This window comes from Pseudorca crassidens, chromosome 15 (assembly GCF_039906515.1).
Source record: "Pseudorca crassidens isolate mPseCra1 chromosome 15, mPseCra1.hap1, whole genome shotgun sequence".
NCBI classification, from domain to species: Eukaryota; Metazoa; Chordata; class Mammalia; order Artiodactyla; family Delphinidae; genus Pseudorca; species Pseudorca crassidens.
This window is the reverse complement of record NC_090310.1, coordinates 52,045,593-53,170,114: the sequence shown is the minus strand read 5'-3', so window position 1 is coordinate 53,170,114 and position 1,124,522 is coordinate 52,045,593. Positions and strand designations below refer to the sequence as shown.

Below are 1,124,522 nucleotides of genomic sequence, written 5' to 3'. Positions count from 1 at the left end.
GAAAGTGATATGGTTTGTCTTCTGTTCCCCAAGGTCCATGAAGCAATTAAAATAGAAATCCAATTCAAGGGTTCAGCACATGCTCTTGGAGGAAAAGTGGCTCTGCTTACCTCTCTGGGCTCTTGCTCTCATTCAACTTTGGTCTGTTTATTCCTTACTATTTTATGAAGATGCCGATGCCTTGTGCACTGTGTTACTCATTATTGCTCTTCAGCAAATAGATCTCTTGTCTTCCAGGCACATCCTAGTATTGCATGTCCTGAATTACATGTGGTATGGTTGGGTCATAAAACCTGTTGGCCAAAGAATCATGGGTGGAAGTCTAGTGTGTCAATTCTGGGACAGAGAATTTAATAGGAACTGAAACCCTCTGGGCCTGCTGTTTCCTCTGCCATGATAACTAACAGTATTAATACCAGACAGGGCCCTGTGGGGCTCCTGGGCACAAAGGTTTTCTGTGTCCCCCCTTTCTTTGATTACTGGAAATAGCCTTCATTCAGCCTCCGTGACCTTCCCTGAGTTCCAAGGGGCAAATTCAAGCAGTTGTTAATTAGGGAAGGGAGGGGATGCAAGACAAGGGAGAAACAGACGTCAAGAGAAACAATAGTGCAGCCTTGGGGCAAGGTCCTTGTTTCCCATCAAAGGATATACACAACAATATCTTTGAGCTGTTTTACAGATACTGAAACCCCCTCCAGGTGGGAAAAGTTAACGATTAACAATGGTATGCTGCCCACAAGCAAGTAGTCCCCAGACCAGTTGGAACCTGAAGGTTGATGATGCTGACTCCTACTTACCTCACCATCAACCCATCAGAAGAATGTCCATGAGTGGATCACACCCTCTTTGAACCGTTACTATAGAACTTCTCACTATCCTCTCCAAGTGGGGACACATAGTTTTTTGAGGCAGGAGGTCACTGTGTCCCCCTTTGCCTGGGAAAGTGACAAAGTTTTCCTTTTCTTCTTTACCCAAAACTCTGTTTCCAAGATTCAATTTGGCACTGGTGTACAGAGAAGCTGAGTTTTTGGCATCAATTTTCCAAATAGTGGCTGTTCCAGCAGCCTGAGTTCCCAAATGTGGGGCATCATGGAGCATAGCCTCTAGCCAGTACAAAATGGTTACAGAGTGTGAGCAAGAATAAACTTTTGTTGTTTTAAGAGACTGACAGTTTGAAGTTTTTTACTACTGCAGTACACCCTGACTGACTTAAAAATAGTATTAGAGAAAGAGTAACAAAAAAGAAAAAATGTTGGGTATTTGGTTAGGGGGTGAGTAGTAGGAAAACTATTAAAGTTAAGAAGGATTAAATTTCATGTCATGCAGTGGCAAAACCATTATTATTCATATCACTAGCAATAACTTGGAAGGCAGATCACCTACTTAATGAACCCCTAAGGGAAAGAGTTGGAAAGCAAATATATAGCATGTGTTGGCTACTATTTAGCTGTGTTGTGTGCATTACTACAAGAAAAACAAGCTCACAAAGACTTGGCTGATTTATGCACAGGGAAAAAAAAGATTCCCCAAAAGAGAGTCCAGAAATGTGGAGATTTGAAGGGCTTGCAGATGCTACTTGTTCCCAAACCCTGTCAATAAAAATTTAAAAGATGTTTGGGTGATAAAGGTCATTTCAAACTCAGTTCTGTACAAGGATCAAATCCAGGGCACATCCCTCACACTCCTTGTTAACACAACTGAATGAAGTAAGCCATCTCAGAGCAAGACCCAGATAAGAATATGATGCTCAATAAATCCTTTCAACAGGACAGCATGACAGGGAAAAGAGTAAAAAGGAGTGGCTGAGATATCCAAGTTATGACCCAGTCCTTCATCATCCCAAATTTAGTGACACAAAGCAAGATCTGTTTTGATATGCTCATAGATTCTGTACATCAGGAATCTGGACAAGGCAAACAGGGATGGCTTTATGCTCTTCCATGATGTGTTACCTCAGATGATATGACATGAATATATGGGGGCTAGAATCATCGAGGGGCCAATCACTCACATATCTGGCACCTTGGCTGGGATGTCTTAAAGGCTAGAGTCAGCTGAGACAATCAATCAGACAACCTATAACATTAAGCTTCTTCATGTCACTAGGATTTCTTCACAGCAAGGTAGCTCAGGTGATTGAACTTCTTACATGATGGTTTAACACTCAAAGAGTGAATGTTCTAACAAACAATGCATAAGCTACATGGCTCTTTACAACCCAGACTCAGAAGTCACATAGCACCACTTCTTCTGCTTTTGGTCAAAGCTATCTCAAATTCAAAGGAAAGGAGACACAGACTTCAACTCTTTTTTTTTTTTTTAATGGACCTACAATTATATTTCAGGTGTACAAGATAGTGATTCAATATATTTTTCTTTTTAACATCACTGACAGTTATTTATTTATTTATTTAAATTGAAGTATAGTTGGCATACAAAATTGGTTTCAGGTGTATAACATAGTGGTTCCACATTTATGTACATTATGAAATGATCTCCATAAGTCCAGTAACCATCTGTCACAATACAGTTATTACAATATTATTGATTATATTCCCTATGATGTACATTACATTGCCATGACTTATTTATTGTATGGCTGAAAGTTTGTACCTTTTAAAACCCTTTACTTATTTTGTCCATTTCCCTACCCCCATTACCTTTAGCACCACCAGTTTTTCTGTATCTATGAGTCTGTCTCTGTTTTCTTCTGTTGGTATATGTGTTTGTTTTTTTAGATTCCACAAATAAGTGAAATCATGTAGTAGTTGTCTTTCTGTCTGACTTATTTCACTTAGCATAATACCTTCTAGGTCTATTTACGTTGTCCCAAAGGCAAGATTCCATTCATTTTTTTAATGACTGAATAGTATTCCATGGTGTGTTTGTACACACACACACACCACATCTTCCTTCCTTATCCATCCATTGATGGGCACTTAGGTTGCTTCCGTACCTTGGCTATTGTAAGTCATGCTGCAATGAACATAGAGGTGCACTATCTTTTTGAATTAGCATTTTCATTCTCTTTGGATAAATACCCAGCTGTGGAATTGCTGGACCTTCTGGTTGTTCTATTTTTAGTTTTTTGAAGAACCGCCATATTGTTTTCTATAGTGGCTGTAGCAATTTGCATTCCTACCAACAGTGCACAAGTGTTCCCTTTTCTCCATATCCTCACCAACACTTGTTACTTGCTGTCTTTTTGATAATAGGTATTCTGACAGGTGTGAGGTGGTATCTCATTGTGATTTTGATTTGCATTTCCCCATGATTAGGGATATTGAGCATCTTTTCATATGCCTGTTGGCCGTCTGCATGTCCTCTTTGGAAAAATGTCCATCCAGGTCCTCTGCCTATTTTTCAATCAGATTTTTTTTGATACTGAGTTGTATGATTTCCTTGTATATTTTTGTATAAGGATATCAATGCCTTATTAGATATGTGATTTGTAAATATTTTCTCCCATTCAGTAGGTTTCCATTTTGTTTTGTCGATGGTTTCCTTCACTGCGCAAAAGCTTTTTAGTTCAATGTGGTCCCATCTGTTTATTTTTCTTTTGTTTTTCTTGCCTGAGGAGACATAACCAAAAAAATTGCTAAGACTTATGTCAGAGAGCTTCCCATGTTTCCTTCTAGGAGTTTAACGGTTTTAAGCTTACATTTAAGTCTTCAATCCATTTTGAGTTCATTGTTTTATTTTATTATTATTATTATTTTTGGCTGCCTTGAGTCTTAGTTGCAGCATGCAGTATCTTCATTGAGGCATGTGTAATCTTTCATTGCAGCACATGGGCTTCTCTCTAGTTGTGTCATGCAGGTTTTCTCTTTCTAGTTGTGGCACACAGTCTCCAGGGTATGGGGGCTCTATAGTTATGGCACACGGGATCCAGAGTGTCTGGGCTCTGAAGTTTTGTGGCACACAGGCTCTCTCATTGAGGCATGTGAGCTCAGTAGTTGTAGCATATGGACTTAGTTGCCCTGCAGGGTGTAGGATCTTGGTTCCTTGGCCAGGGATCAAATCCATGTCCCCTGCATTGGAAGGCAGATTCTTTACCACTGTACCACCAGGGAAGTCGCTGGGTTCCTTTTTTTTATATATGGTATAAGACAGAGACTCAAACTTTTTGTTGTTCTTGTTGTTCATTGCTATATTTTCTTTTTTAAAAAAACAACTTTATTGGAGTATAATTGCTGTACACTGCTGTGCCAGTTTCTGCTGTATAACAAAGTGAATCAGTTATATGTATACATATATCTCCATATCCCCTCTCTCTTGCACCTGCCTCACACCCTCCCTATCCTACCCCTCTAGGTGGTCACAAACCACCAAGCTGATCTCCTTGTGCTATGCAGCTGCTTCCCACTAGCTATCTATTTTACATATGGTAGTGTATATATGTAAATGCTACACTTTCACTTCATCCCAGCTTATCCTTTCACATCCCTGTGTACTCAAGTCCATTCTCTTTATCTCTGTGTCGTATTCTTATCTTGACCCTAGGTTCATCGGAACCATTTTTTTTTTTTAGATTCCATATGTGTGTGTTAGCATACGGTATTTATTTTTCTCTTTCTGACTTAATTCATTCTGTATGACACTCTAGGTCTACTCACCTCAAAACAAATAGGCCAATTTCATTTCTTTTTATGGCTGAGTAATATTCCATTGTATATATGTGCCACATCTTTATCCATTCACCTGTTGATGGACACTTTGGATAATTCCAAGTCCTGGCTATTGTACATAGTGCTGCAATAAATATTGTGGTACATGTCTCGTTTTGAATTATGGTTTCTTCATGGTATATGACCAGTAGTGGGATTGCTGGGTCATATGGTAGTTCTATTTTTAGTTGCTTAAGGAAACTCCATATTGTTCTACATGGTGGCTGTATCAATTTACATTCCCACCAACAGTACAAGAGGGTTCCCTTTTCTCCATACCCTCTCCAGCATTTATTGTTTGTAGATTCTTTGATGATGGCCATTCTGACCGGTGTGAGGTAATACCTCATTGTAGTTTTGATTTGCATTCCTCTAATGATTAGTGATGTTGGGCATCCTTTCATGTGTTTGTTGGCAATCTGTATGTCTTCTTTGGAGAAATGTCTATTTAGGTCTTCTGCCCATTTATGGATTGGGTTGCTTGTTTTTTTAATATTGAGCTGCATGAGCTGCTTGTAAATTTTGGAGATTAATCCTTTGTCACTTGCTTCATTTGCAAATATTTTCTCCCATTCTGAGGGTTGTCTTTTTGTCTTGTTTATGGTTTCCTTTGCTGTGCAAAAGCTTTGAAATTTCATTAGGTACCATTTGTTTATATTACTATTTCTCTAGGAGGTGGGTCAAAAATGATCTTGCTGTGATTTATGTCATAGAGTGTTCTGCCTATGTTTTCCTCTAAGAGTTTGATAGTGTCTGGCCTTACATTTAGGTCTTTAATCCATTTGGAGTTTATTTTTGTGTATGGTGTTAAGTGTTCTAACTTCATTCTTTTGCACTTAGCTGTCCAGTGTTCCCAGCACCACTTATTGAAGAGGCTGTTTTTTCTCCATTGTATATTCTTGCCTCCTTTGTCAAAGATAAGGTGACCATATATGCATGGGTTTATCTCTGGGCTTTCTATCCTTTCGATTGATCTAAATTTCTGTTTTTGTACTAATACCATACTATCTTGATTACTGTAGCTTTGTAGTATAGTCTGAAGTCAGGGGGCCCGATTCCTCCATCGCCGTTTTTATTTCTCAAGTTTGCTGTGGCTACTCGGAGTCTTTTGTGTTTCCATAAAAATTGTAAAATTTTTGTTCTAGTTCTGTGAAAAATGCCATTGGGAGCTTGATAGGGATTGCATTGAATCTGCAGATTGCTTTGCATAGTATAATCATTTTCAAAACGTTGATTTGTCCAATCCAAGAACATGGTATATCTCTCCATCTGTTTGTATCATCTTTAATTTCTTTCTTCAGTGTCTTACAGTTTTCTGCATACAGGTCTTTTGTCTCCTTAGGTAGGTTTATTCCTAGGTATTTTATTCTTTTTGTTGCAATGGTGAATGGCATTGTTTCCTTTATTTCTCTTTCAGATTTTTAGTCATTAGTGTATAGGAATGCAAAACATTTCTGGGCATTAATTTTGTATCCTGCTACTTTACCAAATTCATTGATTAGCTCTAGTAGTTTTCTGGTGGCATCTTTAGGATTATCTGTGTATAGTATCATGTCATCTGCAAACAGTGACAGTTTTACTTCTTCTTTTCCTATTTGGATTCCTTTTATTTATTTTTGTTCTCTGATTGCTGTGAGTAAAACTTCCAAAACTAGGTTGAATAATAGCATTAAGAGTGGGCAACCTTGACTTGTTCTTGATCTTAGAGGAAATGGTTTCAGTTTTTCACCATTGAGAACGATGTTGGCTGTCAGTTTGTCATCTATGGCCTTTATTATGTTGAGGTAGATTTCCTCTATGCCCACTTTCTGGAGAGTTTTTTCATAAACGGGTGTTGAATTTTGTCAAAAGTTTTTTCTGCATCTATTGAGATTATTATATGGTTTTTATCCTTCAGTTTGTTAACATGGGGTATCACATTGATTGATTTGCATATATTGAAGAATCCTTGCATTCCTGGGATAAACTCCACTTCATCATGGTGTATGATCCTTTTAATGTGCTGTTAGATTCTGTTTGCTAGTATTTTGTTGAGGATTTTTGCATGTATGTTCATCAGTGATATTGGTCTGTAGTTTTTGTTTGTTGTGACATCTTTGTCTGGTTTTGGTATCAGGGTGATCATGGCCTCATAGAATGAATTTAGGAGTGTTCCTCCCTCTGCTATATTTTGGAAGAGGTTGAGAAGGGTACATATTGGCTCTTCTCTAAATATTGGTAGAATTCATCTGTGAAGCCATCTGGTCTTAGGTTTTTGTTTGTTGAAAGATTTTTAATTACAGTTTCAATTTCAGTGCTTGTGATTTGTCTGTTCATTATTTCTTTTTCTTCCTAGTTCAGTCTTGGAAGTTTGTACTTTTCTAAGAATTTGTCTATTTCTTCCAGGTTGTCCATTTTACTGGCATATAGTTGCTTGTAGTAGTCTCTCATGATCCTTTGTATTTCTGCAGTGTCAGTTGTTACTTCTCCTTTTTCATTTCTAATTCAGTTGATTTGAGTCTTCTCCCTCTTTTTCTTGATGAGTCTGGCTAATTGTTTATTAATTTTGTTTATCTCCTCAAAGAACCAGCTTTTAGTTTTATTGATCTTTGTTATTTTTTCCTTTATTTCTTTTTCATTTATTTCTGATCTGATCTTTATTATTTCTTTCCTTCTGCTAACTTTGGGGTTTTTTACAATTTTTTTTTACAATTCCGTAATTGCTTTAGGTGTAAGGTTAGGTTGTTTATTTGAGATATTTCTTGTTTCTGGAGGTAGGATTGTATTGCTATAAACTTCCCTCTTAGAACTTCTTTTGCTGCATCCCATTGGTTTTGGGCTGTTGTGTTTTCATTGTCATGTGTCTCTAGGTATTTTTGGATTTGTACAGTGATCTCTTGGTTTTTAGTAGCATTTTGTTTAGCCTCCATGTGTTTGTATTTCTTACAGTTTTTTCCTGTAATTGATATCTAGTCTAATAGTGTTGTAGTCGGAAAAGATACTTGATATGATTTCAATTTTCCTAAATTTACTGAGGCTTAACTTGTGATGCAAGATATGATCTACCCTGGAGAATGTTCCATGAGCACTTGAGAAGAAAGTGTATTCTGTTGTTTTTGGATGGAATGTCCTATAAATATTAAATAAGTATATCTGGTCTAATGAGTCTTTTAAAACTTGTGTTTCCTTATTTATTTTCATTTTGGATGATCTGTCCATTGGTGAAAGTGCGGTGTTAAAGTCCGCTACTATGATTGTGTTACTGTCAATTTCCGCTTTTATGGCTGTTAGCATTTGCCTTATGTATTGAGATGCTCCTACGTTGGGTGCATAAATATTTACAGTTGTCCTGTTTTCTTCTTGGATTGATCCCTTGATCATTTTGTAGTGTCCTTCTTTGTCTCTTGTAATAGTCTTTTTTTTTTTTTTTCTGTGGTATGCGGGCCTCTCACTGTTGTGGCCTCTCCCGTTGCAGAGCACAGGCTCCGGACGTGTAGGCTCAGCGGCCATGGCTCATGGGCCCAGCCGCTCTGCGGCATGTGGGATCTTCCTGGACCGGGGCACGAACTCTTGTCCGCTGCATTGGCAGGCGAACTCTCAACCACTGCACCACCAGGGAAGCCCATCTTGTAACAGTCTTTATTTTAAAGTCCATTTTATCTGATATGAGTATTGCTACTCCAGTTTTCTTTTGATTTCAATTTTCGTGGAATATATTTTTCCATCCCCTAACTTTCAGTCTGTATGTGTCCCTAGATCTGAAGTGGGTCTCTTGTAGACAGCATATATATGGGTCTTGTTTTCGTGTCCATTCAGCCAGTCTATGTCTTTTTGCTGGAGAATTTATTCCATTTACTTTTAAGGTAATTATCAATATGTATGTTCTTATTACCATTCTCTTAATTGTTTTGGGTTTGTTATTGTAGGTCTTTTCCTTCTCTTGTGTTTCCTGCCTAGAAAATTTCCTTTAGCATTTGCTGTAAAGATGGTTTGGTGGTGCTGAATTCTCTTAACTTTTGCTTGTCTGTAAAGGTTTTAACTTCTCCATCGAATCTGAATGAGATCCTTTTTGGGTAGAGTAATCTTGGTTGTGGTTTTTCCCTTTCATAACTTTAACTATGTCTTGCCACTCCCCTTTGGCTTGCAGAGTTTCTGCTGAAAGATCAGCTCTTAACCTTATGGCGTTTCCCTTTTATGTTATTTGTTGCCTTTCCCTTGCTGCTTTTAATATTTTTTCTTCGTACTTAATTTTTGATAGTTTGATTAATATGTGTCTTGGAATGTTTCTCCTTGGGTTTATCCTGTATGGGCCTCTCTGCTCTTCCTAGAGTTGACTATTTCCTTTCCCATGTTAGTGAAGTTTTCAACTATAATCACTTCAAATATTTTCTCAGAGACTTTCTTTTTCTCTTCTTCTTGTGGGTCTCCTGTAATTCATATGTTGGTGCATTTAATGTTTTCCCAGTGGTGTCTGAGGCTGTCCTCAATTCTGTTCATTCTTTTTTCTTTATTCTTCTGTTTGGCAGATATTTCCACTATTTTGTCTTCCAGGTCACTTATCCATTCTTCTTCCTCAGTTATTCTGCTCTTGATTCCTTCTAGAGTATTTTTAATTTCATTTACTGTGTTGTTCATCACTGTTTGTTTGCTCTTTAATTCTAGGACTTTGTTAAATGTTTCTCGTATTTCCTCCATTCTATTTCTGAGAATTTGATCATCTTTATTATCATTACTCTGAATTAGTTTTCAGGTAGACTGCTTATTTCCTCTGCTTTTTTTTTTTTTTTTTTTTTTTTTGGTCTGGTGGGTTTTTACCTTGCTACTTCATCTGCTGCATACTTCTCTGTTTTCTCATTTTGCTTAACTTACTGTGTTTGGGGTCTCCTTTTCACAGGCTACAGGTTCGTAGTTCCTGTTTTTTTGTGTGTGTGTGTGCCCCTAGTAGGTAAGGTTGATTCAGTGGCTTGTGTAGGTTTCCTGGTGGAGAGGACTGGTGCCTGTGGTCTGGTGAGTGGGGCTGTATCTTGTCCTTCTGCTGGGCAGAGCCATATCCAGTGGTGTGTTTTGGAGCGTCTGTGAACTTAGTATGACTTTAGGCAGCCTCTCTGATAATGGATGGGGTTGTGGTCCTGTGTTGCTAGCTGTTTGGCATGGGGCATCTTGCACTGGATCTTGCTGGCCATTGGGTGGATCTGGGTCTTAGTGTTGAGACGAATATCTCTGGGAGAGCTCTCGCCAATTGATAATACGTGGGACTGGTAGGTTTCTGGTGGTCCAAAGTCCTGGACTCAGCCCTCCCATCTCAGAGGCTCAGGCCCGACAGCCAGCCGGAGTACCAAGACCCTGCCATCCACTCAGCTCAGAAGAAAAGGAAGACAGCTTTATGTCATAGAGTGTTCTGCCTATGTTTTCCTCTAAGAGTTTTACAGTGTCTGGCCTTACATTTAGGTCTTTATTCCATTTTGAGTTTACTTTTAAGTATGGTGTTAAGAGTTCTAATTTCATTCTTCTACATGTAGCTGTCCAGTTTTCCAAGCACCACTTATTGAAGAGGCTGTGTTTTCTCCACTGTATATTCTCGCATCTTTTGTTGTAGATAATTGACCATATAAGTGTGGATTCGTTTCAGGCTCTCTATTCTATTCCATTGATCTATGGGTCTGTTTTTATGCCAGTACCATACTGTTTTGATGACTGTAGCTTTGTATTATGGTGTGATTTCAGGGAGCATGATGCCTTCAGAATGTTCTTCTTTCTCAAGATTGTTTTGGCTATAAGGAGTCTTTTGTGCTTCCATACACATTTTAGAATTATTTGTTCTAATTCTGAAAAAAATGCCAGTGGTATTTTGATAGGAACTTCATTGAATCTGTAAATTGCCTTGGGTAGTATGGTAATTTTAGCAATATTAATTCTTCCAATCCATGAAAACAGGATATTGTTCCATCTGTTTATATCATCTTCAATTTCTTTCATCAGTGTTTTATAGTTTTCTGAGTACAGGTTTTTTACCCCCTTAGTTAGATTTATTCATAGGTATTTTATTCTTTTTTTGATGTGATTGTAAATGGGATTATTTTCTTAATTTCTCTTACTGATATTTCACTTTTAGTGTATAGCAATAGATTTATCTATATTAATTTTTATTGTGCAACTTTACCAATTCACTGATGAGCTTTAGTATTTTGCTGATGGCATCTTTAGGATTTTCTATGTATAGCATCATGTCATCTGCAAACATGACTTCCTTTCCAATTCGGATTTCTTCTATTTCTTTTTCTCATCTGATTGAAGCTAGGACTTCCAATACCATGCTGAATAAAAAAGTGGTGAGAGTAGACATGCTTGCTTTTTTCCTGATCTTAGAGGAAAAGCTACAATTGAGTATGATGTTAGATGTGAGCTTTTCATATACAACTTTTATTATGTTAAGTTATATTCCTTCTATACCCAGTTTGCTGAGAGTTTTTATCATAAATGGAGGTTGGATTTTGTCTTTTTTTTCCCCACATTTATTGAGATGATCATATGATTCTTATTCTTCAATTTGTTAATGTGTTTTATCACGTTGATTGGTTTTTAGATATTGAACCATCCACCTTGCATCCCTGGGATAAGTCCATGGTGTATGACCCTTTTAATGTGTTGTTGAATTCTGTTTACTAGTATTTTAAGGTTTTATGCATCTATGTTTATCAGTGATATTACCCTATAATTTTCTTTTTTGTGTGATATCTTTGTCTGATTTTGGTATCAGGGTGATACTAGCCTCATAGAATGAATTTGGAAGCGTTTCTTCCTCTTCAACTTTTTGGAAAGATTTGAAAAGGAATGGTGTTAACTCTCCTGTAAATGTTTGGTAGAATTTACTTGTGAGGCCATCTGGTCCTAGACTTTTGTTTGTTGAGAGTTATTTATTACTGATTCAGTATCATTACTAGTAATTGCCCTCTTCATATTTTGTATTTATTCCTAATTCAGTTTTGGGAAATTGAATGTTTCTAGGAATTTATCCATTTCCTCTGCCTTGTCCATTTTATTGGCATACAATTTTTGTAGAAATTTTTTATGATATTTTTTAATTTATGTGTTGTTCGTGAGTTTTCCTTTTTCATTTCTGATTTTATTTATTTGGATCATCTGTCTTTTTTTCCTTGATGATTCTAGCTAAAGGTTTATAAATTTTGTTTATCTTTTCAAAGAACCAGCTCTTGGTTTCATGATGTTTTCTAATATTTTAGCCTATTTCATAATTTCTGCTTTGATCTTTATTGTTTCTTTCCTCCTACTAACTTTGTGTTTGTCTTTTTTTAGTTACTTTAGGCATAGGTTTAGGTTATATATTTGAGATTTTTCTTGTTTCCTGAGGTAGGCTTGTATCTCTATAAACTTTCCTCTTAGAACTGTTTTTGCCATGTCCCATAGATTTTTGAATTGTTGTGGTTTCCATTTTCATTTGCCAATAGATACAGTTTTGATCTCCTTTCTTATTTCTTCAGTGACCCACTGGCTGTTTAGTAACATACTGTTTAGCTTCCACCTGTTTTTATTTTTTACAGACTTTTTCTTATAGTTGATTTGTAGTCTCACAGTACTGTGGTCAGAAATGAGGCTTGATATGATTTCAATCTTCCTAAATTTATTGAGATTTGTTTTGTGGCCTAGCATGTGATCTATTCTGGAGAATGTTTCTTGTGTGCTTGAAAAGAATGTGTATTCTGCCTTTTTAGAATGGAATTTTATAAATATATTCCATCTGATCTAATGTTTCATTTAAGGCCAGGGTTCCCTTATTGATTTTTCTGTCTGGATTATTGGCCCATTGTTGTAAGTGGGATGTTCAAATCCCCTACTATGATTGTATTACTATCAGTTTCTCCCTTTACGTTTGTTAATATTTGCTGTAGGTATTTATGTGCTTCTATGTTTGGGGCATATATATTTAAAATGGTTATATCTTCTTATTTGATTGATCCCTTTATCATTATGTAATGTCCTTCTTTGTCTCTTGTTACAGTCTTTGTTTTAAAGTCTATTTTGTCTGATATAAGTATTGCTACTCCACTTTTCTTTACGTTTTCATTTGCATGTAATACCTTTTTCCATCTCCTTACTTTCAGTCTGTGTATGTTTTTAGACTGAAGTGACTCTCTTTTAGGCAGTTTTATTTTTTAATCCATTCAGCCACTCTATGTCTTTGGATGGGAGTATTTAGGCCATTAACATTTAAAGTAATTATTGATAGATATGTAATTTTTACCATTTTGTCAATTGTTTTCAGGGTGTTTTGCAGTCCTTTTTTGTTCCTTTCTGCAGCATTTGCTCTTTTCCCTTGTCATTTGATGACTATCTTTAGTGTTGTATTTGGATTCCTCTCTTTTTTGTGTTTGTACCTATTATAGAATTTTGGTTTGTGGTTTCCATGAGGTTTATATATAGCAATATATATATATATATATATATATTTAGGTTTATGATCTCTTAGGCTCAAACACATTCTAACAGCCATGCATTTTTACTCCCCCACCAACATTTAATATTTTTGACATCATATTTCACATCTTTTTGTTTCGTGTATTCCTTAACTACTTATTGTTGATGTAGAAGATTTTAATTCTTTTGTCTTTTAACCTTTCTACTAGCTTTATAAGTGGTTGATCTACTACCATTACTACCAGTGAGAGGTTTTCATTCATAATTTTCACACGTCTAGTTGTGGTCTTTTCTTCTGCACTTAGAGAAGTTCCTTTCATTTCCTTTTAAAGCTGGTTTAGTGGTGCTGAACTCTTTTAACTTTTGCTTGTCTGTAAAACTCTTTATCTCTCCTTCAAATCTGGGTTATAGTCTTGCTAAATAGAGTATTCTTGGTTGTAGAATTATTCCTTCCATCAGTTAAAAAATATGACATTTCCTTCTGGTCTGCAAAATTCTTGCTGAAAAATCAGCTCATGTTCTTATGGGAGTTCTCTTTTGCATGACTAGCTGTTTTTCCCTTGCTGCTTTTAATATTCTCTCTTTAGCTTTAATTTTTGCCATTTTAATTGTAACGTGTCTTGATGTGGACCTCTCAAGTTCATCTTGTTTGGGATTCTCTGTACTTCCTGGACCTAGATATCTGTTTCATTTCCCAGGTTGGGGAAGTTTTTAACTATTATTGCTTCAAATAAGTTCTCTGCCCCTTTCTTTCTCTTTTCTCCTTCTGGAACCTCTATAATGCAAATGTTAGTAGGCTTGATGTTGTCCCAGAGGTCTCTTAAACTGTCCTCATTTTTTAAAATTCTTTTTTTCTGTTTAGCTTGGGTGATTTCACTATTCTGTCTTCCAGTTCACTGATGTGTTCCTTTGAATCATCTAATCTACTGTTGATTCCTTCTAGTGAATTTTTTTATTTTAGCTATTGTATTCTTCATCTCTGTTTGATTCTTATTTATATATTCTGTCTCTGTGTTAAACTTCTCACTGTATTTATCCATTCTTCCCCTGAGTTCTTTGAGCATCTTTATGATCTTTACCTTGAACTCTTTTTGGGTACTTTGTTTTGTTCTATGGTTTTATCTTCCTCTCTTTGGAACATATTCTTTTGTTACTTCATTTTGCCTAATTCTCTGGCAGGGGGCATTGTACATATCAGGTAGATTGACTACTTTTCTCAATCTTGGAGAAGTAGCTTTTTATAGGAGACATCATATGGGGCCCAGCAACACACTCCCCTCTGGTCACCAGAGATATGTTATCTAGGGGTGTCCCCTGTGTTGGCTGAGTGGGCCCTTCTCTTTTAATGGGGCCAAATACTGTGGGTGCACTAGTTGGTGGTGCTGGCCCCTGGCCTGGTTGACTGCCAGGCCCTGTCTTGTACAGAAACTGCTGACCACTGCTGGGCAAGGCTGGGTCTTGATGTGGCTGGCTGCATGGCCCAGGGGAACCTGGGGCTGGTGTCAGCCCACTAATGGGCAGGGCCTTGGCCTTGAAAGTCCTGGGCTGGCCCTGGCCTGCTGGTGGGCAGTGCCAGTGCCAGTGGAGTGGGTGGTAGGGCCCAGGGGTGCTGGCCCACTAGTGGGGGCCAGGTCCTGGTGTGGCTGGCTGCAGTTGCTAGGGGAGCCCAGGACTGGTGCCAGCTGCTGGTGGATGAAGCTATGAACCCACATAACCGGCTGCTTGGCCTAGGGTGTCCCAGAGCTGATGCTGGTTCACTGGTTGTTGGTGCCAGGTCTTGGCACTGCTGAGGTCCCCTTTCTTGAATGTGTAGTGCAAAACCAGAACTACCAACCACCTTGGTCTGTACAGAGAGTGCTTCAGCAACATCTTCCACTGGTAATTTCAATACTAGTGTATTACCAAGTAGTATTTTCTAAATTGATATTAAATACAGGTACCACAAGACTCTTTCAAGTATTTGTCTCTTTCTTACCAAATTTTACATTGTCAGGTCATAGGAAAAAGAAACAGTGGTTAAATTTCATGTTGGTAACCTATGCTGCCAAAACGGTATGTTTTATGTGTTAAAAGAAAAACTTTACCCTTCACCTCTCACCTTCCCCATGGCCCTCCCCTCTAAATACCCTTCTATGGAGGATGACTCAGCCGACAGTTCCATTCTTTGCCTTTCCCAACCTTTTCCCTCTTTCTTCCTGACATGTAGTAAGCTCCAGCAATTATAAGACAAGGATGGGAGTCAGAGCTAGAGATGGTGAGACAAAGAGACAAAGAGCCTGGGTCCTGAGGCTCACAAAACCACCTTACCAACTCCAAACCACCTGCCTCCCAACTTCTTTCATATAATGGAGCATAACACTTTATCTTATTTAAGTTCTTTATATTTGGGGCATCTTTCACTAGCATCCAAACACAGTTCCTAATTGACCCAGATCTCAATTCATTGGAATGCCCAGGAAATAATTTAATAAGGTAATAAGGTATATAACATATTATATATACACATATACATACCTATGTTACATATGTACATACAATTTTTTATGTTTATACAGATAGATGAAATTGCAGTTATAATTAACTGAGAATTAAATGTAGCTTAATAAAAAATCTATAGAATAGAGATAATTAGAATTCATTGAGATTAGTCTCAGTACAATTCCAGAAGCATTCATTAAAATATTACTTCCAGTTGTTTTGTTTTCTTCCTACAAATTTATTGGGATGAATATGGGGGTGTGTATGGGGGTGTGTGTTCTGTGATTTTGACACTGAACATTAAAAAAAATTTCCATTTGGAAATTCTGTTTTGGTTCTTATCAACTGAAATTTCCCAGTCTATTCAAACACTATCAATGAGGGCAGGACAGAAATTACAAGAATATTCATAGTGCCTAACTGTAGTTTCTGATGCCACAAGAGTAGACTGATTAATTCCTCTCCAGTTTCTTTATAAACTATCAATACTGTTTTTAAGCTATATGCCCCCAAACTGGAGGACCTCTTAGTTTCTTAGATTGCAACCAGGTAAAATATGTAATCAATGACTAAGTCAGTCACTCTGCTTATTGAAATCTCAACAGAAGAAAAGTTCTGCTCTGTATACAAAAATATATAAAATACATATATTCTGGTCGTGAACACCAGCACCCCAGATGGACATTACCCCTCACTGCTGAGGCAGGGTAGCACTAATGGGATTTTGGCCTGAGTGATGTCTCTTGCCTCTTAATGAACCCATCCAGCAGCTGTCAGGCTCAAAGAAAGGCTCTCAATCTATTAAATGAGACCTTTACTATCCCAGCTCTCTCCTCAATAATAAACAACAACAGAATGTTCCCAAGCTTCTGTAGGTTATTATAAATTTACCTCCTCCCAATAACCTCATTACAATCAGGAAAACGAAGGCTCTTTTCAACTTCTGTGCAGCACCTGAGTGAAGTTTACCAGTCAGCTCATTACAGAAAATAAAAGCAGATGATTTTTCAGGTGTTCAATTCTTTGCATCTCTGTTAAGCCCCAGCACCTTGAGTGAAAAGACAAATCAGAGTATGTTTTTCATGGCTGTCCTTCTTTCTATGCTAGAATGAGATAATGTTGTAATGAAACATTGTAGCCCTTTTCTTTTCTAAGCCATGCTTTACCCACTGTGAATTAACTCCTAAAAATTAAATACACATGTGTTTAAAAAGCCTATTGTATGTAGGCCTTGTCTAACCCGGAGAAAATTACAAAAAAAAAGATAGGAATTGTTGAAAAAAACATGGTGAATTCGCAGCAGAATTACAATTGGAAAAATCTATCTTAACCTTCCCCACATCAAGTGGCTTTCAAAAATTGTCCCCTTTGAGCTCTTAGATCACTTCTGAAAACAATAATAAATTAGCCTCTGATGCTTTTCCACAAGTCCTCAGCACATCCTCATCTACCTTTTTCTTCTCTTAGTATCCACATTCATCTCTTCAGTTCAGTTAGAGAATATTGGGAACCAGGCCAGCTCTATAATTCTGAGCCCTTTTATTTTAATAGGATTTTCCAGAAATCATGTGGATATGGAGCATACAAATTAGTCTGCCCCTTCAGCTTTCAGTACCAGGAAAGTGTCTGGTAATGAGATTTCAATATTGATAGGCATCTACATTTTCCAGAAATGCGATGGCATCATTTTCAATATGCAGGAAACAATTTTTCAAAGGATAGCCAAGTTCAAAAAACACAGGAAATATAAAATGATACACTTAAAACTATGGTCATGTGGGCAGGTTATTTATTTTGGGCCAATATTTCTCAGCAGAAATAAATGTGTTTTTTTTTCCCCCAGTCTGGAGTCATTACCTATTGCTCCAAAAATCAATATTTGATAACGTTAAATAATTCCTGCCCACAGAGGATATGTAAGCTCTCAAAATGTTTGGATAAATATAAAAAAGTGGTACCTGGAATTCAAGTTCAACTAATGGGGCACATAATCTATTTTGTATCTGCCATTTTTCATTTCCTGTGATTGGCACACTCACAGAAAGGCAGCTGATTCTAAAGTCATTTCCCAAAGTGGGTTCCATGGATCACTAATATATTCCTTGATAGAAATATATATGGAAAAAATATTGCTTCAATGAAAAACTATGATTGTTTAGATGACAACCTTCCAGGTTATCTGATTATAGTGTCTCACCATCATTGAACAATTTTACAACCATGTAGGTTGTAAACAACTGAAGGAAATGCAAAATAATTCTTGATTATAGATAGACAGAAAATTCAGTCCTGTCCATAGGAAATCAATAGACTTCCCTCACCATCTTGTAGAAACACCAGTATTACTTCCGTTTGCACATTCATCTCATGCTCCTGATCTAGAAATATGTCTGTCAATGTTTTCTGTCTGGTTCTCTCACTGATTATGAGTTAAATGAAATTGTTAATGTATATTCATTTTTATATCTGTGTGAGTCATTTTACCCCTGTATAAAAATGATCTTTTAACATGTATATATATTTTTTAATAATACAAGTTTGGGGAAAGTTTGGGTATAGAGGACAGGGCACTGAGCTGAGACTTGGTGGCCTGAGTCTCTTCCAGACTTCTATTAACAATAGGATGACTATTGCTTAACTCTGTATTATGGAAAATTTCAAGCAGATTCCAAAGCAGAAAGAACAGTAAAATGAGCTTGCTTCCTTTTAACCATGAGCCAGCTTTTGCATTTGCCAACTCATAGTCAAGCTTATTTCTTCTATCCTCTCCCCACAGCTTCCTGTGGGGTTATGTTGAAGTAAATTCTAGATATAATATCATTTTGCATATCTCTAAAAGATAAAGTCTCTTTTTAAAAAAATATATAGCCATAATACCATTATCACACCTGAAATTGAACAAAAATTCCTTTAAATCATGAAATAATTCAATTACTTTTCAAACTGTAATCTATTGACAAGTCATCTACTGGCTCTAAATGGCACTGCTTTGGCAAAGAGAGGCCAAGTTCCTAAGACCCCATCCATCTCTGCTGCACTGTTTGAAAATATCTCTTTGGGGATATCTTGCTTTTATGCAGTGGCTACACTTCTGAAACACTGAACTTGGTCTGAAATTTTAGAAACCAAACCCTTGTTCAAATGTGCCACAATGAACTACTACTTTAAGAAAATGAGCAGTAAATAATTTTGACTGAGCACCTCCCATTAATGTGTTCGTGTTTCTAGATTTTTAGGTGTCAGCTTTCCTAAGATGAGCTACTGCTTCACTATTGATCTACTTCAAGAAGTCCTATAAAATGACTATACCTCAGATGCACAAGCAATCACTGAAATAAGAGTCTGAACATTTCTACAATGTCATGAACATAAGAGACATTCATTTCAAATCTTTAGAGGTGCCTCTAACATACAAGCCATTAGGAAGCACTCTGGAATCAAGAGCTGGAATTGTCTTCACTGTTAATTGTTGGAAGCTCTCTTAGTTCAGGCTGCTATAACAAAATACCACAGATGAGTGGATTAAACAACAGAGTTTAATTTTTTTCCCAGTTCTAGAGGTTGGGGATCCCAAGATCAAGGTGCCAGCTGCTTTGGTCCCTGGGGAGAGTTCACTTCCTGGCTTTGAAATGACCACCTATTTAGTGTGTCCTCACACGAAAGAGAGAGAGAGGGAGAGAGAGGAACACGTTCTGATATCTCTTCATCTTATAAAGGCAACCAGACCTATCAGGTTGGTGCCCCACGCTTATGACTTCATTTAACTTTATCACATTACAGGCCTTATCTCCCAACACTTTGGGGGTTATGGCTTCAACATATGAGTTTTAGGGGGATACAATCGGTCCAGAACAATAGCTTAATCCAATAATTTTATCTTTCGTGTATCATTCACCCAGGTGCTCAGGCCCAAATCTAGGAAACATTACTAAATCTTCTCTTTCCCTTTGACCTCCACATCCAATCCAGTAGCAATTCCTACTGGCTTAATACTAAATTATATCCCAATTCTCCTCACTAATCAACACCTTTATTTCAACCACCGTGGTCTAAGCCAACATCCTCATTCACTTGAACTGATGATCACAAGATGAACTTTAAAACAAGTCAGATCATGTTAGTCCTCTGCTTTCAACCCTCCAGTGACTTGCCATCACACTTTCAATAAAATCTGTACTTCTTACCAGGTGGCTTTCAAGGTGTTACTAATCTGCTCATCCTACCACACACACTCTGTGCTTCATCTCCAACAATTCTCTTATTTTTGCTTGAAGATATCAGACTTATTCTAGCCCCAGAGACTTTATAATTGCTCTTTCTTCTCCAAGAAACCCTTACCTTCTAGATTTTTCTATAGCTGGATCCTTATGCAAAAAACTGTTCAAATGACATCTTTTCAGAGAGGGCTCCCTTGACAGCCCTACTGCATCCTCCTTCCCTAACCCTGCCCCTTATCCTGCTTTATTTTCTTCACATCACTTATGAAAATCTGAAACTAAACTTTTTACCATTTTTTTAAAAAGTATTGGTGCCCCCCTACTAGATTGTAAACTATCTGAAATCACAGTTTCATCTCTCTTTTTCATGGTTGAATCTCCAGTGTCCAGAACTGGACCTTGGAGTGTGTCCTATAGGTTGCTATGGTAGGCTCAATAACTTCCCCCCTCATCCCTCAAGGTGTCCACATTCTATTCTCTGGAACCTGTGAATATATTACCTTGAACAACAAAGGGACTTTACAGATGTGGTTAAATTAAGGATCTTAAAATGGAGGAGACTATCCCAGATTATCCCAGTGGGCCCTAAATGTAATCACAAAGGTTTTTATGAGAGGTCAATAGGGGAGAAGGTGGGGAGGTGAGGACAAAAGTAGAGATTGGAGTGATATGGCCAGAAGCCAAAGAATGCTGGCAACTTCTTGAAGCTGGAAGAGGCAGAGAAACTGATTCTCCCCTGGAGCCTCCAGATGGAAATAGCCCTGCACCTTGATTTTACCCCCCTGAGACCCATCTTGAGTTTCTGATCTCTGGAAGTGTAAGAGAACACATTGCATTGTTTTAAGCCCCTACATTTGTAGTAATTTGTTACAGCAGCAATAGGAAACTAATATAGATGGATTTAACAGATATTTGCTTAATGATTAAATTCCTTATAGAGGCAATATAATCAATGATTGAGAGCACAGCTATAAACTAAGACTTTTTTTTTTTTTTTTTTTGGGGGGGGGGTACGCAGGCCTCTCACCGTTGTGGCCTCTACCGTTGTGGAGCACAGGCCCAGCCGCTCTGTGGCATGTGGGATCTTCCCGGACCGGGGCACGAACCCGTGTCCTCCGCATCGGCAGGCGGACTCTCAACCACTGCACCACCAGGGAAGCCCTAAACTAAGACTTTCTTGAATTCAAATCTAATCTGTTAGATTAATGAGATAGTATGTGCAAAGCACTCAATACAATCACTCAGTAAATGTCAGTTATTAGTATTGTGGTTTTAGTCCAAAGATAAGTCCTAGTCTTATGTTCCTTAACCCATGGTTGTATACTAAAATCGCTTGAAGAGGTTTAAAATGCTCATGTTTATCTCCCAAAGACAGGGTCAGCTACATAATATACGGAGCTCCTTATTCATAAGTTATTAAGAATTTCAAAATAGCAACAGCATAGCATTTAAACTGAGCTTTCAGCCCTTCTAAGTATGGGGCCCTGTACCACTGCACAAGCTGCATCCCCATGCAACCTACCTTGTGCAAAGTTCTGAAAATTTATCTGGGGTGGTGTTCTGGTATCTGTGATATTTAAGTCAAGTTATTCTAGTATAAAGCCATAGTTGAGAACCTCTGATATAGTCCAAAATTGTCATTTAATAAGTCAAAAATGCTGAGACCTATGTCCTGTGCTGCCTCTCCAGAGCGTCACTAAAACAGCCTGTTGTTAAGACAAAGTTGAGTTTATTGCTCACTCTGGTAAGGCAGAGAGATGAGCACTGCCTCAACACTCCAGAAACATCTCAGAGAGGGAGAGACAAAATTGTGATATAGATTGAAATTTGCAAGTCTCCTTTAAGGTTTATGTTTTTTAAATTTTTGCTTGTTTTGTTTTTCTCACAAGTAAGGACAGGCTTGGTTAGGACTGGGTAAGAATCAGGAAACAATAGTTTAGGATCAGTGAACACAGTAAAGCGGAAAAGACTTATAAACTACCATTTGATGCCTTCTGTTGAAGAGTGTGCTGGGCCTTTTAGAAAGCTTCTGGAAATACCTTATTTAAAAGTTATCTGTAACTTTTAAAGTCCTGTGTGTTTCCAGGAATAGTAAAGTTAAATTGATGAAGACAATGGAATAATACAATAATGTTAATATATATAATAAGTTGTGCAGACAGTCTGGATTTTCCCCCAGAAATGTTAAGTGATTGGCACAGTATCACTCAAGTAGTGGGTGAGTCAGGCTAGACACTAAAGTTTCTGATTCTGAAGATAGTGTTTATACCACCTTACAGGCTGCTTCTATAGAACCATAGGTTGTAGAGCCATCTAATTAAAATCTCTCAGGTTACACTCAGAATTCTCACAAATGGTATTTCAAAGACAGTATTCACAATAGGTATTAAACTTCCAGAAAATTGTAAGAGTAAAATATAATTGGATTTTATAATAGAAAAGTTCAAAGGATTACTTTTTCATCATTAAAAAGATAATAGTTTCAAATCCAAAGGTAAATTTGAGGATTTTAAAATTGTTATGCCACATATGTAATATATCTGTGCATCTTATACTTAAGTTTGTTTCTGAAAATACTTGAGTTGGTTCAGTAATCAGATTTGAGAAAGCTTCACAAATTACTATTTCATGGCTGTTACTGTAAATTGAAACACATCTCAATCTTTCAGTCTAAGTTTTTTCATTTTTTCAAATAATGCAGCAATGTATGTTTTAGAAACTTTTACAAGAAATCCCCATCTTTCTGGGTTCACTGAGTTACACCAAGAAAAGAAGTCCTTATTGAATTTTTCCTAAACTAAGTTGTTTTTCTGAAAAATAAGCCCATATTTTTGCAGACTTTTACAATAAATTCTGTTTAATTTCCTATTGGCATTAGCTATTTTTCTAAAGGGAACTAATTAATGATGCTTTCTTTGATGAAGAGACTGTTTCCTTGGGTTGCCAGTGGTGTAATGCTGAGAGGACTTGTATAACCCTCTGGAGACAGTTTTACATATAAAATTAAATTCCATACAGAAAAGCAAACAAACAAGCATCATCAGCCATTGCACACTCTTTCTTTAAAAAATTATTTTATTTTATTATTTTTTTTAATTTTTTAACATCTTTATTAGAGTATAATTGCTTTACAATGGTGTGTCAGTTTCTGCTTTATAACAAAGTGAATCAGCTATACATATACATATGTCCCCATATCTCTTCTCTCTTGCATCTCCCTCCCTCCCACCCTCCCTATCCCACCCCTCTAAGTGGTCACAAAGCACCGAGCTGATCTCCCTGTGCTATGTGGCTGCTTCCCATTAGCTATCTATGTTATGTTTGGTAGTGTATATATGTCTAGGCCACTCTCTCACTTTGTCCCAGCTTACCCTTCCCCCTCCCCATATCCTCAAGTTCGTTCTCTAGTAGGTCTGCATCTTTATTCCCGTCTTGCCCCTAGGTTCTTCTGACCATTTTCTTATTTTTCTTTTTTTTTCAGATTCCATATATATGTGTTAGCATACGGTATTTGTTTTTCTAACTTACTTCACTCTGTAGGACAGTCTCTAGGTCCATTCACCTCACTACAAATAACTCAGTTTCGTTCCTTTTTATGGCTGAGTAATATTCCATTGTATATATGTGCCATATCTTCTTTATCCATTCATCTGTTGATGGACACTTAGGTTGCTTCCATGCCCTGGCTATTGTAAATAGTGCTACAATGAACATTTTGGTACATGACTCTTTTTGATTTATGGTTTTCTCAGGGTATATGCCCAGTAGTGAGATTGCTGGGTCATATGGTAGTTCTATTTTTAGTTTTTTAAGGAACCTCCATACTGTTCTCCATAGTGGCTGTATCAATTTACATTTCTACCAACAGTGCAAGAGGGTTCCCTTTTCTCCACATCCCCTCCAGCATTTATTGTTTCTAGATATTTTGATGATGGCCATTCTGACTGGTGTGAGATGACATTTCATTGTAGTTTTGAATTGCATTTCTCTAGTGATTAATGATGTTGAGCATTCTTTCATGTGTTTGTTAGCAATCTGTATATCTTCTTTGGAGAAATGTCTATTTAGGTCTTCTGCCCATTTTTGGATTGGGGTGTTTGTTTTTTTGATATTGAGCTGCATGAGTTGCTTGTATGTTTTGGAGATTAATCCTTTGTCAGTTGCTTCACTTGCAAATATTTTCTCCCATTCTGAGGGTTGTCTTTGCATCTTGTTTATGGTTTCCTTTGCTGTGCAAAAGCTTTTAAGTTTCATTAGGTCCCATTGTTTTTATTTTTGTTTTTATTTCCATTTGTCTAGGAGGTGGGTCAAAAATGATCTTGCTGGGCTTCCCTGGTGGCACAGTGGTTGAGAGTCCGCCTGCCGATGCAGGGGACACGGGTTTGTGCCCCGGTTAGGGAAGATCCCACATGCCGTGGAGCGGCTGGGCCCGTGAGCCATGGCCGCTGGGCCTGTGCGTCTGGAGCCTGTGCTCCTCAACGGGAGAGGCCACAACAGTGAGAGGCCCGCATAACGCAAAAAAAAAAAAAAAAAAAAAAAAAGATCTTGCTGTGATCATTGCACACTTTGTTGGGAACTTATGGTGGAGCCATGGAAGGAAGGAAAGACAGAGGGAAAATTCTTCTTATGCCGGAGCAGCAGGTGTGAGATTTTCTTTTTCTACACCCTCAAGGCTAATTTACTTCCAGGCAAACAGAAAACACTGACTGGAATTAATATCACTAACTTGGGAACTCACTGTAACATCTTTCACTCATATGTGAAATTTGCTATACGTAAATGTTGGGGAAGGAAGAACTATTGTTTTATTTCTAGTTTTAGGCTGAATGCTCAAGGTGTCAAAGAGAGAGAAAAAAGATGGGAGTGGGGAGGAAGGTGATGGGCAAAAATATGGTCCAGAGAGGCAACAAATTATATCAGCTGTAATTTATCATTATTTCCTTGTAATGTGACAGGGATAGTATATTAACCTATGAGTATTTGATGATTTCCCCCAGAAGGCAATAGCATAGGTGTCTCTCATTTATTCCTTTGTCCTTCTTCTACCCCCTAGACTTTATTACACAAATTCAGAGCAATCAGTGGAGCAGGGGAACAAAGGAAAATAAAAGATTAAAAGATTTTTAGAAGAAAAGGGTGAGGTTTATTTATGAAATCAGGAAAAAATGAGACATGGAAGGAGGAGGGAAAATCAAGAGCTTATGCAAAAAGAGTCCAGGGGAACATTTGTGGGGAAAAGAATGGAACGTGAGAAAGAGGTTGAGGTTGAAGGGTAGCCCATGCACCCTCGTATGAGATGGTAGAAGAATAAAAGAAATGAGTTGGAGCTTTTGAGCACTGTTAGTCTGGATAATGAATTGGACTCTCCTTAGTACTTTTCCAGAGATAAAATTAAGTATTCATGTTCCTGGGTTTAGCTGTGTTGGCTGGAAATACTGAACCATGTAGACTCACTAAATTTAGATGGGTTACACTTTGGGAGTGAATCTCCAAGTCTTTGGATTTGTGATGTGACATCCAACTGTGCTTTGAATTAAATTATCACCTGAGTCAAAAGTGCATTTTGGTATGAAGACCAGACTTTTGGAACAATGAAATAAAGTGGGAACTGAGGAGTGTGGTCTTAAAATAATTCTAGAAAGCCAGAGCAACGTGGTTGAGGCTTTGCTGAAATGGAAACTGTAATTGGGAGAGGAAGAAGGAAAAGTAGTTCCAATTTGGATATCAGATTTATGAAGCAAATATAATGAATGAAATTGAGATTGTCTTTAAAAGGAAAACTTCTCTTGTGAAATTGCAAACTGGACATTTGTTTTAAGGCAGCTTCAATGGCCACTTAAATTCTTAAGGAATTGTATTCCCTTCTCAACAGAGAAAGAAGGCCTATGTCAATCCTGCTTGGAGCACACAAAATATGCTGCCTTGCTCCACTGGTGGTGAACACATTTATTCCAGGGCGATCTGGCTGCTGCCGTGGAAGTCGACTTCAAGCAGACTTTGGAACCACCGAAACAAAATAATAGCTCCCAGAAACTTGAGAAATCTGTGGGAAATACCATGCCAAGGAAGGGCCAAATAAAAAAACTTGAGTTGTGATTTGACCATTCCACCAAAATGATACAAAGATGCACAGACACAGAAATAACGAGATGCTAGCATCTAACATCCTCCACCAGGGGTGATTTATGAAGTCAAAGCTAGAAAAGCTGCCATTAATGTTATGGATGGTTTTGAGAGGATGTGCCCATGAGAAGTAAGTGGCAGAAAGAATTCCCAAGGTGGACCATCTGCCAGGGGTGATGGAATGAGGCTTGGCAAACCAACTTGTTGGTGCAATTAGGTGAGGGGGGTCATGATTTGCTGGATGTTAATCTTGAAGCAAGAGCCTCATGAATTCTCACTATTGGTGAAGTAGATCTAGGCTGAGGAGGATAAAGAATGGATATTAATGGCCTTCAGGATCATCACGTAATGGGGTTCATGTCAGAGACCTTGAGCACATCTAGGGAACTGGAAATTACAGCAGGGATATTCCCTCTTATTGAAGTCTCCTCAGGGGGTCATAAATAGGACCCAAATCCCAGTCAGGGACCCCAAAAGACAGCTCTTCTTGCAGGTTGGGCACTAATTTGCTTCCAGTGCAGGTGGTTTTCCTATGATGAGTGGAGATTTGAAAAAAACCTGCAGGGGTGAGTCCATGCAGGGCTCACCCTCGGCCTGTGTGGTTGGACCTAGAAGGCTGGGCATGGCCACTGTCCCCGTCTGCCTTGGAGAAGAGGGGAGTCTAGTGGTGGCCTCCGCCTCGAGGGGGCTTTTCAGATCAATCATCTTTCCTTATTTGAGGAGCAGAGACTGGAGCAGAGGGCTTGAGATTCTCTGGGGAGGCAGGGGTATTATTTACTAGATCTATTTCTAGAAACTCCATTAGCGAATTTTCCCATTCTCTGCTTCCAAAGTTTCTGGAAAGGACAATAGTGAATTTTGGCAGAAGCTGCTGAGCCTGATAGTTTCTCCTGACGGAGACCCCTGACAGGGACTTTTATCTGCCTGGAATAAACTAGAGAATTTGGGGGGTAGCAGATGGAAAGTGTAATAGGCGCAGTTACTTTTGACATATGGGCATTCATGGCCTCTCCCCCATCTCCCCTCCCAATCAAAGAGAATTCTGGCAATGTCATTTTTGTATTTACTATTTTTCTGGAGCTCTGTGGCTTATTGTACAGTGAAGGAAACTTAGGAACTAAGATAGGGTATCTATATCAGAAAGGATCTGTGGAGAAAGGGTCTTTCTCCAGAAAGGGTAAAAATAGAGAGGTAGTAGGTGAGAGGAAAATGGAGGTGAAGAGAGACCAGTGAATGTTCACACTGGGGACACCAGAGAGAATTTTTCAGGAATAGATTAGAGAATAAAAGGAGGGAATAGTGCTGGCTCGGGGAAGGGGGTTGATCGCTTTGGGGACTAAAGGAGGCAGAAAAGGAAAGGAATATAAGAAAATCAATATTTACTTTTGATTGCTAGATTATGGTCCTTTGAATTCAATAATCCACAAAGACAGGGCTATATTATCCCTAGGATTTATTTAAACCATGAAATCCTACCTCATAGCAAAGTGAAAAATGTTAAGAGAATCCACCACTCAACTGAAGAACCCAGTTATTACCAACTTCTTCCTCCCAGCAACTGCATTTACTTCCAGGATCACCTCATCCTGCTTTCAGGAACTGGATAGACCAAGGTTGTGCCTACTTCTGGTTCATCCTCATTCCTAGCATGAGCCCTTTCAGAGATCTAATCCAAACCGGGGGGTTTCACAGGCCATCCCACCCTTAGCCAATCCTTGTCTCCTCAATGAGACAAAGTTCTCAAAAACATCACTCAGCCTTTCACTACACTCGCCACCTCCACATCTAGAAACAGCAAGTGTCCTCAGTAGAAAAGCTGACCCTAACACCAGGATCACATTCCTGACCTTTCCATCTCCCCTGACCTGGTAATCCTTCATTATCTTATAAACTCTGATGCCCTTAAGCAAGATGTGTGTGTACGTAAAGTTTATAATATATTACCATTTTAACATTTACATACATAAATATCAATATATATATATACATACATATACATGTATATATATAAAGTAGCTTTTCTAGCTGTCCTCATTAGGAGGGTTGGTTAGAATTGTCTAGAATGTCATTAATGGATGTGGAAGTCCCTTACTATGCCCACTGTAAAGATGAGGCACAGAGAAGTTAGATAACTTGCTCAAGTTCACACCACTGGCAAATGGTTCACCCCCAGGAAGACTTGCTCCAGTATCTGTTTTCTCAAGCATCTGCTCCCTGCAAGGGTGAAATGCATTGCTTTTTGGTGACATAAGAACACATCTTGGAAAATCCTTAGGATATATTTCTAACATTCATTCCAATATTTCTACCACAGATTATTAGTAAAGTAGTTCAGGAATGTGTCATACTCAGAAGATAACATGGACCAGCCAAGAACTAGAAATACTCTGCATGTCTATTAACAGAAAAATAAACAATGTGTTGTATATTCACACAATGAAGTCTACACACCAATAAAAAGGATTGAACTGCTGATACATGCAGCATGGATGAATCTAAAACATTATTCTAAGGGGAAAAAAATGTTCTCCTTTTGTGTTTTATATTCCTTCTATCCTTTTAATAATTTTTAAAAGTTTGAAGTTTTTATCTGATATTATTATCTCAAGGATTAGGGCAAATCTAATCCTGCTGTCTGATGAATAGTTTTCTTGTGTATTTTGTAATTTTGAATTGTGAGTGCACCTTAAGTGGGCTTCATCTATGGGAATCTTTATGCCAGGTTGAAGGTGTTTTCAATAGTACTTAGTTTTGTGCTCACTTTTGCTAGTATACCCTCCTGACCCACTCTTTATGAGAATTTCTTGATTTGGGGCCTTTTGAGACTATGAAGCTTGTGTAAATTCAAACTTCAGTTTGTAAAGGTCAGGCCCGTGGTTATGATTTCCCAGGGAAGACTACTGTTTTCAACACACAGACCAGGCCAAGACAGATAAGCTTTCCCCACGTGCTAGTGAGCAGACTTTTCATTTCACTGAGGATGTGGCTGGGAATTTTATGCAGTTTTGATCCCAACTTCCCACCCAATGTCAAGACATTGTACCCTGTAACTATGTGGTCAAAAAAACCCACACCCTCTTGTTACCTAGGACAGCAGCTTCCACCACCACCATCACCCCCCCCCACCATCACTCCCACTGGGGCAGTCTCAGTACCAGGTCATGTTTATTTACTTCATGATTTTTGGCCCCTGTGAATTTTTCTTTCTTTTGTAGTTAGCTTTGCCTTTAAAAGATGTCAGTTGTATTTTAGCCAACATTTCTGGTTTTTGTGGTGGGAGAGTTTTCAAATTTTCTGTTCCCTCAATATCACTTATCAAATAAGTTTCAGAAATGCTAAACTCAACTCTTCCTTGGATATTCACATCATTAGCCTGCTAAAGGACAATTTAAATTTAACCTTTTAGGAACAATGTACACTAAAATCTCTCTTAACTTGGGCTTGCCCTTAAATCACTATTTTGTTTGCATATTATGAATGAGGCAGTTTCCCTCATGGGAGAACTCAGGAATAATCATGGGCTTAACTGTTTCTCGAGGCCACTACTTTAACCTGTCACTAGGATTATGTTGTACTCACAGGATGGAGGAGGTGAGGGGTTTGTCCTTCTGCTATAGCATGAGAGCAGGCATGCACTTTTAAAACAAATGCCAATACTATTTATGTGTGTTTAAAAGCATAGAAGAAAAAAAATCACCCTATTTTATGCCAATTAATAGGGCAGTTTGCTCTGTTAGGAGGTAACACTTTTCCGGAGTCAGTAGAATAAAGGCTCTGAAGGAGGGTCAAAGGATTTGATACCACAGTATAACCATGTGGCGTTGCCCACAGCTGGCTCTCATCTATGGAGGAGTCAAGGGTATGAAAAGTCTTAGAATACTCTGTACAATATTGTTATTAGTTGGAATAGTTAAAAGTCAATGGTTAACCCAAAACCTGCTGGTTTCTAATGCTATTTATTAGATCGAGACTCATGCTCAGAACTTATTGCACAGAGAACTAACGATTGAGGGACAATCCTATAGAGTGACAGCTCTGTAATTTTGTAAACCTGGCAGGTTGTCCCTTTGAGTCTGGGTCTATCCTATGGATTCTACAGAGTAACTAGTTATAATTTTAGGAATTATATGCCCCACCAGGGACAACAGAACACAAAGAATGTTGATGGCATAAACTTTTCCAAAGTATAATTTTTAAGGTTAACATGATTAATCAGATGTTTATTAACTAGAAACCATTTAGGGAGATTTATAAATTACTGATTAGATATCAAAGACATTGAAATAGTAGAAAAAGCTCATACTAAGATTAGTAACTGTTCCTCTCTCATTCCCTAAAAGGAAAATGAGGTCTAGAACTCACTCTGAATGCTCAGCAAAGAACCTCCCACTGAAATAAATATTAGTCCTATTTTTCCATATGTGCATCTTAAAGGTTGCTTGCGTGCATCAGAGGGGTTCCAAATCCATCTCTGCCTCAGAAACCACTAATCCTGCCCTCCTGGTCACATGTACCATCCAAACCCTCAGCCTAGATCAGCTTCCTCTCTTATAAACTCACATAGCATCTCTTATCTCTTCTATTTGTCATTCTTTTTTTTTTAAGCTTACTCTTTCTTTAAAATTTTTATTGGAGTATAGTTGCTTTACAATGTTATTTTCGACTGTACAGCAAAGTGAATCAGTTGTATGTATACGTATAACCCCCGTCATTCTTATTGCACTTATTAATGTCCATCTTTCCAAACAAAACACGAACTCTATGAGAACGCACGACTCACAGTTTGAAAACTCTGGTATCTTGAAGACCAATTATAGGCAAGTGCAGAAGGCAGACAACCAGCACTGTGCTCATATGTATTCTTCCCTCCCTGCGACACGTGCATTCATACGACTAATCTTCGTGAGGCACTCAGGTTACAAAGGCAGGTAAGATAAAGTCACTGTGGCAGAGACGCTAGCTCTCAATCCCCCTTTTTCTTAAGGACACGGCAAGATTACACAGCCCAGTCCCCCTTTAGGTTAGGCGTGACCTCTCTCCCAGCGAACATAAGTGCCACGGCCCAGCTATAACACCTCCCAGGAACACTCCTCGTGCTCTCTCCACTTCCCAGTGACCGGGGGTGAAATGAACACAGTCACCTCAGAAGCCACAAGTTAGACAGCAGAGCCTCTCTTGACCTGGGTCCCAGAAAAACTTGCATGAAGCAGGGCCTCTGCTCTCTGGGATGCCTGAACTCAGTGAAACACTAATAAATTTCTCGTTCTGAAAGTTCCTGAGATTTTGGAGTCTGTTAACACAGCCTAGACTAGCCTAATCCAGTTCTCAGTCTCAAGAGGATCACATGTCCTGAGAAAGACGTGTCCTATTATTGTGGAACAGGTTCCAAATAGCCTCCGAGATTGAAGCAAAGCAGGGGATTGCATTTTGCACCTGAAGTGCTGTTGGCTTCAAAAGATGCAGGTTTTGCTCCCAGGATGTATGACCAAGTTCAAGTAGGCTGAGATACCACATAATGGATATTTTTCCATTCGCATTCTGAGCCAGTTTCTCAGAGGGGAAGGATTTGGTGGTATGGAAGTTTCACCATTTTTTTTACTACACCCCCCCCCACCATCTTTCCAAAGTGAAAAATCCAATATCCATTATTTCAGTCCCTGAGGGTGTTTAATAAAAGCATCGCCTCATGTCCTTTGTGCTTTTCCACTGCTATACTGATAGGAAGGGTCAGGTGTAGGTCAGAATCTTCTGAATGCCCTAGGAGACCATGTCGACTCACAGCGTCTTGAAGGGTTAGCAACATCCCTTGCCATCCACTCCAGCCCTGGTCACCTCCAGACCTCAGAAGAGACCTGAGGGCAGTGAGTTTCTATAGGCAACACAACAACTGTGACAAGGAGGAAGCCTTGTTTCTCTGCACTCATTCTTGGTTTCGTGAACCTTCCAGAGCAGCTAAAGGCAAGGGTTCAGGTTTCATGAAGTCAAGGAAAAGAGGGAGAAAGAAAGAGGGAAAATGAACAGACAGGATGGAGAATGGACACACGAAAATTAGTTTTTAAGGAAGTAATATTTTTCACTGCCTAGGCAAATGACTTCTGTGAAATTCTTATATGAAAAGTAATACACTGTTTTGTTTTTACTTAGTTATCACTATCATTAGGTTTCGATGCAAGTGGAAATTTACAATAAAATGAAAACAAATAGCATCAAGGATGATATACAATTCTGTGATAATGTGATTTGTGATTCAGGCAATGCCCTGCTTGAGACTCATATCCTGATTTCCCACTCCAGTTGCTACAGAAGCAAAAAATACAGAGATGAAGAAAAAAATAATTATCACTAGGCTTAAAGATTAAGACCATTCCAAGAATATAAATAATGAATTTATAATGTATTACAATACAAATAAACAGTATTTTTAGTATAAAAGCTGCATTTGCACGAAGAAGCTATTTAGTAACAAATATGATTAAAATACATCAGAAACATGTTAAAGTTGTATGAGTCACATATGTCACAGTTCACAAGAAACTTCACTGAAAATAAGCCATCTGAAGGCCACATGTCCTGGTCTGAAACTATCAAAGGCCTTTCAACCAAACCTCCTGGTTCAGGAAAGATGCTCAAAAAACTGCCCCATCTGGGTTCATCAGACTTGATGACTCCATGTTTGGTTTTCAAAACAAGCTATAAGGGATCAGAATGTAGGACTGAGGTAAACAGATACTAAACAAGAAGGAACTTTTCTATTAGCGCAAAAGATTTACATGAATACTTCCCAAGATATTATATTGAAAGAATGGGTCAACCACACATTTAGAATACTGGCAGAAATAACTTTAACACTGAGATGAAGGACATATCGAGACTACTGAGACACATTAGCAAAAGCACCAATCCTCCCCTTCTTTCTCTCACTTCATGCCAATTTAAGGTTTTATGCTAAAAGCTCAGGTACATCCTATCATTTCTACCCTTTTTTGGACTCTTTAATGTTTCCTATTCTGTAAAACAGGCTCCACTCTTAAAGGACTTGGTAATAAAAAGTCACATGCCAAGTACTTGCCTTAAAAGACACTTTTATCATCTACCCAAATTACACATACCCAAATCCTGGAGAAACACCATAGCTATCAACAAGGATATGGGCCATAAGAGAGTCAAAATTTGGCTTTCTCCACCATCAACATCAACCTGACCAAAGCTTGTTTGCTTTTTGTCACATTAGTAATTCTGCTAATAGTCAGAGAGGCCTGTGGCTAACAGGGATTGTGTTCCCAAGATCAGGCTGGGGGTGCATGCCCATGTGGTGCCAGGCCCTGTGAGCTGAATGAGCAGGCCTTGCCCCATTCATGCTTACATTTCAAAGGGAAAGAAGGAAGTGGGATTGCCTATATGTTGCTTCAGCATGAGATCTCTAAGCAAGCTGGGGTGGTCTGGCAAGAGATGAATAATAAAAGAAAGAAACTAAGGAAAATGTACCTAGAAGTTTCAGATTTTCCCTCTAATCAGTGAACAGGCACCCCATTCCCACTACTCACACATAAAGCACTGCACCCCCATTCCCAAATGAAGTTTTATTTGCCTAATTTTGATATACATAAAATACTATTCTGTAACTAAATAACTGATATTGTAATATAGGGAGGCATGACTTTTATTTTTTCAATCAAAATCATGTTTCCATGCACTTGACTTCTGTATTAAATATATTATCTAAAGGAAAAGTCTATCAATCCTATTGAAATGTTAATCTAATTTTAAATTATTTTGGGTTGACTTTTTTCGTTTAATTTTATATTCAGTAAGTATTGAAAATGAACCTAAAGGCTAGAAGTGGAAAGAAATTAAATTAGATGTATACATCTTTCATCAGAATATTAAAACAAAAACAAAACAGGAAAAATGGTCCCTGTAGCCAGATACTTCAACTTTTAATGGATCTGGTTCTCCAAACTGTTTTATTCCTCTTCCTCCAATTTTTTTAAGTATCGCTGAGAAAGAAAATACATGTCTCATTATATAATCAGATACTATTTGGAGCCCAACTGGGAATTGGCCTTACATTTATAAAAAGCCAAAGTAGACTTTACTTCTTCATTCCTTCTCCTTTAGTGAAATACTCCACTTAAAAAAAAAAAGATTTCAACATTGCGGGGGAGGAGGTATTGTACAGAAAAGCCAAACTATGAAACCCTTCTTTTTCCATACCCTTGAACTTGAACTCAATGATCTTTGAAAACTTTGTTTCAGCTGATTAGAAAAGAAAGAAAATCCAGTGACAGGAGGGAAGATCCAGCTCAGCTCTGATCCAGAAAGGCTTCCTGGTATCAGGGAGATGCAGCTGCCTCCCTCAGAACCATGGTGCTTTGGGTGAGGAGGTATCAGAGCCCCAGATGGTGGGAGGGGCAAGAAATGAGCACAAGTCAAGGTTTTCCCAGTCTGTCAGTTCTGTGATAGCCTCAAACTTGAGGTCGTGTTGCTGTCTGAAGAAAAAAATTATTGGCAACTCTTAATGAATGTCACCGCACTGGGGGATGAGACTGTCAGGTCACTGAGTTGGGAAGATGAAAAACAACCAACTCTAAAAACTGGATTCCGTCAGAATAAAAACTCCCTTTGTATGAGGCTTGCAACAGATTCCTTCAGCCACACCAGGGTAGAGTTTCAGAACCTCCCCTTCCTCCAGTGAGCCCGAGTTCAAAGTTATTACAACGTAAGGGTTATTGAAACAGCCAGATAGGCATATGCTGCGTTTTTCTTTTTAAAGATGACAGAAGCTTTTTGAATTTCATAAACCTGTACTACTTATTATTCTGTCTGGACCCAAAGGGGTGTAGGATCAACTTTAGACATCTTTCATAAGCTTGGAATCTAATATTATGAATTTATTCTAAGACGCAAATCAGGTAGATGGATGGATTTTTTAAAAGACATTGGGCCCCCTGGGTACTTTTAGCAGATTGAGTATTGAGAGATTTACAGGGATAAAATTCTTTACAAGATTAAGGAAGAAGGAAACGAAACCAAATCTTTCATTTCCAGATATACACTTTCATTAATTCTTTCACCAAAAGCACATCACTGAAGGAAAACCAGAAATGGTTTTTCAGTTATTATTAAAGTGGTTCAAGAGCCAGGGAACCCCTTGAGATAGAAACAAAGCAACACAGTATTCAAGTTTTCTTCATAAGACTACCTTGTACTGGCAAGACTTAGGAGACTTCTGGCTTCAAAAAGAATATTGCTAAAGGAACTTTTTGAAAAAAAAAAATGACATTTTGGCTAAAAACAACAAGAAAAATCTCTCTTGTAAAACCCCTACTTCCTTTTGAATCTCCAAAGGTTACAACATTTGAGATGCTTGGCAGTCATGGCTTCATGGGCTGTGCTTCTTGATTATCTAAACCCTTAAGGTGGAATAAACGCAGCTGATGTCAAGTAGACTGCTGTCTGAGTCCTCTCACTGAGGACAGATTGTGAAGAGTGTGAGGGGCCTGCAGGCCCATGGTGGGAAAGTTGGAAATGCTAAAGGTAAGAAATAAAACATAAGAAAGGAGATTTAGAGAGTTAGGAAGATTTCCAAGCTCTTTCCTACAATAATATCCAAGGCCCTCTCAAGTTCTATCTCTAAAAAGTACACTTGTACTATGGTACCCGACGTCTCTTACAGTTTGACAAAAATAAATATTCAATACAAGAAGAGGAAGCAAGTTATCAGCTACACCCTGAGGACGTTCATTCGCCCTGCTTTCATGTTAGGGGCCTGCAGCCCTGTCTACTGCCCATGAACAGTGCTCACGATGGCTGGGGATTGCTTCCTCTGGTCAAAACTCTGGGGCCCCAAGGAAATGAATTTGTTCTCATCACAGGTCCCAAACAGACCCTAACAGCATGTTTGTTTTTCTGTACCCTGTCATGCCTGAAAGATTCTCCTTAACATATATGAGAATAATGCCATGAGACTACATGGGCTAGAGATCATTTTTTAAGAGAAGCTTGCTCATTCAAGAAAAAATAAGGATTTGGTTTAAACTGCAGACCAGAAGGAAGCAGACATATTCTTTTGGTCTGTATCCTTGGAAACACTGTCATCAGGCTGACGGTCCCTTGTCGGCATGCTGACTTCTGCGCTGTCTCACTGTGTCTTCCGCTGCCTCTGTGCCAGCTGGACAGGGCTGCTCTGGGGCATTCTCTTCAGTCCCAGCAGGTCCTTCATCCTCCTGGGCCTCCCTCAGGGGCCCCTGGTCCCGGGCATCACTCCTCTTCTCGTCCATGCCAGCAGCCGGGCTGTCCTCCTCGTCCTCCTCTGCTTCTTCCTCATAACCAAGGTCTTCTTTCTCTTCTTCATCATCTACAAGGCTGTCCTTGTTTTCTTCTTCATTTGAATCATCCTTTCCTTCCTCTGCATCCTGCAACTGTTCAGTTGTATGAGCCTCCCCTGACCTAAGATTCTGCTCTGTGGAGGGAAGAGAGGGGAACATTCTCTGAATAAACAATGGGCATTCACAAATACTGTATGTTTTCACTAGTATGTGGAATCTAAAAAAATAAAACAAATGAATATAACTAAACAGAAACAGACTCATACAGAGAACAAACCAGTGGTTACCAACAGGGAGGGGCAAGATAGGGGAAGGGGGTAAGAGGTACAAGCTACTAGGTACAAAATCAATAAGACACAGGATGTAATGTACAGCATAGGGATATAAGCAATTTTTTTTTTTTCTTTTCCAGTACGCGGGCCTCTCACGGTTGTGGCCTCTCCCGTTGCGGAGCACAGGCTCCGGACGCGCAGGCTCAGCGGCCATGGCTCGCGGGCCCAGCCGCTCCGCGGCATGTGGGATCTTCCCGGACCGGGGCACGAACCCGTGTCTCCTGCATCGGCAGGCAGACTCTCAACCACTGCACCACCAGGGAAGCCCCAGCAATATTTTATAATAACTTAAAATGGAGTATAATCTATAAAAATATCAAATCTCTCTGTTGTACACCTGAAACTAATATAACATTGCACATCAACTATACTTCAATTAAAGAAAGGTCATTCAGCAATTGAGTACATTTAGCTGTGAAATGAAACAATGGGGCATATGACAGTCTTCTCCATCTTGGAACTATGTTATCACACAGGACAGATCTCTGGATGGCATCCTGGCCCCACCCATGGCCTCTCGACCTCTCTCTGGAGACTTCACTAACCATGTTGAATTTGGCACAGCCCAGGGGCATGGAGGGCAAAGGTTTCTTTGTGCTCTGTATTTTATACCCTGTAGAATGTTCAGTGACCCACTCACTGGTCATGGTGATTGGTTCAGAACTGTGACTTAAGCCAAGTCAATCAGAGTAAGTTTTTGGCCAGAGGCAGGAGCAAAAGCTTTCTCTCTTTCTACAGGGACTGCTAAGCTGATAAAATGTGAGTTGGGGCTGTTGAAAGCTACTGAATCAGCTTCATGAAGTAGAAACTATCATCCCTTGGGCTGTGCATGAAGCCAGAACATCCCTGGATTTTTCAGTTTTGTGAACTAATAAATTTTTCTTTTTTCCCCTAAGTTGTTTTAAAATGGGATTCTGTTACTTTTAAGAATTCAAAGGAACATATTTTATAATTATATATGGAAGTTTCAAAGCCTTAAAAACGTCAAGAACTAAAAAGAAATATAAGCTTATTTAGTTGAACTCCCACATAAAATTCAACAATTATGAAATCTCATAAGAGTCTTCATGGGGACTTCCCTGGCAGTCCAGTAGTTAAGACTCTGCGCTTCCGCTCCAGGGGACATGGGTTCAATCTCTGGTCGTGGAACTAAGAACCCACATGCCTCACTGCACAGCCAGCCAAAAAATAAAAAAGAGTCTTCATGCAAACAATAGGAATAAAAGCATGGAAAGTCAGGGGTATTTGGTCCCAGGAACAGTGTGAAATAGTGAAAGGATTTGGGGAGATGGCTTTTAAAGGACTCAGGACAGTTACTGGCACACAGTAGACACTCAGTAAGTGTCAGTTCCCCTCCCTCCCTGCTCATTCCAGTTTCAATGAAGGAAAAGATGTCAACCGATTAATGAAGGGCAAACAATTCAAGGGAAAAAGCAATTGCCAAAATGAAATGTTCCTTAATTTAAGAGAGGAGAAAAAAAGAATTTTTGCTCAAATCTATCTAGAGAACATATTTCAAAGGAATTTGGTAATGGTGATGGTTTGGTCACCTAGCAAATCAGGGGAAAAATCCACTATCTATATGAGCATGAAAGGGCACACCACAGAATTCCAAAAATACTCTATTTCATGAATCTGTCATACTTACCAGAACCTTCAGATAAATGCCTTGGAAGTGGCAGATAGAAACATTCTGATATGACCACCAAGACCTGGAGGGAAAAAAGTGATTTCACAGTGAGTGGATAGGACATTTGTTACCAAACAACCTCAAAGTTAGGTCCTGCTTCTATAACCAGACATTCATAGACAAATATCAATACACAGCAATTGGTCAAAAGTCCTCAAAAAAAGACAAGGGTATAATTAAGAATTTTCTATTTTTCAAATGTGATATAACATAGGAAAACACTATTAACTGTAGAACAGGGGTCACAAAGTCAAATGTGTACACACAGACCACTAAAAATAGATGAATCAAGCAAGTGTAAGAAAACAGACACTATCAGCCAAGTCTAAAGTGATCTTTAAAAAAGAAAACATATTCTGACAAATAAAAGTAGTCTGTACATGGGTTGTCTCTCACCAGTGGGTAACCCTGATTGTGTGGAAGAATACTTCAGGGTGTAGAATTCTTAAGAGTCCTATAAGAAATTACTACAGGGACAAACTGTGAGAAAACACTTCAGTGATGTGAACTAAATCCTATTTTAAACAGTGATTGACTGGCTTCACACCTCTGACCTTGAAAGCAGCATTGAGTCACTTGCTACTTACTATAAACATGCTGTTTCCCTTGATAAACCACAAGCTCCTAAGAGGCAGGTTCATTCTAGTCCATGTTCCAGGCCTGGATGGTGTGGGCCGTGGTGATGAAACTGACAGGATGACGTGTGAATCGGGGTCAAGTCAGCGGGAGCCCCTCGCTCTCTACGCCCTCCCCATGTCCTCCCCTACACAGTGCACAACACAGAGAAGTCAGCACAGGAGGAAGCTGCCCACTGAGAAGGGCTTCACAGTTCCTCTTTTACCTAGCTAACTCCTGGAGTTCACCTACACTTTGAACAACTGCCCAGTCTTTAAAATAGGAATAGTACTTCATAAATATGTTTTTAAGGGGCTCTAAAATTTAAAAAACCCAAAGTCATTGCCCTTTTGATTCAATTTTATAAACATCAAATGAGAACCTCACTTTATTACCATCTGTATATTCATTTATTACTTACTTAATATTTGCCTCATTAGGTTCAAGATATCATGTTAACTTCTGAGGGGAAGGGTTCAAAAAGAGAAAAAAATGGCAGTCTAATTAAGAAGCAATATGGAACAGGGGTCTCATAAAAAATGAAGAAAGCTCTTTGATAGATACTTAAGAGATACAGAGATTACAACCAGTTATGGGGGTGGGGAAGACTCTAGAATGACCACTTGAAAGGTGGCATTTAGGGTCCTGGGCATGGTCAGGAGCGGAAGGGCAGCAGCAGCTATCTGGCTCTTGTAAGCGACACCAAACTGGACCACAGGGGCTCTTGGATCCAGAGAAAGGCCTAAATGCCAGGCTGAGGAGACCCATGTGCTGGGCAGTGTTCCTCCTTGGGAAGGAACAAGCTCCAAGCCATCAAATTGATTTGAACAGCAAAGAGGAAAACATCTCCATCTGAAAAGACTGAGGTTGAAAACCTATTTCTAATATGACAGTCACTTGCTTATAGTAGCTATTCACTGGACATAATGTTCTTTGTGACTTTTTTTTTTTTCCTTTTGGCTTTCTTAATACCAACTGGAGGGGAAATTTTTGGTCCTGACACATTGCAAGGGAAAGAAGAAACACCTGCCAGTGACAAATAACTGGCATTTACAACAAAGCCTGGGAGGGAGTAAGTCCCACCTGCGAGATACCTGGGCCATCTAGAGCGCTAGGTAAGGGGGCCTAGCACAGACTTATGGGACACCAGCCTCAACCTTGTCAGCTGTGTGACCCTGGGCAAGTCACTTAACTGTTCTCTCACTTGCACTTTCTCTTGAAAGGACAGGCTTGGGACTAGTCTATCACTAAGGGCTGTTTTATATCTCTAAGAGTATATAATTCCATTATACTGTCTTCCTTCCCAGAAATTGGGAGGAAAACCCTCTCATTCTATCAGTTCAGGATCTATTTTCCAGTCTCAAGAACCACTCCCTTGGGATGAGTCACTTTCTGAGCCACTAAGAATGGTACTGTTTAAAAACAGGGTCTATATAGGATTGGTGTCCTCATCTTCATCTTCCCTTCCATGGTTAGATTTTCAGGTTTCAGCTTAGCAGACAGCCAGGCATCTAAAAGAGGAGAGTAGACGGATTTGCCATCTTTCACAGGAAAGATGAAACTTTCTTCCACTAGGAACTGGTCAGCAGCATGTAGAAAAATAGTCCACCCAAGCTGCAAAATCCAGACAGTGTCCATACCTACCAAACGAAATGGAGACCAGATAACAGAGGCAAAAGATTGCTACCTGTGTTTTCCATTGCTTTTCTGCCTGTCTACAGATTTGCTATCTTCCACCCTTCAAAGCAGAGTTGCTGATGTCAGAAAATGATGCGGCCTGAGTGATTTGATACACAGACTATGCACTTAAGGATCTTTCCCATATTGGTTTAAAATGCAAAATATATACTTGATTTCTAAAACTGAGCTCTTTGTTTACATGTGAAAAATAACATTTAGTAAAATATTTCAACCACTAGGCTCAATCAAGACAGCAAGCAAAAATCAAACTAGCAGCCTTGTTTTGACTTCCCATCTTTTAAAATTAAGGAAAAATAGGAAATGTAATAGTCAGGCTTATGGGAAACAATGACTTGATCCGGAAATCACTTCTTATGGAAAACATCCTGCCCTTTCTGGCCACTGCATAAGTTAAACTCCATAAAGACTCATAGAGGGAAGGAGACTCCAAGGTCACCAAGACCAAGTTTCACATAACTGCACACTGGGCCTTGCTTTCAGCCCCCAGTTAATGGCAAAGGTGACACAGAGCAATGAACTGATCACCTGCAGACCTCATTGAAGGCAAAAATTCTAGCTGTTGTGTTTCTTTTAACATGTTACAGTTGTAGAAAAGGCATTTTGAGCAGAGACATGTGTTTGCTATTTTATGGAAATGTATTAACAGAAAATGTATGAGTCTATTACTGCTTTGAAATTATTATTTCCTTAAATAACATTCTCTTCCCAACTTCTTATGAAGGAACAGTAATCTCTATCACTTAGTCACTTGAATAGTCTAGAATCAACTCTCTTCTTTCTTCACGTCAAGCCTCTAATAACCTTCCTACACTGATTATTTGACTCTAAGTTTCCAAATAACTTAGGGCTTAGGCAGGCTTGACTTCTTGGACTTACGGTCAACCTCAAAAGTAAAATTCTAAAACTCTTTATGTGAGAAGAGTTTTCAGTGATCTTCCAATAGGCCCACACTCAAACTACATACCCCATAATTCCATCTCAGAATCACCCAGGATCTCATACTGTTCCCCCTACAGAAGCCTCACACTCATGCAGCTCCAGAGTAGACGGTAGATGGGAGAAGCACATTTATATCCAAAGTCAAAGTTATATCCAAAGTCAAATCATTTTAGGCCAGAGCATTAGGGAAATGTTAGTTAGCAGTAAGACTAATGCAGCAGAATGGAACATACCTAGGACCTAATGAATGACATATCTAAGTTCTATCCCCACCCATGAAGTTAACATCAGCAATCAAATGACAAATATAAACCATAATACGAAGTAAGCATGTTCATGGCAAAATAAAATCGAGCTTCCTTGGCTTCTTGGAATATGACTTTGTAGTACCAAGTTGTGACTTGCTATAAAGGCGACTGCTAACATTTTAAGCTTATTTTTTAAAAGACCTTGCAAAAGAGCTGAAATACATTACAAAATGTAAGGACAGACTTTAAGACAATCTTACCTAAAGGGCTGTCCTTTTCATATAAATTTTTAGTGATCATCAATTATTCCTATCATACAGTGTTTAAGGGCTATGTGATTAGTATATAGTATAGTAACTTTTACGAACTTCTTAGACTTTAAAGCCCAAACTGATCAAGTGTAGGTAAAGAGAAAGATTTCAAAAATATATACAACCAAGAGTAAAACACGCCCAAACATTTACAGTTGCCTATATAGTTAAGTAAATAAATGTATTATTCCAACACTTACCTAACTCTAGGGAGAAAATACACACATACCTAATGGATAGTAATTTTCATATCCAAAGAAGACATAGTGATGTGGTTTGCATCTTATTTTTTCACATAATAATGATTGTGTTTTTTATCCACATTATCTTACACACTCCACCTGGGGAAAACTGCAGTGTATGTATAAGCAGCTGGTGAGTTTAGAGGTTCAATTTGAGTATACGAACAGGAAAGATCATCTTGTTCACCCAAGGAACAAATTCACAGCTTTGGTCTTATCATCACAATGTTCTAATCAAGTAGGCAATTTGTGAATTCACAGCTGACTCAGTTGTCTTGGAAACTGACTATGAATTCGAGTAAGTCTCTATTTCTTTCTTCATTACTGCCTATATTTTGGGTAGCACACGACTTCAGAATATTTAAGAGAGAGGATTAGGCAATAATAATTTAATGAATTTTCCAGTATTTCTCAAATTTCCATTGAAAGCAGTATCAAACAAGCAAATATTATTTAACTGCTTAGATTACACGCAAAATGATGTTTGTTTATGAGCTTTTTCTTTCTTGGCTGCTTTCCAGTTTTGCATGAAACCAACTGGCTTTAAAGACAAGAAAAAGATTGGCATTATCTCTTACCAGACCCATGAAAAGGCCAAAAATCAAGGTGGCTATGATGAAAAAGACGTAAGAACACCAAGCAGGAACTCCAAGGGTCACTGTGAAATAGTTGTGAAGATGCTGTAATCAGAAGAAAAAAGTAAAAAAAATATATTTATAATGAGGACTAAGAATGTCTGAATCTCCCTCTTTATCTATAACTCAAGTCTGCAAATTGTTTCTACTTATATGAGCCCCCACAAAGGTCGTCCAGCAGTTTATGCATCTATATGATTCTTCAAGAACAAGTCAAATTTTACAACATTGAGAATCTGAGAGTAATAATCAAGGTCATATGTAGTAAAAGTTATACTTCCTTAAAGTTCATGATCAAATAGAACTCCGGTAGAATTGGTTATCTAGTCCCTTCTTCCATCCTGAGATTTTTTTTGTCACTCTGCCCTAATAATTTATAACCTTAATTTTTACTCATAATATGGCATCCATAAAAAATTAAACTTCTTGGGCCTTTACCAATTTTTAAGTAGAACTAAATTACTACTTACGGAACATCAACCATTTAAAATGTCTCTGTGCTTCCTTTTCTAATCAGACTCTTATTATTGCTCTACCCTCACTCACCCTTAACAACTTTCCTAATCACCATAAAACCTGAATGTAATAATAGAAGAAATTTTCCAGTTAATTCATTATGAACAAATAAGATTTCATCGGTCTTCAAATAGAGTGCACATCCCTTCTTGTTTACTGTCCCCTGGGACTCTATTTGATGCCAAACACTAAAAAATAAGTGAGGAGATACAATCTTAGCTAGAAATTATTTACATGCTAAATCATACAGGAATTACAGATATGAGCCTGCCAGTCTGGAGTCAAAGCACATTTATATATGGACTTGCAAGAGCCATGTTGCCTCATGATGGCTTTGTGATAATCTATTTTAGGCTCTTACAGCTTTAAAAACATTCACTAAAAAACCAATAGTTTTATGATTTTGTTATGTCTATAGATAGTTTTATCTATAAAATTACTGGGCACAGGATGAAATGGCTCCAAGCTAAATGCCACCAGCAAGCAGATATAATGACTGAATGACTTGCCTAGAACTGATAAGGTTGATGAAAATGAGGCCAAGATTCTATTTTAATATTTCTCAAAACCTAAGTTACTCGACTACCTCCCATTGGTTTCTCAGTTTATAACTGTCAATACAATTAAATAATATATTTTATTCTGGCTTAATTCAGAATAATAAACAAAAAAGCTTGTTAACTGATCTAGAATAATCTGAGATCTCTTCTCTCCAATTTTTTACTCAGCAGTAGAGATATATCTAAAGACTCATCAAGTTTTTAAATACACATAATCAGTGTTCAATAAATATTTATTGAATAAGAAAAAGATACTAGCAAATCCTTAAACTATTCATAAGAAATGCAAACAACTCTTGATTTGAAAAACTGTCATCTGTCCTCTGCTGATGGCACTGGTCGTCACTCTGTCTTCAGCCAGGGCAATTATTTATTAAGAATAATCTAGGGCTTCCCTGGTGGCGCAGTGGTTGAGAGTCCACCTGACGACACAGGGGACATGGGTTCGTGCCCCGGTCCGGGAAGATCCTACATGCCGTGGAGCGGCTAGGCCCGTGAGCCATGGCCACTGAGCCTGCACGTCCGGAGCCTGTGCTCCGCAACGGGAGAGGCCACAACAGTGAGAGGCCTGCGTACTGAAAAAAAAAAAAAAAAAAAAAAGAATAATCTAGTATTCTGCAGCCCAAGTAGGTAAAAGAGGTATTTGGGATACAAAAGGTTGTTTGATTCAAATTCCGTTCAATGGAAGTTTTAAGATGCATCGCACAGTTCTCTACTTTAGGAAATTTTGTATATTGAACATAGTTTATTTATGCTTTTCTTGATTATTCAATGTCATCATCAAGATTAAACTGTGAAATGTGCCAAAGAATTAGAAGACATGGAAAGCCAGTATTCCTTTGTGCTGACCCATGGATGTATGAATTCTGGAACTTGCTTTATAAGTAATATCTGCCCATATAGTTGGAATGAATAACAGCATCCAGTTATAAGTCCTTCTGGACAGTGTCTTGTGCCCTTTTGCAAAATAAATGATTTAAGAAACCCTCAAGAAATTTTCTAAGTTATTTTCTAGGATTCAATAAATTGTGTGCCTTTGAATCACTGCATTCTGAGACAGTCTTAGTGCTTTCAAAAACATCCTCTTATTATAATAGGTTCCACTTCAATTTTCTTGTATCAACTCACTCTTTAAAGGATTTATTTGAGCTTCTTAGAGAAACTCTGCCATCTTGTGGTCTTTTTAGGTGATTATTACTAAAGCCTCATTAATCAAGTTGTGCTCTCACAACTGTAGCCACAAATCTTTACCTGTTTACTTTGTCTGAGTCCACGATGGTTTCAGAGTACCTTTAAGAGTATTAGGGTTCCTGGTACTAGGCACTTGAAGTTTTGCTGTATATATGTTTCCAAATAATAACTGATTAAAACTGATCTGGTTCAATTTTAGATTTCTGTGTTTCCTTTCGTTGCCAGGTAAAGTAACAGTTTTCACTTGTGGAAAATACTGACCTAGTTCAATATTATATATGCTCATTACAAGGAAGCATCCTGTTGTTTACTTATGCATGAAAATGTCGCCTGCTGGGCCCAATACCTTATACTCTTGCAACAGGTGACTGAATTAGAGTTAAGTTTTGGCTACATACATTTTGGCTACATACATTTGAACGAGAGAACTAAATGCAGAATAAATGAGAAGAATATTCCAACCAGTGGTCAGATGGATTTAAGGAATGGAGCCAGGCCAAGGCGTCCAGGGGTCAGAGGTGGAGCCTCCCCTCCCCAGGGAGGCCAGCAAGCCCTCTGGGATCTGAACTACTGCAGGTCAGGTTAAATCCCGCCCAAGGGCACCACTCATCCAGCCCAGCGTCGCAGAGTCTCATTCAGAGCTGGGCTGGCCCCAAGGGACAGAGAGCCTTTTGAATTTAAATCCCATCTGCATCCCAGGATATACCCTGAGGAGTTTGGGAATGATCCTTAAACCCCTTTCAGACACAGATTAGAATCCTCAAAATATCCTCCCTGTGTGGGAGTAGCTCAGAAAGCCTTCTCCAGTGATCACCAAGGGCTCACTTCCCCTTCTATGTTCTACCCTCTCAACACCTCCAACAAGACACAAATCTGCAGCCTCTTGTAGGCTCGAGGGGAGGTGACTTGTGGATGGGCACCATCTCACTGTAATATGGTTCCAGGTATTTTTAAAAACAACAAAAAATCCAAAAACAGTAAGAGAAGAGACACCACCATCTAAAACAGAGGGGGATGTTTTAGAGTTTTAAAATTCACTCTGGTTATTCTCCAGTCTAAACATTCATGGCCTTTAATTCTCATCATGAGATAACTGATAAATCATTAAATCTTCTCCATCACACAGCGTGTCCAATAAGTTACCTTATTGTAACTAAAATTTGCCATATGCCTGCATATTTTCATAACAACAGTAACACTGAGGAGAGGTATTAACTTACATCCTGTATTAGCTCAGTAAGCAGCACAAATTCAACAAATAAAGTAATGCTTAAATACATTCAAATGCTAAACCTAGTTAACAAAAGTACACATTGTACAACTGTCATAAAACCCTATTTCAATCCTATCAACCGTGGTTAAAAAATAAGTGAAAAAAGATTATTCCTTGTTGACTAATCAGTGGAAAAAGTAAAATAATGATGACAACAATGAATAATGAATAAAAGTAACAAAAAACAGTTCTCAAGTACATGATAGGCACCAGGTTCTATGCTAAGCACAGAACAACTGTCTATGGCAGGGAAAACAAATGGGTTGGGAAACATACAGCGGGTGGACTAGCAACCCATCCATGGGACACTGCTGCTGAGAAAAGACTGACTCCTATCTGTCTATGCATCCACAAAAATCTCAGTATGGTAAGAGACTGTGGATTGGCATCAACAATCTTGCCTCACTGGCATTAGCCCCTCTGCGTCTTTCTTTCTTCCCTGTTTTTACCTTCTTCCTCAGAGTCTTTACACTCTTTTAGTTCCAGTGCTGTGTTTCTTCTGTTCACTGTTAATACAGTTGCACTACAGTTTTATATTACCTAGACTTGAGTTAAAAACAGATTATTTTCCCCACAATTACATACTCAACATTGATGTGAGGATCTTGGGCACAGGAGAAGAACCAGCTAAATAAGCTAACTGAGCAGCCAGGTGGTCAGCTAGGAGAACGGGCTTAAGTATCAGCAGTTCTGTAAGGACAAGGCAAACTATAGCTAGAGGTTGCAGTGGGAATCAGAGACTGATGCATAGCCAAGGACTGGGTCACACCAGGCCAGAGATCATACCCTCTGAATAAGAGGACAAGGGCTGAATTCTGAAAACACAAGTGGTGAGAGCCCTTCCCAGAGATTTGATGAAAGGCTGGGGACTTGTTTCTAAGAATAAAAGAAATTACAAAAGTTTGTCAAGAGGCTTGAGGAAACCAGATGCTGATACAGAGAGTAATACCAGATTTCTATTATAGATATTCAAGGTAATGTGTACACATATGAGGAGACTAAAATAACCTACAAACCTACCATCTATATTCTTTTAGTCATGTACATCCCCACCCCGCCCCCCACCACACATACACACACAATCTACAATCAGGGCAAATGTATTAGTGACCCCAATAAATATAAATGGACTAACTTTATCAGTGAAAAGAATTACTTCTTGCTATATGCTTTTAAAAAGATTTACTTAAAACATAACAACAAAAAGGTTGAAAGTAGAAAAAAATATCCCAGGTATACACTAACCAGAGAGAAAAAATATGGTATTAATATTAGACAAAATGACCTAATAGAATGTAAAATGCAATTGCTGTTTGTCAAATTCTACAGTTTATCTTATAAAATTGTATTTTTTGTTCTTTTAAAAAATATCTGGAAAGTCTGAACATATGTATATATAAAATATATAAATATCATATATACTTTACTTCTCAGTCCTAATAAGAACATCTTAATTGGTTATTCAGAGATGGATCATATTCTATTCTCCAAATGGCCTTTTCTCTTAAGTCCAATGCATCCACACAGAATCCATCCATGCTGCCCAAGGCTGTGCACTGTGCCTACAAAGATAAAACATCAACTCCTGGCCTTGATGTGCTCCAAATGCCACACATCGTAATCATTTGCATGACATGATGAAAAACTGCAACTCCTTGTTCATCAGTCAAGCTATAAGAGGTCTGAGCAATCATTTATTTTCCCTGGTACTATCTTTGAAAATAAAACTACTCTTTAACAATGTGTGAAGGTCACAATCAGCTTCCATCTAAGCTCTTCTTAACCCTCAGAACAAATTCATCTCTTGACCTGCAGTTATAATAGATTCTGTGCTAAGATCTTGATGATGATTCCTCACACTTATTAATTAATCCTCTTGGATTAGACATTATATAGCTATAAGGTTTTCAGATAGCTATCAGAATATATGACTCCATCAACCTTTAGTGTCAAAATACTGCAATAGGCTGAATACCTTACTCTCAGTTCCTGGTTTGTAATTCATAATTCTCAACCTTTGAATAAACTTCTTGCCAATATTACGAAAATATCAGAAGAAAACCATATGAAACTCAAACTATCTGAAAAGGGAAAAACGCTAGTTATTGTTTAATATGATAAACAAATGTCAAAAAAAACAGTTAACAAATCTTAACCAAAAAAAGACTGAATCTAAGTTACCAATTTGCTTTCTGTTTTAAAAATTAAACAAAAAAAACCCTAAAGTAGGTATCTCACAAGGCAGGAAATATAACACAACTGAGAAACTAGGACACAAAAATTTGTTCTTAAATTTCCCTAAACATACAGTAAATGCATGAAAAACAGAGAGTCTTCATGAGCTCCCTGAATATTAAGTTCCAAATATGATGCATGACCTATAATCATAGCTTAGAAAAGACAAATATAGGGAGGGACTCACTTCTAAAGATCTTTTGAAATACTTTAAGGATATATATTTAATTTCACAGCAATGTTGTCAAATCTGGTAGGATTTATTAGTTCACCCTACATGTAAAGAGGAGCAAAAGCTTATGTGATACATTCAAGATTATGTAACAGTTCAACATTTTAACCTAAATAAGTTCTAAGCCACTGAAAGGACTCAGTGAAATGATACAATCACACATATCAGGGGCTCTCTTCCTTAAAGGGCCACATCATAAATATTTTAGGCTTGTGGGCCATATGATCTCCATCACAACTACTCATCTCTACCACTGTAGTGTGAAAGCAGTCACAGAATACAAGTAATAAGTGCATGTGACTGTGTTCCAACAAAACTTTATTTACCAAAAAGGGTGGCCCGGCCCACACACAAGTTGGCTGATCCCTGACAAATATTTGATCTGTAGGGAGATTACAACAATGGGAAAATAAGATGAAGAGAAACCACATAAGCCCTTTCAGCTTTGTTAAAAGGATTCATTACCGATCTAAGAAAATATGACTTTGACACAGTAGTTACAGGTCTCTGTCCAATTTATGTCCTTAGAAGGACACAAAGACACACTTCCACTGTGACCCCATGTAAGAGTAGTTCTGTGACTTAAAAAGAAAACGGAAATTATAAAACCATTTATAAGTGTTTATTTTCCAATTATTTAGACGCTACCGTTTCACTCTTAAAAAAAAACCCTCTGCCAATATAATAATAAAGGGCATATTTACTCACCCATATCTTGCCAGAGATGCTAAAAAGACCAGCCATTCCAGACATCCTAAAAAAATAAAGAGAAGGAGAACCACTGGTGATGTATGGTATTAAAAAACAAACAAACAAACACAAGATTCAAGTCACAAGGACTACTCCTCCACTTCTTGCAATACATTGTCCTCTCTCCTGGATTCATTTCCATCCTTATAGAGCTTAGACCCCATGGTCACCATCTGAATTACTCTGCTCTAAATACAGTCAAGTCCCTGATCCTTTCTCCCTGCATGGTGCATGCCTGGCGAAATCCCTAACCCTGAGCAGCTGAATGTCTCTGGGGAAAAAATCACGATCTCCCCTTACAGTCACAAACCTCAGCGAGCACTCAATATGGCCCAGTCCCACTGTTATCTTTTAGGCTCTTACCTGAGAGCCTATCATATCCTTTTCTCTCCCTTCAAACTTTACACACCCTCCCCTCCCCATGCACTCTCAGCTAACAAACACTGCTTGTCTGTCACTGTGAAACCAGAGCCATTATGTGATCTCTCTTATCTTCCCAGCAGCAAATCTGAGCCTGGTGTACAACTGCATCCACCTTCTCCTATTGCAACAGAGAAAGTCTACCTGCCTGAGCACAGTCCAAACCCTCCACTCGTGCCTTGCACCCCATCCCTTCTGTCTTGCTAATGACTTGGTTTTTCCTGTCATCCCATTTCTTGCATCAGCAATTTCTCCCTCTCTGCTGGATCATTTTCATCTGCACGAAAACATGTTCTACCCTCTCTCATCTTTTGAAAAGAGCATCACTGGACCTCAGACGGCCCTCCAGCTCAGCTTCACAAACTTCTCCAAAGAGAAGCCTATACTTGCTGCTGCTTCTTCCTCACCGTATCTTTAACCCATTCAAATCTGGCTTCCATCACTACTGCACTATCACTCCTTGTCAAGGCCACAATGACATCGCATTGCTTCACTCAATGTCTCTATCTCAGACTTGATCTCTCTTAACCCCTTGGTAACATGGGACACGAGTGACTATTCCCTCCTTCTTGAGCATCTTTTACTTGGCTTCTAGGAAACTGTGTACCCTCACCTGTCCTCCTGCCTCACCGGTACTCATTTTCAATTTCCTTTTGCTGACTCCTTCTCTACCCAACTTCTTAACTTTGGAGTGTCCTGTGGCTCAGGCCCAAGCACTTTTCTTTTTCTCTCTCTCTAGGTGATCCCCTTCCTTTTAAAACTTTAAATACCATCTATATGCCTTGTATTTGTGTTCCTGAATTCTCCATGGAGACCCAGCTCCATGCATCCAACTTGGCAGCTCTACAAAGAAGTCTGCATCTCAAACTTTCCATGTCCAACCCTGAACCCTTGATTTTCTCTTGCTCAAATCAGTAACTGGTACCAAGACCATCAAATTCTCAAACCAGAAACCAAGGAGTTGTGTGTGTGTGTGTGTGTGTGTGTGTGTGTGTGTATGAATCTTCCCTCTCCTTCACCTGAGCAAAGTCTACCTTTAAAACATATTTTATTTTATTTTTAATAGTAAAACAATTATTAAAACGTTTTACAACTACATTTACATCATATAAAAATTTAAATTTCATTTAAAAGTATCAATTATAGTGGTGTTGGATTCACATTAGCAATCACTACATGATCAAAGAGAGTGCTTTCCTTTGCTTTATTACACAGTTATTTCTATTGAGTTAACTACTCAAGTTTCAGACTGCTTTATTTTTTTTCTCCAGGTATACTCCTTTCTTTAGGGCTCCTAAAGCTTCAAACAATTGTTCCTTCCTATCTTTAAACTCAGTCCTGTCTCAGTTTAATTCAACATCTATTAGCAGACATTGATTTCAATCTTATTCTTCTTAGCTATTATTATGACATACAGGGAAACAAAAGAAGCATCAAAGCTTAACATTTGCCAAGTGTTTTTTATTTATTAGGGGCCATGATTAGCACTGAATCTCAGTCTTCAGGGAAGAGCTGGGAAAGTGAAAACTATGATCTCATCTTCCATTTAGAGACTAAAAAGCCTGCTGTAAGTGGGCTCTGAGTGATGCTAAGTTTAATCACTTGGTTAACCAGTGATTGAGACAGACCTCTCCAGTGGAAATGCAGTTTTCCCTTGGTAATGGGTAGGTCATTTGTGGGGTGATATGTTGGCACCATACAAATACCCATTACCCCACAATCTTCTGCCCAAGAGTTTTACAAGTATTGATGACAATGGCCCTGGTTGGCCATCATGCTACTTTCATGCATCCACTCCACACGATTCCTATAACATTTAATAAACTGTAATATTATACTTATGTTCGGTATTCGGAAGGCATCTGAAGTTGTATGGCACTTAATTTAAAAGGCTTTAAAGGCCTGTTCAGCAGTCACTTGTTAACAGCAGAACTATAATTTTATTAGCACCAGCTTCTAAGTCTGTAGTGGTTCCCAACTTTGGCTGCTCCACAGGAACACGAGGCTGCCCCACCAGTACCAGTGTAATCAGAGTCTCTAGGATGGCAGCCAGGGGTCAGTAGTTTTCAAAAGTCCACAGGTGATTCCCCTGGACAAGTAAGGATGCAAACCACTGCTCTCAATCATAGTAATGGCACTTCTTACCACTTCAAATTCAGAAAGGTAGAGTTTTGGCGAATCAATAAGCTGACTTTACAGTTCTCTGAAAATGTGAAGAAAGTGCAACACTGTCAGTTTTCGCTAGAAAACTAGTGCTCTTGAAACTCATAATTCCTTAAGAAGAATCCAACATCACAGACGTTAAGCCACACTGCATGATTTTTGGGAAATCGAGTCCAGAATAAGGCATGTTTTCTGCCCAATTCTCAAAGAGATCACACTAATATTGTATAAGTGATTAAGAAGGGCCCAGACCTGGAATCCACGACAAAGAAATGAAGCTGATAATTTGGTGGAGGGAGCAGAGACGGCAGCAGCCTAATTTTGCCTACGGGGTCCAAAAGTGGCCTTAAGTAAGCTTCCCTCAGAGAAGAAATTGACATCATCATGAAATACTAATGATACTCAGATATTTCAAATCTATCCCTAAGCCATTTTTTTCAACCAGAAATTTACTGCATTTCCCAAACTACACAAAAGTAAAAGTTTCAAGTAAGAGCCCAACCATCAGTCATGTCCATCTTTCTGCAAAAGTCACACAAAAGGATGATGGAGAGAACATCTTTATAACAGTTACACACTTCAAAACCACAAGCACCCAACCCAAGGGTATGTTAGCTAGAATTATGTAAGATTCACCTTTTAATTGTGTCCTGTGTCCTGCCAGGTCCGGTAAGGAGGGCTCTCACCCAGCTGGCAGGCCAGGTGTGACAGTCAGGCGCCTCCTTCCCCCATCCCCACCCCTGGCCCCCTGCCTACTGATGAATGTCCCTGAAGCTGAGTGGTGAGAGGTGGGAGCAGACAAGTGGCCCAGGTGGGCAGCGGGAGGAAAGCCTTGTTTGTATGTTATAACAATGACAGTGATGCTCATGACAATGGGACTGCTCAAGCTCAAACCGTGTCAACAATGCAGATACAGAGCCTCAGGAAGACTGAAGACATGAGCATCTATTTGTTGGCCCTGAGTGGGCAGCAGCCGGAAAGTGAAAGTGCCACTGGATCCCTCTCCCTCTCTTCTGCATTACAGCTCCCATCTTACCTGGTCCATCACAAGGAGGGAGCCTGGGTCAAAGGGTGGCCCAGAGTGGCAGGGATGCCAGGAGGGGACAGAAGGAGCTCTGGGGTGAGGAGTGAAAAGAGAGAAAAGTCTCACAGGCACTCCAGCCACCAGCTGTCAGAGGTTCTCCAGGCCAGGCCAAACTACAGGAAGGGAAGCCCCGAGCAAGGGAAGCTGAAACCCGAACACGGTCAAAGTGATGACTGGAGACGCTTAATCCCTCTGTCAGTCAAAGAAAAGCTGCTGTGTCTTCAGTCCCCATCACTAAGGAGGCCCAGCACATTATTGGATTCTGGGTACTGGAGAAAAATGCATGCCTCATTAAAGAGGTCTTGCCAATCACAAGGAAGCAGAGCATCCATGGGCAGCTGCCTGGTCCTGGCATCTCAGTTTGGCATGGAGGGGTGGCAGCTGCTCTTTGGGGGAAATCTCTCTCACTTCACCTGAGGCAAAGCTGCTGGCAACAGTGTCTCCATTTAGAGGCTCCCCTGAGTGCCTGAGGGAGCTCTCCTAAATGCCACCAGTGATGTGCACCACAGCACCGCCACTGTGCAACCTCAGCACCCACTCTGCACGGCCACCAGTGGTGGCCCCGCTCAGCAGGCAAAACTCAAGGCCATTCTCACTGCAATAGGATGAGGCCAACCTGCAATACGGACCTCAACCATGTCCCTCAGGAAGAAGCTAGAATCTTATTTCAGTCTATTATCTATTGTAACCCGCCCAAAGCAGCTTAGAGCAACCTGCTAATTTTTGTCACCACCAATAATCGCAGGGGGATAAAGGCCACCCCCACCCCACTAGAGAGACCACTCCCACTACCTGCAGCCCAAAGGGGCACAAGGCACTTCAGTTAGGTTTTGCAGCCCCCATTCCATTGGTCTGGGTGGGGTCAGATGAGTATAATAATAGGGTATTGTATTTATGATTTGCAAAACGAGTTCTTACCTTTAACAGAATGACACATTTGGTATCTCTTTCAAAACAATTGATTAAAAAAAGCTATAATTTGATGATCATTATAGGTGGGTAAAGGGTACATGGGGGTTATTGTACTATTTTCTGTACTTTTATGTATGTTTGAAAGTTTCCATAATAAAAAGTGAAAAAAAAAAATTGAGTTCTTGTACAAAAATATAGAACAAAGTGGCTCATACCATTATGATTTGTGTATGATTCATACTTGTTACAAGCAAAATAACATGTTGCCTTAAAATACTACCAGAATATAATAAGGAAAAAAATGGAAATGGATGAATTCCTAAAAATGCCACACATCTACTGGTAGCTACAATTTCCAAATTCAATACATCATTCCCAAGGTAAGTTAAAAGGCAAACATTTTGGGCTTCACTGGTGGCACAGTGGTTGAGAGTCCACCTGCCAATGCAGGGGACACGGGTTCGTGCCCCGGTCCAAGGCAAACATTTTAAAAGGAAGGTCTGAAAAACATACATTTTTCAAAGGATCACCTGCAAGTTTAAGAATTAATTCCAATTTTTCTACATTCTCAGAACTCATAAAGTCTCAAAAATCCTGTGGATCAGTCCCTTTTCCAGCCCACTTTCTAACCTTCTGGAATATGAAACCCATACACCATCCAGTGACACCTCCAATTAACAGCTGGGTTGCCACGCTATACTTCTCGGCTGAAGGCCCAGATTCCTACCCAAACACCTTGCGCCACCATGGCTACTTTTTAGCAAGGTCTGCAAGGTCCAGTGACTCAAAATTTCCCTCAGTCTCCTTAACTGGCTGTGGCCATTTTGGCAAGCTTGTCTCATGATGACCCCTGCAGGGGCTCGGCGTGGTGGGACGTGGAGTGGCAGGCACGCTGCCACCGGCGCGAGATGGCTTCCAGCATGTGGGGCAGATGTTTAAAACATATTTTAGATCCACGCATTCTCTCCATCCCCACTGCCACCACCCTGATCTGCACTGACACCATCCCTGGGCTAGACTCTACCTGTCTCGCCTCTCCACATGGCCTTTTCCACTCTCTGCTCACCGTGTGCGCTGCTAACATCCCAGCTCCTCACTGGCCACAGGCCTGCATGATCTGCTTCCTGCCCTCCTCGCTTTCTCAGTTTACACTCCTCTCCCACCCTTTCACTGGCCACCTTTCTGCTCCTCAACACACGGAGCTCTTTCCGATTTGGGGCCTGTGCGGATGCTATGCCCGTTCCTGGGAACGTTCCTCCCCTGCTCGTCACCTGGCTGGGCCATGCTGTCTTTAGATCTCACTTGCAGTCCTCCCCTCAGAGCAACCTCTCCTAGCCCCCATCTAATGTCTAATGCAGGGCCACACTCCCACAATTAGTCCCTGACTTAGTAAAGGTTTATTTTTTGTTTTTTTCTGAACAGTCCTTATCTAGACTATGATTCTTTACATCCCTAGTTTTTTTCTTAATCTGTCTTACTTTAAGTCACCCGAGGAGAGCAGAGGGGTCACATCTGTCTTGTTCACTGCTGCACATCTAGCACTTGGAACAGTACCTGCATAAAATCAGTGCTCACATATTTGCAGAATGAAATGCCAGAGATGAGCTGCTTTTAGAATAAGCCATGTATTTCCTATAAATGCTACCAGATTACTTATTCCTGAAATATGGCATGATTTGACCCTATTTCAGCAGGGACATTCCTTACACTTATATATACTAATATAAAATTAATTACAAATATGACAATTCACTCAAAATTAAAACTGTGAAAAAGTTATTATGGCTTGGCCTTATCTGTCTCACCAAGCATTATACAGTTTGCCATTATGGCCAAAAGTTACCCCAGCGGTATTCTGCTAGGCAGCCAAAGACACCATCAGTCTTATTTTCCACACGGATACATGAGCAATTCCTTCATGAACTATAATTCAAGAAACAGTTGCTCCTCTATCTTATGAATAATTTATACGGAAGGAAGGATGGTAAATGGTGTTCACCATATTTTGTAAAGAGAAAACAGGTGACATGGTGCAGAAGTTAGAGGAGAGGATTTCTGTAACCCACCTGAATCTGGGTACTTAATTCCCAGTATCCTAACAACCAGCTGAAACATATGTGGGTCACAAAACCAGAAACACAACATGGGCCAAGCATAGGCATGTGTAGTCTGGGTAACCAGAAGTGAATATGAAGAAGAATGTAGACTGTCAAGTTCTATGGGTTGTTAACTTGAGACCTTCTGTTCTATTAATAACACCTTGTCATTAAAAAACAAGTTACGTTAGAGAAGCCGGGGATTTCCAGCCAGTCAGAGGCTCAACTGATTGCCACTTCTTCTCTAAGATATAGTTCTGCAGGTCTTCATAGATTCCTGGGCCACGGTAACGGCGGAATATCCCATCCTTTGCACTGTAAATTATAAAAACAAATAGAAAATAAATCCATTAAAATATCAAGTATTACAGACAATGAAAATCAAAATAACTATTGGTTTTACATGTGAACTCCTCTCTGAATTTTAACTTGGCTCAAATGAAGAAAAAGAAATGTTATAGTTAGGTATAAGTCAGAAAGCACGCATAAATACTTATCTAGTACAAATGAGGAATTCCAAAACAGAAAGTATTAAATATTCTATTTTATTACTGCACAATTTGTGACTATAAGCAGAGTCCTTGGCACTGTCTAATCTGCCAAGTTACTTTTTATTATTTTTGCAACCAATTATTCCGATTTTTCTCTTATAGCAGCAAAACAGCAATTGTTATCAAGTTTTAAAAAATTGTATCCAAATTTCCAAATCTATGTCATCCAAGTCCCTCCCCTGAAAATTAACAAAATGCCTCTTAGTCTCACATACGCCTTTCGTCTTCCCTCCCTCTCGCTTTCTTGCCAGTCAAGCTTCCTAGAGGAGGAGTCTACACTTGCCATTTTCTCCTCTTACATTACTCATTCAACACTCCTGCAGTCGGGGGTCCTGCGTCCATGACTCCATGGAAACTGCTCATATTAGAGGTCTCCAATGACTCTTAAGTGCCATATCCATGGAGCACTTTTCTGCCATTTTTCCTGGGTGGGTCATTGGCACTGTCCACTGCTGAGCCTCCCTTCCCTTGGCTTTTATGACATGAGCTCTCTGGACTTCTTCCTACTACTCTGTCCATCCCTTCTCATTTCCACACTCCCTGTTTCCCTTTGCAGATGTCCTAATGGTGGTCAACTCAGGTTCTATCCTTGACCTGCTTCTCTTCCCAATGTATCTATTTCTCATTGTCTATATTTCTACTGTTATCTAAACCCCAGTATGTATCTCTAGCCTAGATCTTTCTTAAGAGCTTTAGATCCTGAAATCAAGCTATCACCTAAACTTCCCCATTTGGAATTAGCATAAACCCTTCACATTATCTTCTCTATTCTGGCCTCTATCTTCCAAACTTCACCTTATTCTAACGGCTCCTCAAAGGCTTTCACTAGTTAAGAATGGCCCATTGGTAAGTCATCACAGGCTCCTTCCTCCTTATGGCTAATCAATCACCAGTTCCAATGATCCCATCTCCTAAGTATCTCCGGAATCCATCCCTTTCTCCTTCCCCCCTCTCACTACCTAAGCCTCTCTGGCCCCATCACCCAGGATGATCCAGCTGTACCCTAGGGGCCAGCCACAGAGAACTAGTTACAGTTCTCTGAAGGTTATCTCCTTTTCTCCTGGGCTTTTCCATGATACATCCTCTATCTGGAAAGGCCTTCTCTACCTTGCCTGCTTAACCTATTCCTTCCTATCTATTAAGAATCATCCCATCTTTTACATCATCAGAAAAATCTTCTTTGACCTCCTCACCTATTTGCTACCTGAAATTAGGTTCCTTTCTCTGTAGCACCCTGAGCATTCCTCTCTTCTAATCACTATCATTCAGTGCAGACCAGTCTTTCTCCCTTCAAATGCTAAGCTGCATGAGTGACGGTTATGGAAAACAACTTAGAATACTAGTACACATCTACTGATTTCTAATCTTTGTAAAACCAGAAAATTATTTGAACTTACTGAAAAAATGCTGGGAGGGTAGTGACAAAGAAGCGGCCACTCAAACCTACAAGAAGCATAGACAAAAAAAGTTACAAGTCAAACTCAGACTAAACCAAGCATCTAACTTAAGGTGCAAGAACAAACAGCCTTGAGCTTGTTCTTACAACCACATTAGCAAAATCTTTCCCATTACTGAATCATATTTACTATTTTTTTAAAATAAATTTTTACCCATTTTTATTTACCTAATACTTTCTAGTCATGACATACAACTTGCTTATCTTTGATGTGTTAAACTAGAGTTTTCTGGCTTGTGTAATACTTAGAATTATATGGTGGCTGAAAGGATAGGTTTTAGAGACATGCAATCTGGGTTAAACAACTAAATTCTCCATTTACTAGCTTTGTGTCCTTAGATAAATTACTTAACCTTTCTGAGTCTTGGCTACCTCATCTATAAAATGGGGATATAAAAGCCTAACTGAATTGTTCTGAAGTTATATTGGATCATTATATCAAGTGTGTAGCACATACTAAAGGACTCAATAAATAATAATAGGTATTATTACATCAGTCATACATTTAAAAAATAATAAGGAATACAAAATAAGTTATGTATAATCTTTGCACATTTATAATATTTGCAAGTACTGTCAAGGGATTCTATATACATTAAATAGATTTTTTTCAATTTGTCTTGGCAAACCTTTACTAAACACTAACTACATATCAATTGTTATGCCAGGTACACCGTGAAGACAAAGATAAAGAAAACCCTTAGTCACTCAGCAAATATTTACTAAGCACCTTCTTTGTTCTGGGCACTGTGATAACTATTCAAGATATAGATAAACAAAAAATGCGTACAGTCTAGTGGCAGAGGCAAAAACTTAATCAAAATAATCACAACCATGACTACAAACAGAGATTGATGATATTAAGGGGCATGCAACAAAAACCTGAATGATATAGGAGTAATGAGCATAATGCTCTTTAAATGTTTACAAATAAATAATGTTTATGTGGGCACCAAAAGTGAGTAAGCCTGGTTCTGGCAAAGAGAAGCAAAGCTGAAGGCTATCTCTGGCCAGCATGGAAAAATGAGACATTATTTTCACCTTTCTCAAAACTTCTGCTTTTCCCATTGAAGAACAATCTGGACAAAATCAAATAGCTATTCAAATAAAGTGGCTCAAATTTTACATCTCTCCTGTCTCACCTGCAATTTGAAACACTGAAGCTTTACTTTTAATAACACGGGAAATTTGCTTATACCCATTCTATAAGTTAAACCTATAATCAGTATAATAATTATTAATTAATGATGAGTCTTCCCAAAAAACAATTACTTTTTTTTTTCTGATATCAAACCAAGTAGACTCTAAAACATCCTTATGGCACTTAAAAGAAAAGATAGTATTCTGAAGGTAATAAAAATCAATTTACAAAAAGAAACATTTACTACATACACTTATCATTGTACATCTGGGGGGGGGGAAAAAGGTTGTACTGGCAGTTGCAAAAACACATGTGACCTGAGAAGTCCACTGAGGATTTAACAAGCATGTTCACCTCTAACATTGTTTGGAAATACAGCCCAGCAGGGGAACAAGGGTATTTTTAAATAAATTTCCAATGCTAAATTACTAGGGGAAAAAGCATTGGTAATCCTAAACTATTATATGCTTTAAGCTTAAAATAATTACTGCAAACAGTTTCACCTCATTTCTCTCCTAGCTAGAGATTCTTATGACCATTCAAAAATTTTATCTAAGGAGTTACAGTATTAAGGAATTATGCTTTGTTTATATGGCCTTTTAAAGTAGAATGAACAAACAGCATCCCATCGCTACCTCAAGTTTCTATTTAGATTTTATTTTTATCAGAATAAATAGGATTTCTAATATATGTTAGGTATCACTGAAAGCAGTATTTTTAACTTGTTCCTTAAAATCCTTCATGTGATCTTGGTCATCATTGGCCATGGCAATAAATAAAAAATAAATACATCTTTTTTTTTTTTTTTTTTTTTTGTGGTACGCGGGCCTCTCACTGTTGTGGCCTCTCCCGTTGAGGAGCACACGCTCTGGACGCGCAGGCTCAGCGGCCATGGCTCACAGGCCTAACCGCTCCGCAGCATGTGGGATCCTCCCAGACCGGGGCACGAACCCTCCCAGATCGGGGCACGAACCCATGTCCCCTGCATCGGCAGGTGGACTCTCAACCACTGTGCCACCAGGGAAGCCCAAAAATAAATCTTAAAAGTAGTTTATAAAACATTAACTTATACAAAATCTTAAAAGTAGTTCATAAAACGAAAAGACAACCCTCAGAATGGGAGAAAATATTTGCAAACGAGTCAACGGACAAAGGATTAATCTCCAAAACATACAAGCAGCTCATGCAGCTCAATATTAAAAAAACAAACAACCCAATCCAAAAATGGGCAGGAGACCTAAATAGGCATTTCTCCAAAGAAGACATACAGATGGCCAAGAGGTACATGAAAAGCTGCTCAACATCATTAATTATTAGAGAAATGCAAATCAAAACTACAATGAGGTAACACCTCACACCAGTTAGAATGGGAATCATCAGAAAATCTACAAACAACAAATGCTGGAGAGGATGTGGAGAGAAGGGAACCCTCTTGCACTGTTGGTGGGAATGTAAATTGATACAGCCACTATGGAGAACAGTATGGAGGTTCCTTAAAAAACGAAAAATAGAATTACCATATGACCCAGCAATCTCACTACTGGGCATATACACAGAGAAAACCATAATTCAAAAAGACACATGTACCCCAGTGTTCACTGCAGCACTATTTACAATAGCCAGGTCATGGAAGCAACCTAAATGCCCATTGACAGACGAATGGACAAAGAAGATGTGGTACGTATATACAATGGAATATTACTCAGCTATAAAAAGGAACGAAATGGGTCATTTGTAGAGACATGGATGGACCTAGAGACTGTCATACAGAGAGAAGTAAGTCAGAAAGAGAAAAATATCATATATTAACGCATATATGTGGAATCTAGAAAAATGGTACAGATGAACCATTTGCAAGGCAGAAATAGAGACACAGATGTAGAGAACAAATGTATGGACACCAAAGAGGGAAACTGCGGGGCGGGGGTGGTGGTGGGATGAATTGGGAGATCAGGATTGACATATATACACTAATATGTATAAAATAGATAACTAATAAAAACCTGCTGTATAAAAAAAATAGTTCATAAAACACATTAAATTATACAATATGAATTTCCAGATTCATGAGCCAGCTTACCTGGGGTTAAACTCCACTTCTGCCTCTTAATAGTCTTTAATATGAGACAGTTAATTTAAACTCTCTAGGCTTCAGTTTTCTTATTATAAATGGGCATCACAATTTCTATCTTGCAGTATTGTAGTATTAAGTGATTTTATATTTATATAGCACATAGAAAACAGGGTCTGACATATAAGTACTTAATAAATGTTATTAATTTCTTTATTTAAATCTCTGATTCAAAGTTAGAATAAAATAAGAGGATGTAACAAACACTAGTTTAGTCTTAAGTGCTTTGGAAATTGTGCCTTATTTTGGATAACATAACTTAAAATTTTATAAATAAATGCACCCATGAAAATCAATGCGAAAATAAAAAAGAAACACAGTGATGGATGGTCTCTGAGATTTCTGCATCTTTCTCATTCAGGCTAGACGGTACAACAGCACACTTGTTCCCCAAATGGCTACATTAAAGGGTATAAGAAATTTATAGTTTTTGATATGAATGTCTTCTAATTTTTAATACTGATACTATGAAATGTTAAGGGAGACCTTCATCACCTGAAAAGTTAAACCATGACCACCTTGGAACACAGAAGCACCATGTGAGGTTGTGGCTTTATGATTTAAAAACAAGTATAGATCTTAAAGAATTATAACAGGGCAGCAGCTCATTTCAAGGTTTGCATAATGGTTCACTGACACAAACTTCAGAAAGTATGGAAGAAACAAGCACACCTCAAATACTTAAGGAGACATCCCAAAATTTCTACGGTACCTTTTATACTTTAAGGGTAACTTCCACTTTAAAATGAAGATTGCACTGCAGCATAAAATGACATTAATCCAAAATGCAGAAAAAATTTTAATTTCTTATTAGCAAGCTTATCTTAAACACATATAGCAAAAGAAAAAGAAGAATTAAAGATTAGAGAAATAAAATTTATGGCAGGGAACTAATTTCATATGCAAAAGCACAACAGAAATTATTTAAATTTAATATTAAGAAAATGGGGACAGCTACTAGCTTTTGTTCTATCATTTATTAGCTGTGTTATTTTAGGCATGTTACTTAACCTCTCTGAGCCTCAGTTTTATGAGTAATAATATATAAATAGTTTGTTCTTCCTAGGATTGTAATGAAGCTAAAATGTATGTAAGTGCTTAACACAATTACAGGCTGAAGTAAATGCTACTAAATGTCAGTTTTTTTTATTAATTTTTATTAGAGTATGGTTGCTTTACAATGTTGTGTTAGCCTACATTGCAGAACAAAATGAATCAGCCATACACATACAGATATCCCCTCCCTTTCATACTTCCCTCCCATTTAGGTTACCACCAGGCATTAGGCAGAGTTCCCTGTGCTTTACAGTACGTTCCCAGCAGTTGTCTATTTTATACATAGTATCAATAACACATATGTGTCAATCCCAGTCTCCCAATTCCTCCCTCCCCACCCCTTTCCCCCTTGGTATCCATACATTTGTTCTCTACGTCTGTGTCTCTATTTCTGCCTTGCAAATAAGATCATCTATACCATTTTTCTAGATTCCACATGTATGAGTTACTATACGATACTCGCTTTTCTCTTTCTGACTTACTTCACTCTGTATAACACTCTCTAGGTACATCCACGTCTCTACAAATGACCCAATTTCATTCCTTTTTATGGCTGCGTAATATTCCACAGTTAGTTATTATCACCAAAGAGAGAAGTAGAAGGAAAACAATTTAAAAAAAAAAGTAAAACTAATCTTACCTTTGAAATTGAAATAAAGTTGTCAGTAAAAATAGAATACAAAAGACTAAGTTTTACAATTATAAAATTAAAATATCAACACTAACTAAAGTACAGTAAACTAAATTGTCTTCTATAATAAATTAGTGGCGTTAAAGACAGCACTTATTCTTGACCATGGTAAGGGTCTGGTTTACCTCTCATCTAGTGCAACAGCCATGGGTGTTCTGAGCAGCTGCTCTTTTCCTGTCCTGGACAACTAAGCTCATCCGCATGGAACAGAAGGTTCAAGTATATACTCATTAAATTTAATTTTCCAAAGTCAACTAAACTGAAACATCATCTGGCCTATGCAGTATTAAACAGGCAATATAATGCAATCTAATCTAAGGCCTGTGCTCTCCTTGACTTCTACATCTCAGCTGTAAAAATGCAGTGTCTTTATAATCCTGAAATCTTATTTTCTATTTCAAATACCTAAAAAATCTCTTATTAGATATACCAATGGAAGAGTTACAGGCATAACTGAAGAGTATGCATTAACACCTCAAAAATTCTTGCTTTCCCTTCTTTTTAAAAAAGAAATGAAATTATCCCTAACTAGCACTCCTGTGCACAGCAGCCCTGATGAAAGATACAGTAATGCAGATCTGTACCCAAATATCAATCTGTATACAGAAATATCTAGTAAAGAGCTCAGCCCTGGGGAAAATAATATCATTTTGACGGCTTCCCACTCATTCAGGAGGTAAGATTTTGTAAAAATGAAGTAAATACTTAAATAGCTTCCAAGAATAGGGACAAGCTGCCCCAGAGGTTTGCCACATAAGGCATGTTCTCTTCATTCAGCTTTCAGGACCCCATACTTCTCCATCTCCTTCCTGCTTCACTGGCTTCTCCTTTTCTGCTGCTGGAACTTCTTTTCTTCTAAATGTTGTAATGCCCCAGTTCTCAATCCACAGAACACTTCTCTGCACACACTCCCTAGGTAATCTCAATTCGTCCTTTTGCTTCAAATACCATCTACACTGATGATCCTTAAATGTCTATCTCTAGCTCACCTCTATTTGGATTTCTATGAAACATCTCCAAATTAAACCCTGTCCCAAACCTGATCCTCCTTCAGTCTCCTCCATCTTCTTTCCTCTCACCAAGTGCTACAACCAATCTACTGGGAAATCCTTTAGGATATTCCACCCAAATGCCGTATCTCCAATCCAGTCACTTACCACTGCTGCTACTAGTGCAAGCCACCATCCTCTCCACTCTGGGCTATTGCATTAACCTCTGAACTTCTCTTCTTGCTTACACTTCCGACCTCCTACAGACAATTTTTCACATAGCCAAATGAATACTTATAAAACATGAATCAAATCATGTCACTCCCGTGCTCAAAACCTTCCAGTAGCTTCCTTTCTATCATACTTGGTATAAAACCTAAACTCCTTGCCATGGCCAACAACAGCCTAAATGGTCTGGTCCCTAGCTCCTTCTCCAGTCCCATTTGTCTCAAGGACCCCACTGGCTACCATATTGTTTCTCAAATAAGCCAATTACTCCTACCTGCACATGCTGTTTGCTCTGCCTGGAATGCTCCTCCCCTAAACCTTGTTGAAATTCATTTCCTTAATTTGTCAAGACCTACAGTCAAACAGCCCTTCCCTGGACATCCTATTAAAATAGTGGCTCCCACCATTTTCTACATTTTTACCCTGCTTTCTTTTTCATCATAGCCCTTACTACCACCAGACATTATTTCCCAGTTTTCTTTTGTGATTGTTTATCCCCTTCACTAGAATGTAAGTTCAATGAGGAGCCAGGTCTTTTCTTCCTTATTCACCTGCACCATTATTTACCTGCATCATTCGTCTGTATCACTGCTATCCAGAACAGGGTCTGGTGCATGGTATCAACTCAAAAATTGGTTGCATAAACATATTATTTCTAAATGCTATTAAAATATTATTTGAAAGCATTAGGTTTGTAATTTAAAGTAAAATTATAAACATAAAATAGTTTTATAAACATAAAATAATCTAAAGTGAAATATTCTCTAGGCCACTCAGTCACGTGTGTAGAATTCTGGCTCCTAATTTTTACTTATCAGTTACAGGTTTTCAGTTGTTACCATTTAAAAGAATTCTAGAGCCTCTACTTTAAAAATACTAAGACACAAAACAACCACATTTTGTTTTTTGAACTTTGTTTCTTCACTAGTTTCATAGGACATCAGACCAAAGACTTTTTTTCTTCTTCTTTGAAGAGGTTTTACACTTATATAAATACTATGAGTCAATGATAAATTTGCTTTTAATATATTTTGTCATAATCAATTTCTCTTACTTCATTATCGAAAAAGCATTTCATCCATTCACAATGGAAAAACAGTTTATAAGTCTACATTTTAGGAGGAAAGACAGTATTCAGTTAGACTTTAGATCTGTGAATCCATCACAAAGCTAACTGTTTAATTCGTTTAGTTCAAATCATGCTGTGAATTCACAGCAGGTATGCCAAAAGGCTGAAATGGGAATAGGCCGGCTGCATGTCTAAGAAACTCATCATAAAATGTGTCTGGTGCCCACAAATTAACAAGGACTCAAACTATTAAAAACACAAAAACAAGTTTACCACAGATATGTCATTGCAATGATTTGACCTCCAAGCAGGAAAACTAATAGCCCAAATCATGAACTAATAACTATAACTGTCCATCTCTAAATAGCAGAGAGGCAGAAGTGGTTTTGTTTTAAATGCTTAAAAAGATTGAGGCTTGAGGACTCATGGCTTGTAGCAGAAATCTCTCTCCATGGGTTTGTCAACACATAGATCTTAACGGACACCATTCATTTTGTTGTCCCAGTAACTGGTAATTCATTATTTTGTGTTTATTGAACTCAGTTATTACAGAGAAGGAATAGCTACATTTCCACACCTACCATCTTTTTCCCCCTTGTGAAAGGATGCAATAGGTAGAAATTAAATATAGATAGGAAAACAATTACTTATAAAGTTTTAAAATAGTCAAATTTGAGATTTAAATCATAAAAACCCAACTTTTCTCAATTTATATATAATACACAAAGTTACATAAAGTTATTTTTAAACTATAAATACAAATTTACTGTGTGTATCTTTTCAGAATTAATGTCTCCTTTATCTCCCTCTTTTGAAAAATTATATCATTAACAACTAATAAATGTAGATGGTGACAGAATTAGAAATTTACCATTCTGTAGCTCTTAATAAAATATTTGATTCAGGTAAGATCATTACAGATCTTAAAAGCCTAAAGTATCACCCCACAGATTACTTTCCAGCTACAAAGTGGGGTCTTTTCTTTACAACTGAGATGTTTAGTGCCATCACCTTAACCAAATGCTCAAATTCAACATCACTAATAGTGACAGTACATGTCTTACGACGGGATACAATATAAAGTCACAGCATCACCTTTCCATAAATGTCTAATCCAAATTATGCATTTACACTGAAGTTCAAGTTTACAGAAAATATAAGAACAAGTTAAATGTCCCCATAAGGAAACATCTAGGCAAATCCTTGGCCTGTTCTCTTCAGAATATCAATGGCATAGAAAGAATGGAGGACTATTCTAGATTGACAGAGACTAAGAACACATAACAACCAAATGTAATTGGTGAACCATGATTGGATCCTGGTTTAAAAAACTATAAAAAGTCATGTGGGAAATAATTAGGGAGATTTTAATATGCTGAAGTATTGAAGAGTGAAGTCTCAGGATGTCTGCAACTTATTTTCAAATGACTTAGCAAAAAAATAATAAAAATATAAATATATATACATATGTATGTGTAAATACAAACACAGACAGATGGCAGATATGCTAAAATATTATCTTGATTTTAGGTGGTCAGTTCATGGGTAATCAATATTCTGGTCTTCCAACTTTTCTGAATGCTTGAAAAAATTAAAATTAAAAGCAACTAACTTTTGCATTTAATGTTCAACATTTACAGTACCTGGTTCTTGAATGACATCTACCTTCCCCACACTGATCTGAAGTATTTCACCATTCTTTGCAAAAGTCTCCCATTCTGAATCAGTCTGCTGACAGGATGGACACCAAGGGGCATAACTATAAAAGAATAATAGCTAATCAATATACATACATGAAAAATATCTGTAAAATAAAATAGAGAAATAGAGTATTTAAATTGACAAAATAAATTCTTAACTAAAGGGAGACACAAAAGCAAGTTTTCCCAAAGTCATTAGACAAAGAAAAACAGAAGCACATTTCCCTCCTAGAATTTAATATAAATATTATGAATATATAATATTTATATTTATATATTATATTATTAATACATATTATATTATAATATTATTATATTATTTATATATTATAAGTATATAATATTTATATATATATTCCAGGAGGAATATCAATCCCCTGGGAAAAAATTAGCCAAAGTTTTAAGATTTTTCACAAATTACTATAATACTTAAAGTATTTTATTTCAATGTTATTGCTACAATCAACCCAAATTTTATCACTTTCCAGATAGTTTTTGATATTTGAGGGTGAACATTGTTTTGAAAGTGCTACTAAAGGAGAACAATTTTCATAAGGGTGCTCCTAAACTAGCCAAACCAGTTTCAAATCCATCAAAGCTACAAATCTGATGAGCGAAGACCACAAGATCTGCTAGTGGGTCCTCAAGAATGTGTGTCATTTCCAAAGATCTGTGGCAGTTCTGAACCATTTCGAGAAAGAAAGCAGAAGCTATATGCTAAACCAACTCTACCTGACACTTAAGAATTAGAAGAACCTGTGTCTTCAATCAGAGCTCTGCTTTTTACATTAATTTTTTTCATTCAATAAACATGAACTGAGCACCAACCAAGAAGCTGAGGCTATAGCTGTGAACAAGACAGATGTGCCTCCTCTCCTTAGGGAGTATACAGTCCAAAGAGGTAATTACAAACCAGGTGGCAAATGTGAGTATAGAAAAGATGGTATAGAGACACTCAGGCGCTGGGTGATCTCAGAAGGGCCCAAAGAGAAAGAAGCAACTGTGCTAAGATCTAAAGGAGGAGTAACAGTCAGAGAGGGATCAAGGAATGTTCTAATCTAAGCAGAGAGAACAATGTGTGTGAAGGTGCAGAGTACTGAGCATTTAACTAAAGTTGTATAAAGAGTTAGCACTCTATTTGAAGCTCCATGGTTAGCCCTAAAGAGGTAAGAGAATTCTGATCAGATTCACATTTTGTAAAATGCACCCAGCAGTTCTGTGGATAATGGATCAGGGAAGAATATGATGGAAGCAAAGAGAAGAGGTAGAAGGCTGGCCCTCTCTAGCTCTATCTTTAAAAAAGACTAGTATAGGGGTTCCCTGGTGGTGCAGTGGTTGAGAGTCGGCCTGCCGATGCAGGGGACACAGGTTCATGCCCCGGTCCGGGAAGATCCCACATGCCATGGAGCGGCTGGGCCCGTGAGCCATGGCCGCTGAGCCTGCACGTCCGGAGCCTGTGCTCCGCAATGGGAGAGGCCACAACAGGGAGAGGCCCGCGTGCCGCAAAAAAAAAAAAAAAAAAAAAAGACTAGTATAGCCAATTCCAAGATCATTCTAAAAGGTCATTAATCTTCCCATTATAGCTCACTGACCAATCCCTGAGGTCCAGGAGACATGGACCAGAGAACATGGTCCAAGAACAATCTGCTGACATGACATCTTTGAATGTGGATTTTTCTATAAACACTGTATACCTACACTTCCAAGGCAAAGTACATCCTGGTATACAGTAAGTGCTCAATAACTGTTTGCAGAATACATAAGTGAACAAACTTTAAAGAAAATTATATTCTTCATCTGAGAAAATAGTTGTTTTCTACATATTTTCTAAATATCCAAATGGCAGATGAGACTGGGGCAAGCAGTTGGTAAACTCTAGGGAAAAAAGGAACATTTTATTATTAAGTACATTTCAACAGGCATTTCAATATATTGGATAAGAGTTCTGCCAGAGGCATCAGAGAGACCAATTACAAATTAACCATGTGTCTTTGAGCAAGTTAATAATCCCTCCATGCCTCAGCTTTCTCAACTATAAAATGGGATAATAACAGCAGCTACCTTAGAAGGTTATTGAAAGATTAGATGACACATGTAAAGCAGGCACATATTAAGAAAATCATTAATGTAAATGACATTTGTAATATACGCCTGGTTTCAGAGACATTTTTATGATGCGTTAGCTCATCTGAACCTTATGGCCTCACTGTTGTAAGGCAACAAGGCAGATTCAGAGAGACTTGCTGACAGTCACCTCAGACCACACAGAGCAGGAACACAGATGGAGGTATTTGTGTGATAAAAATGTCCAAGGAAAATAAGATCCAACAGAGAAAGACAGAGAGACAGACAGTAGGAATAAGAAAGACATTACCAAAAGAAAGGAAGAAAGTTTGAGGTACAGTTTAATTAACTTCTGATCCTCTTTGCTTTGTTTCCCTAGAACAGTTTCTGCATACAACTGTTTCTGCATACAACATATTTGCTATATCAGTAATGATTAAATCATGCAAATTTCATCATTTTAAAAAATCCTAGTCCCTAATCTCTAGACAGACTATTATATAAATAGAGATTTTGGTGAAACTGACCCTCAAAATATACAAATGCCACTGAGGTAATTTTAGATACTCCATTTTCTTTGTCGCTGTTACCCACTGGTCTGTGGCACTGTTAATGCCATTATTGCTAAGATTTAATCAGAGTTTATTGTGCTGGAATGTACCAAGGTCATCCATTAACCTAGTGTGTTCTTTTGGTGACGGAGATAAAGCAGCCCTGAGTCTCAGAAGTGGGAACTGGTCCACTGTTGTTGCAACTTTTTAAACTATTAGTATTCTTTTGTATCTAAAAGATAGTCATTTAGGATCTACCATGACACCTGCTAGAGAAATTTCACTAGAATGAATACTCCATGAAGGCAGTGACTGGTGCATTGCTTGTACCTAGAACAGAGCCTGGCACATTCTAGGTCACAGTAACTATTTATTACATCAATGAACAAAGGGGAGGTGATAGTGATTATCCTTAGTACCTAAGAAAATATATACAGCTGTTTCCTTCAGTGATATACTAGCTCGTTATTAAAGAACAATTAAAGTCTATTATTCATTCATTCACTGAGTCAAAAAGTATTTATTGAACACCTAGAACTTGACAGTTATTAAGGTTCTGTAAACAGGAGGAGGAAAAACTTTGTTCCTCTACTTAAAAGCTTATCATCTAGAGGAGGAGTAAGACAAAAACCAAGTACAAAAACATATAAATTGATTATAAGTTGTGATAAGGTCATGCTAGATACAAATAAGAAAGAATTTTCCTGGGTGGTTTGGGTACAGAGAAGGCAGGGCACCTGTATGAATGGTAAGGAGTGTCAGGAATGAACTCAAAGCGATGTTCTTAGTTTGCAGAAATTACAGAGATGCTAAGTCATGGGTGGACCTCTGAATCCCATAGGGAAAAGGCCTCCTCTTATATGGGTCAGGGTGCAGGCCAGCTGAAAGCATAAGCATGAGTCAGCCAGGCTCTGTGCCTTCCTCCAGGCTCCCCCACTATACAACTACTCTCCTCAGCTTGCACTGGGGATTGCAAAGCTCAGGCCAGCATTCTAGTTCTGGCCTTGCCCACCACTTACTAAGGATATGGGTTAAAGCTTTAACCTCCCAAGTTTTCGTCTCCTTTAGTTAATGATAATGAGAATAATGATCCTGCACCAGATTTCTGGGATGCTCAAATTCTGAAAGAGGGCATTCTGAATTGCTTACACTGATGTTAGCAATGTAACTATTTACTGTGATGATGATGACGATGGAGAAGATGTGGATGATTACCCTTTGTGGAAACAATGTGAAATCAAATACTTCTATGTTAGCCTATAAGCTCCTCTTTTGCATGCTTTTAAATTACCCATAAAAGTACCTAAGGCAGTGGTTTCCAGTCAGAGGCATTTGGAAGTGTGTATAGGGGATGGAGGTTTAAATATTTTTGATATCACATGACTACTAGAATGTTATGGGCAGGGGCCAGGGATGCCAAAGGTTCTGCAATGTGTGAGCCATCCCCACATATCAAAGAACTGTCCAACTCAAAATGGTAATAGTACCCTGGTGAGAACCACTGAGGAATGCTCAAGAGAGAGGAAGCATTCAACAAACATTTGCTAAATAAACAAATGCTACCTATGCTACTTATTTCCTTCACAGCCCAGCAGACATGCCAGTCCCTTGAGATCAAGAAATGTAATTTATTCACCTTCATCCTCCCAAGTCCCCAACCCTGAACCTGACACATAACAAGCATTTAATGACTATCTCTTATACATTCAATCAATAAATCACCACTATCGATGAAACTGCAAGAAATTATAACTATTTGATATGGGCAAGTTAAGGCAATGATGTTCTCTCCAAGTATAAGAAGGATACTAGAAAAACAACACTAAAACCAAGAGATCCTAGGGAAATACATGAGGCTTTTCTCCATCACCAGATGACTAGTTTCAATTTTGAAACATGATCATCCCAAGAACAAAGTCAGAAAAAGTATTGCTTTATAAAGATTTCTATGCCTTAGAGATAAATATTTTAGATATTTTAACCCAAAGACATATTTTTCCTCTAGATATCAGTTTAAAGTATGTGGGTCAAAATTAAGCTTTGTAGATATCTACTTATAGACTTGGGGTAAAAAAGCCACCAGAACAGCATTATATTGTATATTTTTGTGTTTCAAAAGAACAAAAGTAGTATTCTCAAGCACTGATATGATGGGAACCAAGCAAGTGTTGGTTCAAAATAAATTATTGATACCAATCTAACCAGGAATTGTATTATAGGAACTTTGTACGAAGTGGGATCAAAAAGAAAAAGTCCCCAGAGGAGAGGTAGCATATAAACAAATGAACAAGTAAAGAACTGTCATTCAAAGTAATGTTAAAATTTTAATATTATCAGAAAGCCTCCTAACTTGCTTCTTTTGAGAAGTTAAATATATCATCACCTGTGGATCCCTAAAAATCTCCATTTATTATGACCAGTTCATCTGAACAAAGTACTAACATGGGAGCAAGTATTAACACATTTTGTTTTTCTCTTATACACACCAGAAAAAAAAATCTGATAACTTACTGGATGTTTGAAAGAATTTCTAGAAATTTATAGTAGGCTTATAGTGGTACTGAAGATATAAATTTTATTTTTTTTAAGTGTTGGATTTTGTCAAAGGGATGAGGAATATCACAAATAAACAGCCACAGTTTTCTTCAGGACGAGCACTTAGCTTCTGGAATTTGGAGGTAATGGTTCTTTCCTTTCTAGCTGTACTTCATTCATATCAACCTATTCTGAAGTGTACTCGATGAAAAGAGAACTTCTAAGAAGATCTCAAGTGTCTACACAGCTTACTTTCGGTTACAAGTATCATCCTGAACCAGAGCCCAAACATAACTCCATACAATGGACACATAGCAAGCTTACAACAATTGATTACTACACCTCAGCTTGTACACTTATGAAGTAAAATTTGAACCACCAACATAGCCATAAGAGTTGTTGGCTGTTGCTTGTTTATAATCTTAACTTGGCTTACACTTACCTGAGCTTTAGTGTTCTTAGTTTTTACTTAAAAAAAGAAAAATAAGAACATAGCTACTCCAAAAGGAACTATAAAGGAGTTGAGGCCATTAAACATAACAAGTCTTTTCTGCTTTGACCTTCATCATGCACATACACAAACTCAGTTTTAATCAGAAAACTGACATCTAGAAAACCTCCATTGTACAAGCACCTACTTAAAAAACAACTTTCTGTACTACTAGCTGATAAAACAATCTCTCTAAAACTCTTGCAATTATTACAAACATGACAGTCCTGTCATGCTTACTTTAAAATTTTCTCTCTTAAATAGAAAATGACCTCAACTCTATTCAAAGTAGTTAATTGGTTAATTTTAATCAGTGCTTCATGTCTACAGATCTCTTTAATAATTTCATTGATTTATTATGATACCAAAGGCATTTTACTTTGAAGTCTAAAATATCCCCTGCTTTGTGACCAAAAGGTAAATACTTGTTTGAAACAGTACTGTGCATTATGTTCTTTGAACAATGTCATCTACTAAGTGACTTACAACTTTTGGGCCTGAGGTTTTCAGTCTATAGAATAATCTGTTTGCAATCTAAATTCAAAGAATCAAAATTTAGTCTTAAGACAAATGAAGGAAAATTTCAATTCTGTGAAAGTCTGTGTCCTCAACGTAAAATTAGTTAAGAGATGTTAGCAATCAAGTATGTGTATCATCTGAAAACCACAGGCTAAGGAGATGTGGTCTCGGTGATTATTTCTTCAGCCATTCTCCATTTTCCTTACAAGCCCCCCACGATGGTCTCTCTAGCCTATTGAGACATCTGCCCACTGCCTATTTCAAGCCGTCTTTCGAATGGTTACTTCCTTCCTAAATTTTAAACTATAATGAATAAATCTTCCCTGCTCCTAACTCAAAACTGCATTTTCCCACCTCTCCTCAAGCCAAGGCACTATCCAATATGTACCTTTTATTGTTCAAAAGGGGCAATTTATTAATATCCTTTTCTTTAAGACACTAGCACAATTAAGTTATGATACCTACCCAGAAATCTCTACCTCTAAAAACTATAGCAAATATCAACATTTATTTGCAAACTTGTTTTAAAGCTTCAAAGGCACCCACCTTTCCGTTTATCTTTCACAAGGACATCGGGTCTTCAAAATGAAGACTGAGATACTTTGTACAGACTGGTCTGCCCTTCACCATGCTGCAATTATTCATTCAACAAGTACCTTGCCTAGTCAGTGCTACGTTATTTATTCCGTACAGAAGCGTCACTGAATGACAGCCCTTTCCCCTCTACATACACTTTTATCAAAAGCTAGAGACTTTCTTGCAGATTTCTCTGTTCCCCTTCCTCCCCTTGGTAAACCGCTCATCCACCCCATCCCTAAAACACTTCCTCTCAAAATAGGTAACTAGTCAGGCAGGAGAAGATGCACTACACCCGCAGCCCTCAACGCGGAGGGCCGGGCGCGCATGCGCAGCGTCGGGGGCCTGGCCCAGCTCTGCAGGTCGCTGGCTGGGCGGGTCCCGGCCCGAGGTCTAGCCCAGTAGGCACTGCGGTAGTGGGAGAGGGCGGCAGCCGCGAAGGCCGTGTGGCGAGCGGGGCGGGCGGGCACACTCACAATTTCAGCATCCACTCGCCCTCCAACACCAGCGTCCAGTTGGAGGCTGTCATGGGCCGCACCAGGCTCCGCTCCTGCGGCAGCACGGCCTGCTCCGGGCCGGCCTCCGCCTCCGCAGCTGCCGCCGCCGCGACCCAGGCGACCAGGAGCGCCGTGAGCAGCGAGCCACGGCGACCGCCCTCCATGTCTGGACGCGGAGCGAGGCACCTCGGCAGGGTCTGGGGCAGAGGGTACGGCCGGCCTACGGGCCGGGCCTTCCCAAGTAGTGCGAGCAAAAACCGGGCCGCCCCACCTCCGCCCTACCGCGCCGACCAGCCCAGCTCGAGAATGGGATGGCAGTCACCGCCTCTTATCGGCCCGGGCCGCGGAGGCCACGCCCCCTCCCGCCACGACTCGCTGTTGCCCGGGGCGTCGGTTGCCTTGGCAACGGCCGCCCTCCCCCTCCTGACCGCTGCGTTGAAAATAAACAGATGAGCCGTTGTTGCTTAACTGAGAACCTGCCCGGCGTGTGCCTGGGCTCCAGTAGGGGGTGCGGGGGGCGGGGGGCGGATGGCGGTTGGTGCGTGTGGCTTTTTCTAAAGAGAAACGTCTCCAGTAATAAAAAAATGCATCACCTATTCAATGGTAGCAAAAATAACAGCAATGGACTACAAGTAAACTGCTGAATGGAAAAACAAAAGGACATGTTGGGCATCTCTTACTGAATGGGAGAGGAAATTTTAAGTACTCTTTGCCTGTGTATAATGAAGTAGCACTGCCTAATTGGAGATAATGAAACTAGACCATGCAATTCTATTTTTTACAAAAATAATGTTAATTTCACAAAAAAACGTTTAAAACATGGGTACTAACAGATAAAATGAGTCAATAAGAATAGTGCCAGTTGCGATTAAATGACTTCTCGCTTCTCTTGGCTACACTTTTGTTAGATCTAAAATGAGAATGGCCTTAAATGATTTCCACATCTCTTTCCAGATACCCATTCGATGCATCTGTACCTTGAGATCACTCCACCCTTAGTATGTAAGACTGAATTAAAATCAGAGGTCGGGTGTGCTGTTTCAAAGTGTTGCTTTACAAGAATTCATTAGATGTGAAAAGCATAAAACTGGGTAGTGTGGTCAATATATCATGAAAAAGTGTGATTTCTGTCCTGGGCAGAAATCAAATCAACAAAGACAGCTATGCAACTAAGAGTATTGCAGGGCACATGAGATAAATCTCCAATCAGTACTTACAGGTGACAAAGATGAATTTTGCCGGCAGAGATGATCATACCTGAATTAGGTGTTAATTAGTTGTTGCTCAATTCTGTGTGGAGCCAGCCCTTATCTGTAAGACCCAAATTTACAAACCACTGTAAACTTGGAAAGTGGCCTTGCAGTAAATGTTACCAAAAGTCAGTTATTTTATACAGATCAGTCCTATAAACTCAGTGGGAAATATTTTATTTTGTTTTTAGGAAGAAATGGCATACACAGAAATTCTATCATTCTTTTCAGTGTAGCTTTTGTATATGATATATGATTGGTAAAACAAATTCTTAAAATAGGATCTGATATTAAGGAATTAGTGTTAATTTTGTTGGGTGTGATAATGGTGTTATGATTATATTTTAGAAGCCTTTATTGGTTACAGATAGTGAAATATTTATGGGTGAAATAATATGATGTCTAAAATTCTCTTTACTCCAAAAATAAAATTTGGGGGCGGTGGAAGGAAAATGGATGAAACAAAAGTAGCACAACATCAATCAGTGCTGAAGCTAAGTTCATTTTTGCTATTCTCTCTATTTTTGTGTAGGCTGGAAAATTCGCAAAATGAAAAGTTAGGAAAGGAGAGTATCATTGCTGAAGCTCTTCCTTACTTCTAACACAAAATGAGTGTTCAAGGATTGCATTTCTTGGCCTTCAGACTAGGGTCACTAGGAAGGAGTATAGCAAGCATGTGTGGGCAAGTGTGTGGTGGGGTGGCACAGACTAGGCTAGGGCATTGGCCTGACACTTTCTACCTATGTGACTTGGGGCTAAAACCAGTTAACACCAACTTTTCTTTTTAAATGCAGGTAATAATAGAACCTACGGCATAAGGTGGCTATAAAGATTAAATGAGATAAATATAAATATATATTGAGATATAAATGAGATAAATATAATGCCTAGATAATTAGGTCAGGGCTCAATCCTTTTCATGTTTAAAGCATGGAATCACAGTTTATAGAAGATTGGTACTTGGCACTGGGGGAAAGAACTTTTGTCCCTAGAGCAGTTTCCAGTGGTGGCACTGTGGGCAGCTATGGTTACACAAAAACACATGGCTCCTAGTAGGAAAAGGAAGCAAGATAACAACAAATATTCCAATGGTAGAAACTTTAAAAACATAGTAACAAGCAAAGACCTTGATAAAATTGGCAATGTGGGACTTAATATTACTAAGATAAGGAGATAAGGAGATTGTATTCAGATTACAAACTCCATAGTAATAAGTTATAGTAATATGCACTGATTTTCCTATTGAGGATGGAGAAACATTAAATAAGCTACACAATGCTGTAAAATTAGTCCATAAAGTAATAATAGTACAGGAATTTAATTACACAAACAGATTTGCTAAATGCCTTACAGGAACAAGAGGTGGAGGGAGAATTATTAAATAGGACACTTCCTAGAACAGATGGTAGAAGAAACCATAAATGATTGAAATAAACTGAATTGTTCCAGGCTAGTGACTAGAAATGAATCCAAAAGGAGCCGTGATAAGCCTCTAAGAAACAGCAAACAGCAACCCCAGGACCACCTGCTAGGGAAAGAGAATCAACTAATTTTTTTTCAAAACTAATAAGTGAGCTCAGGAAAAGCTGCATACAAGAGATATATACACAGGTCAATTCTCTTCCTATATACCAGTAAGAATTAATTTTAAAATGTAATATAGACAAACATCACATTCAAGAGCAACAAAAACTACCCAAAGAAAGAAAGAAACATGCAAGACATATGAAAAAAGCTAGAGGACTTTGTGGAGATGTCAATTTCCCCAAATTAATCTGTAAATCTAATGCAATAGGATTCAAAATCCAACCAACTTCTTTCATTTAGAATTCTAAAAATCTATCTTAAAAAGTTAATGCTTAAGTCTAGACAATAGTATTTTGAAAAAGACCAATGATGTAGGTCTTGCTCTCTCAGGTATTAAATCTGCTATAAAGTTACAATAAAACAGGGAGGTATTGGTATAAGAAGAAGCAAATAGAAAAATGGATCAGAGTAAAGACTCAATAAACAAAACTATATGTATATGGATATTTATATATGTTAAAGGTGGTGTAGTTGACAGGATAAAGTAGACTTAGATTGCAGTGACAAACAACCCCCCAAATTTCAGAGTCTTGACTCATAAAGTTCCTTTCTCTGTCATGCAAAATCCTCTTTGGCCTAAGAGGCTCTGGGGAAGCTGAACACTAGGCAGGGTCTACGTAATACATGCTGCTTCAGTCTTATGGCTCTGCCACCTCAACACGAGACCTTCCCCATGATCATAGCAGGGAAAGGGAAAAGTAAAAGACCGCAAGGAGCTTTTGGCTTCCTTAGGCCAGAAGTAGCACATCCCAATTCAGCTCATGGTCCACTGGCCAGAACTAATCATAAGACTGCATCACTTATAGGAAGGGTGGTCATCCATGGGAAATGAATATTGATGCATACTAATAATGTCCAAAAACGGCATTTCAAATAGGTGAGAGCAATTGGACTGATGCATAGTAGTGTTAGGACAATTTCCTCCTCATTGAGGAAAAAAATATCTCTACCTCAATCTACATATCAAAATATTTTTCAGATCCACTAGTGAAAAAGTATACGATAACAAGTGTTCTTGGAAAGCTTTTGGGGGAATACTTTTATAATCATCTGATGGGCAAAGCCTTCCTAAGTAACACAAGAAACACTGAGGCCATAAAAGGATTCTGGTAAATTTGCCACCCAATAAAAACAATTTTTAAGTAAAGCCAAACTGAGCAAAATGACCTGAAATACACACAACACACAAAGGTTTAAATTCAAGAAGTTCTACAAATAATTAAGAGAAAGATATACCGCCCAATAAGGAAAATAGAAAAGAAAATAAATACCCACAGAAGAAGAAATCCAAATGCCAGACGAATATGAAAACCTGTGCCTGCGTACTGCAGATCAGAAAAAGGACATTTTATAGTTGCAAATACAGTTTATTTGATAATTCCCTGTGATTCCCCTTGGAGTCCAGTCAACTGCGATTAGGACCAGCCACCCCAATATTATAAAGTCTTCACTGGACTCTAATTACAATAGCTCCCTTTCTGTAACTACTTGCCCCCTCATTTTCTGATTATATTGTCTGATTACATGATATTTGGGAACCTGGCAAGTTAGTGTCAATTTTAAAGTAGGATTAAATGGGAACTGGAAAAGAGAGAGGCACAAATTTTATTCAAAGCAATTGTGTGCTACAAATCTGGCAAATTGTACATGAAGGGGAACAACAAAACCATCAAGGAATCCAAGTATAAATATTATGTGTAATGATTGGTAATCTCTAATAATCACCAGGCCCTGGATATTGGAGTATACCAGGCAGTTTCTTCATTTCATTCAGCAAATTTTATGGAGCATGTATTATGTGCAGGCCTTATGCTAGATTCTGTGAGATCAAGAGAGGCATGAGTCTCCTTTCTTAATGAGGAGGCATGATAAAAGTTAAATAATGTTCAGAAAACACTAAGTATTCAATGGTCTAGAGCATTTCAGAATAGGAAGGTTGAGAATATGCCACAGAAGATATTGAGCTTTAGAGCTCCTCTGATAGGAATAGAACAGACAAAGGAAAGAAGCAGAGAAAATTCCAGATGGAGAAGATGCCCTGATAAGAACCCCCAAATTTAACTCTCAGCCTTAAAAAAAAATCTAAACCATGTTTATTATGAACAAATATCTGTTGTCTTGGCATTTGAAGGTTGGGAAATCAGGCTAACTGTATTCGTGTACTTAACACAGTTAGTCAAGATTTACTTTTATCGTAGAGAAGAAACTGGGAAGGAACAAAGATGTCCATTGAGTTTATTGCTCTGCTCCAAGGCAATAAAACATGTTAACTAAATCATCAGTTCTTGTTATCTATACAAGAATTCATTTTACAAATCTCATTTTAGTAAATATTTCTTGATATTTGAACCAAATATTTCCCAAGGTACTTAAATCATGCATTAAAAAAAATTTTCCTTTTGTCTTATTTACATTTCAGTGAAAGTAAAGAACAACAGTTCACCATTTAATAAACTTAAGTTTATATTCCTAAGTATAATTTTTGTCCATATTTCAAGCTCCTCTCACTTTGTCATCATATTTGAAATCCAAAATTAGACACAGATAAGCATTAAAATATTAGACAGTACAGGCCAAGAATTGAACATTTCTCATTTTACCTAATAAAATACTTTGGGATAATCACTAGGCAGTAACTTATATGTTCCTGATAGAAGCTGAGAAAACAATTTTGCTTGTCTTACAAGAGAAAATATGACTAAAATGTAACTAAAAGTCCATATTTCACATAAATCAGTAGTACAATTTACTATTAAAGCATAAACATAACACTTAAAAATTATAAACATAGTAGGATAGATTCTACATAACACCATTTTGCCCAACTGCCAGTGACTTGCTGGTAAATGATCAACAACCCACATCCCTGAGGCTAAGAAGCCCAGACTTGTTGAGTTTGTCAATTTTTGTGTGCTAAGTACTCCCACATGACAGATTTCAAACTACCAACTTGATATCCACCAGCTAGAAGCATTTCTGAAAATTTGCCAGTTGGCTCTTACAAGCTGGCGCAAGATGACTCCAGCGTCCCACTGCAAACACTGATAATACTCTACTACCACTCAATACAATTGCTTACCCTTTATTGTTTTAAATACTAAAGATAGGGGTTTAAGAACTTTAAAATACTTTTAAAATATATGGATATAAGTGTGTGTATGTGTTTTGCAAATTTATGAACTTAAAATACTACCCTTGATTCAATTCCATGCTTTTGGGCACTTACTAAATTTCTTAAAAAAAAAAAAATTTTAAACATAACCAAAGAACACGTATGTTTTCAAGTGAGTCCTTACATAAAGATGTACCTGGTGTTGAGTTACTGTTTGCATCTGTTGCTGTGAATGCACACACACACAGACACACACACACACACATCATTGAATGTTTTCTTTGAAGTATAGTTGATTTACAATGTTTCAGGTATACAGCAAAGTGATTCAGTTATACATACATAGATACATGTATTCTTTTTCAGATTTTTTTCCATTATTGGTTATTACAAGATATTGAATATAGTTACCTGAGCTATACAGTAGGTCCTTGTTTATCTATTTTGTATATACTACTGTGTATCTGTTAAACCCAAATTCCCAATTTATCCCTCCCCCATCCTTTCCCGTTTGGTAACTGTAAGTTTGTTTTCTATGCCTGTGAATCTGTTTCTGTTTTGTAAATGAGTTCATTTGTATCATCTTTTTAAGATTCCATATCTAAGTGCTATCATATGATATTTGTCTTTCACTGTCGGACTTCACTTATTATGATAATCTCTAGGTCCATCCATGTTGCTGCATTAATCCCATACTGTTTTGATTAGTGTATCTTATAACATATCTTGATATCTGGTAGAGAAAAGTGTATGCCTTTGTCTATGCTTTTCATAATTTACTTGGATAGTCTTATTTCTCTATTTTTCCATATATATTTTAGAATCATTTGATTTGGACCAATCATAAAAACAAACGAACTAAAACTGCTGAGATTTTTTAAATTGTGATTATACTGGATATATAAATCAATTTACAAGAACTAACATTTTAACAATATGGAATTTTCTGATCTATCAGTGATGTATAGCACTAAATACATCTTATTTAATGATTTTGACTAAAGTTTTATGATTTTCTCCATAGAGATAACACAGTTTTTTTGTCATGTATACTACTAATTACTTTTTTTTTTTTTTTTTGGCTGCACCACATGGCAGGCAGGATCTTATTTCCCCCACCAAGGATTGAATCCGTGCCCCCTGCAGTGGAAGCCAGGAGTCCTAACCACTTGGCTACCAGGAAAGTCCTTAATTACTCTATTTTAAAGTGCTATTTTAATTGGTCTCTCTTATATTTTCCTCTCTAAGACTTGTTTCTGGGACATATGGCTGCAAACGATTTTAAATATAGATTTAGTATACACTTAATTGTTAAACTCAGTTCTGGAAAAAAATTGTCTGAAGTTTTGTGGCAGAAAAAATTTTAAGGTGGCCTCTGGTGTACATACCCTGTATAAGCCCCTCCTCTTGTGTGTGGGCAGGACCTGTAAATATAATGAGATATCTCCCCATGATTAGGTCAAGCTATATGGCATAGGTGAAGGGATTCTGCAGATGTCATTAAATTCTCCAATCATTTGAAAGCTCTTAAAGCCCTTACTAAGGGCTTTAAGCTACTAAGGGCTAAGGGCTTAAAACTCTTAGCCCTTCCTAAGGAACGACACTCTCCCTCTGGCCTTGGCGAAGGAGGCCCCCATATTGTGAGCTGGCTGTGGAGAGGTCTGGCCTCGAGCAGCTGAGAGCCTCAGTTCCACAACTATAAGAAACTGAATTCTATCAATTACCTGAATGAGCTTGGAAAGGGGCCCTGCTATCCTGATGAGAACACTGGGGTCAACATGTTGATTTCAGATATGGGAGACCGTGACCAGAGAGCTCTAGTATGTCTGCCTGGGCTCGTGGCCCACAGAAACAATGAAATAATAAATATGTGTTTTTTAAGCCATTATGTTTTGGTAGTTTGTCACACAAACTTGTAGACACTATCAGATGAAATAACTCCTGTTGGTCCCTAGTTTGCTAAGAAATTTTTTTAAGAACAGAGGTTGAATTTTATCAAATACATTTTGTGCACTTTTCAAAAATATCATAGAGTTTTCTTCCTTCAAAAGATTCATGTGTTGTATTATATTAACTGATATTCTTATATTAAAGCAAACTTTCATTCTGAGGGAGAGCTTTCTTATATCTTGACCTCCTGTTCCTCTCTTCAACAGGGGCCCCTAAATTTACAGATTCACTCAAGGTTGAGAGAAAGTGAGACTGGAGGAGACAAAGCCAACTTCACAACAGCAAAAAAGGAGAAAACTGGAAAGTCACTGATAAACTGTGGGGTCTGGGGGCTTCCTGACACACACTGAGAGACCCCACCATTTGTGAAAGCCACGCACTAACAAGAGCAATTATATGTACATATGTGGTAATTTTCACTTATATTTGTAAGATTTTCTAAGAAAAAACTTTCCTGTTTTGTTTCTTTTCTTCCAATGGTACATCTGTCAGTTTTCTATGGAATACTAGGTGTCCAAGAAACACAATTTTCACAAAATTTACTAGTTTTTTAAAGCATCATTTAGTATTTAAAGGTCTTTCTTAATCATTTTTTTTCAAATCACCATTTTTAAGGTGACTTACATAAGTCCTTGATGAAAGTGTACTAGATACTAAAATTGGTAAGTGTGGCATATAGCCCAGTGTCAACCATAGAAAAGAGACTCAGAAATGATTTGTGGCCTTAATTCATTAGACATCTTCATCATGTTTAGCCAAGTGAGTTTATATGAATAGTTTCACATCACACATATCACATTATAGACTCTTCACAAGGTCAGATTTGTAAATGAGCAGTTGCTGTTTTAGTAAGAAGGACACTGTGAAATAAGTTTCCGTTAACTTGTTATCAGAAAGTGAAGTTATCACTGGCCCTATATTGCAGATGGAAACTATTTTGCAATACTTAAAATACAAAATTTGTAGTATATGTAAACCCTTCCATTTGTTAAAATGGGATTTTATTCCAAAAAGGACTGATTATGAATTCATAAACAAGTCAGGAGAGAGGATGTAGAGATTGCCACGGTGTTGTGAAGTGGGTTTTTTCATTTTATGATAATTCATTGAACTATAGATTTGTGTTTTGTGTGCTTTTCTACATGTATGTGTTACTTTACCTAAAGTATTGGAAAATTTCATATTCTTGCAGTTTGTTTAACATAAGATAATGTTGATCATATTGGAAAAATCAATAAATTAGGTAGGTTATAAAATAGCACAAGTAGTATAATATCATATTGGAAAAATTCACAAGTATGTTCATGCACATACAAAAATCTTGAAATATATACACCAACAATTTCCCAGGGGCGAATGTAAAAGTGTTGTAGTGTGTAGCTATAACTAGTCTAGTTATAGATAACGCTATGTAGGTATATAAAGAGCTTCCTCATTTTTTTTTTTTTTTTTTTTTTTTTTTTTTGCGATACGCGGGCCTCTCACTGTTGTGGCCTCTCCCGTTGCTCCGGACGCGCAGGCTCAGCGGCCATGGCTCAAGGGCCTAGCCGCTCCGCGGCATGTGGGATCTTCCCGGACCAGACACGAACCTGTGTTCCCTTCATCGGCAGGCGGACTCTCAACCACTGCGCCACCAGGGAAGCCCGAGCTTCCTCATTTTTTTACAGCTTCAGTATTTATGTATAATTTAATCCGTTTTCTGTTGATGACATTTAGTTTATTTCTCTCCCAAACAGTGTTGCAACGAATAATCTTTTACACACAATGAATTGCTTATGTGCAAGTCTATCTATAGAAGAGTTTCCTAGAAGTAGAATAGCTGACTTAAGGAAACATGCATTTGTACCTTTGACAGCCATGGCCCAATGGTCCTTCAAAGAGATTATCTCAATTTTATGCTTCCATAAGCAACGGATGAAAGTACCTGTTTCCACATCCCACAATGTATGAAAGTACTTCTGTGTCAATGCAATTTGTATCTACTCCATTTCCACCCCCCCGCAAACTTGCTTAATGCAGAAAATGTAAAAACTATACAATAAACAAATATTTTGGATGGTATTAAAAGTGATCCCCTCTCCCCTGCCCCTTTTTCTAGCTTTGATTTTTTTTTTTAGATTTTCACATTAACAGAAAAAAATCACGCTACAGAACAGTATGTATAATATACCACTAGGGGTGTAAAAAGTGTTAGAAAAAGAATAGAAGTATGTATGTGCAGAACAGTTCTTTAGAAGTTGAAATAACACATAGATTCCCATGAATCAGAGAGATATTTCCCAGTCCTGAGCTTTATTAAATGTGGCAAGGGCCTACACAACCAAAATGCTCAGATGAAGCACAGAGAGGTCTGTGAAGTTATGGAGGCCCTCCCCTTCCACCCCACATCAGCTAGAGCTGCACTCTCTATATGAGGTCCACAGGATCACCTGCCACAGTGGGAGCATTTAATTAGGAAGCATCTTCATTTTATACCCAGGTATAGCCTACCTGACATTCTCCCAGGATGCCCAAGTCAATGATACTGGGTTCTATTTACTATAGGTTACCCTTAGCCAGGACCGCCCCCCAGGGACCTTTTAGAAACAGTGCCTCTGCCTCCTAACAGACATCAGTAAGTCTATTTACCTAGAGGTCCATATGCCTCTCCCTTGGGGGCATATTCTCTGTAAAGGAACGAGTAGATCTCAGCCAGCTGATTTAACTCCTTCCTCCCAGAAGGATACACTACAGTGTCTTAGGGAAGCTGGATAGCTGGGAATGGGGTAAGATGGAGATTTTAAACTGAATATCTTTTTTGTCCCATGTGAATGTATTACCTATTAAAATGATTATATAAATACAAATAGCAAAATTAGTAAATTAGAAACATGCAGTTTATAACCAGTAGAACATGATATTTCTGAATCCTTATTTTGTGCACATTCATGGAAAAATGTTATATGCTTCTATGCTGTAGTTAAATATCGCCAATTTAATTTTGGTAATGGAATATTTGGCACAGAGAAAATTGAGAGTGAGGAAGAGAGTGTAACAAGATTAAAGTCCTTTGGCTAAGAACAGTACAGATTCTTGTGTTTGGTTTTGGAGCTTTGCCTAATAACAGCCTATTTTTTTCTTCCTGAAATATATTAGTGGATTTTATGGGATTTCTGAATGAATTAATAGCATTTCCATTTCTAGGTTTGACCATTGTATTTTATTGTGCTTTCTGAAGTAATGGCTAGGCTTCAGGACATTATACTAGCCCTGTCCTTGTCAGTTTATTGCCTTAGCAAGACAACTTTTTTGTCTTAGGTGCAGAGGTAATATGTTACAGACCCAGAATTTGGGCTGGATTTGGCCTGCCACTTGTTATTTATGTGACTTCAAAATCACTCAACTTCTCTGAGTTTCAGTCATATTCTCCCTATCTGTAAAATGGGGATATCAGTGACAACTGTTTCAGCCCAGATCCTCTGGAAAACAGAGCCTGAGGCCAGATTGACAACAATGATGCTTAATGTGTGGGGTGTGTAAAAGTCTGGAGCAGTAATAGTGAGGGAAAGAAGGAAAGTGAGACACCAGGAGGTACAGAGCCATGGTCATCAACAGATATATCCACCTGTCACGGGATATCCTGGATAACAGAAAAGAGAATCCATGCGCCAGACCAGTCCATCAGAGGGAGGAAAAAGAGGGAATCTATTGGCTAGGCTTCATGCATCTCCTCTTTCCCACTGGCCAAAGTTCTCATAAAATGGGATTCAATGCCCTGCACTGCCAAGTGGCGTCATTTGGCCCTTTCAGCTGCTTCTTGGGATGCTGTAACCCAAGCCCTGAGGTGCAATGTTTCATTGAAATCCTCAAGTGTCTGGAGGAGTCAGAACTCTGGATGGCCTGCCTGGCTGCTTTGGGGTGGCCATGAGGAAGGTTCCAGCATTCATGCAGCAAGTGACTGTCAGCCCCAGGAGGTAGGCATGAGCCAGAGTAGAGTTGGTAAGACGTGGAAGGTGGCTGAGGTTCCTGGAGATGAGCCTCACTCATGATCACCCCAATACTGTGCTGACAGTAGGACTGTTTTTGTTCCTCCACAAAAAGAGCAATGACTTATATTATACAATTTAGGGATGTTAAACAAGGTGTTTAACCTATTGTAATGCCTGAAATTCTAGCATTAGGTACTCATTTCTTTGGTCTTAAAGAGGTTTTGGTTTTGAGGTTTTCAAATTAAAATTAAAATACTCCTATATGGTAAATATCTTAAGTCATCATCAAAGAACAGTTTAGAAGTTAAAAACTAGACTCAATCAAGCCCTGGAGGAATGCATTAGAATATTTGGTAAATGAGAATAGAATATAGAATTAAAGTAGAAGGATTCCTGGACCAACTCTGCCTAAATTTTTCATAGTCCATCCCAGAAATCACTAGCAAAGGAGTTTCATTAACATGTACTCTTGTTGGGAGTGCACTATCTTTCCTCAGTAAGCACTATAGTGAAATGATCTTTATGAGTGTAAGGGTCAAGATTATGCACTTTGTGGCCAGACTTCTGGCTTCAAACCCCAACAAACACTGCCTCTTATGAACCAGGAGACCCTGGTACAATTGTCCGGCTTCATGGTAGAGCAGTTTCCTGATCTGTAAGATAACCTAACAAACACTAAACTAGTTAATGTATGTAAAGTTCCTGTAACAGTGCCTGGTAATTTGGTAGACACCTAACAAATCTTGGCAAACAATCCATCAGATTTCAGCTACTTTATAAATATATTGTGACCTGAGCTTGACTTTCCACTACTTCCTTGTAACGGGGCCATCAAGATCTTTGAATGAATAGAGTCACAATCATATGAGCTACATATTTTTTTATCACAGATTATTTTTATTGGACATAGCTAGTCTCAATTCCATCACATCAAATCAGGTAAGAGATGGAATTCCACGTTTTGTGTGAGAAATATTATGTGATTGTATTAAAAAACCCTACAGTTTTACCATTATAATTATGCTCAATATCTATACATTTCCCCATCATAGCTGTGTTCTATAAAAGTAAGCTATCAAATTAATAATGAAAATGAAAATCTCTTTCAAATTTTTCTATAAGCCTTGATGTAATTCTTTCCATTGTTTGTCTATCCATTAACTTAATTATCTCTGAGGAGAGGGCCAGTGGGTGTTTCTTGGGCTAGCACAAGATAGCTGATGCTTCTCCCCAGACATTCTGCTATGTTCTGCCCAGGGATCAGTGCTGGCGAAGGATCTAGAATGTTGAAAAATTCAATCCCTCCCTCTCTCTCACTCTCTCTCTCTCTCTCTCTCTCTCTCTCTCTCTCTCTCTCTATATATATATATATATATATATACAGATAGATAGATAGATAGATATAGATATATAAAGCATAGAACATATATATAAAACATAGAATACACATAGCATTTCTTTCTAAACATATGAGATAGTCCAAACAAGCTAGCTATATTTCAAGACTAAAACAGCACAAGAACAGTGAGAAAAGATGAAAAGGAAATGATTTTTGAAAAAAACTTCGAATGCAATACTAAGGCCAAGCCCATTCAATAGGGAAAAGACAATCTTTTCAACAAATGATACTGGGAAAATTGGATATCTATATGCAGAAGAATGAATTTGGACCCTTACCTTACACCATTTACAAAAATTAATTCAAAGTGAATCAAAAACCTAAACATAGAGCTAAAACTATTAAAGTCTTAAAAGAACACAGGAAAAGTGGTTTCTTGAATGCAACACCAAAAGCATAGTCAACAAAAGAAAAAATAGATAAATTGGACTACATCAAAATTTAAAACTGTGCACAAAGCACACAATCAACAGAATGAAAAGATAACCTATGGGATGGGAGAAAAATATTTACCAACCTTATATCTGGTAAGGGGTTAATATAAAAAATATATAAATAATCCCTACAGCTTAACAACAAAAACAACCCAATTGCAAAATGGACTTTAATAGACATTTGTGCATTGAAGATATACAAATGACCAATAAGCACAGAAAAGATGCTTAACATCATTTATCATCAGGGAAATGCAAATCAAAACCACAAGGAGATACCACCTCATACCTATAGGATGGGCTACTATCAAAAAAATAGAAAATAACAAGTGTTGGCAAAGAGGTGGAAAAATGGGAGCCCTTATGAACTATTTTTGGGAATGTAAATGGAGCCACTGTGGAAAAAAGTATGACAGTCCCTCAAAAGACTAAAAATAGAATTACCATATGATCCAGCAATTCCACTTCTGGTTCTGTATCCAAAATAATTGAAACCAGGGTCTTGAAGAATATTTGTACACCCATGTTCATAGCAGCATTATTCACAATAGCCAAGAGGTGGCAACAGCCCAAGTGTCCATCAACTGGTTAAATGGATAAGCATAATATGGTGTATAATGCAATATTATTCAACCTTAAATAGGAAGGAAATTCTGACACAAGCTGCAACATGGATAAAGCTTGAAGACATTATGCTAAGTGAAATAAACTCATCACAAAAAGGCAAATGCAGTATGATTCCACTTATACGAGGTACCTAGAGCTGAAAAATTCGTAGAGGCAGAAAGCAGAATGATGATTGCCCGTACTAGGGGGAGAAGGAAAAGGAAGTTTATTGTTTAAGGGTACATAACTTCAGTTTTGCAAGATGAAAAGAGTTCTGTACTTAATGCTACTGGACTGCACCCTTAAAACTGATTATGATGATAAAGTTTATGTCATATATATTTTAACACAATTTAAATAAAAGTAAGAAATAAATATAAATGCAATTTCTAAGAAATTGGAACGCTTGTACATTGCTGGTGGGCATGTAAAATCATGCAGCTGCTGTGGGAAACACTTTGGAGGTTCCTCATTAAGTTAAATATAAAATTATAAGATGACTCACAGGGACTAAAATAGATATTTATACAAATGCTCACAAAACATTATTCAAATAGTCAAAAGATGGAAACAACTGTCCATCAACAGATGAATGGATAAGCAAAAGGTGATATATACATACAATGGAATATTATTCAGCTGTAAAAGGAATGAAGTTCTGATACATAGTACAAAATAGATGAAACTTAAGAGCAATAACCTAAGTGAAATAAGCCAGACACAAAAGGACAAATATTATAGGATTTCATTTTTATGAAATACCTGCAATAGGCAAATTCGTAAGGACAGAAACTAGATTAGAAGTTACCAGGAGCTGAGCAGGGAGGAATGGGAGTTACTGTTTAATAGATAGAGTTTCTGTTTAGGGTGATGAAAAAGTTTTGAAATAGATAATGGTAATGGTTATACAACATCGTGGGTGTAATTAACGGCATAGAATTGTACACTTTAAAATTATTAAAATGGGAAATTTTGTTATATATTTATCATAATTAAAAAATAAATATAAAAAAGTGCTAATACTACTGAGTTTTTTTTGTTTTGTTTTGTTTTTGCGGTACGCGGGCCTCTCACTGTTGTGGCCTCTCCCGTTGAGGAGCACAGGCTCCGGACGCGCAGGCTCAGCGGCCATAGCTCACGGGCCCAGCCGCTCCGTGGCATGTGGGATTTTCCCAGACCGGGGCACGAACCCGTGTCCCCAGCATTGACAGGCGGACCCTCAACCACTGCGCCATCAGGGAAGCCCCACTACTGAGTTTTTAAAGTTGTTTTTTAGGAAGTGAACAAAGGGAAGGAGTTGGAGGGCACCCTAAGATTTCATGGGCTGTGAGGCTATTCATGCTATCAAAACTGAGCATGTAGGAAGAAGGGGGATGGGATTATGAGAATGAGAGGAAATTGTTCCTTGGGTTTTGATTATGTTAAATTTGAGATGGTTACAGGGTACGGGTAATTTGATTCCAGATAATGGTGAAATCAATATTTGGAAATCATTAGCATTTAGTGGTAGCTGAAAAAAATAGCATAATGATAATTAAAACTTGAGACAATTTTAGGAAAATTTAAGCTCCTCTTCCAGTCTAATAAATATGATTACATTATACTGGAAAAAACCTAACAGAAAATAGCTTCCTCCTTAATGGTGGAGATAATTCTTTTCCTGACTGTTCTCAAAATGGAAAAAGTCAAAGAGTGAAGATTGTTGTGCTACTTCATAGCAACAACCTAATTTGATTTTCTTTTAGTTACTGCCAAAAATTTAATTAGATACATAATCTATGATCATTAATAGTTTGTCTATTTATTCTAGGGAACCATGGGCTTTTGAAGGCTGGTTCTGAGAATTAACTTACTTAGATGCCCCTGTGCCTTCTGTGGGAACATGGATTGTTGCTAAGACCCCTAGACACATGAATTTGGATATTACCAGTGAAGATTAAGGAACTCTACCCTGGAATGACCTCTCGTGATAACATCCTTAAACCAAGGTTCATATGGTGTAACATGTGAGAAAATCTTGAGATAGTTTAAAGTTCTGTATAAATATTATTTATTGTTATTATTATTGTTATGATACAATCAGACTGAGTAGTGCATCGGTTTGCATCATTAGTACAAACATGTTAAGAAGGAAGTTAGCAGTGTGATTCTTTTTTTTTTATGTATGATTCCAGCTGGTTTTAGGACTAGAGAATTCTGATTCGATACCTAAAGTAGCTCCTTAAAAAATGGTGTCATTGGTATATACAACAGTATAGATATTTTGGACCAGATAACTCTTTTTGTGCAGGATTGTCCACTGCATTGTAGGACGTTTATCAGCACCCCTGGCCTCTACCCACTAGATGCTGGTACCACCTCCCCAGTTCTGACAATCATCAGTATTTCCAAATTTGCCAAATGTTCCCTGGGGGTGAAAATTGCCCCTGGTTGAGAATCCCTGCTGTATATACAGGTGTTTACATCTTAACTCATTTATAATAAAGATAAATAGGATTCAATATAGTGGTCTAATTGTCACCTAATTGGACTATTGCCTTTGAGAGATGCTAAGGAGAGATGCTTCACTACTGGGGAGCAAGGGAGTTATTCTCTGCAGCAGTGGATCCCAGGATGCCTGATAGCAGAGGGGCCTTTGGAGCAACCAAATGGAGCCACCGAATAGGGTGATTAGGTGAAGATTTTCCCACCTCCCTGGAGGGTTCTGTCCTCTCTGCAGCTCTAGTTTCACTTTCTTAGTCCCACCCCTCTCCCAACATAGCCACCAACACAAAAGTACCACCATCACGGAATAAATCACCCTGGGAAAAGGATGCAGTTTGCCCTGCTTAGGGAGAGACGGGTGATGTTTATCATTATTTTCCTTATCAGTTTCTGAGAAACAGAACATCAAGGCAGCCATAAAAATTCTAAACTCTAACCTCCCTCTTCTCTTAGTTCTCTGGTGTGAGCAAGAAAACATGCTGCACATTTATGGATAATCTATAAGATATTTAGAAAGTCTCAGTGTTTTATTGCTGTTGTTCTTTTTAAGGTACAAATGTGGAGTTCAGCGTAAGGTACATGGAAACCAAGGAGCCTTTTCTTCTTTGTTAAGTAAAAATAATATGAGCTGACACCAGCACAGAATGTAACTCCAAGAAAGAGAAAACTAATGTTTAATACAGACACATACATATGTATAGTACATCAAAACATATAACTTTTAATTTTGAAATGATTTTAGATTTACAGAAAAATTATAAAAAGAATACAGTTCCCATTCACTCCTCATCCAGATTTCCCTGATGTTAACATCTTACAGTTATCAAAACCAGGATATGAACATTGGTACAATATTATTAAATAAGCTGCCTTATTTGAAGTTCACCACTTTTCCCACTAATGTTCGTTTTTCTTTTCCAAAATCTAATTCAAAATCCTACATCATATTTAGCTGCCAAGTCTGCTTGTTCTCCTCCAATCTGTAACCATTTCACAGTCTTTCCCTGTTGGTTTGTTTTTTGCTTTGCTGAAGTTGGAATTTTTTGTCTTTCCTTGTTTTTCATGACCTTGGCTGTCAGGATATTCCTCGATTTGTGTTGATATGATATTTTCTCAGGATTAACCTGAAGTTCTGCATCTGTAGCAAGAACACCACACAAGTGATGCTGTACCCTTCTCAGGGCATCCTATCAGGGAGTTGAGATGAAAATGTGTCTTACTATCAATGACTTACCCCTGTTCTCTTGGTTAAGGTGGTGTCTGCCAGGTTTCTGCCCCATAACATTACTATTTTTCCTTTTTATACTTAATTAATATCTAAAAGTGAAAACACTTTGAGACTATGCACAAATCTTGCTTCTCAAACTCTGCCCACTTCTTTCAGCATTTATCAGTGGATCTTGCCTGCAACAATTGTTTCCCTGGTGTTTGCCTTTTCACGATCTTCTATTTCCTCATTTCTTCTACATTTATTAAGTAGGATCCTTCTCTAGGCAGAGCTTTCCATTTTCTCCCACTTATTTATTTGTTCAGCTATTTGTCTTATCACCATGAATGCATGGATATTTCTTTTATTCTATGGGTTAGAAGCCAATACATATTCTCATTATTTATTTCATTGCTCAAATTGATGTAGCTTTTGGCCTCTTCCAGCTGAAGCTTGGGTTCCCTTGACATTCCTACATCCTTTTCTGATCATTTCCTTATTTTCAGCACCAAAAGAGGTTCTCTGCTCATTTTGTATTTTTAAAATTAGATCTTCTTTTTCTTTCCATTTAAAATGAAAAGCATTTTTCATGCAGTTAATAAAAAGGACTGGGATTTGCAAAAGCCAAATAATTATCTTGAAATAAAAAAGATTTAATCTCCAAAGAGAAGGAAGATGGTAGATTTTGAGAGAAAAGGAAAAAAAATACAGAAGAGCGATGCAAATGATACATAAAGAAAACAGATGAGCATGAGAAGAGCAACAAAGTGAGTGGGAAAAAAAGAAAGACATTTTTTGAAATTTAAATGGCTCTAAATCACGGTAAATGGGGAGAAAAGTAAATGAAAAAGAGAGGTGCAATGAAGATCTTAAAAAGTAATACACACTTGACTTTATATAACACTTGGGCACTTTATAATATTAAAATTAAATACTTCATTTGCATAAAATACTTATGAAAATTTGGGAAAATATCTAAATTTCCAATCTTTTATTGCTCAGGTTCTTTTGGTTATAAGATTTGTTAAATTTGTGGATGGCTCCCTTCTCTGCAATAGAACATACTTTTATTCCTTTTTATTTATTTATTTTTTCAAAAAAATGTGATGGAGGGGACAAAATGATCACAAGCTGTTATGAGCCCTTTCTTCTTTAACAGTTGCAAGGCTAAGCATTGGTTAGCTGCCCCCATCCCCCATCCTCATTTCTCTTTCAGTCCTCTCCTTGAAGTCCTAGTTCTAGGCTCTAGATCTAGATCTAGAACTAGATCAACTGGCGTTGATCCCCCATCACCGGGAGCTGATGGCACAGTGTTGGCACTCTTTTCCCAGCCTTGTGTCTGCTGCCTCTCTGCTCTTGACTAGACTACTCCTTAGAGTAGGCTCTCTGGGCTCTAGGTGAAATCAGAATTCATCTTCCTTCTGCATCACATAAAAGGATGGATTCTTCTCTACTCAGAGAGAAAACATATAAAAAAAGAATAAACTAGCAAGATCTGCTGGCCCCACTCCCCAGACTAACCCTGAACAACCACAGAGCAAGACCAATAAATCTGAAAAACTAATTTCAACCCTCAGAAATCCCTGAAGTAATCAAAGTGTGTTAGCTGTCTTTCATTGTATAACAAACAACTGTTTGTTATTGTTCATGAGGATGAGGGTCAACAGGGAGTTTCCACAGTTGTGTCCTGGTCAGCTGGGGTTGGCCTGCCATGGCTTCATCACAAATCTGACCACTGGGTTGGCTGGCAGTGGAGACAATGAGGTGACCCTGCCAAATGCTTCTAAATGGATAAATTTCAGCAGACTTCGAAATGGTTATATGTCTGGAAAAAACCCACAAAATACCTACATTAGGACAAATAAATAGAAAACTTGATTAGAAAAATAACCATTAGGAAGCACTAAAAATGCCGCATGCTGTCAGGTGAGTTCTATATATTGAGTGAAGGGATAATCTCTGCCTTAAAAAAAGAATCTCTGTTAATATATTTTTAATGTTCATTCTCCCTAACTTACTCTAAAATCTCAAAGAGGTTCCAGTCAAAATCCCATTATTTCAAGAAACTGAAAAACGTATTCTTAAATTTACATGGCAGAATTGACACATATAAATGATTATGTTGATTTTGAAAAAGAAGAGATACAAGGAAGAATTTGCCAAACTAGCCATAAACTGCTGCTTCAAAAGGGTTTTGTTCTAGACAAGAGTTCTCCCAAGGGCTAGGACTCCGGGCTCTGGGAGTAATGCTATTTCACCAGAAATGAAGAAATGCTACAAAGCCATTATAATAAAGACAAAGTTATGGAACCATATCGAAAACTCAGAAAATAAACACACACATATATAAAAAAACTTGGTATAATATAGAAGTGGTACCTCTATTCAGTAGGGAAATGATGACTTGAAGATGTAGTTTTGGAAAAACTGGATAAACAAATAAAAATAAAGTTGGATCCATTCCTCACACTATACCTTCAACAAGTTTTGGAGTGGGTAAAAACTTCTTAAGAAATACTCTAAAAAATTATAAATCATAAGGTAAAAATATGGATGGATTAGACTTACAACATAATTAAGAGTTCCTGTTCAATGTAGGCCATCATAGACAAAATCTGGGAGAAGTTAAATGCATTGTCAAAAATCCGTAAGATATTAATACCAGTAATATGCAAGGACATAAGAAAAGAATGGGCATCCAACAGAAAAATAGGCAAAAAATATGACTAAGCCATTCCTAATAGAAACAAAAATGGCTAGCAAGGCTATGGAGAGATACTTTATCACACTAGAGATCAGATAAATGGAATGTGACAATAATGACCCTATCTTTTTGGCAAAAAAGAAAACAAAACAAAACAAAAGAAAACCCCAGTGGTATTATTATACCAAGTGATAGCAAGGCTACAGGGAAACGGAAGCCTTACTGAACTTCAGGTACATGTTTGGACAGTGCAACATTCAGAAGAGAAATAATTCACTATTTTATGAAATTATACCTGTAAAATCCCTATAAAATACCTCTGAGAAGATAAATCAGAGACATTCTTGCATGAAGGACATATGTAAGGATTTTTATCTAAGGTCTCAAGCATAGAGGCAATCCTATTGGCTACCACTAGAAACACACGCAGACAAAAGGTGATGGATACTGTGTAGTGATTAGATGCAAAGAACTAGAGCAGAAACAGCAAAGGGAGGATTCTAAAAAGAATTTGGAGTGAAAATAGTAAGAAACTGAATAAGATCTAGAGCAAAATACTGGTGGTGAGAGTAAGAGGGATAAAGTAAAATAAAATGAGAGAGAGTTTTTGTATGAAATAATCATAGCATCCTAAGAATTGGGTGCATGATTATTTTAACTGTGCAACCAGCTAAACTAAAGCAAACATTTCTGCACTTTTCTCCACTGCAGATATGCAACATGTCTTATTTTGTCCAGTGTCCACATGACAGGTAAACATTAAAGCCACACACTACTATATATAAAATAGATAACCAACAAGGACCTACGGTATAGCACAGGGAACTCTACTCAATATTTGTAATAACTTATATGGGAAAAGAATCTGAAAAAGAATGAATATGTATATATGTGTAACTGAATCACTATGCTGTACACCTGAAACTAACACAACATTGTAAATCAACTATATTCCAATAATTTTTTTTTAAAAAGCTAAGGCCAAAACAAGTTTATACTTTATACATCGCCTGTTTTTATACTCAGAAAACTTTTTAAAGTCATTTTTACTATAATCATGACACACATGATTGTAATCTTTTTTAAATGTATTTTTTATTAAAGTATAGTTGAATTACAATGCTGTGTTAATTACTGCTATACAGCAAAGTGACTCAGTTATACATGTGTGTATATATATATATATATATATCCTTTTTCATATTCTTTTCCATTATGTTTTATCACAGAATACTGAATATAGTTCCCTGAGCTGTACAGTAGGACTTTGTTGTTTATCCATTCTATATATACTAGTTCGCATCTGCTAATCCCAAGCTCCCAATCCAACCCTCTCCATGCCTTTCCCCCTTGGCAACCCCCAGTCTATTCACTATGTCCCTGTTTCTGTTTCTGTATCATAGGTAAGTTCATTTGTGTCATATTTTAGATTTCACAGATAAGTGATATCATATGGTATTTGTCTTTCTCTTTCTGACTTACTTCACTGAGTATGATAATCTCTAGTTGCATCCATGTTGCTGCACATGGCATTATTTCGTCCTCTTTTATGGCTGAGTAATATATGTACCACATCTTCATTATCCATTCATCTGTCATGGACATTTAGGTTGTTTCCATGTCTTGGCTATTGTCCATAGTGTTGCTATGAACATAGGGTCACATGCTTGTAATCTTAACGTAAGTTAGGAAACCCATGGAGACTTATGCACATGGCCATTCCCACAAGGTCAAGTTATGGGTCTTCCAAAGCTTATGGGTGTCTTCTTAATATGATGCCACAGTACCTTAGAAAAGTTTACCTTTCCTTTAGTTTTTCAGGTTCATGATTTTCACTGAATCTGATGATCATCTGTTATTAAAATCAGGAAAACAAAGTTTAGAAAAAAATGTCTTATACCTTCAAATAGTTTAAATAAAAATCATTGATAATTCTCTTATTTTTATTTAAAAGAAAATACTGTTAAGTCGTATTTTGATGCAGCAAGTACCTTTCACGTGATAAGAGGAAGATAAAAAATTTCCTATAACGATAACTTAGTTTTTTCGCTACGTGAAATGGTGCACAAACATGTTTTGTATTCCATTGATACCATTTCCTTCCACATCCTTCCTTTAGAGTCGAAATAAGGAACCTATAAACCTATAGCTCATATGTTAATTCTCCATATCACTCACTTTAGTGCATACTGGCTGAGAACAAAGAGAGAAAATCGCATTCTAGGGCATTTGGTTCTCTAGCTGAGTGCTCCCAGGCAGGTGGGGTTCTAACTGTTCTGCGGATTGGTTCTAGCTGGCTTTTAAGATTTGTGCCACTAGATGGCGATAGAGTTCATAACTACGCAGTCATTTCTTGGATGCTGTGGGATCTTTTCAGTGCTCCATTATTCATGCATTTGATTTATGTATTTTAGATTATTCTTTATTATTCAAATATAATTGTTACTCAGATAACTGCAAGATACTATGAATTTCTAGAGGACACAAGCCTTTTCTCTATATCTTTGTGTAATCTTTAATACTTCATTTCAGTAGTGTATATATTTTTAAATAATATATATTTAATATATAAATTATATATGCTATATATTATATATGAATATGAACTATAACATACAGGTAGGTGTTAAACAATAGTATATTCTCCTTTGTTACAGGCATATAAATAAGGACTTGCTGGCCTTCACACTTGAAGAAGCAATTTTTGTTTACCCCATTTAGTAAGTCTGACAAATGGCAAGAACTTAATAAATATATGTCACGTGAATGAATGTCATCACTCGGCTCTCATTCTCCCCCATTCTACTTAAACTAATAATCATCACTTCAAAAATATGCTATTTCTTTAAAAACAATTAAATGACTCTTACATTTGACAGTTGACAATTACTACACTGAATCAATACTTTGTTGCATTTCCTAAAAGAATCGTGTTTCCTACACTTATTTTAAAAGTTCCCCTGTCACAGGAATCAAACACACAGGGAGAAAGAAAAAACTATCCTTCTTCAAGTGTCTAAAATCAGATGAAGCTGAAATGGACCGTGTGATTATAAACGAGAGGCAGAGTGAATTCCACATCTGCTTGGCTCTTGTGACTTCCTGTGTATCTTGGAAAAGTCACTCAGCATCACACAATAACCATGTAACAGAAGAGGCCCACTTAATGAGATGAGAGACCTACAGACTATGTTCAGTCAGTGGCTATATTTTCCCTATATTGTCCTTGCCTCCCCAGAGAGAGGCCATTTCTGACCCACTCCTGAATTTTGGAGTGAACTTTAATATGCGCCCAAAGTTTTTCTCACTCCCTGGGGCCCCTTCTCTGAGCCCAGAGATCCCAGCAGCAGCTTCCCTGCTCCTCCTCAGGGGTCTGGGTGCCAGGCTCACAGGTCCCCTCCTCCAAGTTCAACTCACCAGTATCCCCTATGCAGAGACCCAAGGCGCACATCCACAGAATACCTTCTCTAAATTTCCAGTTTTGATTAGCCCGACACTTTCCATTTTTCCACTTAGCCCTTGGGGTGCTAGTTGTTCCCTGTAATTGTTAATTGAGTGATTTTTTTTGTGTGTGCTATTATTTCTTCAGTGCTGGGTTAATACTACTTTATATTAAATTCTCACGGTGAACAAAACTGGCATGGTTTCTGTCCTCTGAGTAGACACTGACTGATAAACCTTCTGTTGGTCAGTAGTGCTCTTTGAATCTTCTCTGTTGAAAACTTGGTAAATTTCTCATCCAGGGCAATGATAAGTGAACTAGTACTTAGCAAACTTTCATCTGTATTCTAAAATGAAAATAAGAGAGATTTCTTATAACAATATAGAAAAAACACAAAGGGACATCTAGCAAACATACTAGCTATTTTTGCAAAGTATATACCTTGATTCTACATCAAAAGCATCTTTGCAAATACTATTACTTAAACTGACTGGAAAAATACAGTTCAATGACTTCAAGAATGGGAAAGACACTTTGACCCTGAAACGGAAGCATCAGTATCCCATAAAACAGTAAAACAAAAACCCCACAAAAAGCAAAAAACTGGATATGTTTGAGGAATTCTGGCTATTACAGTGTCCACAAAGTTAGCTCAACACATTGTGTTTTATACAACTTGCTTCTCAGAGATAAAAGAAACCATTCGGATATTTCATTCTCATTCAACAGCATGCCTTCATGCCTTTCTCAAAGAGCCGCTCCAGTTTAAATAGGAAAGAGTCCTGTCAGAGGAAAGTTAAATGAGCTAGGATTAAGATACAAGGATCATTATTTCTTATCTGTTTTGATAGCTTTTGTTTATCAGTAACATTTCCCAGATAGATGGTTCAGTTTTAGTTTGTTTGTTTGTTTAATGAGATGTCCTGGCTTGCTTTTCTTATTACAGCATGTGTTACCATGGCTACTGTATTTTTTAAGATTCAACTTTTTTCTCATCAAGAAGATACCTTTACTGAGCTTTTTTCCCCAGATTACGTAAATAATATTTGCCTTAAAAAAATTCAGAAGATACATCAAATTACATGGAGGAAAGTAAAACTCATCTGAAATCTCACCATCCTACCTCACTATTAATTTACATACTTTTATGTAAAACCTATGATGGAAATATTTTTAACACCACCTTGGCATTATCTTGTAAAGCTAACCATAGGCATAGACTGGAATCCAGCAATTCAAGCCCTCAGTACATACGATTGGGAAATTCCGGAGACATAGACAGGGATGTTCATAATAGCCCCCCAGAGAGAGAGAGAGAGCAACACACTTGTTCATGAACAGAGGTGGGGACAATGAATTGTGGTATAATCATAACTAGATGATTATACAGCAGTGAAAATGAATAGACTACTCTGCTCACGAGCATGGATGAATCTTAAAACATATATTTTTTTTGTTAAATGTCATATTTATATAATATTCATTTTTATATTCATTGAAGAAATTAAATACAGACTCTTGCAGGTTGAAAACCAGTAAAAATGATATTTGACCTAATATCTGATAATCCAGAAGAAATTAACAAGTGTCATGCTAGAACGTAATTTTTAAAGGAAAAAAAGCAAGTTGCAAAACAATACACGTAATATGATACCATTTTTATGAAGATAGTAAACAAGTGAAACTCAATTTTGTTTAGGGATATGTAGTTAATCTATAAACAAAAGCAAGGGAATGATAAAGCACCATAATCTTCTCCTGTTTTGTCACCTCTACCTTGCCCCCACCCTTCAGTCTTACATTTTTATCCCTACCAAAATCCCAGCATATGTGCAGCCTTGGAAATGCATCTCCTTCCAAGAAGGAGCTAGACATTCAGCTGCAAGGAATGCAGTCTGCTGAAAGCTATGGACTTTAGCTCCCCCTCAGCTTTTGGTTTGATATTACACATCACTTGGGGCAGACCTGAGCCAATGACTGGTCACTTGTGCCCAATGTGAGATTCCTTCAGTGGGCGACCTTTGTTTCAGGGCTTCCCATTGGACAGACCTAGACTTTGACAGAGCTGAATTATAATCTGTGGCTTACTCTATCCTATCCTGCATCTTCCCTCTTTTATCTTTCACAGGTACTAGCTATCCCAAAACTACTTGCATTCTTAAGCCCATCTCAACATCTGCTTCCGAGTGGACACAATGAAAATACCTATTTTCTCCAGTTGGCCTAATTTTGTACAAATACACACGTTTGAAGGTTTAGCACTGTTTACTTTAAAAACTGTGACGAGGGGCTTCCCTGGTGGCTCAGTGGTTGAGAGTCCGTCTGCCGATGCAGGGGACACGGGTTCGTGCCCCGGACCGGGAGGATCCCACATGCCGCGGAGCGGCTGGGCCCGTGAGCCGTGGCCGCTGAGCCTGCGCGTCCGGAGCCTGTGCTCCGCAACGGGAGAGGCCACAACAATGAGAGGCCCGCGTACCGGAAAAAAAAAAAACAAAAAAAAAAACAAAAAACTGTGACGATATCACAATTCTATTCATTTGTTTTTGTCACTTAGGATAGTGTGGCTCTGGCGCCAAGTCCACCTTAGAGATCTAACCCATTATTTCAATGGCTGCACAGCATTTGATGGCATTGATGCCCCTCAGTTCATCAGTTGCCCCACTTATAGGAATTTTTGTTTTCAATCTTTTTGCATTTCAAACAGTTCTGCAATAAACTCACTTGTATATACATTCTTATGTACCAGACCTTTTATTTCAGTGGGATAGATTTTCAAAGTAGGATTTCAGGAGGTATGAATATGTGCATTTTGAACTTAAATAAGTATTGCAGAATGCATTCCAAATGTTCCTTAAACAGTACACATCTACATCGGCCAAGGGAGGGGATACCTTCTCCCACAACCATGCCAGTGGCAGTTGTAGTCACACTGATATTTTTTCCAGTCTGAAAGATATAAAGTTTTATTTGCTGTTACTGATAATTCTACTCTCTAAGGACTGGAGAAATTGAACATTATTTCCATATGTTTATTGTTTATTTGTATTTGCTTCTCTATAGATTGCCTTTTCATATCACCTATGAATTTTTTCATAATAAAAAATTCCTATGAATTTTTTATTAATTTGTTACAGCTCTTTGAATATTGTGTAGTGTAACTACATATATTTTATTTTTTTATTAAAGTATAGTTGATTGACAATATTACATTAGTTTCACGTTTACAACTTAAGTGACTCTTTTTATATATAGATTATATGCCATTTAAAGTTATTATAAAATATTGGCTATATTCCTCATGCTTTGTAACTTATTTATTTATTTATATTCAAGTTCAAGACTACCTTTACTTTGAAAATTCATACAACATTATTTATTCATACAACACACAACAATGTATCAGGCACTACAACAAACTGAGAATCAAAAGATTTAAGGGAATCCTCTCAGTGGATGAACCAGGATGGACCCTGGGTCTCTGAGCTCTTTTTTAAAATTTTTATTTATTTTTTATTTTTACTTATTTTTTTAACATCTTTAATAGAGTATAATTGCTTTAAAATGGTGTGTTAGTTTCTGATTTATAACTAAGTGAATCAGTTATACATATACGTATGTTCCCATATCTCTTCCCTCTTGCATCTCCCTCGCTCCCACCCTCCCTATCCCACCCCTCTAGGTGGTCACAAAGCACCGAGCTGATCTCCCTGTACTATGTGGCTGCTTCCCACTAGCATTCTACTTTACTTTTGATAGTGTATATATGTACACGCCACACTCTCACTTTGTCCCAGCTTACCATTCCCCCCTCCACGTATCCTCAAGTCCATTCTCTAGTAGGTCTCCATCTTTTTTCCTGTCTTGCCCCTAGGTTCTTCTGACAATTTTCTTTTCTTTTTTTTTTTTTACATTCCATATATATGTGTTAGCATACAGTATTTGTTTTTCTCTTTCTGACTTACTTCACTCTGTATGACAGTCTCTAGGTCCATCTACCTCACTACAAATAACTCAGCTTCATTCCTTTCTAATGGCTGAGTAATATTCCACTGTATATATGTGCCATATCTTCTTTATCCATTCATCTGTTGATGGACACTTAGGTTGCTTCCATGTGTTGGTTATTCTAAATAGAGCAGCAATGAACATTTTAGTACATGACTCTTTTTGAATTATGGTTTTCTCAGGGTATATGCCCAGTCGTGGGATTGCTGGGTTGTATGGTAGTTCTATTTTTTGTTTTCTAAGGAACTTCCATACTGTTCTCCATAGTGGCTGAATCATTTTACATTCCCACCAACAGTGAGAGAGGTTCCCTTTTCTCCACACCCTCTAAAGCATTTATTGTTTGTAGATTTTTGATGATGGTCATTCGGACTGGTGTGAGATGACATCTCATTGTAGATTTGATTTGCATTTCTCTAATGATTAATGATGTTGAGCATTCTTTCATGTGTTTGTTGGCAATCTGTATATCTTCTTTGGAGAAATGTCTATTTAGGTCTCCTGCTCATTTTTGGATTGGGTTGTATTTTTTTTTTTCCTTGCGGTACGCAGGCCTCTCACTGTTGTGGCCTCTCCTGTTGCGGAGCACAGGCTCCGGACCCGCAGGCTCAGCGGCCATGGCTCACGGGCCCAGCAGCTCTGCGGCATGTGGGATCTTCCCGGACCAGGGCACGAACCCATGTCCCCTGCCTCGGCAGGTGGACTCCAAACCACTGCGCCACGAGGGAAGCCCAGGTTGTTTGTTTTTATGATATTGAGTTGCATGAGTTGCTTGTATGTTTTGGTGATTAATCCTTTGTCAGTTGCTTCATTTGCAAATATTTTCTCCCACTCTGAGTGTTGTCTTTTCGTCTTGATTATGGTTTCCATTGCTGTGCAAAACTTTTAAGTTTCATTAGGTCCCTTTTGTTTATTTTTGTTTTTATTTCTATTTCTCTAGGAGGTGGGTCAAAAAGGATCTTGCTGTGATTTATGTCATAGAGTGTCCTGCCTATGTTTTCCTCTAAGAGTTTTATGGTGTCTGGCCTTACATTTAGGTCTTTAATCCATTTTGAGTTTATTTTTGTGTATAGTGTTAGAGAGTATTCTAATTTCATTCTTTTACATGTTGCTGTCCAGTTTTCCCAGCACCACTTATCGAAAAGGCTCTCTTTTCTCCACTGTATATTCTTGCCTCCTTTAACAAAGATAAGTTGACCATATGTGTGTGGGTTTATCTCTGGGCTCTCTATCCTGTTCCATTGATCTATCTTTCTGTTTTTGTGCCAGTACCATACCATCTTGATTACTGTAGCTTTGTAGTATAATCTGAAGTCCGGGAGCCTGATTCCTCCAGCTCTGTATTTCCTTCTCAAGATTGCTTTGGCTATTTGGGGTCTGTTGTGTTTCCATGCAAATTTTGAAATTTTTTCTTCTAGTTCTGTGAAAAATGCCCATGGTAGTTTGATAGGGATTGCATTGAATCTGTAGATTGCTTTGAGTAGTTGGGTCATTTTCACAATGTTGATTCTTCCAATCCAAGAACATGGTATATCTCTCCATCTATTTGTATCATCTTTAATTTCTTTCATCATTATCTTATAATTTTCTGCATACAGGTCTTTTGTCTCCTTAGGTAGGTTTGTTCTTAGATATTATATTCTTTTTGTTGCAATGGTAAATGGAAGTGTTTTCTTAATTTCACTTTCAGACTTTTCAGCATTACTATATACGAATGCAAGAGATTTCTGTGCATTAATTTTGTATCCTGCTACTTTACCAAATTCATTGATTAGCTCTAGTAGTTTTCTAGTAGAATCTTTAGGGTTATCTACGTATAGTATCATGTCATCTGCAAACAGTGACAGCTTTACTTCTTCTTTTACAATTTGGATTCTTTTTATTTCTTTTTCTTCTCTGATTGCTGTGGCTAAAACTTCCAAAACTATGTTGAATAATAGTGGTGAGAGTGGGCAACCTTGTCTTCTTCCTGATCTTAGTGGAAATGCTTTCAGTTTTTCACCATTGAGGGCAATGTTGGCTGTGGGTTTTTCATATATGGCCTTTATTATATTGAGGAAAGTTCCCTCTATGCCTACTTTCTGGAGGGTTTTTAACATAAGTGGGTGTAGAATTTTGTCGAAAGCTTTCTCTGCATCTATTGAGATGATCATATGGTTTTTCTCCTTCAATTTTTTAATATGGTGAATCACATTGATTGATTTGATATATTGAAGAATCCTTGCGTTCCTGGGGTAAAGCCCCCTTGATCATAGGGTATGATCCTTTTAATGTGCTGCTGGATTCTGTTTGCTAGTACTTTGCTGAGGATTTTTGCATCTATGTTCATCAGTGATATTGGCCTGTAGTGTTCTTTCTTTGTGACATCTTTGTCTGGTTTTGGTATCAGAGTTTGGTGGCCTCGTAGAATGAGTTTGAGAGTGTTCCTCCCTCTGTTATATTTTGGAAGAGTTTGAGAAGGGTAGGTGTTAACTCTTCTCTAAATGTTTGAAAGAATTCGCCTGTGAAGCCATCTGGCCCTGGGCTTTTGTTTGTTGGAAGATTTTTAATCACAGTTTCAATTTCAGTGTTTGTGATTGGTGTGTTCATATTTTCTATTTCTTCTTGGTTCAGTCTCGGTATGTTGTGCATTTCTAAGAATTTTTCCATTTCTTCCAGGTTGTCCATTTTATTGGCATATAGTTTCTTGTAGTAATCTCTCAAGATCCTTTGTATTTCTGCAGTGTCAGTTGTTACTTCTCCTTTTTCATTTCTAATTCTATTGATTTGAGTCTTCTTCCTTTTTTTCTTGAAAAGTCTGGATAAAGGTTTATCAATTTTGTTTATCTTCTCAAAGAACCAGCTTTTAGTATTATAGACCTTTGTTATTTTTTCCTTCATTTATTTTTCATTTATTTCTGATCTGATCTTTATGATTTCTTTCCTTCTGCTAACTTGGGTTTTTTTGTTCTTCTTTCTCTAATTTCTTTAGGTGTAAGGTTAGGTTGTTTATTTGAGATGTTCTTAATTCTTAAGGTAGGCTTGTATAGCTATAAACTTCCCTCTTAGAACTGCTTTTGCTGCATCACATAGGTTTTGGGTCATTGTGTTTTCATTGTCAATTTTTTCTAGGTATTTTTTCATTTTCTCTTTGATTTCTTCAGTGATCTCTTGGTTATTAAGTAGTGTATTGTTAAGCCTCCATGTGTTTGTATTTTTTACAGATTTTTTTCTGTAATTGATATCTAGTCTCCTAGTGTTTTGGTCAGAAAAGATACTTGATAGAATTTCAATTTTCTTAAATTTACCAAGGTTTGATTTGTGACCCAAGATATGATCTATCCTGGAGAATGTTCCATGAGCACTTGAGAAGAATGTGTATTCTGTTGTTTTTGGATGGAATGTCCTATAAATATTAATCAGGTCTATCTTGTTTAATGTATCATTTAAAGCTTCTGTTTCCTTATTTATTTTCATTTTGGATGATCTGTCCATTGGTGAAAGTGGGGTGTTAAAATCCCCTACTATGGATTGAGTTGTTTGTTTTTTTGTTATTCAGCTGCATGAGCTGCTTGTAAATTTTGGAGATTAATCCTTTGTCAGTTGCTTCATTTGCAAATATTTTCACCCATTCTGAGGTTGGGCAGAAGACCTAAATAGACATTTCTCCAAAGAAGATATACAGACTGCCAACAAACACATGAAAGAATGCTCTACATCATTAATCATTAGAGAAATGCAAATCAAAACTACAATGAGATATCATCTCACACCAGTCAGAATGGCCATCATCAAAAAATCTAGAAACAATAAATGCTGGAGAGGGTGTGGAGAAAAGGGAACACTCTTGCACTGCTGGTGGGAATGTGAATTGGTTCAGCCACTATGGAGAACAGTATGAAGGTTCCTTACAAAACTACAAATAGAACTACCATACGACCCAGCAATCCCACTACTGGACATATACCCTGAGAAAACCATAATTCAAAAAGAGTCATGTACCAAAATATTCATTGCAGCTCTACTTACAATAGCCCGGAGATGGAAACAACCTAAGTGCCCATAATTGGATGAATGGATAAAGAAGATGTGGCACATATATACAATGGAATATTACTCAGCCATAAAAAGAAATGAAATTGAGCTATTTGTAATGAGGTGGATAGACCTAGAGTCTGTCATACAGAGTGAAGTAAGTCAGAAAGAAAAAGACAAATACCGTATGCTAACACATATATATGGAATTTAAGAAAAAAAATGTCATGAAGAACCTAGGGATAAGACAGGAATAAAGACGCAGACCTACTGGAGAACAGACTTGAGGATATTGGAAGGGGGAAGGGTGAGCTGTGACAGGGCGAGAGAGTCATGGACATATACACACTAACAAACGTAGTAAGGTAGGTAGCTAGTGGGAAGCAGCCGCATGGCACAGGGATATTGGCCTGGTGCTTTGTGACAGCCTGGAGAGGTGGGATAGGGAGGGTGGGAGGGAGGGAGACGCAAGAGGGAAGACATATGGGAACATATGTGTATGTATAACTGATTCACTTTGTTATAAAGCAGAAACTAACACACCATTGTAAAGCAATTATACCCCAATAAAGATGTTAAAAAAAAAATCCCCTACTATGAATATGTTACTGTCCATTTCCCCTTTTATGGCTCTTAGTATTTGCCTTATGTATTGAGGTGCTCCTATGTTGGGTGCATAAACATTTACAATTGTTATATCTTCTTCTTGGATCGATCCCTTGATCATTATGTAGTGTCCCTCTTTGTCTCTTGTAATAGTCTTTATTTTAAAGTATATTTTGTCTGATATGAGAATTGCTACTCCAGCTTTGTTTTGATTTCCATTTGCATGGAATATCTTTTTCCATCCCCTCACTTTCAGTCTGTATGTGTCCCTAGGTCTGAAGTGGGTCTCTGTTGACAGCATATATATGGGTCTTTTTTTTGTATCTAATCAGCCAGTCTTTGTCTTTTGGTTGGAGCATTTAGTCCATTTTCCTTTAAGGTAATTATCAATATGTATGTTCCTGTTACCATTTTCTTAATTGTTTTGGGTTTATCTTTGTAGGTCTTTTCCTTCTTTTGTTTTTCATTCCTAGAGAAGTTACTTCAGCATTTGTTGTAAAGCTGGTTTGGTGGTGCTGAATTCTCTTAGCTTTTGCTGGTCTGTAGAGCTTTTAATTTCTCCATCAAATCTGAATGAGATCCTTGCTGGGTAGAGTCATCTTGGTTGTAGGTTTTTCTCTTTCATCACTTTAAATATGTCCTGCCAGTCCCTTCTGGCTTGCAGAGTGCAGAGTGAAATATCAGCTGTTAACCTTATGGGGATTCCCTTTTGTGTTACTTGTTGTTTTTCCCTTGCTGCTTTTAATATTTGTTCTTTGTTTATAATTTTTGATAGTTTGATTAATATGTGTCTTGACATGTTTCTCCTTGGATTTATCCTGTATGAGACTCTCTGTGCTTCCTGGACTTTATTAACTATTTCCTTTCCCATATTAGGGAAGTTTTCAACTATAATCTCTTCAAATATTTTCTCAGTCCCTTTTTCTTTCTCTTCTTCTTCTGGGAACCCTATAATTTGAATGTTGGTGCATGTAATGTTGTTCCAGAGGTCTCTGAGATTGTCCTCAATTATTTTCATTCTTTTTTCTTTATTCTGCTCTGCAGTAGTTATTTCCACTATTTTATCTTCCAGGTCACTTATCCATTCTTCTGCCTCAGTTATTCTGCTATTGATCCCTTCTAGAGAATTTTTAATTTCATTTATTGTGTTGTTCATCTCTGTTTGTTTGCTCTTTATTTCTTCTAGGTCCTTGTTAAACGTTTCTTGTATTTTCTCCATTCTATTTCCAAGATTTTGGATATTTCTGAAATCTTTTTCAGGTAGGCTGCCTATTTCGTCTTCATTTGTTAGATCTGGTGGGTTTTTGCCTTGCTCCTTCATCTGCTGTGTGTTTCTCTGTCTTCTCATTTTGCTTATCTCACTGTGTTTGGGGGTCTCCTTTTTGCAGGCTGCAGGTTCGTAGTTTCCGTTGTTTTTGGTGTCTTTCCCCAGTGGATAAGTTTGGTTCAGTGGGTTGTGTAGGCTTCCTGGTGGAGGGGACTAATGTCTGTGTTCTGGTGGATGAACCTGGATGTTGTCCTTCTGGTGGGCAGGTCCATGTATGGTGGTGTGTTTTGGGGTGTCTGTGGCCTTATTATTATTTTAGGCAGCCTCTGTGCTAATGGATGGAGTTGTGTTCCTGTCTTGCTAGTTGTTTGGCATAGTGTGTCCTGCACTGTAGCTTGCTGGTCATTGAGTGGAGCTGGGTCTTGGCATTGAGATGGAGATCTCTGGGAGATTTTTGCCGATTGATATTATATGGAGCTGGGAGGTCTCTTGTGAACCAGTGTCCTGACGTTGGCTCTCCCACCTCAGTGGCACAGCCCTGACTCCTGGCTGGAGCACCAAGAGCCTGTCCTCCACATGGCTCAGAATAAAAGCGAGAAAAGAAAGAAAGAAAGAAAGAAAGAAAGAAAGAAAGAAAGAAAGAAAGAAAGAAAGAAAGAAAGAAAGAAAGAAAGAAAGAAAGAAAGAAAGAAAGAAAGAAAGAAAGAAAGAAAGAAAGAAAGAAAGAAAGAAAGAAAGAAAGAAAGAAAGAAAGAAAGAAAGAAAGAAAGAAAGAAAGAAAGAAGATAAAATAAAATAAAATAAAATGAAGTTATTAAAATAAAAAAATAATTATTAAGAAAAAAATTTTTTTAAGTAATTAAAGAAAAGGAAAAAAAAAAAATGGACAGACAGAACCCTAAGACAAATGGTAAAAGCAAAGCTATACAGACAAAATTACACACAGAAGCCTACACATACACACTCACAAAAAGAGAAAAAGGGAAAAAAATATATATATCATTGCTCCCAAAATCCACGTCCTCAATTTGGGATGATTCGTTGTCTATTCAGGTATTCCACAGATTCAGAGTACATCAAGTTGACTGTGGAGATTTAATCCGCTGCTCCTGAGGCTGCCGGGAGAAATTTCCTTTTCTCTTCTTTGTCCGCATAGCTCCTGGGATTCAGCTTTGGATTTGAACCCGCCTCTGCGTGTAGGTTGCCTGAGGGCGTGTTTTCTTGGCTCAGACAGGACAGGGTTAAAGGAGCAGCTGATTCGGGGGCTCTGGCTCACTCAGGCCGGGGGTGGGAGGGGCACGGAGTGCGGGGCGATCCTGTGGCGGCAGAGGCCAGCAGGACGTTGCAGCAGCCTGAGGCACGCCGTGCTTTCTCCCGGGGAAGTTGTCCCTGGATCATGGGACCCTGGCACTGGCCGGCTGCACAGGCTCCCGGGAGGGGAGATGTGTATAGTGACCGGTGCTCGCACACAGGTTTCTTGGTGGCTGCAGCAGCAGCCTTAGCGTCTCATGCCCGTCTCTGTTGTCCGCGCTGAGAGCCGCGGCTCGTGCTGGTCTCTGGAGCTCCTTTAATCGGCGTTCTTAATCCCCTCTCCTCGCGCACCAGGAAACAAAGAGGGAAGAAAAAGTCTCTTGCATCTTCGGCAGCTCCAGACTTTTCCCGGACTCCCTCCCTGCTAGCTGTGGCGCACTAGCCCCCTTCAGGCTGTGTTCACGCAGCCAACCCCAGTCCTCTCCCTGGGGTCTGACCTCCGAAGCTGCAGCCTCAGCTCCCAGCCCCCGCCCGTCCTGACGGGTGAGCAGACAAGCCTCTCGGGCTGGTGAGCGCTGGTCGGCACCGATCCTCCATGCGGGAATCTCTCCGCTTTGCCCTCCGCATCCCTGTTGCTGTGCTGTCCTCCGAGGCTCCGAAGCTTCCCCCTTCCACCACCTGCAGTCTCTGCCTGCGAAGGGGCTTGTAGTGTGTGGAAACCTTTCCTCCTTCACAGCTCCCTCCCACTGGTGCAGGTCCCGTCCCTATTCTTTTGTCTCTGTTTTTTCTTTTGCCCTACGCAGGTACGTGGGGAGTTTCCTGCCTTTTGGGATGTCTGAGGTTTTCTGCCAGTGTTCAGTAGGTGCTCTGTAGGAGTTGTTCTACATGTAGATGTATTTCTGATGTATTTGTGGGGAGGAAGGTGATCTCCGTGTCTTACTCTTCCACCATCATGAAGCTCCTCTCCCTTATTTATTTTATACATAGTAGTTTGTACCTCTTAATCCCCTACCCCTTTCTTACCCCTCCCCCCTTCCTCCTCCCCACTGGTAACCACTAGCTAGTTTGTTCTCTGTATCTGTGATTCTGTTTCTTTTTTGTTATATTCATTAGTTTGTTTTAAGTTTTAGATTCCACATATAAGTGACATCATACAGTATTTGTCTTTCTCTATCTGATTCATTTCACTTGGCATAATACCCTCCAGGTCCATCTATGTTGTCACAAAGGGCAATTTTTCATTTTTTATGGCTTAGTAATATTCCATTGTGTATATGTGTGGTGTGTGTATCTCATATCTTCTTTATCCATTCATCTGTTGATGGATACATAGGTTGCTTCCATAACTTGACTATCATAAATAATGCATTGGGTGCATATGTCTTTTCAAATTCGTGTTTACATTTTGTTTGGATATATAACTAGGAGTGGAATTCCTGGGTCATATGGTAGTTCTGTTTTCAGTTTCTTGAGGAAACTCCATACAGTTTTCCACAATGGCTACACTAGTTTACAATTCCACTAACAGTGTACAAAGGGCCCCTTTTCTCCACATTTTTGCCAACATTTGCTATTTGTGGTCTTTTTGATGACAGCCATTCTAACAGGTGTGAGGTGATATCTCATTGTGCTCTTAATTTGTATTTCCCTAATGATTAGTGATGTTGAGCATCTTTTCACGTGCCTATTGGCCATCTGTATGTCTTCTTTGGAAAAATGTCCATTCAGGTCTTCATTTTTTAATTGAGTTGGTTTTTTTTCATTTGTTTGATATTGAGTTGTATGAGATGTTTATGTATTTTGGATATTAACCCCTCATAGGACATATTATTTGTAAATATCTCCTCCCCTTCAGTAGGTTGTCTTATAAAGTAGTGGTGATTAATGACAGTGGCAGACATCTGTGTCTTATTTTTTATTTTAGTGAGAATGGATTTAGTGCTTAATTAGGATGGCAGCCATTATTTTTTGAAGTTTGAGAATATTGGTTTATTTTTTCCTTATTTTATTTAGATTTCTATGGTCAATTGCTGCTGAATTTCCTCAAATTCCTTTTTAATATCTATATGTAGTGTTTTTGCTTTTTCTTTAATTTGTTGACAGTACAAAAAATGGGAAGAGTTTTCTAATATTGTACTGTTGAAGTATTCCTGAAACCCACCTTATGTTTTCACAGTGTATTATTTTTGAATCTCTGACTTAATATAATGAAGAGGGGGAGAGCTTTCCAAGTTTTTTCTTCTACTAAGGAGTTAACATTAAACTTATCTATTCTGAAAAACATAGTAATCATTCATTTGGTTTTAGTGCCATTTTTATTTATTTATTTATTTTTTTGGCGGTACGCGGGCCTCTCACTGTTGTGGCCTCTCCCGTTGTGGAGCACAGGCTCTGGACGCGCAGGCTCACGGGCCCAGCTGCTCCACGGCATGTGGGATCTTCCCAGACCAGGGCACGAACCCGTGTTCCCTGCATCGGCAGGCGGACTCTCAACCACTGCGCCACCAGGGAAGCCCCATTTTCATATTTTTAAAAGAATGATTGTCTTCCTTCTCTCCTTAGGTAATTTGTTTCTTCATGATTTTTACAAATTTGGATGTCAATTTTGATAATACTCGTTTTTCTAAGAAAGTATGTATTTTCTCTAAACTTTCTAATTTTATGTCATAGAATTCCATATAATCATTTCATTTGTTTCATCTCTTCACCTATGTATCCTCTTTTTCATTCTTATTAGTGAATATTTCTTTACTTTCCCTTTTATCCACTAGTTATATTTATCTATTTTACGTCTAGGATTTGTTTGTCCATTGTTATTTTTTATTTTCTATATTTAAAATTTCACTATATATCTTTATCCACTCCCTCTTTCTATTTTCATTTATATCTGTGTTCTTCCAGCTTCTTAAGATGAGTTTTAACATAATGGTTCAGAGTGTACACTGGAGCCAGACTTCTCTGGCTTTGAAGACTGGTGCTACCACTTACTATGTTACAATTGTCAAGCTGTTTAACTGTTCTTTGCCTCAGTTTCCTCATCTAAATAATAGGGATAATAATCTCCCTCCTAAAATTTTGTGAGAATTAAATAATATAATATAGATAAAGAACATAGAAGATTATCTACCATATACTAAGTATTATGAAGTACCTTTTTTTCCTTTATTCTCTTTCTCTTTGGAAAGTAAAAGCATTTCAGACTGTATGCTTTCCTGTGATTATGCTTTAGCTGTGTCTCGACTGGTGCGAAGTGTTACTCTTTATAGTCATTTATTGGTAGATTTTCATGTTAACTTTGTTTTCCTAATTAACTCAAAGGTGATTTGGTATTATGTTTAATAATTTTAATTCTTCAGTTTTTGGACATATTTTTATTATGTTTGGATATTATGATCAGAAGATGTGGCTTATAAAATTGATTATTTTTGTTTTGGGTGGTCAATTATATAATCAATTTTTATAAATGTCCCATAGATATGGGAGAATTGCATATTCTCTACATATAAATATTTGCTATATCACAAAATCAATTTTTGATTGTGTTCCTCATTTCCTGTTCAAGAGCTTACTGATTCTTCAAGTGATATTTATAATATCTCACCATAGTTCTGTTTTTTTATTAAGGTCTCCCTGCACTTCTGATTGTTTTTGTTTTGCAGATTTAGCTGTCATATTCATTGGTTTATAATCTTTGTATCTTCATTAATAATTGTGCCTTTTATTTTACATAATGTTCCTTTATGTTGTTAGTACTTTCAACCTTAAATTCTCCTTCTTTACATTATATTGTAAAACTTATGTTCTTTTTAGTTTTGTTTGCCTTGGAGCTACCATGTGAACATGAATATTTCTCCTTTTCTTAAAGGAATATTTTCTTTCTTTCTTAAGTCTGGTATAAATTTCTATTTATGCTTGAAGTTCAGGAATTTTTCCAGGATGTGCCAAGTCTCATTTTATCAGTCCTGTGAGGAACTTATTTAGCCTTTTAACTATGAAGAATTTATCTTTCCTCCACTCAGAGCAAATCTCTCCCATTATTTAATTGTTACTCTCCTCCATCTTTTCCTTTATCTCTATTTGGGGTTCTTAGTATTAGCATTTTAGAATGTCTGGAGTTGTATTCAAATGGCTTTGGGTTTCCTCATGATTTCCAAATCTTTGTAATTAATTTTTGTGTTTACAGATATTTATTACCCAGGATCTTCCTGCCAGTTGCTATCTGATCTCAGCTATACCTGCACTCCCTTTCAATATCTCTCCTGAATCATAAAATGGAAAATCACTTGCTTATGTTCCCAAAAGAACTTTAGGTTTATAATTGAATCCTTTTACATCCATTTAGTTTGCTGGTTAATTAGTTATTTAAGGTTGCCATCAGTTCCCCGCAGGAGTTCTTTTCTGATAGAAGCCACCTGTTCAGGGTGATCAGACCCATCACTCTCTCTCTGACCTCTGGGTTCAGCCCACTTTATGGTTATTTTGCTGCTTACTCATGGATAACTTACTCTTAGGACTCAGCCTTAAGTAGGTATTTGGTATCTATTAGAAGCTTCCAGCAAAAATCATATTTATTGGTGAAATGTAAGAGAAATTCCTATCAAAGTCTTAAACAAGACAAAGATAGCTATCATGGTCACTGTGTTGGTGATCATAGCCAATGTAATAAAACAAGAAAGGAATTATGTACATTGATTAGAAAGAAAAATGACAAAACAGGCATTATTAACAGATGATATCATCTGCCCAAAAAGTCTGAGTAGAAACCAAAATATCATTAAAAACGAGAAAAGAATTTGTCAAGGTTGTCAGATGTAAGATTAACATACAAATCTCAGATACTATTCATAAATGGTAATATATGTTCTTAAATGTCTAGAAATAAATCTACCAGGATATAAATGTAAGGTATATAAGAAGAAACTCCACAAAAGGGAAAAGTACATTAACATTCAGAGGAACATGCACAAAATTTAGATGAGAAAATTCAATATTGTAAATATTTCACTCCACACATTATTCCTTAAATTCAGTGCAATAATAAATTAAATTCACATTGGAGTTTTTATATGAATTTTTATGTAAACTTAAGAAAATATATCTAAATTTCATCTGGGAGAAGAAAAACAAATATACAAACAAAAGTATAGCCAATATATAATTTTCATTAAATAGACAAACAAACAAAATAATAAGTAACTTGCCTGGCCTGTTAACGAGTTTATTCTAGATCTACAGAACAAAAACAGTGTGGCAATAATTTTAGAAAATATAAATAGAGGAATCAGATAGAATGAATAGTCCAAATATAGACCCATTTTCAATGGAAATATCAGTATACAGTAAAGATGACATTTAAATCAAAAGGATTAATTGTTTAGTAAAAGGTACTAAGGTTGTGAATTCTGCATTCGGAAGAAAAATAAATTCAGTTAATTATTTCAAATTTGTTGCAGATCGGTTTCCCCAGGAAGCATTTTTGAGACAGATTTGTTGGCAGGATGTTTATTGAGGATTTGCTCTCTGGAGCAAATACCTGAGGGATATGTGAAGGAAGCAGCAGTGCACAGAGGGAGAAGTTGGGCTGCAATTTAGTCTCAGGGGCTTCTGCCAACCCTAAGTGGAGCCTCTGAAGCCGGGTGTCCATCGGGATGGTGTGCAGTAGTCCACAGGGAACAGTCATTGGATGTGGGCTGCCCGTGGGTAGGGGGCGTGACCCTGGGCAAGGCAGCTTTCCCCAGCTGAGGGCAATTTTTCCACAGAAGGTTGACACTACAACAATATTCACAAAATGAATTCCAGACGTATCTAAAAACCACTTATAGGAAACTAAAATATGGGATGTAAATTTTTTTTAAGTATAAAATATTTATAATCCTAGGATAAGAAGGCCCTTCTAATGATAGGTGGACTACATGACTTAGAGTTGAGAATGCCTAGAAACATATTATAACACAAAGAAAGTCAAAGGACAGACTGGGAAAAAATATCTGCAGTGTGTTTTAACCAAGGCATGATGTATGGGATGTAACAAAAATTAACATTTCTTCTGTCTCCCAATGGACATCCTAAAGATGATTTAAGTAGGAGAAGCTCTGATGGGCACCATGACTTTTCTGTACTAAGTTCATGTTAAGTTAAAAACACATTCTCATTTCAGTCCAAGGTATTAATCCACACTTCTCCTCCTCCTCTCCAGCTCTGTGTGGCATTCATGGGGCCCCAGATTTTAGGGAAGGGGATGTGGTTGCTTTCTGTTGGTTCTTTATCTCTCCTCACCTCATGCTCTCTAGCTGGCTGTGGTTTTAGACCCTGCCTGGTGGTAAAGGGTAGAAAGAAGGAAGGAGAGGTAAAAGAATAGAGCAGGAAAGTTTCTGCTTAGCTGGGGATGGCTTCTGTCACAGCTGATGTCTGGGCCTGGCTGTGTTCAAAGGAGACTCATGGGAAATTTGGTGTGGTCTTTGGAAACAGGATGATCTCCCCCAACTCCAACCATAGCATTCATGCCTCTCTGGCCCATGCCTCCAGTAACTTGTGGACCCCTCCTCAGGGATCCCCCAGGTGGTTTTGGCACAGTTGGAAAAGACTTCCACATTCCTGGACCCCCTGTGAGTGGGAGGAAATTACTCCCCCAATGCAGCCCTTTACACTCTTTTTCTCTGTTCCATCTGTCACCTTCTAGACATCTTGATCAGGAGACAAACAGCAGTCAGATTTTCCCCAACTGCAACCCCATGGACAACACTAGGTGTGAGGAGGAGAGAGACATGTACTTGGGGCCAGCGATGGGCAGGGATGGAACTCACATGGGAAGAGGACCTCCTAAGAAATCCCTTACAAATCTCTGCCCATCTTCTCAGCCCCTTGTGAATGAGGTTGTTTGTTTGTTTGCTTTAGGTTCAAATGTACTCTGAAAACATCCCTGCACAATACATAACAGAAAAGTGATTAATATCTAGAACATATAAAGAGCTTCTACAAATCAATATGGGCAATTTATTGACACAGAAGACAAATACAAAAGAACAATTAAAGGAAGAAAAGATTCCCAAACTCATTGATAATCACAAGGATAGAATTTAAATCAACTGGCAGTTGGATTATCAAAAACAGAGACGTTCAAAGCATCTAGCTTGACAAAGATGTGGTGGAATAAATATTCTCATTCACAGCAGTGGTGAATTGGCAATTGGACAAGGACTATGTATTACAACGGTGGAGGGTAATTTAGCTATATAATTAAAAATTTAAGCCCTCACAGTCTTCAATGCAGCAATTCCACCAGAAGTGATTATACTAAGTTTTGCAATAATGAGTGAAAATGGATTATCAGAGATCAGGAAAGTATGTACAGTTGTATAATAGAGATTTTTTTTTTGGTACACATCTGATTTGTGACCATCAAAGTTCTATCTGTAGCATATGCTTTACTGGAGTGTTTACAAGAATATGTTCTATATAATACTGTGCACTTAAAATATTTTAAGAGATTATAAAATTATTGTTTTGCAATAACTTAAGTACAACAAATATAACATTTGTTTCACAAGACATAAAATGACATCACCAATACACTCTCTTTTGCTCTTTTCCAGGCTACTGGTTTCAGAGGAGATATAAAACACTTTTTTCACAATCATTTTATTTCAATGGAGTGATTTTTAAAATGGAAGAATTAGAAGGTCAAGACGTTCCTCTAAGCCTTGGTTTCCCAATCTCAGTTGGCCATCTCATCTCCTACATTCTCTTAAGATTATAAACACCAGGTACAACTCTAATTTTCACAGTTAAAATGGTATCCATGGACTTAAAATGAAAATAATTTTATTTCCATGGCCAATTTATGTTAAAATTATCTTCTAATTAATAAGAGTCTGCCGAGCCCATTTTTCTTTTCTTAGAGCTGTTTTCTAAGAGATCTTGGGCCTCACAACCATGTTTCTACTACAGGATCCTGTTTAACATGTTTCTAAATCTGAATGGGTCTGAATGACCCAAGATCTATAATCGGACTATCTCTTCCTGATATTTGGGAGTGAGCTTGAAGGACACTGAAGAGTCTGGTCTGGTTGCTTGAACAGAGGACACAGAAGCTCAAGAGACAGAGGGCAGCAAAGTAAGACAAGCATTCAGAAGGAGGGCAAACCATTCTGCAAAGACAGGGGGAAGATTAAAGTAGACACACAAAGAGGAGCTGAGAGGGAGACAGGGAGCAATTGCTTGTGTTCGTAATCGTTTTCCTTGTGTTGAAAATAGTCCCTATTAGTAATGATACTTTTTTAGAATTTATTCTATGCTGGCAACCTTTCCAACCATCTTACACAAGATATACAGTCTCTTTCAATCCATATACCAGTAAGATGACTAAATACTCTTAGCAATCCTATAAGTGGAAGGAGAGTTTATATATCTGTGGTCTCAGAGCTTGCAATGAGAAGAGCAACAATCTGAACCCAGGCTGAATGACTCCAGAGCCTAAGTTTGTTCTCTCTTTCTCTCTCTCTTTTAACTTTTATTTTAAATCTGTTTCTTTTTTCCCAACAAGTTTTTATTTTGAAAAGTCCTTCTTTGTCCCTAATATTTTCTTTAGGTTGTTTTTGCCACTGAAGATGTAATGAAAATCATGTATTACATTTAGTTGTCAGGTTCCTTTAAGTCACCCTAAATCTAAAATAGTCTCTGACTTTTAAGATGTCTTGTTGTGTTTGGATTTTTGTCCCATGCCTCTTCACTGTTATCTACTGTTGCACAACAAACTACCCTACTACCCTACAACTTAGTGATTTAATGCCATTAAACAACCACCCTTTGATTATGGTCACAGATACTGTTGGTCAGAATAATGGACAGAGCGCAGTGAGGATAACTTGTCTGCTCCATGACGCTTCATGCCTCAGCACTTAAATGGCTGGAGGCTGGGATCATCTGAAGCCTTCTTCACTCACATATCCTCTGCCTGAGCTGGGATGATTCAAAGGCTGAACTCAGCTGTGGTTGTCAACTGGAACACCTACACTTGGCCCTGCCATATAGCTTAGGCTCCCTCACAACATGGCAGCCTCTGGGGAGTTAGGCTCAGGGCTCCACCACCAAGTGTTCTAACTCTATAGTGTAGAAACTGAAAGGCTTTCAGTGATCTTGCTCAAAGTCGCACAATGTCACTGCTGCTCTATTGTACTGATCAAAGCAGTCACAGAGGAAGGGAAACAGACCTTCTACCTTTTAATGGAAATAGTGTCAAAGAATTTACACCATGTTCTAAAACCACCAAAATATCATTGATCTCTTTGAAGAATCCAACCCAGTTAAATACATTTCTAACATCATGACATATTATTTCTTTCACAAGTTACCCTACTAGCTTTCAATTTTTCTTTTATAACTCCAGCTTGAAGCAGATTTCTTTTTTTTTTCTTTCCACTGCAGTGATTTATTTGTTTTGCTCAAGGAATATTCCCATTGCTTAAGACTAACATTTGAAGTGAACTATGAATAGTGTTGTATATAATGAGTACTGTAAAGGATATACATTCTTTTTTTTAAAAAATACACCTTTATTGGAGTATAATTGCTTCACAATGCTGTATTAGTTTCTGTTGTACAACAAAGTGAATCAGCCATATGCATACATGTATCCCCATATCCCCTCCCTCTTGAGCGTCACTCCCACCCTCCCTATCCCACCCCATTAGGTCATCGTAAAGCACTGAGCTGATCTCCCTTGAAGCAGATTTCTGTTAGTTAAGTTAAAAGAGCTCTAAAGAATAAGAAACATATTTCAAAATTCTTAATTACATTGAATCTTTATGTTGTATTGGTAACAAGCAGGCAGGTCTTCAACAAAACTGCCTTTTATTGCCACAGAAAAAGACTATCTATGACCTTCGCTTCCTCTAACATTACCAAATCAAAGCAACATGTAACACCTGCAAACGCAGAAGGACCATTCAGCCATAGCACCTCATAGCATGCACCAGGACATATTACAGGAAGAAAACAAGCATGGCATGCAGTTCTTCTAAAAAAAATGAAAAGGAAATGTAGTTTTCAACCAAGAACACTTTAAGTTAATATATTTTATTGTATTTATTTATTTTGGCTGTGTTGGGTCTTTGTTGCTGCACGCAGGCTTTCTCCAGTTGCAGTGAGCAGGGGCTACTCTTCGTTGTGGTGTGTGGGCTTCTTATTGCGGTGGCTTCTCTTGTTGCAGAGCATGGGCTCTAGGCATGCAGGCTTCAGTAGTTGTGGCTCGCGAGCTCTAGAGCACAAGCTCAGTAGTTGTGGCACACAGGCGTAGTTGTTTCATGGCATATGGGATCTTCCCGGACCAGGTCTCGAACCTGTGTCCCCTGCATTGGCAGGCAGATTCTTAACCACTGTGACACCAGGGAAGCCCCCAAGAACACTTTTTAAATAAGATTTATTGATGTATAATTTACATACAGTAAAATTCACCCTTTCTTGGTATGTCATTCTATGAGTTTTGACAAAATAAAGCATATAGTCATAGTCAGGTAACCACCACCAAAATTAAGTTATAGAACAATTCTATTACTTCAGATGAGAGTCTACTGTGCCTTATAGTCAATTCTTTTCATCCATTCCCAGCTTTTGGCAAGCACTGATCTCATTTTCCCCCTATAGTTTAGAATCTTTCAGAAGAGGTCATGTACGTGGAATCACTTACCATAATGCATTTGAGAGTCATCCATGTTGCTGCATTTATCAGTAGCTCATTTCCTTTTCTTGTGGCGTATTCTTCCATTGTAAGAATACACCACAATTTTATACAATGAGGGAAATTTGGGTTGATTTCAACACACAACTTTTTAAAAACAGCAGAAAAAGGTAAAAATTAATCTTGTCAGAGAGTCTTTCATTTCTTAACTGTCTTCATATTTTCAGGCCATATTGAGTTTCTTATAGCAAAAGTTAGAAGTCATCAATCTGATGGGAATCATGCAAGTTTTGGGGGGAGCAATGGTCTCTTTCTAATCAACCTTTTTCCCCCTGAATTCCTTCTGGTGTGATGCAATTGCTCCTGTTTCTCAATCAGTATGTTTATGGACAGCATTGAAAGATGATTATGTTTCAGTGGGGAACAGCTGGCCTCATAGCAACTGGATGACAAAGGGATTATCCAAGTGTATAACTTATAAAAATTGGGCCAGGAGCTGGGTTTGGGGATGGAACACCCTCTCTGGCCGACTTTTAAGGCTCAGTCCTCAACGATGATGTTGATTGGGCAATCGTGAGCTTTCTACAGGATGGAGAGTGATGGCAAGGACGATGGCAGGGCCCCTGGAGAAAGAACGTGGATATTTCTGCTTTTTCCACATCCAGCTCCCTCTCAGCAATAACTCAGAGTGAGTCATTGCACATGCTATGCAAGATTTCAATAGAAATGAATTTTAAATCCATTAAAAACAAGCCCGTATCAGCATTGTCTCCATGACCCCTTGCCTTTAAAACAACTGAGAACAATGCTGCTTCACTGATTTTCTCCTGCTATTGTATCATTTGCATAAAACAGGATTACCACAAACGTTTCCCTGCCAACTCAACATAATGCGCCTGCACAATTCTCTAATTTCACTGTCAATGCAATAATCTTTTCTCCTTTGTTAAAAGGCTCTCAAAATCACTGTAAGTAATGCCAATGCATACTGAATTTAAGTCAAATCATACCTTTGCCTTTCCCGCTAACTTTGAAGCTGGAAAAAGCAAGACCTGAAAAATTAGAGATGGGTCCTGGAGTGAGTCACTCAAAACTCAAGATCCCTGGTTTTGTGACAGCCAATATTACTAAAAGGAAGAAAAATAATAGGCAAAGAAAAAAAGTTAACCAACAAGTTCGATTTTTTTTAAAAGTTATTTTCAGTCCCTTTCATTTTATAATACTTCTTTCCTTTAAGGAGTTTCCATCAAGAAATGAAATGAGTATCAACTTACATTTACCTGTCAACCGTCTGTTTTCCTTTTTCTTCTCCCAACTGTCTCCTCACCGATAGAGCTTTCTCAGTAACTCTCACCAGCAGTGTCCTGGTTAAATGTGACTAGACATTTACAGAGTTATTCACAGAGACTTCAACCAGGGCTCACAAAATATACACTCACTCATCTACACTGTTCATTTCTGCACAATGACTGGGAATGAAAACAGATTCCATTATTTTCATCACCCGTTAGACTGGTGTTTATAAATAAGTACATAATTAATGTATACAAATAATTATGTAAATTAATGTATACAAATAATTATGTAAATATGTACCTATATTTATGAAATGTATATCTAATGAATACCCAGATATACAGGCATACATATGTGTACATATAATGCCTGTATACCTTTTACATGAATGTAGGCTCATGGAATTCCCATGATTGAACCCCCAGTGGTACCTGGCACCTGCCCCAGTCCCCGCATGCCTCCGACTACAACCCTTCCCTCCCTTTCCTTGCTTACTTCACTCTGACCCCACAGGCCTCTTAGTTTCTTAAACACACCGAACTAATTCCTTCGTCCTGGATATGTTGGATGTTCTCTTGGCCTCAGGAAGCTCTTCCTCTGATGCAAGCAGGACCAAATCCCTCTCATCTTGAATATTTCAGCTGAGCATCACACACTCAGAACGACTTTTCTTACCCAATTGAACCGAAGCTTTCCAGTCATTCTAGTTCTCTTATGCTTTTCCTGGCTTTTCCTTTGTTCCTAATCGGCGTACTACCAGTTCTCTGCAGCAGAGGGTGAGTGCCTCTCTAATGGCCCCTCATTCACACGGCTCCCACTAGGTGGGCTCCCACTTGAAGCACCCGATCTTCTCTGCCTGGGGCTTCCTTTAGCCACAAAGCATGTTCAGCCTGCACAAGGGGGCTGGCCAAATCTCCAGCGAGTTCATGTCCCAGGAGCAGCCCTCATCCAGTGACGGCTGAAAGCTGATGGACCCTTAGGTGGGACAGCTCTGAGGTGTACTTTGTGACATAGCCTAGAAAGCCAGAGCAGCATTGAGCCCCAATTGCCCAGAGCACTAACAGCTCTTCAACACACTTTTCCCTGCTTTTCTTCCCCTCTCCCCTCTCCCCACCATCTCTCAAGTAAACCATTAGTGTCCATGTACTTGTTTCAGGTCTGCTTCTGAAACATCCAACCTAAGACACTCCTTAAATTAGAATGTAAGCTCCACTAAAAGCAGGAAACATCTGAAACTATTTGTCATTATATCCACACCCCACACTCCCCACCCCAGCCCCCACTTCGCACACGGGATAGATATTTGTTGAATGAGTCAGTGATTACATTTGTATGCACGTATATGTGGTAGGATATGATTTGGATACCTTAAGAAACGTTGCCGCTGATGCTAGGGCCTGCCAGCTCCCAATATAGGAAAGCTCTTTATTGCCTGGGGGCCTGAGTATTGAAGAGAACGCAAAAGCACACAGAGAAAGTGAAAAGACAATGGGAGACTTTTGGGATTCTCAGTTGACATTTAAAAATGTTTCTGAAAAGTTGAGGATGTGATTTTTGAGAGGAGGACCAGCTACACTGCAGGGAGTGAGGACCATGGCTCAGGGGACCTAGGAACTTCCCACCTTGCCATCGTCCTGTGGTATTTCTCCACCAAACTTTCTCTTCTTCATCTTAGAGAAAAAGGGACATTAGGATTTCCTGGAGATTGTCAGTGGTTTAATAAAGTCATATTTAATATCATTCAATCAAAAATAGTTATCATACACCTATTATATATCTCCAGGAATTGTTTTAGGCATTGAGGTTATCACCATGAACAAACAGTACAAAACCCTTGGCCTGATAGAGCTTAGGTTTGAGAGAACAGAGGCAGTTCAATGAGTGAGCAACGTTTTTAAGTGGCATAGATAATAATATCAGAGGTGAAAATAAACGTAAGAGAGTAGGGAGAAATGCTGCTATTTTATATGTGGAGGTAAATGCAGGTCGTCTGATGAGAAGACATTTGAGAAATGAGGAGGCCAACTCTGCAGATACCTCTGGAGGGAGAGCACTTGAAGCTGATGAAATAGCTCAGGGCAGAAACCATGAGGCAGGAGACTGCTTGGCAAGTTGAAGCAGCTGCAGGGAGACTCTGAGTCTGGGGGCGGGAGAGTGAGATGGTGGGGGATGGGACCAGAGATGGAGCAAAGACCCTCTGATGTGGAATTAAAACTCTCCATTATTTCCAAATCATCTTTATTTGACCTAAAGTCAATTAATTTGACAATCGTGCATTAATTGAAGAAAGAATCTACGATGAAGTTGCTTCATGGTCACAAGATGGCTGCTGTCCTCCAGCCTCAGGCTACAATCTTAGGAAAAACAGCCAATGTTTACTTTTATACATAAAATTTTAATTGAAAAATGACAGCATGTTGAAAAGTGCAAAAATCATAAGTATGCAAATCGACGAATTTTCACGAACTGAACACATCCATGTAATCAACAACCAGACTAAGAAATAGAATGTGAATCAACCTCCCAAGGGTAAGCACTATTCTAAATTCTAGCACCATCTTTTGTTTACCTCTTTAGAATTCTATATAAATGGAATAAAATCATATGTATTCTTTAGTATCTGACATCTTTTGCTCAACATTAACTTATAAGATACATCTGTGCTGTTGTATGTAGATGTATTTTGTTCATTGTCCTTGCTGTGGGTGAATTATTTGAGTTGAATGCACAATACAATTCATTTATCCATTCTGCTATTGGTGGGCATTAGTATTTTTTAGTTTGGGCTTCTATCAATACAAATAGTGCTGCTGTGAATATCTTTGTATATTTTGGTGTACTTTTTTTTGGGTATTTAACTAGGAGTTGAATTGCTGGGTTAAAGAAAATGCTTTTTTTTTTAGCTTTAGTAGATTCTGTCACACAGTTCTCCAGAGCAATTGACCAATGTTTTTCTCCCTTAAGCAGTGTATTAGAATTTTTGTTGGTCTATATCAGACAGATAGTATGTCTGTCTTTTTAATTTTAGCCATTCTATGCAGCAGTATTGGATTTTAGTTTTAATTTATATTCCCTTGATGATTAATGAAGTTTAGCACTTTATATTTCTGCTGGTAATTAAATGTTTCTATTTTAAAGGCAGCTTATAAGTCATTTTAAAAGTAGTTATGGGAATTATAAATGAAGATGATAAGTGTCTACATCACAGGGTGGGAGATAATTGCATGAAAGGATCCATGTACAAACACTCAATATGACGCCTGGTAGAGAGTAAGAGCACAATTAATATTATGTGTTAATGACATTATTTTATGTTCTAAATAAAGAATAGCCTAAAACCTGTGATGATCTTTGCTACTAAATATTCTATTTGAAGATGAAATCTAGAGGCACTGCTGAGTGAAAAGAAAGAAAAGATGAATCACTTTCACAGAGCCAATAAAAATGAAAGGGCACTGGAACAGAAATAAACTAATCAAAGTCACTTCAGAGGCTGCACTATTTTTGTTTCAGTGATAAATATAGTCTTAAACGTCAAAGTGTGAGGGTCAAAATACTGACATTAAAAAGCTTCATCTTCAACAACTTGTATGTACTGTAAGTTTGATTATTGACATATTTCATTGAGTTAGATATTTTCATCTTTAGTCTGTGAATAAACATTCTTTTAAGATCTATAAGATACATTGGTAATATTCAGCACAATTCTTCTGAGGCTTATTTCCATAATTGTCATTTTTTGCTGTCAGTTGGGTTATTAAGTGGAGTATGGACTGGATTAGGGCTAACCTACTGTACAGGTAGAAGAAACAGAAATCAACATGGAGGAATGTTAATACTGAACTAGCACCTGATGTAAACCTTAAAGGATAAGTAGGGTTTATTGAAGTTGAAGGCAAAAAGGACACATCAAGTCATTAAAACAATAACAGCAAAAGAATTGACAAAATATTGTACATGTAATGTTCAGAGGATCATGAGGTCTGGAAACACAGATACACAAAAGGTAAGTAGAGTGATACAGGCTGCAAAGATTATGATGGATCCTGACTGTCATGCTGGATTTTGTTTTGTAGCCTTTAGGGGCTTGGGAAATGATTTTGAACTGAGAATGTTATGCCTATAATGTGGGAAGGTAACTTTAGAAACCTTGAAAAGAGTGGATGACATTAGGTTTGAGAGCAAGAAAACCATAAAGACTTTTGCAAGAGAAGAGTTGGTATATGATGAGGGCCTGACCATAGGTGATAAGAGAGAAAAGGTGAGAGAGGTGATTAATTTGAAATATATTTTGAAAAAAACTTGATTAAACTTGATGATCTGTTGGATGAAGAGAATGAAGGAGTGGGCTAAGATTACAATGAGGATTTTAGGTTAGTACTAGTACTTTCTAATTTTAAAAAGTCTTAACAGGACTGGATGGGACCAAATTTGGGAAGAAGATAATGAGTTTACTTTTTAATTTGATAATTTTATTCCTTTGCATTTGTTAATGTAATAGGAATAGTAATGAAAACTAATGTAAAACCAAAGGTGGGAGCATTTGTGGGGGAAAAGATAAATTAGAGGAAGGAGTGGAAAGATAAACAGTAACAACTATGGGGTAAATTCATGAGCCAAACAAATTTGGACAATGAAATGATAGAGATTCTCTATTGATGACATGATTTATGATAGACAGCTAAAACATACCATAGATTTTTCTGTGAATACAAAGATTCTCCCTCTTGGTATTTTCATTCCAACCTAATTGAATGGGGAGTTATCAGCACCTAATAAGTGAGTAAAAGGAATAATATTCCTACATATTTTTGAATACTCTTAAAATTGGAAAAGAGATCTTCCAAATAGCTTGTCTTTTTTTTTTTTTTTTTTTGCGGTACGGGGGCCTCTCACTGTTATGGCCTCTCCCGTTGCGGAGCAGCGGAGCATAGGCTCCGGATGCAGGCTCAGCGGTCATGGCTCACGGGCCCAGCCGCTTTGCGGCATGTGGGATCTTCCCGGACTGGGGCACGAACCTGCGTCCCCTGCATTGGCAGGCGGACTCTCAACCACTGCGCCACCAGGGAAGCCCAGGTTAACTTTTTAAGTTATTCTTTTATCAATGCTTTGTATTACTATAATTTATTCATTTGAAAGTTTTTTGTTTTTTTCTAAATTTCTTAACTGTTTCAGGCACTGTTCTAAGCACTGGGATACAGCAGTGCACACAATCAACCCCAAATCTCACTCTTCCTCAAGAACCGTTGAACGGTTATCCAAAAAGTAATCACTCCCCAAAAAAATTTACAGCAATTTTTCCCTATTTATTTACATTCTTCCTCCCATCATGAAAGGCAAGCACAGCCAAACATACCCACGATTATAATGTAGAAACTGCATTAGACTTGGCAATTGCAATGGGCCAAGTGACATCTGTCTAATAGAGATAAGTGGGTATTGTGATTTCAGCACAACTATGCTAACTGTAAAATGCTAAATAAACATTTAATGTGCCTCCTGTAATTCAGTAAGTGAAGCCAGTATTTTGTGAATAGGTGTTAATCCATGTTCATGACTGCTCTAATTTTTCACATCGTGAGAGCTTTTGACATTACACAGTTCATTTTCCCAGAAAGGACAGTGAGTCCTTAAAGTAATTATTTAACTAACCTCTGAGTGAACTGGCTCTGCTGTCACTGTAAAAATTGGCTTTGGCTAACTTCTGCTTCTTTACTTCCATCTTTTAAGCATGGATCTTGTTCTAAGTGGTCTCCACTGTGAAAAGATAAAAGGCATATTTTAAATAAACTCTACTGCTGCTTTTTACTTTTATTTCCCAATTTGAATTTGATTCTGGAATCCTACATAGTTAAATCATAAAAGAGAAGGCATTGAGGACACTTCATCATTGTGAGAAACCCCCTTTTATAACATTGACTCACACTGTTAAAACTGGCTGATGTTTTATCTTAGTCCCAGAAAAGTTCCCAGGATTTGAAAGTAAATATATACTTTCCTCATTTGTCACTAAAAATCAAAATAGTTACTACTGGCATGTTAGTAAATACTTATTTTAAAATCTTATTCAGACATATTTTGTCCTATTTGAACTATGGCCTTTCTGTGTTATAAATCTTGGTTTGAAGATTCATTGTCATCACTACTTATTTTTTGCTGCTTTGATTAACACAATTCAAGACTCACAGATGTACAAGTTGCCTGAAGTACTAAAATTTTACTGAAATAAAGCAAAACATTTCAAAATAGCCATCTGAAAGAAATCCAGAATTTAGGAAGATATTCTCACCTTGAATGAGCATCATTTCTGTGCAATAAGGTTCTGTTCATTGTATTTATAGATTTTACAGATGCCTTGAAATATGTGTTTTTCTTCTGAGAGAATATAAAGAAAGCTAAATATCTACAGGAATTCTTGAAAAAGTATGTTTAAAAAAAACTGTGTGAAGAGAAAAAGAAAAGGAATAAATAGATTTTTATTTTTCTTAGCACTGACTAGTTTCTCTTGAAAAGGTTCCAGTAGGGGAAATCATAAAATAAAATTATAAATAAGGTAGCTTGCTAAATTTATTATTCATTAAAAACTTCCTCTATGATGTGTTCCAAGGTAAAAGGAATTTACATCCATATTTCAATGTTAGTTATACATTCACTAAATAATCTATTGCTCATCATTATGTATTCCACAATCTTCAGATTAGATCTTGAATCTTTTTATACATTATACTTCCAAGATTTTATTTGCAGTATTGGCTTAATTTTTCAAAACACATGATTAAGATGGCTCATATGCGCTTTTATTTTTAACACCACACTATATATATATCTTTATGGGCTTACTGTGTCTACATGTGATGGTAGCATATAAAACACTTCATGGTCTTGATTAAAGGAATGGCATGCAGAGTTTCTCTCTCACTTTACCGGAGTTCAAAGTTTATTTCTCACTTTGTTGAAGTTCTGAATTTATTTCTCACTCTACTGAAGACTGCAAGATATAAACAAACCTTTTAAAAAATAAACCACCAAGAGTGCAGTAGAGATGGGCAACACTATGGTATTTCTTTGAGCGAAAGTCGATCATGTGAGTGAAGTTTCCACAGTCTTCAAAAACAAGTGGCTTTCATATTTGAAATAGCTGAAAAATATGGAGGTACATAACTTTTGGCCATGGCTTTGAATTTTAAGAGTGGGCTAAAACCATCCTAGTCCTGTAAACAATCACATTGGTTGACCAAAGCTGCCAGGAAGGTGTTCCATAGTTTCGGGCTCCTGCCAGGTCACCATATTTTGAGGCTGCAAGACCTAGATCAGTAGCAATCCAGCTACTCGTTTCCATAGCTTACATCACTGGAGAAGGTAACAGGCTTTCAGTTGGGCATGGGAGGTGGGAGCTATAGCATCTCAGAAGAAAACTGAGATGTATCACAATAGAAACTCTCAGACTTCATTTTTACCAAAGCAAGAGCCATAAAATGATATTGTAACTGGAGAGAATGACTTTGGAGTGAAAGATAATCTTCACTGGGATGTAAACTTTTTGAGGAAATAATCAGATTTAATAACAATATTTTCAGTTTTTAAATGGCAACATAGGTAATCTTCAGAGAGTAGTTGCAGACACATTATTTTAGAAGATTTAAATAAGTATTGCAAAGCTTAAAAATATATTTGTGCATTCTTAATTTTTGAAAACTTATTTTTCATAGAAATATTTATAATGCTACTACTACTCACTGTTCATTGTATATTGGCTTCCTTCTTATTTTCTAAGAACTCTAACTCTTTTTATTAAAATTAAGGGCAAGTAAATTTATAATTCTTAGATGTTAAACTGTGGGAACCAACAATTTCCTTTATTTACAGTAGGTTAAGCAAAGTAGTTTTGAATGTCTGCTAAGTGCTAGGTACTGGCCTGTAGAAGTATATATCAAAATGTGAGAAAATGGGTGCATAAATGTAAAAATAATATTACAAAGTAGGACATGGCTATTGCAAATAACTGATACAGACAATAAGTACCATGTGGATTTAAAGGAGACAGATTTCTTGATGTCAGGCAGTCAGAGAAGGTTTTATGGAGAAGGTAGAGAAAGCAGGAACTGGAGATAAAACAAATAAAGTATGTTGTGATAATTTTACGTGATAGAGGTACATATAAGAGTTTCGGCATCACTAATAAGAGAGGTCTTGCAGGATTAAATTCTTAGTGAATCACATTATTTCTCATTTGTACTTATTCTAGGACATCCTAAGACACGACTGTTTGGATGGTGGAGTAGATGCCACCAGTACCCTGTTACCTCCTGGACCACCTTCCAAATACACTTCCTCCACTCAGATCTTTGTCATAGAGTCTGCTAAGGCAGGAACCCAGATGAAGACAGATGGGATGGGGTACATTTAATTGATTTTGTGTTAGCCAACGGAGTCATGTTTGAGCAGCACCGAAAACTATGCACGTGTGTATATATAAGTGACAGGAATTACTAAAGAACATCTTACTGAAATGCAAAAGCCCTACAATTTCACACTTTTATTAATTTTCTTTCTTAAGATGCTTAGGGCTCTGCTTTATCTTCGATAAATTTAGAATAATATTACATTTTCTGGGTCAATGATATTTCATTTTAGGTCGTTATCATAAAATCGAAGTGATTTTAAAATGTAGAAAGAAGCAGTCTGAAAAAAACACAATTCACTTTGTGCTGCTTTTTTTGTCCAGGCATTACCAAGCTTAAGGTGGAATATGATGACTGATGGAGATATATTCAATAACTGGTGATGGGAGAGAGCCATTAGCATGAGGAAAAGGCTGTTTTCCATGTATTTGACTTGTTTTATAGTGTTTCTCTTTTAGCCAGTGGATTTCCAGAGCATCACAAAAAATTTCATTTTATAAGAATGATCTCAGATTGCACTTAGCAACAATACTATGTTTATACATTTTGTACGAAATTATAATATTTCTCTCATCTCATGTTAAAATTAGGAAAAAGGAAGTAGAAATAAAGACAGAAGCTATTACAGAGGCATATATGAGAAGGCATATTTAGTGGTCTTAATTATAACCTGTGGATTCCAGATTACATAACAGGTAGTAAATGGACTTTTAGTTAAAAATTAACCCCATCAAATTATATTCCCAAATCATATTTACTTACCTAATAAAACTCATATTCATTTCAACTTGCTTTATTACCAGCACTCTACAGCTCCCTTAACACAAGCACACCCAAGAGTAGTGTATGATGAACACACCTACTAAGTGCTAGAAAACAGAACACTTGTTAAAATGACCAAGATGATAAAAAAAAAAGGATGACTTCTGTCCTCAAAAAAAAAAGAAGGAGAAGGATGATCCATAAAAAGTGTGATGACTTCCTTCTTATCCCTGGAACATCAAGAGTACTGAAACAGCAGCATTGCACAGGGAGGTCAGCTCAGTGCTTTGTGATAACCTAGAGGGGTGGGATAGGGAGGATGGAAGGGAGGCTCAAGGGGGAGGGGATATGGGGACATGTGTATGCGTATGGCTGATTCGCTTTGTTGTGCAACAGAAACTAACACAATATTGTGAAGCAATTATACTCCAATAAAGATCTATTAGAAAAAAAAAAAGAGTACTCCTGTCAAAAACTGGATTGACTTCCTCTTTAGCTGTAAAATGTACTGCCTACCTCAAATCAAATTGTGAAGAAACAATTTGCAAATATTAGTAACTGTTATATAGTGTAACCTAATTAAACAAATTATCTTTAGAAGTGAGCCACTTCTGTCAGAGGCCCAATTTATAAAGTTGCTATAACTAGTTTCATTTTATAAAAAATGAAATTAGGAAACTCTCCCAAAGTCTCAAAGCTGGTAAGTATGGATCTAGAAACTGCCCTTTACCACTACACGATGACTAAGGAGAAACAAGACCCAGGACAAATGTGACATAAGATCTGTTCATTTGAAAAAGTGGAGATTGAGAACATGAAGTACCGCCCTCATAGGCTGTTGCAGCTGTTTTGAACAGAGAAGAAAACAGTCTTAATTTCATTAGATTACTCATAATTTATACACTATTCTCCAATTTATGAAAAGAATAAAAATTCAAAACAGACATTGTTATTAGTCTTTGAGAATATAAGTATTTTTACTTCCTTTGCTGTGTCTTTGTTCTGGGGCCAGTCATATATATTTCCTGGGAAACACAAACAAGTGAGGGGAATCTCATTCCAGAAACTCTCTGCTCAGTTATTTTTCAACCTTTCATTACTTAGGTCAATCTTGAAAGCAAAGCCTCATCTGATTATGTGGGAGTTTCTCCATTAATGAATTGACCGTTATAACATCTAACTAGTCATCAAAAGGGACAGTAGCTCATATTTTTATTTAGTTCCATTCTTCTTCTTCCATTTGTTTACTTGGCTATATCTTTGAAAGATAAATAACAGGGAAGGAACAAGCCATGAATGCATTGTGATTTAGTGATATTACTTAGTTCTTATAAAGAGCAACAGATGGTAATGAAGTTGTGTCAAATCTATGGATTAAATCATACCAAAATTTTCATAAATTCAGGTAACTTTGTCTAGCAGGAGCTATACATGAGTCAGAGAAAGAAGCATATTAAAATTATTTAAAGTAGGAACAATTTCGTAGGTCTTCTCTCCTGGTACCGTTTCCCCCCCTTGTAACAGGAGGACTAGTCACATGTACATCTGATCTGGAGTACATCCCAGATTAGCCATGGTATCAACAAGTGACACAGGGCCAAAACTAGGAGCTGGGACTGAAGCCTATTAGGTAATGACACTTGACACAGTGTCTGACATGTCTTAGATTGTCTTCTCCATAGGCAAGCCTAAGACCAGGATACATAGGCAAATGAGTTCTTAAGTGAGCATTCTGAAGGGAAACTAGTAAGACAGTGGTAGAAATGGAATAGAGAGTGGAGAAAGCTAAGCAAACATATGATTTCAGGTAAAGTCCAATTCTTGGCCTGATCGCAGTGGGAGCTCTGGAGCTTAAGTCACACACTAGAGTTGACCCCTGCTCAAGATAACTGTACATACACACACATTGTACATTTAATCCAGCAATTCCTCTCTCTCTCTGGGGATCACTGTGGTCTCAAGGACCACAGCTTAAGTTAGGTGTTCTCCCTGAATCTTGGTCAAATCTTAGGGTAGGTTGTATCATAGCTGGTGGTCTCTCTGTCTTTGCAGAATAAATGTTATAAAGGAAGTGGCTTTTATACTCCTGTGCCAGGCAGTCATTGGTTACAGATTGTCTCTAGGGAAACAGGAAAACCCAATGACTTCTGACTCCCCAGGGACCTGATAAAATTGCCTAATGGTGGTCCTTTCAGGAAAGTTGAGCTGTCAGGAACAAAACACACAGAACCAGTACAGGGGATCTGAGGGGGTAGAGACGGGGAGAGCAACAATGCCTACTGCACATACTAATGTGTAGTTTTACTGTGTTGGACATGATAGTACTTGCCACTGTGTCCATTTATACTTGGGGTAAGTTGTATTATATTAGCTAGCTGTCTTGGTTAAATAAGAAACCCAGTTTGGCTCTCTTATTTCAGGAAGGCCTGGATTTGGCCTGTGTTCTGGGCCATACTCTGCAGATCCCTGATCAAAATTAATGGTATGAAATAAACTTTCTGTGCAATTGTATCAGAGTTAATACTGAACTGGATTAGAATTTTACTATCTAAGCTAAAACAAGACAAATCTGCTATTTTATCCCCATTGCTGGGGTATTGCCCATAGCACCAAAAATAGAAATTCAGTCCATAAAGTTCAAAGGAATCCTTTTTATTGCTTTTTAAAGTTTCCTGTTCCCATTAACTCTGCATTTCCCTGTACTCTCAACAGGGCACTTTGCAGGAGAAAGAGTTTTGGAGTCAAACTGAATAGGGAAACAGAATTAAATACACATGTTTCTACCATGAGACTTTTTAGCACTATTAATATATGTTGTAAATCCCCAAGAAGGGTGATACCAAATACAAAATTGTCATATTGAGATGACAGTGTAACCTTTATTGTATGGGGCATCTTTTAAGACTAATGTCCCTGGGCACACTTTGGTGAACTTTATTATGAATGAGTAATATAGAAAATTTACAGATCTATTTGACTCATGATTATAGATGCAAATATCCTAAACAAAATGTATTCAAATTGAATCAGTGTATAAAAATAATATGCCATGACCAATATGAATTTAAGCTATAAGAATATATATATTTCTTCATGTTAAGAGAAAAAATACATAATCATTTTAATAGTTGTAGAATAAGCACTTGCAAAATATATAACCATTCATGACTTAAAAAAAAACTATTCATTAAAATTGGAGTAGAAGACAATTTTAAGTTCTGCCAAAAATTGAAAAAAACAACTAAAACTAGATAAGCCATCATTCTAAATGGAGGAACATTTAAAATATCCTCCTTAAAATTAATTATAAGGATCTCTACTATCATTACTTTTACTAATTATATTGGAGGTCTTGTCTAGTGTAGTAAGAGAAGAAAAAGAAATGAGATATAAGGATTTGAAAGTTAAGAATTACATTTTTCACTAGTTGCATGGGATGTTTCTTTCACTATTTGCATGAGTCATAGAAACCACAAAAGAGTTCACAAACACATTAGATGTAATATAGTTGATTAAGGTCATTAGTTATAAAATTAATAATCAAAAGTCATTTGCATATTTATACAACAGTTGCAAATACCTAGAAAACATAATTTTAAAAAAAGTCACCATATACAATTACATCAGAGAATACCAAGGACCTAGGAATAAATTGAACAGAAAATATGCATAACCTCCACAGAGAAAATTGTAAAGTTGTACTAAGATATACCAAAGACGTTATAGATAAATGGAGAGAATTTATTTTTATGATTAAAAAGATTTTTTATAAATACGCTAATTTCCCCCCAGTTACCTACAGATTCAATGTAAATACAATTAGATCCTGACAGAGTTTTTCCTGGAAACAGATAATACTAAAATTTACATGGAAGTATAATAGGCCAGGAATCCTCAGGACTTGTTTGAAGATCCTTTTGAAGCAGAGAGAAGACTTGCTGTATCAGGAATCCAGATATATAGTAGAGCTATGGAATTTAAAGCAGGGAGGTAATGACATAAGAAGAGAAATATTAAATGGTGAAATTTAACAAAAACACAGAAAGAGACCTCAGTAAACAATGAACTTTGCTCTATAACAGCAGAGAAATGAACGGACTGTTCGGTAACAGAACTGGGAAGAGTGGTTGGTTATTTGGAAAATAATGAAGTTGGATTTCTTTCTCATACCCTATTCAAAACTAAACTTCTGCTGGATTAAAGTCTTAAATGTTTAAAAAAAGGTTGAAAGTTTGAAAACTATCAGTAAATAATCTTTCAAATATTGGGTCAGGGAGAGGAAACCAAAGGAAATTATGAACATGGGATTCAGGATGATGGTTGTCTGCTGTGATGAGAGGTAACAGTGGGATGGGAAGGGATCATATTTGGATAGGTTATTATCAGAAGTTCAGCTTTTGTTTTGGTAGTTGGCTGATTTATTATTAAATAAATAATATAACCATAAAAGTAAGCTATACATGACAGTGTCACAAACCAAGGGTTGTGATTAATCCAATTCTAAACAACCAAGGTCCCAATACAAAAATAATAAATATACTATCATTTTTAATATTTTTATGCTTTACAATCCAGAGTATGTGATCAAAGGAAACATTATAATACAACGGGTTTGAACATGGACTTCAAAGTCAAGGGGACTGCCTAATTTCACCACTTCAACCTAGGATGCTAGTTTGTTAACAGTTCTAAAGCCTCAGCTTCCTCATCTGAAAAAAGGGTAACATCATCTTTGCCTTGAGTTAGTTTGGAATTTAAAACAAGAGCATGAGATCACTAATGTCAGTGTTTCCCAAATATTTCACAAAAGTTTCCCAAATAGAAGAGGAGCGTGAATGTGTATCTCTGGGTAGAAGCAAAAGTAATCTTCCACAAACACACGCTTTCTTTAGACTGTAGTCTGTTGTCTCTAAAATTTCATCCTAATTTTGACTATTTCAGGTACTCTTTAAATGTTTCAAATCACTTATCATCAGCAAGAATGTGGAAAAATAAAACTGTGACAGAAGACCCAGCGAGAACTCAATTTGTGAGCATGTGTGTGTGTGTGTGTGTGTGTATGCGTGTCTGTTCTGTAGCAGGAAGATCCCACACTTGGCTCTGTGGGTGAGGGGCCAAGAGCTGAGATAGGGAAATGTGAATTATCAAGAATGAGTCCACGTTCTGGAAAGGTGAACAAGTCTTTAGCATAACCAAAATCAGGCTTGCCCACGTAAGCCATCAAATCATGCTTTGAAATTTGATGGAATCTAATAAACTCTCAGAGGGCCAAGAAAGGAGAGTGGTGTCAGTTTTCAATGTCTCACTAGAACAGAGAGGAGGCAATGTTTTGGGATTTCTAAGAGGTGGGTGCATGCAGCTAATTACTTCTGCAGTGACAGGGCTTTGGGGAGAAGGACTGGCTGCTATGGGTTGAATCCTTAGAAGCCTAACCTAAGAGACCCTATAGTCAATCTGAGCATGGAAAGAGTATAGTATAAGCCTTTGCAGGGCCAATAGAATCCCAACACAGCATGGCTCAACGGATTGGTGCCTTTTGCATTAAGGACAAACAGCAGCAAGAACCAAATCAAAGTTTAAAACCCCATGATTCCTACTTACACAGGAGGGGAAATCTGAGATCCATAGCTCTGGAATGTTCATGAAGCTGCAAGAATTTGATACTAGATCTCCACTAGAGAGGGCCTAACACACATTCTAATTTAATTTTAGCAATAAATTAAAATGATACTCCTTGTACTCACATTTTCATGGAACAATTCTTATCTGTTTCTGTCCAGTTAACAAGAGAAATTACACTGAATCAGTCTTCCCATACCAGAAAACTGGGCCAAACTGAAGACAGCTGATACCTTATACAGGCAATGTCTCTTCTATTTTTGTAAACCAATGTTGTGACAACCCAGACTTTACTCAAACAGAGGATTGGGATATATGTATGTATATAAAATCTATCTACTTAAAAGATAATTCAAAATGGTAACAAAAGTTACTAGGTATCTAAATAAATAAATTTGAATAAATAATCTGAAGAAAAAAAGCTGTACAAGCCCTTTTTGGAGAAAATTGTTTTTAAAAAATTAAAGGACCAAAAGAAAGACCTTATTAAATAGTGAGATATATCATATCCTGGATGAAATAATCCAGTATAAAAAGATGTCCATTCTTTTTGTGCTAGCCATAACAGGGAATGCAATCAATTCCAATAAAATAGTAAACGCAATTCATCAAGGAATTTGACAAACTCATTTTTTTTTTTTTTTTTTTTTTTTTTTTTTTGCGATACGCGGGCCTCTCACTGTTTTGGCCTCTCCCGTTGCGGAGCACAGGCTCCGGACGCGCAGGCTCAGCGGCCATGGCTCACGGGCCCAGCCGCTCCGCGGCATGTGGGATCTTCCCGGACCAGGGCACAAACCCGTGTCCACTGCACCGGCGGGTGGACTCTCAACCACTGCGCCACCAGGGAAGCCCGACAAACTCATTTTAAAACCTGTATAGAAGAAGAAAAGTACAGGGATAACTAAGATCATTTTGAACAAGTAGGAGAAAGATGACTTGACTGTCAATTATTAAGATTCATGATAAAGATATACTAATTAAGATAATTTCTTTTAAAACTGTGTAGTAGTGGTGACTAAATAAATAAACAGAATAAAACAGAAGGAAACAAAATCATGCATGGGACTTTGATATGAGAAAAAATAAGGATTTGAAAATTTGGGGGACAGGATGTATTAGTATATTTGGTTTTCTATATGGAAAAAAGTAATCTAAAATCCATATCATAAAATGCAACAAAACTGGGTAAAGACTAGCTTGGAAAAAAGTAAACCTATAAAAGTATAGCTTATTATCTTTATTATCTCAGAATATAGAGTAATGTTTGAATAAGGAGATAAAGGAAAATATAAAATCTTAAACAAGTTATTATCATAAGTAATAGATTGACAGGTTGAATTGCATCATAATTGAAAGCTTCTCTACAAATAAGACACTGCAGTAGGTAAGTTCTGAAATTGTCCCCTAATCTCCGTTTCTTTTGGTGGTCATCACTTTGGGTAATCCCCTGGAGTAGCTTCCTTCTTTTTTTTTTTTTTAATTTTATTATTTTTTTATATAGCAAGTTCTTATTAGTTATCTATTTTATACATATTAGTGTATATATGTCAATCCCAATCTCTCAATTCATCACACCCCCCCACACATTCCCCCCTTGGTGTCCATACGTTTATTCTCTACATCTGTGTCTCTATTTCTGCCCTGCAAACTGGTTCACCTGTAGTGTTTTTCTAGGTTCCACATATATGCGTTAATATATGATCTTTGTTTTTCTCTTTCTGACTTACTTCACTCTGTATGACAGTCTCTAGATCCATCCACGTCTCTACAATGACTGAATTTCATCCCTTTCTATGGCTGAGTAATATTGCATTTTATATATGTACCACATCTTCTTTATCCATTCGTCTGTCAATGGGCATTTAGGTTGCTTCCATGTCCTGGCTATTGTAAATAGAGCTGCAATGAACATTGTGGTACATGACACTTTTTGAATTATGGTTTTCTCTGGGTATATGCCCAGTAGTGGAATTGCTGGGTCATATGGTAATTCTATTTTTCATTTTTTAAGGAACATCCATACTGTTCTGGAGTAGCTTGCTTCTAACCAATCGTAATGCCCAACATCTGGGGCAAGTCATTTCTGTGATTAGATTACAATTGTTCTGACTACTATCTTGCCAGTACTTTCTCTCCCTTGCTTGCTTTGATGAAGCAAGTTGCCATGTTGCTTTTTCAACAGCCAGCAAAGAAGTGAGTCTCTTAGTCCAGTCCAGAGGGAACTGAATACTGCCAAAAACCATGTCAATGTGCTGATCCTTCTTCAGCCGGCCCTTCAGATGAGACCCTGGCCCTGCGTGACACCTCGATTGTAGCTTTGTAAGAAGCTCTGCCACCGAGAGCTCAGTTAAGCCATGTCTAGATTCCTGACCCACAGAAACTGTAAGATAATATACATGTGTTGTTTTAATCCACTAAATTTGTGGTAATTTGTTTCACAGTGATAGATAGCTAATACAGATACCATGAACAAATAGACATGGTCAGAGTGAGACAAGACATTACAACACATATAATAGTCAAAGCCTTAGTATTTAGGAAGGGTAGTACATAAGAAAGTAGTACCAATTAACATTTTTATGTTAACATTTTATGAGGATCACTCAAAATGGGCAAAAAAGTGATCAGGTAATTCATGGAACAGAAACCTGCATTGACAATACACAGATGAAATAATGGTTATTTTCACTAACATTCAGGGAAATGAAACTTAAAGAACAAGTAATATCTTATACCTATTTGACTGACACAAACTTTAAAAGTTTGATAAAGTCTCGTACGGCCTGTGGAAATGAGAATTCAAATGCACTGCTGTTAAAAGTGTAAGTTATCACAACTGCTCTGAAAATCACAATTTGGTAAAAATTAAATGATGCGTAACTAGGGCTTCCTTGGTGGAGCAGTGGTTGAGAGTCCGCCTGCCGATGCAGGGGACACGAGTTCATGCCCCGGACCGGGAAGATCCCACATGCCGCGGAGCAGCTGGGCCCGTGAGCCATGGCCACTGAGCCTGTGCGTCTGGAGCTTGTGCTGCACAATGGGAGAGGCCACAAAAGTGAGAGGCCCGTGTACCGCAAAAAAAAAAAAAAAAAAGCATAAGTAAGACCCAGAATTTTCATTTCTAGGTAAATTCTCAAGAAGATATGAACAAAGGTACATATTTTGGTATTTTTTGCAGTCATGATAAATAGGAAACAGCCCAAATGTCCATTAGCAGTCAAATGTTATAGTCATGCTTTGAAATTATATACAGCAGTTAAATGAATGAATTAGATCTATAATATTTAGATAAATTTCAGAAAAGAACATTGAGGAAAATACCAAGTTGAAAGGCATAATACACAATTAATGATATTATTTATGTAATTTATTAACAATATTTTAAAACACCATTCAAAAATAAAATGGATTAAATAGTATTATAATATATAATACTAATAATAATTATTATTATTTTAAAAACCGACCAAATATACACTAAATTCATGATAGCTATCATCTTGGGTAAAGAGAGAAAAGTGATTCCAGAAGAAACCAAATTTTATTATTTTATTTTTATGCATATTTTTGATATTTTATTTCTGTAAACAAATTATTATTTATACAAAATGTAAGCATGTTTAAATGTGGGGTGATGGGTGCAAAAATATTTGTTATCCTTGTAGTTTTTGGTATTATTTTCCAAAAAGAAAAAGTATTAAAAATAAAAATGATCATGTGTGGCAATTGTTTCCTCAATGTATGAGGGTTGCCGAAGAGAGAAACTGAGAGATTTTCAGAAAACTGCCTAAATTAATATAAGACAACATTTCTGACTGGTCAGTAAAAATGTCTGTGAGGAAATCTCCTTGCTTAGAAGTCTTATCACATGTCACATGTCAGGCTGGAAAGGTGGTATTATGAGTATTGGCTATTTTAACACTAATAAACGAATTAATGTTAATTATTTTAACATTAAAGTTATTTTAACATTAATTTAGCAGTCATTTTGTTCACATGTAAATGTAGACTCAAACACAAATAATCCTCACTATCAGCTTTCTTTATTTAACTCATAACTTCATTGTTCATTGCTGTAATCTGATCGCATGCTGTATCACTTACTCCTGGTTAACAAATCACTCCAAATCTTAGTGGTTTAAAACAATAACCACTTGTTATTTCATATGGGTGTAGATCTTAGCTTAGTGGTTCTGCTGATCTTGGCCAGGCTCACCCTTGTGTCTGATGTCAACTTCTGGGTTGGCTGAGTACTGGATGATGTAACATGACTTCAGTGGGACAGATCAGGTCCAACCACATGTCTCATCCTCCCCAGTTTAATCCACACATGTTCTTGTGGTTGTGGCAGGGGTCCAAGGAAGTGAAAATACCCAAGTGCAGAGCTTGGGTCAATAACTACCTGTCCAAAGCCAAAATCAGTGCAAGCATGCACTACCACAGTATGTAGATGCCAGGAAGTGTGAAAAATTCAGGACGTTAGCAGAACTCATCTACCATACATACTTATAAATACTCATGGTTTTTCTTGTAGCCTTTTAATAAAATTTACTAAATTGGGCAACTTTAAAAACCATCTTATTATTATTAACTTGGTGACTACAAATAATATTTATTCACCACTCCACTGAGACCAGGAATCTATGGTGCTCATAAATATAAGAGAGAGAGAGAATTCCTGTCCATTTTGGCCTTACAGTGTTGGAGGGGTGCTGGCTGCCAGTAGAAGTTCCATCTTCTAATTTTGAAGCAACCATCAGTGGTAGGGTGACACTATGGTGCTAGATTTTCCTCAAGATTGAATTCACACCATGATGGGAGGGTTGGAGTTCTTGTAGCTCCTTACCCAAAAGTTTTCTCCAGGTGCCATTAGATTCAGAGTGTTGGAGAGAGACTTGCTGTTGGATGTTCTTTGATGAAGACTCTAGGAGTGAATAAGCCTTTAGTGATACTCTTATGCAGGCGGATGTCTCATAGGCAGGTGAGATGCTATCCACTCTAGTAAAAGGATCCTTGATGGCTGGGGAAGAACCCTATTCTGCTGCGACCATCAAAGTCCATAGCTGAAAACATTCTTGGTATGGCAGGATCCACTGAGAAGAGACATAAGTTCTGGCTATGAGGATTTTTGGCGACAACCCCTTTCAATTCATGCACAGTGACCTCTCTGGCTTAAGGAAGGGCTAGTGTTGCTGTTTAAAGAACTCTTTGCCTAGACTCTTCCTACACTGATCACCTGCTAAACTCTAACATTGGACCCGTGAATCCATTTCTCTTCAGACTTGTAACTTTATTTCAATTTATCTGTAGCCCTCCCCTGCTACTGGGTCTTAGTGGCTGTCACCTTGGTTCAGCCTTCTGATTCTCTCTGACTGGAACCTCACTTAGCAGAAAACATCTGGATTCCTTCCTCCAGGAGACCTGGAGCTCCTTGTACAAATTTGTTTGCCTCTTCCATCTTCAGTTTGCTCTGATAATCAAGCAATTCCCTTCTTGAAGCACCTTCCTTTGACTGAGCATTGCAAATTTGCCTCAGTGATGAGTATTTAAAACACACTTTTCAAAAACCACTTTTATCAGTCCAGGCATTGGATTGGCAGAGAAAACCAAGTTGCAGGCTCTCTGAAGCTTAGGTGGATAGACTTTAGAGGGCTGAAAGGGCTTGATTCAGTCTCCAAAGTTAGCCCCCTTGTAGGTGTAGGCCCACATTCCCACATATAGATCTCAGTTTATACTATATTCACTAAAAATCATGGCACATAATAACACACACATGTACATAATAATACATATATGTGCATACATGTGAACAATGCATATTCAACATTAATGCATCATGAATATCCGTTTGCTCAGTACCCACCTCGTGCTAGACACAGTGCCAAGCACCAGGACAGAAAGACAAAAATGATATTACTGTTGTTACAGAACTCATGTACAATTTTTAGGTTGGAAAAGCTGTAGAAAATATATGAGATTTTTGCCATGAGTATATTGTTTCTAATTTTACACAAATATAAACACCCATTGTTCATTATCAGAGCTTAGAGTAAGAACATGGATAATTTGTGTGCAACTCACCAAACAAACTCAGTTTGTAGGCCTGCAAGGATTCTTTAAATGAGTTTCAGGACAGAATTTATCAGAAGCAAGCCTCTTGCATACTTGGAAGAGATAACCAAGGTTAGTCAGCTCCTGGCTTTTTCATTTGATATAACTCAGATATCTGTGATTTTGCCAAAGTTATAAATAGCCAACAGGCCTTTGAAACACATTTTCTTTATCATGAAGTGTAAGTTTTATATCTGCTACTTTGGTAAATTATATAAATGCCAACTAGAAGCAGCCATTTTGGAGAAAAGTCATGGACTCAAGTAACTTTTTCTTCCCACTCCCTTGAGTAACCTTGATATATGGAAAAAAAATCCATTATCATTATTTTAAAAGACTGAAGCAGCATTATATTTAAAAGCATATACAAACACTTTTAGAAAGCATGAGACACTACAAAAGAATGCAAACCATAAAGCAGAATCAGTTCTCAATGTTTAAGGAATTGATTTCAACCTGTAAAGAATTGGGAACTGGTACAAACTGGTCCCCAGTAATTGATAATGCACTTGGCAAAAATTACTTTAAAAAAAATAAAAGGAAACAAAGGCAGAGATCAGCCAATCATGGACAACTTTATATTGTCAAAAAGAGCACCTTTAGGATGCTTACTAGTAGATCTGGCCTACATTTTTAGAGGGGTTTTGAACACATGGTTTGATATTTCACATTAAAAGTCTTTAAAAATGAATATGATAATTTTCCGAAATGAAAATTTTGTTTTGTCTTTATATGTTTATTCCAGCAAGCAATAGGAAAATTGGGAATTAAATCATTATTCAGAATTAATTTTTGTCATTGAAAAGACATTCCTTTATTATACAAAGATTCTAAAAATAGAATTTCAATCGAAAGGATGGCATTCTAAGTCCATTTATGAAAAATGGTCAATTTTTCAGAAATGACTTAGTTAGTTATGACTAGTTAGTTCCTGGGCAATTTGTGCTCTGCTGGAGGACTTTGGTCATGAACTCCTTTGACTCTCAGAGAGGTCCAGCAGCTGCGTTCTCACGTCTGCCCAGCCCTAGGAAATCACTGACTATGGTCAGACCATGAGCAGACAGTTATCAAGGACCTGAGACACTGAGGGAGAAAAAACTCTGATGTCATAAGCATCTCCATCTTTCCCGCTTTCTGGAAACGCCTGTCTGACCTCCCATAGGCAGGCCTGGAGGAAACTGAGTAATAGGGATTTAAAATCTTGTTTAGTAGAATGCTTTCAATTAATAATTCATTTATATGCCCCCAAGGCTTTTAAATTAATTTATTTTTATTATATGGATTAATACATGGATTCTCTTGCCAAATTTTGTGTTTAAAATAGCAAATAAAATGGAAGTGTTTTGAATAGTCACCAATACCAACCCTTCCACCATGTATGTATTCTTTCATCGCTTTTTTGATGTGTATATGCAGGTTTGTGAGGGTGTGTGGATGTGTGTGGATGCATTCAGATGTCTATAAAAATATAGAACGCAAGTGCAGTTGAACATATATTACATATATTGGACATTTGCATTTCCTTCTCTATGAATTTCCTACTGGAAATTCAAAGGAAGACCTTATAGAAATATAAATATATAGGGATTTTTGATATATGAATAGTTTCATATGCTTATATCACTGTACGGGTCACTTAGAAATGTTTCAGAGATCTTTCCTCGTAGAACATAAGGAATTATTAATTGCTCTTTAACTGCTGTGTATGGTTATTCCAGAGGAGAGATTGGAAAGGTTTTATTTAACCATTTCCTTGTATGTGCCTCTCTCCACACGTGTCAGGTTTTTCTAGCATAACCAGAAGCAGAATTTTTAAGTCCAAGGGATACATAGTTTAATTTTTAAGAAATTGTGCCAAATTATCCTCCAAAAAGACCATGCCAAATTATTCTCACTAATCACGCATGAAAGTTAATGTATCTCCCACCCTTGTCAACAGGGTATTAACAAACATTTTTATTTTTGCCAAGCCGGCACAAATCACTGCATTAAATTTATTTGAATTTTTAGTTCCCTGGGTAACAAATGCAGTTGAACATATTTTCCATATGGTTACTGGCCAGCTGTATTCCCTCCCTCTCAATTTTCTATTTTTGATATTCAAAGAGGAAATGCAATACATTTGTTGAAGTTTATTATGGTATTATGTTTATCTATCTTTTAGCTATATTTTGTGAAAGTACTTTCTTGTTGAATTGAAAAAGTCATTTATATATCCTGGATATCTTTTTTAATATAAATTTATTTATTTGTTTTTATTTTTGACTGTGTTGAGTCTTCGTTGCTGCGCATGCACTATTTGCGGCGAGCGGGAGCTACTCTCCATTGCAGTGTAAGGTCTTCTCATTTTCGTGACTTCTCTTGTTGCGGAGTACGAGGTCTAGGCACACGGGCTTCAGCAGTTGTGGCACTCGGGCTCAGTAGTTGTGGCTCGCGGGCTCTAGAGTGCAGGCTCAGTAGTTGTGGCTCATGAGCTTAGTTGCTCTGCAGCATATGGGATCTTCCCAGGCCAGAGATCGAAACGGCAGGCAGATTCTTAACCACTGCACCACCAGGGAAGCCCTGGATATCTATTTAATTTGTGTGATAAATCATTTCCCCCATTTTCTGACTTGTATTTTAAATTTAATAATGATATATTTTATAATTATTTTAATAATTAACTTTGAAGTTTTATAATTAAAGTTTATCAAACTTTCTCTTTATAGCATTTTCAGGACTTTCCCAAAGTCATAAATATATTCTCTCATTTTTGCTAAGGTTTTGTTTATATATTTAGATTTTAACCCATCTGGAAATAATTTTTGTGAATAGTGGGTGGGAGGTGGGTTCAAATTTTATTTTTTCCAGAGGGAAAATCTATTGTCCCAGTCATTTAGTGAATACTTAATTTCCTCACTGATGGGAGACGCCACCTAATTAATACATGAAATTCTCATAGATATGAATGTATTCTTGACTCACTCGTTTGTCACATCTCAATTTTTAAAATTATAACACAAATGTCAGGAATTTAACTATTAATGGCAACAATTAATCATGATCTTCATTCATTTAACAGAGTTTATTGAGTGCCTATTATTTGCCAGTCACACTATTCTAAGCCCTGGGAGAAAGCAGTGAATGAAACAGGCCAAATCCTTGCACTCATGGCTGTTGTGTTCTGTATGGGCAAGGTGTGCCAGAGGGTACCACACAACCAACGCATGATGATACAGCAGATCTACAAGATGTCAAGCTTAAAAATCGTTGACCTCCTCCTAGGTAGTGTTAAAGAATATAGATCCATTTTACTTACACCAAAGTCTACGTAAGATACTTTTTGTTTTGTTTTGTTTTGTTTGCTTGTTTTAATGAACCCACATCTAAACTTCACTTCAGGAACAATCAACATGCAAAACTCTAAAACTACAGAAAAAGCATGTGGCAAGTTCTTTTCCCCAAAACAATTTAAACTATATCTGGAGAAATGAGACATAAACAAGAAAAATGATATAACATGAATAGATAAAAGCAATAATAAATGAGGGGCTTCAAGATAGCACAGCATTACTTTTCAAATTAATAGGATAAACCATAAAAATCACACCAGTTTGAGGAACCAGATAAATGTGCTCTGGAAAGATTGAGCTAGACGCTGAACTCTGATGTAACTATGAAAATGCAAGTACGTGGACACAAGTGGTATGGCATTCTTGATCGGGGGAGTTCCTCAATTCCTTGTGTCAGTTTTATTTATTTATTTTTAAAAACATCTTTATGGGAGTATAATTGCTTTACAATGGCGTGTTAGTTTCTGCTTTATAACAAAGTGAATCAGTTACACATATGTTCCCATATCTCTTCCCTCTTGTGTTTCCCTCCCTCTCACCCTCCCTATCCCACCCCTCTAGGTGGTCACAAAGCACCAAGCTGATCTCCCTGTGCTATGTGGCTGCTTCCCACTAGTTACCTATTTTACGTTTGGTAGTGTATATATGTCCATGCCACTCTCTCACTTTGTCACAGGGTAAGCTGTGTCAGTTTTATTGAAATGGAAAAAGGAGGATGTGTCATTAGACAACAGGCTGAAAAAAGCAGTAAAGAGAGAGGGCTTTAAATAGCTAAGAAGTGTTGGTTATATGTTATATGTATCAAGGGAAACCAAAAGAAAACTTTTAAGCAGAAGGAGGACTTGATCACCTTGGGTATCATAGAACTGACACGCCTGCAAATCTTGAAGGCAGGACAGTCTGACACAAAAGACTGTCTTAACTTCTACTTTCCTTTGAGAGTCCCTTCTTTTCCCCAATGTGCTTTGTGTCATTGGGCCGACCTTCTCTCCTGCCATAGTGTCCTTTCATATTTTGGACCCTCCAGAAATACTAACTATTCTTCTCTACTTTTCAACCCTAAAGAAAAACTAAATGGCCTCTGCCACAGTTATAATGAATCTGAAGATGATCTATATCCTGGATTCTCACATCTGGTCCTGAAAGTAACGCTCCATGAAATACATGTGCATTTCACATAATTTGGGGATCAGGAGATGGGAAACCCTTTCCTAGAAAGCGTGTGACAATTTCAGCTTCTGGGGCAGCCTGGGAGGAGAGATACTTTTGTCTCAGGGGAGTTTCAGGTCCTGTAGGAGCCTTTAAAATGGCTCCCACTGACTTCTCCCTCTGGAATTTCATGCCCAATGTAATCCGTTTTTTGAGTGTAGGCTGGACTCATGACTTGCCTCCAGCAAACTGGATATGGCAAAAGTGATGGGATATCACTTCTGAGGTTAAGTTACAAAAGATTGTTTCAAAACAAAACAAAAAAAAGATTGTTTCAACTTGCTTGTCCACTCTGGCTTTCTCTCTCTTGCTCACTTTAATGAAGAACTTAAGGAGGACTCAGCCCAACAACCTGTGGTGAACAGAATCCTATCAGCAACAATACGAGCAAATTTTCCCTCAGTGGAGCCCTGACTAATAACATGATTGCAGCCTTGTGAGAAACCTTGAGACAGAAGACCCAGTTAAGCCACACACAGATTCTTGATCCACAGAATCTGTAAGATAATAAATGTTTATTGCCTTAAGCCTTATTGCCTAAATTTTGGGTAATTTGTTATGCAGCATAGATAACCAATACTGGCCACCTAATGACAGAAAACTCCATGGGTATTGTAAGCAATCCAGAATCTTGGGGTAGGAAGAGACTTTAAAATCAACTAGCTCCATGCCCAGTTAGATAAAATTCCTGCTAATGATGGTCAAGGCATACTTGAACACCTCCCCTCTTCTGAACATTTTAATATAATTTTCAGCTGGGTTTGGAAATTCCCTTGTAATAGTCACTTGATAATGATAACATTTCTTATCTCTGTGATCAACTGTCATTAATGTTGGTTTCTCATTTTGGATAAGGAAAATTATATTATTGATTAAGAGTGATAGAAAAGAAAAAGCATGTTATTTAGGAGAAGGTCTAATGCATGTCTGGTCTAATGAATCTTTCTGTAGTCACATTTCCTGTGTAAAACATGTCATCTCCAGAAAATGGAAATGGAAAATGGCAACATAATAGTGCTCTAAAAACATGATAAAGAGTGAAAAATGAATTATCACCAGAGTTGTAATAAATACCCACAACTATTTTTTTAAAAGATAAAACACATGTGACAAATGTGCCTAGACATAATGATTTGGCTTCTTTAGGAAGAAAACCTGTACAATAATAATCTAGATCATACAATTACCCTATGAACTAGTCTTCAGTAATAACAAGCATAGGACAGCTGCAGTGCATCTTGAAATCCCACAGCATTTCCCAACTGCATTACTAACAAATTGAAGTCATACACCCAAATGTGGTGAAGCAATTCATTCAATAGCAGCTGGGAAAGATTGGTCAGCTTAAATAGACTCTAAAGATAATTTAACTGGCAAGGACACTTGAAAGAATGCCACATTGGTGGATGATTTATGTAGCTGAGGCTATTGAGAGCCTGCTCTTACTCCCTTGTGACTCAACCCTACACTAGGAAGGCTACTTAGTGCAAACACCTGCTGCTCTCTGCCTGTGAGCTTTCATTTTGGCCCATGCTCTTGGCAAACCAGAAATGCCAGAGGGAGGATAATGTTCTGGAAGCAAGGTCCAACCAATGTTGGAGCAGAGGTTAGAAGACAGATACACAATCTCCCTTGCTGCTCTGTTGGCATAACTCTAATGCGTGTTCTACACTGTCTCCCAGAGTTCCCCAGCTGCACTGGAGCAGCAATTACCCACGGTGGTAACTTGCTTGATGATGTAAACTTCATTGCCTGATTTCCCTTCCATGGTGTCAGTTCCCTGCTCCACTACAGGTGTTTCCTGAGATAACATGTAATAACAATCAGCATCCCTGGGGCCACCCAAATAAATTATTTGGACTCAAATCCATGTCTCAGGTTCAGTTGCTGGTTGGGTTCAGATCACGTCTCAGGAACCCAACCTAAGACATCTTACTTAGCAGCTGTACATTTAAATCAGGTATTATATTCTGAAAGAATTGGGGGAAGTTTTATACCCACGGAAATGCTTAACAATAGAGCACATAAAGGGAAGTAAATTTCCTTGATTTAGGAGCTAAAACCAGACTTGGGATGTCACCTTAATGTATTTGTGAATTTTTGTTACATTTTCTCTTTCTTATCTTTAATTTTGAGGTGATGCCAGAGGCAATGTGCTTTTTTTTAAACACATTTATTAGAGTATAATTACTTTACAATGCTGTGTTAGCTTCTGCTTTATAACAAAGTGAATCAGCTATATGTATACATATATCTCCATATCTCCTCCCTCTTGCTTCTCCCTCCCACCCTCCCTATCCCACCCCTCTAGGTGGTCACAAAGCACCAAGCTGATCTCCCTGTGCTATGCGGCTTCTTCCCACTAGCTATCTATTTTACATTTGGTAGTATATATGAGTACATGCGCCTCTCTCACTTCGTCCCAGCTTACCCTTCCCCCTCCCCATGTCCTCAAGTACATTCTCTATGTCTGCATCTTTATTCATGTCCTGCCCCTAGGTTCTTCAGAACCTTTTTTTTTTTTTTAGATTACATATATATGTGTTACATATGGTATTTATTTTTCTCTTTCTGACTTACTTCACTCTGTATGACAGTCTCTAGGCCCATCCACCTCACTATAAATAACTTAATTTCATTTCCTTTTATGGCTGAGTAATATTCCATTCTATATATGTACTACATCTTCTTTATCCATTCATCTGTTGATGGACACTTAGATTGCTTCCATGTCCTTGGTTATTCTAAATAGAGCTGCAATGAACATTGTGGTACATGACTCTTTTTGAATTATGGTTTTCTCAGGGTATATGCCCAGTAGTGGGATTGCTGGGTCGTACGGTAGTTCTATTTTTAGATTTTTAAGGAACCTCCATACTGTTCTCCATAGTGGCTGTATCAATTTACATTCCCACCAACAGTACTAGAGGGTTCCCTTTTCTCCACACCCTCTCCAGCGTTTATTGTTTCTAGATTTTTTGATGATGGCCATTCTGACTGGTGTGAGGTGATACCTCATTGTAGTTTTGATTTGCATTTATCTAATGGTTAGTGATGTTGAGCATCCTTTCCTGTGTTTGTTGGCAGTCTGTATATCTTCTTTGGAGAAATGTCTATTTAGGTCTTCTGCCCGTTTTTGGATTGGGTTGTTTGTTTTTTTGATATTGAGCTGCATGAGCTACTTGTAAATTTTGGAGATTAATCCTTTATCAGTTGCTTCATTTGCACATATTTTCTCCTATTCTAAGGGTTGTCTTTTCATCTTGTTTATGGTTTCCTTTGCTGTGCACAATCTTTTAAGTTTCATTAGGTCCCATTTGTTTATTTTCGTTTTTATTTCCGTATCTCTAGGAGGTGGGTCAAAAAGGATCTTGCTGTGATTTATGTCATAGAGTGTCCTGCCTATGTTTTCCTCTAAGAGTTTTATAGTGCCTGGCCTTACATTTAGGTCTTTAATCCATTTTGAGTTTACTTTTGTGTATGGTGTTAGGGAGTGTTCTAATTTCATTCTTTTATATTTAGCTGTCTAATTTAGCTGTATTTAGCTGTTCTAATTTCATTCTTTTATATTTAGCTGTCCAGTTTTCCCAGTATTGAAGAGGCTGTCTTATCTCCATTGTATATACTTGCCTCCTTTATCAAAAATAAGGTGACCATATGTGCATGGGTTTATCTCTGAGCTTTCTATCCTGTTCCATTGATCTATATTTCTGTTCTTGTGCCAGTATCATACTATCTTGATGACCATAACTTTGTAGTATAGTCTAATGTCTGGGAACCTATTTCCTCCAGCTGCGTTTTTCCTTCTCAAGATTGTTTTGGCTATTCGGGGGTCTTTAGTGTTTCCATACAAATTGTCAGTTTTTTCTAGATATTCTTTGATTTCCTCTTTGATTTCTTCAGTGATCTCTTGGTTATTTAGTAGTATACTGTTTAGTCTCCATGTATTTGTATTTTTTACGGATTTTTTTCCTGTAATTGTTATCTAGTCTCATAGCATTGTCGTCAGAAAAGATACTTGATACAATTTCAATTTTCTAAAATTTAGCAAGGTTTGATTTGTGACCCAAGATATAAACTATCCTGGAGAATGTTCCATGAGCACCTGAGAAGAAAGTGTATTCTGTTGTTTTTGGATGGAATGTCCTATAAATATCAATTAAGTCCATCTTGTTTAATGTATCATTTAAAGCTTGTGTTTCCTTATTTATTTTCATTTTGGATGATCTGTCCATTTGTGAAAATCAGGTGTTAAAGTCCCCTATTATGAATGTGTTACTGTCGATTTCCCCTTTTATTGATGTTAGCCTTTGCCTTATGTATTGAGGTGCTCCTATTTTGGGTGCATAAATATTTACAATTGTTATATCTTCTTCTTAGATTGATCCCTTGATCATTATGTAGTGTCTTTCTTTGCCTCTTGTAATAGTCTTTATTTTAAAGTCAATTTTGTCTGCTCTGAGAATTGCTACTCCAGCTTTCTTTTGATTTCCATTTGCATGGAATATCTTTTTCCATCCCCTCATTTTCAGTCTGTATGTGTCCCTCGGTCTGAAGTGGGTCAGACCTATATATACTTGTAGACAGCATATATATGGGTCTTGTTTTTGTATGTATTTAGCAAGACTGTGTCTTTTGGTGGGAGCATTTAATCCATTTACATTTACGGTAATTATCAATATGTATGTTCCTATTACCATTTTCTTAATTATTTTGGGCTTGTTATTGTAGATCTTTTCATTTACCTTTGTTTCCTGCCTAGAGAAGTTCCTTTAGCATTTGTTGTAAAGCTGGTTTGGTGGTGCTGAACTCTCTCAGCTTTTGCTTGTCTGTAAAGGTTTTAATTTCTCCGTCAAATCTGAATGAGATCCTTGCTAGGTAGAGTCATATTGGTTGTTGGTTTTTCCTTTTCATCACTTTAAATATGTCTTGCCACTCGCTTCTGACTTGCAGAGTTTCTGCTGAAAGATCAGATGTTAACATTATGGGGATTCCCTTCTGTTATTTGTTGTTCTTCCCTTGCTGCTTTTAATAATTTTTTTTTGTATTTAATTTTTGATAGTTTGATTAATATGTGTCTTGGTGTGTTTCTTCTTGGATTTATCCTGTATGGGACTCTCTGCACTTCCTGGACTTGATTGACTATTTTCTTTCCCATATTAGGGAAGTTTTCAACTATAATCTCTTCAAATATTTTCTCAGTCCCTTTCTTTTTCTCTTCTTCTTCTGGGACCCTTTTAATTCGAATGTTGGTGCACTTAATGTTGTCCCAGAGGTCTCTGAGACTGTTCTCATTTCTTTTCATTCTTTTCTCTTTACTCTGCTCTGCAGTAGTTATTTCCACTATTTTATCTTGCAGGTCACTTACCCATTCTTCTGCCTCAGTTATTCTGCTATTGATTCCTTCTAGAGAATTTTTTATTTCATTTATTGTGCTGTTCATCATTGTTTGTTTGCTCTTTAGTTTCTGGTCTTTGTTAAACATTTCTTGTATTTTCTCCATTCTATTTCCAAGATTTTGCATCATCTTTACTATCATTACTCTGAATTCTTTTTCAGGTAGACTGCCTATTTCCTCTTCATTTGTTTGGTCTGATGGGTTTTAACCTTGCTCCTTCATCTGCTGTGTATTTCTCTGTCTTCTCATTTTGCTTAACTTACCGTGTTTGGGGTCTCCTTTTCTTAGGCTGAAGGTTTGTAGTTCCCGTTGGTTTTGCTGTCTACTCCCAGTGGGTAAGCTTGGTTCAGTGGGTTATGTACGTATCCTGGTAGAGGGACTAGTGCCTGTGTTCTGGTGGATGAGGCTGGATGTTGTCTTTCTTGTGGGCAGAACCACATCTGGTGTGTGTTTTGGGGTGTCTGTGACCTTATTATGATTTTAGGCAGCCTTTCTGCTAATGGGTGGGGTTGTGTTCCTGTCTTGCTAGTTGTTTGGCATAGGGTGTCCAGCAGTGTAGCTTGCTGGTCATTGAGTGGAGTGGAACTGGGTTTTAGCATTGAGATGGAGATCTCTGGGAGAGTTTTCGCAGTTTGATTTTATGTGGAGTCAGGAGGTCTTCCTGGGCCAATGTCCTGAACTCTGCTCTCCCACCTCAGAGGCACAGGCCTGACACCTGGCTGGAGCATGAAGACCCTGTCAGCCACACGGCTGTTTCTAGCGGCAGTTGAAAATGACAGTGTGTAGGGGAGGTATATCCATAATTCTCCACAGGAAAGGAGTATCCAAGGCTTGTCCTGGGTGCTGCTAGGCAAGGAGACCTCTGCACCTGTTTGCCAGAATTTTAAAAGTTTGTATAGAAGACTTAATGGGTTTCAGTCACTTATTTTGTCCACATGGGGATAACACATTGCTTGCCAGCACAGTTTCTAAACTTTCATGAAATTGAGGTTGAAATATAGCGTTCCTCAACCCAAGCGGACTGTGGATTCACAAAGAAAGATTCACAACTCAATAATAACCATAACTTACTGAATACTTAAGAAGGGTCTGGAAATGTGCTAAGTGCTTTATATATATTTATCCGTTCTACATCTAATTAACCTTAAACTCTACATACTGTTCTTATTGTGCTTTTTTTGTAACAAATTTACTGTTTACATGAAAACTGCACATAGTTACAGTTTACCATATTGTAAGTCTAAATGTTTACACCCATGAAACTATTACCACGATCAAGATATCCAAAACCCCAGACATTTCTTCATGATTTTTTTACAATTCTTCTCCCTTCCTTACCTCTCCTTTTCCTTAGGCAACTGTCACTATACATTAGTTTGCATTTCCTTGTATCTTACATAAATGAAACAATACAAAATATAGTCTTTTATTTCTTCCTTCTTTCATTCATGATTATTGGGGGATGCATTCATATCATTGTATATATCTATAATTCATTCATTTTCACTGCTGAACTTATTCCATTGTATGAATATCCTACAATATGTTTATACATTCACCTATTGAAAGACACTTGGGCTCTTTCCAGCTTTTGACTATTACAAATGTGAACATTTATATACAATATCTTATATGCACTTATGCTTTCATTTCTCTTGGGTAGATGCTCAGAATTGGAATAACTGGATTGTACGGCAAGCGTATGTGTCACAATTTAAAAAATGGTCATTGTATCATTTTATATTCTGCCAGCAATGTATGAGAATTCCAGTTTTTTTCACATCCTCACCAGCACTTGGTATGGTTAGACTTTTTATTTTTAGCAATTCTTACAGGTGTGTGGTGCTATCCTAATATAGTTTTAATTTGCATTTCTCTAATGACTAATGATGTTGAGCATCCTTTCATGTACTTATTTCACGTGCCTCCTGTATATCTTCTTTGGTGAAGTGTCTATTCAAATAATTTGCCCATTTTTATTTGGTTAGGTATTGTCTTATTTGGGTTTCAGAGTTATTTACTTACTCTATGTACAAATCCTTTATCATATATATAATTGGCAAATGTTTTCTCACAGTCTGTGGTTTATCTTTTATTCTCTTAACATTATGTTTTGAATAGAAAAATTTTTAATTTTGATAAAGTTCAATTTATAAATGTTTTCATTTAGGGATTATGCTTTAGGCATCTTATCTAAGGACTCATTGCCTGACCTAAGATCATAAAGATTCTCTCCTATGGTTTCTCCTAGAAGTTTTAAATTTATCATTGAGGTCTATTGTTCATTTTGTGTTTATTTTTATATATGGATCAAGCTTTATTTTTTGTTTGAATATCCAATTGAGCCAGTGCCATTTGGTTAAAAACTATGCTTTCTTCACTGTTTTGTTTTCTCAGTTTTTCCTAAAATCTGTTGTCAATATATGTATGGGTCTATTTATGGACTTTCCATTCCAATCCATTGATCTATTTGCCTGTCTTAACCCAAACACTAGAGACTCTCTTGATTATTATAGCTTTATGAGTGTTATAGTAAAGTAGTATTAGTCCTTCAAGTGTGCTCTTGTTTTTCAAAGTTATTTTGGCTGTTCTAGACCCTTTATATTTCCACATGAATTTTAAAATCACTTTTTCAATCTCTACAAAAAAGCCTTCTGAGTTTTCTTTTTAATTTTTAATTTTTTGGCCACGTCATGCAACATGCAGGATGTTCTCCAACCAGAGATTGAACCCGCACCCCTGCAGTGGAAGTGCAGAGTCTTAACCACTGAACCACCAAGGAAGTCCCACCTGCTGAGATTTTGATTGGGACTGTATTGAATCTATTCATCAAATTAGAAAAAAAAATGTTATCTTAACAATATTGAGTCTCCTGACCCATGAACATGGGATATCTGTCTTTCCATTTATTTGAGTCTTCTTTAATTTCTCTCAGGAATATATTGTCATTAAAACTATAGTTTCCAGTGATTAGGCCTTCCACATATTTTATCAGTCTTACCCCTAAGTATTTCATATTTTTGATGCTATTGTAAATGGTGTTATTTAATTTCAATTTATGATTATTCATTTCTAGTATATGAAAATAAAATTAGTTTTTGTACATTGATCTTATATCCTGCATACTTGTTAAACTCATTTAGTTTGAGAAGCTTTTTTGCACATTCCTTTGGCTTTTCAATATAGATTATCTGGTGTTCTTTGAATGAAGACAATTTTACTTCTTTCTGTCTAATTTGGATGATTTAAATTTATTTATTTTGCTTTATTCAGTGGATGGAATCTCCAGTACAGTGTTGAAAATAAATGATGAGAGTGTACATCCTTGTCTTGCTCTTTCACCATTAACTATGATGTTAGCTATAGTTTTGTCATGGATGTACTTTACCAGATTAAGGAACTTCCCTTTCATTCCTAGTTTGCTAAGAATTTATACTGGCTTTCATCTAATATAAATTTATGGATGTTATCAATGCTTTTTCTGTCTCTATAGTGAAGGCCATGGGGCTCTTCTTTTTTGGTCTATTAATATGATAAATTATATTGACAGTTTTTTAAATGTTAAACCTGCATTCATGGAATAAACTCTAATTGGTCATGAGGTGTTATCTTTTTTATTTATCAAATGATTTGATTTGCTAAAATTTTGTGAAAAATATTTGCATGTGTTTCTGAGACATATTGGTTTTTAGTTTCTTATAATGTTTTTTCTGAATTTTGTACCAGGGTAATTCCACCTCATAGAATGATTTGGGACATATTCTCCATATCAATTTTTGAATGTGTTTATATAAAACTGGTATTATTTCTTCCTTAACTGTTTAGTAGACTTCACCAGTGAAGCCATTTAGGCCTAGAGTTTTCTTTGTGGGAAAGTTTTTAGCTACAAATTAAATTTCTCTAGGAAATATAGGGCTAATCAGCTTATCTGTTTCTTCTTAAAGGAGCTTTAGTAATTTCCTTCTTTCAAATTATTTGTGCATTTAATCTAAGTTGTTGGCTGTACTGGCATATAGTTGTTCATAAAATTTTTTTGTTCTCCTTTTAATTACTGTGGAATCTAGATTAATGTCATCTCTCTCATTACTGATACTTGTAATTTGTGTCTTCTCTCTTGCTTCTTAGGTTGTCTGTCAAGAGATATGTCAATTATAATAAACTTCTCAAAAAACCAGCTTTTGGTGTCATTGATTTTTCTCTATTTTTTCTATCTTCTATTCTATGGATTTCTATCATGATTCATATCATTTCCTTTTTTCTACATACTTTGGGTTTAATCTGGAATATATTTTCTAGTTTCTTAAGGTGGAAGCTAAGGTCATGTTTCAAGACATTTCTTCTTTTGTAAAATAGTATTTGAGTGTTATAAAACTACCACTAAATAATGCTTTAGAGGCATCTCACAAATATTGAAATGTTTTGTTTTCATTTTTATTTAGTCTAAAATACTTTCTAATATCTATTTTGATTTCTTCTTTAACTTATGGGTTATTAGTATGTTATAATTAAATATGTTATAATTAAACATATGTATGTTATAATTAAATATCTGTGGATGTTTCAGAGATATTTTATTTCATTGATTTCTATTTTTATTCCGTTGTTGACAGATAGTATAATTTGTATAATATGAATACATTTTAATTTTCAAGACTTGTATTATGGTCCAGAATATTATCTATCTTGGTAAGTGTTCTATGTGTTACTAAGTCCAAGCTTATACTGCTTGCCACACGACAGGCCAATACATTGAAAGACGAGGTGTTAGGGCAAGGAATAGTAGATATTGCTCCAAAGAACCATCTTACCCGAGTTAGAATTCAGACTTCTTTTATACTAAAGGGGGAGATAGTGATAGATCAAAAAAAAATATTGCTATAAGGCAAAGGAAATAAAAGCAAAAATAAACAAGTGGGACATAAGTAAACTTAAAAGTTTTTGCACAGCAAAGGAAACCATCAACAAAACAAAAAGACAGGAGGGACCTTCAAGATGGTGGAGGAGTAAGACGTGGAGATCACCTTCCTTTTCACAAATACATCAAAAATTCATCTACATGTGGAACGACTCCTACAGAACACCTACTGAACGCTGGCAGGAGACCTCAGACCTCCCAAAAGGCAAGAAAATCCCCACGTACCTGATTAGGGCAAAAGAAAAAGCAGAGACAAAAGAATAGGGATGGGACCTGCCCCTCTGGGAGGGAGCTGTGAAAGAGGAAAAGTTTCCACACAGTTGGAAGCCCCTTCACTGGCGGAGATGGGGGTGGGTGGTGGGGGAGAAGTTTCAGAGACACAGAGGAGAGCGCAGCAACAGGGGTGCAGAGGGCAAAGCGGAGAGTTTCCCGCACAAAGGATTTGTGCCGACCAGCTCTCACTAGCCAGAGAGGCTTGTTTGTTCACCCATCGGCCAGGAAGGGAGGGGGCTGGGACCGGAGGCTCCTGCTTCGGAGGTCAGATATCAGGGAGAGGACCGGGTCTGGCTGCGTGAACACAGCCTGAAGGGGGCTAGTGCACCACAGCTAGCTGGGAGGGAGTCTGGGAAAATGTCTGGAACTGCCTAAGAGGCAAGAGACCATTGTTTTGGGGTGTGCAAGGAGAGGGGATTCAGGGCACCACCTAAACGAGCTCCAGAGATGGGCGTAACCTGCAGCTATCAGTGCAGACACAAGAGACGGCCATGAAATGCTAAGGCCGCTGTTGCAGCCACCAAGAAGCCTGTGTGCAAGCACAGGTCACTATCCACACCTCCGCTCCCAGGAGGCTATGCAGTCCGCCACAGCCAGGGTCCCATGATCCAGGGACAACTTCCCTGGGAGAACACATGGTTCGTCTCAGGCTGTTGCAACACCATGCTGACCTCTGCCACTGCAGGCTCACCCCTCATTCTGTCCCCCTCCGTCCCCCAGGCCTGAATGATCCAGAGCCCCCTAATCAGCTGCTACTTTAACCCCATCTTGTCTGAGCAGGTAACTGACGCCCTCAGGTGACCTTCATGCAGAGGCAGGGCCAAATCGATAGCTGAACCCAGTAACTGTGTGAACAAAGAAGAGAAAGGGAAATTTCCCACAGCAGCCTCAGGAGCAGCAGATTAAATCTCCACAATCAACTTGATGTACCCCACATTTCTGGAATACCTGAATAGACAATGAATCATCCCCAAATTGAGCAGTGGACAGTGAGAACAACTGTAGATTTGGGGTTTGCTGTCTACATTTAATTTATTTCTGGCTTTATGTTTATCTTACTTTAGTATTTAGAGTTTATTATCATTGGTAGATATGTTTATTGATGTAGGGGCTCTCTCCCTTTTTTTAAATATATATATTTTTCCTTTTTCTTTTTGTGAGTATATAGGTGTATGCTTCTTTGTGTGATTTTGTCTGTATAGCTTTGATTTTACAATTTGTCCTAGGGTTCTGTCTGTCCAATTTTTTGGTTGTTTTACTTTTTTTAATTTTTAATATTTTTTGTTGTAATAAATTTATTTTTTCTTTCTTTTTTTTCTCTCTTTTTTTCTCCCTTTCCTTCTGAGCCATGTGGCTAAAGGGTCACGGTGCTCCAGCCAGGTGTCAGGCCTGTGCCTCTGAAGTAAGAGAGCCAATAACAGGACATTGGTCCACCAGAGACTTCACAGCTCCATGTAATATCAAATGGTGAAAGCTCTCTCAGAGATCTCCATCTCAATGCTAAGACACAGCTCCACTCAACGACCAGCAAGCTACAGTGCTAGAAACCCTATGCCAAACAACTACCAAGACAGGAACACAAACCCACGCATTAGCAGAGAGGCTGCCTAATATCATAATAAGGTCACAGACACCCCTAAACAAAACACCAGATGTGGTCCTTCCCACCAGAAAGACAAGATCCAGCCTCATCCACCAGAACACAGGCATCAGTCCCCTCCAACAGGAAGCCTACACAACCCATTGAACCAAGCTTACCCACTGGGGGCAGACACTAAAAACAACTGGAACTATGAACCTGCAGCCTGTGAAATGGAGACCCCCAAACACAGTAAGTTAAGCAAAATGAGAAGACAGAGAAATACACAGCAGATGAAGGAGCAAGGTAAAAACCCATCAGACCAAACAAATGAAGAGGAAATAGGGAGTCTACCTGAAAAAGAATTCAGAGTAATGATAGTAAAGATGATGCAAAATCTTGGAAATAGAATGGAGAAAATACAAGAAATGTTAACAAGGACCTAGAAGAACTACAGAGCAAACAAACAATAATGAACAACCCAATAAATGAAATTAAAAATTCTCTAGAAGGAATCAATAGCAGAATAATTGAGGCAGAAGAACGGATAAGTGATCTGGAAGACAAAATAGTGGTAATAACTACTGCAGAGCAGAGTAAAGATAAAAGAATGAAAAGAATTGAGGACAGGGTCAGAGACCTCTGGGAAAACATTAAACACACCAACATTTGAATTATAGGGGTCCCAGAAGAAGAAGAGAAAAAGAAAGGGATTGAGAAAATATTTGAAGAGACTATACTTGAAAATTACCCTAATATGGGAAAAGAAATAGTCAATCAAGACCAGGAAGCACAGAGAGTCCCATACAGATAAATCTAAGGAGAGACACACCAAGACACATATTAATCAAACTATCAAAAATTAAATACAAAGGAAAAATATTAAAAGCAGCAAGGGAAAAATAACATACAAGGGAATCCCCATAAGTTTAACATCTGATCTTTCAGCAGAAACTCCGCAAGTCAGAAGGGAGTGGCAAGACATATTTAAAGTGATGAAAGGGAAAAACTGACAACCAAGATGACTGTATCCAGCAAGGATCTCATTCAGACTGGACGGAGATATTAAAACCTTTACAGACAGGCAAAAGGTAGGAGAATTCAGCACCACCAAACCATCTTTACAACAAATGCTAAAGGAACTTCACTAAGTGGGAAACACAAGACAAAAAAAAGACCTACAAAAACAAACTGAGAACAATTAAGAAACTGGTAATAGGAACATACACATCGATATTTACCTTAAACGTGAATGGATTAAATGCTCCAAACAAAAGACACAGGCTCGCTGAATGGATACAAAAACAAGACCCATATATATGTTGTCTACAAGAGGCCCTCTTCAGACCTAGGGATACATACAGACTGAAAGTGAGGGGATGGAAAATGGTATTCCATGTGAGTGGAAAACAAAAGAAAGCTAGAGTAGCAATACTCATATCAGATAAAGTAGACTTTCAAATAAAGAATGTTACAAGAGTCAAGAAAGAATGCTACATAATGATCAAGGGATCAATTCAACAAGATATAACAACTATAAATATATATACACCCAACATAGGAGCACCTCAATACATAAGGCAACTGCTAACAGCTATAAAAGAGGAAATTGACAGCAACACAAAAATAGTGGGGGATTTAAAACCTCATTTACACCAATGGACAGATCATACAAACAGAAAATTAATAAAGAAACACAAGCATTAAATGACACAATAGACCAGATAGATTTAATTTATATTTATAGGACGTTTCATCCAAAAACAGCAGATTACACTTTTTTCTCAATTGTTCACGGAACATGTTTCAGGCTAGATCACACCTTGTGTCAAAAATCAAGCCTCAGTAAATTTAAGAAAATTGAAATCGTATCAAGCATATTTTCTGACCACAAGGCTATGAGATTAGAAATCAACTACAGGGGAAAAAACATTAAAAAAAATACACATGGAGGATAAACAATATGTTACTAAATAACCAAAAAATCACTGAAGGAATCAAAGAGGAAATCAAAAAATACCTAGAGATAAATGACAATGAAAACACGATGATACAGAACCTATGGGATGCAGCAAAAGCAGTTCTAAGAGGGAAGTTTATAGCAATACAAACCTACCTCAAGAAGCAACAAACATCAATAAAAAATCTAACCTTACAACTAAAGGAACTAGAGAAAGAAGAACAAACAAAACCTAAAGTTAGTAGAAGGAAAGAAGTCATAAAGGCCAGAGCAGAAAAACATGAAATAGAAACAAAGAAAACAATAGCAAAAATCAATAAGACTAAAAGCTGGTTCTTTGAGAAGATAAACAAAATTGATAAACCATTAGCCAGACACATCAAGAAAAATAGGGAGAGGACTCAAATCAATAAAATAAGAAATGAAAAGGAGAAGTTACAGCAGACACCACAGAAATACAAAGCATCCTGAGAGACAAGCAACTCTATGCCAATAAAATGGACACCTGGAAGAAATGGACAAATTCTTAGAAAGGTATAACCTTCCAAGACTGAACCAGGAAGAAATAGAAAATATGAACAGACCAAACAGAAGTAATGAAATTGAAACTTCAACTAAAAATCTTCCAACAAACAAAAGTTCTGGACCAGATGGCTTCATAGGTGAATTCTATCAAAAATTTAGAGAAGGGCTTCCCCGGTGGCCCAGTGGTTGAGAGTCTGCCTGCTGATGCAGGGGACATGGGTTTGTGCCCTGGTCTGGGAAGATCCCACATACTGTGGAACAGCTGGCCCGTGAGCCATGGCCACTGAGCCTGTGTGTCCGGAGCCTGTGCTCCGCAACAGGAAAGGCCACAACAGTGAGAGGCCTACGTACCGCAAAAAAAAAAAAAAAAAAAAAAAAAAGAAAGAAAAACATTTAGAGAATTAGAGAAGAGCTAACACCCATCCTTCTCAAACTCTTCCAAAAAATTGCAGAAGAAGGAGAACTCCCAAACTCATTCTATGAGGCCATATGATGCTGATAACAAAACAAGACAAACATACTACAAAAAAAAGAAAATCACAGACCAATATCACTGATGAATATAGATGCAAAAATCCTCCACAAAATACTAGCAAACAGAATCCAACAACACAGTAAAAGGATCATACACCATGATCAAGTGGGATTTATCCCAGGGATGCAAGGATTCTTCAATATACTCAAATCAGTCAATGTGATACACCATATTAGCAAAGTGAAGAAGAAAAACCATATGATCATCTCAATAGATGCAGGAAAAGCTTTTGACAAAATTCAACACCGATTTATGATAAAAAAACTCTCAAGAAAGTGGGCCAGAGAGAACCTACCTCAGTATAATGAAGTCCTTATACAACAAACGCACAGCAAACATCATTCTCAATGGTGAAAAACTGAAAGCATTTCCTCTAAGATCAGGAACAAGACAAGGAGGTCCACTGTCTTGACTATAATTCAACATAGTTTTGGAAGTCCTAGCCATGGTCAGCAGAGAATAAAAAGAAATTAAATGAATACAAATTGGAAGAGAAGAAATAAAACCGTCACTGTTTGCAGATGACATGTTACTATACATAGAGAACCCTAAAGATGCCACCAGAAAACTGCTAGAGCTAATCAATGAATTTGGTAAAGTAGCAGGATACAAAATTAACACACAGAAATCTCTTGTATTCCTATACACTACTGATGAAAAATCTGAAAGAGAAATTAAGGAAACACTCCTATTTACCACTGCAACAAAAAGAATAAAATACCTAGGAACGAACCTACCCAGGGAAACAAAACACCTGTATGCAGAAAACTATAAGACACTGATGAAAGAAATTAGCAATGATACAAACAGATGGAGAGATATACCATGTTCTTGGATTGAAAGATTCAATATTGTGAAAATGACTATAATACCCAAAGCAATCTACAAATTCAATGCAATCCCTATCAAATTACCAATTGCATTTTTTACAAAACTAAAACAAAAAATATTAAAATTTGTATGGAGACACAAAAGACCCTGAATAGCCAAAGCGGTCATGAGGGGAAAACAACGGAACTGGAGGAATCAGACTCCCTTACTTCAGACTATACTACAAAACTACAGTCATCAAGACAATATGGTACTGGGAAAAAAACTGAAATATAGATCAATGGAACGGGATAGAAAGCCCAGAGATAAACTCACGCACATATGGTCAACTAATCTATGACAAAGGAGACAAGTATATACAAGGGAGAAAAGACAGTCACGTCAATAACTGGTGCTGAGAAAACTGGACAGCTACATGTAAAAAAATGAAATTAGATCACTCCCTAACACCATACACAAAAATAAAGTCAAAATGGATTAGAGACCTAAATGTAAGACTGGACACTATAAAACTCTTAGAGGAAAACATAGGAAGAACACTCTTTGACATAAATCCACAGCAAGATTTTTTTGATCCACCTCCTAGAGTAATGGAAATAAAAACAAAAATAAAGAAATGGGACCTAATGAAACTTAAAAGGTTTTGCACAGCAAAGGAAACTACAAACAAGTTGAAATGACAACCCTCAGAATGGGAGAAAATATTTACAAATGAATCAATGGACAAAGGATTAATCTCCAAAATACATAAACAGCTCATGCAGCTCAATATTAAAAAAACAAACAACTCAATCCAAAAATGGCAGAAGACCTAAACAGACGTTTCTCCAAAAGAGACATATAGATGGCCAAGAAGCATATGAAAAGCTTCTCAACATCACTAATTATTAGAGAAATGGAAATCAAAACTATAATGAGGTATCACCTCACACCAGTTAGAATGGGCATCATCAGAAAATCTAAAAACAACAAATGCTGGAGAGGGTGTGGAGAAAAGGGAACCCGCTTGCACTGTTGGTGGGAATGTAAATTGATACAGCTACTATGGAGAACAGTATGGAGGTTCCTTGAAAAACTAAAAATAGAATTACCATATGACCCAGCAATACCACTACCAGCCATAAACCCAGAGAAAACCATAATCCAAAAAGACACAAGAACCTGAGTGTTCATTGCAGCACTATTTACACTAGACAGGACATGGAAGCAACCTAACTCCCATCGACAGATGCATGGATAAAGATGTGGTACATATATACAATGGAATATTACTCAGCCATATAAAGGAACGAAATTGGGTCATTTGTAGAGAGGTGGAACCTGTCTTACAGAGTGAAGTAAGTCAGAAAGAGAAGAAAAAATATCATATATTAACGCATATATATGGAACCTAGAAAAATGGTACAGATGAACCAATTTGCAGGGCAGAAATTGAAACACAGATGTAGAGAACAAACGTATGGACACCAAGGGGGGAAAGTGGCCTGGGGGGGTTGGTGGTGTGAATTGGGAGATTGGGATTGACATATATACACTAATATGTATATATTAATGTGTTTAATATGGATAACTAATAAGAACTTGCTATATAAAAAAAATAAAATAAAACTCAAAAGAAAGATAATATACACAGACTCAATTTCACAAGCACTGAAATTGAGAATGAGATTAAAAATCTTCCAACAAACAAGAGCCGAGGACCAGATGTCTTCACAGGCGAATTCTATCAAACATTTAGAGAAGAGCTAACACCTATCCTTCTCAAACTCTTCCAAAATAAAGCAGAGAGAGGAACATGACCAAACTCATTCTGCAAGACCACAATCACCCTGATACCAAAACCAGACAAAGATGTCACAAAGAAAGAAAACTACAGGCCAATATCAGTGATGAATATAGATGCAAAAATCCTCAACAAAATACTAACAAACAGAATCCAACAGCACATTAAAGGGATCATACATGATGACCAAGTGGGGTTTATCCCAGGAATGCAAGGATTCCTCAATATACGCAAATCAATCAATGTGATACACCATACTAACAAACTGAAGGATAAAACCCATATGATCATCTCAATAGATGCAGAAAAAGCTTTTGACAAAATTCAGCACCTATTTATGATGAAAACCCTCCAGAAAATAGGCATATGGGGAGCTAACCTCAACATAATAAAGGTCATATATGACAAACCCACAGCTAGCATCGTTTTCAATGATGAAAAATGGAAACCATTTCCTCTAAGATCAGAAACAAGACAAGGTTGTTCACTCTCACCATTATTATTCAACATAGTTTTGGAAGTCTTAGCCACAGCAATCAGAGAAGAAAAGGAAGTAAAAGGAATCCAAATTGGAAAACAAGAAGTAAAGCTGTCACTGTTTGCAGATGACATAATACTATACATAGAGAATCCTAAAGATGCTACCAGTAAACTGCTAGAGCTAATCAATGAATTTGGTAAAGTAGCAGGATACAAAATTAGTACACAGAAATCTCTGGCATTCCTATACACTAATGATGAAAAGTCTGAAAGAGAAATTAAGGAAACACTCACATTTACCATTGAAACAAAAAGAATAAAACACCTAGGAATAAACCTACTTAAGGAGACAAAGGACCTGTATGCAGAAAACTATAAGATGCTGATGAAAGAAATTAAAGATGATGCAAACAGATGGAGCAATATATCATGTTCTTGATTTGGAAGAATCAACATTGTGAAAATGACTCTACTACCCGAAGCAATCTACAGATTCAATGCAATCCCTATCAAACTACCAACAACATTTTTCAGAGAACTAGAACAAAAATTTCACAATTTGCATGGAAACATAAATGAACCCGAAGAGTCAAAGCAATCTTGAGAAAGAAAAATGGAGCTGGAAGAATTAGGCTCCCTGACTTTAGACTATATTACAAAGCTATAGTAATCAAGACAGTATGGTTCTGGCACAAGAACAGAAATATAGATCAATGGAACAGGATAGAACGTCTAGAGACAAACCAATGTACATATGGTCACCTTATCTTTGATAAAGGAGTATACAATGGAGATGGAGAATATATACAATGGAGAAAAGACAGCCTCTTCAATAAGTTGGGCTCGGTAAACTGGACAGCTACATGTAAAAGAATGAAATTAGAGCACTCCCTAACACCTTTCACAAAAATAAACTCAAAATGGATTAAAGACCTAAATGTAAGGCCAGACGCTATAAAACTCTTAGAGGAAAACATAGGCAGAACACTCTATGACATAAATCACAGCAAGATCCTTTTTGACCCATCTCCTAGAGAAATGGAAATAAAAACAAAAATAAACAAATGGTACCTAATGAAAATTAAAAGTTTTTGCACAGCAAAGGAAACCATAAACAAGACGAAAAGACAATCCTCAGAGTGGGAGAAAATATTTGCAATTGAAGCAAATGTCAAAGTATTAATCTCCAAAATCTACAGGCAGCTCATGCAGCTCAATATTAAAAAAACTAACAACCCAATCCAAAAATATGCAGAAGTAAATAGCCATTTCTCCAAAGAAGATATACAGATTGCTAATGAAAACATGAAATGATGCTCAACATCATTAATCATTAGAGAAATGCAAATCAAAACTACAATGAGATATCAGCTCACACTGGTCAGAGAAAGACAAATATTGTATGCTATCACTTATATGTGGAATCTAAAAAAGACAACTAACAAATGAATATAACAGAAAGGAAGCAGACTCACAAATACAGAGAACAAACTAGTGGTTACCAGTGAGGAAAGGGAAGGAGGGAGGGGCACGATAGGGGTAGGAGATTAAGAGGTACAAACTATTCGGTATAAAATAAGCTACAAGGATATATTGTGCAGCACAGGGAATATAGCAAATATTTTATAATAATTATAAATGGAGTATAACTTTTAAAAATAGAGAATCACTACATTTTACACCTGTAACTTAGCTAATATTATACATCAACTATACTTCAATAAAAAAATTAAAATTAAATTAAAAAAAGAAACCACAATAAAGGTGTTTGCTTACAAAAAAGAAAGAAAAGTGCTATTAATTAATTAATTAATTTTAAAGAAGGTGGAGGGTTGTTACAAACTTGGTGTGGAGGGAATGTGATAATCCTTTGTTCTTGCAGTTTTCTTGCACTTTTTGTTCTTGCAGTAGATCTGGTTATGAGGTTCCTGTAAACCTCCAACAAGAGAAATGCTATTCTCTGTTCTGCAACTTTTTATCTCTACATGAATAGAAAAGTGTTATACCTTTAGAGGTCAAACATTGGAGGCAGAGCCTTAAGAAAGGGCTATTAGATATATATATATATATATATATATATATATATATATACACACACATATATATATATAATTTCAGGTTATATGCAACATTCTTTTACAAAGATGTAGAGTCAGCATGACTAAGCACAAGCAACAGAGCACACAGGTTAGAACTAAAGGAATAGATTCAATATGGAGTCAGGTTTGTTTGCTTTTACAAATGTGCACTTGCCAAAAGTGTGTATTCCTCTGGTGGATGAGGTGTTCTATAAAAGTCAGTTAGGTCAATCAAGTTGGATGATCATATTGTTCAAATCTTCTATATTCTTACTGACTTTCTGTCTTCTTGTTCTATCATTTTTCTGAGAGAGATACATTGAGAACTTTTACTATAATTATTGATATGTTATTTTTCCTACAGTTCTATCAGTGTTCACTCGTGTGTTTTCAAACTCTGTTGTTAGGTGCATAAACAATTTGGATCAACCCTTTTAGTATTAAGAAATGATTTTCTTTATGCCTGTAATATCATCAACTCTAAAATCTCCTTTGTCTGATACTAATATATAGCCTATCCACTTTTCTTTTGCTTAGGACTAGTGTGGCATTTTATTTTTCCATCCTTTTACTTTGAACTTGTTATTTCATATTAAATTATATTTTGTTTCTTGTATACAACATACAGTTGAGTCTTGTGTTTTTTTTCAGTCTAATAACCCAAGTAAAAGGTGGAGGCCTTTTAATTGGGGTGTTTGAATCATCTGCATTAATGTGATTACTGGTGTGCTTAGGTTTAAGACTATCATCTCCCTATGTGTTTTCCATTCATCTAATCTGCTTTTTGGTTTCTTTTCCTTTTTCCTTGGTTGAGATCACTTGAGTATTTTCATGACTTTATTTAATCTGCTTTGTTGACTTATTAGTTATAACTTTTTGTTTTGTTTGCTTAATAGTCTCTTTGGGGTTTAAAACTTGAATCTTTTAATTTATCACATTCAACTGTCAATTGTTATTATACCACTTAGCATAGAGTTTAAGAATCTTACAAAAGTATGCTTTCATTTTTCCTCTCCCAGAGTTTATGATTATTGCCATACATGTTTACTTAAACGTATGTTATAAATCCTACATTACATTGTAATTATTTTTGTTTAAACAGTAAATTATATTTTAAAGAAATTAAATAATAAGGAAAATGATCACCATATATTTACACATATAGTTACCATTTCCATGGATCTTCATTCTTTTGTGTAAATTTATATTCTGTCTATGTCATTTTTCATTTGCCCAATGGAATTTCATTAAGATTTCTTATAATGTAGGTTTGTTGGTGGTGAATTTTTTCAGCTTTTGTATATTGAAAAAATGTCACTATTTCACCTTCATCTTTGCAAGATATTTTCTCTGTGTACAGAAATCCAGGTTGATAGGGTTTTTCTTTTTTGGGGAGTCATGAGGGGTGGGGGGTGGATAGGGAGGTTTCAGTATTTTCAAGACGTTGCTCTGTTGTCTTCCCTCTTGTGTTTTTTCTGACAAGAAATCTGCTGTCATGTTTATTTTAGTTCTACCTAAAACATGTCTTTTTTCTCTTGCTGCTTTTAAGATGTTCTCTTTATTACTGATTTTGAGCAGTTTGATTATGCTCTACCTAGGTATACATTTTTCATGTTTCTTGGACTTGTTGTTCACTGAGCTTCTTGGATTTGGTTTTTCAGTATTCATCAAGTTGGGAAAAATTTCAACTTTTGTTTCTTTAAATAGCCCCTCCCCCTTTGGAGTCTATTTACACATATAAGCAGGGCAGTTGACTTTGTTCCATAGCTCATTGATGCTATTTTCAGGTGTGCTTTTTTAATCCTCTCTCGGTATTTCATTGTGGATAATTTCCATTGCTATGTCTTCTAAATCTCTAATATTTTACTCTGCAGTGTTCAATTGCTATTAATCCCACCCAGTGTATTTTTCATCCCAGACATAATAGTTTTCAATCTGGGACATTTAATTTAGTCTTTTAAAAATCTTTCATTTTTCTACTTATCTTTTTGAATGTATGGGAACTATGTCAATGCCCTTGTCTGCTAATTATAACATCTGTGTCAGTTCTAGATCCATGTCAGTTGATTGATTTTTCTTCTTGTCATGAATATTACTTCCCTGATTCTTTCCCTACATAGTAACTTTAATTGGATGCTTGGTGTTGATTGCAAATTTTACCTTTTTGGAGTGCTAAATATTTTTATATTACTATAAATATCTTTCAGCTTTATTCTGGAAGAGATAAATTACTTGCAAACAGTTAGATTTTTTTTTTAGGGTCTTGCTTTTATAATTTTTTTGGTGGATCCATGCAGATATTTAGTCTAGGGTTAAGTATTTCCCACTACTGAGGCCCACTATTGAGTACCTTCTGGGTACTAAATCCAATGTCTTGTCCTGTGAAGTTGGAGGTAGTTGGTACAGCCACAATTACCAGCACAGAATGGGTGCCAAACAGTGTTACAGTGATTCTAATCCTTACATATGATTTTTTCCTGGCCTTGGATAGTTTCTTTTTATGCACATGCTGATGGATGCTCTACTGAATATTCCAGAGAGGCCGTCTACATACCTCCAGAGTTCTCCCTCTATTTAGCTTTCCCCTTTCCAGTGCTCTGTCAAGAGATCTGTTGCTAACTTGTTCTCCTTAGACTCAGCTGTCTCTCACCAACTCATGGAATCTGTTGGGCCCTCCTGGGTTTCTCCTTCTCTGTGCCAGGACATGGAAATTCTCTCAAGGCTAAAAACCGGGCCCAGTGGCTTCCCTGGTGGAGCAGTGGTTGAGAGTCCACCTGCCGATGCAGGGGACACAGGTTCGTGCCCCGATCCCGGAAGATCCCACATGCCGTGGAGCGGCTGGGCCCGTGAGCCATGGCCACTGAGCCTGCGCGTCCGGAGCCTGTGCTCTGCAATGGGAGAGGGCACAACAGTGAGAGGCCCGTGTACAGTAAAAAAAAAAAAAAAAAAATTGGGCCCAGTATAAGGCTCGTCTGTTTTTTTGTTTCATGTCTCTTGAGGATTACCATTGTTGGGTGTCTGATGCCCACTGTCTTGAAAACCATTGCTTGTATATTTTGTCTGGTAGTTTTATTATTTCAGATGGAAAGATAAATCTAGTCCTTATTATTTCATCTTTTCTGTAAGCAGAATAAGGAATAAGTAATTCCTTATTGTAATTTAATAAATGAGTAAACTGAAACTAAGGGAGTAACTTCCTCAAGTGGTGAAGTCAGAATTCAAACGTAGATTTTCAAACTCCAGAGCATTAATTCTTGACCACTACTCCCTACAAATTATGTAAATACTATTCCAATACTTGCCACCTAATTAGCACTCAATAAATATTACTTATTTTGATATATTAACAAAAGCTATTAAACTGAAGTAAAAAATTTTAATGGAACCAGAATTTTTTTAAGGATTAGATGCGTTACATACAAACAAGGAACTCTAGATCTTATAAACTATTTACAAGAAATTTGTGACAAAAGTAATTCAAGTATAGACACTAAAAGGTTGTTTTGGAATAGCTAAGGTTGACCAAGAAGAAATAGATCTAAATCTTAACGCAATGGATTCAGATTAAACTTTAAGAAGTTTTATTTTTGAACACTTAAGAACTCTTTACTTGGGTTACCAAAAGTTGTGAATCAGATATGTATACATGGATCCGAAACAGATTTCTCCAATGAGTTTTCCCTTGAAAGTCACTGACTTAAATCTTAACAGAACTGATTCATGAAAACTGGGCCAAAAATTCTAATTAGTTCATTTTTTAGAGATATGTGAATGAGAGGCCCAGGTGGTTATGTCTGAGTTAAGAGGAAAAAAAGAAGGTAGAATTCACCAATAACCTATTGTCACATTTTTTTATATTTAAAAAGGGGGCATCTTTATCATTTTGTTTCTGAAGCATATATCTAAAAGTTTGTACTGAATTAATACATATATTTCCCAAACCACAAAAGGCTGATAAACCTAGAAGTGGCATCTTAATATCTCTTCTAGCCCGATGATTCTACCTGATTAATTCTAACCATTTCTCATTACTTGCTGAAGCAGGCAGGTAATACTCTGTATTTGGCTGCTGATAAAGTGATGTCTATTGCAAACCCTGAAGTGGGAAAATATATGAAATAGTTCCTCTTCTTCATCCCTCTCTGCCTCCATACAGCTAGAGAAGCTGGCCTAGTGCCTCGTACAGAGTAGGTGCCTAATAACTGGTTTCTTATGTTTCTATAAATGAACACTTGGGGGGATAAAAATATTATTGGGGGAAGAATAATGTGGAATTTGAGAGAAAGGAAAAGAATAAGAGAGGATAGTGTAGCATGGCATTCAGAATAATTTTGCATTCACTCAGAAATAGGAAAATATGTAGAAGAGGTAGATAAAACAATGGAGAACGTAAGGAATCTATTTTTCTTTTGGATCAAGGTCAAGTTAACAACTTATCCAAAGGCTCTAAAAAGGATGAAGCATGTGATAAGCATAGCTAACTACCATATCAACTGACTCGTGGGACAAACTTTATTTTCAAGAAAGTTTTGAGGCTACTGAATCAAGAAAAGAAATGCAAAGCTGAAGATTTCAACAGGATTGCGGAGGATGAAGCAGATAAAATTATATTTTAGAAGTAGATATTCCAGGATAAGTGATGTCAGGCTTGGACAACAAATGCCTCCGCCATCTTTGGTAATTCTATGCTGACGCTAGTGGCTTTTTTCTAATTCAATTACTAATGCTTCAAATTTTTAAAAATATTATGCATATTTAACTTCATTGAAACGGGATTTGAGTATATAAAATACTGCAAATATTTAATGGACTATCTACATATTTTATCAGACAATTTTATACAGTGAGTGTAAACCTCGTATTTTTCCTTTTTTTAAAAAAAGAACTACCTCGGGACTTCTCTGCTGGCACAGTGGTTAGGACTCCATGCTCCATGCTCCCAATGCAGGGGGCCCAGGTTCAATCCCTGGTCAGGGAACTAGATCCCACATGCATGCCGCAACTAAACAGCCCACAAGCCACAACTAAGGCCCAGCACAACCAAATAAATAAAATGAATATTTAAAAAAACCCAAAAACATGTTAAAAAAAAAAACCTTCCAATATCTCATATCAACACCTCTCATGAAATTCTTCAGATGAGATTTGCTCTTTTATTTTGTAATTTATAAGTAGTTTTGTTTCTAAGTCCACTGTACTGAGTCAACTTTTACTCACATCTGTAGTACCCATGTGTTTTTTTCCTCACCTTTTCAGACAATAGAAATATGATTATTACAGACAATGATTTTGCTATCTGCAACTCCCAGAAGACACAGTGCCTTAGCTAGTCTAAGTATTTCATCATAGGCCCCACCAATGTACATTTAGGAATGAACTGATAAGAACTGAGTGTGCACTTGAGCAAGATATTTTTGTGGTTACAAAAATTATTCTGGAGAAATTACATTTTTCCTCCTCCTTCTTATCATTTAATAGCATGCTTTGAAGTGCCTACACTTTAAGGGGAGATATGGTTTCTGTCCAGTGGGGTTATTGCTGAGAGGGCCCCCACTGACATTTTTTCATCAAACCCACATCAACTCTTTTTCTAGACCCCTTTTTTTTGTCATAGATGTATTTAGCTCTGAATTGGAAAATAAATGGTATCCAGGGCTGAGTGACTTAGCAAACAAATGGTGCATGGATATTGCAAAGCCATCCACTCTCTTGAACTGTCTCACAAAATTGTTTAATGGGAAGGAGATGGCAATTAACTTTTTCCAGTTATCATTTCTCCAATTCAACATTCGGTTGCTGAGTGTCAATGGGAGCTCCACAAATCATTCAGGAGTCAACAATTAAACTCCATGACCAGACTTTTAATGATTTCACTTTCTCTTTCTAAAATGAATTTTGATAAGCTTTAAATGTGTCTCCTTCCTTTTCAAAATATTAAGGCTGTGGGCTGTGCCTCTCCTTTGCTCCAAACACAGGGAAAAAATATCTTTTTGAAATCCTGAGGCTTCAAAGAACTTCTTTATCTTTATCTAGATGGGAGGAACCACAGTCTAAGACCAGGGCATTTGGGATCAAGAAAAACTGGATCTGAATCTCAGCTCTTCCCTTCCTCGCTGTGAGATAATAGGCAAATTACATAGTCTCTGGGTCCTTCCCTGTAATATGGGAGTAATATCAGCTACTTTCTTACAGAGCTGAAATGAGGGTTAGATGAATTAACATATGTAAAGTGCTTGACCAAAAAAAGAATCAATTCCTTCTGTCTTCACGGTAAAACACCTACTGTGAGTTTGAATCTTACCCCTAGGTTCTTCATGACTTTTTTTTCCTTAAATTCCATATATACGTGTTATCATACGGTATTTGTTTTTCTCTTTCTGACTTACTTCACTCTGTATGACAGACTCTATGTCCATCCACCTCATTACAAAGAGCTCAATTTCGTTTCTTTTTATGGCTGAGTAATATTCCATTGTATATATGTGCCACATCTTCTTTATTCATTCATCCGATGATGGACACTTAGGTTGTTTCCATCTCCGGGTGATTGTAAATAGAGCTACAATGAACATTTTGGTACATGAATCTTTTTGAATTATGGTTATCTCAGGGTATATGCCCAGTAGTGGGATTGCTGGGTCATATGGTAGTTCTATTTGCAGTTTTTTAAGGAACCTCCATACTGTTCTCCACAGTGGCTGTATCAATTTACATTCCCACCAACAGTACAAGAGGGTTTCCTTTTCTCCACACCCTCTCCAACATTTATTGTTTCTAGATTTTTTGATGATGGCCATTCTGACTGGTGTGAGATGATACCTTATTGTAGTTTTGATTTGCATTTCTCTAATGATTAATGAAGTTGAGCATTCTTTCATGTGTTTGTTGGCAGTCTGTATATCTTCTTTGGAGAAATGTCTAGTTAGGTCTTCTACCCATTTTTGGACTGGGTTTTTTGCTTTTTTGTTATTGAGCTGCATGAGCGCTTATAAATTTTGGAGATTAATCCTTTGTCAGTTGCTTCATTTGCAAATATTCTCTCCCATTCTGAGGGTTGTCTTTTGGTCTTGTTTATAGTTTCCTTTGCTGTACAAAAGCTTTGAAGTTTCATTAGGTCTCATTTGTTTATTTTTGTTTTTATTTCCATTTTTCTAGGAGGTGGGTCAAAAAGGATCTTGCTGTGATTTATGTCATAGAGTGTTCTGCCTATTATTTCCTCTATGAGTTTGATAGTTTCTGGCCTTACATTTAGGTCTTCAATCTATTTTGAGCTTATTTTTGTGTATGGTGTTAGGGAGTGATCTAATCTCATACATTTATAGGTACCTGTCCAGTTTTCCCAGCACCACTTATTGAAGAGGCTGTCCTCCACTGTACATCCTTACCTCCTTTATGAAATATAAGGTGACCATGTGTGCGTGGGTTTATCTCTGGGTTTTCTATCCTGTTCCATTGATCTATCTTTCTGTTTTTGTGCCAGTACCATACTGTCTTGATTCCTGTAGCTTTGTAGTATAGTCTAGTCAGGGAGCCTGATTCCTCCATCTCCGTTTTTCGTTCTCAAGATTGTTTCAGTTATTTGGGGTGTTTTGTGTTTCCATACAAATTGTGAAATTTTTTGTTGTAGTTCTGTGGAAAATGCCATTGGTAGTTTGATAGGGATTGCATTGAATCTGTAGATTTCTTTGTGTAGTAGAGTCATTTTCACAATGTTGATTCTTCCAATCCAAGAACATGGTATATCTCTCCATCTATTTGTATCATCCTTAATTTCTTTCATCAGTGTCTTATAATTTTCTGCATACAGGTCTTTTGTCTCCTTAGGTAGGTTTATTCCTAGATGTTTTATTCTTTTTGTTGCAATGGTAAATGGGAGTGTTTTCTTGATTTCACTTTCAGATTTTTCATCATTAGTGTAGAGGAATGCCAGAGATTTCTGTGCATTAATTTTGTATCCTGATACTTTATGAAATTCATTGATTAGCTCTAGTAGTTTTCTGGTAGCATCTTTAGGATTCTCTATGTATAGTATCATGTCATCTGCAAACAGTGACAGCTTTACTTCTTCTTTTCCAATTTGGATTCCTTTTATTTCCTTTTCTTCTCTGATTGCTGTGGCTAAAACTTCCAAAACTATGTTGCATAAGAGTGGTGAGACTGGCAACCTTGTCTTGTTCCTGATCTTAGTGGAAATGCTTTCAGTTTTTCACCATTGAGGACGATGTTGGCTGTGGGTTTGTCACATATGGCCTTTATTATGTTGAGGAAAGTTCCCTCTATGCCTACTTTCTGCAGGGTTTTTATTATAAATAGGTGTTGAATATTGTCGAAAGCTTTCTCTGCATCTATTGAGATGATCGTATGGATTTTCTCCTTCAATTTGTTAATATGGTTTATCACATTCATCGTTTTGCATATATTGAAGAATCCTTGCATTCCTGGAATAAACCCCACTTGATCATGGTGTATGATCCTTTTAATGTGCCGTTGGATTCTGTTTGCTAGTATTTTGTTGAGGATTTTTGCATCTATGTTCATCAGTGATATTGGCCTGTGTTTTCTTTCTTTGTGACATCCTTGTCTGGTTTTGGTATCAAGGTGATGGTGGCCTCGTACGATGAGTTTGGGAGTGTTCCTCCCTCTGCTATATTTTGGAAGAGTTTGAGAAGGATAGGTGTTAGCTCTTCTCTAAATGTTTGTTAGAATTCGCCTGTGAAGCTATCTGGTCCTGGGCTTTTGTTTGTTGGAAGATTTTTAATCACAGTTTCAATTTCAGTGCTTGTGATTGGTCTGTTCATATTTTCTATTTCTTCCTGATTCAGTCTTGGCAGGTTGTGCATTTCTAAGAATTTGTCCATGTCCTCCAGGTTGTCCTTTTTTTTTTTTTTTTTTTTTTTCCTTGCGGTACGCAGGCCTCTCACTGTTGTGGACTCTCCCGTTGTGGAGCACAGGCTCCAGACGTGCAGGCTCAGCGGCCATGGCTCACAGGCCCAGCCGCTCCATGGCATGTGGGATCTTCCCAGACTGGGGCACGAACCCGTGTCCCCTGCATCGGCAGGCAGACACTCAACCACTGCGCCACCAGGGAAGCCCTCCAGGTTGTCCATTTTATTGGCATAGAGTTGCTTGTAGTGATCTCACATGATCTTTTGTATTCCTGCAGTGTCAGTTTTTACTTCTCCTTTTTCATTTCTAATTCTATTGATTTGAGTCTTCTCCCTTTTTTTCTTGATGAGTCTGGCTAATGGTTTATCAATTTTGTTTATCTTCTCAAAGAACCAGCTTTTAGTTTTATTAATCATTGTTATCGGTTCCTTCATTTCTTTTTCAGTTATTTCTAATCTGATTTTTATGATTTCTTTACTTCTGCTAACTTTGGGGTTTTTTTGTTCTTTCTCTAATTGCTTTAGGTGCAAGGTTAGGTTATTTATTCGAGATGTTTCTTGTTTCTTATGGTAGGATTGTATTGCTATAACCTTCCCTCTTAGAACTCCTTTTGCTGCATCCCATAGGTTTTGGGTTGCCATGTCTCCACTGTCATTTGTTTCTAGGTATTTTTTTTATTTCCTCTTTGATTTCTTCGGTCATCACTTCATTATTAAGTAGTGTATTGTTTAGCCTCCATGTGTTTGTATTTTTTACAGATCTTTTCCTGTAATTGATATCTAGTCTCATAGCATTGTGGTCGGAAAAGATACTTGAAACAATTTCAATTTTCATAAATTTACCAACGTTTGATTGGTACCCCAAGATATGATCTATCCTGGAGAACGTTCCATGAGCACTTGAGAAAAATGTGCATTCTGTTGTTTTTGGATGGAATGTCCTATAAATATCAAAAGTCCATCTTGTTTAATGTATCATTTAAAGCTTGTGTTTCCTTATTTCTTTTCATTTTGGGTGATCTGTCCATTGGTGTAAGTGGGTTGTTCTGGTCCCTTACTATGAATGTGTTACTGTTGATTTCCCGTTTTATGGCTGTTAGTATTTGCTTTATGTATTGAGGTGCTCCTATGTTGGGTGCATAAATATTTACAATTGTTATATCTTCTTCTTGGATCGATCCCTTGATCATTATGTAGTGTTCTTCTTTGTCTCTTCTAATAGTCTTTATTTTAAAGTCTATTTTGTCTGATATGAGAATTGCTACTCCAGCTTTCTTTTGGTTTCTATTTGCATGGAATATCTTTTTCCATCCCCTTACTTTCAGTCTGTATGTGTCTCTAGGTCTGAAGTGGGTATCTTGTAGACAGCAAATATATGCGTCTTGTTTTTGTATCCATTCAGCCAATCTGTGTCTTTTGGTGGGAGCATTTAGTCCATTTACCTTTAAGGTAATTATCGATATGTATGTTCCTATTCTCATTTTGTTAATTGTTTTGGGTTCGTTATTGTAGGTCTTTTCCTTCTCTTGTGTTTCTTGCCTAGAGAAGTCCCTTTAGCAGTTGTTGTAAAGCTGGTTTGGTGGTGCTGAACTCTCAGTTTTTGCTTGTCTGTAAAGGTTTTAATTTCTCCATCAAATCTGAAAGAGATCCTTGCTGGGGACAGTAATCTTGGTTGCAGATTTTTCTCCTTCATCACTTTAAAAATGTCCTGCCAGTCCCTTCTGGCTTGCGGAGTTTCTGCTGAAAGATCAGCTGTTAACCTTATGGGGATTCCCTTGTGTATTATTTGTTGTTTTTCCCTTGCTGCTTTAATATGTTTTCTTTGTATTTAATTTTTGACAGTTTGATTAATATGTGTCATGGCATATTTCTCCTTGCATTTATTCTGTATGGGACTCTCTGCCCTTCCTGGACTTGATTAACTATTTCCTTTCCCATATTAGGGAAGTTTTCAACTATAATCTCTTCAAATCTTTTCTCAGTCCCTTTCTTTTCTCTTCTTCTTCAGGAACCCCTATAATTCGAATGTTGGTGCATTTAATGTTGTCCCAGAGGTCTCTGAGACTGTCCTCAGATCTTTTCATTCTTTTTTTCTTTATTCTGCTCTGCAGTAGTTATGTCCACTATTTTATCTTCCAGGTCACTTATCCGTTCTTCTGCCTCGGTTATTCTGCTATTGATCCCATCTAGAGTATTTTTAATTTCATTTATTGTGTTGTTCATTGTTGCTTGTTTCATCTTTAGTTTTTCTAGGTCCTTGTTAAATGTTTCTTGCATTTTGTCTATTCTATTTCTAAGATTTTGGATCATCTTTACTCTCATTATTCTGAATTCTTTTTCAGGTAGACTGCCTATTTTGTCTTCATTTGTTAGGTCTGGTGGGTTTTTATCTTGCTCCTTCATCTGCTGTGTGCTTTTCTGTCTTCTCATTTTGCTTATCTTACTGTGTTTGGGGTCTCCTTTTTGCAGGCTGCAGGTTCGTAGGTCTCATTGTTTTTGGTGTCTGTCCCCAGTGGCTAAAGTTGGTTCAGTGGGTTGTGTAGGTTCCTGGTGGAGCGGACTAGTGCCTGTGTTCTGGTGGATGAGGCTGGATCTTGTCTTTCTGGTCGGCAGGTCCACATCTGGTGGTGTGTTTTGGGGTGTCTGTGGACTTATTATGATTTTAGGCAGCCTCTCTGCTAATGGGTGGGGTTGTGTTCCTGTCTTGCTAGTTGTTTGGCATAGGATGTCCAGCACTGTAGCTTGCTGGTCGTTGAGTAAAGCTGGGTGTTGTGTTGAGATGGCGATCTCTGGTATATTTTCGCCATTTGATATTATGTGGAGCTGGGAGGTCTCTTGTGGACCAGTGTCCTGAAGTTGGCTCTCCCACCTCAGAAGCACAGCACTGACTCCTGGTTGCAGCACCAAAGCCTTTCATCCACATGGCTCAGAATAAAAGGGAGAAAAAGTAGAAAAAAAAGAATTGGTAGAAGTAGAAAGAAAGAAGGGAAGGAGGGAGGGAGGGAGGAAGGAAGGAAGGAAGGAGGGATGGAAGGAAAAAATGAAAGAAAGAAAGAAGATAAAGTAAGATAAAATATAATAAATTTATTAAAATAAAAAATAATTATTAAGAAAACAAAAACAAACAAAAAACGGATGGATAGAACCCTAGGACAAATGGTGGAAGCAAAGCTACACAGAGAAAATCTCACGCAGAAGCATACACATACACACAAAAAGAGGAAAGGGGAAAAAATCATAAATCTTGTTCTCAAAGTCCACCTCCTCAATTTGGGATGATTTGTTGTCTATTCAGGTATTCCACAGATGCAGGTACATCAAGTTGTTTGTGGAGCTTTAATCCGCTGCTTCTGAGGCTGCAGGGAGAGATTTCCCTTTCTCTTCTTTGTTCTCACATCTCCCAGGGGCTCAGCTTTGGATTTGGCCCTGCCTCTGCATGTAGGTCGCCGGAGGCCATCTGTTCTTTGCTCAGACAGGACGGGGTTAAAGGAGCAGCTGCTTCGGGGACTCTCGCTCACTCAGGCCGGGGGGAGGGAGGGGTACGGAGTGTGGGGCGAGCCTGCGGCGGCAGAGGCCGGCGTGACATTGCACCAGCCTGAGGTGCACCGTGCGTTCTCCCGAGGAAGTTTTCCCTGGATCCTGGAACCCTGGCAGTGGCGGGATGCACAGGCTCCCCAGAAGGGGGAGTGTGGATAGTGACCTGTTCTCGCACACAGGCTTCTTGGTGGCGGCAGCAGCAGCCTTACCGTCTCATGCCCGTCTCTGGGGTCTGCGCTTTCAGCTGCACCTCGCACCTGTCTCTGGAGCTCCTTTAAGCAGCGCTCTTAATCCCCTCTCCTCGTGCACCAGGAAACAAAGAGGCAAGAAAAAGTCTCTTGCCTCTTCGGCCAACCCCAGTCCTCTCCCTGCGTTCTGACCAAAGTCCGAGTCTCAGCTCCCAGCCCCGCCCACCTCAGTGGGTGGGCAGACAAGCCTCTCGGGCTGGTGAGTGCCAGTCGGCTCTGATGCTCTGTGCGGGAATCTCACCGCTTTGCCCTCCACACCGCTGTTGCTGTGCTCTTCTCCACGGCTCCGAAGCTTTCTTCTCCCTCCTCCACACGCAGTCTCCGCCTGTGAAGGGGCTTCCTAGTGTGTGGAAACCTTTCCTCCTTCACTGCTCCCTCTCACTGGTGCAGGTCCCGTCTCTATCCTTTTGTCTCTGTTTATTCTTTTTTCTTTTGCCCTACCCAGGTACGTGGGGACTTTCTTGCCTTTTGGGAAGTCTGAGGTCTTCTGCCAGCATTTAGTAGGTGTTCTGTAGGAGTTGTTCCACATATAGATGTATTTCTGGTGTATCTGTGGGGAGGAAGGTGATCTCCACATCTTACTCTTCCGCCATCTTCCCCCTCTCCCTTTACAAATTTAAACTGTATATTGGTATTGATTTTAAAAAGTAACTTTCCTCATTTCTATCCCAGACCTATTTACTTCCCTCTCTTTTCAACTTTTGTTGGTCTTGTTTTAATTTTCAGTTGTTTCATTGGTTATCTTTATAATTTCAAATAATATATTTATTCCCAATACTTATTATTTTACTTCCAATGTCCTCAAAGTTCTTGAATTTCCTTTGTATTTGGTTAAGGTTTACTCTCAAGTAGAGTTTCCACACAATCAATTTGAATCTTTTCATGTGAGAAGACACCTTTATTTTTCTCTTATACTTGGTTGGCTGATAGTTGGACTGATTTGGAATTCTTCGTTTAAAATAATTTTCTCTCCAAACTTGGAAGGCATTATTATACCATTTTCTGGCATCTATCTGATGTCATTCTTACTCTAGTTTTTGGGGAATTACCTTATTGTTTTTTTCCTCTTTGAAATTTTCTGGGTTCTATTTATTTTCAGTTAAAAACATTGATTTCAGAAATTGATCTTTTTAATTTACCCAAATCCCAGTGAGCCTTTTAGGCAGAAGACATGTTTTTTGTTTTTTGTTTGTTTGTTTTGCGGTACATGGGCCTCTCACTGTTGCGGCCTCTCTTGTTGCAGAGCACAGACTCCGGACAAGCAGGCTCAGCGGCCATGGCTCATGGGCCCAGCCACTCCGTGGCATGTGGGATCTTCCCAGACCGGGGCACGAACCCATGTCCCCTGCAATGGCAGGTGGACTCTCTACCACTGTGCCACCAGGGAAGCCCAAGACTTGTTTTAATTTGGCAATGAGAAATTTGTTGCTATGATTTCTGTGATTATTTCTCCCAGTCCTCAACCCCTCACTTAACTTTCCGTTCTCTTTTTTTGGAACTTATCTTATGTATCAATAGGTGTTAAATTTCCTAAACTGACCTTTGATGATTTTAACTGTGATTTAAAATACTTTTGCTGAGTAGTGAGTGGAGACCTTCAAGATGGCGGAGGAGTAAGACATGGAGATCACTTTCCTCCCCCCAAATACATCTACATGTGGAAAAACTCCTACAGAACACCTACTGAACGCTGGCAGAAGAGCTCAGACTTCCCAAAAGGCAAGAAACTCCCCACGTACCTGGGTAGGGCAAAAGAAAAAACAGAGACAAAAGAATAGGGACAGGATCTGCAAAGGAGGAAAAGTTTCCACACACTAGGAAGCCCCTTCACTGGCAGAGACCCGGTGGGGGGGGGGTGGTGGTGGCGGTGGCCAGAGGGAAGCTTCAGAGCCATGGAGGAAAGCGCAGCAACAGGGGTGTGGAGGGCAAAGCGGAGAGATTCCCGCACAGAGGATTGGTGCCGACCAGCTCTCACCAGCCCAAGAGGCTTGTCTGCTCAACAGCCAGGGCTGCTGCCAGCTGGGAGCTGAGGCTCGGTCTTCAGAGGTCAGATCCCAGGGAGAGGACTGGGGTTGGCTGCGTGAAAACAGCCTGAAGGGGGATAGTGCACCACAGCTAGCAGGGAGGGAGTCCGGGGAAATGTCTAGACCTGCCTAAGAGACAAGAGACCATTGTTTCAGGGTGTGTGAGTAGAAGGGATTCAGAGCACTGCCTAAACAAGCTCCAGAGACAGGCATGAGCTGTGGCTATCAGCACGGAAACCAGAGACGGGCTTGAGATGCAAAGGCTGCTGCTGCAGCCACCAAGAAACCTGTGTGCAAGCACAGGTCACTATCTACATCTCCCCTCCCGGGAAACTGTGCAGACTGCTACTGCCAGGGTCCTGTGACCCAGGGACAAGTTCCCTGGGAGAACACATGGTGTGCCTCAGTCTGGTGCAACGCCATGCTGGCCTCTGCCACTGCAGGCTCACCCCGCATTCTGTACTCCTCCCTCCCCCTCAGCCGGAGTAAGCCAGAGCCACCTAACCAGCTGCTCCTTTAACCTCACACTCTCTGGGTGGGAACAGATGCTCTCAGGCGACCTACAAGCAGAGATGGGGCCAAATCCAAAGCTGAACCCCAGGAGCTGTGCGAACAAAGAAGAGAAAGGGAAATCTCTCCCAGCAGCCTCAGGAGCAGTGGATTAAATCTCCACAATCAACTTGATGTACCCTGCATCTGTGAAATACCTGAATAGATAATGAATCATCCCAAAATTGAGGCGGTGGACTTTGGGAGCAACTGTAGACTTGGGGTTTGCTTTCTGCATCTAATTTGTTCCTGATTTTATGTTTATCTTAGTTTAGTATTTAGAGTTTATTATCATTGGTAGATTTGTTTATTGATTTGGTTGCTCCCTCACTTTTTATATATATATATATATATACTTTTACTTTTTCTGTTTTGGTTGGTGTGTATATGTATGCTACTTTGTGTGATTTTGTCTGTATAGCTTTGCTTTTACCATTTGTCCTAGGGTTCTGTCTGTCCATTACTTTATTTTTTTTTTTTTTTTACTTTTTTAATTTTGAATAATTAAAAAAATTTTTAATTCTTTTCTTTTCTTTCTTTCTTTTTTTCTCCCTTTTCTTCTGAGCCATGCGGCTGACAGGGTCTTCATAGTCTGGGTGGGTGTCAGGCCTGTGCCTCTGAAGTGGGAGAGCCGAGTTCAGGACACAGGTCCACGAGAGACCTCCCAGCTCCACATAATATCAAAGGGAGAAAGTTCTTACAGAGATTTCCGTTTCAACGTGAAGACCCAGCTCCACTCAAAGACCAGCAAGCTACAGTGCAGGACACCCTATGCCAAACAACTAGCAAGACAGGAACACAAACCCACCCATTAGCAGAGATGCTGCCTAAAATCAAAATAAGTTCACAGACACCCCAAAACACACACCGGATGTGGTCCTGCCCACCAGAAAGACAGGATCCAGCCTCATCCACCAGAAAACAGGCAGCAGTCCCCTTCAACAGGAAGCCTACACAGCCCACTGAGCCACATTTATCCACTGGGTGCAGACACCAAAAACAACAGGAACTGTGAACCTGCAGCCTGTGAAATGGAGACCCCAAACACAGTAAGCTAAGCAAAATGAGAAGACAGAGAAATACACAGCAGATGAAGGAGCAAGGTAAAAACCCACCAGACCAAACAAATGAAGAGGAAATAGGCAGTCTACCTGAAAAAGAATTCAGAGTAATGATAGTAAAGGTGATTCAATATCTTAGAAAGAGAATGGAGAAAATACAAGAAATGTTTAACAAGGACCTAGCAGAACTAAAGAGGAAACAAACAATGATGAACTACACAATAAATGAAATTAAAAATTCTCTAGAAGGAATCAATAGCAGAATAACTGACGCAGAAGAATGGATAAGTGACCTGGAGGTTAAAATAATGGAAATAACTACTGCAGAGCAAAATAAATAAAACAGAGTGAAAAGAATTGAGGACAGTCTCAGAGACATCTGGGACAACATTAAACGCACCAACATTCGAATTATAAGGGTCCCAGAAGAAAAAGAGAAAAAGAAAGGGACTGAGAAAAGATTTGAAGAGATTATAGTTGAAAACTTCCCTAATAAGGGAAAGGAAAGATTTAATCAAGTCCAGGAAGGGCAGAGAGTCCCTTACAGGATAAATCCAAGGAGAAACACGCCAAGACATATATTAACCAAACTTTCAAAAATTAAATACAAAGAAAAACTTTTAAAAGCAGCAAAGGAAAAACAACAAATAACATACAAGGGAATCCCCATAAGGTTAACAGCTGATCTTTCAGCAGAAACTCTGCAAGCCAGAAGGGACTGGCAGGACATTTTTAAAGTGAGGCAAGGGAAAAACTGACAACCAAGATGACTCTCCCCAGCAAGGATCTCATTCAGATCGGATGGAGAAATTAAAAGCTTTACAGACAAGCAAAAGCTAAGAGAACTCAGCACCATCAAGCCAGTTTTACAACAAATTCTAAAGGAACTTCTCTCAGCAGGATAAACAAGAGAAGGAAAAGACCTACAATAACAAACCCAAAACAATTAAGAAAATGGCAGTAGGAACATACATATCGATAATTACTTCAAATGTAAATGGATTAAATGCTCCAACCAAAAGATGTAGACTGGCTGTATAGATACAAAAATGAGACAAATATATATATATATGCTGTCTACAAGAGACCCACTTCAGACCTAGGGAAACATACAGACTAAAAGTGAGGGGATGGAAAAAGATATTCCATGCAAATGGAAATCAAAAGAAAGCTGGAGTAGCAATTCTCATATCAGACAAAATAGACTTTAAAATAAAGAGTATTACAAGAGACAAAGAAAGACACTACAAAATGCTCAAGGATCAATCCAAGAAGAAGATATGAAATTTGTAAATATTTATGCACCCAAAATAGAAGCACCTCAATACATAAGGCAAACATCCATAAAAGGGGAAATTGACAGCAACACAATCATAGTAGGGGACTTTAACACCCCACTTACACCAATGGACAGATCATCCAAAATGAAAAGAAACAAGGAAACACAAGCTTTAAAAGATACATTAAATAGATGGATATAATTGATATTTACAGGACATTCCATCCAAAAACAACAGAATACACTTTCTTCTCAAGTGCTCATGGAACATTCTCCAGGATAGATCATATCTTGGGTCACAACTCAAACCTTGGTAAATTTAAGAAAAGTGAAATTGTTTCAAGTATCTTTTTCAACCACAACACTATGAGACTAGATATCAATTACAGAAAAAAATCTGTAAAAAATACAAACACATGGAGGTTTAACAATACACTACTAAATAACCAAGAGATTACTGAAGAAATCAAAGAGGAAATCAAAAAATACCTAGAAACAAATGACAACAAAAACTCGATGACCCAAACCCTATGGGATAGAGCAAAAGCAGTTCTAAGAGGGAAGTTTGTAGCTATACAGTCCTACCTCAAGAAACAAGAAACATCTCAAATAAACAGCCTAAAGTTACACCTAAAGCAATTAGAGAAAGAAGAAGAACAACAACAAAAAACTCAAAGCTAGCAGAAGGAAAGATATCATAAAGATCAGATTAGGAATAAATGAAAAAGAAATGAAGGAAACAATAGCCAAGATCAATAAAACTAAAAAGTGGTCCTTTGAGAAGATAAGCAAAATTGATAAACCATTAGCCAGACTCATCAAGAAAAAAAGGGAGAAGACTCAAATCAATAGAATTAGAAATGAAAAAGCAAAAGTAACAACTGACACTGCAGAAATAGAAAGGGTCATGAGAGATTATTACAAGCAACTATATGCCAATAAAATGGACAACCTGGAAGAAATGGACAAATTCCTAGAAAAGCCAAAGCTTCTGAGGCTGAACTAGGAAAAAAATAGAAAATGTTAACAGACCAACCATAAGCACTGAAATTGAGAATGTGATTAAAAATCTTCCAACAAACAAAAGCCCAGGAACAGATAGCTTCACAGGCGAATTCTATCAAACATTTAGAGAAGAGCTATCATCTATCCTTCTCAAACTCTTCCAAAATATAGCAGAGGGAGGAACACTCCCAAACTCATTCTATGAGGCCACCATAACCCTGATACCAAAACCAGACAAAGATGTCATAAAGAAAGGAAACTAAAGGCCAATATCACTGATGAACATAGATGCAAAAATCCTCAACAAAATACTACCAAACAGAATCCAACAGTACATTAAAAGGATCATACACCATGATCAAGTGGGGTTTATCCCAGGAATGCAAGGATTCTTCAATATACACAAATCAATCCATGTGATACACCATATTAACAAATTGAAGGATAAAAACCATATGATCACCTTAATAGATGCAGAGAAAGCTTCTGACAAAATTCAACACCCATTTATGATAAAAACCCTGCAGAAAGTAGGCATAGAGGGAACTTACCTCAACATAATAAAGGCCATATATGGCAAACCCACAACCAACATAGTTCTCAATGGTGAAAAACTGAAATAATTTCCTCTAAGATCAGCAACAAGACTAGGCTGTCCACTCTCACCACTATTATTCAGCATAGTTTTGGAAGTTTTAGCCACAGAGAAGCAAAATAAATAAAGCAAAATAAATAAAAGGAATCTAAATCAGAAAAATAGAAGTAAAGGTGTCACTGTTTACAGATGACATGATAGTGTACATAGAGAATCCTAAAGATGCTACCAGAAAAATACTAGAGCTAATCAATGAATTTGGTAAAGTGGCAGGATATAAAATTAATGCACAGAAATCTCTTGCATTCCTATACACTAATGAAAAATTTGAAAGAAAAATTAAGGAAATCCTCCCATTTACCATTGCAACAAAAAGAATAAAATACCTAGGAATAAACCTATCTAAGGAGATGAAATACCTGTATGCAGAAGACTATAAGACACTGATGAAAGAAATTAAAAATGTTACAAACAGATGGAGAGATATACCATGTTCTTGGATTGGAAGAATCAATGTAGTGACAATGGCTATACTACCCAAAGCAACTTACATATTCAATGCAATCACTATCAAACTACCAATGGTATTTTTCACAGAACTAGAACAAAAAATTTTACAATTTGTATGGAAACACAACAGACCCCAAAGAGCCAAAGCAATCTTGAGAAAGAAAAATGGAGCTAGAGGAATCAGGTTCCCAGACTTCAGACACTACTACAAAGCTACAGTCATCAATACAGTATGGTACTGGCACAAAAACAGAAATATAGATCAAAGGAGCAGGATAGAAATCCCAGAGATAAACCCATGCACATATGGTCACCTTATTTTTGATAAAGGAGACAAGTATATATATAGTATATATACACTATATATATACTATATATATATATACTATATATATACTATATATATAGTATATATATATAATGGAGCTAAGACAGCCTCTTCAATAAGTGGTGCTGGGAAAACTGGACAGCTACATGTAAAAGAATGAAATTAGAACACTCCCTAACACCATATACAAAAATAAACTCAAAATGGATTAACAACCTAAATGTAAGACTAGACACTATAAAACTCTTAGAAGAAAACATATGCAGAACACTCTATGACATATATCATAGCAAGATCCTTTTTGACCCATCTCCTAGGGAAATAGAAGCAAAAACAAATATAAACAAATGGGATCTAATGACACTTAAAAGCTTTTTCACAGGAAAGGAAACCATAAACAAGATGAAAAGACAACCCTCAGAATGGGAGAAAATATTTGCAAAGGAAGCAACTGACAAAGGATTAATCCCCAAAATTTACAAGCAGCTCATGTAGCTCAATATCAAGAAAACAAACAACCCAATCCAAAAATGCACAGAAGACCTAAATAGACCTTTCTCCAAAGAAGATACACAGATTGCCAACAAACACATGAAAGGATGCTCAACATCACTAATCACTAGAGAAATGCAAATCAAAACTACAATGAGGTATCACCTCACACCAGTCTGAATGGCCATCATCAAAAAATCTAAAAACAATAAATGGTGGAGAGGGTGTGGAGAAAAGGGAACCCTCTTGCCCTGTTGGTGGGAATGTAAATTGATACAGCTACTATGGACAACAGTATGGAGGTTCCTTAAAAAACTAAAAGTAGAACTACCATACAACCCAGCAATCCCACTACTGGCCATATATCCTGAGAAAACCATAATTCAAAAAGAGTCATGTACCACAATGTTCATTGTAGCTCTATTTACAATAGCCAGGACATGGAAGCAACTTAAGTGTCCATCGACAGATGAATGGATAAAGAAGATTTGGCCCATATATATAATGGAATATTACTCAGCCATAAAAAGAAATGAAATTGAGTTATTTGTAGTGAGGGGGATGGACCTAGAGTCTGTCATACAGAGTGAAGTACATCAGAAAGAGAAAAACAAATAACATATGCTAACACATATATATGGAATCAAAAAAAAAGTTTCTGAAAGACCTTGGGGAAGGACAGGAATAAAGATACAGATGTAGAGTATGGACTTGTGGACATGGGGAGGGGGAAGTTTAAGCTGGGATGAAGTGAGACAGTAGCAAAAACATATATACACTACAATATATAAAATAGATAGCTGGTGGGAAGCAACTGCATAACACAGGGAGATCAGCGCAGTGCTTTGTACCACCTAGAAGGGTGGGATAGGGTGGGAGGGAGGGAGATGCAAGAGGGAAGAGATATGGGGATATATGTATATGTATAGCTGATTCACTTTGTTATAAAGCAGAAACTAACAACCGTTTTAAAGTAATTATACTCCAATAAATGTGTTAGAAAAATAAAATAGAATACTTTTTCTTTTTTACCCCTTATATCTGTGGTTTTAATCTTGGCATTTTACCCAACACAGTAGCCAGAGTGAACTGCCCTTAACATAAGTCAGATCGTGACATTTATTCAAACCCTGCAGTGGCTCCCCCTTTCTCTGAGAGCAAAGTCCCTGCAATAGCCAATAAAACTCTACACGATCTTCCTCTTGTACCTCTTTGTCTTCATCTTCTGCTACCTTCACCCTGCTCATTCCAATCCAGGAATATGGCCTCTTTGCTCTCTCTCTACCTCCCCAGGCTCACACTTGCCTTAGAGACTTTGTGCAAACTATTCCCTCTTCCTGGAACTCCCATTTCTTCTAGATACTCTCTTAACCCACTCCCTCCTCTTTCTCAAGTCTTTGCTTATATCTTAAATGCACAGTAAGCCTGGCCCCAATGGTCCCATTTAAGTTCCAAAACCTGCCCATCCCAGAGGATTCCCAAGTCTGTTCCCATGCTCTTATTTCTTGCCTAATATGCTGACATTTATCTATTTATTATGTTTATATTTATTGTTCTCCAGCAGCTAGAAGGTCAGCTCTGAAGGACAGGATTCTGTGTCTGCTTCCACTAGTATAACTGAAAAATCTAGTATATACTATCAGAACCAGGCACATAGTAGGTATTTAATTAATATTCATTGACTAAATAAATAACTTGTGTCCTAGAAAATTAAATGAGTTTTTCTTCCAGCTCCTCAATGAAGCATTTTATTCAGTAACTCTATTTTGAATTTACATGAATCCTTTCTTTTTCTCAAATTATTCCTTGATCATAGCTTCTTATTTTTCTTTTACAATCACAACATCATCTCATATTGCTTTGAAAATAGTAATATTTCTAAGTTCTTTTTTCCTCGAATTTTCTTAAGCAAAAAGGTGAATCCTAATTTCCAATTAATTCAGTCATTTTCATTTTAAGTTATATGGCAGTATACAATAATTGTCTTGATTGTCAAAAAATAAAAAAGAACTTGGGAGTGAATATAAGTAGCTCATTGTTTAAAATAGACAAAAAAAGACTTGATTGTCACAGCTGGGTATGTAAATCAAATTAGCTTAAGCAAAGAAAGGATTTTTTCCCCTCTTTTTGCTGATATAATTGAAAAATCCATGGGTTTATCTGTCTTAATTTATTGCTGAATCATCTATCTCACTCTCCATCATTTGAATACCCTCTATTCATGAGGGCAAGATGCCCCGGGATACATGGGAGCCTTTCTAAGTAGTCACAGCAGAATAGTTTCAGTGAAGTTTCTGATTGGTTTGCCTTAGGTCACATGACTAATCTTAAGTCAAACTTGTGGTCAGGTATTTGAGATTCTCTGATTTTTTTAGACCTGGATCTTGTGTTCCCAAGGTGAAAAGAGGTAAAAGATGAGCAGCTTAACCTAAACTACACGAATAAAGTTCTCCCAAACAAAGAGATATTAATATTGCTGTAAGAAGAGGGAGACAAAAATTGTGCATCAGTCATAATCTCTGTGCATTTTGAGGAAAACAACTGGTGCTTAGTTTCACCTAGAAATTTAGCTAAAGATACAGAAGAGCATTTATCTTCAGGGAAAGCCACCTGAGTACAACCAGCAAACTATTTTATTAATAACTTTTTAAATTAGTTGAAGCAGTATCTTCAACTCTTATCTGCACAGGTTTATTTTTAGCTCAATGGAATCAACAGAATTCCATGGACTTTGTGATTTAATTTTTATAGTCTATCATAAATACTGCTTGCTGAATCTGAGACTAAATTCATAAGATTAGATATGCAAAATGTTTATTCTTATTTCTTCAAAATCATGCCAGGCAAAATTTTTCCTGAAGAGAAGTAATACCTAAGTTTCTGATAAAGGTGGGGAGGAACAAACACTATAATTAATTCATTTTAAAAGAATAAGGAGGGACTTCGCTGGTGGCGCAGTGGTTACAAGTCCACCTGCCAATGCAGGGGACATGGGTTTGATCCCTGGTCCGGGAAGATCTCACATGCCGCAGAGCAACAAAGCCCATGTGCCATAACTATGGAGCCTGAGCTCTAGAGCTTGCGAGCCACAACTACTGAGCCCGGGTGCTGTAACTATTGAAGTCCCGTGCCTAGAGCCCATGCTCTGCAACAGGAGTAGCCACCACGATGAGAAGCCTCACACCACAATGAAGAGTAGCCCTGGCTCGATGCAACTAGAGAAAGCCCATGCACAGCAGCAAAGACCCATCACAGCCAAAAATAACTAACTAACTAAATAAATGAATAAAAAGGAAATAGGTTAAAAAAAAAGGATAAGGAGTAAAGCAAGTAACATAATAACATAATAATAACACTAGTAATACTTCTACTAATAACTTTACTGTTGAATATTCTTAAGTCTTTCAAAATACTTTCACCTATGCTATCAAATCACTTGTTTTCTCATCTCATGAATTCAGCAGGACAGATATCATTGTGTTCATTTACCGAACAAGAAAATTGAAGGTCACGTAGGTAAATATGACATTTATACAAGCCATCACACAGTTTGCTCATGCTGTATTCGAGATCTTTATTTATGTCTCTACATCACCTGCTCGGATTATGAGCATTATGGGGGTGGATATCTTGTATTATTTACTTGTGTAGTCCCAGATCTTAGCCAGAGCCTGGCATATATCAGATAACAAGAAAAAACTTTTCAAAATAGTATTTAACTGCCTGTGGTCACAAAGCTAAGTCACATATGGCTGGGATGAAAACCAAGTTCTTGTGCGTTTCAATACAGCATGTAGACTGCTCGTTAATTTGCAATCAATGTGTCACATATGTTTTAAAATAAATGAACACAGTAACCTTGAGTCTAGTGAGATGTCATCCAGCAAAGTGTTAGTCAGGGGTCCCAGCAGGAAGAAGATGACACACCCAAGCTGAGTAAATGAGGAAGGTTAATAAAAGGACTATTATAAAAGTCAAGGAAGAAAACAAGGAAGAGTGCAGGACACTGAGACTAGTGATAATAGCAGGGAGCTTCTACCACTCCTGGACCTGGAGAGGTAAGAAGAAGTTCCAGGAACCCACGGAGAGAGCATTACATAAGGGCAACTTGATGGGAACTGGGGTCCTCAGGAGATGGAACCAGCTAACTTACAGGGATCCAGAAGACAGTGAGCCAGGAGAATAAATACCCTAAATTTACCTTCCTCCCATCTCATCCTGGTATATACCATGGCTGAAGCCAACCAGAAAACAAAGAGCAGATACTCCTATTGATAAATCCATCCAGATTAGCATCGCAAGGGCCAGGGCAGAGAGCAGGATGGAAAAGGATGGAGAATGGAGGGGTCAACAGAAGACATCTAACATGGAGGATTTGCTACCCCAAGCCTTCAGTGACAGAAGTGAAAACTCTCTTGAGTACTTAGCCTATGCTTGACTAGAGACTGAGGAAGCTAATATACTTGGAAGGACCTGGTGTGCTAACAGGGCTGCTGCCAATCTTTGGAAGAATAACTCATTCTTGCCAAGAAGCATAACAGATGGGGTCTGTGGTTTAGCTCACCACTTCCATTGTGTGCAGCTGTCAGTTGTGGCTAAAGTCCTGGGTTCTAGAGGGTTGCAGGCTGTAATATATACCCCAGATCTTCCAGAGAACTACTGGCATACTCTGCCCAGTAAGTACAGGCACAATCCATCCACACTGTTAGAATCAAAGGATATTTTTCATTAATTGAATGTGACAGTGCATTTACCCCTCTTTGTTTTAGAGAACAAAATACTGATTCAAAGATTGTTCTGACTATGAGCTCCAAACAACACACACCACAGAAGCCAATGACTCAGTTTGGTCTATTTCTTTATGAATAGATTCTTCTGTGTGGCGTGTCCAAGTGAGTCCTAGCTTGCAAATTCTCAGCACTGCTCACCCAGCAGTAGTCTCCCTTTAACTTACTTGGCATGGCTTTTCCTCTTGGGCCATGATGATTTCAGCTGTGTTGGTGTGCAACTTGTACATGCAGAATATTAAGGAAATGACCTGAATAAATCTCCTTCAAGCAAAGGGTCAGAATCAGGCTTCTGGTAACAGTGTCTAAAAACTGGGATGAACCACATCTGTTTCCACCATTGTATGACCCTGTGAACTTGTTAACCTCTGTAAACTTTGGTATTTCCATCTATGGAAAGGTTATAGATTTATCTCCCCTTCCTACATCCCCAGATTTTGGAAATCTCTGAAGTGCTGCTTTATTATAAGATATTATAACCCATAATATATAGTTATTAAAGATAAACATTAATTTTAAATATTTTAAAGGGTTTACATATGCCTCTTGTTTTCTCCAGAATAGTTGCTGGGGCTTATGAAGTAGCATGTCTTAATTAAAATAGAGGAAATGTGATTTTATTTCAACCTATCATGAAATGTTGAATGAAAAAGGAAAAGTCACTTATTAATTTTAAGATTCAGACTTTTTATGTGAGAAATGGTGATAATAGGAATTTACTTTCTGAATTTTCTCTGGAACTAAAAGAATAAGTGCTTTAAAAAAAATGAAGTGTTATAAAAGTGAAAGTTACTTTTTAGGTTAGTTTAGATGAGTCATAATATTTGATAGGTCAATTTATTTTCATGTTATGTAAATAGTGTTTTGCTACTCTTGACTAATATTAGAGTCAGAATTCTACTCTATGAAAATGGAATATTTCAGTATTTCTAAAAAGAAAATATGAAAGTCATGACCTAAGTGACTCTGGTCAAGTGGAAGAAACCCTGGATGTGCAAAGAGAAAGAACATTAAAGAACTGATTTTTCTTTTTAAGTCTTTTATAGGTTTAGCAAGATTTTGGTTTAATAACTAGGGGTATCCACACTCATAATTTATCTGTTGCTGCTATAATGTTGTGTTATAAACCACCTCAAAGCCAGTGGTTTAAAAAAGCAGACATGATTGCTGTTGAGTATGGGGTGAGTTGGACAGGTCTTCTGCTATTGGCTGGACACATTCATATGTCTGCAGTCAGCTGTGGGTTGGGAGGCAAGTCTGTTGACATTGGCTGGTTTCTATCACATATTTGGAGGTGGGCTGGCTCTGAGCTGGTTTGGATGGGTTCAGCTGGAATGACTAAGCTTTTCTTCATTGGTTTCTTACCTCTGGCAGGCTAACCGGGGCTTATTATCATGATGGCTAGACGTGGTAGAGGCTTAGGCTCAAAAGCAGTCTATTGCTACTTCTGCATCATGCTTTTCTGGGCAAACCAAGTTATAACACCAAGCTAGATTTGAGGAGTAGACAAAGACTCCACTGCTGGATGGGAGAAGCTACAAAATCACATTGCAAATTGTATGGATACAGGGGGAAGTAGAGGATTGGGGCCATTTTTGCATTCAGCCTACCACACTTCTCTACTTAAATTGTCTTGTGGGCAATAGGCAAGGGCTTATAGACATCTGGGAGGTTTCAAAATTTTGGACATTGCTATATCAGTGTGCCACTACAACAAGCCATCTGCATAGAGCAAGCCAAGTTTGTACTTAAAGGGATCTATAAGACATGCCGACTATTCTTACGAATGTACAACTTTGTCTGACATACATTTTTTAATATCTGGAATATCCCATTTGTGCAACTTGAGCAATTAAATCAGATGCAGTAACTGGTAGTGTGACACCTTTCTCAGCCACCCTTATAACAGGTTAATTCTTAGGCTGCTATTTATTTTACATATTGGATTTAATTTACAGAATAAACATATGTCATTTTCTGAAAACTTCCATCTCATTTGCTTATATTTTTAGAGGGAGGAAAATTATCTTTACTTAATAATATTTGGAAATGTGGGCCTTTGTACAAAGGGCTGTTATATAACACAGCGGTCCCCAATCCTATCGGCACCAGGGGCCGGTTTCGTGGAAGACAATCTTTCCATGGGGGTGGGGAGGGACAGATATGGTTCAGACGGTAATGTGAGTGATGGGGAGTGGCTGTAAATACAGAAGAAGCTTCGCTCACTCGCCCACCGCTCACCTCCTGCTGTGAGGCCCAGTTCCTAACAGGCCATGGACCAGTCATGGTCCATGGCCTGGGGGGTTGGGGACCCCTGATATAGCATATTTATTCGTAACTCAACATTAAAAAGGGTGTATGTAGGGGGGGAAGCTGGGGAGTATTTACAATTCTTTGCTTCTGCAGTGTAGATTATTTCTTTACTTAAACATGGAGCTTCAAAGGGGAATTTAGATCAGTGAAAATAACATATTTGCTTGGCCTTTGTTAATAACAAAGATTTTTGCCTGTATCTTCATGAATATGGAAAAAATAGAATTAAAAATATTTGGGAAAGTAAAACCAGATAATTATAATGAAACCAGTTAAATAAGATGCAAACTATTATATATAGGATGGATAAACAGCAAGGCCCTACTGCATAGCACAGGGAACTATATTCAATATCCTGTGATAAACCATAATGGAAAGGAATATGAAAAATAATATATATATGCATAACGGAGTCACTTTGCTGTACAGCAGAAATTAAACACATCGTAAATCAACTATACTTCAATAAAATTAAAAAAAATAAAACAGAAAATTTTAAATTATATAATTGAGAAAACGGTGACTATAACCCCATGGATGGTTTTGGATATTTCAGAATACAGCCTGGCCATGGTCATTCCTAAGAGAAAGTTTGAAGTTATAATAAAATGTAGCCGTAATGCATTTAGAGGAGTCAACCACTTTCTAACTAGTCATAAAGTAGGAAAATAATCTTTCACGTTATTATGCAACCTGCAACGCTTTTACTAGTTCTAGTTAGGATTAAAAATGACAGTTAGGGGCTTCCCTGATGGCGCAGTGGTTGAGAGTCCGCCTGCCGATGCGGAGGACACGGGTTCGTGCCCCGGTCCAGGAAGATCCCACATGCCGCGGAGCGTTTGGGCCCGTGAGCCATGGCTGTTGAGCCTGTGCTCCGCAACGGGAGAGGCCACAACAGTGAGAGGCCCGTGTACCGCAAAAAAAAAAAAAAAAAAAAAAAAAAGTCAGTTAATGTATATAATATATATGTAGTGGGATTATATGGGAAATTTACTGTTATCCCAATATTTCATTGTCCAAAGTTCTAACTAGAATTCTTGTTTCTTTCAAGTGTTCATTCTCCTTAGCCTGTTGAACTGCCTTTGAACCCAAAGACCTGTGATAATCTACAGGCTATGTGTGGAGACTAAAATCCCGTGCTAGTCTTCTATTTCAGAGTTCTGTTTTGGCTTTATTTACTGAACATTAACTGATTGTCTATTGTAACCTCTTGTTCACTGAATTCATGTATTAAGTGGGGTATTTATAACATTTTAAAATAATAATTATTTTTAAATCTATGGTGGAGAAAGGTGAGTTTAAGATTCAAATCCTGGCTCCTACGTTACTAATGAGATGACTTTGATAAGGGGGTGGTTCGCCTCCTAAGCCTCCTCTTCTCATCTTTAAATTGGAGATAGTAATGTTACTGATCTCATATGATTACTATAATAATAATGAGGTAATATGCATAAAGTAAAAATGTAGTGAGCTTTCAATAAATAATGATAGCTGGAAGTCATGCTTTGTTTAAAATACACCTGTATCCTAACCCCTGGAAGAATCTTTGCTAGGAAATCTGAGCAACATAAGAGAAAAGACTATAAATGCTGTTATTTAAGTTACCCAAGGAAATATTCCAGTCTGATTATCTTACAACCACACTTAATAAGCTCTGCCCATGCCTTTAGAGCTTTTAATCAGTTTTTTTCTTTGCTCTACTCTTTTAAATAAGCTAGCAGCCAAAAATCACCAGATATTTGTGGGAAGTATCTGATATGAAAGATAGAGACAAAGCAAGCAGGAGAAAGCAACCAGGTGGGAACAAAGACTAGCCATTGGAAGAAGACTTTAAAAATAAACAGAGTCAATTAACATCATGGAGGGAATTGGAAATGAGACCAGGATGCTATAAAAATGATCAGAGAACAAAAAAAGAGCTCCTTAAAATTCAAAACATGATAGCAGAGAGGAAAACTGAAACAGAAGAGTTGGAAGGTAAAGTTAGAAAATGCCACAGAATGTAGAACAAAAAGATAAAGCAGGCAGACAGGAAAAAAAAAAGATAAGAAAATTAGAGGAACAATCCAGAAAGTTCAATACCCAAGACAGGAGGTGTTCCAGAAGAAGAGAAAATTAAGAAGAGGAAGTAATAAATAAAATATTTCTGGAGAATAATTTCTAGAACTTTTCCCAGAATTACAACATGATTTTCTAAATTGAAAGAACCCAATGGATGTCCAGATTAGTGAATAAAAATAACTCGAACCAAAGTCCAAAATTCATGTAAATTCAGGACATTGAGGGCAGAGAGAAAGTCCAACAAATTTTCAGAGGAAAAAAAATTTTCATATCAAGAAAGAGAACTAGGTTTACAACACTGGAAGCTAAAAGACAATGGAAGAAAGCCTTCCAAATTCTGAGGGAAAATCATTTCTAAACTAGAATTTTCTGTTCAGCCAAAATATCAATTAATTTTGAAGGGCAGAATAAAAGTATTTTCATACATATCAGGTCCCAAATAATATACCTCCCTTGCATACTTTCTCAGGAGGCCACATAAAGATAAAATCCTTGAAATCAAAGGGTTAAGCAAAAATGAGGAAGAATTGGGAGTTCCAACACAGTAACAAGGCAAAGGTAATCCATTCTCAACCTTATGAAGAAAAAGCCCCAGAAGACAGTGGTACAAAATCTGGACAGAGAATCCAGGTTGGAGAGTGTCAGAAGTGCCCAGGAAGACATCTTCAAGAAAAAAGATGAGAGAATATCAACATGTCCTCAAGACAAGGAGATTTCAAAAACTGTAGCTATGTGGAATTAACAGTAAGTACAAAACAATCTGATCAAATGAGAAAAGAAGGTATAGAGAACAAAATATTGTTCAGGAAATGAAAACTAATTATGACAGTTGCATGACAGCTATGAATATACTATATATACACATGTATGTTTAGTAATAACATGTAAATATGAAATATAGAGCTAACCAAAATTAAGATAAATCTACATCTATGGTGGGATAATGAGGGCAGGAGAAAGATGAGGAAAGGATGATGCCAAAAGCAAATTCTTCATCTTCTCAATTCTTTTTTTTTTTTTTTGATGCAAACATTTTAATTTGTTTTAGTAAATGATTGTGTTCCAGCAAATTGACAATCAAATGATAACAAGTTTACAATAGAAAAGGTATTATAAATTGAACGGACAAGAGTTGTATGATTCATGAGTCATCAGATGGCACACTCTACTTTGGTCTGTCAGACAGATGATCTGTTCCAAAGAGGTGAGTTCAATATTACCAGTCTAAAATTGTTCCATCTTTGTAATTACCTACTCACAACAATCAGTACTGCACAGTTGATCAATAATAAATGTGTAATGAAAAAAACATTTTTTCAGAATTCAGCAAAAATTGGAATGAGTAACTGTTTAATACAGATATGAATAACACTAGAATTGTAGATTTTTGTAAAATAAAACAGGAGAGCATTATACGATTATCAAACAAAACCTCACCAAAATTGTCATTTTAGTATTCTACACTGTCACTTTTTTTAATGTTTGGGATCTGATTATCTTACCAAAAAAATGGTTAAAATTATTAATGCATTTTGTACACATTTATTTAAAATATTGTTCTTTGCATTTCTGTTGTTAGAATCAAAATCCATAAAGAGATAAATATGGAGCCAAACCTAATTTTAAATATTTCTCTTAAACTTAACATTGATGTTTTAGTTTCAATATCACATCATCACAAGGTATTAGGTAAAATTTCTAAGTTCCAAGTTATTGACAGAATAAATTACCAATCGTTTGACCAGGTTTCCAGTTTTCAGTCTCCTGTATGTCTTCATCCATTTTCTCAGCCTTTGCTCACTCACTGCCCAGTCCCTGAAGCCATGTATTTTAGGTTTCATTTACATGGCTGCAGTCTAATTCTAGGTATTAATTTCTCTTTCAAACATTGCCATGATACTGCTACAAAATTAATCATCCCAAAATAAGGTGGGCTATAACATACATTTATTGAGATCATGATTCTACAGATCTGTGTTTCAGCTGAGAGTTATTTCTTTTTTAAAACTGAAATGTAAATGACATATAATGTGTGAATTTAAGATGTACAGCATATTAATTTGAGACATTTATATATTGTAATATGATTGCCATTGTAGAGATAATTAGCAACAATAACACATTACATAATTATCCTTTCTTTTTAGAGGTCAGAATCATTAAATTCTAGTCTCTTAGCAAGTTTGATGATTATAATGCAATATTGTTTTCTGTATTTACTGTATTGTGCATTAGATATCTAAGTCATATCAGGCAGAGAAAGAAAAGTATGTATGATATACTTATGTGTGAAATCTTAAAAGGCCAAACTCCTAAATATAGAAAGTAAAACAGTGGTTTCCAGGGGAAGGAGTGGGGGGCACAGTGGAAGGGAGTGGGGGGCACAGGCACTGTCTTGGCTGGAGCACATTTGCTCAGCTCCATATTTCTTATATTCATCCAGCAGATTAGAACCCTCATCTTCTCAATTCTTGATTGAGAAATCAACAGATAGTGAACAGAGTGAATCAGCCAGTTGTGATGTAAATGTATTATTTAACAATATGGAGATAAATGGCAAAAGAATCAGGTAATGTGATTAAAAGTATTTAAACTGAAGAGAGGGAAATTGGGTGGGGCTGGGACAGGAAGCTTCATCTATTTATGAGAAGCTTTATACATTTATTTGGCACTTAAAAACTAAGAGTTTTTATATTTGATAAACATGAAATCTAAAAAGCAATGTATCTATGACATTGTACTGATTCAATTTTTTGAAAAATGAGGACAAATATTTCCCCAAAGAAACAGGTTTTTGAGAACTTTTAAACATGAACACACACACACACACACACACACACACAGACATTCATCACTGTCACCAAGCAACTATTTTCTATCAATAAATGTGAGACGATTTTTTCCCCCATGTGTGAGTACTGCAATTCTTTGCCTAACTTTTATCTGTAGATTTAACCTCACATTCTTGAGAATCAAACCTACCAAGCAACTTTACAGCTAAGGCTAGTCCACAAGAAAGCAGCGACCAACTTTCTCCTTCTGTCCCTTCCTCTGGAATAAAAAGCAATTATACAAATATAGAACATATTTTATTATTAAAACATGCTTCTAAAAATAGAACTAGATAATTTGTCTCATCAAAATTTATATGTCTTTGCCTAAATGAGGGATCAGAAATTAAACACATATCAATACAAAGGAGACAAATCATTATATAAATAGAAAATCTCAATATTTAAAAATTCAAATATCAACTGTTAGCAACTTAGTGCATTTTAGTGCATTTTTTTGTAGTAGCCCTGGTTATTGTACTATGAAGAAAAAAATCTATTCTCTCAACATTCAGGGATGAAAAAGAGAGAGGGCATTAAGACAAATGAATTTTCTGAGTATAGATATTAAGCAGCATGTTAGCTTTCTCCTGTGGTGCAATCTTAGTTTTCCACCACAGCACATAAAAACATATTCTAATATCAGTAACTAGCCAGATGGTATGTTACCCATGGAGTATGGAGTCAACATGGATTTTTTGCCCAACTTCAACAGTCCATGAAAGCTTAGCGTGTGACTCCATTATATGGAGTTGACTTCAGCTATTTTGTAAAGAGCATACATCTCAGGAGATGAAGCTTAAGATGTATGCCTAAAAGGCACTATGATTATTTTATAAGTAATAAAATAGATTCTCCTCAATGCCAAGATATTCCTTGAGAAGAAGTTCATTCCTTAGGAAGTTGGAATCAGGACTGCAGGACACTGGAGAATCACTTGCTTGCCTGGGGCACTAATACACTGCACAGGTACTTCTCAGCTCCTGTGTGCACACCAATCTCTCGGGCTTTTGGCTAAAAGCACACTGTGATACAGTTGGTCTGAGGTGGGGCCCAAGATTCCGTATCTCTAAAAAGTTCCCAAGGGATGCTGATGCTGCTGGTTTGTGGACCACAAATTGAGTGGTTAGGTGCTAAATGATACCATAAGCTTCTCATTGATTAGATTGCTAGGTTTCCTATGTTGGCATAAAAGAGAGAAAACTAATTATAGAGTTTAATAGATTACCTATCACACAGTAGGAATTCAATTTACATCTTTTGAGAGACTATGCTATCCTCAGATAAGTATGGAGTTGAAGAGAACCCCCAGAGAACATATCTTAGGCATATTTAATGAGAACTAAACTCTATATCTCTATATGCTTGGTGCAATTTTATATTTCATTTATACAAATAATGTAATGAGAAATGCTATTTTAATAACTGAATTTCTCACATATTTACAGAAAAGATTAATTTGAATAATTATAAATTATACACCAAACATTATTTTATGGGGAATGGGATTTTGCAAGATGATTTCCTTAGATTTTTCTTTATTGTAGGTTTTGCTGTTGTCAGGCTCTTTTTGTTGCTAGGGGTTGTTATGGGCCAAAATTTATATTCACTTATATTCACCTAGTTCAGACAGTTGCCTGTCTTCATGTATAAAACATATTTTGCTTCCAATCTGCTATATTATGTGGGCTTACTTCTTTATAGTTTATTAGTAGAATTAACTGGACCCACACATTCCATGCCATAGAGAAATAAAGAAATAGGACACTTTATGAGGCAATAAATGCTCAGTTACTTTAAGGGAAAGGTTCAAGAAGTCTTGAACTTTTTTCTTCCTATAGAACAGGGGTTTGCAGACTATAGTCTATGGACCAAATCCAGCCTGCCACCTCTGTTTGTAAATAAAGTTTTATTGGAACACGGACACACTCAATGTGTGTGTGTCTATACTGTCTATAGCTAATTTCAGTCTACAGTGGTGGAGTTGAGTAGTGATAGAGATCATGTGGCCTGCAGAGCCTAAAATATTTACTCTCTGACCTTAAAAGTTTGCCTATTCATTCTGCCATACAGTTAAAGAGTATATTCTTTCTAATAAATTAATTTGAATAGGTAACAGGAGACAACATTATTATCTTCACTCAGACTAGAATTAGAATGTAGGGTGATGCAAATCTTACATTGTTTCCTCCTTTGGAAGGTGCAGTGGCAACAACATAGCTCAAATAACAGTATATGTATTCTGTTTGGTGGAGAGGTTCTCTCCATTGTCTATATGCAACTTAATTTTTCTTTTTTAACCAATCCCCAAAACAAAAGTGACTACTTGTTATTAGGGTATTTTCATTTTTTCCTCTGTAGTCAAGAAAAGGGTGTTTTGCATCTTCATATTTATGACCTGAAATTTTTTACTACAGTTTTAAGTAAACCATTTTCCAAGTTATTTTTCTTTTCAGATTTGTAACATAATCACTGCCATCTGTTGCTTGCCTTGGCTGTTCTCTGCTCCTTGTACATATTTGTATATGGGAATCTGATATTTAATATGTACCAGTGGAGGTAACCTATATTGGGGAAATGCATACATGTTTATAAAATATCTGTATTTACCCAATAAATATATGTACAACTTGATTCAATTTTTAAAATCTGTCTTAAACTGCTAACCTGGTACTATTTTTGTGAATGCAAAATCCCAGCTCAATATTATTCTTTATCTATATGATTCAGTTTGGCATTACAAAGCTGGGTCAACAAAGATGTGGGGTTACTTATTTATTTCCATCTTTAAAATCAGAAGGAAACTGGAATATATGTCTTTCCTTTTAGTCATGCTATTTAGTTAGATAAAGATTGAAATCGTCCAAACCCTTATTCTGTCAATTCTCTAGCATATTATAATGTCAGCATTAAAGTAAAAGATGGTATTCAAGTGAGAAAAGCACAAGTTCACAGTCTCTGTAAATCATCATAGATTGACATACATGGCAACATCTATCTCTAATTATGTAGCTGCTACTGTAGCATTGGGGCCTATTTTTAATAAAATGCAACACTATGCCAGCTCCCTCATTACTTAACCTCACAAATACTTTGAAGTACAATTATTTTCCATGAAAACCAGTGTTTCTACCCTGATCCTGAATTGGTGGAATGACTGAAAACCAGCAATTTCTTCAGGAACAGAAACCCCGGGGAAATACATGAAAAAACAAAAGGCATTTTTCATAACCTGCTGGCACAGAGCACTGAAAGACATTTAGAGAATTGAAGTGGAACAAAACAATAGCATCAGAAGCCACAAGAGTGTTCTGTGTTTGCTTTAGTATCAGTTAGGGCTGTTTGTGGCTTCATGGGCTAAAACCCCCCCAAACTGTAGGGATTTAAACGAGATAGAAACCTTTTTCTGATTTAAAATCTAGGTGATCCAGGATGATGTGATTGATTGTTGGGAGACCCAAGAACTTCTATCTACCTGCTCTACCCACCTCACTTCTGACTTCCATTCTCAAGGTCACCTCAGGGCTGAAAGTTCAGCCCTCAAGTGGGCATTCCATGGAGCAAGAAGTGGGAATGAGGGCAGGTGAACAAAGCACACTGTCATCCCAAATTAGATTGGAGTCTGTTGGAGGAGGTCATTGAGCGGGTGTGATATGTTGTCCCGTGAGCTTGATCTGGGCAATTGGAGGCTCCTCACCTATCCCCTGTCCCTGAAATGTACCTTCTGCCCAATAATTCACAGTGGGAGCCGTTGTCAAGGATGCATCCTTGAGAGAGCATGAATTGTTGAGACCATCTGGATGGGATACGTGACTGAACCACGTTAAGTATAAACTTTAAGATTCTGGTGGGCCGGTGCCCGATATAAGCCTGTTATGTAAATTCCCTTGATTTTAACCTGTCATCTACCAGTCTAGAGTGTCTGCTTCTTTCTTTGGTCTCTTCCTGCCCTCTGTGTACCTGCAGTAGTTTCGAATTCCCCCCCAGGGAACTTTTGAGGTTTCAAACCAACAGAATCCTACTGCCACTGGCCTCGAGAAGAATGGATACTGGGTAGGCAACCAGACTCTCTCTAACAGGGACTCCCTGATGAGCATCTTTCCCCACTGCTTTTGTATGTTTTACATAATAATTTGATTGGTTATAACAAAAAAGTTTGCTCTTAGATCCCTAAGGTGGGGCGACTATAGAGAAATGACAGCATGCCAGAAAAGAGAAGTCCTGATTGGAAACAAAGTCATGTTCTTGTTTGTTAAAGCCCAAGAAAATGTGAAAAGATGGTTATCCATATTTTATAGATGTTAGTGTACCAGTAAATGGTGACTGAAGTCTTTGCATAAGAAGAGGTTCAAAATTGGGGAATTTAAGTTCAGTTTAATTAGGAGGGGAATTATTATCTGAAACTAGTCAATAGGCCAAAAGATTTTTTAAAAGTGTGAATGCATTCATATGTTCAAAAGCTCAAAAATAATAATAAATTTCCTTTAAATTCTGGTGAGATATCACTAGAGACCCAAAGGTTGGTGGTTATATTTGAAGTGAGAGAGGATTGGGGGGTGCTGATATTTATTTTTATAGAATAGAGAAGACAGAATGACTCATGAAGATTATATATACTGACAGAGTGTTGCATCACTCTGTCAGAGGGTCTGGAGATGGCAGGACAGAAGCAGGGTGAGGTGGAGAGGTCTTTCCTAGATGCTTCTTGTCCTGAGGCATTGTTTCCATGGGCCACACTCCCTAACACTTGCATTTTCTGTGAAATCGGATTCTTAGAGCATCTCTCCTTAGACATTTTTGGATCTGTGCTTCCAAATTCTTTTTTTTTCAAAATGGTGTTTAAGGTGATCAGACAGATTTCAATAAAAGCTTTTACTTTAAATGAAGGATAAAACAGAGCTTAAATGAATATTGGGTCATTTTTCTTCTTTTTTAAGAAGAAAAAAAACCCCACAATTTTTGTAACATAACTAAAGCAATCTGAAAGCTTTTTTCTTTTGTGTGATAGAATTTAGAGAAAATGCATTGTGCTGTTAAGAAAGGGTTCAAAGGAGAGCCTCTGGGGAGGGAAAGCATAGCTTTTTTTTCCATGCATCAGTGATAATTTTAAGTTGTCTTCTTTTGAGTCCCCGCCTGTCCCAGGGTTTTACTTGATAATAGAACTCACTGAGTCAGAACTTGGCAATTTCATCACGAGGCCTGTTCTTATTTACCATCTAAGATGTATAAATCTTATCTCTTATATTGATGTGAAATGTAATAATGGTAATAATGTTGCTAATGACATTTACTTCTTGGCTTGAATACTCTCAAAGTATAGTTCTTGTTCACAGAATTATACTGTGCAGGTGATCACGTGACACTCACCCTGCAGTCCCTTCAGGTACCCAGGCTAACAGAAGCTCTGCTTTCTTCAATGTGCGGTCCTCAAGGTCACCATAGGGACCATCTTCATTCCAGACAGTCAGGGAGGGAAAGGGTATGGAGTAGCACAGATGGAGGGTTTTATGTACCAAAGACTATTTAATGTAACCCAGATGTGGTTATTATAAAGCTGGTTCTAGGCGGTTTTTCCTCCCTATCTCTCTGTTATTTCCAAAAAGATAGAGTTAGAGGAACCCTGATGCTTAGATGCAATTAGAACACATTTATTGGTAATGGAAAAGAACTTTTGAATTCTAGAAGGTTAGAGATGAAAATGGATATGATTAAAGTTTATAGAATCAATGCAGGCAGAAAGAAGTTGACTAAATCACAGACCACAGAATTAGGATGCTGCCTTTGAATACTGCTCATTAAAAGTTATTCTAGGGCACATAAAGGCAATATAGTACAATTTTAGAATAATTATAAGTGCATTAACTACTATTGATTAGCACTATGTGACAGAGACTTGCATACATGATTTCATTTGATCTTCACAATAACTCTTCAAGAAAGTGTAGTGTGCTGATTAAACGTGTCTGCTCTAGGGCCAAGCTGCCTGGGATTTAATTCTGGTTCTTCCACTTACTAGCTGGAAAATCCTGTACAAGTATTTAACCCTTCCCTGACTCAGTTTTCTCTACTATGAAATGGAGATGATAATGATAACCCGGTTCATGGGGTTAATGTGAGGATTAATGAATTAAAAGTGTAAAACCCTTATAGCTTTCATCATCATTATTATTTACCCATTAGTATATAAGGCTTCTGTATTTCAGAAGGAGGAAGATACTTTCCCAATGTCACAAAGCTAGTCATTGGTAGAGCTGGCTCTTAGAAAGTATGTCTGTTCAAATCAAAACACCCTTCCTTCCCACTGTGGCAGGCCTCAAGTGAGTGATGAACTGCTAAGAGACAGGGCTACATACCACAGTTTTCTAGAGGAAATGGGAATATTTACATTATATTGCAGTTAAAAGTAGGGAAAAACTACTCAGATCTGAGTTGTAAGTTCTAGAGGTGCCTAGCATGGTGGTTGAGAGTTAAGTTCTCAAATCAGAGATCCTAGGTGTCAAACCTGGTTCCAAGTTGGGTAACCTTAAGCAGGTTAATTCACCTCTCCAAGTCTTAATTTTATAATCAATAAAACTGGGGATAATAATATGGTCCACCAGATCAGCTAAGACTAATAGTAAGGCTTAAGCAATAAACACACTTATTGCCTCACTTATCAGGAAGTCTAGAGACTTGCAAAGGGCTAACAATCTCATGAAGGACTAAGTAAGGCTCTTTGCATGTTTCTAGTTGGCCATCCTCTTTACAGGGTAACAGAGAGAGAGAGACAGAGAGGGAGAGACAAAGTCAGAGAGAGACAGAGAAAGGAGCAGGCCCTACCTCCCTTAATCCATTGGGCAGATTTGGGTCTCCTAATGACCTCCTAAACCCATCAGAGAGAAGGACAATGTGATTTCTATAATTGCTTTAGACCAATAGACCAATAGCAGTTCATTTCCTGGGAAGAGGGAGGAGCCACCTTTCCTAAGCACATTGCCAGCTGAACCAAATCAGGGTTTGCTTAACAAGGAAAAGGTGGTGGGAGGGTGCTGTTGAACAGTAAGTGTTATGTTATGGAGTATCTGGGAAGTGCTTAGCCTAGTGTTCTGGCCTATAGTTAATTCTCAGTAATGGTTAGCTTTGCCAACTCCCTGAGGCTGACATTCCCGAGGGCAATTCTGTGCTCTCACATAAAACAGACCTTTTTATTGTTTTAAAAACAGAACAGAGCACTGAACTTGATGGATCACAGGCCTGGCTCACACAATTTTGGATGTTCTTACCAGTCCCTTTGCATGGCAAAAATCCCCACACGTTAAAACTACTTCTGCCTTGTATCTTAACCAGAGGTGTGGAAAATGAGGGAGTTGAACCAAGCTGCCTCAAGCCTCATCTTACATGTTGAAGGGGGTTATCGCACAGCTCTCCTGGCTCAAACTGCATCCTTCTGCTGGCAGAAGGAGTTCCCACAGTCCATGCTTGTCTTGAAGACAAACAATGTTCAGAATTCTACAGCTTTATTCTCCTTACATTCACAGCAACAAGCAACAGCTGGGAAGGATCAAGAATACTAGATGAGTGACTCAACCAGCTACTTCCCACAATAATTGTGCATAATAAATGATCCCTCCCCCAGTCCCTGGCCAGATCGGTGGATCCAACAATGAGCATATATTGTCACGCTCATAAGTCTGCCGGTTGTCTGGGTTCTGACAGATCTCAGATGGGTTCTGTTGGATTTGCCTCTAGGCTGCAGATCGGGCCTACATCTTCCCCTTATGGCTCTCTGAGACGTGTTTGTCTCAGGGTAATAACCAGAAACCCCAGAGGGCACGTATATTTCCCACTCATCCTCACAAGTATATTTCAAGCCTTTTCTTAGGTCACATCTTCTAACATCTCATTAGCCAATATCAATGGGGTGAATAAATACACAGGTCACCATAAGGTCACATGGCAAAGTGTGTGGATACAGAGAAGGACAAGGAACAGAGAGAGATGATGCAATCAGCCGCCACTAAGTCTCATTCTACCTTCTCATTTAGCCTAGAGCCCATTTCTAATCTTCCAAACTCGTCTTCTAGAGGGCACATCTCTGGTCTATCTTGCCTTCCTACATCATTCTGCTGTTAAGCCTATTTGGCCAATAATCTTTTCAGTACAAAACTGAGGGTGGTGGAGAAATAAAAGAGAGAAGAGAAAAGAACTAGTCTGGTAGGATGAATTATAAGCACAATTGAGAAGGGCAGGAATGCTGGAAGTAGAGTTGTGTTGCTGTTTTCAAGAGAAGCAGTGTGAAAATGTGATGGTGCTCTCTGCACTTAGCAAGCCAAGGCCACTGGATAGAGAGTCTTTGGACAATATACTCAGGTTTTAGTTTAGGGACATGTGATCAAAATGAAACAAGTCAGTCTTTAAAGAGATTCTTTGTGGCAAGTGGCTTCCAAGGACCAGGTAAGGCCCCCCAAAAAGAGCCGGAGTCTGGGGTCATGTTCACCAGGTTATCCTTGGTGATTATCATAGTGCCCAGCATACAGCTGCTAATGAACACATATGTTTTGAATGCATTGAAATATTTAACAGCAAATTTCCCCGTCAGATTTTGGGTAATATTTTGACCGAGTTTGTAAACATTGGGCCTTGGAAGCCTCTGGGGCAGAGGAAAAAAGACAAACACTTAAGAGAAAAGAATGTTTCTCTCTTTCTTTGTTCATATTCTGTTTCTTTTTTAAAATCAACTTTATTGAGATACAATTTACTTACAATAAAACATACTCATTTTAGGTATACAGTTCTATAATTTTGACAACTGTGTACACACATGATATGGAACATTTTCGTCTCTCTCAAAAGTTCCCTGGTTCACCTTCCCTGTCAATCCCTGCCACTCCTGGCCACAGGCGACCACTGATCTGCTTTCTGTCAACATAGACTGGTTTACCTGCTGTAGAATTCCTGAGATGGAATCAAACAGTATGTAGTCTATTGTGTCCAGCTTCTTTCACTAAGGCTTAGAGTCTGTGTGATTTATCTGTGTGGTTGTATGCCCATTACTTTTTTATTGCTGAATAGTGTTCCATTGTTTGGCATACCACATTTTGTTTATCCATTTACCTGTTGATGGACATTTGTGGTTTCCAGTTTTGGGATATTATGAAGAAAGCTATGAGCATTACTGAACAAGTCTGTGAGAACATATGTTTTCATTTCTCTTGGGTAAATACCTAGAAGTAGAAGTTCTGGGTTTTATGATAAGTAAATGTTTAACTTCATAAAAAACTGTTTTTCCAAGTGGCTTTACCATTTCATACTCTCCAGCAGTGGATGAAATTTCCAGTTGCTCCTCATTTTCTCAACACTGGCATTATCGGTCTTTTAAACTTGATCTATTCTGGTGGGGCTATCTCTTTCTTTGTTTTAAAAGAAATGAGAAATGTTTGTTGAATGAGTACAAACATCCTTACACCTATGTTCCTAAATGAGCAAGTTTCTATCAGTTAGACACCTCTCTCTCTCTCCTCTGTCTCTGTCTGATACACGCGCGCCCGCGCGCGCGCGCGCGCACACACACACACACACACACACACACACACACACACACACGCAGGAGCCTTCTGTCATCGTGGGAAATAAAAGCATTGTTTCTCTTAGAATGGGCTTGCTTTCTCAGAAACACAACTTAATCGAAGAATGCCCAGGCTTCAAGACCAGCGCGCTGCAAATTCTCAGGGCTGGCAAGGTTCCCCAAAGAGCTCTCACTCCATGCCTCTCAAATGTTCTCTTCTCTACTAATAAATAATAATTGTCTTTTCAAAAAGCTGGTTTGTGGTCAGCGCTGGAGAGCTCCAGCTAGAGGGGAAAGCAGTGGGTCGCTTCTCCGCTCCCTCCGACGGCTCCCTTTTCCCACCCCGTTTGGACCCAAGGACATTTCCAGGCTCGGGCTCACGTTCTCCATCAAACCCCCAGGAACGCCTGGCTCCTGTACACCCCAGCACCCCGCCACCGGGGCACGAGGCATGCTCAGAGGCGCGGCGGCGCAGGCGTTGGCTGCAGTGGAGCCCGGGAGCCGGAAGGTGCCGCTGCGTCCCCGCTTCCCGGCGCCTGACCCAGTGCGCAAAGTTGGGCTGGAAGCCGCCGAGGGAAGGAGGGACTGAGCGAGCGCTGGTGGCGGGGAAGGGGGGCGGGAGGAGGAGGGAGAAGGGGAAGGAGCAGGGCGGGGGGGCGCGAGCGTGTGTCATTCGCGCTCTCCCTCCATGTCTAGAGGATGTGCTGAATGGTACGCCAGGAGGCGACGGCGGCCGAGGAGCAGTATCCGGCGGCGGCTGGCAGCCCTGCTTGGCGGCTCTTTGCCCTCCGAGGCTCCGCATCCACCGCGGGCGCCCGACCCCGCGTGCCGCCCGATCATGGCCGGGCGCCTCGCCCCCGCGCACCCCGCCTGCTGAGCCGCGCCGGAGGAGGTGCGGAGGCCGGCGCGGGAGCAGAGGCGAGCGCCTCTGGAGCCGGGAAAGGAGCCCGCGCCCTGCGCCCCGTCCCTGCCGCGCTCGCCCGGGCTGCCCGGAGCCCCGATGAGCCCTGATGGCCGGGGCTCAGCCCGGAGTACACGCTCTGCAACTCAAGCCCGTGTGCGTGTCCGACAGCCTCAAGAAGGGCACCAAATTCGTCAAGTGGGATGATGTAAGTCGGGGTGGTTGGCGGGGGTGCCGGCGGGGCGCGGGGCAGGCGCGGGCCTCTCGTGGGGGTGGGGCGAGGGGTGCGTTATGCAATGGGCGCACCCGGGCGGGCGCGGGGGCTTCGGAGCGCTCAGGTCGCCGCCGCCCGGACGGGTGGCCGACAGCGGCGGCTGGGCTCCCGCTCTTGGGTCCTTGGGTTCAGTAGTTGACGTCCTGGCTGGGTCTGGTCAGCGCCCCCTGAGGTCTGAAATCTTTTGGGCCAGTGGAGCCGAAGGGGCCGGCGTTGCCGGTGACGGGTCCTGAGAGTTTGGAAAGTGGGGAGGGTGAAGTTGGGACCCGCAGGAAAGCGCTGCGGTGTGAACAAGTCGCGCCCCTCTCCGCGCGCCGACGCACCCCCTGTTACCTCCTTTGGTCCCTTTCGAGAAGGAACTGCCCGGGAGTCCGAAACTGTTGAATGGTTGCTCAGCGTCTTAGCGCTTTTCTGGGCGCCCACGCGGCAGAGGCAGAGGACACAGCGGTCCAGCCGACAGGTGGTCGGTGATGCCAAACTTTAGCGCCCGGCTCCGCAGAGAAGGGCCCTGAGAAAGGCTGGGGAGGACACACCAGGGGAGGGCTGAAGAGCAGAAGAGGGTAACTGAGGGGTCGATGAGGGCTCGGTGGGCCTGCAGGCCAAGCAGGAGGGCAAGTTTCTGAGAACTGAGCTGGCTGGTGTCTTCAGTTCGAAATAGACTACAGAATAGAATACAAGACATTACCTCAATTTACCTTCATCTTATGCCAGGAGGGGTTGGGCTAAGTCCAGTACTTTACAGGAACCCTGGACCCTAGGACTTCAAGTGAATCCCCCCCGCCACCCCCACCCCCCCTCGCCACCCCCACCCCCCCTCGCCACCCCCACCCCTCCTTGCACATTGCCTTCAGACACTTTAATAATCTTGCTGAATACATGGGGATCTTCGGATATTAGTTTATCAATTTTATGGCCTAGATATCATTCAACAGGTTTGACAAGAACAACCCATGGGAATAAACCTGAGCTGCTGGATCTAAGGAAATTTGGGTCCAAATGATTAAGACATCTCTTAAACAGGAGGAATTATAGGAGAATGAGGCATTCTTCTTGCTGAAAAGATTTTCCACCTAGTAAATTATAGCCTGTTATTCTCCAGGGTATTTTTCTTTAATCTTCTTAAGCCATTTTCCAGTGTCTGAAAACAATTTAAATATTCCAGGTAGAGAATCCAGTTACTTAGCTGAGCAGGTCTGTGTCTATATTTTGTCCATTTGGAAGTGCAAACAGGACTTGGAGGCTGATCCCACAGCTTCCTTGAAAGCTCATACCACTTATTAAATGCTGTAGGCATTCTTTTACTATGGACTTTACACTTTTCTCCTTCTGACCTAGTCTAATGACCGGATGCTTTGTAAATGGATTATTCCAGAATCTAAACAATAAGTTCAGACACAGATGAAATGCTTTGTCTGTCTCAAGGAAAAACAAAGAAAATGCAGTTCAACAACAAGTAAAGCAGTCTTGCCCATCTTGAGATCCTCAGATAGAAAGCTAATATGATGATGGGTTTACTGAGAAAGAGAATGAAGAGCAGAAGGAAGAGAGAGCGAGCGAGCGAGAGAGAGAGAAGGAGACTATGCAGAATAAGAAGGGTATTCCAGGATAAGCTCTGGATTTATTCACAGAGATGATTTGAAACTGCATTTTAAATAATTCTCCAGATGAACCGGTTTGCAAGGCAGAAACAGAGACACAGATGTAGAGAGCAAACGTATGGACACCAAGGGGGGAAAGTGGCGGGGGGTGGTGGTGGTGGGATGAATTGGGAGATTGGGATTGACATATATACACTAATATGTAAAAAATAGATAACTAATATAAATAATAATGAATAAAATAAAATTTAAAAAGTGTTTGAAGAAAAAATAATTCTCTAGAATGTCTTGTTTGGAAGAAAATATGAGTGTCACTTTGAAAATGAAGTTTTTCTGTGGAAACACTTTTTGATACATCCAGGTAGATGACTTTTATTATGTGCATTTATGTCACATATATTTCTTCCTCACCTACTAATGCCAGGCCCTGGATTAGAGCCTGATGTGATGAAGAAATCAGCAAACCCCCTGCTGTTACCGACCTTACATACTAGGTGGAGGAGCCAGAAAATTATCAAGAACACCAATGATATAGAGATTATGAGGGCTGCAGGGAGAGTGATGGAGAGGCTGCTAGTCAAACGCCACCTGCAGAAGGTGAGAAGGGCTCCCTCTGAGCATTGAACAGTGAGTTTCTGGGGCAGTCCGGTAGGAAGGATATGGGCACTAAGGAGAGGGCCAGGGGAATCTCAGATCTTTCATAGGGGAGAAACCAGACTGCACCTAGGAGTCAGGTTATGTGGAATGCAATGGACTATCCTGTAAGTTCCTCGGTTGGCCTTCTTGGTCTCCATGGTGATCTGTGGAGTAAGAGGGACCCAGACCTTCTTAGGATGGTTTTTTCCTCCCCAGGTGTCACCCTTCTACTCTTCCCCGTTCATATTTGTCCTTCTAGTGTCAAGCCAGTTTAGGTTATCTGGCTAATTATATTGCATATTAGTGAGACTGTGTGTTGAAGACACAGAGAGCTAGATCTTGAGTCCAAAGGCGTGGGTGTACCTGCTGATTCTTTTACCAGTGAGCTGTGTGACTTTAGCTTAATCACTTAACCTCTGTGAATCTTTGCTGCCTCTTGCTCAGACTGTGAGAATGCTGCATTTCCTACCTATTTCATCTAAAAGTTGGCAGTAGCTGATAGGTAAAGCAGCCCTTCTCACACTTGAGCGTGCATCAGAAACATCTGGGGGGATTGGTAAGGTTCAGACTGCTGGGGCCCACCCTCAGTTTCTGATTCAGAAGGTCTGAGATGGAGCCTGGGAATTTGCCTTTCTCATAGGGTCTTGGGTAGCACTGATGCTGCTGGTTGGGGAACCACACTTTGAAACCACTGAGATAAGGTTTGTGAAAAAAACTTGGAAAGTATGGTAGAGAGCACAGTCTTGCTGGCCTGTGTACATTTTCACTGGTTTGTAAGTTTAATTTTATCTATGTGTTTGTATTTTGAGAAATTCTTCCAATTATTACCTTTCTACCTACGTAGGAGGTAGAAAAAACTCGGTGACATAATCGTGGACAATCTTTTTAGGTCTTCTGGGATATTTAGGAAGTGTCTCTGATGCCCAGGCTGACTTAACTCACATTCATGCATTTCTTTTGAATTTCTTAGAGGCAATGAAACATTTTCAGCATTTTCGTCTGCTTCTAGTGGGAGTGTTAGACAAGGAAAGGAAGGAGAGAAGCTTCTTGAGAGGCTGTCTAGTCTGACTTCCTGCCTCTGAGCAGGGGAGGCTGCTGTGTTTTTCCTTTTCGCTCTGACTTTGGGAAATACCTGCTGCCCACACCCCCGCCCCAAGGGTGTACCCCATCTGCTAGTGAGGAAAAGTAAATGCTGGAAATAATTTAAAATATCTAAAATATCTGATCTCACTTAAAAATTGTAAACCCTCTTCTCTGATCTTTAAGCCGAAGGATGGGAAAACTCAAAACAGATTTTCAATAGCCCATTAGAAAGCATAATGGTACCTTTGAAAATGATGAGTTTGGGGCTATTTAGAATTGTGTAGAGATTCTGTCTTGTTCTTTGAGTGGCTAAAGCACCATAATCACCAGTCCTGTTGTCCTGGCCATCATGTAGAATGGGGGATGTCACCCAGAGGGCGCAGTGTCCTGCATAGTCTGTTGGCTACCTACCAATGTCATGGTGAGGCTGTGGATGCTCTAAGGGTGGTAGCCAAAAGCTTTGACATTGGCGTTAACCAATCACAACAGACAGCAGGCGGGCAGTGGAGCTGGAGTGGAGTCCTGGAGACATCCTGTTCCACCAGGGCCAGGCATGAACCATGCTTTTGCCTGATCCTGGGAAGGTCTGCGGGTCCCCAGTGTCTGTGGGAGCATGTGGAAATATTTCCATTTTTGAACAACTAGTAATGGTGTATAGGTATACACTGTCTGAACATCAAGGCCAACCCTTGTCCTCCGGAACTTGGCCAACAGATAAAGGACTGACCTATGGTGGCTATGTGTTTCACCAGTGATATGAAAGGATGTACCTTGCTTTTATTGTGCGTTTGTATCTTTGCTTTCATTTTGCATTTGTATACGATCAGTCTCTGGTAGTAGGAGGTGGGTGTACAGGACTGGGGTGTTTGAGAGTGAGCTAACTTTCTCCATCTCAGCTAGGGAGCTTGGGAGATTGTGAGCCTGGCCTCTCTCGTTTCTCTGTGTTGGACAAGATGTGGAGGGAAAGACGAAGGTTTCCCAAACCCTGATTTGCCTCAAACTCCTCATTTTCAAATGTACCATTATGCTTTCTAATGGGCTGTTGAGAATCTGTTTTCTGAGTTTGCCCATCCTTCCTCTTAAAGATCTGTGTCTTTGTTCTACAACCTCTGGGGCATGGAGGGCTTCTCATTTGATTGTTTTCTTTTTCTCCACTCTCACCCTCCAAATTCAGAGCTCACTGTGGGTGAATTGCTTAATGCATCTCAACCTGTTTCCTCATGTGTAATGTAAGGATTGTAGTATCTCCTACTGCACAGAACCACTGTTACCATTAAAGGAGCGAAGGCACATGCATTGCTCTGTGTGGCGCCTGACATACAACACTCAATAAAATAAGTTGTTAAAAGTGATGGTCCCCCAATAATTAGAGGGCCATGAACTTTATCAAGGTGGTCAGTTTGTGTTGGATGACTCTTTTATTCTATAGGTGGGAAGATCCGGACCTTCCTTCCATTCCCTTTAAAGTGTGTTTTGATTTTCATATTTTATGATTTGAAAGGGAAAAAAAGTTTTTTTACCCTTTTAAAAAATATAGATATTTCAGAGAAAATGAATCTATGTAAAAAATGCAGGACTCTTTCTCTTTAAAGGAAGTCAGTTTCCAAAGCATCCAAAAGTTTTACTTCTACTTAAAAACCTTAGAGTACACACAACACACACACACACACACACACACACACACACACAGAGTAAGTGCACAGGTATGATGCCCAGAAGGAAGAGGAAACAGTTAAAAAAAACTTTTGTAATTTAGCAAGAAAAAATTATATATAGATAGATATATGTAAGTCTCACATCATACATCATGTCTCAGAAGCATAATCTTACATTCAAAGGTCATAATTGCTAGACTGGCTAAGTTGTTTGAGAAGAAGGCTGAGGAAGCTTGGAGGTTTGGATATGCTGAGCGCCCTGTGGATTTGAACAAGTAACTCCCTCACCCCTCTCCACCACTCTGCCCTCCCCACCAAAAAACCCACAGCTAAAACAGGTAATAATAATAAAAAATCATGTTAGTATATTGCACATTTCCCAGAATCCTACACAAAAGCTCAGTTAGAACTTTTGCATTATGTAGAATCTGTAGTTGCGGTTTCCAAAATGATGACAAGGTGACACTGACAAGATTAATGAGGGAGCAGAGGAGAAGGGTTTACAAGGTGGGCAGTCAGCAGCGTTCACTTTGGACAGGTTATAGGGGAAAGAGGGAAGAAACAGCCCTGGTTGGTAGGTGGTGGATCCAAACGCAGCCCCCAGAAGGGCTGGCAGGTGCCCTCTAAAATACTACTTAAATATGTCCAGATGTGTCCCTTTTTCATGTCCAAAGAGCTTTTGTGAATTTCTTATTGACAGTGATTACTGTAATCTAAGTGTAAGAATATCACTTTTCCAAAGTAAGTCAATAAAGTTATTTTAAGCTTTTGATCAGAGTGTAACGTTCATGAAGTAAAACACGCAAATCTCATGTCCAGCTGGGTCAGTTTTCACAAAATGAACACTCACGTGATCCGCACCAGATGGAGAAACAGCATCGCCCGCCCACCAAGCCCCTGAATGCTCCCTTCTGGCCCCGACACCCGCTCTCCTGACTTGCAGCTCCGTAGGTTGGTTTTGCCTGTCTTGGATCTAAGAAAGCTATTTTCTTCTTATTTTCAATGAAAACAAAAGCCTAAAGCATTTTTATTATTGCTTTAGGACCCTCTTCAACAGTAACAAAAATGACTTATCCTGGGTTTAGATGGACCTTGATTAGGTCCTTATCTAGCCTAAGGTAAGGCCTGGGAAGTGAAGCAGGTGTAGTAAATGCCCCAAACGAGAAAGCAGTTGAACAAAACGGTAATAATTGAGCAAGGAAATGTAGTGCCTACAGGCTGTTATTGGCATAGCAGAGCAGACTAGTAGAGTGCTGTTTCTGGAATATAATTTTCTGTAGTAGTTTTTCTCTCGCATCTTGCCTGACTTTGATATTCCCACCTATGGTGCAGTAGGATAATTTACTCTGGCTATTAGCATATCTCTAATCCTTCCCAGGAAAGTTTAGCATATCAGTAAATAGCTTCAAATGATATTTACGTGCAACGACTGTTTAAATGGGACAGGAACATTTTGCTTTTTTACATTGAACTTGTTAAACTGTAGTTAAATGTTTCTTTATCAGGATTGTTTCACAGTATCATGAACAAGGAGTGCCGGCAGAAAATGGAATGAGATTGATTGTGAATTGTCGACTAATGCTGTGGGTCTTCACCTAAATAACAAATATTTTGTAACTGAAGACCTTAGTTTTCCTGTTACTGGAGCTAATGTGAGGTTCAAGCAGCCTTTTCAGACTGTATCATAAATTCCATCTGCCCAGAAAGATTTCATAATGCTCCCCTTCCCCCATCTATTCCATGTCCCATCCCACAGTCAGTGCCAGTGCCCCTGTATATCAGTAAGGAAAGGAACTAGGACATATTTCTGAGATTTACTTGAGATTTTAAAGAAGCTATCGATTTCTGTTAAAAACTAAATGAAATAGCATATAAAGAAGGTTAGATTCTTGAAGAGGTCTTTGGCTTCCCCTTTGATCTCTTTGTGCTCTGATATTTGATTTTATTATTTTCTTCATATGTTAATTTTCAACTTGGGGAAATTTTTATTTTAAGTTTATTCTGAAAAAAATGCTTAGGTATATGCTTAGATATAATTGATGTTGACGAAATCTGTATACATTTATCAAGAAACTAAATTATTGTCAGTGGAGAAACATTATTCTATAAAATAAGAAAACATATTTAGTGTTAAAAGAGAATTAAAAGCATCCTACATATGGTTTTCATTTCAAGGACTTTTTTAGTTCACAGTACTTGCTCACTGTTTTGTTTCTTTTCATCACAATGAAGTTTTATGAACAAGTTTAAGGAAAATGAATTAGTTAACAAAGCACTTTTACCTGAACTAGTCATTGTGGATCTTAATATATAACATTGATACGTAGGAGATTAAGAAGTTATTTTGCTGTTAAAAAATCAAACTTTCATTGGAACTTGTTTATGAAGTGGGTAAGGGAAAGTTAATTTGATTCATTTTATAGGAGAGGCCGTATAAGCTGAAAAAGGAAGACCCCAGAGCAAGTCAGCAAGTGGTCCCGTAGATTAAAAAAAAATGAAGGATACTGACAGGGATGCTTTCTCAGGTTTGCTGTTTGGTTGAGTCTCACTTAGTCTCCATCCTCAGCGTCTAATATTCTGGCTGTAAATTCATTCCACCAGTATGAGATGCACTTATATGATATGTGAAGGAGGCCACTTCTCTGCATTCTTTGGTTTGTCTCTACAGATGTGTGGGATGTTGAAGGACGAAGTATGATCTTCTTTAGTCGTTCTTCTGTGTTTGGTTATAAAGAGGCAGTGGCGACAGTGGCTGCTCCCTGTCTCAGATTACTCTTCCTTTGTCTTCAGCTAAACTGGCTTGTGTTTGACCCTAGCAGTTCCTCGTTGATTTCTCTCTCACCTTTCTGAATGTGGTGGAGGCAACAGCTGTTCTCAAGGGTCAGTGTATCATGTTCTGGGGTCATTCACAGAGGCTCAACCTGAAGCCTATGTCTCCAGTCCTTCTAGTGATACTGTCAAGTACCTGTAATTAAACTCCTTTATGTTCAAAGTTTCCAGAGAGGTTTTTGTTTTCTTCATTAACCCCTACCCAATATGGCCTTTTATGGTTCTAGGATTCCATGAATTTCAGTTTTAATGTGCAATAACCACCCACACATCCTATGTAATTTTCTCCTTCAATATTACAGTTGAGTAAAATGGAGTTTTGCTATAATGCTGCCTCTCAAGTTCAATACTGAGAGTGAGTCCTAATAACAGGCCCTGATATTTATAAACCACTCTTATTTATTTACAGTCATGCCCCTTCAGTCTTCAAGACCACCTCGAGTGGTAGGAAAAGGCCAGATGTTATTATTCCCATCTTACATAGAAGCACACTGGGGCTTGTGTGTGGTGAGTTGCCCAAGGCACACAACTAGAGCCAAAGTCAGGTTTAAAGCTAGGTCTTCTGGTTAAATTCAGGACCTTTTCCAGTCTACCATGATATCCCCAAACAGTGGTAACAAAAGGCTTTTAATCGAATCTAAATGATTACCAGTTGAAAGAGATTCATTGACTTTTCCAAAGAATCCCCCTGATTTTAGGATTCGTACAAATGAGGCTTAGAACCCTACAAATGCCTTCCTCTTTGCGAGTGTCTTCAAAAACAGCTATTTTTATGATGTGTATACAAAGCCCATTTTTGTTCCACAATGTAGGATGTAGGAACATAGGAAAACTTAATTTCTGCTTTGAGGCACAAAGACCAGGGCACAGTCTAGTCTACAAATGTTCAACATCAGTCAGTCACTGTAAAACATGCTCACGGAAAGATAGTCAGGAATGGTGTTAAAACAAAGGTCATTTTTTTCATTATCTAATAAGTGGCACTTTTGTATCTGGCAAGACTCATTACATGTGCTTTTCCATCTTTTTCTCTTCCAAACATACTTGCAAATGTTGTCTTTTGCTGGATGCCCATTAAGACTGGTCCCATGGCTTCCTATGGGAAATCTTTGATGTTGGAAGATGAAAGATAAAGTGGGCATGAAGGAAGTGTAGAGGATGCCACTTGCACCCAAACGTGAGGCAGAATGGCTTGGAATTCAAGGTGCTGTCAATTGAGAGCCCAGATGTAGATTGCCAGTGCAGGAGGGTGCATGGAAGGAGGTGGTTATGCCTCATCTATACAACAACTGGACCAGGGCTCCTCAAAGACTGTAGCTTTGTGTTATTTATCTTCTTCCCTAGGGCAAAGCATAGGCCTGGCACTTAGTTGGTGCTCAGGGAATCTTTGTGGAATGAAGGAATGATCTGGTGTGTTTCTGGGTCACAGTGGGTTCATGGGAAGGGGGAGTGTGCAGTCATGAGGGAGGGTGGTCATGCTCCCAAGACACCTGCATGACACACTGTGTGTGGCATTGGTTAGAAAGCCCTGCCCTCCATCCTTCCATTCCATCTGACATCTCCCAGAGTCTGAGGGACCCTGTGACCTTCTTAACTTTGGTTTCTCCATGTGAGCTCAAGAAGCAAACTATTTATTGTCAATACAGAGCTGATTGCTGTCATTAGCACGGATTTCCCGTAAGTGCTAAATATGGCTTAAGGTTGAGTGTGTAATCAATTGTGATTCGATATTGGTTGAAAATTGTGATGCTTAATGTATTTACATCTCTTATTCTGAATGTTACAAGTGGCTTCTGTTTTCTGGAAAAGATACACATATACCGATATTTTGCAAGGAAAATTGCCCTTAAAGAAATTCAGAAGTGTTGGGAATGACAGAGCAAAAGACTGACGGGTGTGAAAACATCCTCTCTATCTGGATAATGATTCACAAGGAGAAAAATGGATACGTGAGCTTTATTGCCAAAATGAGAAAAATATTAAAGACATATAGTTTAAAAAATATTATTTATAATAAAAATTCTGCCTACACTATTTCTTCTGTATAGAGGGAATGGAAGTTATTGGGACAATATCATTGACATCCTCCCTTCCCCGCTCCTATTTCAATATACTTGGGCCACCTCTATGGTCCCACCTTCCCTCCTGTCCCTGGGAAAGCTCTATGTCCTGGAGCCCATGCCTCCTGGTTTGTTTGGATTCTGGATTCATAATTATCCTCCCCTTTGACAGTATCTGTGAAAGATTCCCTTATGTTGAGGCTCTTCTAAGAACATAGAAATATGCTTTTTAGTCATACAAATGCCAACATAGAATCCAGCACAATGTCGCCCACCCCACCTTCCTCCTACAGTTACTGCCCTCTTTTCCTCATCCTTCCCTCCACAAGGAACATGCAGCTTCTACCCACCTTCTCCTCTCCTAACATCCCACTCACTCCTTCTCTGCCCTCCAAAGCCTTATTCTGCCTTTGCCATTGCTTTGAAATTTCTCTTGCCACAGCTTCTGGCAACGTGTTGGGTGCTAGCCCAATTGATATTTTTCAGAATCTACCTTGATTCTTTTTCTGCAGTTTCCTTCCATCTACCCATTCAGTGTTCATACTTTAAATTTGTATTGATGCCTCTTATAAGCTGGACATTTTGCTAGTGTTGTGGATTTACAATGGTAAATGATTTGGTTCCTGCCCTCATGGAGTTGGTGCTCTGCTGGGGGAGATAGATGCTCAACAAAGAGAGGTAAATGATGTTACTATAATTGTGACAAGTACTACGGAAAAAAGTACAAGTGAGTATAAGAAGTTTGGAAGGTTTTCATGGAGAAGTTCTGTTTAAGGAAAGACCTGAGTTATAAGTAGGACTTAAGCCAACATGAGGATGGGGAGTGTATTAGGTCAAACGTACAGGACATGTGGGCATGTCCTTCCCCAAGGAGGGAAGGCATATGGGACTTTGAAGGACAGGGAAGAATAAGCAAATGGGGCACTTGGTGGCTCAGATAATGAGGTGGGATGGCAAGGGGTGCATATATGCTACTTAGGCCACTGAAAAATTTTATCATGAAGTCAGTAGGAAGCCATTAAAGCTGTGTTTCTGAACCTCAGTACTATGGACATTTGGGGCCAGACAATTCTTTGTTATGGGGTTTGGCCGGTGCATTGCAGAATGTTTAGCAGCATCCCTGACTATCTACTAGATTCCAGTAACAAAATCCCCAGTGTAACAACCAAAATTGTTTCTGGACATTGCCAACATTTCCCTGGGGTGAAAAACTGACCCTGGTCCAGAACCACTGATTAAAATGTAAACCACTGATTTAAATCTTAACTGATTTTAAAAAGTACTGGGCCCCTGTGTGTGCACGCATGCGCACACACACACGGCCAGTAGGGACATGAAAAGATGTTCAACAACATTAGTCATTAGTCATCAGGGAAATGTATATTAAAACCACAGCCCACCAGACCTCTAGCTTCCTGAAATGATTGGTTTACTCATCTGATGCCCCCACTAAACATTGAGCACCTTGTATGATGGGGGATCTGGACTTTCATTTGAATCCCTAGTATAGGCCTGCAGTATCTTGCATGGTGTTTGAAGGAGCATGCTTCCAACTTTTTGCTGTATTTTGTTAAAAGAGATTTGTATACCTGTCAGTAAAAGGCAACTTTTTAATGGTACTTCTCTCCACTGTTTTGCATCCTCCACCCTGGACCTTCTTCCCTCCTCTGCTTTCCTTTCCTCGGGGAAATTTCAGACTGGACAGGCCCTGGGAAGAAAATCCTCTTCCATGCTGATGCACATAGAACATTTACTTCACTGATCTTAATCTCACAATCCATCATCCAAGACTGCCTTTAGTGTGTGTGTGTGTGTGTGTGTGTTTCATAGTCAGGGCTGCATCGCTGACGTTTGTTGGGCATCACATCTGATTTTCTGTGACACTTGGAATTTTTTTTCCTTACATAGCTGTTTGTGTATGTGTTTGCCGTCTTTGGCTCTGCTGCTTTCTGAGGCAAGTCTTGGGCAATCCCTGTGGAGCATGGCTGGTTTTTTTCCCTTGTTGACTCTGTAACATTGATTAGTTGAGAAGTGCACATCTCTAGCCATGTGTGTTTTCTGTTTAACAACATGAGGACACGAAATCACTGTGGAGTCAGAATTGTGGTCAGTCTAGGCCAGTAGACTTTCTGACAGTGGCACCAACGTGTGGGCTGTGGGTCTGTGGGTCTGTGAGCCGGTCCTCGACATTAGCCTTAATGGGTTATAGCTTGTATCAGTTTTATAGGGTGTCCATAACAAAGTAGCACAGACTGAGAGTCTTAAACAACAAAAATGTGTTTTCTCACAGTTTTGGAGGCCGCAGGTCTGAGATCAAGGTGTTAGTGGAGTTGGTTCCTTCTGAAGACCCTGATCTGTTCCAGGCCTCTCTCCATAGCTTGTAGGTGGCTGGCCTCCCTGTGTTGTCACATCATCTTCCTTCTGTATGTGTCTGTGTCCAGATTTCTTCTTTTTATAAGGACACCAATCCTATTGAATTAGGGCCCACCCTTAATGACCTCCTTTTAATTTAATCGCCTATGTAAAGATTGTTAACCATATAGGGTTGCAGTTTGAAGCACTGGGTGGGACTTGAACATACGGATTTTGGGGTGGGGCACAATTTAGCTCATTACTAACCTGAACCCGGTAAAGTAGAACTCAGAGGGCAGCAACGTATTGGCTCTATTCAAATACTTGAAGAATTGACACTTAGAGAAGCAACTAGATTTATTTTGTATAATTGGGTTGGCTGAAAAGTTCATTTGGAAAAACCCAAATGAACATTTTGGCCAACCCCATAATTAGGTGTTAAAACTAAATGGTAGCTGCATATATGGAAAAAAATCCCCAAATTTTCTAGCTGGCATTATCTGACCAAGTTTGCTTTGTGAAAAAGATTTCCCTGTTAAGGAGAAAACTTATTTTCTCATGAAGATTTAGAGCTCCACTGCCCAGTAGAAATATAAAATGAGCCACACTGGAAATTTAAAATTTTTTAGTAGCCACATTAATAAAGTAAAAAAAAAAAAAAAAAAACAGGTGGAATTAATTTTTTTTTTTTTTTGGCGATACGTGGGCCTCTCACTGTTGTGGCCTCTCCCGTTGCGGAGCACAGGCTCCGGACGCGCAGGCTCAGCGGCCATGGCTCACGGGCCCAGCCGCTCCGCGGCACGTGGGATCTTCCCGGACCAGGGCACGAACCCGTGTTCCCTGCATGGGCAGGCGGACTCTCAACCACTGCAACACCAGGGAAGCCCCTGGAATTAATTTTAACAGTATAGTTTGTTTAACCCGATATATTTATTTACATATGTAATTAATATAAACAATTATTCATGAACTACTTTACATTCTTGTTTTCATTGTCAGTCTTTCAAATCTTATAGCACATCTTAGCCAACTCGCCACATTTCAAGCGCTCCGTGGTCTCCGGTGAGCCCATATTCAGCAGTGCAGGGGGACAGCGTTGCCATCTCAGTTGGGGCCAGATCATCTCCAAACAAATGAAAAATGGTTCTTGAGGGACAAAAAGTCTTCTTATTCTTTACTTTTTATTTTATATAAAGCACAGAATACATACAGCATATAAATAGATATACAGAATATCTGTGATATTAACATTTCATGGAAGATGATTAGGAAAACAAATGTCGAAAAAAGCCCTAATTTAGCAGATCAGTAATGAAACTGTTGAGTGACCTTGGTGTAGAGTCTGCCCTTGAGGCTTAATTCCAGTGCTTCCCTTACTAGCTTAGCTAGGTTTCCTTGGACCTAGTTATTTAAGCTAAGCCTTAGTCTATTTATATGTAAAATCGGGATAAGTGTCTACCTCTTAAAATATTATAAATATCAAAGGAGAAATTCCATTTCGAGTTCATATTGCAGGGATTGGCTCAGACCAAACATTTAGGATGTGTCTATTATTATTTGGTCAGGGAGTTCTGTAAAGAATATTCTGGTATTGGGAGGGAGTTTGGACTCTTTTGTCATTTCCTCCCAGTTTCTTTAGGACATTTTGTTTATTTATTTATTATTAAAGTATAGTTGCCTTATTATTATTAGTTTTGGGTGTACAGCATATTGATTCAATATTTTTATAGGTTATACTCCAGGGTATATAATTTGTTTTATAGTGATTCATTTATTTTCACATTTCATCTTTTTTTTGAGATGTAATTATCATATAACATTGCATTAGTATATGTTATTGATTTATATCAGCACATTGATGCACAAATCATAATAAAGAAGTTATAGGACTTTGTAATTTTAATATTGATTGCAGTGACTCTTTTTCTTACTGAAATATCTCTCATTCTTTTGGATGTTGAGGTTTTAAGAAGTCCCTTTACTTTGTTCCTTGACTGTCCTTTATTTAACCTAAAATCTTTTTGGAGATTCATGTAAATTGTAGAACAGCAGCTTCTTATATCATTATATTAGTCTTCATTTTTGATAAGATGGGATGAGAGTAAAATGGTTTCTGTCAACGAAAGAGGGGTAAATAGAGATTTACTGTACATTATCCACAATTACTAACTTAAAACAGGTATGTTTATTAGTGTTCTTCTTTTCAAGGTAGATGTTTATTGGAAAAAATACCTTATAACTTTAAATAAGCAAATTAAAGTTGAATTCCTAGTTAGAAGCCATGTACTTAGAAGACACAGGGATGTCTACATTTCAAGCTCACTGGTGCTCCTGGGCATTTACATCATTGTATTCCTGATTCAAAGCCTCACCCATTGTAGGCCTGTGTCAGTGGATCTGAGTCAGGTTCCTGGACCAGTAGCAGCAGCATCACTGAAAATTAAGTAGAAATGCAGATTCTCAGACTCTATTCCAGATCTCCTAAGTGAGAAGCTCCAGAGAAAGGGCTTAGTAGTCTGCATTTTAACCAGTACTCCTTGTAAATCTGATGCACCCAAAAGTTTGAAAACCACCTTCTTATGGAATACACATCTTACGGATATTGATGGAGGGAGAAAGAATAAAACATAGACCATCTGAGAGTTACCTCCATTATTCTGCAGTAAAATGCTGCAGTTGCCTTGGAAATGAAGGATGGCTGTATATTTCAAACTTCAAACTACAGCATATATTCTGACAATTAAGAATACTTGAGATCTGGGTTGAGCAGGGGGAGAATATTGGCACTTGCAGCTATGTGAGAGGTGTGAAAAAAGGAGGTGGAGTTGAAAATGGATATTCATGTATTTCTGGGTCAAACCCTGCCTTGCATGGCAAGAATGCCAAGTTCCAGCTGATCTTGGAATGTCAAAGGTGATTATGGAGGAAGCAGGCAGGGAGCCGCGATAAATGATCATTTAGTAGAGGAACTGTGGCCGGAAGAGTGGGTCAAGAAAATACTGAACAAAGGAGCTTTAATTTTGAAGGAGGAAAAGGAATAAGCTAGAAAAAGCAGTATCCGAAACAACGAGGCAGCCTAACACAATGTTCCAACATATAAATTTGAGCTGTTTTGCTCTGCTAACTTTAAATATTTTATTATCTGGGATCCTTGCAGTGAATTGTCACTAAGATTTTGATTAGAATCTTATCAGATACTCTTGTCAGACACTCTGATTAGAAAAGGAACTGATGTGAAAATGGTAAGTTACACCTACAGGTTAATTCCAAATTTACCTGGAAATTGGGATGTGTGTTCTGTGAAGCCTATTGGAAACTTTTATTTCACCCAACTCTGGAAGAGTAGGTGATGAAACAGAACTGAAAATATTGCTATGATTTACTGGAAATATTACTCTGAACTTCTATGCATGTAATCTCATAGGAGAAGCTTCAGATATTTTAAAAATTATTCTTCCATTATAATATCAAATTTGTTTCCAAGTGTCTTTTTTTTTAACATTTAAAAGTAATTTTGGAATTTAAAAATTCCAGCTGAAGCTCTATGTAACAGCACAAGCCTTGTAAAAGATATTTTCAGACTGCATGTTAAGAATGAATCTTAAGACTATCAGGATAAAACAGCAAGGCAGTTGCTCAAAAAATTAAATATAGAACTATCATATGATCCAGTTATTTCACTTCTGGGTATATATGGAAAAGAATTGAAAGCAGGGATGCAAACAGATATTTGTAGGCCTATGTTCATAGCAGCGTTGTTCGCAACAGCCAGAAGGTGGAAAGAAACAACCCAAATGTCCATCAGTGAATGAATGGATAAACTAAATGATACAGACATATAATTGAGTATTATTCAGTCTTAAAAAGGAAGGAAATTTTGATACCTACTATAACATGGATGAACCTTGAACAGATTATGCTGAGTGAAATCAACCAGATACAAAAGGAAAAATACTGTATGATTCTATTTATATAAGGTACCAAAAAGTAGTCAATTCATAGATATAGAAAATAGAATGGTGATTGTCAAGGCCTAGGGGGAGGAGGGAATGGTGAGTTAGTGTTTAATGAGTGTGAAGTTTCAGTTTGGGAAGATGAGGATGGATGGTGGTCATGGTTGCACAGCAATATGAAAGTACTTAATGCCCCTGAACTTTACACTTAAAAATGGTAAGTTTTATGTTATATATACTTAACACAATAAAAAAAGAATGCCATGATAAACTTTCATTTAATATTTTAATAAATCAGGTTTTAAACATAATCCACTATAATAATAATGAACATTTTTATGTGCCAAGAATTGATCCAAGTGCTTTACCCAAATTATCCTGTTTAATTCTCACAAAAAACTCTGACGGAGGTATGATTATTATCTCTTTTTTTTCCAGTTGTGGTTGTGCAGAATGAGGCACGGGAGGGGACAGGCAGAGATTTGAGCCCGAGGGGTTGGCCTCCAGAACCTGGCTCTTATAATAAAACTTACCATGTGTACAAAAGCCTTAGATTTGCTCTACCCATCAGGAAGACAATCCCAAATTCCAAAATTATCTCTGCAAGTTCTAAATTTATTACAAATCTTTTTAATCAGATAGAGGATATGACACACCAGAGTTACAATGTGTATGAAAAAGTTGAAATAAACTGGTTTTATTTATGTCTCTTTAAAAAATGCAATTCCTGCAAAGATCCCAGTATTTCAGTATAAAAATCCATATCCAGTGACATGTGTTTCTTTGTGCAGATGGTATGCCTTTCTGAAAATTGCCAAAAGAAAAGAACACATATTTTAGAAATGTTTAATATTGTAATTACAATACAGGCAGTTTTTGCTTTATAATATGCATGCTTTAAACTAAGAAGACTGTCTCTGATGTTTTATTTTATTGTGTGAAATTTAAATTTATAACAGTTTTGTGTATAGCCTTCCGAACATATAGAAGATGACCTTATTTACTGTTACCTTGGAAACAGCAATACCTAAATGCTGTGTTTACTCTCTTCAGTACAATTAAAAATCATTTTATAGAGCAAATGTAATTTAAAATAATATCCTGAAGCATGAATTTCAATTAACTTTAATCATATAAAATATGTAATGATGTTTAGTGTTAAAATTATTTGGAAAACCAAATATAGCTTTTTGTTAGAAAACATGCCAGTGCCTTTAAAAACTTGCCTTAATCAATAAATACATGCATCACTGGCCTTTTCCTTTATAAGTAATTTCCCAATATTCTAATTATTAGTAAAGTACCTCAGTTATGTAATTAGCAATCCTATGATGTTAAAGATATCATGTTTAATTTTTTATTAGTTTTATTAATAATTGATGATCTTGGAGAAACTTAACAATTATAACTTAAGTAATTCACAGGTAAGGCTTTCTATAGTGGCATATGTTGATATACGTGTATTTTCTTACATTTCTAGGACTCCACTATTGTCACTCCAATTATTTTGAGGACCGACCCTCAGGGATTTTTCTTTTACTGGACAGATCAAAGCAAGGTAAGAAGTGAGATATGTCTTTCTTACATTTTCCAGTTAGTTGCTGATTTGCGAAGTATTTCGCTTTCTATCCATTTCATGGATGACTCTTTGTAATTTTTTTAAAGATTCTACTTAAAAATAATATCTTAGATAGAAATGTCTTGGGATTTTCCAAGGTCTGAAATATTAGATGTGCTAAATCCTAGAACAATTGGCATTTTTCAGGGTAAGAACATGGAATTGTGAATTACATTTGTTGTAGAGGGAAGTTAGCCAGTATTACTGCTGTTAAGTCTTCCACCAACTCTACCCATAAAAAATGAAGAAACATGATGAGAAAGTCATTTTTGACCCTGATGACTGTAACTGTGGCTTTCCCTTTCTCTTCCTTCTCCCCTTTGCTGCTTATTAAGGGTTCTCCCAGCCTCAGCAGGAATTTGGCCTTGATAATTTGTTTTTTTGTTAGAAAATCAGGAATAAGATCCCTTTAGACTATACCTTCACTTTTTCAGGAATTTCTTCCCATTTTAGCTTTCTGTCCACCATACCATGAATTTAGAATCTCATTTATTATGAAACCAATTGAGATGATTCCATATTGAATTATTAAAAACTAGACTGTCTGCAGATCATAAGATTTATTTGGAGTTTAACGGGTAGTGAGGTCAGAATATTCATAAAAAGTAGGTTATTATTTCCATAGACGATGGAACATACACTTGACCATACACTTGATGTTGCACTTGAACATACAAGGCCACAGACCACAGAATATTTTGGTCCTATAAGTTCTGATATTTGGAAAGATGGGACAGGCTTTATTGAGAGTGCTAAATCCATACTGAAACCAATAAAATACCTGGCATCAAACTGTGAGGTGCCTTTTCATGTTCTGGTGTTAGTTCTCTATATCCAAGGTTACTGGTGTTTGTCAGCTTAGCTTTCGGCCATTGGGGGCAACCTGGACTTCACCAGTGAGTAGTGGTATGGAAACTGCTCTGTGCAGTGGCATATTTGGGGTCAGAGTAGAGCCTGGGGAAACTCTTAGGGTGCTAGACAGTAATATCTGGCCCCCAGGGCCAGTCCTGAATGGGTCTGTTAACACGTCATCCAAAAGGCAGATTTTAGCTTTGTGGTCCTGGAGTTACTTTCTGAATATGGGTGCCCTGTAATCATCTCTGGCCACAGACATGGGGCTAAATCATAGACCCCGAGCTAACGTCAAAAACCGTATTTGAGTAAGATTTCATACTGACTGTTCATGTTTATTACTGGGTGTGTTAATCACTTTGGCTTTGACATTCTGTTTGGTTTCCTGCTGTTATGTATAAAACAATGGCTTGAAAGAGGTTTTTTATTTTTTTTCCTCCTAAAGGCTATTTTTAGAACTGTTGAAGCTATATTCATGAAAGATATATTTATAATGCCTAGAGCATTTTTAAATGTTGGGTATTAGTACAAGAGACTAGACTGTCAGTTTGATTTTTCAACTTGTAAATCAAGCTTCTATAAAAGCAACAGAAGGTATTTTGGGGTTTTTAAATAATTCATAGCAACTCAGTTAAGCTCCCCTTTAAGACCAATGATAAATATTTCATTGCTTAAGAAAGAGAAAGTATTTAGGACCAGAGGCTCTTTGATGTACCTCTGTTGTCCTGTGAACCCAGTATTTTAACTCATGCTCATTTTCAAATGTAGAAAATTCTCAGTTTTTTAATACTAACAACTTTCTCTTGGTTGTAATGCTGTTTATGACCAACTTAAACAAATACTGTGGTAGCAATACTTCTGTCTCTTTATTACTTTTCTTTTCATGGATATTAATCTTCCAGTTCTAGCCAAGAGATGGGAATTTCATTTTTCACTTTTTAAGTCAACTGTCAGTCATGTATCAGAATTTTGAGGTTTATTTTTTTAGTTAATGATCATATATCAGTATCTAAAAGATGAGACGATTTAAGAAAAAATTAAACTTTCCATCATTCTAAGTTTGTCATTTTCTTCTGGCTTTAAGCCTAGCCCTGGAGTCAGAACGAGTGATGAATCCACTTCTAAGAGGTAGACTCCTGTAAGTGATATATTAGGAGCATAAATGTACGCAAGCAGAGATGGTACCCGCAAGTGAGTGGGGAGGGCGCACAAGCTTTAAGTCCATGTTTTTGCATAAAATCATTTGAAGGGATGGGCCTAATGTTGCAGTCAGATGATGCTTAGAGGCCCAGTTTCTTTAAGATATTTTTTCTGACAATCAGTCTTGTCGATATGAATCTATCACATGTACTACAGGGGTTACGTCTCAAAGAAAAAATGTGATACTTTTAAGTTTATCCCCTGATTCCCTCCCCACCCCTGTTTGGAAGCTTGCGTTGGTATCTGGGTGATGTGCCTCTCTTCTCCCTGGAGCTTCTTCCTTTGTCTTTGTCCATGTTTCTCCTTGGTCCATGAAGCCTGTGCTGAAGCCCTTTGATTAGCGATCCCTTGAAGCCTACTCTGCTCAGAGGCGAGCTGAGTGGCTTAAGAAGCTCTTGGTAAAGAATATTGTTACAAGATCTTTCTCTTTATAGCCCTGGAGGAGAATCCTCACATTTGACAGTTTCTCATCCATGTCTTCTCTCCCGTCATGGCCACATTGTACCATGCACCACTGATTTCAAGCCACTGGTTTCACTCTCTGTGAACATTGACATGCTTCCTTCTGTAACCCCTCCTTTGATTTGTCACCATAGAAATGATAGGTGGCAAAGAAGACAGACAGCCCAGATGATTTAAGAACTTAAAAACCAGAGCAGGCAGGTAATTTTTATGTAGCAGAAATGTGCTCTGATGAAACATTGAAAGAATGTTTGGGGTTGGTTGGGAGCAGATAAATATGAACATCATCTTAAGGGATAAATGTTCATACTTTGTACCAGCTCTGGGCTTATTTTAATCATTCTTTCCCTTTTATTGTTGGCTCTGTAAATCTTATTGACTGTAATTAGCAAGAATGAGTTTCTGAATATGACTATTTTAAGCATGGTTGTTTTTCTTATGTCAGTGTGTGTTATGTAAAGAAGATCAGTTTATTTGTAATCATGAGTGAGAAGGGGCTCCTGTACAGCCTGAGTATGGAAGAGGTTGCCTGCATTATGCTATGACTTTACTTTGGAGCTCTGCCATATCAGGACCAGAAACCAACACAGGAAGTGTTAGCCGTGAAAACCATGCTAACTGCAAGAAGAATCTGTATGGGAGCTAAAGAAGAAAAAAGGGTCAGTGTAAAAGGCTAATAACAGAAACCTATCCTGCTAGAACATGAAACATAGTAAGCTGATGCCCTGCTTCTGTGCCAAGGTTGGTGTAAAAATAAAACTACTCACTATTAGATCCAAGAAATTCAATATAGTTCAGTAAGCTCTTCCTTGTATCCCTAAAACAGGAGCTTGGAGGAGGGGAAAGAGGAACATATAATTAAATTAACAAGGAAGAGGAGGAAAAACACATTTTAAAGGAAGGATTCCTACTACTTTATCTTTTTTGTTACAGATATTATTTATTTTTTATTTTGTGGATAATCCACTAATAGGTTCTTTTTGTAAGAGAGTAAAGCAGTATTGATGCCTTTGACTCCATCCCACCATTGACCCAATCCTAGTCTCTTCCAAAGTCAATTGCTCGTAACAGCTTCATGGTATCTTTCCAGGTCTCCTTTTAATGAATTTGTGCATACATTAACTATGGAAATATTTCATTTTGTTTCATTTATATCCATTTGTACCCTAAATAACATCATATTATTTTTACTGTTCCACAAACTGGCTTTTCACTTTACAATATGTCTTACAGAACTTTTTGTGTAAGTACATGTGAATGCACTTTATTCTTTTAAATTGCTCTATGTATCCCATAGAATGGATGAGCAAATTTCATTTAACAATAAAAAATTCTCATTGATGGACTCTTGGTAGTTGTCTGTTTCTAGTCCACAGAAAACAATCCTGAACTGTAGAGTAATAGTCAGCCTTGTGTATCCCTCTCTGAGTATATGGGTCAGGCGTCCCTGAGGTAAATTTTGAGAAGTACAATTGCTGATTGAAGGCTATATATATCCTAAATTTTAGTTAATAGTTGTGTCATTTTATAACTTTGCCAGTCTTGTGTGAGAGGAACTGTTTCCTCCGTCCCCACCAACACTATTAAGAAACATTTTAATTTTTGTCAATCTGATGCAAGCATTGTATCTCTGCTCTAATTTGCTATTGCCTGATTTGCTACTGAGCTGTGTACATTTTCTTACATTTGTGGACAATTTCTGTTTTCTCTTACAGGAGTTACCTGCTGAATTTCCTTGCCTTGTGTTGAGAGTTGTCCAGGTATTCTGGATGTTAATCCTTTAGCTGTTAGGGATGTTGCAAATATTTTCTTCCTGTCTGTGGCTTGTCTTTTGAATTTCTTAACTTCTAACTTATGCATGACAAAAGATGACTCGACATTCTCAAATTTGATGTATTCACATTTCAACCTTTTTTCTTTTTTTTGCTTTATTTAAAGCCTTTCTTATTCATCATCCTCATAGCCATCATTATTATTAGTTTAGATTTTTAATCCATGTATAGTTGTCTTAGTCCATTTGGGCTGCTCTAACAAAATACCATAGAATGGGTAGTTTATAAATGACAGATATTTATTTCTCACAGTTCAGGAGGCTGGAAGTCCAAGACCAGGGTATCAGCATGGTCCAGTGAGAACCCTCTTCTGGGTTGCAGACTTCTGGTGTCCTCATGTGGTGGAAGGGGCTAAGGATCTCTCTGGAGCCTCTTTTATAAGGGTGCTAATCCCATTCAGGAGCACTCTGCCCTCAGGACCTAATCACCTCCCAAAGGTGCACCATCTCCCCATCTTCTAATACCATCCTTGGGCATTAGGTGTTCAACATATGAATTTGGCCTGGGGGGTAGGGACACAAACATTCAGGCCATAGCAATCATATAATGTATTTTGAACATTGATGTGAAGTTTGGTTCTAAATTTAATTTCTTCAAATGATTAGTCTTGTCTGTGGGTGACTCCTCATTCTTTCTTGTTGGAGCCAGCTCTGATAGCACCATCTCTTCTGTAGCTTTCTTCTGGCTGAGAGTGGAGGGTGTGGGAGGTGGGAGCTGTGATGGTGGGTTGACCTGAGTTGATGCTCCCATTTCATTCCTAGTGCTAATACCTTCACCGCCTGTTTGGGTGGCCCAGATCTACTCCTATGTTTTAATGTCTGTGGGTTTCTGGGATGTCATTTCCTACTTCCTTTTTATTCCATTTATCTTTTTTCTTCCATTCTTTCTGATTGAACAAGTACAATCCTTTCTGTGTACCCATGATCCTAGATGATAGACATATATTTACACCTGTATATCCAGTCATTTCTAGGGACCCAGGACCAGAGGAGGGCTCCACCATCTGCACCATATGCCATCTTTTTCTGGCCTACGATTTTGCACGAGACAACCATTTGGGATCCTTGTAGAGCAACGATTAAGCTTCTATTAATGACAACTATAGACCGCATTCTCTTATGGTAGCCTTAAATTTCTATACAGAGTTCAAAAGCAAGGTTTAAAAATTAAATATTTACATAAGACACAGTGACGTTTTCAGCATAAAAGTCCAGAATTCAAAAACATTTAAAATGATGCCTCATAAACCTCTAAGAAAATCTAGAAATATCATGTTAAAAAAATAGTCTGGCCTCCAAAAGAACCACCAGGCACCACAGATTTCATTAATCATCATTTAACAATGGCACTTCCTCTTTCACACACACTTCCCTAGTATATCCCAGAAACATCAATTTTGGACTTTCTTGTCTATGGTGAATGGGGTAAGACACTCAACAGTCAATTGAGTGCAGTGACGTGATTATAAATTAAGAAGATCAACTCTACTCACTTTTATTAGGCAGTTTCCCCCAAACCCTGAACCAACAACTGATTTACCTTAGAAAACAGCAAAGTGCATGTGAGTATCACTCTTGGAGGGCTGGGATCATTGCTTGGCCTGCAGTGGTGCACCAATCATTGCCAACAAACCAGCAGCAACTATGGACTGAGTCTTTTCTTTCACCCTCCATGAATTTCCTTCACATAAAGAAATTAATAGAGCAGACATGGCCCCAAATCTAAACCCACGTCCTTACTACTCCTGAGGCTGAGAGTTGGACCCCAGTGGCCAGCATTTGCATTCCTTTGCTTTTTCTGGCCTCTGGAGCTCATGTCACTGCCTGAATTAACACCCACCCAACCAAAGAAGTTTGATGGGCAAATACCACAGCTCCCTCACTTCTTGGATGGGATAACTCAAAGGTGCTAGCTTTCTGTTTTCCTCTAGTGCCCTCCAGGGTTAATAAGCCCATTTACCCTCAGTGGTAACTGGCTTGAAAACACACCCTTCTTGGGCTTCCTTCCCTTCCTGTCTCGATTACCCATGTATCCTGGAACCACCTCTAAAATAAACTCATTTTACTAGAATCCTTGTTTAGCAACTGCTTAACATGGATGCTTTGTACCTAACAACTTAATATAGATGCCCCATAGTTAAGGGCATTAAAAAGATTCCTAAGTAAGAGGCACTGGAAACTGTTAGGTATATACTTTAAGCCAGGGAGGTTTTCTTTTCTTTTTCTTAAAAGAGTCCTGATTTGGGAGGCCAGAACTTGAAGTCAGACAGATGTGGGTTGGAGTTTCTGCTCTGCCTTGTACTCCATGAGTCATGTCTGGTGAATCTCTTCAACCATTTAAGCCTCCGTTTCCTCATCTGCAAGGTGGGGTGTAACTTTCTCAGAGGTGCTGATAAACATGATGCATGTGTGCAGCACAATGCCTGGCACTTTGTAAACTCACTCTTTGTGGCGGCTTTTTAAAAACATTTAATTTTAAAATTAGTTTAATTTTTAAATTAAATTTTAAAATGTCAGCATTCCTGAGGTATGATGGACAAAATTGAAGAGAGTTAAAGTGTACATCTTGGTGATTTGATGTACATATCCATTGTGAAAGGATCCCCCCATCTAGTTAATTAGCACATCCATCACCTACCTCACTTATTTTTCTTATTTTTGTGTATGTGTGAGAATATATAGGTTCTACTCTCTTAGCAAATTTCATCTATATAATACAGTGTTGTCAGCTGTAGTCACCATACTATACATTAGATTCTCAGCCCTTATTCATTTTATAGTTGAAAGTTTATAGCCTTTGATCAACCTCTCCCTAGTTCCCTGGCACCCCAGCCCCTGGCAACCACTTTTCTGCTCTCTGTTGCTATGAGTCTGACACCTCACCCCTTTCTGAAGGTTTCACATGTAAGTGATACCGTGTCATATTTGCCCCTCTCTCTCTGGCTTTATTTCACTTGGCATAATGCCCTCAAGGTTCACTGTGGTGGCTTCTATTATTGGTATATAATGGACAGTCTCTGACTAAACAGTTAGTCCCTAACTAATTGTTAGGAACCACACGTGCTGTTTTGAAAGCCAAGTGACCATCTATTTACATATATTTAAAAAGAGTTTTTCTTCTTCTTCAAGGTAATAGTGACTTGTTTTCTGTTTAGACTCTGCTGTGGTCTTTTGATGTAAAGCATTGAAACTTAGGTCTGTTTGGGCAAACAAGATGTTTATTTATGTATTTTGTAATGTTTTGGGAACAGAACTATGCAAGGCAAAAGAAGGGATTTATTGTTGAGAAGACTTTCCCACTAAGGATAATTTGCTAATAAATACTGCATCATAGGTGAAAGGTTTTTGACCCGCGGGAATCGGAAGCATCTTATGAAATAAGCTTTAAGATGATTTAAAAGTCTTGGATAGGAGAAAATGCTATTATTCACAAGAAGAATTGGGCTCCGCCATGGTTGTCTGTGTCTTTTTTCCTAAGATAATCACTTTGGGATTGGATTTTCACTGCTGTATTGGCACCAGGAGCTCCTTTTCCTCCATACTGATCAGATCCTTAGAGATTAAACGTTCAGTGTTTGTGAGAATAATTTAGTCAGTGGTCTGTTAGATTGCTGAGGAACAAACTTCTTCTCATCAATTCTACTTCCAGATTAAGCTTTATTTATTATCAACACTTCCTTCTTCTCACTGCCTTGAGTCCCAAAACTTTTGCCTCCATGAACTCTAGCTACTGTAGGACAGCTAATATGATTGCTTAGCCTATGCAGATGCAATAGAAGAAAACATGTTATTAGAATGGAAATTTTTACAAGGTTGTGAATCATGGTTTTTTAGTAAATGCATTTTAAAATCAAGCTGATTATTATGAAATGGCATCGTTGTTCTTTCTTTGGAATCATTTCTAGGATGTAAGTGCATTAACCTGATTTTCATGTCTCCATCATAGCACTTCATCAGGCAAATAACAACAGCATTGCTTGTGTGAATACATTGTAACCAGAGTTTATTACTCCTAATATAATTTAATTACAAAATTATGCCTCAGTTTTATGAGTTGCTTATATTTAGCTCTTCCTAGTCTTGTAGTAGAAATTAAATTGGATGCTTTCTATGCTATGAAGGTATTATAATGGAATATTTGTACCTTTTGATACAAAATTAGTTTGAGATGCTGGATTAAAGGAATGTGTAGAGGAAATACATTTTGTATGTTGTTCATAGTTTTATTTCTTGTTATCTGGAAAACCCATTTGCGCTTGTTGTGAGTAGAATTCCCAAATATATTGGTATTGACCCAATGTCTTGTTCCTTTGCTTGAATTATAGATGTTATAGATAGAGTGAGTATATTTGTTTGACCTCTAGTTCCTTTTCTTGCCAATTCAAAATTGTGTGATCCTACTGATGGGGTCCTTGTCAAACTCTTTCTATATTTAATAGCAGGACAAGCCTCTTTTTTCCTTCTGGTAACATAAATGGAGACTTACAGTTGAGTCATTTACCAAAATAAAAATAGACTTAAAAATATAATTATTTTCCATTTTTCACATTTTATCTTCGTTTGTTTCATTTAAATAGTTTTAAGAGGGAAAAACATACACTTTAAACTATATGACAAACCCACAGCCAATATCGTTTTTAATGGTGAAAAACTGAAACCATTTCCTCTAAGATCAGGAACAAGACAAGGTTGTACACTGTCACCACTATTATTCAACATAGTTTTGGAAGTTTTAGCCACAACAGTCAGAGAAGAAAAAGAAATAAAAGGAATCCAAATTGTAAAAGAGGAAGTAAAGCTGTCACTGTTCACAGATGACATGATATTATACCTAGAGAATCCTAAAGATGCTACCAGAAAACTACTAGAGCTAATCAATGAATTTGATAAAGTAGCGGGATACAAAATTAATGCACAGAAATCTCTAGCATTCCTATACACTAATGATGAAAAAACTGAAACAGAAATTAAGGAAACACTCCCTTTTACCACTGCAACAAAAAGAATAAAATACCTAGGGATAAACCTACCTAAGGAGACAAAAGACCTGTAAGCAGAAGACTATAAGACACTGATGAAAGAAATTAAAGATGATACAAACAGATGGAGAGATATACAATGTTCTTAGATTGGAAGAATCAACGTTGTGAAAATGACTCTACTACCCAAAGCAATCTACAGATTCAATGCAATCCCTATCAAACTACCAATGGCATTTTTCACAGAACTAGAACAAAAAATTTCACAATTTGTATGGAAACACAAAAGACCCTGAATAGCCAAAAAAGTCTTAAGAAAGAAAAACAGGGCTGGAGGAATCAGGCTCGCAGACTTCAGACTCTACTACAAAGCTATAGTAATCAAGACAGTATGGTACTGGCACAAAAACAGAAAGATAGATCAATGGAACATGATAGAAAGCCCAGAGATAAACCCATGCACATGTGGTCACCTTATTTTTGTTAAAGGAGGCAAGAATATATAGTGGAGAAAAGACAGCCTTTTCAATAAGTGGTGCTGGGAAGACTGGACAGCTACATGTAAAAGAATGAAATTAGAACACTCCCTAACACCATACACAAAAATAAACTCAAAATGGACTAAAGACCTAAATGTAAAGCCAGACACTATAAAACTCTTAGAGGAAAACATATGCAGAACACTCTATGACATAAATCACAGCAAGATCCTTTTTGACCCACTTCCTAGAGAAATGGAAATAAAAACAAAAGTAAATAAATGCAACTTAAAAGCTTTTGCACATCAAAGGAGCACATAAACAAGACAAAAAGGCAACCCTCAGAATGGGAGAAAATATTTGCAAATGAAGCAACTGACAAAGGATTAATCTCCAAAATTTACAAGCAGCTCATGCAGCTCAATATCAAAAAACAACCCAATCCAAAAATGGACAGAAGACCTAAATAGACATTTCTCCAAAGAAGATATACAGATTGCCAACAAACACATGAAAGGATGCTCAACATCACTAATCATTAGAGAAACGCAAGTGAAAACTACAGTGAGGTATCACCTCACACCAGTCTGAATGGCCATCATCAAAAAATCTACAAACAATAAATGGTGGAGAGGGTGTGGAGAAAAGGGAACCCTCTCGCACTGTTGGTGGGAATGTAAATTGATACAGCCACTATGGAGAACAGTATGGAGGTTCCTTAAAAAGCTACAAATAGAACTACCATATGACCCAGCAATCCCACTACTGGGCATATACCCTGAGAAAACCATAATTCAAAAAAAGTCATATTAGCACAATATTCATTGCAGCTCTGTTTGCAATAGCCAGGAAATGGAAGCAACCTAAGTGTCCTTTGACAGATGAATGGATAAAGAAGATGTGGCACATATATACAATGGAATATTACTCAGCCATAAAGAGAAATGCAATTGAGTTATTTATAGTTAGGAGGATGGACCTAGAGTATGTCATACAGAGTGAAGTAAGTCAGAAATAGACAAACAAATACTATATGCAAACACATATATATGGAATCTAAAAAAAGCTTCTGACAAACCTAGGGGCCAGACAAGAATAAAGACACAGACATAGAGAATGGACTTGAGGACTTGGGGAGGGGGAAGGGTAAGCTGGGACGAAGTGAGACAGTAGCATGGACATATATACACTACCAAATGTAAAATAGATAGCTAGTGGGAAGCAGTGGCATAGCACAGGGAGATCAGCTCGGTGCTTTGTGACCACCTAGAGGGGTGGGATAGGGAGAATGGGAGGGAGACGTAAGAGGGAGGAGATATGGGGATATATGTATAAGTATAGCTGATTCACTGTGTTATATAGCAGAAGCTAACACACCATTGTAAAGCAATTATACTCCAATAAAGATGTTAAAAAAAAGAGCAATCGATTTATTAAGTAATTGGTGTCACATATTTTAAGCTGTTTTTTTATATGCACTAATTCAGTTTGCACTAATTCAATATTTTATTTTATTTTTTAAAATTTTTATTGGCGTATAGTTGATTTACAATGTTGTGTTATTTTCAGGTGTACCACAAGGTGAATCAGTTATACATATACATATATCCACTCTTTTTTTGTTGTTGTTGCTGTACGCGGGCCTCTCACTGTTGTGGCCTCTCCCATTGCGGAGCACAGGCTCCGGACGCTCAGGCTCAGTGGCCGTGGCTCACGGCCCAGCTGCTCCGCGGCATATGGGATCCTCCTGGACCAGGGCACGAACCCGTGTCCCCTGCATCGGCAGGCGGACTCTCAACCACTGCGCCACCAGGGAAGCCCTTTTTTTTTTTTAAGATTCTTTTCGCATCTAGGCCATTACAGAGTATTGAGTAGAGTTCCCTGCGCTATACAGCAGGTTCTTATTCGTTATCTATTTTATATATAGTAGTGTTTATGCACATTTCTTTTAATTATTTTTTTTATCATTGTTATCATAATCACCAATAATAGCAATCACATATATGGTGTTTTCTGCATGCCAGACACTGCTCTGATACATAGGTACATGAGCATGCCCCCCCCCCCCACACACACAGTCAATCATTTCCATGAACCTGTGAGGCTAGGGCTATTATCACCCCCATTTCCAGATGAGGACATTGACGTGCACACAGAGCTTGAGTAATGACCTTGGTCATACAGTTTGTGAATTGAGGCAGGAATAGAACCCAGGCAATCTGGCTCTGTGTCCTGGCTCTTAACTTCTTGCTTTTTAAAGACCCTGTTTAATCTGTCAAGTTAAGTGTCTCTCTGAGGTTTTTTTCTCATAGACTTGTCTGAAAATAAACCTCAGTAGGCATACTGCATGTGCATGGAAAAGGCAAAAAATATGAAGTGATTCTCAACTTGGGCTGCACATGGAAACACTGAAATCACAGGGGGAGCTTCAAAGAGTGCTGATGCCTGGGCCCCAGCCCCAGAGAGTTTGAGTGAATTGCTCTAGGGTGCAATCAGGACATTGGATTTTCTTTTTTTTTGTTTTGGAAAGCTCCTCATTTGATTCTAATGTGCAGCCAAGGTGAACACTGAGAGGAAGCAAGCTGGCATCACAAATCAATTCAGTGAACATCCTGAGGGGTTGTGCTCACTCTACCTTTCCTGTCCGTGGCCTCATTTCTATCAGAAGTCAGACTCAGCTTGAGCACCCAGAGGCCCTACAAGACTCTGAATTATTTAGCTATGATTGAATAATATTCCCTATACTGCACTTAGGAAGGCAGGAAATTACTAGCATTTTTTAGAAAGATTCTCAGTATCCAAGATTGAATCAAAATAGATATTTTTATTATATTCAGTTGATTAAGATTCATTTAATTTTCCATTCCCCAAATGTACTAGGTACTAGCTATTTGTTTTATTTTTACTGAACATGTCCTCAGCACTCAAGCCCTGTTTATTAACCTTATGTTTATGTTTTGTAGATCCCCTAGTAGACCAAGTTACTGTTTGAATTCCATATTTCATTAAATTAGTTGCACTTTTGAATAAGCAAATATGGTTTTAAAAATGATTTTATATAATTATTTCATATCTTAAATTTGTATTATAGATACAAAAGCAGATATTATCTTGGTAAATTATGGCATCATGTCATTTCTTATTCATTTGTAGGAATCCTTCCTTTATTGATACATAAGCTCAGCAGGGAAACCAGAGAGAGCCAGGTCATATACAGGTGTGACAGGAAGCTTGTGATACAATCACTTCTGTGTGATACATTTGAGTGGTAAAATGTGTGTTTCTCCCTTAAGAATTCTTGGTTTTCACTTCTGTCTTCTATGTGGATTGTGATGGGAATGATTTTGCATGAGATTTCTCTTCAGTGTTTTACATGGTGAACAATGCACCTGTTTGAAGTGAATGCCTCAATGAAAAGTTTTATGGGGCAGAACTAGTTGCTATGCTAAGAAACTAAGGGCTGTGCTGATATACATAATGGATTCTATTTTTAGTTGAGCATGTGTTTCTATAGCCTGGCTTCGTTATGCAAGAGGCCAGCAGTTTCAGCACTACATTGTGAATATTGAGACATTAGATGATCAGAAGAGGTGGGACTTTAGGTTGTGAAATTTTCATCTGTTGTAGCCCTGACAGAGTTCATGACTAGAGGGAAAAATTAAAAATGAAACAAACAGATGAACATATACACACTACTATATGTAAAATAGATAACCGACAAAGACCTACTATATGGCACAGGAAACTAATATGTTGTAATAAGCTATAAGGAAAAAGAATCTGAAAAAAAGTTACATATGTATAAATTTATCACTTTGCTGTATACCTGAAACTAACGCAACATTATAAATCAACTATACTTTCATAAACAAAACAAAACAAAAAACCCATGTCCTGGCTACTGTAAATAGAGCTGCAATGAACACTGTTATAAAGCAGAAATTAACACACCATTGTAAAGCAATTATACTCCAATAAAGATGTAAAAAACAAACAAAATTCTAAAACGACTTCAGCTTTATGGTGTTTGTAGGGTGAGTTCTCCCAGAAGCTGACCCCAAGACAAAGATTCAAGCTCAAGTACTTGATTTGACCTCATGAAGCATGGACAGAACAGTGGGGAAGTGAGACAGGCAAGGGAAGACAGCCCATAATGGTTGAATTATCAAATAGGTTACACTCTGGGCAACTGAAGCTTCAACCCACTGGGGAGCCCTGGGAGACCTTGTGGCACACACCACAGTGAGAGAGCTGAGATATTTACCTATCAGTTCCCCCCTGTCAGTGTTTGAGGACAGCTCTTCCCTGGGCTGTTATGTCCTCAGCACTTTGTCAGCCCCTCTCCATGGCCAAGGGGCCTCCAGATCAACGGGCCCCAGGCTTCAAGAAAGCACTCATAGTTGTGGTTAGAAGTTGTCAGTGGGCATGCGTAGGAAAACATGGGCACCAGCAGCAGCGACTACTCTGAAGGCCTTAATTTTCAGGTCAGACTTTATAAATCTCTACCACAGGCGCAAACAGGTGGCTGAACCCATTCACAGGCAGACAGATCTTTTTTTTTTTTTTTTTTTTGCGGTATGTGGGCCTCTCACTGTTGTGGCCTCTCCCATTGCGGAGCACAGGCTCCGGACACGCAGGCTCAGCGGCCATGGCTCACGGGCCCAGCCGCTCCGTGACATGTGGGATCCTCCCGGACCGGGGCACAAACCCGCATCCCCTGCATCGGCAGGCGGACTCTTATCAACCACTGCACCACCAGGGAAGCCTGGCAGACAGATCTTACTTGGCCTGCTTAACATATTAAAATGTAAAGGCCAGCATTTAAAGAATCTAGGGAGTTAATATGCAAATCTGGATTTCTCAGAAAATCAAAAGACCTGGCAACACTGGTCACCAGTACCCCCATGGCCACATTTGGCCACCTGCAATCAGGGCATGTGGGATCCGGTCAACCACTGTCCCCACCAGGCCAGCCTGCCTGCCTCATTGACATGATCACTTAGGCTCATTTAGACTTTTGAGCGTAGAGTATCAGGCGTCTATGGCAACATCCTTTACTGGAAGTTTCAATAAGCTAATGATTACGAAGCTTCCTGTGGAATGAAGTCAGTTCTGTCACGATAGGCCTGTTGGTTGCTGTGGCGTAAAGACTGATTTTACAGTGGAAAATGGCTGAAGGTCAGCAAATCCAGGCCCTGCTCATAACTGCCAGAAGCAAAGCAATTGATACCCCAAGCCCATTTTCTTTGTGAGATATGGATTTGAAGTGTGTGAGCCTTGAGGTCACTCTCAGCTTTAAAAGGCTATTATTCCAAAGTGACTTTCACACGGCATTGTGCTAGGTTAGATTTATCAATATGACTCCTTGGCAAAGGATTTCATGTTGAGTTGGGCCATTAATCTATGGAAAATAAAAATGGTGGGCTCTGGGACACCAGGCAGAACAACTTCCCTTTGTGGAATGAATGGCATTAACTGCGTCCCCAGTTCAAGGCAATGGGCACTGACTAGGTTAGCCAGCTACTGTAACCTGACCTTTCCCCATTATAGAGCTTCACTGTCCCATATGGTGGCCACTAGATGCACGTTGCGTTTTACATTTAAATTGTAATTAAAATAAAATAAGAAATGCATTTCCTCAGTCACAGTAGCCACATTTCAAGTGCTCTGTAGTCATCTGTGGACAGGTACAGTTAAAGAACATTTCCATCACTACCAGAAAGTTATGTTGGATGTCACTGCATAGAGATTGGGTCAGAAATGGTCTAGTCAGAGCCAGTGCAAAGCAAAAGTTTCCTTGAATTTATAGAGAAAGAACCTTTCTCTCTTTTGCTGGATCATGTCCTGCAAGGATGTTGTATGGACCTGACTTTGTTATTTTGTTCCCATGGATGAAGATGTTCAGATGCTCTGGATACCACTTTGGGAGCCTAACAGGTAAGCTAACCCTTCAGAAGACAAACCAGTGAAGGACCAGATCCTCAGTGATGTCATTTGAGATATAGATCAGACCATTTCAAATCCATGAGCTAATCGGTCTCCTTCATTGTCTAAGCCAGTTTCAGATGGAATGTTGTGCTAGGTACCATGAAGATAATGACTCTTAGTTGGAGGGTTAAATGTAGTGTTTTATTCCATCACAGAAATCAAAGAAATGTAGCGGTAAAAAATGCTAATGTTTCAGACAAAAATGGCATAAAATCTTTCATTTTAGAATTGGACCAGGCCTTAATTAAGTTATTACATCTGATCCCTTCATTTTTCTCTCTTGTAATCGAGGGACAGGGAATGGGGTCTGGCACAATTACATAGCTAGCTGGTAAAAAAACCCAAGTTAAAATGCACATCTCTTAATTACCAACATACATTCCTTCCACTATATCACACCATCATTTCCCAAAAAAGTAAAATTTTCTAATATTAATGATTAATTCAGGTTGTGTTATTATACAGTGGTGTGGTTTGAACATATGGTAAATAAACCCACTTTACAAAAGGAAAAGCAATGTTTGATCATTCCTTACTAAATTTTGTCCATTGAGAGAGATTTTCCCTTTATCATTCTCCTCCTCCCTTAATTATCTCTTGTAGTTATTTACAGAATAAATATATCAGTCACCTTCTGTTGTGCAGCAAACCACCCCCAAACTTAGTGCCTTAGAACAACAACCATTTATTTCAGTCACTCCTGTGTGGGCTGACAGTCTGGTGTGGGCTCAGACAGACCCTTTTTCTTGTTCAGCCGGGCTCCTCTGGCATCTGTAGGTAGCTGGGGGATGGGTGTGAGGCTCTGCTGATCATGGCTGGCCTCTCAAGTCTGAGGCTGCATCTGGGATGGCTGGGATGGCTCGGATCTGGTCCAGGTGGTCCCTCATCCTCCAGCTTGTTCTTGTGGTGGCTTCTGAGACAGAATGGAAGTTTCAAGGCCCTAGAGTCAAAATTGCCATATTGGCACTTCTGCCCCATTTTATGTGCAAAACCAAATCATTCATAGGGTGAGGAAATAGATGCCAGCTCTTTATATCAAGTTCTGCAAAGAGGCCTGGATACACATAATGGAATGATTTGTGGCCATTTTTGCAATCAAATACAGAAAAGGAATTGTTTCCTCAAATCATAGGAGACTGTCTTCGTTATAGTGAAACGTCTCAATGGGGCAGAACTGACCAATGGCTTCCAAAGCTTCCTGAAATATCAAGGCAGTGCTAAATACCCTAGCCAGGCAATTGTGTTAACTGCATACATGCAGCATTTGAGCCTTATACTGCTGTGAGGTAGGGTTCTCTCTTCATACCCTAGACTTTGGGTCCTCCATTGATGTTCAGAGAAGAAAAGATCCCTGTGAGGTGAGGGGGAAGTGGGGCCATATTCCAAACCAGGATGCACTTGGGCAGTACCCTGCTAGCAACGGCTCTTAAAAACAGTGTTTTTAAGTGTATTGAGGAATGAGGCTGGGAGCAGGCAATTGCAACAAGAGAGGGAACTCTTAATTAGTCTTCAAGGGTATGAGTTTGCTGTTATAAATCTCTCAGTTTTTATTCCTGCCCTGCCCCTAGGTTCTTCAGAACCATTTTTTTTGATTCCATATATATGTGTTAGCATACAGTATTTGTTTTTCTCTTTCTGACTATTTCACTCTGTATGACAGACTCTAGGTCCATCCACTTCACTACAAATAACTCAATTTTGTTTCTCTTTATGGCTGGGTGATATTTCATTTTATATACGTGCCACATCTACTTTACGCAAACGTAGAGAATAGACTTGAGGACATGGGGAGGGGGAAGGGTAAGCTGGGATGAAGTGAGAGAGTGGCATGGACATATATACACTACCAAATGTAAAATAGATAGCTAGTGGGAAGCAGCTGCATAGCACAGGGAGATCAGCTCGGTGCTTTGTGACCACCTAGAGGGGTGGGATAGGGAGGGTGGGAGGGAGATGCAAGAGGGAGGGGATATGGGGATATATGTATACATATAGCTGATTCACTTTGTTATACAGCAGAGACTAACACAGCATTGTAAAGCAATTATACTCCAATAAAGATGTTAAAAAAATAATATGAAGAATAAATGAATGGAAAGTAGAAAAAAACATAAAAAGAGTAAATTAAAAAAAAAAATAGGGGCTTCCCTGGTGGCACAGCGGTTGAGAGTCCGCCTGCCGATGCAGGGGACACGGGTTTGTGCCCCGGTCCAGGAAGATCCCACATGCTGCGGAGCGGCTAGGCCTGTGAGCCATGGCCGCTGAGCTTGCGCATCCGGAGCCTGTGCTCCGCAATGGGAGAGGCTACAGCAGTGAGAGGCCCACATACCGCAAAAAATAAATAAATAAAATAAATAAATCTCGCAGCTTTCTGTGCTATTTTTTCCTCTCCCTAAATGATTTTGAAGTGATTTTTCTGTGCCTAATATAGCCTTTTTTTTTTTTTAAAGTATTCCTGTGTTGGGAACATGGAAATAATTCAAAATCTGTAAGAACACTGGGGAAGTGGAAATTAAACCTCAGGATTCTTTACTTCTGGAAAATGATCGTGGGGGATTTTCCATAGTAGAGAGGTAGAAATCTTTCTAGATCTCTTCTTCTATCCTGGGCCACAACGTGCATTTTTCTGGGATGAAAAACACATGAGTTTGACCAAGGGAGAGTTTGGTAGGTTTTGTCAGTGAAGCATGGGAAGGGATCAGTCCTTACTCTGAGCTCATCTTTTTTTAAGCTGAGTGTGCTCTGGGAAGATGCAGGCATCAGCGCATTTATATCCGACAGAACCAACAGAGCTGCAGTGAAAGGGAAGAAAGGCCATTATCTAGCGAATGTATATTGAGCTGGGAGACACTGCGGTTAAAACATTCAGTTTATTGCCATCTCTTTATTTGTATTTTATAGAATTAGTCCACGACCTCCATAATTGTTCTTTTGTAAGATACCCTGTGTAAGATCATGGACTCTGAAATCCAACTCCCTGGGTTTGAAACCCAGCTCAGCACTCTGTGTCTCTGAGGAAGCCATTTAACCACTCTGAGCTTCCGTTTCCTCTTCTCTGATATGGGAATAATACATCTCTTTCATAGGAATCTTGTGAGGATTAAATGAGATCACACGTCTGAAACACTTGGTACAGCACACAGAGTAAATGCTCCACACTTGCTAGCTACCTTTAGTAGAAATTTTAGTACATTTAGAATATATATATATTATATATAATATATATATATATATAGTGTGTGTGTGTGTGTGTGTGTATGTGTGTGTGTGAGAGAGAGAGAGAATTTGAACTATGGCAGGTGTTCAGGTACTTTTGGTTCATATTTTAAATCTTTTTTTTTTTTTTTTACTCAATTTGATTAGAAAGTTGGGATCCCCAAGGAATGCCAGTGTCCCAGGTTGCAGATGTCCTCGTAAATGAGTGTAGATTGGGAGGCTGTCAAATAATTAGTACGTCAACTAGATGCCTGAAGTCAGAGAGGACATGGGGCATGTGACCTACATCAGTGGATGTGAGGAATGGAAGGCTGAGCGGGAAAAGACACTTTGTCACCTAAACCAAGGATCTGGACAAGCTTGCTGGGCCCACTTGCCAGGTTGGCCTTGGAAAATGAGATCCAGTTCTCTGTGTTTTTGAAAACAGGAGCCATGTTTGATTTCTCTTTGTGTCTCTGGCAGCTTTTAGCAAGGCTTCTTATATTAAAAGAATGGCGTTAAGGTCTCAATCAGGACGGCCTGAGGCAGTTAGAGGGAAACTGATTTAGTCCCTCTACTGGGCAATGTCAACCAGTGTTGCACCCAGATTCCCTGGGATCCCTGTGTGCCCGTTTGAGTGCCTATGATGTGCTCTTCTTGTTGTATCTGAACTCTAGCTAGGGAGGCCTGCTCAGATCAATACATTATTTTATCCGCCTTGGATAAATAGAAAATCATACTCATTCTGAGGAAAAATTGGCATATCTCAAAGCCTAAAGTAGCTCTGGTTGGATATTTAAAGAACATATGTAATAAACTCTTTTAAAAACCAGAGGTAAGAAAGGGGAAGCATTTGAAAGTATAACTTTGCAGTAAATCACAGTTTCATTCAAATGTAAGTGGGAAAATTGGAACAGGAAATAATGCCACTTACAAATTTATTTTAAATCATATTTAAATTTTTAGTCTTGCAAGGTCTGGGCAAGATAAAAGAATGTAATTGCTTAGAACTTCTTAGGAAAACAAATCAGTACATCAGTAAGAAGTAGCCTATGCAGTAGGCATTATTCTGCTTTCTGACCTGGAAAAACATTGTATTGAAAGGGTAAGCTAGGTACATAGAATCAAGGCAGCCTTTAATCTCTGACTTTTTATAGACATAAAAAACATAAATAGAAATGACTGATTCTAAGCAGAAAAACAAAGGAGCCCTGAATCTCGTAAGCTGAGCCATATGAAATTGCCATAACTGTAGGTTAAACATGGTCAAACATGGGCAGTTTCACATAGTCAACAAGCCAGTCATTGAGAAGAGCAAGTGTTACTTTTGCTAAACTGGCCATCTAATGATGACAGTGTAGAGCCAACATTGATGCAGCAAATAGGAGTCCACTTCTTCTATTGTTAATGGATATGATTTTATTCTAATAGATTAGTACATGGTGCAACGTTTCACAAATAACAGGAGATAATACGCTACTTTTACGATTCTGTATAGGCTTCTTATATTTCATTATATGCATGTAATTAAGTGCAAGCGTAACTTTTGCTTAAGAGGTCAGCTTCCGATTCAAGTTTGGGGAAAATAAACTTGGAGTTAGCTTCCCACATATTTATCATTTTATTTGCTCATGAGTTATGTTCTCTTTTTGTTGTGTAGGAGAAAAACTGATTTAGGTTGCTTCCTTTGTGGTATAGGTTGGCAGTTAATAGTACAGACTCTGAAACCCCTCTGCTTGGGCTTGAATCTCAGCTCATTAACTTGTGAGCTGCGTGACTTAATCCATTTGTACCTCAGTTTTCACAGATATAAAAAGAGGATACTGATAACACTTCCTCGAGAGGTTGCTGTGAGGAGTACATGAATTAACAGAAGATGTGTAGATCAGTGCTTTCCATATTGGAAGCGTGAGTGTTTATTGTTTTCCATTGCAGTCTTCTTTATGAAACTTCTGTACCTGGACTTTCTGGAGACTGACTGGTTGCTCTTCAGCATCAGAAGCCATCCTAATTCTCCTGTAGTACCAGAAATTCATCTGTGAGGAGTGTCACTTTTTCAATAGAACGTCCACACAAGTTGGTGAGCCTAGAGGGTGGGGTTTCCTTAATCAGTTGACATTTAGTGAGGATTGGTTTGTGGGAGTAAACTGCTCTGAGTATTCACATGGCTGGGAACTACCCCACCTGCGGTTGCCGTATGAATGTTCCAGTACAATTTCTTTGCAGGTGTCCTTTTACCCACAGAGCAGTAAGCGATGGTTGGGTCTATGTACTATATGCATGTGCATCCTGTTATTCATTCATTTATCCAGGACAGTTTTACTGAGCACCTACTAAGTGTCAGGCGTTCTTCTACGTAATACACAACGGCCTTATTTGCATCGTAAGTCAGATGTGCTGGAGAGCACTGGGAAGAGCTGGGACCGGGGGTGGTGGTGACTGTGTTAGGTGCTCAGGGAAGGCATCTCTGAAAAGCTAAGTTTTTTTTAATCAGTATATTTTTAATTGAAGTATAGTTGATTTACAGTGTTGTGTGAATTTCTGCTGTACAGCAAAGTGATTCAGTTATATATATATATATATATATATATATACTTTTTAAAATATTCTTTTCCCTTATGGTTTATCATAGCATATCGTGTAGTTCCCTGTGCTATACAGTAGGACCTTGTTGTATATCCATTCTATATATAAAAGCTTACATCTGCTAACCCAACCTCCCCCTTCATCCCTTCACCAACCCCCTTCCCCTTGGCAACCATCAGTCTGTTCTCTATGTCTTTGAGTCTGTTTCTGTGAAAAGTTGAGATTTTGAGCAGAGACTTAAAGGAGCTGGGGGACAAGCCAGGTGGAGATCTGAAGGAAGAATACTCTAGGCAAAAGAATTAGTAAGTGTGAAGTTGTGTGACCTGGGATAGTTTGATGAACAGAAACATGGCTGTTTGGCTGCAGCAGAGTAAATGGGGGCTGGGGCAGTAGTAGGAGACAGTGCCAGAGAGGTCACTGTAAGGCAAGGTCAAGTTATGTTGGGTTTTATAGACTATTTTAAGGACTTTGACTTTTCTCTGAGTGAAATCTGAAGCCATTATAAGCTTTTGAACAAAGGTATGAGTGTGTTTCAAAAAAGGATCCCTATGACTTATGATTTGGACAAAATGGTGTAGATTTGTGTCTCTCCGCTTTTCTCCACTAAGTACAACATAAATCCTGGAAATAATGCCAGACACAACCAGCAGAGAACTCTGACAGGTGCTGACAGGAAGGAAACTGGTTTGTGACATCAGGACTAGAGGAGCAGCATGGTGGCAGCAGGGCATCTCCTGTTCTTCCCAACCCGCAGAAGAAGGTGACCCAGGTCCCACATTGCATTGCATGAGCTCTAATGTAGAAACACAGGGTGGCCCGGGAAGCTCCTTTGTTCCATGAATCTAGTGGGAATCCTTCCACTGTCACCAGGAGAGCCTGGCACCACTGGCAAGGGGGACCAACTGGGATCTCAGCTAGTGACAGAGGCTGGAAGAAGTGCTCTCTTTCCTCCCTACGTCTGAAACTCTTCTCCGTCATGAGACTCAACCTGGGGGTGGCTGAGGCACTGGCAAAATGGAACCCACTGCAACAAGCAGCCCTGGCCTGGGAAACCTCTTGTTCCCATGGGCCTGAGGCTACCCTCCTCTGCCCAGGGACACTGGGACTGCTGGGCAGCTCCAGGAACAGAGATTCCACTGCAGGGAGCACTTGGCCTGGAAAGTCTACTTGTTCCCAGAGGCCTGAGGCTCCCTTCCCTGAGGAGGACTGAGGAAGCAAACCCCTTCTGCCCCCTCAGGCACAAGGAGCCCCTGCAGTATCAGATAAACCCAGCAGATCAAAGTAACACAGCAAAGGCTCTGAAAATTAACCTGTCCTTGGAACCATAGCCCATGAAAGTACACCAGGAACCTCATGATAAACTAAGCAGGGTGATTGCCTGCTAGAATAAAAGATGTGAAGAGGGTTCAGAGTCTTCTACCATAATAGACAAAATGTGCAGGATACAGCTGACGACTGCCCAGCATACTAAGAACCAGGAAAATGAAAATGTGGATGAGAAAAGACAATCAACTGATGCTAACACCAAGATGAATCAGAGCTTGGAATGATCTGATATGGATTTTAAAGTTGCAGGATAAAAATACTTCAACAATCAATTAAGAATTCTTTTGGAGGGCTTCCCTGGTGGTGCAGTGGTTGAGAGTCCGCCTGCTGATGCAGGGGACACGGGTTTGTGCCCCGGTCCGGGAAGATCCCACATGCCACGGAACGGCTGCGCCCGTGAGCCAAGGCCGCTGAGCCTGCGTGTCCGGAGCCTGTGCTCCGCAACGGGAGAGGCCACAACAGTGTGAGGCCCGCGTACCGCAAAAAAAAAAAAAAAAAAAAAAATAGAATTCTTTTGGAATAAATGCAAAAATAGAGAACCTCAGCAAAGAAATTGGAGTTTTAGAAAAAGAACCAAATGGAAATGATAAAACTGAAAAAATGTAATAAAACAAACATATAATAGACACATACATATATTTTAATAGCCAGAGCAATCACTACAAAAACTATACAAAGATGTCCACTTAAAATATATATATAAAAACGTGGAATCCTAAAAAGTGTTCAAGTAACTCCCAAGAAGGCAAGAAAAGGAGGATAGAGGAGCGAGAACCAGAGTAAACAAATAGAAAACAAATAATAAAATGGCAGAGTTAAACTCCAGCATATCAATAATTAACTCAAACATAATAGCATGGAAAACCCAGAAACAAACCTACAAAAATATGAACAACAATTTTTGACAAGGTGCAAAATCAATTTAATGGGAGAAAATCTTTTAACAAATGATGGTGGAGAAGTTGGACATCCATAGGCAATAAATAAATAAATAAATAAATACTCAATGTAGTTTCACCCTTTACACAAGAATTAACGTAAATAAATTATGGACATAAGTGTGTAACATAAAACTATAAAACTTAGGGAAAAAACATAAGGAAATATTTGGACCAAGGAGTAGGCCAAGAATTCTTAGAATTGAAACCAAAATCGTGATAAATTGAAAGAAAAGTTAGCTCTTATTAGAATTAAAATCTTTTGCTCTGTGAAAGACTCTGAAAAGAGAATTAAAAGGCAAGCTACAGACTGGGAGGAAGTATTTGCAAATAATACAAATAATACAAGTTCTTGTATGACAGAGAACTTATATCTAGAATACATAAATAACCTTAAACTCAACAGTTAAAAACCGAAACTGAATGATCCAATTAGAAAATGGACAAAAGATGCTCAAATAATCCACCAAAGGGGATATATAGATGACACATAAACATATGACAGGATGTCCACCATTAGTGACCATCAGGGAAGTGCAAATTAAAATTCCAATAAAATATCGCTACATACTTCTCAGGTTGGTTAAAATGAAAATAGTGACATTACCAAATGCTGGCAAGGGTGTGGAGCCTGATCACTCACACGTTGCTGGTGGGAATGTAATATGGTACAGAACTTTCGAAAAGAGTTTGGCAGTTTCTTATAAAACTTACCATGTAACTACTATATGACACAGCAATGTCTTGAGCACTTATTTCAGAAAAGTGAAAATGTATGTTCACACAAAAAACCTTTACACAAATGTTCATAGAAGCTTTATTCACAATAGCCTCAAACTGAAAACAGCCCAGATGTTCTTCAGTAGGTGAATGTTGGTACTTCCAGATCATGGAATAATACTCAGCAATAAAAAGGAACGAATTATTGGTACACACAGCAACCTGGATAAATCTCCAGGATGCTGAATGGAAAAAGCCATTCCCAAAAGATTATATACTCTATGATCCCATTTACATAAGTGTTCCGAAATGACAACATTTTAGAAATGGAGAACATATTTGTGGCTGCTACGTGTTAGTCACAGGCATATGGAGCGAGGGAGGTTGGTGTGGTTGCAAAAGGGTAACATGAGGGATCCTTGTGATGATAGTACTGTTCTATATCTTGACTGTGGTGGTGGATGCATGAACCTGCACATGATAAAATTGTATAGAATTAAATACAGACACATGCATAATACACACACACATACACAAATGAGTACAAGTAAACCTGGGGAAATCTGAATTAGATCCATGGATGGCATCAATGTCAATACCCTGGTCATGATATTTCACTATATTTTGCAAGATAGTACCATTAGGGGAAACTGTAAAGGGTACTTGGGATCTCTATGTATTATTTCTTACAACTGCCTGTGAATCTATAATTATCTCAATAAGAATTTCAATCAAATAAAAAGAAACACCAAAGTAGCACCTGAAGATTTTCAGTAATATCCCTGATCTCAGGACATCCTTAAACAAAAATAATAGAGTGAGTCTACCTTTTCAAGGCATTTTTCGTAATGTGATATTGTTATTACTCCCTTCTCAATAATAAGTATGATGTTCATAGGAAAACAGCTCATGGTATATCAGTAAATGTTAGTTGTTATTGCACACTAATATGCAAATGAGGGACAGGCTTAATTATCTGGGTGTTGTTTACATTTTAGGAAAAGAATATTTAAATATATATGACTGCTATGAGAGAGATGATTCTGGACAATATGGTTTTATGCTGTGTGATCGTACTCCAGGCTGCTACTCCCTTCTATAAAACACAAGGACAGAAATTATGAAACTCTGCTCATGAAAAATGCCATGCAATGCCCAAGTCGTCTTCTTCTTTTTCTTCTTCTCCTTCTCCTTCCTCTTCCTCCTTCTTCTTCTCCTTCTCCTTCTCCTTCTTCTTCTTCATATCCTTATCAGGAATTATATTTTATCTCTAACAGGAAAATGAATTCAGGATAAAAATTTTGGCAACTACAAAGTGCTATGTAAATACACATTTCTGGTTGAATTTGGAAATAGGTTTGTAGTAGGCCCAAAATAAGAAATACAAAATGTGTGTGATATACTTTCTGAAATCCAAAGTCCAGCTTATTAAAATAAAGTTTATTTGTTAATTCTCTTCTTTATTACAAGTGAGAATTTGAGGTAGCTTACAGAATATATAGTACCCAGGATAACAATAAATGAGGCTAAAAGTCTCTAAGTGTCTGGTGATATAGGGTTGCTTGAATCATGGTGCTTATAAACAATGCAGCCCTAAAACTCATGCTATAGGTGTATCATTAGTACAATGGAAAACTCTGATAAATTAAATTTTAAAAAAATGGACTTTTACTTTTACATGTATACATATCAATAAATGTGTGTATATGTGTATATATAAAAAGAAGAAAAAAAAACTAGAAAAAACTAGTCAGTTTGGGCTGCTATAACAAGAATACCATAGACTGGGGGGCTTAAACACAGTATTTATTTCTCACCATTCTGGAGGCTGGAAATCCAAGATCAGGGTGCTAGCATGATTGGGATATTGGTGAAGTCTCTCTTCCTGGTTTATGGCCATCTTCCTGTATCCTCACATGGCATAGAAAGAAAGAGGAAGTGAGTTCTCTCCTGTCTCTTCTTATAAGGCTCCACCCTCATTACCTAATTACTTCCCAAAGGCCCCATCTCCAAATACCATCCTGTTGGGGCTTAAGGTATCAACACACAAATTTTGCGGGGACACAAACATTCAGTCCATAGCAATATGCTAGAATGTTAGCAGTTACCAGTAGTGGTGCTGATAGGAATATGTGTGGAATTAATTTTCTTTCTTATGCCATTCATATTCAGACTTTCTTATGATGACTTCATATTATTTTTGAAACTGGAAACTAATACAATAAATGGGGTTTTCTTTTTAAGGAAAATGTCAGAGCAAAGAGAAAACTAGGATATGAGAAAAAAAAATGATGAAACCAGAGGTATAGCTGGTACACCATAAAGGGCCCACATAATAACTCAAAGCGATTTACAGTTTGACTCTGAGTTTCCTAGCAGCACATACAAAGATTCTCAGTGCTGATTAGAGCAAACAGACTTAGCTCTTCAGAAGTTTTATGGTGACCATAGCTAATAATATAACTACCATTGATACGGACACCTAAGAGTTTTCTCCGGTGTGTCCCTATAAAGAAGATCACGCCATCTCTTCTTTTAGTGAGTGATGCCTGCAGTGACATCTCTGTAAGGCAGTAGCATTCACAGAGTTTGTCTCATATCTTTCTGAAACAGAGGTCAAAAACTACTCAGTACTAGCAGTTCTAGGAGAAATAAACCATGTGAACCTTGTGTGCAGCAGCTAAACTATTTGTGGCCTCAAATTTTCCCTTCTCTGTCTCTACCCCTCTTTGTAATTTCACTTTGTAGGTCCTCCCATAAAAAGGTGGAGATTATTCCCTCACTCTTTGGTTTGGGCTGGCCTTGTGACTTTCTTTGTCCAATAGAATGTGATAGAAGTGATGGGGTGTCATATCTGAGCCTAGACCTCAAGAGTTCTTTTGTGCTTCTGCTTCTTCTTCTGTCAAGAGAACAAGCTTAGGTGAGCCTGATAGAAGCCAGCAGATCACGTGGGACAGAGCTGAGTCATGCTAGACTATCCGGCTTCCGCGTGACTTGCTAGTTGATTGCATGTGTGTGAGCAAGAGGAGCTGAGTTCAGCTGAGCTGGCCCAGATCAGCAGATCCATTGATCTGGCCCATACTCTCATAAGCAAAGATAAATATTTATTCTATGCCCTTGAAGTTTTATAGTTGGTTGTCATGCAGCATTATTGTAGTAATAGATAACAAACACATCTGGCTTCATCCATTACAGGGAAAGAGATGGACTATATAGCCTTTAGGGTTCCTGTTCTGGTTCTGCGTTTAACTAGATAGGTGACTGTCAGCAAATATTTTAACCTCTGTTGAGTGGCATATGTAAAATGGGAAAGAAAAAATTATCTGTCTAAGTCACAAAATTGCTAGTGTGAAATGAAGTATTCGTGAAATAATTTAGTAGCTGTGAAGTACAATTCAAATTTAGGTTAATTTGAAACTCTCTGCTCTACAGTAATACACCAAATTTAAATTTTCTCCAATACAGTTGATCTTTCACCTGCTAAATAAAACAAACAAACATAAAGAGTATTTTAATGCCATGCCAATCAGTGATAGATTAATCCAGGCATGTTTTGATATCTCATTATCAAATATGAAATTAGCTAGAGGAGAAGTTTTTTTTAGTTTTTATAAATATGGCTTACAGAAGGTGATCTTTAAATAAAATAAAGCAAAACAAGCTTTGGCTTACTCAAGGCAACTTTTTAGTTCAGAACATCGAATATGACTGTCAGGCTCCAGGCACGTCAGGGTGTGAACCTGCCACGCCCTTGAGGTATAATTTGCATGCTCTAGTCAGGTAACGGCATGTGCAAAGAGAGAATTAATTAAAAATTGGATGAATGGATAAAGAAGATGTGGCACATATGTACAATGGAATATTACTCAGCCATAAAAAGAAACAAAATTGAGTTATTTGTAGTGAGGTGGATGGGCCTAGAGTCTGTCATACAGAGTGAAGTAAGTCAGAAAGAGAAAGACAAATACAGTATGCTAACACATATATATAGAATCTAAGAAAAAAAAATGTCATGAAGAACCTAGGGGTAAGACAGGAATAAAGACACAGACCTACTAGAGAATGGACTTGAGGATATGGGGAGGGGGAAGGGTAAGCTGTGGCAAAGTGAGAGAGTGGCATGGACATATATACACTACCAAACATAAAATAGATAGCTAATGGGAAGCAGCCGCATAGCACAGGGAGATCAACTCGGTGCTTTGTGACCACCTAGAGGGGTGGGATAGGGAGGGTGGGAGGGAGACGCAAGAGGGAAGAGATATGGGAACATATGTATATGTATAACTGATTCACTTTGTTATAAAGCAGAAACTAACACATCATTGTAAAGCAATTATACTCCAATAAAGATGTAAAAAAAAAATTGGCTTTATTTAAATGCATTTTCACCTTTTTGTTTCACGGTCTACAGATCCCTGTAGGATTTTGAAATATAGGAAAGAATTTCTCAAATTAAATCTCAGCAATATTCAGTTGTTTTATTTGCAGCCACAGAGATAAAAGTGACTCTTGATATCTGATTTATTTATTTTTAAACAAAAATTAAATAAAATTTAAATAAATTTCTAAAATAATTTTTCATTTAAATTAATTTAATTTAATTTATTATTAGAATAACCAAAAAATATTACTAAGGAAAATAGTTTTCTTGGTTTGGCTGTTAAATACATTCTTTGCATATACTATCATCTTGAAAATTCTGGATATTTCTAGTTTTTAAATAATGGCTTTTTTCTAATAATGGTATACAATCATTATAATATTTAAAATAATAATAAAATATACAATAAAATAAAATTTTATTCGGATACCTTCACCCAGAAGCACATTAACTTTTAGAGAATATAATTTCAGATATTGGCCTGTACATCTATACATATAGAAAGGTAACACATAAATAGGAGTACTTTTAGAACAACTGGAACATGTGATACATTCTAATTCAATTAACATTTTAGATTTCATTTTAGTTCAAACTAAACATGAAAAATAAGCTGAATATAATCTAAAGGGCTGAACTCCAGATAACAGTTTCACTGCAGGATAAGTTGTTTCTAAAGGATCCCTCTAAAATTAAGGAAAAAAGTGATTATAAAGAAATTGAATTTCAAGTCAGTACTTATGTAACCAAATTTTGCCCTTTAGCCATATGCAGTTCTTGCTGTGAATGATTAATACATTAGATAACGTATGCTTCTTTTTCACTTTATTCTCACAGCCCCAAAAGTTATAATATTATTTTTACATTTTTAAGGCTTCTACCATGTCATGATACTCTGTGGTCATTATTCCTGAAATTATTTAAAATTAATGAAAAAACCAGCAATCAAATTAAAATGGGAAATGCAAAAAGTGCTTAGACATGAAAAAGGAGACCCAAACTTATTCATAATAGTAGAAATGCAAATTATAACCACAGTGAATTTCCATTTTTTACCTGTCAGATTGTCAACAATCTAGGAGTCTGGCAACATCTTCTAATGGTGAGGCTGTGGGGAAATAGACTTTATCATGCATTGCTGGGAAAAGTGCAATTAAGCACCACTCTTATGGAGGTTATTCAGTAATATCTACCAGGACTATAAATGCATTTATCTTTCAACCCAGTAATTTCTCTTCTGGGTATTTACCTTTTTATGTATATCTGCACATGTACAAAATGACATATGTACAAGGTTATTCATCTCAGAGTTGCTTATAAAAGCATATCTTAGAAACACCCTAAGTGTCCATCAATAGGGGACTTGTTGACATAATTTATTAATTTATATTTTGCAGCTAAGGAGGAGGGAGGGGATAGGAGAAATGAGAGCTCTTTGTATTAATGTAGAAAGATCTCTAAGATATGCTGATCAGTAAAATGTTCATGTTCAGAAGGTGTATAATAAAGGGAAGTGATAAGAATATTCTTGTCTGTATTTGCATATAGACAGTTATGTATGACATTAATGAAAGTATTTGCCTGGTGTGGGAGGGGCTGGGGCAGAAGGGGCACTGGTGGACTCTAGCTCTCTGAATTATTCTGCTTTATTAATCAGTGACCATTACTTATTACAAAAAGAAAATTAAAGCATTAACTGAATGGATTCAGTTCTCAGCAGCACTGCTTTTGTCTCAGACTCTTCATTTCTGACTTCTTTCATTTGATTTGCTTTTTGGTTAGCTGGATTTTTGTCACACAGCTAATTTAAAAGGAAGTTTCATGAGTATTCTGTGTCCTAAATTGCTGCATGAGTGAGAATATCTGTCTATCACAGTTTGTTTGTGAATCCTTACTTGAAAACACTTACAACTCACTTACTTTGGTCTCACTTGTTTCTGCCTCAAAATGTTGTTAGCATCATTTCACTTTCTTCTGGAATGGGACTGTGGCATTTTCACCAAAGTGGATCTTTTTTTTTTTTACCTCTACTTTTGTTGTTGTTGTAGTTTTGGAGATTTTTTTTAAGGTGGAGTAATTCACTAAAAATGGCTCATACTCTTTAATTTTACCCAGAAGTTTGGATTTCTTTTTAGAATATCTATTAATGTTGCATTATTTTGTGAATCTTAGCTTTATCTCTAACTCTTGAGTATAAACTATATTCAGGGAGGAATTTTAGCTCTTAAGAGGTTTAATTCAAAATTTTCTTTATGAAATTATTCCTATATTCTCCATGAGTATGTGAATGAAATACAAGAACAATCTGAAGTTTTGTACTTGTTTGAATTGCCTGTATCATGAAACCAATGCTAAGGTTTTTAACTCTTTACTATACTGCTTAGGTTTTGAATTGTATGAGTGCTCTTTAATAGAGAGGTAGGTTACTTAATAGCTTTATTCTTTATTGACTGTGATATATGCATTGTAGATAAAATTTTTCTATGTGCACATGATACAAAATGTCTTGCAAACCTCTATGAGTTTGCCTGTGCAATGCTAAAACAATCTGATTGAAACAATAAGGGGAGGAAAGTCACCTGGGTACCTCTATGTGCCTGTAGTAGTCCAGATGATCTGGGAAGCAAGTGCCAAGATGGGATTAAATGTGAAAAGGTTTAATGAGGGGAAACGTGTGTGAGTGAAACAAGGCAGAGAGCTGGGGGAGGTTGGGAGAGCCTTCTGACTGCGATGTAAGTTTGGCCCAGAGTGAAGGAGAGAGGGAGAAGAGGTTGGTTGGAAGTATACTAGACTGGCATGCCTTTTAAGGAGGGTACAGCAAACTTGAAGGTGAATCTTTGAGGCAAAGTCAGTTGTCAGAGGAGTCCCATGTCTCCTAGGAATGGGCCTGCCTTCTTCTCTTCGTAAGGATTACTCATTGCCTGGGAGCACCAGTAGGGGCTGTGGCCTCAGCAAAAGTGTGGTGATGACTTTCAGAGGAGCTGTGCAGGCTGATTCCATCTTTCCCAGGCTTACACTGGGCCTCCTCCTTTGTATTTGTTCTTGGATGACCTCATCCACTCATAGCACGTGGTCTGTCACTTAGTCTCAGTCTGTAGTTTTGGTCACTATCCTATCTGACATGCCAAAACTATTTTCCAGTTGCCTTCTGTATATTTCCATCTTGCTGCCCTGAAGACCTTCCCAACTCAAAACCCTACAGTGAACTCATGTTCCTTCATCCCTCCCCCATTTCCTCTATCTCTCTATCCCTGTCTTAATTCACCACTTTATCTTCTTTCCCCTTCCCAAGTTAAAAACCTTGGAGGTATCTGTATCTCTTCCTCTCTTCACCTCAAATATCCAACCAGCTGCCATGACCTTTCGTGTATCTAAAATTCTAGACTTTGGTCTCTCCTTCCATTTCTATTGTAACAGGCCTAATTTAGACTACAAGTTTCTCTTCATGGTTAAATAGATTTAATTTAATTTGATTTAAGTAATTTGATGCACTTTTTGTTTAGCTAGATTTTGTCGTCTAGCTAATTTTAAAGGAGGATTCATGAGTGTTCCATTTCCCAAATTACTGCTTAAGTGAATGGAATAGAGTGGATAGGGCCTGCCACTCCATTTCCTAATGGTAGTGACTGACAGGCATCTCTCCTCTTCCTAGAATTCTCATAGTTGATCACCTCTTTTTTGACAGTTCTTCAGCCCTTATGTTTGTATGAAAAGCCAAAATCTGCAATGAGGGATGCTGGCCGAGTCGTGGCGATTTTTCTGCCTCTGCTTGTCACATTGGTATCGTGAATGATAATTTTTTTGTGTCATGGGAAAGTTCCAGATGCTACAGCCCACACTGCATAATCCAGTATAGAAGTACAGAAAGTATCAAAAGTTGGTAACTAAATCAGTAAATGTATAAGACTGTTACACATTTTATGGTGGTGTGTGTGTGTATAAATATATAGACAAGATAAAACATTACATAATTAATTACTGTATTGGTAAGTTATTTGTGTAACAAACAACCACAGATTCTTTGTAGCAGACAACTATGATCAATGTTTCTAGGTCTCTTGTCTGTGGGTTGCTGGAGTTTAGCTGATCTAGGCTTGGCTCAGCAAGGCTTGACCTCAAGTCTACTCCCAGATCTGGCTGTGGGTTAGGCTCTGGTCTTTCCTACATGTTTTCATTGTGGAGCTCAGGCTCAAGAGCCAAGCCCATAGCCATCTGGAGAAGGCTCTTCTCAGGGTGATGGCAGAAGTGCTAGAAAGCAAGACCCACGGAACAAGTACATTTGAAGTCTCTGCTTTATCATGTCCACTAACATTCCTTTGGCCAAAGCAAGTTACATGAACAAATCCAACCTCAGAGGGTCCAGTGAGAAGAACTGCAAAAAAAATAGACATAGGGAGGGGTGAAGTACAGGGAACAATAATGCAGTCTAACCCAATTATAATTATTGCTTTCCATAAAAAGAACACAGATATAAAAAACCTGGGCTCTGTTGTGTGTACATGCCTTTCATGCTGTATGTTTAATCTCATTGGGAGGAGAGACCCATTTTCCTGTGAAAATTAAATCAGAAACTAAAAAGAAGGTAATTTGTATTTTTAGACAATAGATTTATAGCATTATTACATGTTAATTCTCTGATAAGAGTAGCCACCAACTGACAAACAACTTTCACAGTTCCTTTGGAGACTTCCTGGGAATTGTTTATTTTCATTCACATTTGTAATCCCTGACCAATTCAAAGAGCTAAGTATAGCGTGATGGTTTTCACTTTTCAAAACTAGTCTCAACCAACTATGTTAGTGTCTCATAAAATGAGCTAAATAGTCAAACATTAACACATAAGCATTTAATATGGATTCCCAGGAAGTGGATTCCCGGAAGGTGAATTTATAATTCTTAAAGCATTGTGTAGTTGACTGTTACAATTAGTATATAATTGGTGCTATTATGATTTGATTGGTAATTAAAATATTTTGTTAAGTGTTTCAGAGGAGAAGGACTCTATAAATCAAATGATTTAGAAATTAAAATGAGACCTGTCCCAAGAGGTGAGTAGTTGTAATATTTAAACATAATGTTGCCTAAATGAGCATGATTTAAGTTTTCTATTACTAATATTAGGAAGAATTTTAATTTTCTATGTAAGCAAAAGACTCTTTCATTTGAATTTTATATAGAAGCAAAGATATTACACACAGAAAATGAGTCTCTTTCTTCTATACGGGAAATGTTGGCAGGTATACTTTTATCCAGTCATAGGAAACACAATGAACTTGTGGTTGAATGTGCTAGAATTTTCTATCAAGTTGTGAAATTTGTCAGAATTGCAATACATTATCATCTATGTCTTCTTAAGAAACATGGATATGATAATGTCTTTAATTTCAGTCACTCAGTCACTCAGATTTTCTGCAGTCATGTTATTCATGGTGAAATTCATTCAATAAATTTATCTTTTTCAAATTGGAAGGATTCAAGAAGTGACAGCTTCCCACCTCTTTCATATTTGTCATTCTTAAATTCCCTTAGAAACCACGATACTTAACCATTTACCATGAGTTAAGGGAATGTTTTACTAGAAAAAGAATTGCACAAGTGTGGGAGAGAAAAAAATACAAATTTTATAGAATAGTCAAGAAAAGGTCATGATGTGAAAACCAGATAGCATATTCTTAGCATGTCCTGAATTAATAATGAACATGTGGCTTCACTGATCTTTTTTTCCCCATGTACGGATATATAAATATATGAAAAATACAGATTCCATACCAAGCAATAAAATCAGAGTTCTTATTTATTCTTTTAAGTTATTTTATTTTATTTGGCCACACCACGTGGCATGCGGGTCTTAGCTCCCTAACCAGGGATGGAATCTGTGCCCCCTGCAGTGGAGGTGCACACTGGACCTCCACTGGACCACCAGGGAAGTCCCTGTAAGTTATTTTTTTGAAAAATTAAATTCTAAATGGCAGGTGACACCAGTACCATTGTGTTCTTGAAGTATGGTCTGTATTCCCCATTTTGTTCATAGCACACATTCCTAATCCCCTTTTTGTAAAACCCAGTTAATTATTAAATAGGTCAGAGTGTACATACTACCTGAAGTTATCAGATAAGTTGTTTCTTAATATCTCCTTTGTATTTACTGTTTAAGAAAAGTTAGCATTGTTTTTGCTTGATTCTGTGAAATTGTTCACTTCTACACTTTCTTTTCGAACCAGTTGTTCCTAAGTAATAATTTTGAAGTTTGAAACGCCCTGGCCTTCCCTGTCATGCACAAATTCTGTACTTAATGGGCTTGATACCCGCATACAGCTCCGTGTTTATGATGGCACAGCAAAGTGAAGGTTTCAGACAATCATCTTGACAGTCAGGCCTCTGGGTTGGCTGGCTGCTGTGTTTATAGGCAAAGCAAGCTGGACGCTGGGCTGTCGCAGACAACCTGTTAAAGTACATAATGCTCCGATGGCTTTTTGTTCTCAGTGCTCAAGTAACTGGCTGGTGTAAGTTGGGCATTTAAGGGTGAGCATTAACTCTCCAGGGTTACCAGGGAACCATTTAATAAGTAACCAGAGGCCTGGAGATGTTCATGTAATTCTCTAAATACCCAGGTTTTGTTAAGGTGCAGTTCACTGAAGGTCACTCCACAGTTTCAAATATTTAATGTCCTTTCCCAAGTGAGTGACCCAGGTCTCGTAGACAAGCTGCTTGATTCCTTATTTGTAGCCGGCCAGTACATAGTCAGCAAATCAAGTACATAATTATTATATTCTGGCAAGGAAAAGCTGATCATCAGATGAAATAGGAGTTCAGAGAGGCTAAAGTAAATCTGAGGTATAACAACTTTCATTAGATAAGAGTGTATATATTCATAAGGATTTTTGAGCTGAATACCTTTTGTGGGATTTTTTTGGGTAACTTTTAATTTCGATATATTTCAAACTTATAGAAAATTTGTAAGACTAAAACAAGGAACAGCTATATATTCTTCACACATATTCACTGATGGTGTCTAATTTTTCCCACTTGTTTCATCATTCTCTCTATCTACCAAGCTATCAATCCACATGAATTTTTTTTTTTTTTCGTGAACCATTTGGAGGTAAGTTGCAGACACTATGTCCCTTGACCTCTAGGTAATTCCGTGTATATATTCTAGAACAAAGATATTTTTAACATTACCAGAGTGTATCATTTTCAAAATCAGGAAATTTAATAATGATGCATACTTAATTGTGGGTGTGTTTTTTTAATAAATTATATTGCTATATAGAGAAATGAGAATATGCAAGTGAATGACTACAATTCCCACATTAGTTGCACTGGAGCAGATTGTTATGCTACATCAATGTGAAATAAAGAGGACTTAATTATTTAATGGTCACATACTAGGCTAAATTTCAGTTATAAACTTGCTAGATGATCCAAAAGCCGATTAGATGAGGGTCACTTTTTCAATAACTCCTTTGCGTCTTTTAGCCACTTCGAAGCTTTCTCTTTTTTCCCAGTGACTTACCAAGGAAATGATTATTGGCACTTAAGCACCAGTTTACAGTGTATTTGTATATCAGGTTTGAATTAAAAATCAAGGAAGGTTGGCTTTGACCTTAATATTCAGCCATAACTGCACCTCTTTGGAGCTGAATTTTTAGGTGAACTTCATTGCTGGCATCCTTGAACTTGATCACCATATTGGATTTCTAGTTTTAAGTATGGAATTTAGTACAAATATAATGAAGATAGAATAAAAGGTTGGCAAAATCCATCTAAAATAAAGAGAACTGCTAATTTAACAATGTACCCTACGGGATAGTCAGTGTAACAATATAAGTAACACAAACAAAGCATACTTGTAGGAAATCAGATTTTTTAAAATGTCATAAATGTATTCAGACTTTCTAGTGTAGCACTACTATAGTAATAATTAAGAAGTTTAAATCCTTCTTCCTGATGACTTTAGGCAGATGCCTGCCCATTAGAATCATCTGTTCCTACCTGACTCTCTCCTGTTCATTTTCCAAGTCTGTGTTTCAAGAAATGGTATTATGCCAAGTGGAGTTCTTTTGCCTTAGAAACTAATTCAAAAAATGTATGACTGAAGTGTAGACTGCTAAGTGGTGGGATTAAGATGAACACTGAGGAACCACATAAAGGCAGGTGTAGCCAGGATTACCCACCTGTGAGGATGAGTTAGAGGTGCAGAAGGAGGTCCCATCTTCAGCTATACATCCAGAGTATCTTAACATGCAAGCCTCTTAGTTGGCATTGGGAGTTTTTGAAAAACAAATATAGCATCACCTGGATGATCACATGAGTTATGGAGGTATGATGTACATCAGTCCCAAGCCAAGTATAGAAGCAGGATGGCACTCAAATCATGGACAGGAGTAAATGCCATCTGAGTGACACCAGTGTAAGTACCTAAGGATTCAGGGGGTGAAGAGAGTGTCTTAGAGACAAATAGAGAAGACTTGGGAGGAATTGGACATGGACAAAGGTGGGAAGAAAACTTCCTAAGAAATGTTGTAAATAAAATTATATCGCTGCAGAGAAGCAGGTAGCTGCGGAGTGTAGCCAAATATGATGGGAGCTAGGGGTGAATTTGTATGTCAGAGATCTCCAGTTTGATGTCAGTTCTCATGAAAATAGGGTGCAAAGGAAATGGTCTCTAACATCCAGTTAGTAGAATAGACTGTCCCTAATGGGTGAATGACTTTCAAATATCCATTTTTAATACTATATATATATATATATATATATAAATTTTTATTACATCTATAACTCTGCTATGATATTTGTTCATTCACGTTACCAACATGAGGTCCAGCCTGGGAATTTCTGCCTTTGCATACAGAATTTATGACATAAATCACAGGAAGAATAAGATGCTGACAAAGAATATCCAGTATAAAGAGGACTGTTAACTTGACACATTTTGTAGAAGAGGCTGTGGGAAAACAGACACATTCACATGTTGCTAGTAGGAGTGTAAATCATTACAGTACACAGGTAAAGCAACTTGGTGATATCTATCAGCAATCAGCAATACAAATATGCTCTTTGTCCTGGAAGTCCAGCTTCTGTAATTTTTCTTATAGATTCACTTATGCAAAAGAACTTTTGTGCATTGTTTGTAACAGAAAAAGACAGAAGCCCAAACTAAATGTTTGAAAATGGGGACTGGACAAATCAACCCTGGTAGATCCAGCCATGGAATACTATGCAGCTGTAAAAGAAAAATAAAAAAGGAGAGGAATGAAGACATACTCTGTGTGCAGATTTGGAAATAGCTCCTAGAGGGAAGGCAGGAATAATCTCATTTGCATGTATTTGCATAAAGAAACTGGAAGAATATATAAAAAATGAATACAAGTGTTGTGTGGTGGGTGGAAACTGGCAGATGGAGACAGGGGTGGGTGTGAAAGTCTTCACTGTGTAAACCTTTTTATACTTTAAAAATTTTGAACTGTGTTTACATACTAGTTAATGAAAAAAATTAAAAAGAGGACTAATGCATTCTTATAGGAATGGCAGAGACTGCTAGTTTTCTATCCAAACATCTATCCTAATTGTTTTGATTTTAAACCAGAACATTGTCCTCTAGGCTTAAAATAATATTTTCCCAGCTTCCCTTGCAGCTAGGTGTGGCTCTGGGACCAGTAAGATATCATGAGAAGTGTTATATACATTTTCATACTTTTTACATGGATCTATTCATCCAGGAGGGCCTTTCTCCCTTGGCTTTTTCTTCCTAAATATAGATTTGATGTCTGGAGGCTCAGCAGATATCTTGGACAATGAAATGACCTTGAAATTGGAAACCATGTATTAAGGCAGCAGAGCAGAAAGATAGAATCATGAGTCCCTGTGGGCACTGTGGAGCCAACATATTGGCTCCTTCCTGTTTTCTGTTATATGAAAAAAAAAAAATCCAAACATCAAAACAAAACAAAAACCTAGCTCCTATCTTGTATGCATCACTCTTATTTTGACCATTATGTTGTGGATTATACATTACAATTGAATCCAGTATTTACCCTCAATGTAGGAGAATCCTGTTTTCCTTAAGATCTTTTCTTTCATGAACTTCATTAGGGCACTCTCAGCCTCTGCCTTTGTTGCTTCTTCAAATTTAGTCACTCTTTGGGTTGAAATAATATGGTTTGTGATAAATCTTTCCAGAGAATCATGAGATGTGACTCTTATCTGTCACTGTGTTTTACAGTCCAAAGTACTGGTCTTGGAAAAATTCCCATAAGTGCATCATGTCATTTTTCTTTTTAATATAGATGTACAGCTGAATTTTTAATATTTAATATGCAGTTAAAATAACCATACTTGTCATGTCAAAATAAATGTTCAAATTCTCAATCGTGGACTTAAGGATGTGGAAATACATTGATTTTTGGAAAGGGACATATCTGTGTTATTGCCATACCTATAATTCAGGCAAAAAGTATAATGAGTAATAAAGAAAAAGACATGGAGACATGGATGAAATTTATTTCTTAGACTCATGGGTTATTTGTTTAGTGGTGGGAAGGGCTGATGTATTTTCAGCAAGACATCCATTAATGTGACTAAATAAACAGTATCTATTAAGTAAACATTAACTTTTTTTCAGAAAGATATATTGTTATCTCATGGCTGGAAGACTCACAGTTTGTTCATATTAGAAGCAGGCAATTCCATCACAGTTGCACAGTACCATCTGTTTAAATCAAGATTTGCTCACCTGAAGAGTTATGTAATAACTTCACTAAAGAGAAAACTTAATAGATTGAAGAAGTAAACAAATTCAATTGCTGTTTCATAATATCTAATTTCCCTTAGACCTCAAATGACTTCTTCTGGGGCCCTTATACTGATTCTAATTTGCACACACAATTTAGCAGCCTCTTTCTCTGCTTTAAGTAGAAAAAAGTATTCTACAGCACATTTTTACATAATTATTCTACATTATGGAGATGGGCTTTCCCACATTTTTTATTAAGTAAAAAATCTTTTAGGAAAGTAAAGAAGAAACTATGCAAAAAGAAAATACTTTTTTGGAAAGAAGTTTAGAAGATATAGCAATCATTTGTCTTTATGTCATGAAATATAAGGCTTCTCCTCATTATAATACAATAATTTACACATATAAAGGTCATATGGCCTTTATACCAAGTATATTCTTTTTTTTTTTTTTTTTTTTTTTTTTTTTGCGGTACGTGGGCCTCTCACTGTTGTGGCCTCTCCCGTTGCGGAGGACAGGCTCCAGACGCACAGGCTCAGTGGCCATGGCTCACGGGCCTAACCGCTCCGCAGCATGTGGGATCTTCCCTGACCGGGACATGAACCCGTGTCCCCTGCATCGGCAGGCAGACTCTCAACCACTGCGCCACCAGGGAAGCCCCCAAGTATATTCTTTATTCATTCATTTCTGTATTATTCTGAAGATATTTATTGATCATCTACTTTGTGCCAGAACCTTAGAGCTGGAGATAATAGAGTTGGTCCCTGATGTCATTAGAGCTGTGTAAAGTAGTCTTACAAGAATGAATTCCTCAATAAATGGTGGTGACTACAAACTGAGATAGGTGCTAGGGCGGGAGAGTAGGCCATCCTGCAAGAGTGCATGACAAAGGAACCTGACTCAGTGTATGGGCTCAGAAAGCCCTGAGCAAGTGGGAGCTGAAGCTAGGTAAGGTGTGGGTAAAAGTGGGGTGCACCTCATGTTCTAGATGGATGAGTCCTTGACAGTTTCTCAGTATTTCCTTGTCTTTCACGTCCTTGATACTTTTGGAAAGTATTGGCCAGTTATTTTGTAGACTGTATCTCCATTTGAGTTTGGAGATTTGGGATGTTTTCTCATGATTAGATGGAGGTTATGTGTTTTGGGCAAGAACATCACAGAAGTGAGCCTGTGCCCTTCTCAGTGCATCATAACCAGGGAGAAAATGATCTTTTGAAGTATCATTTGACAATGGGCTGTTTGACAAATTTGCCTCTAATTTGAGCTCTGCATCGTTATTGAGCAAGCTCTTGATGGCTTGCAATTTTAGCTGCCTACTCTCCATTTTACTCACAAATTCATAGAATAAAGAGGGAAAGATGGGGGCTTCCCTGGTGGCGCAGTGGTTGAGTCCGCCTGCTGATGCAGGGAACGCGGGTTCGTGCCCTGGTCCGGGAAGATCCCACATGCCACGGAGTGGCTGGGCCCGTGAGCCATGGCCGCTGGGCCTGCGCGTCCGGAGCCTGTGCTCCGCAACGGGAGAGGCCACAACAGTGAGAGGCCCGCTTACCACAAAAAATTAAAAAAAAAAAAAAAAAATTTAAAAAATTTAAAAAAAAAGAGAGAAAGATGGAATTACTTTACAATTTAGCATTTTAGTCTGATATTTTTTCCTACATATGCTGAAATGGGAAACTAAAATTTCACACCCAAATATTGCAAAGTGTTCTTATAAGTTGGGGTAGGAGGAGGGATAAAGACAGTTGCACTGAAGTGGGCTTGGGGAGTGGGGTGCTGCTGAAGTGCACCTACCCCTGCAAACAGCCTCAAAGGCATTCCTTTCAGTCTTGCTGTCGGTCAGAACCTTTGCTCCTTTTCCAAGGAATCCCTTCCCTATCCCAGTTTGCAGAGGCTGCGACACCATGGAAGAAGCAGTAGTAATGGACAAATGGACAGGCACAGACAGGCAGAAGCACCAGAACCCACTATGTAGACAGAAACATGTTAACTTTTGAGTATATTTTGAGGTTTTTTTCATATGTGCTTATACATAATTGTTTACAAATATACAATTATATTTACCAAAATTAGGATAATTATACACACACAATTTACTTGCTTTTAATAATAGATGTATTTTCCTTGACTGTGAATACAGAGCAATATTATCATTTTTCAAGGCTCAACAGTATTCCCTTCTGTATTCTATATTCCATACTGGCTTGAATTGGTCTCATATTGTTGGAAACTTCACTATTCTCAACATTGTTGCCATGGACATCCTTGTATGTTGATTTTGCGTTCTGCCCAGATACTTCCCTTTGGATAAAAGTCTAGAATTGGAATTATTAAATCAACCTTATGAACATTTGAGTCTGGTTGCATATAAATTGACTTCCAGAATAAGATTTTTCCAATTTTAACTCCCACCAATATGAAACTGTCCATTTCTGTGAACGTTTGCCAAAATAAGAAAATTTCAACATATGAAGATATCTCACTGTTGCCTCAGTTTTATTTCTTTGATTGCTTTGAAGTTGAACCTCCTTGTATATATTATACCTTCTTTTATTTTATCATTTATTTGTAATTTGTTAGCTATAGTTTAGTTATTTTTCAACTAGGTTGTATGTCTTATTGATTTTATAGATTTACGTATTAGTGATGTATAAGTTATATTGCAAATAAATCTTCTATTTTGTAACTTATTTTTTAACTTCATTATTACTTAAATATTACTAATGAAATAATTAAAAACACAAATAACATAATGGGCATCTTTGTACCTATGGCTCATATTTAATATATAATAATGAAGCAATACTTGTGATTACTGTGACAGGTACTTCTCCACGAATTTGTGAATTTTAGCTTATTTGATCCTCATAAAAATTATTTAAGAGAGGTCCTGATTTTATATCCATTTTACAAATGAGCATACTCAGGTACAGAGAGGTTGAATAAGTTGTCTAAGCTCACATAGCTACTGAATGGAGACACTGGGATTCAAAGTCAGACAATTGGTTTTTGAGTTCATGCTCTTACCACTACATTTTGTTATTAATTAAAAAAATCTTTATTTATGGTGGATACTAATTCTTTGTTGAATCATTTGCACTGCAAATATCTTCTTCCACTTGGAAGTCTCCCTTTTAATTTTGCTTATGCTATCTTTTGACATGAAGAAGTATGTCGTAACTGTTGTATGACCATAATAATGAGGTCAGTTTTATCTATCTTCTCCTTTGTGGGTTATGCTTTTTTGTGCCACTCTTAATAAAACCCATCCCAACTGTTGTATCATCAAGGTAGCCTCCAATAGTTTCTTCAAAAAGTCTCCAATATTTATTTCATTTCAGAGCCTTAATCAACATGGAATTGATTTTTCCGTTTGGTATGGGAGAGGAACTTCATCATTTCCATTTTGTCATAGAAAACTTATAGTCTCAGTAGTATTTGTTAATCTAATTTCTTTATAAAGGGCTTGGACCTCATATTTTATTTACTTCTAGGTGCTTTTAAAGTTTTCTTGTTACAGAGAATGAACTCATTTTGTTTACTACCTTGGTTATTCTAGTGTGTAGGAAATGCTATTGTCTTGGAATGTTGATTTATTAACCATTAACCTTGATCAACTGTCTTTTGCATTCTAATCATCTTTTCTGAAGATTTTCTTGGATTTTCCATGTAGAAAAGTAATAAGTATATAATCTATACATAACCACATTTTTTCTTTCCAAACCTCTTTACCTTTTAACTTTTTTCTTGTCTTCTTGAATCATCTAGGGTCTCTGGCACAATACTGAATAAAGGCAGAGCTGTCTGGATCTGTGTGTTTTCCCTGATCTTAGAGGGAGTGCTTCCCATGTTTACTGTTAAGCATGATGTTTGCTTTAGATTTTTAGAAGATACTCCTTAACAAGTTAAGGAAATTCCCTTTTATATCTGATTTGCTGAGGGCTTTAGAACACTCATAAATATGTGTTAAGTTTTGTCAGATGACTTCTCTGTATGTATTGAAATGAACTTTTCTCTTCTCATATGTTAAGATAAACCCTACTTGCTCATTGCTAAAATCTGCTTGCTAATATTTTATTTTGCTTCTTTATTCACAAGACAGACATAGAATTATTCTTTCTTGTACTGTCCTCGTTCAATATCAAGATAATATAGCTTCATAAAATGTTTGAGAAATGTTCTTATTTGTTTGTTTCTGTATTAGTTATTTAATGTTTTCTATGTTCCCAAATCTTCTCAGTTATTTCCTTTTAGTTCTTGGTTAATGTGTTACTAAGAAGGGGCTCCCTTGCCAACGTTATTAAGAGTCAACTCCCTTTATCTTATATTTTAGATATAGTATTTTGTTTGTTAACCTTTAAATCTTAAATGAAGTTTGCTCCTTATCTATTATAGGATTTCCTTCTGTATATACATGACCAAGATGGGGTTATGCAATGCTTATTTTAAAACCAGAGAAAAAAGTCCAAAGCCATTTTTAGCAGAAGCCTCAAATATATTCTTCATGGTACCAGCTGAGGTGCCCAAGAGAATTGCTATAGTTTTCAGGCTTAAAATAAATCTAAGTCTCTACCTAATTCAACAATATGATTCCCTACTCAATGCAGAAGTAAGCCTTCATCTCGAAATATAACAGAGAATAGAATATACTTGGGAAATCTTCTTAGCTCATATAGACTATTCCTCAGCCAGAACTAAGGATTTACTTTGCAAGCAGTTAGAATTCCCAAGCATACAGAAGCAAGGTGAATAGCACACAAAAAAATGTGATGTTTTGCACATCTGGAGCTAAATTTTCTCTTAAGGATTTGCAATCAATGATGATACCATTGACACGATTTTAGATTAACGTTGAAGGAAAATTATAACTTTTTAAAAAATGAGCAGATTCATGAAGAACACAGTTTACTTTTCACATGAATGAAGACTCACAGAGTTTTTACCTGTGTTGGGTTTTATAGGTCCTTCTTGATTCTTCCCCGTATTTAATACATATGTTCGAATGAAAATTTCCAACATGGTTAATCTTAATATTAATTTTATTCCTCAGCCAGTTTATTCAGGAAGGCAGTATTTGGAGATATTGTTCTTTATTTCTTTATTATAAAGTCTGTTTCTACAGTGATATCTATCTGTCTCTGGATATTTAAGACATACATGCAGACATTAAAATACAGGAGATATTCAACTGTTTGTTGGACTAAATAATTCTGATATCATACATGGGAGGTTGCTCGTTTGTCTATTTAATTCAGTAACATATATTGAGAGTACATTGTGTGCCAGGCAATGCATTGTGTTCTGGCATTTCACACACAGATAAAAGTTTCATAATAGAGAGGGGGAGATTGTCTGCAACAATAATCACATCAGATAATGTGATGATTGACAATCCAGTATCATGAATAATGTGTTGAGGGAGCACAGGGGAGAAATCAATCAGTTTTTCAGAGGTTTGGGGGTGGATGTGAGAGCAGAGATGAGGAAGGACATAAAGAGAAAGTAGAATTTGGTCTAGGCCTTGAATGGAGGTGTAATTCAGGTAGAAGGGGACCAAAGCATTGAATCATGGATGCTCTTTGCCTCCTTGGGGAATGGCAGATTATATAGGGTATATGTGGTGAGCAGTGAATGGTGATTATGGACCAGAAGAGTTTAGGCTGAATGGGTTTATCCCTTGTGTTTTTTAAATAGATTAACCTGGCAGCTATATGGAGGGTCATGTACAATGTGGAGAAAGTAAAAATCACTACACAGTTGAGAATGCAATTCAAAGCCTGAACAATGGTAATAGTAATAGGAACATGGGTGAGAGGTGGAATTGATGGCAGTTTAATGTGGAGAATAAGGAAGAGAAGAAAGCAAAGATCATGTAGAGGTGTCTAGTTTGAGAAACCAGAGGGAAGGTGGTGTCATAAATGGAATGGAGAATTAGAAAGAATAAATTGTTTATTTTGTTTTATTTTATTTTTAAGTGATTTCCAGTGTGGCGATGAAGAGTAAAAAGATAGTGAATTTGGTTTTGAACAGGAGCTTACCTAACTATTTAGATGGAGATGTCAGTATACGATGGGGACGATGAAGTTGGAGCTCAGAAGAGTGAGATGTACATATCATCAGGACATGGGTGATGGTTGTAGAAAAGGGAGAGCATGAACTAGTTCAGAGACTGATGCACAGAGAAACCAGGTTCCTGATCAGTAGAAATTTTTTTTTTTTTTTTTTTTTGTGGTATGTGGGCCTCTCACTGTTGTGGCCTCTCCCGTTGCGGAGCACAGACTCCGGACACGCAGGCTCAGCGGCCATGACTCACAGGCCCAGCCGCTCCGCGGCATGAGGGATCTTCCTGGACCGGGGCACGAACCCGTGTCCCCTGCATCGGCAGGCGGACTCTCAACCACTGCGCCACCAGGGAAGCCCCAGTAGAAACTTTTAAGGTTTATCATGGGAAGGCGCCAGCCTCTTGCTGAAGAACAGTCAGTGAGATGAGGGAGAAAACTTGGAGAATATTTTCTTGAAAATTGAAGGACAAGTGGTTCCCAAAGGGAATAGCCAAGAAGAGTGTAGATGGGAGTTGTTTAATAAGTCCCTCAGCTCTTTGCCCTTTCATTGGTACAACCCTGAAGCAAGTTCCACATAGTCTTTGAGAATTCTACTGCAGGGTTCAGCCCAGTTGTTCACAGTGAGTCACTTTTTCATTAGAATACACCTTTCATTACATTCCTGTCTCACTTCTCAACTCCCCTCCCTGGGGTCACCTCAGTATAACCAACTTGCAGTCAAATCCTTGAATCGGGGTCTTTTTCTGGGGGGAAACAAACCTAAAGCAAAATGGAAGTTTGGTTTTTTTCTTCCTAAAAATGAAAGGCTGAAACAGTCTAACTACTCACTCTTTGGACATTTTAAGAGGAGAGGCATGTGACTAGTCCATGGGGGATACAAAGGCACAAGTACACACTACAGGAAATAGATAAGCTGAGGAAAGAGAGAACTTGGATGTGATGGGATAGAGAAGCCATTGATTAAGAGTCAGACCAGAGGAGGATCCAAGGACTCTTCATCCCTTGAGCCACAAATGAAGAGATTGGAATGAATCAAGTTTGAGGTGTGGTCATTCTTGATCATTCATTCTGTCATTTCCTACAGAAGGAGACAGACTTGTTTTCAAGCATACCCTGGGAGGGATAGTCCCTTCATTTCAATGTCTATGGTGATTATTCATTCAACAAATACTGTTTATTGGTATAAAGCACATACTATGTGACATACTTGAGATTTTCTGTCTTAAAGACAGGTTCCCCTTCTATCTTTTTTTTTTTCTTCCTTGCCATTTATTTGATAACACTGGTTGCTTCTACTTTTCTGACATTGAACTCAGTTAAACTTATGCTACTTGTGCCACCTATGATAATAAATTATTATCCTAGAAATATGTTTTGCATTTAAATGGAGTATCCATCTTGAAGTTGCTGTAAATTCTTTGTGGTAAAATCCACTGATCATAATAATCAGGAAAGACAAAGCTAAAAAATTAAATTATTTAAAATAGTGATTTAAGAGTGTTGCTGTGAAATATAATGGGACTATAGAAGGTAGTTAATATTCTAAAACTTGCTGAAATAAAGAAAAATGAATTTTTATCTCATTCTGTTATCTGGTTCTTCTCTGGCATCTAACTGTATTAGTGTGCACATATTGCATTTATATAATTAAAAGTCTTGTTGATATACCACCTATGGAGTAGTCTTGTCAAAAAAAAAAAATCAAACCTGACATTTATGAAACCTGTAGGTCCAACTACTGACTCTTTGGAAATACCAAGAGGAGAAGCATATGACTAGTCCATGGGGGATACATAAGCACAGTACATATTACAGGAAATAGGAAACTCTTTAGGACAGTCAACCTGGTTTACTGAATAAATAAATTGCATGAAAAAAAAATAAAACAGGAGGAGAAACTATAGTTTAAAATACTTAAACTATAGAGACTTCCCTGACGGTCCAGTGATTAAGGCTGTGCGATTCCAATGCAGGGGGGCATGGGTTCAATTTCTGGTTGGGGAACTAAGATCCCACATGCTATCTGGTGCAGCCCCCAAAATATATATATATATAATAATAATAAACAGAAGTGTTAAAAAAATACTTAAACTGTACAGTCATTTTAACCAGTTGTAATGTATAGCCTTTATTAAGATTGTGGTTTAAAAAAAGAATTATGACCTTTATGAGATAACTTAAACATTGAGTATTTGATGATATTTAGGAATTGTTGCTAATTTAAAGGTGTTTTTGTTATAAGATAGAATCCACATCTTTAGAGATGCATTCTAAGTTGCTTATAGATAAAATTACATGATACCTGGGATATAATTTAAAATAGAACAGAGCAGTGGGAGGAGAGGATGGTCTGTGGATGGGGCAGATGGGCCATGGGTGAATAATTTGAGGGTGGTTTACAGCTCTGAGTGTTCATTATACTCTTCTGTGTACTTTTGTGTATGTTGAAAATTATACATGATAAAAACATGAAATTAATAATATAAAAATAGATCACCTCCAGTGTATGAACAGAGCATGATTTATATTTCTATGAAAAATGTTTTATTATATAATACCATGGTTTCTTAAATTCATCTGTTTGATAGAAATAAGGTTAACCAGTTCAAGAATCAATTAAAATCATCCTATGATAAGTTTCATTGCAAATCCAGCTCTGACCTTTGTTCACAGAAGAAAAGAATATGAAAATCACACATTTGTGCATGTTTTTTCCCTTACTCATGGCTTGTATAGATGTTAGCACAGTGTGCTTTTTTTTCTGAAAATATTTCACCCTTCTCCCATCTTTCTATTACCCTTCTTTAAATTTTAATCATTACTATATATTGCCAGTATTTTGAATAAGATGTCTAAATCTTATATGCTGTTCCTCCATTAAATTTGCTTAGTTTCAGAACTGCATAATTCAATAAAATGTGGTAGAAAAGATAGGTAATTTAATAATGGAGTATAAAGGTATTGCTATATTTGTTACATTTTTAAAGGAAATATCCTTAATCTGAGTTGGAAATTGTTACAGTTGCTTATGTAATATAGTAATTTGGTAAAATTAATAAAATTTATTTTTGGAGCTACATCTAGATTTTGCTTCTGCCTAAAATATGAAATACAAAATAAATAATGCATTGTACTGTGTCTTCGCTAACACACTAAGTTTTTAATTATTTTTATTCCTAAGAATGGTATGTATGAAAAATTATCAGAATTGCTATGCTGAATCATATAAATGTATCCCAAGAAAATATTTCAAAAATGAAAATATACATGAAGATAGTTACTATAGTATTTTCTAGACTAAAATAATTAGACATGAGTTGAATGATAAAAAGTTGCAAAAAGTAAAAGTAAATCACAGTATTTCAGCAAATTGAATTATTGAACTACTATGAGAAATGGATTTTTAAAATGAAGCAATATGGAAATGTTTAGATATGAAATTAGGGAAAAAGACAAGCAGAATAAAAATTATGCTCTTACTATGATAATAAATATATAAAATATGTTCATTTATAAAGACTGGAAGATTATATTTAAAAATGAAGCCAGCAGTTGCATTATAGTGGTGCCATTAAGGGTGATTTTGTTTTTCTTTAAAATTCCCTTCTGTTGTTATAATGAAAAAAACAAGTTGTAATGAAGCAAATATACAGAAAACAAAAAATTCTGCTATGAAAAGCTCTAATTATTTCAAATATAGTTCTAAAGGGAAGAAAATGGAAGGTTAATTTTAAGTCAACCCTAAGAAATACAATAAATAAATTGCAATGAACTGGCACATATTTTAAGTCTAGATTGTATTATAAGAGACAATGCAGGACATCTCATGGCTCTGTCCTTCTTACTCTTAATGAATCATTGCATCAACAAGAAGATGAACTTGATCCATTTTCAGCAATGACCAGTGTCCAGTACAGTGCCTGGCCCCAGGTCGTCACTTACAAAACACTAGTGGAGTGGTTGAAGGGATGCTCTTGAGTCCCTGCCTCCCAGAAGCAATATTTTCTTCAACAACGTCACATTTTATTTCTCTTCAAGTTCCTTTTTCAATAACTGCCTCCCTTTTCCACCTACATTACAGCTCTGGAATTATAGATAAAAGTTTTCCAGTTCTGGCATTTGAGTCCTACTCTCCCTATATTCTTGAGGGGTATTTGCATTGCTGATGTAGGGAAGAGATTGGGGAAGGAGTTGACTTTTTGTTGGGGGTTATTGAAGTGCCAGGCATTTTCAAAACATCTGGTTGTTTGTTTCCCATTGTCAGGATCCCAAAGAGTAGACAGGCATTTGAACCAAACTGTAGAAAACTGTTTTTGTTTTTCTCTTTCTTCCCCCCAGACACTGTGGGTCCTCTTCTAAGGTTTTGTCCCATAGAGTTAAAGAAACTGTTGGAATTTGGGGTCAGAAGGCAAGATCATGCTTTGGAATGTTTCTAGAGTTAATTCCTTTTTACTGTACAATTAACTTAAAATTAGAAACTCTGAAAAGCTGGCTTCTTTTTGAAAGGAGACTATGGACACAACTTTTTTTTTTTTTTTTTTTTTTTTGCGTTACTTGGGCCTCTCACCGTTGCGGCCTTTCCCGTCGCGGAGCACAGGCTCCAGACACGCAGGCTCAGCGGCCATGGCTCACGGGCCTAGCCGCTCCACGGCATGTGGGATCTTCCCGGACCAGGGCATGAACCCGTGTCCCCTGCATTGGCAGGCGGACTCTCAACCACTGCACCACCAGGGAAGCCCGGACATAACTTTTGATAAGGGCTGGCAATGGAAGGGGAAGGGAGGAGGTGTCATTTTTCTGTATATTAGTAAACACAGACATGCTTGGTTCATTCCACCACTCACATATTGCTACTGGGAAGCAAATATTTCCCTCTCTTGTTTATGCAGTACATTTAAAAAAGTTAATTAAAGGGTTTAACAGGCATTATTTCACTAAACACACAGAAGTCTTAATAAAACGTAGACCTATGCTTATCATCATTACATTCTTTTAAGATGTAGTTTTCTTAGAGTGTGAAAATATGGTCTCTGTGCCAAGGAGTTTATATGTGCTTTTTGATATACATGTTGTATACATATCAAATATGAGAAATTTGCAAATCAAATTAGCAATGAGGACTAAAGTAATGTTTTTCATTTATTTCATGAGATTGTTGAAAATAACTTAATAAAAAATGAAAATATTGTTTCAGATAAGTTAGTGTGCAAAATAAGCATTTTACTGATGAACTTAATTTATTTAACCAAAGCTACAGACCAATGAAGTAAAATGGAGCATGGAAGAGATTTTGGTCCTGCATGATACTAACATTTTCCTCAGCTTTTGTCTTGGCTTTTTTAGTGAAGATTATAGTCAGGTAGTCAAGATTGAATTAATGTGTTTGTTTCTAAAAGTGCTTTGCTCGCCGTTATCTTTGGAGAGTATGATTGATACTGGCAGAGATCAGTAAAGAAAAACTGATTCTATGGACTGTGCAGATGGTCTTTGAGGGGCAGCCACCATGACCATAGGAACTCTGATTGCTATTTTAATTAAACTTGAGGGCAGAAGAAAAGAGCCTTTTAAAAAAAAAAAGTATTGAGGTTACACAATGTGTTTAACCTTAAGGTATGTCAACAGTTGTAGAATAAAATGAACAATTCACAGGAACAAACCAGTATGCAGTTTTACAGGTCAGCCACCAAGATGACTTTTCCATTGTAAGTGAAAGTAGGAAATAACTTTCCTTGGCAAATGTAGCATTTGTTCTCAGAGGAGTTATTGTCTTAAAACAATGGGTATATGTAAAATGTAATTTAGGAAAAGAAAAGGAATGTGTCATTTTATGGTAATTTTGCTGTGGTGTGTTTTACTTCTCTAAATTTAAAAATGTGTTTTCGTCATTTTCTAAATTACAAAAGTAGTACTTGCTTAATGAAAGTAGTTGATGATTGTCAAACATCCAAAGTCAAAATCCCAGTTGGAAAAGAAAAGCAAATGTATCTGTATGTGAAATAAAAATACTTCTCATCATTTCCTGGCCTTTCTAGAAGCCATGATTCGGGTCAGTTTGATGTGTTGCTATACAGAGTATTTTATTCTAAGTAACAATAGAATTTTAATATGTTATTCTAAGTAAGAGGAAAACTTACACATACATATAATCATCATATTTAGCATTCGTGAGTGTTTATCCCAGCCCTGCCTCTATTTAAGTGCTTTTATACACATTTGTCATTTAAATTTTACAGCCCTCTATGATACAGATATCATCCTCCATGTTATAAAGGAGAAAACGAGACAGGGAGAAGTTAAAGGTAATTTGTGCAAACTCAGTTAGTAAAAGGCTGAATGGGGATTCGAACCTGGGAGTATGTACTCCAATGCTTAATTATCACATATAACCCTAAATAAATACACTGAATATCTATGTATGTCCAGATGTATACTGTTTGTTTTTGTAATAAAAAATAGGGTTACTCTATGCATATTCTGCATTTTCCTTTTTTTAATTAACAATAAATCAAGTCTATCTTTCCATGTTTGTGTACATAGCTCTGTTTTATTGTTTTTAAAAGTTTTATGACTTTTAATAATTCCATAGTTTGTATATACCATCATTTGTTTTAGAGATCTTCTCTTTATTGAAGGCATTTAGGTTGCTTCTCTTTGAGTTCTGTGAAAACAGTGATGGACATTCTTTTATATACATCCTTGTGCTCATGTGGAGGTATTGTTGTAGTATTGATTCTTAGAAGTAGAGTTGTTGAATCAAACACTGTGTTGAAGTACTGCTAAATACTCTACCACCTTACACTCCCACCAAAGGGCAGTTTGTAATAAAGCAGGAAGGACCACCCAAGAGAAATGTAATCATTTATTCAATAAGTTAATTGAGTTGTATGCCATTCATTCAGGAGTACTATCAAAGAAGAACAAAACATGATTCTTTCCCTCTGGAAGCTTCTGATTCATTTACATAGGCCAGAAATACAGTCAAACTGACACAGGCAATTTCTGCAGGCAAGCAATTCCATAGATAATGTTGTTTCACGGTCTCTTAACTTTGACCTCCTTCTAGGGACACACATCATGGGTAGCAGAGACTTGAACTACACTTAGCCTGATCTTTTAGATCCAAGGTGATCAAATGTTTTAGCTAATGTACCTTAGAAAATAATTTTGATAATCTATATGTCTCTTCACAAATGTTTAATTTAACATCTATATATTTTAAATCTGAAGTTTAGATAGCCACAAAAGATGTAAATTCTGCCTTTATTATAAATATGAACATTAAAAAATTGATCACCCAAAATGTCTCCCATGGAATCCAAAAGCCATAGTTTTTTTATGCCAACATTATCCAATTAGAAAACACCTAAGTTCTCTTTTAACAAGAGATTTATGTTTGGGTTTTGCTTTAACTTGAACCTCTATACTACTTCTCCCACAGAATTTTAACCTAACATACTTATGCTTGAAATTCTTGTACTGATTATTTTATCATTTTTCTGCAGCAAAAGTATATATGTGTATTTATGTGTGAATTAAAAAAATTCTGTGACCATAGTTTCTAAGTGTTGAAAACATTATTCTGGATGGAATATTTTAATTATTTTTAGTTACAGTTGACAAACACAACTATTTCTTGGTAAATAATTATTTACTATTCTATAATTTATATATTATAATAATTCTAAAATAAAAGGAAAACTTTATTGGAATTATATCTCTTAGTGTGACAAACAAGGCTATCTTTTAAAAATTCATGCATCTGGGGTGAAAATTATGATTGCTAAAATGAAATAAGCTTCAGCATCAAGTGTATCCTTTTTATTAATGCACATGCTGAGAAGTATGCTTGTATAAATAAATGGATGGTAATGGAAATACTTTTCTTATAGCAATGCCCCTCAAGTCTTTGGATTCCTAAGCTATGTATCAAAAAATATCATCATTGATAAATCACGAAAAGTCATTTTATTAATCTATTGGCTGACAACTTAGACTTTCTTTAAATTTTGTTAAATTTAAATAATTGGAAACAATTTGACTTGTAAAAGGATTTTTTTTGCCAATTTTGAGGTCTTTTACTTTCTGAATTTCCAGGAAAGACATCAAGAGATCATTCTCTATACCAGTTAGTATTTCACTTAGAGGCAGCATGTGAAATCTTTGTAGGTTTCAGAAGAATCGGAATATTGGTAATCTCAATACACTTTGACTATATAATATTTTCTGAGAAAAGCTTTCATCATAATTTTATTTCTATCCAAACCTTGGAGCTACAGTCTTAACTCATTCAATTTATGGGAAATGTTCATCCTATAGTCTAATTAGGAAACCTAGCCGTCATTGTCAGAAAACGTCTGATTTCATTTATAATTCAAATAAACATGTTGGGCTTCCCTGGTGGCACACTGGTTGAGAGTCCGCCTGCCGATGCAGGGGACATGGATTCCTGCCCCGGTCCGGGAGGATCCTACATGCCGTGGAGCGGCTGGGCCCGTGAGCCATGGCCGCTGAGCCTGCGCGTCTGGAGCCTGTGCTCCGCAACAGGAGAGGCCACAACAGTGAGAGCCCGCGTACTGCAAAAAAATAAATAAATAAAATAAAATAAATAATAAACATGTTAATACAAACAGCCATCGTGCTGCAATGATCTGCCTCTCATTTTTCTGAGTGGGAGACAGAAGAGACCCAAAGCTTTGCCATGCATTGTTGTAGCACTCTGCTGCTGTCAAGATGTTTTCCAACTTTGTTTCCATTTGTTCTCATGGGACTCCCCCTCAGGATGGGTGCATTCATCCTCCAGAGTAGGGGATGGGAGAGGCAAGTGTGTTAAATGAAAATTGTTAGCCCTCCCACTGCCTTACTTGACAATATATCTGAACTCAGAGTGTACTCATGATGGATGGTCCAAAGCACCATTACAAGATTATGTATGATGTTTGGATAAAGGAGCCTGTTATCATCCCTTCATTTGGGTGCCCCTGGGATAATGCCCTTTAGTAAGATTCTGATTGGATGAGGGGCAGGCTTTGCTTGGTAAGGAGTGTGAAGGGTGCCAGAGAACGGGTGGGTGGGAGAGACAGAGCGGCCAGTGTTACTAAGCTGTCTTCTCAGGTTGCTCAGACTTAAGAAAGATCAAAACTTGCTGGAATCTCATTCCCTGAAAACTCTCCATGCCTGTGTTTCTCTTGGAAAATGTTGGTGTACCCTCACATCTCCATTTGAGTAACAGCATTCTAGATGGTGTGTCAGAAGAGTTAGTTGGTTACTAAGAGAAAAATGCCAGTGATGAGCATTAACTAATTTTCCTGAATTCGAACTTTTGGATTCTCTACGTATAATTATATTCAAATGAAATTGTCAGGGGTGTGGATTGGTCTATAAAGGTCTTCAAAAAAGGAAAAGATGCAGAACTGTGGGTGTTAATGAGGAAAATATTTACCGTGTTGTCTTTGGTTGCTGAAATTCTTTAAGTTTTTCTTAATTTTGTATTTTATAGTGGTAGATGTGTTTATTCCAATTGCTGTTGAAATCTATTGCAGTTCTTCCATGAATTATGATTGGGAAAGATTGCAAAATCTCCTTGTATCAATTTTCCTAAAATAAATTATTCAAAGCAGTTCATTATCTATAATTCTATCCTGAGTTAAAATAAAAATCTGCTTTCTAGGTCAATCTTCATTAAGCTATTAATATCCTTTTCATATTATAAGACTTCTTAATTTCCTTTATTAGCAACTGCAAGCCACTGAAATACAAATGTCATTGCTTTGAGTATTTTGATACTTGAATTCTCTTTAGCAGTTTTGCTCTGATGTCAGCAACCTTCAGTCTAGTACACACAGGTATAAGGTCTTTATTTACTGACATATATACAGTAAATATATATATGCTATACATATTTATGCATATGTATTATGTATGTGTATATACATATTTGTGTTTTTATTTTACTTCTGATGATAGACATGCCTCTTTTCTATAATTTGTATGACAGCAAAATGCAGAATTGTCACACAAACAGTTATTGGTACATTTGGAAAAGCTAAAACCTTATTATCCTACTTTATGTTCAAGAACATAAAAACCTTGAGGATAAATAAATGAGAAGTCGACTTAAAAAGTTCAGAACAGCATCTGAATTTTTGGTTCATTATATTAATTGATATGCAGTTTTTTCAAAGAGAATATCTATACATTTTAAATATATTTTATTCTAAACAAAATTCATATCAAGGAAATGTGATAGGTGGAAAAAGCACTGGCATAAGAGTCCAGCTTTTCCTTCAGTTCTGTGACCTTTGCCCAGTGAACCCATCTCTGGATCTCTTGGTGAGTCTCTTTGTCCCAATTTATAAAATGAAATGATTGAATCATGGTGATTATTCTTATTCCAAGTCCTGTATTTTAGGACCTCACAGAGTCATAAGTTTAATTGCTATTGTGTCTTAGGATTATAAATGTAATATCATATAGAAAACACAAACCATATAGATATACATAACACAAAAGGCAAAATATCTCCACAGTGTCCAACCTTGGATAAAAGCACTGTTCACTGCTGACAACTGACTGGTGTGCTCTTGCATGAATACACCATTGTTTATTTACCTATTAAAGGACATTTAGAGCACTTTTAAGTTTCAGATACACCCCCCACACAGAGACTCCTAAAGTACATTCTTGTACAGTTTAGAATTCTTACATGAAAATGCTTCATCAAAATATGTGAGAATTTAATTTTTTACCTGTGCTACCACAAAGCTATGCCAAAAATCAACATTATGAATTTTTTATTGTTTGCACATTTGAAAACTGGAAACCAAGTTCTCTCCCTTCTTGAGTCACTTCCTCCACCCGCTAAAGGCTCTCCAGCTGCCCTTTAGATTGTACACCATGTTTCCTGCTGGTACTCGAAGACTCTATATTGTCTCAAAACTTGATGGTGATCAAAAGTATATTCACTAATTCACCCAAGAATTTACTGGGTCCAGTATTGCACTGGAGGCTGAGGCCACAGTAGTGAACAAAAGCAGTATCTCCCATAGCTACTTTTATGGAACTTACAGTCCAGGTGGTCAGGACACAGATGTCACTGAGATAGTTGCAGGAATGCATGTGGATTTTGCAACTGTGGGAAGAGACCTGTGAGTACAGAAGGACCGGTTTCAGTCTGATGGTGGTGGCTGGCAAGGAAGAGTTCACTGGGAAGAGATCTTAGCTCTGAAGATGCATAAAAGCGAATTGCTTATCGTGGTGGGGGTAGTAAATGGGCTGGGAAGAAGAGCTTTGTAATCAGAGGAGACTGAACATGCAAAGCCCCTGTGGCAGGAGGCAACAAAGCAAGTTTGAGGAGCTGAAAGAAAGGTGTGTGGCTGAGCTCAGAACACAAGTTGAAGTTTGGTGAAAGGTAATGCCAGAACAGGGGCAAGAATTAAGCCTGCCCTGTTGGTCAGATTTATTTCTTAAATTCAGTAGGAAGCCAGTGAAGAATATAAGCAAAGGTGGAAGTCAAGGCAGGGATGGGTGTTATGTGTGTGTGTGTGTGTGTGTTTACAGGCAAGTAACATGATTAGATATGCATTAACATAAATTGTAATAAAATATGAAAAGGACGCTTAGATTTTAAAAAGTCATGATCTTGCTTACCTTGTACCAGTTACCCATGTTAGCAGATAGTTCATAATTCTTTTGGAAGTAGTTCTTTTCAACAATGCAGTGATGTTCCAGAGTTAGCAGAGAAATACTAATAAAGTCATTTTCCTACTGGGCAGAGAGTCCCAGTCCAATTTAATGTCCATAACTAACAGTTTCAATATAATTTAATCCTTAACTACTCGATCGAAGCTGGGACAGTGGTAAACATGTTTTTAAAATCCTCGTCATTAAGGCTGAGAAAAAGCAAAAGTTAAACAAAGGTGGTGGAAGTAAAGAACAGCTTTAGATGGAATGTTTCAGCTTTGGGAAAGATGTACAAATAATGACTTGGTAGAAATGGGTCTAATATATGCTGATGAAAGTAGCTGTGTCTTCATTCATTAAAAGGCTCCTGAAATGTATCTCATACTACATTTTGCAGCCTTGCTTTTCCCCTATTTAGCACTAATGTCTTTTGTTTTATGGACGAATGTAGCCTCATTCCTTTTTTATGTGATGATATTCTCTGATGTGGCCTTTGTGTTGACCATTAAGAAATTGTGGGATTTAGAATGGTGGTTTGGGGGTACTGTGCTATTTAACTTGTCTTTTATTCTCTCAGATACAAAGGGCCCAGGCACCACTTCTGAATTATTTGGAAGACTGTTTGCACTTTCTCGCTTGAGGATTGTGTCTGTGGGGTTGCTAAGACTATAAAAAAAGCCAAGCTAACTTGAAAATGGTGCAGTTACGGCTGAAATATGTCTCCCACCATCTATCCTTTGTATCCTACTGGCTAAGAAAGGCTTTCCTTAACAGCTCCATACCGGCTTCTTCGGGACTATTTACATCTCATCTACTAGGCCTAATGCAGAAGCTATGTGTTTGCCATGTGAGTTTAAGGCCGCTTAGAAGACTGTTTTGTTTTTCTGATCTCTTGACTCCCAGAAAGCTCCCATCATCCCTTTCTCTCCCACCTACTGCCACCACACTACGAGTAGAAGCCAGCTCATAGGCATTTTACATTTCTAAGTCAGTTTGTGAATCTCAAAAGGTCATAAAAATATTAAACTTAAATAGCTAACAGAGAAAAAAATGTTAAATTCCTGAATGACTTTGAAGCCAGGATGTTTGAGGAGCATCTTTGTTGTTTGCTGAGGGCTTAGAAATGACAGAGTCCTGTCACATAGCAGGACATACAATCCCTTTGAGTTATAGCCAGTCAAAGGCCATACTTTGTTTTGTAAGGTGGTGAAGGCCAGCTTTTTCCCCTTCAGATAGCTGACAGTTCACTGCCCCTGCCCCCTTTGGAGCACTACAGCCCTAGATTATGCAATCCGTTTGGAATTCTTCCTCAGCAGTCCTAGTTTGAGGCTCAGGCTGGGTTGTGAACATTGAGAGCTTTGGTCTGTCTTGACAAACTTGAATTCGTTGGATGTTCTGTTTTGGTTATATAGACCAAGTGCTCTGGGCTCGGATCCAAAACTTGAACAAAATGATCAGCCCTGGAAAGAAGCCTGAAAATCTTTGAGTACTTAAATGGGGCAAAATATTAGATAATCTACCATATTTAAAATTTTATATATAGTATATACTTACATATATATATATTTATTTACATTTATTGAAGGGGGCAGTACACACACCATGAATATAAGAGAAATATCTAGTTTATGCAGAGTTAATTTGCTGATACCCTAACCACTCAATAATTCAGTGTTGGGCTTTCTTTCTTTTATTCTTATCATTTAAAAAGCTATTTATGTGATTTTGAGGGGTTTGTTCAACTTAGCTGATATTTTAAGATCCTTTTGACATTTTACATGATTATAGGACATAGGGACATAAGTTCAGAAAAACTGGAAGGCTCTCAGTCACAGAACTGCCATATTTGGAAGTTCTTGGCAAAGTTTTATGTAAACTGTATGTTTTTGACCCAGGGAGTCTTTATAATGGAACTAAGTCCATACTTTGTACATGGACTTCTAGCCACAGAAGGAATATAGCAAATCTACTGAGAAAGATAGAATTTGAATCAGAGAAAAGAGAATATGCAGTTAGAGAAAGGAGAGAGTACTGTACAGACCTAAGGGCATGGTGGGTCTTAGGTTCAGAACCAGGCTGTAGGATTTTCTCCTGACACTTGAAACAGACAGGAACCTGGGACTACACTGGAATTGTGAAGTTGTCTTCCAAAGAGCCAAAGCAGAGTTTGTGTTCTGTTTTGGTCTTCACAGTTTTAAAGGGATTTCTAAAACCAAGACAGACTTCAGAGATGCATCTGAGTTTCAAAAGAAAATTTGGAGAAAAGACAGGAAGTGAGTATATTTAAATAGAAGTAAAAAGTCTGATCAAGATATAGGGTATCCACTCAGCTCAGGGTAGATTTCTGGGAAGTAGAAGATCCTTGCCCTCAAAGAGGTTAACGTCTATTACAGAACCACACAAAAAAAGGATATAGCATAAAAGAGAGAAATTCAGATGATTTCCCTCACTATACATGAACACAAAAATATCTGTTATCTACTATATAGAAACGCAAGTACTTAGAGCTCTAAGTCTACGAGTGGAACATTCAGAAGCCAGAATAAACTGAAATGGTAAGTCAGCCAGTTTCTCTGACCTGACACAGTTAGGAGCAGAGCCTCCCTGTCCTCCTGCCTCCCCAGAGACCTTCTTCCTAATGTGTCATCTCTATACAACTTACCTCTGAGGTGGGTTGACTCACTCCCTTTCTCTACATAATTTCAGTCTACACGATGGTGAGTGGCTGCCATGAAGCCTTGGTCTACCTCTCCTAAACCTTGTTTCAAATTCACCCTACTTTACTAAAGGTGACGTTATTCCCAGTCATTCCAAGGCCACATTCCTTATCCACATCTTTTTAAAAGCAATCGGAACCTTGATACTGAAACCAAAGTGTGTTATATAATTCTGAGTAAAGACCCCTTGGGATGCAAGGGGTCTAGGTTAGTGTTAGGAGAGGTTCTCCACAGCAAGTTGGGGTGAAGAGACAGGGTAAGGGTGTTAGGAGATGGCAAGAGTTGAAAATAAGCTGATCGATTAGCTGACAGGGAAGAAAGCTCAGAGGAGATTGAAGGGATTGAGTCAAGCAGAAAAAAAAGTGACAGGAGATGGAACACCCCATCTCTCCCTGAGGGTGGAAGGAGGGTGGGTAGGGGGAGAACAGTACAGAGGAACTTGCCGGTGGGGGAATGGGTGGATATATGCAATAACCTGGAGGAGATAGAAAGGAATTTGTGGGCATTTGATATCAATGACTATAAACTTCTTGCCAAAGTAAGAGATGAAGTCATCTGACAATAGCATGAGGCATACAACTGAAGGTCCTGAGGAGAGTTGGAAAGGGTTGGGTTAACTGCTGAAGGAAGTGAACGTTTAATTCACACTTACTCATCCATCCATTCAACAGTATTTAGATTTCTCATCATTACATACCCAAGGCTCAGAGGGACACGTGCAGTGAGCAAGGGAGGTGTAATCCTTGTTTACGTCAGTAGGGAATGTGGTGTGGTACCTTGCTATTACAAGTCTAATGAACAGATGAGCAGCATCTGCTTCCCTGGGAGGATGTAAGAGATGGGCAACTCGATGTACATTAAAGTAGGTAGCACTGGTATAGGGTATTGATTCCAGAACCATACTGCCTGGGTACAGATCTCAGCTTCCACCTCTTACTAGCTCTGTGGTCTTGGGCAGGTTTTAAGATCTTTATTTTCCCTTACCTAAACTGGTAAGAAGAATAATAATACTTACTTCATAGAGTTGCTTTGAAGATTAACTGAATTAATATTTATAAAATGTCTTGGCACATGGTAAACACAATGTAAGTATTGGTAAATAACAATAGGCAGTTAGCTAAACAAAATTCAGGATATAATAGAGAACATAGAGCATGAACCAGTGGGTGCGAGACAGTACCATGCTCTAGATCTAGACTATGTTTTAGAATTTTGTGGGGGGGTTGGTTGTTCAATTGACTGGGGAATATAATGGGAAAGGGCTAGCACGTCCTGCACAAGTTTCAAATTTCCTAGCAGACATTCAAGTAGGTGAAAAAAAAGTTTATAATATTCGGAAGTTCCATTAACTCCATCTTACATGTAATTGCAAGAGTAAGGTGTTACAGAGTTTCATTATGCACTGAACTTTCCAGGACTGCAACTGCCTTGCAAATTGAGGGATGATCATACTTTATTTGGTTCAGAACATTACCAAGAATTATTCACCATTTCAGAATGTCACTAATTCAACATCAATCCCAGAATATGAGTCCTGATGCAAGGCAACTCTGTCAGCCTGAAGCACTCACTGTGGTTCTCCTTATTTGTACAAAAGTCCAGAGACCTCCCATGTGTTCTAGTGAAGCTGTGGTCAAGCACTGATATAATGAAATACATGTGCTTTTGGAGTAATTTACTTTCTTATTTCTTGGTATTACAATAAGAGCATTATGTTGGTCTTTAAGTCATATATCAGTGGATGGCTAGATAATGGTTACATTCTCAATGAATTTTATTTTATTACCAATATTTGTTAGATGGTGACAGAACTGGGACTGATATGGGTGGGATCCACTGGTACAAGCAAGTGCCCTGGGGAAGCGTCCGTGAGAGGTGTGGAGCCTGGGCAGTTGTTGCAGGCTGGACCATGGCTTCTGTCCATGAGGAAGGTATTTGTTAAGTGGGCACAAATTGTCCCATGAGGGATTTAGTGTAGTCTTAGCTTGCCAAGCTCTGTTTACTTGAAGAGGATATTGACACTTCTCTCTGAACCTTTATAAACAAGGTAGAGGTTAATATCTTTCTTGTGGAAAACAGGCACTACACCTAAACCAGCCTTGAATTTATGTCTAAACCCATTCACATACTCACTCACTTCTGGACTTAAGCTCGGTTGCTAACAGGAGATGGTTTTCCTAGACCCCTACCTTCTTCCAACGAGTGTGACATTATTACACAGATAGATAAGAATTTGAATTGTTATATATTAAAAACTTACTCTTTCACAAGTGTAATACATTGTTATTCCTAATAAGTATGTATGGTTAATTTAAAGAGTCTGGATTTCACAAGTGATTTTTTTCTTCGAGGTTGCAAACTATTTGCAGACAGGGAGTCAATTTTGAATATCTTTGTGAACCTTGTAACTAAAACTGCCTGGCATAGAATAAGAATGCAGTACATCTTTGAGGAATGGATGAACATTTTTGTGGGGCACTGGTGAGTTTGGGAAGGTGAACTGAGCTGGAGTCATACATTCTAGGTTTTACTTACAGATTTGTCACTCAAGTGAGTTTTGAACTTGGGTTCAAATTTTAGAATTTTGGTTTCATCGTCCAAAAGCTGAGGTAATATATTTCTTGCCCAGATTATGTATAACATTTTTAAAATCAAAAGAGATAAATCAGATAAAACCACTTGAAAACAATAAAGTCCAAACCAAATGCAAGCTTTAATAATTCTCACAAAAAGTGTGGAATCGAATTTGGGTTTATTCACAGAGGAATGGTGCATTCATGAGGAGTGTAGTAGGCTGAATAGTGTACAAAATTCACATCTGCTTGGAACCTCAGAATGTAACCTTATTTAGAAATATTATTGTTTTTTGCAGATTAGTTAGTTAAGATGAAGTCATCCTGGATTAAGGTGGGCCCTAAATCCAATGCCCAGTGTTCTTATAAAGAGGAGAGCGGGGAAGAGGCCCACGTAAAGACGGAGGCAGAGATTGGCGTCATACAGCTACAAACCAGGGAATGCCAAGGACTGTCAGGGGCCACCAGAAGCTAGGAAGAGGCAAGGAAGACTTCTTCCCTAGAGCTTTCAGAGGAGCATGGCCCTACTGACACTTTGACTTTGGGCCACTAGCTTCCAGAACTGTTTAAAGTCACCCAGTGTGTAGTACTTTGTTATGGCAGCCCTAGGAAACTGATACAAAAGGTAATCATTTTTTCCTCTTGTGAAGAATTGGATAGGATCAGAGGTGAAATCATGCTTCTGGAAATTTGCCTGGTGTCCTTGGCATCATTATCATTAACCAGACCTTCGTGGAAAGAGAAGCAGCTAGCACAGGGTTTAAAAGCAGGGCATTTGAGACAGACTCAGTTGGGATCTGGTTCTGCCATTGGCAGCACTCTGGGAGGCTGGGCACACTCCACCTTCCAGCTGTAAAATCCAGGTGATAGTAGCTGATCTGAATATTAAATGTAGCTTGGAATATATTTTGTATATGTAACTTGGAATAATACCTTTTAAGGTTTACTGGTTATTGCTATAAACTAGGTAACTTGAGGCAACCATAGTCCAATTCCATATAGTTCTACTTTACCAAGGTATCAACAAAGAACTTGATTCATTATTCTTGATCACCGTGTCCTCAAAGCATCAGAATTCACCTTTGTCATGATGACGATAACCAGAACTGAGAAATTAACCTCATTTGGCTGACGTCCATTCCAATTGTAGATGTCTTTTTATTATATTTTTAAAGTTACTGCAACAACTTTTTGCCACTATTTAATAGGAACCCAGGAATAGAAAGCAGGAATTTGAAAAAGTCCTTGACCTTGCAATTGCTTTAAAGTCTTGGCTTATGTTTCAAAATAAAAGCAAGATTTTATTTTATTTATTTATTTTTTAAAATTTATTTATTATTTTTGGCTGCATTGGGTCTTCATTGCTGCGCGTGGGCTTTCCCTAGTTGCTGCGAGTGGGGGCTACTCTCCGTTGCGGTGCGCAGGCTTCTCATTACAATAGCTTCCCTTGTTGTGGAGCACGGGCTCTAGATGCACGGGCTTCAGTAGCTGTGGCACAAGGGCTCAGTGGTTGTGGTGCACAGGCTTAGTTGCTCTGGGGCATGTGGGATCTTCCCGGACCAGGGCTTGAACCCGTGTCCCCTGCATTGGCAGGCGGACTCTTAACCACTGCGCCACCAGAGAAGTCCCTAAAAGCAAGATTTTATTCCAAACTGGCTTTTTGCCAGTGTTTTTTTTTTTCTTAAATTAAAAAAAAAATTAATATCTTTATTAGAGTATAATTGCTTTACAATGGTGTGTCAGTTTCTGCTTTATAACAAAGTGAATCAGTTATACATATACATATGTCCCCATATCTCTTCCCTCTTGCATCTGCCTCCCTCCCACCCTCCCTATCCCACGCCTCTAGGTGGTCACAAAGCACGGAGCTGATCTCCCTGTGCAATTTTGCCAGTGTTTTTGATTGAGAGACAAGCAGGCCAGATCCTCCTCACACACCATCACTACCTTCTGTGAAGTCAGGCTGGGCTTTCCTGTCCTCTGTCAATGAACGGTTCTTCATTAGCTTTAAAATCTCAGGTAGCAACCCAAATGCATTAACAAACTAGGTATTATGAGAAACTTACAAAGAAGTTCAAATTCACAAAAATTTTCAATATTTGAGACCTGAAAATTCCGTATTCCATAGGTTTGTATATTTAGCTGTACTTCCGCAACATCTGCTTGGATGTTTTGTTATACTGAATTGAAGTGAAAAGATCAAATGTCTGGAAATTTAGGCTTAACTTAACATTATTTTTCAAACAGTTTATTTTGAAAGTTTTCAAAACATCATTAATATTGTACCATGTCTTATGGAAATCATGCAACCCTATAGGCCCGTTTATGTAGTTCTTTGTTCCTTAGTAGTTGTCTGTTAGTTACATCTACATTCATTCTGATCTCAGCAAGACAATGTTATAATTTTGCTTTAAGCAGTATTATATATTTTAAAGAAATTCAGAGGAAGGCTATCTTTAAAAAAATTTACCCACATATTTACTGCTTCCAGTGCTCATTATTCATTTCTGGTGATTCAAGTTTACATTTTGTATCATTTCCTTTCAACCTGAAGAGCTTCCTTTGGAATTTGCTTCAGTTCAGGTCTGCTGAATAAAAATTCTCTTAGTTTTATGCTTTGAAAATGTCTCTATTTTCTCTTTATTCCCGAATGATACTTTTTCTGGATATAGAATTCTAGGGTGACATTTTTTCCCTTTCAGTACTGTAAAGGTGTTCGTCTAATTCTTGTACCCATAGCAGTCATTCCAATCATTGTTCATCTGTAGGAAATATCTTGTTTTACTCTAGCAGCTTTCAAGATTTTTTCTATAGCACTGGTTTTCAGCATTTACAAAATGATGAGTCTAGGTGTGTTTTTCTTTGTGTTAATTCTATTTGGGTTTTGTTGGGTGTCTTTAACTGTAAATTCATATCTTTCACCAAATTTGGCAAAATTTCAGCTATTATTCTTTAAATATCTTCTGTTCCACTTTCTCCATTCCTTCTGGGGCTCCAATTGCATGTATGTTAGACTTTTTTATATTGCCCCACTTTACATTATTTTAAATAATTTTATTCAACATATATCTTCAATATTGCAATCAGATACGAATAAATTGGCTTTCTCAACCTTGGTTACTGTGGCTTTCTCGGTGAAATAAATCCAATGCTTTCACTATATCCTTTTCATATGGGTTATTATTTGTTTGTTTAAAGAAATACTGTTCAACTGTCCAACAAGTATGTGTGACCAGGCCTTTATGTAAATCTGCTAGATCACCATTTTACTCATGAGCCATATTTATAGGTCAATATTTATCGACTCTTTCAAATCAAACAGCTCGTTCAGTTACACTGATCAAGCTTCCACTGACAGGTAAATGTTCCAACCTTACTGTAACACTGAGCAGTGCTTCTTTTAAGTGGAATTCTCTTCTGCACCAGCCTCGTTAAGCTTTCTTGTTTAGGACCCTTATAAGGACTTGGTTGCATTTCTACTATAGAAACCATAGGGCAGTTCTGAGGAGTCTTACCCTTTTAGCAAACTTGTTATTCAAATAACTTGCCTTCTTTGAACATTTATATTGTCTCACAACTCTATTTAGAGCAAGGCTGTGAGACCTCTCTGTCCTGAGCAAGACTTAAAAACTCATTCTTACCATCACATTGGCAAATACCCTGGAAGCCAGCCATTTGGAGGAACCCTAATTGAACATTCAAGCCTGAAGGCTTGGTAGAGTCCCAACACTGACCTTTTAGTCTTTCTTTCTTTTCTTTTTCTTAAGAAAATAGAAGAATGACTGCTTACTATTGATTACAACGTGTATCAACTTTTAAAATTCAGCAGTTGAGCAGTAAACTTGTTTTACTGTGCACATTTGCTTTTGTTGAATTAAGTCCAGGTCTCTTCATTTCCCAGGGCATAAAATCTTGGTTAAATTCCATGGGAAAGGATTAAGTTCTGGATATATAAACATCTAACCAAATACTTGTAAAATTCAGAAAGAGCATACATTCTTAACAGTGACTCAATTCAAACACATGCATGTAGATTAAACCTCTTTTTCAAGGAGGCATATTGTGTTAATAGTTTTGAAAGTGACTTTTCCAAGCCTGATTCAAAGAACTCAGGTTCTTCAGAATAAAATATACCTTCCGTTCAGGTGGGAGAATTAGCATCACCCCTAAAGTACTTGCTTGGAGGGAGGCAATTAAATTTTAGAAAGCACAAGAGGCATAGAATCGGTATGTGAATTATAGTGAGATTTGGCACATGTGAGGTTAATGGGATTTTTAAAAGTAAACCATTGCTTACAGTTTCAAATTGTTTTCATTTTGAGTTATTTTGGTTAAAAACAGAAGCCCAAATTTAAACAAACATCCTGCTTAATGTAAAATAAACATGTAACATAATTTGCATATTTGTTGGATGCTTGTTTTGGAAATCATTGTGGTGAAATGGAAATAGTCACATAGTTTTCTGAGCCAGGTAAGTGTGGGTTTGAATCCTGGATGACTAGCTCTGTGGCTTTGATCAAGTCACTTAACTCCTTTGAGCCACAGATTCATTTTTTATACGTTAGAAATGATGTCTACCTTTTAGGGTGGATTAAGGGATAAGAGATTCAACCAGCACCCAGTGGGTCTTCAACAAATGCTATTATTATTGGGAATAGACAAGACCAGAAAATGAGAGCATTTTATTTATGACTAATAATTTCTAGGTTGTTTTCATAGTGATGTTGCTGGGTTGAAACAATTGAGACTTTATATTAAAATCTCTTTAATTCTTAAATATGTACTACACATATAATGCATAAACCATAGATGTATGTTAATAGATTTAATGGTTACCATTACTCAATATTTCAGCTTTTTGAGGAAACTTTAAAAAAACTTTTTAATGGAGTTATACATGTAGAAGAGTACACAAGTAATAAGTGTACAAGTCACAATAATTTTCACAAAATGAACAAATCCTGTAGCCATTGTCCAGATCAAGAAATAGGACATTCCTAGCACCAACCGGAATCCCTATATGCTCCCCCCATTCTATCCTCTCCTCACCAAGGGTAATGTGACTTCTCATACATGAGGTTAGTTTTGCCTTTTTTTAACTTTATATACATGGAATCATATCATGTGTACTCTCTGATGTCTGGCTTCTTCAGCTCACTATCATGTTTCTGGTATTTATTTACTTATTTTTAAAATTTATTTTATTGAAGTATAGTTGATTTACAATGTTGTGTTAATTTCTGCTATACAGTGATTCAGTTATACATACATATATGTTCTTTTTCATAACCTTTTCTATTATGGTTTATCACAGGATATTGAATATAGTTCCATGTGCTAGACCATAGGACCTTGTTATTTATCCATTTTCTGACATTTATTTTTAAAGATTTACTTATTATGGAAAATTTCAAATGTACACAAATAAAGAGAAAGCACAATGAATTCACTGACTGTTTAAAACCAAACTTTCTTTGTTTCATCAGAACAGCCACCTAATTTCTTCCTGCCCCAAAGCACTGGATGACTTTCCTCAACCATTCTGTCATAAATATTTCAGTATGAGTCTCAACAAGAAAAGGATTCTTTTGTCACACGTAAAATTTAACAGTAACTACATTCTATCAGTATCCTATTAGGAACCAAATATTTCCCCATTGTCTCAGAAGCGATTTATTTCTCCAGTTAGATTTTTCACAATAGGGTCTGAATAAAGTATGCATAAACCTTCTTTTAAATGCCCAGCGTAAGGTTGGGCATTGTGTTCTATTTATATACACTGAATATTTGAGTGGGGATATGGTTCTTTATCACATAAGAAGAGAGAGAAATTCTGAATATATTCAAATTACATTGGTTGCTGGGGAGTTCTAAAAATTGAGGTAGTCTTAACTTCCTGACATGTCTTGGCATTCTTCAGATCTCTCTGTCTTTGGAGGTGAACTTCTTGCCTGATCTATCTTTTTGCCTTTGGTATTATAGAGTCCTTTTTTTTTGCTGTTTTATTCCTCTGATTTACCTGCAAAGTGACAAGCACAGTGGGCTATTTTAGCTCAGCTCCTCTGAAGGAATTCATCACTGAGCCCTGAAAATGTTCCTTGAAAGGAGCTCTATAGAGAAAGCCAAAGTGTTCTCACCCTCAAATTATCACTTCTCCAAGTGGGGCTGGAATTTAACAGTAAAGCTGACACAATCAGATGTTTGTTGAAATGATTTTTCATAGAAAACATTTGAAGTTTCCAAATAAATATATCTCAGTTTTTTCCAATTTAAGCCTCAGGTCACTCATTGGCCTTAGGTTTCTGCTTCCTTACCTGTCACCTGTGCAAGAGTTTGGCATTTTGTCCCTTCCATCACAAGATGGCACCTGGGTGCAGGGGGAGGGACATCTTGCCCTTAACAACTGTCACAGGTTGATTGAGGGCTCTCTTCTTGTCTTTTTTTTTTTTTAATTTTTATTTTATTTTGGAGTATAGTTGATTAACAATGTTGTGTTAGTTTCAGGTGTACAGCAAAGTGATTCAGTTATACAAGTATCTATTCTTTTATCATATTGTTTGATGTCAAGCCAAGTTTTCTGTGGTCACTGAGAATTCAGTATCTTTTGGAGGTCATCCTGGCACCCCTTGTTGGTGACCTTCACCTTCGCCTCTAGTCACAAGCTCACCTCCCATTATGAACTCCTTACCCCAACCCCAGGCCTTCATCTGTCCACTGATCCTTGGAACTTGCACCCTCCTGGCTGCTTTCTCTTCACCTGCTGTGGTGTGCTGACTCTGTGAGGCCACCCTGAAGCCCGGTCACCTCCCTCACCTTTGCCATTTGATTGTGCCTGAGTCATACTGAGCACGCTGTCAGGGTGATGGCTGAGCTTAGATTATACACATATGGAGAAGCAGGGAACCAATAGCATTGGTTTTGAAATCTTTGAAACTTGGATGAGTGCTTCTCCCTCATCTTCTAGGGGTCTTTGGAGAAATAACCAGGACTCTTTGAGCTCTTTCCTCCTTATCTCCTTTATATCATAACTTCCTGCTTCTTTCTCCAGCGCTGTAGTAAAGCTCTGTGCTTTTCAGTCTTCCAAGGTTGATTTAGTTCCTTCCTTTAAGTTATATAGGTAATGTTAAATATTCTAGTAGCCACATTAAGGGAAAATAAAAAGAAACAAATGAAACTAATGTAAAACTATTTTTATTTGACACAATATATCTAAAATATTATAATTTCAACATGTAAATAATATAAAAATAATTGAGATATTTTACATTCTTTTTTTGTACATAGTTTTTGAGCTCCGGTGTATATGTTTTATACTTTACACGTGTCAATTTAGACCAGCAGCATTCAGGACTAGTGTGGCCACCATATTGGACAGCCCAGGTCTAGGCAATCCAAGGTCCTATACAGGAAATACACTAGATAATTTTAAAAGAAAAACAAACAATAAATAAACTAAGCAATTAGAATGATGCCGTTTTGCCTGCCTATCTCGGCTTCTGAGTGAGCACATTTTAGTTATCTAATCCCAGATCCCCAGTTCTGTACACCCTCCTTTTTTAGTTTAAGGTTCATACAACCACACTTGAAGAAGATTTCATTATGCAGCGTTTGGGAGTTAATAAAGAGAACTGGAAGCTGTGCAGTAAAAGTGGACACTGTAGGACTCGAATAAAGCATGCCTCAAAGATTTAAGAATGAGAGTCAGAAATGGTCACTTTGACTTTAACACTCACAAAAATACAAGTAAAGTATATGGGATTAGGAAACTTTCTGGAACAACCCACTCAAAAGGATGATTTATCAATAGAAGGATGAGGCTAGATTAACTCCAAATCTTACCTAAAAATATGTCTAATGATAATATATGAAAGTGATAATTCTAATTAAATGTATTTCAATAAATTGAAAAATAAAGTCAGCTACATCCCCTAAGAGTGTGGCGTTACACTAATGACCAAAAAAAAAAAAAAAAGGAAAAAATTCTGCCCCTGGAGGAGGATGTTGGCTTTAGTGACCAGCATTAGTTCTATTTCTTTTTTTTAAATAAATTTATTTTATTGATTTATTTATTTTTGGCTGCTTTGGGTCTTTGTTGCTGAGTGTGGACTTTCTCTAGTTGCAGCGAGTGGGGACCATTCGTTGCGGTGCTCAGGCTTCTTATTATTACGGTGGCTTCTCTTGTTGCGGAGCAAGGGCTCTAGGCGCGTGGGCTTCAGTAGCTGTGGCACGTGGGCTCTAGAGCCCAGGCTCAGTAGGTTTGGCGCACAGGCTTAGCTGCTCCGTGGCATGTGGGATCTTCCCCTACCAGGGCTTGAACCCCTGTCCCTTGCATTGGCAGGTGGATTGTTAACCACTGCACCACAAGGGAAGCCCCAGCATTGATTCTTGATGTAAGCACACACCCTCCACCCACATGCATCCACTCAGTCACCAAATCTTGTTCATTATGCCCCTTCAATTCCTCTTGGAACTTCACTTGCTTCTCTGTGTCACTGTCCACCTGATTTCTGGAATGGCTTCCTAGCAAGTCTCTTTGCCTTATGTTTACATCCCTACCTCCACATTTGTCCTCTAGGCTAGTGCTTTGCTAATGCTCAGTGGCAAAGACCACTCAGTGGAGGAAAGCTTGATGAGACAATACTGATCTAGTCTCTAGTTCAGCATCCACAGGTCAACATTATCTGCCCCTGCCTACCTCTTGAGCTTCAAATGCTGTGGTGCCCCAGGTTGACCCTTTCTGTCCGAGATGAATGATCATGTAGTTTAGTTCTCATGTGTCTTCACACCTGCTGGTCCTTTGTCTTGAACACAGTTGTTCCCTTTCCTTCTCTTTACCCACCTCCCCATATTCTTCAGTTAACCTGTATGTTCATCTCATGTGTAATCTGCTCCAAAAAGCTTTTCTAGAAACCATCCACACCCCACACCCCCTACACACACACACACAATTTAGATTGTCCCCTTTCATTTCTTAGGTAGAGGCCTGTGTATGCATATATCACATTCTTTGTTATGGTTGATTTATTCTCTCCCTTTAGATCAGCATTTCTCAGCCTCAGTACTTTTAACATTTGGGGCCAAATAATTCTTTGCTAGGAAAGTAGGGAGCTGTCCTGTGCATTGTGGGATGTTTAGCAGCATCTCTGACCTCTACCCACTGGGTGCTGGTAACACCCCCGGCGTGTCTCCAGACATTGTTGTATGTTTCCTGAGTGACAAAATCGCCAAAGGTTGAGCACCACTACTTAGACCTATAAACTCTGTAAGGGGAGTCTTTCAAGGTGTATGAGATACTCTGAATCCATAACACTTCAGTTTCTGCACACAACTGGCATTATGTTGTCACAAATGTTAAATGAATGATTGTCGGGAAAATCTGTCATCATCAGGTCTTTCCTTGCTTTGTTCCTTTCTTCTTTTTTCTTTTATTCCATTTCTTTGCACAGTAAGCAATGAGTTCTCATGTCTAATTTGATTTCCTGAGTGAACTCACCAACCAGGAGGGAGGGTTCAGCAGAAAGGACCATCTCTGGTCGGGTGTGTCTCCCACAGTCAGTTGGTTTGGTTGGCTGATCCACAGTAGAAGGATGGACAAAAATCATCAACCTCCTAAACTGAAGATTTGGGCTGGGAGTGAATCGGAGGTGACAGCCCCCCTGTGATGCTCAGTTTTACTGTTTTAACTGTGAGTCAGAGTTGGCAGATCTGTTAGCTTTTCAAGCATCTATTAGCTAAAGATTTTAGACTTTGGAGGAACCTTAAAGATCACACATTCCAGTAGCCTCATTTTATCTACATGTGGATGATTTTTTGGGTCCTACTCCAGTCATCATCAGCATCCTGGATGAACATAGAGTTTTGTGGCTCCATCATTTACAGCCAATTAATGCAAAGTTGCAGGACAGTGTAGTTCATGACCTGAAATCCCTAAGCTTTGTAGTCTGCTGCATGCTGCTCTCCAGGAAGTCCCCTGGCACTGGAACAGTGTTATGGGTTGGTGACACAGCTTAGCTCTATGGTGTACTGCTCCAGCCAAGCACAAAGGACCCAGAAGTTATATCCCAGATCTCCAGCATCGTTGAGGTCTGCTTTTCTGCTTTGCTCTTCTTTCTAGGATCCTCTGAGAAGACTGAACCCCCACCTCCACATTTTAAAAACCTGTACTTCATAATGTCTGTCCTTCATGCTGGGTACCATTTCTGCCCAGGGGTTTCCTGTGTGTCTTTATGCCAGGCTCTGACTGTCAAGACATTGCCATTCTCTTGTTTTGGACTGGTGGGAAGATGGTGAAGTCCTCTCCCCTGTCTTGGTTCATCACTTTTGCCACTGCCTTTCTAGAGCCTGATCACATTTGATCCCCGCAGATGTCTGATACCCTTGTAGCAGTTTATGTTAGTATCTCACTCTGACATTGCCTTAAGTCTGGGCTTGAAATGGAAATGTGTCAACATTTCTCTTTCGTGTGTGGTGGGTAAAATATGTATAACATAAAATACTGTCTTTATCCTGAGTTCAGTGGTATTAAGTATACTCATATTGTTGTGCAACCATTACCACCATGCATCTCCAGAACTCCTTTCATTCTGTAAAACTGAAACTCTGTATGCAGTAAACAATAACTAGGCAAGTTCCCCTCCACCCAACCCCTGGCAACCACCACTATACTTCCTTTTTAAAAAAATCTCCCCTTTTCTCCTACCATCTACCCCAGCCCCTGGTAATCACCATTCTACTCTCTGTTTCTATGAATTTGACTTTTTTTTTTTTTTAAAGATTTCACATGTAAGTGAGATCAGTCAGTATTTGTCTTTCTATGTCTGGCTTATTTCACTTAGTAGAATATCCTCCAGGTTCATCCACATTGTTGCAAATGGCAGGATTTCCTTCTTTTTTAAGAATGAATAATATTCCATTGTGTGTGTGTGTGTATGTTCTTTATCCATTAATCTGTCAATGGACATTTAGTTTGTTTTCATATCTTGGTTATTGTGAAGGTTGCAGTGAATGTGGGAGTGCAGATACTGCTTTGAGATCCAAGGAAATAAAATCACTATCTTGAGGAAATGTGTATACAGTTCTTCACAGCAAAAGTGAGTTCCCTCTCTAGCCCAGGAGATGCCTTTCTCAGCCCTAGCACACTCTCAGCTCTGGGTAGCTGTTTTTAGCTTCCTTTGCATCTCAACCACATGGTCAGTTAGATGGACTGAGAGAAAGACACACAAGTCACCTGGGACCTACTCATCAGTCCTGGAGCTTTGTTACAGACTTTCATTCAATCCCATCAAATATTTATCAAATACCTGCTCTGTTCTAGCCCCTGTGGATACGATTAAGTTGTTGTCTTGTGCTTCAAGCTCCTGGTCATCCAGTAGGACTGGAAATGAAGCAAAAACATGGTTACAGTACAGTGTGGAATAATTATACAAAATTATATGGTAACACAGATAAGGGGCGAGTCAGAGAATGATAAGAATAAATACTCTTTGGAGGGGCACACTTTATGCCAGACACTATACTAGTCATTTTATTAAAAAAATTACACTTCTGTTTAAAGTCTCACAACCATTTGGTTAGGTTGACAGGTGTCCGAGATAAGGGAAAGCCCCTTTAGAAATTGATACCTGTCTGAGCTTCCTTCTTTCTCTCTTCCTTCCTTCTTTCCTTCCTTCCTTCCTTCCTTCCTTCCTTATATATTTTTTATTGAAATATACATTTAGAAAAGTACACAGTTCCTGAACTTTTACAACCTGAGCATATCCATGTAACCAGCACCCTGACACCCAGATTAAGAAACAGGACATTCCCAGCATCCCAGAAGTCCTCACATGCCCCCAACCTAACCCTCTGTCCCCCTGCTCCACTCATCCTGCTTCCTTCCAGATGCTACTGCCCCTCCCCGCAAGGGTAATCTCCTGACTATAACAGCGTAGATGAACTGTGTCTGTTTTGTACTTTGTATCAGTGGAAACATAAGGCAGGTCTTCTTTTGTGCTGAGTTCTTTCACTCAACAAAGTGTTTGGAAGACTCATCCATATTATCATATGCAATTGCAGTTCTCATTGCTGAAAAGTATTCCGTTGTGTGAATGTTCCAACATTCATTTCATTTATCCATTGTAAAGTTATGGGCCTTTGGCTAGTTTCTAGTTTGGAGCTGTTATTAGTGGTACTGCAATGGATTTTCTAGTGCACATCTATGTTGTGTATGTGAAAGCTTGTCTTCTGGGCATGTACCTCAGAGTGAAACTACTGAGTTATAAGCAGTGGTGTACTCGACTGCAGAGTGGAGAGGACCTGTGTACAGTGGGCTTATGAGCTGGTGGGTGCCAGCTTGGCACACCACTGCTTACAGGCAGAGCATATGTCCAGCTTTAGTAGATACTAACAGTTTTCCAAAGTGCTTTTACCCAGTGCTCAGTTTCAAGGAGCAAGTAAGAGCCTGAGGGTTAACAAGAAAGCAGGAAATAGTTTTCCAGCAATGCACAGTGTGCGATTGTCAAAATTGCTTGTTGCTGGTTTAGCCATGTGCATGAATTTGAAATCCTGCCATGGGCTCGCCTTGCTTATTCTTGCCTGAAATTTCCAGCCACTAATGGAATGTAACACTTTACCCTTTTTGAACTTCTTCCTTCTCAATGCAGTACCACATTAAAGGTCAACTGTAAAATTTCCACATCCTATTAAATCCTGTTCCTGGAGCCGGATATGATACTTCAAAATGCTACTCCTGTTCAAAGGCATACACGTACTCGTTGTCATGGGAGGATCTAGTGAACGTGAAATTTTTTGTTTGAAAATCCAGAGTTTTTTTGGCCTCAGTTGTCTTTGCTTTGACTTTGTGGATCTGACAAAAATTGATAATTTTTTTCTTTTGGCGTAGAGGATTATTAGGTTAAACAGTATTTTACTAAAAATAGACCTCTTGGCTGACTATTAGTGTCTCAAGAGACAATGTGAGTGAGTGTCTGTTTCTATTTACCACGATGTTAAGTATCACCGGGAACGTAATGCTGACAGCTTAACCCCTTTTTGTCTACAATATTATGGTTAGAATTCCTTTTCTCTCTTTGTTAGAATCTACCTTTGGGGGGGTTCAGAATTACATAGTGAATGTGCCATGTGAATAATGCTTTCTGAGGTAGTCATTTAAAAAAAAGTCATTTCCCCTAAAAGGTAGCAAAGAAGTGCCTTTTTGCCAAGTGCAATTCGTGTAACTTCTTTTTTTTTTTTTTTTTTTTTTTTTTTTTTTTTGCGGTACGCGGGCCTCTCACTGTTGTGGCCTCTCCCGTTGCGGAGCACAGGCTCCGGACGCGCAGGCTCAGTGGCCATGGCTCACGGTCCCAGCCACTCCGCGGCATGTGGGATCTTCGCGGAACGGGGCACGAACCCGTGTTCCCTGCATTGGCAGGCGGACTCTCAACCACTGCGCCACCAGGGAAGCCCACCGTGTAACTTCTTTTCGGGTTAAGAGGCTGTTCATTGGACGTTTCTGAATGTATGCTATATATGTGATTTTCTTGGAAAGCATTACCTCAGATAATTTTAATAGCCTTTCTTCCAACCATGTAGAAATATGTGTGGAGCTTTGAGAAAATGAAAATATTACATGCATTGTTTCCTATTACTTCATATAATGTATTCCATTTATAAACCACACTGAAGAATTATTCTACTGGGTGAATAAGATTGAAGGTGTCTATACATAAAATCTAGCATTATAAGAAACATACAACGTAATAAAGTAGAGATTGATCCTCAAATGTAAGAATATTCTAATATTGGAAAACGTATCTATATTGGCACTACTTTAACAGACAAAAGGAGGAGAACCACGAGATCATACTGATAAGTGACAGACATGTGTTCAACATCTATTCCTAATAATTTTTAAGAGATCTTACAAATTAAGGATAGTAAGATACTAATGTCAAACTGGCAACCAACATCATGAATAATAGTAACATTTTTGGGGCATCCTCCCATTAAATTAAGAAGAAGCCAAGTTTTTCACTGTCATTCGTATTAGTGAACACTGGCCCAAAAAATGAAATAAGGACTATAAATATTAGAAAAAAAGCTATTCTGTAATTTGCATATGACATGATTGTCTACCCTAAGAACACAAGATCATCTGAAAAGATTAATGCTAATAAAGAATTCAATAAGGAGGATATTTCTAAAATAAATTTACGAAATGAGAAGTTTCCTATGTTTGGTAATAAAAAGTTTGTGGAAATGATATTCAAAACAACAACCCAACCCAAAATATAAAATACCTACATTTAAAAAAAATCTTATGGAGTATACGGAATTTATACATTAAAAACAATCTAAAACATTCTCAAAATAATAAAAGAAACAGTTTTAAATAAATAGAAATGCCCTATTTCTAGATAGGATAATATTTTAAAGACACACATCATTCCCAAATTAAATTAATGCAAATTCAAAGATGGAAAGTTATTTTATAAATTTGGAAAACAACTCAAGTTAATCTGAAATTTTTTGGAGAAACTACTTGAGAAACACTGAGGGAATTTTGGCAATCAAAATTTCAAACACAGTGTAAGACAACTAATGCAGCATTTTATTGACAATGGAAACCAACACATCAGTAAAACAGAACAGAAAGTTCATAAACATACCTAATGACCATGAAGCAAACAGACAAACAAAACTAACACATAATAAAGGTACTAAATCAGTTGGGTAAGAGTGGATTATTCAATAAGAGGCAGAATCTACAAAAGGAAAGTTAAATTTGACAGCATTATGAAAAATACTTCCACATAAAGCAATTGACAAATTAAAAAAGCAAAATGCAAAGACACAACAAAACAAAGCAGATGGAATATTTTTTGCAAAATAAATGACATTTAGAAGATTTAGATCCTTATTCAGTACCTAGAATATAAGAAAAACAGAAAAATGTGCAAAGAATACAAATGGGCAATTAATGAAAAGAAAAGCAAGAGAAAGAAAGGAAGAAAGAAAGAAATACAAGCATAAATAAGTTTAAGAAAATTGTTAACTTCACTACTAACCAAAGAAATACAAATTAAAACAGCGGTTATTTTCACCCATAAAGTTTCCTTTTTTCTAAAACTAAGAGAGCTGGTGGTTGGCAGTGATGAGGTTAAATACCACTCTAAGCTTCAGAGAATTTAAATTGATTCAGCTTTTCTGGGTAGCTTTTGACATATTTATCAAAAGCATAAAAACCCTCAAGTCCTTTGATCTAACAGTTTCACTTTTAATGCATTATTCTAAGGAAATTTTCATGAAAGTGGGTAGAAATTATAAAGAAGTTCATTGTGGTACTGATCAATAGTATAATAAATTGGAAAATAAACTATTAATATTCAACAATAGGAAATCAGTTAAATAATTAGGATATATGTCTATGATGGAACCTTATGCAGGCATTAAAAATGATGTTGCCAAATTAACTAATACATAAAAATGTTCATGTTCTAATGTCAAGAGAAAATATGCAGACTACAAAGGAAAATGAACAAAAATATCTTATTTTTTAAAAAAGAGAAAATGCTTAAAAACTGTATGGATAAGCACCAAAATAACAGTGGTTTTCTGTAGCTGGTGGGCTTATGAATGATTTTAATTTACTTACTTGTAGTTGCCTCACATTTGCAATTTTCTCTACAGTGACTATACATAACTTTCATAATTTATTGTAATAAAATCATATTTTACTTTACAAGAGATGTGTTTCGGTTTTTAAAAATAGAAATCAGAAATTGAATGATTAGAACTATTGATTAAATTCAGAGTTTGAAAGAGGAATCTTTATTCACTGGTTTCTCCATTACTATTTTTTTGGATAAACTGGCTTTTTCATTAACTTCAATGCAGACACAAATAACATTAACAGTATAATCTAGGCACCAACCATAGAATTAATTAGCTAACTGTTTACTTGAACTGGATCCCAATTTCAACAATCATACTTATGCAAAGAATGTCCTTTTCTTTGCAAAACTAATGAAGTACCAACTTGTAAAATGAAGTCTGTTAACTTGTTATAAAAAGCTTGTGTAATGCCCTGAGAAAAGATTTAGAATGTTCAAGTTGAAGATGACCTTTGAAAAATGGGTAGATTTGAATTCAATATTTACCTCTTCTCTAAGGACTTAAAAGTTTTCTCAAAAAGCAAATGAATGCTCTGAAGACTTGACAAAATATTTTCTCAATGAGTTATGCCCTCAGGGTGCCCCCTGTAGGAATTAGAGTTGAATGAGTGGAATAAGTGATGATTTGTACTCTTGAGAAACTTACTGGGAAGAGAGGTGGCTTGGAGGGTGTAGGTGGGAATAAGCAAGGTAAAACCGTGATTTCCGGTAAGATGACTTGAGGAGCTGGCAGGTTACCCAGTGGAAATATCCAGCAGGCATGTGGGAATATGAAACTGGCCCTTGAATCAGACATGTCAGGGGCGATGATCCTGATGTGAGGAGTCCGTTGCCAAAAGTGAAAGCTGAAGCACAGTGAAAGTATGGGTTCCAGGTGGGTTCAGAGGCCCCTGATCGCACAATTCTCAGTCCGGGAATAGTTCTTCTTATTCTGTTCTTTGAAGTTATGCTCCAGGGCAAGCCACTCACATAAACTGTATTAAGAACAATGCCCCTTTTATGCCTTCATCATGCGCAGTGGCACATACTAGATGAGTTCTCTCAGCAGAGCAAGACAAGATGTACAAGGACTCACACTTACATGTAAAATGAGAGAGGGGAAAACAGGAGTCAGTGGACTGGTATAAAATGGGAAGAATGAAAAGGGGCAAATTTCAGGGAGTGTTAGGCCCATGGTGTCATATGTTCTGGATACACTGTAGATAGTAAGAACTGAGGCAGACCACTGGGCCTCAAAGTATAAAGAAATGGAATATCCTGGAGACAGTGGAGTCCACTGAGCAACGGAGAAGACATCAAAGCACCGGGAAGCAGAGGCCAGTCCCTGGGGAGGAAGGAAGACTCTGGGTTCTGAGTGTAATATCCCTGATTGAAGGACTTGTATTTCTATTTAGAGAAGCCTGAGCATTTCTATGTATAACAAAAGAAATCAGGGGAAAGGAGGAAATTCGAGGTGCAAGAGAAAGAGGGGAAGATTAATCACACAGAGTCACGAGGAAAGAGGGATGGAATTGGATCAATATACCAAGGCCAGAATTGGCCCTAGAAAAGAGAAGGAATGCCCATTTCTCAGGATGAGACTGAGGTAGACGAGGAATGAACTCCTTCCAGAAGAGAAATGGGTTAAGTCATGGAATCCAACTTAAAATCTGGTTGGAATGTGAAATAAAGGGAGAGACCTGAAGTCACGAACAAGGTCTCTTGCAAGCTCGCAGTCACTAAATTTCTTGTAGATGCGGAAATACTTTTAAGTCATTGTATGCAGTACTAATAATACTCTTTCACTGTGTCACCATCATCGGATGTAAGACATGGGGGACCAATTTACAGTTTTGCAAATGGGCCAGTGATGGGCATGGATACATTGTGCCAAATGCAGTTTGCAAAAGTGTTACGTTTTGCCTCCAGTAAATTGTGTTTAGTTTTACCAAGCAGTGCTTCGGTGTTTTCTATACCTGTGTTTCCTCTCTCTAATACTTGAAAAAAAAAAAAAAAAGATAAAGCCAGGTCAGGTGTACTCTGAGATAACTGTTGAGAAAAGAATATTGAATGGGATATTGAGTTGATTGGTTAACACTTTAGAAAGATATGATGGTTTATAGCAGATCCTTTTTATGAAACACAGAGAATAGCATTTCATTCTGTGCCTTAGAATTTTGTGATAGAATTGGCAACACCAGAGTACTTTGAGTTCTTTTAGTCCAGAAAAGCCCAGCACTGTAGCCACTGACACACTGTAAATTGGGTCCTTTGTTGATGCTGACTTGGAAACCGTGTTAAATATCCTGCCCAAGGCTCTGAGGATTTGGCTACAAATCTATAAAGCTATTTCACATTTGTGTCACTTCCTTTTGAAATGATAGGTAATTCCCAGCTATTTGCTTGTAAATCAGATATGGGTTTACAAAATACTAGACTAACAGATAATAAAGACTAGTTAAGTGTAGGTATGTTACAATATGAGATATAAATTAAGATTTCCAAATAAGAAATCATCCATACTTTCTCAACGAACAGAGAACTCGGAAGGGATTTTGAGATTATCTAGACTAGAACTCTAATTTTTTAAAAAAATCATTGTAATTACACATATAATCTATGAATATCTTCTTCATGTGAAAACCAAAAACAACACAAATGAGGTCAACGTCCTCTTTGGCACTTCCGTTTCCCAAACGAGCACCAGTGGTCAGTCTGCTGTGCAACCTTCCAAACTTGTCACGAACATTGACATACAAATACATGTATCTGCAGGAAATATGAAATACCATTTAGTGTATGTGCAATAAATAGCACCATGTTTTATGTAACTTGCTTTTTATATTTAATGATATGTCTTAGAGACCTTTGCGTATTAATAGACATAGAGCTGCTTCACACTTTTTCATCATATGGATGCCCCATAGTTTGTTTCATGTCATTCTCTTCAGATGGATATTTGGCTTGTTTCAGAATTTTCCCGATTACAAATAATGCTGGAACACAAGTGCTTCCTTGCACTGGCTTTCTTTAGGATGCATAGAGAAGGGAAATGCTGGGCCAGAAATTATAAGCATTTCACATTTTAGTAGGCATTGCCAAATTACCCTTTAAAAGGATTGTACTAATTTTCTCTCCCATCAGCTATCTTTTAATTTCATGAATGAGGAAAATGAGGAACATAAATTATATAACTTGCCAAATATCATAAAAATCTAAGGAATAGGAATCAGATATCCCATCTCCCTGATTGATTTCTAATGCCTGCACCAAATCTTCTCCAAATTTATAAAAGAAGAAAAGAATATATATTAAGCTAGCTTCCTTGAAACTTTGCTTTATATTTTTCCTATCCTTTACTAACTTTGCAAAACCATTTCTGATTGGTCATTTAACTCAATGAGTTGAAGAATAATAAGAATATAATTTTCCATTTAGGGGTTATGGGAAACTATTAAAAACACAAGATTCTTTACTTGTTGGCTTTAAGTTATGTTTTCTGGGTTGTGTGATCCTGTAATCTTATATCTGCTAAAATTTTCATGGTTGAGGTATTTCCTAATATAATTGAAATTCTTCTGGTTTAGAAATTTCATTTTAATATACTTATCAACCGAGTCATCTTTATTTCTTCACTTGATGTGTTTCCAAAAGTAATAAAATATGCAGAGTGAGTTGATGGGAAAAATACATACAAGTAATATACTTGAAAAATCAAACCTTTACTTTCTAGAAAAAAATCATTTTAATGGAGTTTGGGTTCACTCTCCAGAAGTCCTTTCATATCCTAGGGTCAGGATGGGTCATAAACATTTAGTGATCCAGGCTAGGCATTCAGTTAACCTCACTTGGGTTCTCTTCACCTCTTGATCTGGAAGAACATGTCACTTGAACTTTCTGATATTTGAAGATAATTGGGCCCACATCATACATATTTCTGAATAACTGACATGTCTTTGTTGCTACCTGGTGGCAGCTTGATGTTGAAGCAAAATTCTATAGGAATCAAAAACTAGAGGAAATGCAATGGACTATTCAGTGGGCATGGAATAGAGCAAGGAACTGGCTAGGCATTTTCATGTATGTTCTCTAATGTAGGCTCACAAGAAACTCATATAGTAAATTTTATTTTACTCGATTTCCGTATCAGGAAATGGAGCCTGAGAGGGGAAAGTAAATATAAAGTTTCCCAAGCCTTCCCTGACTCCCATCTTGGTAGAAATCAGTGAAAGCTGGAGCAAAGAGAGCCTCCTGGAAGAAGTGGAGTGGAGTTGAAAAGTACAAAAAGGTGGCCTAGAGTCAGATGCGGGGGGTGGGGGGAGTGCGGGGAGCATTTAAGGACGGGGAGAGGGCTTCCCTGGTGGCGCAGTGGTTGAGAGTCCGCCTGCCGATGCAGGAAGACGCACAGCTGAAGGCAGGCATGGTGCTCAAATAAGGCTTAGGCAGATTTATCCACAAGGAACAGAGCCCTGTCCAGCTGGCTTTGGACAGTATAATTTTGGAGGGTAAAGGGCTTTGGCAAGAAACTCAGTAGGCCCTCATGAAAAATAGCAGCCAGAAATTAGGAGTCAGGAGCTCAGATGACTACCTGTGTCTCTCTAGGAAATTTAGTGTCTCTTCCCTACTTCTTTGACCTTCCTGCTACGTACTTCTTTGTCTCTTTAGAAGGGCTTGTTTGCTTTGCCTCGTGTGTGGCCACCTCACTAGAGCAGAGATGCACTAGCATCACTGAGCCTCGATGCCAGATTTCAAGGGCCAGATGTCCATCTCTGGTCTAGTCAGCTGTGATGAGAAGAATGGCTTTCAGTGGTCACTTCCCTTGGCCTGGGAGCAGAGTCTTTGATAGTGTGGCTCAGGCTGCTTCTCTAAGAAGGAATGATTGGCATTTGAATCACAGGAACGAGAAATGGGAGATCAATAGGGTCCAACTTATAGAGTATCTCGAAGGCCAGTGGAAACACATGCACTTGGTTCTCTAATTGAGAGGGGAAGGTTTGCAAGGTGGAAGGGTTTGGTGTGGGGCAGATTGCAAGGGTGGAGAGACTGTGGCACAGAGGTGAGCTAAGAGATAATGGCATAGGACATAGTAACTAGACTTAGAGGGTTGGGAAAGGAACGGTGATGGCAAAGGAGACAGGAGCTACTTTGAAAGGCCAAGCAGGATTTATTGACTGGTTGTAAAGAAAAGGCAGCTTTCACCACCAGGGACAGGGACAAGGGTGTGTGACTTTGGGAGATAAAGAAGGAGGAGATGGAATGTAATTTCAAGGAGAAGGAGAATGAATCTATTTGGGGGAATGTTGTCTCAGATTCATCTGAGGTGTATAAACACCGGCCATAGGCTACGGGTGCTGTGGGCAAAGGGAATTGGATAGGATGTGAAGTCATGTTAATCTGAAGTTAAAGAGTTGAGATGGGGGATGGACTCTGGAGGAAAAGGGGAATCGAATCCGTGGCCAATAGCCTTCCATCCAAATTTGCATCATTGTAGGACAAGCTGTCTCTGGGTTTGTGACTGAACTTCCAGGTGGACAGGTCAGGTCATGAGGTGGTTTTCTAAGACTGAAACACCTGAAAAATATCATGACCTAATACTGTGCTGAAACAGTGATGATAGATGAGGTCCCTGCAGTGAGGAAAACTCTAGAAGCAAGTCCAATTTTACTGTGGATAAGACCGATGCCGGAACCTGCTTTAAAGACTGTGCTAGGCTGATGGTCAGTGATTCCCAAAGTGTGCCTTAGACCACCAGTGCAAACAGGAAATGGTTAAATTTTCAAATATGGGGATAAACATTTCTTCCTCTTATATCAATACTAATGGGACTTAGTCTAATGCAGTCAACATTGGTCTGAAAGAATGGTTGTGTTTTGGCCAAGCCACGAACTCCTTTTTGAGATTCTGCCAGTTCCTGGTGGAAGCCAGGAAATATATTTTTAGGTCTCTATAACTTGAGCTAAGGGAACTATGTACTGCCTGGTGGTTGTCATCCAATGGATATAAATAGAACCTTTAAGGAGACAAACCATATGCTTTGTAGTGGTTACTTTATTTAACTCCAGATCTGATTTACAATCACTTTAATTCCCAAAACCACTCAATTTTATTCATTAAGAATATGCATTGCACATAGGAATGCTTTGTAATTTGGCTGTGGAATCAGAAACCAAGAATACTTTCCTCCCCCAAACTTGTAATAAGGTCAAACACTAAAGGCTTATAATTGTTTTTAGCTGTTCTCTTAGAATTGAAAACAAATGTTATCTAGTTTCCCAAAAGTAGTATACTGTTAATAATGTATTCGTATAGTATACTTTCAATTTCTTCATCATTTTTATGCATTATCTCAAAATTAAATGTGGCAAATGCTTTAGTCCTCTAATTTTGTGTGTGTGTGTGTGTGTGGTACGCGGGCCTCTCACTGTTGTGGCCTCTCCCGTTGCGGAGCACAGGCTCCGGACGCGCAGGCCCAGCGGCCATGGCTCACGGGCCCAGCCGCTCTGCGGCATGTGGAATCCTCCTGGACCGGGGCACGAACCCATGTCCCCCGCATCGACAGGCGGACTCTCAACCACTGCGCCACCAGGGAAGCCCCAGTCCTCTAATTTTTGAAGAATTAAAAGAGCTGGTTTTTACTAATTAATATCACATTTATGCTCCTCTGTATCAGAGATTTTTATGGTAAAAATTAATATAGCAAACTTATAATGACATATACTTTTACCCAGTGTAAAGATATGCTGCATGCCCACCAGAAGGACAAAAATTGAAAAGACCGACAGTACTAAGTTTTGCAAAGATGTGGATAACTGGAAGTCTCATGCAGTGGGAGAGCAAATTGGTTGAGAATGTAAATTGGTTACACAACCACTTTGGAAAACTGTTTATTAGTATTTATTAAAGGAGTGTTTGTGTTTACCATATAAGCCTAAGAGAAATGAGCATATATGTTCTTCAGGAGACAGTTATTAGAATGTTCATAATGTTTTCTATTTGTAATAATCCCAAACTGCAAACAACCCAGTTGTCTATCAACAAGAGAATGCATAAACACATTGTTAGAATGAACTATTAATACATGCTACAATAGGGATGAAATCTCATAAATGTCATGTTGAATGAAAGAAGCCAGATATAAAAGATACAGAAGATTCCTTTTGTATGAAGTTCAAGAAGAGGCAAAACTAATCTCTGGTGATAGCAGAATAGTAATCTACTTTCCTCTTGAGGAAGGTAATGTTGGAAAGTGGCACCTGAGAAATTTGGGGGTGATATGGAAATGTAGATCTCGGTTCGGATGGTGCCTCCATGAGTGTAAACGTATGTAAACATTCACCCAACTCTGCTTTAGAGTACTTCACCACGTGTATGTTATACCTCAGCAAATGTATAGAATTCATGTTGTATGTTTCAGGATGATTCACAACAAATTATTTTCCTCTTTCCAATTCCAATGAGAATGCAGAGGCTAATTCTAATGTAAACCATTGATCCTCAGCTAAATTGGGGCGGAGATGGATGCAGCTGAAGTATTGAGACAAATACAGGGGGCTTTAACTTCCTTGTATTTATTGCAAAGAGTTCTACTGTGAAAGTAGTAAAATGGTGTGGCTTTGGAGAGATCCTATTTTTTTTTTTTTTTTTGCCTGTAGAACAAGTAATAACACTTTTATATTTGATACCACATCACATCAGATATATTCAAAAAGAGAAAAAATATTTTTAATTTTAAGCATATTAAAAAACATTTTTTATCTACATATCCATATATATCCATCTCCTATAAATAAGATCATATGCATGCTTGTAGGATTCTTTGGTACAGTTTTTTGGGGGGATGTTTTTCCTGTTTCTTCTCGTGTCACTTCCTCTCTTAGTGTTACAACCTACTGTGTATCTTACATAATTTTCTTTAAGCTCATGTAATAAGGCAGACTTATTATATATGCATAGATATTTGTATGTATGTATATGTATACGTCCATAGATACAAGTGTCTTTGTGCTACAAAAGTAGTATTATACCATACACATTTTCTTGCATCTTGCTTTAATTCTCCCAATAAAACTCCATGAAAATGCCTGTAAGTCAAGTGGTAATGTCATGGTAGCCTTATAGTCCCATGGGGTGGATATACCATAATTTACTCAACCAGTCCTTTGTGTTTGGGCTTTGGTTAGGCAAGGTCTTTTGTGTACTGTGGTGAGAGACTTTTGGACTCAAAAACAGTGACTAGGGTGATGTCACTTAAATTGTCTGAGCCTGTGTCTCCTCATCCACCAAAGGGGAATGCATTTATACCTGCCCACCCACAATACAGGGAAACTATATGAATCAGAAAGATGGTATGTAGGCATATACATGTTTGACACGATGGGAAGAGATTTGTCATTGTAACCATCACGATGTATTTGTGTTTAGTGCTTGTTATGTATGAAGCACCATTCTAAGGATTTTAAGTGTATTCATTTAATTCTCACGATAACCAAATGAGGCACTGTGTGTTGTTATTTTTCCCATTTTCCAGATGAGAAAAGTTGAGGTAACTTATGCAAGGCCAGCAGGAGATCTCAGATTCGAATCCTGCATGTCCCACTTTGATTTTATCTACCATGCAACACTGCCTCTTAAATGTGATGCTCACTAGACATTTTATTTTATACATAAATATTCACAGAACACATAAAATAGAATGGTTCTCAAAAAATGATGGAATTACATTGTCAATTGTAAACATTTAAAAACAAAAGCAGAGGCGTGTATCAGATAGCTATTTATGTGTAGGAAACCATCAGAAATGCAGTGGCTTAAAACAACAACCATGTATATAGGTCACTATCCTGAGTCAGCAGTCTGTGCTGGGCTTAGTTGGGTGATTCTTCTGCTTTTATCTGGGGTCACTCAAGAATCTGTGGTTAGCTGCTGGGTCAGCAGGGCAGCGTAGCCTGGATATTTCCTGACCGTAAACTGGGATAATGGGGACAGTTGGACCATGGGGGTCTCATCCTCCAGCAGGCTTTGTCAGGCTTATGCAAACAGTGATAGTGTGGTTTCAAGAGGGAGAATGGAAACACACGGGAATTCTTGAGGCTAACAATTAATACTGGCTCACCCTGGCTTCTACCACATTCTCTAAATCAAAGCAAGTCACAAGCCTAACCTAGATTCAGCCCCTTGATGGGAATAACCACCAACTCACATGGCAGAGAGGCTAAGATCTAGGCTGATGAAAAATTTCTGTCTCATCCAGTGTGGGAAAGAAAGAAGAAAACGTCTTACTGTTTTCAACGCACAGAGCCCCAGAACTGGTTTCTTATTAGTGTCAATACTATGCGTGTGTTTGTGTATGTGTGTGTTTCTGCTGAGAATGCCTCCTATGTATTATCCTCTGGCTTGCAAATAGCTGGTTTTCTTTTGGGGGGCGTTTCTTCCTGAGATAGTGGCTTACTCTGAATGTCTAAGCTGAATCAAATCTCCCACGCTTTAGAGCCATCCTCATGTTCTTGATTAAAGTCCCTCTGTCTTGAATGATTTTAATCTGCATTTCTCAGGCAGCCAGAGGACATGATATTACGTTATGGCTTTTCAAAGAACAGGACTATTTGGCTACATAATCAATGTATCACAACCAAATTTTCTAATTCACATGGCTTATAATATGTGTAAGTTGTACATTTTACAATGAGCACTGTCATGCTTTCTTTCCAAGACAGGTACCCTTCCTACACCTTCAGCATCCTCTTTTAATACTCTCTGTTCCCAGCATCCTTGCCCCATTGTGTTAAAGAAGGACACACATTCAACAGATAAGTAACCTGAGACACAGGAAAATATCTGTCAATTTCATACAGAGTTCATGGACTGAGATGCAAGATTTTCTCATTTCTTGGCTGTTGACCATATGCACTGTCTAATGTGATTTTCAGGTTGTTCCAGGATATTCTAGAGACCACCTCTTTTTTTTCTTTTGAAGGCTTAAAATGATATATTGGTTAGCTCATCCTTTCAACATATTTCTCCTAGCTGCAGAGAAATGATGGTGTCTTTGCATAAGGAGCCTTAGGAAACCATGTAAAATTGGTTAGTGAATGTTCCTTATTTTGTTTTAGTCACATGGCATAGTAGATGAAAGTATGGATTCAGGAATAGACCAGATTAAGATTTGTATTCCAGATCCACCACTTACAAGATGTGTGACATTAGGCAACACACACACACACACACACACACACACACACACATATTAGCATATATTAGGCTCGCACATTGTGGTAAAAATTCGATAAATGTTTATTGTTATTATTTTTACTGAGATATAATTAACATATAACATTATATTAGCTTCAGGTGTACAACATAATGATTCAATATATGGATATATTGAGAAATAATCACCACAATAAGTCTAGTTAACATCCATCACCACACATAGTTACAATTTTGTTTCTCGTGGTGAGAACTTTTACAATTTACTCTCTTAGTGACTTTCAAATGCGTGGTACGGTTTTAACTATATTAGCCATGATATACATTATATCCCATGACTCATTTGTCTTATAACTGGAGGTTTGAACCTTTTGACTCCATTCACCCATTTTGCCTGCTCCCCTCCCACTGCCTCTGGCAAAGAACAATCTGTTCTCTGTATCTATGAGTTATTTTTGTTTTACAGATTCCACATGTAAGTGAGAGTGTATGGTATTTGTCTTTCTCTGTCTGACTTATTTGACTTAGCAAATGCCCTCCAGGTCCATCCATGTTGTCACAAAGAGCCAGGCTTCCTTTTTACGGCTGAATAATATTCCATTGTATATCTGTGCCACATTTTCTTTATTCATCCATTGATGGACACCTAGGTTGTTTCCATATCTTGGCTATTGTATATAATGCTGCAAGGAACAGGGGTGTGTGTATACCTTTCTGAGTTAGTGGGTGTTTTTGACTTCAGATAAATGTTCAGAAGTGGCATTGCTAGATCAGATAGTGGTTCTATTTTTAAATTTGTGGAATTTCCATACTGTTTTCCATAGTAACTCCACCAATTTGCATTCCTATCAACAGAGCACGAGGGTTCTTTTTTCTCCACATCCTCACCAACATTTGTTATTTGTTGTCTGTTTGATGATGGCCATTTTAACAGGTCTGAGGTGATATCTCATTGTGGTCTTGATTTGCATTTCCCTGATGATTAGTGACACTGAGCATCTTTTCATGGACCTATTGTTCATCTGTATGTCTTTAGTATTCTTTTTTTTTTCCTGCTGTACGTGGGCCTCTCACTGTTGTGGCCTCTCCCATTGCGGAGCACAGGCTCCAGACGCGCAGGCCCAGCGGCCATGGCTCACGGGCCCAGCCGCTCCGCGGCACGTGGGATCTTCCCGGACCGGGGCACGAACCCGTGTCCCCTGCATCGGCAGGTGGACTCTCAACCACTGCGCCACCAGGGAAGCCCTGTCTTTAGTATTCTTGTTCTTGAAAACAAGGGGCAGAATAGGTATATGCCCTTCTGACGTCTGATGTGGAGGCCACAGGACAAAGATTCACTTGTGCAGACTTCCTTGTGTTTCTCTACCTTAGACGATCCATGTCTCACCCTTCGGTAAGAGCCAATGAAATAATATATATGAAGTGCTTAGTGCTGGGTCTGTACATATTAGCTTCCTTCCTGTTTTACTCCCTCTCCTCCTGGAGACTGAACAGTCCTTACACCAGCATTTTGTCTTAGTTTGGGTTCCCCAGAAGCAGACTCTGAGATGTGGGTTGTGTGCAGGGGAATCCTAGGAAAGGATCCCAGGAGAGAATGGCAAAGGAGTGGTGGGAACAGTCCAGGGATGGGGACGAAGCTAAATAAGGGCTCTATTTCGGGGGCAGTCCAGGCCTCAGCATGATGTTGTGGGGTGCTCTAGAGCATAAATACGCCTCAGAATATGTCCCGCCTTGAGGCAAGAGACCCTTCCTTTCATATTCCTGCACCCGTCTCTTATTGGTCATGGGCCATCCTGGTGTAACTTCCAGACACTTCCAGCTCTCCGTACTGAATGGGCAGTCCCAGGGGCCCAAGGAAAACCCCTGAAGAAGGCTATGGGTGCAAGCGTTTAGAAACAGAGCACATAGAAGCTGGGGGTAGGTGCATGGAAGCTGCAAAAAGGATGGAGGTAGCATATCTGGGTGGGCAAGAGCAGTGTCCACTGCACCCTCTCGGAGTTTATAGGGACCAGGTAACCAGTCTCTGGTTAAATGGTGGCCTTCCAGTGGGAAAGGCAAGGCTACCGTTTAGGTCAAAGTCACGCCTTATTTTTGTAAGCGGCTGCTAAAGCAATATCAATCAGCAAGAATAAGTCCATATCTGAAGATCAAACACCCAGGAAATCTGTGTCAAGCTTCAGTCTCCCCTGTTAATCTGCCAGACGTGATCTGAGTGTGGCTAGGGGTATTTGATGAGCGCATTAGTGATAAAGGCGGATAGTGTTCAAGAATCAGCTTTACTGTAGTGTTCAAGAATCAGCTTTACTACTATCCCTTTTAAGGAAACAACTGGTGATTAATTTTCAGGCCAAATAGGGCTCTTCCTCCTAAAAGAATGGCTAAACTGAGAGATTTACTTCTAAAAGTGTAAACTTTTAACTGGAGCTTTTAGGAAAGAGCAGCTTAGAAAGAAAGCAAAGAGTTTCAGGATTGAGAAGGAATTCTGAAATTCCTCTTTTGGGAAATGAAATACTAACAGTTTCATGGATATTTGTTAAAATAAAAATGAAATATTCTGGTTACACAAATCTTCCATTATAGTCTTTTAGTTAAGGAAATGTAATAATGAAAAAAAAAATCCAAGGGCTTGATTTAAATAAGAAATAGAGTTATTAGGAGATTTCCAAAAAGCTGCTCATGGTGTTTGACATATTAAAAAGGGCACTTATATTTGTGAAAAAATGAACTATTTTAAGTGTAATTATTTCTAATGTTCCTTATTTTGGGGTCTCATGAGAAATTAGAAATTGCTGATAACTGATTTTGAATATTTTGGAGATAAGTTAATAAAACACTTTATCTGTGATTCATGGCTTTTTATCCTTCTTACATTATTCTTGTCTGGGTTAAGGACCTGTCCATCACTGGAAGCAGTTGGAAAGAAAACTTTGCCTGAAGCTGCTTGAGAACTGGAATCAGAATCTTAAATGGTGGATGGTGGCAAGATTCCAAAATTAATTATGAAGGCTATTGAAATGATGTGGCATTTTTCAACCTATTTTGATTGACAAGAGATACCATAAATGGAGAGCTCATTTTCCATTTCCCCTTGCTTCCCTGTGATTTTGGGTCTCATCACTCTGAAATCTGAGCCTTCATGGAAGCCATGTCTTCATCTATGTCAGTCTGAAGCAGCAAAGACGAAAACAGCTTGTCTGTGTATCTGACTCTGTAGAGTCCCATAACCAGAAGGCCTTAAGCTTCAATTTGTTTCTTTTGATTATTGGCAGATTGCTGTCTGTGCTCTCTGATGTAACTGTTTGAGCATATTAGCTATGTCCTCCCTAATTATTCATGCTTCCAGTGTTACCCGTTCATAATGTATGACCATAAGGACAGTGGATTAGAAGCCTGAGGAATTTAGGCTTAAGTCTGCTGCCAGAGATTTATTGTCATTGTTTTAGTTGCAGTGTATTAACAGGCAGGCCAAGTCACTCCCGTTCCTGGCTTTTGGTACATTTAGTGTAGGATTATCTGAGAAAGGGTGCATTTTCTCTGACACACCAGAAAATCAAACAAATAAGGAGTTGTTGAAAAATAGGATTTAAGTTTAAGTCTGTTATTCTGTATCTGATGGGCATCACCCCAATCTGTGAAAATCTCATGCTGGGGATGTGCAGGCTTAGATAGATGCTTTCAAGGTGTGTCTCAAAGGCTGTCTTACTCCTTTTGTTCCCCATTTAATACTTTGCAAGTTTTCCTTAGTTGGTTAAAGAGAAAATCATTGACTAATCATATAGCATATATCGCTGCTATAAATACCTCACCTGCTGTGACACATTGTCTTATTTATTTTACTTTATTATTGTGATCTGTTGGCTTTTGTGGCCTAGTGCTTCAAATGCTTTTGCATTTGTAAAGTACTTAGTAATTAGATACTCTTCATCATACCTTTTGCCATCTTTGAATGGTATTTTAAACCTTTTTTTAAAAAAATCCCTAAATGTATAGTCTAAGCAAATTAGGAAAAACTACCTATAAAGTATACTGACAAGTTCCATTTAAAATTTTTAGTGAACTGATGCATTTAATCTTCCTTTCTCTCTGTCAGTCAACAAATATTTATTGAGCCCAACAATATACTGGAGGCATTGCTGGCTGCTGGGTCACGGGGCAAGAACACTGATGCATTTCATCTTACTTTGAGGCTGTCAGTCCCCAAATATTTATTGAGCCCTAACAATATGCCAGGGATTTTGTTAGCTGCTGGGGATTCAGAGCTGGAAAGACATAGTTCCCTTTTTTCACAGAATTTATAGAAGAGACACAAACAAGACAATGTAGACTTAAGGTACATACTCTGACGAAGGGCTAGGCCAAGTACAGTGAAGTCCTCACAGGGAAAGGTTTTATAGCTGCCAGGGAGAGTAGGAAGACAGCCTTGGAGCTGAGACTTGGTAGATGGAGAGGAGTTTTCCAGGTGGATAAGAGCATGCAGGGGCATTTAAGGCAGGGGAAATAACATGGTCAAAAGCGCAAAAGCCTGCCAGGGCCCTCAGGATCTACCAGTGACTCTGCATTATTGGAGAATGAAGTATAAGTCAAGGAGCAGCTGCAGATGAGAGGCATGGATGGGTGGAGGTCAGATCATAAACAGCTGTAAATGCTGTTCAAAGTGGTTCATATCTTACCTGCGTCCTTCTAGGAGGCAACTGTTATGGTTAAGACAACAGGAAGGAGAATTTCCCAGTAGCAGAAATTACATACTTGCAAGTGATACTCAAACCCAGATCTTCTTGCCCCCCAGACCTTTAGAGTTGGAATAGATTTTGTGATAAAGTTTGGGCTCATTTGTTTGTTGCGGTAGTGATGATTAGAATTGAGAATGGCCATAAATGAAGGATATTTCTTGCTCTAGACTTAGGAATCTTGGTATGAGTGTTTTCTTATTGTTGGGTCAGCACTGACAACTGCCCTTTGCAAGTTCTTTGAAAAGGCAGGAGGCTCTGAACGGCCTGGATGATGTTGCTTGAGGGCTCAATCAGAGATTGATATTCAAGATGAGAGAGGAAGGTAGTAAGAAATTATGGATGATGAGAGAGCAAGGGTAGAGTGGTACATCCACCATAGACTGGAAAGGAAAAAAAGAAACCTAAGGGGAACTTGGGGGCCTCCTGCTACAGCTGCCCAAATAAGCATGGAGATGCTGTCCTTGTCCAAGCTTGACTGCAAAGGGGCACTGCTTGGAATCAGGCAGCTGCTGGTCCCACGTCCAATGGGAACATAGCTCTTCCAGTTTGTAATGAATGATACACAGGGCTCTCAGATTGTGTGAAACTACCGGCTTCACTTGGAAAAACTGTCTAATTCAACACAGGTGTAAACGGTCACTAACAACAAGAAAACCTTACATGGTGACTCCTTTCAGTTATGCCTGCTGAGTGTTGCGATGGAGGAGAAAATAATGAGAAGAAGGTCCTATAAATCAGTAATGGCTAATTCTGATCCAGTGATCTCACATAACATTAGAGTAAATGTGAGCTTCATTTTGAAGACATTTCAGCTTTATTAAATAGCTGTTTTCATGCATAAGCAATACAGCTGGACCACACTATTCCAAAGATTGCTTTTAATAATACCTCATTAGCACACCAAGGCAAATTGAATTCTCACTGATTGACCCTCCCACCATCCCTCATTTACCTCTGCAGTACAGAGCACTGAGTGTAGAATTTCACTGGCCACTCCATTGAGCATTTGATGGAGAAGTGCATGTAGGGAACGACCTTTATCTACACCATGGCTTCCTCTCAAGGCTAAAATTAGTATCAATTCAACAGGCATGAGATAAAACAGTATCTATGGTAACATTATAGTTTTCGTTTGCCTTGCTTGTATTTAGGTGACCGCATGTTCAGGTTTATCTGGGACAGTCCCATTTGATTGACTTTACATTTGTGGGTCTATTTTTGGACTCTCTTCTAATCCATTGATCTACCTTTATACCGATACAAGATAACTGTATTTATCCCCAGGTGACTATAATTTGTCATCAGAGTTGAGCATCACTGTTTAAGATAAATCATGATTCATTGCCTAGGGCTAAATGCATTGCTGATCTAAATGAAATTGGGATTTTATTCACAAAGAAGTTATGAGTATTGAATTGACAGATAACAGTGACTGCTACATATGTATTTAAATCATATGTTGTATTCAGCGATATTTTTTATGAATAGTGCTTTTACCTTACTCATTTCATAGAACCTCCCCCACCCTCCGAATCTTCACATGACTTTTGGGCACATTGCCTTTTTATTTTTTTACCACTGGAGCATCTTTTGGAGTCATCTAATAGAGTTTTCCAGGATAAATCTGTCCACTTCCATTTATATTGTTTGAAATGCAGCAATTTTCGAAACCCTATATGATACAGCCACTGGAAATTTTAGCCCAAGCCATAAGTATCATTTGCAAAAAGTATGATAGTTTTTTGACCATTAATCCTGCATATATTGGAGGAGATCTGTGAAACCATTTACTGTATTTATTTTTGAAGTGATCCTGAAAAAGCCCCTTTAAATTATCTACAACATTTGCAATTGTGAGTTCATGCCCACCTAGGAATAATCCTCTTACTTTCTGTTATACTAGTTCTGTTTACATAAACTTCTAAAGGTATCTAAACTAGGATTAATAGAAGTAATTTTAGGCTAAGGTATCATCCCCAAATATTATCCTGTTGTTCAAAATAAAGTAATTAAGAAAACATGGTAACATTAGTGACTTTATTAACACCTGACTATATAAATCAGGCCCTTTGTTTCTGAGGGACACTTATCAAGAATAAAATGTCACCACTTATACACAGGCAGGCTTATATAATAGTTTTCTGAGTAGAAATCCTTTTAAAAAAACTTTATTGAAGTATAGTTGATTTACAATATTGTGTTAATTTCCGCTGTACAGAGAAGTGATTCAGTTTTATGTATATATTATTTTTCCTATTCTTTTCCATTATGGTTTATCACATGATACTGAATATAGTTCCCTGAGCTATACAGTAGGACCTTGTTGTTTATCCATCCTGTATATACTAGTTTGCATCTGCTAATCCCAAACTCCCAGTCTATCCTTTCCTACCCCCACTCCCCTTTGGCAACCACAAGCCTCTGGCTACAGATCTTTGTAACTTCTTTTGACCATGGTTCGAAGTGGTAAATTCTAAACAATTTGAAAACTGCAGTCTAACATGGTTGCCTTATTTTATATGGCTATGAGAAGCTTTTTGGTTTAAATAATGTGTACCTTTTCCAGAAAATCCCTGCACATCACACATTCAAAACTAACTAATTTACCAGGACATGGGAAAATGATGTGAGGTGTCTTACTTGCTGAAATTTCACTTTATCTTGAATAACGAAATTACAGATCTACCTAGAATTAAACTTAATTGCACAATATTGTGTTTCCTTTGCCAATTAACCCAGTGGAGGTTTGAAGTAATATATATGAAAACTGCTTTGTAATCTCAAAATCACTAGGCAGTTGTTAATCGTTGTCATTACTATATTGGAAAAACTACCTGTGGCCACTCAGGGTGGAGAAAAAGTATTAACTGTGAGCAAAGAACAGCTCAACCCTTAGGCAAGTACTTTATCATCAAAACATTTTCCAACGATTGTGATTCATAGCAGATGGAAACTAAGTCCTAAGCCAGTGTTTTCAAACTAGAGGTCTTGACCCATGAGTAGGTTGTGAAATCAGTTTATTGGTTAGAGACCAGCATTAAAAGAAAAAGAAAAGAGCAGGAGAATAGAATATAACAGAACATAGAAGAAAAAAAATACTAGAGATTGTATGGACACATATTGTTTTGATATATATACTTACACAAACACTGGACGGAAATTAAAATGTTCTTACTGAGAATCACTGCTTGAAAACAAAGCAAAACAAATCCTATAACAATGAATACCATTGCCCTAATCTTGTTTCAAAATTTTAAGAACATTACAGTTGTCCTTAGACTTGGCAATTATTTTATTAAACTTAAATTGTGACAAAAATTCTTAAGGGTTTTGTGTATTATAAGATCATTATTTCTGAATCCAGAATAAAGGTTTTTTAATTAATATTTTTCTCATAAATCATTGAGTTATTAAGGACAACCAGATATCCAGTTCGATTCAACACGTTTATTGAGAATTAGGCATATATAAAAGTTACATCAAGCAAGAGGAATTAAGATAATTATGTAATTATACTATATGTTAAATAACAATTTAGTTTCTTCTGTGAGATATAAATATTTCATAAATAGTATTTAAAAGGCTGAAACAAATTTTAAAATATTATTTGAATTATTTTTACAAATATTTTCCTGTATCAGTTAGCTATTGTTGTGTAACAAACCATTCTAAAACATAGCGACTTAAACAGCAGCCATTTGTTTAGTACCAATTCCATGGGTCAGTAATTTAAGCTGGGCTATCCTGGGTTGTTCTGGTCTTGGTTGGCTCCCTTATGTGCATGGTCAGCCCTGAGCCTGCTAAGCTGCTCTGGTTCTAAAAGCTGGTTGGCTTTTGGCTGGGGTGCTTCAGCTGTCCCCTACCCCAATCATCTCTCATCCTTGAGAGAGCAGTCTCTTCAGAGGGCAGAGACAGGGCCCTGAGTGACAGAGAGAGAGAAAGTGAGAGACAGAGAGAGACAGAGACAGAGACAGAGAGAGACAGAGAGAGAGAGAGAGAGAGACTGGGAATAGAAAGCATGCTGAGGCTAAATTGGAACTGGAATGGTGTTACGTTGGCTGCACCCTGCTGGCTAAAGCAAGTCACAGGTCAGCCAGATTTAAGGAGAGGGCAGATAGACTCTACCTCTTGATAAGAGAAATGGCAAAGTAGTCACAGGGCAAAGGATAGAGATACAAGAAAGTCATTAATTGGGACCATCAGTGCAGTCAACCTAACATTGTTTTTTCTTTGCCATCCTGTTCTTTGGCACAATATAAAGGAATTCTTCAGACAAATGTCCATAAAGACCCTCTTTCCTGCTTCTGTGTGAGCTTCTAGTAAAAAGATGATAAATGTGGAAATTAATCTAATCCATGCATTACTAAGTAGAACCTTTACTTAAACTGGTCAATTTTTCTCTCAATTTGATTGTAATAAATATTATGCGTTAGGAAGTCTAAGATTGCTAACAGAAGGATTGTGTTTGCTCTGAGAACATTATGAAGCACGCCTTACTTATTAATAAATGCTTTCCTAAAAGGGTGTGGTAAATAAAATTGTAACTCAAACCAGATTTTGTATATTGAGACTAAAATTTAAAGAGATCCTTTTACATGTATTCTCTTTCCATAGGTGTCTCTGAAAGTCCTAGTTTTTAGATGGCACATTCCGCAAAGTGACCTTCACCTGTAAAACATAATTGCTATATTTAGCCCAAAACTTGGGCCAGAAGGGCTAATGTGTCATTTAAAACTTGCAGTTAAAATGAATATAATCTGCTGAGAATAGTTTCATCAACTAAGTCTAGAAATAACTAGGTACTCGAGTGATTTTTACATAATCATTTGTTTCATTTTGAACAAATTAGAAAGAAAATTAGAGGAATCTAGAAGGAAAATTAGAAACGGTGGTGCTAAATACCTATCCATATGGTAATAATTTTACAGTATAAGGAAAACTTAAGCAAAATATAGCATTTGTGTATACCTATCTTGCCTATGAATACTGTAGTCTATTATAATTAGCAAGCTAATATTATGAAGTAGTTAGAAGATGACTGACTCCAAGGACAGACTGCTTGGATTTGAATCTGAACTTCATCATGTGTTACTTTTGCGTTTCACATTACTTTATCTTTTTACACCTCCCAGTAGAATGGGGATGATAATGGTACCTAATTCATAAGTTATTGTGAAGATTCAATAAGGCACAGGGCAATGACCATGCATGGTAAACATTCAATAAATGTTAATTCTCACTATCAATACTTACGGTTTGTTTTTATTTCAAACTTCATGTATCTTCACGGATTCATTCCAGACTTGTTTGGACTCATATGTTCTGTCTTGTGCCAGTGGCCTGGGAGACAGAGATGAAAAACAAAGGCATTAAAAAAAAAAAAAAAAACCAAAAAAACAAAGGCATTCCCCCAAGTAGCTGGAAGCATTAGATGAGTGCCCCCCCCCCGGATGTTTACATGGTGATGCACCCATAAAGGGGATATCAAGCTTGAAGGTCATTGAGAATGTCCATGAGATTTGTTTCTTTTTTTAAAAAAAGATTTTACACATACAGTTCCCTGAACCAAGGTGCATACTTTCAGTTGTTAACTAAAGTATATTGAATTAGCTGGATTTACTGAAGTTTACACTCAGCCTCTGTATTTCTCAGAAATATACATAAAGTATATTATTAAATATTATATTATTAAATATCTTAAATTATTATACAGAAATGTCCCAATATTATGTAAGGCATGCTTTGTAGATAGAGTATATTAAGCCTTAGACAAGGGGCACAATTCTTCATTCTTGCAGTATTTAAGGATTTTAATCATTTGGTGGTTCCTAATTGTCCCCTGAAAATGACCCCTCCGTGCCAACCTTAACATTGACTGAATTCTGCCAAAAAGGAAAGGAAGTGATTATAATTCTCTTTATAGATCCTGGGATCCTGTAAAAAGCACTGGCTGGTTGTGGAGCTTGCCTGGAGAACAGGCTATGTCAACAGCATAAAATCTTTACTACCGACTTTGCTACTCTTGGTTCGGTTCCATCCCCTTCCCTGCAGTGGATTCACATTTGCTTTGAGCGTGGTGAGCTATGTGGTAGGAAAAATTGTGGTGTATGAATTTCATTTGCTCTTTGAAGAAATGGGTCTTGAGTTCAACCTTTTCCTGCCAAGTCCCAGGCCTTGGGTCAGTTCCCAAAATGTAGAGTTGACAAAGACCTCCCATAACTGCAAGCCTGTAGAGAAATCAGAGATGGGTTCACTTTGGCTTTTATCTGCTCCTGGGTCATTAGAACAGGTCCAGCACATGCAGCGTCTGGGCGACTTCCTTGTCAAAGAGGTGTATTGAAACAGATATTTAGATGGGACTGACTTTTTGGAGGGCTACTTTGAATGTGTTTTATTCTAACAATCTGATCTGCAATGGCTTTGACTATGAATGGATCTAACTAATTATGAAGGAGAATTCATTACAGATTAAAATTAATTTTTTGAGGACACAATATTTTGAAATTTCTCTTAGAATTCAAGATTCTGATGCTTGCAAATTAAAAATGGGCAGAGATTTTTAAGTCTATCAATAAATTTATGAATTATGTTTTAAATTTTATTGTTATTTTTGGCTTATATAACAATAGGCTTATTGGTAAGTTGTGCTTTCTTTTTTTAAATTTAGGTATAATTTGTACAGAGTTAATTTTACCTCTGTTAAGTCTACAGTTCTGTAAGTTTTAACAAATGTTAAATGTTGAAGTCTTGTAACCATCACCACAATTAACATATTGAATACTTCTGTCACCCCCCCACCCCAAATTCCCATGGACCCTTTTGTAATCAGCCCTTTCCCCCAGTCCCTGGCAAAAACTGATTTGTTTTCTTTCCCTATAATTTTGACTTTCCCAAAATGTAGTATAAGTGGAATCATACAGCGTGCAGCCTTTTGAGTCTGGCTCCTTTCATGTAGCATAAGGAATTTGAGATTCATCCATGTTGTTGCTTTTGTCAGTAATTCATTCCTTTTATCACTGAGTAGTATTTCATTGTATGGATACAATATGGTTTGTTTATCCATTCCCCATTTGAGGGGCATTTGTTTCCAGTTCTTGTTAATAACAAGTATTATTGCTTAATTATGTTTTTACTCATTTTGGAAAAGGTCAAATAAGATGGTGAAAGAAGTACTTTGTGTGTACAGGGGTGAGGGTAGGGGTGGGGAAGTCTCAGTCCATTTGCATTTTCCAAATCTTAAGTTTTTCTCTAATGAACTGTTTGAAATACCTTGGTAACTCACAGAGCATAAAATTATACCTGGTTTGGCACAAATCGTTACACTGTTTTTCCTGAAATTGAATCAAGTAATTTGGGAGTGTACCATATAATCATGTAACTGCCAGGAGCTCCATCCCTCAAAAAGAGTATGCCATATGGAAAAGATTCTAAATTAATCTATCAGGGTGTTAAAATAGGACTCTTCTTGTGCCAGTTTTGGCCAAGGCGTAAAGACAATGGCCACTACATTGCTTCATGAAGATCGCCAGGAACAGAAGAGAGGCTTGGAGAGTCTGAGGAAGTGGAGACTAGAGCTTGGTGGAGGATTTGTGGGAGAGTTCTTAATGTTCTCTGATTCCCATCATACACCTTTGGTGTCGTGAGCCAGGGTTCAGTAGGACTATTTTCAGGATAGCCTGTAGCTAGCATGGGGTCTCCTTTTATCCTTTCCATGGGGCTTCCAGGAGGGGCAACCAGAGCTTAGCAGAGAAAAGCTAGGATTATCTATGCTTAATGTTGAGGAGGGAATGAAAAATGAGCTACAGGAAAATGCATCGTACACATCAAAAGAGCTGAAGACGGAAGGGCTCTAGTCGGGGGAGTGAGGTTAGCACGTGTTAGTTCTCTGTCCATATCTTTACCTGAGGAGGTGCGTCCATTCTCAAGCAGCTGTGGGTACCAGCTGCTAACAGCTGACCTTATGCTCTGGAGGACTGCCCTTGGCTGACAGGAGCCTCCTTGCCCAGAGATGCCTTGTGGTTTATACCTCCCATCAATCTGGAGGCTGCCTATGTCCACTGACTGAAAAATCCAGAAGTGTAAAAACTCAGCATCTTTGCCTCAAGGCGTTAGAGCCATGCTCCAGAGCTCTCCATGGCTCAGGCTGAAAATAAACTTCAGCTGAAATAAGCTCTTTGCCAAGCTCATTCTCTTGTCCCATCTCAGTCCCTTAGAGGTTTCTTCTGAGAGTTCTCCCTCGAAAATTATTTGCACAAGAATCCCTGTCTCAGGCTCTACACCTAGAGCACCTAACTTAATAGAGGGGTCTCTGAAGAATCCACAAAAGCATGAGAAAGTGAGAATGAGAGAGAGACACATACAGATAGGGATCATGCATTTTAAACATGTGCCGAGCTCACAGAGGTTAATTTCAGCTTGCTACTATAGCAGTCAGGTAAGAACTTTCCTGCCTCCCCCATCTCTTCAGTAAGTTTCTCAAAGTGTCAGAAACCATGGTAGCAGGGCAAGAAGGAGATACCTAACCAAGCTGTTTAGGGAAAGAGAGCATAAGTCAATCATGGACCTTTCCTTCCTCCAAGATTCCGTTTTTTTCACTGGCCTTGTGCCTTAGGAGGAGAAGCCTTAATGCAAAAGCAACATGACTTTTCCATGATCCAGGATACTGATTGAGGGACCCGGGAAAGTGTAACCAAAATTTCATGGGGTCTGGGTAAGTTTTCATCTAGGAGCTAGAGAATAATCAACTCACCCAGTCCATTTAAGGAGAGACGGGAGAAAAGTGCTTAATGATTATATCTCATGAGTCTTGCCCATTTGGTTACTTGTTACCCTAGAATAATTGAAAGGGCAAAAATATAATAAATTGCTGGACTCTGAAAGATGAAAGCAGAGAACTTGCCTTCCTTCTTAAGCTGAGGGTATGAGTATTCTAATTAGTAATGACATTAATTCTCAGTGAGATATATTCCGTTAAACACATAAGTCTCTATGCCCTAGTCATCTTGGCAGTCCCACAGATACATCTGACAGGGAACTCTTTCTCTCCCAACTTTATTGAGGAATAAGTGACAAATGCAGTTATACATAATATGATAATTTGATTTACATATACACTGTGGGATGATTATCAAAATCAATATTATTAACACATCCATCACCTTCCATCATTAACTCTTTGTGGGTGTGGTGAGAATGCTTAAGACCTGCTCTGCAACTTTCAAGTATCTAATGCTGTATTATTAATGACAGTCACTGACAGGGCACTCTTAGTTGCTTTTTTTTTTTTTTTTTTGGCAGTACGTGGGCCTCTCACTGTTGTGGCCTCTCCCATTGCGGAGCACAGGCTCCGGACATGCAGGCCCAGCGGCCACGGCCCACGGGCCCAGCCACTCCCCGGCATGTGGGATCCCTCTGGACCGGGGCACGAACCCGCGTCCCCCGCATCAGCAAGCGGACTCCCAACCACTGAGCCACCAGGGAAGCCCAGTTGCTTTCTTCTTGATAGCAGGTGGATCTTTTTCTTTCCTTGCTTAGCACAAGAAATACCCAGATACCTGGAGGAAAGAAAGAGTGGGGAATGCATAACCATGAAGTCCTTGTTTTATGAAAACCCCAGTGAAAGGAGAGAAACAGGAAGACACAGCTTAGAACACAGGACTGAGCAGAAGAGAATCAAATTTAGAATTGCCTTCAGTCATTGGAAAACCTTCGGTGTGACTGATGCTTTTAGATGCCTAGAAGCCCAGTTTCATTTTTTGAATTTCTTATGTTCCCCTATATTTCTGGTTCTAATGCAGTATAGAGGTAATAGAGTCAGCGTTGTAAACTGACTACCTGAGTGACCTTGAACAAGTTATTTAATCTCTTTAAGACTTAATTCCTTCATCTATTAAATGGGGAAGAATTAATGTCTACATTAATTCTAATGTCTACAGCACCTAAAATTGTGTCTGACACATACTAAATATTCAATATTTTTAATTGTTAGCTTAGACCAAACTCTGGAGTAGTTAATTGAGAAATAACAATTATTTCATTAATAAGGAGATGCTGAGCATCATATTACCAACAAAATGTTCTGTTGATCTGATATTTCAAATAGTGACGTTAAATGTCCTGAGGTTGTTTCCTTAAACATGACAGCATCAGTTGACTCAATTCAGAAGAAAGTTGAGTGCCTACATAATGTAACACAAAAGTTGAGAATTCAGTTCTAGTTTTATATATATATAAATATATAATATGTGTATATATATATTTCTTACTCTCTTATGCATGATTAGGTTTCTTCATTAATGTGATATAGAAGGTCAATATTTATTGGCATCGAAGGATGTTTTCATCTTAGCAAGAGCCAGATATGAAGTCTCATGCTAAAAATTTTTTGTTCTTTCTTCCTGTTTCCCAAGGAAAATTTAGCAATTCTCCATGACTCACCAACATGTATAGTTGTGGATGCATTATGAGAAATGATTAACAAGGAAGTCTTGAAAGCTGGACCCAAATTCACCAGCTCTTAGAGAGGAAATTCCTCATAAGTCCAGGACCTGGCCATGTCAAGAATAACTTATTTGTCTAACATTATACATAACTCTGAATGTTTAAGAGCATAGGCTTTGGTGACAGGCATATTTGAGTTCAATCCTACTAGTCATTAGCTGTGTGATTTGGGGCAGTGTCAGTTTTCTCATCCATAAAATGGAAATATCAGTGTATATGCTGTAGGACAGTTGTGAGAATTAAATGAGCAATGCATATAGAACGCTTGCCCTGAATCTGGCATATGGTAGCACTAAGGTAGTTATTGTTGGAATTGTCTGATTCAAAACATTTTCATTTTACAAGGGAATGACGAAATATCATTTAAACTTGCCAAAGAGTGGGAGAGCTCTTTAATATCCAAGTAATGATATCACTGATAATTTCTAATTAACTTGAGGTCATTCCATATTTTTAGTGCAAGGGAACTTTTAGTAGAAGCCAGCTCTTTCATAAGTATTTTCATCCTTTCATTTATACTTTAAAAAATGTTTTTGGAGCACATACTGTTGTGGGTATATCCCAAGTTTACATCTTAATGTTGTCTTGTACTTAACCTTCTTTGATTCTGCACTGCCTGCACTTCAGTAATTTCTAAAATAGAGAATTGTGGAGCATAAATACATGTATCCATTTTCGACCATGTTTGCTATGTCATCACAATATTATTAACGAAATCATAATCTTTTCACTGCAACAGTGACTTAACAGAAAGAGCATGTATCAAGACAGAAATAACAGTTTTAAGTGATTTTTGAACCACTGTTTTATTATTTTTATTTTTTCTACAATCACCATTAGGAAATCATATGAGTGTCATGGTAGAAATTAAGTCATCAGATTAGGGTGGATAATTCATTTTTTATTGTAAGAATAGCCATATTTATCTGGGTGTTTATGCAGAGTATAAGTAAGATTGGCTAACTTTTAAAGCCCCTTACTTTATCAAACGCTGGGTTACATGCTGCTGAACCTCCAGATTCTCCTTGGACAGCCAATGACAATGCTGAGGCTTTGTGTGTTGAAAACTTTGAATTGTGTATCAGTTGACTATTGCCACAGTAATGCTGTGTAACAAGGAACCCCAAAACTCAGGGCTTAAAACAACAACCACTTATTGCTTCTTGCAGTCCAGTTGTGGTGGTCCTGCTGATCTGAGCATGTCTCAGCAGGATGCATTCAAGCGTCTGCAGTTGGCTGTGGGTTAGCTATGTGGTGTCATTGTTCTTGGCTAGGTGCTCATATGGCTTGGCCTCATCAGAGAGAATTAGGCTCCGCTCCACATGGCAACTCATACGCCAGCAGGCTAGCTCTGCCGTTTTCTCAGGTTACCCCAGTTATATTTTCGTGACAACCACAAAGCAGCAAAAGAGGGAGTGGGAGTACTCAGACTTGGCATTGGCACCTGAGAACATAGGTAGATCATTCAACTTGAGTCTCGATACCTTCATATGCAAAATAGGAATAATATTCCTATTGTGAGAGATTATGTTGAGAATTGTTAAATGTGATGATGCACATCAAAGGACTTTGTTAAGTGGCAACAGAGATGTTACTTTTACTTGTAGTGTGCCAATAAAATAGAGTAATGGAGTAATAAAGAAAACTGATTTTATGCTTACTATTTTTTTTAAAAAATGGATTTTGTTGCTTACTGTTTTGTTTTTAAAAATGATTTTGTTGCTTACTATTTCTATCATTTAGTTGAAATTGAAACATAAGTTTTATATCTCTATCTAGGGGATATGAAGACACATTTTTGGCTTTAATCACATCTGTTTAGTAAGATAAAGGAATGTTCACTTCATTTTAACATTATATTTTGACTTTCTCTTATAAATGCTACTTCAAGCATATGGCAAAATAAACTTTCAAAATTAGTAAGCTTTGAGGAATAAATGATGATTTAAATATTCTTTTTGTGTGAAACGTACATACTTTTTTAAATTTTAATTTTTAATTTTATTTTTTTAACATCTTTATTAGAGTATAATTGCTTTACAGTGGTGTGTTAGTTTCTGCTTTATAATAAAGTGAATCAGCTATACATATACATATATCCCCATAAATTCTCCCTCTTGTGTCTCCCTCCCACCCTCCCTATACCACCCTTCTAGGTGATCACAAAGCACTGAGCTGATCTCCCTGTGCTATGCAGCTGCTTCCCACTAGCTATCTGTTTTACATTTGGTAGTGTATATGTGTCCATGCTACTCTCTCACTTCGTCCCAGCTTACCCTTCTGCCTCCCCGTGTCCTCAAGTCCATTCCCTACATCTGCATGTTTATTCCTGTCCTGCCACTAGGTTCTTCAGAACCTTTTTTTTTTTTTTAGATTCCATATATATGTGTTAGCATATGGTGTTTGTTTTTCTCTTTCTGACTTACTTCACTCTGTATGACAGACTCCAGGTCCATCCACCTCACCACAAATAACTCAATTTTGTTTCTTTTTATGGCTGAGTAATATTGCATTGTATATATGCGCCACATCTTCTTTATCCATTCATCTGTTGATGGACACTTAGGTTGCTTCCATGTCCTGGTTATTGTAAATAGAGCTGCAATGAACATTGTGGTACATGACTCTTTTTGAATTACGGTTTTCTCAGGGTATATGACCAGTAGTGGGATTGCTGGGTCATAGGGTAGTTCTATTTTTAGTTTTTTAAGGAAACTCCATACCATTCTCCATACTGACTGTATCAATTTAAATTTCCACCAACAGTGCAAGAGGGTTCCCTTTTCTCCACACCCTCTTCAGCATTTATTGTTTGTAGATTTTTTGATGAGGGCCATTCTGACTGGTGTGAGGTGATACCTCATTGTAGTCTTGATTTGCATTTCTCTAATGATTAGTGATGTTGAGCATCCTTTCATGTGTTTGTTGGCAATCTATATCTTTTTTGGAGAAATGTCTATTTAGATCTTCTGCCCACTTTTGGATTGGGTTGTTTGTTTTTCTGATACTGAGCTACATGAGCTGCTTGCAAATTTTGGAGATTATTCTTTTGTCAGTTGCTTCATTTGCAAATATTTTTCCCCATTCTGAGGGTTGTCTTTTTGTCTTGTTCATGGTTTCCTTTGCTGTGCACAAGCTTTTTAGTTTCATTAGGTTCCATTTGTTTATTTTTATTTCCATTTCTCTAGGAGTTGTGTCAAAAACTATCTTGCAGTGATTTATGTCATAGAGTGTTCTGCCTATGTTTTCCTCTAAGAGCTTGATAGTGTCTGGCCTTACATTTAGGTCTTTAATCCATTTTGAGTTTATTTTTGTGTATGGTGTTAGGGAGTGTTCTAATTTCATTCTTTTACATGTAGCTGTCCCGTTTTCACAGCACCACTTATTGAAAAGGCTGTCTTTTCTCCATTATATATTCTTGCCTCCATTATCAAAAGTAAGGTGACCATATGTGCGTGGGCTTATCTCTGAGCTTTCTATCCTGCTCCATTGATCTATATTTCTGTTTTTCTGTCAGTACCATACTGTCTTGATTACTGTAGCTTTGTAGTATAGTCTGGGTCAGGGAGCCTTATTCCTGTAGCTCCATTTTTCTTTCTCAAGATTGCTTTGGCTATTCGGGGTCTTTTGTGTTTCCATACAAATTGTGAAATTTTTTGTTCTAGTTCTGTGAAAAATGCCATTGGTCATTTAATAGGGATTGCATTGAATCTGTAGATTGCTTTGGGTAGTAGGGTCATTTGCACAATGTTGATTCTTCCAATCCAAGAAAGTGGTATATCTCTTCTTCTGTTTGTATTATCTTTAATTCCTTCCATCAGTGTCTTATAGTTTTCTGCATACAGGTCTTTTGTCTCCTTAAGTAGGTTTATTCCTAGGTATTTTATTCTTTTTGTTGCAATGATAAATGGGAGTGTTTCCTTAATTTCTCTTTCAGATTGTTCACCTTTAGTGTATAGGAATTCAAGAGATTTCAGTGCATTAATTTTGTATCCTGCTACTTTACCAAATTCATTGATTATCTCTAGTAGTTTTCTGGTAGCATCTTTAGGATTCTCTATGCATAGTATCATGTCATCTTCAAATAGTGACAGCTTTGCTTCTAATTTAGATTCCTTTTATCTCTTTTTCTTCTCTGATTGCTTTGGCTAAAACTTCCAAAACTATGTTGAATAATAGTGGTGAGAGTGGAAAACCTAGTCTTGTTCCTGATCTTAGAGGAAATGGTTTCAGTTTGTCACCATTGAGAACTATGTTGGCTGTGGGTTTGTCATATATGGCCTTTATTATGTTGAGGTAAGTTCCCTCAATGCCTACTTTCTGGAGAGTTTCTGTCATGCACGGATGTTGAATTTTGTCAAAAGCTTTTTCTGCATCTCTTGAGATTATCATGTTTTTTATCCTTCAATTTGTTAATATGGTTTCTCACATTGATTGATTAGTGTATATTGAAGTATCCTTGCATTCCTTGGGTAAGCCCCACTTGGTCATTATGTATGATCCTTTTAATGTGTGGTTGGATTTTGTTTCCTAGTACTTTTTTGAGGATTTTTGCATCTCTGTTCATCAGTGATATTGGCCTGTAGTTTCCTTTCTTTGTAACATCTTTGTCTAGTTTTGGTATCAGGGTGATGGTGACCTTGTAGAATGACTTTAGGAGTGTTCCTCCCTCTGCTGTATTTTTGAAGAGTTTGAGAAGGATAGGTGTTAGCTCTTCTCTAAATGTTTGATAGAATTCACCGGTGAAGCCATCGCGTCCTGGCCTTTTTTTTATTGGAAGATTTTTAATCACAGTCTCAATATGAGTGCTTGTGATTGGTCTGTTTATATTTTCTATTTCTTCCTGGTTCAGTCTCAGAACATTGTGCTTTTTTAAGAATTTGTCCATTTCTTCCAGGTTGTCCATTTATTGGCATATAGTTTCTTGTAGTAATCTCTCATGATCCTTTGTATTTCTTTAGTGTCAGTTGTTACTTCTCCTTTTTCATTTCTAATTCTATTGATTTGAGTCTTCTCCCTTTTTTTCTTCATGAGTCTGGCTAATGGTTTATCAATTTTGTTCATCTTCTCAAAGAACCAGCTTTTAGTTTTATTGATCTTTGCTATTGTTTCCTTCATTTCTTTTTTTTTTTTAATTTATTTTGGTACGCGGGCCTCTCACTGCCGTGGCCTCTCCCGCTGAGGAGCACAGGCTCTGGACGTGCAGGCCCAGTGGCCACGGCTCACAGGCCCTGCCGCTCCGCAGCACGTGGTATCCTCCCGGACCGGGGCACGAACCTGCGTCCCCTGCATTGGCAGGCAGACTCCCAACCATTGCGCCACCAAGGAAGCCCCTTCATTTCTTTTTCATTTATTTCTGATCTGATCTTGATGATTTCTTTCCTTCTGCTAACTTTGGGGTTTTTTTGTTCTTCTTTCTCTAATTGCTTTAGGTGTAAGTTTCGTTTGTTGTTTTGAGATGCTTCTTATTTCTTGGGGTAGGATTGTAGTGCTATAAACTTCCCTCTTAGAATTGCTTTTGCTGCATCCCATAGGTATTGTGTCATCGTGTGTTCATTGTCATTTGTTCTAGGTATTTTTTGATTTCCTCTTTGATTTTTTCAGTGATCTCTTGGTTATTACATAGTGTATTGTTTAGCCTTCATATATTTGTATTTTTTACAGTGTTTTTCCTGTAATTGATATCTAGTCTCATAGCATTGTGGTCAGAAAAGATACTTGATACAATTTCAGTTTTCTCAAATTTACCAAGGCTTGATTTGTGACCCAAGATATGATCTATCCTGGAGAACGTGTCATGAGCACTTGAGTAGAAGGTGTATTCGGTTGTTTTTGGATGGAATGTCCTATAAATATCAATTAAGTCCATCTTGTTTCCTTATTTATTTTCATTTTGCATGATCTGTCCATTGGTGAAAGTGGGGTTTTAACGTCCTCTATTATGATTGTGTTACTGTCAATTTCCCCTTTTTTGGCTGTTAGCATTTGCCTTATGTATTGAGCTGCTCCTATGTTGGGTGCATAACTATTTATAATTGTTATATCTTCTTCTTGGATTGATCCCTTGATCATTATGTAGTGTCCTTCTTTGCCTCTTGTAATAGTGTTTATTTTAAAGTCTATTTTGTCTGGTATGAGAATTGCTACTCCAGTTTTCTTTTGATTTCTATTTACGTGGAATATCTTTTTCCATCCCCTCACTTTCAGTCTGTATGTGTCCCTAGGTCTGAAGTGGGTCTCTCGTAGACAGCATATTTATGGGTCTTGTTTTTGTATCCATTCATAGATTTTGTATCCATTCATAGACATATCCATCCAGTCTATGTCTTTTGGTTGGAGCATTTAATCCATTTACATTTAAGGTAGTTATCGATATGTATGTACCAATTACCATTTTCTTAATTGTTTTGGGTTTGTTATTGTAGGTCTTTTCCTTCTCTTGTGTTTCCTACCTAGAGACATTTCTTTAGCTGGTTTGGTGGTGCTGAATTCTCTTAGCTTTTGCTTGTCTGTAAAGCTTTTAATTTCTCTGTTGAATCAGAATGAGATCCTTGCTGGGTAGAGTCATCTTGGTTGTCGGTTTTTCCCTTTCATCAATTTAAATATGTTCTGCCACTCCCTTCTGGCTTGCAGAGTTTCTGCTGAAAGATCAGCTGTTAAGCTTATGGGGATTCCCTTGTATGTTATTTGTTGTTTTTGGCTTGCTGCTTTTAATATTTTTTCTTTGTATTTAATTTTTGATAGTTTGATTAATATGTGTCTTGGCGTATTTCTCCTTGGATTTCTCCTGTATGGGACTCTCTGCACTTCCTGGACTTGATTGACTATTTCCTTTCCCATATTAGGGAAGTTTTCAACTATAATCTCTTCAAATCTTTTCTCAGTCCCTTTCTTTTTCTCTTCTTCTTCTGGGACCCCTATAATTCGAATGTTGGTGCATTTAACGTTGTCCCAGTGGTCTTTGAGACTGTTCTGAATTCTTTTCATTCTTTTTTCTTTATTCTACGTTGCGGTATTTATTTCCACTATTTTATGTTCCAGGTCACTTATCCATTCTTCTGTCTCAGTTATTCTGCTATTGATTCCTTCTAGAGAATTTTTAATTTCATTTATTGTTGTGTTCATCATTGCTTGTTTGCTCTTTAGTTTTTCTAGGTCCTTGTTAAACGTTTCTTGTATTTTCTCCATTCTATTTCCAAGATTTTGGATCATCTTTACTATCATTACTCTGAATTCTTTTTCAAGTACACTGCCTATTTCCTCTTCATTTGTTTGGTCTCCTGGGTTTCTACTTTGCTCCTTCATCTGCTGTGTATTTCTCTGTCTTCTCATTTTGTTTAAGTTACTGTATTTGGGGTCTTCTTTTCTCGGGCTGCAGGTTCTTAGTTCCCATTGTGTTTGGTGTCTCCCCTCAGTGCATAAGGTTGGTTCAGTGGGTTGCATAGGCTTCCTGGTGAAGAGGACTGTTGCCTGTGTTCTGGTGGATGAGGCTGGATCTTGCCTTTCTCATGGGCAGGACCATGTCCTGTGGTTTGTTTTGGGGTGTCTGTGTCCTTATTATGATTTCAGGTGTCCTCTCTGCTAATGGGTGTGGTTGTGTTCCTGTCTTGCTAGTTGTTTGGCATAGGGTGTCCAGCACTGTATCTTGCTGGTTGTTGAGTGTAGCTGGGTCTTAGTGTTGAGATGGCAATCTCTGGGAGAGCTTTCACCATTTGATATTGCATGGAGCTGGGAGGTCTCTGTTTGACCAATGTCCTGATCTCGGCTCTTCCACCTCAGAAGCACAGGCCTGACATCCAGCTGGAGCATCAAGACCCTATCAGTCACACAACTGAGAAGAAAAGGGAGAAAAAAAAGAAAGAAAGAAAGAGAAAAATGAAGAGTAAAAAAAATTATTAAAGAGAAAAAAATAAGGCAAGAAAGAAAGCAGAGAGCAAGAAAACCAAAAAACAAATCCACCAATGATATCAAGTTCTGAAAACTGTACAAAAAGAAATAAAAAGAAGAAAAAATGGATGGACTGAACCCTAGGACAAATGGTAGAAGCAAAACTATACAGACAAAATCACACAAAGAATCCTACACATACTCACAGAAAGAGAAAAAGGAAAAAAAAAATATATATCTATATATAAAAAAAAGGAAGAGAGCAACCCAATCAACAAACAAATCTACCAATGATAATAAACTCTCAATACTAAATTAAGATAAACATAAAACCAGAAACAAATTAGATGCAGAAAGCAAACCCAAAATCTACAGTTGCTCCCAAAGTCTGCCGCCTCAATTTTGGGATGATTCGTTGTCTATTCAGGTATTCCACAGATACAGGGTACATCAAGTTGATTGTGGAGACTTAATCCACTGCTCCTGAGTCTGCTGGGAGAAATTTCAGTTTCTCTTCTTTGTTCGCACAGCTCCTAGGGTTCAGCTTTGGATTTGGACCCGCCTCTGCGTGTAGGTCGCCTGAGGTAGTCTGTTCTTTGCTCAGACAGGACGGGGTTAAAGCAGCAGCTGATTAAGGGCTCTGGCTCACTCAGGCCAGGGGGATGGAGGGGTACAGATTGTGGGGCGAGCCTGCAGCGGCAGAGGACAGCGTGAGGTTGCAATAGCCTGAGGCACGTCGTGTGTTCTCCCGAGGAAGTTGTCCCTGGATCACAGGACCCTGGCAGTGGCGGGCTGCACAGGCTACTGGGAGGAGAGGTGTGGATAGTGACCTGTGCTTGCGCACAGGCTTCTTGGTGGCTGCAGCAGCAGCCTTAGCATTTCATGCCCGTCTCTGGGGTCCACGCTGACAGCCGCAGCTTGCACCTGTCTCTGGAGCTCCTTTAGGTGGTGCTCTGAATCCCCTCTCCTGGCGCACCCTGAGCAATGTTCTCTTGCTTCTTAGGCAGGTCCAGACTTTTTCCTGGACTCCCTCCCGGCTAGCTGTGGCGCACTAGCCCCCTTCAGGCTGTGTTCACGCCGCCAACCCCAGTCCTCTCCCTGGGATCCGACCTCCAAAGCCCAAGCCTCAGCTCCCAGCCCCCACCCACACCGGCGGGTGAGCAGACAAGCCTCTCGGGCTGGTGAGTGCTGGTCGGCACCAATCCTCTCTGCAGGAATCTCTCTGCTTTACCCTCTGCACCCCTGTTGCTGTGCTCTCCTCCATGGCTCCAAAGCTTCCCTCCCACCCAACCCCCAGCTCCACCAGTTTGTGGAAACATTTCTTCCTTAGGTGCAGGTCCTGTCCTTATTCTTTTGTCTCTGTTTTTTCCTTTTTTTTTTTGCCCTACCCAGGTACATGGAGGGTTTCTTGCCTTTTGTGAAGTCTGAGGTCTTCTGCCAGTGTTTGGTAGGTGTTCTGTAGGAGTTGTTCCACATGTAGATGTATTTCTGATGTATTTGTGGGGAGGAAGGTGATCTCCATGTCTTACTCCTCCGCCATCTTGAAGGTCTCCTAGATATTTTTCTAAAAACAAAATACAGTGAATTTTATTTAATTCTACTGAGCTGTAATAATTCTTGTATATTAAGATTGGCAGATTGTAGATTCAAGTTGAAAATGACACTTTTCTTGGTACCACATTGATGGTAAAATTCACGTGTATTTTGAGTTAGTGTAGGGTTAAGTTGAAAATAATCCTTTTTAGGGTTGTGGCCAGAATGATTAGTAAACAGTCTACCAAAACAACCATTTTTTCTTAATGAAAATAAAATGCTGATGGGGATTTTGCAAAACACTGTGAATCAAATTCACACACTCAGAATGCTAGTGTCTGCAAACAAATTCCCTCTTACAATCACTTTTCTAATCACACTGCATTTTTATTTGCATCTTTCTTTTTCCTCCCTTTTACTTGGTGAAATACACACTGTATTTCTTTTCTTAAATACTTTTTCTGTTCAAAAATATTTTTTTAGGAATTTGAAAAATTCAAGGAAGGCAAAAATGATAGTAGACTTAAATTCCAATAAAGGTTGATGCTGATTATGATGTAATGGTGGGTGTGTAATAAATGGGCTTGAAAATCTCCCAGACTGTTGATACTGGCTAGTGTTTGGGGGAACTTTGGACACAGATGTTCACATGTATTACTGCATGTTCATTTAATGAGGGAAAAAATATGTGTTTAGATTGATAGATTGATTGTTCAAGCAAGAGATTGATTAATCTGGGGAAAAATAAGAGGATGGAATTTGGCAAAGAAAACCTAGTGATGAGAATTATTAAGATCAAGATTTTTAAAATTCTTTTTCTTTGAATTTGCCCTCTGGTGTGTGCTAATCTTGATGTCTGTGATTAAAATCCAACTTTTGCTCTTCTACTTTTTGAACGTGAAAACTGGTGGAAGATTCTTGTTTCTTTCTGTCAGTAATGTTTGGAATAATTCATCTGTCTTTGGATGAAATGCCTCAGTCATATAGCAGCATTTAAAAATTATAGAGCTGCTGTTATATAATTGGCCTCAATCACATCTTGTGCCCCTTCTGCTGATATAGCAAAAACATACCTATGCAAATATGGAAGAAATTGTCCACAGCAGACACCAACCCCCGTGCCACACAATAGAATGCATTGTTTTACCTAAACTCAAGATGAAAATACTGAACATTCTTCAACCATGGCTGTGTGTTACTTGTCATACCATTGTGTTTTGTTTGCTATTTAAAAATTTTTCTTTACAATAAGTTTCACTGAAAGTGGTAGGACTCATTCCCCTTGAAGCTTTGGTTTGCCTAGAAGAAATGTCAGAAAAAAAAAAAAAAAGAGAGAGAAAGAGAGAGATGGGGATGATTCTGGCTTCCTCCCATTTTTCCCCCTGGGATTTGGTCTAATCTCATCATTTTTTGTTGATTGTATAATATTAACCATTAAGGCATTCAATAGCAGGTTATATGATTGAAATTTCTGGCTATCTGACTCATTTAACTTGAGCTTTCATGAAGTTTTTGCTATATCCCTCCCCAGTATAATCACAAAATCCCACTGTTTCATTGTCACCCTTGAGAGAATTAACCATATTCTAAAATTAATTAAAACCTGAAAATCAGATTAAATTTATTTTAAAGAAAACAATGTATATTGCTTTAAACCTGTGGTTATTCTTTGTTCCCTACACTGTTATTTCTTTCTGACTCTCTTTTGATCTAAGGCAGAGAAATTTCTGCATAAGATTATCTAAGAGGTATAGCATATAAAATAGCTGGGGCATAAGAGAGTTTGACTTATAAATTGTCTGATTAATAGAGAAAAGAGGCAAGGCAGAGTGTCTTGTATTCAAAGAAAAAGTTGTCCTTGAAAGTGTAAAATTAGAGCTTGAATGTCTTGGAATCAAAGGACAGAAATAAAATTAATATTAATGTAGGTGTATGGGCTTAAGCATCCTACAACCCAATTACATAACAGGGACAAAATGAGGTAACCATGGTATAACATCTTGTAAAAGAAGAAGTGAAGTTATATAATTAGTCTGCATTTATCAAGCAGCCCATTCCTCCTACATAGGCTCTGAAGAAAGAGGGAGGAGGTGGATAGGGAAGGATTTCTAAGGAATAATGACTAAGAACAATTTGATATGTGCATTGGTTTCATCCTTTCAAACTTTTTTTGGTATCACACAGAATATCACTCAGGTGCCTGATGACCTACAGTTTCATTCCTAAAAGTTCTTGATCAAGATGGTCTTTGGAGCAAAAAAAAATGAACTCAGTGATTCGAGAAACAACCAATGTTTGCACTAAGAGCTGAGTCTAAGGAAAGAAGGCAAGAACCTCTAACAAAGAACGTATTTATTTGGATAGATTGTCTTTAGTATTGGGAAGGAGAGTTATTAGGTGTGTAGAGAGCACATCTTTTGTGCCTTGGGTTGTGTGAGCTAGAAAATTGGACTAATATATTATTAGCACAGTTAAAGATAATGCAGGTAATATGGTATGTTTTGTTAGTTCAACAGTATCATGGTAAGGTACAAAAGAGAGAAGGAAAAGGAAGATGCTAATAAGAGGCTTTACTATAGTAATCAATGGTTCTGGTTCTAAGGGGCAATCAATACAGCAGAATCATTCCAACCACCATGCTTACAGTTGTTTCCAGTTCTCTTATTTAATAGCAGTCTTAATAAGACTTTTCTCTCTCCTGTGCTATTAAATCTGAAACAACAGTAGTTCCTGATGAGGAAGTGTACTAACTGTCCTTGAGTACACCCAAATTGGAAAAATCTGAACTGATTTCCAGATAGTTTCTATTATTTTCTCCAAAGTTGGAGCTTGTCAACAGTGATGAACCAGCTAGAAGTATGTCCTGATACCATCTCTGTCAGACACCAGGAGTTTAATGTCTTTTGCTTATCTCAAATTTGGGGTGGCAACTTAAAGTCCCTGATGAATTACATGTAATTGCTGAAATTGACAACACTGTAATTAATACATAGCTATTTTGCTACCTACATTGATGCTTCCTCTGAATGCCAAACATCTGGTGATGAAGATAAAATGCATGTGTGACTTCCCTGTTTTCAAGGGAACTATTCACTCAGCAATAGAATTTTGAAACTCAAAGAACAAATAGGAGTTAACCAGTGACAATAAACATGAACAGTTCCTGAAACCAGCTAAAGAGGTAGCAGTAAATAAACGTTATCAAACAGGTGAGAAAAATTGTCTCAAATTCTACCCTTTAGAAATTACCATCATTAATGTTGGATGAACTAAATGTTAACAAGGGAGGCTGGCAAATAACCAAGTTTGTATTTAAAGACATTTGGTGGGTAATGTTATAATTTCATAGTATTTATCTCTCATTTTATGACTTGGCTTTTTATTTCATTAATATTAACCAAAAACTACTTACTTTTGGCTCTGATGGACTTAAATCTGAATGTCTCAAAAATTGAAATTGGCAAGAGTGAATTGACTTGCTTTTTAAACTCATTTCTGACGGTTAATTTGACTTGTTTTAAGATGGGACTATATTTTACATATATGTCATTTGGCAACAGTTATTTGCTTCTAAACTTTTACAGTGGAAAATAAATCACAAACTTGGTGGTAATGTAGATAGGCCCTAAATCAGTGAAATTACCTCTTTGCTGCTTCAGAGCATCCAGCCTGAGAATGTTTATAAGCAGGCAAACTGCCCACTGGCTGAACCGAGGTAAAGAACTGCCTCCCATGCATTCCCTTATATATTAATTTTTCAAGCCACCTTCAAAATATTGGATTTTAGGAGTGGTAACAATTTCCATTTATTTCATGAAGTTGATTTCCAGTAGACTTCAAAGGTATTACTTTTCTACATAGATTCATTTAAAAAGATAGAGTAAGAAAATAAATTGTTCCTAAAATGGTATGGTGTAAATACTGCGGGCACTGGCTTGAGATGGATCTGGGTACTGATGTCACCTCTTCTGTATAAGGTGTACTTGGGCAAAGCTGTTTCCTGGTCTGTAACATTCAGATACCAATAGTTCAAAAGGTAACAACATAGAAGATGTAAAGATGTCTCCATATACAAACACTGTTGAAAGTGTTAGAAAGGGAAGTACAGGAGAAAAATCATATATTAATAGATGCTATGAGTAGACAGGAGAAACTGATTGGGACTTTCAGTATAAAAACTTATTTTAAATGATAAATAAACAGTGTTAGCAACTTTCCATATTTACTTTCAGTCTTTTTTTTTTTTTTTTTTTTGTGGTACGTGGACCTCTCACTGTTGTGGCCTCTCCCGTTGCGGAACACGGGCTCCGGATGCGCAGGCTCAGCGGCCATGGCTCACGGGCCCAGCCGCTCCGCGGCGTGTGGGATCTTCCCGGACCGGGGCACGAACCCGTGTCCCCTGCATTGGCAGGCGGACTCTCAACCACTGCGCCACCAGAGAAGCCCCAGTCTTTTTTTTTTAAACGTGGCATTGTTTTTGTAATACACACACACATATATTCACGTATGTGTATATGTATATTCAGATAATGAAAATAGGACAAAAATCAAGTTAAAAATAATCACCTGAAATCCTAATACCCAGAAATAACCATCATTAACATTAGGTTAATGTCATTCCAGATATATTTCTAAGCATATATGCAGATAAAAATATAGATAAGGGATTAAAAATTGTTTTATAAAAATAGGATCATTCCAAAGATATTATTTTAACATGAAGCCTTAAAATTTCGATCTTGTACTGAATGCCTCTCTATGAAGCATGAAAACATTCACCCCTAGTGTGTCTCACCCTTTCCACCTGGCCCCACGTCTCCATATTTGTTACTTGTGTTATGTTTACATTGTTACATTAAAACATTCACACAGGGAATTCTGCTCAATGTTATGTGGCAGCCTGGATGGGAGGGGAGTTTGGGGGAGAATGGAATATGTACATGTATGGCTGAATCCCTTTGCTGTGCACCTGAAACTATCACAACATTGTTAATCAGCTATACTTCAATGTAAAGTAAAAAGTTAAAAAAACAAACAAAAAAATTCACATTGTCCTAGAACCATAATTTCCATGTTTGATTAGTATTAAGAGTATATTTCAATGAAATCAGTGTTCTCCATCCATCATTCACCATGGCTTTGCATTTCTAAACAGTTTATCATCTCTCTAAATTGGCTCTGTTTCATGGTCAAAGTCTATGTAAAGATAAATTTCAGAAGGGCTCATAGGCGCCTGTATATCATGAGGTCTTCCATGTTTGCCAATGTCACTCTTTTACCTTAAACATGAATAATACTAAACCTCAATGCGATATTCTTGGGTCACATTTGTAGCCATTGTTCCATGGTCTTCTAGCACTAGATGTTGCTGCACGAAAGTCTAAGGAGAACCTGAACTTTCCCTGCAAAGGGTTATTTGTTTTTTATGCCCAGATGCTTTAAACATTCTTTTCTTTATTTTCCTCTAGACTGGGATATTTTGCATAGTTGCTCTGCTTTTTTTCTTCATCTTGTTTGAATGGTCCTTTTCAAACATTCTGTTTTTTTTTTTTTTTTTTTTTCCTAATAAAGTATTGCTGACTTCTTGACTGTCTCCCTTTATCTGAGACCAGAGTGCTTTCCCTTCACAGGCTATGGTTTGAGAGCTGAGAGTTTTTAGTTCTTTCTGTTTCTCTTCAGATAGAAGGCTGGAGGGAGTACTGATGGCCATATACATTCTTTCTTAGAACACTAGGGTCTGTTTTCCCTTCTGACATTTTGGTAAATGTCCTGTATCAGGGAGAATGGGTATCTTCCTTTCCTATAGGGAGACATCCTCAGTCTTGAGGTAACTTTCTCAACTCATTATGAAGCACTGGATGGATTCCTCCCTTATTTCAGAGAGAAGCATTCTCTCCCACATTCCTCACTCAGAGGCATGTCTGTATTTCTCAGACAAGGGAAACTGTAAGGAAACCTATTCAACTTATTTTTTTCTCAATTTGTGGTTATGGATGCAAATTCTTAGTAAGTTTGGACTCAACCATTGGCTTGGGGGAGGGATCAGTGTTTGAAGTCAGACAGTGACTCACAACAACTCTCTGCCCCAGAAGTTTCTCTTAGTTTCTTAGCTGCCAGAGCTACTGCACTGGGTCAAGCTTCATTTCTTGCTTGTTTGTTTTGGTTGTATTTTGTGTTTAACTGTTTTTGCTCTTTTTAAAAATGTATTCTGCAAGGCAGCTTTCATCCTTCATCTTAACCTGAAAATCAGTACAGGATTTTGACCTAAGCCCAGAAAGCTTCTCTGGTCTTTGAAGGTGGTGTGTTGTCCCTGGGGGGAAACTCTCTGTAAGAGTAGAGCCTCCTGTGTGAGCTAAGCTTCTGAGAAGGATATTTAACCAACAGGCTCTTTTATTTTTTTACTCTTAGCTCTCACCAGTGTCAAGGGTCCTGTATTTTTCCCAGTTTTGTTGTTGTTGTTACTGCTTAGAAGCTGAATAAGAAAGAAGACTCACACCTCCCTGACTTTCCTGTGGTTGGGAAATTCTTATATTTCCTCTTGATTTATTCTTCTTTGCTCTGAGATTTATAACCCTAAAGAGAGATGGGGAGCAACCAGATGGGACACACTATCAAGATTGTTTAAAACTCCAGCATGTTTAATGATTGGAAAGCACAACTTTAAAAAAGAAGTAGCTAAAATAAAGTAAGCCTAAAATTGGAAGGCCTTTTCCTTTCCAAAATGTGTTTCTGCAGGAATTCTCTCAGGTTTGAAAGGCAGAATTATATCAGGTTAATATCTCCAGGTGGAGAGGTAGCTTTCTGTTTTACTTTCAAATGCTATTAATTGAATAATATTAAATTTTTTTCCTAAGCATCCATCTTGTTCACGTATGAGAATAACGGGGTGGAGTTAGGTTTTCCTCCGTATTCTTCACTGTGAAGAGCACTGCTTGAGAAACCTGCCTCATACCATGGCTATGAGGATTAAGTGAGCAAATATTTAGAGAGCACTTGGTAAATGCTTGATGAGTATTATCTATCTGCAGCGGCAACAGTGGGAGTTTCCTCATTTGTCTTTGTTCTTATTGAACATTCTCCTTGAGGTGTTTTGGCCTTAAAAGAGATTTTGCACAGTATTTAAAGCATAAACTCTACTGGTTTTCCATTTGAACTTTTGTCTGGAACATGTTGGTTTCATTGGTTAAAACACGATGTAAGTAAAGTTGATGGGTTTCGTTGAGGACAGGCCTCAGGTGCACTTTTTATAATGGTCCCCAGCAACAGGCTTAGTCTTCTTAACCTGTGTCCAGGCCCAGGGAAGTAAGGAAACCACATATACGACAACACACCCATAGCCCTTCCATGAAAAATGTCACTGGAATTGAGGATTTGGATTGCTATATCCGTGACTTCAATCTTGACCTCACTCAAGCGTAGTTCACCGTTCATTATGTTGCATTTCTCCAAGAGGTTTATTCCCTTTGCACACATGAAAATTATACATGGAGTCATTTATATATGAGGATGCCATCGTACCGAGCCACCCACAAAAGAGAAGGTATTTTGATTATAACATCCTAAATCTGGATTATTTTAAATAAGTGATTATTTTACTTGATTTGCTTTGAATTTCTTCGTTAAGTTGCTGCAACTGTTTTATACCATCCATGATACTCAGGTGGGTCCTTGGATCTGCAGCTTGGGCACCATCTGAGACGGTGTTAGGAATGCAGAAGCTCAGGCCCCAGCCCAGACCATCTGAATCAGAATTTTCATTTTTCCAAGATTCGCCAGAAATTCACATAGACATTAATATTCAATGTTATAGTACCAGTGTAGCTGAGACCTTCTTTGATAGGGGAAGCCATAACACTCAGAAGAAACCTGGATATAAAAGACCTTTAAATGTATGACTCAGAAGCTGATAATGATAATGAATTGTAGTCTTAAAATTGTTAAAATGGTCAATATTATGTTATGGATGTTTTACCATAACAAAACAAAACAAAAAAAACAAATTACAGTATATTCACAGAAAAGAACAGAGATGAAAATAAAGGTAGTACAGCTACACTCAGTATGATGAATCTCTCAAATATAATGCTGAGTAAAGAAAGCTGTATAGAACATAATGTATAACATTAAATGTATGTAAGTTCATTTATATAAATGACAAAGTAGGCAAAGCTAAAATATAGAGTATAGGGGTGTAAGTGAAGTGATTAGTGTAAAAAGAAAAGCACTGAGGCAATTACCATAGAAGGCAGATTGGAGATTATCTTTAGTGAGGGGTGTAAGGATCCGGAGGGCAAATGAAAGGTCCTCTGGGGTGCTGGCCCTCTATTTATTTAGTTATTCACTTGATAAAATTTTAAGTGTGCATTTTAAATGCATTTTTCTGTATGTGTTATATTTCACAAGAAAATGAAGAATTATAAAAGTGGTTATGTGGTAAGGATACTAGTGGAAGAACTGGATGGAGTGAGTATGATTCTTTTAATTTTGTGCCATTTCTATTTAATGTTTTAAACTATGAGGTTATTACATTTATTTTTTTAATTTGAAATACTATATCAGTAAGCCATCAAATGACCTGGATTAGATAACTGCATTTACATATTCAACCTCTATCACCTTCCAGAAAATACAAAGACTTTTTGTGCAAATATAAATACAAATGTCTTAATGGTAAGTATTAAATTTGGTTTCTCTTCAAAATCCAACATTCTGTATTAAGTTCCACTTGGAAACCCTACTTTTTGACCTAGGTCATTAAACACTAGGCATTTAATTATTACAGATAAAAGGAAAACTTTAAAGAAAGATGAATTTCTTTGTTCCTTTTTCAGACCGAACACCGCTTAGCCAGGGCCTGTACCAGGGTAGCAGTTCTCCCCACAGAGAGGCCTCAAAGCAAGCCAAATTAACTTCCTTGTTTGGATCACACATTACATTTCTGAATAAAGCCATTTCCCTACCGAAGATCAGGAAATACTTATGTGCAAGAAGGTTAGGCTTCCAAGTTGAGAATATCATCTGTTACCCTTGGCCCATTGGGCGGCTACTTCTTCCCTGGTCTATGTTCCTTGTTCAGGTGTCCTTCTGAATGGCTACACAAAAAATTAATAACCCCTTCTAAAAGTAAAAGTCTTATTTTGGGGTAAGATGGCATTGAAAGTTGAATAAAAAATCGGGGTAAACAATGTTAACATGTTTCTTTTGAAAAAATACATTTAGCTCTGAAAGCAGCATCCTGTTGGAAATCCAGAGAATGGCTTATCAAGGACAGCCAGTTTAGGAAAAGGTATATACTTTAGGAAGCTTATGGGTTATATTTGGGGAGCCATTCTTTACTTAAGATCACTGGGGGCTTCCCTTGTGGCGCAGTGGTTGAGAGTCTGCCTGCCGATGCAGGGGATATGGGTTTGCGCCCCGGTCCAGGAGGATCCCACATGCCGCGGAGCGGCTGGGCCCGTGAGCCATGGCCGCTGAGCCTGCGCGTCCGGAGCCTGTGCTCCACAACGGGAGAGGCCACAACAGTGAGAGGCCCGTGAACCCCCCACCAAAAAAAAAAAAAAATCACTGGGACTTTTTATTTATGTTTAAAAAAAGTCATGTGAGTAAACCTAGAACCCTTTTTTAAAAATTGAAGTATAGTTGATTCACGGTGTTCCAGGTGTACAACAAAGTGGTTCAGTTATACATACATACATACATATATGTGTGTGTGTGTGTGTGTGTATATATATACATACAGACATATATGTTCTTTTTCAGCTTCTTTTCCATTATAGGTTATTACAAGATATTGAATACAGTTCCCTGTGCTATGAAGTAGGTCCTTGTTGTTTATCTATTTTATATACATTAGTGTATATTTGTTAATCCCAAATTCCTAATTTATCCCTTTCCCCCCTTCCCCTTTTGTAACCATAAGTTTGTTTTCTATGTAGGACTCTTTTTAGAGCAATTTCATCCTTTTTTTCTCCTGGGCTATGTGTTTGCTTAAATTATTTTTGAAAATCATTTTCCTGTGTTGTAGACACCATGAACTATATTCAGTAAATAATTCAGCAGCAAAGATAGGATTTTAAAAGTGCATATGAAGTGAGGATGTTTGTTTATTAGATACTTTTAAACTTTTAGACTCATTTTACCAATAAGCCTTCACACATCAAACAACAAAGATCTACACAAAGATTTCAATTAGGTAACCCTTCTTTCTCTCCTTAATTCATTTCCAAATTGACTTTGTGTCTTTGGCCTAAAAAAATTCTCAACAGTGTAGGTTGAATTTGGATGAAGATGTTGCCTAGTGTTATTGTCTTCGTATGGTTGTTTTTAATGATTGCCTTTTACTTTTTTCCTAATTTTTCTTTTAAATTAACAAGTAATAACTGCTATGCTTATCATTCAACAAATACATGTTTCCATCTAGAGGTCTCCCTTCCTTGTATCCTTTAACATTCTAGTTGTGGAAGATACTGCATATATATTACAATAACAGGCAGTATTCTAAATTCTGTCTATTTAGTAATTCAGAAATTGAGATGCTTGATTTTTTTCACTTTATTGTTGTGTATTCCTCGTATGTTTTGCATCTACTTATTATTTTCATTAAAAAGAAAACTTTGGATAAACTATCATAGGAAAATCTGACCTGGAACCTGTAAAAAACATTTGAAAAATTCAAGTGTTCAAATGCTCAAGCTATCATTTCATATTTAATACCTTGTAACTGTTATATACATTGGTTTGCATGTAATACAGTCACCATGATCTCCTATTAGAATGTACCATTTTTATGTAGTACAGTTTCTCTAGCAGTGTGGATAATACCTACTATGGGGATCAGCTGTACATCCAGCATTTATGTTGTCCTTCCTACTGGTTTTAGTTTATGGTAAAAAGAGGAAGAGGATAAAGATGAAATAGAAGCAATCCAAAGTGTGTAAATCGTGCTTTCTCCCCTTATGATCCTAATCTTGGCTTTTATTGCCTCATTTGGGGACAAGGTTATGTATACCCATGCTATTAGACCTAGGTTAGGTCAGCTGGCCGTATTGGGTAAGAGAACTTTTTGGCTCTCAGCTTTTAGTCATCTGATGTTTTAAGTTTGCATTGGGAGGCAATGAAGGCGTATAAACCATATTCTCTGTTCCTTCCTTCAGCAGGAAGCTGTCTTAAGTCAACTGTTTGTTCAGATATCTGGTTAAAAATGAAATAATCTTCACTTTGTGCTATATGCAGCAAAGAAAATGACAGCAGCAATATGGAAGCAGGATATAAGTAGATTTTATTACTTCAAATCTACTTGTTTAAAAAAGAAATGAGCAAGGGCTTCCCTGGTAGCGCAGTGGGTGAGAGTCTGCCTGCCGATGCAGGGGACATGGGTTTGTGACCCGGTCCAGGAGGATCCCACATGCCGTGGAGTGGCTGGGCCTGTGAGCCATGGCCGCTGAGCCTGTGCGTCCGGAGCCTGTGCTCCGCAACGGGAGAGGCCACAACACTGAGAGGCCCACGTACCGCAAAAAAAAAAAAAAAAAAAAAAAAAAGAGAGAGAGAGAGAGAAAAAAGAAATGAGCAAAATAAGGGAAAATTGTCAATCAAAATGGTTATATTTGGGTTGGCCAAAAAGTTTGTTCGGGTTTTTCTGTAACTACAAAACCTGAAAGAACTTTTTGGCCAACCCAATAGCTTGTTTTATTTTTTTGACTACGTACTTCCCAATTAGGTCAAACAAACTGCTTTCAATTAAACCTCCATTTCTCTTTCTTTTAATACTGCTTTTTTCCCCTATAAAATTAATAAGGTATCATTGTAGAAATTTTGGAAAATGTCTAGCTACTGTAACAAAGATTCGAGTGTCTTAAGATTAGAGTTTATTTCTGTCCCATATTACTCTGAGATAAGCAGTCAAGAGCTGATGTAGTGCCCCGTGGTGTCGAGGACCTGGACTCCTTCCACGTTACTATGCTAGCCTCCTCAAACATTGCTTTTGCCTTAAGGTCTAAGATGGCTGCTTCCACTCCAGCCTTCACAGTCACCTTTCAGCAAGAAGCAGAAAAGAGAAAAGAATATTCTGGACATTCCTAGAAGCCTTATACATCACTTCCATTTCAATTCCATTAGTCTATGCTTAGTCACACAGCAGAAACTGAAAATTTTAGTCTTAATTTCAGATAGTCATATGCTCAGTAAAATTAGTGGTCCTATTACGACAGGAAGAGAAGGAAGACTGAATATTGGGAAACAGCTGGCAATCTTTGCTGCCATACATAAAAGTATAAAGAAGAAAATAATTATCTCCCATAAACTCACCACCTAAAGATAATCTCACCTTTAACTTATGGCACATTTCCTTTCGTTACTTTAATGCATTCAATATTGTAAAACAATTACACTGTATGTTAAAATATGCTGTTTTTGTTTTTTGTGACAGCTTACCGTTGAACACCTCCCCCCAAATTTAATGACCTTCACTGCATTCTTTTTAATGGCCGCACAGTATTACATACTATATATGTATCATATATTTAACTGAAGTCATACTTTTGAATATTTAGATTTTTTCTGAAGTCGTCAGTGTTTATAAATCTTTTTGTGGCAAAATCCTTAACTTAGAGATACAGTGAACATTTTAAAGTTATTAATAATTTCAAAAAGGTGATACAAACCTATACTCCCATAGTTTTGTCTAAGAGTACTTATTGCACCAAGCATTTCCCACTACTAACTAGTATAATTTTTAAGATTTGAGAGTTAACAAGTTGTCTCTTATAACTGTTTTTTTTTTAACGTCTTTATTGGAATATAATTGCTTTACATTGTTGTATTAGTTGCTGCTGTATAGCAATACATATATCCCCATATCCCCTCCCTCTTGCGTCTCCCTCCCACCTTCCCTATCCCACCCCTCTAGGTGGTCACAAAGCGCGGAGCTGATCTCCCTGTGCTATGCAGCTGCTTCCCACTAGCTATCTATTATACATTTGGTAGTGTATATATGTCAATGCCAGTGAACACTATTGAAACTTTAAAACATTTTATTGGTAATTTGAGCATCTAGTTTAAATTTCCTGCGTATGACATTTATCTCTTTCCCTACTTAAATTATGAAACTTCTTTGTATGATAAAAATATTATTAATATGTTTTTAATTATGTTAAAATAATTTCCCAGTTTCAAGTTAGTCTTCTGTTTCATTAAGTATTTATATTCTTGGAAATTTGTTTTGTTACCATATTTACAAGTTTTTATTCACATTTAGTAAGCAATCAATAAATGTTTATTTAGAAATAATGCCATCTGCAGCAACACGGATGGACCTAGAGATTATCATACTAAGTGAAGTAAGTCAGAAAGAGAAAGACAAATACCATGTAATATCACTTATATGTGGAATCTAAAATACGACAGAAATGAACTTATCTATGAAACAAAAACAGACTCACAGATATAAAGAACAGACTGTGGTTGTCAAAGGGGGGTGGGGAAGAGTAAGATTGGGAGTTTGGGATTAGCAGATGTAAACTATTATATATAGGATGGATAAAAAACAAAGTCATATTATATAGCACGGGGAACTATATTCAATATCTTATGATAAACCATAGTGGAAAAGAATATGAAAAGGAATATATATATATATATACATATATATATATGTATGTATAACTGAGTCACTTTGCTGTACAGCAGAAATTAAACACAACATTGTATTTTAAAATAATAAATGTTCATTTAATGAGAGGCTGAAAGAGTAAGCAATTAGATTTTTTAAAAGGTTTTATGATACTTGATTCTACTGCTAGTTTTTTCTTCTTTTTATCAGGATTCCCCATTCTGAAGCTTTAATTTTTATTTGTATCTTGGTTGACTAGAATATATATTTTAGTGATACTTTAGAGAAAGATTTCATATATATTAAGCTTGATGTTCTCATGCATATCAAAATATCATTCTATTGACTTTACCCAAATACTTGGATGATTGTATAGAATCCTTCATTACAGCTATTTCCCTTCAAAACTCTGTTGACCTTCTTCCCTTATCTTCTGGTATGTGATAGGAGAGGTGCAGGCATCCTGACTTTTACTTCTTTGTAAGAGATTGTTGCTGTTTTTGTCTTCCTGAAAGCTCTAAGGACTCTTTCTCTCTCCTTGAAATATTAAAAAAAAATCATCATTATAATATGTGTTGACATTGATAATGTTTCATAACTTTTGCCTAGAATCTTGGGAATTATTTTAGATGGACAGATTTGGAAATGTTTCCTTCTGCCTTGTCCTTAATTCTTACTTCCTGGTCTGTCTGGCCTTAGCCTCTGGAATATCAGTTTGCACTATTTGGGTGTATTTTTCATATGTATTCCTCATTGTTTTAATCTTTTTTTTCCTTCCCATTCTGTGAGAGTTTAAAAGGTTTGTTTCTGTACCAGTGACTCGATTTTTCTTCTCTGACAATTATGTGCCCTATTTCTAATAAAGACTTTAAATTTGTTATGGTATTTTCCTTTCTTGATGTTGCCTTCTTTGGCTATTCAGCTCTTGCTTTGTTTCTGCCTGTGTCTTAGCTCCTGGTTTATCTCATCCTCTGGCCCTATCCTCTCATTGTTTATATGCTTCTTATTTCAAGGAATTTTATTGATCCTATAAAACAGATTCCTCACTTGTTTTGCTCTATATATTTGCTCTCTCTCTATATTTCTCCAAATACATGTTCCTCCTCTTTGTTTTATTTATATATAGTGCAGTATCTTTAGGGCTCAAGCTTTTAAAACTTTTTAAATTCTTTCTAATATTTATTCATCTTTGAACAAAGAGTCATCTAGATGTAGACCTGACATTTGCCCATAACCATGAAACAATGATGGTTGGATTCTTGGATCCTTTCATCTATCTATAGTAAAAGAAAAAATTTAAAGAAATCCTTTTCTGGGTGTTATATTAATATATTTATATTGCTAGTTCAGTGACCTAGCTACTTGAAGGACATGGTGGTTTTCTCTATTTAACTTTCTTCCTGGCCTGGCCTCCTTATCAGGTATACAATGTGACCAGACATGACCTTCTTCTACCTGCTGCATCATCGAAATATACTCCGGGTCAGGAAGATGATCAAAACTTTTCTTGGATAGCTGGTTCGTAAGGCCAGGGCTCTTCCACTGGGGCAGCTACTTGCAGTCTCCTCACTTGTACCCACCATTTGCGGGGGTGGTTTCCTAAGAACCTGCAAGGATTACTTTCAATCATGTTATGTTTATTTCTGAAGATGGAAGCATGCAAGGTAGCCCTTGGCATTTTCCTTCAATTTCCCTTCTGTGTAGCAGAAGTTTGATGTTGAATATTGTTGGTGTTGTTTTAGGGCTAATCTATTATTTCCTGCATACTATAGTCCACTGGTGATTTTAGAATGGATCTGAGAGGCATAGCATAAGATAGTAAAGTGTGTCTTCTTAGGCTGCCATCTAAGGGCCAAGTTTATATCAATGCCATTAACTTAGCCTATAAATACTTTTACGACCTGCATAGTATATAATGACCACATCTCCATATTATTTGATATTCTGATAAAAATTATTTAGATGATTTCCTTCTAGTCCATGAAATTATCACACATAATTTTTCTACTTTCTCTTGTCACCTGGCCCAGTTCCACCCATAAGAGTCAGGGATTGGCCAAGGTTGACCCCAGGATATATCTGTAGGCTCCAGGTGAGGCAACTCCCATTTGGATGAAGGCAGTTTTCAGAAAGGGAAACTATGAGCGGTTAGCAGACAACACTCAGGAGCTGGAAGGTGGACCTCAGGGGGAGCACCCACAGAATCTCATGTATGAATCCTGTGCATTTCCTTCCATGTGAATTGTATGTGTATGCTCTTTATCCATTTCCCTGTTTGTTAATTAATTGTTAATTACTGAACAAATAGTTATATAGCGCCTATTACATGTTAGAGATCTTGAATATTTGTAAGAGATTTCCTTCAGTGAACCTCCAGAGATCCACTGATCAGAGGTCTTTATATTAAGGAGAGGATCTCTTCATAATAAGGCCATTATCTATTTTATTTCTAATAAAATGCCTTCCTAATTTTCTCTTTTCTTTGTAAGATTTATGATTGTTTTAGCCTAGAGAAGTTGATAATTTACTGTTGAAATTGTCAGTGGCCTTGTTTTTAATTCTTCCATTTGTTTTATGTGTGAAAAAATATCCAAGTAATCAATAAGGCTGATATATACCCAGATCCATATTTTTCATCTTTTATTTTAATATTTACCTTTTTAAAGATCTAACAGGAATTTATTTTGAATTTTTGTGATAAGTGAGATTCAAATGAATGTATTTACTTCAGAAATCACCAGCCAATTTTTACAGTGTTGTTTATTAAGTATTTCTTACCTGCTCATATGTGACTTTCTTTATCCTGTACCCAAAAGGATCACACTTCAATATTTTATATGTGTATATATATAGTGTATGTATATATTTATGTATACATATATTTTTATAATGTTATATAAACTGGCATACATTTATGATATAATATTATTTGATATAATATGAACATAAATTTATATATTTGTGTATATATATATTTAGCATAGTGTTGCAGGTGTCAGGGATGTTTAATAATACAAAATTTGTGATTAGAATAAAGAAAGAGACAGGATGCCACCAGCTTATTGATGAGTACTGCCACTCAAAATACTTCATTCTGACCCCAGGAGACTTGCTGGGCATGTGGGGGAGGGACAGAGAGCCAAATGGTGCCTGTGGTTCCATGTCAATGATTCCTACAGGGATGGAAAGCAATTACTCAGCACTGGTCCCCTGGGAAGCTGCCGACAAGGCAATCATGTTCCCTGCATTCATCTCTACAAGGTGTAATAATTAAGCCAACAGAATCGTAGCATCCGCCTGATAGATGTACAGAGAATCAGCATGGACCCTCTTGGCTTGTTCGTCACCTCAGCGTCGCCTACACAGACTAGTAATTGCTCAAAGAATTTATGACATTTACATGTGACCATGAGTTTTGTCTCATTACTGCCTCAGAAACCTTAAGTACATTGGACAGTTAAAAATTTGTTTATGACCAGTGAAGCTTAAGCATTGGGGTTAAGGTAGCTTTTACTGATGTCACTCTTATGAAAGATGAAAAGATGTTTTCATCAGGAAGAGGACCAAGGGTATGTCCTGGATTTGGCCATTTTGATATGTGAAGTTGGCAACTGTACATATTAAGTGCACTATAAACTAGAGGATTTCTCTGTTCGTGATGTAATTGTCAATTATGGGTCTCTCCACGACTCAGGCTAGTTGCCAGGAAGCTGGACAGCAGGGGACCTCGCAACTGGTCCGTTGAGAATTCTTGGCAGATCTTGAAGTCTGTTTTATAGTTCTGCCCTTCCCTACTCTTGCATTCCCATCAGGAGGCCAGTGCAAATGGAAATGGGGCCTTTTGCTCCCCTGATTCCTCTCCTGGAGGGGCCTGGAGGCTACAGGGAAGTGAGAGAGAAGTGGCTACTCATATAGATTGGGACTCTGACCGTGGGACACTGCAGGGAAAGAGAATTCTGGAGAGAAGAGAAGTTACTATCTTCTGTCGGGGCCCCTAGAAGCAGAGCCAGAGAGTGGGATTCTCCTGCAAGTAATGTATTGAGTGAATCCTCTCAGGAGAAAGAGAGTGAGGGAATCCGAATAGGGTGGAGCTGGAAGGAAGTAAAGAAGGTGAGGGAGAGGTCTCGCCTCAGCCTGTCCCTCAGGAAGCTCTGGAGTAGGAATTGCCCCACGTGGACCCCAGCCCATCCTTGGCTACCAGCAGCTTCCCCAACCCAGGGGTGGGTTCCAGCCACCTCCAGCCAAGGTGGTGCTCCTCAGAAAAGGATAATTCCCCCCTGAGAAGAATGTGGGTGGGAACTGTTAGCGAGCACCTGCGGCATCTGCGGAGTTGGGGCTCCCGCCCAGCACAGGGAACCTAAGTGGGGCACTGAAGCACCAGCTATAGTTTCTGACTTCACCTTCCTCTCCCCGCCCCGGCAGTCACTCTATTACTCTGTGAATATAGTCTTAGCAGGTATCAGTGGCTGGAAGTATCTCGTATATCTCTGTGTTTACTGCTTATTGTCTGTCTCTTCTCCACTAGGTTTCATAAACCCTACATCATATTGCATCAATACTCTATCACCAGCTTCTAAAACAGTGCCTGGCACTTAGTAGATAATCAGGACTTTTTTTTTTTTTTTTGCGGTATGCGGGCCTCTCACTGTTGTGGCCTCTCCCATTGCGGAGCACAGGCTCCGGACGCGCAGGCTCAGCGGCCATGGCTCACGGGCCCAGCCACTCCGCGGCATGTGGGATCTTCCCGGACCGGGGCACGAACCCATGTCCTCTGCATTGGCAGGCGGACTCTCAATCACTGCGCCACCAGGGAAGCCCCAGGACATAATTTTTTGAATACAGGAATGAGTGCCTGGGGGTGGCGTGAGGTAGGATGGCAAAGGGGCCCATGTGGGACCATCAGACATCTGGGTAGTGCCCAGCTGTAGTGGACAATGTCAGTTCCCTGCCCTGACCGCTGCAGATCCCTGCTTCTTGGTCCTGGGTTCCCATCCCCACCTGTCACAGGCTTCACTCCTAACACCTGCTCCCTTTTTCAGAAGATAGCCCTTAGCTCCTCTTCCAAGGTGCCAGGAGTGCCTGGGAGTTTCCTCCTAGGGAAGTCTTGGCCAGTGATTGACTGGGGTATGAGGATGAATGTCCAGGTCCCTTGCCTCAAGGCTGGAAACACTGATTTAATCTATCCTATGGAGTTCCCTGTAGGATCAGGCTAAGGCCAGGGCTTTGCCTGAAATCATAACTTGCTCAGCTTCTTTCTCTTCTCTACCCTGTTTTTTCCTGCCTCCACTATCTATTTCTCCTTAAGTCACAAATCACATGTGTGTGTACCTTTCCCTCAAGGATCTCCTTTTAGGAAATTAGATCTGTGATATCATGTAATAAGTCCATGAGAAAGACGTGAATCAAGTAGCTATGAAAAATATGTAAAAGAATGACTATGGCTTGTGCCACAAAAGAATGGTCTTATAGAAGCACTTACACGACTCTTGGAGATCACTAAAGACTTTGCTGGGGAAGTGTCTCATCAGCTGAGATAATCATAGCGAAAATTGATTGGGCACATTCATCCTGTCGGGCTCTGCTTCAAGCACTGGACATGTGTTAGTCGGTGCTTCTCAGGCTTTAATGGGCACACCCCCTCCCCCAAGGATTTTGTTAAAATGCACACTCTGGTCCAGGGGCTCTGGTATGGGGCCTGAGGAATTTCTATCCAGCTCCCCAGTGCCGATGCTGCTGGATGTAGCTTAGCTCATTAATCCTCATAACAGCTCTATGTTGTAGATTCTATTATTATTTCCATTTTGCAGAAGAGAAAAGTGAGGTGCAGAGAGGTTAAGTAATTTGCTGAAAATTACACAGCTGGTTAGAGGTGAAGCCAGGGTTTGAACCCAGGCAGCCTGACTCCCAAATATATCATCTTAAGTGCTATAAAGGAAGGTCTCTGCTGAAAGATGAAGTTATGAGTGGGGTTGATCAGGCCAATAAGTGAAGCCAGTGATCTCAGGGTGAACAAAGCCTTGATACTATCTCAGGAAACTCAGAGTCACTGAGCTTGTGTGACTCAAAGACAGACTTTTCTACCATTTTTCTCTTCCAGCCTCCCATCACTTGGACCCATTAGGTGCTGGGTTCTGACAGTGTTTCCCAACTGCTTGAAAGTAACTAATGAGTGAGTGCCAGTGCCTAATAGAGGTGAATGACAACAGTTGTAAATAAGTTCTCAAAGATCATTTGATTTGTCTTTTGTGATATTTCAACATGTAATGTTAAAAAGCAGGCAACTGGAGATTTATAACCTGATTCACTCTAATTGATTTCTTGGCTTCCTTGGGTCTAATTAACTTTTCCTGTGTACCTAAAATAGTGCAGTAGGCTTCCTGAAAGCTGTTAGAAGGCAGCTGTATCACAGTTATGAAAAATTGAGACCTGGCTTTTATTTGGTAGTTAAATAGAAATTGATTTTACTGTTGAGGTCCAGACATAAAGGAAGAAAATTGACTCCAAAACTCAGCAGACCACTGTGGATTACCCTGTCTTGGTTTGAGTTCCCCCAGGAGGAGATTCTGAGACAAGGATTTCTGTGCAAGTAGTTTATTTGGAAGGCAGTGCCAGGAAAACCCCTGTAAGGCATAGAAGGAGAGACAGGGAAAGAAGAGTCCGTAACACTCACAGTGGGTGCGTTGTCAAACTAGTTACCGCTGTGGGAGCTCTGTCTCTGGGCTTCCCTGGGACACAGTATAGACCTTCCACTTCAGAGTAAGTCCAACGAAGGAACAAGTAAACTGGGATATTTATTCAACCCTCCCATCAGTCATGGGTGAAGGGCTGTGCCTTGGGGAAAAGGGCATGAACCCCCAGCACTTCTGGCCATAGCCTGGCAGGCTAAGGCAGCCAGAGAAAACCCTTAATCAAAGAGATGGAAGTGAATTTTCACTTGGAGTCATAGGGTTGGGCCTGCAGAGGGGTGGTCAATGCTAAGGGGAAGTGGGCAGGGCACCTACAGCACCTGTTGCAATGTCCATAAATCAGTTGTGTTGCTTTGATCTTCTTTTGTGCACAAGAAATGACCCCTCCCCACCCCCAGTTCCCAGCCTCTTGCACCTAACCTTGCATAGATCCCAGAATCTAGACTATGCCACTGACTTGGAGACATTTAACTAAAGCAGTTACCTGTCTTACATTTTATAGTACAACACTGTATCCCAGTCTAGAAGAATAGAAATTAGACTACAGCTACGGATGAGGTTATGCAGACTGTAAAATGCTTTGGGATTGTTTTCATCAGTTTATTCAGAAAGCCATCATGATGACGACTTGGCCTGGAGTGGACCCTCAGTAACAGTGTTTTGAAAAAAAAGAAGAAGAAAGAATTCCCAGCCAACCTGAAAATTGAATAGAAGCTTCTATGTTGCAATAGTTTTTAATGGGTTTAAAAATTAATCTTGAAAATGCAACATTTATGTTTAGCATTATGAGAGGAGAAGGAAGAATAACAAATTGCATTCCAGGCCAAGGAGAAATAAATTTGGCTCCTTCCGAGGGGCTGCTACCTCTGTGGTGTCATTACCTCGGTCTTTGGACCGGCACCACACAGACCGTCTTACCACCTCTCAGACCCAGCTGCTGCTGGCCCACCTGTGTGCCTTCGTCCTGCCCACAGGAAGAGAAACAAAGCAGAAACAGTGTGATCTGACACCAGTCTCAAGATTCAAGAAAGACTTTGCCCTCTGGTTCTATTGTCCCCAGCGTGAAGCTACTCAGAGAGGCCCGGGAACATCTAGCTGTTGACCTGTAGGCATCAACCACTTCCTTAGGAATAACGTGCTTTATGGGCCCTACAGACCAGGAGAATGATTCACAACCTCTCTCTGATTTACACTTTGATATTGGAAATGTACGTCCATTTTTCTGTGCTTCATTACGTAACTCAATAACACATTTTCATTTTCATTTTATTTTAATTAACAAAGCGTAGTTGTTCACCATATGCCGGACAATATCCTAAGCATTTGGCAAATTAACCTCATATCCTCTTCATCACTTTGCCATGACATAAGTGCTGTTTTTATCCTCATTTTACAGTTGTGTAAATTGAAACACTGAGAAGTTGGCATGGTGGTATTCTCATGAAAACAGCATTAAGACTGATGAAATGTATGTATTAACTCATTTTGACTCCGAGGTTAATCCTTCTACCCCTCCCTGCTCCCACTCCAGATGGCTTTAGGTATGTTATTTATCAATACATATTAGAGGGTTTTTCTGTGTTCTCTCTAGATTATTGTAAGAAAAATGTTGCCCTGGTTTAGTTATAGTGAAGGATGGTTTTAAAGTCAGTCCATAGGGGAGAAAATGCCACAGAGTCAAAATTGCCCTTGAAGATGCTCCCAAACATCTCCGAGACACTTCTGTATGATTTTTTGTGCACAACTCTCTGTAGTAATTCTAAGGATGCTGAAATTCTAGAACAAAAGAGCTTGACTAAAGAAAGGAACAAAAAGTCTAGATAGATTTTTGGGCTCTCAAATCAGCAACTTTTAAGATAACCATCAAATCCCTAAGTATAAATGAGGGTTGGATGAATGAATCACAAAAGGTTTTGCTTGCCTGCCAAGTAGATTCCCTTCTATTTTCACATCAAGCTTCTAAATCTTAATTACTGGTAATTGGTTTATTTGTCACCTTTGAGAATGTGAACTCAAGCACAATTGTACTTTACAAGTATAGCCTAGTGGTTAAGAAAAGGATCTCAAGGAGCAGAAGGACTGAGTTTGACTCTTGTCTTCTTAGATATTTAACACTGGCAAATTACTTAAAGTGTTGAACCTCAGTTTCCTCATGTGTAAAATGGGCACATGATCTGTACTTAACTCCTAGGATTAACTTCCATGAAGCTCTTTGAAGGGTATCTGGAACTTAGTAAGGATGCTCTGAATGTTTGATGCTATTATTATTCTAGGGTCAGAGGGTAATTTAAAGTGTTTGTGATGAGATTAAACTCTATCATATTGTCTTGCATAATAGTACTATGATGAATAGACTTAATAAGCTCTTATTTCCATTACTTGCAAGCTTGTGACAAAATCAAGATACTCATCTTCCCTATGGCTCATTTTCCCCAACTGCAAAATGAGATTATTAATACTGCTTTTCTCATAACATTATTTTAAGCATTAAATTAATTAATATATGCAAAACTTCTAGGACAGTGTCTAGAATTTTTGTCTTTTTGTTATTACTAGTCTATTCCAGAACCTAGCCCAGAGTAGGTGCTCAATAATGAATCAATAGCCACAATAGAGAAGAACTTTTCACATTAAAAGTGTCATCTTTGGTTGATACTGTAGTTCCCAGGACATATTATGTGGTCTTAGCATGAACTGATTTCATATGTAGGCCCATTCATTAATATTATTACTACCACTGATTTTATCAGAAAAGTCTGTAAGCGTTGAGAAGCTGTCAAACTCATGGTGATGGATACAAGTTTTCCAAAATAATTTTTGCTTAGTAGCTTGCATTTTATCTCTGGAAGCAAATACTGTTAGTTATTTACCTCGAAGTGACAGACTCTCTTCATTAATTTTCAAGAAAATGTCTGCCATGTCCCCAAGTCTGAATAACCCTGATATCCCTGTCAGGCATTTTTTCAAGTAAAAAAAAGGTTTTACATGGGATGAACAACTTTAGTTCAAAATTCAGACAATCCCATTATGCTTCAGTATCCTGCAGGAGTAATACTTCTGCATACTTCCTGTTTTGCAACACAAAGTATTTTTTAAAACATGCTCTTAAAAATCAAGATTTAAGAAAATTGATAATTGTTACTGCTTCAAGAAGGACATATTTTCCAACAGTGTGTGAGAATGAAGAATCCAATGACTTCTGGTACCCTAAAACTGTGGTACCGTCATCTTGATCCTTGTGAATTTACCAGCAGTTATATCCATCATTGCTTTTGTATAAAGTGTGAATGTCAACATAGTGAGAAAAGGAATAACCTCTTAGGATCATTATAAAATCCTTTTGACCCCAGGGATGCTCTGAAAAGGGTCTTAGGGTAACCCAGTGATCTGTGGACCATGCTTTGAGAATCACTGAGCTGTAGACACATTCAGTAGGTAAAACTGGCAGGATTCTGTCTTCAGTGAATGAAGGCATGAAAGGTATAAAAGAGTCAGGGATGATTTAGTGTTCCATTCTGAAAATGGCAGTGGGCACAGATGTCACTGCAGAGAAGGCAGAGACTAGAGGAAGAATAGGTTTGGGGTAGAAAAGATTATTTCCATTTTGGAGCATGAGGTGGTTCGAAGGTATCCTTTTTGAGTTGTTCATTTTAGGACATCTTGTGCAATTGTTCATTCATGAAAGATTTCTGGAGCACCCAGTGGTGCTGGGGACAAAAATACTGTGTTTCGTTCCAAACTTTTTTCATGCAGGAGTCATTTTATTAGTGAAATTGTAAGCTTCCTTAGAGGATGACCTAAATTGTACATTTAAAAAAAAAAATTTATGACCCGATCATGGTGCCAGGCAATGACAAATTATCCCAGTTTGCCAAAGACTATGTTCTCCTCCTTGCTTCCCCACAATAACATACAGTTTTCCTCCTTCCTTTATCCCTGGTCAGATTAATATACACAGCTATTCTAACCCTCATCATTAATCAGGGAAATGCAAATATCACACAAAATGGTGTCTACTCAATAGATGGGTGAAAATTTAAAATTGGCCAATCCCAAGGGTTGAGGATGGTATGCATTAACAAGAGTGCTCATAGCCTTCCAGTTGGGAGAGGAGATGAGTACTGCCATGTGGAAAACAATTTCACAATGTTTTGTGAAATTGAACATTATATTCCCTACAATCCAGAGAATCCGCTAGGGAGAGACCCTACCAAAAGTCTGGCACAGGTGTACCAAGATAACTCTAAAAGAAAGTGGATGATAGCATGTTCATGATGACAAAAGAAAAGAAGATGGGGGTAGCAATCTAAATGACCATCAGGTGGGAAGCAGCCACTTAGCACAGGGAGATCAGCTCGGTGCTTTGTGACCACCTAGAGGGGTGGGATAGGAAGGGTGGGAGGGAGGGAGACGCAAGAGGGAAGAGATATGGGGATATAGGTATATGTATAGCTGGTTCACTTTGTTATAAAGCAGAAACTAACACACCATTGTAAAGCAATTCAATAAAGATATTTAAAAAAATAATAAAATAAAATAAATGACCATCAGTTGGAGACTAATGATATATTCCTACATCAAGATACTATACTACAGTTAAAAGGAATGAACTGCTAAATGCAATTATATCTGGAAATCTTAGAAATACAAGCTCAAAAAAACAGAAAACTCTAGAAGACTACATACTGTAAGATACACCTTTTATAAAGTTCAAAGCAAATAAAACTTAAATGTGTTATTTATGGATACGTACCTATTTGATAAAACTATACAAGAAATAACACAGGCCTGCAATCAACCCAAAATTTTAAGGAAATGGTTTCTTCTGGCAGGTGTGTAGACAGAAAGATGTGATATGGGAGGAAAATACAGGTCATACAATAATATTGGTAATCTATGTTTTATATTAGAAAGGTGGGTAAATCACTGTTTATTTTATTATAATGATTTAGAATATATGCATATATCATATGTATAGTATATATATATATGTTTATAACAAAATATATGCAAATTTTGTACATATATATTTGTAATAAAATATGTATACAAATATATATATTTGTAACAAAATAGTATTAACATGAAATAAAGGAAAAGTTTCCTTGTTAAGGTTGTTCCTCTTTATTTAGTCATTTTTGTATTTTTCACATTGTACTGTGAATATGAGTTTATCTGCATGTTTCCTGATAATTACCAGAGCTTCCAGGGCAAAATACTAATTTTAGTCACGTTTATATCCTGTCTTAAAGAAAAACACCAATTTTTAGGATATGTAAGGCACCAAATCTGTTTGCTGACCAAAAATAATTAATATAAATAAATAAATAAATAAATAAATAAATAAATAAATGGAATCTACTTTCTGTATTGATCTGTAAGCAAGAAATTCACTGACTTTTCATTTGGCTGTATTCAGAATATGTATAAAATCCTCAATTATTTTTCCTACATAGGATTTTAGGTAAATATTCTGAGGATAATATTTTATATGCACACAAGAAGGAATGTCTTTTTGTATTTGGTTTAATACTAGTTGTTCAACCTAATGCAGCGATGAATAAATTTTATATTTTTTTAAGTAGGAGAAAGATTGCTGGGCTGATTTTGACTGTTTATTGAGTGAGTTTGCCTCAACCAGCTAAGACAGGGAATTGACATGTATGCTAAGATAGTTACTACAGTTATTTTCATGATAAGACCATCTGTCCAAACAATGCCACATTTTACAAACAAATATGTAGTAACAAGCCACTGAATATGTCAATCTAATTACATCAGTTAAGCCTTGCTGTGGCTTGACATGAGAAACATACACATTTGTTTAGTGCAATGTTGTATTTTAATAATGTGTGTGTATGTGTTTAGAGTGTGTTCCGCTATCCTGCAAAATTATCTGAAGTCCTTTCCTGTAGCCCGTTAGTATCGTTTAGGGAATCATAAGGACTATCATTGTCCTCATTTCCCGTACTGTGTCCTGCTCCCCTTAAACCTTCCTATAGTCATGACAGTGGGGCATAGAAACAAATGCGTGCTCACCAAAGACTGTGAGTTCTCTACATCTTGTCCAACTGAGGCAATAACACAAGTTTATTGGCCTAGAAAAGTTCTTTTAGGTCCCTTTTCCCATTAACTTTTTAGTTGTAAACACTGGTCTTGAGGTTAGGAGGAAAGGTGATTTGAGGAAAACAAGGGAGGAAAGGGAGGGAAGATGTGAAGAGTCATTTTCTTCTGAATTATGTCTCCTTGTTTTGTGTTCCTTCCTTTGGGTGTTAAGTCAGCCAAGGTGTGTCCAACTTTTATTGATCCTGTTCTCCCACCAGCAAATCAGGGAGCAGATGGAAGATCTCTGGAGCAATTGGGCTTCTTCATAAAGCGTGGGACAGGTACAGAGAAAGGTTATAAAAATGACAGTAGCTTTGCACGTGCTGTAGCTTCATCCAGATATGACTTGTAGATGATGAAGCAATCGTATGTTGGAGTAACCATATATATAGAAAATGAGAGGGTTTAAAAGTTGACTTTTTTGATACAAAATAATTTTTATTCAGATACAGCCTATGCTGTGTTATTTTCACATATATATGATATATATATAATTTATGTACATATATTATGTATGTTTGTGCATGTATATATAAGCAAGGATTAGATGGCTCTGGTATGGAACTGTATCACCTGAGGACTTTTTCCTTATATTGAAAACTATTAGCCTTTTTCCTTATCTGCAGGAAAGATAAATTTAAACTCAGAAAGTGTGATTAGTCATGTGAGTGGTAATAATGTCCAATATGCAGAGATCAGCTGAGTACATTGATGTCCCATACAGTCAATACCAAAGTAACATAGGAAAAAAACATGCTAAATAACATGTTTTCTTTAACTGTTTATTGATAAAAATTCTGAAGGGGAATGGGAGAAAATGGGGAAGGGCAATTTCATGGCAAGTCATAATAATGATAACCACTGCGGGACAGCTGAGTGAGGATGCTGTTGTTTGGCTGAAGAAAGCTTTCTTGGGACTCTGAGGATGTCAGTATCATTAATGCGTGACCATGGGGAAGGATTTTAAAAGGTGAGGTACAGACACAGTTGTTAGAAATAAAAGCAAGACATTTTTCAGGAAGGTTCAAGGCATTCTGGTCAGTCAAGAGCTATTAATTTCAATGCATTCTGCGTGTGTTCTATGAGCAGCTCCCCTGCGGTGCCACCTTTGATCTTGAACCTCCATGTTCATTTTCTGTCTCACTACCCTAGTGGTGTTCTCTTGCATTTTGTTGCCCAAAGCTTCCCTATGTGATCTGGCAGACTCACACCCTCCTCATTTTCCATTTTAAATCAATATCCCACCAAATGCCTGTGCTCTTTTATAAGATGAAGCGAGAATTTGAATCAAGATCATAAAGCTGAAAACCCAGAAGAGTCATTAATAGTTTCCATTCTCTGTTCAAGAGTCCTTGCAGCTCACAGGTGCTGAGAGAAAAATACATTTTGTTTCCCTGTTCCTCAAACTATTCGTTATTTTAAGAAATATGACTTAGTCATATTTCTAGTATTTGTTTTTTAATCTGATATACTTTAAAGTACTGAAAAAGGCTTTATTCACTGACTGAACAAGGACTTCTATTTAGAAGTGTGGAATCTGGGCTTATTTTCCCCTTACCATGGAATGAGCCAGTGTGAAGCACTGATTCTTTATTCATTTGAGTATTTGAATTTTGTTTTGTTTTTGCTCTTTGTATGTGGTATTTTTTTTGTTGGTCAGAAAAATAAATAATTGCATGTAAAAACCATCTATCCTTTAATTTCAGAAGTATTTATTCAGCAGTTAATGTATTGCAAACTTTGATGGTATTACATAGCACGTGGGAATTATTTATTTATTTATTTATTTTTATTTATTATTTTAACATCTTCATTGGAGTATAATTGCTTTACAATGGTGTGTTAGTTTCTGCTTTATAACAAAGTGAATTAGCTATACATATACATATATACCCATATATGTATGGGGATATATACATATGTGTGTGTGTGTATATATATATGCACAACATATACACACACACACACGTATATATGTATATATCCCTCCCTTTTGCATCTCCCTCCCATCCTCCCTATCCCACCCCTCTATGTGGTCACAGAGCACCAAGCTGATCTCCCTGTGCTATGCAGCTGATTCCCACTAGCTGTCTATTTTACATTTGGTAGTGTATATATGTCCATGCCACTCTCTAACTTCGTCCCAGCTTCCCCTTCCCCTTCCCCGTGTCCTCAAGTCCATTTTCTACGTCTGTGTCTTTATTCCTGTCCTTCCCCTAAGTTCTTCAGAACCATTTTTTTTTTTAGATTCCATATATATGTGTTAGCATATGGTATTTGGTTTTCTCTTTCTGACTTCACTCTGTATGACAGTCTCTAAGTCCATCCACCTCACTACACATAACTTAATTTCATTTATTTTTATGGCTGAGTAATATTCCATTGTATATAAGCACACAGGAATTTAAATGCAGTGGAGCATCCCAAAGGACCCAACAGAGGGATGGGGCATGTGTTCTGCTAAAAGGAAAAGATATCTAAAGTACCACCCTAACTATAAACATGTTTCAGTACAATTAGAGAAACACAGAGAGACAGAGAGAGAGAGAGAGGAGGGAGGGAAGGAGGAAAGTTGAGGGAGCGGGGGTAGACAAACTACATTTATTCATTTATTGATTTTTTACCAAAAAAATAGCTAAAGGGAGACTGTAAAACTTCCTAAATTCTCTTAAGGCAAAGTCCTAATCTATCAGCAGCTGTTCTTCCCATGCTTCATTCCCACAACCACTGCTTTCTAGATCTCTTTTCCTCCAGGTGTGTCTCCATGACTTTTCTGATGGAAATCTATTTGGACTCTTTTCTTAGACTATTCTATCCATTATGCTGATCAACATATAAAGGCTTAGGAGCCAAGCAACCCAAAAACTATGCCTTAGAACAGTGTTTTTGAGGTTTTTTGTTTGGTTTTGTTTTTGATGAAGTCCCAATAAAACATATTCTGTCATGTACCTCAAGGTACAGACGAACATGCACACACACACACACACACACACACACACACACACACACACACACACTTCTTTTATGCCCAGACCTTCTTTTATTCTCAATCAATAGTCTTGCTCAAGGTCGTATCATTCAATCTCATGGATGGAAATATACCTGCTGTCCACTCCCAAATTCATATCACCATTCCTTCTCTATGCTTCTTTTGATCTTGAAGTTGTCTGACACTACCACTTGCATGTCTGTCATGCACCCTGATTCCTCATCTGCCACTGAACCCTCAGTTTCCATACACCCCCAAATTGCTGCTCCTCTTTCCTTCCTTTTTAATAAATTCCATAACTATCTACTGACTTGCCTAAACTGGATACGTAGGGATCACCCTTGGGTACCTCTTAAACCCTTGTCTCCCACTATCTGATCTATCACAGTGTCCTGTTGATTTATATCCAATATCCATCTAGAATCCACACACGGCCCCCCATTTGCACTTTCTCTCAAGGCTCAAGGTCTTCCCTGGATTTTCTTGGCTGCCTCTTCCTTAGGGCTCTACTCTAATGTCACCTTATGTATCAGTGATCTCTTGCCACTTAATGCTGTGTCTTAACCACAAAACCTCCCTCGCATACAATCCAACAGTGGGCATTTGTTGTTCACACATTTCAGGGGGTGGTATCTACCTTGATAACTCTGCCTGTCTTAGCTGAGCTCACTCACCTGTCTGGTGCCCAACTACGTGTTGGCTGATCTAGGATGGCTTCAACTAGGAAGGCCAGGATGGCTTGGTCCTAATCCACAACATCCTCCAGCAGCCCAGTTGGAGAATATTCTCCAGGTGTATGGTAGAGACACAATAGCACAAGTAGACACCCCACGTCTGTTCAGTGCTCTGGTTTGTCACATCTCCTAACATCCTATTGGCTGAAGCAAATCACATTTCTGAACTTGGGATCAAGGGGCAGGGTATTAGACTTTGTTTCCTGAGTGAAAATCTGCAGATTCCATGGTGAGGAGCATGGATGGGAGGAGGACAATGAATTGGGGCCATTAAAGCAATCAATCTACCACACTGGGTCAGAGATGCTCTTCCCCCCAGATCAGAGTCTCACCTCCCCCATTTATACTGTCTCACAGCATCCTTTCAATTACATCATATCCATATGTTTGGAAGTGATTACTTTTCAGTACCTATTTACTACTTAAAACTATTATCCTTCTGAGAAAGGAGAGAAAGGAGCTCCCTTTTGTTTCTTCATTTTCAGAGACTAACACAATGCCTAGTTCATGGTAAGTGCTTGATAGATGTGGAATATGTGATAGAGCAGAATCAGCAGTGGGGCATCTCAGGGTGCCCCAGACAGGGTGCTGTTTACATCTGCAGGTAGAGAGAACTTCAGATCAGTGAATTGGCCCATCCCCCATGAGACCTCTGATATCATGAGCCTTTTGAGAGATGCCCCAGTTCCTGAGGCTGTGGCTGTGATGTCCCTCTCTCCATGGACCAAAGATGCAGGCAGGAGTCATTACTATAACACTGAACTCAGAGACACCTTCCCTGCCTATTTCTGCCTGTTAGACTCCTGCCTGGAATCACAGGAACCAGTCAAGGGAGCTGGAGAAACCCTACCACTCCCTGAAAATTCAGCTCCCTGGAAATTCAACTCTCCTTCGAGGAATGTATCCTAAGGCAATGTATACCCTGCTAATGGCAGGTGAGGCAGTATCATCTTCCGTTCAAAGGGCAACATTTTTGTTAGTAAAACTTTCTTGCAGTTCAAAAATAGGCCATTTCAAAGAGCTGAGTTTGGTACTTCACAATTTAATAGTTAAGTCATTCTCTGTCTATTGTAAAGAGTTTTCAAGAGAATTCATGAAGAACTAGAATGCCCTTGAAAGATCCATAATACTCTTTTTTTCTGACCAAATAGCGAACGCAAGCTTCATTAGAACAGTTGAGTACAGTTGCATGGATTCAACAGGAATCTATATCCTTTGAGAGAAAAGGCAGCCAGAACTCTGGTAAAGAGAGCCCCCACCCACTGCTCTACCAAGACCTGCCATTATGCATCCCGTCCCATCCCCCACATGCTGAACAAATGAAGCTCCTACTGCTGCTGGATCCGGTTCCCCATCATCCTGCTGTGCATGCTGCTTCCACCATCTGGAATACCCTCTTCCTCCCCTCCTGCCAGTCCAGAGTCTATGTGACATCTAGGCACTAGGTATTATGGAAATTTAAAACGTGCATATGCTTTGACCCAGTGCATTTGTCTTGAAGGATTTATTCTAAGGATGGAATTGAAGTTGTGCTTTGAGATTGCATGGCAAGACTCCAGAACATCAGCAGTATTTCTGTCATCTCCAGGGGTGGGAATTTGGCGACCAGGGACGTGGCTTTGACATCACATTGCCTGGATTCAAATCCTGGCTCCACTATTTGCCGGCTATATGACCTTGGCCAAATCAGTTAACCTTTTTGCCCCAAGTATCTCATACATAAAATGGAATTAATATTAGCAACTACTTCCAGGGGTTGTTGGGAAGATTTGAAGTATCAGTAAACATGATGTACTTTGAACACTGCCTGGCACCCAGTAAGAACTCGGTGCATATGAGCACTTATTGTTTCCATTATTTTTGGATTTTTCTTCCTTTTTCTTGTGCAGTTGCTACTACTAGCACAGTTAGATCCTACTCTTTGTTGAGGCCTTTTACGTGGGGCTCTAGCTAGTGTAGATGTTCCATGAATAATTGTTAACTTGTCAAGAAAAATAATGAAGATTCTTAAACTAAACTAATTTCTCGTAGAGGAACACATGCCAACTCTCTAGTTTGGGGAAACTACTTCTCTTTTCTGATATCATCTGAAGATGTCATGATAGTTATTCAAGACACTGGCAACTTGATAATAGGCCCAGATATGTGGTCAATTTAAATTACTATGAGTCCAATTTAAACAGGCTTGATTGGGTCAAAATTAGCCTTTTAATTATACTGTATCTAACATCAGGAGTCAGTGTTGTGCTTTATCTATTTAAAACTTTGGCTTTCAATTAGAAATGTAATAGCAATGTGTCGCATCTTCTCATTGCATGTGCAGAATGTAGCTTTCTAGTTTTTTCTCTCCTTCGATTAAATAGCATTCTAATCACAGCTGCTGAGAGAAGTTGCTAGTTGCATGCTCTGATGCCTCTTTCAATGTTTAACTTTCTTTTATTTTTTAACACTCTTATTTATTCATATTCAAACTGTGTCTGAGATGAATTATTTCTGTCTTCCCTTTCAGGTAAAACCTAGGGTCCTTTTTTATTTTCCAAAGAACAATTTTATTTATCAAATATCGTATTGTGTCATTAATGTAGTATCTGGACAATGGGATGGAGTCTTGAAGATGGTAGGAGACAGTCTTGGTGTAAGAAGATGAAAAAGGAAAATAGACAAATAGAATTACAATGGATTACATTGATTGCAGGTAGGGAATCTATTACGAGGCTTGGTGTACATGGAAAGAGTTGGTGGTCTCTCCTAGGAGAACAAGTAGAGGTGAGGAATATTCTGTCCTGGACCAGGCAGGGTTGACCCCATCTCAGTGTCCTGCATGTATCCCTGAAATGGAAGGTCTCCTCCCATGAACAGCTCCTGAAAATATGAGAAGAACGTCTGGGCTGAAAGAAGGCTTCCTGTTCCCTCTTTGTTACATTAGTCTTTATATAGATCTGGGGTTTCAGATGAAAGGTCATGATTTTCTCTCCTGGGTTATTTTGTCTCTGGGTTGGTTTGCCTTTACAGAAAGGGGAGCCGCTACTTCCTGACCCTGCCAAGAGGGCTGAGCTTCACCTCCTGAGCAGATGGAAGCTAGAAGAATACCACAAAGATGGATATAAATTTTAAAAGGGGTTTGGGAGAGAAACAAGGGAAATTCAAGGGTGATAAATCATTTTTTTACTACCCTTCTTATTTATGGTGTATTACTTCCTTCAAAAAGAACAAGAGAAGCACAATACGAAGAGGGTCATTTTTAAATCTCCAGAGAACATTCTATTTTTTTTTCCTCCAAATTGGCCTTTTATGTCCAGTCCTAGGTAGAATTTTTTTTTTCTGGCAAAATCAGCAGGAACTCCCAGGTGGCTAAAATCCACCCCACATGTTGTTGCAGAGAACATTTATAGCACATTGTTCAGAGCAGAATAACTGAGAACGACAGGGGGCTCTTGAAATATGCCTCTTCGAGCCCCAAATTGGAGACCTGTTTTTGTCATTTCAAAGTTTCGATTGGGGTCTAGGATTCAAAGCAAATACCAGCTCCTGTGGAACACAAACTTTAATTAATTTCCAGCAGGAGATGAGTGATTGCCAATAAGCCATGAATTAAAATGGAACGGTGCACCAAAGGCCAGGTTCTCATCTCAAATGAATAGCATTTCTTGCTGTTTTCTTGAAAGATCATCTCAGACAGAGAGGTGAACAAGCTTCCACGCCAGCTCTCCAACTGTGAGGGGTGAGCAGTACTGGCAAACGCAAAGAAGTAAGTTCTGGTCCAGCAGAAAAGGGGGAACACGACTGACGGACTCAAAGGCATTTTGTTAGTGTCCCCAACAGTGATAGCTGTGATATTTATGGAGCATTCATTTTCCTGGACTCATTATTTCTCATATCGTCATAAGCCTCGGTCTTGGGAGGGTTCGTGAGGGTTGTCTGTTTCCATCACTCAGTGGAGGCTTGTAGGGACCACTTGTGCCAAAGGCATGTCCAGGTGCTGCTTGAATCCTCCTGTGACCTGAAACTCCCTCCCTCTAGGAACAGCCTGTTTCATCTCTGAGCAACTCGGCCAGTTTCCATTTTTTCCTAAACTGGAGCCAAAATGCATCCCCTACTGCTTTAATCCACCGAGGCTGATTTATCCCTGAGGGCCAAACACAATGAATCAAAACCCTTGTCATGCTTGATAGCTCTTTAATAAAAGGGAAGGCAGGTCTCGCACTCTCCCTGAGGTGCCTCCTTTATGATCAAAACATCTCTGAATCTTTCAAACAGGCTTCATTGGGCATGATTTGTGTGTGAGTGTATATCCACTTGGTCTTGGGCAAATGATAATAATAATCATTATAATCATAAATAGCACTTACAGTGGGCCAGACAGTGTTCTAAGAGCTCACAAACTCCCCACCGCAATCCTATGAACTGGTTACTAGGATTATCCCATTTTATAGATGAGGAAAAATGAGACAGAGGTTAAGTAACTTGCCCACCAGGATTTGAATCCAGAATTTACACTCCTAACCATGACATTTCAACATTTCCCATGTGCTTGTCTATTTCAACCATACTTTTCCAGAAGACAGGAGCCGTTCACAGTTTCCTGTGGGAAGCTGATATTTCTAACATTTGCTCCACACTGGACGTGTGCCTGTAATTTGAGATTTATTGTCTTGATTAAGCCTCTCAACACTCAGCAAACATTATGAGCCCCATTTTTCCTGCTGAGAAATGGACTCAAAGTGGTTAAAGATAACAATGCAGTAGAGTCAGGATTTGAACCCAGGCACTTCTGGGTCAAAACCATGGAGTTTCCATTCTACTGTATGCCTTAAGGTCCACGGCCAGTTGAGGTTTTCCACAAGCTTCAGCCACCTGTGGTGAATGAATGAGGAGCTACTTCCTGCAAAGTGGAGCCCGGCTGTCTCGACTAGTGTCCCCTAGTGGTGTGAGAGATGGGGCGAAGGGACTTCTAGTTTATGGGTTGACCTCAGGCATTCAGAGGCAAAATCACCACAAATCTGGTTCTCTGAACCCCCTTCAGTCTTGTTATTTATCTTTTCCTTAATCCTGAGGTCCTCACCTCACATGCACTGCCATGTAGATTCAGCCTTTAGCAACTGTCCAGATTATCTACTGAAATGCTTATTTCTGTGCCAGTGCAATGGCTAGCTTTGATTTTTATAGAGCTGCATGCAAAGAGAGAGTCTGAGAGTGGGAAGCTTGATTTGTGGGTTGCTAAAATAACTTGGGTCTGTGAATGTGGCCCCCTAATGATGAGAGGCCAGTAGCAGAGGGTGGGCAGGGATGCTCCCTGGAGTGAACCCTAGGAGCCTAAATGAGGGCCTATTCTTCCATGTCTGCCATGGACAGGACGGTTAGGTGTTTGTGGAGATTAACACATTCCTCTTTTGGAGCGTAAATACTCTCAGAGGATGTGAAGCCAGTGGATAAATCTCATAGAATAAATTGCTTCATTGGGTTGCAATTTACAGAGATTGACTTTAGGGAATAAGTGATTTGTTGGAAAAGAAGGAACCCAAGAGGGTGGAAAGATCAAAGTCCCATCTTAGTTATGAATCATTAGGGCTGGGAGGTCCCACTTGGCTTCCTGGACACGTTTAGAAGGAATGTCCCAGAAATACCACCTGCAGGTCACTGGTCATGCCAATCTGTGGAATCTTGTATACAAGTCAAGTATAAGAAAGAAACTCATTACCTTTTGATCATATTTACTCAAGTATTGGATGTAATGCTAGGTCAGCTTCTCACTTTGGGCAAATTCTTTAATGTCTGCAATCCACAGTGTTTTCATCTGAAAGTGAAGCTTATAATACTAACTTTTTGAGACTTAGGGATTGAGTTAGTGTCTTACATATCAGAGACAGACTAGTGCTGACATGTGACAGATGCTCAATAAAATATAATACTATTAAAATTATTGTTGTTTGAATATTAGGTTGTGGACTTATTGAAAAGTGAATGAAGGGCTCTCCTCTTATACAGTTTTCTTTTCAGTTTAAATAAATACTTGATTTGGAAACAGGGAATCCTTACAAGTTACCATGAAATGTTACCATCTGAGAACTGCCCCTGCGATTTATAAACATTAACCAAATCCCCAAGAATTAAACTAGAGCTAAGTGCTTTCTTAACGAGGCAGTTTGGAGTTTTCAGACACATCTTTTTTCCTTTAGCTCATTTGCAAATACTTATCTCTGATTTAAATCATTCAAATGACTTCAGAAACACAATGGAAGCAGTGCAGAACTAACTGTTTCCAACTGTCAGTTCTGATGAGGGATGATGTAAAATGGGACGTTTAGCTGGCATCCTGCAATGGTCTCTAAATAGAATAAACAAAAGCATCATGTTTAGTGGCTAAAAATAATGTTTCTTGTAAATGCAGCGTGCCTGGAGATCTCAGGGTGGGAGTGGGTGCCTCTGGGAATGGGCAAAGTGCTTGCGGGCAGGGGCACTCTGAGGGTCAGTTAAAAGGTTCTCAGTCTCTGGATTCAACTTTAATTGGATAAAATTGAGTAAAAATGGCCTTTCTTCTCTCTCCAATGTCATCTTCAACTGAATTATGGACTGAATCTGCAGAGGTAAATCTAGTGGAAGAACTGAACACTCCATTGATTTACTACAGATTATCAGTTGGAATAGTCCACTGAAGACCTGACTGCAAAGATGAGACTGCTTCCCTTTATCCTCCAGACAGTATTTCAGTGTTAATGAGATTTTTTGTTTGTTTTTTTGTCTTTTTTTTTGGGGGGGGGTGGTTCAGCAGATTCCCCTCCCTGCCCTGCTAATCGTTAATTTTGTTGTTAGTTAAGAACATGTGTACTTGACTCATGGAGCTTTATTTCTTTTCTACAGATTATACAGTAGAGCTAATTATTGTCTGTTTTATAGGGAGCTTTAAATTTCAAAGTGGTTAATCCAGAAATTTTTTGCTTGGATTGAACAAGCAAAATACATTACTGTTTCCTGCACAAGACCTGCTTTGAATAAGGGGACAGCATTGCATAGCCAACAATGAAAAGCCAGATCGGATAGGAAGGCCGTACACAATTTTTTTCTGAGCAAAACATTTGCTTTCAATTTATTATTCAATACATGGATATATAGCACTTACCATCTGCCAGGTAATCTATATTCTTCACAAACATTATTTAATCTTCATAATGATTAAATGAGTAAAATACTATGAACTTTTCCATTTTATGGATGAGTAACCTAAAACACATAGTGAAGTTGAGTAACTTGTCCAAGACTGTATACACAGTAAGTGAAGAAGGTGGGATTTGAACCCAGGCAGTGTTCATGAGCTCAGTCAACACTCTATCTGTACTTTTGTTCATACCTCTTGATTAAGTGTAATAAAAGATATAATAATGACAATAATAAAGCCTGCCAACATAAGCACTGTCACTCTTTTGCCTTTATAATGCTGTTCATTCAGAATCCCAGATAGAAATTCTCATAGAAGCTTTCCTTTTAATATTAAAAATAGCCTCAAATTTGGGGATTTAAAATAAAGATCCAAATAGAAAATTTCCAAAAGGTGGACTTAGAAGCGAGTATTACTGGGAGAAAACATTGTAGACTTAGAACCAAGTGTTACTGGGGAAAACATTATGTTTCAGTCAATAGTGTGGTCTTTGGGATCATCACCTGATGGGGCTGGGAGGCTCAGTATTTTTTTCTCTTTGTTTTTGGAGATGACGAACCTGAGAAGTGGAAGGGAGAGTGGCTGGACCAGGGTTTTACGTCCCACTAGTGATAGAGATCCATCTGGGCATATGATTCCCAGCTCCTAAACCAGCCTTTCCGCTGGACCATTTTCCTGAAATAGCTTCAGACGTCACAGCCCAGAAGCCAGGTCAAGGACGTGCCAAAGTCTGAATCCAGCAGATGCCCTTAGTCTTTTCTGTATTCCCCAAGCAGCTTAAAGCAACTCAACAGTTTTTCCATAGGACCTGGAGCAAGGTGGGTGCAAGGGCTGTCTGACTCTTTGGCAGGAAGGAGCCAGTTGTCTTTTGAAAAGATGAACAGCCGATGAGTATCACCTGGACTTGTGCTAATTGATGAGTTTTTTAAGTTGGTCCAATCTCAGTTTCCCTTCCTATCAGTGATGGTGTTGGACGAACTTCTAGAGTGAGCCTGACTGGTGCTTGATTTTGAAAAAACAGAGTGAGGAAACCCTTTGGTGGAGCACAATTACCATATGCCCCTTGCCAGTTTTCAGAGGTTGGGAGACCACTGCAGGGCTGGGGGCTCCATTGCTGCCTGTCTCAGTGTAGGATATCATCTTGCCTTAACTGGAGGGGGGCTTTTCTCTCAAGCCATCAGGGCCTTGCAAGGTGTCCAAGCATTCCTCCCATCTGTCTTGGGCTGGGGAGTGGATGGCACAGTGAGTCTGATGAGTGTCTTGGGCTACGTTTGAGGATTGTCCCCGTGGGACTGGCTAACTGGATGGGGACCTGGAGAGATTCTCCGAGCAGAGTTGCGGGCACTCACACTGGGCAATTTATGAGCTCTGGGCTGATTGTGGATTGTGGGTGGCAACTCAAGGGTCAGTTTAGTGCTGATTTGGCTTTCCTGAAGCTCCAAGGTACTGTTAGGATATCAGGGGTTGTTAACCTCTTCTGAGTCCTTGGCTCCTTTGACGAAACCCTTGGAATAATATTGTTGTTTTCAGTATTTATTGAGATAAATTTACATATTATAAAGTGAACATATCTTATGTACAGTCATGACAAATGTAAACATAGTCACCATCATCCAGACCAAAATAAGAACACTTGTATTATCCTAGAAAGGTTCCTCATTCATTTCCCAATAAATCTTCCCTACCCTAGAGTCCACTACTGGTTTCTACCAGCACAGATAGTTGTGAACTTCATACTGTTGTCTTTTATGGATAGCTTCTTTCCTTCCTTATAATGTTTTTGAGCTTAATCATGTTATTGTGCATATCATGGTTTTTTTTCATTACTGCATAATTACATAAGGTTTTTGAGTATATAATTCTATACATACAAAGGAAACTATTTTGAAATACAATTGTCAGCATATTTTTAGAAAACATTGATTATGTAGTTTGGTATGTATGCCTCTTTATTAATGCATTAATAGCAAGCTCTAGCCATGGGTCTAATAGTCTAGTAACTACTGTAATTGTGAAGCAGCACTGAACATATGCAGTGGACATCTGGCATATCTGTAATGTCATATGAAAACATGTCATTTTTTATTGGTGGCAAAATAACAAATATTACCAATATTAATGTGGTTTATTATCTACCTTCTTAATTAAAGAAATTGCTTTGTTAGAGGCTAGTAAAAATAAAGATATTTTGCCATCCTAATCACTGGCCCCCTGAATTCCGTGGACACCATGTTGTAAACCCTGGTGATCTGTGGTTGTTACGTGGGATGGTCCTCCTGGCTGAGTCATTCATTGCTTCTCTTTCACTTTTTTGGCCTTTGAAATCTCTAATAAAGTCTTTGGGGGCTGGACAGCTGGCTTCATCCAACTCCTCTCTTACATGTGGAATGGGAGCTTTTAGCCAAAAGGTCTTTTCAGGTCCCCATTTTCATACAGCCCTAGGCTGTCTCTCTGAGTGGACTCAGGGAGGCACTTGGGATAAGAGAAGGACTTCTGTGAACAAGAAGGTTTGGTTTTCTAAGAGAGCTTTGATTGGTCCTTGGAAATATCCCTCCATGAGGCGTTGAGAGGGAAATTCTCTCTGCCCCCAGAAGAACGCCCAAGACATTCCTAGACCACAAGGGTCATGCCAATAGAACCAAGGACAAGAGAATTCCTGTGCCCACAAAATAGCTAACATAGAAAAGCATTTATTTTGTTGTTTGAACACAAAATATAACATTTGAAGATTTCTACAAATATATTCCTTAGATCTGGAAACAGTAACTAAAATAATGTCACACATTGATGTCTGTATTCTAAATGGCTAAGATTTTGTCAGCCGAGGCTACGAATGAGAAATAGAGGCCCCATGATGACCTAGTCCATTCAAGTGTCAAGTTTAAGTCTCCTGGTTCAGAATTAAAGGGAGCCATAGGGTGAGAAGCAATCTGTGTCCATAATCCTGTTGACAGCACTTTTCTTCAGGCTTTGATTCAGAGTTCATCTGCTCCTTGCAGATAACCCAATAGCCCGGAGCTCAGCATTGCCAGGCTGGTTTCCATGGAGCTGATGTGCATACCAAACCAGGACTTATATTTTTGTGTTTGCCTCACACATTTCCAGTGCTAAGTGTTCTTCTAAGAAAGGGATTAGCGTGCTAGCCAATTAAGAGAGTATGCCAGAAATAAAGCACCCAGGGAATTATTCTTCAGGTTATATTACTGCTGCTATGCCCAAGAACAGAAAAACGGTTGATTGGCTTTCTTAGGCCAGCACTGAGTTTTAAAGATAAAATGTCTCCAGTGAGGTCTGCAGTGGTTTCTTTCTTTCCTTTTTTTTTTTCTTATTATATCTTTTAAGCAGTTTGCAAATGATTAAAACAGATTTTGTGTGTGCATGTGTGATTTTATTGTGGAGCAGGAATGGATTTCTGGAAGGTTATTAACTTTGGAGATTTTTTGTTTTTGTGGCCGTGGGTCTCTCTAGTGGAAAAATATTGCCAAATTCACTTCAAAATATTTTCTTAAAAGACATCACTCTTTTTAGAAATTATCCAAATTATCTGAATCAGCTTTTCCTTTTTTTTTTTTTTGGCCGTACGCGGGCCTCTCAGGACGTGCAGGCTCAGCGGCCATGGCTCACGGGCCCAGCCGCTCTGCGGCATGTGAGATCTTCCCGGACCGGGGCACGAACCCGTGTCCCCTGCATCGGCAGGCGGACTCTCAACCACTGCGCCACCAGGGAAGCCCTGAGTCAGAATTTTTAATTAGCTTTAATCATCAGAACTAAAGCTGGAAAAAATTTGATTCTAAAATTAATCGATGGGGAAAAAAGTAACAGTAGTTGCTTCTCGGTGGTGGGGGCAAGGATTGGAGTGAGAAGATGTTTCATATTTTGATGAGGTTTGGGTTACATGTGGGTGCATTCAAAACTCAGGAAAGTATACTTAAGATTTATGTGTTTCACCTTACATACATTTTATCTCAAGAGAATAAAACAATAAAGTTCTCCATTGCAAAATCTGGGGTTATTGTATCAGATATTCAGAAAACCTAGGAGCTCCATGGCACAACTGGTTAGCGTGTGGTACTTGTACACAAGAACTCGACTCTGAGAAAAAGTGGCATAATGAGTGACAGTTCAATCAGCAATACTTGGAAATTATGTGTGGCTATGTTCATTCTGCTACTTCAAATATTTACCCGAGTCTCTAGATACCTGTGGAAAGGAGTCTGTTTCCAGAAAGCGCTACCTTGATTTATAGTTTTGTTTGGTCAGCCCTGATTTGATTGGATTGGGAAGTGCACCATTTGGACTTCATTTTGATCCATCTTCCTTTTTAGAAATGAGAGGAAAGGTATCAGTGACCATGCCTTTGACTGGGTGGCATTTGGTAACCCAGTTTCTCAGGGAAAATTTAGTTTTTATCTCTTTTAAATGTATCAGTCCTCAGACAGTGGCCTGTCCAATGGTTCAGAAAGCCTTGGCTTTCTAAAATACTACTAGAGCTCTGGAGTGATCTTTTGCTTTTACCAATGCTTTGACTTTTCTAAGTTGCCATTTGAACTTGGCAAGGAAGCTGAGGAAGTGGTACCCGAGGCAGTTGAATCTGATGGAAGTGGGCTCTGAAGTCCTGCCTTGAAGTTATGGTTGATCCATATTACACAAGTGACAGAAACATGAATGGACAGATGTGGGCTTAGAATGTGAGCAACGAAGTACACCTCATGTCTAGGTGGGAGGAGAACGAGTTCTTGATCTCCATCTGCTTGATGGCTTTTCTCTCTGTTGATGCCCTTCTCTCCTCTCACCACTCAACCTCTGAGTCCATGCTGCTGTAGAAATCACTGTGGTGGCTCCCCCAGGTTCCCTTCACAAGGCTGTGCATCTCCATCCCAGCTGTGAGTGGTTCTGAGGCTCACAGCTGCCTCCCTTCTCAGAGGATTACCCTTGGCCGACGGGAGCTGTCTTGTCAGGGAAATACAGATCTACCCCCAACACACACACATACACAATTCTCCCTGTTGCCACAAGTAGTAATAACTCTGTGGTGTGATTCATGTTCCAGAGCTCCCTATGGGACTGGGGCAAAGACTGAACTCAAACACTTGTCTTCCTATTTATCTTCCCCATGAAAATGGTGAAAACCCTCAGCAGAACTCTAAAGGGACTGATTCAGATCAGGATTCTTGGCCTTCCCCAAACAATAGACGTTAACCAGAGGCCAGTCAGGAAATTCAGGCAAGGCTTTATTGGGGCCCCTGCAGCTGCAGGAGGGAGCGAAAACAAGTAACAAGTTCCTTTGCTCAATCCCTGAGGAGGAGGGGGGCCGAGTTCCTTCCCTATATGGGGTGATGGTAGGGGTGTGTCCAGGGGTCGGGCTGGAGGTGTGGCTTAGGTGGTTTGCCCACCCCTGTGGTGGTGTTGACTGCAGGGGGCATGTACAGTACGCTGATTTTGCTCCTGACACCCTGTTTTTACTCTCGGCTCTTCAGAAGTGGCAGTCGGGGTTTTTCTGGTCTTTTTGTAACTTATCATCCATAATTTGCCCCAATTGAGCATGCACACAGTTATTTTTACTCCCTTATGGTTTCTTTGTATTCTGTTGCTCGAGGAGACATTTGTCTAGGTGCAAGCTCTGCAGCCAAGGGTCCCAGGTCCCAGGTCCCAGTCTGTCTCAGGACCAAGGCACCCACCTAAAGGCAACAGCAGTGACTGCCTCTAAGATGAATTTACATGTGCGTAGTTTGGTCCATGTAATTAGCTATTGGCCATTTTCATGTTTTTCCTGCCCTGAAACCAGCTGATTGTTGTGCTTGGGGAGAGCAACAATTCTTGTATGAAACAGAGCCAAGCGTAATTAACCTCCCACATGTTAATATTGGAGGGAAAACCAGGAAAAGCATGTTTTTAACATTTTACTTCTGTTGCTTCCCTACCATATCTGAAAGGGCATCACTTATCGCTCATTCCATCTGTAGAACTTTTAACAGGAGGGACACATACAGAAATATAAACCCTAACCTTGAGCCATTAGAATATTCATCCCAGATACTTTGTAGCTTCTGGGAGCCAAGAGCCTCTATGTTTTCTCTCTGGGGGAAAAAATGACTTCACCCTTCAGTTGGCTCTACCATGTATTGAAAGGGCCACGATTTGTTGCAAGTGACTGTTCTGTTCAAAATAACTGTGATTATAGAGTCACAGAAAAAGTATAACTGTTTATTCTGCTTACTTTACATTGAAAATGATGTTTATGCATATTTGTATTTTAATGAAATGTGAAAGGAAGGGAAATCCATTTCTTTCTCTTTAGAGTAAAATTCGGGTGCCCTGGAGGGCTTCTCAGCCTGCCTGCAATATGAATTTTATTTAAAGCAGAAAATACCAGCAGTTTTTTTTTTTTTTAAGTAAGGGGAAGCAACAACAACAAAATGTATCAAATATTTGTTTTCAGAATAGTGCTGTGTAGTGAGCTCAGGAGTCTGTGGTTCACTAGGAGAGACAAGGCTCATCTGGTGGTTCTTCTGGTCCTGGCCAGGCTCACTGATGTGCTTGGTGGTCAGCTGGTAGTTGTCTCATCGCTGGAGCCATGGAGACAACTGAGCCATCTCTCTCTCATTCTCCAGCATCCAGCCTGATCATGTTCTCCCGAAAATCAAGGATGAGAGCAAGCAAGTTCTCTTACCTAGTTTTCATGCCCCTGCTTGTGTGACATTTGCTAATATCTCATTGGCTAAACTGTGTCACATAGTCAAGCCTAGGGTCACTGTAGGAGAATCTATAAGATTAGTGGCCAAAGGTGTAAATACTGAGAGGGACAAAGAATTGTATGCATTGAAGCATCAGCTTTACACAAATACATAATTTTATCAAGTGAAGTAGAAATCTCCCTAGCTAGAACCCTAAAGAACTTGATATTTTCTGTCTTTTCCTTTCCAGACACCTGCTTCTACTCATTTTGACCTTTTTCATCAGAAATTTTGCACCCATCATTTCTCCTTCTTGGATTACCTTTTTTTTCTCTTCCCTTTATCTATCCAAATCCTAACTATTTCCCAAAACCCAGCTCAAATTCACTTTCCTGGAAACCAAATGCCTGTGTCATTGTTCAACATTTACAAACTACCTTATTTAATAATTATTTTTATGTGTGTAAAGGTCTGGATTACTCCAATATAAGTTCCAATAAGTTCCTTAAAGTCAAGGACCTTAAAGTCCTTAAATTATGTCTTATAATTATTTGTGTCCCCCAGGTGTGCTTATTCTATAGTAAGAGCTTAATAAGTATGTTGATTAATTTCCTCTTCCTTGTCTCTACCAACATTATCTACTTCTCTGAGTTAGCATCTTGAGTGTCATCTTCAGTCAATTAGTACCAGCTGCCTTAGCTGTGGTGTTGAGAACTCCATAACCAGGAAGAGTTGTAATGAGCATCATCATCGATTAGTAATGTCTGCCATGGATGCAAGAAGAGGATAGGCCATTCATATTTGGAACCAAAACAGTTCTTAGTTCTTCTCTGAGTGGCATTACATGTTCCAAACTCTGGAGGAAAATAGTAGTAATAGTCATTCAAAAACCATACATTCAATCAAAGTATCTTCATAAGCATTAGTAAACTGCTAAGCAGTAAACTGCTTCAGTCAACCAACCTGACTTTAAATTATGGTTTTGCTAACTTCTAACTCTGTGCCTTTGGGAAAGCTATATAATCTTAGGTTTCCTGAGTTTCCCCATATGCTAAGAAATGACACCATATGACACAAAATGCTTAGGATTATTCTTGGTCCCTAGTAAGCACTCAATAAAAACTAGCTACTATTTTATTATTAAGCAGTAGTAAAATTTACAAGGAAGTAAAATATACATTTAAAATGAAAATAAATATAACTCCTGAAGTTGGAAATCTTAGATGATGGTAGTTGATGAGAAGAATGGAAGGTTAGTGACCCTGGGTCTAACATTGCTTCAGGCCATTCTCAACATACCAGGAATCACTTTGAGCAATGATTCCATCAGCACCTAGTTTCAGTCAAGTTGAATTCCAGTTGGAAAACCACCAATATGGATTTGTTATAGGGTTTTATGACAATTATAACTTAGACAATTGTGGGAGCTACTAAACAGTCTCTGTAGGTCTGTTGTTTGCACATCTGAAGCCAGAGCTTGAAGGGAAGATGGGTGTAATGTAGGGGAGAACAGGACAGGCTGGACCTCATGAGTATGAATGGGATGGATGCCACTAAAACAGACTGGACCTGTGACAGTTCTCACTTCCTCCGACCTTGACAAACAGGTGTCCCGCAGGAGAAGCCTCATCATGGAGCTGAACACGTGACTTACCAGGAGTGGACAACGTGAGAGCAGGAAAAGGCAGAGCAATTGCCTGCCCATTAAGTGAGCCATCAAATAAGTGACAGTGAACATGAACTACAAAGCACAGTGTGACCCTCTGAGTGTGAGGAACAGTATGGCTGCCACTTCACTTCTTCTTCTGACTCCTACAAGGCATCTTTTGTGACCCACCCTAATCAGAAACATACAGGGAAGGAAACTGGGGAATTTTGTTCAGCCCAGCTAAGCTGACACATTACAGAGTCACCACGTACCTCTAGTGACCATGTTTTACAGCAGAAAGAGAACTGGCCTTCAGACTGGGAGATCTGGCCATGTGACTTTAGGCAAAACCATGTAACCTCTCTCTCTGGGTTTTAGGTCTTAATACTCTCATGTGTAATAGTGAGTGTAGGGTGGACTTTTTCATCCTTAAGACCCCTTCCAGCTCTAAGTCTATACTTTGTCATCCCACCTCCATTATGTTTCTTGTGTCTGCCCGTCTTGTTTACACATTTCCTGCAATTCTGTCCCAGGGCAGTCAGCTAAGCCAGAAGGAATGCCAGACAAGTAGAAGGAGCCCATGTGTTTGCCTAAGCTCTCAGAGCTGCTGAGGTAAATGCTGGGGGCAAAGGGCAGTTGTCAGTGATGGAATTAAATATTTACCGTGTTAACCATGACCACTCATGGATTTCAGGGCAAGTTGACCATACTGACTGAAACGTTTCACTCCAGTGTTTCTAATGATGTGCAATCTTGGCTAAATTTGCCAGCTCTCAGAGGGCTGCACGCTATTCAGCAACATTAATTTATTTGCCTCCTTCCAGTTACGAGCAATTATCATTGTGGCAGATTTACTCTCCTTGAATAAGCACGTGCACACTTTCTTGAAGTCTGGCAGGGCTGATGCCCTCCACGCAGAGACTCACTTAGGGTTTCGACATGAACTTGACAGAGTGCTCCCGCTGCAGAACCACACTACGGAGCATTCTGGGGGAAGATGTTATCATGGAATACTCTGGAACAGAAGATTCCAAGAAAGTTGAAGGGAACTGGTTTGGGGGCTCTTACATCTTTCCCCTCCCGCCCAAATTAGTGAATTAACCAGTCCTGGTAAGGTACTAGTTACTGGTTCACAATCTCTTATTGGCAATCCCCTCTTTAGGAACTGACATTGCCTGGAGAGAGCTATCTTGCCCATAGTCACGTCCTTTCCTGCCACACACATCCAATGAGTGTTGATTCCAGTATATGAGACCCCACTCCCTCTGTCCAGTTCAGGACGACTCTGTAGGGCCATCTCAATTCAGAGCCCTAGTGAGGTTGGCTGAGACTTCCTTAGCAACTGTATCACAGCCTAATTGCTCCTTCTGCCCCCACCGGCTCCCTTCCCTTCCCTTCCCCTTCTTCTCCCTTCACCTCCCTTATATAATTGCTGATTCCACATGCATTTCCTAATAAATGCTTGTGTAAAAATCTCTATCTCAGCATCTGCTTTCCAGGGAACCAAAGCTGCAACTGCAGTGACATGGTGGGACATTAACGTTTGGGAGGCAGAGACACCTGGGTGGAAGCTACCTAATAACTCATAGATCTTGGAAGTTGAGTTTCTTTTCCAATTTATAAATTGGTTTTGTTGAGAGGATTAAAGGCCACTCACTTAGTACAGATCTCTGGTCCCTGTTGGGAACATAAACACTCTCACAACACTTATTACCTTCTAGCTTATCTAATTTGTTCATGTATTATGTTTTTTGTTTACTTTCTGTCCACTCTCCCCTTTGCCCACACACCCACAAACAAGAATGCAAACTTCACAAGGACAAGCATCTTTGTTTCGTTTGCTAACATGTTACAAACACATAGTGGTATCAATAAATACTAAAAGAAAGAATGAATGAATGAGTGAAAAGACAAATAGAGACAGGGAGACCAGTTGGGAGACTGTGACAATAAGGTAGGTGAGAGGCGATAGAGGCTGCATGACACGAAAGAATGCAAATGAGAAGAAGCGGAAAGATTCTAAGGATTTGGGGAAAGTACAGTACACAGAAGTGCTTTAAAAACAACCTCAACTTCTCAAACTTGAGGGTGCATCAGATTCCCCTGGAGGGGTTCCTGGGCCCCACCCCTAGAGTGTCTGATTCTAGAGGTCTGGGATGAAGCCTGATGGTTTGCATTTCTTACACATTCCCAGGTGATGTTGCTGTGCTCATCTGGGTTCACACCAGCTTAGAATAGCCTGCCTCTGGCTTCCCCCGGGTTTCCAGCCTTATCCCCTGTCCTTGTCCCCTGTGCCCACCCTGCTTCCTTCACAAAAGTCTCCTTCCAGTTCATCAGACTCATCACTGTTTCTCCTTATCTTCTTTTGGCTTTGAGATCTTCACACCTTTGAGACCTCAAAGCCAAAGCACTCAAAGTGCTCACTTGGCGAGTCCTTGGAGAAGCCTTCCTGAGCCTCCCAGGCGAGCATAAGCCCTTCTGTGAGTCACTGCAATAAGCAATTTGTAATCCCAGCCTCATTTGGGTAATGATTTCTTTAAGGAATGTCCACCATCATGGACTGGGAGCTCCATGGCAGCAGGGGCTGCGTCATGCTTATCACACGCTTTCTCCTCTTACTTACTGGAGTGGTTGGCACAAGTGAGCACTCTCGAAGTATTTGTTGAATGAGCAATTTTAACCCCTGCCCCATACCCATGCAAATATGTGAAATCGGGGAACTTGCAAATCCTTTGTATCGTAAAATGAAAATAACAATTCCTATACCCGAATTGTTACCAGATTCGATAGGCAAAAGAGCTCAGCATCCAACCCACACTATTGTTAAAGCTGTACAGAGGGAGAGGATCCTCAGCCACTTCTGGTACTTGCTTTTACTATTTATTGTTTACCCATCTTGGTTCAGTTTAATAAGGTTTTTGGTTATTTTGTTCATTGTAGACATAAGGAGTAAAATGTTAGTGTTCACCTGGTACCGATAAAACTTCATAGTTTTAAAGATAATTATTAAATAACCCATTCATCTTCTCTCTTTTAGATTGTTTGAAACTCTCATTATTTATTTCTTCTTGAGCACCATTGGCATTATTTTCCTTCCATGGAGAGTACATTAAGAGTTATTTCTTTTCTTCTTTTTTTTTTTTAAATTTAACATCTCAATTCCTATATTAGAATGCAGAGACCAACAGTGAGCTTGGAATTCATAAATAAAGTGGCAGTTATAAACAGACATTATTTCTCTAAAGCCTGATTTCTGTGATACATCCTAGTGTTCATCTTGGGGCTTTAATCAGAAAAATTTTGTAATTTTTTGTATAGTTTATATGACCTTCGGGTTTTTTTTTTAATTCTTTAACTATATCAGAGATAGATATTTGTATTTTTTTCTGACCTTACAGTTATTCAAGTTCATTATTAACTCCTACTTTGATTTTCCAGGGGAAAATACTTTTATTGAATATAATGAACCTGAATTAAGACCATTTTGACTAGCCAAATGCAGATCTTCTGAACCTTTCATTTCAGAACATTTTTAAGGTACTAGACTAGATGTTGTTTTATAGAAACTCTTCATTCTTTTTTTTTTAAAGTAGTATTCTGTGTGGATACACAGTTACACAGATAAATTAGCAAAGGACCAAGGCTGCTTTATTCATCCCTGGGTTCCCACTGGTTAGCACGGTGCCTTCCACATGGTAGATGCACAGTGAATGTTTGTTGACTGATTGCCGTTAACAAAGTTTTATTATTATTTATTTACCCAAGGGCACTGTGTTTCCTTGTGTGTATATTTTGTGGGTATGCATGACAATATTATGTTCCTTGAAAAGCAGACAAGAAAAAGTTAGAAAAAAAGATGTTTTCAGTGAATCAATAAAATGCTTATCTTTGGGTATAATTTTGTGGTCTGATTTTCAAATAATATTGAGAGTCAAAGAGTAAAATCCTTAAAAAATAATGATTTATAATCCTTTAAGTATTAAAAGTGAGAGTGGTGCTCCCTGCTTGTTTTTATAAAATTGTCATTTATTTTTTGTTTGGCCAAGGTGATATATATTTTTTTTTCTTAATTTTTTTTTATTTTTGTTTTGCGGTACACGGGCCTCTCACTGTTGTGGCCTCTCCTGTTGCGGAGCACAGGCTCCGGACACGCAGGCTCAATGGCCATGGTTCACAGGCCTAGCCGCTCCGCGGCATGTGGGATCTTCCCGGACTGGGGCACGAACCCGTGTCCCCTGCATTGGCAGGCGGACTCTCAACCCCTGTGCCACCAGGGAAGCCCCAAGGTGATATATTTTTACCCTCCTTCCAACAGCTAATCTGTTCTACTTAAAGTAGGCTTTGTTTAGTTGTACTGTATTATATCTACGTCTACTCAATATATCTTCTTTGTAATGTAATGTTTTATATATATATATATATGTGTATATATATATATACACACACACACACATACACATATATTTTAATTATGCAGTGACTGCTTTTTTACAGCTTCAAGAACAGAGGTCTTGGAGTCACAAAAACTAATGTTGGAATCTTACCTCCATTATTGTATCAGTTATCTATTGCTGAATCATGCTGCGTAACAAATTACTCCAAAATGCGGTTACTTAAAACAACCCCTGTATCTGAAGGTTGGAGATGGGCAGGGATCAACTGGACAGTTCTTCTGGTCTTCTGATCTGTCTCCCCTGTATGTCTGTGGTTGTTTGACTACAGTGAAAGGGGTGACTGGGTCATGGGTCTCACTTCCAGTGGGATGGCCCAGGCATGTTCACACATTGGCTGGGCTAGGCTCTGAGAGAGAGAGAGAGAGAGAGATAGACAGAGAGAGAGACAGAGAGAAAAAGTACAGGCCTAGGCTCCACATGACACACTCTCACTTCTGGTGCATTCTTATGGCCAAAGAACATCACAAGGCCAGCCAGATTCGAGAGATGTGGAAAGAGACCCAATTTCTTGATGGTAGAGGGTATGGTTACAGGGAGGTTGGTGATCTGGGGCCATTTATGCAGTCTTCCACAGCTATTTACAAACCAGCTTGGAGCAATTTCCTCATACCTCGCCTGGGTAAGGGAGGGTTCATGCTTTTCTTTTCCTTATTGTGACCTCATGAGTGGTGCATTACTTTGATGAAATAGAGACCCTCCTCACTCAACCAAGGCACTGAGTGAGCCGCATGCCTAGGGTCACTACGAATGAGATGAGGGGAGGAGCAAACTCAGTGAAGGTATCATCACCAGGTTTGCAGTGACAGGGTAAGATATGTGACTTGGTATTGTGGCTGCCTGTGTACACCTGGATTTAGAGCAGTGCATGGAACTTTTTCCATAAGTATATGATACATGAATAAATGTTCTTCTCTTTGTGTTGTTATTGAGTTGTTATTAATAAAGTAAGTATGTTTTAACTTTAGGATCTTTCATAGGAACATGGACACACATACATGTGAAATTGAGGATTGTGGGAATCAACCACAAACATCTGAGAGTCTGTGTAACTGCAGTTAATGCTTATGGAGGGTCTGTTATATGACAGGCTCTGTTCTAGCTCCCTTCTATTAGCACATTTGAGTTTTAGAAGGTACATGTAAGGCATCAGGAACTTCCCCGTTTTGCAGATGAGGAAATTCAAGTTCATAGACGTTGTCTTGCTCCAAGTTACCAGCTAATAAAGGTCAATGGCAAGTTTTGCCCTCAGACAGGATTGTTCCAGGCTCAGAGCCCTAAACCATTGCTCTGCAGCTTCTGCTTCAGTGAGGACTTCCTTATGTGGTCCCCTTTCCTTCAAGCCAACTCTCAGGGAAACCAAACCATGGGCGTTGTTCATCTAACTCTGGCTTTGCCCTGATACCCACTCGGTACCTAACTACGGTAATAAGACCTTCCTTTGCCATCCATTCACATGTTATCTTATCAAGGAATGTAAATCATTTTTACGAGAAGTAGTTTTTTTCAGCTTTCCTGAGACCTGAGTGACAAATAAAAATTGAATATATTTACACTGTACAACATGATGTTTTGATATACAAATACTTTTTGAAATGGTTACCACAATCAAGCTAATTAACAAATCCATCACCTCACATAATTGCCTTTTTTATGGTGAAAACATTTGAAACCTACTTTCTTTACAAATTTCAAATTTCAAATTATTATTGACTAGAGTCACCATGCATACATTAGGCCACCAGAACTTAATTGTTGTGTAACTGAGAGTTTATATCCTTTAATCCATACCTTCCCGTCTTCCCTACCTCCTAGTTTCTGGTAAGCTCCATAAAGAAAGAAAGGAAAGAAATAAGGAAAAAAGGAAAAATAAAAGGACAGAAAGAGAGGAAGGGGTGGAGGGAGAGGAAAAGACAAGACAAGAAAAGAGAAAAAGCAAGCAGAGTGCATTGCAATATTTTTCTATTGTCCTCAGTTTTGGGCTCATTCCAGCCATCACTATGAACTTCTCTGAGAGCACACATCATTGAAATAAACTATTTAGGTAGTAAACTAATTTTCTATGTTCAGAAGAAGACGGTACACAATCTCACAACTCACAAAAGTATTCTTCTCTCTTTATTTTGTTTGTATAGTTCCGTACTTGTTCCCTTTTATAACAAAATGTAAACACATGTGAGAAAAATTCTGATTCAAAACAGATTTTAAATCAGGAAGCCCTTTGCCTGCTCCCAATTGTTATTCATCAGACCCCTTATTGTCATTCTCTAAGCATTTCATAAATTTGTTTTTCAGTCCTCTGGTTTCCTCATATAAACCTTCATGTTCTGTTGCCTATGTGTTTGGTATATTTGTTAGTGAAAATCAACTTTTTCAATAAACACTTTTGGTGCCCTGGAGGTTAGGAGAGAATCTGAAGCAACTGGAGGGATGATATGGGTCCTGAGATGGGAACAGTAGGCTTTTGATAATAAGCCAGAGAGGGCAAGGGGTCCTTTAAATATTTTATCAGTACTCTGTGATTCTCAAAACAGCACATATAATAAACTCTGTTGGTACAGGGTTAACAACAAAATTAGACTGGCTTTGGTAATGATAAATGATCTAGAGCTGTGTTAACCAAGTCATCAAGATGTCTCCATGTAAGTGAAAATCCCTAATTAAAAACCACCATCATATATCTGGTCTACCCTGAGCATGGCATTGGGGAGGACACGGGCTGCTGTAGCGTGTGAGTCGGTGCCCCGCCCATGCTCCCTCAGTAGTATCTCTGCTGCTAGCTTCTTGCTGTAACTACTTGTGACTTTCTAACTAAGAGAGCTCTCTGGCCTCTAGAATGTTCTCAGCATGTGCTGGGCAGGCTGAAAGTGTAGAGAGTTAAAGCATCTGGAAACAGCGCTCTGCCAATTGCAGATGGGCTTGGTAGAAGCCAAATCCTTCGGCTCTCAGTTGGGATAAATCTGTGGTACTTTCTCCCCAGCAGGACGGAGACCTGTTACCAGCAACAATTACCTGTTTCATAAAAAACCCGCTTCTGGCTTCCTTCACCTTCCTGCCCTGCCTCCCCACTTACCTTGTTTCTTGGGATCACTTTTCCCATACAAACTCCTTGCACACCAGCCTTTATCTCAGGTGTGTTTCGTGGGGAGCCCTACTGAAGACATGTATCATAATATTCCAACAGTTAGATGACTGAAGCCATCCTAATTTTTAAACTAATTTTTTCTGTCCTTTTCTTTCCTCTGTCAACTCTTCCCTTTCTCCTTTTCCCTTGCATTGTAAGGTTATGCCCTATCCTACAAGGTAAAAATCTTTGGGATAATGTATAGGGAACGCACCAGCGAAGGAATAATGTATAAAGTAAGAGAGTACGTAGGTAGAATGCAACACTGGAATCTTAATAATTCTTATGGATGATGCCCTTAAGATAAAACAAAACATTAAATTCTAAGATAGAAGGTGGTTATAAAAATAGAATAAAGAGATAGGAGATATTCTACAAGCATTTCTTAAACTACTTTTAAAGAGCTTTAGGTCATCAGACATAAAGTAGAAAAACACTTATCTAAATCAACACATGGTATTTCTCAGAAAGTAGAGGAGCCCATAAATTTACTTCCAATGTTTTGAATGAAAAATGGCAGGTGAAGATGTACATTTGGAAATGCTTCCTCAGAATTCTCCTTCTCTGGGTAGAGTGGGCAGCCTACGTGGTCTGTCAGGGGATAGGAAGTAGCTGCTACTGACCAGACAGGTGTTGAATTGTTTAGGGCTGCACCACACGTCAAAGTGTGATAGAACTGACATAAACAATATACCTCACATTGTGTTAGAATTGAAAGGAACTGTTTGTGTTCATTAGAGAAGTGAAACTTTTCAAAAAAACTGCCTGCTGCAGTCAGAGCTCCATCCCACTGAGTGAAAAGGGTTTCAAATCCAACCCAGTTCACCGATTGCTTTGGAAACAGTCCCAAGAGGGATTTGACGCCAGAATGAACTTTGTAACACATACACCTGAAGAATTTGACTCTTCTTTTCTTTCTAATATGTTTTTCATCCTTTCTAAAATATAGTCTCGGATACTTTAAAGTAGGACAATTTATTTACAAGTACATAATGTGACAGTTATCAATTGATATATAATATACCACCCCAAACTTAGTTTTGTAAAACAAAAATAATCACTTGTTATCATTATATATTATGGTTCCAGGTTCATGTAGGTAGTCATCATTGGAGGTCTCTCAGGAATTTGCACTCAGAAGGTACCTGGGGCCAGAGTTACCTCAAAGGCTTCCTTCTCCACTCATACATTTGTTGTCTGGCTGGGAAGACTCCAACAGCTGGGGTGTGGAAGAGCTGGGGCTCCTGGGCTTGGCTGTCTGTTCTTTCCATGTGGTCTTTGAGCAGCGAGGATTCAGGAGAGCTGGGCTTCTCACTGGTGCCTTAGTGCTCCAAAGGGGCAATGTCTCGAGAGAGAGAACCAGGCAACCAGCTGGGTTGCCCTTTGGGACCTAGGCTTCTGTAAATTAGAAGCAAATCACTAAAGACGCATGTTTAAGAAAGAGACTCCACCTCTTAAGGGAAGGATTATCAAAGAATTTGAAGACTTTTTTTAAACCTTTCATCATTACAGGGCCTTATGTAAGCCCACTGGCTTGTAGCGTCTGGCCTAATACCATGCTCAGTCATTGCTGAAAAAAATTGGCGAATTTAATATATCAAAATTACCATACAGCAATACTTTTGCTAACTTGAATGTGGAGTCCAGCTGTTCTTTTAAACATATTTATCTAGAGGGAAGGGTGAAGTGGGAGAACTGGAGATTCAGAAGTAAGATGTTGACTTCTAAATCAAGAAGAAACATGTACTATTGCTTTTTTCCTTGAATTCAGCTGACATCTACAGTGGCCACTATGAGCGTCACTGTGCTAGGCTGCTGTGATGAATACAGCTCACTAACACAATATTGTAAATCAACTATACTTCAATAAAATTTTTGTTTAATTCAAAGAGTATTTATAATATGGAGGAACTAAACAGAAAGGAATGATGGTGAGGGATAAGGGAACAGAAAGAAAAAATAAAATAAAATTATGAAAGAACTTAGTCCCAGGTCTTTCAGGAGCTCACAGTCATGTGTGTGTGTGTGTGTGTGTGAACGTGCACAAGCGTGCACGTGCACAAAATTCATTAACAAAGATTATTTAGCCATCATTGCAGAAGTCACGCTAATGAAATATTATGGAAAGATATGTCTTAATATTCTGTAGAAGCATCAGGCAAGAGTTCCCAACATTCTCCCAAATCCATAATCAGTCCAAAGGACATTCTAAACAAAAGGCTTTGTTAGAGAGGGTACAAAAAAGGTTAATCATATCTGGTAATAATTACCTGGTTGATATTTTTTCTGTCCTACAAATTATGATTTATGTATCATAAATATCATGCAAATGTTTGCTGAATTAATGAGGCTTTACCTAGTATCATTGGGCTAAACGTACCATTGAGAGGTCTTCTATCTGGGGACCGGGGACTTCCTGAGCTCTTTTGAGAGAGAACTGTTGAAAGGGAATAAGAGCACTAATTTCCTCTCACTTCATTTTATAAAAGTGTAATCGATATAAAGGGGCATTTTCTCATTGGTCTTCAGTGTTATTTTGGTCTCAAGAATGCGTAAACATCAGTATCCCAACCTATTTCCAGAATCACTTTCTCAACGAGCAGACACAGATTGTGTTTATTTGTTAGGTTCTTTCTCTTAATTATTTAAGTTCTTTTCCTCTCAGAGTTTATAAGTGGACAGAGGATTAGCTAGGTAGAGCGGGTGCCATCAGCATCTCCTCCCATTTCCCTCAAACCTTTCGCTGTGCTCCAGCCCTTTTCCAAAAGCTGGGATCTACAATGTGTGTCTGAATGCTGCTCCTTTTATTTTTTCTCAAAATTCTGACTGCTGCTCTGCTAGAATGTGTAGCAGCTGGATGTGCCATTGAATGTTGGTAACCACAGGAGCAGTCCTTAAACAATGACTTTCGTGAGTTGGTGTATAAATGCCTGGGCTCCCTCCAGCCTTGGGCATGATAATGTGACACGTGTTTACTCAGGCTCTGAGAGTTCTAATGAGACCTTCCTGAAGGTCTGCAGAGCTGCCTTTCTTGATATCACACTTTCATTGGCTTTCGCGCTCTCCCTCTCTCTCCTTTTCTCTCGCTCTCTCTCTTGCTTTACCTTCCAAAAAAATGACTGTGCTCAAATCCTTGTCACAACCGCTGCTTCTGAAAACCCAAACTAAGATGCTATGACTGAGGTGCTAGGTATTTGCCAGGTATTCATAGGGACTTTCCACGTAAGCAGAATTTTCTAAATGATTTTCAAAGAATGAAAATGTTAAATTAAAAATTTTGATGCTATTAGACACTGACACAGTAAGGAGACATATTTTCAGGTATTTTCTTGTGAAACAGTGCCTTTAAATAGAAGTTTTTTTTTCATGTAACAATCATGATATGTGCAATTAGAGACACCAGCTATTCACGGGAGTGGAAGTTATGGGAGTTAAAAGGTGAGATGGGGCTTCCCTGGTGGCGCAGTGGTTGAGAGTCCGCCTGCCGATGCAGGGGACGCGGGTTCGTGCCCCGGTCCGGGAAGATCCCACATGCCGCGGAGCGGCTGGGCCCGTGAGCCATGGCCGCTGAGCCTGCGCGTCCGGAGCCTGTGCTCCACAACGGGAGAGGCCACAACAGTGAGAGGCCCGCGTACCGCAAAAAAAAAAAAAAAAAAAAAAAAGTGAGATGGAAAAGAAGAGACATTTCAGACTTTCTCTGTAATAAATAAATGACTTAAAACTACACATAGTTTTCTTTGTTAGATAAATTAATGCATATTCTTTAAAGCAGTATTTTAGATTTCCAGACACAGGTCTTCAAAGGAAGGATAGCCATTCTGAGCTAAGATTTTGCATTTTAGACCATTATTCTGGAATCTTCTCTTGAGATAATTTTGTTGGGTTGTGGCCATCCCAGCATTTCATGAAGCTATGTTTCCACTGGAAAAGTTTTAAATATTTTAACAGCAGTACTTGCTTGTAAGATTCATATTATTCTTGAAGCTGGTGTGCCATGGTGTTAACCTACCTTTCTGTTTAAATAAGTTCTTATTAGGCACCTGTGGAATCAGGAACTAACTTGAAAAAACACTTATGTGGCACTTACTACGTTCCAGGCACTTGTCTGAGAAATGTATTGTGTATTAACTCATTTAATCCTCAGACGTGCTTGCCCATTTAATACTATTGCCTATTTTAGAGATTGGGCTCAGGAAGGTAAGGTAACATGCCTAAGGTCATGTGCACATGATTTGGTGGAACTAGGATTTGAACCTTGCCTGTCCATGCTCTTGAACGTATGTGAGGTTGCATCTAGGGCTGTTTTCAAGGAGTTCCTAGTTAAATGGGAAGGCGGTGGAGAAACAAATAATTACAGAATTAAGTGGTATAGTAGAATGCTCAGGAAGTGCTAGAAAGTGCAGAGGATGAAAGGCTGACTTTGCCTGGCGGATTTGGAAGCTCCACCGAGAATAGCACCCTTGACCTGAATTGCAAAGGACATAGTTCATTGAAGAAGCTGTTTCCAGGGAGCAAAATATTTTAGAATATATATTGAAAATATGTATGAAGCTACAAAGGACTTATACCCACTTTTCTACTCTAGTTAAGAGTAATTAAATGTTTATTCTTTTAAAAGAGATTTACCCTTTGGGATTATGTAAGTAAATATTTTGCTTCTTGTTAAGTATTCCGGCTTGGAAGTGTAAATAACTGCTGATGTGTTTACCTGGGTCTCTAACTTCAAAAAGATTCCTAACCTATTTTCTTAAAAATCTTGATACTAAGAATTCATTCTCTGGGAAATTATGGAGTAAGTATTGACCTCTAAGAAATAAATTTTTAATACAAAATAATTTATGTGGTTTTAATTTTGTGTTGTTGCTCATTTGTCAGCTTGTAAATGTTCACCCATGTACCAAGGATAAGACTATGGAGCTGGAAGGTCTGCATTCCAGGCCAGCTCCCGAAGCAGAGCAGAATGATGGCCAGAGTAGGCAATTTGCAATTGTTCTAAAGCTTTCTAGGAATGATAGATTATGGTTTTTCTTGGCCTATGATTAAACCAGTCCTGAAAAATACATTTCTTTCTCATGACTCAGAAAATTGTTCTTGGTGTAGGTTATTTACATCTTCAAAGTTCTACTGGTGACTTAATTCAACTACTAAGCAATGACATACTGAAGCCACAAAGTGCCTGTTACTAGACATACCTTCTGTCCAGGTAACCCCCAATGTCCTCTCCTTTTTAAAAACAAACTTTAAAAAGAAATCAGAGCCAGGTCGCATCTTGTTTCTATTTTACTTCTGTGGCTTTCCAGAAATTTCTCAAACATATACCTGGTTATCAAGCCTGAAACATACACTGAAACAAAAGTTAATATTTGATATTCAATAAAAGTTGAATGTTGACATGGCTACTTTCAAGGGATGTAAACAGATCTAAACAAGATGCAAGGTTTATTCCTTTTCCATGTTCTATTTCATGTCTGAACCTATGGACAGTTTAAGGTGACCCCACCCCATGTGGTTGTCCAGATACCCTGGCTTCTTTTATCTAGATTCTGCCATATATATGCTGGAATAGTTCTGTGGCTGAACATGGGTTACAGCACCATATCCTCATTCCAGCTGTGGAAAGCCAGAAGAAAGTGGAGGACAATAGTTTCCTTTTAAAGATGTGAGGTAGAATGTTATACATCCTGATGCTTACATCCTATTGGTCAGAACAGAGTCAGATGACCATGTTTAGTTGCAAGGAAAGATGGGAAATGTAGTCTCTAGCTCAGTAGGCAAGAGTCCCTCCAACATTTAGAGATTGCACTTACCTAAAGGAAGAAAAGTAGCTTGGATATTGGAGAACAATTAGCAGTCTCTGCCAAAGAAGGCTTGCTCAACATAGTTTAGTTTGGTGGAAAAAAGGGGTCTTCCTAATTTCACTTCATGCACATTCTATATTCCAATTTTTAAATGAACTTGTGGTATACTTAGGCCTCCAGATATTTTTCTGAGGCTTTTCTGTCTGGTAAATTATTTCACACATTGTTGAAAAAGTATACTGTCTTCTAGTTTTCACCATATAAAACTAGTTATCTTTAATTCATTTCACTAAAAACAAATATATATTATATATAATACATACATAGTGATATATATAAACATATATGCAGACATGCAGACACAAACACCCACATGAGAAAGTGATTAGGGGTAATTTTCTTATACTGTTCACCAGACGTTTTTCTCTCATTTCTTTTGCTGAACTTCTTTGTCATAGCTCAAATTTGAATTCTGTTGCTCCTGCAGACCGTTCAAAATGGAAAGAGGAGGCAGATGCAGGAATTGCAGGTGTCAGCAGCCAGCCCTTCTTGTCACTGTGTTGGCTTTTATTATCTTAATTTTTAAGTATATGAGTCGTGGTTGTTTTTTTTTTTTTGGTGCATTGCCAAAAAAATAGTGGTCCTAAACATTCCATTTCTATTGGTATGTTTTAGTTATTTATTTATTTACAGGACTTATACATATATGTTTTAGATATTATTATATAGGACTTATATAATTTTATGAATCAAATAAGTCTATAGACATATAAAACCATAGCTTACTACAACTCTACTGCTTTTCTACCTTGAGCATATTAAAGTTGAAGCTGTTTTAAGTTTTGCTATGCTCTGAGATAAATGCCCCAAAATAAAATATCTCAAGAGAGTTCTTGCTGCTCCAGGGTTCCTAGAAGACTCCCTTGGGGAAGAAGCAAGGAGATTGCTTAGAAAGAAAAATTAACCATAAGCATTACATTATGGTATTGCCAACTAATCCTGGACATTTAGTCAACTAACTAAGCAGATACATAAGACACAGCATTGAGTGAAAAATCAAGGAAATGCTTTCAACCTTGAACAGTGCCAACATTTTCAAAATCCAGTGTCAAATAAGAATGAAACATTCCAAAAAGAGTCATGTACCACAATGTTCATTGCAGCACTATTTACAATAGCCAGGACATGGAAGCAACCTAAGTGTCCATTGACAGATGAATGGATAAAGAAGATGTGGCACATATATACAATGGAATATTACTGAGCCATAAAAAGAAATGAAATTGAGTTATTTGTAGCGAGGTGGATGGACCTAGAGTTTGTCATACAGAGTGAAGTAAGTCAGAAAGGGAAAAAAAAATACCGTATGCTAACACATATATATGGAATCTAAAAAAAAAAAGTTCTGAAGAACCTAGGGGCAGGACAGGAATAAAGACGCAGATGTAGAGAATGGACTTGAGGACATGGGGAGGGGGAAGGGTAAGCTGGGACGAAGTGAGAGAGTGGCACTGACGTATATGCACTACTAAATGTATAATAGATAGCTAGTGGGAAGCAGCTGCATAGCACAGGGAGATCAGCTCGGTGCTTTGAGACCACCTAGAGGGATGGGATAGGGAGGGTGGGAGGGAGGTGCAAGAGGGAGGGGATATGGGGATATATGTATACATATAGCTAATTCACTTTGTTATACAGCAGCAACTAACACAACAATGTAAAGCAATTATACTCCAATAAAGATGTTAACAAAAAAAAGAATGCAAGATTCAAGTGATAGCCTCACTCAAATGGCTAGCTTTGGGAGGTCTTAAATAGCAAAATTTAATTCTGTATTCCTGTATTTATAGCCAGTATTTTTTTTTTTTTTTAATTTTTTGGCTGTGCTGCACAGCATGCGGGATCTTAGTTCCCTGACCAGGGATCTAACCTGTGCCCCCTGCAGTGGAACCTCGGAGTGTTAACCACTGGACTGCCAGGGAAGTCCCAGCCAGTATTTTCTATATAAGAGAAGTTTGGTTTTATATGTGTTCCTATTAATCTCAGCCTCTTTCAGAGAAGATTTCTAAAATGTTTACTTGCCTTTCTACCAGATATGTTTGGAAATGGTTGAAAGTCTCTCAACCAGAGCTGCCAGATCTTTGAAGACAGATAGCATTTTGTCCCATCAGCCTAAAATAAAGAGTCATTTTCTATCTGCCACATTTTCAGCCATTGTTTCCTTTCCACCCTTGCATGCAGACAACTGGAATGTTGGCTTCTTTCATCTGCAAGAAATGTCAATGATCCAGCTTCCTCTTGACGCTACCATATTTTGTCCCATGTGCAATGATAATGCCACCGATGGCAATGACATCTTCCTCTGCTAGTGGAGCCCAAATCTAGATTTACAGTGAGACTGTTCAGCATCATTCTTTTATGAAAATCATCATTTGATCTGGGTTGTGGTTCACTCATAAAGTTTGCTTCAGAGTCGACCTGTGCATTATTCAGAGCTCTGCCCCAGCATGTACTTAGTTAGAGTTAGGTCTCTTTAACTCTAGACTGGCTCACCACAGTGCTGACTCATGAGGACCTTGCATTATGAATTTCATGAAATCTCCTACAGCTGAAATGTGCAGTAAAATAAGCATTACTTCAGTGTTTGTAAAGGAGATGTTGTTTCAGGTTGCTTTCTTGTCATTAAACGCTTTTTTGCACTTAAAATAGGAAAATAGGTAGGTGACAAAGTCTTCAGGAATCATTCTTTCCTGTTTGCAAAACCCACTTAGTTAAAGACCCTCCCCCACTCCTGCTAAAAAAAAATGTAGGATACAATTTGGGAGCCTTAGAATGAATGGAAACAATTAGACTGAATCAGTAAGAATAGGTATCATTTATTAATTGCTTATCCAAGTGCTGGGCCTTGTCCTAAGAACAGTACACTGTATTAACTCAATCATTACAGCAACTAGAGGGGGCAGATCTTACTCTCATTTTCTGTTTTACATGGGAAACTGAAGCACAGAGATTAAGCAACTTGCACTGTCTCACAGCTGCAACCAAAAAGCTGAGATGTGAACCCAGACCGTCTAATTCCTGAGCCTGTATGCTTAACAAGGACACGGTTCTTTCAAGTGTTGTATGTAAATGCTCAAGAGGCTGCATTTTATGGCCATAGGAGAGCCATGCTGCATTAGTGTAGAGTGTTCATTGAAAGTCTCTCGAATGTTACTCTAGCTGACTGGATGGGATTATTCAACCTCCTTTCATGGGTTCAGTTGCATCAGACCAGCACTCATATCTCATATCCACTGATCAGCTCTCAGTTCTGTAATTCTGATGAACATCTGTCATTGTATGGAGCTTTTCTGTTTCTGTAGAAGAGATTGGTTCAGGATTTCTGTTTTCTCAATAGCATTCAAGGTTTCCTGCAAAGTCAGCAATGTTCCACAAGCCTATTTTAAGGATAAACTCATTGGCATGTAACAGATTCTGAAAGACTGTGTCTGGGCATTTTGATGGCATTTGTTGTTGGTTGAGTTGAAGGAATATTATCTGGGTCTATGATAAGAGCCTCTTAAGTCCTTTGCTGTGTCATAAAGGATGGATGTATAATAGAACGAACTATGAAGGAGAGAAGTAGGAAATATGATGTCATATTCTCCCAAGGCATAAAGTGGGTTTTCGGTGTACCTTGCGTGGTTCATATATCTTAGGCACTTCTTGAATATATGAGGTTGAACCCTAAGAGATAGCCAGTTTTGAAGGTCAAAAACAGTCGACTAGAAGAAATTTCATTCACACACAGGCACACATATGCACAGACTCACATGTACATACATATCAAAGGATACTTATGCTGTCAACTCAGTCAGTAAAACAAACAAAGCTCAAAAGTACCCAGTGGAATTTTGCTTGACCTCTAGATGATATTAAAATCTTGCATAGCTGAAATTAAGAGTTGGCTCTGAGAACCCATTCTTAGGGTTCTATCTGAAAAGAATGTTTTTGAGACTGAGACTTGCTTTTGGAATAATATGCTTGCCATCATATTCTCAAGCCCAGACTTATACCCTAAAAGAATGAGACTCAATCCATGTGAATTTTTTTTCCTTATTAAAATCAGGAGAAGCATGTTACCCAGAGCTGACATTTGAGATTTTTTTTTTTTTACGTTATTCTGCTGACGATGAAGACTCTGCTCTTGGCAGGCTGATGACTTTCATGAAGTTCTGTGGTTGGGGGCATGTCTGTGCCAAAGTGATGGGAGCGATTTTTCATGCCTCATCTTTTTGACAGAAGTTACTGAGGTGTGATGTCCACATCCACCAAACCATTTCATCTTTAGCTATCAAGGCCCCAACGGAAAGAAGGGCTTTGGAGTATTTTGGTCCTAAACGAAGAGCTTGTCATTAGAGTAAAGTTGCTGTTTTTTGTTCAGCTTTGTTTTCATTAAACAAGTAAGGTCAAGTGCTCACAGAAGGTGGGGACTTACCTTCAATTTGGGGGAAATATCTCTTAAACTGGAAGAGGCGTTTGTGTATGGGAAAAATTGATGGCTTCTGGAAAGGTACTCTGTAGACTTCTGTATTTGCCTCAGGTAGCTTAATATCACTTCACTTTGTAGAATTGTGGAATATAAAGTAACACAGATATGAAAGCAGCACAGGTAAGACAACTGGCCCAAGAATTGGCAATTGTGGCTTTGGGACTCATGTCTCCTATTTTTTTTTGACATCTTTATTGGAGTATAATTGCTTTACAATGCTGTGTTAGTTTCTGTTTTATAACAAAGTTAATCAGCTATACATATAGATATATCCCCATATCTCCTCCCTCTTGCATCTCCCTCCCACCCTCCCTATCCCACCCCTCTAGGTGGTCACAATGCGCTGAGCTAATCTCCCTGTTCTATGCGGCTGCTTCCAACTAGCTATCTGTTTTACATTTGGTAGTGTATATATGTCCATGCCACTCTCTCACTTCATCCCAGCTTACTCTTCCCCCTCCCTGTGTCCTGAAGTCCATTCTCTATGTCTGCATCTTTATTCCTTTATTCCTGCATCTTTATTCCAGCCCCTAGTTTCTTTAGAACATTTTTTTTTTTAGATTCCATATATATGTGTTATCATATGGTATTTGTTTTTCTCTTTCTGACTTACTTCACTCTGTATGACAGACTTTAGGTCCATCCACCTCACCACAAAAAACTCAATTTTGTTTCTTTTAATGGCTGAGTAATATTCCATTGTATATATGTGCCACATCTTCTTTATCCATTCATCTGTCGATGGACACTTAGGTGCTTCCATGTCCTGGCTATTGTAAATAGTGATGCAACGAACATTGTGGTACATGACTCTTTTTTGAATTATGGTTTTCTCAGGATATATGCCCAGTAGTGGGATTGCTGGGTCGTATGGTAGTTCTATTTTTAGATTTTTAAGCAACCTCCATACTGTTGTCCATAGTGGCTGTAAGAATTTACATTCCCACCAACAGTGAAAGAGTGTTCCCTTTTCTCTACACCTTCTCCAGCATTTACTATTTGTAGATTTTTTGATGATGGCCATTCTGACTTGTGTGAGGTGATTATAGTTTTGATTTGCATTTCTCGAATAATTAGTAATGTTGAGCATCCTTTCATGTGTTTGTTGGCAATCTGTATATCTTCTTTGGAGAAATGTCTATTTTTGTCTTCTGCCCATTTTTGGATTGGGTTGTTTGTTTCTTTGATATTGAGCTGCATGAGCTGCTTGTAAATTTTGGAGATTAATCCTTTGTCAGTTGCTTCATTTGCAAATATTTTCTCCCATTCTGAGGGTTGTCTTTTCACCTTGTTTATGTTTTCCTTTGCTGTGCAAAGGAAAGTTTCATTAGGTCAAAACTAAGTTTCATTAGGTCCCATTTCTTTCTTTTTGTATTTATTTCCATTTCTCTAGGAATTGTGTCAAAACAGACCTTGCTGAAATTTATGTCATAGAGTGTTCTGCCTATGTTTTCCTCTAAGAGTTTTAGAGTGTCTGGCCTTACAATTAGGTCTTTAATCCATTTTGAGTTTACTTTTGTGTATGGTGTTAGGGAGTGTTTTCATTTCATTCTTTTACATGTAGCTCTCCAGTTTTCCCAGCACCGCTTATTGAAGAGGCTGTCTTTTCTCCATTGTATATTCTTGCCTCCTTTATGAAAGATAAGGTGACCATATGTGCGTGGGTTTATCTCTGGGCTTTCTATCCTGTTCCATTGATCTCTATTTCTTTTTTTGTGCCAGTACCATACCATCTTGATTACTGTAGCTTTGTAGTATAGTCTGAAGTCAAGGAGCCTGATTCCTCTATCTCCATTTTTCTTTCTCAAAATTACTTTGGCTATTTGGGGTCTTTTGTGTTTCCATGCAAATTGTGAAATATTTTATTCTACTTCTGTGAAAAATGCCATTGGTAATTTGATAGGAATTGCACTGAATCTGTAGATTGCTTTGTGTAGTATAGTCATTTTCACAATGTTGATTCTTCCAATCCAAGAACATAGTATATGTCTCCATCTGTTTGTATCATCTTTAATTTCTTTCAACAGTGTCTTTTAGTTTTCTGCATACAGGTCTTTTGTCTCCCTAGGTAAGTTTATTCCTACCATTTTATTCTTTTTGTTGCAGGGTAAATGGGGTGTTTCCTTAATTTCTCTTTCAGATTTTTCATCATTAGTGTATAGGAATGCAAGAGATTTCTGTGCATTAATTTTGTATCCTGCTACTTTACCAAATTCATTGATTAGCTTTAGTAGTTTTCTGGTAGCATCTTTAGGATTCTCTATGTATAGTATCATGTCATTGGCAAACAGTGACAGGTTTACCTCTTCTTTTCCGATTTGGATTCCTTTTATTTATTTTTCTTCTCTGATTGCTGTGCCTAAAACTTCCAAAACTATGTTGAATAATAGTGGTGAGAGTGGGCAACCTTGTCTGGTTCCTGATCTTCATGGAAATGGTTTCTGTTTTTCACCATTGAGAATGATGTTGACTGTGGGTTTGCCATATATGGCCTTTATTATGTTGAGGCAAGTTCCCTCTATACTTACTTTCTGGAGGGTTTTTATCATTAATGGGTGTTGATTTTGTTGGAAGTTTTTTATGCATCTACTGAGGCGATCATATGGTTTTTCTCCTTCAATTTTTTGGTTATTCAGTAGCATATTGTATAGCCTCCATATGTTTGTATTTTTTACAGTTTTTTTTTCCTGTTATTGATATCTAGTTCCATAGATATCAATATATGTTGTGGTTGGAAAAGATACTTGATGCAATTTCAATTTTCTTAAATTTACCAAGGCTTGACTTGTGACCCAGGATATGATCTATCCTGGAAAATGTTCCACGAGCACTTGAGAAGAAAGTGTATTCTATTGCTTTTGAATGGAATGTCCTATAAATATCAATTAACTCCATCCTGTTTAATGTATCATTTAAAGCTTATATTTCCTTATTTATTTTCATTTTGGTTGATTTGTCCTTTGGTGAAAGTGGGGTGTTTAAGTCTCGTACTATGATTGTGTTACTGTCAGTTTCCCCTTTTAGGGCTGTTAGCATTTGCCTTATGTATTGAGGTACTCTGATGTTGGGTGCATAGTTATTTACAAGTGTTATATCTTCTCTTGGATTGATGCCTTGATCATTATGTGGTGTCCTTTGTCTCTTGTAATAGTCTTTATTTTAAAGTCTATTTTGTCTAATATGAGAATTGCTACTTCAGCTTTCTTTTGATTTCCATTTGCATTGAATATCTTTTTCCATCCCCTCACTTTCAGTCTGTATGTGTCCCTAGGTCTGAAGTGGGTCTCTTTTAGACAGCATATGTACAGGTCTTGTTTTTTTGTATACATTCAGCCAGTCTGTGTCTTTTTGGTTGGAGCATTTAATCCATTTACATTTAAGGTAATTATTGATATGTATGTTCCTATTATCATTTTCTTAATTGTTTGTTATTGTAGGTCTTTTCCTTCTCTTGTGTTTCCTGCCTAGAGAAGTTCCTTTAGCAGTTGTTGTAAAGCTGGTTTTGTGGTGCTGATTTCTCTTAGCTTTTGCTTGTCTGTAAAGGTTTTAATTTCTCTGTTGAATCTGAATGAGATCCTTGCTGGGTAGAGTAATCTTGGTTATAGGCTTTTCCCTTTCATCACTTTAAATATGTCCTGCCGCTCCCTTCTGGCTTGCCATTTCTGCTGAAAGATCAGCTGTTAACCTTATGGGGATCCCCTTGTATGCTATTTGTTGTTTTTCCCTTTGTACTCATAATATTTTTTCTTTGTATTTAATTTTTGATAGTTTGATTATTGTGTGTCTTGGCATGTTTCTCCTTGGATTTATCCTGTATGGGACACTCTGCACTTCCTGGACCTGACTGACTATTTCCTTTCCCATACTGGGGAAGTTTTCAACTATAATCTCTTCTAATATTTTCTCAGTCCCTTTCTTTTCCTCTTTTTCTTCTGGGACACCTATAATTCAAATGTTCATGCATTTAACATTGTCCCAGAAGTCTCTGAGACTGTCCTCAATTCTTTTCATTCTTTTTTCTTTATTCTGCTCTGTGGTAGTTATTTCCACTATTTTAACTTCCAGGTCACTTATCCGTTCTTCTGCCTCAGTTATTCTGCTATTGATTCTTTCTAGAGAGTTTTTAATTTCATTTATTGTGTTGTTCATCATTGTTTGTTTGCTGTCTAGTTCTTCTAGGTCCTTGTTAAACGTTTCTTGTATTTTCTCCATTCTATTTCCAAGATTTTGGATCATCTTTACTATCATTACTCTGAATTCTTTTTCAGGTAGACTGCCTATTTCCTCTTCATTTGCTTGGTCTGGTGGGTTTTCTGCTGCATATTGCTCTGTCTTCTCATTTTGTTTAGCTTACTGTGTTTGGGGTCTCCTTTTCGCAGGCTGTAGGTTCATAGTTCCCATTGTTTTTGGTGTCTGCCCCCAGTGGGTCATGTTGGTTCAGTGCCTTGTGTAGGCTTCCTGGTGGAGTGGACTGGTGCCTGTGTTCTGGTGGATGAGGTTGGATCTTGTCCTTTTGGTGGGCAGAACCATGTCTGGTGGTGTGTTTTGAGGTGTCTGTGACCTTATTATGACTTTAGGTAGCCTCTCTGCTAATGGATGGGGTTGTGTTCCTGTCTTGCTAGTTGTTTGGCATGAGGTGTCCAGCACTGGAGCTTGCTGGTCGTTGAGTGGAGCTGTGTCTTAGCATTGAGACGGAGATCTCTGGGAGAGCTGTCACCGTCTGATATTCCATGAGGCCAGGAGGTCTCAGGTGGTCCATTGTCCTGAACTTGGCCCTCCCACCTCAGAGGCTCAGACCTGACACCTGGCCAGAGCACCAAGTCCCTGTCAGCCATGCAGCTGGGCTCCAAGGGCTTTGCACTCTCTGGACCTGCAAGGGCTCAGCCAGGGCCCTCTGCTTATGCTCTGAGAATGGCCACAGAAGATAGAGGGCTGGTGTTTGGGCCAGACTTGATGTCCTGCCTGCTGCCTGAGATGGGTTCACAGCCTTTGCCTTGCATGGCCAGAGCCGCCATGTCTCCTATTAAAACACCGATCTTGTTGGCCCTTTGTTTCCTCATCTGTAAAACAAGATGACTCAAAACCATGGACTGGAAAGTGAGGTTGGGTGCTGGGTTTCTATTCTTGGCCCTAGAGTTTCTGGCCGCTGAACTGGCATAAGAACACACAAAGCATTTGACCTTGCTTCCATCTTTCATGATGCTCCGTGCTGCCCTTGGCATTTAAATGAACATGATTCTACTGCCTTGCCGTCACTGGGGTTTGCACCCTGGGCTGCTTTCCAGCAGTGGGGATGGATTTACCCTGATTCATCTGCACTTTCTTCCCCAGATGCTTCCTCTCTCTGTTTCTATTGTAGAAACGAGCAAATCTGCTAAGGTCAATGAGCATTTATTTGTTCTTTGTAATCAGGCTAATGTGGACAAACCTAAAGACACCCCAAATTCATAGAACTTAAGTGTGATGTATATTAGCCAGAAAATTCTGTAAATTTATAGATAATGTATTATTTATTTCTTGTGGCATGATATCAATAGCCAAAATTTATTGTACATTGTCTTCAGTACTTTCTATGTATCATCTCATTTAAACTTCATTATCCCCAGATGTGAAAATGGAGGCTCTGAGGGACTAAATTCTTTTTTGATGTCACATACAACCATCAGTGGCAGAGACAAGTCACTCCAGCATCAGTGCTTATAACACTATCCCTCTTTGTAGCTAATGTCACTCTCTGCTCTTCTTAATATTCGTCACCTGCCTTGCAGTTGGAAACTGTCAACTGAGATTCAGACTGGGGTTCTGTCTCTAGGATATCACCCTCAAGTCACAGGAATTATTCGTATACAAACTTCACCATGTGTAAAATGGGGAAATAAAACATATACAATTGCAATCATATTTGCCTAACTTACAGGGTTCTTATTAGGCTGGAATATTTATGCAGCTGCTTTGGAAAATACAGAGCTGTGGCACAGATGGCTAGAAAAAACACTAAAAATACCTACCCCTTTCCAAAATGTAGTGTTATTGTTGGAAGAAGTTTTCTCAGTGCAGGACTGCCTGACCATTTTCCACCAAAAAATGTCAGGAGTGATGTGTGATGCTTCCAGGCTGATGTGGTTACACAGAGGATGTGCCATCCTTACCATCTCCCCTCACCACCCTGCTCCTGGCCGAATGGAATGGAGGGAATTCCAGTCATGTGTTAAATGTGATGGAGACAAAGACATAAGGAGATGGGGTTCCTGAGTGATCACCTGGAGTTAAGACATCTGACAGACACACCTATACTGGATTGTAAGGAATAATCTTGCAATGAATTAAGGCACTGAGATTTTATCTGTTATAGCAGCTAGAGGTACTTAGTCTAACTACCATGAAGGCCCAGAACAAAAGTTCTGTTGCTTCAGTCTAGGTCCAGAGTAAAAAAAACGAGGATTCTATTATTGTCCAGCCTTTAAATTGCTGAGCAAGTATCAGCTCAGGGCAATGTTTCTCAAATAGAGCAATTTTGCCCTCGCCCTCCCTCTGCAGGGGGCATTTAGCAGTGTCTGGAGACATTTTTGGTTGTCACAACTTGAGGGGGGACATCTAGTGGGTAGAGGCCAAGGATACTGCTCAACATCCCACAATGCACACGACAGCCCCTTACAACAAAAAAATCATATGGCGCCAATTGTCAATAGTGCTGAGATTGAGAAATCTTAGAAGCATATTTGGAGGCACAGCTATGAACAGTTATAGTGCTCTTGAGACGTGTAGCAAGAACTGATGGAGATATTGTCCAGTTCCTACTCCATTGGGATCCTGTTTTCTAGGTCTATCATTCAGGGCACATACTCTTGACAATACTCTTTTGGTCCTCAGGTAGCATGTTGTGGGGTAATAAACATTGGGTGGAGTAGAAGACTTTGACTTTAAAGCTAGATCTTTCTGTTAATAGCTGTATGATTTGGGGAAGGTTAATAAACCTCCTTAAGCTTCACTTCTTTCATTTGTAATAATCTCATAGTTTATAAGCATTAAATGGAATGATACATACTAAAACATTTGTTATAATCTCTGACATAACAAGCATTCAATGTCAGTATTCATTTCCTTCCCAGGACTTTATAAATGTGAGAAAAATAACTTGTTAAAAAGATCTGAAACCACACAGTTGTATAAATCAGAAATAATTTACTGAACAGCATAATGTTCCGACCCATATATTTATATAATGTCAGTTTATTGGTTGAATAAACAACTGGTTTCCAAAAAAAAAAAAAAAAACTAAACTAAACTTAATGTTCAGCTGTAACTCATATAGTTCTAGCTTTAATTCCAGGCCCTTCTTGACAAAGAAGTGGGAAACCCTCTATTAGCAGTGAGTTGGAAAAATGTTACTATGCTGTGGTCATTCTAGTTCTTTGTAGTCTTTTGCTCTTTTGTTTCTCTTTCACATCCTAAGCTAGTCTGTGCCCCATACTAACCTCTGCTCCATGCTTTTCTGTGCATGGCTGCTCGTGTTCTTGTATCATGGTTGATAGGCCAGTGCAGAATATGCTCAGGTGTTATTTGCAGTGGCTCCAAGTTTAGACATTGGATTAGAATCTTTATCTACTTTCCCATAACCATAGGTATTTCTGAACCAAATAATGTCAGCACAGATTAATGCAGTGTTCAGACTTAATGAACAGGGGTCTACCCATCAAGGCTTGAACTATAAATGTCTCTTTCTGTTTCATGGGGAATATTTTCTTTGCTCTACTGCGATGATGTATGTTTTCAAAATAGCCATGGAAGTTGACAAGAAAAAAATATCTTTTTATACCAGGGCTTCTGAATAAATATTTTTGTGTGGGAAAAGTGGACCAACATACATAGGAAACATATAATGTGTCTGCAGTTCCCCTAGTGCTGGAGGTGACCAGCTGGGGTATTCAACTGACCAGGCCTCACTCAGTTACACCAAGAGGCAAACCTGTCACAACCCATCCGTGTCACACTGACTTGTCGTTCTAGACTTCCTTGACATGGAACTATAAAAAAGACAGTTTCACACGAAGTTCTAACCCTCAGCCTCTTAAATATTTCCTATTAAAGTCTTGTTCTTCATTTATATTTTCCAGGCTATTATATCAGTTATCACCTTATCGGTAGGAACTCAATTCAAGGTTCTCGACTGTTCCTGTTGGCTAACCTTGAGTGTCTGTATGCATATGACCAGAACTCCCCCTGCCCCTCCCCCAGTGCTTATTCTCCTTCTGTCTTGGGAATTGCTTGGTGCCCCTGCATGGTCTTCCTTCAAGGACTATACACATGATAGTTATTCTTTTGTTTCTGTTCTGTGCAATTAATGCCATTATAGGGCCCTTCCTAGCATTTCCAATACATTTGGGGCATCTCAGAAGAAAAAGACTATAATAATTTATGTGACTTAAGGACTAATTTCTTTCATGACTTTTAAAATGACATTTCAAAATGAAGACTTTATTAGCCGAGAAGAAAGCAGTCCTGGAGATCAACTGATTGCTATTAATAGTGCTGGTCAGGGAGATCCGGGTTCTGGCACTGCTCCTAAGAGACCTGTTGGCAGTGTGGAGGGATCTAGAAGGGGAAGGTAAGGGTGGTAGAACAGCAGGAGCCACTGAGAACATTCGGAGCCTTTAGCCTGGAGAAAAAAAGTCCAAGGGGTGGCAGAGAGTTATTTTCAGCTCTCTGAGGAAGAATTAATAGAACTGATCTTGAATTTTCCAGCTGACAAGAACTAAGAGTAAAGGGTAAAAAAAAAAGTAGTCACAGATTCAAACAGAGCATATAAAAGTTGCTTACTAGTGGCTACAATCGGGTGATATCCTCCCAGAAGTTTTTCTATGTAAACTTAAACATACACCTACCTACTTACATACATATATATATATACATATATGCTTTATATCATACTTATATATTTAAGCATATTTTAAAAATGAGATCGTGGTCTATATATTTTTCTTAAACTGGGAGGCAAATTTGGACTTCATATAATAAAGACCTTCTAAGAATTGGGAATATCTAGGAGTGGAACAGCTGCCTCATGTGTAGTGAGCTTGCCACGAGTACAGGTAATTAGAATAATATAGTCCACCTCGTCTCCAAATTTAATAAGCATGCAGATACCCTGGGGATATTATTAAAATGCACATTCTGATTCAGTAGGTCTGGGGTGAGGTGTGAGATTGTGCATTTCTGATAAGCTCCCAGGTAGTGCTAGTACTAGGACCATATTTTGAGTAGCAAAGATTCTAACTGAACATCTCTAGGGATGCTTAGAATGGATGCCGGTCTTGGGTTGGGATAAAATTGTTCTAAATTCCCTTCAAACTGGAAGGTTTTATGTTATCTCGATTACGTATACATCTATGGAAGAGAATGTTTGTTATATATAAGTGTTTTCATTTACTGTTTCACCGTCACATATCAGCTTTCTTTTCTCTACTTTTCTGTTTTCTCTAGTACAGACTGCACCACTATGCTGATAATCATGTTTATCATCTTTCCTATTTTTAACATTCAAAACAAGCATTATAGTCCTTAACTTCCACTGGTTCCATGTATCTTTATTTAGAAAAAAATATGTATTTATATTAAGATTATTTCTATGTGTCTAAGTTAATTCACATAGTAATAGAAGTGTTATATTTTTTTTCTGTGAGAGCAACCCTTATTATTTAGACATTAACCTGTGTATTTGAAGCAAAATTCTTCACTGATGGAAGCTTTTAGACTGGAAAAGCAGATAGCTGGATCATGCCAAGTCAAGGGCACGGAGCTATAGAAATCCTCAAAACTGCTGGAGGGCGTGTGGGCTGGGCTACCCTCCTGGACAGCAGTGTGACACTTCACTGTGAAACTAAGGATATGCACACCAGCAATATCACTCCTTTGATGTACGTGGCACCATGCAGATATCATTTTTTTTCTGGTCTAATGCATATAATATGACCGCTTGTTTTCTCTGCTTTTTGTCTGGTTACTAATGATTTGTGCATCTCTTTGTGAGCTTATTCCTTATTGTGTGTTGTCTATAGAAGTGTTATATTTAAGTGCTGTCCCTAGTAATGCTAATAGAAGGAACCAGAATAAAAAAAATAATAAATATTAATGGCTGAGAACAATTAAGCACAGCTTACATTATAGGCCCTGCTTTAAGGGTTTTATATGCATTAAATGATTCAATGTAAAATACAGACCGATGAAATAGGCACTATTATTATCCCATTTTATGGCAAAAGAAAGTGAGGTACAGAAAAATTAATTAATTTGCCCAAGGTCACCCAGCTGTAAGTGGCAGAATTAAGATTTGAACCCAAGCAGATTGGCCCCCCGTTGGCAATCTCAACTATTACAGCCAGATTAGGAAAATTCACTGGGGTGATGTGAAATAAGGTAGTAACTTAAACTTGTATCAAGGTGTAGGTTTTCATTTTATTATCGTTAGGGTGCCATTTTTGTGATAACAGTCTTTTAAGTATACATTGCTTAGCATTTGAGAGATCCATGCTGCATTTTGTAAATTCTAACTTATTTGTGAAATGGTCTTAAACACATGGAATCTGTTGGACTAACCAATTTCATGACGTAAAACTTAAAATAACACTTGTACGATGCATATGAGACTTTTGTAAATTTATTATTATAATTTTATGACATTTGCTGAAAGTAAAGGATACCTGTGTTTCAGTATTGGTTTGAGTAATTTAATTTTTTTCTTTGCAAAATTACACCATCTTTAAGAGGGAAGTTAATTCAGATATACAGTTTTTTTCCAAAGAGGCTTATTTTCTTAGTAAGTTAACTATGCTTAAGTCAGTATTTACTCTTTACGTTTTTTTTTTTTTTTTTTCCTGTAAGCAAGATGAAAAGGAATAATTAAATGAATAAGAGTGAGTTCCTGGTATCTCAAGCCACACAGGTGTCCATAGTCAGGAGATCTACCCATTTCAGCACATGATGGCCATTGCTAAGAGCTGGAGAGGAAGATAAGCCGTGAAATAGGGCCAATGCCCCAAAGGTGCCTGTGACTGAGATTCTGGTGCCCAAGAATCTAGAGACACTAGAATGTCAGTGACGTGGGGGCATTGGTGTTCCTTGTGGAGTGATTTGCAGATCTGGGAATTAGCAGATTAGCATTGTTTCTATTTTCCAAATACTTAAGTTTATTAAATTTTAATAATATATAATATATTCCCATGATTCCAAAAACATGAAAGGCAGGATTTTAACAATGAGAGGCCTGCTGATTATTCAGAGCTTGGCATATTCCTAAAGAAAGCTCAAGTACTGTCCTGTTTCTCTGTGGGAGGATACCCTGCCAGTGGACCTCCAGCATCATAATTATTTTGTTAATGTTAATGGTATGTATGCCTTTTTATCAATACCCTCTTACAGGAAGAAAGTGACAAAATGGTCCACTACAGGGATAGTTGTTGAGTAGTTCTGGTGTGGGTTCTCTGATGCGTTGATTCTCTTTGCTTTTTGTGATGTGTGGTGATGGTCAAGAACCTGATTAGCAGACCTGGGACAAGGGTGATAAACTTAAGAGTCATCAGTGAAGAGGTTTTCTTTCCCCAGCCCTCAGAACAAGGACAATTTTTAATATTTTTATTTTGTACACTAATGGTTCTTCTCTAAGACACAATTTATGTACAGTATAATGCACAAATCTCAAATATATCAATATCACTGAATGAATTTTGACGAATGTGTATACCTGTGTAGAGTAGCTCAAGATAGAATGTTATCATGGCCCCAGATCTTTTGCCCTTTCCAGGCAGTCTCTCTCCTGCTAGTCTTGCACATACAGGAATACCCAGGGACAACTATTATCCTGTCACCCAGCTTAGTTTTACCTATTCTTGCCCTTCTAAGTGGAATCACACAGCATGTTTTTGTGTGTCTGGCTTCTTTCACTCAACACAGTGTTTTCGGGATTCATCTGTGTAGCTGCATGTTGTGTTGCTCTTATTTATTGCTCTGTAGTATTCCTTTGTGTGACTTTACCACAATTTGTCCATTCTCCAGTGGATGGATGTTTGGTTTGTTTCCAGTTTTGAGCTATTGTGAGTAAAGTTGCTATAATCAATACCATACAGACTTTTTGTGAAGATATCTTTTCATTTCTCTTGGGTAATTACCTAGGAGGGGACTTGTTGAGTCACAAGGTGGGTGTCTATTTAACTTTATTAGAAACTCGCAGTTGTCCGAAGTGTCGGTGTCACTTATACTCTTACCAGCAGTGTATGAGCAGACGAGGATGGTCCTGATCACAGTGAGAAGCTGCCTCCACTCCTAATGTGGGCAGCTTCCCAGTCTTATGTATCCCTGAGCTGGAGAGAGTAGGAGAGAGTAATGGGCTGGGGATGGGAGGCACTGGAATTAGAGTTAGTGCACTGGAGAGCTAGCCATCCTTCCCCTGCCAGCAGGGCGAGCTCATTTGCTCCCAGAATCTCTCCCCAGCCCAGTGATGCCTTCCAACCTTCCATTAAGAATTACACCACCGGCAGACTGGCTGTGTTACAGAATTAATTCCGGCACTGGCTTTCAGCCCACCTGCACTTTGACCTCATCTCTGCTTGTTCTCTCTCCACACCCACACAACATTCATCCAGCTTCACAAAACCTCTGTCCTTCTATTTTTGGTAATTAACTTCATTGGCCTTCTTATCACTGAAGCGTCAGAGTCATGAGTTCTCTCACTTAATAAGAAGTGTGTAACTTTGGGCAAGTTACTTAACATCTCAGTGCTTCTGTTTCTTTGTTTGTGAGATGGGGATGGGGATGCTGTGAGTGATAAAAGTTGATGCAGCTGTTCCTGCCTGCAGAGGGCGCTGCACAGGCTCTGCTGCCCGTAGTGTGTGCTCAGTAAATGCTGACTCTGCTGATGCCTGCACGACCCCTCCTGCTGTGCTTCTTACATATGGTCTCTCCACTCCCCTGGGTCTCTTTAATTGATAATTCTAGCAAAAAGCCCTCCTTGGAACTGCCTTACAAATACTTATCCAAGTCCCTTCCCTTTCCAAGGCTCAGCTAGAAACTCACTCTGAGAAATAGTTAAGATGAAACAGGAACCATTTCTACTGCAGACCTTAGAGTTCCTGCCAGTTTGACCTGGGGGTCTGTGGATTTCCTCTTCCCTATTTCTCAGGATGAGGAGTAAATTTTAAGGATGCTATGCTAAATCTACATCTCCCTTTTGCATTTTCGAGGATTTTAATAAACTGGTACGCTCTGGTCTTGACGTGTAGAGTGCCTTCCCCTTAGCACATGAACACTATTCCCTAGGATCGCATGGATGTCAAGGGTGCCTTTCAGATGACAACAGAGGGGACTTAGTGAGTCCTGGGAACAGAGAGGTCATTGCTTTTATTTTAAACTCTGCTGCCATCTAATAGCAGCTCTCATTTTTCCAAGCTCTCCATTCATGCAGGATGCCCGTAACCAGTCTGGCTCACGTGGTCACTCCCTGCCACCTCTTGCTCCCGCTTGGGTACCCTGAGCCTGCACGCGGACCTGCCTGCTTGCCCCATGCACCGGGATCCCTCCCCCGGAACACACGCCCCATGCTTCTCTTCTCCATGCCTTTACTCACCTCACCCCTCTGTCTGGTTAGTGCTTCCTTTTCACTATTGTGGGATCACCTGATTTTGCCGTCCACTTCGCAGCAGGACCCTTTAGTGAGCCCTCCACTCCTGGTGTCTACTTGCTCCCCTTCCTTTCTCTCCCCAACTCACCGCTGAAAAAGGTCTTTTCACAGTCACCCTTGTCCAACATCTTGTCATCTGTTTTCATCTCACTTGGTCCCTTAGAATCACTTGATATGGGAAATGGCTCCCAGACCTACCTCTTCCTTGAAATTCTCTCTTCTTGTAGTTTCTGAGGCACCATCCTTGCTGCTTTTTCTTACTGAATTCTCTTCTCCTAGATCCTCATGGCGAAGCCGCTTCTCATGGATTTAACCTGCTTGCATAGGCCTGCTTAGTCCTGGACTGTCCTAACCAGAGCAGCTTCCATTGCTCCTTTGCCTCACTTTCTACCTTTAAAAAAACAGCATTTATCCCTACCTGACACTCTCATTGATTGATGTGCATGTTAACATTTCATGGGACAATTTCTAACTATCAAATCGCACATTTGGCAATAATGATAGGTGACATTTACGATGACCATGCCAGTGCACTTAGCACTTTGCATACGTTAGTTCATTTCATATTCATTATAACCTTGTGAAGTAGGAAGTATTATCTTCATTTTACATATGTGGAAACTGAAGTACAGAGAAGTTCAATAACTCGTACTTGGTGTCAGTAACTGTAGGTATCAGAGCAAAGATTCAGACCTGGACATTCTGACTCCAGGATCTGTGAGCAGAATCACTGTGGTGAAAACTACTGAATTATGCTGCTTCCCCATGCTTTCTGAGAGGACACAGGAAGACTTGGGTCAGAATATCTTCAGTGACACCAACTGGGGAGAACCAACATTTTATGTTTCCTCTGGAGCACTGAGAATTTCAAGGTTTGGTTTTGTGATGACTCAAAAAGTAATAGATCAGACACAGTAGAGTATTCAGCACATTTTGCACTGAGTGTGGCAGAGATTCATTACGTGATAAAGAAGTGCATTATAAGTATTGTAATAATGTCTTAGAATACGAAAATACACATTTCTGAAGCGTGTAGTTTATAAATAACAAGATATGTTAGCTTACTTGTTAATGAATCAGTAATCTGGGCTAAACCGGAACTAGCTCCCAATTAAAACAAAATAAAGACAATGAGCTGATCTCTATTTTCTGCCCTTTGACTCTCCACTTAATCATTAAAGCCAAGGCCTTCTCGCATTATTGGCAGGGGACAGCTGGCAATAAGGCATTTTGCGGCTAGAGAGAGCAGGCGTCTCCCACCTGTTGGGTTCTGTCTCCAAGCTGAACTTTGCCTCCTTTACCCCAATCTGCAGCAAAGATTGTTAGCGTTACTGTAAACTGTTGATCTGTGGCTGGCAAGCCTACATAGCCCTGGGCCAGAGCCAGCCGCCCCGGAAACCCTGAACTGGGGCTCACCTGATCCCAGCAAATCCCATCTCTACCTGCTGGACGGCTCCTTATGGCACCCTCACCTCCTGCCTGTGGTTCCCAAAAAAGAGGCCAGAACCTCAGTGGAAGTGTTATATTAATGGATTCATATATCCTCCCCCTCCCAGAAATGTTTGCATTTGGGGCGAAGAGGACAGTTAGAAAGGTTGATTGTGGAACCCCACAGGATGAAATATCTCTGTCATTAGCTATGGTAGACCCTGAGAACCCTCAAATCCCAAGAGGCCAGCAAAGCGAGTCCCCGCTGGTATCTGAAGGGTAGTTTTATGTGATTGGATTACCAGTGAAGTGTCAGAGCTGTTCACTAACCTTCCCAAGCATCCCTCCAGGCTGTACCTCTTCCCCATACCCACAGTGGCTCCTTCTTTTAGCATCTTATTCACCTCCTGGTCCAGCCTTTCAAACTCTAATGTACCTATCAAGCACCTGGGCTCTGGATAAGACACAGATGATGACTCAGCAGGTGTGCGGTATGGCCTAAGAGTCTGCATTTCTAACCATCTCACTGGCTGGAGCCCTCTCTTTGAAAATCACTGCCCTCAATTATTATAGTAGCCCCTGACTTGTCTCTCTGCCCCTTCTACTTCCTTTATCAATGTCCTACCACCAGAATTCTCCCTAAAATTCTGAAAATGATAATTTTGTACACTTTCTCACCTTGTTTATAACACTGCTAATGAATCTCAGTGGGCCATCTAATGCACTTCTAGATGCTTTGGCATGGTATCACACACAGCTGGAAATAAGCATCCCTGAGACAGAATTTTGTCATAAGCCTGCCTCTCTGGTTAGCTAATGGCAACTGTGAGCCAGTGCTCATGTCTGCGTTTATCAGGGCTTTAAGCAATTCTTTATTTCAGGGACTTGTGCAGACAATAGAAGCATTTATTGAGAATGAATAAACATACACTAGAGAATGACGTCTACAAACTTTTTAGTAATCCGTAATCAAAACATAATACCAGCAACGGGCTCATTAGACCATACATCAGACTTCTGCTGTCAACCCCATGTGCAATGTCTTGAGAAACTGGCCAGCGTCAGCAAGAGATGCTTCTCCACTCTCTCCTGACCTGAGCTGCCCTCTGCTTCGCAATAGTTGTACTAATTGTCTCCTGTGAGACCCAAGCTATTTCTTTTCCAGGCTTCTAGATGCGAGGATTATTTGTTGTTGCTGCTGCTTGTTTTGTTGTGGGGATCTTGGTCCTAATTCCCTTTCTCTGAATCTGTAAATACTCCAAGTGCAGTCCATAAAGAGGCTTGACTGGCCTCCAGAATACACTGCCAGATGCTGGCTTCCAGCTTTACTACCAACCCGAGAGCTGGATTTTGTGGGTTTGTTTGGTCTCGTGGTTTGTACCAACTGGGCACCCTGTGCTCGGTCCACCTTCTTCTCTGCACACAAGTACAAAAGAGAACATGTTATTCCTCTCCCTTGGGTGGAAACAGTCACTTTATTTATGGGGTCTGAACTGAAATTTGATTTCCTGATTGCCTGATGCTCTGACTTTATCTGTGTAAATTACGATTTTGCCATTTCATGGCCAAGTTCTTCTTGGCTTCTGAGAGCATCTGAGCCCTTGGTGGCCTCGGTCTTCCTCTTCAGCCTCAGCTCCTGGCACTGGGATACCTCTACCCCAAGGTCCCTCAGGAAAGTCACAAACTGATACCTCCCTGCCTCTGCTTATTTACTTAGTTCCCTCTTCCCAAAATGTCCTCTGCAGTGGCTTCTCCTCTGGTTCTCACCCCAACCTGGTGAAGCCCACACATGCAGGCCTACTCAGACCATACACTGATCTTTTTAAGCCCAATGAAAATCAGGTGGTTTGTCCCCAGAAGGCAATAGCCTCTAACTTGTCTCAGTTTTCCTTTTGTCTGGTTTTCCTAGGAATGTGTGTGAGGGAGGGAAGCGGGTATTTGCTGCAGGCAAATATTTGAACATCCAGGCAGGTTTAAGGGGAGCAGGATATAAGAGTCTGTCAATGTGGGCACAGCTGATGCAGACTTGGCATACGGAAAGGAATTTTTGCCCCTTAATGATCTCTGCTTTCTTTTTTTAAAGTAAGACCTAAGGCAATTAAAAGCAGAAAACAGCTCTAACAAAACTGATCCTTATTTTTCAGTATATTTGGTACACTGTATACTCATTCTCCATATTTTTAGAGTTTTTGAAAAGTGAAAAAGCTTTAAAACTGTCAAAGCCAGCTCTTCCTTCACTCTTCACTATGCCTTAGGAGGCAAAAGGAAAGAGCTGGGCTGTTTGTCCTAGGTTTTTTATGCGTTGACACAGATGCATTTGAAGAATTTGAAATGAATTGCAATTTGAAACTTGAGTTCCTTTTACTCTTCATGTTGTTTTGTGTTTTCGCCCATGGGTACCCTTGATGGATATTATATATTGTTCATGTTAGGGAACAGACCACGGGTTTAGGACTTTGATGTTTTCGGGGAATAGGGCAGAATGTCCTTACACCTAAAAGGGAGCTAAAAATTCATCATGTCTGAGGTTTTAATATAGTATTTTTTAAATTATGCACCTATTAATGAGCAGCAGCTTCCCTCTTTAGGACTATGAATTTGGAAGCCTTGAATAGCAGATGATGTGAGTCTTCTGACCAGACCCCTTTGGGGTCAGTGCACCCATCCTTCTGCTGTTACAGGTGCTGGCCTGGGCACTAGGAGATAATCAGTAGCACCCACGTCCTCTACCCATGGATATGCCAGGAACGCCCCACCAGAGTGGCAACCAAAATGTCTCCAGACTTTTGCCAAATGCCCAGGGCTCGAGGAGGGGGAAGCAGTGGGCAGCAAAACTACTCCCTGTAGGGAACCATTGGTCTTCTGAGAATCTAAAAGTGAGCTGGGCAAAAGCTAGGTCTTTCCCTAAAACTTTTCCAGGAGAAAGGAGAGCAGAGATATCCTGCAAAACAAAGACTACATTCTTTTATTTTTTTCACATGGTATCACCATTTCCCTTCCCTCCAATTTTAACTGAACTTTTACAGGGAAGACTTCCTCAAACGTCCAAAATGGCAGAAGAGAGATGAGATGCTTTCTACTTTGAAGAATGCAAAGAGGTTGAAAACGATCCTGGTTTAAAGTAGCGAGGCCAAGGATATTCGTGTTTTACATTAAATTGTGGCAGGATACAACATTTTAAAAGAGGTTTAACAGTTTCCCAGACTTCTACGATATTTTTTGAAAGAAAATAACGTATGAATATAACTTCCTGACATTATAAAGATGGAGACAAACTATTCAATATGTTATCCCCAAATCATGGACCTGACTAAACTAATTTTAACGTTTTCTTGCTGATAAATTTCACCCTTTTTTTATCTGCCTTTGCATCTCAACCCTTCAAATTTATCCCTGATGGAAGGCCTACACATGATAGAGATAATTAAGCCAATCTGATTTTCAAGGCTTGAATAATTAACTACTATGATTTTGACATTTTAAGAATGTTATGTTGACCTTGTACTTTGCTCAGTGAGGAGAATTAAATGCAAGAGATGTGCATCAGAGCAGGGCCCTTAGCATAATCAAGATTTAATTTATGTTTCCTAACGTTCTCTTCTTTTTGGTTTACACTGCCCACATTGTGCCTTTTCCCAAAGTAATCATTAGTTATTATTTGAACTATTAAACACACACCTCCTTCATTTTATATTATGTTGTTCCATTAATCAAGGCAGTGACAAGAAAAATTTTGTCCCAAAATCTTAACCTGCTTTAAAATAAAACTAATGTTCACTTTTTAAATGAGCCATTAAACATATCCACTGAATTTTGGGGTGAAAAATATTCTCCTATCTTGGGAGCTCAAATTGCACTTCACAGTTGCCTTTGGAATGTGTTCCTTCTCCCAAAGAGACGAGCAACAGCAGGAGTTGTGTCCTTGGAACACTTCTTCAGTTCCAAAAGGCAATTTCCATACTCTCCAGAGAGAAATCAAAGAGGAAAGGCAAGAATCATCTGCAAGAGAACCCAAGAAGAAATTGCACAGCTTGGTAGAAAGCTAGCCAGCAAGAGAGAGAGAGATGGAGGATACAGAATTGTGAGAGAAAAGGGAATTTTCAAGTGTTTGCAGGGTGGAGGAGAGATGACTGTAAACAAAGCCATGAGCTAAATATAGAAACTATGGAAATAAATAGCCCACACTCCCTGGATAGCCTTAGCTTTGATGTTAAGCAGTAAAGCAGCTCCGAAAGTGTTCCTGCCTAAAGCTGTAAACAGGAAAGCCTTAAGAATATGCTGATTAAGAGAAACAAATATGTTTTACCTCTGGATTTTGCTATTTATGAAATAAAAAGCAAGAATGTCAGAGTAAGCATTTTTGTATAATTAAAATTCTAGAGCATATGGAGGGGAAAAGGCATATCATCCATTGTCTTGAAATACCTATTACACAATCTGTTGCAGTGGAGCTTTAAAAGAGTAGGTGCCTCATTCTAATCATCCGTGTTGACCAGGAAAGAAACCATGGCCATGAACTTTGAGGAGCAGGACTGAAACCAAACCAGAAGGTAGAGCGGGAATGAAGGGAGAATCTAATTGGAGCTAGGCGACGTATCTAAAGTACACTTCATGTGTACTTTCTTTTTTATTTTCTTGGCTTGGTTATCATGTACATTTCCATTAGTTGAGTGACACTGGGTACATAATGGACAGGGGCACTTAGTTTATTTGCTGTTAGTTGAGAATGTGGCTATTTTAGGGGAGTTGGAATGGTCAAAAAATATAAGTAGAATAGTTCCTCAGAATACTGTTATACCTACTGTTTCTTTTAGAGCTACTTATGATTTTTACTTACAATGTTACCGTTACAATGGACTGACTTAGACCTTAGAGTTAGGACAAAACTTAAGGATGATGAATTTTTAAAGTTAAATTTCCATTTAATTCTATGATGAGAGATCTACGAAATCTCAAATTGGCTTTAGTTTCAAGTCGTTGGAAGACAAAGAAGTCCCAGCTCCTTAAGAAGCCAGGTGGTAAGGTGGTAAATCATTCCCCAGGAGAAAAAAGATGGGAGTATTCTGGGGGGAGATGTGATTGTAGGAACATTGCAAGTTCCTGTTGAAAAAGAGGTCTTTGGAGTCATGGCTGAGAGAGAATATTCTGGAGAAGGTCATTGGGCAATCCCAAAGAAAGGAGGAATTATTCATCCAGTGACTTCACTGTCTTTTAGCAAATGCTTATTTCAGTACTGTTGAATACACAAGTTGTGTTGATTCACACACACATATGCAGAAATAAATGTTCTTCCAGTAGACAGAGGAAGTCTGCTAGCAGTTGGGCCATATCCATTCCCCTTTACACTTCCCAGCCTCCCTTGCAGCTAGGTGTGCCTATGAGACTAAATTCTGGCCGAGAGGTATAAGCAGAAGCCTGTGAGACTTCTGGAACGTCATTTTCTTATAGGGAGGGCATGTGCTTTTTCAACCTTCCTCCTTGGCTGTAGGCTGAAATGTTGCCAATATGAATTGTGTTTGAGCAGCCATCTCTACCATGAGGTTGGTGTCATATGCTGAGGATTGAGAAACTGTCAGATAGAAAAAGCTGGGACACAAACCACCTTGTGGTGCAGCCCTACCAAGCCTGGGCTCCTACCTCCAGGGCTTCTTTTATCTGAGAGAGAAGTAAGTCACTATCCTGTCTAAGCTACTGTTATCTTGGCCATTTTTTTTTTTTTTTTTTTTTTACTTATAGCTGAACATACATTAACGGTTGCACATTCATTATGATTATAAGTAGGATTAAAAGACATTTATATTTAGAACTTTAAATTATTTCCCCAGTTCATGCTAAAACTAGGGCAGTATCTCATTAAAAACAAATATTAATCAATTAAATGTATTTGATTCTATATGGATTGAAAAGAAGTATGAATGGAATTTTGGCCTTTGCGAGACTTTCTTTAAAGTGAAAAAAACAATTAAAAATGTGCCTACACACACACATACATACATACAAAACAACCCGTTGTGTAACAGTTCAATCCAATATAGCCAGTGGAGCAAAGAGCAAAAGATTAGCACAGGCAATAAAATCCTCAGCAGTTCAGAGGAAATAGCTGAAAAAGACTGAAAGAGACTGGAGAGTTTGGGCAGAGAACTAGATTTTGAAGATTAGAAGAAAAGATTAGACAGGTGACAAGAAGAGGAAATGGGATGCAATGAATATATTGTCAACAAAATGAAAGAATTTATATTATCTTAATATGACATATTGGCAGTCAGAATCCTGGTTAAAGGATCTTTTGCTAATGCTCATTTCTTTCAGCTGGTCTTGATGGAATGTAACACTGCCATGATAGACCGCACAGTTCCACTGGTGGCATTTTCAGGAAAACTGTGCAGTTGGTGTCTGGATTCTTTCTATGAAGAATCCTTACCCTTTCCATTTCAACTGGCAGTTCTGTGGTCAAAGAGATGAGTGGATGACTGCAATGTGGTGATTGTGTCTGGAAAGGAGAAAAGTACAACAGGATGCTTTGGTTTCTGTTGGCAGCATTTCTCACGGAAATTGGAAAGTTAGGGCATTTAAAAAGATGAAGTGAGAGGAGCTAAGTAAGATGGAGAAATGCGACGAGGAGGTTTGATGGGATCAGATGGAGAGAGTTAGTACTCTCTGAGGAGAAGAAATATGGGGTTGGTGGAGGCTGTGGAAAAAGTACCAATTGTGGCCCAGTTGAAGAGGAAGAGAATCAGTGAATTAAAAAAACAAACAAATAAAGAACTAAAATTGTCTTTACTCACAAATGACATGATATTTTATGTAGGAACCCCTGAAGAAGCTATGAAAAAGCTCTATCTGGTTATAATAAGTGAGTCCAGTAAGATTCCAGGATACAAAGTTAATGTATCAATATAAAAAGTCAATTGCTTTTCTATATTCCAACAATCAAAATTGGAAGTTGAAATGTAAAAAAATATCATTTATAATCACACTAAAAATTGAAATAATTAAGGTTAAGTCTAACAATCTATGTCAAGGATCTTGCATGTGAAAAACTACAAAACACTGATGAAGTCAAGAATATCCAAATAAATTGGGAGATATTCCACACTCATGGATGGGAAAATTCAATATAGTAAAAGATGACAGTTCTTGCAACTAAACTACAGATTCGGTGCAGTCCCAACTAAAAGCCCAGAAACCATTTTTTAAAGATATCAACATACTTAAAAAATTATATGGTAATGCAAAGAACTGGGAATTACCCAACTCAATACTAAAAAGGAAGAACAAAGTTGGAGAACTCCCACTATCAGATTTCAAGTCTTACTATACAGTTATAGTAATCAAGACTCCTGTATTAGAGAATGCTTGCTGAAACTTCAATGAGATTCTGTCTACCAAGTCAGAGAACTGGGTTAAGCCAGGTATGTTGAGATCCCTGGGGTATTAGAATCCTCAGCCATCTAGGGGTCTCAGTCTCACCATCTATAAAATGGGGATAAAATTAGTTTTTCACTTACTTACAATTTTTTCCCATTTTTAACTTTCTGTGTATGTATTTTCAGTGTTATCCAGAGAAATAGATCTGTCTATCTAGAAAGAGAGAGATACATTGTAAGGAATTTGCTCACATGATTATGGAGGCTGAAAAGTCCCACAGTCTGCTGTCCAAGTCCAAAGGCCTGGGAGCCAAGGGAGCTGATGGTATAAGTCCCGATGTGAGTGCAGGAGAAGATTGTTGTTTCAGCTCGGACGGTCTGGCAGAGAGGGAATTCTTCCTTTCTCTGCTTTTTTTGTTCTATTCAGGCCCTTAGGGGATTCGATGATGCCCACCCACATGGGGAGGGCAGTCTGCTTTCTCAGCCTACTGATTCGAGTGCTCATCTCATTCCAGAAACACCCTCATCAGGACACACCCAGATGTTTGACCGATATCTGGGTACACCATGGCCCGGTAAAGTTAACACATAAAATTAACAATCACAATGTGTCTGTGATGTTTTATAACCTAAAATAGTTGGAATTTGTCTTTTTTAAAAAAGGTCATATAAGTCCTATATATTAACTGGAGTAGCCTAACTACTATAAAAGATAAACTCTAGAATGTCAATGGCTTAACACAATTATTTCTCATTCACTTAAGAGTCCAGTGTGGGGGTGTGTGGTCTGGAGATGGCTTTTTTCTACCTGGTGATTCAGGGACCTAGGCTCTTTGACCACAGTGTAAAGGAAGAAGGGGAAAGAAAAAGGCGCTGAAATGATCCTCATCTCTTCTATTTACGTTCTGTTTATGAAAACTAGTCATGTGACCCTCCTTAAATGAAAGGCATGCTGTGAAATGTGGTTTATGACTAGGCAGTGATTTTGCTGTAATTCTCTACAGTGTGTAAGGCAAAGTGCAAACTTGTGATGGAAAGTTAGTTGCCTCTGCCTTAAAGCCTGCATTGCCCATCAATGCTGAACTGCACAAGCCCACCCACCTGGGTATAGGGAACAGTGGCACCATAATAATACAGTCCTTCAGAAATCACCAAGTAGCATGGTGCAGTTAACTCCTTAGGTTTCCGTGCCCTGTAAATGACTTAATACTAATTCTATCAGAAAATGTTTTAAAAGCACTTGGGTATGCTTACATATTACTAAAATAATATTAAGGAAATCACTCATTCTAGTCTCAGCATTAAATGATACTTTATCTTACAAAGAACCCCTTCATGCTGTATTTTTCTTCTTTAAAAATAGACATGCAGAGTGGATATGACACAAAATGAGGATCATCATGTCTGAAATTTATTTGTCTTTATATTTGCACTGATAAGTTCTCTTTCCCTCTTTCTCTTTCTTCCTCTCTCCCCTCGCATCTCGATTTTCAATTACTCACGTATTTTATTTTAAAATAGCGTCTGATCATTGTTAACATCAGTGATTTTCTTTAAAGAAGATGAGATGCTTTTTCTGTGTGCTTTAATCTAAATATGAGCTTTTGTAAGTCAGGGAATTATTAAGAACAAGAAAGCCTGTCATATCCACATGGTATTTGTTACCAATTTATGTGTGTCCATGCCAGTGGTTCTCAAACTTGAGAGTATATCAGAATCATCTGGATGGTTTGTTATAACACGGCTTTCTGGATCCCACCCCCAGAATGTCCTATTCAGTGGGTCTGGGATGGGACCCAGGAATTTGTTTTTCTAACAAGTTCCTAGGTGATGCTGATGCTGCTGGCCCAGGGACCATACTTTGAGAACCAATGACCTTTCTATCAAGTAATACCAAAGAGGTAGGAATAAAGACATTGAATCTATACCTTTGGACTATTTGATGTGTCCCAGCTTTTGTACTAAAAAAATAATGCCAAAAGACATACAGTGCTTAAGACTCAAGTTAATTTAATTCCATAATCATAAGGCAGAACAGTACCAATTTCGGTACATGGAGAGTTCTGTACTTAATTTTGACTGACCCACATAGAGCAAATGTGATTCATCTGACTTAAAATTGAAAACCCAAATAACCTAGGTTGTGAAACACAATATATTTTTATGATGGGGCCTAAAAGGAGACAAATTGGTTATTAGAATGATAGGAGTGATTTGGCCAAAGGTATATAGGGAGTAAGTTGCTCAGACATCAAGCAAAGTAACAAGAAAATTATGAAAACTTTACGAATAAGCAGGGTAGACTGTTTTCACTAAACATGAGCCCAGGGTCTGAGCTATACAGATTTAAGAATTTTCTCCTGAATATTTACTTTCTTAGCTATACAGGGGAAGTAATTCTGAGGAAGATTTATTTTTAAGGTTTACTTTCATCTAAGCAAGAAGAAATCTATTGTGCAATAATGAAAACAAAAATGGTCTGTTCTCTGGGTGTTCAACACTTATGTTAAGGATTCATGAGTTAGTTATTTAGAAAATCATATACCCAGGGACATTGACCCTGGTCAAAATGTAGGCTTTATAGGAAATGATAAAATTCAGTTGCTCTATACTCTAGAGAGTAAAGTAGTTCACCCTAACATGAAAAACTGTGAAATGAAAGAACAAGAATTACAGTGGGTCCCTTTTTTGTAAGTATTACGCCTGCCTGGAATCAGCATACAGGACTCGCTTCAAAAGGTGAGCAGTGATGACGATCAATAATGTGATTTTTCTAGGAGATGATCTGGAACAAGAAGATAATTGACATACCAGGAAGGTAATATTCAGGCAGCCAAGGAAGCTAATGATTATTTCTTCTGGCTATTCTGCCCTTGATGAAAAATTTTAATACAATTATTTTTTCTCAGTTATATGTACAAAGGAGGCATTAACAATGAGAATGTCTTGATTTGAAGAAAGGAGAGGATACAAAGAAATCTGCCCCTCCTTCTGCCAGTGACAGTTTTATTTGGGAGCAATTCCACTCTCCATTGCTCCTTCTTTTATCACCCGATTTAATATTTCAGGAAAGTTATCCAAGGATGGGTTCTTGTGGTTGTCTTTCTTGGCACCATTCTATGGCTTCTCTGTGTATTCAGAGTGTTCTTCTGCCTTGAGGAGGTGAAGTTCATGCCTAAGCATGTACAGAAACCCAAGGTCCGGTGCTTCTCCCAGGGCCCTCAGAGTGAGTTTTCAGGAAGTCAAGTTGGCACACCTGCCATCCATTGTCATCAAGCAGCATCATCAGGAAGGGAGGTGGCCCTGTGGCCCCACTGTTTCTTTCCCTCTCTCCCATTTTCAGTCTTGGGTGTGTCCTTCCTGCCCTGACTCTGTCCAGGCATGGCCAGCCTATGAGATGACCCCAGCATATCTGCTTTCCTCGTACTCTTGCTCCATCACCTCACAGAGCTACCAGAGATGGAAAGCTCCATGAATTTCTCGTGAAGGTCAAGACACGGATGGGGAAAAAGACAGTGTCTTCTATTAACTGTCCTTCTGTCTTGTTTCTACCTGTTGTTCTGAAGCTGTAATTGGAGTAAACATAAGGCCTCATAAAAGAAGTTTTACACAGTATGATTTTCTTTCTTGTTGTGGAGTGCAAATGCAGAGCATATAGGTATGTCACCCCATCCTTCCCTTTTTGGCTCCAAGCTGAAGAATTCCAACAAAATCATTCATTCAAGCTTCCTCTTGACAAGTAGCTCACTTCCCACCTCCCAGTTCTGTCCACTCCTCCGTCCACATCTTACTCTGGCAACTTAAAGTTCTGTATTCCCTCTTTAAAACATTTTAGTGTTTAACGAACTTACAGAGTTCATTAAACTTAATGTTTAATGGAATTCCCTCCTTTCCACGTTAGCTACTAAAGTCTGATTCCTATAAAACTGTAAGCCCCAATTTCATCTTCTTGTCTAGATCTGTGCCATCTCGATGCTATCCCAAAATTCCTGTTGGGTAACCTTTACGAAGTCACTTGACTTGTTCTTGAGCTTTATCCTTGTTTGACCCCTTAATGATTATCAGCTCTTTTCTTTTCCCTCTTCCTACAGGGTTCTCCCCTCAAGAGCTGTAACTCTTCAATTTCACAGTCTTCCTGTACATTGCCTTTCAAATCTGTCCCACACTAGGTCTGACTGTGTTTGCTTTTCACTTAACTCCCTCGCCATTCATAGAGAGGTAGTAATACTAAACTAGTAGCGTTTGTGAAGAACGCTTAGAGAAGTGATGTTACTTACATAAAAGCTTTTAAAAATGTCATCTTTATTCACTTTTAAAGTTTTAATGAAATTATGAAATGAATTATTTTTCTTCATCTTTGGAGTAAAATTTGTATGTTTAGGGATGTATTTTTTTTAAAGAAGGGAAGTCAGAGTAGCTGGTTGAAAATGGAATAAATCCTTACCAAAAAGAAAGTGACCTAAAATATAGTGGGTATGAAAATATTTCTTTTTAGCCCTGAATATGACAAAAATGAACTATGGTTTGGGAATTAGGTAAGCTGATGCTTTTTATAGGTTTTTCTCACTAAGAAGAAGAGAAAACTATTTGCACATTAAATTAGATGATATATACTCATATATGTATTTCCCAGGAAATAGTCAAAATATTTTAAAACCTGATTAAGGATGATACAAGATAAAATACAGTGTACAGTGACCGAGAACTCACTGCTTCAAAAAATGCTCATTTAGTAGATGTATCACAATGATTAAGACTGTTTTCAAAGAAAATTTAAGGATTCCAAAAACCTGCAGAAATATATCAAAAGCCAAAGACAATAATAAATATACCAAATATATACAGAAATATATCAAATGCCAAAGACGATAATAAATATAAAAATGTGATTCAAAAAATTGTATGCATGTGATTCAGAATGCTTTTGAGTTTAAGAATAACTTCTAAGTTGTTTATTTGCAAATGATAGCTGTCTTGGATCATGTTCTCCAAAGAGACCCAAATACAAGTGGCTGCGCACAAGAGATTTATTAAGGAAGGGTTTCCAGGAGACAACAGTAAGAGAGTGGAGGAAACAGGACAGTGAAGGAACAGAAGCCAACCCAGGGTGAGCTTTCAGGTGAAGTCCAAGCCTCAGCCTGGGAGTGTGTTCTGCCCCAAGGCAGGGTAGCTGGGCTTTCATGCTCCTGCACCTGTCACCCCTAGCTGTAGCTCTCTGAGCAGAAATAGCCTCCCAGGCACTTCCCGTTCTCTGTGCAAGGGGGTCAAGTGCTCCAGGAGGCCAAAGACAGTCAAAGGTCAGAGGGTCAGTTATTAGGAGGGAATCAGGCAAGCACTGGGGAATGGATGTCCAGCCAGTAAAGGGGACCAGCAAGCATCAGGGTGGGCATTAATAGTTTCCTACAGGAGCTTTATTAAAATTTCCTGGAAAGTAGAAAATGACCCTGGATTTAGTGAACTTTCTATTATATAAAGTTCTTGACATGAACAGCTGGCCTCATTATGTGTACTTACATTAGGGTTGAGATTGATCAATAGTTGAATGAAAAAGAGTTTACCTCTGGTGAAATTACAGCACCCAGGCAGGACCTTGGGAATGATGTGTTTACTGACTAAGTGACTATTCTTCTAGGGACAATTCATTAAGCATGGTACTCCCCATTAGACATATCCAGTCCTTATCCCAACAAATGAGCATTGGAAGAAGCTCAGCTGGATTCCTTTTGTCTTACCAGAAAGCAAAAAGTGATCTTAAGAAGCAAGTCTTCTTTGAAAAGAAAAAAAAATGACGTTATTACATACTTGTCAACTTCAAATATCTCATTTTAGAAGCTATATTAACTCCTTGCATGTTCAGGGTGTCATGTGAGATTAAAAGGTCATCAGAATCCTATGGTTGCTGCTTTTCCCGCATGCCGTAAGTTCTGGTTTATTGTTTTTTCATTTTTGCTTGTTTTAAGATATTTTCTGTTTTCCCTTTTGATTTCTTTTTTGATTCATTGGTTGGTTGTTCAAGAGTACGTTGTTTAATTTCCATGAATCACAGGTTTTAAAAAAAAAGCCTTAGAATGTCCTTGATTAAGCAGTAAAAATTTTATTAAATCTTAAAAGAAAAAAATCTTGTGGTTGCCAGAACCCTGGGAGAGGCATGGAAAAGTAAAAACAAACTTCTGGGCAGAAACATGCGTGATAATATGTAGGAATGATTAGGTGAAGGAGAAAAATGAGACAATCTGGTTAGACATTACAATGTGGCTACCAGGGAAGGAAAGGATAAATGCCAGTTTTGTATACTTCAGAAAATTTGGAAGTCATCAGACATTCCATGATTGTGTGACTGAAAAGAAAAGGAAATACATCAGTTGCCAGCTCAGCTGTCTCATGCACAAGGTTGAATCACAACATCAAGAAATAGGCCAAGCATCTTTAGAACCTCTCCTTGACTTTGTCTGGGCTGTAGGGCACAATGAGGAAATCGCTGCTTTAATCTGTAGTTTTATTGATGCTACCAATAAAGACAGTAGTCTGAAGAAGACTTTTCTCAAACAGTCTTATTATCAGTTCTCTCATTGTTTTTAGGATTCTGTTGCAATTGTTTCTTAAATGGATCTAGGCAGCTTGTCCAATATCCTACAGAATGTCCTACAACAAGTTCTAGCCCTGGTGAATTAGCCGTCTCTATGCGCAGCTGTTGTCTCCTCTTTAATATCTAGGACAGAGGTTCTCAAACTTCAGATTGCTTCTGAATCATTCCAAAGTTTAATTAAAATACAGATTGCTGGACCCCACCCCAGAGGTTCAGATTCAGTAGGTCTCGGGTATTACCTGAGAATTTGCATTTTGCACATATTCCAAGGTGATGTTGGTGCTGAGCCTGTTGGTCCAGGGACCACATTTTAAGAACTACTGGTCTAGGGAAATGAAAGAATTTAAGTCATATAAGCAGATAAGTGATATGCTCAAATATTACAGTAGGATAAGATTAAGAGACTAGAAGCAGCTTGCACTACCAGATAAAAAAAACTTGGCTGGCTGTTCAGCCATAGGGAAATAGGTGTAGACCAGAAATAACATTTTAGATGATTTAAGGGGAAGTCTGGCTATGTTTAAATTATCTGGACTTTTCAAGCGGAAATAGCTTGTTTGCCTGATTGATCAATATCATTTCCATATGTCTTTTCAAGAGACCTTTTATGGAGATTGGATTTTATGCTCACCCAAAATATCCACAAAGATCGTTTTCCACAATTGTGACACTATTTGCCAGATGATGAATGCTGTTTCTAGTTAATCTGATTAGACTGAAATCAGGACTTTTGCTGAGCACAGGCGTAATAGAAAAATGTGACAATGCAATCTTTATCACCGTAATACAATTAAAAAACAAACTCTGAGTCTTTAACAAATGCAATATCATTATTTGTCCATAAAAATGCCATGAATCCCTCCATGAGACGCCTGTTAATAAATACAAACTAGGAAAATAAAACATTGGTCATCAACTTTCATTATACTTCTGAATTTATCTTTAGCATATGTATAGATCTTCCATGTTGATTATAGAGTCTTTTTTCTCAGTTTTTAAAACGATAACCAAATAAGTTTAAAATAAACCCAGTTACTATTATTTTAAATCTCCCCAGTTTTTCATTTATCATTTTAAAAAATTGCTAAAAGATATTTTCTGAAGTAATATGGTCTAGAAACTTTTCCTTCCACAATCGTACATGCATGGAGTTATAAATGTATCATGTTATAAACATACATGTTGTTAGAATCAAGTTTTATTAACATTACATCTTAATAAAAGGTTTGGTACTATGGACATAATTTTATGTTCAGCTGCGTTACCTTTCAACTTAAGCAACTTTTTATTATTAGATGAATATATAAAAGTTTCTCAGGGCGCTAAAGAAGGAAGTAAGAAGGAGGAAATTTGGCTATTGCATAGCCAGGAGCTGAACTGTCTTGCTGGTTATGTGCGAAGGAGGAGCTAAATAGATATTTGCCAATACACTTCACATTGCCTTGTGGGGACCCAGCCTCACAGCCTCTTAAAATTACTGTTACATTCTATTTATCATGATATTTGTTTTCTTGTACATGAACAAAGAAATGTTCTTTTTCTGTTTGTACCACTCAGTTAATATTCATGCTATTTTATTAATACTGAAAAATAATTCTTTAGCAAAAAAATCGGTCTGGAGGAATATGAATTCTTTTCCTATCCTGTACTAAGTCTCAGTGATCTTGATCAATGGGTATATTTTTCTCTGGGACTCAGTTTCCTCATCTGCAATCTCCCCCAGTTCCCAAAGTCTGTGGTTCCATTACAGTAATTGTTTCCTGTTGGACATATTCAAAAAAGATGACAGCATTGCAGTCATTTTTATACTGGGAAGAGTGCCAACATATGTAAAGTCATTTACATTTTAATTAAATGCATTAGAACATGGAAACAATGGGGGTAGCGTATTAGTTATCTATTGCTGTGTAACAAATGACCACAAACTTAGTGGCTTGGAACAACACACATGTATTATCTCACAGTTTCAAGTGGGTTAGGGTCCCCTGCCTAGGGTCTCACAGGCTGCAGTGAAGGTGTCTACTGGGCTGTGTTCTGTGGATCTGGAGTTCCTCCTCCAAACTCATTCATGTTGTTGCCACAGTTCAGTTCCTTGTCACCATAGGACTGAGGCCCTTAGCTCTTACAGGACTTGTCTTTTCATAGACAATACAGGACAGAGCCAACACGTAAGCATCTCTGCTGCTTTGAGTCTCTCACTGCTGGATCTCTTTTGAAAGACTCACCCAGGATATCTCTCATTCAGTTAAATTTAAGTCATCTGTTCAGAGACTTCAATGACACCTGCAAGATGCCTTCGCATTTGCCATATAAGGTTACATAATCATGAGAGGAATAGTCCATCACATTTGCCATACTCTGTTGGCTAGAAGCAAGCTGCAGGTCCTGACAGCACTAAGTGGGAGGGGATTGCACAGAGGCGTGGACGTCAGGGGCAGGAGTCGTGATGGCCAGCTTGGAATTCGGCTTGCTACAGGTGGGCAAAATGTTGGGTTCCTGATGCAGTTGTTTAACTGACTAGCAATTGTCACTGAAGGTCTCCGTCAGTTCTCTCATCTGCAAAGGGGAGGAATATAATACTCATGACAGTGGTGCTGCCAAGACTGATGAGATAATATGTATGAATTATCTTACAATTCTCGGCACGTGGTTGGTTCTCTGTTGGTAATAGTTAAAAGTATTATTGCTGTTGTTATTATTAATTATATTATTTGACTTTGCCTCTTTTAGTGATAGGAAACTTTTATCTCATTACAGTAATTTTTTTCAGTTTTATTTTATTAGCTCAAAACTGTCAATAGTTACAGTTCATAACACATGAACTAGTTCATTGCTTTTTCTCCATTTCAAATATTAGTCTTATTGATATTTCGCATTTAACTGTGACATTAAAAGTAAAACCAATTTCCTCTACAAGTTGCCTCTTACTTTATTCTCTTATTTTGTTTCATGAACTATCTCTGGAGTACTAGATTTTCATATCACATTTTGTTTGTTTCTTTGTTTGCATTCTGTGCTTTTCTTCTAGATGCTTTACCTGTCCATTTTTGGCTTTTCTACTGGGGTCTTTTCCCTTTCACTTAGAATGGGAACTATTACAAGAATAAGGATGTATATGTATGCAGGACTCCCTGCTTGCTAAGTGGAGATCTCAGTTTAATATCTCAGTTGATTGAACAGCAGCCCACTGAGAAAGGTATTGCTGGCGTTGGCATCTCTGTTTGACAGATAAGGATTCAAGGCACAGACATCTGTGGTAACTGGCTTAATAATGCATAGGTTACAAATGATAATTCTGAGAGACAACTTAAGTGTTCTGCCTTCTAGTTCTATGAAATTTGCACCATATTAAACATAGAATTTCTTAAATAAAGAAATCCAGATGTATCAACTTTCTTTTTTCTCTGCTGCTTGGTATTGATGACCTGGGCATCTCATTTCCTTGGATGTTTCCTACTCTGAGTCTCCATTGCAGACTGGGAAAAAAAGAGAAGAATCGAGGCTAGGGAACAAAGACAACAAGAGACCAGGTGAAACAGGGTGCAAGGACTTTTTGAGAAGTATACTAAATACATTTTCACTCCCTCAGAAGTGGAATCAAGTTAAGGAGCAAAGAGTCTATTTTGTCTGCTTCTCTTTAAAATAAAACACTTCATTAACTGACTCTAAAGTTGTTTTATTTAAATGTTGGACATTTTAGGGGGGTTGGCAGTCAATAAAACATATTAATGTCTTCTCCTTTTGGGAAATTGAGGTTGAACAACTTAATGAATATACCACACGGGGAGGTATACATACCCAGCCATTAATATCTTCCCTGTGTAATGTTTATGACTGTAATCGCTGCTCTGATTATATATTGTGTGAACTTGAAGCACATTATTATAATGGGTGGCAAATGGAATTTGGTGACAATGCACAGAAATTGGTATCCTGGAAGAGGGTTGCGTTTTAAATCGTATTCTTTCTTGAGTTTTCATTGCATTTCATGGATCATCTACTTCACAGTGTGTTGGTGGCTGATGGATTGAAATCCTTCTGCTGAATAGTAAACATCAGAGATAATTTCGTCTTCCCTTAGCTCGTCTGTCTCAGTTTTCTCATCACTCATTCAAACTATCAAAAGTAAATCCCTGATTACTGTTAATTCACTTTTGTCCATACTGACCTAGAGAGAAGACACATCTGACCACACTTCAGGGCATGCATCGGGGGTCCTAGGAATGTGGTCTCCAAGCTTTGCAGGGGCCATTGTGGGCCTTGGAAATAAAGGGTTTCTGTTAGTTCTTTCTTACTTTGCTGGTTCAGGTAGCCCACAGGGCTTTGGGCACCCCAATACCCTTTCCTTGTTGGATGGGCTTAGAGGCAAGAGAGAACAAATTTCCTCCTTTCACTTTTCTAAATGTCTCTAATGTTATGAAGTGTAACACAAAAGATATATAGTGTAGCATTTTCAACAAAAATAAAACAATTTCAATGATTGCTTGAATTTCTGAACAGAGGCATTTATTCTACAGAGTAAAATTTAATGCTAAGGACACATTAGAATAGGAGTTAGTGGCATTTGTCATTTGATAGTTTATGTTTAATTAAGTCAAATCTGAGCCTAGGTTATTCACCATTAGGCACACTTTTGCATTCAGTAGGTATGAAATTTTTATTTGATAGTTCCCTATATAAAGAAATGACTGTTTTAAGTTCATCATACAACATAGTATAAGTAGTGTATAGTTTTATCAATCATGTTCATCTAAAAAGCCTTATGATAACAACCCTGTGAATTAGTACATCAGTGCTTTTCAGTATGCTCCATGGACCAGTGGCAACAGCATCACCTGAGAGATGCAGGTCCTCAGGCCTGTCTCAGTCCCACTGAACCAGAAACTCTGATGGATGGTGCTCAGCCAATTTATGTTTTAACAGGTATTCTAGGTGACTCCAATGCAGCCTTTGAGAACCACTGATATAGGAAGTATTATCATACTCATTTTATAGATGATACAATTGATGCTAAGTGTGGTCTGATAATTGGCCAAATACATGACTAGTTAATTTTAGGGCCCTTCCTCAAACCCAGGTTTTCCACTTAAAAATCACAGGGCCTCCCTTTCTTAAAGAAAAGAGTAAAGGAATAGTAAATCCCGTAAACTGGAAAACAGTAACTCCTAAATGAATTGAGAAAGGGACCATTTTCCTGCTTTCTCATCATGCAAGTGGGATGTTAAAACTATTAACACAAGAAAATTAACCTAGAAAAGTTTTAATGACACAAGTAACATTTTTGTGGTCCCATGCATTGAGTTCCTCATTTTCTTTTTAGTGGAGGAGCGAATAGGATGTAGTTAAGTCCCAGAGGGGTGGCTGTTGTGTGTTAATAGAAGTGGGAGACTCTTTTAATCATGGCTTTCTAACCGAATGAGTCCGTGGATAGATTTCCACCTGGGTCTTTCCTATGCCACATTACCCACGCTGAGAGTGCCCTGCGGTGGTTTTCCTGCACGCACGATTTTTACACGTGCTCCAGAGTCGCTGTGGTATCAGAATGAAAACCTAGGGCAGCTGGCGCTAACTACCCCCCTGTGACTTGGGAAATGAATGTTTCCTCTTGAGCTGAAAGTAGAAAACAGCGTTCATGATCTGTAACAGAAAAGTCTATAGAATGCTGCCTGCTACGGTCTATTTCCTTGTGAACTCAGTTTGGGCTTTGTGTATAAAAACAAATAAGTAAAGTTTAAGTCTATTGTTTATTCAACTGGAATTTCCTTGAATAGAAAATGTTATACAATTAGGTAAATGTACCGTGTATGTGTGCGTGATTTTTATTCTGCATATATAAAAGAACATCATGCCACATTTATGGAAAAGTGCATCAAACCATCAAACATACATGCCAGTGTTTTATGAATAATTACAAAGAGGACGTGCAGATAACGACTGCTAAGTTCAGAAGTGACTGATAACTCTCCATGCGCTTCTGCTGTGTGTCCAGAGTGACTTGTTTTCTGCACAGGACTCCTGACTCTGTGCATTTGTGACTGCTGTTTCCTCTCCCTGGAACCCTCCCCACCAAACACACAGAATTATAAGGCTGGCAAACTCCTTTTCCTCCTCGCGCGTCAGCTGAAAAGATGCCGTAGCCCTTTGTAGTCCACGTCTACAGTGCACTTTGAAATGTCTCCTTTAGAGTATAATCATTAGCTTTGTGCATGAGCTCCTCTTTGTATTTTGAGCTATCATTCCTCAGTACCTAGCCTGTACCTAACACATTGCAGCATTCAATAAGTAATGCTCGACTGAATTAATGACTGGTATGTCCACTTGGATAAAGCCCTCAAGCCAGCATCTCCAAAATGCAGTATCATTTTGCCCAAACTTCCAAGCCCCAGCGAGGAAGCTGGAACCCCTAGAACTGTAGATGCCTCCTGTCTTTCCTTTAGTCAATTCTACCTCCTTATCATCACTCTCATCTTTGTCCCCAATACCTCTGCCCTCATTTGGTCTCCTGTCTTTCAACACTCTACTCAGTTCTGGTCTTCTAGATTAAGCTTCTTCAAGTTTGGTTCTCCTCCTGTTAACTCCTCTTTCAACAAATGTTTTTGCTGCCATTGCCATGGAGATGAAGAAACCTGGGCCAAATGCTCCACCTCTTCACATCTGAATGCTTTGTATGCATTTGCCTAAGTGAGGCCTTGAGTCCAGCAGTTGATACCGTTGGTTTCTAACGCTCACTAGGTGACCTTTGATATTGTGGATGGTGCGTCCTTGGGGGAACCATGGCACCTGCTACTCTGTCTTGCAGGATCCTTGCTGGGTTGCTACCTATCACACCCCAGGGTTTGGGAGAGTTTCCACAGAGTCATGCACAATAGAGAATGGGTTAAGGAATTCACTAAAATGGGGGAAAGCAAACTTACAAGGCCAGTGTGAGCAAAAGAAGAGAAGGCGCTGTTTCCTGTCCTCCCTGCAGCCCATGGAGACGTGTGCGGGGCCAGGTGTTTTATTGGACCTGCTGTGTGGTTTGCACCCCAGTGGAGAGATTCCATCTCATCTTTGACCCTTATTATGCTGCAATCATGAAATCAACCTTAGGCTCAGGAAAATAATCAGACCATTTTGCACCAAACATTTGGAATCAGGGGCAGCTGTTTGAAGGAATTGTCTGGGAACCCATGGCGCCAGTCCTTGTAGATGTTGGGGCCTATGAGAAATTATAGCCACTCCTGTCCAGATGCAGTTCCTCCCGCTGGGAGATGGGAGTAGATGCCTGAATCCCACTGGCTCCTTCTCTAGAAAACAGGTTGGATGGCTCTGCTTATTGCACCACAGTCTCATCTGGCTGGTGGCAGAGTTCACCGGATAACTCAGTGACGTGTGTGTCCCAAATTTCATGGCTCAGTGCCCTTAGCCAGACTTTCAGGATTTCCATCCTTTTGCCCAAATCCCTTTCTGGTCTCATCTCCCATGATTTTTCTTCATATGTTCAGCATATGGAATTCTGAATGTCGGCCATGTGGATCCCCTCCCCCACTGCCACTGTACCTTCCCTTGTGGTCTTCCTCACTCTTGGATGCCCCCTTATCCCCCTCTTCTTCCCACCCGCTTCCCATGCATTATTCTCCTGCTCTGAGCACTAAGGGCCATGAAGACCTCAAGGTTCTGCCCGAACCTCTGGTCCTCTCTTGTCTGGATATTTGCTCATGTGGTACACTCCAGCTGGGTGAGCCCCTTCCCTCCCCACTTCTCTTCTCTGTGCTCCACAGACTTTTTTCTGAGCCTCTCAGGGAAAAATGATCTTTTCTCTGTTGACCGCACCGCCTCCCCCACCCCAGCAGTTAACTTTAAAGTTGGCATTAGCATGCTCTCCCTTGTCTTATGCGTACACTTTACTCCACAGGTCCATCCAGAGAAGCAGCCATATCTTTTTTTTTTTTTTTTTTTTTTTTAGCGGTATGCGGGCCTCTCACTGTTGTGGCCTCTCCCTTTGCGGAGCACAGGCTCCGGACGCGCAGGCTTAGCGGCCATGGCTCACGGGCCCAGCCGCTCCATGGCATGTGGGATCTTCCCGGACTGGGGCACGAACCCGTGTCCTCTGTATCGGCAGGCGGACTCTCAACCACTGCACCACCAGGGAAGCCCCTATGCAGCCATATCTTATATGTCTTGTACCCTAGAGTAACTTGCATGTTATAGGTGTTCAATAATATATAGTTAATAAATGAAAAGATCAGGGCATAAGGGATGTGTGCAAAAGGCTGGGGTGCAGGTAGGGGAGGCAGGTCTGCGTCTTTACCTTGGCCAGGTGGGCTGGGTATCCTGTGAGCTGAGGGGAGCACCTCCTTCCACTTCCCCGTCCTAATCCCCCACCCCGCTCACAAATCCTCACCTACACTCAGAGTGACTCTCAGGATTATTTTTCAGCAAGGGAACAGGAAGGCCTGATTCATCATGACTTAGGAATGGCTTGTAGGATAGGCTGGGGACCCAAACCACACATACTATACATTTCAAAATGTATTATGACATATATATATATATATTATATATATATAACTGAAAACTATGTATATATATATATACTATATATATATAGTATATATATATAGTATATATATATATACTATATATATATATATATATATATATATAAAACTGAAAACTAGCAAGTAGCTATCTTTTTGTTTCCATTCCAATTTGATCAATAGGCAATGCATGTAAGAGGAAAAATATCCCAACAGCAGAGAAATTTTCAGGCAAGTCTTAAGATAATATTATTTTTTAAAGTGATGTCAATGCTATAAAACAAAGAAAAAAGATCTGTGTGTATGCTTAACGATTTCACATTTTTGCCTTCCAGGAGACGGAGCTGTTAGATCTCAGCCTTGTCAAAGATGCCAGATGTGGGAAACACGCCAAGGCTCCCAAGGTAGGAAGTGGAGTGTAGTATGCACACCAGCTGCTGCCTTGATTATTTAGCTGTGTCCTGGTATCAATTAATTGCCCCAGTTAAAAGTTTCTTCTGTTGTAGATGTTATAAAACGCAATAAAACAGCCAGTCCTTTCAGAGACCAGTATGCTCTGAACACTACCATTTTTGTTAAAAGACGGAAACAACGAGCAAATATAGAGGCAGTTGGACATGGGGCTTGCTTTATGCCCTCGAATCTTATTTTTGTTTTGGAAAAAAAAAACAAACAATGCCAAAGTTACTGGGTAATTCTAAATATTCAAAATGTGCTTAAAAGTATTCGAAAAATTCCTTGAGCCTCGTGAGCATACGTGAACTAACCTTTTAGACAGATAAACAAGACCCTTTAGCTCAAATGCTTTGCAGTTGGAATCATTCCATCCGTGAAGCCAGAGAGTGTCAGATCTTTCTGCTGTTCCTAGTGTTCCTAGTGAACACCCGCAGACTTTGGGATCAGTTATGTGGAATGTCAACTAGCTTGGGTTTGAAAAACTTACTGAAGAAATATCTAAAGCAGTGTTTGCAGTTTATTTAGTTTTGGAAGATGGTTTAAAAATGTTGAATATGGGACTTCCCTGGCTGTCCAGTGGTTAAGACTCTGTGCTTCCACTGCAGGGGGCATGGGTTCATTCCCTGGTCTGGTAACTAAGATCCCGCATGCCATGCGGTATGGCCAAAAAAAATTATTGAATAAAACATACATATATTTTAAAAATTTAGATTATCTGGTAGGGTATAGTAGCAAGATGTGTTGACTTGCCATCAAAGTGGGAAACTACTCTTTACTCTATTTAAATTTTAGTACTTTAAAGACTTCTTCTGTAGCACAGAGAATATTGGCAAATAGGGAAGTACAGGTGCCATTCAGGGACTCTTGCCTCCTTCCATAATTGATATAAAACTAGCGATTTTCTATTTGAGTATCTACCTGCAACTTTTGTTTTATTCCTTAAAAAGTCAAAACACTTTCTTTGACATCAAAAATTAGCTGTTGCTGTGGAGATGCAGGAAGAGAAAAAGTCACCTACAATGATTATTCTTCAGATACCTAACAGTGCAGTAGTTGCTGGCAAATTTTGTCATAGAGCAAACAGGCAAATACTGCTTTTATTGCTGAAGGGGTTAAGATGATCTACAGGAAAATGTGGAAAATGAAAAGAGAGAAAAATCAGAATTATTTTCAAGAGGGTTTCTATAGGTGTTTCATGTGAAAACGGCCCATTATTTACATTCATCTCTTAGTAATACAATGATATTTCATTGGTTTGGTCTTTCGGTTTTGTATCAAGCTTATCATCATTAATGCTTTGTTGATGATTCAAAATTGTTCAATTTTCAGGGTAGAAAACAAAGTTTTTTCTTCTTCTCTCAACAACATTTCAGCCAGGTTTCATGTAAGCCTGTTATTGATAGTTCTGAGAACTATATTGATAACAGTTATGAAGTTTGTCTTTCAACGCAAGTTTATTGGCCTAACTTGAAGTTTCATTGTCAGTATTGGTTAAAGACAGTTGCCTACCCTCTATCAGACCCCCTTTGTTTCTGGACTTAGGGAAGTCAAGTCAATTCTTCTGACACATGGAGACTTGCTTTCAAGCTTGACTCTTTTACTGCAGCCCACAGCCTGCTTATCAGTTAAGTGTTTCATTTTATGTACGTGGTTTGATAAATGTCTGTTGAATGATGAGAAATGAACAGAACTAGGGTGTGTACTCTGCTCAGTTGATAAACCACTATTAGATTCTAAAAGGCTTCTATTGAGGACAGATTTCAACACTCAGAGTGCTCTGGCTTTTACTGTTTTTTTCCACTAAGATTTGCTTTCTCTGTGGATTATCCATGTTCTTGGTTTTTTTTTCACTTCCTATTCCCTGCTGGGGTTCAAGCACCTCAATCTATTTTAATATTTTCAAAGCCAGATTCTGTCACATGTTACCTGTGTGAAATTCCTGAGACTTCTTCCTCGCTGGCTAAATGGTGATAATACTAATACTAATGCTACTAATAATAAATGCCTACTTCATATCATTGCTGTAAGGATTAAATAAAATAATTCATTGGCAAAGATTTAGCAGAGAAGTTCTCAAATTTAAGAGCTTGTAGAATTACCTGGAGAGCTTTGAAAAAAGACTGATCCCTGTTGTCTACTTCCAGAGATGCTACAAGAATCTAATTAAATGTGCAGTGTGGCATCAGGGTTTTGAAAAGTAAATTTGCCACAAAATTTGAACACTGCTGCCTGAACTCATCACCACTATATAGTAAGCACCCATTCAGTAGTAGCCACTGTTGTTGGTATTATCATCATTATTTTTGTATTTATTATTATTAAAATTACAATTCAGATTTGCAAGAAGTCAGATTCATTTCACTCAACTTGGAAAAGTTGATGTTATAAAGAGAGATTGGAGCAGGGGCCTGGCTGAAAGGGGCTTGGTGGATGGACAGGCAAGAAAGAAGTAGGTATTAATGCCAGTTCTAAAATCTTTAAGTTACAAAAGAAAACCTTTGCTTGAGCTGGATAAATAAAAAGATAATTTATTAAAAAATGATTGGAATGTATTGAACAATTCAGTGGAATTTCTGGGTTTAGATGAAGTCGCATTCAGCTGCTCAAAAAATTGTCACCAAAGAATAGGTGCCTCTTTCTCTCACCAAACTGGCTTCCAAGGTGCTGGAAGGGATTCCCTTTCCATCCTTAGGGTCCCCATGGTGGCCACCTCTGCACACTATCCCTGGCAGCTCCCAGCTTCCCATGTGGCAGCAGCTCTATGTGGCAGGGACCAAAAGAGAAGCTAGTTTCCTCCAGAGTATTCCAGAATGATTGCAGCATAGCCACCTCATAGAAGGGGGCATATGGACCGGAGGCGGAAAACTAAATAAGAGGGGACCATTGTGTTGGCTAGAACAGAAGCAGCAGGACAATTACAGTGTAAAGACACCAACCAGTATGGAGTGAGAAAAGCTTGGGAACTTAGGACAAGAAGGCAATGTAATATGAAGACAGATTGAGTGGAAGACTTTCTGCGGGGGCTTATATATCAGAGAGGAAGGTGGAACATGTGTGGAGCAGATACTATTTATCAAAACACCCAGGCACCCTGCAAATATTTATCTGTGTATTCATATTATTTTTGTTTTTCACAGCATCTCATTATATAAAAATTCACAATCTAGTTGAAGATGAACTGTTTTCTATGCCTGCTGTGATTTGAAATAACATTTATAGGACATGAAAAAGCTTCTACGTGTTGCCCCGTTAATGAATTTTAAATGTAGACTCCCAACGCAATGCATACGATTCCAGATCTGCTTTTCTGTACACAGCTTTTGTTCAAGTTATCAGTTTTGAAATTTCTCACTGGAGAGAAATTGGGAGATTTTTATCCAAAAGGAAAAATCACACTAAAAAAATCTTATCCTTTGAAATCTAAAATGTATTTATGTTTCCTTTCTTGCTCTCTCCTTTGTCTCCCCTTCCACCTTCCCTACCTTGCCGTCCCCCCTCCTGCCCCCATGTTTATGAAGCACATGTAAAGAGAAACGTTCTGTGTTATATACATCTTGTCTATGCCATATACACATGCTCTCTGGATCTTCATTTCAACAGGATCTTTGCTTTTTAAGGGAGGGTTTATCACTGTGGTTTCTGATCTGTTAGTGGCATAGCATTAATAAAATGAATTAGGCCTAACTAGAATGAAAAATATCAGTGTCTTGTGCAGAGCAAGTTTTCTGATACTTTTGTGTGTGTGTGTGAGTGTATGTTCTAGAACACAACAAGAAGTGTATTTTTTCTGTAGGCTATCCCAGAAAGTTTTCAGCAGCATTTCTGATAAAGATAGTTTCTTTATCTTCAGGATTCTTAGGAATTATTTCATCCTTAGGAATGTTGAAAAGTAGATGGGACTAAGAAAGTGGAGATGTGGTTTTGGGTGCCCACTCTGCCATTAACGAGCTTAAGTTGTTCTTTCTATCTGTGCCTCTACTTCCTCATCTATGAAATGGGTGTCGGGGGAGCACAGGATTTTAGGTGTGTAAGTCTTGTTAAGTATTGATTCCAACTTTTAAGGGCAGTTAATCAAGCCAAGGCACTCCATCTTACAGATTATAAAACATGTCCAGCAGGTTTACATGACCGAAAACTTCTTACTTTGGTCATAGCAAATCAGGTGAACTTAAGAAAAAAAGTCAGGTAACATTTGAACCAAGATAAGGTCTTATGCAAACAAAAAGAAAAGAAAAGAAGAAAGACATGTCAAATTTTTCATGTGAACTTCTTGAAAGTTCTAGGTTTGCTTTGGATTCCTGAGGGAGTAATACCACAGTTACAGAGGCCCTCCCAGGTTTTAGTCCATGATCAAGCCTCCATATGCATGCAGCAGTATCACTGAAAAATGTGTCTATGGTAGTACTTTCAAACTGTATTTTGTGCAAAGAAAACTGCTTCTTTTGCTTAACTGACAATTACCTAGTTCCTCCTATCAGTAAAAGGCAGTGTATTTCAAGTGTGTGATATTAATTTGAACACCGATACCTTGTATATATCCAGGTCACAATTAAATTCTAGGTGGTACAGGTACTCCCTACTTTTCGAAAGTTCACTTTACACCACTGCGTTTTTTTCGAAAGGCCTACATTAGTATGTGTTTTAGCTAAATGAAAGAAATCTGAAGAGGATTTTCACTTTTACAAAACATGGCGAAAAGCAGAAAAATAGCATTCAGCTTTTGTTTGCGGCGGAAGAGCGCTTATAGAGGTAAGCCTTGAGCGGGGCACCGCCAAGCTCCTTTCCTGGGAACGGTACTCAGCCTCAAGCCACCCCAGCTTTGTGCCGTGTCTGTGAACATCTGTGCTTTTTCTCAGTTTATTTTGTGCCTCCCTTAGCAAGATGTGCCCTAAGGTAATTGCTTCTTCACTTTATGCCATTTCAGCTTGTGAAAACTTTCACAGGGATGCTCTTCTTTTCGATAATGGGGGAAATCTGTATATAATATCACCACAATCACATAAGGTAGATTAGAGTAAAACTAGATTTTAAAAGCTGATCAGGTTTTGTTTTCCTAATCCTTATATAAAAATGATGGCTTTTCAATTTCATCATTGTTTTGACAAATGGACATTGAGTATCTGTTTCTGCCAGGCACTGTTCTGGGCACTAGGAAAACAGCAATGAACAAAAAAGACAAATAACTCTGTTCTCACCTAACATTTCTTTTCGGAGTAGGGAAGAGGTGGTAGTGGTAAACTGACTTTCAAAAAAAGAGAGAGAAAGAAAGAAAAAGGAAGGAAGGAAGGAAGGGAGGGAGGGGAGAAAGAAGGAAGGAAGGAAGGAGGGAGGGAGGGAGATGGAGGGGAGGAAGGAAGGAGGGAAGGAGGGAAGGAAGGAAGGAGGGAAGGAAGGAAGGAAGGAAGGAAAGAAGGAAGGAAGGGAGATGGAGGGAAGGAGGGAAGGAGGGAAGGAAATCCCTGGTTTGTTGTGTTTCCTGGTTTCCTTTGGGTGAATATTCCGAACCTGATGGGTTTCAAACCACACTCTGACATCACCGAGAGTTGGAAAGCAGTGTACACCACAGCCTTCAGCCCTGTGAGCAGGCTCCCTCCAGCACTGCTCTGGGTGAGGGAAACAGATAACTGATAAGTCCCACAGAGACAAATAAAACAAGGACAGGAGACCATAGACCATGAGTGATAAAGAGGCTTCTTGTTTTATTGAGCCCTAGTGAGTAAGTTCTCTTGATAAGTTGAGATCATATAAGCAGAGACATGAATTAAGAGAAGGAGAAGCATTCCAGGCAGAGAGGGCACAGCAAGAGCAAAGGCCCTGAGGTAGGAACAAGCTTGGCATATTTGAAGACCAAATAAGAGGCCAGTGTGGCTACAGTGGAGTGCAGCAAAGAAAGGTGAAAGTCAGAGAGGTGGCTGAGGGCCACATTATTTTGGGCTTCGTAGGCCATGCTGATGATTTTGGCTTTTCCTCTGAGAGACATGGGAAAGGATCTGAATGTTCTGAGCAGAGGAGAGACAAAGATCTGACCTAGCTTTTAAAAGCATCACTGGCCACAGCCTTGAGAACAGACCACAGAGGACAAAGAAAAAAGCAGGGAGACCAACTAAATGGCTGTTGCAAATATCCTGGTCAGTGTTGATGATGAATTTTGACCAAAAGGTGTAGAAAAACACCAAAATCTAAATATGTTTTAAAGGCAGAACCACAGGATTTGTCAATGCATTGGATGGGAAGTATGGGGAAAAGAAAGGATTCAAGAACAGCTCTGAGTGCTTTGACCTGGGAAAGTGGGAGACTTGAGTTGCCATATCCTGAGATGGGAAGGAAGAAGCACATTTAAACAGAAAAATTCAGCTTGGTCTTTGGATATTTAAAGTTTGAGATGCCTATTAGACTTCTATCTGATATCATATTTGGATCTGCAAATCTGGAGGTCAGGGGAAATGGCCATGGAGTTATACATAACTTTGATTCTTTAAAGCTCAAGGCCAAGGGAGGTCTCCTAAGGAACGTAGGTGTCCAAGAAAGTTCTGATATCTAAACCCTGGGACCTCCAGCATTCAGACTTTGAGGAGATGAGGAGGAACCAATAAAAGAGACTGAGACTGGTATATTCCCCCAAAGAATGGAAAGCAGGAACCTTAAAGATACTTGTATACCCGTGTTCATAGTAACATTACTTACAATGACCAAAAGGTGAAAAAACCCAAATGTCAATCAGTAGATGAATGGATATACAAAATGTACTAGATACATAAAATGGAATATTATTCAGCCTTAAAAATGAATGAAATTTTAACACAGGCTACAACATGGGTAAACGTAGGAGAAAGTATGCTAAGTGAAATAAGCCAGACACAAAATGACAAACATTATGTGATTCCACTTATATGAGGCAGCTAGAGTAGTCAAATCCATAGAGTAGAAAGGAGAATGGTGGTTTCCGGGGCTGGGGGTAGGGGGTAGGGGGAGTTACTGTTTACTGGGGACAGAGTTTCAGTTTGAGACGATGAAAGGCTCTGCAGATAAATGGTGGTAATATTGTGCAACAACCTAAATTAATGTCACTAAACTGCATCACTTGACAACCATTAAAATGATAAATTTTATGGTATATATATTTTGCCACAATAAAAAAAAGAGAGAGAGAGAGAGAGAGACTGAGAAGGAACAGCCAGTGAGGAGGGAGGAGAATCAGAAGAGAGCATATCTTGGATACCTAAAAAAGTATTTCAAGAAGGAGGGAGTTGTCATTTGGCTAAAATGGTGGAATTTCCTTCTAGTCCTTTTTTTTTTTTTCACTTTTACATACTTGTAACTTTATTGAGATACCATTTTATATATGCTTTAAATGTTTTCCCCATATCAATAGCATCAAATAGGTTATTTATTTAAGGGCTGTCAAATCTTCAATAGCTCATCACAGAATCTGGATGCCAATATGTAAATCTCATAATGAGCTGTTATTTGGATGTTATACAACAGTGGTTTCAATGAATCATCCATGAGTACTGGAATTGTGCTTTATTTACTGTCCCCCTTTGCTGATTATAAGCTATTTGCCTGACTTTGAACAGATTTCACCATTGTGTGAAGCCGCAGTCATAAAATTTGGTGTAGATATTTGAGGTTTACTAAAGAATAAGAAAACCCTTTATACAACAAAGTAAAGGTTTCTCTCTCTTTCCACTCATTTGCTGAGGAGATTTACCTTCAGCCCATAATCTTGGTTCCAACTGTTTCTTAATTTACCTGACATGGTGCAATAGCTGATTTGGGGGTGTGGGGTGTGCATTTGTTGGGGTCATTTTGTTTACATAAATGTTTATTTACATCTTTACAAAATGGAGAAAAATAGGGCTACAAATCCACAGAATTATCAATGTATGTGTAATGGTTTTGACAACTATTCACATTTATCTCCAGATGTAAATTATATGGCATAGTTCCTTTTTCATGTTCATTAAATTCCATAGATGTCAGTGGTTTCCTTGGAAACGAAAACCTTTATATAACTAGTTGGAGATTTGGTAGCAGAAATATCAGGATGCTGAGGGGGGTAAGGAATGGTTCCCTTAGTAGATCTTTGCATTTAAAACTCTTCTGTCTTTTCCACCTGCCCCTCAACCTCATGGCTGTTCAATAGTGAACAAGAGAAGATTTTTAAAGCTACCATTAAAGTATAGAATATCTTCTCTAACGGTTAAAAACTTTTAACTTTTTTATAAGCAATCACAGCTAAGCTAAGTCTTGTCTGGGATGTTGATATAAATTCCCAAATTTGAGAAGGCGTTGGATTGTCTCTTATCAACAATTAAATCTGAGCATTTGAGTGATGCCGCCATTACTCAGTGTATATATATATATATATATATATATATATATATATATATATATATATGTGTCCATCTGTAAAATATGGTGAACTAAACATGTGTATGACTGAATAAAGATTCCATTTTGCTTTTAATAATAGCAAGCATCTGTCTTAGTATCTACTGCCACAGAGTTCAAAAGGCCCCTGAAGAGTTGTTGTGGAAGGGGAAGGGAGAGGCCACAGTTCTGGCAAAGGTTAATAGTAGGTGAAAGACATGGCAGCTAAGAGCATTCTCACGATGGCCAGAGTGGACCCCTTGTTGAAGACAGGATTAGTTCCATGCGGTAACTAAACCTCAGGTCTTTTCAGAAGGTTCTGACTCATTCTATCACTGCTTCTATCTGGTGTAATTTCAATCTAAATCCAATCTGTTTTACATACAATGGTACAGAGTTGCATTTTGGAAACATTTCTCAATTTTAATTCTTTTGAATGAAATAATACGCCACCTTGTGGATATACTTGATATTAATTTCTTAAGTTAATTCAAAATAGTGAACTGCTCTCTAAGCCAGGGTTTTCAAACTTTGGTTCTAATATAGAGATATGAGAGGCACCCGAGGAGTTTTTAAAATCTCGATGTCCAGGCCACATCCATATCAATTAAATCAAATGTCTGATGTGGGGCTTAAGCATCGCTTTTTTCTTTAAAGCTCCCCAGCGATTCCTGTGTTTAACCAAGTCTGAGAACCTTGCTCTCAGTAAAAAGAGTGTCAGCTTAAATGGATGTTTCTCTTTTTAAAATAAGGACTCTATGCAGTAAGGCATTGAGAACTTTCCTACAATATTCTCTTGTCAAAAGGACTACTTTTCAGTCTAGTCTTCCTTCAACTTGCCCAGCTATACTTAATATAATAAGTGTGCCATAGTACTTGTATGAGAGTTTTCCAGCTGCCATAACAAAGTACCAAAGACTGGGTGACTTAAACAACAGAGATTTATATTCTCATCATTCTGGAGGTTTGAAGTCTGAGATCAGGTGTTGGCAGGCTTGGTTTCTTCTGAAGCCTCTCTCCTTGGCTTGTAGATGGCTGTCTTTTCCCTTTGTCTTCACATGGTCCTCCCTGTATACCTATCTGTGTCCTGGTTTCCTCTTCTTATAAGGACCCCAGTCATATTGGACTAGGGTCCACCCTGATTACCTCATTTTAATATAATTAACTCTTTAAAGACTTTATCCTCAGATATAATCACACTCTGGCAGGGGTGGTTAGGGATTCAACATATGAATATAGGTGGGGGGAGCACAACTCAGCCCATAACAGTATTTTCTCACTACATTACAAAGGATTATTTCATAATTGATCTAATATAAATAAGTAGAATTTTTTTCTTTATAATCAATAGTCAAAGTGGATATAAATGTGTAGCTGGAATCATTTCAGAAATAGATATTATTTATTGCTTTTACAGAGGACCTTTATTGCAGCTTATGATTTTTTTTGTTTCATCAGCACATTCATACCCATTCTTTTATAACCCAGACCCCCAGTAAGTGTCTTTGCACATCTAAGTGCCTAATATAGTGTAGTCATTATGTGTACAAGCTTTTGGGTCAGATGCCCAAGGCTCAAAGCCAATTACTAGCTATATAACCCAGGAGGTTATTCCATATCTCTGAGATTTAGTTGCCCCATTTGAATTATGGAAATAATCTCTATGTTTATCTTATCTGGTTACTGTAAGGACTCAGTGTTATAATGCATGTAAAGCCCTTAACACAACTCTCATGTCTATTGTATGTGTTAAATACCTTTTAGCTATCATCCTTAATGACTTTTAGTAAGTAAATAAAATGTATAACTGATGCTCATGTGATGTACTGTAGTAGGCAAAAGCAAATTAGAGTTGCATAATTTACCTATTTACAGTAGAACTCAGGTACTGCTATGGGTTACTCCACATGAGAGATTTATACTTTTGTAGCTTTACTTAAACCTACCTGTGAAAATCTATTTTTATATATTAACTGTAGAAAACTCAAAACACATTTATCTTTGTAGCCAAACCACTGTCCACAGTGAACTATCACAGCAACCCATTGTACTAAGATTTACAGTTCTTATTCAGAAAACTGCCTAGATTTGTAAAGAGTTAAATAGATTTTCCCAAAAATCAGAATAATTTTAGAGCAATTTGCTTTCAGTTAAGAACATGTTGGTAACTTTTTCTGCGCAATGAAACCGTTGAAGTAAAATTGGAAACACTGTTTGGAAATGGAAGACCAAACTTAGGGTCAGAGAGACCCAAATTCAAATCCCAGTGCACATATTAACTGAGGGATCCCAAGAAGGTTTCTTAGCTTCTCTGTGGGAATAATACCCATTAGATAGGGTTGTCTGGTAAGTTGGAATATAGTTGGTAACAAGACAAGCATCCTAATATCGGACACACTTTAGGAGCTCACTCCTTGTGACTTAACTGCCTACCTGCCTTGGGTTCAATGTTGGTTTATTCTTCTTAGCACTCAGTGAGTCTGATGGGTAATTAAGCATATATATTACTTGAGCTACCTTCTTGTTGGAGATTAGGTTCTAAAGTATTTTTCATGTAATTTAACACGTGTCCAACAGGGAAAAAAACTGGATTGTGATTTGACTCATTATATAAGAGAAGAAAAAGTTGGGGGAGTAAAAGGAATGTTTATGACTATCATGGAGTCATTATGAGAATTAAATGATGCATATACCTGAAATGGCTTCACCAGCCACAGTGTGCTATATAGTAATATTAATTTGTGAGCAGCTTGGTAGAATGGAAGGAATTTAAGAATATGTACTAGGTCTTACTGTATAGCACAGAGAACTATATTCAAAATCCTATGATAAACCATAATGGAAAAGAATATGAAAAAAGAATGTATATAACTAAATCACTTTGCTATTCAATTAACACAACATTGCAATCAACTATACTTCAATAAAAAATAAATAAAAATAAAAAAGAATATGTACTAGAAATTCATTTTTATCATCCTTCAATGGAAAATGGCTGAAAATTCCTGAATTCCTTCTATTTACCACAAAAGCATAAAATCCCAGATTGCAGACTTGGAATGTGATACCTAACACACAGTAAGGTATTTTCATGGATGAAAGAATACCTTCACCGCAGTTTTTCTCGTTCCTTGATGTGAACACAATTAACATTCTTAGCTGTCTAAAATGTGAAATTTCAAGTGCCTGAAGAAATAGCCTTGATTTTATGTAAAGAGTGACATTTAAAAGACAAAATAATGTAGTGAAATATTTGCTACTTCATAGATCTTCGTTAAGGGCAGAAATAAAGTTTTCTAAGGCTACTGAACTTAACATCCATAGAGATTTATAGGAGATGGAATAGCCTAACTAATTAAGCAGAATATGTGTTGTTTGCCTGTGAAACAGGATCATTGGTTCTAACAGGTCAGAAAATTCACATTTCAGTCTCACACACCAATATATTTTCTCCGTGCCATCCAGATGTTTCTTGATACTGTAATTTGTGTTCGAGCTTTACCGATTTCAGGAAAGACCAGTGGAGCTGGAAGAAGAGCTTGTTGGTCACTATTGGCTGTGAATGGATGTAATGTGAAGATGATTCACTTTATTTTCTCTTAGGGACAGAGAAAACTTTAAAAAAAAATAATGAACTCAGTATTTCTCTAAGTGAGTTCCTTGGAATACTAACAGTTGTTATGAGATAGAAGTGTCAGATAAGTTTTGTAGATGTTGTTTCTTTACTACAGGACTTCTCAGAGTCTATGATGTGTTAGACATGGATCGGGGCCATTTTCCTTTTTTTGGACAACAAGCCCCTTTGTCAAGCATATCTCATAGAACTACTGTTCTGCTGAATTAGCTTTGGTGAATGTTTCTATAGTCAGTTCTTATGAAGTTAATCATACTCCATATTGGGACTGGAACACCAGTTTAACAGTGGTGCTTGTTCCTACAATAATGCAGATACCTAATTAGAGATGTTTAAAAACCAAATTCCTGAGTGATCTAAACAATATTTTTACCTTTCTTTAGGTAAAAATCCCTTGATGATATACAATTGAATTTTATCTTGTATTATATCGTGTATTGCTTGTAATTTTAAACTTTATTAGCATTATCCCACTTTTTTTTTTTAACATAGACCTTGGTTTATGACAGAGGGTCATCAGCATTGTCAATACCTCATTTAAAACACAAGAGTTTAATTTATTTCCACAGTATCTGGGATGTAGTTTGGCATTTAGGCCAGCTTAATGCATGGTGCAATGCTAGGGTGGGATTCCAGGTCTACTGATAATTCTGGAGATCAGTTTCCTACAGCTTTACATCTTATCATTTGTTTAAAACTGATAACACTTAGATTTTTGGAAAGATCTGAAGTCAAGATAAAGCTTGAATTGAGGTTAAATTAAAAGTGAGTAAGAGTTGGGCTTCCCTGGTGGCGCAGTGGTTAAGAATCTGCCTGCCAATGCAGGGGACACAGGTTCGAGCCCTGGTCCGGGAAGATACCACATGCCTCAGAGCAACTAAGCCCGTGCGCCACAACTACTGAGCCAGCGCTCTAGAGCTCGTGTGCCACAACTACTGAGCCTGCGTGCCACAACTACTGAAGCCTGTGTGCCTAGAGCCCATGTTCCACAACAAGAGAAGCCACTGCAATGAGAAGCTCGCGCACTGCAACGAAGAGTAGCCCCTGCTCGCCGAACTGTTGCACACAGCAATGAAGACCCAACGCAGCCCAAAAAAAAAAAAAAAAAGTAAGTAAGAGTTACTTGGGGAGCAATAATTTTTAAAACCATCGCTTCTTCCTGGTTCCCTTGTGTGTGTGTGTGTGTGTGTGTGTGTGTGTGTAGTTGGGAGCAGGGGGAGGCAGTGCTGATTCTCTGATCACATGAATTGACTTTAATGCTCTGAAAATGAGGCTTTAACTCTGTAACCTCGTGTTAAAGGGACAGCAGTCGTTCAGAGCCCCAACCAGTGTTATCTTTGTGGCCACAGTCAGTCATCAGTTTCTTCATATCTTGATTTCCTTATTCATAAAATGAAGTTCATAATACTATTTCTCAGGGTTGTTGTGAGGATGAAAGGCCATAATATATGTTTCATAGTCAGGGCTCTGTAACTGTAGCTATCGTTATCCCAAAAACTAAAGGCCATTGGCACATACGTTTAATAGACTTGAACTCAGGGTCATTATTTGACAAATTAGACTCTTTGCTTGATCAACTATAGTTTCAATTTTTTCCTTTAGATACTTAACATTTGCCATCTATATTATGCAGTCTTTTCACTTTCTGGCAGTTTTCAATTTTAATCATATCTTGAACAACATTTAAAAAAAGAACTTTGCTCATTATTCATATTTCAAATATTTAATTTTTAAATCGAACATTTCCTTACAAGAAGTTTTCAGGATTTGTAATATCTGGTCAAAAATTGCCAAGCATAACTTTTCTTTCTACAAATATTAATTAACAATTAAATTTCATTGTTTTTCGTTGAAAGTAAGTATGTCCTTTTGTATCTGTGCATGAATTACATTTGCTTTCATCCTTAGAGTACCTTAGTGTGAATTTAATAAAGAAGTTTCATGGGTTGGGACATACACAAAGATCTGAGAAATTAACTATTGACTTGATTATTTTTGCCATAGGTAAACCCCTACTGTCTAAAATAGGAATTAATGAGAGAGATTTATTTTTTGTTGTTGGGTACTCTGAAAACATGCTTCTATATTAAGTTCCACCCATGCAGTTTATTTAAAGATTAAATAATTTAGAAGGCATTGTCTACATATTTTTACTTACAAATATGGATACCAGATGAAAATCTAAATAAAATTAAGATCTCATGTTAGTTTTGTCTCACACATATGCTTAAGTATGTTGAATAGCTGAAAACTGAAAATCTACTTCTTCATTTACACATTTTTAAAGTCAATAATGCTTTCAAATAAATTATCAACATACAATATTGAAAAAGAAAAGCTCTTAGAACATCAGCAATTAAAAGACGATTGAATGAGGTATTTCATGAGTTAGTGGTTGATAGAAATTTTGGAAAGTGTGTTAAAGAATAAATTGTGTCACTAATAGCAGACTAGACTGGATATCTAATTTTGTGGCTACCTGCTCAAAATTTCATGGTTCCTGTTGATAATTCTTAGTCAAATAATTTATTTGAAGGATACTGTAGAGCATTTGAAATACTGTAGAGGTATGACTAGAGACCTTATTTTTTTCCATGAAAAAAAAGAAAATTATTATTCCAGTGCAAAAATTACAAAAAGTCATATAGATTGATTCTCTGCTCTGTAAATATTTTCCCCAGATACTTGTTTGCTACATTACTCTAAATTCTTTAAGTAAATTCTTACAAATGTTCTAAGAACCAAGAAATTCATCAAGCTTCTTTTAATCACATTTTAAAATGTTCTGCTTTTTAATTTACCAATATTCATGCCCAATTTAAGATTATGAATTGAGAAACTATAAAGTTACAAGAGAAAAATAATATATTGTGCTAAAGGAGACCTTGCCTTTGTAAGTTGAGCTAGTTTCTCTGTCAACAAGATGTTACATGATAAATCATGTATCAAAAACCATATAGTTTTGGAGGCGGTGAGAAGCAGGAAATTCAGGGCTGTCATCTGACTTCAGTTGATGGTATCTTTGCCACAATGAATAAGGTGTGGCCTCATTAACTCAAGGGCAGAAATTCAGGCTGTGGTGAATCCAAGTCCATTCACAATATTTCCTTTAATCATAACAAAACATATTGCTTTAATCGCATTTGTTGGTATTAGTTGCATGTGGCAAAAATTTCATGCACTATTAACTCTTTTTTTTTTCATGCACTATTAATTCTAACTCTACATTGGAACACTAGAATTATGCCTCCTTGGCTCTAAATAAATCCTCTTGGCTCTGACTGAGAAGAGAAAACCAATTATTTTAGGGGCCAGCCCTGAATTATTGCCTTAATACAGGCTCAATCACCAATAAAGGGAGCTTGCATAAAGAATAGTTTAAGAACAAGTTGGAGGGGCTTCCCCGGTGGCGCACAGTGGTTAAGAATCCGCCTGCGAATGCAGGGGACACAGGTTGGAGCCCGGATCTGGGAAGATCCCACATGCCGCGGAACAACTAAGCCCAGGCGCCACAACTCCTGAAGCCCACGGGCCTACAGCCCGTGCTCCACAACAAGAGAAGCCACCGCAAAGAGAAGCCCAGGCACCGCCCCCGCTCTCCACAACTAGAGAAAAGCCCACGTGCAGCAACGAAGACCCAACGCAGCCAAAAAAATTAAATAAATAAAATTTTAAAAAATTACAAAAAAAAAAGAACAAGTTGGAGAAAGTGATGGAAAAGGATTCTGTCCTCAATTTTGGCAACATTGAAGCTATTACAAAAAATTCCTTTGAAAAAATACTTAAATTGCCTTAAAGCTTGAATAATTCCAAATACGCAAAAGAAAAACCGGGTCATGTGTTTTTCTTCCAGAAGATCACACTGTGTTCATCTATTCATTTGCATAAATGACATAGTAAAGTTCTTTTATTTAACATAACAGCTTAAGTACAGCCATGGTGCTAAATATCTTTTTCATATTTATCGCTTCTATGGCTGAATAATAATCCATTGAAATCATGTGAATATTTACCATCAATTTACTATTGAATAGTTACACAATTTCCATTTTACTTTTATTATAAATAACTTTGAAGCAAACATCTGTCATTTTGCATTTTTCTTCTCAGTTGTTATTTTCTTAAATTGTAGTCCTAGCAATGGAATTACTTGTTCAAATGCATCTGATTTAACGCATTATCATAGGGTTCTTCCTCATTTTCTCTCCTTAGGGCACCCTGTGGGGTGACCATGCACTCTCTGGTGTACAGCCAAGGAGGGAACTCCATATTGGTCCTGGGGATCTTTTTCATTCTTTTATATGGCGGTATCTTATTCCTCCGCATAGTGTACTGTAGTTTATTCAAACAGTCTTTTGTGGATGAACATTTAGGTTGTTTCCAATATTTTACTGTGCGTATGAGGGTGCAATTTAAAAAACAAAACAAAACAGAAAACAGCTCTATGTATGTCTTGTCATACATATGCAGAGGTTCGGTTTCAGGGTAAATTCCTAGGATTGGTTATTTTGCTAACTTCTCCTTCATAGGATTTTTGCTTTGTTTCGTTTTGTTTTTATCATTTTCTATTCCCCCTGCAATGTATAAGATGATCTTTGCCCCCTCACCTCCAGCCTTAACACAAAGTATACTGTCAAGTTTTAGATTTTTGTCAGTTTGGTAAGAAATGCTATCAGTATAGTTTTAACTTGCATTTCTCTTACTATGCTTGAAATTAAGCATCTTTTCATGTGTTTAAGAGCCACATGTATTTTTACTATGAACTTCTGTTCATATATTTTGCATTTTTCTACCTGGTCTTTCAGCCTCCTTCATTTTTTTTACAGCTCTTTAGGAGAATTATCTCTTTATCTATCATAGAGCTGCAAAAATGTTTTCCTGGTTTGTCTTTTGATTGCTTATGGTGCTTTTTGCCATGTAAGTTTTTGTTTATATTTTTATGTAGTCAACTTGTTGATTATTGCTTTTGGATTTTGAGTCACAGAAAGTCTTTTTCCATATCTAGTTTATGAAGAAATTCACCCATAGTTTTTTCCTAGTATGGTTTCATGTTTTTACATTTCAGTCTTGGATAATCTAGAAGTTTTTTATGTTGTATGTTGTGAGGTATGGATCCAATTTTATCTTTTTCTAACTTGATATCCTTTTATTACAACACTTTTTTTTTAAACATCTTTATTGGAGTATAATTGCTTACAATGGTGTGTTAGTTTCTGCTTTATAACAAAGTAAATCAGTTATACATATATATATGTTCCCATATCTCTTCCCTCTTGCGTCTCCCTCCCTCCCACCCTCCCTATCCCACCCCTCCAGGCGGTCACAAAGCACCAAGCTGATCTCCCTGTGCTATGCGGCTGCTTCCCACTAGCTATCTACCTTACGTTTGGTAGTGTATATATGTCCATGCCTCTCTCTAGCTTTGTCACAGCTTACCCTTCCCGCTCCCCATATCCTCAAGTCCATTCTCTAGTAGGTCTGTATCTTTATTCCTGTCTTACCCCTAGGTTCTTCATGACATTTTTTTTTCTTAAGTTCCATATATATGTGTTAGCATACGGTATTTGTCTTTCTCTTTCTGACTTACTTCACTCTGTATGACAGACTCTAGGTCTATCCACCTCATTACAAATAGCTCAATTTTATTTCTTTTTATGGCTGAGTAATATTCCATTGTATATACGTGCCACATCTTCTTTATCCATTCATCTGATGATGGACGCTTAGGTTGCTTCCATGTCCTGGCTACTGTAAATAGAGCTGCAATGAACATTTTGGTACATGACTCTTTTTGAATTATGGTTTTCTCAGGGTATATGCCCAGTAGTGGGATTGCTAGGTCATATGGTAGTTCTATTTGTAGTTTTTTAAGGAACCTCCATGCTGTTCTCCATAGTGGCTATAACAACACTATTTTTTTAAGACCTTCATTTGTCCTAATCTGGTGTTGAGGTGTTTCAATAATTTAAAAATCGAATTGTATCTTTCTGCAACTTGCTATACACTTGTGCCTAGACCATTTATTATAAAGTCCATTTTTGGCACAATTTATTTAGCAGTCTAACTTTTGTCCTAGTGAGTTGAGATACTACTCTTTTCATATATAGTATTTCCACATGCAACTGAGCCTATTTCTGGACTATATTCTATTTCACTGTTAAGTCTGACTATTAATATATACTGTAGTACTTTAAATTCAGATTCTGCAAGGGAAAGGTGGATTCTTAGTCCAGAATAACAACAAAAAATAGGAAGTTATAATTTTTTATCAACCCATATGTCTGCTGAATTTTGCTTTCAATACTATTCTCTCCTTTACTCTTAATCCCTCATGGAAAAATTATTTTTCTCTAAGGCAATTTTTGTTTGTTTCATATATTTTATGTAGCTATGGCATGCCTTTGCTAATTTTAAAAACACTAATTTTTTAAATTTTATTTTTAAAAATCCTTAGAAAACAAAAACAAAATCATTATCAGTTAAGCAATTGACATTGATATCTTGTAAATTTAACCACGAGGTCCAGGAAATAAAAACAAGAGAACATGTGTGCTTATTCTATCTGTCTTACCAATCTGACTTTTAGAAATCTATGCCATCGTTGGTTGTCTGTTCTATAATTTCTGAGCACGTTTTACGTAAAAATAACTCCTGTGCATTATTCATGTTGACAGGCCCTTTAAATAGCCATATAAAACATGGGAGCAGATTAATGCTGCATCTGCCCTGTGCTTTTTAAGTCTATCAATTTTATGGGATAGAAATCTTACATAATGTCAGAAGTTTTTTTACATTCTCCATTGCTTGTGGTGGCATAGTGAAGTACCCGAGCTGCATTATGTGGGTGAAAATGTCACATTTTCTGATTGGATTTTTATCTAAGGAAGGTGAGAGCTGTCAGTTTCACTTCGTAACTGTTAGAACCATGTTCCAGGTTGACTAAGTTTTCTTGTAAAAGAATGTCAGGAATAGCAAATGTCTGTGACCTGTCTATTTGAGTCAGAATTTTTCTTGACAGTGATTACCATTCTTACCGTTTATAACCTTTGAGAAGTGAAAATTCAAATGATATTAGCCATTTGGGTAGCAGTGCAATTGGTCTGGTTTAATGTACTTAAATTGTTTTTATTTTTGGAAAAAAGTAATTCATGCATCTACTAAAAAGGTAAATTCCAACAGTGTTAAAGGTTATCATTAAAAAGTACACACTCTACCCTCATTTCTTCTGTTCCCTTCCCAGAAACAACAATTCATAGTTATTTCCTTTTTTTTATTTCCCAGGAAATCTATGCATTTACCAGCCCAATTAAAAAAATTAAATTCTATATAAATGATGGCATACCATCAAATATTATTTAAATGCAACAATGTGTCTCAGAAATTAAACCATATTATTACACATATATCTACTTCATTCTTTTTTTAGAAGCTATATTTTATTTTATAGGTGCATCAACATTTATTTATTGAGTCATCTCTTAATAGGTATTTTGTTATTTCTGCTTTTTTGCTGCTCCAAAAATGCTTCAATATAGATTTATTAAATATATTTTGGGATGTAATATGGGTACATTTAAATTTCCTACAAGTGAAATTCCTGCATCCACATGCATTTTAAATTTTGAAGTATGTTACCATATTGCTCTACAAAGAAATTGGATCTATTTACGCTTCCATCAATAGCATTCAAAATTACCTATTTGTTCACATTCTTACCAGCATGGTGTTTCATTAACCGTTTTTTGATTTTTGTAAATGTGGTAGATGAAACATCGGTAGCTCTTTATTCTTTAAATTTGTATTTCTCCCATTATGAGTGAAGAAGAACCTTTTCCTCCTGTGCAATATATTTATATTGTTTCATATAAACTTTGCCCATTTTCCAATGGATTGTTGTACTTATTGCTTTATAAGATATTTTGATATATTAAGAGCTGTCTGTCATGTGTTATCTCCAAGTTTTTAATTTGACTTTGTGGAATTTTCGCTTTCCAGATATTTTTGGTCATCAGATTTATTAATCCTTTTCTTTATGAGTTTTCAATTTGGAGTGCTACTTATAAAAGTTATCCATTCTAAAATAATAAAGATAATTTTGTGATTTCTTCCGATGTTTTTATGTTTTAATTTTTATGATCGTGTCTTTACACCATCTGGACCTTATTTTATGACGGTGACAAAGGGATCTTCACTAGTCAGGATAGGCTAGTGTAGTCCCTAATAACAAACAACTTCTCAATGTCAGTGGAAAAACACATCAAAATTTCTCTCCTCCTCTGTTTGCTGAAGGTCTGAAACACATTCCAAGCTACCCTCAGCAATGTAGGCTGTTTCTATTTTGAGCTCTGCCATCTCAACAAGAGGACTTTGCTTTTGCTGGGTAAGTAGAAGAGAAGCAGCTGGAGAATCAAGAGGGACTTTTCAGTGGGTCAGCCCAGAATTGACACCTGTCCCTCTGCTCACATTTCATTGACCAGATCTAGTCACATGGCCCAGCTCAATTGCATGTGGGCTGGGAAATGTAGTCTCCAATATGCCCAGGGAAGAAAGGAAAACTAAATAATAGTGAACTGATAATGTCTACTACAATACCAATTTTATTGAACTCTGCATGGCTGCCCCATTGTCCAACATTAATTATTGCATAATCTATTTCTTTTTCTCACTGATTTGAAATGCTATCCTGATTATATACTGAAAACCTCTCTATATTTCCATTCTTCCCTCTGGTATCATTGACCTTTCTATATATTTTAGACTAGTAATAAAGTGTTTTAATTATATATTATAGCTTTATAATATATTATTATTTAATAGAGATAGTCCTACTTCATTAATTTATTTTTTTCATTTATTTTTATTTTCATATGAATTTCAGGAACAATTTATACTGTTTTCCAAAAATTTCTGTTGATTATTTATTGGTATTACTTAAATATTTAGATGAATCCAGTAACAGTTTATACTTTAGCATACTAAGTATTTCCATCCAAGTAAAGAGTATGTCTTTACTTTTATTCAAGTTGTCTTTTATATCCCTTCTTAATGTTTTCAGGTCTTCATCATAGAGATCATATACATTTAAAATTAAGTTTTCCATCATTTTGATGCTGTTCTAAGTAGAGCTTTCATTTACATTTCTAAGTGCCTTGTATTTAATGAAGGAAAACTGACTTGGGGTATATCGTTGTATACCCAGGAACTTCACTGAATCTCATTGCAATATTTTTCACTTGATGTTTTCATTCTGACAGGTATACAACCATACCCTATATAACAAATGATAATGTTGTCTCCTCATTTCTAAATTTTATATCTAATTTTTCTTTATCTTTGAACTTAAGTTTATGTATTTTGATGATTTGGTAAAGTTCTTATCCCTTTATGGCTGGGCAAAAATCAATATTGTATACAGTATCATTTTATTAGATTCTGAACTCTTTTTGAATTAAAACTATATAATTCAATAAAAAATATTGAATATCTCCCACAGGAAAATCCCTATGATTTGTCCCAAATGATATAACAAGAGAAATAAAACAAAGTCCTTGTTCTCATAGTTCTTATACTTGAAACAAGAAAGCAGCAGGAAATATGCAAATATCTATAATTCAGATTCAAATGTGGTTAATGATACAATTGGAAGGCAAGGAAGCATTCGGGGTTAACAAAATTTTAATTTTGCCCATTTGGGCAGGGAACTGAGATGTCAGGAATGGGAGAAGATGGGCAAGGCATCACTGCAAAAGTAGCATTTAATGGAATCTCAATAGATGTTCAGAAAGGAGACAGGAGGTGCATTGCTCAGGTGGCCAGCTGAGATCCAGGGGCCAATCTGGACTCATTTTTTTTTTTTTTTTTTTTTTTTTTTTGCGGTACGCGGGCCTCTCACTGTTGTGGCCTCTCCCGTTGCGGAGCACAGGCTCCGGACGCACAGGCTCAGCGGCCATGGCTCACGGGCCCAGCCGCTCCGCGGCATGTGGGATCTTCCCGGACCGGGGCACGAACCCGCGTCCCCTGCATCGGCAGGCGGACTCTCAACCACTGCGCCACCAGGGAAGCCCTGGACTCATTTTTGAAGCTTAATTTTATTCAGCACCTAGAATAAATATGCCCATCCACATTCAATATCATTTGGAGACTGCATGTCTGTGGAAATAAGACACTAGTAGCTCATTTGTCTTCAATTGAATGTCCATTCTATTGGAAATTAGGATAATTTCTTTTTTCATTAATTTCATGAGTTCTCTATAATTTATTTTTTTCTTTTCTTTATTTCTTTTTTATACAGCAGGTTCGCAAAGATCGAGAAGATGCAAGGCAGAAATAGAGACACATATCTATAATTTCATTTATTGTTCAGAATCTATCCTAGACTTTGACTTATAAATCAGGCTTTTTTTTTTTTTTTTTTTTTTTTTGGCTCATAAGTGTTTATATATGGACAGAGGTTTTCTACTTTTTATCTATTTTTAATAAGTAAAGAAGGCAACATTCATTTTGTAGCAAGAGTAAAATTGTTTTTTTCTTTGCAGACACGTTTTAGTTTAATGGCAGTCTACCTTCATTAAAAACAATGAGTTTTATGGGCAGAATACTCTGTGCTAAGAGTTAACTGACATAAGTTTTTGTTTCAGGGCTTTGGTCAAATATCTGTATATCTGTAAGCCAGTTGCTATCAGTTTCCTATCGTGTTCAATCAAGATATGGGATCATAACACTCCTAGGTTCCTTCAGTCCTGAGTGGTTTTAACCAATCCCAATTTTGCCTTGTATGTCCAATGGTTTGTATTTCTCTATGCAAAGCACATGTTTTGGTGCTGACCTAAAGATAAGAGATTAAAAAGTACCTAGTACAGAGGACACGAGATGATTCTCAAGATTATTTTGTGTTTCCTTCCTTCTTTCCTTTTTCACCTTACTCCTCAGAGAAGCAAGATATCAAGCTCTTTGGGAAGTTGAAACATTATGATAAGTTATTATACCTTTGGTTTATTGTATACATCGGAGTCTTCTCCACGGCACTTGTATCTCTTGATGATAAAGGCTCTTCAGTATTGTTCCCAGTTCGAGACATACTTTGTGTTTCTCCAGAAAGATGCCCTAGCAAGGCTGTGTGTAAGAATCCACAAAGATCCAGTCATAGAAGTGACCCTGAGTATTCTAGGACTTTGCCTTTAGATATTTGAATTTATTTCCCATCACACTCTTTATTTCAAAGCTTAAGGCATCTAATCTTCCTTGTGCTAAATTAAAACCCCTCGTCACTTGTTTCCCTTTCCTTTTGAATACTCTGCAGGATAAGAAAATGTGTATTATATGAAGGAGATCATAGGAGTCTTACTCTTAAAAAATCTTACCACATTAAAAAAGAATGGATGAAGTATTTTCTTGCCATTATATTATTTCTACTACCAATAAGGGAAATGGTGTGTTTTGAAATAGTGAAGCCATTTGATTCCATACATCAGTGGCAATCTGATTATGGTGGCTGGGGTAGCAGGCTATGATTTGAAGATTCAATTTAAAAATATAAAGATTCTTTCAATTATCCTTCCCCCCAAAATACTAGTATTTACTAGTGGTATTTTTTTAAAAAGCAAGTCTTAGTTTTCACAAGATATATTCAATATTGAATCCATAAACCATAGTAAGAATATTCTGGAAATATGGCTCTAACATTTAAAAATGGCAGAATTCTTGCTGATTATGACTAGAGTTTGGAATCTAAACAATATACCAAACCATACACATATCCAGATTAGCAAAAAAAGCAGTATCTCTCAACTGCGAATCAACCTGCTGCCTGATTTCCTCTGATATTGTCAGCAGTCCTCTACTTGCTTCCAGCAATTGTCCAAATGATTATTCTCTTTTTCTTAGTTCTCAATACAGAAGGCAGAAGTCAGTCTTATTCTCAAGCTCTACCAAACCTCCCCAAAATTCAGGGTCATAAAACAATAAATATTTGTTATTGCAAATGAGTCTACAGGTCAGTTCCATGGTTCTGGCTTACCCTGGGTTCACTTATATGTCTATGGTCAGCTGTGGGTTGGAGAAATGGCTCTGCCAAATTTTGTCTGGGCTTTTGCACGTGATTTGGAGTTACCTGGCTCTAGGCTTATCTGTGCTGGCCTCCACCCATCTCTGTGTGTCTTGCATCCCTCAGAGTCAGTCTAGCCTTGACCTGTTCTCATGGTGGAGCCAAGGGTGTCAGAGCAGGCTAGCCTGAGAGTATTCTCAAGGTGGAAGCAGAAGGCTAAGAGAGAGACTAAAAGCACACAAGGCCTCTCGAGGTCTAGACCCCAAATTGGCATCCCGTTAATTATGCCGCATTTTTTAGCCCAAAGCAAGTCTGAAGGTCAGCTGAGATTTAAGGGTGGGGTAATAGACCACCTCTCAATAGGAAGAACTGCAATGTCACATTGCAAAATGGTGTGGATACAGGGAGAGTGGGGAATTTGGGCCAGTTTTGCGATCAGTCAAGCTTGATTGCTTCCACCGATATCAAAGCCAGCTGAAACCTGGACAATCAGTGGCCAAAAACCTTCTTTGTAAATGTGAGTATTTTTGAGTTGGCTTTTACTAGCTTACAGAGCCAGTTGTTAAACAAAGGTATTAAATTACATAAACTTTAAAGTAAATACATTACACTGAAAAAAGGTAATATTACTAAACCTCCACGACTTCCTGATTATTTTTATTATTTTCTATGTTCTCACGGTTATTTACAACGATAATATCTAAATGGTGGAAACGCTATATAATGGATCACTATTGCATATCGCTGCCCAAATCTGTGCTATCATGTTGGTAGCTTGAAACTGGCCATGGGAGTATTTACAATTCTGGAATTGGCAAACACTACTAATCAGGGCCCTTTTTTCTTGTTTTGATATCTGCTTGTTAACGTTTACCAACACATCAGTGACTGTAAGTGTGATGGAGGATTTGGAGGCTTAAGTGAAGTCCTTCTTGTACTTTGTAGCATGAGTTACAGATTCACCTTATTTATGCTTTTTTTAAAAATTGAGATATAATTAACATAAACATTACATTAGTTTTGATATTTGTATGTATTGTGAAATGATCATCACGAGTCTTTTTAACATTCATCGCCACACATAGTTAGAGAATTTTTTTCTTGTGATGAGAACTTTTAAGAGATACTCTCTTAGCAAATTTCAAATATGCAGTACAGCATTAGTAACAATCCTGCACAGTAATCCACATGACTTATTTTATAACTAGAAGTTTGTGTGTTTTGAGCCCCTTCACCCATTTCATCCACCCCCCCCCACTACCCGCCTCTGGTAACCACAAATCTGATCACTTTTTGTATGAGTTGGGTTTTTGTTTTGTTGTTGTTGTTTTTAGATTCCAAATACAAGTGAGAGCATACAGCGTTTGACTTTCTCTGTCTGATTTATTTGACTTAGCATAATACCCTTAAGGTCCATCCATGTTGCCACAAATTCACCTTATTTATTCTTTTATGTTCTGCTTTGGTTTAAGAAAGGAAAGGTATGGATGGAGTAATTACAGAAAGGAAATCTCCTAAACGTGAAGTTTTTAAATCAGTGAAGACCATGGTGGTAAAAAAATGCTTTTCTCTTTCTTTGGTAAGCTCAAATGTTTGTAACTGAAAACGTAAATTAATTCAAGTTACTAGTGTTAAGGTACAAGCCTAACCTTAAGCTTATATGGAAGGATAAGGCAGGCAGTATTTCACATGATAGCCATGGTCATAGCTTAGGGTAGATACATGCAGGAAAATAATCGCCTTATATTAAGTGTTTTCAATACATTAATTTCAGGATGAGGTTTTTTCTTGAGAAGCAACAAAAAGCAAGTGAGTCACTGTGTTTTATCTCCTTGTTAATGGAGACCAGGGCTTATTTATTTTCCTGAGTCAGATGGGTTGACGTTTGCCTTCCAGTATTCCTGTACAGCGAAAGATCATTCCATCTACACAAAAGCCTGTCAAGCAGAGAGCCTTTTCAGAAAGAAAACTCACTGAAGAAGCACTAGAAAATAGATAAAATACAAAAAGTAGGGCTACTCTAATTCTGTTCTTTTGTTGTACCAGCTTCACTATGAATTCCCAGAAAAAGCAAGAATTGCAGCAGTTCTGTGTGAGGAATCAGCTTGGCTGAGCTGTTCCTTATTTTTAAAATCCATTTATTAGGGGGGCTTTGATGAATTGTTGGACTATGGTATGGCATGGTGGGAACTTAGGATAAATGATATGATGTTTCAGAGTGGGAAAAATTAGACTGGTAACTAAGTAAAGAATCAGGATTCTATTTCTAAGCCTCTCGTGGCTCTAAGAAGGTCATTTTCTTAACTTTCAGTCCATAGCCTCCTGATATTTTAATTGTTACAGATAACCAAGGGGTGAAAGGTAGAATGAATCATGTGATACTAGAATGAGACATCAGTGTGAACACATGTTTAGCTTAATATATTTACAGACGGATTAATAGGGAAATAATTATAGATACGTGTACATATACAGGTGTATATATGTATATGTATATAATATACACACACACACACACACACACACACACCTATATATTCTCAACCTCTGCCCATTAACAAAACTTAGGAGCAACAATACCACCCAGAAGCAATAAGCACATCTCGTGCCCAGATCTTGGTTTCTAATACCATTCTCCAATAAAAGAACCAGGGCTTCTTGGAGAAGTGGCTGATTTCTGGAGCAGTGACAGGAAATTTACATGATAAGCCTGGATCATTTGTGGTTCCAGAAAGCAAGTAAGTAAGTACTCAAAAAACTAAAAAATGAGGGTATGTCAACGGAACACCAGAGCCACCTGAAATATCTCCCGATGGTCATGCTGGAACCATGTGAGCAAGAAAATAAATAAGTTAATATTGGCTTGTAACCCAAAGTATTAAATAAATATCCATGAATCCATGCTGATGTAATTATGTGATTTAATAAAAATTTTAAATGGGACATAATAGACAATAATAGAAAATTCTCCCATACAGAAAAAATCTAAATAATTGATGTAAGTAACACCCCCTTAATAGGGTGGGAACTGTAACTGCAGACTTAAGTGTGGACTTCACACAGTGCCCGCCTTCCAAAGAGAACAGGATGCAAACAGGGGGAAAGAGTAACTTTACGGTGGGAGAACCTGCCAGCCACTGCCTCAGTCAGGGGGTCAAGGTCAGCATGTCAGCACTGAGTCAGGTTGACGGTATGTAACCTTTATATGATGTCATAAAGGTGACACTTTAGCTTGTGGCTTTCTCCTTAAAACTGATAATTCCGGTCCAGTCATGAGAAAAACATCAACCAAACCCAAATTAAAGGATATTTTACAAAATGCCTGAACAGTGCTTCTCTAAACTGTGAAGGTCATCAAAAACAAGGAAAGTCTAAGAAACAGCAACAGTAGGGTACCCTAAGGAGACATAAAGACTAAACATAATGTATCAATATTATCCTGGGTGGAATCCTGAAACAGAAAAATAAAATGTAGATTAAAAAGTAAGGAGAAATTATTGAAGTATGAGCATTAGTTCAAAATAATGTATCAGTATTGGTTCTTTACTTGTAACAAATGTATCATATATTTGTAAGTTACAACTGGGGAAACTGGATGTGGGGTGTAATTGGATTCTCTCTACCATCTTGGCAACAGTATTGTATATCTGTTGACAGAAATCTAATATAGTTGCTGTAAAAACATTCCAAATCGGAAATTTATCATTTTTATTTTACTGAGGGATAACTGACATATAACATTTTATTAGTTTTAGGTGTATAGCATAATGATTTGAAATTTATATAAATTATGAAGGAAATTTTATTAAAAAATTACAATGACATAAATGCTAGATTTCCCTTACCAAGTTTTCTTATATCTTAAAGAAGATGCTTGGATACATTATGGTGTTTGGTTTTAAAGTCAAGTGTCTGTAGTGTAAATCTGTAGGCAGTAGATGACAAGACATGCTCAGTACAATGATGCTTAATTTTGGAAAGCTTTACACCTTGAAGCATATTAGCGTTTTAATCTAAGTAGCTGAAATCACACTGTAAAAAAGTCAACTGTGTTACGGTCTATTTCTAGCTGTGCCACGATCCAGCATGGCAACTGAGACAAATTTCTTCATCTCACACTCATCAGCCTTTCTGCCAAAGTCACGCACATATTACAACCTGTTCAGGACACTTGAGAACCCCGTATATCTAGTAATAGTAATAATAACTACTTTTCTGTTACTAATAACCATGTAATTTCATTACTAATATTAATCCTTTGTGTTCTGTGTGAATAAACCCTCTAGAATCCAAAGTACAGTTGATTTTCTATCAAATAAGTCTAATTTTCAATATTTTACATAGTGTTGAGCTTTGCAATTTAAAATTTTCGGAAACAAGTAGCATTGTAGTGTGTTTTAGATTGATGGAGGGAGATCATACCCACATCCACTCACCACGTGGTCCCAGCTAAGTTAGCTGAGATGCAAAAAAGATCTGTCCATATCCTGAATCCCAGAAGCTGTGAATGTTACCTTATTCGGAAAAGGGGTCTTTGAGGGTGTCATTAAGTATCTTGAGATGAAAAGATCATCCTGGATTATCCAGGTAGGTCCTAAATCCAATGAGAAGCATCCTTGTAGGAGACATGCAGGGAAGATTTGAAATAGACAGAAGAGGACGAGCCAGTGTGAAACAGAGGCAGAGATTAGAGTGATGCAGCCACAAGCTAAGGAATGCTTAGCACCACCATAACCTGGAAGAGGCAAGGAACAGAACCTCCCCTAGAGCCTTCAGGGGAAGTACCACACTCTGCTGACATCTTAATTTTGAACTTTTTGCCTCCAGAACTATGAGAGAATAAATTTCTGTTGTTTTAAGCCACCAAAATGTGTGGCAATTTGTTACTGCAGTCGAAGGAAATGAATACATTGAAATAGACAATTTATCACATTATCTAAAACCATACCATCCAATATGGTAACCACTAGCCACATTTGAGATGTAGCTGGTCCAAATTAGATGTACTGTACCTATGAAATACCCAATGAATTTTGAAGACTTAGTATGACAAAAAGGCATGTAAAGTAGTTCACTAGTAGCATTTTATGTTAATATATTGAAATACTATTTTGGATATATTGGGTTAAATAAAATATATTATTAAACTTAATTTCATCTTTTTTTGCCTTTCTAAAAAATGTGGTTACCAGAAAATTTAAAAGAACACATGTGGCTCACATTATAGTTCTATTGGACAGAGCTGCTCAAATACAACAGTGAAAACATGTAGAGGTCTGTCTGTAAGAAGTACAACCTTGCCACTGCCAGTTCACCATAAAGTCATCCTTCTACTCTTTATTCATCCTGTAAAAGAATAAAGACTCTTATTGTTTTGCTGTTTTCAAGTTCTGTTACACAGCTTGTTTGGGGTACAAACTCGGAATCCTGTTTTTCATTTTTGTAGTTAAACTGCGTCTGTAAAGACAATCCTTTTAGCAAAAGCATGTGGATTTCTTACCTGACAAACAGGCATTTTCCCTCATGACCTTGTCAAGTAGAAGGCAATTTCCTCATTAAAAAACTGACAAATTTAATAAGAAAACTATGGATCAGCTTACCCTAGTTACTGCATGCTAATGAATACATTGCAAGGTTTATTAGTCAGTTTTTGCTGCAGTAAAACTGCATGAAAAGAAAAAACCTCAAACTCAATAGTTTACAAAACATGCATTTATTTTCTTGTCCAGGGATGCGTAACCAGCTGTGTTATGCTGTGCTATGTTGTGTGGTGGCTGAGTGTCTCAGATCTCAAACAGGGTTCAGATTTTCTCTTCTGTTCTCTGTAATCTCCGTGAAGTAGTACTTACCTGAGGCTGTTCTTCCATGGCAGGGCCAGGAAGTGAAAAAGATGAGCAAAATCCTCCCTGCCACTTAAAACTTTGAATCATGTCTGGCACAATCTACTTCCACCACATTTTATTGATGAAAAACAGTCATATGGCCAAACCCAAAGTCAGTGGGACAGGAATGTATACTCTACCTACTGGACCCCACTGTGGGGTCCCAGTAGTGAGGGAGTGAAAAACTGAGAACAATAATCCCATCTACCACACAATCATACACTGTTTTCCTCTTTTGCCTTTCCTTTCAATATCAGGTTTACATTAATCAACTATCTAATAGGTGATCAAATTCTTCAGCAGGAAACGTGGGACTCAGAGATGAGGAAACAGCCAGGCCTTGCCTTATAGAACTTTATAGTCTAATGGAGAACACAGGTTCATTATTTAACACATTTTGCTTCCTCATCTGTAAAGCAGAGATAACACTGTTGCCTGCCTTGTACAGTTACCAGGAAAATTCATGTGGTTACACCTAAGAAGAGTGTGCACAGCACTTGGCACATAAAGATTATAAAGATTATAGCTGTTGTATGTATCTGTCTCCTTGTCCATTTAGCTACTTAGTTTGACCTTAATTTAAAAGAATGCAATATATCTGTATTTATATGTACTTTGCAAAGAAAACCAACATGGAAGAAACACACCAGCATGTTAATAGTGCCTACATTTGGGTTTTGGCATAAGGAAGGATTTTTTTTTCTTATGCATTTAGGTAGTTTAAAAAATTTCTACAGGGCTTCCCTAGTGGCGCAGTGGTTGGGAGTCCGCCTGCCGATGCGGGGGACGCGGGTTCGTGCACCGGTCCGGGAGGATCCCGCGTGCCGCGGAGCGGCTGGGCCCGTGGGCCGTGGCCGCTGGGCCTGCGTGTCCGGAGCCTGTGCTCTGCGACGGGAGAGGCCACAGCAGTGAGAGGCCCACGTACCAAAAAAAAAAAAAAAAAAAAAAAAATACATTTTAAAAGGTAATTTACCCAATGTATTGGATCACATTGGGAAATTCCAGCTCCACATTGTTTGTTTCCTAAAGACTTTCACCAAATTATGTAGATAATTATGCAAACATTAAAGCTTTCATAGATATCGCTTGGATTCTTTAGAAATTTTTTATTGTGTATATATGTGAATTTGATTTCTAATTGATACAAATTTCATTTTAATACTACATCTGCTCAAACTCTGTAACCAATAAAATCATCCATTTCTTTCTTGCCTTACCCTCTTGTTGTTTAAAATGGTCAAGTATTACTTGATTTCCTCTCTTGCACAAAGATGGATGTGTACTACCACAATAAACACTCATTATATGCAGGGTCTCCCAGGTTCATTTTAATTGTTAAAACTTAATGTCATGAACACAGAACAGTGAGCAATCTGTTTTTTTCTTTTTTCAAGTTGTCAGTGTAAATAAGTTAGGGCATTTGAAAATATGAGCTTCTGCTTCCACTAGCAGTTTCAGTAATTAATGTGCAGAAGGTTTATCAAACATTTGAAATAAGCTGAGTATTTTGCTGAATTTGTTCCAGATCTTGGAGTTGAGTCGATCACTATGTGCTACTTTTCAGACACTCTTTCAAAGTACTCTAGCTAAATACGAAAGGAGTAAGATTGGAAGGTTCACATCACTGCTGTTTGACCACGAAGGTAAAGGACAACCAGGAGACAGCCCAGTTCTAGGTCCTTCTCTATTTGCAGTGTCAGAGGCATTTTAACATGTTCTAAATCTTTCAATTTTTGCAACTATTCCTGTCTCAAATTCGATTTTAAGCCTCAAGAGCTAGAATGATTGAAGTGGTGCCATTTCTAGCACTTTCCGTGGAAGTTTTGCCGCAGCATATTCTGCCATCAACTGTAGTTTTCTAAACCTAATTGCATTTCATTATAATCAAGCAATTCACGCTGCATTTGAACTTTGGGTGTATCTTTATTTTCTAGAAAAATTGTTACCTGAGAAACAAACAAGTATATTTCAAAAGCATTTTCAGCTATTAGAGAGATAAATTATTATGTGAGTCAATAAAAAGTATCATTTTTATGAAAAGGTAGTTAGAGAGAGCACTATCGAGACAAAAGCAGAAATCTGTTTTTTTTTTATTAGAAGTGCCCTATTTTCTCAATCTTGACACTACGAGATGAATGACATCTTCACATATTCTGGTTAATAAAATTGAGAAAGATTATTGCTGTAGCTCGTATTCTAAGAGGACATTTAAACATATCAGATTTAGGGTGTTCGCCCCAAACTATCTGACTGAATATGTTATTCATTAAATCTACAAAACACAGACTAGAAATAAGGATAGTTATGGAGGGTCCATTGTCTTGATGGCCTTGGAGTTTTGACCAATTCTTTCAGAAGAAATGTATCCACAAGATGCCTGCGAGCCCCCCCACTGCAGAATTTTTATGAAAGTGTAAAAAATAACTCCACAAACAGTGTAGGGAATTGGAGGGGAGTAGGAAGGAAAGGTTAAAATAGTGAAAAATCAAAGAAAAATAAGATATCTGAGAACATCTCTCCAATGTTTAAAGTAATTCTATGCAACAAACTTTTTGCACTACTGGAAATATTCTCTGTCTGTGCTCTCCAATATGGTAGCCACTTAGCCTCATGTGCCTATTGAGCACTTTCAAAAGTGACTAATGTGACTGAGGAAACTGAATTTTTAATTTTATTTAATTTCTAATTTAAATAGGCGCATGTAGCTAGTGGCTGCCTTAGGGGAAAGCACAGGTTAGCAGTTTTACCACTCACAGTGTGGTCTTTGAACCAGAAGCATCAACAACATCTGGGAGCTTATTAGAAATGCAGACTTGGCTCCCACTCAGACCTGCTGATCCAGAATATGTGTTTTAACAACACCCTAAGGCAAGTGGTATGAAAGTTTGAGAGGCACTGCCCTAGAGCAATTTTCACTTGCTAATTAATCACCCATTCAGAAAAAAACTGGGAATTCTCTATTTTTACCATGCACTAACAAACATTAGCAACATATTCATTTTACCCTCCAAAGAGTATGTGATGCAGTAGGAGTGAGTTGTAATCCTGTTGGAACTGCTTACTTTAAATCTTTTCCAAATGTGAACAAAATGTACCCCCTTGATTGATCCGTTGATTCATCCACTTATGAAAGAAACACAGAGTCCTTACATGGAAGGTGCTGTCTGAGATTTATTGAGCATCTCTAGTTAAATTTGGGCATGTGTTTTATTTCTCTGCAGTGAAGGAAAAGGGGAGGAAATAAACAGATTACCAGGTTCATTCTTGGGACTGAGATTTAAAAATTACCATTAAAAATTTTAAAGCAAGGAAACATCTTCAGAGCTAGAATTGGAGAATGATGTTGATTAAACAGTTTATTGTGTTTGACTCTTTACCATATGTCTTAATTTGAATTCCCCTAAATCTGACTCTGAGATAGGAACTTGGGTACAAGAAGTCTAGTTGACAATAATCCCAAGAACCACAGTGAGTGGAGTGGTGAGAGTGAAGCAGGGACGGGAAGAAGGACAATAAAGGGCACATTGCTGTGTGTGTCATAGATGTGGGCAACTGGGGTTCAGTCCCTCTTGGGGGACATCTGAGAAGCTATAGGTATTTGAGGGAGGAAGACGTCAGCATGTATGGGAACTATCCACCTAAGCTTCGGGTGACTTCCTGAGTGGTGGTGGTGGTGTGGCACACCTGCAGGGTCTTCTCCACCATAATGTAAATTGCTTCTGTAATAGGTTGCTACCCTGCAGAAAGACATCAAGGGCTGTTGGGAACTGAGAACTAAGAACCAGTGAGACACACAAATCTCACCTAGGTCTCCTATTGTTTAATTATTTGGCTTAGGTACATTGCTCTGGGCCCCAGAGTACAGCAGAGGCATTGGATTTTGTAATCAGAGAGGTTACTCCCTGCTCTAAGGTCAGTATTCTTCTGCACCCTTCCTTACCAATATCTGTTATCTCTATTTTCCTGAAACTTACCTTTTTTATCTCCTTCCCTATTCCTCCAGAGAACACTAAAAATAACCTATAGGCTAATGAATCTCAAAAACACAGGTATGATTTGCTAGAAGTTCCATTTGGCCCATGTGTGTTTAGCTACTTCTAAGTTCAAGATATTGTGAGTATTTGAATTATATTTGCAGAATCAAGAGAATGAGCATGCATGGTGTGATAAAAGAGATTTTCTGTTTTTTGTATGGCTTCATTTATGTTTATCTCAAAAATGATTTAAAACCACTTACATAGGTTCCTAGTACAATAAGTTCTGGATGGATAGAAAATAAGGGCAAGTATTTATAGAAAATAAGTCTTTTAGATTTAAAAATATTACAGTAAATCAGATTTAGCTATATATTATCGAGTTGACTTTCCTACATAAAACAAAATTCTAAAGGCTCTACAATAAAATCCAGGGCAAATGGTCACACTAATTGCAGAGGATGCAAAGGTACATTCACTTACCTTAAGTAACCTAGTGTCCCTTTGGGAGGTAAGATATATCCCCAAGAATAGGGAATATAAGCTTATAAGGGCACACATTTTATGCACAGTCACATGAGTAGGACTAGAATGAGATTCTGTATATATTTGGGAGAATGTGTGTGGAAAGCCCAGGGGAGACACAACGCTGTCTTTTAGCATCCTCAGTGAGGACTCTTTTTGACATGGGAGCATTTGAACCAAGCCTTGAAGAATTACTGATAGGTGTAGAGACTTCCAGGGAGATTATGCAAATAGTGCTTGGTTTGATTGTGTTGGGTTTAGGGGACTGTGTGTAGATTGCCTGACTGAAGAAGAATATTTGACGGAAAAGAGAAGACACAGTTGGATATGCCAGGGGGAAACATGAGTGCCAGGGGTAGAACTTTAGTTGCGTAATCCTTGGGATCTTCTACAGCTGAACAGACTAGGTTCAGTATACATATATTTTTGGCAAAGTGGAATTGATCATGGCAATAGGACATTATTGCCCCGATAGTTCATTTTCTTTTTAGTCCCGTATAAGAACAGTGTTTATTCATTAAAGAGTTCATCCATTTATTTGCTTTTGTTGAGTGCCTTGGACTAGAACTGCAACACTGAACAGAAGAGCTCACCCTACAGGTAGATAAATGTTCAATGCAATAAATCTTAATAAAAGTGCTCATGAAACTATATACGGTCTAATCAGATTCTCTAATTGATTTGTTATTTAATTCTTATTTTCAATGGAGTCCCATATACTTTGTAAGAAGATAGAATGTCTGGCAGAAAATCTTACAAGAGAAAATCAGAAAACCAATTTGTCAGACACTAGAAGCCCGTTTATTATTCATGCGTAATAGTTCTTCTAGCAGGATGTTCTGATGCATGCTGAAATGGGCCTGCAGACCTACCTCCAGGAAAGCCAGGCTGCCCACAAGCATTATACATGGGGTGTCACTCATTTGCAGTCATTCTGCTGGAGTGGGCAGCAACCTGCAGTCCCTGGACTCCAGCTGGATCCTTTCCATTAAGTCCAAGGCTGAGGCTCCTGGGCAGTTCTCTGGTGAAGGATGCCAGGGTCTTCTGCAGGTCAGCTGAGTTGAAGGTTGGAGCTGGTGAGAGTCAGACATAGATTCCTGGTTGCCCTCACTGCTCCCCCCTTCATTCCCATCTTTCTTTACAAATTGCTTGATGTACAGTTGTGTGGGTCCCACCAGTAGATGCAAATGTGCCAATCTTCCACAGATGTCTTGACCAGCTCCCACGGTTTTGTAAGATGGAATTGCTCTAGTAAACCCTACTTCCCTGTCACTCTGAGTGGCTCTGCCTCCCTGATCTGTGCCGATTGCATTAGTACCTGTTCACTCCACCCCCTTCATCAGGCCACCTCCAAGCCTTAAAAGCATCACATGACACACCTCTGTGATTGAATATCTTCAGAACATTAAGATCATGGCTTTTTGTTCACCTGCCCTAAAAAGGCCTTAGAAATGAATATATGTAAGTTCTTATGCTGTTGAAATCTGCAGTGAGTGATGAATGGCAATCCCTTATCTATCAATGGAGCACTTTTTTTAACATTTTTTTTAATAAGTGTATTTATTTATTTTTGGCTGCCTTGGTCTTCATTGCTGCTCGCGGGCTTTCTCTAGTTGCGGCAAGTGGGGGCTACTCTTTGTTGCGGTGCGCAGGCTTCTCATTGTGGTGGCTTCTCGTTCGGGAGAATGGTTTTCAGGCGTGTGGGCTTCAGTAGTTGTGGCACTCAGCCTCAGTTGTTGTGGCTTGAGGGCTCTAGAGTGCAGGCTCAGTAGTGGTGGTGCATGGTCTTAGTTGCTTCGCGGCATTGTGGGATTTTCCCGGACCAGGGCTCGAACCCATGTCCCCTACATTGGGAGGCAGATTTCGAACCACTGCACCACCAGGGAAGTCCCTCAATGGAGCACTTTCTAAACGCTTTCTTTGTTCTCTCTTTTTCTTTATTTTTTCAAAGATGATCTTTGAGTTTTGCAAAAGTATGTTGTAATGAGAAAATCAAAATCTTTACATTTTATAAAAAGGGTAACTACTTTGTCTGTGAACTTCTTATCTAATTATAGTCTATTTTTCATACAGTTGCTAAGTACTCTTTATGCATGGGTTGGCTCAAACACACTGATGACCCTGTTTATCTTACCCAACCATCCTGGGGAGAAACTGAAAGAAATGATAGCCTTTCTCCAAAGCCTCTGGAGCCTCCTGCCTGCACAAAGGGGAGGAGACAACACTGAAATTTCTGAGTCCCGGGAGAACCTTTGTGAAATCCCCATCTGTATAAAATACTTCGAGTATGTTTCCATTAGCTCAGTAATGTAATTTTCACATGATTATTGCAGTTAAGCTCATAATGTAATTTTCACATGATTATTGCAGCTAATAATTATGTAAGTATCCCTGATCATGTGGAAAATTAAAGACGTTAAATTAAAATATTGACACTGATATTAGTGAGTAATGGTTGTTTATAAGATATATAAGTTTTGAAAACTTTTTAAATGTAATCTTTTAAAAATCAAAGTTAACATGTCTTTGGTGTACAGAATTAAACATGTGACACTCATTTTGAACTTCACACAATGCTTAACAACTTTTGTAATACTATTTTTCTTTTTTTTAAATTGAAGTATTGTTGATTCACAGTGTTGTGGTAGTTTCAGGTATACAGCAAAGTGAGTCAGTTATACATGCATATATATATATATATATATATGTATATGTATTCTTTTTCAGAGTCTTTTCCATTATAGGTTATTACAAGATATTGAATATAATTCCCTATGCTATACAGTAGGCCCTTGTTGCTTATCTATTTTATATATAGTAGTATGTATCTGTTAATCCAAAACTCCTAATTTAACCCTCTCCTCTTTCCCCTTTGGTAGCCATAAGTTTTTTTCTATGTCTATGAGTCTATCTGTTTTGTAAATAAGTTCACTTGCATCAGTTTTTCAGATTCCACATGTAAGTGATATCATACGATATTTGTGTTTCTCTGTCTGACTTACTTCACTGATGAGTATGATAATCTCCTGGTCCATCCCTGTTGCTGCAAATGGCATTATTTCATTCTTTTTTATGGCTGAGTAGTATTTCAGTGTGTGTGTGTGTGTGTGTGTGTGTGTGTATGCCACATTTTCTTTATGCATTCATCTGTTGATGGACATTTATGCTGCTTCCATGTCTTGACTACTGTAAGCAGTGCTGCTGTGAACTCTGGGGTGCATGTATCTTTTTGAATTAGAGTTTTTGTCTTTTCCAGATATATGCCCAGGAGTCAGATTGCTGGATCATATGGTACCTCTATTTTTAGTTTTTTAAGGAACCTGCATACTGTTTTCCATAGTAGCTGCGCCTATGCAGCTACTATGGGAATTTACGTTCCCACCAACAGTGTAGGAAGGTTGCCTTTCTCCACACCGTCTCCAGCATTTATTATTTGTAGACTTCTTGATGATGGCCATTCTGACTGGTGTGAGATGATATCTCATTGTAGTTTTGATTTGCTTTTCTCTAATAATTAGCGACATGAGCCTGTTGGCACTTCTGTAATACTTTTATGAGGCTTCTGCATTTGTCATGAGAAAGGCCTTTTTACTGAACCAGCTTATATTTTCAGAAATGTGACTTCATTCACAGGTCTGAGCCAGTGCTTGGCTTATAAAAAGCATCCAAAATGTTAGTGATTGTTAGGATAATTTCGCAGGGAGGGAAAGTAGGAAATGGGACCATTTGTTCAAAAGTACAGTTTATTTGTAACTCAGATGTTTATGTATCCAGTTTGCTTATAATGTCTGAAAATTTTGAGGTAACTCTATGGTCTTAACATTGTGGTAGGTTTGTCATTGTCTTTGATTTGTAGGCCTCAGGTATCTACGTGAGCAGCAGTTTGTATCCGAAACTATTATAAATGGATTTGCATGTTAGAAATGAGCCTGTCAAAGCTCCATTATTAAATAAGGTCACAGCAGTAATTCTGATTAATGGAGGTGATTCTTGACAGCTCTGAGGATACTTCCAAGACCTTTATAAAATATACACTTTCATAACAGAAAATGCCCTTCATTTCCTTACCTGTAAAGTATGGGCAATAAATATGTGCCCTATGTATTATAATGAAAGTGAGAGAGGTTCCTGAATTAGCTAAATGAGAACAAGCAAGCAGAGCTTAGATGCAGGTACCGGACCATCAGTTAGTCAGTTTCAATGGTCTACACATCCTATTCCTGACTATGATCCTTGCAGAGGACACGACTCCAGTTTGTAATTTTTAAATATTCTGTGAACCCCCAGGTTTGTTCAGGATTTTTTGAAACCATAAATATGAAATCTTAGAGTGACAAGATTCTACTGAATAGCTATAGTGGCATTTTTTAATGTTATCTTCAGTAGATACAATTTTGAAAACGCTGTACATTAAATCAATGCACTTAAGTAGCTAAAACAAGAAAGGCATAACACAATGCAAGGCTGTACTTCAAAAATTCCAAGTGTATCTGTGAGAGTAACAGAAAGATCCAAATCAGAAAGAAAAATTTGCCATCATCGTTCGGAATTTCTTAAGCTTACTGGCAGTGCATACTTTTTTGTCTGTTTGTGTTTTAAATACCCTGATGGAATAGACCAGTTTGACAATCTGAAAAAGAAATGTAAAAACTCAGCTGTCAGGCAAATATCATGTCCCTAGCAAGAGGCATACTGAGGAAAGGATATCACTTAGAAAAATGACACAGGACTCAGCTTTCCCAATTAAGCTAGTGAGAGGAATGAACAGCATTGTTACAATGTGGGAAAAATGAATCCTATAACCTTATAATTATTTGTGAAACTCCCAATGCCATTAATTTTCTTAGATAGGTTATATGTTACACAGCTTTATACGCATCCACTTGTCCTTGTTTTTAGGCAATAAATTGCCAAATTGTACAAACGTAGCCTTCTGGCTCTGAAAGTTTGTGGAACCTGTCATTTCAGAAAGGGAAAAGCAGAAATAGGAGTACAAAACAATGGGAAGTTTTGTGTTTTATTTATTATTTTCAAGACAATCAAATCCTTGAGAGAGTTTCCTTGGAAATAATAGAAGTTTAGGTTCAGAAGGAATCTACAAGGTCCTCTCACCCTACTGGAGGGGTAACGGACCCATCAGATGCTCTTCAAAAAAGTGCTCCCTGATCTAATAAATGTGGGAATCCTCATATACTATATTGCTCTCTTGGAGAGTAACAATTCACATGAGCATGTTAAAGGTTCTGATGAGTCCTGTCTTAAAGAAACCATTTTAAGTTTAACCCAGTGACTCCCAAATTTATTTGACCAGAGTCCTTTTTATGCCCTAAAACCTTGGCACATGGGTAAATGTTTATTTAATCCGACCTTGAATATGTCCTGAGTTCTCAGCCTGTGATCTTTGGACCAGCAGCATCAGCATCACCCAGAACTTGTTAGAAATGTAGAGTCTCTGGCCCAACCCCAGACCTGCTGAATCAGAATTTGCATTTTAACAAGATCCTCAGGTAGTTCATGGGCAGGTTCAAGTTTGAGAAGCACAGGTCTATTTCCGTTCTAATTAACCACCTTCACTTCTGTGAAGTTAGAGGCCTACTAAAAAAATACCTCCTGCACAGAATTTAAATAATTGAGGAACTACAGGGAAGTTGTTAAACCCAAGCAGTGTCTGCATGCACCTTCTCTCTAGTTTCTGTGATTCTGGGAGCTGTCTTTGGAGACCTGCTCTGTTGTTCAGTGGGTTATGAGTGATGAATCTCTAGATTACAAACAGCGAACAGTGGAGCCCATGCCCTTGCCTAGGCACAGTGTCAGCTGGTGGAGTGTATAGAACCAGATGTATTGAACTGAAATCAGAGCAGGACTAACACTTCAAAAGAAGATATGCATATGCACAAAAAAGGAAAGAAAGTACAGAATTGCAGCTTGCTGTTGAAAATTGAAATGGATGTTATAACTTTCAAATAGGATTACTGGTTTGTCCTGGAAGGTGAAACATTTATGAGAAATCAAAACACTGCTCATTATGCAAAACTTCCGCAGAAGTATCTCTACCAGAAGCAACTAAAATGGATACAATTGACTGAGAAGGGGCAGAAGGGACCTTTCTGGGGTGATGGAAATGTTATCTTGATAGGGGTTCCATGGGTATATGCTTTTGTCAGATTTGGTGAATTGTTCACTTAATATTTGTATATTTTACTGTATATTACTTATACCTCAATAAAAAAGTAAAATATTTTCTTTTATGAAATTTGAGTACAGTTGGTATTAGATGGAGCAGTGTGGGCTGTCAAAACTCCTTTGATGAAAATGTGCATTTGGAAATGCCCTTTACTTGGTATAGGGATAGTATTGCATTAGAGGGCATAGCCATATGGATTGTGTAGGCTGGTTTACATTGACCTCATAGGCAGGCCAATCAGGGTGCCAGCTCTGCAGGGAAGCCATACATAGGGGTTGTAGAGTATCGATAAAATGGCAATGATAAATGTATTGGTTTTTGGATGGCTGGTTTTGAAGATTGAATGATTTAATATTTGTAAAGAACTTAGAATAGTCCTAGCACATAGCAAACACTATAAATGTGTTTATTAGGTAAGTAAAACAGCTCCAATAAAGTAGCTACTACAACCGCCATTACTCTCATCTTCGCCAGTTTTATTTTCTTAACAGCACTCTTCACTGTTTAAAATGATCCTGTTGTGAATCTTTTTTTCCATGTGATTGTCAGTTACCCACCCACCTATTCCATGAGCCCCAAGATATAAGGAACCAACCTGTACTGTTCATTGCTGTACCTATCCTCCGCCCCACCACCCGGCACTAGAACAATGCCTTACACACAGTAGATGATCAGTAACATATTGAATGAATGAATATGTGAATAAAGTTTAAACAAAACCAGTTCTTAAAGAAGTGAATTCTGAGATGTAATCTCATTTTCTTAAATACTGAATAAATTATCGTGGACCTATCACGTGCACTCAGTGATATGTAAATAGATTCCTGGAGCTGAGGTGTCTGTTTTGATGGGATCAAGAAAGTCTCTTGAATAAAAGAGCCAACAGTTGGAAAAACCAAGACATGAGCATTCCAGGTAGAGGGAAATGCCAGTGCCAAGCCCTGAATATCGAATGGTTGTAGCTCATCCCAGAATCTGAAGAAAGTGTGAATATCAATATTTAGACTAAGATTTTGTCTCCAGAGAAACAAAAACTTGTTTTTCAGGAAACTTAAAAGCTTAGCTAATACATTTATTACAGCATCTAATTATGCTAGATTTACCTTTTTTCCCTTTAGGATATACATCAACTAAGATTAAGGCAGTTTATATTATGACTGGGAATAAAGCCAAATTAACAACAGGGAAGTTTTGACCTTCAAATCTGGCAAGTGCTATATTTCCATTAACCCCTGCACCTGGCTTCAAACTGCAAGGGGAGGGGCCTAATCATGTTCCTCTGTGTACCTTTTAGAAGCTTCCCAAAGTAACTTGTACTTAATAAGCACAATTAATATATAATCAAGTTATATGAATTGAATTTAAAAATGTAGACCACATGCCCAAGAGCTTGAGACCCAGGATTTAAGGAAAGGCTTAGTGTTTCGCTAAGACTTTGCCTGCTGGAAGGACAGAGGGGCCACCACACAATCCAGAAGTTGGACCCACTCCTTATAGCTCACAATTTTCTTACTGACCTTGCTAGGCCTGCTGTTTATCTCCCCTGCCAAAAACAAAAAAAAACCCTCCAAAACATAGTAATGAACAATGGATTTGCTTCCAGGACCATGAGTTTTAAGATAAGCTGCTGGGAGCAAGAGTTTACAACACTGCAAAATACGTTGTGAAGATTTATGTTTGAGTCAAAGGATGGGAATTCAAACGTTTATTTCCAAGGAGCTCAGATAACACACTTACGTTTGAAAGATGACAAGATATTTGTTCAATAACACGTTTACTCTTTCGTTGAGATGAACTTATCTTCTCTGATTTTCACTGTGTAACACTGTTTGAATAGGGGGCTGCAGGGGGTGGCTCGTTTTAGCATTTGCAGAACATTTTAGGGGAAAAAAAAATATTTGATACAAGACCAGATGAGTGTATCTTTCAGCTATCTCCTCTGACTTGCACTTCTGCATTTTTTTTATCATAAGGATACATTAGCCTTCTGGGTTGCCTTCCGCCTTCCCCAACATCATTTTCAGAGCCTGAATTAAAACAATGTTTGTCTAGCATTTAACAAAACTCGTCCACCTGTACACTTACCAACACTCAGAGAGACCCAATCAAGTCAGCTAGGACCGTGCTTTTCAAGCTACAAAGTGCATCCAGATCCCCTGGGGAGCCTTTAAAAGGCCCTTCTGATTCCACAGGACTGGGCTGGACCTGAGATTCCATATCTGTAACAAGGTCCCAGGTGATCTCATGGACCACACTCTGAGTAGCAAAAGTCTAGAAGGAAATCCATGTGTCTTCTGGAACTGACCCCTTTTTTCTTTTTCTTTCTTTCTTTCTTTTTTTTTTTATGAAATCTGGTTTTAATCCTTGAAACATCATTGCATATCTTTTGCCTCTGAAATGGATGGATATAAACCTCCTAGGCAGTGAGTGCCAAAGAAGCTAGTCTTATACACCATCAGCAGCCATGTCCAGGAGAGCTGAGTCCTTAATTTCTGGATTTTCCCTTGCAGTGGGCTGGTGTGTATGTCTACACTGCATTCAATTTTAGAAAAAAGAAAGTTTTTGCAATTTTCTTCAAGAGAGAACACTTCTCTGCTGTTTTTAAAACGTATTTCTCATTTTTCTGGTATCTTCCAGCAGGCAATGGAGGAACCTGATTAACCTCAGCCCTCTTTCACTTTGAGTTTCATGGTGATACTTTTCTGGCACCATCGTCAGCAGATCCTGCTTTTATGTGGAGTTGAAAGGACCACAGGAAACACTGCTTCTTTTCTCTCGGGAAAATCCAGGGACTCACTGGCAATGTGATTTCTTTCCCTGAAATGTGGAAGGATGATTGGCAAAAATGAAACATAGCACAGCAATCATTCTTCACTGGGGGCCAAGTCCATGAGCAATGAGGTAGTTTAACTCTTAGCAGTTTCTGGACAAGGCTTTAAATAATTCATAATCCTAAGGAAAGAAAAGTTCTATTTATTTCCAGTGGTGTTTGAGAAAATAGGAAATCTATTACAATTTGATTTTCACTCCATTCATGGAAAACCAAAGAAGTTAACTAGTTTTCTTTATTTGTTTGCACGCACATATGCGTGCATATGTACACACACACACCACAAACTTGAAGTTCAGAATAGAAAATCGATGAGGAAAATGGAATATAAATTTAAGCTATTTTACAGTCTAAGCTTCAGACCCTTATATAGGCTGAGATATTCAGAGCACAGAGGAAAATAATGAACTGGATGAGGATGAGAAAGTGCCAAAAGTGGAAAAAGATTATTATAACAAGATAACAATGCAGATCAGGAATCTGGATATACCCAGATTCGCGGTATAGACTCATGGAAGATGAAAGTCCAGTTTGTTCCCCCAACTAGAGAGTCTAATAGGAAACCAGGCATTTGAGGATTTGAAGATTTAAACCTTGAAATTTGATTCTCTAATCATAATTGGTCTTAGCTAAGTTAGAAAATACAGGGGTGGGATGGAGCTTGAATGGGGATGGGAGGGTTGCACAGACAGCTGTCTGGAGAGGGAGACAGTTAAAAAGACTGTTTGGGCCCAAATGATTCAGGACATACTCAGCTAAAGCTTCTATGACCTGAGTCTCAAAAAACTAAATCTGAGGTTGACGGTAAGGTTTTTTATGGCTATGTTTAGATAAAAGAAAAGAAAAATGCACAGGGGAAAAAAATGTAGTGTCAGTAGAAAGGGCAAGATTATTCACTTCTAGTTTGTATACTCCATCACCAAAAATCACTTTTAAACTGCAAAGACGTACCAAGTGTCATGAAGAGCAAATTGTGACAGATTAAATAAGAAAGATGAGTTCAGAGATCTCAGGGAAACATGTGACTGTGGACTCAGGTAGTCCAGGTTGTCTTTGGGAAATGATGGAGAAAAAATGTGGTGTCAGAAGTTAGGAACTTCTTTGACTTCCATCTAGAGTTTTTCTTGGCATCTTTCTCAAATACTTCTCAGAAATATTAGAATTAAGTGGAAAAAGTTTTCATTCTATCCCATGACAGTTAATAGAGAACGTGCAGATTATGGATTAGACTTGTGATTCAGGTGCCATTGATGGTTCCTGAAAGAGAAGCCTTCTTAAAAGCCGCCAGGAAACCAATATGACACCCAGTAAGAAAAGAGGAGTTTCTGCGTTGTCTGTGGATCCCTTTACTCACTTGTTTCCTATCCTCTTCTCTCCTGGGAACATGCTCCAGGTAGGAGAGACCACCTTCCTGCCAGTCTTGGACATTTTAGGTATGTGCTGGGAACACCAAAATAGCTGCTGCAAGTAACTACTCAGTCAATTTTAATTTCCAGAGTAAAAAATTCAACTGACTTGAATTTTTTAACTTCTTAAACTCTTTAATAACTAAATGAAATAACTTGTGGTGGGAAGATAAGAGAATTTCCTATAGACCTTTTGAACTAGAGCTCATAGATTTCAGTGCCGTCACAGGCTAAGGTGATACAATGAGGTTATCAATCAGTGCTTTTCAGGCCTTGACCTGAATGGTTATGAATTCCATTTTGAGGGTTGGGAACTACAATATTAAAAAATGAAATATGGGCTTCCCTGGTGGCGCAGTGGTTGAGAATCTTCCTGCCAATGCAGGGGACACGGGTTCGAGCCCTGGTCTGGGAAGATCCCACGTGCCGCAGAGCTACTAGTCCCGTGAGCCACAACTACTGAGCCTGCGCGTCTGGAGGCTGTGCTCCTCAACAAGAGGCCGCGATAGTGAGAGGCCCGTGCACCGCGATGAAGAGTGACCCCCGCTTGCCGCAACTAGGAAAAGCCCTCGCACAGAAACAAAGACCCAACACAGCCAAAAAGAAAAAAAAAAAAAATAGAATATAATAAAGTCAAGTATAATATAATGGAAAACACCAGAGCGTATCACAACTAGTAAGGTTAAGTGCTGGTTTGCATATGTTTCAGTTACGTATATACCTGTGTGTATGAGTGTACTGAGTGATGATGTGCATTTTGACTGAGGGGCGTGATCAGAAAAATGTAAAACCACTGACAAGCATCGATGTATTTCTGTTAGAAAGATTTTTAAATGAAGCTCTTTATGGTAAAAGGAAAGAAGAACACAAAATTTTGAGGATCTACTCTACAAAGGCACTTTTATCCTTTCAACCTCTGATTATTAAGCATTATGTTTTACTGTGTTTATGGATGAACTCTCAATGGCCTAAAAAAGGTGAATTAGCTTCAGTGGATTAAAAATATAAATTACCTTGAGTCTTCCCTGTTGCTTGTAAGTGTCAGAGCCTGAATTCGAACATGAATCTGCATTAGCCACACTAAATACATATGTTTGTTAGAGTTCAAGGTTGGGCAACAGAAGGGCAGGTCAGCTTGAGAAGCTGTAAGCATATGATGAAGGCTGAGAGTCTGAACCCTGGAGTAAAGTCAAGGGTTATTTACTTTGTGGTTGGGCAAGTAAAAGTGTGAATCTGAAGACAGGTCTGAAACTAGAAGATAAACCCATGGGAGAAGTAGGAAAATGTGCCATGAGTTTGAGTTACATTTGTAAAAGAGCAAAGCTGAGTTCACGATGGGAGAATTTCTACATAAGTAGAGAGGGTAGAGGTGATCATCAAACGCTGAGGTCGCTGGAGAGAGTCTGCAGATGATGTGAAAGCCAGGCATGTTTAGAAGCGAAAGGAATAGGAAGGAGGTTCTCCCAGGTCAGTTTTAAGGCTGAGATTATACTTAGGAAAACTGGGTGCATGGTTGGAGCAGGCTGAGCTGGTGCACCTGTGGACAGTAGCCTCAGGATCACCCTGCCTGGGAACGGGATGGGCCCAAAGCTGGGCTGAGAATGCAAGTTGCAGGTGCATGTTTAATGAATCTAGCTGAGAGAATTAGGGGACAAAGGATGTTAGGATTCAAACTTGTTCTGATGTGAGAATTTCCTTTTCAAAGACTAAGCTAACAGAACTATAGCAGTGCTGATGATGAAAATTTCTATTTTTATTTCTCATCAAAAGAAAGAAGAGAAAGTGGAAATTAAAGGACAAAATCTTTTCCCATTGTTTCCCATTGTTTATCTTTATTGGTTTAAAACATAAAAATAATTTATATTATGTTATTGTTACATATTATGTATTACTATACAACTATATATTGATTTAATATGTATTTTTTAACATCTTTATGGAGTAAAATTGCTTTACAATGGTGTGTTAGTTTCTGCTTTATAACAAAGTGAATCACTTATACATATACATATATCCCTATATCTCCTCCCTCTTGCATCTCCATCCCTCCCACCCTCCCTATCCCACCCCTCTAGGTGGTAATAAAACACGGAGCTGATCTCCATGTGCTATGCGGCTGCTTCCCACTAGCTATCTATTTTACATTTGCTAGTATATATAAGTCCATGCCAGTCTCTCACTTCGTCCCAGCTTACCCTTCCCCCTCCCCATGTCCTCAAGTCCGTTCTCTACGTCTGCGTCTTTATTCCTATCCAGGCCCTAGGTTCTTCATAACCTATTTTTCTCTTTTTTTTTAGATTCCATATATATGTGTTAGCATACGATATTTGTTTTTCTCTTTCTGTCTTTCTTCACTCTGTATCACAGATTCTAGGTCCATCCACCTCACTACAAATAACTCAATTTCCTTTCTTTTTATGGCTGAGTAATATTCCATTATATATATATATGTGCCACATCTTCTTTATCCATTCATCCGATGATGGACACTTAGGTTTCTTCCATGTCCTGGCTATTGTAAATAGAGCTTCAATGAACATTGTGGTACATGACTCTTTTGGAATTATGGTTTTCTCAGGGTATATGCCCAGGAGTGGGGTTCCTGGGTCATATGGTAGTTCTATTTTTAGTTTTGTAAGGAACCACATACTGTTCTCCATAGTGGCTATATCAATTTACACTCCTACCAACAGTGCAAGAGGGTTCCCTTTTCTCCAAACCCTCTCCAGCATTTACTGTTTGTAGATTTTTTGATGATGGCCATTCTGACTGCTGTGAGGTGATACCTCATTGCAGTTTTCAGTTGCATTTCTCTAATGATTAGTGATGTTGAGCATCCTTTCATGTGTTTGTTGGCAATCTGTATATCTTCTTTGGAGAAATGTCTACTTACGTCTTTTGCCCATTTTTGGATTGGGTTGTTTGTTTTTTTGATATTGAGCTGCATGGGCTGCTTGTAGATTTTGGAGATTAATCCTTTGTCAGTTGCTTCATTTGCAAATATTTTCTCCCATTCTGAGGGTTGTCTTTTCATCTTGTTTGTTTCCCTTTGCTGTGCAAAAGCTTTTAAGTTTCAGTAGGTCTCATTTGTTTATTTTTGTTTTTATTTCCATTTCTCTAGGGGGTGGGTCAAAAAGGATCTTGCTGTGATTTATGTCACAGAGTGTTCTGCCTATGTTTTCCTCTAAGAGTCTTATAGTGTCTGGCCTTACATTTAGGACTTTATCCATTTTGAGTGTATTTTTGTGTATGGTGTTAGGGAGTGTTCTAATTTCATTCTTTTACATGTACCTGTCCAGTTTTCCCAGCACCACTTATTGAAGAGGCTGTCTTTTCTCCACTGTATATTTTTGCCTCCTTTATCAAAAATAAGGTGACCATATGTGCATGGGTTTATCTCTGGGCTTTCTATCCTGTTCCATTGATCTATATTTCTGTCTTTGTGCCAGTACCATACTGTCTTGATTACTATAGCTTTGTAGTATAGTCTGAAGTCAAGGAGCCTGATTCCTCCAGCTGCGCTTTTCTTTGTCATGATTGCTTTGGCTATTCGGGGTCTTTTGTGTTTCCATACAAATTGTGAAATTTTTTGTTCTAGTTCTGTGAAAAATGCCATTGGTAGTTTGATAGGAATTGCATTGAATCTGTAGATTGCTTTGGGTAGTATAGTCATTTTCACAATGTTGATTCTTCCAATCCAAGAACATGGTATATCTCTCCATCTGTTTGTATCATCTTTAATTTCTTTCATCAGTGTCTTATAGTTTTCTACATAGAGGTCTTTTGTCTCTGTAGGTAGGTTTATTCTTAGATATTTTATTTTTTTTGTTGCAATGGTAAATGGGAGTGTTTCCTTAATTTCTTTTTCAGTTTTTCATCATTAGTGTATAGGAATGCAAAAGATTTCTGTGCATTAATTTTGTATCCTGCTACTTTACCAAATTCATTGATTAGCTTTAGTAGTTTTCTGGTAACATCTTTAGGATTCTCTATATATAGTATCATGTCATCTGCAGACAGGGACAGCTTTACTTCTTTTTTTCTGGTTTGGATTCTTTTTATTTCTTTTTCTTCTCTGATTGTTGTGGGTAAAACTTCCAAAACTATGTTGAATAATACTGGTGAGAGTGGGCAACCTTGTCTTGTTCCTGATATTAGTGGAAATGGTTTCAGTTTTTCACCACTGAGAATGATGTTGGCTGTGTGTTTGTCATATATGGCTTTTATTATGTTGAGGTAAATATGCCTACTTTCTGGAGGGTTTTTATCATAAATGGGAGTTGAATTTTGTTGACAGCTTTTTCTGCATCTATTGAGATGATCATATGGTTTTTATCCTTCAATTTGTTAATATGGTGTATCACATTGGTTGATTTGCATATACTGAAGAATCTTTGCATTCCTGGGATAAACCCCACTTGATCATGGTGTATGATCCTTTTAATATGCTGTTGGATTCTGTTTGCTAGTATTTTGTTAAGGATTTTTGAATCAATATGTATTATTAAGCTTTTTTATTTAATTAATTATAAGCTCCAAATGAGATAGAAAAGAAAGCAAAACAGTCAAAAATGCTACTCAATTTTAAGCACTATTCTGAATGTTGAAGTTCTTTATGGGAATTAACAGAACCTCTAAGATTATTTTCAGTAGGCTATTTTCATTGTCACTAGGTAGACATGAAGCTTGGATTACGGTCATGATCTGGAAGGTATACTAGAAGAATGTTTACCTGAATGGAAACATCAGTCTTTTTTGCTTTGAAAAAGAAACAGAAGCAAAGGAAAAGCAGAAGGAGATGGAGGAGAAAAAGAAAAAAATATCTTTCCAACAAAATGCAACAAATGTATGAATCCAAAAGTGATTTTTAAATACCATAAATTGTTTCACATTCTTTCTTGATAAGTTTTGCCACCAAATGAGTTTATGGCAAATTCATGGCCAGATTTGTGGTTTTCAGAGATTTTAGGATTTCCAGATTATGGGTGGGGGATTATAGACCTGTATTTGGTATGCAGAGTGTTGGCGAGGGGCTTCACTATTCATTCTGATATCCCCTTTCTGGGTTTCTGTCTGTGTCAGCACATTCTGCACAATGGTGTAAAGTTCTCCTGATAATTTAGTGTCAGCAAGGATTACTTTGGAGGTCACGTTTTCACATGAGGGTTTTGGAAAGAGCAAAGTATTAGTTGAAATATAATTTAACAATTGATTTGAAGGGGCTTAGATGCTGTAATTAGTCTGCTCAGGCTGCCTTTAACAAAATACCAGAGAATGGATAAACTACAGAAATTTATTTCTCATATTCTGGAGGCTGGGAAATCCAAATTCAAGATGCCAGTAAGAGAAGTTTCATTTTGAGGCTCCTTCTCTTGACTTGTAGACAGCTGACATCTCCCTATATGTGCATATGACCTCTCCATTGTGTGAACCAGAAGAGAAAGAAAGAGGAAGAGAGATAGAGAGAGAGACTTCTCTGATGTCTCTTCTTATAAGACCACTAATCCTATCATATTGGGACTGCACTCTTGTGATTATTGGATTTTCATTACTTACCTACATATAGTCACATTGGGGGTTAGGGTTTCAACATATGAATTTGGGTGGACACAATTCAGTCTGTAGCATAGATTGAAATTCAGAAGTGCCTTTCGCTGCTTACCAGATGATTATGTGCTGTGGTTTGTGGCAGTTTTTTTTTTTTTAATCCTATTCCTTTTCAATTCCATGTTTGCTTCTTTTCTAAGAAATTCTTTCCCACATGATCAAAGAGACAGGAACCTAAAAGTGGCATTTGAAGTTGTCAGCATTAAACCTTTGATCGATGGAGCCTAGTTGCCAGTAGAGCAAGGAGGAGAGAGATCAATCAGTCATCTAAATTCGCGGGGCAGAGGTGTCAAAATCCAGTTGGCAAGGAAAATATTTCCTGTCCTGAGTTAAATTTAGTACTGAACCCACTTTTTCTGGATGATTTCTCCCAGGGGTGCCCGTAGGGGCCGGCAGTGTGTGACCCCTTCTGCCTGTGCCATCTGTAGGTTTTCTCATCACACATGGGATCCATTCACCAGTCCTGGCTAGAACCAGTTTCCCAGAGTGAACTGATTCAGCATCATGGGTACAGTCAGCTGAGGTTAAACAAACTTCTAATTAGACCCAGGACAGTTTATTAACACAGTTAGCTTTCTGGAGGACAGTTACAACAGGAAGCAAATTCCTTGCAGCATCCTGTCTTTTTTTGAGCAACGTTAGTTGATCAAGAGGGAAACCTCAGAATCAGGAGTGTAATTGTAAACACCTAGGAGCTTAACTTTCTAATAACTGTAAAATTTTAACTGCAAACTTTCTAATAACTGTAAAGGAATATATAAGTTTCTAAGAACTGTAGTGCAAGAATGGATTCTAGAAAAATTGCTGGGAAATTAATTGTTAAAGTGCTGCAGGTTTTAAATTTGGGGAGAATATAGTTATTTTGGTTTGCAACATGAAAGCTGTTTTTGCCCATGCTTTCTGGAGGTCTCCTGAAAAGAGGGGACCTATGAATTGCAAAGTCAAGCATAGACTGTGGAGTGACATTGTTGGTGTCATATTCTATCCTTGTGACCTTTGTCAAGTTCTCTAATAATCATGTGTGTCTCAGTTTCCTGAGCTGTAAATGCAAGTAGTAAAAAGCAACTGTCTCACAGGATTGTTGCAAGGATTAAATGAGAAAATATACAGAGAACATAAAAGGGGAGCTGGCATCAAGTGAGTGTTCAGTAAATGATGGATATACCATCATCATCATCATCATCATTATCATCATCATCTTCTATATAATCAGCACCATTATCATCATCATCATGGATGGGCTTTATCAGATGATAATCATTGTATCCATCTGATAATGTTCCACTGCTAATTGCCCCAGGAGTGGTGTGAAAGAAGTCTGTACATAGGTGCTGAAAGTGTTTAATTCTAACAGTATAATATCTGGAGTATCTGATTCTAACAGTATCAGAGGATAAGCTGATTCTCTGGAAGAAGGGTATACTTCCTTCTATTGAAAAATATGAATTAGTCAACCCATCATATTTTTTGTTCTTGCCCTTATTACCAGAAAATTACAAGATGATTTTCCATCACAGTGACTATTAGTTTCTATGACTAACATGTTTATTTCTTTCCTTTCTTATGAATTTGATTTTCTATTCATAAGCTAAAAACACACACACATTCTAAAATGTGTGTGCCAGGAAGAGACAGGAAGTTAGTCGACAATTGTTTAATTCCTGTATTCGTTCCAGTTAGTTAGTGTCTGCACTTCCTTCTGAAATGTAAACATTTTTGGAAGTATGGTCTCTATCTTGTTATTTTTCATTCTTTCATTCATAAAAACTTGGATGAAGGTGTCCAAAACGCTAGACACTAAGGTTTCACAGTGGTGAAACACCTGGTCTCTATCTTTAATTGTATAGCATAGAGCAGAGGACAAATTTATAAAATAATAGTAATAATATCTACTATCTATATGAACACATAAGATCAGGAGGGTGGGAATTTCTTTCTTATTCACTGCTTTATCTCTACTCCTAAGACAGTGTCTGGAACAGATTATATGCTCAATTAATATTTCTTCAATAAATTACTATGCCAAGCATTTTACATATATTAAAAATATAAGAACTAACATTTATTGAGCAATTCATATCTATATGCTAAGCACTATACTTGGCATTTCACAATACCACGAGAAATAATTATTGATACTTTGAAACAGAAGTGAACATTAAGGTCTAGAGAGATCATATAGTTCGCCCAGGGTCACGCAACTAATAAGAGCCAGACAGAGGGCTGCCTGGTTCCAGAGTCCATACCCTTAACCAATACCTCCATCTTTTACACTGTCTTACCCTACTACCACAGAGGTGGAGAGATAGTTTCCCCTAACGAAACTGAGACTTCCTAATGCAGGACCTGCTTACTCCAAAGAGTACACCCTTTCACTATACCACCCAGCCTCTAATGCACATAGACAACTAGACCTATACATGTTCTAATGAAAGTCTGTACACATTGTACTGGGACCTTGTCATGTAGTCACATTTCTTGATTCCATGACATGTGACATGCCTGAAGTAGAATACCTGTTGAGCTGAGCTACAAAGTTAACCCATTGGTGATGGAATTTGGCATGAAACTTACAAGCTACCCATTGATTTGCATTGGTCACCCTTCACTACACTGCTTAGTTCTTGTGTAGATATTCTCTAAACATTAAGGCAGTTTCTATTCTTGCCATAGAGAATTGTGGGACATAGATGTGGTAGACAGAATTCTGAGATGGTCCCCCTAACCCCCACCCTGTGTTGTCAATGCCCTCCATAATTCGCTCCCCTGGAGGGTGGGCAGGATCTAAGGACTTTCTTCTAGCCAACAGAATATGACAAAGGTGAAGGAATTCTATGCAGATATAATTAAAGTCCCAAGTCAGCTCATTTAGAGTGAATCAAAAGAGATCTCCCATCCTAGATGGGCTTGACTTAATTAAGTGAAAGCCCTTAAAAAATAGACTGGGACATTCCTGAGATGAGAGACTGTCCTCACAGACTTGATGAAGTTGGTAGCCATGTTGGAGGGGCCCACATGGCGAGGACACGTGGCAGGTTCTAGGAACTGCGAGCAACCAACCTCTGGGATCTATGGAAGCCAGTAAAACGCCAGGGCCTTCAGTCATACAGCTCAAGAAATTGAACTTAGCCAACAACTTGAATGATCTCAGAAGAGAACTATTTCCCAGTCAAGTCTCTCGGTGATAATATAGCCTAGCCTAGCTGACACCTTAGTTGCAGCCTTGTGAGCCTCTGACAGAGGACTCTGCGTGGCTGTGCTCAGATATCTAATCTGTGGACACAGAGAAAACGTGCTGTTTAAGCTGCTGGATTGGTGGTAATTTCTTACGTAGCGATGGAAAATTAATACTGGTGCCTTAGTGACACGTCAGTTGTAATCCCAAAAGGTTAGTTAATGCCACCATTATGTCACTGGCCTTATTCCTGTGGTTTCATTTCTTACAAGTAAACTTTTGGATTCAGTTAAAAGTTAATTGTTCCAGTTCCCCTTAGATAGATTAAAATGCAAAGAGTTTTTTCAAGGAAGCTGTATGTTCTAAAATACCATTATTGTGGTTCAGTAACTCCAGGTGGAAAGATGAACTATAACAAGATTACAAGCATCTCTAAGGATAAATTAGAAAAATGCTAGGTGATCCCTAGATGAGCTGTGCTAAATTTCCTCTCCATATGAGGTAGATAATGATGTGTTTCTCTACTTCTTTTGAAAGTTCCATCATTAAGAATATTGAATATAATATGTGAGTACCTACATTAATTTTTTTGGATCAATGACTATCACTGCTTCACTAAATCTAGAAACCTCACTTTGTGTTCAGAAAAACAAGCAAGCACTTCAAGGTAAGCTTTCACACTCTTACTACATGGGAAGAGATTTTTAATTAAACAAATCTGTTATCACCTAACACTGTTCGTCTTCCTTCTCTCCCTCTCCTCTCTCTCTTCCCCCATCATTTCTCAGATCTTAATATCTGTTAGCTCCCCTCCACATAATCCAACCCCCCACCCCCACTCTAGGTTTACATCCTTCTAGCTCCAAATCCAAGAGAGAGCCCTGGTTCCACATACTCTAGCAAGAACCCTGGAGTACCTTTCATTGGACCAACTTATGTTGTGGGCCAACCCTTGACCTAGTCGCTCTGGCCATGGGCTTTGATGATCTGGTAGCCAGGCCTGGAATTCATGCCCTTCCCTATAGTCAGGAGCAAAGTTGGTTAATCAAAACCATGTGGACTGGAGTTCTGTTTTCGAAAAAAGGGAAGTGGATGAAAAGTTTCTTTTACAGAAACGACTTCCAAAAAAAAGCAGAAGTTTTTCCAGGGGATGGAAGTTGAGAAACACATTTAGAATCATCTGAAGATTAGAGGGAGTTGGGGATAGAAGAAAGGACATTCTAAAACACCTACTAAAATATCACCTACTAGTACGGGTAGAGACAACTAGATCAGTGGAATAGAAAAGATTAGAAGCTGTTCAAATAGGCATGACTCATTTAGAATGGCTGCATGAAATGCTATTTCATTATAAAGCCATTGTTTTAGAAACGTTTTTAATAAACTATACACAAACACATGAACAGAAAATCTTACAGTTCTTAGTGCATTTAATATGTATTTCTCAAATAGCCAGTCATCTAGTAGAGTGACAGCTTATTGGATTCACATCAATTTATTCTCTCTGATGTGGTGTCTATTTCTAGCAGTATTTTGTATTATCATGAACATTTCTGAGCCAAGATGGCTGATAAAAATGTGCATATGTTAGCTGTGGCAGTGTGCACAAGAATGGCAAAGAAAAATATCCAATTTGATGTTAAAATACCACTTTTACTGGGCCCTGGGCACTCACAAGGTGATGATCAAGGAAATACTAGGTAAAATTACTAATTATATAGGTATTAGGGAAGATCTTTGAAAACTTAATAGGTCATATACACATTGCTGCAGCCTCAGAGGACTGACAGCTGGAGAAAAAGAAATTGCCAATAAGTGATACTGAGACTGCATCTCTTTATAGAGACTATGCCATAATGAGGAGGTCATGCACTCAAACATAAATAAATCTACATGAATAATTTTATACATTTGGTATATTTATAAATACATTTTATTGCATATATTTATAATTTATGTAATTACTGTATTCTATATACTTTATATATTTATATTATACTTTATTTTTTATATTTTGGTATTTTTAATGTGTATGAGTAATTTCATATATGTTTATTTTTGGTAATTAAGCACCAGGTGTAAGTGACATTTCCAATTAATTGGGAAATGGTATCTTTTGTAAGAGTTTTGGGACAAAGTATAAACATGTAATGTGAGTAATTTTGTCACCCTGCCTTACACCATATAAATAAATAAGTTCCAGATGGCATAAATATCTAAAATATTGAAGGAAATCCAAAATTACTAGAATATGAAAAAAATACTTTTTGTAATTGTGGAGGGAGAGAAGACATTTCTAGACATGATACAAAACCCAGAAACCAGAAAGGAAATCCTAGGCAGATTATCTGTTTAGCATTGTTGATTGTCTGATTGGCCAAAGATGCAACAAAGGTCAAAGATAAGTTATAGACTGAAAGAAAACACATATGATATATATTTACAACTATTATATATATATGGCTCAAATCAACATGAAATGAGGTTCTTGGGCATCTCTGAATGTAAGCCCCACTTGTCTCCTATCTACAAGGTCTAGGGTGCTTCAGGAATCAATTCCTACTGCCCCTGGCCGGGTGCTCTGAGGTCTGCCTCTCTATGGCTTCTGTACAGCATTCCTTCCCAGAGGATCCTTGGGACCCAGCTCCTCACCCCCCTTCACAGCAGAGCCACAAAATTCTCAGTCCTCACCCCAAACCACAAGGAGAGTATCTCCTTAATCACTAGCCACAGGCTATCTCACCTGGTCCCATGATGAAAGAAGCACACCCCCTGTTCTTCTTTGGTGATTTGGCACACTCCTGGCCTTACATGGGCCCTCCAGGCACTGCCGATTAACTCTTTGGATGTTGACTTCACTCCAGAAAGAAAATTGAGAAGAAAAGAGGGTCAGGAACATACTCTCAAGAAGGCCATCTCCTCCGAATCCCCCTCTCTGCAGTTAGTTTTGAGCATCTCTTGAGAGCCTGTAAGGTTACTTTAAACTACGTTTGTATCCCCAGTGCTTTACATAGAGCAGGCATTCAGGAAGTATTTTGGCAAGACTGAGCAAAAGATTTAACAGTCGACCGAGAACACATTGCTGACTCCCTCTATCTTTTCTATCCACAGGATTCAGGTTTGGTGGCTGAAGTAGTTGTAGTAAAGATGTCAAGCTTTGAGGTATCTAGTGGACATTAGCACACTGGCATGTTTCTTAAGACTAAGGGATTCTCTTATTGACCCTTTCCAAACAATACCTAAAACAAAACCTCTTAAAGCCTTCAAGTGATGACAGGATGTATTTTTCCCTAAAATTCATAAATACAAGTAGCATAAACCATTATTATTTCATAAGAAAAACTGTGCTACAGAAATACTCAGATGCTTAACGAAGGGAGCTGGGTTTTCTGTCACATTTTTATTTGAAGTCTTATATGTATCATACTATTCAGACCACATCCCAAACGGGCATCTATTACTCTTTGAAGTTGTGTGGCATTTGGATATTTAGATTTATGACATTTAGGTATTTGGATAGATACGTGGGTAGCAGATCTATAAGTAAAACTTGGATCTTTTCTAATATTATCCTACTTCTACAGTATTTTCTAAATTCTGCCTTCTATTTGATTTATACCTTTCCCTGCCTTTTTTTGACTGGTTAGATTTTTTTTCTTTTCTTTTCTTTTCTTTCTATATTATTGGCCTTTATACAGGCTTAGAAAACTCCACTTCTCATGTACCAAAAATCTTAAATTTTTGAAAATGTCCTTTGACTAAATCATCCCTTGTCCTCTTCTGAAACTATTATGACCTTTACTTTCTATTTTATTTTAATTAGCAATATCTTAGAGATTTGCAAGCTTATTTGTGGGTGCATATATATTATCTTGTTAAGTCCACAGAAGTGATGCATATAAAAGATTATGTTAGTTTCAAAGAATTTTGTGCTAAAGAAACGATAAGAATCCTAAATAATAGAATTTCACATATTCAGAGCTTCTTTCATTAGAGCATTTGAAATATAAGCTGATCACATCAAGATCACCATGAAGTAGGATGATTTAAACTAGTTGTGCTTGGACAAGAATACCTTGTAGCTTGAAAGCCAGCAATCAATCCGTGACTGGAAAACATATCTCTAAGGCTGGAAAATCATTTTAATGGTGGCCAATATTCTGCTGGCAAAAAGGCTTAAACACTTGAGAAGCCCATAGCTAATATTGATATGAGTGATGATAAATAAGGACACATTACTTTTATTGTTCTGTTTTCTTTCTTCAGAAACCTTTGGACTTTTTTATTCACATTTTTATTGTCTAAGAAAACTGCTTAACAGTTATAGCTGGGACCTTGAAAGGAGAAGGGAAACTCATCCCCAGAGATACCTTATGTTTTCTGGACTTTCTGCAGGAATTGATTGCTATATGTTATTCCGTCTCACACCTTTTTTTTTTGTTTTTTTTTTTTTGCGGTACGAGGGCCTGTCACTGTTGTGGCCTCTCCCCTTGCGGAGCACAGGCTCCGCACGCGCAGGCTCAGTGGCCATGGCTCACGGGCCCAACCGCTCGCGGCATGTGGGATCTTCCCGGACCGGGGCAAGATCCCGTATCCCCTGCATCAGCAGGCGGACTCTCAACCACTGCGCCACCAGGAAAGCCCGTCTCACACCTTTTAACTGGTAAAACACTTGTCTCTTCAGGGCTTACTCATGTTTCCATATATCTGGAAAGTTTGTATATTACAGCTAGCACACAGCTAAGAAATTAACACAGACGCACTATTTTACAGTAGAAGGGACTTGAAACAGAACAAATTCAAACGACTTTACTGCAGTCATTCAGCAGAGTAATCTTTTCCAAAACGCATCATCACAAGAAATCTGATTATGTCCCTGCAAATAAGTAGCTACATCTCTTAACAATGTTTCAATTATTATTATTGCACACAATTAAAGGTAAATCATTGTTTCTAACTGTTGATATTACAATTAAGGCAGTATCACCATTTCTTCATTGAAGTCAAGCATGGTTAGCTCTGCCGAATTTGAGTAAAAATTTCACCCATGTGATTCTCTTTAATAAAAAATAAATCCAGAATTACATGGTCTTAGTTGAAATCTATGTGAAAGTATCAATTTCAAACTTACAGACCTTAATAGGATACTTACAGAAGAGCCGGATAATGAAGACCATCAGCCAAAGACTTCCTGAATATGATATACATTTCTGAAGGGTAGACTGATTTGCTACAAGAGAGAATTGCTTTGAATGCATTTTCCAGCTCAGGCTTTTGATACCTTGCATTGTACTGGTTGCAAGATAATCTGATCACAAAATAAGAAATTTGATCAGTGTAATTCCAACTCATGTCAGTAAGAAATAATAAATACTCCTTTTTCTGGAGGTTTGCTGAGTGACTTAATATTTATCTAAATATAGATGGTTTTGCATGAACACTGAGAGCTATGTTTGCTTACTAATGAACCAGGCAGATATGAAACATGAGCGATGACTGACCAGGGCAGAAGATGTCTCTGAAATTATTCATGTTTCCAGCAGAAGTAAGAATTCCTATGGGGGAGGGGGAGGGGACTGTTGCCTCTTCAAACTTTGTTTAGGAAGGATGACCATTCCCCTTGGCTTGCTCAACTATGAAGCTCTTTGTATTGGAAAAATTCCTTAAGCCAGTTTAAATATCAATACAGGAGGATTAACTGAGCAGCAACAGTAAGGCACCTTACCTCTACCTGTTATATAATTAATATGAAGAAGCATTGTATCAAGATAAATGAATGTGGACAAAATAAAGATCTGGTTTCAAGAAATATATTTTGTCTAGTTCTAATTTCACATAAAAGAAAATAAGGCACGTTGAATATAACTGAATCCAGAATATACATAGAAATAAAATAACATTCCCTTTGTGTGTATGTTTGTGTGTAGAAGATATATTTTAGTGATTCTGTCATCTTTTATTTTTATTTTGAGAGTTTTCTAAAGAAGTCTGTATATGTTTTAAGAACTTAATTTTACCTCTTTATTTTTTTAAGAATTTTCCTGATTTTTTAAAAAAGTTTAAAGCCCAGTTCAATGAATAGCTACATTAAAAGTTTAGTGAAAGCCCCAAATCAAAATTATCTTCTTTTGCAAGTAATTCACTGCATATTCTTGACATCAATTATCGAGATTTACAATACTATCTATTCAATTCTTCTTGGTTTTATTGATGAAACCCAGGAGATTCAAGTACTTTGGCCACGTTGTAGAAAAACCAGTAAAACAGCCAAACATAAAAACCAAGCATGCTGGGATAATACTATTTAATTATGAAATAGCTACTGAGTCATCTTTATTTTCTTGAACATTAGTACAATGCAATAAGACTCAGTAAAGCCCAGTTTTCCAGAGTAGAAAAAATTGCATTTTACGTTTTGATATAAAAACTGTACTGTGAAGTTTAATGCAAATGACACTTGGTGGGTCCTGGCCTTGGACTACATTTTTCTCAAAAATTATTGGCTGGTGTGGAAGAGGCCACTTCCTCCATCTCAATGGGATGAGACATCTGATTTTTACCTGGTAATGGAAGAGTATACCATTCACTATCAATTTAAACATCACTTTTACCAATGTGAAAAAGAAATTGGCAAGAAAGCTTATAGACCATTAGCCAAACTGGAGAAGGGACATATGCTTAGTTTTCACTCTTTGCTGCCTCCCAATCACTCTCTCTCCCCCGAAATCCAGTTTCTACCATTGTCTTCTCCGCTCCGTGGGTGCCCTGGGAAGGTGACTCTCGGGGAAAGTTTGAGTTTGGCCAGTGGGATACCCAGTCAAGGCTATTAGAGGGTGGAGGGATAGAGATGTGGGGTGTTTATCCTCTACTCCCCTCTCCTTCAGCACCACATTTCTGGCAGTGGCAGAATATCTCTTCAACTACAACCCCCAAAAGGCAGCCCCTCTTTTATGGCTCCAGCTCTGACCACATACAGTCAGTCATTCTCTTCCCATCATACCCCCTTACCTCCACTTCAGGCCCAGGAGTTATGACAGCTCCCCACAGTGGCTAATCCTGCATGAACCAGCTTCCCTTATTGGCTGTGTCCTAACCTGCCCTATACCTCTGAGTTCTATACCTTCATTAAAGCCTCTTCACTTAATATATGTTCTCATTAAAATTTAGAGGGTGTGGGAGGCTAGGATCTTGACTGATATGGGGTTTTTAAGTCCCTGGTTTGGGAACACTTAGGAAAGAACAAGTTGAGCATTAGGAGTCTGCATGAGTAGGTCATTTAGTCAAGCAAATTAGTGTCTCTTTGTATAGTCATTCCCAATGAATGGGTGTTTATGATGGATTATATTTCAGTGTTATATCCTTCCTCTTCTTCTGATCAATTATTTTTATTAAGCAATTCTATGAAGCCATCATAGAAGATGCTGTTTTCTTTTTTTTAAAATAGATCTTTATTGGAGTATAATTGCTTCACAATACTGTGTTAGTTTCTGTTGTACAACAAAGTGAATCAGTCATATGCATACATATATCCGCATATCCCTTCCCTCTTGACCCTCCCTCCCACCCTCCCTATCCCACGGCTCTAGGTCATTGCAAAGCACCAAGCTGATCTCCCTCTGCTATGCTGCTGCTTCCCATTAGCTAACTATTTGACATTCGGTAGTGTATATATGTCAATGCAACTCTCATTTTGCCCCAGCTTCCCCCTCCCACCCCCTATGTCCTCAAGTCCATTCTCTATGTCTACATCTATTCCTGCCCTGCCACTAGGTTCATCAGTACCTCATTTTTTTTTTTTTTTTTTAGATTCCATATATATGTGTTAGCATACAGTATTTGTTTTTCCCTTTCTGACTTACTTCACTCTGTATGACAGACTCCAGGTCCATCCACCTCACAACAAATAACTCAATTTTGTTTCTTTTTGTGGCTGAGTAATATTCCATTGTATACATGTGCCACATCTTTATCCATTCATCTGTTGATGGACACAATCTTGAGAAAGAAAAATGGAGCTAGAGGAATCAGGCTCCCCAACTTCAAGCTATACTACAAAGCTACAGTAATCAAGACAGTATGGTACTGGCACAAAAACAGAAATATAGATCAATGGTACAGGATAGAAAGCCCAGAGATAAACCCACTCACATATTGTCACTTAATTTATGACAAAGGAGCCAAGAACATACAATGGAGAAAAGACAGCCTCTTCAATAAGTGGTGCTGGGAAAACTGGACAGCTACATGTAAAAGAATGAAATTAGAAGCTGCTATTTTCAAATGTTATGTGATGCACAATTTGGAGATATGGTTGATTCATTGAATAATAGCATGAAGACTCAAAGAGGTCTCAGTGATCTGGAATCCTGGATGTGCAGAATTGGAGTTTCATTGAAATTGCACACAGATTACAATATGCATGTATGAATGTCAAGATACTGAGTGATTTGCTTTGATCATAAATTCAGTGTGAGGTAATATTGTGATTTGGCTGTTTAGAAATATTCATCACATTCTAGACATCATTAAAAGTAGTCAAAGGCCAACTATACTCTGCACCAATCAGACCCCACCTGGAGACATGCTTCTAGTTTGGGGCACTACCATGAACAGGTAAACAAACAGGAGAGCTGTGTGGCAAATGGTTCCAAGCACAGGATTTTGAGTGGCTGGATTTTAGTGGCCTGGGTTTTACTGTCAACTCTTTTACTTACTAGCTGTGAAATTTGGGACAGCTGCATACCTCATGTTCCTCATCTCTTAAGTGGGGATCCCAAGACCTTGGGAGCAGTCATTGAGAAAATGTACATAAAGCTGTGCCAACCAGATTCCAAATGCTCTACAAGTAATATCTAGAATACTACTGATAATCACTAGGGTGTGACTGGTCTGGAAACCAAGTTACATGAGTAACAGTCCAGGAAACTGGGGAGAGTTTTGTTTCTAGTAGAAAAGACATGGTGAGGAAGGGGCTCGGCTTCTTCAGAAATGTGAAAGGTTTTTGAGTAGGAAAGAGAGTTGCCCTAGGGAGTCAGAAGGAGACACTCACTGCAAATTACAGGGAAATGTAATTTTGCCCAATATCAGAAATACCTTTCTAGTTTCTTCATGTCCATCAAGGAAACAGGCTAACAAGCAAGTCTTTTTGAGTCATTTGTCAGCAAAACTGGTTAATTACAATGTGGAATATGATTTTAGCAGGAAATCCTGCAATAAGGGCTGGTGTGGGGGGAGGGGCATTACAGAAGGAAAAGGTGACAAAATGACCTTTAATTCCCTTTTTGGGACTCTATGATTTCCGACTCTGTGTATGTTGGATAGAATATCAGGAAAATGGCTGCAACCTTTGTTTGTATTCATGTTGTCTCTTTCAAATCAGCCCTTCGACAGTAGCCCTGAGACATGTTGTCCCAGCTAGGCTTGGTAATCCCACCTATATTTTCCTGTGGAGAGGATTTTGCCTGCCAGATTTTGCCTTTGGGTGGCACACAATGGCTTCTGTGTCACCAGCTTTGTAGACTACTTCAAGAAACAGTTTTTTGGGGCTAGAAGCTTACTAACTTGGACTAAATCCCTTTCAAAAGGGATTTCTTTTCTTGACCAGAAGGAAAAATATATTAAGCGGGGGAAGAAACCTCACAGTGTTTGTGCTTTTCTTTTGGCCCTGCCAGCTATTTTTACCCTGATTGAGCAGGCTCTGGAAACCTTCAGCACACATCAGTCTTGTGTCTATTTCTGTTTGAACCACTAGGAGCTGATAATTACAGCTTTTCAAAGATACTCAGCACATGTCATGTTTTTGGTGAGAGCAGAGCCTTTGCGTGGAAAAGTGGCTGATATACTTCTAAGTAAATCTGTAGATGTGTTATGTTTAGAAGGCAGCGGAAGAAGGCTGAGCTGGCAGAGTAATTGCTGTGCTAGGGCGCCACTGAAGACAAATAGTGTACCCAAGATTGTGAACACCCTGTGTTATAAAAACTTGTTTCAACATCAGGACTCCTACTGGGACAGAAATAGCAATGTCTACCATTTCTGAGCAAATTTGGAGAAAATGTCAGTGTAATAGCTCAAGGATAATTCATTTTTGAAAAATGGGCATCCTTTCTACTGACTACTTCTTTTTGGAGGGACATTTTTAGCTTTTCAAACTGTGCTTTCCTGCCCTGTCTGGATTTTAGCCATTTATATAAGTGGTGATGACAACAAAGTAAAGAAATGAGTCTCACACAAATCAGTCTCAATTATTTAAGGTCAATAGGTGGCTCCTAGTTAAGAAAGGAAATTCTGTCTGCTGAGAGGCATGGCACAGGCAATTGGATGGGCTGAACTGGGAGGTCCCTTCCTGTCCTGACGTTTTCTGATTCCATGAGCATAGCAACTACCAGGGAATGTGACATTTCATAACTCATCGATGGGCTATTTCAAATGCCAACTAAAGTGAGAAGTGGAGTAGAATAGTCTTCAATGAAAATTAAATGAAAAGAGTAACAGAAATTGGATATATTTCCTTGGTTTGGTGAGCATTTTTGGCAATAAAAAAGATGTTTAAAAATATTTCTTTAGGAAAACGAAAACAATTCATTTCCCTTGAATGCCTACTACATGCTAGGTCCTTTATTTTATAAGCATTATGGATTTTATTATTATCACCATCTTATGGATGAGGAAACTAAGGACTGTAGATTATCTGTAATGGTGTCATGGAGCTGACACTAAAGAAATACTCTGTCAGCTATTATGTCATCCTGCATCTCTATAACAGATGGTGATATCAAGCACCCTTGGCCCCTAGATATTGGAGCAAATGTCATAGACACTTCATTGCACATTGCCAGCACTTCAGCTCTAGTGCACGTGGGAGGGAAATTGGAAAACCAGTCAGTGGGCAGGAGCAACGTAGAATACAGGGGAGTTAACATCCGCAATGGACAGCCCTTAACCAATGGAATGATAGGGGGTAGTTTCCGGGTAAACACACAGCCTGAGGCACAATTTCTGAGGGTGACCCCAGCAGGACTGAGCCACCACTCAGTGAAAAGTGGTAATAAACTCATTTCTGTATCTTTCATTAAAAACTCTTCCTTCCCATATGGGAACATATGTATATATATAACTGATTCACTTTGTTATAAAGCAGAAACTAACACACCATTGTAAAGCAATTATACCTCAATAAAGATGTTAAAAAAAAAAAAAAACACCTCTTCCTTCCCTATCTCATTGTCCATACTCCTCTTTTCTAAGGTGCCTCCTTGTCTAAGATGCCGTTCTCAGGGGAAGCCACACTAAGACATTCCCTAAGTACAATATGTGTAACCACTATATTTGTTATAGGCATAACCCCACTAATGGACTACAATGTCCATTGCACCATGGGGTTGACTATCACAAAACCTAAGTTAATGGAGGAATATTTCTATGGCATCAAATCGCTAATTACATAATGGAAGTTAATGATAATATATTGAACTTTGCTCTTTGGAATTCAATTATTCAATAAAATAAAAGAATGTTTACCCTTTGAAGTCTTCAAAAAGCCTAATGATTTAGCATGAATATTTCAAGATCGTTTTTCCTAGGCTTCCTCCCAGACCACTCTCGGAAGTGTCTGCTATTTATTTCCTTTGTGGTCTTAGGTGAGTCAGAGATTGTAGGTGAAATGATTGTGTACCCATTCCCTTTGAAAAATTTAATGCCAAATCTCTTACACCTACTTCAACCCTAATATTTAGCTCTAATGGATTAAAATAGCTACATCTATTTGGGGAAGTGACTGTAGTGAACAAAATCATCACATACATTTTTCTTTCAATTTCTTGTCAATCTATGAAATTAATGGACAGGTAGAAATGTCCATTAGTTGGGACCATTTTTTGGTGGTGTTTTTTATGTGAAAACAATGCAATTCAGGAGTGATAAGACTTGTCCACAATTGTCTCATCAGAATTCTACCAATGTACTACTGTTTTCTTTTCATCTCTCCTTTCTTTAATCTCTGTTCCTCAAGTATCTGGTGGATTTACTTTATGCTTCAAGGAGAGTACTGGATTATGCATACCTTTCTTCCTTAGCCTTATAGAAAGTCTGCTCCATTTTTAAGGACTCTGTTTTTAGTGAAGCATCCACCAGAGATTCCACATTTTGTGCCAACAACCAATCTAGCTGCAGGATTTTCTTTGAGGAATTCTACCATCCTCCATTGATGACATATGACCAACTCAATACTATTGGGCTAAAGATAAGAACTGGTTCCTGGAAGCATGGACAGTTGACAAACATTCTGTGAAAGAACTGTGGTATTAGAACAAACACCCCCCAAAGCCCCCAAATATCACTTTGCTGCTAAGTTGTAAAGAGCGGGCTTGTACCTGATGAAAATATTTTTGCAAATTTGTATGCAATGCCTGGGGGATATGCAACAAAGAGCAAGCGGAGATAAGATTCTCACTGCGTCTATGCTCAAGAACTATACTAGCAGTGAGGTGAATGCTAAACTTTACAATAATATAGAAATCGTATGCTTATTTTTCACCAGTGATAACACAGTCTTCATTTTTGAAACACATGGTACTCATTCATGGATTCTATATTCAGCTATACCTATATATGTTCATATCACAAGGTTATTTTCAGGTTAAAAATTCACTCTGTCTTTGTGGTAAGAAATAAAAGAATTAGCTCAAAGAAAAAAATTGTAATTTGTATTTGGATACAAATTTTAAGTGGACTTGCTTTTTTTCTGACTTATCCTGTGAACCCCTTTCAGCTTGCCTTCTTTAAAAAAAAGCATTTACTTCTTAAAAGCAATTTCTTTCCTTTCTTCTTTCCTTCTTTCTTTCACTCATCTAAAAATCGTGTAATATAGACGTTTGGTGGAATTATTTTAGTTTTGATATCCACTACAAGATTTGCTGGAACTCAGTTATAGAATTCTGTCCTGTTTTTAAAATTGCTACCAACTATAATAAGAGATCTACTAGGAAAGTTCGAAACAATTTCAATTGTGCGTATTTTGTTAAATGGTAATATTCATGAAACAGCTGTACTTTGGATGGTTCTTAATTTGCAAAACAACATTCTGTTTTAATTTTTAACTCTTTTCTTAGGCCACTGCTGGAAATAAGTACTTTCTGGTAGAAAGATATTTTTCCTTTTTTATAGTTTTCTTTTATATTTTCGTTTTTACTCATCCCTTAACCTTTTTGCCAGAGCCAGAAGTTCAAGAGAAAGGTGAGCAGGGCCCCTCCTGGGAGTTTGTTAGCCATGTGAGAACATATGGTAAAATGACTTAAAGAGATTCAATACAGCCTCTGGAAAAACTTTTAGGGAGAAAAATTAGCTTCATTTCTCAGCTCTGCCATTAGTTAATTATCTTGGGCAAGCATCAAGATCCTCATCTGGAAATTGAAGTTCCATTTCCAAACATTTATTGCGTTTCTCCAAAGTACTAAGCATACATTGGCATGCTGGAGATGTAAGATGAATAACATATAGGTGGTGTATTTCAGGAACACCACAGAAGACAGTATGAGCTAAAACAAATAATGGTTTGTGTGCCAGAATAGAGCCAGCTTCTACAGTGAAGAGCTCTGTTAATACCGCTCAGTGAACCCTGGAAAAGAAGCATTTGTTTCTGTACAAGAAGACAGGGAGCAGAAAAAGTCAAAGGGAATAAATGATATTTGATTTGGATTTTTAAGGATGAATAGAATTATACCAGATGAATACATTGGAGAAAAGCTTTCCTCATAGATGCAGCATGAGTTAAATAACTCAGGACTGAAGGAGGGCTTGTGAGTAGAGTGCATGAGATGGAAGTTTTGTTGGCATAATGATGATCTGTGATCAACAACACCATCTTTGCTTCCCCAATAAATGCCTCTGAGCACACCAGCTGTCATGGACACCAGAATTCCAGCGATGAGAATGTTCCTCTGTTCATTTCAAACTTAGGCACAAATTCGTTCACCCAGGACCCTGCTAGACTTTGCATCCTGGTTTCTTCATCTTATCTACTCCTCTGTGGGTGAGGTAACCCAACTGTGGAAAGATAACTCTGTTTCTGGCACAGCATCCTTCCTAGGATGCTTCTTCCTGCAGCTACACTTCGCCTCCAATATTTGGGCAAGAAGCCCACTGCCTCTGAGTCCCAGGGCCCCCTCATCAAGCCAGTTCCGTGCCCTGTAGATTCTGATGGGAGCTCAACAATTACAGTAACTCATGTAGCCATCTCACAGGGCTGTTGTGAAGGACAGAGATGATAATACATGGAACCTGTTCACTTGGGAGGTAAGCAGACTTGGATTTAAATCCTGGTTCTGACCGAGGGAGCCAAGGCAAATTATTGAACTTCTCTGATCATCATTTTTTTCCTCTGTATGATGGGGCTAATAGCACCCACTTGGTATAAATGCTCTGAGAGTTTTCATCCAACTAATAGGGACACTTGCTATATACAGGTTACTATTCTAGGGCCTGGAGATACAGCAAAGAACAAAGTCCCTGCTTTCTAGGACTCAGACAGAAAATGTAATATCAGGTAGGGATTGGAGGCTGGAAGAAGAATAACAAAGGGTAAAGGGAGAGAGAGAGAGAGGAAGAGTGAGAGTAGTATTATTGCAAAGGGTGATCAAGGAAGGGCTCATGTCCACATGAAGGGAAGGATCCAACCATGCAGAAACCTGGGAGAAGAGCATCTTAGGCGGAGAGAACAGCAAATGCAAAGGCTCTGTGATGGACTGAATTGTGTCCCCAAAATTCCTACGTTGAAGCCCTAACCTTCAATGTGACTGTATCTGGAGATAGAGCCTTTAAGGAGGTAATTAGTATTAAATGAGGTCAGAAGAGTGGGGCTTTAATCCATGGACTGGTGTCCTTATGAGAAGCAGAAGAGATCTCTGTTTCTGTCTGCACATGCAAAAAGAAAGACCATGTGAGGACACAGCAAGAAGGCAGCCATCTACAAGCCAGGGTGAGAGGTGTCACTAGAAACCAACCCTGATAGCACCTTGATCTTGGACTTCCAGCCTTATTTTCTCAAGAGTGAGAAAATAAGATTCTGTTGTTTAAGCCACCCAGTCTGTGGTAGTATTTTGTTATAGTAGCCCAAGTAGACTAATGCAGGCTCTGAGGCTGAAAGGAGTTGGCAGGGGGCTGCAGCGGAGTCAGTGGTGGGAGAGAGGGCTGGGAAGTCAGGCGGAGAAGGAGCCAGGATGCAGGACCCCTCTGCTCTGACGAGGAGTCAGCATTTTACGCCAGAGGTAATACATGCTGGATGATAAGCTTCCAGAAGTGAAAGGATGGGATGTATGTTTTTAAAAGGTCAGTCTGGCTGTGTGGAATTGACTCTGGGCCAGGGAAGGCGTGGCCTTGGGGAGAGCAGTTGGGTGGATGAGGGTGTGAGCCTAGAGTAGAGATGGAAAAGAAGTGGCTGGGATAAATTTTGGAGATGGAGGTGTCAGAATGTGGTGATGGATTGGATGGGAAGTGATAAGAAACAATTCAGGATGAATAACAGGTCATTGGACTGAGCATTGGACTGAGTGATGGTGCTTTGGTGGAGATTCCTGCTCTCGTGTCTGTAACACTGTGCTCCAGATTCCAGCATGGCTCACTCCCTCCTGTGTGTCTTCACCCAAACGTCACCTACGAATAGAGGTTCCATAACCAGCATTCTTAAAATTGCACTTTCTTTTCATTTACTTTCATGCTTTACTTTGCTCTATAGCATTTATCCCCAACTAACATATTATATCTTTTACTCACCAATTTTTTTTGTCTTCTAGAATGTACACCTCATGACAGTATATATTTTTGTCTGTTTTGTTTACTGCTTTTTGGTTCATCGTGCCTAGAACATTGTCTGGCACGTAACAGGTAATCAGTAAATATTTGTTGAATATACAGATGAATGAATGAATGAGCGGGTGAAGCCTGAGGAAGAGGAATCAAGAAAGCTGTCAAGATGCCTACTAAACAGCCAAATGGAAATATCTAGTGTGCCATCGCCCGTGTGATTAACTGAGATAAGGCACATGAAATGTGTGGTGTCCTGCCTGCCACGTAGTAATGATTATTATTACAAGTATTATAATTCTATTTCTAAGCCTACTGCGTCTGCCTCTTACTGCACTTTGGTTGAAATTATCTCTGACCCATAATTCTTAGTTCTGTGACTCTGTGGGTATGTGGTTGGGGGGAAAGTGGTGAGGGAAGTGGCTGCAGACCACCTTTGTCCTTTTGTAGCCACCCACACACCACTATCACACAAATGGATGCTTATGCAGATCCCCTACTTCCTTCACAGGCTCTCATCTTTGTGCTGAGTATTAATTCTCATCTGCATTCAAGGATCTTAATCAAGCTGGGGCAGTAATCAAAATGTTGTGTACGGCAAAATCAAAGCTTTTTACATCAGAGTCAAAACCACACGGAAAATTAGAGGAATGCGTGTTATGGTTTAATCAATGACTCCGATCTTGCTTTCATGATTGTTACATAGAGAATCAAAGATTAAGTTTAAAAGTGGCCAAGACAAAAGTATTATGAATTTATCTCATAAACTTAGCCTGTTAAGACTTATTTTTAAGTAATAAGATCTTGCTGTATATCTCACGATACTACCATTCTCTTTTGGCACATGAGGACCAAAAAAAAAAAAAAGAAAAGAAAAGAAAAAACCTGTAAAAGAGAAAACTTTTAGTATCTGCCTTTACGTAGTACCTTGCAGAATGACCTGTCCCACCCCCCCACCAAAAGAAGTTCTTTACAAGTGAGATGATATAGGCATCAGAAAAAAATGGCTAATGTACTTATTCCACAGCAGTAAGCAGATTCCTATCTTCGCTGTGGTTTGCGAGCAAAAGATTTGGGGTGATTTTTTGTTTCTTTCTGAGAAGTGACGACGTCATTAGTTTATTTGGTGGCACTGTCTTATCTTCACAAGTTAAAGAGTTGATATTTTTTACCTGACCCTCCCCTTAACAGTAGCAGTTAAGGAATAGGTTTATCTTTTAAAGGATGCATTTTCTGCTTTTAAAAGTTTATAATTCACATAAGGGAAAGTACATAAATTCTAATATAAAAGGTAAGAATTAACATGCATAGGAGGGAAAAAATCATTTTACCGTCTTCACCAATGGTGCATTTTATCCAAAAGTATCCTCCTTGGACTTCTGTAGAGGTCGTTAGATTTCTTAACCTATTGCTGTTTTATACAAGAACGTATTTTTACATGCACATCATCTCCACTTGCAAAAGGATCTTCTAATGAGGTCATACTTCTTTGTAAATGTACCGAGAGAGTTCAAGTGTGGAGCAATGTCCACTGTCATTCAGTGTCTAAGTCTACCTGGGACATGACATGTTCAATAGGAGTAATGTGAGCTTTCCAGAAGTCATCTTGACCTTGTGTCCCAGGTCCACCACTTAGCAGGTGTTCTTAGTTATTGCTGTGATTTACTTCCTAACCTGTTCTTCTCCATGAGCATGCCACCTAGAAACCTGGAGTGATTCTCAGTTTTTCTCTTGTCTCTACCACGTCTTATAAGTTGTCTGTCTGTAACATAAATATCATCTCTTTTATTCTGTCCTCATTTCTGTCCCCACTGCCAGTGTTTAGGTCTTCAGCATCTTTCATCTGGGCCACAGTGATGATTTCCTAGGCATACTCACCTCATGGATTGCCTACCATCCATTCATCTTCCATCCTGCTGCTAGAGTAGCATTTCAAAAATTCAAGTTAAATCGCATTAGTTCCCTATTTAAATGTTTTCACTGTTGTCCATAACTAAAGGATAAATTTACAGACTTGCAAGTTTGTCATTTAATGTCCTTCATCATCTTCCTGGTCTCTTTGTTCAAAGTCATGTCACACTTATACTCCCAAGTACATACACACACACACACACACACACACACACCACTCTACCCTCCAGACACACTCAGCCACCAGTACTACCCTTTGCATGCCATCCTGTGCGTAACTCTCAGTGCCTTAGCTCTTTGTAAAATCTCCCTCTCCATCCACTTACTGGATCACTTTAGAAAGTTGATACTAATATGTGTTTATGGAAATAAATGAAGACCACGCAAATGTGAATAAACAAAAGCTATTCATTTAGAGCTTGCAAGAGTATCAGCAACAATTACTTGCACTTGGCAGAGACTCAAAGGCCAGCAGAAGAATAGGAAACCTTTATAGTAAAACAAACAGAAATTTGCAGGTGGGCTTTTCCGTCCGGGAGGATTTTGGCATGGGGAAGCTGAAATTGGGCTAACTAGAAGTGAGCATTTGATGCGCTTGGTTTGGGAAGCATACTTGGCTTTCTCTGAGTTGGAAGGACAGTGGGGAGAAAAATAGGAAAGATGAAAGCCATTGACCAAATCATGATTGTTTGTGTCCAGTTGCTGCAGAGGTTCTGGTTTTGCTTCCTGGTCTAGTTACTGGAGAGTTTGTGGTGTGGCTCCTGGTCTGGTTACTATAGAGGCTGTGGTCAGAGTTCTATTGTCATGTATGGCCTGGTCATTATCTGTTTGTATATTCAGTCTCTCATGGTCAATCAGTTTTTGTTGAATGAGTTGATGAACATTTCAGCTTAGTCAGTGTTCATTCCCGCCACTTCCAACTTGATAAAATTCCAATATCCTAGCTTATCTCTCAACAAATTATAGGTTCTATTCTTAAGGTGTAGGTCTTCCACATAGGTCTAGATGTGTTGATTCCAAGGGAAAGCAGATTTCCTTGTCCAGATAAATATCCCAAGCCTTTACCCTTAAACACTAGGCGATCCCACCGTCGTTGGATGAAACAGGAACTTGGGAGCACATGTTTTCTTCTGTTACGCAGTCCATTCCTATTGCTTGTCTGATTTGGCCTGCTTACCTCATTTGCACTACCTGCCTGGAGTAAAAGACAGTTAAGATTGTAGTTCTGGACTCTTATGTAACCTCTTCCTTCAGGTAAAGAAGCTGACCTTCAAAGCTAACTTTTCCCACTACAAAACAGTGATAATAACATGCCGTCCACTCCAGAAAGGAGATCATGCAGATGAAAAAATAATGTTTGTACAGAGCTTGGCACTCTACTAAATATTCTAATAACATGGTGTCCACTCCAAGAAATGTTTACATCTATTTCAACAGAATTAAAAGCCAACATAGGATAAAATGTAAGTTGCCTGTCATGCTTTTTCATAGAGGCATAAGGCTACATTGATGCCATTCAACAGTTTCAAAGCTGAGGTCTAGCAAAGTCTCTGAAGAATGTTATTGGTTTGGAGGGGAGGAGGTGATGGTGGTATTTGTTTAAATCCATCTTTGTAGAGAAACAGTGGGCTACAATGTGAACCAAAAAACACTTATGCAGCTAAATCACGGAAATCTGTCTACTCATCTCCAAGGGAAAGTTTTGGCTAGGCAAGTTAATTTTGTCTTAAGGCATTTGCATGGTAATTGTATTGGGCCTGAATGTGCATCTGCATGGAGATCATTTCTTTTTCTTTCAATCATGTTCTTTGGACAGGGATTAATATAGTTCCTAGAGAATCATTATAGAGTAGATTATTGATGTTGAGTGCTTAATTACTTTTGTGGTTTGGTCCTTTATAACTTGATGCTTGAGACTCTAGTTTGCTGTGTGTTGCACCTGCCTTTATTGTTGTTACCAGGTAATGGCCACTTGAATTTTGTGTGTGGGCTTGGTTTAGGGGCACTAATGAATGCCTTCACATAATGTAAGCTTTCAAGTATTATTAGAGAATGATAGTTAAATATGCTTTTATGAAAGAGGTATGTGGCATTGTTTAAACTAACATTTTTATTGTGACTGTTACGATGCTCATGAAAAATATGACCATGAGAATTATCTAATGAGATTCTTCCAGGAACCTCAGATGACCTCAAATCATTGAAGCCATTGCATGCCATTATCTGCCATGGAGGCCACAACATTCTATATGTCCCCACTGTATTCAAGGTTATTTCCCAAACCACCACTTTGAATAGCACAACTATCAGGGTTTCTAGAAATTACCCTGGAGTGATGAATGAGGGTATGTTCACCAACAGGATTTCCCAGAATTAGTGAAAAAGGTGTAATCAAGTTACTATGTAATATTTTTCCCCAAATTGATGAATGTCGACATGAGACAACTCAATTTTTGCTCATATTATGCCAATTTCAGTGGCAATTCTTACCCAGAAATTGTTTGTGAACTAATGTTTTGTCTTTCTGGACCAGTTTGGTCTCTGTGAATAGAAAAGACATATTTGTGCAGATCTTCTTTGTTGTTCTTTGTTAATAGAAAAATGGTAGAAATTATTCTACCACACACAAGATTGTAATGAGGCAAAGGCAGAGACGTTACCAGGGTGAGTTCTGTCTTCTGGTACTTTCTTGAATCCTTCTTAGTCATAGCATTCATAGCATTTTTCTAGGCTTCTTGGCTACAGTTACATATTGACATTATCCAGTATCAATCAGAAGGGACCCCACAACTACTTTCCTGGCATCCCCTGAGAGCTGGGAAGGGATCATTTTACACATGGCTTAGAGTATCATTTTTAGATACATGACCATGTGCTTGCTGACACTCAGTGCATCTGCCTTAAGTGCACCCCACTCAGCCCTGTGAACGCCTCCTGTAGATTATTCTGCCTAGTCAAGGTTCATTGGAAACATTCCCTCCTCTCAAACATTCATCAAAACACAAAGTGAATGCATTATCGGCACCAATCACTGTTTGAAATTCAAGGTCCATGAAATTACTTTAACATGTGCAAAGTCTCTATTTGATGCCTGGCATGTAGGTCACCCATAGTTGATGACCATTACCTTTATTATTGATCCTTTAGTGTTTGTTCTGAATGTAAAGTCCTCTGTATTCTGTTAAATGTTCCTCACTGTTGCCCGCACCCACCCACCAGCCCACATATTTTACTTGGTAAAAGTGTTTGGGGAAAGCTCTTAAAGCTTTTCTCTAAGAACCCATTTAAGATGTTAATGTTCACATGGATCACTGAGGGCTCTTGCTATTGTTCTGATTCAGTAGGTCTAGTTTGGGGCCTGAGATTCTTCATGTCTAACTAGCTCCCAGTGATGAGGGTGGTGTTGAGAGCACCCCTCGAGTAGCAAAGCCCTAGAGCAGTGCCTTCTAATAGAACTTGCTGCAGCGATGGAAATATTCCACATCTGCATTGTCCAAAGCAGTGGTCACTTGCCCCTTGTGGATGTTGAGCGCTTGAAATGTGGCTGTTGTAACTGGGGAATTGAAATTTTATTTTTGAATTTTAATTAGTCTACATTTCAATAGCTGCTTACCATATTTGACTATGTCAGAGGACTTAAGGTTTTTATAGTTCATTGGCTTTCCCCAGTCTCGAGAAGGGCGATCTCGAGATTGAGGGCTTCTTCTTACCTATCTCTGAACTTCCAGGATCTTGCACAGGGCCAAGAACATTATGTGTGCATATAAACAGCTTTCCTAGTAAGAGATCTAGTCTCCAGTTATGGGAGCAGATTCATAGAACTGTCATATAGTAAAAAAGGTTCTACTTTAAAGCTATAACACATAGTGGGTAGGTAGTTCTGCCTCCACCAATTATGGGATAATTTCTGGTAAGTCACTGAATTGCTCTAAACATCAATTTACTCATCTCAAAATAGCACTCATGATTATGGTAATACCTACCACACAGGGTTGCTGTGTTATTCACATGAAATTTTTGCCAAATCACTTTTTCAAGTGGTATTTGCTCTGCAAATGCTAGTTTTTGTTGTTATATTATCATATGTTCTTTCCCTCCCCTAAATATTTATATTTTTGGTGAAGCAATATAGAAATATGCCTTATGTGGACAGGACTGCAGTCTTAATTGAGAGGTGAAATAATCACACAAACCCATGTGCAGTTTTGTATGTTTCCTCACGTGGAGAAAACAGTTCTGATGGTCAAGGAAGAAGGCTTTAGCAAGTTTCTCTTATTGTATTGCCTTGCAATTTAATTTATGTGGAAATAAATATAGCATTTTTGTTTCAGGATTTTGTGTTGTTTGACTTAATTCCCTAATAAAATTGGGGTCATAAATGTCTTGCTAAGTCTAATTGTAATTGTACGAGTCCATCTCATCTTAAAAATACACCATTCTAACCTGCCAAATACCTAACTTCCCACTTGTTTATAGTGATAAACAACAGACATTTTCTTAAGCAGATTGGCTTTGGGATAGCCTTTTTTATTTTTTCACATCCTCTTTTGATAAGGCATTGCCAGCTTCATGGCCATAAGAAAAATCACAATAATTAACATTTAGCAAGTGTGCAAAGCAGTATTCTAAACACTTTGCATGTATAAACTCATTGAGTTGTTGTGAGACTGAATAAACCTTTTAAGCTCTTTTACTGTTTACGAATGTAGTGAGTTCTGAAAATATTGATGGCCTTCTTATTACTGGTGATGGCCTGGAGCAGCTATCCAGTGACCTTTGTACAATCTTGATTTATAAATGGGTTGAACTGAGAGCTTCACCAGAATGATTTAAGAATGATTGATTAAGACAAATGAAGGCATTTCTGAAAAAGGACAGATTGATTTTATGTTTCTTAGTTAAAGTGTTTATAGCTTGTAATGCAGCTGTCTTCTTTTATATACTCTTAAACAAGCTCCATAGACCTTATTAAATAATTTAAATATTTTGTTTAAAACTTGATATTGCACGTGAATTCAGCTTCCTCTTTGCATTCATCAGTGTTTCTTTATAGACATTTTACCTTCATTCTAGATTACATTTTAAAGTAAATCAACCAGTCTGGTTAAAGGTAAAAGCCATGGTGTGTTAACTGTTAACAATCTAAAAGCCATGGTGTGTTAACTGTTAACAATCTCTCAAGACTGAATCAATGCTGTCTTAGGTCTGAGTTTCTATGGCAGGTAAAAGACCTAAACTCTGACTCTCTCACCCCCACTGCAAGTGTGCTTTCTTCCTTGCCTCACTCCACAGTAAGACTTAGATGCAAAATACTTGATTTTCCTAATCACCTCTCAAATGCGATAGACCATGAACTACCGATAAGCAGAAAACAACTAGGGAGAACCTCCTTCCATGAATAGAAAGTCAAAGAATTGTGAGAGCACCTTTCTGTGTTATTCCAATCTCAAATAAATGAGAAATGGAGGTCTAGTAACCATCTTGTGACCATGGAGACCAAATTCACAGGGTGAAAATATCAGAGCAGAGAAACATAAAGAACCCAGAACCTAAACGGCCGTAACAGCCCTACAAACCTGCAGACATCTCATTATGTAAGAAAAAGAAAACCCTGTATGTTTGCTGTATTCTCTGAGCCAAACGTCCATAACTAGGAGTTCCACAATTGAAGTGGAAACCAGAGAATTGCAGGCTACTAATGTAGAAATATGGTGTAAAAAATGACCATATGGTGTAAAACATAACCAGAAAAATGTAAAAAACAGTTCTGGACAGCCTCTGATAACCTGATATCTTTAAAGCAAGAGAGATGTCTCCATGAGGTATAAAGAGACCCAAAGGGAATTTTTTATATCTGTGGATTGACTATAAGATGTTTTGAAAGTTATCTAACACCAGAATCCTTGTAAGAAGGCTAAATGTTTCCTCATGCAAAGACGTCACCCTTTCCTGAGTCGCCAAATTTCACCTCTGGACCATGTCTGAGAAAGAGAACAGAATGTTTTCCCTTTAATGAACCTGAATCTGTATGTCTCCATAAACTGCCATGGATCAGTACTAACTTTTCCCTTGGAGCCGTCTAACCAGTTGAGTGTATAAAAGGCACCCAAGTATTTGAAGAGTATTTTCCTGAAGTCATTTAACTTCTTCATTCTCTGATGGAAAAACTGCCGTTAGTTCATGTATTTCCAATGCAGTCTGGTTTCTAGGCACCTTCCTATCCTGATGTTTTTTATTTTTTCAGATTGTGTTCATTTGTCTCCTTAAAGTGGGGTTTCTTACAAATGAAGGCATTTTTCCAGCAGCAATCTAACCTGGCACAGAGCAGCGTATTAGTGTGTGTGTGTGTGTGTGTGTGTGTGTGCGTGAACACACGTGCACCCATGCACACATGCACACACATGCTTTTGTGTATTGAATATATACTAAAATGTTTATAATATGTATAAAAGATTCAAATAATAAAATGAGTCTGTGTATAACTACCACTAGCTTGCCCTAACGTAGAAACCCTCAGTGTATCCCATCCCAATCCCCTGCTTTTCTTTCCCACCAAAGTAACCACTGTTACGAATTTTGTGCTTATTTTTACCATCCTTCTCTTTATAGTCATACTACATACCAAACAGCTCTAAAAATATGTTGTTGAATTTTACATGTTTTAGGATCCTGTAACAAAAAATCACACTGAATGTAAATGGAATCATATGGTATACATTCTTGTGAAACTTGATTTTTCATTCAATATCACTACTTGAAATTTATTTATGTTGGTGCAATTAGCTACTGTCATTCATGTTTCACTGTTCTATATTTGTCTCAATTGTTCCAGGTTTAATTTTTTTTTTCTTTTCCCTATTGAGCTAGTTTGAAATTATATACTGTACTCTTTTTCCCCAACCGGAGATTGAACCTGTGCCCTTGGCAGTGAAAGCACAGAATCCTAACCACCGGACCGCCAGGGAATTCCCCTGTACTCTTTTTTCTAATCTCTTGGTTACCCCGGAAATGTTTAGCCTAATACTTAATTCTTATTTAATCAACATCTTTATGTTTGTCTTAAGTAATAAAAATGAGTTAAGCATTTAAGCTTCAGCTATTATCCAGTATTTACTTTTATCTTCTTTAACCACACAAAATAGATATTTTAATATAATCAATGCTTATTTAAATTCACTCCCATGTTTACTAGTTTCTTAGTTTACCTCTCTGTGCATCTCTGACTTTGCATTTGGAAATATTTTCCTTCTGCCTGGAGTATTCTGTATGAATGCCTTTAATGAGGATCTGTTGTTAAACATTTTCCTTTTTTTTTTTTAATGAAAATGACTTTCTTTTATCATTTATAGTGAAAGTTAGATTCACTGGGTTCTGGTTCTGGGTTGACACTGGTTCTGTCTTAGCACATTGACAAGAGTCTCCCACAGTCTGGTACCCACTGGAGCTGTTGGTAAGCCAGCTGTCCGTCCAATTGTTCTTCCTGAAGTTACCTTTTCTTCTGGCTGCTTCTAATATTTTTATGTTATCTTGTGTGTTCTGCGGTTTCACTGTAATATTTCCAGGTGTGGGTTTCCTTTTAAGTATCCCTCTCAGGATTTGTTCAGCTTCCTAAAATGAGGATTAGGTCAATCAGTTCTGAAGCATTTACAGTTGTGTTGTCTTCACTGCCTCTCTCCCATTTCATTTCTCCCGGGGGTATATACCAAGGAGTGCGTCATATGGTAACTCTATACTTAAAATTTAAGGAAGCTCCAGACTGTTTTCCTAAAGAGTTGCACTGTTTTACATTCCTACCAGCAGTGTATGATGATTCTAATTTCTCTATATTCTCACCAACACTTGTCATTATTTGTCTTTTTGTTTATAGCCATTATAGTGGGTGAGAAGTGGTATCTCATCGTGGTTTTCATTTGCATTTACCTAATCTTAGTGATGTTGAGCATCTTTACATGTGCTTATTGGTCATTTCTATATCTCCTTTGGAGGAATGCTTATTCAGATCTTTTGCTCATTTTTTTTTAAATGGGTTACGTGTCTCTTAATAATTGAGTTGTAAAAATTGTCATTCTTTTTGTAGGTTTGTATGTTTTGTTCTTGTTTGATTAACCATTTGCTATTGGTTAAAAGTGAGTAATTAATGAAAAAAATAAAGGAATGGGTAAGGGGAGAAGAGAGAGAACTAAATAGTGTGGAATACTTGCAAACATAACTAAGTTTCACCAATTAGGAACAGGTTAATATTTGTTTTACTAGCATAGGGGAGGGAGAAGTTTCCTTTGACCCTCTTAGGGTCCCTGGCTAGATCTGAAAATTAAACTGACAGAGGCAGATTAACAGGAGAAAAGCATACAAATTTATTTAATGTAAGTTTTACTTAACAGAAGAGCCTTCATAAGAAAATGAAAACCTGAAGAAATAGTTGATCCTGAGTATTTCTATGCTAGATTTGATGAAGAGTGGACAGTCGTAGAGTAATATGATACATGAAGGAGTGCAAGATAAGTGTGATAAACCGGGGGAAACTTAGTAAGGCCTATTTTTTCAGAATATTCCTGGCATCCATTTATCTTTGGACCTAAGGTTGCTTCTTTCCTCCAGGTGTAGGGAGGGTACCTCTTTCTGGAGGGTTCTTTGACCTGTTTCAGGGAAGAAGGGCAGAGGGAAGGTCAGAATGACCTTCCCCTTTCTGCTCTTTTCTCAAACTCCGTTAGTTTAAAATATTCAATTTGCCAAGGTGCCATATTTTGGGGTGGTGTGTCCTGAACCCCATCACTAGTTAGAAAGGTATCATGGGCAACCTACATGTTGGTTTTAATATAGTAATTAATTCATATCTTCTATGCTATATTTAATATCACCATTTCCCTAATTGTTCCATTGAATGTTACTAGGTGTTAACAGCCAGAGGTTCTGTAGCTTAATAAGCCTAGAACCTCAGACTTGATAAATAGAATGCAGTGTCTTTACTAAAGGGCTTCCTTGAGCCTTTAATATTTAAATGAACAATGTAAATGTTCTGTATGGAGGCTGGGCTTCAGTCTACAGTAGTCTCCCCTTATCCTTGGGGGATACGTTCCAAGACCACCAGTGGACACCTGAAACCTATTTATACAGTGTTTTCTCCTATATATACATATCTATGGTATAGTTTAATTTATAAATTAGGCACAGGAAGAGATTAACAATGATAACTAATAATAAAATAGAACAATTAAAACAATATGCTCTAATAAAAGTTATGAGAATGTGGTCTGTCTCTCTCAAAATGCCTCATTGTACAAATTTAATGACTTTTCACTATTAACTATGAACTCATCATGCACTGCGGCTATAACTGTTGCAGTTTAACAACAAAATCAGCACAATTTTTTTTTTCCTTCTTCACAGATAGAAGATTCCTTCCTTTTGTAGATCTTAGCAACCTGAGCATACAATTTTTTTTCTTTCTTTATGAAGTAGAGAATTTTTACCTTTTCACTTAAAGGAAGTGCTTTACAATCCGAATCGTCAGCATCACTTCTTGTGCTTTGGGTCCACTATTAAGTAAAATAAGGGTTAGTTGGACACTGTCATTGAGATACTATGGTTACCAGTTAATCTGGTAACCATGGAGGCTACTGGCTACTGTGTGACTAATGGGGGCAGAGGGGCAGGGGACAAAGGGAGGTTTCACAACCTCCCTTGGAACAAGAACAGCTGAGATATCACTACTCAAAACAGCGGCAATTTAAAACTTATCGAACTATTTCTGGAATTTTTCATTTAATATTTTCATACCAAGGTTGACCAAGGGTAACTGAAACCAAAGAAAGTGAATAGAGGGGACTACTGTAAAACTCTCTTCTTTCCCTAATAATCTTGTTTTGAGATTCATGTTCTAAGGAACATACTGAGGAAAACATTGCTTTAAAGACATTAATTTCCCTAAAAGAGAGAGACTTGCCATAGTGAGCTCTGATTGTGATAATAGGACAGGGATGATGGTCAGGTGAAGCAGCAATTGATAAGTTGCCTGTTACAAGGTCAGAATTAAAATTGGAAGGAGCCTGACATTTTACCAAATGAAAATTAACATTAATTAAACAGAAAGAGGAAAAACCTGGGAATATTTGAGACAGTGATTCCTCTCCATTAGCTGGTATGTTTATTTTTCACTAGAGTTCATGACTGACCCCCTGCTAAGTGAATTGGAGTTTGCAGGCCTTCTTTGTTAGGTATTTCAAAGAGATCTAAATTCAACACATAGGTGTAAGCTTTCATCAGCCCTCCATTTATGGCCTGTAGTCTAGCTGGGAAAGTTTCTCTGTCTGTTAAATTAGAACAATAACTTTTTTAATGCAGCCAATGTAATTCTGGAGAATCCTCTCATTTACATAATATTTACATAATATTTTGGTGACTCTGATATTTTCTCGTAAATGTATAGGGAATGGAGCTGTTTCTGGAAATATGAATTGAGAGTTTATTTGTTCCTGACTCTCTTACTGCCCTTATCAGAACCACAACAAAATAGCCTTTGCCAGTTCCCATTGCTGTGGGATATAGATATAAGATATAAAAGAGTTTTAAATGATTCCATGTTCATAATACATGAAAAAAATGATCATTTAACAAATTTCCCCTAAGGATACTAGCGATGTCTTCCTTAGGAGATTTAGCTTTTATTTTTTGTTTTACTTTTGATGAAGTAGCTGAACTTTTGTTTCAAGGCAAATTAAGCATAGATAACTTGATTGTAAAGATATTATTGTTTGCAAACCTCTGTGGAATTTATTTTGGGCCAAAATAAACCATTACATATAACTCAAAAGAAAAGTGTTTTTTTTCCTATCATTGTTATTTTATTTCATTTTACTTTAGTTAATATTTTGCTTATTTCATTTATTATTCATTTTATTTTTGTGCGCATGGTACCAGGGATGGTGTTCTGGTGGTTACTTAGTTTTATCGTTAGGTAGAAGGTAGATGGTATGTGAGCCAACCCCTATGTAATAGTTAAAGCCATCTCCACCAGCTACACTGATATGATAAAACTTAGTCGGACCCCAGATACACCAGCATTTTGTAGAATGACTCTCTCTGGAACAGAGAAGTTTTCTTCATTGAGATCTGTAGACTGAAAGAAAAATGCACAACCTAAAAGTTGAGAATTATATTTTATTTGGTAGACTTTCTGAGGACTTCAAGCCCAGGAGACAGCTTCTCAGAATAGCTCTGAGGGACTGCTATGAAGAGGTAAGGGGGGAGCCAGGATATATAGGCGTTTTTGCAATGAAGACCAGGTAGTTGGAACATCAAAAGATTACTGTTAATTAAAGAAAACCAGATATCTCAAGTTAATGAACTTAGCACTTTTCTATGTATGGGAAGATGCAAGAATCTGGGTTCATTGAAATCATCCCTTTGATATATACCTCAGCTACCTGGGGCCAGTATCCTGCTTCTTTCCATCCTGAATCCCCTTAGGGTGCGCAGTTGGGGGTGGCTCCAGTGGCTGAGGGCTTGGCAGATAATTGAAGAATGACAGATCAAAGCACTGGATTATAAAGACAGGATGTAGGAGAAGGATGAGGAAGGGGGCCGTTTTCCTCTGATGCTGGATGCTGGAAAAGATGAACTTCCAAATCTCAGGAACTTGACACTAGAGAAGTCTGTTTTGTTGTTTACAAAATGCTCCTTATGGTGGACTCTTCTCTTTCAGGCCGTGGTTTACAGACCCAGGATTCTTACATTTTGTAGGTCCATCATCTTCAAATAGGGACTTCCAATTTACCCTGCTAGGCTGCAGCAGGCCAAAAGGGGAAAAGAACATGGAGGATTACGAATGGAAGGTTGTTGTGAACACATACTTTAGCTTTTATTCCACTGGCTCAAAGTTAGTGTCACTCGACTACATCTTCCCTCTGGGACAAGGGGTCCAACCTGATGCCTAAAAGAGGAAATGGGTTCTTTTGAACATGCAAGTATCTCTGCCACAACTCTCTCAGGATATTTGCTTTTTTGTATTTATGGTGTTGAAATTAATTTGAGTCATGAAATGGAGTGAGTTATCTCCAAAGAAAATAAAATTATACATGCATATTAATTATACATTTAAAACCAGCCTAATAATTAATATATAGCATTTTAAGTAATTTCCTTAATAAGTTCTTTTCAAATTCCTTCAAAGGTGTTTTTTGGCATTCCTGGAAAGCAAATTTTATTGAGCAAAGGCTCTGGTCTCAGTTTACGAAACAAATAACCAGCTCATTTTCGTATCTCTGGAATCACCTTAGAGCATCAAGGCTGAATAGCTAAGCATCACACCTGGCTAGAGAATGGATTTTGACAGCCCAGCCTTGTTAGTTTTCATTCAAACAGGTACCATTAGCAGGAAGATGAAGCCGTCTGCCATAGCTCTATATGCTAATGGAAGTAAAGATCTATCCAAGTTCCCTGGCCTCCTTTTTGAAATAGAAAATGACATCATGTAATTGGTTTTGTCTGAACTGCTCAGTGGGTGAAAATGTGATTCACAGGAGTTAAGGTCTGATGTCATTTTTCCCAAAGCAGACTGTCAGGGAAGCTGGATGCTTAGCAGCCTGATTCTTGGAGCCAGCAGCAGTACGTAAAACTGGTGAAGAACTTTAATCTCATTAGTACAATGTAGTGACTTTCTTCTTAAACAGAAACATGGCGGGTTATTTTTAAAAACAGGGAATATGCTCCAGAGCACTACTGATACCCTTAAGAGAACTTGTTGGGTTAAAGAGTTGTCTGTATTGGTCTAGTCATTGTCTCACCTGAGCATGTATTCTGGACTAGGTATAATAGTCTTCAGCTTATTCCAATCCTGAGTGGCAAAGAGGGGCAGAATATGGAGATGGTTTTTATTTACATATTTAGCAATACTGCCCACCTGCTATGTGCCTGGTAGTAAGCTAGGTGCTGGAGATTTAGCCGTGAATAAAATAAAATTTTTCTTCTTGTAAATAGTAAGCAAATAAAAACATAATCTAATACCAGGTAGGAGCTAAATGCCAGGAAGAAAGATGGGTGGAGTGCTAGAGAGGGATGGAGTAATGGCATGTCATGGAAAAGGTGGTCTGAGAATATGACATTTAAGCAGAGAGAGACCTAAGGAAGTGAGGGAAAAAATATGTGGAAATTTTGGGAAAGAAGATTGCAAGTGGTGGGAACAGCAGGGGCAAAGGCTGTGAGGCTGGGAGCATGCTTGACAAGTTTACAGATCAGCAAAAGTGAAGGAGAGTGGATGGCGTCCGCCAGTCTCCATCCCAAAGAGAACCTCAGCAGTCTCCAAATGTGAGTCAAAGCAGATGCCTGCATCTCAGGCTGATGCTCCAAGACAAGCAAATGAGCCTCTTCCAAACACAGTCCAGGAGCCCCTTGATGGGCAACTTCCCTCCTGGTCCCTGAGGCAGATTCAACAAAGACATCCAGATGGCTCTTTGTGGTATTTTGAGAGCAGACCCTGTTGGAAGCCATGTGGCTGACAGGATCTTGGTGCTCCAGCTGGGTGTCAGGCCTGCGACTCTGAGATGGGGGAGCCAAGTTCAGGACACTGGTCCACAAAAGACCTCCCAGCTCCATGTAACATCAAATGGTGAAAGCTCTCCTAGAGATCTCCATTCCAATGCTAAGACCCAGCTCCACTCAACGACCAGCAAGCTACAGTGCTGGACACCCTATGACAAACAACTAGCAAGACAAGAACACAACCCCACTCATTAGCAGAGAGGTTGCGTAAAATCATAATAAGGTCACAGACACCCCAAAACACACCACTGGATGTGGTCCTGCCGACCAGAAGGACAAGATCCAACCTCATCCACCAGAGCACAGGCACCAGTCCCCTCCACCAGGAAGCCTACACAAGGCACTGAACCAACCTGACCCACTGGGGGCAGACACCAAAAACAATGGGAACTATGAACCTACAGCCTGCGAAAAGGAGACCCTAAACACAGTAAGTTAAGCAAAATGAGAAGACAGAGAAATATGCAGCAGAAAACCCACCAGACCAAGTAAATGAAGAGGAAATAGGCAGTCTACCTGAAAAAGAATTCAGAGTAATGATAGTAAAGATGATCCAAAATCTTGGAAATAGAATGGAGAAAATACAAGAAAAGTTTAACAAGGACTTGGAAAACTAGACAGCAAACAAACAATGATGAACAACACCATAAATAAAATTAAAAGTTCTCTAGAAGGAATCAATAGCAGAATAACTGAGGCAGAAGAATGAATAAATAACCTGGAAGATAAAATAGTGTAAATAACTACTGAAGAGCAGAATAAAGAAAAAAGAATGAAAATAATTAAGGACAGTCTCAGAGACCTCTGGGACAACATTAAACACACCAACGTTTGAATTATAGGTGTCCCAGAAGAAGAAGAGAAAAAGAAAGGGACTGAGAAAATATTTGAAAAGATGATAGTGGAAAACTTAACTATTATGGGAAAGGAAATAGTCAATCAAGCCCAGGAAGTGCAGAGAGTCCCATACAGGATAAATCCAAGGAGAAAAATGACAGGACACATATTAATCAAACTATCAAAAATTAAATACAAAGAAAAGATATTAAAACCAGCAAGGGAAAAACAACAATCAACATACAAGGTGTTGCCCATAAGGTTACCAGCTGATCTTTCAGCAGAAACTCTGCAAGCCAGAAGGGAGTGGCAGGACATGTTTAAAGTGATGAAAGGGAAAAGCCTACAACCAAGATTACTTTACCCAGCAAGAATCTCATTCAGATTCAATGGAGAAATTAAAACCTTTACAGACAAGCAAAAGCTAAGAGAATTCAGCACCACCAAATGAGTTTTACAACAAATGCTAAAGGAAATTCTCTAGGCAGGGAATATAAGAGAAGGAAAAGACTTACAATAAAAAACTCAAAACAGTAAAGAAAATGGTAATAGGAACATACATATCAATAAGTACCTTAAATGTAAATGGATTAAATGCTCCAAACAAAAGACATAGACTGGCTGAATGGATACAAAAATAAGACCTGTATATATGCTGTCTACAAGAGACCACTTCAGACCTAGAGACACATACAGACTGAAAGTGAAGGGATGAAAAAAGATATTCCATGCAAATTGAAATCAAAAGAAAGCTGGAGTCGCAATTCTCATATCATATAAAATTGACTTTAAAATAAAGTCCATTACAAGAGACAAAGATGTACACTACATAATGATCAAGGTATCAATCCAAGAAGAAGATATAACAATTGTAAATATTTATGCACCCAACATAGGAGCACCTCAATACATAAGGCAAATGCTAACAGCCATAAAAGGGGAAATTGACAGTAACACAATCATAGTAGGGAACTTTAACAACCCACTTTCACCAATAGACAGATCATCCAAAATAAAAATGAATAAGGAAACACAAGCTTAAATTATACATTAAATGAGACGGACTTAATTGATATTTATAGGACATTCCATCCAAAAACAACAGAATACACTTTCTTCTCAAGTGCTCATGGAACATTCTCCAGGATAGATCATATCTTGGGTCACAAATCAAGCCTTGGTAAATTTAAGAAAAATGAAATTGTATAAAGTATCTTTTCTGACCACAATGCTGTGAGACTAGATATCAATTACAGGAAAATATCTGAAAAAATACAAACACATGAAGGCTAAGCAATACACTACTAAATAACCAAGACATCACTGAAGAAATCAAACAGAAAATCCAAAAATACTAGACAAAAATGACAATGAAAACACGACCCAAAACCTATGGGATGCAGCAAAAGCAGTTCTAAGAGGGAAGTTTATAGCAATACAATCCTACCTCAAGAAACAAGAAACATCTCAAAGAGACATAAACTTACACCTAAAACAATTAGAGAAAGAAGAACAAAAAAACCCCAAAGTTAGCAGAAGAAAATAAATCATAAAGATCAGATCAGATAAGAAATAAATGAAAAAGAAATGAAGGAAACAATAGCAAAGATCAGTAAAACTAAAAGCTGGTTCTTTGAGAATATAAATAAAATTGATAAACCATTAGCCAGACTCATCAAGAAAGAAAGGGAGAAGACTCAAATCAATAGAATTGGAAATGAAAAATGAGAAGTAACAACTGACACTGCAGAAATAAAAAGGACCATGAGAGATTACTACAAGCAACTCTATGCCAATAAAATGGACAGCCTGGAAGAAATGGACAAATTCTTAGAAAAGCACAACCTTCTGAGACTGAAACAGGAAGAAATAGAAAATATAAACTGACCAATCACAAGCACTGAAATTGAAACTGTGATTAAAAATCTTCCAACAAGCAAAAGCCCAGAACCAGATATCTTCACAGGCAAATTCTCTCAAACATATAAAGAAGAGCTAACGCCTATCCTTCTCAAACTTCCAAAATATAGCAGAGGGACTACTCCCAAACTCATTCTATGAGGCCACCATCACCCTGATACCAACACCAGACAAAGATGTCACAAAGCAAGAAAACTACAGGCCAATATCACTGATGAACATAGATGCAAATATCCTCAACAAAATACTAGCAAACAGAATCCAACAGCACATAAAAAGGATCATACAACGTGATCAACTGGGATTTATCCCAGGAATGCAAGGAATCTTCAATATACACAAATCAATCAATGTGATAAACCATAGTAACAAATAGAAGGAGAAAAACCATATGATCATCTCAATAGATGCAGAAAAAGCTTTTGACAGTATTCAACACCCATTTATGATAAAAACCCTCCAGAAAGTAGGCATAGAGGGAACTTACCTCAACATCATAAAAGCCATATATTACAAATCGACAGCCAACATCATTGTCAATGGTGAAAAACTGAAACAATTCCCTCTAAGATCAGGAAAAAGACAAGGTTGTCCACTCTCACCATTATTATTCAACATAGTTTTGGAAGTGTTAGCCACAGCAATCAGAGAAGGAAAAGAAATAAAAGGAATCCAAATCAGAAAAGAAGAAGTAGAGCTGTCACTCTTTGCAGATGACATGGTCCTATATAGAGAGAATCCTAAAAGTGCTACCAGAAAACTACTAGAGCTAATCAATGAATTTGCTAAAATAGCAGGATACAAAATTAATGCACAGAAATCTCTTGCACTCCTATACACTAATGATGAAAAATATGAAAGAGAAATTAAGGAAACACTCCCATTTACCATTGCAACAAAAAGAATAAAATATCTAGGAATAAACCTACCTAAGGAAACAAAAGACCTTCCAGAAAACTGGAAGACACTGATGAAAGAAATTAAAGATGATACAAACAGATGGAGATATATACCATGTTCTGAGATTGGAAGAATAAACATTGTGAAAATGACTATACTATCCAAAGCAATCTACAGATTCAATGCAATCCATATCAAACTACCATTGGCATTTTTCACAAAACTAGAACAAAAAATTTCACAATTTGTATAGAAACACAAAAGACCCCAAATAGCCAAAGCTATCTTGAGAAAGAAAAACAGAGCTGGAGGAAATAGGCTTCCAGACTTTAGACTATACTACAAAGCTAGAGTAATCAAGACAGTATGGTACTGGCACAAAAACAGAAATATAGATCAATGGAACAGGATAGAAAGCCCAGAGATAAACTCACACACATTTGGTCACGTTATTTTATTTTATTTATTTATTTATTTATTTTTGCGGTACGCGGCCTTCTCACTGTTGTGGCCTCTTCTGTTGCAGAGCACAGGCTCTGGACGCGCAGGCTCAGTGGCCATGGCTCACGGGCCCAGCCACTCGTTGGCATGCGGGATCTTCCCGGACCGGGGCATGAACCCGTGTCCCCTGCATCAGCAGGCGGACTCTCAACCACTGCGCCACCAGGGAAGCCCTGGTCACCTTATTTTTGATAAAGGAGGCAAGAATATACAATGGATAAAAGACAGCCTCTTCAATAAGTGGTGCTGGGAAAACTGAACAGCTACATGTAAAAAAATGAAATTAGAACACTCCCTAACACCATACACAAAAATAAACTCAAAATGGATTAAAGACCTAAATGTAAGGCCAGACACTATCAAGCTCTTAGAGGAAAACATAGGCAGAACACTCTATGACATAAATCACAGCAAGATCCTTTTTCACTCACCTCCTAGAGAAATGGAAATAAAAACAAAAATAAACAAATGGGACCTAATGAAACTTAAAATGTTTTGCACAGAAAAAGAAACCTTAAACAAGATGAAAAGGCAACCCTCAGAATGGGAGAAAATATTTGCAAATGAAAAAACTGACAAAGGATTAATCTCCAAAATTTAGAAGCAGCTCATGCAGCTCAATATCAAAAAAAACAAACAACTCAATCCAAAAATGGCAGAAGACCTAAATAGACATTTCTCCAAAGAAGGTATACAGATTGCCAGCAAACACATGAAAGAATGCTCAACATCACTAATCGTCAGAGAAATGGAAATCAAACTTCAATGAGGTATCACCTCACACCAGTCTGAATGGCCATCATCAAAAAATCTAGAAACAATAGATGCTGGAGAGGGTGTGGAGAAAAGGGAACCCTCCTGCTCTATTGGTGGGAGTGTAAATTGATACAGCCACTATGGAGAACAATATGGAGGTTCCCTAAGAAACTAAAAATAGAACTACCATACAACTCAGCAATCCAACTACTAGGCATATACCCTGAGAAAACCATAGTTCCAAAAGAGACAGGTACCACAATGTTCATTGCAGCTCTATTTACAATAGCCAGGACATGGAAGCAACCTAAGTTTCCGTCGACAGATGAATGGATAAAGAAGATGTGGTACATATATACAATGGAATATTACTCAGCTGTAAAAAATGTGAAATTGAGTTATTGGTAGTGAGGTGGATGGACCTTGAGTCTGTCATTCAGAGTGAATAAGTCAAAAAGAGAAAAACAAATACCTTATGCTAACACATATATGGAATCTAAAAAACAAACAAAAAAAAACAATAAAAAACATGGTTCTGAAGAACCTAGTGGCGGTTCAGGAGTAAAGATGCAGACATACAGTATGGACTTGAGGACACAGGGAGGGGAAACAGTAAGTTTGGACAAAGTGGGAGAGTGGCATGTACATACATACACTACCAAATGTAAAATAGGTAGTGGGAAGCAGTCGCATAGCACAGGGAGATCAGCTTGGTGCTTTGTGACCACCTAGAGGGGTGGGATAGGAAGGGTGGGAGGCAGACACAAGAGGGAAGAGTTATGGGGATATATGTATATGTATATGTGTAGCTGATTCAATTTTTTATAAAGTAGAAACTAACACACCATTGTAAAGCAATTATACTCCAATGAAGATGTTAAAAAAAGAAAAGAAAAGTGAAGGAGAGGGAGAGGGGTAGGGAGTATGGTCGGGGGGCAGCAGGATGGAAGCAAAACCTGCTCAGCGCTGGTGTTGACCATCATAAGGGATTGTGTGTAGAACCATGATGCTGTGTTGTTGAGGCTTCTATTTCATGACGAAGCACCAGGAGGAATGATCCTCTGTAGTCACTGATCTCTGCATTGGGCTGGGGGACTACAATTGGCCTTTTTTGGGCCCTGGGTGATTGGTTAAGTTTAGGAGGTCCTGAGTTCAGGCAATGAGGAGATGCATTGTCCATAAAGAACTTTAAAACAATTATAAGCTGTCTTAAAGTTGACCTACTCTTTATTATCATAATGCTTAAACAATTTCAGGGATAAAATACTATTCCCCCCAGGGCCAGAGTACCTTCATCTTCCTGCATCCCTTGGTACCACCACTGCTTTCACCTTGAAGTTGGCCAAGAACAATCAAACATTGACTAGACAAAAGCCTCCAGACATCTAATAATAATATATAGTTGTTTTAAAAAGAAGACTATACGTATACACAGACACATACACAAACACACACACACATACATACATATTCTTTAACATATATAGCAAGGACAAATCATGGAGTATATAGATTTAAAATGAAATATGAATTTAAATTTAAAATATTTGGAATCAAAAAATCCTACATGGAAAATGTTAAATTATTAAGGTAGAGAAACTAATATATACTCAGTACCTATGATGCACCAGGCTGGTTTTTTTCTTACATTTTCATTTGTTCAAAAACCATTTTGTGGAACTTACCTGTGCTGCTGAAGAAATAAAGAAAAACAAAAGTGATATGCTTGCAACAAACCACAAAGTATGGCTTGACTATTCCAATTTTACAAACAAGAAAACTAAGGTTTGGAGGAGTTCAACCTGTACTCGGTCCACAGAGCTGGTAACAAAGAGCTGGAACTCAAATGCCATTTTTCCTACGCCTTGTTTCTTGTTTGAAACAAAAACAAAAACAAAGTTGAGATACTTGCTCTATTCTTAATTGTTTGAGATAATTGGCATGTGTGAAGTATTGCTCTCCACATGGACTATTTGGATAGATGGCATCTAAGAAGATCTAATTTTTTTAAATATATATTTATATATTGATTTATTTTTGGCTGCGTTGGGTCTTCGTCACTGCGCATGGGCTTTCTCTAGTTGTGGCAGGTGGGGGCTACTCTTCGTTGAGGTGTGTGGGCTTCTCATTGCAGTGGCTTCTCTTGTTGCGGAGCACGGGCTCTAGGAGCATGGTCTTCAGTAGTTGTGGCTCACAGGCTCTAGAGCGCAGGCTAAGTAGTTGTGACACACAGGCTTAGTTGCTCCACGGCATGGGGGATCCTCCTGGACCGGGACTCGAACCCATGTCCCCTGCATTGGCAGGCGGATTCTTTACCACTGCGCCAACAGGGAAACCCAGAAGATCTAATTAATACCTGCTCAAGAGCAATGTTTATATGTAGTATAAAAACAATTAATAAGAATCTAATACAAGTAGAATCTGCTCACACAGAATTAATTAATACTTGGATAAGTGGTAGAGAATATATGATCTTGTCTTTAAGAGCAAGTCTTCATCCCCCTGTGGTACCTTATATCAGTGATTCTGTGACTTACAATCATGCACATGACAGCTTCTCCACACCTCTCCTGGGACAATATCTAACACCATGTCACATACCACTGCTTCTCACATTTTAAAATGCATATGAATCTCTTAGATATCTTGTTAAGCTGCAGATTCTGATTCACAGGTCTAGGTGGGGCCTAAGATTCTGAGTTTCTAACAAGCTCCCAGGTGACGGAGATGCGCTGGTCTGCACACTTTGAGTTTAAAGTTGTTACAGTCATTTCTGGCACCAACCAGAAGCTGTGTCTTGGACCCCAACTCCACCATTGGTTCCTTTTGCAAGAGTGTTTGCTGGGCCGACATTCCAGTAGAGCAATTTACAGGATTTGAAGAAGGTGTAGAGTAATGGTAGGGGGATAAAAGGAAAGAAGTAAGTGTTCCAATGGATGCTGTACCTCATTCCTAAAGCAACCACAAGCCAATCATTTACTCCTTGTTATGAGGGTCATAGGCAGCAAAGCCGTTGGTCACCTTGAGGAATGAGTATTCTGCTCTTTGGTATAAGCTCAGTTTTATCTTGCTTAAACAAAACAGAAAGGAGCCAATAGTTTAAAAAAAAATAAGCCAATAGAACATCCCCTCATATTATTCATTCTGGCCGGATGCTAAAGTTAATTTTCTTAAGTGCTTTGGCCACTGTATTAAAATTATCCTTTTTATGAAATGGATTAATGTGAATCATTTGAAAACATGCAAGAAAATTTTGTTTGAGCATTGCTTCTGAAATTTTAATGAGCAAACAGATCACCTTGGAATCTTATTAAAAATATAAATTTTGATTCTGTGGGTTTGGGGTGGAGACTGAAATTTTGCATTTCTTAAGAGCTCCTAGGTAAGGCTGACACAGCAGATCCTTGGGCCACTCTGAGTAGAGAGGCCTTAGGATGCTTGACTTTGTCTTGCACTAAGATGGCACTTGTGTGTGTGTGTGTGTGTGTGTGTGTGTGTGTGAGGTTTTCAAAGTGGGGAGGAAGTTATATATTGACAGATAGCTTGAAATGTTGGAAAGGAGGCATCTTCCTCATCACACAGGCCAGTTATCAAAGATTACACAGTCACATTATTTCCTTAACATGAAGGACTATTCAAACACCAACACTACAAGAAAGGACTTTTTTCAGTAAGATGATGATAATTTCTGAGGTCAAGCTCTATTTTAGATCACTCAGCAGATTCTAAAAGCATAGATACTCAGGGCCCACTCCAGACCAACTAAATCAGCATCTTTGGGCTTGGATCTATCGAGTCATCTTTAGACCAGCAACATCAGCAGCTTATTACACATATAGACTCTCAGGCCCCATCCAGATCTACTGAATACAAATGTGAAGTTCAGAAAGTTCCCCAAGCATTCCAATCCATGTTCAATTTCCAGAGACACTGCTGAGTGGGAGGCAAACCTAGATAGTTGCCACAGCAATGTAATTGTAAGGTATTAAACACTTCCTTTCCTGTCTGATAGTTTGGGCCTCTGCCTGATATGAAGACCAAAAGGAAACAGACAGACATAATGGTACTTTGACTGAACCTGAAGCATCTGGGTTGGTGTAAAATAATAGGGAGCAGGTACAAAAAGTGTACCCAATTCCCTGTAAGGAGCGTTTTACATCAGCAATTCCATCTCTTCTTAGCTCTTCTTTTTTTTTTTTTAGGAGTTTATTAATTAATGTATTTATTTTTGCTGTATTGGGTCTTAGTTTCTGTGCGAGGACTTTCTCTAGTTGTGGCAAGCAGGGGCCACTCTTCATCGTGGTGCGCGGGCCTCTCACTATCACGGCCTCTCTTGTGGAGCACAGGCTCCAGATGCGCAGGCTCAGTAGTTGTGGCTCACGGGCCTAGTTGCTCCGCGGCATGTGGGATCCTCCCAGACCAGGGCTCGAACCTGCGTCCCCTGCATTAGCAGGCAGATTCTCAACCCTGCGCCACCCAGGGAAGCCCCTTAGCTCTTCTTTATCATGGTTTTTCCTCAGCTTTTTCACAGAGTTTCATCACTTGCTTCAAGCTTCAAATCTATTGAGTAAAAGTTAATCCAAAGGAAACCAAATAGATAGTTGAAGTCTGGAATTGCTTGACCATAGGGACAGCTGTGCTCATATTCTTGCTACTTTGCAGGGAGGCAGTTCTTGTCACTGGGCTAAAACCCAGGCAAGGGAAGGAATGATCAGGCATTTACTGAGGAACCACTTTGTGCCTAGCATCAAGCTAAAGAGGTTGGTGACAAATGGAAAGAGTCAGTTGCTTGAAACCTGTTGAAGTCACATGTATTTAACTCACAAATAATGTGCAAATTGTGTGTTATTAGGTTCTGAAGTAGTGAAAAAGCATCAATTAAAGGCTTAACGGTGGAACAGATATTCTGAACAACAACAGAAAAAAATTAGAGAAGGGCAACGTCAGTTTGAGGTGAGGCTTCACAGAGCCAGTGGGCCTTGACTTGAGTAGATACAAGATGGAAGGCATTCCATTTAGAGGCGACAGTTTGAACAAAGGCAAAAAAATTAAATGGCACGAGATGACAGGCAGCAAATAATGAGAACTTGCTCCTAAACATGCAGTGCTATCTTATAGCACACATTTTAAATTGTGTACATAGAATATTACATATGTTGGGGAAATTGTAGCTGTTTTTCTAATTCTTATTAAAGAAGGTAGTTAGTTCTGAAATTAAACATTTTCAATAGTTATAACTTTCATTATTTTTTTCCTCAAGGGTATGGATTATGGTGTTTCCTGGTAATTTTTGCTAACTTCAAAATGGAAAGCATAAAGGTTTAATGAAATATTAATATTTTTAAAAGTTTTCCTGCTAGTAACGATCTAAAAACTGAAAAGTGTTAATTTGAGCAGGTTCTTTCCATAAATTAAAAATGCTCAAAATTGCTTGGATATTATGGACTGATATTTCATGAACTTCATTCAACTATACTTGTAAAATCTTCACTATGTGGTTTATAGAGGCAATTTTGCAGTCTGGCAGTAGTTATTCCTAATTCTATAGATAAATGTTATTTGGCATTTCTGTTGTCATTAACTTTTCCATGTGGGAAATGGGATTTATAACGCCAGTCTAAATAAGTGTTCTCTGTTTTGGGGTAAAAATATGAATGTGCTAATAAGAAGTGCATGTGTTCAAAACAGTACAGAATGATATGCCCAATAAATTCATGTGTTTGTTTTATATCTTTACTTTTATTATCAGCTCTGCTTATTTGACCTTATCTACTTTAGAAGGCTAATTGTAACGAGTTACACTATTATAGAATAGGTGTAGGCCACCAAACTGAACATTTGATGGAAACATTTCTATTTAGATTGTAGATAAATGCAGTGTATTCTCAACAACAAGGTAGTGCTGAAACGTATTACAGAAGATACAGTATTTCTAAACCTCACAAGAACTTGTAAAACACCCGCTTACATGAAATAATTTCTATGCTCTGTCAGCTTTGTTATTATAAAACCTATGGCTATTAACTGGCACTGGAAGTTGTAGGAGGAAAATGGTTGTGTGCTGTATATGCCTCCACTGATAGAAGATATTATCAAATGTGTACAACTCACTAGACTGCAGACTTGTCTACGACACAGCCATACCCTACTCACTTTCATAGCCTGAGCAGCCATATGAATAGCATCATGTGCTCACAGCTCTCTTGCTCCCTATTTTCGCTATGGCTGGGTGTGGGTCAAGTAAACGGTAGCAGACCCCATCATAGTACAGTTCCTGCAGACACCAGTCGGTACCCACAAAGCACCTCCATGCTGTCATGTCTTAGTTCTGGGATTTCTGTGTACAGGCATCCCCTGAGCTGAGCTCCAGCATATGATGCTGGTGGGGAAACATCTAAATATTGGTTTCTAGAGGTTTTCTGAGTAGTGGGACAGTAGCCAAGAAACAGAGGAGAAATCAGCTAGGCCAGCAGCCTTCCCCATTTCTGGGGCTCCAGATACTGGTTCAAAGTAGTTCAGAGATACAAAGGGGCAGCATTAGGGTCAAGTGATACCAGAAGGTTCCACAAGCCATGACTTGGTGCCTGAGTGGGTGGTGAGCCAGGGTCCCTGTCCAATGCTCCAGCTGGGCAGAGGGTAAAAAATCGGGGGTATGATTAAGCTCATATTCAACAGTACAAAATGAACAGGAAAATACCAACACAAGTTTGGCTGACAACTGGTAGTTCAAGCAATGAGAAAAGGAATGAGGAACAAACTTGAAGCACTGGGAAAGGGAGTGGGGAGGAGTTGTTCCAAAGGAGATTGCTGAGAAAGGGGTATTTATCCTTGAATGGGTGCTCTGGGATCTGACTGCAATTTAAGGTAGTTTTCATATGGACAGATTACAGCCTTTGGGTGCAACCTGTGTCACAAATGGGGAGGGCACGGTTCCATATCTACTGATAACTGCTATAAAAGGGAGGTTTCCTATCATGTCCTCCAAATTCTAACCAGGCAATAATCCCAGGGAATCCAACGGTGCCTGGATTGAGGGAAGCTTCTGAAGACAGCCTGAGAACCACGATAGGAATGGTGTTGAAGTTGGCTTTAAAAAGTAAAAACAGAGAACTCTGCTCAATATTATGTAACAACCTAAATAGGAAAATAATTTGAAAAAGAATAGATACATGTAAATCACTTAGCTGTACACCTGAAACTAACACAACATTGTTAATCAACTATACTCCAATATAAAATAAAAAAATTAAAAAAAAAGACTGATCAATTGGTGAGAAAAAAAAATAGGAGACAAACTGTCTGCTATTTCAGTTCAGGGAACTGAAACTGAAAGTTTACTTTTGCAGACAGTCAAATTTTAAATGTATTTGTTATTTGAAAAATTAAATTGTAGTGTATTAAGTTTTTATACTATGTTATCACCAGGCAGATAACAAAAATCTCCACAGATATTACCTTGAAAGGGTCTCGAGGTGTCTTCTGATATAATTGCTAATGAATTCCTAGTAAAATTGAACTAATTTGAAAATACTAATTATTGTGAATTTTTGGATGACTTCCGATACATATATTTTATTTTGAAAGTATTGGGTTTTTTTCTCTAAGAATACTAACACTCAATATCCATCTTATCTTTCATTTATAGCTGATTATTGTGTGCTATTTGTCCTGTACTTAAAAGGTAGGGCTTTGGGAAGCTCTGTTGCTACTAGTGGCGGTTGCATTTTGTCTGACAAAACTGAATGCTTAATAAATATTTTGTATTGTTCTTTCTTGGCTGTACAATTAACTTAGCTCATTTTTGTTAATTTTCTCAAAAGGAATCATAGATTACCTTATATGTAATAGTCCTTAATTACCATTTTAGAGGGAACTATTTTTATATGCTATTTGTTTTTCCCCCATTAGATTGTGCCTTATTTATCCTTCTTTGTCTTTTACTTTGATAATATTACATTGAACGTTATGTTGTAGGCACTAAACAAATAAATAATTTGAATTGGTTCTTTGATCTGAAATTCACAGATAATAAAAGCAACTGAAAGCCATTGCTTTCTGTGAATAATTTTTTATTTTAACCAAGTTGGAGTTGGTGTCTACTTAAATATCCCTCTTATGAAAGAGGAAAAATTAAATATAGGAAAACTTTCAGACTTAGACTTAAAAGAAAAAAAGCTTAATAGTGATGTGAATTTTCATGAGCATCCACAGCTAAGAAGTTATTTAAGTATGTCATTTATTCACAGTTTAATAAAAATCTGTCTTTTTCTACAGCTTGACTTATTTTGTGCTTGAAGGAAGTTTTAAAACTGATTCTGTAAACCCAGGGTGAGATGTGTGTCTTTTGTCTAGCTTCACAAAGCAGCATACCATTAACCTGAAGTAGTGAATAAAAAGGACATTTCTCAAAAGTATATATTTGTATAACATCTTATAATACACCCTTACTGAAAGTAATAAGAGCAATATTTTCAAAACTATTTAGCTCTCCAGTCAACCATATACAATCTCGATTGTAGGGAAATGTGTTCCGTTTTTGAGACTGCTTCTTGCAGGTCCCATTTGCACTCAGAAAAATAAAAAGCAATTTAATTACAAAGGACTCGATTTTATATATTGGAAAAAATATAAAAATGTGACTGCTTGCCAAATGGGACTGTGTGTAATAAAGTGGGTTTTAAAAACTTATGCTCAAAACATAATCAGAAAGTCACAAGAGTGTGAGACTCATTAATAGCATAGAGATATTTGGCCAATATAAGCAGAGCAGGCAGTCCGACTTTCGTTTTACCTCTTTTTCTAAAGGCCCTCTACTGAACTGAGCAGAGTTGTTTGAGGGTGGGGAAGTGATAGTGGGAGAAGCTTTTCTCTCCACTTATCTGAAACCTATAACATCACTCTAGTCATCTACGGTAACAAAAAGAAATGAGACAGGCTAAATAAAACCTTAGTTGATTAACCAGACCAGTATTATTTGAGAGCACAATTCTCTACACCAGCCCTCTTTTTTCATCTAATAAACATTAAACTCAAATACATAAAAACATTTATTCTCTTTCCAATTCTGCTGTAAGCTCCTTGAGACAAAAGTCTTCTATCTTCTACTTTGTCCTCCTGACCAACAGTTGATACAATATTCTATCCATAGAAGACCCTCCAGAAATGTTTTCTGCTGAGATTACTGATCTTACTCTTCCTAAATGTGCGGCTTTTGGCGTTTAACTAGCCTCATACCTCAGTCTCTTCAACCATGCAGTAAGGATAATAATTCCACCTGCAGTTAGCATTGAAGATAATGGGTACAAATTACCTGGTATACAGTAGGGCTCTAGGCTGATGGACCCTCTGTCTCAGCATAGAGTTTCCTGATTATTCTTGTTCCATCCTTTCTCACTGTTTCATCTCCCCTACTCCATAATGTGGCACTCACACATACCTTATAAATGCACATATATTTTCTTTTTTAAAAAAATTATTTTACCAAAATATAGTGGACTTACAATGTTGTGTTAATTTCTACAGTATAGCAAAGTGATTCAGTTACACATATATATATACATTCTTTTTAATATTCTTTTCTATCGTGGTTGATCATAGGATATTGAGTATAGTTCCCTGCACTATACAGTAGGACTTGTTGTTTATTCATTCTGTATATAATAGCTTGCATCTGCTAAGCCCAAACTCCCAGTCCATCCCTCTCTCACCTACCCCCTTAGCAAGTCTATTCTCTATGTCTCTGAGTCTGTTTCCTAGATAAGTTTGTTTGTGTCATATTTTAGATTCCACATATAAGTGATATCATACACATATATTTTCATAGTTTCATTAATCACATGCCACATGCTAACAATACCAGCTTAAACTGTTTCATCAAATTGTTAAAGTTAACACTAATGATATGAAGTTGGTCCTCAAAAGTATGGAACACATTTTTTACAGTGATTTATTGTTCAATATTATTCTCCTAAATGCCTGCCAAGTGACTTGCCTGATCAGCCTTCCTCTACTTCAGATCAAAAGCACATGAACACATAGTTCTTCTTTGGGGTCTTTCTAATTAAAAGTATTGGGGTCAGTACCTTAAATTTATAAGCAACTTTGGGGCATTTGATTTGAGTCAGGTTAGAACAATACTGTCCAATAGAAATTCAATGACAACCACATATATAATTTAAAATTTTCTAGGAAAACGATATTGCAGAGAATGTACTATCACTTCAAACAATGAATTGTATCTTGCTAAAAACATTTAATTCTTCTGGCTGTCTTGCTTCATTCTATAACGGATCAAAGACAACTGAGACAAAGTATTATATATTCAATAAAATAATTGTAAAATAAGAATTGGAACCCCCAAAATAGAAATAAATTAGGAAACCAAGAGCAAGGAAAATGAAACACAAATACACAGACCTAACACCCAGGCTGGCTCACATCTTAGGGCCTTTGCACATGCTCTTTCCTATGCTTGGACCAGTCACTTTCCCAGATCTTTTGATAGCTGCTTCTTTCTTATGCTGTGTGTCTCTTTTGAGATTTCACTGTCTCCAAGATGTTCTCACTGACCACCTTGTCTGAGCAAGGTTTCAAGTCTCTTTTGTCACCTCCCTTTGCTTTATGTTCTTTGGAGCATTCATCAAAACCAAGTAATTTCTTGTTCACATATGTGTTTATATTTTGTTATCTCTCTTCCCCAATTCTGATACCAACTCTAGGAGAGCAAGAGTCTTGTTCACTACTGTATCCCCCAACTTTGAAAATTATGCCCAATATAAGAGGACTCTTTATAAATAATGTTAAGTGAATAAGTGTTCTTATGACGTTGTTATGTGGCCCTAAGCTTTCTGGAAGTCAAAATGAAGAGAGGAGGATTCTTCCCCGTGCTTGTCTTGCACAGGACCCCATTTGGTGTGTACTGACTGATGCAGTGAGCAAGGCTCCATATATTCCTACAGTAAACTTGAGAACAGAAGCCTTACAGCTATTACTTAAGGTTTCTTCAATCAAAATTAAAAATAATGTGAAAGGCATAATTGTCAAATAGAACTTTGTGCAGGAGACAAACTTATATGATCTGCATCTGGAGCTTTCTGCTAGGCTGGCTCCATCTGAACATAGAACTTAGGGTAGAGGAGTAAATAATTGCATATTCCTCAGTTAACCCTCCACAAATCTCATTTCTCTCCAATGGAATTTTGATAGGAGCTGGGAAACAAACAAACAACAATAACAACAAAAACAAAAAAATAGCTATTCAGTAGTTTTTTGTGTTTTTTTTTTTAAGTTTCCTTTTGTTCTTGTATCCATGATTCACTTTAACTCCTCAAATAAATTGTAAGCTGCTTAAGGGCAGAAACTATAGCATACTTAATATTTCTTCTTATCCCTACGACATAAGATGGCCCCTCTACAAGACAGGTATTAATTAAGAATCAAGGTTTGGTGATGCTGATGCTATTAGATGGATTCTTTAGTCACATAGAAATCCATTATGTGCATAAGCAAATTTTATTATCCGTACTCTTTCAAGGTAAGTTCTGAGAAGTAACATTAGCCAGAGTGGGGCACAGAACTTCAGAGTCAGAGGTCCTCAGCCAGGGAACTTGGGCCTGAATGAGCACAACTAATTAGTGGCAGAGCCTCATTCTGCTATACCAGTGTTAAAAGATAAACTGGAACATATTTAAAAAGCTAAAATTTTATGAGCAAAAATCAGTTTGAATCAGCAACACCAACTGGAAATAGTAAGGAGTACTTCACTAACAGGAGCTGGGGAAAGACTCTTATAGAGAAGATGTGGAAGCAAAGCAAGGAAATTATTTGACGGGCTTTAGCGTGAGCGATTGCCTTATTTGGGAAAGTCTATTTGGCTGTTTGTGATTGGTTGTAATTAGGTTTCAATTTCTTAACTTTGAAGCTTAAGTTTTTGGTTTGCTGCTAAGGCATTAAGGTCATCTCAGTCTAGTGGCCTTATTGCTTAATTAATTTAATACCAGTGATTCTTCAAAGTTAGTGTGTTATCTCAGTTACATAGGGAAAGCATTAAAAATGTAGATGTCTACTTCATACATATGCAGGATGCACAGGGATGTTATTTAAACCCTCCTCAGATCTTGGAGGGATATTACTGAGATTCAAGGAGAATAAATGAGGTATCTGGGAAAAGTAGAGAAATCAAGACAGAGGGATCTAATAAAAAGAAAAAAAAAACTACTCCAAAACTTAAAGGCTTGAAACAACCATTTTATTATTGTTATTGCCATGGCGGTGGGAAGAGCACTGTGGGCAGAGACTTGTCTCAGCTCCACAATGCCTGTTCCATCCTGAGCCAGAGAGTGGAAACAGCTGGGGGTGGTTAGCATCTCTCTGTTTTTCTGGAGGCTCAGACCTGTCTAAGGGTTTCTCACCTTCCCTCCCAGGTAGACAGGTTTCCTGGGGCTCAGGGTATTCTGAGAGACTCGAAGAGGAACCTGTCAATCTCCTAAAGCCTGGTCTCAGAAGCTAGCACAGCATCACTTCCACTGCATTCTGTTGGTCAAAGCAGAGCCCAAGAATTGGGGGTGGGAGGGAGAGACAGAAACACCTCCTCTCCTTGGGAGGTGTGTCAAAGATTTCATGACCTTCAGTCTACAACTAGTACAACCTTGAGAAATCCTAGTCTGACTTCACAATTGTAGCAGTACATTTCTTTCTAGCTCACCAAAGCAAGAGCAAGAATTGGACAGTTTTCTAACAATACAAAATATTGCTTTTACACCATAAACCCTAAAATATGTGGGATTTAAAACGCTTTTAAAATTAGACTTGGAAAAGTTTTTAAAAAAAATTTTTTATAAATATATATGATATAGGATTGCAGTATAATTAGTCCTGTGTTAATTTATTATACATTGATTTTTATTTGAATATGTAATAGAGAAAGGAAAATTTAAATGATAGATAAAATGTTTCAATGTTATGTTAGGAAATGGAAATTTTTTTAGTGTAGCTATTTTAGGAGTTTTTCTGGTTATTGTTAAAGCCAAAAAAATGTTACATTGTTATGAGGAAAGAAAATATAGAAATTAAACTTTACTGAATTGAATGCAAATGTCAACACATTCAATGTTTATAAGTGTCAAGTGGAAAAATAATCTGGGTGGAGTTAGAAAAGTTAATTTTAGTGTAGGCATAAAAATCTCTGGAGCATTTTATACTGAAAATAAAATGCCAAAGCATTTCAAGGCCAATGAGAAAGCCATTGTTGCTTGCCTTTTTTTCTGTCCTACCCAGTTCCCTCGCTGTCGCTTAAACCTATGCTCTCAGAGTTTTCACAGGCTTGAATAATCACCTATTGTCTTAAACTTGCAGAATACATAGTACTTTTAACTCTGCAAAATGTTCTAGTAGGGGTGGTTTCCCCCAGGCCATTGCATTTTAGCTAACTGAAAATTAGTCCACTTTCTCACACTTTAGTCCCTTATCAGATTAGCCATCTATAATGGGGAGACTTTTGTTTTGATTTTTGTTGTTGATATTTTAGTGCTTTCATTAAGAATGTATTTTAGAGCACTCTTAGATTCCCAATTAAGTACCTGACTCACCACTTTTATACCTCTCCGGTCTTTAACTGTAGGTGACTTGTATGGTATATTGTTTTTTTTGTTTTATATTAAATAATGATGGTTTTGTAACTGGCAAAGACTCGCTGTGTGGTTTTGATATTAAAAACCAGAACAGAAACATTGAAGTGAATTATTTATATGGGTTAGACCAAAACAGTCATTGCTTCCACTGGAAATGCAATTAGTTGTAGACTTTTATAAGAAGTTTTTGTGTACTGTTATTTATTTCTTAAAAGTGGCTAAATGCTATTTCCAAATGCTCATCATTTGGAAATAAATGATATGCTGCTTGGTAATGCAGATGGCTTTCTAAATAAGGACATATGACTTGGATTTAGGAAGAGTCAGTGTGAACTGACTCACTATGGAATAGATGCCAAATACAGTTAAGATTTTGATTGTTCGTACTGGAGCTCAAATTATTGCTATTATCTATAACAAATCCATCTTCTCTAACTGGCTTCCCCATTTTACCCCAGACCTTTTACATCATCTACTTCTCCATCAGTTACTTTGTAATAAGCAAGTAAACTAATTTATTATTCACTGTTATGGCATAAACTAAACATGTTCTTGAAAGATGTATAGTTGTCCCAGATGGTAACAGACCGGGATCACATCTAATTTGCTGATCAAATCCAATACAATGAGAACTTAATAGTCAATCAGATGATGCTTATTAAAGTCCTCTCAAAGACCTTCTATGTAAAATACTAAAGGAAGTGTAGGCTTTTAGTCCTGATGTTTGTCAATAGTGGCATATTTAGAAGGACGCTTGTTTTGATGAATAATAAAATTGAAACTTCCTTTCTCTATAGGACTGAATAAAAGAGAAGTAGCTTGATGGTGTCTATATACCCATTACTTTGAGTTTCTGAATGATTTTCTGGGAACACAGAAATTGGTTACAAAATTAAATAATATAGTCTAACCTGTTTTGAACAAACCACTGCAATGTACACTCCATAAAAATGAGATTTTGTGGGGGGTTTATCCACTACGGTATCTCCAAAACCTAAACCAGTGCCTGACACATAATTAAGTGCTCACTATCTGTTGGATGAATGAATGAAACTCAATGTCCTGGCGGTTGCGAAATCTGGACATTGCTATTCTAACTCTATAATTTAGCCACCACGTGAGGAAGCACATTAGTTGATCAAGCTGTCCTTGTCCACTAGTTAAAAAGAATCTTAATCTATTCAGGACAGTTAAAGCAGAAAAAAGGCAAACTCCAACTGAGTATCTCAGGTATCTGTGATTCTAACCCATTCAAATCTATACATTTGTCCAATGCCACAGTTACTTTCCTAGTTTAATCTTTCAAGTTGGAAAAACATTTGAGATTCAGAAAGATAAAATAGCCATGTAGTAAATGCATTTTTCTTTTTTTTCCTCTCAATTGCTCCTATCCCAAAATCTTCTTGAGTTGCTGACCCTTGTGCAGGTATGTAAAAGAGAAATGGTATTTGTTTATGAACATTCTCTATCAAAGCGCCTTCTAAGCACTTTTGTAATTCTGATGTGAACAGTAGGAATAGATCTTTGCATCGGGTTTGCTATTTCACAAAGTCCTCGCCCTCTAAACTCTACATGGAAAGAAATCTTGTCGCATATACAGCAACAGACATCTTGACAGAAATGTGAACGTTTCAACTGCTTTAAGTTCACAAATTCTTCCTAACATTTCCCTCTTTCTCATATTACAAAATGAGCCATGTGACTTTGTGTACATGTGGATATGTGTGTGTGTGAGTTCAAAGGCTTATCCAGTTACAAGATAGAATCAGAAGATGGAGTCCTTGCTATTCTCAAGTTATGTTTTTCTTTGTTCATATATGTGTATTTTTAAATTTAAGTATAAATACTTATACAAGACATGTTGGAGATATTTTGTGAATAAATCCTAAATTTTTCAAAATAGGTCATGCACAACATTTTTTTTTCCCTTTGGGTGCTGTTTGGCCATTCTTGGTTGGATTTCTGGGAGTAAGGAGTAGAGGTTTTCCAGCTACACCTTTATCAATGCTTCCAGAAAACATAGAAATTACTCCAAATACTCTTGTCCTGGACTTCCTCCAGGAGATCAGCACTTGCCTTGCAATAATCATCTGTGACGATGACTCAGGTTTAGAAGGGTTTGCAAGAACTACTTTGTAATATGGGATTGGCTGTCTTCTACTTCCTCTGGGATGACTGGAATTTTCAACACAGGACAGGTACCAAGTCTTTCTTAATTGGTTTGAATCAGATAGGGAGGGGACAAGCAGACATGTGGAACTTCCAGGTCGGGTCTCTTCTTAAGCTCCTCAGAGAATTTCTACAGCAACCCTAGGCCTATCTGTTTAGATAAAAAAGACACCTTGATGAAATTATTTGTTTCACTAGATAACCCACTTCAGAGGTTGGCCTGAAGAAGGTGGAGTATTTTTTTTTTAACATCTTTATTGGAGTATAATTGCTTTACAATGGTGTGTTAGTTTCTGCTTTATAACAAAGTGAATCAGCTATACATATACATATATCCCCATATCTCTTCCCTCTTTCATCTCCCTCCCTCCCACGCTCCCTATCCCACCCCTCTAGGTGGTCACAAAGCACCAAGCTGATCTCCCTGTGCTATGCAGCTGCTTCCCACTAGCTATCTGTTTTACGTTTGGTAGTGTATATATGTCCATGCCACTCTCTCACTTTGTCCCAGCTTACACTTCCCCCTCCCCGTGTCCTCAAGTCCATTCTCTAGTAGGTCTGCATCTTTATTCCTGACCTGCCCCTAGATTCTTCATGACGTTTTTTTTTTTTAGATTATATATATATGTTTTAAAGATAACTGTTTTATTTTTTAAACAACTTTCTTAAGGTATAATTTATACACATATTTATTTTTGTAAAAACATTTGAGGGCAGAATATGAAGGACCTATTCATTGTAGAAAATTTGAAAAATACAAACAAATATGAATTCAGAATTCTCAGATAATCTCCTCTTAAAAATTTGGTCTATTAACACCAATTTTTTCCTTTATTGATCTATATATACATAAAAGTAATTGGGTTAATATTTGATATAGATTTTTGTAATTTGAGTTTTCATTGAAAACACAAAACATTTAACCTTTCATCATAAATTCTTCAAAAATCTTATACTAGTGTTTATGATGAAACGATATGTTTGACATTTACTTCAAAATAATCAGAGAAGGGGAGTCAAGCCAGTGAAGGAGATATAGATAAAACAAGCTAGCACTTAGGTGATATTTGTTAATGTTGAGTGGTGAGTACTTACGGGATCTTAATGTGCTTCTTCTGTATATTTTCATATGTTTGACATTTTCTATGATAAAACAATATAAAGCCTTGTTTTGAGCAGTTACGCTATATTTCAATGCAGATGTTTATTAAAGACTTAGATTGTTGATAGTTCCTTACTGTTGTAAACAGCACTGTGATAGACAGAAAGTGGGGTTTTAACAACAAATGTGTTGGTGCCTGGTCCACATCCCTTTCTCTAGGCTGGTGCACCCAGCTCTCAGCTAGACCCCCGCTCCCAGATCATTTAAAACTTCATTGTTCTGTAAGTAACCTATGGGCATTTTTAGAATTTGTCTGTCTCCTCATCATAACATAGAATCAAAATTTATGGAACTGCATTTGTTAGCTATATTGTTCACCATTAAACATAGTAAAATTCCAAATAGAGAAATTCAGTGTATCTATGTAAATTTCCTAGATTTACTGACTCTGTTCTGGACAGTGTTGTCATAGAGATCAACATTTAATTGATGGTTTACATTATGAAAAATATAACATGGCGAAGATTCATAGTCCTGTTTAATCTCAGCAGTGGCATGTTATGAAGACAAATGGAGACTAGGAAACATTTTCCTAAATACAATACCTCATTTTATGTGGTTCTGATAAGCAGAGTTTACAGCATGAAATAATTTAGTACTCATTGAGTACCTTAAAAGTATGTATACTCTGGTAGGGACAGGGAACCCAGGGTAGTAGAATATGGATCCTACTCCCAAGAAGACAGCACAATCTATTCTGGGGAAGGGATGGGGTAACACAGTAGTTGAGGGTGAGCTCAGACCTGTAAATAACTTATAAGTAAACATATGTACACCAGACCTGTCTATAGCATGGCAGAACGCAGGATATGACTTTAGCAAGGGAATGAGCAAAGTACAAAGGGAACTCTGAGGAAAGCTCTGCTGAAACTGAATATTATTTTTCTCGTTAAGATTAGTATTACATAACTAAAATACTTCAGCTGAATGACCTAGAAAAATAAACAGTCATGGGAAATGAAAACGACTTCATATCTTTATACAACTGTTCATTTTGTAGAAAGCATAACTTGGTGGCACACCTTTTCTTTCTACGGCTTCCCCCACTAAATTCTTGGAGTTCAAAAGGTATCTTTTTGTTTGTTTTGTTTAACATCTTTATTGAAGTATAATTGCTTTACAATGGTGTGTTAGTTTCTGCTGTATAACAAAGTGAATCAGCTATACATATACATACAGCCCCATATCTCCTCCCTCTTGCGTCTCCCTCCTACCCTCGTATCCCACCCCTCTAGGTGGTCACAAAGCACAGAGCTGATCTCCCTGTGCTATGCGGCTGCTTCCCACTAGCTACCTATTTTACAATTTGGTAGTGTATATATGTCCATGCCCTAGAGTCTGTCATACAAAGTGAGATAAGTCAGAAAGAGAAAAACAAATACCGTATGTTAACACATTTTTTGGAATCTAAAAAAAAAAAATGGTTCTGAAGAACTTAGAGGCAGGACAGGAATAAAAACACGGACGTAGAGAATGGACTTGAGGACACGGGGCGGGGGGGGGAAGGGTTAGCTGGGACGAAGTGAGAGAGTGACAAGGACATATATACACTACCAAAAGGTATCTTTGATTTAGTAGGTTTTTCAAGATGTTTATGTTGTAGCAAGTTATGGTTTGGGGGAGGGAAGTGATGAAAACCATAACTGCCTCCAGAGATCTGGTGGGTCCAAGCCATGGATTGGTAGGGTCCTGGTGACCTAAGGTTGGCCAGAGTACAGATGCAATGCAGCTAATCATAGTGCCAGGATAATTCTAAAAAGCTGTCACTTTGGGGAAGTATTGGTTTGAAAGATAATTTTCTAGGGTGATCATGTTCACCCTGGAACCTTCCACATCTGAATCTAAAGAGGAACTCTTCTCTGCAGATTTGGGATTCTCTAGGATGTTCTGGGGCCCCAGTGATTCCATTGGGGTAGATATCTGGCTTATTTGACTAAGAGTATTTTCCTTGCTGGCATCTGAGGGCTCATTCACAGTGATCCAGTCATCACTGGAGGTAAGATAAGAGGAATCCAGATAGAGCACTATATAAAGTGTCTTGAACCAGGCAAGAGAGGACTCTAGTACTGTGGTGGGTTGAATTATTGTTAAAATATTTGCGGCCCCTTCCATCTGTTCTTCCCTATCGAGCCCCTCCATTCTAAAGGACTATCCTTCATGCCCCATTGCTGTAAGGATGGAACATATGTCTTGCTTTGAACATTGATATGTAATAGAAACAATGTAATTTTCTCGCAAAAGAGACATTAGTGGTTCAGCCGTGCAATCTCTTTGGTCATTCAGCCATAGTCTGGAGTTTTAGAATCATTTTGTCAATTTCTACAAAGAATTTTGGATTTTGATTGGGATTATGTTGAACATATAGATGAATTTAGAGAAAATTTACTGTTTAAAAAATACTAAGTTACCTGACCTATGAACATGGTATGTCTTCCCATTTATTTAGTTTTTCTTTAATTTCTTTCAGTGATGGTTTTCAGTGTACATGATTTTGGAACCTTTTTTTTTGTCAAAGTTATCACTAAATAGTCCATGTTTTTATGCTATTACTTTTTTCATGTCAATTTTAAGTTATTTGTTGCCATATACAGAAATAAAATTTATAGAAATAAAATTGAATTTTATATTGATCTTGAGTACTACAATTATGCTAAACTTGTTTATTTCTTATAATAGCTTTTTATAGATTCCACTGGATTTTCTACAGAGACAGTCATTTCATTCTTCCTTTCTAATCTAATTGCCTTGCCTTATTGCATTGGCTAGAACTTCCAGGACAATGCTAAATAGTAGTGGCAAGAGTGGATCCATTTGTCTTGTTCTTGATCTTAAAGGGAAAGTGTTTATATTTTCATGATTAAATATGATATTACCTGTAGGCTTTTCATAGATGCCCTTTATCTAAGTGAGAAAATCCCTATTTTGTTGAGAGTTCTTATCAGGAATGTATGTTGGATTTTGTCAGATGTTTTTCTGCATCCATTGAGATGAGCATATGATTTTTCTTTTTAGTTTGTTATTATGATGAATTACATTGATTAATTTTCAAAAGATAAGACCACCTTTGCATTCCTAGGATAAAACACTCATTTGATCATTCAATATTGTTTTTGCATATATTATTGGATTCAGTTTGCTAAAATTTTGTTTCCAAATTGGCATCTATATTGATGAAGGATACCGATCTACAATTTTCTTTTCCCATGATTTTGTCTGATTTTGGCACTGGGGTAAAGCTGGCCTCATGAAATGAGTTGGAGCATTCAATTTTCTTTTAATTTTCTGTAAGAGTTTGTAAATAACTGGTATTATTTCTTTTTTGAATGTTTGGTAGAATTCACCAGGAAAGCCATCTGGGCTTCTAGTGTCCTTTGTGGGAAGATTTTTCATCTCACCTATTGTAATTTTATTTCTAGAAGTTTGACTGGGTCTTTTTTTATACCCTCCATGTCTTTACTTTACATTTTGTACATGTGTAATAGAGTCATGAAAACTGTTTATTATGTCCTGGTATGCTAATTCTAACATTTGTATCTGGTCTAGGTCACTTTCAATTGCTTGATTTTTCTCCTCATTATGTATTCTATATTTCTACTTATTTGAAAATCTGGTAATTTTTGATTGGATACCAGACATTGTGAATTTTACATTGTTGGGTACTGGATATTGTTCTATTCCAATGTCTTTGGCTTTGTTCTGGACACAATTAAGTTACTAAGAAAGTGTTTAGTCCTTGTGGGTCTTGCATTTAAGCTTTTTTTAGACCACAGCAGTGTTCATTCAACCTACTGTTAAGTATTTCTCGTTACAGAGACAAAACCTTTTTGTTTTGTCTCTCCAGAGTTCTTTCTCTCTGCAGCTCTCTCTTCTCCAGTCCTCTTGACTTAGTCTGCCTAAATTCTCAGCTCCAACTCCTCACCTCAGGGAATCCCTGGAATCTTCCTGGGTTCCTTCTCTCTGAACCTCAGACTGCCAACTTTCTCTAGACAATAGCTGGGTCACACATAGGACTCACCTCATTTGTTTAACCATCACCCAGAGATCACTGTTCCTTGTGATTTGATGTTCTGTGTCTTGAAAAGAGTAGCTTCATACATTTTAACTGTTGTTGTTGTTTCAGGTAGGAGGGTTATTCTGATCTCTGTTACTCCATTCTGATTAGAAGCAGAAATAACTAAATTGATTTAGAAATCAGTACATATTCTTGGTTCAAAGTCTGGTGGGCTAAAGAAGTTGTCTCCAAATTGTATTATTTATCTTGGCCACATCATTTACTACTGTCGACTTAAAAAAAAACGCACAACGTGAGAGTTGCGAGTTAAGTTTTATTTGGGACAAAATGAGGACTGCAGCCCGGGAGACAGCATCCCAGATAGCTCTGAGAAACTGCTCCAAAGAGGCAAGGGGGAAAGGCCAGTATACATGTGATTTTGGTGAAGGGGGAGTACATGCAACTGAGCACATATTTTTTTTACAGAAGGTTTCTGCTAGTCTCATGTGGGTTACTGCTAGTCACGAGGAGCAGACGCCACCATGAAGGATTTTAGTGCTTTTCTAGATATGAGGAGATACAAGAATTGGGCTCATAAAATTGGCTCCTGAAAATATCTAACTCTCTGAAGACCTGTTCTGCCAGCTTTTCCCAGAGCAAAGAGTGCCTCATTTCTGCTCTCCACCTGAACTTCTTTCAGGGGGTGTTGAAAGTCAGCAGCTGAAGCAGCACATGATTTAATCCTTGTAGAGGTAGATGACAAATGCCAATGGCAAATACCAGTTCGTAGTTGACACTAGCAAACCTGCTCATTTTTAATGAATAGCTGTTTTGCCAACCATTTATATCCAACCAGTACCTCTCTGTTTGTTTTTCTTTTAAAAAATTGTTGCCCACTTCCTATTGACTTACGTAGAGTTCCATTATTTAGGATTCTGAAAACAGCCTTTCTGTCCTGTAAAGAACTATTTAACTGCATGTATGAGTCACTCACTTTTGTGTAGTTTGAAGAGCTAACTGTATCTTCCAAAAGGAATTCTGGTGATGTTGATAAACTGTTCAAATAGGTCTTTTGTAAGTTTGCATCAAAGAAAGTTTTATGGACATGTTTGGCATAACTGTCTTTTCTTACCTTTTTAAAAATAACATGGCATAATGATAAATAATTTAAGAAGGAAATATTTGGGTTTTTTTGTTGCTGTTTTTTTTTTTTTTGTTTTGAGTCAGATTTCCACCTGTACCTATGTTAGGGAATAATTTTAGCAGCTTATAGTTTCAGTGTGATAAAATGGGGGAAAATGATGCATTTCCTCTGGGCTTCGGCTTGAATTATAATGTAGACTTAAGTCAGGAACTAAGAATATCTGCCTTGGAATACATAATAGGTTTAAATCTAAGCACAGATATTCCCAGAGGTAGATTTTTTCATGTAATGACTTAGTCTTGAATTTGGAAATTTGTTTTCATGCCTCAATTTCAATAACACAAAGGTTATTTTATATATGTTCATTTTTTCTGTTTATTTCTTGAATTTTTTTTAATTACATACATACATGAGTAATGACAGCATTCTCATTGTAAAGAAGTCAAACAATTCAAATAAAATAAAATTCCCCTGGTGTCTTCTTATCTCCAATCTCTTTCTTTCCCAGGAAGTAATCATTGAGATGAGTTTGATGTGAATAACTCTCAATGATGGTCCCCAAATCCTCTTCTGCACCTATACCTGCCACCTTTGAGGTGTGAACGCTCATGGGCAGCTCTCTTCTTTTGTAAAAGTCTACCCATGCTCTACGATTTTCTGTTTCAATCAGTCCTATGCTTCACTCATCTTTCATTGATTTCTCAAACTTTCTGGTCATCAAGGGCACTACTTTTTCTATTGCTTGGAAGATAAAGTGGTAAAAAATGAACACTAACTTTAAAAAATATATATTCCAAAAACAGTTTCTGAATTTAGAACAAAAGTAAATGAATTTAATTTTTGTTTAATTCCAAGATCATACATCGCTAGATTTTAACACTAGATTTGATTTTATGGCAGGTTCCAAATGTGGCACTGTTTAGGGTAGATGAAGGGCTCTGGTTTATTTTTGGTCTCTGGAAAAGTTATTAAATCTCTGTATGATTTTCAGAACCTAGCAAATGGGAAGCTTTTAATACTTCATTTCTTGTAAAGTTTTCAGAGTGCTGCTTGGTTTGGCATGATTAAAAGGTGAACCTCAAGTAGTCCTTACTTTGGTTTGCATTTCCACTTTAGAAGATTCTGAAACTGAATTAATAATAATGTCTTGAGCATTTGATAAGCTAGAAGATTATAAGAAAACATTTTGGAGCATTGTTTTCCTTCTGCTTTTTAAACATTTCTATTTCTTTTTCTCTAGATTTTTTGGTAGATGTTTGGAGGTATTTTGGGTTGAATTATTATGTCTTTAAGGAATTCTAAGACAATAATTACCAGGAAATTAACTCAAATTATGTAAGAATGTATTCTAGACAAGATAGGTCTTGTATTGTTGTAGTGGGGGAAATGCCAGGATCCATCACAATATTTTTAAATTAGTAATGTATTTTAAATACTTGAACATTTTCTTTCATCTCAGAAGCTAGTCTGCTCTTAAATCAAAAAACAAAAGCCAGCTGCCAGAGTGAAGGAAGTACTTTAGGAACTAAAAGAGGAAAGAAAATAGACTTTTCTCAGTCTGTAATTCTGGGTGTTCTTTAAATGTGTCAAAATGCTCCTCTTGTCAATTTTTTTTGTGTAAATTTCTACTTCTTCTTTATTGCTCAAAGAGTTCTATAATTCTTTTCCCTCCAAAACAAGTTGCTTACTCTCCCCCAACTTGCTCGCTTGCCCTTCCGTCTTCTCTCCCTTCCTCCCTCCCTCCTTCCCTCCCTTCCTCCCTCATCCCTCCATCCCTTCCTTCCTTCCATCTCTACATCCTATGGTTTACATACCAGCTCTACTACTAGATTCTTTTGGACCTTGAGTAGTAACTTAACTTTTGACTTTCAGTCTCCTGATCTGTAAAATGCAGATGATACTTACCTATGTCAAAAGTTCTTATGATAATGATCGAGCCACAATACCACAATACGTGAGAAGACCAAACATGGTGTTTAGTATCTAATACTCAATAAATATTATTTTTCTTTTTCTCTTTCTCTTTTTTTATGCTACTCTGAGATATTTTTCTTCATCTGAGATTTAGTTCAAAATATTTTTTTTAAAAAATCTTATGGAGAAGAGGAAGAGTTATGAATCCATGAACAGAAGGAAAAGAACACCATCAACAATAGTGAACTGAGAATATTGAGCACTTATTATAGCTGGTTGTCATTTTAAGCCCTTCATTTGCATAAATTCATTTAATCTCATTACAATCCTATGAAATAAGGGTTATCATTATGTCGATTTTATACTTAAGGAAACAAGGTCTTAGGAAAAACCAGTAACTAATTGAGTCAAAATGTAGCATTTTGGTTTCAGACCCTGCAATCTCAGCTTAGCTGGAGTTTGGAGCAGAATTGCTATTCATAAAATGTGATCTGGCTCTACTTGGTCTGACCTTACCTGCCTTTCTTATCAATCATGCCACTGACCTGCATTGGCTTAAAAATCCAACTTCTTTCCTACCTCAGGGCCTTTGTATATGCTATTTCATTCTCTCTGCAATTTTTCCAGATCTTCCCAGCTCAGCAAAATATTATTTCCCCAAAAAGCCTTCTGTGATCACTCTCTTCAAAGTAATAGAGTCTTTTCCCACCAACCACTCTTGGGTTTCCATGGTTTGCTTTGTTCAGAATACTTATCACAGTAGGATATTATCATCTATATTTACTAGGTTTTATTCCTTGTCTTCTGTCTGTCCTCTGAAGGAGGTAAGCTGTAACAGAGCACGGACGTTGCTTTTTCACTTCCTGTTTTGTTTTCTGTGCCAAGTATTATTGCTGGCATATGATAAATGTGTACTGTGAACGAACAAATGAGAGGTTTGTATTTTACACTGCCGTGAAGATTTGTCCCAGGCTTACAGCATTTAAAGAGAATTTACTCTTCAAAAATGTAGGGTCATTCGGATGTATCCCAACTTTGCCATGATTAGTCTCAGTTCTGTCTTTCTTGTGGGCCTTTTAAGGAAAAGCTGATGGACAGTGTCAACAGACTACACCTTAAAGCCACTTATAAAGGTAGATTTTCTTCCAGGGGTACTTTTTGGCACAGAGTTGACTAAGGACATTTTTAAATGCTGTCTACATTGATATAACTTGGCAATCAGTCAGGCAAAGCCTGTGGTAAAGTGGACCCTAAGTTAATGCATGAACCCCACAAAATATAGTCTTTTGTTCAGTACCAAACTTTCATACTCATATTGATGCTTCAAAAATGAGCCTTCATGCTCATTTTTATAATAATGCCGAATGTAAGTCAACAGATAATATCTTTTACAGATAAAAGAACTGAGTCACAGAAGTAAGAGACTTACTTACATAAACTAGCCTGTATGGGGTCTCTATGTACTAGGTCTGAACTACTTTGAAGATATCAGAAGCTTGCTTGACATAAAGTTGTAAAGGACTATTTCAATTACAGGGAATGTTATATATAATATATGTGTGTCTGAGGAATGTGATAAATAATTATACATTAGATGTGCTAATGAATTTAATTGCTTGGAAATGAAGGAAAAGATCTACAAAATTTTTATTTAGGCTCATGCATTTTATGTAGAAAAAAACATTGAAATTTGGAAGCAAATAGCAAATCTGCATCTTATTTTGTATATACCTGCTGCCCATATATTAATTGCAAAATGTTTTAAGTATTTTAATTTATTAAATGCTTTGTCAAATATTTGAAACACCCATATGATATTTGTTACTGAACTTAAAAATGGTATATGAGGGTTTAGGTAAATACCATCTGTCCAAAAGTAATTTTGGAAAGTAATTTAGAAGATAATATTTTGAATACAATTCTGGTAACAATTATTAAATATGTTTTGAGGAGAAAATTACTATCCAAATTACCCATCTTATCTTGGCATTTTCTGAAAAACAAGACAAAGATTTTATTTTCTTTTTAGTTTTTGAAGGCTGCTCACAGCAATTAGAAGCCAATTAATTATAAAAGATTTAACCATGCACTTAACCATGAAATGGATTGGTTGTGACTGCTGGATTATAGTTTCAGATGATTTTATGTAGATCCATGCATTACTTTGACTTACTGATTATTATGATGATTATCTGTGTGAATGATCAAAAAAAATCCCAATAAGATTAAGATATTTTTCTTGGTAAAGGTACAGAATATGTTTGAATAAATAAATAAAGTTAAATAAGATATAGAAAAATATCTGAACACCTCATGAATTTTTAAAATCAGTTAATAAATAGTAAAAAGTCAAGAAGCTCATTAATTACAGACTTTTAGTCTTATTTCTTAGGGAGTGTTTCTCTTTAATCACTGCATTCATTTGCTCATCTAGGGCATAATATTTTTCACAAGTACTTAAGGTCCTCATTTGTCTTTTTATGTGATATTGACTTTCTGCATATTTTTTTATTTCTTGGTCACTAGTTATCTTTTAGGTTATCTTAAAGTCCACAACAAACATCTATTCTTATAGTAAGCTAAATGCCAAGAATTGAAATATTCATTTTATAGGTTATTTTATTTAAACTTCAAAGTAATTCTATGAAATAGATACATTTTTTCACTCCACAAATATTTACTGAGCAACTAATAAGTATGAACTCTTCTAAGACCTTGGGACACGTGGTGAAATAAGGGTTGTCAAAGATCTCTGCCCTTATAGAGATTACATTCTGAAGGGGAAGAAATATCCAATAAAGAGGATAGTCACAGTTTGACATATGACACTGTAATAGTGACCAACTCACGGACAGTAGGTGAGCTTTTACTTCATCACAAGCTACCTCAAAATTTAGTGACTTAAGACAACCCTTTATTTAGGCTCGTATTTCAGCTGGTTGCAGTACAGCTAGGCTCAGCTGGCTGGTTCTGCTGATCGAGGTTGGGCTAAGTTGATCGCATTTGGAACAAATTCTCAGCTTCCAGATCAGTTGGAGGCTGGCCGAGGGTATCCTCAACTGAGATGTTTTGTGTCTGCTTCCCATGGTCTCTCCTGTTCTAGCAGTTGATCCCAGATTTTTCACGTGGTGGTGGTTACATGGGTCCCAAGCGCAGCAGAGATCCTTGTGAAAGCTAACATTCCGGATTTTGCTTCATTCTTCTGAGTGTATGCCATATAAAAATTGATCAGAGTATCCACAAACCTTCCTGTATCACTTATCAGGGTTGAAAACCCATGAGAAAAGTAAGACTCATTCTGCTGATGGAGTGATAGTAGTGAGCTTTTCAAAATCTACCCACAAGCCAAGATGTATGTTCTTTGAATTTTGAACCAGTATGTGATTTTCATTCAGAGAAAAACTATTTTGCTATGACCACCCTAATGAGTAAGACCTACAATAACTTAGGAACTTATGGGCTATTTCAGGTAAGGGTGAAAAAAAATGATTTGGAGAAAAATACAAGTATTGCTTTTTTCTAATATTCTCCTGCTTCCTTCTATTGTACGTGTCATGGAGAGATGCTTTCTCATTTATCCACCTGGCCTGTCAAACACAAATGCAATATGAAAACAAAACATTGAGCAGGAGTTACACTGGGGGAAGTAAACAACTGTGCAATTTTTATCAGTGTCATAAGGAAGCCAGAAAGACATGCCTTGGAGATACCGCGGGTTCGCTTCCAGACCACCACTATAAAGCATGTTTGAAATGAAGTGAATCACAGAAAAATTTTGGTTTCCCAGTGCTTATAAAAGTTATGCTTAGGGACTTCCCTGGTGGTCCATCGGTTAAGACTTCACCTTCCAATGCAGGGGGTTCAGGTTCGATCCCTGGTCAGTGAGCTAAGATCCCACATGCCTCACGGCCAAAAAACCAAAGCATAAAACAGAATCAGTATTGTAACAAATTCAATAAATACTTTAAAAATGGTCCACATCAAAAAAAGTCTTTAAAAAGAAAGTTATGCTTAGACTATACTATAGTCTATTAAGTGTGCAATATCATTATGTCTAAAAAACAATCTACATACCTTAATTTAAAAATATTTTATTGCTAAAATATGCTAACCATCATCTTGAGCCTTCGATGAGTCTTAATCTTTTTGCAATGGTAACATCAGAGATCACTGATCACAAATTACCATAACAAATATAATCATAATGAAAAAGTTTGAAAAGCGGTGAGAATTACTAAAATGTGACACAGAGACAAAAAGTGAGCAAATGCTGTTGGAAAAATGGCGCTTATAGGACTTGCTCGAGACAAACCATCACAAACCTAAGAGGCAATAAAGTGAAATACAATGCAAGGAGGTATGACTGTACAGAGTCAGTGCCAGCTACTTTGTATCACGCGTTCAGTGAAGAGGAGGTAAAGAAGGTCGTCATGTAGCAGAGACCCATATTTCTATACTCTGGTCCATAAAATTTAGAGTATTTTGGTTCTTATTTAAATTCACATAACATATATAAAATGAAATCAAGTAGGGAAAAATGCTATAATGTTACATTTGAATTAGAAATATCAACTCATGATATAAAAAAAAAAATTTTGCTTCTTAGTTCTGTCCACTAATCATTTAAACAATGGTATTCCAGTAGCAGTAGCAGACCTAGCACCCCATCTTGGTTTTTCATATGCTTATTATCCATTTGCATATCTTCCTTTGTAAAGTGTCTGCTCAAATCTTTTCCGTTTTTATTGGATTGTTTGTGTTTCTTATGATGGAGTTGAAGGACTTCTTTCTGTATTCTGGATAGGAGTTCATTATCAGATATGTTTTGTGAACATTTTCTCTGATTCCATGGCTATATTATTTATTTTCTTGATGAGCAGTTTTTAATTATGATGAAGTATAATTTATCCATTTTTTTTCCTTTTATTGCTTTTCTGTGTCTTGCCCCCAAAAACTTTGCCTACCTAAATTACAGATATACAGATATTCTTCTTATGTTTTCTTCTAAAAGCTTTATAGTTTTGCTTTTTATGTATAAGTCTATGGTCTATCTAAAATAAATTTTTGGATGTATTTCTTTCATTAAATTCCATCACGTGCTTAATCAGAAAAGAATAAATTCATACAATCTTGTATTCTTGGTATGTGTGCCAACATCTGTCTTTCAAAGTTTGTTGAATTAAAGTACTCAACTCTCCTGCACTTCTAATAAGGGAATAGGTATATAAATTTGCTGCATTTTAAGAAAAACAGGACTACACATAAAAGTAAATATTTGTGGAGATTTCCATGTGATTCACAAAGTTTTTGTCTTTACTGATATTTTTCATTAATTCACTCAACAAATATGTATTAAACGCTTATTATGTGCTAAGCATTGTTTTAGGTGCTAGGGACACATTGATAAATGAGGCAGGAATGGCCCTGCTCCCCTTGAGCTTACTGTATGTTGGATGTTAGGTGAACAACTCAGTTTTTCTACTTTTTTTAAAAACAAGCTGCTGATATTTTTAACAAAAATCGTAATATAAGAAATATACCAAAGGAATTCAAAAAACATTACATGACAATTGAGCTCGACCCAGTATTCTAGAAAGGTTTTATTTTAGTTTTTAGCAGTTTATTCATTTAGGAAGAGGTCACTTTGATTTGAAACATCTGTAAATTCAGCCCATGAGGTATAAAGAAGCTAAAGGCAAAGAAGCAGAGTCTAAGCAAATACACAGAACATGGTAGAGACCTTTAAATTCTCTTTCTTACCATACAAATTGGTCTTTCGAGAATTCAGATATTTACAACCAATACAACAAATGTTTGGGTATGGGTTCTATATACTATTCTAGGCTATAGAATTGTAAAGATATTTAAGATATGGGAGAAACTGGTCCTGCCTAAAATGCTAACATCTTTGCTGACATCTAGAGCTTTGCATGCTCCCTTGTCGTATGAGCAATGATGGTAGAAATCACAAAACGATAGGGATCACGGAAGTCGTACTGAGAATTCTCTATATGCGCAAAGAGTTCATAGTCTTTACACATTGCTTTTTTCTTGTAATATAGGAAAGTAAACTTTTACCAAATCTTCGTTCCTCATCTTTATTATGTGTCTCTTATTAGTGATTATAAGCCCATGTGCAGATGTTTTCTTGTCTGAATCCAAGTCTTAGAGTCACTCTTACTATTTTTACTGCCTTGGGCAAGTGGCTTAACCTCTAACACTTAGTTTCCTCCTCTGCGACGTGGAATTCATGGGGTTGGCCCTAACTTGCTGGTAGGCTGATCATGAGGCTTAAATGAGATCATGCCTGAAATAGTTTACAACAGAGCCTGGAGCATCACAAGCACTCCCCAAATCTTGGCTACTTTTATTCCTATTTGTATTCATTTTTGCATTAGTTCTATTATATGTGTATAAAATGTGCCACTGTTTTCTCATGTAGCTTGAAAGAATAAAAGAGAAGGTTCTCCTTTCTGTTTCTTGCTCTTAGTTCAGGGGCAATGTTTGTCCTCTTTTTAAGATTTTCAAGAATCTGAAAGAGAATACATATATATCTGAATCACTTTGCTGTACACTCGAAACTAACCCAACATTGTAAATTAACTATACCTCCATTAAAAGAAAAAAAGATTTCCAAGATTTCCTAACAGTTCAAGTCCAGACAACCCACTGGGACACCCGAGACTGATCCCAGTCCCATCCCCCATTCTCACACTGCCAGCTGCCCTAGAAAAAATGCTCTGATGTAACGTGGACCAACCAGACAGAGGGCACATTCCATTCACAGCCTGGGACAGATAATGCGTTTCCCACAGCAAAGACCAACCTCTGCCAAACCAAATCACTTGGCACAATTTCCAACTCCAAATTCACTTCTTCACTTATTTGCTTAGTAACTGTCTTCTCGGCAGTCAGCCAGCCTGAGAGAGACAGTGGACGTGCCTTGCACACAGCAGGTTCCTAGCAGAGTGCCTGAGGCCCTCAGTGTGCTCCTTGAAGAAACCAAGCCAGCAAAGTGCCCTCTGCATTGGAAGCAGCGTGTGCCAACCACGTCACCTCTGCTGTGCCTCCCTATGAAGCCTTCTGAACGGTCTCCCACGGCTTGAGGCTGCTCTGCAGAGAAGCCCGCACCAGCTTGCTGCACAGTCCCTCTTCAGCTACTGGACAGTAACCCCGGCCCTACTAGATTTTCAGGCTGGGTCAAGGGAAATGTCAATCTGTGAAAAATTCCATGCCATGGTCTGGTCAGCTGCATGATTCTTCTGTGGAGCTAAGTTTCCCTTAAATTAGTGGTCTTTGCTTGTCACTGTGCAGTCTTAAGGTCTTAACATGCAGTTCCAGACAGTCTTCTTTCTAAAAGATATTAAAAAGTACAGCAGTGTGTATCATATGCTACTATTTGGTGGGGGGGGAGTTATATACATACTTTGGGTTTCTCTTGCTTCTATTTATGCCTGTGTTTTACTTCTTCTAAGGTTGATACTTTCTTCTAAGGCACGAAGAATGCAATTCAAAAATAAATAAATAAAAATAAATAACATTTATAGTCTATGACTTCCCTTCCTTGTTGAATTAATTTAAGTTATATATCTTCTTTATTACTAAGATTGTTTTCCATTTTTAATGTATATAATGACTACTGTTTAAAAAATACTGTTGTGTAAACTAAAATTAACAATGTTCTATGGGTTGGCTCTAAAGATAGTATAACTATTAAAATATACATATATTTTTAAAGTATTCCAGAAAGGAAAAATACTTGACATGAACTGTTCTGACATATAAATCTTTTCTTATTCTTGTCAACGCTGTCACAGTAAATGACCAAGGTGGTATTAATAGCCATACATTTTTTCTGAAAATTAATTTTCTAACATCTTTCAATTGACAAGGCCAGATGGACATATTTACACTTTGAAAATATTTTATTGTATTATTTGCAGATAAATAAATCTACTATATATATGTGTGTGTATATAAATATATATATGTATATATATATATTTTATATATATATATATCCTTGTTTCGAGGAAATAAAATGATTATTTTCTGGCACACTGACTTGAATTTAATTAAGTACAGCTTTTTCCTATCTAAGTGTATTTATCTATTGAACATTTTCAAGTTCTTGTTATTCTTTAAACAACTGCATTCTCATAGATTAGAAGAAAATAACAGCAACTCTATTGTTAGTTCTAAGTAGTTTTCCAAGTGCTAGTCTCCAAACTTTGGAGAAAATATTTTGTTCTATGTGCCTCTTTGCAGAATTCTTAGACTACTCGCTAGTAGAATAGTAGTACAAATCCCCAATCCAAGACAATATTTTGCCATTTTGTTGATAATTCTTAGAATACATTTGCAAAATAAGTTTAATTTTATTTTATTCCTGTGTCTCATGTTTTCCCGTCTCCTTTCCTCAAGTCATAGAAAATTCATAAAACTTGGGCAGATTCAGTGTCCTCTCTTCTACTCAACTTCAGCTGGTCACCTCTCTTCCACAATCCTGGGTGTGGCTGAACAGAGGACCAGTTATGTGCTGGGAAATCTTGGCAACTGAGTTGACCATTATCTGGACCATGAAAAATGAGACCCACCTTAGAGCTTAATATGAAGATCAAATTAGTTAATAGAGGGGAGGGCACATTGGACAGTGAACCACAAAAGCCACCAGTAGTAGTAGAATGCTAAGAAGTAATCTTTCTAACCCCCAATTGATGAAGTGTTTCTTCCAACACACCTCCAACAATACAACGTGTCCAAACTCCTTAGAATAACATTCAGCTATCTAAAAATGGTGGTAGCTGCTTGGACCAGCTATTTCTTCCATTTCTTAGAGATGCTGCCCATCGTTTTTCCTTTCCCTGGGATTCCTGGCAAGATACTTCTGTCCAACTCCTACACACAGTTCAAATCCGGTCTCCTCCTTGACACAACCTCTTCCCTCCAACACTGTTCATTTCTCTCTCACCTGAAGGGTTAGCAGACACTTTGCTACATGAAGGTACATGAAACATACTTCACGGACCAAATCTCCAAAATATCAGTTTTTGTCCCTTCTCCCTTCTTTCCTATTGAATCAGTCACATGGACAATTTATTGGATGAATATGGAGAGAAAAGAAAGTTACTTTATTTCTTATCTCACAAACTTTTAATCAAGTTCTATTGGTTTATTTTCCCTTTCCCTGATAAATTACAGTGATTTAGATTGCTATCATATATTTATACACAGTCTCTTTTTAAAAAGATATTTAACATGACAGTGTATATAGTATGCTACCACTGAAATAAAGTGTAAAAGTCTCTGGAAGCATACGTGAGTATGAATGGGAGAAAATATTTGCAAATGAAATAACTGACAAAGGATTCACCTCCAAAATTTACAAGCAGCTCATGCACCTCAATATCAAAAAAAAACCCAATCCAAAAATGGGCAGAAGACAAAAATAGACATTTCTCCAAAGAAGATATACAGATTGCCAACAAACACATGAAAGGATGCTGAACATCACTAATCATTAGAGAAATGCAAATCAAAACTATAATCACCTCACACAAGACAGAATGGCCATCATCAAAAAATCTAGAAACAATAAATGCTGGAGAGGGTGTGGAGAAAAGGGAACCCTCTTGCACTGTTGGGGGGAATGTAAGTTGATACAGCCACTATGGAGAACAGTATGGAGCTTCCTTAAAAACTACAAATAGAACTACCATATGACCAAGCAATCCCACTACTGGGCATATACCCTGAGAAAACCATAATTCCAAAAGAGTCATGTACCACAATGTTCATTGCAGCTCTATTTACAATAGCCAGGACATGGAAGCAACCTAAGTGTCCGTCAACAGATGAATGGATAAAGAAGATGTGGCACATATATACAATGGAATATTACTCAGCCATAAAATGAAAGGAAATTGAGTTATTTGTAGTGAGGTGGATAGACCTAGAGTCTGTCATACAGAGTGAAGTCAGAAAGAGAAAATCAAATACTGTATGCTAACACATATATATGGAATCTAAAAAAAAAGATTCTGAAGAACCTAGGGGCTGCACAGGAATAAAGACGCAGACGTAGAGAACGGACTTGAGGACATAGGGAAGGGGAAGGGTAAGCTGGGACGAAATGCGAGAGGGGCATGGACTTATAAATACTAGCAAATGTAAAATAGATCGCTAGTGGGAAGCAGCCGCGTAGCATAGGGAGATCAGCTTGGTGCTTTGTGACCACCTAGACGGGTGGGATAGATAGGGTGGGAGGGAGACGCAAGAGCGAGGAGATATGGGGATATATGTATATGTATAGTTGATTCACATTGTTGTAAAGCAGAAACTAACACACCATTGTAAAGCAATTATACTCCAATAAAGATGTTAAAAAAAAAACAAAACCCAAACAAAAAGGAATTGAGAGTTAAGACTGGGCTGATAGAATCAGGGGTTGGAGCGAGACTTCACTGTATACACTTTTTGAATTTTGAATCACGGGAGTATATTTCTCATTGAAATATTAAATAACAAACATTTAACATAAAATTTTAAAAGTTTAGGAGAGTGTACTATAAAAAATTTATTCATTCAAGTAGTCTGTACATTCCCTGGCTCGTAAGCTTACAGGGGAGAAAATAATGTGGCTGGCTTTGTTACTGTTTCCACCTTTGTCTATTTTTCCTACGTCACTCAGTATGACACTTCTGACATCTCTAGATCTGGAGCCAGGACAGGGAGAGGAGTCAGGGACATAAAGGTTTTACTTCAAAGGTATAGTTTTAATTGCGTATTGACAGAAGGGCTTAATACAAAGACTATTTCTCAGTCAAGCTCCACTGCAAATTCCTCTAGATTGGCAGGTGCTGTGCTCCATATCATCTTCACTCTGAAGTCACTGTGATGGAGCGGCCACCGTTTGTTGCATCAAATTACTATGCCAGTTGCTGTGGCAGAAGGAAAGGACAAGTGACAAATCATGTGCTAGCTCTTAAAGTGTCCACCCAGATGTGACCCAGGCCACTTCAGCCTGGTCAAACCAGGCTGAAGTCAAACCAGGTCAAAAACCAGGTCAAAACCAACCACAGGGCTACACCTAACTTCAAAGTGGGTGGAGAGATGCAATACCTCCATGTGTTCAGAAATATCAAAAATGATGGCAAACACACTGATAAATATTTTCTGGGAAATATAAGTCAAGAGTGGAATTTCTTTTAAGTACTTTTTTAGTTGTAATCTGGGCCCCAAGATAATTTGGGTTACACATGTAACTAAAAATTAATGAGTGACTGTGCCTCAGCCCTCCCCGCCCCACCCCCTGGCCCAGACTTTCTCCTCTTTCTCTGTTCTTGTTCTCTTTCTTTCCTATAAGTCACCAGAAAAACAAAACAAAACAAAATAATACCACCTGGATGCCCTCTAAAATATTTGGTACCCCAAAAATATTGAAAGCAGGGTACCACTGGATTGTCCAATATTGCCAGCATGGCTTTGAGGCATGGGAAGTTGTGTTCTTTGGTACCTTTTCTCTCCAGAAGGAAGATACAGGGTAGTTCTTACTGTGATGAAGAAACCACAAGCCTTTATTCAAGGAGGACCACTGGCAATTCTTTTTTCCCTACTCTTCCATCAACGGTTCTAGCAGGGCCATTTCTTTTTCTTGTGTCTGTTGCCTCCTCTCTGAATGAGGAGAACACACTCTTGAGACTCAGCAGCTTGCTCTATGTCAACCCACTGTGACTAAGAGGGGAACATGGGCTGGGATGTAGGGAATGGATATTGGTTTTAGTTACCCCTCTGGAGGCATTTTGAATTAATGCAACTGGTGCATAAAACAGCAATGGAATGTTTATGTCCTTTTCCAATTAGTGGAGGAAAGGAGTAGAAAGAATAAAGAAACAGAACCTAGTAGTCTGTTTGGTGTGCTCCAAATATAAATTTAAAAGCCTCTGAAATCTTTGCAATGACAAATTTCTCATTGCTGGGATATCAAGTGAAATGCTCTGTAAAATAGATCCTGTTTTGCTAGATGTGATGGAGACAATTTTCTGAAACTGTCATATTGCTCAGTGAGATTAACTCTTCAAGAGACCGCTGGAAATTTTAGCATCTAAAAGAGAGAGGAGGGGAAATACAGTTGGCTCAGTTGAGAAGCAATCCTTTGGAGCTGATAATTATGTCACATCTGTTTGGAGATACAAGTTGGCCTTTAAGGGAATGAATTGAGTAGCAACTTAAAGATGGGTTAGATTACATGAAAATTACTTGCTATTATTATTGGAGAAATCTGTTAAAACAGACAACTGGGAAAGCACTGTTTTCCTTTTTTCTTGAGGGAACAACTCTTGACACAGCAGGAGAATTCAACTTGCTTTATTGGATGTAAGTTTTAACTCCGGTGTGTGAATGGAGATCATTGCACCCAGTCTGTGCATTTCCCTGTTTTCTCTTTCCTTCTTTCTTTCTTACTCAGGTGCTGGTCATTCATAACTCGGTTTGATGTAACCCTTGAGCCAACAGAGCATTATGTGGTTTTCAGTTGCCTTCTTTTGTTTGCAGGAATTTTAGAAACAATCATTTGCCTTAAAAAAACTGAAAAGCTGGTTTAAAATATATATATATATATATATATATATATATATATATATATATGAACATATAATCCATAATTCTAACCCTGTATTTTTAGCTTTGTGGGTTTGAAACTAACTCAACTGAAATTCTCTATCTAATAATAAATCATTTTCTCTCCCTAGTATTGTCTTTGAGATATTAGAAGGCTTATAAGCAACTCATTCTTTCTCAGTGTGAATTTATCTATATCACCCTTTTGGATGGTATTCTCTATATGGAACATGGAAATTTAATATTTTAACATGCCAAACAACTAGCAAAGAACTTCTCCATGAATAATGAACTTGAAAATTATACATTTTAATAAGGTGAAGCACATCTCAAGAAAAATCAACTTTAATGAAGCTACAATTGTAGATGTGTTTAAAAGGACACTAGGCCCAGAATTTCCATATGTTGGCTGTTTATTTATAGGGTGAATTGCCAAAGAAGAGTTCAAAAAATCAGTCCATCTAAATAACCACAATTAATCTAAAAATGCTCTCTATAAACCCAGGAAAGTTATGAAAAGAGTGATGCTTTACCGCGTTTTATTTTATATAATCTCCGATGACATTTGTTGTCCAGTTTATCATTTGCCCAAGATTTTTAATTTTTATAGGATGCTATTGTGGAAATTTTGTTTTTAAAATAACTTCAATAAAACTATTATGTATGCCTATTAATATAATAAAATCTACTTCTTAGACAAAAACCTTTTAGTCTTACAAGTGTCATGGTTTGAACAATAAAATGTAAGGTCGCAGTCTCACTAGGTAGAAATTTGACTTCAACAAATTCGAGGTTACTTTATGACTGTCAGGATGTGAGAAAGTAACTGGGAAGTAACAGTTGCCAAAGATCAGTGTAAGTAACAAGTTGCAAACCCTTTAGGATAGAGAAAGTGTTAGGGAGTATGTTTTTCCCGCATGCTACAATCCACAGTAAGCAATGATTGAAGTCAAGGTAGAATAAGAATTTATATTTAAATAAGTGCTATGACTACATTATGGAACACTTAGCATCATTTCTGGTGACAGTTATAATTTCTGACCCACAGTGGAGGATTGCATAATGCCTTGTTTGATTGACTGATTAATGTAGATCTCATGGCTGACAAGGGGCAAAGAGTCTGAGAAGATTATCTAGGAATGTAAAAGTCGTCATTTTGTCACTATGTATGAGTCCCAAGTAAATAAATACAGTGAGAGAGAGAGGGAATTGTATTTCATATGCATATAATGAAAATTTAGTAGTAGCCTCAGCAATTGTTTAAATCAACAAAGAGGTTTTTTTGGGGTGGGGGGATGGGGGGTGGTATTTTATCACTGACATTATTAAGAATTGCCAGGGAAGGATGATAATAAAAAGCAACCAACTTGTAGTTATAAATGCTTAGAAGTTCTTTCAGATAATCCATTCCTCTGTTATCTGCACCTAGAGCAGACAACTCCCTCCAGCCTACCCTTGTCTACATGACTGCCTAAACAGTCTTATATTTTAATTATATTTTTTCCTTTAATGTCAGTTAAAAAAATTATAACTCATTGGCTACCAAAGCCTTACACTTTTTTAGTAGTAGCAATTCAGTGTTAAAACTTCACTGGTATTTAAAAATCCTAGGGGTCTTCATGCTGTAGTGCAGCAGAGACATCATGCAAGTCCTCTGCCTGGGTCTGGCTAGACAATGGAAATGGTGCCTTGCTTCAGAGTGCCTCCAAACCACATGTCACAGGAGAGAGCACTAATCCTTGTCAGACAACTTGGAAATGAAGTCATCAATTTCAGCTGAAGCAGGGAGATTATTGAACATATTTTCCATGTGCTTTGGAAATAAACACAAATTCAAAGGAAAAATCCTTCAGTGAGGTCTAATCAAAGGCAGTTGATGTTTACCATTCTTTTTGTATTCTAAGAGAAAGCTGGTTAATGTTATTCATCAAACTATATTATTCTTTCTGCTTATAAAATACAATAAAGAGGAAGTAAAGAAGAGTAGCTAGATGAGTTAATTAACCTAAAGTTGTTTCTGTTCTTAGACATTGGCACCCTCTAGGAAAGACACTGGCATGAGAAAAACCATTAAAAATATTAAAGGTCAGTTTAAAAAAATGTTATTTTGGCAATATTAAGACTATTAAGTTGAGGTGACTTCAATCTAGCTTTCATTCTGAAGACCCAGGAGTAAATGTACATTTTCAAGTGACTGCTTGATACGATATTGCTCCATTAATCCACTGAAGGGCTTGTGTGTAGGCATGAAAAAGCATTGCCATCTGTTTTGTTGCTTGTGTCCTTGGTTATATTTCTGCTTTCTTCTGAGGGACTACATTATGGAACACTCTCCATCATTTCTGGCAGCTATTATAATTTTATGACCCACAGTTCAGGACTGCATAATGCTTGATTGATTGAGTGATTAATGTAGATTCTGTGGCTAACAAGGGGCAATGAGTCTGAGAAGATTTTCTAGGAATGTAAAAGTCATCGTTTTGTCTACTATGTCTGAGACCTAAAGATTTGGTAATTTCATAGTGAATCTAGTGTCAAGTATAATGAGGATCTTGCTTATTCTATTAACCGAATGATTTCAAAACTGGGACAGGTTGCTTCCAAGTGAGGAATTTTCCACTAGCCAAATTGAATCTTCTATACTCATAACAAAGTTAATTGTGTGAATTTTTTTTTTTTAGGATAATACTGATCTCTTTTAAACTGTAATTTTAAAATTTACTGTTCTCACAGAAGAAGTGAATTGATTTTTAATTACTGTTCTGCGGAAGCTAATTAAACTTCAGCTGGACTACTTGTAAAGGAGAGGACTTTTTACCATGATTTTACCTAAACTTGTTTAGATAGGACAACCATTATTTTAAATAGAAGCAGTAAAAAAGTTTTGTATTCTGAAATTTCAGTCTGTATGATTGAAATATTTGTTGGATTTATGATTAAATGATCAGTTATTTTGGAATTAGAAGTTGAAGTTTTAATCAGAAATCTATAAAGTTAAGAGTGCAATCATCGCTTTTAGTATATTTCTTATTCATTGAGATAGTGTGAGCATTTACTGAAAAAACTATGTAAATAAGCTGTAAATAAGTTACTCTTTCATACCAAAAATCACATTTAGACATAGGTGCTTTAGTTACAATTTGTAAGTACTTTTAATACATTTCATAGATTTTTAAACTAGTATTACTAAATAGTTTTTTTTTTCCCCTCTGTGGCTGTGTTTGGAGAAAGTATTGAAGTTTTGTAAATATAAACCTACTACAACTGCTCCAAAATATTTTTTAAATGAATTGCTTTAGATTCTTGAAGAATTTGTCAACTTTTCTCCCCTTTTTTATTTTTAATTTTGTGGTTTCTTTTTTTAAATGTTTAAACGAAAGGATTCAATATATAAATCTGACACAAACAAGTACATACTGTATTATTCTATGTATATGATGTACAAGAACAGGCAAAATTAATCAAAGAGAAGAGACCAGAGGAAAACTTCAGGAGTAGTGGAAATATTATTTTATCTAAGAGGAGGTCACACAGGGATATAGATGGGGACAAATTTCTTCAGCTATGAACTCAGTATTAGAGCCCTGGCAGTAATGAAGGGCACACACATACACTCATTTACATTCAGGAAAAGAAGCCTAGTAAGTGAACATAGGGGTGCAGAATGAGCATTAGTTCATGTTAAGTTGCAGTAAGACAAATTATATTTTCTTACAGTGTAAACAGTTGTCTTCATTTAAATGCACTAAGTGTGTTAGAATACACTGGACAATTCAAAATGAAGACATATACTACATGTACAGCAAGTGCTGAAAACAAAAGAATTACATCCCTGCTAAAGTCTTGTAAAAATTCTATTCCCTTTCTGCCAGTTGCTGTCATTAAATAGCGTGTGAAATAAGATGGTGTTCCCTAAAACTTACTGGGTGAGGATAGGGCCAAAGTACTTTCACACAAATGATAAAGGGCTACCAGAGCTGAGGAAACAAAATCATTTTAAACTTTATTATTAAAAAGAAAGATTACCTATTATTAAATAGCAAAAAATCCTATCCCTAATCAATATTATACCCCATAGAGTAAAGCCCTTTCTTTTCTCCCATACTGCCATAACAAAGTAAACTAAGGTTAAGAGTTAAAACAGGGGCTTCCCTGGTGGCGCAGTGGTTGGGAGTTCGCCTGCCAATGCAGGGCATGCGGGTTCGTGCCCCGGTGCTGGAGCATCCCACGTGCCGCGGAGCGGCTGGGCCCGTGAGCCATGGCCGCTGGGCCTGCGCGTCTGGAGCCTGTGCTCCCCAGCGGGAGAGGTCACAACGGTGAGAGGCCCGCGTGCCGCAAAAAAAAAAAAAAAAAAAAAAAAGTTAAAACAGTATATTTTAGTTTATTCATGATATATTCCATATAGTGTGCATGAATGAATACTCTCATATTATCTTTTGCTTCACATGTAAAGAAATTCTTTAGAAAGGGAAATTAGAGGCTTGTTTCTCAAACTGTAATATACACACAAATTACCTGAAGACCTTGTTAAAACTGAGATTCTTCTACAGTACTGCTGGGGTGGGCTGTGGTGCTGGGTCCCTAACAATTCCCAGGTGATGCTAAAACTGCTGCATAGACCACACTGTGAATATTTAGACTTTGATTCAATTATATAGAAATACCCCCTGAGTTTTACCATAGAAGTTTGGATATTAGATTGTAATACATCTTTATGATATGAAGGAGATATTTTTTATAACAGCTTTGCATATTTCAATGTGCATATGAATCTTGCTAAAGTTGGATTCTGATTCTGCAGTTCTGGGTGGAGACCTACAGATCACACTTTGAGTAACAAGGTCTTAGATTAAAAGATGTTTAGACTCACTGATGCTGATTAACTTATAAAAGTCAGAGATGAGGGTGGGGGAGAATGAAAGGCAAAACGTTAGTCAAGGCACAAAATACAGTTGACCCTTGAACAACATGAGTTTGTACTGCGTGCACTTACATGCAGATTTTTCTTTTCAGTGAATGAGTAGGTACTACAACTTCACGTCCACAGTTGGTTGGATCCATGCATGCAGAACTGCGGATAAAGAGGGCCCACAGTAAAGTTATACGAGGATTTTTGACACTGCGGGGGTGGGTGCCCCTAACCCCTGTGTTGTTCAAGGGCCAACTGTATTGCTGTATAGAAAATGGTATAAGTTTAAATATATTCAGCCCTGGAGAAACAGCCCCACACTTTTAATAGTACCACTACTTCTTTACTGTTTCTGTTTTAATGTGACTATAATAATAACCCTTCAATTAGAGAGCTGTTTCAGTAATAGCATCTGCTTTATTAGAGCAGTGGTTTTATTAAACTAATAAATGTTAGCATGAAGACATCATTACTGTAAATTATATTTATAATTATGACAGTAAATATACTCAGGTTGTATATAATTGTTAGAAATTTTACCCTAATTATTATTTACCTCTCCCACAGCTTTCTTGCTGTCATACACTCTGAATTTGTGTCAGTGTAGGCCAGCTTTTAGATGTAGCTGTTTTCCGGTATCTCATATAGCTATTCAAACTGATGCATGGTCTGTCCAGAAGCTTGTGTCACCAGCTTACAAAGTAGTTAATTAGAACTTTCTCCCCAATTTCTACTTCCCACAATGTGGCTCAGGTCAATGTTTAGGGCCTTAATCAGAAATAATTTAGTGTCTTGCTGTGCATGGCACTGAGGGAGGCACCAAATAAAGAAAAGTTTAAATAAGAAATGCACACATTAAGTGTTGATGCATAGCAAACACCCCTAAGTGCAGAGGCTTAAACCAAAAACCATTTTTCTCACTCCTGTCAGGTCAGCCTGTCATGCTTACCTAGACTCAGCTCAGCATGGGGATTAAGTATGTGTGTGGGGGGGGGTGGCTGCTCTACACACACCTCCTCTGAGCCATGCCCTCCTCCTAGCGATGGCCCGTGCCTATGGGAGCACTTCCAACAATGGAAGCACATTGCAAGCCTCCACTATGTCATATCTGCTAATATTATTACATTGGTCAAAGCCAGCCACACAGGTCAGCCCGAGGGCTAATCACTCTGCTCCTGATGAGGCTGAAGGAAGTCACATGACCAAACCCAACTTACATGGAGAAGAGAAATATCATCCTCCCATGGGATAGAAGGGGAATGAGTGATCCTTTCAGGATAACAGTCTAACCTACCAGTGGCAGTTTTCCTTTTATATGTGTAAGTACAAGTGATATCTAAAGTCTGTGAGTCAGTTATTTTTATAACATGCCAAATAGCCATAGCTATATTTAGCCAAATCAGAAACATTTGGATTGCTTTGTTTCTTTAAGAATCTCAGGTTTTAATAGGCAGGGAGAAATTAAGATCCTAACATCTGAGATGCATTATTGTTTCAGTTTAGTTTTATATATTACTAGTCACAAATAAGGGCTTTTTTTTTTTAAACATCTTTTTTGGAGTATAATTGCTTTACAATGGTGTGTTAGCTTCTGCTTTATAAAAATATGAATCAGCTATACATATACATATATCCCCATATCTCTTCCCTCTTGCGTCTCCCTCCCTCCCACCCTCCCTATCTGCTCCCCACCCCCCTGCACTGAACCAGGTGGTCACAAAGCACTGAGCTGATCTCCCTGTGCTATGCGTCTGCTTCCCACTTTCAAAAAGTCTGGTCACTAAAGTCTCAGGCCAGAGAGATGTAACAGTCGAGTCATGGTCAAGGTGGTAGGGCATTCATTCAACCAAGAAACCATTCATCAAAGCTTTTCCGTGTACCCTTTGTCATGGCCACAGAGATAAATTCAACACAGTTCCAGGCTTTACAATTCTTACACTATTTACAGACAAATGAACAGAACATTCAGTAGAAGGTGGCAGGTTCTATATACCGTGTGTATGCCACCTCTCACAGAGAGTGAGTTTAACCACCTGATGGAAGGGGCAGGGGGGCAGGCTGGATCTGAATGTTGACGGATGAGAAAAAATTCACCAGGAGGATAGAGATGACATCATGCTCCATTCAGGGAACTGCAAGTAATGGGTTAGGAGTGTTGTTTGTGTCCAATACCTTCTCCCTGACATCCTGTCCCAAGGGTGTTAGACCCTGAAGGGGCCTGTGTCATAAGCCTGGAGCCTAGTGAAGATACAGGAACAAGACAGGATTGCCAGAACATGGAAAGATATGAAGCAGAAGTAGGTGCTCTAAAAGGTATTGTCTATGTTTAAAACTGGAACGAGTGCCAAGCTGATGAGACCATGGGGTCATCAGTCAGAGCCACTGGAGTTTGACAGCCAGTGAGAGTTCACCTTTCTATGAGCAGTGTTAGTTTGATTCAGGATAGAGAGAAATGAAGTTAGAGGATCCAGTGATTCATGTGTCACAGAAACAGCTTCAACAGCTCCAGCAACATTAATGTTCTTCCCTCTTCTTCCTGGGCACACATTAGGTTGCATTTTGAGCCTGCCTTGTAGTTAGAGGGCCATATACCCGAGCTCTGGTCAACAGAATGTGAATGGAAGTGGTAGACACACCTCTAGTGCCAGCCCATCTGCTCATCACAAACAGAGGATTCTGAGACCAGTAGAAGAGCAGAGGGGAAGATGGAAGGAATTTGGGTCCCAGAATGACTGTGTGGAGGAGAGAAGCATGCCTTTCTTAACCACGTGAACTGTAATGTGATCTTAGAAATTAACTTGTATTGTGGCCACTTAGATCTAGAAGTTTCTTAGCATTATTAGCCTACATTGACTAATAAAATCAGAAATACTGAGTTTACTTTATGTCTCCTCTCTCCCAGCTTCAGAAATACTATGTGTTTGGGGATAAAGAACTTTCTCATAGATCACAGAGGATCCTCTCAAAGAGGTGGGAGGCAAGATAGGACTGAAGAAAGAAAACCCAGCTGGGGAGAAAATGGTGAATGGAGACTGGGTATCACAAGGTGGCCACCCGGCTCTTCACTAAGGGAGCAGTTAATGTTCTTCTCCCAGTTTAAGTTCAGAACCTTGTCAGTTTCAGAGGGAAATTTCATTAATTCATTAATTTATTCAGACATATATGCATCCAGTAAATACTTACTGAGCATTTACTACAATGCACCAGGCAATACGGCTGGGGCTGAAATTGCAAAATGAGCAAAAATAGACACAGTCCTTTTCTCAGTAGCTTCTGGTGTGTAGAGAAAGAAAGAGATTACAACTGTGGTGAATACTGCAGAGGGGAAATAGGCAACATGTGAGTGCATTTAGTATGAAAGAGGAAGAAATCTATGGGAGGGAAAGATAAGGAAAAGCTTCTCTGATTAAGGGACTTGGAGCTGAGATCTGAAAAAAAAAAAAGGAAAGTAAACTAGATGAACCAGGATGGGAAAAAGGAAGTAGGAAGTAGAAAATATGAAACAAAGTACAAAATATCATCAATAACAGCAAAGCCTCTTCATCCTTTGTAAACCCTTCCCCACTCAATGATGATTAAATATTTAGGGAAAGGAGTTGCTCTTAGCAATCTGAATATTTTTGTATAATTGCTTTCATTTTGTATAATTGCCTAGTTTTACTAGAGCAAATAAAGACAGAAGACATGAAGACACACTAGGAACCAAACATGGAACTCTACAACTCCAGAAACCCATCAAAATGATATACACATATTCTATGTAGATGTCCTACTTTTTTCCCAAAAAATCCCATATTGAAAATTAATTTTTGTATCTATAATCTCATTTAGCTCAATAATTTTAAGGCACTGTTGGAACAACATTCATTAAATCTTGAAGAATGTTTAGTTCTCAAATTTCTTGTAGGATATTTCCTGACCCATAATGTGCAAAAGGACGTGGTGTTTGGCCAGAGCAACCACTTTATAATTTCTGTATCATAAGACAGCCTGACTCAGCTCTTTAATATATAGTTTCCTTTTTAAATCATGAATGCTTTAGAGTTCATGTTTTAGTCAAGGGGGAATTTGGGTTTTTTCAAGCCTGGCAAACACAGAGAAAAGCTACTTAGAAAATCACACTTAGGCAACAGAGTGGTAACAAAAGTCCCTGTAGTGGTTATTAGCACTTTGCCTGAAGAAAAACTGTTGGAGGAACCTCTTAACTTTTTAAGTTACAGAGGCATCAGAAACTAACACACCATTGTAAAGCAATTATACTCCAATAAAGATGTTAAAAACAAAACAAAGCAAAACAAAAACACTGTTGAAAAGTTCTTAGTGAGACAAAGACTTGGTGAAGGAGAAGTTTATTTTGGAATTTCCTTTTCAGAATTTCAGGATATCCCATTGGTTTATTTAAAGTTAGCGTCCAGTTTGCAAAGATAGTAGATTGTAATTGAAATTTCCACCATAATCAATATCTAAAATTTGTACTAGGTGTTGGGACAAAGCCTGCAGTTTGGATAAATCATAGAAACATAGGGCACTGTTATCTAACTACTCTTCCAGTTACCTGTACCCAACTGTTTTTTTTCTGTGTTCACCATCTCTCTAAAGTTGGATCTACGATTCAAATCACAACCTATGCATCTTTTTGCTAATAATACTTTATTAAGGTGTAATTTACTTTCAGTAAAATCTGTAAGTGTTAAGTGTGCAGCTCAAAGAACCTTGACATACGTGCCAACCTATTTAAAAATCACCCAGTTGTGGAATATCACCGTCATAAATTCCATATTGCGCTACTCCAGCTAGCCACACCCCACCTCCAAAGGCAACAACCATTCAGTTTGTACGACCATAAATTACTTCTGTCTGTTCTTGAACTTCATATCAATAGAATTATAGAGTATGTAGTATTTGGGGTCTGGCTTCTTTTACTCAAAATCTGTGCATTTTGAGGAATTCTGAAGCTTTAAAGATACCCAGGGCTTCTGTAAACATGGGATGCACACACAACTTCATCTATCTATACCTGTCAGAATTAACCTAATACTTCTTAACCTGAAAGTTTCTGATTATGATGACATGTTACTCTAGGCAGGGACTTTGTTAAGTTAGTTACACACTATGGAAGAAAACTATCCTGAAACAAATTAAAAATAGAAATAAAATTGCAGGCAGTAGAAGATATCTAATCTTCTTAGAGATAAGCTCATCCTAAGTACTTTTCAAGTTCAAAAGAAAAGACATTATAAAGTATTCTTATCCATGTATTAAGACTACTTCCTTAAGGGTCAATCCTAGGCAATGCTTCGTCAACCTTGTATCAGTTACTTATTCTTGAATTTCAAAAATTCTTTTTTTTTTGATAATTTTTATTAACTCAGAACTTTTCATTAATTCAGGCAGGCCCTCTTTATCATTTGTTCAAATTAGTGAGGTGGTTATATATATGTGGAGTCCTGGAGATTCATCTTAAGAAGGAGAAGGAAGAGAAAGAGAAAAAGTAAATGTATTGAGGGCCTACTGTGTACTCATGGTCCAGGGTACTTTCTCCTACATTCATAAATTAAATCCTTCAAATAAATTGTGATACACAGAATGCAATACACCCAGTGGAGTACTGGTTCAAAATCATTGGTACTTAAGCATGAGTTGCATTCTAACAGTTCACCTCAAAGTTAATATTTTACCATTAAAACACAGATATAAGTAAAGACTACTTTTCTAAAATGGCCAATATACCATTATGTGGATAATAGAACATATTTTATCAAATCTAAGGAGCTGCTGACTATAAAAGGCACCCTTATTCATGTAACCAGCACTAAAGGGAAAAAATTGCCAGTTATTATGGTATATCACATTTAACTTCTGAGATGTTATAATGTGCAAATGTGTCTTAGAATTAATGGAATACAGTACTTGTGTAGAACTGGAATCAAGAATATAGCCAAGAATCAAGAATTGAAGTGGGGAGGAGAATCAAGAGCTCAGAGCAGTGAAAATATTCATTCAAAACCACTTTCAGCAGAACGAGGAAAGTAAAGAGTTGCTGGGAGACTCAGCTGCTGCCCTGAACCAACAATAATAATAACCAAAAGGAAGAGGAAACACAAAAACCTTCAAGAAAGGGTGAAATTTATATTTAAACCACACAGAAACCAAGCAGAGTTCAAGAGTGCAAACTAGATCTTCTCTCTTAATACAGGATGTCTCCACTGTAGCAAATGTAGTTGGTGCCCTGTCTAAATCACCCAGCTGCTGTGTGTGCCTTTGCTAAAGCTCAGATTTGCAAATGCGTCTGAAAGATTGTCCTTGAGCGACTGGAGTCACTTTCTGTTGAGGCAGTGGGGAGTCTCCTATTATCTCCATGCCTCCTAAATCTTATAAGCAAAGACTATCCAATCCTGTGGTATGAAAACCCAGCCACCTTGTATCAAGGCTAGATGAATTCTGAGATGCAGTTCACACTCCAGAAGTCCCCTTGGGAACAGGCTCCTTCTACTGTTCTAGCCTGCTTTCCTTACTCTCTTACTGGCTTCTCCTGAGAGCACCCTTTATAAGGATCCCTTATAAAGGGTGCATCACTTTATAAGGATCCCTATCTCAGGCTCTGCTTCTAGGGAACCCAGCTTAAGATAGACTTTTTATCTATGTTGTAGTCCTCATGCTGCCCTGAACAGCTGTCTTCTCCCAAAGAAAGGCAAAGGCAATTTAAGGAAAGTGACTGCAGTGATGAAACAGATTGTCTTCCATGCGTGGAAAGCAGACACTGCCTTTGTAAGCACATGTAATTTAAAAACAAAGAATTAAATATTCCTTATCACAATAAACATAAGAATAAGCTTTAAAAAATGTTTTAAATCACAAAAAAGGTGAAAAATATTGTACATTATTCTAAACATAGGAGGATAATTAAGACAAGAATATGAAATGAAAGTTTAATATTTATTTGAGACAAATCTACTGAAACAAGAAAGATAGGGGGATACCTCTGCTTCTCAAATGAGGACATCTCAGATTAAAGCAAGGCCGAATCAAGCTGGCATTTTAGTCAAACTGACTGAAATGCAGGCCAAACTATCAGGTAGAATGTTGGCCATAAGACATGGTTTATGGTTCTCAATGGAGTAAGCAGTTAAGGATATCACTATAGATTCTCATCATCCTCTACCAGAAAGAAATGGTCCATTGTGAGGTACTGGCACCTTACATGTTTGAGTGCCTGCTATGTGCCAGGCATCAGTCTAGACAATCAGGATATCGTGGGAAAGAGGATGGATGAGGCCCAGAAAGCTTGTGATTTTGTGAGGGTTCAGAAAAAAGATCAGCATGTCCATGGAACAAGAATTAGATTCAAGAGGAGGCTTTGTAAATGATCATATATATAAATATAAATATATATATATATATATATGAATACCACCCTCAAAGGCAAAAAAGGAAGGAAAAGCACATGATCATCAGCAAATAGAATGGAATAGTATGCGGATTTAATTTAATTGAAAGTCTCAGGAAGGTGTGAGACAGAGCGATTTGTTTGGCTACAGTGATGGTGTCAGTGAACATCATTTGCGTTATTAACCCAAGGTTTTAGATCCACTGGAAGGAGAAAAATGGAATTTGCTCAGCGTCTAGAGGGTGGAGATGGCACTCAGATCAATGTGCAGTGGGAGGGGGTGGAGATCCTCGTGTGTTATGAGAGTTTATGTGAGACTCTGAGTGCGTGCGAGATGCCCAGTGATACACAGAGGCATCGACTTGGAGGGATCTGAAAAGTACGCTTATGGCTTCTCGTGCCCAGAGGCCAGTATGCAGAGCACCTATTACACGGAATAAGGCAGGACAGTGTTACTGCTCAAGATTTAACAATAATTAATTAGTTTGTTGTTTAATTAATTCATTTTAAAATTCCCAAAACTTCCAACATACATTTCAATATTTTGTGTAAAATTTGAAAAATGACAACCAAACAAAATTACAAAAGACAAAAAAAAAATCTCCATTCATTTCAGTGCCATGTATTAAAAGCCTTTATCCATAAAGTGGAAAGAATGTTTTATTCAGATACTCCAGTCACAACTGTAATACTCTGTAAACTAATATTAGGGAAGACATTTAAGAAAAACAAATATTTAAATACCACTCTATGACTTTGGCAATTCAGAAAATTCAATAAATCATGAGGAAAATTAATCTCTCTGAGTTTTTTTGGAAGGGATGAGAACACTGTTTTTTAAAAAAAACACGATTTTCCAGGCTACCCAAGCCTGGGTCAATTTTTTTAATAACTCAAGTTTGCTAATCAGTTATGGCACTTGTTTCCCTTCTTAAATGCAAATCAGAGTAATGCAAATGAGAGTAACATTGTGTGTCTGTCTTTTCAAGGTCATGTTTGGCCAAGAGAGTATCAGCCAGGGTTTCTTTTTCCTCTTTTAAGCAAGCAGCAACGATCTGATTAAATATTTATAAGTCCAGTTAGGTAAAGTTAAATGGAGCAGAAGATACAATTAAGAAGTAAAATCAAGTATCACACTGCAGGGTCTATTTACATTATATAAAACATTGCTATCATAAAACTTTGGGCACTGTTTTTAAGCCAGAGTTGGGTTGTTCGGTATGATAAGTGAACAGTGATTTCTAAGATTTATTAATCAATGTTCAGAAGTTGTCTAAAAATACTGAGTAATGTATGCCCTCTCCGTTTTCTCCAGAAATAGTTTTACTATTCCCCAGTAGGGGTGGGGCATAAGAGGGAAGTGGTGACTGTGATGTTTTACTGTCACAGCTGTGGACACTGCAGCATCCTCTTCCAAAGTGCTGTCATAGACACCTTTGGGGCTTGTTAAGAATATCTGGAGAGATGTGAGCAGAGGTTAAATGTTTGACCACTTTTTTTCAGAAAAAAAAAGGAAATCACGGTTAGCAACATACATTCCTTCAGTTGCTTTGACAGCCTTCCAATGACCATGACATTTATGTAAATGAAAAGAAAAAAGGAAAATAAATAAATAAAGAAAAGAAAAGAAAAGAAAAAGTAATTTTTCAATCTCAGATTGAATGCTGGTGGATGGAGAGGTGAGCATAAATTCATTATCAAATACCTTCCTCACCCACACGTAGATAGGAGGAAAGGAGCTAACTGTGGACCAATTACAGAAGGAGCTTAACCTTGGCAGAAATGGATGCTCTTTAATTATGATTAGTATTATGTATTCATAAGCATTTTCAAGGTTTGTATTTATTTGGGGTTGAAATGTCATAAATATTTGTCTGCGTGGTAATATTCTAGTTAATTTGATCATAATGTTGATAAGGCCAGGTTCAGGTAATCAATCTCAATTAGGCTAGTTAGTTTCACACTAAAAACTGTACCAAGGGGACACAGTTCACTCCACCTCTAGCTGACGGTGTTGTGCCTTTGGGCCCTAGGAGATCGTGAAAAGCAGATCTCAGGGTAATCACTCTATACAAATACTGGAAAAACAAACTCAATTTTCACATCTTACCCACAGTCAGTTGTGCTGCTCTTGTATATAGATGAAGTAGAACTTCAATGGAAAATAGGTTATATGATCGATTAATAACACCTGAATTAAGTGAAGTGAAATTGAGAAAAATCAGTAAAAAATGAGGGAAAATGAAACTTTCTCTTTACTTGGGGGCTGAAGAGGGATGTCAAGTTTTCTTTCAGTAATTCTATCCTGTAAAATCTTTATGAAACTTGTTCAACTTCTCAAATGCAAATTGGCATTAGGTTACGACTTTCATTATTTTTTTCCTAAAGTATCAGTTGAAGTCTTGCATTACTATGAATGATTATCCTTAAGGTGAAAGAACAGTGGTTACTTTTGGAGTGGTGTAGTAACGAGTAGGGGTAGGTGGGTAGCTCCTGGGACACAGTAAATGTTCTATATCGTGATCTGGGTGGAGGTTACCTGGTGTGTTAACTGTGTGAAATATCATTGACTTGTGCACTTACGATTTATGCACATAGAGTTTTACCTCTTTTATATTCCAGAAGTTTTTAAAAGGTTTTTTAAATTAAAGTATAGTTGATTTACAATGTTGTATTAATTTCAGGTGAACATAAAAGTGATTCAGTTATATAGATATATTTTTTTTTCTTTTCTTTTTCAGATTCTTTTCCATTATAGGTTATTATAAGATATTGAATATAGTTCCCTGTACTATACAGTAGGACTTTGTTGTTTATCTATTTTATATATAGTAGTTTGTGTCTGCTAATCCCAAACTCCTAATTTTTCCCTTCCCCCCTTCCCCAAACTTAAACATAAGTTTGTTTTCTATGTCTGTGAGTCTGTTTCTAAGTTCATTTGTATCATATTTTAGATTCCACATATAAATGATATCATATAATATTTATCTTTGTTTGACTTACTTCACTTAAAATGATAATCTTTAGGTCCATCCATGTTGCCACAAATGGCAATATTTCATTCTTTGTTATGGCTGAGTAATATTCAATTGTGTGTATATATATATATATATATATACACCAGATCTTCTTTATCCATTCATCTGTCGGTCAGTTAAAGGAATTATTAAAAAACCAGTTGGGTTCCTATATTCCTTCCTATAAACGAAGTTGTCACACAGACCTGAAATTTTATTTAAGTACTGGCTGCATTATTTTCTTTGATGACAGCATGTTTCCTGGATACATGCATTCTTATCAAAGGTCTTCTAACATTTTTCTTTGATGTTTTTACTGGGACCTTGTTACCGTAATGCAAAACCTATTTGCAGTTTCCAATATATTATAAAATTAATATCTTCTTCCCAGTTGGGATTAGAAAATCACTTGGTTTTAATGGTGTCCCAAGCTTCCAGCTACCTTCACATATAAGCCCTAGCTTTGATTTATCTTTCTAGCATCCATTCCTGGGCAGTGAGCATCCTTATTATCCTCCAGGATGGTAAAATATTCAGTGTAAGAGTCCTCTTTACTCACAGTATACTTTTGAATCCATACTGTTTTTCTGGCATTGGATACTCAATTCATTACATTCTGTATAATTTTGTATACTGATGTCTTGGGGAGTAATAATTGCATTTTAATGAAAAAATGGCCTGGATTAGCAGTAATATGAGGAGCTGTGGTCTACAGTGTTAATATACACCTACTGTTTCAGTTTTCTAGTAAAGCTGATAATGACTGAAGAACACAGGTGATTCAGAAACTCATGCCTGGCAACTGTATCTGTCATCATGTTGACTTTTGATGCTTCATCTCTAGCAGTTTGCATTTAGCTTTTATTGAAGAGTGGTGAAAAGCAGCGCCAGTGCAGATATCCTCTGATGCTTGTTTAGATCTTTTACCTGGTGCTCAAGCATTTACAGTTCTCAAAGACTGGTCTCTAGTAATCATTAAAGCATGGACTATGATATCAGACACAGCTGGGTGATGTTAGACACACCTGGGTACTCGTTCTTACTGAGTCATATACTAGCCTTGTGAGTTGGGCAATCTAGTTTCCAGTCTTGCCTCAGATTTATTATCAGAAAATGGGTATAATTGTATCTTTCTTATTGGGTTATTGGAAAGATCAAACGAGATTATGCATGTAAATTCCTTAGATAGCACCTGGTGTGCATTCCCGAGCTCAACAAATGGTGACCTTTATTTTTATTAAATACTGTGTTGTAGCTCATTCCAATCAATATCAGAAATTAAGCTCTACTTTGTCTTTTAAACCTTGCATATGAGAATAAATAGGTATAACGGTATGATTTAACTTATGTAAAGTTTAAACACAAGCACAGTCATTTTATGGGATCAATATCAGAGTAGCAGTTCCTTCTGTGAGGCGTGGTAGAGTCTGGGAGAAGCACAGAGTTTCTAAGGTGCTAAAAATATTCTTTCTTGATCTAAGCCATAGCTATTGAATTTTACATGTGTAAAAATTTATCGAGCTGTACATTTAAGATCTATCCTTGTTAAAACTCGTTAAAATAGAAAGAAGTGGCTTAAAAATAGTACATTTCTCGAATTTATTGAGGGAATATAAATTACTACAGACTTGGGAAAGTAAGAAGTCATAATACTCTAACTCTGCCCCTTTTGTTTCAAATAACTATTCTGACAGCAGAAATATTCCCACAACAGCTAAAAATTAATTGCATGAAAATGTTAATTGCAAAATTTCTTATTTTAAAAAAATAAGTAGTATTAAAAACAATATAAATTAAATGTCCATTAATCTAGAAAAAGATTACTTATTTGGTGATGCGTCAATTCCAGAATTATGCAGTCATCCAAAATAATTGCAAAATGATGGTGCAGCCATTTTAGAGGACTCCTTAGCAGTGTTTTGTAAAGCTAAATATACATTGGCCCTATGATCCAACAATTCCACTTCTGGATCTTTACACAATACAAATGAAGACATATGAGTCCACACAAAGACTTGTGCATGAATGTTCTTAGCAACCTTATTCATAGTAGCACAAAGCTGGAAACAATCCAAACACCCCTCCATAGGAGAATGGATAAAGAAATGGTGGTATATTCATACAATGCAATACTACTTAGCAATTACTATAACATGAATGAATCTCAAAAAAAGTTAAAGAATCCAGATACAAAAGATTACATGCTGTGTGATTCCATTTATATGTGTTCCAGAAGAGGTAAATTAGTCTATAGTAATGGATACTAGAACAGTGGTTGCCTGTAGTTGGAAGATGGGGAATTGCCTGGTGATGGACATAGTCTTTATCTTGTTTGGCAGGATCTGCAGCAGCCATCTTGTGACCTTGAGGGTTTGCCCAGTAGAACTGTAAAGATACCAATCCTAAAATTGTTGAGCTGGTGACCCAATGCTAGGACTCATATACTTCCATACTTCTTAACGTAAAAGAAGGTAAAGTCATATTTATTCAACCACTGTAACCGATAACATCGTATAAGAGAAGACTCAAGGAAATGCTGTTCTAATTTATGTCAGTGTGACAAGGATTTATTAATGAGGGCTGCAGGAATTCCAGAAGCCTTCTGGCAGTCTCTCTGGCCTTATAGAATGATAAGGATAGAAGGGACATTAGCATTTATAGAAAATGACACCAAAGCCCGGAGAGGTTATATGTCTTGCCCAAGGACACATACGGCCAAGTTTAGATCATATAACATCCAATTCTCAGTCTCCCATATGAGAAAAAAGAGATTAAAAGAACTGTGACAATTCCCAGAGAAACTGAAATGGTATTTCCTATATAACTCTAAACTAGCACAACATATAAGATAAGAAAGTTTGAGGAGAAGCTTTGACACTGAAAATATAGTTCTACACAGCACCTAATGATGTCTCATTGTGAGCCTCCTAATGATGTCTCATTGTGAAGGCACAGGTGGATCCATATGTGGATACTTGCCTGTCCAGTCCCTTCAGTATCAGATACTTATCATAGCTCAAAGTCACACACTTGATGTTTTTACTTTTCATTGAATTTTTTTTACCTGTTTGTTCTTGTTCTATGTTAAGAAGTGTTGATGATAAGTTTAAATTGTGTTCTCATCACGAAATTTATGAAAATCTTTAGTAATTTCATGCTTGTATTTAATTATGTATCCATTTATCGTTTTCCAAAAAATTAAAATATGCACAAATATGCCCCTGTGATCTTTATGGCATTATTAACAGTTTCCTTTATCTATGAGAAAAAGATAATTTTAATTTTCTCCTGTGTTATTTAAATATGTTCTACAATTCCTCCTGCAGGAGGAGGAGTTATACCTATGAACAGCAACACTTACCCCCACAACTTGTCACATATGCCCAAGGAATATTTGTAGGTGTTTTCAGTAACCCTGTTGCTTCTTGTCATATGCTTTTATAGATAAGGAGAATTTCCATCTTTTAAGAAAGTGTTATTTCTATGGCATTTGACTAGTCAGTGCCAGATTTTTGGTTCAGTCTCTTGACAGAGCCCTACTGAATGAGAACTGGGTGGTTTTATTTTCTATTGTTTTAGTGTTATTTTTTTTATTTTATCAATAGTTAATATAAGCATTGTGTTGCAGTCACAAAATTCAAAATGAATAAATGATAAATGATAAAAAGGGTGTGAGTCAACCTCACATCTTTCTCCAGTCATTCTGTTCCCTTCCCCAGAAATAATATTTTCAAATAGTTCAACATAGAAACTTACATACATATATATGTATTTTCTTCATCCTAGTTTATACATGTATTGTTGACATATTATACACAATGTTTTATACCTTTTCTTAAACTTAACAGTTTCTTTGAGATCTTCACGTATTGCCGTAAAGAGCTTGAGCAATCTTTTGTGTAGCTCCATTGTATTTCATTGCATAGATGAACCATAACGGAATCAACCAATCCCTTCGTGATAGGATTAGAATGTTTCTGGTATTTTACTCTTACAAATACTGCTGCAGTGAATAACCTTAGATGTAGATTATTAAGTATGTTTTGCAGGATTCATTCTTATAAGAGTATGTGCTTTGGCAATTTTAGTTAATATCTCCTTGCTCTCTGTAGAGGTTACTATGGTAATAAAGCATGTTCCTGGAACCCTAGACACTCCCTGCAGGCCCCTTTAAAAACCCATCCCTAACACTCTTCTCACTTCCAGTAGAGATAAACACTATCCTGAATTTTTATTTATGATCCTCCTTTTCTCTTTCTGCTTTTACCACTTCCATATATGTGTACATTTCTAAGTAGCACAGACATATGTATAGATTCCTAAATAGCATATTATTTTTAAATATAGGTACATAAATAGAACCATACAGTATAAATTCTTCTGTAATTTGCTTTTTCCTCAGAACATAACAGTTTTGAGGTCATTCATGTTGATCCAAATAACAGTAGTTCTTTTATTTTCACTTGTGTGATGTGCCATTGTAAGAACACGCTGCAATTCATTTATCCATTCTAGTGATAGACGTTTTTGTGCTGATTAACATTTTTACTATTTCAGCATTGCTATGAATCTTCTTGTCAATGTCTCCTACTGTACATGTTTTCAAAAGTTCTGTAACTCTTGGAGTACAACTTGGAGTGCAATTTCTGCATTGTGTGTGCTGTGTGTGCTAGGTATTTTCAACCTAGCTATGTTATTATTAACTTTTCCAAACAAATGGTCTAATTTACCATCAGGAGTGGGTGAGGATTGTTGTGGCCCCACAACCTTGCTAGTACCTAAAGTCAGGCTTTTCAACTGAGTGGGTGAGAAATCATATCTCACTGTGGTTAAAATGCACATATTGTGGATAGTAATAAAATTGATCATCTTTTCAGATGCTTATTCAGGTTTTTGCTTCCATGAATTGTCTCTTCAAGTATCCTGCCCATTCTTTTTTTTTTTTTTCTATTGGGTTGTTGGTAATATTTTTCTTATTTACTCATAAACTGATCCTTATATACTTTGGATTTAGGTATTTGTCAATTATATATTTTTTAAATCCCTAAGTTGGATGCAGCACTCCCTAATTTCAAGCCTGTCTTATTCTCTAATGTAAATATCTAAGACTAGATGATTTCTCTTAAAGTATTAGTTTATCTTAATCTTACAAACTTTGATGCATGGTATGTGTGCTGTATCTCATCTCAATACGTATAGTCTAATTTCCATTATTATTTCTGCTTTGACCCATAAATTGTTTAGAAGTGTGTTTTTGTATTAATAAAAATAAAGATGGGCTATCTCTTGTAATTTTTTATTATTTATTTAAATTAAATTGCATGTGATCAGAGAATGTGTTCAGTATGATACCAATACTTTGAAATTTGATAACATTAGCTTTATTGCTATGTAATCAGCTTTCAAAAAGGCCTACATATGCTTGAACATAATGTATATTCTCCACTAAATCAAAATTCTAAATTATACTTTTCAACTATTCTATATCTTTACTATTAGACCCACCAATTACAAAAGAGTCTTATTTGTCTATTATTAGTATAACTAACGCTTTCAGTTTTTATATACAAACATTTGGTTTGTTCTGGGTTTATTTTGATATAAAGTGTGAGGTAGGGATCCAACTGTTTTTTTCCAGATCCTAATTATAACAATAGCTTTTATAATATATATTTATACAATAGTGGAATATATAAATAAATGTATATAAATATGTATTTACTTAATATATTTTATTTATAAATAATATATTTATAAAATATATTTATACAATAGTGGAATAATTCATCATTTTCACTACCTATTTGTTATGTCACCTTTATTATATACCAACTTATCATGTTTTTGGTTTACTTGAGGATCTCTATCCTATTCCACTGATCTGTCTATTCATATAAGGATGAGTCTTTTTGATTAGATGACAATCAGCAATGAAAGTTAAAATTGGGCCTTGATGGAATGATACACTGAAGGGCCAAAGGCAGACAACTGAAGCAGAGACTTTAGAAAGGTGGATAGGATCATAGTCTTTTTTGCCTAAAAAGGAGTAAGCCTAGAATGGATGAAAATGCAAGTTTCATCAGAGGAAAGTGCACATTGTTAACAATTTATTTAAATTGTGTAACAAATTACTCTGCAATGCTTTGCTCTGTAAAAGGCATCATATTATGGAGATAAATATCACACTAAATTATACTTGTAGCATGTACTCATGTCTCCAGAGAAATGGGTGAATATGGTTAATGCATGTTTTATGCTGTTTTGACTTGAGTCTAAACCAACAAGATTAAAGAAATTTACTTTTTGAACAAAAATGGCAAGACATGATGGTTGCAATTAGAATGCGATGTTAAAGTTAATATACCTGTATTCCTTATACCTAAAACACACCCTCCTAGTAAATTAAGCCAGTGTTTCATGTTTGTACTTACAATCTATTCTCTAGGATGCGTGGAGTTCATACAAATTAATGCTCATTTACATAATTTCATCGATGCTTCTTCCACCCCTAGGTCTCCCCTTATTACGCATTAAAAGAATTCATCCCGACCACCCCAGGAGGCTGTGGGTAGAAGGGAAAGAGAGATAGAAAAAGTAGTTCACCAAGAGTTTACAAATTCTTCCAGGATAAAATATATATATCTTGAAAGTGCTGTGATGATGTTATATCAAAAACAAATTTGTTACCACTCATACAAGGTTTTAGGACCTATGAATTTTTTAAAGTTTAAGTCATTTTTTAATAACTTTTAGTTTAATTTCACTTGACTGTATTTTTAAAAACTAGAAATTAAAAATAATATATATAGCAATGTTAACAGTGAATTTAATGGTGAAATCTTATCTACTGGGCTTTGCTTAACCTAATATCCAAAGCCCAAGTACTAATTAAGTTGAGGTATGGCGAGGCCTATTACATTCTTAGGGACATTATTATTTTTTCCTTCCTTAGTGTAGGAAGTGCCATATTTGCCGATCTAACGTTTTATGAACCAATTCTATGCTGCCTGAATTTATTTCTATTTAAATAAAACAAAACGAGCATTTAAATTGGAAACTTATGGAATTCTTCTGAGCTATTGGTAATATCAGATTCTTCAGCAAGAAAGCTGTTTTATCAGTTGCTAAACACACAGACACTGCATAATCTTGCCCATTAGAAAGCCAGGTCAGGTACACATTTTGGTTGCTAGGCAGCTGTTAGAGAAGTAATCCCTTCCAGACCTGTGGCTCACAGGCCTGCATTTCACACCAACCTCCCCAAACTTGCCAAAGAGTTGCTAGAGAGGTTTGTCATTTCCCTGTCATAAGCACACCATTTGTGTGTCAGCTTTTATCAGGGACATTTCTGGGAGGTAAATATGGTAAATTTATATTAACTGATTCTGAAGATTCACATTGAACAGAAATAGAACAAAGCCATAAAGCCATTGTGGAATTTGAGAATGTGGATGAGAATATATTAAGATTAAAAGGCAATCTCTGTTACACTTCTATTTTCATGAAATTTAGTAAAAAGTCTTCAGAAGAAGAGGAAAAAGTGGGACAGTGAAAAGGAGAGAAGAAAGGGAAGAATAGAGGGATTCAGGGAGGGAAGAAAGGAAGGAAGGGAGGGAGGAGGGTGGGGGAGATGAAAGGAGAAAATGCCCTTTTAACACCTCGATAAATACTGTATGTGAATGTGAACTGTCATGGAATATTCCCTATGTGGCAGACGTTTTATGCTCTTTGGCTACCTGTACTATGTCAATTCCTTTTTTAAAACATATTAAAAACCATTCAGTTTTATTAATAAACTTACATTAAGTTCACCTATAGTCTAAATAAAGCCTTTCACAATTCGTTGTCTGATCTTCAATCAAATTTCAGATTACAAGAATTCAGGAACATTCTTTTTCTTCTGATATAATGATCTGAGAATTGTAATTTTTATGGTTTACATACAGAGGCTAATTATTTAGTAAACTTGGATGTACATTAATTCTATGACCTCTTAGGGAAGGGTTACCTATACTTTTCTTGGATATCTGTGTATATGTCTTTTTTTCAACAATGTTAACTAATATTCATGACTTCTGTCTGTTGCTTTTATGAGTATTTATCAGGATTTTAATGCACTGCCATCTTTTCATACTAAAAAGTAAATGGCACAACCATTTAAAATTTAGACGGATAATCTGTCTTACTTTAATACAGAGAACGATTCCCTGAACTCTTACCTAATAGTCACCTATGGGAATATTTTAAATCAATAACAAACATCATCCCCATTTAGTTTTCACTGGACAAACCTTGCCCACCTAGTGGTTGAGAGCTTTGGCCATCATACCCTGAACAGGAATGGAGTGGATGAGGCAGGCCTGTGGGAGGGGCTTGAAAGCAAAGCCAGTTGGGGTACCCACTGAGAGAGGTCTGCCTCACTCCTTGAACATCATGCAACTGGAGTAAAACAACAGGAGGCCATGTTTCCAACCATCTGGGAAAGAGGTTGGATAGCTTTCTCTCAAAGACAAGGGATGTTCACAGCGGGCATCAGAGAGAGCAAAAAAGCCATGTTTTAGACTCTCTTCCTGACACAAAACAACTGAAATCTTTGTTTATCTTTGGGGGTGGCAGGCACGGAGGGGATAATGGGGCTTTGGTAGTGATGCAAGGGAACAAGAGGGCTGCAGTTAATTATCCATCATGACAGTATAGACACAGTCTAGGGAGCCTGCTCTGTCTTCCCTGTTCAAGGAACAACCAGAGCAAGAAGCCTACAATTTTCCCAAACCAGCAAGTCCTTTACATTGAAACAGTTTCACTCTTTGCTTTCTGAATTCAAATACAGACTTCCCTTACGAAGGGCTAAACTTGGCAGACTGTGAGAAAAACAGCAAACTAGAATGCTATTTTCAAGTGCCTTCTCCTGGTTGACGGAAATAGAACAATTCTTTTCGAAAACATAATTTTTCAACTTTTAAAGTTAAAAAAAAAAATAAGATAGATGCAGTTCAGAATTTCTTTGCTGACCATTCTATAGGAGGGTACATTCTCAGACAATAATTACAATTAGCAAAATAAATGACTTTAGTATAACAGCCTAAGTATATTATATAGCTTAAATATACTATTTTGTTATAATTCATTATACTATATTAAATATACCTACATCTATACTAAAATATGTTGCTGCCTTATAATTCAGATAACTGTAAACCTTTTGGGGAAGGAAATTTGGCAGTATACGTCAAAAGCCATGTCAGTGTCATTCTCTTTGACATAATAATTCCATTTCTAGGAGTTTAACTTAAAGAAAAATGTTAAAAATTGAATAAAATAATGTTCATGAAAAGGCTTCAGTTATAATGGTTAGAAAGGAAATAATATAAGTAACCAGAGTAGGAGGTTTATTAGGGCAGTGACTCTCAAGGGGAGGGGCAGTTTTGTCCCCTAGGAGACATTTGGTAATGTACAGGACTGTTCCCCTCAACAAAGAATTACCGGCCCCCAAATGTAAATAGTTCTACTAAGGTGCAAAAACTCTACCTCAGGGAAATTAGAGGACACTGACTGGAAAGAAACATATGCAATCTTTAAAGGTCATATCATAAAGGATAGGCTTTGACATGGAAAATCATTTTGATATAATATGAGAGAAAACAAGATATAAATGTACATATTCATTACAGTCAACAGCGATTTACCATGAAGCTAATGAGACCTAAGATGAAGGGCCTCTCATTTACATAAGCCCCTTCAAAAGCTCTTAGAGACTTTGTACAATGTGTTTCATATGGTTATAGATTTTTGAAAAGAAATTTTTCAAGTTAGATTATTTAAATTTCCTCTTGAACTAAGATTTTTCCTTTTTTCCCCCATTACGTTTTACAAGCTTCAGGTACCACTAAACTAGATCCCCTTTTGGTTATAATTTTAATATAATGTAATGCACATGATCAAGGATTAAAAAAACAAAAACCTGATGGGAAATTCCCAAAATAGCTAACTGCAATAATGTAAGGCTGGTGGGATCAGGGGAATGTTTTTTTCTTCTCTAGTTTCCGAATGTTTTGCAAAGCTGTTGTATTAGTTTATAACGAAAGAAATTATTTTTAAGAGAAAGAAAATTATAGACATATGAGAAGAAAAATATGTGGAGGAAAACCACCATTTTAAGCTCCTTATGAGTTTTTTATGGTTTAAATCTTGATCTTCTCATGCTGCCCCTTCTGGCTTATAATTCACCCTGGTCTCTGTCACTCATACTAGTATTCAACTCTTGGCCTAAGAGGGCACGTGTTCCAGTCGCCTATTGCTATATAACAAGGCACCCCACAGCCTAACAGGTTGTCTGGGATTTGCAGGGTGGTTCTCATTTGAGTAAGTGGTTGCAATAAGAGGGTGGTTGGAACTAGAATCATCTGAAGGCTCATCTGGGCTAGGCGTCCCAGATGGTCATCACTCACACGTCTGGTGTCTCAGTGCTCTTGCCTGTGGCCTCTCTGGACAGTACAGTAGCCTGGTCTCCCTACATAGCAATCAGTAGTCCAAGAGGCAGGACGAAGAAAGTGCCAGTCCTCTTAACCACTAGACCCAGAACTGGGAGAGCATCACTTTTACCATATTCTGTGGTTCAACACAATCATAAGTTAGCCCAGATTGAAAAGAGTGGAAGAATAGACACCTTCCCTCCCTGGCGGATTGTCATGTGCATATAGAGAAGGAACAGCTTGATGGCAGCCATCTTTGAGCACCAGCCAGGGACATGTGGTTTCTGGAATTGGCCCAATATAGGGAGGGGTCTGCAATATAGAGCAAGGACCTTCCCTACAAATAGGGATGTGGTGAAAATTCCTACCATATGGTGATATCCTCATGTCCATGAAGTTCAAAGCTTTTCTTCCGTAAGTCCAGGAACATTTCTTAAGAAAAAAATTCAGGATTATTGGGAATAACCTCAACAGATGTCAGACTTCCCTTATTTCTCAATAAATTTGGATGTTCTGCATTCACTTGAAATATCACTTGTCTTAGCAATCCTAAGCATGCCCATTTCTTGTTTCTCAATGTAAGGCCCCCATTACTAGGAAATGACTTCACAGCTGGGCACCATTTACTCTTCTACTCATGCCAGTCCTGAAGATTCTGTTCTTAAGCCTGTGTTATACTGTCGTCACCTATGAGAACATCTTTAAAAGTTAATGGATCTACTGTAAAGGAAAATGTGTGAGTCTTACACTGGAATTCACAGTTCCCCATTTCCTCAAGTGTTTAGTAATGCAATAGTGTGAGGAATTTTGACTGATGGGTATTGCATATTCTCCTGGGCATTCAGAGGGAATAATGAATTACATGTGGAAATGAATTGCATTCTCAAAAAAACAGTATCGAGACATATCCATGCTTACAACATGAAGAATATCTGACCATCAGCTATAGAAACTAAAAAACTCTTAAGCAGCATTTTTCCAAGTAGAATGCTCTATAAAAAGGACATTTCTGAAATCCTCCAGTATAATTTTCTATTATGAAAATTAATCACAATAGAGCAATTACATCTAGCTGAAATTTATAAATATTTACTTGTAATAGCACATAGATATATATGGATAGTAAACTAATATTTTGATTAGAAACTTCTTTAAAAGAGAAGATACAGACTACTTTCTACTGAAGAGAAGTGTCTCAAGCTAAAAAGACTACCTTTCCATGATTGTGGAGTACCTGGTAGAGTAACTAGTGGATGAAGCAGAGCTCACTAAAGGCCACCTGCAACAGCACTGAATTAATCAGGATTCTTGGGTAGTGTCCCTCTTTGCTGGATCACTGGGAATCCTTATTATGTTTCTAAATGTATGAGTAAGTGATCAGGCCTGTTGTTTGCCTTGGGGATTGATATTCCATGTATTCAGTTAGTCTTACTTGCAATTAATGAGCAAATAGTTAAGATAATTATAATATGTACACATTTGATGAAATAAAGAGACAATTTGCAAGTATCAACACAGAAGGACAGGCTCAGTCCACTTATTAGAAGCATGCCACAAATTAATCAGCATTTAGCATTATTTTCCTTTCTTTGTCCCACACTTCATGCTACATCTGACATTTTTGTCAAAGATCTCCAGCAATCCTATTTCTTGATATCAAAGTACAGTGCCTCAAATCTGTGACTATAAGAGAATAAATTTAAAATACCTTACACTTTCCATTCCCCATTTTATTTTATGGCTAACTTCTTAACCACCTTGCCCTAAAAAATGTCATCAAATATTTTCACCATACTCTTAATTCTCACAGCTGGAGCAGAAATGCCATTTAAAATGAATAGAGAACAATTTCTTCAGTCATTTATATGGCAAAAGGAACCACTTATGAGAATGCTAGGCCTGATGTCATAAAGGCTCTAAAGAAATACTCCCAGGAAAATAATTTACAATCATATGTCTCTGATTTTGGATGCATTTTCAAACGAACTTGTATAATATGTTTTCCCAACCTGTAACATACCTGTTCATGTTCATTTATTCAACGACCAAATCAGGCACCCAATGAATACATATTTATTAACTATCCTAGGTGCAATGCTGATGCTGAGGTTATAGAATTAAAGATAAGTTACAGTCTCTCCCTTGGAGAACAGGGAAGGACTCACCTGTCTTGTTTGCTGTCGTATCCCCAATGCCTGAGATTATACTTGACACAGAATAGGCACTCACAATGGTCATTCTTTCCTTCCTTCTCTCTTTCTTTCCTTCCCTTCTCTCTTCCTTTCCCTCTTTCTCTCTTTCTTTCTGCTTGTCCTTTTTTCTTTTTCTGTTTTTTAAATGAGTGACATTTTAAAAACACAAACACCAGTGGAAATACACAGAGATAAGAAGATAACAAGCTTAACAGACCGAGATTTGACCAAATGGTCTTCCGTATCTTAGCAGCCCTCGTAGGGTTGAAGTTATGTCAGTCTTACTCCCCAGTGAACCTCCAGCATTACCCCAGTGAGTTGACAAAAGAAGTAATCAATTAATAATTGATATTGAAAGGAATGATTCAGTATATTTGCCACCTAGGACAGCATACTCATGGATGCTCATAAGAATCATATCAGTTTATTGAAAAAATGTTAAATGATGCTCTTTATACTCAAAGAAAAAAAAAGGTTTAAAGTTTTTTTTTCATTCATCTGGAAACTTCATTTACACCAAAGTCCTTATTTAGCTTTGGTGCTTGATGAATGAGCGATTACTTGCTATTCTCTTGCTTTGTCGATAACCGTTTCATCTAGAGAGCAGGGTGGGATTTCTCTAGCTTTCTTGACACGGTGAAGCTTCTGTCAAAACATGTTCTCTCACTGGGAACACACTCCGCAGTTTGCAGAAGCCCACAGGTTGTTGAAACCTAACCCAGTTGTAAATCAAAACATGGAAAAAGTCTTGCATATTTTAGAAGACAGAAAAGAAAATAACTTGTCAGCCAGCAATCAGAAGCACATTGTATCTCAGAAAGCCTGTCCCTTGTACCTGTTGGGCTAAATGGCTCCTTTCACACAAACCTTCTTTCCAATTCATTTGGAGCCTCCAGACAACTCCCTCCCTCTCGTCTCTCAAATTACCCCACAAGTCTCAATGACACCACAAGTCTTAGTTTTCCTTTAAAATGTTTCCAAACCACTGGAGCACACCTCGTCATAGACCCCCATTGATGAAAAGTAAGATGGAGGTTGTGCCAGATATAATTAATGATTAGAATTATTCCCACCTTCTCCACATTGTTGACAGACAACGAATAAAGGCAGCATTGTTACACCTACAACTGATCTGTTGAAGTTAGGACTTGTTTTTGACTCATGAAAATACCACCTTTTGCCAGGGCTGTTCTAAGCCAATGATTTAGAGCCCTGATTCTCTATATTTATTTTTTAAAATAATTCTCCTACTGCTCATGCAATGAGGCATGTTATTATTATTATGACTGCCTGGCTTTGGACAGTGCACGTGTGTCGTACGCACAAACTCATGGAAAGAAAAAGCATACAGATCTTGCGTTCAAGTAGAAAAGGAAAAGACACCATCATTGTTTTCGTTCTGTCTCTTCTATTTTAAGTAATGAGGTTGTTACCTCAGTTAAGCACTTCTGGCTTAAGAATAGATTGTATGAGAAGCTGTATGAGTAGAAATTAGGAGTTAAGGCTTTGGAACCAGCCCCATGAGGGTTGGTTCTAAAATGTGGGCTCCACCATCTAGTAGTGATGTGAATGCTCAGGAACCACTAACCCCCTTCAAACTCTGAGGGAGGTTTTGAAGGTCCTTCCAAGATGTTTAGACTTTCTTCTGCAGGCAGAAGAGAGCCTTTGCAGAAGAGTAACATGGTAGGAGGGAAGACTTGAGATAACTTGCAAAGGAGAGATGTCAATGACAGGGCTTGCTAAGCTCCATTCTCTTTCTGGACACACAGACGTGCTCTATGTCTGTCACTGTTGATTCTCTTTATGTTATAAACAAACAAACAAACAAACAAAAGTTGCTGTAAATGACTGTGACGATTGAATAATTAACCAACAAATCCAAGTAAAGAAAGAAAGATGATGAAATGGGGACATGTAGACTGACTGATGAGAGTTCAGGACAGGGTCCATAATTTACTTTTCTTTTGAATAATTTATATTCATTTTTTTGAGAATTACCTGAGTAAAGGACATAATTTGCTCCATGCCTCATGTAATGGTTTAATAATCCAGTACTGAATCAACACTGACCTTCAAGCAATGTCTCAAGTCCAGAAGCCACAAAGAGTCCTGAGATGTAATTTTCCCTTCAAACTTCCCTCCCTTTATATTTGCATAAGATTTTGAAATAGCAGTACAATTTAGATCAGATGAAGAGGAATGAGGTGGCTTCAGCTAGCTGCAGAACAGAGATGCAACTTCATTACCTAGCTGTGAGTAATTTTCCTCCCAATCGGAGGTAGAATTTTGAATAGGCTGCAAGCACATTCTGTAGCAGGAGCACTGCACCCAAGATGCTCTGTCAATGCAGGCACTCACTTACTTAACTCATATGGTGGCCTCAGATGGTCTCCCTTCCTCTTCTTTCTGCCATGATGAATGCAGGTATGAATGGCCAAGTCAACAGTCCAGAAGTGAACGGTCCCCAGGCTTCTGTGTTTTCATGACCTGTTCTTTCATAGACATGAACTTGGCCATGTGGAACCCACTGGTGCCTCAGGCACTCACCTAATCTTTGCCTAAACAGAAAGGCCATATTTCTTAAACCCCCGGAAGTGAAACACAAAAGCAAGGGTCAGTGTGAATATTGGGAATGAGCTGGTGAAACTGGCAGCCACTTTTGATCATTTTAAGCAATAAATGTGTTCTCCCCACATTCTCCACATTAATGGCTCACTCTTGTCAAATGTCTCACTAGGTATTATGTGGATTTGCCTAAGAATCCTTGTAGCTGTGAATATGGTCTAGGCCCTTTTTCTTTTTATAATCTTCAGCAGACACCTTTTCTGAAATCACATGCTGGAAGCTCTTGACCAGAAATGGTGGGGAGAAGGGGAAAGAACAACACTTTAAAAAATAGAGGCGCTTCAGTGACATTTGCAAAATTGCCTTTCTTTCTGATTTGGTTGGAAAAATATTTTTCAGATTCTAGGGAGTTATTGTTCTCACATACTTCATAGAATAATACGCTTCAAGCCAAAAAGGCCCTTCGAGGTGATGTTCAGTGTCCTTTGTACAGATCAGGAAACTGAGACTCAAAGTTAATTGACCTGCACTACAGTTGTGAATGCAAAGCACAGCTTTAAATGTTAGGCAGACAGAGAGCAGATCAGTGGTGGCCTGGAAATGGGGGATGGGCTACAAAGGGTGACAGAAATAGTCTATATCTTGACTGTGGTGGGAATACATATGGATTGTCAAAACCCATCTAATGGTGCAGTTAGAACGAATGCATTCTATTATAGGGAAATTATCCCAAAAAATTTAAAAGAAAAAAATGTTAGGCACATCCTAACCAGGACATGACATGACATAACATAACATAACATAACATAAAGTAGCAGTGAGATAAAAGCTTTTGCAAAGTGTCACAGTTGAAGCCACACTTCTCTCCAAACCTGGGGAGAAACGGGATGTGTGGCATGTACAAGATTGTGCACTTCAAACAATCATTCCGGGAACCCCAAAAGCTTGGGAGTTGGCAGAATAAAAGAATAGAGAGTCCAGCGAGTTACTGAAATGAGGAAACACCTGGTCAGCATCTAGAAGACAGATTCTATTTCTGCTTCCAATTCTATTACTTCCCAGCTTTGTGACCTTGGCTAAGTCACTTCTTCTCCTTGGGAAGGCAGTTTTCTTCTCTCTCAAATAGTGATCAGAGCACCTGTTCCCACTTTGCTCTTTAAGGGTCAAGTGCAGCATAAGAGCTTTCAAAGTGCTTTGAAAGTTCGAAGTAACCATATACATGTAAGTGATTGCTCAAATTTCCTTCTCTGTTTGCATTCATATCAGTGAGACCAAGAAGCTGGAAATGACTCCAAATATAAGGCACTAGTGACACTGACAAAATTTCAGGGCCTGGTCAGCTTTTACTGACGTTCATGCAAAATTCTGTGCTGAAATGTTCCCAAAATAGGTCCAGCCTCTGCACTTCTAATACATATTTTAGGTAGATTCTTCTCAATAAAAGACAAAACGGTGAAAAGCAAAAATGTGTTTTGTAAAGAAAGGGCATGTGGAACAAATTTGAAGGTCACAAAGTAGATTTGATATAGACATTTACATTCATGTATCCAATGACATTTTTTGAACATCTGGCATGAGCAAGGCCTGGAAGTATATACAAAGATGAAGAAAACACAGTCAAGGAGAAGGATAAATAAAGCACAGATTCATTGTCATCTGGAAGGATTGATCATATATGTCTAAAAGTAACTTGAGTGCAAAACCATATGTGGAAAATATTATCAGAAAAATTTAGTGCAATGGAGTTGGATAAGGGCGTAAACACTTGTCTCTTGGAAGCCTTCATGAGAGAGATGGTATTTGAAGTGAGCATTGAGGAGTGAGTAGGAATCCCCTGAGAACAAGAAAGGCATCCCAGGTGGATGAATAGATTAAGCCAAGTCACAGAATTGGGAAAATACAAGGCATTTTTGGAATGACATGATGGCTGGTTTGGCTGGGGAAGAGTTTATGTTCAGGGCGTTAGTGTGGGAGGTTAGGCTGAAGAAGAGGAATTGAGGACAGGACCATGGAAGGCTTTACGTGCCAGGCTTTCTTGGCTGGAAATGAGAAACAACTGGAGGTTTCTGAGCAGTAGTATGACTTGAAGTGTGCCAACGGAAAATGAATTTGGCAACTTTGTTCTGTGTACACTCATGTTGGGAGAGACCACTGCTAGGGAGGCCAATTAGAAAACAAATGCAAAGATCAAGGGGAGAGAAAACGAGGTTTTGAACTAGTATAGTAGGTAGAGATAGGAAGGTAAGTGTTGCAGGAAAATGGGATGCGAGAGGACGGTCATGTCCCAGGTCTCAGGTGAGACCCTGGGATGGGCCGCCAAGTGAGGGTCCTTGGCTTCGCGCAGGAAAGAATTCAAGAGCGAGCCATGGTAAAGTGAAAGCAGGTTTATTCAGGGAGATACATACTCCATAGATAGAGTGGGGGCCGTCTCAGAAGGGAAGAGCAGCCCTGAGGTGTCCGGTAGTTAGTTTTTATGGGCTGGGTAATTTCATAGACTAATGAGTAGGAGAAATGTTCTAACTATCTTGGAGAAGGGGTGGGGATTTCTAGGAGTTGGGCCACCGTCCACTTTTTTGGCCTCTTATAGTAGGCCTCGGAACTATCATGGCACCTGTGGGTGTGTCATTTAGATGCTAATGTATTACAATGAGTGTATAGTGAGGCGAAGGTCTACTGAAAGTCAAATCTTCTGCCATCTTGGGCCTAGTAGGTTCTAACTGCTTTTGGTGACATCCTGTTTTTCTTAACGGTTGTGTCATTCTTTTAATGGTTGTGCCCTGCCCACTTCCTTCCTGTCTCATAAGCACAAATACAAGTAACATTGGTATTAAAAATTTGGCTGGACTTTAAAACTTCTTGGTGTGGGAGGTCAATAAGGAGTATCAAAGAAGATGCTCAGATTTCCAGCCAGAAAATCCTTGGAAGAGTACATTGGGTGAAAGATAGTATATTTATTTTTAAGACATGCTGAGTTAGTGGTGCAAGTGGGACAGCTAAGATTATTGGGTATTTCTTTTATACTGTACACATATACATGTATTATCCTATTTAATCTTCCAGATGGCTTTGCGAGAAGAGTAAGGTCATACCATTTTACAGATAGAGGGATTTAAGCTCAAGAGGTACAGTAACCTGCCTAAGGTGGCAAAATCATCATTCAGAAAGAAATCTAAATATTGTGTTCTTTGTATATTACCACAGCAAAAAATCTGGCAGACAGCTGGATGTGGAATCCACATAGTGGCTTTATTGAGAAAATGCATTTTTCCCTTCCCTGACACAGTACAGAGCACTATAAAATCTATTCAATACATCTGCATAGTTTTACAAACTCTAGAGCATAGAGATGATTTCCTGGTCCAGCGATAATTTCTAATGTATATCAAAGAATCATTCCAGTGAATTTCTCAGTAGTATTTTGCTAACATATGATACATACAAATTAGTTCCTAAACTGTGTTTTGAGAGTACACTGTGATTCAAAATATTCTTATATTGCCAAGAATGCCACTCTGATTCTATACACAAATCCATACCATACACTAAAGATCTGGGGGGAAGGTAATGTAACTCAACCTGTGTATCAAAGGTCAGTCACCCCCTAAACAGACCTTACTACAAAAATAAGTATATTCAGAAAACAGTTGATGAATCTCAGATCTGTGGCTGAAATTAGAAGTTGATGATATTCTAATACACATTGTTACCATTGTTGTGTTCTGGCTTCTTATTCAAGTTTGTAGGAAATGACTAGTATCATAAAGCTTCCTAACAAAAATCACATTTCTATTTTGCAAATAAGAGTTTTTTTATGCCACAGCAAATGAGTTCTTCTTTGGAATTCAGCTGTGTTTTTCTGAATATTATCTGCTGGCAATGGCTTTGCTTTATCTCTACTCCGCTGTTTCCAGATAGCCTATTTTGCTATATGTATCTGAAGGTGTATAATTGCAGCTCCTGGTTGGAAATCAAGGGTTAGCATTAATTAACAGTTACTGGTAAAATGGCCCACTGATAAAACAAATGCATACATTTCTAAAATAATAACTTCAGTTCTTCTCTGAAGAATCTGAAGCGGCAGGCTGTCACTTCACAGAACTTTCTTATTTCCCCAAACTTGTAATAAAGCCAGCTCATTGTTTCTTCAGGCTACTAAGCATCAAGCAATTTGTTTTCTGTGCTCATTCTGTCTACTCTTGCTTTTCTGTTCACTGAAGCTCTACAGCTGACTCCAGGATCATTTTTTTTTAAATAAACAATTACAGTACCTTTGAATATGGATATTATCAAAAAGGGATCTAATTGTCCATCACAGATATGGACCAGACAGTTATTCCGTATAAAACCTAAGGTTGATTCTAAGGAAATTATTCCTGCATGGGGACACATGTCAAATGCATTATAAAAGCACCGCCTCCTTGGTTTAAATGGTGTCACCTGCTTCCATCCAGTTTTGCAGTCTGGGAATTTAAAAGTCATCCTTTATACTTTGTCCTTCCAACCCATTTCCAAACCATTCAGTGTTCTGAAGTGTTACTTCCGGAATCCATCCTAGTAAGTCCTAGATGTATTCATTTTTCTCTTTTCCAACTGCCCCTCTCAGTCAGTTGATGTTTCACAGTGGCTTCCTAACTGGTCTCCCCACCATTCACTTGTGCTCCTTTCCAGCATTTTTTCCGCACTATAGTGAAAATGATATTTTCAGATTAACAAGTACATCAAGTGAGCCCCAGGTTGAAACCCCTTCAATAGCTTTCATTGCTCTGAGTACCAAGACCAAAATCCTTATCATGACCTCCAAGGCTCTGTGTGTTCTAGCCCCACTTCTCCAGACCATTTGTTACTATCATCCTCTTCTCCGGGAGGAAGAGATCCCCTCCATCAATACTGCTTCTTCTCTCCCATCTCTTCTCTTGGCTAATTCTTTTCCTTTGTCTTTGTATCTCAAGTGCCACTTCCTCAAAAAGTCTTCCTAACTACCCCCACCCCCGCCTCCAGGATCAATCTATCTATGTATCTATCTATCTATTTATCATCTATCTATCTATCCATCTTTATATGTACATATTCAATAGGACTGACTCTTTGTACTTCAGAGCCTTTATTTTCATTTGTAAATGTATATTTATTTGTGTTCACAATCTCCACCAGTAGACTGTAAATTCCATGAGAACATTGGTTATATCTGGCATTGCTTAACTTTATATGTTCAACATCTAATTCAATGTCTGGCACAGGTGATTCTCATAAATATTTGTAGAATAAGTTAAAGTGTTTTGCTGTGCTTTGAATGTTGATCAAGAAGACCTTACCACTGGCAAAAGACTAAATTTCAAAAAAATAAAGTGCTTTACCACTTCTCAGCAAATGGTTTTCAGTGATGCAGAGAGGAAAAGGAAGACATACTTCTTGAAAATCAAAAGAAATTAAAAGGGATATGAGAAGGTAAATAAAGCACATAAAAATGAGACCCTTCCTTTAGCTACTCGTATCTTATATTTGAAATAAAGTGAAATTGAAGAAGAATGTCTAGGCCCAGGTTGCCAGTGCTTGCTTTTATGTATTCTCATTTTTTTAAGCCAATTAGTAATTAAAAGCAGTTTAGGATCAGTTTACGACCCATTGGAAAGTCCAGACAGCAAAGGGACATTTGATTTTTTTTAATTTATTTTACTGAAGTATAATTGATTTACAATTTGTGTTAATTTCTGCATATAACAAAGTGATTCAGTTATACATAGCATTTGATTCTGATTACTAAAATAAGCCCTAGCTCATACATACCCCAAACCTCCCTTCATTCTCTGGGCCATCACAGTGCCTTCAGTATATTCTTAGAGTCAAACTTGAAACCAGTGCTTTGCTTTTAAGTTTTTTCTATGGTTTATTGTGCACCTTACATGAAATTCACCACATATAATGAATTAAGAGAACAACTCCATGCAGTTAAGAGGGAGAATCCCAGCTAACAGCTCACTCATATTCTCTCTCTTTTTCTCTCCCTTTCTCTTTCTCACTCTCTCTCTCTGAATGATGAAATTTTTACCAGAAGCAGATTAAAAGATACACCAATTTAGATTCTATAACAAAGAATGACAAGTGGGGTAGACAAAGAACAGACATTAACACTTTGCATTAAATAAGTTCTGGGGCTAATTGTCCTCTGTTCCCAAGGTTCTTTCAACTGATTAACAGGAATAACTTCAATTAAGTGTAATATCATAAAATATTAGTGACTGCATTTCACCACAAATCACTCATAAATTCCTCTCTTGCTAAATTAGGGGTTTTTAGTTTAGTATAACTGAAGGGTAGGAATTTTACCTTTAGGTTGGCTATAACCAAAACTACAAAAAAAAAAACCCATATTTTAATATTATTTGTAGTTAATTTGGCACCTGCCTGACCCGATTTAAAGTAAATTTCTTCCTTTGATTACTGGGTAGAGAAGACCTTGAAGTTCTATTCCCCTAACTCGGTCTTTGTTACTTCTCTGAATAGACATCCTTTGGCCCTTGGTGTCCCACTGATACATGCTAGATTTAGGGATGTGGTTAAAGGAGAGAGACAGGAGAAGGAAGGATGGAGAGAACAGTCAAGACCTGATAAACTTCTAGGAAATCTTGTCAGCATTTCAATTTCAGCTGCCCTTACAAACAACAGGATGCCTACTAGAATACCATGGATTGGACTTTCCTGGGATTATGCTTACATTTCTGCCTCTGCTTTTTTTTTTCTAGATTGAAAAGGTTCATTAGGAAAGAAATGTAAGACCAAGCTTCTCCACCCCCACCCCCAAAGCACACACACACAATTGCATAGTGAATATTTGCTCTTTGACCAGATTTGTCTGGTGGATTAAATTCCAGGCCCAGAGCCAGATGCCAGAGCCACTACCCACATCACCACCCCCAGGTAGCAGACATTTAACATCTGGTCCTGCATTCTCAGATCCCCATCCAGGATGTAAGTTTTATAGCTGGAAAAGCATTTGCACGCTTATTTCATAGTGATTATGTGTTAATCACCTTGGGGAGTTATTAAGAATTCAGGATAATCTTGGGTTGGCAGGCAAGGAGCATGTGTCCAAAGGACAGCTATTCCTGAGATGCACCCTCATAGATGTGATAACCCCGGAAAACAGTCCGATTTGCATCCATAACTGCCTTCTACGGAGTGGGGCTGAAGCTTCAGAAGCTGAGTTTTGTTACAAATGCCCAAGTCTGGGCCACAGATAAATCAGATATCAGGACTAGGGTGATTTTATAACCTGTATGCATTTTATAGTTTCTCATGACACACACAGTAATCACGAAATTCAAAAGACACACTCTTTACAAGTGTGAAAAAGGCAATTTCAGGGTTCCTTTTGCTTTTTGTTGTCGTAAGGCAGGATTTAGATACTGTTTCTCATTATTTAGATTTGCTGCTGAAGTTTTAGTGGAATGCCAAAAATTTCAGTTAACGAATGTCAATAAATGATGTCAACACAACTCGAAGTTCAAGGTGGAATAACTTCTTGAAATAAAGCAAGAATTTGATGCCCAGAAATCTTGTTTTGAGAATTCTTTTTTTTTTTTTGTGGTACATGGGCCTCTCACTGTTGTGGCCTCTCCCGTTGCGGAGCACAGGCTCCGGTCACACAGGCTCAGCGGCCATGGCTCATGGGCCTAGCCGGTCCGCGGCATGTGGGATCTTCTCGTACTGGGGCACGAACCTGTGTCCCCTGCATTGGCAGGCGGACTCTCAACCACTGTGCCACCAGGGAAGCCCCAGATGTCTTGTTTTAAGATCCACAAACTTCTCAGCCCTTGAAGTCTCTTTTTTAAAAAAAAAAGAAAGAAAGAAAGAAAAAACAAGTCTTCCCTGTTGGTCCAGTGGTTATGACTCTGTGCTCTCACTGAGGGGGACGTGGGTTCAATCCCTGGTTGGGGAACTAGGATCAGTGCAGCCAAAAAAACCCAGAACAAAACAAAACACCATATTCTTATACATATATAAGTATACTTTTCTCCCATGTGCCTGTTTCTGACATTTGTACACATACACAGTAAAGTGTTGGTTTTGTTTTTTTTCTAATCTTTTATTCTTGTCTACAATTGTTGATAGCATTTAGAATGTGGAAATGTTTTATAAAACAAAAAATCAAGCAAATGAAGCTAGAGAAAAATAGAAGCGTTAATAAAATCATTTACTAACCCAAAAAAGCTATTCTACAACTACATACTCATTAAAATGGCTAAAGTTAAAAAAAAATACTAACAAGACCAAGTGTTAACAAGAATGTAGAATAACTGACCTCTCAAGCAGTGGGATGTAAAATGGTTCAACTACTTTGGAAAACTTTTTGGCAGTATCTAATGAAGTTCAGTATATACCTACCTACCCTTGACCCAGCAATTCCACTCCTAGGTATTTACCCAAAAGAGATAAAACATATATCCACATACTGATCTGTAAAAGAATGTTCATAGCACCTTTATTCAAAATAACCCCAAAAAGGAAAAAACCCAAATGTCCATCACCTGGTGAATGAATAAACAAATTGTAGTATACATATATCAGAATACTACCCAGCTATAAATAGGGATGAATTACTGATACAAAATGATTGAATCTGAAAAATATACTTCTCAGTAGAGTTGAAGAGATACAAAAGAGAATATATTTCACAATTTCATTTATATTAAGTTCAGAGATAGGCAAATACTCTATACTGATAGCATGGTTGACTCTGGAGTGCAGGACAGTTGGTTGGAAAAGAGCACGAGGAGAGTTTTCTGGAGAGATGAAATGTTTAATACCTTGGTCTGGTTTATGATTACTTACATGGTCCTCTACAACTGCCAAATTACACTGATCTGTATGCTTAACGTGTGCATTATCTGTATATAAATGACACCTCAATAAAGGGCTGCTAACATTAACTAAAGTGATTGCCCAGCTTCTGAGTTCCTGTTTGACAATATTATGTGTTGTTTTTCTACATTAGCTTGGAGGCCAAATTCAAATTCAGCATATGGCAGGATCTAATTCATGTGAAATTACTGGGATGTGTACTGTTCCATTTAAGGAAACTCTCCAGAATATTGAAACTTCCCCCTTCAAGTGCCAAGCCTTAAAAAAAAAAAAAAGAAAGAAAGAAAGAAAGAAAGAAAAGAAAACATTAACCAGTTTCATGGCAAAATCTCCTGTGATGGCGTTTTTTTTTCCTTCTTGGTAGTGCCTCATATTGATCATCTCAAGTTGCATTGGCAAAGTTTTTTCCCACATTTTTAATATTCTTCAAAGTAGCTGGGCAAGTATTTTCTATACACTAGGACATTTCATACATTAGAAAGATTTTCACCATGTGGAATGTACCACAATTCCCTTTGCTTGTGTCTTTCTCTAGTCCTATTGCTTGTTATTAATGAATATGTAGAATTCTTTGGGACTTGAGGAAAGCAAAATGATTAAACTGGGAGAGAAGAGATGGATGTGATCACAGGGTCAGGTTGAGGGAAGCTAACAGACACCCAAGTGATCAGACACATTAACCCAAATAATTTTTCTTTTTCTTTTTTTTTTTTAAAAAAAATTGGAGTATAGTTGATTTACAATGGTGTTTTAGTTTCAGGTGTACAGCGAAGTGAATCAGTTATACATATACATACATCCACTCTTTTTTAGATTCTTTTCCCATATAGGCCATTACAGAGTATAGAGTAGAGTGCCCTCTGCTATACAGTAGGTCCTTATTAGTTATCTATTTTATATATAGTAGAGTGTATTTGTCAATCCCAATCTTCCAATTTATCCCCCTCCTTACCCACTGATAACCTTAAGTTTGTTTTCTACATCTGTAGCTCTATTTCTGTTTTGTAGATAAGATCATTTGTACCCTTTTTATAGACTCCAAATATAAGCAATATCATATGATATATATCTTTCTCTGTCTGACTTATTTCACTCAGTATGACGACTTCTCGGTCTATCCATGTTGCTGCAAATAGCATTATTTTGTTCTTTTTTAAGGCTGAGTAATATTCCATTGTATATATGTATCACATCTTCTTTATCCATTCCTCTGTTGATGGACATTTAGGTTGCTTCCATGTCCTGGCTATTGTAAATAGTGCTGCAATGAACACTGGGGGTGCATGTATCTTTTCAAATTATGGTTTCTCCAGATATATGCCCAGGAGTGGGATTGCTGGATCATAAGGAAGGTTCCCTTTTCTCCACAACCTCTCCAGCATTTATTGTTTGTAGGTGTTTTGTTGATGCCCATTCTGACTGGTGTGAGGTGATACCTCATTGTAGTTTTGATTTGCATTTCTCTAATAATTAGTGATATTAAGCATATTTTCATGTGGTTTTTAGCCATCTCTATGTCTTTTTTGGAGAAATGTCTATTTAGATTGTCCATTTTTTGATTGGGTTGTTTGTTTTTTTGATATTGATCTGCATGAGCTGTTTGTATATTTTGGAGATTAATCCCTTGTCGGTTGCTTCATTTGCAAATGTTTTCTCCTATTCTGAGAGTTGTCTTTTCATTTTGTTTATGGTTTCCTTTGCTATAAAAAAGCTTTATTTATTCCCAATAAATAAAAAAGTTTATTAGGTCCTATTTGTTTATTTTTATTTTCATTAAAAGACAGTCTCTTCATTAAGTGGTACTAGGAAAACAGGACAGCTACATGTAAAAGAATGAAATTAGAACACTCCCTAACACCGTACACAAAAATAAACTCAAAATGGATTAAAGACCTAAATATAAGGCCGGATACTACAAAACTCTTAGAGGAAAACATAGGCAGAACGCTCTGACATAAATTGCAGCAAGATCTTTAACTCAAAGAATTTTTCAATCCCAACATTAACCTAGATGTTTGGTTACTACCAGACAGATCTTTGATCATGCAACAATGGGCTGCCCAGCATATCAACAGACATTCATGGCCACTTATTAAATTTCTCTTCATTTAAAAGTCATTCCTATGACTCACTGTCTCTTTCATGTAATTTTAGTCAGGTCTAGAAATTATTTTAAAAATTCTTTCTGAAAATAATATTTATTTATTAATTTTTGATGGAATAGAGAAAATTGGATCTATCTTTATCGGTAAGAATTTTTTAAGTTGTCGGTAACATATTTGAGGCAGATATGGAAATTATAGTCTATTCCCCTCCAACTTAAGCAATTTTCTGATGCTTTTGATGAAGCCCTGACAACCAAATAGCTCCTGTAACATTTGTGATGAGAGCACATGCCATATTCTACCCTGACATACACACTGGAGCCAACCTTATCATTAAAGCAAAATGCTTCCACTTGCTTTTTATTTGTCACATTTGAAAGATATACTTAAGAATTGAAAGAAAGCCAGAGATTTATAGAAAATGCAAATGTATGACTTTTCCAGAGAAGTCTTCAGACCAACCAGGACGGAGAAAGTATGTCTTCAGAAGTACTTAAATCATAAAAGCTACCTCAAATAGCTCAAACCAAGGTCCTACATTGAGTGAGGTGCCACGTTCCAGGTTGTGGTGGATGGTTTTAGTCTGTGAGTTGGTGCTTCTGGATTATATGATATAGGTGTGGGGAGAAGGGAGAGGAGAGAGGGAATGTGTGTCCAGATTGTGTCAGAACTGCCTCTTTTACTTCAAAGCTCATACCTTTGCTTGACCTGCCTTTTGAATCCCATTCAACCTTATTAAAAATACAGGGTTATGAGTGTGACGTTTGGTGGTCAAGTCGGCAAAAATAGCAGATTGGGAATACCAAGGGTCCATCCCTCCACAGAAGCACCAATAAAACTAGCAAAAAACTCATAATCAACTCTATGAGAACTCTGGAAAATAGCCAAAGGTTTAAAGGAACCAAACCAGGGACTTCCCTGGTGGTCCAGTGGCTGAGACTCCATGCTCCTCATGCAGGGAGTCTGGGTTCGATCCCTGATCGGGAAACTAGATCCCACATGCCGCAACTAAAGATCCCACGTGCCGCAACTAAGACCCAACACAGCTAAATAAATAAATATTAAAAATAAATAAAGGAAATAAAGGAACGAGCAAAAGGTGACTCGAGGAAAAGGCCCCTTAAACACTATAAGGGAGCTTTGTGGCATTCTGCCTTAGCCTTGTCACACATCTCTCCTCAGCATGGTGGTGGTGTAGATGGCAGTCCATGTTCTCAATATGGGTTCTTGGTTCTAGAAGGAACAGAGTGAATCTTGTTATCAAGGAATTGTGCTTGTCTGTTTTGATATCCGGGGGTTCCCTGAAGGAATGACACAAGGTGTTGTTTGCTTTTTTTTTTTTTGCTTAATTTGAGGCTCTCTCAGGACAGAAAATAAGTTATGCAGAGGGCATTCTTCAAAAACATTGAAAGGCAAATGAACAAGCTGCTCCCACCAGGGACAAAAGATTACAGGTGGGGCAAACAATAGTCATGCCTAAAGCCTAAGAGGCAAATCTGCAGAGAGAGTTACTTTGAGGAATAATTGTTTTGAAAATACCCCAATATAACAAGGAATCTAAAAAACCATGCAGATGCCCAAAGTAGGGTGTATGCTTAGAAAAGATTCGAGGAGACTTTCATCTCCAACTTTCACCTCCAACTGATCTTTAGGCTCCATGCCAGCAGAAAGTCACAGCTAAGATAGAGCTGTAAACATTGAAAGAATGTCTCAAAGGACTTGAATAGAAATTTCTCCAAAGAAGATATACAAGTGGCCAAAAAGCACATAAAAAGGTCTTCAACATCACTAATCAAAATCACAATGAGGTACCACTTCACACCCGTAAGAATGAGTACTCTATCAAACAGAAACAGAAAATAACAAGTGTTAGTAAAGATGTGGAGAAATGCAAACACTTGCACATTGCTGGTGAGAATGTAAAATGTTGCAGTCACTGTAGAAAATAGTAGAGCAGTTTCTGGAAAAGGTGAACATAGAATTACCATATGATCCAGCAATTCAACTCCTGGTATATATCTCAAAATGTTGAAAGCAGGGATTGAAACAGATATTTGTACACTGATGTTTATAGCAGTAAATATCTGTTCCAATCAAAAGGTGGAAGTAACCCAAGTATCCACTGATGGATGAATGGATAAATAAAATGTGATGTGTAAACACAATGGAATATTATTCAACCATAAAAAGGAAGGAAAATTTGACATGCTACAACATGGATCATTATGCTAAGTGAAATAAGTCAGACACAATTTTTGTGATATCACTTACATGAGGCAGCTAGAGTAGTCAAGTTCATAGAGGCAAAAAGTAGAGTGACGGTTTCCATGGGCTGGTGGGAAGGAGAATGAGGAGTTATTGTTTAATGAGTACTGCGTTTCAGTTTGGGAAAATAAAAAAGTTCTAGAGATGTTGATAATGATGACAGCACAACACAATATGAGTTCACTTAATGCCACTGAATTATTATGTATACTTAAAAATGGTTAAAATGGGGGCTTCCCTGGTGGCACAGTGGTTGAGAATCTGCCTGCCAATGCAGGGGACACGGGTCCGAGCCCTGGTCTGGGAAGATCCCACATGCCATGGAGCAACTAAGCCCGTGCACCACAACTACTGAGCCTGCACTCTAGAGCCTGTGAGCCACAACTACTGAGCCCGCAAGCCACAACAACTGAGGCTGCGCATCTGGAGCCTGTGCTCCGCAACAAGAGAGGCCGCAACAGTGAGAGGCCCGCGCACTGCGATGAGGAGTGGCCCCCGCTTGCTGCAAGTAAAGAAAGCCCTTGCACAGAAACGAAGACCCAACACAGCCAAAAATAAATAAATAAATAAATAAATTTATTTTTAAAAAATGGTTAAAATGGGAAATTTTATATGTATATTTTGCCACAATAAAAATAGTTTATAAAATTCACTAAACAAAGAAACAACCCCAACCCATAACAAGCAGCAACAACAAACCTTTAGGAGAGGAAAGAATCTGATTTCCAGAGTCATCACATAATAATATTCAAAGTGTCTACTTTTCAACAAAGAATTATGAAGCATGCAAAGAAACAAGAAAGTATGGCTCATTCACAGGAAGAAAAAGAAAAAGAAATTAACTGAAAGTCTTCCTGAGGAAGAACAGGCATTGAACTTACTAGACAAAGACTTTAAATCAACTCTTAAATATGCTCAAAAATATAAAAGAAACCATGGTCAAAAAAGAACTAATCTAACTAATCATACACTTTTCCCATCCAATCTTTGGCCATATGTGTATATTTTATCCAGATCATACATGTGCAATTTGAAACTCTACAAGAAAATATTTAAGCCACAGAATGATCTTTCCTTGTTCATTGAGGAAAGACAATAAGAATAAACTCTCATATCAGCAGGATAATTTGGATTTGTCACTAGAAAGAACTTCTTGGTCAGTAGAGTTAAACTGTTCAAGAGGTGAATGTGTTGATTAATCAAGTTATAGAAGACATGAACAGGGTCCTGTCTAAGAGGTTGGGTGATGGGGAAATGGCCATGGAGAGACGACCTGGGATTTGTCAAGGATAGTTCCAGGTAGAGTGCTGAACACTACTGGTAGAAATTATTTGCCTTTTCATATATCTTTCGCTTAGATGTCCTTCTGTGTATACTTTACCATCTTTTTGTAGTTTATGGATATATCTTCTAGCCTAAAGGAATGAAAATAGGTTTACATTTCCCATTGTACAATTTGGTATCTATAACTTAGAACATAATATGATTATGACTCATGTAAATAAGATTTGCAGTTCGAGCACAGGGATGATGTGTAATTCTAGGGCCCTCATTCTTAGTCTGTGCTTCTAAGACAGTTGGGACATGAGCAGCTTGAAAACACTTCTCTTAGTTAGTTCAAGTGGATGCCAAGCCCCCAAAAGCATTGGAGACTTGAAATCTAATGGGTTTGACATTTCAGGTAGATGTCCAAAACCACTTTCTATTCTGTCTAGATGTCACATTGAAATAACTGCTATGGTTTAATTCTATGAATAAAAGTAATACAATGAAATATTACTCAGCCATAAAAAGGAATGAAATTGCGTCATTTATAGAGATGTAGAAGGACCTAGAGACTGTCATACAGAGTGAAGTAAGTCAGAAAGAGAAAAACAAATATCTTATATTAACACATATATGTGGAATCTAGAAAAATGGTACAGATGAACCAGTTTGCAAGGCAGAAATAGAGACACAGATGTAGAAAACAAATGTATGGACACCAAGGGGGGAAAGCGGGAGGGGTGGTGGTGGGATGAATTGGAAGATTAGGATTGACATATATATATACTAATATGTATAAAATAGATAGCTAATAAAAAAATAAAAGTAAAGTTTTTTGTTTAACTTTTTCTGTCCTCGTTACCTTTCCTCATTTGTGTCCAGTAAATTTGCTTCAACACCTCAGTTTGCACGAGGATTAACTTTCATTAAGATGCAATTAGAGAGTGTGGTTTATAGAATAAATCTGCTTTATACCCTAACCACGTAGACATCAAGATCATCAGTGCAATTGATTAGAAATCCTTTAAAGAAAGTCAAGTCTACAGTTAATAGAATTTTTTTCTATAAAACTAAGAACATTCACTACAATCAACATATATGAACTAATAAATCTGCCCCCCCCCTCACCCCATCACCTGAAATTATAGAGCTAGGTCAGTTTGATATTCTTGCAGCAAGTAATTCTCCCTGGCATGAGATGAAACAAAGTCTGCTTAAGCGTGCTTTCCGTTTTCGTTTTAGCAGATCTTCCCCTGGGTGAAGAAAGATGGAGGGGAGGGAGAGGTCTTTGCTCAGTTCGCTCTTGGCCTGTTTAACCACACTGCGTCATAGCTGAGTACGGGAAGGCTGCCTGTATGGGAAGCATAAATTAACACCCACATCCTACTCACATCTTGAGCCTTGTCTCTTTACAGCAGTGGTGCTCAACCATGACTGTTGGTTGGAATCACCTTGGGTGCCTTAAAAATTCTAATGTCCAGCCCCACTCCAAGATTTTGATGTGCTTGGGCTGGGGTGCAATCCAGGGACTAGGAATCTGAAAAGCTGTTCAGTGATCTAAAGGTATGCTCACGTTTGAGAGCAGCTGCTTTATAGGAAGCAGTGCTTTACCTAAAACAGGTAAAGCAAGGGTGTGCCTGAGACTTTGGGAAAGGAAAGGCACTTGTCTCAATAAGAGCCGAAAAGCAGACTAAGTGTCCTCTGCTCATCGAAATATTTTTCCCTCTTGCTGCACATTTAAGTAGAAACCGTGCCAGAGCAATCTCATTTTCTCTGGGCGCACTAGTTTTATGAAGCCAACCAGTCTAACAGAATGGTATGCAGTCTTTTTGCCAAACAGTACACCAACTCCTCTATGGACAGGAAATTGCTCTTCAAAAAAAATGGGTGGCATTTTTAATAAGTGTAACCCCAGTTTAAATATAACCAACTGAAAGTCTAAGCAATTAGGCAACATGGCTTCACATGGGGGTAATCTTAACATTAGTAAAACCTGAAATGAAGTTATTTCTAGAATATTGCTAATCTCAAATTACTACCTTTGGTAACATTTTGGGTGGTACGCTATTTTTACTAACTAGAATAAACTCTAAAACAGGAAAAGTAATGGCATTACCTCTCCCACTTGCATGAAACTGCACCTTCCTGGTGGCTTATAGTGTAGACTTATGAGACTGAGACAAAAAAAAAAAAAAGAGTGTACATATTAGGCTTCATCAAAGGGCAAGAAAGTAGCCAATTTGTAAATAATTACCAATTGGAACAGCCCTTCTGTGAATTGGCAAATAAAACTTGCATTCACACAATGGATTGAAAAGTTTTGCTTAAGAATTGGAAAGCAAGTAATTGATTTTCTTAAAATGGTGTAGGGGGAGTAGAATAGCTTTAGGGAGGGAAAAAAACAAATCAAGTTAAAAGGTCTCATTTGAAAAATAATTTAGCTTCCATCTACAAGGGGTCTGGCCTTAGCTAGAGCAGGAGGAATAAAAGCCCCATCATTTCCCTCCTCCCAACCTTCAGTCTCCTGTGGGAGTTCTCATTGTCCAAACTCAAAGGGAAGCTGGAGGGTGAAGGCTGGTGGGTACACTTCATTAAGGTCTGTCCCCTGGGGCCCAGAACTGGGTGAGGAAGGCTGGAAAGTGGGTCTGAATGGGCACACAGAAAATATACAGTGTATTGGCTCAACCAATGTTCCTTCTCTCCTTCTCCTTCAGTAACATTCACGGTGGCACTGTAATCAGCTAAAAGTCTAGGTTTGGTCATATGACTACTTTCTGAGCAATGTGATATAAGCAAAATCCTAAGGTGGAATTTTAAGGAAGGTTTTCTCCAAGAGAGTAAAGACAGCTGGGGTTTGCAGTTTATCCACCCTCCCCTTTCTGCTTCCTGACGCCTTATACTACAGAGGTGAAGATTGAAGCTCCAACTGCCATTTTGGACCAGGAAGCAACCTTGCAGTTGGAAGTCATTGCTAAGGATGATAGAGCAGAAATTTACAAGGGGCTTGGGTCTCTAGTGAATGAAGCCACTGCACCAGACCTGGATCCCAACTTTGTGTTTGTTCCATAAGATGGGAAATTAATTCTTATATATTATAAAGAATCCTCAATGGCTCAAAAGTTTCATCTCATTATTTATGTTATCAATTATATAATTAAAGTATGGTACAGATATTTTAAAATCATTCCTTTTTAATTTTTAAAGTTAGTTTTGGGAAGGGTAAGCTGTGACAAAGCGAGAGAGAGGCATGGACATATATACACTACCAAATGTAAGGTAGCTAGCTAGTGGGAAGCAGCCGCATAGCACAGGGAGATCAGCTCGGTGCTTAGTGACCGACTGGAGGGGTGGGATAGGGAGGGTGGGAGGGAGGGAGACGCAAGAGGCAAGAGATATGGGAACATATGTATATGTATAACTGATTCACTTTGTTATAAAGCAGAAACTAACACACCATTGTAAAGCAATTATACTTCAATAAAGATGTAAATAAATAAATAAATAAAGTTAGTTTTAAGCCCCCAACCTGTTTGTAATTTTACATAATATATTTGACTGCCTTACAGTAGCCACTGTCTGCTTGTGAGCTATATTCATTTGAAATGAAGTTTGTGCCTCATTAATAGATAGAGACATCATTAAATATAAAGAATGTCTATTTAATGTATCAAGTGAATATGCGAACAAAGCACCCCAACTTACATTGGTTTTTTCAGTCTATGAACCAAGTGCATACTTCATGAAAAAGTTGCTTTTTTTCTAATAAACATGACAACAGATATCCCAGCACCTTCAAAGTCAAACAGGGCTGAGAAATGATGCAATGATATGTGATTTATCCTTGGAAATGTGAAAAACAACATTTCTTCAGAATCATGTGAGTATGAGTGAGATCATGATCATTATTTAAATATCACCAAATAAACATAACATTTCTATTGGACACAATAAGCAGTTGGAGTTTCCATAGAATATATTTTAGCTTTGTTTTGCTTGCTTGATAATCATAACACTAAATTTAATAAATAGATATTACTGAATTTCCTGGGAATGTTCCCAGTCATGTGCACAATTGGCTGTGACACATGACTATTTATCTATAGTACTTAAGGGTACTGAAGCCTGTTTTAGATTTTCTGGACCTCAGTTACCTAGCTTGAACTATCTTGAAAGTTAATTCACTTCTTTTTTTTTTTAATTTTTACTGGAGTATAGTTGATTTACAATGGGTTAGTTTCTGCTGTACAGCAAAGTGGATTGATCAGACTACATCTGGTTTTTCACAATGAATGTACTATTGGTATTCAGAGCCATTATGTGATATGGACCTCAAAATGTTTCTTATAAACACTGGAAAGGAGTAGCCCTCTCACCCAGCTAAAGTGCTAGTGGTTTCCAGGGTAGCCTCTTGATTTGTGTGTTCTTAACCTTGAGCTCCAGGTAGGATGGGCCAAATCTGGGGTCAAGTATTAGAGTTTGGGAAAAGTATTGCAATTACAATGAAATGAGGACTGCTAAAACAGTGACCCTGACAGCGGTCTGTGGTGATTTCATTAGGTCTCCCCCTTTCTCTTGAACCCTTTCACTCAATTACATTAACAACTTTTAGCCTAAATTATCCAGATGCCTCAATCTTCACACTTCATTTTGCCCTTGTGGGACAGCCTGAGTCCTGAGTTCATGACGTTCATAGATGGAATATTCTACAATAACATCAAGATCTTGATGGAAGATCTCTCTAAATTGTGATGGCAAAAATCTTCCTTCCAAATTACAAATATTTTGAGTGAACATCATGAGCCCATAAACCTGTAACTTCATTGGTATAAACCCAAAACTATTTTATGGTACTTCATTTAAAATAGGTTAAGCAATAATCATTATTAGTAGGTGGTACCCGCTTCTATTTTGCTTAAAAGCAACGAGTGTTGAAATGCCCATTGAAGTTGTTAAAATTTCTTTAAAGATATTATTTAGAAGTTGTGACTTAGCAATCAAAGCTGTGGCTTTGAAGTAAATTTATACTTTAAAGGGAATTTATGATCAGTTGAGTTTCAGATCTCATGCTCAAATATCTAAAGAAGTTAGAAGTTCTAAAATGCAGTGTTTGGAAAGGACATGCATGTATAGTTGTGATATTGTCTTAGCAACAAACTTTCTTTTAAAAGAAGAATTTCTTTTTACGTTATCAATCCTTAGAACAGAAGGTCATATATACTTGGAAAACAGGCTCTTCATGAAATCTGTAAAACACCATCTAAACTCCAAGTGAACCTCAAACAACCCAAACCAAATATATGCTAGAAAAAGTGTATTGTGGTTGTTGGAAAACTTTAAAATATGAAAAGTTCCTATTACTCTTGGTATTTTACCTCTGAGAATTTTCTAGCCAAAGTTCTATTTGAACTGAGGTCAACAATCAGTTACTGTTTGGGCTTTTCTTACAGAATAAATTTAATGAAAGGGCCTAGTTATTGCAACAGATGCTGCCTTCATTTCAAAAGATTTTCTTAAAGCATGATGATTAAGGCCTAGGGAGAAATACATTTTTACTTATCAAAAGCTCTAAAAAGTCCCCTAGAGAAAAAAACTGAGTCCCGAAGCCATGATATAATGAATAAATATTCCTTTTAGCTTAAAAATCATAACAAATCATTAGTTATTTTGCTTCTTTTTCTTGAATGTGCTTTTAGAATTTTAAAAGGCTGGTGTACATTGTACAGAGTACTTCTGTCTGTCTCTAAAGAAAAGTGAACTGCTTTATTTTGAATTTTGTGGTTCTTCTTTTTTTTTTTTTTTTTTACATAGAGTAGGGAAGATTTCAAATTCTTAGTAAGTATTTTTTAAAGCCTAAGTAAGTCATTATACTATAGTAAATCTCATATGATATGTGTCTTAAGACACATTCCCTAGAGAGAAAGCCTGAGAGAAGGTTTTGGGCACAGAATTTATTTGGAAGGTGATGTCAATAAGCACCAATGTAGGAGTGAGGACTGACACAGGGAAGGGAAGGTAGCCAACGTAATGTGAGTCATCAAGCAGATTTCCACTATGGACAACTGGAACTTAATCCCACTGGGGTGCTCTGAGTGAGAATGTAAAAACCTGACCTTACTGTTATCCACATGAGGGAAAGGGAGCTGGGGTATTTATACACCAATTCCCATCAGTCTTTGAATGATGGATGCTTTTGGTTTGTGAGGGAGGGCATTTGACTCAGCCACTTCCTGCTCATCCCATACTTCGGCCTAGTGGGCACCAGCAACAAAGCTTTTTTTTTTTTTTTTTTAACATCTTTATTGGAGTATAATTGCTTTACAATGGTGTGTTAGTTTCTGCTTTATGACAAAGCCAATCAGCCATACATATAAATATATCCCCATATATCCTCCCTCTTGCATCTCCCTCTCCCCTCCCTAGCCCATCCCTCTAGGTGGTCACAAAGCACTGAGCTGATCTCCCTGAGAAAAGAACTTCAACTGTTTTCTGTGAAAGTCATTGGTCTTAGTACATGGAAGTGATGAGGACCCAGAAGATATTGCTAGGACACTGACAGCATCTGCCACAATGAGTCTGAAAAGTTGACTATAAATTCCAACTACAAAGTGACAAATGTTTCCCAGAAGAATAAATATCAATACATATAAGAAATTATCCAAACACCAGTTAATCAGAGAAGATGCAAATTAAAACATACGAGAAATCAATTATTAGGTGCATCTAAATTTTTGTAAAAAGTAAGTTTGTTATAAAGTCTAATACAGGCAGGATACTGATGATATTAAAATATTTAAATCATTTAAAAAAGCAATATGGCATTGTATTTCAAGAAGTAAAGCAATTTCCATACATTTTGACCTAATAATTATATTTCTGGGAAATAAGCATTAAAGAAATTAATCAAAGCATGAGAAAAGTGATAATACCCTACGTGTCTGAAAAATGGACAAATGGTTAAGTTATAGTATATGCAATCAATGGATATTTATATATCGAACAAGATTATGGTTGTGAAGATAAGTATTAGCATGAAAATAAATGCTTATACTGTAACAATAAGGAGAAAAAATAATACACAAAAGTATACATGCATTCTGGTTACAACCATCTTATCTTTTAACAGCATTAAAATTTCCTGGAAGAAAATACCCCCAAAATGTTAACAGTAATTAGAATTTAGTGCCAATGTCAAGTACAATGTTTTATACGCAAATAACAGAAAATCCAGCTAATACTGGCTTGAGCAATGAAAGAAATTATTGCCTTGTGTAACTGGAAAGCCCAGTGGTCAGGCTTCAGGTTTGATCCAGCAGGTCAATCAGGTCATTGAGTTCAGTTGCTTACTTTCTCTTCACTCTGCCTTCTGGAATGTCTGCTTCATATGCAGGCAGGCTCTTCTCTTGGTTGTCATTTTGACACCAGCAGAAAATAGAACTAGGTGCTGCCTTGGTTACACTGAGGCTCAGAATAAGGCTTCTCTTCCTCAAATATTGAACAAAATCACAAAGTTCTGGGTTATATGCCCATCATTGAATCAAAAAATATGGCCAGATGGTGAGATTGGCTTTAAGCCAATTAGGGCACCCCTCTACAACTGTGATTGGGTCAATTCTACTCTAAATCCATGGCTGCTTCACAGTGAGCATGAGTGCTGAGGAGGCAATGCCAATATCTACTACCGTATGTAAATATACATGTATATATGTGTTTATACATGTGAGTACATATATGCACGATATAGACATACATACACACCCATCTCCAGAAGAAGCAAAACTGCACTCCCAAGCTGATTCATTTGTTCATTTATTCATTCAGTAGACATGTATTTACTAAGTACCTGTCTTGTTCCAGATACTATTCTAGGCACTGCAGACACAACATTAAATGAGAAAAGGAAGGTCCCTTATCTCATGGAGCTGAAATCTCTGTGGGAGAAAACCAACAATAAACAAATAAATGAATAAACAAGAAAAATTACGCGAAGGAATTAAAGCAAGATGCCTGTTGGAGTAACAAGATGGAGATATATATATATATATATATATATATATATATATATATATATTTGGAGTGGTTGGTTAAAGGACTTTTTTTATTTAATTTTTTAACATCTTTATTGGAGGATAATTGCTTTACAATGGTGTGTTAGTTTCTGCTTTATAACAAAGTGAATCAGCTATACATATACACATATCCCCATATCTCCTTCCTCTTGCGTCTCCTTCCCACCCTCCCTGTCCCACCCCTCTAGATGGTCACAAAGCAATGAGCTGATCTCCCTGTGCTATGTGGCTGCTTTGAAGAGGAAACATTTAAGCTAAGATCTGTATGAAAAGAAGAGCTTCCCAGGCAAGGATCAGCGTGTAGAGCACATCAAGAAGGTCCATTAGTGTAAGAGGCCTAAAAGTGCAAGGAATCCTGAGATTCTGGAGAAACCACAAGAAGCCCTGTGAAGCAGAGATACAGGGTATGAAAAAGAGTGTGGGCTGAGTAGAGTTTGGAGCAGTATGTAGATACCAGTGTATGTAGAACTTTGGAAACCATAGTAGAAATTTGAGTTTCATGCAAAGAATAATGAGACACGTTGGAGCATATTTAGCAGAGAAGAGCAAATCTCTTTGTACATCTTTAAAAGTTCTCTTTAAAAGATCTCTTTTGAACCTACTACAGGTTTTATATATCTTTTCTAAATATTTGGACATTAGAACTGTTTCTAAATATATTTTTTCATAGTTTAAAACAATATATGTATGGATGTTTATGTATACATCTGTTTTACAAAGTGGTTGTACCCATTTACACTTCCACCAATAAAGAAAAGAGCTCCCAATTATTCACATCCTCATTCATGAGTGTTAGACTCTGGCCATGTGATCCTTCTGACCCCTCTGTAAAAAGATCAAGCTCTCAGTGGTTTCACTTTGATCTCTGCTAATCAAGCCTTACTCTAAGCTCCCAAAGGCATAATGATTTTTTTTTGTTTGTTTTTTAATTTTCATTTGTTGTTTCTGTCTGAGCAGAACTCTAGAGTATCAATCGGTGATTACAGCAATAGTTTCTGTCGTCACTTTCAGAACAAGATCAATTGTAAACAAAACAAAAATCCAAGAATTCCATTCCTCTTTAAGCCTGTTATTTCAGGATAATTGAGCACTTACATTTTTCAGTCTGTAGTTGATGAACATCATTTCATGGGCAAAAGAGGAGTGAGATAAATGTGGATCTTTTTAGAATTTCCTCTAAGGCTTTGTTTTTAAAGTCTGATTCATGTTTGAAGCATAGAGATTTGATCTCAAAAGTTCATAGCAATCAGTGTACACAGCAAATGAGAAGGAATCAAGAGGCAAAGAGCAATCTTATTTAAAATGATAAAGTTAAGAGTAGGGAATCTTCAGCTCACACAGTGTTAGAGTCATTAGAAAATAGAATTAATAAATATTTATGGTTCTTAATTATTTACTACCACAAAACACTTAATGGTGGAAAGTATCTTAGTCTGATCCTGGTCCTAAGTCAAGGATTTGAATGGAAATAGTTTATTTTGAAGGAGTTTCCAGGAAATAGCGGTGGAGGTATGGGGGAAGTGAGACAGGGGAGGAATGTAGTCATATAGGATGTTATCAAGCTAGTTACCACTGTGGGCAACCAGAGTCAATCCCACTGGAAACTGGGAGACAGGATCGAATACAATCCTCAGGTTTTCCCACCTGAGATGCAAGGGAGCTGGGGTATTTATCCACCAACTTCCTTTAGTCATTGGTTGAAGGTTGTTTCCAGGGGATATTAATTCTGTGGCACTTCCAGCCTGCTAGGCACTAAGCAGTCTCTGGCCACAGGAAAATCACTCCACCCTAAAAGATACAAAGGCTGGCAGTTGAAAGTTCAAGTCCAAATGCAATAAAATGGTAAAGGGGAACCTCAGAGGGGCACCAACAGAGGCCTGGTGGGAGGAGACACAACGGTAATTAAAACAAAGCTCCTCTAGTACTTGTTTCGAATACTATTCCAAACAGGCCCTCCACAACCCCACTAGAAATCAGCCATTGTGTCTAACCCAATGACTGCTATATGAGGACACAGAGGCTCAGTGACATTTAGTGACTTGCTCCAAGATGCACAGATGTAACAGAGAAATCAGACATCATGATGTTTATTCTATGAGTCTGATGAATATCAGTAAATTGTGCGTCTTCAAATATTTAGAGAGGAAGAAAATAGCTGTCTTGGACTTTCAAGTGAAGCATTTCAAAGTGGGGACTATCTAACTTATCCTTTCTTCCAACCAGAGTCAGAAGCAGACACGGAGACTAGAGTAGACAGCATCAAGACCCCAACAGGAGTCTTCCTCTTGCCATGGAGGCTGACTATTGTGCCCACAGAATATGTCTGTGGGTAGATAGATTCCATGTGACTCCCATGTTTTCTTTCTTGACTCAGACATAAATTTAGCAAAGGGAAGTCATGAGAAGTGAGGAGACTAGTCCTTTTGTCCTTTGAACTAGACCTGGACCAAGCAGTGACCCCACCTTAGCACTTCATCAGGAGATAAGTTCTCCTGCTTTGGGGCTTTAGACATCCCTTTGGTGGACAGATTTGATTCACCATTCGTGGGGAAACTCTTGGCTGTTTCTCAACTCACCCAAGAGTGCTAGCAGAGGGGGTTCATATTCATCTGACTTGTTTATAAAGTAAGGCTGGATTTCAGGTAGAATTCTGACCTGTAATCATCTTGATTTGATTTGCCTTTGGCCCAACATCATATAAGAGTTGATATCCACCCCACCTTCAGAAATTGTGGTCCCTGCCACTTGTTTTATCCCTTTATTTTATACCAATAACAAGCTTAGAGACGTACATCAATCACCGCTTGAAACTGTTTGATCAAATTGAGTAGGAAACAAACCTTCCTGCTCCATGAAGGACACCCATACTTCAACATTTGCATATTCAATAAGTCATAAATAGACTAGACTAATTTATATAATACAATAAAAATATTATCCCAGTTAAAATCATATATGCTCTCACATATTCAGGGGCAGTATGCTTTTTGAAAAAATTGTTTAGGAAATATAATTTCTTTAATTTTATAAATTACTTCACAACTGATCAAATTAATATTTGAAAAACATCTGATAGTTGGTGGGCATTTCTACCTAATTTTCATTAAAGGCAAGTAGTTGAGCCTGTCCTCCTGAAACACTTAAACAGATTTCATATCTTAATTTTTTTAAAATGCAGTTTAGGATTTCAGAGACTGTGCTAGGTTGTGAAAGGCATTCCTGTGAGCCCATCTTCAGTCTGGGATGATAAAAGTGTAAAGCAATAAATAAGAGACCAAGGAGAATAAAAGAACTCTCTCTGACTAGATATTCTTAATTCTAAATAGAGTTTAACAGGAAATGACACAGCACTGACATACTTTTAAACAGTATTTTCAGACAATAATTTAAATTTATGATTTTCCAATTTTTCATATAAGTATTATACATATATATGTACTTTCACATAAGTGCATATATGTATATGCATACATACATAAAAGTACATATATATGTATATATGTGTACACACACTTAAATAATGGAAGCTCATTTTAGAAGTATTTGAGGAACATGAATCTGTAAGGATCAGATAATAATTCATTACTCATTTATTTTTCTTAGTAGTATTTTTAAGCATTCATTCATTTTTCACTTTAGCTGAACTAAAATTGAATGTGGGATTGTGTTTCCTGCCATTTTTTGTTTTAAATTTTTAAGTGGTAGTCATTAATGAACTACATAATATTCTATATATTCCCTAAATTTCTCAGATTTTAAAACCTATGAGTGATGGTGAGTGAGACCTGTAGCTGAGATGAGGAGCAAACAGAGATCACTGTAGGAAGCAAAGAAGTAATATTGCAGAACTGACCTTAATTCTTTAAGGCCAGGTCTTAGAAAGGGAGTAAAGAACCCCAACAGAGGAACAGAGGGTAAAGGAATGAAGGGCAATAATGAATGCTGTTAAGGAAACAGTCAAATCATGTATTATCTGTAGATGTATCACAGATAAATATTTTTAAGTCTCGAAAGCAACCACATTCAGTCATAAGATAGTTTCACATATTCTTTGATGACCTTCTAATATAAGCAATCTTATACCGGCAAAAGAAAAAAATAATTAAGAATTCTCTCACAATATGTGTCCTAGTTTAGTATCTAAGGAGTCTGATGAGAACTGACATTTAAAAAAAAAAAAAAAAACCTTCTTTAAATAAATTTAAAAGGCTAAACATAAATGCATATACAACAAACCATGCTAATTCTCTTCTCTTAGCTAATTTATAGGTTATCAATTACTTTTGGCTTTTTTTCCCTCTTGTTTTCCTTGTTTGATTTTGTGTTCAAAGTTAAAATGCCAAGGAGCTCATTACTGCTTACTGTGTTTGGTTGTCCTGTGAAAACCACTTGTGCTTTTATATACACCATATTCTCATTACAACTGAGTCCATGCAATGTGGGCTGTGGGGCCTCTGCCTTTGTGAACATGTCCTAAAAAATTGCTCCAGCAACTAGTAAATCTGACCCTTTAGGCCATAGAGAGCTCTTTCATCTCTGTATTCTAATAAAAGTTACTAACAAGTAACTATAATATTAACTGTTGTAAGCCTTTGTAATTTACTTTTGGTGTACTCATTTCTTTGTCTTCACTGATGAATAGCTTAGTTAGGGCAAGGACAATGCAAACATTGTGCTTCTGTGTGTTTTCCAGACACCAGTCCAGTGCTTGGTATATATTATATCTGCCATTAATATTTTTGCTGAATGAACCAACTTTGGATGGACATGAGACAGTCACTTCTGTATAATACATTCTTGTCTCCAGGGTGAATAAAGCCATAATTTCAGTGTGTGAAGGTTATAGATGATCAGAACTGAACAGTCTTTGATCTGTTGAAGCACAGTGAGTGAAGGGAACAAAGATATTGACCCATAAAAATTAATGAATAAGAAATAACCTCTCCTAAATAAGAAATGGAATACAAAGGATCTGTTGATTGGTCACAAGGGCCGTAATCAGAAGTTATGATGGAGAACATATCTAAGTTATTTGTAAGAGAAGTCAATATGTTACTGATAGAAAGTTCTATGCAAAGATTGTTCCAACCATTATTGTTTAAAGGACTATCCAGAGTGTAGAAATTAGATTAAATTTTTTTGGGGAAACAGCCCTTCCTGTTCCTCAGTTCTTCCTCTTGTTTTTTTTTTAAACATTACACTTTTCTTCTTTGTCCATTACAACTCAGGGTCAGGGTCATCAAACAAGAAATCAACCATGACCTGGATTCCTGAGAAATAAATCACACTGTTTCATATCTTCCAGTGTAACTTGAAGCAATGATTCAAAGTCTTCCTTAAGCCTCTCATATATAAGCACAAGTGAGTAGATCAATAATAAGATGGATAATCATATACAGACCTGAGGATATTTCCTGTAGCAGTCACAACATCTTGATAGGAATAAATATTAGTTCAATGGAAATAACTTAATAAACGTATGTCTGCATTCCCAAGCTTTATGCAGATGATAAAATATTAATCTAGTTTGTTTTCAGAGTACTCATTTTCCTTTAGGTATACTTGCTGCTTTTTACTTTGTTGGAAGATTGATTGCATTACTGGCCCCATTTCTTCACTGTCACCACCCCCTGTAACCATGCCCTTAGACATGTAACTTTATAATTACCTTGCTGTACTCTGACTTTGAGCTCAACAATGTGACTCATAGTGGCAAATGAAATGTTGGCAAATGTGAAATTCACAGACATGAATTCACAGTGCAATTGGGCTTGTTCTTAGAGTTGCCCTCTGACACCATGAGAAGGATATGCCCAGACTAACCTGCGAAAAGAGGAAACACATGGAACAGAGCTGGTACCCACAGCTGTCTCAGTCAAGACCATCCTAAGTCAACCAACAGCACATGTACCTGCAGGCATGTGAGCATGCCAGGTCAGGACCAGCAGAACCACACAACCGACCCACAGAAGTGTAAGCAAATAGTTATCTATTGTTTTAAGTCATTATGTGTTGGGGCAGTTTGTTTCATGGCATTAATATGATAATTCCTACCTGATACAATTTGATTTCTCAATATGTAAATATATAATTAATTGTTTCTTATTAACTGAAAGCATGAAAGCACATGGACAATGAACAGTGATTCCTCAAATATGTCCATGATTCTATTTTAAGGATATGGTATCAAATTAAAGTAAAAAACACAATGGATTTTTTTTTTTTTACAAAGTTCTGAGAATGTTCGAACTATGATCTCTTCGTTTTTTCCCATAACAAGAATTGAGCAACCACAGAGGAATCCAGCTGGCCTATACCTTGAGTTCCTTAGAATTATATGAAGTTTTCCAATTGATAATATGACAGTAGACTTTAGTAATGCTCTGGAAGGCAGTGTCCTCAGCTGCATGGGATAGAGTAGAACAATAAATGTTTATTATTTCTCACTATTCTGTGGGTTGACTAGGCAGATCTGGTCTGAGGTAGCTCGGTAGCAGCTTAACAGCCAAGAATGGCCTCGTCACATGTCTAGGGTCTCAGCTAAGGTAGCTGAGACCTCTCTCCAATAAATCTTTTGTCCACCAGTGGGCTGACTTGAGCTTGTCCATTGGTAGCAGAAGGGTTCCCAGCAGCAAGGGAGGGTAAGACCAATGAGCAAAAACCTTTAAAACCCTTGCTGGTATCACATTTACTGTTGTCCCATTGGCCAAACCCAGAGTTGGTGTCGGGGAAAGAGGGGTCGGCAGCGGGGAGGGGAACCTGGCATGGGCATTGTTACAGAGAGAAGAATCATGGTAGCCATTTTGCAAACAGTCTACCTCTTGTATCATACCTAAATCTTCTTGATGGGGGACTAGAACTCTACATGCCCATTTCTGCAAGCTATTCAGTAAGTCCTACACTCTGGCCCATGGAAGACAATTCCACCCCTGTTTTAAAATGTAGGTTTTATTATTATTAGTTATGGTGAGGCCAACAGATCAGGAGACAACTGCCATTGGAAAGATAGTTTGCTACTCATAGCTCCCAAAAGGAGGGGGCACACCATGCTACAGGGGGCCATATGGGGAAGCACCAGGGTCAGTCAGGAAGTGGAAGGAGCAAAGGGAAAATGTGGGCAAGAACTTTACTGTGGTTTCCACTGGAAGGAATGGACAAGGCTGAGGATTGGCTGGTTTGAATAATTTCAGTTGGCTCTGGGGTGTAAGAGTTGGCCTGGGTGATTAAGGCAGGAAGTATAAGGGCCCAACAGAGGAAGTCGGGGGTTGGAGGGTAGGGCTCTGGATTTGTTGGTTTGCATATGAACCTTTAGCATGAGTTATTTACTCTTCTAGGAATTACTTTGCCCCGGAAGGGGCAGCCCCTCCAGTGTCAGCAAGGCCCCAGATGTCAAAGCATCAGAAAAGCAGAAAATAAAAAGGCATAGTTAATACACCACCCCACTTCAAAATTATATTCCTAAAGCAATAATATATTACTGTTCTGAGAGACTGAAATTCAGGGAGTCTGAACTTTACTTCATAAAATCATGTCAATTGGCCCTGCTGGTGATACAATGACCACAACATTCTCAAAATATTTTTTAAAGGATTTCTCAGTCCCATATGAGGTGTGTAACATTGACTTCTTGCTATACTGTCTCCTTTCTAGGATTTTCTTTCCAGTGTTAAGACATTAATGTAGGACCATCTTAGCATTCTGCTAAGTGCCCACTCTAAATGTGTGTGAAAAATATCTGACATGCTCTCTGAATGCATGAAAATGTGGGGGGAGAAGCAATGTCAGATAAATAGAAGGCAGTGTCAGCTAAATACACTTTAGCGATGATTTATTTGGTACCTACTATGTGCCAGGCACTGTGATAAGTGCTGTGGGATTTTAATCAAATGCCATTTAGGCTCTCAAAGGGCTCACAGTTTACTGAGCAATCAGGAAGAAACAATGTTAAAACATGTAGCACTTTATGGGGTCTGCTTAAAGTTTAGGGTTACCTGTCCTGGGTTGAAGAGTTTCTCTAGGATGCAGGAGGAATTTTCTGTGCCAAAACTGAGATAGCCCCAGGCAAACCAGGATGGTTGGTCACCGTAGGTCTGCTTGGTCATACAACCTGCAAAAAATGGCTAATGATGGGACTTCCCTGGTGGTCCAGTGGTTAAGACTTCGCCTTCCAATGCAGGGGATGTGGGTTTGATTCCTGATCGGGGAGCTATGATCCCACATGCCTTGTGGCCAAAAGACCAAAACATAAAACAGAAGCAATATTGTAACAAATTTAATAAAGACTTTAAAAATGGTCCACATAAAAAAAAAATCTTAAAAAAAAATGGCTCATGAGTAGTTCTCCTCTGAATTCAGAAATTTCGACTAGAGAGATCTGGACTCCTCCAAACTTCTATATCTCAGCTACCATTCAGTTACGTTGACCATGAATCCTGATTTGCCAGGATAGGGAAGAAAGTGTGGATGCTATAAGCGAGAGTTGTGCTAGTATCAACTCGCACGAGCTCACAAGAGCTGGTTCTGCTCATTTCTTCCCAACTCCACATTTAGTGAGTCATGCTGATAGATCAGAATTGGCCATGCTGGGAGAATTTATATGATGGAAATTGGCAAATAGTACTATAAATCAGGGCTCCTCTCCCCCATGCCCAACCCCAGAGCTGGGTTTTGAACATTTACCAGCACACCACTGCCCAAAGCTGAGTTGAAAAATCTGGCAGCCCAATGGAGATGCAATTGGTGCTCTACTCCATCCCTTTTCTAAGGCAGTGCATCTATCCCCCAGATGCTGTGTGTGCTGGTTGTCAACAACTCTTAGTCACCCCCTTCTTCTGAGAATTGTCCTCAGCTGACAGGAGCTGCCTTGCCTGTAAATGCATGGGAGGTAATACCCTGTACCCAGTGGTGGCCTGTAGCCAGTGACTGACTTATGGAGTGATATCAAAGGTCAGCCCTCTTGCCTCAAGTTGGGAGAGCACTATGGTACCATGCATGTGCCAATACTTCCTCTGAGATCAGGCTGAGACTAGTCACCATATGGAACCACATCCTTGCCCACCTGCTTCCCCTTCTCTATCTTGCTTCTCTTATTTCTTTATATGTTTTCCCCAAGAGTTTCCCTAAAAAAAATCACTGGCTTGGGCTTCCCTGGTGGCGCAGTGGTTGAGAGTCCGCCTGCCGATGCAGGGGACACGGGTTCGTGCCCCGGTCCGGGAAGGATCCCACATGCCTGTGAGCCATGGCCGCTGAGCCTGCGCGTCCGGATCCTGTGCTCCGCAACAGAAGAGGCCACAACAGTGAGAGGCCCGCGTACCACAAAATAAATAAATAAATAAAATCACTGGCTTAAGAGTCCCCATCTTGACCTGGAGATTATCATACTAAGTGAAGTACGCCAGACAGAGAAAGACAAATATCATATGATATGTCAAATCTTAAAAAAAAAAAAAAAAAAAGATGCAAATGAACTTATTTACAAAACAGAAATAGACCCACAGACATAGAAAACAAACTTATGGTTACCAAACGGGAAAGCAGGGTGGGGAATAAATTAAGAGTTTGGTATTAACATATACACACTCCTATATATAAAATAGATAACCAACAAGGACCTACTGTATAGCACAGGGAACTATACTCAATATTTTGTAATAACCTATAAGGAAAAAGAATCTAAAAAAGAATTATATATGTATCTGAATTACTGTGCTGTATACCTGAAACTAACAGAGCATTGTAAATCAACTCTGCTTGAAATTTTTAAAAAATGGGCAATAAAAAAGAGTCCCCATATTAGGCTCTGCTTCTAAGGAACATGACATAACATACCCAGCCCAGGAGAGTCCCTAGGGAATGAACATTTGATCCCTAGTATATCTCATGTACTAACTTATGAATTGTTGAGAGAACTTTTTGATCTTCACCCCTCCTTTGAGCAAAGAGCATCCCCTTGATTCTTGAGCTTTCTGGAATCTCACTTGTAATTCTCCTTCATTTCCTTGTGCATACCTAGTAGTAACCACAAAATGCTTTTGAGGGCAGTTTTCAGTTTTTCATTTTGAACTTTGGATCCTCCTTTATTTAACTAAATTGGGAGAAGGAGAAATGAAATTCCAGTGTATTCACATGACAGTCAAGGTAGAGAAATTTAGTGGCAGTAGGCAATCACGTGTAGCAGCCATTTATGACTGAATTATACCATTTGTAGCTACTTAACATGCTGAACCATTCCTCTCTGTCTGGAAAAATCATAAAAAGGGACCCGTCAGCACTCTGAGTCACTGCTAAGAAGCTTATGAATCCTCACACCTGCATTTAAATGAGTGTTTGTGGGGCACAAATATAAAGACCTTAGAGAAATGAAATGAAGCACTCTAGCAGAGAAAAACAATATTGGTTTCTGTCTACATTTGTAAATTGACTGCAGGAAGAACACTTCTGGAATTAGTTTATTAATAAGAATCATTTTGAATAAGTTTTTTACTTCATATGTTTTTTAAACAAGGGTAGATCATATAAGAAGGATTAAAACCAAGGGGCAAATTTTGATAATATCCAAAATATGAAGGAATAGTAAATGGTAGGATGCTTTGCTCCATTCCAAGTAGGAATTCTGTAAATATGTGAATACATAAATCATATCAACAGTAGGATTCAAAACCAGGAACTGTGAATACCTCATCTTTAGTTTCTTCTTTCTTAAATTTTACATTTTATTATGGTATAACTTACAGCAAGTATAGTGAATAAATCTCAGGTGTAAGTTTTGATAAATTTATAGACACACACACACACATAATCACTACCCATATAGAAATTGAGCATTTCTGGTACCCCAGCAAGCTTCCTCAATTACCTCCCTACCAAAAGGTAACCACCATCTGACCTTACACTGTAGATTTTCCTAGATTTTCATGTTTCTGTGGAATAATTGTTTCCCTGAAGAGCAGCAGGAGTCTAGTCATAGCACCTCTTGTTGCCTGTTTCATGCATCCCTTTAACCCACCATTATCTGAAGAATCATTAGCCTTTTGCTACTTATACTCAGAAGAGCTCACCCTCCCATTGTCCCCCACTGGGCATCCTTACCCATGCTACGGCCACATTCTCAATGTGATCCTTGGAGCTTCTGCCCACTTTCTGGGAGCAAAATACACCCCAGACTCTCAGTGCTTCTGTTCTAGGTGCTTATCTACAGGTTCTAGGACCTGTATCTAGATCCTTTCAGGAACTCTCACATGCCAGAGGTAAGACATGTCCTCAAGGCAGTGCCACCATGCTGTCATATGAGCAAGGGCCATATGGCAGTGGCAGACTCTATTGCCAGTCCTCCAGTTTACTGACTCTTAAATGTGCACACCTCAGAAGATGTCACAGTTTGGCTCAACCAGAGACCAGCCTCTTGCAGAATGGTTCAAGATGAGGTAGAGTTGGAAAAAACTACAACCTCTTCTCTTTGCATGATGCTGTATACACATTTTACTCCATTATAACCTAACAGAGCCTAGTTTCTGGTATACCATGTTGGTTCATGTCTCCCTGCCTTTAATCATATTACTACATCTTTTTAGAACTACCAAGTTTTTACCTTTCTTGACTTCAGTTCTTTTCTTTCTCTCAAGTCTTGGCTGAGTTGTCACATCCCAGAATCTCAAGTTTAGCTGAGTCCCTCTTCTCTGGGTCCTCATGCTAATGTGCTTTTTTTTAGCATTACTTCCAGTATTTCCCAAACTTGAGGTGGCCGCTGCTCCTTGAAAGCTCCAAGTGTTCAAATATTCTTCATTCTTTAAATTCAAATTTGGATACTATCTCCAAATTTCCAGCTCTTCTCTAATGAAGCTTATTGCTTCCTCTCTATACAAATTTGACAGTTTGTTAATACCTCCTCATGGTTTTCACATTTTATATTTCCTGCCAAATTGTAAAAATGCCTTGAGAAGAGGAACCATGTCTTATTCAATATTGTATTCCAATCCACTCCAGCACCCAGCTCAGCACCATTCAATTAATGCCGGCTGAATGCATGCAGACCTGAGTGAATAAGCACGCCTCATTGATTAATCACATCAGTTAAACTGGGTCAAAGACATTTTTATTAAATTGTTTCCATTGTCTGACTTCTGGAAAAGCAATATGACCTACAGAGTTGACATGCCCTTGATATCACAGAGGATGTGTCTGAAGAATCATCTTTCTGGATCACTTCACCAACTCCACCCTTTGGCTTTTGTTCCAGGCACATTTTTCACAAAGAAACATGTTAAACAACTAAATGTGATGATGGAAAATTTATTATCAACATGATATGGAGTAGAGAAAAACAAATTTGCATTTAAAAGCAGATAGTGGGCCAGTGGCTAGGCCAGGCTTGCTAATTTCCTCACTTCCTTATGGCCTTGTATAGTCTGATACTCACAATGACAAATTGCAATGGGCCATAGACCCTAGTGGTCACTCTCAAATAGGAAAAGCTTGAATTTTAAATTTGCAGATTCAACAGGTCTCCTTTGCACATTTTTTGCAAAATTTGTTTTGATGAGAATTAGATTAAGAACAATTTGTTTCCCATAGAAGTACACCATAGTCTGTACATGCAGCACTACCCTCAACCCCTCTATACCTTTTAAGCAAACAAAGCTCACAAATTTTAATTTCAAAATCCGGAACCATTATATTAACTCAAAAGCCTGAGCTACAAAAACTGGGACACATATAAACCCAGTGTGGAATCTCTGAGACATAGATCTCCAGCATCACATGGTATGTTTTAGTTTAGGAGTTTGTAAAAGTGTAGAGGATGAACTTTTGCTGTAAGTTATATAATGATGATATTTTTATTAAATTTGCAGGTCTAAAAATATCTTTTAGTAGATGAAAGTATTTTAACTTACAAGAAGCATTATATAGTTTGTAAAATTGTGCCAAAATTTTAAGAGCAAAAAATGATCTGCTTTCTTTGCTATTTTGGAGGACTAATGCCTGAGCTATCAAATATAAAAACTGTTGGGAACTCCAAGAGGGGGATCATGAAGGATCTACTTAGCTCTGAGCAGTACCAATAGAGAATTCTCCCAGGGCTTATACTAAATGAATTGGGATATTATTAATTAGTAAGAATTAAAACAATTATCTGATAATGCACAGCACTGCTCTTAATGTAGCCTAGGGACCCTCTCAAGAGGGGGTCTGGCAGTTTGCCTCTTTGCTTTCTTATATAATAATATCATTATGGTCCAAGCAAGGGGGAAGTCCAACAAGAATGTATTCAAGCCCATTCAAAAGAGGTCTCCATGACATTTCAAGGAGTTAAGGAAAAACAGAAAAACAAGCAGGTGAGCAGAGACATTCCTTTTTGAAGACATTAGGAGTCTTTTGTTTTTCTATTTTCTAATTTTTCTTTCTAATTTTGAGAGTACTTGCATTCATCCTGCAAGCTTGCATGGGGAAGAAATAATATAGTTGTACATTTGTCACCATTGTGTCCCAGCTTATAACACTCTTACCAGAGATTATAAATTTTTCAAATTAGTGGAGTTTTAATACAGAATTGCTCATACTGAGATTTGTGTATGTAACATAATAATTAAAACCCAAGAGACAAGTAATACATGAAGTCAGAGGTCCTGGGTTCTAGTTTTCCCTAGCTGGGTGGCTATGGATTAATTATTAAACATTTCTGAGTGTTCAAGTCCATGACTATAAAATAGAAATGTTGAATCATGTGACTTCTCAAGCCACTTGAGCTTTTGAAATTGTAAGATTTTACGTAATCACTTCAATCCCCACCAAAATAAAAATTTCCAAAAAAATTGAAGCCAAGTTTGCTTGTCCCTTTGGTGTTGGGGTGAATAGCCATAACTATCAATTACTATAAAAAATAGTTGAGACTTATGTAAGATATGATTCAATAAATGCTTATTGAGTATGTATTACTTCATGTAAGGCTCTGCACTTGGAATTGTAGAAAAGTTCAAATATATTTAAAACGTAGCTCTGGCATGGTGTCTGGTCTGAAGTGGCCTCCAGGGGAGGTGGGGAGATAAAGGAGATATTTATCAAAATTATATTGGGGAATAGTGGAATAGTCACCATAGTAGTGGTCTGTCTCTCCACCAGATACTTATATATTGCCTTGGGTTTTGTTTCTAACTTGATTATTTTCTAAATTCTGTGTGGAACCAGAACTCATGTTGTATTATTTACATAGTAGATGTTACCGACTGAACTTTGTCCCCAGAAATTCATACATTGAAGCTTTAACCCCCTATGTGACTGTATTTTAAGAGCATCCTTGAAGAAGTAATCAAGGTTAAATGAGGTCATAAGGGGGGTGCCTTAATCCAACGTGACTGGTGTCCTTATAAGAAGAAGAAGAAGAAACATCAGGGATGCACACCCACAACAAAAGGCCATGGGAAGACACAGTGAGAAGGCTGCCATCTGCAAGCCAAGGGGAGAGGTCTCAGGAGAAACCAAACCTGCTTATGCCTTCTTCCAGTCTCCAGAACTGTGGGAAAATAAATTTCTGTTGTTTAAGTCACCAAGTGTGGCATTTAGTTATGGCAGGTCTAGCAAACTAATTCAGTTTATTTCATGCAATTTCATGTTTTCTACACTGTTGTGCTTCTGATGTTTATAATCCCCTTTTCAATCAGGAAAGTGGAGTATCTATATGGGGGAAAGACACTTGTCCCCACCTCCTGCCCCCCAGCACAAACACCCTGATACAAATATCTATCAAAACAACCCAAATTTGGTAAATGTCTCGTGAGTGATGTCAGGCTTCATGATAGGTCAGCAAGGGAGAAACCCCTGCATATCTAGAGTGCCTAGGGCAGGCTCTAAGGATACTGAGCTGGACCAGGTTAACTTCCATCACCACTTTTGCCTCTGGGCTTAGCCGTGCTCCCTCCTCCAACTTCTTAGGGCAGAAAGAATGGGTTAAGGCATGAACATGTTTTGAAAACTGTTCCTTGGTTTGCCCAGTCCTAGGTGCTTGAGTTACATGAGTGACCAAAACAGACCGAAATCTTGCCTTTCTGGAATTTATACTCTGGTGGAAGGAGGAGAATAAGACGGCCCCCTGCCTCTGGGAAGTTCATCTTGTGGGGAGATGGCCCCACTTAAACTAATGGTATCAGTAAAATGATAGAGCAAAGGAAGCCTGAACAGGGAGTTTTAGAAGGACCTAGAAGGAGCCTGAAGATGATTGAGCTGATGATTCCTTGAAGATTTCATTTGTCCAGAGAGTACCAAGAAAAAAGCCAGCCCAATATGCCTATCACAAACTGAAATAATGTCATCTATATTGTCTTCTTTATGTTCAACTTACTGTATAAATGTAAAATACAGAAGAAACATCAGTTGAATTATTTTTAGCTCCTTTTGTAGGAATTTAATTGTTATATAACTAAATATAGTCCAGTAGTAGGTAAAACTGATAGTCTTTTTTTTTTCCCCACAAATTTAGTACCTTCAATAACACAAATTTATTATCTTACAGTTCTGAAGGTCTGACACGGGTCCTACTGGGCTAAGATCAAAGTGCCAGCAGGGTGTGTTTCTTCCTGGAGGCCCTGGGGAAAATCTATTTCTTTGCCTTTTCCAGTTTCTAGAGACCACCTGCATTCCTTGGATTGTGACCCCGTTCCTCCATCTTCAAAGCCAGCAACATTGGACTGAGTCCTTCTCACCCAGACTTCTCTCTGGTTCTCTTTTCTGAGTCCCTCTTTCAATTTGAATGACCCTTGTGGTTACAGTGAAGCCTTGAACAACATAAGTTTGAACGGTGCGGACCCACTTATATGCAGATTATATACAAAGGATCTGCAGTTGGTCGAATCAGTGGATGTGGAACCATAGATACCAAGGGCTGACTGTCAAGTTCTGTGCAAATTTTCAATTGCTCTGAGGGTCACTGCCCCTAACCCCCATGTTGTTCAAGGGTCAACTGTACCTCGAGTTCACTGGGATAATTCAGGATAATCACCCTAGATCAGCTAATTAGCATCCTTAATTCCATCTGACTTTAACATCCCTTTGCCTTGTAGCCTAGCACATACACAGGTTCCAGCAATTAAGAGATAGAGACCTTTGGGGAGCCATTACTCTGCCTACCACTCTAGTGTATTACATATATTCTGATCACCAGGAAAAAAAGTAAATAATAAACATAAAAGAAACCAACTGAAAGAAAAAAGGTTTGTCTACCCTGCAACCCTAGAGAGCAGAGAAAATCAAAGAGCTGTATTTTTCATTTCAATCATTTTGACAAGATAATAATGTAGAAGGCAAGATAAAGGAAGACAGACTTTTTTTTTTGAAAGCACAGTTCAGATTCAGTGCTCCCTCAAGTAGTGTCCACCTGTGTGTATGGGGCGGGTGGTGTCAGTGATAATGAGACATTATCTTCTGAGCACTTGCAGTAGATGTGCTTTACACTGTAGAGCCACGTGGGAATTCCCACTTGAGAAGCATTTGCTGTTACACACTTTTCTTGCCTGTCTTCACCTCACGTTGTACGCACTTCAGAGGCAGGTATCAGTATTGTGCACAGTTCTTTACATATTTTGGTGGGTCACTAAAACACATTTCATTATATGCAACTTCTAGTCACCCAAAACATTATGGTAACAATAACCACTACCTTTTATTGAACTGTTACTAACTAAGGGCCAAGACTCTGTGCCAAGTGCTAGACATATATTATCTCATTTAAAGGTGACAGCAATGCCACAGGGAAGGTACCACCATGCCCAGTCTCACCTTGACTATACATTAGAGCCACCTGGGCAGCTTGTAAAACTTCCAAAGCCCAGACTGCACGCAGGCCAACCAATCAGAGCCTCTGAGGGTGGGATCCAGGCATCTTATTTTTTAAAGCTTCTGGATGGTTCTGACATGCAGCCAAGGTTGAGCCTAGGTCCTAATATATTGGATCCCAAGCCCAGATACTTTCCTTTGCCAAGTAAGCCAACTGCCCAGGCCCCTCCCACCTTCTGCCTCCACCATCCCCATTGTGATGCTTGCCAGTTTCTGCCATGGACTCTTCTACTCCCAGTTAGATTCTTGCCCACTTCACACAAGCTGAACATTCTTGAAGTCTTTAGTATGATCCCAGTGACCATCTGACATTGCTTTCACCTAAAATACCCTTACTGTTCTTGGTATTTTGGGGGGTTTTTCTTGGGAGGGGGTATCTTTATCATTAACAGTACTAGTATTTTGCAAAATTAATTATAATAGCTTGAAATTTACCACGCTATTTTATATACCAGACATTTTGATGGACTTTACATGGCCTTGTGACACTTTGGGGAAGGTTCTGTTATTGTGAGTGAAGGGAGTATGACCCTCAGTGACACTGCCTCCAGGGGGTGACATTCAAGACCAGACTGTGTTATTTCAGAACATCAGCTTATACCCCCCCCTTAGTTTTCCAAAACTGACTGCTAATAAATCTTTCTTGAGCAACTTGTTTACTTCCTGAAAATATGCATTAGCTAGTGGTGTTCCAGGGATAGACCACCACATGACAAGACAGTGGGCCCTTAAACAATGGCGCATTTGAATTGAGAGGATTTTTTTCAATAGTAAATACTACAGTCGTACAGGATCTGAAGTTGGTTGAATCTGTGGATAGGGAAGAATTGCATATAGGGAAGGCAGACTATATAGGTGGATTTTCAACTGCATGGATGGTGGGCGCCCCTGACCCCCACACTGTTCAAGGGTCAACTGTATTTCCTCAGGTCAGGGCTTCTCAGAAGTGCACCTGCAAACACGTCACCCAGGGATCCTATTAAAATGCAGATCCTGACTGAGTAGGTCAGGGGTGAGCCTGAGATCCTGTATCCCTACCTGGATCCCAGGGCATGCGATGCTGCTGGTCCGCAAACCACACTCTGAGTTGTGACTCAGTACCTGTGAACTAAGTTGAGTTTTCTGAGAGCACTGTTACTCTCTATTCATTGTTGCATCTTTCTCATACATTGATTTACAAGAATCCCCTAGTATGTCCTTGAGGAAGCAAAAAAAAAAAAAAAAAAAAAAAAGGCACTTTCTAGACAATGGGATCACTAAGAGCTCAGTGCTTTAAATGAATTTTATAACTAGAACAACAGATAAATTACCTTTTCTAGAAATAAAACATTTAATCAACTACATCTTTTACCCATTATACATTAAACCCATGTCTGTTTCATTCTTAGAAAACAGTTCTTCACCCAAACTGGGTTCTTAAAAATGCATTTCTTAAAGGAATAACATATTATCTTAATCTCTGATTTGTTTTAAAGTGGGTCTTACATTTTATATTCCATATTCTAGCACCTTGGTCCTTTTTTTTTTTTTTTTTTGTGGTATGCGGGCCTCTCACTGCTGTGGCCTCTCCCACTGTGGAGCACAGGCTCCGGATGCGCAGGCTCAGCGGCCATGGCTCACGGGCCCAGCCGCTCCGCGGCATGTGGGATCTTCCTGGACTGGGGCGTGAACCCGTATCCCCTGCATAGGCAGGCGGACTCTCAACCACTGCGCCACCAGGGAAGCCCCCACCTTGGTACTTTTTTTAGGATGTGCCTGTGAATTTTCATTCAAGAGGACGTACTCCTAGGTACAAGATTTTTATATTTTATACAGATTTTTTTAAGGCAATTAATAACCCTGTAAAAATACAAGGAGAAAAAGAAGACTTTTAATGAGACTAAAACTAACTTAAATGTACCAAACAAGAGAAAAAATAAAACTGACCTCGTTTTTAATTCACTTCCCAGAGTTGTGGTTCCCAATGTGAAATGTATATAAACCACAGATTTTAAAATAATACTGGTAATAACAGCAATGTTGAAGAAAACCAGAGCCAGGCAAAAATTAAAGTGGCAGAAGCAGATTTTGTTCAGGAACCATTGCAGTAGGGGAGAGGAGACCATGGTTATAGGACTGGGCTCAATTCTGAATACAGCAGGGCAGGTGGGGATTTATAGCCAAGGAGCAAGGTTGGGGCAGTGGATGGAAAATTCCTAAAAGGCAACATCAGCGGTAAGGGTGAGTGTTGTCTAAACTGATTTCAGAGGATTCTTGCTGAAGGCAGGCCAGGATGGTCAGATACCAAGGGTATGGATGAGGAACTTGATCGGATATTGAGGTGGCCAGACGTGAAGGGTGGGGAGTGCTCTCCAAACTGACTTAGCACCATCTTTGCTACAACTGGGCGGTGCAGACCCTATAAGAGGAGGCCAAGGTCGAGGCCCACAGGGCTTGAGGAGGCTGACTGGAGTTAGGTCAAGGAGGGAGTCTTATCAAAAGCAACGTTAAAAACTCACATTTAATGAGCACTTCCTTTTTACCTATGTACTGATCAGTAGGCAAAGCAATAAGCCTCTTAGGCAAGTGCCCTCTGACCCCTTGTATAGATGAGGAAATGGAGAAGTGGAAGAGCTTACCCCACTTACAGAGCTCGTACAGGGCAAAGCCAGACACACTCAGGTGTTCATTTCTAAACTAGACGCCTCTGAGCTAGTTTTCTTTGTACCGGAGTAAAGTGGAGGGGTTCATACCCATTGGAAAGCTTTTAGACGTTGATGGAGTGCCATGTTTGAAAGGAAAAATCATCCAAACCTCCTAATGTTAACTGGTGTGCTCTCCCCTTGCTTTGAGACAAGGCTTGTTCTGGAAGACTTGTTCCTTTCACAGTTCTGTTTATCCCTCCCATCCTCCCTCCCTCTTCCTGGCACCACTACCTCCGCCACTACCACCATTTTATCTCCTAGGACTGTATGAGTTCCAGGTTTAAGGAGACCTGAAGTTCTTCTAATGTCACATTCTTAAAAACACATTTTAAACACATTTTCACATGGAGCATCACCTTTTGTAGCTTCAGATCAGATAAGAATTAAAGTTCTCTGATGAGACTAGTTTGAAAGCTGATCATAAGAGACAAAGAACAATTTTCTAATATCCTTAAGGAGGTTCTATATATAGGAGAGTGTTTGACACCTTTTGTGGGCTTTTATTTTTAATCAAACAAAGGCAAGGTTGACTCTTGCAAATCCCAGAAGAGGAGCTCTTATAACAGACCTTAAACAGCCTTAATTTAGAGAAGGCATATAAAATACAAAATGGTATTTAAAGAGGTGTAGAGATATTAATTAAAACGGACTTAACTGAAATGCCAGGAATATCATCACTTCTGAAAATTGAATTACTGAATGTCAATGGTGAATTAAAATGAATAGAGTTATCTATCTCTGTCCAAAGGTATTTTATCCACAAAATGTGTAATACATGACAATTAATCAGAGGTCATGGATTCTAGCTGAAACCCAATCAAATTCTTCAGAACTCTAATAGAGGAATGCATTCAGGTCAAATAACATTAACAGAAAAGCTTCCATCACTGAAAGGGCAAGCAGAGGGAGTCTTTAAAGAAGTGCTAGAAATATGCTTAATTGTTCTCTTCTTGATCTATTGTTCTTGATGATGTAGAAAACCTGTGTGCTGCAAGTTAAGCTACATTAATTACAGTCATGTCAAATATGTAGGCCTTTCTTTTTTTTTAAAAAAAAAAAAGCTTAATTTCTATGGCTTCTGAAAGTGAGAGGAACTGAATGCACATTTAAAAGCTGGTATATCTGTTGAGAAGTTTTTCTGCTTTTCCCAAACAGTAGAATTTTTCTAAAGGCTTGCCTGTTGGAGAACCAGGGTCCAAAGGCAGTTAAAGCTCCTGTTAGAGGTCCAGCATCCAGTACTTTTGTCTTGTTTTGTTTTTTGTCCTCAGCACACCTTGGTTTCAAAAAGCCCCAGATATATAAAATTCACTGTTAAAGCACTGCATTGTTTGTGTACTAGGATCATTTGAACTATATTAAGAATTCTGAAACTATGGAGAATGAAAGAAGATTTATTGTCTATGATAAACAGGATAAATGCTCTAGCAAAAAAGAAATTTTGATTTTCACCTGTTATTTAAAAACATGAAATGCTCCAGATGCTTTTATTTATTTGTTTGTTTGTTATTATTATTTTTGCTCATTGACCTTAACTCATTATGAAAGGAATCTGTCACTAAAAATACATTTCAGGAATCAAGTGCCCTTTTTTTGTATACATCCCTCTAAATCTATGACTAAGCCCAACGTTTAAGGTTTTGAAAGTGGCTCGAATCCAAAATGAGGTTAACATTTGCACTTTCCCTGAAGTGGGACTCCAAGATGCAGCTCAAACAACCTTTTGGGTAATCCTCCCTAGTGGGTTTTAGCATCACCAGCTGGCTCCAAATGAGCCATTTGCTCTCTCTACAGAGGAGGGAGTCTTAAACACTTAGAGAAGAGTCAGAGCTGGTCAATTCAGCTGTTTCTGAATTCATAGATCAGTGGTTATCACAGTGGTGTGGTTCCTAGACCAGTATCCTCTAAGAACTTTTTAGAAATTCAAATTCTCAGGTCCCGACCTACCGAATCAACACTTCTGGGATGAGGTTCAGCAATATGTATTAACAAGCCCTATAAGAGATTCTGATGCACACCAAAGTTTGAGAACCACTTTTATAGACACTTCTTTCTTTCTTTTCTTTTTTAAACATTTATTTATTTACTTAGTTGTGCTGGGTCTTAGTTGCAGCATGCAGGATCTAGTTCCCTGACCAGGGATCAAACCCGTGCCCCCTGTGTTGGGAGCATGGAGTCTTAACCACTGGACCACCAGAGAAGTCCCTGTAGATACTTGTTTCAACTTGATACTAACCAATAATTCCACCATTTAGAATTAGCAGCTTTCATTTTTATGATCATTTATGTTGGACAAGTAAAAGTGACCAATTTCAACTACTTAGAGCACCAGGTTTTATTCTGGGTTGTTGAAAATGTTTTGGAACTAGATAGAGGTGGTAGTTGTATAACACTGTGAAGGTACTAAATATCACTGGATTCTTCACCTTAAAAATGGTTAATTTTATGTCATGTGAATCTTACCACGGTGTTTTAAAAGATGTAATATAAATGAAAGCATTTTGAAATGCAACTGCTTCAGGCATGCCAGTCTAGACAATAAAACTACAGATTAAAAAATTCTCTAACCTATAATCATGTGATTTGGGGTACATCCTAATTTTAATATTTTTTCCTAGACACATATGAGATATTTTAATTGCACAATTACTAAATTTTACTATGTGTGCATGGAACATAGAGTATCCATAAAACTGTGATTTGAGTGCTGGCCATGGAAGGTTTCTTGTTAGAATTTCTTCATGAGTCAAACCATAGTTTCAACTATAAACAGAACAAGGGAAAGTTTTTTCTTGCCTATCATTGTTAGCGTGAGGATTAGAAAAGAGGTAGAAAGAATAAAAATGAGGCTTTTAAAATTAAATTTCAGGAAATGTCTTATAGGGCCTCCACCCTATGACTCATTTATTCTGTGAGTAGAGTTTTATTCCTTATGGAATCTACATTTTTTATATTCTTTTCCATTATGATTTATGATAGGATACTGAATATAGTTCCCTGTGCTATACAGTAGGACCTTGTTTATCCTCTTTATGGAATCTAGTATAGAATATTATCTTTATGATATGCTCTGAGAGTGTCCCCTGCAGTTGTGCATCACAAAATTCTTGGGGTATTGTCTTTTGTGGGTAAAGGATTTGTTAGCTACTGAACATATATGTGTTTCATTAAGGAATTTTTTTCAGTAAATAAAAAAAAATTCTATGAAGATTTACTTAATGTGAAAAACAAAAATCAATTAAGGCTTAAAATAACATTTTATTTTATTATATAACCCTATAACCTCACCTCCCAACTATCTATCTCTTATATTTATAGATATAATGCATTATAATTTAGAGTATTAGAAAATATGAAAAATATTTAAAAAAAACAATTTCCCTGAATCTTCACAACTGAGAAATAACATCTGCTGTATCTCATGAAAGTGCGTATGTGTGAGCACACAGCACACATGCATGCACAGATTATAGTCAATAACACACAGCATATTCCAGTTTGAAACCTATTTTCTCCTTAGCATATCATATTCCCCTTGACAAGAAATGCTCTTCCACAAGATTAATACAATTTTAAAGGCTGCATAGTATTCCAACCTAAGGACTTAATTTACTTGATTAATTGATTAATTCCCCACAAATGAATATAATAATTGCATCACTATGACTAACGTCTTTACATATGTGTTTTTGTGATTTTGCTGATTATTTTTCCATTATATTGATACATAAGATCTCTTTTTACACTAAAAATGTCAGCCTTTCTATTTATCTGTCAAATATTTTTCCCAGTTTGTCATATTCTTTTTAATTTTGGTTTTAATGCCTGTTTTATGGTCAACATTTTCTTTCATGATATTGTCTTCCTATCCCAATATTATATAAGATACCTGTAGTTTCTTCATCATGGTTTTGTTGTTTACATTTAACACTTTATTTGAACATCATTATGATCTGTGAGATGGTAAAAAGATCTAAATTAAGTTTTCCAAATAATTAAAAAAAATTTAATTGCCATTTATTGAACGATACAATGCTTTCATCACAGATTTGGAAAAAAGCTTATCAGACTAGGTGTGTAAAATAGAGCAAATGTGCCTTAGTTTCTTCCTCTGACAAAATGAAGACACAGCACCTCCCTCAAAAGGCTAATATAAGGGAGGAATTTTAAAGGTGTCTGATGCAAAATAAACACTTGATCAGCATTAGATTACCACTATTGCCATGATATGTAATATTTAATTATTATTGCCCTCTCCAGCTCAACATGCTACTATTCTTTCTAGGACATTTACATGTGTATTCAGAAGTGAGTGATCTGTGTTTCTTGTGTTTATGTTAACTTTGTCAGGCTTTGAATAGGGACTTGATAATTTCACTTTTTTTTCTATATTATAAATGTAAAATTTATTTTACACTACATTTGCATTTCATTAACATTACAATTGAAAGAATTCCTCTTAAACTCTTATGAGCCCTGAACCTTTCTTTAAGACAAGACTTTGAAAACCATTTCAGGGTTTTCTTTGATTTGGAGTCTCTTAAAAACTTACTCTTCTTTTGGATCAGCTTTGGTAAGATTTTTGTCTAGAATGAATTATTAGGAACATGCCCGAAAGTAGACACCAGTAAGGAAGTTGTTCTAACAGTGTAGGCAGTAGATGTTGGTCCCCTCTCCTAAATTCATCTCTTTCTTAGTACTTTCAGGCTCAGTAAATGACAACACCTTCATCTCTATCAGAAGACTCCCTGGGAGCCCCCCTTAATTCCCTCCTTTCCTCAGTACCACCTACCACCATCCCCACATCCCGTCCCTCAATAAGGCCAGTTGCCTCGTATCTAGATCACATCTAGAATGCATCCACTTCCATCCCCATCGATTCCATGTTAATCCAGCCACCATGAAATAGACTTTGAAATAGCTTCCTAACTGGCCTCTCTGTTTCCAGCTTTGCACACAGCGGTGTGAACTTCCAAAAATATAAATCAAATCATGTCACTTCCCTGCATTAAACCTAACAGCTTTTCTGTGTTTCAAATACAAATCCAGACTCCATCCCTACAAGAGCCCAGATGACTTGGCCCAGCATTCAGCCCCCATCCACCTCACCACAGATCACCGTCCCCTTCTCTTGCTGTGTTCCAGCCTCTCTGGTCTTTATGTTCCTTGAACAAGCCAAAGCATTCCCACCTCAGAGCATTAGCACTGCCTGGAACATTCTTCTCCAGACTTTTGTGTGCCTCATACTTCTGCCATCTGGATTTTGTTCTATAGGTACCTACCTTGCCACTCTATCTAAAGGTATCCCCCTACCCCCAATCCACTCACGATTCTACCTTCTCTCATTTTATTTTCTTCATAGACTAACCACTGTTTGAAATTTTCTTGTTCATTGTAGTTGTTTGTTTATTGCTCTTCTACACTGTAAACATGATAATGTGTTGTTTATGTATCTCTGGCAGGTGTTTGCCTTCAATAAATATGCATCAAGGGAATGTGTGAATGAATGAATGCAGTCAGGATGATAAAACAGGTGAATTTAAGAGATTGAAGAATGAGAATATTTAAAAGTTAGATATAAAAATAACTACAAAATATGTACATTAAGCCGTACACTTAAAATTAATGCACTCTGTACTCTTTAATACATGTGTGTTATCCCTTAAAAAAAATCCATGAATATTTGTTTAAAATAGCTAGAGAAAGCACAAAGCTTAAATAATATGCCCAACTCAGAAGGTTCCATTTTCACATACTTTGGGACCTAACAGCCTGTGCAAATTAAACATTTATTTGAGAATAAGACTGGGGATTTTGTAAAGATTTGGGGCTCTACCGTGAGGTTGATAAACAAAATTGCTTGCTTTGTTCAAGGTAGTAAGTGGACCTCATAATGAGCTGGTAATCATCTCTGGCTTAAAAGAAAAGGGTATGCCCACAGGGCAAACTTGTTTCAGCCCAAAAAGCATTTTATCATGCCCATCTAAATTAGATAGCTTTACATTACCATGTGACATTTGTTAAATATCCAAATGAAATAGTCCCTGATGTTTAGAAAATGATACTTAGATTTATAGAGTGGTTTCTTGCATAAGACACTAATGCTGTTCATAAGATGTCTCATAAATGGATTTCATATGAGTCATTTGGCACAGAGACACACACAATGTAGAAACTCAAATCTTTTCTGAATAAATAAGTGAATGGGGATAAAAAATAAAAAATTAGAGGTAATTAGTCAGGTTCCAAACAAACCTTTATTTTATTTACAGATCCTAATATTTGAATGAATTCAATTTTCACTTTATCATAATTGGAAGACTGCAACAATTGTCAATTAATTGTACAACAGTGACGGGCTGTGTAATTCAGTAATATTAGCTCCTAAAATGTTTGAGACATAAAAATACAGACACCCTAGTTTTTTAAGTGTACGTTAAAAAACGGGCCCCAGAGTTTCTGTAACTTTTAAGCTCAGGCGAAATTAAATACCTTTCTCTGATTCCCTGCCCAATAAGAAAAACTTTATTGATTGGAAAGTGTTCTTTTCCTCCAACTTTTTTGCATTCTTTTACTCATTTACATGGCAGGCAGGTCAGTAGAACAAAAACAGTGTTGGTTACTGAGGATTAGATTCCTGATTTTAGATAGACATATGCTGTAACTATACATTTCCCAAAGAAGCTAGACCTAGTTCAAGCATTTATATTTGTGGCTTAGAGCATAAGAATGAGGAGATTACAAGTTTAGAAATTACCCAGCATTTGGAAGTAGTGGGCAAGGTGAGGTTCAGCCAAAGGGAGTTAAGTCACTGGGCCAGGCTACCTGTATCTTTCAAAAGCTGTGCATGTTATAATTGCTGACTCCAAGCCATCTACCTAGTCAGCCACTGCTGTTCTAAGCATCTCCTTCCCCTTCAATTCACTACCTATCATTAGGCCAAGAAAACCCCATCACCTACCAAGAATAAAAGTATTTTGAAGCTTTCTCCAAAAACACTGAATTCCATGATTCACCCATGTCTTCTGTCTGAGACATAGAGCAAATTTTTCACAGCATGGTGGGGGGAGGTGGTGCACCTCCAGATGCTTTAGGAGGTGCATGAATGAATATTTGTATTCACACCCCAATTAGTTAACCTCTCCAGAGTGTATAGTTCAGTGGCTTTTAGTATATTCAGAGTTGTACAGTCATCACGACTATACAATATTAGAATATTTTCATCACTCTAAAAGGAAGTCCTCTATTCATTAACAATCACCCCTTTCCTACCTCCACCCAGACCCTGGTAACCATTAATCTACTTTCTGTCACTATCGGTTTGACTATTCTAGAGATTTAATGTAAATGGAATCATACAACATGTGGTCTTTCATGACTGGATTCTTTAACTTAACATGATATTTTTAAGATTCTTCCATGTTGTGGAATGTAACAGTACTTTGTTGCTGTTAATTGCTGCGTACTATTCCACTGTAGAGGTAGGCCACGTTTTGTTCCTACCTTCACCAGTTCATGGACATTTGGCTTGTTTCTACTTCTTGGCTGTTTTGAATGATGCTACTATGAACTTCCACGTACAAGATTTTGTTTGGACATGTTTTCATTTCACTTGACTAGGTACTTAGGAGTGGAATTGCTGGGTCACATGGTCATGCTATATTTAACACCTTGAGGAACTGCAAAGCTGTTTTCCAAATTGGCTGCACCATTTTCCATGGCCACTGGCAGTGTATCTATTAAGTCCCTTATCAGATAGAATTTACAAATATTATCTCTCATTCTATCAGTTTTTTGGTGTTTTTTTTTACTTTTTTTATAGTGTCCTTTGAAGCACAAAGTTTTCTGTTCTGATGAAATCCAATTTATCCCTTTTTTTCTTTTGTTGCTTGTGCTCTCAGTGTCTAAGAAACCACTGCTGAACCCAAGGTCACACAGATTTACACCTGTTTTCTTCTAAGATCTTTGTAGCTTTACCTTTTACATTTAGGTCTCTGATTTATTTTGAGTTAATATTTTTTTATATAGTGTAAGGTTTAGGTCCAGTTTCATTATGATAATGATAAGAAGTTTCATTTTAAATTAGTGTATTTTAATTAAGAAATTTGACAACTAAAATAAAAACCTTAAATGAATGCTAAACTGTAAGCATCTAAGAAATGTGCCATAATTTTTTCAGGCTTTCTAGAAAAATCAATCTAGTTTCCATATTACTGAGGGAATTTATACTTAAATTTTAACTTTTATTTTAATTTATAGAGGGTTAGGTTGGAATAGAGGAGTATATATACATATACAAATATGTGCCAAGCTCTGTGTGAATGCAAAATTTTATTTTAAAGTAAAAGCCCTTGTGTTTTTAAGGTTAGGAAAGCATGTATGCAAGATGGACCTCATCAGGCCCCATCTTCTTGAGTTATTAGTTATGAAATACAGAGGAATACTTCGGCTTTGATAAGGTTAAGCCTTAGTGTTAAAAGTCCTTATATAAGGTTAAAATTAAAAACTACATCAGTACCTTTAACAAAGGGATTACCAAGAGAGATTTCCATTGTACTCAGTTCATTCACATCAAGTTACCTGCTGTCTGATTATCTGAAAATGTTAGAAGCCTCTACTAGGACTTTATTTTAATAATAAATTAAATTATGGGTTACTCAATCCCTGAAAACATGATTTCCATATGTTTTTCATTTGTAGAAGCTGTAAAAACAACTTTTTCATGAGGACTAGGATTACCAGGAGGGCTAATAACATGAATTAGAAGAAATTTTATTGACCAAATACAGTTTATGGAGTTTTATTGGCTGAGTGTGCAGGAAATACTGACTCTTTGATCACTTTTCCTAGTATTTCTACTGGTATTTTCAGAACATTTCCTTTGCACTATTCATGTGTCTGCAAACTCTTAAGAGATACAGTCTTAAGAAAACTTTTCTACCAGATTTGTAGCTGGTTTTAACTTCCTTAAACACAATTAGGTGGCCGCCTTCAATGCTCCAAAAGCATTTATCCCATTACACACTAAGGATCTATGTACATTTCTCCTCTACCAGATCATTAGAACCTTAAGGGCAAAGGTTATACCTCGGTAATAAACATACCCCTAGTATAGAGAATGGAAATACAAGCATAAAGTTTGTTGAATTAAAGCAGGGGGGAGGGGGGGGAGTACAAATGAAAGAACACCTGAAAAAAAAGGTATTTTTATAGTATTTGTAAAGCTCTCAGAATATTCAGTTGTACATAGGTGAATCAATTCTTGTACTAAATGTCACCTAAGTAAACATTCACAGTTTTCCTGGGATTCTGTGATATAAAGATCCAAAAAGCAATTTTGAAGAAGGCTGACCTTAAGGCCTCATCTTTGTTGTTCACTGGATGGACAAAGTAGGGAAAGGGTGGTATATAAATGTGAGATAGTTGTCTCTCCTCAACCCAATGCCCTATACATTTCAGGTCCCATCTTCTCATAGCCTTGTTTTCCTGCACCCTGCAGTCCTCTCCTCTACCATGACCAAGTGGAATTCTAGAGCAATAGGAGGCCCATTACCCTCTGCTTACACAGAAGCATTACATGCCCTGTGTTCCCTGGGTGCATTGGGTTATCATGGACCCACTAAACCCCATAACTCTCCTTAAAAGCTATATATGTGCCAACATGTATGTACACTTTTCTTCAAGTACTCAGGTGTTAGAGCATGATCATTGTGGAGCCATTTCAAGGTCTTCTAAGAGTGTTAAGTTCAACAATAGCAACATTTGGGTACTGACTTCAGGGACATTAGCTGTACTCATTAAGCATCCCTATGGGTATTGTAATAACCTCACAAGGGGAAATTCAGAACATAGGCTAGTGCTGGCTCCCTTCTGTGCTAGTATGTAACCTTCAGTCAATATCATAAGATTCTCTTACAAAGTCTAGCATTAGCAAATGCTCATCTATAGACTGAAAAGAAACTAGTAGCATAAGTTCCCATTTAAAAGAAAACTTGATTCTTAGTTGTTTTAAAAAGCATTTTCCTCATTATATTTTTCTTGATACTACAATAATGTATTAAAAGTGCATGGTCCTGGGCTTCCCTGGTGGCGCAGTGGTTGAGAGTCTGCCTGCCGATGCAGGGGACGCGGGTTCGTGCCCCGGTCTGGGAGGATCCCGCATGCCGCGGAGCGGCTGGGCCCGTGAGCCGTGGCCGCTGGGCCTGCGCGTCCGGAGCCTGTGCTCCGCGACGGGAGAGGCCACAGCGGTGAGAGGCCCACGTACCGCAAAAAAAATAAAATAAAAAAAAAATAAAAAAAGTGCATGGTCCTTGTAAACATTTGCAAATTACATAAAGGATATTGAAGAAATAAATGCTTATAAATTGAATATTTCTGTAATGTCAAGATAAGGAAAGTCTTTCACACATGACAATAAATCAGAAAATAATTAAAAAGACTGATAGATTTGAATATAAAATTGTTTTAAATTTCTGTAGGGGGAAAATACATCATGACAAGAATTTAAGACAAATGATTTAGAAAAAATATTACAACATATATGCCAGGCAAAGGGTCAATAAAAGCAAAAGCTTCTTATAAATTAATAAGAAACAGAGAAATAGCCCACCAGAATAGAGGGGTAACATCCTGAACAAACAGTTCATACTATAAAAGGCATGTGAATAGCCAATAAATAAAGAGGTACCCTCACAAGTAATTTTTAAAACAAATAAAAACAGTAAAAAGATACTATTTTTCTTCCAGTAGACTGCCAAAATGAAAAAATTGCCAATAGCCCATGTTTGTGACCTCATCTGCTATTTGTGGGGCTGTAAACTAATAAAGACTCTTTAGAAAGCATCTGGCAATATGTATCACAAGTTAAACATGGATACCCTTGACCCTGCAGTTCCCTGCCTAGGAATTTATCTCAAACAGATCTTCAGTCAAGTAGATGATTACATAGATACAAAGATGTTTGTTAAAGCACCGTTTATAATAAAAACCTGTCCAATGACGAAAGTTATATTAAATAAATTGTAATACATCTATATAATGGGAGGCAGCAGGATCGGTTTAAAAAGGCAATACATACCTGTATTTATATAAACATTTCATTAATATATTAAGTGGCCAAGATAAAAATAAATATGTGTAGTTTGGTCCCATTTATATACAATTATTTGGATATTTGGGTATGTGTCTAAGTAGAGAAATATTTATTTTTTTCACATTTTTATTGGGGTATAATTGCTTTACAATGTTGTGTTAGTTTCTGCTGTACAACAAAGTGAATCAGCTGTATGCATACATATATCCCCATATGCCCTCCCTCTTGAGCATCCTTCCCACCCTCCCTATCCCATCCCTCTAGGTCATCACAAAGTATTGAGTTGATCTCCCTGTGCTATGCAGCAGCTTACCACGAGCCATCCATTTTACATTTGGTAGTGTACATATGTCAATGCTACTCTCTCACTCTGTCCCAGCTTCCCCTTCCCCCACTGTGTCCTCAAATCTGTTCTCTATGTCTGCGTCTTTATTCCTGCCATGCCACTAGGTTCGTCAGTACCATTTTTTTAGAGTCCATATATATGCATTAGCATATGGTTTTTTTTTTTTTTTGCGGTACACGGGCCTCTCACTGTTGTGGCCTCTCCCGCTGTGGAGCATAGGCTCCGGACGTGCAGGTTCAGTGGCCATGGCCCACGGCCCAGCCGCTCCGCGGCATGTGGGATCCTCCCGGACCGGGGCACAAACCCGTGTCCCCTGCATAGGCAGGCGGACTCCCAACCACTGCGCCACCAGGGAAGCCCAGCATACGGTATTTGTTTTTCTCTTTCTTACTCCACTCTGTACGACAGACTCTAGGTCCATCCATCTCACAACAAATAACTCAATTTCGTTCCTTTTTATGGCCGAGTAATATTCCATTGTATATATGTGCCACATCTTCTTTATCCATTCATCTGTCAATGGACATTTAGGTTGCTTCCATGTCCTGGCTATTGTAAATAGTACTGCAATGAACATTGTGGTACATGTATCTTTTTGAATTATGGTTTTCTCAGAGTGCATGCCCAGTAGTGGTATTGCTGGGTCATATGGTAGTTCTGTTTTTAATTTCTTAAGGAACCTCCATACTGTTCTCCATAGTGGCTGTATCACTTTACATTCCTATTAACAGTGCAGGAGGGTTCCCTTTAGAGAAATGTTTAGAACTACACAGTCAACTTGCCAACCAGTGGCCTCACATGATTATTTAAATTTAAATTAATTTAAATCAGATTAAATTAAATTAGATTAAAAATTAACTTCCTCAATTGCAATAGACATATATCAAGTGTTCTATAGGCACTTGTGGCTAATGGCTACCATATTGGACAGCACAGATACAGAACAATGCCATCAACACAGAAAGTTGTATTAGGCAACACTGATCTAGAAAGATGTTTTCCAACATGTTTTCAGTGGTTGCTTCTGGGTGGTAGAATTCAGAGTTAATTTTATTTCATTATCCTTTTCTAAATTACTTGAATTTTTTAATAAGTGTATGCCACATCTTCATATTCAGAAGTTATTTTCATCTGAAAAAAGAAATAGCATCTTACAATGTAGATATGAGCATTGCTAATAGTTTGTTATATTTCTTTTGAGTGCTCTCTGTACTTATAGTTGCACCGAATTAACGCCATGTGTACAAGTTCTTAGGGTTGCTTTTATACCTAATATTACACCATCAACATGATTTTTAAAAGCTGAATAAAATTCCATCCTATGTGCTTAAGTGATTTTTGTTTTATATGTTGCCTTAAAAATATTACTAAAATATTTAAGAGTTTTGCAAATCACTTGGATTTGGGGAAATCAAATTCATAATGAAATTTATAGTTCTTTTGTTATAGTTACATAAACATCTAATATATCACACTTCAAAGATGCTTTTTTTGTTCTAAATCACTATTCAGAACCACCCTCATAGAACATAATAGCCTTAGAAATCAGTGTTTTTGATGAAGTACCTTTATAATTCAATCACCCACTTCCACTATTGAATGTAACAATGCACAGAAATCTTTGTTAACATCTTCTTCTGTGGAGACTTATCCAAAATGTATCACCTCTCTTTAAGTCCTTTAGAAGCTGTTCTTTAAATGTACATACTTCATTTAGCTTCCTGGGGCTACATTTTGATAAATATAAAGTGATTTTAATGATGTGAATCAAAGGAAAAAAAATATTTGAGGGATTAAAGAACAATGACCCAAAATCCATGTAAGAGGAGAAAGTGTAACAAATCCACTTGGCATCTTACTCTTCAGGTTGTTTTTGCTGTATTTAGAGTTCTATCCAGAATAAAACTGAAATCAGGGGCTCTGTTTCTGTAGCCATTCTCTGGTAGATAAGGCTTTTGCAATTGGATTTATGAACCACAAACAGGAATAGTCTCCAAAGCACCTCAGACTTAGCGTATTAAAAACCCAACTCATTACCATACCATCTACTCCCCTCAAACCTATTCCTTCTCCAGGTGTCCCTGTGTCTCTTGGCTACACCACGTCTCAGTTGTTCAGAACCTGCTAATACCTCCATCTCTTCAATCCCAATACCCAATCTAACATCAGGTCAAGCTAGTTTTGCCTCTTCCATGTCTTTCAAATGTGTGCAGCTACACCACGATGCCCCTGAAATGCTGCAAGTGCCTCCCTTCCAATCTGTCCTCTATGTTCTAGCAAATCACACCGTGTTCTTCCTCTGCTTGAACCTATTCAATGGCTTCCCTTTGTTCAAAGGCTTAGAACTCCCTAAGCAGCACAGACCATACCTCTTAGTATAGTCTGGCTCCCTACCTATCTCCCAGGTTCATTTCACGCAAACTCCCTTCCCGCTTTGAACTTTCTCTTGCTTTGAACTTTCTCTTACTTGATTGTCTTCCTCCACCCACAAGGCATTTACATATGCTGTTTCCCCGACTGAAGGGCTTCTTACTACTCTTCCTTTACCTGCTTAAGACTCTTCCTCATTTTTCAAATTTTAGTTCACCTAATACACCTTTAAGGAAGCCCTCCCTTATTCCATTAAATATATCATAACAAGCTCTGTCTTGTTTATTTAGAGACTCTTTGATTAATTTAATGCTTGTGTCCTAACCAGATTATAAATATCACCAGGGTGTATAGTATCTGTTTTCTTTCCCTAATGTAGTTTCATCAACCAGCACCATGCCAGGTAAACAGCAGGTACTTATAAGCATTTGTTCACAGGATGAATAAAGAACTTGTGGCAGATGCCCACAAACACTAGGAACTCTCTAAATGTTCTTCCACAAAGGAGCCTTTGGAACATCTGTCAATAGCAGAGTGTCTCTAGACAACCAGACTCTCTAACGAGGAGAAAACCATGCTAGTCATTGTACTTTGGAGTGAAATGCTCTTATTACATTTCACTTTGAGTTGGACTATAATTGTATTTGAAGGTGAGAGCCCAGGACCCAGCCCTATAGGTTTAGAGCCCAGGAAGCTGGGATCTACCCAACAGAACCATTCTAGGGGAGTACCCAGAGTGAGGTCCTCTTACATGTGTCAGATAAGTCCCGAGGAGAGCAATCTGTGACAATAAAGCAATTGCGAAGCAATCTCCAACCAGAAAGAAAACCAGAAAGAAGCTAAAATAGATAAATTGATGCCTATAGAGATTTGGGGTGATGCTGTTCAAACAGACACGTTTCCCTATTTCCCAGAAACATAGCAGTCTCTTTTAACTTTTATAGACCACCTCTGGACACAACCAGTGACGAGCTGGAGCCAGCTCATACCAGTTCATGATAGTCAATTGTTAAATTTTTGGTAAATGTGCTAATGGTTGTTAAACACAGCCATTATTATAAATTAAATAAGATGAATTTGCCACTAAATAAATTATATTAAAAACATAGATAATAAATACTCAACACTTATCACTTTCTATTTATTTTGTTATATTTTATGATTATCTATGATCTTCAGGCTATTTATAGCTCTTGTATCTGTACAGTGAAATATTATATAATAGTGTTCTACATCTGTAGCACATCTGTACATCTCTTTCCACTTCTGAATCCAATGATGTTATTTGGGTAGTTTAAAATTGGCTATAGTGGCAGTATTTACATCATGAAAAGTGGTAAGTGCTACAATTCAGGGATATGGGGGTTTTTGTTCTTGTTGTTTGTTTGCTTGGGTTTTTGGGTTTTGTTGGGATTTTTTCCTTTGAAAGCCTTAAACATGTACCAGCATACCATGAGAGGCAACCTATTCATGGCTCAGTGCAATCCATTTTTTGTACTTAATTGTTGAAATTAGCCAACAATGCTAGGAAATCACTAGATTGAAGTGAAACTCTGAGCGAATCTTCCAATATCTTCTACAGTATATTTCGCAAGAAGGTATCAAGTGGGAATTGTTAAAAGAAAAGAAAGGAAAGTGCTTGAATCCTCTTACTCCCACTTTGTAGACTACTCTGTTTCTTGAGTCCCTAAGTCAGTGTTTGCTATGAATTAATCATAAAGCAAGTATTTGAATGAATCGGAGAACTCAAGAAGTGGAATAATTTGAATTGATCCTTGACAGTAGGATGATTTCTCTTTATATGAAACTGGGTTACATTACAGTTCATCCTAAAACAGTCCATGCCTCAAATGTTGTCTTCTTAAGATGATATAAAAATATGTAGTTTGCCAGTTTCCAAAGGCTTTACAAATCCCCCTGGGAATACTTTGGTAGGGGAGAGAAAAGATGACTGAGTGGGAAGGAGGGAAAAGATGACAGAGGGATAAATGATATTTGAGAACAAAGTTAAAATAAATTACTTCAAAACTGATTAGTGCAGGTCGACAAGTAAAATGCAAAGAATTGGCTACTAACGTCCTGGGAATACTTACTTGTTTTTTTGTACAATTTTTGTAAAATTTTGAGAGCTTCATAACTCATTGAATTCTTTTTACATTCCGGTTTAGAATTGTACTAGCAATCTTGGTGATACCGTAATGGCATGGGGATATTATTAACCTGCCTGATTTTACTGACTAGACACATTCAGATAACTCTCAGGATAATTGTTTTCTCATGGAAAGTTGAGATGACAACTTTGGTCTTCATGTGTAATGTTGGATTATTTTGATGGATGGATAGCAAAGAATTTTAGAAGACATTTTCTTACTTTCAAAGAGAAGCACACACATAAAAAGGCATATTTAAGACAGGGCTTATTTAGATGCTATTTGTTATTTCTTATAAAAGTAGACATCAAACCTCCTCCAGACTTTGAATTATAAAGAACTTTATAATACCTGTGTTTCTGAAGGAATAATACATTATTGATCTTTATTCATTATGGAATATAGTTAACTCATTTATCTAGAGTAACGGAAAATAAAAGAGATATAAATAAAACAAAGAGATAAATGTGAAAATCAAATAATATTTAATCTTGAAATATTTTTAGAACCTTTAGTAGACACACATTCATATCTATATTTAGACACTGCTAGATAACTTATCTATTTACTTCAAACTCCTTTAGTTACCTATAGCAAATTGACAGGAAAATTTCTTTCCTTTAAGCTCCTATATCCCTTTTATAATTTTAATAAGAAAAAGATAAACAGCTGACAATTTTTCACTGCTATTTTTCATGTCATACTTAAAATAAATTAATTACATCAGTCACCACAAAAATATGTGAATTCTTTCTTTATACGTGACACAGTACAGTTTGCAGATTCAATTTTGATTACCACACTAATGCTTTAAGGTGAGAAGACATTATTATCATCCATATTGAGTAAAAACTAAGCTGAAACTCAGAGAAAAAAAATAGCCTAATTTTCAAAGCTAGTTGAACACAGGAGCCAGAAACATAAAAGTTCTAGAAATGTCTTTTAGCACTCTTTAAATTATGCTTCCCATGGAAGAGCAAATTAAGGAAAATATAAAGGAAAAGTGTGTGTGTTTAAATATAATATAATAAATAGATAACAAATGTAAATACAAATATATGTCTTGCTTGATAAGTCACAAAGTAAGTAAATATATATATGTGTGTATATATATATGTACATATATATATTTGTAGTAACATGTTCTGGTGTCCATAAGAAATTAAATTATTCAGTAGATGCCCCTATGTTGTCTTTCATTTTCAGGCTATTGATTTATTTTTCACATACTCACAGCTTGTTATGTGCTGCCCTGAGCACTTAACATATAATTATTCATTTATTCTGGTAACAGAGGAACTGAGTCAGAAGGATTAAGAAAACTCACGAGGTTACATTGCTTTTAATTGGCGCATCTGAAACTCAGAGTCAGATAGACAGGATACAATTTCTGCTGTCTCCCTCAAAGTGTCAGAAGTCCTTAGCATCTACGCTAAGCACGTGGATTTTCCAGAAACTGCAAAGGGAGCATTGTTTGTATTTGTCATTGTTGAGGAATTGTTGGGCCTTCTTTTTTTAATATGCTTGATTTTCGCTTCTGTTCTGAGGTTTCAGAAGCCCCTTTGGTGCCCTCTAATTGTATCAAATACCATATAAGGAGGTAAATCCCACAACAAAATAGGAAAAAAAAAATATCTCACCAATTAAAGGACTCATGGACCAGAGAGAACTTAGTAAATATTATCTGCATTCTTTTAACAAACAGGCTTCATTATTCTAAAACTTGGAAACAATGATAATGAAACTTACCCAGAAGCACCACGCTCCCCCTCAACCCACCCCACTCCCCAAAATGTAATGCATGTCACCCGCTCTGTGGGGGATTTTAACCAGGACGGAGCATATGCGGACTAATTGCCTGCTTTGCACACACCGCTAGCCCTCAGGACATGTGGCTTTTTATGTACTGGAGTGGAAATGACGGTGTATATGAATTTTGCTGGGAGTTAGGTGGTTGCATGTGTCACAGAAGGCCTGGGGAGAGTTTGAAACATGAATGACAAGCTATCTATACTTTAGAATTTTTAAGTTTGACAAATACTGACTCCATGAGGAGGAGGAAGCTCACTTCTTTTCCCACTGACTTTTTTAAAAAAACTGCTATATATTTCATGCACTTTGACTTTCAGTAAAGATTACTGTACAAATGATGATTGAACTTGGCTGTTTGGCTTCCATTCTTTTCTAGCAAGACAAGTGGTACCACTAGACCATATTTCTTTCCTATTTTAATTTCACATTCGGATTATTTTGTATTTTTAGGAACTGCCTAAAATATCACTAAGGGAGATGACTTGAATGGATGCTGATTTATTTGTTTATTCTGCCATTTGAAATATTTGCACTATTTTTATATCAGCTCCATCAAATTGGCTACGCTTTTTAACACAATGTGATACAGAGAGGGCTTAGACTTTATGATCCACTGTACCCGGTGGCAAATCTTCCTTCCCCCATTTTACAAAACTGGGCAAATTACTTTACCAACCCCCAAACCTCAGAGTTCTCATTTGCAAACTGAGGGGAAGAAAAACATAGCTACCTTTCAACATTAGTTTGCAGATGAAGCAGAGGGAAAAATATAGAACAGCTAGGATGGTGCTTGACAAACGATTACTAATTAGAACTTACTGTGGCTATATTTATTATTTTTTATAGAACTGATCAGTTAGGAATCTAAATCTATTTGCCCTAATGAAATTCCTTCAAATGTAGATCCCATAGAATACATGAAGATTAATCAATATCAGGACCAAATTTTATTTCTTACAGTCATTCCTTCAACAGTGTAACAGACATTTTCTGTGCACTCATATTCCACTGGCCCACCCCAGCGTTCACCTGTAGAGTTCCTACATAGTCCTGAGAATGTTTTCTGGCCGTAATGCAAGGGAGTGGGCCTCCCAGGAGAGATGCTCCATCAACAAGAGGTGGGAGTTGACAGGTCGGTACTCCAGTTTCCAGGATCCTTGGGGGTATGTTCACACAGTCTTAGGGTTGTGCTGGTTGGATTGAGCCTCAGTTGCCCAAAGTGGTAATCTGCTCTATATCCTACATACTGTAAACATGCTATCAATTGGCTTTCTTTCCTCCTTGTCTTACTCTCTCATTGTACTTCCTGTGATCACCTCCAAAGTAATGTATCAATACTTGCCCCCAGATCATTGACCCAGGTCTGTTTCTGAAGCATCAAGACAAGCATCCTTGAGCATGTGTACTGCGACCTAGGAACCTAGCTCAGATAATGCAACTTCTTGAAATAACAGCATTTGTGCAGCTCTAACAAGTATCACTTGGACATCTCTACATTCTGGGACTTACTTGTTCCCAGGAATCCAGGCAGCTTATTTTAATCCCCTTTTTATTCTCCTTCTGAGTGTCAGCTGGCTGAATGCCTCCAGCACCCACTTCCTCTTTCTCTTCATTCTTTGAAACTACATAACTCTGAAACTACGTTAAAACCACACCCTGAGATTGTTCACTGAAAGGAGGAAAACCTCAAGCGGTTAAATTTTACGTTAATCACTAGAATGCTAGTTGGAGATTTTCCTTGAATTTATCTCTCTCTCCTCTGTAGCCATTCCCAAGGATAAACAAAATTTTAGCTGCATGGATATGCCTATGATCAAGGGGAATATTTTTCAGGGTGATTGCATTTACATTTCTTCTAAAGTATTTTTTTTCTTTTAGATTTGAACAGTCTGTTAGTTTTTAGCTCAATAAACTCATGTCTGGCACCTTCAGGACACTTTATTTTGGATGGAGATGCATAGCCAGGCCAACTAAATGTTTTCTTCTCCTCCAATAGATTTTTTTACTTGTACATGGAGGCCTCCCATGAGTGCAGTGAAGACTGTGTATACAACTTCATCACCACTCTATCCAAACAAGTATAAATAATCTTGTTATGATAATGCCTCTGCGAGATATGAAGGACTGTACTGCTCTTTTTCTTTCTAGTATTTGCCCATAGTCACTTTTCTTTGTCATAGTCAGTCTGTTCTCACTTTTCTATTTCCTCCATCTAAAGAAATAGCTGAAAACTATTCAAGCCGCCCCCGTCCTCACTTACAGGAAAAAATGGATAAACAACGTCCTCCAAGTCTTCCCTTCTGTGTAGGAGAATGTTCATGGCACCGCATTTCAGAGTTAAAAATCCATGCAAGTGGAAACTTTTATCTGAAAAGGCTTGCTGGCTGTGTGAGCTGCCTAAACTACTGGTATATCCTGAAGAAGAGAATAGCATTCCTCATGACGTTCATAAAAAAGAGCAAAACTTTTGCAATGAGAGATGTGAGAATAAGTATTGATTCCAAGGGGTTTGTTCATCTATGTTTTATTTTCCAAAAGGCAAATGTTAAATTCAAAACCTTGATGGAAAACCACCCTTGACATAAGTTTATATCTTTCTTTCGCAACAGATTTAAATAAAGCATAAGCATGCTAATGTCATTTTAATCTAACAAGGAATCTATCTCTTTCATTTCTGACTGTTGTACTGAGTGTTAATAGAAAGACTTTTATATACCTGGTTCTTTATCTGAATGATGGATTAAAGTTACATCTATATAATTTTAATTCAGATCAAAAATATTGTATTAAGTGCTGGGAATAAAATTAACCTAATATGCAAATTCTTCAATAAGCCTAACATCCAGTAAAGATATATTTTATGGGAATGAAAAATGAGTGAGGTATATTTTCTGCACCAAGAATGTTTTTGGTATCAAAATGAAATCTAAGGTCTTGAAAGATTTTTTTTTTATTTTGCATATATCTGACATACAAATAAAATAGCTTTTCTTTGAAAGTCATATATATTAAGGAATGAAGGTTGAAACTGGGATTTGACTCTTTTAAAAATCATCTTTTAGCATGTGATTATCCTTTTTATTAATTTCTATTTTGTCGAATGAAATGTTATAATTATATAATGCATACCTGTGTCTCAGGTGTAGATGGGTCTTGACTTTCTTCAGTTGCCTATTACCTAGAAATGGGAATCATTAATCTGAGCAACTTTGCTTTCTTTGCAGCAGAACTGAAGTAATTTAATCACGAATCCTAATGATTAAGAGAAAATGAACTTATTTAGTCAGACAGTCTTTATTTTGTAACACTTATGGGAATGAATAGAGATGATCCTTCACTTAACATTAAAATTACACTTAAATTATAGCTGCCAGGATTCTTAGTTGGTCTGGCTAATTCCAATTGTGGAGACACATGTAGGAGATTCTCTGGGGAAAGCAGGCCTGAGTGCCAGCTTAGTGAAACTATGAAATTTCAAGTTCACCTCACCTCTTTTTTTTTTTTCTGAGCTATATTCTTTAGTGTTCTGCAACAGAGATATCGGACATTTTTATAGAGTTGTGGGGATAGCTTGTTTTCTTTGTAAAATTTTCAAAGAATTTATATCATTGCAGGGACCAAGAAATATGTTTGAACTTGGTAGTAACCTACGTAGGTAAATCCTTTTCTGAAAACTGGTCAGGAGGTTCAATCAATGAGAAACAGAAATAAGATTCCTTAGTAGAACAGATTTTGGGAAGAGGGTGGTTTTTATGCAAACTGTCTATAGGTTTTTGTTATTGTTACAACATATTTTGGTTTTGTTTGTTTTTGAAATGCAGCCACCCATATCCCCAGACCAGAGAAACAACTCCCGAGAGACAACCATTTTTTAGACATATTTACTTGATTTTTTGTTTGTTTTTGTTTTTGTTTTGGCCATCCCACATGGCTTGCGGGATCTTAGTTCCCAACCAGAGATCGAACCCCGGGCAGTGAAAGCACCGAGTCCTAACCACTGGACTGTCAGGGAACTCCCTAGACATGTTTACTTTAAATCCTTCCACTTACAAGTTTCTCCAAACACTGAGTGCCTTTGCTGTTTATTCTTCTAGATAATTTCCCCCTTTTGCCTCTTCTCTGAGGGTCTCCTTTGCTGAAAACAACTGAGGGCAACTTTTGGTACTTGAAAGGACAGATACCTTTTCCAACTATACCCTTCACATAACAGTCTGCTCAGTAATGAGGAATGAGATTTGAAGCCACCACATCAGCTTGGGATGTTGTGTTCAGAATAGAAAACAGTACAGGTAAAAAGAAAAGTGAAGTCATGTCTTAAGAGAGATTTCTAACATAACCATGTTTGGTGTTGTTAAAAATGAAATAGATGAAGAAAAGGTACAATTTTAAAGAGAAATAAAATGATTAATGATGGAAAAGAAAGTAAAATATAGTTTAAAAATTAGTATGATCCATCACCAAGAAAAGGTATTAGTAAGAAAGTTGCTTGTTATATATTTAAACGATTTCTCTGCTTGCTTTCAGAACTACATAACTTTAAAATATTGTGGTTTCTCTTTAAAATATTGTGGTTTCTCTTGAATTTCTAAATTTTATTTCTAAAATTTCTTGCTCCTCCAGTTCATGCTCAATACTTTTTAAAAATTTATTATTGATGTATAAATGTTAACTATCTCAGATGTAGATAGATATATAACAATGAACCCTCAAATACCTACCCCTCAGATTCAGTCATCATCATCATTTTGCCAGCCTGCATTATCTTTCCAATCCCATATATATATATATATATATATATATATATATATATATATATATATATATATATGTAACCATTAAACCATTAGTGGGAAAACTTAACAGAACTGCCACAAAGAGTTGGTCATCTTTCCCAAAACTTCCTGTTGACTGTACCTAACAGTATTGTTAGGGACAGTATGAATCCCCGAATCCCTCTTCCAGAATTATCTTCTATTCTAGGCACCTTCCCTCAGTCCTCTGTACTTGCCCGGGGTTCCTATTTCTCAAGGAAAACTCAAATGAATCCCTGAGCCCCACACCTAGTCCCTGAAGTTCTGAGAGGTGACACTCTTTAATCCATCAACTATTAATAAGTGGGCAAAAGTATTTTTAATGGATATGTGAATTAGGCAGCAAAGTAGTATAGAAGGAAGAGAAAATACTTGAAAGAGAAAAGAGCCAGAGGGTGAGTCACATGGCTGTCAATGGAAGGAAAGAAAGGATACAAAGTATAGAGTGCATTCAATTCCAAATATTGTCCCATTAAATGTTGTAGAACCGAAGATATTGGTGGACTTTGTAATCACTGATTTAACACTAGGGATTTATAATTACAAGTTTCAGGTGGTTTCTGAAGTTTATTTTTCTCTTCTAAGTACACACAAAAAAATTTTTAAGTACTGATCAAATGTATTTTCTCTTTGAAACTTGCCTCAATGGTGATCAAAACCTGAGATGCAGTTGTTTCACAGAACAGCTGGTATCATTCTTTAATTAGCCTTCACAAAAAGTCCATTCTTTCGGAACATTCTCCTTTAATCTTTCATTAATGGTAAAATGTTAAACATTTCCCTTTTTGCTATGAGTGTTTATTTAATATTTTTTTTACTGTGTTCCTCTCCTTTTCTAGGTCATGCAAATTGATACTTTTGTGATAGCATTTGATCTTTCAAGGAGGCCTGATGTTCTTGATAAATTCTCAGCTTGTTAGTCAAGTTGAAATTTTGATTATATTGGGCACAGCTTTGAAATGGGATTTCCTCTCATCATAACTTACCTGAAAATGTTTCTCTTCATTTGGCCAAACAGAGGAGAAAGTTTTATTAACTAAAGAGAGAATTAATGTCACCAAATCAAATAACTCAGCTGGAAACGTTTTGTTGTTTCTTTCTTGGTTTTTTCAAGTTTGCTTTTTCTTTATAAGGGTGCTGTATATAAAAACCTCAGAAGGGAGATCAGAATAACCAGCCTAAGTCATTAAGCCCTGTTGGCCCAGCATTTAGCTAAATAAATAAGAATGTAAATTTATTCCTTGATCAGAAGCTGGCTGAAAATTTGCTAAGTGATTGATTTAATGCTAATTTTCTGCATGAAGCGCTTATCTTCTTCAAGGCCTGTATGAAAGGAAAATAAATTCAGCCAAAATGGCGGAGCCCTATGTAGATTTTGTTTTGAATTCAGAAAGTTTGGAAACCTCCTTTGCCCAGCAGGACTATATCTCCAAAGGATCCATACTTATGATGTCACAAAGAAGTCAACTTGCTCTGAAAAGACTGAAGAATTTCTCTATGTCCAAATCCCAGTACTTTTTGAGGATAGAACTGAAATAACATATTCATGGCAGGTGCCGCCATGTGGCTCACTTTAACAGTCCTCTCTGTCAGTGTGCAGTGTGGAGAAAGTCCATACTGTGACCCTCAGCTAGGTTTCTGCCCCAGCCCTAGGTGGCATTGTTGTGTTTTGGTTCTGCCAAACCACCCTCTTCATTTCAATGTGTTCATGAATTGAGAAGGATGAGATTTTGCATTTCACTATGTGATTCATGGGATGATTGGAGGAAATAAAGGGAGAATTGTGACACATAAAAATGTGTTACTGAATGACAGTATGACAGAAAGAGCTCTTGACTTAGGACCATAAGTCTTTTTTCCAGCTTTATTGAGATATAATTAACACACAATATTGTGTAAGTTTAGGTGCACAGCATGTTGATTTGTTACATTTATATATTGCAAAATGATTACCACCAGATTGTTAGCTAATGCCTCCATCACCTCACATAATTATCATTTCTTTTTTGTGGTGAGAACATTTAAGATCTACTCCCCTAGCATTTTTCCAATATATAATACAATATTATTAACTATAATCACCATGCTATACATTAGATCCCCAGAACTTATCTTATATCTGTAAATTTATACCCTCTGACCAACATCTCCCCATTTTTCCCACCCTCCAGTCTCTGGTAACCACTACTCTAATCTCTGTTACTATGAGTTCAGCTTTTTAAAAATAATATATAAGTGATATCATGCAGTATTTGTCCTTCTCTTTCTGACTTATTTCACTTAGCATAATACCATGAGGATCGGGACTTCCCTGGTGGAGCAGTGGTTAAGACTCCACGCTCCCAATGCAGGCGACCCAGGTTCTATCCCTAGTCAGGGAACTATATCCTACATGCATGCCACAACTAAGGAGCCCACCTGCTGCAACTAAGACCCAGCACAACCAAATAAATAAATAAATAAATATAATATTAAAAAATACCATGAGGATCTGAGGATCATAAATCTTTATGCAGAAATTCTCTCTTCACAACCTTTGGGCAAGTTATTTCACCTCTCTGGGCCTTTCTGGGTTGAAGGACTTCAACTCATACCAGTTTCTAGTAAGAATAAAAGGAAACTTTACCTAGAGATTATCATACTAAGTGAAGTAAGCCAGACAGAGAAAGACAAATATCATATGATATTGCTTATATATGGAATCTAAAAATGTGATGCAAATGAACTTATTTACAAAACAGAAATTGATCCACAGATGTAGAGAACAAACTTATGGTTACCAAAGAGGAAAGGAGGGGGGAGGGATAATTTAGGAGTTTGAGATTAACATATACACACTACTACATATAAAATAGATGATGAACAAGGACCTACTGCATAGCATGGGGACCTCTACTCAGTTTTTGTAATAACCTATAAGGGAAAAGAATCTGAAAAAGAATATATATATATATAAGTATAAGTATATATACTTATATACTTATATATAAGTATATATATATACTTATATATAAGTATATATACTTACATATATATATATATATATATATATATAAGATAAGTATATATCTCCAAATCACTTTGCTGTACACCTGAAACTAACACAAGATTGTCAATCAACTATACTTCAATAAAAATTTAAAAATTAAAAAAAAGAATAAAAGGCAACTTTGTTTTTAAGGCGTTCTAACTCTAATTCTTTTGATATTATGCTCTAAAATCTCTAGCTAAGACTAAATATTTCAACATTTATTATTATCCAGGACCCCAAATTACGTGAACTTCTGGATGTGGGGAACATCGGGCGCCTGGAACATCGCATGATAACAGTGGTGTATGGGCCTGACTTAGTTAACATCTCCCATTTGAACCTCGTGGCTTTCCAAGAAGAAGTGGCCAAGGTATGTGGATTGAAACTTCTGAAGCTTGTCACCTCGATCTGAATCCGTATGACATTATCCTGATTCCTATGAAAGACTTTGAGTTTTTGTCATATTTAGCATGTGTTAAAATTCCATCTAAAAATCATTCTGCTGCCAAGTAGAAGTGTAATTCAAACACTTCCAAGTAATGGCATTGGCTTAGAATAATGGATATTTTACATTAGAAAATAAGGCTTTTTATATAATTTCTTTGCAAAAGAAAATATAGATGAAACCACATTCCATTTCACCTAAGCATCTTATCCCAACCTATTTTCTCTTATAGCCTTACCATCTTCTTTCCATCCCTCTCCTAGAGGGCAGACATTTCAGTACCTATTTAACTTCTTTTACCATGTGCACACGTAACCCATGATTATGCACATAGTAGCTGCTCAATTAATATGGGAAAGAATGAAAAGTTTAAATTTTTAAATAACAATTTTAAATAATAATAAATATTTATTCAGCCATGGACTAGAAAGATGAATTAGACATCGCCCTCTCCATTAAGGAGTTGCTAGTTTACTAAGATAGTGGGCCTTTCAGATGCATACAGAAATAACTAGAACAAAGGCAAGATATATCAAACAAGAAGCTATGAACTTCTGGGAAACTTGGACTCAAGTTTGATGCTTTCTCTAAAAATGTCCAGCTGCCATTAGAAGGGAACTGAAATGAACATATTGAAAGAAAAGGTTTCTTTTTCCATGTTTATAGTTTATAAGATACTAATGATGATCCTGACCCTTCATACAATTTCTTTCCAGAGTTAAGAATATGAATCTAGGAACACTTTGAAGTCTGCAGATCATGTCTGTGCCCTTACACAGCTTCTCACATCATGGATCAGAACTATGGGGTCATGTCATGCTGGTGTTCATTGCCTGAGCATTATGATCTATAATTTTTTAAGCCTCAGTGCTCTGACATTTTTTTGAGCTACACCAGATAATCTGACCTGACCTCTAATTCTTCAGTGATTACGGTAGAGGTTTATTTCCAAAAGTTGCATAACATCAACTTCAATTCTTATAATGGAATACATAAAATGCCAACTAGTTTTGACACACTGAGGTCTTTAGAAACTCCTCATCAAGACTGTGTTACAAACCCCATCTATTTTCTCTCTTTAAGAACCAAGTCACCCATTTACTTCTATGGTATAATTTATGCTTGGAGAGAGACTTCTGTTCAATGAAACATTGTCTGTGTGACAGCATTGTACTTGCCTTGCAATCATTCTTATTCTGATACCTGCTGGTATTCTGTTGAGTGTATACACTTCACTTCTCAATATATGTATGTATGGTTGGATGGATGGATGAATATAGATAAACAAATACTAAATATTTCTAAAATATTGTAAAAATATCATTCCTGAAATACAGTCATATTCAGTTTCTTAAAAAAATGACCAATTCATGATATTCATTAACTCTCAGTTAAAAGCATTCACTAAATGACAGTGACTTTCAGGGAGGCTTTTACTGTGAGTGAATATAGTTTTATATTACAAACCAATCTGCATATCTTATATTGCGTTAAACCTTTGTGCGGTTGAGTTGAAAACATTTTAATTTCCTCCTCGCTGTGGGCTTCTGCTCACTAATTGTCTTTAGGGATTTTGATTACTGAGCCCTGTAGTATTCCCTGTCAGAAATGAATCTATAGACGTTTTTCCAGCAGCTACTTGCTTAGTATAATTAATGAAGATACAGAATATGTTTTGCCTTCCCAGACTGTGATATTCTATAGGATATTTTTCCTCCATTGAAATTGCTCAGCCAGAAGATTAAAATTTGCAAACACCATGTACTCTGAAAGCTTAATTTCCACCCTTCTAGTTGTCAGCACTGTCTCATAACATCACACCTTCTGTTTAGTCTCTGGAGCCAACATACCTAGTACCTTGCATAGTACCAGCACCAAAGGAAACAGTTTCCCTCATTATGTAGAACACCCGACAGGAACCTGAGCTTCTTCGAAAGTCAAATGTCTTCAGAAAAAATTGTTTACCAAGGGATTCTGGCTCATTCATTCATTCAACACACATTTGTCAGGTGCCTTCTGTGTTCCAGTGTCAGGGACACAGCATTCTGGAGGAAATAAATAGATAAATCACGATGATGAAGTACACTTACTGTGGGTCAGATGGAGGTCTGTGTGGAAGGATATAGCAGGAGGAGAGGGTATGAGGATGGAGGAAGGGGATTATTTCTTCATGGAGTGCTCAGAGAAGGCAAAAATCTGAAGAAAGTTGCTCAATTGAAACAATATCATAGATTCCTGAGAAATCTCTTGAGTCGATTAAAATTTTTTTTTATCAGAACCCAGACTTCAGCTTTCCTAAATATATTATTCCAGATTTGCGTGCTTTCTTTCTTACATAAATCACTTGAGATTGAATTTTTTATTTATTCTTTAAGAGAAGTGACTCCTTTCAAAGGTGGATTGGGAGAAAGCTGTCTTTCAATTTTTCCCTCTGTAGTTGGACTAAAAGAGTGGTATCTTTTGCAATTAAGTAAAAGTCACTCTTCTTGTTATGAAGCATGATTTGCCAACTCTCTGTGTCCTGAAGATGGACTTTCCCTGATCCCTCGAGGGATACTTGCCTTTAATATACCTGGAAAATGGGTGGTTTGTTTCACATTTGCCCTCTGAGTCTCACACTTCTCCCTGCATCTCCTGCTGCCCTGAGGACCAATGAACACATCCACATTTGCTACCCCTGGAACTCCTGGACTTCAGTCCCCCTCTCTGGGATGCCCTGACCCTCCTCAGAGCTTCAGGGGGGAGGTGAATACCATCATCCTTCCCTTTACTCTCCCACTGTCAATTCCCAACAGTCCTCCATGCACAGCTACGTGAATCCTGGCAAAGGTGGAGGTACCAGCAAAGGAAACTAGCAAAGGCAACAGAAGTTGATTTCTTGTATTGTAATGTAGGCTTTTGAAGGACTTTGGCTTTTATTTTGAGGGAGATGGAAGCCATTGGAGGGTTTTGAGCAGATGGTGGACTTGGTCTGACTTAACTCTTTAGTCAATAATGGACCACAAGGGCGGAGGCAATAATGGAAGCAGGGAGATCAGGTAAAAAACTGTAGAAATATTTTAAGTGGGTTATTAGTATCTTGGACCAAGGGGGAGCTATGTAGGAGATAAGAAGGGGTCTGAATATCTATATCTACATCTACTTAAAGGAAGAATCCAGAGCATAAACAATTGCAATTGTATGTTGCATGTGAGAGAAAGAGAAGAATCAAGGATGATGTTAGAGTTTTGATGCAAGAGACAGTAAGGATGGAAATGCCACTTTCTTCATAAGGAAAGTTTAAAGTAGAACACATTTGGTGGTATACAACAAGGCTTCAGCTTTGATTATGTTCAATTTGAGATTATTATTAGATACCCAAAGAAACATGTTGAGTAGGCAGTTAGATATATGAACCTGGGGTTCAATGCCAAATATAATGCAACAGTTTGGAAGTCATCAGGTTATAGATAGTATTTAATGAGGCAGGATGAGCTCAGCCAGGAAGTGACTGTAGATACAGAAGATGTCCAAGACCTGAGTCACTGATACTCCAACATGAAGAGATTGAGGAGATAAGAAAGAATCAGAAAAAGTAGGCTGAGAAGGAGTAGCCAGTGAGGTGGCAAAGAGGCCAGTATGTGTGTTTGGAAGCCAGGTAAGCAAAGTGTTTCAAAAAGAAGAGAGTGATCAACAGGATCAAATGCTACTCATAGGTCAAGTAAGATGAAGGCCAAGAATTGACTGGTGGATTTAAGGATATAGAGGTCATTGGTGACCTTGATTAGAGCAACTACAGTGGAGTAGCAGGGTCAAAGTCTATTGGAAAGGGCTCTGGGGAATATCAGTGGAGGCAAATTAAGAAACCAAAAGAGATTGCTCTTGTGAGAAGTTTTGATGTAAAGGGCAGGGGAAAAATGAGAAAGCTGCTAGAAGGGGGAAGTGAGACCAAGAGATAGTTTTTAAGATGGGCGAAACCACAAAATACATGTATGCTTGTGGGAATGATCCTGTGGAGGGAAAACAATGTAAGCGAGTCAGAGAATTGCTCGAGCATGTCCTTGAGCGGACAAGAGAGTGATAGGATCTAGTACAAGGCTCAGTAAACTACAGCCTGAGGCCAAGTCTGACCCACCACTTGTTTTTATAAATAAAGTTTCATTGGTACATAACAATGCCTATTTGTTTACAAGTTGTCTATGGCTGCTTTCACTAGACATAGTTGAGTAGTTATGACATAGAACATATGGAGTACAAAGCCTAAAACATTTACTCTCTGGTCCTTTACAAAGAAAAAGAAAATTGTTGACTGTCTCTTATTCACAAATAGAGGGGCTGTGCTCAGACAGGAGCAAGGGCATTTAATCAATAAGAGGAGGAAAACTGGAGTCCATCAGTAGAGATGCTGGTAAATCGTCCATGTAATAGAGGGAATTGTAGATGTTTTTTGATTGCTTCTGTTTTCTCAGTGTCAAAGACAGAAGTCAGTAGCTGAGAGTAAGGACTATTAAATCCTCAAGCCTTTTATCCACACCAGTTGGCGAATTTCTTTAAATATCTGACTGGTAGGGTTAACATGGACTGCAAAAGACAGATCATTTACATCAGCTCTGAAAAACAGTGTCATTGGAACAAGTTAACTGATTTATAAGGTCAATGCAAATTTTTCTATTGGCCAAGAAGTCTGAAGATAAAATAATTCTCTTCTTCCTGCCCAGTTCTAGTCCCTCTTTCTAATATTGTGCTTTCCTTTGAGGTGGGAGGCTACATAGAGATGTCTAATTGTGCCTACTTCTTCCTGCAGTCATGCAACCTAAACAACATTGTGTAGGTTAAAACAGATTGCTCTGAGCCAGGAGCAGGGTTCACAGGATTGCCATATGCTGGTGTTTACTGTCAGGTCTCAGGGATCCAGTATGTAACTCATGGGAGATCACTCTTCATCAAGAGAATTTCAGTAAGAAATGAATCTGTCTCAGGATTAGTAAAGAGGAATCTCTGTGTGCAAAGGCAACAGAGGTGGAGCCTTCCCTGTTTGGATTTAGAAATCTAAAATGATTTTCAGCATGTCTTCCCTCTGGGTTCTTGCCCCTGGAGGGCCACCCCATCACCCACCTGCCCAATTCCTATCCCAGATCCTTGTTCAATCCAATATAATAGCAAGATGGCCTATCACCCCGAGAGACAGGATTTGAGATTCCAGCTCTGATATTCAGTTCTAATTGGTTAGATATTCTGATAGGCCCCCTGGGTAGATACATTGTTGAACCACCACCCAGTTTGGCAAATTTCAGCCCAGACATTGTTTCAATGTATTAAAATGCAGTGGATTATGACAGCAAGGATCCAGGGGGTTAAGATTGAGATGCCTAATGACAGAGCCATGAAGGGGAAATTTTGTGTCCACTTCTCTGCACAAGAATTGAAAGACGCCATTGCTTCCAATCCTTAATATTTTACACAGTAAATTCTCTTGAGCATTTATAAATTGGAAAAACAAAATTAAAAAAAATTTTTTTTTTGTTTAGCCATGCTACTCGCAGGGACTTGACCTGATTTTTTTTAACTTTGATTGAAATATAATATGCACAGAAAAGTGCACAAGCTGTAACTATATAACTGGATGAATTTTTGAAAAGAGCACTCACCCATGTGAGCAGCACCCCAATAAAGAAACAGAGCATCACCAGCACCCCAGGTGTCTACCCTACTAACACACCCTATTTTAACCTGCAACTTTATAAATTAGTTTTACCTGTTTTTAAAATTTCTGTAAATGAAATCATAGACTACATTTTCTTTTTGGTCTGACTTCTATTACTCAAAGTTTGTATTTATGAGATTCTTCTACATTTTGCATGTGGTTGTACCTTGTTCATTCTCTTTGCTAAATAGTATACCATAATTTATTTATCTATTCTATAGTTGGTGGACATTCAGACAGTTTCCAGTTTAGGGTTATTACAAATAGTGTTGTTATAAATCAAAACTACAACAGGTATCAACTCACACCAGTCAGAATGGCCATCATTAAAAAGTCTACAAATAACACATGCTGGAGAGGGTATGGAGAAAAGGGAACTCTCCTACAGTGTTCTCCTACAGGGAATGTAAATTGGTGCAGCCACTATGGAAAACAGTTTGAAGGTTCCTTTAAAAACTAAAAGTAGAGTTGCCATATGATCCAGCAATCCCACTCCTGAGGATATATCCAGAGAAAACTATAATTCGAAAAGATATATACACACCAATGTTCATAGCAGCACTACTTACAATAGCCAAGACATAGAAGCAACCTAAATGTCTATCAACAGACGAATGGATAAAGAAGATGTGTTATATATATATATATACATATATATATATATATATATGTATTCACACACACACAGTGGAATATTACTCAGCCATAAAAAATAACGAAATAATGCCATTTGCAGCAACATGGATGCACTTAGAGATTACGTACTAAGTGAAGTAAGTCAGAAAGAGAAAGACATGGACTTACCCAGTGGTCCAGTGGTTAAGACTTTGCGCTTCCAATGCAGGGGGTGCAGGTTCAATGCCTGGTTGGGGTAATAAGATCCCACATGCCATGCAGTGTGGCCAAAAAAATAAAATAAAATAAAATAAAAAGAAAGACAAATACCATATGATATCATATGTGGAATCTAAAATATGATACAAAATGAACTTATTTATGAAAGAGAAACAGACTCACAGACATAGAAAACAAACTTATGGTTACCAAAGGGGAAAGTGGGTGGGGGAGGGATAAATTAGGAGTTTGGGATTAGCAGATACAAACTACTATATATGAAATAGATAAACAAAAAGGTCCTACTGTATAGCACAGGCAACTATATTCAATATTCTGTGATTAAACCATAATGGGAAAGAATATGAAAAAGAATATGTATATATATATATATATGTATAACTGAATCACTGTACACCAGAAACTAAAACAACATTATAAATCAACTATACTTCAATTTAAAAATAAAAACAAACAGTGTTGTTATAAACATATGGCTTTCTGTGAGGTATGTAATTGCTGGTCATAGGTCTTCCTATGTCCAGCCTTGATGGATATTGCCAATTTCCCAAACTGGTTGAGCCCGTTAGTTTTCTAAATGTTAATTCACTCATGCAAAAAAAATCTTTAACAGAGGATCTCTGTCTGTTAAATTATTAGATTTTGAAGTAACTGTCACAGAATAAATGTGCTCTCCAAAAATATGTTCTATAAACTGACATTAGTTTCCAGTAGCTATTTCAGAATTTGGGGGTAACCTCTGTCACCTCTGCAGCTATGAATATCATAGACAATCTAGCTTACTCATTTGGGGAGTGTGATCTGGGATTTCCTGGAAGTTTGCCTTAACTACATCCACACCATTTGCTTGCCCACCATCCAAATAACTTGCAAGCTCTCTGAATTTCCTAATTAGCTCTCATATCTCTTTCCTCATCCTGCTCCCCGCTCCCATCTTGTTCAAGTTCTTGATGGGTGCCATCTGTAGACGCCTTCTACCTCCTTTCCTAGAATCCTCTCTTTGCTCTCCAGCTCTGTGTGTCTATCTGCTAGGAATGATCCTAAAAAACCTCAAACCTGATCTTGCTTCAAATCATTTTTATTGCATATTACCCACAAAATGAAGTTTTCTGCCCATATCATTCAGTCATTCATTTAATGAACAAATATTCATTGAGGGTGTAGTATGTGCCAAGTACTAGGGATTTATCCGTGACCAAAACAAACATAGCCTCTGCCCTTAGGTGTCAGTGAATCACCACTTGGACCCTAGCACCATTCTGCCTCAACTGTTCTAAACCACCTGTGATTCTTTCTTCCTTTATAATGGTAATTCTGTGCCCTCAGAAGTGTGTGCTTTCCTAGATGTCCCTTCTCCATTCTGTCCAGAATTTCCAAGCCTCCATAGGGACTCAGCTTACTCACCCATCTCCCCTTCTGTTTCATGCGTTCCATGAACAACTGATGGTTCCTTCCTGTTCTTTGATGAACCCCATGCATATTTGCTATTGCATTTCTCACACTTTAATTATCTGTCAGTGTGTCTGACACCCTACCCTGGATTTGTGAGCTGCTTAAAATCAGAAAATATAGCTTAGTCATTTGTGTTCCCAAGATCTACCTTAGTGCTTAGCCGGTATTAGGCACTCAATAAATGTGTGCTTTGGCAGAAAAAATAAAAAGAAAGAAAGGAAAAAGGAGGGAGAGGGGAAGGGAAAGAGCAAGAAAGGGAGAAAGAAGCTTATGAATTCTTGAAAGCAATTGATAGATCATGAAAAATTGTAAAGCCATGGAGACTTTGAACATCATACACTCCAATATCCTCATTTTTGAGTTCAAAAAATTGAGGCTCCTGAGCTAGTTGCTCCAAGATCCCTTCCCCCCAGCACAGAACTCCCCCTAAGGTTTTCCAGGATTCTTGGTGGCTTCCAACCTCATCTTTCCCGATCCCAACCTTGTTCCCACTCAAAGTCTTTGTCACTGTCATCCCCCTCTACCCACCAGTTACCACATGTTTTCTGGAGAAAAGAGAAAATATCTTCAGCTGGCCAAATAATTGAGACCTTTTAGGGGAAGGAATAAGAGAAGGTGCCACAAAGGGGGGGCTTTTTTTAAGAAAAAGAAATAATAGTCTATTAAATGAAATAGAAAAGAAAAAGAGGGAAGGGTCCTGCCACAGCCTCCTCTGGCCATTCCTGGTATAGAACTTGATTCCTCAAAAACCTTGAGACTTTTCTTAGACTGTCCTTCAAATTAATAATATAGATATTTAAAACTGACCTCAATAGACACAAAGTTCTTACATTTCTTTTTATTCTGAGACATGTACATTGAGATAATAATTTTCAAACACTAATGGATATTCTGTACAAAATGTGAAGTTGATCTCATTTCCTTTTTGAATTTAGCACCAACTTATGGTAAGTGAGTAATGGATATGTTTGGCTTTTCTTTAAATGAAAATGATTAAGAAAAAGAGAATGAGGTACCATATATTCTTTTCAGCAATGTATTTTGGGACATAATGGAAAACTGTGCTGATCTCCTTGGGGGTAGACTATATGTGCCAAAAATATTGCCATATTGAATATATATTGCTTTTTACACATGTGAAAAGTTAGCCCTCTTGGTTATTGTATTTTATGAGATCTTCATTCACTGCTATTCCTGGCCTTCTCATATGCCTATGTCATCTTAGGATATTCCCCCCACCCAATCATAAATAAGGACCAAGTTCTTGCCAGGTCAATACATTGCACTGTTAGTCTTGGGATTTTACAGTTGTGGATGTCCTTTGTTGGAAAATGAGATTTACCCCACGTTCTGCACTTGAGTTTTGGATGAATGTGGGGCAGGTGAAAGATGTACATTATAAACTTTCAACTTGTGAAAGTGTTACCCATCTGGAACATCCATATAAAAGTTTAAAAGTTCAAAAGTAAAAAAAATACATAAAAAATAAAATAAAATAAAAAAGACATTCATTAAAAAAAAAAATAGAGGGGAAACAAAAGGCAACTCAGATGGTAATCTCTTCTTACACTCAGATAAGAACCAGCAATTGCAATTCTGTTGATTGTGGAAGAAATCACCCTCGCCCACCTCCCCCGCCATCTCTTCTCATTCCTTAAACATAGAGCTTCTTTTGAACCAGGCATTGTTCAAGGGTGCCACAAAAAGGAATTAATGCTTAACTTAAGGGAAAGTACATATGCAAGGACACAGAAATGATTGTGATTTCAGACTGTGGGCTACTGTTAGTCCACTTTCCCCAGGAAAAGACAGGAAACTGCTTAAGCAGCAGCATCTTTGCTTTTCTTCCATCCATTCCATAACACAGAAATAAGCTGCTTCCCACTCATTCCTCTGCCTCCCTGTCTTCTGAGCCTGGCAGCTGAGAAAGCCCTAATTGTATTATCTGTGTACCTTACCTTAAAGCAGGCACAAAGATACATTTTAAAAACTCAGGGCTTCCCTGGTGGCGCATGACTAAGAATCCTGCTGCCAATGCAGGGGACCCGGGTTCGAGCCCTGGTCTGGGAAGATCCCACATGCCATGGAGCAACTAAGCCCGTGCGCCACAACTACAGAGCCTGTGCTCTAGATCCCATGAACCACACTACTGAGCCCACGTGCCACAACTACTGAAGCCTGGGCGCCTAGTCCCCATGCTCCACAACAAGAGAAGCCACCGCAGTGAGAAGCCCACACACCGCAACGAAGAGTAGTCCCCGCTCACAATAACTACAGAAAGCCCATGCACGGCAACGAAGACCCAATGCAGTGAAAAATAAATAAATTTTTAAAAAAAGAGAGTTTATAAAAAATCACCATGGGCTTCCCCGTTGGAGCAGTGGTTGTGAGTCCGCCTGCCAATGCAAGGGACACGGGTTCGAGCCCTGGTCCGGGAAGATCCCACATGCTGTGGAGCAACTAAGCCTGTGTGCCACAACTACTGAGCCTGCACTCTAGAGCCCACGAGCCACAACTACTGAAGCCTGCGCGGCCTAGAGCCCGTACTCCGCAACAAGAGAATCCACCGCAGTAGAAGCCCATGCACCGCAATGAAGAGTAACTCCACTCGCTGCAACTAGAGAAAGCCCGTGTGCAGCAACAAAGAACCAAAGCAGCCAAAAATAAATAAATAAATAAAAATTTTAAAAATCACCATAATTTTTTATTATGAATACACAATGATGAAGAGAATGGATAAGTCACTAAGACATGACATAAAGGAAGAAGAAATCTAAGAAAATTTGGCTTCCGTGTTTAATTACTGTGGAAAAATACCTGCTGTCCTTTGAAAGTGGCATGTTGATCTGTTTCATCTAATGCCTTAATATCAGTTGTTATGTTTCAGTTTCCAGTGCATCAAATGCTCCCAAGGAATAAGATGCTCCTAAGAATAAAAAACAAAATTTTTGAAAATACTTTAAAATAATCTTCCTATTGGCTATATAATAATAATAATCATTCATTCATTCACTCAACAAATACTTAATTGCCTACTGTGTACCAGGTACAATGTTGAGTGCTGGGGATAAACTAGACAAAAATGATTGTCTTCATGAAGCTTACTTAATGGTGGGTGTAGGGTGATGATAACAAAATAAATAAGATGGTGATAGGTGCCAGGGGGAAATAAAGCAGGGAAGAGAGATAGGAAGTGTTGCGGGAGGGGGTATGTATTTCAATTTTAAATAAGTTGGTCACATAAGGTTACACTGATATGATGAAGAAAACCATGAAGATGTTGGAGTGTGTCAAGTGGTTATCATGGAGGAGAGTGATGCTGAGATAGATGTGGCCCAGTGTGTTGGTGGAAGGGAATGATAAGCAGGGAGGAGAACAGGGGAGAGGTGAGAGGAAGAGGCTGGGGGATGTGACAGGTGACCCAAATAGTGGTGGGTGGCCACTGTGAGAATTTTGTTTTACTCTCAGTGACACAGGTATCTATTACATCATTTTGAGCAAGGGATGGATTTGGGGTGATGTATTTTAACAGGATTGTTCTGGTCACTCTGTTGAAAAGCTACAGTAGGGGTATAGAAACAGAAACAAGGAGAGCAGAGTGCTTGGGATAGAGGTGGTGAGAAATGGTTAGGTTCTGGATGTATTTTGAATGTGAAGCCAAAAGAGTTACTGAATGTACCAGATACATGAAATAAGAGAAAGAGAGAGCTAGGGATGATCTCAGGGCCTTTTGGAATTTCATTTATTGAGAGAGGGAGTGAGTTAGGAAGGGAAAATCAGATATTTGGCTTTGGACATAAAATTTAAAGCAGTGTTAGCCCAAAACAGCAAAATGAGCACAGGTGTGATCTCTTATCTCTTTTGAGTTACTGTGAATATGATGATAAAGGAATATAAATACACAATGATGAAGAGAATGGATAGGTCACTAAGACATGACATATTTTAGTAAGTTTGCAGGAGAAGAAAATGGAAAGAGGAAAGTGTCTGATAAGATAGAGTCAAGAAGACCACAGTCTAGGTTACATAGAGAGTTACAGCCAAGGAAACTCCTGACCTACTCAGAAACAATTGAGACATGCTCTAGACTCAAGTTCTACCAGCCCAGCAGAACATGGAGTAAGAATTGGGGGTGAGAAAAATAACCTTCCACTCCTTCCTCCTGATCCTCATGTAGGATTAATCAATAACCAATTACTTCCTGGGTCAAAGAGCTGAATGTCTGTCTTTTATGAAATTGAACTAGTTGAAAAACTATTATGGTGGCTAGCATTGGAGTTCAGGATCCAGAGTAAAGCTCTTCTCATTTTAGCATTTGTGGATACTACACTATGGTGGCTGGCACCCACATGCTCACTGGGAAAGAAGTCTGCAAGCTGGTCATTCCCACTCCCACACCCAGAGCGCCCAGTCGGCCCTCCTATTGCCCCATCTAAGATGCGAACTAACAATAAAATATCCACAGACTATAGAGAAATGCTACAATACTGAATGACAAAGGAAGCCAAGATGAACAAAAAGAGAATAATAGACACACAAGGATAATTAAAGAAACAAATAAAATAAAAAAGGAGAAAGTATCTTCAGAGAGAATTTTAAATATATTTTATCCTTAAGAAAAGAACAAGGACTTCCCTGATGGCTCAGTGGTTAAGAATCCACTTGCCAATGCAGGGGACACAGGTTCGAGCCCTGGTCCAGGAATATCCCACACGCTGCAGAGCAATTAAGCCCATGTGCCGCAACTACTGAGCCCATGTGCCACAACTTCTGAGCCTGAGTGCCACAACTGCTGAAGCCCGTGCACCTAGAGCTGGTGCTCTGCAACAAAAGAAGACACTGCAATAAGAAGCCCGTGCACCGCAACCAATAGTAGCCCCTGCTCACCGCAACTAGGGAAAGCCCATGCGCAGCAACGAAGACCCAGTGCAGCCAAAAATAAATAAATAAATTTATTTTAAAAAAGAAAAAAATAATAAAGTGAAATGAGGGTTTTGGACAGAACCACTTCAAGAATATGGCTGAGTGACATGAACGCTATGGAAAGGATACTTTGGGTATTTCTTATTGGGGCACTTGATGGACATTTTCTCAGTTGTGCAAATTAGCAATGACTCAGGAAACTAGCTGGAGAGAGAGGTGGGTGTCTCCTCAGCTGATGCTCAAAATACATGAGATTCACAAAGATACAACTGAAAACCTCTCATCATGAAAACGTAACCAAAGCAAACATTTTTTCTCTTTTCTTCCACTCTGTGCCAAGGATGTTGCACTTTTGGGTGTTTTATTTCTTTCCATTTGAAGAATTCTCTTAAGGTTCATTTTAACTTGATATCACCACATTAAACTTTTCCCATTGGAAAGGAGAATGTCAAAAGGTGTTAGAACAGGGCTAGGGATATACTAGACAGTTAGCTCTCAAAACGTGGATCCTTACATCCACATCTTGTACACTGCACTTGCAGGCATGTAAACTCTTCCTTAGACCATCAGGATAGAGCAGTGCTTCACTTATCCAGGGAAAGATAATTGGGCAACAATCTTCAGAATACAGCCCCAAACATAAAACAAAACATAAGGTATATCTATGAAGCCAATGCAGATGCTCTAAGCCCTAAAATTAAAGTTTCTATACTTTATTAACTGGATAGTCCCCTCAGCCCCATGCTACACACAGGACTGTGAGTTCTTAAAACTTATTCCAGCATAGTTCAAATTACAATAGGAAATGTGTAAAGCTATTATCCAAAACCGTGTAGCAAACCATGATGAATGAATAATTATGACAATGAAGAAGACATAAAAATTAATTTCACAAACAATAAATTATAAAACATGGATGTAATTCTGTTTCATTTACACGTTCATTCATTCATGCAGTCAACTCAGGTCAACAAGTATGGATTTATTCCCCAGTGTATAAAAAACTGGCTTCAGAACTATAAGATCTCACACAAGTTGTGGGATGATGCACATCCTTTTCTTCGCTACTCCTATGAATGGTTATATGTAGTGTTTTCTATACTCTTCCAGTTACAATGATTTGATTTTCATGGACACTGCTAGGTTCTTACTCAAATAGATTGTTCTAGAGGTAGACCAATCAGAGACCTTTCCCAGGATTTTTCATACTGGTTATGAGGAAATCAATCAGACTCTCTCTGGTGGTAGGAGGCACCATATGTGACAACTCTTGGTGCAGTTGGTGGCCATGGGGAAGAATTTGGTCAGTCAGGAAAAAAGTAATGACATCAGGAAGAGAGAGCAGTGAAAAAGCAATGAAGAAATCCTCCCTGGTATCCAGACCACAGTTTCCTGATACTCTGCAAACTGCAGTTTGTCAAATTTTTCCTTCAGTTACAGGAAATACCCAGTGTCCTTGGCAAATTCTCCTATTTCCTAGGCTAGTTTGAGTTGTGCTTTTGGCAACTGTAGCCTAAAGACATTTGAATAACATGCACCTTTCCTTGATATTACATTATATGAGTAATATGGATTCTAGTGTCCCAGTGCTGATAATATTGGGTTGTAATATACTTCCTGATTTTGGTAATTATATTGTATTTGACAACCATTTCTCTTTGAATATGAGATCAACATTTTGACTATAAAATACAAATCTTCACTGCCACCCAAAACAGAGGAACTGTGCCGGAAATTTTGCCAAAATTCTAAATGCTCTACATAGACCTGTAAACGCAGTTACTTTTCAGACAGTCTTTTCTGCTTTTAATGAAAGTCTTTGCAGCTCATATACCATCTTTCACCATGAAAAGATTCTTTACTGTGCCATTAAGACAAATGCCCGGCAAGATGAATTCTGATGCCTGCCAGCAGGTGGGAGAAACGTGCTCAGCCAGGCAACTCAACCCTGAATGAGCTCTGCATTGTTCCTTCTTACTCAAATCCCAACCTGCTGCCTGCTGATGAGCAGAGGTAATGGGAATGACACCATTATCAATGATGGCAATAGGGGTTTGCCAATAAATTAAAAATAAATGGAAAGCTATTAAAAATTGTTAGGACTTTCATATGTCTCACAAATATTAAAATACCCTGTTTTAAATTATTATTTATTCCAGGAACCTTTTATTTAAAAAATACAATAGATTGAGGCTTCCAAATCAGCTACTTTGGAAATACCTGCTTTTAGATTATTGTCATCTGTCACTCCTTTTACTTCATTAGGGTAACCATTGACTCATAATTGCTTATATAATTATAGATTATAATTATATATATATATATTTTTATATATATATATATATATATACACACACACAGAGAAAGAGATTTGGTATTCCTTTTAGAATATTGTCATCTCCCCAAAGAACTCACTGAATAAATACATGTCTTTGAGGACAGACTTCACATTCTGCCTTTTCTCTGTGACTCTAGATGCTTGGTATCAGGTCACAGCCATGGACTGGGTGCCTGGCATGCCACGATCACGGGTGACATTTACAAGACACAGTTACTATGTGTAATTTTGTTTCTATCAATAGGACTAAGACTGACCACCACCTTGTGCTTGAGCTCAAACCTCAAACAAACAAACAAAACCCTCCCCCTTTTAAAGACAACGAGCACAAATACCCAAAGAAAAAAATGGGTTAAGAATGTGAACAGGAAATTTGCAGAAAAGAAAAAGTGGAACAACCCTGACATGTAAAACAAGGCTCAACCAGGCAGGTGAATCAGGGATGCCAATTAAGACCAATCCAAGGTCCCACACTGCATACATCAAATTTGCAAAAATTTTCTGAAAGGCTGATAATAGCAAGTTGTTTTTGAAAATGTAGGAAAATACAAGCTCTCCTACACTGCCAAAAGGAACACAGAGTGTCCTTACCGCTTTGGTGAGCAAGCAGCTGCCTCTAGTACTGCTGAAGATGCATGGATCCTAAGAATACATCATGGTAATAACCCTAGAGAAACTTCTGGATGTGGCTTGAATCAACAAGAAATAGGTTTGTGCAAATAAACTTTTTTTTTTTTTTTTTTTGCAGTATGCGGGCCTTTCACTGTTGTGGCCTCTCCCGTTGCAGAGCACAGGCTCCGGACGCACAGGCTCAGCGGCCATGGCTCACGGGCCCAGCCGCTCTGCGGCATGTGGGATCTTCCCAGACCGGGGCACGAACCCGTGTCCCCTGCATCAGCAGGCGGACTCTCAACCACTGCGCCACCAGGGAAGCCCACAAATAAACATTTTTGAAGGAAAAAACGACATATGTACATGAACAGAAGAATAAATTAGTTATACATTCTTATAGTGGAATATTTTAGTAGTTAAAATTAATGACCTAGATCTACATGAGAAACAAGGACACATTTTAAAGACATAATGTTGACTGCAAATAGCCATTGGCCAAAGGATGCATACAGCATGATATGATTTATGTAATATTTTAAATAAACATATATGAGTCCATACCAGGGACTGGCAAACTTTTTCTGTAAAGGGCCAGCTAGTAAATACTTTGCCCCTTGGGAGTCCCTGTTGCAACTACTCTGCTGGGCCACTATAGCATGAAAGCAGCCATAGACAATGCATAAATGAACGAGCATGGCTGTGTTCCAGTAAAACTTTATTTAGAAAAACAGGTGGCAGGCTGGATTTAGCCCTCAGGGGTTTGTTGAACCCTGATAAAGACCCCTGTCCTCAGGATCCATATGAAAATAGATAAGGTATTGATATCTGCTTTTCAAAATAGAGCTTGCTCCTGGGAAAGTGAGAAGAGTGGAATCAGGGAGAAGCACAACATAGAATGAGTCTGCACTGCAGTGTCTTAAGTATATAATTTTTTTTTTTTGTATATAATTTTTTAAAAGCACGGAAGGAAATATCACATATTGGTAACATTTGTTAAATATGGATATGTGTTAGTTACACTGTTCTTTGTATTTTCAGGTGTAACAGAGATACGTAATGCTAGAAAAAGGAAAGATTAAAAAATACATTAAAATACTAAAGATAGCATGCATCAGAACCATGGGAAACAGAAATATCTGCAAGAATGATATTTCTTCCAGAAGGTTCTGTCTTAGTCTGTATATCGCTTGCGTTCATAAGTTGAGCCAAAAAGTTAAGAGGTGTGAATTGCCGATAGGAGAAATTTCTCTCTGTTCTCAGAATTATGAATGGTTGTTGAATAGCTTCATGACTAGTATTTGGATCTAGGGCAACTAGATCTAAAAGTTATTGAATCTCTCTCTTCACATTAGTTCAGTCATGTTCAAGTTGAATCTGTGACTTCCTCTATCAAAGTTCTAAGACTTTAGAGCTGCATTTTGTGATGGACCTCACCCCCTCTCCATCTCATCATTTTTCCTCTACCATCATTATCGAAGCATAGTGGTAAGGTGTATACTTTATGAACGTCACACATTGTTTCATCACTGTAACATAATGGTAAGGTGTTCAGACTCCAGAGGCAAACTTCCTGGGTTCAAACCTCGGATGTGCCTCTAACCAGCTGTGGGACCTTATGCTAGTCATTGCATGCCTCTGTGCCTCAGTTCTCTCATTTGTCAAAATAGGGTGGTAATAACAGAGTACATCTCATAGGGTTGTTGTGAGTATTAAAACGTTAATTACTGGGCTTCCCTGGTGGCGCAGTGGTTGGGAGTCCGCCTGCCGATGCGGGGGACGTGGGTTCGTGCCCCGGTCCGGGAAGATCCCATATGCCGCGGAGCGGCTGGGCCCGTGAGCCATGGCCACTGAGCCTGCACGTCCGGAGCCTGTGCTCTGCAATGGGAGAGGCCACAACAGTGAGAGGTCCGCGTACCACACACACACACAAAAGTTAATTACTTACAAAATGCTTAGAACAGTGCATAGCCCATAGTAAGTGCTAAGTCAGTGTTTTAAACACAGCATAGTTAAGTGGATTTATTTATCATTTTTATCTTTTCGAACTGTATGTAGCAGCCATCTTAAAATGTTCTAGGACAAAATGACAGAAAGCACAGTATCTAAGAGTACAGGTTTTGGAGCCCAAGAAATCAGTTATCTAACCCCAAACTGTGATCTTATTAACTCTGAGGATATAAATAAATTTTATAAGTGCTTTGAAACTTTGAATCCTCATCTGTAAAATGAGGCTAATAACAGTACCTGCCTCCCAGAGAATTACTGTAAGAATTAATTAAGTTGTTGGATGCAAAGAATTTAGCTCAGTACCTAGTAAAAACTCAAACAATACCTATGAGAGTAACTGAAACTTGTAAAATAATTGTTCGTAGTATTAAGCAAACACATAAATCCTGTGGCAAGAATGACAGAACTTAAATAACTTTAGAAATAAAAGTACATTAACTTTGTGACACGTTAGGAAAACTTAATGGTGTCAAGACTGGGATCTCGGGCTTCCCTGGTGGCGCAGTTGTTGAGAATCCACCTGCCGATGCGGGGAGCACGGGTTCGTGTCCCAGTCCGGGAAGATCCCACACGCCGCGGAGCGGCTGGGCCCGTGAGCCGTGGCCGCTGAGATGCGCGTCTGGAGCCTGTGCTCCGCAAAGGGAGAGGCCACAACAGTGAGAGGCCCGCGTACCGCAAAAAAAAAAAAAAAAAAAAAAGTCTGGGATCTCAGTAACGACGCCGGGGTGAGGGAATTGCAGAAATCATCTTGCAATGGAAGATACGAACATGTGCATTTAAACTCCAGGTGAAATCCCACAGAAGTTGATCTTTAGATCCATTTTCTCTAGTTCAGGTCTCTGTAATCCCCATCACAAGAAGAGATCGATCCTAAGGCAGAAAATGTCACTTAAGAAGCTTCAGGGTTTAAATAGCAGGGGCTGAACCAAGCTTAGTAGCAATCATCAGAACGTTGCCTCTGAAAGTAGAAAAACAAATACTCCAGATTAAATAAGAAGCTGTCCTTCCAATGCCGTACTAACTAGGGCCCAGTGCTGGATTTATGAGAGCACTGCCAGGTTGGGAGCCGTCTACCCTGCAGCAAAGCATATGTCATAATCTCATAATGAGCTGAGGCTGAGGCTGCTTTAAGCTGCTCTGGCCACTTCTCTTAGCCATGTTGTTCTTAATACAGCTGTAAGGGCTTTTTGGTTATTCTAAAACAAATGACCAAAATATTTATTTGCTTGGGAAGCAAGTAGACAAAGATTAGAATAATGCTTAAAGTTCTGCCCCTGGCCCAGCAGTACACTTAAACATGCATAAAATATATAAAGGTTTCTTGGAAAAAATGCAGATTTTGAGTCAGATCTGGTGTGGAGCTTACAGTCCTACATTTCTATCAAGCTTTCCGTCAGTGCTGTAAGTCCTCTTGCTACTCATAGCATCATCTGACATAGCCCTCACTTGGGATACAGACTCTCTGCCACCCCCTCCCCAGCATCTGCATCAGCATCTGCATTTTAACAAGACCTGCAGTGATTTGTATGCACATGAAAGTTTGAGAATCCCTGCTCTAGAACGTATGTGAACCAATTTCTCCAACACTTTGGTTGCACATCCCCTATTTACACAATGTAGCTACTTCTGGTACCCAAAAGTCCTGAAATTTGTTATCCATCCGACTCTAACAGTGCTCTACCCATATCCCCTCCAATTCATTCACCATTTTCATATACAGCACCTCGATGGGGATGGGCTTTCACTTCCAACAGCCAGCACCCATGTCTCTTTGTTGTATGCACCCTCTGGATGCTGGAACCCCCTTTGTGTACTATCAAGGAAAGCAGGAAGTGCCTGGGGATTTCCATCCCCCCCAGCAAGCCCTGACCCAAGACTAACAGGCACAGGGATCACCATACTTCAGCTCCTTTTCTGCTCATCAGAAAACTCAAGTTTCAGGAGTGGTCTACACAGGGAAAAATTAAGCCAAAATTACCATCTGCGGAGTTTGCTTGGTATCTCAACTTTCTGCCTTCTACACTTCCCAGTCCTGCTCACTCCCTTATAATGTTGCCAGGGAACACTTTGTAATAAACCCATTTCTCATAAATTCTTGTCTCAGGGTCTGCTTCTGGGGAACTCAAAGTAAGACACATGCTGTTTTAGCCCAGTGTAATATAGACTGAGACCAGTACCCCACCAAGGATTGAGTTATTTCTCAAGTTGGTTTGGTTACTGCTTTAGACCCTGAATTTTGATTCAGCCTGGGTCAGATTTTCTGCATATCTCAAAAGGCTGCAGGAAGTCCATGGATTCTAGGAATTCCACACTTGGAAATTTAGATGCTCACATTCTGAGAATGTGGTAAAATAAATTATGCCTTACTTTCTGAAACAGCTGTGGCTGTGCATTGAAGGTGGTGATGATGCAATCCTTCAGCTGGCTTTATAAAGGACCCATAGAAGGAGCGAAGGATCTAGAAGACCTGCCCTGACCCATGCTGCAGCCACAGCTCCCAGCTATGTGTGGCTGTTGAGCACTTGAAAGGCTGCCAGTGCAAATTAAGACAGGCTCTCCGTGCAAAATGCACACCTCTTTCAAAGACTAAGCACATAAAAAGAATTATATAATAGCTCAATAATTTTTATGTTGATTACATGGCTAATAATATGTTTGAAATATTGGCTTAAATAAAATATATTATTACATTTGTTTCACCTATTTCTATTTTTTTTAAAGTGGCTACTGGAAATTTAAAATTATATGTGTAGTTCACATTATATTTCTGCTGGACTAGATGTAATAGAGGTCTTATCTTTCAACCTAAAAGGTCAGACCCAATTAAATCTCCCCAGCTCTTCATAATACCTTCTCTGTACCTATTTCTGTTGTGGAATTGGCCCCCAGTAAACATACAAAATGGTACATTGCCTCCAATTATAAATACTTTTACCAAAGCATAAGGTTGCCATGGAGCCGGAAAAGTCTAAAGTTCTACCCCTAGCCTGGAAAATATTATACCAGAAACATATTTTGAAAATCAGTGCCAGTAGTTATTACTCTTAGTTTAAAATAATCTATTTTGAGGACATTTTATTTTAAAGCTGTTAAAAAGTTATTCCAAAGCTTTTCTGTGTGTCCATCAAGTTTGTTTCACTGACAGCTCTTCTGTACTATCTTCCCCAAGCCCTCCATCAACAGTCCATAGAATCCAAGGCCTCACTACGTCTCACCTGGACTGTGACAGCTTCCTAATTGAGTTCCCCCGTCTGGTTTCTCAGCCTCAAATCCACCCAGCATTTGGCTGCCAGATAACCTCCTTAACAAACCATCTAGCCCTGGCTCTCCTTACCTTCACCCTAAAAGAAAGGCCTTCAGTGATATTATATTTTTTTACCAAATTCCAGAAAACTGAACAGACATTAAATGCTCTCCATACTCACACCCAAGCTCTATGTTTTTTTGTGGCAACTTCCCCTCTTTCTTCCAATTCCTTTTAGGCTACTCCCCATTCCCACTAAGTCCTGCCGCTAAAACATACCCAACAGAATAATGTAAATCTTCTTATAACACATAGTGTGTTGTCATCTGGGATTTTTCTCTAAAGTCCAAGTATTTCAGGTGACAATGTAAGCTGCTTGATCACGCTTATTTGTGCAAAATTGATTTGCATTTAATATGAATGTTTTCCTGCTTAATTTTATATAACCTCAGAATTTAAAAGACTTCAAGGGAAATTAAAGGTCTTTAATTTGTGTGACAGTTTTTACTGTGCTGATTTTTAAAATAAACTCAATATTTTAAAGTAAAACAAACACCTAAACAAACAAAAAACACTGCTCAGAGTGCCCTCTTCCCTCTCCCATGACTCTATACCCCAAGTTCTACCTCAGATGTTACAGTATTACATGATGACGTATTATCAGGGCCTTAAATCAGGAGGCAAAACACAAAAGACCAACAAAGCTATAGTAGAAATAACAAAACTAGGTGGAAAAGCTGTTGAACTAAAAAACATGATTTCATTGAGGAGGGAGCCAAGTCAACTACAACATCAGATGATTACATTACTTAGCTCTTATGTCATCTTCTCTTATTTTTTTTCAGCCCGGAATGTTAATTGTGTGTTCAAAATCATCACCCAGAATGGAACTTCAACTGTTTTTTTGTAGATTTGTTCTTTCCCATTTTCTTGGAAGCCAAGAGAGATCAGTGGTGAATGGTGTGAGGTAGGGATTGAGATTAGGTCAGCAGTAAGGAATGGACTCAACTCGGGGGTGGGGGGCAGGGGAGAGACAGTACTGGATATTGTATGACATTGTGACTGCACCTAGTTTAGAGAATTTCTAGAACTGTAATTAACATTTAAAGAGTTCCTGGTATAGCTGCTTTGACTTGAGTAGTAAAATAGGAAGATCTTATTTGCAGGTGTGTTGAAAAGATAATTATTTTAAACTCTTTATCTGTTTATAATGCAAGGAAAGGAATAACATATACTTGCTTATTAAAGGCAACATACCAGGTCTCTATCTGTAGGGATTTTAAAAAGCAGATAAAATTTGTTTATGGGTAAAGAATATTTCCTTAGGAAAGGAGTAATCGCTCAGGGATTTGAATTTAATTATGTCATTTTTACAGGATAAAAACAGGAAAAAAAACCCAAAACCCTTAGGCATACAAATTGAGCTAATTTGTCTTCCTAGTAGCCTAGCTAAAAACATGTGTCTAATGACTGTACAGTAGTTAAGCTAATGCAAGTGTGATTTACATTTTTCAGGAATGGACAAATGAAGTTTTCAGTCTGGCAACGAACCTGCTGGCCCAAAACATGTCTAGAGATGCATTTCTGGAAAAAGCGTAAGTAGCTCTAATTTTATTGCTAAGGGTGCTGCTTCATTTGAATCAGTTTCCTTTCTCCTTTGTGAGTCTTTTGTTTATGCTGCACTGGCTTCTCACATTGATAAACATAAATTTCCCTCTGGCACTTGTTAGAGAACTGATACGTCCACCGTTTCAAACTGGAAGACTTCCAAGAAAGATCATTCTTTCCTCTGAGCCACACATCAGGGTTACGCTGAGCTCGCCTGAATGTCAATGCCTTTGACACACAGTAAGCAGATACTTCTAAATCCTGGCAGCTGTGCTCAGAACCAAAAATTATTCATCTCAGGGAGTCTTCAGCCCTATATCTGCCTGTGTTGTATCAATTATTAATCTGAGGAAGAGAATGAACAACATATGGGACTCAATTCTCTCGAGTCTAAGATCTCTGATAGATGCTACTTAAATCAACAGGCTGATGTCCTGACTCCTGTCCTTATAGACAATCACAGCAAATGTTAGTAAGAAAAGAGAAAGAAGATGTAGAGGAAAGAGCAGAATGAAAAGGAAAAGGAAAGAAAGCAAATCAGGATTACCCAGTGGCTCTCAAATTACAGTCTTTCTGAAATTTATTTGACCAAGGAAAATAATGATTTCTGCCAGATGAGCAGCTAGGAAAGCTGGTTGTGTTCAGTTTGGAAACAGTGAGTATCCAGGATTTTGGGAAGCCTTGAAATGAAAACCACAAGTGGAAACATTACTAGGTGGTCCTCTATTTTATTTAATAACTTTCTTCCCTCTTCTTCTGTAAGACATACCCATCATTCCAGACCAAAGACTCCAGACCACATTTCTTTCATACTCTTCTAAGAAATCCTTTTACTGTTAGTCAGTACTCACAGGTCTTCACTTAAATGCTCTTTCATGTCATCATCTCATCTCCTTACTTTGTCACCTTCAAGACCTTTCCTATGTGCTTCCCCCTTCCCTCTTCGTTTATTCCTCATTTTTTAAAAATTGTCTTTGATCTTACCATTCTTCATCTAACAGACATTTCTGGAACATCTGTTGTGCCACACAATGTTGGTGGAAGGTGACACAGAGAGAGATAAGATGTTTTACCTGAAACATAGCATGTTATAGCTCGTAAAACATCTAGCTGGCTAATAATATCTATTGCAAATGTCCATTTCAAATAGGCATCTCCCTATGAATAGCTGCTATGGACATTCTAGAAAATGCCTTTTGATGAACACACTGTAAGCATTTCTGTTGCATCTACACCTGGGTATAGGATTGTTGTGTCATAGCATGAGCAGCTGGTGGTCCCAGTTTACACACCCATCAGCAGAGTTTGTAAGCTCTCCTGCCCCTTCTCTCTATCCACATGTCCAGAAGCAGTGGAAGAGAAAAATGTAGTTGTATATTCACACAATAGAATACCATACAGCAACGAGAGTGAAAGATCTACAATGAAAAGCAAAAATATGGATGGATCTCAAAAGCATAATATTGAGTGAAAGAAGCCAGACACAAAAGAACGTGATTCCATTATGTAAAGGGCAAAAATAATCTGAGTTGTTTAAAGTCAGGATAGTGGTTCCCACTTTTGGGATAAGCCCTGGAAGCGGGCATGACGGGCTTCTGGGATGCTACTAAGGTGATAATATTCTTTTTCTTGATCTGGGTGCTGATTGCAGAAACTTGGACGATTGGTGAAAATTCAGCGAACTGTACATATGCAGGAGCCCTTTTCTGTGCATTTTATTCTTCAATAAAAAGGTTTAAAAAAAACTAAACACTTGTTTTCTGCTTCTCCAACAGCTATACTAAACTTAAGCTGCAAGTCACTCCAGAAGGACGCATTCCTCTCAAAAAGTAAGCTTCATGAGCATTTCCCATTATTCTTTTTTTTTTTTCCCCCTCAAAGATGTGAATCCGTGCCATGGCTCTGTTTTGGTCCAAATAGGAGCATGGAAATGTGTGGTAACCCTGTCCTCCCACACACTCCATATGCACATCAGTGCAGCTGGTTTTCTCATAGAGATTTCCTGGGCCTCCCCGCTTCCTGTGGCATCATTCTCAAGAAACACCAAAGCAGGAAGCGGGTGGAGGGGATGGGGGACCCTTGCTGTTAAACCTAAAAGACCATCTGAGACTCAGATCTATTCTAGGAATGGAAACTGGGCGACCACAATGCCTCTTTCTTCCAAGATGACACTAGCCTTGAAGCAGGGGTTGCAAACTCAAATGTCAACAGAAGCCAGGCAGGGAACATGCATGATGAAGCAGGCCAGGAACAGGAAGGAAAACTGAAGAGTGAAACCCCGTCTCAAGGAGACAAGGACAATTCAACTCCACCATATTCCCTGTGGGACTGGTGGGCTCTGGACGCTAGATTTTCTAATGTTTCAATAGAACCCATAAATCCAAATTGTTATATTAAATTGTTCAGTACTTAAGTTATATTTTTTAAACCCAAATTACTGACCAACAAAAGCACATCTGTAGACCATGTTCAGTCAAAAGCCTTTAACCTTTGACTTACTAGCTGCCAGTGGGCTTCTGCTCATAAAAATGTTACATTATTAATAATAATACTATTAATTAATTGTTTATTATTAATAATATTAGCGACGTACACCTTTAGAGCAGTGAGTAGCAGCAAGGAGACAGAGTTGTCAAGGATGTTGATTTTAGTGCTTAATACAATACCAGAGGCTATTTAGTGCCATGTTTTTTAACTGGGTCATCGCCATTGTCTCAAAATATTGATTTTATTTTAGGCACTTTGATTTTAAAAAGCACACACATAGAACTTCCAGAACACATATGCTGATACTAGAACAATCAGTATCTTTTAATTCTCTAAAGATGAATTATAAGGAGGTTTGATTGAATGGAATGTTTCAGCTGGCGTCATCTACAAGTGTGATCCAAATGCCTTTTAAGCATCTCTCACGTGGTGTGCTTTCACTTCACAGCATATACCGCTTGTTCTCAGCAGACCGGAAGCGAGTTGAAACTGCTTTAGAGGCTTGTAGTCTTCCATCTTCAAGGGTGAGCATGTTGCCTTCCTAAAACTAGCACTGCTAAATAGCCCTGAATAATCATACTAAAATATATCTTGCCCCACTATTATCCAAACATTTTTAAAACTAAGAAGTACATAGGACTTATTTGTTAATATGTACAATATACGGGGTCACTGTATTAGTTTCTTTCACTCCCATAACTCCAACATTTTCAATAAGAAAGACCCTTTGCAAGTTGAAAAAAATAAATAAATAACCAATTAATACAAAAAAAGTACTGGTCAAAAAATATTAACATTACTAAGAATTTAAGCTTCTTATTAATTATAAATCCTTTCTTGATGTCCGTTGAGATATTAGCTAATGATTATAGATTATGATTAGTAGTATTTTAAAATATTAATTTCATCTTATCCCCCTTTTTAAATGTCTAGGGCTAATATTTTTAAGTTAATAAGCAATTAGAATGGTAGTACATTTTATAAATAAATATATTTATGTACATTGCAGGGTGGTTCTCAAAAGGCTTTTGCAAGAGGAGTACAGGATCAAAACAGTTTGAAAATTGCCTACTTTGCTCCTATGGTAGTCAAGTAGATGAGAGGATAAGCTTGTAAGATGCTTTTTTTTTTTTTTCTCCCAATACATTTGAGGCACTTAATATACGTTAACCACTTAAAATAAAGTAATTTGCCTTCATATCAATGCATTTCTACATACCTGGCTCTAATTATCGTTGTTTCTGGGATAGCTGGGTCTGTTGCATAAAACCTTTTCATTGTGCTATATGCAGAATACTCCTTTCTATTATGAATTATTTTTATCCCAGTATCTAAGCAACAAGTAAGCAAGAATAACACTTATACCCAAAGAAGAACCTTTGAGTCTCTTGAAACATTCTGGCAGTGTTGAAGTTGCACTGAATGAAGTTGAGAAGCCATTCTTAAATGTATGGTTAAGTTATGAAAAGTACTGAGAGCTGTTGCATCAGTTACATCAGCCAATTCTTGTGAATATTTTTCAGAAAAATGAAGTTTATTAACGACTTTGGTCGGTTACAGAAAAGAAAAAAAAAGTCACTCTCCGCTATCAGTTTCTTGCTATTTGTGGAAAAAGCTGCTGTTGCTGCAAACACTGGGCAGAGCTGTGGAAAGGCCCCCAAACATTTAACCTTCACTTTAATAAAGCAAAAGAAAATGATCAAACTTGTTTATTATTGCTCTTTCATTTGATGCTTTAGAGCAGGAAAGATATAACTATTAAGGTCTTGTCCTTGACTCAACAAATATTTTTTTATTTGACTTATTTTTTTTCTTTTTTTTAATTGAAATACAGTTGACTCACAATGTGTTAATTTCTGTTGTACAGCAAAGTGATTCAGTTATATATATATATATGTATATATATGTGTATATATATACATTCTTTTTCATATTTTTTTCATTATGATTTATCACAGGATATTGAATATAGTTCCCTGTGCTATACAGTAAGACCTTGTTGCTTATTTATCCTATATATAATATTGTAGTTTGCATCTGCTAATTCCAAACTCTCAGTCCATCCCTCCCCCACCACCTTTCCTCTTTGGTAACCATAGTTTGTTTTCTATGTCTCTGAGTCTGTTTCTGTTTCATACATAAGTTCATTTGTGTCATATTTTAGATTCCACATATAAGTGATATCATATGGTATTTGTTTTTCTATTTCTGACTTACTTCACTTAGTATGATAATCTTAAGTCCATCCATGTTGCTGCAAATGGCATTGTTTTGTTCTTTTTTATGGCTGAGTAGTGTTCCATTATGTATATATGTACCACATCTTCTTTATCCGTTCAGACTTGACAGATATCGCTTGAGCTCTTACTATGTGCCCTCCATCACTGAGAATATGGTAGTGAGCAAAATGAAGTTCCAGTCCCAGGATTCAAGGACCATATACTCTCTGGAGGTGCTAGTCAAACACTTTGACTGATGTGTGTAAATTGGGGGGGAATGCCATAAACAAAAGGAATGGAGCACTGCCACTGAAAATAAGGGAAGTTCATTCCAGAAAAAGAAAACAATGTGTGCAAAACCCTGAGGCTGGAAAAAATTTACTGGTTTGAGTAACTGAAAAAAGACCACTGCATTTAAGCATGAAAAGAAAGTGTGAGACATGAATTTAGAAAGACATGCAAAGAATTTTTTTCCTCTGCAGTTGCTCCTGAATTGACCTTTACTGGATAACATCTTGTGAAAAAAAAAATCAAAAATGTTAACTTATTACTATAAAACTAGCTAAGGGAAAGAAGGAATAGAAAAATGAAGCTGAATAGAAAATCAAATCCATCAATCAATTCTCTGTAAATAGCAATTTTCTAAACAATTGGATTCTGACAATTCAGTCGATAAATGCAGATTGAGTTTTTACAATCCACTATGTCTATTATAGGTTCACACTTTCAATCCAATGTCAACTGGAGACATTTTTAAAGGAAAATGAGTTTCAAATAACAGGAGTTATGTTTAAATTGAAAAAAATATTTATCTTTAGTAAATTAAATGTTATGACAATTTTCTGAAAACAGATTGGAGACTTTTTAAAAATATAATCAACTTCCATCATAAAGTTTTGAAAGCTCATTATTCACAGTAAAGTATACTTTAGTTGGAGGACTCGTAGAATTACAATGCTGTAAAAAGATCTAAAAAACAAAGTCAGTTTCAGAGCTAGGAAATAAATGCTTCCTTGAACTGACTATATTTTAAATCCTTGTTGTAAGTTCATATCTACAGAACAGTGGCCCTAGAAAATATCCACTAATTAGCAAAGATATACTGACAAGAGGTGTTTTAAACACTCCACAGAAGAAAAGGTTACGTAAATGGTAGACGGTAGTACATATCTGGGAGCCTTATATAGCCAGTGGTTGTTCAAACTAGATTTAATTGTGTTCTGTAAATAGACACATTACCAGAAATACTGTGGATATCCTGTTGAGATTTTTTAAACATTATCTTTGTGCACATTGTTAGGGATAATTAATGCACTTGAACTTGTATCCTGACCAACATGATCCATTGAAATAGCACATTCCTTAAAGGGTACTCCTTTAGAGATTTCAAATGCTTCGTAAAGTTACCTTAATTGTTAAAAAGTAGTACTGTATCTAAAAAGAGAGACAAAGTAATTACTGTCTTCTTTAATAATCCAAACGTATTTTCCAGTGAGAGGTTTGAAGACTTTTCCATATTCAGAAAACTACTACTTTACTCACAAACTTTCTGAGAAGAGAAAATAGTGTGTTTGCACCAAATTCCCTTTGATTTAAGGCTTTAATAACTTGAAAAAAAAAGATCACTGACATTTGAAATCATATTATAGTCTTGGCATAGCACTGATCTTTTAATGAAGAAGATAAGAATAAATCCATATTTTTTTTATAAAATAAAGCTTACTATAGTTATCAACATACATGTAATACCAAAGAAAACAGCGATTATTCTGGATTTAAAGAATTCCATAAATTTTACTAAAGAATACTATGAACAAAATTTACAAAAGAACTTCTCCCAGGATAACTGTAATAGGTTGCCTTTCTCCTATGCCTTATACCCAGAATGTAAATTAGAAATTATAGTTATTCATTCAGCTGTGATTCTTAAAATCACTAATATCACAATTCCATTTTAGAACCACATTATGTATTCAGTTCATTATCAGTAGTTTACTTGTAATTATTTTGTGTACTCTCTGGCTGTCTCAACTTTTGATTTATAACTTTAGGACAAAAATACTGAAAATAGGTTGAAATCCTGAATTTACCGGAAAATAATTCATTGATTTGTGAAGATAAAATCTGTATGTGGACTCCTTATTCATTAAAGTCCACTGAATTAAATTAATATGTTTTTGAATAACATTTCTGAATGTTAAGTACCTGTTCATTATAGAATTGTTTTTTAAATCTACAAATGTATAAAGAAGAAAATACAAACAGTATCCAAAAACTGATATGCAATTTAGTTTTCTGGATTGCAGTGTGAGTTGAGGAATCAAGCGACCTTACTTCAAGACATAGCAACCGCCCCCCCCCCCCCAATTTGTTGCCTTAGACAAGTTTTGTAAGCTCCCATCTCTTCAGTGTATGTATCTGTAAAAGGGGTCCCTAACCATGCCAACCTCATAGAGTTGACATGGGATTAACTGAAAACATTCAAGTAAAGCTCATAGAATTATATGCTTGACATACAGTAAGTGCTCAATAAATATTAATTCCTATTATCCTCTGAGTATTTTTACATATGCATATATATATATGAGTTTTTTCTCTTTTTTTATTTTCAATTTGGCATGTGGATATGTCATAACCTGGTCTTTGGAATCTGGAAATGTAAATGCCACCAGTACTATCTCAAGTTTTTTGTTTAATCTTTTCTCTTTTGAGATTCTTTGTATACAAGCATGGAATTGAAGCAACTATGTTTTTAAAGTATGGAAATTCTTTGTAGTTTCTGGAATAAATGGGCCTGATTCTGACTGTATTGGTCTTCTTAGTTCTCCCTCAAAAAGTTTAGATAACAATGGCAACAAATAATCACTGACCATCTGTTTTGTATTGGAGCCATGATGTGGTGAACCAAGTCCTGGACTACGAGACAGAAGACCTAAGGTCTTGTCCCATACCCAGGTTCACCCAACAGACATTGATTAGGTGCATATTATATGCCAGGCATCATTCTTGGGACACAAAGGAATTAAATAAGAGATAGTCACTTTGCTCTAAAACACGCAGTCTAGTAGATCATCAGAAATATAAAAAATAAAGGAAAAATTGTGTGATGGATCCTCGAAGGAAAGTATATAAAGGTGGATTATGGACACAAAAAGAGAATGTGTCATCTCTACCTGGTTTGGTAAGGAAGGGTTCACAGAAGAGTATTTGAACTTTGGGTACAATCTTAAGGGTATTGGACTTTAAGTTTCCTCTTGCTTAAACAGGACAATGAATCTATTCTATCCACTTCACCAAATCATGAGGTCCAGGAAAAGAAAATAGGTGAATGACCTTTGTGAATTTCAGCCTTATTTAAAATATACAGAATTGGTAATTGCCTGTAGCTTTTCCCTAAGTATCTCCCCCATACTCTTTCACTTGAGTTTTCAGTGGTGCACATTTTAACTTTTTTCTCCAAAATATATTTTCTCCCATTTTCACCCACTGACCCTAAAGGGTATCTTCATCAGTCAAGTTGGGCAAGAGAAAAATGAAGCTGTATTGAAATGCTGTCCATTTTCTATGTGCTAACATCCAACTGGTAATAAAAATAATACTGTATTTATTCAGCTTATTTCATCAATATGTCCTCTCTAATAGGAAGTTCTAATTCATAGCTGGTAAGTAAACATGGTTAGTTTTAGTAAAGCATATTGCTCTATGAAATTATGTTCAACTAAAGCAAATGGCTTTAGTTGAATCTGATGTTCTGTGGGAAGCATACTTGCTGTCAACTTCCACTTTTGTCATAACTTACACTCATTCATTTAGTAAATATTTATTGTGGACCTGCTATATGTTACAGATTGAGCAGTTAACAAGCAACACACAAGTCCTAGCTTGTGTTGATCTGCAGGTTAGCAAGTAATACAGAGAACTGTACAGCTGGGAGTACAAAACAGTTAAATAAGTACTGAAATATGAGATAAGTGTGGTGTGATGGTAGCACAGAATGGAAGACAAAACCTGGTCTCAGAGGAAGAGATTTTAAGCTAAGACAAGAAGGGAGAAAAAAAAAGAAATCAGTAAGAAAAGGAAAACAATGATTGATATCCTTAGACAAAATCTGTTTATTTGTATGCTGAGGGGAGGGGGAGGTAGAGTGAGCTCTAAATAGTAACTAAACAGTAAGGAGAGTGGGAGAACAAATTTGGGGTTCATCAAATCCAATAAAGTCTGATGCTTGAGTTGGCCGACAGAGCCACTGAGTATTTCCTTGAGATTTGTTTTAAAATCCTCTTCCCTGTATCTCTCAGCCAAAGAGTAGGAGAGAGGCTCATTTCTGGCTATTTTAAAAACTACTTAAAAGAGACATGGGAGTCTAACTCCGAGAGAGGGTGGCACTAAAAAAAGTGTGCATTGTCCAGCCAAAAGGTTTTCTTTCATTTTGTATCAATAAATTAAATGGAATTTTGGAAACCTGTTTATAGGTTATACTTGTCCCCATCTTTTGAGTGGCAAAACACCATGAAACAATTTATGGGAATTTCCCATTGTTCTAGGAATTGGCCACTTGTGCTCATGATTTCAGAGTTGGTGTCCAGGTAACTGAACTTAATGGTGTAATGCATCTTGCTATATATAAATGACACATGTGTTGTTTGGTTGTCTCAAAATGCTGTTTTGCAAAATGGATTTTTTTTTCTGCCCTATAAATTGATTTAGTAAAGAAAATATTATTTTATTCGTTCATTTCTCAAATATGGGACTCCTGCTGTTTGCCAAGTGGTGAGCTAAGTTTTCTTATCTGTTAACAAGCAATGTAGTCTCAGACCATAATTCAGACAATAATTTTTAGATATTTCTGTAAAGGTACATTTCCAAAAATAAGAATACGGTAAAAGGAAGGGTGTTTTCTTTGGTTTAAGGACTTGAAAATAATCATATAAACACATACCTGAAAAAGGAAAAACGACATGAAGAATGTCCTTCCTGTTAACAAAGGCTTGAATACATGCTTCCGGTTTCCATGGCAGCCCGACTAAACAGAAAAATAAGTCATAGAAGTCACTTTTTATATCAATGACTTGCTTTCCAAACAATAGGAAACAAGAGGAATCAGTGAGAAATAATGACCGATGTCCTACTTATGAAAAGTGTTTTGCAACTTATCAGATTACTTAAACCAGAAAGAACGTTGTTTGAAAAAAAGACACAAAATTGGGATTTTATCTTTTCATTTTGAAAATGTCTTTCTACAGGTTCTTTACTTTAAAAAAAAATACATTCATTCAAAAGTCTGCTAAACATCACATAAACAATGTGAATGTGCTTCATGCCACTGATCTGTACACTTAAAAATGGTGAAATGCTATATTTATTTTCTGTATATTTTATCACAATTAAAAATGAGATTAAAGTCACCAAAAACAGCAACCTAAAAAAAAAAAAAAAATCTGCTGAACAGACCCTGTTTTCTCTAGATCTAACCTTATTTATTTATTTATTTTTAACATCTTTATTGGGGTATAATTGCTTTACAATGGCGTGTTAGTTTCTGCTTTATAACAAAGTGAATCAGTTATACATATACATATGTTCCCATATCTCTTCCCTCTTGTGTCTCCCTCCCTCCCACCCTCCCTATCCCACCCCTCCAGGCGGTCACAAAGCACCAAGCCGATATCCATGTGCCATGCGGCTGCTTCCCACTAGCTATCTACCTTACGTTTATTAGTGTATATATGTCCATGCCTCTCTCTCGCCCTGTCACAGCTCACCCTTCCCCCTCCCCATATCCTCAAGTCCGTTCTCCAGTAGGTCTGTGTCTTTATTCCTGTCTTACCCCTAGGTTCTTCATGACATTTTTTTTTCTTAAATTCCATATATATATGTGTTAGCATACGGTATTTGCCTTTCTCTTTCTGACTTACTTCACTCTGTATGACAGACTCTAGGTCTATCCACCTCATTACAAATAGCTCAATTTCTTTTCTTTTTATGGCTGAGTAATATTCCAACCTAAGTGCCCATCATCGGATGAATGGATAAAGAAGATGTGACACATATATACAATGGAATATTACTCAGCCATAACCTTATTTATTGAATGTACTTCAGAAATTGCCTTAACATCCCTTTAGAAGGAGAAAACTCTTAAGCTTAAAATATAATGAAAAAACAGAAAATAAGTCTTTTGATACCTCAAAGCCAGTGTTCAAGTGAACTCCACCACTGGCCTCATAGATGTTTTCTGAATGTTCACCCTGGCCTCCTATTGATCTTATGGAAAAACCCCGAATGAACTTTTTGGCCAACCCAATAAAAGAAAGAAAAGAGGAAGGAGGGAGGGAGGGAAGAGAGAGAGACAAAACTGGGAGGATGAAAGATAACAAAGAAAAAGACCATTTACTGACCCTCTTGTTTTATTCCCCAGAATGATTTGATACCTCAAGAAGATTTCACTCCAGAAGTGTACAGAGTTTTCCTGAACAACCTTTGTCCTCGACCTGAAATTGATAACATCTTTTCTGAATTGTAAGGGAACACATTTTAACTCGTTTTGTTCTGCCTTGGCGATGGTACTCAGGGTGCTAGCTAGGGCAGGATTTTGAGCAGTAGAGGGAGATGGCAGAACCTGTTTGTACACGATAAATAATAGCAGTGATTCTGTGTAATTTGATGGAGACAATCACGCATTCCTACCCCTGATGTTCAACCACTTTTTTTTTAATTAATTAATTTATTTGTTTTTATTTTTGCCTGCATTGGGTCTTCATTGCTGTGCACAGGCTTTCTCTAGTTGCAGCGAGCAGCGGCTACTCTTCGTTGAGGTGCGCAGGCTTCTCATTGCGGTGGCTTCTCTTGTTGCAGAGCACAGGCTCTAGGCGCGTGGGCTTCAGTAGCTGTGGCACGCAGCCTCAGTAGTTGTGGTTTGTGGGCTCTAGAGGGCAGGCTCAGTATTTGTAGCCCACGGGCTTAATTGTTCCACGGCATGTGGGATCGAACCCGTGTCCCCTGCATTGGCAGGCGGATTCTTAACCACTGCGCTACCAGGGAAGCCCTCAACCACCACTTTTAATGAGTGAAGTTGGCTATGATTTGTTGCAGGGTGTCTGTGTTTTAGAATTCTCAGGGGGCTCTGTGTAGTTTGAAGATTATGGCTAGAACAGAGAAGCATCTAGGCTTACTTTGTGGAGATAGACTATTGTAGAAAGAATGCTGACCTGGGAACCTGTCATATTACCTCTTTGCATCACATTAATGAAATGAGAAGTTTGGATTACTAAGAACCTTAGTAGCTGAAAATTATCTTGCTTTTATGTTAGAAATCATATAGGCATTACGTTTTTAAAAATGAATGGAAAAAAAAAGAAAAACACATCAAAACACCAAGGCAAATATGGGGAAGTAGCAATTTATCAATACCTTTCTTGATATACCGAAATCTATGTGGTGACAGATCAATCCAAAACTGACAGACTAAATAAAGATTTCTTTATATGAAAAACAAGCAAACAGCACTGCTGAGAATGATATCAGATGTACTCACTTTGTCATGTTCATTGCCATCGGCTATTGATTGAACATCTGCAATATCTGTACTATTGAACTTGTCTTTGGGTTGTCAACTGGATTGAAATGGGAAGTTTGAATCACACTATATTGTAGAGTTATAGACTCTTGCTGAAACATAATTTTAATGAAAAGAAAAATGTGCCCAAACATATTGGGTATTTTTAATAATGAGAAATAAATACATGTTTAGATGATTAAGCGGGATATGAGAATTTGATGACTAAACCAGAAGTTAAGCATCATAATCAAAAAACAACCCATACTCTGTGTTCCATTTAGAGTGGTACATCTTCACACACAAGATACAGTATTTCCCTATTGTGGTTTTCTTATGCATCTGGTATAGTTCAAGGGCATTGGGATTTGGTGGCAGTGATTGCAAAAGGTTGTGATGGAGCAACACAATGTTTTTAGGGCAAGATAGGAATTCCAGTATAGCATGCTCTTGCCAGGTATGGCAGGAGTTTGTTTCCACATAGCTAAATGCAAATATATGAATGAGACTTGGTGGAAAAACCTTCTAATTTCCTTGTTTTTAATTGTTTTTAGTGGTGCCAAAAGCAAACCATACCTTACAGTTGATCAGATGATGGATTTTATCAACCTCAAGCAGCGAGATCCCAGGCTAAATGAAATTCTTTACCCACCTTTAAAGCAAGAGCAAGTCCAGGTGTTGATTGAGAAGTATGAACCCAACATCAGTCTTGCCAGAAAAGGTCAGTCCACTTTTTCCCACACCAGAGCAAAGCTCAGGTTCTAATTGTGAGTGGGCCACTCTTGGTAGTCATGGACATCAAGGATTATTCAGGAGGGTTTCCCACATTTATATGCCTGCTTTTCTTTCTGACTTAAATCACTGGTGGTTTAATCAGAAGATTTTTTTAGAGTTTGGTATGTGATGTTTTTGTTGTTGTTATGTATATGTGTGTGTGTGTGTGTGTGTGTGTATGTGTGTGTAACATTGTTTTTTAAATGTCTAATCATTTGTTTTGTTTTAAATTTTCCCAGTGACTGAAGGCATCTTTTTTTCAGACAGGAAATTCATTATCTTAAATGTTGCCCTTTTGGGTCTGTTTCTAGCTCTGTGACATGACCCGTAGATTTTTCTAAATCTCTAAAATTCAATATTCAGTCCATTAGACCCTTATCTTATAGTAGTTTATAGTTTACACTACTGATGAATTTTTCCGCTTGAAAAGATATTTTAAACTTTGGTCTTCTGTGTTAAAAAAAAAATTAGTGTTTGTAGGAAAAAAAAAACAAAACTGGTATCAGAAAGACAACACTAAGATGCCTGAAAGTTATTGAGAAATTTATATTTTTGATTCTGGAGAAATGATTTGCCAAAATAAGATCATGAAAATTCAGTTGCCAGGAGTTTTCAACTATATGTGGCATCATGGTCTCTAAACTGGATCATCCTTTACCACTAAGACCAAGTCTCATCTGGATTGAAATTCCTTCACTGAGAATATTAGTGTGTTATTATTGATGTTGTTGTAAATTGACTAGATATTCCATAGGGAGGAAAATAAAGTGCAATTAACCAATAATTAAGAAATAAATTGCATGTTAATATGCAAGTAATTTATAAGTAACAAATAGCTCTGGCAAGCTTGTGGTCATTAATAAGATGGTTATCTTAAAACTATCCTCTAAATGAAAAATGAGAGTATTTATTAAATATCAAAGTAAAATCTTATCACTAATTCTATCTTACATGTTATTAGTTGGGAATTTATAGATGAATTATTTTAGTTTTTAGTTTTATCATTTTACATATTTTAGTTTTAGTCTTAGTTTCTTCATCAGGCACTTTGCCTTTGTTGTTGTCATCATTCTTACTGTTGCGGAGGTCAAAGGAAACAACTGACCCAATAGTACATGTCGGCGTTGCCAGGCCTGCCCCTCCAACCCCCTCAGATCTGACTCTCTTTCTTCCCTGGTGTCACAGAGATGGGATTTCTCCTTTCATTAAACCAGAAGAACTCCTTGGAGGTTTCTCACAGATAGCTTGACAGTTCCCTTCTGAAATCCAAACTTCGTCAAAAATAACTAACACAGTGTTTTAACAATTCTGACAAGACTTCTAAAAGCAGTTAGCCCATGACACCAGGAAAACAAAAAGCTTTTGTGAAACCAATGAGGCACTTCAGAACCTAAACTTTGCCCTTTTCTCCTTCCTTCATACCACTTTGCTGGTGGTCCAGGCTTCATCTAGTGTGTGATGCCCCCATACATCATACTCTGATGACTTGGAAAAAGTAGAGGATACAAAGGAAAATACTACAATAGGTTATTGTAAAACTCTATCATCCTGGAAGAACTGATTTTGATTCTAATGGAATTAAGACTAAATCTCTTAACATTTGCATGAGTATTTAGTTCCATCTTATAGCTGTACTAGGTGTGAATTCCATAATCATGCAGACATGTAAAATTCAGATATATTTAAAAAATAGCAACTTGATTTATTTTTCTACAACTTAATATGATATTGATCATGAGGCCTCTCTGTCAGCACTGATGTGATTTTTTAAAATCACAGTATTCATTTCTCAATCCCAAAACTCCAGTAGGAAGATGAACTTGAGATGTCTCACACCAAGTCATTTTGTTTGCTGCCTTGGCTCTGTTTATGTGAACAAAGAAGATTAGAGAAGATTGTTTTATTCTAGCAATTGTTGTTTCACAGTCAAAAGGATAACAATTTTGAAATCTTTATTTGTAGGAATAAGAAATTGTTGAGTTAGACCTCAATTCTTTAGTAATCAAAAGTTTGAAATATTTTTTCCAAGGATGAAAATCATTTTTTACTTGACTTTGCAGTTTATAATATCTGATGTTTGACTTTAAGATCTTTACAGGAACTCCTTTTTATATGCAACAAAGTACAATTTAAGAAAGCATTTATTATATGGCTTCAGTGATGACTGCTGCAAGGAAATTAGCTCTCACTTATCATGTGACTTTCAAAATGTGCATTATCGTTTTACAAAGAAGCAAACCAAAGCTTTGAGGTCAAATGACTTACCCAAGATCTCATACCAAGATGCTCTTCAGGAAAGCAGAGTTTTTAACTTTCAGTCAACTAGTTAATATGTTTTAATCAATAAACACATAAGAAAATAAGTAGGGAGGTTTAATATTACATTATCATTTTTTTCTGCGGCACTGTACATTTTTACTAGTTCTTCAAATGTGCCCAAGCATTAATTAAATTGACCACAAACTCAGTTTCATTTATCAGAGACTTCCATATTGCCTATATTTGATATAAAATCATGGGAATAAGATACATACAGAAAATCCATATATAATAGCATAAATATATATATACTATCTGATACAAGAAACATATTTTAAAGTAGGTGTTAAACAAATAAACAATACACAAAATTGACATATGCCAATGTTTAGTTTTTATAGCATTTGGTATAATTTTGACATAAAAGGTAATCTTAAATTAATGAAAAATTTTCAGTGTGGCTAAAAGCCTAATGGCTAAAGCCGAGTGTAAGTGTGAAGTGAAAACCCAGAAGAGCTGACCAACAGTGATGCTCTGTTGGCCGCCTGTCATGAGGATGTTACCCACATTCCACGCCGGAATTTCTGTTTCTGTAGATGTATGTATTGGTTATAAATAATCAGAAGGTTTCTGTGCAGTCTAAGGCCAAATGTTCACGTTTGGGTTTCACAGAGTTGGAATCTTGCTGCAGAAGATACTATTCTCAAGGGAGTTAGGTTTATTTTTACAATTTAAAATCACACACTGAAAAATGCTGTGGCCCCAAGTCAGCAAATGTTTCTTCCTTACCATGCTGTTTGCACTGTAGGCCTAACTCTACTTAATGCAGGGCTACACAATGACTCCTGCCTCTTCCAAACAAAAGGGTCATGAATGTCAGTTTGAAGACTCATGTCTCTTAGAGTTATTTTGTTTATAATTTAAACTCTTTAGAAGAAAGGCATTGAGTAAAATTAGCATGAAAAATGAAATACTTATTGGTGCCTTAGGTAACAGGCTGCAGACCTCTAGATTCAGCAGCTTTGTCCGTAAAAGAAGGCCAAATTATGCTTAAACTGCCAAACTGAAAGAAAAGAGTTAAGTTTGTTCATGTTTATTCTTCTGTGAAGAGCAGGTGTTCATGAGTATTTGTTAAGCAATTGAATTAATATAACAGATCTAATATTAGCAGATGTTTCAAGCTACGTTTCTTTTTTATCAGCAGTTCTTCCTCTTAAATTTTTGTACAGTGTGGTATAAAAAGCTTCCCTGCTTTGTTGCAATTAAGATGAAACTAAAACTTTTAGTATTTGATCAGTACTCCATGAGTTAATAGTTTAATAGTTGAACTCAAAATTAATAATAGCAGAACAATTTGTTTTTAAGCAAAGCAAATAGAAGTTCAGGTATAGCTAGCATATTTGCTCCAAATAGACCTAAGCTAACAATGATGTGCATACTAGAAATAACCCTATTGTATTTTTAATATTGTTTTATTTTAAAATTTTTATGCAAGTGAACTATACTGTGTCATTATTATCAACAACCAGAAGCACCCAGAGTGTGCTAGAGAGAGCACTGGACTTGGAAACTTGCAACCTGTAGTATTAGGTGGAACTCCTTCAGTTGAAAAATGACAAACTTAACTCAGACTGAAGCACAGAAAGGAACTGACAGGTACATATAAGCAAAAAGTGAGGGTGTTAATGACTTCAGGCATGACTACATCCAGGGGCTCAAATGATGTCATCAAGACCTGTCATCTCCCATCATGTTCTCTGCACTGGCTGTAATTCTTGGGCAGACTCTTCTGAAGTGACAAGAAAGCCAACAGCAGCTCCAGGCCTACCAATCTCATAGTTCCATCAAAATACCAGAAACCAGAACATGGCTTAAGCCACCCAGGACCACTCCTGAATTAGGATCATTGTGGCCTGGAGGATGGAATGTACCAATTGGACAGACTTTGGTCACATGACTCTCCCTAGAGCCAATAAGGAGTCAGCTACCTGAACCATGTGGACTGACAGTGGGAGAGAGGTGGTTCCCTGAAATTCACCTGGGGTGTGTACCTAGAAAGAGGAGGACTAGTCACCAGGCAGATAAAAACAGCAGATTCCACTAAAACTGGTCACAAATCAACAATCCATCATCTCTGTTTACCTTACCTTAGGAAGCCATTTAATCTCTTTGACCAGTTCCACCCCCTAGTTTTCTGATCTTTGAAAATATTCTGAGAGAATTTCTGGGAGAATTAAGTAAGTTTCTTATGATAAGAAGGTTGCATGTATTAATTGTTGGCTATTGAACCCTTGTTGACCTGAACTAATGAAAAATGAGAATTGGCATTTGTGCCAAATTATTTATGAGTCTGGAAGTGAGATTCAGAGCACTGGGCAGAGGCATTTCTGAATGCTGCTGTCTCTTGGCTAACAGGCTTATTTTACTTATTGCAATTAATAAAAAATTAGACTCATTTGGTGATGAAACCTGAAAAAATATGGTGAGTCATATCTGTGCACAAATGTTCGTTTCTGACTCATCAATATTTTATCTACATTTTTATTAAAATGGAATTATAATTATAATTTAAAATGTAAAGATTTACACTGGAATCTTACTATTTACTTTATCACTTAATTTTCCTAACAGAGTTTTTAAAATCATTATTTTCCCAACACCATTTCCCTTTACTAGGTAGAAGTTATAAAAATAATGATTATTTTTATTAATGTGTATTATGCATTCTTGAGACATCAAACATGCCGTAATTAAGGAAAGAGACTGGCACTGTGTTATGGTTAAGCCAGTTAACCTCAGGCAAGTGACTTGACTTGCTTGAACTTCAGGTTCCTCATCTGTAAAATGGGATGATACCAGTTCTAGCAAACATCAGTGCTTATCCTGTATCCCTCGGCATACATGGTTCCAACACAGTCAACAGCATCTTCTGCAAATCTCTGGGACTTTCTCTTGGCCCAACCACAGCCAGCTTACAAGTTACCAGGACTTCATGGCCCCAGGAGTAATTTTCAGTCAGGTGGTAGTACCGCTCTTCCTTGCCTCTTGTGTGGGACATTTCTGATACGTGTTCTTCACATTCTCCCAGAGTTCCCATGTATGAATGAGCCCGTTTCCCACAACTGCAACCTGCTTGATAAGGTTCCCTTTATTTGCTGCCTTTTCTTCCCTTCTCTTTTCTCCACTCCCCTACTGTTAGTTCCTGGGTTATCTCCCAAATAAGCTGCTTGCACTCAAATCCTTATCTCAAAGCCCACTTTTAGAAGAACCAAAACTAAGACAAGCATTTCTCAATAAATGGCCTTAACAGAATCTAAAGTGAAAGATGGGTAAGGTCAGAGTAGCTGAGCATTGAGAGAAAAAAAAAAAAAAAAATGGAAGGGCTGTGCCCATGGCTCATCCCTTCCAACATGTCACACGTTATCTTAGCTGTTACCATTCCTGAAGTCCTGGCTGGTAGCCTCAAAATCACAGGATCTCCTGTCTACAAGGGACTTAGCCATTTAGTCCCAACTCTCAGGTCATAGAAGAGGCAGCTAAGTGACAATGTTGAGAGTAGGACTATATTTTCTGTGTCCCAGTTCTTTGCACCACTCCAGATTCCCACGTGGAGCCCTCCATTAGGCCTTGCTCAAAAAATGCAATGTCAACTCTTTAGAAGTTAGCAGTTTGCATCCACAGCAGTGGTTTTCAGACTGTCCTTGACATAGCATCCTTTTATTTGTGTTTGTTTCTTCTCACAATGTCTCATTGGATTGGTCAATGTGTAGGAAGAACCGTTAGAAGCACTGTTTTGGCTGAATGAGCAGAGCCTGCATTGTAGCTGGTGATGGCTGCCCTACTCCTGTTTATTCTCCTGTTCCATCCCATTCTCTGCAGGCACTTCTGCCCAAACCCCAGGAGATTCGAGATGCTCAGTTTAAAAACCACACATCTGAAGGAGATATTCACTGGCCTAACGATCTGCCTCACCATTAAGGTGGCATCTGTTTAAATATTTTTGTATAGATGACCTGTGTAGCAATAAAAGAAATAAAAGAACAGAAATGAGTGAACAGAGGCACCTCAAATGAGATAGATTTTCTTCCCAAAAGACAAAGACAGATGAAAGCTGTATGATGTAGCCAGTTCTTTTCGTATCTTAAGTTACTACACTAAGAAAGCTGCCAAAAAGCTACTCTAGTATTTTATTGATTACAATCCCATTTAAATCCCACCTATTGACTTGTTAGCCTCTGTGGAAGGTCATAGAAGAATGACATTAGCATCTGTGAGTATATTCCAAGCTCCTCTTAACTCTGTGTTTTGTTTATTCATAGACTTCTCTGAAGTATTTGAGACTGGCAAAAATGAAAAAAAATTATTTTCAAGAGAGCCATTATGGGACTTCCCTGGTGGCACAGTGGTTGAGAGTCCACCTGCCGATGCAGGGGACACGGGTTTGTGCCCCGGTCTGGGAAGATCCCACATGCGGCAGAGCGGCTGGGCCCGTGAGCCATGGCCGCTGAGCCTGCGTGTCCAGAGCCTGTGCTCCGCAATGGGAGAGGCCACAACAGTGAGAGGCCCGCGTACCGCAAAAAAAAAAAAAAAAAAGATAGCCATTATGAATTCACTGTTCATCAGTTGGCTTGATAACTTCCTTGAATTTCCTTTCTTGATTGCATTTCCTCCTTTCCCAGGAGGGAGGAACTGGGCTTGAGGAAAACAAATGCCTGGCCCAGGAGTCCTGGTTTTTTTCTCTTGCATCCTTTCTTTCTGTGACCTCAGTGTCCACTCAGAATTACAGCTCTAACCAGAAAGCCACAACCATGTCCATTCAAAGCTGAAATGGCTTTTGTTCAGAAAACAACCAGTCAGGAAAAAAAAAAAAAAATATATATATATATATAGAGAGAGAGAGAGAGAGAGAGAGAGAGAGAGAGAGAGACAAAAACAAATGCAAGTTTTAAAGAGGTGCAGGAGTGAACTTGGTAGCATAATCCACCCCAGTCTGTTGAGTGTTTTTAAAACTTCTTTCCCTCATCAGACTATACCTTCCCAAGATGCCTTGCTGTTGTGGGTGAGAACTAATGGGACAAAGCAGATAATGGCTATTTTCTCCTAGAGGTAACCTCCCATCAGAACAAAGCATTAATAATCACTGACTGTTACACCTTTTCCCTTGCCAGCAGGGGTCGGGGGCAGGCTATGGCTCAGTTAGAAGGAACGGCTTAGCAGCTTGCACTGTGCTGCAGAAAAGCCAGGAAGCCAAGGCATTGGACCCCAACATCTGCTTTTCCCAGAGCTGAGTTTTGTTGATAGTTGATTTTACACCAAATAAGCGGGAAGGAAGCTGATTGAATGCAGAGAGAATCAACTCCATGCAAAACATATGGTGACCACAAGGAAGCCAGATGAGGTGAGGGGTAGACTGTCTAACCTAACACTTCACAGGAAAGCTGAAAAATGCACCGTGGCAATGGGTGAAATGTCGGGAAGTTGAGAATGACCAATAATTTCATTCATTCATTATAGAGATTCTAGGAGCCCTGTGTGAACCACTGCAGTCTGTAGGACTCCAGTTGCAAAAGCAAAATTACCTGCAGAGTAGGGATGGCACGATTTTAAGAGGAAGACTTAACTGAGGATGTTTGAAAAAATTAAATTTCTCACCTAACACCCTACCTTACGTGTAGGAAAGGAGTCCAAAATGCTTCTTATTAATGTTGTTACTGTTACCTAAAAACTGGGTTCGCCTCTTGGTGGGTATTGAGCCAATAGACACACCCAAGCCAAAGATCGGGAGAAGGAAGGATTATTACTTGCAGCAAATAAGGAGAACGTCGGGGATCTTTTCTAAAGCAGTGTCTCCCCTAACAGCAAAATTGGGGAAGTTTTAAGCTAAGGGTACTTGCATATTCATGAAGAGGCTAGAGCAGGTGAGAATTCAGCATAAAATTGAGGCAAAAATCGAGAGAGTCCAAGCTTTAATTGATTGAAGTCAGGAGGGTCAACATCACAATTCCATCTTCCACCTGGGAGGGGGCCTTAGTTCCTGCAGAACTCAAAGATACATTATTATTATGTATATCCCTTGAGGAGGAACTAGGACTCCGCTTTATCATTGCACTACTCTTTGACTGCCTTTTCTTTGTTCCTGCATTCCTTTGTTCCCTTAATATCGTTGATTCCTGAGACCTGTTCAAGGGGCATTGTGGCCAGTCTTAGATCACTAAATGGCTTAGACCAAAATGGGTTCTCTTATGTCAAGAAAGCCATGCCTGGTTCTCTTTTTCCAGGGACTCTCCCTAACCTATCTGCTTACACTACTTGCCTTTGTTTAGCTTCCCCCAGCAGTGACCCTGGGAGAAGAATCCAAATATAAAGAGTTTATTTGAAAGGTGATTCCAGGTAGCACCAGTAGGGCAATTTAGGAGGTGAGAATGAGGAACGGTAGGCAACCATTAAATGTTGCATCATCTCTCAGTCCTGGGCAAAACTATTGTCCATCTTACCCAAGGAACATGATATTCTCGTTAAGGATCTAGAACATTTTTCTCTCCTTTGTGTTATGGTCAAGAACCATTGTGAAGGGTCTCCTCTCATGGAACAATGTGATGGTGCACTAATAAAATGCGACAGACTTGTTCCCTACCCTCTGAGAACCTCTAGCCCTAAATGATCAATCAGCCGTTACATACATCTAGTGAAAAAGACTCCAAGCCCATGTTTAAGAGAGTAGGGTACCAATCTGGATTCTGTTTTTATCTAGCCATGTCAACTTAAAAGGACTGTTTAATCTCACTGGGTCAAAGTTTATCTGTCCTGTTAAATAATAAAATGCTGTCTTACCTACCAAACAGAACAGTGTGATGTAAATAAATTGCAGATGTGAGAATACTTTGAAAAAGGGAAAGTGCTAAATCAAAGTTAGGTGCTATTATTAAGAACTTTCACACAAAACCACATGAACAAGTTCAGCTGAATACAGGGAGAACTACAGGGCCACAAAAAGCCAGGACAGCTGGGTCGTGGGGTTGATCTGCAAAGGCTTTTGAGAAGAGCACGTATTCATTTAGTAGAGATTATTACACGATATCTTGGACTTGTATTTGTACATAATTATGGTAATTGAACAGCTTTGCAATCAAGATGGAATAAGAATGCATGACACTTTTCAGCCTAAGATAACATAATAATGCCTGAGAACATGTATAGAATATACTAACTCCAGGATTGAGAAGAAATGGATAAAATAGGCAAAGAAACCAGCAAAGTTCATACACTATACAAAAACACAGTTAACTGGCAAATATAATAGGAAAGTCTGTGCCCAAGCAAAGAGAATTGAAAAGGGAACATTTTATAGATTATTTCTGTAAGCAGGCAAATAGATTTTGGTGAGCCCTGGGATATGAGAGCCATCTGCACTTACTGTCTAGCAGAACTCACATAAGGGTCAAAGCACCAGGAATAAATGTGAGCCAGGGAAATACCTTCTCAGAGCTCTGCTTGGAAGTGATTTTAGGAGGTGCTAAGCCATTGGACCAGTAGCTTTCCAACATGCCCTGGTATCATTACATTAGGACTGAGGATTGAATGGTGATGAATGGATTCTCAACCGCCTAATCCCAGTGACATCCAAACATGTGAGTGCCAGATCCTGCCTAATTGGCATTTGGCTCAGCAAAGTGAGGCTGGTGGCCATGCTAGCTGGCAGGCACATTGTTCAGTTTGCGCATCCTAACTGTGTGATGATTCTGTAAGGATTTATAGGCCATCTGTCTTCCAAGGCAGAATTTGTCAAGATTTCTCTGTGCTTCCAGGCTTTGAAAGATGTTATTTGCATGTGTTTGGCTATTCCTTTTAAAAGGTAACCTGCATTTTTTTTTTTTTTTGCAAAACCCACAAAACAATGTCATATTTTCTGTTTAGCATTTCTGTTGTCCTCACATTGGCATAACACATTTTTTTTGTTGTATTTTATTTTTCTTCCTACAAGTTAGACTCATGGATTGGAGAATAAAAATGTTAGAGGGTGCCTTTGAATTACTTGTGGAGATTAGAATGTAAATTGAGTCTGGAAAAGAATTTTAGATCTTGATAGACAAATCCAAATCAAAGAGCTAATCCTCACGCCTCTACTAGATGGGTCATTTGTCCTGCCTGAGTCCAGCTTCTTTTAACAAAAAGATTAAAGTCACACGTTTTAAAAAGATAAGTAAATCATGGGAAAAAGCTCTTCCTTGGTCACATTCAGGGCTATTTTTAGGACTAATCCACATTGCCTCAATTGAAGCCAACGGCTACAGAGGCAGGATCCTCTCCTTTCATCATCCTTGTTCCTCATCCAGGCCAGTGCTGGGAAAGTTATGTGGATAAACATCATCGGTCGCACTCACCACCATCTGCCTTCCCGTTGCCCTGGCACCACCTCCAGATCCAGCTCTCACACTGAGTACCCCCTGTGACCTTAGAAAAGTTGCTTACCTCTCTAAGCCTCAGGTTGCTCATCTGAAAATGGGAAGTAAAAAGTACCTCTCTTATAGGATTTCTGTGCCTGCCACATGGTCAATGCTCAGGTACTGCTAGCTCTTCCTGTTATGATGATGATGATGGTGATGATGATGAAGATTATGATTTACCTTCTCCTAGTACTAGATTATGTGCTGTACAGCAGGATAGCATAGTAGTTAATGGCATGGAACACAAAGCCTGACTTTGGGTTCAAATCCCATTTTATCCACTTGTAAGCCATGTGATCTTGGGCAAGCTACTTGAGTTTCTCACCCATAAAATAAGCATAAAAGTAGTACCCACTTCATAGAGTTATTATGAGGATAGAATGAGTTAATATTTGCATATAGTAAATAGTATATAAAGGTTTATAAAATAACATATGGGAGATAGACTAAATTCATGAAGCTCTTCAAAGGCTGGCTCTCTCTTCCTTTACCATCCTGCTTGCACATGTATAAATATACTTCCTTTCAAGTCAGAATCCATTCTTTTTTTTTTTTTAAAGTAGTGTGTTTGTAGACACAGCCAGCCACATTTTCTTTCTTTGACTCTCCACAGAATTATTTTTCACTTTAGCACTTCGCCACTGTTACCTTACATCTGCTTTTAGGACGAACGAGGTAGCAGTTCCATGTTGGTGCTTTGATGCCATGATGAGGTCATTTCCAAGGTAACCATCCCAGTAAAAAACACACACTGAACAGGAAAGAGCCTGACTTTCAAAACTTTCTAGTCACTTTAGTAATGTGCCATGAATTCTGTTTAGAGATTAGCTTGTGACCATGCCCTGCTGTCCTTTTCCCTTTCCTGGTCACAGAGCCCATGTAAAGCGTCATGTGAGAGTCTGGTGCTGAGGACTTGCCATCAGGCTCATCTGTGCAATAAGGAGCATCAGCTTTTGTTACACAACCTTATTGAAAGTCACTTTCATAAGCTTCTAGGTAGAAGGTGAGGGCTATGGATTTATTTCAGATAAACTTCTTACTTGTGAATTTCAAAAGAAATTCTAGCATTGCTGAGCAAAGATGTTAGAAGGAGAAAGTATTGACAGGGCGGGTAACTTGTCATTTCAGTGTCATGAAGGACAATCAGCTCTTTCATTGTTTAAGGATTGATTTGTTCTGTTGTGAATTATCTTAGTCCCCTATTTCTATTTTGATGGCTTTAGACATTTAATACTGTCTGATTAGTGCTTCTGCCAGGGACTAGGCAGAGGGAGAGAGTAAAGATAAAACTCTCCTTCTGTTCCAGCCACTGGGGAACACCAGGGCTTGGAACTTTCTAGACCATCTCCTAGAAAAGAGCCACAGGCTTCTCTCTTCAGGACTTGGGACTTCCCCTAGGCTTGGGGACAAGGAAGCCTTGGTAGAAGAGTGCCCTCAGAACCAAGCCGAAAAGGTACTCTTAAGTTCTCCCTTCTCTTCCATCCCTCCATTCCCTGAGACAAAATTAGAATGCTGTGTTGCTGCCTGTATTGGAGAAGAGTGAGAGGGTCTTGGAAAGTATAAGGGAGGAAATATTTCGTCTGTTAAATACTCCCGCCTGATAAATACCTGGGAGCTCTGGCTGCCTCTGTGACTGACTACATTCTACCTGGGAAAAGACACAGCAAGGAAAACTTGACTGACAAATTATCCATATAGTGCCATCTATGGTGAGGTATTAGTCACTGCATACTTCTCACCAAAAAGATTTGAATGAAAGACAACCAAGGAGATCCACGATAAGTCCCTGACCAGGCAAAGCAGGTCTATAGCAGAAGACCTTCAGTTTCTCCCATCTGATTTATTTTACCTAAAAATAGTAGGATCAAAAGGATAAAGCATGTGAAATCTGATTTTTTTAACTTAATCAACAAACTTCTGCAGTCTGGTATAGTAGAGAAATCATGGATCATCAGGATAAATAGAATGAATAGTCTAGACGTATTCAACTAATTAAACTCTCTGTTGAAACCACACTAAAATTGCATTGTATTTTTTTAAGGCATAATCTGGCAAGGGTGGATATAATAGGGTAAGAGACAATAATTACACAATTTTGGCAACGATCTATAGGTTTACAGCTATAACACATCTGAGGAAACTGATCATAGGTTTAGAGTTACAGCCTAGAATAAGGAGGGTTGGTTGACAGCTGTTTAAGGAATAGTCTCCCACCTGGGAGAAAACTAAAGGTTTCCCTTCTGGAGACAAGAAAGCAGAGGGTCTGAGGATAACACAATCCCAGGTGAAGTCAGGGATAGTATTTGAAAGCAAAGAGATAAAGTGATTGTAAACATTCTGCCCCTTCCCCCATTTGGCTCTGGAAGGCTGGCATCCAGGCCTTTATTTTCCTGGCAAGTGATTAAACAGATCTTCTCTCAGGACTTGATCGGCTCAAGAAGAAAGAACTAAAGGTATTGACATTAGGGCTTACTCCAAAGAGACAAAGACTGATCCCTCTACAATGAGGCCTTATTAACTCTTACACTTTGCATGTTCATATTCAGATATACAGATGCTTTGAATAGTCCAATCAGCTTTTTAGTCCACCCATTTGAAATATGAACAGGCAATTAAAAATCACTAGACATATGAGGAAAACTTACTTAAAAAGTAGAAGTAAGCAAAAATAAAAGTAACCTTAAGGAAAACAATGACTATGTAGTGAGAAGAAAATTTTAAATATACATATATCATTAATATCCTTAGAAAGATAATAAAACATATTGAACCACTGAAAAAATAACAATGCTATTTTTTGAAGAAATGTCAAAGAACATAAACTGGCTCTTAGACATTAAATAGAGGGTAGCAGAAACAAAACACTCAAAGAAGGGTTGGAAATAAGGTGTGGAAAGCTCCCAGAGAGTAGAGCAAACAAATAAAATGAAAAATTGGAGGGAGAATATATGAAAATGTAAAATTTGATCAAATAATATTCCAGAAGAAAGAGAACAGAAATTAGCATAGAGATAATTTTTTTTTTTTTTTTTTTTTTTTTTTTTTTTGCGGTACTCAGGCCTCTCACTGTTGTGGCCTCTGCCATTGCAGAGCACAGGCTCTGGATGCAGAGGCTCAGCGGCCATGGCTCACGGGCCCAGCCACTCCGGGGCATGTGGGATCTTCCCGGACCGGGGCACGAACCCGTGTCCCCTGCATCGGCAGGCGGACTCTCAACCACTGCACCACCAGGGAAGCCCCAAGATAATTTATGAAAATGTTCCAAATAGAAGAATAATAGCTTTCAGACTACAAAGGCTTCAAGAGTGTCCAGCACAGGGGATAAAAATAAACCTATACCAAAGCACATCATTGTGAAGTTTCCAGAAACTGGAACTTAATAAGATGCTAGAAATTTCCAAAGAGACAAAATAAAAAAACAGGCCACATATGTTTTTAGGATGATGAAATAGTAATTCTTCAAATCTCTTAACAGCCCACTAGAAGTTAAAAGACAATGAAGCAACTTTTCTCACAAAAATCTAAAAGAAAATTTTCTTAACCTACAATATTATACCCAGATAAACTAGCAATAAAGAATGCAAATGTCATAAAGCCATTTTTAGACGTACAAGGCTCAAAAAACTTAACACTCAGGAACCCTTTCTCAGGAAGCTACTGACAAATGTGCTCCCACTGAAATGAAAAGCTAACTATGAAGGAGGAAGATGCGGTTTACAAAAAATAAAAGAGATTCAACAAAGAATAGAATTTAAAAAAATGTTAATTGATTAATCTAAATTGGATTAGGTCATAAGACTCTAGGAAAGGCTTCATCAAGTAAATGAAACTGGGAGAACAGTTGTGCCTGAACATATTGCAAAGAGGTTTAGATAACTGTGTCTTCTTCCTGGAGAGACTTAAGCTGAAACATCTTTTCTTAGATGCCTGGAACATGAGGTCAAGCTGGAAAGTTCTGTTGGAAGTAGGTTTCAAGAAGTCAATTAATAAAAGGGGTCAGGACCTGAGAAAATGGGAGAACCAGTCCATAAACCTCTTTAGACTGTTCCATTCTGTTCTCCAGAGCTCCCTTTTCTGGACACAGATCCTCCTCTTCTTAATTGTTCCCAAGGCCTGGGACTTCCCTGGTGGTCCAGTGGTAAAGAATCTTCCTTCCAATGCAGGGAACGTGGGTTTGATCCCTGATTGGGGAACTAAGATCCCATGTGCCACAGGGCAACTAAGTCCACGCGCCACAACTACTGAGCTCGTGTGCCTCAACTAGAGAGGAGCCCCCGCACCACAACGAAGAGACCGTGCACTATAACAAAAGATCCCGCATGCCTCAACGAAGATCCCACGTGCTGCAACTAAGACCCAACACAGCCAAAAATATAAAGATAAATTAATTGTTCCCAAGGCCCATAGGATGGTCCCAGGTTTAAAGAAGGCAAGGGAGTAGCTTGTTCCCCAGTATATATTCAAAGGCCTTGGCATGCACTTGTAAGCATGAAATGCATCCAGCTCTATGTCCCTGGATATACAGCAAGATTTAAAAGCATCCCTGGGAGGTCTCATGTTGTCACAACAAAATTTCAAATTTTTGTCTTCCTGACATTTTCAAGAGGACACAAGTGGAGCCTCAGTCATCATCTACCCCAGGGGAAGGAGAGAGACAGAAGGAGGCAGAGGTACAGTTCCTGGCCATGGTATATGTGTACAGCTGCCTGACATTTGAGAGTTTCTCTGCAGCAAAGATATTGTTGAAGAATGACAAGCCATATAAATGGCCATTGGGACCATCATTTTGTCATGCCACTTTCCTCTCGTGTCCCTTTGAAGATGGTTCCTCCCCATTGAAGTCAGATCTTTTCACATTTGATCACCAGCCTTCTTTTTTCAGTATACACTAGAACTTCTTTTGAACGAAAAAGCTTCATAGAGCAGTGTTTTCTCCATTCCTTGAGACTTATATTTTTCCTACTTTGGCTCTAAGTGGTTCAAATAATATAAATGCTTATAAAGATCTTTAGGTGTCTTTATATGAGTGGCATGTCCACTTGGAAGCATATCAATCTTTTATTAAGAAAATATAGAAGGGACTTTATTTTTAGCCTTTGTCAGCTGGTATTATCCTTCTGAACTTAACTTTTCTTCCTGTTGTTTTTATTCCAGAAAATCATCACATTGCTTTTAATTGTGGTTTGATGTTTCATAATCTCATTCTAATATGGACATTTTGTTTTAATTTAGCTGGTAATCATCCAGAGTGTATTAAACCACTTGAATTCATAGAACTTTAGAGCTGAAAGAGACATAAGAGCCCATCTAGTTTTCTCATCCTATGGTTGAAGAGTCTGTCGCTGATCAATTACTGCTGGCAGGAATGGAAGCCGCATTTCTTGTACTGTTACTAAATTGACTGGTTTAGAAAAACAGTGTTTTCCCCATCTTAGTTCTTAAGGCTTTTCATTTTTCTATGTACCTCAGTGGACCTGAAAAAAAATCTTAAGCAGTTTCGCAAAAACAGTGACGGGTTGGTGGAAAAGTACTGATGCATTTAAGTCAACAGCAACAACAGTATTCCAGCTGTAGGTTACATGCAACAAAGGAAAATCCTCTAAGGGTCTGTTTTCGTCCAAAAGCCTTTACTGGTCAGAACTATATTTTTAGGCTAATTCATTATGCCAAAAACATCTACATTTTTGCAAATGAACTCTTGACCCCTCAGCTGATGCCTTGCAACTTATAAACTTCCAACTCCTGATCTTTACTTTTTCATTGGCTTTTCTTGACTTTGACATATCTCTGCCTAGTCATTTGATATATCAAAGTCTTGCACATTTGCTCCTTTAGTTAGCAAGGCAAGCTTTGGGGTTGAAAAGTTGCTCTGCCTACTTGCAGTCTACAATCATATTCTGAACTGTCCTCCAAACTCATATATTGTTCCTATTCAAAGTTAGGTAAATTCCTCAGCTGGGGATTTTTAAATTATTTGATATAATTCATTGTAAATAAAGCTTACAAACACTGATTCACCTAACTCTTGTTTTTACTAATTTTAATCTATGCTAAAAACTCTGTTAAAATCTTTGACTCCTAGGAAATAGTAAAGGTAGAGAAGGTAACCCAAAGATTATATTAATCGACCTATAGGACTTTAAGCAAGTTTATATTCAATTTAGCAATATTTTAATAGGTTTGGGGGGTAGGTTGCTGACACACATATATGTATGTATCAATATCCCATAGGCTTCTTTGAAATGGGTTTGTCGTCATCCTGATTTTCTCATTAATGAATCAAATAAAACTTTGACACATGTTCTTTGGCATGTTGCAGAGCATAACTAAATTATAATATCCTGGTTTGAGAATAACAAATATATAGCTTGCATACCCCCACTTTTCTGTCATGCATTCCATGACCGACATCAAAATTATTCACAAGCGTGGTTCAGAATCTTTCTCAACACACGTGCCCGGAAGGCACTAGAGACAATATAATGGAAATCCATGCTAAAATTAGAATTAATTTGTCATCCATGCCATATTGGCATATGTTTTGTTTTAATTGCTTTTAAAAGTTGCTGATCACACCAAGGGATATTTATTCCCAAGATACCAGACACAAACACAGCGTCCACCCGCACCATAAAGATGGTATGTCTTGGTCACACCATATTGTATTGCTGTCATTTGCATGCCTTTAGAAGGAGCATATACTTGTGAGTTTTCCTTGGGTACACTTTATTCCAGGAGTCACATTACTTTCTTTTGTTGGCCCCTAAAGCCACTTGCATTTATTGCCTGTCCTTTGAGGAACAGCTGTGGTTAGAAATTGTGATGTATGAAACTGTCATTTGCATAGGTTAAAAACACCAAATATTAATAATTTCATATGATTTGACCTAATCAGATAAAAGAATCAAAATTATGCCATCTTTAGTGATCTCCCAGTTTCAAAACCATTTATTTTCTCTTTTGAATCACTAATTGTCAAAGGTAAGTGCTGATTTTACAGCTACAGTGCACAGAGAATTGTGGTATATTCCAAGGATGACAAAGATAGAAACACACATCCTGCTCTGGAGGAGCGCATGCCTGCTGTTCAAGGGGTGAATGGTCTTATTTTCTATTAGATTATGAGCTCTTTGAAGGCATAGTCTGTGCTTTGCTCTGCTTTATTTTTCTGTGTATTCATCACATTGCAGGCGTTCAATAAATGTTTGTTAAGTGAGTGGAAGGTAAAGAGATGGGAGAAGGAAGGGAAAGAGGGAGGGAGGAATAGACACTCCTTTGAGAATAAGGTGACAAGATGGCGATAAATCAGAGTAAAATGATAATTGTCCACAATGCAGATGAAGGATCACCCCAAACCTCAAACAGAAGACTGAAAGTCACTTAACAACAAAGTAAATAAAATAACACCCATTTTTCTATTTTAAAAAGTGCCAGCTCTCGAGTGCCAAAGCATGGAAATACCCAGGACCCGGGACTCCAGTAACACTGATGCTCGAGAGGACGGGCCACCTGGCTTCTAAAGCTTAATTTAAGCATCTCAGATCTTCATCTTTTGTATACCTGCTCTATGATTTTCGTTCCTACCGATGAAAGGAACGAAAAGGAAGACGATGAAGAAATCAGATTTTTTTAAAAAATACTTTATCTCTAAATGTTTTATGCTCCAAAATATTGTTGAAAGCTATCTATTGAGATAACTTTGGCCCTAAGAGGCACTGACTTTGGTTTGTTTCCAAAAATTGAAACCAGTCTGAAAGAGTATATGCATTCCACCATAAATGAATTTCAAAAGAAGGTTTCAAAGGCAATAACCAAAGTGTTCTCATCAATGACAGCATGATTGGAACCATCACCTTGGTAGATGATGGTTATTTGGAGGTATAAACTATGGCATCTATAAGATTTTTCTTTTTGTAAGATACAGCTCCACTCGTCAAAAGCCAATAACCAAATTTCTTTCTATTTATTTATTCCTGGAAAATATTAAAGGTGATTTAGCTATAATGTTTCCAGAATTATAGAACATACTCATCAGTTATTTTGAGAAGCTTATTGAATGTAAAAAGATTTACACTGTGGGTAAACAGTAGTGCTAGCTTTTCCATTTGCAGATGACACATCTCTTACCATTCAAGAATAAATAATGCTCAAATCAATGAAAATTAGAATTATTAGATATCATGTTTTTACCTATGAGTTTGGCATAGGGGTGAAGAGAAGGCAAACCACTAGTGAAAGAGTAAATTGCTAGAACTTTAACAGAAAGCAAATTGGTTATGTGTAGTAAAAGCTTTAAAAATATGCATAGTCTTTGAACCAGCAATTCTATTTCTGGAAATTCATTCTCAGGAAATAATTAAAAGTTTGTACAGAGATTCAACTACCAGAGTATTCCATACAATGTCATTTATACTAGTGAAAAATGAGAGACAACTCCAAAGATAATGGAATATTACTTAATCATGTGATGGTTATATATTTTATAATATATAAAATGTAAATGTTATATAATTATATGACAGTGTTCATAATATATTGTTCAGTTAATATAAACAAAAGTTTCTAAATCATATACAGATATATAGGATTGCAGTTTCATAAAAGAATTACACACACACATGCATACACACTTTTTTTTTTCTGGAAGCATATACAACAAGATTTTAATAGTAATTGTCTCTGAAGGAAGAGTTAGGCATGTTCAGAAAAGTTTTACTTTTCCTCTCTGTTCATCTTATTTCCTAATTTTTCTTCCATAAACATATACCACTTTTATATTAATACAAACTTTTTCAACAAGGAAAAAAACTTACTTCCCTCTAACATTTACTAGCAAGATCTTTACTGCTCACAAATGCACTGGTGATTGTGTTTGTTTTGTTTGTTTGTTTGTTTGTGGCTTTGATTGTTAAGGTTGAAGAGACAAACTGTGATGATGAACCAAAATCATGAAGATGGCCCTTTCTATGTACTACATAAAATTCACTTTAATAAAGAATTATCTCAGTATTTAGTAGTAGTCACCTCAGAAAGATTACAACAGAAGAAAAATTCTAAATACAATCTGAATAAACTAACTAAAGTGCGAGTCATATTTCTTTCATTTGAAGTAAAGTCATTCTAAATAAGAACTTTAAAGACCTTCCTTTTTATGAGCATTCAAATTTTTATTCCTCAGTATGGTCATCTTTATTTTCTGTTTTAGAGATAAAAAATCATTATTTGAAAACATTTTCACTTTAGTTTAAATAATAAAACCACTTGTGAATAACTCTTTTAATTATAAAAGTAACATATTTTCATGATAGAACATTGGGAAGTGCACTCCTAATTCTATCACCTAGAGATAAGCACTAATAACATTTTGCTGTCCATACGCAAAGTTGATAAGCATTCTTATATTTAAAAACAGGAGATCGGTGTTCAGGTATTTAACTCCTCTGAAAGTCTGTGATACTCATGTAACTACATTTTCCTCTATTATTTCTGGCATTTGGAGATAAATGTAGTGAAATAGCATGATCCTAGACTACTGTTTATCCATATTAAATTGCAATTGGGGCTACTGTCTTCCATCTTGGATGCTACAAGAGTTTTCTGGAAAAAAAAAAAGTTAAAGCAACATGACGCCAGAAACCCATGAAAATAATACATTCACATTCTTCTTAACTCTTCATTTCCTCCAGGACAGATATCAGTGGATGGATTTATGCGCTATCTGAGTGGAGAGGAAAATGGAGTCGTTCCACCTGAGAAACTGGATTTGAATGAAGATATGTCTCAGCCACTTACTCACTATTTCATCAATTCCTCACACAACACCTACCTCACAGGTATGAGTTCATAGTTCTTTGACAATTATTTTATCCAGTCTCACCAAATGTCACCAGCCTCTGCTTACTGTTGTTCTGAAGTGGAGGCGTATTTCCTTTCACTTCCTGTGAAAAGCCTCTGAGAACTGGGGTTCCATGACCAGAGGCTCCACCCACAAGCAACAATATCATTTCTTCACATCTATTCCTAAGTTTTCATGTCATCTAAAATGTATTCATGTCTGGTATCTTCAGACCAATGGAATTTTTGCATAACTGAATTCTTTCTTCAATAGACTTCAAGCCACTTATAAAGCCACATAGTTCTCTGGACTGTTTTCATCTACAGGAAAGTTCTTCCCTAAATAACTTCCACTCAAGGCAAATTAATAATTTTGCTCAGGTGCACAGGGCTTTAGACATAAACAAATTTCTTTGTGAGTGACATCTTATATATACTTTGTTGCAAATATTATAATAAAGGAGTGCGTTTCCTAACTTGACCCTAAATTGAGCACTGCCATGGTTTTTAGTAGATTGTTAAATAGAAAAAAAATTAAAACATATATATAATATATATTATCTCAATATAGTTTAGAATAAAAATTTTAATAAATACCAATCTCAATAAACTAAAATGTTTTTATAATCAAAATACATTTCTTGCAGAATACTCTCTGATTACCAGCCTTAGAAAGACTTTGTAAAAAAAAAAAAAAACCTACTGGTTAAAAAAAAAGGACTTTTCAAAACCTTATCACTTTCTTGCTTCATACAGTCCATCACCCAAATGAATATAAGATTGCCAGACCTTAAGACCCACAATGCAACCAAAGTCTGGGGTGTCATTTGGTATCTGTAAGTTATAGGTACTTGCCGTGCCTTGGGGGAGGTTTTGATGTGCTTATGGCTCATTGCCTAGGGGTGTGTGGTTTGTGTGGCAGGATAGACCAGCAATGCCATGCACATAGTGGCAGGGAGGTCCAGGCACTAGGTATTCATGAGAGTGTTCAAGAGAATTTCACAGGGTTCAGCCATCTGGCAAATAAGCAGTTCAGTCTTCTGAATTCCTTAAGGGGATCCATTTCTCTAGGCACAAATGTATATTGTGCTAGCATCGAATCCAGTGTTAGCCTGGTATCCCACACTTGGTGAAAAATAGCTTAGAATAGAAATGACTCTTGGACAGAGATAGCAATGTGGCCCCTGGACAGCTAGAATGAGCTATTTCAGGATGATTCCATATCATCTGAGACCATCTTGTCAGAATCATACACTCTGAGTTCTACAGGCAGTTGAACTGCAACTTGCATGTTCTTCATGAAAATCAGACTGTTCTTATGCTACTTGTGACCTGTTTTGTTTCAACTACATACCTACTAAGAGAGATTCATGCTATAAAACTAATTAGATTCGTGTCTGGCTCATCCTAAACCCTATTCTTGTCATCTCTTGCTGTATAACCAATCACACCAAAACACAGGGACATAAGACAGCCACCATTTTATTTTGACCATATTCTATATGTCAGGAATTCAGACAGGACACAGAGCAGATGGCTTGTTTCTGTTCCATGGTGTCTTGGGCTACAGCTGGGAAGTGAATGGCTGGGTTGACACAAAAGGCTTGGTTGTTGGAATCATCTGGAGGTTTCACCACCAACATGTCTGGACCTGGGCTAGTGACCCAACAGCTGGGCTCAGTTAAGACTGCTGACCTAATTGCCTAAAATTGGCCTCCCCATGTGGCTTGGGCTTCCTCACAGCATGGCAGCCCCAGGGTAGGTAGACTTCTTACATGGCAGCTTATAGCTGCAAAAACAAGTGTCCCAAAGAAACATGGAGGAAGCTTAATTGCCCTTTTTTGCACTTAGCCTCTGAAGTTCCATACTGTCCCTTCTTTCTTTATTTGTCAGAAATGTCACAAACCTACCCAGCTTCAAGGTTCTTTATTTGTCAGAAATGTCACAAACCTACCCAGCTTCAAGGTAAGGGACACAGACCACAACTCTCAATGGGAGGAATGTCAGAATATTCTTAGCCGTGTTTTATTTTTTTTATAAATTTATTTATTTATTTGTTTGTCTTTATTTTTGGCTGCATTGGGTCTTCGTTGCGGTACACGGGCTCCTCATTGTCGTGGCTTCTCTTGTTGCAGAGCACAGGCTCTAGGAACGCAGGCTTCAGTAGTTGTGCCTTGCAGGCTCTAGAGCACAGGCTCAGTAGTTGTGGCACACAGGCTTAGTTGCTCCGCGGCATGTGGGATCTTCCTGGACCAGGGCTCGAACCCATGTCCCTTGCATCGGCAGGCAGATTCTTAACCAATGCGCCACCAGGGAAGCCCCTTAACCTGTTTTAAAATTACTACAGGTTTCATAGCTTCAAGAAGAGAGTGTCCACTTAGCCCACTTTCTTGGATTCAGTTTCTTAGACTTATTACAAAAATTTTGCAGCTCCCACTCAAATTGCTAAGCATTTGTAAAGGATTTTTTCCTTCCCAGAGGTCCTTAATCTTATTCGGTATCATTGATGTATCTGGCAGTTTGGTGAAGCCTATGGACCCTTCTAAGAATGTTAAACGTATAAAATAATGTACATAGAATTAAAGAGGAAAAACTTCCATTGAAATATTTTGATCAAATATTGAAAAACAAATTTGGATAAAATTGTATATATTTTATTAACACAATTTTTAAAAATTGTATAAATAATACATGTGATATTTGCAACAATTGGAATATGATATGAAAATATCTGTGATTTCTACTGGTAACAAAGTCACTGTCCTGCTAGTACTACAGTGAATTGTGGCCTACATTCATAACTGAAGAGAATGTTAAATTGCACATAGCGATTTGAGTTAAAGATGTAATCTTTTTTCTCATCCAAGTTTGAGGAGGTCTATAGAACCTCAAGTAAAAGTCTAGATCTTTGACTTCATAGGATCCTAAGAAATATAACTTTAAAGACTTTGACACATGATTGAATCTTGCATTTATCTTGTACTTAGGACCCCAAAATGCTTAAAAATACTTAAACATATGTTCAGTTAAATTTTGGACATTGCATGTTGTTTTATCTATCTGGAAGTCACACTATGCAATAATTTTACCAATAGTCTTTTTTAAGTCCAAAAATGAATATATTTACATGTGTTAGTATCTGTATTATTTGCCATATAACAAATCAGGCAATGATACCAAAATGACTGAATGACAAGACTGACTGGGTATATATACGTTCTATTCTTTTTACCTTCTTCCAGAGTATGTTAATTTTTCCCTTTTTGCATATCATTATGGACAAAGTTTTCAGAGTTTACATAGGTTCACTCAACCACAGCCACTATTCTCCTTTTGATGTTCAAATAGTCTCAGCTTTGGACAGTGGAAACATTTTTCAGGCTGGCTTCTCTCTCCTCTTGACATGACCCATTGATCTTTGAAAAATGTCCTTGTTTTCTGGCACATAAAGATCTTCCAGTCTCATCTTTCTGCACCACGCATGGAATCAGACTTTTCCCCCAATGATCCCTTGTTCCTTTTAGTGTGAAAAAATACGCATATGGGTAACAGCAATTTGAACCCTGTGCTATGGAATGTTGTTTCTGGACCATTTCAGTGAACAAATCAAGAAAAGATACATTTTTCTTCTTGTTAAGGCACAAGAATTCACATAAAGATTTCTACTCCTATCTTCCAATTTAAATTCTTGATTCTATAGCTGTGCTTTTTATATCAATCTTGATACCTAGCAAATTATACATAATCACTCATTTGCTTTACTGACAACACAATAATAGTTCCAAGAAAATTGTTCAATATCAACACAAACAATAGAACTACAAAATACTGTTCAATTTTTCTCAGCGGTTCTTTTTGTTTTTTAACTGCATTTTACTAAGGACTTTTAGTCCAATTAATTTCTTCCAGGGTCACTCATTTGCCCTCCCTCTGATTAACTTGGTCAGCACAAACATGGTAGAGAACTTGGCTCCATTGTGTCAGTTGGGTTTGGGGTGTTACCATATTAATGGCCAATAGTTTTCAGAAAGTAGAGCTTTCAGCTACTATAAAAGAGAACGGTCCACTCTACTTTTTGCTGAAGAAAGAACTCAAAGAGCTGTCTCCAAATTTCTGTACAACTAAACCAACTCTCTCCCCAATTTTTAAATTTCTAGTAGTATTTTAAAATTTCTTAAGTATTTCTAGTAATACTTAAAAGTATTCACATCTTTTTAAGTATTCAATTTTTAAAGCTATGTTACCTATGTTAGACTATGTTCTGATCTTTAAGGTTTTTTTTTAAACTTATCTTCCTCATGTTTCTGAGACATATATTTTCATACCAGGGTTTGCATTATGTAAATCTCCATTCTTACAATATTACCTTGTCCCAATACCAGTCAAAATCTCTGCAGGGGAACTAAGGAGAATTCCATATAATTAATTTTAAAAATTACATATAAATTCTAATATAGGTTCTTGAGGTTTTGCCTAAAATCCTCTTCTAACAGGTAAAATTTGGTTTTACTTCATATGATATTATTAGTGTCCTTGTTTTAATTATAGAGAGTCAGAACTCTTATCTCTCAGAGACCTTTGGGTAAGCATCTAAAATATAGAAATTCAAACTTCCCAAAGCCTATTAAGAATGTTATAAAATAAAATTATAACCAAGGTATAACCCGATAAAATCCAGTTAAATGTTAAAATCAATACCTAGAAAATGAGTTAGATTTTATACTTTACAAGCAGTTCCAGAACAAGCAGAAATATTTTCTACAGAAACATTATTTCACAGAAGGGGTATGTGGTGGAAAAAGAAAAGTTTTCCTATTCAAATGAGTTTTTAAAACGCTAGATTCAAACAAAGGTCGGCATCTACTGCAGTATGTTTCGAATATAGGGAAAAAAAGCTTACAGATTCACTCACACTAAGGTTATGATCAACCCTCCTCCCCTAGTCATGACCACGCTAGGTACTTTCTTGGAGCATTTGAAGAACAAGTATTCCTGAGAAATGCCAGTCTAAATTCAAATAAGGAGAACTTCATTATTTGGAATGTTTTCTTTTGAGCATTCAAAGGGACCATAAAGATTAAACATACAGTATAAAAACCAATCAATTTAGCAATGCGCTATTATTATTATGTCTATTTCTCTGCTCATTATTGCCCCTTTGTTGACTATCAAGACACTCAGAAGGAAAAATAAAATCCAATCACTGAGAGAAATACATGCACAGAATGAGTTGATGTTTAATTATGATGGTCATTTTCTAGGGTTTTGGATAGACTTGGCAGTACATCAGGTAGTGATTACGGTTTAAGTTATTGTTTTTCCTTGAGGAATCTACCCTTATGACTCAAAACAAGATTGTCTCAGGACTGAACAGTGTGCATTCATTTCAATTACACTTTTTCAGCTCTTCATAAATCTTTCCATACTCTAAACCATTTGGGAGATGATGGCTCCGTATACTCAGGAAAAGCAAAGTGACATATCTCTGAATAATTAACATTTTTATTCAGCTTGGGAAGTAAAACATTAGATTGGAGGTTTTAGTTATCCCTCTGATGAATTAAACTATCTGATTATTCAATTCCTCTCCTATACCTTAAGGTATAGTTTTTCCCTTGGCAATCCACTACCAACCCAAGCTTAGTGTCACTCCCTCCCTTTACATCTCTCCTACTCATTTAGTCCTTAGCATATGCAACTTTTTATAATTTATTTTTGGTTTAAAGCACACACAGACCTATGAAAGTTGGGTGGTAGAATGGAAAGAAGTTGAGCTTAACAAATAAACAGACCAAGTTTCAATTTGCCTTTAAGTAAATTAAGTCTTCTAAGCCTTAATTTCTTCATGTGAAAATGAAAGTAAATTGAAACAGCCAGGGTATTTTGGGCTATGCATAAGAGGATACTATTACTTAATGGCTTAAACATTAAGAAATTTACTACCTCACACAGCAAGAAGTCCAGAAGCAGAGTGGTTGAGTGTTGATTAAATCAGGAATTCATTGATGTCATCAGAGACCCAGATGCTTTCTATCTTTTTGCTCCTCTTATGGTTTCTTTTCCTTTTTTTTTTTTAATATATATTTATGTATTTATTTTGGCTGTCCTGGGTCTTAGTTGAGGTATGCACGATCTTCGTTGCAGCATGTGGGATCTTTACTTGTGGCATGTGGGATCTTTTAGTAGCAGCATGAGGACTTCTTAGTTGCGGCATGCAGACTTCTTAGTTGCGGCATGCATGTGGGATCTAGTTCCCCAACCAAGGATCAAACCCGGGCCTCCTGCATTGGGAGCATGGAGTTTTACCCACTGGACCACCAGGGAAGTCCCATCCTCTTATTGTTTCAAGATGACTGTGCACCCTGAGCATTGCCTCCGTAAGAAATAAGCTCCACATGTGGCCCAGGGAACATCCGCATCTTGTGGCCCTTTGTATGAGTGAGGTTTTCCCCAACTCACCCAGCAGACTTTCCTTTACACCCTATTAGATGTAGCCCAGAGTTACACCATACAGCAATGCCCTACAATAAGTACCAGCATGGACCACAGAACCACTGTGACTGGCTGAGAAGAATTAAGATTTATCCCAGGGCTGGAGAGGGGACCCTGAAGCATATCAGAACCTAAATAGATTATTCTGTTTGCAAGGAAAAAGAGAAAGAAATGACAGCCAGAAGTGTAATAGTGCAGTGAGGGTGTAAACTCCCTGGCACATAAGAGCCTTCTCCTTTGTTTGTACTTGCCTCTTTACCTAAATGGTAAGGTAAGGAAGATGTCTTGTGTCATTTTTGTATCCAAAGCAACCAGTATTTTACCTCCCACAGAGAATATTTGAGAATATGAATATACCCTAGTGATGAGGCTCCTGTAATCAGTAAGGCATATGCTTAAAGTTCTTTTCCCACTTGCCTAAGCCATCCCATGGCAATTGGATCTATGTTCAAAAGAGGTTCAGGGTGATAAACCATAATGGAAAAGAATATAAAAAAGAATGTGTGTGTGTGTGTGTGTGTGTGTGTGTGTGTGTGTGTGTGTATAAATGAATCACTTTGCTGTGCAGCAGAAATGAACACAACATGGTAAATCAACTATACTTCAATTAAAAAAAAAAAAAAAAAGACCTTCATGGTCTCACTGGGGCAGCAGACAGATAATGTAGAAGAGAGAGATCAGATCAAACTGATGGCCCTAGAGACGGTCAAGATGAACAACACATCCTCTGTATTTTGCATAGTTCCCTCAAGTGTAGCTGTTGGTTTCACAGCATTGAAAGCAAGTAGAAATGGTTCCCATATCCATTTATTGAAGGAGACAGTGTTTATTGAAGAAAGCCACTGAATTAACAAAAGTTTCACAATCTGGAAACTTCTTACCCTAAAGATTGAAGAGAAGACAATAAATAACGATACATATAAATATAGGCAATTAATCGTCACATTCCACAAGATGAGAAATTTCTCAGAAGCTTGTGTTAATAGACGGATTATGATTTTCAATTTTCTGGTCTCTTCCATCCATGGACGACTTGACTAATCTGAGACAAACTCAAGTGAATGAAGCCAGCTGCCCAAAATGAATGCAGTCAAGTGAGAAGTTGCAGAGCTCTGACTCGGGGCAGTATTATGAATTAATCTGAGATGGAGCTTCAGCTCCAAAGTTCAATCATAGGCTTGTAATGAACTCCAGAGGGTGTTCACAGCCAGGCAGAGATGATGCCAGATACTAGTTTCAGAAACAACAAGGGTTGAGGGACTCATGACATATCATTAATCCCAACCTGTGGCAATCCCCTGGCCCCAGAAGCTTTATTTATTGGATCTAATCAAATGGAAATATAATTGTTGGATGGGATATAATAATGAGGAGTTAGGAATTTTAGGGAAGAAAAATAAACCAGCTTTGAGGCTTTAAGCAGAAAAGGAGAGAGTAGTGGCGAATATTAATTCACATATTTGGAAAAAATCTCCATAAATGAAGGAAAACATACAGAAAACCTAATATGCATTCCAAGCAATAAGACAGTTATGGATAAATGTGTGTTTTCTAATGCTTTCTTTGGAAGATTTTCTTTTCTAATACAGATTATTCATTTTAATAATGAACAAATTTACCTTAGAGGAATTCTTTTGGGCTTAGATGTTGGACAATAAACACGACACAGGCAGACATGCACACACACACAAACACATATACACCCTCCTCCCCCATTCTTTTTTTTTTTCAGAATCATTTCCATCTCTAACCCCATGCCTTACCATCTCTTTCAAAACATTAACTGATCAACATTCAAAAAGTACATCAAATTGCTTCTATTCTCTCTCTATATATATATATTGCAAGCAAATCCAAAGAAATGTTTCTGGAAACTTCTTGAATCTTTTATGACAGAACACTCTAGTGTGGGTTAGGTAGTTTTCTACCTTCAATCTATTATTAGATTGAAGCAACTTGCTTACTGGCAACTTCTTTACTGGCAACTCCCTTTCAGAAGTTAGTAACACTTAACAGAATATTAATGAAATTGCACATTATTGGATGTAGTCAGTAATACACTTAAACAATTTCCTAGGTAGTACACAAGAAAATCTGCTCCACTCTTGAATAGCTGTGCAGTGGTCTGAAGGAGCTAGCATTTTTAAAGAACTAACCTGATAATTGTTTGAATTCTTCACTTCTTTAGCTAAAGTAGCCCTCCTTTAAGTTTAGGAATAACATATAAATGATCACCTTTTTCCCTTCACTACCACTCTCCATTTTTCCTTTATGCAGCAAAGACCTTTATTACAACAAACTTTGAAGCATTTTAAATGGCAAATTTATTATCTAGCATCAGGAATTTTCTAGATTATTTTGTCAGCATTTCTGCTTTTGCAAACACTTGTGTATTTAAAATGTCCTATTTTTTCCAGTAAAGAAGTGATTATGCAAACCTACTTAATCAGCCTTTCAATGCATTTACTAGGGCTCTATAGAACTGAAAAATGTCACCCTTTTGTTATGCTGATATCGGATGTTGTGACATGCATATAAAAATAAAATTAAGCCAATAGGTTTAATCCCATTTTCTTTGTCCTGTGTGTCTCCAATGGACAGATCTTATCCATTTCAAAGTCATTTTGACAGTTTTCATCAATATGTCGTCTTTTAAATGACTTCTAAAAAAAATGATGGAAGCTTATAATGTATAAGTCACAGAAAATCTTTAATATGGAAAACCAAAAACTTCCATTTGTGTGTTTGATGTTGGGCTTGTCTCAAAACTTATTTATTATTAATCTTTTAAAAATAATTTATCAAGGGAATTCCCTGGCTGTGCAGTGGTCAGGACTGAGGGCTTTCACTGCCGTGGCCCAGGTTCAATCCCTGGTCAGGGAACTAAGATCCCGAAAGCCACATGATGCAGCCAAAATAATAATAATAATAACTTATCAAAAAATTAGTACCTTCCATCGACTTCTTAAATGAAACAGAAATAGCTTGGCTTCTCTTTCCACCCTCAGATTTCTTGGGTGCCTTGATTATTACAATTCTTATCACTTTACTAGAGGATATCAGTTCTGCTTCCAAAGGTTTTTAATTTTGATAAATTTTATCTATTTTCTTCCTTTGCTACTTGTGCTTTTGGTGTCATATCTATGAAACCATTGCCTAATTTAAGTCACAAAGATTTACCTCTACATTCTCTTCTAAGAGTTTTATAATTTTAGCTCTTACAGTTAGGAACTTCATTGATTTCAAGTTATTATTTTTTTAATATGATGTGATAGGGATCCAACTTCATTATTTTCCATTTAGCAATCCAGTTGTCCCAGCACCATTTCTTGAAAAGATGATTTTCGGCAATGAATTGTTTTGGCACCCTTGTTGTAAGTCAATAAATGTGAGGGTTTATTTCTGGGGTCTCAATTCTATTCCATTGATCTATATGTCTAATCTTATGCCACTACCACACTTTTTTTTTTAACATCTTTATTGGAGTATAATTGCTTTACAATCATGTGTTAGTTTCTGCTTTATAACAAGTGAATCAGCTATACATATACATATATCCCCATATCTCCTCCCTCTTGTGTCTCCCTCCCACCCTCCCAATCCTACCCCTCTAGGTGGTCACAAAGCACCAAGCTGATCTCCCTGTGCTATGCGACTGCTTCCCACTAGCTATCTGTTTTACATTTGGTAGTGTATATATGTCAGTGCTACTCTCTCACTTCGTCCCAGTTTACCCTTCCCCCTCCCTGTGTCCTCAAGTCCATTCTTTATGTCTGCGTCTTTATTCCTGTCCTGCCCCTAGGTTCATCAGAACCTTTTTTTTTTTAGATTCCATGTATATGACCACACTGTCTTGATCACTGGAGCTTTGTAGCTAAGTTTTGAAACTGGGAAGTGTGAGTCTTCCAACTTTTTCCTTATTTTTTAAGATCATTTTGGCTATTCTGAGTCCTTTACATTTCCATATGAATTTTGGGATCAGCTTGTCAATTTGTACAAAAAAAAAGCCAGATATGATTTTGATAGGAATTGAATTTGTAAATCAATTTGAGGAGTAGTGCCAACTTAACAATTTTGAGTCTTCTGCACCATGAACATGGGATATCTTTTCATTTACTTAGGTCTTGTTTAATTTCTTTAACAGTGTCTTGTAATTATAAGTTTTATACTTCACTTGTCAAATTTAAATTTATTCCTACAAATTTATTTCACTTTTGCTAAGAGAATATTTAGCTATCCTAAGCATTTGTGTCTTGGACAAACATGACAGAAGGTTTGACTTATATAATAGAATAGCCTGTCAACAATACCCCTTCATAGGGAGGGTCAGAATTAAAAGACTGAGTTTTGAAGTTATAATCCTGATCTTCCACTTACCAGCTTTGGAAACTTGGGCAAATAAAATGCTCTATGCCATTTTCCTTATCAGAAAATAAGCATTTAAAAGTAAAGGTAGGGCTTCCCTCGTGGCGCAGTGGTTGAGAGTCCGCCTGCCGATGCAGGAGATGCGGGTTCATGCCCCGGCCCGGGAAGATCCCACATGCCGCGGAGCGGCTAGGCCCGTGAGCCATGGCCGCTGAGCCTGCGCGTCCGGAGCCTGTGCTCCGCAATGGGAGAGGCCACAACAGTGAGAGGCCCGCGTACCGCAAAAAAATATAAAAAAAAAAGAAAAAAAAAAGTAAAGGTAGTTATACCAGCTAGATTTTTATGAAGATTAAATGTAGTAATATATGTAAAGTCCAAAGAACTATAATTGGCACATGGTAAGCAATTAATAAACATGAGTTATTGTTATTGTTACAATGCTCTCCTTCTTCTATTCTCTCTTCCCCAAACCACTGCTAGGGAGCCACAATTCCATTTGGGATTGTGCCACTACCTTCTGGTATGTTGAGGCAGAAGAAAGACTGAGAACTGCTCAAGGTCTTGAACTCTGTTTTCCTATCATTGACGAGCTTTTCTAGGAAGCCACCAGTGTCTTCCTTGCTTTGTGGGAGTTTGAGCTTCATTTCATTGACGTTTTACAGCTGGCCAGCTGGCTGGAAACTCCTCTGTCGAGATGTATCGCCAAGTGCTCCTGTCTGGTTGCCGCTGTGTGGAGTTGGACTGCTGGAAGGGACGGACCGCAGAAGAGGAGCCAGTCATCACCCATGGGTTCACCATGACCACGGAGATATCCTTCAAGGTAGAGTGGATGAATATTGCTAAGAGAGGAAGCTGGGGAGACCTGACACCTTTTTGGGTAAAGCCTGCTAAGGTAGAAAGTCCCAGTGGTCCCAATTAAGTCCATAGGCTATTAATCATCTTTGCAATTTCAGAGGCTAAAATTTAGCAATTCATCCATGATTAACTGGCATCAGGTAAACTGCTAACCAAAATCTAAAGAAACTGTCTTATTAAAGGAAATATCAACTTATTTGTCTATTTAACACTCATTCTTTTTATTGCATTTTATCATTGTGAAATATAACATACATAAAGAATACATACAACTTATTTGTACAGTTTAACCCATGGATATAAAGTGTACACCCATGTATTTACCACCTAAAGCAAGCAGTAGAAAATTACTGGCACCCCAGAAACCCCATGTACCTATTCCCATTAGAATGACCTCCTTACCTCCAGAGATGATCACTTTCCTGACCATTATAGTGATCACTATTTTGCTTTTCTTCAGATGTGTACTAGTTTATGTGCAGCTGTAAACATTGTAGTTTCACCACTGTTTTAACTTGATATAAGTGGATTCATGCTGTAGTATGCATTATTTTGTGTTGTGCTTTTTGAACTCCATGTTCTTTGGGAGATTCAACAATATTATTGCATGTTTCTCTAGCTTCTTTGCTTTCTTGATGATGATGATATTAATCACCACTATTTACTTATTACATACTATTCCATTCTGTGGAATATTATATAATAGCCAATATAGGAGATTGACTATTATAACGAGCTTTTGACACATTGATACCTATCAGTCAAAGACCCCTAGGAATGCACCAGTGGTCCAAGTTGGCTCTACTGGCTTATGCAACAAGAGAGTACACATGTCATGGGGAACTGTGTTTGTCAGTAAAATTGTATTAAAGAGGATTTACAGGATTTGGCCTGTATTAGGTGATTTGGGTGAGGGTTCAAGGAGACAGGGTTTTGCTATAGGTTGGATGCTGTCAGTAAGCAGAAAATCGTACGATTGGGTATCTTGATAAATCCTATCTAGGAGGCAAGACTAAAGTGGTAATTGATAAAGAAGCATCAGCTACCCTTATTAATCAGGAAGGAGGGAATATTTGGTCATCTCCCTTCTCTCTCCACCCAAGGTTCCATCCTATACCATAAAGGGCCTAACATTCATGCATATGGACACCCAAGCTCAAATATCCAGGTTCTATTCACATTCCCTGCAAAGAACTGTCCGCAGGAGCTTGGGGTCATTTGGGCTGAGGAAATCTGGCGTCCTAGGTAACTCTAGAGAGATCTAGAAAGAGGATATGTGGGCTTTTGGGGACATGTTCTCTTGACTGACTCAGGCTTCTCATCTCTTTGGAAGGGATCAGAAAAGAAGGGCCAGAGGATAACTCTAGAGCATAGGGTCCCAAGGCATGAGCCCCATTACCTGGGTTACTTGGGTCTCAGGGCAGAACTGGCTCTGGGTCACTAACTCTTACCCTAAGTAACCAAGGAAACAGAGCTCAAGTGGGTGGTAGGTAAGGTGGAGTGGGGAGAAGGCCATTGAAAATGGGGAGGTCGGAGTGCTGAGAGGACAGAATATTGGATGAGTTAGATGTTAGCATCACCAAGACTGGTGACAAAGCTTTGGATGAAGAAAAAGTGAGCCACTTGCCAAAGTCTTTGCTGAATGAGGGGACATTCAGTAGATGGCAGAAGTGAAGAAGTGGTAAAAGCTGGTTTGGCTGCTGCATGAAAACTGGGTTTGGTTTGGTTTGGTTTTAAGATAAGAAGATTGAAACGTAATATTTCAGAAGTAGCATTGGGAGCAAAAAAATTTCCAATATCCAGCTTTTAGCCCTGGAGCACTTGGGATGTGATAAAATAAACATCTGTCTTTTGAGAGGGCAGCAAAAAGAAGCAAGATTTTCAAGGGACAGCCAGGTTTCAGTTTAGACAAATGAATTTCCTGATCAACGGTACTATACTTGACAGCAATAAAAATGTGTTCAGAAGGAATATTAGCACCTTAAAGTATATTTACTATGTTGTGAAGTTGACTTTTCATGATTTCTGAAACTTCGGCTCTTACATAGCAATTAGTGAAAAATAGCACCCTTCATTAAATTTTACAACAAAGTTTAATATGGGGTTGACCTTAATTCTGATCAAAATCTTTGTATCTGCTTCTGAAGTTGAGCACTCTTAATGTCATTTGGTTTTTCTTTAATGGAAAATTAATGGGTTTCTGTTCCATTTCCATAGTCCCCCACCTTCCCAGCTCCTGCCATGGTCCCTCGTCAGCTAAGATACCAGCCCTAACCTGTTGGGCTCTTTTAAAAAAGTGGGGGACACACGACCCTTGTGTGGAGTGGATACAATTTGTGCTCATCCGTCTGTTGATGGATGGACAGGGTCCTGGAAAGGGAGATAGCACATCCTGATGGAGCCATTGCTGAGCTAGGGGACTGATGGCCTTGTGCACACACCTGCTGCCAGGAGGGCCACCCACACCCCCGCCCACCATCCCCTCAAGAGTCCCTGTGAGGATCAATTATATTTTCTTAAACATTTATAATCCTCGAGGTTCTTTGATTTCCTTTGGGGGAAGGGGAGACTGTGTGTGTGGCGGGGGAGATAAAGCACATTCCAAGCACATTCTAAGGCATATTTATTTTGTGTGAAGCATTGGCTTCTTGGCCTTGGCCATCAAGTCAGCTTAGAGTGACTCCTCCTGTGCACTCGACCGTACAAGTGGTCCTTCAATCACATCTGTGATCCCAGAGTCATGGGCCGATTGAGCATCTATTCCTGGGCTCCGGAAGCACAACTTCCCACCACATACACAAACTTGCTGACAGATTTAGGGACTGAAAGACTAAATCTAGCCCAGAATTCTGCTTCCTCTCTCTGCCTGCTGGAATTGGGGGTGGGGGAGCAGCCAAAAAAGAGCAGGAAACTCGTCATCCTGGTGGTTAGTTGGTACAGCTTCGCTTCCTGCTATTGTGCATTTGCAGGATAGATAATTCTGGCAGAGATGTGGGTGCGTGTGTGGTGGTGGTGGTGGTGGGTGGGGATGAGTGTGAGGCCTAGAAATGCCAGCCTGTTTTGTGGACAAATACACAGAGCAGGAATTCTCTGCATCAGGACTAGGACTAGAGTGAGGCAAGTGAAGCATCTCTCATGCAAAATTTAAGGAGGTGCTTATTCTCACTGACATATAAATGGACTTGGCACCTGAGATTGAGTGTCTCTTTAAATTTTGCACTTCTGCGCGTCACTTGCCTCACCCAAGTCCCAGCCCTCTCTGCCTGATTATCAGCAGGCAGTCTGCTTTTCCAGAAACTACTGTGTAAAATGACTTTGTAAGAAAGGATGCGAAGAGAAATCGGGGACAAAGCTCCATGTGATCTCTCTCCCCCTCATCACCCCTTTCCCCCTCACTCACACGGCTGGGCTCTGTGCGGTCCCCTGACCATGATAGTTAGGTCCTGCCTCACAGCCTTTGCAAGGTTGCCCCTCTGCCTGAAACACTCTTCCGCCAGGTAACTGCATGGCTCACCGCTTACCTCCTCGAAGCATTTCTCAAATGCCACCTTCTCAAGGAGGCCTCCTGGGACATATTTAATACTGTGACCAGCACTCCCACACTCCTGATAGGCTCCCCACCACTTTATTCCTTCTATTTACCAAGAGGCACTTATCACCTTCTACCACTCTGCTTAATTTACTCAGTTATCATGTTCCTTCTTTATTGTCTGTGTCCTTCCGTCAATAAGAGCATTGAGCTCCACAAAAGACGGGGATCTTTGTTTTGTTCCCTGATCTGTCCCAAGCACTTTAAAAAGAATCTGGCATATAGTAGGTGCTCAATAAATTTTTAATGACTTTTTCCATCCCCAGGAAAATAGACAAATTATAGTATAGCCTTCATTTTTAGTCTTTCTTGCCTCTGTTCATCAGATAAATGAATTTTGTCTTTCTCCGTTTTTGCTGTGAAATTCCATATATCCGTAGGCGGTGAAAAGATTCTCCCAATGTTTGCCAGTTTGGGCTATCCCATAGATTTGGACCTGATCTTCACGGTGTAATTAGACTATATTCTATAGCCACAGTGTGTATTGCAGCAGCAACATAAACCAATTGCAAAAGTTCATCATTTTTTTGTCACACAGTTTATCTGCTCTGAGTCTATGTAATCTGGAAAGCTTCCACGCGATCTATGATAAATCCCCAAAAGCAAAAGTTCCTGTTGGCATTTACCGCCTGTTTATTGTTGGGCCAAAATAAAAAGTTGTGTTCTGGGAAAGCAGGCATGCTGTAATTCAGCCTCTTTATGGAAGACTTTTTATTTTGCACTCTGGATTTATTTATTATATATCCCATATATCGGCTCTTCACTTTCTTTGCCTCATTGCCTGAGCCTTTCCGATGCTCATGACATATAGCAGTTCGCCACGTGGTCTGCAGACTCTCTGCTCCCACTCAGTCTCCTCCGCCCCACACCGATCCCCACCCACCTTCTCCATCCCCGAGCTGCTCCTTTTTCTCACCCCTCAGGCAGCTCCTTTGTAACTAGCAATTGCATAAGATGGAAAACTGAGTAAAGTGATAAAATACATAATTAAAATATATTAAATTTGAGTATGTGGTTAAACGGAGCATTTCTGAAAATGAAGTGTCATTCTCTGAGAGAGTAATAATTTAGGATGCAATTTAACTGCCACATACATGCTCACATAAAATGGATATCCAAATACACCCTGCTGTTGTCTGTCAAGGATAAAACATTTCAAGGGCAGTTTTTCCCCTGGAGGTTAGTAACTGAGCCATATGGTTTATAGATTATTGGATCTAGTGTTAGAGGTCTCTGAAAAAATGATTTTGGCTTAATGAGAAGCAGTCGAGCAGTAAGGTACTTTCAAATCCATTGTCCACTAAGGACAGCTGATGTGAAAGAACCAAACTTAAAACCTAGACTAGCCTTCTCATCCTCAGTGATCAGGTGCTCTCTGCGAAGTATTAGAAAGGTATGAAAAACCAAAAGGGAACTTCCAGAGTTTTCAGGTGCTCCCAACTAAAATGGTTAGATGAAATTCAGTAAATGTTTTCTTTAAAGGTTCCAAAAGCTTTCCTAAGCTGGTGACTAGAGTTGTGGTAGAGATGGGGGGAGGGAGGAGGGAGAGGCTGGGAAGGAAAGAGAGAAAGGAGACCATAGAAGTTTAGAATGCAGCTCTAGAGCTGACTGCCAGGGTTCCAGTACCAGCACTGACTGGCTGCAAGGCCAGGAGAAGCTCCCTTACAGGCCGAGCCTCTTGTTCTAAGCCATGTCTGTATATTAAGTAGGGTCGCTGAATGCTGTTGTTCTAAGCATTCAGTGAGCTTACTTAATATACAGGCATGGCTTAGAACAATGCATGGCATGCAGTGAGTGCTCTATAAATGTTAGCTACTGATATTATAATTGAAAAATTTAAAGCCACACTCTAGCTTTCCTTCTAGAAATATAATGGTAGGGTATTATATACGCAAGGAGTTGTTAAGTCAGGGTGAGGGCAGGGAGTTGAATGAAGTCATTTGTAAAGCTGCCATGGTAGAGGATGTGGGTGACACCCAGACACAACCCCTGGGATCCACTTTACCTCTAGGAAGAGGCCAGAAGCCCAAACCATGTGACAAATGAAAACACAGCCCAGCCTTGGTAAGAGGCCCAGTGGGAGCTGAGAAGAGTGTAACCAGTGAGCTTGGAGGATTCATTGCAAACATGGGGTCCTTAGTCAAGTGCACAAGACCAAACATGTACAATGTCAGAGGTAGGAAAAGGGAAGAAATAGGATACATCAGTCAAGAAACTCTAGGAACCCCAGAACCCAGTGGCAGTTCAGGGCACACCAGCATCCCTCCTGTGGGAAGAGAGAACCCCACCCAGAGAGTTAGGAAGACAGGTAAGGGCACGAACTCTTTACAGGTGTCTGTAAGAGGAGGCCCAGAAAAACATGGACATTTCATTGGCTAAAGATAAAAAGAGATAGGCCCTTGGGTTTTCACTCACCTTCAGGCCTGACTCTCACTGGCCCAAATGGTGATGGGGCGGGTCTACGATCAACGTTCATTATTAACAGCAACTGGAGCAGTATGCATATAGCCAAAATTGTCAAAGACTAATTACACTATCATTTGAAAGACTTTTTTAAATTTAAGCCTTGATCTTGATTGGAAATTTTGCCCAGGAAATTATTAAAGTTAACCGGGCTATTGAGTATGGAATCAACATTCAAATTTCTATAATACAAAATTACATTTACCTTTGGTTACAGTCAAATTTTAAGATTTGCTTAGGCCAATGATCAGACCAGTCCAGGGGCTGACAACCTATCTTCTGCAGCCCACATTCAGCCTGTCACTTGCTTTCATAAATTCAGTTTTGTTGGAACATGGGCACATCCACATGTTTGCATATGATCTGTGCCCACTTTGGGGCTACAAAGGCAGAGTTGAATATTTGCCACAGAAACCATATAGCCCACAAAGCCTAAAATACTCACTACCTGGCCCTTTATGGGAAAAATGTGCTGTCCTCTGAAAGAGTCAGTAGAGAAATAAATGGGAACACAAGTAGGCAGATTGTGTCTCTCTTCTATTAATGATTTTAAGAGTCCATTTATTCACTTGGAAATATTTAGTGAGCATCTAGAATGCTCCATAGTAGTTTCTACATCCTAGGGGCAGAGCAATGGAGAAAACTGAGTGCTTACCCTTAAAAAGCTTACATTCTAGTGTGGAGAAATAGACCAAAATAAACACACCACATGGCACGTGGAAATAACCCTTTAAGACAACGTTAATCAGTATTGAAGGCAAAGAAGGGCTAGAGGTATGCTATTTTCAGCAGGATGGTGGGAGAAAACCCTGGTAATGTGGAATTTAAGCAGAGATTACCACCCCTCAAAATTAAGGAAGTTAAGCCTTGCTGTCAGATAAGAGTATTCCTGAAAGAAGTAACAAGGATAAACAAAGAAATGAGAGATGAACAAAGAGATGAAGTAATGCTTGGTCTATTGGAGGGAAAGCAAGAATGTCAGTGGACTATAGCAGTGTGAGCAATGGAAAAGAAGTATTTAGTGAGATAGCAGGTGCAGGATCTGATAAAGAACTTGGAGTTCACTCTGTGAAATTGGAGGTCATTGAAAGTTTACTCCAAAGGAATGAAATAGAAATCATCTGACTCATGTTTAGGAGCAATCACTCTGGCTGTGGTAGGCAGTACAGGAGGCAAACATAGAAGCAGCTAAAAGCTTTACTAGTCAGCCTCCACTAGGTTTTGCTGCTAAAACTAGAAACTCCAGAATCTCAGTGGTTTAGAACCACACAGGTTTATTTCTTGTTCAGGTTAGATGTTGACTGTTGCTGCCATCAGTATTGTCTGCAATCCATACAGAAAGAACAGCCCCAATATGTGATATCACCAGGCTCACAGCAGTGGGGAAAGAAAGGTGGCAGAACCCAAGATGGCTCTTGAAGACTCTGCTCAAAAGAACGGTGTGCCATTTTCACATGCATTTCAGCAACCAAAACAAAACACAGGGCCATGCCTATGGTCAACAGATCTCACAGGAAGGGTAGTGAATATGTGGGAATGATGACAGGATCTATCCCAGAAGTTACTGCAAGGGTTTTTGGGTCAGGATGGTAAAGGTGGAGGTGCTGCTATGTGGTTATATTCTGATTATATTTTGGACGGGATTACAGATGAATTGAAAGATGTTATAATAAGAGGAATCAAGAATGGCTGTCATGTGTTTTGCAAGTAGCAAATAAAACAGGGCCAAATTTAGGAAATAAACAAAATCTAGCCCCCCTTTTCTCCCCATACTACCCACTTCCTTTAGATATCTATTTGCAATTCTTTTTTTTTATCAAAGTAGAATTGATGTAAAATGTTGTGCCAATCTCTGCTGTACAGCAAAGTGACTCAGTTTTATACATATATACATTTTTTTAATATTCTTTTCCATTAGGGTTTATCCCAGGAGATTGGATATGGTTACTTGTGCTATACAGTAGGACCTTATTGCTTATTCATTCTCTATATATAATAGTTTGTATCTGCTAATCCCAAACTCCAATCCATCCCTCCCCCACCTACCTCCCCCTTGTCAACCACAAGTCTGTTCTCTATGTCTGTGAGTCTGTTTCTGTTTTGTAGGTAGGTTCATTTGTGCCATATTTTAGATTCCACATGTAAGTGATATCATATGGTATTTGTCTTTCTCTTTCTGACTTACTTAGTATGATGATCTCTAGTTGCATCCTATGTTGCTGCAAATGGCATTATTTTGTTCTTTTTTTATGGCTGAGTAATACCCCATTGTATATATGTACCACACCTTCTTTATCCATTCATCTGTTGATGGACATTTAGGTTGTTTCCATGTTTTGGCTACTGTGAATAGTGCTGTGCAGTTCTTTTGAGGGCTTTGATCTTAGTTGGTTAAGGTCATTAGCTGCATGAGAGTTACTGAAATGATTAAGAGAATAAACTCTAGAGTCAGACAAACTTTCCTGGGGTTTCCTGGACTCTGCTCTCTGTGACCTTGGGCAAATTGGTTAATATCTCTGAGTTTCCATTTTATAATCTGTGAGATGACAGATAATATTTTCCTTAAGGAATGTTTATAGCGGGAGATAAGATCTGTATCTAGAATGCAAATGCTCATTTAATGGCAGCTCTTGTTTGTATTAGTTGGGTTTAGGGTGAATGGGGAGGGGGGGCACCAGCAAGCTGAGTAACCTTAGTTGTTTTGAGAATATCTGCCCATCACGAGCTGTGTCCTTTACCTCCTCTCGCTGCATTCTTTTTTTTTACATCTTTATTGGAGTATAATTGCTTTACAATGGTGTGCCAGTTTCTGCTTCATAACAAAGTGAATCAGTTATACATATACATATGTTCCCACATCTCTTCCCTCTTGCGTCTCCCTCCCCCCCACCCCCCCATCCCACCCCTCTAGGTGGTCACAAAGCATCGAGCTGATCTCCCTGTGCTATGCAGCTGCTTCCCACTAGCTATCCATTCCATGCTTGGTAGTGTATATATGTCCATGCCACCCTCCCGCCCTGTCACAGCTTACCCCTCCTCCTCCTCATATCCCCAAGTCCATTCCCCAGCAGGTCCACATCTCCATTCCCGTCCTACCCCCAGGTTCTTCACGACATTTTTTTCTTTTTTTTTCTTAAATTCCATATATATGTGTTAGCATACGGTGTTTGTCTTTCTCTTTCTGACTTACTTCACTCTGTATGACAGACTCTAGGTCCATCCACCTCATTACAAACAGCTCAATTTCGTTTCTTTTTATGGCTGAGTAATATTGCATTGTATATATGTGCCACATCTTCTTTATCCATTCATCCGATGATGGACACTTAGGTTGTTTCCATCTCCAGGCTATTGTAAATAGAGCTGCAATGAGCATTTCGGTACATGACTCTTTTTGAATTATGGTTTTCTCAGGGTATATGCCCAGTAGAGGGATTGCTGGGTTCTTGCAACAGGCTTGTGGAATGAGGCTTATCACTCGTACTTTACAGGCCAGCAAGCCAAGTGCACATAGGCATTAAGTTATTTTTCTCAAGGTCACACAGCTTGTAAGGATAAGAAGAAGGATTCAAACATAAGCCTGTTGGACTCCAAAGCATGTACTCAAAAAAATCAAATAAAGAGTTTAAAATCTGGGCATTGCTTACTATTTATAGTGTACTTATTTTTGATGGTATCAACTATCATAATGTATGAAAGGCAATCTGTGGATTCACTTTTAAGAAACAGTGAGTGATTCTTTTGCTCCATGCAGGCAAATCCTTCTTAGAGGATATATGCAAATGTAGTACAGAATTAGAAAGCCTTATTTATACTCTGGGGCTGGAGAAATAACTTTCTGGCATGGATAGAAAGCAAACTATGAATTGTTTAAGGAAGGTAGAGAAGATAATGGAAAAGCCTCAGGCATAAGGGATCAGAGTGAAAGTTCCTACTTGAGAGGAGATGTAAAGAATAAACGTAACTAAAAAAAAAAAAAAATGGATATGAAGCCATAGGAGTATTGGCATTGATATAATTAAAAATAAATGAGATCATCCTTTAATACCAGTTCAATAAGGAAAACAAATGCCCAAAGCTGGTGAATATTCATTGAAATCTGGTCCTTCATATACTACTCTAGGCAATCTAAGATGAAAAGTAATTTGGAGAAACACAGGAGACTGTAAAAATATTTTTATTCTTTAATTTAATAATTCCCCTTCTAAGAATTCATTCCCTGAAAATAATTCAAAATATCAGGGAAAAAAATAAAGAGGTTCTTTGGAGAATTATTTGAATGATAGCTCTTAAAATATGTCTGTCCAGCAATTGGGTAATGGTTAAATCAGTTATGATACTGCCACTCCCTAGAATTTTATACAGATACTAAAACTATGACCTATACATTTTTTCTAAATACAGATTGAGGAATGAAGTACTGACACATGTTACAGCATGGATGAACCCTGAAAGCAGGCTCAATGAAAGATGCCAGACATAAAAGGCCACATATTGTATGATTCCATTTATTTGAAATGTTAGGAGTAAGCAAATCTATGGAGACACAAAGTAGATTAATGGTTGCCTAGGTCTGAGTCTGTGGGGTGGGGTTGGTGAAATGGGGAGTGACTGTTAATGGGGACATGGCTTTTGGGGGGGTGATAAAAATGTCCTAACTTAGACTGGGATGATGGTTGCACAACCCTGTGAATATTAAAAATCATTTAGCTGTACACTTTAAATGGGTGAATTATATCTCTTAACGATGTTTAAAAATACAAATAGAGTATTTACTGTAATTAAAACTAAGTTATACAGATATACGAAAAACAAACTAGAAATAAATATAACCAAATGTCAGCAGTGGTTTGATTCAAAGGGTGAATTTATGGGTGAAAAATGTTGCCTTCTCTTGTCCAAAATTTTTATAATGTGATCTGATATTTTTATTATTAAAAAACAAAGTAGATATAATTACCAAAGAGGAGAACCATTCACCCTCACAGTTGACTCCCGCTCCACCCAAATCCAGTTTTCTTTCTTTTATCTTCCTAAATCAAGAGTAAGAAAATTTATAATCCAGCAGCCTGCAAACTGCTTCTAGCCATTTTAGCCATTTGATAAAATTCTATGAATGAAAAAGACAGTGATATTAAAGGGTGGAACCCAAAAGAAAAAACTATACACATTAAAATTCTGGCTTATTGAATATAGGTATTCTCATTTTTAGGAAGTGATAGAAGCCATTGCTGAGTGTGCATTTAAGACTTCACCTTTTCCAATTCTGCTTTCATTTGAGAACCACGTGGATTCGTAAGTATTCAGCACATTCAATAGGGAGTATTTTCCCCAAATAGGGCATGTTTAGTCATTGTTCATCAGATATAAGATTATTTGATGTTACTAATGGTGTTCCTCAATTATGCTATATATTAAGTGGCATGTGTTCATCTGTATATAATGGAATTCATTCATTTAAATCTCATTAACATTAAAAAGATCCCTTGGACTTGTGGAATCTATTTTCATGCCATGGTAGGATTTAAATTAAGGACTCCTCTTTTTACAATGCAGTGAAACCCATTTCCTTGTATAACAGGTGTGTCTATTTCAGGGGACCACTTCTATAATCCTCCTTCGTTTGCTTCTTCTATTGTGTGCAGATTTATAGTCAGTTTTACCACCCTAAGATAGCCAGTTCTGTACACGCTGGAGCTGGTGTAGAGAAAGCTAAATAAATTAAATAAATTCTATTCTGCCACTTTGAACTTACACAGAACTGAGACCACCAAATTCTCCCTCCTTCCTGTTTTCGTTGGTTTCCCCTGTTTGTTAGTATTTGTAAATATTTTCCTATTTCAAAATAGCCTGCACTTTTTGCTGAGCTGTACAAAGAATAGGTAATTTTGACTTAACTCTTATACTCATTTTATGACAGAGGATCAGAGTAAGACACATCTACATCAGACACGAGGATGTTAGTTTATCATATAGTTATTCAATCTAAAGAGCCTCAACGTGAAAGATTCTCATCTATTACTGAATCAAAATTCAAGAAACTAAAATTCTGGTCCCTGGAATTAATGTCTGAAGACTATGTAGTAGTGACCATCACTGCTCAAAAGAGCATTTGGGAAGCCCTTTGTTTCATTCAACCACCTAAGCCAGTTTTCTCAACTAAAAGCCTACAACACCTATCCTAATTTGGCTCACAAGTTCCTTAGATCCTTTTTTATCCTCCTTCCTATCAAAAATCTTTCCCAGGTCACTGATTCCCTTTGTCCAACTAATTTGCAACACATGCTTCAATTCACTGATTCTTAAAGGATTTACTAAACCTTAAAGAACCAGTTAGGTAGTGACCAAATTTTAGCTTGAGGAATTTCAAAGTAATTCAATGTGATCATTTGTTAATGTATATGTGGAGCAAGACCTTATTTTGAAGTCACCAAATTATAGCTATCTGTATTTCTAGTTTGCTCTCAGGAAATCCATACTACATTTACCAGCTCATGACTCTGTTTCATTAGGAAACGATCATCCAGTGAACAATGTAGTCATTTGGCGTATAGTTTTTCTACCACTTCTGAGGGCCAACTGAAGAGACAAGAATTTATTCTGTTTCACTATTTCTTTTCTAACTAAAGGGGGAACCTCTTTAGGTACTGTATTTACTACTTCGTTTGCTGTGACAGCTCTGATTTGCATGTGACTTTCCTCATCTCGGCCTGTCCATTTGTAATTGGGCTCTACAACGCCTTAGCACCTTTTTTTCAGGCACTCTAGTTCCTAGACAATCAGTCATTTCCTTTTTGGAGAAATATCTCCAAATCTAGCACATTTATTTTCTTCAAGAAATGTTTCTATATAAATTAGACAAAATGAAAAACTCTACTTCCGTTCTTGATAGTCATACCCGCTACACTGGACTCTGCCATGCAGCCAGAGAGGTATCAAGAGCCACCACTACCACAAACATAATGACAGCTAATATTTATTGAATGTATATTACGTGCTGAGCAACGTTCCAAGCATAAGCTCATGTAACCCTCACCACAAAGCCAGGTGCTCCTAAGAGTAAATATTATTACTATTATCCCTATTTTACAAATGATGAAACTGAATCCCAAAGGGGGTAAGTTACTTCCCCAAGGTCATGCAGCTAAAATGTGGCAGGGGTTCAAAGCTGGCTAGTACGGCTTCAAAACTCATCTGTTTAACCAACTCCATCCCCCACACCTAAACAAAAGCATCACAACCTTCCAAGCATCGAATTAAGACAACCAGAGCATCCCACAAGGCAACTGCCTGTGAATGGTCACATTTTTGTGGCTCGTGACCCTTAACCACAGCTTGTTTTTTTCAGTCTTCAGCCTCAATTCTACAGAGAGCCAAACTGAGCATGAAAACGAAATCCACATTGAACACATAATCAAAAAAGATTGTACCATAATACAGCCCTTTCTGGTTTAAAAGTGAGAAATTTAGCTGTTAAAAGTTCATTAATAATGCATGAATACAAAAGAAAACAGGATAACAACCTTCCCTGGATGCCATGATATTGATCCCAAACCACTGAGATAACTGAATGGCAGTGAAATACTGAGAGACTGAATTCTATTGTGGAAGGAAGTTTTTGCTTCCTATTTCCATTGTCCTTGAGCCTCACACACATATCAACATCATTCAGCTACAATTCTTTCCTGGCTGGACTATCACACACCCAAAGAAAACCTGCAAGCTTTTCCTTTGCTGGTAAAACCCTGTGCTTGACCTGCAGGCCATCCCACCTCATTGATGAAAGAACCAGTGACAGACACCATTCATCGGTAACAGCAGTCTTCCCCACGAAACTAGATACACCCTCAGAATCCTACCCAACACAGTGACACAGGGACACAGCCCCCAAAATATCTGAAACCTATATGTTACCTCTAGCAGCAGTTCTTTTTTTCTCCTTTGTGCTGTGTATACAAAATACCAGATTCAGAACCCTGGCCCCAGCCCACTTGAGCCGTACTCCAAAACAATCCCACACTGGAAGAAAGGAAGAAAACCTCTTAATTTTCTGGTTCTCTCTCCAAATATTTGAAATCACCTATCCATGGACAGCAAAGAGAAAGCTGCCCTGAGCCACTGGTGACTTATCCTTCTCCACCTGCTACATCAGAATCCCATAAAATGCAGATTCCTGAGCTTCACCCCCATACCTTATTTGAATTTCTGCAAATAAAATTTTTTTAAAGTCCTAATTAACTGATGGGCCACCTAGTTTGTGAACTAGCATTTTCACTAAAGGAGTTCTCCACTGAATTCAAGTGCAGAAACCACTAGCTCTGGTTCAGCCCCAGAGAATGTGAGATTTTGGACAAGTTCCTTAATAGCCGTGAGTTGTAGATCCCTCATCTATAGGGAAGGAGGTTGGTTTAGTTCAGCTTGGAAGATGTGGGCCTGTTCCTTGGTCAGAAAACTGACCACTTTGCCAGGTGTTTAAATGTGACCGGATGGGTCTGCTGTGGCCTGAAGCTCAAAATGTATTTGTGAATATTTTCCTCTCGCTTCATCTCCATGGTAGCTGATGTTGATGTTCCAAATGCTTCAGGATTTTTTTTTGCTCTCTCGTGGCCAATGCAATGTCTTGTTTCTGCAGTTCTGGCCCCACAATTAAAGTTGTTTTGTTTTCCTCTGACTTTTTCTATTCAGTTTTCTCTCTGCTCTGATTCAGTTCCCTGTCAGGTGTGCATGTGTGTTTGTGGAGAACACGAAGAGCCTGATTATCAAATAGCACATTTTCCTTTCTCCTTGGACACCTGCCTCTTTGTTCTTTCCAACTCGGTTGATGCTTAAGCAGGTTTTTAGAAGTCTAGGTCAGACACAGATGCTTGCTCTTCAAAGTGACATTGATCCATCGACTAGCAGCATCTGCGTGTCGGGAAGCTTGTTAGAAATGCAGTCTCGAGCTCCATCTCAAACTTTGCCTTGGAATCTTCATTTTCTTAAGACCCCAGGTGGTTTGGTGAAGTGTCAGAGCACAGTTGTAAACACCGTAGTCCATTAACCACCTGCCTCAGAATTAGTTGCAGACTTGTTACAAGTGCAGGTTCCAGGGCTCTGCTCCCAGCTCAGTGTATCAGGGGATTGGGCACAGGGCCCTGCCACCTGCAGCATTAACAGCCCAGGTGATTCTTTAGTGGAATCGAGTGAGATTTTGCTCCAGCAAAATCCTTCAGGGCCTGATTTGGGGACAGCTTGACAGAGGACAGAGGACTCTGCCTTTCGCCTGCTTAGGGACACCTGGAACACCACCCCGAAATCCCTCTACTGGTGAGCCTATGGCTCCACTAGAAGTCCTGAAAGCAGGGAGTTGGGGTACAGTCCTTCCTTTTCCCTCCAGGCCTCTGTTCAAAGGAAGTTGGGGCTCTCAAGTTCCAGCCCTCAAGAAAAGTGTCATTTACTTAAGCACCTGGTGACTTTGTTCGTCCATCACAGTGGTTCTCGAACTTGAGCGTGCATGAGAATCCCCCAGAGGGCCTCTTAGGACCCCTGAGCCCTGCTTCCCCAGAGATTTCTACTCAATTTGCCTGCCTTCCTAGGAGGCCTTGAATCTGCATTTCTAACCAGCTCCAGGCCCTGTGGATGCTGCTGGTCTATGGACCACACTTGGAGTAGCAAAGCTCTATTTAATAGCATCATTCCATGAAACTGAAATGGGAGGGTTGGACAATTTCTTTTGTGCAACCTGGAAAGTGTAGGTCCAGCACAAATGGATTTGTCTCAGCTACAGACACAGAGCTCGCTGGCTTGGTGGAGCCCCACGGCCAGCTGTCTTTTGAGCAAGGGTGTCTGAATTGTGGATGCCCAAGGCTGCTCTGCTAAATCAGTCACTTTTCTGCTTGTTCCCTAACTATAACACGTCATCCCTAAACAGCCAGCCCCAGTGCTTTCCAGGATCAGTTCTCCAATTGGTAGGTTTTCCTCCCTCGGTGATACTGCTGGAGAAAGCTGCAGGATATTCTGAGAGCTACATGAGCTGCCCAGCAAAATCTCTTACGGGTCAAAAAAGGCATGATGAGAATTTGGGAGTTTGTCATGTAGGTCTTCTCTGAATCTTTCCTTTGCCTCCCCTTGCAGTTCCAAGAAAGCAGTGACCTTGGGCTCATATTTGAAGCCCAGAGAATTCATCTGATCCCCCAAATATATGTTTTTTTAAAAGGGTGATATAGAGTGCTTTTCCCTGTGGACCATCGCAATATGATTTGAACCCCCAAAGCACCCCCCTTCCCGTGAAAAAACAGTTCACGATCCAGGTTTAACAGTCATGGTAGAAGGAATGAAAATAAGAATCACATTTTATAATTGATTTGAATTGTAGTTAAGAAGGATTTTTATCACTTACCTATTCTTACTACAGCCCCAGTTCTGCTAAAACGTATTAACATTGCAGCACATAGAGACAACTATTGGAAATCAAGTCCGACAGCCTATAGGTCAAAATCACAGTCCATAAAACCCGATGGAATTGGATACCTTTATAATGATATTTAACATCCTACAGAATGAGAATTGCTTTTTTAAAAGGTCGAGGGAAGCAGGAGTTTTGAAAGACTAAGGATGTTCCCTCACATCAACTGTGTTTACATGTGAACGGACCCTCGTTTGTCTGGTCTAGCTGGCGGAGGCTGCCTTGCATCTCTAGGATCCATCATCTTACATTTCAAAGTGTTTTCATCTATTATTTCACTTCATCTTCTCAGCATCCTCTGCCCCTTTCCAAGAACAATTACTTTCCTCTGCGTTTTATAGATCCCGAGTGGTTGATAGCCTAGAGCTCAGCTCAGTGAACCCAGCAGCTCCAACCTTTTCCAATCAAACCAGGTTCCTACTGGCACCTCATCAGGCTAACGCCACCTTTGCTTCCCTCTAGTGCACAAAAGGGCTGCAGACACCCTTCTCCAAGGTGCCTGCTTCTCTTGTCTTTCCTCCAGGGCCCCCTCCCAAGTGGACATACTTCTGCCTGTCAGCATTTTCTCTTCTGCATTTTGAGATTCTCTCTTCCTCTCTCTGTCCAGATCCCTCTCCTCTCTTCCCTCACCTCCTTGTAAACATTTCTTTGCAGTGCAGCTCTGTCCATTAGACAAATTTCACCCAAGAATTCACGTAGAGTTGAATGAGTTCCACCCGCCAAGTATCTGGCATTTGACTTAGAATCAGGAACTTAAGCAAAAGGGACTGAGTCTGTAACTCTGCGACATTCAAACATCCAGTGACAGGCAGGTGACCTTCTGTCCTCTCCATCTATGTCCATGCCGCTCAGCTTTGCGAAGAGCCTCCCCTGCCCACCTGTGTGTGGCATTCAAATCCACACAAGTCAGAATTGTAAACAGGGATTTAGAATAATAAAAACAATCCTGACAGGTAGGAGGAGGAAATGACCTCTCTCTGTAATTGATAACACAAAGTCATCCTGTCCGGCCTCTTTGAATAACCTTCTTGCTTGCTTGCTTTCCTTCTCTCTCCCCTCAGCCCAAAGCAGCAGGCCAAGATGGCAGAGTATTGCCGACTGATCTTCGGGGACGCCCTTCTCATGGAGCCCCTGGAAAAGTACCCAGTAAGCAGTTTTGATGCTCATCCCGAAGGAACGCACACCTTCTTTATGATTGGATTAGGGAGAGACTTCCTTACATCCTTTCCATGTTTATGTTTCTTGGTATGAGTTGACAGTGAGCTCTCTGACCAGTGGAGGCTGGCAGGGACCTCCTGAGGGGGACAGACCTGCATCTGTCCTCTTCCTCTGCCCACAGCTTTCTCCCTCCCTCACTCCCCGATGTGAGCCAGTCAGGACTGCAGAATTCCCACAACCACAATCAGCCCACAGAGGGAGTCCCAAGGGACAGGCTCTGGCCACCTCCCAGGGAACCTCATCACACCCCTTTGAAAGAAATGGGTCAGCAAAATGGGACATTGAAGGTGGCACAATGACATTCCAGCCTATCCCTGCTGGCCACCCCTCACTTCCTTGCACTCTCCCAGCAGAATCCGGACCCCCTATTGCCGTGGTAACAATCCTTGCTTTGGGAAGGAAAGCAGCAGAAAGATCATCAAGTAGCCTCTTCTGTCTTCAACCCTTTCCCCAGTCTCCACACATCCTTGCATGATTTCATACCAGTCCCCGGACTGGGTTGCAAGTGAAGAATAGAGGACCTGCTTACAGGAGTTCATAGATTTCTAAAAATAACCTGTTTTGGGACTTGCGTACATTCTGTCTGTTACAATATATAATAACCTTCTCAAGGGAAATTGATTTTCCCATAGATGTACAAGCTGGACACACCAGAAAGAAGGCTTGCAAATAGCTTGAATCTCAGGGCAGCCAGGAAATCTAAAGCCACCTGGTCCACTTCTGCTGATGCCAAGAAGATGTGCCACTTAACTACCTCATGCCAGGATGAGGATTTTGCTGTTTGCAAACTGCATCTGAAAAGTTGATTCTAAGGGCTTGCCTGGAAACGCCTGCCCATCTTTACCATCCTCCTGGCAGATGCCACACTCTAACTGGCTTCCATCCTTTGAAAATCCAAGACAAGGCCGTCCTATCTGTCCTAAATCACGATGGTTGGATTCAGAGGGTCCATCAGAAAACTTATGAAACTTTGGGTTAACATGCCAAATCACCCAGTACATTTCTGTGGTGTTATTCATGTAGATTTCTCATGGAAAAATAATTACAGTACAGTAATTAAAATATACCTTTCATGTGAAAAAAGCAAGAGCTATGAACTAGCCCCTACATAAGACACCCTTAGAGCAGTTTAATGAGCTGTGTTGAGGTAGTAAAGAATAATCTAGAAGCCCTTGGTATCTAATGCAGTCCTGGGAGTTTGTTTTGGGGAAGGAACTTGAAAGGAAGGGACAATGTTTTTAAAGAATGTGTCTTTTCTTTCCATTAGCTGGAATCTGGAGTTCCTCTTCCAAGCCCTCTGGACTTAATGTACAAAATTTTGGTGAAAAATAAGAAGAAATCCCACAAATCGTCAGAAGGAAGTGGCAAAAAGAAGCTCTCAGAACAGACCTCCAACACGTACAGCGACTCCTCCAGTGTGTTTGAGCCCTCGTCCCCAGGAGCTGGTGAGGGACTGGCGGGCTCTCATTCCCCTATTATGTATGGATTTAAGAACTGCTGCCCTGGAATTAACTTAGAAGGACTTTTAACATTTCTACCTGGCACAGTTTTAGAGCGTGTTGTTGTTTTGACTTCTGTTATAAACCTGGAGGCTTAAAACTACACAAACATATGAACACCCAGTTCTGCAGGACAGAAGGCCCACATGGCCTCACTGGGCTAAACTCCAGGTGCCAGCAGGGCTGCTTTCCTTTCTGGAGGCTCTAGGCAATATTATTCCCTGCATTTCCAGCTCCTAGAGGCCACCCACATTCATTGGCTTGTGGACCCCTTCCTCCAACTTCAAAGCCAGGAATGTCCCATCTCACTTCTTCTGTCATCACATTTCCCTTGGACCACAGCTGGAAAAGGTCCTCTGCTTTTCTGAACTCATGTCTTTCCATTGGACCCATCCAGATAATCTAGAGTAATCTCTTGCATTTCAAGGTCCTTAACTTAATCTCATCTGCAAATTCCCTCTTGCAATGTATTCACAGGACACAGGAGATATTCATAGGACATGGGCATTTGGGGGGAGGCCATAATTTCTGGCTACCACATAAGCCAAATAATCTTTGGAGTGACCATGTTATTTTAAGCTTCTCAAGGGCAGGGATCCCTTGACACTAACTACAGGTCTGGACACAAGATGTTCATCAAATGGATTCTCATTGATGATGTGCTGAAGAGTTCTGGGCCATTCAACTTATCCATATTCTACAGAGCTCTTTAAAAATGTGAAATGGTAAAGTTACTTGAATTATCTATCAAAGCTACTAGGTGATATTTACTGTCACTAATTTTTGGTTTAGATTTAAGTTGAAATAGATTTTTGTGATTAATGAGAAAAGAATTCAGAGTGGTCACCCATTTCCTTTGAATTATTTGTCATTTAGTCTAAGTTCTTTTCCAACTCTAGTCAGAGTCTTGGCAATCTTAAAAGTGCATTGCAGATATGTTCACCCTGATTGGAGGGTGAACAAGTAAAGGAAACTTTAAGCTTAAATCTAGAAACTTCTTCAATAAAAAGTTTAGCTAACGTTGGAATAATCATTTTGGAAAACTGTTTGGCAGCATCTACAGAAGCTAAGCTGAACATATGCATATGAACCCCCTCTGCCCCAGAGAATTCTATTCCTAGGTATATACCCAACAGAAATGCACGTAGATGTTCACCAAGAGACATTGGTGAAGAATTGCTTAAAGCAGCACTATTCAGAATAGCCCATCAACAGATAAATACATGTGCTATGTTCACCCCATGGAATAATATGTAGCAATAATGATCTACAGTGCATACAACAATATGGATGAATCTCATTTTAGAAACATAATGTTGAGTAAAGAAGTCAAATGCAAAAGATAAGTATCCACTATCTGATTCCATCTATATAAAGTACCAAAACAGCAGAACTAACCTGCACTATTAGAGGTCAGGAGATGGTTACCCCTGGTGAAAAAGTGACTAAAAGGGACCCAAGGAGGCTTCTGGACACAGTTACATTTTGTTTCTTGATCTGGGTACTGTTTCCTAAGGTCTGTTTGGTATGTTAAGGCACTGTACACGTATGGTATGTGTACTTTTCTGTATACTTATCACATGTCAATTAAAAGGTTTAAAAATAATTTTTAAAAATTAAAATATAAACTCTACGGCAATCAGAAAAAAAAAGGTTGGCCAAGACTCTGATTTATCTTTTCCTGTATTTTTCCATTACAGTTACCAATTACTTTTTTCTCCCCGCCCCCTGCCCCCCCCCAGCTGCGTTGGGTCTTCTTTGCCGCACATGGGCTTTCTCTAGTTGTGGCGAGCGGGGGCTACTGTTAGTTGCGGTGCGCGAGCTTCTCATTGCGGTGGCTTCTCTTGTTGCGGAGCATGGACTCTAGGCTCCTGGGCTTCAGTAGTTGTGGCTCATGGGCTCAGTAGTTGTGGCTTGTGGACTCTAGAGCACAGGCTCAGTAGTTGCGGCGCACGGGCTTAGTTGCTCTGCGGCATGTGGGATTTTCCGGGACCAGGGCTCGAACCCATGTCCCCTGCATTGGCAGACGGATTCTTAACCACTGCATCACCAGGGAATTACTTTTATTGTTTAGATTAACATCCTTGTCCACAGACGTTATGTGATTCCTTGAAAGATTTTTTTTTGGTAGTTTTTAAATGTGTGTTTCAAACGTTATTACACAATTCTGATTCTTTTTTCAAAAATAACTTTTGTTCTCGGTGAGAATGTTCTTTTTGAAGTTTTGGAACAAAAAGTCACTAACAGGCCACCTATTTCTCAGCACGATTCTATCTCTTGAGTGTTAGTGAGTAAATTGTATCTTCCTTTGCATGTGGGAGCTTGTCGTTTTACCATCTGCCTTCCCCAGTTCTCTTCCCTCTTATTAACCGGATGCATAACACAAATAACAATTTTTAACAGGCAGTGAATATTATTGCTTAGTTCAGAGAAAGAGCAGCAATCTGTTACTAATTTGGTAGATTTCCTAAGCCAGCCCCATACTCTGTTGTGCAATTTTCATTTATTTCGATGGAAATTTTTGGACATTTAAATATGTAGGTAGGGCCCTGAATAAACAGCACTGCTAACTTACCGTTTGGTTTGTAGATGTTTTCAGTATTGGGAACTCAAATAACTTGAAAAACATGTTTCTTATATCAAAGCTAATCTACTTATCATGGCGCCTGTTGGCCAGATCTTCCCCCAAGAGATCCAGTCGTTTGCCTGTACACTTGTCTTAAAGAACTAGGAGATATATATATATATATATATATATATATATATATATATATATATTTTTTTTTTTTTTTTTTTTTTCAACAAGATTCCTCCAGACACTTATAAGGGAGAAATCAGGTCCCTGCTCATAGAGCAAAGAATGACAAATTCTTTCCTTCCCACATAAACTAGAGAATGGCCTGATTACTTGAAATTCTGGTGTGTTGTTAATGTAACATGAAGCACTGTCCTGCCAAACTTCTTAAATTACTCAATAAAAAGAACCCCTTCTCTAATTAAAAAAAAACGATAAATAGTTACAAAAACTTGAGGCAACAAATTTGACTCTAAAAAGTTTTGTGTCAACCTCCTAAAAGAATGTCTCTAATAGGATAAGCTATGTTTTCTTTTCAAAGTGGAATTGATTCCCCTTATTAACTAACACAATATTAACGTCATAAAGCAGTTGTATGTGGCTTTCTTTAATAAACAAGCTGAAAATAATAAGCCATGTTGGTCCCAGACATCTTTTCCCTCTAAAGGTTACTTCCCTAATGCTAACTGCTATCATTAGTAATCGATTGAACTTTGTCAGCCAAATGAAAACATTTATAAGCTTCTTGGAGGCAGTGCTGTGGGCAGTGTCATTGATAGAGATTGCGCAGGGCAGCTAATTTATAGAAGGCAGGGAGGGGAGGTACTGGCCCGTGTTAGTTGCCTCATTGTTGAACCAATATTGCCATCTTCTGGGCTTATTATCCTATTGCATTGTATGGACCCTGACAGAAGTCAAATCAAACAATTTAAAAGTATGCTTTCTTTACTTTATACTTGAAAATCTTTTTACATAAGTGATATTACTGGGTCTGACTGAATCCCAGAGCTGGGAAGAATGTAATGCCTCATACCAGTGTGACTATTTAAGCTGGTGGAATCATCCACCTAAACTTTGGAGAGAAAAACAATCTATTGAAATGACTGTATATTGACTACATGTGAAGCTGCATTATATCTGACCAAGGTAGATTTACATGCATAATTATGTTAAGAGTTCACCCATTTTATCCTGCCGTCTTAAACAGAATATCTCCATTTTTAAAGATATGTGCATTGTTTAGACAACAATGCCTCCATCAAATAAGCCTGCAGGCAAATCACAGGATACAGGTGGTACCTTACAGTTTTGTAGAATCCGGTGTGCTACTATAGCCTCCATTCCTGTCCCAGCTCTTGTCCTCTACCTCGACTTCTGTGATGTCCTCTCTGGCCTTGGAAAAATAGCTACAAGGTCACTGAGCTCTGGCCAAGCATCGCACAGAAGAGTCAGGACCAGGAAGAAGAGGGAAAGGTGGTAAAGTGATAGTTTATCTGTTTTCGGGTCATGGAGACACTAAAATAGAATGTATACATCAAAATAGGATATGTGCACCAGAGAGAGCTAACTGTATAAGATGCCATATGTTTTGTAAAACATATAGATAAAAATGTAAAGACAAGCATCTTTTATGGAGCTTGGAAATTTCAAATGGTATTCACAAATCAAATTTAGAAAACTAAATCCATATTCAAAATGTCAGTATAATTCTGTATAATTAATAAAATTTAAAAAACCAAAAGAATAACTTCAGAACGGTGAAAGGCCAACTTCCAAGGAAATTTTGGGTAATGCACATGTCACATGTGCTTCGAACCTGTAAATGCTTATTTACTTTATGATCTGTTATTAAAATTTGACAGGAGAAGCTGATACGGAGAGTGACGATGATGACGATGAGGATGACTGTAAAAAGTCCTCGATGGATGAGGTAGGTTTCTAGGGCTTGACTTCTGGTCACAGAAGCTTTCAGCTAACTTGCGCATCCAGACTGCGCCCTCTGGATTGTAGTTCCTGGTCGCCTTCTGCCATCTAGTGGTGAAAAGAGTTTGAAAACTGAAGATGCAAACTGGTCGCTAGAGGAACAAGCATTGCATTAAGCAAAGTTCTCTATAAGGAACAGTGTTGCTGAGGCTGCCTTCCATCAGATGTGGTATGTTGAGAATGAATTCAAAATTTGTGGCCTCGGGCTTCCCTGGTGGCGCAGTGGTTGAGAGTCCGCCTGCCAATGCAGGGGATAGGGGTTCATGCCCTGGTCCGGGAAGATCCCAAATGCCGCGGAGCGGCTAGGCCCGTGAGCCATGGCCGCTGAGCCTGTGCGTCCGGAGCCCGTGCTCCGCAACAGGGGAGGCCACAACAGTAAGAGGCCCGCGTACCAAAAAAAAAAAAAAAAAAAATTTGTGACCTCCAACTGCCCGCTTCAATTTTTGAGGCAATTAAATGGATTGTCAATGGTCCAGAATCCAGAGAAGACATGAGGTTTGGAGAAATGTTTATAAACATGACATTAATTTCGTTGTTATAATTTTGACCCTTTTTTGGCTTATGGGGGTCTTAGTTCCCCCACCAGGGATTGAACCCAGGTCCCCGTCAGTGGAAGTGCAGAGTCCTAACCACTGGACCGCCAGGGAATTTCCCATTGTAATTTTAACACCACTAGCGGTTATCTACTGACAGAAGCTCAAGCTTCCCAAATAACTTCATCAGCTCAGAAATATTCATTGCACAGAATCCAGAAACAAATCAAGGATAGGTCAATTGGAATTTTAAAACTTTGTTTTAGTCTTGTTCAACAAGTTTAAACTGAATCTGCTTTCAAATATATTGGAAAGTATGTGTCTCAGTATTTGTATCTTTACATTTTAGTTAATACAGATAAATAACAAATAATAAGCTGTTCTCACATAATGTTCTTCCTCTTATAATTATTTCCTTTAATAGAGTCTAAATTTTTGATTAATTATGTTTCCCCACTAAATTTCAACTCAATATCCAGAAGGAAAACTGTTACAGAGTAGTTTTTCCAGAATTATTTCAATTGTGTAAACTTTTTGTCAGTGATTTTTGATCATTTTAAAACTGTCTTACTAGCTGGATGGCCGTTTGCAAATGAATATTTCCCAATTCACATTTAACCTTAATATTGCTACAGAAGTTTTCAAAAGAAACCATGTCTCCATGTATTTTCTCTTCTAAAAATAGGAGAAAATATTAGATCAGCCTACAGAGGTCTGTCCACACGAATACTGCAATATTGGCTTTCTTCTTTATTAAATACTTTATCAAAGTGGTATGGAATACATAATAGTAGCTAAAGTAACACCAGGTTTTACTATGTGCCCGGTACTGTTCTGAGCTTTCACATAAATTAATTCATTTAATAATCACAAAAACCCTATATGCTGTTGGGACTGATTTTATCATAATTTTACAGGTGAGCAAGCTGAGGCACAGAACAGTTAAGTGACTTGCCCAAGAATGCACAGTTTCTAAGTGGTGGCTTGGGATTTAAAATTAGACAGTCTGGCTCTAGACCCTGAGCTACTGACCTACACTGTTTTGGGCTGCTTGCCTAATAGGTGCCCAGGAGCCAGAAAGGGAGGGACAGAGGAAAGTTTGTAAAAAAAAGCAATATACGTTTACCCATCCCCACACACTTCCACCGGCAACCTTTCTTTATAACAGTTTGTGATTCAGCCAGTGGTCACCTACATACTCACTTTCATGTTGTACAGTGAATTCTTGGTATGTAACTTCAGACATCACCTGTGGACTCCCTGCTTTGGCAGATGAGACACAGCTCAGGACTTCTTAAACTTTGCTGTGCATTTGAATCACCTCAGTAAAATGCAGATTCTGGTTCAGGAGGCCTGCGCAGGGGGCTGAGAGGCTGCATCTCTCACAAGCTCTCGGGTGGTGCTGATACCGCTGGTCCCAGAGTGCCCTGGGAGCTGCCCCCAAACCTCCCTCCTCCCACCCCGCACTGTGTAACGTGAGGTGTTACTTTTCCTTTCTCCCGTAATCCATTTTCTGTTGGCGATAACCGTTTTCAGAAGAGGTGTGATAATCTTCTGCTCTCTTGGGTCATTTGATCATTGCCCTGGGAAAACATAATGCTGACTCTGGGAACGTTATTTTTACTCCTGCTTCCAGGGGACTGCTGGGAGCGAGGCCATGGCCACAGAAGAGATGTCTAATCTGGTGAACTATATTCAGCCAGTCAAGTTCGAGTCATTCGAAATTTCAAAAAGTAAGTTTTCCCTGGAGAAAAACCCCTAATGTAGCATATGATGAGTATATTTTAAACACAAGGTTATTAGACCAAAAAATGCGACCCTTACTAGAACTATTCTATGAAGTCTTGAGTATATGTATGAATTTACTATCTGTTTTTTATATATCTAAATAAATATATATAACTGTATGTAAGTATATTTTATATATATATATATATATATATATAAATAACCATACGAGAAAGTATTCCATGATATGTTTTCCCAAAATTCTTAATAGAGCTACAGGCCATACGTGGTTATCTAAAAGATATTAGACCAGAGTACAGCTAACTGAGTATTTTACATTATTTTTCGTTTGTGACCACATGGGCATTCCATCAATTATATTAAATGACAGTGTTGAAATAAACTATTTAACCATCCCCTCGAAAGGAAGCAATCAGAGACTTGATCAGTCTCAATATTGAATAGAAATAAAACCAAATCAACCAGTTCATCCACATTCCATTTGTTCAGCCTATGTTTTATATATTTAGGAGAATATATCATTAACTTCACATTACTTGGTGTTTTCCGCTCATCCAACTACCCATCCTTACTGGATGCAAATTATATATGTACATTATCTCTCCTCATCCTAGAGAAAGGAGCCCTTTTATCAAATTGCCCTTTGTGTTTGCATGAACTGTAAAATACTATTAGGTTAAGAGACTCCTTGGGACAGTTTAGCTACTTTTATAAGCATATGCTCTTAAAAGCTGATTTTTTCCTTAAACACAGCAGCCTCTTATAAAGGAGAGTTTTATAGATATACCAAACTCTAAGCCTCTACATTAACACACTTATGTATAATGATATAATTTTGCCCGAAGAGTCTTAACTTAATAACATATGGTATCTAGATCTCTACAACAAAGAATTTAACTTCCAATAAGATTTATACATAAAGATTTCAACAGTTTGTTTGATGTTGTAATTACTGGTGCTTCTTACTACAAGCTGTTCAATGTGAAACATACTATAAAGTAGCTATTTTTATATTACTATAACTTCCTTTGGCTGTAAAACGAGTTTTCCTAATTCATGAGTCAAAAGCTCCCAGACAAGTAGCTAAACTGAGAAGGGGCTGATACATTTAGGTCCTTAAGAACCTGGTGACAACATCACCAGCCAAAGATTTACAAACAAGTACTTTTCTCCCTGTGTTTTATATCATTTTCTTACTTTTTTCAAAAGAACACTGCACATATTTCACAAAGAACCTATTAAATTGACTTAATTTTAATTAGCAGTCACGCTTAAGATAGTCATATGAAAGTAGAATTTTGATGGACCAAAATAAGAGAAGTAAAGGTTTCCTTTAGAGTCAATTAAATTGGGGAAGGTGACGAGGTGGATAAAGGAGAAATCTGGGAATGACTAGGAAGAAGAATGAGGCTTTAGTTATGGAAAGTGGGCATCAAAGAGGAAAGATGCCTCAAGGTAACTCAGTTTAAATCACCAAGCTCCAGATAACACATCTTAGTCTGTATGCAACAGTGTGATTTCTTTCTAGTTGGGAAGAGGACAGAGAAGCTGTTTGACTCTTAGTCTTTCTAAACTAAGATAACTTTGTTTGGTTTCTCTCACTCTAATTGGAAGCTTAGCTTTCACTTTCAAGATGTTTCTCTGTGGCCAAGAATATTGAGCCCTCTAGTACATTCACCTCTACAGCCTCTGTCATCTAATCTGAAAATGAGGCCATCAGACTGAAAAATGTCCAAGGATCCTTCTGCTTTAAAATAACAAAATTCTTATGTCAAATTAGTTGTTTCTAAAGGGTCTCTACAAACGTGAGGCAATGACAGTGTGGGTATAAAAGAGAGTCATCATCTAGCAGGAATGTACACACGGTCTGTATTGTTAATTCTCAGTGATGGCTTCCAGAAAGCAATCTGAATGGATTTAGAGCAACAGATTCCCACAGGGCCCCTGCTCTTTTGACAAAACAGCTTTCCTAGCCACACTCTCCAAGTCTAAAATTCATTTTCCCACCCTAACGCCACCAGGTCCCTAACTTGCCCAACACCTGACCCAGGTAGCAAATATTAGAAGAGACAAAACTAAGACTCGACTTTTGTTACAGGTAAATAGTCCACTGAAAACAACATTAAATATAAAAGTTATTTGAGGATTCTTTGCCATCAACTTCACAGAACATTTGCCTACATCTTATATGCTATCATTTATAATATTGAATTTTATTTCTCACTTTTTGTTGTTGTTGTTGTTAACTCAGAAAGAAACAGAAGCTTCGAAATGTCTTCCTTTGTGGAAACCAAAGGACTTGAGCAACTTACAAAGTCTCCAGTGGAATTTGTAGAGTATCCTTGATTTGACGGACGTCTGCTGAATCGACAAGAGTGAAGTCGTGCTATTTGTTTAATTTTTTGTCTTTAATAAAGGAGAAAGGTGCATGAGATGGCTTAAGTCTGTCACCTGGGCAATAAATAGTTTCAGGTTTCATATGTAATGGTGAATGGGATAGTCTGGCATGTGGAAAAGAGAACTGGCCTTGGAGTAGAGGAAGCCCAGATTTCCAGGATACCTTCAGACCACCAACCTCTTTATCCCTTGGTAATTTGCATAATCCTTCTGAGTTTTCTCACCTGTAAAACAGAAATGATGATAACAGCTTTATGGCTTGCTGTTGGGTTATGGACAACATATGTAAAATGTGTGTGTATGCTTTATGCATATGTAAAATATGATAGGTATAAAGTGTATATATTATATGTATATAATATAGACATGTTTTTGGTGTCTCACATCCTTACATGTAGTAGATGTCCAATCGAAAAATAGTTGGGATGATGATGATGAGAATATAAATTACTAATAATGGCTTTATTTGATACTCCTGACAACCAAAAATTTTTAACTTTATCCCTGAATCAAAATGAAATGACACAGATCTTTAAAATTTTTTCATAAAACAAATATTAAATGTCCCAAAAGCCCAATTTCATGAAAGTCCTATAATAAAAAAGCCACCTTTAAAACTCATCAACAATAGAGGAAACAAGTGTAAACTCCACAAGCAAAGTGACAGTATATCATGATCATTAGTATTCATCAAGTACTAACTATGTGATAGACCTTTTGTTATATGTCTTATTTACTCCTTACAATAGCCGTATAATGTAGGAATTCACATCTTTTATAGATGAGGAAACTGAAGCACAGAAAAGGGAAATAACTTGTCCTGAATCATACAGCTAACAAGTTCCAGAATTTAAGTTTCAAACTCTATTTGGCCTAACTCCCCTGCCGAGCTCAGAACCTGAGCTAACCTCTACCAAACTTGGTGATAGAAATAGTTGTGTTTTAAAGACATAGCATCCTTCAATAACTAAAAGGTTCTCAGGATGGAAAACTGATGACGGTAGGAACCAAAATATGAGACAAGGTCAAAACCTTCTGTGCTATATTTACCTTGTTATCAATCATAAAGAGTACCACAGTCTTGGCCAATAGCATTCCCTGAGAAGGTTAAGAAAATGAGCAGAGAGCATTTCAAAAATAGCCGTACAGTTCATGATATCTGCTTCTGCCAAGCACAATATCAACCTGTCACGTGACTTGCTATGCTTGGACTTCCTCATGTGTCCTTAATTGCTAAACCAGTCCTTCATAATCTCCACAAAATCACATTGACTCAACCATCTTTGCATCTCATTAGTTTTTACCCACAGGGCTCTGCAAAGGTGATGCTACATTTCTATTATAAAAGCACATTTATTCTGTTTGTTCAGAAAGCTTTTTACCTATTTCACCCACCAGCCCAGTGAGATCATCAATCTTTAATTTATTTCCCCAATGGAGAAAGATGGAAGGCAGCTTCTCAACTAATATTATTGGCTAATTCTTTTTATAATTGTATTCACTACTTAACGTGATGGTCCAGATATAACAAAATGCAGCTTAGCAGGATATATCCAAAAGGAACACGTGTGGATTCATCCAACTACATGCCCCAGCTCTTCTGGAATGCAGGCTGCCAAATGGTTGCACTTAATTTCCAAACAGTGGGTAAGTAGCACAATTAATGTTCATTTCCTTTCTATTATAAAGGCACATTTCCTCGTGGCTTTATAACCATTCCCAAGGAGAAAAAAACTGCCAGACTTGACTGAAAAAACAAAAGCACATTTTCATAAAGGAAATATCATTGCAAAAAAAGTGAATTTTGAAAATTGAGAAATTGTCTTCAATGGTTTATAAACAAGTCTTTATTTCTACTTGTTTTGCATTATTTTCAAACAAAAACTTTTATACTTTTTGAAGTAATATGTATTTATTATAGAAAATGTAAAAAAAAAAAACTATAAAGAAAAGAATAAAACTGCGAGGAATGTTACCACTCAGAAATTCAACATTGTTAACTTTTGGCATTGTAATCTGTAAGTTTTTTGGATATGCATATACATGCTTTTTCACTTAATAACTTGTTTAAATATATATATATATCTTTATATATATTTAAATGTGATACAGAAACATGAATTTTAATAGCTGTATATTAAGCACATCTCACAATTCACTAAAACCCATTTCCTATCACTGAACATTAGGGTATTTTTTTCCTACTATAAATAGTGCCCTGAGAACAGCCTTGAATATAAATTGTCAAGTCTATCTCCTAATGTTCTTTTGGAACAGTTCCTGAAATAGAATTAAAAGAAGTGAAAGTTTTAAGAGCCTTTGTGCACAATGCCAAATTGTTCATCAAAAATGTTGCACTAGATTTCTCCTCCATCAGCAATGTATAAGTTGTTCCCTCTCACTTGAGATCTTGGTTAAGTATTATAATTAAATAATAATAATAATAATAATTCAGAAAAATATCTCTTTGTTCTTTTTTATTTCATTCCTTTGATTATTGTTGAGGTTGAACATTTTAAGTATGTGTTTTGATTTTTACATTTCTGCTTTTATGAATTGACTATTCAGGACTCTTGTCAATTTTTCTATTCATTTATAACAGTACTTTTTATATAAAGGTCATGTTGTCTTATTTTGTGAAACAGATGAGATCAGGTTGATTAATGTTTTATTTTATGGAATCTTGGTTTACTCTTATGATTACAGGCTCCACACCCAATGATCCATCCATATTTACTCCTATTTCTTTCATAGTTTCTTTTTTATCTGTAATTTAACCCTTTCATCCATGCAAATTTAATTTTCGTGTATAATCTCAGTAAGAGATCAAACTGAAATTACAATTTATTAGATGTAGCCTTTTTATTTTAAAAAAATTTATTTATTTATTAATTTATTTATTTTTGGCTGCGTTGGGTCTTCATTGCTGTCTGCGGGCTTTCTCTAATTGTGGAGAGTGGGGGCTACTCTTCGTTGCAGTGCATGGGCTTCTCATTGCAGTGGCTTCTCTTGTTGCAGAACACGGGCCCTAGGAGCATGGGCTTCAGTAGTTGTGGCTCATGGGCTTTAGAGCACAGGCTCAGTAGTTGTGGTGCATGGGCTTAGTTGCTCTGTGGCACGTGGGATCTTTCCGGACCAGGCCTCCAACCCGTGTCCCCTGCATTGGCAGGTGGATTCTTAACCACTGCGCCACTAGGGAAGCCCCTAGATGTAGCCATTTTAGTTGTTAATTTGGGTATATTTTTTCAATGTATAGTCTTCTCCATTAATAAATTTTTCACCTTCCTGGAGCCAATAACTTATTGTTATTATTATAATGTTTAATAATATGGTTTAATACGTGGAAGTGGAAATTCTTCATGGCTATTAACGTTCAATTCTTCTTTCCTTGACAGTGGGATTCTTTTTCCAAGTGAATTTAGTTTAATTGTTATTTTCTCCCCCACTGAAAAGAAAATGAGATTTTTATTAAAATCGCATTAAATTTATATTAGTTTAATTGTTATGTTCCCCTCTCCCCCACTGGAAAAAAATGAGATTTTGATTAAAATCCCATTAAATTTTTAAATTCATCTGAAGAAAACCGACAACTTCTAATTTTTAGGGTTGTTTGTAATCACAGAAATTTATTATATCAAGTTTCTCAACAAAATCACTCGTCTTCATTAGAGGTATAGTTTCTTTAGATTAAATCCTTTTTTTAACATTACATTTTTCACAGATTGTTTCTGGATATTGATATTTGTATATTTATTTTATAAATAAGTGTATTTTATAAATGATCATCTTCCTAAACTCATAATAGCCTATTTTGCCAGTAGATTTTATTGTTTTTTTCCTATACACAATTATAATAATTTAATCACATCTACTTTTTCCCCCTTCTTAGTACCTTGGACTGACCATTGTAAAATAATATTAAATAATAGTATTAAGAGTGGGCACTTCCTTTTCATCTTAACACTAACGGGAATTTCACATTGTGATACCAATGAGTAGATGCTGGCTGTGACTTTGAGACAGATAGCCTTTTACACACTAAGGGAATCTACACTTGCCTTAAGTGACAACAGTGTTTTAGGAATTTATATTGAATATTATTAAATGTCTCTTTGACATCTATTGGGATGATCGTATGTTCATTTCTTCTTTTGTGAGAAATGTGATAAATTATATTAATATATCTCCTAATATGTAAGTATCCTTTTGTTCCCAGGATAAATTCTACTTGCTTGTGTATTATATTTAAGAACATATGTTTTGCTAATTAATTTTTTAGACTTTTGAAGTTAATTTTTTTTTTAAGTATAAGTCCATCATTTTCTTTTTTTGGTACTCTGTCCAATTTTGGTATCATAGTCATAATACTTTAAAAAATGAGAGATAAAATTTCACTTATTTTCCCTGCTCTAAAAATGGTTTGTTACATGGAACCTTGGAATGATTCTACCATCTCTTCTTTACTGTCCACCTAAATAGACTCAGATAATATGGAGGAAATTGACAGTTTCCCAGATTCCTTATGACTTTAAAGTATTTTTTTGTTTGTTAAGCTCTAGCAATTGCAACAAATGTAGACATTCATTTCATACATTGACTGAGTCTTAGCAAAACTTTGACCAGGAATCTTTGTCCATTAGAAACTAGTCAGTGTGTGATTAGATACTGGTAGTAAATAATCAAAGAAATGAAAAATTTTAAAAGAAAATCTTTTTTCTTTCTTATAATTGAAAAAACAATTTCACCACTTCACCACTGTTGGTGAAGTATGAAGAAGTCCATCCTCAAAAACATGGATTGGAGGTTTAAAGTGATTTAAACTTTCTGAAGGGCATCTTAGCGAGAATTATCAAAAAGCTTTTCCAATATGCATATTTTCTGACCTAGAAATTTCACTCCTAAGAACATCGTTAATGATGGCTTCAAAGATTTCATCACAATGATGTTCATCAAAACATTATACGTAATGACAAAAACTTGGAAGAGAGGGGGCTGTTATAAACCGTGTATTCAGACATATCTATTCAAAAGAAGTTTATACAGTTGTTAAAATTAAAGCAGACGAATATTTAATGAAATGGACATACTGCATTTTCAAAATATATCTGAATTAGAAAAACAGGATATATACCAACCTGTTGGTAGTGGTTTACCTCTGGATTTGGAGATGACCGCTCAATTTCTTTTTCTTGTCTGTACTTCCTGTTTCTATAATGATTAAATCTTTATTTTTAAAGGAGGAACAAAAGTGGACTGTAATACAATCTTACTTTCTTGCTCCAAGTATAAATACAATCACAATAAAGTTTGTGTTTTTGATATGCAGACCTGGCTATGCAAATAAACATGGGGATGTATGAATACAATGGGAAAAGTGGCTACAGACTGAAGCCAGAGTTCATGAGGAGACCTGACAAGCACTTTGATCCATTCACCGAAGGCATTGTGGATGGGATCGTGGCCAACACTTTATCTGTTAAGGTATGTGCTACCCTATCACACAATTGTACCCAGCAAAAGTCTTCAGCATCACCTATTTTGCGTAAAGTAGTTCAGTCATGAAGAATTTAATTCCCAGCAAAGTCTTCACTTCTTTCTTACATTTTTTTCTTCAAGGACTAAATCTGAATTAGCAGTTTTCAAAAGCTACATGCATGAAGTAAACGGACTAAGCCCCACTTTTAATAGGGTAAAAATCAGACCCAAAATTAATAAGACAAGTTGGTGAGATTCACCATGGCTTGTCCTTTCTTTTGGTGTAAAGATTCCATGGTGAAATTTACCACGAAAATTACTGACTTATACTGAAGAAATCTTCTCGTCTTCCCCCCCCCATTAGTCCTAGGAAAACAGCCAAACTGAGCAAAATTAGAGAAAAAAATATTTTCTTAATAAATTGTTAAATATTGAATAAAAGCTCTCAAGTTACCATAGCATGGCTTTTGAAAATCTATCAGAGTATTCAGGGATTTATAACACGTAGTAATGATATTAAATACAAGAATCATGTCATTAAGCATACATCTGACCCTCAAAATATTAATTCCAAATGATTTCTGCAGTCTTTGAAATTGATGTTACAGGAGATACAATTTTTTTTTAGTCGTGAGAAAACATTTTTAATACTATGAATGGGAAATCATTTTTATAAAGAGCTTTTTACATGAATCCTATAAGCCTGTGGTTGTTGTATTTAAGTTGCATTTACATTTTAAAGTTTCATTTCTTTTCTGTTTAACTGGATAAGTGCAGAACTAAGAAACATTTTTTAATCGGGCATAAATTCAGTTTTCCAACTGACCCTAAACTAAAGGCATATAAAAAACTGTGCAAAAAAAAAATGCTCTGTCACAATTTCACTAATTTATATCTACCCTAATCTTGTTGAGCCCATTTTACTTTAAAATTTATGTTATTTACACCAACGATTAAAAATAAAATTGCAGTGAAGTGTCTCACAGTGATATCATTTGAAATTATTTCACACTGTATATCTGCAGAGTGAACTTGGCAGAATCAAAGCGTCAAGATTATATTTAGTTTAGGAAATTGTTTTCAGCAGAGGATGTTTAATTCCTGTCAAGTTTAAGATAAACTCTTAAGTATCACACACTGATAAAATGTTATTTTTAGAATCCTTGTCAATTGTAGTTATAGTTGGGTCCACTTAAAAATATTTTGACAAAATAATAATCTTTTGTCCTCGTTTGTCAGCTCGTCTTGTTTTATATGTTTACTTGCATATTTATTTTTTCTTGAAAATTCCACTATGACAATGTAAGCAATTATAAACAATGACATAGAGACAGGATTATAAACAATGACATAGAGAAGTTGAGGGGAAACAGTTGAGTCCCAGGCAGGTGTACACTGCTGCTTGAGTCCAGAATGGAGACAGTGTTCTGGAGATGTCAGTGTCCTCTGAATGGACAGGCCATGATGCATCAGAGACCTGCAGCTGAGTCCTGCCTTCAACATTACACCTGGAGCCAGGATGTGGCTCACTTCTGCCTAGTACTACCTTTGTTTTGAACCCCTGACATAGAATTTATCGTGCCAAAATGGACTTGTGAGCTCCAGTGGTGTTCCATCATCCTATTTTACTGAGGAGAGCATTGAAGCTCAGTGTCATTAATTTAGTTAAGGACTCTGCTTTAATCAAACTCTTAAGTACACAACATCTTTGATGCATCTGAATTCCCAATGTGACTCATCGCTTAACTTGGAAGTTTCAAACATGTTGTAAAATGTCAGCTAAGTTGTTCTTAAGAAGAACCTGAAATTAAACAAAGAGATTGTTGCCTGCAGGTCTCATGCACCCAGGCAAAGAGAACATTCAGGAGAAATGAGTTGTCCCAGGGTAAATTCAGACAGCCTCTTCCTCATGGCTTTCTCTCTATCTTGTATGGCATCTCTGGCCACATCAGCATATAGCTGCCTTTGGCCTCACTCAGCCTCTGATGGCCATCCTCAGGCCGCCACTGTGTCTCACTTCTGGCCCAGCCACAATCTTGGTAATTTTGTCCCCTTTCACCAGCCAGAGCTCAGAAAGTGAAGGTTTGTCAACAAGACAACCCAGATCAGATCTCTGGGTCTGCTCCATCAGCACTTGCTTTCTTGCTCCCCTCTCTGTTAAAGCAGAGGACGCCTCAGAGTCTGAAAATTCGGTTAGAAAAAGAAGCAGACGTGGGAGACATTTTATGAGCATGTAATTTTAAAATCTCATTTAACTCCACAATATTCATTAATTTTATAGCTAGGCAAAGGATACCCACTACTGTGTGGATGGCTAACCAGATGAGGTTAGGAGTGATGATAAATTGGGCTTAATGGTTTAACGTCATTATTTGTTTTCAGTATTTTTTTTATCATCATTGTGGCTTTTTATTTAAAGTGTAACAGCTTTGAGAATTGGAATAGCATGATGTTATAACCATTCTTTCAAGTAGAATTTTATGAACAAGAGGAAGTTTTTTAAATGCTAGACTTTCTAGTGTGTTATGTTTTAAATTTGTACTCTTAAATGACCTTTTAATTTCATTTACAATCATGCTAAAATGAGAATTTTTTTCTCTTATAACATTTTTAAGTATTAGAAAAACATTTATATTCAGATAAAGGCTCTACAGATCAATCTTTAACGTTTAATAGATGTATCTCTCAAATGCAAAAGCGTAATCTCATCAAACTTTTGATACTTTTTCATTTACTTCCTCCTATAAAACTTTGTCTTATTAATTGACTTCTAACCTCAGCATTTTCAGTATTCCTCTACAAATTCCTTAACCAAAAAAGAAATCATATTTGTACTCTGGTTTCTATTTTATTTCGATTATGGTTCAACATTCACCATCAGCATTTGTACCTCCCTAAAGTATTCTCTTATATCATTGTTACTCATTTATCAAGAGTTCCTTTTTTATTACTTTCTAGATTATTTCAGGTCAGTTTCTCTCTGATAAGAAAGTTGGGACTTATGTGGAAGTGGATATGTTTGGTTTGCCTGTGGACACAAGGAGGAAGGCATTTAAGACAAAGACATCACAAGGAAATGCTGTAAATCCTGTCTGGGAAGAAGAACCCATTGTGTTCAAAAAGGTTGGTCTAGTGTCCTTAATATGAGATGTTACTGCATCTTCTAGGTGTTTTACACTGGGGAAAAAATAAAATGAGGAATTATCGGTTGCTTCATTTGGGAATTTACACATTAATAATGCAATAGCATTTTCAAAGGTATGTTAAAAACTATTCAAGATTTCCATGAGTTACTTTTTTGGATTTTTCATAATTGCATTGTAAATCAGTTAATTCTAGGATACCTCATTTGGAAGGCCAGAATAAGATATAAATTTAACTCATAGCCTCTCATAATACAAGTGATAAATGATATGTTTTCACTATAATTCAAATGAAGTAGAGTGGGAAGTAGGGAATAATATGGTAGCGAAGAGAAAGGAAGTCCATATTTCCTTTAAAAAGTATATTAATTAAACTCCCTAGAATCTCCAGCCACTGGTGCTGGTCTTTGTAGCTTGTCTGGAGTCTGTCTGATAGAGTTAAAATCTTTTATATTCAACTGGGCTTTCCCTCTGCCTTCACCAGAAAGCAAATCATTTTCACACATGCTTCACACACAAAGGGAGATGCTAAGTCTAGTAGAAAGTAGAGTGGATACTTACCGTTTGCTTTTTTTTTTTTCGGTATGTGGGCCTCTCACTGTTGTGGCCTCTCCCACTGTGGAGCACAGGCTCCAGACGCGCAGGCTCAGCGGCCATGGCTCACGGGCCCAGCCGCTCTGCGGCATGTGGGATCTTCCCGGACCGGGGCACGAACCCGTGTCCCCTGCATCAGCAGGCGGACTCTCAACCACTGCGCCACCAGGGAAGCCCACCCTTTGCTTTTATCTGGCCAAAATATCTACAAAGGCAGTCTTTTGTGGAGAGAATATCTATGGTAAAGGTCTCTGTGCTTCAGGGTTTTTTTTTTAATAGGCTAATTGGATTTAATAATACCGTCTGCTTCATAGAGTTATTATAAGTATTCCCTAATACACTGAAAACATTTAGAAAATATCGAACACACTGAAAATAGTCAATAAATGTTAGTTTGTTTATGTTACCAAAGAAATAAATATGTAAGGATACAATTGGCCTCATGTTCTTGACGTGGAATATGTGTACTCCATATGTTTTACATTGGGGGGAAAAAGTGAGCAGTACTTTTGGCTAATTTGGGAATTTACAAATATATAAATCAATCCCATTCTAAAAGTTATCCTTGAAAGCTACTTTTTAATTTTTGCTTTTGCTCCAAATTATAAAAGTAATTTACTTTGAAAATATAATAGTGAATGCTCAAACAGTGATAAAACCACCAACTCTGTCTCTAAACATAGAACTTCTGTCATTTCTACCTTGAGACTGTTCATGTCAAAAGAAAATGGTCTATTTGTTGAACAGGTTCCTCATTTGGACAAGGTGAGGAAACATAGATGAAGCCACATCTCTGGTAATCCTTCTCTTTTTGAAAATCTAAATTATAGACCAACAACTTAGCTTTTTATCAATTCGCTCAGTAGAAACTTCTTGGATTTGGAAAAGTGGGGCCAGTTTAAATACTACCTTTCTAATTCTTTCTTGCAGTTGCTCCTTCTTGTAACCACATGTACTGTTAATGTCCTATAGGTAGTTCTTCCTTCTCTGGCCTGTTTGAGGATAGCAGTTTATGAAGAAGGAGGTAAATTTATTGGTCACCGAATCTTGCCAGTACAAGCAATTCGACCAGGTATGGATAGCGTGGTGAGAAACTTTTTATCAAAGTTGTCGAGAAAACCATCACTGCCTTACATGATTGTTAAAGAATGATCTAGGAATCCATTTGTTGCTTTGGTGTTTTGTTACATAAAAAGGACTATAAATTTATGTATTTAAATCTGGCAGTTTTATGTTTTTGTGACATGCTATGATCAGTAGACAAGTCAACTCTTGCCAGTTAATTATGTGTAACAAACTATCGGAAGATTCAAAGGCTTATAACAAGTGTTTTATCTTCATGCTCACAGGTCTGTGGGGTGGCGGGGTTTGGCAAGTCTCAGCCATGTAGCTGTGCTTTAGGCTGTGGGCTGGGCTTAGGTCTTCCCACATCTGCTCATTCAGGGACCCCAGCTGAAGGAGCAGTGGCGCCCACAGACATCTCATGGCAGCCCAGTGGAATGCATAAGGGCACACCTGTTTCTGCAAGTGCATTTTAAGCCTCTGCTTGTACTACATCACTAACATCCCATTGTCCAAAGCAGGCTAAGCCCCAAGTCAAGAAATCATATACAAGGGATAAATTTGGACCAATAATTCAATGTATGACATATGGTTTCAAGTTCTCTCTTGTGGGGATAAACATGGTAAAAGGAAAAAAAATCAGCATCAACATTGTTTTCCTGTCTGATGAGAAAAATAGTACCCTACCACTCAAAACCATATGATTAAAATGAGAAAGAAGTGAGCTGTTTGTCACCCAAAGTCACCTAAAATAAACACACATGTCAAATAGATGTTCCTGTGTTACAAGAAAATATGATGCACGGTATGATGTCACCCTCCAGGCTATCACTACATCTGTCTGAGGAATGAAAGGAACCAGCCTCTGATGCTGCCAGCTCTCTTTGTCTACATAGAGGTGAAGGACTATGTCCCAGATACATATGCAGGTAAACAACCTAACTCAAAAGGATATTTCCATCTGGGGTCATCCATATTTTTGTGACTTAGTGGAAAGCAAAGTGGGCCAAACAAAGGCAGGAGATTCTGGCCTCAGAATTACCTCTATGTTTGTATGAATGTTTAGAGGTAAATTGATCAAGCCTTTGTGAATAAATTGTAGTTTAATTTAAGTCCCCATAAAGTATTGACCATTTTTATCCATTGGGTAATACGATTCTCATGGACCCAGTACTTTCTAACCAATGCTACCTGATACTGTACAGTCTATCTAGGCCTGTGCAATGAATTTGCCTTCAGCCAGTTTTAGAACCCTGATCCTTTCCATGGGTGAAATCCTAAATTAGAGGAATTAATTTATGATGATGTCAACCAGGAATCATAAATTTAAATGCTTATACTGTCAAGTGGCCTGAGTGCAAGGTACTGGGGAGTGGTGGAGACTCTGGTAGCCTTAGAGCACATGCCCCATCCAAAGATGGCAGCTATAACTCACTCCAGCTAGACAGTATCATGTGCAAATGAGACCCATATTGCCAAGTCATTGAGTTTTTCAACAGTTTGGAAAGCAGTCTTTTTATGTGAAATATCTCCATTATGAAACACCGTTTGTCCCAAATAAGACAGGTGTGTGGGCCATTGCTGGAATGGATGAAACACTCAAAAATAAACTATAAAATTTGGAGTATTGAGGCATCCTGAGTTGGAGCTTGTCCAATTTAGCTCTCAGAGATGACCTCCTTTGAGTTCTCTCTTCCTGAGGGTTCAGCAAAGGGTCCTCACTCTTGTCTATTTCCAAAATGTTGGATGGATAAGTAGATAGTCATATGGGTAGATGGAAGGATGGAAGATGGATGGTGAATCAGTAAATGGATAGGTAAGTAAATAGATAATGAACAAATGCATGGATGGATAGGTGATTGAATGGATGGATGGATTGATGGATGGTGGATAATCAATATCTCCAGGACCTTTGGATCTAAAATGTCTCTTCCCTATTTAGATGTGATTGAAGCTTTGTCAAATCCAATCCGATATGTGAATCTGATGGAGCAGAGAGCTAAACAACTGGCAGCTTTGACGCTGGAAGATGAAGAAGAAGTAAAGAAAGAGGTGAGAGGGTGTTCTAGTTTTGGGCACAGCGTGAAGCATGATTGCCACATCTCGTTGCTGGCTTTGCCTACATAACATCACCCCTCAGGAGAAGAAAAGAACACATTGGAAAACCACTTTGATGGAGTTCAGCCTCATCTCCCAAAACATCTATAAGATACCCTGAATTTTTCGTATTTCATTCTCTTTTGGCATTCTGTGGCCACCACCAGCATCTTATTTTGTGATCACATTAAACAGTACACATCTTGCTGTTTCAGGGGAAAGTTTCTAGATAATTTCATGTTGATTAAAGGTGAATAAGGCACTTAAAAAAGAAGATGATCATCAAGTTATTTGGTGTTTTCTTTTGTCTTTAATTTAAAGTACAGGGTTTTCAAAGTGTTTTTGTGATTTCTTACAATACATAAGTTACTTAACACAGTGCCTGGTGTGTAGTGTGAGCCATAAAGTCATTACTATTATTACTGTATATATATGTATTATAATACATATTCCCAAAATAATTGGTGTATTATTCTAAATTAGATGTCACTATGCAAAGAATAATTAAGGAAGGTTCTAGAAATAATAGAAGTAAGTTTAAAAATATGGAGCCTCTGTGTAGACTGAAATAGAATTTAATGATTATTGGAGATGACAGCAATATTACAAATAATGATAGAAACTAACTATTTTCATATTTCATTTGAATGTTCAGAGGTTAAATTCAGGGAAACATGAGAAAAATGGAGAGTTATCAGTATAGAAAAGAAAACCTTGAAAATTGTTTGGGTAACTATAACTAATAGCAAGTCCGTTAAAGTTGACGTTATTTATTAAATCATCTTTTTCTTATTCCAAACGAATAAAGAAACCTAGGCTTATCATAGAAAATTTTTTAAATAAAAATGAGAAAAGAAAATCCCAAATAATTCACCTATAATCCAAATACCCAAGCCACCCAGAGATAACACTGTAAATATGGGGTATATATGTAGCTCATCTTTTTATGCACAATTAATACTTTTTCATAAAATGAGATAATATTCACAATCTGTGTTTTAACCTTTTATTTTCACTTAATGCAAACATTCTGCATGCCTTAAAATATTCTTCTACATGACTTTTAATAACTTCATAATGTTCTATCGTACATATGTACATAATTTATTTTTCCAATCTCCTATTGTTGGATATCTTGAATGCTTCACTATTTTAAACAGATCTTCAGTGAACATCACATAAATATGTTTTTGAGCACATTTATGATTATTTCCTTGTTTTTTGTATAGAATTTTAGAAATTTTTGATCTAAGATGTTGAGTTAATTGAACATGAGAGAAAATGAAATGTAAAAAAGAAAAATATTTAACATCAGTAAAATTTTCTGGGCTCTTATTTATACTGCAGGCATCATATCCTATAGAACCAATAAATACATATCATCCTCTCTGATGAAATTTAAAGTTAGACTGGAAAGTTTTATAAATAATGCTTTCTGTTGTATGCAGTATTATAGGGAAATTTTACACTGCTGGAAAATTATGTCTAATGGTAGACATGAATTTACTTCCAAATTAGGAGTTTGGGATTAACAGATACACACTATTATATACAAAATAGATAATCAACAAGGACCTACTGTATAGCCCAGAGAATTCAATATCTTTTAACAACCTATAGTGGAAAAGAATCTGAAAAAGAATATATATATACATATACATGTATATGTATAACTGAATCACTTTGCTGTACACCTGGAACTAACACAACATTGTAAATCAACTATACTTCATTTTTTTTTTTTTTTAAAAGCTATTTGGGGAGAATGTAATACTAATGGTTATAAAAATACAGAAGTAGAATTTTAGGTCAACATTTTTTTGTTTCTCCTCTAAAAATGATGGTCATAAGGATTTTCAGTAATGCTGATTAAACTCAAAGAATATTTGAACATTTGCAATTTTAGAAATAATTTTAGAGGCACTGAATCACATAGATTCCATATGGCAATAGAGAAAATACAATTTTTTCCTTTGAAATGTCTAAACCCTTAACTGACCTCATTTTTAAAGCTTGAGAAAAAAGTCATTTGCCCTACCATGTAATGCTGGGAGAGGAAAGTCATTTCACACCTTTGAACACCAGTATGCCCTTTATCTTGTCTTGTAATAATGTAAGTTTGTTTGAATGAGGCCACTGAAAATAAGTAACTGGTTTTCTCAAAAGAAAATTCTATCTAGGACATGGCAGGCACTGGAGACACTATTTTAGCAGCAAAGACTTTTTTAGTATAATCCTTTTAACTTGGTAGTTATAAAGGTCATTTCTATTTGAAAATGAAAGACTTTGTTGGACTACAAAATATTCCCAGAATTGAAACAGTCTACTAAATTATCTTCATAGAGTACTTTGCAAACCAAATAAGTAGGAAAGTTGAAAATTCCCCCATGCTTTGAACAGCAGACATTTGTTTCAGATCATGTGAAATAGATAGATAGATAGGTAGATAGAATTACAAATATATATATAATTCCAGTATATAATTGGAAGTTAAGGGATAACAGAGATTTGAGTTGCTGGATTTATTTTGTCTCTTTTAAGGTCACAATTCAGGATGATGTGTTAGTAAAGTCATAGAAGTTTGCCTAATCTGAATCATAACAAAGGCTTTATCATATTTATAGTTATTTCTCTAAATAAAATATTGTTTAAAAACAAAGAAACAAAAAGGCTTCTCAGTAATCTTGCAGATACTGTTAACACTTTTGATGTATGTCCTTCTAGCATGTTTTCTATGTATATATATTTTTCTTTACAAAAGTTCTTAATTTAAAAGAAAATGTTCCACAGCCCTAATAGTTTAATGTGGTTAATACAGATGACTAATGAGACATCAGTAACATTTTTATTTTCTATTTTTAAAATACACCTCTAGGGCTTCCCTGGTGGCGCAGTGGTTGGGGGTCCGCCTGCCGATGCAGGGGACACGGGTTCGTGCCCCGGTCCGGGGGGATCCCACATGCCGTGGAGTGGCTGGGCCCGTGGGCCATGGCTGCCGAGCCTGCACGTCTGGAGCCTGTGCTCCGCAACGGGAGAGGCCACAGCAGTGAGAGGCCCGCATACCGCAAAAAAATATAAATAAATAAATAAATAAAAAATAATAATAAAATAAAACACACCTCTAAAGAGAATAAAGTAAATATCCAATGTACTGACTGCAAAATATTATGTGATATTCCAAATGCAATATTTGAACATGACTTGTTTTTAGCACGTCAAGGAGTGCAGAAACATTTTACTGAGTGCTTACAATGTACCTGGCACCATTCTGAGCCTTTTAATGTTTATTAACACATTAAGTCCTAAAACATCCGTATTTCTTAACGACTATTTTTATTGCTGTTTAACAGATGAAGAAACTGAGGCACTGAGAGATTCTGTTCCTTGTCCAGTGCCACACAACTACTGAGGAGCAGAGTTGGGATTGAAATCCAAGCAATCTAGCTCCAGAACTCATGTTCCACACCAACACTTCTAGAAGTTTAATGTGCAGACCAAGGCATCATAATAACATGCTGATTCCATCTAATAACATAGGTCTGGACTAGGGCCTGAGGCTCAACATCTCTGACCAGCCCCAGGCGATGGGATAACACTTCCATGGTCCACACCTTGAGTAGCAAGGGTCTACACTACACCACATCTCACTACCTCAATAACAAAACTGTAATTTTCTACTAAACTTTAATAAGGACTAGCCCTTTTGCATCTTTCTGTCCTCTGTAGCAGGTCACCTGGATGACTGACCACAGAATATAAGACCTTTACTTTAAATAATAATCCTTTGAATTGAATTTTCTGTTGAATCAAATGTCAAGGTTTCTCCCTTTAAATCACTGGATATTATTAGAACTTGTTCTTCAGTAAGTTAGGTTTATATATGTGGGATCTATTCGGCTAGTTTGTACACTGCCTGCTGGCCCTCTATCACCTGTGTGTGCATGATACAAGTGAAGGTGTGTGAGTGGTCTTCACATTCTTTTGATGTTGAAAAGAGAAAGCTGTTTGGTAGTATTCAAATTTCATTTATTCCAAGAGGCCTACTTTATTTATTTATTTTATTATTATTTTATTTATTTATTTATTTTATTTTATTTTTTTGCGGTACGCGGGCCCCTTACTGTTGTGGCCTCTCCTGTTGTGGAGCACAGGTTCCGGACGCGCAGGCTCAGCGGCCATGGCTCACGGGCCTAGCCGCTCCGCGGCATGTGGGATCTTCCCGGACCAGGGCACGAACCTGTGTCCCCTACGTCGGAGAGCAGACTCTCAACCACTGCGCCACCAGGGAAGCCCAGGTCTACTTTTTTAAGTTGTCAGATTCACATGCTCTTATAAGTGAACTGAAATTTTATCTAAAATAATTTATTTCCTAATTCTGTGTATGGCACTGTGGGCATCTTCAATGGGATTGATTATTTGAAAAGAAAAAGATCCTATGGTATGGTATGAACTTTACCAGTAGGATAATCCAACAGAAAAAAATCCAAGGTGGTGCTCTCAAAAAGTTAGAGTGTTTAAACTTAATAAGGCCTTGGGTGTCATTTAAATTTTCCAAGATGGGAGCTTGGCGCTTTACCCACTGTCCAAGAACTTGGCACTAAAATCAAAGATGAGGTTTAGTGGTCATTTTGGATTCTCTTCCTCCTCAAATAATGATTTAGCAAAATACCAACTAACATAAAAGAGAAACAAATATTAGAGGTAGTTGGGGAGGTGGGAGGGGTTATACTTTAGCTTATAAAGAAGCTCTAAGTCCTAGGGGTGTGATGTACAGCATGGTGACTATAGTTAATAATACCGTGTGTATACTTGAAAGTTTCCAGGAGAGTAGGTCTTAAGAGGTCTCATCACAAGGAAATGTTTGTAACTCTGTGTGGTGATGGATGTTAACTAGACTTACTGTGGTGATCATTTCATAATATATACAAGTATGGCGTCATTATGTTGTACATCTGAAACTAATATAATGTTATATGTCAATTATATCTCAAAAAAAACCTCTGTACTTAGAAAAATACATACACTAAATAAATGTTTCTTGATAATGATGGTGATAGTCCCATAGTTTGATAAAAAATATTAAGAAATTTTCTCTTTTAATATTTTTAAATTATAGATCAAGGACCATTTCATTCTAATTTTTCACTTGCATGTGTATAAAAATATGCCACATATATCACAGAAGTAATGTCATGTTATTTTAAAGAAAATTTTTATGGAGTCACATGAATTTATTTTCTGCAAAGACTCGTAAGTGTAGTATTCCAGGTTTAAGTCAAATACATACGTGCTATGATCTAAAATAAAAATTTGAAAGAAAAGAAAAAAAAATACCAACTTACAGAAACAATAGTTTCTCACCATCCCTGAACTTTAAAGCATCCAATAAAGTAGGAAGAGAAAGTTTGCCTTTTAGGTAATGGCCTTTAGATAATGACCCTGTCCCTTTCATTTCTACACAGTTTTGGAGTTTACAAGGCACTTTGATTGGATACCCTGGGTAAAACTGGGCCTGAACTAGCCCAAACATATAGTCCCCATTTTTAGAAGAGGGAACAGTTGCTTATAATGATAGAGTGACTTGCTTAGTATCAGTGGCCAATAAATGGAGGAACCAGGGTCTTTTTAAATGAGATCTCAAGAGAAGACCGTATATTCACTTGAGTTAAAACTACTCAATGAACAGTTCAATTCCACTGCTTTTACAGACCTCCTCCATAACAATTTTTAAAATTTCAATGGATTCTAATGAGGGGCTTTGGGTTCATCTGCCTAAAACAGCGATGAATCCAGAATCCATGCCATGACCAATACCATAGGGATTATAAAAGCATGACTAAATGACAAAGTTTTTCACTCTGCTTTACAGCAAGGTTTCTCAAATTTTAATGTGCATACGGATCACTCAGGGATCTTGTTTCAATACAGATTCAGATTTAATCGGTCTGGAGCAGGGCACAAAATTCTGCATTTCTGACAAGATTCCAGGTGATGCTGACGCTGCTGGGCTGGATGATATTTTGAGTAGCAAAGCTCTCAGATTTTAGTGTGTATCGGGATCACCTGGATGGCTCCTAAAAGCACAGATTGCTGGGCCCAACCCCAGAGTTTCTGGTTCAGTAGGTCTGAGGTAGACCAAGAATTGGCGTTTCTAAGTTTGTAGCGATGCTAATGATGCTGGTCCAGGGACCACACATTGAGAACCAATGCTTTGGAGCCCTGCATCTGTCTCTCCCAAGCACCTGGCTCTCCCCACATGGAATTGAATAGCCATTAATTCCATCCACTCTAAAATGTCAGTTCAATCTCAGGAACCTGGGAAGAGCTACAGGAGAAACTCTCCTTGGGGGATTGTCCAGAATCTGTTCTGTGAGTGATTGATGATAGTCTTTGACAAATGATTTGCTTAGTTAATATAAAAGATACATTTCCAAAAGATGAATGTGAAGGGTGTTTGGCCCATGTTTTCTTTAAAGGAGGAATCCTTGATTTCTGCCTAACTCAAAGAATTCATTTCTGCTGATTTCTTTGGAGACTGTATCAAAATATTTCCAACAAATTAAAGCTGGTAGGAATGGTGACACAGGCAACACAAAATAGTCAGCAGAGCTGTCACCCTTTAATCTCTTTCTAAATAAGCTGTTGCAATTATGAACTAAAGGCAGATTCTCTAGCCACAGACACAGAAAGAGCAGCATCTTCATATTTTTCACCCATTGATTCATTCATTCAAAAATATTTTTTAACATTAACATTTAGATGGTTCTTTAGTTTCAGGATTTTGTCACTGATACTACATCTATTGATTATACGTGAGGAGGAAACAAACTGTGGATGTCTTAATGCATTCATTTAATAAAAGTTTTTTTTAACACGCTGCATCAGTCACCATGCTGGGCAATATAGAGATATAATGATGAGAAAAATCAGATGCTCTCATAGTCCTTAAAGTCTGGAGAAAGACTGTAATAAAAATTTACACATATGTATGCAACTTGCAGCTGTCACTAAGGCTTCAACAAAGAGACACCATGTGAATGCTGATGATTTCTTTGTATGATGACACATATGATGACAAAAACTGAAGTCAACAGATGAATTTATTCAGCTCCTTAAAGCTGTCTTTTGCTTTAACTCACTTTGGTAAACTCTTAAAAATATCAGAGTTTTGTCATAATTTATTATAAAAATTTTCAAACATACACAGATGTTGAAAAAGAACACCCATATATCAATCACCTGGATTCCACAATTCCAATTTTGATGCACTTTCTTTATCACATATATATCCATCTATAAATCCCTCTATCCTTTCATTATTGCAACTGATTTTTGATGCATTTCAAAGTAGCCTGCAAATATTAGCATACTTCATCCCTCAATGCTTCAGAACACATACATCAGGATATAGTTTTTAGAAATGTTCTGGAATTTTTAGAAATGTGGGGTAGATGTATCATCTAATTTCATTCAGGTAATATAAATTTAAGGTACCAGTTGTACGTGTGTTTAAGCAAGCTCTTTCTTAAGGGAAAGGCTAGTTTTGATGAAGCCACATCCACTGCCCACATTTGTCCTGAGTGGACTGGATTTCTGCATGATGAAATTATGAGTCTTGCCCTCAATATTCTGGAAACACTGATGACCTTGCCCTTGCCCTCACCCATCTAGTATCCGAGTCAAGATGCTGTCATCCTAACCACTACCTGGAAGGGACTGTACTTTTTAGATGACTCAGGAAGGACACCGACACCTCCAGCAGCTCAGTCAACACATTCCGGTGTTTGGAAGACCCTTAACTTACCATCTTAACCACCCCACTAAATTCCCCAAATTTGAGCTCTCTCTTGCTTCATCATCAGATCCAAATTTTCAGTGCCTGGGATAGAAATCTTTTCAACTAGCATACCAAATGGCATCTCCTCCGTCTCTAAAACTTGTAAAAATGGCCTTTCCAGTTATACTTTTACTGATCCACTTGTGTTATATTTTAAGGCGCTTCTGTTTATTTTTGATATAGTAAGGTTATAAATATTATTTTTTATAAAATCTTGGCTTTAAAAAGTACACTGTTTCATGTTTTGAAGGAAAAATAGTGTAATGCTTTCATTTGGCCACTGGAGGGCAGTGACCTACTTCTGCTGTAGTTGATTTTTCTCTACCCAGCTAAGCAAAACTTGGTGCAAGTGAAATATCAATTTCTGAACCTTCTTTCCTTGAAATTTGTTTAATTGGATCCCAAGAGTCACCATTAAATTGAGAAAACGGATATTTCTAGTTCTTTTGTTTCTATTGTAATTTCCAGTGCAATGCGAAAGAATTTCAGGCTTATTTCATTCAAGCACATAAAAAAGAATATTTGGACAAAGACTGGGGAGAAAGCAAGTCACAAGTGTTGACTTCCACTGATGCTTGTGAGTGGGGCAAAGAATTTTGTTTTTGCATTTCATATCACATATCCACAGAGTGGGAATTATTCAACCTTTCAGTGATGATATCAAAAATTTAATTTTTAATACCTGAATGCCTTTTTAGTGCAACAGAGTAAGCTCTTTGAGAATGGTCTTTACATTTATACATCTCTGTATCTCCGCAGTAACGTAAGTTACTATTGTGGTTCCTTAAGTTGCTATTATGATAGAATACAGGGTGAACTAGTGCAGTAGAAAAGTTCAAACTTTAGACTATGACATATATTCAAACACCAGTCGCACCCTTAACGGTGTGCCTTCTAGCAAGTCTTTAGTAAAGACTTTAATAACGCCTCTGACTTCTTTGCTGTATAATGGAGTTGAGCGGCTGCCTTCGCTGTCTGGCTGCGACGAAGCTGGCGTGTGTAACGGTGTCTGGCACGCGGTGATCTACAGCTGCTACTGTGGTCAATCTCCAATAGGGAACAGCCAATTCAAATCTGTATATACTGCCCTTTGTTAGCAACATATTTTAAGCATCAGTCCGATATATTTGCCACTATAGATTCTCACTAAATTAATAAAATCTGTTTCCAGAAAATCCTAAGAGATCCCTGACAAGGGTCAGTCTACACAAGGAGCCCCAAATTCCTTAGCCCAGCATTCAGGGTCCTCCTTACCCGCTCTTTTCTCTCCACTTTTGCTGGGTCCCTGGGGCAAGGAGGTGGAGGGCGGGGCGGGGCTGCAGAACAATTGGCCCCGCCCACTGCGTTTCCAGCGGTGGCTCTGGGTACATTGCTGACTGACACAATCCCGAAAATCCAGGCAAACTCTCTCCTCTGAGCAGAGGGTACAGATGGGCAGCTTCTGGACCACTTGCGCTCTGAAGATGTGCTTTGTTTGGCATCTCAGTGGTTTTAAATTGGGAGATATTGCACCAAAAAGTCAGTTTCCCAGCTTTCCTCGCAGCCTAGGCAATAATTGTCTGGAATTCCCAGGAGTTCCCCCTCCAGGTCTGGGCACAGCCTCGCTTTGCCCTATTGCGTGAAATCTAGTCCATTTCGCTCATTTCCATCATTTCTATTGACTGCCTGTTACTGTACAGTGCCAAGGGTGCCCCTGCACCCCCCAGGGTTATGTGGTGCCGTCCACCCTGCCTGGAGGCATCCCCAGGACCCCTGGACCAAGATTTCTCCAAAGGTTACCTCAAATCCAGCACCAAACTTTGGTGATCTCTTGATCCTCAGTCGTAACTATGAAGTGTTTGCCAGTGCCTTTCCTCAACATTTATCTATTTTTTTAAAAAATGTATTTGAATTCATACATTATATCAGTTTCTGCAATGTAAAGGGCTTTGTCTTACGTACCCTTGATAAGCAGAGCTTCTATTTCCTGCATCTTGATTCAAGTTAATGACTGAACTTGATTTCCCAAGGGCACACAGCCCCATGGAATGCCTGCAAACCTGGTACAGACAAAATAAGCTTGCTGGGTTCATTTTGAATACACCTCCAGCCTGAGACCCCCAGGGCACTACACCTAGTTGCCAAAAAGAAGCCACACAGTATTGCCTTCATGGAAGCTGGCTTTCCATCACCTCCATGCTTTCCTCCATCAAAATTTTCTTCTTCCCTATCCTCTTCCAGAGGGCTAATTTCAGCCAGCTATCACACCGGGAAGAATCTGATTCATCCCCACCTGTTTCCAGAAACCTGCCTGGATATAAAAAATGGGCAAGATCAGCCGCCCATGGAACAGGAGCACCTTCTGTTCCTGTTTTCCCGGCAGCTGAGTTTGGTGACCATGGGCGCCCCCTATGGCTGGGAGGCTAGGAAGTTTTACCCCCACTGTACTCAAGCCAGAGGACCAAGGCCAATGGGTAACTTTGCTGATGACCCAGTGCTCTGTCCAGCACTCCCTTTACTTCAGTCTCTCTTGTGCAATGTAAATGCATTTCCTTTATGAATTGTGTGGTCAAACATCTATGATAGTTCAGTCTTCTCAAGTACCTCCTGCAAACCCAAATGCCTACAGGACTGAGGCAGGTAAAGTCTAAATGAGTCACAGGGGAGTGTCCTTAAAGAGGCAGAAACCCCTCCGTTCTCATCCAGAGCGGGAAAGCAGGCCCAGTGTTGCCCCATCTGATTTTTCAACTGAAGCAAGAGATCCATTTTATTAATGTAAAATCTCCTCATTTTTAAAATCTGGCAGCATTGGGTGAACATTTCGATGCACTCCATTTGGACCCTAGAACATTTCGATGCACTCCATTTGGACCCTAAGCCTCCAGTTTGCAATCTCTTGCTGAACAAAAAATATGAAATCCCTCCCCTTGGCATAATGATTCTAGGGAGACTTTTCCTGATGGATGTAACTGAACAACACAAACATACCAGAACTTCCCCATTCAAAGTAGCCATTTTTCAGAAGACAGAGTTCTGCATCCTGAGTTCTACAGGCTGCCAAGGTCACTGGCCTAGGTTCCTTAGCCCCCACTCTGCCCCCTGCCCTGCCACTGACCCCAGGCTCATCCCTTACATCTCAATACCATCAGCTCTGAGCAGAGCAGGCTGTGGTAGGTAAACAGGGATTGTTTGTTGAATTAAAATAAGTTCTGCCATCACCAAAAGCAGTGTTGGAACTTGTGTTTTAAAGATGCTTTGGTGGGACAGATTAAAAGCCACTTGTGACAATGTGTCATTATTTTCATTCTCATCTTACATTTTCTAAAAATGTTATCATAAGGCAATCTGCTGTCTGTAATTACATAACAAAATCTCACAACATTGAGCTCCAAATGACTCTTGGCCATTTCCTAATATATTTTCTTAATGTACAACTAAGTAGAGCATCAGGATAGCCTCATTGTCAGTAAAATCTGCCTTGGACTCAGAAGGCAATTCTGAGACAAGAGTTGCAGAACCCTGAAAAGCATCGCTAAAATGGTATATAATCACTGAGGCAATTATTTTATAAAGATCGACATTTACTCATCAAACATTAAATGTTTGCTCTGCACAGGGCATAGCAGACTAGCTGCTGGAGGGAATGGAGTAGAGATTTCATAAGTTTTAATGTATCTGTTATTATTATTTATTGGTAGTATTATACAAGCTTAAATGTTTTATCTATTTATTTAACATGCACAAATTTACTCTGTGCCAGGAATTATTCTAAGCACTTTATGAATAGTAACTTATTTGATCCTCTAAACAACCTTACACTATAGATAATATTATGATCCCCAGTACATATGTATCCCCATCTATAAAGATAAGGAAAGTGAGGGACAGGCAGTTAAGTGACTTGCCCAATATCACAATACTAATAAGTGGCAGGGCCAGAAATTGAACTCAGGTAAGTCTGGCTCCAAAATCGATGTTTATAACCAGTGTATCAATTAGCTACTGCTGCATAACAAACAATCCCCCAACTTAGTGGCTTACAACATCAACTACTTATTATTGTTCATGAGTCGTTTGGTCAGCTGAGCAGTTCTGTTGATCTGGACCAGGTTCAGCTAATCTTAGGTGGATTCACTTAAGTGTATGTTGTCAGCTCAGGGCTGGCTGGTCCAGGACATCCTTGTCTACATGACTCAGCTCTCCTCCATGTGGGCTCTCATCCTCCATGGCTATAGCAGGGGTCTGAGAAGGAGAAGAAACATTTGCAAATGGCTTTTCAATCCACTGCTTATATCTAGTTTGCTACTCTCTCATTTTACCAAAGCAAATCACATGCTCAGGTCCAGAGTCAGTGCTGGAGAACACGTCCAAGAGCAGTGGGCATAGAAAAGCATAAATATTGGGTCCTTTAATAGAATTAACTGGCCAGAATCATGGTTCAACACCATGCTGTTTTTTTACCCTGCTTTCTGCACAGTTTCAGATGTGATATTTCAGAGTCCAAATGAGTTGTGAAAATGCTATCAAACGTAGCTTTTTGGGTTTAGGAAGATCACAAAAGAACCATAAGAAGTGTGAAAAATTAAAGGATGTTTATGATTTTAGGCTGATCCTGGGGAAACGCAGTCAGAAGCTCCAAGTGAAGCCAGGACAACTCCAGCAGAAAACGGGATGAATCACACTACATCCCTGACACCCAAACCACCCTCCCAGGCTCTCCACAGCCAACCAGCTCCAGGTAAACACTCTGATGAGAGAGCTGTGCTACATGACTAGTAGCCTCTAGTTTATATGTACCACTGAAGGAGGTAGCATGATTGACTTAGCGAAAACATCACATGGGCAAAAATGCATGGACTTAGGAGATGCTCCAGAAACATGTGATGAGGGAATGGATGAGGGAAGGAAGGAAGGAATGAAGGAAGGCCAAGAGACTCATAAGTGCTCATCTGGCTCTGCTGACAATTTACGAAGCCACAACAAAATATCACCCAGATTTCCCATGTCTTTATTTAGTGATGGATTACGGTCCATCTGCTGGCAGGGTGTGTGAAGGGTTCTTCAAGCACCTTATATGCAGCTATGCTTTAGAAGCACATTCTTAGTTCTACCTCACTAAGTTACGTTTCTGCCAAGAATTCCTTCGCATCTTTCTCCACTTCCTTTCACCAATTTTAAGTGCCTATCATGAGCACGCGGCTAAATGCTTCACGTGGATTATCTTGTGTAACTCTTAAACCAGGCTTCTGAGGGTTGATTCTACCACTGCCCCCATGGTGCAGATGAACAAATTGCAGTTTTGAAATGACAAGGTACTTCTTGAAGGCCATGTCGCTATTGAAGAGTGAAGACAAGACTGACACCAGTTCTCCACGATCCTAAAATTCTTCCCTTTAGCTTCTGTGCTACTGAGACTACTTAAGAAAGGAGGTTGTTGAGATTAATAGTAATAAGGAGATAACCTGTGTATAAAAAGAAGTGATATTTTCAAATGAAGTTTTTATATACCACATACAAACATTTAGTGTGTTTCTAGAATATGAATAATTAATTTAGATAGTGAATATAACCTTGTGCTTTTGAGAGTAAAAGAGAATTTAGCATTTGATGTTTTTACCTGGGTGCTTTGGAATCATCTGACTTACAGAATAATTTTTAAAATAGCACAGAATACATTGCAAAACTGGACCCCTCTTCTCTGGCATTAACATCTGTCAGAGTCACACCAGGAAATTAACAATGGCACAATACCCTGAACTAAACCACAGACGTTGTTTGAACTTCACCTGCTTTCCACTAATGCCTTTGATTGTCCCAGGTTCCAGCTCAGGATCCCACATTGTAGTAATTGTCATGTCTCCTTAGCCTCCTTGAATCTGTGACAGTCCCTCAGTCTGTCCTGTCTTTCATGCCCTTGACACTTCTGAAGAGTCTGTTATTTTGTAGATTATCCTTCAATTTGGGTTGGCCTGATGTTTTCTCATGATTAAACTAAAATTACACATTTTTGGCGAGAACATCACAGAAGCAATGCTGTTCTGAGAGCATTATGTCGGGGGTATCTGATGTTGCTGTGTCTCATCATCAGGGATGTTGGATCACTTGGTTAAGGTGCCATCTACCAGGTTTCCCCACTGAAAGTTACAATTTTCCCCTTTATAGTTAATTGATATCTTAGTGGAGACACTTTGAGATTATGCAACTATCCTGTTTCTCCTTAAACGTTTGTCCGGTGATTTTGGCACCCTCTAATGGATCATGCCTGCAACATTATTCCTGCCTGCTGGTCAGCCTTTGATTTTTTTTTTTAACATCTTTATTGGAGTATAATTGCTTTACAATGGTATGTTAGTTTCTGCTTCACAACAAAATGAATCAGTTATATATATACATATGTTCCCATATCTCTTCCCTCTTGTGTCTCCCTCCCTCCCACCCTCCCTATCCCACCCCTCCAGGTGATCACAAAGCACCGAGCTGATCTCCCTGTGCTATGCGGCTGCTTCCCACTAGCTATCTACCTTACGTTTGGTAGTGTATATACGTCCATGCCTCTCTCTCGCTTTGTCACAGCTTACCCTTCCCCCTCCCCATATCCTCAAGTCCGTTCTCTAGTAGGTCTGTGTCTTTATTCCTGTCTTACCCCTAGGTTCTTCATGACATTTTTTTTTCTTAAATTCCATGTATATGTGTTAGCATATGGTATTTGTCTCTCTCTTTCTGACTTACTTCACTCTGTATGACAGACTCTAGGTCTATCCACCTCATTACAAGTAGCTCAATTTCGTTTCTTTTATGGCTGAGTAATATTCCATTGTATATATGTGCCACATCTTCTTTATCCATTCATCCGATGATGGACACTTAGGTTGTTTCCATCTCCGGGCTATTGTAACTAGAGCTGCAATGAACATTTTGGTACATGACTCTTTTTGAATTATGGTTTTCTCAGGGTATATGCCCAGTAGTGGGATTGCTGGGTCATATGGTAGCTCTATTTGGAGTTTTTAAAGGAACCTCCATACTGTCCTCCACAGTGGCTGTATCAATTTACATTCCCACAAACAGTGCAAGAGGGTTCCCTTTTCTCCACACCCTCTCCAGCATTTATTGTTTGTAGATTTTTTGATGATGGCCATTCTGACTGGTGTGAGATGATATCACATTGTACTTTTGATTTGCATTTCTCTAATGATTAGTGATGTTGAGCATTCTTTCATGTGTTTGTTGGCAGTCTGTATATCTTTTAAAAGATCACTTGTCATTCCTGTTATGGCCAGAAGGTAGCAGTAGCCTAAACTGAATTTGTTGACAGAGTTTTGATTCAAAGTGGAGGAATGGCCTTTCTATAACTGGAGCATATAGATTCACATTTAATTATGTCTGCCCCAAAGTTAAAAAATGAAGACATTTCTTAGAATATTTTTAGGATAATTTTCTCCCGCAATTTGTAATTTCTCCATAAAGAGACTTAGAGTCAAGAGCCAAACATTGTTTTACAGGAAGAAAACAATTTTAAAAGTTAAAAGAGGCTATTTTTTTTTCAGGCTCTGTAAAGGCACCTGCCAAAACAGAAGATCTTATTCAGAGTGTTTTAACAGGTAAATACCACCTTTTTTCCCTATGGAATTAGGCAGCTGAATATTACACAGGGTAAGTATTTAGAGGAGAGGAGATTTCATCTTTAAAATATAACATCATTAATATTTCTCTTCTAAAACCATCTACAGATACATCCTACTTCAAGCCATGTTACACAATATAATCACAGAGAAGTAACCATACTTGGCAAATAGGATCCTACTGGTATAAAAAAATAACATAATTTCACAAGATGTATTTTGGAATCAAGGAATAGTTTCATACTGGAAATGTGACCCAGTGAACAGGAATGCAATCTTCCCAAAGTGCCCACAATAAAGCATATTTTAGAAATGCAGTATGTGAACTGTTTGTGACCATGGAATACACAGAGTTTAAGAATGATGATACAGTTTGGGAATATTTTATATTTGGTTAATTTGTTAAGCTAGTGGGACTAAAATTGGTACCAGCTTTCTTTAATACAATTAGAAGTATGTAGCAGTGTATAACATGTTGGCCCAACGTACAACAGAAATGTACACAAAAAACAGCACTATGGATAAGAACCAGAAACTGCAAAGAACTTAAATATCCATAAACAGTAGAGTGGATAAATTATGGTATAGTCACAGAATAAAATAGGATACAGCTGTAGAAATAAACTACAGTTACACACAACTGCATGGATAAAATTCACAGCATAATGTTGAAGAAAAGAGGACAGACACCAAAGAGCACATTCTTTATGATGCCAGCTACACAAAGTTCAAAAACAGGCAAAAGTAATTTGTGTTCTTAGAAACATGGATTTGGATTGTACTTAGGGGGTGGGAGGGAAGGCTGGAACCGAAAAGAGGGTGTCTGGGGTGCTGATAATATTCTGATTTTGATCTAAGTGGTGGCTACAGAAACCTCTTCACTTTGTGAAAATTGAGAGGGATGTGTATTTATGATTTCACCAATATAATACATAAAATATGCATCAAAAACTTATTTTAGGAATGTATGAAAAGAAAACATGTGTTTAAAGATTTAATCCCATGGGAAACAATACAATGTTCACACATAAAACAAGAGACAGAAGTGTAAATAAGAGCATGATTCCAACATTATTTAAAAATACACAAATGCATAGATGAAAGGTGGGTGTCTATATCAATATATTAGAAGTGATTATCTCTGGTTGGTTTATGAGTGGTATTTGTTTCCTTATATAAATGGACATTACCTTTATGCTTAAGGACGTATTCAAACAATAGCCTTTCATCCACAGACTTTTTAAAAAATGATACTTTCCGTGGAATTATTTTTAGTCATAGGTTGGAACATCTTGAACCCTGTTGCTAAACTTGCCACAGCTGATGTGCTGCACACCATTTTTAAAGAAGTGAGGTTGAATCTGTCACCAAAACTGCAGCAATTCCTTAGGATTATAAATTTTAATATAATCAGTCATTATGCAACCATAATGAGTCCATCTGAGCCTGAGGGAAACCATTAAATAAATGTACCTGATTCTCTCCCTGGCCTCTTTCTCAAAAGGAATCGAATGTCAGGAGAACAGATACATTATTAAAAAGGGAAACATATTTCAATTGCTTAAAGACCTTATCATTTAAGAACATAAATTGTTATTCTGATTTCAACATTTATCCACTAGATATATCATTTGCTATCCAGGTCTGTTGTTATTCATGGCATATATTATTTCTGAGTCTCTTGACAGTTCTAAATATTTATGATAACTTATTTTTGTTCCCAGAAGCGGAAAGTTCACATCAAAGGATGAAAACATGTGAACTATGACTTAATCTAGGTCTAAATAAATGATAATTAATTGAATTTAAGGCACCATCCTTTTTAAGGTACCTCACTACTCATGGATGGCCAAGAAAGAAAAGCACCAACAAATTGTGGCACTCCATTGACTACGTGATGCATCGTAGTTTTAGAAATGTTAAAATATTTTTTAAGTGCATATTTTTACAATTGATTAAACAAGTCAGTAAAACACAGACTGTTTTAAAATCAAGCTCTGTCACATTAAATGTTTTCTTGGCATTAAATAAAACACTATGTAGTGATATAAACTACCACCAACCCTATGGTGCCTTTGGGTAAATCACAGCAAGGACCTTCCCTCACCTTACTGATCTATACTGGAGCAATGTTGTGATGAATATACAAACCTACAATATCTATACTGTGAATAGTGCCCCTTAGAAATGGTGCTGTAGAACCTGTACAATCATTTGTTAAGCCTCTAACAGGCACACTGCCAGAAACTATGTTAAAAACTTTGCATTAATTCTTTTATTTCATCATCACCATAACGACCCTAAAAAGTAGAAATTGTGTGATCTTTAAAGTGGATCCTGTTAGTGCCCACCAAAATCCCCTTTACCATCTGTGGCACCCAGCTCCCAGCTATAGTAAACGTTGGCTACTAACAGCTCATAGCTTCCTCTGCTTTTGAAAATTGCCCTCATGGAAGGCACACTGATCATGAAGAGGGATTTCTTATCTGATAAATGTCTTGCTACTCTGTTGGTCATGGAGCATATCTCATTATATCCATTTGAGCTATTTATTACACAGCTATGTCTCTGACAATGCCCTGATACATTTGATGCTCTAGGCATCAAAAATTTATATAAAAGCAGGTGCAGTGCCATTTGCAAACATATTAGCAAACCACAGGGTTAGCTGAAGATTGTGTGGGAGATCTTTTATAAAAAAAAAAAAAAAAAGAAAGAAAGAAAATTGCCCTCAGCCAAAAGGAAGCCCCTTCTCCAGGAGCTTATGCCTCCCCACAACTGACATTCCCAAACAGGCAAAAAGCTGGCTTTCTTGCCTCAAGGTGAGACTAACTCTGTAGTACAGTTCACGCTCCAGAGCTCCCCGTGGGATCAGGCAGAAGCCGTACTCCAGCCGAGACCACGTCCTTGTTTAGCTACTTCTTCTTCTGTATCTGCTGCCCTCACTCCCCTCCTACTGAGAGCCCCCCTTGGTAAATCACATGTACCTGAATCCCTCTCCTGGGCTCTGTTTCTAGGGAACCCAAACTTTTTTAAAAATTATGAGTAAAGAAATAGGGTCTTTGAGAAATTTGGTAACATAGTCACAAAGTTAGCAAGCCATAAAGCCAGCCTGGAACACACGTTTGACTTCCAAGCTCTGCTCTCAAGGTCCAGTGGGCTGGGGTCAGAAAAATACTGCTCAACAGCAACTGCTCTGTCCTCTCAGCCCTTCCAGGCCTCTCAGCTCTCATACCCATTTGTTGCAGAAGTAGAAGCGCAGACAATTGAAGAGCTGAAGCAACAGAAGTCGTTTGTGAAACTTCAAAAGAAGCACTACAAAGAAATGAAAGACCTGGTTAAGAGACACCACAAGAAAACCACCGACCTTATCAAAGAACACACTACAAAATATAATGAAATCCAGAATGACTACTTGCGAAGGAGGGCAGCTTTGGAAAAGACAGCCAAAAAGGATAGTAAGAAAAAGTAAGTTGAAGGGGTACTTTTTGTTTGTTTTATAGTATAAAGGAGGAGAGTCATTTACATGGATTTTCAGTGTTTTTTTTTTTTGAATGGACAAACTACAATTAATGTAAATGATTTTTTATTGATGAACATGTTGTTTTTGATTATTTGCTATTATAAGAAATGTGTTAATAAATATGTATGTATAAATATTTTCATATATTCCTATTTTCTTAAAATTTTAAAAGTGGGATCCCTAGATCAATTTAAAGACTTTTCTGTTTCAGTTTGTAACTATCAGCAAGATATGAAAGTGCAAACTGATGGAGAAAAAAGTGATGTCATTAGTATCTTAATTTGCATTTCCTTATTAAGTTGAATTTTTTGGCATATTTATTGTCAATTTATATTTATTCCTTTGAAAATTGTCATATCACAGTCTTGGCTTGATAGTTCTTTTTTTCTTTTAATTGAAGTTTAGTTGATGAATTTTCAGTGTTTCGCACCACGTTTTGGATCTACACCACTGTAAGAAGGAAAGCCACCCAACTCCCTCCACTCCCTACAGCTTTTGTGTCCTCTCAGCTCACTTTTGCTTGTAGACTGAATTTCTTTATTTGACCAAATTGTGAGACTAGATATGCAGGAAGTCCTACCATTGAGTTCTAGCCTGTAGGCCCAGGACCAACTGGATGACTTGCCATATTGCAGCTGCCAACCTGGGGGGGTCGGACATTTTGCTGTGGACTAGAACCAAGCTGAAGAGGCAACTTGTCTTATTGAAAAGAGAACCTCTACTGCCCTTTGCTGTTCTATCTGAAACCCACAAAGTTCTGTACAGATAATCCTTGTTTGGGGCCTAAGAGTCCCCACAGCCCCATGTACTCAGACCGTGCTGGGGAGAAGCGTTTCTCACACATTCATTCAACCAATATTTATTGAGCGCTTTCTGTGTGCCCTGGGGACACAGCAGTGAGTACAACCTACTCAGTTATCACCCCAAAGTGCCTAACGTGGTAACGTGGGGAAACTATGTGAGCATAGAAGCTAAGAGTCAGGCAGGCTGTACCACATCCTTCCATCCTTCCCTTCACTTCCTTATTCAATAATCCGATCAGGTTAGAGAGAAAGGTAAGAGGCATTTTTCAGATTCATATGAATCTGAAACATATGATTTTTGTGACATATGATTTAACATGTGCTTAACTTAAAAGCACAATCAAAACCCAGTACCTGGGCTTTTAAAAGCAGCAAAAGCATCATTGTTTAGACCTGGAGCAGCCTTAGAAGCCATCTAGGTGAACTGTTATCACTTCTTCAAGGAGGAATCTGAAAACTAAAGGCTTAACATTTACCCACAGTTACAAAACAGTTCAGGCAAAGCTTGGCCTAAAACTTCTAAATTTTGATCTTAGTGATATGTATGTAGTCATTTGTTTATTCCTGTATTCATTTATTTATAAGTCATATCCTGAAAACTTCCAATAGAATGTTAAAGTAAATTCATAGACGATATGTAAAAAAGTCCTATAAAAATAGAAAAAAAAATTACACACATACATATGCACACAGACTGTCTGCCAGTTACCAGATCTGCTGTCCAATACATGAGTCACTAACCACAAACAGTGACTCATTGGAATTGAAATGTGCTTCAAGTATAAAATAACACACTAGAATTCAGACTTTACTAAAAAAAAAAAAAGAATCTCACATTTTTATATTGATGTTTATTGATTTTAATTACATGTTGAAATGATAATATTTTTGATAATCAAGCTATGTAAAATATATTATTAAAATTAATTTCACTCATTTATTTTTACTTTTTAAGATGGCTACTAAAAATTTCAAATCACATATGTGGAATAATATCAAATATGTGACCCGTGTTGTATTTCGACTGGACAGAAGTAATCATTTAATGTAATTTCTGTCCTTGAACACTAAAACTAGCTCTTAGCTTCTGAGAAAAGGAAATATGGGTTAGATAATTCTCCTTATCTGATTAAAGGAAACATGCATTTCCAAGAGGGACAAACATTTTCCTGGTATTAAATTACAAAAGAATTCATCTCTTGGATCATACACAGGCAACATTAGGTAACAGGGGATAATATCTTCAACCCTGTTTTTAGAGAAGATGCAGAAACATTCGTCCCTTGGTTATTTTTCTTTACTTTCCCTCAAAAAACAAACAAACAAAAATCCCTAAGCATCTTGTGTCAAAAAATACATCAGGAGAAACTTTTCTTCAAGAGGCAAAGACACTGAGGTCTGATTATGTCTGTCCATTTCCCATCCCCCCATGATACACATTAAAATCCTGAAAACTCCTCAGAGTAATAAATGGACATAATGTCCATTATATTCATTTTTTTTTTGCCAGTGAGATTTTTTTAATCTCACTGATTTTCTTCTTGTTTTGAAAGTATAATTATTTTTCACAAAATATATTAATATGTAATGGGCTTATATTTTCTAATGAATTAATAAATTTTAGATCTATTTTTTATTGAGGTAACATTGGTTTATAACATTATATGTTTCATATGTACAACCTTATATTAGATCAGTTTCTTATTCAAATATCCGTAGTCTCAACTGAGTTTTCACATAATGTGAAGGGTAGATCATTCAAAGATGGTTTCTGTCACACACTGTGTTGTTCTCAGAGCACAGACTTTGCTGTTGTCTAGATGTCTGTCCTTGGGTAAGCTGCACTGCTGCTCCCCCATACTGTGTCCTTAGGAAAATTGTCTCACTGAAACTCAGTTTCCTCAAATGTAAACAGGAGATTGTCACACCTGCTAGCTGGGTTGTTGTGAAAGCCAGAAGTAAAGCAGAAAGTCCCTGGCACCTGCTGAGTGGTCAAGAAATGTTGCCCTGTTCCGTCTGCTATAGTGATTGTGGCTCACTGAAGCACACTTTATGTCTGGCTACACCAACTTCCTGCTGCAGCAGATTATAAATGTATCTCGTGTTCATGCCAAGACGGAGGTCACCCCTCCAATGCTCCTCTCCTCTGATGTTGATAAATAGACTTGTACTCATGCCAGGATGGAGGGCCACCTCAGTGCTGCCATGTGAGTTTGATGTTTAGAAACCTTTGAGGGAATTCTGCATCCCTTATTTGACAAAATAGGATCCTAACACTAGCTTCTACCAACTGCCTCTCCATGTGGCACCATTGTGTTGGCCTAATTCAAAGAGAAAGTAAGAGGAATTAGCACCAGCTGATTCAAGAAACCTCTTCTACTCGTTCCACTTGGCCACAAGTGAAAACATGGAGACAGAATCTGATGTGTTGGGTATCTTAGGTGGTTGCTTCTGCAGCGGTTTCCATATAAATGAAAAGAACAGACCTGCTCTTGGTACCCCGTTTCCAACACTGTCTCTCATTCTATTTGTCCTACAAGAAGTAAGAGCACAAAATTTGAAAGAATCACACTGTATGTTTTAACACAATAATGTTAGTGAGAATTGCTTTGTTTTATTTCAACATTAGTCCTAAACGTCAAAATAGCTATATAATTCTTTATGAATAACTCAAAGAAAGTCCCCCTGCACAGAGTGAGCACTCGATAAATATTTTAAAATGAACCCAATTCATCCTCCTTTCTCTTGGAACCAAAGTGCCATTTTGGGTGGAGATATCAATGAAGTTGGTTCAGCCCCCGAAGAAACTTATTTTAATAACAAATCTTGCTATTAAAAGATGTCAAGAAACAGAACATGTCAGCTGGGAGTGTTGCTGGCCCGTGACGTCTGCACATGCTCTCTGTTGTCAGTCTACATCACACAGATGCAAAATTCATCACCTCTTCAACTCCCCCTACAGAACCATCAATGCAGCAGAGTGTACAGGAGAAATGTAGGTGGAAATTACATTATACATGCTACGTTAAAAAATAAAAGCCTTAAAAAGTCCTTATTAGACATTGTTTTTCCCAAGGGGGGATTGTCATTCTCTCCACCACCACTGCCAGGGCCCCCAGCCTCTTGGCTTTCCTTTTCTGCCACTACCTCTTTCTAGAGCAGCACAAATTTCATCTACTTTCTGTGTTTGGAGACCTTCTGCTGCTAAGCTTGTCCTTGGGGTATCAGCTTCTGTCTCAAGTGGTTTATTGAAATATTTATTTCCAAACAGTCTCTAGGAGGGACTCTGGTGAGCAGCCCTCCCTCCACCTTGCTCTGACCTACATGTTTTGTGAGTCAAGCTCTGTGTCTCTGCAGATCGGAACCCAGCAGCCCTGACCATGGTTCGTCAACAATTGAGCAAGACCTTGCTGCCCTGGATGCCGAAATGACCCAAAAGTTAATAGACTTGAAGGACAAACAACAGCAGCAGCTGCTTAATCTTCGACAAGAACAGTATTACAGCGAAAAATACCAGAAGCGAGAACATATTAAACTGGTAAGCCTGAGAAATGTGATTTCTCTTTCTATAGCTGGAAGCCTCTTTTCTATGGAAAAATTTTGATGCCCTTGGATAACATAACAGAAGACAGCAGCAGTTCTGGCTGGCACTTTCATTTCACTTCCTGACTGAATAATCTTATTTTGATGCCAGGTTGTAGAGGGAGATAAGAGGCATTTCTCAGATCCGTATTGTGACATGTGATTTAACACGTGCTTAACTTAAAAGCAGGATCAAACCCCAGTACTTCGGTTTTAAAAAGCAATAAAATCATCATTTCTTAGAAATGGAAATTGCATAGGCCAAATAGTATCCACCATACTGATATCTTACAAGCCCCACTATTCCAGAATCTTTACCAAGTTCCTCTCTGTTCTCCAGTGAAGCTATGTTTTATTATTTTTATTTTCACTAACTCATGTTTGGGCTATAGTAGTTTTTTGGGATTTTTGAAATCGCACAAGATAATTACACACTTATCTTTAAGAAAATTAAGAACATGCTGCAAATAAATGTTCACTTTTTATGTAGTAGTGTAGCTTTGCAGTGATACAAAGAGAACTGTACAGTCCACTCTCCTACATTTAGAAAAGTCAGTATTTAAGTGGCCTGTATGGAATGTTGTCTACCCAATTCCTGAGGCTCCCTATGAAAGGAAATGCCATCATCTCCATGAATGATCAGTTTTGTCCTCCAAAATGTTTTCTCAGGAAATGTGACAATCCATTGTTTTTTTAATTGAAATATCATTGATTTACAATGTTGTGTTAATTTCTGCTGTACATAAAAGTGATTCAGTCATATATATGTATATATATGTATATATATACATATATATATTCTTTTAAAAATTATTTTCAATTATGGTTTATCACAGGATATTGAATATAGTTCCCTGTGCTATACAGTAGGACCTCGTTGTTTAACCATTCTCTATATAATACTTTTCATCTGCTAGTCCCAAACTCCCAATCCGCCCCTTCCCCACCCACCATTGTCAACCACAAGTCTGTTCTCTATGTCTGTGAGTTGGTTTTTGTTTCATAGATAGGTTCCTTTGTGTCATATTTTATTTATTTATTTATTTATTTTAAGTTTTATTTTTTAAAATATTTTAATTTATGTATTTACTTGGCTCTGCCGGGTCTTAGTTATGGCATGCGAACTCTTAGTTGCAGTATGTGGGATCTAGTTCCCTGACCAGGGATTGAACCCAGGCCCCCTGCATTGGGAGTGCGAAGTCTTAGCCACTGGACCACCAGGGAAGTCCCTGTGTCATATATTAGATTCCACATATAAGTGATATCATATGGTATTTATCTTTCTCTTTCTGACTTACTTCACTTAGTATGATAATCTCTAGGCCCATGCATTTTGCTGTAAATGGTGTGATTGTATTCTTTTTATGGCTGAGTAATATTCCATTGTATATATGTACCACATCTTCTTTATACATTCATCTGTCAGTGGACATTTAAGTTGCTTCCATGTCTTGGCTATTGTGAATAGCCATTAGCCATCGGCTATGAACATAGTGGTGCCTGTATTTTTTTGAATTATAGTTTTGTCCAGATACATGCCCAGGAATGGGATTGCTGGATCATATGGCAAGTCTACTTTTACTTTTCTGAGGAGGCTCCATACTGTTTCCCATAGTGGCTTCACCAACATATGTTGCATTGTTGTTGATGGCTTGACACAGAGTAGGGACATGATAAATGTTTGGTGACAGATAAATTAAATGAATCAAGCAATAAAGTAGCCTTGAAAACAAGCTTGTGCCAAAAACAAGTGAGTAAGCTTAACAGAAATTAAAGTAGTGTACCCAGGGGAAATGGGTTCTCAAAGCTGTTTACATGACCTGTTCATTTCATTGCTGAAGGCCTGTCCATGTAAGAGAATTCTGAGGCTGTTTCTGCTAATAGGTTGCAAACAGTGAATGGTTTAGTCATGACTATGTAATAGATGGATCAGGGTATTGCTGTCATTGTAGTACTGGTTCCCAATGACAGTATGCAAATGAGCAGGTCAAAATCACAAGAGGAGCTTATCAAAAATCAGATTCCACTTGGTCAGGTACTGTCGACTTGAGCATGCATCAGAATCACCTGGAGGACTGGTTAAAACACAGATTGTTGGGCCCTACACTGAATTTCCAACTCAGCAGGCCTTGTGTAGGGCTGGCGATGCTGATGCTTCTGGTCCCATGCCCACACTTTGAGACCCACTGCTCTATACCTAAATGTGAGGCTCAAGGACTTATTTTTAAAAGCTCCATATGCTTTTGATGGGCTGCCTTGTTTGTGAACTGCTGAAGTAAGATCAAGCAGTGAAAGAACATGCGGGCAGAGGTCAGGTTTAGTGTAAACCGGGGATTGCCTTGACAGACCTGAGAAAATCCAAGTGAATTTTAATGGGAGATAATAGCTTTGGGAGCTACAACCACTGCCATCTTTCTTTCTCAGTACCCCATCCCTAGGACTCCAGAAAATAATAACAATAATAAAAATTAAAATAGCAGCTGTGTATTGAACACACCCAATGGGGCCATATGCTGTGCTAAACCATTTGCAGAAATTGTCTGATTTAATCCTCACAACACTGGCATTTGGTACTCTTTTCAGCCCATTTTGCAGATTAAAAACTTACAGAGAAATGTAGTGACCTTCCCAAGTTTCCACAACCAGAAAATGGAGTAGTTGGGATTTGAACTTGGTCCTCAGACTCTAGAGCCCCTACTTTATAACCACTGTTCAGATGCCTCCTAATTCAGATCTCACACCAATGTTCTCAGACGACCTCACATCTACTCACACAGAGCACAGAGCACACACAAGCCAACTCCTGTATTAGGATGGCTGAGATACCTGCCTCTCTCTTTTTAAAAGGCTTTATTTCACATTCCTTGCAATTCATGTATTTAAAGTGTAGAGTTCAATGGTTTTTAGCTTATGTATATTCATAAATATGTACAGCCATCACCAATTTTAGAACATTTTCATCACCTCAGAAAGAAATCCTGATTCATTCATTCATCTAGTCAACAAATACTTAATAGACAGCCACTCAGCAAATACTTTTAAATAGTAGAGGATAAAAATTACAATCCTAGCCTTTATGGAGCTTACATTCTAGATGTGGGGGTGAGACCATAAACACAGTAAGTTGGTAAAATATGTCAGTTGGTAATAAGGGTTTAGGAAAAAAAAAATCAATCCCAAGTGGAAAACTAGGGAGTGGGTGTGGGGGAAGGATGAGGAACGTGGTTTGAAATTTTACATAGAGTAACCAGAGAGGTACTCACTGAGAAGCCAGCATCTGAGTGTGGAGGAGAAGGATGGGCCCATGCAAACATATGGGGCAAGATTTTCCCAGGGAGAAGGATTAGCAAACGCAAAGACTCTGGGCTGGGAATGGGCCTGTGTGTTGGAACAGTAGGGTGACCGTGTTTGAGGAGGACTGTAGGTCAGAGAGATGGGACTTCTGGGGCTGGAGAAAGATCTCTTAGGTCTTGTAGGCCCCTTGTGGCCTCTGTGTTCCACTCAGCACAATGGGAGCCAGTGGAGGGTTCTGAGCAGAGGAGTGATGTGATCTGAAGTAACTTTCACAAGGACGGCTCTGGGGCTGAGCTGGGAGTACATGGTGAGGAATGGGGCCCCAGGAAAGTGCCATCCAGAAGCACAGTTCAGAGGAATAACAGCCTGAGGGTTAGAAGTCCTGGGGTTCTCCCGCAGATTACTGAAGTTGACTAACAGGGTCAATGTTACTTCAAAGATGAGGCAGTCCAGCCATAATCATCTGAAGCTTCCTCAGAGTGCCAACCTCTGGCAAGATCCATTCCCCAAGGAAAGAAACATGGCAATTCATAAGAGACATGGCAGAATAAGAGAGAAGACCAGTACTCACAGAACATTCCTGAAAAAAGAATTAAGAGTGTGAATTAACACAGAAGCCCAGACATCCCAGAAAGGCCTCCTGGGAAGAAGGAGACCTGAGCTTCAGAAATTAGATTCAGAAATCACAGGCAACAGCTACACAATCTCAGAGTTCTGGGAGGCATACGTGAGGGTGAGCACCACATCAAATCCCACCAGATGGGAGCATGAAAAGCTGCGCAACAGATTTTCCCCTGAAGGAGGAGGTTGGCGGGGAACTGGGGAAGACCAAGCTGAAGTTATAGTTGGGAAAATCCCATCTGAAGGACCACTGGAGCAGGAGAGCTGTTGGAACTGCCACTCGAGGTGACAATCTCAGAACATGTGCCTCTGCCTCCTTTTCCCCAAGAAGGAATGAGTGTGTCCACGATGAAAGCTTGAAAGCGTTTTCAGAAAAACATACATATGCTATACATCCAAGCCAGCCTGGCCCGTTCAGGCCAAATATAAGCAACCTACTCAAAATGCTCTGTCCTTCGCCACTGTGATTGTGGATTTGGGTTTAGATAAAGTGCCAGTGCCCTTGAACATACCTGTATGGGCCTTTGTTAAGAAGGCTAAGACCCAAACACCTGGGATTTAGAACCACACAGAGTTTATTGTATGGCCATTTCAGGGCATCCACAACTTACACTACATGCCTTTAGCTAACATGTGGCAGAACTTTCTATAAACCCTATTTGTAATAACTACAAATTGTTCTGCCAGGAAGTCTTTTGGCTGAAAGGCACCTAGAAGTGTCAGTTCTATCTTTGGTTGTGGTTCTGAATTACCAACAAGCCTCTTAGGCTAAATTAGACAAGTGGAAGTGTAATTAAAAAGCAAGTAGGCCCCAGGTAAAATGGAGTATTTGGGTGATGCGGAGAATTAGGCAGAAGATATTTTATCTCCCAAAATTGCTTTGGGAATTAAATGCAAATGTGAACCCGCAGTTCAAGGATTGAGAAAGAAACCATGGCATCAATAAACTCCCTGCCAAATGTGCATTACAACTTAATATCTGTCCAACCCTGTGATAGACACTGGAGGTAAAGATGAGGAAGGTGTGGTCAGCACATGCACAGGGAGCATGTACTACAGTCATTAATACCATATGATAAATGAAACCATAGACAGCCATCAGCAAACTGCTATGGAGACACAGATGTGGGAACAATTTTCCTAACCATAGAAATTAATAAACACCAAGAGAATATTTTTGAGATAACTTTTCATGTTATCATAGGAGGTGTTAAATGCACACCAAGCTTCATAGACTCTATAGCTCAAAGGACTCAAAGGACTTGTTCTACCTGTCTAAATAAGAACCATCATCTTTAAAACTCTACATCCAAGCAGCTCTGCAGCCCAGTTACTCAAAGTGTGGTCCCCAAATCACCTGAGAGCCAGCCTGTTAGACATGCAGAGTCTCAGGTCCCACCCCAGACCTGCTAAATCACAATTTGCATTTTGATAGGAGTCCCAGGTGATGTGTTACACATTCACATTGAAGAATCAGGTTTTAGAGCCATTGATCCTTATCTCTGTTCAAAATGCATTTTAAAATAAGTGTAAATTTCCTCTTGGTTGAAATAGGAAATACATCGTGCTCTCCGCTCTTCATAGCTTGACCATCAAGCTGGATGGTTATCTCTTGGTGACAAAGGCACAGGTCCTATGGAAATCACTCCTGTGATTTCCTGCCTGTGTTCATTATAGAAGGAAACAGTTACTTTCAGTTAAGGGTGAGTGAAAATAAAGATGTAGTTCCCCAACCCCACTGAAGTTCTTGCACCCCCTGAAATCTCCTCATAGATATCTTGGGGGTCTGTGGAGCCCAGTGAAAGATGTCTGTTCCAGGAAAGAACTCTATGGTTGGGGAATCTGCTCTAACTTACCTGTTTTTCATCAACTGCCATAGGTTGACCTTGGGTTTTGTCATACCATTAGGGTAAGGTCTTAATTTTAAATGTGAGTTTGGTAAGTGATAGAAATTCTTAGGGGGTCCCTCTGAGGGTTCTCAATCACTCTCAGAATCAACCCCAACATCACATTCAAGGCTCAACATCCACCGCCTAGGGAGAGGAGGTTTTGTGGTGACATCCATGGGGTCGCTTCTCTGTTGCTGCAGGGTTTGACCCGCCATTTTGTCTTCTCTCTTCTTTCTCCTTTTCAGTGGCGTCAAGAAAAGATTTCCTCATTCTGTCTCACAGCACCATACTCTTTATCCTCTGCAGAGGCTTGTTTTGTTTTGCTTTACTTCCTACCTTTTCTCCTCTTTCTCGTATTTAGTATCCCATGTGTTCTAAGCCCATTCATTTCTCCTTTCCTTCACATAGACCTTAATGGTTGGGATTCTTCTTATACGTACTCCTGCCTGTCCCACCAGCAATCATTCCTGGGCCTCAAACCAACACTAGTACCTGTTGAGCTGAGTGCTCCCAATTCCCTGCCAATCCTGGGGAATGAAAGTTGTGTTTCACAGTGGAAGCTCTGGGTGGATACTGACCAGCTACTAATGGAATGGCCCATCAGATGTGAGTGGTGATGAGTGACGGTCTGCAGTCAAATGTCCTCATTTCCGGCCACTGCTCACCCAGAGTAGCTGTGTGACCACTCAGAATTTCTGTTTTCTCATCTTTCCAATGAAGATAAGAATAATCCTCACTTTATTGAACTTTAAGGAGGAATAATGAGATAATGTGCACAAATCATTGTTTTTAATGAAAGCCCCCCACCTCCGCTTTTTTTCTTACAATACATGAATTGGCTAGGAAATCTTAAGCTCAAATATAAATGTGTATTTGCAGTTTTTGACATCCTGCTACAGCCTGAGGGTGCTCACCATCTTCCTTTTTGATGATTTCTATTAGCACCATTTGCTGCTGCAGCCTGTCTGAGAGCCAGCCTTGAATTTTCTCACTTCTGTGGTCGCTCAGCTGAAGTATATGTGCCAGGAGTAATTGCAGTGTCAGGAAGTAACTAACTCTACAGTAGTGTGATCTGTCTTCCTCCAATATTCTGACTTTAAGGCAGGATCATCTTTCTTGAGAAATAAATGATTTAGCTTTTCTGAAAACTTTACATTCTCTACCAAACAAGAAATGACAAATGAATACAAGACTTTAGTAATGAAGTAAAGAATGAAACAATTTGTCAAAATGTGTTCTTATTTGTTAATTTTCCTAATCATCATTGGGTAACCCTAATAGAATTGATTTGTTCTAGAGATAGATAGATAGATATGGATATATAGATAGAAATGATATTTATCTTCATTTCTATTGATGTAATCATGATCAAAAATGAGGATATGTGGGCAGAAGACCTAAATAGACATTTCTCCAAAGAAGATATACAGATTGCCAACAAACACATGAAAGGATGCTCAACATCATTAATCATTAGAGAAATGCAAATCAAAACTACAATGTGATATCATCTCACACCAGTCAGAATGACCATCATCAAAAAATCTACAAACAATAAATGCTGGAGAGGGTGTGGAGAAAGGGAACCCTCTTGCACTGTTGGTGGGAATGTAAATGATACAGCCACTATGGAGAACAGTATGGAGATTCCTTAAAAAACTACAAATAGAGCTACCATATGACCCAGCAATCCCACTACTGGGCATATACTCTGAGAAAACCATAATTCAGAAAGAGTCATGTACCACAATGCTCATTGCAGCTCTATTTACAATAGCCAGGACATGGAAGCAACCTAAATGTTCATCGACAGATGAATGGATAAAGAAGATGTGGCACATATATACAATGGAATATTACTCAGCAATAAAATGAAAGGAAATTGAGTTATTTGTATTGAGGTGGATGGACCTAGAGGTCTGTTATACAGAGTGAAGTAAGTCAGAAAGAGAAAAACAAATACCGTATGCTAACACATATATATGGAATCTAAAAAAAAAGGTCGTGAAGAACCTAAGGGCAAGACGGGAATAAAGATGCAGACCTACTAGAGAATGGACTTGAGGACGTGGGGAGGGGGAAGGGTAAGCTGGGACAAAGTGAGAGAGTGGTAGTGTATGTATGGACATATATACACTACCAAATATAAAATAGATAGCTAGTGGGAAGCAGTGGCATAGCACAGGGAGATCAGCTTGGTGCTTTGTGCCCAGCTAAAAGGGTGGGATAGGGAGGGTAGGAGGGAGGGAGACACAAGAGGGAAGAGATATGGGGATATATGTAGATGTATAACTGATTCACTTTGTTGTAAAGCAGAAACTAACACACCATTGTAAAGCAATTATACTCCAATAAAAATGTTTTAAAAAAAATGAGCATATGTCCATGTGTGTATTGCCCATTTCCATTCCTTTTTTCTACAAACTGTTTATATCCATTGCCTACTTTTCTGTTGGATTGTCTTGTTCTTTTGACCCACAGAGTTTATGCTATCTTTTAGTTTATTGTTTTTGGGAGGTTGGACAATTTAGAGAGCATAAAATATACTTATATAATTGTTTAAGTCAAAGTTATTGAAGGCCTCCTGTGGTCCTCATACTGGTGGGGGGATTCCTGTGGACCAAGCCTAAATGTTGTCTCTTCCCTCAAGGGCTTACCGTGGTTGAGAACACAGGTTGTGAAGTCAGATGGACCTAGTAATAGTATACCCATCTTTATCCATTAGCTTTGTTGCATAACAAACGCCTCAAAACTTATTGCCTTAAAATAACAACTATTTACTTAGCTCATGTTTCTATGTGTAGCAATATGAGCTTGACTCAACTGGATGTATCTTCTAGTCCTGGCTGGGCTCATTCATGTGTCTGTGGTTCAGTTGCCAGTTACTTAGAGGCTCTGCTCCTGAAGGTTGGCTGACTGTCAACTGGTCCAGGCAGATAACTGATACACATCTCTCATCATCCAGCAAGGCTAGCCTGGGCTTGTCCATGTGGAATTTGGAAAGGATTCCAAATGAGAGCAAGCAGAAGTAGGTAAAGTCTCAACAGATCTATCTCCAAGCAAGTCGTAAGACTTGCCTGGATACAAGGGATAGGGAAATAGACTATCTCTTGTTTAGAGGAACCACAAGTCACATTGCAAAGAGTGTGAATACAGGGAATGGTGGAGAATTAAGCCTTTTTTTTTTTTTTTTTTGCAAGAATCAACACATAGCCCTCACAGTTTGGATGTGAGATTCAATAAAATAATCCATGGAAACTTAACACAGTGCCTAGAACATAGTCTCACTCTTTATCAAAGGACAATTTGTACAGGATTTAAAGTGAGGAGACATGACTTTCACTTTTAGTTATGTAACTTTAGCTAAATCATTTCACCTCTTTGAGTGTTTGTATCCTTGTTTCTAAATAAAAATTTGTGCAAGAGTGCTTGTAAAGTTTCCCTCTAACTATAATGCTAGTTTAACTTAGTTTGCAGAGAATGCAGAGATGATTCAACTCTCAGATCTATTAAAATAATAATTAAGGATTTCAGTTTAAAGCAATAAAAAAATCTTGTTTTTACTTTTGTGTGCACACAGTATGTCTTAGTATATTTTTTGTGTTAATTGGTAACTATTTAGATAAGATTGAGGGAAAAGAGTCAGTAAACAAAACCTATCCCCAAAGGCAAAGAAAATAATAGTTTTGACTTGCATCAACCTAAAGAAGCTTAAAGAACAGAAGAAATCCTGCTGAAAGGAAAATTCCAAAATAGAATTCACAAGTCTGACAATTTAGTTTGTGCCCTCTGGAATTACAAGACTCATTGCACTCCATCTGGTAAGTTTCAAGATGCTTGAAACGATAGATTTTGCATTAAGGAAAGAAGAAGCTGACATGCTATGCTACTCATCTTCATGGGCAGCTCTTCTGGTTCTAGCTTTCAAACAGACTATTGAATATTAAGCCCTTGATTTATTGCACTATTTCAGTTACAAACCACAGGACAAATCATGTCTCTTTTAGTCAGGTCTCCTTTCTTAATTATTTGAAAACCTCCAGTTTGAACAGTATAGTTATTTTCCCACATCTGAGTGATAAGCAATATTTGTTTCATCTATTCTAAATTAAATGGTCTTGATATCTTTCAGAATTATGAAGCCTGATCCTGAAATTTTGGTGGTTTGGATTTTTGTTTGCAATTGGTTTAATCAGATATAATGATCTCAACTAACTTGATCCTATACAACCATTTTCTCATTTTCTTTTAACTTAATCAAAAATCCACAATTGTGTCATATGTGATACTACACCAACTTTTAAAAAAACTCTTACAAGTAACTTCATTAACCTTTTATAATTACAAAGGGGTAATTCTTTGCCTGTTATAAATTTGTACTTAAAACTATATATGAATCATTTTAAGTGAAACTTCTTTTATCATAAAAATGAATTCCAGTTATCACTAAAATAAATATTTCATGGCCATAAATATCTACTTTTTATGATTTTCAGGACATTTAAAAATCATCATTGAATTCTTAAACAATTTAAAAAATTTAAAAACACACATAATTTTAAAATTTTGCTATATTTTACTGGTCAGGAAACAAGGCCCAAGAATTAAGATGGAAAAACCCAGGCATCATCTAGGATGATAAAACACATTTACTAGAGCTTCCTTTACCAAATTTCTTGATTGTTTTTTAAAGTTTGAAGATATTTCCAGTTGAGAGCCTTATAAAAGAATACCAGAAATATCATTCAAGGGCATATGCTACATTGACCCATTTATATTTCCCAGAAAGCTAAGAAGCTGACATTTACTTTGGCATATTTTAAAAGTGAAAAACAATTTTAAATGCTGTAGATTCATTGGGCCAACTTGTTGACATTGACTAGGAGTCGTGCTCAGATTTTCACGTTCATTTATTGCTTTGCCCAGCAAGTAAAAAGAAAATTTCAAGGATTCCTTAAACCTTTAGATTCAAATAAGCAGCTATGAATTCTGTTTAGATATGGAAATTTTAAAAGAAATGAATTTCATAGGTATGAAAGACTATCTCAGAAAAGAATCAAGGTGGTTGGTCTTTTAATCCAAGACTTTCTGCTGCTTCTGAGAAAAGAAGTGAGCTGGTGGGGAACATGAGCTCCACCTGGACAGGACTTCGCTGCCAACTCTCAGTTGGACCATCAATACACAGTATCCAGCACATCACAGGTGCTCAGTAAATATTGGTGGAATGAATGAATAAATATTTTTCAATTTGAATGGACAGGAAACACGCCAGTATAAAAATCCACCTAGTTTTTAAATTATCAGTAATGCGTTTAATCAGTAGATCATTTCTTAGTTTAGAAGCATCATAAATTAACACTTTGTAGAAGATAAACAAGCGATTTATGGTGAAAACTCAGAGTGGATGCTTTGACTAGCAGAAAAGAAGGTGCTATCTTCTCCACTTATGAGTGAAGGGAGAAGGAAGATGAGTTTGCCTGAAGTATGTACACTCTACACTTGGCTCTTTGCACATTTTCCCAAATTGTCCTTCTTATAAGAGGCTCTAAACATGACAATTTCTGTCCACATATTTTTCTATCCCTTTTAAGTTAGAGTCAAGGAATTAGTCTCTTCCTTGGAAACCATTCCCTCACCCTCAAATGACTAAACCAAGTGAAATTCAGCATGGAGCTGAGAACAAGCATGAAATTATATTCCCCAGAGCTTTTCTTTTTCATCCATAAAAGGTTTGGAACATTTAACTAGGAGAGTTGTCATGAGTGGTAAACAAACAAGCAAAATAATTGAAATGTCTATTCCTTTGGGCCAGAAAAAGAAATCATATTAAAAGTTAAAATTAAATGTTGTTTACTGCATTTCAGTTTACCATGTACTCTCGACTTTTTTCCCCCTAGGAATTCTAAACTAATTTTTTGTTCTTTTCTATCTTCAGTGAGTCTTGTGGCTAATATATCATTGAACGGTTCTTTGAGTAGAGCCTGTCTGCTAATAAATACACCAAAGTGAGAGTACCCTTAGGTCAGTGAAAAGACACTTCAATTATTGTGTGAAAAATCCCTCTTCTGGGTCAGATTTTCACACTTCATGAAATAGAAACCCCGGACCCAATGCTCACAGGTTCTTTCATCTTATTTGGGGATTAAGGAGTAAAATTTTTTATTTTTGTTTTTTTGTTTGTTTGTCGGGATTCCCTTGGTTACAAGTGACAAAAACCTATATTGGACTAACTTAGACAAGAATAGTATATACTAGAAAAGTACATAGGGGAAGGCCACGTAAGGAAGGGTTGACCATCCACACTGGAGAAGGGAAGGGATAAAGAGATGCCTACCAGAAACCACTCACAGCACTTCCTATGTTTGTCTGTCTCTGTCTCTCTCCCTTTCTCTCCTGATTTTCTCTGCATGTCCGTATTAGTTTTGTCCAAAGCAGCACACAGGCTTCCCCTTGTCAGAAAATATAGGCATCAACCCCTTCCAAGTTATATTTCTTTCACTAATGACAGGTTGGAAAAATCTTGGGGCAAGCCTTTTTAGTGTGATATGATTGGCCAAGCTTGCAACCTTAGACCAATCACCTGTGGCTAGAGTCGGGGTATGACTGGTCCTACTTGGATCTATGCCTCCCCGGACCAGTTACCTTGGCCCAGGGATGGGCGTAAAGAACACAGCAGCTCCATGGAAATCACATTAGGCACAGAGCCAGTTCTCAGAAAGCAGAGGAAGTTCTTTCTGAAGTAGTATTGGGTAGAGAAAACTATAGTTGAGCCCCACACTCTCTCTTTCTAGGGTAAGAAAGAGATAAATTATTAACGCCTAGACATAATCTCATTGCCAGTTTAATGCGAGTCTGACAATAGTGTCATATTATTAACAAAATCATAACATTAATCACTCTGCCTCCTGGACTTTAAGTAGAGGAAGTTTAAATGAAAACAATAAATGCTGTAAGAGCAGAATTATAGTAAGAGTGATCTTTTGAAAATAGTTGAAAAGGGCAGAATGTTACAGGGAGGGGTCTGTTGTATGAGAGAGTTGGGGAGACCAAGGGGAGCTGAGTAGAGTGGAAGAACATTTGTCATATTAAACACAGAGATATTGTCCTTTTTTAAACATATTCTTTGGGATTCTATGGAGACACTATTTTCATTAGTTTCATGCAAAAGCCACATTAAAAAAAAAACAAAACACATGCCTGGATTTCACAATAAGGCATTTGTTCTTAAAGGAACAAAACTTAGCTTGTTAAATATCAAAATTATGTAGTTTAAGAAGTATTTTCAATAAGACAGCCCATGGCTTGGACATGATGCACCATAGCCATAACCAAGGTCCGGGTCAATGTGGTTCTTAAACTTAACAGATTTTTTTTTTTTTTTGGTGCGGTACGCGGGCCTCTCACTGTTGTGGCCCCTTCCGTTGCGGAGCACAGGCTCCGGACGCGCAGGCTCAGCGGTCATGGCTCCCGGGCCCAGCCACTCCGCGGCATGTGGGATCCTCCCGGACTGGGGCACGAACCCGCGTCCCCTGCATCGGCAGGCGGACCCTCAACCACTGCGCCACCAGGGAAGCCCCACAATAATTTTTGAGTGCCTATTTTATGTAGAGCCTGGTGTCCAAAAAACCACTGGCTGGTGCCTACTCCCTTATCAGGAGTTGAGCAGCACAGTCCAGTGGAATTTCTGCAACCATGGGAATGCCCTACATCTGTGCTGTCTCTCATTCAAATGGGAATATCATCCAGGTGGAAAAATAACATGAGAAAAAGTATAGAAGCAGGTATGTGCCCAGACAGTCTGAGAGTAAAATACAGCCTAGTTTATTGAGTGTGCTGAATGCTAATCAGGAAAGGAAATTTAGAGCTGGAGTGTAACGTATTTGAGGATACAGAGCCAGTTAAGGCTCGGGACATACAAAAAATACTATTTGTGATATGGAGCAGAAAGACTAAGGAGAGACTGAGGGCAGGGAGAGAATACTTGCCAAGTCCAGACAGGAGTTAATGAGGATCTACACCAGAGCGCTGTTAACACAAAGCCAAGAGATAACATGGTGACAGTTCTCCAGGACTCAACAGATGGGGAAAGCACCCAAGAGGGCAGTCAAATGTAATGCACACTTTTAACCTGAGTGATGATACTTAATGGGAAAATACGATGATTTGCCTTCTGTGAAAGATGTTGAGATGCTGGTGAGCCATCCTCAGCCAGAGACGGTCAAAGGCAGTTGATGCAGAAATGAATTGAAGCACTTAAAAGAATCAGAGAAGAGTGACTGTGGGAATTGCTGGAGATACTGTAAATGAAGGAAAGAGAGCTTCTTATGAGAGTGGTTGGCAGCTGGCATCCTATCAAAAGGATAAAGTCACGATTCCCAAACCATGTGCCACGTCACTCTGAAGCACCACGTTGAACTCACAGGGGTATTGTGGGATATTTTATGTTTTTGAAGGAAACAGAGCAACATCTGTTGGATTCTGTGCAAGGTACTACTATTATTTGGACCTAACCATTTGATAAATAAATGGAACTGTTCTTTTATTTCTTTTGGCCTCGGGGGTGCCATGAAAAAATTACTGAGATCCTAAGGATACAATGAGCTAAGAAAATTTATGAATCTCTAGAATAATGAAAGTTCATCCTGAGACATGGCCAATGAGTTTAGTAACAAAACAGTTTTTGTAATCTTAAAGCAAAATCAGATAAATGCCAGTAGTTGGAATGGAAGAGATGGTGGGGTTGAAGACTGTGGCAGTGGGGCATTGCAGCTGTGGAAGCAGCCATTGGTCTTCCATTTTAGGGATGGAAAGGAAAGGAAGGTCAAAGGTAGAACAAAAGTTCAGGGTTCTGGGAGGATAAGAAAATAGAGATGTGTTTTTAGGCAAAGGGAATGAATGTATCCAGTGCAGAAGAAAGTTTGAGAGAAGAAAGTGAAATGGTGATCCTCCCACAGGGAGAAGAAGATGGGACAAAAAGCAAAGGAAAACCTTCCTCTGGGAAGGAAGGGTAAGGAAACCAAGCTAAGAACCTATGACCTGGTTTATTAGGAATCACACATGTGTCTTCTCTTCCAGCTTTCACAACCACCCCAGGAAGGAAACATTATCCCTGACTCAGAGGTGAGGAAGCTGAGTCTTGGGTAATGAAGACAACGCACATAAAGTTCTGCAGCTCTTTTGAGACAGAAAAGAGGGAGTTTGAGAGGGTGCCATAGAGACTGGGTGGCTTAAACAATGAATATTTATTTCTGACAGTTCTGAAGGCTGAGAAGTCCAAAATTAAGGCACCAGTAGATTTGGTGTCTGGTGAGAGCCCACTTCCCAGTTTATAGAGAGCTTTCTTCTAACTGTGTCCTCACGTGGTGGAAGGGGTGAGAGAGCTCTTGTGGTTTCTTTTACAATTATGGGCACTAATCCCATTCATGAGGGCTCCACCCTCATGACCAAATCACCCAAAGGTCCCACCTCCTAATACCATTACACTGGGGGTCAGGATTTCAATATATTTATTTTGAGGGAACACAAACATTCAGTGCATAACAGAGGGCTTCTTCTAAACTGTCTCCATCTTCCCCAATAATGTGCACATGAATTTCCTGGGAATTTTGTTATAATGCAGATTTTTGTTTAGTCCATTTTGTTAGGGCCTGAGAATTTGCATTTCTGCTGTGTTCCCTGGTAATGCCAATGCTGCTGGCTCCTGGACTATATTTTGAGTAGCAAGATCTAGAAAGCCAACTCATCAGCTCAGTGTTTCTAGAATAATGCCAGGTTTTTAGTAGGCATTTGATAAATATTTGTTGAATTGTGGCTAATTTGAATAGTTTAGATAAAGGTGTGTGTTCTGGGAGCAAAGGAGGTGGGAATTAGTTCTGAGAAGAATAAAAAACAAGTACAGATGGTGCAAGGGAGGGGCAAAAAGGAAGGCCAGGGGATGCAGCAGACAGGAAACTTTTGCAGAACCTTGAGGGAAGCTGGTGTTGGCAGTTGTGTGGGGGCTGAAAACAAATGGAAATAAAACTCAGAATCAAGTGGGTAGAGGGCTGGGAGATCTCAAGCTCAGTGGCTTCATTGCCTGGATGTTGATGTTGCTGAGGAAGAGGGCAGGAGTGGGGAGGAAAGCTGTAAATGTGAACAGGAGCTGCCATAATCAAGAAACGATTCTGGACTAGGGTGAATGATGGAGATGAGAACACGGAAACAGAAGCACGAATGTCACTGAATTCAGAAGTGTTGCTGGGAGACTTAGCAGTGGCTATAGAAGGAGGGCGAGCTCACTGAGACTCCCTAAATCTGGCAAAGAATCCACATCATCTGAGGAGATTTTGAAAACACTGATTCCCAGGCCCTGCCCCTAGACATGTGGAGTCCATAGGCCTAGGAACAGGTCCTGGAATGTGTATTTTTAAGAAGTTGCTCACAAGGGATTCTGATGTTGCCACCAAGGTTGGGGCTCCCCTGATAACCCTCTAACTCCTTAGGCTGGACAGGGGAGGAGAAAGGTCCTCTGGGGAGTTGAAGGCCCTGTGTGTACCCCTCAGCTAGCAAAGAGGTGCTGCGGGAATCCTCAAGGAAATGGTCAGAGTCTTTGCACAGCAGGATTTTACATCTAGACGGTTTGATAAATGGCATTACTAAACTGCAGTATTTCATGATTTCTTTAGTTGTGACAGTCATGATCAGGCAACCTCTTTTGAATGATTTTCAATGGTTTCAAATAGGCTTTCTGCTGGCCCAAGCTCCAGTTAATATTTGTTCAGATTTAATCCACTTCACAGATGAGTGCATCAAATTTCATGTTAATGTCAAGTTAATGTGGATTCTTTATGGTAATTCTGTGAGAGAATTTCTCCCTCGATTTCTTTTATTCTCTTAGATAAGAAGAGGTTTTTAAAACAATTTCTAAAATCACAACAAAAGGCAGCTTGGGAGAGTGGTGAAGGCCACAAGCTGCGGAGGCTGATTTATCTGGGTTTGTACCCAGCTCTGCCAAGTACCACCAAGTACAAGAGCCCAGAACTTGAGTCCCCTGCGTCAGTATCTTCATATGTAAAATGAGGACAGTAGCTCTTACCTCACAGGACAATTCTTAGGATTGAATAAGTTAATACATTTAAAACTCTTCAAACTATGCCTGGCATGTGTAAATTACCAATGAAAGTTTGCTGGTGTTATGATTATATTGCCTTGGTATTGTCATAGCTACTATATATATATATATATATATATATATATAAAACTGGTTAACTCAGTCTGCTATATGTGAGAATCTCCATCTCTGGGGAACAGAATGGACCTTTCGTAGGAAGCCCACACCATCTATTTGATGCTCCAGTAAGAAGGGTTGAGTCCAGTTGCTATTGCTGCCTGAGCAATGGCAGAAGGTTCCATAAGTTCTTCATGTAGAATAAAGAAAGAGAAGCGACTGGAAGTTACCCACACAGGACACAAACATCAGTTTCTAAGATGGGTAACTCATGTCATTCTTGAAGCAATTAAGCAAGGAATGAAAGCTGGAAACCAAGAATTATAATTTACAGTTGATTACATCTTACATTTGTATCACACTCAGTTTTATTTTAAGCTTCATAGTACCTCCAAGACATAAAGGCATTGATTATCTCATTTATAACCAAGAAAATGTAGGTTCAGAAAATATAGGCTCCATGACCAAAGTCATAGTTGTAGTGAGTCATAGAGTGGGGATTGGTACCTGGGTCCACACTGTTCGTTGTCTTTGCACTTGGCAAAGACAAGCTGCAGTTAACTAACCCAATAATTTAAGAAATCCTGTTTAATTAGAAACAGATAAGAAGAAGAATTTCATATTAAAACCTAGATAATGTAATGGTTGAAAATTTTGTCCTTATTGCCTATGTAAGATGTCTGATGATTTTAACGATTGTTTTTTGTTAAAATTAATTTATTTATTTTTGGCTCCATTGGGTCTTCATTGCTGCGTGCGGGCTTTCTCTAGTTACGGCTAGTGGGGGCTACTCTTCGTTGTGGTGTGTGGGCTTCTCATCGCGGTGGCTTCTCTTGTTGTGGAGCATGGAGTCTAGGCGTGCGGGCTTCAGTAGTTGTGGCTCATGGGCTCCAGAGTACAGGCTCAGTAGCTGTGGTGCATGGGCTTAGTTGCTCCGTGCATGTGGGATCTTCCTGGACTAGGGCTTGAACCCGTGTCCCCTGCACTGGCAGGCGGATTCCTAACTGCTGCGCCATGAGGGAAGTCCCTTAACTATTGTTAAACATCAGATTTTCTAACCTCAGATACTGTTGTTTGATGTGGAGGGGAGGAAGGGAAAAGGTGCTTTGTTTGTGATAATGTAAAATAGCCAACTTGCATTTTCTTTCCTCAGCTTATTCAAAAATTGACAGATGTTGCTGAAGAATGTCAGAATAATCAGTTAAAGAAGCTTAAAGAAATTTGTGAGAAGTAAGCCTTCATTCTCTTTACAATGGATTTGTGTATGTAAATGTATTAAACACCAATTGCTATTTGCTTGACCATTTTTCCCTTTTACTTCCATTTTGCCTTCAGAGAGAAGAAGGAATTAAAGAAGAAAATGGATAAAAAGAGGCAGGAGAAGATAACAGAAGCTAAATCCAAAGACAAAAGCCAGATGGAAGAGTAAGTAGAAAGAACCCCCTTTCTCCCACCTTTTACCTGGGAATTATTCTACAGCAGAATAACAGCTTCCAACCATACAAAGACCCATCTGTGAAATTTCTCCTCTAATTAACCTTTTTGAAGATCCCTTTTATAAGGTTTTTCATAGTGAACTCAAAGAGCAGTTCAATAAAGGATTGAGGTGCCCACAGAGCCTGTAGGTAAAGGCTGAGTAAAGACCCACCCTAAGGGAAAGGCTAAATCTTCACTTCTGATATTGTCAGACAACCCTCCTGGCATTTAGTGAAAACAGAGCTTGTGCCTTGGGTGGAACCTGACCTTTGTTCAGAGCTGGCAGATTGGTACCTTCCTTGCAGCAGTAAGAAGGATGTTGAGAGTTCTGTAAACTTTCATCTGGAAGCCTGAGGTTCCCATGTTTGTTGATGATGGATGAGTTCATATAATGATCTTTTTGTCATTTGCTTTCAGGGAAAAGACAGAGATGATCCGGTCATACATCCAGGAGGTGGTGCAGTACATCAAGAGGGTATGTCATGCCGATGAGTATCTTTCTCTTTTGCAAACCATGTATGAATGTTTGATAAATACCATGTGAGCCTATGGAGAGAAAAGCCATGCTTCGTTGTAACTCTTTATCACCAGCACCCAGCAGAGCTACTTCCCAGAGCAGCCAGTCTGTAATCAGTGTTTCTGCAAGTTTAATTGCAAACCTCTATGTAGAAAGGTTCATCTGAAGATAGACATTAAGAATCATTTCTAGAGTCAGGAACCCAGAAACATGATGTCAAGGGGACCTTCCACAAAAGAACCTTTAGTTGTCACCAACAGTAGAGAGGTGGCAACCTCCAAAGGTTTTTCATTAATTTTTAAATTGGTATTATGGACATTTTCAAACATTAACAAAAATATGAGAATGGTATAATCCATCGATCACCTCACTCCCACCCTCTGTGTACCCATCACCCAGCTTTAATACTTGCAGTCTCCTACCCTTATAAGGTAAGTTCTTGACCAGGATATGAAATAAACATATGTCACAGATCTGAAAAGGTTTTAATTTTTTCTGAAAACATTCGCTTGAATGTTTAGATGAAAATGACTTTATTTGTAACTTTCTTATAGTTAGAAGAGGCACAAAGTAAACGGCAAGAAAAACTCGTAGAGAAACACAAAGAGATACGTCAGCAGATCCTGGACGAAAAGCCCAAGGTAAACTGAACGGAATAATAATACACAGTGATTTCATTTTCTTTCCATTTAATTAGAATAAAACCTCCCTAGTTCAGGTATGTCTCACACAGTCTCAGACCAGTTCTTGCATGTGAAACTCATGTAACTTTCTCAATGATGGTAAAAATCTTGATAGCAATATTCAGTAAACACTCATCACCGGTCATCTTTAAAAATTGCAAATGCATGAAACCCAGATCCTGAGATTTGGTTTCAGTTGGTCTGGGATGTAGCTCAGGCATAGATATTTTTAAAACATACCTCCCCACCACCACCACTACCACCTCCCCACCAGGAAAGAGAGAAATTAGACAAGTTTCTTCAGCTCTAAATAGATGATGTAATATTGTAATGGCAGACTCTGTCCAGCAGAGGATGTCTTGTACCAAAGTCACCCTGGTTTTTAATTTAACAAAATATTTTCATAAACCAGAAGAAAACAAATGTTTTTCCCCCATAATAATAGTTTATTGGGGCTCCACCTTAAAATTACCTTATGCTTATTTGGTCAAAATCAATCATTCCTTGAATATTAACTTTAAACCAACTGAATATCTGTAAATCAAATACTTTCAGGTTAGCATAATCTCAGTTTTAGATCATTCTATCCATTTTGATTCATCATTGAATATTTTTCTGTTGTGAAAAACGTGCTTTTCTGTTTTCCTGTTCTTCCATCTGCAGTTTAAAATATCTACTCTAAAAGGCACGGCTATTACATTTCTGCAAAGATCAAATGTTAGTTTTGTTTCATTGTATAGTCTGTTCAATATACTTCTTATAGATTGCTTGTGGCTAATTTAAAATATATTTTTGTGGTTGTTTCTGCTATTATTTATTGGGCAGAACGTTTATTTAATATTTTTTACACGAAGTTTTTAGGCTTGGGAATACAGATTCTCAAACAGTAGTGAAAATCTAAGAATTAATCATTATTGAGCTATGCTGCTCATTTTTATGTTTTTTATATAAATAAATTATGTTTTTAATTTTTATATAAAAATACATTTTTAAATTTTTTTTATAAATACAATTTAAATATTCTTAGCCACCCTCTCAACTTGATTATGCATTAGGAAGGTAGAATACATTTTAACATAATTTTAGACTTTGCAGTATTTTCCATTTAGGATTGATTTTTTTTTAAATGCTCAAAGGTTTGGAGCCAAAGATCCAGGTTTGACTGAAATTTCAGAAACACCTTAAGAATAATGAGTGATATATTCAAATACATACATTTTCAATCCATGTTGTCTGAATTTCAATTTGTCATTACTTTGTACACTGGTATGGTATATTTAGCTTATGGTTGATATTTCATTAGCCAGTTTTTATATTTCTAAAACATCTCTCTTGGAAAATATTGCTATTCCCACAATTTTTGTTTTGTTTTCATTTTTGTTCAAAAATGTCAGCTACTTTACTCATAAATAAAATGTGATCACAAATGTGTTTAAATTACATAAATCTCAGTATAAATAACCCTACAAAGATTTTATGTTACTGCTCTAGCTTACCATGATTAAAATCAAATTTAGTAGTACATTTCTTCACTGGATATAACCAAACATTAGAAGAACTAATAACTGTTGGATAATTTATCAGTCAGATGTATTCAGCAGCAGCTTTACAGAAAACCCAATTAAAACTGGCTTAAGCAGTAATATCATTTAGTAAGTCACATTACTGGAAGTTCAGAGGTATTGAAACTTGAAGAATAGTTAATTTAGTGGTTCAATAACCTCATCAAGAATCAGGGTATTTTTCAGAATTTCCACAGTGTTATCTCAGTTAATTGCCTTTCATCCCCAGGCTGTAAACCCACAGTCACAAGACGTCTGCCTTAGCTCCATGCATCATAACCTTCATCTTGTAACTGATTATAGGTTTGAGGAAAACTTTCCTAAATCTCCTCAATAGACCTCCCCTCATTGGCTAGAATTGTGTCCATGTCCATTCCTAAACCAATTATGAGCATAAGAATGTAATTTTCATGATTGGCTTAGAGTAATTAAGACTTACTCAAAAGGGTAGAGGGATTTCACCTTCTCTTCAATTCCATGATCACCAGGTACCTGAACAAAACTGATGTTTTCTTATCAAAAAAATAGAGGAGAGATAATAGTTGGGTAGGTAATTAACAGTGTGCACCCTACCATATGTATAGCAATTTTCCATTTCTTTTTTGGCCCCTGAGAAAGAGATCTGAAGTGTTTCTATGAATTTTTAGTCATTCTGTCGCCTTTATTTTTGACTGTAAATAGGTACCACAATGATTTCTCTTTGCTTTTCACCCATGAGGCTGCTTTTAATGACCATCTTATTGTGTCTGGATTTGAAGGCTGCCCTTGAAGATTGTTGGTTCCACGTCAAACTAAAGCATTTATTGAGAGGTTTTCTTCAGGGCTTAAAAATTTTGTGCTTTGGAACCATGACTTTCATAATATAATAAGAAACCATGACTGTTAATATTGTAAGACACAGTGGCTAATAAAGGGAAATGACCGTGACCAGAAAGAGGAATAATAAACAGTGAAATAAAACAATAAGATCAAGTGTAGGTCATGTGGAGAAAGACCAAAACACAGGATGGCAAAACTGAGCAAATGAAAGGCCAGGCCAGCAGAGCAGTTATCTGTGCTCCTATAATTACTGGATGTGGACTAGAAATAGAACAGCACTGGCTTTGAAATAATCCCTCCTCACATCAGTATTGGAGTAGCCTTTGATACCTGACATAGATATGAGGGAAATTAACAGAAGTAGAAACAAAATAGAAAGAGGAGCAACTCAAGGAAATGAATGACCAGCAGTACCTATAAAAGAGGTTAACCGAGTGAGTTCCATTCAGTCAGAAGGATGAGAAGACGGGGTGATTTTATGACATCTAGAAATTTATGAACTGTTCCATCATTCAATGTTGGACAAGGAAATTGAGTTGACACTGTAGTAGCTAATATTAAAGATAGTTGCAATCTTCTTATGAAGAGGAAAGCATGCCAAACTTTGCCAGAAGTTGCCGAGGGGAATAGAGTTCCTCCTTCAAGTGTTTTTTAGGTGGGATAAGCAGTTTTTAACTAGAAACCAAGAAAGGCTAATCTTTCACTTATGGCAAAAACATACACTATATGGCATCATGTCTCTTCCCATTCATCAGTATCTTTCACCTTACTGTCGATTATAACATTTACTTCCTCTTTATCCACTTATTCTAACTAATGTGATCATGTGTTTTATGTTCCTAACCTCCTCTTAAACAAGAGGGTGCTCTTTTTCCATTCCTATTTTCTCCTAGTGTCACTATTTGCAGTTGTCCTGAACCCCAATCACAATCTGTGTGATTTTCCAAGCATTTGGTAACCAAACAACTTGTTTGCTTAAAAGTGAACAAACAAGTATAAAAAATTTTTTTAACCAAAGAAATTTGAAAATCCAATTGGTGAAACACAATAGTTCTTCAGTGGCAAGGAGTTCTGGCTAGATTTAGAGCAAGTTAACAGATGTAGATTAATTGAAAGGGTAGTTTTTTACTCAACCATACTTATGATCTGGAAGGATTAACTCAAGTTCCAAACATTTTTACCATGATGCTACAGAACAGAACAATGTGCCTCAATCAAAACCAGGTTAAAAGTCCATTTCATTTACACACATGGACGAAGAACTTCCATCCTGCTGGTCTGTATTTGGTAGGGGACCAAATTGGACCAACACCACAATGTGAAAGTTTATGTGTAGAGTCCATTTTTCCCATTCAAAAAGAGATTCAGTGAATCTTTTCCTTTTGTATGTAATTTTTAAAGGAGTTGAAGAAATTGGACGTAGGTGATCCTTAGAGGCAACTTATACAATAGATAAACATTTTGGCTCTCAATTTGACATAAAATTATGTCGTGCATTCCTGTACATAAGTGCCACTGAAATTTATAAAGTCCTTAAAAGGGAATACTCAGCTCCTTTTCAGTAGAGTTCTAAATCCTGGAGAAATGTTCAGCTGCATGTTCCTTAGCAGTGAGATATTTGATTCAGTCCCTGAGTGTATGCTGTTTTCAGCTTTGTTCAAAGCTATGAAATCCATAGCTTCAGAGTTCTTAAGATGAACGCAATAAACTCTAACCAGTCTTTCAACTCAGTGACATAATTGGTTTCATTGGGATTTCCATACCTGGGTTTGCCAAAGCCAATAGGAAAGGGTTTATGTGTACAAATGGTGTTAGAAAAAACTGAAGGACCCAACTGCCACTGCAAAGAAACACACCTTTTGTGGTTGTGTTCAACTCAGAATTAATTCATTATAAAAAGGACGTTCTGCCTTTTTCCTGAACACTTCAAAGAGATTTATTTTAACATGTTGAAACATCGTTAATCAGGAGTTTCCCTGAATCTGCTGAGAATATTCCAATGTCTATTGATCACTTTGCAGCTACGGGCTCTCATTACAAGAAGAATCATCTTTTGAGGGGACTTTTTAATGAACCATCTCCATAACCTCATAAAACAGTCAATAAATGTGTAATTTACTTTTTCTCTGACACTTAATTTGTCTTTGATGCTTCTTAGCACACAGGTTTTCTGTTTTTATATAGCTCATCAGCAAGAGAGAATTCCAAGAAGCTTTAGGGCATTTTAATTTCTACCCAAAAAACATTTCATCATGTAGCTACTGGCTTTATTTTTTCCTCCACCAGGGGAATATAGACTGATCTTCCTCCTTTCCCTGCCGACATCTTTGTAACAGGATGAGTGACTCATCCCTCTGCGTGAAGTTAGTCTTGTCAGACCCACCGCTGGGTCCTGAGACAGAACCCTAAATGCAACTATTTCAGTACTGCCTTCCCAGTGCTCAGGGAGAAAGAGACTACCTTGGGGATTTAAAGTAGATGCTTCTCTTTTCCATGATTCATTTGTGCCTCCTCTAATCCTCTGCTGCTTGATGGGGAAACGTGCATTCTCCCTGCCAACAACCACTGGACCCTCTCTTAAAAGCCAGACCACAGAGTGCTAACTGGCTGCTTACCTTTTATGTTCTACTCTTTGTCAAGGCTTGGCTGGCCTACCCAGTGGTTTGCTTTTTTGTTTGTTTGTGTGTGTGTGTGTAAGAAATTTCCTTTTCCTTTGTTTCAGTGTGAAGAATTGCCTTTTAAAAAATATATAGTCATTCACTATTTTCTTGAAAGTAAAACTTACACATGCTTGATTTCCTTCAGGAAATACTCAAATATTAAAACAGTTTTTTTAACTCCATTTTTCTCCTCTTGATTTATTTTTGAAATTTACTTTAATTCTATAGATTTCTAAACCCATAAGACATTATTATTCTATGTTATACAGGCAGTATTCATTCACAGGCTTCTTAGCTAGATATTCTTTCTTGTGTCTCAGATCATCCATTTGGGATCATTATCTTCTACATCCTTTGGAAGTTCCTTTTATACAGTCTACTGGTGGTAAACTCCTTGGGTTTTTTGGTTTGTTTGTTTTCATTTCTTTCTGAAAATGTCTTTATTTTAGCTTTATTCTGGAATGATATTTTCACTGGGTATAAAATTTTAGGTTGGCAGCTATTTTCTTTTGGCACATTGAAGATGAGATTCTACTGTCCTCTGGTCTCTCTTGTTATTGAGAAGTTAATTGTGAGTCTTAGCGTAATTCTTTTGGTGATAACTTGTATTTTTACTCCTTTGCTTGCATTTAGAATTTTTTCTTATGTTTTATGCAAATTTCTATAATGTATCTAAATATGCATTTGAGGTGGCTGGATGGATAGCTTTCATCAGTTCTGTAAAAACTCAGCTATCATGTCAGCAAATTGGCTTCCATCACACTTTCTAAAAATTTCCTTCCATCACATTATTTACATATAAAATAAAATGGACCTTCTTATTCCATCTCCTCTTTTAACTCGTTCTAGCATACTCCATCTTTTTGCCTCTCTATGGTACCCTGTGGACAATTTTCTTTCTGACCTTTATTCTAATTCCCTAATTCTTTGTTTATACTGCTACTTCACTCATCCACTGAGTTAATTATATACAGCTTTTGTATTTTATGTAATTCTAGAAGTTCTATTTGGTTTATTTTCAAATCTACAATTTGTGTGTCTGGCTTATAGTAAGGAAATTTTCCTGTGAGATCCCTCATTCCTGGCCAGCCACAGGCTTTGAATTTTGTCCTCATCCTAGAAGGCTGTCAAAAGATGAATTCAAAATATCCAGCATTAGCAAAAGCCTGTCAGGACAAAAGCAGCTTCCCTGCCTGTTACCTGTCTAGGTTTGATGTTCCTTGGAGTTTGCGCCTGATCATTCTTTAAATTTTTGTGATTTTTAGTTTCTGTAAAGAATATAGTTTTTAATATCAAGTTCATCTTTTCTAGTTGTTTTCAGTGAGAAAGATGGCCCAAATAACCTAACCAGCCATTAACAGAAATATAAAATTCCCACATAGTGTCAGTTTGGACATCATTTGAACATCTGTATCAGTCAGGGTTCAACTAGAGAAGCAGAGCCAGTAGTAGATTATGTGTGTGTGTTACAGGGAATTGGCTCATGTAATTGTGGGGGCAGGCTGTGCAATCTCCACAAGGCCATCTCTCCATCTAATGCTGGACCCTGGCAGGCAGGCACGCAGGCAGTCTGGACGAGAAGACCATGCGTGGGCTTGGCAACTAGGATAACCTGCAGAAGCTGAAATTCTGTCACAGAGCTGAATACACACACACACACACACACACACACACACACACACAAACACACCTGACCCAGGAGTTAGAAAAACTAAAGGAAGACCCAAGGAGAAGAAAAAGTGATTACAGGCCCAGTTGCTGCTTCACCCCAACAAGACAAGTCAACAGATCAGCAACAGTGCATGTGTGTTACAAAGTGGATGCTGCCTCTCTCATCAGCCCTCCAACTCTTGGGAGAGTCTTCCTTGTAACCCACTCTAGCAGGGAATATACAGGAAGGAAACCCTGGCATATGTCCAGCCTAGCTAAGTTGGCACATTACAAAATGATCACACTATTATTTTTAAATCAGAAATTTTTTTATTAATTTGTTTTCTTTTTAAAAATTAGATTATATGATTACAGGAATCCAACATGGAAACAAATCTCTAGAGCGGAGAAGAGGCTGCTCCTTAGGCCTGCAGGGCATTCCCCAGGCTGCTTCATGGATTTCTGTTATCTGTTGGCCCCTGCAAGACAACTGAGTTTGAGATTTAAATAGAATTGGAACTGAGATTCCCATGTATGCCATTGATTCCTCCCCCTTTTCTCCATCCCATTAACTTTCTTTCCCCTTCTTTTGTCTTTATTTTCCTTTCCTAAAGATGAGAAAATATGGGAGTATGGTGATGGGCGTATTGGATGGAGGGGAGGGGATCCAAAGACAATACCCACAACATGTTAGAGTAACCAGTGTTTGTGTTGATGGGGTTGAGTCTTCCCAACAAGCACTGAGTTTAGCATCAGGGATAGGATGAGATGGACTTCAATCTCACTGACTTTCATCTGCCTTCCTACCATAAACTGGAAGTCCACAACTATGGATAGCCCACAAAACCTTTGGGATTTACTTCTGTTTCTACTCCGTGTGCCTGTCATTGTGCACGATTTATATGAATTTTACCAACACATGTTAGATGTCTTGTTCCAAATGTATCTCTAGTTTGTTTTTAAACCCCTGCTTTGGTATAACCAGCATAACAAAAATAGTCAAACACATTATTAAATGTAAAAATTTAATTGATCTCAGGAAACCACTATCTGATTTTTCTATGACCTTCAACATTTTAAGGGGACGAATGGCCAGACTCAAACCAAGAGAAATATTTACCTGTAGAATATCCAAAGAGGAAATGTATTAGTGCTTTGAAATATTTGATGAAGCAGTATGTGGAGACTAGAGAAAAGTCTAATGCAAAGGGGCATATGCTGAAGAAAGTTTCAGTTCAAAATAGGAAAGCAATTTCTCAGAGCAAGAGTCACTTTCTCTATTTTCCATGTATTATGCCTAAAGCCAAATTAATGTAACAAATGTACCACTTAGAGTCCTGATTATACATCTTCTGTCAGCAAAAATCAATTGACACAAGCTTTTGCATTTATTATAATCATTTGCTGAGGATAATCTTTGAATTTGACAAGGAATTTGAATTTGTAGCTGAAAGCAATACAAATAATATTTTAATATTTCAAAGAGTTTTATCAATAGAGTTGGTTTTATCTTTTGCTAATATTTATGATAGAATAGTAAACAGTTCATCACATTTCTGATAGTTTAGATAGATTCTCCACTACATATTCTCTATGGCCATTTCACACACACACACACAAACACACAACTTGATACACTTGGGGGGAATCTTAGAGTGTTTAACCATTTGGGCATCAAAATAGATTTTGACCTAGTTAATCATGCTAGTATATGGAAATTCATGTCTAAGATAGTAGCCAGCAGAATGTACATGTTTTTTGTGACATACAGAAAACAGGAAATATGTTAACTTCTAGCTTTAGTTGAAAAGGATTTCACTAGGTTTTGGGAAATACAAAATGAGCTGTTTTAATTCTTAAATTTTTTACAGGGGTCTTTGTTTTCAATGGAATCAAAGCAACCCTAGGACTTGCAAAATATTATGAAGCAGTTAGGATATCTTTATAATTGTTAAGCTGCCAACTGCAGGTAAACCATCCTAGCCAAAGCCACCGCCATCTCTCACCTGGATTTCTAAATAGCCTCCTAAGGGGTCTCCCTGCTTCCACGTGTGGACACTCACAATCAATTCTCAACGTGGCAGCCAGAGTCATCCTTTGAGAACATAAATCAGACCACTCCTCTCTTCAAGACCCTTCCATGGCTCCCATATTTTTCAGAATAAAAGTCCTCAAGGTCTGACATGATCTGACCCCACTCAGCTGCAGCCCCTCTTTATCTCCTTGTTGACATATTCTCTGCTCAGGCCATCCTGGGCTCCCTGCTGGGCCCCAATAAGCCAGGACAGTGCCACCTTGGGCTATTGCACAGACTCTTTCCTCTGCCCAAAATGTTCATTGCCCAAGTGTATGCTTGGGCAACTCTCTCCTGTCTTTCAAGTCTTTGCTCAAATCTGTCTTCTCAAAAAGGCCTTCCATGACCACTATTAAGTTTACACCACCCTCCACCACTCTCCCATCCCTGGCATCTCCTTTCCCTTTTATTCTGCTCTACTTTCTGGTGTTTATAGCATTTGTCACCTCTCATTAGGTCATTGAATTCTTTCTTAAGTGTGTCACTCAGCGTTGGTCCCTTCCCATTAGAATGTAAGCTCCATGATAGCAGGGGCTTTGACTGTTTTGTTCACTGGTGCTCTTGAGTTCTAAGCATCCAGGAGAAATTCCTGGTTCGTAGTTGGTGTTCAATACATATTTTTTGAATGAAACATGTCGAGGGCTAACAAAACTAATTTTGTGTGTTAAAAAATAGTTCTCTTTCTTGGAGAAAGAAAAGTAAAGCCATTAAGCTCAGACTCATCGGGCTGCATTGTTCAATTGCGGTCCACGACTCAGTGCAGTCTTTTCTCAGGTTTCTTGACAGTAGTGGGATTTTGTGGAGAATTTCTCAAAAGTAGTAGTTGTGATCATATTTAACATCTAATTCCTACAAAGGTAGAGAAGAACCAAAGAGAATTCAATTGCCAATTCCATTGCATTTGTGATGGGAAATGTTGGAGTAGATAAAGGAGCTTGAGGTTTTAAATCTCCATACTAAAAGGCATTCCAAGAGAACTCCCAGACAGATAATTTGAAACAGAAGATGACTCAGAAATCAGTTTCAATGTCACAAAAATGACAGCCTCCCTTTTTTTCCACACAGGGGGACGGTTCCTCCTCATTCTTGTCGGAAACTTGCCATGAGGATCCCTCTGTTTCCCCCAACTTTACTCCCCCCAACCCTCAAGCTCTCAAGTGATGACCAGTGAGACCGGTGTCCTTCCGGCCAGGTAGGACAGGATGGGAGGGGTCGCTTTTGAGAGAAGGGTGGCGTGTAGCCATCCGGTTTACAGGCATCGTGGACTTGCTCCTTTGTTCTTCACCCCCCCTTTCTTTACATTCCCATCTTTTTCCTGCTATAGTTCGGGTGGGTGATGCATCCCTCATCTTTACGTGTCTTCCTCAGGTATTTATTGCTTCATCATTGTTCTCTCTCCTCCTGACATAAATTCCATTCTTCCATATTTTCTTCTTCTTCGTTTGTCTTTTTGTTTCTCTCTTTGCTAAATTGGCTTCCCCTTTGACCTTGATCTTTCTCTCTTACACTCACACTATTATTTCTACTTTTGAAACATTTTTAAAATTCCTCCTTCTCACAGTACTGGTTTCCAATCATATTACCTTAAAATCCAATGGGATTAAATTAACCCTCAGGGAGTCTTCTTGACTCACTCCACTCAATTTACCACACTCCTCCTTTTAAAACTACAGTAAAAGTCATTGTATTCCTAAACGGTATTTTGAGTTAAGGGGATAGCTCAGGAGTTCCTGATTCTCTAGAATCAAGAGCTCTTGAAAATATCTAACCAATAGGGATGCTTGGGCCAAGGGCTGCTGGCTAGAGCAAATTGAAGCTTGAAAATTAAAGAGGACTTTAACTTGCTAGAGGAAATAATACATCATGAAATCTATTGGATTCCTTTGCTAATAAGAAAACTGGACTATGCCATTGCAATGGGTGTATATTTCAGGGAGAAAAGAGGCTTTATAGTGATTCTAAAAAAAAAAAAACTTCTATTCTGATATATGGAAAACAGGGTTGTAGTGAGATTTATAATGTTTTTGTCTTCAAGCACTTGTTGACTTGTGAAGCAGTGCAGTTCAGAAACATGTTGAAGAATTAGTGAAAACAACAATTTTACTGAGAAAGAGGTGTAAGTTCTTTCTCATCCTTTATATCAATTGCCACATACAGTGATGCTCTAGCTCAATTATTTTCATTTTGAATGAAAAAATGAATTACCTGGAGATCCTATGAAAATACAGATTCTGCTTCAGGAGGTCTGGATGGCACCTGAGATTTGTATTTCTGACTCGCTCCCAGGGAATGTCCTGGATGCCACATCTCCAGGGACCACATTTGACTAGCAGGGATCTAGTATATTCCTTCCTCCTGGCTGGAGCACCTGGAAGGAAAAACTTTAAGCTGCCTTCATGGTGTTTAATTGTATTTTAATTTTTTTGCCTAATCAAGAGCCTGACCCTTTGATATCTTTTTATTTTGTACTATTGATTATTATACTAGAAAGAGAAGCAGAGAATGTCATTTGAGAGCTAAGCCACGCCCTTAGCTTTTAGCTATGAATTCTGTCCATGTCCTCCCAGCAGTGATGATCTCGTCCCTGTGGTGACCTTGTGATAAAACTCACATTGGAAGGTGGGGTGGAGGAGGGGCGAGTACTATCAATTTCCCCAGGAAGATGTCAGGGGGACCTTGAAGCTGTCTTCCTCATTGGGCTATCAATGTTTAGGCTACCTTTTAAGTCATCCATTATAAGCATCATCGGATTGTGTTTTGCTGCACTTGCTGTTCCTGTCCTGGTATTTTTGAGAGTTATTGTGAAACATTTAACAACCCAGGTAGAGTATTGAATTCTCTCAGAAGAGGTAAATGACAGTGGAGCTCAGACACATGACTTGGGTTTTGTCTTTCAAAAAAATGCAATAGAGACGTAAAGGTTACATTTGGGTCACTGTACTCCATAAGGCTTGTGATGGCTGGTTCACAACTTGTTTTCCGTTCAGAATGTCAACTGACCTTCCTACTTAGCAAAAAATTATTTTCAAAAGAGATAGATATTCCCACAATACCTGGACATTATAAAAAATTCTTTAGTCACATAGTTAGTTTGACCCCTTTAGCTTCCCACATATAAAAAGACAACATAAAAATAAACCAATTTCACATTTTCCATGGAAAAATAGGTCTCATTGCTAAAATAGAAAAAAAATAATTACACTATTTTATATTTGAAAAAGAACAAAATATTCTTCTTTTATAGCAGTGTACAGAAAGTATAGTTCATACCATATTTAATATTTCCCCAAATGTTCCTTCCACACCTTAAACATCTCCATTGATAGACTAAACCTGAAAACAAAATGAATGAATAAAAAGTAATTGTACATAAAGCCATCACACATTTGCCAGAAAAGAATGAGTTTTTACTATAAAATTGATCCCAAGAATACTCATCATATAAATACTTGAAATTTCACATTTTTTAATTTGTGAATGCAAACCTTCAGGGATAAAAATATATTCCTTGTTATCAACTAAAGATTAATAGATGAAGCTGAACAGCTTAGTCATACTTTTAACCCTGGTAACTTCTATTTTTTAATAAATACAAATTACTGTAGAGCAAGATTAAAAAAAAACATACAGGGATGTTTGCTCATTGTGCATATGTATTAACCTTTAGGTAAAGAGCTATAAAATGACCAATTAAAAAAATAATGGTGGGCTTCCCTGGTGGCGCAGTGGTTGAGAGTCTGCCTGCTGATGCAGGGGACACGGGTTCGTGCCCCGGTCCGGGAGGATCCCACATGCCGTGGAGCGGCTGGGCCCGTGAGCCATGGCTGCTGAGCCTGCGCGTCCAGAGCCTGTGCTCTGCAGCGGGAGAAGCCACGACAGTGAGAGGCAAAAAAAAAAAGGTAATAAAAATAAATAAATAAATAAAATGACCAATTTCTAAAAATGCTATTGGTATAGCTTTGGAAAATCATAAATTTATGTCAAGTATTAAGTGCTTGCTTTATTCTAAGCTATATCTATTTCAATAGGGCGTACAAATGCATGAAAACCACAGTTCCTACAATCAGTAAAACAAATAAAGAGCAATTCAAGGCCATAGAAGGATATTAACATTTTTTTCCTGACACTTAAAGAATAAGAAGAACTAACATTTACTGAGCACTTACTATGTTGACAAGCACCTTCTAAGCACATTACATGTGTCATCTTATTCTTGCCATTGTGCAGTTGAGGGAACTAAAGTTTTTAAAGGTTAATTACTTTACTAAAGTCATACAAGAAGTGCCAAACCTTGGAGACCCCATGTTTTGTATCCTTCAGTTTTCTCAGTAAATATCAGAAGCTATGATTTTGTGATCTAGTTGTCAGGGGTGTGAGATCACTTTCTCACATGTCGTGGGCAGGCAAGCAATAAGGGTCCACCGTCTGCCTCCGTACACTCATATGTGGAGTGGAGAGACTCCCAGCCTCTCTGTTGAAGGAGGCAGGTCTCTGAGTGGTGAGAAGGGGTAGACACCTGTCACATATAACAAAGCCTGTTTTGTTTGCTGGTGGGACACCCTGGCCTCCACAAGATCATGACCAAATCTTGCCAGGGATTTAGCCCCCAGACTGGTCACAGGAGCAAAGGAATTAACCATCATGGGCAGGATGTTCAAGTTTCTCAAAATCACTTGTTTTTAACAAACATCTGCGAGAAGAACATCTCTCAGGACTAGATGTTAGAAAACTTCCAGCCCAGTGAAAACAGACCTTACCTCCAGGAAGCCTGAACTTGAGAGGTGGGCAGCTGTTTTCTGTGTTCACCGCATCCAGCGGGAAAGCACTGCCAAGCAGAGGGGGGACTCTGAGGCGTGGTGGTGCCTGCATGGGTGGGTTCAAAGGATTTGACACAACCTTCTTCCCTACCTGCTGAACATGCACTGCTCCCCTGTGTGAAGCATCGGGATTGAGGTCAGACACCCTCACCTCCTCCCAACCTTGACTTGCCTTCTCCCCTCACATCTCTACTCACAGGCACCTAGCTTACGTGTACTGATGCTGAGCTCAACCAGAGACCCAGTGGGCTTGCTTCTATTGAGATCCCCTTCCCTCCACATTTTCTCTCCACATTCTCCCCTCTTAAATCCTTCTCCTCCCCCAGCTCTAGAACAGCATCCTTGTTAACTAACACCTACTTCTCCCACTTGAAAAGTCCTGTCCTGGATTATGAGAAAGAAGTTTGGGTCCACACTAGTTTCTGTGCCACGGTCTATTTGTATTTGTTAAGGGATTATTTTTATGGCTTTTGTTTTTTTCATTCAAAGAATATTTACTCAGCCCTACTATTTACCCTGAGGTTACTAGGAAATCCAAAGGAACATTAGGAAAAGCAATATCTCCTTTTAGATTGTATCTACGTCTCAGTTAAAGCACAGAAAGGGGCTTCTCTGGAGCATGTGACAGATGATCCTGTTCTCCTTTTGTTCTGGAGTTAGAGTGAGGAGAACTGCTTTGGACTAAATCGTGAAAGATTTAAGCAAGAAACAAAAGTTTCCGAGAGAGGTAGAATATCTAAATACCTAAAGGGATTCCCAAGGGTTATTCTATGTCTCTTTGAAGATCTTTAAATGTGGCAACAAAGAGGCTGTCTGCAAGCAGGGAGTTGTGTACCAACTGGGTGACCTTTTTATGATCTCCTTTAGTCCATGAAGAATACGGTTAATTAAACTCAGAAGTTTGCCACTAAAATAATAGGTATGAGATCCAGAGATTTCAAGGTGTTGGAGGACTCATTAAATAAGGTTGCATAAATATCATGCTGAAAGATTTAATGAGTCCATAGGGTCAGTTATAGAACAATGGAGCATAGATGACCTAGAAAAAATAAATTACAATCGATATTGTGCTTCTGAGTTAACAACTATAGATTGTTATATGAACACCTGAGAGGGAAATTCTATAATTATATCTTAATTCTGCATGTTGGTTTTCTCATCCCAGGGAAAATGAAAATTGCTTAGTTTTCTTTTACTTGTCAGTTATAAAAATAAATTTTTATATATGTGTTCATTCCTGTGGTCTCTAGGAACCATGAATGCTTAAGTAGCTACAACTAGATAAATAGTGTTAATTTTTTCCTTTAAATCAACTAATATTTATTGAATGCTACTGCATAGCAGGCACTAGGCTGCATGCTGGGAAAACAAAAGGATGTAAAAAGATGCAACCTTACCAACCCCCCACCTCAAATTACAGTCTAGGGCAACACTGTCAATAGAACTTTCTGCAGTGATGGAAATGTTCCTTGTCCGAGAGTCCAATGCAGTAGCCACAGGTAGTTATTTAGTATTTGAAATGTGATTAGTGCAACTGAGGAATTGAATATTTAATTTCATTTAAATTTAAGTGTAACAGCGGTACGGCTAACATATGGGCAGCCCAGGAAGATAAGATGCTGAATCTAAATTTCTAATGTAATGTACCTTTCTACAAAGGATTTGTGTTGGGACCAAACACTATGATCATTATTATAATAGAGCTCTTTACAGGGGAGGAAGGGCTGACTCTTCTTGGGGAAACCAAGGAAAGCTTCCCAGAGCTGGTAACCTTTGCCCTACAGGAGGAAGTGGAAGTTTATCCAGCAGAGGAGCAGGTAGGAAGGAATTCCTCATGACATTGTGACAAAGCCTGAGGTGCAAGGATCACATTACTGCTGTGGAATTGCATGTAATTTCATAATTCACATGTTGTATTAGTTAGTCTGTGCTGCCATCACAAAATATCTCCAACTGGGTGGCCTAAACAAGAGAAAATTATTTTCTCACAGTTGTGCAGTCTGAAGTCCAAGATCAAGGGGCCAGCAGGGTGGTTTCTGTGAGGCTTCTCGCTTCCTGGCAGGTGGTGCCTTCTTGCTGTGTCCTTACGTGGCCTTTGACCTGCAGTCATGCACAGAGAGGGAGAGAGAGAGACAGAAACTCTGGTGTATCTTCCTCTTTCTATAAGGACACCAGTTCTATCAGATTAGGGCCCTACCCTTATGACCTCATTTAACCTCCTTAAAGGTTCCATCTCCCAAAACAGTCACATACAATGAGGCTTCAACATATGAATTTTGAGGGGACACAATTCAGTTCATAAAACATGTTTCAATAAGCAAATATCTTCTTTTCTGTTTTTCTTTTTTTACCCCGAGAAAAGGAGATATATACCTCACACTCAGCTCACACACATATATAGAAAACTATCACCTACTGATCTAGCATCCAATGATTTTAATCCTTGTTTTTTATTTGTCTATTAATAGATAACATAGAGTTCTGGAAAATTAACAAGCAAAAAAACATCTAAAGCAAAGTGTCCACCTCTCAGAACTCGAATGTAATTAAATATTCCTTAAGCAAACAGTAATAATTTTCCTTTATTCTCTGAGGACATTGATGAGCTGGAGCTGGTCATACTAGCTCAGAGGAACTCATTTTTAAATTTTCCAGGAATTCTGTGAGCCAGTTGTTAAACACAGACACTATTGAAAAGTAAATTATATAGATTTACAATTAAACATATCATACGAAAAACAAAGGGATCTATAAGGGAAAAGAATCCATATAAAATGGAATCACTTTGCTGTACACTTGAAACTAACAGAACATTGTAAATCAACTATACTTCAATTTAAAAAAAAGAAAAAGAAAATAAAACAAAAAATAAAAACAAAGGTAACAAATATCCCAAACTCACCACTGCTAATTAATTAAGACATTTCACTATTGTCTGTGCCCTGGAGGTAAGTTACATCTGTGGTGCCTGTAGGGTCACTGCAATGGATTCCTACCACACACCTCTTCCTAACTCTTTGTTCAGGGTCCTCACATTGGTATCTTGAAATTGGCTACAGTGAGTATATTTACACCATGGAAATCAACAAATGCCACAAACCAGGCTCTTTTTTTTCCCTAGGAGAACAGCCTATTCAACATTCACCAGTACACCACTGGCACAAATCTTACTGTTTTATGGCATAGGTTTTTCCCAGAATTGTGCAGAGTTCCTTTTGCAAACATTATTACCCGTCCTTTGTATACAAAACTTTCTACTGAAACATAATTTATTACCTTTTTTAAACTTTTTTTTTTTTTTTTTGCTGTACGCGGGCCTCTCCCTGTTGTGGCCTCTCCCGTTGCAGAGCACAGGCTCCGGACGCGCAGGCTCAGCGGCCATGGCTCACGGGCCCAGCCGCTCCGCGGCATGTGGGATCTTCCCGGACCGGGGCACGAACCCATGTCCCCTGCATCGGCAGGCGGACTCTCAACCACTGTGCCACCAGGGAAGCCCCTAAACCGTTTTTTTCTAGGTTTCTTCCGCCAGAAAGATTCAGTGCTGCCTTGCTAACCTATGAACTCTCAAGCCCAGCATATATAAAATATTTCGGGGGTGGGCAACAGAAAAGTCTCCTCAAACCTAAGCCTTGACATAATTTTTCTAACCCATTCAGCAATGTCTTCCATCCGAAAATTGCCTCAGCTATAGCATAATATCCCTCCCACTGCTAATACTACCCCACAGCGAATACTAAGCTAACACTTTACTTGTTCATTATAAAGAGGCCATTTTTTTCTTGCGGTACGTGGGCCTCTTACTGTTGTGACTGTTGTGGCCTCTCCCGTTGCGGAGCACAGGCTCCGGACGCGCAGGCTCAGCGGCCATGGCTCACGGGCCCAGCCGCTCCGCGGCATGTGGGATCTTCCCGGACCGGGGCACGAACCCCTGTTCCCGGCATCGGCAGACGGACTCTCAACCACTGTGCCACCAGGGAAGCCCATAAAGAGGCCATTTTTTTTCTCTGCTAAGTTTTAAGTAACAATAAATGAAATAGAATAGAAAATTGCTGGGGTAAATAACAGTTTTCAGATGAAGTTTTATTTTCTGTAGGAAACATTTCTCTCCAAGGTTGCTTTTATTCCAAGTAAAAAGTGGCACAGCCTTTGAAAATGAAATGCCAATTCTCATTCAATCTTTTATTAAAACTACAATTAAGCCACACCTGTGTTCTCTAAACTCTGCAGCCCAGGAAGTGAAAGTGACTTGTCTGAGGTCACAGAGGGACAGCACTCAGTGCCTGCCCACATCTTTCACTCCAGACTGACACCCGGTACCTCTTGCTTTCTGACTACAACCATGTTCATTTATGATTTCTTTTATCATCATCATATTGTATGAGGCTGTTATGAGGGTGATGAGAGAAGAAGATGTTCAAGCAAAAAAGATTAAGTGACTTGAAGTTTTCACCCATTCTCCAGGTGTAACTTACATGCACAAAAAATTGCGAATCATGAATCTAGGTTGAATTGAAGCATAGGATGGATAAAATCCTTGGCATAGAGAGGGAAAAAAGAAAGGATCCCAGGACTTAGTTCCAGATAACTCTTCATTTTAAGAAGTCTGGTAGAGGAAAAAAAAGCCTGAAATGGACAGAAAAGGTACAACCTGTGAGTTGGGAGGGAAACCAAGAAGAATAAAAGGCGTTCCTATGAAGGCAATGACACATAGTGCCTACACGACTCAGTAGATGCTACTTTAGTGACCACGTGTCCTTTGACTTTAGTGACCAGGAGGTTATTGGTGCCCTGGGTGTGAGTGAGGGGTCACGGGAAATGTGGGAGTGGAGCAAAACAAGAGTGGAATGAACAGGACGCAAGGAATAGGAGATAGCTTACCTACCACTCTTCTCGAAGCCTAGACTTGAAGAGAAGCAGGAATCTGAAATAGTAATGAGGGATGTCAGGAATTGGGAGAAAACCCATTTGAAGAGAGATGAATGAGTACTTCTAACCTATGGTCCAGTCTAGTTTGTCATGAGATTACTAAATAACATGATTGCCAGGGAAGAATGGGGAAAAAGAGATTTCACCCATTTACTGGTTGGCGGGGTTGTGTTTTCCTCTGGTGAATCAGTATTCAGCAGAAGGACAATATCTTAATGAGTGTGCAACATCAATTATCCAGAACTATCAAGAACAATAAAGAGCTTCCCTACACACTGTTTAAAGGTTAGGTTGTTTTCTCTTGCTATTTAGTACATTGATTGTGATCTTCAGAGCTGGTCGAGAAGGGCACAGAGCCTGCATGGCTGCCACACGAAAGCATCTATAGATCAAGAGACTTTCGCATTTACCATCCTGTAATTAGAATTCACTCCGCCTTGTGTAGCAGTGAAATTATTTTGCACATGATAAGCTGATATATTTTCTTTTCCTTTTAAGCTTCCTCCTTCCCTCTCTGCCATCCACCCCACCCCACCCCGCCCTGGTGGAGTCATGGCTCCAGGAGAGGCAAGGCTGGGACTCCCTTAAGGAGAAGACCCTCATTAGCAGGGCAGAAATCTTGCAAAAGTGAGATTTCAGGAGAGGAAAGGATTTCTCCAAGTTTCTTTAGTTTCTTTTAACTCCAGGCCTGAAGGGCTAAGCCTCACTAAACACCCACCCTAGCACTCAGGATGTGACAAGAGGAAGAGGAGAGCCTGCCTTTTCCAACCCTAGGAATTGTGGGGAAAAGAAGGGAGAGAGGATAGAGCAGGAGGTAAGATTTGTATGTACCTCTCTGACTTCTACTCTCTGGGCCAAAATCTGGAAGATTCTGGACAGGGCTCACGGCTCCCATATCATGTGTGCCTTAGAAGGGACAGGAGCATTCCTGAGTGCCCCAGTGATGGGAAGCAGTGGTGGTGAGGGGGCCGGTGGAAGCCTAAGAACAAGACAGAGGTCCCGCCAGGTCCATTGGCCCAGACCATGGACTCAAGCAGTGGCTACCAATCAATCACCCCAAATGGCCAGTAGGCATTTTTCCATGGAGAATTTTAGAACAGCCCCTTCACAGCAGAGACCTGTGAGGATGTAAGGGAAGCCTGCCACCCTCTCTTCTCCCACTTTGAAGACACAGAGTTCTATAGAGACATAGCCACCATCTTGGGAAGCTAAAAATGGGAAGGACATCTTTGAAAGATTGCACTTTACCCAAAGAGACTGATTTATGTAAGAAACTTTTAAGACCAACCCTATAGGGAGCTGGAATTTTTAAGCAACTCTAAGGAAATTGTCTATTTCCTTTAATAGTTAGAAACGCTAGGACAGCTCCCCTCGCTGTCATTGGAAAGGCTAGGACAGTTCCCCTCGCTGTCATTGGAAAAGCAGCTCCTACACCTCCAGGGAGAGTGGTTTGGGGAAGTGTTTCCACTGTGACTTAAATGACAACCATTTCACGGGCAGGCAGCTCAGGGACTGCGGTGGGCAGTGCCAGCCACTCAGAGTCAATTGAAAGGGAATGGGTCGCCTGGGAGTTTTCTAACCTGATTGCAGGTTTCCTGGACACCGTGTCCTTTCCTGACCCAACACCTGCTGTGACACAGATGTTTGTAATGAGGTGAATAACAAACAGTTTTGTGGAGATTGGGTCACAGGGGAAGAAAAGGCACCCTTGCCCTGGTGGCGCCCACCTTTCCTTGTTCTCTCCTATCATTTTCTCTACCAAATTGAACTTTGATCAAATACTTCAGCAAGACTTTTAGTCAAAACCTTTAAATACACATTTTTAGAAGAAGATTTTTTGCTGTTTCAGGACTGAAAATTATGCTCAGTTCTGCTGAGCTATAACCAGAAATTTGTTTTTTAATGTCCATTTCACATGTAAGAGCTCAGAATATCCTTCTGTTAAGAGCAGCTCTAAAATAAAATATTCCTAATAGACAGATTAATTAGACTGGCTCTTGACAGCCACTGCTCTGGTGTTATTTCAATGGGTTTATCCCACAGGTGTATCCATAGGTGAATGTGTGTCCCTGTGAGAGCACAGAGCCAGCGAAGCTTTCCGTGTGACCTGCCAGCCTCCTCTCCATGCTGACATGACCCCTAGAACTGAGGCTCAGCTGGGGCTTTCAGAAATAATCACTTCCTTTTCTTTAAACCTTGTGCCTAAATATATTGTTCAGTGTGTTGGCAGAGTTTATCATGATCATTTACATAACTACAATTCCTGCATATTTAAATCCTACTGGCAAACTAAAATGTGAAAAAGCTATTATGTGAGATTTTACAAGAGCCCAAGATGAAGCATAAAGACACCTAGGATGGTCCTCAACTGCACTGCACTGCTGTCATTGTGTTACCAGGATTCTGGCCTTCAGGAACATTCTATCTAAGGATTAAAGCTAATTTAGTTGGAAAACCTAGAGATTGCATATTGAGAACTGTTTTATCACGTTGATTTCTAATCTTGAAATTATAGTACTCACTTATCAAGGAGTAAAATAGAATATAGGTTTTGTTTTTAATTTTTTTTATCTCTTGAAACTGGAGGCAGTGAGTTTGAAAGTAGCTCTCCAATCCTTCATCTGTCCATTTGTCCATCCATCTATGATACATACTTGCATATATATATGTAAACATATTTTATATATATTTTAAAATATATATTTTATCTATATTGCACATATTTATATATATGTAAACATATTTAAAAGGCAGACTTACTCATTGTTTTGGTACATATCTCTAATCTAAACAAGCCTGTGTTGGTACTTAATAGTTTATTGTCAGTGAAATTGTATTACAATGCAATACAATAAGGGTATGAATGCCCCTAAATAGCCTCTTGCCCACTTTGAGCTTTGCACCATGTGCATTACCTATCTCTTAAATTTGTTAATCCATTGAATTTTTTTTCAAAACACATGTAAATGTTATTACACACCTCCTCTACTATGACACCAACAAACAGATCCTCAAATGAGCACACCTCCCTGTGGCTTGCTTCACAGCTATCACACTGGCTATCCAGGTATAATGTCCATTATTTTAAAAATCCACTCCCCTTTAATTTCAGATCACGTGCTTCCCTTCTCTGTTGTGCAGATGTCAGATAAATGTGATTTCTGCTGTATTGCATTGTTTGTTCCAGTCTTCTTTCCTCTGTGTTCCTTTCTTTATTCGTTTTCAGCTGCTATTAATTTATACACAGTTAAAGGGGGAGGGAAGCATATTAATTGAAAACTTGATTACATAACCTTGAGGATTTGCTTGCATGTCCAGGAATGGCATTTCCCCTGATTGATTTATCTGCCCTGACTTAATAGAGGATTTTTCCACTGGTCTGACAACATCATGTGTTCAGACTCTGGTGTCATGCTTTGTTATTCTCATTATTCACACAAAAATGTGTTGATGGGCTGTGGACAAATTAAATTTATAATCATCCAAAGGTAGGATAACAGAGATATTGCTAACCCTGGTGATCTTAAGGTACAAAATTTTAGAAAATTACATAAACAATAAAAATTGCAAGGGGTTTTGAAAGAAACTGACCTACACCTTCACTTAGCAGATGCAAAAAGAGGCCCAGAGAGGTCCACATGCAGGTGGACAACTGAAAACTTATGTAAGAAAAAAGAATTTTATTAGACACTGGATGAAATTTGAATATTAAAAGTCAAAAGTTTTCTTCTATAGCAGCAGTAATCTCTCCTATATATATAATATATATACATATAATAATTATGTAAAAATTAAAACCACAGAAACCATAAAATATAGAACATATATTTAAAAAAATTTATGTGAACTATGTATAGATATTCTTAAGGAGTCTTGTGGATTTCTTTGGGACAGATTCCTAGAAGTGATATTTAAGTGATTTCTCATAAAATGATAGTGAAAAAAAAAAAAAAGACTCCAAGAATACAAAAGAGGAGATAACTGTGTTTAGAAGATCAATATAAAATTGGAAGATAGAAGGCAAATGGAAGGGAGGTAACTGATTTTGCAGAAGAAGGAAGGAGAAAGCTAAGTGCCCGGAGCACAGGATCCCAACAGAGAGAGGCACCAGAAAGAAAACTGAAGGAAGCAAATTATCAAAGAAATATGATAAGAAACATTTTTCACAACTGAAGGACATTAGTTACCAGATCAAAAACCTCAGCACCAAGAAGGGAAGAATCCACAGTAAGTTCCAAAGCTGGGAAGTTTTGGAACATCAGAAACAGAGGGAAACTTCTAAATGTTTCCATAAAGAAAACTACAGGTCACAAGTTGAAAGTCAGAATGGGGTCAAGCTTCTCTACAGAAACTTTGGAAAATGGAAGGGAGTGAAGCAATGTCTCTATTAAATGATTTAATGCAGAATTGTATATCTGGACTCTTAAGCAAGAGAGTAGAACTGAAAAACATGTGCAGACATGCAAAATAGAATACCACCTATATATTTTTCTAAAATGCAGAACAAACTCTATGTTTCTCTCTGTGTATATGCATAGATATGAATATGAAGAATAGAGAAGTTCTGGACATTTACACACCAAACTTTTAAACCGTGGGTAAACTTGATGAAGGGGCTGGGATTGGAAAGGTGGTCAAGGGGTACTATACAGCTTTCTATATTGTGTGTTTGCATGTGTTTCTTGAAATAATGTATCTCTATATTATCTGGGTGATCAAAAATATTCTGAATTTTAATGTAAAAGTCTCCATTACTGCTAAAAGTTAGTTCTAAATAGGAGATTGTTTGAAATTTTAAGCTTTTCTCTAACTGTTCATCTGGATCCACTTCTTTCAAGTGCCCTCTTTCTTTCTATTTCTAGCTTTAAAAAAGCCAATTTAGTCTAAAAGGAGCCATTATGGTTCCTGGATATCATTGCATCTCTGCTAATGAGCCCTTCAAACTTGATTGGTTTTTAGTAGAATTACTGTGATTCTGAAGTCACCTGTTTTCCTCAGCCATATAAAAACCTACATCCGTTGCTGATAGGATCTAAGATGTGAAAACATCAAAAAGCAAGCTGGAGAGACCTGAGTTTCCAATAAAAACAAATAAAGACTCTGTATAACTTTTAAAACATGTTTAAATGAGTCAAGCCATGGAAAAGAAATTAAGGAATGCTCAAAGGACAATTTCCAAGTGAAAGCAGGAACCCAGAGGGCAGTAAAGCTGTCTTTCAGCTTAAAAGTATCTGTCAAATTGACATTGAGCTTAGATTTTTCATGATGTGTGGATAGTGGGAAAACAGAAAGTGAAGTAAAGTGAGGAATCTATTAAGAGACCCACTACATAAACCTGGAACCACAAAGGGCCACACAACCTCAGAGCGGTCATGAATAAAAAAATAAACCCATCATCTCAAAGAACTGCAAGAAAATTGTTGATCTCAAAACTAGATGTTGAAGACAGGTAGAAAAAATTCTTCCTGAGAATTCATGGTTACAAGCTCTCCCTCATGTGGGCTTGAAGCCTGAATTCAATTCACACCACCTGACAAACTGAGAAGTTAGTGTAAATCTGTCTCATCCTGGAAATCCTCTGATCTCCTGGCATAATTAGTTTGTCTGTAAAGGAGTCTATCTTCAAATCATGCTTAAGCTATTACTACATTTAAAGTTCCGAGAAATGTCAGCTTATCAAAGCAATTACAATGAATATAAAGAAAGTCCATAAGTGAGAACCAGCAGAAACAAAATATAGTGTAAAAAGCCCTGTAAAAACTTAATATTCTGGAATTATGAGAAAAAGAATGTTAAACAAGTATTGATATTTTTAAGACTGACAATAAGAGTAAAGATTAATTGACTTAAAAATGATGTATATTTGAAAACAAACTGATTTCCTATAAATGAATATATGTTTAAAATTCAATGCATTATTCCAACAAAAGAGAGAGAAGTAGTAAATTTTTTAAAAAGGTCTATAATATTATCCAGAATATAGCAGAGTGTCAAAGAGATGGAAAATATGATAGAGAGATTAAAAGGCATGAAGGATAGAGTGAGAAGAGGTGAGCAAAAATTAGGGCAGTAAAATATTTGAAATATTTGAAGAGGTTATGTTTCAGAATTGATGAAAGACACAAACTCATAGATTCAGGAATCCTAAGCAAGACACATTTTAAACAATTCTATATCTAAATACATCATATCAAAATTTCCGAAGACCAAGGAAAAAGCAAATATCTTAAAAGCAACTAAAGAGAAATTACTTTTAGAGAAATGACAATTAGATAGATAATTGGTTTCTCAGCAGTTAACAGTGGAAGCAAGAAGATAGTGGGATAATATCAACAATGTGCTGAAAGAAAATTTTTGCCAATCTAGAGTTTTATACCCAGAGAAAGTATCACTTTAGAGTGAAAGCAATAAATGCATTTTCAGCCCTGCCCAGGATGACTGGATATGGTGGGGGGAGAGTATGGCAGAAAGGGCTGAGAGTTTGCCACAAGTAGACATTCACTAAAAGAAATAATAAATCTATATGCTAGTCAGAGGAATTAAATAAATACAACATACATCAAAATGTTCCATTTACAAATAACAGAAATTGTCAGCTCAGCTTGTTGGATTTTTTTTTATTAAAAAAATGTTTTTTTATTTAGTTCCTTTGCTTAATAAGAACATGTCTGAAGAATAAGGGTTAGGAAAGAAAAGAAAAAAATATATCAGGCAAATACTAACTGAAAGAAACCTGCTTTAGCTATGTTCACATTAAATAAAATGGATTTTAAAGCAAAAGCAAAGAGGACTGCTATGTAATGATAAAATGTTCAATTCTCAAACAGAATATAAACTTATGTGCATGTGATAATGTACTCTTACAATGGTTAAAGCAAAAAATATTGACAGTATTGAATCTACCTCTCCTAGAAAATATTTATATTTCTCTCAGTAATCAATATTTCAAGCAGACCCCCCAAAATATCATCAAAGTATACAAGATTTGGGTAAGACAACACAATTAGAAACTTCATTAATGTTTGTGCATACATATGTATATGTGTGTGTACAACAAAATGAAAGCAAATACAAGGAAAACCTCATAATTAAAATATTCCTATTAGACAAAGATGCCCCCTGTTATTCCCTTCTATCCAAGAAAAAGAAAAGAACGGTATGACATTTAAATAGTAAGTGAAGAAAAATATAATTTGCAAATGCTATGAATCTCTATTAGAAAGGATTTCCAGAAAAAGTATTTTAATTAATGAGTTTAGCAAATTTATTGACTAAAAAATCAATATACAGAAATCAGTTGCATTTCTATAAATAAGTAGTAGGCAGCTAGCATAACTTTAAAATTCACAATATTAGAGCAGATATACTATACCCACTAATAACTTTAGCAACATGTATTGAAGGTTATGGGAAAATATATAACATTTTATTGAAAAACATCAAAGACCTGTTATAATATGCTAAGGAATTAGAAGAGTAGATAGCATAAAAATGAGTTCTTCCAAATTGATCTATAGATTAAATGCAATGCCTTAAAATTCCCCTCAATATTTGTAGAATTTGACAAGGTGATTCCAAAATTTACATGGAGGATAAAAGGCCCAGAAATTGCTGAGACACTCCTGAAGCAGAACAGAGTGTAAAGACTTAACACACATAAAGAATCATTATGAAGATAAACAAGGTCCTACTGTATAGCACAGGGAACTATATTCAATACCCTGTGATAAACCATGATGGAAAAGAATATGATAAAGAATACACACAACACACATATCTGAATCCCTTTGCCGTATAGCAGAAATTAACACAACATTGTAAATCAACTATACTTCAATAAAATATTTTTTGAAAGAACCATTATGAAAACATAGTAATTAAGATATTGGTGGAATATTGGCAAATTGAACATTGGCACAAATAGATGGTCCATAAGCAAATGCACAGAGATGTGAAAACTCCACTTATGATAAAGTTGGCACTGGAAATCAGTGGAGAAAGTCAGGCTTTTTGAGAAATGCTGTCAGGACTATTGGTTATTGATATGGAAAAGAAACAAAATTGGATCCTTACCTTACACCATACACAAAAGTCAAGTCCTGCTCTTGATTGCTCTTCCTGCTGTCAACCACCATCCCTCCAGATTTCCCTGTGGCTGGTTCCTTTTTCTTCAGTCCTCAGTTCAAATATCAACTTCATATAAGGACCTTCCCAGACTACAGAATAGACTAACCTCCTTTCTCTGTTTTCTTTTATTTGTGGCACCATTCACTCTGAGAATATCCTATTCATGTGGTTACTTGTTTATTGCCTGCCCCACTTCCACACAAGGGCCACATCCCTTTTATTATTGCCCTAAGTACTTGACATATAGTCAATTAAAAATAATGGAATGAATTAATATTTTTTGCCTAAATATTTGGGGGGAAAAACTAGCATTTATTTATTTTTTCTTTTTTATTAATTTTTATTGGATTATAGTTGATTTACAATATTGTATTAGTTTCTGCTGTACAGCAAAGTGAATAAGTTATATATATACATATATCCACTCTTTTTTAGATTCTTTTCCCTTTATAGGTCATTACAGAGTATTGAATAGAGTTCCCGGTGCTATACAGTAGGTTCTTATTGGTTATCTATTTTATATATAGTAGTGTGTATATGTCAACCCAATCTCCCATTTATCCCCCTTTCCCCCTTGGTAACCATAAGTTTGTTTTCTACATCTGTGACTCTATTTCTGTTTTGTAAATAAGTTCATGAGTACCATTTTTTTTAGATTCCACATACAAGTGATATCATATGATATTATCTTTCTCTGTATAATTTTTTTTTAATTTGGAAAACAATACATTTCAAAGAGCCATTTACTTCATTTATTCATTCAGCAAGTATTTATTGAGTGTCTACTATGTGTTAGGGCCTGTGCTAGATGCCAGCATGCAGAGTGAACAGTTAGGTAGCCAGTAACCTCATACTGGGAATGGACGGGCCTCCAGCTGTTAGGTGCAGGGGCTTATGAAAGTTAAAGTAAAATCAAGAATGGAGTAATTTGGAGGCCAAGATACTGAAGAGCTAAGGGGAAGATTATGGGTATTTCTCTTCACTAGTTCTATAGTGACACCTAAGGACAGCATGAAGATTAAAGGATGAAAATATCAGAGGAAAGCTTTAGGACACAAAGGCCATCATTGCATCAATGCCAGTTTCCAGCAGAAAGCAAAAATAAGTGGCAACAAAGCACGAGTCGCTGGATCAGTTTCTGAAACAATGGTCCTACATCTCCCTAAACACTTCCTCATAATTGTCATTGAAACCCCCAGCTGGGAAAACCCTTCTGAATCCCAAGACTCATTAATGAAATAATGCTTCTACTTTTGGTCTGTAAGAAAGACCAAATGAAAGAAAAATGAGAAGTGAACTGGGGAGAACAGAGATGTCTCTATAATATTCCCTGATACAATGTTATATAAGCTTCCTAATCAATTAATATACACTTTACCCAGTTTTATATCATACTGAAATATTAATATTTGATTTGACATGTTTGTGGCCAGTTTTGAACAAGGCCATTTTGAACCAGTTATGTCTTGATGTGGGGCACATGCCCCAGTTGTATCTTTGTTTTTATGGGACTCTCTGATTCATTCATATTCTTTTGATTTATACCATTTCTAATAGAGAACATGTTCAAAGCAAGAAGGCTTTCTATGTAAGGGGTGAACTTATCCTCTACAATCTCTCTAAGATAGTTCAGAAAACCCTTGAGGAATTTGCACATTCTAACTACCATGGGACACTTCTGACCATGTTGTAAGGTCATCACAATTGTCTGCTAGTGACCTTTTGCTCCTTAGGTGCCTAAATGGGCAATCCTGGTTCTCAATGGCTTTTGTTACCACCGCACTAGGTTGGCAATGACACCTACCAACACATCGCATCACCCATCCTTGGGGAATCAGTTTTGCATCTTACCTCCTTGCTTGTTAAAAACCGATGCGTTCAAGGGGCGTATATACACTACCAAATGTAAAATAGGTAGCTGGTGGGAAGCAGCCACATAGCACAGGGAGATCAGCTCTGTGCTTTGTGACCACCTAGAGTGGTGGAGTAGGGAGGGTGGGAGGGAGACGCAAGAGGGAGGAGATATGGGAATATATGTATATGTATAGCTGATTCACTTTGTTATAAAGCAGAAACAAACACACCATTGTAAAACAATTATACTCCAATAAAGACGTTAAAAAAAACCCAAAAAACTGATTCATTCAGCATTCAGACTGTTCATGCTGAGTATAAGGTAACCAATAAATCAATCTGTATTTTTTAACTCAAAACCTCAATTCTTTCATTTAATATTAAACCACAGATTGTTGGACCTCTAAGTAGGTCACACATTGTGTTAAGTGATCCAGCTCCGTCCTCTGCCATCTGGCTACATGAATCAATGTCAGATGGATGCAAATATATCTCTGAGAGAGGACCTTGGGAAACATTGCTGATATACCAAGCACAGACCCCAGGACATTTACCTACTCCCAGAAGAATGATTTCAAGGTAAATCCAAAGACATCACAGCACAGGTTTAAATACTGGCCGCATGATTTCACTGTCTATTATTTTCATTTGATGCTAAGAGTCTGAATAAGCTCTATCTCTGTTTCATTTACCTTAATTTTATTGCATGCCCAGAAGTTCAAGGGAATTCAAGGACAGCAGGGAGTGAATAAGGAAGAGTGTGTGACAGAAACTACAAGTAGCCTCAAGGGCAAAAATAATAATAATAGTAATACTGAGACAATGAAGCTTGTATATCAAACTGGCTACTGGATTGTCACATAACCACCAGAACTGGTTCCCAACTTGGACTTCAGAGCTTTACTGGTACAGTTAGGATTGGGATTCATAAGTATAATTACAGATGTTTCCAATTAGATGGAACACAGATGACAGTAGTGTGTACAGAATTGAAAGATAAAAATCAATAGAGAATAAGTGAGGAAAATTAGATCAAGGGAAAATAAGAATAGAAAAGTAACTAAGAGGCAGGAAGGAATGAGTTAGTAAACCACACACAACACACACCCCACAATAGCCTGTATATTAGTTGGTGTTGGGCCATAGAGTCCATAGGTCAAAACTAGCTGTAGAGGAGCAAAATCCTTGGAGTAGTTTGGGCTTGCAAAGAAGGTTGGCATTATACACCTTCCCATACCCAGAGGCCTCCATGTACTTATACTATCCCCAGATCCTCATTGTTGTACTCATTCATCCATTCAAATAGTTCTTAATGTATTAATGTGCCAGAACCATGCCAGCTTCTCGAGAAACCATGGTTTGTAAAGTAGACATGGTCCCTGATCTACTGAAGCTTACAGAGAAGTGACAGGGGTGACAAAAATAATCACATAAATGAATGTGTTGCTAAAAACTGAGATACCTTCTCTGTAGGAAAGGAACATGGTTCCAAGAAGAAAAATCCAGAATTGTCTGGATGAGGTAGGTATAGAAAGGTAAAGATCAGGCAGGACTTCTTGGAGCAAGTAATGGTTGAACTGAGAGCTGAAGCTGAGTAGGAAATAACTGAGTAAATGATGTGGGGTCCAGTGGAGTGAGAAGGAGTGTATGGATGCAGGAAGCCCTTCAGGGGAGAGGGAATAGTACATGCAAAGACGGTGTGGAAGCAGGGACCGTGGTGTGTTTAAGGAACTGAACTGCCCTATGGTGGATAGGGCACAGAGAACAAGGAAGAGAATATATAATGGGGAAAGAAAGTTAGACAGAAGTGAAACCCGAACAGCCTTGGTTGCCGCCTTAGCAGTGTTGGTTTTTATCCTAACAAGATTTAATCCACAGTGGAAGTAGTTATGTGACCAGATTTAAGTTTTGAAAAGATTTCTATTGATTGAAGTGGAGAACAAATAGAAGGGAGGAAAGGGAAAACAAGATGCAAGAGATTTGTTAGGGTTATTATATTAGTTCAGGCAAGAGACAGTCACAGCATGGACTTAGAGATGGAGAGAAGTATAAGGAGGTGAGAGGTAGGACTTAGTACTGGGTTGATGATAGGGTGTAGGGCAAGGGAGGAGTCAAGGAATGACCTGAATGTGTAGTGTGTGCAACTGGATGGGTATTGTCACCCATCACTGCAGAAGACAGCCAAACTTGGAATGAGGGCAGGGTAGTGTTGGACATGGCGTGACTGAAATGTCTTTGAGACATCTAAGTAGAGAAGTCATGTAGATGGTGAGATATACCAATTTGGAATTGAAAGAAGTCTTCTGGAGAAAAAAGATTTGTGAATCAGATATAGATATAGATATAGATATAGATATAGATATATAGATATAGAAGGAGGAAAGTACAAGCATGGATGAGGTTCCCAAGAGAAAGACTATAACAAGAGAAAGAAAAGGCCTCAGACGGAGCCTTGAAGAGCTTTCAAGGAGCTAAATGGCCTGGCATTATTCTGAAAACAGCACTAAGATTGTAGGGTCCAGTCTTTTCGTTTCCACCACTAACTTACACTTCTTTCCTATTATTTTGTTTTATTTTGTTTTACCAAGGATAGACATCTATCCTCCATCTCTCACTCTAGAATTTCCTTTGTTAACCCTGAATTGCCTCTGCCAGGGATGATAGGAGAAGTTTCACCATAAAAGGGCTTAATTAAGATGAAGAATACTTTATACTTGGGTTAGAGTTTAATGAATAGAACTTTATATGTGTGCTAAATGATGCTTGTTACCAAAACTATTTAAGTGTTAGTGATTTTATGCTTTTGTCTTTTAATGGTCAGTTACTCTGTCCTTCATCTGTGAGATCAGCATGAGGTGCTGCCCAGAGATGCTCTGAGATTTGATTTGAAATGACCTAGGGCTTGCAATATCATTTACTTAGAAATGATCACTATGCATATTTTAGAAGAGGACATCCCTTCAGTCCGTTTTGCCAGTTCATTATTGCAAACAATGGCTAAAGAAAGTATAGGCGTTTGTAACAGATAATTGAGGAAACAAACAGAAAATTTTAAGTTCATATTATTGTCCAATATTGTGTTTTCATAGTAGACATTGCATAAGAGGGAAAGATCCTTATTGATAAGCATGGTTTTCTTTCCATGATTATTTGTTCACTGGGTAGTGATGGCATGCCAAGGAAGAGCTGCATTGTGTTCATGGGTGCACATGTGCACTATGGGAATTTGCATGTTCTCTGTGTGTTTGCCCATGTTTACTATGTAATTAAAACAAGACATCAACTGTGATCTCCCCAAAAGGAGCAGTAACTATATAACTTAAGCAGCAAACAGAAGGATTTTTTTTTTCTGTCTGTTTTAATGTAGGCAAGAAATAAGAATGTTTTTCAAGATAATATGAAAGAATATTATGGAGCTGCACTTTCCAACAGGGAAGCCACTAACCATAAGTGGTGATCCAAGTTTAAATTAATTAAAACTAAATAAAATTAGAAATAAATTCTTCCATCACACCGGCCACATTTCAATAGTGTCTACAGTATTGGACAGTGCCAATATCCAACTTTTCCACCATCACAGAAAGTTCTATTGAACAGCTCTGAACTGAAGCTGGGATCAAATCCAGGCGTGGCCAGTTTTTGCATAGCCCATGAACTAAGAATGATGCTACATTTTGAAATGATTGAAAAACAGAAGAATAATATTTTAAAACACACAAAAATCATTTGAAATTCAAATTTGAGTGTTACTAAATAAAGTTTTGTTGAACACAGCCACACCCATTCCTTTACATCCTATCTGTGACTTTTCACACTGCAACAGCCCCATTGAGTAGTAATGACAGAGACCTTATAGCCTGCAACGTCTAAAATATTTACTCTGGCTCTTTATAGAAAAGTTTGCCCACCTTTGAGCTAAGGGACGGAATGTAGCAGGATCACAGATCACTTTACTGGTGACTGTTCTCTGTGGTTTGGAAAAGGAAATCAGGGGAAGAGAACATGTGTCCAGAGCTCTTGCCCTGATTTGACTGCTGTGGGACATCCCCCTGCCTTTTAGGATTTGATGGTGGAGTGGAGTGAAGGTTCCAGAAATGCTGGAGGTCGCCTTTAACATGAATCCAAAGGGCTTCATAGAACTCTCAGCTTTCTCAGTGTCTTTTTGTAATTTTTTTAAGATACTATCTAGAGCTCACTACTCTCTGTGTTTCACTGTCCTCCTCATTGTCAAAAGGCAAATTAAGTTCTCTCAAAGGCTTGACAATAAGAAACAAGGAAAGTCAGTTACCCTCTTGACAGCAATGCCAATTATCTTTTTAACCTTCTCTTAGGCTAATGGCTGAGAAAATGAAAAATTATTTTGCAGTGGGACCTGAGCCAACTCAGCACCCATCTGCTCTCATTCTACCATCCCTCTCTATCTCTTGAGAATGGGCTCACTACGAATATGTCATCTCTTATTGGGCCATGCTTAAATCCATGCAAGAATTTCATGAAGTCATTCTCCATCAGAAATGCCACAAGGCTATTGAGAACTTCTGTAGGACTAGGATTGTATCTTCTGTACCTGTGAATTGACTGGTTCACGACAGATCACCCTTGGGAGCCCAGCCAATCCATTTGATAATGCTGCTGGACAAGGTTATATCTGGGGGGGAAAAGGTCCTCAGCAAATGCATTTCTAGTTTAAGCCTCTAACCCCTCAGCATTAGCGTTAAGCCTAACTGACTTCAAAGGAATAACTCATCAGGAAAAGTCCAGGACCCAAAGGATTGCTGTCCAGGTTTTCCTGGGCATGGCTCAGGTTCAGGCACAAGTGCATGTCCCCGCCTCAAGAATGTGTGCCCACTGACCTTCCACTTGTTGGCTGCTGGGGGGGATTCAGGCTAAGACCACAGTGCAATGGAAAGAACGTGAGCACTTATACTTCAGTCTCTAGGATTTCTGAGCCTGATCCTTACATACCTACCTTAGTTTGCACTCTTTCTTTACATCCTCTGGCCAGTAGATGTATTCCGAGTGTCTTGTAGGTGGATTTGAGGACGCTGATTTGTTGGAATGTTAAGAGGAGCACTCCTAGAAGGAGCCATTGGACCAACACTTCAATAGCAAAAGGGAGGTAGTAAAAATCATCCATTTTGACATTTAGATTTCTCATTGACATGCAACTGATTTATTTAATTCTTTTTAATATTAAAGAATGAGGAGAGTAGAACAAACTGTTTGGAAATGGATAAGCCATTTAGGTTTTTTTTAGCCATTTGGTTTTTAAACCAAAGAAAACCTAGAGTAAAAATTTTCATGACTGAAAGGATTTTGAAATTATTATTGAGATGCCTAGAGCACACAGTGGCAGTTTTGGAAGCACTAGATCTTTTTTCACCACTTAGAGTACCTAAGGCCAGATGGATGGCTTTGTCAGAAAATATCATGAAGCCAACCTGTCTTTGATAATTATTTCAAATTGTCTACATCTATAATCCTAAGTCTCTTTTTAACTGCTTATTTGATCAGTGATCTTTGATGTATAACTACTGGACCAATAAATGATGGCCTGTTAATAATGAAACAGAGTCTTAGCTTCACCATGCATCATTTCTAGAGGATGTGAGTGCTAAGGCAATAACAGATGTGTGAGTAAGAGTGAGAACTCTAGAAGTTGTGGGAAGAGGTTCCAGGTAGAGGGACAGCAGGTATGGCTGCCCAGAGACAAGGGGATCATTGGAGGAAATGGAGGAAGTTCATTACCATAGAGATGAGGCTGAGGAGGAACATGGGGCCAGAACAGGCAGATCATTGCGAGAAGCAATAAGGGCTTGAAGCTTTATCCACGGGACAGTAGCAGCTGTTGAAGACACATGGTCTAATTTCTGTCTTGGTAGAATCTCTCTGTGAACTGGAAAATGAATGAGAAAAAAGAACCAGGAGATTTATTAGAAGGCTATTCCTATAATCCATAAAATGGTGATATTCTGTGTTTATGTCCTTGAGAAGAAAGCATAGGTAAGGATCACTCAATGTATGTTTGGTAGCATATTCCACAACCAATCATGAAGGAAGATAAAGAACACAATTAGGAGACTGCTAACTCATTACCTCCATTTTCCTTTATGTATCAGCTCAAGTAGACTTTCTAAATGAAACTAAACTTTATCGTTACTTTTAAAAAATATTTAAGAGTCTCATGATTACCCCTTGAATGTAAATCTCCATGTATTCATTGTAATCAAACCTATCCAAAGGCTGGCATCGATATACCTAGGCAGCGTGTATATTCTAGCCCAGATTTCACATGGATGACACCAGAGTCCCAGACATAACCTTTAGAAGCAATGCTGTTCTCCACAGGCGGGGGCCTCCACTACTCTCAGAGTATATTACATCTGCTCAAGTTCAGAGCAGCCTGGGTGAGGGCAGCCCTGCTTTTTCACTGGCCCACACAACTGTCTGCCACATGATAAGCTATCCCATCAGGTTTCATTAGGATGTTGACCACAGGCTAACCAGTGACCTTTCCTTCTCTCAAGATTTATTTAGAATATCCCTGCTATTTATCCAAATCACTGCATGATTTGACCTTGGCTTCCTGTGCCTTCAGGTTATCAACATGAAGGTCAGGTCATTATAAAAGAGTGGGGTCCATCACTAATGACCTCAGGACATACCTTAGATATTGGGATGTTGAATAAATCCCACTAGTTCCTTTTATTATAATGTGCCTGTTTATCTTGAAAGCTAAGCCCCGAAATAAAATAATTTACATGGCAACTTATTTTTTAATAAATGAATTTTGTGAAATAAATTTCATGAATACTTCCCCCTTCTTCCAGTTAAAATGTAATTCTCATGGGGCTTTAAAAGTCAGGCTAATGAATTCACCTAGTAGCTATTACTTACCATCTGTATATGATCTTTTAATAGACATTTTATTGACCTAGGGATGGTAAGGACTGATGCTTAAGTGGTTCCATTTCTAACAGTAAAAAAGAAACTATTTCTGGCTATAATAAAATTAAGTGGTCTTAAAATTTAAATAGAACAATTGTTTATACTTACTCAGGGAAATGGAGAGTTATATAGGATACTTAAATAAATTGTGGATCACTTGGTCCTAAAAAGTGCCCATTATAATACTTTAAACAAATTAAATTTTATTTAAAAGTTTCAGGTCTCCTGAATGTCAGGGGAAGGTGAAAATGCAGTCAGGAGATATAAAGGCTAGCACCAGGAAATACAGCCAGAAATTATGAACTTAGATTTCTTTGCATGTCCTTGTACGGCATCATTGCTTAAAAGATGATCTTGATGAACACTGACATTTTATAAACTTGAGTGCAAAGTGCAATGTGTTCCTTTTCCATGGACTGAAGCACATGATAGCCCTTGGGCCAGATTATAAGAATGCCTATCATAAGATTACAGAAAATGAGAGGAAAAAATCCGGATTGAAAGCCTGACCCACTCATGACTCCCTGTTTTAAAGAAAACTTTTGATCTTGCTTTCAGCACATGGCTTCCTGAGCAAAGATCTGTAATAAGTAATTGTTTAAAATTTAGCCACATGGATTAATCTTAGTCCCTAGGGAAACCCAAGAGGATGTGGACAAAGTCCCACGTCCCTTAGAAAGCACCCCCTGTTGGCAGCTGGAAATACAATCAAGAATTGTCTTGTAGAATCATAGTGAACTCCAGGTCTTTTCAGAACTCTAGTGAGTTGAGAGGTGGTCCCCTAAAAGATATGTCCACATTCTAATTCACTGAACCTATGAATATTACCTTATTTGGAAAAAGGGCCTTCAAAGAAGTAATTAAGTGAAGGATTTTGTGATGAGGAAGTCATCCTGGCTTTCCCAAGTGGTCCCTAAATCCAATAGCACATGTCCTTATAAGAGTGAGACAAGGATACAGCAAAGCGAATTTATGCCTGAAACTAACACAACATGGTAAATCAACTATACTCCAATAAAAATTTAAAAAAAAACAAAAAACAAAATAACAGTGAGGCAAGGACACATTTGACACAGAGAGAGGAGGAGGAGGCGATGTGACCGCAGAGGCAGAGATTGAAGTGGTATAGGCCCCAGTCAAAGAATGCTGGCAGCCACAAGAAGTTGAAAGAGGCAAGGAACCAATTCTCCCCAAGAGCCTTTGGAGGGGGTATGGTCCTCCCAACATCTTGATTTCAGGCTTCTGGCCTCCAGAACTGTAAGAGAATAAATTTCTGTTGTTTTAAGCTACCCAGTGTATGGTAATTTGTTACAGCCTGCACAAGAAACTAATATGCTACCAATGCATTCTGTTCCCTCTATTTATTGGTACCCTCCCTAATGTCTGCTTTTCTGGGTGAGGTTATCTTGAAGGTCTTTTTCCTTTCCATGCTCTTGCACACCCATCTGGAATATACTCTGTGGCAGTAGTCTAAGCCATTACAACCACATTTCTTATAGATTGTATGTGTGAAATCTGCAGAGGTCAAAAAACAATATTTGATCAAAAGCAACTCTTGAACAAGTGAATTGCTTTTTTCTTAAGTTCATTCATTCAACGAATATTTGTTGAGCATCTATTATGTATCAGGCATTGTCCTCAGTGGTGGGGATACACTGGGGAAGAAAATGGACAAAAATCCCTGTTCCCCTGAAGTGTTCATAGGCAAGCAGTAAGTGAAATAAAATTATAACATGATGGGTAGAAACAAAAACTACAGAGAAAATTAAAGGAAGAGGAGGGATGGGGAGTAGAAGTTCTGCATCCTTACTAGGATGGCTGGGGAAGGCGTAACTGAGACGGTAACCTTGAGGAGGTGGCTCTCCAGAGAAACTGAACCAATAGGAGATACAAAAGGATTTATTATAAAGAATTGGTTCACATGCTTATGGAGGCTGGCAAGTCCAAAATCTGCAGAGCAGATGTCCCAGTTCAAGTCCAAAAGCCAGAAGCTGCTGTAGAACCAGGAAGATGCTTCAGTCCAAAGGCCGTTAGGCAGGAAAATTCTTTCTTACTTGGAGGAGAGTCAACCTTTAGTTCTATTCAGGCCTTCAACTGATTGGATGATCTAATGGGATCTAGGTTTAACATTATGTATCATATCCTAATAAACTTGGGAAATAGTTATTACCACCACACACACACACACACACACACACACACACACACACACACTCACACACATGCACGCACACACCATGGAGGAACAAAGAGCTCAAACCAGCTAAGTGACTAGTCTTACAACACACAGGTAATAGAACCAGGCGTCAGGCATGATTATGGCAGATTCTAAAGCCTACTTTCTTTCCATTATTTTATTAGATTTTTTTCATACTTCTGAAAGAAACTACTAGAGCTGTGGACTCCAAAATATTCAAGGCTGATCTGTGTGTTGTTTTTCTTCCATAGTTTCCCCAGTGTTCTGTTCACATTTCATAGAACTGCTGAGAATCCTCCAGCATTTTCAGCGCTGCCAAAGGGCCTGAAAGTATCTCGCAGACTGAATTGAAGCAGCATTAATAGGTCTCCTCCTATCTGAGCCCACACACAGCTCTGCACCTCAATCAGCCAATCCAAAAATAGCGTGAGCATATAAAGATGAAAGGACGTGATCCCTGCTTTCAGTTCGCTGGTAATCTCATTAGGGTGATATAACTAAGTGAAATGATGAGATGAGATAAGGGCCAGGCTGTGTGACATTGACCTTAGGTAGACAAAAATTCAATAACAACAAAAAAGAGTGATTAGTCTGTGGAAGCTGCACAGGAGAAAGGACATTGTGAGTTGAGTGGAGAAGGATATTGCAAAGATCTAGGGAAGGTGGGAAGTTTGCAAAGGGTCGGAGCAATTGAGCAAATTATCTCAGAGCGAAACATGGACTCCCTCTTTTAAAGTTGTAAACTTTCATAACTTCATAATAACTTCTCGATAACTTTGGCCAGTATGCTTTTTTTTTGGAGGCAATAAATTCACAAATGCTGTAAGAGCAAATTGAACATGAAACTCTTGGTTGATTTCATTTTCTTTTTTAATTTAGCAGAGACCTCTTTGGACTAAATCTTATCAAGCATAATGTGACCTGAGCCACCCATTGTACTGAATGACTTCCCCTTCTTTTTAAATTTGCAATCAGTTTTTATTTCATATGCAGGCATAGCATCCCACAACAATCATAAGTAAAAAAAAAAAAAAAAAAAAAAAACCGATAAAAACCTTTCCATCAGCATTTTCTATGATTGCAATTTATATGCAGAAGTAGCCTGGTGTTATCTCATGAGGCAGTTTCCTTAAAATATGTGAGTAATGGCAATTAAGTCATTGTATGGAGTCATTTCTAAAATAATACTTTGTCACGTTACCTTAATTACCTTAAGCTGTGGCTGTATTTTAAAGCACAGAACGTCTTCTCATCACTGTTATAAATACAGACAAATTATTTTTCCCCTTGTGGTAATCATGAGGCTAATGTGCTTGCCTTTTTCCTTCTAAAACCAATCTTTAATAACAAGAAATCAGCGCAATCATAGGAATTGGGATCAACAGTTCTCTTGATTCTGTGTTCAGTTGAATCCCAAGTTTTTTCTGTCTTCCTAGCTCTATTCTTCCATAAGACAAATCCTTTTGCTGGCAGGGGCTCTCCAGCAGCACATGGGTAAACATGTGCAGGCACCTCCTGGTTTGTAATCTCCCCTCTTAACACTTGTGCTAGTAGATATTAAAATAAGAATTCCAGGGTAAATGCCAATAAAGGCAATAAATCTGAACTATGCAGGCCATGATTTCTATTGGTTGTATTTATATGCGTGGGGCTATGAGGATCTACAATTCCAAATTCAAGTTCTCTACTGACTGAGCTCATGTCCTTGAATGTGTGATTCATACTTGTGGTAACACCTTGGAGTCATTTTATAGGGATGCTGAACTTGTTTGGAGAGGCTTTAACTTGATTCTTTTGCTTCGTGCAAAGAGCTAGTTATCTGATGTGGTCTCTGTTTTGGAGTAATAAGGGGGTAAATGTAAATAAGACATTAACATTGTTCAACCTTTCTCATAGTTAGAATGAATACCCTTTGTTTGTAGTTTTGAAAGCATCTTGGCTTGTGTGGCCACTGTTGCCTAATGTAATAAAATTAGGATAAAACAAGGAAATGATGACATCATTGTAAAATAGAATGAAATTTGACCACCGGAAATACCCTACTTTACAACATTCTCAAAGTCTGGAGAAAATGGCCAGGGCCAGCTTCCTCATGCACAAGGATAGGCAAACAATCAGTAAAAAAGCTTACATAGAAAGTAAATAATGAGATCTTTAATATGAATTTTCAATATTTTATCAATATTGGTGGTTTTGGTCAACCTTATATCAAATAAACAGAGTTATTTATTGTTATCATTACTTGCCAATAAGTACTGGTTTTGACCATCTGTAGGTTTTGTCTTACAATTTAGTCAGAAATGTGGTTTTGGATCATATTAAGTGCATTGTGGCAATGCAAAATCTTCTACTGAAGCATTTTGTTTTGTGTGCTCCTATTTTTTGATTGACGTATAGCTACTGTACAACATTATATGTTACAGGTATACAATATAGTGATTCGCAATTTTTAAAGGTTATACTCCATTTTTAGTTATTACAAAATACTGGCTACATTACCTGTGTTGCACAATACATCCTTGCAGCTTATTTTATACCCAATGTTTTGTACCTTCTACTCTCCTTCCCCATCATGCCCGTCCCTCCTCCCTCTCCCCACCAGCAACCACCAGTTTATTCTCTATATCCATGAGTCTGCTTTTTTGACAACAAAAAATATAAGTTCACTAATTTGTTGTATATTTTTAGATTCCACATATAAGTGATATCATTCAGTATTTGTCCTTCTCTGTCTGACTTATTTAACTTAGTGTAATGCCCTCCAAGTCCACCATGTTGCTGCAAATGGCAAGAATGAAATTTTCATTCTTTTTTATGGCTGAGTAATATTCCATTGTATATATATACCACATCTTCTTTATCCATCCATCAGGTTTAATTCATGGAGTTGACAGTGAAATGATTTTGGAATAACGACAGGCAAAAATGTGGAAGAGAAGAAATCATAAATTCTAAATACGTATTTTTTAATTTATGTTAACTTGCATAGTAAGTTTTTTAAATATCAGGAAACATAAAGTTTACTGTGATAAAGCTATGAATATTTGAATTTGGAGAATGACAATATTTCATCCATTTTTATTTTACCAAGTTGTGAATAAATCATGGCCTGATGGCATCATCTAGACATAAATTTTGAGAAACTTCTACATTATAATTCTATAGAAGCTCTATAAGGCAGTATTTCACAATTAGGACCTGGCTTTGGAAAATTTCATTTTGTGAAGATTAAAGTTAGACATTGGCAATCCAAAAACTTTTACTTTCCTGATGGAACAGAATTAGATGTTAAGGACAATAGTTTAGGGTACTTTAGTTTTTTAGTGGCATCCAAATTTTTTGACTTTATACCCCTAGAAACTGAGCACTCACACACAGGCATATTCAGTTAGTTATTGTATGCTTAGAATAACACATTCATTATAACACATTCATTATAAATGAATGTATATGTAATATATAAATATATTTTTAAATTATAATGAAATAAAAATAATGAAAAAGGATGAGGTAAAGATGAAAACCATGTTTTATTTTATTTGTTAATGATTCAAAATGCCTCTTTGCTCTCCAAGTGAGAGTAGATGTGTTTGGATAGACTTCGTTTTTTTCAAAACCCTTGGTTTGACTCTTTGATTCAGAAATCCAAAGCTCTGGCTCTAAGTTTAGCTTTTTTCAATATTTGGCTTTAACGTCCCTCACTGCTGGAAAACAAAAACAAAAACAAAAACGAGCCCTCACATAGATTTGAAGATTGAAATGGAAGAAGTGCATCCTTTGCTGTGCTTACTGCATTATTACACCTTTTTATTCAATTCCATTCACCAATTGTAAAGGTTTGACTTTATGGTGGATGATTAATTTTTAAGTGTTCTGTTAATTACAATGTCTTTGCACTTTCATTAATATGCTATAGGCTTAAGGCAAGGTTTGTTGTTAGCCATAGAGGAAGCAAATCTATATTTCAAAGAGTTTTCTTTTTTAAACTGATTCTCCTGTGATAACTGATTATTTTCACCTTTTAATGTACGAAAGGGGGACATGAAAACCCGGTTTCCTTTTGTCTGCCACTTGCATTGTTGCTAATATGGTTCATCTCCATTTCTTTGCAGGGATTTAGTCTTTCTGGTGAGGGTTTGTTAGTTAAAATAGGTAAAGTAGCCTGTAACTTGGCCACATGTGAACGGAACATGTTGCAGGAAACCGAAAGTGAATGTATAAGCAAGGGCACCACTGTCTAGCCCTCAAGATGTGAGACCCTCCTCTTTCCTCAGAAGGCCTTCAGCACTATGTGGCATCCATAACCATCAGACAAACACCAATATGGCACCAGTGTTGAACTTTATACAAGGTATAAATGAAGTTAAATGCTCTTGCAAATGGAAGTTCTGGTACTCTTTTCCCATATTGCAATGGATCATTTCTCCTCTGAGCATACACATGCCTCTTTGAAGACTACAGGTTTAGGGCATTAAATTGCTTTCTTTTTTGCCAAGACAACAGATCATGAATTCTTTTGGTAACTAGAGAGTTCTGGTATTTTGTAGGCAAGAAATATACTAGAAGTTCCCATATCTAAGCCTATTAGGCTTGTCAATTTTTTGCTTTATATGGTTTGAGGGTAGAATTCTTGGGTACATACATATTTAGTATTGTTATGCTTCCCTATTAAATTAATGCTTTTATCAATATGAAATGTCCCCCTTTAGTAATTTTTCTTGCCTTAAAGTGATACTGTCCAATAGAGAAGCCACTAGCTCTGTGTGTCTATTTAAATTTAAATTAATTGAAGATAAACTTGTATATTCAGTTCCTCGATTGTACTACTCATGTTTCAAATGCTCAATAGCCACATGGCTAGTGGCTACCCTATGGGATAGGGCAAAGAACATTTCCATCATGTCAGAAAGTTCTGTTGGACAGGTCTATCTTAAAGCTACTTCATCTGATATTAAAACAGCCATGCAGCGTTTTTTTTGGTTGATGATTACATGGAGAATTAGACAAATCTGCAATCACAGATGGAGATTTTAACATACCCCTCTCCTTTACTTACAGAACAAGCAGGGGAAAAAAATCAATAAGCATATAGAGGATTTGAGTAACACAATTAACTAGCATGGTCTAATTCATTACATCCAACAACAGGACCATACCTACTCTCTTTAGCACTCAGAAAATTTACTAACATGGGCCATGTACCAGGTCATAAAGCAGGTCTCAAAACCTCACATTATTTCAATCATGCAATGTGTTATTTGACCATTGTGGAAATTAAGTTGGAAAATCAATAACAGAAAGATAACTAGAAAACCTCCAAATACCTGGAAAATAATCAACATGCTTCTGAATAACCTAGAGGTCAGAGAAGAAATCAAAATTAAAAGGAGAACATATTTTGAACTGAACAGCATACCAAAACATATGAGATGAAGCTTATGCAGCGTTTGGAGGGAAATGCATAAATTTAAATGCGTATATTAGAAAAGAAGAAAGGAAGAAACTCAAGCTCTAAGCTTCCATCTCAAGAAAGTAGAAAGGAAACAGCACCTTAAACCTAGAGAAAGTAAAAGGAAGCAAATACAAAAAATGAAAACAGAAATCAGCAAAACAGAAAACAGGCAATATTAGAGAAAGTCCATAGGGATAAAGGTTTGGTTTATTAGTCTAACATGATTAATAAAATTGATAAACACCCCCCCCCAAGACTGATTTCTCTCTAAGTTAATTGCATTTGTTGCCCAGATACAAAGAAGTTTACTTTGAAATTATAATTTATTAAACTTCCATCCAAGTCAATTCTCTTTCCATTATGACAGCTTTTTAAAGCCTGTTTTTCATCAGTTAAATTGAATCATAATGATAAAAGCATAATCAGGATAACAAAAGTGCTGAGAGAGGAAAGAATGCTGAGTAAATCTGTGAACCTGATGAGGGCAGGGGGCGTGACATTTAAAACAAGTCTTTCTAACGGCCTCAATGGACAGTGTGGGGAAGGAAGAACAATTAAATATTAATTTTTTAAAGACGAAAAAGAGCTTCTCTTCTATTTCACCTTTCAGACAGCTAGGAGGACTTGACCAACAGACCATGAATATTGGTTTTAATAGAAGAGACAGGGCAGAGCAGTAGGTAGAGTTGGATGCCAGGTCTCCCCACAGGGCAGGCATTGATTGTTGACGTCACCCAGCAGGAAGTATGTAATTCTACAATCAGGAAACTCAGAATAACTGGTGGCACAGAAAAGAAACACTCCTACAGTTTGGGTTTTGCTGGCACCATACTGTTTAACCTGTTAATCAGTGATTCTCAAACTTTAATATAGATGCAAATCACCTGGGGAATCCTATTAAAACACAGGCTCTAAGTTAGTAGGTCTGGGTAGACTTTATAAAAAGTCTACCTTTATAGTCTGACTTTATAACAAGTTCCCAGGTGATGCCAATGCTGCTGGTCCATGGACCACACTGTGAGTAGGAAGACTAACTCAGAAGCACAAACTGGCAGCCCAAACACCAAGTCATGACAGTAGTTCTTTCAATACTACTGTGTGGAATTAGTTACTAACGTATGCAAAGTGTGAAATTTCATATGAGCATCTGAAGCTTCCCTTGAAAATTGGGAAGAGCCGGCCAGAGTGAGCCTTCTTCCCTGCATGGCAGTAGTCAGCTGGAGCCAAGTAGAGGTTGTCACTTTAGGGACGCCATGGTTTACCCTCTGCGACAATCCCCATCTCTGTGACACTGACCGCCTGCCCATGATCCTTCGCATTGTTCATCTGCCTTCCAAACCTCAGAGGCTCTCAACCTTGGCTAAATGTTGGAATCACAGGGGAGCTTCGAGAACTACTGATGCCTTGCTCCCACCCCAAAAGATCCTCATGTCATTGGTTTTGGGTGAGACCTGGTCTTTTTTTTTTTTTTTTTTTTCATTTTTGGCCGCACTCTGTGGCTTGTGGGAATCTTAGTTCCCCAGTCAGGGATTGAACCCAGCCCCTCAACAGTGAAAGTGTGGAGTCCTCACCACTGGACTGCCAGGGAATTCATGAGGCCTGGTGATTTTAAAAGCTTCCAGTTGATTCTGATGTACAGCAAATGTTGAGAACTTCTGTTTAAATTTAGCAAACATTCCAGCAAGATTCTCGGCCACCACCCTCAGATTCTGATTCAGAAGGTCAGGACCACCTACGTCCTAATATTTGCAGGACCTAAGACAAAAGGAAACTCTGAGCACATGACCTTCTCCCTTCCCTTCCAAGGCCCCACCCCACCCCGTTTCTTCTTGCACCATAGAGGATCTTCTGTACATAGAAGTGGACACCCTAGCACATGTGTCCAAGATCTGTCCTTACTCCCATCAAACATCCCCCCCTTGGTGATGCCTTAGACTTAGGTGTATGCAAAATGGCAGCAAGGTTCTGCTCTCAGGAGGACTGACTGGGGAAAGAAGACTGAAAGGGACTAGAAGGGGGGCTGGGGGCCAGTTGGGAAGGGAATCCCGGTATCCCAGTGGTGTGTTTCATGAAACCAAAATTTTCTGAGACCAGCTGTGTGTCCTACAATTCATTTCTGATACTACTCAGAGTTAGCACAGACCCCACAGCTTAAGAGTTCAGTCCCACAAGTCTGCCCCAACTTGAGATGCTCACAACAAGTCTTGGGCTACCTGTACTTCTGACCAACCAGCTATAAATTGGGGGTTTCCACAACCCCCTTTTCATGTTTGATAATTTGCTAGAATGGCTCACAGAACTCAGAAAGGTACTTCACTTCCATTTATCAGTTTATTAAAAAGGGTACAAATGAACAATGGATAAAGAGGCACATGGGGTGAGGTCTGGAAGGATCCTGAGTGCAGGACCTTCTGTGCCCAGAATCTAGGGGTGTGCCATCCTCCCAGCAAGCTTTCTCCAACCCAGAAACTCTCTGAACACTGCTGTTCAAGAGTTTTTATAACCCAGTCTCCAGCTATGTCCTTCCTTCCCTGGTGCTTTGTACTGGGGGCTGAAATTTCCAACTGTCTCATCACTTGGTCCTTCAGCCCCATCCTGAGATTATCCAGGGCTCTATTCTAAGTCACCTCATTCGCATTAAGTCAGGTGTAAAGACATTCCTGTCACTTAGGAAATTCCAAGGGTTTTAGGAGCTCTGTGCAAGAAGCAGAGACAAAAACCCACCTGCGTATTCCAGCACTGGGGAGGCCGTGTCTCCAGATGAGCTTGCGCAGTGAGAAGCACATGCATGGAGGGCCGGAAGGAGGCATGAAGGCCAAGGAATGGGCCCCTCTGCCCAGAACTAAGGGTGCTCTCGTGGGAGGTCTAGGATGAGTCTGAGAGTTATTCACATAGTCTCACCCAGGGGATTCCGAAGCAGATGGTCCACAAGGTACACTGGGAAAGACAAACTCTGCAAGAGAATCAGAGCTAAAGAAGAACAGCTTTCCTTCTTTTTTCTTTTCTGCCCAACAGTCCTCCGTAAAAATCAGATCCTGGAAACCACACTCGTAATGTCAAACCAGGAATTCATCATACTTTTGCAGATGAATCATGCTTTGGGGGCTTTGAAGCCAGAGTTAGAGTCTCCAAACAGTTTATTTGAAGAGAGTGGCCACAGGCCTCGAAAAAATTAGAGATTTAAGCTGGCTACACTCCCTGCTTCTGGGAGCTCTTTCTGATAGAATGCTGTTGTCAAGTGTGGACTTAGAAATACAAGAGAAGCCAAACAGCCAAGTGGGCACTGCCTTCATCTGGATGCTCCCCCGGAAAGTAAAGCCCTCCTTGGCTTCAGGATTTTGAATAATGAGAGCTTATTTGAGCGAGTTCTTTTGAGGGGCCCAAGCACTGAGCCATCTCCTGTGATCCCCTATAGTGTCTGCAGGGCTGGCTCAGCATCCTCACGTTATGCACAGAAACTGAGACACAGAGACCAGCCACTGGCCCAAGCCCCTGCAGCTCCTCACTGACAGAGTTGAGATGTGAATCAAGGCACATGGCCCTGGAACTCACATTCTCCAAACCACCACCATCCACTGCCTCCCCAAAACACACATGTGTAAAAGTGCCACCATTTTCAGCTGGGAGCTGTGTGACTCCCAGCAGAGTTTCTGTCCCCAAAGTCCAAAGGAGACGACACCGTGAAGGTTAATGTTTGTTGCAGCCAGAGCAGACCTTGTAGCTTCAGGGCGAACCAAGTTGCTCAGAAATACCCACAGGAACATTTTCTACTTGTGCTTATGCAACCAGGAAATGTGATCGGCATTCAAGAGGCTGTAGTTGTACCATAGTCCTCACGAATCGTAGATGTACAGGAACTTCCTGGGGCAAACGTTCCTTAGAAACCAGGCTGGACTCCCTTTACTTGGTCAGGAAGAGATAAAAGGCTAAACTTCCCAGGGCAGCTGATTTGTGAATGTCATCCTAAGTATCTGAAGAAATTGGAATAAAAATTCCCCAGCCTACTCTTGGAGCCTGTCTCTGACAATCCTCTTCCAAGCAAACTCCATAAGCCAGACATTGCAAACAGACAACCAGGCTGCAATAACCAGCAAACACAATTTATTTGACTCACACATTGTTATAGTGCTTTTTCTCTACTATAATTTTCTTTTTGATTGGTCTCTAACTTTTAAAAATCAGGTGATGGGCTTCCCTGGTGGCTCAGTGGTTGAGAGTCTGCCTGCCGATGCGGGGGACGCAGGTTCGTGCCCCGGTCTGGGAAGATCCCACATGCCGCGGAGCGGCTGGGCCCGTGAGCCATGGCCTCTGAGCCTGCGCGTCCTGAGCCTGTGCTCCACAACGGGAGAGGCCACAACAGTGAGAGGCCTGCGTACCGCAAAAAAAAAAAAAATTTACAAAAATCAGGTGATTTTTGGGAAAGTGCCAGAAGTCCCCACAAACCTCCAGAAACATTGTTTTCTTTCTGATTTTCTTTCTGATTTTCTCCACTCTTTCCCCTCTGTGTAACGTTTGTTGTTTTCTTATACTCTTCACCTGCCATTTCTATCTCCCTAGTGCTAGATGTCACAGGCAGAGGAGGCTTAATACAATAGCACAATTACATCTAAGCAGCCCCCAGACAGCCCCCAGTGTCCTGAAAGTGAGCTCTGAGTTTATCACGGCCCCTGGGTGGCCAGAAATTACACTGTCATTTACAGTGCAACAGTCCGTAGACCAATGGGGAGATGAGGACCAGGGAGGTAAGGTGAGCATCACCCAGCTGGTGAGTGGAAATATCCCTAATAACAACCTCTACCAACCGCATGAGTTTCAAGATGGCACAAAAACATATACATATTGAAGTTTCTGAAAAGTAGCTTATCCAGAAAAAAAAGAAAAAGAACATTTAAAAGAAATGATGGGCATATAAGAAGTAAAATACATTATTAGTCCATAGGTGAAAGCCAGGGAGAAAACATTAAATGCCCAGGTCATAAGTGAACAGCTTGACAAATTTAAACGGTTATGAAATTACCACTTATATCAAGATACGGAATATTATCAGCATCCTAGAAGTTTTCCTCATGCTCCAGTCTGATCGATACTACCTCCATCGTGAAGTAACCACCATTCCACCTTCAGTCAATATACAGATTATTTTATCTACAAGTTTTGGGACTCTACCTTAACAGACTCATAGTCTGTAGTCTTCTGCATCTGGCATCATTTATTTGTTGTATGTAGCCATAGTTGGATATTTTTCATCATTATACAGTATTTGACTACATCACAATTTACTTACCCATTTCACTCTTGATAGATGCTTGGGTTGTTTCTAGCTTTTGACTATTATAAGTAGTGCTGCTGTGAACCCTTGTACTGCAGAGAAAAATGTAAAGACTTAAGGATAACTGCCTCTAAGTTATAAATTCAATACAAGAAAGGGAACGAAAACATTTCCCTAGAAATATTATCTTACTTCTATGTGAATCTCCTAAACAATGACACCCAGAATGATATGTTTCTGCCCCTTCGACAATCTCCTGTGCTGAGACATTTTATATGATTAGGTGGGCTCTGGCCAAAGCATTATTCTACAAAGAAAATGCTTCCCCCAAGCTCTAAACATTACTTGTCTTAAAGCATTTCTAGTAAAGAATCCCCTGTTTTTTGAAAGTTCATTCTATGACACTGCACTTTCATGAAAGACCTCTATTAGGACCTGTTTTGCTAACAAAAAGAAATCTGAAGACCCCTCACAGACAAAATAAATAAATAAATACATAATAAAATATTTAAAAAATTGGGCTTCCCTGGTGGCACAGTGGTTGAGAGTCCGCCTGCCGATGCAGGGGACACGGGTTCATGACCCGGTCCGGGAAGATCACACATGCAGCGGAACGGCTGGGCCCGTGAGCCATGGCCGCTGAGCCTGCGCGTCCGGAGCCTGTGCTCCGCAACGGGAGAGGCCACAACAGTGAGAGGCCCGAGTACCGCAAAAAAAAAAAAAAAAAAAAAAAAAGAAATCTGAAGAGGATTTCCACTTTGAAAAAAGGCGAGAATAGCATTCAGCATCTGTTTTACAATGGACCCCAAGCCAGGAGAGGGGCACCGCCAAGCTCCTTCTCCGGGAACTACTCTCAGCATCTCAGCATCAAGCTGCCAGAGATGTGAACTGTGTCTGTGAGCATCTGTGCTTTATCTCGATTTATTTTGTGCATCTGTTAGCAAGATGTGTCCTAAGCTTCTTTGCTTTAGGCCATTTCTGCTTACAAAGGTTTCATAGGACCGCTCTACTTTCGGATAACGGAGAGACCTGCCCTTTAAGGTACCATTTCACCACTAGAGGGCAAGAATGACTCCGCAGCACTTGCCTTTGCCAGACCTGAAGTCAAAATGATTAATCACGGAGAGGCAAAAACAAAAAACCAGAGAGAAAAGAGGTGAGCACGCGAAGGCAAAATAAACACCCATACACTTAAACTTACCTGGGTAGGGAGGATATGAAAAAATGTCACTCGTGAGTCACTTTCTAACTTTCTTTCCGTCTTTCCTTTCACCCTCCGTTTTTAAAAAATCGATGCCACGGTCCTCAGTTGTTGAAACTCCCACTCAGTAGGGTGGGAGTGAGTCAGATCTCAAAGGGCATTTTTCAGCACAACCTAGATTCTTGATTAGGAAGGGATAGGGGGAAGGTTACGTAACCCACAAAGCACTAGGGGTTCTCAGCAAGCAACAGGGAAACCTGCCACCTCCTCTTCCTTATAAGTAATATTTCTTCCAATAAAACCACAGTGTTTACTAAAATTGAGGCACTGGTGGATAAGGTTGCCAGCTGCCCACACCTCTCCTCTCTCCATCCCCTTTACCTCCTACAAAATTAACCGAGATCACAGACCAAGATGTGTTGTCTTTGCAGGGGGAGGAAAGGTTGGGAAATTCATTATGAAGGCGAGTTGCCTTTAGGCTATTTATAATAAATGTCTACTAGAAAAGGACATTTGGCTGACAACCGTTTTCTTCTGCCTTCGCATGACCAAATACAGTAAGAATTCAAAATGAAAACTGAAAAGCAAGGAAGAAGAGCCTACAGCTGGAGCAGTCTGTTTTCACATCTCACGCTGGCGAATGACAAACTCAGAAAGGAGCCCCCTGTGTATTCACTGTCCCGGTTATCTCCTTCTGCTTCTCCGAAGGGCTAAGAAGCCTTTTCTGTTAGCCAAGACTCCTTTGTGCTGCAGCTTAATTTTCCTGGAGTAATTTTAAATACAGATTATGTCTACAGTGCAGCAATTAATGGATAGCCTAAAGACTTATTATTTCAAACTAATTGATATGTAGGAAAAGTTTAAATAACTTAACAGGAAGGGGGAAATTTTAAATGATGTGTGCATGGTGAAATTTAGAATTTCTGTCTGTTTCGGAAGTAGCAAAAACATCTGATTAAGTAGGGGATGTGACCGAAATGTAGAATTGATCTGGAAATCTTTCCCTATTGACGTTCTTGAGCTTGTGATTAGAAGAGAGAAAGATTCAAACATTTCAGAAAAGGGGGATGAGGGGGGTCAGGTCCTCCCCCCAACCCACCCCCACCAATTCTAGGGGATTTTCTTATAAGAGAAATGAAGGCCAGGGTATATTTTGAGTTGTGCTTTTAGGTAAGTGACAAGTAATGGGAAAACGATGCCAGTTTTCCATTGTAACTCTGTGGCCAAATCTTCTTGATTTAAACTAGACTTGAGAGGGAAGTCTACAAAGGCCAAGTTCACCCAGCTGCAACAGAACTTACTCCAAATCACCAGTGCTTCCCCACCCAGGATTGCCTCCAACTTCTAAGAAATGTAAGAAATATGCTGCAATTAATGACAGTACTGGCAAAACAGAACAAAACAAAACAACCCACTTTTCTAATTTCCTCATTCTTCAATCCAGCATGCTTAAAAGGAAAGTTCAGAAAGTTTATCTGAAGAAAGAATATTCTTTAAATGAAAGAAAGCAGGAACCTTTTAAGAAGCAATTGAGACCTACGATGCTAGATTATGTTGGCAACATTTTCAAGAACAGAAGTTGGCGTTTGTAAGGAAACAGAATTCATACCAAGAATAAACCATAGAGGAAAAAAAACAACCTACCTTTGAAATGTCCTTTTTCACGCTGGATTCATGTCATGAAAATATCTGAATGACTTTGGCCAAGTCACTTAAACTTCATGGTCTTTGGTCTTTTCAAATATAAAATTGCCACATGGGTTGGTGACTTTTCAGGACCCTTCAGTTCTAACTGCCTACTTCATTTTAGGTAGCTCTACCTACTTTTTAATAGATATTATGTCAGGTGTACAGTATTGTATAAATAATAATATTTAATTCATGACACACCCTTCTCACTGGTTTGTACAAGACCATATTGGTCTATTTATAATATAATAAATACCCTTGAAATAATTACACAACACAAAAACTAGAACACTGTTTTTTTTCCCCCCTCTGGTACCCCTGCCTCTTTTTCCCCACCCTCAATCCTCCAAGGTAGTCATGAATCTGAATCTTGTATATGTAATTGTTGTATTTTTATATTTACATAGGTATAGATATACATACATGCATTATACACATAAATGTATGTACATGTATATACATATATATGCACATGTCTACATCATATGCATATATTCCTATAACAGTTTTTTTGTTTTAGTTTTTAATTTTATAAAATATGAATTTAAAAGTATCATACTGAACTATGATAACATAGGTAAAAGTATCATAATGAAATATTACACTGTATATAATCTCTTGAGACCTATGTTTTTCACTAAACTATATGACTAACCCCAACAGCAATGAGCACATGTATTCACCAAAAGACGCCTACAAGAATGTGCACTGTTTGTAATAGCCCCAAACTGGAATCAGCCTGATGTCTATCAAGTGTTACATGGATAAATAGAGCGTAATATATTCACACCATTGAATACTGTACAGCCATGAGAATGGACAATCCACAATGGTACACAACATAATGGATGCTTTTCACAAACAAGACATGCATGAAAGGATCTAGATACAAAAGTATACACAATATTATTACATTCATAGGAAGCTAAAAGGGTAGCTACCTTGGGTTGGGGACAGGATGAGGTGATTGGAAGGTGGCAAAAGGGAGACTTCTTGAGTGCTGGTCATGGTCTCTTTCCTGATCTGGGTGCTGGTTAAATGGGTGTGTTCACTTTGTGAAAGAAAAAACACAAATCCATACACTTATTGTATCAGCTGTTGTTGCATAACAAATACCACTCCAAACTCAGTGCCTGAAATAATAAGCATTTAGTATTAGTCACAAGATGGGGAGCTGGGACTCTTCTGGTCTTGCTTGGTCCCACTCATGTGTCAGCTGAACTCTGCTGATCTTGGCTGGACCCTCTTTCATGGTTGGGGGTCAGCTGGCTCTAGGCTAGTCTAGGATGGCCTCAGCAAGATCAGGTCTCTTCACCTGGTCTCTCATCTGCCAACAGGCAAGCCCAGGCTTATTCACATGCTGGTGGCAGGGTTCAAAGAGCACGAGTGGAAGCACAGGAGGCCTTTTGAGAACTAGAACTAGGGCAGTGTCACCTTTGTCATAGTCTCTTGACAAAAAAATGTCACAAGTGAGGAGTGAATAAGTGTGGCCTTTTAAAATATCAATCTACCATACTTGTGATATAATGCACTTTTAACTATGCATACTAATAAAAATTTTTAATAAAATTAATTATATCTATATACAGTTTATCTATATTGTTGGATGTAACTCTAGTTTGTTTTGACTTCTAACAGTTTACACCATGACTATATTACAGTTTATTTATCCACTCTCCTTTTGGTGGGCATTTTAGGGATTTTCAGTTTATTGCTGTGATATGCAGATCTGCTACAAACATTCTTGCACATGTGGCCTAATACAGAAATTCTGTTCAATAGATTTTCTTGACTGTATACCAAAGTGTGGATTTGCTATGTCATAAGGAATATGAATCTTCAGTCTTACAAGAAGATGCTAAATTGTTTTCCAAAGTAACTCTACCACTCTATACTTCCCTAAGAGACCCTTTGATCCAGACACTTGCCAACAATCAATATTCAAGTCAGACTTCTTAAGAGTTCCCAATAAAATGGGAATAAAATAGCATCTCATGGTGGTCTTTGCCTTTCTCTGATGAGTGAAGAGAATGATCATCCTTTCATTTCTATTTCTTTGTTGTGTCTCTGGTTTTGGCCACACATGTTTCTTAAGTAAAATGCCTATTTGTATCTTATGTTCATTTAAAAAGTTGGGTTATTTTTTCTTATTTCTTTATAGCAATTTTTTTGTATATTCTCGATACTACATTTTTGTCAGATATGTGTGTTGTGAACATCTTTGCCAGGTTCACACCTGTTTCTTACTTTGTTGAAGGTATCATATGATTCACAGATTTCTTAATTTTAAGTGTAAAAGTTTTGTTCTAATGTTTATCATTAGCTATTGAGTCTTGTTTAAGCAATACTTAACTACCCCAAGGTCTGAATTATATTTATTTATATTGCCTTCTAAAAGTTTCAGAGTTTTGGATTTGGCTTTTAAATCTTTCATCTATCTGGAGTTTATCTTTGTGCATGGTTTGTGGTAAGGATCTAATTTCCTATTTATTTATGTAGATAACCATATTTTAAAGCTTTATCTATCAAATAATTCCTCTTTTTCCCACTGATCTGCCATGCCACCATGTTCATATATAAAATTTGCATACATGCATGGGCCAGTTTCTTAGCCACCTATTCCATTCCATTGGTTAACCTGTCTATTCTTGTGTCTGCACCAATCTCTTGATTACCATAACTCCATAACACACCCTGTGTCTGGTATGATACCCCTTCCTATTGCTAATTGGTTCATCCACTTCTAAGGCCAGTACTTAGAAAGAGTGAGCTAAATCTTATTTGGCTCAATACCTTGAATTCATCTCAAAGAAGCACCAAATCTGTAACTTTCTTATAAATAACATCTGCTGAAAATAGAAAATATTTCAAAATAGCACAGCCTAAACTTTTTTCAGTTTAACCCTTCATATGCACATTTAAAAATTAATAACAAATATCTTTAAATCCATTTCTCAGATTTCAATGTGCATACGAATTACCTAGAGATCTTGTTAAGAATGCAAATTCTGATTCATTGGGTCTGGGGTAAGCCTGATGTGATACTGCTTATCCTAGTACTTTGAGTAGCAGTGCTTTATAAAGTGATTTTATCCCACACAACTGAGTCGGAGAACTTTTCCTTCTAGAGATGGCATTCTGGCTGTCTTTGGAAAACCTTTTGAATTTTTTACCTCACACTTCTATTAATTCAAGAACCTGTTGGGTTCTTTTTAAATCTCTCTGGACGTTTTCAGGATCCCTCCCTAATTCTGAGGCATTGGTCAGATATTTCTTTTTTTTTTAATGCATTTTTTTCAGTCGACACATACATATATATATATATTTTTTTAATTAATTAATTTTATTTTTGGATGTGTTGGGTCTTCGTTTCTGTGCGAGGGCTTTCTCTAGTTGCGGCAAGCGGGGGCCACTCTTCATCGTGATGTGCGGGCCTCTCACTGTCGCGGCCTCTCTTGTTGCGGAGCACAGGCTCCAGATGCGCAGGCTCAGTAGTTGTGGCTCATGGGCCCAGTTGCTCCGCGGCATGTGGGATCTTCCCAGACCAGGGCTCGAACCAGTGTCCCCTGTACTGGCAGGCAGATTTTCAACCACTGCGCCACCAGGGAAGCTCAGTCAGATATTTCTTGTTGAAGTCTTTTTATTTCAGTGTAGACTCTTAAGTCTATTAGACCATGTCATATATTTTCAAAGGTATAGACTATTCAACTGAATAAATGTCTACTTGGATGTGGTAAGACCTGGATAACACAGTGGGAATAGGAGAGGGAAGAAAAAAAGAATATAATATCCTCTTCTCCATTCTACCTACCATGACAATGTATATCAATTTTGCCTTTGTTCTTCCACTATTCTATATAAGAGTATCTACCAACTTTCTGCTTTAGTGAATCATTGAGGGAATACAAATATATGGCTTCTTGCTAATGCTTGATAGAAGAGGAGGTTATTGTAAGTAGAAACTGTGGTGTAAGAATAACTAAGTTTGAATTCTGACTTCATTATTTACCAGCTGTGTGACATAGCCACTAAATGATAGTAGTATTTACCTCATAGAATAATGTAAGAATTCAAAGCGGTAATCCATGCATATAATTCATGCCAGTTACTTAACCTAGTGCCCAGCATATAATAAATGCTTAATAAATATTCATAGTAATAGTCATTGTTATTTGACAACTATGACAGATAAATTACTAAAAGCCTAGTGGAAGAAAACTTTTGTGCTTAAGACACTGGTGATTAGTTCATTTTCATGTTTGGTAATTGGAGGCTTTGATTTCATGGATTAACTCAGATGCAAGTCTCCCCACAGTGATTTACAGTTTCCAAAGCAATAATATGTACTGATTTGGCAATTCATGTTGTATGACTAGCTCAGGTTATTGTGTAACTTTACCTTGGCTCACCAATTATATTTTAAGTTTTTAACCCTTAAGAGACAACTGTTAAACACCATTCAGGATTCCTCAAGCCAACTACCACAGAGCCAGCCATTTACATTAGTAAGTGCTCAATAAATATTCATTAGTCAATTCAGTGATTAACTGTAGCAATTCATACACCTCCACAGGGACTTAAGTGGGTAAAGCAGGAAAAGCATCTTAAGCATGTTATCTTCGAGAAATTAGTATATTATCAGTGTGCTCCCATTTGTTTCTTGAACATAATTTTCCTGGTGTCTTAAGAGAACTCACAGGAAGAATTCCTATACTAATAGAATAACCATTCATTAGTTTTCAAGTTCAATGAGACACTAAATAACTCCAACCAGTTGCTTGGCTTTCAACTCATCATTTTGACCTCATAGTAGACACAACTTTCTCAGAAGAGTCCATACCATCATGGTGGCCATGACAGACGCATTTGCAATTTTATTCTGTTACATGTTTTCCAAAGAAGTTGGTTACAGATTTATTAAGTAAATATTAGATATAAAAATAAATATTTTAGGGGAGTAGGATAAGAAAGTGAATGGGAGGAGGGATAAATTGGGAGTTTGGGATTGACATGTACACACAGCTATATGTAAAATAGATAGCCAGCAAGGACCTACTGTATAGCACAAGGAACTCTGCTTAATATTCTGTAATAACCTAAATGGGAAGAGAATTTGAAAAAGAATAGATATATGTATAACTGAATCACTTTGCTGTATACCTGAAACTAACACAACATTGTTAATCAACTCTACTCCAATATAAAATACATTTAAAAAAAAGAGTGAATAGAAATTTATGGCTGAGTAAAGGTGAAAGAAAGCCAAATCATCAATTCTATTTCTGATTATATTTTAATCCAAAAGACCATATTTTAAATCAGGTTCCATGTCTTGATTAGTGGCATTTCTCCTTGAAAATATTGATTGCATTTGGCTCCCAAGTCTGAACTGCTAACATACTTGCATAAAGCAAAGAAGTTTAGTTTGTATGTTTGTATTAATGATATGTGATCAAGGCACAGGAACTCTTAGTAAAGAATTATGCACTTACTATGTTTGTTTGAAATATAAACAAAGGATAATTTATTACTTGGTGAGGTGGGTCATTTTCTTTGAGACAGAGCATTTAGTTAGAAGGCAGGCTAAAGAGAAAAAAGTATCAACTTGATTTATTAGAAAAACATTGAAAATAAACATTTTAACAGATATTTATTTTAAAGCAGAAAGCTTTTCCTTTAAACATACATGATATCTCTGGAATTGTTACTCAATTATTTAATGCAAAGGCCATTTTCTTAAAGGCATTATATTTCTGCTACTAAATTCAGTGCAGTAACATATTTCCTCTTGCAAAATACATTTGATCTTCTTTTGATGGGATAAACTGTTTCTGAATATGCTCAGTACATCATACATTATTTATTCATCTCAATGTTCAGCATAATTTTTCTTGACAGCCTTTCTCTCACTTGAAATGTTATGTAACAAATCCACCAAAACCAATTGGCATTTGAGTTTATCCCTCTGTTCCATATGCTGCTGAATGAAGAAGGAAATAAACACACATCATCACTCTGCTGGGCACATTTCAGACACAGTCTATCTTTTCTCCTGTACATCAATGTCTCTTCTCCACAGAAATAATTTCACAGCAGTTTTAGATTCGTGCTATATTATATATGACCACTGAGGTTACAGTCTATATAGCAGAGACCAAAAGATATCCAAGTTCACATTTACTTGGATTGCTGCTTGAATTTAATGTGCTTCAAGGCCAAATAGATCTGTGTAGATTCAGAAAGGAATGACTGTTTTTCAACTTAAATCTAGGCACAGGACAATTTATAGTAGATCTTCAGCTCAAGTAATTTATAAGCAAGTCAAATAATATCAACCTGCATTATACGTTAGGGCACATCAATCCCAAAACTATAAGTAAATCCCTGTAATTTTTACACCTAATGTATGCCAGCTAATAAATTCAAAAACTAAGTGAATGTCTTAGTTTGCGAGCCCCCAGAGGCAAACCCTCAGACGAGGATTTGAGTACACGCAGTGATTCTGAGAAGTGATCCCAGGAAACTAGTAGAGGGTAGTGAAGGGAGGCAGGAAAGGGAAGGCAGCAGTAAAAAGTGTGTTTGTTATCAAGCAAGTTACAACCATGGGCAACTGGTGCTCAACCCTATTGGGAGACTATGTAGAAGATGCACCTTAGAGTTATTCCATCTAAAGGGTAAGGGAGCTAGAATATATGCTTATGCCAACTACTGAGCTGCACTTCCAGGCAGCTGTGCTGTCTACTAGAGAAAGCAGGCAGTTGGAAATAGGACAGTCTACATTGTAATGGTTAGTCCAAAGGGCTCTAGGCTGGACGATGACTATCACTGCTATAGTTACTTCTGAATTGAACGAGAAGCCTCCCTGCCACCCAAGATTATAATGCTACAGCATCAATAATCCAGACTTCAATGTCATTGAATCCAGTACTTTCCATCTGATATATGTACCTTGACAATAGTCAAATGTGTTTAGGTTTACAAAATACTTTCCAAATCTGATGCTACTTTTTTGGCAAGACTTAATCACTAAATATACAAATGGTTCCCAAGAATCCACGTATATAAGACTCTCCTGCAAAGCTACCTTAAGTTCTAAATCAGTAGTTCTCAAACTTTGGGATGTATCAGAATCAGCCAGAGGGTTTACTAATACACAGATCACTGGGCCTGATAACTTGCATTTCTAATAAGATCCCAGGTGATGTTGATGCTCTATGTAACTTCACCCACTTCACTTACCCCAGGCCTAATCATTTTTGTTTTACCATTATTACCAAAAGGATACTATACATTTTAGAGAAAGGAAATTTTAGGCAGCCTTGAAATACACTTTCCAAATAACTGGAAGTGTTAAGCAGAGGAAGTTTTTTCCACCTCGAAGAAGTCAAGGTTGGAATCTTCTATCCACAGTTGAAAATTCTATAAAATTTATTTGACTGACATGTATAGAAAGATGGTCATTCATAGGTAAGGATTAGATTGATAGGTTTTCTGAGTGGGATTTCATTTAACACTATGAAAAATTATGCATTTAATAATGTTTTAATTATTGTTTGGTCACTGATCTCTGGGGTATTTCCAACTTTTACAGTGTTTTATTTTACTTAGCCTACAATTAGACAAAATAGTCATGTTTTAAAAAGATAATTTGGAGTTCTTATATTGTTACTTTTTCAGTTATTTTGGAATGTAATTGGATGTGCCACAGAGAGTAAGAGGGAAATGATATGGGTGAGCCTTTGATAAATTTAAGTGGCAGTCATGTGAACAAGTGTGCAAGGGGACAGGAATTTAATGATGTCCAGTACTTCTGGTCTTAGGTAATTCCTACTCTAGGATACCAAGGAGAGATGATCACTTCCTCCTCTGTGCTACTGCTGTATATTGCTTATCACTTTATCATGGTGTTTATCTCAGTATATCACATTATTATTTTATGTTTCATATCTCCCACTGGTCTTGAAACCAGGGCTGTGTCTCATTCATGTCTCTATGTCTAGCATTAGTCACAGTGCCAGGTACACAGAAGGGCACTCAGTAAATTTTGGATAAATGAATGAATAAGTCAAAGAATTCATGAGGGAGTAAAGGCAAAAAAGTGAGTAAATGTAGAGAATGAACCATGAATCGATGGCATTTTCCATCCAGCCCAGTACTGCAAGTATTGGAACATGTTCCCTAATTTGGGATTAGGATGGCTTTCTGGCCAACGAAGTCACCTGAGAACCAGAACAGGTTTGGTAGAACCTACTAGACTTTTCTGTCACCAGTAGCTTTTCCTAAAGTCATTTATCCCTGTGTAAGTAAGGTTGCCTATGGCCCATTAGAAGGGCTTTCAATCCCTTAGATTGGGTGATTTGAAGAAGTCACCCAGGTTTTTAGAAGCAGCCTTGGGGTTATCCACACCAGGAGATGGTCAGATGATGGCAAGTTGGAAGCAGAAATTAAGATTTAGCTGACTAGTTCAGCTTTGTTCTCGAAGCAGAAGGAAAAGGAATAATGTCTTAAAATTGATTTGCAATATTACTTAATTGAAGTCTCCCATTTCTGTCCTTATAAGAATAGCTTCATGATAGCCATAGACTATATATTGTGTTGGCCAAAAAGCTCTTTTGGGTTTTTCTATAAGATGTATGGAAAACCTGAACGAGCTTTTTGGCCAACCCAATACATTTTAATCCAGTGATAACAATGGAAGAAAATGGAGATTTTTTTCACCCAACACTTTTCTTGTAGAAGAGAAATAAAGATTGATGGAAAATTATAATGCCCCTGGGATTCATAACACTAGCTCTTTCTTATAGCTATAAAATAGCTATAAAGTACTTAAGATTTATTGTTAGAATTATTCTCTAATTTTACTTTAAATCCAGAATAAATAAGCCAAATATGCCCCAAGCACCCTTAAGAGACCATCTTTATGGCATAAAATTGCCTAATTAAGATGAATCATAAATTGGAGAAACACTTGTCATAACTACACATATTCCCTTAACCTTAACATAAATCATGCAATACAAATTATATATATGAGAATGTATTGGTTAGCATAACACTGGCTGCTGTAACAAACAGCACCAAAATACAATATAATTCTATTTCTTTTTTCATATAACAGCCCATTGTGGGTGTTTCTGGTTGGTAGACAACATGCTTCCACATGGTAATTTAGAGAACCATATTCTTTTCATAATGTTGCTCCATCATCCTCTAGGACTTAGCTGGAAAAGGGAAAGAGACAGTAAAGATGCCCCCATATGCCTTTTAACAAGCTGGCCCTGACATTTCATTGGCAAGAACTGGTCAAGTGCCCCCCTGGGTGCAAAGATAGTGAGGGGGCTTGTAAACATTGTTCTTGTCTAGGCAGCTGCCATCCAGGCATAGCAGACACTATGAAAGGGTGAATGTAAATTCGGGGGATAACTTGTCATATTTTGCCATGTAGACCAAGATAATGGAATTCAAATCTGCTATACCTAGAATTACTCTGAATTGACTGCCGCTCATGTAAGACCCCAAAGATAAGTCAGCAGAGTAACCACTTTATGTTCCAAATCACCTCTGAAGACCTCATGAAAAACAGAGATCCATCAGAGAAAGGATTTGGCCTTGAAGACTTAAAAAAGAGCATTTCTATAAAACACCTTGTAATTGGGTTAATCAGATTCCCCATTCCAAACCCTGTGGGTTTAGCAGTCACATCACCAAATTTTGATAAAGGAGGAAATAGGAAAATAGACATCTCAAATTATTTAGCAAGTCCCTTCCAGAGGAGCTGCCTAGAATAGGGCCAAAAGCTTATTCCAGGTATAAGTGTCTTTTTCTTCCCAGCAAGGGGCGCCTTGCCACAGATTCAGAACACCAGCGCGATGTGGTTATGTCTCCATTCATGCAGCAGAGGATGGCAGCCAATCCCTGAGCTGGGAGGACTCGGCAGACTTCTGGGTAGTTGCCTATCACGTCCAAAGACATACCTATAGAATACATTACCCAGACACTCGAAGTTGCAAATTGACCTGCAAGGTAGCTTTTTTTTTTTTAATTTCTAATTTAGGTGCTAAAACTGACAAACCAGAAGATTTAACATGAAAATCCATATTGCTAGCTTCCTTTGAAAAATCAAATGCAGCAACCTTGGGCAGGTATGTGGCAGCAATCTAGTTGGCAATTTTGGGCGGCTCCTCTTTGTAACCAAGGACCCGAGGACCACCCTCTGCAATCCCACAGTTCTCGCCTGGCCCCAGTCTCTCATTTACCTTTCTACCTGGCCCCATTTCAGTTTTCTGGCTCTGAGAAAATTCATTATAGTTGCCAACTTGACCTGAGATGGAGAATTCAGGAGTGAAAACCAGACTGCTCCAAACCCCTCCAAGGCCAAGAGATCAAATGTCTAATTTCCCCTCAGGTTGAGTTGTAAACGGTCAACCTAAAACCACAGTTATTTAAGCAGAAGATGTAAACATCATGTTTAGAAGCAGTGACCATCTAATTAGAAAATACTCGCTCCCTAAACATCAAAATCAATTGTCCTGATAAAACCCGAGTATGGCTAACCACTCTTGAAATACACATTTACAAAAAGAAAAAGAAAAACCCAAACTAATTTTAGGTGATTGGGAGAAGAGCATTCTCTAGGGATGTGGCTGAGTTCATTCTAGGACACAACACAGCCTGTCTCTTGCTTTTTAAATGCACAGGCTTTAAATCAAGAGGGAGAGCAGTTCTGGCTGGGGCTCAAGTGTGGGTAATTAAGAATTAAAAGGAGTTAAGACAGGTGCGTGCAGGTGAGGACACTGATCTGAAGGGAGGCCCAATCAGGGCAGGACCTCCTTGAGAATAAGTCTTGGGAGGTCACTCTGGCAGGTCTGAAGGGCTCCCAGGCCAAGACTTTCCTAAGAGGATGTTTCCCTGGGACTCCCACTTCTCTGAGATGATTGCAGCACCACCTGCACTATAAACATTTGTTTCTAATGTGACTCAGCATAGGAACTGAAATCATAATGTAAGTTCAATTCTTCCCTGCTGGTGGTATTCCACTTGATGGCGAAAAAATACACACTTCATCTAAAAATAATTAGCCCTTGCATGGCTTTTATTTCCACTGACTTGAGGCTTTTTATTGATTCTTTTAGGGTTTCTGTGGTTGAGAGAATGGGATTCTTCTGGTAATGCCTTCTTAGCCTCCGTCCAGTGGACATAAATCACGCTTTGCTGTCATGCCCTTGCTTCTGGTGGAGCAGCTAAATCAGGAGCTACAAACTGAAGACTAAACTGAGCTTTTTATTTGACTCTTTGTACTTGTTGACATTTTTGAATTTGAGTGTTTTAAACATGAAATACAATTCCAGTTAGCCACAGGTGTTGGTACTCCTCTATTGCCTTATACCAAACCTAATTCACAGATTTATGTTGTTTCTTGGTCCCCATGGATATTTGAATTTAGAGATTTTGAAATTAATATTCCTGTATTAGATTGATTCATGCATGAAAAGTCTTAAGAACAGTGCATACCATACAGTAAACACACAGTAAATTGCAATTACTACTTTCATTGTATTACCATCATTATTTTTATGGTTCTATATTTCATTGCGATTTACTACCAATATTTACTAGATTGGTTCTATCCCAAGAGATCTTTCTTTTTCCTTTAAACTGGATTTTTTAAATTCCAATTTTCCATTTGCTTATCCTTTCTTGGAGTATCCAACTCTTTACAGAAATAGTCTGATTAAATTAGACTGCACTTAATGGCAAACAGGAAAACAGCCAGCTGACCAAATAAACAGGTCCTAAACTGAAGAATTACATAGGGGGATTGAAAAGCCAGTGTCTTCCAAGCATGACAGACACAAACAGAAAAGTCCAGTGAAGGCTTAGAAATAGACCAGGTTAACTGCAGCTGGATTAGAGCCCCTTTTGTTTTCCAAGAGCCTGAATAGGCGTACCTTGTTTACTGCACTTCACTTTATTGCACTTTGCAGATATCGCTTTTTTTTTCTTTTTTAACAAATTGAGAGTTTGTGGCAGCCCCATGTCAAGCAAGTCTATCAGTACCATTTTTCCAACAGCGTTTGCTCACTTCTTGTTTCTATGTCACATTTTGGTAATTCTCATAATATTTCAAACCCTCCACCAGCAAAGAGATTTACAACTCACTGAAGGCTCAGATGATTGCTAGTATTTTTTTAGCAATAAAATATTTTTAATTAAGTTATATACATTGTGTTTTTAGACATAATGCTATTGCACATTTAGTAGACTATAGTATTGTATAAACTTTTATATGCACTGGGAAACAAAAAATTCATGTAACTTTCATTATTGCAATATTCGCTTTATTGCGGTGGTCTGGAACTGAAACTACAGTATCTCTGAAGTATGCCTGTAGTCTATTATTAAGAGGGCATGTCAGTAAGACCCTATGCCATGGAACCCCTCCTCAGCATCACTTTTCATTAACAGACACTTCCCAGTTATTTATGACAGCAACTTTAATACCCTAGACACATAAGGAAAATACACTGAAGTTATTTGTTATTCTTCTATCAACACACAGAATATCAGGTTATTAAGATCTTCACAAATCTTGTTTTTACAGAGGAAGGGGGTTGGCCTGGAATGGTGGGATTGGAGCCTGGATTAGGAGGCAAGAGTTTGGTGTTCAGATCTTGCTTCTGCACTAAACAACCTGGGTGTAGCCTTCAGTTTCCTTATTTAAAAAATAATGGTTAATAATGTGCAGAGTATGTATTCACTCAAGTCTCTTAGCTTCCTTAGCCCAGAGCACAGGTCTTCTTCAAAGATTTCAACCGTCTTTTGGTAGTTTAAGTACAATAGCAACTTTCAGTTTGACAAGGTGTCTCTGGACCATGATTAATCATTTTGGTAGAATCAAAATTGTTTTTCTCTTTCACATTCATTTTTATTCCCAGCTATGATAGTCCTCTGCTGAATCTTCCTACAGAAAGCACCAAACTAAAAATAGAAAATTCCTAGTGTTATTAAACCCAACTTGGACCCACTCGTTCACTGCACAGCAAAGCCAATCTACTGACACTGGGTTGTAGTGAAGGAAAGTACAGCATTTATTTGCAGGGCACCAAGCAAGGAGAATGAGCAGCTCATGCTCAAAAGACCCGAAGTTCCCAATGGCTTTCAGGGAAGGGTTTTTAAAGGCAACATTTGAGGTGAGGGCTGCAGGGTGCATGACTTTCTTCTGATTGGTTGGTGCTGAGGTAAAAGGGTGGTGTCTCAGAATCTTAATCATCAGCCTTCTGGTTCCAACCAGTTTGGGGCCTATGTGCTTGTGGTCAGCATGTAGTCACCATCCTCCACCTGGGTGGGGGGATCTTACTTTCTGTAGAAAAACTCAGAGATATGTGTCACACTGTTATGTATATCTCTTGAGGAGAAACTAGGGCTCTGTTTTATCACTGACTATTGTTTGAGCTGTCATTACTTTTCTTGCTTAACTGCTTTTCCTTTGTTTCTGCGTTCCTTCACTTCCCTAATTAGTAACTGCTTGTGCCTACTCTTTGAAACTCAGGGAAGGCCTGAGACTCAGGGAAGCCCTGAGTCTCCTTTTAGGAGACTAAAAGCCTTTTTCTTCAAACAAGAAAGAGGGGACATGGAGGAGCTTTTGTCCCCAGGAGGGTCCCGCAGGGTTCTCCTCAGTTTCAATCTCCCCTTTTCTTTGATACTCCTCAATCCTAAGGGGAACCAGGGTGGGATAAGAAAGGGAATAAAGTTTTGGATAGAGAGGTTAGTCATAAACTTGGCAGGGGAACTCTGTTTTAGGGGCACTTGATTTCACTAGGCCTTAATAGCAGGCATCTATAAGGGGAGAGTACTCCAGCTCTAACACAAAACTTTCAAGGTCTAGAATGCACATGTTAGCTGGGATGAAGTGGCTTAGCAAGTAGCATAATTATTGCCTTATGTTTTAGTATACAGTCAGCCCTCCATATCCATGGGTTCCATATCTATGGATTCAACCAACCTCAGATTGAAAATCTTTGAAAAAAATTTCAGAAAGTTACAGAAAGCAACACTTGAATTTACTACATGCCAGCAACTATTTACTTAGCATTTACATTGAATTTACAACTATTTACATAGCACTGACATTGTATTAAGTATTATAAGTAATCTAGAGGTGATTTAATGGGAGGATGCTCATATGTTATATGCACCATTTCATATAAGGGACTTGAGCATCCTCAGATTTTGGTGAGGCCCACACCACAGAATTTCATGAACATTTCTGAGAGAAATTATGGGAGTCATGGGGGAAATGCTACAATAATACTGCATAAAACACAAAACTTCTCTGACAATAATAAATATTTATTTAGTTCACGACTTTCAGAGTTCAGCTGATCTAGGCTGAGCATAGCTGATCTTAGTTGGGCTCTAGACTGCTAATAGATGGAGCTTTTTAGAAACAGAGCCAGATCTTGCCCTGCATACTTTTCATATTTTCTTGTAATAAACAGGTATTCTATTTATAAGAAGAAAAATATAAAGAGAAAAGCTCTAAGTTGAAATTCAAGTAAATGCACATTTGTAATTCATTCATTAATAAAGACTTTTTTTTAAAGAGTGAAATATATGGCATTTAATATACATTTAATTTAGTTTATAAATTAATCATATTAATTTATTAAAATAGTTTAGAGTATAATAAAATCTACTACTAACCCATGATAAAAGGAAGTATCTACCAAAGTTATAATTTAGCCACAACTGGGTCAATTTTTAAATTAAAAAATATAAAATTAGATTATTATTATTATTGTGATATTGTGATTTATAATAAGGAATATACATTTGGTCTTCATCCCAGTTCCTGGCACAGAGCTCCTGAAACCCTTGAATTTCCTAAGTGTTAAAGCAATAAAGGTGTCTTTTGTTATGTTAATGAGGTGACTTGGGGGAAGCACCTAAGGATGGGGCTGGTTGTCAGGGGAACTAAGCTAATGATTGGAGGGTTGAAACTTTAACGTCCATCCTCCTGACCTCCTCCTGGGAGAGGGCAGGGGCTGCAAATTGAGTTCACTGGCCAGTGGCCAACGAGTTACATCAGTCATGACTACATAGAAAGCCTACACAAAAGCCCAAAAGGACAGGGTTCAGAGATCTTCCACATTGGTGAACACATGGAGATTGGGGAGAGGGGTCCACCTGGAGAGGGCATGGAAGCTCTGTGCCCTTTCCCCATACCTTGTCCTGTACATCTGGCTGTTCCTGAGTTGTGTCCTTTTATAATAAACCAATGAGGCGCAGTGGTTGAGAATCTGGCTGCCAATGCAGGGGACACAGGTTCAAGCCCTGGTCTGGGAAGATCCCACATGCTGCGGAGCAACTGGGCCTGTGAGCCACAACTACTGAGCCTGCGCGTCTGGAGCCTATGCTCTGCAACAAGACAGGCCGCGACAGTAAAGGGCCCGCGCACCGCGATGAAGAGCGGCCCCCGCTTGCCGCAACTAGAGAAAGCCCTCGCACAGAAACAAAGACCCAACACAGCCAAAATAAATAAATAAATAATTAATTAATTATAAGAAACCAATGATCTAGTAAGAAAATGTTTCTCTGAGTTCTGTGAGCGACTCTACCAATCTAATCTAAGTGAGGGGATCGTGGGAGCCTCCAAACTATAGCCAGTCAGGCAGAAGCACAGGTGACAACCTGGACCTGCAATTGGCCTCTAAAGTTGGGGGAGGGGTGTGGGGCAGTCTTGTAGGACTGAGCCCTTAACCTGGGGGATCTGACGCTATCTCCAGGTATATATAGCGTCAGAATCGAATTCAATTGTAGGACACCCAGCTGGTGTCACAGAGAATTGCTTGGCGGTGTGGGGAAAAATACCCCCATATCTGAACTGGGTGCAGAATCATAATTATTAAAATTAGATTATTAAGAATTACCAGAAAATGTTAGTTTAAGTGTTTATTTGACATTTTCTCACATTTCATATTTTCTTTTTATTTTTTTCATAAGTTAAAAAAGGAAACAGCCTATCAAGCACCATAGGGTCTTGTCCACCAATGACCTAAGAGAAATCGGTGTCTAGGTCAGGTGCAATATATCTATACTGAAGGTCCCCCAGTCTAACCTAAATGAAATCCGCTGTTTCTTAAACATAGGGCCCCATGCTTTTCTCCCTTTCCCTACATTTTTTGGAAACGAAACTTTAACTGCATGTGTTGCTGAACTAAAATTGAGACAAATTCATGACGAGGTCTGAATGGTGGTAAATGGAAGCTGTCAGACACCAGGCTGAGATTTCACTTATGCCAGAGTGTGTCAGTGCAAAGCCCCACCTGGGGAGAAACTGGCCATTGCCTTCTTATATCTGATGCTCCGGAGGGTTGTCCCCAGTGCTGAGGGTGGAGCTGTGTGTGAAGGTGCCTTTACCACATCATGGCAATGTGAACCTCAGGACCTGTGGGTATCCCTCTCATAGAGTGTTTCCTTCTTGGTTTATTGGAATTCACATGCCAGGACAACATATTCATAAATACCCAATATTTGATATTTGGGGGGAATAGGGGACTTTCAATACTCAGGCCAAGCCCTTTTTTTCAGGCACTTTTTGATGGGGAAAAGAAAAAAAAGCTCATTCAAACAGATCCACAATCCATTATTCAAGACTCTTGGGGTCTCTTGTTTTTCAGAATTCATATTTTTTCTGATTTTAGGAAAGGAATATGATGCATATACCATAAGCATTATATCCCAAGGGGGCCCAGGTCACCCTCATAATCAAACAAATTAATATGTCTACAGTACCATGTATGGACATTCACAAGAAGTGGGATTAAATAAGGATTATAAATAGCATTATATCAAAGTCAATGATTTTGTTACAAATTTATAAAAAACTTCTCAATTTCAGAATTTTGGGGATTTTAGAATTGCAGATAAGGGATTACTGATCTCTAATAAGTTTGGCAAAGTTAATACATAATACTTAATACATAATAATAAGGGATTACTGATCTGTACTAATTTTGGCAAAACTTCTCTGCCATAGAAGCGAGAACAAAAAGGAATTGAACTAAAGGAGATGTTCTCAAGCTGCTGGCACTGAAGAAAGGGGGGTCCGATCACCGCAGGGCAGATGACCTGAGGACTGTCTTCATCCCAGGTGGTCAGGGGTCAGACTGCATTGAAGCCGCAGATAGAGGACATACAGCCAGGATTGAGACCAAAAGTAGAATTGGGAGCTCAGAGTAGAACCAGGACAGGAAGATTGTCAGTGTGTCCAAAGTAGACCAGCCACAGCCACATCGGCATCACCCGGGAGCTGCTGAGAAATGCAAGATCTTGGGCATTTAGGAAAAGCATTTAGTCTCTCACGCCATATCTAAGATTAAGCTCCCTGCTTATCATTCAATAAGCAGAGAGAATTTTATTCAAAATCCTGGGTTTCATCTGGGCTCTGAGCAGCAGAGCGTCCTAGCAGGCAGCACCCACCACCCCTCACCCCACTTCTACCAGATGCCCAGCTTTTACTTGTTTTATGGCTGAGGCCAGCATAAGCCTGCATTTGAAGAAAGGGTTCTGTGACTTTTAAAAGTCTGAAAATTCTCCAGAGCATTAAACAGATAAATTTGAAGGCAGTTTTAAAAGGTAGGTAAAACGGTTTATGAAGCAAATAAAAATTAGAAAGAAAAAAAGGAATCAGAATAAACAGGTGATAAAAGAAGTGAAGATAGATGCTCAGGTTGGCTATATGAGTATGCTCAGTTTGTAAAATGCATTTAGCTCTGGGTTAGAAACAGCCTCTGGATGAGGCTGCACTTCATAAAGCCCACGCCTTGACCGTCTGTCCACTCCAATTGACTTTGTGGCTCTCCCAGCCTGATTCATGGCTGACGTTGATACCCTCAGCTATTGGTGACTTTTAGCTGTGAACAAATGACATGTCCAACGAACCTCAGTTTCACATCATGGTATTAAAATTAATTGGTCCCACCCCTCTTTGTACATCTCTTTCAAGGAGTTTCTACATGGGTGGTTATAGAAACCCAAATGACATAAAATCATCCTCTTTCTTGCTGTCTCCCAGCTGCAGGTGGAGCTAGAGCAGGAGTACCAAGACAAGTTCAAAAGGCTGCCCCTGGAGATTTTGGAATTCGTGCAGGAAGCTATGAAAGGGAAGATCAGTGAAGACAGCAATCACAGCTCTGTCCCTCCCCTGCTGACCTCAGACCCTGGAAAACTGAACCACAAGCCTCCTTCCAGTGAGAAGCTGGAAGGAGAAAACCCAGGAAAAGAATTTGATACTCCCCTGTGATTGTTTCTTCCCGGCCTTCAGAACACGCATGGCCACTCCAACTCCATCGGACTCTCTCTTACAAAGATCACTGCCCAGGAGCATCTTCCTGAGAAGCATCCCTTAGATTAAAATCCACACTGGAGGGAGAGTTCCAGAAGGATCCATTCAGCTTCCCCATACCCAGGCTCCATGTGTTATGTGGAAACTACTGCAGGTCTGCTAGTGAAGAGTGCATGTATGTGGTGGGATTTTGGTTTTCTTTCCAGTGGTAAATTCAAAGCAGGCAGCTTCCAGGCTCCATGAAGGACAGCGTCTTCTTTGAAGAAAAGCAAGCTCATGTTTTTAGTTGAAGCTCTGGTGTAAAGTATGTCAAAGTAATAGAAATAGTTGAGAAATGCATAGCACTATTTAACACTATTGAACAGCCAACTTTGAGCATTTTTTTTCCTAACTGCCCCTCAACTACCATATCTTCGAGTTAACATGCATATTAAATTGTTTCATCCTTTGCTTTGCAAGCACTGGCGGCTTGCAATTTGCTAATTTATTTATCATAGAGGCATCAGTGTATTTGTTGCTGACATGGCTTTATTGGATACCATAGTGACACAAATAAGCTGGTTTTCTGCCTTGATTTTGTCCTTGTCCAGTAAAGCCATCCCCAGACTTGGCAACATGACTTGTACATTTGGCTGTGTGAGCAAGTTGGCCACACACTTCCAGGCAGTGTGCTATCTGAGTCAACTATTTGCACTCAAAGTCTGGGTATTCATTGGTTATTGGCCTAAAATCATTAAACAACTACAAAGATCTTTTTAATTGAATAAAAATAGTTGAGCCGATGTATGATGAGCAGAGATTCAATCAGAGTGAATAGGTTCCAGCAGTTATTCTGCTGTCTGACTTTCTTTATGGTTCATTTATTTTTAATATAGAGATAAAGATTAAATATTTATCTAGAGACTACACAGACCCACATATAAATGGTATATGTTATCTACATGTATATATGTATGCACTCAGCCATATAAGTACATACATATACACCACATACACATACACACACACATATTCATATGAGTGTGAATATGAGTTTCTTAATTGGCAATAATCCAGATCTCTTCCACAAGACGTAAAACCAATTCAATGACAGAGAAGAAAATGGTCAAATATCTACATTATGTGGATATTAAATTACATTAAAATTCTAAGAAACAATTGATGGAGGCTTTGATGCAAGTTGAGGTAGATTGAGAACTTAGAATATGACTTTGATGTATATTTTGTAAGATCAAAAACTGGATTTTAAGTATTTTAAGCTTGTTTTAATGGTCAGAATATACAAAAATGTATAGGACAGCAATATGGAAATGTATTAGTATCTTCCATAATTTTTAAATCTGACAGATTTCAATTTATTTCTCACATTAAAAAAATCTTTCATTATATATTTACTATGTACATTTAATTCACTTAACTGTCTTTTTGTTAAGTTCCTATGTTAAGTGGCATAGGAGAAACAAATTATATTATGGTGAAACTGATTTAAAACATTATTGAAAGGTCTTAAGTAAGAGAGAATAATTATATAGAGGAAAATATAACTTAGAGAGTAACACAAAGAACATTGAAGTTAAAGCCCTGAAGCAAGATGTGCAGTTTTATTTTACTTTAAACCTGTCTGATTGTAGCTTAGTAAAACATTTTAAAACACAAAAACTAGTTGTGTCCTGAAAATTGTGTTTTAAGAATTTAATATTTTTATGGAAATTATTCTATTTAACTTTAAGCAATAACTAGGGATCACAATTAAGTTTTAATCAAAATGAGGGCTTAGTTCAAACATTAGGAAGTAGTGTTTGATTAAAAAACACATCTAGGGAGACACAAGGGGAAAAAAAATCCCATCCCCTTTGGAGATGACTATATTTTGATCTAAAGGATTTAGGGTGTTAATTAGACACTTAATAAAACTTAACTTCCACTGAATGAGAACTCTTTTGTAAATCATTCTACTTTTGCACCTTGAAAGAAAGGCATTAATCATAAGGAAGCAAGAATGGTCAAAATAGAATGCTGCATTTTTATAAACAAAATTACAGACTGGCTAAAATTGCAGAAGAATGAACTAATAATAGCATTAATAACCAAATGCAATGGTGATTATTACAGAACATTGTATCACATTTTAGTCCAGAGATAGACTAAAGTTGAATAACTTTGACTTACACAAAACTGTTTTGGTAGTTGGATTTCATTACCTTAGTGACTCTAGTCATTTTGCAATATGTTTGTATTTGGCCATTTCCTGTAATCACATTTTTATATCTGTACAATGACACTTTTTGCAGTTGTGGGGGTAGCGTGTAACACTGTCCATCTTGCATCATTGAAGTTACTACAGTGATACTATCATTTAATAATATTAATATTACTTGAAATAGACTAAGATAAAGAAAAAGGGTCTATATGATGTGCAGTTTTGTGCCTTTCTGTATTTGCCTTGTTCTTTGTTGAATGTGTGAAATTCTGTACTGTGGTTTTTCCTATAATAGAGAGTAGATCTGTGTATTAAATTAGACTATGCCCCTATGATACCCTTACACTACTGAGAATAGCATGGTTTGGGCCATGTACTGAGAATTTTCAAAGTTCTAATGACATGCCATGTGTTTTTGGTTTTTAACAGTTCATTTTACCATTTCAATATCACCATACATTAATTAATACTCCTATGATAGATAAGCTGTCATTAAATAATTTTGAAAGAAAGGGCCATTGCTTGCATTACTTTGAATTTAACGTTGTGCTTGTGCACTGTATAAATATTGTTTGTGATGGATTGGACATTGTGACTTTTGCCTTTTCAGAAGAAAAAAAGATAGGACAAAGTATTTGAAGCTCTTAAAATGTACATATTTTGGTTCTTCTATCTCAAATTATTTAAAATGCATAATTCACATTTTTGTAATAATTCTATGCAATTTTGTGGCATGATGTTTCTTCCACTTGTAATTTTATGTGCTTTCATCACAAATCCAAAGGAAACAATAAAAATTTCTTAACACAACCCAGCTGTTATTTCGTGGTGTTGGGGCCAAACTTCTTCTGATGGGCAGGAAGGTGGGAGCAGCATTGATACCAATTTTTAGGGAAGTAATGCCCACCCTGATGGGACACATCAGTGCCTGCGCAGGAAATCAGGAGACTGCAATGCTTGGGTCGGAGGGCACAGTTGTCATCATTCCATCAGTCCACTACCTCCTTCCAGAAATGGCGTTAAACTTGCCCATTGTTCCCATATTCAGGATCCTCCCTTCCTCCCCTCCTTCCTTGACCAAAGCTAAGGAAGGCAAAATTTTCAAAAGTTTTTTGACAAATAGTGGATGTGACAAGAACTGACAGAGTATTTGATGCAAGTTTCTTCATACAACAGATAAAAAAAGAGTCGGCCACACTGATTTTTGAAAAAGAAATATGCATTTGAGTTATGAGGATGTCTCCAAATGCAATATGTTAGTTAGTTATGGCTATGTTACACATTACTCCAAAGCCTAGTGGATTAAAGCAATAAGAATTATTTCTTAAACTCTCATAGTTTTTGTGGGTCAAGAATTCAGACAGGGCAGAGCAGAGATGCCGTGTCTCTATGCCATGATATCTGGGGCTTCGGCTGGAAGATTAGAAGGCTGGGAGCTGGAATTTTCCAAAGACTAATTTACTTTCATGTCTGGTGGTTGATGATACATCACTGAGAGACTAACTGGGGCTCTGGGCTGGACCACAACATGTGTCCTCTCCACATGGCCTGGGCTTTCTCACAATATGTTGGCTGGACTCCAAGGATGAGCTTCCCAAGTGAGAACCAGGCAGAAACTGGATCAAAATTTTTATGACTGAACCTCTACATTGCATACTATCACTTCTGCTGGACCCCATTCATTGGTGTTCTCACAGCTCCTTCCCAGATTCAAGGGGAGGGAACAAATACAGACCCCATCTTGCTTTGGGAGCAGTGTTGCTTACACTGAAGTACATGAATATATAGGCGTCTTTGGAAAATGTAATCTGCCACATACAGTATACACCAAACTGAATTTCCTTACACTCAAACCTGCTCCACATCCTTTGTTTTCTTCATCAGTGAATAAAACCAATACCAATTCAGTTGCCCAAGCCAAAAGGTGGGCATCATCACTGACAGCTGGCTCTCTATCATCCCCATTCCAATAATTCACCAACCTCGGTCAATTCTCACCCTGTGGAATAGCCCCCCAGCTTCGTTCACTTTCTATCCTCTCTGCTAATACCCAAGTTCAGCCACCATCCCCCCCACCACCTACCAAGGTTCTAAACGATTTCCATGCCTCAAGTCTTAAATCATGTAACCATTTCTCCATACTGGAGCAAGACTGATCATACAAGAGCAAAAATGGAATTAAAAGCCTTTAATGGACCCCAGCAATCCTCAGGATAAAGTCTAAATCCCTTAATAATTGTTTGAGATCTTACATGATTTGGTTCATACATAACTATCCATTCCTGCCTTATGGACCATCTCAATTCCTGGGCTTTTTAAATACTATTCCCTCAACTACTTAGACCCTTTCTGTTCCTCTTTCCCTTGAACCACTCCTGAAAACACACTTATACACATACTCAGGTTCTCTCCTTTCCTTGTCTCTTATTCATCTTTAGCTTTATAGACTAAATGTCACTTCCTCTAGGAAGACTTCTCTGATACACCCAAGCTCCCCATCATCTGTGCTCCCATTGCATCCTACGTCAGTTATTTCTTGCTGCATAACAAACACCAGCAACACTTGGTGTTTTTAACAACCATGTTCCATTGATTGTGAGTCTACAGATAAGTGCCAGGCTCTGCTGATCTGGGCTGGGACAGGCTGATCTCATCTGGGCTCATCTGTACATCTGTAGTCAGCTAGGAGTTGGCTGGTGGCTGATCCTGCCTGGGTTCTTTTACATGTCTGGGGCCTTGACTGGAACAACTGTGCTGATCTGGCTCTTCTCCATGTGCTTTTTCCACTCTTTGGCAGGCTAGCCATGGGTTTTTCACATGTCCAAGGCAGGATCTGGAGAACAAGCAAAGGCATTCAAGCCCTCTTGAAGTCTAAACTCAGAACTAATACACCATTACTTCCACCACATTCTATTGGTGAATGTAAAAGACAAGACCAGCCCTGATCAAGATTAAAAGGGTACTATGGTGTTATAGGGAAAATGATGTGGACACAGGGTGGCTACTAATACAATTAATCCATTAACACCATGTACTTTTGTACTTTCTTTCACTTATAGAGTATATACCAACTGCAACGTACTGGCCCTCTTACTTAAATACATCCTCCATTGACACCTTTGATGTCAAGGGTCATGTCTCATTCACTACTGAAACCCCAAACCCACCATAGTGAAATCTCTCAATAAATACTGCATTTACAGTGAATAAATTTGTTTACCCATCCAGCTATTAGTACTAAGGTGGAAAAAAATAATGATTGATATGTGAATAATAAATGTCATTAACTCAAAGCTACAGTGTTGTTTAGGCACCTCATGAGTCAGCAGCACCCTGCTAGTAGGGCTAGACCACACAGAGCCATGTGCTTTGACTTTTACTTATGGCACCAACCCCAAAGCACAAAACTGCTTATGACAGATGAAATTAGGTCAGTCACCAAATAGTAGATTCTGGATCACAGGTGGAGAAAGCTAGGCTCACCTTGGATTCCAGGCATACCAACAGCCTCTTTCTGCACACAAGCGAGAACTCAGGAGCCATTCTTTGTCCCCTGGAGTCCCTGCACTGTTCATTTGTTTCTTTGACCCTTCTGCATATATTTTTAATTAACAGTTTTATTAAGCTATAATTCACATACATAAAGTTCACCTTCTTAAAGTACACATTTCAATGGTTTTTAGTATAGTCAAAGGTTGCTCATCAATCACCACTCTTAATTCCAGAACATTTTCATCTCCCCAAAAAGAAACACCATACTCATCAACAGTCACTTCCCATTCCTCATTTTCCCCCATTTCCTCTCCTTAGTCCCTGGGAACCACTAATCTATCTTCTGTCTCTGAGGATTTGTTTATTCTGGACATTTTAAATGATTAGATTTATACAATATGGGGTCTTTTGTGTCTGGCTTCTCTCATTTAGCATAAAAATTTTAAGGTTCAGTTTTCAGCATGGATCAGTGCTTCATTCCTTTTAATAGTTGAATAATACACTATTGTGTAGACGTTGTATTTCTTCATTCATCACTTGATGGACATTTGGTTTGTTTCCACTATCTGACTATTATAAATAATGGTGCTATAAACACTCATGTATACGTTTTTGCATGGAAATATGTTTTCAGCTCTCTTGAGTATATACCTAGGAGTGGAACTGCTAGTTCAAATGGTAACTCTGTTTAATTTTTTGGAGCTGCCGACAGTTTTCCATTTTACAGTGCACCATTTTACATCCCCAGCAATATATGAAGATTCCAATCTTTCCACATCCTTGCCAACACTTGTTGTTTTCTGCCTTTTTGATTATTGCCATCCTAGTGGATATGAAGAGTATTTCACTGCAGTTTTGATTTGCATTTTCCTGATGACTAATGATGTTATGTGACTTGGCCATATGCATATCTTCTCTGGGGAAATGCCTATTCAAATCCTTCGTGCATTTTTAATTGGATGGATACTTATTTTAAAATCTGGGTCCCCTTTCTCGATTTTTGTCCTCCAGTCCCTTTTGCACCTGTCTACCCCAAAGCTTAGTCTAAAAAGCCTCTCTCAGTTATCAGTCCTCCCTGGGCCACTGAAGAACTGGAGGTTATTTGGAAAATGGTGCTGGTTATTTCTATGTGAAGTCAGAAAGTCACTTGTCTGCTTTTTTTTTTTTTTTAAACTAAATGTCAAATATTTGTTTATTTTCCCAGATTTCACTCTTCCTTTTAAAAACAAGCTGCAAAATAAGTCTCATAAATGTGGGTTGAATTCACTGGGATTCAGTGACATTTTATGGAAGGAAATTTATTAAGGACAAGTGGCATGGGATATTGCCATGAAAATATTTGCCACATAGCCTTTAAGAATTGAAGTGAATTACATAACATGCTATCAAGAAGCTTATGCTGTCAAGAAGCTTAATGTGTCAATAATAAATATATCAATAACAAAGAAAAGATCTTTCCAATTAAACCCTGACTCTTCATCAAACATAAAGGCACATCCCAATTTCAGAAAGGTTAAAAGTAAAAGTGTATCCAAGCATACTACTAAAGAAAATCATCAAACCACAGGGGAGGAAACAAAAAGAAAAAGAAATGAACAGAGAAGAAGTACAAAAAACAATGGGAAAAAAACTAATAAAATGCCAATAAGTACACACCTATCAATAATTACTTTAAATTTCAATGAAATAAATGCTCCAATCAAAAGACATAGAGTGGCTTATTGGATTTAAAAAAAGAAAAAAAAAAAGACTCATCTATATGTTGCCCATAGGAGACTCACTTCAGGACTAAAAACACAAAGAGACTGAAAGTGAGGGGATGGAAAAAGATATATCATGCAAATGGAATTGACAAGAAAGCAGGGGTAGCAATATTCATATCAGACAAAATAGACTTTAAAACAGAGGCTCTAACAAAAGACAAAGAAGTGTATTATATAGTGACAAAAGTATCAATACAAGGAGAGAATATTGTACTCATTAACATTTCATCAGAGAAATGTAAATCAAAACTATGAGATATCAACTCACACCTGTCAGAATGCTTATCATCAAAATATCTACAAATAACAAATGTTGGCAAGGATGTGGAGAAAAGGGAAGCCTTGTATGCTCTTGGTGGGAATGGAAAGCAGTAAGGACGCTCCTCAAAAAACAAAAATAGAACTACCATATGATCCAGCAATCTTATTCCTGGGTATATATCCAGAAACAAAGAAAACACTAATTCAATAAAATACATGCACCCCAATATTCATAACATCATTATTTACAGTAGCCAACTTATGGAAACAACCTAAGTGTCTATCAACAGATGAATGGATAAAGAAGATGTGGCATATTACTCAGCCATAAAAAGAATGAAATTCTGCCATTTGCAGCAATGTGGATGGACCTAGAGACTATCATACTTAGTGAAATAAGTCAGACAGAGAAAGAAAAATACTCTATGATATCACTTGTTTGTGGAATCTAAAAAGTAAAACAAACAAATATATATAGCAAAACAGAAACAGACTCGCAGATATAGAAACCAGACTAGTGGTTGCCAGTGGGGAGAGGAAAGTTAGGAAGGGCAAGATAGGTGTATGGAACTTGGAAATACAAATTATTATGTATAAAAATAGATAAGCAACAAGGATCTATTGTATAGCACAGAGAATTATAGTCATTACTTTGTAATAACTTTTCATGGAGTATAATCTGTAAAAATACCAAATCACTATGCTGCATACCTGAAATCAATATAATACTGTAAATCAATTAGACTTCAATTTTTAAAACAATTTTTAACAATTTTTGAAAAAGTAAAAGTATATCTTAGAACCAATAAAATGTCATAATTTCCTTTCTTTTTTTATTTCAAAGAAATATCTGCTTCATAAGAACCTAGGGTTGTACATTTCATTTATTTAAAATAATCAGAAAGCCCAGTCTCCAGAGAGCACAGTATTCAAAGTAACACCAGTCCAAGACCCAAAAAATAGTTTAAAGGAAAATAAATTTGTTCTGAAATGTCTATAAAATGTACCAAAATAGGATTTGATTCATAGCATACTATGAAGTCTCTTAAAATTGCTTTTCCCATTTCTTCTTGTTTCTCTGTATGTGATTGTCATATACAAAGGAGCTTTGGTAGTTCCCTGGTGGTCCAGTGGTCAGGACCCAGTGCTTGCACTGCCGTGGCCAGGGTTCAATCCCTGATCAGGAAACTAAGATCCTGCAAGCCCGGCTGTGTGGCAAATCAATCAATCAACTTAAATTTGAAAAAAGAAATCTTCCCCTCAAATCTCCTTCAAACACCAGTCTGTGTGAGCTCTTGCTTTCTCTGCCCACAACCTTCATCTTTGGATTTATTCTATTTTCTTTAACCTTCTGAGTAATCCTTTAAACTTTCCAATGTAAATCATTCTCGCCTTCCTGAATGCTCTAGTGTTGCCCAATTCAGCTCCCAAAAGGCTCATAAGTGAAGTGGGCAAGAATAGAATTATTCTTACACTGGGAGAGACTGTAAATAGTCCAATATCAACATTTTTCCAGTAATACATTCAGTCAATACAATTCAATAGACACCTACTCTGTTCCAGGCACTGGTTCTGCCCCAGGTTCAATTGGGTTAGAAGCTCAGGTTTCTTGGTCATAATTGTGCCCAAATAAGTATATCTTTAAGGGTACTCCCTCAAAATGAATCATATCGTGTGTCTGTACCCCCAACACAGTTAAAAAGGAAAGGTTTACTTCTCTTTTATCATGAGAGTGCTACACACATGCATATGTATGCACACTCACCCAGATTGGGACAGAGGGTCTTCAGCATCAAAATGACATTTAATACCTTTTTATCTTCCAAGAGTTTCTTCCCTAAGTCCCCAGTTACCTGCAGCAAGGGGCAGCCCCAGACCTGGGTATACCTGAATTTTCACCTGAATATGCTGAATGCCACACTCTGCCTTTTCTATTCCAATGGCTGTAGACGTTGGCAACATGTAAATAATGTGAAAGCAAGTTTTTATGATTAAGGAATCAAATATATTGAATTTTATTACTGAAAGTTGAAATAACATGTATGAACAAAAACAATAAAAGAATGTACTCTTTTCATGGAAAAAAATTAAATAGTATGAATTATTCTATCTTATTATTTGCTAGATTCTAATTTTGGAGATATAAGACCATGCTCTTTATTTATTACCTCCTGAAGCCGCACATAACCCAAGGGAGGTTAGATAACCACGTGGCTTAAATTAGTTATTCCAGCTGTCCATGCCCACCCAAATCCTCTCTGCTCATCCCGAGTTCTTCCCTGTCCATTCAGAACATTGATTTTATCGTGGCCTCTGAGAAAACTATCATTTTCAACTAATAATCCTACTTCACGATTCTTCTGACCCATCTTTCCATTCATGATACTCTCTTCAGCTGTGTCTAAACTACTGATATCTTATCTATTGAGTTGTTTGTTTGTTATTTCAGTTATTGTATTTTTTTAAAATTTCTACATGTTTTATTTGGTACTCTTTTAAAACTGTTAAGTCACTTTCCATAGTGTCTGTTCTCTGAAGATTATTTCTACTTGTCTTTTTTCTTTTAGGTATATTAAATTGCTTTATAACTGTCAGTTGCCCAGTTTGGTTTCTGCTGGTTCTTGCTTATGTTTTATCTTCTTCTGTGCTTAATTAATTTTTACTGTATAGTATTTATTTTCCTTGAAAAGTCATTTATGAACATTCTCTGAGACCTAAAATGGATATATATTCTGACAGAAAGAATTGGTGTTTTTTTCTACATGGTGTCTAGGGGAGTATCCAACCCAAGTACTTTCTGCATGTTTTTTTTTTTATGGTTCTGAACCATTAATGTATGTGATGGTCTATTTTAAGGATGAAAATTCTTGGAAGGCTAGTTTGTAGACACAATCTCTTTGGGACTATTTTTCCTCCAGCCAAGAATCAAAGAAACTTTTTGCGGGCCCTATAATAAATACAGGGTTAAGATTACTTCTGATTCTCCTTTATTCTAACATTGGATCCCTTGGGGAACTAGCCTAATGGGTGAAGGGTGTACAGTTACTACTCTCTGATTTGAATGGACTCTTAGGCTTTAATTTTTATGTATCTCATCCAATGAGGCCATCAAAATTGAAGTCCACATTTGTCTGAACAGGTAAATATTCTCAGGATAAAACTGGCTTCAGTGCTCTGCTGACTTCCCTGGATTCCAGCTTTCCCTTATATTTTGGCCCAGTAACGACTTGCTACCTTGTCAACTCTTCATTACCTCTAAGAAAATATTTTGGTTTCTACTTTATCTAACATTTTAGTTATTCTCTACAGGACAGTTACTTAGTTTCTATTGGGTATATTTTGAAAATTCTAAACTATTTTCCTAAAGAACACCTTTGATCCTGACTATACCAGGCCCTGCATCTGGATAACATGAAAATACTACTGTCAATACCTGGCAAAGTAATCAATCAAAGTCTAAAAATTCTAAAAATTAAGTGACTTGGGGACACTCAATTAAGTGACTTGGGGACACATTGCTTGGGGACACTCTTCAGTCTAATTCTAAAAATTAAGTGACTTGGGGACACACAATTAAGTGACTTGGGGACACATTGCTTGGGGACACTCTTCAGTCTGCCTTACACATCTCAGCTGAAATAGCAATTAGATGGGGAAATATCAGATATAGATGGCAAAAACTCTCCCTGTAATCTAAAAACCTTCAAGTTGTCAAATGTACGTATGATATCCTTGTAAGATAAATTTAGCATTTAGAGCTCCAGTTTCTCCCTGAGATCTGTAAAAACTCATCTAGCCTGACAGTTCCTTGTTGGCTGCACTTCTGAGAAGTCAGTTATTCTCACCAAGGCCAATTTTAATTTATACACACTAAATTACTACTGATTTTTTGTGTGATTTTTTTTTAATAGAGGGTGTAATATCAAATTTAAGGACTAATGACTTTCAGGACAGTGTTAAGAAATCTGATCCTGAATCACCAGATTACCTAAGGAAAGAGATGTTTTGGTTATTTGATATTTTTCACTAAGAAATAAGCACAAAATTGATTCTTATTATTTATTGTATCTCTAGTGTTTATTGTAACACTAGGCCAGGCACAATCAATAAAGTATGACAGGAAGACAATCAATAAAGTTTGAATGAATGAATTAATTATGGCAGATTGATTGAAAAAAATGGCATTAATTCTTTACATCTTCTCTATATTTTTGTAATGTGATTTAGTAGATTCTGCCATCAAGGAGTTGATGTCTTGTCTCCAAACTTGAATCTGGGTTTCGGCTAGTAGAGTGAGATGATTCCCATAATCCAGTTCCCAGACTAGAGCTCTACCTTTTGGAACTCTGAGATCACCATGAGAACAGGTCTGTGTTGCCTACTGGAGGATTGAACCTTATGAAGCATAGTTGACCTCATTTTCCCAGATGAAGTACTGGATTTTACATCACACCAGGTATGTGATAGAGTCCGACCAAGATTAGCTAAGCCATCTAGCCAACAAGCTGCTGATCATGGACCCATGAGTGAGCCCAGCTGAGGTAGCAGAGCCGGCCCAAGGCAGCAGAACCACCCAGCCAACCTGCACATTTACAAACATTAATAAATGGTTTCTTTTTCAGCAGCTAAATTTTTAGGTGGTTTGTTACACAGCTGTAACTAACTGATACAAAATCTTTGTTACAAGACATCCTAAGGTGTTTTAGAGGAGAGGACACCACATTGGGATAAGAATTCCTCAGTTCCAGTTCAGTCTCTGCCATAAGCTTACTAATCTTGAAGGAAACATTTCAACCTCTCTATGCCTCATATTTGATGTTCCTTTAAGTTCTAATCTTATGTATTGTGTGGAATCCCCCCAAATGCTTTACTCTATATTTTGCCTAAATAGTGAGAAAAGTTGGTTTTTTAAAATAGTTGAGCATTTATCGAGTCCCCAGGGAATCTGCTTGTATCAAGTATTGGAAATTGTAGGAACTTGAGCTGAGTGTGTTCTTACTCTTATCCACTACCGCCCACCCCTGAAAGTATATTTTTAGAACAAATCCTTATTGGAAGCTGCCTATGATTTTTGTTTTCTTTTGATTTTGCCATTCCATTCTCAAAGTAGAAGTCAAACAAACAAAATCTATTAAAATAAGCATCCTTGTTAATCAAGGCTTTAGTGAACTTTATACTATACCATCATCCCAAAGAGGGACACAAAACAGATTAAGCAATGGAACAAAAATACCACTTTATTATCCATCTGGATTTTATTAATTGAATATATTGGGGTAGAGAGATGTAGAGAATTGGACTTCACAGTCCTCAATTCTGAAAAGCATAATGGATTCATGGACACAAACACACAGATCTGTGTCTATAAAAGGGAAGTCCATGTAACAGTGATTCTTAATATGTAAGGATTAGGAACCTCTCTGAAGATATGATGAAAACTAGGAACACTTGATTCAGAAAAGCCCACATATTTATACATTCACGTGATGGACTTATTTGTGTTTTTGCCTTCTCAGCACCTTATAAACACTGTTCTTGTGCTTGAAGATTTTTCCACCTTATCTCCAGAATAGACGCTAGAAATCCACTTCCTATAGTTGCAACTATGGTACAGACACATGGCCTAGGTTCAACCTTTCAGGTACAAATGCACAAGACATTTGGAAGCAGGTGTAGCACAGATCGTTTCTGGGTAGGACAGAGGCAAAGACAGTGAGCTTTCAGAAACAATAGTGGGTAGAGGTCCTAGCACTGTGCTCTGTGACAGCTGGTGAGGTGCGGTGAGTCTGTCCAAGAACAGCGGCGATAGTTCTTCCCCAGAACAGTCTGCGGTATAATGCTGAAGTTGTTCCTAGCTCTGAAGCTTCCAAGCCTGGTTCTCAGACTTTTTCAGGGATGCAGTGAACTATCTAAAACCCTTTAAATAAGGGTTTTAATGCTTAAATTAAATGCTTAAATTATGTGTGCAACAGAGAGCTCTGACTGATACACACATAAAAAACATATTTTCCACATAATTCCAAGATTTTGTATGACTTTCCAAAGACCATTCATGGCTTAGCTCTCTTAGAATAGATAGGTGCTCATACGTTAATAATATAATATATGTAATAGTATAATACAGGTGGAAAGGTAAAAAGTAGAATGGAGAATGGAGGCAGATAGGGCTTCTTGGAATGAAAAAATACACATTGGGTGGAGTAACAGACTTGGCTCTAGTCTTCACTTTGCCACTAACTGCCTAGTCATTCACCACTAGGCGGCATCTAAGTCCCCTGCCCTGAATCTGGGTGGCATGGTGACCAATAGAATGACATGGTAGTAATGATGCATCACTTCCAAGGCCAATTCAAACAAAGTGATACAGCTTCTTCCTTGTAACCCTGGGACACCCTGAGCCACCATATAGGATTTTGAAATACCAGAGACCACGATGCTGTGAGCAAACCCAGACTGAATGGAGAGGCATGTGTGTTGCACCTGAGGTACTAAAAGCCAGTATTACCTGCCAGATAGACCTCTAGAATTTTTCATGCAAATTGATAAATTAGCCCAGGACAATAGGCATCAACCAGGACTGTCCTGGGCAAAATTGATGTATGGTTACCCTACTGAGCATCACCTCTGAGCTAAGCACTTGGGTGTCTCCTTACCTCTAGATTTCCTTAAAATTAGGGGGACGATTGTTGAACTAGTAGTTGTCACAATTCCCAATTCCTGGTGCTTAAGGATAAGACAAGCAACCAATTCACACGAGACAGCTGAAAATGAATAACAGAACATGGCAGGGACTTCAGCAAGCTGCAAAACACAACTAGAGGGAACAGCTCAGCTCCCATATTTATTATCAGGAAGAAATGTGACGTCACCATTTTCTGACATTCTGATTTTTTTTTTTTCAAGAGACGCTAGGAATCTGAAAATCTAAGTTAAAATTTTCAACTTAAATTCAAAACGTTTTAGACAATTTTAAGGTGGTCTCTATGAGCTAGAGAATTTCAATGAATTCTTCAGGTTTATGGACCAAATTAACTTAAATATTCTGCTGCCACCTTTCAGTATCTGCTAATCCTGGTTCTCCATGGCCTCACTTTGGAGACAGCTGTCATCTTTGTTAGAGCGTAGCCCACTGTGTCACAAGCCACTGTTTTTCCTTGTCTCATACTTCCAGATCGAAGCTCCCTTCCTATACCTTGTGTAAAAGGAGTTTTAACTCTATCATGTCAGTTTACATAAATGTCCACCTAGGTTCAGAAAAAAACATAAAAATCATTAACCCCATGTATTAGTCAGCTATTGCTATCCTAATGTTATGTAACAAATATCCTAACAGCTTATAACAACAAGCATTAATACCACAATCACAAATCTGGGCTGGGCTCAGCTGGATGGCTCTACTTTAGGCTGTGGGTCCACTAGACTGTGCACTGAATTCAGATTTGCTCTTTGTAGGAAAGGCAGCTATCCAGACACTCTCTGGCAGATCACCAGAGTGCAAGAGCCAAGCTGAAACACACAAGTTCAGTTAAGGCCTCTGTCTGCCTTATACCTGCTAACATTTGATGGGCTAAAGAAAACCCCATGGCCAACCCCAAAATCAAAAGAGCAGAGAAGAATACTCTACCCACAACAGAAAGGGGAGAGAAGTGAAAACTTAATCAAATAGAATCCAAACTCTCATACCCAAGAGGTCTTTTCCAAAAGTTCATTTTCCTTCTAAATAATCTCCCCAAACAACCTCTCTCCCAGGCTTTGCTGGCTCCCTGTGGAGCTGACGAACCCTTGGACTTCACCACAGTGGACTTTGGCCTGCTGCAAAACATGTAGTGGGTGGCAGCAGATGCCGAGGGCTTGGAAGCTCTCAGTACAAGTGCTCTAAATTAGGAACAAAGCATTCCTCGGACTACGTCAAACTTTAAAAATAAGCCTTTGCTCCATACACAGCTAACGACCTTGGTGAAGGCATTCAAATGCCTCATATATGATGTTCAAGTAATTTCTTGGGAGCAGTTACCATAAGGTTTTTCCATCCCATCTGTGCCCTGCCTCTGAGGTCTCTCGTTCCCCTTGCTGTCTTGGGTCCCGGTTCCCAGGTGGCCTGTTCTGCACAGAACATGATCCTTGGCCGGTTCTGCAGTTGTAATCTGTGCAGGCAAACTTTTTGGGCACATTAACAGATGCCAGCCTAATGTAAGAAAGCTGAAAATAGGTGGTACCTTGGGGGGATTTCTTTGATATGAATATTGCTTACTTAGTCTGCTGTCATGATGCCTTGTAAGGAGAAAAGTCAACCACTTTCATGGTATTATTTCACTAAGGCAGAGCCTCATGGGACTGGAGCATAGGCACAACCTCCTTTAAGATGTCTTTTTCTAAATAAATTGTGGAGCAAGGTGAACCTATTGCCAATTCGAGCCTGAGTGAAAGCACACATGCACACACCACACACACACACACGCACACGCGTGCACACACACACACACACACACACACACACTGGAACCAAGGTGCACAAAAAATCTTGAAGGAAATATTAGTCAGAAGTGGATTGACAGATAGGATGGACTGCCCCAGTGATTCCTTATTCACTTTAGAACCCAGAGATAACTGAACCACCTCCTGGCCAATCTTGGTACATGATCACATTCCAAAGAAATACAAGTCCCTAATTTTTTTTTTAAGTACTTTATTTTAAATCTTCCAAGAATACTCAAAGTAGTGTCAAAGTTAGAGGTAAATATGATCGCATAATAAGACTCATTTGTCTCCCCATCACCAGCTTCTTGAAGTCCTGCATATCACAGCAACTACTTAACCATATTTGTTTCCTCCAATTCTTCCCATCTATTTCTCCAAAAATCACACGCACAAAAAAACAAAACAAAACAAAACAAACCTAAGCAGCCAAACAAGGATTCCCCAGAAGGTAGAGAGGCAATGGATGCATATCAGTGAAACGTGTGTCCTGCTCACACTTGCTCTGGTCAATTTCCACACCTCAGACCAGTGCTGGTTCTTACACTGGGCCCAGAGCTTCTCTGGTCAGATGCCACATTCAAAGCCATACTCTGTGTTATAAAAAATAGATAATCAACAAGGACCTACTGAATAGCACAGGGAACTCTATTCAATACTCTGTATATGGGAAAAGAATCTGAAAAAGAATAGATATATGTATATGTATGACTAAATCACTTTGCTGTGCACCTGAAACTAATACAACATCAACTGTACTCCAATATGAAATAAAAATTAAAAAAAAAAACAGACTGTGTGATTAAGAAAACAGAACTGCAGCCTGAAGACCTTGGGTCAAAACTGTCCCATTACTTAATTAGCTGTTTGATTTGGACAAGTCCCTTTGTTGTAATTAACCTCTTTCCTCAACTACAAAACAGGAACAAAAATTCCTACTTCACAGTATCATGGTCAAGGCTAGATGATACAATGAACATGAAATCTGGAGACAAATGGGCACTCTACAAACCTGTGCTGATTCTGCAAGACAGTCCAGGTGGGAAAGATCACCTAGATAAGTAATTTCTCAAACTTGTTTCCTCATTTATATCCTGACCCTAGAAAAATATTAGAGCTTCCTGAGATATATAGCACCAGTCCACTGAAGCAGTCTTTGGGAAGTGGTACAGCTTTCACAGGGCAGGACATCTAGTGTTGAGAGTTCTTCCCTATGTACTAAGAGTACAGTTATAGTTAACAAGATGGAGCCAGGTACCTGCTCTCTGAGACTCTTCGTGTACCCCTCTGTCCCACTTGGAGGTTTGCTATGTTGGTGGCCCTTATAAACTTCAGTGAGCTTTAGTTTGTCTCTGCCGCCTTTTACTATCTAAACAGTGCCTGAAATGTCTGGTCCTTGGAGAGCATTAACCAAGCTATCCGGAGTACAGAATAGATTGCTAGTTATCCAACTTGGTGTCAAATCCAAGAGGAGGTTTTCTGAATTGAGACAATTCAGGATGGCTACGTGGGCTTGTGCAGTCTGTGGACCCACTGAGGGGATAACGGAGGATGAAATGAAGCTCTGAGTCATAACCTCATCAGAAGGGATGTCATCTCCATAACTCGACTGCCTGCATTTTTAAAGTAATTATCACCGAGGTTCTGTAGGTGCTGGCCACAATCCTGGAGAGTTTGATAAACCTTCTGATTATTGATCTAAGAATATTAGGGAGAGACTGAAACTCATCAGAACTCCTTAGAGGAAAGATGCTATTATGTGGATATGATCCTTAATTGCTTTCAGGACTTTTCATGGAAGCCATTACCTATCAAGGAGAGAGAAAACTTAGCTAATGGCCACAGACCAAACTCACATATTGAGTAGAGGGCCTCAGAAAAAGAGAAAGAAGTACGCCATTTCAAAACAACAAAAGTTGGTTTTCACAGGGGAGTCAATCTGGCAGGTTGTCAAGAATTGGTGGTTTCGTTTCAGTCACTTAAGCTATTTAACATAACAGGAATTCTGACTTCTTCTCACTGTTAGACAGTCTGCTCCATTAAGAAAACAGCCATCTGTTGGAGCCGTATGCTTTCCGGAACAAGAATTCTTTCTCATTTTGTACCTGAATTGTTGAAAGTTTCAGTAACAAGTTTGTAAACAGAAATGTCTTCTTGGGCTTGATAATGAATCAAGACTCTTCCTTCAATATGGAAAGAGAACTTCAGTGGAGATATCTTTTATAAAAGTTACCATAATGCTTAGAAATGTATATTTGTCTCTCACTAGACTCTGAATCACCATCCCCCTCTCCGAAGGTAAGAACATTATCTTACTTCACTTCCAATGCTTGAGATAAAATAGACACCCAGTGTCTGATTAATGAATGAAGGGACGAAAGTGATGTAGTTATTTTGCATTGTCTTTCTTTTCAAAGCCCAATGTGAAACTTGTTCTACATTAGTCTAATAGGAAAGTACAAATAGCACATCTTTGATTGAAAAAGTTATATATATACACCGAAATGTGTGTTTTTTTTTGGTATATTAAACATTATGTAGTATATTCTTTATATGTATATGTGTATATATATATTTTATTTGTATGTAACACACACATTTATGTAATACAGAATATCTTCCATTTCTTTCCCAGCACTTAAATAACCTTGTCTAGCCACCATCAAATGTTAAGTAGTAGATAGAATTTGTCATTGTTTCCAATTGATGAGCCAGAAGTTCCCAAGTATTCCTTTTCCTGTCCAGGTAGACGTAACCTGGTAAATCCGTGCTTTCAACCACAATAAGGATGTTTCTCTAGACCTTTTCTCCTCAGGTGTGGTCTGTGAACATCATCTGGGGGCTTGTTAGAAATGTGGAATGTTGTCTCTGCCCCAGACCTAATGAATCATCATCTGCATTTTAACACGATTTGGGGCTGGCAGACCATGGTTAAATAAAAGTTTCCAGGCCTCTGTGATGGACTGCCCCACTACACCTGGAGAGATAGCCAACGCCTAAGACAAGGAAGTTCAACTTCAACAAAGAGGAGACCCCAACCAGCCCCTCCTATCTCTTCCATCTTTCTCCTTGGATTTGAAATAGATGCGAGGCTGGTCACTCCCAGACCTATTCCCTTCTCTCAGAAATGTTGGCTGTGGGAATTAAGTACTTTGGATAGAATGGGTAAAAAACAATATTAATTCTTCATGAATTTGTGAGATTATTTCACCCTGTGCTTTGTTTTCTGTGCCTTGTCAGCCTGGGCTATTTTTCTTAGAATGAAGTAACTGTCTACATACTCTCCATTCAACATTGCATGGAGCTTATGAACATGTAGGCTTTTAGTGTTTCTAAAGATGATGACGATGATGATGACAGTGATGGTAATGACATACTGAGAGTACTTCAAAAACTCCCTCCTAATCATTCTCACCGATCTGCTCAGAATTCTAAGGAACCCGTGATTTTCGAACCAAGTTCTATAGAGCCCTCGGTCTTATGGTAACAGAGAGGGAGAGGAGGGTAGAAGGGAGAGGCAGCTGGCTGGCTTGGCAAACCCACACAGATTGAGGTTAATATCCAGAGGATAGGTGAGCATCTTTGCACTGATCAGTTTTCTATACTAAAGACTGACCATTTTTTTGCAAATAAATTTTATTTGAACATAAGATTCTCCTCTTAAAGCAAGACATTGGCCTCAATTACTGTTGTGGTTGTACAGTTATTAGATCTTGGAATATCTAGTAGTAAGATATTCCTGGAAAGGAAAGAGAAACATTTAAGAGAATGAAAAAATATATTTTAGTTTGGAGAGATTTTTCAGTCTGTGGTGGTTGATAGAATTTGTTTGCATATTTCAGATTCAGACCTAGGTTTCAGTGATACCATGAGATATTATGATGAGGGAAATACAAATATTGATAACGTTTAAAAAATTTTAAAGGTCCCAAATTCTTTAAAGAACCTGAAACACACAACTGAGAAATTCCATAAAAGACTCTCCTTGTGTGGGTACATTCTGGACAGGGTGATTTTTTTTTTTTTTTTTTTTTTGCGGTACGCGGGCCTCTCACTGTTGTGGCCTCTCCCGCCGCGGAGCACAGGCTCCGGACACGCAGCCTCAGCGGCCATGGCTCACAAGCCCAGCCGCTCCGCGGCATGTGGCATCCTCCCGGACTGGGGCACGAACCCATGTCCCCTGCATCGGCAGGCGGACTCTCAACCACTGCGCCACCAGGGAAGCCCTGGACAGGGTGATTTTTAAAAGTCTCCTTGGAATGCGTTAAACTCAGTTTTGTCTGGAGTCATATGAATGTGCTAGATATTCCCTAGTGACCTGCTCCACTACAGCAATTCTATGATTCTGAGTTTATTTTTCTATTACTGAGGTAGAAGGCTGTGTCAGTTCAGAATCACAAAGTTGGTAAGTTACGTTGTATTAATAATAAACCCATACTTGTGATATTTCCATTTTCCATTCATTTTGCCCTCACTCTGTTTCATGATCTTGTTGATTCTTAGATACACCAAAAAATAAAGAAGAAAGAGGAATTATATCCATCTTTGAATTGTTATTACTATAGGTGTGTGGCAGATGAAATTCTCTAAAGATGGTCACCAAATCCCATCCCATATGTTCTTCTTACAGTGTGATGGTAACACTCCTTCCATCAAATGGTGGGACTGTGCCTTCTCCCCTTGAACCTGGACAGACCTTTTGTGATTGCCTTTACCAACAGAATATGGAGGAAATGACACTGTAAGACTTCTAAGACTATATGATAAAAATGGCACTTACTTCTGCCTTGGTCTCTTGGGACACTTGATCTTGGAACCTAGCTGCCATGCTGTGAGGAAGTCCATGATACATGGGAAGACCACTTGTAGGTTCTCCAGCTGACGTCAGCTGAGCTCCCAGCCAACAACTAATGTTGATCACTAGACAAATGCCCAAGGAAGCCTTCAGATAACACCAGCCCCAGTGATAGTATGACAGCAGCCCCATGAGAAACCCTGCCAAGCTGAGCCCAATCAACCCTCAGAACCATGAGATAAGAAGAAAATCCTTACAGTTGTTTTAAGCCACTAATATTGGGGTTATTTATTACACAGAAATGGAAAAAATACTCAACACCCTGTGTTTATTAGGACAGAAGAGTAAGCTGTGGTCCTGCATGCTCAACTGAACTTTCTGTCCTGAATAATTAATTCATCATAAGAAGTGGGTGCTATTAATTTTAGACTATACTGTAATAGCTTTCATTTCCTAAGGGAGCAATTGGATTTTGCTTATAAACCAAACATCATTCCACCCTCATAACTAATTTGACTAATTTCTCCATTTTCATCATGATTAACCATTCAGTTATCAAGGTCTTCAGATACTTTATATTTGCAATGTCATCCAAATCCCTCATACTAAAATGTCTCTAACCCCTTAGCCTCCTGTCTCCACATTCCCAGTTTTAAACATTGCCACCAGAAAGACTTTTTAAAAAATTACATTTATCATGTCATTCTATGGCTCCCACATCCCCCAAAATATTCATGCTACTTAAACTAGTGTTGCAAACTCAGAGAAAAGCAGAAACGAGAGACTAACAGAGTTCTGAGACTGATCAAGTCCCTATTTCAGCAACACCTTAGTTAAACGGACAACAAATCTTTTTCACTTACACCAATTCAAGTTGAGTTTCTCTCATCTGCAAGCAGAGAAGTCCTGACAAATACATTAGGAATATCCTTCAGAATCCAGCATAGTCCTAGGCCCATAACAGGTTATTTAATAAATACATGTTAAATTCATATAGAAAGGAATACAATGTGATACTACACAACTTAAAAGAATGACTAAATTTTAAATAGACAAACAGGGGCTTCCCTGGTGGTAGAGTAGTTAAGAATCTGCCTGCTGGGGGGCGGAGTCAAGATGGCGGACTAGGAGGACATGGAATTCATGTCTCCGAACAACTAGGGCATCTACCAGGCACTGGTGGGGGACCACGGACACCTAAGGGGACAGGAGGAACCCCCAGTGACCAGGTAGGATGTGGGGCATGGGGGGAGTGAGGGGAGAGGAGAAGTGGAGATGGGACAGGACTGGCACTCCTTAGGGGCTGCTGGGAGAAGGGAAGGAGTCCCACATGCGAGGAGGGAAATTGGGGAACCATTGGGAGGGCAGAGGATCAAAAGGGAGATTGGCCAGATTTCCCCTGCCCACTTGGGCCCCCAGGAGGCTGCTGAGATCCTGGGCCTGATCTTCTGCTCACCAAGGCCCCCCTCCAGTGCGTAGGTCCTGAGGGAGTAGGAGGGAGGGAAGGGGGGGGCAAAAGTAAAGGCTGGACCTCTGGGACCTGGACCCCTGAGGGGTGGCTGGGGGAAGGGAGGAGTTCCTACACCCAGTGGGACCCACACATGATTAGGGGTCCAGCAGGGATGGGGGATACCCTGGGGGCGACCATGGGTGTGGGACACAGAGGAATGGAAGGGAATGCGGCCAGCGCTTTCTCTGTCCACTTAGGCACCAGGGAGCCTCTTGGGCTCCCTGGTTTCAATTATATTTTTATTTCTCCTAATATATTTTTTATCTTTCTAACTTTATTTTGATTTTTATTCTTTGTTACTGTGTTGCATTTCATTTTTTGTTTTTCTGTTTTTGCCATGCCACATGGCTTGCAGGATCTTGGTTCTGAGGTGGGAGGTCGGGCCTGAGTTCCTGTGGTGAGAGCTTGGAGTCCAAACCTCTGGACTAACAGAGAACCTCAGACTCAAGGGAATATTAATCAGAGTGAGGCCTCCTGGAGGTCCTCATCTCAGCACCAAGACTTGGCTCTATCCAAATACCTGCAAACTCAAGTGCTGGACGCCTCATGCCAAACAAACAGGAAGATAGGAATACAGCTCCACCCATCAAAAAAAAAAAAAAAATGAAACGACAAAAAATATGTTACAAATGAAGTAGCAATGTAAAAACCTACACGACCAAATAAATGAAGACAAAATAGGCAACCTACCTGGAAAAGAATTCAGAGTAATGATAGTAAAGATGATCCAAAATCTTGGAAACAGAATGGAGAAAATACAAGAAACATTCAACAAGGATCTAGAAAAACTAAAGAGCAAACAAACAGTGATGAACAGCACAATAACTGAAATTTAAAATACTCTAGAAGGAATCAACAGTAGAATAACTGATGCAGAAGAACAGATAAGTGACCTGGAATAAATGGTGGAAATAACTGCCAGGGAGCAGAATAAAGAAAAAAGAATGAAAAGAATTGAGGACAGTCTCAGTGACTTCTGGGACAACATTAACACAACAACATTTGAATTATAGGGTTTCCAGAAGAAGAAGAGAAAAAGAAAGGGTCTTAGAAAATATTTGAAAAGATTATAATTGAAAACTTCCCTAACATGGGAAAGGAAAGAGTCAATCAACTCCAGGAAGCACAGAGAGTCCCATACAGGATAAACCCAAAGAGAAACATGCTGAGACACATATTAATCAAGCTATGAAAAATTAAATACACAGAAAAAATATTAAAAGCAACAAGGGAAAAGCAATAAATAATATACAAGGGAATCCCCCTAAGGTTAACAGCTGATCTTTCAGCAGAAACTCTGCAAGCCAGAAAGGAGTGGCAGGACATATTTAAAGTGATAAAAGGGAAAAACCTACAACCAAGATTACTCTACCCAGCAAGGATATTATTCAGATTCAACAGAGAAATCAAAAGCGTACAGACAAGCAAAAGCTATGAGAATTCAACAACACCAAACCAGCTTTACAACAAATGCTAAAGAAACTTCTCTTAGCAGGAAACACAAGAGAAGAAAAGACCCACAAAAACAAACCCAAATCAATTAAGAAAATGGTAATAGGAACATACATATCGATAATCACATTGCATGTAAATGGATTAAATGCTCCAACCAAAAGACACAGACTGGCTGAATGGATACAAAAACAAGACCCTTATATATGCTATCTACAAGAGACCCACTTCAGACCTAGGGACACATACACACTGAAAGTGAGGGGATAGAAAAAGATATTGCATGTAAATGGAAATCACAAGAAAGCTGGAGTAGCGATACTCACATCAGATAAAATAGACTGTAAAATAAAGACTGTTACAAGAGATAAGGAAGGACACTACATAACAATCAAGGGATGGATCCAAGAAGAAAACATAACAATTTTAAATATTTATGCAGCCAACATAGGAGCACCTCAATACATAAGGCAAATGCTAACAGCCATAAAAGGAGAAATTGACAGTAACACAAAAATAGTGGGGGTCTTTAACACCCCACTTACACCAATAGACAGATCATCCAAACAGAAAATAAATAAGGAAACACAGCTTTAAATGATACAATAGACCAGATAGACTTAACTGATATTTTTAGGACATTACACCCGAAAGCGGAAGAATACACTTTGTTCTCAAGTTCACATGGAATGTTCTCAAGAATAGATCACATTTTGGGTCACAAATCAAACCTCAGGGAATTTAAGAAAATTGAAATCATATCAAACATTTTTTTCCAATCACAATGCAATGAGATTAGAAATCAATTACAGGGGAAAAAAAACAGTAAAAAACACAAACATGTGGAGGCTAAACAGTGTGCTGCTAAATAACCAACAGATCACTGAAGAAATCAAAGAGGAAATGAAAAAAACAAATGACAGTGAAAACACGATGATCCACAATCTATGGGATGCGTAAAAACAGTTCTAAGATGGAAGTTCATAGCAATTCAGTTTCACCTCAAGAAACAAGAAAAATCTCAAAGAAACAATCTAACCTTACACTTAAAGAAACTAGAAAAAGAAGAACAAAGAAAATCCAAAATTAGTAGAAGGAAAGAAATAATAAAGATCAGAGCAGGAAAAAATGAAATAGAGACAAAGAAAACAATAGCAAAGATCAAAAAACCTAAAAGCTGGTTCTTTAAGAAGATAAACAAAACTGATAAACCTTTAGCCAGATTCATCAAGAACAAAAGGGAGAGGATGCAAATCAATAAAATTAGAAATGAAAAAGGAGAGATTACAACTGACACCACAGAAATACAAAAGATCATAAGAGACTACTACAAGCAACTATATGCCAATAAAATTGACAACCTGAAAGAAATGGACAAATTCTTGGAAAAGTACAGACTTCCAAGATTGAACCAGGAAGAATTAGAAAATATAAACAGACCAATCAGAGGTAATGAAATTGAAACTGTAATTAAAAATCTTCCAACAAACAAAAGTCCAGGACTAGATGGCTTCACAGGCAAATTCTATCAAACATTTAGGGAAGAGTTAACACCTATGCTTCTCAAACTCTTCCAAAAGTTGTGGAGGGAGGAACACTCCCAAACTCATTCTACGAGGCCACCATCACCCTGATACCAAAACCAAACAAAGATATCACAAAAAAAGAAAATTATAGACCAATATCACTGAAGAACATAGATGCAAAAATCCTGAACAAAATACTAGCAAACAGAATCCAACAACACATTAAAAGGATCATACACCATGATCAAGGGGGATTTATCTCAGGGATGCAAGGATTCTTCAGTATATGCAAAACAATCAATGTGATACACCATATTAACAAATTAAAGAATAAAAACCATATGATCATCACAATAGATGCAGAAAAAGCTTTCCACAAAATTCAACACCCATTTATGATAAAAATTCTCCAGAAAGTGGGCATAGAGGGAACCTACCTCAACATAATAAAAGCCATGTATGACAAACCCACAGCAAACATCGTTCTCAATGGTGAAAAACTGAAAGCATTTCCTCTAAGATCAGGAACAAGACAAGGATGTCCACTCTCACCATTATTATTCAACGTAGTATTGGAAGCCCTAGCCACAGCAATCAGAGAAGAAAAAGAAATAAAAGGAATACAAGTTGGCAAAGAAGAAGTAAAACTCACTGTTTGCAAGTGACATGACACTGTACACAGAAAATCCTAAAGATGCCACCAGAAAACTACTAGAACTAATCAATGAATTTGCTAAGGTTGCAGGATACAAAATTAATGTACAGAAATCTCTTGCATTCCTATACACTAACAATGAAAGATCAGAAAGAGAAATTAAGGAAACACCCTCATTTACCATTGCAACAAAATAATAAAATACCTAGGAATAAACCTACCTAAGGAGACAAAAGACCTGTACTCAGAAAACTATAAAATACTGATGACAGAAATCAAAGATAACATAAACAGATGGAGAGATATACCACGCTCCTGGATTGGAAGAATCAACATTGTGAAAATGAGTATACTATCCAAAGAAATTTACAGGTTCAATGCAATTCCTATCAAATTACCAATGGCATTTTTCACAGAACTAGAACAAGAAATTTCACAATTTGTATGGAAACACAAAATACCCCGAATAGCCAAATCAATCATGAGAAAGAAAAACGGAGCTGGAGGAATCAGGCTCCTGGACTTCAGACTATACTACAAAGATACAGTAATCAAGACAGTACAGTACTGGCACAAAAACAGGAATATAGATCAATGGAACAAGGTAGAAAGCCCAGAGATAAACCCACGGGCATATTGTCACCTTATTTTTGATAAAGGAAGCAAGGATACACAAAAGAGAAAAGACAGCCTCTTCAATAAGTGATGCTGAGAAAAATGGACAGCTACATGTAAAAGAATGAAATTAGAACACACCCTAACACCATACACAAAAATAAACTCAAAATGGATTAAAGACCTAAATATAAGACCAAGCACTATAAAACTCCTAGAGGAAAACATAGGCAGAACACTCTATGATATAAATCACAGCAAGATCCTTTTTGATCCACCTCCTAGAGTAAGGGAAATAAGAAAAAAAATAAACAAATGAAACTTAATGAAACTTAAAATCTTTTGCATATCAAAGGAAACCATAAACAAGATGAAAAGACAACCCTCAGAATGGGAGAAAATATTTGCCATTGAAGCAACTGACAAAGGATTAATCTCCAAAATATACAAGCAGCTCATGCCACTCAATATCACAAAAACAAACAACCCAGTCCAAAAATGGGAGGAAGACCTAAATAGACATTTCTCTAAAGAAGATATACAGATGGCCAAAAAATACATGAAAGGATGCTCAACATCACTAATCATTAGAGAAATGCAAATCAAAGCCACGATGAGGTATCACCTCACACCAGTCAGAATGACCATCATCAAAAAATCTAGAAACAATAAATGCTGGAGCAGGTATGGAGAAAAGGGAACCCTCCTGCACTGTTGGTGGGAATGTAAATTGATACAACCACTATGGAGAACAGTATGGAGGTTCCTTAGAAATCTAAAAATAGAACTACCATATGGCCCAGCAATCCCACTACTGGTCATATACCCTAAGAAAAACATAATTCGTAAAGAGACATGTACCACAATGTTCACTGGAGCACTGTTTACATTAGCCAGGACATGGAAGCAACCTAAATGTCCATCAACAGGTGATTGGATAAAGAAGATGTGATACATGTATACAATGGAATATTACTCAGCCATAAAAAGGAACAGAATTGAGTTATTTGTAGTGAGGTGGATGGATCTAGAATCTGTCATACAGTGTGAAGTAAGTCAGAAAGAGAAAAACAAATATCATTTGCTAACGCATATATGTGGAAATTAAAAAAGCGGTACTGATGAACCTAGTGGCAGAGCAGGAATAAAGACACAGACATAGAGAACAGACTTGAGGGCACTGGGGGGGAAGGGAAAGCTGGGATGAAGTGAGAGAGGAGCATTGACATATATATACTACCAAATGTAAAAGAGAACACTAGTGGGAAGCTGCTGCATAGCACAGGGAAATCAGCTTCGTGCTTTGTGACGACCTAGAGGGATGGGATAGCGAGGGTGGGAGGGAGGCTCAAGAGGGAGGGGATATGGGGAAATATGTATACATACAGCTGATTCACTTTGCTGTACAGCAGAAGTTAACACAATATTGTAAAGCATTTATACTCCAATAAAGATGTGAAAAATTAAATAAATAAGAATAAATAAATAAATCTGCCTGCCAATGCAGGGGACACGGGTTTGAGCCCTGCTCCAGGAAGCTCCCATGTGCCACAGAGCAACTAAGCCCGTGTACCAAAACTACTGAGCCTGTACTCTAGAGCTTGCAAGCCACAACTACTGAGCCCATGTGCCACAGCTACTGAAGCCCGCATGCCTAGAATCCGTGCTGTGCAACAAGAGAAGCCACTGCAATGAGAAACCTGCACACCACAACAAAGAGTATCCCCTGCTCACCACAAGTAGAGAAAGCCCACGCGCCACAGCTAGAGAAAGCCTGCACACAGCAATGAAGACTCAACACAGCCAAAAATAAATAAATTAATTAAAAATAAATAAATAGGCAAACAGTACCAGTGTCGGCAAAGTTGAACCATTGGAATGCTCACACAGTGCTCATGAGAAGGAAAATTAACACAACCATTTTTGAAACCTATTTGGTATTGAATAAAACTGAATATATAGCTATATCTTGGGACCCAGAGATGCCAACTCTAAGTGCAGACACATAGAAATGTAAATAGAGTTCAACAAAAGACATACAAGAGACCACTCTTCTTAGTAGCCTCAAACTAGAAACAATTCAAGTGTTCAACAGTAGTTAAGTTGTAGTGTATTTATACAAGGAGATATTATACAGTAGTGAGGATAGATGAACTTCAGTTAATGTAACAACATAGATAAATTTCACAAATACAATGTTGAGCAAGAGAAGTCAATACAGAAGTATACATAAAGCATGATTTTATTTGTAAAATACAAAACAGGAGAAACTAATTTTCACTGTTAGATACCAGGAAAATCATTACCCTTGTGGAGGAGTTTTGATGGGAAGGGGACATAGGGGCCTTCTGTATTGACTCCATTGTGTGTAAACTCATGGTTTGTAACACTTTTATAAACTTTTATGAAAAATGTATTTAAAGAAATTAGAGTAGAAATGGTGTTGTCGTTCCCTGGACTGTTGTACCCCAGCCAGTTTTCTCGTCTCCCTCTGAGTGCCACGCCTGGTACGTCCTTTCTCTGAAGCAGAGTGGGGAGGAAGTGAGAACTGTGAGAAAGACAGCTATGCCCATAAAGGAGCAAAGCCATCAAGAGAAAACACTTCTGTGACAAGGGAAAAACACATTCCCTGACTTTCCCCATCTGTCACACCATATGCAGCAGCATCTATCAACACCCAATTTGCTGTGTGTAGTTGAGGACGCTCCTTCCATGTAGGAGAATAACTTGCCTCATTTAGATCTTAAGATGAACATTTTTGAAGCTTGATGTTCTGTGAGTCAAGTCATTATCATTTCAAGCACCCTCGAGTCAACAGAATTGGATCCTGGACCTATCAAAACCCAGAACTCCACACCTAAAATCTAAAATCCCAATCACCCCATCTTGGTCCACAATCTTTCAACTTTCATTCTCCTCATTTTTCTACACTTGTACTTTTTTTTAGACCTTGACCCATAGGACGTTCAACTCCCAGGCATTATATAAGCACCTTCTATGCATGGTAATTCCCCTAACCCATCCTCAGGGATTTAGTAATTCCAGTCAGTCTAATCATTAACTTTGATTCTTTTGCTCTTTTGATCTTCAATAACATTTGCCTAGAAAAACCTCACTCCTACTATTCAGGTTGTTTTAAGCCCTGTAACTAATCTTTTGAAATGCAATAGTGAAAAATCACAATCATATTACTACAAATTCAGGTTCTCTGACCAATGCTGGGCTTTTATCCCTGCCTAGTGATTCTCTTTCAAGTCAATAGTCAGTACTGTCTTGTTTCCCTCGAGGGCAATTCCATATTTCCACCCATTCCCTCATTTCAGCTACTCCGGTAACTTGACTTTCTTCCTATTTCCATGAGAAAATGTACCTGGTGAGATCTCCCTCCTGCAGGCTGGCTTCATGGCTCTTCAACCTGTGCAGTCACCTAGGCCCCAGGCTTGGTTTAATGCTTTGCCAACACTGTCTTAAAATTCTTAATAATTTTTGAATATAGGGCCTCACACTTCCATTTTGCCCTGAACCTCACAAATCATGTAGCAGGTATAATGCAGGCCCTTCTGCAATATATTGAGGTCTAATCTCCTATTTGATGGTATTTGGAGGTGGGGTCTTCAGGAGATAATTAGGTCATGAGGGTAGAGCCCTCACAGATGGGATTAGTGCCCTTATAAGAACAAGCCAGAGAGTTAGCTTACCCTCTTTCAGCCAGATGAGGACCCAATAAGAAGTAGACAGTCTGCAACCCAGAAGAGGGTTCTCACCAGAACCCGACCAAGCTGGCATCCTGATCTTAGACTTCCAGCCTCCAAAACTGTGAGAAATACATTTCTGTTATTTATAAGCCACCCAGTCTGTGGTAATTTGTTATAGCAGCCCAAACTGATTAAAACACTAGTACTATGAACGGCATTCAGAATGTACTCGATTAATGCTTAATAAATCACTTTTAGAGGTTCCATATGGTTCTGTGATTATTTCAGTTGATTCTTAAAGAGTTTTATATAGGAAGCAGCACAACATACCCAACGGGTTAGAGACTGTCCCTAAAGAAATGTTCATACAAATCCAGGGGTTTGTATACAATTTTGTTCAATCCCTAAAACTTATTTATAGTCTCTGCTTAAGATCTCAGGTTTTAAACCTGAGTTCCACTCTCTCCCATGTACTTCTTGGCCTGAGAAACACAAGCTCTACCTCGAAGCTGGGCAACAGGGAATTAGGTACAACCACCAACACTTCATGGCTCAAAATTATGGATAGCTTTACCAGCAAGGTTGGGGCCACCCTTCACTGGAGAAATTCAACACACAACCCACCCCCAACCTTGCTCCTAAATAACCCAGGGCAGCCCTCACATATCCTGGCCTACGAGGCAGGAAGCACCACATCCTTGCCCATCTCCCTGATCCTGGGTTGAAACCAAGGAGCTTCAGTCAGCTTGGCTGAGAGCTCCCTGCCCTAAACTTCCCCCAGCTGAGAGGTGGGCCACTATCAGAGTTGCTACTCTGGTGCCACACATTGTCACTTGGGACTAATATGGAAGCAAGAACCCCTCCCCCTGCACTAGCTTCTCTCCCCTGTAATGACTCAGCAAGGACAGCTTCTGTGCTGCAAGCATGTTCCCTCCAGCATAATCTGGATGCTGGGATGACATGAAGGTGGGAGATATGATTTCTCATAAATTTCCATATGTAAATCTGGAAGTATGCAATGACCCCTGGGCAGACAGTAGACGGCATGGAGACTTGGAGGAGAAGAGAGGTGGCCAAAGTCCTACCTACTATGGCATTTCAAGGTTTGAAGCAGGGGTAGGAAATTTTTCTAAAAGAAGCAAACATTTTCAGTTTTGTGGGCTTTATGGCCTCTGTCACAACTACTCAACTCTACCTTTGCAGCAGAGGGCAGCCATAAACTGTCCCTAAAGGAATGGGTATGGCTGGATTTGACCTCCTGGATATAGTTTGCCAACCTCTGAGTAAGCACTGCATTCTGGGAAACTGCTTGCAGGCACCACAAGATGTGTTTGATGACACAGGGACATTCCATCCTTCCAGTCATGCAGCCCCCAGTCACTGCACACAGGGAGAAAGCAGGAGTTAGTAAATGTTAATTTACAACGTTCAGATCTCTGTTCCTCTTAAACTAGCAAACTTGGCTATGTGAAGCCCACCCCAGGTTGAGCACAGGAGTCTGAGCCTCAGAGCCCAGAGCATTTTAAATTCTCCAAAGTAATAAATGCCTTGCATTTGAAATCTTTGGGGAGCGGCCAGATTTTACTTGTTTGCTGGTAGCACAGTATTTCCAGTAGTATCTGTTCACCTCCTTGTTTAGATAGCGCTTCAGGTATAGTATGTGGAGAGAGGATGAGCTATTAGAACTCAAGTGATATGGTGCCGAATCTCAGCCCAGCCTCTAACTTTTTAGGAACCATTTAGTTTCCCACCTTCAATCAGGGATAAGGGGACGTGTCCCTGGCATCCGACAGAGCATCACAAGACTCGAGTAAGAACACATGGGAAATGATCTGCAAAAGGGGGAATCCTGACTCTTATACCAAGTTACTCATGATGCACTACACGCTCAAGTGTCTCATCTTTAACATAGAGATTGCATGCTCCCCACCAAGCTGTGGTGAGGACTAAACTAGAAAACCCTGTGAAGGCTGCAGCATGGTCTCTGGCACATTTGAAACAAAGACTAGCTTATGGCCAGTAAATATTGTCACAAGTAATCAGCTGTTGGGCCTGCTCCAGATGAAACAACCACAGCCCACCAGAGCATTCCCTGGATGAGCTGAATTTAAAAAGCAAGACAAAGCCTTCTGTACCACCATATGAGCCATCTAGTTTAGGAGGCAGACTCTATTTTTTTTTTTTTTTTTTTGAGGTATGCGTGCCTCTCACTGTTGTGGCCTCTCCCGCTGTGGAGCACAGGCTCCAGACGTGCAGGCTCAGCGGCCATGGCTCACGGGCCTAGCTGCTCCGCAGCATGTGGGATCTTCCCAGACTGGGGCACGAACCCGTGTCCCCTGCATGGGCAGGCGGACTCTCAACCACTGCGCCACCAGGGAAGCCAAGGAGGCAGACTCTTAAGGTTAATTGTTTCATTTCATCTGGCCTTGAAAAAACATTTCATTATTTATTATTGCCTGCTATTTTCCAAGGGACCAACAATATTCTCTAAATTGAAATCTGCTGGTTTTTTGCTATGGAGAGCCTTGGGAAGAAAATTTTTCTTAAATTTTTAAAGAGGAGCGGCTATTTCAGACTTGTTTTTAATTTTCACCTCGATACTTAAGTATCTCCTCTTTCATTAATTCATTCAACAAATTTAACTGAGCACCTATTGTATGCAGGACGATTCATAACAATGAATGGACCTTACATCACAATGTGTCTAAGAGATAATAAATAAAAATGTTAAGTGTTATAGTATTCAGATGCCGATAAGTGCAATGGAGGAAAAGCAAACAGAATAAGGGGGACAGGAAAGCTGAGATGGGGGAGTCTGGCTATTTTATGTAAGATGGCCGAGGAAGGCTGAAGAGGTATCGAAGCCAAGACCCGGGAGACATGAAAGAACAAGCTGTGCAGACATGTGCAGGAAAGATGGTTCCCACAAACACGAAAAGGAGCTGCAACGTGGTTTGCTACCTCGTCAAAGATCAAGGAAGCCAGTGTGTCTGGAGAAGAGTGAGCAGGGGTAAGTGGGGTGAAGTACTGAGGTCACAGAGGAGAGAGGAAGGGGTCATGATGTGGTGCCTTGTGGGTTTTGTTCTGTGTAGGCTGGGAAACCATATGATGATTTCAAGCAGAACGATACCCTCTCTTCACGGGCTGTTTCCTGGGTGGAAGATAAACTGTAGAAAGACAGAAGTGGACATAGGAGTCTACTGACAAAATCCAGGGAGTAGAGATAGAGCTTGAAAACAGGGTGATATCAGTGGAGAAGGTGAAAAGAGTTAGATTCTGAATATATTTTAAGCAACAGTTGCCAGAATTTGCTGATGGCTTGGATGCCAGGTATGACAGAAGGCAAGAAGTCAAGTCAAGAAGACTCCGAAGTCTGCAAATTTAAGGTGAGCAGGCTCATCCAATATAAATTTGCTGCCAAACCACCTGCGGTTAAAATTCAGGGTCTGACCCAGCAGCCTAAGAAGGGCCTGAGATTCATCATCTCTCACAAGCTCCCAGGTCCTACTGGTGATGCAGGTCCATGGACCACATTTTGCTCACTGTTAAAGGATTCCATGTATCTTAGTGGTAACAGCCTGGACTCTGGAGCCAGAATATATTGGTTCACGTCCCAGTGACATTCCTAACAATGTCATCATGGGTGAGCAACTGCCCTACTCATGTCTCAGTTTCTTCACCTGTAAGATAAGGATCATTGTGAGAATGTCATGAGATAGAAATATAAAGTTCATAGAACAATGCCTAGTACATAGTAAACAGATAATACATATTATTTGTTACTATTATCATCACAATTACCATTATTTCCTTTTGGCAGGACAAAGTTTGCCCTTTCCTCAATCCTTTGGTTTGTAGTGTGTTTTTCCTAGAAGAGGTGGGAAGATTTGACTGGAAACCAAGAAGTATTCTAAAAGACAAATTATCTAGACAAGATCTGTGTCTTTGGACATTCTAAGTCATTAGAGATTCTCTGAGTCTAGAATGACATAGATCAGAGTTTATCAAGAGAGACAGAAACCAAATTATTCAAAACACTCCTACCTTGGCAAAGGTGATGTAATAATATCTCTACCTTCATGTAGTTCAAAAGGCTATATTAGTCACAAAAGGTTTTCTAAAAGAGAAACCAGAACCCTTAAAATTGTGTCAGAGAACATCTTGTTTCCCAGTAAAAGTCATTTCAGAATGGAAGGAGCCAAGTGGCAGTGAGAAAGTCTACACTTAAGAAACTCAGAAAGGGTTATTCAACATAGTTTTGGAAGTTTTAGCCACAGCAATCAGAGAAGAAAAAGAAATAAAGGAATCCAAATCAGAAAAGAAGAAGTAAGCCTGTCACTGTTTGCAGATGACGTGATACTCTACATAGAGAATCCTATGATGGTACCAGAAAACTACTAGAACTAACCAATGAATTTGGTAAAGTAGCAGGATACAAAATTTATGCACAGAAATCTCTCACATTCCTATACACTAATGATGAAAAATCTGAAAGTGAAATTAAGGAAACACTCCCGTTTACCATTGCAACAAAAAGAATAAAATATCTAGGAATAAACCTACCTAAGGAGACAAAAGACCTGTATGCAGAAAATTATAAGACAATGATGAAAGAAATTAAAGATGATACAAATAGATGGAGAGATATACCATGTTCTTGGATTGGAAGAATCAACATTGTGAAAATGACTCTACTACCCAAAGCAATCTACAGATTCAATGCAATCCCTATCAAACTACCACTGGCATTTTTCACAGAACTAGAACAAAAAATTTCACAATTTGTATGGAAACACAAAAGGCCCCAAATAACCAAAGCAATCTTGAGAACGAAAAAGGGAGCTGGAGGAATGAGGCTGCCTGACTTCAGACTATATTACAAAGATACAATAATCAAGACAGTATGGTACTGGCACAAAAACAGAAATATAATCAATGGAACAGGATAGAAACCCCAGAGATAAACCCATGCACATATGGTTACCTTATCTCTGATAAAGGAGGCAAGAATATACAGTGGAGAAAAGACAACCTCTTCAATAAGTGGTGCTGGGAAAACTGGACAGCTGCATGTAAAAGTATGAAATTAGAACACTCCCTAACACCATACACAAAAATAAACTCAAAATGGATTAAAGACCTAAATGTAAGGCCAGACACTATCAAACTCTTAGAGGAAAACATAGGCAGAACACTCTATGACATAAATCACAGCAAGATCCTTTTTGATCCACCTCCTAGAGAAATGGAAATAAAAACAAAAATAAACAAATGGGACCTAACAAAACTTAAAAGCTTTTGTACAGCAAAGGAAACCATAAACAATGTGGAAAGACAACCCTCGGAATGGAAGTAAATATTTGCAAATGAAGCAACTGACAAAGGATTAATCTCCAAAATTTACAACAAGCTCATGCAGCTCAATATCAAAAAAACAAACAACCCAATCCAAAAATGGGCAGAAGACCTAAATAGACATTTCTCCAAAGAATATATACAGATTGCCAACAAACACATGAAAGGATGCTCAACATCACTAATCATTAGAGAAATGCAAATCAAAACTACAATGAGGTATCACCTCACACAAGTCAGAATGGCCATCATCAAAAAATCTAGAAACAGTAAATGCTGGAGACGGTGTGGAGAAAAGGGAACACTCTTGCACTGTTGGTGGGAATGTAAATTGATACAGCCACTATGGAGAACAGTATGGAGGTTCCTTAAAAATCTAAAAATAGAACTACCATACGACCCAGCAATCCCACTACTGGGCATATATCCTGAGAAAACCATAATTCAAAAAGAGTCATGTACCAAAATGTTCATTGCAGCTCTAATTACAACAGCCAGGACATGGAAGCAACCTAAGTGTCCATCATCAGATGAATGGATAAAGAAGATGTGGCACATATATACAATGGAATATTTCTCAGCCATAAAAAGAAACGAAATTGAGCTATTTGTAATGAGATGGATAGACCTAGAGTCTGTCATACAGAGTGAAGTAAGTCAGAAGGAGAAAAACAAATACTGTATGCTAACACATATATATGGGATCTAAGAAAAAAAAAAAAGGTCATGAAGAGCCTCGGGGTAAGACGGGAATAAAGACACAGACCTACTAGAGAATGGACTTGAGGATATGGGGAGGGGGAAGGGTTAGCTGTGATGAAGTGAGAGAGTGGCATGGACATATATATACTGCCAAATGTAAAATAGATAGCTAGTGGGAAGCAGCCGCATAGCACAGGGAGATCAGCTCAGTGCTTTGTGACCATCTAGAGGGGTGGGATAGGGAGGGTGGGAGGGAGGGAGATGCAAGAGGGAAGAGATATGGGAACATATGTATATGTATAACTGATTCACTTTGTTATAAAGCAGAAACTAACAGACCATTGTAAAGCAATTATACTGCAATAAAGTTGTTAAAAAAAAAAAAAAAGAAACTCTGAAGGGTTACAGGTAGAAGTAGATTGACTCAGTGACCTCAGGGGTGGTTTTTGAAATATGACATGCATGTGACACCTGCTGTCCTTAATGACCATAAGTTCTCTGCTTGTGATTTAATACTAGGACAAAGAGTAAATATGCTCATTTGGGCTTTGTATGGGCAAATCAGAGCAAGAAAGCTCTTGTTTCATCAGGGCAAAATTTCCCCTTTTCCAACATGCTACAGGTATTAGTGCCAGTACTGGTTGTGACAGCCTAGGTTTTTGTCCCAGAATAGCTATTAAGAAGCCTGATATTAAATGGAATAAGTAGAGAAATCATTGCCTCAATTAGCTTTGCAGAAACTGTAGAGGGAGGGATAGCGGAGGAGGCTAAGTTAGTGCAGTTCTAACCCCAGTCCTGTCTAAGTATGGCCTCAGCCTCGTCTGCAGTAAGTCTCCTAAATAGTTGGTCATATAGATTTTACGAGAACAGACACCACCTGAAAATTCTGTCTTCCAGATTTTGATTGTAGTGGTTTTAAAACATGACCTCAAATTCTTTGGGACCCCTCCCATCAAAAGGTGGGCTCTATGTCCTCTCCACCTGAATCTGAGCCAGTCATGGTGGCTTGATTGAAATCAATAGAATACAGCAGAAATGACACTGCTCCCAAAGCTGGGTAGGAAAAAGTCATACAGCTTCTGCTGCCTCTCTCGGGGCACTTGTTCTGGGGAAGCCAGTTGTGTAAGAAACACAATTACTCTGAGACTACCATGCTGGAAAGGCCACATGGAGTGTTCCCATCATCAACCTAGATGAGCTGGTGGCTGATAGCCAGCGTTCACTGTCAGCACGTAAGCCACCGTGGACATCTGGCCCAGTCAAGACATTGGATGACTCTAGCCCCACCGATGTTTGACTTCAGCCATATGAGAGACCCCAAGAGAACGCTTTCCAAATTTCTGAACCACAAGATTGTGAGCAAAAATTAAGTGAATATTAGGCTGCTACATTTTGTGGTAATTTATTCCTGAGTTATTGAGACAAAATAGTTTTCCTGGGGAATGAGTTAATAGTAACAGGAATAACCATCTGCACTACAAGCAAACAGCTCTGCCAGACTGTAAGCTCTCTGAGGGCAAAACCGCATCCACTGTGTTCCCTCTTGTATCCTCAGGGTCAAACCCATAGCATGTGCCCATAAGAAATCTGGAAAATGTTTTATTGCTCTTGTACTTTCAAATAAATTAGCTTTGATTATTTTTTTAAAAATCATAGAAATAAATACATTTTTACTAAGAGTCCCTGACTGACTTCAGGTGGTAATGTTTTCTGGTTATAACTAAAACAGGTATTACAAATTAGGGCTATTCCTAACTACAGAGACCTTAGAACATAAACCTATATGTAAGAGTAATCTGGGGCTAATTTCTTAAATACAGACCTACGCTTGATGATTAGTCATGTTTACGCTCCTGCGTTCAACTGTAGTCATTTGTTTATTCAGACAGCACAGCCCCTTTGGTGTAGATCTAAGGTCCCCAGTCATAGTGTGTGACTCCTCACACTACACACTGGGACACACACACACACACACACACACACCCTCACACACAACCAAAATTTGCCTCAATGCAGACAAAGTGGCTGAGGCAGTTTGCAAAATAAAACAAATTGTCAAATAGCACAATCAGAAGGGCAGAAGCCACTTAAAAGGAGCAAAGACTGATGTTTCTAGATACAGCAGATGGGCTAATTGCCATCATTGGGCAAGGACTCAGTTCTGCGGCTACAGGCAGTCAAGAAAGAAAACATGTTGGTTTTATGATCTGATCTCAGATGTGTCTCTTCAGGAAAACTCTTCCCAGGAGCCAAACTCTACTTTTATCTGCATATTTGTAGAGGGGACCATGTCTCCAGTCACAATTTTGGATAAGACATAGAAATATATCATTTAGATGAGTCATTCTTGCTCATAAAAATGACTGAGAATATAGCCAATGAGCGGGACACCCAGGGAAGTGGGGGCAGGGAGGGTATCTTCACAGGTGCTGCTGTGACCACACCCTAATGGCTTAGCTGTGCAAATGCTGACCTCCTGTTGCGGCACCCTTGAAGATGTTTCCCAGGGCATAGTTCCCTGAAAGGAAGAAGCTCTGCTCCAAGGGGACCTCATCAGACACCCCTCTATCTCTCCATCTCCAGCCTCCAAGGTGTACTTCACAACTTCCCTCCACTGTTGTCCCTCTGCCACCCGTCTGCTTGGGGTAATGAAAAGATGTCTCCCCATTGAGCAACCGGTCCACCCAGAAACTTAAGAAACTCCTCTGTGCCCAAAGTGGAGGTGGGGCTGCTCCACTTACCCTCCATCTCTCGCCAATTACTTTCACTTGTGCAAAAGTTTCAGCAACCAGAAAAACACATGCATGGAGCTGTCAGGCACAGCAAGCAAGTACCTCTTCCTTCCAGGTAACCAGTCTCTTGGGCCCTTCTCACCTGTGGGGAGGAAAGAGCATCCTCTTCTCACATCTTAAAGTAGGGAGTAGCTTTCTACCCGAAAACTCAATCCCGACGTCTCCAACAAATTCCACCAAGTCTTTTTATGTAGGCTGGAAGTAAGGGAGGGATGAGAAGATGCTTGGAGGAGCAATGCTGTTCCTGACCCTCTGAGATGTGTCTGGCATCTATTCAGTTTCTGTGTATCAACAGTGTTTACCTCCTACCCTCTGCCATTCAAAGACGACAGGAAAAGTCCTGGGTAACATTCTGCTTATTGTAGATGCCCCAATTTACTCTCTGTATGGGTTTAGTTGTCTGTTTCCCCTTCCAGAGTGTGACCTCCTTGAAGGCAGACATTTTGTCTTACCATCCAGCATCTAACATATCAATAAATATTTCTGTGAACAGACACCAGTTAAGCTTGGGATTTCATTTACCTTGAAACTTTTACTGCCAATTTTCATTTTAGAAGAGTTTTGATGATGCAGCTTCTAAGAACTAATTACGTAGGTATTTCTGAACTTGTCAAAAAGCTGAATCGGGAGAAATGAAATGTGTTCTTAGGAAAATCAAAGGCTGGTTGGGTGGCCCTGATAGAATCAGAGGAGATAGCCTCACCTGGACTCTTCTGAAGTAGAGTGGCAGGTGGCTAGAAAAAAAAGAGGGTTTGATTCCCTGAGCCTAACAGGTGGGTCTCATTTTGTCATTTTGAAATGGGATCAATAACAACCTCAGAGTGAGCAAAGATGAGTCTATCTACCTGTGGGGACCTAGGTGTAAGTGGCACCACCGTAACTACAAATGTGATCCCCATGCCTTGGCAGGGCCAGTTGTAGATCTGGAAAGTACACAGCAGCTGTGGTCCTTTAGAGGCAGGCTCAAAAAGATTCTGGCATTCTTTTTAAATCCTCATGCAAGTGCCAATTGGTACATGTTTCTAAAGAAGAACTTGACGACTATTACTAAGAGCCTGAATGTATACACTTTAGATCCAGCAATTCCACTTCTAGGAATTGTTCCTAAAGGAATTATCAGGAACGAGACACTGATGTATGCAAAAGAATGCTCATTGATGTGTATTAATTAAATTACCATATTAATTAATACAATGGAATATTATGCACTTGTTAGAAGTCACATTATAGTTAATAAAACATGGGAATGTTCATGATACATTAAGTGAAAAAAGCCAGCACGAAATAGCACTATGGTATGATCTACTTCTATGGAGGACGTGTGGAAGAAGATAGGAAAAAAATGTTAACAGGGGTTATCTCTCAGGAGCAGAGAGATTATGGATGGTTTTACTTTATTTCCCATACTTTTCTGGGACCTAGGTGTAAGTGGTCTTTTCTTTTCTTTTTAGTAAATGTATACTACTTTCTTTTTAGTAAATTTATACTTTTTATTAAATGTATACTACTTTTGCAATCAGAAGAAAACAATAAATATTATTTTAAACAAGAAGAAATAAAGTCCAGATGAGCAATTAATTTATCATTTATGGTTGAAGACAATAGGACTGAAGGAGATTTGGCCCAGAAGGGATTTGTAGTGGGGAGAGGATTACCAAAAGGGATTACTTTGTTTTGATGATAAGAACATTCCTCCGGTTGTGATCTGAAGGTAGGTCAAGCAACATCCCAATTGTGTGTGTGTATGTGTGTGTATGTGTGCGTGTGTGTGTGTGTGTGTGTGTGTGTGTGTGTGTTCACAGGAGAATTATGAAAAGGAAGAAGAAGAGAGGAGGAGGAATTTCCTGGGATTTAACATGGCAATAATATTGATTGGTGAAACTCCAGGTTAACTTCTTGATAACCCTGAGTTATATTTATGTCAATATTTATCCATGGATCACAGGGGTTAAGAGCTTGGGCTCTTAATTGAGCTCAAATTGCAGCTGTTTTACTCATCCACCATGTGACCTTGAAAAATTGTTTAATCTCTCTCAGTTACCGCCTCAGGAAAATGGAAATAACAACAACAGCAACAGTAATAATAGTAACACCCACTATATATGGTTGTTTTGAAGACTGAGTGAATTAATACATGTAAAGCACTGAGAACACCATCTTGCATATAATACAAGCCTAATAAAAGTTACCTATTACAACTATTGTTATTGCAAATAACTTCTTGTAGCACGTTGCAGTGGAAAACCCCAGCCTGGGAGTCAGAAAGCCTGAGCTTGAGGACAGATCTCACCACTTGAGAGGAGTGTGACTTGGACCAAGCACTTACCTTTTCAGAACCCCCTTCTCCAAGATGGGGATAGCTGTATCTGTCTCCCCTTCTCCATAACACCATGGGATGGGTGAGGTATAATTATTAAAATCCTGATCAACTGAAGTAGGCTGGACAGTTCCCACTGTTCTTTTCCTGTGAATATAGGATTTCAAGACTCCCCTGTGTAGAGGATTTTAGCCTGGCCTCGTTAGGATAAGTCGAGGCTCTGGGATAATAACCAGGTGTCTGGTTTAATAGCTTTTAAACTGCCACCTGCATGGTGGAAATATCGAATGCAATTACAATAACTCATCTGTTAGAATCAGTTGCAGGGATAAGACACCCAGCAATTTCTCCTTCATTTACAATCATCTAAGTGCTCAACAGAAAGACTTGGTTAAATGAATTTCTTTCCATATGTGCAAAGGGATGTTTTGTTAGGACATTATAGACAGAAATTTAATGGAAAGGGAAATTGCCCATTACCTACAGTCAACAAAGCAGGCTCATAAAAACACAGCTTTATATATAACATGGGTGGGGTATGTATGGAAAAAAAAAGATATGGTTAAGTTTTAAACTTAACCTATTGATGTCCTGCTGTATGGAAAGGGATTTGGGGAGCCGGTCATTGATAAAAGAAATTTTCACATTTTAAGTTATGGGGATGTCATTCTGGCTTATACATGAGTTAACTTGAATTTTATGCTAACTGAAATAGCCTGTTTGTGGCCTATCAAACAAACATTGTACATCTGCTTTAACTATTAAAGAAAAGGGCACATTGACCAGAAGTAAATAATGTCCATGTTAAAAATAAAGATTGAATGAATGCCTCTCTTCCTGGGAAGAAGTGCGGGCACTTCTTTGATAATAAGACTCCCTTCCCAGGTGCCAAGGCCATACTGACTCACTGTGTACATTCTGGTCTGCTTTTTTTAATCCTTGAAGAAATGTTTCACTGACTTATTTAATATTCTTTGTTCTGAAAAGATACAAAACTGCTGAAAACCATGCTTCTCTGGAGCAGTTTCTCACAGTAATCTGGGAGTAATCTGGCTTCCAGGCTATAGTCCTCAGTTTGGCTCAGATAAAACTCTTTTCTATCATTATTGATTGTTTATTGATTATTTTCACTGACGCTGTAAACCAGGACTGCTCACCTACTGACCTCAAGTCAATAAGGAAAATCAAGTCAGCATAACAAAAACTTCATAATGATGCCTAGAACAGGCAGGACACAAATGCTCTTTTTGCAAACAGGGACAAATAGAAAGATTACAAACAGACCAGGCAGGGATTTCAGAAGGAAATCAGCCTTGAAACGTGGGGTGCATTTTATTTCAGATATTCTGTTAGAGAACAAACAGGATTCCAGAGTAGAAGTCCCTCACTGCCTCTCTCATCATCCCATGACTTTGGAGCTCACCTAACCCCATATCCATCTTCAGAACCAGCAAAATGGAGAAAGGTCAAGAAGTGAGCAAGTCCACTAGAATACCCAGGACGTACTCACTATACCCTGAGACAGTACAAGAAAGAGCTTGTCCTAGATAACTATGCTGATGGAATTTCTGCCCGGCCCTCTGAATATAGAAATGCTTAAAGCTTAGTTAGAAACAAGAGAGTGACTTTCCTTTCACCAGGGGAAATGAGAGAGTGAGATAGACATTGATAATCTACACATTGTGGACATTTGGGTAGTAAGGGACAGTCTCCAGTTAGATGAGCAGGCCTTTCTCCACTGAGAGGTGTCTACCCTCCTTTCCCCTTTCCAGAGGTAGCTAGAAATTCACCCTATGGAACAGAAAAGGAAGAGGCTAAAGTGAATTAATGAAATTGATTCCACAGGGACTGTCACGTGAATTCTAAGTTTCAATATGCCTAAATGCACCTCGGATTGAACTAAACTTTATTGATCACTATGGAAGACTGAATGTGTTAATGGCCCAATTATTTTTCCTCTCTATATTCATGCCCCTTGCCTTGTGAATTGTTATTCGATTCCTTCTGCTAAAGAGACAAAGTCAGTTACCCCAGTCCTTAAATCTGGGCTAGGCTGTATGACATGCTTCAGTTAACAGAATGCAGTGGAAGTGATGGTATGCTACTTCTGAGCCTTGGCTCCAGAGAATTTATGCATTTCTGTTGCCCTCTGTGCCCTTGTTATCAGCATGATGACATTTTCAGGCTAATCTGCTAGAGGATGAGACATAAATGGAAGAGAACAAAATCACCCCGTCATCCCAGCCAAAGCCAGCCTAGATCAGCTGACAGCCAGCCTAACCCCAGATACATAAATGAGTCCAGTCAGGAGCAGAGCTGCCCAGTTGAGCCCCAGCTGACCTCATATGTGTAAGCAATCAATTTATTGTTGTATGTCACTGTGGTTTTGTGGTTGTCTGTTACACTGTTGTATATTGTTGCAACCACAGGTCACTGACATAATTGCCTACCTCTCAGTGCTCAATTTACCACCTTCTAAACCTCTGAATCATCTGTAAGAGATGTATTATTATTTCTACTTTGCAGATGAGGAAACTGAGACAGAGTAAGATTAAGTGATTTTCCCAAATCACAAATATACTAAGACAAAGACTTTTCATACTCCAAGTCCAATACTTTCCATACTCCAAGTCCAATACTCTAATGAACTACAGATGAATTGGGAGAAGAAAATATATTTATATCATATTTTTAAAATAAATATGGATGCAGATTGACTGTCTGGGTTAAAATTCTGGCCCTTCCATTTACTTGTTTTAGAACTTTTTGCAGATTTCTTAGTCTTACCAAGTCACAGAATTCATTTCTGTAAAATGCTAATTAAATGACCTGTCTTGAAGGTAATTCATTCCCCACATATTTATTGAGTGATGACTATGTCCCAAGTACTGTTTTTAAGTGCTGGAGATCCATTACTGATGGAAAGTGCTAAGGTCCAGAGGCAGTAATATAGCCAGCAAATTTGAGGAACAGCCTAAACTTCAGAAAAAGGGGAGGATTTGGGTTTAGACAAAACATCTTGGCCAGAAACTTGAAAGAAGAAGAGATTCTCTTGCTAAGATTTTGAGCTAAACTCCTCCATTTGGAATTAGGATTAAGAGAACAGTGCTTGAGAGAGTTCTGGGATCTCAGAGCAAAGAGGAACAGAACACTATCCCTTCAATATTTCTTTTCTAGGAGATTCATTTATGAGAAGATCCATGAAAATACCCATGCCCTGAGAAGAACAAAATCACTAGAACTAAAGGGAAAAATTTTTGCTACAGTGGACATCTCACAAAGACCTATGTCAACAGATGAATCAATGATAAGATTCCAGCCCTGCTCCCCAACATTCTAGAACACTGGCATAAATTCTGGGGAGGGAATACCTTGGAGACCACCTCTACCCCAATTAAATGACCTTGCTATACTAGAGGGATAAAGCTTCAAAATGCAAATTATTTTGACTTATAGAAAATAAAATGATATATTTTTGCACACCCAATCTTGAAGTCTTAGATTCTCATTTTACTTAAAACGCATGTTAGCTGTTATTATAATTGGTTCTTATAATATAAGGTAAAATGTAATATCCCACATGTTCTACAGAAGACACTGCTAGCTTGCCACCAAAATTTGTGCTCCCTACTCTATGATATTGTGCTTAACTGGAAAGAAGCTGCCCACAAAGAGACTACATTTCCCAGAATTCCTGTATCTCAGCAGGGTCATGTGATTAGTTCCCATCAGTGGATTGAAGTCACGTGTGTCCTTTCCAGACTGAAGTACCTTCCCTATTTTCTCTTTCCTTGTTTGCTATCTAAATTGCAGAGGACTCTGAGGCTCTGGGGATGCAGAGACAAAATAGGAAACTGAACTCCTAGATGTCACCTGCAAGGCCACCCACTGACAAGGAACACCTGCATTAGACTACTATGTGGGCAAGAAATAAATGCCTCTTATCTTGAACCACTGATATTTGGGGACTTATTTGTTACAGCAGTTAGTATTACCCCAATTAATACAAAATCACCCCAGCAAATCACAAAATGACCCAAGCCAAAAAGTAACGTATAGATCTTAAGAAACTAACTCCGGAAAGAAGGAATTCACCTATGGCAACTTGTAGAGTTAATGCTAGATTAATTAAAGGTTTCAGGAGTAGAATTCCTCCTAAAATAGCACTGTGTAAAGGTGTGTGTTGAGGAGTCTAAGTAAAGAGAATCTTTAGGTTTAACAAAATGTTCCCTAGTTTTTATACAAAAGAAGAGTCAACTAGTCAGATGGGGGTCTAAGTTGTAGGTAGATATCACAGTCTGTTTCTGCCCCAAACCCTTGCTAATGCCAGAAGATCTGTGTTTATTGCAGTCATCATTGCTGTTGGAAAGTGTTAATGAGCTTGCCTTTTTCCAACAGGTGTGAATTGCATGGATTCTGTTTCCTAATATGAGTCTAGTGTCACTTGATATTTTCACATAAAGAGAGTTGCCTCACGGCATGGCTTCTGAAGCTAACATGAACTTCTTCATAAGCCCACTAACACTGCAAACTGCAGTTCAAAATTTTGATTTGGTTATTCTTGTGAAACCTCATGAGCTCAATGATTTCCTTAGCTCAATGTTTTCCATGCCATAAACTTACCCTCAGCAGGAAGCACAGAGATGTTTAGAGCTGTATCCCAAAGGATTCTGAGGCCCAAAGGATACAATGACTCAACCAGGATCATTAACATGGTACACATAGAGCCAACTCTATTTTTTTGCCATTAAAAAAATTTATCAAAGACAATGGTTGCCATTCCAAAAGTCTCCATAGTGGGCGATCAATAATAAGATCACTGTGAACCCATATTCCAAAAATCTACCACATCAAATGTTCAAGATCTTCAGTGGAGTGATTCTAGCTAGAGCTGCAAATTTTTCATTAAGCTAAATGAAATATTATAAATTTATTGAGACTATCAATAGAAGAATGGATTATGGTATAAATGATAAATTATGGTAAATTATGGTATATTGCCACAATGGCATACCATATTGCAATGAGAATTAACAAAATTCAATTACTTCTGACCACATGTATAAATTTCACAAACATAATATTGAGCAAAAGAAGCCCGCACAAAATAATGCATGATTTATGACACTTTTTATATGAAGTTAAAAAATAGGGCAAATTAATTTACTGTGTTAGAAGTTAGAACAGTGGTTACTTTTCAAGGATGGGAAGAAACTGGAGGAAGATACATAGGGACTCCTAGGGAATTGATAATGTTCTGTTTTCAGACTTGGGCTCTTGTTCCCCAGGTGTGCTGAGCTTGTAAAAAATTCACTGAGCCATATTTAGTCCATTTTTCTATATAAATGTTATACTTCAATAAAATGTTTACTTAAAAATCAAACAAAACCTTTAAAGACCCTTGTAGAGATCCCTCAAAGTTTACAGATCTCAAGTAATGAATCACTACCTTACTCCCCATATACTTTTTAAAAAAATGCATCTTGGATTTTGTCATATGTCATCAATTACATTCAACCAGGTTAAAACCGTTTTACAGAAGTGGAGTTTGGACAGATGTTTTGTAATTGGACTCCTCTTCTTCCTTCTCACCTATTGCAGTTTTTTATTATAAGCAAACATCACATTTTAAAGTGGTGACTAAGGTTCAAATGTGGTCTGTGCTTCATAGACAATGTGTGGAAGTAAAACCAGACCTTGCTTGACAGTGTGAAGCAGTCATGGTTTTTATATGATCAAAAGAGTCAATACTGCAATTAAAACATTATCTCTAATACCCCAATGGGAATGGGAGGCAACCAAGGCTTGGACCTCAACCCAGTACTTCCATTATGCTTTTTGTTTGAGTCTATCCTAGTGACACAACTAAGTCACAATCAGTAAGTGTAAAACATTTTAAAGCTGTGTTATTTCACCGCCACTCCCAGCATCTCTACCAAGCATCCCTGATATGGTTACAGTCATATCCACCTGGTACTGTGACTGTCTGTACCTTCTGATTTTTATTGCTGGCAGTATTGCTACATAACATGTTACCCCCCAAATACAGAAGCTTTAGTTTTTTTGGTTTTGTGGGTCAGGAATTCAGGAATAGCTCAGCAGGGCAGTTATCTCTTGAGATCTCTCATGCAGTTGCAATCATATAATAGCTGGGTAGCAGTCATCTGAAGGCTCGACTGGGCTGGACATCCAAGATGGTTCACTCAGATGGCTGGCCAGTGAGGCAAGCTGTCAGCTGTGCTCAGCTGGGGCTGATAACCAGAGCACTGACAAGTGCTTGCCCAGCATGATGATCTCTGGGTAGTAGGTTTTCTTAAAGGGTGCCTAAACTTCTAGCTTCCCCGCACTGAGTGTTCCCTGAGAACCCAGGGGAACTGACATTGCCTCAGAAGATGTGCAGCGTTGCTTCTGTTGCATTCTGTTGGTTAAAAGTGAGACACAAACCCACCCAAATTAGAGGGGAGGGGATTAGACCCCACCATTTGAGGGGAGGAATAACAATGAATTTTCAATTATTTTCTAAAGCTGTCACAGTATGTGACCAGGGAAATAACCATATTAAATTTAATTGATTGCTTCCTTATACTGATGTTCTCTGGGGTCTTCACCCAGAAAGTTACAAGTAGTCATAGAAATGCAAAACAACTAACAAAAATTTTTCAATATTTATTATCAAAGAAACAACGAGATGCTCCCATTTAATGAAAACAGACCCTTGATCCTATAATTTTGTAGGAGAAGAATTGTTATCAACTTGTTTCATTTGAAGAAGCTAAAACCTAAAAGGGCTCACAGGCTCCTAGCTGTTATGTTGCAGGGCTAAACTCTGAACTTACATTTTCTGACTCTAAGTTCAATATTTACGGCTATGACCCTGAGAGTATAGAGTTTACATGAGTGTTAATCATTTCAGGGACATATTCTGCACCAAGCCCCTAGATGCCTTGGACATGAGTATATCTTACTTCCTAGCACTGTATCCTGGGATAGTCTGACCCATTTGTTTAAACTGGACCTTGTACTAGTGCCAACTGAGCAAAGTACTTGCTGCTCTTCTGAGCAAAGAAAATGGAATATACAATCTTTAGATGTTTAGAACTGCATCAGACCTATGCACCCAGGAGGGAAGAATATTTTACTCTGAGGGTAGAATATCTTTATCAATTGCCTAGCTGAAGGAATTGAGGATTAATAAGGATTAAAATGGTAAGCAAGATGAAACTAGATGGAGTTCCTAAGGGCTCAAGGGACAAGACTAGAATTCAATATGATCCTAGACAAATTAAAAAGCAGCTGATTAGAAATGAGATAAAATACAGTGGAAACAAATGTAGGAGATGGCTTGTCTCAGTGAAAATCCACTCAGCTGCAAAAGTGGGTAAGACTGTCTGGATACAAGTGTGGTAGATACTCATCTGTGCCAGAGCCAACAGGCACCATGTGATGGGGGCGGGGGCGGGCACCATGTGGTGGCAGTCAGCAATATTAGTTTCAGCTGTGGAACCCATGGGAGAGACCAGAAATATTACCTCAATACATAAGGGCTTTCTCTGACTCCCCCAAATTAGATCACCCACAGTTGTAATACATATTCAAAGTTCCTTTGTCTTTTCTTCAGTGGCCCTTATCACCACTGAATTTTTTTTCAATTTTGGCGTGATTATTTGACTAATATTGTCTTCCCACTAATGGTGAGTTCCACAAAAGCAAGGTCTAGATCTATTTCCATCCTGTATGCAGTGTCCATCACAGTGCCTAATATATAGCTGGTGACTCCTCAATGTTTATTGAATAAATAGATTAATATTAGGAGGAGAATAATTTAAACCATGGGTGAGCAAACTATGGCCCACTGACCAAATGTGGCCTGCCTCCTGTTTTTTTTTTTTTTTTTGCGGTACGCGGGCCTCTCTCTGTTGTGGCCTCTCCCGTTGCGGAGCACAGGCTCCGGACGCGCAGGCTCAGCGGCCATGGCTCATGGGCCCAGCCGCTCCGCTGCATGTGGCATCTTCCCGGACCGGGGCATGAACCCGTGTCCCCTGCATCGGCAGGCAGACTCTCAACCACTGCGCCACCAGGGAAGCCCCTGCCTCCTGTTTTTGTTTGGTTTGTAAGCTAAGAATTGTTTCTACTGTTTTTAAATGGTTAAAAAAAAAATCAAAAGAAGACTAGTATCTTGTGACATGAAGATTATATGAAAGTTTTTTTGGAACACAGTCATTCTCATGCATCTACATACTGTCTATGTAACAGGTAGCTTTTGCACTTTAGTGATTTTGTGCTAAAACAGTAGCACTGAGTAGTTGTAACAGAGACGCTATGGCCCACAAAATCTAAAACTTTACTCCCTGGCTTTTTACAGAAAATTTTGCTGAACCTCTGATAAAATCTTGCTTTCACCAAATATGTTCCACCTATGGGGAACATATTCCTAAGCTTTTGGCTGAAACCGAACAAAGTGATTTTTGTGGTCCCCATTTTGAACCATAGAAATAGTTGCTCTCTTTTTTCTAATAGGGTGTCGGTTATAAGAAAGAAAGTGCTCAGCTCTCCAGAATTAAGGAAACAGTTATTGAATTAAAAATTAAAGTTTGAGAATCATGTAGACTAGGGTTTGGCAAGACCATGAGCTTTGGAGTCATGGACAGCTGTGTTCACATCCTCTATACATGTAGTCTTGGGCAATTCTCTAAACTGCAACTAACCTTTCTGTAAAATGGGAATAAAATTATCTTCTTTGTAGGAGGCTGCGGTGATTAAATTAGATAAGATAGACACCTTCTAGATATGTTTGCTCGTCCAAAAGTCCTTCTCTGAGAACTGTTTCCCCAATCACAGGGGCAGCCTACGCAGCCTCTTTCGACCTCCTCTCCTCTGGCCACAATTGACTAGACAAAGCATGGACACCTAATACAAAGTCTGTCCTGGGCCAACTGAATCCTTTCCCCTGAATTGAAAATGGAACATAGGAATTCCAGTTCGTTCATTTGAGGCACTTGGACTTGAGCCACCTGTTTGAGCCACAAGCAAAGGTGGAAGAAACTGGTTTGCAGACTGGGTATAATGAACACATAGCAAGCTATTTATGTGGAGAGAATGAAAGTAGTCTCTTCCTGCTGGGATGGGGTCCTCCTGCACCGTTCCCCATGGCAGCTGGCATTCTCTGCTCATGAGTACAGGGCTGAAGTCATAAATCCTGCCCATGGAGACATGCCCACCTCCATCTCCAAGCCGCATACTCATCTCAGTCCCTCAAGCATCCACACCACTTTATGGATAAGTCACAGAAACAGGGGAGATAAAGTGTCCCTTATATTCCACTATTTATGCTAAACATTCACTGCAGACCCCTTCTTTTGGAATCAGAGACATGAGACTGGGAAAGAAAACAACTGCACCCAGAGAGAGAGGTGACCCCAATCCCATAAAACCAGAGTTTTGGAACTTGAGCATCAAGACCAGTGAGTCTCGGGAATGGTGTTCCCAAAACATATTGTTAAAAACTGAGCTTCCGATAGAGGCTGTCATAACAACTCCCTGACCGCATAACCTCAAGGTCTGAGGATTGCTTAAGAATGGGATACATGGAAGAATTTATAAGAAAAAACAGAAGCAAAGGAGCCAGGGATTTCTCTTGCTACAGATTTGTCAGAGAAACATATGGCAGCTTGGAAAACCCTCTATTGCTAACAACTTTCCATTTCCTACTTTCATGCCCTTGGGTTCAACCTGATACCTTTTGCCTTTGGTTCAGGGAGATAATTATCCACAAATCCTGCTTTTTTTTTTTTTTAATACATCTTTAGTGGAGTATAATGGCTTCACAATACCATGCAGTTTCTGTTGCACAACAAAGCAAATCAGCCATATGCATACACATGTCCCCATATCCCCTCCCTCTTGAGCCTCCCTCCCACCCTCCCTACCCCACCCCAAAGCATGGAGCCAATCTCCCTGTGCTATGCTGCTGCTTCCCACCAGCCAACAATTTTACATTTGGTAGTGTATATACGTCAATGCTACTCTCACTTCACCCCAGCTTTGCCCTCCTACCCCATGTTCTCAAGTCCATTCTCTATATCTACCTCTTTATTCCTGCCCTGCAACTAGGTTCATCAGTACCATTTTTTTACTTTTGTAGATTCTATATATATGCGTTAGATACGGTATTTGTTTTTCTCTTTCTGACTTATTTCACTCTGTATGACAGACTCTAGGTCCATCCACCTCACTAAAAATAACTCAATTTCGTTTCTTTTTATGGTTGAGTAATATTCCATTGTATATATGTGCCACATTTCTTTATCCATTCATCTATCAATGGACATTTAGGTTAGTTCCATGTCCTGGCTACTGTAAAGAGTGCTGCAATGAACACTGTGGTGCATGTCTCTTTTTGAATTATGGTTTTCTCTGGGTATATGCCCAGTAGTGGGATTGCTGGGTCATAAGGTGATTCTATTTTCAGTTTTTAAAGGAACCTCCATACTATTCTCCATAGTGGCTGTATCAATTTACACTCCCACCAACAGTGCAAGAGGGTTCCCTTTCCTCCACACCCTCTCCAGCATTTGTTGTTTGTAGATTTTCTCATGATGCCCATTCTAACCGGTGTGAGGTGATACCTCATTGTAGTTTTGATTTGCATTTCTCTAATAATTAGTGATATTGAGCAGCTTTTCATGTGCTTCTTGGCCATCTGTATGTCTTCTTTGGAGAAATGTCTGTTTAGGTCTTCTGCCCATTTTTGGATTGGGTTGTTTATTTTTTTAATATTGAGCTGCATGAGCTGTTTATATATTTTGGAGATTAATCCTTTGTCCATTGATTCATTTGCAAATATTTTCTCCCATTCTGAGGGTTGCCTTTTCGTCTTGTTTATGGTTTCCTTTGCTGTGCAAAAGCTTTGAAGTTTAATTAAGTCCCATTTGTTTACTTTTGTTTTTATTTCTGTTACTCTAGGAGGTGGGTCAGAAAAGATCTTGCTGCAGTTTATGTCAAAGAATGTTTGTCCTATGTTTTCCTCTAAAAGTTTTATAGTGTCTGGTCTTAAATTTAAATCTTTAACCATTTTGAGTTTATTTTTATGTATGGTGTTAGGGAGTGTTCTAATTTCATTCTGTTACTTGTAGCTGTCCAGTTTTCCCAGCACCACTTATTGAAGAGGCTGTCTTTACTCCATTGTATGTTCTTGCCTCCTTTGTCATAAATTAGGTGCCCATATGTGCGTGGGTTTATCTCTGGGCATTCTATCCTGTACCATTGATCTATATTTCTGTTTTTGTGCCAGTACAATACTGTCTTGATTACTTTAGCTTTGTGATACAGTTTGAAGTCAGGGAGCCTGATTCCTCAAACTTCGTTTTTCTTTCTCAAGATTGCTTTGGCTATTCAGAGTCTATTGTGTTTCCATATGAATTGTAAGATTTTTTTATTCTAATTCTGTGAAAAATGCCATTGGTAATTTGATAGGGGTTGCACTGAATCTGTAGATTGCTTTCGTCAGTATAGTCATTTTCACAATATTGATTCTTCCAATCCAAGAACATGGTATATTTCTCCAATTGTTTATGTTATCTTTGATTTCTTTCATCAGTGTTTTATAGTTTTCTGAGTACAAGTATTTTGCCTCCTTTGGCAACTTTATTCCTAGGTATTTTATTTATTTATTTATTTTTATTTATTTATTTTTTTTGCAGTACATGGGCCTCTCACTGTTGAGGCCTCTCCCGTTGCGGAGCACAGGCTCCAGACGCGCAGGCTCAGCGGCCATGACTCACAGGCCCAGCTGCTCTGCAGCATGTGGGGTCTTCCTGGACCGGGGCATGAACCTGTGCCCCCTGCATTGGCAGGCGGACTCTCAACCACTGCACCACCAGGGAAGCCCTAGGTATTTTATTCCTTGTGTTGCAATGTTAAATGGAAGTGTTTCCTTAATTTCTCTTTCAGATTTTTCATCATTAGTGTATAGGAATGCCAGAGGTTTCTGTGCATTAATTTTGTATCTTGCAACATTACCAAATTCATTGATTAGTTCTAATAGTTTTCTGGTGGCATCTTTAGGATTTTCTATGTATGGTGTCATGTCATTGGCAAACAGTGACAGTTTTATTTCGTTTCTAATTTGTATTCCTTTTATTTCTTTTCCTTCTCTAGGACTTCCAAAACTATGTTGAATAAGAGTGGCGAGAGTGGACTTCTTTGTCATTACTGATCCTAGTGGAAATGCTTTCAGATTTTCACCACTGAGTATGACGCTTGCTGTGGGTTTGTCATATATGGCCTTTATTATGTTGAGGTAGGTTCCCTCTATGCCCATTTTCTGGAGAGTTTTTATAAATGGGTGTTGAATTTTGTCAAAAGCTTTTTCTGCTTTTGAGATGATCATATGGTTTTTATTCCTTAATTTATTAATGTGGTGTATCACATTGATTGATTTGCATATATTGAAGAATCCTTGTATCCCTGGGATAAATCCCACTTGATCATAGTGTATGATCCTTTTAATGTGCTGTTGGCTTCTGTTTGCTAGTATTTTGTTCAGGATTTTTGCATCTATGTTCATCAGTGATATTGGTCTATAATTTTCTTTTTGTGTGTGATTTTTTTTTCTGGTTTTGGTATCAGGGTGATGGTGGCTTTGTAGAATCAATTTGGGAGTGTTTCTCCCTCTGCAATTTCTTGGAAGAGTTTGAGAAGGATAGGTGTTAGCTCTGCTCTAAATGTTTGATAGAATTCGTCTGTGAAGCCATCTGGTCCTGCACTTTTATTTGTTGGAAGATTTTTAATTATGTTTTCAATTTCATTACTTGTGATATGTCTGTTTATATTTTCTAATTCTTCCTGGTCCAGTCTTGGAGAATTGTACCTTTCCAAGAATTTGTCCATTTCTTCGTGGTTGTCCATTTTATTGGCATATAGTTGTTTGTAGTAGTCTCTTATAATCCTTTGTATTTCTGCGGTGTCTGTTGCGATTTCTCCTTTTTCATTTCTAATTTTATTGATTTGTGTTCTCTCCCTTTTTTTCTTGATGAGTCTGGCTAAGGGTTTATCAATTTTGTTTATCTTCTCAAAGAACGAGCTTTTAGTTTTATTGATCTTTGCTATGGTTTTCTTCATTTCTATTTCATTTATTTCTGCTTTGATCTTTATGATTTCTTTCCTTCTACTGACTTGGGTTTTCTTTGTTCTTCTTTCTCTAGTTGTTTTAAGTGTAGGGTTAGATTGTTTATTTGAGATTTTTCTTGTTTCTTGAGGTGAGATTGAATTGCTATAAACTTCCCTCTTAGAACTGCTTTTGCTGTGTCCCATAGGTTTTGGGTGGTCATGTTTTCACTGTCATTTGTTTCTATGTATTTTTTAAATTTCTTCAGTAGTTTCTTGGTTATTTAGTAGCTCACTGTTTACCCTCCATGTATTTGTGTTTTTTACAGTTTCTTTTCCTGTAATTGATTTTTAATCTCATAGCATTGTTGTCAGAAAAGATGTTTGATATGATTTCAATTTTCTTAAATTTTCCGAGGCTTGATTTGTGACCCAAGATGTGATCTATCCTGGAGAATGTTCCATGTGCACTTGAGAAGTGTATTCTGCCACTTTTGGGTGGAATGTTCTATAAATATCAATTAGATCTATCTGGTCTATTGTGTCATTTAAAGCTTGTGTTTCCTTATTCATTTTCTGTTTGAATGATCTGTCTATTGGTGTAAGTGGGGTGTTAAAGTCCCCTACAATTAGTGTGCTACTGTTGATTTCTCCTTTTGTGGTTATTAGCATTTGCCTTATGTATTGAGGTGCTCCTATGTTGGGTGCATAAACATTTATAATTATTATATCTTCTTCTTGGATTGATCCTTTGATCACTATGTATTGCCCCTCTTTATCTCTTGTAACAGTCTTTATTTTAAAGTCTATTATATCTGATATGAGTATTGCTACTCTGGCTTTCTTTTGATTTCCATTTGCATGGAATATCTTTTTCCATCCCTTCACTTTCAGTCTGTATGTGTCCCTAGGTCTGAAGTGGGTCTCTTGCAGCCAGCATATATTTGGGTCTTGTTTTTGTATCCATTCAGCCAGTCTGTGTCTTTTGGTTGGGGCATTTAATCCATTTACATTCAAGGTTATTATTGATATTTATGTTCCTGTTACCATTTTCTTAATTGTTTTGGGTTTGTTTTTGTGGGTCCTTTTCTTCTCTTGTGTTTCCTGCTTAGAGAAGTTTCTATAGCATTTGTTGTAAAGCTAGTTTGGTGGTGCTAAATTCTCTTAGCTTTTGTTTGTCTGAAAAGCTTTTGACTTCTCCATCGAATCTGAATGAGATCCTTGCTGGCTAGAGTAATCTTGGTTGTAGGTTTTTCTCTTTCATCACTTTAAGTATATCCTGGCACTCCCTTCTGGCCTGCAGAGTTTCCACTGAAAAATCAGCTGATAAACTTATGGGGATTCCTTTGTATATTATTTTTTTTTCCCTTGCTGCTATTAATATTTTTTCTTTGTATTTCACTTTTGTTAGTTTTGTTAATATGTGTCTTGGTGTGTTTTTCCTAGGGTTTATCCTGTATGGGACTCTCTGTGCTTCCTGGACTTGATTGACTATTTCCTTTCCCTTATTAGGGAAATTTCCACTATAATCTCTTCAAATATTTTCTCAGACCCTTTCTTTTTCTCTTCTTCTGGGACCCCTATAATTCAAATGGTTAGTGTTGTCCCAGAGGTCTCTGAGATTGTCTTCAATTCTTTTTATTCTTTTTTCTTTATTCTGCTCCTCGGCAGTTATTTCCACCATTCTGTCTTCCTGCTCACTTTTTCGTTCTTCTGCCCCTGTTTTTCTGTTATTGATTCCTTCTAGTGTATTTTTCATTTCAGTTACTGTGTTGTTCATCTCTGTTTGTTTGTTCTTTAGTTCTTATAGATCTTTGTTAAACATTTCTTGTATTTTCTCAACCCGTGTTTCCATTCTATTTCCGAGATTCTGGATCATCTTTACTATCATTACTCTGAATTCTTTTTCAGGTAGATCACCTATTTCCTCTTCATTTATTTGGTCTTGTAGGTTTTTACCTTGCTCCTTCATCTGTGACATAATTTTTTGACATCTCACTTTTTTTTTTTTTTTATGAGTGGGATTGTGTTCCTGTTTTACTGGTTATTTGGCCTGAGGCTTCCAACACTGGAGTTTGTAGGTTATTGGATAGAGCTGGGTCTTGGTGCTGAGATGAGGAACTCTGTGGGACCTCACTCTGATGAATATTCCCTGGGGTCTGAGGTTCTCTGTTTGTCCAGTGGTTCAGGCTCGGAGCTCCTACTGCAGGAGCTTCTGCCCAACCCTCGGCTTGCGAATCAAGATCCCACAAGCTGCATGGGACAGCAAAAAAAAAAAAAGAGAACCATAACAAAGTAAATAATAAAATTATACTAGGAAACTAACAGATATGTTAGAAAGAATGTAAAAATAAAAATATAGATGAATCAACAACCAGAAGGTACATCATTACCACAATAGGAAAAAAGAAGAGGAAGGAAAAGAAAGAAAGAAAAAAAAAAGAGCAGGAGCGGGGAGAAAGGCATTGGCTGTGGAGAGCAGGACCTAAGCAAGGGCGAGGTTTGGGTGGTGGTCGGGGCCAATGCTCAGGACCCACAGGGTGGAAAAGGTACTGGGGGCTGTGGGGTGTGGGGCTTAGGCTCAAGGAACAGAAGGGACCCAGGAGTGACCCCACCCCTGGCCTCAGAGGGCAGGGGACCACGCCTGGGAGCACAGCAGGCTTCCTGGGCTCGAGCGGATGGGCAAATGCCCTCCTCTCCTCTCCTGTTCCTCTGGTCTGGGGTCTGGAAGGGCCCCTCCCACCTGCCTCTTCTGATCGTCCAGGCCTCCCTCCTTTACCCCCAGGACCAATGCGCCCAGGGGAGGGGGAAGGGAGGCCTTGGAGGGCAAGGTACCGGCCTAGGAGCTCAGCAGTCTCCCCGTGCCCGAGTGGGAGGGGCAATTGACCTCCGCTTCTCTCCTGCTCCTCCCAGAGGGCCCCTTCCACCTGCCTCCCACAAATCCTGCTTTTAAAACTAGTTCTGGGACTTCCCTGGTGGTCCAGTGGTTAAGAATCAGTCTTGCAATGCAGGGGATGCTTGTTCAATCCCTGGTAGGGGAACTAAGATCCCATAAGCCATGAGGCAGCTAAGCCTGCGCACCACAACTACAGAGCCCATGCGCTCTGGAGCCCACTCACCACAACTAGAGAGACACCCATGCCACAGCTAGAGAGAAGTGCATGCAATGCAATTAAGAGCCCGTGTGCCACAACGAAAGATCCTGCATGCTGCAACTAAGAGCCAACGCAACCAAAATAAATAAATAAATAAATATTTTTAAAAAACCCAAAAAACTAGTTCTAAGAAATTTCAGTCTCGTCACAAACATGCCCTGACTGAAGCAATATGTAGTTTCTAGATCATAACTATTGTTCAATAATGTAATGGTACTTATTATTTTTTATTATTATTAATTGGCCATTAGAATTCAATGGCCATAGCTTTTATAGATGCATATGCAGTACAGAGTACTACAGTTTATACTGCAGTATGTAGCCACAAAATGACATTTCTGGGACTTGCTTCAGAATAAATCCATATTAAAACTTAAAAAAAATAGATAAAGCAAGTTTGGCAAAATCTTGGTAATTATTTAATCTAGAGATGGGTATATGGGAGTTCATTGTACTATTTGTTCTACCTTGTGTATATTAGAAAATTTCATAGAAAAAATATTAAAATTATTTTAGAGTTAAAAACATTAGATTTTAAATATACTAAGTTGATTAGATGACAGCTCCAAAAAGCCAGTTCATCATGCCTGCTTGTAAAAAAAGCTGTAGAATAATTTATTTGCCAAAAAAAAATGAGCGCGATATCTGTCTCAAATAATGTGGACTGGCCCAGAAACAGGGCAATGGACCGAAAGATACTTTAGGGTCCCTCGTCCCACCACACACACACACACACACACACACACACACACACACACACACACACACACACACATCAGCTCTACTACGTTATATTGGAAACTGAAGTGTTTCTCCCAAAACAGAGGCCAAGGTATTCTCCTGCCTGAGAAAACTTAGAAAATCATCAATAACCCGCTTGTGTCAAAGAACCACAATATTTCCTTAAATCTCAAGGTGGGAGAGGGAATCACATTACTGATTTCTTCTTTTTCCAATATAGTATGCCAGTGGAAATGAGTGATTTGGTGTCTGTGTCTTCGAGTGTTCTGTTGGTGGTGGATAAATCAGCCCCTGGAAACACTCCATGCTGCCCTGGCCGGCTTCCTTCCGCAAGTACAGCCACCAACCTCCTTTGAGTCCAGTTGCTCTGTAAAGCTGGGGATTTTCCAGATTGGAAAAAATGGGAAAAATAAAGACCAGATATGGCCTAGCCAATGTCAGAGAGTATCACTTTTCAGCTGCATATTTGATGTCAAGAAAGAGGCAGAAAACAAAGGCTCCAGCAAACTGAACAAGGAGATCCTCTCTAAGGCACATGTGCTCTCCACTCCAGAGGCAGCAGGAGGAGAAGATGCTCCCTCCATCCCTGAGAGGGCAAGGCTGCCTGAGGTTAGCACGAAGGATGAGCAGAGGGAGGGAGAAGAGAACTCTGTGCCTCTTCAATCCGTTTATTCAGCCACTGATGGCTGTGGCCTGAAACTCCAAACTCCTGCCCATTCAGCCTGGAGGACTGACATGAGGAACTTTTACTTGAAATAAAAGATGATTCCTGGAGGCAAGTCGAGAGAAGTGGGTTACTGAAAGACAACTTAAAGAAAGGAGCAAGGTGGCACCTGGCACAGAACCTGGCTCATGAGAGGTTCTCCATAAATTCATTCATTCTTTAGAAAAGATGCTGAGTAGGTGTTTACTATGTGCTCTGTGCCCTGAATGAAATAAACCTAAGGTCATTTCCTGGAACAGAGGGTCTGCTGGGAGGATTGGTATTCTCTCAGATAAATGTACAATTGCTAAGAGTGATAAGGAGAACAGCACTGATCTAGAGGAGCTCTGGGAGTGTTTTCAGTGTTTTGTGCCCAGAGGCACCCAATGGCAAGATAGCAAGGTAACCAGGAGTTCAGAATCTAGAAGGAGGCTCTCTAGATTCGAATTCCAGTTCTACCACTCACTACCTGAATGACTATAGGCCAGTTATTTAACCTCTCTGTCTCACTGTAAAACAGTGATGATGACAAGAGAGTGAATATGAGAACCAGCTTAGCTCAGCTCTGTGCCCCGGGACTCTGATCTCTAATGACTGTACCACCCAGCTCCCTTGCCCTCTGACTTCTGGTTGGATTTGACAAGTGGAAAGTGATTCCAGGAGATTGGACAGCCAAGGCAATGCCCACATTCTCCTGTCTCGTGGCCATCTTCTAGAATCCTATTAGCTTTAAAACCCCACCTCCTTCAGGCCAATGAGTGATAAAGACTGCAGCTAGCAGGACAACTTCCCCTGTTAGTTTCCCAAAATAGTCCCTTCACCTTTCGACCATCCCTTTTGAGTGTACCCTGTTCTTTACACTGGGGTCCTGACTGGAGAACCTTAAAATAATGCCTGGCCCTAGATAAGCATTCAATAAACAGAAACTAAATATTATCCAAGTGAAACTTTGTTTTAGATTTGTGGCATTTCACAGAAAATGTCTAGGACCTCCACACTGAAAATATACTGAGGAGAGGTAGCCCAACTTCTCCCAAATTCTCCAGGAACGTATCAAAAGAGGATAAGAAAGTTAGGACCCTGCAAAACACTAACATCGAGTGGCCATACCTCTGTATGGCCACTTGATGCAATAAATATTAGTAATATTTACTGCACTTGAAGCAATAATAATTTTAATCACTCGCAGCCTTTGCCTTGTGTTCAGAGATCATGGTGTCATCATAAGAAATAATAACGCTGTAGGCCCTTTCACAGTGATGAGAAAAGGGAGATTTTCCAGCAAGAGAGCCCCAGCCAAATTTGAGGCCATTATTTACCCACTTAAGACAGAAACTATCCTCTCTGGGCTCTTAGTGATCTAATCCTTTAAGCCTTCTGCTGGCACTGGAAACAATGTTAATCTTTGGGATCAGGCCCTTTGGTTTTTATAATCCATGGGAATTTGAAGATGATAAATGTGTGGAGAGCCTGAAAGTTCCTGACATGTAATTGGAGCCCGAGGGGGAAATAATTAGGATCGAGCCATGTAACTCCATCAACTCTTCTCGAAGGCTCTGAATTATGTAAGTCCCTTGCTGCCACATCCCTGCTCTGCATGCCCTATTTTGCCATGGAACAAGAAATAAAAGCAGAGGCAATGAAAGGCAGTGAAAGAAAAGATCTGCCCAATATGACTACTTATTAGCATCTGTGGTGAGAGATCTGATAGGGAAAGAACTCCAACTGCTGTCACAAACGTAAAGCACGCTCAGCATCACCTTGAACTTAGGCTGTCCCAGCCACCACCCGACCCTTGGCCACTCTTGCCAAGGGTAACTGGCAGCTACATGTAAAAAAGAGCACTCTGATCTATTCTTATGAATAAGATTTGTGGGGGCAGGTTAGTCCTCATTATGGTGGCTAAGGCTACAGTTTTGAACGTAAGAGGATGAACAAAAAGTTTCTTTCATTTTGGCTGTAACTGTCACTGTAAATAGGGCATCTGCTAAGAGAATGGGCTTCTGTAAGATGTTCAAGTAATGGCCATGAAAGGTTTAGCAAAACCTCAGAAGATGAATTCTTATTTCTCTAGTTGTCAGAAGCACTAACCTAAATTTGTCATCCAACCCAGGCAAGAAGAGAGCATGGGAAGAGCTAGGTGGGCACCACCTGGGGCCAGAAAAGAGGCTTACCTTGGCTGGTGCTCGCATCTGTTTTGTCTCCTCTCTCACCTACAGTCTGATGAGACATTATCTGACTCATTTTTATTCCAACAGACTTGGTAGGAACCCATATTGAGCCAGAAGGGAAAGATCATTGAGAGCCACCCCTGACTTTTAAGCCCAAATAGCTCTGAATAATATCTGGCATTGAGTGTGTGCTTAAAAAAATGTTTGCCGGTTTCAAGTGGAGTCCGTATGTGAGTTTTTGTTGTGAAGCAGACCAGCGCCTGCTGGTGTAGCTCTTGGTTTGTTTTCTCTTGAGTTAACCAACATCTTGGTGGGCTTTTAATCCCTGAGGAGAACAGACTCATCAATAAACAGGTGGAACAGGTAAATTCAGGTATACGGCACAATCTGAAGAATTGTGGGCCCACCCTATTTCCAGGCTCTTGAAGTGCTACTATTGCTGAATCACTCTAGGGGGAAGATACTGCCTTCTCAAAGGACTCCTCTGGGGAGTAAATCCCATGTGATCTCATTTTTTTTCCAGCACTTTGGACTTTTCAGTTTGTTTTTTCTTCCTTTAACTTACTTGATTCTCAAAACTGTTTTTTGCCTTAGGTAGGATCTTTAGTGGTAATCACTGTGCACAATAGAGAATTGAGGCCCTAGGGGCTTCCCTGGTGGCGCAATGGTTGAGAGTCCACCTGCCGATGCAGGGGACACGGGTTCGTGCCCCGGTCCGGGAAGATCCCACCTGCTGCAGAGCGGCTGGGCCCGTGAGCCATGGCCGCTGAGCCTGCGCGTCTGGAGCCTGTGCTCCGCAACGGGAGAGGCCACAACGGTGAGAGGCCCGCGTACCACAAAAAAAAAAAGAAAAGAAAAGAAAAGAAAATTGAGGCCCTGCCATCTTGACTTTGGGTAAAATGCCTTTCTAGAAATTTGACTCAGTGATTCCAGAACAGGTGGCATTCAGAGTGTGCATGTATTTTGCAGAGCAATTTCTTTCCCTACTGGAGACTTCAAACAGTGGGAAGCCTCAGGACCCGTTGGTTGGGAGCTGGAAGCAGAATCAATCAAGAGCTGCGAAAGAACTTGGCACTTCTGCCTATGGTACATTCTGAATAATTTAGGTAACTATTCTCAAATTAAAAGCAGAGTCTAGACCCTAAAATAATGAACAGATTTTAAGAACACCTCACGTGGGCACTGTCTGGGCACTGACAGAAGGGCTTTAAATACAGCTTTCCTTCCAACCAGCTGGCAGCGGATGTTGGTGGTCTTGTTGGGGAGGCTGGTACTTGTGCCTCTGCTGGTCCTGCCACCTGCAGACAGACTTCATCAAGTGGCTTGATTAAGCCTCCTGATCGGGAAGTTTCTTGGAAAGTTCCTGTGTAGAGCATGTCGGTACAACCTCACTTCCAAATATTTATCTACACGTAGGCAGAAAGTAGTGGGCTCAGAAGGAAGGAATTAAAGAATTATTGCCAAGTGTAGGGTCTTGAAGAAAATCAGTTCATCAATTCAGAGGAAGCAGAATGCATAGCTGTAGGAGATAGCACTCAGGTGCACTCATGAGACATTCCTTGGGCAACTTCTGCTCAGTAAGAGCTCACCTTTGGATCTGTGCCTTCGAGTGACTTTCACTGCATTTCACCCTTTGGCTTCTGGTTTGGCTTGACCTGAGCTAGAAATTAGTTTCTTTTGTTAACACTGCATCTTCAGCTTTCTCCTCTTCGGCCTGCTTCCCCATTGCCTTCTTGCTTTCTTTGAAAGGTATGTTTTTTTTCGGTTTTATTGAGAAATAATTGATGTACACCACTGTGTGTGATGAGAACCCTTAGGATTTACTCTTTTAACAGCTTTCCTTGTGTATCTATCTTACGGCAGTGTTAGCTATAGTCACTGTGTTGTACGTTACATCCTTAGTACTTTTTTATCTTGTAATTGGAAGTCTGTACCTTTTGACCACCTTCCTCCAGTTTCCCCTCCCCCACCCCTTGCCTCTGGTAACTACAAATCTGATCTTTTTTTCTATGAGTTTGATTTGTTGTTGTTGCTGTTAAACTTCCACATATAAGTGAGATAAACATTGTTTGTCTTTTCTCTGTCTGACATATTTCACTTAGCATAATGCCTTCAAAGTCCAACCATTTTGTCACAAATGTTAAGATTTCCTTGTTTTGTTTATGGCTGAATATATTCCACTGTATGTAATACCACTTCTTTATTCATTCATCCATCAATCAACACTTAGGTTGTTTCCATGTCTTGGCTGTTATAAATAATGCTGCAATGAACATGGGATTGCAGATATCTTTTTGAGTTAGTGTTTTTGTTTCCTTTCAATATATTCTCAGAAATGGAATTGTTGGCTCATATGGTAGTTCTCTTTTTATTTTTTGAGGATCCTCCATACTGTTTTCCACAGAGGCTGTACCAATTTTCAATCCCACCAACACTGCACAAGGGTTCCTTCTTCTCTACATCTATGCCAGCATTTGTTATCTCTTGTCTTTTTGATAATGGCCATTCTAACAGGCATGATGTGATATCTCATTGTGGTTTTAATTTCATTTCCCTAATGACTAGTGAAGCTAAGCATGTTTTCATGTACCTGCTGCCCTTTCTTATATCCTCTTTGAAGAAATGTCTATTCAGGTACTTTGGCCATTTTTTAATTGGGTTCTTTGGGTTTTTTTGCTATTGAGTTTTATGAGTTTTTTAATATATTTTGGATATGAACTCCATATCAGATATATGGGTTGCAAATTTTTTCTCCCATTCTGTAGGTTGTCTTTTCACTTTGCTGGTGGTTTCTTTTGCTGTGCAGAAGCTTTTTAGTTTAGTTAATGTAGTCTCAATTGTCTATTTTTTTATTTTGTTGCTTATGCTTTAGGTGTCATATTTAAGAAATCATTACCAATACCCATATCAAGGAGTTTTACACCTGTTTTCTTCTGGGAGTTTTATAGTTTCAGGTCTTACATTTAAGTCTTTAATCCATTGTGAGTTAATTTTTGTGAGTGGTGAAAGGTATGAGTCTAGTTTTATTCTTTTACATATGAATATCTAATTATCCTAGCACCATTTATTGAAGGGACTTTTCTCCATTAAGTGTTCTCGGCTCCCTTGTCAAATATTAATTGTCCATATATGCTTGGGTTTATTTTGCGCTCTCCATTCTTTGGTCTATTTTTTTGTTTTTATGCCAGTACCATACTCTTTTGATGACTATAATTTTATAGTATAGCTTGAAATTAGGAAGTATAATACCTCCTGATTTGTTCTTCTTTCTCAGAATTTCTTTGGCTTTACAGGGTCTTTTGTAGTTCCATATAAATTTTAGAAGTTTTTTTTTTCTACTTCTGTAAAAAAAAACACCATTTGAATATTATAGGAATTGCATTGAATCTATAGATTGCTTTTGGTCAAATTAACATTTTAACAATATTATTTCTTCTAATCCATGAACATAGGATACTGTTCCATTTATTTTGTCTTCTTTTATTTCTTTCATTAAGGTCTTACAATTTTCAGAGTAGAGATGTTCCACCACTTTAATTTTATTCCTAAATATTTTTTGGCTGCTATTGTAGATGGGATTGACTTCTTTATTTCTTTTTCAGAAATTTTGAATTCATTAATCAGATCTAACAATTTTTTGGTTTAGTCTTTAGGATTTTCTATATATCAAATCATGTCCTCTACAAATAGAGACAATTTTGCTTCTTCCTTTCCAATTCTGATATCTTTTATAACTTTTTCCTGCCTGATTGCTCTAGCTAGGACTTCTAGTCCTATGTTGAATAGGATTGGTGAGAGTGGGTACCCTTGTCTTGTTCCTGATCTTGCAGGAAAAGCTTTCAGTCTTTCACCATTGAGTATGATGTTAGCTGTAGCTTGTCATATATAGCTCTTATTATGTTGAGAAATGTTACCTCTATGCCGAAGTTTGTTAACAGTTCTTATCATGAATGGATGTTGAATTTTGTCATATGCTTTTTCTACATCTACTGAAATGATCCTATGGTTCTTTTCTTTCATTCTATTCATGTGATGTATTTCATTGATTAATTTGCCTGTGTTGAACTATCCTTGCATCCCAGGTATAAATCCCATTTGGTTATTGTGAGTGATCCTTTTAATGCCCTGCTGAATTCAGTTTGCTAGTATTTTATTGAGATTTTTTGCATCTATATTCATCAGGGATACTGGCCTATAGTTTTCTTTTCCAGTACTGCCATTTTCTGATTTTGGTATCAGAATAATGCTGTCCTTGTGAAAAGTTTGGGAGTGTTCTCTTCTCTTTGATTTTTTGGAAGAGTTTGAGAAGGACTGGTGTTAATTCGTCTTTAAATGTTTGGTAAAATTCACAGTGAAGCCATCTGGTCCTAGGCTTTTCTCTGTTGGGAGTTTTTGATTACTGAAATAATCTTACCAGTAATTGATCTATTCAGATTTTCTAGTTCTTTCTGATTCAGTCTCAGTAAGTTACATGTTTCTAAGAATTTTTTTCATTTCTTCTAGGCTGTCCAGTTTGTTGGCTATGGTTGTTCATACCTGTTGCCTTCTTTCTAACACTCACCTGACCAGAAGTGACATTTCAGGGAAATTTCACACCCCATTCTTACCCAGATTTATCCCACTGCCTTCTTCACCTGGGGGTCAAGAAAGAGTTCTCAGAGTATCTCTGAATTCTGCTAAGGAAGAACCGTAAACTCTGCAAAGAAAGCACCATGGAGAGGAAAATATTCCTCAGAAAGCTTTTTTTCCTTAACTCTATCAGTTATCTATTATGCAACACACCATGCAAAACTTCATGGCTTAAAATGGCAAACACTTTACCTCCCAATTTTGAGTTGGCAGTTATGCTGGGCTCAGCTGGTTGGCTCTTCTGGTGCTATGTCTTGGCTCAGGCATCTACAGACTGGAGCTGATCAGCTGGCAAATTATGTCCTCAGGGTCTGGCTAATCTAAGATGGTCTCGCTCATATATCTTATGGTTGACTCACTGTTAGCTGGGATGATGGGGGCAAATGAATCATGTGTTTCTCATCCTCCAGCAGGATAACCTGGGCTTGTTCATAAGGCAGCTTGATACAGTTCTGGGAGAAACTAGAAGTGTGTAAGACCTTTTGAAACATTGGTCAGAACTAGCACGTTACTTTCATTGCATGCTATAGACCAAAGAAAGTCAAAAGACCAGCCCAGAATCAAGAGTTGGAGAAGTAAATGTGATGGATGGGTGTTGCTCCACAGGGAGGTAGATACAGGAGAGAGTGAAGAATTGAGGTCATTTTTGAATGACTCAGCCATGAGAACAGAACTACTAACCTAAGTAGTCTTTTTTCCTGACCCCATAGACCTCACACTCTGCCTTTTGAGCCTCCAGAAGCAGTTCAGAGAGGTCAGGGTGGCTAACAATTCCATCTGTATAAATCAACAAAATGGTTGTTGAATGGCTGCTCTTTCCAAAAGTTTCTCATTAATTACATCACAAGGTGAGAGAAGTTGTAGACCATGCTGTACATGCATAAGCAAAACCCCTGATGTGACCAGCACAAGGCTGTGGCCTGTGAGGACTTTTCACTCCAGTTACGTTTTCCTTACTGAAAGAGCCATTTTGTGCTGTAGCCTTTTTGATCAGATTCTTGTATGCTTGGTCCTTGCCCTTCAGGGTCAGCTCTGGGCTGCTCAAATCTTCTACCATGCTGGATGTATTGGACCTATCATTCAGTCTGCGTAGAGAGGGAGATGAAATAAAGACTTTCAGGCCTATTGAGGTTATGGCTGTATTTTTTTTGTGTTTCAAAGTACAGCCAATTGTGTTCCCTAGACTGATGAATGACATTTTCCACAATCATCTAAATTGAGGGAGGTGTGGGGAGGTGTATATAACATCTTCTATAACATCTATTATCCATTTCTATAACATCTTCATTTATTGCAGTGATTCTACTCCTTCAATATACTGATTCACATGGGCGTGACTCTTCTTCATCAGGACCAGAACTCTATGCATACAGTCACCAAAATAGCATCCCTGCCATGCCATGGCTGGGTCTCCCTAGACTGACAATTCTGTTACATGCTTCCTTCATTGCTCAGAGTTCACCTGGCTGTATGGGCTGCTGGACCAGATGATATGTGATTGAGACCCTCATTTTGGTTTTGGTTATGAAGAAGGCTACACTTTACTCTTCTTCTTATACTTACTGTCTCCCATCAAATGGAAAGAATAATCAGACAGTAGAATATTCCTCACAATTACAGGATATTAACCTCTGTTACTTACAATTTCTGTGACAGAACCACAATCCCACCTCCACACAGAACACCTCCTCTCTGTATTTGGAGTTTTACCCCCAATCACCTCATCCTACTGGTTTTTCCTGATGCCAGCCTTAATTTCTACTCTCATGGTTAAAAAATAACTAGCTGAGCTTTGCTCTTAAGTGTAGGTTTTTTTGTTTTCCAGTTATGATGAGGTCAACAGATCAGGAGAAGGCTGCCATTGAAAAGAGTTTATTACTCACAGTTTCTAAGAGGAGGGGCCATGCTACATGCCACAGGGCCACATGGGGAAGCACCAGAGTCAGTCAGGAGGCAAAGGGAGTGAGGAGAAAGTGTGGGTGAGAGCTTTTTTGTGTTTCCATAGGAAGACATGAGCAAGGCAGGGTAAGCAGCCTTAGGATTACCTAGTCTGAATAATTTCAGTGGGCTCTGAGGTGTAGGGGCTGTCCTGAGTTGTCTGGTGCCTGGCCCAGAGTGATTAGTGCAGGGGAATGTTGGTCTGGAGTGTCAAAGCTAGATAAAGGAGGTAGTTTGCAGTTATGGGCTTTGGATTGGTTGGTTTGCATTTGAAAGGTACACTTAGAGGTAAGTTCTTTGCTATCTCTAAGAACTGGCCAGCCCTGGGAGGGGCAGTCTTTCCCCTTCAGCAGGGCCCCAGATGCCAGAGCATCAAGAATACAGAAAATAAGAAGATATAGTTATACAAGTTTCCAACCCTTTCTAATAGCCATTTTCAGAATAAACCAGCTATTGACTATTTGTGGTCCCTAGAGAGCCCCTGCACATAGGGTACCCCACCTCCACTGTGCTCTCTGCCTACTTTGCACCAACACTGGAACTTTCCTCACAATACAAAGAGTTGGATGTACCTTCCCACCTCCACCTCCCACTGTCCTTCCCACTGGCTTCTATGTGCTTTGATTCAAATGGCCTGCATCTGTCACTCTGTTCATAGACGTGCTTTGGCCCACTAGAGCTGTTGTGCCCCTTACTCCTGAGAGCGCTAAGTGCCTTAGAGTCTGTGCATTCACCTTCTCCTTGCCCCCTGTGACAATAAGTCTAAGTGACTTATATGTAATGTAAAAGTGAGCTCCCTTCCCTCCAGTGGGGAAAAACTCTGAGGTGTGTGTATTTTATGCTCCAGAGCTGCCTCGCAGGATCAGCCTGAGGCTGGGGTCTCACCAGAAACCACATCTTCTCTGGCCTCTTCTCCTGCCCTGTCATGCACCCACCACACTCCGTTTCTGGTTTCTCCTGGGCATGTTGCCTTTTGAAAAAAAATCACTGCACACAAATCCTTATCTCAGGATCTGCTTGTGGGTAACCTAACCTAAGACAAAGAGGAAACTAGAAGAATCTGTGTGGACTATGGAAGATGCCTGGTGCAACTATAACCATCCACAAGCCTTGTAGACAGCTTGGGTCAAATGCTCAAAGATGTCCACCTCAAAACCTGTTATTATGAATCGGCTTTCTTCACCATCTCCCCAGTAAAATCAGTTTCCACAATGAGTCTTAGGGTGTGTGACTTCTGGGGGAAAAATCCCCACTGACAGTCTCGTAGAGAGGCCTCCTTACCCTGTCTCCCAGACCATAGCTTATTGCATCCATCCTGATCCAAAGCAGCCCATGTTGGCACTTCAGCAGCCTGTGTGGCCCAGCCTGATAACATAGAGTAGACCAGTGAGATTCAATTCTTGGAAATGCAGATTTGTAAACAGAGGGACTAAGGCAGTGAGCAGCAGAGTAATAACCTGGTGAATGCAACCCATGTTCCAATGATGAATAGACTCAGGAATATCATGAGATATGCCCAGGGAACCCATTTCATTGACTAAACATCCTGCAATGTTTTGATGCTATCCTTCCTGAGTGCATCACATGTAGGAGAAATGTAATCAACATTACCTTTCTTCAATCTTCTCACAAAATAATCTAGACACTCCTGTGCCCCTTTCCTTGTTTACCAGCAACAATGTATTTTTTTGTGGGAAATATTTTGAAGTTGCTTTGGGGAATATTAACATGTCCAGAGCACTCTTTGTTTCACGAAAATGTCAATGCAGCTGCAGATGCTAAGGAGCCTTAAAACTGAGGGAGAACAAGATAAAAATCCATATACTTACTGTAAGATAGCATACAGTTGGCTCTCCCGTTAGAGAAGAGGAATGGCAGACTGGGGGTGGGATATGCTCCCAGCCAGGCCTCCCCTACATAGAACTGCCTTTTGCTTCTTTGTTCCTTCCGGGCAGAGGGATGCCTGGGAGGGAGAAGGGGGCAAAGAGGATGGAATGCTGTCATTTTTTTTTTGATGTTTCAGTTCTTCTTCCCTTTCCCTGGGGGCTTGAGATATCCTTTGCAGGTGGTTGACTATAAAGCCTCAATGTTAACTCATTTGAAACACTGGGTACAAGAGCGTTTTCCCTACTTACAGCCATTCTGAGTCCAATCAAATAATTATCGCAGCAGCTGTATGCCTCTCCCCACAGACCCTCAGCCCACCCCTGAGTCATCTGCAGCTGTGGTGGGGACAGTTCCTGATCGCTTCATCTGCTCCCAACCTGAAGCATCTGCTTCTCGCTTTTTCACTGTTTGAGGGCTTTCTCCAGAGCCTCAGAAGCTGCCTCAGCCCACCTGAATAAACTGAGAAAGCCAGTTGATCAAAGAGATCAGGAGAGAAATCAAGTTATCATAACCACTACAAGCCTATATGGTGCCTTTTGCAGATTTCAGAAAGGTTTCATTTCCTCAAGACACTTTACTTTCATTTACTGAAACATTTTGTAATACAGGACAAGGCACTTTTAATGTCATCTGCCAGAAAATTGTCATAATAAATACAAAATGTATAATAGATAAGATGTGCAAGGCTAACGCTGAGCACCCAGCTTTCACAATCAGATGTAGTGACTCTGGTTTTTTACCTTGGTTCCAATGTCAATTCCTGTTTCCCTATGGATCAGCTAGGTCAGGTTCCTCATCTCGGATTCTGGTGAGAATTCTCACTGCATTCTTTCTGTCCTTAAATAGAATTTGAGTGGGTCTCTGGCCTTAGACTAATAACAAAAAAGTCCTCTGTCACCTCTCTCAATTACTATGGACAGGGCAGGACCCTCAGGGCCAATGGTAAAATCAGTTACTAGTTTTCAAATTTGTTAAATGGATATTGATGAATTCTAGATAGGAATCCAGCTAAATAACTTAAATTAATTTTTAATTATATGAACTAATTCAGGTGCATATAATTCTTAACATAGACTATAGATTTTTAATAGTGTTTCTCTTTATTTAGAAAAATTATGTGTACTAGTCAGGTTTCTCTGATGATTATGCTCCATAACAAACAATTCCAAAATCTCAGCAGCTTGAAACAACAAACATTTGTTTTACTGTCACAGGTCTGCTGGCTGACTGTAGTTTAGCCATTTTGGGCTGCACTGGGCTGGGCTGGACCCCAAATTGAGTTAAGTTTGGGTCTTCTCTACATCCTCTCCAGGCCTCAGGCTAAAGGAACAACAGCTACCCAGGGCACACTCTTCTGAGGGTCAAGAGCAGGAGCGTAAGAAGCCAAGGCAAACCATGCAGGCACATTTAAAGGCCCTGTTTGGACATCCCATGTCAAGTCTATTCACATTTCATTGACCAAATAATATCCTTGGGCTGAGTCCAGTATCTGAGGAGAGGGGATGTATACTATGCCTAGTAGAGTGAGAGGCACAGCACAAATAGCAAAGGGTGTGCACGTGTAATTCTATTACTCAAAGGGAGTGAAGCGTTAGAAATCTACCACAATATGGAAAATTTTAAACATATCCAAAAGTAGAGAGAATGTCATAATAATTCCCAGTGTACCTATCATACAGCTACAACAACCCTCTCACTACTAATCTTGATTCACTACCCCTCACTGCCTCATTATTTTGAAGCAAATCCTGGATATTATGAGTGCCTTTTAAGGGAAGAAAGTGAATCTATATTTTTGTAGGACACTTGAGATTACTTAGGCCTCAAAGAGTTTATAAAACAATAAAAGGGATTTACTAGTAAGTTAACTTGATGTGAAATAAAGCACAAGAACATGTTCAACAATATGGAGAGTTGATTGCAAGATGCTGTCATGGACAGTTTACACTGAATATTGATAAGCTTTATATTTAACTGCCTGGTCTAGTTGGAATAATGAATAGTACAAAAAAAAAATACCTAAAAGTAAACACCTACTCTTTATCTAGTTCATTAACCCTAGTGACAGAAGAGGAGGAAGAAGAGAAAATGAAAATTTAAAGTAACAGAATTTTAAGATGCAAACCGAAGTTAATCTGTGGGCTAGAATTGTATTGCTTTTGGCCAAAACCTCACTTCCTCAAGACACTTTATTTTCATCTATTGGAACATTTTTAAATAATGGACAGTTACAAAAATAAACTTCAAATGTGTTACAAATGTCAAACGAGAACAAGATTTTTAAGTACAAAAATGAGAAATATTTCAGTGTGTTCAATAAAAAGAATCCTCAGAACAATTTATTAAAATATTATTTTTAACTTATATTTTAAATATCTCAACTTCTGAAATGGCCAATGGAAATCCATTTTTAAAGTCATGTGTTTGATTACTATATAGTTTGCTAGAGATGCCATAACAATACCTAAGGCAGGGTGGCTGAAACAACAGAATTTATTTCCTCACAGTTCTGGAGGCTGGAGGTCCAAGATCAGGATGCCAGAAGGTTTCTTTTCTCTTGAGACCTCTTTCCTGGGTTTGTAGATGGTCATCTCCTCGCTGTGTCCTCACATGGACTTTTCTCTGTGTGTACACATCACTGGTATCTCTCCCTCTTTTTATAGGGATAAGAACATCAGTCATATTGCATTAGAATCTCACCCTTATGATCTCATTTAACTTTAATTACATCTTTAAAGACCCTATCTCTATATACAGTCACAAGGGGGAGGGTGGTTTAGGGATTCAATGTATGAATTTTGGGGGGAACACAATTCAGTCCATAACAATTACATCAGTCAGTAAGTATTATTACAACCATTTATAACCAATATCACTACTAATAATAGTTAATTAGCTTACAACATAACTAATATTAGTTAATAGGTGGTAATATAGCACTCACTACACACCAGAAACTCTTCTATGTGCTTTCAAATACTGTATTAACTTCATTTTTAATAAATCCTGTTATGTATGTACTATAATTTCCCCATTTTACAGATTTTCATCTCATTACAGATAAGGCACAGAGAGGCTAAGTAAAGAAGTAGAGACAGCCTTGCCAGTTAATTGCAGGATGTCCATTTAAATTTGAATTTCAGATCAACAACAAATAACTTTTTAGTATATGTATGTTCCATATATGGCATATCATATGCTTATACTAAAAAAACGGTATATTGTTGACCTGAAATTCAAATTTAACTGGGCATCCTGTATTTTTATTTGCTGAATCTTGTAACCTTAATTAGAGGCAAGGTGTGTTTTCTATTATACTGGAGCAGGATTTTAAGTTCTGTTCAAGAGATCCTAGAACTTTCTAGAAATATATTTGGAGGTTGCCAAGAGGGCAAAAGGGAAGATGAATAGTCAGATCTCCCCTTTCAAATACAGCAACTCCTTTTTAACCTTTTATACACTGAGATTTCCTATAAATGCTCATTTGAGAAAAAAATATATTTTCTTGACCTAAAAAAAAAAAGTTTACAAACCATTATATTTCAGGTAAAGAAGCTAGCATACATTTTGGGTTGGTTTTCCTTTCTTTTTTTTTTTTTTTTTTGGTTTGGTTTTGGGTTGTTTTGTGGGGGGGTTTATTTTCCAAAAATTTTACCTTTGGCTTCTCCAACCTTGATATTCTCTAACTCAGTTTCCTCCACTAAGAACAATCAAGGTTGGCCATTTGCTTGGAGGACTCTGAAAGAATTTGCAATTATGGTCAAAGACCTACAGGCCACCCAGTTTTTGTAAATAAAGTTGTATTGGGGTGCAGCATCATTCACTCATTTACATATTATCCACAGCTGCTCTGGGGCTATAAAGGTAGATTTGAGTAGTCAAGAGAGAGACCATATGTCCCAGAAAGCCAAAAATATCAATATTTACTATCAGGCTCTTTACCAAAAATTTTTTGCTAACTCCAAATCTATAAGAATCTGCTTCTGATGGCTGATGGAATAGTTTAGAAACAAGTTGTCGTGAAGATTGTTCTGAGTTTAGAAGAAGCAAGATTGACTGGGCAGATTGATTTTCTATGATAACTCAGTTACTTTATGTCACTTGAAAAAACTGTACTATAAAATAGTACAGCTATTAGACCAAGTGTTTCTATTGAAATTTCAGTCACATGGATTGTTGCTGGTAATGACCTGTAATTCGGCAGAGATAAAATAGAAATGAAGTTTCACTGGGAAAAACTCTATCATTATTTTCTGTACCGTTTGTGTCTCTTCAAAAGTGATCCGTGAAGCAGAAAGTCCATCATTTCTTCCCTGATTTCAGATCACTCTCTGAGTCAAGTCTCTTAACAAATTACAATAATCAGCAACATTAGAATTACAGACAAGGCATTCCAGGCCACTGGACACTTAGAATAACCTAAAAGGGTTTAGGTTGATTATCCCAGGATTAGCAATGGAAATTTTAATAGAGCTGCTGTGCCTTTGAAGTCACATCTTACCAGCACCTTTGTCTTCCTTCATGAAAAGTTGTCCATAAATGCATTATCCAGCACTAGACCCTAGAGAACTCAGTTCATAATTTGCTGCTTCATGTAGCATTTTAAACAGTTATTCCCTGTAGCTCCCCAGATTCTTCCTGAATAATCAATAACCATAATTACTCTAGGGCCATGAGGGGAAGTAATACCATTTAGAGAAATGTTAATACTATGAAAATCAGATGGTAGATCTAGCTGGTATGTGTATTGCTGATATTAATTTTCTTTCCTTTTTCTTGTCCAAAGAAAGTAAGAAAATATTTTAAAGGAAGGATGTTATAATTTAATTTTTTAATGCATGAAAAGATAGTCATATTCATTGAAACACCAATTTTTGCACTATTATTGTGGTTTGAATTTCCTTCCCTTTGAAGCCTTGAAAGGAGTATATTAATAGTAGTTTTCAAAAACGTATTCATTATAAATGAGAAGACAATCCTTTTACACCATTTATGATGTCTACAGAAATATGTTAGAGACCACCTCCCTAGGAATGAGACATCCCTTGTTCCAAACAAGGATCAGTCATTTTAGAGACTTCTTGAATGTGTAAAAAATGGTTTAAACAGATGGGGCAGTTAGGGAGGCCAGTGAGTGCCATCTTGTTTGATTGGTGTTACCTTGGTGCTGTGTCTGCCTTGGTGCTTCATTTGGGATTGGCATTGGTCCAAAGACACCACCTCAGAATGAGGCAAACTGATTTATGTCCAGGGCTCAAAGAATAAATGCCCCCCCCAGGGCCACAGTAAGATGTAGGTGGATTTCCAGATAGAACTTGGGAAGAAGTCACCCCAGGAGACCCATCATGAGGCTGGGTGTTTTCCAGATGGAATGAATCTCCACTTTCTTTCTCTAATAGATATGGAAAAAAATAATCAGCCTGTGAGACTCCACACTTAAGGTAGAAGAATGAGGGTATTCAAAAACCCAGACACAGCCCCAGTCAAGCCAATAAACTACGCTAAATACAGAAAGTTGTCCTAAGCCGTGACGGCCTAGAGCCACTGCTTACTATTGTGTGATTTGTGTACTGTACTCCAGTTAAGAATCTTTCATTTGGACTGTGGTATTACAACTATTTGTGCCAGGGTAATTCTTTTTTAAATATCACTTCTTTCTTTTGTTCTCTGTGAAAGAATAATTCATTCATTCATTCATTAACAAGATGTGGATTTAGTGTCTTCTATCACATAGTAAGAGCTATGGATACCAAGGTCATTGGTGACCTTGACAAGAGCAATCTCCACAGAACGTGGGGCAAGCGTGGACTAGGCTGCATTCAAGGAGGGGACACAATGAACCATTGTCCACGAAGGGGAATAGAGACATTTCACAACAGTTGGAGGGAGAGAGGTGGTGCTTTGGGTTGAATCATGTCCCCCAAAAGATATATTCAAGTCAACTCTTGATCCCTGTGAATGTGAGCTTATATGGAAATAGGGTTTTGCAGATGTAATACTTAGTTAAGACGAGATCATATTGGTGTCAGGTGAGTCCCTAATTCAGTATGGCTGTTGTCATTATAAGAAAAGAGGAAGAGACGGAGACACACGAGAGGCAGAGTTTGGGGTGATGCTGCCACAAGCCACTAAACACCTGGGGCCACCATAAGCTGAAAGAGGTAAGGAAGTATTTTCCCCCAGAAACTTTGGAGGGAGGGTAGTCTTGCCAACGCTCTGATTTCTCACAGGAATCTGAAGCAGATCATCAGCTGAGGGGGTGGAGATGTATGTGTCTTGGGGATGGCGAAGGGACTGAGTAGGAAGTTAGAGAAGAGGTGAGAAGGTGTGGAGGAGTCACTTGGGAAACCAGGACATTGAATATTCTTGGGAAGTATTAAAGGATTCCAGGCCCATTTGATATTAGTGGCCTTAAATTTGAAGTAAGACCAATCAGCATGGTTGTGTGTTTCCTTCACAAACAGTCTGTGGTTCTGGGGCTGGTGTGGAATGGGCAGGTATTCAGCTTTAAGAGGGGTTTTGTGTTGGGTTATTTATTTTTTCTTTTCTTGCCAAGCGACTATGAAGAAGCTGGAATTAAAATAGATCACAAGGAGTGACTTTAATAGTTCACCAAAGTGAGCAACTTATTGTAGATTGGAGATTTTGCTGAGAGGTCAGAGAGTAGCTGAGTGGAGCCTGGGAGTACCAATCTCAGGAGAACCCATCAGACACGGCCTGTATGTCTCTGACCCAGGCCAGGGTACAGAGAAGTTGCTGGAAGAAGGCAATCTTATTCCTGGCTTTTGTAAAAGGAAAGGATGAGGATGTGGCGGCAGGTTCCTGGGTCTGGAGATTCCTCAAGACTGGGCAACAAAGGCAGGGCTGGGGGCCCCCAGTTCTGAGGATCCAAGATGGAGCCTTGAGAAGGGGAAGGACCTCCAGGGGTTGCTGCAAGGATGCCTGGGGCATCCTTCCGGCACTGAGGCCCTGGGCCTCATAGAGGTCCCATGTTTCCTGGAAGCCCAGTGGTTTCAAAACTCTGCGTAGGGATGTCAGGGTGATCTGGCTGCGACATCTGTCACCGCATTGATCACCAGGGTTGATTCGGCTGATCTGGCTGGCTACGCGGGTGTCCCCTTCTTCCCTCACCGCTCCATGTGTGTCCCCCCCGAAGCTGTGCGCTTGGTCGAAGAGGACCACCTTCTCCGATAGAGGAGGACCGTTCTTCGGTCAAGGGTATACGAGTAGCTGCACTCCCCTGCTAGAACCTCCAAACAAGCTCTCAAAACTCTGCGTAGGCTCAGACAATTGGCCAACCATCATGGACCGAGGAAGGGAGGGGCCTCACCAAATGCTTCTGTGCCTGAGACCTCCTCTCCTCCCTACTCCAGGTTTGCTGTGACCTTGTAGCTAAGGTGGGGGTGAGGGCCCTCATACTAATTCAGAGCAATGTCCAACAGCCTAATGTCACAGGGGCTCAGAGTCAGGTAATTTGATTTTTAAGAAAATTAAGAAAGGTGCCATCTGTGTCTCAAAAACACTGTGTTGAAGGAAAGAAGCCAGACATTTATACGAAGTTCAAAAGCAGGGAAATCTATGATGATAAGGATCAGAACAGCAGTTTCCTCTGGCCGGGAGGAGGGGGCAATTGACTGAAGAGGGGATGATGAGATTTTCTGGGGTGATAGCGATGTTCTTCTCTTGACCCAGGCAAAGGTTATGCCTCCATCAAACTGTATGTGAAGACTTGTCCATTTCACTGCACGTACATTATGTCTCAGTAGAGTATTGACTTGGCGCTCCGCTGGAACCCCATGAAGGAAGGAAGAAGGAGGGAGAGATGGAGGAAGGAAAGGCAGAAATAAAGGTGCCACCAATTGTTTACCCAGAGCTGTCACAGCTGAGTCACACACTTTACACATTTGCCGCCTGTTTGTTTCACACACTTTTATTGAGCACCTGGTCTGTGCCAAGGGCCAGAGAGAAAAAGTGGAAGTGAATAGGTAAGTACACAGGGCTCAGACCTGGAGGGATTAGTTCTCTCTGGGGGTGAAGGGGCTGTGCTCCTGGGAAAGGTCTGAAGAGGGGTTGAAGGGGCACATGGGCTGCAGGGATGGGGGTTCCTGAGACCTGAATCCACCTGTGCTCACACTTCCATTTCTCCTTAAAAACCTGAACATAAACCCACGATCTTGAAGCCCAGGACTTCCCCGTGGAAGATGCTTGTGACTGATGCTGATGTGATGCTAAGCCTGGGAAACGATTCACAGGGACACAGGACTGCCCTGAGGAGACTTGGGAAAATGACATTTCCTCAGGCTGGAGGACTTCCTGAGGTGACTTTCCAAAACATTGGGTTAAATTTGCTTGATTGTTTATCTTCTTCAGTTTTCTTCTGGAAAAAAACATGTCCCTCTGGATCTTGATATCAATAAAGAGAACATTTGAGACTATTATAAACATTGATGGACATTTGTTTAGGGTAACAGAAAACAGCAACACCACTCATTGAAAATGACGACACACAGCCTTCCATGGAGCCATTTCTCTGCCATGAACTTAAAGCTTAAATAATGTCAACTCTGGCTTCTCAGCATTTTGATCTCAGAGAAAGAACTCATTACCCATCCTCTCCTGTCATTTAAATGAAAACTTCCCAGGACGCCATTCATCAGGAGTTTGGAAGTAAAATTTAAATGTGTTTTGTAAGGCAGCATTTTGCTGACACCCTATAATCTAGGTTGTAACACCATTTTGCTAAGAGGCAGAGGTTTCTTTCTTCCTGTTCTTCAAATGAATTGGAGATGTCCTGAGACAGTGGTTCTCAAAGTGTGGTCCCTGGGCCATCACCGCCAGCATCACCTGGGAGCTCATTAGAAGTATAAATTATCTGATTCCACCCCAGATGTACTTAATCGGAATCTCTAGGGGTGCACCCAGTAATCCATGTTTTAACAATCCCTCTGATACATGCTGAAGTTTGAGAAATGCTGTTCTGAGAAAATCAGAAGCTAGGCTCTCTCTGGTACCAGTTCAGTGAATTCAGCTCCCATTAAAGACTTTCAAAATAACAGTAACTTAAACAAGGTAGAAGTTCATTTTTCCAACATATAAAAGAAGTTCAGAGGTGGATGTGCAGAGCTAGTATGAATGCTCCATGGTGTCAGAGGAAACCTAGGTTCTTTCTATTTTTCTGCCCTGCCATCCTTAATATATGTTTTCCACTCTCGAGATGACTTTGTGGTTCAAAATGGCTGCTGGAGCTCCAGATATTACATCTCTGTTCCAGGCAAGAAGCAGGAGGAAGAGGGAGAAAGAAAGTAAGGTCCATTCTATCTGTTTACATCTCTCTAAAGGAGTTTTCCCAGAAGTCCAACCCAAGCGTTCCTACTTATATTTTGAGGTCTCCCATAGTTTTTAAGAGAGGTTTGGGAATGCAGTCTTTTGCTTGGATTGAAATTACATTTATTGAGTAGCAACTTACTTTCTCTACCACCACAGTTCCAGACCCTCGTCCATACAAATACACACAACTCCAGATATAAAACAAGGTCAAATTCTTATATATCAAAGAAAAATCAAATGTGATTTTGACTGTATTTTTTTTTTGAATTTTATGAAAGAATATGAAATCACATAGTCAGAATCTCATAGATTATCTTTTTCAAACTTTTCATTTCACAGATGAACAAACTGTGGCCACAAGAGGTAGATTTTCATGTCCATGGAGTACAGAGATGATTAGGATCAGACCTGGGGTACTAGAACCTAAGGGAGATTGGAATAGATGTGTGATGTTTAAGTTCATGTGTCAACTTGACTGGACCATGGGGTGCCCAGATATTGGGTCCCACATTACTCTGGATGTGTCTGTGAGGGTGTTTCTGGATGAGATTAGCATTTGAATTTGTAGACTGAGAGAGCCGATTGCCCTCCCCAGTGTGGGTGGGCTGAATAGAATAAAAGGCTGAGTCAGAGAAAATTCTCATTTTTTCCTGACTGTCTTCAAGCTGGGACATTGGTCTTCTCCTGCCTTTGGACATGGACTCACCTCAAAACCATGGTCTCTCCTGGTTCTCAGTCCCTTGGACTCAAACTGGAGCTGTACCTTCAGCCTTCCTGGGTCTCCAGATTGCCCACTGTAGACCTTGGACTTTTCAGCCAACATAATCCTGAGCCAATTCCATATAGTACATCCCTATATCTATCTATCTATCTATCTATCTATCTATCTATCATCTACCTATCATCTAGCATCTCCTACTGGTTTTGTTTTTATGGAGAACCTAAATGAATACAAAATCTGAGCCTTCCCAAAATACATTCTGAAGCAGTAAACTCATGAGAGACTCCATGGAAAAAGAACTCTCTGGTCAAATGTTATCAGTCAACATAGCAAAGAACCTGGAACACACTATAATTAGAAGAAAAAAAAAGGCTGATCTTCTTAGAAAAGACATCTACATATCTAACAGACATACTGCTTATCATTTAGAGTGAGTTCTTAGAATGGTAAGAAATAAAATTGCTGCGTTGGTGGGGGCTTCCCTGGTGATGCAATGTTTAAGAATCCACCTGCCAAAGCAGGGGACATGGGTTCGAGCCCTGGTCTGGGAAGATCCCACATGCCACGGAGCAACTAAGCCCATGAGCCACAGCTACTGAGCCCGCATGCCACAGCTACTGAAGCCCACGTGCCTGGAGCCTGTGCTCCGCAACAAGAGAAGCCGCTGCAGTGAGAAGCCCACACACCGCAACGAAGAGTAGCCCCCGCTCGCCACAGCTAGAGAAAGCCCATGCACAGCAAGGAAGACCCAAAACAGCTAAAAATAAATAAATAAAATAAATAAATTTATTATTTTTTTTAAACTGTTGCATTGGGAATAATTTCTATTGTAAATTCTCAGGAATTATTTCTGAACTCCTGGGGCCTGCTTAGACTACTGTAGGGTCCACTCATGGTACATGGACCAGTCATGACGCCTGCATTCTCAGCCTGGGGAGAGGGGAAAGACTGCAGAGAGGAAAGCGGGGTGAAAAAGAGGTGAACGGGGTAAAGAAAAGCAGTGTGCCTGCCTCCAGATCACTTTGACACAAGAATCCTGATTAACTCATACATTGATTAAACCAGTTTCAGATTTTGTACAGTTTGAAAGTAGGCCTCCTTCCCCAACACCCCGTCACTCAAGGCGATAGCAAGACCCTTGCAATCTAAAGCACACTCACGGGGCCTCCCTTCGTGGTAACTGCAGCGATGGTGCTTGATCATGTAGGTTCACTCCCTTCCTCACTGGGCTTCTTGCCAAGGCAGCTGCAGCTCTCTAGCAGCTGTTTAAATAATCAGCTAGAACGATAAGGCCGGGGCTGCCCTTTTGTTATTTCCTTGGGACTCTGTGCTCAGGAAAAAGCTCCCCTGAACTGATGGGTGTGGCCAGGGCAGGACCACATGGAAATCAAAAGTGGGAAGGAAGGGAGCCACCTCAGGAACTTCACCTGAATGCAATGACAAGTGAGCAAGGCACTGGGTGGGAATCATCAGGATCCGTTGGGAATTGTGTTTTCAAGAGCAGAAACCAGTGGCTGTCCACACTGGTCATGTCCAGCAATAGTTTAAAAAAGAAAATGACATCAATATATATTGGAGGGATTAAATCAAACAGGAGGCAATCTCTAAGTGAAAGAATGGCATTATGGGAATATCAGTGTTAGATACTCCTTTCGAAGTAGTAGTGGATGCTGCTTTTGCCCACCCAGATTTCCTTACTGGCTGCTAAGAGGATTCGCTGCTAACAAAGAAAGTTCCTTTCTCCAGAGAATTGCCCTGGGATGAACAGGGATCACGTTCATTACCCAGATGCACCATCCCCTCGGGGAACAGCCCATAGTTGATGACACTCGGGTACAAAATGCCAGCACTCTTGTCTCAAGGTGAGACAGCTCCGTGGTACCACCCGTGCGCCAGAGCTCCCTGTGAATCAGGCCAAGCTGAGACTTTCCTTAAGGACACACATCCTGCTCGGGTCCAAGACTCATCCTGCTTCCTTCACTCCCCATCTCCTGAGAGGTCCCCTCAAAAAAATCACACACACCCAAACCCTTGTCTCAGGCTCAGCTTCCAGGGAACCCAACCTAAGACAGTCACTGAGTCTAGAAATCTTTTATGGAGCTATTCTAAATCCCTCCTGCTTTAGATGAAGACCTCACATAAATTTTTGTTTCTATCCTGTGGTCACTACCCAAAGTTAAGAATTCAAAGAAAAGTCTAATCATATTTCTTCATCCTTATATTTACCCTAATGATCAGTGGTTTCCCTGTTGAATCACTAACTTCCTGAGTCACTTTACATCTGCTTTGCAGTCTGCAGCACACACATAATGCTAGGGATACAAAGCCGTAGGGAATAAAAATATGCTGCGTCCTCCTGAAGCCTCAATATCATTCAAAGATTTCGGAGGTAAAAAGCAAACAGTTTTAGGTTAAGGTAAGCATCAATATTCATGGAATAAAGTGCAACATTCACATGAATTTCTAAGATGAAACAAGAGATGTTAAAGAAAGTATGGGCTTTCTATGAGCTGCTTTTGGTTCTGTCCAGAAAAACCCTGGACAGTATCCAAAGAGATATAAAATATGTCCATTCCAAATTATGGTTGTAAGAGATCAGCAAGCAAGGGAGACATAAGCCTACAATATGAGCCAAAATAGTTAATGGTCCTAGGAGATTGTTCCCTAAAGCTGAGCTTCTGAAATTGTAATGTGCATAGAAATCACCCAGAGGTCCTGATTCAGCAGGGCTGTGGTGGGTTCCACGTTTCTGCATTTCTATCAAGCTCCCAGGTGATACCCAAGTTGCTGGTCCCAGAACACTCTTAGAATAGCAAAGCTGTAGAGCCCAGCCTCCCATCTGTGTTTCCACTGGGCTTCAAAACATGGATTTCCCCAGCCTGTAGAGAAGGGATGAGGGTGGAGAGGAGGTGGACATCCTGCTCCAAAGCGCCTGTCCTTCTGACATCAGGCCCTGGTGGCCACTGTGTGAGATGCTGGTGGGATCTCCTGTGTGAGCCCCGCCCCTCCCCAGACACAGCCAGGCTCTAGCCACACTCTTATTTTGGACCATGGGGCTGGAAGGAGGAATTGTTCTCAGTCCAAGACCCCACTGGGTTATACAGTATATCCTTGTAGCTTATTTTATACATAATAATTTGTACCTTTTAATCCCCTACCCCTGTACTGCCCCTCCTCCCGTCCCTCTCCCCTCTCCCCACTGGTGACCACTGGTTTGTTTTCTATATTTGTGAGTCTGTTTCTTTTTTGTTATATTCACTAGTTTGTCATATTTTTTAGATTCCACATATAGCCAATATTTTATAATAACTATAAATGGAGTATAAAATTTAAAAATTGTGAATCACTATATTGTACATCTGTAACTTATAGAATATTATAAATACATAATACTTTAATTTAGAATATTATAAATACATATACTTTAATTTAAAAAAATTAAAGACTCTACTGGGCAAATGTAGAGGTCAATCTCTCGATAGTCTCCTGTGAGCAGAACAGATGTTCAGCCAAGGTACCTTAGGAGGACTGTCTAGTTGTTAAGATCTTGAGACATTTCCCTACTGAGGGTAAACAACCACTGTCCTGAACCCCCAGAATGCCCCCTGATTCATCCATAGAAGACCTGCCTTCTAGGCCTCTCCAAACCTTCCCTCCTGCACCATGGCTTGTCCATATTAAGGTTGCTAAAGAGTTAGAATATCAACCCTGACTGCATGAATAGATGAGAAGGACATTACCATCTCAGTAATAAAATCTTCAATGCATACCTTTTTAAAATGGAAGTAAAATTCACATAACATAGAATTAACCATTAACTATTTTAAAGTGTACAATTCAGTGGTATTTAGTACAACCACAACATTATATAACCATCATATCTATCTGTTTCCAAGATATATTCATTACCCTAAAAGGAAACCTCATAACCATTCATCAATCACTCCCTGTTCCCACCTCCTGGCAACCACTAATCTGCTCTCTTCCTCCATGTATTTATCTCTTTTGGATGTTTTATATAAATAGAATCATACAGTATGTGACCTTTTTTGTCTGGCTTCTTTCACTTAATTTTTTCAAAGTTCATCCATGTTGTCACATATACCAGTCAGTATTCTTTTTTAGGGCTGAATAATATTCCATTGTATGGATAAACCACATTTGTTTATCCGTTTGTCACTTGGGAGACATTTGGGTTGTTTCTACCTTATGGCCGGTGTGAATTGGACAACACATTATTGGAACTCCCCCTCAGATCCATTTTTGATCCACAGAAGGAAATAGAGTTCTATCACCTTACCTGAATCAACCTTACTTTTTGGACTTTGAATTAACTTCTGGCAGTTTAAAACAATTTGCTTAATGCTCAACATGTGAAAATTTCTGGAGCTCTGAATCTGCTATTCTGTGGGAGCCAAAGGCAGTTCAAACTAGGAGCTCCACAAATGTCTGAACAATGGCAGCATTAGTGGTCCAAGGAGCCCGCATTGGATGAGTCTGCTTGACCCTGGGTTTGTTACTCTGTGGGCCCCTCTGCCTAAGCTGGCGTTCCCCCAGATCAAATCCTGAGACAGGACCACGGGTGCAAGGAGCTTGTGTGGGAGATATTCTCAACAAACACGAGTAGGGGTGATGATGGCAAAGTGAGACAGGGAAGGAGGGAAAGCTGTTAAAAGATGTATTGATGAGCAGATTACCACTCAGACACCTGGGGCTCATTCCATCTGAGAATATACCACAGAATAATCCCCCTGGAGGCTGAAAAAGGTGGGCTATTTATCTACCAACTCCTGTCCTTGATTGGTTGCAGATTTCTTCTGAGCTCGTTAAATCCCTGCTGGTCCAGGCTGAGCACAGCCACCCTGAGCACCCTTCTGGGGCCAAGGAAACCCTTCAGGCCAATAGTGTAGCAGGTACTTGAGATAGGGAGCCATCCACATGGACAGAACATGTCCCCAGAGCCACAGCAGACCTCGGGCAGCTCACCAACCACGGCAGCTGCAGTGAGAGAGGAGCTGAGCGGGGAGAGGAGGATGTAATTCAGGCCTGGGCAGGCTGGCCATGGGCACTGAGAATCTTCTCAGAGGAGGTGAGGCCCCTGCCTGGAGCTGCCTGAAGCAAAGTCACCACAAAAACAACTATTTTTTTGTTCAGGACTCAACACCGACCTCCTAGGAAACAAGCCACAAAAGTCAACTCTGCCAGCAAAGGTGATGGCTCCGTGAAGGGGCACAAGAGGACTATTTTTTGCACCGGACACAGAGGCATCTTTGTGGGGTGGGGGAAGGCTGGAAAGAAAAGAAATTCACTGCTTCCTGCCCCTAGGGTTTCCTGAGGAGCAGGGTCTTAATTGGAAAAGTGGAAGGAAACTTGATAACCGGATAAGGAGCAATGGGTCAAATGGACACCAGGCCCCTTGTCCTCTTAAAGTGATCCAGGAGATTTTCCCTGATGTTCACATCATCCTGTCCGTTCTACGTAGTGGTTTATTTTATTTCATGATATAAATTCAGTTACTTAAAGTTAAATTAAATTAATGATAGTTAGCACTTCATAGAAACCTTAAATCAGAACCTCTCTGCTTATTTATCAAGCACAGTCGCGGGCCGGGGTTCTGAAGTTTGCGTTCCTGCCGATGGACCCCACCAGACTCTGGGGAAGCCTATAACCCCCCTTATCAGAATAACGGTGTTGTCATTTTAACGGTTCTGTTGAGATGTAATTTCCATGCCATAAAGTCCATGTGTTTAAAATGTACAATTCAATTGTTTTTTGTATAATTACAGAGTGCAACCATCACCAGAATCTAATTTTAGAACATTTCTCTTCACCCCAAAATGAAACCCCACTCTCATTAGTAGTCACTCCCCGTCTCCCCTCCCCCAACCTCTGGCAAGCACTGATTTGCTTTCTGTTTCTATGGACTTGCCTATTCTGGGCATTTCATATAAATGGAATCATATATTATGTGGTCCTCTGTGACTAGATTCTTTCATTTTATATGATGTTTTTGAGGTTTACTAAGGTTGGAGCATGTATCAGTGTTTCATTCAGAATGACATTAAAATAAATAACCAACAAGGACCTACTGTGTAGCACAGGGAACTCTGCTCAATATTCTGTAATAACCTAAATGGGAAGAGAATTTGAAAAAGAATAGATACACGTATATGTATAACTGAATCACTTTGCTGTACACCTGAAACTAACACAACATTGTTAATCAAATATACCCCAATATAAAATAAAAATAAAAAAGAATATTTTAAATGCATAAATTTATAACATAGGATTACAAAGGAAAACAATTTCTTAAAACAGTTAAAATACCTTAATACTTTAAACAACAGCATGTAGTGGTGGGTATAATAACCACCATAATTACTAAGTAATTAGGAGAATGTAAACAAGATTTTGAGAGAGCAGCCACAACTGTCATGTAATAAAAAAAAATATCTGTGATGTGTCCTGGTGACAAATTCCCAGATTCTGCAAACACTGCTGTGGTGTGCTGCCTACATTCACCATTGAAGGAAGTGCTACAATTCAGTTAAAAATTATTAAAAGACAGAATTTTTCCCATCCTTGTATAACGGCCCGCCTGGATTCTATTCATGGACTCGGGGGTCTTTGGATTCCAGATGAGGAAACCCTGATAAGACTAAAAGCTGGACTTGGAAGCCACACTAGGCACTCTGCCTGATTTGAAACCTCTTTTAGCCATCTCCTGGCTGTGTGACCTCCGGCAAGTTACTTAACCTCTCTGTGCCTTGTTCCTCATTTGCAAAACAGGAATAATAAAATACTTGAGAAGGTTAAATGAGTTACTGTAACATTCTTGAAATAGTGTATTTCTGTAGCAAGTGCTCAGTAAATATTATCTATTTTCATTATTATTTGAATTTCTATACTCTGGGCTGACCTTTGCCCTGGAGACACTCATAGTGTATTTTTAGGGTGAGACACATAAAGAAGAAAACGTCTAGGGAATGTATTACAAATTATGGTGTATCCACCTAGCTGAGTTGGGGGCAGCTCTCAGAGTAGGTACTATTTGAACTATGTCTTGAAATGTGAGTAAGAGTTTGGAAGGCAGAAAAGAACGGGAAAGGACTTCCCAGTAGCAGAATGTACGTCCAAAGACACTACAGTTCGGAAAATATGCTTTGATAAGAATTCTAAATACAGTGTTCAATATTAAAAGGCTAAATATAAATGTTAAATGAAAAGGCTATACTTATATGTACTCATTATGTGGGTCCCTACTGTGGAAAATTTACACAGGCTGTCACAGTGGGGATTCCAATAAGGTGAGAATGCTGTAAACCCAAGTATAGATTGTGATCCATATAGAACTCCAGAGCCCCCATGATACAGTCTCTGGTCCTTTTCTTTGGAAGCCATTATTTTCATTGTAATTTAAAAAATAAACTAAAATATCTTCATATCAATAGACCATAACTTTCCCAGAGCAAGTCTGGGTTGGGTTCATGGCTGCATCCTCATTACTGAACACACTGCTACATTCAGTAGGTGCTCTATAAATGTTTCTGGGAAATGGCAGATCCCCTTCTGGTCTGCTGAGATGCTGGTGAGGGACCAGTTTCTAGAACATATTTGAGAAAATTTGAGCCCTCAGAGGCAAGATAATAGAAGCCCCCTGGAAAGAGCTTCTTGGCCTCAAAGTGTGAAAGCCACTAAGCGCTGACCCATTTCAGGCTTTGCTGAAGTGAAGGTGCCCATTAAATGAGCAAACACAATCACCCTTCCTCAGCTCCTCACTCAGTCTCCTAGAAGCCACCTTTCCTTGGCGGCAGTGGCCTAGATGCTGCCATCAGAATGATGAAGGGCCATCCATCACTTTGCATAGTCTCTATGGTCCCTCACCCCATTTTGCCCCAAAAATTTCACTGTGAGGACTGGGCTTCCCTGGTGGCGCAGTGGTTAAGAATCCGCCTGCCAATGCAGGAGATATGGGTTTGAGCCCTGGTCCGGGAAGATCCCACATGCCGCGGAGCAACTAAGCCTGTGCGCCACAACTACTGAGCCTGCGCTCTAGAGCCCTCGAGCCACAACTACTGAAGCCCACATGCCTCGAACCTGTGCTCCATGCTGACAAGCCACCACAATGAGAAGCCTGAGCACCGCATCAAAGAGTAGCCCTTACTCGCCGCAACTAGAGAAAGCCCGCGCACAGCAATAAAGACCCAACGCAACCATAAATAAATTAATTGATTAATTTAATTGAATTTTTAAAAAATATATAAAAATAAATAAAATGAGGACTTATCGCCATAAATATTATTGTAGCCCCAGAGGCAGCATGAGCAAAGGGAGAGGAAGAGCTGGGGGTTGGGAGGGAAAGTATCTTAGTTTTGTTTCCCTATAGTCAGAGCCTGAGACATGGATTGAGGAGCCTATGATTTATTGAGGGAGTGTTCTCAGGGGAAGGGGGATGGGGGTTAGGATATGGGGTAGAAGAGAGAGCGCAGCAAGGATGTGGACTCATTGGAATTCAGCTTCAACCCAATCCCTCAGGAGCTCTGGACCTTGAACAGCATCACAGAGTTAGTCCACTTGGAGGACAGGGGCTGGTCCCACATCTCCCTGTGTCAGCAAGTCACTGTCTGCAGGCTGTAGAAGTAGAGTGAAGGGGTGGAGGCACGGGATTTGCTCCCATCAGGCCCAGAGCAAATCTCTAGAGAAGAGGCAGGGGTGAGTCATTACTAGTGAACTGTCACAGAAGCTTCAGGAGAGGATCCAAGGCCTGGTAACAGAGATGGAGGCAGAGCACCAACAGTATCCAACAGTGAGCTTTTCAAGCTTTGCTGAAATGAAACTGCTAATTAGATGAGCTAATATGACCACCCTTTCTCCTCCAAACTTACTTTTCTTTATATATAATGTGGATATATAGATATAGATACAGTAATGAACAAAACAGTAGGTACATATATGTCAATTAGGGATCTTCTGTTATAAGCTACAGGAACCGACTCTTTATAACTCATTAAATAATAACTCATTTGAGTGATGTAGGAGAACTAGGCTGGGAAACAGGACAGGGAAATAGACCAACAGTAGGCATCTAAGCAGCAAAAACTACTCCATTACCTGGTATGGGCACTATCAGTGGAATAAATGTGGAGTTTTGTTGTTGTTGTTATTCTTGTGTTTTTTGCTTAATGTTTTAGATTCTCACTTTTCTCCACCAATTAGATCTATGCTCTGAGCCACACAGGTTCTGAGACTATGTTTTAGGACCTTACATTAGTCAGCCTTTGCTATGATTAGGCTGTGTAACAAGCATCCCCAAAGTCTCAGTGCTCTTCAAAAGCAAACTTTTATTTCTCGTTCATGGGTTTGCAGTTTGGCCACAGAGTTTCTGCTCCAGACTAAGAGTAAAATGCACATATGCTCTGCCTATCTTTCCTTGTAAGCTTAGGGAGCACTGACTGCCTGGGGCATACTTTTCTCACAACAGAGCCCAGGAGTTTAAGATGCCAAGCCATCTTGATTATGGAAGCTCCTTTTGAATGTGAAGGATGTCATGTCTGCTTCTATTTCATTGTCCAAAGCAAGTCACATAAGCAAGCCCAACTTCAATGAAGTAGTAAAGTATACTCTCCCATGGAAGGGGTAAGAGAGAGGGAGTATTTTCTGAACAATAGTGCAATAGAACACATAGAACTCCTCTGGGGTGAGATGGAGATTAGGGCTCTGGCTCCCACCCAGGCTTTAGCCAAAGTAGTTTACTTTGATCTGTTTTCTATCCTGGACTTGAGTAATATTTTATCTGAAAGAAGTATTCTGTTGCTTTAAAAAAAAGGAGTTTGCAAGCTATTGATTCCAAGTCTCTTATTTTGCCGATGAAGAATCTGGGGTCAGAGGGTAAATGCCTTGCTGATTTGTATCTGTGCCAAGACCTGAGCTATAGGATTTGAAGTCAACCAGATTTGGCTTTTTAATCCCATCTCTACCATTTCCTAGCCAAGACATCTTGGACATCCTCCCACCATCACAGGCAAACGTCTGTCGAGGACCCTAAGTCCTAAGGCCCTCCCATCGCCGACCATACAGAAGGGATGAAATGCATGATGGGGCCTCAACCTGGCCCGGTGGTGATGACCTGCACTCAGTTGGGGAAGGCTCTCTGCTCTCAACCATGTCCCTGGGATGAGATGGAAATGTGCACTGTTTGCAATATAGTTAAACTACTGGATTTCCCACCTTGCCCTTCTCTCCCACTTTCCCTTGGCAAAGTCAAGGGACTCAGGCATACACTTGTCTCCCCTAGTAGAGCACAGACTTGTTGAGGGAAAGGGTTATTCTTTTTGTGTTTATTTCTCCCCATGCCTACACCTCACACCTCTTTTCCACAACACAACAACAATCCTACCTGTACACATCAGGGACTCTGTAAATGGTTATACATTAAATAATGCTTTTGCTTCTCATGACACACAGGCAGCTTTTTGGAAAAGACATGACTTCAAGCATGATTTCCCAGAAATTCTGAAGGTCCTTAAAACTAGAGGGGAAAGTCTTATGCCATCTGCAAAGGCTCATTTGCAGATACCGGCCCAGCCCAAATATACAGAAACAAAGAAACAGAGTTAGTCAAAACCATTAGGGCCTTTGGCTCTGATTTCAAATAAGCAAAACAAACAAACTCCAGTCCAAGCAGGAACTAGTTCTGCCGTCCTTGTCTTTCAACTTTCCAAAGCCAAGTACAATGTTTGAATGTTTCCTTCTAATGGATTTCCTTTTATTGTATCTTCCAGATGGCCAATGGATCCTAGGATAGTAAATAGACATGACCATTTAAAAATTTGACTTAATTTCTTTAGCACTTTTCTCGCATCACTTGTGCATATTATAGGGGGAAAAAGTGTAGCTATTACATTGTTCTATAATAAATCCAGCTGTGTTTTACCCATATAGTCACTCTAAATATTGTGACTTCTGGTTACACACAGATTGACCACAAGGGCAGTAGGTATATATACACACACAGATCCTCTACCCAACATTCCTGATAAGTAACCAAATCCATCCTCCACCCTGAAATTCAACAGCCTTGTGGTTAAAATGGATGCTTTGAGACATGATGAAAGATTCATGTCAACCCCTCTGGTTCTTAGAATTCATAGGCTCAGACTTTTCCATACCCAGTTTTCTTCTTGTATCTGCTTTGCTAAGACCAAGATAGTTGATGAAACTACCTAATTATGAAGAGCTCTTCCCACCCTACCCATTTAAATTTCACAACGTAAGCAAGAGAGATGAAATCACCAGTTGGTCTTCTTCAACTCACGCTGACTCTCTCTCCACTGCAAATGTCAGGATTGCTCAGACAAGCTGTTCACAGTGGCCCTAAACCAGACAACACAGTGATGCCCTCCAAGAGTGCCTCATGGCTGAATAAACTTAGTGCTTTTAAGAAGTCAAGGAAAAAGCCTAATCAATAGGTTGAATCTCAAATGCCTCAGCAATCAGTAAAGCAGGACACATATAAATGCCCACAACTTAATCCTGAACAGCAAAAACAGCAGAAGCTCTCCTTCCAGATCCAAGATGGTGGACCAAGAGCTGATCTTGCAAGAAGAATCATCTTAGAAAAGTATTTCACCTCCAAACTTGGCCTTCAACTTCCAGCTCAGATGTCCCCTTCTTTCTGAAGATTTTCTCATCCTCTCCTCTCCAGATATGGTTAATCATATCCTTCCATATAATACCTATGAACCTTGTTTGTACTTCTACTGCAGCATTAATCTCACTGTATTGTCATTTTTAATTTACACCTCTCTCTCTTCTACTAGCCTCTGATCTCTTCAAGGTCAAGAATAGTGCCAAGCTACCCAAAGAACTTACTACTTAGCATAAAATTGTGGGGCTTTCAAGTCAAATCACCTAGTGTTAGTAAATTATTTCTTCCCTCTGAAACAGTGAAAACCAGAAATCGGCAACTGTAACCTCTTCTGAGGGTTTAGAATCAAGAAAAAGTGGACACAACTCATCAATGCCTGATTCTGCGGAGCTGAGATATTACTTTGCCTGCTTCTTCTAAGCTTAGCCTGCCCCCTGCTCCCCACCCCATCCTATAGCCATAGATGAAGGAGTACACAGGCTCTTGTTACCATGAGTACTATATGTGCCCTCTGTGGTCACAGCTCATTGGACTAGCTCAATGGTCATTTAACTCCCAAAATTGGGGAAATTGGATTATATGACTGAGGGTTTGAATGAAGAAGCCTGGGAGTTGAGAATCCCTATATCTAAGGTCCTGTAGATTCAAGATGAAGCATCCATTTACTATTTTATGGCCACATGTGATGAAGAATGATTACACAGAAAAGCAGGACAATGAAGCAGACACAGAGAGAAGCAGAAAATCACGTTTCACATGTCTCCAAAGAGAGACAGATAGACAGAGAGAGACATAGATAGAGAAGTGAATATTTATGGTTTTATTTTTCCCAATCCTTGTCCTGTGGGAAGCCTGCTATTCTCCTGACTTTGAATTCCATGAACCACCCCTCCACCATTTATTCAATATCAATTTTAGCTGACTTGTTTGGGTTTTAATTTCTCATATGTAATAACGTATCCTGCAAGATAATTCAATCTTGATCCAATATAGCCATTATTGGTATATGCCTAGAAAATGGGGCTTGATTAACTATGTTCAGAGCAGTAAAAAAAATCTGTCTGCAGGGCTCACCCATGAAAATAACCTTAACAACCAGATATCATTTATCTTGCTTCCTACTCTTCATAATGTAAAGGTCACAGATTTTTTCAGTCAAACTAATCTGGGTCCTAATTCTAGCTCTGCTCATTTAATAACTAAGTCAATTTTAAAAAGTTATGTAACCTCCCCCTGCCTTATTTTTTTTAATTTTATGCCTAGTAAAGAAATTTTCAAAACCTAGACTTACATTACCCAACTTCAAAAATTATCAACATAACATCAATCTAATCATGAGAAAACATCAGGCAAACTGCAACTGAGGGATGGTCTACAAAATAACTGACCAGTACTCTTTGAGTGTCAAGGGCATGAAAAACAGGACAGACTGAGGGATTGTCATAGAGCCAAGGACAATTGGTGACAGAACAATTAATACAATGTGGGGCACTGGGTTTGATCCTGCAATCGAAAAAGGACTTGGTAGGAAAAAAAACAGAGAAGAAATTAGAATAAAATCTGTAGGTTAGTTAATAAGGTTATATCAATGTTAATTTTTGGGTTTTGATCATCGTTCCACAGTTACATAAGATGTTTACATTAGGGGAAGTTAGTCAATATATATTCAGGATGCTGTGCTAAAAATAGCACAGCTTTTCTTTAAATCTAAAATTGTTTCTAAATAGAGTTTTAAAAAATAATATTAATCAACATTCTGCCACTATTGATTCTTTTCTTGAGTCTTGTTTCTTCTACTTGTCTTTATTTTTTGTTTTTATTTTATTATTTTTTTGCTGGAGTATTTTAAAGCAAATTCAGACAGGATATAATTTCACCAGTCAGCCTCTGACAGATAAGAATTCTGTTTTATAACATAATTGTAATAACATTACCACACCTAACAAAATTAGTGCAAATTCTTTAATAGCTAATATTCAGACCATGATCCATTTTACCAATGTCTCAAATGTGTCTATTTATGTCTTGTTTTGTTTTGTTTTTTGGTAAAATCAGGTTCCAAAAAAGATTCCAATGTTGCTTGTGTTTGCCGTGTCTCTTAAGCCTCTTTCATCTGTGACAGTTCCTGCCCCTCCTCTTTTTTTCATGCCATTTATTGTTTTTAAGAAATGAGGTCATTTTTCCTGTAGAATTCCCCACATTTTGCTTTGGATGGTTGCAAGCTTGTGATTTGGCTCCTTATTATTATAAAATGGGGACAATCACACTTACCTCAGAGCATTTTTGTAAGGCTTAAGTGAGAAAAAATATATGAAAAAAAGCCCAGAGTGTAGTGGTGAAAAGGGGTTGAAGAATGTTCATCTCTGATCCCCATTCACCACCACCTCCTCCAATCCTTTCCAAAGATTTCTAATTTATTTGGTTTTGAATAGTCACCAATTATTTAACATTAAGTCTTCATTAGACTCACTCTCAGAACTCTTGTGGGTAACAGGTGAGTTATCACGAATGATGTATAATAAAGACCTGACCCTAGAATGAGAAAATGCTCTCCTGACTCTAAAAGTGACCAAGTGGCCACAATTCAAAGTGTGGTCCACAGACCAGCAGCAGCACGTCCTCTGGGAGCTAGTTAGATGCAGAATCTCTGGCCCATCCTAGACCTGCTGAATCAGAATCTGCATTTTAACAAAGTCCCCAGGGTTTTCTATGGGTACATTGCAGACTGAGAGGCTCCGGTCCTTAGAGCACTAAAAGGTTCCTTGGTGCAGAAATTGGGGATATCCTTTCTTTACCCTGACAGAGAAGTTTCTAGTCTCCCTTCAAACTGTGGAGGCCTTAGAAGGTCTATCTCCTTTCCCTCAACTCCTGCCTCCCTTTAACTTCCAACAGGAGCTGGCCAACTAGAGGACGTCTGTGAACAGAGGTCAGCAGGAGGTGAACCCTTTCTTTCCTTCCTTTCTCCACTGACTCTCCAAAAGGAGTATCGGGAAAGAGATGGCAGTTCTTAGGGGCTGTAGTCAGCATTTGGGTAAATGAGCTGTGAAGTCTCACTTTCCTCAGCTGTGCAAAGGAGTCCTAGAAAAATCCTTGAAAGAGCTGTCATTTGCCCACAGATTTTGCTCCCTTCAGAGCTGCCAACCCTGAGGACCATAGGATAGAGATGTCCTTGCTTTGATTTGAAGAGATACCTCAAAGTGGAACATGTCAGTTGACCTTGGAGGGTTTGCAGGGAACATGGTCCATCCTGATCCCACAATGATGGTCTCCTCACAAGGGAAGAGTGAGGGTTTCAATTATATCAATACCAGAGCTTATCAGGCTGCATACATTTTTGACTTTGCAGAAGTTTGGTTTTGTTTTAACATGGAATCATAGTAAACATGTATGAAGAATTGTAATCTTGCCTTAGACTTCAGAGTGGAACTGATATCTTACCTTAGAGCCAAACCAAATTAGTGGCTCTAGGTATTATAGCTTTTATTAAAAACATACCTTTTAATTGCATACTAGTATATGAATGCATCTGGAACATTTTAAAGTAAATACCAGACATTGTATCTTTTCACTCATAATTACTTAGGTCTGAATCTCTACCACAAGGATTTTTTAAAACATAACCAAAATATTAGTTTCATACTAAAAAAAAAAAAAGCACAATAGTCCTTAATATCTTCTAATACTAGTTCATGTTCAATTTCTCCCATTTTCTCAATTTTCTTCTTTTTACCATTTGTTCAGAAATTAGGATCCAACCACAGTTCCATAGGTCACATCTGGTTTATATGTCTCTTACTATATAGTAGTCCCTTCCTTTCCCCATTGTTGTTGTTTTAATGCCATTTATTTGTTGAAGAAATTGGGTCATTTGCCCTCTAAGATTTCCCCAATTCTGGATAAGGCTGATGGTTTCCTTGGGATATCTTGTAACATATTTCTCTAACTCTGTATTTCTTGTAAATGGTTAGATAGCTATTACATGCTTCTAAGTTAGTATCAGGCAATGCAAAATTCTTGCACTTAGGGGCTACCTGGGTTGAATGTAAGGAAAGGAGCATGGCTTTGGAGGTCAGCAAAACCAGCTTTGCTCAGGCTTCATGGACTTGACCTTGTCACTTGAAGTCTGTCATGCCATGATCTCTCACAGTGTGGTCCTCTTTCTCACAGCAAATGTTGTGTATGCAAGCTGTTATTGTGAAAATTCAGTATTTGCAAAGTACTGGTCCAGCATACAGTTGGTGCCCTATAAATGTTTATTTGTCCTTTCCTCTATGAGCCTCATGCTTCTCCACAGTCAGCTGAGGTGACTGGACTGTGTGGCCTAAGTTTCCTCTCCAGCTACGAAATTCCATGACCTCTGTTACGTTTTAGTATCAGAGGTTGGGTCAGTTCAATTGGCATGGAACAGAATCCACTGTTTACTTATGCTCGCCTTCTAATGTAAACTGCTTAAAACTAATTTTTAAATTATTTTTTTCACGCAATAAATATTCATTTGTCACTGACTGTGCCCAGAGATACTCCTCTGGGAAACATAGAAATCATTTAGATGTGGTTCTTCCACACAGCAGCTGACAGTCTGGGAGCCGGGGAGGAGATAAACGTAAGAGGTAGAGAAGCTGAGCTGAAGTTTGAGGGAAGTGCTTTCTCTACCAGGGCATCAAAGATGACATCAATGCTTGGCTCACGTTGGAGGAACTCTCTTCCGTCAGTGGGGGTGAACTTGGGCTGGTCTAACTTCTCTCTCTCATCATGCTTTCTGCCCTTCTTGTGACCTAAGACAAGCTGTCTGTGGTTTATTGAGGAGCAGTCTACAGACAGAAAGAAGGGATTGGGACCTAAGGACAGTGTCTGTGTGGGGAGGCCTGAACTCTGTCATCTCCAACCAGGGGATCAGGATGCTGCCTTGAAGGCCAGCTTTGTAGAGACGCCATTGAAAGAGTTAGGAAGGAACAGCTGGGCTCGGGACCATGAACAATACTGGAAGTTAGCCAAAGAAAACAATCCAGTGAAGAATACAACGTAAAAGAAAAGGAAGAAATCTGTCTCTAAAAGTGAAAAGCAGACAGAGCAGTAAAGAACGCTTCGTTTTACATAATCAGCATTTTCTAAGCTGCGCCAAGATAGCAAAGTCAGTATAAACAACTTCAGTTACGTCAAGAAACATCTGAGCTTGGCAAGCTGTTTCCTGCTTCAAGGTCTCACCCTCCATTTTCTTTGTAGATTATTGCTTTTCACACACTGTACAACACACACACACCTTCACACACCTACAAACACAGAGTCTATGCACACACACCCCCACCCACAAACATATATACTAAGGCTACTTAATATTTTATTGCATACGATAATACTAGTGGCGTGATATATATTAAGTACACAAGAGCCATATGTCTATGATATATAAGTATGATATAATATATATTATTAGGTAGACTGAGGCCCTGAGATTCGTGTTTTCTACAGTTTTTTCAGTCTTCTCAAGCACAGCCTTCACAAAAGCCTGTAGAAAGCTTGAGATAAACGTAAGTGCACAAAGGCATTGGAATGGAATTTTATCACTGACTTTCCCTGAATCGGAAAATAAAAATCAAAATATAAAAATGCCATGAAATAACAGGACAATCATCTTGTGACAATTGGTGACCTCAAAATAGCCATCTGTCCTCCTTCCACAGGAGCACATCAAAGAACCCATCTGAAAGTATTTCTTGATACGAAAAAGAAAATATAAGCAGTGTGTATATATCAGGAGAGCTTTTAAGAAAAAGAGAGAAAGAGTCTCGCCGATTCCAAAGTCCACTTTAACACTCGATGACATTGTTGGACACATCATTTAAGAATATGTGATTGGATTTGAGATGATTTTATCAGAATGCAGCAACAAATTTTACCAAAATCCCCCATGACAACTATCTAGGGCATAAAGAACCTGGATTTATCCACTGAGAAACACAACATACACAACCCCTTCCCAACCAATGGTTTGGTGCCCAAGTAGCTGAAACAAAAATCAGATCACTTACATTCTGGCATGTCCAGAAAATTCTCAAAAATAACTACGGAACACTCATCAACGTGACATGAGGACTTAAGTTCACATTCAGAAAAAGGGACTGAGGCTTGAAGTAACTTATGCATGCATTTAAATATTTGACAGTCCTCTGAAGGGACACCCCACTGTCACTCCTATACTAGGGCGTCAAAAAATATTTCATGTAAAGGGCAGATAAATATTTTCAACTTTGCATTCGTGGAGTCTGAATTGATCGCAACTACTCAAGACAGCTATTGTACTGTGAAAGTGACCCTAGAAAATATGTAAACAACTAAGCATGACTCTGTTCCAATAAAATTTTACTTAGAAGGCAGGGGCTGGCTGGATCTGGACAACAGGCTATAATTTGGACAACAGGCTATAACTACTGTCCTGTGTAATTTACTATATTTTCCTGCCTAATTAAAGCAGAATTTCTTCTTTAATATGCACGTTCACAGAAAAAAAATAAAAATAAACGCAAAAAAGACAAGCAAAACTCAATAATATAAATTTGGTTGGCTTGGAATAGCAGGCAGCTTGTTCATTATTTTTATATTATTTTATTTGGGGGGATGATAGAAACATGATTTCGAGTGAACTCTAGTCTACGTGATTTAGCTACCTGTTGAAATTGGCACGGCATGTAATGTCTGTGATTCTTGATATATTTTAGTGGGGAGCATTTCTTTCTGAACATTTGCATTTTGCTCTCAACTTTGGATTTGTAAGACTAAATAGATTTTCTTCTGAGTTAATGGAATCAAAGTCTGTGTTTTTATTGTAAGCATTTGATAGAATCAGTGCACGAGACGATGATTTTTCTTGGAGGTTTGGCTCTGAAATAGTGGCCAGCTGCATGATGGTTTTGGCTCTAATGTCAGGCTGATAATATCTGAGAATACCATATTTCCGACTTTTACTTCCATTGTAATTGTGAACAAACAAGGCTAGGAACCCCATTTTGCACAATGTTGATACAGAACATAATGTAAAGGAGCTGTCTCACTTTGCATTTTATTCTTGTTTTAAAAGCCCTGTGAAGGAGGATCCGGTTCTGAGTCAATCAAGGGAGACCCACACACGCTGAGACTAAGTGGTATTTGGCGTAGAACGGTGGTTCTCAACCAGGAGCACTTGGCCAAGTCTGACAGACATTGTCTGAAGATATTTTTGGTTGTGACAACTGGGGTGCTATTGACATCTCGTGGGTAGAGTCCTGGATGTGGCCACACAATTTACAATGCACAGGACAGTCCCCACCACAAAGAATTATCTGACTGCAAATGTCAATATAAGAAGCAGACCTACTTGGTAGTACACGTACCCCTAAGCGCAACAAGTAGCATGCCGGCTGAGGTGGGTGTACACGTACACAGAGCCCCTCACAGTGAGGGGAAGAGCTTCAGCAAAGACATGGGGGGCATTTAAACTCCATTTGTTACCTTGGCCCAGGCATGAAGTTGTTTGAAGTGGGCCTGACCAGTTTATCTTGTGGAGGGCCTATGGCCCCATCTCACAGCCCCACAGGTACTGGTGGTCTACATGCCCACATGCTTCCATGTTGATGTGTGTGTATGTGTGTACTTAGTGGGTGAGGATAGGCTTTGCAGGGTGTGCCAGCCCAAATATTGTCTCAGGCAAAACTGGACCAATAGCCACCTATTGGGCAAGACTCTGAATGCTGCAGAAATCCCCAAATAGCCAAAAGCCACCAGGGGTTTTCAGAGCATCTTCAACCCAAATAATCTGACTTTTCCTGAGATAGTTCCGGGGATCCTGGAACAGGCCTAAATTCAGGGGCAGAGATTTGCAGAAAGGAATGTGAAGACCCAGCATCAGTAAGCTATAGGCCCAATTCCCAAGGTCAGTGTTCTAGTCTGGCCCTATTCTGCATATCACTAAAGATTCCACATTCTCTATCCTTATGATGGATGGGCAGAGGGCCACTTTTACTGCTTGTTAGTTTACATTCAAGCATGCACTTTCCAGTTATGAATGCTAGCTTATAGGCATGCCTTGCTGAAAGCAAAAAAAAAAATGTTCTGAAAAGAAGACTTGAAATGAATTATTGTCAGTAGAATCCCATTTAGGTGTAAGCAGGGAGATTATTATTTCAAGTAAATTACTTATTGAATATCTTGGGAACCTGGGCTAATTTATCTACTCTGTATTTTCATATATAATGTTTAAAGAGTGATAAAACAGGATTGCATTAAGGGCTACTTTAAAAATAAATTTATATATCCCTCTACTGAATCCACCTTAAAGATATTTATCTTTCTTGAAGAAAAAGATATTAAATCCACAAAAACAGACACGTAGACACATGCCTTCTACTTCTCGTGCAGTAACATTTGCAAGCTGGAAACGTCTTTTGAGACCACCCTGAACTACTTTGTAAGCTAAAAAGTGTTATCAAAATGTTATTTTTTGTTATTATAAAATGGTATCTGAGAGTGACAGGAAATTCATTTGGTATGAAAATCATCATCAATCTGCCCAAATTAATTTTTAAAGTACAATTTTAATTGTGTCCTGCCCAGATTGTGATCCTTTGGGATCCTACATGAGGCCAGCTACATGGCCTATAGACTAATATCTTTGGCACACCTGCAACCCATTAGCAACATCTGGTTGGGATGCTCTGACCCAGGGGAGTCTCGAGAATGCATCAGAATTACCCAGAAGGTTTGTTAAAAGAGAGATCATGGGCCCCATCTCCAGATACTTTTATTCTTTGGGTCTGAGATAGGGCTGGAAAATTTGCATTCTAACAAATTCTTAGATTCAGTAGATGCTGAATCTGCTGGTCTGGGACCACCCTTTGGAAAATAATGTTTGGCTTTTGGCTGGGGTCAGCAACTGTTTTCTGTAATGGGCCAGATAATAAATATTTTAGGCTTGGCTAGGCATATGGGCTCTGTCACTACTACTCAACTCTGCCATTGTACCCTGAAAGCAGCCACAGACAATATGTAAATAAATGGGTATAACTAGATTCCAGTAAGCCTTTACGTACCAAAAAAAAAAAAAAAAAAAAAAAAAGCAAGGGCAGGATTTGGCCAGTGGACTGTACCAACCCCTGGTCTGTGGGATAAAGTGTCCCTAGGTGAGATTTTTATTCTCATTTTCCATTATTCTACACTGGGTTTCAACCGCAATAGGCCCATCTTGTTCACCAGGGTATGTGTGTGCGTGTGTGTTTGTGGTGTGTGTGTGTGTGTGTGTGTGTGTGTGTGTGTGTACTTTCACAGTGTTGTAAAAATATTACCATGCACCAGGAATGGAAAACAGGAGAGGTTAGTGAGAAAATAAGACAGAGAATTAGCAAGGAAAAAACCATTTTAACTAACCAAACTGAGTCCCAAACTAAAACATCTCTTAGTTGTAAAAGGTATTTAAAAAGTTTGAAAACATCTTTTCAATGTTTCCCCATCCTCCAACTGTTTTTTCCTACTCCTAACTTGGGGATCACACAACCTTTCCAGGATGGCAGTCTTTTGGGTTTTAGTGCATGAACACTTTCCTAAAGCTTCGGTTTCCAAACCTGATGGAAAAGCTTGTTGTAAGTTATATGCTACCACTAACACAGGAGAAAAGTGGCTCCAAAAACAAGAACATTTCATGGGAAAAAAGGGAGGCTTTGGAGTTTCTGTTATTGATGCTGTCTTTGCAATACATCTAAAACCCTTCAATGCTTCTGAGTTTCATCGCCCAAGCTCTCAAGAAAAAAGGCAATTTCAATTCCTCCCCTGTCTTTATCCTTCCATTCAAACAAACCAAAAATACTTTATAGATAGCTTGTATTTTTAGTTCACTCAAAGGAACTAAATCCACTGGATCAAAAGTCATTTCGGTTTCTACAATTTCATTAAAATTGTAAAGGGAAGGACAGGCATGAGGTAATCAAATGAATTATTCACTTATGTGACCACAGTCTCTTACTTATTTTTATTTTTATTTATTTATTTTTTTGCAGTGCGCGGGCCTCATCACTGTTGTGGCCTCTCCCGTTGCGGAGCACAGGCTCCGGACGCGCAGGCTCAGCGGCCATGGCTCACAGGCCCAGCCGCTCCGCGGCATGTGGGATCTTCCTGGACCGGGGCACGAACCCGTGTCCCCTGCATCGGCAGGCGGACTCTCGACCACTGTGCCACCAGAGAAGCCCAATTTTTTTTATTTTTATTTATTTATGTCTCTTACTTAATTAAGTACACTGTCTCTACAGGTAAGTGTCACACATAAAAAAATGTTAAATTGTTTTGAATGGTTTCACTATTTTTCATTTAAATCAAAAATAGAAAAAAAACAATGTTATCTTCCCAGTAGAGAACCAACTCAACCATAAAAGAAAGGGTAACAAAGATTAATAAGAACATCAAGCCGAATTCAACTTTGTAATTTCCTTTTTATGATACTATCTCATGTAAAGTTACACACTCTACAGACACATTCCTATGGCTTCAATCCAAAATGAATAATAACGCTCCTTGAGAAATGGCTGTGAACAAGTTTCCTTCCCTCCTTTGATCTGGAATGCCATGTAGACTATCGAGAGAGTTTCCATTTCCCTGTTTCCGACAGATACTCGGTTAATTCAGTTGCTGACATTAGTACCAGCAATTGGAACAAATTCTAAGCCACTCAGTGCAGAGCCTTGAGTAATCAATATAGTTTTAAAACAAAGCAGAAATATCCTGAAATTAGACATAATTATAATGCAGTTGGTAAAATGTCATTAAGAGAGTTCAGTCGACGGAGGAGTAGGGTAGAAATATTTTAAATGTTCAAAATCACTGTGTCTGAAAAATTACTTTGGAGCTCGATATTACTCAAAGACAGGACTGAATGCTTGATTTTAATCACATTATATGACACTTACACAAAACACAGAGCAAACAAGGAAACTCCACACTTGCAGGCTTATAGAATCATTATCACTTACCCGTTCCTGCTTCCCAGTCCATTAACTTGTAGGAGGCCAGAGACTAAGCACCGCTGGCAGCTCTTTGTCTTCCTTATCCACTTTGGTTTCATATTTGTCTTTCACTTTGTTCTGAAAATCAAAATCCTTAAGGGGAAATCCTTCTGGAGATTTTTCCTCAAAGGCATTGCAACAATTGAGATTTGGGTCAACTGGATCATACTGGTTAGCAAAGCACAGGGAGCTGGGCTGCTGTGTGGAAATGTAGCTTACCTTCTGTGCTTGGGTGTTGGAATGTTCTTCCAATAAGTAATATCCTTTTTCTTCATCATTACTGGGATTTTAGTTCTAAAGGGAAATCATATAAAAAGTAGGTTACCATATATCATTGTTCATGTGAACTGTATAGAATCACCAGTCTTATTCTCTAAGTAGGCAAGCAAATATTTTTTGATTTTACTATTCCTTTTCTTGAGACAATTTTAATTTTATGTACTACCTTAAGTTTTATTTCCAGATGTGTGACTTCTTAAGAAACGTTTTTGAGATCATTGATCTGCCAAACGTGTTCAGATCCATATGTTCTGTGCTTCACAACAGACCACTGATTCCTAACTACAGCGTTATAGCACCACGGCATTGACCCCAATTATGCAGTTTTATCAGGGAATGTCTCAAAGCCCTAAGTTCATTTATATTCTCCTAATTGAAACATGTGTGTGTGTGTGTGTGTGTGTGTGTGTGTGTGTGTGTCTCCACATAGAGCAGAGTAGTTTAAAGGCAAAAGGATGAGGGATTTTTGTAAAATTCAAACCACAAACTGACTTAATCTAAAGAAACTGCAACTGTGTCCGTAGATTTGAAGTACTACCCATTCTCAAACCAGCCATTTTTAAAACTATTTTTTAATGTCAGCAGATTATATACAAAATTAGCCTGTGCACTACAAAAATGTCAATGTCATGGAAGACAAAAAAAGTTGATGATGTTTTCCAGATTAAAAGAGACTAAAAGATACAATTGAATAAAATGCCTGATCCTATAATAGATACCGGATGGAGGAAAATATTGCTGTTAAACACATCAAGGCAATTAACAAAATTTGAATGTGTATTCTACATTAGATAATAATATCGTGTCAATGTTGTATTGTCTGATTTTGATCATTGTACTGTGATTATGTAAGAGAATACACTTGTCTGGGCAAATACATGCAAAAGTATTCAGGAAAAAAGGTGATGTCAGCAACTTACTCTCAAATGGTTCATCAAATATGTACGTGTATATATGAATATATACATACATACTAAACACAAACACATATATAGAGAGAGAAGAGAGACAGAGACAGAGAAACAGAGAGATACAGAGAAAGAGAGGAAAAGCAAATGTGGCAAAAAGTTAATTGGTGAATTTAAGTGAAGGATATATGCAAGTTCATTGTACTATTCCTTGAACATTTGATTTTTTTCAAAATAAAAAAAGGTTTTTAAATATAAGCACAGTTGATAATTAATTTTGATACTAGAGAAATGTTACTAAGATATTGTCACATATATCTGGGTTTAATTTAAACTTCCCTCCACCACAATTATAATAAAGGTGATGCATTTTTCCAGTAGATGAGCTAAGCTCAAAAGAAACAGCCAGCTATGCAAAATCAGGGTTTCTTTGCACAAAAACACAAGACTAATACTGTAACTTCCACCTAGAAAATGCTCAATAACTGATCTGGCCATGGATGGTTATTGAAAGACTGTTGAGGATGTGAAAGACTTTTGTAATCACTGTGACTGATTCCCCAACTGAAAACAGGAAATGACATAAACACATATTCAATATGGAGAACTTTGCCTTCTTCCCACTTTAGCTGCCAGATGGCAGGAAAATAGAAGATAGTCTTTAGGGAATATTAGCAGCTCAGGAGAAAAGACCCCAAAACACCATCACTGGGAGTTTCCCAAATAAACAGCCAGATTCTCCGCCAGCTGTGCCTCCCTGTGGGTTGAGTGTTACCATTTGCTGGAAGGCTGAGCAGCTTTCTGAGGCTTAAGACAAGACTCCAAAGCAAAGAGCTTAAGACATGGCTTGTTTCAGTTGTAATGCTGTCAGCAAGGTGGCTGAGCTCACGCAGAAACATCCACAACAGCTGTAGCCAGAATCAGAGCTGAGCCAAGGGACTGTGACATGGGAAACTGGAAGTGTCTTCTACAGGCCACTTTCAGGAGGGGACTTCTGCCAATACTCCCTCCCCCTCATTTGCTTCTCCCCAAAGGAGACAGTTGATTAATCCAATTGGGCATATACTGACCTTTATTGGGCCAAGTTACTGTGTCCCCAAGGCCTCATCTGTATTTTCTCTCTTTAACCACCTGGTTAAACTCAGGCACAGCTGGTCCTCTTGCTTGTTCTTGCATTCCTCAGTTTAGTCATGGCAGGGACACCAGACAGGGTCTATCTAAGGAGACCATCTGTACTCTCTCTCTGTTCTGGCTTCTTGCCCTGCCACTGCTCAGGTTAACATGTAGATATGTACTGTAGGTGAAGAGGTCTTTAATTTATGGGATGGAGCAGAATCTTAGATCTTTGGTTTTAATGGATGGATGGAGGACCAAGCAGGATGAGAGGTCACCAGAATAAGGCTGACAAAAACAGCTGATGTTTATATTAACTGACGTGAAATAGGAGAGAAATCTTTAATATTATTTTTTAAAATCCAAAAGGATACTGAAATAATGACAGTGGAACAACAGACTGTTTATCAGGAAGATTTGAAAAATAATCTGGTCTAATGGATGGATTAAACATTGAGGAGTCAGGTAGATATGAAGAAATTATCTAAAATGCAACTCATAAAGCAAAAGATGGAAATTATGAAAGAGAGGTTAAGAGATGTGGACGGTAGAGTGAGAAGTTCCAATACACATCTACTCAGTTTCAGAGGGAGAAAACCAAGTGAATGTGGGAATGAGGAGAGAGGCAATATCTGAGAGATAGTGGCTATCATTTTCCAAAATTGATCAAAGTTCGTGAGTGCAATAAATTCCTAGCACCTCGACATATATTACTAAGCAAAGAAGAAAAGATCTAAAAGCAACCACAAAAGAAAGACTTACTTACAAAGGAATAAAACTTAGCAAATTTCTTCTAAAAAATAATAGACGAGAGAAACAAATGTGATGATAAATTCAAAGAGAAGATGTTGGTCAACATTGAATTATATACTCAATAAAAATCTTTCAAGAGCTTCCCTGGTGGCGCAGTGGTTGAGAGTCCGCCTGCCGATGCAGGGGACACGGGTTCATGCCCCGCTCCGGGAAGATCCGCATGCCACAGAGCAGCTGGGCCCGTAAGCCATGGCCGCTGAGCCTGCGCGTCCGGAGCCTGTGCTCCGCAATGGGAGAGACCACAACAGTGAGAGGCCCGCACACTGCAAAAAAAAATCTCTCAAGAACAAGGGCAAAATGTAGACATTTCAGACAAACAGAAACTGAGAAAGCTTAACCTGGGTGGGTGTTTGTTTTGATATTATACTTTAAACTACACATTTTCATTATATCATTCATGGCATACTTCACGAGAGAGACAGAAAGAAAGAAATACACAGAATGAGTGGGTTTGCTCACAACAATTCCCCTCTAAAGATTTTCTAAAGAATGTGTTCTAGGAAGAACGCAAATTATTTTAGAAAGATAGAGCTGAGATATGAGAAGGAATTGTCAGCCAGAAAAATGGATAAAAGATGCAAAAAGTCAAACAATTATTCACAAATAATAAGAAAACACTCAGAATTCAAGATAGACCCAAAATCCTGAACAACAAAACATAACTTGAGTGGATGATTAAAGTGTCTTAAAAGTATTGTATTGTTCAGGAGGCAGGTAAATATACTGATACTCATTTTAGGCTATTATTAGGTTAAACAGTGATATTAAAGTTTCCAGGGTATTTTCTAAAACAAAAGAATACTAATTATTTTTTTAGGAAAGAGAAAATTAGTACAGAGAAAAAAGTTAGAATTAGGTGAACATTATTTCAAAACAAAATAAGAAAGGAGAACATAAAAGCAATATTTTTAAAATAGGTCAGGTAGAAAGGGCAAAATGAATTGGAATAAGTGAGTTCAAATATATCAGTAATGACAATAAATGTAAATGAACTAAACCTCCAGGTAATAAACAAATATTATCATATTAAGCATATTTTAAAAGATTATTAAATTTTTAAATCAAATATTCAAATTGATCTCCTCTGAGCTTGCTTTGGAATTTGAAATCCTAGAAAGAAAGGTATGGTAAAGGTAGATCTTACAAATTACTGAATCTATTTTTCTTCTTTTGAGAAATTGACTAAATTTTGAACTGGAAAACCCATTTGAAACAATTTTCTCAATCTCCATGTTTTGTTCTATGCTGTGTGGTTCCTACGAAACTCAAATAGCTCCAAGTTGACCAGCTTGAGATAAACATGTTCGTGTGGCTCGTGTTTGTTTATTTATCCACCCACAGCAAATTTGTTTTTGTAGTCCCCGGACAAGTGGTCATTTCACCCACAGCCACTTACCCAGGGTGTACAGTAAATAATTTTAATATTATTAATTAGCTTAATTCCTGGGTTTACCCACATTTTATTGGACTGACATTTTTTAAAGAAAATACCACCATGGGGTTTCTGGTGGCATCAGACCAGGGATTAGATGTGACAGTAAGAAGGAGTAAGCAGTTCAATCCCCGTCACCCTCCACTCTGCCCCATTACCGTCTCTGGCATCTAACCACACCTCCTAATATATACGTGAACCAGTGTGACCATGAAGAGAATAATTTAAACTCTGTCTAGACTGAAACTTCACAACTAAGAAAGAGGCAAGTATTTGAGATTATTATAGAGGGAAAAAAAGAGTTGGTATGAAAGATGAATGGTGGGAGAGTGCTACAGGAATGGAAAAAAATTAAAGGAGGTTAAGCCTGGCCTTGCTGAGGGTGCTGTGCCAGGAAACTTTATCTTTCCTTCTTCTGCCCAAACATTAAATACTTGGGAATGAGTTGATGTATTTTGTCCCATTTACTACAGCTGGTAAACAGTCTCCAGAAAAAAAGCAGGTGGCGTAGCCCAAGGAAGAATGCAAGAATATATAAAAATGCCAGGTGGGAGTTTCCCTAGTGGCGCAGTGGTTAAGAATCCGCCTGCCAATTCAGGGGACACGGGTTCAAGCCCTGCTCCGGGAAGATCCCACATGCTGCAGAGCCACTAAGCCCGTGCGCCACAACTGCTGAGCCCACGCTCTAGAGTCCAAAAGCCACAACTACTGAGCCTGTGTGCCACAACTACTGAAGCCTGCACACCTAGAGCCTGTGCACCACAGCAAGGGAAGTCACTGCAATGAGAAGTCTGTGCACTTCAGTGAAGAGTAGCCCCTGCTCCCCGCAACTAGAGAAAGCCCACGCACAGCAACGAAGACCCAATGCAGCCAAAAATAAATAATTAAATAAATTTATTAAAAAAAAATGCCGTGTGGAAGAGCAAAGGTAAAATTCTGAGTCCTGGTGGAACCCTCCCTAACTGGGGACGGGAGCAGCAGCTGAAAATATTTATGCAGACTTGGGGATTTTGGAAGTCTGGGTCACCATCTCCATGGGTTTCCATATTCTTTGCCTTTAAAGAAATAGCTCATCTTCTAACTGAGCTTGTTGCCAGCTTTCCATTATCCACACCACCATTCCATCACGACATCCATAAGCGACCTAGAGAGGAAAGTTTCCTTAAATGAGGAAGAGTGTGAGATCATAATCTACACTCAACAGGTCCTGAATATAGAAAAAGGCAGTGGGCCTAGGTTTAGCAGTTAATGGAAACAGGAAATCGGGAAAACAACGAGTCTCTGTGCTTCAGTTTCCTCATCTATAAAATGACAATAATAATCTCTAACTCTTAGACTAAAATTAATTCAATATAAATAGTGATGACCAGTAAGAATTTATTGTTTCCTAATAATAATTCTCATTACACGAGTACGCACTTGAACTGGTGTCCCTGGGGCATTCCTATATGCACATGGAAGGAGACAGAGCTCATGGTAAAACTGAAATAACAATATTAATTGAGGCACAAACATCTCTGCTATCGGGATTTAGTCTCAAAAAAGAAAGAGTTTAGGAGAAAGTGTGTCCTGACAAAAAAAAAAACACAAAAAATAATCCAATCAAAAAATGGGTAGGGTTTCCCGGTGGCTCAGTGGTTGAGAGTCTGCCTGCCGATGCAGGGACATGGGTTCGTGCCCCGGTCCGGGAAGACCCCACATGCCGTGGAGTGGCTGGGCCCGTGATCCATGGCCGCTGAGCCTGCACGTCCGGAGCCTGTGCTCCGCAATGGGAGAGGCCACAACAGTGAGAAGCCCGCATGCCACAAAAAAAAAAAAAAAGGATAGAAGACCTAAACAGACATTTCCCCAAAGAAGACAGATAGATGGCCAACAGGCACATGAAAAGATGCTCAGTATCACTAATTATTAAAGAAATGCAAATCAAAACTACAATGAGGTATCACCTCACACCAGTCAGAATGGCCATCATGAAAAGTCTACAATTAATAAATTCTGGAGAGGGTGTGGAGAAAAAAGAATCTTCCTACACTATTGGTGAGAAAGTAAATTGGTGGAGCCACTGTGGAGAACAGCATAGAGGTTCCTTAAAAAACTAAAAATAGAGTTGCCATATGATCCTGCAATCCCACTCCTAGGCATATATCTGGAGAAAGTTCTAATTCGAAAAGATACATGCACCCCAATGTTCATAACAGCGCTATTTACAATAGCCAGGACATGGAAGCAACCTAAATGCCCATCAACAGATGAATGAATAAAGAAGCGGTGGTATACATATACAATGGAATATTATTCAGCCATAAAAAAGAACAAAATAATGCCATTTGCAGCAACATGGATGGACCTAGAGATTACCATATTAAATGAAGAAGAAAGACAAATATATCACTTATATATGGAATCTTAAAAAATAATACAAGTGAACTTATTTACAAAAGAGAAATAGGCTCACAGACACAGAAAAAAAAATTTATGCTTACCAAAGGGCATAGCAGGGGGGAGGGGGAGAAATAAATTAAGAATTTGGAATTAACACATACACACTACCATATATAAAATAGGTAAGCAACAAGGACCTACTGTATAGCACAAGGAACTATACTCAATATCTTGTAATAACCTATAATGGAAAAGAATCTGAAAAAGGATATATATATATATATATGAATCACTTTGCTGTACACTTGAAACTAAAACAGCATTGTAAATTAACCATATTCCAAATTAAAAAAAAGAAGTTTAGGAGAAAGTGTGCCCTGACTGACCACAGAGAGAAACAAACCCAGGAGATTCAGGGGCACATGGGATAAGGAGAAGCAGGAGCCCCAAGCATAAAAAATGATTGCTTGGGGCCAAGGGTAGATGGGCACCACTTTGGGGGCCCAGACTGAGCATTGGTTAGATTGGGGTTAGAGTTAAATGTCGAGCTCTGGCAAAGCTGGTAATGTCACTGTGAGTATCAAACAATGGCTTATATGTTACGTAAAACCAGCCTTCTCACTTTGCAGATTCCTATAGAGAGTAGACTGTATGACCAACAAACTCTTAAAGTTAGGTTAACCTAGAACTGGGTGGGAATAGTTAGAGTGTGTATTTTATACATAGATGGGTGATTACATTAAAGAATAGAAAATAATTTTCTGGCCAGTGCTGATAAGAGCCCCTTCACTCTCCATTGCAATTATCGGGATAAGCCAGAGTGTTTTGTTCCTTGTGCTTGAGGCATGAGCTGCAAATACTGCACTTAAAAAGCATTGGCTCTTATCTTGGAAAGAGCGAGTGGTTTTCCTCTGTTATTATTATACTAATTCTCTGTTGGTAGAGGGTCAGGTTCATAGACTCCCCAGGGATTCAGCTGAGACCTTTTGTGGGTTCTGATTGAAAACTGTTCACTGGATGAGTGAGTTCACTGTAAAATCTCAGACTTTCATTGTTGGGACCGGAGGTTTCACGCTGCTTTGCTGCAGCTACTCCAAATCTTCATCTTTTCTCATCATTTAATAGAGAGCTGGAAGGGAAGACATAGAAAAGGATTGTTAGTCAAGTGAGTGCCCTGGAGAGGTCCATGAAAATTCTCAGGCAATTGGAATAGTCTCTTGTCCCAGCAGAGGACCCTTCCCCTGTGGCAGGATGACTTACTCTCTGGCTGTATCTAAATGCCCTGGAGTAAAAGATTTTGAGAACTCCTGCAAAAGTTGCTTTGGCTCACGGTGATAACCACAGCCCTTTTAGACGGCAATGAGGCCATGCTGGTTAGACGCTATGTTTGGCTAAGGCCATGTCTACACGTGTGGTTTCTCAAAATGTCCTGTCCAATAAGCAACAGCAGCGGCACCTGAGAACTTCCAAGGCATATTCTTGGGCCCCACCCCGGACCTATTTATTCAGAATCTCTGGGGATGGGGTTCAGCAATCTGTGTTTTAACAAGCCCTCCATGTGATTCTGATACACACTAAAGTTTAAGGGCATCTGAGCTATGGGACCAATTTTAACTGTTTTTACTGGATTGGCCTGTCAAGTTAGCTGGACCAAAATAGTGTTTGCATATCAAAAAGTTCTGAACTATTTAAAAGTTTACTAACTATAAAGTAAGTTTCTCAAAGGAGCCCTCCTGCACTGTTGGTAGGAATGTAAATTGGTACAGCCATTATGGAAAACAGTATGGAGGTTCCTTAAGAAACTAAAAATAGAACTACCATATGATCCTACAATCCCACTCCTGGGCATATATCTCAACAAAACTATAATTCAAAAAGATACATGCACCCCCTATATTCATAGCAGCACTATTTTCAATAGCCAAGACATGGAGACAACCTAAAAGTCCATTGACAGATGAATGGATAAAGAAAATGTGGTACATATATACAATGGAATACTACTCAACCATAAAAAAGAATGAAATAATGCCATTTGAAGCAACATGGATGGACCTAGAGATTATCATACTAAGTGAAGTAAGTCAGACAAAGACAAATACCATATGATATCGCTTATATGTGGAATCTAAAAAAATGATACAAATGGACATATTTACAAAACAGAAATAGATCCACAGACATAGAAAACAAACTTATGGTTACCAAAGGAGATGGGGGGGATGGATAAATTAGGAGTTTGGGATTAACATATATATACTCCTATATATAAAATAGATAACCAACAAGGACCTACTATATAGCACAGGGAAATATACTCAATATTTTGTAATAACCTATAAGAGAAAAGAATCTGAAAAAAAAATGTATAAAACTGAATCACTGTGCTGTACACCTGAGACTAACACAACACGGTAAATCAACTATGTTTCAATTTTTAAAAATAAATAAATAAAAATAAAAATCTTGTATCCCTGCTAAAAAATAAATGAATAAAGTTTCTCAGGAGGCCTAACTCTTCTATAAACTGGTATCGCAGAGCTAGAGATAGAGCTCTAGACCATTGGCAAAAAATAAAAATTAAAAACAAAAAAAGTAAACACTGATACCACGTCCTACTCACAGAAATTCTGATGTAATCAGTTTGATGTTCTATCTAGGCATCAGGCATATCCCCAGTTGACTTTAATGTGCAGCTGTAGTGGTCTGGTTGCCAAAAATGGCCACAAATTATATCTCTCCTCGTATCTGTATCCTTTGTAATGTGCCTTTGTCGTTCCTTACTCCTCCCATTAAGAGGAGGAATATGACCTCGGACAGGTAGCAAACATAACGTAAGCAGAGACTTATAACATGTTTACTCATCAGTGCTTACTCATTTGTTGCTTTGGAACATGGGACACCGTGTAATCCAGCTTGGAGGATAAGAGACCCAAGTGGTCCAGCTGTAACATCCACGAACATCAGAAACGCAGCCAGTCCCAGCCCACTTGCTATCCGTAAATGTGTGAGCAAGGCCAACAAAGATAAGCCAGACTTGAGCCAAGAACTGATCTTCTATAATGAGCTAAATAAATAGTGGTTGTTTTAAGCCACTAAGATTTGGGGAGGTTTGTTAAGCAATCATGGTCAGGTAGAAGATAACGCTTGCAGTCAATGAAATGGTGACTCCTGGAAAGTGAATCATCAAGCCGAGGAGATCATTCCAGACACCCCTAGCCTGAGGGTTGTGTGGCTTAGCTCACCAGGCCACTCTGAGCTTCCTCCTTCTCTCCCTTCAAGTAAGAATGCCCAGTTACCAGACCTTCCACAAGTCCCCAGATTCACTCAGCTATCACTAAAGGCAAAAGGGGAACTGGACCATGAAAGCATAAAGGGTTTGGAGAATTTCAAGGAAAATAGAGCACAAATTTCAGTCCAAAACATGTTTTTAAAAGAGAATATTGAATAGAATATTTATTGTTAAGCATCTGAGATAAAGCTTGGTTTCTGGATTACCCCCAGCTAAGATTAAGGAAAGCTTATGAGATTTGTATCTTGAATCATCCCAGAATTTTTCAGTACGTGTAAGGAGATTTATTTCTTGACAAAAAGGAGAACAGTAGCTAATAAATGACTGAACATAATCTCTTGTCTATAATGCATCATGGCTACAATACTCTTCTGCCACTCAGCATAGAATAAGTGATATTTTAGCCGCAGTGTGGCTTGGGGGAGGTTTGATTTGACTCACATCTTGCCCTTGGCTCTCTCTCTATCCTCATTTGGCTTTACTCCTTTCTATCTTCTAACTACTGTCTTGTTGCTATTGTTTCTACTCTTGCTCTAGTCCACTTAACCTTGTACCTAACTCCTTTGTTTTTTGTTTTTTTTTTTTTGCTGTACGCGGGCCTCTCCCTGCTGTGGCCTCTCCCGCTGTGGAGCACAAGCTCTGGACGCACAGGCTCGGCGGCCATGGCTCACGGGCCCAGCCGCTCTGCGGCATGCAGGATCTTCCCAGACCGGGGCACGAACCCGTGTCCCCTGCATAGGCAGGCGGACTCTCTACCACTGCGCTACCAGGGAAGCCCTCCTAACTCCTTTTTTACCTTGGATTTAACTATTCCAAAAAGTCCATCCTAGACTAAATTAGTGGCCCATTTTCTATTTGCAGCTTTCCTGTATTTACCTTTATAATAAGGCTTTTCACCTATATTGAGGTCACTCTAGACTATGAACAGCTTCAGAGTAGGAAGTATATCTTATCCACTGTTGCGTATCATATATTAGGAAAGCATTTGACTGCAAGTGACAAAAACCTGACTAGCAGAGCCTTAATAAGTAAGATTTATTACCCCCACAGACTGAAAAGGAATCTGGAGGGATGCACTTGGTGGCTTTGATTCCTATCATTTCAGTTGCCAACAGGAATTTTGGCTCCTTCTCTATTCCTGCTTCAACATGCTTAGTTCATGATTGATTTCATTTCACCCTTATTATTACTTTTATCTTCATGGGTGCAAGATAACTGCTGTGCTTCCAGGTCTACAGTTAACTCAGGAAAAAGAAAAAAATGAAGAAATACCAGCAAGGTTTATACTTTTTTCCTATGAAAGCAAGAGTCTTTCCAGAAGTTGCACAGCAGAAGTTTGTTTAGGTCTCATAATTTAGAAATGTGTCTAATGGGCTTCCCTTGCAGCAAGAGTATAGGGCAGCAGATGCAGAGTTGTTATGTGTGCAGCATGTGTATTTGCTGAATAAGTATATGAGGGAATTGCATTTCAAATAAAAGAAGATAAAACTTCTCCCTTTAAGGATCCTGGACTCTCAAATCATGAACCATACAGAAGTATTTAGCCTAAAAATTGTCACCTGACCTATTTGTGGCACTGCTAATAAAGTCCATGGTTTGTGTGTTTCATACATGGGACGTGGGGTTAGCCATGTAGGTGGTATAAATTATGGAATCTAGCCATTCTATGGTCTAACTGAAGGGCGGTGTATAGAAGTTGAACCTGAGAAAGTTATCTCAACGTTAGAAAAACTTCTTTTAAGGGAAGTTCACGTGCAGATTTAAGGAAGCAAATGTCTAGCACCCATCTTTTTACCCATTGAAATATGCAGCCGACTGATAGATGTAGGCATCAGTCAGAGATCAAAGAATAACTTTTATGATTGAAAAAGGCTAGTTCAAGAAAGTACTTTCTATCTGCTATCCAATATGGCTCCTTTGGAACTTACATATGAGTTACAGGTACTTGGGGAAATACCATCCTCCCCATGGGGGCATGTTCCTGAAAAACTTACATAAAGAACAGATGGGAATGCATGCTCTTTGCTGGCAAGATGATCCCACAGAGCAGGACCTGAGTCAAGCATGCTCAGCTTCTTCTGACCTCCCCTATTAGTTGCTCCCCGCAGGGTAAGGGGTGAGGGGATGGAGAGAGGCCAGAGTGTTACTCTAGTAGAAATTCTTGCCTCTCCTAGTAGACCACAGTATAAAAATGCTCTATTACCTCCTTATCTAGGTACACCAATCAGCTGTTTTCGCTAACACCTGCTGCTAAATCAGCCAGGTGTAAAGGACTTGTATCTTTGGGAACTCCATGGTAACAAGGATAGAGAACTCTGTGGCAGATGGAATATATTTATCCAGAGAGAGTGTTTGCTAGTGGTTCCTTACAAAAAGTAAATAATTAATGGTGGTGGTGATGATGAAAATATTAGCGAGGATTCTACTCTGGAAGTTACTCCAGAAATGAGGAGAGATGGATTTTATTTTGAATGAAATTGGAAAACAGAAGAGAGAAGCATTAAAGGCTACATGTCACTGTTTCTCTTTTTCATAAAGAAATCAATATTTTGAGAGTTAATGCTGGGTTTTTTTTGTTTCCTTTTCTTCTAATTTGCTGTTACTGTGTTTTACGATCATAAAAACTACTCAGTTTCCTTAGTGCAGTGTCCTCTATCTCTCATGAAACCCTGACACCAGCATGTGAACAAGCCCAGGCTAGCTTGCTGGAAGAAGAGAGATCACATGAGAAAGGGCCCATTTGTACTAGCTGAGGCCACCCTAGACTAGCCTTCAGCCAGGTAACTCCCAAATATGTGAGAGAGCCTGGCCAAGATCAACAGAGCTGCCTCCTTGATCTATAACTACCTGTGAAGGCAAGGCTACAAGTACACTCAGCTGACATGGAGACCTATGAGCAATAATAAATGTTTATTACTTTAAGATACTGAATTTTGGGATGGGTTGTTATGCAGCAGCAGCTAAATGATGCAAAGCCTTGTCTTAGGGACTGGCAGTACAGGTTTGACATAGACAAAACACCACAGTTTCTACCAACTACTCAGTTGGTTTTAGAAGATAATGCATTTGGAATCTGACTTCCAAATCAAACACTAAACTTTTTTTTTTTAAGTTGCAAAACTGCTTGCCTGTCTGATAGATTGATGGTGTATCTCTGTGTACAGAAGTAATTTGAAGATGTGTTGGTTGTGCCAATTGGCTGAATATCATTAAATATAAAACCTACCTGGCAGTTAATATTTTGATGAATAGCAGTGGGTAGGTTGTTTTAAAAGTACCTGGTCATTTCACTAAAACAACTTTTAATTCCCTGCTTCATACATTTCAAATCTCTTTATAAGGAATCCAAAAGTTCCCAAGGAATGGGCCCAGAATATAGAGTGGAGTAAGAGTTATTATGCTAAGCTGTGCATTCTCATTGGGGGCAGTATGGCCCCCAAAGGAAAGAAAATTGGTTCTTGGGGGTCAAGAAAACTTAGATGTTTCAATGGCCTGTGGCCTTCCAAAGAGCTATAGTACATAAACAGATATATAGTATATCTATGATATTAGAATTTCTTGGGGGAGGGGAGGGGTGACTTAATATACAAAAAAGTCTAAAAAGTCTCCTTATGGGAGACAGTAATAAAAAAACAGTTGAGAAACACTGTTCTAAGCAGAGGCCAACATCAAATTGTCATGGGCAATAATTTCTTCACCATATCCTCTTACATTATTTATTTTCCTCTTAACTAGATTTGAAAATTCCTAAAATTTCTTCTACCCCTCAGACTCTAAATTAACTGGTCTTTTACTGGAACAAGTTAAAATTTACTGCTTATGTTAGCAAAGTTAAAGAGAAAGTAGATAGAATTTTAACTGACCCAGACATTCTGGTGGATTAAAGGGAATGAGAGGAATTTTTCTAGCTGAGAATGAACCTTTGGAGTTGAGAGGCAGGAGAGGTAGACAAAGAGGGAAACAGGGTTGGGAGGACTGTAGGGAGGGAGAGTATTGAGAGCACAAGTGACAGGAAATAGACATAGGATGAGCAGCATGGTCCACAGGTGTTAAACTAAAGTTCTACCAGTGGGCACTCAGAATGGTTTTACAAAGTCAACACAATACTTAATTTTTTTAAGTGGAACATCTTTAATTGGGGCAGAAATTCTCTGTTTGGCCACAGTTTCCAACCCTCACTCCAAATTACACCTTCATGTTACCTATTACATTTCTTTCAGAATCTGATTTTGCAATCCCTGGTTGTGATGAGAAGCACTTAAAGTGAGAATCCAACACCTTAGACCAGGGGTCCCAACCCCCAGGCCATGGACCGGTGCTGGTCCATGGCCTGATAGGAACTAAGCCACACAGCAGGAGGTGAGCGGCGGGCCAGCAAGCAAAGCTTCATCTGTATTTACAGCCGCTCCCCATCGCTCACATTACCGCCTGAGCTCCACCTCATATCAGATCAGTGGCAGCATTAGATTCTCATAGGAGCACAAACCCTACTGTGAACTGCGCATGCGAGGGATCTAGGTTGCCCGCTCCTTATGAGAATCTAATGCCTGATGATCTGAGGTGGAGCTGAGACGGTGATGTTAGCACTGGGGAGCGGCTTCAAATACAGATTATCATTAGCAGAGAGGTTTGACTGCACAGAGACCATAATAAATCAATTGCTTGCAGACTCATATCAAAACCCTATCAGTGAGTGGCAAGTGAAAACAAGCTCAGGGTTCCCACTGATTCTGCATTATGATGAGTTGTATAATTATTTCATTATATATTACAATGTAATAATAATAGAAACAAAGTGCACAATAAATGTAATGTGCTTGAATCATCCCCAAACCATCACTTCCCCCCACCTCCCCAGTCCATGGAAAAATTGTCTTCCATGAAACGAGTCCCTGGTGCCAAAAAGTTTCGGGACCGCTGCCTTAGACAGTGCAGTCTGTAGATTCCAACAGCCCCAGCCCTACACTGTATGAACAAGTTACTCAGCCTCTTCTCTGTCTCTATTTCCTCTAAATTATAAGCAGTAACATCTAATGTAGGGGGTTTTGTGAGAATGAATGGGGTTAGCAGGTCTGCAGTGGATAGCAGAGTAGCTGGCACACTGAAGGTACTCAATATATCCTTGTTCATTTTTCCTACATCTTTCTCTTCTGTCCATTTCTCTTCTGCCCCATTTTCATCCTGTATCTCTCCTCTTTCTTTCTCCTCATGTTTCTCCTCTGTTTCTCTCCTGCCTCTTCCTGAAGGGCTCACCCTTCCAGGACTTGTGAGCTCAGCTTCTACTCCTTAGAAAGGACCTTGCTTCCTCCAGGATTAGAATGAGCCCTGCCTGCAGCCGAATCCTACTGCTGGTTTCACACTATGGTGATAAGTGGAACAAGAGGGGCTCTCCTTTCCAGACTTGGGGCTTCTAGAATCAATGTCATATCCACAAACAGAAGTTCCATTACAAAATCCATGTAAATTGGTGCAACCACTATGGAAAGCAGTATGGAGCTTCCTCAAAAAACTAAGAATAGAGCTACCGTATGATCCAGGGATCCCACTCCTGGACATATATTGGGAGAAAACTATAATTTGGAAAGATACATGCACCCCTGCGTTCATAGCAGCACTATTCACAATAGCCAAGACATGGAAACAACCTTAATGTCCATCAACAGATGAATGGATAAAGAAGATATGGTATATATATATACAATGGAATACTACTCAGCCATAAGAAAAAATAAAATAATGCCATTTGAAGCAAGATGGGTGGACCTAGAGATTATCATACTAAGTGAAGTAAATCAGAAAGAGAAAGACAAATGCCATATGATATCACATTTATGTGGAATCTAAAATATGGCCCAAAGGAACTTATCTACAAAGTAGAAACAGACTCACAGACATAGAGAAAAGACTTCTGGTTGCCAAGGGGGAAGAGAAGTGGGGGAGGAATGGATTGGGAGTTTGGGATTAGCAGATGTGAACTATTATATATAGGATGGATAAACAACAAAGTCCTACTGTATAGTACAGGGAGCTATATTCAATATCCTGTGATAAACCATAATGGAAAAGAATATGAAAAAGAATGTATATGCATAACTGAATCACTTTGCTGTACGGTAGAAATTAACACAACATTGTAAATCAACTGTACTTAAATAAAATAAAGTTTTTTAAAAAAACTTATATTCCAAATACCAAGAAATAAAGAACAAAAGTGATTTGAAAAACATTTCTACTCAAGAAGATAGAAACGTCCAGCAGCTGCATCTACTTAATCTCCAAAATCAAGGTAAGTTACTTTAATTACTTTACTCTTTCTTCTTTTGGCTGAAATTGTTTGCTATGGCCAATACTGAAATATAAATGCTAAAGAATCTAAGGGTTTTATTTTTAAGTGGTGATTCTCTGGAATTATACTGCACACAGTGCCAGTTGAATTGTTTCATTTATTTCTTTGTGATACTGCTCTTTATGTAAGTTAACAGTGTGAAGTGCGTTGAAGAAAAACAACTTGAATTCTTTTTCCTTTAATAGTTTCTAAAACAATCTAGAAGATCGCTGTAACCATTAATGAGACTCCTTTTAATTTTTTTTCTAATGGGTTATCTATCCTTTCTACATGGGACTTTCCTGGGTAATTGATTCTATTATTTTCATTCCACTTTTCAGCTGTGAGATTAACGCTTGTTCACACCATTTGGGAACCATTTTTATCTCTGTTGCTTCCCCCTTATCATTTCAGATGCCTGTGTGTGTACTTCTTAAAGAGCAAAATTCAAAATAAAATTTGCTCAACATATAAGGTGCTAAGATGTTCTCCCTACACCCCATGTGATTGGCCTTGACTTTGATACCCTCAGGGGCCAGAGCCTTGCTACTCAGTTTTGAAACCCCAGCATAAAGCTCTGCACAGAAGGACTCAGAAGGTGAAGAATGGCCCTCATGACAACTAGGCCACAACATTTCTCACTGAACATAAACAACTGTCAAAGCACATAAAGAGGACAGGGGAAAGGCCACTTGGTACCCTCAACAAACCATTAACCACGGCCCCCTCCTGACTACCAATGATACATCTAGCTCTGTTTAACCTTCCCATCTCTCGGAGAAAAATTATTCAGATACCCCAGCTTGGACAACATCCCCTCAACACTGGCCCCTGTTTCCTTAAACCCATTGTAGAATCATCGACCATGAACCCACATCCCATAAGACGCTCCCCATAACGCCTCATGGCAGGGTCTCCTTTGCTGCTGCAAGTTAACTCAGGTTCATTTTATTTGACTCAGGGTGTGTTCCAGAAGGGCTTTAACAGTCAGCGAGCTTTAACAGTAGGTCCTTAATAAATGCCTGATTAATAAATTTTCTTTAAAAAAGAAAAAAGAACAGCACATTTTTATGAGCACAGAGACTCCTCCTTTTCAAACTCCTTCTAACTTCATTTCTGAAGCACTGTTCTCTCTTGACATTCCTACTGGCCCCTCTTCTCCTTCTCTGACTCCTGTGTTCCTTTTCCTAAATCTGCCCATTTCAGGTACCAGCCTAGGATGCCATCCATGTCTCTCTTCTAAGTCACAGTTTTCTTCGTCTATAAATTCAACGTACATTATTATATACACTGTGGTCGAAATTTCTAGTTTCCTGCCAATATTCATTATTTCTATCTTCCATAGATAGCAATTAAAAACTTTATTATTGAAAATTTAAAACATATACTAAAAGAAATTAGTATAATGACCCCTATGTACCTATCACATAGTTTTTTTTTTTTTTTTTTTTAAACATCTTTATTGGAGCATAATTGCTTTACAATGGTATGTTAGTTTCAGCTTCACAACAAAATGAATCAGTTATATATATACATATGTTCCCATATCTCTTCCCGCTTGCGTCACCCTCCCTCCCACCCTCCCTATCCCACCCCTCCAGGCGGTCACAAAGCACCGAGCTGATCTCCCTGTGCTATGCGGCTGCTTCCCACTAGCTATCTACCTTACGTTTGGTAGTGTATACATGTCCATGCCTCTTTATTGCTTTGTCACCGTTTACCCTTCCCCCTCCCCATAGCCTCAAGTCCATTCTCTAGTAAGTCTGTGTCTTTATTCCTGTTTCACCCCTAGGTTTTTCATGACATTTTTTTTTTTCTTAAATTCCATATATATGTGTTAGCATACGGGTCTCTTGTAGACAGCAAATATATGGGTCTTGTTTTTGTATCCATTCAGCCAATCTGTGTCTTTTGGTGGGAGCATTTAGTCCATTTACATTTAAGGTAATTATCGATATGTGTGTTCCCATTCCCATTTTCTTAATTGTTTTGGGTTTGTTATTGTAGGTCTTTTCCTTCTTTTGTGTTTCTTGCCTAGAGAAGTTCCTTTAGCAGTTGTTGTAGAGCTGGTTTGGTGGTGCTGAACTCTCTCAGCTTTTGCTTGTCTCTAAAGGTTTTAATTTCTCCATCAAATCTGAATGAGATCCTTGCTGGGTAGAGTAATCTTGGTTGCAGGTTTTTCTCCTTCAACACTTTCAATATGTCCTGCCACTCCCTTCTGGCTTGCAGAGTTTCTGCTGAAAGATCAGCTGTTAACCTTATGGGGATTCCCTTGTGTGTTATTTGTTGTTTTTCCCTTGCTGCTTTTAATATGTTTTCTTTGTATTTAATTTTTGACAGTTTGATTAATATGTGTCTTGGCGTATTTCTCCTTGGATTTATCCTGTATGGGACTCTCTGTGCTTCCTGGACTTGATTAACTATTTCCTTTCCCATATTAGGGAAGTTTTCAACTATAATCTCTTCAAATATTTTCTCAGTCCCTTTCTTTTTCTCTTCTTCTTCTGGAACCCCTATAATTCGAATGTTGGTACGTTTAATGTTGTCCCAGAGGTCTCTGAGACTGTCCTCAGTTCTTTTCATTCTTTTTTCTTTATTCTGCTCTGCAGTAGTTATTTCCACTATTTTATCGTCCAGGTCACTTATCCGTTCTTCTGCCTCAGTTATTCTGCTATTGATCCCATCTAGAGTACTTTTAATTTCATTTATTGTGTTGTTCATCGTTGCTTGTTTCATCTTTAGTTCTTCTAGGTCCTTGTTAACTGATTCTTGCATTTTGTCCATTCTATTGTCCATTCTATCTCCAAGATTTCGGATCAACCTTACTATCATTATTCTGAATTCTTTTTCAGGTAGACTGCCTATTTCCTCTTCATTTGTTAGGTCTGATGGGTTTTTATCTTGCTCCTTCATCTGCGGTGTGTTTTTCTGTCTTTTCATTTTGCTTATCTTACTGTGTTTGGGGTCTCCTTTTTTGCAGGCTGAAGGTTCGTAGTTCCTGTTGTTTTTTGTGTCTGTCCCCAGTGGCTAAGGTTGGTTCAGTGGGTTGTGTAGGCTTCCTGGTGGAGGGTACTAGTGCCTGTGTTCTGGTGGATGAGGCTAGATCTTGTCTTTCTGGTGGGCAGGTCCATGTCTGGTGGTGTGTTTTGGGGTGTCTGTAGACTTATTATGATTTTGGGCAGCCTCTCTGCTAATGGGTGGGGTTGTGTTCCTGTCTTGCTAGTTGTTTGGCATAGGATGTCCAGCACTGTAGCTTGCTGGTCGTTGAGTGAACCTGGGTGCTGGCGTTGAGATGGAGATCTCTCGGAAATTTTTGCTGTTTGCTATTATGTGCAGCTGGGAGGTCTCTTGTGGATCAGTGTCCTGAAGTTGGCTCTCCCACCTCAGAGGCACAGCACTGACTCCTGGCTGCAGCACCAAGAGCCTTTCATCCACACGGCTCCTTAATTTGGGATGATTGGTTGTCTATTCAGGTATTCCACAGATGCAGGGTATATCAAGTTGATTGTGGAGCTTTAATCCGCTGCTTCTGATGCTGCTGGGAGAGATTTCCCTTTCTCGTCTTTGTTCTCACAGCTCCCAGGGGCTCAGCTTTGGATTTAGCCCCGCCTGTGCGTGTAGGTCGCCGGAGGGCGTCTGTTCTTTGCTCAGACAGGACGGGGTTAAAGGAGCCACTGATTCGGAGGCTCTGGCTCACTCAGGCCCGGGGGTAGGGAGGGGCACGGAGTGTGGGGCGGGCCTGCGGCGGCAGAGGCCGGCGAGACGTTGCAGCCTGAGGCGCGCCTGTGCGTTCTCCCGGGGGAGTTGTCCCTGGATCCCGGGACCCTGGCAGTGGCGGGCTGCACAGGCTCCCCGGAAGGGCGTGTGGCTAGTGACCTGTGTTCGCACACAGGCCTCCCGGTGGCGGCAGCAGCGGCCCTAGCGTCTCATGTCTGTCTCTGGGCTCCGCACTTTTAGCCGCGGCTCGCGCCCGTCCCTGGAGCTCTCTCAAGCAGCGTTCTTAATCCCCTCTCCTCGTGCACCAGGAAACAAAGAGGGACGTAAAAGTCTCTTGCCTCTTCGGCAGTTCCAGACTTCTCCCCGGACTCTCTCCCGGCCAGCCGCGGTGCACTAACGCCCTGCAGGCTGTGTTCACGCCGCCAACCTCAGTCCTCTCCCGGCGCTCCGACAAAAGCCGGAGCCTCAGCTCCCAGTCCCGCCCGCCCCGGCGGGTGAGCAGACAAGCCTCTCGGCTGGTGAGTTCCGGTCGGCCCGATCCTCTGCGCTGGAATCTGTCCGCTTTGTCCTCCGCACCCCTGTTGCTGTGCTCTCCTCCGCGGCTCCCAAGCTCCCCCACTCCGCCTCCCGAAGCCTCCACCCGCGAAGGGGCTTCCTAGTGTGTGGACACTTTTCCTCCTTCACAGCTCTCTCCCGCTGGTGCAGGACCCGTCCCTATCCTTTTGTCTCTGTTTAGTTTTTTCTTTTGTCCTACCCAGGTACGTGGGGGGTTTCTTGCCTTTTGGGAGGTCTGAGGTCTTCTGCCAGCGTTCAGTAGATGCTCTGTAGGAGTTGTTCCATGCGTAGATGTATTTCTGGTGTATCTGTGGGGAGGAACGTGATCTCCGCGTCTTACTCTTCCGCCATCTTCCCGGAAGTCTATCACATAGTTTTAACAATTACTGACTCATGACAAATCTGGTTTCATCTGTATCTCTCATCCCAACGTTGCCATATTATTTTGAAGCCAATCACAGAAATATCATCCATTCTGTCATTTTATTCAGAAATATACCAGTATGTATTTCTAAAAGACAATGACTTTTCTGCAATGTATCACACTTAAAAAGTAATAATAGCTCATATCTTCCAATATCCATCAGTCTTTGACTTTCCCTCAATGTTTCCTAACTTTCTTTATTTAAATCAAGATCCAGGTAAGGTTTACACATTACATTTGGTTGACATAATCTACTCCTTGAATTTTTTGGCCCTTAGCATTTTTTATTGAATAAACCATGTTTTTTTGTCCTGTTTGGTTTCCCACAGTCCTGAGTCTGATGATGGGTATCACCTAGACGTTGTTTGGCATGTTCCTTTGTTCCCTGTATTTCCTATGAATTGGTAGTTAGGTTTAAAGACTAAATAAAAATAGATTTGAGTTTTTAAAAAGAGTTCTTCACAGTGGTGGTGTGTATTTGGTTGGGAAGCAAATAATACTTTGCTTTTTTATGATGTTAACAGGTACTGAGGATCATTGTCTAAATCAATACGTACCTAATTTTTAGGAATTGTGAAGTGACAATACTCTGATTCTATTTTTTCTTCTTCATTTCTTAGCTGAAAATGTTAGCTAGAGTTCATTACAAAATAAACTTCCTCTAATCAACTGTTTGGCAACCTGAAATATAGTTCATATTATATTGTTTTCAAAATAATCATTTGTTCCCTGGAGTCCTCCAAAGGTAAGCAAACAGATGTTTTATTCTGCTGTTATTTGGTTTTGGATTTTGAACTAACTGATATATTTCAATCTATTGCAGTTACTAACCTTATTAATGGTCTGTATTTCCCATTTTTGGTCAGTGACTCTCCAAGTTTGTTCCTGAGACTTTTGACAGGCACTTAGTAGCTTTGATAACTTCCCTGTTCCAGGCACATCGTGGACACTTCCTGCCCTGGACCCAGAACTAGACATTTTCCAGGTGGAGCAAGATAACACTCTTACATAAGAGGTACTTGTTTTACTGAGTTTGTTGTTGTATCCAGCTAGGCCTTTTCAGTGGAGAGATCTAGAAAATATTTGTGTGTGTGTGTGTGTACATATATCTTTTTTTTAAAAGAAAATGTGTCATTAATTATTAATAAAACTTCAAATTCAGAACTACAGAATTTTTGTCTTAACTTTATTGATTTTTACCTCCCTATGCCTTTTCTTTCTGTCTAAAAATCCTGCTTCTTAATAACACTGAGCAAAATTATTCATTGCTTTATTCCACTGTCCACAGACTCAGAATAACAATCAATACCACCATCAATATACGATTACTAAAAAAACCTTTTTATTACAATTTGTTTTTGTCCATGGGGTACAGCTCACTAAGAATGTACTATCAAGTTCCTGTGTTTTAAAGTTACTCAAAATAGGGTGGTATGTGACCAGATAAATTTATAATCAGATTTATTTGTTTCATTTTGTATTTGGTGTTTAAGAATTAGTTTTTAATTTTTAATTTTTTTCTATAATTATGTAAAATATTTACAAGGTTCCAAACTAGCATGCCATCTATTCAGAAAAGTCAACTTCTAGCTTCATCTCTTCCACCTGTTCCTTTCCTCCCTCTACAGAATACGAATTTTTAAATTGTACTGTTCATCTTCCAACTTCTTCTTAAAAGCAAATGTATATGTATATGTGTATGTATATGCCTTCCCCTTCTTAGATAAATAGTAGCATACTCTACTGTGCTTTTTCACACTCATTCCAGAGATTCTTCTCTAAGAGTTTATAGAGCTATTTCTCATTCCTTTCTACAGCTGCATAGTACTCCCTATGTAGAATTACCTGTTCCCTTTTGATGGATATATGTGTTGTCTTCCATGTTGTTTTTATAGACAGCGCTACAAGGATCCCTCAGAATAAAGACCAGCCTTCCTTGGAACCATATATCGACACAGACTAAATTCCTATCAATGAGTCAAAAGTGGAAGTGACATATTCAACTTTGGGTCATAACTTTAAGGGAATAGATGTGTTCTTCTGTCCTTGTCCCCTTTCTCCTGGCTGGATGTAGGCATGGAAGTGAGTTTAGGAATGATAGAACAACAAAAGAGGACCCCGGGTCCCTCAGACCATGGAGCATCATATCTGGAACAAGGCCTTCACATCCAGCTCAAATTTTTACATGAGAGAAAAATAACTGTGTATCTGCTTTAAGTCAGTGTTGTTTGGTCTCAGTCACACATAGCTAGAGCCATGTTCTAACTAATACCTTTAATTTACAGGGTTGTTATGAGTGTTAATTAAAACGACACACATAGCTTGTCTAATAAAGGGAGGACATGTCCTTAGGCCACTTATCTAGTTGGTGTCCTCTCCTGCCTATCAGCTGACAATTTTCCAAATCTCAGTCATCAACCTAAACCTTCCCAGATCCCTATATCCAATTCCTCACTAACATCTCTACCTCAGACACAAAGTATCCACAAATGAACCTCTCTCCCTTCTTCCTCCTTTATTTGTATCCATGGGGAACAGTCACCATCTCCTCAGTTGCCCAAGGCAGTGACCCAATAGGCCTTCATCTCTCTCACCTCCCATATCCAATTGGTTTCCACATCTCATTATTCAATTTCCTAAAAGGCTTGCATATCCATCCTCTCCTCTAACCCACTAAGCCTTCACTTCCTTATCCATTGTTTCAGTTCAAACCTGTGGCATTATTCTCTTTGATTCTTGCCATGGACACCTATGTGGTTTCCTTGCTTCCAGTCTTAACCTTCATCCTATTAAAGCACTTCTTGTCATTGTCAGCACAACTGTTTTTCTGAATAGAATGGAAGACATTTGAGGATAGTAACATTGTTTTCCTTCTTCATATCCCTAGTACTTAGCAGAGTCATTGGCACACAGCAGTTACTCAATAATTAAAATGAATCCAGAACACTTACCACCAGGTACCAGGCACAAGTCTGAGACCATTATGTGAACTAACTTAATTCACCCTCACCATAACCCTGCAGGTAAGTATTATCATTATTCCCACTTTACAGCAGAGGAAACTGATGCATAAAGTAATTAAGTAATTACCAAATGTATTTATCTAGGAACAGATGGAAAAAGAATGATCCCCAGGTGTTTATTGAAAAATGAAAAAACAATTGTATGAAAGGATAAATATATCAATGAAGACAGATTATTCTTATTCTCTATTTTATGATTAGTAAGACTCTTATCTGAGTTGATTTGCAAAACCTTCTCTCCCGGAGATACCAGAAAGTTATCTGGAAAACCCTGTGAGACCCCAAAATACATCCTCTATCTTCTCACTCGTACTGGATATCTCACCGTCAGAACTCATGGTCCTATCTTGAAGCTTTGCTCTCTTAAGTCACCAAGGCACTTTGAAAGAGAAATAGCTTTAGCTACTGACTGTCATACATTCCTGAGTGTGGATGAGAGAAGGCTAGTTTAGGAGGGGTTTGGATGGGAAGGAGCATGAGGGTGGTAGTCTCTGAGTTGGGTGGAAAAGAAGAAAGACTTTAGAATTTAATGACCAGCAACATCAGATACTAAATTCCCCTATGTCTGGATTCTTTATGAGTTTTTACTGCTGAATGTTTATTGGCTTTTATGTTTGTTTTGATGTCTTTTTAATAAAAAGGTCTGGATTGCCAGAACTGGAAATGAAAGGTGATAACATGGAAATGTACTGTGTCCATAAACTCACCAGGGATGGAGGAAATCTCACAATGCCAGAATTTATGAGACCAGACAAGGCCTGGCTACCCACCAGGAACTTTTAATCCTTATGCCTGATGATAAATTACACCTTCATTTTCAGGGACCATTTGCTATAGAAAAGCAAATTAACCCAGTAATTTTTAAATTATACCTCTGAGGTTTCACAAAGACATATCCAATCTGGTAATGTTTTGGTCCTGAGGCCCTAGCTTCCTGATTCTTCTCTGATTGTACTAACTCAAGTTGTTATTATTTGATTCTGAAGGAAGTTCCATTATTTTTACAGGCTTAAAGCCCATGATGGTAGAAAGCTAGGAATTATGAACATTTTAACTCCTTACTTTTCTCATGACTTTGTCCTCTACCTGTCAGTATTGAGTTCCCTTAAGCCAAGTTGATCCTCATGATGTATGTATTTTAAGGGTTTGGGATATTTGATTTTATTTCCTAACTTGTATTCATGTCCATGTGGAAGAAAAATTACAGCTTATTTTATGATTGTATGTTGTATGCCATTAATTGATGACTGTTGATAATGTAGTATTTGAATCAATACTATGTATTTTGGTTTTTTTTTTAACATCTTTATTGGAGTATAATTGCTTTACAATGGTGTGTTAGTTTCTGCTTTATAACAAAGTGAATTAGTTATACATATACATATGTTCCCATATCTCTTCCCTCTTGTGTTTCCCTCCCTCCCACCCTCCCTATCCCACCCCTCTAGGTGGTCACAAAGCACCGAGCTGATCCACCTGTGCTATGTGGCTACTTTGCACTAGCTATCTATTTTACGTTTGGTAGTGTATATATGTCCATGCCTCTCTCTCACTTTGTCACAGATTACCCTTCCTCCTCCCCATATCCTCAAGTCCATTCTCTAGTAGGTCTGTGTCTTTATTCCCGTCTTGCCGCAACCTAAGTGTCCATCAATAGATGAATGGATAAAGAAGATGTGGCACATATATACAATGGAATATTACTCAGCCATAAAAATAAATGAAATTGAGTTATTTGTAGTGAGATGGATGGACCTAGAGTCTGTTGTACAGAATGAAGTAAGTCAGAAAGTTAAAAACAAATACCGTATGCTAACACATATATATGGAATCTAAGAAGAAAATAAAATACTATGTGTTTTTTACATTAATGTTTCTTTTCAGCTCTGTTGAAGTGTAATTGACGTATAAAGTTGTAAGATATTTAAAGTATATGTTGTGGTGATTTGATATACATACACATTGTGACAGGATTCCATCCATCTAGTTAATTAACATATCCATCATCACACATATTTATCTTTTTTTATGGGGAGGTGGGGGGACCGTGGTAAGAACATTTACATTCTACTCTCTTAGCAAATTTCAGTTACACAATACAATACTGTCAACTATAGTCACCATGTTTTACATTAGATCCTAAGACCTCATTCATCTTACAGCTGAAAGCTTGTAAGTTTGTGCCCTTTTACCAAGCTCTCCCTATTTGCCTACCCCCCAGTCCCTGGCAACCACTTTTCTACTCTCTGTGTCTATGAGTCTGACTCTTTTTTTTTTTTTTTTCTTTTTCAGATTTCCATGTATAAGTGATACCACACCCTATTCGTATTCCTCCGTCTGGCTTACTTCACTTATCATAATGTCCTCAAGGTCCATCCACGTTGTCACAAATGGCAGGATTTCTTTCTTCCTCATGACTGAATAATATTCCACTGTATATATATATACCAGATCTTTAACTATTCATCTTTAACTATTTAAGTTATTTCCCGATCTTGGCTATTGTAAATAACTCTGCAATGAACATGGGGGTACAGCTACCTCTTTGATATTCTGTTTTCATTTCTTTGGGTTATACACCCAGAAATGGGTTTGCTAGATCATTTTGTAGTTCTAGTTTTAATTTTTTGAAGAAACTTTCTATTAATTAAAGTTTTTTAAAATATGAAAATGCTAAAGTATTCCCTGACTCCTCAGCTTAACTAGGCACTGTCCCTGTAGTTAGATCAAGGAAAACAGATTTCCTCTGTGAGATTCTTTTTCTTTTTGTTTTCAAAGTCGTTCACTCACTCATCCACCATCCCTTCATTCATTGAGCACCAAGTGTGTCCCAGAGGCTGTACCAAGGGATACAAGAGAGAGCATGTCCCAGTCTCATGCCTGAGTGGGTTTTGCAGACCAGATAACAGACAACAGGCAGTGCAAGGCTGAGAGTAAGTAGAGTGCTCTGTAGAAGGCAAAGGCACCTGGTGGCCCAGACTGAGCTCCGGGGGTGTTATCAGTTCTCTCTCTCTCCTTGCCTCTCCTCCTTTCCTTCCTTCCCCTCTCCTGTTTCTGCTCTCCTCTCCCTGACCCCACAAAGCATTCCTCCCTCTCGGTGTGTCAGCATCATTTCATCTTTACTCAGATATGCTTCCTCAATATGGCCACCCACTGCTCATACGCATCTTGCCCCAGTTTGGCAACCCTAGTAGAAAGAAAATGTCTTTTTGCTCTGTGCATGTGTGAATCCAGGAAACACTCTAATGGGCCTTCTTAAGTCACATATCCATTTTTTGGACCCATCCCTGTTGCCAGAGCAATGGGGCACTATTTTTGGCCTGGCCTGAGCTATATTATTTTCTGTATGAAGGTGGGTAAGGTAATATGATTGTGAATTCCAAAGAACCACCTAGAATAAAGAACACAAATTTCACCATACCCTTTACTCACTTCTGAGTACTTATCACCACTCATAAAATATTGTTGTGTCTTAGTTGTTTGTTAACTGCCAGTTCCTCTAGAACTAATATTCATGAAAGTAGAAAACGTCGGAAATATTCTGCTACTGATACATACCCCAGAAGTTTATATTCTTATTCTGCCTGAATCTTATCTCTATATCCCTGTATCCCTAGCACCTGGCATAGAGTAGGCATTTAATACATATTTCATGACTGAATGAATAATTGATTCTATTGATTTACTCTACTTGCCTGGAATGGTCCTGCTTTGTATCCTGAAATTTTCTGTTTTAATTCTGCTGGAATCTTCGCATCTTTTTGGACTAAGGTATTAGGGTGCAGTGGATGAGAGAATAGGATTATGCTGTGGATTCAGGCAGATGTGAGTTTGAATCCAAGTTCTATCACTTCCTACCTGAGTGTCTGATTCCTCCATAGGACTATGAAGATAATGTCTACTTTGAACTAATAATTTGGTAATTAAATAAGGTAATGATGCAAAGTGTTTATTATTGTTCCGTGGTGGGTTTAAAACAAGTTTGCAAATTATTTGTCTCTCTTCCTGTTGTGAGACGGAGACTAATTCCCCTCCCTCAAAGATGGGCTGGCTCTCTAATGATTCCCCTCTAAATGACAGAATGTGGTGGAAATTACCCTGCATGACTCTCCATGTGGGGTAACACAGCTTTGGAGCCCTGAGCCGCATCTGAGAAGTCTGACCACCTCAAGTGACCGTGTTGGAGAGATGGAAAGAGAGAGAGACCCACCCACTCCAGCCCACAACAATCTGTATCCTCCTGGTCCAGGCACCAGGCATGTGAGTGAAGGAGTTTTCAAGTTGACTCCACCCTGTCCGCAGCCTGACTGCCCAGCCACCACCAGCCTGCAACTGCCTGAGAGGTGGCAAACAGAATCGCCCTGCTGAGCCCAGTCAACGTCCGGAAGCAGGGGAGATAATGATCATAAACAGTTGTTGTTTTATGGCATGAAGGTTGAGTCAGTTTGACACAGAGCAATTTATAGATAATAAGAATACTGGCTGGATAGTAGGTAGCCAATAAATAGCAACTTTAAAGTATAAATCATAAACCACATACCACCATCTCTGAACAGAGTGTATAAATAGGTACCAAAATAAGGAGGCAAATATTAGGGTTAGCTATCTTCAGCAGTAATTCCCACTTGTTGTAAATAAATTAGAGTTGGCTTTATACTCTGCATATTTGATTTAAAGTAACAGGTGTGAGACAATGTAGCCCAATGGTTAGGGTCACCAGTTTTGGAGACAGACCACTCGGCTTCAAAACTTACTGTTATTTCCTAAGTGCATGACCTCAGATAAGCTGCCTGTCCTCTGTAATATTCAATTTTCTCATAAAGCAGGAATTCTCAAGGTATTTTTGTAATAAGCATGAGATTGAATAATTCACATAAACTTAGCCCAATGCTTGGAAAACAGTGCCTGGTAAATGTTAGCTATTATTATACTGGGAATCTACAACCAAGCAAAAGCAACCTCCTGGGCCAAATGGCCATGGACTTCTGAACCATGAGATATGTTCATGAAGGAGAGAGATAGAGACCCACCCACTCCAGCCCTCATTAATTCCAAACTGTCACCTGGAGATGACAGTCCACAAATAAAATGTGTGCTTGATAAAATGGCCTGCAGATGCCATCTGAGGATAGCTAAATTACCCTAAGGTAACAATTAACATTCTATAGCATGTTTTTATTATGTTTTTTATTGGATAATATTGTTGTTGCCCAAGCTGGCATTCTCATTGTGTCACATTCTTCTGGCTGTGAATTTTCTCCTTGTACTTCATAAGCTCTTTGAGAATTACATGAAAATGTTCATTTTCCTGGAACAAAATGTATGTCTATTGTGAAATTCTTTCATTTAAACTAGTGAAATCAGAGCCACAGAACATTAATTTTTAGAATTCTGCCCTGTAAGAATAGATTATAAAGCTTTGCTTTACTCAAATGATGCTTCAGATTTAAGTGGCCCTCTGACATGTGTTGTTCTTAAGTTTTGCCATACATTCATGCTAGAATGGAGGAGCACACAAATATTAACAGTGCAACTCTTTTATTTTTCTTTTTATACATTTATTTATTTATTTATTTTTGGCTGCATTGGGTCATCATTGCTGCACACGGGCTTTCTCTAGTTGTGGAGAGCAGGGGCTACTCTTCATTGCAGTGTGCGAGCTTCTCATTGTGGTGGCTTCTCCCGTTGCAGAACACAGGCTCTAGGCACGCAGGCTTCAGTACTTGTGGCACGCAGGCTCAGTAGTTGTGGCTCATGGGCTTAGCTGCTCCATGGCATGTGGGATCGTCCCAGACCAGGGTTCAAACCGTTGTCCCCTAGCCTTGGCAGGTGGATTCTTAACCACTGCACCACCAGGGAAGTCCCAATGGTGCAACTCTTGAATGTGCATTTAGTGTTTTAAACCTGGGGCTATACCTAGATATTTGGTAAGCTTATAGCTTCATATCTCTAAGTGAAATCAGTTTTTAAGTTATTCTTCTCAATGTTCAAGGTTTGCTTCTTACTTTTTGGCTCCAGTTTTATTCCTCTTGTAGACAAAAATACAATACTACCGTTGAAAACTGAAAAAGTAGATGAACAAAGAAGTGACTCAGCAAAGGGAAGCCCCAGGAGTGCCCTTCTCTCGACCTTTCTTTCCCTCTAATTCTTTCTGTGGCTTTGAAAAAAAGAATCTTGTCTCCCTGTCTTGCTGCCTCTTTCTTACTTCTTAGTGTACCAAGTGGGAACAATGGCTTCTCTGCAGGGAGCAGATAAATGTTGATACCCTGGGATGAGAGCTTTAGGATGGTGGATGTTTGTGCAGTCATTTTATAGGCATTACACATGGACATATGACATGTTCCTCATGACAGGAGCCCTGTTTTCTCTATGACAGGATACAGGAGAGGTGGTTTTATGTGCTGCTGTATCAGGAGACAGTTTTCTGAGTGCTTGTCAATGGGTGATATGTAAAGGGGAATAAAAGTTTAAATACAATGTTACTGAGGTCTCTAAGTTTTTTGGGATAGGAATATATAGGGAAGTTTTAAAGATGCATACTTTTGATGTTTGAACCATCTGACTGACACCTCCTCATATGAATATCGAGTCAAAGAGAGTGCAGGAAAATGCCTTATGCAGGACAGCATGCATCGGACAGGCACAACTTACGTGCAAAATATTCTATTTGTACTTTATCCATCATGATAACAAGCCTCATTGTCCAACACCGGACTCAGAGGAAACATATACTGTATTCATCTGAGGATTTGACACATGGTAGGTCCTCTTTCTTCAAATCCTACAGTACTCCAGTTCAAGAAAATGACAGTGGAACCCGTGTCAAGTTTGAATCTCAAATTGTCTCAAAGCACGAGAGCCTTTTCAGTACAAAGGGGATTACAAGGGAGGGCTTAGATTTTATGGTTGCAGGAAATTAAGGGAAAAATGCCCTTGAAAGGTAGGAGCTGTAAACAGGATCATAAATTTGATTCCAGAGTCTGTATTTTTACATCCCAGCTGAAACAGAATAAAAAGGATAAAGAAAATAAATGTATATATTTAGAGAACCAGTTTGTCAAAATATATTCAAATGTGTTATTAGCCAGAGTTGTTTTACAAATAATAATAATAGTAAAGATAACAACATACACTTATGCAGCACTTACTCTGTGCTAGACACAGTTCTAATTGCTGCACACATATAAATTAATTAAATCCTCAGAACAATCCTCTATTGATTAATTAAATCCTCAGAAATGAGATATGAAGGGCATAAGTCAGTTTTCCACGTTCTCACAGAACTGTGGTTTAAACCCCAGCATTGCGGCTCCAGAGTTTGTCCTCTTAATCGCTGTAGGTGTGTTGGCAAAGCTTTAATTGTAAATCCATGAAACAGATGAATCAAACACCATGAACTGCCACATGCAGTAGATTACTCGGTAGATTATGCCTGAACATAATGATCAGAGTATAAAAAGTCCAAATGGAACCTCCTAATAATAAAGGAATTTACTCATTCAAAAATTCAATCCTTACTTAATAACTGTGAGGGACCCTGAGGACACCAGAATAAATAAGACTTCCTTCCAACTCTCAGAGGGACTCAGTCAGTCTTCCAGGGAGGACAGACAGATAAAATGAGGATTTAAATACAGGGTCGTATGTACTAAGAGAACGTGTATCATGGGAGTATAAAGGAGAAGCTCCTGGTTCAGATGTTCCAGAGGAAGGAAATCAGGAAAGACATTCTGAAGGAGGTGACCTCCAATCAGAGATCCTGGGAAGACAAGACTTTAACTTATGGAGGAGAAGCTGAGGGTTTGCAGGTTTCGGAGGAGTAAAAGAGTCCAGATAAAGAGGGAAGCATAAGAATCGAGCACTTCTCTTCCAGTACAAAAAAAAAAAAAAAAGGGTTAAATTTTTAAAAATATTTTGAATATATGAGCGCATTACTTTAAATTGGATTCAATAAAGTTAGCAACTACTACCCTCTTGTTTCGGCGTGATGTCAGAATAATAAAGATTATGAAATGGTTATTCCTTTTTTTCCTCCTTATTTCTAGAATACAACACTTTAAGATGTGATATTTCACATCTGTGTGTGTGTTAGTTGTGTGTTTATGCCCATGAGTTAATTATTTAAAATCTTTGAGAATTTTAACACCATGTCAACTCCTGAGGCCAAACCCAGGTGATATATATATGTAATTATATATACACACACATATACCTTTGAAGAGATATATATATATTCTGCCCCAACATAACTCATATAAATATTCTTTTTTACATTATGAAACGAACATCCATCATGTCTCTGTGTAACCTCGTTTAAAAGGCACAATTTTGTTTATCTCTGAATGGCTATATACAACCACTAAAAAAATTCCAGCAATGTGTTTTTAATTTGTTTCAGTTATACAAGTGGGCATTCTATTTTGCAATCAACAAAAGACCACATTGATAGTGAAACTACTGAGAACATTTTGTGAATTTTTTTTTTTTTTTTTTTGGTACGCGGGCCTCTCACTGCTGCGGCCTGTCCCGTTGCGGAGCACAGGCTCTGGACGCACAGGCTCAACGGCCATGGCTCACGGGCCCAGCCGCTCTGCGGCATGTGGGATCTTCCCGGACCGGGGCACGAACTCGTGTCCCCTGCATCGGCAGGCGGACCCTCAACCACTGTGCCACCAGGGAAGCCCCATTTTGTGAATGTTTAAAGAATGTTTTTTGAAGTTTTAGCAAAGGCCATCAAAAGCAACTGCATCTTTCTTTTCTGTTGCAAAAAAAACTTGTACAAGTGAAAACTAAGACACATCTGAGACCGTGCTATTAGTCATCAGGACTGAAATCTCTCTCAGAAACCCCAATAGGTGTAAAAGTACGCTCTCGCACCCATGCAGTGTAGGGATTCATTTAACCTGGCTGCCGTCTACCTCAAATTAGCATGACCGTCTTAAGTTAACGTTATTCCCTATGACACTGGGGTTTAAAGGAGATCCCTTAACTTCTTAAAGCCACTAAGACATCCTCTAGGTTTTTTTACTGCTTGATAATTTAATCATAAAGCACCAAGCAGTGCAGCTACTGAATAATTCTATGAGCAGTGCAGCTCATAGAATTATATACTTTAATGTATTCACTGTATTTCTGCATCCTGAAGGATGTTTTGGGCATCTTGTTCTATTATTTCTGCCCAGCAATCTTCTAGGCAGAGCAACATTGATGTGTGCTGTTGTGTCAGTCTACATAACTCATTAAAAAGAAATGAGAAAAATTCAAGAAAGTAAAAGAAAATCCTGACCTGTAAGTGTGTTTCATGGGCTGAATTCCACTGTGGTTTGTATGCATATTAAAATTGTGGTTTCATTTTCTTATTCAGTATTATTACGAATAATAAAATCATGGGTAGAAACACAAAGGTGTGAAGGGAAAGTGGGAAAGCAAATTTTACTTTGTGGAAATACCATTAGAACAAAATTGAAGAGTGTTTTGAAGAGAGATGTAGTTATATTTATGTAACAGGGAAAGGTACCCGGAAATGGACACATGACCATTTTCATTTTCTGCAAAGATTACTGTCTCAAAATAAAGTCCCAGGCACCCCATACCTCGTCCAACCAGATCCTGATACCTTAGAAATTTGTGTCGGTGACTTCTGGGTATACTAGGGGCAATATTCGTGATTTAACTGAATATAAAATTGCCTCATTAATTCTGCATCACTGGGTAAATTAAATCTTTAGGTAATGGAATTCTCTCCCTTTCAACTACAAAAATTGTTTTTTTCTTTTTTAATGATGTTACTCTACCGCTCAGGGTCTCAGTGGCTCCATATTACTTGGAAGTAAAGAGGCTGAACTCCTGATATATCCTACAATGACCTCTTTACTGTCCTTCTAGCATCTTCTCTACCATACTTTAAAGTCTATGCCCCAGCCATGCAATTGTTTAATGATTCTGTATCTTTATTAACACTGGCACCTCTTACTGAAGTCTACCTGATGAAATGAAATTCATATTTTAAGGCAAGACAAGAAAAATTTAAGCAGCATTTTTTTTCTCTGCCCATTTGGACCTCCTCCCTTCCCTCTAGTGTGCATTGTACATCTGTGTTATGCATTAACCAGACTTCCCCAATGGCAGAAATACCTGCTCAACCATGAAGATCAATTTTTCTTTTTCTGGAGACAGCCACTTACCTCCTTACAAGATAGCATTCCTTTCTGAATCCTGTAAATGTTCACAATGATTCACCACTCACCTTGTGCATGCAGACATCTTTGGTGAACTTGATGTACAATGCCAATTTCTCATTTCCCTTAAAGATAGTGATTGGTGCAGAACAAACAGGCCAGATGACCTGGGGAGATGCTGGGTTGCACCTAATGGAAGTTTTTAGCTTAGATACTGACTTATGACCTTATTAATGATACTTGCTATGTTATTTGTATTCTGCCTATTGTTTCTTGCACTACCCAATGTGTGACTGAGCCTCAGATAAAATTAATGACGATTAGGCAACTTGACCAAGTATATATTCCTATAAGATCAATGATTCTAAGTGTAACTCTAGATATGGGAAGAAGCAACAAGAGGGAACCATTACCCGGACCATAACAGACATAAGACAGGTGGTCCAGAGGCTTTGGGTCACTGTTAACAGGGCCTAGTCCAGTAATAGCACATTGAGTGACCTATCAACAAAATCCTTGTCTGACCTGGGAATGAGCATTCCTAGCGCCACAGGACAAATCGGTCAAGAAATGACTCCCAAATCTTGGTCGAAATTAAGACCAAAAGGGAAGGGATTGTCAGATAGAGAATGTTGCCCACCCTCCGGTTCTACAAGGATCAAGTCATTAGCACTGCAGTCACTGACCTACAACACACCCGGAAAGGAATTCAAGGTGAAGATTAGGATGAGGCACTTTGTACTCTGGGAAATCTGACAGAACTGTACCGCAGATAGTTAGATATTTTCAGGAGAAAATTTTATGAACCCAGTGTCTTTCATCTTCCCATACTTAGAAAGACACTAAAACCATTAACTAAGATATCTGTTCCTCGCAAGTAGCGGCAACCTTCTACCAAGATGCGTACTTGATTGCACGTACCCCTTTGCCAAAATCACGTATATACAGGCCTCCCCCTTTACCTCTTTGCAACAGTTCTCAGAGAGAACTGTCTCCCGGGTTATAATCCTCACGTTGGCTCAAATAAAAATTTTCATTTCTTTCTTAGATTGATGATTAATTTTTTCATTGAGATACTGCTTCTCACTCCTTTAGTTCACACTTAAATGATCCTAAGACCTCTCTCTGCCTGCTCAGGGCCTGTGTTTGTTTATTTCCCCCCATATTTTCTGTTGTCATCTGTTTCGCTCTTTGCTTTCTCCAGGACAGTGGAAGCAAAATTTGAGCTTGCATCAGAATCACCTGGATGGCCTGTTGAACTGCCAAAGGCTGGACCCCATCCTCCATATTCCTAAATCCAGTGCGCGGAGCTGGATAGGAGCTCTGCATTTCTAACAGGTCTGTAGGGCATGCATGTGCTGCTGGTCCAGGATTATAGTTTGAGATCCAGTGCTCCAGGAAATCACTTTCCCCCTCTTAATTGCTCTCAAACTTCCAGTAGACTTTAAAACCAGGTAACTAATACCCCCAGTTCTAGGCTCTTTTCTTGGCAGTACAAGGTAGAGGAGAAATGACCTGTAGTTAAATGAGCTTTTATTCCATCTTGATCATTCATTTTTGTGGATTCTGACTGTAGCTTCAAATTTTTACAGTTATCCACCATGCAAAACTCACCCATAGGACATCTTTGAACAAGTGTTCTCAAACTTTCATGTGTATAAGAATCTCCTGCGGAATCTTGTTTACAATGCAAATTCTGACTCAGCTGGCCTGGGGTGGGGTCCAAGATTCTGCATCTCTAACAAGCTCCCAGGTGACGCTGATGCTGTTGGTACATGGATCACATTTGATAGGTAAGGTGTTAGGGTGCTTTCAAGGGAGAACTCCACCCAGACCAGTTTTCGACTTTGTTAAAAATAAGATATTATGCAGAGATTCAGTGGACACTCCTAAAGGTCAAACATTTTGCAGATGGTAATGGTCTTCTGCGAAATCCTTGTGATTGCTTGGTACCTTGTTTTGCAATGTATGTTGCCCTCTTCATGTTGTGACCATAGTGAGGTGGCATTTGTCTATAAATTCAGCCTTGAAGCAAGTCCATGGCAATCAAGTGAGCGCCAAATACCAAGAAGCCTCTCTTGGAGGGACAACACGTGGTTGCCAATGGTCTTCTGTCACCCTCTGTGATATTCTACACACCAAGAGAATTTGTTTGACAAAACAAAAAGAACAGTGTTCTCCCACCCCCACAAGGTAAGATGTCATAGCAAATTCTCCTCACTCTGGAATTAGGAGAGCATTCTCTTAGTTTCCTTAGAAGCAGAGCCTGAGCCAGGCTGCACATAAGTTATCCAGGGAGTACTCTCGGAAGACACCTGTAAGAGAACCAGAAGTAGGCTAGAGAAGGGGAGGGCACCGAACAAGGATGTGGTCTCAAGCCCCATAGCCTGAATCTCATGAGTGAGGCTCAGGAGCATAAATTGCACCACAGAGTTGTTTGCCCGTGGGGCAAAGGGACCGAGCTTTTGTGATCTCTGACTAGTCATTGGCCACTTGAGGGTGGGAGAGCTAACCTGCCAGGCTTCTCCGGGCAAGGGGGCTCCCATCGGCCAAGGGCAATTCTCCAGAGATGGGTGCAGCTGTGGGTCATTATCAGCAGCTCTCACCACCGGGATGAGTGTACAGGATGGTAAAACGGGGTGTGAGCTGGGCACCAGTGGACACAGATCGCTTCAGTTCCGAATTTTTCCCAATGACATTGAAGTTAGAGGCAAACAGAGATCCAGAGAGATGTGAGACAAGCAAAGGGCAGTCCTTGTTCATGACACAAGAAACATGGATACGTTTAGGACCCAAAAGTGAATCTGGAGCACCAGCCAGGAACTCGGGGAAATAGGGAGATGCCCTGAGTTCCTCTTGGCCTAACAATGCAGTCCCTGTTCTTCAAAGACTTCCCCAAGAGAAAGCTTGGCAGGGCTGTGGGCCTTCTGTAGGGGTTTCCTATCACGTTACCTTTTAGCTGGCTTCACCTTCTCTGAGTTTGTTTTCTCCTAGGAAATCAGAGAGGACTTCTGTCCTATCACATGACAAACATTTTATATTCTTGGCACCAGCCCAAGAGCCAGCAAATGCCAAGCTCCCAGACTTTCCTAAATGAAAGATTCCAAAACCTAGAAAATCCTTTCCAGGGTTTTTTCTGGTGGGGGGGGGGGGTAAAAAAGAAAGAAACTCTTTACATTATTTTTTTTAACCCAGTGTCTATGCATTTTAAAGTGAATTGCATTTATTTTCTATATCATACCTTTCTAGTTTTAAACAAACTTATGTAAAATAAGGGAGAATTTATTTTTAAATGACTTAACAATAGGCGATGTTTTGTCCCCAGGATATACACATTTTGAAAATCATTTTTGCACTAAAATTGTGTAATGTTTTCTAGTCTTGGAACGCAAGTACCTTGGGGAGCAAACACAATGTATTCAATCTATTCACCACCTTAAAATTAAATTTTAAAAAAGGGCAGAACTCTATTAGTATGGAGTGAAAGACATTGTCTAGACAGCTTCCTTCAGGCAGAATAAACAGTGGCTGGCCCAGCTGGACGCTTCGCTCTTTGGAAGATGGGCTGTCATACACAGCTGAAGCCTCGGGAGGAGGGGGTAGCTGGGGAGAACTGCCACATCCTGACAGAGCAGGAGATCTTCAGGCTTCTCTGTGTCCCCTAAGGTGGGCAGTGCTACCTTCTGCTGTAATGACAGACATCTGTATCCCTGGAGCTGGAGATTCAGAAGCACATTCATTCTTCATTCCAGATTGGGACTTAACAGATGCCAGATGGAACTCCTGGTCTTCTCTCCATCCTGCCCCATCCCCAATCCTGCCCAGTTCAGTGAAGACCCATTCCACCAGTCTAGCTGCCCAGACCAAAATAATTTCAGCCATCTTTGCCTCATTTGTTTTTCTCACAGCCCATGGCCAATCCATTAGCTAAGCTGTTGGCATTACTTCTAAAACCAGAATCTGGTCATTCACACCATTTTACCATGGTTGTGGCCCAAGTTGCCACCATCTCTTGCTTGGATCATTGGGGTTTCTCCCTACATGGGTATCTCCCTACCAGAGCATCTCCTTACTTCTGTACTTGGCCCAAGGCACTCTTAACAGGGCAGCCAGAGTGATCCTTTGAAAACATAAATCAGATCATATCACAGTCCTCTGCTCAGAACCCTCAGATTTATACTGAGCCTTGAAAATCAGGTCATCTTTCTGGCATCCATGGAACCTATTGCTTATAGCTGAACAGTAGCCATAGAAGATAAACTGCTCAGACCCTCAAGCTTCTCATTCTTTTAGAGGAATCAGCTGAATCAATTGTGCATTCAATGATTAAGAAAAGCAAAATGTAACCATTTCCAGATTCCTGGGTCATTCTAGCTTTGAAAACCTCTTTAGGGAAATACTTGGAAAGCTGAGGCTTAAAGTGCTCTGTTGCTTCAGAAGTTCTGGTGATAAATATTTGTGACCTGTGCAAAATTAGGCATCAATACTGTCAGTCATTCCAATCTACTCAGGAAATTTGTCCGAAGGGAAAATGCAGTGAGCTATGTTGAGCTGGTAAGAGAACTTTCCAAGTTTGAGAGTATCCACAGGGTAAAACTGTTCATGAGTACTTAGGAATAAAATAGTCTCATATGTGAATTTACCATATTTAATTTCCATTCCCCAAATGATTGGGCATTTAATTTTTTTTCTAAAAGGAAAGAGTCTGTATCAACCACATTGACCTAATTGATATTTATAGCCATCTTACCCAATAACTGCAAAATGCATATTCTTTTCAAGTGCAAGCCAAAGATCTCTTTTTTTTTTTTTTCCGTACGCAGGCCTCTCACTGTTGTGGCCTCTCCCGTTGCAGAGCACAGGCTCCGGACGCACAGGCTCAGCGGCCATGGTTCACGGGCCCAGCCACTCCGTGGCACATGGGATCCTCCCGGACCAGGGCACGAATCCGTGTCCCCTGCATCGGCAGGCAGACTCTCAACAACTGCACCACCAGGGAAGCCCTGTAGATCTCTTGAGATAGATTAAATTCTGGGCATTAAAAAAAAAAAAAAAACAACTCTATAAATTTCAACTGATTTAAATCCTACAGAGTGTGTTCTATGGCCATGATGGAATTAGATTAATAACATAAAATAGCTAGAAAAACTTCAAATATTTGGAAATTCAAATAAATAACTCACTTATAAATAACCCAACAGTCAAAGAAAAATCACAGTGGGTATTTGAAGAGATTTCAAACTGATTGATAAAAGTAAAAGTCTAAAGGAATTCAAGTGAGGAAACTTTTAACATCAAACTCCAAGATAAAAGTAATGATTAAAACCTACCTAAGGTTTGTATAACACTTTACAGTTTACATATATTGTGACATCACATAGTCATCTTCACAACTGCTGTAGGGAACATGTTAATATTCACGGGCAGGACATTAAACATCTCCACATTTTCAAGGTATCATAAAAAGGCCTGTTGGTCTGCTGATTGACCCATGGAGGGGTGATCTTGGTCCTTGCCCCAGCTTCCAGCCTGGCCCCATGGTCTCCCCCCAATCAGCCTCCACTCTCTCTGTACCTGAGCTGATTCTGTTGCTTCCCTTGCAATATATCATAACATTCAAGAATACTTGTGCATGGACTTGTGTGTCTATCTCTTTGTTGGATAGTTTAAACCAAGGCTAGCTGTGACTTAACCTCTACAACTCAGTAAATGGGCCAGCAAATACCAAATGTCACACGTGGCTTGTGGCTTTCATGTTGGACAAAGCAGAAGCAGAACATTTCTATCATCACAGAAAGCTCTATTTGAAATTGCTGAATGCAGTTCAAGGCCAATGCTTTTCCATTAATGGCAGCTTTTGCTATTTGAACAGATTTGGTACTGAAAAACTTAATTCCACTTAAAGTAGTGACCACATTTTCATAAGAAGTACTGAAGAAAGGGCTTGATATTGACATAAGCCTGAGAAATGAAAGGGAAAAAAATCATGAAAATAAATGTATTTCATATATTTTTAAAAACAGGTTAAAATGATAGTTTTGTGCTAGTTTTAGAGCAGAGAGTGAATAAATCAAATTCTAACTGTAGCGTATAAGTAGTTATAAAGAATTATGTGTGATTAAGCATTCAAATCACATTTGACTTTCATAGCATGATCATAAAAAGGCTTTTTTTTTTTTAAATTGAGGGCTTCACCAGTTTTTCCATTGGGTTCTCTTAACTTGATATTTTAATTGTTCACCTCTAAAGTACATATTTGATCAAAATCACATTCTCGTTTCTCTTCTTGTTAATCCTGTGAACATCTCATTTATCAGATTTGGGGGAGGGGTCAAAATTCATCAATATCACATTTACTGACATCATAAAATTTGGCATCTTTTACCAGATTTTTAATTCCTTTGGCAATTGTTTGTAATCCAGTCACATAATATTATTGAATGTCATCCACCACACGATTGGGAGTAGAAGATAATGTTAAGCAAAGAGAAATGTTTGATTCAGAATTAATTTTATATGTAGTCACATGGGCTCCTGTAACTGCAGGGAGGTAAATCATTAATATTCAGAAAACAAGCATCTCTCCCCACTCCATCCTGTGACTACTTCAATATGAAACATTCAAAACAAAAGAAATATGTGATTTAATTAACTATTATATTATCAAATGAGTGTCATCTTAGGAGTCATGCATATTATGGCCAAGACTGCCTGGGTTCACTGATGTCCATGCTCTCCTCTTCCTTCTAGACACACTGCACTCCCCAACCCCCTTGCAATCAGGTGGATCCGTGTGACTAGTTTTCACCAACGGAATGTGAGCAGAGTAATGGGGGTCACTTCTGGGCTCAGGTAGTGAAGCATGGATGAATATCTTCCATGTTGTCTTGCTTCCCTCATCTGCCAGCCAAGTGCAAAGGATCCAGGGAAGGACTCCAAGACCCTAGGCAATGGTGGTTCTCTCCCTTAAGAAATAAACCTCTTTGGGTTAAGACACTGAGACTTTAAGTGTTTTAAATTATAGCTAAGTCTGTAATTAGACTTAATTAGTGAATAATACCGTGGGTAAAACCATACACTGAATTGGTATATCTACAAGGGGGTTATGTTAAATGGACTGAATTTGTCCTGGAATTTGGCAGATTTTGAACAGTTAATGGTCCATTGCACAAGAATGTATTGAGTACTTATTCTATGTTTATCAGTACGTGGAGCATGGCAGGAAGTATCTAGAGAGAAGAAGCTGGAAGAGGAGGATAAATAGTTATTGAATCCACGTTCATAACAGCTCACCCACCTTCATTCCTTTCCTGGGTCATTGGTAGCAGCCACTCATTGCTCTTCCCGAGACCACAATGGCCTAACTCTAATCCATTCTTTAAATCACACCACAGTGGTGTCTCCAAAGCGTCAAACTAATCACATAAGTCTCAATTTAAAATCCTTCAGGTGCCTCTCTTTGCCTTTGAAATAAGTCAAAATCCTTATCACAGTTTACAAAGACCTCCCTTCATGATCCGGCCTCTGCTTGCCTATCCAGCCTCATTTCTTGTGACCCTCCTGCCCCTTCTCTCTGTGTTTCAGCTGGATCAGGAGCTGCTTGAAGTCCCTTGTACAAATACATGCTCTTGGAAACCACTGTGCCTTTGCACATTCTGTTCACCCTGTCCACATTCTTCTCCCACTCACTTCCCCAAAGCAGAATAGTTATTTCAGGTCTCAGCTTGGTATTGTCTGTGTTAGAAATCCCTCCCCTGTGTCCCATTACGTATTGTATCTTTCACTCACCCCTGACTGGGCACCGCATCATATTTCCTTAGTCTATCATAGTCATGTGTATCTCCTATGATTTTATGAACTCCTTTAAAATGGTGTGATTGCCTACTCTTTACCTTTACAGTCTTATATTATAGTCTTGTCATAGACAACATGTTTGATAAATGTTGAATGAATACATGATTAAATGGTATCAGCATTGTATATGGTAGAAACACATGCAATAGAGTTCAATACAAAGTGATATATACAATGAAATTCTGAATTAAATGATGTTAGTTTCCAACTTGTATTCTATGAGGAATATGTTCAATAGGCAAAAAAAAAGTCTTTGCAGTTGTGATAAAATTAAGCATTTTGAGATTGGGAGATTATTCTGGATTATTCAGGTAGGTCTTAAACGCATTCTCGGAATCCTTATCTATAAGAGGCAGCAGAAGGAGATTATCCACACACAGACAAGGCAGTGTGAGGACAGATCAGAGAGATATTTGAAGATGTTGTCCTTGAACATTGGAGTGATGTGGCCACAAATCAAGGAATGCCAGCAGCCACCACATGGTGAAAGAGGCAAAGAACAGATTCTCCCCTAGAGCCTCCAGAGGGGGGGCAACCCTACGGACACCTTGATTAAGGTGATACTGATTAAAGACTTCTGGCCTCCAGAACTGTGAGGGAATACATTTTGGGCTACCAAGTTTGTGTAATTTTTTACAGCAGTCACAGGAAACTAATATAAGGCAGGAAAAAGACAAGGTCTATGTTTCCTCAATTATTAGTAAAATATTCAGGAAACAGGTGAAATTTGAACTTGACCTTGAGGTAATTGCTATATTTTGTTAGGTTAGATGTTAAAAGTTCATTCCAGACAGAGATGGATAGCTTTCACATTAGCAAAAGTTTACAACTTTGAAGGAGAATAATAAGGGTATAAATTACAGTAATGCTAGCTGCTGTAACAAATAAACCTAACATTTCAATGGCTTAACACCTTAAAATTTTATTGCTGTCTCACAGAATCCAGTGCAGATGTTGCAGTCAGTATGTGGTGGGTGCTTCACTCAGTCCCTGAGGGACTCATGCTGATGGAGGCACTGCCGTTTCCAACATGTGGCTTTTACCGTTGCCCAGCATATTAACAAAAAAAAAGCATAGAGAAACCTCATGGGAAACCTTTATGTTTCCAACCTGAAACTTTTGTGAACATTCCTTTGTCTATTATTATGGACTGAATGTTTGTATTCTCTCCAAACTTCTATGTTGAAATGGAATCCCCAACATGATGGTTATTTGGGGGTGGGGCCTTTGGAAGTTAGTTGGGTCTTGAAGATGGAGCCCTCACTAATGGGATTAGTGCCCTTATAAGAAGAGGCCAGAGAATTAGCTTTCACTTTTTCTGCCATGTGAGGACACAACAAGAAATCAGGAGTGTGCCACCTGGAAGAGCATTCTCACCAGAATCCGGCCACACTGGCACCCTGACTCAGACTTCCAGCCTCCAGAACTGTGAGAAATAACTGCCTGTTGTTTATAAGCTACACAGTCATGGTATTTTGCTACAGCAGCCTGAACTGGCTACATTTCAGTCACACAGCCACACGTAACTTCAAAAGAGACTGGGAAATGTAGGCCATCTGGGAGCCCAGAAAGAAAAGAGGAAACAGATTGGAGAACACACCGTCATTCTCTTGATGCTCAAATATTTACTTTGATTTTCTTCCCACACAAGAACATATTCCCTCCCCAAGGAAGACAACCCAAAGCTTCATTCAATCACTATAGTCAGCTGCATTCCAAGATCACAGGTGATGGCAGAGACTACACCATCCAGAACCCAATGACCTATCATAATCAAATGACCTATTATCTGAAAAGACAAGTTATCTGCAAACTCCCACAACACACACTAATCAATGATCCAGGAGGGACCGAATAAATGTTCCTTTCATGAAAGGGACACTGGGAGACACACACAGAGATCATGAGATCCTGATCAGCAGGCATGGTGAAACCCCTCCCGCAATGAGTACTTTGAGGGTTGGGGGAGTACTTGATAGACCTTGATTCTGCCCTCTGGGAGCAACCCCCATGTCCATGGTCCCATGTCTGTGGATCTGCCCTCAAAGAGTCTCTTTCTTTCTTTCATTTTTTTTCTTTAATTAGAGTATAGTTGATTTACAATGTTGTGTTAGCTGCTGTACAGCAAATTGTATCAGTTATACATATACATATATCCACTCTTTTTTAGATCCTTTTCCCATATAGGCCATTACAGAGTATTGAGAAGAGTTCCCTGTGCTATACGGTAGGTCCTTATTGGTTATCTACTTTATATATAGTAGTGTGTATGTATGTCAATCACAGTCTGCCAATTTATCCCCCCCAGTAACCATAAGTTTGTTTTCTACATCTGTAAATAGTCTCTTTCTTGTCCATAAACATCCATGGCCATATCCAAGGTGCCCAGAGAGTGTACCTTCCCTGGGGATACACAGCTTTCATAGCCAGATTCTAGCTGGTGCTACTTTCAGGTCTCTGAACAATGTTTTGTTTTGTTTTCTTTTTCCCAACACATACTTAATAAGCTTATACTCTGCATGAGACCCCATGCTAGGCACAGGTACAGTGGTTTAAAAGCATAGACAAGGGACTTCCCTGGTGGCGCAGTGGTTAATAATCCGCCTGCCAGTGCAGGGGACACAGGCTTGATCCCTGGTCCAGGAAGAACCCACATGCAGTGGAGCAACTACGCCCATGCGTCACAACTACTGAGCCTGTTCTCTAGAGCCCACAAGCCACAACTACTGAAACCTGCGTGCCTAGAGCCCGTGCTCCGCAACAAGAGAAGCCACTGCAATGAGAAGCCCACACACAACAATGAAGAGTAGCCCCCACTCGCCACAACTAGAGAAAGCCCACACACAGCAATGAAGATCCAACACAGACAAAAATTTTAAAAAATTAAAATTATAAATAAAATAAAAACACAGGCAAAGTCCCTCTTTTCATGTATCTTACCTCCTAGTGAAGGAGACAGACTGAATGTTGTTTTAAAGTTCAAACGCTACAAAATTTTTCAGTCTTGGCTCACAGTTTCTTTGGCAATGCAGTTGCCTAAAAAATTTAGTACACTCACGTCATTACATAGTTCTGGACCTAAACATAGATCTCAAATCTGTTTTTCATTACTTTTTGTCCTAGCCCCCATGCCTTTCTCTTTAGCTAACGGCAGCTACTTTGAGGCCATGTGAAACCATAGGCTCGAGGTGAGAAGGTAAGGCCATTTATCTGATCTTTGTCTCTGACTGAATCTCTTTGTTCAATGATGAAGTCTTCCTGGAACTTTCAGAATCAAAACCTTTCCAGTTTTACCTACGTGAAGGTCCAATCCTGTAATAGGGATTCTTTCAATTTCCTTTGATATTTGCATTGAAACCAGCTATTACTTGTCTAAGCCTATTGTGATCTTCTAACAGCTTGCTAAAATCTATCTGCTGTTGCCAACACACAAACATGCTCACTTTTCCATCTACTTTCACTAGAGCAGTGGTTCTCAGAATTTGGTCCCCAGAGCAACAGAGTGGGCACCACCTGAAAGTCTTTTAGAAATGCAAATTCTCAGTCCAGATCTACCAAATCAAACACTCTAGGTGTGGTGCCCAGGAATCTGTGCTTTCACAAGCCCTCTGGGTTAGTCTGATATACAGCTAAACTGAGAACCATTGCTCTGTGGCTACAGGAATGGGCCTTCCGTGTTATGACAGTGGAAACTTACATGGTTGGAGCAGGGAGTTCATGGTGGTAGTAGAATAACACAAAATCATAAAAAGAAAGAAGGGCAATCACCCAATATGTTAAGGTGATTATTTTCAGATATTGAGAAATTCAACATGGTTTTTCCTGAACAAAAAATTTTAGGTAAGAATTACAGGCTCTTCGAAGATAATCCTGTTCTTCTGTGATCTTTGTGCAAGCAGTGGGCATTAATGGTTTCACTTTATATGATGTCATTGCAGATGCTCCTATTTCCTCCAGGATCAGTTTCTTCCCCATTCTGTGTGGCCCCAGGAGTATTGTCTGTCAATCATGGAATTCCATGCCTTTTGTCAAAAGGGAAGGTGTATGTATGACTCAGGCCCAGCTGAATCTGGTAATCTATCTCTGTGACATTAGCAATTATTATGGGGAAGGACATGTGACACAAGCATGATCAATTGGAGTCTAATCAGAGCTAGTAACTAACTAACACTTGGTACTGAAGGCCACAGTTGTCTGCTCACCTTTCCACAGGTCAGCTCCAAACTCATCCTTTATGGTGACCTGAGCCAATAAGGTCCCTCTGCTTTAAGCAAGTTTGAATTGAGTCCTCATATATACAGCCTTGGTAAGATGCTTGACTTCTTTCCTGATGTAGCTTAAAATCGAGTCCTAACCATTCTTCTATAACATCTCTACTAGAATGGAAAGGGAGGGGAAAGGCAATTTCATTTAGTATGAAGCAAGTAAGCCTTTCTCACTCTCTTTTTCCTTGTATTTTTTTATAGTTTTAAAACATATGTATTCATTGTAGAGATAAGTAAAAACAAGAAATGGATGGAAATTCCCTGGTGGTCCAGTGGTTAGGACTTGGTGCTCTCACTGCCATGGCCCAGGTTCAATCCCTGGTCAGGGAACTATAGGATCCTGCAAGCCCTGTGGTGCAGCCAGAAAAAAAAAGAAGGAAAGAAGGAAGGAAAGAAAGAGAAAGAAAGAAAGAAAGAAAGAAAGAAAGAAAGAAAGAAAGAAAGAAAGAAAGAAAGAAAGAAAGAAAGAAAGAAAGAAAGAAAAGAAAGAAAGAAAGAAAGAAAGAAAGAAAGAAAGAAAGAAAGAAAGAAAGAAAGAAAGAAAGAAAGAAAGAAAGAAAGGGAGAAAGAAAGGGAGAAAGAAAAAGGAAGCATTACATAAAAAGCTCATTTAAAAAAAATCAGTATCTGCTGTGCCACTAAGTCTTATCAAAGCTCTTCTACTATTTATGAATTTGGTGCCTCACCCAGACACTCAGTTGACATAAGTGATGACTGTTCATAGTTCACAGATGCATCATTCTCTGGAGAATTGCCCTTGACCTATGGGAACCAATTTACCTGGAATGGCCTGGGAAGCTGTGCCTTTTCCTGGGAGGAGCCTCCAATCAGTGGTTGATAAAACGGAAAAAAATCCCTGCCCACCCCTTGCTTTAAGGGAGAACATTTGCAGTGGCATTCATGCTCCAGAGCTCCCTGTAGGACCAGGCTGGGTCTAAACTTTAGCTGAAGGTGATCCTCTCTAGCTTCTTTCCTGGTACTGTCCTGAGGGTTTCTCCTGAGAACATCTCAGGTTCTGCTTCTGGGGAATCTCATCTAAGGCATCATCTTTAGTCCCTTCATATTTCTTATCTATTTCCTCCTTTTCATTTCTATTGAAACTACCTTCTTCCTCTATGTTTCAAGGTGTACATACAACTCAAGTTTTTCCTGTACAGAAGGGTCAACTTTAGTGCATTACACCTCTATGAAAAATGCTTTTGAAGAACCTGGCTCTGTTACAGGTGTTCTATAAAGCCTACCTGAATACTCACTCCCATCCCGCATCCATTCCAAGTTTCTAAAGCATTCTGCTTGGATCTTTAAAGCATGATTTTACTGTATTTAGGTATTTGTATGCCTGTCTTTCTTGAGAGAAAAGTTTATCTTTCATCCATGTGCTCCTAAAGTGTTTTTCTTAATTTTCCTTTCAGGATGCAAACCAATAATATGCACTGGTGGAGATGCCTTAGCTACATCCTTAAGATCCTTTAAATTCTGCCACAGCAGGGCTGGCACAAGAGCCCAGAGAAGAGCAGAAGGGTCATGTGAGATGAATTCACCTCAAGAAGCTATGGACATTGTAGGCGCAAACGGGATAGGGAAAAGGGTAAATTAGAAGGAGGTCCTGATTTGCAGGAGCATAACAATATACTCATGGGCAGAGATGGCTTTTACTGTATAGGAAGATGGGAGCCACGTCTTCTCCTGTGCTGATCAGGTGGCAGGAACATGGTGGCAGTAGGTGACACTGTTGGTATACTCGTTATATGGTTAGAGTGAACTCAGGTCCTGATCAGGGTTAGGTTGTATATGAAAGGCACCAGGGTCTCAAGGCTGGTGAGACCAGCTGGGGACAGCAGGTATTTTCATGGCTCCCTGTCTTATTCCCACAGGGGGTTTCAGGGATTAGTTATAAAGTAGGAGATAACTATCCATGGGAGTGTGTCATCCTGGATTGGAACTCATAAAAGGAAGAATATGCCCTTAGGTTATATAGCTGACTTGTGTCTGAACTTTCCCATGCCCCATCAATGAAAGGCAACAGACAGGCCAAAAGGTCCTTGGAAATTCTCCCATGTATTCCCAGTTGTGATTAATCAGGGTACTGGTACTTGGACACATGGATTGGGCAATTTGGTATAACTTTTTTTTTTTTTTTTTTGTGGTGCGCGGGCCTCTCACTGTTGTGGCCTCTCCCGTTGCGGAGCACAGGCTCCAGACGCACAAGCCCAGAGACCATGGCTCACGGGCCCAGCTGCTCCGCGGCATGTGGGATCTTCCCGGACCGGGGCATGAACCCGTGACCCTGCATCGGCAGGTGGACTCTCAATCAGTGCAACTCAAGCGCTCAAGCGCTGGTATCACTTTTTGAAGCCCTGTCTTGAACTGAATGTCTAATATTTTTTTCACAGCTATGCCTTTAATTGTAACTTTAAAGGAAAAGAAATGCTCGCAGTGAAACATTAGCACATCACTGGTTGTCAGCTGTATTCAGATTTCAGAGATATTAAGATGTGAAAATCTATATATCTTACAACCAACATAATACAGGAGTATTTAGACTTTGGTGAAAAACTCTGACATAGGGAGAAATGATTAGTGGAGAAATGAAAATATCAGCAACAAAATAGAATAAGATGTCCCTCAATCATGCCGCACTGCCACCCCCAACCACAACAATCTGGCAATGATCCACAGTCAAAAGTGCCTTTATGGAACCTGTGGGATCCAGAGCCATATGCCAAGGGACTCAGGAGGAATCTGACCCATGTGTTCATTGGGTAATAGGCATAGATATCTTAGTCTAGGCTGTGGACCCTGCAGTAGCCCATGAACCAGCTCTAGCCGTTCTTGACCATGGAATGGGAACCTCTAAAGAATGTTATCTCAGACAATCACCCACAGATGAGAGAGCCTTTGTGGAAGTCCAGGTTTCCAGTGGAGAAATTCCAGCACACCATTGGAGCAAAAAATATATGTGTGTATATATATATATATATATATATATCAGTTTGGGTGCATTGGAAAGGGTAAGAGGGACAGCTTGACTTTATCCATATCACCTCTCCCTCAAGGTGGCACAGCTTAGAGTCCAGAGAGATCTTTTTTGCCTGTGATTTCTCCCATGGGGTATGGAGGTCAGGGAGTGAGAGCATGTGAGTGAGTGTCCAACTTCTCCAGCTGTGTCAGATGATGCCAAAGAGGTCCATTTCCCTTGTGCTGAATTGCGACTGGTTGGGAGGAAGTGGCTGGAAGAGCAGCAGATAGGACTCTGGAGAGCATTTAAGTGACACAGATACTACTAACTGTATCATGAACCCCATCAAAAAGCCCACCTATGAGCCGCTGAACTCACCTCACCCACAGATCCCCCCAACTGGCACATGGACGACCCCAGAACTCCACATACCTCATCCACACACATCTCCACCCTCTGGCCAGCTCCCTGTATGAGCTCATAGGGGTGGTGATGAGAGCAAGCTTTGTCAGATGGCTAGTGAGCACGTGCAGAAAGCCAACCCAAATATGTGGGCCAAGGAGAGACCACAATATTGAGTTTTAGTGACACCACCATTGGGAAGGCAAAAGGGAGGCTGTCAGCACATGGCGTGGTGTGTTGCACAAATGAAAGGAGGCTTACAAGCTTAAGAATTTTGCCACAAGAGGGAGCAAGAAATGTGGAGCAGGTATAGCGATAGAAGGTCAGGGAAAGCCTCAGGATCCCTAGCCGGGCTGACGGAAGGCATTTCTTTCCCAAAGGCAGTTAGTAACTACTGGAGGAGGTGACTACTACTTCAAATGCAAAGACAGCAAGGCAAAACTTCAAGAAATGTGAAAAATCAAGGAAATATGACACCATCAGAGGATTTCAATAATCTTCCAGTAATCAGTCCCAAAGACATGGAGATCTGCAATTTACCTGATAAAGAATTCAAAGTAGCTGTTTTAAGGAAGCTAAAAGAGCTACAAGAAAACACAAAAATAATTCAACGAAATCAGGAAAACAATACACAAACAAAATGAGAATTTTGAGAAAGACATAGAAAGCATAAAAAAGAACCAAACAGAAATTTTGAAGCTGAAGAATACAGTGAATTTAAATGAAAAATGCAATAAAGAGCATCAGCAGTAGAATAGACTAATCAGAAGATAGAATCAAAGATCTAGAGGATGGGAACTTTGAAAAACCTAGTCAGAGGAGAACAGAGAAAAAAATTTTAAAAAGCAAAAGAAGCCTACATGATCTATAGGACACCATCAAATAAACAAATATCAGAATCATTGGAGTTCCAGAGGGAGACAGAGAGAGAATGAGAGTTTATTAAAAAAAATAATAGTAGCTGAGAACTTCCCAAGCTGGAGGAGAAACTTGAACATCCAAGTTCACAAAGCTAAAAATCATATGATCATCTCAATAGATGCAGAAAAAGCATTTGATAAAATTCAACATTCATTTATGATAAAAATCCTCAACAAATTGGGTACAGAAGAAACATACATCACCATAAAAAAGCCCCTATATCATACTCCACAGTGAAAGTTTAAAAGCTTTTCCTCTAAGATCAGTAACAAGACAAGGGTGGCCACTCTCACTACTCTTAGCTAGAGCAATCAGACAAGATAAAGAAATAAAAGAAATTGAAATCAGAAAGTTATTGTTATTTGAAAATGATATGATCTTACATATAGAAAATTCTAAAGACTCAACCCAAAACTATTGAAACTAATCAATGAATTCAGTAAAAAATGCAGTATATAAAATCAACATACAGAAATTAGTTGCATTTCTATACACTAACAACAAAGTAACTGAAAGAGAAATTTAAAAAATTGTCTCATTAACAATGGCATCAAAAACAATAAAACACACTTAGGAATAAATTTAACCAAAGAAATGAAAGACTTGAAGAAGTTACAACCAAGTGAAAGGATATCCTGTGTTCATGGATCAAAGGAATTAATATTGTTAAAATGTCCATACCATCCAAAACCATCTATAGATTCAATGCAATCCCTATCAAAATCCCAATGGACTTTTTCACAGAAATAGAACAAACAACGTTAAGATGTATGTGGAATCACAAAAGACCCTGAATAACCAAATCAATACTGAAGAACAAAGCTGGAAGCACCATATCTCCTGATTTCAAACTATACTACAAAGCTACAGTAATGAAAATAGTACGGTACCAGCATAAAAATAGACACAGAGGCCAATGGAACATAATTTGAGCTCTCATGTGATTGGTTAATGTTTGACAAGGGAGATAAGAACACTCAATGGGCAAAGGATAGTCTATTCAACAGATTATGTTATGAAAACTGGATAACCACATGCAAAAGAATAAAATTGGATCTCTATCTTATACCACTTACAAAATTAATTCAAAATAGGTTAAAGACTTAAACATAAGACCTGAAACCATAAAATTCATAGAAGAGGCTACTTGACATTGGTCTTACAATAATTTTTTGGGTATGATACCAAAAGCACAAGCAACAAAAGCAATCTACTTGAGTCTAATAACAGCTTATTAGTTACAGAGTCTTTGGGAATATTTAATGAGTTGATACAGAAAGATACTCGACACAGTGACTGGTACATGGTAAGAGATAGTGAGAGATATTTTGGGTGCTTATCCAACCACCTTTCTTCCCTTTCTCCCTCATTAACAGAACCCCAGTTTTATTGACCTGCCTCAGAAGACCATGACCATTAGACCAGGATTCTCCTAAGCCTACAGGGATAAATAATTTGTCTAAATCAGTCTGATTTGTTTACTTCTTGTCAAGTGATTGATTTAGGCATAGGTATGTGATGTAATTCTGGCAAATGAGATATGTGGGGACGTGTTTTGTGAAGGCTTTAATAATGGGATACATGGTAGGGATGTTTTAGAAGTTGTCATCTGCATGTGAAGCGTGGAATTGCTGCAGCCATCTTGGTAATATGAGGTGAGCAATATCACCATGCTGAGGGTGATAAGACAGAAACAAGGAAGCCCCTGGGTCTTTGCAGATACTAATGAATCACTGAGCTCACCAAACCTAGAATCTCCTACTTCTGGATTTTTTGCACAGTAAACAATTAATGGTATCATTGAAGTTATGTCAGTTCAATTTTCTATTACTTATAGCAGGAAAAGTCTAAAATTGATGTTTACTTTTGTGATTTGTCGATAGGATGGATGAGATAATGCATACAGAGTGTTTAGGCCACCGGCTAATCCAAAGAAAGTGCTTGACAAAGGGTCAAAAGATACTCCTTCTCTTTTTCTGCTTCCTTCTCCTCTTCCTCCTATTATTTTATTGTTGTTATTATCACTGTATAGTCCAGTGTTATAGATTCTATTAATTTTTTTTCACAATTCTATATTTGCTCTGGGGACATGCCATGGCTCACTATGAGCAGGGAATACTACTCTACACTGTATGGACTTGACCATATGTGTTGCTTTGGCCAATGGAATGTGAGCAGATACAATCTATACCATGTATGTCAAAGGTTTTGCACGTACTCATATAGTTTGGTTTGTTCTCTTGCACTCCTGTCATTTGCCGTGAGAATAACATGGGCCAAGTAGTCTCCATTCCTTCAGCCTGGGTCCTAAAATGAAAGACATGGGAGCAGATCTAATCCTATACTTCAGTCTGAAGCAGAGCTGGTCCAACAAGCTCCTGGACAGACATCTGGGCACAAAATGTGTGTTCCTCTAAGTCAATGAGATTTGGGGGCTGTTTATTATACAACATTATCGCAGTTTTTAAAAACTTACTAATATAGCCCCTAAGCCCCCAAATGAATAGAACCTCAGAGTGTTCCCCAAATTTGCTGCCTGGTCCAGGGAGACCTATGGCATCTGGAGTAGACCCTGACATAGCAGAAAGGCTGATTGAGACAGTGGATTTGGGGCTCTGCATCTTATCTTCTTAGTGGTAAAAGGCTCAGGCTACTAGATAGACTTCCTCATCACATCTTTAACTACCATGCATGGAGCAGGTTCTTCCTGCAGTAAGTTTCTTCAGGGCTTCCATTGAAGGTAATTGAGATGAAGTAGGCTAAGCTTGGTTTGGGAATACGGAAAGGATTTGGACACTGTCAGAGGCATCTCTTGATTACTCTGTGTGCAACATAAGTTACTCTAAGGGAAGTGAGTCTGAGAAGCTGGAACTAGTGCCAGATATCGAGAATGCAGGGAAGTTATCTGGTGAGACACAGAAATGGGAGCCAGAGCACAGAAAGGTCAGCAGCAAGATGCTCCAAAAATCCTGAGTTAAGAAGTGAGTGGAGGTCAGTTCTGGAGAACAGATGAGGCCTGGCGTGTGCAAATGAGGCAAGTGTCTGTCTGGATAAAAACCACGGCACACTTGTTCCAAACCATTTGAACTGGATCTAGCTGCTTTTGAGTGAGCACTGGAGCCAAGGTCTCAGGTGCTACAAAGACCACAGTGATTCCTGACTCTGGTTTCCTGGCTGGTGCTCCCATGCCTCTTGGACTCAACTTCAGAATTTCTCATCCTGTTGCTCTGAAAAACTGAGCCTGCCTTAAATTCTAAATCCCTAGTTGAGTCCATGTTTTCTGACACTGCTGTCTCCTTGTCTGCATGTCTGCATATTGCCTGTTGCCAGGTTCCCATCCTGTCTGCCAGGAGCCCAACAGGCTTTGTCTTCTTAGGCCTCTCATAGGACACCCCTGGAGGAGCTGGACCACTGACCTCTCCCTGCTACTGAACCATCCCATCCCATGCTCCACCCCCCACTTTGCCCTGGCTCATGCAGGAGCATCCACAATGTTCTGCCTTGTCCTCAGCTCCTGGCTGCTCCTCACAGACCTTGCTGTGCCCCACAGCTCAGGATCTGACACATGTAAGCCTGAGAAATACCTACAGCCTCCTTGAATGACTTTTCTGATCCCTGAAATTATACTTTTATAGATGCGGTCCTTTGGTCCACATTAAAATAAAATCCCCCATGGGAGAGACCCTATTAAGACTTGCAGGGAATTACTAACTTACATCTTAATGTGAGTGAGGTTATTGGATTTTTCCCCCATTTAAGGCAGTCTTTGATGGGGGAAGGGGAAAAGTAGAGAAAGCATAATCACCAAAGAGAGATGTAGGGTGGGAAAGATGGTTGTGGAGACAGGCAAAGGACACAAGAGTGGAAATTTTGGTCCACAATTTTGTCTGGGGCATTTAATGTGGATAGTGGGTTCCAGGTGCCTCTTTTAACCTCGATGGGTAAAGTGTTTTTGTTTTGCTTTGCTCTTTTTGAGATTTAACTCTTATTGGGTCATTTCTGTGGTGGAGTGATACAAAATATTTGGAAAGCAAAAAGATTAGTGGTAAATATGGATGCATCCTTATGATAAAAATCAGCCAGGATATAGGATGATGGATATAAATGAATCACAAAACTGTCTGGCTATTGTGTCAGCTGTAGCTAAGACAACTCAAGAGAGTGGGTTTATCTAGGAAGGCTGATCACTCTGCTTGATAGTGTAGTGAGTGTCTTATTTGGTCATTCTATTTTAGGGGCTGGTCCAAAATATGCATTTTCAGAACTTACAGTTTTGCTGGTACATGCAATAGCTCAGCCTCAAAGGACTGACTCTTAGCTCTCAAACTCACAAGAGTATGAGAGGTAAGTCTTTGTAGTGTGCATAATATTTTATACACTGTCAGCACACCTGCCTGCTAGAATCAGAATCATAGGGAAGCCAAATCAGTGGCTGATGGTAGCTATGGAAATGAGTGGTGGAAATGGGGGGGAGGGGTGAAGAAAGTCTTGACAGCTAAGATTGAATACCTGTAGGTGCCAGGAACAATGCTGAGCAGTTTATTTCTCATTTAACCATTAAAACAATCTACAGATGAGGTGCTTTCATTTTTCCCCTGTTGCAGGTGAGTAAGTGAGGCTCCAAGAATTTAAGTCTTTCTCCAGATCCTCAGACTAGAAAGAGCCTGAGCCATTCAAATCCAGGTTAAGTGAGTCTGTGAAACCAAACTTAATGTCTCTGGCTACATGGAAAACCTGGAGGTGGACCTAGACATGGAAAAATGGGTGAGCAACAGGAAGGGAAGGCAACCAGGACTCGAGTCCAGAAGGAATGAAACCAAATGGTGGTTCAGTGTGGCTCTCAAAGCTGGGTTGACTGTATAAAATTGTTAGGTTAAGAAATGCTCTTGGTCTTTCTTGATGTCGAAAGAACCAAATCTTATTTTCCATATAAGTACGTGTCTACATGGGTTGTGTTCTTCCTGTTAACTGAGAATTGTTTAAGTGAATAATTAAGCAATAAGTAATAAAAATAATAATGATATTAACCACAAAAAAGAAGAAGAAGAAATGCTCCTCTAACAACCACACGCTTCCCCATTTCACACACTTGAAACAAATTGGGAAAGATAGGACAATTTGGGGGTCTCTAGAGATGAATCTCTGCTCTGAAACTTTTGGTGTTCGGATTCTTATTGTTTTTATTGATTTTGAAAAATTTAAGGTAATCTTTATAAATAATCTATTACAAACTCTATAAAAAATATAAAAGCAAAACTTTAATCTGATAGACCCACAAGAGAAGTAAAATGACATAGTCAAAGATTGACTTATCATGGTATTTTTTGCGTCTAAGGATATTTTAGATATTTGTGGGGGGAGACACTGTATGGAAAAATAACTCCAATACTGTCTGTGTCAATAACATGGAAGAAGGCATCCAAATATGGTACACACTTAAATATCCTTATCATTTCAAAAACTTCCCTATTGAATCTAATTTTATTCACTGACATGAAAATTCTATGTTAATTGGGGAACAAAATTCATAGGGTTATTCAACCAGGGTAATATGTCCAATAAGAACTTAATAATGTATTTTATGCCAGGTCAATCTTAAGTAACTGAGCAGTAACTTCTATCCAAAGTAACTTAAGACAAATGAAGAAACTCTACTGGCAAGCAATGAAAGTTTCATAATCACATTTATGTCCTAGTGCTTATAATATGATCATTCTTCTGCTATAACCAAGCCTACTATTTTTTCCTAGATAAATTTTAGGAATAATTCTAAAATCAAAGTAGAGTGTCTAAATACACAACCCAATCAAAAAATGGATGGAAGATCTAAATAGACATTTCTTCAAAGAAGACATACAGATGGTTAAAAACACATGAAAAGATGCTCAACATCACTAATTATTAGAGAAATGCAAGTCAAAATTACAATGAGGTATCACCTCACACCGGTCAGAATGGCTATCATCAAAAGTATCTAGGAACAATAAATGCTGGAGGGGGTATGGAGAAAAGGGAACCTTCCTATACTGTTAGTGGGAATGTATATTGGTACAGCCACTATGGAGAACAGTATGGAGGTTCCTAAAAAAACTAAAAATAGAGTTACCATGTGAGCCAGCCATCCTACTCCTGGGTATATATCCAGAGAAAATCATAATTCGAAAAGATACATACACTGCAATGTTCATTGCAACACTATTTACAATAGCCAGGACATGGAAGCAACCTAAATGGCCATCACCAGAGGAATGGATAAAGAAGATACAGTACATATATACAATGGAATATTACTCAGCCATAAAAAAGAATGAAATAATACCATTTGCAGCCACATGGATGGGCCTAGAGATTGTCATACTGAGGGAAGTAAGTCAGACAGAGAAAGACAAATATCATACAATATCACTTACATGTGGAATCTAAAAAAAGGGTACAAATGAACTCACCTACAAAATAGAAATAGAGTTACAGATGTAGAAAATAAACTTATGGTTACCAGGGGATAAGGGAGGGGAGGGATAAATTGGAAGAATGGGATTGACATATACACACTGCTATATATAAAATAAATAACTAATAAGAACCTACTGTATAGCACAGGGAACTCAACTCAGTAATCTGTAGTGGCCTATATGGGAAAAGAATCTAAAAAAGAGTGCATATATGTATATGTATAATAGATTCACTTTGCTGTACACCTGAAACCAACACAACATTGTAAATCAACTACTCTATACTCCAATAAAAATGTTAATAAAATAAAATAAATACATGTGCTTAACAATGTGTGCTGAGTGCCTACATTGGTCTACATTAGGAGCATTCTTGTCCTGTACTACTATCTTTTTCTTGCCTTAGCATTTGCAATTAGTTTTTCTATTTTAAACAAAATAGGGCTCTAGAATAATAGCGTGATCTTAAAGAACCTTCTGAGATAATGAAATGTTCTCTATGCATGCTGTCTGACTCAGTAGCCGCCATCAACACGTGGCTGCTGAGCATTTGAAACTGACTAGTGTGACTAAGGAGTTAAATTTCAAGTTTTAATAAATTTAATTGAAATAGTTATATATGGCTAATAACTACTGTATTAGACGTATAACTCTAGAACATAAAAATATGCCTGCTTAGAGAAAACCAAAAGTGGAGGGAGTTTTGTAAGAAGCTCTTTGTCATGTGACATCTATGATTCTTAGGTATTATTGTTCCTATTTTTCAGATGAGACACTAGTATTCAGAGAGATGAAGTGTTTTGCTCAAGGTTTTACAACTTGTCCAGATCAGAGACATCAAAAGCTCAACTTTTTCAAGGAATCCTTACTGCTTTAAATGCGTAAAAGCATGCTTCTACTGTTAACCTTTATAGGCTCAGTTTTTTTACTTTTCAGAATTCATTATTCATTGAAATGAATGTTTTAGAATATTAGACATTGTCCTCGTATTTTGAAGAGACTACTTTATAAGTGAACTTACAGTGACAGAGTATAATAAGTGTTGGAAATTATTTTCAGGAAAATTTATAATCCCACCAACCGGATTAGAGAGTGTCTTGTCTGTATTAAGTATGGTCATTTAAGAAAGTCTTTGCCAGTTCAATGAGTGGAAGATACTATTTTGTTTTAAAATTTTACATTTATTCAATTACCACAAGCGGGGCCAAACATTTTCCGCTTGTCTAATTCCTCTGTAAATTGTCTATTCCTATCCTTTTTTGAGACCATAACATATATTTTCCTGAGGGTTCCTCAGTTGTAGATCTTCCAAGACTACGAACTGTTGGAAAAGTGTATTCAAGAGAAGCCAGGCCTTTACTGAGGTTTTTTCCCTTTTGAATTCAGAGGCATAACTTTAAAAAGAAACTGCTTTGAATAGTTGCATGGGCAGCTGCCCAAATATTTAGGGACTATTCCCAATTCTTTCTTTTCCTGGGCTTGCAAATACCAAAGGTTCTTAAGAAGTTTGTGGATATACAAAAATGAAAACCCCAAATCATCATCATCACCATCATCAATCAGCAGTGATGAGTGATTCCACTATATAATGATTAAAGAGGAATCATCCTAGTATATTTAAATGTTTATTTAGATCCTTAACTCCTGAGCAGATTAACCGGGGGCTAGAGAAATTTATTAGCTTAAAAGATGCTACCATTTAAAGATTAATAGGAGAGAAGATAAAACAGCTCTAAAACATAAATAAATGTTTGACAGCAAAAAATTCACATTTTATAGAACTTCAGGAATATATCACCGAGTAAAGTGAGTTACACCTGTGGAATGAAATTTAGTGATGATGACAGGGGTTAGTTGCACGCTGAGTTTAGTACCTACTTAGTGAATCTCAAAAGATAATCATCTATAAAATGGAAATCAGTGAGAAACTGGGAAAATCAGCCTTTCTCCTGTTCCTTCTCAGTCATCTCAATGTGAAACAATATGTTGGACCATCACGTTGCTCAAACTAAGATTCTGTAAAATAGATAGTTTATTTTATAACTAATGAGAAGGCTGATATTTGGCAATACCTCGTCTGATTTATTCACAAAGAAACTTGACTGTATTTGGAAAGGTTCCAAGGTAAGAGAACCTTCTTCTAGAATCCATTTTATTTCTTCAGCATCACTGTATTTCTTAAACATTATGTAACAAGTGCAAATGTTCATTTTTATAGTTTTTCCTCCTAGTCTTTTAAAAATATACACATGTAACTGAACAGTCTCAAAGAGGAGGCGTACAAACATGAAATGATTTCCATTTTTTCCAGGTGCAACTTCAAATGTTCTGGGCTGATTTGCTCCCTCCACTCCTAATGGCAGCCTGGAAATATTCTAAAACTTACTGGCTACTTTCTGACTAGTCAGGATAGGGTTGCTTAGGCCAAGGTGACAAATTAACTTTAAAAATTTCAGTAGTCTAGAACATCAAAAATGTATCTTTTACTCATGCGAACTCTAGTAAGGATCTGGCGACTCTTCAAGGCAGCATATGTCCAAGTGGTGTCCGCTTCCACACTGTGGCTTCATCATCTTAGCTCACGGCTTCCAACAGAGAAGAGAAACTTGTACAACTCTGAGAGCGAGTGCTTCATTCTTCCACCCTAATCTCAGTCCATGGAGTTTGTCTTAATTTAAAGTGCTGATATTTATCATGGGCTCCTCTGCATCATTTTTTATTGTTAAGAAAATTTTGAAATATTTAAAACAAGATTTTAAACATTAAATTTTAATAATAAAATATCCATTTTATAAATTTTAAATATTCATAAATGTTTTGAAACATAAATCATTGCTGAGTTTGGGGGCAGGTGTACAAATTTGGTGCCTGAAACAAGTGTCAGCCCTGCCCTGGGTGGATAATGTTCCTTGCTCAGCAGCCTGTTCCTGGGGTCTGTGGCCATGAGCTCTGACTTCTCGCGCTTCTTCTTAACCCCTCATCCTTTTCAGCCACATTTGAGATTGGCATTTGAGAAAAGACTCTCCTTAGGGGCTCAGAAGTTGCTTTATATCAGAAATAGTCAAAGATTTATGTTTTCTTGGCAATATATTTCTCTCAAAAAACTAGCAGGCTTATGATCTATTTGCCTGCAATCAGTTCCATGTGACTGATGACCATAGTCGAGGTTTTCTTGGTTGTGATTCCTAAGCCTGTTTCACTTCACTCACTCAGTGCCATGCTTCTTTGGAAAAATGTCTGTTCAACAACTCTGCCCATTTTTTTAATCAGGTTATTTTTGTTGTTGTTGTTGAGTTGTATCAGTTCTTTATATTTTGGATATTAACCACTTATCAGATTTATCATTAGCAAATATCTTCTTCCATTCAGTAGGTTGTCTTTTTCTCTTGTAGATAGTTTTCTTTTCTGTGAAGAAGATTTTTAATTTGATTTAATCCCATTTGTTTATTTTTGCTTTTGCTTACCTTGCCTGAGGAGTCATATCTAGAAAGATATTGCTAAGACCACTGTCAAAGAGCGTACTGCCTATGTTTTCTCCTAGGAGTTTTATGGTTTCCCCAACAAGGGCCTACTGTATAGCACAGGGAACTATACACAGTATCTTGTAATAACCTACAATGGAAAAGAATCTAGAAAAGAATATATGGGTTGGTCAAGAAGTTCGTTGATTTTTAAGTAAAAATAAAAGACATATTTTTCATTTTCACCAAGAACTTTATTGAACAACATAGTCACTGTTTTGTTCCACTACCTTCTGTCATTTTTCAGGCAACATCATAATTCCATCTCCCCAAAACTTTTTATCTTTTTGAGCAAAGAACTGTTCCAGGTGCCTTTTACAGTCTTCCAGGGAGTTGAAATTTTTTCCATTAAGAGAATTTTGTAAAGACCGGAATCAATGGAAATCCAAAGGTGCAATGTCTCGTGAATTCAACGGATGAATCAGAACTTCCCAGCCAAGCTGTAACAGTTTTTGCTTGGTCATCAAAGGAACATGTGGTCTTGCTTTATCCTGATGGAAGATTATGTGTTCTCTGTTGACTAATTCTGGATGCTTTTCGTGGAGTGCTGCTTTCAGTTGGTCTAATTAGGAGCAGTATTTGTTGGAATTAATCGTTTCATTTTCCAGAAGGAACTCATAATAGAGGACTCCCTTCCAATCCCACCATATACACAACATCACCTTCTTTGGATGAAGACTGGTCTTTGGTGTGGTTGGTGGTGGTTCATTTCATTGCCCCACGATCTCTTCTGTTCCACATTATTGTACGGTATCCACTTTTCATCATCCATCACAATTCGTTTTAAAAAAGGAACATTTTCATTACATTTAAGTAGAGAATCACATGCAGAAATACAGTCAGGAAGGTTTTATTCGCTTAACTTATATGGAACCTAAACATCAAAACGATGAACATAACCAAGCTGGAGCAAATGATTTTCGATGCTTCATTTGGAAATTTTGAGTATGTCAGCTATCTCCCGCGTGGTGTAACTTAGACTGGTCTCAATTAATGTCTCGATATGATCACTATCAACTTCATCTGGTCTACCCAACTGTGCAGCATCGTCCAGCAAGAAATCTCCAGCACGAAACTTCACAAACCACTTTTGACACGTCTGATCAGTCACAGCACCATCTCCATACACTGAATAAATCTCTTTTTGCGTTTCAGTTGTGTTTTTACCTTTCTTGAAATAATAAAGCATAATATGCCGAAAATGTTGCTTTTTTTCTTCCATCTTCAATATTAAAATGGCTACACAAAATTTCACCAATTTTGATGGTTTTTTTTAAATGCATGCTGCTATGACAGCTGTCACAATACAATGTAACAAAATTGTTTTGAATGAAGTTAAAAAAACTAAGCACTAAGAAAAAAAAAACTAAGCACTACTAGAGCCACCTTAGGGAAAACACCGAACGAATTTTTGGACAATATATGTGTGTGTATATATATATATAACTTTACTGTACACCTGAAACTGACACAACATTGTAAATCAACTATATTTCAATAAAAACTTTTTTTAAAGTTTTATGGTTTCAGGTTTTACATTCAAGTCTAATCTATTTGGGGTTGATTTTTGTGTATGATGTGAGATAGTGATCTAGTTTCATTGCTTTTGCATGTAGTAGTCCAGTTTTCACAACACCATTTATTGAAGAGACTATCCTTTCTCTATTGTGTGTTCTTTTCTCCTTTATTGAATATTAATTGTCTATATATGCATGTGTTTATTTCTGGGCTCTCAGTTCTGTTCCATTGATCTATGTATCTGTTTTTCTGCCAATACCATGCTGTTTTGATTACTACAGCTTTTTAAAATAGTTTGAAATCTGGGCATATTATTACTTCCAGCTTTGCTCTTTTTTCTCATGATTGTTTTGACTATTCAAAGTCTTTTTTGGTTCCATATAAATTTTAGAATTTTTTATTCTATTTCTATGAAAAATGTCCTTGGAATTTTGATAGGGATTGTGATAAGGATTTGATAGTAGATTGCTTTGTGTAGTATGGACATTTTAACTATGTTACTTCTTCCAATCCATGAGTGTGGAATATCTTTCCATTTATATGTGTCTTCTTTAATTTCTTCCAAGAATGTCTTACAATTTTCAGTTTATAGGCCTTTCACCTCCTTGGTTAATTTTTTTCCTAGGTATTTTATTCCTTTAGCTGTGATTGTAATTGGGTTGCTTACTTAATTTCTCTTTCAGCTAGTTCATTGTTAGTGTATAGAAATGCAACCAATTTTTGTATGTTGATTTTGTACTCTGCAACTTTACTGTATTTGTTTATTATTTCTAATAGGTTTGTGTGTGTGTGTGTGTGTGTGTGTGTGTGTGTGTGTGTGTGTGTAGTCTTTAGGGTTTATTACATATAAAATGATGTCATCTGCAAATAGTGACAGTTTTACTTCTTCCATTCCAATTTGGATTCCTCTTATTTCTTTTCCTTGCCTAACTGTTCTGACTAGGATTTCCAAATACTGTGTTAAATAGAAGTGGTGAGAGTGGGCATTCTTGTCTTGTTCCTGATTTTAGAGGGATGGTTTTCAATTTTTCACCATTGACTATGATGTTAGCTGTGCCCACATACTTTCATCTTTGCCTTGAGTCATTTTGTCAAACTCAACAGTTTTACTGGGTGCTATGTACTCAGTCTTTGCCTTAAGGTCCTTTAATCAATTGGAGTTTATCTTGGTATTTTTTTATTATGTGAGATCTATTTTGAGAACCCATCTCTTTCTTTGGGAACTGGAAACAGAAAACTTTTCCAAACCTTCAAGGCTCTGAATTTCAGGAATCTCTCTAGTTTTTCTCATTTCTACTTGCAAATTGGCAGTTGTTTTCTGAGCTCATCTCTTTCTTGTAACACCTTTAGCAAATGCAGCCAACAGCAATCAACAACTAAAGTTCTATTTTCCAGTTTCTACCCCTGGAGCACAAGCTCATTAGGCTCAAACACCTCCTGTCTTAGGCACACTAATGACTCCAAAAGATGTCCATACCCTAATCCTGCAAATCTGGGAAAATGCTATTTTATATGGCAAAGGGGGATTAAGATTGCAGATGGAACTATGTTGTTAATCCTGGACCTTACCTGGGCAATTATCCTGCACTATCTAGATGGTCCCAATCTAGTCATGTGAGTTCTTAAAAGTAAAAGAGGGAAGCAGAAGAGTTGAGTCAAAGACAATCGACATGAGGACTATACCTGCCCTTGCTAGTTTTGGTGATAGAGGGGTCTTTGGGCTCAGACTGGAAGTACACATTGGCTCTCCCTGGTCTCCAGCTTGCTACCTGCAGATCTTGGGACACTCCAGTGTCTATAATTGTATGAGTCATTTCCTTATAATAAATTCCTTTACATATATATGTATGTATGTGTTTATATACATGTATGTTTGCATAAATATCTTTATGTATATATATACCAAGGATTCTAGGAGACTGCCCTGCCTGAGGTCCCTATGAAGCTTACAGTGAGTCATGCTGGGGAGGGAAACCTTGTGTAAGTGGAAAAAAAACACTATGCCATCTTCTGCAATAGATTACAAGAGGAAAAAATATAAGTCAAATAATGTTATATGTAAATATAGATTGTCTTGAGGAAAAAATTTTGCTAAGGCATGCTCTGTACAGCCCCCATAGATCTCAACATCAGTCTGGGCATCTAATAAAGAACCAATATTTTTCCTGATATTAAGAAAATTGTGGAGAAACTGGAGTAAGAGAAGCCAACTTGATGGGCACTACCTAAATTCATTGAAACCGCATGTGAAACTCCATTGCACTGTTGAGTCCCTCATGTACCTACATGTAATTTTACTTAACTCATTTCTGCTTCTATTTATTTTTATTTTTCTAATATTAAACCAAAAGCTGAATCAACCCAGTTTTAATGCCCATAAAGAGATGGGTCTTGTGCACTGAAAAAGTGTGGCTATGCCCTCACAGAAATGACATTAAAGTAGGAAAGAGAAAAATGAGCCCAAAGTTGTTCATTCCAGTAAGCAGATGAAAGTAGAGCCACGCTTCCTTGGAAAAGCATCAATACGGTATTAAAAATAGTGAGAAACAGTGGGTAATAGATGCTATCCATCCTGAATGACACTTCCAAGCTTCTAGATCTGCATTCTGGGTCTGGAAGAAATAGGGCCACCTTAAGAAGCAGCACAGAAGCTACTGACATTTCAAATAAGATTTAAGCAAAATTAAAACCTTTTCCACATGCTATAAGCAGTTTCAAATAAATGATTTGCTTTGGGATTTTCAGTAATCCACATGACAGTTCTCAGAACTATTCTTCATTCTCTCTTTTTTTTTAAATAATGAATTTATTTATTTCATTAAGATGTCATAGAGTTAATCCAAGTAGTAATCAGTAGTTTGCCTCTTGAAATACATTTTACAGCTACAGTCTAGATGTTTTCCTTTGCAAAGTTCCTGAATGGCACTTGTGTTAACTTAATATTTTTTGTACTGTCTCTCTGTGTCAAAAGTTTCCCATTTGAGGACAACCTGGAAAAAATGGACAAATTCTTGGAAAAGTACAACTTTCCAAGATTGAACCAGGAAGACTTAGAAAATATAAACAGACCAGTCACAGGTAATGAAATTGAAACTGTAATTAAAAATCTTCCAACAAACAAAAGTCCAGGACCAGATGGCTTCACAGGTGAATTCTATCAAACATTTAGAGAAGAGTTAACACCTATCCTTCTCAAACTCTTCAAAAAAATTGCGGAGGGAGGAACACTCTCAAACTTGTTCTATGAGGCCACCATCACCCTGATAACAAAACCAAAGATATCACAAAAGAAGAAAATTCTAGACCAATATCACTGATGAACATAGATGGAAAAATCCTCAACAAAATACTAGCAAACAGAATCCAACAACACATTAAAAGAATCATACACCATGTTCAAGTGGAATTTATCCCAGGGATTCAAGGATTCTTCAATATATGCAAAACAATCAATGTGACACACCATATTAACAAATTAAAGAATAAAAGCCATATGATCATCTCAATAGATGCAGACAAAGCTTTTGACAAAATTCTACACTTATTTATGATAAAAACTCTCCAGAAAAGGGGCAGAGAGGGAACCTACCTCAACATAATAAAAGCCATATACGACAACACAGCAAACATCATTCTCAATGGTGAAAAACTGAAAGCATTTCCTCTAAGATCAGGAACAAGACAAGGATGTCCACTCTCGCCACAATTATTCAACATAGTATTGGAAATGCTAGCCAACGCAATCAGAGAAGAAAAGAAATAAAAGTAATACAAATTGGAAAAGAAGAAGTAAAACTGTCACTGTTTGCCAATGACATGATACTATACATAGAGAACCCTAAAGATTCTACGAGACAACTACTAGAGCTAATCAATGAATGTGGTAAAGTTGGAGGATACAAAAGTAATGCACAGAAATCTCTTGCATTCCTACACACTAATGATGAAAAATCTGAAAGAGAAATTAAGGAAACAATCCCATTTACCTTCACAACAAAAAGAATAAAACACTTAGGAATAAACCTACCTAAGGAGGCAAAAGACCTGTACTCAGAAAACTATAAAACACTGATGAAAGAAATCAAAGATGATACAAACAGATGGAGAGATATACTATGCTCCTGGATTGGAAGAATCAATATTGTGAAAATGACTATACTACCTAAAGCAATCTACATGTTCAATGCAATCCCTATCAAATTACCAATGGCATTTTTTACAGAACAACAGCAAGAAATTTTACAATTTGTATGGAAACCCAAAAGACCCCGAATAGCCAAAGCAATCTTGAGAAAGAAAAACGGAGCTGGAGGAATCAGGCTCCCTGACTTCAGCCTATACTACAAAGCTACAGTAATCAAGACAATATGGTACTAGCACAAAAACTGAAATATAGATCAATGGAACAGGATAGAAAGCCTAGAGATAAACCCATGAACATATGGTCACCTTATCTTTGATAAAGGAGGCAAGTATATACAGTGGAGAAAAGACAGCCTTTTCAATAAGTGGTGCTGGGAAAAATGGATAGATACATGTAAAAGAATGAAATTAGAACATACTCTAACACCATACACACAAATAAACTCAAAATGGGTTATAGACCTAAATATAAGGCCAGACACTATAAAACCCTTAGAGGAAAACATAGGCAGAATACTCTATGACATAAATCTCAGCAAGATCCTTTTGACCCACCTCCTAAAGTAAGGGAAATAAAAACAAAAATAAACAAATGGAACCTAATGAAATTTAAAAGCTTTTGCACAGCCAAGGAAACCATAAACAAAATGAAAAGACAACCCTCAGAATGGGAGAAAATATTTGCAAACGAAGCAACTGACAAAGGATTAATCTCCAAAATATACAAGCTGCTCATGTCACTCAATATCAAAAAAACAAACAAACAACCCAGTCCAAAAATGGGCGGAAGACCTAAATAGACATTTCTCCAAAGAAGACATACAGATGGTCAAAATACACATGAAAAGATGTTCAACATCATTAATCATTAGAGAAATGCAAATCAAAACCACAATGTGGTATCACCTCACACTGGTCAGAATGGCCATTATCAAAAAATCTAGAAACAATAAATGCTGGAGAGGGTGTGGAGAAAAGTGAACCCTCCTGCACTGTTGGTGGGAATGTAAATTCACACAGCCACTATGGAGAACAGTAGGGAGGTTCCTTACAAAACTACAAATAGAACTACCATATGACCCAGCAATCCCACTACTGGGCATGAGACATGCACCACAATGTTCATTGCAGCACTATTTACAATAGCCAGGACACAGAAGCAACATAAATGTCCATAGACAGATGAACGGATAAAGAAGATGTGGCACATATGTACAATGGAATATTACTCAGCTGTAAAAAGGAACGAAACTGAGTTATTTGTAGTGAGGTGGATGGACCTAGAATCTGTCATACAGAGTGAAGTAAGTCAGAAAGAGAAAAACAAATACCGTATGCTAACTCATATATATGGAAATTTGAAAAGCAGTACTGATGAACCTAGTGGCAGGGCAGGAATAAAGACGCAGATGTAGAGAATAGACTTGAGGGCACAGGGGTGAAGGGGAAGCTGGGATGAAGTGAGAGAGTAGCATTGACATATACACACTACCAAATGTAAAATAGATAGCTAGTGGGAAGCAGTCGCATAGCACAGGGAGATCAACTCGTTGCTTTGTGACGACCTAGAGGGATGGGTTAGGGAGGGTGGGAGGGAGGCTCAAGGTGGAGGGGATATGGGGATATATGTATACATATAGTTGATTCACTTTGTTGTACAGCAGAAACTAACACAACATTATAAAGCATTTATACTCTAATAAAGATGTGAAAAAAAAGTTTCCCATTTGTTTCATCTTATTTCCCATGATAAATATAGATTTCAAAAATTAAGTTTAGAAAAGCCTCTTTTCATCTCATAAATTTGAAACATTTCCTCATTTACTCTCAAAGTTTAGTGTTTACGAATCCTTTATACCTATCTGCTTTTCTATTATATGGTATATTTTAATTCACATATTATTCTTATATTTAAACTATATATGCTATTTTAAATTTAAACTTAATTTTATAGTTATATTTAACCTCTTATACTACTTACTACATTGATAACCAGAACATCAAGGAAATGCTTTAACAGACTTTTCAAATAATATATTTTAATCATATATTTTATTCCTCCTAGATACAAGATTAATCTAGGCATCTTCCTTCTTATTTGAGCCACAATATAATTTTCAACCTTGCTCTGAAAGGTACAAGATTTTCAGTTCTCTCACAGATAGTCCAAGTGCTTGATCACTGTGAAAATTTAAAGCTCTTATTAATAGGAACTCACTATTGCAGTATAGAATTAAATTTGCATAAGAACAGGTGACTTACTTTTTCCTACACTGCTTTTTCCTCCTCTGTGGTAGACAGAATAATGTCCCCTCCACAAGAAGTCCATGTCTTAATCTCTAGGACCTATGAATATCTTTCCTTACATGGCAAAAGGGACTTTGCAGGTATGATTAAATTAAAATTTTTGAGATTTCGGAGATTATTATAGCTTATCTAAGTGGGCCCAATGTAATCACAGCTGTCCTCAAGGGTGGAAAAGGGAGAAAAGAAGGTCAGAATGATGCCATGTGAAAAGTGCATTACTTTCTGTTGCTGATTCTGAAGATGGAGGAAGGGGGCCATGAGCCAAGGAATGTGGGCTGCCTCTAGGAGGTGGAATAGGCAAGGGAATGGATTCTCCCCTGGAGCCTTCAGAAGTGGGGGGTAGCCTTGCTGGCACCTTGATTTTAACCCAGGGAGACCCATTTCAGACTGCTAACCTACAGAACTGTGAGATAATAAATTTATGTTGTTTTAAGCCACTAAGATCATAAGTAATTTGATACAACAGCAATAAGAAACTAATATTCCTCCCTTCCTTCTTTATCTTTTAGCAAATAGTTATTAAGCATATTAGACATTGGAAATGAAAAGAAAACTGAGTTAGAAGATTGAAAATATTGCTGCTCTTTCTCCTATTTTAAAATTTAGAACTTCTGTATGATCCAGCAATTCCAGTTCTGGGTATTTTTTTTTTTTTGAAGAAAATAAAGAGACAAATTTTAAAAGATATATGCACCCCTATGTTCATTGCAGCACTATTTACACTAGCCAAGATATGGAAGCAACCCATGTGTCTATTGATAAATGAATGGATAAGGAAGATGTAATTAATGGAATATTAACCATAAAAAGAATGAGATCTTGCTATTTCTGATGACATGGATGGACCTAGAGGGTATTACGCTAAATGAAATAAGTCAGAGAGAAAAAGACAAATACCATATGATTTCATTTCCATGTAGATTCTTAAAAGCAAAACAAAAGAAGAAACATAACAAAATAGAGACAGACTCATAGATAGAGAGAACAAACTGGTGGTTGCCCAAGGGGAGATAGGTGGGGGAGATGAATGAAATAGGTGAAGGGGATTAAGAGGTACAAACTTCCAGTTAGAAAATAAATACATTACAGTGATATAATGTACAGCATAAAGCATATTGTCAATAATACTGTAATTACTTTGTATGGTGACAGATGATAAGTAGACTTACAGCGCTGATCATTTCGGAATGTATAACAATATCAAATCACTATGTTGTACATCTGAAACCAATATAAGATTGTAAGTCAATTATACTGCAATTAAAATATTTTAAATAAATAAAATAGAGAATTGAAATAATAGAACATGAAATATTTAATGATACCCAAGAAAATGTTCCAGACATTGTAACTTTGAATCTAAAGCTTAAAAAGGCATGCCATCTCTCACCACTAAATATTACCACTGAGGCAAAAATATTCTAGTAGGATTATTTTACTTGAAAGATAAAGAATTCTTTGTGGATGTAGATACATAAATTAATCACCTTTCAGGGGGAAAACTTTAGGCTGGCCTCAGACTTTGTCACAGCAACGTTAGATGCTAGAAGCAAGTCCTATAAGGTCCTGAAGGAAAGACAAGGTAAACCAAGAATTTTATATAAAGCCAAACAATCATTCAAGTATACAGTGAACAAACAGACATCTTGACATGCAATCATTAGGAGCTATGAATCCCACAATCCATTTAAAAGATACTAGAGGACAAATTTCAGCAAACCAAGTTTTAAATGGAGAAAATAGAGCAAATGGACTACCAGGGAATCCATTTAATCATAAGACTAAGACTAAATCAAATACCAACCAAACCCTGAAAATGTCGGAATAATATAAGTAACATTCAGGAAAGGAAGAAGGAGAAAAGGTGGAAAGTAATATAAATACTGATAATCTTTACAGCCAGTGTCAAAAATATTATTATAGACCAATAAAGCAAGTAACAGAAGTGAAAATATATTTAAAGCTACAAAAAAAAAAAAAAAAACACTAACAAAATAAAGTAACTAAATTTTGGGTGGTGAAGAGGAGGAAGAGGAATGGGGAAGAAGTGAAAACATATTACTTTCAACATTGCTTATAGCAAGGAGTAGTAATTAATTGTACTGATATAAATTATGGCACATCCATACAATGGAATGATATGAAACCATTAAAAAGATTAAGGTTGTTCTACTAGTGTGGATATCATTTCCAAAATAGACTAAATTTAAAAAGCAGTATAGTGTGTAAGAAGTAGAAAGAATACATTTATATAAGTTGGTATGGTAAGACTCATAGGCACAGGAATATGATTTCCTCCTGGTACTTGAAGCCTTGTGGGTGGGAAGTAGTCCTTACTTTTGAATTTTGTATCTTGTGCCTGTATTACCTATTTTAAAAATATATACTGTTATTTGTTTTGCAAGAAAAAGAGTTGGAATCCTGATTTTTTGCCCTCTGGAGTTTCACACTCCTTTAAGGTGAAACAGACAAACAGATAACTCTAAACAATGAGGCAAGTGCTATAAAATAGAAATGTACAAGGTGCTTTGGGGAAACATAAGAAGCTTAATTCCTCCTGGAGGCGTTAGAGAAGCTGAGTCTTGAATGGAAAGAAGAATGATTTAAGAGATATTTATAAAACAGAGTCAATCAATATTACTTAGTGAACGCTTCAGGTGTAATGTGAGGCTGCAAAAGAAGTAAAAAATGACTCACTGGTTCTGGTTCCAGCCACTCGGTGGCTTGCAGGGCCATTCATTTTTAGCTCAGCGAACACTTATTACTGCCTCACTATGTTCCAAGCACCATGCTGAGCCTTGAGGATTAGAAGTTAGATAAGAAATGGTCCCTACCCTCAAGGAATGTGAAGCAGTGTGGCAGATGGCTATGATGGCCTCAGTTATTCACCCTTCCCTTTGCAGCACCCTCCCATCATGGACAGATCACCCTGTCCTGTCCCTAAACATGGGACCCAACCCAGTGACTCAGCTGGGGCAATGACATGTTAGCAGACAGGACACAGAGGTTGGGGTCCCAGTAAGCCATCGACCTGCGCAAGTCACAAGAGCCTCTCTGAGACTTAAAATGTTCATCCATTAGGTGAAGTGATTGGATCACATGATCCTCTAAATCACTTCTGGGTGGAAAGTTGTAAAAACCCATTGTTTTTATCTTGGCTAGCATGAACCACAATGTCAAAAATGACTAAAAGAGGGAGATCAAAGAAATTTATTTTTGCATGTGGGTGAAAATTTTGGTCTTCCTGAGACATGGAGGAACAATCAATTTAACTGAATTGTGCTTTTGTTGTGATTCCAACCACATGGAGTCAGTGAAGGAAAGAAAAGAACATTGAGTCTTGTTGAACGTGCAATTGACATTTATATTGTAAGTTAATGTATTTTTCTAATCTTGTTGCTGCATAACAGAGATGGTAGGAACAAATCACTGTATTTTTTAAAAAGCTGATTTGTTCACATTGAAAGAATGGAGAGAAACATAAAATCATGCAATTAGGCCAGCAGTTTAGCAGCCTCATTAAGTGGTGTGTATATTTTCCATACGCTCTCATTTCATTTTATGTAATCTTGTCATAAACATCAGGTAGGTGGGAACCAGTGCACTCATTTATAAACCATATCCCATAGGTTAAATGCTGACATCCATATTTGAAGCTTTCTAATTTAAATCTAACAGCACATATTCCTTACACTTCAAGGAAAAGATTACAAATGTTTTGGCATCAGAAAAAAATAATTTAATTGTCCTTTGACTTACTTGGGAAAAACCCTTTTTTATCCAGAAATATGTCATAATTTATTTGCACTTTTGCATAAAGCACTGAGGAATTCACTTTACCATGACACAAGATAATCTTTATTTTCACAAAATAATCCATTAAATATGGAGTACTTAGTATACTATTGTCCTAGTAATAGGGAATACACAAGGAAGTGGGATCGGCTTTCAAGGACTTTCAAGTACACTTTTTAAAAAATCCCTGTAAAATTTTACCATCACAATAGATCAGATAAATACATTTTGATACATTAATACAAGGATGTACAATGCAACAATAAAAAGGAATAAACTATAGGTACAAGCTGCAAAGTGGATCAATCTCACAGACATAATAATTATGACATAATAATTATCGAAAGAAGCCAGGCAGAAGAGTACATTCTGCATGATTCCATTTATATGAAGTTCAGAAACAAAGAAGACAATTCTATGGTGTTAGAATAGTGATTAGTACCTGTGGTGGTGATGATGGTGGTGGTGGTGATGGTGGTGGTGTGTGTGCATGTGTGGTATTGACTGGGAGGGAGTATGAAGGAACTTTTTGGGGTGCTGAAAATGTTGATCCTGGTGGTGGTCATATAGGTATTTATATAAGTGAAAATTCCTCAAGCTCTCATTTAAGACTTAAAATATATATATATATATATATATATATATATTTATTGGCTGTGTTGGCTCTCAGTTGCTGCACGCAGGGTTCTTTGCAATGTGTGGGCTCTCTGTTGTGGCACGTGGGCTTCTCTCTAGTTGTCGCGTGCAGGCTCCAGAGCATGTGGGCTCTGTAGTTGAGGCACGTGGGCTCTCTAGTTGTGGCACGTGGGCTTAGTTGCCCTGTGGCATGTGGTATCTTAGTTCCCCAACCAGGGATCGAACCTGCTTCCCCTGCATTGCAAGGCAGATTCTTAACCACTGGACCACCAGGGAAGTCCCTCATTTAAGATTTTCATGCTTTATTGCGTATTTTATACTTCCATAAAAACAATTATCACCATCATCATCACCATCATCACCACCATCATTATCACACAGTGGGTTTGAACCTCTACATTCTAGTCAAATTCTAAGACTAGATCACACATGGAAAATTCTATTCTCAAGTCAAGTTGTTTGGAATGGAATTAGATGCTCTTCTCTACTTTTCTTCTTATCTTCCCTTTACACTCCAATCAACAATTGATTTGGGACTTCCCTGGTGGTGCAGTGGTTAAGAATCCACCTGCCAATGCAGGGGACATGGGTTCAAACCCTGGTCCAGGAAGATCCCACATGCCACGGAACAGCTAAGCCCGTGCACCACAACTACTGAGACTGCACTCTAGAGCCCGTGAGTCATAACTACTGAGCCCACGTGCTACAACTACTGAAGCCTGCACACCTAGAGCCCGTGCTCCGCAACAAAAGCCACCACAATGAGAAGCCTGCACACTGCAATAAAAAGTAGCCCCACTCTCCACAACTAGAAAAAGCCCGCACGCAGCCAGGAGGACCCAATGCCACCAAAAATAAATAAGTGAATTAATTAATTAATTTTAAAAAAGAGTTTAAAAAATTGATTTAACAGAAAGTTTAGTGTTTTGTTCTTTTTTTTTTTTTTCCAACTGCCATTGTGTTCTACATAAACTGAATCCTCAGGCAATTTTCTTGATTACCATTCTTTTTGGTTCTCAGTGCCCCTAACAAGTTTTAGTGGAACAAGACACACAAGGTTAGTGAGGAGACACCCTGGGGCAGAGACAGCCCATGTCAGGTTGTTTTGTGCGCTGCCCACTTTTGAAAGATTATGTCCTTAATTAAGGCAAACTGGACAAATGGGCCAGTGGTGACTTTTTCATTTCCAAAGACCGCACGTAAAGGGCTAGGTGGAAGCTGCGATTAATGTACCACTTTAAATCAGGACAAGAGATGTACTGCCCTTTCTCTAAAAAGAATGCAATATGATCTTTTGCAAACACAGGTGTGACTATTAACTTAAAGGTCCTCATTTCTCATATCCTCTATATGTTGTTTCATATAAAGCAACAATAACACATAGGTTTTAAAAAAATTGAAATAAGGAACTGAATGTTAATTCTCGTAACAAGATGTTGCCCCAGAACTGAAAACTAGAGCCTTTTAAGTACAAAGACATGTTCAGGGATCCGCATTCTTGAGAAAGAACTGGGTCTAGGCATCCCCTTGTGACGGAAATAGCTCCATCTTATCTGCCTCCTTCCCTACCAACTTTTTAGCCTGCCCGGGATGGGCAATTTTCTCTAGTTTCTCTGTACTTCCAGTGGACACTGTGGAAGGCTGCTGGGATAACTTTCCTGTGTGTGCCCCACCCTACAGTGGCCTGCCTGGCATGTGAGTCCCAGCAGTAAGATGCACTGGGCTCAACTGCCATGGAGAGAACCATGGGGCTTGGAATAAAAGGAGCAGAGCTAGAGGGAGGGGACTTGTGGGAGGTCCAGAAGGACCTTCCAAGGGCCTCACTATGTCCTCCACAGCAGAAAGCTGGCTCTGGGGACACCTGCCCCAGTGTCACTGGTCTCTTATCCAGAGGAGCAGCCACAGTGAGTCAAGCAAGGACCACGATGGCTGCAAGGATAGACACTCATCCCTTTCTTTCCTCTTTTCTGCCCAACGCTGGAGGAACTAGGCCTTGAAGGTCAGGTGGCAAGGGCAAGGGGCAGGAGACAAAGTGTTTAAGGGCTAGATCCTGTGCCACCAGCCTTCCACTTCAAGGAGTAAAGGATCCAGCTAGAGCCTGCAATGGGGACTAGATGGGATTTAAGTTGAGTCTAAAGTTGAATATTTAAAAGTCTAAGTTTTAGAACTGAAAATGATAAAATCTGCCCATGTGGAACCACCGCTATGTCCTTTTAATGGGCTCCCTTTTTGTACTCTTGTCCCCATGGGCATTCTCAATGCAAGCTCTCTATACTGTCAACCAGATCATGTCCCCACCCTGATCTACACCTTCCAATGGCCTTCCATCACACTTAGAGTAAAGCCCAAAGTCCTTTCTATTGGCCTTCCACGGTCTGGCTCCCTGCTGCCTCTGTGACCCCAATTCCACCCACTCTGTGCCTCACTCTTCCAGTCTGGCCTCTTTTCTGTTTCTTGAGCATGCCGAATACACTCGTGTCTCAGGGCTTTTACTGTTCCCTCTGCTGGAAACACTGTTCCCCAGATATGCACATCTCTCTCTTTATTCCCATCTCTGTTCAAATGCTGCGTCCTCAGAGAGGCCATCCCTGATCAAGGTTTCAAAATTGTTTGTTGAGTGAATGACTGTCTGAAATGTTATTAAAGGGAAGAAGAGACAAGTTCAAAAGAATCAAATTGAACTTTGTACTTCAAAATAACATTTAACTATTTAAACCCTCTAAATTGAGGTTCCTTAATAAACTCAATATTAAAGACCTAGCAAAACAGAAAATGACTGCTGTGATTTGGTCTACCAATATGTAAAACTAAAGATAGGCTTAATCTATGACACTCTGAGTGAACCCTAGGGCAGGGGGGTTACTTTTATGGAAGGTGGTGTATGTAGTAGATTCAGGGAAAAAAAAACAAGCACCAAAACATAAAACCTCTCTATTTTGTTCTCCTCCCATCAGAAATTGAAGTTCACTATTTTTCCATACTTTGAGTTTGGACATGACCATGTGGCTTTCTTTGATCAATAGGACATTAGCAAACGGAGGTATGAAATGCTGTTTTAAACTAGGGCTTGCCTTCCTTTGCTCTTGGGAGCCAGGAGCTCACCATATAAAAAAGCCATATGGAGAAAACACCCTGTCATCCTAGCCATCCAAACTCCACGTGCCCATCTGCATGAATGGAGCCAGCAGAAAACAGCAGACAACTGCTCTGCTGATTGCACGAATAGTTGTTGCTTTAGGCCACTAAGTTTGGTGTAGTTTTTACACAGCAAGGGCTAACTGATGTACTATATTTGGAAGTACTATGTTCCACTGTTAAAACAGTCAAGAGACATAGACGACAGCTTCTAGCTCATCTGTCTATGGGTGGTACGCAGAGAATACAGGAACTTACACAGGAAGTCCTCCAGAACTGGGTTCGAAACTAGCTACATTACTTATTGGCTGTGTGAGCAGTTGGCTGGGACAAATTGCTTAGCCCTTCTAAGCCTTAGTTAAATATAAAATAGAGAACAGGCCTAAAATACTGACCCAACCTCAAAGTCTAATCTGAGGACCATGGCACTCGAGCTTGTCAGAAATGCAGAATCTCAGGTCCCACCCCAGACCTGCTGAATGAAAATCTGCACTTTAACAAGATCTCCAGGTGACTTGTGTGCACATTACAGTTTGAGGAGAGCGGTCATAGTACCCTGTCATCACTCAAGATCACCACATCTCGAAGACTCCAACAGTGAAGAGCCTCACAGCTTTTCCCTGGGATCTTGCAGGGAAACTCAGTCTAGGCTATTTTTCTTGGCTTCTTCAAAAGGCTCGGTGGCTTCCAGCTTTTCTCAGGGCTCAGCAAAGATTGCAGTTTAGCGATTGAACTGAGGAGTTGTCAGCGGGCCCTCAGCCCCCTCCCACTGAAGGATGCCCAGTTGGTAAACTTTTGATCACCCTCCTCTTTGCTCTGCCTGAAAAACGCCAGGATGTGTCAGGAGAATGAGCCTTTTGCATCTACATCTGCCTCTAGTCCTTGGGGCCTGGCTATTGTTTGCGCCCACTTCCCCCCTCTACTCCCCACCGCTCAGTAGCGGCCAGGCTCGCTCTTTCCTCCTGGCCAGCCGGACCAGCTCCTGTGGCTGAGCATGCCCAGTTGAGCTGCTAGCGTGGCCCCAGTCCCCAATGCGCAGGTGCCACGTCTCCGGGTTTTGGTGGCCGCCGGCCCAGATGAGGAGGCGGGGTGGCTTCGGGGAGGAGGGAGCCCTCCCTGGAGGGAGTCCTGGAGCCTCACGTTATGAGGGTCCACACAAAGGGTGATGCTAAAGGGAACACCATTAGGGTCTAAATGCGTGGGTGACTCAGAGTCACCTGGGGCCGAATTAGGGCCGAAAACTGGCTGGAGCTGCGCCCCAGCATCCCAGGGACCAAAGTCTGGGGGGTTTGCGTCTCTGAGGTTGCACATGGGGGAAGACTTTTTGGAACCACTTAATCTTTCTGTGGCTCAGTTTAAGCCTCCGGGGTTGGGGGGGAGAGAGTAGTACCTGCTTTGGAAGATTGTTTTAAGAATTACAGGAATAAAAAGCCTTTATGACAGTGCCTGAAGCACTGTAAGCGCTTTATGTGTTTATTAAACAAAATATAAACAAATAAACCCTCGCCAAAGGCTTTGGGTTGTCAGCTTTCGCCAGTCCTGACCCCTGTCCACTCTTTAACCCCCACCCTAGCCCCAGGGCCCACAGCCGGCTGCGCGTCTAGAATCGGAGAGGGGTGTCCCCCACCCCTTACAGGTGGTGCTCGCGAGGCGCCACGCTGTGCGTCCCCCGACCCCAGGAGCGGGGCACGCGCGGGGGCGCTGGGACACCAGGGGGCGGCCGGAGAGACCCCAGAGGAGCGCGCTGCGGGGCGGCTTCCCCGGGCGCCCCACCTACCGTTTCCCGGCGCAGCCCTCCACCCAGCCCGGCCGCCACCCCTGGAGCCCCCTCCCCGCCCCGCTGGCTCGCGGCCGGCCCGGCCCCTGCCCACCCCCAGCCCGGCCGGGAGCGCCGCACTGGGCATGCTCCGTAGCCCGGGCAGGTTGGGGCTGCGAGGCGACAGCTCGGGCTCCAGAGCCGGGAGGCGAGAACGAGGAGGGAGACTCGGGGGCTGGGAAGGAGGGAGCGGCCGGCCGCGAGGCCCGGAGCCGGGACACGCCGAGCCCGGCGGGAGGGCGGGCGCAGCGGGCCGGCGGTGCCCCGCTGCTTGCCTAGGGAGCACCCGCGGAGACCCCCGCCGGGGGCTGAGGTGAGAACCTAGCGCCCTGGAGGCAGGGGGCGGGGGCGGGGCGGGGCGGGGGCGGGGCGGGGGGCGGGCCCGCGCGCCAGGAGGGGGCTCGGCGGCTGGAGCTTTCTGCGGGGAGGGGGTTGGTAGCGCCGGGAGCAGTTAGTGAGCCGCACCGCAAACAAGAGCTCACACACACACACGCGCGCGCACAGTCGCGCGCGCACCCACTGGGTCTCCAGGCGGCGGCCGTGGCCGCATCCTCGGCAGCTGCTCCAGGCAAAGTGACAGGTAGGAGAAGGCTTTCCGGGTCCCGCCCGAGGATGCTCCGGCCCGCCCGGGCCCGCTGGGCTTGTTTGCTCCCGGCGGGTGCGTCCCGGACGCGCGCCCGCGCGCGCGCACCCAGATGCCCAGCCCCGGAGCCGGTGCAGGTGCCGGTGCCAGGCGCCCGGCGCGCGCGGGAGGCGGGGGTCCCCGCCGCCACCCCCTTCCCCTGTAGTCATCGCCCGCTGGGTTTCCTTAGACTCAGTCCAGACATTCGCCGCTTCTGGCTAGAAATAGCTCGGCTCGACGTGAATATGATTATTTTGGTTGGAAATTGTCGGCACCGTGCAACGCCATGTAAATGTGTATGCGTGTGACTCTTCTTACCTCTTTTGGGGAAATAATAGAAATGACTGACCATTTCCACTTAAGACAACACTGACAGGCCGGCACTCTTTGGGGGCTGTGTTCCAGCCTCCTAAGAGCATACAAATGATGGAGACTAAAGGTTGTCTTATTTTCAGAATTTTGAAGTTGCCTTTTCCGTAACTAATTAGACCCTGTCTACATAGTACAATACTTCTGACTGTAGACTTTGTAGGCAGTACTGTTACAGAAGTATGGAAATACGGAGTTCTTCAATTTCCCAGTGTGACTCAGTGCAACTTAATCTAGAATCATAAAACTAGCATTTGTTTTTTCTAGAGAAAAATGCAAAGGCACATTATAGTTTCATAAATGTGCATGTGTTTGGGAGATGGCCCTCTGACTTTTTTTTTTTTTTCTTTATGACTCTTGAGGTGATTCTACCTATTGTTCTAAAGCACATGTTCGAAATTTAATTCTGGCCAAAACGTCCATGGAAGGTCACCATTTTTACCGTAAATGTGATACATGGTGGCCTGTAAATTAAGTTTTGAGTGTGTGGAGATAGCTGTTTAATAATTCTGTTTCGTTGGTAATGATGTCATTCAAACTTTAGCTATATAACATCTAAAATAGTTATTTCCCCTTTAAAGAGAAATCGGGTTCATAAAGTAGACTGACCAGTAAAAGCAACTAGTGACTTTATCTGGGCAGTCTATCTACAAGGTTAATAAGGTGTCCGAGGAACTGTATTCTTCAGAAAAAAAACATATTTGTGTGTGTGTGTAAATTTTAACTTTATCCTTTTTGTTTTTTCAAGACTCTTGGTTTCAAAAATACATGCTTGAACTGAGAACCTAATACTTTGTGTGCTTCAAACTTCAGTGGCCTAAGTTATTAGAATCATGCAGAAGGACAAAAATTTAGCTGGGCAGGGGCATGTGATTTAATCTGCCCTTATCCGTATTATGTAATCTAGAATGCTGTGTTTTGATAGGACAGTCTTGCATATTTTTCAGCTGGTGTTTTTATCTATTATGTCATCTTCCTTTTGAAGTTTAATAAATGATGGCCATCTTGAAAGAACACCTGTTTTCATAAAAATTCACTTTTTAAGCAGAATAACATTTTTTATTGGCATTTTTATGGACAGGAGAGACTTTGCTGCCATAACTAGTAACGCTTTGAGAGTAACTTATTATAACATATCTGTGGTAGCCCATATTAGATTACTGATTATACTTTTCTACAACTATATTATTATTCAGCCATCCCAACTTAGTTTTGATTTAGCTTTGATATCACTACCTAGCTCTGAATTAATCGCTGGTGAAAATGCTATTCTACACGTAACTGTCAAAACAGAATTTCTAAGACTCCATTTGATCACTGGGTACACGTTGATATGTGTTGGGATAATGCTACCTTTATTTTACAAATGTACACCCACACAGAGAGCTTTGTTCTAAAATACTCTTTTGCAAGTTTAAAATTGGTGTGCCTGAAAAATGTGATTGATGTTAAACTACTTCTACGCCCTGGAATCTTGAGGGGGTGTGTTTTTGCCTAATGAGATAGTGAAATAGGGAAGTTTAAAAAGTGTTAAGCGTTACCAGAATGATTTTGCAGAAATGGAGTTTTAAATCGGTATCACCTCTTTGAAATATTTCATCCCCAGCAGAGACTTAGCCAGTGCTTTTGGCCTTGCTATTTTGTCTTTCTTAAGAACAAATCCAACATCTTTAGATTAATGCGTACTGCTGATTTTGGCAACGTGGGACAGTTACATTTGGCAATCCAAATGCACATGGTATTTTCCTAGGATACTAGTAAATTCACTTTGGGGTTTGATTTGTTAAGAATTGAAATGATGTCTAAGGCTTGACAGATATTCAGCCCTAACCCATCTTCCAAGTTAAAATTGAGGTAAAATTGAGTTTTAGTGCTGTTGTGTTGTTTTCCTTGAACCCATCAGATGGCATGCCAATTTGTGAAAAGATGTGATAGATAAGTCGGCTTCTGGATTTTGTGTCTGCATTTTTTCCCCCAAACTTTCAGATGTAGCTGGCAAACTTAAATTATCTAATTCCTTCATTCTATCAATTATTTCTGTGGATTATTTTTTAAAAAATACATTAGTAATTAGTTGCCGAGTTTATTTTTTACTTTAAAAACCTTGTGTTGAGAATAAATTTGATCTTTGTGGATCACAGCCCTTATGTAATACAGTCACAGGAAAGAAAGATTATGTATTTCTTACATTCTCCACAAATGTCTTTAATAGTGAGCTCAAGTATTTTGGGGGAGGTAAAAATATTCTTTGAAACTTAAACTTATTTTGCAGACTGTGACTGAATTTTCGTCGTTTGTGACCACTCGTAAAGTAAGGATGAAACAGCGTGTTTATTAGCACGAAGGACCCAGGTCTTTAATAAGCCATCTATCACAGTGAGTTCTGTAAAACCAAGAACTTGTGTGTTTGATATGCAGAATGAGGTCAAGGACTAATGGAGACGCTTTAATGATCACAGTTAGTATATTTCATGTCCAGACTGAAGTTTCTAAAATAGTTGCTGTTCACCATGTAATGTGAATTTGTGTGTCTTATTAGTGCCTGCCAAAAAGACTTACCACCTATCAGGAAATCAATACAGCTCTTCATCGCTGAGTTTCTGTGGTTTTACTATCTGTGAGGACACTCAGTAATTCTCAGTACTGTCCATTCTGCACTCTTCTATTTCTCTGTAATATTTAGGAACTATAATAACCCTGTGTAGGTCATTCTTTCATTCCTCAATATTTGTTTTTCTGTTTCATAGTTTTTCTTTTGATCAAGCCTCCTCCTTGGAAGTAGAAATACTTCCTCAAGGTGTAATATTACTTATCTAGTTATGCCTTAGAAAGAGATAAGTTTTTGCGCATTCACAGGCTGGGACTCTTTAGCTCACCAGATATATAAATGGGTTTACTTCACCCCCGGGGAAGGAGAGCTGGGTGAAAATGCATCACCAAGTAGATGAGTGAGAAGTTTGCATTGTCCTTACTGGAATGAAGCCTGCTTTTAAAATTCACCCCAGAGTCATTGGGAGATCCTTATGTTCAAGAGGATGAAGGGCCAGCAGAGGTTTTGTTTTCTCTGTGTGAACTCCATCTACTTTCCTTTTCTTTGCGGAATCAAAAATAGATGAAAGGGACATAAATCAGAAGACGGTTTTTCTCTGCACACCCCTTTGCCTACTACCTAGAGAACCTTCAGTGAGAAGGTCGCATACCATGTGACTGCAAGATAGTGTTATCTTATCCCCTTGACCAGGAGTCTCCTTTAGGGCCCTTGTCCCCTAATCCTTTGGTGTGCAGAGGGCTAGGAAATTCCACCTCTGTCCACCGAGCCACCCTGGGGGCAGTCAAATCATTGCTTTAAGATATAGTGCCCTTGTTATAGCATTTTTCTCCTCCTGAACAATTAGAGGAGGTGGTTGGCTCCCTGATATGAATGAAGTAGCCATTTCCTCAGAGCAGGAGGAAGACAGTAATGCAAAGAAACTAATTATAAGCAGCTCGTTCAGAGAGAAGAGAACACAGACCACTAGATTTACACTTGACATCTTTGCTGTCTCCCCCAGGACAGGAGCTCTTCACCTCAGGACCACCCTCTAATGGCCTAATGATGGCATTTGGTAGGTCCATCTAGCTGGCAAATACATCTTTATTTTCACTTACTTCCAAATGACAATTAGGGCAGGTATTAGAGTCACTGATGAGTCTCGGCATTTAATGGGTTGTAAAAAGAAGCACGTACGTTACTATGTGTGCCTTAAATTTTTTTTTTTTTGGTACGTATATTTCAATATAATTGGTTTCTTCTGTACTTAATTTTATACATTTCAAAACATTTTGCTGAGAAGGGTCTGTAGGATTCATCACATTGAAGGGGGGTCTGCGACCCACTCAAGTTAAAGGACCACTGCTCTCGAGATGCTTCCTCTTGGAGGCAGCTGGCGGCGGCGGGGGGCGGTAAGTTGGGGTTTGCTTTCAACAGTGTAAAGTTGCTGTGACCTTCGGGTACTGGAATCAGGTGGACCCAAGCTTGAATCCTGGCCATGTCATGTGTTAGTATGTGACTCTTGAGTGTCTGTTGCCCCATCTGTAAATGAGGAGGATAACCCTATAAGGCAAAAGTGCCCTGCAGTGTAGTGTGAACGATGCCAGCTGTTGTGTTACTGCTGCTATTGCTACAAATGCTCTTGGCTACCAGTATGACTATTCACCCCCTTGTTCTCCTCCTCCATAGGGGGCAAAGGCCAGTGGCCTATCCGTACAAAGCAGGCTGTGCCAGTTCCTGTAAAACTGTTAACAAGGGACACTTGCCCTGCCCCTCTACTAACACAGAAGTTCTAGTTACCTTTTAGGGCTACTGTGAATGCCAGATCTTCCTCTGGACTTGCCTGACTCTGTGACTGCAGTTGGACAGAGGGGCCTCATGTTAACTCAGCCCTAACTGCCTCGAAGTTCTGTGACTGGGGGGTTTCGAAGAACTCAGTGAGCTGGAAGCTATCCTCAGGGCGTCTGTGTCTCCCAGCCAGGCTTTGAAAAAGGACCGTATGAAGCCAGTTACGCCTGGAAGGAGAGGGGCATCTGCCAGAATAATTTGGGGATCTGTGATGTTTACGGGGAGGTGTCGTGACTCCTGTTTCCCCACGGGCTTCTGCGGGCACGCTGATGGCGACAACAGTAACAAAACCACAGATGTAGGTTAAGCTCTTAAAATGTGCCACTTTATTTAACTCTCCCTACAGCTTTTCTTGGCGGTTCCTAATAGTATCTCCATTTTACATATGGGGAAACTGAGGCTGGGAAAGGTGAAGTTATTCACTTCCGGGAGGGAAAGTTAGAGATGGGAAGTCAAACCCATGTAGGCTGACACCAGAACTCCAACTTCTAACCACTGTGCTGTGTTACCTGCCACTCAGGTACATGCTGTCAAGAGGTTTGCTACAGTGAAAACTTTTGAGACCATTATTTTAAGTGACGGGGCTGAGGTATGACAGAGAAGCTTCTGGCAACCCTGCCTTGACCACAGAATTGAAATGGGAAGTTGAAGATAAAACCACGTGCCCTTATCTAATCCTAGATGCTTTTGTTTCTGCAGATACCTGGGAGGGAGGTTACTAAATGCTGCTTCAGGGTAGGCTAAAACCTAATTTAGTTTTCTGAAGGGCCAGCTCTTCCTGGGTGAGGCTCCTCATGGTTTCAATCAGGTGTGACCCACTCTGATTCCTCTGAGGGCCAGGTAAGCATCATGGGGCTGCCCAGGTGTCAGCCCCCTTAGTGGATGGGGAGGCCGTGTGCATCGGGAGCTCTGCCCTGACCCTTCCTGGGGGCCAGGTCTATTAGATTTCTGCCAGGTGGGCGTGGGGCTCAGGGTTGCCAGCACGTCTTCATTTTCAAGAGAAGCATGAAATACAGATTTCTTTAAAGCATGAGATATCATTGCAAAAACTTTAGAAATAATTACAGTGGAAACAAACATGTCAGCCCACGGGCTGGCGAAACAAAACACGTTCGTGGAACATATTCGGCTCATGAGCTCCCACTTTGAGCTTTGTCAAGTATAAGTGCTTGGAAACCTTGTGAACTAGTGTTGTCTTGATTAAGTAAGCATGGTGCCTTCTTTATTCATGCTTTTCTTTTCTTCCCCCTGTTAAATTTCTTACAAAGGTGGTTATGGCCATTTGTTTCCAGTGGACGTTAGTTTCAGAGTCTGAATTTCTGCCTGTTTTTCCCCTCCCTCATTTTTCTAAGATGTTAGCAAGTCTGCAGAGTTGAAGGAGGAAGGCCAGGGCTTTCTCTCCTATTTCGCGGGCTCCTTTGAAATAAGACCACCTAAGTGTGGAGAAATGCGTGACTCCATTTATGGGGACATGGAGGGTCTCTTGTGTACATCACTGATCTGAACTCTAACCAGTCACAAAATGTTCCCCCTGCTATTTGGTAGTTGCTGGATTTGTCCTGGGCACACAGAATGTAGATCTGTTTCTGCAGGTCGGTGTTTCAACGTGCAATCTACTTAACAGCCCTCATTTTCTTTTGGCTCTTAAAGGAGGAATCCCAATGGATCAAATGAAACTGAAGTCCTTTGAGATAGGATGTCTGCTGATGCACTATCATTGGATAAATCACCAGAGCCCCCTCTAGAATTTCTATTAATTTTTTGTCTTCATTGGTTTTTAAAATGATGGATGTGATACATTAATATGTTCCAATTGCAGTGATAATGCAGAAGCACAGAAACAAAATGTAAAACAACCTTTCCCACCTACACCCATACCCAGATATAACCATTGGCAACAGTTTAGAGCACTCTCTCTTCTCCTTTTTCTATGCATTTACATATATAAGTACATATACATGCCTTTTTCTTACTACATAAACTGGATCGTACTGTGTATGTTTTTCTGCGACTTGCTTACTTGCCACTTAGTGTATGTTGTGGTGATCTTTCCATGTCCATATACTAGTTATATTTTTCTTTCTAACATTACATAAACTCTAGTAGTACCATAAATAAACTACGGGTGTACAGTGTTTTATTTTAACCATTCTCCTGTTATCACTGTTGCAAACTGAAAGACTGAAGATCTTTGTACCTATGTCTTCAAGCACATGTGTGAGAATTTCTTGTAGATAAATTCCTAGAAATAGAACTATTTGGTCAAAAAGGTATGCCCATTTTACATTTTGAGGGAGCACTGCCAAATTGCCTTTGGAACCTCAAATTATGAATATGGTGTCTAATTGAAGCATGCCCCACATTGTTTCATTGCTTTACTAGTTCAGTTGGATCTCAGTTATATACAGTACACCAGGAAATGACTTTAGAAATAGTCTATGTCCTTAAAATTCCTTGAAAATACAATACTTAATCAAAAAGAATTTACCAATTAATAGGCCAATTAAAAAAATTGTTAGTAAAGAGATATTGAGTAGAATCTGAGTTGAAAATCTATATTCTGATCAATTTGGTTAGCTGTGAACCTCTAAATTCCTCAGACCAGGGACATGTCATAAACACCCTTGAATATATGGTCAAAAAAGTGAGGTGCTGCACAGACAACAGAGGTTGATATTGACCTGGGAAAATCAAATTAATTTCATTGCTAAAAATTCTATCCAGGTGTATTTATAGCTTTAGACTTTCAAGTACTTAATTATTTAAGAATCTCTTTTACCTTCTACTTTCTACTTTGAGAATTAGAAGATTCAGAGATAAATTTATTTTATTGAGTTTTATTATTTAATAGATACCTGAAGTGAATTTCCATGCTAGTTAGAAGTGATATATAGACAAAGGGCTGTATAAATTAGAAACTACACTGTATTTTCATTTAGAGACATTAGGAAAAATACAGAAAATCTAGGTCACCGATTCTCAACTTCTTTCAGAAGTTAACTTCAGTAATTATAGTTGTTTTCAATAATATGAAGTGAATTATTAGTTAATTTTTAGAATTTTATGACATCCCTTGAAAGACTTGGAATCACCCTAAAGTATCATATTATCAGAGTTAGTAAATCTCGATGTGGATAAATAGCAGGAAATGAAATATTGTTTCTGTTTTCAAAGATGGATTCAGTTCTTTCATCTGTTTCTCCAGATACCCATTTTTAAGAAAAAATCTGGTGAGGTTGGCAGTGATATTCGGATTCTGATTATATGCTTTCTGCGTGTTTATTTTTATAACACACAGTGAATTGTAGAAATATGGTAGGATTCAGTCATGTTTCCTTGGCATTAAAACCTTGCATATTCAGGAAAGTCTGTACTAGGTTTTGTTCATGGAAATGTCATAGCATTTTACAATTTACAGACAATTTCCTTTGATGATATCTCTGAAAGCCGCAGTGGAGGGCCCCACCTGGTCACTCTTTAATCTTGTGTCATTCAGGGCCTGCCGGGGAACAGATGGTGGGTGTCGACTGAGTCCTTTGAAGAAGGCTTCATAAGGAGACCCTTCAGGAGGTATGGGCAGGTGTAGGGAACAAAACCACAACCAGGGTGAGGGCTGAAGAGGGACTTAGCAACGATGGGGAGCTTTCCTACTCTAAGTAAAGGGGCAAGAAAAGCTGTCCTACAAGAGATGTATCCTGTTGTAGAGGGACACAGTCAACCTGTAATGTCCCTGCGGGAAGATGGCAGGGAAATAAATATAACTACATCACTCTCCTCTTGTCCCTTAGACTCTGGCTGGTGCCTTCCATTAGCTGATTCAGATAGAAACTAGAGGGCAGGAGCAGGCAGGAGTGAACAAGGATGGTGAATGGGTCTGGGCTGGCAAACTGCACGCTCTACCTGCCTGCTGTTCTAGAGCAGAGGTGTGCGTGGGTCAGGCCAGGCTGGAAAGCCTGTGGTCTGGTTTTGTGGCCAAAGAAAAGAAAACTGTAGCCATGAGGACTAAATTTAAATGGAAGTCGGGAATGTCCCATAACGTCACATGGCTGATATCACTAAGATGTGTGGTGGGCCTTAGAGTAACACTTAATTTTTTTTTTTTTTTCACTTGGAATGGATTGTGCTTCTTGGGAGATGAGCAGAATGGGAAACTTTATGTATTTACCTGAAGAACCAAAACTGTAGGCTCTAGAAAGAAGAGACAGAAGGGATTCATAAAGTCCATAAACAACATGGAGTTAGATACCTAAGATATAATTCCTTTGTTTTTAATATTTTATGAAAACATTTTATCTAAAATGTCAGGTACCAGGGGAAAGAGAAGAGGAGGAAATTAAGGTTATTAACAGTAATTTTTCTTCAAAGAAGTCAATGTAACTGAATCATTAGCATCACTGAGGAGAAATGAACAAGCTGTGTTTTCCCATTGTTCAGCATGACAGTAAGACTCTGAGATTTCAGGCTCATCTGTTCCCTTGTTTTCTTGGTGCTGTTGTTTGAAAAGGTGAAGACTCTGGGCTCTGGACTCTGTTTAGTTTGTGTACTTGTCCTGAATGAACAAGCAATGAATTGGTTAGAATCATAAAGTCAGACTGCTGGAAGGAATGACAGAATTCATCTCTTCTTCCCTCCACATTTTATGGTACAAAAAACCAAGACACTATTAACAACTGCTGCTGTGCAAATTCCCCAAGTTGGTGAATGGGGAAGTCGCATCCCTTCACTCTGAAGGAATTGCACTAGATGAATTCATTTTTGCTGTTACCCTTGTAGATTCCTGAAGTTCCTGATTCCTAGGCCTTGCTTGGCCGTTCGATACTGTTTTCATATATCAGAGGCAGGCCTTCTTGAGCACCTCTTCCACCACCCAGCCCTTAAAATGGTATCCTCTGGAGGTCTCTGAATTGCTCTCGATTCTTCTTATGGTACATATTCTTTCAGTACAAGACAACTCACCCACTTCTACCTTTTTTACAACCACTTATTCACTGATGACTCCCATATCCCTGACTTGTCTGAGCTTCAGTTATATCCCATTGTCTGCTGGAGATCTTGACATTGAAGTCTTACGGCTACTTTCAAATCAGTGTGCCCGAAACAGAAGTCCTCAACTTCACTCCAGATCTATGTCTCATCTTAGGTTCTAAATCTTCGTGAATCCAACAGTCACCAATTATTTGAGTTTACCATTAATATCTTGAATTTCTATCCATTCCTCTATTCTTATTGATGCTACCTAAGTTTCTGTCCTCAACTTTCATGCCTTGGTTGTTCCAATAACCTTTCAATCAATTTCCTATTGCCTTCTGTCTCATTCATTCAATGTTTCATGTTTTCTATTAGCTATTAAGTGAGTATCAGGTACTGTAACAGTGAGCAAGCTGCAGCTTCTGCCCTCAGGGGTTTGCAGTTCCCTGGAGGAGAGAGACAAATAAACAACTACTTTATAAGTTTACGTTTTTACCCCTTTACTCCAGTCTCTATATTCAGCTAAAGTCATTTGCACACAGCAGATCTTATTATAGCATTACCTCTAAAATGCTTTTACAGTGCCCTGTTGCTTTCAGGACTTAACTTTATTCCCCTAATTTGCCAAATACAAACCATCCGTGGCTAAACCTCTGCAGTGAAGTTTTAACACCTTTGTTTGGGTCAACAATACTGAGCTGTATTAAAATCCCAGGAACATAAAGTCTGTGGCCACAGTGCTTGTGCTGACTTTGCACTAAACCCCATTCTTCAACTGGCAAATCCTACAGGCCCTTACACACCTCGCACAGTTGCCATTTTTTCCTCAAAGCCTTCATTGATTTCAGCTCTAGGTTGGTGTCCCGCCCTCAGTTCTTCTGTTGAATGGTTTGCAAATTTTAGCCATAGCATGACTTTCCTGGGGAAGGGAAGAATCTGCATATTAGAGACTAATTCAGCGTCTCTTCAATGAATGAATAATGAACTGCCATTATTGCCAAGTTAGGAAACCAATCTGATGAATAAGCAGAAGAGGTGCCACGTTTAATAAATTGAAGTCATCTGCAGACTTATTACAGAGGGTAAAAAGTATTCCATTATTGTTTACACTGGTTGCTGAGAAGTACCACAACAATTCATTTGGAAAGATGATCAGTAACTTGAAAAGTCTGTATTCGTGATTTCTGCTAACAGGGATTCGGATATTTCAATTTCTTAGTATACTAGAACCAGAGGAGACACTTCCCTGAAGATAGTTTGTCACTTATTGCTTGTGGGTACACTCTCATATAGTTTTTTCTATTTTATGGGTTCGATTTTAATCAAGTTATGCTAAATTTTCTTACAGTGTGTTAGACCCAAAATCAGAGAAGTTCTCTTATTTCAAACTTGGCTGAAAACTTAGAGGAAAAAAACATTTATTTAATCAGATTATTTTTATTAAGTGGGTCTCCTGGTAATCTGAAATGCTTTGTATTTATTTTCTTGTAGCATTTTATTTTCCAAATGACCTGTGAATGAACCAGTGCCAAAGAGAGAAAGCAAGAGAGCTGTTACTTAATTGAAGGAAAATATTCTGCTGAATGTTGTTTTTAGGAGAGCATCTTTTCCAAATCAGGAGGGAACTCATTATTCAGGACATCGGTTTGAATCTTATGAAAAGTGTGGCTTTAACAGTCTTCACCTTCTCCCCTCCCCAAGCCTGTGGTGTCAGTAGCGTTTATGAGGTTCCTTCTTCACAATTGGCATCTTTTTGGGATTTAGAAAATTTCTTTTAGCTTTGTGTTGAAAAAGTGCTAGCTAAGTATGCTAATTACGAGATATATGATTTTTCAGATTTGAATGGAGAGAACATTTAGAAGGGTGACAGTTTAGTTATTGCAGCTGATGGGAGAAATTTTTACGATAGCTTTGTGGAAATACAGATGAATATTTCCTTTTATTTAGAGCCATTTTGGACCTGTGAGGCCCTCCGAGAATCTCAAGTCTGGCCTCATTCTGTCCATTTTTCATTCCCTTTGAAAGACTTTCAAAGTAACTGGGTAAAGTTCCTCTCCCATCTGTCATAAGTAACACACAGAGATTTTTTTTTTTTTAAAGCATGGATCATTCTTTTTTCTTTTTAATTTTATTTATTTGTTTATTTTTTTATGGCTGTGTTGGGTCTTCGTTTCTGTGCGAGGGCTTTCTCTAGTTGCGGCAAGTGGGGGCCACTTTTCATCGCGGTGTGCGGGCCTCTCACTATCGCGGCCTCTCTTGTTGCGGAGACAGGCTCCAGACACACAGGCTCAGTAACTGTGGCTCACGGGCCTAGTCGCTCCGTGGCATGTGGGATCTTCCCAGACCAGGGCTCGAACCCGTGTCCCCTGCACTGGCAGGCAGACTCTCAACCACTGCGCCACCAGGGAAGCCCACACAGAGATTTTTTTGTGCAGCTATCAGAGGAAAAGGAGGAAATTTAAAAGCACAGATGATTTGGGTATTAATACCTATCCTGAAAGTGACTCTGCTTGAACCAAGCTCTCTTGAACCGTTCTGTCACATGTTAATTTTTATTTTCTCAGCTTGAATTTATAAACATGACGGACCAACAGATTTTACATCAAGGTTGACAACCAGAAGGAACCCACTCCTCAAATCAGAGCAGCAAATGTTTGAAAAACCTTCTGGAAAAGTTCCACTGTTTATCAAACCAAGGCTGTCCCAGCTTTCTTTCTTTCTTTTTTTTTTTTAGTTTTTTTAATTGAAGTATATGTACAATATATTTTGAAAAGTTATAATGTATACCTGATTTTTATCCAATATTCGCATGCAAGTTTTAAATATTCAACTAATACTAAAAGGCTTTAGTAAAAACTACACTCCCTTGCCTGGTCTGCAGTCCTGTTCCCCCACCCCAACTCCAGTGGGAACCACTTTCAACTTTTTTGCTATTTCTACTAGTAATTATTGACATATTTTTATAGGATTGCACTGCTGTTTCTTGATCTATGTTAAATATTTTCTAAACACCTCCTGTTACAGAAGTTAAAGTATGTCATCTCTCTCTCTCTCTCTCTCTCACACACACACACACACACACACACACACACACACACAACTTCCCTTTCCTTCTTCATCCCCTCCATGTAAGGCTCTCCCAGCTTTGCTGGAGAGGTGAAGGCATAAATTCCCTGGAAGGTATACCTCACTGCTAAATAGGTTTCTGGTCTAGAATATCTCAAGAGAAATTCCTGAAAGCAGCCTTTTGATTACGAAAGGATGAGAAAGGATGTGATGCAAGGAACACAAGTACTAGTAAATTGGTGCTTCCTACCCTCATGAAAGGTATAAGACCATCAGAAAGGAAGTCCCCCCCTTCCCCCCAGCAAACATGTGTGTGCGTTCACACACACAGACAAACACACACACACACACACACACACACACACGAGAGTCAGAGACTGCAGGCTCTCTGGCCACGCTGTGGACTGGAATACATGAAAAGTCACACAATAAAGAAATAGAGTCAGTTCTTTGGTGTTTTTTGAGTCTTGACTGGGTGCTCTGTGATATTTTAGAATCTTGTGACTCCCCAGGATACCTAAAGACCAGGCCTCAGACCCAGGTCCATTAGGGCTTAGGTAGTGTGCCCTGGGCTTTCTGATTCATGCAACCCTATTTCATTCTCACAGCGATTTTGCAGTCTGGGTACCATTCCCACCCCTCCATACTCAGAGAACGGAATGATGAAAGCATTTACTTAAGGTCACAAGGTTGATCAGTAGTATAGACCCAGGTCTACATGGTGTTTCTGTGGTCAGTGAGGTGCATGGGACATAGTTCTCTCTCCCTTCTTTCTGATGGAGCTGTTTTTTTGGTTCAGGGTAGCAATGTGTCTACTTGAAAATACTCCTCTCCTTGGCCTCCCTGCAGCCAGGAGGGCTCACCCAGTTCTGACCAGGGAGACGTAGGTTTCTTCCTCCTGATTCCTTCCTTTCCTTCCTGGACACTTGTAGCTGCTGTCTTGTGGTTGTGACAGTGAGAACCATACACTGAGGTTGGCCGGACAGGAAATGGAGGTGTCCAGTTTCTGGATGCCTTACTTGCGTGGCTTTATCAACCCTGATCAACTTCCCTATGAATTTCCTGTTAACTGAGAAAAGTAAGTGACTCTTTGGTTAAGTCACTATTTTTTTTTTTTTTTTTTTTGCCGTACGTGGGCCTCCCACTGTTGTGGCCTCTCCCGTTGCGGAGCACAGGCTCCGGACGCGCAGGCTCAGCGGCCATGGCTCACGGGCCCAGCTGCTCAGTGGCATGTGGAATCTTCCTGGACTGGGGCATGAACCCGTGTCCCCTGCATCAGCAGGCAGACTCTCAACCACTGCGTCACCAGGGAAGCCCTGGTTAAGTCACTTTGATGGCTGTTGTGGACTGAACTGTGTCTCTCCAAAATTCATAGGTTGAAGCCCTACCCCTCAGTACCTCAGAATGTGACTGTATTTGGAGATAAGGCCTTAAAAGAGATAAATAAGGTTAAAATGAAGCTCTTAGATCTAATCCAGTCTGACTGGTATCCTTATAAGCAGAGATGTTAGGATGCAGGAGAGAAGGCAGTGGTGTGTGCATGCCTACAGAGGGAAGGCCGTGTGAGGACGCGGTGAGGAGGTGGCTGTCTTCACGCCAAGGAACGTTCCCAGAAAACAACCCTCGATCTTGGACCTCCAACCTTCAGAACTGTTAAAAAAATAAATTCTGTTGTTTAAGCCACCTAGTCTGGTATTTTGTTGTTATGGCAGCCCTAGCAAAGGAATACAGTGGGGTTTTTTTACATGCAGCTGAAAGCAGTCCTACTGATATAGAAACCAAACAAAGTATTACAGACCAAAATAATATAACTGATTTGAATTATTCCACCCTTTCTTTTTTTATGAATGCTGTCTCCATAGCACTCATGGCACTGTGCTCTGTTTACTTGTTTAATTTCCAGCGTCCCAGCCCTACACACACACACACACACGCACACATGCACGTGCACGCGTACACACACACACAGAGCTTCCTTAGGCTGAGGTTGCCTATTTCTGTTTCCTCATTCACCTAGCACAATGTTTAGCACGTATATAGTCTGTTAAATAAATTATTTAAAGGAATGAACTTGATAATATTTAGGAAAACAGAATGGTCCAATTAGAATAATGATAAAAAACACATCTGCTCTTTTATCATTTCAGAATAATAATTTTGGTATTGGAACATATATTCCTAATCTCAAAAGGTGATTTTTGTCTCGACTTGGCTTAGTTTACAGGGTGTTTGCTTTCTCTGAACTTTCATGAGTCAGTTTGTTTACGGGAAAGGATTAGATAAATCATGTATTTCCTTTAGTCTGTTTACCTGTATATCTATCCATCATCTATTTTTCCTCTGTGAATTTCCCATCCTTCTTTAAGGTATCCTATGGTTGAAACATTTCACGTAAAACTTTCCATAATTAGGAACTTGAATCATTGCCTAACTTACAATTTGATAGGTAATGTGTAATTATTGAATTTCTCTGCTATCAATCTCAGTCCTGGGGTAAGTTTTTTTAAGCAAAATAAAAGTGTTTTTGCTTCTTCTAACTTAACTTTTGAGTAGTCCAGGAAATATTTTAATTTCTCTTTAGGTAGTTGGTGCTTTTCTTTTCTAATATTCTTTTGTGGAGAATAAATTATGTGAACTTTCAGTAAGTGTAATGTAGTATTTTGCTGGATTTGGTACTTTTTAAACAGTATCTAGTGCTATTTTCTTAAATCATGAAGAAATTTGGTAGTTTAGATATGATATATTCAATATTTTGTTTAAAATACTCTACCCAGAACCTGACATAGCTACAACATAGAATAGGGTCAAGATAATATGATGTCTTGACTCATTTATGTGCATTAAGTTTCCGTGACCACATGAATTCATTTGAATTTATTTGAATAAACTAATTTTGAGCCCTTTGGTGCTTTCAAGTGTTCATAATTATTCTCAATTTTAAAATTAAATTTGTGCAGGACCTAACACACAGTAGGCTCTTAAGTGTCTCCTAAAATGAGTATGAAAGATGTGGACATTGACCGCATACTGTTTTTCCACTTCTCTTCCTTATTTGATGGTTTTGTATGTCTTATTTTGGATTTGTATGCACTCTGCTGTTTCTAAAATTGGTAGCCAAGTGATGCATTTTTTTAACATTAGTTATCAAGTTTTGTCTTACTTTTAAATTTCATGTGGTTTGTGGGGCGCCACTGTGGGCAACTGTTTACCTTGCTGACATCCACTTTCCTGGGTTGAAAATATGTTGACCTTGATTATAACCTCGACTATAAGAGAGTTTAGGAGAGTTGCCTAGAATCTGAAAACATGAAGCCCAGTGTGATTGTAAATGCCTACTCCTATAACATGCTCAATTATGTAATAAAAATAATCCAGAAAGTTGCCAAGTTTCTTGAACATTTTATACTGGGATTCACTTTATACAGTACAGACTTACCTATGAGAAAGAGTTCCTTTTTTGAATAATCTTTCACCAAACTGAAGGTTGGCCTTACAGTCCTGAGGCTGTGACTCTCTGGTCATCTGGAGGAATGTCTCTTTCTTCTTTGAACAAGATGATATGTTTAAACTTTATTTTTTTTTGGAGGAATATGTTAAATTGTGTCCATTGAATGACTCATTTTGTAGTGTAAAAAGTGATATGAATAAAATTATCATTGAAATTTCTACCCTGTCTGCTTTACTCACTTAGACAATATGACCTTACAGAGTTAGGCAAAGCTAACATGGCAGAAGAAAAAGTGATTATCTGAAACACATTGTATCTAGATTGAAAAGAATGTGTTTTATAGTTGAGGGTCCCATACAGAAAATACCTTCCTAGACTTACTCTCCAGTATAGATAGCATCAGTGTATTGGGAAGGGAACCAACATTTTTCAAGTGCTTAGTAAAGGTCACACATTCTACCAGGTACTTACAACTGGGCATAATGCATCTGGGAGACAGCTTAACAAAATGGTTGTGAGTGTGTATTGTGGGGTCCCAGCTTTGTCACTGATTAGCTGGGTAAGTTACTGTCCTCTTCCTCTTCATCGTCTTTTCCATCAATCCCGTGAGAGAGGTGACAGGTATTCCCATTCTGTAGATAAGGGGACTGAGGCCCATTTAAGTAATTTGTTCAGGGCTACACAGCTAGCAAGTTGCAGTGCTTGAATCTGGAGCCAGACCCAGCTCAGGCACACCCCCGCCCCTCTACCCTTCCATGTGGCACTCCCCCACTTCCCCCACTAAGGCTGTGTCTGGGTAGCTAATGAGTTAATGGTTTTGACCAAGTTGGCTGGTTGCTTTCGTGTCGAATGAGCTCAGATTTGGGGCACTGTTATATGAAAAAGGCTCTGAAAAAGGAATTGGGAGAAGTGACTTGTAGGCGACCATTCTCTTAGCTAAGTGACCTTGAGCAAGTCATCTGTCTCAGTTTTCTTATCTCTTGTACCATTCTTTCAGATTTACTGTTTTATCATCATGAAGTGTTAGTCTTTGTCTCTAGTGATACCCGCTTGTGTTGAAGTCTGTCTTATATTAATATGGCCAGTTCAGCTGTTTTATGCTTAGTGTGTGCATGCATGGTGTAGCTTTTTTTTTCTAATCTATCTGTGTTTCTGTTTGTTTCTTTGCAGAGAGTGCATAGTTGATGTATAGTTGATTCTAGCTTTATTATTGTTATTATTTTATCCATTCTGACAATCTTTGCCATTTGAATGGAATGTTTAGTGCATTTATATATTTTTTTTAATTTTTTAATAAATTTATTTATTTTTTTATGGCTGCCTTGGGTCTTCATTGCCGTATGCGGGCTTTCTTTAGTTGCGGTGAGCGGGGGCTACTCTTCGTTATGGTGCGCGGGCTTCTCATTGCAGTGGCTTGTCTTGTTGCGGAGCACGGGCTCTAGGCGCACAGGCTTCAGTAGTTGTGGCATGCAAGCTTCAGTAGTTGTGGCTCGTGGGCTCTAGAGCACAGGCTCAGTAGTTGTGGTGCACGGGCTTAGTTGCTCCAAGGCATGTGGGATATTCCTGGACCAGGACTCGAACTTGTGTCCCCTGCATTGGCAGGCGGATTCTTAACTACTGTGCCACCAGGGAAGCCCCTCTATTTACACTTAAAGTTGTTGTTAATATGGTTATATTCTTGAGTTAATGTCTTCAGAGTTATATTAAATTTACATTTTGATTTTCTATATAGTCTTACTTTTCTTTCTCTTTTAACTTTATGAAAAATAACCTTTAATAGGTTGGATACTTATTAGTGTAGCTGGTTTGTTGAATGTGTCACTCTTAATAAGACACAAACAGAAAATAGCTTTATTCTTCTTTTAAAAGTGTTGGAAAATCTAATTTAAAATATTAGAAAATGTAGTATAATGTAAATAAAATTTCCATTCTCTTGTCCAGTTTATAGCTTCTCCCCTTTTCCATCCTCAGGCCTGAACCCCAGCTTGGTGATGAACATCAACAAGGAAGAAGGGTCATTTCTCCTTCTGTACTTCTTTCTGCCCACTGTCTCTGGCTCCTCCAGTGTTGGCAGGGGCAGAAAAGGGGCCAAGGCTGTTGCAGTTAGCTGGTGCTATTGTTTTCATGGCCAGTGCTTTCTCATAGGCAGCCTAATGTGTTCTTGGGAGATCTTCTGCAGGGTCCATCTCTACCATGCCATTTTTGGATGTGGGCAGTGCAACTCCTGAGTGACCACTTATGCCGTGCAGCTCCTGTCCTCCAGTGGTATCACTGGAGTATCCCTGAGTGCCTGTCCAGGCAGTCCACTTGGGTAGAGACCTATCAGGATCACTCAAACCTCATTACCTCCATGGGATCCACTTGGTCCACAGGAACAGTCATGTTAGCACCATCAAACTCAGTTCCACTTTCTCTGAGGCTCTGTTGCCTTGCCCTACGATTGCAGGCAGCATCCGCCAGGCTTGAGGGCTCCGTCCTCACACATGTGCCACTGAGCAGGCTGTGAGTTTTGGCATAGATGATCAACCTCCCTCACTGCAGAGAGCCCCAAGGTATAAGGGTTGTTTTGGGCACTTGATTTGAGCTGGTCAAGAGGGAAAATAAAAGGAACCACTGTCTGCTCCCAAGAATTTTCTTTGAAAAAGTGACTTCTGCAATGCAAGTTCTCATACATAGACTTTGGGGGTGACCTCTGGACTGGTTTGACCATGTGTAGCAAGTCCTGTGGTCTGGTCCTGTGACCGGAACTCATCACCTATTGCCTTTAGCATTGAGACTTTAGCTGAAAATTTGAAATGATAGGAAACTTTCCATCCAACTTCTGTTGAAGAGAATCTAAAAGTTATTGGCCTAACTGGCAAGATGCACAGAGAAACGTTATACCTTCAGTTACATTTAGAACTTGTGAACTACCACACTCTAATCTTTTCCCTTCACAGTAATGAGAAATACTAAGTACAAAATAAATGCTTAATGAATCGACTCATGGTGATTTGCGGTTATTGGTCTCTGGGGAAGGTAAGGGTGACCAGTATAATAAGATGAATGAGGTTTCTAATCTGCAATGCTCTTTACTAATTTGGTTAAACGGTCACTTAAGTGGAAAAAAAATTCAAAACTATTGTTAGCTCAGTCAAACTAGTTGGTCAGGTTGGCTAAGGTAGCTAAAACCTGAAACTGGGTTGACAGGCTTCTCTGGTGGAAATCTTTAAACCGTGCAGTTCATATATATATTTATACATTTATGTATATATAAAAGATGTATGTGTATGTAATATGTGTATATAAGTGTATATGTTTATATACTGTATGTGTATATAACATGTATATAGCATATGTATATAACATAGATATATATTTTTATAGTCCTGATAAAGCTGTCAGAGAAAGAGTTGACATATGATGGGGTCACCCCAAATAGATTTTAAGAGTTGGCAAAGAATAAATAGCACAGATGAAGGAGAATGGTTGGAACAAGAAACAGGTAATTTTCTAAATTTTTGGCGGAGATACAGATAAATATAAAAATGTATTTATCAGTTCGTTAGTTAGCTTATTTTGAAGTAGAAAATAACCTTAAACCATTTAATATGGTTTTGTACTAGAATCTATAGGTGACAGTATGATAAGAAGTTATTTTAAAGGTATAAATTTAATTATCAATATATTTTCTAAATATATTAACATGCATTATTTATTTCACAGTAGTGATTTATGTGACTAAAAAGGAGATTATATATCAGTAATATCTAAGATTAAAGAAATAACTTTGGAGCTTGTAACAATAATACATGATCATGCTAAAAATATTGGAGAATAACTGAAAGGTATAAAAAAGACATCAAAAGTGCTTGCTCTTAATCTAATCATAAACAGACAACCATTATAGGCCAGAATGAGAAACACCAGATTGCTTCTTGTTTATTGATACATTTTTTTCCCACGAGTTATAGAAAATTGGCCTTTTCATGACAGAACTTCCTTTGATCTATATTTAATCAGCTCAATTACTTTTCTGTTAAAGACTAATAAGAATTCCCTTTCATGGCTGGGAAGCTGCACCAAGATTGTGTCCAGTCTCATCAGAAATCTGCTAAATATAACTTCTCAAACTTTATTTGTAGATTTTCGTGTAAATTTTTGAGCCTTAGTCAGTTGTTATGAATTACTTTAAGATGCAAAAAAAAAAGAAATAAGGAAAGTGAGCTGGTGCCTAAGAAAAGAGGTATTTTAATGTTTAAGCCTTTTCTTAGTTCAAGCTCTGGAACTTCTTACGGCAGTTAATTTAATGTGAACCTCGATATATTTTTTTCTGTAAATGGGGCAGTGTCTGGCTGCTGGTGGGGTCAAATGCAAGGGAGAATATGAATGCTTTTGGCCTATTTTTCTGGGTGTACTTTAAGCAAAGTAAGCATTCGTGAAGGGATTCCAAATTTGCTAGAAAGCTTGGAGTTTTGGGCAAGAGATTTAAAAGGAGATGTTGTGTACAGAGATCTACTTTAAGCATCTTTAAGCAAAGGGGTAAAAGTATCTTTACCCCGTTTCTTTTATTATAAGGCCCATCTTTGAAAATGATTAGCCTTTGGTGAAGATTGAACACTTTGAAAAATAACTTTGTAGAGGAAAACCTGTGTGTGCAATAGTGGTATTTAACTGAGAATACACTTTTTCTTTACCATGGGAAAGTATTGAAATGGGTTAGCTGAAAAAAAAAAAAGAGTAGTTTATCTTCCTAAAGATAATTCATCCATTATTTAGAAGAAGACCCCAGGTCCTTATACTAATGAATTTTTTTTTTTCGCCAAAGATCTGTGTATGGAACATTTGAAAATGATAGATAACTAATAGAAAGGGGGAGGAAAAAATGGAAACATGTTTCATCACATAAGAACCATCCCACAGTAAGTTTGGCTTCTAACACATTTTTCAGGTTAAAAAAAAAATGGGTATTAGATAGCTGTCCTGATAGAAATGGTGACTTGCAAAATACTCTGTATTGTTTAAAAATTGGTGGAAGACTTAACCTGAAATAGCAGAGCAAAGAAGATTGTGATTAGGCTAATACAGTTAAGTTTTTCATCTCTGCGCATACCTCACAGACCGTGCACATATTGTGGCAAAATGATTACCAAATGTTTCAGGGGTGGTGAGTCTATTTCTTCTCCATGAGAATTTATGAAGTTGTTAAATTAGGTTTCTTTGGAGTCATAACAGTTTATTTCATTAAGATGTTTACTGGATAAATATTTCCACTAAATTTTCATCAGTTTCGAAGAGGTATTATTTATTCAATGAAAAGTGTTAGCAGTCTGTTGCAAAATACATCCTTTTTTTTTTTCCTTCAACAGTGGATTTTTTTCCCCCTTTGGTTCAAATAAGTCTCTTACTTTAAACTGCTTCAGTAGATCTGATATCTTGTGTGCACAGATGCCGTGGGTTTTATTGTAAGCCCACCACCGGCATCTCCATGGCACATACATGCAAGCTGTCGTGCGTGTGTTTACTATACGTGGGCGGGGCGGGGAGGGCTGTTGATTTCTAAGAGAAACTGAAACCCTTGGCACATAGGTTTATTTTGCATCATTTCTAGGTCATATAAGTACATAGTGACTTTTTTTGGGGGCGGGGGGACATGCTGTAGGTATGTAGCTCCTTTGTAATTCCTTACAGCTGTCAAATGAGCTAGAGGTTAGTGTCTGCGTCATGCCAAAGCATGCCTGATTAGTGACATGGGCAAAAAGTAATTGTTCTTGAGGTTACAATGGACCCTCACCCTGCATATATGGTTTTGAGGCCATAAACTGAAGGTTCTCGTGAATGTTGTATCAGCTAACGTATGCAATTTATAAACAATATTTTAGTAAAGACCAAAGTGAGGAAGCAGCATGATAAAGCAGAAAAGTGAGAGCTGACATTCCTGGGTTTGAATATCAGGTCTGCCTTTTAGTGGGTATGTGACCCTGGTTTAGCTCCCTAGCTCCCTCTGAACTTGTCCTGGTCTGAAAGGGGAGACCCTAGTGACTAACTGGGATGCGGGGGTGTGTTGTGGAGATTAATGAAATACTGGGTGTAAAGCCCCTAACACATCACCTGGCTTAAAATAGTTTCTTCCTAAGTGTAGTTCTTTCCCCTTTTCTTTTCTTTTCTTCTCGTAGACATTTGAATTAAATATGGTATGTTGGGTCACTTGAACAGTTCATACACCTCATTATATTTCTAGAAAAATCATGATCCCAGATTCGATTTTATTTTGGGGGGATTGCATTCTTTTCATAAAATCTCTTGGAAAAGGAATCTGTACGTTGCTTTGCTCATTTCTTCATTCAGCAGTTGTCAGTACTTGTTACACACCAGCTTTCCTGAGCCCTAGGAGTTTATGTTCCACCAAGAGACATCAACAATTAAGAGAGAAGTGACTGTAGAATTTTACGTTCCACAGGAGGTACATTGCTGAGGCCCCGTAGAAGCATGGAGTAGGGGCCTCTGAACCAGGATACCCTTCAAGCCCTCAAGAGGTGCCCTCCTTCCTATTCTTGTTTTCTGTTTCTCAGAGATGTTTCATTTCTGATGTTTAGTTTAGCCAGACCTCTAAATATTCCCTTTCCTTCTTTGTTGAGACACACATGTTTTGAAGACTGTCTAAAGTGAGAAGATCCTCCATTTCTTGATCACTGGAATAGTACTACTCTCTTTTCCTGATGGCTGCCTGCCCTTAATCTTGTTGGCATTTTAGTGTGAGGGATCCTCTTGACAAGTGGGAGCTGTTGATGAGGTAAGCGATGATTACATAACCCTGTTACTGGACAGTTATATGGAGCATCACAGTCACTGGAAATAGAAGCAGCTTCTGAGAACACAGGGGGAAAGATAAATTATATCTGGTGTTTGTTAGAATATTTCTGCCTGTGAATTATAGAAGACAGCAGCTTAAACTCAAAGAAGTCACACCTAACATGAAGTGCGAGGTTAGGAATCCAGACATGTTGGGAGGGGCAGCATCTCAGCAATGCCACTGAGAACCAGGCTCTTTCTGTCTTTCACTCTTTATCATCTGGCTTTTGTCCCCATGGTGATGAGGTGGCTCTGCACTGTCCAGAAGCTATTCCCAAGAAAGTGGGAAGGGGTTGTCTTCATATCTTGATTGCAGACTTTCTCAGAGCCTTCTTTCTTGCATCTTATTGGTCAAAACTGGGTCACATGGCTTCCCCTTCATTTTCCTAAGGGTGTCTGGGGAACAGACCATTTTAGCCTGACACATTGCCTCACCCCCCAGAAGAAAATTAAGGTTATGAATGTTGGTTAGACAAATAGCCATGACCACCGTACCTGGGGATTTTATTTTTGTCATTTCTAATGACCTTTGATTTAGATTTCATGATGTGGTATAAGCAACCACCTCATTCATTCTTTTATCTGACAAATATTTATTAAATGCATAGGACTTTGTATTATACTATTCCCAATTTAATAAAACTAGGCCTCGAATTATGGCTGCTTGAATGAAAACTATGTGAGTATGGGTGTAAGCTAATGGAAGTTTCTCTTAGCTCATGTAGTAAATTGCTGGAACCGTGATTTTCAAATTGACAAAAACTCAGTTTTGTTTAGCTGACCTTCATCGTGCAACTCGTTCGTAATTATTACCCCCATACTCCCTTCTCTGACCCTCAGTCCTTTTTTACCAATAAATTTGGAGGCCTGCCTCCTAAGGCCAAGTTGTACTGGTTTTCCCCTAATACTCCCTTTTCCAGCTTTTATGTGCTTATCCATTAAGTCAGACAAATTTCCTTTTCAGAATTTGGCATTGTTTCTTTACTGGAAAGAAAATAGGTTGTTTTAGGCCTGGAAAACTTGAAAAAGAAAACAGAAAACCGTCAACTACTTGTTTTTTTTCTTTTTTTTCAAATCATCAAATCCCTTGTTAGGATTTTCAGTGTTGGGTCTTGTGCATACTCTGGTCAGAGGGAACCAAAGTTTGTTCTTGTCCTGGCTCATCTTTGAAGCAGGCGAGGCACATCTCGACACATGGTCTTTCCCCAAACCATGACATAAATCTGCTTTTTAACTTATGTCCAGAATTAGATTTCCAGTAGTGGTGTCTGGCAGGGTCAGTCAGTCAAATTCCAAGGCTGTGAGGATGATCTTACTTGGTATGTGACTTTCCCCGTTTATTGTGGAAGCTGGATTCTGGCCTTGTATGACCCCTTCTAGTTTCTTCCAAATTCTGGCCAAATTAGTGGTTTTCATATATAAAGTGCCCATATTTTGGCTGATTCCCAGTGACAGATCTCTCAGGTAGCATAAGTGGTTTGGAGATATGATGGTTTATATCTGTGGTCCCAAAGTTTGCACCAATAAAGGACGCTAATTTTTTTTTTTAATGGTGTCCTCTCAGATCTCTTGTTTAATAGGATATTTGTTCATGACACAGATCATGTTGATATTAGTTGTAGGTCATCCATTTTCCCACCTATATTAATCAAAGGCATATTAACTACCAACAGTTTCTGACAAGCATGAGATAACCAGTGTTTCTATGTTGATATCACTTATTTCAAATCAGAGATATTTAAAATTAAAAAAAAGCTTTATTATAGTTAAATACATACCTCTAATTTGGCTTTTGAAATATTGAAAGGAAGCTTTAAGGCCATTATTACTTCATTTATAAAACCATAACTACAGGCTGTTCATTTTTCCTAGTGTGATATTCAATTAAATTTTTTTTTGCTTATTTCCCTAGATTTTCCATTTTTGGTGAAGGGTGTTTGGAAAACAAGGTTATGGTATTTATGGTCTGTGTATTCCTCTCTTTCTCATATTTTCACACATGAGTTTCGTCCGGGTGATCATTCATTTTAACTTTTCGTCATGGAAAATTTTAAATTTAAAAGTAGAGCAGATATTATAATGAACCTTCATGTGTTCATGGTTAAACTACAGCAAACTCATGGTTGCTTTTGTTTCATCTCTCACTTGCCATCTACGACCCCAACTGGATTGTTTGGAGACAAATCCTAGATATCATATTTTTTTCTGGACAGCCAGTTATGAATTAAAGATCTGCAAGGAGCCCCATCCCAGTAATTACTAAGCCAGAGATTAGGGTTTGGCTCAGTGTGTGCATGTTGACCCATGTTTCTAGATTAGTCATCAATCTGTCTTGGCTTTCTTTTGTTAGCAGGACTTATCTGCAACTGTGATTTCAGAAACTAGAATGGGCAGCTGTGACACTTAGTACTACACTGGCAGTGAGAGAGTAATGCTGGCTGATGTCTAAGTTAAGGAAGCAGGAGAGAAGAGGTCCCAGATGCTCGTTTAATCTAGTGATTCCATGTGGGAAATTGGTGTTGCTTTAAAGCAAAGAGGTTCTGGAACTAAATGTAGCCAAAAGGGTCGTATTCAGCCTTGGCTCTTTGCAGGCATGTGTGTGGTTGCAGGTTTCATGCTCCTTAAGGTAAGACGTTGGGAGAATTTCTTATTTAAAGTTTAGAAAGGATTTTGATTGTCTGAAAAGAAAGGGCAGCCTAAAAAAGCACAGGCTAATCTAGGAGTCCCCATTGAATGTTTCTGTGTGTGTGTGTGAGAGAGAGAGAGAGAGAGAGAGAACGTGTGTGTGTGTGTGTGTGTGTGTGTGTGTGTGTGTGTGTGTGTGTGTGTATGAGTCCTCTGGGCTGTGATTGCCTTGAATTTATGCCTTGGTGGTCATTTCAAATCGTTGAAGCTCTTTTGGTTCGGAAATCGTGGTCATTGTTTCTGAATCTACACATCCCCCACTGGAAGTTAAATTACTTTTCACATGGAACCTAACGCATCAGGGTCAGAGTCAGAATTACATTCTTGTGAACATTATTCCATTAGCTGTTTTACTTAGATTTGGTGGAAATCGTTAATAGTAGTAGATGATTAACTTGCATTAAATTAAACCATTCCCTTCCTAATTTGTGCTTGAGTGTATAAGGTCAAAATATTAGAATAATTTAATGTACAACAAAAAGTAATTTTGAATAGAAAAGTTAGTATTTATTAGTGACTAATAGATTTTTATGTCAACTATTTATTGTAAATAGTAAATGTAAAATAAAATCAGAGGTATCCTTTTAAAAAATTTATTGAAGTATAGTTGATGTACAATGTTGTGTTAATTTCTACTATACAGCAAAGTGATTCAGTTATACACACACACACACACACACACACACACACACATATATACACATTCTTTTTCATATTCTTTTCCATTATGGTTTACCACAGGATACTGAATTTAGTTCCCTGTGCTATACAGTAGGACCTTGTTGTTTACCCATTGTATATATAATAGTTTGCATCTGCTAATCCCAAACTCCTAATCCACTCCCCATCCTACCCTCCCCCTTGGCAACCACAACTCTGTTCTGTATGACTGTGAGTCTGTTTCTGTTTCATAAAAGTTCATTTGTGTCATATTTTAGGTTGCGGGATCCTATTTTGATTTGCTTTCCTTTTTTTCTTTTTTACTTTCCTTTCCTGTTTTTCTTAATCCAAAAGTCTAAGCTAAGAAAAACAGAGCCCTTAAATGGCCTATTGGTCTGGACAATAAAAAATGCTTTAACAGAAGGAGATAGTAGCTTATGATTCTGTTACATTACGTTACCTGCACAGGCTATTACAATCTCCTCATATCATTTCCCACTGGGAGTATTGAAACAGGAGTGGAGTTTTATACATTTACTTCTTTATTTATACATTTACTTCGTGAAATTAAACTGTTTGAGGGTATGACATTGGGATAGATGTGAAGTGAATATTCAAATTCTAATTTTGAAAAATCCCCATTTATTTTTACCATTTGCTCCTAAGAAATCGTCTTTTTTTTTTTTGCGTGGCTTGCAGAATCTTAGTTCCCCCACCAGGGATTGAACCCTGGCCCAAGGCAGTGAAAGTGTGGAATCTTAACCACTGGACAACCAGGAATTCCCAGAAATCAAGTCTTTGGAATCAAAGTCTTTAACATATTTCATTTAGGTAGAAATTAAGAAATATTTTAAGTCTAAGATGATAGATTGCAGCTGTGAATGTTGTAACTGAAACCGTAACATGAGGAAATTATAACAGGTCTTAAAAGTTCACCTTTGCTACTTTCTGTTATTAGTGGATAGTCTTTCTTCTTTTCTCCCCACAGGAAAAGATGGTTTCTCTACGCTATGGAATCCTGAAGCATGATCTTTCTTAAAAGGGTAGGTGTCTGTGCTTTTAAAATTAACTTATTATGACTTTTAAAAATTTTTGTTATCTTGAATAAATTACAACCCAAGCTATTTAATTGAGAAGCCAATTTTAGGCAGCTAATGCATGCCATTGTAAGTTGAATTAAAACCTCAGATTCAGCTTTCTAAATTCAATATTGAGTTTTCCAGGCTTTTTAAAGAATGACTATTTTGAGTGAATAGCTGTTATCTACAGTAGTCAATGCATGTGATGTGTAATAAGTGAATGTCTCTCACTAGGCACATTTTTTATTGAAATAGACAATTTCAACCTATGTGGCTGAAATATGTTCCTATTTTTTCAGTGGGTGACATCATTCTGGGAAGCCCAGAGAGTTTGGAAATATACAATGGTCTGTGGCCAAAGTTGTCACATCTTCCATTTTTTCTATGAGATTTCTTTCTCAGAGCATGGATTGTGATTTGCTTGATACTTTATCAGCTATAACAAGGTCGTGGCCACTCTAGGTTTATGGAGGCTTTTGGTAATCTATACAGAGTCTCCAAGAGGTTATTAAATTTCATGGATGGAGCTCCTAGCCTAGCAGTTGCTTTGTTTTCCTGGTAACTTTTACTCTGTCATATGGACCAACATCTGCTGGCTCTTCTGTTCTGAAAGATATGCTTGGGGACTTTGATTCTGATGAGAGTGATGTGTCCAGAAGTCTGTATAGATGCTGGAAAAGCTCTAGACACAAGTGCTGTGGTGGGTCTGATGTGGCCATCACCCCAAACCACAGGATTACCTCTGAGATTTTGGGATGTTCCAAGATCCCAGCAGTCAAACTTGACGTTGAACCACTATCCTTCAATGTGTCCCTCCAGTCTCCTCTCAGATTTTAGGAGTTTAGCTCTTAAATCTTTGGGCAGAGAAGTTATGGTGTGGAAACATTCTTTGCCATTTTATAATCACAGATTTGTGAAGCTGATGGGGTCTGTCTTCATTCTTCTGTCAGCTTCATAAAAGTGGCTTTTCACCTCCAGCTTTCAATGACCTTGTCCAGCTCATGGCCATCTCCAGCCAGGGGATGGTTCAGTTCTCCTCTCTGCCAGAGCTCCCAAAGTTAATTACCCATATATCACTTATAAAACATCACCTGCCTCTAGATAGCAAAAGGGGAGAATTATGACATGGACTAGATCTTTGGAAATCTGGGGTGGAGAACAAACATGCTTTCTTATCTCTGAATTGGAAATAGAGGAGGTGAAACTGAGATGAAATATTTGTCCCATTTAAGATAAATTGAAACACCAGTGCACACTCAGCATTTGGACATAAACACTACAGGGGTGTATTTGTAAACAGAGATATTAAATGGAGAAATTGCAGCTAATTTGCTGCACAAATGGACTTCGGAAATCTGCTCTGTGCAGATTACTTACATGAAGTGACTGCAGAGTTACTAAGTAAATGTTTGCTTTATTTTATTTTTTCCTGAAATTATTTCTTCAGATTTTTGGCTTCAAAGATGACACAGAGAAACATGAGTTAATCACAGGCGGAGAACTGATGAACATTATATAAATGTTGAGTTATAAAAGTACACTTTTAGGAAATCCAAATTGTTAGACCTTGATCTTCGCAGCTAGAATGATAATTGGGCTTCACTGCAGCATAAATAATTTATATTGTACATCTGCTACCAGATATACATTGAAAAAATTTGACTTCCAAGCTTTAGAAAAGTTGCATTTTCTCATTTCTCTAATACCAATCCAAACTCCCTCTTGTGAACAAAGACCTACATCTGTACAACATGTATCACATATCTGGTGGATACTTGGGAACATGGTCTTTAAAAGAGGGCTCCTAACCTGTGTGCACAGAGCCCAGGAGGCAGTGGGAGATTGTAAGAGGTCCTAGAATCCATGATAATATCAAGGATTGCTCATATATTAAATAAATAAGGTATCCTGTGTTTATGTGTATGATTATTTGAAAACCCTATATAGTTGCTGCTGTTATGAGGAAATATACATGAATATAAGTGCTATTGAATTAAGAGGAGCTCTTTACTATAATAGATTTTCTTAACAGGAGGTAAAGCACAACTATTGTAAACAGTTAATAACTCATTTTGACTTTAAAAATGGGTCCTCACCACCTCACACAGGTTAGAATGATCATCATTAAAAAGTCTACAAATAATAAATACTGGAGAAGGTGTGGAAAAAAGGGAACCCTCTTGCACTGTTGATGGGAATGTAAGTTGATACAGCCACTATGGAGAACAGTATGGAGGTTCCCCAAAAGACAAAAAATAGAGTTGCCATATGATCCAGCAATCCCACTGCTGGGCATAAACCCAGACAAGACTATAATTTGAAAAGATACATGCACCCCTATGTTCATAGCAGCACTATTTACAATAGCTAAGACAACCTAAATGTCCATCGATAGATGAATGGGTAAAGAAGATGTGGTACCTATATACAATAGAATATTACTCAGCCATAAAAAAGAATGAAATAATGCCATTTGCAGCAATGTGGATGGACCTAGAGATTATCATACCAAGCAAAGTAAGTCAGAAAGAGAAAGAAAAATACTGTATTATATCATTTATATGTACAATCTAAAATACAATATAAATGAACCTATCTACAAAAGAGGAACAGACTGACAGACATAGAGAACAGACTTGTGGTTGACAAGGGGGAGGAGGGGAGGGGGAAGGAAGTATTGGGATTAGCAGATGCAAGCTATTACATATAGGATGGATAAACAACAAGGTCCTACTGTATAGCACAGGGAACAATATTCAATATCCTGTGATAAACCATAATGGAAAAGAATATGAAAAAGAATATATACATGTGTAACTGAATCACTTTGCTGTACAGCAGAAATTAACACAACATTGTAAATCAACTGTACTTCAATGAAATAAAAATATGGGTTCTCATAATCAGGATTTAGAATTGTTGCTCTAGAACTTTGTGAGGTTATTTAAATCAGGTTAGAATTGAACCCATGATCCAGCCAAGACAGAGCCAGAATGTTTTAAACAGTTACAGGAAAGAAATACCCACACATATTTTTTTACGATATTAGATTGGATTGCTGAGGGCAATGAAGCAACTTCCTTCTAAAAGACTTCAGTCTCCTCTCTTATACACTGGGTTGGTTTAACACCACCAGGAAGGGTAGACTTGCACTGTCCACTGTGATAGCCAGTAGTCACATGTGGTTACTGAAATCTAAATTTAAATTAATAAAATTAAAAATTGAGTTTATCATTCACACTAGCAACAATTTCAGTGCTCAATGGCCACATGTGGCTAGAGGCTGCATACCGGACAACACATAGAACATTTTCATCATCACAGAAAGTTCTTTTAGACAGTGCTGGGAATGACTGTCATCACTAGGACTATTCCCTACCACTTTTAGAGCTTTATCCTGAGGTCCTGGCATTGAATGGAGAAGACAAAGCCTGGTTTGCCTGGTAGAGTCTTCAGGGATTTTATGGACATGAAACCCGAGGGCATGAGTAGAAAATCGTTTCCCCTATAATCTTCTTTCAGGTTTTCTCCCTCTGATAACAGCCCACATCTCATGACAGGTGGCAGGAGTCTGTGTCTATTAAAGTTGTTAACATTTTATCTTATCTGTAGTAGACATTTGTCACAATTTGGGCTGTCTAGCATCTGGATCCTTTTCCTGAATTTGGGGGAATCCATCATTTTTGAAGGTGGGTGGGTGAGACAGCCCTGTTCCTCTTAGATTTGCAAATAGAAATGCCTACTTTTGTTTTCCCTGAGTTCTGCCAGCTAGAAGGAGCACAGGACTTCAGACCTGCCAAAGCTGGGACTGTGCCTCTGGAATGAGGACTCAGAGATGCAGAAGATGGTTTAGAATTCTGCCTATCACTGGTGCACGAAGCAGCATCGGTGGCCATGGACAGGAGCCAGCTGTGTTACCAGGGCCGGCAGCTTTGATAGCAGGTCTGTGTCTGTACCCGTCGAGTCAGCTGTTGAGAAAAAAAGAGAAATACTAAGGAAATCAGCCTTTCTAAGTATGTAAGGAGCCCAGAATAGCTTTGCCTATTCCTACTGACATCCTTCTCTATATGGAGTAATAATAATGGGATAATTAAAGAAAATCAAGAGAATCAGACATCAGTATTCCCTTAAATTAGTCATAACACAAGTAAGATATCCCAATATTCTGTAATGGAAAGAAAGCCTTTCATTATCCTTTAATGAAAGAATACATAACTCAGACTTATAAACATCCCACTTTGATTAAAAATGGAATGACTCTGTTTTTTTTTTTTTTTTTTTAGAGATTGGTGTTTATAATTCTGTTTCTTACACTCAGAGTCAAATCAAAACTGTTGCCTGTGAATAATTACACCATATATGATTCCTACCAGCTAGATGGAATAGGCAGTTTTATTTGTTTTCTAGAAGAAGTAAACTGTGACATATTGTTTGTTTGTTTTTGAATTTTATTTTATATTTTTATACAGCATGTTCTTATTAGTTATCCATTTTATACATATTAGTGTATATATGTCAATCCCAATCTCCCAATTCATCACACACACACACCCCGCCACTTTCCCCTCTTGGTGTCCATACGTTTGTTTTCTACATCTGTGTCTCTATTTCTGCCCTGCAAACTGGTTCATCTGTACTGTTTTTATAGGTTCCACATATATGTGTTGATATACAATATTTGTTTTTCTCTTTCTGACTACCTTCACTTTGTATTGACAGTCTCTAGATCCATCCATGTCTCTACAAATGACCCATTTTCATTCCTTTTTATGGCTGAGTAATATTCCACTGTATATATGTACCACATCTTCTTTATCCATTCGTCTGTCCATGGGCATTTAGGTTGCTTCCATGACCTGGCTATTGAAAATAGTGCAGCAATGAACATTGGGGTGCATGTGTCTTTTTGAATTATGGTTTTCTCTGGGTATATGCCCAGTAGTGGGATTGCTGGATCATATGGTACTTCTATTTTTAGTTTATTAAGGAACCTCCATACTGTTTTCCATAGTGGCTATATCAATTTACATTCCCACCAACAGTGCAAGAGGGTTCCCTTTTCTACACACCCTCTCCAGCATTTATTGTTTGTAGATTTTCTGATGATGCCCATTCTAACTGGTGTGAGGTGATACATCATTGTAGTTTTGATTTGCATTTCTCTAATAATTAGTGATGTTGAGCATCTTTTCATGTGTTTTTAACCATCTGTATGTCTTCTGTGAAGAAATGTCTATTTAGGTCTTCTGCCCACTTTTTGATAGGGTTGTTTGTTTTTTTAAAATTGAGCTGCATGAGCTGTTTATATATTTTGGAAATTAATCCTTTGTCCATTGATTCGTTTGCAAATATTTTCTCCCATTCTGAGGGTTGTCTTTTTGTCTTGTTTGTAGTTTCCTTTGCTTTGCAAAAGCTTTTAAGTTTCATTAGGTCCCATTTGTTTATTTTTATTTTTATTTCCATTGCTCTAGGAGGTGAGTCAAAAAAGATCTTGCTGTGACTTATGTCAAAGAGTGTTCTGCCTTTGTTTTCCTCTCAGAGTTTTATAGTGTCTGGTCTTACATTTAGGTCTCTAATCCATTTTGAGTTTATTTTTGTGTATGGTGTTAGGGAGTGTTCTAATTTCATTCTTTTACATGTACCTGTCCAGTTTTCCCAGCACCACTTATTGAAGGGGCTGTCTTGTCTCCATTGTATATCCCTGCCTCCTTTGTCATAGATTAGTTGACCATAGGTGTGTGGGTTTATCTCCAGGCCTTCTATCCTGTTCCATTGATCTATAATTCTGTTTTTGTGCCAGTACCATATTGTCTTGATTACTGTAGCTCTGTAGTATAGTCTGAAGTCAGGGAGCCTGATTCCTCCAGCTCCGTTATTTTCCCTCAAGACTGCTTTGGCTATTCGGGGTCTTTTGTGTCTCCATACAAATTTTAAGATTTTTTTGCTCTACTTCTGTAAAAAATGACATTGGTAATTTGATAGGGATAGCATTGAATCTGTAGGTTGCTTTGGGTAGTATAGTCATTTTCACAATATTGATTCTTCCAATGCAAGAACATGGTATATCTCTCCATCTGTTTATATCATCTTTAATTTCTTTCATCAGTGTCTTATAGTTTTCTGCATACAGTTCTTTTGTCTCCCTAGGTAGGTTTATTCCTAGGTATTTTATTCTTTTTGTTGCAGTGGTAAATAGGAGTGTTTCCTTAATTTCTCTTTCAGATTTTTCATCATTAGTGTATAGGAATGCAAGAGATTTCTGTGCATTAATTTTGTATCCTGCAACTTTACCAAATTCATGGATTAGCTCTAGTAGTTTTCTGGTGGCATCTTTAGAATTCTATATGCATAGTATCATGTCATCTGCAAACAATGACAGTTTTACTTCTTCTTTTCCAATTTGGATTCCTTTTATTTCTGTTTCTTCTCTGACTGCTGTGGCTAGGACTTCCAAAACTATGTTGAATAATTGTGGCGAGAGTGGACATCCTTGTCTTGTTCCTGATCTTAGAGGAAATGCTTTCAGTTTTTCACCATTGAGAATGATGTTTGCTGTGGGTTTTTCGTATATGGCCTTTATTATGTTGAGGTAGCTTCCCACTATGTCCACATTCTGGAGAGTTTTTATCATAAATGGGTGTTGAATTTTGTCAAAAGCTTTTTCTGCCTCTATTGAGGTGATCATATGGTTTTTCTTCTTCAATTTGTTAATATGGTGTATCACATTGATTAATTTGCATATATTGAAGAATCCTTGCATCCCTGGGATAAATCCCACTTGATCATGTGTATGACCTTTTTAATGTGTTGTTGGATTCTGTTAGCTAGTATTTCGTTGAGGATTTTTGCATCTATATTCATCAGTGATATTGGTCTGTAATTTTCTTTTTTTTGTAGTATCTCTGTCTGGTTTTGGTATCAGGGTGATGGTGGCCTCATAGAATGAGTTTGGGAGTGTTCCTTCCTCTGCAATATTTTGGAAGAGTTTGAGAAGGATGGGTGTTAGCTCTTCTTTAAATGTTTGATAGAATTCACCTGTGAAGCCGTCTGGTCCGGGACTTTTGTTTGTTGGAAGATTTTTCATCACAGTTTCAATTTCATTACTTGTGATTGGTCTGTTCATATTTTCTATTTCTTCCTGGTTCAGTCTTGGAACGTTATACCTTTTTAAGAATTTGTCCATTTCTTCCAGGTTGTCCATTTTATTGGCATAGAGTTGCTTGTAGTAGTCTCTTAGGATGCTTTGTATTTCTGTGGTGTCAGTTGTAACTTCTCCTTTTTCATTTCTGATTTTATTGATTTGAGTCCTCTCCCCCTTTTCTTGATGAGCCTGGCTAATGGTTTATCAATTTTGTTTATCTTCTCAAAGAACCAGCTTTTAGTTTTACTGATCTTTGCTATTGCTTTATTTGTTTCTATTTCATTTATTTCTGTTCTGATCTTTATGATTTCTTTCCTTGTACTAATTTTGGGTTTTGTTTGTTCTTCTTTCTCTAGTTCCTTTACTTGTAAGCTAGATTGTTTATTTGAGATTTTTCTTGTTTCTTGAGGTAGGCTTGTATTGCTATAAACTTCACTCTTAGAACCACTTTTGCTGCATCCCATAGGTTTTGGGTTGTCGTGTTTTCATTGTCATTTGTCTCTAGGTATTTTTCGATTTCCTCTTTGATTTCTTCAGTGATCTCTTGGTTATTGAGTAACGTATTGTTTAGCCTCCATGTGTTTGTGTTTTTTTACGTTTTTTTCCCTGTAATTGATTTCTAATATCATAGTGTTGTGGTCAGAAAAGATGCTTGATATGATTTCAATTTTCTTAAATTTGCTGAGGCTTGATTTGTGACCCAAGATGTGATCTATCCTGGAGTATGTTCCGTGTGCACTTGAGAAGAAAGTGTAATCTGCTGTTTATGGATGGAATGTCCTATAAATATCAATTAAATCTATCTGATGTATTGTGTCATTTAAAGCTTGTGTTTCCTTATTTATTTTCTGTTTGAATGATCTGTCCATTGGTGTAAGTGAGGTGTTAAAGTCCCCTACTATTATTGTGTTACTGTCAATTTCCTCTTTTATAGCTGTTAGCAGTTGCCTTATGTATTGGGGTGCTCCTATGTTGGGTGCATATATATTTATAATTGTTATATCTTCTTCTTGGATTGATCCCTTGATCATTATGTAGTGTCCTTCCTTGTCTCTTTATTTTAAAGTCTATTTTATCTGATATGAGTATTGCCACTCCAGCTTTCTTTTGATTTCCATTTTCATGGAATATCTTTTTCCATCCCCTCACTTTCAGTCTGTATGTGTCCCTAAGTCTGAAGTGGGTCTCTTGTAGGCAGCATATATATGGGTCTTGTATTTGTATCCATTCAGCAAGCCTGTGACTTTTGGTTGGAGCATTTAATCCATTCACATTTAAGGTAATTATATGTATGTTCCTATTACCACTTTCTTAATCGTTATGGGTTTGTTTTTGTAGGTCCTTTTCTCCTCTTGTGTTTCCCACCTAGAGAAGTTCCTTTAGCATTTGTTGTAGAGCTGGTTTGGTGCTGCTGAATTCTCATAGCTTTTGCTTGTCTGTAAAGCTTTTGATTTCTCCATCGAACTTGAATGAGATCCTTGCTGGTTAGAGTAATCTTGGTTGTAGTTTCTTCCCTTTCATCACTTTAAATATATCATGCCACTCCCTTTTGGCTTGTAGAGTTTCTGCTGAGTAATCAGCTGTTAACCTTATGGGAGTTCCCTTGTATGTTATTTGTCATTTTTCCCTTGTTGCTCTCAATAATTTTTCTTTGTCTGTAATTTTTGCCAATTTGATTACTATGTGTCTCGGCATATTTCTCCTTGGGTTTATCCTGTATGGGACTCTCTGCGCTTCCTGGACTTGGGTGGCTATTTCCTTTACCATGTTAGGGAAGGTTTCAACTATAATCTCTTCAAATATTTTCTCGGGTCCTTTCTCTCTCTCCTCTCCTTCTGGGACCCCTATAATGTAAATGTTGGTGCGTTTAATGTTGTCCCAGAGGTCTCTTAGGCTGTCTTCATTTCTTTTCATTCTTTTTTCTTTATTCTGTTTCAAACAGTGAATTCCACTATTCTGTCTTCCAGGTCACTTATCCATTCTTCTGCCTCAATTATTCTGCTATTGATTCCTTCTAGTGTATTTTTTATTTCAGTTATTGTATTGCTCATCTCTGCTTGTTTGTTCTTTCATTCTTCTAGGTGTTTGTTCTTTAATTCTTCTACGTCTTTGTAAACATTTCTTGCATCTTCTCGATTTTTGCCTCCATTATTTTTCTGAGGTCCTGGATCATCTTCACTATCATTATTCTGAATTCTTTTTCTGGAACGTTTCCTATCTCCACTTCATTTAGTTGTTTTTCTGGCGTTTTATCTTGTTCCTTCATCTGGTACATAGCCCTCTGCCTTTTCATCTTGTCTATCTTTCTGTGAATGTGGTTTTTATTCCACAGGCTGCAGGATTGTAGTTCTTGCTTCTGCTGTCTGTCCTGTGGTGGATGAAGCTATCTAAGAGGCTTGTGCAAGATTCCTAATGGGAGGGTCTGGTGGTGGATAGAGCTGGGTCTTGATCTGGTGGGCAGAGCTCAGTAAAACTTTAGTCCACTTGTCTGCTGATGGGTGGGGCTGGGTTTCCTCCCTGTTGGTTGTTTGGCCTGAGGTGACCCAACACTGGAGCCTACCTGGCTGTTTGGTGGGGCTAATGGCGGACTCTGGGAGGGCTCACACCAAGGAGTACTTTCCAGAACTTCTGCTAGTGTCCTTGTCCTCATGGTGAGCCACAGCCATACCCCGCCTCTGCAGGAGACCCTCCAACACTAGCAGGTAAGTCTCGTTCAGTCTCCTGTGGGGTCACTGCACCTTCCCCTGGGTCCCAATGCACACACTTTTTGTGTGCCCTCCAAGAATGGAGTCTCTGTTTCTCCCAGTCCTATCAAAGTCCTGCAATCAAATCCCGCTAGGCTTCAAAGTCTGATTCTCTAGGAATTCCTCCTTCCATTGCCAGACCCCCAGGTTGTGAAGCCTGACGTGGGGCTCAGAGCCTTCACTCCACTGGCTGGACTTCTGTGGTATACTTGTTCTCCAGTTTGTGAGTCACCCACCCAGCAGTTATGGGATTTTATTTTATTGTGATTGCGCCCCTCCTACTGTCTCTTTGTGGCTTCTCCTTTGTCTTTGGATGTGGGGTATCTTTTTTGGTGAGTTCCACTGTCTTCCTGTCAATGACTGTTCAGCAGTTAGTTGTGATTCCAGTGCTCTCACAAGAGGGTGTGAGCACACATCCTTCTACTCCACCATCTTGAACCAATCTTCTGGCATATTGTTTTACATTATGTTTAAACACATTGTCTGTTCTTCCTGTGTGCTGTTTCCATACTTTGGCACACATAGCAGCTGTGTAACCATTGTGTCATCATTTGTGTCAAATCTGGGACAAGGATTCTGTGCTCTGTCTCCCTTCTTCTTCTGGTTGGATGTAGATGGCTGTGAAGGCAATAATGGATGGTGGGGAGACAGGATTGAAGACATCTGGGTCTCCATAACTGTGTGAAGGAGGGCTCTTCACTAGCCAGAACACCCACATATTCCTGAAGAGAAAATCTTTGATGATCAATATTTGCTGTCTTTCCCAGTAATAACTATGCAATGAAAAAAAGAGCATAAATTATATGAACATGAGAGAGAGAGAGAGAGAGAGAGAGAGAAATAAATTTCTGTTGTGTTGAGGCCTATTTGTTGGACCTATTTGTTCCAGAAGCTGACATTACTCTTGTACACCCTCATTCAACCATATAAACTCATCATTTCTTCTTAACAGGTGGTGGCTGACATTTTTCTTTTTTTAGTTGCTGATTATCTGGAACGTTTTTCCTCACTGAATAGTAGTATGAGTTATACAGAATTATGATGAAACTATTGGAAAAGCTCACGCACATATTACCCTGTATTACTTCATGTTGTTTACAGATAGGCCTAAGATAAAGGAGAGCTTAATGACTCATGGAAGAACATTTTGCTAGTTTTGTAAAATGTAGATTAAGCATTTTGAGTGACTTTGTAATCTTCTTGGATCATCATGAAGATTGTGGTGCCTTAGTATCCAAGTTCAGTGGCTAATTTTCACTTTATATACAGAAATGTATAGAAAATCTTTGATAGGCTTATTAGAAAATGTTTTCCAGGCTTAATGGATTCATATAGGCTGTATAGGCAGACAATGAAGGTGGAAAGGATGCTATGAAATCATCTTATATTAAAACAGAGGGAAAATGTATTTGATGCTCATTCAAAAGTCTCAAATGTGGTGGTTCAAGAGATTATCCATTTTGCAATTGCCATGATGTATAAATGACTGCTTGGCAGAGAGGAGGTATTAGGGATTTGATGTTTCTGCTTTGTAGTTTACTGTGTATGAACTAATAACATTTTCCTCTTCTAAAATGTGGTAAAAGCAACTGTGTACCTGTGAGGTTATTAACAGAGGTTTTATCTATGCTCATATATTTGAAATGTTTTGAGTCCTTAATAAATTTAATAGTACTTAATAAACACAAATAACTACTTCTGTTAACAGTTCATTTCTGTTTACTTAATACACTTCCATTTTTCCCCCATAATAATGCCAGAGCATCTTATAAGCTCTGTGTAGCAGCTTGAGCAAAAATAAGACTATTTAGGGTCAACACTCTGTAACCCTTGCCATACTCTCTAGCATTTAAAGGCACAATTCAGCAGGATTATTATGAACAAAGTAAAAAGTTTGCACAAAGGAGCCACATGGCTGTCACTTCTGTCTAAATTATGAAGGTAATGATATTTAAGTCTAAGACTTGTTCTTATAGGAGCCCCCAAAACTCTTCTTTTTTTTTTTTTTTGTGGTACGTGGGCCTCTCACTGTTGTGGCCTCTCCCATTGCGGAACACAGGCTTCGGACGCACAGGCTCAGTGGCCATGGCTCACGGACCTAGCCACTCCGCAGCATGTGGGATCTTCCCAGACTGGGGCACGAACCCGTGTCCCCTGCATCGGCAGGAGGACTCTCAACCACTGCGCCACCAGGGAAGCCCTAAAAGTCTTCTTAAAGTCTGCTTTTCCATTGTACTTTTTAACATATTGGTGTGTATTCTGGGCCATGGTATAGCATGTATCTTGAAATTTTTGGTCTCAGGCCCCTTTATACTCTTAAAAATTTTTCAGGGTCCTGAACAACTTTAGTTTATGTGGCTTATATCATAAATATTTGTTATATTAGAAAGGAAATGTCCCCATTTTGGAACACTTAAAAATATTTCTTTATTAATTAATTTTAATTAATAATAAACTCATTTTATGCTAACATAAAAACAATTTTTAATTAAAAAATTGCTATATTTTTCAAAACAAGCTTGGTGAGAAGAATGGCACTGTTTTTTTTAAAAAAAATAATTTTTGCAAATCTCTAATTTCTGGCTTAATAGAAGATAGCTGGATTCTCTTATTTATTTCTGTAGTCAGTCTGTTGAGATATAAAACACGCTGAGACTCCTGGAAAACTGCAGCTTGTGAGAGAATGAGAGTGAAAAAGGCAAATCATGTCCTTGTATCATTATGAAAATACTTTTGACCTCCCAGATCCCCTTGGGTACCACAGTTTGAGAACTGCTGTGTATACTAACCCATAAAGGTTGTCTTTAGAGTATCTCCATTTTGTCACGTTTATTACTTTGTAACAGAAAATCCCCTTCCCATCCAGTGAGTGGGTGGTTGTAGTAAGAAATCAAAGATTAGAAAAAAAAAATTGCATACTTTATTTAAAAATTCTCATTTGGTTCCATCTACAGAAAGCTTTGCTTCTTAATTCAACCAAATGGAAGTGTTTAAAATATCAGTGTATAGGACTTCCCTGGTGGCACAGTGGTTGAGAGTCCGCCTGCCGATGCAGGGGACATGGGTTCATGCCCCGGTCCGGGAAGATCCCACATGCCGCGGAGCAGCTGGGACTGTGAGCCACGACCGCTAAGCCTGCGCGTCCGGAGCCTGTGCTCCGCAACGGGAGAGGCCACAACAGTGAGAGGCCCGCGTACCGCCAAAAAAAACAAAACAAAAACAAAAATAAAATATCAGTGTATATATATCTATATATATTTCTCTAAGTGAGAGGCATATCTCTAAGTGTTGGTAATTAGGATTATGATCTTATATATTTCTGATAAGTTGGTGGCAGTGGACAATTCCCAAAGATTAGTAAGTATATTTGTCAGACACAGTGATTTCTATGTGATGAACCAGTGGCATACAGTAATACTCAATTATTTATCTATTACAATTACTTATTTATACTTTGTTACTTATGTATGACAATAAGTGTTTCTTGCTTGTGCATCTGTAGCTTGGCTGGGATTTGACTTACCTGGGCTGGGCTCCAGACCGTGGGTTGGGTTCAGGATTGCTCTGCATGTATCTCTCCAAGACTTACATGGGACATGCTCCTCTGTGATGGCAGAAGTGTAAAGACCAAGCAGAAACTTGCAGTGTCTCTTCAGGCCTCTACTTGGACCTGACCCACTGTCATTTCAGCTCACATACCACTGATAAAGCAAGTTACATGGCTGAGCTCAATATCAATGTGGCAGGAAAGTATACTCTTCCAGTGGGGAGTGTTGGGGTGGGTGGGGAGAGGGAGTGGCTTTTGACTTTAAAATAATCTACCACAATGTGCAATTCCAAAATATTAGTAAAGAATAGTGTCTACTTACTTAATTCTTATTCAGTGAAATAACTAAGTGGCTAGATTTTAATTGTAATTTTAGGCTGCAGTCCTTCTATTGATTGTATCTTCTGAATATTGCTGGTGTCTAGCTCTATTCCCTCATTCTCACACTGCTTTTCAAGTTGTTTCTTAATCTTATTGATCTGAACTATTGTGAGAGCCTCTAAATTGGTCTCTGTCCTGTTACTATTGCTGTGCCACAAACCACCCCAAAATTAAGTGCTTAAAAGAACAGCAATCTTGAATCTGCAGTTAGGGCAGGGTCCAGCAGAGAGGGTTTGTCTCTGTTCCTTGTGGCATCAGCTGGAGTATTTTGACTGGGTGCTAGAGGATCCACTTCTGAGATAATTCACTAACATGCCTGCTAAGTTGGTGCTAAAGACCAGGAACTTGAGTTTATCTCCATGTGAGTTCTCCACAGACTGCTTGGGCTTCCTCATAGCATGGTTATGAGTTGCAAGAGTAGCTGAGTTGCAAGAGTTAGTGTCCCAAGAGATAGGATGTGAAAGTTGCCAGTTTCTTAAGGTGCGGGCCTGGGAACTGGCCCAGTGTCACTTTTACTGGATTATATCAGTCAAGCAGTCACAAAGTTCAGATTTAAGGGGAGGGGACATAGACCCCACCTCTCAATGGAAGGGGTGTCAAAGGATTTTGGACCTGTATTTTAAAACCAGTATACTCTGTCTCAGTGCTTCTCTCCCCCAAATTGCCCATGTTTGCATCCTGCCCCAGATTCATCTTCCTAAAAGCATAGCTGTATTTATCCAGTAGCTCCCCATTTTCTACCGAACAAGAAGCAAGTTACTCTAATCTCTTTTTAGCATACCCTGTGCTCTGGCCAAATTTGGGGCTATTTCTTCTTTTGCCTTTGATCATATGTATTTTTTTCTCTTTCTAGAATATTATCCCTCTGATCTTTTCACATCTTGACATTCTGTGTTTAAAATAAATGCTAGCCTCTCATGAAGATTTCCTTAAACTCTCCATCCTTCTGTAATGTAGCCTTCTGTAGTCTCCCATAGTGCATTTTAACTGTATCCCATTTAAAGACCTCCCAGTTTCTTAGACAATAATATATGCATATATATGTGTTTTATAATCTCCAGTAGATTTTATGTCCCTTGGAGGGGTCCATATTTTTTATACAATATTAATATTCAATTACAATGATACCTTGAGATACATGTAATAAGTGCCTGATTTTTTTTTTAATGAATGACTTGAAAGTGTGACTAGAATTAACAGAGTATGTTTAGACTCACTTGAAAACCTATTAGAAGCACTCTGGTTGTTGACTAAGGTTGCTGGTTGGGTATAAAGTAAATAAGTAAAAATAGATTGATGACTTAACCACCAACATGAATGTTAGAAAATATTGTTAAAAAGAGATTCCATTTACAGTAACAATCCAGCTGTACAATGTTGGAAGTAACTTACTTAGAAATGTGTAGTAACTAAGTGAGGAAAGCTATAGAACTCAATTGTAGGATATAAAATAAGTTTCAAATAAGTGGAGAGAGATACTTTGTTCTTGTAAAGTAAGATTCACTACAATAATGCATACTTTTCACTTTTGTTCAGTTAAACTACACAATACCATCCTTATCAAAACTGGGGAACTTGCTTAAAAAATTCTGAAGTTCTTCTGGAAGAATGAACCTATAAAATACTTCCAAAATTATGAGAAATATTTATCAGGGGTACTTGCCATCTCAAATATTAAAGAATACTATGTCAGTGATGATTGAACAGTGGTATTGGTAAAAGAATACTTCAATGAATAAAATACAGAGAGTCTATTTTTGGATTAGTATATATGGTAATTTAGTATGTCATAAGGTTGGTATTTCTGATTGGAAGGAAAAAGATGAATTATTCAATAAAAGGTGTTGGGACACCTGCCTAGTCATCTGGAAAAATAAAGCAGAATCCCTATCAAACAATTCATGCAAAAATAATTCTAGGGGACAAAAATAATACATGGAACAAGGTAAGCTATAAATGTATGAGCAAAATATATGGATGATTACTTTTACAATCTTGTGGTAGGAAAGGTATCTCTAAGTAGAAACCATGAAGGAAAGGATAAAGAAAATGAAACTACATACCACATTTTAAGTCTTTTTTTTATTTTAGTTCGTGGAAAACCATCTAAACTTGTTGTGGAGACAATGTTCTGGGGAAATATTTGCATAGCATGTGATCAACAAAGGGCTGATATCTCTAATGTACAAACAGTTATTATGATTTTATCAATAAGATAGAACATCTTTATAGAATTGTGGGGAAAAATATAAACAGGTAATTCATAAGATAATGAATATGGAGCCAGCAAACACATGAAAAAGTATGCAATCAAAGTGCCAATTAAACCAACATGGGTATATCTTAATAATTGAAATGATAAAAATAAAAAAAAATATATCTGGTGAAGGACCATTTTTTTCCCAGTCTGTGACTGAAACACTTATAGAATACAATAAAAATAAATAGTTAGGGAAAGAAAATGAAAAATATTCAAAATAAAATCTCAAATGCATTTCTATTTATTTATACACTGCTTTCTATATATTTACATATGTATTCTATGTGTATAGAATATATATCTATATGTATCTTATGTACTTCTATAAACTGTTCATCAGCTATAAAATTACTCTGTAAAATTCTCTTAAATCTTTCAACTGCTGAATTCAGAATAGACTATAAGGGGACAAATCCAGAAGGGAAAAAATCAGATACCAGGTTATTGTGATAACCAGGGAAGAGCTGGATGATATTAACTTGGATGAGGGTGGGAAGGGTAGAGGTGGTTCGAAGGGGTCAGAGTCTTGATCTGCTTTGAATCACTAAGATCTGCTCATGGATTCCATGTAGGTCTGAGAAAGGGACAGGTAGGTGGTAAGGGTGATTCTGAGGTTTTGGACCTGGGCTCCTGGAAGGATGGAGTTGCTGTTTACTAGAATGAGGAAGACTGCATTACATGAGGTTTGAATGGGGAAGATCAGAAGGTGGCTTTGGATGTGTTAAGTTTGAGATTCCCATTAGACATTCAAGAGAAGATGACTAGCAAATGGTTGGATAGAAGGGTCTGGAATTCAGGGAGCAGTCTGGGCTGAAGGTGTGTAAGTGTGCGAATGTGAGTCTGGGTGAGGTCAATAAAGAGGTAAATGCGTATGGAAAACTAAGAGGTCTGAGGATTAAGCCCAAGGGCTCTCACCCTTAAAGGGCAGGGAGATCAGGAAGAATTAATATTGAGATCAGGGATAAGAGAGAGTTAATGAAGTAGGAGGAACACCAAGGGCATGGGGTGTCTTGGAGGCCAACCAACAAGTGTCATAAGGAGGGAGGAATAATCAGACGGCTGCAAGGAAGAGACGGTGACTTGACTGAACAGGATGCTGAGATGAAAGTCCAACCAACAGGAAGCATCAGCTTGAATTTCCTTATTGATGTGTGAATTGTGAAGCATGGAGATGATGATGATGATACTAATTATTGTTATTTTAAGAATTCAAAAGGAACAGTGTCTTCTTATTTCTTTGTCAGGAATGTCAAATATATACCCTACCATTAAAATTGGATATCACAGCCAAAAAAGAAAGAGAAAGAAACTAAAATTACTGAAAGACAGGTTTTCCATGTCCTGTCAGATTGTTTAAACTAATTATAAAGCTGGTTAATGCAGATGCAGCTGCCCAAACTTGGATTACACATTGGCAGGGAATATCCCTGGGGAGAAGGCCTGCTGAGAAAGTGAATTGGGGGAGAGAGAGAGAAAGAGAGAGAGAGAAAGAAAGAAAGACAGGAGAAGTTAGAAATGGAAAACCTAGGAGGATCAGAAGGATTGCTTAAAGCTGCTGGTTGTGGGAGATGTATGATGTATAGGGAGTAGAAATCAGCTGCCTGGTAAACTTCGTTGAGTCTCCAGAAATATGACACCAGAAAAATGTTAGTTGCCTTTAACAATAGCTTTAGCTTGAATAGATTTGAAAGGTGTACATTTGTCATAGATGAATAGTTTTCCTGGTACTTAAAACAATATGCCGTGATCCCCTTCAGGGAAAGAGGTGTGAATTCATGTCTCTGAGGCTGAATACAATAAAAGTTCATAAAATGATGCTACTAAAAAAGTGACAGTAGTTGTGCCAGATTTTCTTCTCTAGGCATTGATTTGATTCAAAAATGACCACAGTTTTGGTTACTTTCTCTAGAAAATATTGATAAAATATTAAAATAAAACTCTAAAATGTAATTTTAATTGTAAATAAATGATATTTCAATAAAATATGTTACTATTTGGAAGGGGAAATCTGACCATTTTCACTGGTAGGGACTTCATGTGGGGTCTGACTGTATAAGTTTGGGAAATAGAATGATTTTTTTTTTTTTTTTTTGGTAACAGACAAAAATGATTGCTTCCTGATTATAAACATTTTGAAAACTCCCCTACCCGCCCCACCCCCAACTGCAGCACACACACAATGCACATATTCTAGTGCTTATCAAATTGTGAAAGCTGGGTTCAGATAAAATAACAGGAGGATTTTTTTGGCCTTAGCCAAGAGTTATTTGGAAAACAGGCAGAACAAGTTAAAGTGAAGGGAAAGATTTGTGTGCCAGCCATAGAGGCACTTAGTTCTTTCTCACATAAATATTATCTCTTTGTTCTTGTCAGAGCTGAGATGCAGTTATTGTCTTAATTAGCCCAAAGAGTTCTCAGTTATGTCTCCAAGACTTTAGTCTTCTGGAAATCGTCCTCTGGCTTCATGTTGCCCTATCAGTGTGACCTTCAATGGGCCATTCAACCAGTGTAGGCCTCGGTATTAGGAGTGATGGGTGTGGAGGGGCAGGCTTACCTCTTGTTTCCAGGTTGTATGTTCTGTGCATCCATTATTCAAGTTTATGGACAAATTTCAACAGAGAAGCTTAGCAGCTTTTCTATTTTTAATAAATGGATATTTTACTCAACAGCACTTAACTAATTTTTGCTGTGTGTTGATATATAGAACATTTTGAAACCCAGCCTAAAAAGTGAGTTCACTATCAAGGCTAATGTACACTTTTCAACTATTTTGCTTGTAATTGTGGTATTTTAAAAAAGTTTTTCAGTAAACATTATAGTTGAAGATAGGAAAAAATATGTATTTTTGTTTGAAAAGATTATTTACACCAGTGAGCATTTATTTCAACAAAACTTGGGTCTCTAAAATATGGAATGTAAATGTCTTTCCATTGTTACTAATATAGGCATTACTGTCACACATACATAGAAATGTCTCTCAAGCTATGATTTCTCTTCTATTTACACTATTTTTTGTGAGGGGAAATAAACAGAACAGTGTTTAGATTATCGCTACACGTTTAAAATTTCTCCCAATGGCTGAGTGCAATGGTTGGCATCTGAGAGAATAAACAGGAAATTAGATGCACAAACGTTCCCCTTCATCTCCCGCCAGGGCTGGACTCCCTGCTTCATTTATTTTCATAGGACACCAGAAACCTGAGAGTGGTGTTTAAGTGGACCACAGTTCTTTTATAGCTGGTGTACACATGGCAATCTACAGATTGCCTGATCTTTCTCCTTTTCTCCAAGTTAGTATATTGGCATTCCAAGTACCAAATGTACTTTTCATCAGTGAATGGTTTAAAATGAAGTGGAACAGTGTAGCACTTTCATCATCCTATGACATTGCATTTTTTTTTTTGAACGATGAAAGTAATACACATGTGTTGTAGAAAATTTGGGAAAGTATTATACCCTGAAGTCTCACAACCCATGGGTCACCATGCTTGGTATTTTAGTCTTTTTCTCTAGATCTACCTGTATTTAGTAAGTACTAAGTCCTTTTGTGTTTAACAAACTGTTTCCAAGGGGAGCTGGCAAGAATGTTAATAGATGTTCTGGGAAAAAAAAAAAAAAACAAAAACTTTCCATAGTCGCAGGTGTTTGGAAAATGCCAGGTTGAATCATGTTAGACTTAGCTTTGTCATACATGCCCTCCCCAGGGTGGACCCCCTCAGGACTCTCCTCCACCAGGCAGGAATGGCAGGGACAACCCTGGAAGTACTAACTGGGCACAGCCCCAACTTGACAGTGCACCTGCTAACACTGCACAGGTGTGTCGTGCAGCCGGTTCTGAGCATCACCTTTTGTTTCTGTTCGTTTTGTAAAATTGAGTTTTCATGTTTTTGTAACCTGCTTTTTACACTTAACATAGTATGAATGTTTTGCACTTAAAAATTTTTTTCCTCCAGATTGCTTTCCCTCCTTGTGATTTTTCAAAATGTTCATGTATAAAGATTCTGTGTAGAAAGCTGGGGCCTAACCCAGGTGAAAGATCATTTCAGCCCTTGGTGATTGTCTTGAAAGGTTCTGAGGTATAAAGTGTTTATACTCCTTTTGGTTTTGCCTTCCACCCACCCACTCTGAACAAAACTTTAATTTTAATTTTGGACTACTGTTGTTGAAGCATGTGGATTCACAGTTCCCGAAGCCAAGACTAACTTGTTTGCTTTGGGAAGTCCTGATGAAAATAGGCTGCTTTTAATGCAAATGGCTCATTTTCTCCTGTTGGGGCAGTTCATTTAAGAATAGCGTCTTATTTATTGTATTGTAAAAATAGCCTCTTTGGGAAGAATAGATGGTTCTGGGTAATTCTCCCAGATTGGCTTTTCTTCCATATAGAAATGACTGCTTTGATTTAGAGCAGTTTATTGCCTTCACCAAGTCTTTTTTCCACTACAAAATAGAAATTTTTTTTTTTTTTTTTTTTTTTGCTGTACGCGGGTCTCTCACTGTTGAGGCCTCTCCCGTTGCGGAGCACAGGCTCCAGACGCACAGGCTCAGCAGCCATGGCTCACAGGCCTAGCCGCTCCGCGGCATGTGGGATCTTCCTGGACTGGGGCACGAACCCGTGTCCCCTGCATCAGCAGGTGGACTCTCAACCACTGCGCCATCAGGGAAGCCCAGAAATGTGTATTTAATGTTTTCTAAAGGTCACCAGTACCTTTACTAGTATTACTAGTACCTTTTCTCCATGGTTGATTATCTAAAATATTTTTCTGCAGTTACAGGGAGACACATATTTGCCTCGAGTTTAGCCCAAATTATCAATACAAATGGGTTTCCATTTGTCCCCTTCACCCATTCTTTATTTCCTTTATCACAAAAATATCCTTGAATCTTAGCATTTAACAACAACTGTGACTATTTTTTTATTGTGTAGTTGGAAGTGTTAAGAATCAGAGGAGACTGACTTCGGACTATACTACAAAGCTACAGTAATCAAGACAGTATGGTACTGGCAGAAAGCCAGAAATATAGATCAATGGAATGGGATAGAAAGCCCAGAGATAAACCCATGCACATATGGTCACCTTATCTTTGATAAAGGAGGCAAGAATATACAATGGAGAAAAGACAGCCTCTTCAATAAGTGGTGCTGGGAAAACTGGACACCTACATATAAAAGAATGAAATTAAAACACTCCTTAACACCGTATACAAAAATAAACTCAAAATGGTTTAAAGACCTAAATGTAAGGCCAGACACTATAAAACTCTTAGAGGCAAACATAGGCAGAACATTCTATGACATAAATCACAGCAAGATCCTTTTTGACCCACCTCCTAGAGAAATGGAAATAAAAATAAACAAATGGGATCTAATGAAATTTGAAAGCTTTTGCACAGCCAAGGAAACCATAAACAAAATGAAAGGACAACCCTCAGAATGGGAGAAAATATTTGCAAATGAAGCAAACTGACAAAGGATTAATCTCCAAAATATACAAGCAGCTCATGTCTCTCAATATCAAAAAAACAAACAATCCAATCCAAAAAATGGGCAGAAGACCTAAATAGACATTTCTCCAGAGAAGATATACAGATTGCCAACAAACACATGAAAGGATGCTCAACATCACTAATCATTAGAGAAATGCAAATCAAAACTACAATGAGATATCATCTCACACTGATCAGAATGGCCATCATCAAAAAATCTACAAACACTAAGTGCTGGAGAGGGTGTGGAGAAAAGGGAACCCTCTTGCACTGTTGGTGGGAATGTAAATTGATAGAGCCACTATGGAGAACAGTATGGAGGTTCCTTAGAAAACTAAAAATAGAACTACCATACAACCCAGCAGTCCCACTACTGGGCATATACCCTGAGAAAACTATAATTCAAAAAAAGTCGTGTAGCAATATGTTCATTGCAGCTCTATTTACAATAGCCAGGACATGGAAGCAACCTAAGTGTCCATCAACAGATGAATGGATAAAGAAGATGTGGCACATATTTACAATGGAATATTACTCAGCCGTAAAAAGAAATGAAATTGAGTTATTTGTAGTGAAATGAATGGACCTTGAGACTGTCATACAGAGTGAAGTAAGTCAGGAAGAGAAAAACAAATACCGTATGCTAACACATATATATGGAATCTAAAAAAAAAAAAACGGTTCTGAAGAACCTAGGGCCCAGGATAGGAATAAACACGCAGACGTAGAGAATGGGCTTGAGGACACGGAGAGGGGGAAGTGTAAGCTGGGATGAAGTGAGAGAGTGGCATGGACATATATACACTACCAAATGTAAAATAGATAGCTAGTGGGAAGCAGCGGCATAGCACAGGGAGATCAGCTCAGTGTTTTGTGACCACCTAGAGGGGTGAGATTGGGAGGGTGGGAGGGAGATGCATGAGGGAGGAGATATGGGGATATATGTATACGTATAGCTGATTCACTTTGTTATACAGCAGAAACTAGCACACAGTTGTAAAGCAACTATACTCCAATAAAGATGTTAAAAAAAAAGAATCAGAGGAGAAATGAATCCTTTAAAATGTATTTATCTTTATGAAAAAGGGTTTAGGTAAGTTTTGGAGCCCTGTTGAAACACTGTCCTACTCTTTATTGGTTGTCTCAGCCTGATTGATAACTGTCACCTCTTGCAGCATAAATGTTGTACCTTTTAAATATTATAAACTGCATTGTAAAGTCCTTTCTTTTATAAACAGCATATCTGGGCCAGGCCTGGAACACATTCACAGACTATGCAATTCCTGGCCATGTGCATCGCTTTTAAAGACTGGAGCTAAAAAGCGTTGCGTTTACTTTTGGCATGGGGATTCCTTGTAGAGTATGCAAATTTCCCCCAAGGAAAACTGAATTTGCATGCAAAAGCTCTCACTGTAATTATAACAATTTCCTCTTTTTTTTAAAATCAGCTTCTCAGCATGCTAAGTATAAGGTTTTCTCCTTCCCACCAAGACAGGTCTTGCGGCAGACTCGGGCTGCTGAAAAGCCTCATGCCAGCTCCCTAAAGTAGCTAAAATGAGACATTATAAGATTTGAAATGCACAGTATGGGGGACAGAGAGTCTTGGTCCCGTGTGCCTTGAATATCATATATATGTGTGCATGCAAGGTGCCATCTGATTGTAGTTGGAAGAATAAATTAATGGAGTCATTAAAGGGGAAAAAAGGTTTGGTCATCAAGTTTTCCTTTTCCTGAGGGCTGTGCTTACATAGTTTAAATTGTAATAAAAATTAAAATGCATGAAATGTTTGTGAGTTGGAATTCTCTGCTGCTTTAGCTCATGGGCACCTCCCAGAATGCTCCCTCAGATACCAATACAAAACCCTGGCAACCCTCCAGGAGAATATTCTTTGAGGTCCTCACTGGCAATTGGGAAAGGGAACTTCACGTTCTGGCTGTGCAGAGTGCAGGCAGGTGTGTAGTCTCCATTCTAAGGTTGCTTGTTGTCATCCGTGTAAAGTGTATAATTTTATTATTTTCTTCAGATATGCCCTAGGTGGGATATCCTTATAAACAGCTGTATCTTGGTCAGGAAAGTCAGGGAATTGGTGTATTGGGGAAAATCACATATTACTAGAGACACTTTAATTACCTTTGGGGATAATTTGCTTTCTAATAACCACAATTGTTAAAATATTAAATTTTATTTGTTTTCTAATAACCCAAGTTGTGAAATCGCTAAATAATCTAACACACCAGACTGCTAAAGTACTACCAAATTAATTAAAATTTCATTTGATTCTGAACAACTTTGTGACCCTGGGTCATTATCAATGTTGTATTAATGTGGAATTCTAGTCGTTGGGGGTCCCTGTTAATAGAATGCCAGACAGATGGAGTCAGGGGACATAGCAGCATTGCATTGTGTGGCCTGTGGCAGGTGACTAGGGGGAGGGCTGGAATCAAGCTCACAATGTGACTTTTGCTCAAGATGTGATGTCTTCCTTATCTGGAGGGCTTACTCCTGTTGCAGGCTCAGATTTCTGATGATCTGGGCTTGACCGATGACTGTGCTTCATAAGATGTTCAGATGGGTAGTGCAGATGCTGGGGGCAGAGAAGGGAACACGGGATAACCGGATTGTTGAGTTTTGAGCTAAGCAGTGACCAACTTGTGTAGCATTTGAAGGGGAAGTTAGAAAATGAAAGAAACAGTACAGCTGGAGGGTCAGAGGTGAGGGTGCGTATTGACTGTGTCAGGGAGGGTAACGATCACTTATTCTGAGCTCACTGCACTACAAGGAGGTGGTAAATACTAAAACTGAAGTTGGTTGCAGACTCTCAGCCTTCCCCTTTCTCCCTCTCCTATTCAGCGAGGAAATGAATGAGTGATGACTTTCAGGCGAGGAGCTGAGACAGGGGAGGAAGAGTATCAAGTCCTGTTTGTGCATCACAGAGGAGCAGCTTAGAGCAGTGGCCGGTGGAGATTTTCACAGGCTTGGGTGGCACAGGCCTTCTCCTGATGTCAACCGGAATCCTCACTGCGTGTTTCGGCTGCCTGCTTCCCCAGTTAAAGGCCGCTTTCTGGAACCATTTTGTGGCACTCGGGGAGAATTAACATAGTTTTCTGAGATGCCCGAGTAATGACATTTCTTCCTGTCCAAGAACGCTGCTGTGAAAGGACTGGATTCCTTCTGATGGCCTTGATTGACCTCACATTCAAGGGACGGTTACCTGGAGAAGGTGAGCTGAGACACCAGCCTTTGGTCGCTGATGTTTGGCCACAAATCCACCCCGATTGACTGTGAACTTCACACAATACTGGCCTCACTGGCCTCTCCCTTACTGTCATACTTGCTGAGGCATTCCTTCTGCAAATAGTATCCTATGTGGACCTTATTTCGTTTGAAGAAAGATGAAGGACTTTATGTATTTTTCTGCTCTAGTTCCTTTTTTATTTTGAGTAGTGAACCTTATTCTAAATGTTAGTTCCTATGCAGAGGCAATGAGTCTATGGACTACTTTAAAATTTCCATAAATCTTATTTCATGCATTTTTTAAACCTTCAAGTAATAAATCAAAACCACAACAGTGCCTGATGGTTCTCAAAGAAATCGAAGTGTGAACATTCTTGTAAAAAATTAGGTAAATTGGTATTTCCAGGCATAATACAAATATAATTCCCCCCAAATTACAACTTATTTAATAATAAAAACACCTTCATACCCTAGTGCTATATGAATAATAGAAGAATTTCAAAACTTACAGTATAATTAATATGTAACTGTAGTGTAATTAAGTGAATTTATTCAGTTATTTGAATTATTGGCTGGACTCTCCTTCATCCTAGGTAATACTTGCAGACACATGTTGCTGTTCTGCATTGATAAAATTTACCCTGAATTATGTATTAACTATAATTTTAAGCTCTAAATCTGGTCTTTTTCTGATTCAGAGTATGTTTTCTTTACTAAATATTAAATACGACTTGTAAAGTAATGTAACAGGAGTTTGGAACTCCTATTAACAATAACCAATATCATTTTTGTGCATTTCCAATCCCCCATGTGGACCACACATATTTATAGTTAAAAATGTGACTATATATACAATTTTGTATCCTTCCTCACTCAAAATTACAAAATTAGCATTTC

At 38.4% G+C, this 1,124,522-nt stretch overlaps 3 protein-coding genes, 2 long non-coding RNA genes and 1 other non-coding gene across 12 annotated transcripts in view; 4 read left to right on the top strand and 2 right to left on the bottom strand.

The window, feature by feature from the left end:
- Positions 1-31,945: 31,945 nt before the first annotated feature.
- TMX4 (thioredoxin related transmembrane protein 4) lies at positions 31,946-74,939 on the bottom strand. The gene is made up of 8 exons (XM_067707503.1): positions 74,594-74,939; positions 67,326-67,441; positions 58,319-58,364; positions 56,557-56,685; positions 49,654-49,699; positions 42,882-42,983; positions 38,206-38,269; positions 31,946-36,359 (listed from the first exon to the last, which is right to left on the bottom strand). The coding sequence occupies exons 1-8, from the start codon at positions 74,776-74,778 to the stop codon at positions 35,995-35,997; spliced, it is 1,053 nt and encodes a 350-aa protein (XP_067563604.1). The 5' UTR covers positions 74,779-74,939; the 3' UTR covers positions 31,946-35,994.
- Positions 74,940-210,574: 135,635 nt separating this feature from the next.
- Positions 210,575-902,166, top strand: PLCB1 (phospholipase C beta 1). 3 transcript variants are annotated; one of them, XM_067707501.1, is made up of 33 exons: positions 210,575-210,821; positions 228,534-228,611; positions 443,263-443,331; positions 668,248-668,385; positions 691,090-691,169; positions 692,958-693,011; positions 694,118-694,193; positions 702,307-702,407; positions 703,998-704,164; positions 724,607-724,753; positions 736,274-736,431; positions 747,731-747,813; positions 754,024-754,108; positions 755,448-755,625; positions 760,117-760,184; positions 762,407-762,503; positions 764,771-764,855; positions 766,439-766,563; positions 770,243-770,397; positions 773,350-773,514; positions 775,101-775,200; positions 776,015-776,119; positions 777,133-777,242; positions 789,709-789,841; positions 792,651-792,704; positions 795,974-796,193; positions 800,409-800,589; positions 818,797-818,873; positions 818,979-819,068; positions 819,537-819,594; positions 820,191-820,277; positions 830,150-830,276; positions 889,641-889,778. In XM_067707501.1, exons 1-32 carry the CDS (start codon positions 210,723-210,725, stop codon positions 830,243-830,245), a joined length of 3,519 nt encoding a protein of 1,172 aa, XP_067563602.1. In that variant the 5' UTR covers positions 210,575-210,722; the 3' UTR covers positions 830,246-830,276; positions 889,641-889,778. The 3 variants fall into 3 exon arrangements, with proteins under 3 accessions (XP_067563602.1, XP_067563603.1, XP_067563601.1); XM_067707502.1 differs by lacking the exons at positions 830,150-830,276; positions 889,641-889,778 and adding an exon at positions 901,857-902,166; XM_067707500.1 differs by lacking the exon at positions 830,150-830,276 and having other exon boundaries at positions 889,641-892,920.
- LOC137207540 (uncharacterized) lies at positions 373,136-379,383 on the top strand. Its single transcript, XR_010935144.1, has 3 exons — positions 373,136-373,221; positions 374,489-374,674; positions 378,562-379,383. It is a non-coding gene; the product is annotated as an uncharacterized lncRNA (long non-coding RNA).
- A 137,214-nt stretch (positions 902,167-1,039,380) lies between the features above and the next one.
- On the top strand, positions 1,039,381-1,039,452 carry TRNAE-CUC (transfer RNA glutamic acid (anticodon CUC)). Its single transcript has one exon. It is a non-coding gene; the product is annotated as a tRNA-Glu (tRNA).
- A 31,419-nt stretch (positions 1,039,453-1,070,871) lies between these two features.
- The window catches only part of PLCB4 (phospholipase C beta 4), a 420,918-nt gene continuing 367,267 nt past the window's right edge, over positions 1,070,872-1,124,522 (top strand). Inside the window, exons 1-2 of one of the 5 annotated variants that reach the window (XM_067707492.1) lie at positions 1,070,872-1,071,040; positions 1,098,743-1,098,797. The gene's annotated coding sequence lies outside the window, so the exon portion shown is untranslated. Of the gene's footprint in view, positions 1,071,041-1,071,159; positions 1,071,308-1,080,892; positions 1,081,022-1,098,742; positions 1,098,798-1,124,522 lie in introns of those variants that run through there. The other 4 variants (XM_067707494.1, XM_067707495.1, XM_067707497.1 and 1 more) reach the window with 4 other exon arrangements.
- The window catches only part of LOC137207538 (uncharacterized), a 9,343-nt gene continuing 4,213 nt past the window's right edge, over positions 1,119,393-1,124,522 (bottom strand). The window contains exon 3 of the long non-coding RNA XR_010935142.1: positions 1,119,393-1,122,975. This is a non-coding gene — a long non-coding RNA (uncharacterized lncRNA). The remainder of the gene's footprint in view (positions 1,122,976-1,124,522) is intronic.

Bases quoted from the DNA above. Each gene is read 5' to 3' on its own strand.
- TMX4 (XM_067707503.1), bottom strand. From the start codon at position 74,778: ATGGAGGGCGGTCGCCGTGGCTCGCTGCTCACGGCGCTCCTGGTCGCC. The intron at 42,984-49,653 runs GTGAGTAAATAT...TTCTGATTACAG, and splicing joins GCATCTCTGGCAAGATATGG to CATCTTCACAACTATTTCAC. The intron at 38,270-42,881 runs GTAAGAGATAAT...TTTTCCCTCCAG, and splicing joins TTGGCCTTTTCATGGGTCTG to GTCTTGGTGGTCATATCAGA.
- PLCB1 (XM_067707500.1), top strand. From the start codon at position 210,723: ATGGCCGGGGCTCAGCCCGGAGTACACGCTCTGCAACTCAAGCCCGTG. The intron at 754,109-755,447 runs GTAAGCAGTTTT...TCTTTCCATTAG, and splicing joins AGCCCCTGGAAAAGTACCCA to CTGGAATCTGGAGTTCCTCT. The intron at 760,185-762,406 runs GTAGGTTTCTAG...TCCTGCTTCCAG, and splicing joins AAAAGTCCTCGATGGATGAG to GGGACTGCTGGGAGCGAGGC.